General features: G+C 42.4%; 8 protein-coding genes, 3 long non-coding RNA genes and 3 other non-coding genes across 42 annotated transcripts; 11 read left to right on the top strand and 3 right to left on the bottom strand.

The window, feature by feature from the left end:
* The first annotated feature begins 312 nt into the window (after nt 1-312).
* Nucleotides 313-133,158, top strand: LOC132402211 (roquin-1-like). 4 transcript variants are annotated; one of them, XM_059984950.1, is made up of 21 exons: nt 313-363; nt 5,671-5,754; nt 52,093-52,415; nt 61,952-62,072; nt 75,164-75,403; nt 76,006-76,181; nt 86,032-86,232; nt 88,976-89,108; nt 89,583-89,701; nt 97,272-97,384; nt 99,747-100,046; nt 102,165-102,388; nt 106,402-106,805; nt 108,898-109,071; nt 112,096-112,251; nt 115,826-116,048; nt 122,871-122,964; nt 124,542-124,686; nt 125,031-125,186; nt 126,373-126,485; nt 128,097-133,158. In XM_059984950.1, exons 3-21 carry the CDS (start codon nt 52,185-52,187, stop codon nt 128,236-128,238), a joined length of 3,465 nt encoding a protein of 1,154 aa, XP_059840933.1. In that variant the 5' UTR covers nt 313-363; nt 5,671-5,754; nt 52,093-52,184; the 3' UTR covers nt 128,239-133,158. The 4 variants fall into 4 exon arrangements, with proteins under 4 accessions (XP_059840933.1, XP_059840936.1, XP_059840935.1 ...); XM_059984953.1 differs by having other exon boundaries at nt 314-363; nt 102,168-102,388; XM_059984952.1 differs by lacking the exon at nt 313-363 and adding an exon at nt 1,428-1,449.
* LOC132402212 (uncharacterized) lies at nt 41,198-69,415 on the bottom strand. Of its 4 annotated transcripts, XR_009514845.1 has the most exons (5): nt 67,495-69,415; nt 52,653-52,776; nt 47,069-50,049; nt 45,189-45,454; nt 41,198-42,207 (listed from the first exon to the last, which is right to left on the bottom strand). It is a non-coding gene; the product is annotated as an uncharacterized LOC132402212 (long non-coding RNA). The 4 variants fall into 4 exon arrangements; XR_009514846.1 differs by lacking the exon at nt 52,653-52,776; XR_009514843.1 differs by lacking the exons at nt 52,653-52,776; nt 67,495-69,415 and having other exon boundaries at nt 47,069-51,811.
* A 12,087-nt stretch (nt 133,159-145,245) lies between the features above and the next one.
* Nucleotides 145,246-164,746, top strand: serpinc1 (serpin peptidase inhibitor, clade C (antithrombin), member 1). The gene is made up of 7 exons (XM_059984949.1): nt 145,246-145,334; nt 147,683-148,092; nt 149,777-149,992; nt 150,990-151,127; nt 155,612-156,005; nt 156,739-156,803; nt 164,513-164,746. Exons 2-7 carry the CDS (start codon nt 147,697-147,699, stop codon nt 164,699-164,701), a joined length of 1,398 nt encoding a protein of 465 aa, XP_059840932.1. The 5' UTR covers nt 145,246-145,334; nt 147,683-147,696; the 3' UTR covers nt 164,702-164,746.
* Nucleotides 164,747-186,056: 21,310 nt separating this feature from the next.
* zbtb37 (zinc finger and BTB domain containing 37) lies at nt 186,057-242,852 on the top strand. Of its 5 annotated transcripts, none has more exons than XM_059984938.1 (6): nt 186,057-186,114; nt 188,587-188,693; nt 193,057-193,207; nt 193,984-194,877; nt 208,160-208,262; nt 234,206-242,852. In XM_059984938.1, the coding sequence occupies exons 4-6, from the start codon at nt 194,009-194,011 to the stop codon at nt 234,686-234,688; spliced, it is 1,455 nt and encodes a 484-aa protein (XP_059840921.1). In that variant the 5' UTR covers nt 186,057-186,114; nt 188,587-188,693; nt 193,057-193,207; nt 193,984-194,008; the 3' UTR covers nt 234,689-242,852. The 5 variants fall into 5 exon arrangements, with proteins under 5 accessions (XP_059840921.1, XP_059840925.1, XP_059840920.1 ...); XM_059984942.1 differs by lacking the exon at nt 193,057-193,207 and adding an exon at nt 190,361-190,473; XM_059984937.1 differs by lacking the exon at nt 193,057-193,207.
* A 13,108-nt stretch (nt 242,853-255,960) lies between these two features.
* LOC132402207 (uncharacterized) lies at nt 255,961-262,370 on the top strand. 4 transcript variants are annotated; one of them, XR_009514838.1, is made up of 12 exons: nt 255,961-255,997; nt 256,177-256,227; nt 257,456-257,497; nt 257,812-257,850; nt 259,289-259,331; nt 259,677-259,713; nt 260,554-260,595; nt 261,056-261,100; nt 261,653-261,694; nt 261,866-261,894; nt 262,068-262,128; nt 262,263-262,370. It is a non-coding gene; the product is annotated as an uncharacterized LOC132402207 (long non-coding RNA). The 4 variants fall into 4 exon arrangements; XR_009514840.1 differs by having other exon boundaries at nt 255,978-255,997; nt 257,459-257,497; XR_009514841.1 differs by having other exon boundaries at nt 255,981-256,001; nt 257,459-257,497.
* LOC132402367 (small nucleolar RNA SNORD47) lies at nt 257,667-257,741 on the top strand. Its single transcript, XR_009514885.1, has one exon. It is a non-coding gene; the product is annotated as a small nucleolar RNA SNORD47 (small nucleolar RNA).
* Nucleotides 259,796-259,877, top strand: LOC132402366 (small nucleolar RNA SNORD79). The gene has a single exon (XR_009514884.1). It is a non-coding gene; the product is annotated as a small nucleolar RNA SNORD79 (small nucleolar RNA).
* On the top strand, nt 260,904-260,987 carry LOC132402368 (small nucleolar RNA snR60/Z15/Z230/Z193/J17). Its single transcript, XR_009514886.1, has one exon. It is a non-coding gene; the product is annotated as a small nucleolar RNA snR60/Z15/Z230/Z193/J17 (small nucleolar RNA).
* Nucleotides 262,371-273,469: 11,099 nt separating the features above from the next.
* LOC132402205 (rab GTPase-activating protein 1-like) lies at nt 273,470-844,459 on the top strand. 7 transcript variants are annotated; one of them, XM_059984929.1, is made up of 26 exons: nt 273,470-273,607; nt 291,367-291,531; nt 294,770-294,932; nt 310,705-310,912; nt 347,503-347,677; nt 350,546-350,703; nt 351,819-351,929; nt 360,963-361,029; nt 365,595-365,697; nt 366,815-366,981; nt 405,353-405,518; nt 445,030-445,123; nt 447,108-447,258; nt 555,302-555,415; nt 606,622-606,696; nt 619,526-619,651; nt 625,482-625,625; nt 658,659-658,700; nt 722,416-722,544; nt 795,440-795,532; nt 827,882-827,992; nt 828,638-828,742; nt 829,815-829,898; nt 831,305-831,376; nt 838,688-838,882; nt 843,441-844,459. In XM_059984929.1, exons 2-26 carry the CDS (start codon nt 291,391-291,393, stop codon nt 843,579-843,581), a joined length of 3,135 nt encoding a protein of 1,044 aa, XP_059840912.1. In that variant the 5' UTR covers nt 273,470-273,607; nt 291,367-291,390; the 3' UTR covers nt 843,582-844,459. The 7 variants fall into 7 exon arrangements, with proteins under 7 accessions (XP_059840912.1, XP_059840913.1, XP_059840911.1 ...); XM_059984928.1 differs by having other exon boundaries at nt 273,556-273,679; XM_059984930.1 differs by lacking the exons at nt 827,882-827,992; nt 828,638-828,742; nt 829,815-829,898; ... (1 more) ...; nt 838,688-838,882; nt 843,441-844,459 and adding an exon at nt 809,185-813,658 and having other exon boundaries at nt 273,541-273,679.
* LOC132401632 (G-protein coupled receptor 52-like) lies at nt 485,488-488,217 on the top strand. The gene has a single exon (XM_059983650.1). The coding sequence runs from the start codon at nt 486,162-486,164 to the stop codon at nt 487,239-487,241; it is 1,080 nt and encodes a 359-aa protein (XP_059839633.1). The 5' UTR covers nt 485,488-486,161; the 3' UTR covers nt 487,242-488,217.
* On the top strand, nt 789,405-795,431 carry LOC132402206 (uncharacterized). The gene is made up of 2 exons (XM_059984936.1): nt 789,405-794,721; nt 794,828-795,431. The coding sequence occupies exon 1, from the start codon at nt 791,788-791,790 to the stop codon at nt 792,604-792,606; it is 819 nt and encodes a 272-aa protein (XP_059840919.1). The 5' UTR covers nt 789,405-791,787; the 3' UTR covers nt 792,607-794,721; nt 794,828-795,431.
* A 23,837-nt stretch (nt 844,460-868,296) lies between the features above and the next one.
* On the bottom strand, nt 868,297-914,128 carry LOC132402209 (2-5A-dependent ribonuclease-like). 6 transcript variants are annotated; one of them, XM_059984948.1, is made up of 8 exons: nt 914,022-914,106; nt 898,171-898,224; nt 896,557-897,792; nt 887,944-888,119; nt 882,590-882,807; nt 879,685-879,817; nt 877,725-877,870; nt 868,297-875,145 (listed from the first exon to the last, which is right to left on the bottom strand). In XM_059984948.1, the coding sequence occupies exons 2-8, from the start codon at nt 898,190-898,192 to the stop codon at nt 875,013-875,015; spliced, it is 2,064 nt and encodes a 687-aa protein (XP_059840931.1). In that variant the 5' UTR covers nt 898,193-898,224; nt 914,022-914,106; the 3' UTR covers nt 868,297-875,012. The 6 variants fall into 6 exon arrangements, with proteins under 6 accessions (XP_059840931.1, XP_059840927.1, XP_059840930.1 ...); XM_059984944.1 differs by adding an exon at nt 900,950-901,007 and having other exon boundaries at nt 896,557-898,224; nt 914,022-914,038; XM_059984947.1 differs by lacking the exon at nt 914,022-914,106 and adding an exon at nt 900,950-901,000.
* A 2,715-nt stretch (nt 914,129-916,843) lies between these two features.
* On the top strand, nt 916,844-933,970 carry LOC132402204 (uncharacterized). Of its 5 annotated transcripts, XR_009514837.1 has the most exons (8): nt 916,844-917,415; nt 917,742-917,919; nt 918,450-918,558; nt 921,137-921,175; nt 922,080-922,168; nt 924,014-924,047; nt 926,731-926,834; nt 933,155-933,970. It is a non-coding gene; the product is annotated as an uncharacterized LOC132402204 (long non-coding RNA). The 5 variants fall into 5 exon arrangements; XR_009514833.1 differs by having other exon boundaries at nt 916,848-917,919; XR_009514836.1 differs by lacking the exon at nt 917,742-917,919 and having other exon boundaries at nt 916,850-917,415.
* Nucleotides 933,971-1,047,146: 113,176 nt separating this feature from the next.
* Nucleotides 1,047,147-1,097,280, bottom strand: LOC132401510 (regulator of G-protein signaling protein-like). Its single transcript, XM_059983536.1, has 13 exons — nt 1,097,209-1,097,280; nt 1,096,439-1,096,616; nt 1,093,801-1,093,962; nt 1,088,727-1,089,658; nt 1,086,358-1,086,420; nt 1,083,130-1,083,373; nt 1,072,447-1,072,554; nt 1,069,563-1,069,668; nt 1,068,571-1,068,764; nt 1,055,509-1,055,602; nt 1,054,638-1,054,734; nt 1,051,024-1,051,153; nt 1,047,147-1,047,331 (listed from the first exon to the last, which is right to left on the bottom strand). Exons 1-13 carry the CDS (start codon nt 1,097,278-1,097,280, stop codon nt 1,047,147-1,047,149), a joined length of 2,565 nt encoding a protein of 854 aa, XP_059839519.1.
* Nucleotides 1,097,281-1,147,803: the final 50,523 nt, after the last annotated feature.

Below are 1,147,803 nucleotides of genomic sequence, written 5' to 3'. Positions count from 1 at the left end.
TGCCGACTTTCTCATCCTCTGACTGTTCCCGTTCACTCACTGACCACATAACCTGGTTACATAGGTCAGATCCTTATACCCACAGCTCAATATTCTCCTTCTGTCCTTCCTGCTCTACTCCGACTTCAACAGTGACTCTGTTTCTCTCCTCATAGAAGCCGCACGACCTGCTGAGCATTTCCAGCGCTTTCTTCTAGTTTCACTCTCACACCCTCCTGACGCCGTTCTCCGTGAGAAGGGGATCAGTCTGTTGAGTTTCACAGAAAGGTTGCCCGGTGGTGACGGAGGAACAGTTTTCTACGGCTCCTGTGTGTCGGGGGAAGGTGTTGAGCGAGCATCTGTTTCCGGTTTTCCGGGCTACCGGTAGGTTTTGTGATGGGGCCAGCCGGTAAGGAGGGGTGGTCGCAGGAACGGGGAGAGGGGAGAGGGGAGAGGAGGGGCGGGCACGGTTACCAAGGAGGGAGGGTGAGGAGGGGAGGGCACGGTTATCAGATAGGGAAGATGAGGGGCGGGCACAGTTACCGGGGAGGGAAGATGAGGGGCGGGTACGGTTACCAAGGAGGGAGGGTGAGGAGGGGAGGGCACGGTTACCAGATAGGAAAGATGAGGGGCGGCACGCTTAGCGGGGAGGGAGGGTGAGGAGGGGCGGGCACGGTTACCAGATAGGAAAGATGAGGGGCGGCACGCTTAGCGGGGAGGGAGGGTGAGGAGGGGCGGGCACGGTTACCAGATAGGAAAGATGAGGGGCGGCACGCTTAGCGGGGAGGGAGGGTGAGGAGGGGCGGGCACGGTTACCAGATAGGAAAGATGAGGGGCGGCACGCTTAGCGGGGAGGGAGGGTGAGGAGGGGCGGGCACGGTTACCAGATAGGGAAGATGAGGGGCGGGTACGGTTACCAGATAGGGAAGATGAGGGGCGGGCACGGTTACCAGATAGGGAAGATGAGGGGCGGGCACGGTCACCGGGGAGGGAGGGTGAGGAGGGGCGATTACGGTTACCAGGTTGGGTGAGGTGGGCAAACACTGTTACTGGGGATGGAGGGAAGGTGAGGAAGGATGGGCACGGTTACCGGGAAGGGAAGGTAAAAAGGGTGAGGAAGGAGGGGAGAGGCAGACACGAGGCCATGACAAGGAGGCGCTCTGGGATGTTGGCTAGCCATCTGCTGCAGGTGCTGGCAACATGATTAATCCCACCACCATCCTGCCTATGTGACTGGACCCTCCCTTGTACCTCTTGAAGCTTCTGCCTCAGTTCAGGCCTGCTCAGTGGATCAAACAATTTTCCTCCACGGATGCCTTCTGACCCACTGAGTTGCTCTACCTTTTTCACAAATCAACGGCATTGCAGAATCTCGTGTTGCCACGACTTGAAGAATTTGATAGGGAGAGGCTAAGCACATTGTGACTTTGTTTCTTGCAGCTTAGGGAACTGACTGATGATCTGATGGAGGTGTGTAAAATCACAAGGGGCATATGGTGAATAAACCCAAGTCTTTCCTTCAGAGTTAGGAAATCAAGAAAGAGAGGGCGTAGATTTAAGGTTTAGGGTTCGTAACCTCTTTTTATGCCATTGACCAATACGATTAAGCAAGGGGTCCAAGGTTGGGAAGCCCTGGATTAAGGCGATAGGAAGTTGGGGGCAACTTCTGTATCCAGAGGGCGATGGATATATGGAACAAGCAGCCAGAGGAAGTGGTGCAGGGAGGTACAATTACAACATTTAAATTTTGATAAGCATTTAGGAAAGGGATATGGGCTAACTTAGATGAGTATCATGAATGGGTTGGGCCAATAAGATTATATATGTTCTATATTACTCTGACTCCACATATTATCTCTGGAACTCAGGAATAGGCCCTTCAGCCACCTACATACGCACCAACCATGATGCCAAATGAACTTAATGCCATCAGAATGCATGTAGTCCATATCTCTCCAATCTTTGTCTGTTCAGATGTCTGTCTAAATGGATCTTAAACATCACTGTCATATGTGGATTTTCACTGCATTAATTGGGACAGTAAGAGCAATGAATAGAGAGGCAAAGATTGTTAAAAAGCATTTAGAAGATTTTTAATCATTGTGCAGGAAGACAAATGTCTTTCCCAGGGTGCAGTGATGAATTTGCTTGGAATCATAATATTAAAGGTGAAGTTGTAGTTAATAAAATATAATCTGATGTAAGTGTTTTTACTATACAGGTGCTCCAGAAATTAATGTAGGCCCAGGGATATGTCATCCACTGTATACCTGTTACAGTGGTATGCTAATTGCCTTGGGCCAAAGTTGTCTGAATGCTCAATGAGGAGGAATTAATGATCTCTAACAGCTGAGGAGCAGTCAAAATGGCTGGGTGGTGGATAGATAACTCTGGGACAAAGGCCACAAGTAACGGCTTTGTGGATGCTACACGGACATGAGGCAACTTGGGGATCACTGACAACCACATAATTATTCCTCTTTGCAGTGGTCGGTGAGCCAGACTTCACTGATTTGGATGAATTTGGCTGTCCCTTTTGTTATAGAACTGTTCTGTATTTGTGGTACAATATTGTTCATCAGCCTTGGATCAGTAACCACCAGTTAAATGGAAGCGAGTGCAGAAATGGGATGGAGAAAGACTGGGGGAAAATGGTCAATTGCACTGGTGCTGTTTTAGTTTCCAGGTGCTTCCTGTTGAACAGGTGCTATGTCATGTATAGGAGGCATAAGTGGGTATTTTCAATAAGGAAGTTGCCTTCCATTTTATTGGTACTTCCTTGTTTGTGAATCATTCTTTTATTGAGTACACCTGTAGAACGTTGAACTGAAAGCTCAGGAGTTCCAGGCAAAAAGAGACCTTTGTGCTTTGTGCATCGGAATCAGGTTTAATATTACTGGGATACCTCTTAAACTTTATAGAAGCAGTACAATGAAATAAATGATAAATATAGAGAAGAAAAATAAATTACAGTAAATATATATATTTGTCTATAAAATAGTTAAAATAAGTAGTGCGAAAGAAAACAAATTTTAAAAAAAGTAGTGAGGTGGTCATGGGTTCAATGTTCATTTAGAAATCAGATGATGGATAGAAGCTGTTCCTGAATTGCTGAGTGCATGCCTTCAGGCTTCTGTATCTCCTTCCCAATAGTTACAATGTGAAGAGGGCATGTCCTGCATGGTGGAGATCTTTAATGATGGACATCACCTTCCTAAGGCACCACCTCTTGGATACTACGGAGGCTAGTATCCATGATGGAGCTAACTAATTTTACAACTTTTTGCGACTTACTTTGATCCTGTGCAGTAGTCCCCTACCCATACCAGACAGTAATGCAGCCAATCAGAATGCTCTCCATGGTACATTTGTAGAAATTTTTGAGTGTTTTAGTTGACAAACCAAATTTCAAATTCCTAATGAAATATAGCCACAGTCTTGCCTTCTTTATAGCTGCCTTAATATGTTGCAAACAGATTAGATCCTCAGAGATATTGACACCTAGGAACTTGAAACAGCTCACTCGCTTCACTTCTGATCCCTCTGAGGATTGGTTTGTGTTCCCTTGTCTTACTCTTACTGAAGTCCACAACCAGTTCTTTGGTCTTGCTGACATTGAGTGCAAGTTTGTTGCTGCAACACCATTAACTAACTAATCTTGCTCTTGTACATTCTTTCATCACCATCTGAAATTCTGCCAACAACGGTTGTATCTTCAGCAAATTTATAGAAAGCATTTGAGCTATGCCTAGCCACGCAGTCGTAGGTGTAGAGACAGTATAACAGTGGGCAAATCATCCCTGTGGTGCGCCACTGCTGATTGTAATCGAGGTGAAGATATTAATTCCAATCTGCACAGATTATCTCTGGTTAGAAAGTCAAGAATCCAGTTGCAGAGGGAGGTCACTGAGGCCTAGGTTCTTTAGCTTTTCAATTAGGACTGTAAGAATGGTGGTGTTACATGCTGAGCTACAGTCAATAAACAGCATCCTGAGATAGGTATTTGCATTGTCCAGGTGAACCAAGGCCGTGTGGACAGCCATTGAGATCATGTCTGCTGTAGACCTATTGTGGCAATAGGCAAATCGTAGTGGGTTTAGGTCTTTGTTGAAGCAGTTGTTGATTCTCGAAGCATTTCATCAACGTATACGTGAGTGACTGGACAATAGTTGTTAAGGTAGCTCATGCTGCTCTTGGGCACTGGTATAATTGTTGCCCTTTTGAAGCAGGTGGAAACTTGGTTAGCAAAACAATAAAAGATTTCAGGAATAGAATTGTAGAAGGAGAAGTCTGATTTTTTTCCTTATTTTGTGAATAATCATGAACATTTAAGGAAGCATAGAAGCAGGTAAAAGAACATTGTAGGTAATGTGGTTTTAATCTGTGGTATGAACTGTCTGAATTTTCTAAAGCTAGGGTTAGGGTTGCAGTGCTGAAAATCCAAGAATCAGACAGTTGACCTTTTGGGTCTCTGATGAAGGGTCTCAACTGGACATGTCAACTGTTTACTCTTTTCAATAGATGCTGCCTGGCCTGCTGAGTTCCTCCAGCATTTTGTGTGTGTTGCTCATCTTAATTTTCTCTTGGTTATGCTTTCTGAAAAAGCAGTCTGACGTCCTGGGTCAGCCATATGTTGGTAACACTCGACCACAAATTTTTTCAAAAGTTTTGCTTCCTCAGAATTTTTTTGTTTGTTATAGACTGCTTGAAGATTAACACAAATATAATTACATGTATCACGTAGGAATTTGGACAAACAACAAATTAACTTTTATTGAATATAATGTGTTTAATTGCATAATGGTGCTGATGCTTTGCAATAGTTAAGCTAAGTTAAAAGTATTTTGTTAATGATTTTCATTTGTACTTAAGTGTCTGAGGCTTCTCACTTAAGAGTCCAACAATAATTCGCCAGCATTGATGGATTCCAGTTGCCCTGGTATCTTTTCTCCATGACCACAATGTCCTGGTGAAACCTTTCACCATGCTCGTCATTAACAGCACCAAGATTTGCAAGGAAGAAGCCTACATGGGAATGCAGAAAATGAATCTTTAGTGACATGTTGCATTTCTTGATCTTACATGCTTGAAGTATGCTTTTGTCCAGCTGCATGTTGTTTGGTGCTCTGTAGATGCCAAGAAAAATTTCAACAACTTCCTTGAATGCCTTCCATGTGATTTTCTCCGGACCCACTAGAAATTCTTCAAATTGCCTGTCATTGGTGACCTGTTTGATTTGTGGACCAACAAAAATGCTTTCCTTAATCTTGGCATCAATTATTCTGGGAAGCATTTGTCTCAAATATCAAAATCCTTGACAGAAAATGTTGTGCCTGGTGATAGCAAATTTCATGCTTGCAGTCCTGAACCCAATAATTATTACTAAAACCTGTCCTGCTGTGCAGCAGCTGCGCCGCCTAAGCATGCCTGGACAAGATAGGAAACTTTCCAGCTTACATTGTAGGCAACATTTTAATGGACTTGAATTATGAATTAAAATAATAAACATTAGTTTAATTTTTAAAAAATGGTGCGTGATAGGGAAATTTTATGGTGATTTTCATTATCAGTAGCCCAAAATTCATAAGATACACCTAAAGGTATTCAGGAAACAAAATCTTTGTTGGTCGGTGTAATGTAAAGATATCTGAGTATTTACATTGTGTGACTAGAATAACCTTTATTTTACAGATGCTGCTCAATGCTTCTGGGATAATGGATTGCTGACACTTTAAGACTCCAGATGAGGGGCAAAACTGCAAAGAGTGGCCTGTGGTAAGTTCAGAATAAAATCAGAAAATGCTGAAAACACTCAGTAGGTCTGGTAGTATCTGTGCAGGGAGAGGTGGATAAGTCACCTGGACCAGATGGTGTACACCCCAGTGTTCTGAAAGAGGTGGCTGAAGAGATCATGGAGGCATTAGTAATGAACTTCCAAGAATTGCTGGTAATAGATTCTGAAATGGTTCCAGAAGACTGGAAAATTGCAAATGTCACTCCAGTCTTCAAGAAGGTGGGGGGGGGGGGGGGGGAGACAAGAAGGGAAACTATAGGCCAGTTTACCTGACCTCAGTGGTTGGGAATATGTTGGAGTCAATTATTAAGGATGAGGTCTCAAGGTATTTGGAGACACATGACAAAGTAGGCCTTAGCATGGTTTCCTCAAGGGAAATCTTGCTTGAAAAATCTGTTGGAATTCTTTGGAGAAATAACAAGCAGGATAGACAATGGGGAATCAGTTGATGTTGGGCACTTTGATTTTCAGAAGGCCTTGGACAAGGTGCCACATAGGAGGCTGCTGAACAAGCTATGAGCCTATGGTATTACAGGAAAGGTTCTAACGTGGATAAAGCAGTGGCTGATTGGCAGGAGGCAAAGAGTTTTCTGGCTGGCTACCAGTGACTAGTAGAGTTCACAGGGGTCTGTGTTGGGAACAATTCTTTTTACATTACATGTCAATGATTTGGATGATGGAATTCATGGCTTTGTTGCAAAGTTTGCAAATGATATGAAGTTAGGTGGAGGGGCAGGTAGTTTTGAGGAAGTAGAGAGGCTACAGAAGGACTTAGTTTATGAGAATGGGCAAATAAATGGCAGATGGAATACAGTGTTGGGAAGTGTATGGTCATGCACTTTGATAGAAGAAATGGAAGGGTTGACTATTTTCTAAATGGAGAGGTTAATTTGCAGCTTGAGTCTGGTGAGGAAGGCAAATGCAATGTTAGCATTAATTTCAGGAGGACTAGAATATAAAAATAAGAATGTGATGTTGGGACTTTATAAAGCACTAGTAAGGCCTCATTTGGAGTATTATGAGCAGATTTGGGCCCCTTATCTTAAAAAGGATATGCTGAAACGAGAGGGTTCAAAGGAGATTCATGAAAATGATTCCAGGATTGAATGGCTTGTCATATGAGAAACATTTGATGGCTCTGGCCCAGTACTTGCTGGAATTCAGAGGAATGAGGGGTGACCTCATTGAAACCTACAGAATTGTGAAAGACCTTAAGAGAGTGAATGTGGAGAGGATATTTCCTCTGATGGGAGAGTCTGCGGCAAGAGGATACTGTCTCAGAATAGACAAGTGTTCTTTTAGAACAGATGAGGAATTTCTTTAGCCAGAGTGTGATTAATCTGTGGAATTCTTTACTACAGGCAGCTGTGGAGGCCATGTCTTTATGTATATTTAAAGCAGAGTTTGATAGATTCTTGATTGATCAGGATTATAAGGGATATGGTGAGAAAGCAGGAAATTGGAACTGAGAAGAAAATTAGGTTAGTCATAATGAAATGGCGGAGCAGACTCGATGGGCCAAATGGCCTAATTCTGCCACTATGTCTTATGGTCTAAATGCATAATGGCTTTTGATCAGAACTGGGAAAGTTCTAAATCAAGTATATTTTAATTGTAGAGAAGGGTGGTGAGAACAGAGAAAATATTTATCATGAGGTTGATACCAAGAAATAAGAGCTTTGGAGTTGAAGTGTGATTTTTCATTTTACGCCTGTTAAAATTTGCTTTGAATCCGATATATCAAATCCTTGCAATCAATAGTGATGAGTTGATGTGGTATGGCTTCAGTTTGTTAGCTTTTGGATTACTATCTCCCTCCAATACTTATATAGATCATAACTTCTAATAACTTTTAACCATTAAAACCTGAACAACTATCTTCCATTGTAGCAATAACATATACAGTGCATTCCAGTTAATTACAACACATTGGGACCAGTACATTTTGGCCCAATTAAGCAGTTGCCCCAATTAGCTAAAGCTCATGGAAGTGTGTGTGGCCTCCGTCGATTGTGGTCGACCATGGGTACTGCGCCTGGTCACTGGTTTGTCAAGCAGTGTCGACTGTGGCTATTGAGGAAGCTGGAGTGGTCTCCAGGGCACAAGCCAGGGCAGAATTGATATGGAGATCTGTCTATTGTCCATGCAGTGGGACACCCCTCTCTCCATGCTGACGGGTCCAAAGGAACGACGAGAGTCGGTACAGTTTGGTGCCAGCAGCATCGCAGGAGTTGCTGTGCCGGTGCTAGGTACAGCGGTCAGCCGCCTTCGGGACTCCGACTCCGGATTTTTCCTCGGGGTTTACTCCCAAAGCCTTTCCCATGAGTGGGTATAGCTGCAAAGCAACGGAGGTTTGAAATAGGAGTTTTCCCTCTCCTAGATGAGCTACCATCCATGGTTAATGAGCCCCATCTGCCCGGAGCAACTGGTTGTAGGGCACCAGTGGCCCACCTTTGCCCCTTTTCCTGTCAGTGAGAACAGCTCCGCCAGGCATAAGAACTATGCCACGTGTGAAGGCCAGGAGTTGGACTTGGTTGTCAGAGGCTGTTTGAAACGCACGCCATGAAGAGCATTTGTTTAGCAGTGGGAGTTCAACCCTACTACCACCCTTCGGCTATGACTACTGTTGGAGCCAAAAGTCGTTAAAAAGGTATAAAAAAGATAAACTACTGTTTGATTAGAAAATTATGTATTTAAATGAAATACAGAACAAATTAGAACACTCAATTCAGTACTATAAAACTGTATATTTGTTCCGAATACTTACTGATGAAAGAATTCATCCGTGTCCTTTGACTGCAACTGAACAAAATTAGTGCAGTTAAAGCACTGCCTTTATACAATGCTATCAACGGTTGCAACCTCCAAATCTTCATTTTCATTCTAACATTTAAGATGTTACCTTCAAAGTAGAAACTATGAAGAATTTGATACCTTCAAATTCTTCATAGTTTCTAACTTGTTGAAGTAGTGAAATCATTTTCACTGCTGGCCATTTCTTGCAACTCCAAGCCCGAATGTTTGAGACCACAGTGAGTAAAACAGTTCTGAATTGTCTTGCTGCTTATTTCTCACCAACTGAAAGTGACAAAGATCACTGCTTTTTGAACACAAACACATGCAACTGTTGCTATTTAAAATTTGTTTGCCCCTATCTGTGTTGTGGCTTAACGGCTGCACAAGTGCACGCGACTAACGTTAGTTACAAACTGTTTGGCAACAGTCTCTGGTCCCAATTAAACAGTGCCCCAAATAAAGAAAGTGAATCCCTGATATTTTCTCGATTTAGTTTTTGTTCTTTATGAGTTGTCACAAATAAGCAGCTGCCACGATTCACTGATGGCCCTATTAACCATAATGCACTGTATTTCCTAATTATAAACTTAGTAACGTATCCCCTCATCATAACATCAAGAACTTCATTATTTCCCCCTTACCATGTAACCAACTAAAATTTCCCCACCATCAGACTCCATAACTATCATCTCCAGACTATATTATGGGATCACTGTATGCTCATAATGTTCTCAAGGACTAATATCTTCCCTTCATAATTGCAGCCTCAATCAAAACCACAATATTTCTCTATTATGATCTCAAAATCTAATAATAATTTTTAAAATTCTCCATCAAGAAGCAATATTTCCTTCCAACAGTCATTCTACATTAAATAGAATTAGAAATTATTTAAATCTGATATCCATCCCACAACATGAGAAAGTAAAAATCTTTGCGTTATGACTCTGTTGTAATGTACAGACATAAATTTATAAGTCTAATGGCTTGTAGAAAGAGGCTGTCCCATAGCCTGTTGGTCCTGGCTTTAATGCTGTGGTAGTATTTGCCAGACGGAAGCAGCTGAAACAGTTTATGGTTGGGGTGACTGGTGTCCCCGATGATCTTCCAGGCCTCCTTTCTGCACCTGCTGCTGTAAATGTTCTCGATGGAGTGAAGTTCACATCAACAGGTGAACTGGGCTGTCCATACCACACTCTGCAGTGCCCAGCGATCAGGGTTGGTGCTGTTCCCATACCAGGTGGTGATACAGCCAGTCAGTATGCTCTCAGTGGTGCCCCTGCAGAAAGTCAGGGCCCATGCCAAACTTCTTCAGTCACCTGAGGTGGAAGAGATGCTATTGTGTTTTTTTTTGCCACAAAGTCACAATATCTCAACATAAGTTGCTCCTTATCAAAACTAGGAAAATAAATAATACATTAGAATGAAGCAAATCTTGATGAACATAAGAACTAGGAACAGGAATTGGCCGCCTGGCCCATCCAGCCTGCTCCGCCATTTAGTAAGATCATGGCTGATTTGACCAGTTTTACCTACCTGCCTTTTCTCCATAACCCTTAATTCCCTTGCTATGCAAAAGTTTATCTAACTGTTTCTTAAATGTATTTAATGAGTAAGCCTCTGCTGCTTGTCAGTTGGTATCAGGCCAGTGTTTGATGTGTCAAAATTTTGATTATTCATTATGGTATGGCATACCCTTTTATGTGGTGTGACTGTATGCAGCATATAGTAGCATTTACCGTAGAACTGCAATCCTGCCTGGTTTTCTTTCAGATTTCCAGCATCTGTTCTGGTTGATGACTTAACTGTAACCATTGCAAGGTACATGATATTAATACCCTGCTGTTTTTACAGTCTAGTACTATGCTATTGAGTCATTGTTCCATGTTTTGAATGCTATCTGAGTACGCCCTTGTCTGTCAACACTGGCAGGGTGTGCATAGGAGAAGACGTGACACTGCCTCTTTTGCTCAGAGGGAGAATCCAACAGTGCCCTGTGTTGTTCTTGGGTGAATCACTGTACACCAAGATGACCTTGCCTTGATTTGTGTTACTGAGTGTGTTGTGCACCTTTGAGTGTGATTGTATACTATATAGCTGTTACAATAAAGCAAGTGAGCTGCTGGCACTGATTATGCAGGTACCCTACTCTGAGAGAACTGAATCGATGCTGATTTAGACTTTTGATTGCTTTACATTTTGTTGTGGCACGTGTTGAGTATAATTGGGACTGGAAACTAATGGGAGGATAGAAGGCTTGAGGTTTACATGCAATCAGTGACGACACCCGGTGAGTGAGTTCACTTGAAGTTCGCATGAAGAACAGAAAGACCCTCTTTATGCTTTCTGATGCAGGCATGGAATGAGCTTTTCCCCCTGAAGGCCAAGGAAAATGTGGTTTCTGGTGAGTCACCATGCAAGCTTGTAATAAAAATCTGGTTAGCTAGAGGATGAGCCCATTTTGGAACTTTACTTGCCCAGCCTGTTCTGTGACTAAAGACTGAAGGCTTTTATTTAAGTATGTATGGCTTTTGTACCCTTATGTAAGCTGGGAGGACATCTATTTTTTTTCTTAAACACTTTGTTACGGCTTTTATCCCAGGCCCACCATTGTATGTTTGTTTCATTTTTATTAACTTTATTTGCAAAAGTCTTTACATTCAAATAGAATTCTTGCTGCCCAAGATGTACCTGAACTTCTGTGGTGTACACTGATCCTAGGAGGTTTCCAGTGATGCACTGCTCCCTCTCCAGGGTCATTCCAATACAGACATATTCTTGGAAGAGGGGCAGTCAGTCACCTTTGACGAGCCTTTCGACAGCCTGCTGACTGGAGTCCCTCAACTGAAGTTCCCTGCTGCACTCTAACCAACGATCAAGGGAGATGGGCAAATTAACTGGAAACCAGGGTCAGTTCAGCCAGAATTTGAGGAGCAGCTCCTTCAAGTACTTGGGAAATGTACCCTTCCACTCTGTATAAATGTGGACTTTTCTAGCTGTAGAAATGGCAGGTAACTTAAGACTCCAATAACCAAATTAAAAGCCTCATGCAGCAGTCTCCACTCCAGGGCCATATTTTAAATGACTACTGTATAGATAAGTCATCCATTGGTGAGTTCCACTCATTACCAAATAGCAGAGTGGACTGCCACAGCAAGCCAATTGAATGGATGGGGGCGAGGAAGTGGAGAGTGCGCAGGAGCAGCTGTGTGGAAAACACACCGAATTACAGCATGAAATACATTACTGAGACTGCTTGTGTTGTGTAGTACTAGGTGGTACTCTACTTCAAAGGAAGGGCATCTCCATCTCAGAAGAAATCTGTGTCCAGCATCCCATCTTGTAAACACTTTAGAGACCCTGCTCAGTTTCATGCCAAGACTTGAGTACAGACATGACATTACTGTCATCATACCAAGGGTGGTTTACAAACATGGTTCCATGGATGGTCATGTTTCACCAAATTATTGAAACACTTTGAAAATCAGTAAATTGGTTTCATATTGTCATGTACACTGAGGTACCATGAAAAGCTTTGTGTTGTGTGCCATCCATGGAGATCAAGGGAAAACAACAGATCGTAGAATAATAAACACAAAGTACACTGCAGATGCTGTGGTCAAACCAACACGCTGGAGGAACTCAGCAGATCGGGCAGTATCTGTGGAAACGAGCAGTCAACGTTTCAGGCCAAGACCCTTCATCAGGACTGAGGAGGGAGGGGGCAGGGGCCCCATAAAGAAGGTGGGGGGAGGGTGGGAAGAAGAAGGCTGGTAGGTGTCAGGTGAAAAACCAATAAGAGGAAAGATCAAGGGGTGGGGGAAGGGGAGCAGGGAGGGGATAGGCAGGAAAGGTTGGAGGAGCAACACTCATATACCGTCTGGGTAGTCTCCAGCCCCTTGGCATGAACATTGAATTCTCCAACTTCCAGTAATTCCCTCCCTCTCCCTTCCCCCATCCCAGTTTCACTCTGCCTCCAGCTGCCTATCACTCTCTCATGATTTAGCCTTCTACTACACATAGTGCTTTCCCCTTACATTCCTTCTTCACCTTTCCTGCCTAACCCCTCCCCACCCCTTGATCTTTCCTCTGATTGGTTTTTCACCTCGCACCTACCAGCCTTCTTCCCACCCTCCCCCCACTTTCTTTATAGGGCCCCTGCCCCCTCCCTCTTCAGTCCTGATGAAGGGTCTTGCCCTGAAACGTTGACTGCTCGTTTCCATGGATGCTGCTCAACCTGCTGAGTTCCTCCAGCATGTTGTACGTGTTGGTTAGAACGTAGAATAAAGAGTTACAGTTAGAGAAAGTGCAGTGCCAGTAGACAATAAGGTGCAAGGTCATAACGAGGTAGATTGTGAGTCCATCTTTTGTATAAGAGGTCCATTCAAAAGTTTGTAACAGCTGGTTAAAAGCTGTCCACAACTCTACACTTTCTAATCTGCTGAAGAAGTGACGGATGCTGTGGAAAGAGGGGAACTGATACTGCACTTAGATTTCCATTTGGCATTTGATGCAATTTCACATCAAATTCTTAATGCATAAAATAATAGACCCTAGTGTTTAAAATAAGTGCTTTTGCGTGGACAAAGAAATAGCTGATCAACAAGAAACTGGAGAGAAATAGAAATTTTACTGGTTGGTAAAGTGTGCTGCAGAAATGTGTTGGAATTTCAACTGTTTGCATTTACACTGCATGGTCACTTTATTAGGTGCATCTGTACACTTGTTAATGCAAATAACCAAGCAGTCAATCATGTGCCAGCATCTCAATGCATAAAAGCAGGAATGGTCAAGAGGTTCAGTTGTTGTTCAGAAGAAACATCAGTATAGGGAAGAAATATGATCTAAGTGACTTTGACCATGATTGTTGGTGTCTGAGTATCTCAGAAACTGCTAATCTTGTGGGATTTTCATACACGGCAGACTGTAGGGCAGAGATTCCCAAGCTTTCTCATGCCGTGGACCAATACTATTAAGCAAGGGGTCCATGGACCCCAGCTTGGAAATCCCTGCTGTAAAGTTTACGAAGAATGGTACAAAAATACCCAGTGAGTGACAGTTCTGTGGACAAAACTACCTTGTTAATGAGCAACACACACAAAATACTGGTGGAACGCAGCAGGCCAAGCAGCATCTATAGGAAGAAGCACAGTCGACATTTCAGGGGGAGCCCCTTCCTCAGGACTAACTGAAAGAATAGTAAGAGATTTTAAAGTGGGAGGGGAGGTCCGAAATGAAAGAAGACAGGAGGGGGAGGGATGAAGCAAAGAGCTCAAAAGTTGATTGGCAAAAGAGATACACAGATGGAGAAGGGAAAGGATCATGGGACGGGAGGCCAAGGGAGAAAAAGGGGGAGGCGAGCACCAGAGGAAGATGGAGAACAGGCAAGGAGTGATTGTGAGAGGGGCAGAGAGAGAAAAAAAGGCCGATAATATACTTACCAGTGCGGCCTTCTAATATCTTGGTGAGACCCGACGCAGACTGGGAGACCGTTTTGCTGAACACTCACGCTCTGTCCGCCAGGGCAAGCAGGATCTCCCAGTGGCCACACATTTTAGTTCCACGTCCCATTCCTATTCTGATATGCCTATCCATGGCCTCCTCTACTGTCAAGATGAAGCCACACTCAGGTTGGAGGACCACCACCTTATATACAGGCTGGGTAGCCTCCAACCTGATGGCGTGAACATTGACTTCTCTAACTTCCATTAATGCCCCTCCTCCCCTTCTTACCCCATCTCTAATATAGTTAGTTCCCCCCCCCCCCGCTTTTTTTCTCTCTGCCTATCACTCTGCCTGTTATCCATCTCCCTCTAGTGCTCCCCTCCCATTTCTTTCTCACTAGGCCTCCCATCCCATGACCCTTTCCCTTCTCCAACTGTATCCCTTTTGCCAATCAACTTCTGAGCTCTTGGCTTCATCCCTCCCCCTCCTGTCTTCTCCTGACATTTTGGATCTCCCCTCCCACTTTCAAATCTCTTACTATCCTTTCTTTCAGTTAGTCCTGAGGAAGGGTCTCGGCCCAAAACATCGACTGTTCTTCTCCCTATAGATGCTGCCTGGCCTGCTGCATTCCACCAGCATTTTGTGTGTGTTGAATTTCCAGCATCTACAGATTTCCTCGTGTTTGCGTTGTTAATGAGCAAGGTCAGAGGAGAATAGCCAGACTTTTTGAAGCTGACAGGAAGGTGAGAGTAATTGAATTAACCACATAATAGTGGTGTGCATATCCTGTCAAACCTTGGAATGATTGTGCTACAGCAGTGCACCACCACAGCATAGCTTTAACACAACACTATTACAGTTTGGGGCATTGGAGTTCAGTCCCAGCTGCTCTGTACATCATAAAGCCATTGAAAAGTATATCACGGAAACAGGCCCTTCAGTCCGTCTAGTCCATGCCAAACCATTTAAATTGCCTCCTCCTATTGACCTACATCCAGACCATAGCCCTCCATACCCCTGCCATCCATGTACCTATCCAAACTTATCCGAAACGTTGTAATAGTGCTTGCATGCACCAGTTGTGCTGGCAGCTCGTTCTACACGCTCGCCACGCTTGGGGTGAAGACATTTCCCCATAATGTACCCCTTAAACTTTTCATCTTTCACCCTTAATGACCTCTAGTTGTAGTCTCACCCAACTTCAGAGGAAAAAGCCTGCCCGCATTTACCCTATCAAATTCCTCATAATTTTGTAAACCGCTATCAAATCTCCCCTCAATCTTCTACATTCCAAGGGATAAAGTCCTAACCTATTCAATCTTTACTTCTAATTCACGTCCTCTAGTCACAGCAACATCCTTGTAAAATTTTCTGTACTCTTTCAACCTTATTTGCATCTTTCCTGTTGGTAAGTGACCAAAACTACACATAATACAAATTAGGCCTCACCAAGGTCTTATACAGCTTAAACATAACATCCCATCTCATGTACCCAGTAGTTTGATTTCTGAAGGCCAATGTACTAAAAGCATTATTTACGACCCCATCTACCTTTGATGATGCCATTTTCAATTAATTATGTACCTGTATTCCCAGATCCCTTTGTTCTTCCTCAGTGCTCTACCATCACCGTGTAAGACTTGCTATGTATGGTTGGTTCTACTGAAGAGCAGCGCTTTGCACTTGTCTGCATTAAGTTCCATCTGTCAATTTTCCAGCTGGTCCAGATCCTGCTGCAAGCGCTGTCCACTACACCCCCAAACCTGGTGTCATTGCAGATTTGCTGACACAGTAACCACATTATCATCTAGATCATTGATATGAATGACAAACAGCAAAGGATCCTTGTTGCACTCCACTCATCACAGGCCTTCAATCAGAGAGGCAACCATCTACTACCATTCTCTGGCTCCTCCCATATATTTAATCCAATTTACGACCTCATCTTGAATGCTGAGCAACTGAATGTTTTTCACCAACCTCCTATACTGGGCCTTGTCAAATGCCTCGTAAGACAACATTCACTGCCTTTACTTCAACTTTCCTGGTAATTTCCTCAAAAAAACTCCAGTCCTTCACAATACTTTACAATAAATTTCCCACTACTGATGTCAGGCACACCAGCCTATAATTTCTTGGTTTATTTTTAGAGCCTTTCTGAATCAGTGGAACAACATTAGTTATCCTCCAATCCGCTTATCATCTGTCGCTAAGGATTTAAATATCACTGCTTGGACCCTTGCAATTTGCCTCCCATAGGGTCCAAAGGAACACCTTGTTAGACCCTGAGGATTTATCCACCCTAATTTACCTCAAGACAACAAAGATTACAGATTCCTCTGTAATCTGTATAGCGTCCAAATACAGATGCATAAAGTCTGTTTGAGATTTCCCCCGTCACTTTTGGCCCACACATAGATTACCATTCTGATCTTCCAGAGGACCAATTTTGTCCCTTGCAACCCTTTTGCTCTTAACATTCTTTAGAATCCCTTAAATTCTCCTTCACCTTGTCTGCTAGAGCAACCTCATGCCTTCTTTCAACCCTCCTGATCTCAAAGTGTTTTCTTGCATTTATACTCCATAAGCACCTCATTTATTCCTACTGCCTGCACCCACTATGCACCTCCTATTTTTTTTTTCTTTGCCAGAGCCCCAATATCTCTTGAAGATCAAGTTTCCATAAACCTGTTATGTTATTCTGACAGGCACATACATGCTTTGTACTCTCAAAATTCCTCCCACTTACCTAGAAAACTGCCTGTCACAATCCACACTTGCCAAATCCTTTTTTGATACCGTCAATTTAGAATTGGCTTTTCTCCAATTTAGAATCTCAACCTGCAAACCAGACCTATTTTTCTATATTTACATGGAAACTAAGGCATAATGATCACTAGATGCAAAACGTTTCCCTACACAAACTTCTGTCACCTGCCCTGTCTCATTCCCTAACTGCAGATCAAGTATCCACTCTCATTGGGACTTCTGTGTACTGATGAACAAACTTTCCTGAACTCCAGAAAACCAAAAGCTTTAGGAGCAGAATTAGGCCATATGTGATGTGAATCTAAGGTCCTATGGTAAAATGATCCCACCACACTTTTCAAAAATGTGTAGGGGAGGGTTCCCTTGGCTAGTGTTTAAATCCTCAACCTCCACTTAAACACAGCAACAAATTGCTTTTTCTGGCATCTTTATATGATTGGCTGCTAAATTGTGAACATTACACTATGCTACATTTTAAAGTTTTTGACTGGATTTAAAATGTGTGGGCGCATCCTGAGATCCAAAAGGCAAGATATTAACATGGATGTCTTTTTTAGACTTCCTCCATTGTAGTTGGACCACTTTCCAATTGTCATCTTTAACTTCATGGTAAAAGAAATTTGAGTCTCTTGATCAAAAGGTGCCAGAGTCCCTTTTACAAGACTTGAAGGCATTGGGAATGCTCAGTAATCTGAATATTGCCTGGGATGACTCATTCAGTGATATGGCGAGACTGGGTACGCTGTGTTTGTTTCTTAAACCCTAGGAGGATCAAGTCAAGTTTATTGTCATTTAACTATATACAGTTATATAATGTAAATAACCATGCAATGTATGTAGAAACAAGACAATGTTTCTCCAAACCAGGGTGTGAAACACAGTAGTGCACATAACACATGATAACCTATGAAGGCAAGGATAAAATCTACAGATGAATCACATGTAAATAACCAACTAAATTGCATTAATTTTAAATATTGGAAGGTATGAAACATTAACCAGAACCACTTGGAATACAATGCAGTCAGGAGGGAGGATCTGAGGAAAGACACAAAGTTACAAGAGACATCATATATTTGGAAATCTTTACCCTTAGCAGAGGTACGTGAAACCACTTGTCATAGGCCTAAGCTGAGGGGTAATAGGTTTGGAAGAGATCTGAGGAGGAATGTTTCACCCAGAACATGATTAGAATTTGGCATACACTGTCTGAGGAGGTGGTGGAGGCAGTTACTCTCAACATTTAAGAACTATTTGAACAAGCACTTGAATCAGTGACGTGCAAAAGGCTAAGGGTTAGAGGATGGTATTAGCACAAGGAATATATTCACAGACATTGTGGGCTCAGTTTCAGTTTCTCTGCTATAATTACACCACGATTCTTTATCAGGGACTGCTATGTACTCATCCAGTGAACTTCATTTAGTTGAATTTGTTGATGACCTGCAGACAATCTCCATATCCCTTAGCACTCCTGGTTACCTAAAGTCTGTCAGTCTCAGTTTAAAGCTGATAATTGATTTTCCATTGCTTGAACTCTTTCACCTGCCAAGACAGAAAACTGTAGGTTCAATATGAGCTTCAGATTTGTGAACCTAGCTGGCAGAGCCACTGCTCCATAGTGCTAGAGATCCAGGATTCAATCCCTACCTTGAGTGCTCCTTGTGGAGCTTGCACTTTCTCCCTGTGACCATGTGGGTTTCCTCCAAGTGTACTATTTTTGTGCCCACAAACTTTATTTGCGACTGGAAATTTTCCTAATCAGTCAGTGAGTAATAAAATCTGGGAGAGAGTTGTTAAGAAAGTGGGAGGAGTAAAAAAAATCTGTGTAAATTAGTGGGTGATGGTCAGTGCAGACTTTGTTGCCTGAGCCTCCACCAGGCATCAGCATCCACTCACTCATTTGGTTTTATTCTCCCCATACTCGCATTAGTTTTCTCCAGATCCTACCACTCACCTACAGCAAACTCCTGTTTCTGGTGGGTTACTCACCAGGGGCAATTTACAGCAGCCAATTAACCCACCAACCCATATATTGTTGGGATGTGGTGGGAAACCATCACAGGGAGGGGAAACCCACACGGTCAGAGGGTGCCAATTCCATACAGACATCACCCTGGGTCAGCATCGCAGAACTGAGAGGGTATCTGTTGATGATAAATTTTCACAACAGCACTGGGAGAAGATGTGATGCAAGTGTTAGGGGAAAAAATCTTTCCTTGAAAAATACACTGTTGGCAAACGTTTGTGGATAAGGCTTGGAGCTTATATACATACCACTTCGTCGCAAAAGTAGCCTGTTTGTATTGGTGTGCAGCAGCTGAGGGTTAGATGGGCGGAGCTAGGCGGGGGCCTGTATCGCCGGGCGCTGTTTCGACTGACGGAGCATCCGGTAGTGTCTGTGTGCGCCTGCGCGCAAGTTCAGAGTGCGCCGCTCGAGCAGCTGTTTCCTGGTGGGGTGATTCCTCCCACACACAATAAGGAGGAAGTTGGAGTGTGGGGAATGTGAGGGTGGAAAACCCCAGAAGAAGAAAAGAAGCAGGGATGTACCTCGAATAAGGTAGGCATCTGTCCAGAAGAAGAATTTAGAAATAGCCTTCGATGCAGCTTCCTGTGCAGACTGCGGCTGGTGTTGAGCACGGAAGACTGCGACGGTGGCTATGGTCTTAGTTTTGTGGGTCAGTGCGAATGGATGCATGTTCCTCCAAGCTAGGCTGCGGAGTTTCTCCCGTTCTGCTTTTCTCTATTCGTAGTGAGTGGGGGAGGGGATCGGAGGAGAGAGGCAGATTGAATTAACCCTTAAGTGTCTGGTGGAATGGAACAGTCCCTAAAGACAAAGAAGATGGGCCTGTTTCCAGTGTGTTACACACAAGCACTTATTCAGGGCTTTGAGTTCAGGCAGCTTACAATTCTAATGACAGACTAGCAGATCTCCCCTCTCAAACTTTCAGTCCTCTGGTTATCCCAGCTGGAGAAGAGTTAACCTGGCATTCAGCCTGATATGGCGTAGTGAATAGCTATGGGGGGGGGGGGGTTACCATAATATATGAGGAGCTGAAAAGTCGCTGACTTTTTGGCAAGGAGCTACAGTTTTAAAAAAAAGTCTTTGTTAACCAGGCCTGTGAATGACTTGCTCAGTCTCATGCTCTTGTGCCTGGAAGGAAGTACTGAGGGCCACATCATTGACACCCATTTTACATTGCAAGATTAATTGATACAAATTTATACAGGAGGCAGGGTTTGGATTGATGTGGAGGGCATTAATGATTTCACTATAATTGCAGCAACTCCAGTATCATCACAGTTTTTGATTAATAGTTCTGTGTATATATCTAAGGGAGCAATGGGCTGAGAGGCTGCACTTGTCCTATGTAGTAACATGTGGTATTGTTGTCACTCGAGTTTGTGTGTGCACCCTGCTGTGTGTCTCAGTCTTGTATTTGAAACTTCTGACAGTGCAATTCCCTTGCTTTTGTGTCAGAATTATGTTCACTCCTGAGTTTGCATACATTAATGTGCTTTAAGCTACAGTTATGTCCAAAGTTTTGCTCATTTCCTGTTTGTGTATAGAATCTGCACAATGCTGTGTTATTATATGAAGGTTGTACTTGGTTCTATGTTCCTCTGTTGGGCCCATGCACTACCTGTTTTGGAGTGAGGTTGGTGTTAGAAAGAGAGTGTATTTGATATGGGAACTAAGATTGCTCCTGTGTTAATGTCCATGTAGACTGTATTTAGTTATGTATTACTTGCTCCAATCCAAGGTCCAATGTGAAAGATATGCTTAGTCCCATTTTGGTGTGTGTATGCCTGGTCTCACATCAGTGGGTGGATTACTGCCCTAATGTACTGCATTTCACTGTACGTTTGGGTGTACTTCACCCAAAGTAATGGTTAGATTAATTGGTCATTGTAAATTATCTTGTAATTATGCTAGTGTTAAATTGCTGGGTGATGTGGCTCATTTGAACAGAAGGGCCCATTCCATGCTGTATCTTAAATAACAATAAATAAAATTTCACTTTTTGATGTACATTTAATAAATGAAACTAATTTAATCTAATGGCTATGCTCTTGTGTGAAGGCAGTGAGCAGTTCCATGTTATTGTTAATGGATGCCCTCTTTCCCATGTGGTCAGTTCTAATGTAGAATTTTTGTCATCCACAATTGTGTGGAGGTTACAAAAGGTCTTGTGTCAGTATGTGAAAGCTAATTTCTGTATATGGAGTTTGTGAAGGAGCAGTTGGTCTGCTGGTACGTAGAGGCCATAATCTGTTGTATTAATGTGCTCAGATCTTATTGTGTGGAGTGGATGTTGTATATGATGGTGTTAGTGGATGTTAGTGGTAGAGGCTCAGTGCCGTTGCAGGTTATAGTGCTGCTGAATAATGGCTTAAACTTTAAAAAGCAGTGTACAATCCTTGGTTCAAGTGTCAAGGCTTTGCTTTGTGTAGTATTGGTGTGGATGTAGACTGCTTGGGTCTGTGGTGAATGTGTTCTCAAGATATCTGTAAGTGAATAAGTGCTGTGTCTATCCAGTTTCACTGAGTGGAGACTGTGATGATGGCTTGTCAGCTGGTAGGCATTGTGTGTGGTGCTGTTTGAAATGTGAAGTGATAATGTTTAGAGGCTGTATCTGGTCAAATCTTTGATTTGGTTTGCTCCTGGTGTGGCCTTTTATATATTGGTGAGACCCGACTCACAGGTGAAGTGTCACCTCACCTGGAAGGACTGTCTGGGGCCCTGAATGGTGGTAAGGGAGGAAGTGTAAGGGCAGGTGTAGCACTTGTTCCGCTTGCAAGGATAAGTGCCAGGAGGGAGATTGGTGGGAAGGGATTGGGGGGGGATGAATGGACAAGGGAGTCACGTAGGGAGCGATCCCTGTGGAAAGCAGAAGGGGGGGAGGGAAAGATGTGCTTGGTAGTGGGATAATCAAAATATATCAACCTGTAATGTAGCTGCCATACAGTGCTGTGGATCTGATTTCCTTGCCCAAAGAGCAATAGGAATTTGGATTGGAGGGTCACCAGGCTGATTACTGATATGACCAGGGAGGGGGGCATTGTCCTATAGGCTGTAATTCAGGGCCTTTACTGAATTGAGAAGGATGAGATGTATGACATTATGGGTCTTGACAGTAATGATGTTACCCCTAACCTGAGTGAGTAGAACTAGGGTTCAACATTTGGGACAGAGTGGAGAAATAACTTCTTCACCCAGATGTAGTGAATCTATTGAGAGCTGCACAGGTTCATTGAGATATTCAAAACAGAGAATGATAGAATTGCAGGCTGTAGAAATAAAGGGACAAGATTGTCATCTTATTAAAGACAGCAAGTATGAGGAGCCAAATGGTGATAATTGGTATAAGATTGTTAACTAGCTGATCTGGATGTGTCATGTTCCTTTTTTGTGAAGAAGATATTCCTGAGCAATTTTTCACGCTTTCAAATATCCGTTGCTATCAACTATTTCTTTAATTTTTGCAATGAGTGGATCGAATTACATGGCTTCTGATGTTGGGGATTTTAGAAGCTGAGATGGATCTGCATTCTGACTGAACATGTTCTACATATAGAGAACTTCGGAAATGGGAAGATGCATTAAGAGAACAGTTAATCCTCTAAGATTCTGTACTGAGCACAAAAGCAGAGGTTGTGCTGAATCTTTATCAAGCTTTGGTTAATTCACGTGTGGTATTGCATCTAGTTCCTGTCACAAATTTGGAAAGATGAGAAAGTCTTTGAGAAAGAAATTGTACAAATGGTAAAAGAATAAAACTGACCAACAACAGATTGGATCTTGGGGCTTCCTTACCTGGTATAATCGGTGCAACTATTGGTGCTTTGTTCCAGATCTTGGGTAATGTATCAGATTTCAAATAGCTAGCCTGAATTTCTTTGATTCAATGGTGTCCACATATTTTGGACCTTCATGCCATTGACATTTTCCAAAATGATTAATCCAAGTTTTTGATTTCTAATGTCTTTGTTGCAGTTTTCTTTTTCTGTTTTGAGGAAAGGAATAGCATAGGAATAGCCCCTTCAGCCCAACAGGGATTATAGAGACCAGAACGGTCAAACAGAAAGTTTAAATCTTCGCTGTACTAGAAATTAGTTTATGTCAATCAGCACTTGGACGATGGGTGAACAAGAATCTATATTATAGATTTTTTAGGTGTTATGCAGTAAAATTGCAGCACTGGTATTAATTAGTTAGAGTTACAGTGCGAATAGGCTCTTCTGGCCCTTAGAACTGTATCATCCGGCAATCGCCTGATTTAAACCTGGCCTGCTAATGGGGCAATTTACAATGACTAATTAACCTCCTAACTATGACTCCTGATGAAGGGTTTTAGCCCGAAACGTCGTCACTACCTCCTCCCATAGATGCTGTCTGGCCTGCTGAGTTCTGCCAGCATTTTGTGTTTTTATTTATTTCCAGCATCTGCAGATTCACTAGTGTAACCTCTTAACTAGTATGTCTTTGGACTGTCAGAGAAAACCTACACATTCTATGAGGAAGTACCACTGATGGATACAGCTTTAAGCCACATGCTAACAATCTATATGCATCCTATCCTACCTCAGGTTTAATAAATGAGTGAACAACTTGACCTTCTATAAATAAATCAGAAGCAAGAGGGTAGCCAGGGAAAACATGGGTCCTGGGGATCAGAGGGGTAACTACTTGCAGAGCCAGGATATGTGGGCAAAATCTGAAAATACTACTTCTCACTAAGAAGGACATGGAAGGCAGTGAGTACTGAGAGGGGTATGTAGATAATCTGGGACAGTTTAGTATTAAGTGTTAAATGTCATGGACATGAAAGAGTTGATAAGTCCCCAGGGCTGAATGAGATGGTTGATGTGGAAAATAGGGGAGGAGTTCCCTGAGGCCCTGACTTAGACTTTTTGCATCTTTGTTAGCTACAAGTGAGGTACAAGGAGACTGCAGGATAGCACAGATAAGCCAGGTAACCCCACATGGTAGGGAAATTATTGGAGAAAATTCTAGAATTTTATGGGATAGGAATTGTGCACATTTGAAAAACAATTTCTGTAAGTAATTGAAAGAAAATATATGAACCTTCTTTCCAAATGAAAAAGAAAAAGGAACAAAACTTGCAAACCCCAAGCCCCACCCCCCCCCCCCAACCCCTCGCACAAAAAAACTAACAGATCGCCCACACGGACACAGCAGCTAAATCATCAAACTCCTAGCCCCCAAGCCACACAAAAAAAACGATAAAAAGATCAAGGGGATAAGACATGAGAGAATAGGACCACTCAAGTGTGACAGTGGAAAAGTGGAACCGGAGGAGATAGCAGAGGTACTTAATGAATATTTTGCTTCAGTTTTCACTACGGAAAAGGACCTTGGCAATTGTAGGGATGACTTGCAGTGGACTGAAAAGCTTGAGCATATAGACATCAAGAAAAAGGATGTGCTGGAACTTTTGGAAAACATCAAGTTGGATAAGTCACCAGGACCGGATGAGATATACCCCAGGCTACTATGGGAGGGTAGGGAGGAGATTGCAGAGCTTCCGGCAAAGATCTTTGCAACATCAATGGGGACGGGAGAGGTTCTGGAGGATTGGAGGGTTGAAGATGTTTTTCCTTTATTCAAGAAAGGGAGTCGAGATAGCCCAGGATATTATAGACCAGTGAGTTTTAATTCAGTGATTGGTAAGTTGGAGAAGATCCTGAGAAGCAGGATTTATGAACATTTGGAGAGGCATAATATGATTAGGAATAGTCAGCATAGCTTTATCAAGGGCAGGTCGTGCCTGACGAGCCTGATTGAATTTTTTGAGGATATAACTAAACACATTGATGAAGGTGGGGCAGTAGATGTAGTGTATATGGATTTCAGCAAGGCATTTGATAAGATACCCCATGCAAGGCTTTTTGAGAAAGTAAAGAGGCATGGGATCCAAGGGGACCTTGCTTTGTGGATCCAGAATTGGCTTGCCCACAGAAGGCAAAGTGTGGTTGTAGATGGGTCATATTATGCATGGAGGTCGGTGATCAGTGGTGTGCCTCAGGGATCTGTTCTGGGACCCCCCCCCCCTTCTCTTTGTGATTTTTATAAATGACCTGGATGAAGAAGTGGAGGGTTGTTTAGTAAGTTTGTTGATGACACAAAGGTTGGAGGTGTTGTGGATAGTGTGGAGGGCTGTCAGCAGGATATTGATAGGATGTAAAACTGGGCTGAGAAGTGGCAGATGGAGTTCAACCCAGATAAGTGTGAGGTGGTTCATTTTGGTATGTCAGATATGATGTCAGAATATAGTATTAATGGTAAGACTCTTGGCAGTGTGGAAGATCAGAGAACAATAGACAGTAGGTGCAGGAGTAGGTCACTCGGCCCTTCTAGCCAGCACCACCATTCACTGTGATGATGGCTGATCATACACAATCAGTACCCAGTTCCTGCCCTCTCCCCATATCCCTTGACCCCGCTATCTATAAGAGCTCTATCTAACTCTCTCTTGAATGCATCCAGAGACTTGGCCTCCACTGCCTTCTGGGACAGAGCATTCCACATATCCACCACTCTCTGGGTGAAAAAGTTTTTCCAAATGTCCTACCCCTTATTCTTAAACTGTGGCCTCTAGTTCTGGACTCACCCATCAGCGGGAACATGCTTCCTGCCTCCAGTGTGTCCAATCCCTTAATAATCTTATATGTTTCAATCAGATCCCCTCTCATCCTTCTAAATTCCAGTGTATACAAGCCCAGTCGCTCCAATCTTTCAACATATGACAGTCCCACCATTCTGGGAATTAACCTTGTGAACCTACGCTGTACTCCCTCAATAGCAAGAATGTCCTTCTTCAAATTTGGAGACCAAAACTGCACACAGTACTCCAGGTGGGGTCTCACCAGGGCCCTGTACAGCTGCAGAAGGACCTCTTTACTCCTATACTCAATTCCTCTTGTATAAAAGCCAGCATGCCATTAACTTTCTTCACTGCCTGCTGTACCTGCATGCTTGCTTTCATTGACTGATGTACAAGAACACCTAGATCACCTAGAACATAGGATACTCAAAGCTGCTGCGCAGGTTGACTATGTGGTTAAGAACTCATACGGTGCATTGGCCTTCATCAATCGTGGGACTGAGTTTAGGTGCCGAGAAGTAATGTTGCAGCTATATAGAACCCTGGTCAGACCCCACTTGGAGTACTGTGCTCAGTTCTGGTCACCTGACTAGAGGAAGGATGTGGAAACTATAAAAAGGGTACAGAGGAAATTTATAAGGATGCTGCCTGGAATGGGGAGCATTCCTTATGAGAATAAGTTGAGTGAACTTGGACTTTTCTCCTTGGAGCGACAGAAGATGAGAGATGACCTGATAGAGATAAGATGATGAGAGGAAGTGATCATGTGGATAGTCAGAACCTTTTTCCCATTTGGATGTAACTCCCAAGTCCACAATGGGTAAACCTTGAATGTAAATCGGTACAAGGGTTTTCATTGGTTTCTATTTTAGGGACTTCACTTCCCTTTGTTCTTTCTAAACTGAATAAACAAATGGCTAATCCAGTAATTAAATATACACTGTAGCGGTGTGCTACATGCAGCACTAAAATTACGACACGGAGTCAGTAACTGCAGTCGAAGGAAAAACTTTATTCGAAATCCTCAGCCTCACTTTTAAGCCTCCCTCAACCTGCCCCCCGTGGCGCAGAGGCTCCAAAGCTCTGTGCTCACAAACCCCCGTAGGCTAACTCCCTTAGCCGGAAAGCTGGCTAATTGTGAGCCGGTTCGGATGTGCCAGGAAATGGGACGCCACATAACCCCCACCCCCAGAACCAGCGATACACCCCGTAATGTCCACAGTCTGGGCCGGAACCTGCTTGGGAGTTCGGCCTCTGCGCCGAGGTGCCGGAAACTCGACCGGTTGCGCCAGGTCCATGTGGGCCGGTTTGAGTCAGTCCACCGTGAAAACCTCCTCTTTCCCTCCAACGTCCAGCATGAACGTGGACCCGTTGTTCCAGAGCACCATAAACGGCCCCTCATATGGCCGCTGCAGCGGTGGCCGATGCCCGCCCCTTCGTACAAACACAAACTTACAGTTCTGCAGGTCTTTGGGTACGCGGGTCGGGTTCCGCCCGTGCTGTGAAGTGGGTATGGGGGCCAGGTTACCGAGCTTCTCGCGTAGTCTGCCCAGGACTGCTGCGGGATCTTCCTCTTGCCCCCGTGGGGCTGGTAGGAACTCCCTGGGGACGACCAGGGGCGCGCCGTATACCAACTCGGCCGACGAGGCGTGCAGGTTGTCCTTGGGTGCTGTGCGGATGCCGAGTAGGACCCAGGGAAGCTCGTCCGCCCAGTTGGCTCCTCGCAGGTGGGCCATGAGGGCCGACTTCAGGTGACGGTGGAAACGCTCCACTAGCCCATTCGACTGTGGGTGGTAGGCAGTTGTGTGGTGCAGCTGAGTCCCCAAAAGGCTGGCCATAGCTGACCACAGGCTGGAGGTGAACTGGGCGCCTCTGTCGGAGGTAATGTGGGCCGGTACACCAAAGCGAGATATCCAGGTGGTGATCAGGGCTCGGGTGCAAGATTCGGAGGTGGTGTCGGTGAGCGGGACCGCCTCTGGCCATCTTGTGAACCGGTCCACGATAGGCAGGAGGTGCCGCGCTCCGCGCAACACTGGCAGGGGGCCCACAATATCCACATGAATGTGGTCGAAACGCCGGTGGGCGGGATGGAACTGCTGCGGTGGGGCTTTGGTGTGCTGCTGCACCTTGGCCGTCTGGCAGTGCATGCACGTTTTGGCCCAATCACTGACCTGTTTGCGGAGTCCGTGCCAAACGAACCTGCTGGAAACCATCCGGACAGTCGTTCGGATGGAGGGATGCGCCAAGTTATGAATGGAGTCGAAAACACGGCGCCGCCAGGCTGTCGGGACGACGGGACGGGGCTGGCCAGTGGCGACGTCACAGAGTAGGGTCCTCTCACCCGGGCCTACAGGGAGGTCCTGGAGCTGCAAACCGGAGACTGCGGTTCTGTAACTCGGAATCTCCTCATCTGCCTGCTGTGCCTCTGCCAGTGCCTCAAAGTCTACCCCTTGGGAAAGGGCATGAACGGTAGGGCGAGAGAGCGCATCCACCACGACATTGTCCTTACCCGAGACGTGCCGGACATCCATCGTGTATTCAGAGATGTAGGACAGGTGGCATTGCCGGTGGGACGACCAGGGGTCGGACGCTTTCGTAAACGCAAAGGTAAGCGGTTTGTGGTCCGTGAACGCGGTGAAGGGCCGACCTTCTAGGAAGTACCTGAAATGCCGGATTGCCAGGTAGAGCGCCAACAGTTCCCGGTCGAAAGCACTGTACTTGAGCTCGGGTGGCCACAGGTGTTTGCTGAAAAACACCAGGGGTTGCCAGCTACTTGCTCCAGCGACCAGCGACCAGCTCCAGCACCCTACCGACTGCCGTGTTAGATGCGTCCACTGTGAGGGCGGTCCATTCTGGGATGTACTAGCATTGCGGTGTTCGCCAAAGCTTCCTTCGTTTGAACGAAAGCGGCGGCGGACTCCTCGTCCCAGGTAATGTCCTTGCTCGGACCCGACATCAGGGCGTACAGGGGGCGCATGATCCGGACAGCTGAAGGGAGGAGGCGGTGGTAGAAATTGACCATACCTACGAATTCCTGAAGGCCTTTGATCGTGGTGGGTCGGGGGAAGTGGCGGACCGCATCTACCTTAGCGGGCAGAGGGGTTGCTCCGTCTTTAGTAATCCTGTGGCCCAGGAAGTCAATGGTATCGAGTCCGAACTGGCATTTGGCGGGGTTGATTGTAAGACCTTACTCACTCAGTCGGGCGCAGAGTTGACGGAGGTGGGACAGATGCTCCTGACGACTGCTGCTGGCTATGAGGATGTCGTCCAAATAGATGAACGAGAAGTCCAGGTCCCATCCCACCGCGTCCATTAGCCGCTGGAACGTCTGTGCGGCATTCTTCAGGCCAAACGGCATGCGGAGGAACTCGAAAAGGCCAAATGGGGTGATGAGAGCCGTTTTGGGGACGTCGTCAGGATGCACGGGATTTGATGGTACCCTCGGACAAGGTCTACCTTGGAGAAGATCCGTGCGCCGTGCAGGTTTGCTGCAAAGTCCTGAATGTGCGGCACAGGGTAGCAGTCCGGTGTGGTAGCCTCGTTCAGCCTGCGGCAGTCGTCGCACGGTCTCCAGCCTCCCGTCGCTTTGGGCAACATGTGCAGGGGGGAGGCCCATGGGCTGTCGGACCGCCGGATGATCCCCAATTCCTCCATCCTCTGGAACTCCTCCTTCGCCAGTCGGAGCTTGTCCGGGGGAAGCCGCCAAGCGCGGGCGTGGAGGGGTGGTCCCTGGGTCGGGATGTGGTGCTGTACGCCGTGCCTGGGCATGGCCGCTGTGAACTGCGGTGCCAGAACCGATGGGAAATCCGCCAGGACCCTGGTGAAGTCGTTGTTGGACAGCATGATGGAGCCGAGGTGAGGGGCTGGCAACTGGGCTGCACCCAGGGAGAAGGTCTGAAAGGTCTCGGCGTGTACCAGTCTCTTCCTGGGCAGGTCGACCAGTAGGCTGTGAGCCCGCAAAAAATCTGCACCCAGAAGCGATTGGGCTACGGCGGCCAGTGTAAAGTCCCATGTGAACTGGCTGGAGCTGAACTGTAGCTGCACCTGACGGGTGCCATAGGTCCTTACTGTGCTGCCGTTCATGGCCCTCAGGGGGGACCCCGGCGCCCTGCTGCGGGTGTCGTAACTCGTCAGAGGTAAAACACTGATCTCGGCACCAGTGTCGACCAAAAACCGGCGTCCTGACCTTCTGTCCCACACATACAGGAGGCTATCCCGATGGCCAGCCGCCGTAGCCATGAGCGGCAGCTGGCCCTGGCGTTTCCCGGGAACTTGCAGGGCAGGCGACAACGGCGGGCTTCTGCGCCCCACCGCTGGTGGTAGAAGCACCAGTGTTCATTGGACCGGGGGTTGGCGGGCTCTGCGGCCGGGCCTGGACAGGTTTGCTGCTGGGAGCGTGGCTGGGAGATCCGTGCGATGGACGCCCCGCTCACCTTTTTGGCGTTCCACAGCAAGTCCGCCCGGGCTGCCACCTTCCGGGGGTCACTGAAATCCGCGTCGGACAGCAGCAGGCGTATGTCCTTGGGCAGCTGCTCCAGGAATGCCTGCTCAAACATGAGGCAGGGTGTGTGTCCGTCGGCCAGAGACAACATCTCATTCATTAAAGCCGAAAGAGGTCTGTCCCCAAGCCATCCAGGTGCAGTAAACGGGCAGCCTGCTCGCGCCGTGAGAGTCCGAAAGTCCTGAGGAGCAGGGCTTTGAATTCCGTGTATTTGCAGTCTGCCGGGGGCGACTGTACGAACTCCGCGACCTGGGCCGCTGTGTCCTGGTCGAGGGAGCTCACCACGTAGTAGTAGCGGGTGTCTTCTGAGGTGATCTGGCGAACGTGGAATTGGGCTTCGGCTTGCTGGAACCATAGGTTCGGTCACTGTGTCCAGAAACCCGGCAGTTTCAACGAAACCGCATGAACAGAGGCGGTGTCAGTCATTTCTGGTCCAAAAATCGTTTGGACCGTCGGGGTCACCAATTGTAGCGGTGTGCTACATGCAGCGCTAAAATTACGACACGGAGTCGGTAACTGCAGTCGAAGGAAAAACTTTATTCGAAATCCTCAGCCTCACTTTTAAGCCTCCCTCAACCTGCCCCCTGTGGCACAGAGGCTCCAAAGCTCTGTGCTCGCAAACCCCCGTAGGCTATCTCCCTTAGCCAGAAAGCTGTCTAATTGTGAGCCGGTTCGGATGTGCCAGGAAATGGGGCGCCATAACACTACAAATATGGTTTCAGTTTCGTAAATTTTTTGGTTTGAACAAGTTTATCCTATCAAGCCCGATTATATCTTTTCCAACCCTCTTATGGATCAAGCCTTTTTGATACGGAAAATGAAGGGCATAATATGCTTTCGTGACATATTTTTGGATAATTGTTTCATGTCCTTTGAACAGTTGTCTAATAAATATAATCTGCCCAGATCCCATTTTTTTAGATACTTACAAATTAGAAACTTTCTGAATACTACATTATCTGCTTTTCCGACTTCATATCCAACTAATATCACGGAAAAAAGTTTTAGGTTTAAACCCTTATCAGAAGGGTTTCATAACTACTATCTATAATATGATTATGAAAATCAGCCAGGTAGATCTGATAAAATTAATAATGAATGGGAAAAGGAACTTCAACTTGTATTACCAATAGAGAATTGGGAGAAAATTCTTCAATTAGTTAACTCTTCCTCTATATGTGCTAAACATGGGTTAATACAATTTAGAGTCCACATACAATGCGTAGAGTCCACATGTCTAGCTCATTTTTACTCTCATATAAATCCTGTCTGTGATAGATGTCATTCTGAGGTAGCTTCTTTGACCCACATGTTCTGTTCTTGTCCACCTTTGAAAAAATATTGGAAAGATATTTTTGATACTATCTCAACAGTTTTGCATATTGATTTGCAACCTCATCCTATTACTTCAATTTTTGGCTTACCAATGATGGATCATAGTTATTTATCCTCTTCAGCTCGTCGGATGATTGCTTTTGCTACACGAATGGCTAGAAGATCTGTTAAATTGGAAACTACTATTCTTCAATGGTTTTCCCAAACTATATCATGTTTTAAGTTTAGAAAAAATCACAAGTGTTACTTCAGACCCTTCAGTTAAATTTGAAGAAACTTGGAGACCATTTATTGAACACTTTCATATGATGTAACCATATAACAATTACAGCACGGAATCAGGCCATCTAGGCCCTTCTAGTCCGTGCCAAACACTTACTCTCACCTAGTCCCACTGGCCTGCACTCAGCCCATAACCCTTCATTCCTTTCCTGTCCATATACCCATCCAATTTTACTTTAAGTGACGATACAGAACCTGCCTCTCCCACTTCTACTGGAAGCTCGTTCCACACAGCTACCAATCCCTGAGTAAAGAAGTTCCCCTTCGTGTTACCCTTAAACTTTTGCCCCCTAACTCTCAACTCATGTCCTCTTGTTTGAATCTCAACTCTCAATGGGAAAAGCCTATCCATGTCAACTCTATCTATCCCCCTCATAATTTTAAATACCTCTATCAAGTCCCCCCTCAACCTTCTATGCTCCAAAGAATAAACACCTAACTTGTTCAACCTTTCCCTGTAACTTAGGTGCTGAAACCCAGGTAACATTCTAGTAAATCTTCTCTGTACTCTATTTTGTTGACATCTTTTTAAAATTCGGTTACCAGAACTGTACAAAATACTCCAAATTTGACCTTATGAATGCCTTGTACAATTTTAACATTACATCCCAACTCCTATACTCAATGCTCTGATTTATGAAGGCCAGCATACCAAAAGCTTTCTTTACCACCCTATCCACATGAGATTCCACCTTCAGGGAACTATGCACCATTATTCCTAGATCATTCTGTTCTACTGCATTCTTCAATGCCCTACCATTTACCTTGTATGTCCTATTTTGATTATTCCTACCAAAATGTAGCACCTTACACTTATCAGCATTAAACTCCATTTGCCATCATTCAGCCCACTCTTTTAACTGGTCTAAATCTCTCTGCAGCTTTGAAAACCAACTTCATTATCCACAGCGCCACCTGTAATAGGATGAGGTTGCAAATCAATATGCAAAACTGTTGAGATAGTATTATCTGCATACTTACTAATCCAATTTACCATCCCATCATCCAGATCATTAATGTATTTGACAAGCAACATTGGACTCAGTACAGATCCCTGAGGCACACCACTAGTCACCAGCCTCCAACCTGACAAACATTTATCCACCACTACTCTCTGGCATCTACCATCCAGCCACTGTTGAATCCATTTTACTACTTCAATATTAATACCTAACGATTGAACCTTCCTAACTAACCTTCCGTGCGGAACCTTGTCAAAGGCCTTACTGAAGTCCATATAGACAACATTCACTGCTTTACCCTCGTCAACTTTCCTCGTAACCTCTTCGAAAAATTCAATTTGTCAAACCTGACCTTCCATGCACAAATCCATGCTGACTGTTCCTAATCAGACTATCCAGATAATTATATATACCATCTCTAAGAATACTTTCCAATAAATTACCCACCACTGAAGTCAAACTGACAGGCCTATAATTGCTAGGTTTACTTCTAGAACCCTTTTTAAACAATGGAACCACATGAGCAATATGCCAATCCTCCGGCATTATCCCCGTTTCTAATGACATTTGAAATATTTCTGTCAGAGACCCTGCTATTTCTACACTAACTTCCCTCAAAGTCCGAGGGAATATCCTGTCAGGACCCGGAGACTTATCCACTTTTATATTCTTTAAAAGCACCAGTACTTCCTCTTCTTTAATCATCATAGTTTCCTTAACTTCCCTACTTGTTTCCCTTACCTTACACAATTCAATATCCTTCTCCTTAGTGAATACCGAAGAAAAGAAATTGTTCAAAATCTCCTCCTTCTCTTTTGCCTCCACACACAGCTGTCTTTTCTGATTTTCTATGGGACCAATTTTATCCCTCACTATCCTTTTGCTATTAATATAACTGTAGAAACTCTTTGAATTTATTTTCAGCTTACTTGCCAAAGCAACCTCGTATCTTCTTTTAGGTTTTCTAATTTCTTTCTTAAGATTCTTCTTGCATTGTTTATATTCCTCAAGCATCTCATTTACTCCATGCTGCCTATATTTGTTGTATATATCTCTCTTTTTCCTAACCAAATTTCCAATATTCCTTGAAAACCATGGCTCTCAAAAACTTTTAACCTTTCCTTTCAACCTAACAGGAACATAATGATTCTGTACCGTCAAAATTTCACCTTTAAATGACCTGCGTTTCTCTATTACATCCTTCCCATAAAACAAATTGTCCCGATCCACTGCTTCTAAATCCTTTCGCATCTCCTCAAAGTTAGCCTTTCTCCAATCAAAAATCTCAACCCTGGGTCCAGTCCTATCCTTCTCCATAATTATATTGAAACTAATGGCATTGTGATCACCAGACCCGAAGTGCTCCCCAACACATAACACCATCACCTGACCTATCTCATTCCCTAACAGAAGATCCAGCACTGTCCTTTCTCTAGTTGGTACCTCTATGTATTGCTGCAAAAAACTATCCTGCACACATTTTACAAACTCCAAACCATCCATCCCTTTTACAGTATGGGCTTCCCAGTCTGTGTGTGGAAAATTAAAATCTCCCACAATCACAACCCTGTGCTTACTACAAATATCTGCTATCTCCTTGCAAATTTGCTCCTCCAATTCTCGTTCCCCATTGTGGTCTATAAGTCACCCCTATAAGTGTTACTGCACCTTTCCCATTCCTCAATTCTGTCCAAATAGTCTCCCTAGATGAGCGCTGTAATCTATCCTGCCAGAGCACCACTGTAATATTTTCTCTGACAAGCAATGCAACACCTCTCCCTCTTGTCCCTCCAATTCTATCGCACCTGAAGCAACGAAATCCAGGAATATTTAGTTGCCAATCACATAGCTCCTGCAACCATGTTTTACTAATAGCTGCAACATCATATTTCCAGGTATCAATCCAGGCTCTAAGCTCATCCACCTTTCTTACAATGCTCCTAGAATTAAAATAAATGCATTTAAGAAATTCTCCACCTCCTCCTCTCTGTTTATCTCTAACAGTACAAAGAACTTTACTGTCTTCTTTTTCTTCCTTCTCCTATACATCTGTTCCTACACTCTGGTTTCTCTCCCCCCTCGTATCTATTTTAAATCTACTGGAGTCTCTCTAGTAAACCTACCTGCAAGAATATTTGTCCCCCTCCAGTTCAGATGTAAACCGTCCCGCTGGAACAAGTCCCGCCTTCCCTGGAAAACTGCCCAATTATCTATAAATCTGAAGCCCTCCCTCCTGCATCATGTCTTCAGCCACGTGTTGATCTGCACTATCTTACTATTTCTAAACTCACCTGTACGTGGCACTGGTAGCAATCCTGAGATTGCTATCCTGGAGGTCCTGTCCTTTAACTTGGCACCTAGTTCCCTAAACTCACCTTTCAGGACCTCCTCAATCTTCCTACCCATGTCATTGGTCCCTACATGGACCACGACATCCGGCTGCTCACTCTCCCTCTTGAGAATACTCAGAACTCGATCTGAGATATCGCGGACCCTGGCACCAGGGAGGCAACAGACCATCCGGGATTCTTGATCTCTTCCACAGAACCTCCTATCTGTCCCCCTAACTATAGAATCCCCTATCAGTACTGCTCTCCTCTTTTCCCTCCTTCCCTTCTGAGCGGAGGGTCCAGTCTCGGTGCCAGAGACGCAATCACTGCAACTTGTCCCTGGTAGGTCGTCCCCACCAACAGTATCCAAAACGGTATACTTATTGTTGATGGGAACTGCCACAAGGGTGCTCTGCTCTTCCTGTCTATTCTCCTTCCCTCTCCTGACAGTCACCCAGTCACCCAGCTACCTGTCTCCTGACTCCTAGGGGTGACTATCTCCCTGAAACTCCTGTCTATTTCTGCCTCTGCCTCCCGTATGATCCAAAGTTCATCCGGCTCCAGCTCCAGTTCCCTAACACGGTTTGTCAGGAGCTGCAGCTGGATGCACCTTCTGCAGGTGTAGTCATCAGGGACAATTATGCTCGCCCTGACTTCCCACATACTGCAAACGGAGCACTCGACTGCTCTAACTGCTGCCTCCATTAGCTACTCTAAGCTAATTAGACTAATTAAAGGATCTTACCTGGCCTTACCTCACCTAGAGTGAAGCTTGTACTCAGCCTCTGCTTGCTTTTTAAATTCCCCCGCTGATATCAGAGGCCCACTTTCACGCGCTTGCGCAGTCATGCCCCGTTCAAACCTCGCCTCTGCCTGTTATCACTGAAGCCTGATTGAGCCAAAACCGTCCCACTCTGCCTCAGTCCATTCCGACGATGGCTGTTGTATATGGCGGTCTTTCTTTTAAACCTTTGGCGCGCTATGTCACGTGCCTGTACAGTCTAGCCTCTTTGCCCCAATCAGTAAAAAGAATAGTTTCTCTCCAAGCTTCTTTTAACTCTTCCCTCTCTGCCTCTTGCTTTGATTTAACTTGACCTTTCCGAATTCCTATTATCAGCCTTAAATGTATGGATGGAGGAGCGGAACTAACAACATTAATGATTCTATCCGATGTAATATAATAGCCCAGCTTTGTTTAGTATACTTAATTTTTTTTTCTTTTTTTTCAATTTGAGGTTTTTTTTCTCCTTTGATATTTTTTCACTTTTTTATCATGTTTAATTACATTAAGAGTTTGGGAGGCTTAGTATACTTATGTTATTTCTAGTTTATATTCGTATATGCAATTATTAATGATGTAATCCCATTCTCTTTGCACTATTACTGTTATGTATATGAATTTGAAAATTAATAAGAAGATTGAAAAAGGAAGAAAGAACCTTTTTCCCAGGGCAGAAATAGCTAACACGAGAGGGCACAGTTTTAAGGTGCTTGGAAGTAGATAGAAGAGATGTCAGGGGTAAGTTTTTTACACAGAGAGTGGTGAGTGCATGGATTGGGCTGCCGGCAACAGTGGTGGAGGCGGATACAATAGGGTCTTTTAAGAGACTTCTGGATAGGTACATGGAGCTTAGAAAAATAGAGGGCTATGGGTAACCTCAGATAATCTCTAAAGTAAGTATATGCTCATCACAGCATTGTGGGCTACTGCAGGTTTTCTGTGTTTTTTCTATAAACATCAAACCTCCAACCTTTCTTGCACACAAAAATCTAACAGATCACTTACACAGAAAATCAGCAACAAGAACATTAGTCTTCATATCCCTGGCCCATCCCTTGCCCCAAAAAAGTAACACATCACTCACCCACCAATCGAGAACAAGAAAGAAAACACAGAAAAACTGAATGAGATCAATATAATCTACAGTCCACAGCAATAATCTCATGTAACTATTACTAAATAGCTAAATTACTAAACTTACTAAAAACTTTAGGTTATTTGATAATTCCTACTTGGCTGATTCTGGTTAAAGGACATGGGATCTAAGGTGAGCTGGCTGATTGGATTCAAAACTAGCTTAGTGACAGGAGACAGAAGGTAATGGTAATGGTCTAAGTGCCTTTTTGATTGAGAATCTGTCCAGTGAAGTATTGCAGGAGTTTGTAGTATTAGCAACGTGGATGTGAATGTAGGAATTATGATTTGTAAGTTTTATGTGTTAAGAAAGTTAGTGGCCCCATTCGTAACAAGGAAGATTGGCTAAGGATACAGCAGAATATAGATCAGGAATAATGACCATGTCTTTATGTATGGGAAATCATGAATTTGATCAAATTTTTTTTAAAGAGATGATGACTGTGCTGAGGACAGTGTCTATGTGGACATTGATTAGTTTCTGAATGTTATGCTGGTCTGGAGGATTATAAAACACATGAGATCCAGGGTGAACAAATTGATTAGATATTGGTTTGGTAGAAGGAGGCAGAGCATGGTAGAGTGTACAGTGAAGATTGTCTAAGCGTGTAACAGAGAAAGTGAGTGGAGGAATGGTAGTTGGAATTTAACTTGGAGAAGTGCATAGTGTTACATTTTGGTAAGTGAATCAAGAGCAAGGCATACAAAAGGCCTTGGAGTGTTGTAAATAGAGGCACTGGGTACCTAGTTCCCTGGAAGTGGCTACATAAACAGCATTGTGAAGAAGGCATTATAAATTACTTTGATTGCACACTGCACATTTAGACGGAGGCGTAACGTAAAGATTTTTACTCTTCATGTATGTGAAAGATGTAAGAAATAAAGTCAGTTCAATTGATATGGCATGCTTGAATTCATTGGCTGTAACAAGAGTTGGCACATTGTATTATGGTTGTACAGTATGTTGGTTAGATCAGTCGGAGTATTCTGTGCACATTTAATCATAATGAAGGGAGGGTATGATTAAGCTCGAGAGGGTGCAGAAAGGGATTAAAATGCATTTACTGGAAACCTAAAACGAAATTTTTAAGTGCCAGAAGTATCCAATAGGCCAGGTAACATCTGTGGGAAGAGAGTCAACATTTCAAGCTGGAGTTCTTTCTTGAGACACTCTGATGTTCAGGCTGTCTGAGGGTCTGACAAAGGATTTCTGACATGAATCATTGCTTCTGTTTTCCTTACCAAAGTGGCAACATGTCTTGCTGAGTATTTACAGCATTTTCTGTATTTGTTATAAGAAGGATATGGTTGTACTGGAGAAAATGCAAAAGGAGTTCACCAAGATCTTGTTGAATTGAACTTTAGTTATGGAGAGAGATTGGACAGGCTGGGCTTGTTTTACCTGAATTGTGAGGGGAGACTTGTTAGGTGGTGCAGGCCATCAGTGGGTTACAAACACCCAACTTATGGACACGCCTATATTTGAATGAGCTCCCATAATATTAAATTTAAAAGTCCAACATACTACTATCATATACTAGTTATACAGCAAACTAGTTTTCTCTGCAAAGTTTCTAGTTTCCTTCCTCTCGTTTTTTTTTATATATTGTTATTTCTGGTCCGTTGTATGTACTGCTGATGCCATTCATTTCTATACTGTGGAGGTATGGCGCAACATCGTGATTTTTGTGTATTTTTTAATTTGGAGTTGAAATCAACTTAGAACAGCTGCAAAAATGAAATTTTTACATGGGGCAGTCAGTATGTTAAAAATATTACAAGTATCGATGGTCAGAATCTTTTACTCGTGTCAAACACTAAAGAGGGCATAGATTTAAAGTGAGAGGAAGGAATTTTAAAGGGGATTTGAGGTTTTTTTTTACACAAACTGGTTGATATTTGGTCTTGCTGCCTGAAGAAGTGGTGGAATCAGATACAGTCATTGTATTTAAGAGACATCGAGACAAGGCAGAGGAGGGTACAGACAAAATGAGGGAAATTGTAATTTATGTAAACAGGCAGAAAAGTGAGCATGGATTAGTAGGCCCATTTATGTGCTGTACAACTTTATTGACTCTATTGACTTTGTGATTTTATTAGAAAGTTGATGCACTCTTACGCAAAAGTGATCAGATTCAAGGTATGCCATACCTCTTTGTGATCTATTGGTAACTCTATTCTGATTCCTAGATTATTTTAAAATCGCCATAAAATTCTGTGGTCTTGTCCTTAGCAGACCTATTTATTCCTTGGGCCCTTTGTGTTTGGATCTTCCCCAGCCTTCTCTTTAAGGAAATGATTGAAAACAGATCATTTTCATCTATGGGGAAATAAATATGTCTGTATGCAAAGTTTTCTGTGTATGCATTTATACATGTACGTGAAGAAAAGGAAGATAACTAGAGTGAGGGAAAGATCAATCAGGGATGAAAGAGCAAATGCTGGGAGTTAGTTGAGGTTAGAGAGGTCCTTAATGAATACTTTGCTTCAGTATTCACAAGTGAGAGGGATCTTAATGAATATAGACTACATAAAACAATGATATGCTGGAACATGTCAATGTTGAATAAAGGGGTGAACTGGGACTTTCAAAAAACATTAAAGTTCAAAGTACATTATCAAAGTGCATATATGTCACCATTTACACCCTGAGATTAATTTTCTTGCAGGCATACTTAATAAATCCTTTTTAGAATAATAACCATAATAGAATCAAAGAAAGACCACATCAACTTGAGCTTTCAACCAATGTGCTTTCACCACAAACTGCAAATTGAAAAGGAAAAAATAAATAATAATAAATAAATAAGCAATAAATATCAAGAAAGTGGAGTGATGAGTTTGTAAGTCGTGGGAATATTTCAATGATGGGGCAAGTGAAGTTGAGTGGAATTATCCCCTTTGGTTTAAGAACTTGATGGTTGAGGGATAATAACTGGTGGTGTGGGTCCTGAGGATCTAGTACCACCTTCCTAATGGCAGCAGCAAAATGGATGCTGCTTTCCTGCAACAATGCTCCATGTAACATGCTCAATATTGGGGAAGGTTTTTATCCATGGTGCACTGGGCCATATCCTACTTTTTTTAGGATTTTCCATTCAAGGGCATTGATGTTTCCATACCAGGCTGGAATGCAACCAGTCAATGTACTCTACTCCACACATCTGTAGAAGTTTGTCAAAGTTTTAGATGTCGTGCAAACTCCATAGAGGCGCCGCCGTATACTTTTTTCATAATTGCACTTGCGTGTTGGGCCCAGGACAAATCCTCCAAAATAACAGCACCAAGAAATTTAGTGTTGCTGATCCTCCCACCTCTGGTCCTCCAATAAGAACTGGCTCATAACTTCTGGTTTCATCCTCCAGAAGTCAATAATCAGCTCCTTGGTCTCACTAACATTGAGAAAAAGGTGTTTGTTGCAGCACCACTCAGCCAGATTTTCTCTGTCCTACATGCTGATTTGTAACCACTTTTGATTCGTCCCATGACAATGGTGTCATCAGCAAACTTGAATAGAGCATTGCAGCTGTGCTTAGCCACACAGTCTTAAGTATAAACTGAGTAGAGCAAGAGGCAAAGCACACAACCTTGTGGTGCACCTGTGCTGATGGTGACTGTGGAAGAGATGTTGTTGCCAATCCAAACTGACGGGTCTGCAAATGAGGAAATTCAAGCAGTATCGGCCTAGGACTTGGATCTTGTTGATTAGTTTCAATAGTGTTGGAAGCTGAGCTGTAAGTCAATGACAAGTGTCCTCACTTCACTGTCCAGATGTTCCAGAGCTCAGTGAAGAGCATATGTAAAGCCACCTGCTGTTGATGTGTTGTGATGATAGGCAAATTTTGGTGGATCCAAGTCACTCCTCAGGCAGTGACTTCATTACCAATCTCTTAAAGCACTTCACAGTGGATGTGAGTTAAACTGAACAATAGCTATTGAGGCAGATTACTACTTTCTTCTTAAGCAGTGGTATAATTGAAGCTTGCTTGAACCGGATGGGTACATACTTGGCCTGCCAAAGTAAGAGATTGAAACCAGTTGCACAGGTCTTCTGTACTCGACCAGGTACGAGGTCCGGAAGCTCTCATTCAATCTCAGAGAATGAGATGAAAGTTCAAAGTACATTTATTGTCAAAGTATATTTAAGAGGAAACTGGAACAATTTTCTGCAGCCCACAGAGTCGCTGATGTACGCCAGTGCCATCTTGTCACTTCTCAAACATGCCTCGACCTCACTTGTACCCACACGCCTCGACCCACTAGTCAGCCTTGCCTTTGCTTGCCTCTACATTACGATTTTTGTTTACCATAAATTTTTACAGAGAAATTGTTATTAAAGTATTTAGTTGTACTTGCTTTGAAACCCACCAGTAAGTTGTTGCTTGTCCTCAGTAGTGTAAACGTAAATTCGCCAGACCAAATAACTACAGCACAAAAGATTGTTACTTATCTTTCCACCAGTTTATTTCTTTGAGCTCAGCCGATGAGGGAACTTGGTCCTGACATCGGGGGAGAAGCATTCTCATCCCTCTGGCAGTTCAAACAAGTTCACTGCTCGACTTCCAGAATTGTTACAATTTATAAGGCCACCGATACAAAAGATCAGTTTGATAAACATTCCAGCCAAGTCAATGGACTGTTGGTACAAAAGAACAATCAGTTTGATAGACATTCCAGCCACTCTAATTTAAAAAGGAATGGCCTACCTGGTTTGTTGGAGTCAAAACTTAATTACAAAGATGAGAACATACACCAGATTTATGCTTTAATTAAGAAAGGATTTCTCCTGTCTAATTTCCGTCAGATACCGACTTTAGTCGAAACCAAAAGGTGTGAAAAATCAGGAGACATCTTATGTGGATCTGTGTGAACTTTAACTCTAATCTTGCTGCAAAGAAGCAGCTGTGAGACATTATTCAAACACACAGCAGTCACTCACAAAATACACAGACATAGTTGGTACTTAACTCATTATTTACAGGAATCTGAGAATCCCCCAATTTCTTTAAACTTTATCATTCCCTCCTTTTTATCATTACATGATAACTTTTCAGAACAGATTGTCGCTTCTACAACATGATACAAAACATACCCAATATGCTCCCCATTCTACTTGCTTAGCATAAGTATGGCAGAGGGACAGAAAAGTGTTAACCTAGGGGCCTCCTGAAACAGGGACAGGTCCCCTTAGTGTCATCAAAATTATCATTAACCAATACATTTTTCAGTCCTTATTAGTTCTGCCAGTAACATGTTTAATCTGTTCGATGTATCCACCGGAGCTGCCCTTCCACTTTCACTGCAGTAGGTGTTGTCAGTAGCACTTGGTCCGGTCCTTTCCACCTCGGTTCCAACTTCTTACGATCCCAGTTCTTAATCAGTTCAAAATCTCCAGGCTTGATGGTGGGGTAGTCACCCTTTGGCTGGGTGTCATCCTCTCGATAGGCCTGTTGTACCTGTGAATGAAAGCTTTGGAGAGTTTTAGTTAACTTACATAAATATTTTCCCATCTCTTCCCCTAAGGTATGCATATCCATCCTTTCAGGAAGGGGAGGTCAGGCTTCCCCTAGATAATCCCAGCAGGGGATAACCCCATTTTAACTGAGGGTGTGATTCTCATGTGGAACAAGGCCAAGGGTAGAACCTTTAACCAGGTCACCTGGGTAAGTTTGGCCAACTTATCTGTCAAGATACCATTGGCTCGTTCCACTACACCAGCTGCCTTTGGGTGGTGGGTGCAGTGGAACTATTGCTTTATAGCCAACTCCTTGCAGATTTCTTCATTTATTTTGGCTGCAAAGTGCAGTCCATTTTCTGTGCTTATCATTTCTGGGAGTCCATAATGGGGAATTATTTCCCTCAGCAATATTTTTACCACTGTTATAGCAGTATTGTCAGTCATGGGGATAGCTTCAATCCATCTACTAAATACATCTACTACAGTACAGCCCACAATCCCTTATCCAAAATCCTTGGGGTCAGTTGCATTTCGGAATTCAGAATTTTTCAGATTTCAGGACCCCCTTCTTCCCCCCCCCCCGCCCCCCCAATACCAAAAAACACATATGTTCAAGTCCCTTATTTAACCTGGCTCATGAGGTGGACTTTCAGACCCGGTGGCACACCAAACCTATGCATGTCTTCCCATATACTTTAAATCATCTCTAGATTACTTATAATACCTAATACAATGTAAATGCTATTTAAATAGTTGTTATATTGTATGGTTTAGGAAATCATAACAAGAAAAATATTTATTTCCAACAAAAACATTCAATAAAACATAAAAATATACAGCTTCAAATGAACCGAATCAAACACATGGTAAATCGCTTATTGGAATAAATGTAGAATGTCACTGTCACTATAAAACTTCAGTAACTTGTCTTTCTATTTATTTAAATCATATACAGTGGTAGTTCCGACACTATTTTCTTCAGTAAGACGTCCCACAGACACACCACGATCAAGCTTCTGCAATAACTCCACTTTCTACGTTATTGTTAATGATAGATGCTTCGTTCTCTTTTTCTAATTGTTACGCATAGGGGTATCTGCAGCTCTTTTTGACATTTTAGTCAACAGTGAACACAAAATATCAGTGAACAGCAAATGCACATGTAACCAGTACGAGTGCTGAGCCACAACTGACGTCTGGTGGCCACTGCTACTGCTGCCACATCACACCTGAGTGATGTCAGCTGTTGGCGAAAAAAACTTCAGTTTTCGGAGCTTTTTGGATTTCAGAATTTTGGATAAAGGAATGTGCACCTGTATTACTGAGCAATGTTTATAACAATGTACTGTAGGTAATTCTATAAAATCAAGTTGCAGACAAGCAAAAGGCCCACCAGGCAAGGGGGTGGTTCCAGAACCACAGAGCATCCCTTTTCCAGTATTTGTCTTTATACAAATTAAGCATGCTTTAGCTCATTTTTCAGCTGTTTTCTGGAAATCAGGGTGCCACCAAGTTTGTAATAAAGTATTAACCATTCCCTCCTTGCCCAAATGTGTACAGTTACGCACGTAATCAATTAAGATAGGTTAAAAACACAGAAGAGACGCAAACCTGTCCTGCAGGGGTCACCCATAGATTATTCTGAGGCTCAAGGTGGCACCCCATTTGGAACCATAGTTTACGCTCTTTGTCAGGGGCATCCCCCTGTAACATACGTATCTCACCCATGTCTGGCATACCCGTCCTTAAGTTTTGCCTAACAAGAGCCTGCTGGGATCCTGAGGGGACTAATAGGGCAAGGTTTAGAGCCGTCTGTTTAGCTGCAGCATCACCAGGTTCTCCAGTGTGGGCAATGCATTTGGTGATTGCCACACTGGCTGGTAATTGTAAAGCCTGCAATAAGTTGTGTACAAAAACAGCATTGCTAATGGGCTGTCTGGTAGAGGTCAGGAATCCCCAATGCTCCCACAAAGCCCCATAGTCATGTGCCACCTCAAAGGGATAGTGAGTGTCTGTATAAATATTGGCAGATTTCCCTTTAGCCAATATGCAAGCACTGGTGAGGGCAAAAAGCTCTGCTTTCTGTGCAGACACTGGTGTTTCAAAGGAGCTGTGTTCTACTGTGTCAGAGTCCGTGACAAAAGCATAACCAGAACAGCGTTGGCCTGTCGGAGCAATAACGGAACTGCCATCTATGTAGAGAATCAATTCGGTGTTAGGAAGTGGCTGATCGGCTAAATCTTCATGGGCTGTCGTAAAAAGATGGTTTCTGAGGATACAATCGTGGTCTGGAGAAGGGAGTTGCTGCGGTGGCTCTGTTAAGAATGTGGCAGGGTTTAGCGTACAGTGGGAGAAGGGATTATTAAGCAAGGCTGTCTCATATCTGTTCTAGTGGGCTTGCATTAAATGTTGAGTCTGTCGGGAGGTTAAACAATTCAACCACAGAATGAGGGGCCAGGACTGTTACCTGTTGATGTAGTGTAATATTTGAGGCTGCAGATACTAGCATATAGATCACTGGCAATACCTGTGAACAGGGTGGTAATCCTGCGGCAACCGGGTCTAACTTCATTGAGTGATAAGCCACCGGTCTTTTGCAGTCGCCGTGCATCTTTGTTAGGATGGCTGTGGCACTTCCTTCCTGAATAGTGACATACAGCTGGACCAGGTGGTCGTACAACGGCCAGCCAAGGGCTGGAGCCCTTGAGAGACTACCTTTTAGTTCAATAAATGCTGTCGATTGCTCGGTCGTCAGGGTAAAACTAGTTGGAACATTCGATGATGCCAGGGGAGTCAATAAGCGGGTATAAATGGTAATATTCGGTATCCATTACCTGCAAAGGTTGAGAAGACCGAGGAAAGTACACATCTGTTTAGGGGTGGTTGGTGGGGAAGTAGCAGCAATGGGTCATATTTGGTCCTCCGTCAGTTCTCGTTCTGTGGCTGAAAGGACAATGCCAAGGAATTTAACCTCTGCCTATGAGCTGCTTACCTTTTGTGGAAGAACCACATAGTCCAAAGAGTGCAGGAAATTCAGCAGTACAGTAGTGTCGGTTTCGCAGTTTTGCACCTTGTTGCTAGCCAGGAGTAGATCATCCACGTACTGTACTACCGTTGATCCCTGTGGCAACTCAAGGGTATGTAATTGTTTCTGGAGAGTCTGTGAGAACAGCGTAGGGGAGAGGATGAACCCTTGGGGCAGCGGCGTCCAGGTGTATTGCTGGCCTTGATAGGTGAAAGTGAACAAATACTGCGAGTCTGGGTGTAGAGGCACAGCAAAAAATGCATTATTGTAAATCAATAATGGTGAATACACAAGAATCGGCTGGGGTACAACTTAGAATAGTGGCCGGGTTAGGAACCAGAGCATGAACTGGAGCCACAATCTCATTTGTTTTCCTGAGGTTCTGGATTAGTCACCAACCTTTTCGCCCTGGTTTGGGGACGGGAAATATGGGGGTATTGCAGAGTGAGTTACAAGGCACCAGGATCCCTTGGGTTACAAAGGAGTTCATCAACACCCCCCCCTCAGCTTCTGGTTTCAAGGGATACTGAGGAATAGATGGTAGAGTTTGATTTTCCTTTAGTCTTATCCGAATTGGGGCACAAGTAGTATGCCCAGCTTCGTGACCCGGGATGGCCCATCACTGGGAGGGGGGTGACCTCCTGGTAGATGAATTGGCCAGCCCGTTGGCCATTGACCATATTCAATAGCCATTGTAGGAGAAGCCTGGCAGAACCCTCTGGTGTCAGCAGCTATCTGTGTCAGTGTTTAGGGAAGAAATCCCAGGCTCTTGTGTTTATACCCTGGACACACGGTCAAGGTGACATACAGGACTACCAACCTGGTCTGGCACCATAGGTATCCTGGAATCGTGACCAGATAAACTGAGCCTTCTTTCCCTTCCACCTCTCTGATCAACAAGACCGGATACTCTAATCCTTCAAAAGGAGCATAGTACTGGGTGTCTTTGGCAGAGCTTCTGGTGGCGTCATAACAGACAGTTAGTTACATGGGGGTCTGATATGGGGAGTGGTGGGGTAAACTGTGTGGGGTCCGTACTTAAACCCCACCACTGAGGAACTGTAAACTGAGGATACTGCCCACGGCCAATCAAGCCTATGGTGATACCCTCATCAGTGCAAATTATCTCTACTTCCAGTGGGCAAAGCAAACCCCTCCCTGGCAGATTACAGCCCAGGTTGGTAGTTACCGTAAAGGAGATGTCACAGTAGTGTCCTTCGAATTCTACTAGCAGCAGTTGTGTGTGTGAGTAAGAATCTTTGTGTCCTTTGAATCCTGATAAGACGATGGTAGTGCCAGACAGCTGGAACCCTTTATCCTTTACTATTTCCTGATTGAGGTTTGAGGTGGTTGCCCCTGTGACACTCATGAATGGAATCGGGGTTCCAGCCACTCGTATGGTGACATGGGGTTCCTGATGAGGGGACGTGCTTATCACCAGGAGATTTCTGCCTGAGGTCAAGCAAATGGATTATTGGTTGTAAAGGGCGCCCATGGGGGCCTGGGTGCAGCGGTATCCTGTCTAGGTTTCCAGGGGCAATTTGCTTTCCAATGGCCATTCTTCTGCAATTATAACAGGCCCCCATTGGCAGCCCATGCCGGGGACTGTTTTGTATTGAATCCCTCTCTTGCCCCTGTCTCCCAAGGTTTAATACCTGGGTCTCCTTCTCTCAGAGGTCTTCTAGGTGCTGCTAATACCATATTCTGGCTTCCTGGTGTGTCAGTATTGGGATCAGGATACAGCCAATCATGGAAGCGCCGGTCAGGATCTTTTGGCTCTTCCCTTTCATCTAGGGGGGTCCCCGTCTCTGCCCAGCAATCGGGCGTTGGGCATATTCGGTTTTTACCTGCGGTCTAGGTCGAGGCTTAGACTCATTCTGGCCATTCCAGTAGTACACCACCGCTCGTCTCATCTGAGGCCGGGAGTTCTCGGACCAGTTCATGTTATTCATCCGGATCATGTCGGCAGTACCGGGGGTGGGGGGGTGGAATATATTGCAAGACCATAGAGTTAAACAAAGGTGAATCCCGTCCTTGATAAAAGGCTGAATCCCCTGCGAATATCCCATAGCAAGCAATGAACCGCTCCCAATAATCATCCTCTGACTCTCCTGGCTTTGGTCTGCACTCTAACACCTTAGTAAATGTTCACGGGTTGTTGTCGGGCTCATTCTAATGATTGGATCAACTGGTTCGTCTGTGCTTCTCGGTTATTAGGAAATTGCTGCTCTGGTTCCCTGTGGCTTCGGATCAGCCCCCTGTTACCGCCCTCACCCAATTGATCCTGCTATTTTGTTGTCTCTTCAGGTGACAATATCATGCAGCATAGTTCAAACAGGTCCTAAGAAGTGGCATTATACATCAGAATAGTACTTTGAACATACTGAGCATATTGGGCTGGTTTCTCCTTACAGTCCGGGGCCTGATTCATTATCATTATCAAATCCTGGGGTTTCCAGGGGACGTATACTTCAATTTTTGGTGGTTGCTTGCCCCCTCAACTGCTCGGGGATTGGGCAACTGCCTAATAGGGCACTGCTGTTGGGGATTCAGTTGGATTCCTCCAAGTTTATCACAAAGTTTAGACTGCCCCTCTCCAGAATCTCCTGGCCAGGATCCTCTCCAGGTTTGTTTTCTGGGATTTATCTTTACTCATTCTGCTACATTCGATCCTTCAGGAGCCTGGTATGGTGGTGGGGGTGGTGTGGTTGGTTGTGAGAAGGGTAAGGGAGGTGGTAGCAGTCTAGGGTAACATCCCCACTCCTCCTCCCTATCAGTATCTTCCGAATCATCAAAAAGAGTCAGTATGCCAGACACGGGCTGCGGATCCTGATCAGGCCTCAGGGTTTTCCCACGGCGCTGTCATTCTAATCCTTTCTGTCTGTCCATATCAGCCTTTGCCTGCTTACACTGCCTTTCCTGATCTCTCTTTTGTTGCCCATCTACCCACTCACACTCTGCTTTCAGTGTCTCCCAACTCTTGGGAGTCCCTTCTGCCGTACATACCTCTATCCCTTTATTACATGCATTATTCCTCCAACTGGCCAGTAAACACTAGACACTAGAATATTACAGCACAGTACAGGCCCTTCAGCATTCGATGTTGTGCTGACCCATATATTCCTTTTAAAAAAAAGCAGCTGTTGGAGCTGAAACTTAAATACAAAGGTAAGAACATACACCAGATTTATGCTTTAATTAAGAAAGGAATGTCCTGCCTAATTTCCACCAGGTACTTCCTTTTGTCAAAACCAAAAGGTGTGAAAAATCAGGAGACATGTGGATCTGTGTGAACTTTAACCCTTATCTTGCTCCAAAGATGCAGCTGTGAGACATTATTCAAACACGCTGCAGTCACTCACAAAATACACAGACATAGTCAGCACTTAACCCGTTATTTACAGAATCTGAGAATCGCCCAATTCCTTTGAACTTTATCATCAGTTCATGAAAGTGTTGGCGAGTGGCCTAGTGGATAAGGCATCAGTCTAGCGATCTGAAGGTCACTGGTTCGAGCCTCAGCTGAGGCTGCGTGTTGTATCCCTGAGCAAGACGCTTAACAACACATTGCTCTGCGACGACACCGGTGCCAAATTGCTTGGCTCCTAGTGCCCTTCCCTTGGGCAACATCAGTGGCGTGGAGAGGGGAAGGCTTGCAGCTTGGGCAACTGCCGGTCTCCCATACAGCCCTGCCCAGGCACAAATCCAAGATCTCACGAGACTGACGGATTAGTTCATGAAGGTGCCTCCATGTTCTATTGGTCAAAGGGAATATAAAAGATATTGAGCCCATCTGGGAGCAAAACCTTGTTATTAATGTTGCTTGGTTTTTGTTTGTAGGAGGTGATGGTATTCAAGCTTTGCCAAAGTTGTCGAGCATCCTTCTGTGATTCAGATTTGGTCTGGAATTGCCATTCATATGGCAATATGAGATGGCTTTCCAGGACTCATACCTGGACCTCTTACACTTTTCTGTATCACTGGTCCTGAACACCACTGATCCAGGTAGAGCCAGTGGGTGTGGTGTATATGGATTTTAGCAAGGCTTTTGACAACGTTGCACATGATAAACTTATTCAGAATATCAGGAAGCATGGCTGCATGGATTCAGAATTGGCAGAGACCATTGAGAGGTTTCCACAGAAAGCAGAGGATAGTAGAAGGAGCATATTCAGCTTGAGGTCTGTGATCAGAGGAGTTCTGCAGGGATCTGTTCTGGGAACCCCTGCTCTTTGTGGATTTTTAAAATTATATAAATGACTTGGATGAGAAAGTAGAAGGTTGGGTTATTAAGCTTACAGATGACGGTAAGGTTAGTGGTGTTGTGGATAGTGTAGTGGATGTAGAGCTAAGAAGCAGTATCTGGTGTTCAATCTGGAAAAGCGAAGTGATACAGTACACTTTGAAAAGCTGAATAAAAACCACAGCCCGGATGACCCTGTGATTTCGGTTTCTGAGGCTGGCGTGAGAACATCCTTCAGGAGGGTGAACCTGCAGAAAGCATCCGGCCCAGGCGGGATATTTGGCCAAGTACTAAAGGCTTGTGCTGATCAACAGGCTGTAGAATTCTCCGATATCTTTACCCTTTCACTTCATCAGTCTGAGATATCCATCTGCTTCATGCAGGCTTCATTATGCCAGGGTCTAATAAGAATGTGGTAACCTGCCTCAATGACTGTCATCCAATACCGCTTGCATCTACAGTGATTAAGTGGTTTAAGAGGTTGGTGATGGAACATATGAATTCCTGCCTGAGGGAAAACTTGGATCCATTCCAATTTATGCATCATCACAACAGGTGAACAACAGAGTGGCTCTTCAGTCGATCCTAGAACATACAGACAGCAAAGATGCATACATCAGGATGCACTTCATTGACTACAACTCAGCATTCAATACTACCATTCCCCCTGCATCTCTGCCATAAGTAGTCAATAAGCTTCAAGTCTTTGGCCTCAATACCTTCTCGTGTAATTGGATCTTTGATTTCCTTACTTGCAGGCCCTAGTCAGTTTGAACTGACAACAACATCTGCTGTACACACTCCATCAGCAATAATGCACCACAAGGTTGTGTGCTTAGTCCCCTACTCTACTTGCTTTATGCTTACGACTGTGAGGCTATGCTCAGCTCCGAAGCCATACTTAAGTTTGCAAATTACACCACTGTCACTGGTCAAATCAAGTGTGGTGACAATTCAGCATATAGAAGGGAGATTAAAATGTGGCTGAGTAGTGCCACAATAATAACTTCTCACTCAATGTCAGCACAACCAAGGATCTTGGTTAATGACATCAGGAGGAGGAAACCAGGGGTCCATGAGCCAGTCCTCATTGGAGGATCAGCGGCGGAGATGGTCAGCAACTTTAAATTCTTGTGTTATCATTTTAGAGGATTTGTCCTGGCTTAAACGTTCAAGTACCATTACGAAGAAAGCATGGCAGTGCCTCTACTTTTTTATAAGTTTGTGAAGATTTGGCATGTCTTCTATAACTTGGGTAAACTTCTGTAGATGTGTGCTGGAGAGTATATTGACTAGTTGCAAAATTGCTGAGTATGAAAATACCAATGGCCTTGTATGGAAAAGCCTGCAAGAAGTAGTTGATACGGCCCAGTCAGTCATGGGTAAAGCCCTCTCCACCACTGAGAACATTTACACGGAGAACTGCCACAGGAAAGCAGTATCCATCATCAGGGACCCCCACCGTCCAGGCCATGCTCTCTTCTCACTGCTCCCATCAGAAAGAAGAAACAGGAACCTCAGCACTCACCAACAAGTTCAGGAACAGTTATTACCACTCAAACATCTGGCTCTTCAACCAGAGAGGACAATTTCATTCAACTTCACTTGCCCTTCACTGAATGTTCCCACTGAACTGGACTCATTTTCAAGGACTCTTCATCTCATGTTCATAATATTTATTGCTTACTTAATTTTTTTTTCCCTTTCTGTTTCTGTTTTTGCACTTTGGTTGTTATCTGTACTGTTGGGTATGGTCTTTCATTAATTTTATTATCTTGCATCAAATGTGATGGCCCACAAGAATCTCAGGGTTGTATATGGTGTTATGTATATATTTTTTATAATAAATTTACTGTGAACTTTGAGATTTAACAGGACACTCTCTGGATTAGAGAGCGTGTGTTAGGATAGATTGAATGAGTTAGGCTTTTCTCTTTTGAGCGAAGGAAGATGAGAGGTAACTTGATAGAGTGATCAGAGACTAGTCCAGACAACCAAAACTTGTTCCCAGGGTGGAAATGGCTAAAATGAATGTGCATAATTTTACAGTGATTGAAGAAAAGTATTGTGGGTGATATCAGTTGTATTTATTTTGCATAGAGTGCAATAAGTGCGAGGAATGTGCTTCCAAGGTGGTAAAGGCAGATATATTAGGGACATTTAGGAGACTCTTATATAGGTACATGGATGAAGGAAAAATGAAGGGATATGTGGGAGGGAAGGGTTAGATTGATCTTAGAATAGGTTAAAAGATCGTGTGTCGAAGGGCCTGTACTGTGCTGAACAGTTCTATATACATCACACACAAAATGCTCATGGAACACAGCAGGCCAGGCAGCATCTATAGGGAGAAGCACTCTTGACATTTTGGGCCGAGACCCTTTGTCAGGATGAAGGGTCTCGGCCCGAAACGTCGACAGTGCTTCTCCCTAAAGATGCTGCCTGACCTGCTGTGTTCCACCAGCATTTTGTGTGTGTTGTTTGAATTTCCAGCATCTGCAGATTTCCTCAGGTTAGTTCTATATACATGTTGGTACTGTGTGTTGACGCATACTTGAGCTCAGGCATAAAGTCAGCCTTAAATTACCCAATTGTAACATAATTTGACTAATTTCTCTTTGATTACAGATGGTATAATGCACAATGAGCCTGAGACAACGATGATGAATTCCTATTTCTGACCACCTGATTCTGGGACTCCCCATTTGTTCACTGCCACAATGCCTGTGCAGGCTCCACAATGGACAGACTTCCTCTCCTGCCCAATCTGCTTCCAAACCTTCGATGAGAACATTCGCAAGCCCATCAGCCTAGGCTGTGGACACACAGTCTGTAAGATGTGTCTCAACAAACTGCATCGTAAGGCTTGTCCTTTTGATCAAACCACTATCAACACAGACATAGACATGTTACCTGTGAACTCTGCTTTGTTACAGCTGGTAGGAGCCCAGGTAAGAATCACTCTCTATAAATTAACAAATAAGTTACTTAATGTGATTGGATGCATTCTGTAAGGTTTTATCAGATTATAGTAGCCTCCCCCACCTTCTGCTTGTTGATGCCATTGGATGCACAGAAATGAATAATTTTTCCCCATTACCAGAGCTTTTCTAATATGTGTTAAATCAGAAATTGAAAATGTACATTCTTATCCTGAGTTTGGTTGTGGTGGTGTTAGTGTTTCATACCTGGAGACTGCAGGTTGAACCCTGCTTACAAGCTGCCAGCAATGGTGTTCTCCTCATCAGTCAGGGCTCACTCACTTTGTTCCTTTCTTCAATCATCCAATCTGAACCAGGCCATATTTCTCTCCTGCAGAGCATTCAAACTGTATACCTTCTAGCAAAGCACCTTATTCAGACATTCTTTTTTTTCCCCTCTACAACATCTGTTAACACTCTGCAACACTCTTTGCAACATACTTGTTCCCAAATCTCAGTGTATAACACATTATTCAGTCCCCGTGACTTCCTGCCTAATGTGGTGTTCAGCCCTTGAACGCCGCGTGGTTTTGTTGAGTTACTGTAACATCCATATTTGTCAGTCATTGTAAAACACAATAGCTTTTGTGCAAGGTATTATGCACTACATACAGTAGCTGGAACAGTGTTCAATGCATGGATGTATCAATGGGCTGAGTTGGCAGGATCTATGCCTCTGTTAGAAGATGTTGGATTTAAAATCGAGCTTTGAACACAGAATGAAGACTGAACCTCATTGCAATACTGAGTGTTACATCATGGTGCAATACATGGGAAATGGGCATAAGCAGCATGATAGCACTGTTCCTCTGTAAATTACTATATCTCACCAGTATTGTCCCTTAATAAGCACTTCTAAAATGTTTTCAGGTTGCTATTGGCACAGTTTGCTGTGTGCAATTTGGCAACTTGTTTCCTGAATTTCTGTCACTATAGAAGTTCAGGAAACAGCCAACTCAGAACTTCTGAAGTGTTGGCTTGTTTGGAGGTTGTAAAAGGTGTTATGTGAACTCATTTTTTAAAAACTTCATCTGCATCTCCCTGTTGAAATAGGTTTCCTTGTGTAGCACTCCATAATTATTCAGTCCATTCTTCCCTTATGATGAATAGCACCTTTCTCTATGGATTGCCCAAGTACACTGTGCAGAAATCTGCTAAAAGTTTCTTGACTGTAGGGGTTCACATCAGGTTTATGACTGACTGGCGTATGGTGTGTGTAATGCAATGCTGAAGTGGAATAGCAGAGCTCAAAATACAGTGGTAGGGGATGGAAATAAAGTGAGATGCTTGCACAGTTCAGTTACACATAGTGTAGGAGGGCTGTGTGTGACATCTGAATGCCTATAGGAGTTATTTTCAAAACTGCAATGCTGAATCATTGGAGGGATGGGCTCCTGTTTACAACTCTCCCTAGAATAGCACTTGACATAATCTGTCCAATGACCACTGACTCACTCTGAGATTTCTTCACACCTATATCTTTGTTGAAAAAGCATGAGCCTGTATATTTCCCAGGTAATTTTACAGCTGACCAAAGGAAGCTTTGCAAATTACCATTCACCTCTTACCGCTTAAGAGAATGGTAAGAGATGTCTCTACTCCATATGCCTCTGTTCATTCATTTAAATTATTAATGTAAGTTAAATCATTATTCATTTCATTGATCCTGTAGTTCCAGGTCTCTTAGTACACTAAGCATATAAGGGGCACACCTCCAATGTTAATGTCATTTACTCTGTATCCACATACCATTATTGTCACATTTTCAATAAAGACAAATGATTTCTTAAGAAAACTCGACTATAATCACCTTAAACACCTCAGGAAAGTCACCCCACGTTATCCCTTCTATGATAGTGTCTTCAGACCGTGAACGCCACTGATCCCTAAGTGTGCAGCACCAATCACATCCCCTCCCCAACTCACCACCTCTTTGGGGGTGGAGTTTTCATTCACAACTAAATGGGTCTTACTCCCATTTATTAACACTGTTCTCTAGCTGATGGTAGCCGTGAGTGACACTGTCCCCGACCAGATTCAAGATGATACACTAATTGCATTTGATCCTTTGAAGAAGCTGTGAAAGGTTTGACATTGCTGCTGCTGTTTTTATGAATGGAATATATCCTTCATGTTAACAGAAAAGATTAGGGGTAGTGAGCTGTGAAGGTAAGTGATTACGTGGAGAACAAGAAGGATGTAGTATGAAGTTCAGGTGCTACGAACTGTTTCCTATCCCTCTTACGCTACCTTTGAGAGGGTGCTGATTTCCTCATGCACTTGCAGGGATAAGGAAGTTCAGTTACTGGATGCTTTTGTAGAAGCAGTGAGATTCAAAATAATAAGAGATTTGATAAAGTGGGCGAGGAATTTTTTTCACTGGAAGAATAGGCAATAACCAGAAGGCACAGATTCAAGCTAATTGCCAAAGATTAAACCAATAAAGCATTGAAAATTACTTTGCCAAAGCAAATTGTAATAAATTGAAATATGTTGCCTGGAAAAAATGTGTAAATTATTTCCTTAGTAACTTTAAAGTGGTAAGACACTTTAAAAAGTGGTACTTGAAGAGGAATAGTGGGACTAATTGAGAAACCTTTGAAGGCTTGGCTCCAGCAAGTGACTGCGCCTCCTCTGCCATCTGACTCTGGGTTTCAGCAGTTTCAATTTTGGTTTAGTTCTGGTAGTGTGGGGATGCTGTTTTCATAGTTCCCACAGATGAGGTTCCTTCTGAGTCTCATCCACGTTTGTGCCATAAATGGTGAATGTTAGTAGATTAACACCAGACCAAATTGTGTTCCCAGCTGGCTCTGCACACTCCCACTTCTGAAGAATGTCACCAACCACTAGTAAAGGGTGAAAATCTTTACCTTTTTGTATAATTTGTAATAAAAAATAATAATCCCCGCTAGATGATATCACTTAACTAAGCTTGACATGAGGTGTTGGTGATTTTTATCACAGCACTGATTGAGGAACTGGGTTGGCACCTTATAATACAAAATTGTGTATTTTTAAAGCACTCTATGGAATGGCCCTCCTGCCATATCACACCTTTAAGTAACAGGATGATCAAGAGCAGAGAACAGTAGAAAAGATGCATTATTATAATATGCATCCCGAAGTATTTTACAGCTTCCAAGTCTTGCATATAGGAAGCACAGCAACCAATTTGCACATAGCAAGCTTCCTCTAGTAGGAATATGAGGATTGATTATTGATGAATGTCATCCAGGACATTGGAGTTAACATCCTAGTTCTTTGCAATAAGATTTTGGGATTGTTTGCATTAATTTGAGATGGCAGCTGAGGTCTTGGTTTAATGTGTCTGAATGGCAGATCTCTAATAGCAAGCAGTCTCTCATCGGTGCCTTCCCAATGGTGTGCAGTAATTGTTTGCACAAGATTCCCTCATTCCTGCCTCTCCAAAGATGCACCGAGGCATGATCCTTGAATTTCTGAAGATGGTCATTGAATCTGCAATCTTCTGACTTGAGAGAATGTTAAGTGAGCCATATCAAAACAAGGACAAAATATAAACTGAAAAACTAAAATATAAAATATAAACTGAAGTACAGTTGGCCCTCCTTATCCATGGGTTCCACATACGCCGATTCAACCAATTGGGAAATCCCAGAAGTTCTCTCTCCAGCGCTCATTGTGTGAGCATTGTTCGCCTCGTGTCTCGCGTACAGACTTTTTTTTCTTGTCATTATTCCCTAAACAATACAGTATAACAACTATTTACATTGTATTAGGTATTATAAATAACCTAGATGATTTAAAGTATACAGGAGGATGTGCATAGGTTATATGCAAATATTACGCCATTTTATATAAGGGACTTGAACATCTGCGTTTTTTGGTATCCGCCGGGGGGGTGGGGGGGGGTCCCGGAACCAATCCCTCACGGATAAGGAGGTCCAACTGTAGTTGCAACTGTCCCTTCTCATTCCTCTTTCCCTTTCTGGGGAAGCTGAAACTTTTGGGTGTTGGGTGTTCTGGAGCTCATACTTACAACGTGAGCACTATTAACATATTTGTCAGTACATATATTATTTTCTATATTACAACTGTGTTTCAAAATGTTCAGGGGGATGTACAGGGAAAAGTTATTGGATCCTTTACCAGCTGAATCAGAAGAGATTATTTTGGGGATTGTGAAATTGGCAGAGAAATTAAATATTCTGTGCCAGTCAATCATTCAATTTAATATTAGAGAGTGTATAGTGTACAACTTGAAATTCTTACTCTTCACAGACATCTATGAAACAGAAAACCCCAAAGAATGAATGGCAGAAAAACATTAGAACCACAAAGGCCCCCCCACCCCTCTCACACACACATGCAGCAGGGAAGTGCCTGGTGTGAAAAGTGCTAGTCTTCGGCGAGGAGACTACGCCAGGCACAATTGCAGAGGGTGAAGACATGACTGCTAAGCTGATTCAGTGTGCTACGAGCATGATGTGGGAGGTCAGGGACACTGATGGTGCCCCCAGCTGCTACAGCTGTGGAAAGTGTGTCCAGATTCAGCTTCTGAAGGAGCATGTTGCAGCACTGAAGAAAGAACTGGATGACCTCAGGTTTATCCGTGAAAAAGAGGGTTTTCTGGACAGGACCTACAGTGAGGCAGTTACACCGAGGATACCGGAAGAGAGAAAGCATGCGACGATGAGGAAGGAAAGGATGTTTGAAGTACAGGAGACCCCAGGAAATGTACCTCTCGTAAACAGATTCAGCTTCTTGGAAGCTGTCAGGACAGAAGATACTACCAGTCTGAGAGGCGGACAGGTCTGCGAGCCGAAAATTGGTGCAGAAGCAGAGCCGAGGAGTCAGACATCAGAAAGAGCCGTGGTAGTAGGGGACTCCATAGTAAGAGGTACGGAAAGGGGTTTCTGCGACAACAGACGAGATTTAAGGATGGTGTGTTGCCTCCCTGGTGCTAGGATCCAGGACATCACGGACCGATTGCAGGGAATCCTCAAGGGTGAAGGTGAACAGCCGGAAGTGGTAGTGCATGTCAGCACAAATGACATCGGGAAGAAGAGGAAGGACATTCTGCAGCAGGACTTCAGAGAACTTGGAAGGAGGCTGAAAAGCAGGACTTCCAGGGTGGTTATCTCTGGTTTGCTTCCAGTTCCTCGTGCTGAAGAGGGTAGGAACAGGGAGATAATGGATCTGAATGTGTAGCTGAGGAACTGGTGCAGGAAGCAAGGATTTACATTCTTGGGCCACTGGGATCTGTTTTGGGGTAGGGATGAAGTGTACAAAAGGGATGGGTTGCACGTTAATAGGCAGGGGACCAGCATTCTGGCAGACAGGTTTGCCACTGCAACACGGATGTGTTTAAACTAAGTAGTGGTGGGGGAGGGGATGAACTGGAAATATAAGGATGGAGTTAAAGGGAAAGTGAAAATAAGAAAAGTTAAAAAGGACAACAGAATCAATGGAGTAGAAAGCTCAAGAAGAGATCATACAGTATGGCCAAGTGAAATAGGAATTGATATGAAAGGAGAGTTGAGTACCAAATTAAAAGTATTATATATGAATGCATGAAGTATAAGGAATAAAGTAGATGAGCTTGAGGCTCAGTTGGAAATTGGCAAGTACGACGTTGTGGGAATAACTGAGACATGGCTTCATGCGGACAGGGCCTGGGAAATGAATATTCAAGGATATACATCTTATCGAAAGGACAGACTGACTGGCAGAGTGGGTGGGATGGCTCTGTTGGTGAGGAATCATTTTCAGTCCCTTGTGAGGGGGGACATAGAATCTGAGGATGTAGAGTCAGTATGGATAGAACTGAGAAATTCTAGGGGTAGAAAGACCCTAATGGGAGTTATCTACAGGCCCCCAAACAGCAGTCTGGATTTAGGGTGTGTTGAATGAAGAGTTAAAATTGGTATGTCGCAAAGGTAATGATGCAGTTGTCGTGGGGGATTTCAACATGCAGGTAGACTGGGAGAATCAGAATGGTACTGGACCCCAAGAAAGGGAGTTTGTGGAGTGCCTCCGAGATGGATTCTTAGAACAGCTTGTACTGGAGCCTACCAGGGAGAAGGCAATTCTAGATTTAGTGTTGTGCAATGAACCGGATTTGATTAGGGACCTTGAGGTAAAGTAACCAATAGGAGGTAGTGACCATAATATGATATGTTTTAACCTACAATTTGAGAAGGAGAAGGGAAAATTGGATGTGTCAGTATTACAGTTGAACAAAGGGAACTATGGAGCTATGAGGGAGGAGATGGCCAAAGTTCAATGGAACAATACCCTAGCAGGGAAGACAGTGGAACAAAAATGGCAGGTATTTCTGGGAATAATGCAGAAGGTGCAGGATCGGTTCATTCCAAAGAGGAAGAAAGATCCTAAGGGGAGTAAGAGGCGGCCGTGGCTGACGAAGGAAGTAAAGGGCAGTATAAAAATAAAAGAGAAGAAGTATAACATGAATGGGAAACCGGAGGACTGGGAAGCTTTTAAAGAGCAACAGAAGATAACAAAAAAGGCAATAAGCCAAGAAAAAATGAGGTACAAAGGTAAACTAGCCAAGAATATAAAGGAGGATAGTAAAAGCTTCTTTAGGTATGTGAATATTAAAAAAATAGTTAAGACCAAAATTGGGCCATTGAAAACAGAAATGGGTGAATTTATTATGGGGAACAAGGAAATGACAGACGAGTTGAACAGGTTCTTTGGATCTGTCTTCACTAGGGAAGACACAAACAATCTCCCAGATGTAATAGTGGCCAAAGGAACTAAGGTAAAGGATGAACTGAAGGAAATTTATATTAGGCAAGGAACAGTGTTAGATAGACTGTTGAGTCTGAGGGCTGATAAGTCCCCGGGACTTGATGGTCTGCATCCCAGGGTACTTAAAGAGGTGGCTCTAGAAATCGTGGACGCATTGGTAATCATTTTCCAATGTTCTATAGATTCAGGAACAGTTCCTGCTGATTGGAGGGTGGCTAATGTTGTCTCACTTTTCAAGAAAGGAGGGAGAGAGAAAACAGGGAATTATAGACCGGTTAGCCTGACGTCAGTGGTGGGAAAGATGCTGGAGTCAATTATAAAAGAGGAAATTACGATACATTTGGATAGCAGTAGAAGGATCAGTCCGAGTCAGCATGGATTTATGAAGGGAAAATCATGCTTGACTAATCTTCTGGAGTTTTTTGAGGATGTAACTATGAAAATGGACAAGGACGAGCCAGTGGATGTAGTGTACCTGGACTTCCAGAAAGCTTTTGATAAAGTCCCACATAGGAGATTAGTGGGCAAAATTAGGGCACAAGGTTATGGGGGCAGAGTACTGACATGGATTGAAAATTGGCTGGCTGACAGGAAACAAAGAGTAGTGATTAACGGGTCCCTTTCGGAATGGCAGGCTGTGACCAGTGAGGTACCTCAACGTTCGGTGCTGGGACTGCAGCTGTTTACAATATACATTAATGATTTAGATGAAGGGATTAAAAGTAACATTAACAAATTTGCTGATGACACCAAAACTGGGTGGCAGTGTGAAAGGTCAGGAGGATGTTATGAGAATGCAGGGTGACTTGGACAGATTGGGTGAGTGGGCAAATGTATGGCAGATGCAGTTTAATGTGGATAAATGTGAGGTTATCCACTTTGGTGGCAAGAACAGGAAGGCAGATTACTATCTAAATGGAGTCAAGTTAGGAAAAGGGGAAGTACAATGAGATCTAGGTGTTCTTGTACATCAGTCAATGAAAGCAAGCATGTAGGTACAGCAGGCAGTGAAGAAAACTTAATGGCGTGCTGGCTTTTATAACGAGAGGAATTGAGTATAGGAGTAAAGAGGTCTTTCTGCAGCTATACAGGGCCCTGGTGAGACCACACTTGGAGTATTGTGTGCAGTTTTGGTCTCCAAATTTGAGGAAGGACATTCTTGCTATTGAGGGAGTGCAGCATAGGTTCACAAGGTTAATTCCTGGAATGGCAGGACTGTCATATGTTGAAAGATTGGAGCGACTGGTCTTATATACACTGGAATTTAGAAGGATGAGAGGGGATCTGATAGAAACATATAAGATTATTAAGGGATTGGACACACTGGAAGCAGGAAGCATGTTCCCACTGATGGGTGAGTCCAGAACTAGAGGCCACAGTTTAAGAATAAAGGGTAGGCCATTTAGAACAGAGATGCGGAAAAACTTTTTCACCCAAAGAGTGGTGAATATGTGGAATGCTGTGCCCCAGAAGGCAGTGGAGGCCAAGTCTCTGGATGCATTCAAGAGAGATTTAGATAGAGCTCTTATAGATAGCAGGGTCAAGGGATGAGGGGAGAGGGCAGGAACGGGGTACTGATTGTGTATGATCAGCCATGATCACAGTGAATGGCGGTGCTGGCTAGAAGGGTCGAATGGCAAACTCCTGCACCTACTGGCTATTGTCAAAGCATCAACCCTCCCCCAACATGCTCAACAGGAAGCATCAACACCAACCAAGCAAGCAGTAGCAAACCCCCCCCCCCCCCAACAAGACTTCATGATCTGTGGTTCAACAAAAATTACAGTCCATAACCCAGCCCTTAGACATGCCAAGGGCTCTCTCACTAACCAGGGACAGAGATGTCACCCTTTCCACGGTAAGAGGAAGACCGAACAGATTGCTGCTTCAATGTTACAACCTGAAGCGACACTCATTCAAGCTCATTTGACTCAAGAACAAGCAGAATCTTCCCCCACCCCTATCGAGAGAGCGATCCCTGGGATGCAGAGGCCTCCAACAGCCAAACCTGCTGACTCGATGTTCTAACCTCTGCAAAGTTCAGCAAGGAATCGAGTAGACCACAGGGGCCTCCCAAAGGTGCACATCTTCCAGGCTGCTCCTGGAGATATTGAAAATGCTAGGCCACTTGGCAAGCACCAGAAGCAGAACTGCACTGCAGTATAGAACCACTGTTTCAGTGTAGCTGTACATCACAGACTCCAATAGGACCCCAGCCACCTTGAAAAGGAAAAAGAGACATTAAAGAGAGGGATTTAAGCTGTCTTGCAGATGAGCCTGAAGATGTTACCCTCTATCGCCTTGTTAGCACCTCCCTGGTGCAAGTTTTCCCAGAAATAGTAGAAAACACCCACTTCTATTTCTGTGTCCATAAAAATGCTTTGGGATCAGTTAAGATACAAAGTAAGTTAATAAATACAAGATGCAATGTACATTTAAAACTGGCTTATATTAAGCAAAACACACAAAAAAACTCAACAGGCCAGGCATCATCTATGGAAAAATGTACAGTCGAGGTTTCAGCCCAAAACGTCAACTATGCTTTTTTCCATAGATGCTGCCTAGCCTGTTGAGTTCCTCCAGCATTTTGTGTGTGTTGCTTAAATGTCCAACATCTGCAGATTTTCTTTTGTTTGTATATTAAATATAAAGTGTTAAATAGCTACAATATGTTATGAAAAGTATAATAATATTTTGTCATTGTAATAATCATATGCAGTCAGTCTGTTTTTTTATGCTCTGATTGTGTGCAGATTCCAGAGCCACAGCCTGTCACCCTGTGTACTGGAGCAGAAAATACCAAACACTATGAAGAAGCAAAGAAATGTGTGGAGGAACTGGCCCTCTACCTGAAACCACTTAGCAGCGCCAGAGGTACAACCTACAATCTAGAGCATTTTAACAGAGTATTTTGATATCTCTTTAGGAATTTTATAAGCTCTAATCAGGAGCTTTACATGGTTTATATATAGGATAACAAATATCTAGGAATGAGATGCAGGATGGAATCTTATTGAAAGGTCTGGATAATCACCAAAATTAAAAAAAAAAAAATACCCTGGTTTGTATTACTGGCTTGCATCTACTGTAATTGAAGGATATGGGTGGGAAATCATTGATAACTGGGATGGTGTAACAAACTGGCATTGAATCTACTATGCTTGGTCGTTTCTATTGCAAAATAACATATACAAAGATTCAGCCTCTCACCCTTTCAAAGTTGTTTTAAATAACTTGAGTTCTGATATTGTCATATTCACAGATACTAATCTCTCAGTTGACACCCATGTTTAATGTATTGTTTTATCTGGATTGTAAACAATAGAAACTAGTACGTACATATTGTAACTCCTAGCTGCCCGGCTGGAACTAAATACAAAACACCAAGAACTGTGGTTTCTGGAAAATCTGAAATAAAAGCAAGATGCTGGAAATAGTTTAGGTCAGTGAGCTTTCATCATAATGAAAACCAATGTTTGCAGCTGTGAAGTCAAATCAAATCTTAAATGTAAACTTTCTAACCTGGCAATGTTGGAAAAATCACTACCTACTATAGTTTAGTCTTTTCCTCAATTTAATTTCTGAAGCAACATACCAATGACAGACTGAGAAAGTATATTTGACCAAAAATGCTCAAATCCACTTTAGCCATCTCAAAGTTCAAACTAAATTTGTTATTGAAGTATGTATACCATATAATACAACCTTGTGATTCATCTACTCACAGCCACAAAACAAAATAAAACGCAATAGAATCTGCTTAAAAAAAAAACACACAACAAAGACCTTCAAATATCCAATATCCAAAAAAACAAATTGTGTAAACGACAATAAAAGTAAAAATAAATGCGCAGAACATGAACCACAGAGACCCCAAAAGTGAGTTCACAGCCACAGAGCCAGTTCAGCATCAGGGTGAGTGAAGCTGATCCAGGAGCAGCACGGTGGCTGCAGGGCATCAACTTACTCCCAGACTTGGCAGTGTGGACCCAAGCCCTGCAGCATGTGCCCGATGTCAAACTCAGGCAGGTGGAATGGGCTCAGGTGGGGGATCCTGGCTGGCACAGAGAAGTGAGCTGAATACCAATTTAAACTCTCCCCTCTGAGGTTTTAAATCTTTTTAACCTGGCTCAGCACTTAAATTGGCTAAACGTCAGTTTGTTTTTTGATCCAGCCCAAGGTCTGCGCAAGCAATGGCCATTGTCATATCTATATTCTCGAGAATCCAGTTCACCGAATCCTTCAGGAGAGTGTAAAAATGCCAAATAGTTTAGGTGGTTCAGTAGAGCCATTTTGGAGTAGAGCACCTCCAAAATGAAAATTATGGGCTATGAATTGCAGTAATTGTAGTCCACACACACAGCTAGTGGCTTTGTGAGCTGTCCCCAAAACTAACAATATATCACCAACGACATCTTAGAAGATGCCCTGGGATCTCCATCATCATAGATACAATTATTTAACAAATTTCAAAACAGTGAACGAATCATTGTCCTAAAGACCATCACTCCAGAATTGCAGAACAGCTTCAACACTGACTTCAAGGGTTCAAAGGTACAATTTAATGTCAGCAATGTATACAATATACATCCTGAAATGCTTTTTCTTTGCAACAATCCACGAAAGCAGAGGCGTGCCCCAAAGAAAGAACGACAGTTAAATGTTAGAACCCCAAAGTCCCCCCCAGCTGCCCCCTCCCACACGTAAGTGGCAATGAGCAACAATCCTCCCCCCTTCCCCCCCACTGGCACTAACACTAAGCATTCAAATGTACAGCATAAGCAATAGCAAAGACACAGACTTGCAGTTACCCCAAAGACTTTGCGTTTCATACTGCAAGTTCTCACCCTTCTTACTAAGGGAAAAAGAGGTGTCTCCATTTTCCCAGTGAGCCAGGAGGCATAACAAACAACTTGCTGATTTATGATGTTAAAAGTCCATTATGTCGCTTTTTTCAAGCTCTGTGCCTGAAGATCACAAAGATCCCGAGTCTCCAGACACACAGCCATAGATATTTTGACTCCCCTGACAACATACGGGTCTCCTGTCTTGACACCAACCCTCGATCCACCTGACTTAGGAACCCCGAGATCCTAGGCTTCCAAATCCGAGCCTGACTCTTAGGCTGAGCCTTTGGCATGCTGATCAGCGTCCAGTTATGGAACCCCGAGAGCAGGTCCCATTCCCACAAAGAACCATAGTCAACATGTAACTCCAGATCAGGGTCTTCAAAAGAACCCTGAAAGGGAAAAATAGAGATATTAAAGATGAAAATAGATCTGTTTCTGAAGATGCAAGCAAAGGAGTCGCCGTTAGGTGACATTGACCCTCTTAAGCTCCACCTCTATAACCAACAATGGAAAAATTGCCAATATGTCCTGTCTTCAAAGAAAGTGGGCATTTCTCCAGTATGTGTCCTATTCCTCTGAAGTGCTATTTGTCAGAGTATGGCACTAAACCTCAAAAAAAAAAGCAGACTTTAAGAAGGGAATAACCTTCCCTCAATAACAAGACAGCATTTAACAGAACATGACATTCAGGAGCTTTAATACGGGTTGAAGAGGAAGAAAGGGAATGAGGGGAATCTATCCACATCTGATGAAGGGCTGATCAAAACATGGACTGTTTATTCCCCACCATTGATGCTGTCTGATTTGTTGAGTTCTTCCAGCATTTTGTGAAGATTCAAGTTATTTCTGAAGGTTATTTCCTGTAAATATTACTTTAACAGTATCTATCTAGTTTGATATTTTTAATCACAAATGAAGAAATGTTAGTGCTCAATTTTTGTTCAAATTCCCAACAAGGAATAAATTAAGTAAAATAAATACAGGAAATAATGACAGATGACAAGGTCCTGCATGGGAGTTTAGTTAGGAAGATTCGGTTGCTAGGTGTACATGGTGAGGTAGTAAATTGGATTAGACATTGGCTCAATGGGAGAAGTCAGAGAGTGGTAGTAGAGGATTGCTTCTCTGAGTGGAGGCCTATGACTAGTGGTGTGCCACAGGGATCAGTGCTGAGTCGATTGTTATTTGTCATCTATATCAATGATCTGGATGATAATGTGGTAAATTGGATCAACAAATTTGCTGATGATCCAAAAATTGGAGGTGTAGTGGACAGTGAGGAAGGTTTTCAAAGCTTGCAGAGGGATCTGGACCAGCTGGAAAAATGGCAGATGGAGTTTAATACAGACACATGTGAGGTGTTACACTTTGGAAGGAAAAACCAAGGTAGAACATACAAGGTAAATGGTGGGGGACTGAGGAGTGCAGTAGAACAGAGGGATCTAGGGATACAGATACAAAATTCCCTAAAAGTGATGTCATAGGTAGATAAAGAGGTAGATTAAAGAGAGCTTTTGGTACATTGACCTTTATAAATCAAAATATTGAGTATAAGAGTTGGGATGTTGTGATGAGGTTGTATAAGGCATTGGTGAGGCCGAATTTGGAGTATTGTGTGCAGTTTTGGTCACCAAATTACAGGAAGGATATTAATAAGGTTGAAAGAGTGCAGAGAAGGTTTACAAGGATGTTGCCGGGACTTGAGAAACTGAGTTACAGAGAAAGGATGAATAGGTTAGGACTTTATTCCCTGGAGCGTAGAAGAATGAGGGGAGACTTGATGGAGGTATATAAAATTATGATGGGTATAGATAGAGTGAATGCAAACAGGCTTTTTCCACTGAGGCTAGGGGAGAAGAAAAACCAGAGGACATGGGTTAAGGGTGAAAGGGGAAAAGCTTAAAGGGAACATTAGAGGGGCCTTCTTCACACAGAGTGGTGGGAGTGTGGAATGAGCTGCCAGATGAAGCAGGCTCAGTTTTAACATTTAAGAAAAACTTGGACAGGTACATGGATGAGAGGTGTATGGAGGGATATGGTCCAGGTGCAGGTCAGTGGGACTAGGCAGAAAAAGGCCTGTTTCTGTGCTGTAATGTTCTGTGGTTCTATGATTTTAGTTATTTAACAGTATGATTTATTCAAAATAATTTTATGCATTATAAATCCTGAAGACTTGATAACATGTCAATCGGAATGTAGCCAATGGTATTTTTTCTGCACCAGACTCTTCTTGCGTATTTTGCATCTAGACATGTTTAAGGGGGTGTAACATACTATAAAACAAGCAGAATATATCTCACTGAGCAAGTTCCTTTGAACAGTTCTTCATTCTAGAAATGTGTTGTTAGTGGTGAATATTTTGTTTATAATTCGCAGTAACAGCTGGAGAAAATCAATGTGTATGACAGAATGTATCTGATTTTAAGAGTAACAGACTAGACCATAACTTCTAATCAGTGTTAACTTGGTCGTGCTCTTGTAGCTAATTCCAAGAATTTAGGCATAAGTATCTGGTAACTGTTTGTGTGAGGCTGTGTGATTGCTTCACTGTTGGGTGATAAAGATAAGGCCTCTCAAGTGGAACTGAACCAAAACTGATACTAGGAGATACTGCTATTTTCTGACCAAAGTTTATCCCTCGCTGAAGATACAAAAGCAATATTTTGCTCAACATCACACTGTTTTTTGAGCGTGAACTCGAGCATTCCTGCACTACATGTCAAAACCTTTTTTAGACGCCCTATTTTATCCCTACAACTCATCCAAATGGCATCTGTCTGCAAATGCAGTATCATCTGAACCAAACAAATCATTACTGTATGACATGCCATTTAAAAAATGCTTAGGTAATTGCTCAATAAGCACAGATTTGTGTTGTGTAACTCTGTACCTTGATCTTACAGAGTCTTATAGCATATAAACAGGACCTTTGGTCTACCTTGTTCATGCCAACCTTCAATTTCTATGTACACTAATGCATCTTTACCAGCACTCCTGACATGGCAATTCAAGTGCTCATTCAGAAGCTTTGTAATTGTTGTGTGGTGAAATACCTGCCTTCACCACACCTTCAGATTGTCTGATCCAGGTTGCAGTCACCCTCTGAGTGGAAAAATTCTTCCTCAGATCCCCTGCAAGTCTCACCTTAAACTTACACGCTCTGGTTTTGTATGTCATTGGAATAGGCTTCCTACTACCTAAACTATTCTTGCACTTTTTAAATTGTATATAACTACAGTGCCTTGAAAAAATATTCAGCCCGCATAACTATTTTCACATTTTACTGTCTCATTTTCTAAATTTAAATATATTAAAGTAAAATTGGTGAGCTAATCTACAAAACATTTATGCATCATGTCAACTCAAAGAAAAATTCCAAAATCTGTCAATAATTCATTAAAAATTTTAAAACTAAACTTACTGCACTAACTTTGCAATATATTTACCTTATCCTCTCACCCAACTTGGTGATTTTCAACAGACGAAACCAAAATGAAGACAAGAGAAGCATCCAAGATTAGTCAGGGAAAGGATCATAGAGAAGCACTGTTACGTACCCATGGGTATTTTGTACTTGTCACATGACAGTGGTGTTGAAGCTATACTGGACTTAAGTTAATAGTCTTGTGATGGTGGAGTGATGTCATTTTCCTGCCAGTAGAGGTCATGTGACAGGTTTTTTTTACAGGATATAAAAGGAGGACCCCTCCTTGTGAGGAGGGGCAGTTCGTGGCTAGATTTGCCGTTTTTACTCCATGCCACTGCGTGGTCCAATATTATGATGCAGTTTGTTTGAAAGATGGAGTTTTATTTAATGCCTAAATTTTAAAATGTCATTGCCAGCAGTTTCTTTATAATACTGCCAGTTAAAAATCAGTGGAGAGTGAAGATCGGAGTTCGGGAGCTAAAAGATCGAGGAAAGTCGATTTTGACGGTGAAACAGGTTCGACCTTGTTTGATCCTCATTCGGAAGGAATTCGTTGACTGTCCCTGTGTTAATCCCTGCGAAATATAGCAGAAAGGATTGGGTACAGTTTTGTAAAGGAAAGGTCAGTGCCTTTAAGCCGTTTCATTTTCATCTTCGTAAATTCTTCGACTGGGAACCGCAGCAACACGACATGAAAGAGAATTTAAATCGTCTTAAAAAGTCTCTCCTTTAATGGACTGTAAGCATTTTGAACTTTTGCAGTACTACTTTGAAGATCTGTTTTTGCAACATCGCTTTAAGAACTGTTTTCACTTTATTGCTTTAAGAACTGTTTAAGCTGCCACACAGCAGCTGATTTCCGGTTACGTTAGTTGTTTACTTTTGGGGGTTTGTTTTTCAGTGTTTTGTTTGTTATAAAAACCCCTGCCTCACTTATATATTTATTGTTGCTGAATCCGTAACAGCACAAATCTGGGGAAGGGTACAAAACCATCTCATAGGCACTGAACATATTCAGAGCTTAATGCAGTCCATTCTGAAAAAGTGGAAAACATATGAAGCCACAACCACATCACCTGGGTCAGGCCGCCCTCCTGAGCTGAGTTGCCAGAGAAGATTGGCGCTTATAAAAGAGGCTACTGTGACACCAACAAACACCTCAGTGAGTTGCAGAAATCAATGGCTACAATTGGAGATGAACTCCATGACTCCACTAACTCTTAAGGCCTTGCACAAAAAGGGTATTTATGGAAGAGTGGCAAAGAAAATGCTCTGGCTTAAAAAAGTATGTCCTTGCCCATAAAGACTTCGCAGTGCGTCACTTGGAAGATATTGTAAAACTGTGGAAGACGTCTTGTGGTTGAATGATACTAAACTGGAAGCATTTGCCTTAACACTAAGCAGTACGCATGGTGTAAATCTAATATTGCGCATCAGCCTGGTAACATCATCCCTACTCTTAAGGTATGGTGGAGCTAACATCATGTTATGGGGATACTTTTCAGCAGCAGAAACTGGAAATCTGATCAGGATTGATGGGAAGATGAATGCTGCTAAATACAGAAAGATTCTGGATAAAAACCTGCTACCCTCTGCCAGAAGCCTAAACTGGGGAGGAAGTTTGTCTTTCAGCAGGACAACAACCCAAAGCACACTGCCAGAGCAACATGGAGTGGCTTCAAATGAAGAAAATTGATGTCTTTGATTGGCCCATTCAGAGTCCTGACTTTAACCCACTCAAACTCCTCTGGCATAACCTTGATTCATCTATCACAGCTCCCAACTAACTTGGCACAGCTTGAGCAATTTTCAAGGCGGAATGGGCTTCATAATTGCTTCATAATGTTGTGCGAAGCTAAGAGAGACTTATCGAAAAAAAGACCACTGGCTGTAATACCTGCAAGTAGTAGACAACTAAGTACTGAGCAAAGGGGATGAATACTTTTAAACTGATAACATTTTTTTGAATTTTTAGGTTTTTCATGCTTTACAATTTTCCCTGTTTTTTTTTGGCTGTACTGTCAGAAAGGGAACAAGTGATTCACAAATAAAAATGTTCAGTTAAATTGATCAAAATCCCTGGTTGTAATATTTATGTGACCAAGGGGTTGGCGGCTGAATACTTTTTCAAGGCACTGTATCAGGTCTTCCCTTGCCCTCCTGCACTCCAAGGAATATGCACCCAATCTTACAGCAGCTCCAAACTGAAACATTCCATCCCAGCTGACTTCTGAGTAAATATCTGCACCTTCTCCAGAAACAAATAATGACCCAAGAATTCTAATTTCCCCTGCAATTAGTGTGAACTTTTCCAGATACTGAGCAGCAAGAAAGGTGCAGCTTGCAGACTGTGCCAAAGCACAAAATGTGTGCTTGGGGCAGTGGAGCAGAGCTGCTAGCAGCAAAATCTAATAAAATTCAGAACTGAGCATGAATGGAAGTTAAAGTTTGGGCTGCAGTGTTATTTTTATATCGTTGCTGGTGTCAAAGGAAGTTATTAAGGGAGGTGCAATGACATTTAAAAGATATCTGGATGGCGACATGGATAGGAAAGATAGACAGACATGGGTCAAATGGGACTCCCTTAGATAGGTTCCATGGTTGGCATGGATGATGTGGGCCAAACAGCCTGTTTCCATACTGTTTGACTTCTTTACTCTGATGTTGTGCCTTCATTTAAGAAGGGCTGCAAAGACGAGGTAGGGAACTGCAGGCCATTAAGCCTTGCAACAGTGGTGGGGAAAAGTACCAAGGAATAAGGACCCAGGGGACATTTTGGTGGGTTTATAGTGTATATAAGCCTCCCAGGAGTCTGTAGGAATTGATATGTAGGCAAATCAAAGAAGTATTTAAAACAGTAGGGTTATTGTAGTGGGGGGGTTTTACTTTCCCAATATTTTCTGGATTGCCAAAGTGCAAGGGGCTTAGAATGGGAGGAATTTGGAAAATGCATCCAGGAAGATGTTTTGAAGCACTATTGAGAGAGTCCTACTAGGGATGGTCTATATTTGACCTCACCTTATGGTATGAGGATGAGCAAGTGATAGAAGTGTCTGTAAAGGAACAGTGGCCATAGGTTTGTAAAGTTCGAGGTAGAGAATGAGAAAGAAAGTTGGCTCCCAAGAAAGGACCCTGATCTAAGGGAAAGTAGATTTTGATTGTGTAAGACAGGAGCTTTCAGAAACAGATTGGGAGCAACTACTAGAGGGGAAAACCACATCTGATAAATGGAAGGTGTTTTAAAGTGAGGTAATGAGTCAGCATCTCTGTAAGAGTAAGAAGCAAAGTTGGTAAGTTTAGGAAAGTTGGGTGAATGAAGATTTAATCAAGGAAAAGGAAGAAACATATATGAGGGATAGGAAATTGATATTGAGTGAGTCCTTTAAGGTTGATAGAATGAAAACAGATGTGGTTTATGAAATAATCTTGGTTGATGGGATTAAAGAGAATCTTGAACCTTTTATAGGAAGGAACAAGTCCCTTTAGGATCCAGTACGGTAATTTGAGTGTGAAGCTAGGGAATATGAAAGAGGCCCTAAATTAATACTTCTCAGCCGTCCTTATCAAGAGAAAGATGTGGAGGCTGGAGAATAAAGTGAGGTATATATCCCTGTATCAGGAAGTAGGATGTGTAAGAAATACTGGCACATTTAGATTATCTAACCAAACAAATCTTGATGATCTATCCCAAGATGGTATGTGATGCGAGGGAGGAGATTGCTGCGATTCTGATAGAGATTTTTGCATCGTCGCTAGCGTGGATAAGGTAGCAGAATCTCCTGGAGGATAGCTAATGTTGTCATGTTTGATAATGGTAATAAGGATAACCCTGGAAACTACAGGAAGGTCAGTGATAGGGGAAAAGTTGTAGAAAATTTTGAGGGATAGCATTTTTGTTCAGTTAGAAAGGCAAGGACTGGTTAGGAGGAGCCATCATGGCTTTGTGCAAGGGACATCGTGTGTCACAAATCTGAGTTTTTGTGAAGCAGTAACTAAGAAAGTACAAAGCAGAGCAGGAGAGGCTGTTTGCATGGATTTCAGAATTCAAAATCAATTTCTTCTCTGAGTACCTATACACTCAGTGAATCAGAATCAGGTTTAATGTCATTGGCATACAGACAATAGTTGCAGGAGTAGGCCATTCGGCCCTTTGAGCCTGCACCGCCATTCAATCTGATTGTGGCTGATCATCCACAGTCAGTACCCCGTTCCTGCCTTCTCCCTATATCCTTTGACTCCACTATCTTTAAGAGCTCTATCTAACTTTTTCTTGAAAGCATCCAGAGAATTGGCCTCCACTGCCGTCTGAGGCAGAGCATTCCATAGATCCACAACTCTCTGGGTGAAAAAGTTTTTCCTGAACTCTGTTCTAAATGGCCTACCCCTTATTCTTAAACTGTGGCCTCTGGTTCTGGACTCTCCCAACATCAGGTACATGCTTCCTGTCTCCAGCGTGTCCAATCCCTTAATAATCTTATATGTTTCAATCAGATCCCCTCTCATCCTTCTAAATTCCAGTGTATACAAGCCCCATCGCTCCAATCTTTCAACATATGACAGTCCCGCCATCCTGGGAATTAACCTCGTGAACCTATGCTGCACTCCCTCACTAGCAAGAATGTCCTTCCTCAAATTTGGAGACCAAAACTGAACACAATACTCCAGGTGTGGCCTCACCAGGGCCCTGTATGACTGCAGAAGGACCTCTTTGTTCCTATACTCATCTCCACTTGTTATGAAGGCCAACATGCCATTAGCTTTCTTCACTGCCTGCTGTACCTGCATGCTTACTTTCAGTGACTGATGAACAGGGACACCTAGATCTCGTTGTACTTCTCCTTTCCCTAACTTGACACCATTCAAGTAATCTGCCTTCCTGTTTTTTGCCACCAAAGTGGATAACCTCACATTTATCCACATTAAACTGTATCTGCCATGCATATGTTATGGAGTTTGTTTTTATGGCAGCATTACATTACAATAATAAAAAAAGTATAAACTTTATTAGGTACAGAAGTAGAACCCGGTGTGGTCTGCTGCTGTAGCCCATCCACTTCAAGGTTTGGTGTGTTGTGCATTCAGATATGCTCTTCTGCACACCACTGTTGTAACGCATGGTTATTTGAGTTACTATTACCTTCCTGTCGGCTTGAACAAGTCTGGCTATTCTCCTCTGACCTCTGTCGTTAGCAAGCCCTTTTTGCCAAAAGAACTGCTGCTCCCTGGATGTTTTTTTTTGTTTCTCACACTATTCTTTGTACATTCCAGGGACTGCTTTGCATGGAAATCCTAGGAGGTCAGCGGTTTGAGATGGACATACCACCCCATCTGGCACCAATAATCATTTCATGGTCAGACTTACATTTCTTCCCCATACTGATCTTTGGTCTAAACCACTTGACCATGCATTAAATTCCTGCCACGTGATTGGCTGATTAGATATTTAAATTAACAAACAGCTGTACCTTAGAAAGTGACCACTAGGTGTATGTCACCATACACACTGCCCTGAGATTCAATTTTGTTTGCCAATGTTGCAGTAGTACAAAGAAATACAATAGAAAAAGTGAAAAACTACGCACAAAGCCTAGCAAGAAACCAATTTGCAAAAGAAGACAAACTACAAATACAAAGAAAACCACTAATAATAAATAATCACGAGGAAATCTGCAGGTGCTGGAAATTCAAACAACACAACAAAACAACACACACAAAAACCCTCCTGATGAAGGGTCTCAGCCCAAAACGTCAACAGTGCTTCTCCTTATAGATGCTGCCTGGCCTGCTGTGTTCCACCAGCATTTTATGTGTGTTGTAATAATAAATAATACTAAGAACATGAGTGGTACAGTCCTTGAAAGTGGGTCCATAGTTATGTTCAGTGATTGGTTCAATGTTGTGGTGAGTGAGATTAGCCACATCAGTTCTGGAGCCTGATGGCTGAAGGGTAATAACTGTTCCTGAACCTGGCAGTGTGAGACCAAAGGCTCCTACACCTCCCTCACAATGGCAGCAGCAGAAAGCAAGCATGGCCTGGGTGGGGAAGACTGCTTGGATGCTGTTTTCTTATGGCAGGGATTGGTGCTTGGACCTTTGTTAATATCTGTATAAATTACTTGGATGAGAATGTAGGTGATAGTGAATTTGCATGTGACATGGAAATTGGTGAAGTTATAGACAGAAAAGAATACAGTAGAACATGGATCAGATGGAACTTAAAGGAAACAAGGGTAAAGAAATGCATTTTGGGAGGTCAAATTCTGGCAGGGTGTGTAGAGTAAATGGCAAGGACCTTTGTTACTTTGAAGAATCTTGGGGTGCAAACCCTTAATTCCCTGTAAATAGCAACGTGGATAGATGGGTTAGTGAAGATTATATTTGTTATGCTTACCTTTGTTGGCTTTGGCTGAGTATAAGAGTTGGGACATCCTGTTGCAGCTGTACAATGGTTAGACCACACCAATGTACAGTTCATGTTGCCACATTGCAGGAAAGGTGTGGTTATAGTAGAGAGAGTGCAGAAGAGACTCACTGGACTAGAGGACTGCTGTTACAAGGAGAGGCTGGATAGACTGGATTTATTCTCACTTGAATGTAGCAGGCTGAAGGGTGAACTTATAACGGTTTATAAAATTAAGGGCTATACAATGGATAGTGTTTTTCTCAGAGTGGAAGAGTCTAGAAATAGAGGGTACAGGTTTAAGGTGAGAGCGTTAAGACTTTAAGGAAATAATGGATAAAATTTTCACACAAGATGGGGTGTATATGGAATCAGCTGCCAGAGGGATGGTAGTGGCAGATTATAACCACAACATTTAAAAGGCATTTGGACTGTACTTAAATAGAAAAGGTGTATAGGGATGTTGGCATGCAGGCAAATGGGGTTATCGTAGATATGCATCTTGGTCTGTTCTTGTCTTGTGTAATTCTAAAGAGGACAAAGTCAGCAGGGGGGAGGGACCACACCTGCAGGTTCGCCTGCTAGATGCACATTCCCAATACAAAAAGATTCCTTCACATTGTTGAGTAGGAATTTGCTACCCAAGTATACTGAAGTTGTATCTTCATTCACAAACTCTAGTGTATTAAGGAAACAGCCAGCTACCTCTCATAAGAGATGGTGGAGAGGACATTAAATAGTGGTCTTGCAGATAACACCAAATCCTGTGTATGAAGATGAACTTGCCACTTCAAACTATTGTCTACTTACTTGTCCCTATGTCATTTTCAGCCAAGGATGTTTCCACTCAGTTAAAAGTTATTAGTCACAAAGGCACTCATATTGACCAATTTGGAACACATGAAAAAGGCACGATAGACCTCTACTTCCTTAAAAGTTTATGTAGACTTGGCATTTAATCAAAACCTTTGTCAGATTTCTGGTTTCTGGAGATGCACACTGTAGAGCTCCCTAACTGGTTGCATCACAGTCTGCTTACAGAAAGTGGTAGATACAGCCAAGGCAAAGTCTTCCCCACTATTGAGTACATTTATATGGAACAGTGCCACAAGAAAGCAACATCCATCATCAAAGACCCCACCATCCATCCCATGCTCTCTTCTCACTGCAACCATTGTGCATGAGGTACAGAGCCTTGAGGTTCACACTGCCAAGTTCAGGAACAGTTATTACCTTACAACCATAAGGCTCCTGAGCCTGTACTGAACTGTACTGTGTTGTGTTGCAGGTGTGGTGCTCAGCAGTGCAGCACAGAGTGTGCTGAGCCGGCCCATGCAGAGAAAGCTGGTCACACTGGTTCACTGCCAACTGGTGGAAGAGGAGGGCCGGATCCGGGCAATGCGGGCTGCACGTTCATTAGGGGAGCGCACCGTCACCGAGCTCATCCTCCAGCATCAGAACCCACAACAACTCTCCTCCAATCTCTGGGCAGCTGTAAGAGCCAGGGGCTGCCAGTTTCTTGGACCAGGTACAATACTGATGTAATGCTGCAGATTCAGTTTAGTGTTCACCACACCAACCACACAGCTTCACTGGCAAGAGGCTAAGTAATTTCCAAATTTTTGCATTATCATTGCTGGGGAAGGGGCTGCTTATTGAGATCCCCCACTGCCATCTGTCCACCATCCCAAAAGCAGGACATGGGGAAAGAAGAAAACGTAGAGTAATATTTTACCATGTTCACACTACCCCTTCAGAGGTTGCTGGGGTAGGTGAAGCATGAGCTCGAGACAGTAATGTTCCATCTGTGCTGTCTCATCAAACACACCCTGTTAAAATGTGGCTAAGGTATAATTCCCTTTATCCCTTCTCACTGAAGAAAATCATTTTTAGCCTTATTATTTAACATCACTGCCAGAAATTCAGCAGAATTTAGGTTGTTTGCAAAACTCCCTAGTCGCTTTGCTGATAAAACAAGCTGTACCACTGAGGGATAGGTAACTGTAAAATAATAAAGTGGATTTAGAGAAACTAGGCACAGAAGGCTATACCTTTGGGTCCAGATGAACAAGGTTATGAATGGTTGATCTTCACCTTGTTGAGTGAGTGAGTGATCTGTTTGGCTCCCAGCAATGCAGGAAGAAGCTCTCAAACTTGTCCTTCTCGCACTGGAAGATGGTTCTGCACTCTCAAGGAAAGTCCTGGTGCTGTTTGTGGTTCAGAGACTGGAACCGCGATTTCCTCAAGCCTCAAAGACCAGCATTGGCCATGTGGTGCAGCTCCTGTACAGAGCATCATGTTTCAAAGTAAGTCAATTGAAGTGCACCGATTGGGTGTTGCCGAATCAGTTTAAGGGCATCTATTGTGCTGAATAATTAATGATTATATATACAAAGGAGAAAGTTTACTAAAGTACAATAAAGTATTTTGCATTCTGTTGATGAGACTGAATTCAACCTCACCACCCTCTCCTGCTCTCCATAGACAGGCACTTAGAGATTTCTTCTAGTTAAATATTGTGAAGGCAATAGCCATTGCCCTCATTGTAGAATGAGTGTACAGGGGTGGTTGATGGTCAGCATGGAATCAGTGGGTTGAAGGGCCTGTTTCCGTGATCTCTATGACTAATATCTGCCATTAAGTCAATTAGCCTCCTAAACCATTAGACATTGGTACAGACGATTGCAGCCTTCCTAACTCAACAATAACTTAAGTAATTTTCATTCTTAACCTTTGCTTACATTTTATTCCCACAGCAATTGTTGAATTATCCTGCTTTTCTCATTTGTACTTCCTCTAAACAAATCTTTTATTTTTTACTCCAGTATTGCTCCCTATTTTTTTTTGCCATTTACTCTTACCTGCCTTTCACCCTAAAAACAAACCTTTCCTTTTGGACTTTGTTTTCCTCCATACTACCCAGGGGGGTACTTGCTGAAAACTACTGCACCATTAATAACAAACACAGGAAAGTCTGCAGAAACTGGAAATCCAAGCAACACAATCCACACAAAAGGCTGGAGGAACTCAGCAAGTCAGGAAGCATCTATGGAAAAGAGTAAACAGTCGACGTTTTCAGCCAAGACATGAAGAAGGGTTTCAGCCTTAAACATCAGGTTTACTCTTTTCCATAGATGCTGCCTGGCCTTCTGAGTACCACCAACATTTTGTATGTGTTACATCACCAATATTTTACACTGTTTGTGAAAGAGCTTCAACCTCCTGCAGCCATAGTTTGGTCCTGAAGGCTGGCTGTGTATTTCCAAGTTTCTTGTGTTCCATCGCCTGCACTAACTGCCTTTTTCTACTTCTCAAACATTGCCTGTTTGCCCTTCCTCAGCTCACCTGCAGTGAAAACCTTATCCATGCTTTGATACCTCTTAATTACTCTTCCCTTCCCAGCCCCTCTCAGAAACTTGAACTGATCCCAGGACCTATTCCCACAAAGCAATGATTGAGCTGTTACTTTTTCAGTCTTGATGATAGTTATGTATATTCCTGGAACTTTCTATATTAGTTACGTGTATTCCCAGTACACAATTTTTGGCAATATGGATTGCATTACTCATGATGTACTCGCTAGGTTGTACAAACAAAATCTTTAACTGGAGACCTGTGGAACTGTTTTGTAAAAGTGTGGGAGGACAAAGATTGGTGGCGTTGTGCACAGTGTAGAAGTTTGACTAAGACCACAAGACATGACAGAATTAGGCATTCAACCCTTCTAATCTGCTCCGCCATTCTTTCATGGCTAATTCAACCACATTCTCCTGTTTTCTCCCGTAACCCAAACTACCTGCATATTGAAATCCCCTATAAGGATCAAATATTCCCCTATTTATATGCCTATCATTCTCCCATTGGCTACTGCTTGGAGGCGTGTATATAACTCCCACCAGGGTCGTTTTTATCCTTGCAGTTTTTAACTCTACCCACAAGGATTTTACATCTACTGATCCTATGTCACCCAGCCTTTTTGTAGAAGTCATTACCTTCCCATAAAGAGATCCCAGTGATCCAGAAATCTGAAACCCTCCCTCCTGCACTGATTTCTCAGCTACACATTCATCTGCCAAATCATCCATCCTACCCTCACTGGTATGTGGCACAACTAACAATCAAGCAATTGCTGCAATAGAAGTCATGCTTTTCAGCTTTCTACCTAACTCCCTATATATTCTTTGCAGGACCTCCTCCCTTTACCACCCTTTGTCATTGGTACAAATATGTACCACAACCTCTGGCTGCTCACACTCCCACTTTAGAAAGCTGTGGACCTGGTCCGAGACATCCCTGACCCTGGCACCTGGGATGCATCATACCATCCTGATGTCTCTTTCACATCCACAGAATCTTCTGTCTGCTCCCCTGGTTATCACTACTGCACTCTTATTCTTTCCCCCCACCCCCCCACCCCCAGCCATATTCAGTGCCAGAGACCTGATCGCTCTGGCTATCTTTTGCTAGGTCATTTGTCCCACCCTCAAAAGTATCCAAAGCAGTATACCTGTTTGTTGAGAGACACAGCACAGGGGTACTCTGCACTGGTTGCCTATCCCCTTCCCCCTCTTAATAGTCACCCAGTTACCTATGTCCTACCTCCCTGTATGTCCTGTCAATCAACCCCTCAACTTCCCAAATGATCAAGACTTCTTCCAGTTCCAGCTCCAATTCCTTAACACGGTCTGAAAGAAGCTGCAGCTGTATGTACTTCTTGCAGCTGTAGTTATCGGAGATACTGGAGGTCTCCCTGCTTTTCCACATCTCACATGAAGAGCATTCCACTATCCTGGTTGCCACCCACACTGTTCTAACTGTGCAATAAGAAAGAAAGAAAAATTAAACACAAAAATATAAGTATTATAGTCTCCACCTCTCCTTGTTGATGCCTCTGTGTCAAAACCTGAGCTCCCCACTCTAAACACTACTTTTTATTGGCCCTTGCCAAGTGCCTAATTATACACAATCCGATGCCTGCTAGGGAATTGTAGCACACAAAGTCCCAACTAACCCCACTCGCATCCTTTGAATAAAGGGTACAGTGGGGTACCGATCAGTTGCAGATATGGACAGAGAAATGCGGGTGGAGTTTAATCTAATCAAATGTGTAGTATTAATGGCAAAGTACTTAAAGGCATTGATATGTGGAGGGATTTTGGGGTCCAGGTTATAACAGGACTGAACAGTGGCTGAACAGGTTAATGAGATGATAAGGAGGAATTATTGCACATTTGCCTTTATTGATTAAGGCATTGAGTCGAAAGAGTCGCAAAGTTTTATTACAGCTTTATAAAACACTGGTTGGGTCAGATCATGAGTATTACTGTAAATTTTGGTCACCCTATTGGAAGGATGTGGAGAGTATACAGAAGATACTTATCACGAGGGTGCTATGGATACTATCTGCTATTAGGAGAACTTGGATAAACAACAGTTGTTTTCTCTGGAGTAGCAGACCCTGGGTGGAGACCTGATAGAAGTTTATAAAATTATGGGAGGTATAGATAGAGAAAACAATGGTATCTTTTTCCCAAAATTAAAATGCCTAATACCAGAGGGCAAGTATTAAGGTGAGAGGGGGTAAGTTCAAAGGAGATGTGTGATTAAGTTTTTTTCCTCCAGAACATGGTGGGTGCCTTGAATGAGCAGCCAGGGTTGGTGGTGGAGAAAGATGTGACAGAGGTGTTGAAGAGGCACCTAGATGGGCATGTGAATATGCACAGAATGGTAGGACATAGGCCACATGTGGGTAGAAAGGAATGTGTCTTTAGGTTGGAGGAACAACACCTTATATACTGGCTGGGTAGCCTCCAACCTGATGGCATGAACATTGACTTCTCTAACTTCCATTAATGCCCCTCCTCCCCTTCTTACCCCATCCCTGACATATTTAGTTGTTTGTTTTTTTTCTGTCTCTCTGCCCATCACCCTGCCTGTTCTCCATCTCCCTCTGGTGCTCCCCCCTCTCCCTTTTTTTCTCCTAAGACCTCCCGTCCCATGATCCTTTCCCTTCTCCAGCTCTGTATCACTTTCGCCAATCACCTTTCCAGCTCTAACTTCATCCCACCCCCTCCGGTCTTCTCCTAACATTTTGCATTTCTCCCTCCCCCCCACTACTTCCAAATCTCTCAGTATCTCACCTTTCAGTTAGTCCTGATGAAGGGTCTCGGCCCAAAATGTCGACAGTGCTTCTCCTGATGCTGCCTGGCCTGCTGTGTTTCACCAGCATTTTGTGTGTGTTGTGTCTTTAGCTTAATTAGTTTGGCACAGCATCATAACCCAAAGATTGTTTTTAACCATAACCCAACCATTACTGTGTTCTATGTTTTCCCTTTATCACTGTTTGACAACTAAAGCAAACATTCTAGTCATCATTATTTGCTGTGGTAGCTTGTTGTGCACAGATTTCCAGCATAACAACAGTGACCACACACTTCTAAATTCTTCGGTTGTAGTACACTTGGGGACTTCCTGTAAGAAACACCAAAGCATGATTATAAATGCAAAAATGTTATTGACCCACAATGGTTCCCTGGGACTGAAAACTAACAACCATAATTCTTATTCCTATCAGATTCCTCCTTGTCCAGCACCTTTACCTTTCCCACCACCTGGCTTCACCTATCACCTTCCAGCTAGCCTCCTTCCTCTCCCCCACCTTCTTATTCTAGCATCTTCCCCTTCCTTTTCAGTTCTGAAGAAGGGTCTCAGCCTGAAACATCAACTGTTTGTTCATTTCCATAGATGCTGCTAGACCTGAATTCCTCCAACATGTTGTTTGTGTTGTTTTGGATTACCAGCATTTGCAAGCTTTATTGTGTTTATCCTTTCTACAGTTGCCTGACTTCAACACATTTCTGTAACTCTATCTTGTCCTACAGTGAAGACTGTTCTCCACTTGGTAACTCCATCTTGCCCTCTCTGAACTCTTGAGTTACAGCCTTTGTATCTTTATCACTCCATCATTGGTCCTTGTGCCTTCACTTACTAGGTCCAAAGCTTTGGAATTCCAAATCACTTAAACCCTTAAAGTTACTCTTCAAAACTTGCCTCATTGACCAGATATCCTTATATTGGCAAGTTGTTCTCTCCAGATGTTTAGTAGGTAACACTGCTGTGAAGCAGCTTGTAATTTTTCAAAGGTATAATTGATGCAAATGATGAGAAGGAAAATGGCAAATTACAAAATGCCACAGATGATCTGGTGGTTTGGATAGACACTGGGCAGAGGAAAATTTACTCCAAATGTGAAAGATATCTTTAGCAAAGGAATTATGTGCATTAAAGCAAAGATGTGAAGATGCATGCACAAATGTTAAGAGGTTACAAACCATACTCAGAGTGTTTCTGTTAGAATAGTGATGGCTAATAACTAGTAAATAGGAATATGAATTGTCCGTATGTGGTAACAGGGAACTACAGACAGCATCCAAAAGTAGTGACATAGAATGCATCAGTGATGATGCACAAATTTCAGAAATGTACACCCATTGTTGTAATACAAAATTGATTCTACTGTTAACTAAGTTGGACTTTTTTAATTTTGTAATTCCATAATCATTTTATTCTATAATCAAGACCATAATTAAGTCTTTCTGTAACCAACATTCTGCAATCAAAATCTAGTATTACTGTTAATCAAGTCTGTGTAATCTTATCAGCTGAGAATGTAAAAGCTGTACCAAATTCACACTTGAGTAGATCAGCTTTGACTGATCTCCTGGTGTGCATCAGTTTTAATAAATCACCCATTACTTTGAACACAACTCTGTATGGTTTTTCCATTTGCTCCTACATGTAGTGTTGTAAATAAAGAAATAGTGTGAAAGCTAAGGAATATTTGTAATTCACACCACTCTCTATTCTAAGCCTAATAAAAAGTGTTCTTAACTTTGACCCTAAGAGAGGATATTTCCCAGGATGATGTCATTGATTGAATGGGCAGGATCCTAAAAGTTATTGACATAGGTTCAATAATGGATTTTCTAAGTACACTGGACAAGTAGTTCAAGGAAAAATCTGTAGTTTAGGAAGGCAGGAATTTGACAGGTCAACTGTTCCCTAAGTATGCTAGCTTGAATGACAAATTATGCTGTAAAATTGTATTATAGCTACAACAAATAACCTCAGTTAGTTTATATTGGGGCTTTTACTGATGACACATATTACAATGAAATAAAAGATTCACTTTCACTGAATAATATTCAGTATTAGGGAAGTCTTTTCAAGGTTACCCTTATTGCTAAAGCAGTGCTGACTGTAACCCACTGCTACAGAAGGCACACTGTATGCCTGGTATGGAAACACCAATGCTCAAGAATGGAAAGTCTACAAAAAGCCCAGTCCATCATAGGCAAAGACCTCCCCATCATTGAGTAATCTGAAAGGAGCACTGCCACAAGAAAACAGTGTCCATTATCTAGGACCCTAACACACAGGCCATGCTCTCTTCTCACTCTGCCACCAGGAAGGAGGTACAGGAGCCTCATGTCTCACACCACCTGGTTCAGGAACGGTTATTATCCTTCAGCCATCAGGCTCCTGAATCACTGTGGATAACTGTTTATAAGACAGTGTTTGCTGTTTGCCTTTTGTCACTGAGCTCCTGTTTATAAGTTGCACAGGATTTAATGGTCACTGGCTGTTACTACAAGACTAAGGTTTTAGGGTACTTGGAGGCATAAGATGAAATAGGCCAGTCAGCATGATTTCCTTAAGGGGAAATCTTACATGACAAATCTGTTCAAACTGAGGAAATTACAGGCAGGATAAATAAAGGAGAGTCATTGGATGTTTGTACTTGGATTTTAAGAAGGCCTTTGACAAGGTATTGCATATGGTAAGGGCCAGTGGTATTACAGGAAAGATACTGGCATAGCCAGAATATTGGCTAGCTGTCAGATGTCAAAGAGTGGGAATAAAGGGTGCCTTTTACCAGTTGGCTACCGATGACTAGTGGTGTTCCGCAGGGGTTAGCGTTGGGTCAGCTACTTTTCTCATTACAATGGATTCAGATTAGATGGGCCATTGGTTAAGCTAGACAACCACTTATTTCGGACAGGAGGCAGTTGGTGAACAGTTTCTAACTAGTGTCAGTTGTGAGTGCTTATGTGGCCATTAAATGCTACAGTGTGCTTAGAGCAAACCATGTTAAATAGCCTCAATTGTGTGTGTTTGTGTTCAAAAAGCAGTGATTTTTGTCGCTGATGGTTGTTGAGAAATAAGCAATAAGACCATTGAGAATTGTTTCGTTTACTATGGTTTCAATCAGGCTTGAGGATGCCAGAAACAGTCTGGGGTAAAAATTTCATTACTTCATCAAGTTAGGAACTATGAAGAATTTAAAGGTATCACCAATCATCTTGATTGTTACAATGAACAATGAAGATAAAATCACCCTAAAGCATTATCTGAAGCATAGATGTCTGCATTGATATTGTTCATTTACACAGACAGTTGAAGAACACGGCATGAACATAGGATGAATTTCTCCATCAGTAACTACTGTGAACTAATACACAGTACTAATAGTACTATAGTACTGGTACTGTTCAAATTTGTTCTGTATTTCATTTAAATACATAATATGTTGCACAGTTAAACAGTAGTTTGACGTTTTATACTTAACTATTTCAATGAAGTTTTGGTTAACTAGGACAGCCGCTTAATTGAACCAAAATATACTGGTCCCGGTGTGTCTCAATTAACTGGAATCCATTGTATATGTTAATGATCTAAAGGATGCCAAGTTTACAGATGATACAAAGATAGATAGAGGCAAGTGGTGTTATAGAAACAGGGAGTCTTGCAGAAGGACTTGGACTGATTTGGAGAAGTGGCAGATTGAATACAGCATATGGAAGTGTATAGTTTTTCCATTTTGTAGAAGGAATAAAAACAGGCTATTTTCTAAATGGGGAACAAATTCTGAAATCAAACTGACAGAGGACTTGGATGTCCTAGTGCACAGTTCCCTAAAGATTAACTTGCACACTGAGTTAATAGGAAGGCATGCATTGTTGGCCTTAATTTCGAGAGAGCTAGAATGTAAAAGCAAGGACGTAATCCTGCATTTTATAAGGCTATATTCAGACCATATTTGGAGCATTGGTAGCAGTTTTGCACCCCTTTTCTCAGAAAAGATGTGTTGGCATTGGAGAGTCGGAGGTTTGTGAGAATAATCTTGGGAATGAAAGAATTAACATCTGAGGAGTGTTTGGTGGCTCTGAGCCTGTACTCGCTGGAGGTTAGAAGGATGAGGGGATGATCTCATTGAAACCTATTGAATATTGAAAGGCCTGGATGAAGTGGATATGCGGAGGATCTTTCCAAAAGTCAGTAGACCAGAGGGCACAACCTCAGAATACAAAGATACCCCTTTAGAACAGAGATGAGAAGGAGTTTCTTTAGCCAGTGGGTGGTGAATCTGTAGAAATCAGTGCCACAGAAGGCTGTGAATGCCAAGTCATTGAGTATATTTGAAGCAGAGGTTGGTAGGTACGCAATAAGAGGAATAACAGGAGAATGGAGTTGAAAAATATATCAGCTGTATCAAATGGCGGAACAGACTCAATGGGCTGAATAGCTTAATTCTGCTCCTATGTCTTATGGTCTATAGACTATTTTTAACAGGAAACTCAAAGGACTACAGACGCTTGAACCTGGAGCAACACACAAAGTTGAAGGAACTTAGTGAATCAAGCAGGAGTCAAACGGACAGTTGACTTTTTAAGGTTTTTGACTTTTTGACCTTTAGCTAAACTGTCTCGACCCAAAATTTCCACTGTCCATTTCCCTCGGTAGATGCTAATTCATCTGCTGAGTTCTACCTTTTTTGATAGTTAATGAATACTATCAGTCAAATGATACTTAGTTCTTATTCTTTGTGTGTCTCAGTCCTATTTTAATTACCAAGCCCATAGTTGTCCACTGTGAAGAAGTATTTACTTTTATTGTTGATATCATAATGTTAGCATTTATTGCCCATCTCAAACACCCCAGCGAACAATTGTTTATGTAGAAGCTAGACACTAAGTGAGGAAGGGAGGTTCCTTCCCTGAGGGACATTGATGAACCAAATGCTTACTTGATGACCTGGAGGTTTCATAGATCTGTAGTGTTAAATCGATACTCTCAGCTGACATGGTGTGATTGGAACGTGTCTCTAGATCCAGTAATGCAGCCACTTAACTCCCTCTGTTACTGATGCCTTATTCTGTGTTTGCGTACTGGGAAAAAAGCTTAATGTACCAAGGGACAGTGAAAAACTTTTTGTACCATCCATATACATAATTTCATTATAACATTGCATTGAGGTAGTACAAGGGGAAATAACAAAATGCGGAATGTAGTTACAGTTACAGAGAAAGTACAGCCTTACAGTGCAAGGACATAGCGAAGTAAACTGAAGTCAAGATTTCATCTTATTGTACTAGGGGATAGTTCAATATCTTGTAACAGTAAGATAGAAGTTAGTCTTGACCCTGTTGATAGGCAGTTTCAATTTTTCTATCTTCTGGCTGATGGGAGGGAGTAAAAGGGAGAATATCCAGTGTGGATGGGGTCTTTGATTATGCTGGTTACCTTACCAAGGTAGCGAGAAATGTAGATGGAATCTGTGGAAGGAAGGTTAGTTTCTGTGATGCACTAAGCTATATCCAAACTCTGCATTTTCTTGTGGCCTCCAGCAGAGCATTTGCTATACCAAACTGATGCCTCCAGATAGGATGCTTTCTAAGTTGCATCTATAAAAATTGGTGGTCAAATGCAACATTCCAAATTTCTTTAGCATTCTGAGAAAGCAGAGGAATTATTGAGCTTTCTTGACTGTGAATTCTACATGGTTGAACCAGGGCAGGCGATTGGTAATGATGAAACCTGAAGTTTCAACTCTGTTGACCCTCAGCACAGTATACAGGAGCGTGTATACTGCCCCTCCTGAAGTCAGTAACTGAGGCATGCTTATTGCTTCAGCCATGTTATAGAACTAGTTCAGTGGTTATTCAGATATTTGAATGTTCAGTCACTGTTACAATGGGAACATTTACAGGCGATTATCTATTTCCATGTCTGAGTTTAATATTTGCTTTTACTGGGTCTGTGGTAAATGGCTTTACTGTTCCTGGCTTTGTGTTGACAGTCTGCTCACCATTACAGGTCACAAAGAGAGATGAAGATTCATCTCTCATGCAACTGAAGGAGGAGTTCCGGACCTATGAGGCACTGCGGCGGGAACATGACTCTCAGATCGTGCAGATTGCCATGGAGGCAGGGCTTCGCATTGCTCCTGACCAATGGTCCTCTCTCCTTTATGGGGATCTGTCACACAAGTCCCACATGCAATCTATTATTGACAAGGTATACCAGCTGTTTGCTAGTTATACTGGGGGACAAACTTAGCAATCTACTGTCCCACTCTTCTTTGCAGAGAATAAAATAAGTTTTTAATGAAACTTAGTTTTCTTTGGAACTGCATAGACCTCCTTGAATGTTGCTGTGGGTTGCATTAAGCTCTGATGTTTGGCAGGACCTGAATTATGCTGTAAATAGGTGGTTGGCATTTGTTGCAGAGAACTCTCTTAAAATGCTGATTAATGAATTAAAACTAGGTTCTGCTTTTAAGCTATATCATGAGATATTTACAATACATTGCACAGGTCACCTTAATTAATTGAACTTAGACCTTGAACTTTGCTGCCAATACATTCAGATTGCTCTGTTGTGTTTACATAGTTTTGCTGCATAGAGTTTAAAAATGAATGGTATCAAAAATCAGATCTTGGTAGTGAAGATACAAGATGATTTACCATATGCAACAGGAAAACGTGTTTTTAGAAATTTCATCAGAAGATTGAGCAATAAAAATCCCTTTTCAAAATCAATATCTGGTTTAATATCACTGGCATTTGTCATGAAATTTGTTGTTTTGCAGCAGTAGTACATTGCAAAATTTAAATAAGTAGAGTGAAAACAAATAATAGTGAGGTAGTGTACATTGGTTCATTGTCTATTCAGAAAACTGATGGTGGAGGTGAAGAAACTTTTGCTAAAATATTGAGTCTGTCTTCAGGCTCTTGAACATCCTTGAAGGTAGCACTGAGATGATGTCAGATGATGTCCTGGATGATGGGGGGACCTTAATGATGGATGTTGCCTTTTTGAGGCATCACAGTTTGAAGATGTCGATGCTGGGGATGCTAGTGACCATGATGGAGTTAGCTGAGTTTGCAACTTTTTACAGCTTTTTCCCATCCTGTGCAGTGGTCCCTCAGATGATGATGCATCCAGTTAGAATGCTCTTCACAGTACATCTGTCAAAATTTGTGAGAGTCCTTGGTGACATACAAAGTGTTCTTATAAACTCCTAATGAAATATAGCTGCGATCATGCCTTCTTTGTAATTGTAACAATATATTGGGCCCAGTATAGATCCTCAGAGACATTGATGCCCAGGAATCAGAAAATCCTCACCCTTTCCACTGCTGATCCAGCAATGAGGACTGGTGTGTATTCCCTTCAACTTCCCCTTCCAGAAGTTCACAGTCACCTCCTCATTCTTACTGACGTTGGGTGAAAAGTTCTTATGACACCACTCAACCAGCTGATCTATCTCGCTCCTCTATGCTTCCTAAACACCATTTGAAATTCTTCCAACTATAGTTGTGTTCTCGGCAAAAGTGCACACAGTCACAAGTGTAGAGAGGATGGAGCAGTGGAGCACGCATTTTTGAGGTTGATAGCAAGGAGACGATGTTAATTCCAATCTGCATTGACTGTGGTCTTCCAATCGGAAAATCAAGGATCCAGTTGCAGTGGGAGGTATAAAGGCCCAGGTTTGGAGCTTGTTGATTAGTACTGAGGGTATGATGTTATTGAATGCTGAGCTGTAATCAATAAACAGCAGCCTGGCGTAGGTATTGCGATTGTCCTGATGATCAAAGGCCAAGAGCAATCACCAGTGAGTTTGCATTCCCTGTAGACCTATGTGGCTATAGGCAAATTGCGGCAGGTCCTGGTCCTTGCATAAACAGGAGTCGGTTCTGGTAGTGATCAGCCTCTCAAAAGCACTTCATCACGTAGGTGTGATGCAACTGGGCATTAGTCATCCTGCACTTTTATGTACTGGTGTGATTATCACCTTTCTGAAGCAGGTGGGAGCCTCTGAATGTAGCAGTGAGAGATTGAAGATGATCTTGAACACTCCTGCTAGTTGGTTTTCAATGCCCCACCATCAAGGTCAGACATCAGCTTCTGAGACAGATCACAGGTTCATGAGATGCTGCAGGGATTCACACAGGTGTAGTCGTATTCTCCCTTGAATGCATTAAAAGATGTTTACTCAGCTGGGGAGTGAAGTGTCATAACCATTCATTTTAAGTTTTGCTCTGTAGGAAATAATGGCCTGCAAATTCAGTCAGAGCTGGCACGTATCCGATTCCATCTCCAACTAATCAGAATAAGTTGTACCTGGACTTCTTGTATAGTCCTGGATCACAGGTCACAGATCTAGCCCTCAGCAGACTATGAATCTCCTGGTGCATCCATACCTTTTGATTTGGATATGTTGTGTATGTTCTCAAAGGCACTCACTCTTCCATTCTGGTCTTGATGAAGTCGGTGACTCGAAGATGAATCCTCAGATATTGTCCAGTTCACCAACTCTAAGCAGTCCTGTAAGCAATCCTCAAAATCAACAGACCCCAGACTACAGCCTTGGGTTGCAAGTATAGTTCCCCTTTAAGAAATAAGAAATGAGCCATTAGACACTCCCCTCCAACTCATTGTCTAGGTCCATTGAATGTTGTGTGGAGTGACTGAATCAGATTTGTTATTTTACCTTTGAGACTGTAGACATATTTTTCCAATACCGTTATCAGTAAATGGTCTGAGATTGTGGAAGCACTTTAATGAGAGGTAAAGGGTCTTCTGGCATTGTGAGTTTGTGTAGACACGCTTTATTCCAGTGGCTCCAACTTAATCTGTTACAAGCTTAATTTGAATCTTTTCACTTGGATGTTTTGTGATGTTGTGATTACCCAAAAGGGACTTGGGACTTCACAAAGATTACGTAGTTTTAACTGCTTATGTCATTATTTCCCAGCTGCAAACACCAGCCTCCTTTGCACAGAGTGTTCAGGAGCTGACAATTGCCCTGCAAAGAACTGGGGATCCTGCCAATCTAAACCGGCTGAGGCCACACCTGGAACTACTGGCCAACATTGACCCCAGCCCAGGTACAAACACCGTTTCATCTCTCACAAGTCAGCTCGAAGTTTAATTGTGCAGCAAAGCACACAAACCCACAACAATGTTGCGTTTCATTTTTAACAGACTGAAATGTTCCGGGCTCAGATCTGTGGCTAGTTCTAGAATAAGTTGCATATTTCCTCATGAAAGAATTAAGTCATATTCCTTGGATGGGGGAAAATATTCTGCATGCTCTATAAGGAAGAAAGTGATGGACAATGTAAATAGCCAAGTATTGCAAGCTTCAAATGTATTTCTGGTATTAATTAAATGACTGGTAGTACCTTACCCTTTTGACTCTCCTAAATCTGCATTATTTATGAGTTTGTGTCATACTGATTACCTAGCAATGAATATCTTTCAAGTTCACCATAAGCGGTTCCCCAGGGTCAGACTTCCTCTGTACTACAAGCTACTTCTCTGTCCTTGTCTAATCCGATGTTTGCCAAATTTCTCTGCAGATGCCCCTCCTCCAACATGGGAGCAGCTGGAATTTGGGCTGGTGGCTGTAAAGACTGTCGTACACGGACTGGTGGATTTTGTACAAAACCATAGCAAGAAAGGAACAGACCAGCAGCAGGTGATCAGAAATGCAGCCAACTTTATAGGAGCCATGTGATTTCACTGGTTGATGTTGCCAGGAGCAGAAAAATGTAGCTGTGGGGAATAAATGGATAAGCTATGAATTAAAATAGGGGGGCAAAGTTCAAAGTACATGTATGTCACCATATACTACTCTGCGATTCATTTTCTGCAGGCATTCACAGTAGAAACATGATAGAATCAGTGAAAAGCCATGCTCCACAAAGATGGAGACACAACCAATGGCAAAAGACAACAAACTGTGCAAGTACACAAATAAATGAATAAGCCATAGGACATGAATTGTGTAGTCCTTAAAAGTGAGTCCATAGATTGTGGTAATCAGTTCAGTATTGGAGTGAGTGAAGTTACCCCCTCTGGTTCAGGAGTCTGATAGTTGGGGGGGGGGGGGGTAATACTGTTCCTGAATCTGATGGTGTGAGACTTGAGTCTCCTGTACTTCCTGCCTAGTGGCAGCAGCAAGAAGAGGTCATTGCCTGGATAGTGGGTGCGACTTTCCTGTGACAGCATCCATGTAAATGTGCTCAATGGTGAGGTGGTCTTTACCTGTGATGGATTGGGCTGTATCTAGTTCCTTTTGTAGGATTTTCATTTCAAAGTAATTGGTGTTTCCATACCAGGCACTGTTGCAATTAGTCAGTATACTCTCCACCACGTATAGTGCCTATAAAAAGTATTCACACCACCTCCCCCTTGGAAGTTTTCATGTTTTATTGTTTTACAACATTAAATCACAGTGGATTTAATTTGGCATTGGCTTTTTTGACACTGATCAACAGAGAAACACTTTTTTGTATCAAAGTAAAAACAGATCTCTACAAAAGTGATCTGAATTAGTTACAAATATAAAACATAAAGTAATTGATTGCATAAGTATTCACCCCTTTAAAGTCAGTATTTAGTAGATGCACCTTTGGCATTGATCACAGCCTTGAGTCTGTATGGATAGGTCCCTATCAGTTTTGCACATCTGGACACTACAATTTTTTCCCATTCTTCTTTACGGCTCAAGCTCTGTCAGATTGCATGGGGATCGTGCGTGAACAGCCCTTTCAAATCCAGCCACAAATTCTCAATTGGATTGGGGTCTGGACTCTAACTTGGCCACTCCAGCATATTAACTTTGTTATTTTAAGTCAACCCTGTGTAGCTTTGGCTTTATGCAAAGGGTCATAGGGTCTTGCTGAAAAACAAATCCCCCAAGTTGCAGTTCTCTTGCAGACTGCATCAGGTTTTCCTCCAGGATTTCCCTGTATATTGCTGCATTCATTTTACCCTCTACCTTCACAAGCCTTCCAGGGCCTGCTGCAGTGAAGCATCCCCACAGCCACCACCCATACTTCATGGTAGGAATGGTGTGATTTTGATGATGGACAGTGTTTTGTAAATGCCAAAAATAGCATTTAGTCTGATGGCCAAAAAGCTCAATTTTGGTTTCATCAGACCACAGAATTTTCTTCCAGCTGACTTCAGAGTCTTCTGAAGTCTTACGTTCAGGCAAACTCTAGCTGAAATTTCATGTGAGATTTTTTTTCCCAACAGTGGCTTCCTCTTTGCCACTGTCCCATAAAGCTGGATTGGTGAAGCACCAGGGCAGCAGTTGTATGTGCTGTCTCTCCCATCTCAGCCACTGAAGCTTGTAACTCGTCCAGAGTTCTCATCGGTCTCTTGGTGGCCTCCCTCACAAGTTCCCTTCTTGCATGGTCACTCTGTTTTTGAGGACAGCCTTCTCTAGGCAGATTTACAGCTGTGCCATATTCTTTCCATTTCTTGATGATTGTCTAAACTGTACTCAAAGGGATATTCAGTGACTAGGAAATTTTGTTGTATCTGTCTCTTGACTTGTGCTTTTCATGGATTTGCTTTTGTCTTCATGGTGTAGTTTTTGCCAGGATACTGACTCAGCAGTTGGACCTTCCAGATACAGGGTGTATTTTTACTACAATCAGTTGAAACACCTTGACTGCACACAGTGATCTTCATTTAATGAATTATGGGTCTTCTGAAACCAATTGGCTACATCAGTGATGATATAGTGTGTCATATTAAAGGGGAGGGGGAATGAATACTTTTGCGATCAATTATTTTGTGTTTTATATTTTTAATTAGTTTAGATCCCTTTATAAAGATCTCTTCATTTTGACACGAATGGTCTTTCTGTTGATGAGTGTCAAAAAAGCTAAATTAAATCCATTGTGATTCAATGTCATAAGACAATGAAACATGAAAACTTCCAAGGGGGAAAAGACGCTGTATCTATAGAAGTTTGTCAAAGTTTTAGATGACATGCCAAATCTATGCAAATGTCCAGAAAGAAGAGGCGCTGCTCTGCCTTTTTTGTAATGGCAGTTACATGCTGGATCCAGGACCAGACCCTCTGAAATAATAACGCCAGGAATTTAAAGTTGCTGACCCTCTCCACCTCTGAGGACTGGTTCATGGACCTCTAGTTTCCTCTTCCTGTAGTCAGTAGTCATCTCTTTGTTTTGCTGACAAAGTGTTTTTGTGACACAACTCAACCAGATTTTCAGTCTCCCTCCTATATCCTGATTTGTCACCACTTTTGATTCAGTTCGCAACAGTGGTGTCATTAACAAACTTAAATAGGGCATCGGAGCTGTACTGCCTATTCATAAGTGTAAAGCAAGTAGAGTGTGGGGCAGGGGTGAAGCACACAACCTTTGGGTGCATCTGTGCTCTTGGTGATCGTGGAGAGGATGTTGTTGCCAATCCAAACTGACTGGGATCTGCAAGTGGGGAAATCGAAGATTCAGTTGCACAAGGAAGTATTGAAGTTTGGATATTATTTGTTAGGTTTGAGGGGATGATAGTGTTGAATGCAGAGCTGTAGTCAATGAAGAGCATCCTGATATATGCATCTTCCCTATCCAGATGTTCCAAGGTTGAGTGAAGAGCCAATGAGATAGAATCTGCTGTTGACTTGTGACAGTAGGCAAATTGGAGTGGATCCAACTCCTCAGGCAGGAGTTGATGTGCTTTATGGTCAGCCTGTCAAAAGACTTCATCACGGTGCATGCAAACATTAATGGACAGTAGTCAATAAGGCTGGTTAGCACACAGTTTTTTGAATTGAAGTATAATTGAAGCAAGTAGGTACTTCAGACTGCCAAAGCGAGATGTTAAAGATATTAATGAACGCTCAAGCCAGTTGATTAGCACAGGTCGTCAGTACTCAGCTAGGTACCCCATCTGGGCCAGTTGCTTTTCATAGGTTCACACTCCTGAAGGATGCTTAGCATCTGCTTTTGGTGATATGTAAACTGCGGTCAGAACTCTCAGTAAGTAGAACAGACTGCACTTAATCATTAGATGTTCCAAGTTTGGAGAATAAAAGTGCTACATGACCACAATGTCCAAATACCACAAAGATTTGATCATGAAATAGAGAGCCCCACCTCTTGCTTTCTCTAAATTGGTAATTGGTCCACCTGGTGGATCAAGAATCCTTCAGCTAGTGTTTCATATTGAAGACTGATGGAAAACACTTATTCAGTTCATCTTGTCATTTCTTTCTTCTCCATTACTACCTCGAATGTCATTTTCCAGGATTTGAAGCCCATGCTTGCTTCTCTTCTACTCTATATATCTGGAAAAAACTTGGTATCCTCTTTTATATTATGGACTAGCTTACCTTCATATTCATCTTTTCTTTCTTCATTGGTTTTTAGTTGCCTCCTTTAGTTAGTAAAAGCTTCCAAATCCTCTAGATTCCCACTAATTTTTGCTATATTGTATGCTCTCTCTTTTTCTTTTATGCTGTCTCACTTCCCTTGTCAGCCAAGGTTGTTTCATCCTCCCTTAGATTATTCCTTCTTTGTGATGATCCAACCCTACGTCTTCCAGATTATTCCCTGAATCTATTGCTGCTCTGCTGTCGTCCCCACTAGTGATCCCTTCCAATCAACTTTTGCCACTGTAGCTACCTTTACTCCACAATATCCCAACACATCTGATTTGAGCTTATCCCTCTCAAACTGCAGTGTGAATGCGATCATATTTTGGTCACTGCCTCCTAAGAGTTTCTTTACCTTAAATTCCCTAATCAAATCTGTTCATTACACACACCCAATCCAGAATTGATTTCCTTAGTGGGTTCAAGCACAAGCTGTTCTAAAAAGCTGCCTCATGAGCATTCTACAAATTCCTTGGAATCCAGCACCACCTTGGTTTTCCTAATCTGCCTGCATATTGAAATCCCCCTTGACCATTATAACAATCCCCCTTTTACAAGATTTTTCTATCTCCTGTTAAAACTTGTATCCTACATCTTGGCTACTGTAAAGAGACCTGTGTATAATTCCCATCAGTCTTTTTACCCTTGCAGTTTCTGAACTCTACCTACAAAGATACTTTAGCTTCTGATCCATGTTTTTATAAGGATTTGATTTCATTGTTTATCAACATAGCTACCCCACCCTCTTTGCCTACCTGCCTGTCCTTTCAATATAATGTGTAACCTTGGATGTTAAGCTCCTAGCTGAGATCTTCTTTCAACCATAACCCTGCGATGCCCACAATGTCACACCTGCCAGTTTCTAACTGCTACCAGATCATCTGTCTTATTTTGTATACTGTATGCATTCAGATATAACGCCTTCCTTCAGTCCTGCATTCACCACCTTTCTTTTCAATTTTGTCGCCATGTTGTCTGAAGTTAAATTCTTATCCCATTAGAAACTTTTTGTCTTATTCTCTAATCCAGACAAAAATGTGACTTAAATTGCGAAAAAGTGTCAGCCTGGACTAGAAAAGTCAAGAACACCATTGCTATGAGCATATTGGTGCTTTTATCCACAGACACCAGCACCCCTATCAGGTATCACATCCAAGTCTGAGTCTAGATTGTCAATGTTGGCAAGCTAGTTGATAGTGAAAATTTCCTGGGCTAATTTCAGAGGGAGGTGATGTGCAGCAGAAGCTTGCAGAGAGTAGTGACAAGGGGTGCTATAGCTGTTTTCATTCTTTGTTGCCCTCCCAAGCTCTGGCATTTAGATAAGTGACAGCACTGTGGGCAACAAAGAGCCCATTAATTCTTCTAATGGTGTATTTAACCACCCTGTCACTTGTAAAATGCCATCCCATAGAATAGAACCATAGAACATTACAGCACAGAAACAGGCCTTTTGCTTAGTTTTTCTGCTTAGTCCCACTGACCTGCACCTGGCCCATATCCCTCCATACACCTCTCATCCATGTACCTGTCCAAGATTTTCTTAAATGTTAAAAGTGAGCCCGCATTTACCACTTCATCTGGCAGCTCATTCCGCACTCCCACCACTCTCTGTGAAGAAGCCCCCCGCCAATGTTCCCTTTAAACTTTTCCCGCTTCACCCTTAACCCATGCCCTCTGGTTTTTTACTTCTCTAGCCTCAGTGGAAAAAGCCTGCTTGCATTCACTCTATCTATACCCATCATAATTTTATATACCTATATCAAGTCTCCCCTCATTCTTGTTCACTCCAGGGAATAAAGTCCTAACCTATTCAACCTTTCTCTGTAACTCAGTTTCTCAACATCCTTGTAAATCTTCTCTGCACTCTTTCAACCTTATTAATATCATTCCTGTAATTAGGTGACCAAAACTGCACACAATACTCCAAATACAGCTTCACCAACGCCTTATACAACCTCACTATAACATTCCAACTCTTATACTCAATAAACACGAGGAAATCTGCAGATGCTGGAAATTCAAACAACACACACAAAATGCTAGTGGAACACAGCAGGCCAGGCAGCATTTTGTGTGTGTTGTTGTTGTTATACTCAATACTTTGATTTATAAAGGCCAATGTACCAAAAGCTCTCTTTAATACCCTATCTACTTGTGACACCACTTTTAGGGAATTTTGTATCTGTATTCCCAGATCCCTCTGTTCTACTGCAGTCCTTGGAGCCCTACCATTTACCTTGTACGTTCTACCTTGGTTTTTCAAAATGCAATACCTCACACTTGTCTGTATTAAACTCCCATCTGCCATTCTTCAGCCCATTTTTCCAGCTGGTCCAGATCCCTCTGCAAGCTTTGAAAACTTTCCTCACTGTCCACTACACCTCCAGTCTTTGTATTATCATCCAGATCATTGATAGAGATGATAAATAACAATGGACTCAGCACCGATCCCTGTGGCACACCACTAGTCACAGGCCTCCACTCAGAGAAGCAATCCTCTACTACCACTCTCTGACTTCTCCCATTGAGCCAATGTCTAATCCAATTTACTACCTCACCATGTATACCTAGCGACTGAATCTTCCTAACTAACCTCCCATATGGGACCTTGTCAAAGGCCTTACTGAAGTCCACGTAGACAACATCCACTGCCTTCCCTTCATCCACTTTCCTTGTAACCTCCTCGAAAAATTCTAATAGATTTGTTTAGCATGACCTACCACACACACAAAACTATGTCCGCTTCTCTCAATTCTTCTGTTGCACTTACTCTCAGAATGAGGCTTTTCATTCAAACTAATGCGATGTCATCCTCCTTCAAAGAAAGGGGTTTTCCTTCTTCCACACTCAATGCTGCCCTCGCCTGCATCTCTAACATTTTCCCTCACATACCACCCACTAGCCTCTGCGTCCAGCACATAATTCTTTGTAACTTCCACCATCAAGCACATCTCCCCTTTCCCCCTCCCACCCAATTTTCTGTTTTCTGCAGGGATCACTCCCTGTGGAACTCCTTTGTCTGCTCGGTCCTCCTTCGACTATCCCCACAAATGGATCAAGTGCCACATCTGCCCCTATATCTCCTCCCTCACTACCATTCAGGGCTTCAAACAATCCTTGCAGGTGAGGTGGCAATTCACCTGTGAGTCTGTTGGGGTCATCTGCTGTACCTGGTGCTCCCGGTGTGACCTCCTGTACATTGGTGAGACCCGACACAGATTGCTTCACTGAGCACCCACCAGAAAAAGTGGGATTTCTCAGTGGCCATATATTTCAATTCTACTTCCCATTCCCATTCCAACATGTCAGTCCATGGATACCTCTACTGTCACAATGAGGCCACACTCAGGTTGGAGGAGCAACTCCTTGTATTCTGTCTGGGTACCCTCCAACCTGATGATATGAACATAGATTTTTTTGAATATCGGTAATTCCTTCACCCCTCCCAACCATTCCCCATTCCTGTCCCCCCCCCCCCCCCCACACCACTTCCTTCCCTGCCCATCATCTCCCTCTGGTGCTCTTCCACCTCCTCCAGACCTTTTTCTCCTTCTCCAATCATCTTCCCAGCTCTTCACCTCCTTCCCCTCTCCCAGTTTCACCTATTACTTACTTCCCCTCCTCCAATTTATTGCTCTGACTGACTTTCCCATCTTTTTTCCAATCCTGATGAAGGGTCTCGGCCCGAAACGTTGACTGTTTATTCTTTTCCATAGATGCTACCTGGCCTGCTGAGTCCCTCTAGCATTTTGTGTGTGTTCCCCCGAGTAGAGTTAGAAATGAGCCAGCAAAGGGTGGCCAGCCCTTGTGTATTCCTGTATAATGTCTGCTGTTTTCTTTGTTTACAATACAGTCAGCACAGAGCAGCAAGTACAAAACAAGCATGTGCCGAGACCTGAGGCAGCGGGGAGGCTGTCCTCGAGGAGCAAGCTGTACTTTTGCGCATTCCCAAGATGAACTCGAAAAGTAAGTGCTGTGCAGGCTCACTGCAGACATTCGTATTTCATGTCACCTGACTCTGCACGGTCCTGATGGGAAACTTGAACCTCCCTTTTTAGAGAAGTGGCTTATTTTATCAGTGTAAGTGAGCACAAATTATCACTCACTTGTTTGATTTAACAGCCAGTGTCCTGCTTTTTACCCTTCCCTCATGGTCTTGCTTTGTACCACGCCCCATGTTGTGCCATTGATCGTGCCCCTGTTTTATCCCTGCATTTAGTCTCTTGCTAGCCCCAGTTTGTAGGTGCTTCCATATCCTAAGTGAACACATGAGCTTTCTGCTGTACTGTGGAACCATAACCTACAGTACCTCAACTGAATGTTCTGCAGCAATGGTATTGAGAAATAAGAGCCTTGTGTTCTCAGGATGGGGATGGCAATGTCCATTACGAGAGGGCACTGCTTTAAGGTGTGAAAGAGAGAGAGAACATTTAAAGGCGATGTGTGAAACAAGATTTCTCTCCTCTCACGAAGAGTGGAAGATGCCTAAAACATGCTGCCATGGGTGGTGGTGTCTGCACAGGGTCTACATCCCTCAATTCCCTGTCAGACCAAATAGCTGTTATATCTGCTTCTACCACCTTTCCTGTAGTACCACGGTCTTGTAGCTTGTTAAGCAGCCTCATGTGTGGCACCTTGTCAAAAGCCTTCTGAAAATCCAAGTACACAACATCAAAACTATGTTTCCCATAGTTTTCTACCAAGGCAAGTAAAACTGTAACTAGGGCAGCCCACCCCAGATCCAATGGCATAGACCTTTGCTCAAAAACTAGCATTTCCTTTCAGGAAGCCTGGCTTTTATCAATAATAACAGTACAAGAGACTTGGGAGATAGATTTTCCAGTTCCCATGTTGGGCGAGTGCTCCCCTGGCACATTCAGCAAGCTCATTGCTGTCAGATACATAACTGCTGAACAGAAGTGCAAGAACAAAGTCATTTCTGAGGCAGGAGCCAGAGAGGGTCAAAGGTCAGGGCAAAATGTTGTACCTGGGGAGGGTCACAGGTCAGGCCAGAATGTTGTACTTGGTGAGGGTCACAGGTCAGGGCAGGATCTGTACCTGGGGAGGGTCACAGGTCAGGGTAGGATCTGTACCTGGGGAGGGTCACAGGTCAGGGTAGGATCTGTACCTGGTGAGGGTCGCAGGTCAGGGCAGGATCTGTACCTGGGGAGGGTCACAGGTCAGGGCCAGAGCCAGGAAAGGGCACAGTCATGGCTGGAACATGTATATGGGTTAGGGTGCAGGTCAGGACAAGAGCCTGTACTCGGGGAGGGGCACAGGACAGGGCATTTTCTTGCCATTTTCGTGCAGGCATTCTCAAGAAATAAAGGAATATAGAAGAATTTATGAAAAATTCAGTATAAGCAAAGATTGAGAAGCATCCAATGTGCAAAAGACAAATTGTGCACATAAAAAATAACAGTTGTAAAAAAATGCTTGAGAGTGAGATTGAAGGTTGAGTTTTGTTGAGTTGTTTTGAGTGAAGTTATCCACGCTAGTTCAGGAGTCCGATGATTGTTGGATAGTCACTTTTGCTGAACCTGGTGGTGTGGACCCTAAGGCTTCTGTACCTCTTGCCCAAGTGTAGGAGAAGAAGGGAGCATGGCCTGGATGGTGGGAGTCCTTGATGATGGATGCTGCTTTCTTCTGGCAGGGTTCCATGTAAATGTGCTCAATGGTGGGGTGGGCTTTGCTCTGTGATGAGCTTGGGCAGCTTGCCAGTTCAGTGGAAGGTCAGACTAGTGCCTTAGTGCTGTCAGTTCTCATAGTGCTCCTAATGAAGTCACTGCTCGTAGCTTCCAACAGGAACATGTTATTTCACTGAAGAGCGATCTAATTGCTGTAGTCTGTTGCCACATCACCTGTGGACCACATTCCTTAGTGATCGATTCCAACACAAATAAAGTTTGGCAACTTGAGTTGTCTGTATTCCTGCCATTTTCATCACACACCTTCCTGGGATTGAATACCCTGCCTCTAAACTCCTATCTTTGTCTACCACGCACGATGAGCTTTTCAACACGAAGCCTTGTCAGTGTAGTCGGCAACTCTCCCTTGTCTGGCTGGATGGCTCTTAACTTCAAGTGAATCAAGTGTTTACATTGTAAAACATCTAAAATGTAGCAAAGCAAAAGATGTGGCTTAACACTAGATTAACAATCATTTCCTCACATTGCACAGCCAAGATTATTTAAGCTGTAACGTGAAGTTTTCAGGGACACTAAATTTCCAGTCCCCAACAATAAGAACCAGGTACTTCAGCACTCCTCAGACCAGCTGTGACACTGGCTGACCTGTTTGATCTCTTGGTGATGTCTCTCCCTTCCAGATTTCGCATGAGGAACAAGCGGTTAGCAGCCGGGCGGCCTCTCAGCCAATCCCTCACCCAGCTCAGCAAGGTGGGAGGGGTGATGTCAGTCACATCCAACAGCTTGTCTGATGAGGGCTCCTTGGAAGCCGGCACGAAGCCCGTGTCCATTCAAAATGGCATGGTAGTCACGAGCAACAGCATTGCACAGCTGATATCCCGTGGGACGGACTGCACCTATGACATTGCAGTGAAGCCGGGCAAGATGGGCGACATGAGTATGAGTGCTCCGGGATCGGTGTCAGGATCTCCACCAGACTCGTAAGAAAACTCTTTATCCTCACAGTAAGGTGCATTTAACATCAGCCCGATAAAAGCCCAAGAGCTGTCAGCTTCCCTAGTCACCTGGTGGGTGGGAATCTCCTCAACTGCTCTGAGAGTCAGTTCCCAATAGCCTGCTGCACAAGACCACTTTGCCTGGAGGCCCCTTTCCTCAGTGGATCACCCATTGCCTGCTCTCTCTGCAGGAGTTTCATAGCTTTCAGCAGGTTACTGGGACATTCACTCGCAGTGCTAGGGTGTTTGAAGCACTGAGCACTGAGAAGCTTGTATTTTTAGGATCTGTTTCATGTCTTCCATTAGTCCAAATATAAACAGCCTTCAGAGTGCAGTTGAAGTATTGCCATTCTCACAATGGCAATGTGGGAAATCCCAACAAGCCAGTTTGTGTTCCACAAACATACCAGGTGTTTTCAGTGTTGTTTGAGGTTTAAATACTCAATGTTGCAAGCTCATCTTGAGTTTTGTGATGGTTATGGTATTAGATAGAATCTATGACAAGCAGAGATGTATCCCATCCAACCGGTCTCTGCTGAATGTTCCATCTGTCTCACCACATTCTAATCATCTGCTCCCAATCACTCTCATGCCCCTGTTTTTGTTCAGCCTCCATTTAAATACTTGAATCCTATCTGCCTAGCATGTTCCAATGCTGTGACAAGAATGCTCTCAGATAACCCATCTGAATAACATGAATTATGAACCTGCACACTTAATTCAAAAACAGGATGGATATATAAAACAAATAGAATATAGAAGTATTCAGGGGGTCCAACAGCATATATATCTAGAGAAATAAATAAACATTAACTTTCAGTTCTATACCATTTCTTCAGAACCTGAGCCCTTTAACTAAAGAAACAAACCAGGGAAAAGTCTGTTGGGTTCATCAGCCTGATGATTGAAATGAGCATAAACAGTATCTAAGTGAGGAAAACCACTTGAAACATTCCACCTACAAAGTGCACTGTAGTTGCAGACCACTTCAACAACACCTTTCTCTGCCAGCAAGCAGAACATGAGCAGCATGTGTGGGGGGATGGGCATGATTTTTAGAAGCTGGTTCACAACCACACCCCAATTGGTAGGAAATGCTGGCTTTGTCAGAAGTGCCCACATTCCAAACAATGAAAAATAAAGCAACCTCCCCCTCCAACCTACTTCCCCATTCCGTTAGATCCTTGCTGTGCTATTCTCTATCCAAACACCTGTCTTGCTTCCACTTCGTGTGCCTAACAAAAATCCACTATCATTTTTAAGTAACTCTAGAGCTTCAACAGCTCTTTTCAGAAATAGGGTTCCAGGTTATCAGTGCACCTTCTGCCAAAAGAAAAAGGAAGTGCTTCCAGGTACCATGTCTCAATGAAGGTGCTGCCTTTGTTGGAATATTAAAACATGACAGCTCTTGATTTGCAACCAGAGGAAGGAGTTTCTCTCTTTATCCACCCTGTCAGCCTAAGGAGGCAGGCCTTAAAAATGGCAAATGAAATTGGTTAGTATCGATGAGGTGGGCTGAAGGTGGCCTGTTCTTGTGATGTGCAGTTTTAAGATTCTGGGTTGGTGGTGACCAAAGGTGAAATCCTACCATAGTAAATTATTAGGTAAATGTCATTGATCAGCAAGTATCATTTCTGAGAGTACTGCTGCTATGTATATAAATCAATGCACAGGGAAAGCTTCACCTGCAGCTTTTCATGGCAGTGGGTCCCTAAGTATTAGAAGAGTGTGGGTGTCCTGATCAATATTTATTTATCAACCAGCAGCATCTGGTGGTGTTCTCCTTCCTGTGGGCTATGTTTCCTACATTACAACAACTCTATGTCAGAAACATCAACAACCTCTCCTCTCAGATGCTGCTTGTCCTGCAGATTGTTGCTCCCTGCAAGACATGCTGAATGTCAACGTTCCACCATCTGCCAGATCCTGATGCCAAAGTTGCACGAGGAAACGGGATCCATTGATCAGTCATGTGTGTATTTGGCTTCTGCTTCTTTGCTTGAGGAAATGGATGGGCAACTCCTGTTCTTGTTCTTCCTCTTTTCTGGTATGTGAAGCTCCCCACGTTGCTTCAAGCTAATCCTCTCCTTCCCTGTATCTCAGCAGGATTGAGTTGCCACAGAAGAGCTCCCTTGGTGCGGTGCCAATCAGTGCCCTCTCCGTGCCTCCACGAATAAGTGCCGAGATGCCACCCATGCCAGTCTCCAAGCAGATCCAGATGGTACCACGGGGATCACAAATGTACACCCCTAGCCAGCAGCCTGACGTGTATTACCAGGACCCACGGAGCTCAGCTGCTTCCTATGAGCCACCGCAGTATCCGCCAAGTAAGCAGATTATTTGTGAACAGTTGGGTTGCATGAGGCTCATGCCACAAGACACAGAAGTGGTAGCAGGTAGAGCTGAGAACGACCATTAGAGGGCAGCAGGAGGAAGCAAGCTGACCATTTGTTAGGAGAGTGCAGCAAATCGAGTACTGCTTTGCCTCTAGTTGACTGCAGGCATAGCGACAATTTAGAGTGCCTCATTGCTATGTGATTTGCCTGCTGCACTCTCCCTCAGAAACATGACACTCTAAATTACTGCTATACCTCTAGTCAAACTACTTCAACTATCCTAGTGTATTGATGAAAGGCAGAGTGATTAAAAATGATCAAGGATGCTGCTACCAAAATCAGTGGATTCAGGGGACATGGTCAATCTCAAAGTAAAAGAAAGAAATCAAAGTGTAGTGTATTGTCATACGCACAAGTACATCAGTGCATGGGTGCAGTGGAAAACTACTTACCATATAACAATTACAGCACAGAAACAGGCCATCTTGGCTCTTCCTGTCCATGCTGAGCGCTCACTCTCACCTAGTCCCACTGACCCGCACTCAGCCCATAACCCTCCATTCCTTTCCTGTCCACATACCTATCCAATTATTTTACTTTAAATGACAATACCGAACCTGCCCCTACCACTTCTACTGGAAGCTCGTTCCACACAGCTACCACTCTCTGTAAAGAAATTCCCCCTCGTGTTACCCTTAAACTTTTGCCCCCTAACTCTGAACTCATGTCCTCTTGTTTGAATCTCCCCTACTCTCAATGGAAAAAGCCTATCCACGTCAACTCTATCTATCCCCCTCGTAATTTTAAATACCCCTATCAAGTCCTCCCTCAACCTTCTACGCTCCAAAGAATAAAGACCTAACTTATTCAACTTGTTCAGTCTTACAGTAGCATTATAGGCACAGAGCATTTGAGCCACAGCATTCACAAGAATGGAATGAATTAAACATAAACTATCCAAAAGAACAACACAATTAGAACATTAAAAAGTCCATTGCAGGGCAAAGTGATTATAGTGTTCCTATATTGAGCTAGAGATTAAGGATCTACATGTCGGTTCAAGAACCAACTGATTGAAGGGAAGTACCTGTTCTTGAATCTGGTGGTATGGGACCTGAAGCTTCTGTACCTCCTTCCTGATGATAGCTATGATCTTTGATGATAGATGCTGCTTTCTGGAATCAGCATCAGTGATAATTTGGCCTGAGTCCACCTCTCTCTGCAGTTTCTTGCATTTCTGTCAATCTGGCAGTGAAAGATAACTGGATTAATGTTGTGGGAACTGACAGTGGAGTGGTATTAGTTGAAGGCCTTGTTTGCCCCATTACTTTGTTGATCCCTTCTTACTTTCTTCTTTTATAGTGTGTGGCCACCAGGTGGGGCATCAACTTATCATTCTGAACAGACTTGAGAGAGGAAGTGGTCAGGGAGTCCCTCCCTTTGAGTAGCTAGTTTATTCTGATAGAGTTGCTTCCAATCATGGCTAAGCCAAGTAGCCCCTCATACCTGTTCTGCCATCCAGTAAGGTCAGACTGATCCTCAATCTGTGCACACTTTTCTGCACTGATACCATATCCCTGGCACACTGTGTCTCTAAATCCATTGATCCTTTGAATATAGTGACAGACCACCACTCCCTGAGATGGTGATATGCTACTCACAGGATAAAGCAATTTTTTCTCACCTCTGCTTTCAGTGGTTGACCTCTTATTTTGGAATAACCCTTCTGGACATTCCAGTCAGGGAGTACATCATCCTGACATTTATTCTGTCAAGCCCAGTAAGTATTTTGTACAGCAAAATCACCACTTAGTCTTCTAAATAGCCTCTGACTGTTTAATCTCTTTCCATACAACAATTCCCCACCCCTGCTGCACTCCCTCTATCACAAGTATATACTTCTAAGGTCGAGAGACCAGTTGTGCACAGTATTTCAAGTGTAGTCCCACCAGAGAATTGTGTGCTTGAGGCATCTTGCTATAAAGGCCATCCATTGCCTTCCTATTATTTGCTCTACCTACAGGTTAACATCCACCTCACATGACTCAAAGCTCACCTCTCAGTCAGTGGGTCTGGGTTATAATTCTCCAACACTATTGCACGTCAATGTAGAAAAGTGGACATTTAGAATTACTGTCCTTGGAGATGGAAACAAGTCCTTGAGTGTTCTTTTGGGGTAGATGTAGGTTTTTCCTAAATACGTATGTTCTCACGATATGCTTCCAGCTTACAGCACATATCCACTTACAAAAAAAACTCTGGTAATCCACATGCTCAGACCTCTGGAGTGGGATTAGCAAACCTTCTCGGCATTTGGATGTTACTCTCATTAGATGTTAATCTATTACAGTACCTTTCTGAGTGAATTGTTAAGTTTAAAGGGAGCACAGGACCCTGGTAAGTTGAAAGATAAGTTGAGAACTAATAGACAGAAGGAAACACGAAAACAAAGGCCCAGTTTAGGAACTGGATCCTAGTGAGAGGGAAGGAGTGTGAAATTGGGTCTAGAGCAGGCGTGGGCAAACTACGGCCCGCGGGCCATATGCGGCCCGTTACGCTTTTTAATCCGGCCCGCAGAACTTGATGAAATTATATTAATAAACCTTGTTAATGTTTTTTCCCCGCAATTCTGGCGTTTTCCCAATAGATGACGCACTCTATATACATTGACCTTTGTTGAGGTGCAGCGTATTACTCCACATTTGCGCTTTACTCTTTGTTCGGCTCGACCTATTTGTGTGAACAGGCGTTCAGCGTCATGAACATCAACAAAGCCAGCCACAGATCCAAGTCAACTGACCAACACCTCAGATCCATCCTGAGAATCTCCACAACAAAACTAAATCCAGACTTTGATTCGCTGGCTAAAAAGGGAGACCAACAACACTGTTCCCACTGAAATTAAAAATAAGTTTCTTCGTTGTGTTATGTAAAAAATGCATTTGAAAATATTTTTTTCAATAAGCCTTACATGTTACATGTCATTTCTGTTAAGTGATGGACATGAGTAGTGCGCAGGTGCACATACGTTCTCAAAATAAAAAATGCGCTCCAGATCAAATAACGCGCTCCACATACTGGCGCGCTGTCACTGTTCTGTCCTTGTGCTGGTCGTTGTTGAGTTTTGGCACAGGGGACAATTGAATAAGAAGGAGCAGGACAAGTAGACCTGCATCTCCTACCGTTTTTGAAATAAAGACAGTCAGGAGGAGAGTGATGATGATTATATCTTGAAGGATAACAGTATTTTCAGTGCTTTAAAATAATAACTGTTACTATTAAAAAATGCTGTATTTTATTCATTTAATTTTCAGTGTTTTAAAAGTCATTTCAATAAATAGCTAAATACCATGGGACCAAAGACAGATATTTTGTTGTAATGCGTTTGTTCATTTTCAATTGAAATTAAAGCACATGTTTTCTACATATCCCATGATATTTTATTTTCTCTTATGAGGTGTATTACCAAAACACTCCGTCCATCTGCTCCTGGTCCGGCCCCCCTGTCAAATTTTAGAACCCTTTGTGGCCCACAAGTCAAAAAGTTTGCTCACCCCAGGTCTAGAGAGTCAAGAAACATTATTCAGTGAATCAGATGCCAAACCATTGGGATTTCCAAATGGTTGGATACTGGATTATGGGTGTTGCCCTACATTTAAACCGCCTGAATCTTCCTGTTAGATTACAGCTCGAATTGGAGGCTATTGAAACGTACAAGACCTTTAGGGGAATTGTCAGTGTGATTGAGGCAAGGATGTCTTTTGAATTTTTTTTTAAGGGAGAGGTGGATAGATTCTTGATAACCAAGAGTCTGAAAGGCTATGGTGGGTAGTCAATAATGTGAAGTTGATGTCACATCCAGAATAACCACAGTATTAAATAATAGATGTGGTTCAAGAGCCTAAATCCTTCTAACTCACATGTTTGTATCTTGATTGTTTTTGACAGCACCCTTGTGTGATGCAACTGTTTCTAAATGTGATATTTTGTTCTTGTTTCCTCAGACCTCTACTACCCTCATCACTCCTCTGGATCTGTGGCACCCTACCTACCGCATTATAGACGGGCTGGCAATGTTCCAGAACCCCCTCTGCCTCCTTCCAGTGTTCAGTACCAGGACCATTACCCATCCTACATTCAGGAGAGGATGGGAAGCTCTCAGTACTCCAGCCCTCAGCAGTACCCACTGGCACAACCAGTTTCAGGAATTTACCCTCCTCATTATGATGGGCGGCGGATCTACCACCCTCTACAATCTTACCCAAGGGAGGACATTCGAAACAGCCCAATACCAGTTGATGTACCATCTGCAGTGACTAACTGCATTGCCGAGCCAAGGGAATGCTACGCTCCTGAAAGCTACTATACCATGAGCTCCCACCCCACCCAGATCAGGCCTGCATACAGGGTAGGTCCCACTGCTATCACTTAGACTGCTACCACCTGTGCTCTGTGCAATCTTCTTGGAATTTCTGCTGGTATCAGTCCGTTCCGTGTTATCAGAAATCATTGGTGAACCTTGTACATTTTGTTCCTTGTCAGAACTCTCTCTCAAGTCAATAAATGTCCATTGCACACTCTCAGGCTCATTCTATACACACTGAAGAAATAACCTGTTTGTTTCTTCTGAATTCCACCCAGACACAGGGAGCAGTAATTATTTCATACAGGTGTCACAGAAAAGGATGTGTTAGCACTGGGTTATCCTGAATGATAGTAAATTCGGCTGAAGCATTTACAGCTTGTTCTTTGGAATAAATTGGAACAGATATGGGTCTGTGTGTCCTTGGATACGAGACTGGACCAATAATCATCTCTGACAAGGTACCCTTCTGTTCCAGGCCAATCCATAATCACCTTCTGTCAGAGTATTGTGCAGTTCCTTATCCAGGTTTACCTCTCCAATTATAGACCGACTCAGTAAACACTTTCCACTCAGGTATCCCATTCTGTTATTCAAGCCCAGTCCAGGAATCCTCTACATTGTGAGTTTTGCTGACCTGGTCATGGAATATGCCAGGACGCACAACAAAATGGTAAGCACTCAGGTGAATTAATTATAACTGAAGGGGATCCTGTGATGCTGTGGAGGGATGAACAATAAAATCTTTGTTGTCCTGACTTGAAGTGAAAAGATACAAAAGGAAGACCTGAACCAGAGAGATTGAATTCTCATTGATGAGGATGAAATATGAGGACATAGCATGCTGCCCCTTGAGCAATCATTAATCTTAGAAACATAGAAAACCTACAGCACAATATAGGCCCTTCGGCCCACAAAACTGTGCCGAACATGTCCTTAACCTGAGAAATTACCTAGGGTTACCCATAGTCCTCTGTTTTTCTAAGCTCCATGTACATATACAGGAGCCTCTTAAAAGCTTCTTGATGGCAGCCATCTGTAATAGCAAGAGTAAAGGTAGTTTTTCCAGCATCCCTCAGTGGAAACTCACACACTACTGTGTAAATGTACAGGACTAAATCACCCACAAAGGCAGCAGCATCATGTCTGATGGAACTTAAAGGAATTCTTCAAGCCAATAATCAAGAGCATCTTGAGTGCAGTGGATTTTTGGAATTTGGAAATGTAAAAGCTTTTGATTTGATAAGGTTCCACATTGTAGATATGATGAGGTTGATGATGTGCATGGATAGATAATCAGACAACTTCTGGACTGGAGAGATATCTCTGGAGGTCAATGTTGAAGCAGTTGCTTCATTTTGGTTTCTGTTTCAATGATTGGAGGATGTGGAATGCCTAGTTTTGGTGAGAGAAGATGGATAACTATTTGAAAAGGGGAAAATGGAGCAGGTTGAGGAAGAGTTTAGCTCTGATAGCTAAAGGAAATAGATGGGCAGCAGGGTACAATGAGCTAAGTGCTGAACGAGTACGTGTGGTCTGTGGATGTTATTCACCATTTGGATTTAGCAATTTTCTTGTGCTTTCTCCCATGTCATACAAGCTATCTAAAGTCTTCACCATTCCAGCCAAGCCATCAGTCTCCTGTGTCAGACAGGCAACTGTGGAACTGGAGCCTTGTCCTGACTGCATGTGTACTTTCTGGCATTATTCCATGGGTAGTGTGGGACAGCAGCTGTGGGGTGCTAAGTGCTACTATAAGCTGAACTAAAGTGGGCTAACACAGCACAGAGCTCCTGTACTGTGTGATCCCATCTTCATTTTAGAGACCTGTACTAATACAGGAGAAAACAGTGCCTTTGCCTGACAGTGATTGGCTGTTGTTTCTGACAGTGGAATTTACACTGCAGAATCAGGCTTTTCAGCCCACCTAAGCTCTGCCTATGTTTATGTGCATAAGCTTACTCGCCTAAGTCATGTAAATCTACCTGCACGTCCTCTGTTTCTTTCCACCTTGTGTCATTCTGCTTGTACATGAAATGGCTGATGTACTTGGGGGTTCATCTGCCACCAAGATCACATTTTAACTGCCCACGGGGAAAAGCATGCAAACATTGCTGATTGTCATTTTTTGTTACAGGATCCTCATAGCAGGGTGCCCCAGCACCAGCCTCAGCCCCCACCAAGCCTGGATTACCTACACCGCCGAAGGAAAGAGCTTATGGCTCAGCTCGAGGAGCGGAAAACCATCTCTCCACCTCCCTTCCCTCCAACAGCAGTGATACCATCTTCCTTTGTAGATGTTTCCTCGGAGGTACTTGGAATTCTCAGTTTTCTGTTGCTTAGGAAATACGATCTACCGCAGAGTCTGGAAGTAGTGAACAGTGGTCTCTGGACAGGCTGAGAGTGAACAGTTGACTCTGGGCTATGCTGGGGTGAACAGTGCCCTATGGACCAGGTTGGGAATGAACAGTGTCCTCTGGAGCAGGTTGGGAGTGAACAGTGTCCTCTGGAGCAGGTTGGGAGTGAACAGTGTCCTCTGGAGCAGGTTGGGAGTGAACAGTGTCCTCTGGAGCAGGTTGGGAGTGAACAGTGTCCTCTGGAGCAGGTTGGGAGTGAACAGTGCCCTCTGGACCAGACTGGGGGTGAACAGTGTCCTCTGGACCAGATTGGGAGTGAACAGTGCCCTCTGGACCAGACTGGGGGGTGAACAGTGTCCTCTGGACCAGACTGGTGGTGAACAGTGCCCTCTGGACCAGACTGGGGGTGAACAGTGCCCTCTGGACCAGACTGGGGGTGAACAGTGCCCTCTGGACCAGACTGGGGGTGAACAGTGTCCTCTGGACCAGACTGGGTGTGAACAGTGTCCTCTGGACCAGACTAGGGGTGAACAGTGTCCTCTGGACCAGACTGGGGGTGAACAGTGTCCTCTGGGTCAGGCTGGGGTTGAACAGTGCTCTCTGGGCGAGGCTGGGAGTGAACGGTTGACTCTGGGCCAGGCTGGGGTTGAACAGTGATCTCTGGACCAGGTTGAGAGTGAACAGTGGTCTCTGGACCAGGTTGAGAGTGAACAGTGGTCTCTGGACCAGACTGGGGGTGAACAGTGCCCTCTGGACCAGGTTGGGAGTGAACAGTGTCCTCTGGACCAGGTTGGGAGTGAACAGTGTCCTCTGGACCAGGTTGGGAGTGAACAGTGTCCTCTGGACCAGGTTGGGAGTGAACAGTGTCCTCTGGACCAGACTGGGAGTGAACAGTGCCCTCTGGACCAGGTTGGGAGTGAACAGTGTCCTCTGGACCAGACTGGGAGTTAACAGTGGTCTCTGGGCCAGGCTGGGGGTGAATGGTGCTCTCTAGCCAAATCCTGGGGCTTCATCCTCATGATGTATTTATGTGCAGACAGCTCCATTGAGCTGCTGGTAAACAATGTTATCCTCACATTGATGAGTCTTCAGTCATTTTCTGCTTGCAAATGTCTGGTATGTACAGTCCATATATATGAACAAGAGTTGGGACACCAGTGGGATGGTTTTGCTGGCTGCTGCATGACAATTTTTGACATGTTGGAACTCTGTCAGCAACATCATTTTTGACTTGCGAGCTATTTGGGTTATGAGGAGGACCTGTGTAGAGCAAAAAAGTAGGCTGCTGGAGGAACTCAGCTGGTCAGGTGGCATCTGTAGAAGGTCCACATTATGGATCAGGCCCTTCATCTGAACTAAAAGGTAGGGGCAATAGCAAGTATAAAGAAGTGAGAGGAGGGCAAATAGCGACAGCCTGGGAGGTGAGAGATGGTGGTGACAAAGGGCTGCAGTTGGTGAGATCTGAAAGGAGAGGAAGATGGAGCATGGAGTCAAATAAGGGAGGTGTGGTGAAAAAGAAAACTGTGATAAGGGGATGATTTGGATGAAGGTAGGGAGAACTGTGAAGACCAGAAGAGAGGGCAGGGACAAATAGAAACATAGAAGACCCTACAGCACAATACAGGCCTTTTGGCCTACAAAACTGTGCCCAACATGTCCTTACCTTAGAAATACCTAGGGTTACCCACAGCCCTCTATTTTTCTAAGCTCCACGTACCTATCCAGGAGACTCTTAAAAGACCCTATTATTTCCGCCTCCACCACCGTTGCCGGCCGCCCATTCCACGCACTCAACACTCTCTGCGTTTAAAAAAAAACAACTTACCCCTGAGATCTCCTCTGTACCTATTTCCAAGCACCTTAAAACTATGCCCTCTCATGCTAGACATTTCAGCCCTGGGAAAGAGCCTCTGACTATCCACACGATCAATGCCTCTCCTCATCTTATACACCTCTATCAGGTCACCTCTCATCCTCCGTTGTATAAAAGAGAAAAGGCTGAGTTCACTCAACCTATTCTCATAAGGCATGCTCCCCAATCCAGGCAGCATCCTTGTAAATCTCGTCTGCACCCTTTCTAAGGCTTCCACATCCTTCCTGTAGTGAGGCGACCAGAAATGAGCACAGCAGACATACTTTATTGATTCCGAGAGAAATTGGGTTTCATTACAGCTGCACCAACCAAGAATAGTGAAGAAATATAGCAATATAAACCATAAATAATTAAATAATAATTAGTCAATCGTGCCAAGTGGAAATAAGTCCGGGACCAGCCTATTGTCTGACACTCCAAGAGAGGAGTTGTAAAGTTTGATGGCCACAGGTAGGAATGACTATCTATAACGCTCAGTGTTACATCTCGGTGGAATGAGTCTCTGGCTGAATGTACTCCTGTGCCTAACCAGTACATTATGGAGTGGATGGGAGTCTTTGTCCAAGATGGCATGCAACCACCGTCAGAGAGTCCAGTTCCACCCCCACAACATCACTGGCCTTACGAAATGAGTTTGTTGATTTTGTTGGTGTCTGCTACCCTCAGCCTGCTGCCCCAGCACACAACAGCAAACATGATAGCACTGGCCACTCCAAGTGAGGTCTGACCCAGGGTCCTGTATAGTTGTAACATTACCTTTTGGCTCCTGAAATCAATCTCATGACTGATGAATGTCAATGCACCGTATGATTTCTTAACCACAGAGTCAACCTGCACAGGAGGAGCATGTTTCCTGAAATCAGAGAATTTAATGTTCACAACATTGGCTTTTAGGCATGGGTTTCAACCTGCAGTAGGCTTCCTCCCACTTTGTAACCAAACCCAATTATTGATTCCATTCAGTACTTTTAAGCTCTCATCACCAATTAAGTAGTGTTATTGTAGTAATTTGAATTGTAAATTCTGTACTTTCTTTTTCGTAGACAAGTTCAAACTTTGTTTTTTGAGTCCACGTGGTCTAACTGTTGTATCTTTACATGTCTAGTATTCCGATGAGGACCTAAAAGCAGTGAAGAAGTACAAAGACCATGATTACACTGCTCAGTACTCGCCCTGGTCTTGTGACACAATTAGTTCTTACATTGGCAGCAAAGATGCACAGCCCAAAGATATGATGACTTCCAGCAGCCTGGAAATGACGGTAAGAGCAGTGTAAGTGTGCAGACAGATGCTGGCTGAGTTAACTTTGCCATGGAGTAACTGTGCTGAGCCAAACCATTGAAAGTAGGATTTGACTAAAATAGCAGCAGAGCAATCTGGAATACAACCTGGAATACGCCTGGAATAAATATGATGGTGGAGGGGGATATGGGTCCAGCATTTCTGTGAATAAGATTACCTTGGATAGAACTATCTTTTGATTTTTGAGGTCCAGGCTTGTGAGCAAATGCTGACTATTTTGATGAGGTGTGGGCAGGCTTAGAGGGGCCAAGGATAAATATCACCTTTCCTGCTTAAGTTTCATTGAATCACCACAGAACATGATACTGATTGGTTTATTAACACAGTTCCTCTCTCGAAAATTGTGCTCAGTTAAAGTGTTAAGAAAGGCAGTTACATACCACAGCTGAATAGTAATATTTGGTACAGGACAGAGTTGATACAAATTAAGCTGCCGCAATGCTGTCTCATCAAACTATTCATAAAAAGAACAGCACAGAGTGGAAAATGGGGAAAAAACCTCTACACAATCCCATCAAAAACTTCCCAAAACAGGAGTTCATAGATTCATAACACCAGATCTAAATTTATTAAAAGTTACTAAATTTTTTCTTTCCATTTACAAGCATTTGGCTGTAGCTGCCTTTTCCATCTGAGTGCTCATCCAGATGGATTTTCAAAGTTGTGAGAATACCTGACTTCACTTTCTCATGCAATGCATCCCAGATTGTAACCCCCTCTGGCTGAAGAAAATATTTCCTCAAATCCTTTTGGAGAGAAGCTAAAATCAGATGTATTGGTATTGCATTTTAGTAAAGGCAACAACAGAGGCATGAGGGACATGGCCAAAGTTGATTGGAAGGAGGCTCTAATAGGGATGATAGTAGAGCAGCAACGGTTAGAGTTTGCTGTGGAAAACACAGAATTCGCTCATCACAAATAAGAATTATTAGGGATGAGTTTGCGAGGTACTTGGAGGCACATGATAATGTAGACTGAAATCTGCATGTTTTCCTTCGGGAGAAATCTTGCTTGACAAGTCTTTCGGAATTTTTTGAGGAAATAGCATACAGGATAGACAAAGGAGAGTCTGTGGATATTGTTTGTTTGGACTTTCAGAAGGCCTTTGACAAGAGCTGCTAAACAAGATAAGAGCCCAAGGTTTTACTAGCATGGATCAAAGGCGCCATTGCACATTTTTGATCAGGATGGAGGAGTTCAGGGACCAGGTGAGATCATCAGAAATGTGGACACCAAGGAACTTGAAGGAATGGTGTGAAAAACAAAAATCATCCAGTGAGCAAAAACGGCTTGTTAATGAGAGAGGTCAGAGGAGAATGGTCGGATTGGTTTAAGCTGACAGGACAGCGACAGTAACTGAAATAAAAATGTTACCACAATGGTATGCAGAAGAGCATCTCTGAACACATTACACATTGAACTGTGAAGTGGATATGCTACAATGGTAGAAGACCACACCAGGTTCCATTCCCATCAGCTAAGAACAGGAATCTGAGGCTTCATTGGACTCAGGCTCAACAAAGCTGGACAATTGAAGGTTGGAAAAACGTTGCCTGGTCGAAGCTGAATTTCTGCTGCAACGTGCAGGTGGTAGGATCAGAATTCGGTGTAAACAACATGAATCCATGGATCCTTTTTGCCTTTTGTCAACAGTTCAGTTGGTAGTGGTGCTGTAATGTTTGTCTTGGCACACAAGGCCCATTGAGTATTGTTTAAATGCCACAACCTTCCTGTGTATCGTCGCTGACCATATGATCCCTTTATGGCCACGGTTACCTATTTCCTAAAGTCTACTTCCAGCAGGATAATGCGTCATGTCACAAAGTGCACGTCATTTCAAACTGGTTCCACGAACATGACAAGTTCAGTACTCCAATGGCCTCCACAGTTACCAAATCTCAATCCAATAGAGTGCCTTTAGGAAGTGGTAGAATGGAAAATTCGCAGCATGAATGTGCAGCCAACAAATCACAGCACCTCCATGATGCTATCATATCAGCCTGGACCAGGAAATCTAAGGAATGTTTCTGGTACCTTGTGAATCCATGGCACACAGAATTCAGGCTGCTCTGGGGGGGAAAGTGGGTTCTACCCAGCACTAGAAAGGTATAGTTAATAAAGTGGCCACTGAGTGTAAATCAGCCATGATTGAATGATAAAGTGACTCATTGGGTCAGGGGGCCTATTTCTTCTTATAAATCTTACGGTATTAAATCTTTAAATCCTCAACTTATGTTTGCAAACATTCCCGGGGCAAGGACAGATGGGTTAGAAACAGTAAAGATCCCTCTGCACTGTCCCATCACATACTTCCAGGACAGGAACAGCAAAGCCAAGCTGCAATAATTTCAGAATGAGGTTGGTCGTTGCTACAGACAGTGGATTTCTGTGTTCTATTTGATTTGTCATTTGGGGTGCATGTACTGGAGAAGCACTAGTCATATCATGTAGGACCGTTACATTCACATGAAGAAAGAACACATCCATCTCATCAATAGGACATCCCAGTTACAGTCAAAAGATGCAACATAGTGGTTGACTAACAATAGAGCCCAGTTTCCAGTGCTGTAAATATTTGTAAAGCATTAAACCAAAGGACACTGCAAAGGGCAGTGATAGGAGCATGTTGTTGGGACAGACGAGCGTGTGTTGATTCTGCTGGGTTTTCTTCATGCACTTGTTAATATCGTGAATTATTGACAAAAGATAAGGATTTTGTACTGTTCTTTGAACAGTGTGTACAGTATATAAACATGACAAACACGTGTGTAATCTTTGCAATCCTGAATACCTGGGACAGTATATACTGAGATAAAATGTTCCCTTCCCTTCCAAGTAAGTAATAATGATTTGAATATAATTTACTTCAGGCTTGAAATGGGTCATGCTTGTGTGCGTATTGACAGAAGCTGTCAGGATTGGAATAATGACCTGACATCATTGTCTTTTAAGGCAGCTAGGATCCTTCCACTTCTGAAGGAATCAAGTTCTAGTGACTGTAATATACAGTAAACCACAAGAAATCCAGTAGATAATCCAGGGAAAAGTCTCCACCCTGGGAATGTAAGGAATGTGACACTCCATGGCGTTTGAAGTAAACACTGAAATAAACAACAGAGAGGGAAAGATGTTCCACTCATGTAAGATAAGAAATGGTAGGAAAAGGCTTAATCAAAGCATGAACATTGTCATGGACAATTTTAAACAAGTTATCAGTGGACCTTGAGATGGAGACTTCAAGATGGAGCCAGGGAGTTGGAGGCTAGTAAAATTGCTGTGTGTTTCCAAATCAAAAGACCAGGGGCACAGTCAGTCAAATCAATCAAATGCTCTGACTGGAGCTTTGAAATTGCTGTTTCACTCACCCTTCTTTCCTCCTCCCTCACCCTTTGCCCACCCATCAGGAAGCTGAAACATGGCATGCTCTGGCTGCGCAGCAGAGAGGCAACCCGAGTAAGGACCCAAATTATTGGACTAGTTGGTGCAATTGTGTACTTTCTAATCAATTATACGTGAATTCATATCTTTAACAGAATGTTGACAGTAAAGGCCTGCGGGAACAGCTAATGAACCTTGACATTCAGAGGAGAGCCTCTGAAAACAAGGAGGAGGATCCCATCATCCCGTTCGGGGAGCTGCCAACTGTTTCGAAATTTGGTGCTATTTCTCGCACTTCCAAAACCAGCTATCAGACAACAGGGCCAGTGCAAGCAATGGCTTCACAAAGCATTGCCACCAAGCCCATCAGTGTGTCAGGTAAGCAAGGTTACAATAACCCAGCACAAAATTCTCGTAAATGTAGGAAAGTATCCTCCTAGATATTGCAGTGAGTGAAGTACAGTAACTCTAGGGTGCAGAGGAGATTCACAGGATGTCACCTGGGATGGAGCGTTTCAGTTACAGGGAAAGACTGTTTTTCTTGAGGTGTTGAGAGTAGACATGATTGAAGAATATAAAATTGCATGGGTATTTATAGGGTGAACTGCAGGAAAATTCTCCCCATTTCAGAGGAACATCTTTTTCATCCGGAGGGTGGTAATCTGAACCATTGTAAATAGCCAAGATCTTGTGGTCCAGAACAAGTGCATAGGGGATACTTAAGTAGAAAATTAGGATGGAAAAGATGAGTGCAAGTCATCACTTCAATTTTATAGAAAATTCCAAAGCATTTTATAAGTATTTTAATGATAAGAGGATAATTAGTTAATTAATGGGGCTATTAGGAACCAAAGGGAACCAATGGACTCTTTGGTATTCACCCAAAGCAAAGGACTTTATAGTTGAAGAACTCAGGCAGAGAGACAGTGTTATCATTATAAAGGAGTTTTGAGACATATTCTATACAATGAAAGGCATGGGAGGAGACCCTGACAACCATTCAAAACGTAACTGGTCGCATGACTACAGGACATCAAGTGTTCAATGAGAGCATCATAGATAAACTAGATAATTTGCAGGTCTGTGAGTCTAGTGATGTTACAGGGAAAACAAGATTTACCTACACGCAAAAAAGTAAGAGTTGTTCAAGGACAGACAGCATGGCTTAGTTATGGGGAGATTTTGCATGTCCAATTTTAGTTTCGAAGAAGTGACAAAATGTATTGATGCAATGCAGTAGATGTAATTTATAATGATTATATTAATCTCATTAACAAGGCCCAACATGGAACACTGGTCTGTAAAGTTAGATATTTGTTGTATTCATATGATAATATTTGGATAAAAGGTAGAAAGTATGAATTATCAATTTGCTGATGACAAAGAAATTGTGCTGCTGTTGATAATAAGCACAGTAATTGGGCTACAGAGTGACATGGATCAGCTGATAAATTGGGCAAAGCAATAGCCAAGGAATGTTGTGGCGACCCATTTTCTGCGCAGGCAAACCAGCTCACAAATAGCCAACGTGCGGGGGGAGACTTTGGTAATGCACCTCTGACGTCATTTCCGCCCGGAGAGGACAGGCACTAGGGATTAAATGCCAACGCCGCGAAGTTTGAATAAACTAATCTTTAAACGACTTACCGATTGCATGTCATTAATTCAGCGCTGTGTGTAGCACATCACTACATTGGTGACCCTGACGGTCCAAACAGGATTTGGACCAAAGATGACCGACTCTTCATCTGTTCACACAGTTTTGCTAAAACTGCCGACTTTCTGGACGCTGTGACCACGCGTGTTGTTTAGCCAAGCAGAAGCCCAGTTCCAGATTCGGCAGATATCTTCTGATTCCACGCGTTACTATCACATGGTGAGCGCCCTTGACCAGGAGATGGCCGCCCAGGTTGCAGATTTCATACAGTCACCCCCGGAAGAAGGCAAATATGAAGCATTCAAAGCACTGCTCATTGGGACCTTTGGCCTCTCAGGGCGTGAGCAGGGTGCCTGCCTGCTTCACCTGGACGGTTTGGGAGACAGACTGCCGACAGCATTGATGAACAAGATGCTGGCCCTGGCTGACGGACACAAGCCCTGCCTCATGTTCGAGCAAGCGTTCCTAGAGCAACTGCCCGAGGACATACACCTGCTGCTGGCCAACGCAGATTTCAGCAACCCCCGGAAGGTGGTGGCCCGGGCAGACATGCTGTAGAAAGCCAAGAGGGAGAGCGTGGTATCCGTCGGTCAGATTACCAGGCCACGCACCCAACAGCGGACCAGACCAGGCCCGGCAGGGGGGCGTACACAGCACAGAGGCAGGAATGATGAGGACAGTGAACAGTGGTGTTTCTACCACCAGCGGTGGGGCACAAAAGCCCGCCATTGTCGCCCACCCTGCAAGGGCCAGGGCCAGCTGCTGCTGATAACTATGGCGGCTGACAACCAGGACAGCTTCTTGTATGTCTAGGACAAACAGTCAGAACGCTGCTTCTTGGTCGACACCGGAGCGGAAATCAGCGTCTTGCCCCCAACGGGGTACGACACCCGCAACAGGAAGCCAGGACCCACCCTGAGGGCTGCAAATGGCAGCACAATATGGACCTACGGCACCCGTCAGGTGCAGCTACAGTTTGGTGCCAGCCGGTTCACGTGGGATTTCACACTGGCCACGGTGGCCCAACCACTCCTGGGGGCGGACTTCTTGCAAGCTCACAGCCTGCTGGTCAACTTGCAAGAGAAAAGACTAGTACATGCCGAGACTTTCCAGACATTCTCCCTGGGTGAAGCCAAGTTGCCGGCCCCACACCTAGACTCCATCACGCTGTCGGACAACGAATTCACCAGAATCCTGGCGGACTTTCCATCGATTCTGGCACCACAGTTCACGGCAGCCATGCCCAGACACGGGGTTCAGCATCACATCCCGACCCAGGGACCACCCCTCCATGCCCGCACACGAAGGCTCCCCCCGGAAAAGCTCCACCTGGCGAAGGAGGAGTTCAAGAGGATGGAGGAATTGGGGATTGTACAGAGGTCAGACAGCCCATGAGCCTCCCCCCTGCACATGGTGCCCAAAGCAGCTGGGGGTTGGAGACCATGCAGCAACTACCTCAGACTGAACAAGGCTACAAACTCCAGACCGCTACCCCGTGTCGCACATACAGGATTTTGCAGCAAACCTGCACGGGGCAAGAATATTTTCCAAAGTAGACCTCGTCCGGGGCTACCACCAAATCCCGGTGCACCCTGAAGACATCCTGAAAACAGCACTTATCACCCCGTTCGGCCTGTTCAAGTTCCTCCGGATGCCGTTCGGCCTGAAGAATGCCGCACAGACGTCCAAGCGGCTAATAGATGCGATGGAATGCGACCTGGACTTTGCGTTCATCTATTTGGACGACATCCTTATAGCAAGCAGAAGTCGCCAGGAGCATCTGTCCCACCTCCGCCAGCTCTACTCCCGCCTGAGTGATTTCGGCCTCACGATCAACCTGGCCAAATGCGAGTTCAGTCTCGATATCATCGACTTTCTGGGCTACAGGATTACCAAAGACAGGGCAACACCTCTGGCCGCCAAGGTAGACGCGATCCACCACTTTTCCCGGCCCAACACGGTCAAAGGCCTGCAGGAGTTCGTTGGTATAGTGAACTTCTACCACCGTTTCCTCCCCTCAGCAGCCCGTATCACACGCCCTTTGTACACCCTGATGTCGGATAAAGGCAAGGACATTACTTGGGACAAGGAGGCTGTGGCCGCTTTCATTAAAGCCTAGGAAGCCTTGGCAGATGCCGCGATGCTGCTGCACCCCAGAACGGAAGTTCCGACCACACTCACAGCAACCCTTGGCATTCTTCAGCAAGCACCTACGACCACCCGAGCTCAAGTACAGTGCTTTTGACCAGGAGCTGTTGGCACTTTATCTGGCAATCTGGCATTTCAGGTACTTCTTAGAAGGCAGGCCGTTCACCATGTTCACGGACCACAAACCGTTGACGTTTGCATTCATGAAGGTGTCCGATCCCTGGTCGGCTGGCCAGCAGCGACATCTGCCCTACATCTCCGAGTACACGACAGACGTCCAGCATGTCTCAGGAAAGGACAACATAGTGGCAGACGCACTCTCCAGACCAGCTGTCCAGGTCCTGTCCCTGGGGGTGGACTATGCAGCACTGGCGGAGGCGCAGTAGGCAGATGACAAGGTGCCCAGCTACAGGACCGCAGTCTCGGGTTTGCAGCTGCAGGACTTTCTCGTAGGCCCAGATGAGAGGACCCTCCTGTGCGACGTGGCTACCGGCCAATCTCGCCCCATTGTCCCGTCAGCCTGGAGGTGACGAGTTTTCGACTCCATACACGGTTTGGCACATCCATCTATCAGTACAACCATCCGGCTGGTCTCCAGCAAGTTCGCATGGCACGTACTTCGCAAGCGGGTCAGTGAATGGGCCAGAACATGCGTGCAGTGTCAAACAGCCAAGGTGCAGCGGCACACTAAAGCCCCACCAGAAGTTCGACCACATTCATGTGGATATCATGGGCCCCCTACCAATGTCCCGAGGAGCGCGGTACCTCCTAACTCTGGTAGGTGGCCACGAGGTGGCCAGAGGCAGTCCCACTCACCGACACATCTGCCAATTCCTGCGCCCGAGCACTGATTACAACCTGGGTAGCACGCTTCGGGGTACCGGCCCACATTCGGGGTTCCAGCCTGTTGGGAACGCAGCTACACCACACTACTGCCTACCACCCACGGTCGAACAGACTAGTGGAACGCTTCCACTGTCACTTGAAATCGGCTCTCATGGCCCACCTGAGAGGACCTAACTGGGTGGACGAGCTTCCCTGGGTCCTGCTTGGAATTGGCACAGCGCCCAAAGAGGATCTGCATGCCTCGTCGGCCAAGTTGGTGTACGGTGCATCCTTGGCCGTCCCGGGAGAGTTCATACCAGCCCCAAGGGGGCAAGAGGAAGAACCCACAGCAGTCCTGGACAGACTATGTGAAAGGCTCGGCAACCTGGACCCCGTACCAACTTAACAGCACAGACAGACCCCGACCCATGTACCCAAAGACCTGCAGAACTGTAAGTTTGTGTTTGTACGAAGGGGCGGACAACCGGGCACCACTACAGTGGCCGTACGAGGGGCCGTTCAAGGTGATCAACAACAGTCCACGTACGTTCTGGACATTGGGGGGAGAGAGGAGGTTTTCACAGTGGACTGACTCAAACCAGCCCATGTGGACTTGGCGCAGCCGGTCGAGGTTCAGGCACCGCGGCGCAGAGACAGACCTTCCAAACAGAGGCTGATCCAGACTGTGGATATTGTAGGGTGTATCACCGGTTCTGGTGGGGTGGGGGGGGTTATGTGGCGACCCACTTTCTGCGCAGGTGAACCGGCTCACAAATAGCCAGCGCACGGGGGGAGACTTTGGTAATGATGCACCTCTGACGTCATTTCCGCCCGGAGAGGGCGGGCGCTAGGGATTAAATGCCAGTGCCGCGAAGATTGAATAAACTAGTCTCGAAACGACTTACCGACTGTGTGTCGTTATTTCAGCGCTGTGTGTAGCACATCACTACAATGTAATCAAAAATGCAAGATCCTGAAGATGCTGGAAATCTTGGGCAACATACACAAAATGCAGGAGGAATTCAGACAACGAGGCAATATCAATGGAAGGGAATAAACAAATTGGTAGCCTCCAATCTGATAGCAATTTCTTCAACTTACAGAAATTTCTGCCCCCTACCTTGCTTTTTCCTTTTCCATTTCTGATTATCCTCTTAGCTCTTCTGTTGACTCTCACCTTCCCATCATTTCCATGTGGTTCCCCTCCTTCAGCCCTTTCTTCCATGGTCCATTGTCATCTCCTATTAGATTTCTTCTTCAGCCCTTTACCTCTTCCACCTATCCCCTCCCAGCTTCCAACTTCCCCCCCCCCCCCACTCACACATCTCCCCCCTTACCTGGTCTCCCTAGCATATGCCAGCTTATACTTCTTCTCCTTCCCCTCCCCTCACCTTATTCTGTCTTCTGCCTCTTTCCAGTCTTGATGGAAGGTTTCAGTGCAAAACCTCAACTGTTTATTCCTCTCCATAGATACTACCTGGCTTGCTGAGTTCCTCCAGCATTTTGTGTGCTGCTCAGGAGGAATTTAGTTAAGTGTAGGAGGCCACCTGAAATATATGCAGTGAATGGTAAGGCTATACGGAGTTGTTGAGGAACAGAGCAACCTTGATTTGCAAGTACTAAGGTCCCTGAAGGTGACAGCACTGATTCGGTGATTAAGAAGACACATGGGCTATGTCTTCACACCATAGGATATAACAGCAAAAGTAGTGGGATTTTATAAAACATTGGTTAGACTGTAGCTGTGGTACCGTGTACAGTTCAGGTCACTACACTGCAGGAGGATATGATTGCACTGAAGAGTGTGCAGAGCAGATTCACCAGGACATTGCATGGAATGGAGCATTTAATTTATGTGGAGAGAGTAGATAGTTTGCTCTGAGAGGATCTAATAGAAGCATGTAGAATTGATTGGTGCATATTGGGTGGATAATGCAAAACTTTTTCCAAACAGATTCGTCAAAGACTAGAGACCATATTTTTAGGGTAATAGACTTAAAGGAGGTCTGAGGAGGGTTGAAATTTGGAACTCAGTGTTTGGTGGAGCTCTTACCATTATCACTGGATGAATTATCAAGGACGTGTAGACTGTGGATTAGTGTAAATAGGTGCTTGACGAATGGGGTAGGCTGCAGGGTCTGTGACCTTGCTGTATGACCCTACAATTCTAAGAATTACCAATTTTTAAATTAGCAGGAGTAAAATCACTTTCCTACAAAGATCCCCTAAAAGGCTGTGATGTTGTTGGAGAGTTACCAAAGCGTAAGCTTTCTACTGATAAATTGTCCTTGTATCAGGGCATCAAGGTCCGCAAACACAGAGCAGTCAGCAGGAATCTGAAAGGTTGGACGTGTTCAAGGGGCCCAGTTGTTCTAAAACCTCCTGTGAAGTTAGGCCAGTCTGCAATAGGTTCGAAGCAGCTGTTTATAAGTATGTTACAGCAGCTCATGGCAAATGGACCCCAAGTCTTCACAGTACTACTTGAGAATATTGTCACCATTACAGCTGCAGGTGAAGTTAAAACTGGACTCTTAGACTGTTTTAAACTTGCCTTTATTTCCCCTTGGCAGATTATAATCCATATGGAAACCACAGCAGTTGGACAAACTCACCAGCCTCATATTCTCATCAAAGCTTACATGCTCAGGGACATTTTATTGACAGGTAGGGAGTTCTAACCTCTTGTAATAATCTGCTGCCTCCCACACTTCGTTACTACCTACCGCTCCAGGTGGCCCAGTACAGTAACAACACAGGTGTTGAGAAATTGGAACATGTGAGCAACACACACAAAATGCTGGAGGAACTTAGCAGACCAGGCAGTGTCAGTAGAGTCAGCGTTTCAGGTCAAAGGCTTTCATGAGTCATGCTGAAGGGTTTCAGCCCGAAACGTTAACTATACTCTTTTCTAAGATGCTGCCTGGTCTGCTGAGTTCCTCCAGCATTTTGTGTGTGTTGCTTGGAATTCTAGCAAGATTTTCTCTTGTTCTTGATTGGAGCCACGTGATGTGAGATTGAAAATGCTTTTGAAGAGCATTTTGAATGAGTGTTTAGAAGAGAAAGGAGTGACAGAAGAATGCTTAACCTCAAACTGGTTTTGCTGTTTGATTTATTTATTGCTGCTCCATGACCTAGTCTCCACCTCCTCTATCTACAAATTCCAACCCTCTTCTTCAGCCAAAATCCACCTCAGTCCTCCAGTCACCTCTGTGTCACCAGTCCCTTTCTCTTTATGCTGGCTACCTCCTTTCTGCACTCAGTCCCAATGCAGGGTTTCGACCCAAAATGTTTACAGTTTCTTTCACCCCCACAGATGCTGCTTGACCAGTTCTTGCAGCAGGCTGTTTGTTAATCCAAATTCCAGCTTCCATATCCATTAATAGCTTTATTAACAAACTATTGATCTTAGATTAGTAATTAATTAACAACTTAAACCTAGCTCAGATTAAGTATTCTCTACGTCCCTGGGTGAGTACAGCTCCAACAATCCTCAGGAAACGGAACACCATCCAAGATAATGTTACTGCACTTGACCCCCATTCACCACCCTAAACATTCATTCCTTCCATCACTGTGGCTGCAGTACATATCACTGACAGGGTGCAAAGTGGTTTCTGCCCAGACTACCCCAACAGCACCTCCCTAGCCCACTAAGACAGATAAGAGCAACAGGTGCATAGGAATATAGGTTCCCAACCAAGTCCCACACCATCCTGACAACAATCGCTATTACTACATTACCAGGCGGAATGCAGAATTCACTCTGAAAGCTTACTCCCAGGTCATTTAATGGCGCTAATTGCAGGTTCTAACAACCATATCTCCATCTCACCTGTCGAATTACAAGTCGACAGTGAGATCCAAGAGAATTGACAGGAGCCAATTTAAAATTGATACCAGCTCAGCAGACTGGGACTAGGGTATGATCAGAAACAGTGTCAGGCTTTTTGGACCTGGTGAGGTAGTATGGGACCCTTTCTCAGACCCATAATGCAGTGAGTGAGAGTGTGAGTGAGAATATAGAGAGGGAGAGATAGAGATAGATATATATATATACATACACACACACATGCGCGCACACATACATCAGAGGCTAAAGGTGGACACTCCTCTCTGTCGTACTACTTGAGAAGAATGTGTGCTGATGGTGAAGCTGTACTTTGGTGGGTGGAAGGAGAGGCTGGAGAGTCTTTGTTGCCGATATTGCAATGTCGATTTATTGTAGTGTTTGTACCATACAGAGAGAGGCTGAACGTACAGGAAATGACTCCCCATGGGAAGCACCCTGTGCCCCCCATACCTCCAACGGACCGGGACCAACTGAGGCTGGAGCTGCAACAAGTCAACCAGCAGATCAGCCAGCACAGTCAGCTTCGAGGGATGGAGGTATCCAAATGTTCCTGCAGCTCAAATATCTGCACTTGAATCTAAAGGGGGGTGGGGGCGGTACCATTGACCAGAGGGTATTTGGCACAGTGGCATGGTACTGCCCAGCCAACAGGGTATAACTGGATAGGAGAAAGAATCTCTTGGAAGGTCAAGAGAGGTATCTGGGCCCAATGAGGGAAAGGGTGAGTGCTCAGGAGCTCGAGAAAATCAAGGTAGGAAGACCTTTTGCTGGAGTCTGTTCACCTCCCTTCTTCCATGTTCCTCAAGATCAGGTGCCATGGGGTGTGAAAAATGGGGAATGTACTGCAGGTTGACATGCTCTTGCTCATCTCGTTCCCTAGGTCGCCAGTAGCCCAGTGCTAGGCCAACGAGAGGTGGGAAGCCTCACCACACAACAGCACAGTTCTTGGCCCAGTCGAATGTCCAGCGAGCAGCTGAGCTTGGAACTGCACCAGGTGGAGAGGGAGATCGGCAAGAGGAAGCACGAGCTGGAGACGGTGAGTGGTCAGGACCTCAGCAGTGAAGCCTTGTCTGAAGGTCATAATCCAGATCAGGCATGGACCTAGGTAGCTCCTCAAACTTTTCCTCCATACAATAAGGTCATGTCGAATCCTCAAGTCCACTTCTTGCCCCAGCTCCATGATCTATTCCAAATGTCAGCTGGGGTGTATTTGGTGTCTATCCATTCAGTGAACCTGCAGTGCCAGATAAAGGAAAGTTTAAAAGTTAACGTGCAAAGGACAGGGCAACAGTACAAAGCAACATAACTATGACAGGAAGCCATATAGCATAGAACAGCTGCAAATCAAGTCAGGGTTTAATGCTCTTCATCTGAATGCAGAACAGGCTAGGAATCAGTGCCTTTTTAAGGCATGCAAATTTCTGAAAGGGATGTATAAGCTTGAACCCATAAGGTTGTCACTTCGGCATCAAAGTGTTCCCCTCTGCCCCCACCGAGCTTACAAATGCCCATACATACGAATGAACATTGTGAGACTATTGGGGTGGATTTCCAAAGGGCTGCAGGTGTCTTCTGTTGGATAGGTTCTTGGTTCATGGCTGCATCTCCAGCCTGTGAACTGTTTGGATTACAAACATAACCCGGGTAGGACCAGTAATTGGCCATTTAGAGCTGATCTCAGGTAAAGTTCCTTTATCTGGGAATTTTCTCCCACGTTACAGGATTGTCAGTGACCTGATGGTTGAGTGTATTGAAGGCAACAATACATCTTTGGACAACAAGGGAAAGGAAAGAAGTGAGGATGTGGTCCTGAGGTAGAGATTCAACCATGGTGTTTCTGAATGGCAGAACGGCCGAATGGCCTATTCCTCCAGGACTGACTCCATCAGTGGAGCAGATTGGCTTTCAACTGAGCCTTGGGGCAGCCCTTCACTTTGTCCAGTTGTCTGGATTCAGGTACTGAGTGTCAGCTGAACCCCATTTACTTGGTTTGGATGAATCAGGAAGAGTGGAGACTTCTTTCTTCTGCATTGGAGAGATCCAACAGTGTCCCTAAGATCTAGTGTGTGTGCTTGTGCTGTGTACAATTGGCTGCTATATCTTAAACATTATAACATCTCAAATTAATGCTCCTTCCTAACAGACTTCTGCAACCAGAGCTGTACCATCATGATTGTATTATGTAATCAATCCCAGACAATCAATTTTTGTTCGTTACACAGGAGAGTCGACCCTCATTGGAAGTGCAGTATAAGCTGGCATCGAGCCATCAGGCAGAGAATGGGCAGCCTGAGCAGCAGCACAAACCCTCAGAGGATCTGCAACCTTCCCTCAGGTAACTGGTCCTAAGGGTGCTCAGCACATCTAGTTATCAGTGCAGACCATTCCACAGTGTGTCAGAAATCTCAGCCTCCGCCCTATTGTGCTCCATTTAATGTTTTATTTCCTGGAAATCTGCTTTAAAGCAAGACACTTTGACATTCAGTAAATGCAGGTTTATGCCCTCAGCTTTCAGAAGGGAGCAGTCCTGTGTTGTGTGAGCAGTCAACAACCATAGACACCCAGAGACCCCACTGCTACATTCTGCTTGTATCAGGTTAGTTAGTCCCATTCGTGAGTGACTGCCATAGATTCAGCCAACGTCCTTGCTCTGGACTTGATTATGGTGCCTTGGGGTCTAATACCCAGTGCAGCCCACAGACTGACCTCGTGAACAGTGTGCCCAGTGAACTGGGCCTGTGTCCAGGCTGGTTGGGTTCGACCATGCGGGGTTAGGGTACTGCAAACATTTTCTGGAAGGTATTATTTACTGGTGGTTGGTGCAGGTCAGATTCTGGATCCATCTGGATTGTCAGTATTTTACCCACAGTTGTCAGCAAAATAGAACTGTTCAGACCATTGAGTCTGTTCTGCAATTCAGTCAAGGCCAACTACATTCTTCTGCCCACCCCCGCCAATGAAGAACCATCACTTTCTGCCTTACATATACCCAATGACTTGGCCTCCATCACCCACTATCACAACAAATTCCACTGATCCCTCAATCCACCACGCTCTGGCAGAAGAAATTGTTCCTTATTTCAGTTTGAAAGGGGTATCCCTTTATTCTGAAGCTGTGCCACCTGATCTTGTATTGATAGAGATGGCAGATGCATCTTGTCAGGACTAATGAATGGGGAACAGGATCTATGGGCTCTTGTGTTCCTATTCCGCTGGAGCTCAGAGTCCTGGAAGAGTTTTTTATTCGGCTGCAGAATTGTCACTGGTCAATGTGGGCTTCTCCCGAGCCCTTCACAGCTCTCCTTGCCAGCTGTGTAACTATGAAGGTGCATGCTGTGGCAGTGAGGGGCTCCAGTATGGCTATGTGATTTTGCACATTCATAGGGTAGTGTTATTTCTACTGACATCACTAGCTACACTAGTCAAGCTTATTGTCATTTGCATGATACAGATGCAATGAGAAACTAGCAGCAACTTCACAGGCACATAGACTGGCAGCAGCTTCATAAAACACACAATATAAATTATACAAGACAGTCACGAGAGGAAAAAAAAAGCTGCTCGTAGGAGAATAGTCATTCCTGAACCTGTTGCTGTGGGAAGTCTGACAGCAGCAGTAAGAGGAAGGCAAGATCCATGTAATAGGGATCCTTGATGATAAATACCGCCTTCTTGAGGCAGCCTCTCCTGTAGATGTTGTGCCTATGATCCACTTCTTGTATGCCTGTGCCAGACCATGATGCGACTACTAGTCAGGATTCTTCCAGCTTGGTCAGACTCACAGTGTGCTGACCAAAATCCTGCCTCAGCTTCCCAATGAACAGAGAGCAGCAGGAGCCTGAACAATGTGAGGAGTTTAAGGCTGAGGGTAGGCAACTTGTTAATGTAACAGATGCACTCTGTCCATGTTTGAAATGCTAAAACCTCTCTGTTTCTTGTTGCAAAGTGAAAGATGCAAGGTCGGGGCCTCTGGCTTCACTACAGACAGCTCCGTCAGCGCACTGACCAGCAAAGCTGCCTCTCTCAATCTGGCCCTTGACACAGAGGGAGCAGGGGACCACTGCGACAGCCAACAGAACGGCCTTTAAACAAATGGAGACAGCAACTGTCTTGGACAAGTCCACTCAACATCGTGTTAAAATATTCAGCACTGCAAGCAATGGACTTGACACACCACTCATCTAGATGCAATGCGTCAAAGTAGCATTGAGTTTTTTTTTGTTGTGTGTGTTTGTGTAAACTTTATTTTATTAGCATGCATGCCTTGGCTTGCAAGGCATGGGACATATTCTTATGATTACCTGGTTAATCTTAGTGAAGTAATCTCACCTTATGTACCCCAACTTCAGAACTGTGCCTGCAACAGCGCAAGTTATTGAAGTCACATTCCCATGGGATTCTGAGATGATGTGACGAAGGTCAACGTCACAGATGGAACCTTTTTAGTTCCACCACAGTGAGGAGCAAATACTTCCACTAACATAAGTAATCGAAAGCTGTTACTTTCTGATAGAAAGAAGCTCTGACCTCTTTCTTTGAGCAACCTTCCTCAGAAGGTGAGTGAGGAGGGAAGAAATGGTCAGAAAGGCTTTCACCAAGGGAAAAGTAACACTCTTAAATATTGTTGTTGTATTTACTTTCCACAGGGTGGAAATTAACTAATCCAAGAGCAGCCTAAGAGGAAAGGGTTACTGCTTTCTGAAAATGAACTTTATTGAAGTTAATGCCTCTCTTTGCTTAGCCTATGTTAACTACTGAGGAGTATCCACATCCCAAAGGTCATGGAGCAGCTGAAAGGTCATGCCTGCTGGTTCCAGTGAGAGGGTGGGTCATCCCAAGATCAGACTATCATTGAAGAGGAAGCTGGGTGGAGCTCTGGCTTGTGTGTCTGGGCTGACCTGTCAGTGAGGCAGAGATCTGGGCCATGTCTCTCAAGCCATAGTCTGTGATGGGAGAGGAAGTTGAGCTAGACTTCCAGTGGAGAGGAGATGAGGGTGCTGAGGCATGAATTACCAGTGCATGATTGAGAGATTGGAACCACTGTGGGATTGAATGGAGTGATAGGTTTGTGTGGAAGAAGTTCAGTGTAAAAAGGGCTGGGTTATAATTCAGAAGGTCTTCGAATACAGTGCAGAATTATTTGCAGGATACTACTGTGCTGCACTGACCTTTCAGTTTCTCTGTTTTGGCTTGTGAAAGTGGTACGAGATTGGGCCATCGCACAGCTGCACTCTAAGGAACAATATTGTACATTATCAGGTTTTTTTCCAGTAAAACTGTTCAGATAAACCTGAATCACAAATGATGGAAAAAAGCCCCATAAAAAGCAGATTCTGGGTGCCATTCTAAAGGCTTGCTCTTTTTTTCATATCCGCAGCTAGGTTAGACTGAATGGGTAATTAGTGCTGATTCTCTGGGGCTGATTGAGTGATGAGTTTATGAATCCCAGACCCTGCTTGTGTGGGTCTGATTATAGGATTCCAGATGCCCAGTGCAGAGCTGTACATATCTGAAACAAAAATGGTTAAGCTGTGAAGGCAGGTGCTGGCTGCTTGGTACCTCTGCAGTACATCTCTTTCTCAAAGCTAACCAGGACTAACACTTCCAGATTGAATCTTGATGGAAAAGATTGTTGGCTGGGAGTGTTATTCATTGCTGAGTTCAGCTTTATGTAGATTGTTTTGAAAAATCCTTGTGAAATAACATTCAACTAATTGTGTACTACAAATTTTCTTAAGACCATGGAGGCCGATATAATTTCAAAATGTGCTTCCAAAATCTGTTCTGTTTTATTTCAGACCCAGCTGTGTTTCTCTGACCTTGTGTCTCTTCTTGTTCGACAGTGTTCATCACAGCAGCTTTACACTGTTGGTTCTGACTAAATTGGGGGGGCTAGGACTGCTACCTCAAAGTGGGGTAGGGGCTGAAATTAATCAGCAAAGGATGTGAGCCTAGCAGTTCCCCAAAGCCTTGGCTCTGATTTGCTTCTTCTCTCTCTCTCTCTCTTCCCCCCCCCCCCCCCACACACACACAATGTCCCTGCCATTTCCGTGGAATTGGCCTTGGTCAGTACTTCGCCCACAGGTTAATACCCCTTGTATCTGAGCTGGAGCCTTTGCTGTCAAGGAGGTTATGTCAATAAATCAATACTGTCCTCAAACATTAATGGTAGAAGGTTCACAAAATGATTCTCAAATCCCTGGGAATCAACCTGAAGCTGGAAGGTGTTCTCAGTCTAGGCAAATGATACCACATCTCTTGTAAGCACTTCCAAATGAGGATTAATTCCTTTCCATCCTCTCCTCCACCTTCTGTATCCAGCCCTGACATTGACATAATGTCAGTGATCCCTCCCAAACAAATACCTCCCCACCTTCCCCTAGCTTTAAAGTCTTCTTATCTTGCATCAGATTTCTAGTGTGCACTTTGCCCTCGCTGGGCACCAGTGTGAGTGGGCAAACTGCCTAAATGAGGATCTGTTGTAGCCTGCTGTAAGGAAAAGGCCATCAGCTCTCACTGAAACAACTGATAGGGAGTTTCAGCACTTCCCTGTATTATTTTATTTTGGCTGATTTCTGGTGTAGAGTACTGCCTATTGCAGTGATATTTATTTTCTCAGCTATGTGATTGTAATTTTGGTACTTTTATTAGATATTTTCCTTCAAATCGATGCCAATACTAAGCACTGATATTCAGTCTGCAGTTGTCTGGCCCCACAGTGGCTTGAGTGCATGGAGTCGCAGTGTGTCAGTGTAGTGGGAGGTGTATCCTTCTGACACTAATGCTGACAAGTCCTTGCCCAGCACTGCTTCTCTCGCTTGCAGTTCCCCATCCCCGATCTTGTCACAATGACTTCTGTGAAGTTGTTTTCTTTGGAAGGGCTGCAAACTGCTGGCTGGGACACCATCCACACTCCTGCCTCTGTGCACAGGTACCTGGGCTTTCTGGGGCATTATGGTGGCAGGGGTTGGGAAGTGGTGGAAACAAGTGGTCAGGTGACCCTCAGAGTGGTGCTGATGTCCAGATTACAGAGTGGAGTCCAAACTTTCCATTGAGGATAGGCTGAGGGAGATGGTGAGCTTTGTTCATTATTCTGGTACAGCTGAGTAGTGGTGTTACCTAGGAGAGGAGAGGAAGTGAGTTATCACTTACCCAGGTTTACGGTGAGACCACATCGGGGCCCAGGTGCCCACAGCTTGGTCCGCACACCAAGGCTGATCACAGCAGTCTGTGGTCAGGTCCAGGATTTTCCAAAACACTTATCTTCAGCCTTCTCCCTGTCTAGCTTATTTAATTCTCCAGTTTCCAGCCATGATACAGTAGCAGTCAGTTGTCAGTCCTATCCACAGTATGCATTCACCCCACACCCACCGCTCTTGTTTCTGAAGAGCTCTGCCCCTTTCACTTTCCCAAGCCCAGGTTTACAATCTGCCATATTGCCAAGACAAAGTACTTCTGTCTTCCTCATTTGTGGGAGTGAATGGGACAAGGTGCCCAACATCTCACCCATATCCTTCCTGCTTTGCCCTCTTGCCTTTGACCTTACTCGTAATCTTTGTGTATCCTGCTGGTAATCAGTGAGGGATCAAGAGTGAGCACCCACAAGTTGGAGCCTGAGTTGGGTATATTGGAATTAGTCCTCTTGGCTGGTGAAAATCAAGACTGGGAGGGTTTGTTTTGGAGAGCACTGGCTTCAGCTGTACCCTACACTTCAACATGAAGTATGTTTTATTTAACCCTGCCAATACAGGAAAGCCATCAGCTGGGCATGTTAATGAAAAAGCATGAGTTAGCAACCTCGTGCCATCTATTGTTTGTGTCTTGCTAGCCATTTATTGCTAACTCCTGGGGTGGAATCAGTTTCATTCTTCAGACAGAGCCGTGATAATGTGTGAGATATATGCCATCAGATTAGACTGGTTTGGTGCGGAGAGGACATTACCAGCACCAGACCATAGGGCAGATCACTGGCAAAACATCAGGGATCATACCAAGCCATTCATTTATACCAGTACATCAGACAGATCAGTATGCAGACTGTCTTGCTTCCAGTCTCTCCATCAAATTTACTCCTGCAACTTTTCCACAACTCTCATTCCCCTTCTTTCCCTTTTCTAAAATATTCAGCCCCCCCCATTCACCATCAATTCATCCTCCCTTCCTTTGCCTTCTCTCCATTCTATCCTGCCCTCTCCTAACACCTAAACTGATCTGTCTGCCCATTCCACCCCTCACCCTTCGCTCCAAACCCTTACATCCTTACAACTGCTCCACCCCACTTTCTCCAGTTCTTCCCCGCTCACACTCCCCTGCTTGCAGGTTCTGGTGAGGGTCAGAGTGTGTGAGAGAGGTTGTGCTCCACTTCGCACCCCGTGTGCTGCAGACGGAGCAGTGATGTTCCTGGGGTGAGTTGGACCAATGCCCTTCCTGTAAAACCTGGCCCATTCACCCACCTGTAGCACATGCTGGGGACAGCCACTGTGTCTACCCTGTACATTGCTCTAAGCCATTGTGAGCTCGCTCTCTCTTCAGAGGCCCACCATTACTTGGTGCTGCCAGAGGTCCTGTGGAGAGTGTGCATGATGGATGCTCTGAGTGTGTAACATTGTTAGAAGAAGAGCCTCAGACACCACCTGATGTTGATCCTCGTGCAGAGAGTATTGCCTTCTCACACATCAGCTTGTTTAGTTTTCTTAAATTAAGGTAAAAAAAAAATAAATTTCCTGAAAATTTTGTTTGATATACTCCAGTATGGAATGTTTTAGAATATCTTTCTCCAATGTGGAATGTAGCTTTTTTCCTTTGTAATGAATTCACTGTGTGAACATTGTTTTTTGCCTTTGTATAGTACAATAATATTCTGCTTCAGTACTGGGGAAAGGGAATCAGTAAAGAAACAGTTCATGAGATTGTTCTGCTTGTCAGAAAGCAAATGCAGTTCGTCAAACAATAGAAGTTCACAAGGACTTCAATAAATTGTTTAAAAAGAAAACAAAATTTTGAATTGCAACCTGTGTCCTTGGTGTTATTTATTGTTCACCACTTCTGTGCTTCTCTCTCCCTCTGTTCCCGCACTATAGTAGGTCACCCTGCGAAAGGAAAGATGCCATTAAGCTGGAAAGAGCACATAGGAGATTTACAAGGATGTTTCTGGCACTCAAGGGACTAAGTTTTGGAGAAAGGTTGAGCATGTTGGGATGTTTTTCATTGAAGTGTGGGAAACTATAAAATTGTGAGGGGCGTAAACATGCATTCTTTTTCCCTGAGTAAGGGAATCATGAACTATAGATTTAATGTGAGAGGGGAGAGATTTATTAATAACTTGAAGGGCAGCTTTTTCAATGAGAGTGGTCCAGTATATGGAATGACCTGCCAGTTGAAGTGGTTGAGGCAGATACAATTACAATCTTTAAAAAACATTTGATAAGTACATGACTTGGAAAGGTTTAAAGGCATATGGACCAAATATAGACAAAAAGGGCTAGCTTAGTTGGGCACCTTGGTTGCCAAGGACTAGTTGGGCTGAAGAGACTGTTGTGTTGTATTACTCTATTTAAAGACGCTTGGGCAGCCAACTGGATATGAAAAGCTTAAAGGGATATGGGTCATTACGGTAAGTGGAACTGGCTTAGATGGGAATCTTGGCCTCATGGACCTTTGGGCAAAAGGCCTTGTTTCTATGCTGTATGACTGTGACAGTGTTCCTACCTGTGATCAGATAAACAAGTAGCAGAATGCCCCTGCTGAGACATTTTATAAGGTCAGTACAGAACATCTTCATATTACCTCATCACATTTCAGCCTATTTCATCTGCATTAAAATATTCAGACTGCACTTTCAAGAGTCACAAGTACTCTCAGCCACTGAAAAAGAATTTTACCTTGTAAGTAGGCAACCCTTTGATATTTAAATAGTGAACCCTCATTCTAGCTTCTCCAGAAGGGAAGCATCATTGTCTCATCCCTCACAGAGCGATACAGCACGGAAACAGGACCTTCAGTCAAATGGTCCATGTCAACCTAAGCCAGAACCATTTCAGATTCATGTACTTCTCAAATGTACATTGAAATATACATTGGTGCGGACAAGCGGATGTGCTGGAGCAGCCCAGAAGTATCACCACAGTCTGACACAACATAGCATGCCCACAATGTTCAGTAGCACAATCCTCCCTCTCCTGCTCCACCTCTCTCTATTCCCCCTTCTCTCTTCCCCTTCTCTCTCTCCCCTTTCTTCCACCCCCTCTCTTTTACCCCTCCCTTAATCCCCCCCTCTCTCTCTTCCACTCTCTGCTCCAATCCCAGCAAGAGCCACCTCCAGCCTCCAGTGGACTCATAGACTTTGGGCTTCCATCAACCTTTAGGTTTTGATTTTCAGTATCAACCCTGCCAAGACTCACCGATAAAAGGGCCCCGAACTCCAGGCCTCAAACTCCACAGGATCTTGAACTTGACTTGCCAATTTGTGCATCTAGAGGGTTATTGGCCCTCATGTCTCTGGCCTGCATTGATCTTTGATCCATGGGGGACACAGGGGCATCAGCTCACTGGTCTTTGTCCACTATGCTTGCCAGCCCAGAATCTGTCTACAGATGTCCTTTGAACATGTCCTGCAGAATAGAAACCTGGACTCTGGCCTGATCTCTATTACCCCACATCACTGCCCTAAAGCCTGATGTGACTCCTACAATTCAGTGTTGCAAAATGAATGGTCATGCACTTTGTTTGCAGAAATAAGCATGCAAAACATGAATATCCAAAAATCTGAGATGCATGGGAGACTTGGACTAGTCCTTGTGCAGAACATCATAAAGGTTAACTTGCAGTTTGAGTTTGTCATGAGGAAGGCAAATTCAATGTTTGTATTCATTTCAAGAGGTCTAGAATATAAGAAGGATCTGATGCTGAGGGTTTATAAGGCACCAGTGAGGCCTCACCTTGAGTATTGTGAGTGGTTTTGGGCTCCTCATCTAAGAATGGATGTGCTGGCATTGGAGTGGATGATTCTGGGAATGAAGTGGTAACACAAGGAACTGTTTATAGCTCTGGGTCTGTACTCACTGGAATTTAAAGGATGGGGAGGTCTCATTGAAACTTTTTGAATGTTGAAAGGCCAACTCAGAGTAGATGTGGAAAGGATGAGGGAGTCTAGGACAAGGGGACACAGCCTCAGGATAGAGGAGCGTCCATTTAAAACATGCAGAAAAGTTTTTTGAGCCGGAGTGTGGTGTATTTGTAGGATTTGTTCCCACAAGCAGCTGAGGAGGCCAGGTTGTTGGGTGTATTTCAGGCAGAGTTTGATAGGTTCTTAATTGGACATGGCATTAAAGGTTATGGGAAGAAGGCTGGGGAATGAGTTGAGGAGGGGAAAAAGGATCAGCCATGATGGAATAGTGGAGCAGACTCAATGGGCCAAGCAGCCTAATTCTGCTCTGATGACTTATGGTCTAACTTCCCTCTCTGTCCCCAAAGTTGTTGGAGTGGACTGCTTGATGCTTTAGCTCAAGAGGATTCTGTGATGAGGGACAGAGGCTAAGGAAATTTTCTGATAAGATCCTTTCTTTGTTAATTAGTGCCTAAGCTGGTGTAGTGAGGGTCAGTGGCATATTCGTGTCGGAAGTGGGAATTCTGGGAGACCATCTAAGTCACAATAATAGACAAACACAATCTGTCTAAACTATTAACACACAAACAATTGTACTTCTCATCAATTTAAACAATCACAATCCAGGTTCCAAAAAAGTATGTGAACCTCTGGGTTAATGCCACCTATACAAGCTATTTTGAATCAGGTGTTCCAATCGATGGGATGAGATTGCAGGTATGGGTTGTAAGAGAGGGCATCCTGAAATACCATGGTTTGGGGCTGTTTTGCTGTCTCAGGGCCTGGGCAGCTTGTAATCATTGAATCTTGAATTCAAAAAAATTTTCAAGACATTTTACAGGGGAATGTCAGGATAGCAGTCTGGCACCTGAAGCTTAATAGAAGTCGAATAATGCAACAAGACAATGATCTGAAACACAAGTAAATAAACAACAGAATGGTTTATAAAAGAGATTTGTGTTTTGGAATGGCTATGTCAGAGTCCAGACTTTAACCCAATTGAGATGCTGTAGCATGACCTGAAGAGGACTGTTCATGCAAGGTATCCCAGAAATTGATGAACTGAAACAGTTTTGTATGCAGGAATGGTCTAAAATTCCTCCTCGCCATTGTGCAAATCTGATCAGCAGCTACAGGAAACATTCAGTGGAGGTCATGGAGATTCTACCAGTTATTAAATACAAGGGTTTACATACTCAGTCTGGACTGTGAATGTTCAATAAATATATGAAAAGTATGATTGTTCATGTGTTATTAGTTCAGACAGATTGTGTTTGTCTTATTGTGACTTGGAAAAAGATCAGGCCACATTTTATGAGTAATTAATACAGAAAACCAGGGTTTGTGAAGGGTTCACAAACTTTTACATCTGAACATCTGCGTGAGATGCATCCAGCTGCACATGTTGACAGAATATGCTCTAAGTTGTAGGAAACAAATAATCTGGGTGATTTAGGAGAGGGAAAGGGAAAAGACAGACAGAGTGCTGAGTACCCCAAAGTATACCACTTTGGATACTGTTGAGGAGGGTCAGCCTACCAGGACAGAGCCACAGCAACCAGATCTCTAAGCCTTGTGAAAAAGTCCATAAGACAAAGGAGCAGAATTAGGAAATTCTGCTCATTGACTCTGCTCCACTATTCCAACATAGCTGATTTATTGTCCATCTCAACCTCATTTTTCTGCCTTCTTCTTTTGATGCCTTTACTGATCAAAATATATTAACCTTCCCAATGACTTGCCCTCCATATACCCATATATCCAATGACTTGCCCCCCATATACCCAATAACTTGCCCTCCAAGCCAAAGAGAATATAGCAAGTTATGTAGAACGCTGAAATGCAGAAATTCCATGGCAGTAATTCTGAATTGCTGCCTGTACCGTCTGCTAGTGAGGGTAGGATTGAGATAATTTGGCAGATGAATGTGTGGCTAAGGAATTGGTGCGGGGAGCAGGGTTTCAGATTTCTGGATCACTGGGATCTCTTTTAGGGAAGGTATGACCTGTATATAACCATATAACAATCACAGCACAGAAACAGACCATCTCGGCCCTCCTAGTCCATGCCGAACTCTTAATCTCACCTAGTCCCACCTACCCGCACTCAGCCCATAACCCTCCACTCCTTTCCTGTCCATATACCTATCCAATTTTACCTTAAATGACACAACTGAACTGGCCTCTACTACTTCTACAGGAAGCTCATTCCACACAGCTATCACTCTCTGAGTAAAGAAATACCCCCTTGTGTTTCCCTTAAACTTCTGCCCCCAACTCTCAAATCATGTCCTCTCATTTGAATCTCCCCTACTCTCAATGGAAACAGCCTATTCATGTCAACTCTATCTATCCCTCTCAAAATTTTAAATACCTCGATCAAATCCCCCCCCCCCCCAACCTTCTACGCTCCAATGAATAGAGACCTAACTTGTTCAACCTTTCTCTGTAACTTAAGTGCTGAAACCCAGGTACATCCTAATAAATCGTCTCTGCACTCTAATTTATTGATAACTTTCCTATAATTCGGTGACCAGAACTGTACACAATATTCCAAATTTGGCCTTACCAATGCCTTGTACAATTTTAACATTACATCCCAACTTCTGTGCTCAATGCTCTGATTTATAAAGGCCAGGGTAAATGAAGGACAGCTTCCACCTGAACCCAAGGGGGACCAATATCCTTGTAGGCAGGTTTGCTAGAGCTGTTGGAGAGGGTTTAAACTAATTGGGCAGGAGGATGGGAACTGGAATGAAAGGGCTGAGGGTGGGGCAATTGGTATACAACTAGATGTATCGATAGATGTGTAGTTGGATTTTCAGAAGGCTTTTTACAAGGTGCCACAACACAAGGCTGCTTAGCAAGTCAAGAGCCCATGGCATTACAGAAAAAATTCTTGTATGGATAAAGCAGTGGCTGATTGGAAGGAAGCAAAGAGTTGGAATAAAGGAGGACTTTCCTGGTTGGTTGCTGGTGACTAGTGGTGTTCCAGGGGTCTGTTTTGGGACTGATTCTTTTTACATTATACAGTGGTATGCAAAAGTTTGGGCACCCCTGGTCAAAATTTCTGTTACTGTGTATAGTTAAGTGAGTAGAAGATGAACTGATCTCCAAAAGTCATAAAGTTAAAGATGAGACATTCTTTTCAACATTTTAAACAAGATTAGTGTATTATTTTTGTTTTGTACAATTTTAGAGTGAAAAGATGGAAAGGAGCACCATGCAAAAGTGTGGGCACCCCAAGAGATTTAAGCTCTCAGATAACTTTTACCAATGTCTTAGACCTTAATTAGCTTGTTAGGGCTATGACTTGTTCACAGTCATCGTTAGTAAAGATCAGGTGATGCAAATTCAGAGCTTTATAAATACCCTGACTCCTCAAACCTTGTCCCAACAATCAGCTGCCATGGGCTCCTCTAAGCAGCTGCCTAGCACTCTGAAAATTAAAATAAATGATGCCCACAAAGCAGGAGAAGGCTATAAGAAGACAGCAAAGTGTTTTCAGGTAGACATTTCTTCAGTTCATTATGTAATTTAAGAAACGGCAGTTAACAGGAACAGTGGAGGTCAAGTTGAGATCTGGAAGACCAAGAAAACTTTCTGAGAGAACTGCTCGTAGCATTGCTAGAAAGGCAAATCAAAACCCCCGCATGACTGCAAAAGACCTTCAGGAAGATTTAGCAGACTCAGGAGTGGTGGTGCACTGTTCTACTGTACAGCGACACCTGCACGAATGTGACCTTCAATGAAGATTCATCAGAAGAAAACCTTTCCTGCGTCCTCACCACAAAATTCAATGTCAGAAGTTTGCAAAGGAATATCTAAACAAGCCTGATGCATTTTGGAAACAAGTCCTGTGGACTGATGAAGTTAAAATAAAATGTTTTGGCCACAATGAGCAAAGGTATGTTTGGAGAAAAAAGGGTGCAGAATTTCATGAAAAGAACACCTCTCCAACTGTTAAGCATGAGGGTGGATTGATCATGCTTTGGGCTTCTGTTGCAGCCTGTGGCATGGGGAACATTTCACTGGTAGAGGGAAGAATGAATTCAGTTAAATACCAGCAAATTCTGGAAGCAAACAGCACACTGTCTGTAAAAAAAGCTGAAGATGAAAAGAGGATAGCTTCTACAACAGGATAATGATCCTAAACACACCTCAAAATCCACAATGGACTACCTCAAGAGGTGCAAGTTGAATGTTTTGCCATGGCCCTCACAGTCTCCCAACCTAAACATCATCGAAAATCTGTGGATAGACCTCAAAAGAGCAGTGCATGCAAGACGGCCCAAGAACCTCACAGAACTAGAAGCCTTTTGCAAGGAAGAATGGGTGAAAGTTCCCCAAACAAGAATTGAAAGACTCTTAGCTGGCTACAGAAAGCATTTACAATCTGTGATACTTGCCAAAGAATGTGTTACTAAGTACTGACCATGCAGGGTGCCCAAACCTTTGCTTCAGGCCCTTTTCCTTTTTTGTTATTTTGAAACTGTAAAAGATGGAAATGAAGAAGTAATCTTGCTAAAAATATTAAAGAAATGTGTCATTTTTAACTTTATGCCTTTTGGAAATCAGGTCATCTTTTACTTGCTTAGCTATTCACAGTAACAGAAATTTTGACGGGTAGCCCAAACTTTTGCATGTATGTCAATGATTTGGATAAGGGAATTGATTACTTTATTGCCAAGTTTTCAGATGATATGAAGATAGGTGGAGGGGCAGGTAGTTTTGAGGAAGTATAGGGCTACAAAAGGACTTGGACAGATTAGGAAAATGGGCGAAGTGAATGATGGAATAAAATGTTGGGAAGTGTATGGTCATGCACTTTGGTAGAAGAAATGAAAGAGTTGATTATTTTCTAAATGTAGAGAAACTTCAAAAATCTGAGGTGCAAAGAAGACCTGCAGGATTCTCAAAAGGTTAATTTGCAGGTTGAGTTGGTGGTGAGGAAGGCAAATGCAATGTTAGCAATCATTTCAAGAGGGCTAGAATACAAAAGCAAGGATGTAAATTTGAAGCTTTATAAAGCATTGGTGAGGCCTCACTTGGAGTACTGTGAACAGTTTTAGACCCCTTAAAGGATGCGCTGACATTGGAGAGGGTTCAAAGGAGGTTCACAAAAATTATTCTGGGATTGAATAGCGTGTCATATGAGGAGCATTTGATGGAATTCAGAAGAATGAGGGGTGAACAGATTGTAATCTATTGAATGTTGAAAGGCCTCAGTAGAGTGGAAGTGGAGCGGATGTTTCTATGGTGGGGGAGACTTAAACCAGAGGACACCGCCTCAGATTAGAGGATTGTCCTTTTGGAACAGAGATAACGAGGAAATTCTTTCGCCAGAGATTAGTGAATCTGTGGAAATCTTTGTCACAGGTGGCTGTGGGGGCCAATTATTGGGTATATTTAAGGCTGAGGTTGATAGATTTTTGACTGGTCCAGGGATGAAGGGATACAGGGAGAAGGCAGGAGACTGGGCCTGAGAGGGAAAATGGTTCAGCTATGATGAAATGGTGGAGCCAGACTCAATGGGCCAAATGGCCTAATTCTGCTCCTATATCTTATTGCAATCTGTTGTGAGACTGTGAGGAAGGACAGACAGATTACAGGGCAAAATTGCAGTCAGTGGGATGAGTTGAAGTGTAACAAGGGGCAAAATCAAAAAGAGTAAAGAATACAGGTCTGAAGGTGTTATATTTGGAACACACAGGTAGATGAACTTGTAGCACAGTTACAGATTGGCCGAAATGAATGTTGTGAGCATCTCTGAGCCATGGCTGAATGAAGATCTTAGCTGGGACCCTAACATCCAAGAATACACATTGTATTGAAAGGACAGACAGGTAGGCAAAGGGGGCGGTGTGGCTATGTTGGCAAAAAATTCAATCAAATCCTTATGAAACCTCCTGAGTGCCTTGTTGTAAGTCTAGGGAAGACACTCTCCAGTCCCGCCAAACTCATGAGATGAGACGGCGTTCCCATCCCAAACCCCAGTTTGTGTGGATGCTGTGTAATTTACATCTCGGTGGAATGAGTCTCTGGCTGAATGTACTCCTGTGCCTAACCAATACATTATGGAGTGGATGGGAGTCATTGTGCAAGATGGCATGCAACTTGGACAGCATCTTTTCAGACACCACCATCAGAGAGTCCAGTTCCACCCCCACAACATCACTGGCCTTACGACTGAGTTTGTTGATTCTGTTGGTGTCTGCTACCCTCAGCCTGCTGCCCCAGCACACAACAGCAAACATGATAGCATTGGCCACCACAGACTCGTAGAACATCCTCAGCATCGTCTGGCAGATGTTAAAGGACCTCAGTCTCCTCAGGAAATAGACAATAGACAATAGGTGCAGAAGTAGACCATTCGGCCCCTCGAGTCTGCACCGCCATTCTGAGATCATGGCTGATCATTCACTATCAATACCCAGTCCCTGCCTTGTTCCCATATCCCTTGATTCCCCTATCCATCAGATATCTATCTAGCTCCTTCTTGAAAGCATCCAGAGAATTGGCCTCCACTGTCTTCCGAGGCAGTGCATTCCACACCTCCACAACTCTCTGGGAGAAGAAGTTCTTCCTCAACTCTGTTTTAAATAACTGACCTCTTATTCTCAATCCATGCCCTCTGGTACTGGACTCTCCCAACATCTGGAACAAATTCCCTGCCTCAATCCTATCAAATCCTTTAATTATCTTAAATGTTTCAATCAGATCCCCTCTCAATCTCAATTCCTGTGTGTACAAGCCCAATCTCTCCAATCTCTTTGCGTAAGACAGCTCTGCCATCCCAGGAATCAACCTAGTGAATCTACGCTGCACTTCCTCAATTGCCAGAATGTCCTTCCTTAAACCTGGAGACCAAAACTGTACACAATATTCCAGGTGTGGTCTCACCAGGGCCCTGTACAAATGCAAAAGGACATCCTTGCTCTTGTAATAAAGGCCAACATTCCATTTGCCCTCTTCACTGAGACGGCTATATAGAGACGGCTCTGCCCCTTCTTTGGCAGAATCATCAGAAAACTTCTGAAGATGGCAAGACTCTGTGTTGTAGTTGAAGTCCGAGGTGTAGATGGTGAAAAGAAAGGGAGACAGGACAGTCCCCTGTGGAGCCCCAGTGCTGCTGACCACTCTGTCTGACACACAGTGTTGCAAGCGCACGTACTGAGGTCTGCCAGTCAGGTAATCAATAATCCATGACACTAGGGAAGCATCCACCTGCATCACTATCAGCTTCTCACCCAGCAGAGCAGGGCGGATGGTGTTGAAGCACTGGAGAAGTCAAAAAACATGACCCTCACAGTGCTCGCCAGCTTGTCCAGGTGGGCGTAGACATGGTTCAGCAGGTAGATGATGGCATCCTTAACTCCTAGTCGGGGCCGATAGGTGAACTGGAGGGGTCTAAGTGTGGCCTAACCATAGGCCGGAGCTTCTCTAGAACAACCCTGTTACAAATTAGAGTCATGAAATAACAGACAGTACACTGCATACAATTAAAGGAATTGTATTTATCAATCTTAACTAAAGGGTTAGTAAAGAAAAACAAACAGAAAAGTGTCCATTTTAATGAAACAGCCAAATGTGCACAAATTGGAGCTCATCTTGAACTACTCTGTCACTCCCACACTAGGGTCTCTGTCTGCGTGAGAGCACATACCACCTCCAAACATTGCTTGCAATCCACCTCGAACAAATGGGTCTCCCACTGGGTCATATCCTACAACTGGTTTTTCCCAGCACCTTCTCTTTTCATCTTCTGCCGAACCCCAAGACCAACCTTAGTGTCCCTCACCAAGAAAACCTTCCCTCCATTCCACCAACCTAATTGGATGGCACACATTCCTCATCATTCCTTATCTTTAACAATAACCCAGTCAGTCTGAAAGCAGAATGGACTTCTCTTACAAAACTGCTAAATGAAATGCCTACAGCATAACAGTAAAGATGAGAACCAGAGCCTTACATTTAGAAAAAGGTGACATAGGATCAGTAAATGCATATTCCTTGGGTAGAGTTAAAAACTGCAAGGGTTAAAAGATTCTGATGGGAATTATATACAGGTCTCCAAACAGTAGCCAGGATGTGGAGAACAAATTACAATGGGGGATACAAAATTCATGTTGAAAGGGAAAAGTTATGATCATCATAAGAGATTTTGATATGTAGGTAGATTGGGAAAATCAGGTTGGTGCTGGATCCCAAGAGAGGGCATTTGTAGAATGACTATGAGATGGCTTTTTAGAGAAGCTTGTGGATAACAGACTAGGGCAAAGGCAATTCTGGATTGGCTGTTGAGTAATAAATCAAATTGCATTAGGGAGCTTAAGGTAAAGGAACCTTAGGAGACAGTGACCATAGAAGCCCCCAGTAGTTTGAGAGGGAAAAGATGAAGTCTTTGAAGATGATATCAGTCTTACAGTGGAGTGAAGGGGATTACAGAAGCATGAGAGAGGAGCTGGCCAAAGTTGATTGGAAGGGAACACTAGCAGAGATGATAGCAGAGCACCTATAACTTTAGTTTCTGGAAGCAATTCAGACGAAGCAGGATAGATAAATCCCAAAGATGAAAAAGTGTTTTAAAAGGAGGATGATACATCTATGGCGAACAAGGGAGTCAAAGCCAACATAAAAGCAAAAGAGACGGCATATAATAGAATTAGTAGGAAGTTGGAGGGTTGGGAAGCTTTTAAACATCAGTGGAAAGAAACCAAAAAAAAAGTCCAAGAGGTAAGCTAGCCAATAATATTAAAGAGGATACCAAAATGTTTTTTTCAGATATTACATGAATAAAAGAAAGACTGACTAGATATTGGACAACTGGAAAATGACGCTGGAGAGGTAGTAATGGGGGGACAAAGAAATAACGGATGAACTGAGTAGGTATTTTGCATCAGTCTTCTCTGTTGAAGGCACTAGCAGAATGCCAGAAATTTGTGAGTGTGGTTGCTATTACTAAGGAGAAGCTGCTTGGGAAGTTGAAAGATCTGAAGGTGGATCTCAGGACCAGAATACCTGGACCAGAAGAACTGCACTCCAGGACACAGTCTCAGCATAGAGGGCTGACCATTTAGAACAGAAATTAAGAGAAATTTCTTTAACGAGAGGGTGGTGAAGCTGTGGAATTTGTTGCCACAGATGGCTATGGGGGACAAGTCATTGAGTATATTTAAAACAAAGGTTCTGGATTAGTCACAGGTTTAAAGGTAATGGGGAGAAGGTAGGAGAATGGATTGAGAGGGATAATAAATCAGCCATGATGGAATTGCAGAGCAGACTCAATGAGCTGAATGGCTTAATTCTGCTCCTGTGTCTGACTGTCTTACGATCCTGACCTTACTGATCTATCTATAATGCAACACCTTGTTCAAAGAATTAATTTTGCAAAGTCCTGAAATGATCAAATATATCACATCCTAGAAATCAAAGATAATTATTTTCCTCTCTGCCCCTCTCTTCTCACTCTTTATCTAACCTTTCTTTCCCTCTCCAGTTCCCCTCCTGCATCTGAATTGACCTGGTTGATTCACCTCTTGGGAGAGTTGGCAGGAGTGGGGGTGTAGGGCAGAACGAGTGAATACTGAGTGCCTTGGCCCTGATGATGGAGCATAGGGTTGCTTGTTGTGCATCCAACATCACAAGAGATGTGTGGGTGCTGTCACCGGACAGAGCAGAGTGAGTCTTCCTTAAAATGGCTCACTCAACAATCCAGCCCTCTCTCACTCACTTGTACACTGGTGAAGTGAAAGCCATGGCTTTTTGACTTGGGGGTGCTGGTGTGGCTACTCACGGGGCTTACCAAAAGTCCCCCCGTGGCCCCTCTTCTGTCTCAGGGTAGAAAGTTCACAGGAGCAGGACTTAAGGGTTAACCACAGGTCAAAACATGTTTGTTGTGGAGCTTCAACCAGTCCGTCGTTTACTTTTGCTGTTTGCACAGGTTCAGTAATCTCCAGTGACCTCCCACTTCATACTCACAACCACTGACCCATCTGTTTGGGCTGTCTCCACAGTCATCCTGATTCAGGAACTTTTCACCCTTTCACTTCAAACACCACGCCAGGACTGAAATTCACAGGTACGTGGGTGAAATCCTGTTCCCGTTCATTTTGGATCAGGGTGAGGCATTGTATTCTGCGAAGACAAATGAGAGTCGACTTTCGGAGTGCCTGGGGAATGGTGTGGAACAGGAGGATCCTATGGTATTTATGTATGGTAGTCCCCTGAAACCTTGCAGGAAGACAGAGTGGGGAGGAAGGCTTCTGACGCATTGGATTCATCAGTCAGTACACTGAGTGTAGCAGTTGGTGAGGCTGCAACTGGAATATTGTTTTCAGTTTTCATAACCCTGATATAGGAAGGGTGCCATTAAGCTGGAGCTCTGAGGAGATTTATGAAGATGTTACCAAAACTGGAAGGACTGAGTAATGGAGAGAGGTTGAGCAGGTTCAGACTTTATTCATTGGAGCATCAGAGAATGAGGTATGATATTTTTGAGGTACAAAAAATCATGTGAGGTGAAGATGGGGTGACGCACTCTGTCAAGGAGCAGCAGGTCTGTAGGTAGAGATGCCTTGTTAATGAGAGAGGTCGGAGGAGAATGGCCAGACTGGTTCAGGCTGACAGGAGGGTGACAGTAACTCAAATAACTGTGTTACATCAGTGGTGTGCAGAAGAGCATCTCTGAATGTGTAACACATCGAATCTTGAAGTGGATGGGCTACAGCAGCAGGAGACCATGAACGTAAACTCAATTGCCACTTTATTAGGTACAAGAAGGTCCCTAATAAAGTGGCCACTGAGTGTAGGTTTAAAGTGAGAGAGAGAGAGGCTTAATATGAAACTAAGGGGCAATTTCTTCATCCAGGGAGCAGTCAGTATGTGGAATAAGCTGCAGGTGCATTAACAGCATTCAAAAGACAGAGGGATATGGGTCAAACGTGGACAAATGGTACAACTCAGATGGGAAACAGACAGAAAATGCTGAAGGAACTCAGCAGATCAGGCAGCATGGATTGGAATCTTGATTGACCGGGACTAGCTGAGCCAAAGGGCTTGTCTCTGTGCTTTATGACTCTAAGGAGAGTTATGTCCCAGGGCAGACTGAGACAGCTGAGATTTACACAGCACCCGCAGAGACGCTTGAGAGCCTGTCACTCTGCATGCTGAGCTTCCCTGGCTGAGAACAGTGTCTGGTTACCCAGCAAGCATCCAGAGTGCCTGCATGCTCCAGTCACCCCCGAGCGGAGACCAGGAAAGTAGAAGGTGAAGGAGGAAAGGGGTGAGGGAGAATAAAGAGTCATGGAGCAATGGAAATGGAAAAAGGATTCAGGGAAAGGAAGAGATTGGAAGAGTCAGGTAAAAGGGACTGAGGGTTCAGGGAGAAGAGGGCTATAAGCGTTTAAAAGATCAGGAGAGTCATAGAGCTCTCAAACATAGAACCAGGTCCTTCTAGTTTGTGCCAAACTATTATTCTGCCTTGTCTCATTGACCTGCAACTCTCTTATTCAGGTACTGATCCCAATTTCTCTTAAATGTTGAAATTGAACTCGCATCTACCATTTATGCAGGCACCTCGATCCACACTCTCAACTCCCTCTGAGTGAAGAACTTCCCCCTGGTGTTCCCCTTAAACATTTCACCTTTCACCCTTAACCCAAGACTCCATGTTTTAGTCTCACCCAACCTCAGTGGAAAAAGCCTGCTTGAATTTACCCTATCTATACTCATTCTCCAACAAACCAGGGAATAAAATCCCTCAGTAGTAACCCTCCCTCAGCGTGACCCTCCCTCAGTAACGCCCCTCCTACAGTGTGACACTCCTTCAGTACCACCCCTCCCATGATGTGACCCTCCCTCAATACCACCCCTCCCACAGAGGGACCCTCCCTCAGTACCACCCCTCCCACAGTGTGATCCTCCCTCAGTACCACCCCACCCACAGTGGGACTCTCCCTCAGTACCACCCCTCCCACAGTATGATGCTCCCTCAGTACCACTCCCCCCCACAGTGAGGCCCTCCCTCAGTACCACCCCTCCCACAGTGTGACCCTCCCTAAGTACCACCCCCCACAGTGCGACCCTCCCTCAGTATGAACCCCCCACAGTGTGACCCCCCAGTACCACCCCTCCCTCAGTGTGACCCTCACTCAGTACGAACCCTCCACAGTGTGACCCCCCCAGTACCACCCCTCCCACAGTGTGACCCTCCCTCAGTACGAACCCCCACAGTGACCCCCCCCCCACAGTACTGCCCTGGTGGTGGGTCTGGATGTTATGTCAAACCTCGGATTTACCTCACTTTATGAGAACATCGCCATGGTTGTGAAAGGCTGTGGCTGTGCTGAGTTGTGTGTAGACAGCACAGTGGACATGGTGGTAAGCTAATAAATTTGCTTATGGAGTAACCCTCATCTACCGGCCTAGTCTCTTTCTGCAGGATGAAATTCTTCGGCTTGCTGCTTTGTGCAGTGTTGGTGGGGACCACTCAGCCTCATGTGTCCAACAGTGAAAGACTGTCCCACTGTAATACCAAACTGAAAGATATCCCAGGCCAGCCCATGTGCGTCTACCGAACTCCAGACAAGGGTCACCAGCCAACAGATGGACGCCAGAAAGCAAGCCATCACAGTCCCAGGAAATATCCGGAGAACACGAACCCTCGGGTCTGGGAGCTGTCTCGCTCCATCAGCAAGTTTGCCTTTGAGTTCTACAAACGTCTTGCCAGCTCAAAGTCCAACACCCAGAACATCTTCATGTCACCACTCAGCATCTCGACAGCCTTCGCCATGACCAAGCTGGGTGCCTGTGGCAACACCCTGCGGCAGCTGATGGAGGTGGGTGCCTACAGCGTATACAGGGTTACTGGTGGCTCAGGGTTCACAATCACAGAGCCACAGCAACGGGATGACAGGCATGAGTAGGTAACCAAAGTACCAAAGGTCTGGATGGCCAGCTGTATATCCTGCATACCATCAACGTGGCCTCCCCTACACTGGTGAGACTACATGCAGGATCGGGGACCTTTTTGCCGAGCTCCTGTGTTCCATCCACTGTAATTGCCTGGAGCTCCTGTTTGGCGACCATTTCAATTCTCCTCCTCATGCAAGTCGCATTTATTGTGATGTGCACAATGTGACGGTGAGGCATAGTTATTATGGAAAACGTGTTTATAGAAACATCACTGACTCATAGGCACAGACAACAAATAGAATATAAATTATAAAAAAGATTATACATAATTTATACAAGAGTGGAAAACAAGGTATTACTGTGAAAAAAACAGCTATAATCAGAGACAAGTTCAAGGCAGTGCGAGAAGTGGTCTGTAGTTTTGTACCCCTGAGGAGGGATTGGGGCAGTGCAGCTTGGTGATTGTAAAAGGGATCTGTTCCTGAACCTGGTGGTGTGGGTCTTCAGGATTTTGAACCTCCTTCCTGATAATAGCAGTGAGTAGAGGACATGACCTGGCTCATGGGGGTCCTTGATGACAGACGTTGCCTTCTTGAGGCGTGGCCTCACGTTGATGCTGTCAGTGGTAGACGGGTGCTGCCAACGATGGACTGGGCTGATTCCTTCACTTTCTACAATTTAGTGTTACAACAACATGCCTGTCCTTTGTTTCCTCCGCTGCCAATGTGAGGCTAAATGCAAATTACAGAAACAGCACCTAATTTTCAGCTTAGTCTACATCCCAGTGCCAATTTCAGATAACCTACTGCCCACGTCCTTTTGTCTCTCCTCCTGATCTACTCAGTTCCTCCACCTAGCACACATCAGCCCGTTTCTTTAATCTCCTGCACTCATTCCATCTGTCCCACACCTCCCTCCTTGGTTCTATGCACCACCTTCCTCTCTTATCAGATTGCACCATCTGCAGCCCTTTGTGAACTCCACCCATCACCTCCCAGGATCTGTCATTCTTCCCTCTCCCCTCTCCATCCACCTACCAGCTCTTGGACCCCTTCTTCCCCTCATCTCCCCTCTAATCTTTCTGTCTACAGATGAAGGGTCTTTGCCTGAAATTTCGACTGTCCATTTCCCTCCTCAGATGCTACTTGACCCACTGAGATTCTCCAGCGTTCCGTGTTCTTTTGGCCCAGATTTCCGGATCTGCACTCAAGTGTTGCTATACTCAAGGAATTAGTTCCTTGCAGACAAAACCATCAAATGGACAACTATCCTACTGAGGGAATGTCCTGCTGAGGGAGGGGTGGTATTGAGGGGATGTCACACATAGTTTCCTAGTGTTATAAGATAGACTCTTGAATTCACTATCTACCTCGTTATGATCCTCATTATGATCCTTGTTATGATCTTGCATTTTATTGACTACCTGCAGTCTACTTATTCTGTAGCCGTTACATTTTGCATTCTGTTATTGTTTTATCTTGATCTACCTCAATGCATTATGCAATGATGTAATCTGTTTAAATAGTGCTCAAGACAGGTTTTTCACTGTATCTCAGAACATGTGACAATAATAAACCTATTCCAATTCCCTTCCCAACCCACCACCAGGTCTTTAAGTTTGATACCATCACAGAGAAGACATCAGATCAAGTCCACTACTTCTTTGCCAAACTCAACTGCAGACTGTATCGCAAAGCCAACAAGTCATCAGAGCTGGTATCGGCCAACCGCCTCTTTGGCGACAAGGCGCTGACCTACAACAGAACTTTCCAGAACATCAGTGAGGCTGTGTACAAAGCAAAGCTGATCCCACTCAACTTCAGGGTGAGAGAATTTGGAGCTGGTGGGAGGAAAGCAGAGCAGGGAGGGATGGTCAGAAGGAAGAGGGAAGGGGAGGAGACGTGGTGAGGAGGGAAGGATATCTATGGAAAAAGAGGGGAAGGGGAGAGAAGCTAGTGAAAAGAGAGAATAGAAGGAAAGAAGAAAGAAAATCAACCTCCATGGAATGCTGAGGTCAGAAGATGTAGGAGCAGAATGAGGGCATTCAGCCCATCCAATCATTTCTACCGTGGCAGAGATTTTCAACCTGATTCTCCCACTACTCCCTGTAACCTCTAATCCCTTTACTCATGAAGAACTTGTCAATCTCTGCCTTCAAACTACCCAATGATTTGGCTGCCACTGCCTCTGTGCCAGCAGGTTCCACAGGTTCAATACCCTCTGGCTGAAGAGATTCCTGCTCATCTCAGCTTTAAAGGGATACCTGTGTCCTCAGACCTCTGATTCTGGACTCTCCTGTTAATGAAAACATCCTGTTCATGTCCACTTTATCTAGGCCTTTCAGTGTCTGGCCATGCCACCTCATCACCATCCCACCCCTCCTCCCTGAGCTAATGAGGCAAATGGGTAACCCTTTCAATGGACCCCTGTGCCAAGGATTTTCCACAGGATCCACTGAAGATCCAGGAGAGAAACTGCTCTTCTATTGGAGATCCTGTAACCAACTAGCTGAGACCCATCCTGTCATTGTCAGGAGTGTGCCAGTATTATATCTCCAGGAATGTTTCAACAAAACCATGTCTACTAACTTGGGTTGATGTTGCCTGAAGAAGGTTTGAGGAAAATCTTCAATATTGTCACCACTTTAAAAGATCAGATTAGCTGGAAATTTATCTCCTTGTAGGAGCTTGCAGTGCACAGGTTATGGTTCCTTTCTGACAATAGTGACTAACCTTCAATGAAACCTCATCTGTGTGTGTGAAGCATTGGGACAACTTGGGGCTGTTGAACACAGATAAAAATTTTGCTTTTTCCTTGGCAGGAGAAGCCCAATGTGGCCAGAAACTATATCAACTCTTGGGTGGCCAACAAGACTGAAGGGCTCATCAAGAATCTCCTTCCCCCAGATGCAATAACTCCCTTCACCACTTTGGTCATCATCAATGCTATATATTTTAAGGTGAGCTGTCATCCCTACAATCTGTCAGTCTTTCTGAGCTCCAGTATATCTGGTTGCAGAGGGTTATGAGACCTCCCAACCCTTCTCAGGAACTGAAAGAAATGGACACCCCTCATATCACCTCTTGTTGCTTTATCCCAGAGGTTCCCTGAACTACTGGCCCAGGTCAGGATTTCATAGTTCAAACAGGAGGAATATAAGAATGTAACAGTTCCCTGGATGCAAGGCATGACTCGAGACTATTGAAATCAGAGAGAAACTGGAGTAGGAGAAGACAGTGCTGCCTGTTCAAGGCTGAACTGCAACTTCATTTTTTCTCCTGGAGCACTGTGTATGGTTTCGGTCTCCCTACCATGGAGTCATAGAGAAACACAGCTCAGGTAGAGGCCCTTTGGCTCCACCAGTCTATGACACCCATGGTGTCCATCCAGTTGGTCTCAATACCAACAACAAATGTTGTACATTTCATTGAGGTCCCCTCTCATTCTTCTAAACCAACGCTAACCTTCTCAGTCTCCCCACTTGACAGATGACAAGAATGAAAGATGATCTTATAGTGTTGGATAAAATCATGAGGGGAATAGAGAGGGTCAATGCACACAGTCTTTGTCCTCAGGGTTGGGGTATCAAAACCCAAAGAACTTTAGTTTAAGGTATGAGGGGAGCAACTTGTTTATCCAGACAGTGGAACACGGAAATGCATGCAATACCAGGAAGTGGTTGAGGCAGGTACATTAAAAACATTTAAAATGTACTTGGACAGCTACATGGATAGGAAAGGTTTAGAGAGACATGGGACACCTGTAGACAAATGTGGCCAGCTTAGATGGGAATCTTGGTCAGTACAGACCAGTTAAGCCTGAGAGACTGTTCCCGTGCACGGTTACTCTATCCACTCCAGTGTATAATATCCATGAAGGATGTTGCCTGGAGCTGAGGGAACCGTGGTTGAGTGGATTGTGACTTTTACCATCAGCGTGTGGGACAATGAGGGATGATCTTATAGAGGCGTATAAAATCATGAGGGCCAATGCACATAGTCCGTTTCCCAGGGTTGGGGAATCAAGAACTAAAGTATTTAAAGTGTGCAAGGAGACATTTAATACAGACCTAAGGGCATTTTTTCTCGCCCAGAGGATGGTTAGAATGCGGATTGAGCTAGCAGAGGAAGTGTTTGAGGCAGGTACATTAGCAACATTTGGACAGGTAGATGGATAGGAAATGTTTAAAGAGATATGCACTACATGTTGGGTAAATGGGATAGGTTTGGATGGGATTTTGGTCTGCACGGACCATTTCCATTCTGCATGACTCTATGTGCTCAGATCTTGTTCACTGACTTCTTATGCATGACCTTATCAAAAACCTTCTGTAATTCCAAATATTCCACATCCGCTGATACCTCCGCTTCATACAACACAATAAACTCCAGTGGGTTAATCAAACACCAATTTCTTTTGATAAATTTGTGTAGACTCTGTTCAATTATATTATTATTTTATTAGCGTTTTGATTTCACATCCCTTACAATTGATTTCAACATTTCCCAGCTATTGACATCAGGTCAATGAGTTGGTTAGAGCCTTTCCGTCCTTCCTTAAATAATGGATTGATGTTCATCACCTGTAATCCATAGGAATCATTCCAATCACCTGGAAAATGAGAAAAGAGACTCATTTCTCTCCAGAGCCATCTCTCTCAAATCTTTGGGATGTAGCTCATTAGCTCTTTTGGATTTATCAGGTTCCAGATTAATTGGTTTTCCGTAGGTATTATAACTCGCATGTAAACAGAAGAGATTCTGCAGATGCTGGAAATCCAAGGCAACACACACAAAATACTAGGGGAACTCAGGCCAGGCAGTATCTATGGAAATGAACAAACAGTTGACAATTCAGGTTGAGACTCTTCTTCAGGACTGCAAACAAAGGGGGAAGACACCAGTATAAAAAGGTGGGGGGGAGGGGAAAGAGGATAGCTGGAAGGTGATAGGTGAAGTCAGGTGGCTGGAGAAGAAGGAATCTGTTAGGAGAGGAGAATGGACCCCAGGAGAAAGGGAAGGGACAGGGGCACCAGGGGAGGTGAGAAGAGGTAAAAGACAAGAGTAGGGAATAGAAGAAGAGAAGAAGGGGAGGGATTTTTTTTATATCAGAAAGAGAAATCAATATTCATGCCATTAGGCTGGAGGCTACCCAGATGGAATGTAAGGTTTTGCTCCTCCACCCTGAGGGTGCCTCATCATAGCACAAAAGGAGGCCATGGGCCAACATATCAGAACAGGAATGGAATCAGAATTAAAATATTTGTTTCCAGGATGGAGGCTTTCCTTTACAGGACATCAGAGATGTCCTTCTTTCAAGAATGGGGTTTTCCTTCTTCCACCATTCATGCTGCTCCCGCCCGTAACTCCTCCATTTCCCAAAGATCCACATTCATCCCATCTTCCTGCTGTCTTAACAGTGAGAGAGTTCCTCTTGTCCTCACCTAACCCTCCTTGAGCCTCTGCATCCAATACATCATCCTCTACAACTTCTGTCATCTTCAACAGGATCCTACCACAGAACACACTTTTACCTTCCACCCACCACTCTCCACTTTCCGCAGGGATTTCTCCCTCCAAGATTCACTTGTTTATTCATTCCACCCCACTAATCTCCCTCCCAAAGTGCTACAGCTGCCCGTTCACTTCCTCTCTCACTTCCAGTCAGGGCCTCAAACAGTCCTTGCAGGTGAAGCAACACTTCACCTGTGAATCTGCTGGGGTCATCCATTGTGTCCAGTGCTCCCGATGCAGCCTCCTCTATGTTGGTGAGACCTGTTGTAAGTTGGAGGAACGCTTTGTCTAGCACCTCCTGTCCATCCACCAAAATCGGAACTTCCTGGTGGGTCAACATTTTAATTCCGATTTCCAATTCCCATTCCCATTCCCACATGAGGGTCCATGGCCTCCTCTTGTGCCACAATGAGGCCTCCCTCAGAGTGGAGGAGCAACACCTCATCTTCCGTCTAAGTAGCCTTCAATCTGATGGCATTAATATTGATTGCTCCTTCCAGTAAAAAAAACCCCTCTTTTTCTATTCCCCTCTGTGTCCTCTTAACTCTTCTCCCCTGCCTATCACCATCTCCTTCCCTTTCTCTTATGGTCCACTCTGCTTTCCCATCAGATACCTTCCTCTCCAGCCCTTTACCTTTCCCACCCACCTGGCTTCACCTATCACCTTCCAGCTAGCCTTCTTCCCCACCCCCCCCCCATCTTTTTATTCTGCCATCTCCCCCCTTCCTCTCCAGTCCCAAAGAAGCCGCTCAGTCAGAAATATCAACTGTTTGTTCATCTCCCTAGATGCTGCACAAGTAGTACATGTTTCTTTGAGATTCATAGAGTTGTGCAGCGGAACAGGCCCTTTCCCCTAACTGGTCCATGTCAACAACGATGTCCCATTTGCCAGTGTTTGGGCTGTAATCTTCTAACCCTTTTCAAACTATGGACAGTACCTGTTCAACTACTGTTCCCTTATCTTCCTCAACAGCTTCCTCTGGTAGCTCATTCTACATATGTGTAATAAAGATGCCCCTCAGCTTAAACCTATTCCCTTGAGTTCTTGACCCCCCCCCCCCAACTCTGGGAAGATGATTGAGAACCATGTACCTGAAGTCCTGCAGAAGCCTGAAACGTTGACCGTACTCTTTTCCTAGATGCTGCCTGGCCTGCTGAGTTTCTGCAGCATTTTGTGTGTGGTTACCCAAACTCAAAGTCCCTCTGATCTACATCACTCCCTGGGGCTATCCCGTGTCTTTGGCACTGGAAACTTTGTCTCCAATATTTCTAAGATTTTTTTTGTTTTCTTCCATGCTCACCCAGCACAAAATACTGTGTCCCTCAACCATTTTCTCTTCTTCTGTTAAAAATATTCCCATCATGCTCTGTTAGGAACCCGTAGGGAGGAACTCCTGACTGTGAGGGTCTCTGACTGCCCCCTTGAGCAAGGGTTCTGTCGAGAGAATGCTGCTGCTGCTGCTGCCTAAGTCTTCCATTTGACAATACTTGTCATCTGTAGGAGCTGCAGCAATGTCATTGGACTGGTTCCCAAAGTCAGGATGGAATGTCTGTCATCAGGGCCTTTGCGACATAACCCAAGGGTCTGAACTGCAGTCTGAGATGCCATCCTGATAGTTACTGAAAGGGTCCTGAACCTAAATGAGGTCTGGCCAATCAAGAACCTATAAAATTCTGCCTTAAATACACCGAAAGCCTTGCCTACTCAGTCCACGGTGGCAATGGCTTCCATAGATTAACCGCTCTCTGGAAGAAAAAACACCCGCTCACCTCAGTTCTAAATGGTGTCCTTTTATACCGAGGCTGTGCCCTCAAGTCCTAGGCACTCCCACTGCTGAAAATATCCTCTCCGTGCCTGTAATTGGTAAGATTTTCCGTGGCACTGCAGATGTCAGAGAGAAGAATGGTAAGTTTTCACCTCTTTGTGCAGGGTTTATGGAAGTCCATGTTTGATAAGCGTATGACAACAGTAAGGGAGTTTGAGAAAACCCCCAACAGCCAGTGCCGGGTCCCAATGATGCAGCAACAGGGCTCCTTCCGATTTGGCAAATTCACAGCAGACAAGGTGAAGGTGATTGAGCTCCCGTATAAAGGTGACGATGTCTCCATGGTGCTGATCCTCCCCATGGCAGGAGGCAACCTGCAGGAGATCGAGGCTGCATTGAGTCACGAGAAGATGCTGGGCTGGCTCAACAGGCTGAATGTGGTGGAGGTGGAGCTCTCGATCCCTCAATTCCGTGTCGAGGATTCATTCAGCCTGACCAACAAGCTAAAGCAGATGGGCCTGGTCGACCTGTTCAACGCTGAGAAAGCAAGTCTCCCAGGTTTGTGTGTGATGTTCCCTCCGCTCTCGGTCACTACTCACCACCCACAATCTACCCATCCCCTACACACCATCCCCGCTCATCCTCCTCCTCACCCAGTCTATTGCCCATCTCCCACCTTTACCTTGCCCATATCACTCTCTCCATCCCGTTCTGCCCACCCTACCTTATAGCCTCATCAACCCAAATGCTCCCTGGCCTTCCTTTCTCCGATCTGATGTTTCCCTTTCACACATCTACCCATAACCCTCCCTAAACCCCTCTCCATCTCCCTCGCTACACACCTTCCTGTCTCCCTCCACTCCCTCTCCTTGTCTCCTCAACATCTATTTCCTGGTCCCCTCCATCCTTCCACACATCTCCCTCCCTTCTCATATCCTCTCCCTCCACCTACTCTGTCTCCTACCTTCCTCCTATCATCCTCCCCCTCCAATCCCTCTACCTCCCCATCCTTTCCCCTTCCTCCATCCCCTCCCCCCTCTCCAACCCCTCCCCCCTCCCTGCTCCTCTATCAACACCTCTGTCCATTCAGTTTCCTACTTCTGGTCACATCCAGATCCCTGTATTATCCACTCTCACCAGATAGAGCTAACCAAGGCATTGAACCACATCCAGCCCTGCGTACTGTTGGTCAGAATCTGTTCTGATCGACCTCAGGTTTGACAGCAGACTGATGGTGTTTTGTCTCTCTGCTTATTGCACGCTGAGAAACGTGACTGTGTTTACCTTACAGGACTAGTTGAAGGAATGCACACTGACCTTTATGTTTCCGATGCATTTCATAAAGCCTTTTTGGAGGTATGTTATTTTCTGTCTTACCTGTAAATAAGCCTCTGTTTGCTGACAGCTGCACTCCAGGAAGCTGACTCCCTAGTAGTGTCCCCATGTGGATGGAAACAGCCCAACTCATCTATCTGCTGGCCACAGTGCCTACCTGAGCTAGTCTCATTTACCGGTATTTGCTCGATATTCCCTCTGAGATTTTCCTATCCATATACCTGTCCAGATGTCTTTAAAATGTTGTTAATGTACCTGCCTCAACCACTTCTTCTGTCAGCTCATAGCATATACTGACCATCCCCTGCTCTAAAGGTCCTTTTTAAATTTTTCGTCTGTCACTTTATATTTTAGACTCCCTACCCTGGGCCAGAGACTCTGACCACTTATCTTATCAATGCCCCACATAAAAGCATAAACATCGACAAGGCCTATGTTCCAGGGAAAGAAGTCCCACCTGTCCAGTCCGTCTAAGCCCTTCAGTCCCAGTAACATTCTTGTAAGTTTCTGCACCCTCTCTGGTTTAAAGACATCCTTCCTCTAGTGGGATAACCACAGGTATGTGCAGTACTCCAAGTGTACCCTTACAACACCTTGTGTAACTGTAACATGATAACCAAGTTCCAGTTTTCAAACCTTGTCTAACGAAGGTAAGCATGCCAGGTGTCCTCCTCACCATCCTATCTACCTGTAATTTTGGGAATTGCCGCCCAACTGTCCGAGGCTTCTTTAACCTGAGAGAGTATTTCTGAGAACCCAGTCTGGGTAATAGCAACGCTTATTGGTTTACTGAATCTGGAATTTGCTCTGAGATAATACCATGGAAGAGTCCAGGCTCTTTACACTGTTTCTCATTTACAGCATATTTAATTTTCTCTTTTAAAAAATTTATTGGCCCAGCCAGCCCGTCAATGTAGGTCTGTAAATTATAGACTTGTCAGCGACAAATGTTGGAATCAGAATCGTAATTACTGATATCCAGTATGTTGTGAAATTGGTTGTTTACTGACCGCAATACAATACAAGACATTAAACTTACAAAATAAATAAATAGAGCAAAAGACAAATAACAGGTTAGTATTCGTGAATTCAGCAATGTAGTGCTAATGGGTTCATGGGCTGTTCAGAATTCTGATGGTGGAGGTGAAGCTATTCTTAAAATGTTGAGTGGGGGTCTTTAGGTTCCTGAACCTCCTCCCCAATTATAGTAATTCAAGGGGGGCATGTCCTGGATGGTGAGGATATTTAATCATTGTTGCTGCCTGCTTGAAGCCCCACCTCTTGAAAATGTCCTCAGTGGTGGGAGGGTTGTGCCCATGATGGAAATGGCTGAATCTACAGCCCTCTGTAGTCTCTTGTGATCCTTTGTAGTGGAACCTCCATACCAAGCTCTGATGCAGCTGGTCAGAATTCTCTCTACTGTTCCACTATAGAAATATGTAAAGTCTCTGGTAACATACCAAATCTCCTCAAACTCCTAATGAAGTAGAGCCTCTAGCCTGCCTTTGTGATCACATCGATGCCTTGGGCCCAGGCAGATCGCTTAAGATGCTGACAGTCTTCCTGAAACTATTTGCCCTTTCTACAGCCAATACTCAAGGAGGACTGGTGCATATTCTCTGACTTCCTTTCCCTGAAGTTCACAATTAATTCCTTGCTCTTGCTGATGTTGAGTGCATTACTCATAGAGTCCTTCAGCATCTATGTCTTTCTACATTAATGCCATTTGTCTTCATTTTGCCCATATCCCTCAAAACATTTCCTGTCTATTTGTCCAATTGTCTTTTAAATGTTGTCAATGTACCTGCTTCAACTACTTCAGCAGCTTGTTCCATATACTGACTACTCTCTTGGGTGAGAAATTGCCCCTATTAAGTGTTTCTCCTCTCACCTTAAACATATGCCTTCCAGTTTTACTAACTCTCCTCCCTTGGGAAACGCAAGGGTATTTAGAAAACCATTTATCAGCAGAGGCAATATGGTTTTATGAAAAGGAAATTATGTTTGACAAGCTTAGTGGAACTCTCTGAAAATGTACTAGGTACAGTGTAAAAGGAACCAATGGATGGAGTATATCTGGATTTGTATACGGCACTCAGTCTGGTCCAGATGAAAGGTTATTGCTTATAGATAGACCTACTGCATAGTAATTGGGGTTATGTATTAGCTTGGATATCCAATTGGGTAACAAACAGAAAATAAAGTGATGATAAATGGGTCATTTTGGATTGGCAAACTATCTAGTTTGTGTGTTGGAAGCATGACTATTCTCAAACTTTATTAAGGATGTGGATGTGGACGTGGATTTCCTCAGCATAATGATGTTTGGAAAACAAGCTGTGTGGAAGATTTCAGGAATTTACAAAAGGATATAGATGGACAAAGTGAGAGGACAACAGTTTATCAGATGCAGTATTACGTGGAGAGCAAGTTATCTAATTATCAGATAGAGTAGAAAAGTAGAGTACTGCTTAAGTGAGAAATTCAGTCATGCCTGGATGTTGGATATGAAATGTATAAAGTTAGCATGCCCATGCAGTATGTAATCAGGAAGGCAAAAGGAATATTAAACTTTATAGCAAAAAAAATGAAATTAGGGAAATCTCGTTCCAATTTCAGAGGTGTAGTGAAGCCACAACTAGAATACTGATGACAGTTTTGGTCCCCTTACCTAAAAAAGGGACATCATAGATGGAGGCATTTCAAGGAATTTAACAGATTAATTCCTGGGATCAGAATTCAAAGTAAAATTTATTATCAGGGTATGTACATGTCACCACATACAACCCTGAGATTCTTTCTCAGTGGGCATGGTTAGCATATCTGTAGTACAGTAACTGTAAACTGGATCAATGAACAACAAACTGTGCAGATCCAGATATAAATAAATAGCAAAAAATACAAGCATGAAATAATAAGATTAAAAAATCTTCAAATGAGTGTAGTTAACAAACCATATAACCATATAACAATTACAGCACAGAAACAGGCCATCTTGGCCCTTCTAGTCTGTGCCAAACGCTTCCTCTCATCTAGTCCCACCTACCTGCACTCAGCCCATAACCCTCCATTCCTTTCCTGTCCATATACCTATCCAATTTTTTTAAAATGACAAAATCGAACCTGCCTCTACCACTTCTACTGGAAGCTCATTCCACATAGCTACTACTCTCTGAGTAAAGAAGTTCCCCCTTGTGTTACTCCTAAACTTTTGCCCCTTAACTCTCAACTCATGTCCTCTTGTTTGAATCTCCCCTACTCTCAATGGAAAAAGCCTATCCACGTCAACTCTATCTATCCCCCTCATAATTTTGAATACCTCTATCAAGTGCCCCCTCAACCTTCTACACTCCAAAGAATAAAGACCTAACTTGTTCAACCTTTCTCTGTAACTTAGGTGCTGTAACCCAGGTAATGTTCTAGTAAATCTCCTCTGTACTCTCTCTAATTTGTTGACATCTTTCCTATAATTCAGTGACCAGAACTGTACACAATACTCCAAATTTGGCCTCACCAATGCCTTGTACAATTTTAACATTACATCCCAACTCCTATACTCAATGCTCTGATTTATAAAGGCCAGCATACCAAAAGCTTTCTTCACCACCCTATCCACATGAGATTTCACCTTCAGGAACTATGCACCATTATTCCTAGATCACTCTGTTCTACTGCATTCCTCAATGCCCTACCATTTACCATGTATGTCCTATTTTGATTATTCCTACCAAAGTATAGCACCTCACACTTTTCAGCATTAAACTCCATCTGCCATCGTTCAGCCCACTCTTCTAACTGGCCTAAATCTCCCTGGAAGCTTTGAAAACCTACTTCATTATCCACAAGCCACCTACCTTAGTATCATCTGCATACTTACTAATCCAATTTACCACCCCATCATCCAGATCATTAGTATATATGACAAACAATATTGGACCCAGTACAGATCCCTGAGGCATACCACTGGTCACCAGCCTCCAACCTGACAAACAGTTATCCACCACTATTCTCTGGCATCTCCCATCCAGCCACTGTTGAATCCATTTTACTACTTCAATATTAATACCTAACGATTGAACCTTCTTAACTAACCTTCCATGTGGAACCTCATCAATGGCCTTACTGAAGTCCATATAGACAACATCCAGCGCTTTACCCTTGTCAACTTTCCTAGTAACCTCTTCAAAAAATTCAATAAGATTTGTCAAACATGACCTTCCACGCACAAATCCATGTTGACTGCTCCTACTCGGACCCTGTCTATCCAGATAATTATATATACCATCTCTAAGAATACTTTCCATTAATTTACTGACGACAAACTTACAGGCCGATAATTGCTAGGTTTACTCTTAGAAACCTTTTTAAACAATGGAACCATATGAGCAACACGCCAATCCTCTGGCACCATCCCTGTTTCTAATGACATTTGAAATATTTCTGTCAGAGTCCCTGCTATTTCTACACTAACTTCCCTCAAAGTTCGAGGGAATATCCTGTCGGGACTCGGAGACTTATCCACTTTTATATTCTTTAAAAGTGCCAGTACTTCCTCTTCTTTAATCATCATAGTTTCCATAACTTCCCTACTTGTTTCCCTTGTCCTACACAATTCAATATCCTTCTCCTTAGTGAATACCAATGAAAAGAAATTGTTCAAGATCTCCCCTATCTCTTTTGGCTCCATACATAGCTGTTCACTCTGATTCTCTAAGGGACCAATTTTATCCCTCACTATCCTTTTGCTATTAATATAACTGTAGAAACTCTATGAATTTATTTTCACCTTACTTGCCAAAGCAACCTTATATCTACTTTCTTTTCTAACTTCTTTTTTAAGATTCTTTTTACATTATTTATATTCCTCGATCACCTCATTTACTCCATGCTGCCTATATTTATTGTAGGTCTCTCTCTTTTTCTGAACCAAGTTTCCAATATCCCTTGAAACCATGGCTCTCTCAAACTTTTAACCTTTCCTTTCAACCTAACAGGAACATGAAGATTCTGTACCCTCAAAATTTCACCTTTAAATGACCTCCATTTCTCTATTACATCCTTTCCATAAAACAAATTGTCCCAATCCACTTCTTCTAAATCCTTTTGCATCTCCTCAAAGTTAGCCTTTCTCCAATCAAAAATCTCAATCCTGGGTCCAGTCCTATCCTTCTCCATAGTTATATTGAAACTAATGGCATTGTGATCACTGGACCCGAAGTGCTCCTGAACACATACCTCAGTCACCTGACCTATCTCATTCTCAAACAGGAGATCCAACACTGCCCCTTCTCTAGTCGGTACCTCTATGTATTGCTGCAAAACACTATCCTGCACACATTTTACAAACTCCAAACCATCCATCCCTTTTACAGAATGGGCTTCCCAGCCTATGTGTGGAAAATTAAAATCTCCCACAATCACAACCTTGTGCTTACTGCAAATATCTGCTATCTCCTTACAAATTTGCTCCTCCAATTATCGCTCCCCATTAGGTGGTCTATAATACACCCCTATAAATGTTATGACACCTTTCCCATTCCTCAATTTCACCCAAATAGTCTCCCTAGACGAGCCCTCTAATCTATCCTGCCAAAGCACAGCTGTAATATTTTCTCGGACAAATAATGCAACACCTCCCCCCTTGCCCCTCCAATTCTATCACACCTGAAGCAAGGAAATCCAGGAATACTTAGTTGTCAATCACACCCCTCCTACAATCATGTTTCACTAATAGCTACAACATCATATTTCAAGCTATCAATCCATTCTCTAAGTTCATCCACCCTTCTCCCCTTCTTTTGTTCAAGAGCTTGATGGTTGAAGGGTAGTAACTGTTCTTGAACCTAGTGGTGTGAGTCCTGAGTCTCTTGTGCCTTCTATCTGATAGCAGCTGTGAGATAAGACCATGGCCTGGGTGGTGAGGATCTTTGGTAACGGATGCTGCTTTTCTATGGTTGGGAGGGTTTTCCCCATGATATACTGTGTTGAATCCACTACCTTTTGTAGGATTTCCCGCTCAAAGAATTTGGTGTCGTTATACCAGGCCTGTATTGGGGTCTACAAGTGAGGAAATCCAGGATCCATGAGGAAATCTGCAGATGCTGGAAATTCAAACAACAACACACACAAAATGCTGGTGGAACACAGCAGGCCAGGCAGCATCTACAGGGAGAAGCACTGTTGACGTTTTGGACCGAGACCCTTTGTCAGGACTAACCAGAAGGAAAGATAGTAAGAGATTTGAAACGTCGACAGCGTTTCTCCCTATAAATGCTGCCTGGCCTGCTGTGTTCCACCAGCATTTTGTCTGTGTTGTTGTTTGAAAATCCAGGATCCAATTGCACAAGGGGCTTATGAGGCCCAGGTCTTGACCAGCTTCGAGGGGATGTTGATGTTAAGTGCTAAGCTGTAATTGATAAAGAGCATCCTGATGTAAGCATCTTTGCTGTCCATTTAGACCAGAGTTGTTTGAAGAGCCAATGAGATGGCATCTGGTCCGATCATAGTCTCCTACTTTGAAGTGGGGGGGGGGGGGAAGAGTATATTTGCACTGGAAATACTTTTGTGTAAGTTCACAAGGTGCACTCTTGCCATGAGGAGGCTCTCTTATGAGGAGAATTTGTGCCAATACTCATCAGAGTTTAGAGGGGAGTCAGAAAAATCCAGGGTGCCTTCATAGAGTGGATGCTGTGATATTGTTCCCCCTTTAAGGTCATCTAGAACTCGAGCATAGTCTCCTGATATGGGGATGAAGTGGAATTTCTTCTCTCAGAAGAGTGTAACTCCTGGAGGTCTCTAGCCCAGAGATTTGTGAAGCCAGGGCCATTGAAGGCCAAAATAGACTGATATTTGCTCAATGGAGGCTTGAGGGTTATAGGGAATAGACAGGGAAGTGGAGCTGATGTTACTAAATTATGGCAGTAACTCATGGGTCCCTTGGCTACCCTTGATACAATTCTTTATGTTCTTGAAGCGTGGTTGAAAGTCAATATACAGGCCTGACCTGTAAAGAACAACATTTCTTCCCTAAGAAAGTATCTAAATTAGGTGGATGTTTTTTGATGTCATCTCTCAGATCATGGTGGTATTTTACTCCAGATAATTTGATTCGCTATTTAAATTTCCATGTTGTGGTTTGTTTTGAATGTTTCTCCAGTTCATATGGACTAGTAGTTGAATAACAGTGTGGGAGAATTCCCATGTAGACTGAGTTTCACTTGGTGTCAGCTGTACATGTCCTGAATTGATATGATGGAACAGCCCAAGGGAGAAACTTTATTCTATATTTAACTTGTGCTGTTCCTGCCCTAGGAGTGTGTGATGGGACAGTGTAGATGGAGCTTCACTCCATATCTAATCCATTCTATCTCTGTTGTGGTAGTGTGTGATCAGTGTGGAGGGAGTTTTACTCTGTATCTAACCCATTCTGTTCCTGTTCTGTGAGTGTGTGTTGAGACAGCTTTACTCTGTGTCTAATCTATGTTGATTTCATGCTGGTCAGGGGTGATGGGCCAGTGTTAGGGATTTTACTCCATACCCATTCCATTATGCCTAATCTGGGGGTGTTATACTGCTGGTATAAAGACTGTGCTACACTCTACATCATCCACATGGTACACTTTCTGCAAGTGTGTGCCAGTGCAGTGTAGCAGCAGCTTTGTTCTCAATCCAATGGGAGGGTTTGACAGCTGTGTACTGGGTCAGCCTGACATGGACACATTGCCTGGCAGGTGAACGAGGAAGGCAGTGAGGCTGCAGCTGCCACAGTCGTGATGTTGATGGGACGTTCATTGCGTCCGGGCCTGGAGGTTTTCAACGCCAACCAGCCTTTCATCCTGCTGATTCGAGAAGTCGCCATCAATGCCATCATCTTCATGGGGAGAATATCTGACCCCTGTCCAGCACAACGAGGGGAATGAATCATTATCATCGTTACAGCAGTTACACAAACTTAATCAAGTGCTTACAGGGTTGTTATCTTATTAAACAAAATAAAGAAAGATAGACTACTCTGTCACTTCTTTTAGACCTTAGGAACACTCCAAAGCACCTCACCATGAACAAGTGTAATTGTAAAGCAAAATACTACAGGCGGTGTTAACATGAAATGAGAACACAGTACTTGCTGGAAGTGTTCGACCAGTATCTGTGGAGGGAGTAAACCTTTCACCTGCCAAGATGCCTGAGCTGCTGAGGATTTTTGGTTTTGTTTCTTAAGTCTTTTTTTCTTCAGTCCAGTCATTCAGAATAGAAACAAGCCCTTCAATCCATCTCATCCATGCCAACCAAAATGTGGGTCTAAGGTAGTCCCATTTGCCTATATCCCTCTAAGCCTTTCCTTTTCACATACTTGTCCAATAACCTTTAAATGTAGTTAATGTACCTGCTTTGAACACTGCAGGCAACTTACTCCATATACTGACCATCTCTAAATGAAAAAAAAGTTGCTCCTTGGATTTCTCTTAAATCCTCTCTAACCTTAAACCTATGCTCTTGATTCATCAACCCTGGCAAAAAGACTGCATGCATTAACCCATCCTTATGATATTATACATTTTATATGATCAGCTCTCATTCTCCTGCACTCCAATGAATGAAGTCCTAGCTTGCCTTGAGTTTCCCTTGAGTTCCAGCAACATCCTTATAAACATCCTCTGTACTCTCCAGCTTAATGACATATTTCCTATGGCACATCAACCAAAACTAAACACAATATTCCAAATGCAGCCTCCCCAAAACTGTTTACCACTGCAACATTACTCAGCTTTTGCCTAAGCCCCTTGGATCAAAAGAAGACGAGCTTCTACTCCAGTTTGTTCCAAAAATCGGACTCTTCTGCAGATGAGGCAGGAGTTGGCTTGTGTACTTTGTGGTGATGAACTCCTCTGCTTCTTGCTCTGGGTTTCTGTGTGCTCCTGGTGAAATGGCCACTGACTACATTTGGTACATGAGCCAAGAGTTTAGAAGTTCAAATTGAATTTATTATCAAAGTACTTATATATCACCATATACTACCCTGAGATTCATCTTCTTGCAGGAATTCACAGTAAATACAAAATAATGTTATAAATAAATAAATACAAGAACTCAATAGTATCAATGAGGAAATATATTGTTAGTAGGGATGTTCCACTCTAACAAGGAGACTCCAAGAAAATCCATGAATAGTTTTCTCCATCCACCATACTCTCTTACCTGGACTAGAAATCTCTGTTCAGAATCTGGTACAAATTCTGTAGACTGTCATGTGATGGTAATGACAATGGCAACAGTGCTGGGCACTATCAGAAGTAATGGATAATTGTCACAGTGTTTGTGTGCCATCCAGACATTATTTCATAGGGTAGTACGAAAGGAAAGAAAAGAGAATGTAGATATGTAGAATATAGTGTTAGTTATAGAGAAAATGCAGTGCAGGAGACAAGTAAGGTCACAATGGCATAGATTGCGTGATCAACAGTTCTTGTAGTATTCTTAAAACACTCAAGAATCTTATAACAGCAGGACTAAATCTGTTCTTGACCCTGATGGTATGTGTTTTGAAGCTTTTATATATTCTGCCCAACAGGAGAGAGGAGAAGACTAGGGGAGGATGGGGTCCTTGATTAAATTGGCTGCTTTTGCAAGACAGCAGAAAGTGTAGACAGAGTCCATGAAGGGGAGACTCATTTTCATGATGGACTGGGCTGTGTCCACAACGCCTTGCAGTCTTGGGAAAAGCTGTTGCCATGATAAACAATGAATTCATTCAGCTAGGATCTTTCCTATCGTTCATCTGTAAAAAATGAAGGTAATTGGGGAGATGCTAAATTTCCGCAGCCTTCTGAAGAAACAGAGGTGCTGGTGTTCTGTGCTTCCCCCCCGCCCCCCAAGAAACCACCTCCATCAACACCAACATCATAGACAGGAGCATGTGCTTAACTCCATTTCCTGAAGTCAATGATCAGCTCTTCTGTTTGAGTTCAAAGTAAATTTATTATCAATATAACTTGATTCATTTTCTTGTGGGCAAACTCAATAAATCTATAGAACAATAACCATAACAGAATCAATGAAAGACCACCCAAATAGACCATGCAACCAGAGTGCAGAAGACAAGAAACTGCAAATACAAGAAGAAAAAATAATAAATAAATAAGCAATAAATATTGTGAACATGAGTTGAAGAGTCCTTGAAAGCAAGTTCATTGGTTGTGGGAACATTTCAATGATGAACAGGTAAAGCTAAGTGAAATTATTCTCTTTGGTTCAAAAGCCTGATGGTAGTAACTGTTCCTGAATCTGGTGGTGTAAGACCTGATGCTCCCTCTACCATCTTCCTGATGGCAGTAATGAGAAGAGAGTGTGTCCTGGGTGGTGGGGGTCGCTGATGATGCTTTCAGGCTCAAAGATGGGGCAGGCTTTACCCATGATGGCCTGGGTTGCAACCACCTCTTTTTGTAGGATTTCCTGTTCAAAGGCATTGATGCAGCCAGTCAATATACTCTCCACTACACATCTATGGAAGTTTGTCAAGCTTTTAGATGTCATGCTGAACCTCGCAAACTTCTTCATAATTAAACTTATGTGTGAAGACAAGGACAGGTCCACTGAAATAATTCTGCTGTTCAGCAAGACCATGGCCGATCAGTAACATTTGCCTGCACTAACTCCACAGCCTTTGATAAGCAGCAGTCCATCCTGAATGAACCCGGTGACTAAACCTTCACAACATCATGGGATGAAAATCCCAACCACTCTCAGCCCTCGGGGTGAAGACATTCTGATCTTGAGGTCGTCGGTTCTAACTTACAGCTATGGGGAGTATCGGGTCAGCAACCATTTGAGAGTCCCTTCGTATCTTAGAAAATAATCAATAGAAATTGCAGGGAACACTCATCAGGTTGGGCAGTATCTGTGGAGAGAAGAACAGTCAATGATTCCAGCTGGTAAACTACTGTCAGAACTGGGAAAAGCTGGATGTCAGACAGATGTTGTGAGTTGTGGAGAGGTGGTTGAGTGGAGAGGGCAGAGGGAATGTTTGAAATAAAACAAACAAGAGACTGCATGTGCTGGAACCTGGGGCAACAAACAAGATGCTGGATGAACTCAATGGGTCAAGCACCATCTGTCGAGGGAAATGGGCAGTCAATGTTTCAAGCTGAAGAACTTTCACCTAGACAGAAAGTGTAGAGGGGAGATAGTGTAAAGGGGTGATGAAAGAGCTGGCAGGTGATTAGAGGAGAGAGTGGGTAAAGCCACAGGCTGAGAGGTGATTGGTGGAAGTGACAAAGGGCTGTTGTTTGGAATCTGCTCCGAGGGGAAGGTGGAACATGAAACCAAGTGAAAAGAGTAAGGAGGGCAGATGAAAACAGTGGTGGAGGGGTCTCAGTGGGAAACCTGTGTAGTGGTGGGCAGATGGAGTAGGTAGAGGTGGGAAAAGAAACAGGGTGATCAGAGCTGGGGTGGTGTAGAAGGAAATGGGTAGATCAGGAAGAGACAGAAAAGTGTTAGAGAGGGACAGGCTAGCAACTAAATGTTATGCATGAAAGAGGTAGCTGAAGAGACTGTGGAGGCATTGGAAGTGCTCTTTCAAGAACCACTAAGTTCTGGAGGACTGGAAAATTGCAAATGTCACTCAACTCTTTAGAAAGGAGATAGAAGAAAGGAAATTATAGGCCAGTTAGACTGACTTCAGTGGTTGGAAAGACGTTGGAGTCTATTATTGATGTTTTAGGGTACTGGAGGCACATGATAAAATAGGCCAAAGTCAACATTGTTTCCTTGAGGGGAAACCTTACCTGAAAAGTTTATTGGAATTCTTTAAGGAAATAACAGGCAATATAGACAAAGGAGAGTTGGCGGATGTTGTTTATTTGGACTTTCGGGCCTTTGACAAGGTGTCACACATGAGGCTGCTTAACGAGATAAAAGCCCATGGTATTACAGGAAAGATACTAGCATGATAGAAGACAGCTGACTGGCAGGAGGCAAAGAATGGGAATAAAGGGGGCCTTTTCTGGTTGGCTGTCAGTGACAAGTGGTGTTCCACAGCGATCGGTGTTGGGACCACTTCTTTTCACGTTATATGTTAATTATTTGCATGAAGGATTTGATGGCTTTGTGGTCAAGTTTGCAAAGATAGGTGGAGGGCAGGTAGTGGTGAGGAAGCAGTGTGTCTGTAGAAGGACTTAGACAAATTGGGAGAATGGGCAAATAAGTGGCAGATGGAATATGGTGTAGGGAAGTGCTTGGTCATGCACTGTGGCAGAAGGAATAAAGGCCTAGACTATCTTCTATATGGGAAGAAATTACTAAAATCAGAGGTGCAAAGTGACTTGGGAGTCCTCTTGCAGGATTCCCTAAAGGTATACTTGAAGGTTGAGTTGGTGGTAAGGAAGGCAACTGCAAAGTTAGCATTCATTTAAAGAGGACTAGAATATAAACACAAAGGTATAATGCTGAGCCTTTATATGGCATTGGTCAGATCACATTTGGAGTATTGTGAGCAGTTTTGGGTCCCTTATCTAAGAAAAGATGTGCTGGCATTGGAGAGGGTCCAGAGAGAGTACAAGAGGACTATAAGGGTTAACATATGAGGAGCATTTGATGGCTCTGGGCCTGTACTCACTGGAACATAGAAGAATGACAGAGATCTCACTGAAACATCGAATAATAAAAGGCCTATACAGAGTGGATGTGGAGAGTTATTTTCTTTTGTGATGGGGAGTTAGGATCAGAGGGCACAGCCTCAAAATAGAGGCTCATCCATTCAAAACAGAGATGAGGAAAAATATCTTTAGCCAGACAGAGGTAAATCTGTCGAATTACTTGCCACAAATAGCTGTGCAGGCCAAGTCATTGAGCATATTTAAGGCAGGCGTTGATAGGTTCTTGATTAGTCAGGGTGTCGAAGGTTATGGGGAGAAAGCAGGAGAGTGGGGTTGAGAGGGATAATAAATCAGTCATGATAGAATGGCAGAGCAGACTCAATGGGCCAAATGGCCTAATTCTGCTCCTGTGTCTTATGGTATATGGTGGGAATGTCAGTCAGACGACAGAGAGCTGGAGAGTCTCAGGTAAGCTGGAGTCCCTGAATAAGGCTATCTTCCTCCTAACAAGTCAGGTGGGAGTCCTTGAGTAAGGCCATCCTCTTCCCATCAACATGGCTCCTCTTCCTCCCAAATCATTGCTCCTTCTTACACTCCCCATCCCCATCACACTCTCCCACCAAGGTAAGTTTGTTGACAACCATACCCCCCTCACCAGTTCCTCCCCTTGCTGGTATCAAAACCTTCACACGTTGTCCCTGAAGATTATGAGTTCAGTTTCAGTGCAGGTTCTTACATTCCTGATGCAGCCCTTCTGTTTTTCAGCAATCTCCAAACTCCTTGCTCTCTCTCTAATTCTGAGCATCTATCTGCACACCCCAGATTACATAGCTTGTGAGTAGATTATACACATTATCCCCAGAAAAGACAATTTAAACAAAATGTCCATTTTATTGTAAAGTGGTCAAATTGTTAAAAGTAACACACACAAACTCAGGAAAGAACTCATCATGTCAGGCAGCATCTATGGAAATGAATAAATTATCAATGTCTTGGGCCAACACCCTTCTTCAGAACTGGAAAGGAACGGGAAAGATGTCAGAATAAAAAGGTGGGTGAAGGGGAAGGAGGACAAGCTAGGAGGTGATAGGTGAAGCTGGGTGTGTGGAGGAGGGGTGATGAAGTAAGAAGCTGGGAGGTGATGGGTAGAAAAGGCTGGAGAATAAGGAATTTGATATGAGAGGGGAAAAATTGAAGGAGGAGGAGCACGAGAGAGAGGAAGGTGATAGACTGGTGAAGAGAAGAGGTAAGAAGTCAGACTGGAGAAGCAGAGGGAAGGGGAAGAGAAAATAAATACAGTAATTACTGGAAGCAAAACTCGATGTTCAGGTTAGAGGCTACCAAGATGGAATATGAGGTGTTGCTTTGCCACCCTGAAGGTGGCCTCGTCGTGACAGAAGTGAAGGCCATGGACTAACATGTCTGAATGGAAATTGAAATGAGAATTAAAATTAAATTTAAATTAAAATGCCAACAACACACTGCATCGATGGAAACCTGGAAAGATGCACTATTTACCGAGGAAGCATGGGAAAAGAGCTGCACTGCTGGTCAGATTGAAGCGGAGAGGCTTTAGGGTCCCTCTGCCCACCACCCTACTAGCTAATGTGCAAGCCATAGAGAACAAGGTGGATGATCTTAAAGGGAGACTCACCTACTTCAGGGAGATGCAGAACTGTTGTGCATTCTGTTTCACAGAGTCCTGGCTCTCCCCTGCCACCCCCGACTGTGCCATCCAACCAGAGGGATTTTCGATCCATCGGATGGACTGCACGGCGTCTTCAGGCAAGACGAAGGTAGGTGGAGTCTGCCTAATGATCAACACTGCGTGGTGCTCGGACACAGTGGCACTGACAAGCTCCTGCAGTCCAGACCTGGAACATCTGTCGATGAAGTGTCGTCCCTATTATCTGCCACGGGAATTCACCTCGGTCATACTGACAGCGGTCTACATTCCCCCCCAGACGGACGTGGAGTGTGCTGTGAATACACTGTACGCCAACATCAGTGAACTTGAGACCAGGTATCTGGAGGCTTTGCTTATTACAACTGAGGATTTTAATCAGGCCAACCTCAGAAAAGCGCTGCCAAAGTTATACCAACATGTCTCCTGCTCCACTAGAGGCCCGAATATACTTGACCACTGCTACTCAGCAGTCAAGGATGCCTACCATTCCGTCCCATGACCTCACTTGAGTAAATTGGACCATCAGGCCTTACTCCCCCTCCTGGCTTACAAACAGAAACTGAAGTGGGAGGTCACGGTGTCAAAAGTGGTGTTGCATTGGACAGGGGAAACAGATGAGGTCCTCTGTGATTGCTTTGAATCAGTGGACTGGTTAGTATTCAAGGACTCGGCAGCTAACCTCGATAGTATGCCTCAGCAGTCATGGATTTTATCTGGAAATGCACAGAACACTGTGTGTCTCGCAAGACAATCCAGGTATTCCCTAACCGGAAACCTTGGATGAATTATGAGGTCCAGTCCCTTTTGAAGGCTAGAGATTTTAGGTCCAGGGATACCAGTCGCTACACGGAATCCAGGCGTGAACTCTGGAAAGCCATTAAGGGCACTAAGAAGCAATATCAAGCCAAGTTGGAAGCCCAGGCTAACCGGGGGATGCCAGTAGACTATGGCAGGGTCTAAATGAGATCACTGGTTGCAAAGAAAAGGCTGGGAATATCAATAACTGTAGCACTTCTCTTCCTGACGAACTTAACGTATTCTACGCAAGATTTCAATAGAAGAGGAGCATCCTGCCCCCTCTGGATGAACCGGACCTGGTGGCATTGAGAGTCATCGTCACCGAGGAAGACGTTAGAAGAGCCTTCCTGAAGATAAATCCAAGGAAGGCAACGGGCCCAAATGGCGTCCCGGGACGGGTTCTCCGGGCCTGTGCAAGTGAGCTAGCTGGAGTGTTTGCTGACATCTTCAACTGCTCCCTGCTTCAGTCTAAGATCCCCTCGTGTTTTAAGAAGGCAACGATAATCCCAGTGCTGAAGGAAAGCAAGGTGGCATGCCTGAATGACTATCGACCTGTGGCTCTGACATCAATTGCTATGAAGTGCTTCGAGGGTCCTGACGAAGGGTCTCGGCCTGAAACATCAACAGTGCTTCTCCTTATAGATGCTGCCTGGCCTGCTGTGTTCCACCAGCATTTTGTGTGTGTTGTTTACATTTCCAGCATCTGCAGATTTCCTTGTGTAAGTGCTTCGAGTGATTGGTTATGGCACACATCAATCATAACCTTGACGCTTTGGAATTCGCCTACCAGAGCAACAGGTCAATGGCAGATGCCATCTCTCTGGCACTACATTCCTCCTTAGAACACCTGGAGAATAAAGACGCATATGTAAGGCTCCTTTTCATTGTCTACAGCTCTGCCTTTAATACCATCATTCCAAATAAACTGATTCCTAAGCTCTGGAACCTGGGTCTTAGCACTCAGATCTGCAGCTGGATCAACTTCCTCACTGATGCACCATCAATAACTCTGAGACGTGCGTTAAGGTAGGCTTTTATTGACTGGAAGAAAGCACAAGCAGCAAGTGACCACCACACAACATCCCGGAGACTGAGGAAGGGTCTGTGGCTCCAATCGCCTTTATACCGGGGTCTGTTGGAGGAGCCACAGGAGCAGTCGGGGGGGGGGGGGCATGTCCAGACAGGTATATGTAGTTCACCACACTCACAGACAGGATCCAGGCTGTAAAAATGGGGAAAAGCTCTCCACTACAATAACTCTGAGCACTGGTGCCCCACAAGGCTGTGTACTCAGCCCCCTCTGTACTCACTGTGCACCCATGATTGTGTAGCCAAGTTTCCATCGAACTCAATATATAAGTTTACTGATGACACCACAATTGTAGGCTGTATCTTGGGTAATGATGAGTCTGAGTACAGAGAGGAAATTAAGAACCTGGTGGCATGGTGTGAAAACAATAACCTATCCCTCAACGTCAGCAAGACAAAGGAATTGGTTGTTGACTTCAGAAGGAGTAGTGGACCGTACTACCCCATCTACATTGGTCGGAGGTGCACAAGTGGAACAGGTCAAAAGCTTCAAGTTCCTCGGGGTGAATATCACAAATGACCTGACTTGATCTAACCAAGCACAGTCCACTGCCAAGAAGGCCCACCAGTGCCTTTACTTCCTGAGAAAGCTGAAGAAATTTGGCCTGTTCCCTAAAACCCTCACTAATTTTTATAGATGCACCGTAGAAAGCATTCTTCTAGGGTGCATCACAACCTGGTATGGAAGTTGTCCTGTCCAAGACCAAAAGAAGCTGCAGAAGATCATGAACATAGACCAGCACATCGCACAAACCAATCTTCCATCCTTGGACTCACTTTACACTGCACGCTGTCGGAGCAGTGCTGCCAGGATAATTAAGGACACGACCCACCCAGCCAATACACTTTGTGTCCCACTTCCCACCGGGAGAAGGTTCAGGAGCTTGAAGATTCATACAGCCAGATTTGAGAACAGCTTCCTTCCAACTGTGATAAGACTGCTGAACAGATCCTGACCCCGATCTGGGCCGTACCTTCCAAATATCCGGACCTGACTTGCACTACCTTACTTTCCCTTTTCTATTTTCTAATTATGAGTTATAATTTAATTTTTTATTATATTTACTTCCATTTGTACTTCAGGGAGTGCGAAGTGCAGAATCAAATATCGCTGTGATGATTGTACGGTCTGGTATCAATTGTTTGGTTTCAATAAAGTAAAATAAATTCTTGGCCACCGGGAAATTCTGCTTCTTGCGGATGGAACAGAAGTCCTCGATAAAGCGGTCCCCCAATTTATGTCAGGTCTCACCAATGTAGAGAAGGCCACATCAGGAGCACTGGATACAGTAGATCACTCCAAAAGAGTCGCAGGTTAAGTGTTACCTCACCTGGTAGCATTGTTTAGGGCCAACTAAAAGGTAGGCATAGCTAGGGCCCATGCAAGTGTCCATGGCTACCCCACAAGTCTGGAGAAAGTGGGAAGAGCTGAAGGAGAAATTGTCAAGTGTGAAGATGTTACACCAGATGGAGGAGGGTGGTGATAGAGGGGAACTGGTGTAGTCTGTTGTCAAGAAAGAGCTTTAAGGCCTTCTGGATGGGGGAATTGGAACTCACAACCATGGTGAAAATGAGGCCAGGCTATTCAAAGTTGTTGAAGAGACTGAGAGCATATGAAGTGTGGCAATGTAGGTGGGAAGGGTGATAGAATGTGGACACGAGTTCAGTGGGGCCAGAGCAGGCAGAGACAATGGGCCTGCCCAAACAGTTAGATTTATGGACCTTGGTTAGGTGGGATAGTGTGGGATAGGGGAACTATGAGGTTGGTGGCAGTGGATGGGAGATCTCCAGATTTGATGAGGTTGGAGATGGTTCAGGAGACAGTGGTCTGATGGTCCTAAGTGGGGTCCTTTTCAATGGGTAAGAGGAGGTGTTTGAGAGTTACTTCCTGGCTTTAGCAAAGTAGAAGTTAGTTCACTGCAGTACAACAGCACCCTCTTTGTCTGTGGATTTGATGTTGAAGTTGGGATTGGTGTGCAGAGAGTGCCAGGCAGTGCATTGAGAGGGGTAAGGTTCAAGGAGGAGAGAGGAGTGCCGATGTTCAGACAGTTGATGTCTCCTTAACAATTTGAGATGTAAAAGTCCAGGGCAGACAGAGAACCAGATCAGGGTGTCCAAGAATAGGAGGAGGGTTGGAGACAGGTGAGTGTCTCATTGGTGTGGAGTGGGGAATCCTTGCCAAAGAGGGTACAGAAATTAAGGCAACAGAAGAAGAGTTCAGTGTCATGGGTGGGCACAGAACTCACTGAGGTGTGGGAAAAGGGGAACAAAAAAAGGCTCTTGCTAAGGACTGAACATTTCACCTCAGAGAGGGGAAGGTTGGAAAGAATGGTAAACATGGCATGGATTAGAGCTAGGATCCGAGGGGAGGAGAGTTGATGGTATCAGAGAAGAGGGAAGAATTGGGGTGTTCAGGGAAGGTAGGAAGATGGAGTCTCTGAGGACCTAAGAAGTGATGATGGAGCCTGAGAGACCCAGGGTTGGAGAGTGGTGGTAGGGGAAGTGGAGACCAGTGGCCCAGTGGCAGTGAAGAAGGACAGTGGTAGAGGTTCTGAGGTCAGGGCTGGAGTCACAGCTAGAGGCTGTGTAATTCACAGTCTTGAGGCACCTGGAGTCGTTGGAACTGGAGTTGGAGACAACAGGATCCAATTGTTCATACTGGAGTAATTTGAGTTTTGGTTCAAGAACAGAATGGTTGAAGGGAAGTAACTGTTCTGGAAACTAGTAGACTTTAGGCTTCTGTGCCTTCTGCTCAATGCTAGCTCTGACAAGATGGTGTGGCCTGGATGGTGGAACCTTTGATGATCTGAAGTTGCCTTCTTAAGGCAGTGCGTCCTGTAGATATTGCCAGTGGTGGGGAGGGATGTGCCAGTGATATATTAGTCAGAGTCTACAACATACCTGGACATACGTGAGAAACTAGGGCAGCTCAGTAAAGGCGATGGTTTGGGTCTATGTGCTCTCTTAAGAAGCCCATTCCCTGTACAACGGCCCAATGAACACTAGTAGCACTGAGTGATTCCATGAGTAGTTGCAAATCCAAAAATGCTGCAATACTGGAAATCTGAAACAAAAACAAAAACAGCCACTCAGCGGGTCAGGTAGGTCGGTGAAAAGAAGAACGGAGTTAGTGGTTCAAGCTGAAGACCCTTTCTCAGGTAGTGGAGGTTCGATCTTTACAGAAGAAGTGAACAATCTGGAAATTCAGCAGTACAGAGACACCTAGATGTAAAAAGATGGTGTCTTGGAGGAACTCAACGCATCAGGCAGAACCTTTGAAAGGAAGTGGACAGTCAATGTTTCAGGTTTCAACCATTCACCTAGCTAAAAGAGTAGAAAGATGATGGTAAGCATTGGAGCAAGAACTGTCCTTTGCTCTCCACAGATGCTGCTTGACCCACTGAGTTTTGTGAGCATTTTGTGTATTGTTCCAAGAGTCCATCATCTGCAGTTTTTTGAGTGTCTGGGATTTAGGTGGACTTCTGCATGAGTCATTAAATATCAGCAGGCAGGTGTAGCAGATGGAAAGATAATTGACACTTTGTTCTTTATTAAAAGATGGTTTGAACTTAGAAATAGGAAGGTTGTGTTACAATTGTACTGGGGTGTTGGTGAGGCCACACATGGAGTACTGTACACAGTTTTGTTCCTCTTACCTAAGAAAGGATACAATACCATTTACAGAGTGCAAAGGAGATTTACCAGGATAATTCCTGAGATGAAAGGGTAGTCCTATCAAGAAGGGGCTAGAGAGATTGTGTTTGATTTCTCCAAATTCCAGTAATTTTCTTCTCCTCCTCTTGCCCTCTTCTTCACTTGCTCCACTCTGGCCTCTTACGCCTTCTCCTCAGCTGTCCATCACTTCCTCCTGGTGCTGAACCTCCTTCCCTTGCTCCCAAGATCCACTCTCCTCTCCTCCCAGCTTTTTACTTCAACTCTCTTTCCCACCCACCTGGCTTCACCTATCACTTTCTAGCTTGTTCTCCTCACCCCCCCAACCTTCTTACTCTGCCTTCCTTTCCAATCCTGATGAAGGGTTTCAGCCCAAACAACGACTCTTTATTCATTTCCATAGATGCTACTTGACCTGCTGAGTTCTGCCAACATTTTATGTATGTTGCTTTGGACTTCCAGCATCTTCAGGATCCAACACATGAAAGACTGCATTAAGGAGCTGGAGCTGAATGAACTTAGGATCATCTGGGAGGCAGAGCATTTGATAGATATGACTTTTGAGCAGGTGGTTACACCCAGAGTGCAGAATTCAGGGAGTAGTTGGGTGAACACTGAGAGAGGTAAAGGGAGAAAGAACTCAGTACAGGGTTTCTCTGTGGCCATTGCCCTCAGCAACAGGTATACCCCTTGGGATACTGCTGAGGGGGATGACCTATCTGATCAATAGCACTGCAGTCATGTCAGGACCTCCAGTTGAACTCTGTCTTTTTGTGTGCTTCCCCCTAGCTGTCAGTCTGTGGTTTTGTATTGCCATGTGCTCCTGCTGTACTCCGGCCCCTGTATCACTGAGTACTCCATCTCTCATCTGTATCTCATTATTACCTGTTTTGCTGCCACCTGTGTCTCATTGTGCTCCACCTATCATCTGCCTCTCTGTTGATTGCTCAGTGTATTTCAGTCCTGTGTTTTCACCTGTTTGTTGCCAGATTGTGCCAGTGAATTTTCCTGAGCCTTTCCAGCATTTGTATCTGTACTCTGTCTGAATATCGACTCTGCCTGTTTCCTGATTCAGGTTTTTGGATTTCACTGGATGTTTTGATCTCTGCCTGAACTTTGCTGCTGACTTTGTTTACACCTTGGGATTTGTTACTCAATTAAAATCACTGTGTGCACAGTACTGGGTCTGTGATTGGATCCCTGCTTCAGCATCCTGATAGTTCAATCTGGGCAGAATGGACCCAGTAGACCCCGGTCATCTGAGAGCTGCCCTGGAACAACAGGGAGTGATGTTGGGGAGACACCAGAACCTGCCGGACTCCGTGTTCAGGGCAGTCGAGTCTCTTTCTGCCAATGTAGCTGATCTTGTGGCCCAGACTCAGTCACTCCAGATGTCCCAGAGCACCCATCAACATTCTGTGACTGCATATTCCACTCTGCCTTCTGAGTCCTTGCATACTCCTCCCATCTAAGAGCCCTGTCTGCCTCCTCCAGAAAAGTACTCAGGTGAGCCCGATACCTGCTGCTTTTTTTGAGTGCACCCTCATTTTTTGAACTGTAACCAACAACATTTCTGACTGATCGAGCCAAGGTAGCTTACATCGTCACCTAACTGTCTGGTCGGGCAAGAGAATGGGTAACAGCCGTTTGGGAATCAGGTTCTCCTTTCTGGAGTAGTTTTCAGTTAATTTCTGAAGAGATGAGAAAAGTGCTTGATTGCTCCAAGTGTGGGAGAGAGGCTGCCTGTGAAATGCTGCACATGCACCAGGGGCACAGAACTGTGTCAGATTACGCAATAGAGTTCCAGACCCTAGCCACCTCCAGTGGCTGGAACTCAGAGGCGCAGTATGACACGTTCTTGAATGGCCTCTCCCAAGATATTAAAGATGAACTGGTCACCCAGGACCTTCCTGCCACCTTTGAAGCCCTGGTGGATTTGGCCATTTGCATTGATGTTTGCCTTCAGCAGCACCGCAGAGGGAGGGGTTCCAGAGGGCCGCTGGGGGCACTGGGTGAGTTCCAAGCTCCTTGTCAGTCTACATTGCCCTGCCGTTTGCCCCCAAATACAATTCCCGCTCCAAAGCCCGAGGCTATACATGTTGACCGTATCCGCCTGATGCCGACTGAAAGACAAAGGAGAATCACAAAGGGCTAACTGTTCATGATGGTTGCCAGATAAACTGAGACTTACCAGGGCCGTGACATGGGTGATGTTAGCCAGACTCTGACCATTCAAGGCGTTGGCCATTAACGGTGACTGGAGAGCAGATGTGGGTAGTCCCCACTGGGCAGCCAAGCCGGAATTGATAAAAACACCCCTCCACACCAGAATTGACAAGGCAGAGACTGCTCAGCATTGGACGCTCCACTCCATTCCTGCCTGTACTGTGGCCAATCAGGCTACTTCATCTTCACCAGCCTAGTAAAAGCCAAGTGCTCACCAGTAGGAAGAGTACTGGTGGGTGTGATCCCTGTCCGGCCCTCCTCGATGCCACTCCCTCTCATACTTGCTTCTCTGGAGTGGAGAGTCCAATGCTGAGCAGTCTCTGCCTTGTCAATTCTGGTGTGGAGGGGTGTTTTTATCAATTCCGGCTTGGCTGCCCAGTGGGGACTACCCACATCTGCTCTCCAGTCACCGTTAATGGCCAACGCCTTGAATGGTCAGAGTCTGGCTAACATCACCCATGTCACGGCCCTGGTAAGTCTCAGTTTATCTGGCAACCATCATGAACAGTTAGCCCTTTGTTATTGACTCTCCTCAAGCTCCCATTGTCCTGGGCCATCCCTGATTAGTCAGACACAACCTACACATTGACTGGCTCATTCGTAAGATTGTAAGCTGGAGCCCATTCTGTCACTCCCACAGCCTCTGTGATGCTCAGATCCCCTCGTCTCCAAGCCCAGATCCCCCTGAGGAATGTCTGGACCTTAGTGCCATCCCTCATGAGTACATGGACCTCAGGGCTGTGTTCAGCAAGTCCTGGGCCACTTCCCTGCTGCCTCAACGTCCGTATGATTGTGTCATTGACCTCTTGCCTGGCACATCTCCCCCAAGGGGCCACCTGTATTCCCTGTCCATACCTGAAACAGAAGCCATGAATAAGTACATTCAAGAGTCTCTGGCTGCAGGCATCATCCGGTCGTCTTCCTCCCCTGCTGGTGCTGGTTTTTGCTTGCTTTGTTGGAAAGAAAGATGGCTCCTAGTGTCCATGCATTGATTACCGGGGACTGAATGAAGTCACTGTTAAGAACCATTACCCTCTTCCACTCATGACCTCGGCACTTGAACTACTACAAGGAGCTGCAGTTTTGACAAAGCTTGATCTCCATAACGTCTACCATCTTGTTCGCATCCGTGAAGGGGATGAGTGGAAGATGACCTTCAACACCTCCTCAGGCCATTATCTGGTCTTGCCATTCAGTCTCCCCAATGGCCCTGCTGTCTTCCAAGCCCTGGTAAGTGACGTTCTCAGGAACATGCTGGACTGATTTGTTTTTGTGTATCTCGACGACATTTTGATTTTTTTTTCTAAGTCCTTTGCGGATGTGACCTGTGTGTTCAGCAGAGCACTCCAGGGCCTCTGGAGAACCATCTCTTTGTGAAGGCTGAGAAATGTGAGTTTCATCACAATCCAGTCTCCTTCCTGGGGTACGTAATTTCAGGCAGTTCCATTCAGATGGACCAACAGAAAGTCAAGGTGGTGGTCAAATGGCCCCAACCCTCGACTCGTCCGGAGTTGCAACACTTTTTGGGCTTCACTAACTTCTGTTGCTGCTTCATCAGAAATTTCAGTACACTGGCCGCACCACTCACTGCTCTTACCTCATCGTCTGTCAGGTTCTCCTGGTCCCCTGCTGCAGAAAAAACATTCTCTGACCTGAAGGAATGTTTCACCTCTGCCCCCATCCTGATTCAACCCGACACCGACCAGCAGTTCATTGTGGAGGTGGATGCGTCTGACATTGGTGTAGGAGCTGTTCTGTCAGTGCTCGGCCAAGGATGAGAAGGTACACCCCTGTGCCTTCTCTCACCACTTCACTCCCACGGAGCAGAATTACGACATCAGAAACTGTGAGCTGCTGGCTGTGAAGCTAGCTCTGGAGGAGTGGAGGCATTGGCTGGAGGGAGCAAAAGTGCCATTCTTAGTCTGGACTGATCACAAGAATCTGGAATATATCTGTACGGCCAAGTTTCTCAACTCCCGTCAAGTTCGTTGGTCCCTGTTTTTCTCAAGATTCAATTTTACTCTGTCCTTCCGCCCCAGTTCCAAGAATGGAAAACCTGATGCCCTCTCCCGAAGATTTCCTTCCTCTGAGACACCTGAGGTACCTGATGTCATCCTCCCTGCTCGCTGTCTCATGGGTGCAGTGCAATGGAATATTGAAGCCATGGTGCAAGCTGCTCAACGGAGTGAGACAGCCCCTAGTCAATACCCCACTAACCGTGTTTATGTACCCAGCTCTGTCCACTCACTGGTATTGCAGGGGGGGGTCATTCTTCCTGGTTATCCTGTTACCCTGGAACCAAGCGCACCCAGGCCTTCATCAGTTGGTGGTTCTGGTGACCCTCCATGGGAGATGACATCCACAACTTTGTCTCAGCCTGCTTGGTCTGTGCTGAAGGTGAGAACTTTAACAGGTCACCCACTGATCTGTTACAACCCATCTATCCCCAAGAGACCCTGAATTTTGTCACCAGTCTTCCACCATCAGATGGTAATACCACCATTCTCACAGTAGTTGATCATTTCTCCAAGTCTTGTACACTTCATTCCTTTACCTAAACTGCCCTCTGCCAAAGAGACAGCCAAATTACTAGTACTGCACATTTTTAAATTACATGGTTTACTTGTAGATGTTGTGTCAGACAGGGGGTCTCATTCACATCCAACTTCTCGAGGGTATCCTGTAATCTTCTGGGTGCCTCTGTGAGTCTGCCTTCAGGATTCCACCCACAAACTTAGCAGGCCAAGCAACAGCTAGAGACTGTATTGCAGTGTCTGGTCTCCCAGAACCCCTCTGCGTGGAGTCAGCAGCTACCCTGGGCCGAGTACACCATAAACTCTCATCTGTCCTCATCCACTGGTCTGTCCCCCTTCGAGTGCTGCCTTGGCTGCCAGCCTCCACTGTTTCCTGCCCAGGAGGAGGAGATTGCCGTCCCATCTGCTGAGGTATTCATCCGCCATTGTCAGCAGACGTTACCACCAGGGACAGTGTGTGTGGCTTTCAACCCGAGACCTGCCCCTCAAGGTGGATTCCCGCAACCTCGCTCCCCACTTCATCAGCCCCGTTCCCATTGCTAAAGTCATCAGCCCTGCTGCCGTCTGTCTCAAGCTCCCCTGCACTCTCCACTTCATTCATCCCACCTTCCATGTGTCCTGCATCAAGCCTTTCATGAGCCATCCGCATCCTGTCCCCAAACCACCCCCCCCCCACGGCTCATTGATGGGTCAGAGGCCTTCACTGCTGGACGTTCGTCCCCGTGGCCTCCAGTACCTTGTGGACTGGGAGGGCTACGGTCCTGAGGAGAGGTGCTGAGTCCCCACCCATAACATCCTGGACCCCTCTCTCGTCAAGGACTTTCATCACCAGCACCCAGCTCTACCTGCTCTGACACCAGGAGGTGTCCATACGGTGGTGGGGGGGTGGGTGGGGTTACTGTTAGTACCTCCAGTTGAACTCTGTCTTTTTGTGTGTTTTCCCCATAGCTGTCAAGTCTGTGGTTTTGTATTACCATGTGTTCCTGTCCCCCCTCCTGCTGTATTCCAGCCCCTGTATCACTGAGTACTCCATCTCTCATCTGTTTCTCATTAGTACCTGTATTGCTGCCACCCGTGTCTCATTGTGCTCCACCTATCATCTGCCTCTCTGTTTGGTGCTCAGTGTATTTCAGTCCTGTTTTCACCTGTTTGTTGCCAGATTGTACCACTGAGTTTTCCTGAGCCTGGCCATTATTTGTATCTGAACTCTGTCTATCTGAACATTGACTCTGCCTGTTTCCTGATTCGGGTTTTTGGATTTCTCTGGATGTTTTCATTTCTGCCTGAACTTTGACGCTGACTTTGTTTGCACCTTGGGATTTGTTACTCAATTAAAATCACTGTGTGCACAGTACTGGGTCTGCGATTGGATCCCTGCTTCAGCATCCTGACAGGTCGGATCTGAGCCTCAGAAGGGTAGGGTTAAATCAGGCGGAGCAACAGTCATCGGGGACTTGATAGGGGGACAAATAGGAGATTCTGTGGCAACAAAAGAGATGCCAGGGAAGTATGTTGCCTCCCAGGTACAAGGTCCAAGATGTCGCTGAGCAGTTACAAATATTCTTGAAGGGGAAGGTGAGCGGCCAAAGGTTGTGGTTCATGTTGGTACCACTGGCATTGGCAGGAGAGGGGTAGAGGTCCTGCGCAATAAGTTTAGGGAGTTGGGAAGGAGGTTGAAGAGCAGGACCTGCAAGGTGATAATCTCCTGATTACTCCCAGTGCCATGAGCTGGGGAATGTCAGAACAGAAAGATAGTGCAGATGAATGAGTGGCTGAGGAGATGAGGCAGGGTTTCAAGTTCTTGGATCATTGGAACCTTTTCTGGGGAAGGAGTGACCTATACAAATGGGTTGGGTTGCACCTGAACTGGAGGGGAACTAATATCCTGCGAGGGAGGTTTGCTGATGCTACTGGGGAGAGTTTAAACTAGATTTGAAGGGGGGTGGGAACTGAAGTGAGGAAGATGGGGCGATTGGCGGACATAATAGGGACAGCTTGTAAGGAGTTTGTGAGAAAGAGTAAGCAGATGATAGAGCAAAGATGCACTCAGCCAGATGGTTTGAGATGTGTCTATTTAATGCAAGGAGTATCATAAACAAGGTGGATAAACTTAAGTGTGGATCAATATGTGGAACTGTGATGTGTGGCCATTATGGAGACTTGGATGTCTCAGGGCAAGAATGGCTGCTGAATGTGCCAGGCTTTGGATTTTTCAAAAGGGACAGGGTGGGAGGCAAAAGAGGTGGAGTAGTGGCATTGCTAATCAGGGATAGTATCACAGCTGTAGAAAAGGAGGAAGTCATGGAGGGTTTGTTTACTGAGTCATTGTGAGTGGAAGTTAGAAACAGGAAAGAGGCAATAACTCTACTGGGTGTTTTTTTAAATATCTGTATATATATATAGACCCTTTCTCTGCCCCATTAGTAGCAGAGACATCGAGGAAAAGATAGGGTGGCAGATTCTGGAACGGTGCAATAATAGGGTTGTTGTGAATGGGTGATTTTTAACTTTCCTAATATTGGCTGGTATCTCCTTAGAGCAAGGGGTTTAGATGGGGTAGAATTTGTTAGGTGTGTTCAAGAAGGTTTCCTGACACAATATGTAGATAAGCCTACAAGAGGAGAGGCTGTACTTGATCCGATCTGAAATGAACCTGGTCAGGTATCAGATCTCTCAGTGGGATAGCATTTTGGAGGTAGTGATCACAACTGTCTCCTTTACCATAGTGCTAGAGAGGAGAGGAGCAGACAATTTGGGGAAAACATTTAATTGGGGTAGGGAGAAATATGATGCTATTGTACAGAACAGTGGGACAGTCCTGAGATGCCTACTGCTACTCCTATGTTCTTACATGTGAAATGGCCTGTTCCGTCACAGAGAAAGATAGTTGCTGAAATGCTGCAGAATTCACTGCAGAGTCTGTCAGAACACTGCAGTGGTGCCAGACATAAGATAAGATGCTGTCCTTCAAGCTAACATTGGCTTCCTACATTTTTATAACCATAGCCTCAAGCAGACAGCTGATAGTGGGGGTAGGGATGGAGGCAACCAAACACTCAAGATCACCCCTGCTGAGTGAACACAGGTGCTCTGCCAAGCAAGAAACCAATCTGTTTAGCTTCTTTGATGTAGAGGAGGCCACATTGTAGGCAGTGCTACGGTGGAGTTAGTCATTCAGCACAGAAACAGGTCCTCTGCCTAACCCAACCATTCTGACAAAGATGCTGTACAAACATGTATTTGTGCATATGACAATAAACTTGAATTGCCTTGTTGCCCATCTAAATCAGTCCCAGTTGCCTGCATTTGGTACATATCCATCTAATCTTTTCCTTTCCTTTCAATCTTTTATAAGTGCCTCTTAAAAGTTGTTGGTGTTTTGCCTCAACCAATTACTCTGGCTTCTCATTCCATACATGAACAAGCAGTGAAAAGGCTTCTATTATATCTCTACCCTCTCACCTTAAAAACTTATGTTTTCCAGTTCTTGAGTCCTCGATCCTTGGAAAAATATTCAGAGTATTCACTCTAGCCATATTCTCATAATCTTATACACCTCCATTAGGTTTTATCTCATTCTTCTACACACCAATGAATAAAATTCCAATATGCTTAACCTTGCTCTATACTTAGTCCCTCAAATCCTGACAATATCCTTGCAAACCTTCTCTGCATTCTTTTGTCCCTAATGGCACCTTTCCTTTAATAGTATGATCAAAACTGAAAAAAATACTCTAAATATAGCCTCACCAACGTCTTGTCCTCTAGATTGGAATAAGTGATTCACCTAGAAAAATTCAAAGTAACTTTATTATCAAAATACATATGTCACCTTATAGAACTTTGCAATTCATTTTCTTGTGGGCATTCACAACAATCCAAGCAATTAACAGAATCAATGAAAGACCTCCCCCAACAAATTGCAAAATACAAAAAAAATCAAGAAATACTGAGTGAAGAGTCCTTGAAATTAAGTCTATAGGTTGTAGGAACAGTTCCGTGATGGGGCAAGTGAAATTGAGTGAAGTTATCCCCACTGGTTCAAAAGCCTAACAGTTGAGGGGGAATAACTGTTCTTGTACCTCGTGGTGTGGGTCCTGTATCATTTTCCTGATGGCAGCAAGTATGGTTTGGATCCCTGAATTGGAGGAAAGGGAAGAAGGAAATGGAATAGAATTGATCTCCCGCGGTTGTATTTTCACACATATTTACATGACTGAATTTGTGGAACACATCTAGCATCTATGCACCATCGTTGATTAAACGAACATACCAGTGTCTATACAATACCTCCTATAAGGTCAAACTGCTGGACCAGACCTATGCACCGGGTGACCTGCCAGCGTCGCTATCGCGGGAGAGCGGTCCGCTTAATAGGATTGTAGTCTCACGTCCCCAGGATCATTCCACATGGAATGAGGACGTCAGCCTTATACCACACCATCCCACTGTTAACACTGACTATTTCGTGGGGTAGTTTTGATTAAAGTTGGTGGGAGGCGTAGTACAGTTCCTTTATCCCGTTCCCAAAGAATCCGGCCATACACTCACAACCCAATGGTCACTCCTTTGGACAGAAATGGCGTCGGAGTTAAGTGCATCATGGGAGTTGTAGTCCTTCTTGCACCGTTTCCGGTGATCCGAAGCGGCCGGAAACTACGTGTCCCAGGGTCTGTGCGAAAGGGCATGCGCGTTAGGGCCCGCCTGAACGAGTAGTGTCCGGTAGGCGCAGAGCGGTGAGTGAATACCGCCGCCGGTAACCGGGCAACGGCACCCGGCCGGGGCAGGCGTCGCCACGCGGCTGCTGTGAACCACCGAGTGGGGCGAGGAGAGAGTCGCTGGAGGGGGTGGTAGCGTTAGGGTGTGAGGGCCCGGTCCGGGTGCTGTGGGAGGGGCAGCATGACCAGCCGAGGGGCTTCCAGTCCGCGGCCCTCGATCGGGCCGTGGTTTTATTGGGATGGCGGGCGTAACCAACTGGGGCTCCTCCCCAGGAGGGCTTGTTTACCTGGCCCTCCCTCGTAGGCGTGGCCTCTCACCCTGCGAGGCGATGCCAACTCTGCCCTCCTTTCTTGGAGGTGTGGCCGACTGACCTCCGAACTCCCACCCCCTCCGCTATTCACCGTGCCATGGGCATGTTTATCTGGACCCCCAGAGATATGACACAGTAGGGACTCTCTGACGAAAGCCTCCCCAATCAGGGGGTGGATTCTGCCTTGCCTAGGAGATTCACAGCACAGAAACAGGCCCTTTGGCCCATCACGCCCCTGCCAATCTTGTTCCCTATCTAATGCTATTTGCTTGCTCATTCAACTATGCCCGTTAAACCCAATGAGTGTATCTGCTTCTACCATCTTATTTAGTTGTTTGTTTTTTTCTCTCTCTCTGCCCATCATTCTGTCCATTCTCCATCTCCCTCTGGTGCTCCCCCTCCCTCTTTCTTTCTCCCGAGGCCTCCTGTCCCATGATCCTTCCCCTTCTCCAACTCTGTATCATTTTTGCCAATCACCTTTCCAGCTCTTAGCTTCACCCCACCCCCTCCGGTCTTCTCCTATCATTTCGCATTTCCCCCTCCCTCCACTACTTTCAAATCTCTTCGTATCTTTCCCTTCAGTTAGTCCTGACGAAGGGTCTCGGTCCAAAACGTTGACAGTGCTTCTCCTTATAGATGCTGCCTGGCCTGCTGTATTCCACCAGCATTTTGTGTGTTCTGGATATTAACTACTGTTTAGAAAAAAGTATGCTTTAGATTTCTTTTAAGTTCTTCGATCACTCTAAATTCCCCTTCAATTCTCCTTGATATCCCTGTCATGGCAAAGTAGTTAATTAAATGAATATGCTGTGCCTATATTTTCAATGGATATTATCAGTGTTTTCTTATTTCCAGGCCACGTGTTATAGTGAAATTCTTTTGTGAACACAGTGTTGTTTATAAAGGAACTCTGATTCCTGTTTCATGTTTATATTGCTGCTTTTATATTTTGTAATGGATCATAAATCAGAACATCTGTGTGTTATAATGTCAGTACTTGGAAGATACTGTGAATTTAACGTGAATGTTATAGATCTAAACTTTGTTGAGAAATCCACAGGTTATCGGGCATAGTTAATATATTTTGGGTACTCTGGTATGAAGAGCTTAAAGAAAATCAGATGTAGTCCATGCTTACCCTGGCATTCAATATGATCATGGCTGATCTGCGCCAGGCCGCACCTTTGGGCCATCTCTCTGTTGCCCTTAATTTTCTGATCTTTCAAAAAATCTATTTTCTTTTTATAAATCTGCCATGATCTTCAGGGTAAAGAATTCCAGAGATATCTCCCTCTCCCTCCAGCCTATCTTCCTCTCTCTCTCATTCATTCCAAAGTTCCATTCTCTACTTGTCCCATTCAGGCTTGCTGTCAGGAAAGAACAATTATAATTGAGGTAGATGTAGGTAGTCTGTAATGGCAGAGGTGTAATCCTAAATTGACCCTGGGGGATAGGGGGTGGAGGGTCAGATATAATGCCAAAGTTGCAACATGTGCGTGTAAACACTCAGGCATCATCTGCGAACAAGGAAGCAAAGTTAATGTTTCAAGTTGTAGAAGAATCTTCAGCAACTGCAACAGATTACCAGAAGATTGGTAATTCAGTTTACCAATCCGTGGCAATGGAACAGAGCAAATGGCTTTGGTAATACCCATATTTGTTTGGAGGAAGTTTCTGCTTAACCTCTTTGGTTTGCAGATAAGTGGAGAGAGTTGCTGAGTGTCATCCTCCTCTGCATCTTATTTCTCTGAACAGTCCATAAACATTTCTTCATCATGCCTCTTTTTGCACTGTTTATTTGTTTTTGTAAGTTATAGTCACCATGTCACTGCCACAAAGCAACACATTTCATGATGAATGTCAGTGATAATCTGATTCTGAGTGCTGTCAGTGAACACATCTAGAATACTTAATTTTTTTTTGTAGAGTTGGTTTTGTGAGGGGTGTTCTTTTGATGAGGCAGATAAATGCCTTGAAATGGCCAGGTCTGTTGTTGTACTGTAATAATAAATCTCACAGTAGAGTGGATCATGTTACAAAAAATAAAGCAGTTCAATCCATATCCAAGGGTCTTGGAGAGTTTTTGAGGACAAGTATTTAATATTAATTTCACAAGTTGCTGGATTTTCTTGCGTTATGTATTTTCTGACTTTGTAAGTTAATCTCTTTTGTTTTATAGATTGAGACTACGTAATGGCTAAGATCTACAGGAACCCCGTGCTGGAGCATTGTTGCATGTTTTGCGATGTATCAACACTGTACCGGGGCACATTTGTGTGGTAATTGGTGAGTTTGTCGTGAGATTGGTGACAATGTCAAAGGAAATTAGGGTTCTTTCACTACTGGGCAGCGAGGGGTTTGGTTGGGTGGAGAAACCCTTCAATTATTGTCGTAGCATACCTCCCCAAGGGGCCACATAAATGGCAACAGTGCTATTGGTTTTAGGAAATATAATAGAACATCACTTAACACATTGTCTATGAATGTAAGAATGAAAAGGCGTTGCATGGTTTATTCCTGTAAATTAAGTTATATATGCATGTATAAATTTCTTATGGCTCATTGCTCTAATGCTACAATGGTAGAATCCTGAAAGGGTTGGACAGCTTTGGGTTTCTCTCCTGAGGTGATTGCCTTCACCAGTAATCTTGAGATGCACATTTCTCCTGTCATTGCTTGGCATTTTTGCCATAAGCAATTCAACTGGTAGAGCTTCTTCCTTGCTACTCCAGTGTTCTCAATCAGATCCTGACATCTGGTCCTGACTGTGTGGGATTTTACACGTTATCTCTCTGAAAGTGTGGGTTTCCTCTGGATGCTTCCTTTTTGTGGTTTGGTCAGTTGTCCTGAGCATCCTAGCAGAGTTAATAAGAACACAGGGAGAATAAAATGGGTTTAGTGTGATTGTCAGGGTGGATCAGTGCACTGAAGGACCTGCTTCTATGTCTGCCAGTTGCTGAGAAGGTTTTTAGTTAATCTCAAACAAAGCCCTTAATTCACTCAACTGACCTACTCTATACTAACTCCCACTCCACATATATCCAATACTCTTTTAGTCTTTTCTCTATCAACCAAACTTAGGACACAGACCAAGTGCCAGAGGTGCCAACCCAACACAGTTGGCCAGGTGCAGTACTGGGCATGAATCAAATCTCTTGTCTTGGTCACCTGCTGCACTGCTTGGGGTATGCATGGTCACCCATTGGGGCACTTGCTTTTTCAGTGAGCACTGATAACAGAACTGCTCTTGTCACTGGACTAAATTTGGTAGCAGCAACTATCTAGTAGCAATTAGAGTCATAGATTTATACAGAGTTGAGACCGGCCCATTGCCCCAACAGGTTGCCTACTCAAGTCGTCCTACTTGCCTTTATTTGGACCATATTCCCTCTAAACCTCTATTATCCATGTATCTGAAAGGCTTTTGAACATTGTAAACGTTCACATATCCATCACTTCCTCTGGCATCACATGTGTGAAAAGGATAACTGTCAGATTGTCTTTAAATCAGGGTTTTCAACCTTTTTTATGCCATGGACCCTTACCATTAACCGAGGGGTCTGTGGACCCCAGGTTGGGAACCCCTGCTTTAAAATCTTAATCTTTTCACCTTAAATCTAAGCCCAAGGAGGGAAAACTGTGACCATTTATTGCATCTTTGCCCCTCATGATTATATAAATCTTGATAAAGGCAGCCCTTAGTCTCCTACACTTCAGGAAAAATAGTCACAGCCTATCCAGTCTCTACTTATCACTCAAGTTATCCAGTCATGGCAACATCTTTGTGAAACAAAAAAAAAAACTGCACTACTTCCAGCTTATTGATGTCCTTCCTATAGCTGGGTGAACAATACACTAGTTGTGGTCTCACCAATGGCTTGTATCAGTTGGTTATTGTTGCAGGTGTGATAATAACATGACAGAAAGTGTTTAATACAAGCATATGTTGACAGAGCAAGATTGGCAGACAGAAATGTAGTTGGAAGAAATTGATTCTATTTCATACATGGAAGTGATTGGAGACTACCCTGCAAGAAAGCCGGAGACCACAAAATTGCAATAAGTGGTAAATATGGGTGAGATTCTTTAGATGGGATGTGTGTTTGGGGAGGAATAAAGTTCAAAGTAAATTTGTTATCAGTGTACATATATGTCACCATATATAACCTTGAGATTCATTTTCTTGTGGGCTTATACAGTAAATCCAAGTAACACAATAGAATCAATGAAAGACCACAGCCCAACCGAACCCACAAACAAACAATGTACAGAAGACAATGAACTGTGCAAATACAAAAGGAAAAATAATAACAATAAATAAATATGCGTTGAATATCAAGAACACAAGATAAAGTGTCCTTGAAAGTGAGTCCATAGCCTGTAGGAAACAGTTCATTGATAGGGTGAGTGAAGTTAGCCCCTCAGGTTCATAATTGTTCCCGAACCTGGTGGTGTGGGTGCTGAGGCTTTGTTATCTAGTTCCTCTGATGGAAGCAGTGAGTAGAGAGCATGGCCTGGATGGTGGGGATCATGGGTGATGGAAGCAGCTTTCCTGTAACAGGAAATTTCCTGTGTAAATGTACTCAGTGGTGGGGAGGGCTGTACCCGTAATGGACTGGGCCATATCCACTACTCTTTGTAGGATTTTCCATTCAAGGGTATTGGTGTTTCCATGCTAGGCCATGATGCAACCAGTCAATATACCCTCCACCACATATCTACAGGAGTTTGTCAAAGTTTTAGATGATATGCCAAATCTTCACAAACTTTTAAGGAAGTAGAGGCACTGGCGCACTTTCTTGTAATTGCATTTATGTGCTAGACCCAGGACAGATCCTCTGAAATGATAATTTAAAGTTGCTGTTTCGCTCCACCTCTGTTCCCCAGGTGAGGACTGGCTCATAGACTCTGGTTTTCTCTCATGATATCAATCATCTCCTTCATCTTATTATGGCACCACACAGCCTGCTTTCTATATGTTGATTTGTCACCACCTTTGATTCGGCCAACAACAGTGGTGTTGTCAGCAAATTTAAATATGGCATTGGGAGCTGTGCTTAGCCTCACAGTCATAAATATAAAGTGAGTAGAGTAGGGGGCTAACCACACAGGCTTGTGGTGCACCTATGCTGATGGAGATTGTGAAGGAGATGTTTTTGCCAATCTGAACTGACTGGGGTCTGTCTGCAAGTGAGGAAGTCGAGGATCCAATTGCACAAGGAGGGCCAAGGTCTTGAAGCTGATTGATTAGTGTTGAGGGGATGATTTTATTGAATGCCGAGCAGTAGTTGATGAAGAGTATGCTGATGTATGCATCTTCACTGTTCAGATGTTCTATGGTTGAGTGAAGAACCAATGAACTGGTGTCTGCCATGGACCTGTTGTGATGTAAACAAATTAGAGCAGATCCAAATCACTTCTCAGGCAGGGGTTGATATGCTTCATTACCAGTCTCAAAGCAGTTCATCGCAGTGGATGTACTATAAGTGCTACTGGATGATAGTCATTGAGACAGGTAACCACATTCTCCTTAGGCACCAATATAATTGATGTCTGATTGAAGAGATGGGTACCTCAAACTGCTGAAAGAGAGAATAAAGATCTCAGTGAGCACTCTAGCCATTTCAGAGGTAAGTTTTAGAGAGAAAGATCAATGATCCATCCACTCTATCTAGGCCTTTCACTATTTGATAGGTTTCAATGAGATCCCTCCCCTTCTAAACACCAGTGAGTACAGGCCCAGAGCATTCCTTGTATGTTAACCATTTCATTCCCAAATCATTTTCGCTAAACCTCCTCTGGACCCTCTCAAATGCCAACATATCCTTTCTTAGATAAGGGGTCCAAAAATGCTCACTATATCCCAAGCGTGGTTTGACCAATGTCTTATTTAGACTTAGCATTGCATCATTGCTTTTATGTTCTAGTCCTACTGAAATGAACGCTAACATTGCATTTTACCTTCCTTACTACCGACTCAACCTGTAAGTTAACCTTCAGGGAGTCTTGCACATGGACTCCCAAGGCCTTTTGTGTCTCTGATTTCTGCATTTATTCCCTGTTTAGAAAATAGTCTACACCTTTATTCCTGCTACCAAAGTACATGACCATACATTTCCTTACACTGTATTCCATTCTCCTAATCTGTCCAAATCCTTCTGCAGGCTTCCTGCTTCCTCAACACTACTTGCCTTTCTGTCATGCACCATCATTCTGAACCATACAAGAGTGTGGACAGGACACAGCTCTGGTACATCTTCACCTTGCTGTAGACACTGTACTTGGTTGTTCTCCATAAGTTGCTCATTGATCTGAAGACGATTCAAGCTTTGCTGAGTCCTTGGTCCCACTATTTAGCTGAATGATACTGCCTAGGTAGGTGAATCTAAGCTGATGCCATATGCCTTGATGGGAGGAGGAGACTCTACATTGATGGTCATGGTCTCAGTCTGTCTCTGGTTGACTGTCCAACCTGTCCACCACAAGTTACACAGGTGCTGAGTTTTTGCTTGCGTTTGTTGGTGTGTATGTGATAGTAAAACAACGCCATCCACAAAGTCAAGGTCTTCTAAAGTAAAAAAAATCGAGTCCACCTAATGCCTCTCTACTTATCTTTCACTGTTTGCCTCATAACCCATTCAATCACCAGGTTAAACGATATCATCGACATCACACAGCCTAGCAGACTTTGTGCTAGCCTTGATTTGAGGGATGAGTTTGGAAGTAAACAAGCATAATTATACCCAAGAGCATAGCTGAGGAGAGGCTTTTGCGGGGAATGAAGTGATGGCAGACTAAAGGTGAGTTTGGAGGAATGAAGATTTTGTTTACAGATAACGGGTGTCATTTCAGTATGATGGAGGGGTAAACTAAATTAGAGGAAAAGGCAGATACATATTTGGGAGATAACAATATTTTGAATAGCATAGGAAAGATGGAATTGGGAAGATAATCTGCAGAAGACAGAGGTAACAAGGATTTTTTTAAAATTAGAAACCTGCCAATGGTAAACATGGAAACTGTAAAAATGATAAATGAGAATGAGTTACTAGAAATAACATTAAACCTGAGATGGAAAGTAGTTTGGATGATTTATATTCTGTCTGTTATCTGTACCTATGTGCTAGTGAAGCTGCTACAAGCGAACTTTCCTTTGTACTTGTACTCATTATGATAAACTCAAGTTGAGGCTTGGTCATTATTTAGTTGGAGGATGAAGTGAATAAGGAGTGGGTTTCATGGAAGAGTTGAAAAGAGGAAGCAAGGCTGGTGCTAGGAAAGTATTGAGGCAGAAACACGATTTCATGACCTTGTTGAGGAAGAGGGAGGTGGCAGATGCAGCTTCTATGAGTGCTCTCGGGTTTCCCAGTCCCTTGATGCAGTCTGTCCATCAGCTCATTCCTTTTATTGTTTGTTCATTTGGAAAATTATGGGACTTGGTGACCAACAGCACCAAGATCCTGCGAATAGTGCAGAGATACTCATTGGGTGGAATATGCCGTGATATGCCTCATTTGAACTTACTTAAAAGGAGCCATTCTTCTTTAGTAACCATTACACTGCTTCTTTCCTGCAGGAGTGTGTGAGCTGTACTGGGAGCCATGGAAAAGGAGGGCAGCATCCAACTGGAGGTCCCAGATTTCAGCAGCTCTGTGCTGGCACAGCTCAATCAGTTGCGAATGCAGGGTCGCCTCTGTGACATCGTAGTCGACATCCAGGGGAAGTCCTTCCGTGCTCATAAGGCTGTGCTGGCTGCTAGTTCGCCCTACTTCCGTGATCACATGTCTCTGGGTGAGATGAGTGCTGTTTCGATCTCAGTTATCAAAAGCCCGGCAGTGTTTGAGCGCCTGTTGGCATTCTGCTACACGGGCAAATTATGCCTGCAGGTGGCCGACATTATTAGCTACCTAACGGCGGCCAGCTTCCTCCAAATGCAGTACATCATCGACAAGTGCACGCAGATCCTGGACGGCATCCACTTCCGCATTGACATCTCCGAGGTGGAGGCAGGGCTGAGCCAGGATGGATCAAAACGCTTGGGCCAGCCTCGTGGTGGGGGCAGTGCCCTCCCCCCAAACCCACGGAGAAGGCGGATACCCTCAAACTACGCAGGGGGTGCAACACACGGGAGCCCGTTGCCTGACGACTTGGGTGGTGAGGGTGGCAATGATGAGAGGCTGGTGCGTATTGATCGAGTGGGCCAATGGTATGTGGAGACTGGTGTCAGCAGAGATCGCAGTCCCGAAACAATCAGGCAGATCAGCAGCATGCGGATCAAGACCGAGACCCCGGATGAGTGGATCGTGTCGGAAAACCAGCCATCTGGGGAGGACGGCAGTAGTGCAGAGGAGGTGACGGCCATGGTGATTGACAGCGCTGGACACAGCACTCTGGTCCAGGATACCTTTCACACCACGGCATCGAGCGGCAAGACCTCCAGACCCTCCAGCAGCTTCAGTGAGATGGACAGGTATGGAAGACAGGTCATTCCATGTCCCTTGTATACAGCTTTACTCTGCTAATATTCGGGCAGAGGGTGGGGTCCCATAGGCAGCAAAGTATGTACTGTGGGTGGGATCCTGCAGTGTGGGCGGACTTGGTGTGGTCAGACAAGGTAGCAATGTGTAGGATGGGGCTTTGAGTTCATGACGTACACAGTTTACAATGTGTGCAATATTTGACACCAAGGAAGATTAAGGAGTGGTCCAAATAGAGTCATAGAGAAGTATGCCACTGAAACGGGCCCTTTGGCCCATTTAATCTATGCCAAAACCATTTAAACTGAATTGAAATCGAGCTTGCATGGACCACTTGTGCTGGCATCTCATTCTAAGCCATAACCACAGATTGTAGTTCCACTCAACATCTGTGGAAAAAGCCTGCTTGCATTTACCTATCTATTTACCCTTATAATTTTGTATACCTCTATTAAATCTTCTCTCGTTTTTCTGCATTCTAAGGAATACAGTCTTTTAACCTACTCAGTCTTTCCTTATTACTCGAATGTTGAAAGGCATGGACAGAGTGGATGTGGCAAAATTGTTTCCCATGCATGGGGAGTCTAGTACGAGAGGACATGACTTGAGGATTGCAGAGCGCCCATTCAGAACAGAGATGCGAAAAAAAATTTTTAGCCAGAGAGTGGTGAATCTATGGAATTTGTTGCCACGGGCGGCAGTGGAGGCTAAGTCATTGGGTGTATTTAAGGCAGAGATTGATAGGTATCTGAGTAGTCAGGGCATCAAAGGTTATGGTGAGGAGGTGGGGAATGGGACTAAAGGGGAGATTGGATCAGCTCATGATGAAATGGCGGAGCGGACTCGATGGGCTGAATGGCAACTTCTGCTCCTTTGTCTTATGGTCTTATAATTCAGGTCCTCCAGACCTGGCAACATCGTTCTAAATTTTTTCTGTACTCTTTCCACCTTATTTACATCTTTCCTGTAGATAGGAGCTCAAAACTATACGCACTACAAATTAGGCCTCACCAATGTCTTATACAACTTCAAACGTCACATTTCATCTTCTGTATTAAGTATTTTGATTTATGAAGACCAATGCCAAAAGCTTTATTTACAACCCTAACTATGTACCTGTATTCCCAGATTCCTTTTTTCTCCCACACTCTTCAGTGCCCTACCATTCACTGTGTAAGACCTACCCTGGGTGGTCTTACCAAAGTGCAAAATATCACATTTGTCTGCATTAAATCCCACCTGCCATTTTTCCAGCTGATGCTGATCCCTCTGTGAGTCATAATAGCCTTCCTCACTGTCCACTACACCCCAAATCTTGGTGTCAGTTAACCACATTATCATCCAGAGCATTGATATAGATGACAAACAACAAAGGACCCAGCACTGATCCCAGCAGCAGACTTCCAGTCAGAGAGGTAATCATCTACTACCACTCTCTGGCTTCTCCCACAAAGGCAATGTCTAATCCAATTTATTACCTCATCCTGAATGCCAACTGACTGAATCTTCTTGACCAGCCTCACAAGCGGGACCTGGTCAAATGCCTTACTAAGGTTCATGTTGACAACATCCACTGCTTTGCCTGCATCCACTTTCCGGTAACATCCTCATAAAAACTCCATGAGATTGGTCAGATATGACCTATCGTGAATGAAGCCATGCATGCTGACTATTCTTGATTAATCCATGTCTATCCAAATAACTTAAATATCCAATCCCTTAGAATACCTTCCAATAAATTTCCCACAACAGATGTCAGACTCACTGGCCTATAATTTCCTTGTTTCTGTTTAGAGCTTCTATTAAATAGCATAACAACATTGACAATCCTTCAATCCTCTGGTACCTCTGCTGTTGCTAAGGACATTTTAAATATCTCTGCTTGAGCCCCAACAATTTCTGCACTTACCTCCTGCAGGGTATAAGGGAACACCTTGTCAGGCCCTAGGGATTTAGTTACAGTGATTTGCCTCAGGGTAGCAAATACTTCCTCCTTTGTAATCTGTACAGGGTCTGTGAAATTGATGCCACTTTGCCTCACTTCTATAAACTCTGTATCCATCTTCTGAGAAAATACAGATGCAAAGATGCATTTAAGGTCTTCCCCCATCTGTTTTAGCTTCACACTTGGATTACAATCCTGGTCTTCCAGAGGACCAATTTTGCAATTCTTTTGCTCTTAACATATCTGTAGAATCCCTTTGGATTCTCCGTCATCTTGTCTGCTGGAGCAACTTCATACCATCTTTTCACCTCCCTGATTTCTTTCTTAAAGTGTTCTTTTGCATTTCTTGTACTCCATAAGCATCTCATTTGTTCCCACTTGCCTATAGTTGCTACTCACCTCCTTTTTTTCTCTTAACCAGCACCTCAATATCTCTTGAAAACCCAAGTTCCCCACACTTGTTATCTTTACCTTTTATTCTGACAGGCACATACAAACTTTGTACTCTCAAAATTTCACTTTTAAAGGCCTTCCACTTTCTAGTACACCTTTGCCAGAAAACACCCTGTCCCAATCACACTTGCCAGAATATTTCTGATACCATCAAGATTGGCTTTTCTCCAATTTAGAATCTCAACCCGAGGACCAGACCTATCTCTTTGCATATTTGCTTTGAAACTAATGGCATTGTGGTCACTGGGTGCAAAGTGTTCCCCTGCACAAACTTCTGTCATCTTCCCTGTCTCATTCCTTATAAGAACCTAAGCTTCTTGCAATGGTCTGTGATCTCTTTACAAATTTGTTCCACCAAATTCCCTAGGACTGTTGGGTGGTCTGTAGTATAGTCCCATTAACGTTGTCATACCTTTCTTATTTCTCAGTTTCACCCATAACACATCACTAGTTGCGTTCTCCAGTCTGTCCTGATGGAGCACCATCATGATGTTTTCCCTGACAAGTAACGCCACCCCTCCTCCTTTAAACCTTCCTGCTCTATCAAGTTTATAACACCAGAACCCCGGAATATTGAGCTGTCAGCCCTGACCCTCCTGAAACCAAGTCTCAGAAATGGCTGCAAAGTCATAATTTCACGTGTTGATCTGTGCCCTTAATTCATCTGCCCTTCCTTCGATACTTCTTGCTTTGAAATATAGACAGCTCGGGACACTAGTCACACCATGCTCAAACTTTTTGATACCTGATTTTTTTCTGAGGTCTTATCAACACCTGCCTTCACAATCTCTCCACTATCTGTTCTGGCACTCCATCACCCTGCAACTCTAGTTTAAACCCCATCATGCAGCATTAACAAACCTTCCCGCTAGGATATTAGTCCCCTCCAGTTCAGGTGCAATCTGTCCCCTCTGTACGGGTCCCACTTTCCCTGGAAGAGAGCCCAATAATCCAAAAATCTTATTTTTGGATTATTGGGCTCCTACACCAACTACACCCTCCTAAACCAACTCCTTAGCCATGTATTAAACTGTAGCGGTCCTGAGATCACAACCCTGAAGGTTTCTGCTCTTTAACTTAGCACCTAAGCCCCTGAAGTGTTTGCAATGAAAATAAGATTGAATGGATTATATAGAGGAAATATTGTTCCTTCTTTTGCAGGAATCTAACAACTATAATTGCTTCATTTTTTTTTAAACTTTTGGCTTTTGTTTGCAGTGATGAAAAAGTAGCCTGTCATTCACCAGGGTTGATGGATGAGTTGAATGAGTTAGTTTAAATTGGCTGACTCAGAGTTAATGGTAGCTGGGATTATACATCCACGTATTTTACTAAAACATTGAACTAATTGGACGAGGATAGCCGTGTATTTAAATAATTAAATAGATCTACAGAACTCTACAGTACAGAAACAGGCTGTTCAGCCCAACCCATCCATGCTGACTGAAATGACTAACAGAGGCTAATCCTATTTTCCTGTCTTTGGCCCATATTTCTCTAAATCTTTTCTCATCCATGTATGCCTGTCCAAGTGTATTTTAAATATTTAAGTGCCTCTGTCACCTCCTTTGGCAGCTTTTTCTATATACCCACCATCCTTTGTGTGAGAAAACTTGCATTTTAAACCCCTTTAGATCTTTCTCCCCTCTTCTTAACCTACCAAGGGAACAAGGCTGTCACTATTTTATCCAGTCTATGACCCTCAGGAGTTTATAAACCTCCATAAGATCACTGCTCAGCCTCCTTCGTTCGAGGGAATATAGTCTCAATCCAATCACTCCTTATAACTCAAGCCTCTAGTCCAGGCAAGATTGCTATGAATCTATGAATTGCAACCCCTCTAACTTAATGATATTTTAATATATTAAGATAAGTCATCAACCATATTTGTGTCTGCATCTTGAGGAATTGGGTTGGGGATTGCATCCTGCTGAGGAGAGTAGCACTTGTAGATACTGGAAATCTGAAATAACAACAGAATGCTGGAAGCACTCAGCAAGCAGCATTTGTGGAAAAGAAACAGTTAATATTTCAGGTCAAAGATTCTTTGTTAAAACTGGAAGAGAGGGAAAACAAGTTAGCTTTCAGTAACAGAGCAGACAGATAAATACCTTTCTCTGTACTGTGAGTATGAGTTTTGCTGCCTGGTGTCTGAATTAAGAACTTCTTATCACAGGTTAGAGAGACACCCGGTTCTGTTTCTGAATTATGGTCCATTATGGAAATGCGACTGGAAGTTCAGTTTTCAGGGTATTCCCACTTAGGAATTTCAGGCAGTATTGTCAAGCAGATGTGAAGTGCTATTAACATCGGATGAAATCTGTGCTATTAACATGGGATGAAATCGGTGCTGTGGTGAGAATCAATTTTAGCCGGACAGATCATGATGTAGAATTGGACTTTGGTGGAGCTCAGAAAAAGTTGTAGGGAGAATTGAGGAAGAAAGGGATCTCTATGTACATCTCCAAAGATCCCTGAAGAAATTAGAGTTGCTAGATATGATCATGAATGCAGCAAGTGAGATGCCTTAGTTGGCCACAGTTGGAAAATTGTGTTCCTTTCTGGTCACCACACTATAGGAAGAATGTGATTACACTGAAGAGGGTGCAGAGATGTTACTTGAGATGCAGTGTTTCAGCTATGAGGAGGCGGGATTGACCGGGTTCGTTTTCCTTGGAGCAGAGCAGGCTGAAAGGATACTGCATAGTGGTATCCAAAGCTAATGTGAGAATCATCACCTTGTCATGGTGGAGAGACTTGTGAGTTCTGAGGTGGCAAGAGCAGTGTTGTCTGGAGATTAGCCATCTGGCGCTTAGCTCCTGGAAGGGTCACTCATGACAGTAAAGTCAAGGAGGCAGTTCCAGACAAAGAGCAATCCAACCAGAACCTTAACAATGGCACGGGTTAACAATCATGACATATTGCAACGGTAGTAAAGGCAGAGAAAGATCCCCAGTCATCTTGCATTCCATGCCACTGGACCCTGACCCCCTGACTCTGATCTGTAAGGACTGTATTGCGGCTGCCCTTGCATCAGTTTTCTGAAGTTAAACAAAACCATTTACAGACTTTATCCATTAAGTTAATCCACCATAATATCTGGGACATTTCAGATCGGGTCCACGGCACTCTAAAGGGGAAGGGTCAGCAGCCAGAAGTATTGGTTCATATTGGCACTAATGACATAGGTAGGAAGAAGGAGGAAATTTTAAAGAGAGAATTTAGAGAGTTAGGTAAGGAAAGCTGGATTGCTCTCTGTGCTGTGTGCCAGTGAGAATAAGAATAAGATGATTTGGCAGATGAGGAATTGGTGTGAGAGCAGGTTTTCAGATTTCTGGATCATTGGGATCTCTTCTGGGGAAGGACAATATCCTTGTGGGCACATTTGCTAGAGTTGTTGGGGAGGTTGTAAATTAATTTGGCAGAGGATGGGAATCAGAGTGATAGGGCTGAGTTGGTATCTAAGCAGATGCAGTGTGTATGTTGAAAGAGGTGATGAATATACAGGACTAAACGTGTTACATTTGAGTGCACACAGTATACAGAATAAGGTACATGATGTTGTAGCGCAGTTAGAGATTGACAGGTATGACTGAGTCGTGGCTGAAAGAAGATCAAAGTTGAGAGCTTAACTTCGAACGATATTGTATTGAAAGGACAGGCAGCTAGGCAGAGGGGGTGGGATGGCTCTGTTGTTAAAAGATGAAATCAAATCCAGGAGGATATGACATAGGATTGGAATATGAAGAATCCTAGTGGGTAGAGTTAAGAAACTGCAAAAGTAAAAAGACCCTGATAGGAGTTATATATAGGCCTCCTGACAGTAGCCAGGATGTGAAATACAAATTACAATGGGAAATAGAAAAGGCATGTCAAAAGGGCAGTGTTATGAGGAATTTCAATAATCAGGTAGATTGGGAGAATCAGGTTGGTACCGGATACCGAGAGAGAATTTGTAGGATACCTATGAAATGGTTTTTAAGATCAGTTTGTGGTAACCCACTAGGGGAAAGGTTATTTTGGATTAGGTATTACGTAATGAACCACATTTGATTAGGGACCTTAAGATATAGGAACCCTTAGAACGCAGTGATCATAATATGATAGAATGCAATTTGAGAGGGAGAAATTAAGGTCACACGTATCAGTATTATAATGTTCAAGGGAATTATAGAGGCATGAGAGAGGAGCTGGCCAAAGTTGATTGGAAGGAGATACTAGCAGATGATGGCAAAACAGCAAGTGCTGGAGTAACTGGGAGCAGTTTGGAAGGTGCAGGATAGATACATCCCAAAGAAGAAGTTTTTTAAAGGAAGGATGATGCAACCATGACTGACAAGGGAAGTCAAAGCTAACATAAAAGCAAAAGAGAGGGCATATAGTAGAGCAAAAGTTAGTGGGAAGTTAGAGGATTGGGAAACTTTTAAAATCCAACAGAAGGCAACTTAACAGCCATAAAGAGGTGAAAGATGAAATATGAAGGTAAGCCCACCAGTAACATGCTGAAAGTTCTAGATTGTCAGGGGGCAGAAATGAGTGCAGTTGTTGGGAGAAGGTGTTTGAGAAGCTGGAAATTCTGAAAGTAGATAAGTCATAGAAACATAGAAGAACATAGAAATATTTTGGATTGAGTATTATGTAATACATAAAAACATCTGGAACAGAGAGTCGACAACCTAGGGTTCTGAAAGAGGTAGCTGAAGAGATTGTGGAGGCATTAGTAATGATCTTAAACGAATCACTAGATTCTGGTAATGGTTTCAGAGGACTGGAAAATTGCAGGTGTCATTCCACTCTTTAAGAAAGGAAATTATAGGCCAGTTAGCCTGACCTCATGTTTTGGAAGATGCCGGAGATGCTTGTTAAGGATGATAAAATAGGCCAAAGTCAGCATGGTTTCTTAAGGGAAAATTTTGCCTGAGGAAATATTAAGTAGGATAAACAAAGGAGAGTCAGTGGATATTATGTATTTGGATTTTCAGAAGGCCTTTGACAAGGGACCACATATGTGGCTGCTTAACAAGACAAAAGCCTATGGTATTACAGGAAAGATACTAGCTTGGATAGTGCAGTCGCTGATTGGCAGAGGCAAATAATGGGAATAAAGGAACCCTTTTCTAGTTAACTGCCGGTGACTAGTGCTGTTCCACAGGGGTGGGTGTTGGGACCGTTTCCTTTTTACGTTATATGTAATGATTTGCATGATGGAATTCATGGCTTTGTGACCAGGTTTACAGATAATACAAAGGTAGGTGGAAGGGCAGGTAGGGTTGAAGACCAGGGAGTCTGGTGAAGGACTTATGACTTGGGTAAGAGAATGGAAAGAAGTGACAGATGGAATACAGTGTCTGGAAGTGTATGAATAGAGGAACATCCATTTACAATGGGGATGAGGAATTTCTTTAGCCAGAGGGTGCTGACTCTATAGAATTTGATGCCACAGGGAACTGTGGAGGCCAGTTTATTGCGTATAGTTAAGGCAGAGAGTGATAGTTTCTTGATTAGTCAGTGTGTGAAAGATTATGGGGAGAAGGCAGGAGAATGGGATTGAGAGGGAAGAGGGATTAGCCATGATGAAATGACAGAGTAGACTCGGGCTGAATGGCCTATCTTTTTTTTGCTTTTCTGTCTTATGGTGTTAATACAGAATATATGGATTTCAGGTCGGCCTCTACATCCACTTGCCAGCTGACAAACCCTTAGGAGAGCATTATACCTGATTGGAGTGATTGTACTACTTCTACAAATTTATGGAATTTATGGAAGGCTTGTTGACTTTTAAGGGAATGTTTCTTTCTACTTACCCTATTTACTAGTAAGAAACCTTATGGCAGTGGTAACTAAGACCATGGGGCTTGTTTAAGGTGAGAAGCAAGCAGTTTAGAGAGGCTATAAGGAAGAATTTTTTTCACACAGAAGGTAGTTATATTGAATATGGTGATAGGCACTGTAACAGTATTTTCCAAGCATCTGTACGAGAGTTGAATCACCGAGGTATATTAGGCTGTGGACCAAGTACTGACAAATGGGATTCATATAGATGGGTCAATGGCTGGTATTGATCATATGTGCTGAAGAGGCTGTTTTCATGCTGTATGACTCAATAACATTGGTGGGAGTTACTAAGAGATCACTAATTAATGCTTATAATATTATGCATGACATAAATCAGGAAATTTGAGTGCATATTTATAGTGATAAAGTAATTATAGATGTTAATTTGGATAAGTTAAATAAAGTGGGAAAGAAATCTTGAAATATATGCAAGTTGGCTTTCTAGATCAGTATATTGTGGAACATCAAGCAATCTCATGGTGTGCATTGGTGAAGAACTTGTATGTTAGTAATTATGTTGTTAAAGAGCCTTTAGAATAGAGTGATCATAAATACTTTGTGTTGAAAATTATAATTAACATTGCAAAAAAAATATTTTACAGTACAGCAGAGAAAGTTAACAAACTGACTTCAACTCTATCACTTTCCCTTATTCTCTCCATTCTCTGTAACTTAAAACAGATTTGATTTGCGGGGCAGCATGGTAGCGTAACAGTTAACATGACGCTACTACAGCTTGGGTCGTTGGAGTTAAAATCTGGCGTTCTCTGTAAGAAAGTTTGTGAGTCCTTCCCATGAAGTACCTGGACTTCCTCCAGGTGCTCTGGTGTCTTCCCGCAGTCCAAATATGTACCAGATAGTTGATTAATTGGTTATTGTAAATTGGCCTGTGGTTAGGCTAGGAATTAATCAGTGGGTTGTTGGTCGGCACTGTACTGTACTTTACCTATTCTGCACTGTACCTCTGAATGAATAAATAAACAAACATTTAACTTTGCCCCATTCTGATGAACCATGATTAACTGAAACTTTAGTTTTGTATCTCTTTCTATAGATAATTCAATGGCTCAATTTAAGAATGTATACAATATACAACCTGAAATTCTTTCTCTTCGCAGACATCCACAAAACAGAGAGAAAACCCTCAAAAAATGAATGACAGGAAATGCTAGAACCCCCCTCCCCATCTCCCCACTTGCTCCAGCAAAAGCATCATTCCCCACCCCACCTACCAAGCAAACAGTAGCAAAGCTCCTAGAGACCATAATATAAAAAGTCCATCAAAAAGTCTTCAAAGTTCAAGGTAAAGTTATTATCAGAGTACATACATTTCTACACATCCAACCCTGAGATTCTTTTTCTGCGTGCATACTTAGCAACTCTATAGAGTAGTAACTGCAAACATCAGGAACCGTTAACTGTAAAGAAATTGTGCAAATACAGATATAAATAAATAGCAATAAATAATAAGCATGAAATAACAATGTTACAGAATCCTTAAATTAGTGTAGCTATCCCCTTTGGTTCAAGAGCCTGATGGTGGAGGGGTAGTAACAGTTTTTGAACCTGGTGATATGCGTTCTGGGGCACCTATACCTTCTACCTGATGGCAACAGCAAGAAAAGAGCATAGCCTGGGTGGTGAGGATCTTTGGTGATTTGATGCTGCTTTTCTCCAGCAACGTTTCATGCTCAGCTGTTGGGAGGGTTTTACCTGTGATGTACTGGGATGAATCCACTACCTTTTTTATGATTTTCCACTCAAAGGCATTGGTGTACCCATACCAGGCTATAATGCAGCTATTCAGCACATATTCCACCACACGTCTGTAGAAGTTTGCCAAGGTTTTCGATGACATGATGTCCACAGACTCCTAAGATAGCACCTCGACATCTCAACAGGCTCTCTCTCTCTCTCACTAAGATATCACTCCTGCCACAACGAGAGGAGAAACCAACAGCTCACTGTTTCAGTGTAACAGTCTGCAGTGTTGCTTATTTAAACAGCAGTGTACACTGCTATCCTGATGTTTTAATCTCCTGCGACGCTTCATTCGGCCAAACCTGTGTGGAATCAGATCATTCTCAGGGCTGCAGGACCACACCCCAAAGGCGCACATCTTTAGCCTGCCTAGAGATATTGAAATCGTTAGGCTACTAGATGAGCTCCAAGAGCAGGAACCGTAAAGAACTGCAATTTGAATGCAGCTGTAGATCTGAACTCCAGTGGGTTCCCAGCCACCTTGAAAAGGAAAAAAAAGACAATAAATAGAAGAAATTAAACTGTTTTGTGGATGAACTAGAAGAAGTCACCCTCTATCGCCATCTGTAGCTCTTCCTCCTGGCCTTCGTTTTCCACTTTGACTTCAGACTTCTAGCATTCGTCATGAGGGGAAAACACTTACATTCCTTTTTTTCTCTGTCAGTGGATGAGATCACACTTTCGTCATTGTTTTCTTGTTTACTTAAGCCTTCTTGCATCCTGTCTGCAGTCCACATTGCTACTTAGTTTTCTTTCATTAGAATCATACAATCTCCTCATCCATGCCATTTTACATTATGAATAACTGGGTCCCACCTCTAGTCCCTGCAGCACTTTGCTCGTTACAGTATCAAGGGTTGATTATTCCTACCCTACATTTTCAGTCCCACACCTTGTTTAATAACTTCTTGTGTAGCACCTTATGAAAAGTCTCTTGGAAGGCTTAATATACCGCTTTGAAAAAAACTGAGTGATACATATTAGTATTTTGGGGAACATCAAGAAGAATGGGGGAAATCAGGAGGACCATATAGAAATTGTTATAACATTGAAACAGATGACGGATTCAGCAGCAGAGTGGGTGATGTGACTTAACAGAGCTGAATCGCCAGAGAAAACCTTAAGCTGTTAATATTGAAGTCTTTATTCAATATAGATCTTCTGGATGTAATCTAGTTCTCTCCTGACACAGTGTTTTATACTTATGAACAAAAAGATGAAAATAACTTTAATGACTGTTTAAATGGCTACAATTATCTACTTTAAAATTTTGAATGTAAACAGGTAACTTCACAGAATTAAACTTGAATTGAATTTAATTTAAAACTTACATCCATCCAACACAAGGGAGTAAAAATCTTTATGTTATGACTCCCTTGCAATGTACAGACGTGCATTTATAAGTCTACTGGCTCGTAGAAAGAAGCTGTCCCGTAGCCTGTTGGTCCTGGCTTTTATGCTGCGGTACCGTTTGCCAGACGGAAGCAGCTGAAGCAGTTTATGGTTGGGGTGACTGGTGTCCCTGATAATCTTCCAGGCCTTCTTTTTGTACCTGTTGCTGTAAATGTCCTCAGTGGAGAGAAGTTCATGTCCACAGATGCACTTGGCTGTCCGTACCACTCTCTGCAGTGCCCAGCGATCAAGGTTGGTGCAGTTTCCGTACCAGGCGGTGATACAGCCAGTCAGGATGCTCTCAATGGTGCCCCTGTAGAAGGTTTTGAGGATTTGGGGACTCATTCCGAACTTCTTCAGTCACCTGAGGTGGAAGAGACGCTGTTGTGCTTTTTTGCCACACAGCCGGTGTGTACAGTCCAGGTGAGATCTTCAGTGATTTGTATACTGAGGAACTTAAAACTACTCATCCTCTCAACTGCAGAGGATGTTGATCACTGATGTTGATTAGGGCGAGCCTGTCTCCGTTCCTCCTGTAATCCACAATCAGCTCTTTTTTTTTGGACATTGAGGGAGAGTTTGTTACCTTGGCACCACTGTGTCGGGGCGTTAACCTCTCCTCTGTAGGCTGTCTCATCACCGCTAAAAATAAGGACTCTAAAAATCAGCCATGATCTCAGAATGGCGGTGCAGACTCGAGGGGCCGAATGGTCTACTTCTGCACCTATTGTCTATTGTCTATAGTGCGGTGGCTGTGGTGTCATCAATAAACTGGTTCAGTTGGTAGGTGAATCGTAGGGGGTCCAGTGTAGGTGGTAAAATGCTGCAGATGTAGTCTTTAACCAGCCTCTCAAAGCATTTGCTTGTATTTGAGGTAAGTGCGTCAGGGCACCAATCATTTAGGCATGCTACCTTGGTTTCCTTAGGTACAGAGACAATGATGGGCCACTTGAAGCAGGATGGTATTACACACTGGGAAAAGGAGAGATTAAAAATATCCGTAAACACATCAGCCATCTGTTCTGCACACACTTTGAGGACCTGCTCTCAAAGCTTACATATTTACAAAGATGGTGTGCCCCACTAACTGAACTCTTTTTGAATATTCAAATACTTTTGGTGGTCTGATAGCTTCTGAGCACAAACTCCAGACACCCAAAATGTACTTTTATTGCAATGTTGAGAGATAGCTCTTTGATCATACAACTAGCCAGAATATTGTGACAAAAGTGATCTGTCCTGAACTTTGCATTAAGTGGGAGAGATATGCTTTCAACAATATGCTAATAAAGGAGATGTCCAATCAATGCCTTCCCTTTTCTCAAACTGAAGTTTTCAATTGCCACCAATTAACATGAACATGAAGGTCTTTTGTCTTCCCCTCTGCAGTGACAATCGTATGTAATCAGAATGTCCCACACCCAGTGACGGGTTTCAGTAATATTAGTGTCAGTTGAAATAAGTTAAATTGTAAACAGGCTTTATTCCATGAAGACTGGTTCTCATTTTGATTATTTGTCAGCTATCCAGGATTTCATAACTCCAGAATTATCCCCAACAGGTGAAACTGGCAGATGTGCAGAGGTAGAGATAGTCAGTTGTAGTGATAGCATGGATATGTAGTCTGATGCATTGGCTGCAACATAATGCTGAGATTGCAAGCAGTCTAGCTCAGTTTTAGACATTTGCCAGATAGAAGTAGTGGAATCAGTAGTTTGGGAGCAGACTCACATAAGGAAAGTGAAGAGAATGACTTTTCCACACTAGTTCCTGTCAGAATATTTTCTCGCTATATAGTATGTATGTGTTTAGTCTCAATTTCCTGTCCATTTGCTGCACTCCCCTATTTGCTGACTAAACTGTCCGTCATTGCTATGCTTGTTGAACAGATTTAGCCCATCAGGCAGCGTAGTTTGCACCGTGTCAGAGCGTCACAGAGCGAGGAGCGAGTCTCCAGGCAAAATTGAAGAGCAGAAGCAGTCCAATGCACAGGTAATTATCAGCACCCATAGGGTCATTATATTATTTGTATTGTAATTAACCAGCTCCAACTTTTATTTCAGGCAGAACTTTTGTTTCTAAGTCCAGAGATTTTGTTTTCCAAATGTAGGATGATCCTTGAGATTGGAATTTTTGAGGCTATATGGTTGAGTGGTGCCGCAACAGAATATCAGTAAGACCATGCAATTGATTTTGGACTTCAGGAAGGCAAAGTCAAGGGAACCTCATTGAGGGATCAGTAGTGGAAAGGGTGTGTAGTTTCAAGTTTCTGGGTGTCAACATCTCTAAAGATCTATCCTGGGCCCAACATATGGATGCAATTACAAAGAAGTCACCAAAGACATTTGCGGATTGCTACAGATGTACCATGGAGAGCATTCTAACTAGCTACGTCACTGGAGGGGCCACTGCAATGGATCAGTAAAAGCTGCAGAAGGTTGCAAGCTCAGCTAGCTTCATCATAGGCTCTTGCCTTCTCAGCCTTGAAGACATCTTCAATAGGGTGATGCCTCAGAAAGGTGGCATCTGTCATTAAGGACTCCCATCACCAGGAGGTACACCTCTCATCACCTCTCATCACTATCGTCAAGGAGGAGGTACAGGAGCCTGAAGACACATACTCAATGTTTCAGGAACAGCATCTTCCCCTCCAAATCAGATATACAAATGGATAATAAACCCATTAACACTACCTCACTACTTTTCCTATCTTTTTGTATTATATGTACATTAAACCTGATTCTGATTCTGATATTTGTGGTATCTGCAGAGGTGTTGCCTTTGTTGTTATAAGTATCTCTCAAGATTTTATACAGCAGGTATATGCATGTTTTGGGAAACCAGAAATCGTTGAATTTTAGAATTAAAGAACTTTGTGAACCACAGGTCCATTATCATTCATTCCTCCCAAGCACTTCCAAATGTCATATACTTATCTCATATTTTCTGAAGAGAATTTGTTTAATTTGAATTAATTTATTTCTCACAGACTTTTCTGAAGAACTTGTTCCTTTTTTTTCGGAGTCTTAAAGATATTCCAGATACTGGAATCTGAAGTAAAAAGATAAGCAGTGGGTGAAGAATATTAATGGGTCAGGCAGCATCTGCAGAGAGAAATGGACAGTCAATGTTTTGAGTCCTTCATTATGACTGAAAGAGTTCATGCACCACTTTCCTTTCATGTCAGATTCCATTATCTGCAGCCCCTTGTCACCTCTACCCATTACCTCAGCCTCTATCGCTGTTTCCACTTCCCCTTCCTCTACCTGTAGGTTTCTTTACCATTTCACCCCTTCATCTAGTTCCACATTTCACCTGCCAGCTCCTGCCTTGTCCCTTCCCCTCACCTCTGCGTACTGGCTATCTTCCCTCCTTTAGTCCATTTGACCGTCTATTTGTCTCCACTGCTGCTGGTTGACACACTGAGTTCCTGAAGCTCAATGTTTTCTGCACCTCTGAAATGATAGACTGGTGTCTAACACACAAGCATGTTGCGAATGGGATTGGAGAAGAAGAATCTCAAAATATTCAATACATGACAAACAACAATAGACCAATCATCAATCCCTGTGACGCACGACTAGTCACAGGCCTCCATTTAGAGAAACAACTGTCTACTACTACTCTCTGGCTTGTGCTAAACCAGTGTTGAATTGAAGTTACTACTTCGTCATAAATGCCAAGCAACTGAACCTTCAAGACCAGCTACCCTTGAGGGACTTTTTCAAAGATCTTGTTAAAGTTCACGTAGACTATGTTTGCTGTCTCAACTTTTCTTGGTAATCTCTTTTAAAAAACTCTTTTTAAAACGTGGATTAGAAATGATCTACCATACACAAGCCATATTGACTATCCCTTATCAGGCCCTGTCTATCCAAATATTTATATATCTGCTCCCTTAGAATACCTTCCAATAATTTATCCACTAATGATGTCAAGCTCACCGGTCTATAATTTCCCAGCTTATTCTTAGAGCCTAACTTGAACAAGGGGGCAACACCAACTATCCTGCCCTCTAGCACTCACCCATCTTGTCCATATTTTTCTGTTCTGGGACCCCTGCTCTTTGTGATTTTCATAAATGCCTTGGATGAGGAAGTGGAAGGGGGACATGCAGGTTGAAGGTTGTTCATGACCTTGTTCATGAAGGTTGTTGGAGTTGTGGATAGTGTGGAGAGTGACAAGATTCAGAGCTGGGCTGAAGAGTGGCAGATGGAGTTCAACCCAGAAAAATTATTTGCATCATCAATAGGGGCAGGAGAAGTACCAAGGGATTGGAAGGTTGTAAATGTTGTTCCCTTGTTCAAGAAAGGGAGTAGAGATAACCCAGGAAATTATAGACGTGTGAGTCTTACTTCATTGGTGGACAAGTTGTTGGAGAACATCCTGAGAGGCAGGGTTTATGAGCATTTGGAGAGATATAATCTGATTAGAGATAGTCAGCATGGCTTTGTCAAGGGCAGGTCATGTCTTTTGAACCTGATTGAATTATTTGAGGATGCAATTAAACACTTTGAAGGTAGATTAGTGGATGTAGTGTATATGGATTTCAGTAAGGCATTTGATAGGTTCCCCATGTGCTGCTCGTTCAGAAAGTAATGAGGCATGGGATCCTTGCTTTGTGGATGCAGAATTGGCTTGCCCTCAGAAGGCAAAGGGTGGCTGTGAATGGTTCTTATTTTGCATGGAGATTGGTGACCAGTGGTGTTCTGCTGGTGTCTGTTCTGGGACCCCTCCTCTTTGCGATTTTTTTTATATATATATAAATGACCTGGATGAGGAAATGGAAGAGTGGGTTAGTAAGTTTGCTGATGTCACAAAAGTTGGGGATATTGTGGATAGTGTGGAATGTTGTCAGAGGTTACTGTGCAACATTGATAGGATGCAGAACATTGATAGGGTCTGTGTTCATAGGACACTCAAAGCTGCTGCGCAGGTTGACAGTGTTGTTAAGAAGGCATTTGGTGTGTTGGACTTCAAGCATGGGATTGAGTTCAAGAGCCGTGAGGTAATTTTACAGCTATATAAGAACTTAGTTAGACCCCATTTGGAGTACTGTGTCCAGTTCTGGTCACCTCATTTCAGGAAGGATATGGATACTATAGTTAGAGTGCAGAGGAGATTTACAAGGATGTTGCCTAGATTGGAGAGTGTGCCTTATGAGAATAGGTTGAGTCAACTTGGCCTTTTCTCCTTGGAGTGATGGGCAATGGGAGTTGACCTGATAGAGATGAGAGGCATTGATCGTGTTGATAGCCAGAAGCTTTTTCCCAGGGCTGAAATGGCTAACACAAGGGGGCATAGTTTTAAGGTGCTTGGAAGTAAGTACAAGGGTGCATGTGTGGACTGCATTGCCAGAGAATGTGGTAGAGGGGGATTCAATAGGGTCTTTTAAGAGACTCAGATAGGTAGATGGAGCTTAGAAAAATAGAGGGCTATGTGGTAGAGAAATACTAGGCAGTTTCTAGATTAGGGTTACATGGTTGGTACAATATTGTGGGCCGAAGGGCCTAAAATGTGCTGTAGATTTCTACGTTTCTAAATGTGAAGTGATTCATTATGGAAGGTCAAATTTGAAAGCAGAATACAAGATTAATGTCAAGATTCCTGGCCGTGTGGAGAAACAGAGGGATCTTGGGGTCCACATCCCTCAGAGTTGATGTGCAAGTTGATAGGGTTATTAAGAAGGCGTGTGGTATATTGGTTTTCCTTAGTTGGGGATTGCGTTTGGGTGCCGTGAGGTAATTTTGCTGTTTCATAAAATTCTGGTTAGACCACACATGGAATATTGCTCAGTTCTTGTCACATCATTATAGGAAGGATGTGGAAGTTTTAGCAAAGATGCAAAGGAGATTTTACCAGGATGCTGCCTGAACCTGCCTTAGGAAGATAGGTTGAGTGAGCTAGGGCTTTTCTCTTTGGAGTGAAGGATGAGAGGTGACTTAATAGGGATGTACAAGATGATAAGAGGCATTGATTAAGTGGATAGACAGACTTTTTCCCAGGTCAAAGATGGCTAATACAAGGGGACATATGAATGTTTAGCTTTTTAAACTTGGCTACCAAAATATTGTCTTTTAGGTTTTCCAGCTATTCTTTAACAATTGGTGTATTAGGAAGCCACTTAAGTTGTCTGTGTGTTCAGGGAGAACTTAATGAAGCAAGTTGAAAGAACTTCAGTTTACTGTCAGGGAAATGGAAGAGTTGTAGTTGAATCAAGAGAGATAAAGGCTGTAGTCTACTTCAGAAGAGACACTTTCCTTGGTGTATTGTGAGAAGGCAGATACTCTTTCTCCAGCGTGGTGAGAAAGAGGCTGGCTACTGAGATAAAGGAGGCATGGTTGGAAATTTTGAAGGTGGATTAGAGCGATATAGTTGGTTGGTTGGCTGCACAACTGCATTGTAGCATTGTTGGAATGTGGTGATGTTGCAGAAAGTGTGTCACTGGCACGGCAATACTGTGGGATATTATGCCCATATTTTAATGATCTAAGCAGGTTTGTACTGAGCTTCATCAGGGTTAGAGGCTCAGTTTTATTGTTTACATCATCTATTGCCCTCACTGGCATCTCTGTTACATTTCTCCACTTAAATTGCAGGTGAATCCATCTATTGTATTTGCCTAGTCAGTGGATCTGTTCAATCTAACTGGTCTACGGTATCATACCTTCATCATAGTCGCGTTTAATTCTGTACTCCATTCACTGAGTTAACACAGTCCTTCACACCCATTACTCTTTCTCGTCTTGCAGAAAAGGGCATAAGATAGAAGGGAGAATACAGAACATGGATCTATTATTCGAGAAGGGAATCAGGTTAATGCTGGAAACTATAGACCAGTGAGTTTCATGTCAGTGGTAGGGAAGATGCTGGAGAGAATTTTTAAGGGATAGGATTTAACAAACATTTGGAAAACCATGGCTTAATTAGGGAGAGTCAGCATAGTTTTGTGCAGGGCAAGTCATGTCTTACTAATTAATTGACTTTTTTAGACAAGTTGACAAAGATGATTGATGAAGGTAGAGCTGTGGATGTTGTCTCTCTTGGTCCCTCATGGGAAGCTCATTCAGAAGATTAAGATGCATGGGAGCTGTGGTGAATAGGCCATTTGGATTTACAACTGGCTTTCACATAAAAGACAGGGTAGTGATTGAAGGAACTGATTCTAGCTGGAGGTCTATGATTACTGATGTTCTGTGGGGATCTGTACTGGATCTCTGCTGTTTGTTATGTATATAATTACCTTTATGAAAATGTAAATGGGTAAATGTAAATTTGCAAATTATACGAAGACTGGTGGTATTGTGGATAGAGTAGAAGACTGGCAAAGAATACAGTTGGATATAGATAAATTGCAGATATGGGCAGGTAAATGTCAGATCGAGTTTAACAGCAGATAGCAGATGTAGTGAAGCATTGCAAGTTTGTAGGTCAAATGCAAAGAGATAGTGCACTATTAAGGGCAAGGTTCTTAACAGTGTTAATGAGCAGAGGGATTTGGGGTCCAGTGGCTACGCAGGTTAATAATGCATATGACAAGCTTGAGTTGAGGCATTGAGTTCAAGAGTCAGGAAGTTATGTTGCAGCCTTATAAGACTCTAGTTAGGCTGCATCTGGAGTATTGCATGCAGTTCTGTTTGTCCCATTATAGGAAGGGTGTCAAGGTTTGGAGATGCTGCAGAAGAGGTTTACCAGGGTACTGTTTAGATTAGAGGCCATATGCTATAACAAGAGGTTGGATAAACTTGGGTTGTTTTCTCTGGAGTGGTGGAAGCTGAGGAGAGATCTGTTAGAGGTGTATAAGATTTTGATAGGCTTAAATAGAATAGACAGACTGTATCTTTTCCCAGAGTTGAAATGCCTAATACCAAAACACATGCATTTAAGGAGAGAGAGTAAGTTCTTAAAACACAAGTGTGAGGGGCAAGTTTTTTTTTACACAGAAGTGGTGGGTGCAATTGGGGTGATAGCAGAGGCAGATATAATAGAGATGTTTAAATAGGCTCATGAATAGAAGGATATAGACATTGTGTAGGCACAAGAGATTAGTTGGCTATTTGATTATTAATTTAATTGGTTCAGCACAACATTGGTCAAAAAGCCTGTTTCTGTGCTGTGCTGTTCTGTGTTCATGGGATCTCCATGGATCTGGGTGTTTGCTAAAGAAAGGGGCATGAAGTTTCAGCTTCCTTGATCATCTAAGGAGAGAGTTGCCAGTCTTGGTAACTCGTACTGCAGTTAATGACAAGTCACCTAAAGCCAAGTAGCACTCTATGTGGACTTTCAACTGGTGATCTTTTCTTCTCAAGCAATGAAGACCAGATTGTAAAATGGGTACAGCTGTGAAGAGTGTGCAATGGAGGACAAGTTCTGCCTGGGTGGTGAACCTTAATAGGTCAAGACACCATTCATTGTATTTAAGGCAATGGTATGTGACCAGTCAAAGCATGTTTGGGTGGTGTGTGAGGCATGTCTGATTTAATTTGATAGAAATGTAGGGAATTCTGATGAAAGGAAGAATCAAGGAGCTGTAGTAGCCAATTTGCAATGTACTGGCAGGCCTTCTAAGCATGAAGACCACAACTGTTAGAGAGTGAGGATGATGCACCCCACTTTCCACAGAAGGAGTGGCTTATAGCATAAATAGTCTTACACTTGTATCAATTGAAATCAAACATTGCTTACAGATCACCCATGCAGACTTTGATGGTCACATCATTGTATTAAATAAAATGACTTGGCCTGTTAAGGTCGCAATATTCATTGGTTGGCTCCAGAATGACTTTGTAACATTTCTGGAGTGGGGATTAGTGGAGGAATGGTGTCTGCATCTATTTGAGATGTGTTGCATTGGGGTAAATAGGATCATAAGTTATATTGCATAAAAATGTATCTTTCTGCACATTGTGTTCATGCCCACCAAACACACCCACCTATACCAATCACATTTACCATCACTTGGTAGTAGCGTTCTGTGCCTTGGCAATTCTAGTACTTGGCAATCCAGATACTAGTTAAATATTGTAGAGTCCATTTACTCTGACAGTATAAGATATGTTAACATTTAAAGTCTGTATTCCAAATTCCAACCACCCTCTGAGAGGAAAAGTCTTTCTCAGATCCTCTGGAAACTACTTGGCCTACTCTGGCCAAACTATTCTGCTCTCTGGTTTTGGATTTCTTCATGTTAGGGGGAAAAAATCTTACCATCTACCCAATGCACGCCTGGCACAATTTTGCATATGAATTCCTCTTCCTTTCCAAGGATACTCAGCCTATCCAATCCCTATTCAGTACTGAAACTTTTTAAACAGAGCAGCTTGGGCAGAAATGAGTTATATTACTGGCATATTGTTCTAGGTGCTTATAACTCACTGGGTAGTAAAATATCCCCTTAAGACCCCCTCAAACCCCTATCTACATCCTGCAGTTTCCCACAGTCTACTGTCTCTATACCCCTCATTATTTTGTAAACCTCAATCACATATCCTCTTAACTTCATTGACTCCAAGGAAAACAGACCCAGCCTCTTGTCATAACTGAAACATTCCATCCCCGGCAACCCAGTGAACCTCTGCATCTTCTCCTGTAGCTTCACATTCTTCCTACACTGTGGAATTAGCACTGCATGCTGTACTTCAGCTGAGGTCTGACCAATGTTTTATAAGTTTGGAGTCACCTCTTATATTCTCTGCCCAGACTAAATAGACTCCTATCCCACGTGCCTTCTTAATCACGTGTACAGTGGCGTGCAAAAGCTTGGCCACCCCTGGTCAAAATTTCTGTTACTGTGAATAGCTAATTGAGTAAAAGATGACCTGATTTCCAAAAGGCATAAAGTTACAGAAGACACATTTCTTTAATATTTTAAGCAAGAGTACTTTTTTATTTCCATCTTTTAAAGTTTCAAAATACAAAAAAGGAAAAGGGCCGAAAGCAAAAGTTTGGGCACCCTGCATGGTCAGTACTTGGTAACACCCCCTTTGACAAGTATCACAGCTTTCTGTAGCTAGCTATGAGTCTTCCAGTTCTTGTTTGGGGGATTTTTGCCAATTCTTCCTTGCAAAAGGCTTCTAGTTCTGAGAGATTCTTGGGCCATCTTGCACGCACTGTTCTTTTGAGGTCTATCCACAGATTTTCGATGATGCTTAGGTTGGGGGAATGTGAGGGCCATGGCAAAACCTTCAGCTTGTGCCTCTTGAGATAGTCCATTGTGGTTTTTGAGGTGTGTTTAGGATCCTGTTGTAGAAGCTATCCTCTTTTCATCTTCAGCTATTTTACAGCTGGTATGATATTTGCTTCCAGAATTTGCTGATATTTAATTCATTCTTCCCTCTACCAGTGAAATGTTCCCCATGCCACTGGCTGCAATACAAGCCTAAAGCATGATCGATCCACCTTCATGCTTAACAATTGGAGAGATGTTCTTTTCATGAAATTCTGCACCTTTTTTCTCCAAATATACCTAAGCTCATTGAAGCAAAAAAGTTCCATTTTAACTTCATCAGTTCACAGGACTTGTTTCCAAAATGCATCATGCTTGTTTAGACATTCCTTTGCAAACTTCTGACACTGAATTTTGTTTAGGATGCAGGAAAGGTTTTCTTTTGATGACTCTTCAATGAAGGTCATATTTGTGCAGGTGTCACTGCACAGTGGAACAGTGCACCACCACTCCAGAGTCTGCTAAATCTTCTTGAAGGTCTTTTGCAGTCAAACAGGGGTTTTGATTTGCCTTTCTAGCAATCCTACGAGCAGTTCTCTGGCAAAGTTTTCTTGGTCTTCCAGACCTCAACTTGACCTCTACTGTTCCTGTTAACTGCCATTTCTTAATTACGTTATGAACTGAGGAAATGGCTACCTGAAAACACTTAGCTATCTGCTTATAGTCTTCTCCTGCTTTGTGGGTATCATTTACAGTGTATTTTAGTTTTCAGCATGCTAGGCAGCTGCTGATTATTGGGACAAGGTTTGAGGAGTCAGGGTATTTATAAAGCTTTGAAATTTGCATCATCTGGCCTTTCCTAATGATGATTGTGAACAAGCCATAGCCCTAACAAGCTAATTAAGGTCTGAGACCTCGGTAAAAGTTATTTGAGTGCTCAAATCTCTTGGGGTGCCCAAACTTTTGCATGGTGCTCCTTTCCTTTTTTTCACTCTAAAATTGTACAAAACAAAAATAGATCTTGATTAAAATGTTGAAAAGAATGTTTCATCATTAACTTTATGACTTTTGGCCTCTTAGGTGCTCCCAGGCTGCATTTATCAGAATTAAACTCCATCTGCCATTTCTCAGTCCATTTCACCAACACATAAATATCACCCTACCCTTTGCACTGTTAACCAATCCACCAATCTTCATTTCATCTGTGAACACTGGTGATGTCTCCTATGTCCACATCCAAGTCATTCAGGTATATTACAAATAAGGACCTAAGCAATTATCTTTGTGAAATACCATTTGTCACATATACCCAGTCACAAAAACAAGCCCTCTACCATCATCACTGTCTCCTATTACTGAGTCAATTCTGAATCCAATTTACTAATGTGGACAGAAGTTAGATCACATGGAACCCTAAACTTTTGATGAATCTCCCAAGTGGGACCTTGTCAGCGGCCTTACTGAAGTCCATTTAAAGCACATTTACTACACAGCTGTCATCAATAGCTTAGATTGGTTAGGGAGGATCTGTCTTTGACAAAGGTATTAATCAAAATCCAGAATGCTGTGGAGGCAAAAGGTATATGTTACTCTTTCAGATCAAACTCTATAACAGGATTCAGAGGGAAGAGGTAAGATTGTAAGTGTATAGAAGTACAAAGTTAATGAAGGAGGTGTGGGGGTAGAAGCAGAGGCTGCTGCAGTGATGATACTGGAGAGGATGCAGTTTTTTGTGAAATAGAGTCAGAGAGCACTATAGCATAGAAACAAACTCTTTGGACCATTTAGTCCATGCCAAGCTATTAATCTGCCCAGTCCCTAACTTGCACCTAGACCAAGACAACAAGAACTTCCTGCGTAATCTGTATGTAGTCCATGGCTTCACTGCTGCTTTGCTTCAGTTTTATAGTTTCTGTCCATCTTCTGAGTAAATACAGATGCAAAAAGTTGATTTAAGGTCTCTCTCATCTCTTTCGGCTCCATGCTACATATTTTCAAACTCATTGCTACAGTCGGAAGTTCCCACCTGCTTCAAAAGTGCAACGATGATACCAGTGCCCAAGAAGAGCAGGATAAGCTGCCTTAATGACTGTCGTCCAGTAACACTCAAAGCTACAGTGACAAAGTGCTTTGAGAGGATGGTTATGGTTACAATTAACTCCTGTCTCAGCAAGGACCTGGACCACTGCAAATTGCCTACGTTCACAATAGGTCTATGGTGGATGCAATCTGCTTGGCTCTTCACTTGGTCTTGGATCGCTTGGACAATACAAATGCCTATCTCAAGATGCTGTTTATTACAGCTCAGTGTTTAATACAATCGTTCCTACAGTTCTGATCAAAATGTTTCAGAACCTGGGCCTCTGTACATCCCTTTTCAACTTGATCCATGACATCCTGTGCCAAAAGACCACAACCTGTGCAGATTGGAAATACATCTTGATCTTGCTGACAATCGATACTGGCGCACCTCAGAGATGTGTACTTAGCATGATGCTCTAAAAGTCCATTGCGTCACTTTTTCTGAGTTCGGTGCCCAAAGATTTCATGTCCCTGGGCACTCAGCCTTAGTTCTTCCATCTCCCACGACACACCGATCTCCTGCCTGGACATGGACTTCCTATCCCCCTGTCTCCAGAGCCCTGAAAACTTGGATCTCCAAAGGCGAGCGAAGATGTTAGGCTGCGCTCTTGGTGTGCTGAACAACGGCCAGTTGTGAAAGCCACAGAGGGGTTCCCATTTCCACAAAGAACCATAGTCAGCATGTAACTCCAGGTTAGGGTCTTCAAAAGAACCCTGAAAGGGGAAAATAGGGATATTAAAGATGGAAATAGAGCAGTTTTCAAAGATGCAAGCAAAGGAGTGGCGGTTAAGCACCATTGGTTCTTTTAAGTTCTTCTCAGTACACACTATTGTTCCTTTTACCAAAATGAATTATCATACATTTCCCAATACTGTATTCCATCTGCCACTTTTTTGACCTTTCTTCCAATTTGTCTAAGTCCTGCTGCAATTGTATTGCTTCCTCAGCACTACTTACCCTCTCCCCACCTGTCTGTATCATCTGCACACTTTGCCACAAATCCATCGATTCCATTATTCAAATCATTGGCAAACAATGAGAAAAGTAGTGGTCCTAATACTGATCCCTGAGGAACACCACTAGTCACTGACAGCCAACCGACCAGAAAAGGACCCTTTTATTCCCATTCGCTGCCTCCTGCCTGTCAGTTATTCCTCTATCCATGCCAGTATCTTTCCTGTAATGCCATAGGATTTTATCTTCTTAAGCAACCTTATGTGTGGCATTTTATCAAATGCTTTCTGAAAATCCAAGTAAATGACATCCACTGCCTCTCCTTTGTCCACCCTGCTTGTTACTTCCTCGAAGGACTCTTAACAGATCTGTCAGGCAAAATTTCCCTTCACAGAAACCATGCTGACTGACTTATTTTATCATTAGTCTCCAAGTACTCCGAAACCTCACCCTTAATAATAGACTCCAACACATTCCCAACCACTGATATTAGGCTAATTGGCCTACGATTTTCTTTCTTTTACCATCCTCACTTCTTAAAGAGTGGAATGGCATTTGCAATCTTCCATTCCGCTGCGACTATTTTTGTAGACTGTTTTCTAAACAGGAGGGTAATTCAGACATCAGAGATACCAAGAGCCTTGGGAGTCCTCATGCAGGATTCTGTAAAGCTTAATTTGCAGGTTGAGTCAGAGGTAAGGAAGGTCAATGCAATGTTAGCATTCATTTCAAGAGGACTAGAATATAAAAGCATGGATACAATGCTGATGCTTTATAAAGCACTAGTCAGGCTTCACTTGGAGTATTGTTAGCAGTTTCGGGCCCCCTCAGAGGTTCATTTTATTGTTAAAGTATGCATGTACAACTCTCATATTCGCCTTCTTCAGATAGCCATGAAATACAGAAAAAAGAAAGAAAAGACATCAACCCCCACCCCACATGAAAAGGAAAAAGAAACAACTTTTGCTAACCCCAACCCCCCCCCCACCTCCTCCCTCACACACAAGCTAACAGATAGCCCACACAGAAAATGGTGGCTGGAACATCGAACCCCAAACCCCCAGCCCCCACCCTCCAAAAAAAGCAACAATAATATCAAATCCTTAACCTTCTCCCTCACAAAAAAATCAGTGACAATAACATCAAACCCCACAACCCCATCCCTCGCGGAAGAGAACAGTGACAATAGCATCAAACCACCAACCCCCCTCACTCATACATAAAAACTAACAGACTACCCACACAGAAAAACCAACAAAAACATCCAATCCCAAATCCCCAACCCCCCTTTTCTCACAGAAACAACATATCACCCACCCAGAGCCCTAACCCACCAATGGGCAAAAGAAACAAAAACAGAAAGCTGAAGGAGAGCGATATAAATTACAGTCCAATAATCACATAAATCTAATCTTAATCGAAGAAAGGATGCACTGACATTGGAGAGGGTCCAGAGCTGATTCACAAGAATGATTCCGGCAATGAGAAGGATAATGTATGAGGAGTGTTGAAAAGCTTAGATAGAGTGGATGTGGAAAGGATGGGAGGGGAGTCTACGACCAGATGGCACAGCCTCAAAATAGAAGATTTCTGTTTTCAACAGAGATGTGGAGGAATTTATTTAACCAGAGGGTGGTGAATCTGTGGAATTCATTGCCACAAAAAACTGTGGAGGCTAAGTCATTGAGTATTCTCAAAGCGGAGGTTGATAGCTTCTTGATTAGTAAGAGTGACAAAGGTTATGATAAGAAGGCAGGAGAAACGAGTTGAATGGGATAATAAATTAGCTATGATGGAATGGCGGAGCAGCCATTATAGGTCGAATGGCCTAATTCTGCTCTTATGACTTATGGTCTTATCCCTCAGCTTCTGATGCTCCAGAAACATAATGTGAACAACCTTTCTTTTTCGCTAAAACACTTCAATCCAGGCAACAGTCCAGTGAACCTCCTCTGCACTCTTTCCAACCCTTAGTGTTATTCAGTGACCAGAATTACACAAAATAATACAAATTTTGCTATTTTAATCTCTTTGAATAAAACTAAATCTCAGCAACTTTAAATTCCTTGGTGCTATTTTTACGAAAGATCTGTCCTGGGTCCAGCACGTAAATGCAATTGTGAAGAAAGCACGGCTGCACCTCTACTTCCTTAGGGGTTTATGGGGATTCAGTGTGATATCTAAAACTGACAAATTTCTATAGATGTGTAGTGGAGAGTATATTGACTGGTTGCATCACAGCCTGGTATGGAAACTCCAAAGCACTCGAATAAAAAATCCTATAAAAAGTAGTTGATATGGCTCCATTGGTCATGGGTAAAGCCCTCCCTGCCAAAGAACACATCTACATGAAACGTTGTTGCAGGAAAACAGCATCCATCATCAGGGACCCCCACCACCCATAACATACCCTCTTCTCGCTGCTGCCGCCAGGAAGAGGGTACAGGAGCCTCAGGACTCAGACCACCAGTTTCAGGAGCAGTTACTACCCATCAGCCATCAGGCTCTTGAATCAAAGGGGATAACTTCACTCAACTTTACCTGTCCCATCATTTACCTGTTCCCAGAACCAATGGACTCAATTTCAAGGACTCTTCATCTCATGTACTCTATATTTATCACTTATTATTTCTTACTTTTCGTCTGCACAATTTGTTGTCTTTTGCACACTGGTTGAACACACAAGTTGGCACAGTCTGTCACTGATTTTGTAATGGCTATTATTTTGTAGATTTATTGAGTATGCAAGAAAATAAATCTCAGGGTTATATATGGGGACATATACAGTATATACACATTGATAAGTTTACTTTGAATTTTGAACTTCAATACAAACCTAAGTGAACCATACAGAAGTTGAGAGGTTCAAATAACCATATGTATAATCTAGAGTTTATTCTAACTTCAAAAGAATTCTTCAGCCCTAGTGGGAAAATGGGTATGTATTGGAAAGGCAGAAGATGAGATTTTTACAATTACAGTTGAAGTCAGAAGTTTACATACGCCTGAGCCAAATACATTTAAACTCAGTTTTTCACAATTCCTGACATTTAATCTTAGAAAACATTTCTAGTCTTAGGTCAGGTAGGATCACTATTTTAAGAATGTGAAATGTCAGAATAATAGTAGAGAGAATGATTTATTTCAGCTTTTATTTCTTTCACAAACCTTCCACAAGCTTCTTACAATAAGTTGCTGGGATTTTGTTCTATTCCTCCAGACAGAACTGGTGTAACTGAGTCAGGTTTGTAGGGCTCCTTGCTCGCACACACTTTTTCAGTTCTGCCCACAAAATTTCTTAGGGATTGAGGTCAGGGCTTTGTGATGGCCACTCCAATTCCTTAACTTTGTCGTCCTTAAGCAATTTTGGAGGTATGCTTGGGGTCACAGTCCATTTGGAAGACTCATTTGCGACCGAGCTTTAACTTCCTGGCTGACACCTTGAGATGTTGCTGCAATATATCCACATAATTTTCCTTCCTCATGATGCCATCTATTTTGTGAAGTGCACCAGTCCCTCCTGCAGCAAAGCACCCCCACAACATGATGCTGCCATCCCCATGCTTCACGGTTGGGATGGTGTTCTTTGGCTTGCAAGCCTCAACTTTTTTCCTCCAAACGTAACGGTGATCATTATGGCCAAACAGTTCTATTTTTGCTTCATCAGACCAGAGGACATTTCTCCAAAACAAGATCTTTGTCTCCATGTGCACTTGCAAACTGTAGTCTGGCTTTTTAATGGCTGTTTTTGAGCAGTGGCTTCTTCCTTGCTGAGCAGCCTTTCAGGTTATTTCAATATAGGTCTCGTTTTACTGTGGATATAGATACTTGTCTACCTGTTTCCTCCAGCATCTTCACAAAGTCCTTTGCTGCTGTTCTGGGATTGATTTGCACTTCTCACGCCAAAGTGCGTTCATCTCTAGGAGACAGAATGCGTCTCCTTCCTGAGCAGTATGATGGCTGCGTGGTACCTTCAGGTATTTGGAAATTGCTCCCAAGGATGAACCAGACTTGTGGAGGTCCACAATTTTTTTTTTTTCTGAGCTCTTGGCTGATTTCTTTTGATTTTGTTTGTAAACTTCTGACCCTTTGGAATTGTGATATGGTCAATTAAAAGTGAAATAATCTGTCTGTGGCGGCTCATTTCCTAGCGTATGCGAACCGACTCACAATTAGATAGCCTACGGGGGTTTGCGAGCACAGAGCTTTGGAGCCTCTTCGCCATGGGGGGCCGGTTGACAGAGGCTTAAAAGTGAGGCTGAAGTTTTCGAATAAAGTTTTTCCTTCGACTGCAGTTACCGACTCCGTGTCGTAATTTTAGCGCTGCGTGTAGCACACCGCTACAATTGGTGACCCCGACGGTCCAAACGATTTTTGGACCAGAAATGACCGACGCCGCCTCTGTTCATGCGGTTTCGTTGAAACTGCCGGGTTTCTGGACACAGCGCCCGGACCTATGGTTCCAGCAAGCCGAAGCCCAATTCCACGTTCGCCGGATCACCTCAGAAGACACCCACTACTACTACGTGGTGGGCTCCCTCGACCAGGACACAGCTGCCCAGGTCGCGGAGTTCGTACAGTCGCCCCCGGCAGACGGCAAGTACACGGAATTCAAAGCCCTGCTCCTCAGGACTTTCGGACTCTCACGGCGCGAGCGGGCTGCCCGTTTACTGCACCTGGATGGCTTGGGCGACAGACCTCCATCGGCTTTAATGAACGAGATGTTGTCTCTGGCCGAGGGACACACAGGCCTCATGTTTGAGCAGGCATTCCTGGAGCAGCTGCCCGAGGACATACGCCTGCTGCTGTCCGACGCGGATTTCAGTGACCCCCGGAAGGTGGCAGCCCGGGCGGACTTGCTGTGGAACGCCAAAAAGGTGAGCGGGGCGTCCATCGCACGGATCTCCCAGCCACGCTCCCGGCAGCAAACCAGTCCAGGCCCGGCCGCAGAGCCCACTAACCCCCGGCCCAATGACCACTGGTGCTTCTACCACCAGCGGTGGGGCGCAGAAGCCCGCCGTTGCCGCCCGCCCTGCAAGTTCCCGGGAAACGCCAGGGCCAGCCGCCGCTGATGGCTACGGCGGCTGGCCATCGGGATAGCCTCCTGTATGTGTGGGATAGAAGGTCGGGACGCCGGTTTTTCGTCGACACTGGGGCTGAGATCAGTGTTTTACCTCCGACAAGTTACGACACCCGCAGCAGGGCACCGGGTCCCCCCCTGAGGGCCGTGAATGGCAGCACAGTAAGGACCTATGGCACCCGTCAGGTGCAGCTACTGTTCGGCCCCAGCCAGTTCACGTGGGACTTCACACTGGCCGCCGTAGCCCAACCGCTTCTGGGTGCGGATTTTTTGCGAGCTCACAGCCTGCTGGTTGACCTGCCCAGGAAGAGACTGGTACACGCCGAGACCTTTCAGACGTTCTCCCTGGGCGCGGCCCAGTTGCCAGCCCCTCACCTCGGCTCCATCACGCTGTCCGACAACGACTTCACCAGGGTCCTGGCGGAGTTCCCATCGGTTCTGGCACCGCAGTTCACAGCAGCCATGCCCAGGCACGGCGTACAGCACCACATCCCGACACAGGGACCACCCCTCCATGCCCGTGCTCGGCGGCTTCCCCCGGACAAGCTCCGACTGGCGAAGGAGGAGTTCCAGAGAATGGAGGAATTGGGGATCATCCGGCGGTCCGACAGCCCCTGGGCTTCCCCCCTGCACATGGTGCCCAAAGCGACGGGGGGCTGGAGACCGTGCGGCGACTATCGCAGGCTGAACGAGGCTACCACACCGGACCGCTACCCTGTGCCGCACATTCAGGACTTTGCGGCAAACCTGCACGGCGCCCGGATCTTCTCCAAGGTCGACCTTGTCCGAGGGTACCATCAAATCCCGATGCATCCTGACGACGTCCCCAAGACGGCTCTCATCACCCCGTTTGGCCTCTTCGAGTTCCTCCGCATGCCGTTCGGCCTGAAGAATGCCGCACAGACGTTCCAGCGGTTAATGGACGCGGTGGGACGGGACCTGGACTTCGCGTTCATCTATTTGGATGACATCCTCATAGCCAGCGGCAGTCGTCAGGAGCATCTGTCCCACCTCCGTCAACTCTGCGCCCGACTGAGTGAGTACGGTCTTACAATCAACCCTGCCAAATGCCAGTTCGGACTTGATACCATTGACTTCCTGGGCCACAGGATTACTAAAGACGGGGCAACCCCTCTGCCCGCTAAGGTAGATGCGGTCCGCCACTTCCCCCGACCCACCACGATCAAAGGCCTTCAGGAATTCGTAGGTATGGTCAATTTCTACCGCCGCTTCCTCCCTTCAGCTGCCCGGATCATGCGCCCCCTGTTCGCCCTGATGTCGGGTCCGAGCAAGGACATTACCTGGGACGAGGAGTCCGCCGCCGCTTTCGTTCAAACGAAGGAAGCTTTGGCTGACGCCGCAATGCTAGTACATCCCAGAATGGACGCCCCTACCGCCCTCACAGTGGACGCATCAAACACGGCAGTCGGTGGGGTGCTGGAGCAGCTCATCGCAGGTCGCTGGCAACCCCTGGCGTTTTTCAGCAAACGCCTGCGGCCACCCGAGCTCAAGTACAGTGCTTTTGACCGGGAACTGTTGGCGCTCTACCTGGCAATCCGGCATTTCAGGTACTTCCTAGAAGGTCGGCCCTTCACCGCGTTCACGGACCACAAACCGCTTACCTTTGCGTTTACGAAAGCATCCGACCCCTGGTCATCCCGCCAGCAACGCCACCTGTCCTACATCTCTGAATACGCAACGGATGTCCGGCACGTCTCGGGTAAGGACAATGTCGTGGCGGATGCGCTCTCTCGCCCTACCGTTCATGCCCTTTCCCAAGGGGTAGACTTTGAGGCACTGGCAGAGGCACAGCAGGTAGATGAGGAGATTCCGAGTTACAGGACTGCAGTCTCTGGTTTGCAGCTCCAGGACCTCCCCGTGGGCCCAGGTGAGAGGACCCTACTCTGTGACGTCGCCACCAGCCAGCCCCGTCCGGTCGTCCCCACAGCCTGGCGGCGACGTGTTTTCGACTCCATTCATAACTTGGCGCATCCCTCCATCCGGACAACTGTCCGGATGGTTTCCAGCAGGTTCGTTTGGCACGGACTCCGCAAACAGGTCAGTGAATGGGCCAGGACGTGCATGCACTGCCAGACGGCCAAGGTTCAGCGGCACACCAAAGCCCCACCGCAGCAGTTCCATCCCGCCCACCGGCGTTTCGACCACATTCATGTGGATATCGTGGGCCCCCTGCCAGTGTCGCGCGGAGCGCGTTACCTCCTGACTATCGTGGACCGGTTCACAAGATGGCCAGAGGCGGTCCCGCTCACCGACACCACCTCCGAATCTTGCGCCCGAGCCCTGATCGCCACCTGGATATCCCGCTTTGGTGTACCAGCCCACATTACCTCCGACAGAGGCGCCCAGTTCACCTCCAGCCTGTGGTCAGTTATGGCCAGCCTTTTGGGGACTCAGCTGCACCACACCACTGCCTGCCACCCACAGTCGAACGGGCTAGTGGAGCGTTTCCACCGTCACCTGAAGTCGGCCCTCATGGCCCGCCTGCGAGGAGCCAACTGGGCGGACGAGCTTCCCTGGATCCTTCTCGGCATCCGCACAGCGCCCAAGGATGACCTGCACGCCTCGTCGGCCGAGTTGGTATACGGCGTGCCCCTGGCCGTCCCCGGGGAGTTCCTACCAGCCCCGAGGGGGCAAGAGGAAGAACCCGCTGCAGTCCTGGGCAGACTTCGCGAGAAGCTCGGTAACCTGGCCCCCATACCCACTTCACAGCATGGGCGGCACCCGACCTGCGTACCCAAAGACCTGCGGAACTGTAAGTTTGTGTTTGTACGAAGGGGCGGGCATCGGCCACCGCTGCAGCGGCCATACGAGGGGCCGTTTACGGTGCTCCGGAACAACGAGTCCACGTTCGTGCTGGACGTTGGGGGGAAGGAGGAGGTTTTCACGGTGGACCGCCTCAAGCCGGCCCATGTGGACCTGGCGCAACCGGCCGAGTTTCCGGCGCCTCGGCGCAGAGGCCGACCTCCCAAGCAGGTTCTGGCCCAGGCTGTGGACATTGGGGGGTGTATCGCCGGTTCTGGGGGGGGGTTATGTGGCGGCTCATTTCCTAGCGTATGCGAACCGACTCACAATTAGATAGCCTACAGGGGTTTGCGAGCACAGAGCTTTGGAGCCTCTTCGCCATGGGGGGCCGGTTGACAGAGGCTTAAAAGTGAGGCTGAAGTTTTCGAATAAAGTTTTTCCTTCGACTGCAGTTACCGACTCCGTGTCGTAATTTTAGCGCTGCGTGTAGCACACCGCTACATGTCTGTAAATAATTGTTGGAAAAATTATTCGTGTCATGCACAAAGTAGATGTTCTCAACATCTTACCAAAACTGTAGTTTGCTAATATGAAATCTGTGGAGTGGTTAAACAATGAGTTTTAATTACTTCAACCTAAGTGTATGTAAATTCTGACTTTAGCTGTAGTTCCCACTGGGCACCTAAGACCAATCTGATATTGAACTCTTTGGGGTTTAATTCTGTTTCCTTTATATTTGTTGCAGGATTTCTGTTTTGCTGTATTTGTGGTTTCTTTTCAAACTGTAATTATCTTGGTGACGGATTCAAATGGCACCTGGACCTATATGTCCATTTACTTGCAGTTCTTTCATTCCATGCAGAAGGTACAGAACTTGAAAGGACATATTGCCAAGAGCTGTCAAATTGGGCAATGGAGTTTAAAACTTAAGCTAAAATGAACATTTCCAAACTACTTAGCATTTTTCATCCCACGTTTTAATAACAAAGAATTTGCCAATCCAGTAAAACATTCAATTATCAGTAGGTGATGTCAACTAACAGAATGGACAACATTGGACACTTTTGATGTTGAGTTTATAGGTTTCAGATAGAAGAGTTACATGGCACAAGTTTAACATTGACTCTGAGGAATGTAGAAGATATAATGTTACCTCCTTTAGCTTTCACCTGTGTCTCAGTAGCAACTCTCTACAATTGTGGGTTCAAATCACATTCCAAGGATTTGAGCACATAATTTCATTTGACACTTCAGTGCTGTCTTTCTGATGATAAATTAAGATGCTGTTTAACCTCTTGGTGGAAATAAAAGATCCAATCATATTACCTGAAGAAGAGCTGGAAAACCTTCCACACTGTCCAGACCAATTTTTTATCCCTCAACCAACCTTACAGCTGTGTAGTGACACCACTACTCTCGACCAAAAAGAATATGATTGCTTATTTCCTCCTTCAGGCACTCCTGGTGATAGCACTGCAGAAAGGAATTGATTTTATTAACTTAATTATTCTTCATTTAATGTTTTACTGGGTGACTGCTGTAGTTTCAGACTTGTTCCATTTACAAAGACTTGTATTGATAGACTGTTGTGGTGTGCTGTTTAAATGATTTCTTTTGCTGTAAAATGACTGCTTTGAATCCTCCTTTAAACGTTGACATATATTGGCTGCCATAGTTGTAGTAGTAGAGACCCTGAACTAAATCACATTGACACATTATCACGGTTGAGTTTGTATGAGCTTGCTCTAACTGCTACACTACAGTGGTGACTACACTTAATGAATTGTTATAGGGCTGACTTGTATTAGGACTGCATGAGATGGTGAAAGCCATGAAGTAAATGTACAGAATACATTTTGAAATGAGACTCAGCAGGCCAGGCTGTATATGAGAGTGGAATGAAATTATTGACATTTCAGGTCCTGATACAGGGTTCAACCTCAAACATTAACAATTCCTTCCTTCTCACAGATGTTGCTCAACCCACTGAGTTCCTCCACCAGATTTCTGATTGGTCTAGATTCTAGCATCTGTGATCACTTGTGTCTTTGTGTCTCCATTTTAAAATGATTTACATTTGTATCATCTCATAATTTCAAAACATTTTCAAACACTTCAGCAATTGCTTTCTTCATGTGATGTGTGGCAGAGAGCTTACCTGCTTGATACCAAGTTTCTGGATTTGCCATTAGAATGGACTTGGGGCTGAACTTTTTGTTTCAAACAAACCATAAGAGGACAAAGCAACATACACAAAGTGCTAGGGGAGCTCAACAGGCCAGGCAGCATCTATGGAAAAGAGTAGAGTTGATGCTTCGGGATGTGACCCTTCATCAGGACTGGAAAAAAAGATGAGTCAGAGTAAGACAGTGGAGGGAGGGGAGGAAGAACCACAAGGTGCTTAGAATCCGAATCAGGTTATTCATCACCGTCATGTGACATGAAATTTGTTAACTTAGTTCAAGTTCAATGCAGTTCAATGCAATACATAATCCAGCAGAAAGAGAAAAAATAATAATAATAAATAACCAAGTAAATCAATTACATATATTGAATAGATTTTTTTTTAACGTGCAAAAACAGAAATACTGTATATTTTTAAAAAAGTGAGTTAGTGTCCAAAGCTTCAATATCCATTTAGGAATTGGATGGCAGAGGGGAAGAAGCTGTTCCTGAATCGCTGAATGTGTGCCTTCAGGCTTCTGTATCTCCTACCTGATGGTAATAGTGAGAAAGGGGCATGCCCTGGATGCTGCAGGTCCTTAATAATGGATGCTGCCCTAACATGGAGCTGACTAGATTTACAACCTTCTGCAGCTTCTGTGCAGATTCCCCTCCATACTAGGCAGAGATGCAGCCTGTCAGAATGCTCTCCATGGTAAAACAATAGAAGTTTTTGAGTGTATTTGTTGGCGTGCCAAATCTCTTCAAACTCCTAATGAAGTATAGCCACTGTCTTGCCTTCTTTATAACTACGTCAATACTTTGGGACCAGGTTGGATCCTCAGAGATCTTGACACGAGGAACTTGAAGCTGCTCACTCTCTCCACTTCTGATCCCTCTATGAGGTTTGGTCTGTGTTGCTTTGTCTTACCCTTCCTGAAGTCCATAATCAGCTCTTTCATCTTACTGACATTGAGTGCCAGGTTGTTGCTGCGGCACCGCTCTACTAGTTGGCATATCTCACTCCTGTATGCCCTCTCGTCACCGTTTGAGATTCTACCAACAATGGTTGTGTCGTCAGCAAATTTATAGATGTTATTTGAGCTATGCCTATCCACACAGTCATGGGTATAGAGAGAGTAGAGCAGCGGGTTAAGCACACACCGCTGAGATGCGCCAGTGTTGATCGTCAGTGAGGCGGATATGTTATCACCAATCCGCACAGACTGTGGTCGTCAGGTTGGGAAGTCGAGGATCCAATTGTAGAGGGAGGTACAGAGGCCCAGGTTCTGCAACTTCTCAATCACGATTGTGGGAATAATGGTATTAAATGCTGAGTTATAGTCGATGAACAGCATCCTGACATAGGTGTTTGTGTTGTCTAGGTGGTCTAAAGCCGTGTGGAGAGCCATTGAGATTGCATCTGCCGTTGACCTATTGTGGCGACAGGCAAATTGTAATGGGTCCAAGTCCTGCCTGAGACAGGAGTTCAGTCTAGTCATAACCAACCTCTCAAAGCATTTCATCACAATCGATGTGAGTGCATCCTCCCCTCCCCCCACTGTTTTACTTTGACTCATCTTTTTTTCCAGTCCTGATGAAGGATCTCGGTCCAAAATGTCAATTCTACTCTTTTCCATAGATGCTGCCTAGCTTGCTGAGTTCTTCCAGCATTTTGTCGGTGTTGCTTGGATTTCCAGCATCTGCAGGCTTTCTCTTGTTCATGAGAAGACAAAACTGAGTTTTTTCAAATCAATTCTACATGAGTAGATTACTTATTTGAGGTGAATGTGGGCACAACAGTACAGGATAAGGGAATATCAAGTTTGGCTGTGCACTGGGGTGACTTTTTGAATTGCTGCCTTCAGAAATAAGTACCCCAAATGTGTAGGAGGATTTACTGCATACCTTTTAGAAGGACCTGGGATTTCCTGCATTTGATGGCTTTTTGTGTTCTTGGGGTTAGATGTGTGTGTTTGCTTGTGAGTTGATAAAACATTGATGTTGTTTTCTGAGCTTTCCTCTTTACACTTCCCAGAGAGGCCAGTGTTTGAAGTAGACTATATAATGACTGCATGGGTAGGTTGAGTGGACCTGCTGATCTGTTTTTGCCCTATGTTAGCTACAATTACTACTGGGCCAGGATATCAGGAACTGGCTGTGTGAGGTCCTGGCCTACTAAATCCTCTCTCCAACCCAGTTGAGCTAGTCAGGCAAGGCAGAAGGAACTTTGAGTGGTCTTAGTCTTGAGCATCACTTTCTGAGGCCTTCTGTACCCTGATAGTGAAAGGTATTTAAAAACTATTCAAATGGATTTAAATCCTTTTAAAATAATCAAAAACTTCTTAAAATGCTAACAAAAACATTAAAATAAGTTAAATGTAGCGTATTAAGTGCACAGAACCCGTGATTGTCCTCTAACACTGGTGCATCTGAGCTTCATCAGCTAGACTTGCTTGTTTGGCATGACTTCCTGAGACTGAAACAGCTAACAGCTGAGCATCAGTCAACACAATTAACCCCACAGTTTCTGGAACAAAGCAAAAAAAGCAGGCAGTCAATTTAGACAGAGTAAAGGCACATGAACAGGAAGTGGAATAATTGGTTTATTTGCTAAAAAAAAATACGGAGCCAGTTACTTAGAAGAGAGGTGAGTAGAAAGTTCTTCTCTGTTGGTAGCGAATCTCTGGCTGTCTCTGCCCATAAGACTAGTGATAGCCAGATCATTAGATATATTTAAGGAAGAGATGGATAGATATTTGAAAGCTCAAAGAATTGAGGTTTATGGAGGACTGGCACAGGAGAGGAATTGAGACCAGCATAGATCAAGAATGATCATATTGAATAATGGTGAGGCAGGTTTGAGGAGCTGAGTGTCCTATCTCTGCTCTTATTTTCTTGTGTATTCGGGTCTATATTTTGGTGCTGTTGGTGGAGGGATGGACTGAAACAACTATGGCATATACTTGGATATAGCATGAGGGAGATTACAAGGTCTTGGTTTGGCATCTTATCAATAAACAACACTTTCTGCAATACAGCGTTTATGTGTCAGTATAGGTCAGTGGTTCCCAAAATGTTTTGTGTTACCACCCCCTTTGCTCCCAAACCACATCCTCAGTGCCCCTCTCTCCCATTCTAGCCATTATATAAAAACTATAAAGAATTTTGATTTTCAATGCACAGCAGAAGAAAATAGGAACTGCAAATTCAAAGCAGTGACAGTAATTGCAAGAAATACTCAAATTTATTTAAAGTTTCAAATAAAATTATTTAATTACAATAAAAACAATTTTCATCAACAATTTTAGAGTGTCCAACCTTTCAATGAGATGGACGAGCTTGGTGCAGTGATATCAGCTTCTCAGCATCAGGTTTAATGTCACTCAGGAGTTTCAGATCCCCATAATCAGTAATTTTCTGTCTGTTTCGTTGTTTTGAAAGAAGTTGGCCAACTGCACTGAAACCGCACTCCACCAAATATGTTGTGGAAAGGCAATAAAGAACATTGTGACCATTTTCCACACTGCAGGACGGCATTCAGAGAGTTCTTTCTGCTCTGGTTTCCTGCCACATTCCAAAGATGTACGGGTTAGTAGGTCAAATGTGTGTAATTGGACTAGAAGGGCTTGTTACCATGCTGATTCCTTAAGTAATAAATAAATTTTCCACTGTCAAAGGTTATGTGCCCATAATAAACAACTTGACTTGATTGGGAACTGAATTACCATGGGCGTGCTAAAAATGAAGATGCAAATTCCACTGGTATCTTTATTCACAACCCTGTATTAGCACAGAGTCCACTGGCAGAATCGGTCATTAGCAAAGAATACAGTATTGCCTTTCGCATAGGGACAGTGTTGAAGGAGGGTTAATGTATGAGTAGGGAAATTGTGAAGGTCGGATGGTAGTGAAGTGTAGTTGTGGCAATGTACCTAGTATTACTGAAGTTTGGGCATTGCCCTGATGATGGAGAGACAGGATCAAGGAACAACAAACCACCCTGTGACATTTAGTTGGATGTCACTCTTGACAAAGATTTACAGAAAGCTGCTGCAATATAGAAGCAGTAAATATGTGTGTGTGTATTAATGCATGTACTTGATTCCAAAGTTTCTGAATGTTTGGTGTTACAGATTTATTGTTGAACAGTAATTTGAGTGTGCCATTAAAAAATAAACATGACTTTAGCCAGGGGAATTGAGGTTCCTAATGGTATAATGTTAGCTGACCATACAAGCATCTCTTCCAAAACCTTCATGCTGCTTATTCTTTTTCCACAACTACTAAGTGTTTCTGCATTGCCTGGTATGTCAGCATAACTGGAATATTAATGAACTTTCTCCACTGATTTTACTGTTATATTTTCATCAATAGGCACATTTTCCCAGAGCTGCTATCAATGGTTTCATTGCCAATTCCGCAGAGTCTATAATATTCTGAAACATTCTCTGACTTGTAGAAAGGAAAATAAGCTTTGAAGAGCTAACTTATTAACTAATTAAAACTCTCTAATGTTCAATTATGAATGTGCTTTAGGAAGTGTCATTGTAACATATTATACTTCTCTGTGAGGACATTGACTGCATTCCCTACATTATAACTGCAATTATGTCAAAAGAATCAATAACATTATGCTGGGTGACATCTGAACTGTTTGATTAGCCATTCCCTCATAGATACTGCACCATTTGCACCTTCTGAATTGACGCTGTGTTCTCTTCTAGACTGGTGACATCCCAATTTTTGGTGCCACTGGCTATGAAGAGTATCTCCGGGACCAAGAAGTGGCTGAGCGCTGGTACCGTTACAATCCTCGACTAACGTGCCTATACTGCGGCAAGTCTTTTAACCAGAAGGGGAGTCTGGACCGCCACATGCGGTTGCATATGGGCATAACACCTTTTGTGTGCCGGATCTGTGGGAAAAAGTACACCCGCAAAGACCAGTTGGAATATCACATACGCAAGCACACTGGGAATAAGCCCTTCCACTGCCATGTGTGTGGCAAGAGCTTCCCTTTCCAGGCCATTTTAAACCAGCACTTCAAAAAGAACCATCCTGGTTGTACGTTACTGGAAGGGCTGCACAGTATCTCACCAGAAACCACTTCCAAGGGACAGAATGGACAACAGTCGCCACTTCAGGACCAGCCAAAAGCAGTGGGTGAACTAATTCACACTTCCATCTCAACTACAGGGCCTGACTGACTGCTCTGGGGGAGGATGTCTGTGTGAGAGACTCTGGGACACTGTTTTTCTTTAGAATGGACGATTTCATTTGGATTTAGAACTATTTATACCAAGGGTTTTTTTTTCTTTGGGAAAGCAACATGAAGCCTCCCAGTTGCAGGGTTGCTGAAATTCACTATCAACCATTACCTTTTCAATATCTTGACATTTCCCTGCCTTATAAAAGAATCAAGAAAGGGATTGTTGGGTGTATAAAGAGGAGTGGTGGGGAGAAAGTACCCTGGATATTAGTAGAGTGAGTAGTTAATATTGAATGACCAGATCCAATAAAGGGTATTTTGCTCTATGGATCACTCTTAGGGTAGCTAGCGAACAGTTGGAGGCCCCTCCTGAGCTCTTTCCTCAATAGGTCCTGGGTAGATCCAGAGCTGTATCTTTGAAACTGTTGAAGTGATTTATTCAGAGCTGTCACTGTCTAGAAAGGACAACGTAAAATATATCAAGGTTTTCAGGTAATATGTGACTGTTTGGGCAGATTGGGGATTAAAAATCATGGCAGAGTGGCAATGGGTCTGGAGTGGAACATCTTAGTTAATTCCTCAATGTGAGGTGATCTGTGTGGCAAATGGAAAACCCTGTGGTTCTGTACATTTCTATAAACGACTAACAAATGTGGTTTAATCCATAGATAGTGCTTAAAAGAAATGGGGATACTCCAAGAGAATGCGGGGCCCTTGTTTGACAGTAGATTTACAGTTGAGTGGATTTGTGTGTGTAATGTTTCTCATATTGTATTTGTCTTTTAACATGAGAGATCCTATTCAGGAATGAAAGTCTATCATAGTATATTATCTACCTAAAATGCCTCCTATGAACTTTCTAATGAAGCATTTCTGTGTGAGCTTATTAAGCTGACTTTATCAAAAATGGATAGAGGAAATGTACAGAACACAATGTTCCATAATTTATAACATTCCTAGAATAATGAAGTTACTAATCCCTTGACTTGGTGCAGAAATGCTTCTGAAGAATATGTTAGAGGAATGGGACAGGGATTGCAACATATGGGTATAAAATGCTTCAACTTGCCCTTCTTGTGCACCCTATGTCTCTATCAAGGTGCTCCACTGTGATACTATTGAAATCTGGTTCTCTCTCTTAATCATGCTGCAAATTTTTTGTTTTACTCTCAACTGATACTGCTCATTTTTCTGTGGTAATGATTTCAGCTTAATGGATGGTGGAAGATGCACTATTTATGAGGAGAAAACATGATGACTAAAAAAATTGACAGGTACAGGGAAAGAGATAGTGGAATTCCTGAGCAAAATTAGAGTTGGGTCATATTATTGTAATATATTCCGACAGAAAAAGGGAATTCTCTTTCTCAATGGGAGTATGAAGGGCAACTTTTTCACCCACAGAATGGTCTGTATATGGAACAAGCTTCCAGACAAAGTGATTGAAGCAGTTAGATTAAAACTATTTAAAAGACCATGCAAAAGTCTTAGACATATATAGCTAGGGTGCCTAAGACTGTTGCATAGTACTGTATTTGTCAGTGTGGAGCAGAGAGCAAGTTTGCAAATATGGTGGGAGCAAAGGATGTTGGGAATGGTGATGGTGGAGAGCCATGGAAAGGGAGTGGGCAGGTGGCAGAGAAGGAGTGCAGAGCGGGGTTCGGCATGGGTACAGACACACCCAACCCTGAGTCACCAGGCAAAGTCATTTGATTATAAACGATTGATTTATTTGATCATTACAGAATGTCTCTCTGGTGCTTCCCGTTTCTTCCCCTTTCCCTTCCCCTTTTCCCAATTATGATTTCCCTTTCCCTGACCCCTTCTCTCTCTCAGTCCATAATAGAGACCCATATCAGAATCAGGTTTATCAACACACACACAGTGGCATGCAAAAGTTTGGGCATCCCTGGTCAAAATTTCTGTTACTGTGAATAGCTAAGCGAGTAAAATATGACCTGATTTCCAAAAGGCATAAAATTAAAGGCACATTTCTTCAATATTTTAAGCAAGATTACTTTTTTATTTCCATCTTTTACAGTTTCAAAATAGCAAAAAAGGAAAAGGGCCTGAAGCAAAAGTTTGGGCACCCTGCATGGTCAGTACTTAGTAACACCCCCTTTTGGCAAGTATCACAGCTTGTAAACACTTTTTGTAGCAAACTAAGTGTCTTTCAATTCTTGTTTGGGGGATTTTCACCCATTTTTCCTTGGGCCAGATTCTTGGGCCGTCTTGCATGCACTGCTCTTGAGGTCTATCCACAGATTTTTAATAATGTTTAGGTCGGGGGAATGTGAGGGCCATGGCAAAACCTTCAGCTTGCGCCTCTTGAGGTAGTCCATTATGGATTTGAGGTGTGTTAGGATCATTATCCTGTTGTAGAAGCCATTCCCTTTTCATCTTCAGCTTTTTTTTTACAGACGTGTGATGTTTGCTTTCAGAATTTGCTGGTATTTAATTGAATTCGTCCTTCCCTCTACCAGTGTAATGGCTGCAACACAAGCCCAAAGCATGATCGATCCACCCGCGTGCTTAACAGTTGGAGAGCTGATCTTTTCATGAAATTCTTCGCCCTTTTTTCTCCAAACATACCTTTGCTCATTGCAGCCAAAAAATTCTATTTTAACTTCATCCAAAATGCATCAGGCTTGTTTTGATGTTCCTTTGCAAACTTCTGATGCTGAATTTTGTGGTGAGGATGCAGGAAAGGTTTTCTTCTGATGACTCTTCCATGGAGGTCATATTTGTGCAGGTGTCGCTGCACAGTAGAACAGTGCACCACCACTCCAGAGTCTGCTAAATCTTCCTGAAGGTCTTTTGCAGTCAAACAGGGGTTTTGATTTGCCTTTCTAGCAATACTATGAGCAGTTCTCTCGGAACGTTTTCTTGGTCTTCCAGACCTCAACTTGACCTCCACCGTTCCTGTTAACTGCTATTTCCTAATTACATTACGAACTGGGGAAACAGCTACCTGAAAACATTTTGCTGTCTTCTTACAGCCTTCTCCTGCTTTGTGGGCATCATTTATTTTAATTTTTAGAGTGCTAGGCAGCTGCTTAGAGGAGCCCATGGCTGCTGATTGTTGGGACAAGGTTTGAAGAGTCAGGGTATTTATAAAGCTTTGAAATTTGCATCACCTGGCCTTTCCTAACAATGACTATGAACAAGCCATAGCCCTAACAAGCTAATTCAGGTCTGAGTCCTTGGTAAAAGTTACCTGAGAGCTCAAATCTCTTGGGGTGCCCAAACTTTTGCATGGTTCTCCTTGTTTTCAGTTAAAATTGTACAAAACAAAAATAATGCACTAATCTTGCTTAAAATGTTGAAAAGAATGCTTCATCTTTAACTTTATGACTTCTGGAGATCAGTTAGTCTTCTACTCACTTAACTATTCACAGTAACAGAAATTTTGACCAGGGTGCCCAAATATTGGCACGCCACTATATGTCATGAAATTTGTCTTTTTTTGTGTACAGTGCAGTGCAATACATAAAATTACCACAGTACTCCGCAAAAGTGCTAGGCGCCCTAACTATATATGTGTGGCTAAGACTTTTGTATAGTACTGTGCATGGATAGGAGAAGTTTCATTTAGAGGGATAGATACTAAACATGGCAATCAGCCTGGCTTAGATGGGAATCTTGGTCAGCATGGACCATTTGAGCCAAAGGGCCCTTTTCCATGCTGTATGACTCAATAATAAAACTTGAGGCTCAGGGCCAAATGATCATTTCAAAACTGAGTTTGAAAATTTTTTTGTCATACAAGGGTATTAATGAGATAGGAGTTGTTATAGGGAGTTAAAAGACAGATTAGCAATGCTTTAACTAAATGGAAGAAGCTGCTCAATGGATTGAGTAGTTTCTTTCTGTTCCAATGGCTACGACCAGCCAAGATCGTGTCTTGTTGAAGAGCTGCATTAATTAAAGCTGTTGTTATACTCAGGGTGTGAATATTTAAACTAATAATTAGCTTTGTAACTAGCTCTGGAACTAGTCAGGACAAATGAAAAGTGTTTGGATTGAACTTGGCATGGAATGAATCAAGCAGTGATCAGGGGCCACTAAGTTTGTTAAGGAGTTTTGATTTACTCTTCGTGGAATAGTGAGTGTGCAGAAACTTGCATTCAATGAAGAACAAGTGGAACTGTAATTAAAATAAGGATGGTGTATGTTTGTGCTGCAAACAAATGCAGGTTAAACATAATCCATTCTTTTCAAATAATTTTTGGAAGCAGATCATCCAAAATCATTTACCCATGATTTCCAAAAATCCATCCACCTTGACTAATTCCTAATATTGTCTTAGATTCTGTCTAAGCTACTAACCCTGCCAATGAATTCCATGAAATCCAAGGGGCCCAGTATTATCCAGGCCCAATTCCTTCAGTAATTAACTAACTCAGTGGCTGAAACATCCATAAACAATTACCTCTTGCTGTCTGCACTGATCTAGTGTTCAATGTAGTTTGTTCTTCTTCTCTTGGACCCCAAAGGTTTTGCTTTTTTCATTCATTGCGAACCTCACCTTTCCTTTCAACAAAAAAAATGTTGCCAGTGCTTAGTTAACCTGTGCCTTTTGAAAACAATGGTTTGTGCATTTCCCAACACCTTTCCTCCACTGCTGTCACTTCTTGGCCTGACGTCACTCACTCTTACCATATCATAGAGAGATATAGGTTGAAAACAAGCCCTTAGCTGACTGAGACTATCAAGCACCCATTTTTACACTAATCTGGCAGTGATCCTGGAAAGCGGAGGGAACCACCACGACCTGGAGGTTACCCTCTAAGCCACACACCATCATAACTTGGAAATATGTCATGGTTCCTTCAGTATCACTGGGTCATCCTCCATCCTCAACACAACTGTGTGTTTACCCACACCTCAAAGTCTACAGTGGCATAAGGGCATCGTGATTGAAGCAATTAAATGCTAGTTCACATCAATTCCACCGAAATCTAACCTTCACATACACTCCTAGGGTACTTTACAGCAGCTAGTTCACCTAACATAATCACACCTTTGGGATGTGGGAGGAAATCTGAGGGAGAAATCCAAGTGCAGAGGGGGACAGCACCCACAGTCAAGATTGAACCTGGATTCCAAGTGCTGTAAGGCAGCAGTTTTATTGAGTGCACCATTGTGGCTCCTTGTTGAAACAATGGTACCACATTATCTGTCTTCCACTGTTCTCACCTGTTGGTGAATAATCCTTTGTTATTTCCTGTCTCGTTTTTCACAACCTGGGATATACTTTATCTGGAGCTGGTGTTTTATTCACTCTCAAAGCTGCTCACATCATTTGTTCTGTTTATCATTTCTATTATGTCACATTCAAAATTCAAAGTAAATTTATTATCAAAGTACATATGTGTCACCATATACAATCCGGAGAATCATTTTCTTGCAAGCATACTCAATAAATACATAATAGAATAATAACCAAACTAGAACCAATGAAAGATCACTCCAAATTGGGTGTTCAAACAGTGTTCAAAATGCAACAACCTGTGCAAATACAAAAAGAAAGAAATAATTATAATTAATAAATAAGCAATAAATATTGAGAACATGAGGCTTCAAAAGTGAGTCCATTGGTTGTGGGAACATTTCAGTGATGCGGCAAGTGAAGTTGAGTGAAGTTTGGTTTTAGAGCCTGATGGTTGAGGGGCAGTAACTATTCCTGAACCTGGAGGTGTAAGTCCTGGGACTCCTGTACCTTCTTCCTGATGGCAGCAGTGAGAAGAGAGAATGACCTGGGTGGGTGGAGTTTCCTGATGATGGATGTTCCTTTCCTGCCACAATGCTTCCTGTAGATGTGCTCAATGGTGGGAAGGGCTTTACCTGTGATGTACTAGGCCATATCCTCTACTTTTTGTAGGAATTTCCATTCAAGTGCGTTGGTGTTTCCATTCCAGACTGATAGAACCAGTATATTCTCTACTACACATTAAAAGAGGTTTGTCGAAATTTTAGATGTTGTGCCGAATCTTCACAAACTTCTTACGAAGTAGAGGCGTTGCTGTGCTTTCTTTGCAATTGCACTTACATGCTGGGCCTGAGACAAGTCCTCTGAAATTATAACACTGAGGAATTTGAAGTTGCTGACTCTCTCCACCTCTGCTCTTCTGGTGGGGACTGGTTTCCACTTCCTGAGATCAATAATCAGCTGCGTGGTCTTTCTGACATCGAGTGAAAGGTGGTTGACATTCCTCAGTTTTTATGTTCTCATCAAACTGTGTTCTGAGAAGAACGTTCATTAGAACTTGACACTCTCCCCTTCCTCTCTTACTTTGTTGTTTCACAATATCTCCCTGCCTTCCTTTTTAATTATCTTTCCCTTTTTGTACTTTCAGAACATTTCAAGGTTTTCTTTGATTTTACCATAACCCTTCTAGTGTCCCTTTTAAACTCCACCCCTCCGCTTTCCGCTCTACATAAAGTGTTGATCTCTCAGTATATAAAGCCTCTCTTTTAGCCCAATTCTAATATATAATTCCTCAACGTTTATGGAATTTGGAACTTTCATTTTAACATGGTTATTTACTGAGTAAAATTGGGCAATCCCTAATTTTACTCTGCCTTGTGCTCTTTACTGGTTGCTGTTCATATGCCCAGTTCATTCTAGGAAAGTAGAGTTCTGCTTCTCCCCCTTGCTGGACTTGGTTTCAAATACATTCAGCAGAATTTCTGCACGCTTAATCAATTCATCTACATTCATTCTACTGTCTCTCTCCCTCTCCCGAAATGTGATTCCCTCTTTCTAATGGTGAATTCATCCTGTATCTCATTTATTGTGCTCTTCATATATTAACTCCCTTGCCCTCTAAATCCATATCATCATCAAAGCCCACAGGAATGGTCTGGGAACAGAAATGCCCACAATAACACACTAAGAAGTTGCTGTTTCTTTTCCTTGAAACAGTCCCAACATGCAATAATTTCTTCATGTTTGCTTACAGATATTAACAACCCTGAAGTTGCACCGATTAGCTCAGTCCCCCCTTTTAAAAGACGCTGTGTGGTCACCTAGCAGATAGAATCTCCCTCCCTCCCTCACACACACAAACTCAGCATGAATCTAAAGCTCATCCTACAGATCCTGGTACTTAACCCAAACAAAGTTAACAAAAAATGTACTTTTGTTTTTCATGGTATTGTATAATTTTCCTCCTGTCCAAAGTATTCTTAGTAAAGACCACTTCAAATTATGTGTTGGATATAACATCTACCATTTTATAGTCTATAAAAATAACAGGTCACTTGTTTGGTGGTGGAGATCAAAGCTGTGTTTAAAACAATAGAAAGAAAATTTGGACCCAAGGTTAAAAAAGGGACAGGGGAAAGGTGTGCACGTTGGTGCTAATAGTACAAGAGCTGATTGGACCTAAGGTTTTAATTGAGAGAGGGAGAGAAGGTTAGGCTTAGATTTTAATTAATGAGGAGGAGCTTGGGAGTGAAATTATAACAGGAAAATTGTTTAGCATTTTAATTTATCAAAGCTCTAATATAGCTGATGATTCTCTAACATGTAATTTATTTGTTTATCTCCATCCGCCAGTATTTTCTGCTCTATGTTTTGTTGTTCCTCATGAGAAAATATTTCCTATGATGGGGGAGTCTAAGACCAGACGACACAGCTTTAAAATAGAGTGATGTCCATTTAGGACAGAGTTGAGCAAGAATTTCTTTAGCCAGAGAATGGTGAATTTGTGGAATTTGTTGCCACAGGCATCTGTGGAGGCCAAGTCTTTATGTATATTTAAGGCAGAGGTTGGTTGATTCTTCATTAGTCAGGGCATGAGGGGATATGGGGGAAGGCAGAAGATTGGGCTGAGAGGGAAATTACTCAGCCATGATGCAATGGTGGAGCAGACTGGATGGGCTAAATTGCCTAATTCTGCTCCTATATCATATCATCTTATGTTGAAATTGATCCATTTTCCATTTTTAAAACTGATCTTCCTTTGAGTCCTTTTCTAAGTCCCTGAACATAATTATGAAACTGAAGCTAAAGCAAGAGCTGGCTGAGGTGTGATAGCAAGTAACTTGTTAATAACTCAAGGACAACTGTTGAAAATTTGTGAACATCTGTCACCACCATTTCCAGCAAGTAGGCAAAGAACAGGAGGAAAATAAACTGATTCTAGAGAATTGTATATACTGTGTTTGTTTTGAAGTATTTCATTTGTCTATTCTCTCCATGCTGGGGAATCAGGAAACCTGGCCCCTGTCACTTGGAATACCATCTATACCATCACTTGCTGATAGAACAAATAATTCAAGAGATCATATGTAATAACGGCCATTCCTAATGTCACAGCAGGTTCAACAGTATTTTACTGGTTATGAAGTGTTCTGAGGGCATCAAGTGTGCAGCTTCAAGAGAATGGGGTCCCTGATGAATTTGGTACAAGTTCACTCCATACATAAATACATTGAGGTATACAATAAAGGAAAACAACATGCAGAATATATTAATCATCTTTATTTATATAGTACCATACATTAAGATGCAGGCTCTAAGTGCTTTACATAGATTGTAAAAATAAATCAATATAATCATAAAAATAAGACAAAATTTAAAATCATAAGTAAAGAAACAGTATATGGAATAAAATGTGATCAAATATACCAATGTAAATATATAAATGTAATCACCATCAACAGGCATTAAATCCAATAAATTGGCCAATTAATAAAGTAGGTTTTTAGAAATGTTTCAAAATGTTCCACAGTACTATCCTGGTGTATCTCAGTCAGCAGAGTAATCCAGATTTTTGGTGCATAAGAGCAATAGATCACATCACCGGTTTTTATATGCTTGGCTCTAGGAACACTAAGCAAACCAGTATTTGTAGATCTAAGATTACGATTAAGGATGTGAGAGGATCGACACTCCGAAATATACAGAAGAGCTTTATTTTTCAGAGTATTTTTAAATCGATCCTAAAGGACACAGGCAGCCAGTGTAATGATACCAAAACTGGTGATACAGTATGTGCTCAGATTTTCTTTTTTTGGTTAAGATTCTTGATGCTGCATTTTGAACAAGCTGCAGCCAATTTATATCTTTCTTAGGCAGTTCTGAAAAGAGTGCATTACAGTAGTCTAATCGGAAGTGAGTGTCAATTTTTCTGTGTCGAGATGTTATAAGAAATGGAATGTTCCTTAACGTTCTGTTCCAGAGAACGTGCAGTGCAGAGTACAAGGTCAATGATGGAATAGATTGAAAATGTCATTCATACTGATTATCAGAAAGGCGTTGACAAGTTTCTCATAAAAGGTCAATTTATAAAATTGAGGCCCAAGAAAGACCAAGGATAGGAGGCTGAGAGTTACATGAAAGTTACTCAGACTGGAACATCATAGTTTTTAATGTTCCCCAGGGTCATTAGTTTTGTCTGGAAAATATTTGCATATGGTGGTACATGGTTAAAGTTCTAAAATATACAGCAGCTACCAACATTTTTGAGGCAACCAGTAATGAGGACAGTATTTAAAGTTAGTGCATTGGTCAGCCGGGTGGCAGATGAAATTTAATGGAAGACCAAAAGGTCTGTTTCTGTGCTGTAATGTTTTATGGTTCTATGGAGAGAAATATGAACACTTTGGAGTCTGCAGATACTGGAATCTGGAGCAAAGATGAACATGCTGATGGAGTGTGAAGTGATACTTCTGAGAGAGAGAAAGAGAAAGGTGGAGGTGATGTTCTGCTCTAAGATCAAGACTGCTGGTCCTTGCCTGTCCTGTGTATATGCAAACCTCTGGCATATCAGTGTGTCAGCATAGTGCATCAGCACCCTCACTGAAAAGCTTTGGCAGCCCAAGTTCACCAGCTGCCAAAATGTTACTGTTATTGACTTTCAAAATGACTAGAGAACTGTTACAGAATGTTAACTAAACTGTTTAAAAGTCAAACCATTATGGATCACACACTTTTAAACATTTAATCTAACTTAATTAGATCAAGAAGTTCCACTTTTCCTTTGCTGTTGATTTCTTGCATTAATTTAAATGAAACTACTGAACTTTCACCAGCATTAACTTGGCACAGATATAACAAGTTTCCTTAAGATTGTTTGGGGGGAGGGGGGATGGTTAGTGCGGTTAAGCTCCCATTTCCTATTAAATTGCCCTTATGGCATTTGTCTCAATTAACATCTGACAACCAAGTCCAGCTCCTAGCCATCTTGTGTAGCTAAACTACTAAGCCTGTCAGAACCGTCTCTACTAACGAGAGAAGGAGCAAAGGGGGGTTACTGGCGCCTTAAAATCAGACGTTGTGTGCAGATGAGCCTCATCGGCCATAGTTAGCAGCTCATCTAGGAGAAGAAAAACTCTGATCTCAAACCTCTGCTGCTTTGTGACTATATTCAGTCTTGGGAAAGGCTTTGGAAGTAAATCTCGATGAAGAATCTGGAACTGGAGTCCATAAGACAGTTCAACACTGACTGGCAATTCCTACAAAGCTGCATTTGACAGACTGTATTGATCTCTGTTGTTCCTTTGGATTCATCAGCTGCCTGAAGAGGGGGAACCTGCTGCATGGGCAACAGCTTGCTCTCTGGTATAGTACTGCCTTGAGTTGCTTACTGATTTGCACATTGACTGATGTTTCTGCACCAACAACATAGACAGGTAAGGTGCAACATCCAAGGTTGACCCTGACTAACAGAGGACCTCAGTTTAGCAGACAGCTGGAAAATGTGGAGACACTTGTGCTGCCCTTTTGGGTATAGCACAGTGCAGGTGTTCCCAACCCAGGATCCAAAGATACCCTGTGTAATGGTATTGGTCCATGGCATAAAAAAGGTTGTTAACCCCTGGCATAGTTCAATAACACCTAAAACCTAAAATGCAAGAGGATTGATTCACCAACACCTTCACACCATTACCAAAAAAAGGCAGGATCTCCTGGTGGCCACCCATTTCAATTCAACTTCCCATTCTGACATGTATGGTCTCCTCTATTGCCATGATGAGGCCACTTTCAGGTTGGAGGAGCCATGCTTCATTTTCCATCTGAGTAGCCTCTAACTTGGTGGCTTGAACATCACTTTCTCTAACTTCTGGTAATTTCTCCTCATCCCCCTTTTATCTTTTTCCATTCTACATTCTCCTTCTCCTTCTCCCAGCTACCACCTTTTTACTTCATCCCCCTTCCCTTTCACCTGCCAGCTTGTAATCCTTCCCCTCTGCCCATGTTCCAATTCTGGCTCTTCCTTCCCTTCTTCCCACCTTCTAATTCTGCCCTCTTCCTTTGCAGTGCCGATGAAGAGCCTTGATCCGAAATGTCAGCTGTTTATCTCCTTCCATTGAGGCTGTCTGACTTCCAACATTTTGTGTGTGGTCCCTAAAAACCTAAACTAGCTTTGAATTCTGGGACTGAGTAGGCAAGTCATGTTATCAGTATAGCATGACTTAGAGGAGATCTGCTCCAATGGACAGACTAGTTGGCTCTGTACCAAAAGGTAGCAGAAACATGGAACTCAAAGTGTGAACCCTAATGCATTTGCAATGAAGTTGTGTTGAAAATTAACAATTGTCTTCTACCAGAAGAGTTGTACTGGAATGGTTCTGGAAATGAGCCTGGGGAAGCTGATAGGAGATTCGAAGGAGGGTTTATAAGATTGTGTTGGGTAAACAGAAAATTTGTTTCCTGTAATGAGGGGTTTGAGGACCATACAAAAAAGAGAAGCTAGAAAAATTGTGATATAAAGGAACTTCTGCTACAGAGACTGGTCATAATTTAAGCCTAATTGTGATTGTGGTGTGAACAGTCAATTAGATGGGCACTTGAAAAATAATAACTTAAGGGCTTCAAGGAAACAGTGGAAGAATTTAACTCAATGGATTGCTCTAGGGAGAATTGACAAGGACACTTTGGGCTTTCATTATTCTATATACATGGGCAAGAACTTTCAGACAGTTGAGACCTCTTACAGCTCTGTCCTATTGTACACCATTTCCCACTTAAATAATTCTTCCTCTGTACTAATACTATGATGTTGTTCCTGTTTTGAATGGAAGCAGATTGCTTAATGCTGGTGTTAATCCTTCCTGTGGTGAGTAGTCCTAATACAAAATGCCTTTTCCCTCTGAGTATCTCCACGCACAGTTTGCATGGGATTAAAATCCCAGAAATTGGCCACCTGCAACGTAGAGACAAAAGGGTTGCAATTTAGGGCAGCAAAACCAGCTGGAAGATTCAAAATGTAAATATGTTGTTTGATGTCATAAACTACAGAACAGTACAGCACAGGAACAAGCCCTTTGTTACGTAATGTCTGCACCCAACACTGTGTGAATTAAACTACTGCCTATACATGATCCTTTTCCCAATATTCCCATGATATTCACAAACTTAAACATCACTATTTTATCTACTTCTACCACTACCTCCACATTATGATACCCATCATTCTGCAAAAGAAGATAGCAATGCCTGACATTTTTAAATTTCTTCTCACCATAAATGAATCCCCTCTAGTATTTGACATTTCTATCATGGGGACATGATTCTGACTGTCTTCCCTGTCTATGCCTCTTATAGTTTTATAAACCTGTATCAGGTATCCCCTCAGCCTATGATATTCCAGAGAAAACAACCGAGGTTTACCTAAATTCACTTTATAACTAATGCCTTCTAAACCAGGTAGCATCTTGGTAAACTTCTTCTTTTGCTATTTCAAAGTCTCAAAATCCTGTCTGTATTGGGTTGACCAGAATTGCACATAATAGTCAAAGTGTGGCCTCGCCAATATTTTATATAACTGCATTATGATTTACTGACTCTTGTAGTTGAAAGATCCAACCAATAAAGCAAGCATGCCATATGCCTTCCTTACCACTCTTTCTACATGCTGGGTCGCTTACAGAGAACTTTGGACTTGGATCTTAAGATCCCTCTGGGTATCAATGTTGTTAAGGGGCCTATCATTACCCATATACTTTTTCGTTACATTGACCTTCCAAAGTGAAGCATTTCACACTTGCCTGGTTTAAACTCTTTTCAAATTCTTCACTTGTAACTAATCTAAATCCTACTGTATTCTTTGACAACCTTCTTCACTGTCCACAAATCTGCAAACTTACCAACCACCCATCCACATTTTGGTCCAAGTGATTCATTAGTATCACAAATAGAGGTCCTAGTACAAATCCTTGTGTAACACCATTATTAATGGGCAACCTGTCAAAATAACACCCTTTGACCACCACCTTCCATCTTCTATTCTCAATCCAAACTACCAAGTCAATGTGGATCCTATGCATCTTGATCTTCTGAATCAGTTATCATGAGGGATCTTGTTCCATATTTTTGCTTGAGATCAGAAGATTCAATTAGATGGGACCTACCCACATGAGGAATTACTCTTGGAAGGGATTAAATATAATGGCTTGCTTTTATAAATCAGCCATCATGGCCTCAGAACAGCCCAGAACCTCCTGCAAGCAGCAGGGTACTTATCATAATATTTTTAAGAAATGTTGTAAAATAAAATGCTCAGCTGCTCTGGCAGCATGTATAGGAAGAAAAATTGCTAACATTTTAGGTTAGTATCTGATCATTAGAACTAGATAAAAAATAAAATAAATAAAAAGAGAAGAGATGAGGAGGAACAAAAGGAAGTTGCTGCTTCACCTGCAAAAGCATTTGTGGCTCTGTCCAGTTGAGAGAGGGTACAAGGGCTGGTGTTATCTTGTCTGTGGTGGTAAAAGAAAAATAAAGGGAATGAGTTGTTATAATTGAAGGGGTGTCCTTATTGAGCCCTCATAATTAAATCAGAGAAGCTGCTTATTTTATCATAACTATGCTTAATTCTTCCTTCTGTTTTCTCTGACAATTAATAGAATTCTCTCAAAATCTTTTTTAAAGTGACGTACTTGAACACAATTATCATATACCTTCTAGAGGTCATTGTGCAACCATATTACTTTCACCAACTCTCTCCACTCTTTCAATGGTTAGTCAGGTTTGTTAACAAGGTTTTTAAAATTCTATACAGATTCTAACTTATACTTCCCAAGTAGCAAGTATTTTGTGTGAGGTTTTAGCTGTAAACTGTTCTCAAACGGACGAATAAACTTTGTATATTATATAATAACTAGTGAGTCTTATTTTACTACAGCTGTCTCAGGCAGACCTCGCATCCTCCATGAAAAGATGCATCTCTGTTCATGGAGTCGTACAGCATGAAAGTAGGCCTTTGGCCAAAAAAACTGGTCAATACCAACCAAGATTCCCATCTAAGCTAGCCACATTGCTTGTTTTTGGCCCATATCCCTCTAAACTTTTACCTGTTCCAGTAAAAGCATTCTCTAATCTGCTTACCAATCACTTGAAATCTATGACCGTTATTGATCTCTCCACTGAGGAAAATAATCCTTTCTTTTTCACCCTATCTAGAGCTATCATTTTATATGTCACAGTGGAAGCACTCTGAACCATCTCTGTTTCTAAAAAAAAACCCAAGGTCTTTTGTCTACCCCAAAATAGTCCAGTCTGCTAACTCCCAATTCTCATTATTACTATCTCCTAAATTAGTCCTTAACTTTTGAGCAGAGCAATTTGGACTTTAATGCACTAAGGTGCAGTATAACAGCAGTATAACAACTTCTGATCAACAATTTGTAACCATTTCAAATCAATTCTGCAATGATTATTTTTTCCTTCCTTAAATACTGGAATATTACATTCTCATTCCTCCCATATTGCGAGCCTAATCTGAGATGGCAACTTGTCTCTTGTGATTTGTGCTGTTGGCTACCACTGTCCTTACCATATTCATTGAACTTCAAACCCTTTTATATTTCCTCCATTTTTAACCCATTTCTGAACAATTCTTTATTTGCATTTATTGTTCAGTCATCTGGGCATCTTTTTTGCTTCATTTAATGGCCTTCAGCTGTAACAATCTTAGATCTTGTTTAGGATCAGCATTTGACATTTGCATGAGATTTTCTTTTGGGTAAGGGGGTAAAAACTAGGAGATGATTACCATGATTTAATTCAATAGAACAACTAATTTGGATAGAAGTTTAATAATTTACACCCATTCCATAAAGTTGAACACTTTAACTTTTCTTAGTTTGTTCAATATAGCAAGACTATTAAACCAAAAAACAAGATCTAAGATTATTTAATTGTTTCATAGAATTATACAGAATAGAAATAGGCCATTTGGCAAAGTCCAAGTCCACAATAGAAGATCTAGATTTAGGATAAGGGGTATGATAGGTGTATAAAATCATGAGGGTCATAGGTAGAATGAATATGCACTGTGTTTTTTTCCTCAGGAAAATGGAATCAAAATGACAGGACATGGTTTTAGGGTGTGAGCTGAAAGATTTCAAAGGCACTTAAGCAGCGAACTCTGCACGTAGGCGGTGGTGGATATATGGAATGAACTGCCAGAGGAAGTGGTTGAGCCAGATACAATAATAAGATTTCAAATACATGGATAGGAAAGGTTTAGAAGGACACAAATGCAACTAATTTAGGCCAGCAGTGATGAGTTGGGCCAAAGGGCCTGTTTCTGTGCTGTATGACTTGTAAATTTCAAATGACCCACCGCATAGAAAATGTTTCAAATTTCTACCAGAAAACAGCAAAAAAAGGTTAACGTGCATCTGAACCAGTTGTGATAGACTCCTGGCCAACCCTCTGGAAGGGCTTAAGATCCTCTCCAGGGAAATCCAAATCTGGTCTGATCAACACCTAATAAAGCCTCAGCAGTCCACCCTTGCTTTAATATTCTAGTCCCCTTGAAGTTAATGCTAACACTGCAATTCCCTTCTTTACTATCAACTCAACTTAACCTTAAGGGAATCCCAAGTCCCTTTGCTTAGCCCAGAGACATTTGGCCATTTGATTTCTGAAATCTCTCCCCATTTGGAAAAAAGAAAATTAGAAAACACCATTATTCTTCCTACCAAAATACATAACTCTACAGTTCCACCTGCCACTTTAACGTGTTCACGTCCTTCTTCAGACTGCAACATTACTTGTCCCATTAAGGAAAAGGCTATTTTGGAGCTTGCTCTGCAGTGAGAAAGGATCTTCAGATGATCTTGTAAAGGGCCCTTTGGGGAAGAGTAGGCATAATATGACAGAACTCTACAGTAAGTGTGAAAGTGATGAGGGTCATTGCAAAACTGGAATCTTAAATCAAAACAAAGAAAATGATGAAGGGTGTGAGGGGAGTTAGCTGTGGTTGGTTGGGAGAAAATATTGAAAGGCATGATGGTGGACAGGAAATGGTTAGTATTAAATAATGTATACACTACAGACACAAGACATACAGACATTCAGAGGCCATGTTATTAAGTATGGTGGTGGAACTACTGTATGGTCTGCTGCTTCCAAAGCCCATCCACTTCAAGGTTCGATGTGTTGTTCATTCAGAGGTGCTCTTCTGCACACCTCTGTTGTAATGTGTGGTTATTTGAGTTACTGCTTGCTGCCTTCCTGTCAGCTTGAACTAATCTGTCCATTCATTCTCTCCTGACCTCTCTCATTAACAAGTTGTTTTCACCCACAGAACTGCTGCTCACTGGATGTTTTTTTTTGCACCATTCTCTGTAAACTCTAGAGTCTTTTGTGCAGGAGATCAGCAACTTCTGACCACCCCATCTGACACCAACAATTACTGCACGGTCAATGTCACTTAGATGCAATTCCTTCCCCATTCTGATGCTTGTTTTAACAACAACTGAATCTCTTGATCATGCCTGCATGCTGTTCTGCAATAAATTGCTGCCCCACGATTAGATATTTGGTGTACCAAATAAAGTGGCCACAGAATGTACTCCCATGTAGATCATAGAACCATAGGACATTACAGCACAGAAACAGGCCTTTTCGCCCTTCCTGGCGGTACTGAACCATTTTTCTGCCTAGTCCTACTGACCAGCACTTGAACCATATCCCTCCATCCATGTACCTGTCCAAGTTTTTCTTAAATGTTAAAAGTGAGCCTGCATATACCACTTGTGAAGAAGCTCCCCCTTATGTTCGCTTTAAACTTTTCCCCTTTCACCCTTAACCCATGTCCTCTGGTTTTTTTCTCCCCTACCTCAGTGGAAAAAGCCTGCTTGCATTCACTCTATCTATACCCATCATAATTTTATATACCTCTATCAAGTCTCCCCTTGTTCTTCTATGCTCCAGGGAATAAAGTCCTAACCTATTCAACCTTTCTCTGTAACTCAGTTTCTCAAGTCCCGGCAATATCCTTGTAAACCTTCTCTGCACTCTTTCAACCTTATTAATATCCTTCCTGTAATTTGGTGACCAAAACTGCACACAAAACTCCAACACATTATGGGAAAAATAATTGAAAATTTTAAATCAGAATTAGAGGCTTATAAAAATGGCAATTATGGCCCCAATACGGAGGAATTTATAATTAGGAATTGGATAGGTTGGAATTATTCTTACAGGAAGCTAAGGGGTGCATAAGGGGCAGAGATAAGGTGGATTGTCTTTTCCAAGGTAGGGGAGTCTACAACTAGAGGGCACAAGTTTAAGGCAAGAGGGGGGAAATTTGAAGGAGATCTGAAGGGCAGGTTTTTCACAAAGAGGGTGGTGGGTATGTGAAATGAGCTGCCAAAGGGAGTGAAAGTGGTAGTTAAAATTACAGTGTTTCAAAAATCTTTAAATTGATACAAGGATAGGAAAAGAACTGCAGGTTATGGCCCAAAATTCAGGACACTGCAATTAGTGTAGGCCCACTCAGTCTGAGAACTTGTTTTGATACTGCATAACCGAGTGGAATAAGAAGACAGCACAATTATTACCATGGGTCACCGGCAGCTAGTCAGAAAAGGCTCCCCTTTCCCCATTCTTTGCCTCCTGCCAACCAGACACTGCCTTATCCATGCTAGAATCTTTCCCATAATACAAAGGGCTTGTAGCTTGTTAAGCAGCCTCATGAGCACCTTGACAAAGGTCTTCTGAAAATCCAAATACACAACAACAACCAATTCTCCTTTGTCTCTCCTGCTTGTTACTTCTTCAAAGAATTCCAACTGATGTGTCAGGCAAGATTTTCCCTTGAGGAAACCATGCTGACTACAGCCTATTTTATCATGTGCCTCCAAGTACCCTGAGACCTCATCCTTAATAATCGACTCCAACATCTTCCCAACCACTGAGGTCAGACTAACTGGCTGATAGTCTCCTTTCTTCTGCCTCTGTCCTTCTTGACGAGTGGGGTGACATTTACAATTTTCCAGTCTTCTAGAATCATTCCAGAATCTAGTTATTCTTGAAAGATCATTACTAATGCCTCCACGATCTCTTCAGCCATCTCTTTCAGAACTCTGGGTGTACACCATCTGGTCCAGCTGACTTAACTACCTTCAGAATTTTCAGTTTCCCAAGAACCTCTGTCTAGTTATGGTAATCTCACATACTTCATCACGCTCCCTGTCATCTGGAACTTCCACCATACTGCTAGTGTCTTCCACAATGAAGAATGATGCAAAATATTTATTCAGTTTGCCCCCTATTTCATTGCCCTCCATTACTACCTCCCGAGCATAGATTTCTAGTGGTCTGACATCTGCCCTTGCCTCTCTTTTACACTCTGTGTATCTGAAAAAACATCTAGTATCCTCGCTACTATTATTGACTAGCTTACTTTCATATTCCATCTCTAACATGTGAATGACTTTTTTAATTGTCTTCTGTTGGTTTTTAAAAGCTTCCCAATTCTCTAACTTCTTAATGTTTTTGCTCTGTTTAATGCCATCTCTTTGACTTTTAATTTGGCTTTCAACATGCCTCTTGTTAGCCATGGTTTTGTCATTTTTCTTTCAGAATACTTCTTCCTCTTTGAGATGTATATATCCTGTGCCTGCCAAATTGCTTCCAGAAATTCCAGCCATTGCTGTTCTGCTGTCATCCCTGCCAGTATTGTTTTTCAATCACTTCTGGCCAACTCCTCTCTCATGGATTGAATTACAATTCCCTTTACTCCACTGTAATACTGAATACATCTGACTTTAGCTTCTCCTTCTCAAATTTCAGGATGAATTTTATCACATTATGATCACTTTCCCCTAAAGGTTCTTTTACCTTAAGCTCTCTGATCAATTCTGAGTTCATTGCACAGCACTCAATCTAGAATAGCTGATCCTCTAGTTGGATCAACCGTGAGCTGTTCTAAGAAGCCATCTTGCAGCCATTCTAGAAAATCCCCCTCCTGGGGGATTCAGCACCAACCTGATTTTTCCTGTATATTGAAGTCCCCCATGATTATTGTAACGTTGTCCTTTTGACATGTATTTTATATCTCTTGCTGTAATTTGTAGGCCACATCCTTACTACTGTTTGAGGGGTCCACATACAACTCCAAAGGGTCTTTTTACCCTTGTATTTCCTTGTCTCTATCCACAATGATTCAACATTTTCCAGCCCAATCTCACCTTATTTGCCAACAGAGCAAACCTGCCCCCTCTGCTTTCCTGCCTATCCTTTCGATACAATGTGTATCCTTGGACATTAAGCACCCAGCTATAATATTTTAATCATGATTCAGTGATGCTTACTACATCATACCTGCCAATCAGCAACTATGCTGCTAGTTCATCTACCTTATCCCATATACTGTGCACATTGAGATACGACACCTTAAGTCCTGTAATCACCTTTTTCAATTCTGTCCACCTTTTACATTGCAACTTAACGTAAAGGGAATATCCTGTTTGACTTATCTGTTAGTCAACACAGGGATGTGCGCTTAGCTCACTGCTCTACTCTCTCTACACTCAAAGCTCTGTGGCTAGGCACCACTCAACTACCATCTATAAACTTGCTGATGATATAACTATTGTTGGCAGAATCTCAGATGGTGACGAGAGGGTGGTACAGGAGTGAGATATATCAGCTAGTTAAGTGGTTTCGCAGCAACAACCTTGCACTCAATGAGCTGATTATGGACTTCAGAAAGGGTAAGACAGGGGAACACATACCTATCCTCATAGAGGGAGTGGAAGTGGAGAGAGAGAGAGCAATTTCAAGTTCTTGAGTGTCAAGATCTTCGAGGACCTAACCTGGTCCCAACATATCAATGCAGTTATAAAGAAGGCAAGACAGCAGCTGTATTTCATTAGGAGTTTGAGGAGATTTGGAATGTCACCAAAAACACTTGAAAGTGTCTACAGATATACTGTAAGACATTCTAACTGTCTGCAAGGTATGGGGTGGGGATTACTGCACAGGATTGAAGTAAACTGCAGAGTTGTAAACTTAGCTCCATCATGGGTACTAGCCTCCGTAGTATCCAGGACATCTTCAAGGAGTGATGCCTCAAAAAGGCAGCATACATTGTCCCCTTCACATACACAATTATGGTAATTCAGTTATCCCCCTATATTATGTATTGCTGCTGCAAAGTAACACATTTCACGACATATGCCAGTGATATTCAACCTGATTCTGTTGGGAGTTCTTTGAGGATGTGACTAGCTGAACAGATAAGGGGGTACCCAACGATTCGGGTGCATTTGTTTTTCTACAGTAAAATTAGAATACAGGGAGCCGAATGTCTAATTTATTAGAATTTGGTTTTCTTCCAAATGATAATTGCCTGTCGTGCTGTTGCAGGTAAAATTTTCATTTCGAATATATCTGCACGTACTTGCACATATTAATAATAACTAGCACTTGATCGATGTACCAACGTGGTTACACGATTGAGGCATACGAGTGGGAAAACAGCCAGGAGCACTGAGCCAAGTGAGGTAAGCTAGCCCAGCGGCGGTGTGGGACGAAACCATGTCCTCGCCACACCTCCACCGACCATCACAGGGCCAATCCTCGGCCTTGCATGAATGGCGCTCGGAAAAGACCACTTTAGCGCAACGCTGTAACAGCTCGGAGTTCAATTCCGGTGGCTTTCTGTAAGGAGTTTCCCCGTCGGTTTTTTTCCACAGTCCAAACCAGTACCACGTAAATAACAAATTTTCCCATGATTAGATTACGATTACCAAACTGGGTTTGGTAGTACCGGAAGGGCGTGGTTTGCATTCCCGCCTTCGTCACACGACCGTTACAATATTGCCTTTCAAAACGATATAAAAACTACCATTGAACAGCCAATCAGATCTATCGGATTGGAATGCCGATTTAGGATTCGATTGACAAAGGTATTATCCAATTGGAGGTGGGCTGATATCTGCATGCTCCAATCAGATTAGCGTCTCCGATGATTCCCATGAAGCTAGGCGCGGGGCAGTCTATAAAGAGGTTCTGCGCGATTAGCTCTGCCTCATGCGGCTGGTGGAAATGGAGGTTGGTGTGTGTTGGGGGTGGTTGTGGTCGGGCGGGTTGTTGTACATCTCCCGTGATGAGGTTATGTTGGTAGGGACATCCGAATAACTGTGATGAGGACCCAACATGCTGAGGTTATGAGTGGTTCTGTTGCGCGGCTTGGCCTCGTACCTCTCACCGACTCTGTTCCTCGTCCACAGGTGGCCCGGCGCGGCAGCGACTTCGCCCGTACTGAGAGGCGAGTGACCCAGGTAACCGAATACGTAGAGGGTGACCCCGTGTCCTCGTTCCTAACCTGCGGGTAAAACTGCAGGGCCAGTGAGCCAGTGATTAACGAGTAGTGGTCAGGACTGTTCCTGAAAACCTTCTGAATGAGGCTTTTTGAGAGGATTTGGTACTCGAGTTTGAGTAGTTAGTGTGAGGAGTGTGAAACCAACGTCTTGTTTCAATATGGTTGCTAGTAATGTTGGGGGGCATGTGCAACAGGCCAGTATGGGATGGGATGATTGTAGAGCGAAAGCACGACTCATTGCCTGCCAGATCAAGAAACGTTAAATGTCTCTGTTTGGGTCTATCAATATAGTAGTGAAAATTGATCATGGGAATGGGGTATTAAAAGTGGCAGGAAATTTTGTCGGTCCTGTGTGTGTCATGAAATGTAAACCCACGTGAGCAGATCCATTCGTCCATCTTTGCATGCGCAATGCGAGATACTGTTTTCAGGTGCTTGAATCCTGAGACAAGGTAAAAGACAAGTAATTAGAATATTTAAAGCGAACCTGTAATTTATAGCTTTATGCGTTGCTTACATTTTAAGATTGATTTGGCTCATGTACTGTCCTGTTCAAAAGACTTAAGGCACCTTAAATTCTGTACAGTCTCCAGAGAGTTCTGATCTCAACATAAGCAAAGCAGCCAAAGTCTTGTAGAACTGTAGTAAGTCGTAACAGGCAATTTTGTATTAAAACTGCACACGCTTACCTAAAGAAATACTGCAGTTTTAAAGGTCACCATTTTGTTTTTTAACGTTTACTGTTCTTTATAGTATATTTCTGTTATTTTTAAAATCAACTTTTTTGATTTCTGCCAACTGTGGCCAGGACTTTTGCACAGTACTAAACGTAGTGCATGTACCGTTTGCCCTAACAATCAGCACGACCTAATGATGATGCTGGCTTCTGGTTTCCTTCAGCAACCTCAGGAAAATGACTGAATTCCTTTCAGTTCAGATTTGTACTGTATCAGTCTGAGCTGGAGTTTTGTGGATCACCTGGGAAATGTGGCATTGGCCATGATCCATGACTTGTTTTCTGAGGCTCTTGGGTTACATTGGCATGTAGTTTTTTGAAGAATGAATGATGAACTTAAGTTCAGCAGATACCTGACGACTTATGCATATACTTCATTATTCCTCTTATTGTAAATGGTGTGACTTAACATTTCCTGCCTCAAGTTAATCCTCTGGTTTTTGGGTTCCAGCAGCTGACTCCGGAATGGAAGGTGGCCAGTGGATGGCATCAGGTTAGTAGTGTCTATTTGTGGGTACAGGATTAAATGAAGTTAATCTGAACCTAACTCCTGATCTTTGGATCCCTGAATGGAGGAAGATGTGTATACCTGTCTGAGATCACACTTGTTCCTCCAGGCTCCAGTGAGAGTAGGGTGGCCTTCCTTGAGGGTTTTTATGTGAAACCAGTGATGCAGATGATTCTGCCATATGATCATAAATGATTCTACTCTTAATCCGTTCCTTTCTTCTGAGGTTTTGCTGCTTCTCTGCATGTTTCTGTGTGTTTGTGTGTGCTTGTCAATGACAACATTTTCTTAATTTTCAGAATGAAGTGACCCAAGTGTCGACTGGACAAATAACAAAGGTGAGTTGAGTTCTTGCTGAGCCTGGATAACAGTCTGGCTTCAATTTATTATCTTGCTGTGCTGAATATGGCTCTTAATGGTGCCCTTACTGTTGCCTGTGTTTGGTAATTAGCAGGGATATGATGAGAGGCCATGGTTCTGAATGGGATTTGAGGGGAAGGTTGTAGTTGCACTGCTGGGGAAGGGGTTGAGGTCAGTACTGTGTCTAAGACAGACAAATAACAAAGAACATCACACAGACAATCTAAAGCAAAGTAATAGGATTAGTGTAGATGTCTTTCTGCGTGACTGTTCATTGGTGTAAAGAAAATCTGAAGGTTTTTTAACTGGTTCCAATTTGTTTCCCAATGCATATTGGAACTGTTGACCAGCCTTAAATAGATGGGTATTGAGTGCAACACATTCTGCCATTTTATCATGGTGCTTTCACTGATGTATGAATTAGGTCTCCTAGTCATGAGTATGACATGAAGGGAGGTGGATGAATTGATATGACAGAAGGCAGTTCATTTGTTTTAAATAAATGTCTCCTGTAAGCCTAGTTTTTAAATTGGGTGTCAGGATACAGCTGTTGTGCCAATGTCTAGTGTCTGGCATTATTTCCTTTCACAATAAGTATCTATGATAGAAAATCTAAATTGTCCATGAGGATTGTCTGAGTGAGGCAAGATTGCTAACAGTGATCAGACATTTATTTAATGGGCTGAGCTGCGGGAGATGGTTCTTTTGGAACTGTGGAGGTTAGTGCAGAAGAGCTGCTTGGCCATTCAGGGAGCATTCAAATTTGCAGTGTAGGTGTTGCTTGTAGACACTAAGAATGTTCATGCTTCTAGTTTCTTTGCTAATGAACCTTCCTCAGGCCTGCTTCATATTTTTCCTATAATCTACTACTGCGTTGTCCTGTAAGTGGGGTAATGGGCTCTCTCAGAATTGCACGTGCAGTGCTGGAGATTCACCATGTGACAACATCTTGTTTTGAATGAGTTTAGTGGTGGGATTATAAGGATTGCAGTTTAATTTTATCCTGGTTAAACTCAGTACAGAAATGATGAAATATTTTGAACTCTCTCTCTGAAAGTGATGACATAAAATTATCTGAATCTGCTGAGAAACCAGTGTTTGGGATTAGTTAGGTTACTGTGAGCTAGCACAAAATGCTGAAGGAATTCAGTAGGCCAGGCAGCAAAACAGTAAAGATTCTTCAGGACTGAATTGTTTTCAGTATTCAGATCCAAGATGTTGGAATCCCCATTTTTTTTAAAAAAAAAAGTGCATGGGTAGGCACTGCTGGGGAAGGTTGTGGGATGATCACTATGCTGTTATCTAGGCAAAGATTTGGAGTGTATCAGGTAGTGGTTTCTGTTTATGGTCTAATTAGTGAATACAGGGTCACAGTTTTGATCATTGTGTAGTTCTGAAATTTCTCCTCTTTTACAGATTGGAATCTCTGTTCTCTGAATGCTGGGACTGGCCTTTACAGGTGGGTGCCATATTAAATTCTCATTTGGCTTTTAAGTTCACACTCGCCATTGCCTGATGATTTGCTTTGCTTTGATTTCACAATAAGCTGTGAGTGCTGACTTGTGAGTGAGGATGGTCTGATTAGCTCTGGAGAGCAGTCTTGGAGAGGGGACCAGTTAGCATCTCCATAGGAACATTGTCCATTGAATTGTGCCGGTGATGATGCTTATTTGCTACTCTTGACACGTTGGATGACGAAGGATATGAACCACCAAATAGATTCTGAGGCACACAAAATTTAATGGATTATAATACTAATGCTGTACTAACAATGCCGGTTACTAACAATGTGCGTCTCCTCCAGGTGTGAATCTGGTCAAGTCAAAGTGTCTGCTGCTGAGGTAAGAAGAACTATGTGATGTCATTAAACAATGTGGGAGATGTTGCCATTAGATTTGGTCTGATGGAGTGATGAGTTACTTGTACTGTTGATGATGTTAATTGAAATACAATGGGAATCTCTCTGAGATGGTATGAAAGACATTTGAACGTTACTGAACCAGTACAAGATAACTTCTATTGCTGTAAAAGATGGCATGAATTGTGTATGCTTGTGTTTAAAAAGTGATTTTGGTCACTAAACAATAAGATGATTCACAACTGATTTGTTTATGGTTTCAAACATTCATTCTGCTTTGGAAATGGCTGGGAGTGAAGGTGTCAACAATAATGAATGTTACAATAAATATTGAATCCTACAAATATTCGATAGCATTGTTTGGAGGCAGTCCAGTAGTGAATTCTGTCAATAATTATTAGGAACTAATCATTTTGTAGTACTATTCTGATGTTCCAGTTCTATATTTCATTTGTTACTCAGGTGGCTGTTTAACTTGAATCTTGAACTATTCACAGGAAACTGATTAATTAGGACAGCAGTTTAAATTTGCTAAAAAGTGCAGTGTGTCCATTTAACCAGAATCCACTGGTTTGGCCAGTACTTGTATAGGAAGGGTGCAAAATTATTTGGGCCCAATGCAGCCAAGTGAAATAGGCATCACATTCATCATGGGTAAGATGGGCTGTTACTGTGTGATTTGGGTTACATTGTAATGAGTTGCAGTGTTTGTATTTTGTCTTGGAAATTTGAGTATTTGAAATTCAGTATGGGACAGCGAGATCTGTTGCTTTAACACAAAAATTGCAACGTAATATTTTCTTCACTTTTTTTTGGGTTTCAGCCTCTGACTCCGAATATAAAGTTGGATTGTGGATGGCACCAGGTGAGTGGAGATATGAGTTATTGGTGTGGAGTTGTCTGTAAACCCAAGAATGCACTCACCTGCTAGTGGTGGGCAATGCAGTTACAAATCTAATATGGTTAGCCCTTGGGTATGTTTGTTATTGGTATGCCTTCATTGGCGTAGATTTGTAGTGAACTTGTGAGCATCTTGGATTTCTTAATGGGTGCTTCAATCGATCATGGTAGTTTGCTGTGTAGATATTTGGAGACTTTGTTTTGGAGTGTTCTGTGGAACCTGTAAGTTGTGATTACTGGAAACTCTTGGGTTTACATTGTGTTTTCCTATCTGAGGAGTGAATGATGAACTCATAGTTCAGCAGATAATTGATGATGAATTAATCATTAGTCTTTCGCATATACCTGACATTTCCTCATCCACATACATGATGCAACACATGAAAACCTCCATCAAGGTAACAATTTTTTTCTTTTGATTTCAGCCCAATTCCAAACATGAAGTTAGCCTGTGGATTGGATGGCATCAGGTGAGCGGAGTGGGATTGAATTGTGTGCATTCCTCTTGTTGATAGTGTTGCATGTTTGAAGGAATGAACTGAGGTTTTATCAGGAATTTAAAGTCTGCTTACAGTAGAAGTGTAGGGTTTCTCTGCCAAATGCTGCAGGAGTGAGATGGTTGGTATCCAGCATTGTAGTGATATTTGAACTTTCAACTTTCTGAACAGTGATCCTTCACTGGCCTGTGGGTAGATAAGGTGGAGGGTGTGGGGGAATAAGACTTACTGGATTTGTGTACCAGTGTGCAGTCACCCTTGTCCTTCCAGGCTCCAGTGCGGATAGGACAGGCTTCCTTGAAGGATTTTTGTGTGAAACCAGTGATTAAGATGATTCTGCCATATGAACATGACTGATTCCAATTAGTTCTGTATATGAGGTTTCAATGTTTGTCAAAAATATGGCCTGTATTTTCAGGATGAGGTGATGAATTGGGAAGTTAATGAACTGTATTGGGTGGTTTCTGTCTGCCAAAGATGGTGAAAACATGGGTTATTTATTGTGGGATTTTTTTCCTTTTACAGATTCTGGTTTCTGTTCTCAAAAGTATGACTGGCCTTAAACAGGTGGGCACTATGTTCAATCCTCATTCTGCTGTTTTAACTACACTTTCATCATGATGTACGAATTAGGTCTCCTAGTCATGAGGACAAGTAAATTGACTGATATGATAGGCAGTCCATTTGTTTTAAAATGTCTCCTAAGTCTGGTTTTTAAAGTATCTTTTTCTATCTCAGGTGTCAGGATACAACTACTGTGACAATTGGTAAGTGCATGGCTTTGTTTTCCTTCACAATAAATATCTATGATGAGAGCAGAAAACTTGAATTGTCCATGAAGACTCTTGATATTAGCTCTAACTGATCAGGTATATGAAGATCACTGGATGTGAGTGAAGCTTGTTTGTCAGCAGTGATTTGATATTCCTATCTTTTCCAGAACTGAGGTTCATTGGGAGCAGCTTGTGGTATTGTCTTGGGTCCTCATCTGATCGGTAGGGGTAAGTATTGATGTTCTTGGAAGATGCTTAGTATCTGAGCATCTGAATTGTGTAGTGTGGTAGTGATTTATCTCATTGGTGGATCTGTGATTTCTGGATTGTATTGCAGTATTAATTTTTGTTTTCTGTTGTAGGTACAAAACACGGAGCTTGCAAGCAGATATCAGCTATTTTTTTGCCCTGTCTACGAGTATGTCAATTCAATATGTAACGCTGGGATAATAAAATAAATACTGCTCTTTCTCTGCTTATCTGGAAGTGTTATTTAAATTGTGTAATATTTAGTCCCTTATTAAGAGAGTCCTTTTCAGTTACTATTCACAGCCTGTTGACCTGAATTGAACTGCTTTAGCTGGTTGTTACTGGGTTTACCAAGCTCTTGTTTGGGCTAAATTATCTACCCAGATCCATGCTGTATCTGGATGTAATAATTATGACAAGTGGAAGTCGTATTTCCTGCTACTGTCCTGCTGCTCTAAGAACTGTTTTTAAAAAGGCAAATTGACATTGCAGTTTGATTTTTAACTAGGAGTTGCAGGGGGATGAGAGCCAGACTCCCAGGATGGAGTGTTGTGGGGAAAGATGTACTAAGACGGTGTTCCAGGTAAGGTAGATGAGTTTAGAGCATGGATTAGCAAATGGGGTTAAAATTGTATTCATTAGTGAGACTTGGGCTACATCCACACTATGCGTTTTAAAAAATATCTGTCCACATTGAAATGGAGATGTCAGCGAATCTCCGGCACATGCACAGGACACATCTACTGAAAACAAGTGACATGTTTGCTGTTGAATCTCGCTGTGAAAGATGGTGCATGTTTTTTCAATTACAGACTAAAAACTTAAAACGATGGGTAGTTGTTAGCTCTTGCGCAGGACTTGAAAGTAAAAAAAAACAAATACTGAAGTGTATGGAGGCAACTGACGGAGTTCATGGGTGATATGACCCAGCTGATGAACTCTGAAAAACTGACGTTGTATTTGTAAAGTACTTTGTTAAATGTGTAAAACATGTTTGCATCAGTATCTTGTATTTCCATACAATGTTACGTTAGGCTGTTACAGATCTATTTTCAGAGATATACTTGTATAAATAGGTAAATCACCTTCATACAAGCAAGGACAGAATTAGTAAGATATGGGTCAAAGTATTTGAGTACATTTCTAACTTATGGCTTAAGAGTCGTTGCCGTCTTCCGAAATTGTTAAGTTGCGTTCAAGAGAACAATGAAATTCTGCTCTGACATCACTTTCAGATTTCTTCAGTTACCCAGTCCACACTGATCTGCCCAAGCAGTGTTTTCAGAAATACACACCCTGGAAAGTGTTTTTGAAAAGCTTCAGTTATGGATTTATCTTGTGTTGTGTGGATGTAGCCTTAGATGTGTGGGGAGAGAAGAATTGCAGCTTGCTTGAATACTGAGTTCTGTTTTGGACTATAGAGTGGGAGGGATTAAAAGGAGCATTGGTGGCATTACTAGTTGGAAAATAATAGTAGTGCTCATAGGACAGCTATGTGTGTGGAAATGAGGAAATACAAAAGGGATGATCTTATTACAAGGATTATATTGTAGACCACTCAGTTTAGAGGAGCAAATTTATAGAAATCACAAGTAGTTGTAAGAAATGCAAGGTTGTTGATAGCTTTCCATATTGAGTGGGACTCCCATACTTTTACAAGAGCTGGATTGAGATACTTAGTCAGACGTATTAAGGAAAGTTTCTTTAATCAAGTGGTAGCATGCTGCTATTTTAGCTAGGCTGTCAAGAGTTCAAATTCCTGGGCTGTTGGTAAGAGGTTTGTACATATTCTGTGAATGTGTGGCTATCTTGGTGCTCTGATAGGTTAATTGCTCATTGAAATTGTCCTGAGGTTAGGTTAGGGTTGGCTAGGCAGTGCAGCTTATTTGGCCAGAAAAGCCTGTAAAATTTGTAAATATACAGAGGAAAAAGTGTGTGGGACTCCAGTGATCAAAATACAATTAGTTTCAAGATAATTGTGGAGGACTAGATGTCCTAGGGTAGAAATTATAAATTGCAGAGGCCAATTTTATCATTAATTTTTGTTGCAACACCAACAAATTCCATTTAATACAACCAGTTGCTGATTACATTTTGACTGTAAGCCCAGCCACCCCCTCCCCTCCACCAACCAAATAGTGTGTACACAGAACATTCCTATTTTAACAAGATCTTCTAAGTTGGATATCAAATTTGTCCGCATTGAGATTTTGTTTGGTCATGCATCATTTACTCTTGCTGATGATTCCAGGTGATAAATGTCCAAAAAGCTCAAGCCAGTGAGTACTTGAAATATAAGGTTTCCAAAGCTGGATTACAATCTTAGCTGCAGTCAGGCCTGCCAGCCAGATTTTGCATGTTTTTCCATAAGGGAAAGGTGGGAGTCATAATTTTGAGGATGTACAGTGGGGTCCATTGGTATTACACCCCTGTTCTATAAGAGAACTAAAATGCCTAGACATACCCATACAACATGTATAAAAGCATTTAAAGTGTATTATACTGATGATTTGGTTTTTCGAAGCACCAACAGCATTATCCCAAATCGCATCCTAGTCTTAAGTCTTGACCCAATTCAGGTATGTCCCTATCCCAGGCTTTCATTCCTGATGATGGCATATATTTCTTAGATTTATCATAGATATATGACACTGTCTTGGCGCACTCTGTATCCAACTTAAAATGGGATGGTCCTTCAATTCTGACCACCGGGGAAACTCGTAGGCTTTACAAACTGATCTTACTCAGTACACACAGTATTTGAAAGCTAAGGATAGTACTAGCCCTATTAAAATCTTAATTAAAAATTTAAAAAAAATTAATTAAAAAGAGTATTAATACCTTTATCCTCCCAAATTCTGTTAGTGAATGATTCTCTCCCTGATAGAAAATAATGATGGTTCCATAATGGAAATAATTTGCATCATACACTTAGTTTTGGATTTTTCTGCTGCTCTAAACGCTTGTAGCATATGGGTTAAAATTGGCCCCCAATACAAATCCCATTTTTTGGTAGATATACCTATAAGGAGAAAGTCTTTCAACCTTATTGGTGCTATTAGCTCTTGTTCTCCAGTTTTTGCCAACTTCCTGCTGGAGGTGCAAGTGATAAAATGAGTATTGAGTTGATAAAATTAATGTGGGTAAGATGATCATTTTAATGACTGATGAGTGGGCTGGGACTGATGCTGGCAGGTGTCTCCATCTATTAATATCTTAAAATTTAAAAAAATTGTTTTAGCCACAGATAGGGAAGTTTTAATTTTAATACCCAAGTAGGGAACCTCATTTGTAACATTAATCTGGGGAGGTAGAGACACCTTACTTTTACCTGTATTAATCAGCATCAGTGCTGATTTTGACAGATAACTTTGTATCCTGAAAGAAATCCAAGTTGCTTCAGTGTTTTTAAAACCAGAGAGTTTGTTGAACATTTGCCATATCAACTAAGGTGGTGTTCACATAGTGATATCAAATGTGATGTACCTATTTTAATAGGGGAGATCTGAGGAGAGTTTCTCACTGTTCAATATTGTAAAAATTGTGTGTGTGTGTGTATATATATATGTAGTGTGCCCTATCCTATGTCAAATAACTGAAACCTCCCACACATACCTGGGCTGAGGGATTAGCATACAGTTTGAGTCATAATTTATTGCCAAACTTTTAATTATTTTCAAACTCTCCAATGATTTGGCCTTTCATGGCAATCAAACACTTTCAGCATCTAGAAGTAGCAGGATAGCAAGCCATAGGCAGGTGGGATTTTGTGTTGCACTCAGTATGTGTAAGAGCTGGCGAGCAGAGGCCAATTTTGATGGCATAAGTAGGATCTGGCAAGTGTACCAGGACTGGATGTCTTCAAGCAAAGGCATACTTGGTAAGAGGGAGGCCTTGAAATGGGAATAGTTTTGTAAAGATACAGGGCTATCAAGTTTAGGGAGACATGGTTTTTGAGGGATATTGACTATCTGAGGTGGTAGTACAGAAGGAACAAATGAGACAATTTCAACAGGGAATCAAGGAAGCTGGTAGAAGGCATTAAGGATAATTCACAGATGGTGAATTGGGGTCACAATTTTTGCCTAATATAAATATTAAAAGCAAAAGGTTATCAAGGTTGGTCATCTTGTAGAGCAAAGTGGAATCCCACAATAATGTAGATAACATTATTACAGCTAGGGAGTCTTGAGTTCGCTTCCTCTACAAGCCAGTTTATATGTTCTTTCCCATATACATTGGATTTCTCTGGGTGCTCTGGCTTCCTCCCACAAGTTTGGTTATTGTAAATTGTCCCATGATTACGCTAGGGTTGATGGGTGGGTTTCTCAAAATCGATTTTGGAGTTGAAAGAGATGGGAAGAGCTTAAATAGACACTGTTCAGTGCAAAATATGGGGGTGAGGCAAAACAGGTTATCAAAAACTACAGATTAGAGGGGTGCTTGCCTTCTAGAGGTAAATTTGAGTGGATAAATTCTCAGGTCCTGGTGAGGTGTTCGCTCTGATCTAGTAAAGGTTATTTAGAGTGTCCTTGGGCATGGGTGAGGTGGGTTGGAGGGTAGTGAAATTTGTTGCTTTGTTTAAGAAAGTCTCGGGATTAAAAGGGAACTGGAGGCTGAGCCTGACAGTAGTAGGTAAGTTATTGATGGGTATTTTAAGGGACTTGATATAAACATTTGGGTAGCTGGGGACTGATGAATAGTCAACATAGCTTTGTTTTGACACAACATAAGCACAATCTTCAGGTTACCAGGGAAGTTGAAAGGTGTTGAGTTCTTTTAAATTGAATTTTCAAATAGGTTACAGAAAGAAAAAAATTATCAACCCTTTACCCCCAACATATCGCTATGGAAAAAAAGAAGAAAGAATGAATGCCTGGATATCGGAAGATCCCCACACGCTCCATGGAGTTCATAATAGTTTTAATATGTATGTTTATTTCTTTCCCCAGATAACCAAAAATTTTATCTTCAGAGCACCTATATATTTAATAATATAAATAAGGGTGCCAAATTTTCAGAAATATTTCATATTTATCTTAATTATAAGTAATTTTTTCAAGTGGAATGCAGCTGAAACTTTCATTCTTCCAATGATCTATACTTAAGTATGAATCTGATTTCCAAGTAACTGCAATAGCCTTTTTGGCTACTGCCAATGCAATTTTTATGAATTCTTTCTGATATTTATTCAATTTGGATTTTGATTTTATCCCTTCAATATTGCCTAGTAAAAATAATGTTGGATTATGTGGAAGGTGTATTCCAATATTTGTTCCAGTAAAACTCTTAAATTTGTCCAAAAAGGTTGAATTTTAAAACAAGACTAAGTACAGTGTAAAAAAGTACTAATTTCTTGATTACATCAGAAGCATTTATCAGATAAATTTGGGTTTTATCTTAGCCAGACATTTGTTGTATTTGTCATACTGTCAAGACATAGTCTTGACCAATTTGTTTCTTCAATTTTAATATTCAAATCAGTTCCCCATCTTTGTCTTGACTTATGAATTCCTTGTTTAATTGCCTGCTTTTGAATCAAACTATACATACAAGAAATAAATTTTTTAATTTTTCCTTTTTGAATTAAAATCTCCATTTCATTAGGTTTCAGCAATAACATTGTTTGACCCAATTTATTTCTTAAATAAGCCCTTAATTGGAAATAACAAAAAAGTTGATATATTTATTCTTATTTGATCAAATGACATTAATATACCTCCTTCAAAACAATCTTCTATATACCTGATCTCTTTTTGAAACCAGTTGTATAGAAGTTGGTTATCCATAGCAAAAGGAATAAGTTTATTTTGAATTAAAGGTCTCTGCTAATAAAGATTTCTTTATCTCATCATCAACATTTATCTTACTCTATAAATCAATCAATTGTTTTAATATAGGAGATTCTTCCTTTTCCCGTATCCATTTAGATTCCCACTTATTTATAAAATCTTCTGGTATATTTTCTCCTGTTTTATCTAGTTCTATTCTAATCCATGCCGGTTTATCTTCAAAAAAAGATGCAATAAATCTAGGTTGATTTGCTTTATAATAACTCTTGAAAAAACTTATGTGGTAATTGTATTGGTAGTGTTTGGAATAAATATTGTAATCTAGGGAATACATTCATTTTTACAGCATTTACTCTGCCTACTAATGTTATTGGTAACATCACCCATTTATCAAGATCTTCTTGAATTTTTTTCAATAATGGTAAGTAATTTATATAAATTCTTTATATCATTATCAACTCTTATACCTAAATATTTTATGCCATTTTTCGGCCATCTAAATTGAGTTATTAATTGACATTGACTATAATCTCCTTTGGTAAGGGGTAGAATTTCACTTTTATCCTGATTTATTTTGTAGTCTGATATTTTCCCATAATCTTCCAAAAAAGATTCCCCAAGGTACTACGAAAGTTGAAAGATGAGGTATTATTATAGATTGGAGTAATCCTGTTAAAAATAATGACTAATTTACTGAATTTTTAAAGTTTTAATGTTAATGGGCATAATGGGCCGGTGAAAAGAAAAAGAATTTTAACATGTATTAAGAAAATGAAAATAGATATCTTTTTTTTATAAGAAACACACTTAACAGAGTTAGGAGAGATTGGGTTGGAAATGTTATCGCAGCTTCATTTAACTCAAAGGCGAGGGGAGTTGCAATTTTGGTTAATAAAACTTTACCAATTAAAATACAAAATGTATGAATTGATTCTGCGGAGAGATATGTAATTATACATTGTCAAATTTTTTTCAGAACTAAGGACTTATGAATATTTATGCGCCAAATGAAAATGATGTAAAATTTATACAAGGGGCCTTTTTGAATTTGGCTGATGCATATGACAAAATATTAATAGGTGGAGATTTTAATTTTTGTTTAGACCCAGTTTTAGATAGATCAACAAAGGTTGTTACAAAATCAAAAGTAGCAAAATTAACTTTATCATTGATGAAAGATTTAAATTTGATATATGGAGAAGAATTAATCCAAAAGAAAGAGATTATTCATTTTATTCAAATAGACATAAAACTTAGTCAAAGATAGATTTTTTCTATTAATGAATATTCAAGACAGAGTGAAAAATATGGAATATAAAGCAAGAATATTGTCAGATCATTCCCCCTTGATATTGATAATGATGGATAAAGAGGAATCTACAGATGGAGATTTAATTCATTATTAAAACGTCAAGATTTTTGAGATTTCATAAAAAAGCAGATTCAGCTTTTTTAGATACAAATTTACATTCAGTTGATAAATTTATAGTATGGGAAGCAATGGGGGCATATTTGAGAGGTCAGATAATAAGTTATACTTTTAAAATTAAGGAAATTGGTAGAAACAGATCAATTGGAGAAAGAGATTACAAAATTAGAAAAAGAATCTCAAAGATATATGACAGAAGAAAAAAGAAGACAACTTGTTAACAAGAAGTTAAAATATAATACACTTAAGATATACCGAACAGAAAAAGCAATTATGAGAACTAAACAGAAATATTATGAACTAGGTGAAAGATCACACAAGATTCTTGCTTGGCAGTTAAAAACAGACCAGACTTCCAAAACGATAAATGCAATTAGAGCAAGTGTGAATAAAATTACTCATAAAACTTTAGAAATTAATGAAATTTTAAAGAATTTTTATTCTGAACTGTATCAATCAGAATCAAAATGATAATGTTGAGATAGAAAGGTTTTTATCACAAATAACTCTTCCAAAATTGGATTCGGAAGAACAGAAGGCATTAGATGTGCCTTTTACATTAAAAGAGGTCGAAGAAGCTCTAGGATCACTTCAGACTAATAAATCCCCAGGAGAAGATGGTTTTCCGCCTGAATTTTACAATAAGTTTAAAGATTTACTAATTCCTCCTTTTATGGAGTTAATACACCAAGCGGAAAGAACGCATAAACTTCCAGAATCTTTTTTGACAGCTATTTTAATAGTATTGCCAAAAAAAGATAGAGATCTTTTAAAGTCAACATCATATAGACCTATTTCTTTGTTGAACACAGACTATAAAATAATAGCAAACATTTTATCTAATAGATTATCTAGATACTTACCAAAATTAATTCATATGGATCAAACAGGATTTATCAAAAATACACAATTGGCAGATAATGTAACTTAGTATAATTCATCTGGCTCAAAAGAGGGAGGAAATGAGTGTGTCAGTTATTTAGATGCAGAAAAAGCATTTGATAGATTGGAATGGGATTTTTTATTTAAGGTATTGGAAAAGTATGGGTTAGGAAAATCTTTTATAAAATGGATTTAAACCTTAAATACTAATCCCAAAGCTACAGTAATGACAAACGGTCAAATTTAAACATCATTGCAGTTAACAAAGTCAACTAGACAAGGTTGTCCATTATCATTTGCTTTATTTGTATTGGCGATAGAACCAGTAGCTGAATTAATTAGAACAGACCCAGATATTATGGGTTTCAGAGTTAACCAGGAGGAATTTATTTGCTGACGATGTTTCGCTTTATTTAACAAACCCATTGTATTCGCTGCGTAAGTTATCTTCTAGATTGAAAGGTGGTATATTTGTAATGGATGTGGCAAGGAGACTTCGGAGATTTGCCAAGAGGTTTCAGTTGCTTGGCCTTCATTAATCCAATTCATAAATGGAGTTCAACGTTGGCCAGAGATGTCAGAAAGTGGTAGATAGTTGCCTCTAACTGGAGGACTGGCAAATAGTATGATATAGGGATTGGTGCTGGGTCAGTAGTTCAACATAGATATACACATTACAGGCCTTTTGGCCCATGAGGGTGACCTGTAGGTCAATGGAGGGAAGGACGCTGCAATGCCTTGCACTCCTTTGGTAGAGATATACATCCACCACGCCACTCATTATTGTGTATTAATCATTTTATATTAACTTCTAAGAATTTTGATGACGAGGTAAAAGTAAGATACAAGCTTAAATAGGTAAAGAAGTGGTTTTGTGAAAGACAAAGGTACAAGAAACGTATTGATGTTAAGGATGCTATCAGAACGAGCTACTCAAGTGCAAAAAGATTTGTTTTATCAACTACACAAAAGCATTTGACAAAGTGAAGCACAATAAGTTATTCGAAATATTACAGGAAACTCTAGATTTAGATTCAAAAGACCTCCGCCTAATCAGAAATCTGTACTGGGAACAAACTGCCACTGTAAGCATAGATGGAGAAGTGAGTCAGTTTACAAAAACCAAGAGAGGCAGTGTGTTTTCTCCCCCGATTTGTTTAATGTGTAAAGTGAAACAATACTACAAAAAATAAGAGACATTTTGGGAATCAAAGTTGATGGTGAAAACATCAATAATTTCAGTATGCGGATGATGGTGTTAATTGCAAGTACAGAGGAAGAACTACAAAACTTAATTGATATGGTTGTTGAAGAAAGTGCAAAAATGGGTCTATCTATCAATTGCAAAAGGACAGAATGTATGGTGATATCCAAAAAGAGGGAGAATCCTATCTTTGGGCTGAGAATAAACGGGGAAGACATAAAACAAGTACGCAACTTATGCTACTTAGTAAGCTGGGTGACATCAGATGGTAGGTGTGACATGGACATCAAAAGAAGAATAGGGATGGCAAAAGACGAGGATGAAGAGTATACTGATCAACACAAAACTAGGCATGACAACTTGTCTCAAGAGTACTGAAATGTTACATTCTTCCAGTTATATGGCTCAGAATGTTGGACGATATCTAGTAACATGAGGAGATGAAGCAGCAGAGATGTGGTTTTTGAGGAGGATGCAAAGAATATCATGGATGAAATGAATATCTAATGAGGATGTCATGAACAGAACAAGCACAAAATGAGAAATAATGTATGAGATCATGAAAAAGCAATGTGACTTCATTGGACATGTGAGTTAGAATGCATGGTAATTATGGGAAAGATTGAAGGGAAGAAAGCAAGAGGAAGGCAAAGGCAAATGATGATGGAGACAGCAGCCAGAGAACTGAAAATGAATACCAATGAATTGATCCACTTGACCCGAAACAGGAGTGTGTGGGCCATGACAGACAAAACTCAAAATGGGCATGGCACCTGATGATGATGGTCTTATTAATAAAATCAATGAAGGACATATGATTGATTCAGAAGCGAAACTTTAAGAGTGGAGAGGGAAAATCCTCTGTGTAAAGAAGAAAGTGGATGTGGTGGGAAGAATTCAAGTTGTACTGAGGAGGGGTGTAAAATGACAACACACAAAATGCTGGAGGAACTCAACAGGCTAGGCTGCATTTTGTGTGTGTTAGGATTTCCAGCATCAGCAGATTTTCTTATTTTTTGTGGCGTAAGATGACAGGAAGATATGGTAGGTGAGTATAGTTGAAGTAATGGTTCCCTTTCTACCTTATCTAAATCCAGCAATGGTAGCACTTTGTGTTCTAGTATATGCTCCACCTTGACACCACTCATTTCACTGTATCTGTCCCCCCCCCCTTTCCTCTTTGTTTGCCTCCATCTATCATTCACCTGTTATTGTCTCCCAACTCTACATCCACTTATCTCGCTTACCTGGCACTAACTGCCTGTCGTCTTCCATTCCTCAGATCGCCAATCGCCCTGCATTTCTCCTTTCTCCACACATGAAGAGTTTCGACCTGAAACATAAGCGTCCCAACTATCTTCTCAATAATGCTGCTCAACCCATTTAGTTCTTACAGCAGCTCGCATGGCTGCAGTGTCTTGTGTGTCTCACGAATGGTTAGCATGATGACACAAATAATTGGTGTTGACAATGAGGGGTGTAGTTTTAGGCAGCTACAGTGTGGTATTAACGGGCAGGGCAATGGGAACTGGAATATAACCCTAATCTGGTGATGCATTAAGGGAGGGCGAATGGGGATAGGGCATGTTGAACGGTAGGGCCTTAATCGAATATTGGTGTACGCATCCGAGGATCATTGATACAGTGAAAAAGAATATACTTCATTAGTTGGGGCGTGGAATGAGTGAGCAGGGAGGTTATGATTACTATATTTGAGATACTTCCGCGTGACACAGACTATTTGCTGGAAGTTAGAGCCTGGCGCGTGCTACCAGGAGTCATTCAAAAAATGAGCAATCCTAATGCGGTCAATTTGCATTGATCTTCGAGATCAGAGACTGAGGAATGAGTGCTAGCGTTGCTGTAGACACTCCCGGAACACATGCACAACATTGCAATCCACGCGTCGCAACAAACTGCACGAAAGAGAGCAAACAGCATTCGCCACCAGTGCAGGCAATCGGGCGGTACTAGGCATGCGCAAAGCGGAATCCGCGCGCAAGCAGCACTGGGCACGCGCAGCAGGAACGGCCGCCCTGTGGTTGTACTGAGCATGCGCAGACGGAGCTCCGGCGCTAGTAGCGACGATGTTGGCGTCGGCCGAGGTCGGCACGTAGCCGTAGGTGGCGGCAGCGCAGCCAGGAGAGCCCGGTAAGGACTGTCGGTGATCGGCAACACGTCACAACATCTCCCTCTGACTGACATGGCTGGAGGCCCGAGAAAGTGAGTGAGGATGAGGAGAGATTCCTTGACCCCGGCTGGATGGTGAGGAAGAAGAGTGGGACTCAGCAGGGTACGGTAGAGAGCGGACTGATGTAGAGAGTGGGGCCTCTGCTCCCTGATAGATTGAAGAGGTACTGACAGAGACAGATCCCAAAAAAACTCTGCACTAATGGGCCACTTCCCACTCATCCCTGAGAATAATAGGGAGTGAGATCCGTGATTTCTGACATGGGAAGCGTGAGGGTGAGAATTAGTGTAGTTCCATGTGTGACTTGGAGAGGAGTCTGCAGTTTCTGGTATACATTCGCATCAGCTCCTCTTGTCCTCAGTGCTGAGGTATAGAGTAGCCTTTAGGTTTAACTGCAGTGCACTTTGGATACGTTGTCACTGCAGCCACTATGTACCAGTGGTGAGATATTTGGCAAGCTGAGCAACTTCTTTGTCCTCAGTGGTTTCCAACTTGAGGAGAATTGTTGCAACCTGTGGCATTTAGGGAAATTGAAAGTGCCATGATATTTTTGACCTTTGTCTTGTTGATGGCAAGTCATCATGAGATATGCAATCTGTGACCTACTGTTGTTAACATGCTATTTATTTGATTGAATCACAAACAAGAAAAAATCTGTAGGTGCTGGAAATCTGAACAACACACAAAATGCTGGAGGAACTCAGCAGGCCAGACAGCATCTATGGAAAAAAAGTACTGTCAATGTCTCAGCCCGAAACGTCGACTGTACTTTTTTCTATAGATGCTGCATGGCCAACTGAGTTCCTCCAGCATTTTGTGTGTGTTCCTTGCACTTATTTGATCGGTCTAATTGAAGAGATTGAGTGCATGGTAAAGTTAGTCAGAAATGGAAAAATATACTAAAAGTTTTTGTAACAACCGATAAGAGAGTAAGGTGGTTCATTTTGGTGGATCAAATATTAATGTACTCAGTTCTGGTTGCCTCACTACAGGAAGGATGTGGAAGCCTTAGAAAGGGTGCAGAGGATATTTACAAGGATTTTGCCTGGATTGGGGAGCATGCCTTATGAGAATAGGTTGAGTGAACTCGGCCTTTTCTCCTTGGAGCAAAGGAGGATGAGAGGTGACCTGATAGAGGTGTACAAGGTGATGAGAAGCATTGATCGCGTGGATGGTCAGAGGCTTTTTCCCAGGGCTGAAATCGTTGCCTCAAGAGGACACAGATTTAAGGTGCTGGAGAGTAGGTACAGAGGGGATGTCAGGGGTAAGTTTGTTACTCAGAGAGTGCGTGGAATGGGCTGCCGGCAATGGTGGTGGAGGCGGATACGATAGGGTCTTTTAAGAGGCTTTTAGATAGGTACATGGAGCTTAGTAAAATAGAGGGCTATAGGTAAGCCTAGCAATTTCTAAGGTAGGGACATGTTCGGCACAACTTTGTGGGCTGAAGGGCTTGTATTGTGCTGTAGGTTTTCTGTGTTTCTGATAGCACATTCCCTTTGTATGTAAATGCTGTGAAGGATCCTGCCATTATTGGTGTACTCTTCATTTATATTTGGTCTCCCAAAGTGCAACACTTCACATTTGAAATGTGGAAACAGAAAACCTCCTACACAATGCAGGCACTTTGGCCCATGATGCTGTGTCGAACATGCACTTACTTTAGAAATTACCTAGGGTTACCAATTGCCCTCTATTTTTCTAAGCTCCATGTACCCATCCAAGAGTCTCTTAAAAGACTGTATTGTATGCACCTCCACCACCGTTGCCGGCAGCCCATTCCATGCACTCACCACTCCCTGCGTAAAAAAACTTACCCCTGACATCTCCTCTGTACCTACTTCCAAGCACCTTAAAACTGTGTCCTCTCCTGTTAGCCATTTCAGCCCTGGGAAAAACCCTCTGACTGAATGCATGATCAATGCCTCTTATTACCTTATACACCTCTATCAGGTCACCTCTCATCCTCTGTTGCACCAAAGAGAAAAGGGCGAGTTCACTCAACCTATTCTTATAATGCATGCTTCCCAATCCAGGCAACATCCTTGTATATCTCCTCTGTGCCCTTTCTATATTTTCCACATCCTTCCTGTAGTGAGGTGACCAGAACTGAGCACAATACTCCAAGTGGGGTCTGACTAGGGTCCTATTGTAGCTGTAACATTACTTCTCAGCTCCTGAACTGAATTCCACAGTTAATGAAAGCCAATACAGGTAGTCCCCGAGTTATGAACGCCTGACTTACGTACAACTCGTACTTACGAACCGAGGAAGGAGAACGCCGTCTACCGTTTTAAGTCGGGTCGCAATGCCGTCCGCCATTTTAAATCATAGCCGTTGATACTGTGTTGAGTGTTTAACTTTGTATTTGGCTTAAATTTTCCTTAGTAAGATTCACCCTGACCCCGCCCTCCCCCCCCCCCATTCCGGTCAGCTGATTGTGCAGCGAGATCAGCGCCGGGCTGGTGAATGGAGGTTCCCGAGTTTGATTTAGTGACAGACCACTCCCATGCCAGGTTGATGTCGATCCACTGCCGGGTTGATGTCAAGCTGTTAACTCGACCTCATAAAAAAAACACTGCCACCTCCAGTTTAAATTCCCACATGGAATATTATGGAGGATCAAATGCCCAAACCCAGCACAGCCCCCACTTGTCCCATTTAACCTGTCTCAGTGCGGTGGTCCGGCGCAGCTCGGGTCCCACCGCCTGCAGTGTTTTTGTTTCATTGATGGGAGGTGATTGCGATTGAAAATAAAGCGGAAATAATAAAGCGTTTGGAAAGAGGTGAAACGCCATTGGTCATTGGAAAAGCGTTATGCTACAGTCGGTCAACGATCGGAACAATTTTAAAGGATAATGGATAAAGTGAGAATAATGGAGCATTTGAAAGGCGCTGCTCCAATGAAAGCTACAATTATTACTAAGCAATGCAGTGGTTTAATTATTGGAATACATACGCTTCTTAAGTGTTTTATGTGCATAGACAGGTAAAATATATATTATATACTAAGACAAACGTTTGACTAACTGACGCTAAATAATACCGGATGTACTTTTCCGACACGTACAAATCCGACTTAAAGACAGACTCAGGAATGGAACTCATACGTAACCCGGGGTCTGCCTGTACACCGTATGCCTTCTTTTCTTTCTTTTCAAATCTTTTTATTATTATTATTATTCAAAAATACACAAGTACATCGAAGTAACAACACTTAGTAAGGTTTTTTTTATTTACAAGAATTTTCAATCTTTAAGATATTTCTTTTGATGCATTGTAAGTGCCTTCTTAACCACACAGTCAACCTATGCAGCCGCTTTTGGACCCCAAGGTCCCTCTGATCTTCCACATTGCTGAGAGTCTTACCATTAATACTATATGCTGCCATCATATTTGACCTACCAAAATGAGCCACCTCACACTTACCTGGTTTGAACTCCATCTGCCACTTATCAGCACAGATTTGCATCCTATCAATGTCCAGCTGTAACCTCTGACAGCTCTTCCACAACACCCCTAACCTTTGCGTCATCAACAAATTTAATAACCCATCCCTCAACTTCCTCATCCAGGTCATTTATGAAAATCACAAAGAGAAGGAGTCCCAGAACAGATCCCTGAGGCACACCACTGGTGACCGACCCCCATGCAGAATATGACCCGTCTACAACCACTCTTTGCCTTCTGTGGGCAAACCAGTTCTGGATCCACAAAGCAATATCCCCTTGGATCCCATGCCTCCTTACTTTCTCAATAAGCCTTGCATGGGGTACCTTATCAAATGCCTTGCTGAAATCCATATACACTACATCTACTGCTCTATCTTCATCGATGTGTTTAGTCACACCCTCAAAAAATTCAATCAGGCTCGTCAGGCACGATCTGCCTTTGACAAAGCCATGCTGACTATTCCTAATCATATAATACCTCTCCAAATGTTTTTAAACCCTGCCTCTTAGGATCTTCTCCATCAACTTACCAACTAGTGAAGTAAGACTCACTGGTCTATAATTTCCTGGGCTATCTTTACTCTCTTTCTTGAATAAGGAAACAACATTTGCAAACCTCTGATCCTCTGAACCTCTTCCATCCTCATTGATGATGCAAAGATCATTGCCAGAGGCTCAACAATCTCCTGTCTCACCTCCCACAATAGCCTGGTTTATATCTCGTCTGGTCCCAGTGACTTATCCAACTTGATGCTTTCCAAAAGCTCCAGCTCATCCTCTTTCTTAATGTCTATATGCTCAAACTTTTCAATTTGCTGTAAGTCATCCCTACGATTGCCAAGATCCTTTTCTGTAGTGAATACTAAAGCAAAGTATTCATTAAGTACCTCCACTACCTCCTCCAGTTTCATACACACTTTTCTACTGTCACATTTGATTGGTCCTATTCTCTTACGTCATATCCTCTTGCTCTTCACATGCTTGTAGAATGCCTTGGGGTTTTCCTTAATCCTGCTTGCCAAGGACTCCTCATAGACCCTTCTGGCTCTCCTAATTTCATTCTTAAACTCCTTCCTTCTTGCCTTTTAATCTTCTAGATCTCTATCATTACCTAGTTTTTTGAACCTTTCGTATGCTTTTCTTTTCTTCTTGACCGCATTTTCTACAGCCTTTGTACACCATGGTTCCTGTGTCTTACCACCCTTTCCGTCTCATTGGAACGTACCTATGCAGAACTCCACGCAAATATCCCCTGAACATTTGCCATATTTCTGCCATGCATCCTATCCCTCTCCAATGCTATGGTAAAGGAGGTAGAATTGTGATCACTTTCTCCAAAATGCTCTCCCACTGAGAGACCTGACACCTGACCAGGTTCACTTCTCAATACCAGATCAAGTACAGCCTCTTCTCTTGAAGGTTTATCTACATATTGTGTCAGAAAACCTTCCAGAACACACCTAACAAACTCTACTCCATCTGAACCCCTTGCTCTACGGAGATGCCAATCAATATTGGGTAAATTAAAATCTCCCACTGTGGCGACCCATTTCCTGGCACATCCGAACCGGCTCACAATTAGATAGCCTATGGGGGTTTGCGAGCACAGAGCTTTGGAGCCTCTGCGCCACGGGCGGCAGGTTGAGGGAGGCTTAAAAGTGAGGCTGAAGATTTCGAATAAAGTTTTTCCTTCGACTGCAGTTACCGACTCCGTGTCGTAATTTTAGTTCTGCATGTAGCACACCGCTACACCACCATGAAAATCCTGTTCCAGAATCTGTCTGCTCCTTGATATCCCTGTTACTATTGTGTGGTCTATATATAAAAAAAACACCCAGTAGAGTTATTGACCCCTTCCTGTTTCTAACTTCTATCCTCAGAGACTCAGTAGAAAATCCCTCCATGACTTCCTCCTTTTCTGCAGCTGTGACACTATCCCTGATCAGCAGTGCCATGCCCACACCTCTTTTGCCTCCTTCCCTGTCCTTTCTGAAACATCTAAAGCTTAAGTAGCCATTCCTGCCCCTGAGCCATCCAAGTCTCTGTGATGGCCACAACATCATAGCTCCGAGTACTGATCCACGCTCTAAGCTCATCCGCTTTGTTCATGATGCTTCTTGCATTAAAATAGACACATCTCAAGCAAACAGTTTGGGCACATCCCTTCTCTATCACCTCCTATCCTCCTTCTTACACTGTCTACAAGCTTTCTCTATTTGTGAGCCAACCGCCTCTTACTCCATCTCTCCAGTTCGGTTCCCACCCCCAGGCAATTTTTGTTTAAATTCTCCCCAATAGCCTTAGCAAACCTCCCTGCCAGGATATTGGTCCCCCTTGGATTCAAGTGCAACCCATCCTTATTGTACAGGTCACTCCTGCCCCAAAAGTGGTCCCAATGATCCAGAAGAATGAATTCCTGCCTCCTGCTCCAATCCCTCAGCCACGCATTTATCCTCTACCTCACCTTATTCCTATACTCACTGTCGTGTGGCATAAGCAGTAATCCCAAGATTACTATCCTTGTGGTCCTGCTTCTCAGCTTCCTTTCTAACTCCCTGTAATCTGTTTTCAGGACCTCCTCCCTTTTCCTATCTATGTTGTTGGTTCCAATATGTACCATAACCTCTGGCTGTTCACCTTCCCACTTAAGGATATCGTGTACGTAGTCAGAAACTTTCATGTTTCTTTCCTGCGTCCACAGAATCAGAATTAGTCTGACCCCCTAGCTATAGAGTTGCCTATCACTGCTGCCATCCTTTTCCTTTCCGTACCCTTGAGTCACAGGGCCAGACTCTGTGCCAAAGGCATGGCCACTGTTGCTTCCCCTCACCCCCCCCCCCCACACCTGTACTTACAGGATACAGCCATAGGGGTACTCTCTAGTATCTGACTCTTGCCCTTCCCTCTCCTGACTGTACCCACTTATCTGTCTCCCGAGGCCCCAGTGTGACTACTTGCCTATAAGCGTCTATCTATCATCTCCTCACTTTCCCTGACCAGACGACGGTCATCGAACTGCATCTCCAGTTCTCTAACCCGGCCCTTAAGGAGCTGCAGCTCGACACACCTGGTGTAGATGTGGCCATCTGGGAGGCTGGGAGTCTCCCAGACATTCCACATCTGACACCCAGAGTAGAACACCAACCTCTCAGACATTCTTCCTATTCCTGTTCTTCACAATTAACTTAACATGCCTTGACGCATTATTTCCGAAGCCCCATAGAGCCAAAGCCCTCTGATCTAACGCCTGCTCTATAAAACTGTCTTCTTTTTAAATTCTTCCTGCTGGTCTAACTTGCTGATGTCCATTTGGTTGGATTAAGTTCATCTGCCTTTTTATCTTCCCGTATCTGAAACGGGTCTCTATCCCGCTGTATCCTTTGGAAATCACAGCTTTCTGTAATGCTGCAAACCTGCATCATCTGTGAACTTGAATACAGCAGAGGTGGCAGTACTGATCCCTGTGGTCCACCAGTAGTCATGGATCTTCAGTGAGAATAATTTACATTGAACTTCTGGAAATTTTTTTTTTCCTTTTGCAAAGTTTGACTCCTGTCGTTGATAACACTTTGATACCCATTGACTTCAATTTTCCCAATACTTGATGCTGCACTTTGTTAAAAGTTGCTCTGTTGCCATGGCAGTTGCTCTTCCCTCACCTGTGGAATTCAGGTCTTTAGTTCACTTTTGGACTAAGGCTGTGATGAGCTATGCAACCAAGTGGTGCAAGTAAATACCAAAGTGAGAATTGGTGTGCAGGTTATCAGGGAGGAAGTGCCAGTTGTTAGCATCGTCAACAGTACTTTTCATCACCAAAAAAGCAAAGTGCCTGAATAACTCAATGGTTTAGACAGGATCTGTAGAGGCAAGGCAATAGTTGATGTTTTGGGCTGAGCCCCAAAATCAGGATCCATCACTTCCATCACTTTAAATGACCTGAGTAAGCAGCAGCTAGCCAGATTCGATTAGTTCTGCTATTAGTGTAAGGGATATTGTTGGGTTGTTTTCCATATTGTTGGGTAGTGTTACAACTATATTGGGAGAATTTGGATGGAGGCTTGGAAGCTTTTGGAGTTCAATTCCCAATACCACAGCTGGGAGAGAGAATATTTTCACAAAGCAGCTATGTGGTCAAAATATGGAATAGGCAGAGCTGAGGCAAGCCTTGTAATGTGTCTCTGTTCCAATTGGTGGCTTCATTCCAGTTTGTTTCAATATTGCATAAGGGGTACGTGGCATGGATTGTGTTGAAGTGAGCAACTAAATTTATGGAAATATTTATTCGCTTTTAATTTCTTTGTGCTTCAAGTTAATACGGAAGTGAAATAATTATTGGAAGTACCTTGATTATACAGGAATCGCCATTGTTCATCTTTTTGATTAGTAATTTTTCTGTGGTTGATCAAATGTTATCTGTTTAAGACTTCTCTACTGGGATAACTTGGTTGGATGCTTGGAAGCTTCTGGAATTCATCTCTTCAAATCCATAGCTAGGAGAGAATATTTTCACAAAGCAGCTCTTTTGTCAAAATATGGAATATTGACCACGTTGCATGGATCTTATTAAACAACTGGCTGCAGTTCTGAAAATAGCATGTTTTTTTTTTGAATTATCAACTGTGTATTAGTCTGCAGCATCAGTTCAAATTTTCCTTAATCTGAGAATTCAGTGTGAACATCCTATTTAAAATTGACTGTGTGGTCATTTGTGAGTTCACAATGGCTACACTTTTTAAAATACTTGTGCAGTAAAACAGGTAACTTTGAAATTGTCATGCATGATTTAATTTTACACTAATCAAAAAACATGCAGGCTATATAAAAAAACAGGCTATTTTGCTGTGTTTGACTTTTCAAAATCAATGGCAGTAAACACTGATCTCTGTCGTTTTGGGGAGTATTTTGAGGTTATTGAATTATATGGTACCTGTTTTGGCCCTTTGGCAAAGCTATGGAACTTGTCCCACGCTCTTGATTTTCCATCATCTTGAAAAGTTCCCTGTGAGAATTTGGTAGCTTTATTTGGAGGCAGAATTGAGCAGGTTATTTTAAGAAATTAAATGTATATATTGCTTTAAAATAAAGTTGGATAATGGAATTGAATATCAAACAGTTTTAGTTGTTGTTGATCTATAGGTATTTATTAAAGTTTGATCAGTTTTGAAGTTCACACCCAGCAATGCTATCACCCAAAAAAAAATAGTACAATTCTGTGGGAACTGTGTATCAAAGTGCACAATCTGGGTGAAAATTGGAAACCATGAAACCTAGGTCTGCCCCATTCAAATCAGGTGACTCTGTCCTTTATAAGAAATCAAAATATGACCTTTGTAAAGCCATGCTAAGAGACAGTGCCAGTCCAGCTGTCATTTGTGGCAGGGTCTACATACTATAAATGGGTTACAAAATAAAGTTGGACAGCATTGCCAACAACAGCACATTCCTTCCCGATGCACTTAACACATTCTGTTCATGTTTTGAACAGAAGGGAATTGGTATGTCACAACCTATCCTGACAGTATCTAGTGCTCCTGAATTTATTGTTATTGTCATGGAGGTAAGATCAGTCTGAAGAGTGAACCTGTAAAAAACATTGCGCCTGGATGGTGTTCCTGGCTGTTTACTTGGATCCTGTGCAGATCATCTAGCAGGCTGTATTAGCAGACATTCTTAACTCTCTGCTGCAGGCTGAGGTTCCCTTCTGCCTTAAGAAGACCACTATCATACTATATCCAAGTAAGACAAGGTAATGAATACTGCCCAGTGATTCTGACATCTGCTTTCATGAAGTGCTTGGAAGGGCTGGTCATGACATGCATCAACTCTAGCATTCTTCACAACCTTGTTCTACTGCAATTTGCCTGCTGTTGAAATGAGTGGATACCATCTTCCTGACCCTACACTCATCTCTGGAGCATCTGGACAGTATATACACCTAAGCCTGACAACTGTTTGTTGACTATAGCTCTGCTTTTAATATTATAATTCCAAGCATTCTTATGACCCAAGGTTCAGACCCTGGGAGTCAATGCCTCCCTCTGCAACTGGATCTTAGACTTCCTAACCAGTAGACCACCATCGTCTGGTTTAAGATGGCCTTACTGAAGATGGGTGACAGCTGACTTGTGGTTCATAAAGCAAGAAGTACAATTAAATACTTCATTAATTACACTTTTTGAATTTAATTGACATTATTTCTTAATTTCTCATCTTTCACACTAGGAGTAAAAATTTTTGTTAACATCTCCTTCTGAATGTGCACGTGCAAATTATAGTCATTTGTAATAAATAGTATGTAGAGTAAGATATACAACAGAATAGTCAATATAGCTTAGAAGAACAATTGTCTCAGTGTAAATCAGTCTGATGGCCTTTTGGAAAAACTGTCCTGGAACCTGTTGGTCCTGGATGGTAACAGCTGGAACAGTTTGTGTTTGGAGTGACTCGGGTCCCCCATGATCTTTTTACACACCTGTCTCTATAAATGTTCTAAATAGTGGGAAGTTCACATTCATAGATAAGCTGGGCTGTCTGCACCACTCTCTTCGGAGTCTTGTGATTGAGGGAAGTACAGTTCCCATTACCAGGCAGTGATAAATTTCTGTAGAAATTTGTGGTAAACTCACTGCAAACAATGAAGATACAAGCGAAAGCAAGGCTGACTTGAGGGTCAAGGCGTGTGGGTGTGATGCAAATTTGGAGCGAGGTTGAGGCATGTTCAAGATGAAGCTGGAACGAGCAGAGCAGAGGTGTTTCAAAACTCATTCATCTAAACTAGGGGCAAGGTTGGATCGATTTAACTGTTGGGCCGATTTGGAAAGGTTGTGTACGGGCTGGAATGTTGCAGTGGGGTCCAGGCACAAAGTGTTGTTGTGGGGTTGACCCTGGTGTCTGGAAATTTAAATGGCAGGCCAGAAAAATTGAAAAGGCAAGGTGTTGGGTCCGGAGGCGAAGGTAGGGTTGGGCTGGTTCTGCTTACTGCTCAGTGATGTTTACTCTGGTCTTGTCTCCTCGGCGCTGAAGATGTGTCCTGCTCCGGGCTTCTATCCTGAGAAATTTGCGACGATTTGTTCCACTGTGTGATGAACTGAGGCTATGGGCCTGCTCCAGCTGCTCTCGGCTTTGGGTCTATGGACTCACTTTAATTCTGAATGCTGTTGCTTGTTTTTATTGTTTGCACAATTTGTCTTTTTTGCTCTCTGCCAATGTTGGTCTTTTTTAAATTAGGTTTTTTGGATATTTTGTTCTGTGGCTGCCTGTAAGCAGACGAATCTCAAGGTTGTGTAATTTATACATACTTTGATAATAAATGTACTTTGAGATTTGAACTTAAACTTTAAATCTGTAAGGATGGGCAGCAACACCCCTGTCATGATTATCTCAACACTAGTGCCCCATAAGGCTGCGTCCTCAGCCCCCCACTGTCCTACAATCATGACTGCATGGCTAGATTCTGCTCTACCTCTTTCTACAAGTTAGCAGATGATAGCATTGTAATGGGGCCACACCTGAGATAATGATGACGCAGAGTACATAAAGGAGATAGACTGTAAAGCATAGGAGAAGAAATATGCTATTTGGCCTATTGCATTTGTTCTATCATTTCATCATGTGATTTGTTAACCCTCGCAATCCCTTCTCTCGATAATCTTTAACATCCTTATTAATCAGAACCTATCACTCTCCACTTTAAATATACCCAAAGTCCTCCACAGATGTCTGTGGCAATGAATTCCACAGATCCACCAGCCACTGGCTAAAGAAATGCCTCCTCATTCTCTGTTCTTAAGGGATGTTCTTGTATTTTGAGACTGTGCTCTCTGGTCTTTGTCTCCCCTTCTGCAGAGAACAGTCCATCCATGTCCACTCCATATTCGTCTTAAAATATTTAGTAGGTTTCAATGAGGACCGACTTCCCCCATCAGCACCACCACCATCATTCTTCTAAATTCCAGTGAGAATAGGCCCAGAGCCATCAAAATGATGCTTTTATTCCTGGGATCATTCTCATGAACCTACTCTGGACCCTCAGACATTCCTCGAACCAAATGACTTGTGAACTCATGGGGCTCTTAGGAGAAAGCTAGGATGAGTTTAGTGATGGTGATGATCAAGTTGAAGATTGTACTTGTCCAGATGTTGTTGATCTGAGGATGTGACTTTGTTTCTGCAACGACTGTTTGGTTGTTGCTTCTACCAGTGCTATCATGATGACCCAACCTTAGATACATAAGAAATGGAAGTAAAAGGCAACTTATGATTTGTTCTTACTCTACCATTCAGTAAAATCTAAAAATCTGTCAGTTTTGAATATATGTGGCATTCTAGTTCTTCGTTATTCCCAACATAGTGCTTTCTTCATTCCCCAGGGAGTCATTCAGCCGATAGTTTGGTCAAGTCAAAGTCAAACTGGTTTATCCATCATGTTGATTCGCTTGCTGCCTGTATCAGAACATATCTGGTAACTATATCTATTAATGTCAAGGCTTGTTCAGTGCTAGTGCTACTAAACCATTCTTGATGATAGATATTGAAGTCCTCACACAGAGATTAAGTACAACGTGGAGGGGCACCAATTCATCCTCTGAAGGATCATGGTAATTAGGAGGTTGCCTTTTGCATGTTTGGTTTAAAGCCATGAAATGTCTGAGGGTCTGTACTGAGGACTCCCAACTCCCATGACTACTTCTGTCTGTTGACTCTGAACTACTAGTAAATTGGACAAATACGGGGATTTTGAAATAGGTGTATGTTGACAATTTTGGTTGAGAAGGATGATCCTTATGCAAGTTCTCAGCCAAATCATCAACTTACACCTTTTGCCTCTGCAGATGCTGCTCAACCCACTGAGTTCTTCCAGTGTTTAATTTTTGTTTCAGATTATAGCATCTGCAGGATTTTTTTGTCTTCATTGTGAAATAGGTAACTGGCATTTGTCTACAGTTCTGTGAGTACAAGTGAAATAGGCTGTCAAAAAAATTGCAAATTAAGACACAGTGCTGGAAACACCCAGTGGGTGAGGGGACATCTTTCAAAAGAGAAATAGAGTTGTTTTTTAAAGTCAAAGATCCTGTCTGACCTGCGGGTGTTCCCAGCATTTCAGCATTTTCTGTTGTTTTTGCAACGGGTTGTTTTCCTGTAAGAAAACGGTCCCAATTTAGACACCATTCTCTAGATGTCGACGTGGAGGACTGTGCTAGGTCAGTTGTGATGCCAGCGCAAAGACTGATGCACTTTGGTGTGTTGTTTAAGCATTTATTTGAAGAGGACAATTCATAGCTACATTGTTATAGGAAGGTTGGGCAGAAATTTTCTCCATTGTGTGGTGTCATGAGTGAGCAGGTTATCTACATCACAGTCCAACCATGAACATCTAGTATCTTCGTGTTCACAATTATGGAGATTAACTAATCCACTTAGTTAACTAAATTTAAATTCCACAGTTACTGTCATGGGATTTGAATTACTATTATTGCTAGACTGTTGGATTGAATTACTAATTCTGACTTTGGTATTTGTTATGCCTGCCACAAAACAAATTTCACCACTAATGTGAGAGACAATAAACCTGATTCTGATTCCTATTCTAATTAGCCTTGTATTACTAATCTGGATTGCTAATGAATTTCCATTGCTTTCAGTTTTGATATTTTCACAAGTTCAAGCATGAGAAGACTTACACAGAATTTGTTCCAGATCTAACATTCCCTTTAATTTCAATATCTTACTGCTTGTTTGGATTCATCCATCTGAGCAAAGAGTAACTGAATATTTTATTTCAAACATCCTCAAACTGGGACAAGCGAAGTGTATGGTACATTCCCTCAAACTTGAAACTTTTAAGACTAATATTACTTTGTGATCAAATTGTTGGTGAGGCTTTGAAGAACAAACTGCAAACAAACATCTTGGAGTGGAGTTCTGGGGGTGAATGCAAGCTGAGGGTGGTGCACCAGGAGCAGAGGGATAAGGCTGAATGCTGATTATTGCGTAGTCTTGCTGTTTTTGTAGCACAGAAGTAGGATACTGAGCCCAGTTTATGCTGTAATTGAGGCACACTTCATCACATCAATGTATCCTTCCAGGTTCTACTAGCTACCTAAGTCACGTTTGTGGGATACACATTTTAACTACTGAGGTAAAGTGGCTTCTCTTGAATTTCGTATCTGATTTATTAATAGCAATGTATTTATGACCCCTAATTCTGTTGTGGAGTGCCAGCTGAAATAATGTCTAACTTATCAAATTTTCCATAAAATGTCACCCTAGAAGTAAAAGCAAGGTCTCTCTCATCATTGTTGATGCCTAGTTCAGACATAGTTTTTGCCAGTTTTGTTATATTTTCTCCAGTTTTCTCCAGTGGCTGTATATTTCACATGTATATAGGAGTGCCACAGAGGCATAATGGTTAGCACGTCACCATTACAGTTTGGGTCATCGGAGTTCGTATTTCAGTTCCGGCATCCTCTATAAGAAAGTGGAAATGTTCTTCCCTTGTGTGCATGAGTTTCCTCTGGGTATTCTAGTTTCCTTCCACAGTCTACAGATTGTCTGGTTGGTAGGTTAATTGATCATTGTAAGTTGTCCTGTGATTAGCCTTAAATAGGTGAGTTGTTGGGCAGTGCAGCTACTTGGAAGGGCCTGTTCTGTGCTGTATCACTAAATAAAATAAAATGTAACTCAGCAGAATTATTCCCTGCTTTCCATGTTGTTCAACTGAGGTTCTCTAGGAGTTGAATATAAATCCTGTGTCTTTCAAATGAGTTCTCTGGAAGTGAATCCCCAGCACTTGGGCTTTTTATAGCTTGATATGTGTCCTTGCTCCTAATGATGTGAGTTCATACCTCCATGTTCCTCTTTAATATTTGGCTATTTTTCAAGGAGTGTGTGACTCCCTTATTTCTCTTTAAAAATGTGCCAATTTGTGCTTAATCTGAAGTTTATTGGCTAATTTTTTCACCAGAGCAATTTTATTTATTTATGGTTTCCCACTTATTTTGTAATAAAATCACCAATGTACCACTGCCCATTCTTTCAGCTAACTTTCAATACCACATTTAGAAGGGGAAGCAAGTTAATTTATTTTAATCATGTTACTCATAACTTCTTTAATGTGTTGCTGTCATATACACCATTCAGACTGTGGTTAGATCATTAGATGGAAATGAGGCAAGTATTGATTTGCTCTTGTGTGAATGGAAAAAGTTACATGTGTACTCTATTCATTAATTACAAGGCAACTTTTTTCTGTTTCTGGAATGGTAGGGCTAGCACACAGAACAAGCTCATTGTTTGTCTTAAACCAGTGATCACATCAATTAGTTCACTGACAATTTAACCCAATTCTAGATCTATAAGAGATGGAAAGAGAAGGTTACTTGGCCATTCGTATCTATTCTATCATATAGTAAAATCCAAAAACTTTTCTTAGGCTTGGATGTATGTGCTATTCTAGCTCTCCTTTATTGCCAGAATAGTACATCCTCATTCCCCACAGAGGCAAAGTGATATCTGAAGGGAAAAGGGGAAAGTTAAGACAGTAAATAAAGCTGCTCTTTTAATGTTTGGCCCCATTAGCTTTCTGAACAGTGGTATTTACAGAGGCTCTCTTTTCTGTTTGGGTGGTATAATGCTGTTTGATTCTGCCTTTCATACCATAAGACATAGTAGCAGAATTAGGCCATTTGGCCCATCAAATCTGCTCCACCATTTCATCGTTATCCAATTTTCTTCTTAGCTCCAATCTCCAGCCTTCTCCCCGAATCCCTTCATGCGCTGACCAATCAAGAATATATCAACCTCTGCCAAATATACATAAAGACTTGTCCTCCACAGCTGCTTGTGGCAAAGAATTCCACCGATTCACCACTCTCTGGCTAAAGAAATTTCTCCTCATCTCCATTCTAAAAGGATGCCCCTCTAGTCTGAGACTGTATCCTCTGGCCTTAGACTCTCTCATCTTAGAAAGTACACTCTTATCAAGACATTTCACCATTTGATAGGTTTCATTGAAGTCACCCTTCATTCTTCTGAATTCCAGTGAATATAGGCCTGGAACCAACAAATGCTCTTCACATAACAAGCCATTCAATCCTGGAATCATTTTCGTGAACCTCCTTTGAATCCCCTTCAGATTCAGCACATCCTTTCTAAGGTAAGGGGCCCAAACCTGCTCATAATACTCCAAATGAGGCCTCACTGGTACTTTATAAAGTCTTAACATTACATTCTTGCCCTTGTATTCTAATCCTTGAAATGAATGCTAACATCACATTTGCCTTTCTCACCATAGACTCAACCTGCAATTTAACCTTCAGGGAATCCTGCACAAGGACTCCCAAGTCCCTTTCCATCTCAGTTTTTTTTTTGTATTTTCTCTGCATTTAGAAAATAGTCTACCTTTCATTTCTTCTACTAATGTGCATGACCATACACTTCCCGATACTCTATTTCATCTGCCACTTTATCCATTCTCCTAATCTGTCTTAAGTCCTTCTGTTATCCTATACTTCCTCAATGCCTATGCAATAAAGCCATCAATTCCATCATCCAAATCATTGACATGTAACATAAAAAGATTCAGTCCCAACACAGACCCCTGTGGAACATCATTCATCATTGGCAGTCAACCAACAAAGGCTGCATATTCAATATGTGTAAATGAGGCTTTTCACTAAGTGCTCACAAGGGCACAAACAGGAATAGGCTATAAGGTAATAAAGTGTTTTTACCTGCTCTAACATTCAATAAGATCAAGACTGAACTTTTAGTTCTGCACCACTTCCCTGCACTAATCAGCTCAGACAGCATCTATAGAGGGCAATGCCAGTTGATGTTTTGGATCAGTGCAGATAAATGGTCTCAATCCAATATATCGACTGTCCACTTCCCTCCATTGAGACTGAGTTCCTCCAGCGCCTTGTGTGTTATTCCAGATCCCAGTCTCTTGAATCTCCCTCCGATAATGCTTGATTTCTCCAAGAATTAAAACTCTGTTGCATCCTGCCTTGAATATATGTAATAACTGAGCATCTGCAGTATCTTGGGGAGTGATTCAGCATCCTTTGGGTGAATGTGAGTTTTCTTAACTCCAGTTCTGAATGGTGAACCTCTTAGTTTCAAATTATAATCCTTGGCTCTAGACACCCAGCAAAGAAAATCAATCATTTCCTCATCTATCCCATCAGACTTGTAAAAATGTAGTATATTCCAGCATTTCATTCTACTGAACTCTGTGCCTGGTCTGATTAATCTTTCTTCATTGGACAAATCTGCCATTTTAAGAGTCATTCTGGCAAAGCTAATTGTACTTCCTCTTTTGCAAGTTTAGGGAGACCAGATAATCTAGGCCCAGTCTCACTAGTGCTTTTTTTATTACTGCAGTAAGATGTCTTTAGTCTTGAACTTAAATTTCCTTGCAGTAAAGGCCAACAAATAATTTATCTCCGTAATTATTTCCCTGCATGTTAACTTTCAGTGATTCTTTTGTAGGGACACTCATATCCTGCACCCAGCCATCAACATCTTTCAATCATTTTACCATTTAAGAAATACTCCACATTTTTATTTTTATTTTATCAATGGGGATGTTCCATTCTTCAGTGTTACATTTAACCTGCCACATCCTCATCCACTGACTTTATTTATTCACTTATCCCTCTTGAGTTCAATCATCAGGCTCTTGGACAAAGAGTTAACCATCCATTGATATGTTCCCACAACCAATGATCTCACTTTAAGGTCTCTTTATCTTGTTATCTCATGTTCTCATTATTTATTGCTATTTATTTATATTTGCAATTACATAGTTTGTTGTCTTCTGTACTGTAGTTGATTTTTCATTGATCCAGTTGTAGTTACTATTCTATAGGTTTGCTGAGTATGCCCACTGGAAAATGAATCTCAGGGTTGTATATGGTGACATATGTACTTTGATAATAACGTTTACTTTGAACTTTGATCTACATCCTCCTTACACTTCAGTTCAGAACTTCGTGTGTGAGGAATTACTAGCAATAACCTAGACCTGCTACAAGGAACATTTTGCATTTGAAGACCATGCAAGTGGTGTCTGAGAACTTTTTCTAAACTTTTAAAGAGTATGGCTTAATTTAACTGACTCTGTTAGCATTTAGCTTTTTCTTTTTCAATTTTATTCTTTTATTTACCTAGTTTCTCATCCATGGTTTCTTTCTTCCTAAGGAGTTTAATGTCAAAAGTGAAAAAATAACACATTTTTAGAGATCTTCTCCCACAATCTGATCTTTCAGGGTGCTGCTGTGATTTGTTGAGACATGGATGGTCAGGCTGATTTGAGGAAAGTGAGCAGTTCCTCAGACTCTGTTTCCACACTGAACAGCGAAGAGTTTGTCATTGTGTCTCAGCCAGCAGAGGATTCGTCCTCCACCAATGGAGAAGACAAACCAGCATTGAAGGTAATCAAATGTTTCTTCTTCTCACAGACTGCTAACAGAAAGCAATTATAATAAAGAACTGTTTTAACATTCTCTTTACAACAAAACCCTGAACCCTCTGTTATAATTTAATTGCCACAGGTCGCTGTTAGCAGATTTTTCATCCTTCTGTCTGTATACTAGTTCAAGTTTAAATGTCATTCAACCATACATGAATACCCACGAATATAGCAAAACGAAGCAGTGTTACTCCAGGACCAAGGTGCAAAGCACAGTGCTAACATTAGTAGACAGCACAAGACACATATAGTACATGTAAGATAGCAGTAAAATACAATCACACAAAAACATACTGTGTAGTCCTTAAGTTCATGAATGTTGCAACAGCCTGCAGTTGAAACACAATACAAGTTGCCTTCTGCCAAGTGAACACTGGGGGCAGCACTGACTCCAGCATGGACGCCATGCGACACCACCTCCAGAACTCCCGTGATGCCTGATTCCAGTGTCTCCCCCGCATGGCTGCAAATAGGTGACACCATGGCTTGCAGCCTATTATTCCTCACTACAGCCTAGACCATGCAGCTCCCCCATCATTAGTCAATAAACCAATGAAATGGATTTGCAGCATTCCACAATACAGGGTCCAACAGGGTCTTGTGATCACAAGAAAAGCAATTAAGACAATCAGTTGCTGTTAGACAGCACACCTCCTTCGCACCAATGCCCCTCTGTCACAGGCAGTGTCATGATCCATACCAGATTCAGCTCCTTCAGTTAATCTGCCGATGAGGAACTCTCTAAAGGGGTAGATAATGGAATTGGATTTTTTGCACCAACTTGTTCATGCTTGGATTCCCATTCTATCCATGTACTTGCCCAAATGTTGTTAATGCATCGGCCATCTGCCTTAAGCACGCATACACACACACACACACACACACACACACACACACACACACACACACACACACCAATCCCTTGGTGCAAAATTTGCCTCTCAAGTTCCGATTAAAACTGCCCCTCTTACTTTCAGCCTGTGCCATACAGTATAGAGTTATTCGGCATGGAAGCAGGCCCTTTGGCTCAACTACCAACTAGTCCATACAGACCAAGATGCCCCATGCAAGTTAGTCTCACTTAATAGCACGTGGCCCATAAACTTATAAACCATTCAGCTCCATCTACCTGCTTGTCTGTCTAAAGGTATTATTGTACCACTTCTGGTAGCTCATTCCACATATATACCATTCTCTGTAAGTAGATAGATGGCCTGCAAATTCATATTAAGTCTTTTCCCCTCTCACTGTAAACTTATGCCGACTATTGATTCCCCAACCATGGAAAAAAGACTATGAACCTCATTTTATGGAAAATATATCCATCACCTACACTCCAAAGAATAACATCAGCAACTGTCCAACCTCTGCTTACAACAATTGCTTAAGTCCTGGCAACCTCCTTGTAAATCTTTTCTTCAGCCTTTCCAGTTTAATAATATATTTCCTTTAGCAGGGTGACCAAAACTGAACACAATACTTAAAGTGCAGCCTCACCAGCATCTTGTACAACCACACTATAACCTGCCAACAAACTTAATGGCCTGACTTAAGAAGGCCAATGTCCTCTAGTTCTCGAGTTCTCAACTCAGGAAAAAGATTTGCTCTATTTATCCTATCTATACCCCTTATGATTTTATACACCTCTGTACAATCACCTTTCAATCTCCTACACACAAAAGAATAAAGTACCAAACTGCTCAACCTCAATCCATAACTCAGTCTCTTGTCCTGATGATCAGCCATGATCTCAAAATGGCGGTGCAGGCTTGAAGGGCCAAATGGTCTACTTCTGCACCTATTGTCTATTGATAACTTCCTCGTAAATCTGCTCTGTACTTTTCCCAGCGGAAAGGCATCTGTCCTCTAGCACAGTGATTAAAACTGAATGCAATGTTCCAGATGTGACCTCACCAATGCATAATACAACTGCAACAACATCTGACTTCTATACTCAGTGACCTGACTGATGAAGGTAAGCGTGGCAGAAGCTGACTCCACCACCTTGTCTGCCTGCAATACCACTTTTAGGGAACCACGTAGTTACACTCCTAAGTTCCTCTGTTCTATAACACTATGCTAGGTCCTACCATTTAGTGAAAGCAGAAAATGCAGATTTTCAATAATTGCAGTTTTTTTTTTGTTTTCCATGACTGCAGCTTATCCAAATTTCTGCCTTCTATCATTGTCTTCATCAGATGATATAAGCTCAATCCTAGCCTTCTCATTGACTTGCATTGTAATGTCATTCCCCAATATGTCAAGGGTAATATTCACACACTTCTTCTTGCACTTCCTTGTTTTAATGTCACTGTTACTGTTGCCTGTGGCGCCATGTTTCGAACTTCTTGTGCTTTACGTCATCATTGTGGTTGAGTCTTCAGCTCTTAGGATCGCAAGCTCACGAACTTGGTTGCCCAGTCTAGATCTAGTAGACCACCACTTTCTCATCTTCCAGCATCTCTTCTGAAAGGGAGCGATGGAATTGGGGGACAGTGGCTGGTGGATGATTGCTAAAGACAGAAAAGGAGAGAGTGGAAAAGGGGCATGGGGATGGTGGAAATAGGGAGTAGAGATGGGGGCTGGAACAAGAGGCTGTAGATGCTGGAGTCTGATGCAAGGAAGGTGATAAGTGGAAACACGGTAGTATTTCTCTGCTCCTGATGCAGCCAGAATTTCTCCTCCCCATCTGGTTCTATCTGCTTACATTATACCTATAGTCTCCTATTCCCTCTCCCAACTGGTTCCACCTGTCTAGAATTCTTTCCTTATATTATTCCACTTATCACCTTACTTACTTATCAGATTCCAGAATCTGCAGCCTTTTTGGTCTGTTAGTTTTGTGAGGTGTGCTAAAACCTACAACTAATTTTCCATGGACTTGGCAAGTTCAGCGTTGAAGTCTGACAAATGCACTTAAGAACAACAGCAAAAATTATCAAATGAATTAGCTTATTGTAAATGTGAAACAAGATTCGTATCAGTGCCAGTAAGTGCAAATTTTATTTAAGCATAGGTTTTCAAAGCTTGTGTAAACTTGTTTGTATTTCAGATTCATAATTGAAATGTTTGAAAATCTCCAAATGTGGTGGAATTGGGGAATTTGCTGTGGCCTGTGACAGAATGAATTCTTTGAACTGTATTGCATCTTCACATATTGTAAATGGCATTGCAATATGTTACTTTGTTGTTGTTTCCAGATCACTTGTAATGGGAGTGAGCAGCAGCTAAAGGCAGCTCTGGAGGAGGGCCAGAAAGATTATGTACTAACTGGAGCAGGAGGAGAGAAGGGAAGCAGAAGCCTGATGTCCCGAGAAGAACAAAAGCCTCCGCAATTAATCTTGGATTCCTCTGCAATGGAAGGTAAGTATTTGGTGTGTGCTTAATACAGTTTAATTGTAGACAACTGGTGCAGAGAATAGTTGCACATGACAACAAGCTGCAAGAAATAGTTTTTTTTTCTGTTGTTTACTTCACTATTCATATATTCACATCAGAGGTTAGTTTCTGATACGGAAAGAAATTGTAAACTTATTAAGTTATTTGGCACTTCTTTTTACCATCATAAATATTGCTCTATCTTGTCTCCTGGGGTTAGGGAGAAACCTTTCTTTTCCTGACTCTCATCAGCCTGAATGCTGCAGGGGAAATTTTCACCACTTCTGCAAGTTCCTTGTTATCTGTGGCACACTGTGAGGAAAATGAACGCAGCAAAGGGGAAATTGCCCATTTATTTTGCACCCTGTATCCTATTTTGAATGTTTTGAATACACACACTTATTTATGTTGCTTTCAATCTCTGCCCTGTAAGTGGCCTCTATTTGCATATACACTTCCTCACTGAAGAAAGGAAGTTGTTTTCTTGAAACAAAGCTCTTTTTGGTTTAATTGTCATGTTGGACTGTTTATTTGAAGTTCATGTCCTTGAAAATTCATGCCAGCATTATGTGTAGCCAACTAAATCTATAATGAAAATGCTGCTGGAAATGCTCTGTGAGTCAGGGAAGATCTATGGAGACACAAACAGAATCAAGGTTTAGATCAATGACCCGTTATCAGAGCTGGGAAAGGTAAAACAAGTATTTTTCAAATTTCAGAGTGAGGAGTGGAGAGACTAATGGGTGCATCTGTGATTGTGTTGATACTGAGGTTGCCTAGATGCTTTTGTTGCTGGAGTGAAGCAATTGAAGATGATCAAGATGATCATTCCTGAAGCACACTGCTGTGCTCCTTCAGGACGGAGTTAAAACAGTCTTGAGGTACAGTCTATAAGGAGTATAGACCACTACCACCTTAAGGAACTGTGGAGATATTCAAGCCACACAGCATTGTTGTGTACTTCACTATTCATATATTCACATCAGAGGTTAGTTTCTGATACGCAAAGAAATTGTAAACTTATAAAGTTATTTGGCACTTTTTTTTTACAATGGTAAATATTGCTCTATCTTGTGTCCTGGGGTTAGGGAGAAACCTTTCTTTTCCTGACTTTCATCAGCCCGAATGCTGCAAGGGAAATTTTCACCATTTCTTCTGCAAGTTCCTTGTAATCTGTGACACACTGTGAGGAAAATGAACACAACAAAGGGGAAATTGCCCATCTACTTTGTACCCTGTATCCTATTTTGAATGTTTTGAATACACTCACATTTACTTATGTTGCTTCCAATCTCTGAAAAAAAATCTGCGAAGAGAGAAACAGTGTTAACATTTCAGGTCAATGACCTTTCATCAAAAGTAGGAAAGGTTAGAGATCAAGGGGAGGATGAAGAGCCATGCCAGCATCGTCAACAACCCAACCCAAGAGTTTTGTGTGAGTCAGTGGATTGTTTCGTAATGGATATACAAACTGAGCAATGGTTGTGATATTAATTTAGTTGTCAGGGTTAAGTAATCCATTTAACTTATCATTTATCTTGGTCAGTTTAAGCTGGATTTGGATGGGTTTACATACTGTATATTTGTAGGTCTTCCTTTTTCTTCGGAGCTTTCTAGCACTGGTTGACTTTGGAATATTGATTTTTCATTTGAGGGTACGGTAGGTGGTAATCAGCATGGTAACTTTATACCTAAAGCAGTTGAAAGTTCATGCTGACTAGTTCAAAGTTCAACCTTGGTGCAGAGGGAGGTTTTTCAACCCATTGATTCAGTACCAGAGCAATCAGTGAATAAGGTCTGTTAATCAGATGCCAGAACATTCTTGTCCCTCCAACAGGTGTTGCCCCATTAGTTTCTTTATATAGTGTGAATTTCTATGACCCAGATATATTTTGGATCAGGCTGATCCCTGTTCGATAGGGTGACATCATTTGGGTAAAAATGGAATGAAGATACAAATATGTAACAGGATGTGATGATGTAGACACAGAAGCAAGATGAAAACAGGTGAACCCTTCAGTTTGGTGCAGATTTTCTGACCATAAGAGTTTTACTCAGGATCTTAAAAGCCTTATAGTAGTTGTTCAGACAGTGTATATTTCACCACCCAGTAATCTTTCACTCTACAGCAGTGGTCACCAAACTTTTTAAGCCCAAGATCCCCTACCTCTGTCTTAGTGAAAGGCAAGATCGACCTACTAAATCGATTAGTCACACGCATGCGCACCGGGCAGAAAAGACCGGAAGTAAAAACCCCACAACCCGGAAGTAGAAATAATGTATGTACACCGGGGGTCGCCTCCCTTTTTTGCACCACGGACCGCCGACCGGAGGAGTGTGTTAAACACATCCGGAATACAGTGATACTCGAAGCAGGTTCCTTATGTCCAGTTTTTTCCGCAATTTAGTTTACGTGGCTCTCAGCACTTAGCTTCTGTTCCGCTTGCTTACGTTTTTTCTGCTGAGAAAACTCAATGGGTTTGTCTTTAAGTGCAGGGTGCTTGCACTTAAGGTGCCGAAGCAGTTTTGACGGCTTCATTGCCTCATTAGACAAGCCTCCAGACCCGAACTCCAGCTTCCTGCCCGCTGTCAAGTGCGGCTAGTCATGGGTGGGGTGACAGGATAAAGTAAGGGCTGGAGGTCCCTGTGCTGGGGCTGCAGCGGTCGCAGTCCAGAGAGAGTGACTGAGCGAGTGACCCACCCCCCTTGTAGGATCTATCGGTTGACAAAAGTTTTGCTCGAGGGGTGACTTTCAGTAGCTCGCAGCGAGGCAGCTGCTCTGCTACTTACAAAACCCTGAGCTCAAATTAGGTCGTCTGCGAATATTTTAGCACCGGGTTCCCCACGAACATTCGGTGTGCTAAACAGGTTTAGAGGCGGTGCCCATCTGTCTGCGCTCCAGGCCAGTACCAATGGCACTTCCCACCGCGGGTATCACCGCGTTTAGGCAACTGATGACCTTGCATGCGTTCAAGTTCAACAGTGGGTGTGACAGGGAATGAGGAAAGGTGCAGCTGACTCATATCATTTCATATCGCCAAATCATATCGTTTCCTCACAGCCCAGTGGTTGGGGACCACTGAAGTACACTGTGTAGTGAGTGGCGGGGGAGCTACACGCATGTGCACTGGGCAGGAAGAACGGAACTAAAACCCCGCAACCCGGAAACAATCTCGCAACAGTATTTGTGTATTTATTTTTCATTTTTTTCGGGATCTACTGGGAAAGTCTCAAAGATTGACTAGTCGATCGCGATCAATGGGTTGGTGACCACTACTCTACAGTGACCTGGAAATATGAAAAGGAAAAAGAATGATCAGTACTATAGTTCTATTGAGCTGTCTGAAGGAATACCAAATTATTAACACATCAGTGTTAATTACCTCTGCTGCACAAATGTAGAATCACAGCTATTTAGAGAGTCATTTACAAACCTGAGTTGAGATAAAGCCAATTGGAATCTTTTCACAAACAGGAAGGAGATGGTATGGGTACAGTTAACAAGGAGTGCTTTTGAATAGAGCCATGTGTTTAGCTCTGACTTCTTGCAGCAAAAGATTCTTTTAAAAAGAAAGCTAACAGAATTTCATGTTCATTTTGGTTTATTGGCCAAATAAAGTTATTTATTAATTAAATAAGTTATATATTATATATAATATATATTATATATAATATATATTATATATAAATTATAATTATGTAAGTTATATAAGTTATAAATTTATTTATAAAATTGCTATGAAAAGATCTAACTCAATTTAGTGCCTGGACAGAATTTATGAGTCAATTGTAGGGGCTTGAGTGTGTAAGATGCTCTTGCATCTTGGGATGTTAGTCTGTGTTGAATTCACATGCTTAAATTTGCGTTCTCATGCAGCACAATAACCTTGATTTAATTGAGTTAATGGTTTTTGCATGCAACACTCAGGCACTGACTGAGAATGTCTGCAGGGCAGCTTAATGTGTTCCTGGGTCAACATTATGGATGTGGAATTTTGTACTTTGCCCCTCAGTTAAGGTGTGATGCTGCAAGTTCTTTTGTGGGTGAGTTACAGTATGAAACTTCACTCACAATAGTTGATACCATGATATGTTCACCATATAAAGTTCCACTAATGCTGCACCATGATATTTTAACAGGAAATGTCATTATCATGGATTCCTCATTAACAGTTGATGACCAACTTTCATGTTAGACCCATTGCTTTGAAAACTGAGGTGATTTGTCCTCACTTAGGAAGTAAATATTTATGCACTTCCATTATTTATCCCATTATACAACAGTAGAGAGCATGGCGATTTTAGGCAGTAATTTATTGGCCTTTTAACTTTTTGGTTCTTGGTTATTGAGCAGTTCCTATTCTGCTGTTAGAATACTGCAGGATGGAGCACTCCGAACAGTTTGGAATGAACACCTTTACATTAGTAATTGTTTTGTCATGTAAATTGAGACACAGTGAAAAGCTATGTTTGCATGCCATCCAAACAGATAGCACCTACTCAAGCAAATCAAGGTAGTACATAAGGAGTAACAATAGCAGATACACAACATAGTGCTAGAATTGTAGAGACATTGTCTACCTCTAATTCACTTTCTCTGTATAATAGTATGAGGAATTATGTTGTTGAGATGGACAGTTACTAAAGACATCTTCTATTATTGACACTAAGCTACCTTGCTGAAATGTATCCATTTTCCAAGTCTCTAGTATTATATTCAATAAATTTGTAAATTGTGTGGTGGGTGGCATCATGCCATTTTTGTTTATATGCAAAATGTTGATCTGTCATCAGGTTGGTAAGGTGAGAACAAACTGGAAATTGAATATTTATGAGCCATCCAATAAGTTTCTAAATTAGTTTGTTATGTATTTGAGTTCTGGTTTTCAGCTCTTACACAAGTGGAAACATAGATTGTGTACCTACATGGATATTCCGTGATAAGGGAGTCACTTCCTGACTTGCCAAAGTCTTCTCAATTAATGAAAATCACACAATTAACCTTAGTACAGTTTTAACAACAATTACCATCTTGCTGTCAGAAGTTGTTGAGTCAGTACAGTAATAACATCTAAAAGGCACTTGGACAGGTGCTGGATGGGAAAGGTTTCCAACCTATTTTTTATGGCATTAACCTACCATTAACCGAGGGGTCCATGGACCCCAGATTGGGAATCTCTGGTTTTGAGGGTTTTGGCACAAAAGGAAGTAGCTTTGTTGGGCCTTTGATCAGCATGGACCAGTTAGGCCAAAGGGCCTGTTTCTGTGCTTTATTATTCTATGACTCTGTTCTTGATCAGCATCTTATCCTTATTTTTCAGGAAGTTAATTCTCTTCATCACTGTTGCAGTATGGGGGTCAGTGAACAGCATCTTCATGAAGCACCACAGTAACTTTCTTCCAGGCCTCCTTTCAGACGATTTTTACTGTGCATTGTTTGATCTGAATGGTCAAGGTTCAAAACTGATTTTCAGAACAATAACAGACTGAGAGCTTACAGTTTAGCCTGGAATTTTCATTTTTTCACAGAGAGGTTTGGTTATGTAATTTATTGAGGGATTGGAAAGGGCAAATATTTCCAATTACAGGAGAATTCCAAGTAAATTGTCATGAATATAAATAACACTAAATCCAGTAAATTTTGGAGAAGTGTTTTTACTGAGAGAGGGGTAGAGATAATGACCGGCCAGGAGCATTCAGGAGGAAGCTAGGGTGAAAGGAATAAGATCCCATCACTACCTGTAAGGAGTTTGTACGTTCTCCCCATGCCTGCATGGGTTTCATGCAAGTGCTCCAGTTTCCTCCCACAGTCCAAAGATGTACCGGTTGGTCGGTTAATTGGACCTTGTAAATTGTCCTGTGATTAGGCTAGGGTTAAATTGGGTGTTGCTGGGTGGCGTGGCTTGAAAGGCTGACGGGCCAAGATACAGATCTTCTCTAGCAGTGTTTCGTGATGTATCTCAATAAAGTAAAATTAAAAAATGTGGAAGAGACCTATACTTACAAGCACAGACTAGTTATCGTGTTCCTTGAAGAAAATGTGGAGTGCTACCATGGTACACCAATGTAGGAAGGTGGTGGTGAGGTTGAGGCGTCAATCATGCAAAATGCTTTACCTTGAAGTTGCACTCGCCATCACATTGCCTGTAGTTGGTAGATCTGGTGCAGTTAGGTGAGTCATATGTTGCAGAATGTCAAGCCTCCAACTTTTTGAATCCACAGTATTTGTGTGGCTAATTCCGTTGTTACAAATCCCCAGGATGCTTGTGATATATGAGAAAATTATGGTACTGTGGTGACCCACTTACCATCGCACTCGAACTGGCTCACAAAATGGTGCGTGCCGGCAGAGAGGCCAAAAAGGGCGCCAGGCCTTCTTCACCAGCAAGGGGAAAAGCTCGTGTGCGGGTAGGGACTGTGACTGTGAATACAGTATTCCCGCCTGGGGAGGGTGGAAACAGGAAGGCTTAAAAGCAAGGCCGCGAAGTTTAAATAAATCTTTTAAGCAACTGCAACTCACCGTCTATGTGCCGCTATTCCAGCACTGTGTGTAGCACACCGCTACAATTGGTGACCCCGACGGCCCAAATGATATTTGGACCGAAGATAAACGACACCGCGCTGTTCATGCAGTTTCGTTAAAACTGCCAAGCTTCTGGACGCTGCAGCCTCAACTGTTCCAACAAGCAGAAGCCTAATTCCACACGTTACTACTACGTGGTGAGCTCCCTCGACCAGGAGATAGCCGCCCAGGTTTTCATACAGTCGCCCCCGGAGGATGGCAAATACACAGCATTCAAAGCCCTGCTCATAAGAACTTTTGGACTTACAGCGCGAGCGAGCTGCCCGCTTACTGCACCTGGATGGTTTGGGAGATAGGCCGCCATCGGCATTAATGAACGAGATGCTGGCCCTGGCTGAAGGACACAAGCCCTGCCTCATGTTTGAGCAGGAGTTCCTAGAGCAGCTGCGAGAGGACATACTTCTGCTGCTGTCCGATGCGGATTTCAGCGACCCCTGGAAGGTGGTGGCCCAGGCAGATGTACTGTGGAAAGCCAAGAAGGAGAGTGGGGCGTCCGTCGCACAGATGACCAAGCCATGTGCCCAACAGCAGACCAGACCAGGCCTGGCAGCAGAGCCCACAAAGCCCAGAGGCAGGAGTGCGGAGGCCAACGAACAATGGTGCTTCTACCGCCAACGGTGGGGCACAGAAGCCTGCTGCTGTAGTCAGCCCTGCAACTTCCCGGGAGCCGCCAGGGCCAGCCGCCGCTGATGGCTATGGCGGCTGGACATCAGGATAGCCTCCTTTATGTCTGGGACAAACAGTCGAGATGCTGCTTTTTGGTTGACACCGGGGCCGAGATCAGTGTCTTACCTCCGACGAGTTACGACACCCGCAGCAGGGAACCGGGATCCACCCTGAGAGCCACAAATGGCAGCACAATACGGACCTACGGCACCCATACTACGGGTACAGTTCGGCTCCAGCCGGTTCACGTGGGATTTCACATTGGCCGCCGTGGCCCAACCATTCCTGGGAGCGGATTTTTTGCGAGCTCACAGCCTGCTGGTCGACCTGCAAGGGAAAGGACTAGTCCACACCAAGACTTTTCAAACATTCTCCCTGGGTGAAGCCAAGTTGCCAGCCCCACACCTGGATTCCATCACGCTGTCTGACAACGAATTCACCTGAGTCCTGGCCAACTTCCCATCGGTTCTGGCACCGCAGTTCACGGCAGCCAGGCCCAGACATGGAGTACAGCACCACATCCTGACCCAGGGACCACCTCTCCATGCCTGTGCTTGAAGGCCTCCCCCGGACAAGCTCCGACTGGCAAGGGAGGTGTTCAAGAGGATGGAGGAATTGGGGATCATATGGCAGTCCGACAGCCCATGGGCCTCTCCCCTGCACATGGTGCCCAAAGCAACAGGGGACTGGAGACCATACGGTGACTACCGCAGACTGAACAAGGCTACAACACCAGACTGCTACCCTGTGCCGCACATTCAGGACTTTGCAGCAAACCTGCACGGCACAAGGATCTTTTCCAAGGTAGACCTCGTCCGGGGATACTATCAAATCCCGATGCATCCAGATGACATCCCCAAAGCAGCACTCATCACTCCGTTCGGCCTTTTCGAATTCCTCCGAATGCCGTTCAGCCTAAGGAACGCTACACAGATGTTCCAGCGGCTCATGGACGCGGTCGGACGCAACCTGGACTTTGTATTCATCTATTTGGCTGACATCCTCATAGCCAGCAGTAGTCGTCAGGAGCATCTGTCCCACCTCCGTCAACTCTACGCCCGACTGAGAGAATACGGCCTAACAATCTACCCGGCCAAATGCCAGTTCGGACTCAACGCCATCGACTTCCTGGGGCACAGGATTACTAAAGACGGAGCAGCCCTTTTGCCCGCCAAGGTAGGCGCGGTCTGCCACTTCCCCTGACCCAACACACTCAAAGGCCTGCAGGAATTCGTGGGTATGGTGAATTTCTACCACCGCTTCCTCCCCTCAGCAGCCTGAATCATGCGCCCCCTGTTCACCCTGATGTCGAGTAAGGGCAAGGACATTACCTGGGATGAAGATGCCGCAGCCGCTTTTGTTAAAACCAAAGAAGTTTTGGCAAATGCCGCGATGCTAGTGCACCCCAGAACAGATGTCCCTACCACCCTCACAGTGGACGCATCCAACACAGCAGTCAGTGGAGTGTTGGAACAACTCATCGAGGGTCGCTGGCAACCCCTGGCGTTCTTCAGCAAACACCTATGACCACCCGAACTCAAATACAGTGCTTTTAACCAGGAACTGTTGGCGCTATATCTGGCAATCCAGCAGTTCAGGTACTTCTTAGAAGGTAGGCCCTTCACCATGTGTTCACGGACACAAACTGCTTACTTTTGCGTTCACGAAGGCATCCGATCCCTGGTCGTCCCGCCAGCAGCGATATCTGTCCTACATCTCTGAATACACGATGGACATCTGGCATGTCTTGGGAAGAGAACATCGTGATGGACACACTATCCAGACCTACCATCCAGGCCTTGTCCCAAGGGGTGGACTATGTAGCACTGGCAGAGGCGCAGCAGGCAGATGATGAGATCTCTAGTTACAGAACTGCAGTCTCCGGTTTGCAGCTCCAAGACTTTCCCGTAGGTCCAGGTGAGAGGACCCTACTGTGTGACGTAGCTACTGGCCAACCTTGCCCCAACCTGGCGGTGGCGAGTTTTTGACTCCGTTCACAACTTAGCGCACCCCTCCATCAGGACAATCATCCGAATGGTCTCCAACAGGTTCGTTTGGCACGGACTCTGCAAGCAGGTCAGTGAATGGGCCAAAATGTGCATGCAGTGCCAAACAGCCAAGATGCAGCGGCACACCAAAGCCCTGCCGCAGCAGTTCCACCCCACCCGCTGGCATTTTGACCACATTCATGTGGATATCGTGGGCCGCCTGCCAGTGTCGCGCGGAGCGCGGCACCTCCTAACTATCGTAGACCAGTTCACAAGATGGCCAGAGGCCGTCCGGCTCATTGACACCACCTCCGAATCCTGCGCCTGAGCATGATTACAACCTGGGTATCCCGCTTTGATGTACCGGCCCACATTACCTCCGACAGAGGCGCCCAGTTCACCTCCAGCCTGTGGACAGCTATGGCCAGCCTTTTGGGAACATAGCTACACCACACAACTGCTTACCACTCACAGTCGAATGGACTAGTGGAGCGTTTCCACCGTCACCTGAAGTTGGCTCTCATGGCTCGCATGAAAGGGCCTAATTGGGCGGATGAACTTCCCTGGGTCCTGCTCGGAATCCGCACGGCACCCAAAGAGGATCTGCACACCTCGTCGGCCAAGTTAGTGTACGGCGCACCTCTGGCTGTCCCAGGAGAGTTCATATCAGCCCCAATGGGGCAAGAGGAAGAACCCGCAGCAGTCCTGGACAGACTACATGAGAGGCTCGGTAACCTGGCCCCCATACCCACTTCACAGCATGGACATAGCCTGACCTGCGTACCCAAAGACCTGCAGCACTGTAAGTTTGTTTTTGTACAACGGGGAGGACATCGCACCGCTACAACGGCCCTACGAGGGGCCGTTTAAGCTGATCAGGATCAATGGGTCCACGTTCGTGCTGGACACTGGGGGGGTGGGGGGGAGAGGAAGTTTTCACAGTGGACCGACTCAAACTGGCCCGTGTGGACTTGGCGCAGCTGGTCGGAGCTCAGGCACCGCGGCACAGAGGCAGACCTCCCAAACAGAGGCCGACTCAGACTGTGGACATTGGGGGGTGTATTGCTGGTTCTTGGGGGGGGGGGGGGGGTTATGTGGTGACCCACTTTCCAGCGCACTCGAACCGGCTCACAAAATGGCGCGCGCCGGCAGAGAGGCTGGCCCCAAAAAGGGCGCCAGGCCTTCTTCACCAGCAAGGGGAAAAGCCCGCGCGCGGGAAGGGACTGTGAATATGCACCCCTACAGCATTCCCACCTGGGGAGGGCGGAAACAGGAAGGCTTAAAAGCAAGGCTGCGAAGTTTGAATAAATCTTTTATGCAACTGCAACTCACCGTCTGCGTGTCGTTATTCCAGCGCTGTGTGTAGCACACCGCTACAGTACTTGGATATGAAGGAAGGTAATTAGTCCATCTCCTGTTGGAGGTCATTTTTGCAGTGATGTGAAAGTTAGTTACCACATTATTAAATAGAAATGTGATAGAAAGAAAGTTCTACAGCTCGTTACATCCATGTCAACTAAAATTATGATTGTTGTCATACTATTGCAAAATGTGGGAACTGGCTGCTTTATTACTTGAGGAAGAATTTGTTAATAGAATTGAATTGGTTAATTTGTTAATAGGTGCTCGGCACTTATCCTTGGAAGCAGAACAAGTGCTACAACTGCCCGTACACCTCCTCCCTAACGACCATTCAGGGCCCCAAACAGTCCTTCCAGCTGAGGTGACACTACACCTATGAGTCTGTTGGGGTCATATACTGTGTCCAGTGCTCCCGGTGTGGCCTTCTGTATATCGGTGAGACCCGATTTAGATTGGGAGACTGGTTTGCCAAGCACCTATGCTCTGTCCACCAGAAGAAGCGGGATCTCCCAGTGGCTACCCACTTTAATTCCACCTACCATTCTGATATGTCAATCCTTTTTTGCCTCTTTGGATTATACATTCCATCAGTGTTATTTATCTTATCAGGTTACCCTCCCCACCTAGGTGAAAAGAGTTCAACCAATCCAATCTCTTTATAAGCCAAGGTCCTCCCATCCAATATTTTGTAACCTCACAACTTCAGTCATACTATATGTAGTCTTCACCGACTTATTGACCTATGCTGCCACATTTAGAAAGCTATGGACCTGGTCCTCTTCAATACAGGTGTCCCCCGTTTTTCGAACGTTTGCATTACTTCACCTCACTGTTATGGAAGACCTACATTAGTTACCTGTTTTCGCTAACAGAAGGTGTTTCCACTGTTACGAAAAAAGGCAGCACGTGCCGAGCAGCCAAGCTGTTCCCCCAGAACTGCATTCTAGCCGGCATTGCTTAAACACATGCCTGTGAGCCTCTGTGCTTAATGTCAATTTATTTTGTGCATCCGTTAGTAAGATGAGTTCTAAGGTATCAGAAAAGCCTAAAAGAGCGCATAAGGGTGTTACACTTAGCGTAAAACTAGACGTAATAAAGCGTTTCGATCGTGGTGAACGAAGTAAGGATATAGTGAGTTTGACTAAGGGTTTGTGGAAGTTGATGAAGATGATGTTGAAGAGGTTTTGACATCCCCTCACCAAGAACTGACAGATGAAGAGCTGATGAAAAGGAAAGGATAACAATTGAAGCCGAACACAGTAGCAAACGGCCCGAAAGTGAAATCGTCCAGGAACTGAACGTGAAGCAATTACGTGAGATTTTCACTGCAATTGACAACGCTGCAATGATTGCAGAAAAGTATGACTTTAATTTTGAAAGGGTACGTAGGTTTAGAGCATATTTGCAGGATGGTTTGAGTGCTTACAAAGAACTGTATGATAGAAAAATGTGCAAGGCTAAGCAGTCAAGCATACTGTCATTTTTCAAGCCTTCCACATCAGCCACAGCAGATGACAAACCTCGACCTTCGACATCGAGGCAGGCAGACATTGAAGAAGGTGACCTCATCAACACATACAAACAAGCTGGATGAACTCAGCAGGTCGAGCAGCATCCGTTGAAAGGAACAGTCAACATTTTGGGCTGAGACCCTTTTTCATGACTGAAGAAGGAGGATATAGTGAAGAAGAAAGTGACCTGCCTGCCCTGATGGAAACAGACGACGATGAAATGACACCCCAGTCTCCTCTACCTCTCAGTACCCCAACCTCCGACGACTCAGCCTAACACACCATCATCAGTGTGCTCACTGTCTTCCTGATTCCAGTAAGTGGAACTCTACTGGACGTGCACTATTTCTATTTTGTATAGGCTGTGTATTTTTATGTGTTATTTGGTATGATTTGGCAGCTTCATAGCTTAAAGGTTACTGGAAAGAGTGCTTCTGCCAAGAGCGCTTGCGCCGAGTGTTTTTGCTGCGAGTGCTGCCGAGTGCGCTTGCGTCGAGTCTTTCTGCCAAGAGCACTTGCGCCGAGTGTTTTTGCTGCGAGTGCTGCCGAGTGCGCTTGCGTCGAGTCTTTCTGCCGAGAGCACTTGCGCCGAGTGTTTTTGCTGCGAGTGCTGCCGAGTGCGCTTGCGTCGAGTCTTTCTGCCAAGAGCACTTGCGCCGAGTGTTTTTGCTGCGAGTGCTGCCGAGTGCGCTTGCGTCGAGTCTTTCTGCCGAGAGTGCTTGCGTGAGATTTTCGCTGCTGTGGACAGTGCTGCAATAATTGCAGAAAAGTATTTCTACTTTATATAGGCTGTGTATTTATCAGATCATTCCTGCTTTTACTATATGTTACTGTTATTTTAGGTTTTATGAGTTATTTGGCATGATTTATTAGGTTATTTTTTGGGTCTGCGAATGTTCACAAATTTTTCCCATATAAATAAATGGTAATTACTTCCTCACTCTACAGTGTTCCGGCTTATGAACCATTTCATAGAAACCTGTATATCTTAATGCCCTACCATATATAGTAAGCAGTGCAGTTATCAAGTAGCTAAATATTTTGCTGCATGCTCATTTAATAGAGGTTTCCTTTTTTACAGTTCAGTAATGTACCAACATAGAGCATTAAAACACAGAAATAGACTCTTCCTGCTCACCCTGTCCATTAAGGACCTGTCGACACTAGCCCCTTTTCCCAGCACCTGGTTCATAGTGTTCTGTTCCTTGGAGGTTCAAGTGCTCACCCGTATACTTAAATGCTGTGTGTGTGTGTATACTTGCTTCTATCCCCTTGTCAGGCAATGTATTCCAAATCCAACCACTCTCTGGGTGAGAAAGTATTTCCTCAGATCCCCTCTAACCTTCTAACTCACTTAAACCTATGCCAATTTTCGTACAGGAAGTTCCCATAATCATAATCCATTGTGTTCTGGGATATTTCGCTTTTTCCTGAGGGTGCAGAAGGGTTTTTGGCTTAATGTTGTGTCAGAAAAAAGCACCTCAAGTGCAAAATGGCCTCAGTGCTACATGGAACATCAGTCTCTATATTTGTGCTTTAACTTCCTGATGGGGACTTGAAGCCAGGATCCAGATTGCTGCACCTTGCATTATGGGCAAGAATCTTGAATAACAAATGAAATGTACACAGAATTTGTTAACGTGGAGTGGACAGCAAGTTTGTAAATCTGGCAGGAACAAAAAATGTTGGGAATGGCAAGGGTGGAGTGTCACAGGAGGGTGTGGGACAGATGACCGAGAAGGAATGCCAGGAGCGGGGGTGGTGACATTTGGTTTATATATTGTTACTAAATGTCTCTCTGGTGCATTCCTCTCTCTTCCCCTTTTCCCAACCATCATTTCTCTCTCCCTGCCCCCTTCCCATTCAGTCCACAAAAAAGGCCCATATCAGAATCAAATTTACCATCACTCACATATGTCATGAATTTTTTTTTGTGTCAGCAGTACAGTGCAATACATAAAATTTCCACAGTACTGGGCTAAGGTTTCAGCACTCTAGCTATATACATGTGTCTAAGACTTCTGTACAGAACTGTAATTACACACTAAAATACAACTGCAGATGCTGTGGGTCAAAGAATACGTACACAATGTTGGAAGAACTCAGCAGGTCAGGCAGCATCCGTGAGAAAAGAGTAGCCAACGTTTCGGGCTGAGAACCTTCATCAGGAATGGGGGGGTGGGGGAAGAGAGGGCTGAAGCCCAGTAATAGAGATAGGGAAGGGGGTAGGGCCTAGAGGCGCCAGGTGGAAAACCAATCAGAGGAAAGATAAAGGGGGGAGGGGGAAGGGATAAGCATGAAAGAACTGTAGAGATAAAGAAGCAGTAAGTTGAAAGGGGAGAGAGGCAGAGAGGGACCTGGGATAGGGGAAGGGGGAGGGGGAGGAAATTACTAGAAATTGGAGAATTCAATGTTCATACCACAAGGCTGGAGGCTACCCAGATGGTAGATGAGGTGTTGCTCCTTCAACCTGAGTTTGGCCTCATCATGGCAGTAGAGGAGGCCATGTATGGACATATCTAGATGGGAATGAGAGGCAGAGTTGAAGTGGGTGGCAACCAGGAGGTCCTGTCTATTGTGACGGACAGAGCGTAGGCGCTCAACGAAGCGGTCCCCCAATCTGCATTGGGTCTCGCCGATGTAGAGGAGGCCGCACCGGGAGCACCGGATGCAATGGACGACTCCAGCAGACTCGCAGGTGAAGTGTTGCCTCACCTGGAAGGACTGTCTGGGGCCCGGAATGTTGGTAAGTGGGGAGGTGTGGAGACAAGTGTAGCATTTGCGCTTGCAGGGATAAGTGCCAGGTGGGAGTTCTGTGGGGAGGGATGTGTGGACCAGGTAATCGCGGAGGGAACGATCCCTGTGAAAAGCTGAGAGGGGTAGGAAGGGAAAGGTGTGCTTGGTGGTGGAGTCCTGTTGAAGGTGGCGTGTAATTACACAGTCCCTGCTTAGGCAATCTTCAAGCTGATGTTCAGAATTAATATGACATAAAATCACAGCATAAGAATAACATACACAGTTTCATCAGTAATATCACAGCAACTTTGGGAGGAGTACCAATTTGCAGAAAGAGCCCAAGATACAGATTTTCCTCCTGGTTTGTCTCTTGCAGTGTGTAAAATCTACAAATGAGAGAATAAAGAGAGGCTATTTACATGTAGGATCTTTTTCCATTTAATCATATCATAACCATTCTTAATAGCTGTTCTCCCTGGCCTCTCAGAGAGCAAGTTATGGCACTGAGAAGGCCTTGTTTCTCAAGTGTTGACAAAATCCAGGTCATTACGTGTCACACCTTTTGACTCGGGTGGATGTAATTCCAGACCGAACAATTGTTTTCTTAGTTCATCTACCTTTTACCATTATTTGCCAGTAATGAAATTTTGACAGTATACAATCTCTTTTAGACCATAAGACATGGGAGCAGAATTAGGCCTTTCTTCTCCGTTAATTCATCGAGGTTGATTATTTATTCCTCTCAACCCCATTCTCCTGCCTTCTCCCTGTAACCTTTGATGATATTTGATGAATGATGTCCATTTACAGCATTTTGCTTGTATCTCTGGAAAATGTACTGCAAACTAGAAGTCTTGTGTGTTGTTGTTTTTACCTACTGTGAGAGATTAACCAATGGGCACTTTTTACAGAGCTGCCTGTACTAAAGGTCGCATCCCCTACTGCTGAGGAAGAGGAGAGTGTACTGTTCAACAAGTTAACCTACCTTGGAAGCACGAAGGTCACCTCGCCACGGAATGAAGGAGAGGCTCTTCGTGCTATGGCCAAACTGCATTTCAGTTGTCAAGCTCCTATTCCAGTTACTTTGTACGTGCCTAATGTTGCTGACGGATCTTTAAGGTAGGTTCACTTTAAGTTCTAATTAATTTTTCTTGGTATCTTCAGATTTGTCACAGAACTAGTGCCAATTATATACAGCTGCAACAAAAAATTTGTGAATCTTTTGCAATTACCTGGTTTTCTGCATTAATTACTCATAAAATGTGGTCTGATCTTCATCTGAGTCACAATAATAGACAGACACAATCTGCCTAAACTAATAACATACAAGCAATTGTACTTTTCACGTCTTTATTGAATCATTTTTTCATCATTCACAGTCCAGGCTGGAGAAGTATGTAAATCCTTGTATTTAATAACTGGTAGGACCTACCAGTAACCTCCACTGAACATTTCCTATAGCAGCTGATCATACTTGCACAATGGTGAGAAGGAAGTTGACACGATTCCTCCTTATAAAACTCATCAATATTTCTGGGATACCTTGCATGAACAGCTCTCTCCAGGACATGCTACTGCATCCCAATTGGGTTAAGTTCTGGACTCCGATTTGGCTATTTCAAAGAATGAATTTTCTTCTTTTTAAACCATTCTGTTGTTGATTTATTCTTGTGTTTCAGATTATTGTCTAGTTCCATCATCCAACTTCTATTAAGCTTCAGGTGAAGAACAACTACCCTGACATTGTCCTATAAAACGTCTTGATAAATATTGAATTCACTGTTCCCTTAATGATTGCGAACTGTCCTGGTCCTGAGGCAGCAAAGCAGGCCCAAACCATGATGCTCCTTCTACCGCGCTTCACAGTTGGGATGAGGTTTTGGTATTGGTGTGCAGTGTCCTTTTTCCTCCAAACATAGCAGTGTGCATTTCTGCCAAGAAGTTCAACTTTTATCTTATCTGTCCACAGAACAGCATCCAGGAGTGTTGTGGAACATCCAGGTTGCAAACTTGAGATGTGCAGCATTGATTTTTTGGGAAAGCAGTGGTGTCTTGTTCAGTGTTTTACTTATAGCAGACTCTCCTGCTGAAGGGTTTCGGCCTAAAATGTCGATTGTACTCTTTTCTAGATGCTGCATGGCCTGCTGAGTTCCTTCAGCATTTGTGTGTGTTGCTGGCTTTATCTATTATTGTGACGTATATGAAGCTCAGACCATATTTTATAAGTAATTAATGCAGAAAATCAGGTTCACAAAGGGTTCACAAGCTTTTTCTTGCAACTGTAAATAGATGAAATATTTATTGTTAGGTGAGTAAATAAATAGCAAAGATGCCTTTCAAGCCTTGATCCTGTTTTGAGCTTGAATGGTGTCTACTTTGGAAACAGTGCCCCTTTTGATTTTCAACATTGACAGCATCAAATGCTCCAGGTGGTTATTCAAGAGTAATTTCTTTTGCACAACGTAATTAATCTCACTTCTCAAAAAGGACTGCTCATTCAATCTCCACACGGAATCACTTTCTGCAGATTTGCAGTGCCGATAATTGTTGATAGTGGGGCTTTGTGAATCAGCAGTGGAAGGGAGATATAGTGGCATGCAAAAGTTTGGGCACCCCTGTCAAAATTTCTGTTACTGTGAATAGTCAAGTGAGTAGAAGATGAACTGATCTCCAAAAGTCAAAAAGTTAAAGATGAAACCAAAGTCTCAGACCTTAATTAGCTTGTTAGGGCTATGGCTTGTGCACAGTCATCATTGGGAAAGGCCAGATGATGCAAATTTCAAAGCTGTATAAATCTCCTGACTCCTCAAACCTTGTCCTAACAATCAGCTGCTATGGGCTCCTCTAAGTAGCTGCCTAGCACTCTGAAAATTAAAATGCCCACAAAGCAGGAGAAGACTGTAAGAAGATAGCAAAGTGTTTGTAGGTAGCCGTTTCCTCAGTTTGTAATGTAATTAAGAAATGGCAGTTAACAGGAATGGTGGAGGTGAAGTAAGGATCTGGAAGACCAAGAAAACTTTGCGAGAGAACTGCTCATAGGATTGCTAGAAAAGCAAATCAAAACCCCCGTTTGACTGCAAAAGACCTTCAGGAAGATTTAGCAGACTCTGGAGTGGTGGTGCACTGTTCTACTGTGCAGCGACACCTGCACAAATATGACCTTCATGGAAGAGTCATCAGAAGAAAACCTTTCCTGCATCCTCACCACAAAATTCAGCATCAGAAGTTTGCAAAGAAACATCTAAACAAGCCTGATGCATTTTGGAAACAAGTCCAGTGGACTGATGAAGTTAAAATGGAACTTTTTGGCCACAATGAGCAAAGGTATGTTTGGAGAAAAAAGGGTGCAGAATTTCATGAAAAGAACACCTCTCCAACTGTTAAGCATGAGGGTGGATTGATCATGCTTTGGGCTTGTGTTGCAGGCAGTGGCACGGGGAATATTTCACTGGTAGAGAGAAGAATGAATTCAATTAAATACCAGCAAATTCTGGAAGCAAACATCACACCATCTGTTTTAAAAAAAAAAGCTGAAGGCGAAAAGAGGATGGCTTCTACAACAGGATATTGATCCTAAACACACCTCAAAATCCACAATGGACTACCTCGAGGCGCAAACTGAAGGTTTTGCCATGGCCCTCACAGTCCCCCAACCTAAACATCATCGAAAATTTGTGGATAGACCTCAAAAGAGCAGTGCATGCAAGATGGCCCAAGAATCTTACAGAACTAGAAGCCTTTTGCAAGGAAGAATGGGGGGAAGTCCCCCAAACAAGAATTGAAAGACTCTTAGCGGCTACAGAAAGTGTTTACAAACTCTGATACTTGCCAAAGGGGGTGTTACTAAGTACTGACCATGCAGCGTGCCCAAACTTTTGCTTCAGGCCCTTTTCCTTTTTTGTTATTTTGAAACTAAAAGATGGAAATAAAAAAGTAACCTTGCTTAAAATATTAAAGAAATGTGTCATCTTTAACTTTATGCCTTTTGGAAATCAGGTAATCTTTTACTCGCTTGGCTATTCACAATAACGGAAATTTTAATCGGGGTGCCCAAACTTTTGCATACCACTGTATTATTTGTTTTTGGGTCAGGCAGTGTCTGAGACAGAACAACATTTCCAGAGATGAAGCTGGTAATTAGTGTGTGGTCTTCTCCCTGGAATCCATTAAACAAGTGGAAATTATCTGAAGATGGCTTATTTATCAAAAACAGCAAACATAATTGCTATCCTTTCAGATGCCTTTTAATCCATTACGTTAGTGCTATTGTTGTGTCTGTTTGCATAGAACATAGAAAATCTACAGGCTCTTTGGCCCATAATGTGCTGATGATGTAACCTACCCTAGAAGCTGCCTAGAATTTCCCTACTGCATAGCCCGCTATTTTTCTAAGCTTCATGTACCCATCTAAGAATCTCTTAAAAGTCCCTATTGTTTACCATTAGCATGCTCACTGATGCACATTTTAGGCCAGAGTAGGTACTAGGATAACTAACCATGACTACAGGATGGAATGTTTCCCAGAACATCCCAAGAGATTGGCTAAATTTATTTTAGATTTCTGCAATAGCTAGAGTGATGGCACATGAAAAGTGATTGTAGCAGTTGAAGACAGTCTTGGAAATTACTGTGTGTCTTCAGGCCATTCATCTTTATATTAACGATGACACTGATAAATCGATCCTGTTTCTCTTGTCTTGATGTAGGGTAACACTCAAGTTGAGCTGACATACTGTATGATATATATTATGTTGAAATGAAGAAATTTAAACTTAGTTCTTTCACTGTAATATTGCCAATATTTTTCAATTCTCTCATATAAATATCTTGAGGGCTGCCGGACCAAGGCACACCAATGATGTGGCTACATGTCGTTCTGCATTGTCACTGGAGTTTTGAGCTTCATCTGTAGCCACAACCATAATAAAGAAGTTGAACATTATCTACCTCCTTCATCAGTGTCAGCTAGATTTGAGTATAGTTGGAGTTTCTATTCAGAGGTCAAATGTATTTTCTATAATAGTTATTGCTTTCTTTAATTAGTGTTTCTTCAATTCATTCAAAGGACTTTGCAGGGAGAACCTGCATTTAGTTGGCCAATTGCCTTTGAAATTGTGGCAACATGGCCAGAAGATTAGGATACTGTGTTATTGAATGCTGATTTATTAAGGGATAAAGGTGAAGCCAAGTAATTATAAGCTAAACAACCTAACCTTGGGAAAATTATTGGTAACAATCTGGAGGCTTGTATTTATCACTATTTTGGGATTAATCAAGAACAGTTAGCTTGGGACTTAACAAGTGAATCCTGTGAAGATTAGTTCATGTTGGCTGCCTGGTCCATGCTGGTCAAAACAGAGCCACCCAACGTGAACTCAATTTCCAGCATTAGGTCTATAACCTTGCAGGTCAGGGCTCCTTGTGTATCTACCTGTTTAAATATTATCAGAGCTTTTGGTTTCACTACCATTTTTGGTTTAGAACCTTGCAACCCTTGACAAGAAAATATTTCCTCATCTTCTCTTTAATCCTACTTATTATTGTTAATATATGCCCCTAGTTATTAACCCCTCTGCTACAGGACATAATTAATGTGCATAGGCCTCTCAAATTCATGTGCCTGAATTGTCATGGTACATGGGTTTTCTTATGTAGGGTATGGGTGTATGTTACCACTGTGAACAAACGGGGCTGTCATTGCCAAAAACTGGGAGTCCAGAAGGAACTTTTGTTGAGAAAGGCCCATCTGTTGGATTGTAGCTTCTCATGTGACCAGTGAGGACAGAAAAATAGAAATAGAGCTATCAGTATTTGAACAGCGTCTGAACTTCTGTTTGGCATCAGATTCTGGAGCACTAGGAACAGTTCTAAGGCAGGAATGAGTTGTTTAAGGTGAATGAGTTGCACCTTAACAAAAATTAGACCAATTTCCTATTGGGGAGGTGGAGTAGAGAAGGAGGCAGGGATCCACTAATGGGGCTGGGAGATATTCAAACTAAGTTGCCAAGAAGAAGGCACTAGCAACCAGAGTTGCAAATAACATAAACAGAAAATTGCAAATGGCAGATAGCAGTGGAACAAGAAACACTACAGAGCAGCTAGTATCAGTGGAGAGAAATAGAGTCCATCAACCTGTGTGGCATATTTCCCAAGGAGACGTTGGATTGCTTAGAGGGAGAGAGTATTCAAAAGAAGTGAACAGGGGCAGTTAGGGCATTCTGCATGCCATGGTCCCTAAGGAGACATCAGATTGAGTAGCTAGAGAGAGAGTTTAAAAGAAGCAAACGGGAACATTTGGGACATTCTGCATGGCACAGTTCTTGAAAAGGCATTGGATTACAGAGTGGGAGAGAAAGTTTAAAAGCAGTGAGTGAGCACAGTCAGGATGTTCTGTGTACTGCAACTCCTCAGGAGTCATTGGATTGTGCACAATTACTCACTTGGCAATGACCAAAAAAAATGATAGGCTTAAGCGGAGTGGCCATAGTATGAATGGGCCAGTGTTAGAGTGGGGAATTCATGCTTTGATTCATAGAGGCTTCAGTGAGGAGAGATGAAGGCTGTAGGTAGATTTTTTTTCCATTTAATTTTTATTTCTTTCTGAACAGTTAGAACAGTAGGGATGCCAGTCAGGATAGTTGAATGCTCCTGTTGCAGAAAGGTGGGAAATGTCTTCCAGTGTCTCTGACAACTACATCTGCAAGAAGTGCATCCAGCTGCAGGTTCTTTCAGACAGTGTTAAGGAATTGGAGCTAAAAGTGGATGAACTACAGATCTTCAGGAAGGTGAGGGGTTGAGCCACAGGCAACTCAAGGAGGTAGTTACACCCAAAATGCAGGACACAGGTAACTGAGTGACCATCAGGATGGCTAAGGGGATAGTCTGCCAGTGCAGATTACCCCTATGGCCTTCCGTCTCAAGGATAGGTATTCCACTTTGGATAGCAGAGGAAAGCCACAGTGGTCAGGTTCTTGGCACTGAGCCTGGCATGGTGACTCAGAAGGGAAAGGGGAAGAAGAGGAGTGCAGTAGTGATGGGGAATTCCTTAGAACAGTGTGCTAGTGCTGCATTGGAGAGTGGGAGTGGAGGACGGAGAGGTGGTGGAGGTTTAAACTGGAATTACAAGAGTTGTGCGAAAAGATGTTAGTAAACCTACATATGAAGTCAGAAATTGACAGGTTGAGTTTGATGGAACTAATGTTCTGAGTTTTGTTTATTTCAATGCAGAGTATTCCAGGAAAGGTGGATGTATTTAGAGTATGGATTAGCGTATGGAATCATGACATTGTGGCCTTTGGTGAGACTTGGTTGAAGGAGGGGCAGGACTGGCAGCTAAATGTTCCTTGGTTTCTTTGTTTTAGACTTGATAGAGCTGGAGGGATTTAAGGGGGAGGAGTGGCATTACTAGAGTGTGAAAATGCCACAGCACTGCTCATGCAGGACAGATTGGAGAGCTAGTCTATTGAGGGTATATGGATGGAACTGAGGATAAGAAAGGGATAGCCATGATTATATTATAGTCCACCCAACAGTCTGTGGGATTTGGAGGGGCAAATATGTAGAGAGATTTCGGTCTGTTGCAAGAAAAATAGGGATTGTACATATTCAGTGGGACTATAAATGGGCTGGGAGAGGTAGAGTTTGTCAAGTGTATTCATAACGTTTCCTTAATCAGTACTTACAGCCCAACTAGAAAGGGTGTGATGCTAGATCTCGTATTAGGGAGTGAGACAGGGCAGGTGATAGAAGTTTATGTAGTCACTTTGCATCCAGTGATCATAATGCCATTAGTTTCAAGATAATGATAAAGAAGGATAGAAGCATAGAAAACCTACAGCACAATACAGGCTCTTTGGCCCACAATGCTGTGCTGAACATGTACTTACTTTGGAAATTACCTAGAGTTACCCATAGCCCTCTATTTTTTTATACCTCCATTTACCTATCCAGGTCTCTCTTAAAAGACCCTATCATATCCGCCTCCTCCACCATTGCTGGCAGCCCATTCCATGCAGTCTATCAGTTCACCTCTCATCCTCCGTCACTCCAAGGAGAAAAGGCCAAGTTCATTCAACCTATTCTCGTAAGACATGCTCCCCAATCCAGGCAACATCCTTGTAAATCTCCTTTGCACCCTTTCTAGAGTTACCACATCCTTCCTATAGTGAGGTGACCAAAACTGAGCACAGTACTCCAAGTGGGGTCTGACCAGGGTATTATAAAGCTGTAACCAGGATAAGTCTGGTCTTCAGGTTAAGATTCTAAATTGGAGAAAGACAATTTTGATGGCACTTCAAAGTATTGGGCAAATGTGTATTTAGTAGTTGGAAGCCTTCAAAAGTGAAATTTTGAGAGTACAAAGTCCCCGAGTTACGAACGTCTAACTTATGAATGGCATACCATAAAACCTATTATATTAAAAATTTGTCGGCTTGAGGAAGGAGAACGCCGTCAGCCATTTTAACTCAGATCACGTTGCTGTTAACACTGTGTTGAGTGTGTAACTTAAATTTTTCTTAGCAAGATTCACCCTGACTCCCCTTTTCCAGTCAGCACTGCCCCCACTTGTCCCATTTAACCTCTCTCATCCTGGGGGAGCTCAGGACCCGCTGCCCATAGCTGCTGCTGAATCCGCAGTGTTTCTGTTCCGTTGATGGAAAACGATCACGATTGAAAATAAAGTGGAAATAATAAAGCGATTGGATAGAGGTGAAACACCATCGGTCATTGGAAAAGCATTAGGCTACAGTCGGTCAATGATCATAACAATTTTAAAGGATAAAGTGAGAATAATGGAGCATGTGAAATGCTCTGCCCTGATGAAAGCTACTATTATTACTAAGCAACACAGTGGTTTAATTATTGAAATACATACAATTTCTTAAGTTTTTTATATGCATAGAAAGGTAAAATATATATACACACACACACTAAGACAAACGTTTGACTAACTGACACTAAATAATACCAGATGTACCTGTTCCAATTTACGTACAAATCCGACTTAAAGATGGACTTAGGAACAGAACTCGTTTGTAATCCAGGGACTGACTGGACTTGAAGTACAAGGGGATACTTAAGAATGGAATCAGGAGGGCTAAAAGAAGGCATGATGTTGCTCTGGCAGATAAGGTGAAGGGGATTCCCCAGGGCTTTTACCATTATGTTAAAGTATTGCAAGGGACAAAAGTGGTCCTCTGGAAAATCAGAGTAGTCATTTCTGCATGGTGTCAAAAGAGAAGGGGTTGTCTCAGATGGATTTTTTGCATCTGTATTTTCTTGGAAATAGAAGTAAGGCAAAGCAGTAATGAGGCCATGGACTGTATATAGGATACAGAGGAGGTGTTTGAATTTTCGAAATTCTGATACTTACAAAGAATTAATTGCACACACACAACTTCTGAGCTAGAGGAGAGAAACAAAAGCATGTTTACTCATATAAGTTTTTCATGGACTAACAGTTCCAGTTTAATACACTTACCAACAACATTCCTGTGCAATTCTAAACACTAATCAAGGTGCAGGTTTAGCCATTCACTAAGGCAGTAAGAGTAACTTTCAAATACTTTTCCCAATAGCAGCCATTACCCTTATAAACCACATTATTTATTCTGTGATGTTTATTTACAGGGTCAATGATGATGGTGTACATAAATGCTAGCTTGGCTTAGTTGCTAATGCTGGTGCACAAGTCAAATGAAGCAATCTTAGCTAATGCTACAGAGGAACCCTTTCTCTAAGCAGAAGTTAAAGCCCATTTTCCTGTTCAGGTGGATCTGTTACTATTGCAAAAGGAACTAATAATTTATCAGAATCTAAACCAATATTTCTTGCTGCACTGTAGAGTGTAAAGTACCAACAGGTTTTGCAGTTGTTGGGTTTGGCTGTGCACAGTCTGCCCACCGAACAGTGATTGCACTTCAACAGCATTTTGATGCATTTCAAAAACAATCTGGTGATTTTTGAATATTAAAAATTACTTATAACCATGTACAGTCAGCCCTCCTTATCCATGGTGGATTGGTTCCGGGACCCCCACAGATACCAAAGATCGCGGATTCTGAAGTCCCTTATTTAACCTGTCTCAGTGCGGTGGTCTTTAGGACCCAGAGGAACCATAACCATATAACAATCACAGCACAGAAACAGGCCATCTCGGCCCTCCTAGTCCGTGCCGAACTCTTAATCTCACCTAGTCCCACCTACCCGCACTCAGCCCATAACCCTCCACTCCTTTCCTGTCCATATACCTATCCAATTTTACCTTAAATGACACAACTGAACTGGCCTCTACTACTTCTACAGGAAGCTCATTCCACACAGCTATCATTCTCTGAGTAAAGAAATACCCCCTCATGTTTCCCTTAAACTTCTGCCCCCTAACTCTCAAATCATGTCCTCTCGTTTAAATCTCCCCTACTCTCAATGGAAACAGCCTGTTCACGTCAACTCTATCTATCCCTCTCAAAATTTTAAATACCTCGATCAAATCCCCCCTCAACCTTCTACGCTCCAATGAATAGAGACCTAACTTGTTCAACCTTTCTCTGTAACTTAAGTGCTGAAACCCAAGTAACATCCTAGTAAATCGTCTCTGCACTCTCTCTAATTTATTGATATCTTTCCTATAATTCGGTGACCAGAACTGCACACAATATTCCAAATTTGGACTTACCAATGCCTTGTACAATTTTAACATTACATCCCAACTTCTGTACTCAATGCTTTGATTTATAAAGGCCAGCGTTCCAAAAGCCTTCTTCACCACCCTATCTACATGAGACTCCACCTTCAGGGAACTATGCACTGTTATTCCTAGATCTCTCTGTTCCTCTGCATTCCTCAATGCCCTACCATTTACCCTGTATGTTCTATTTGGATTATTCCTGCCAAAATGTAGAACCTCACACTTCTCAGCGTTAAACTCCATCTGCCAACGTTCAGCCCATTCTTCTAACTGGCATAAATCTCCCTGCAAGATTTGAAAACCCACCTCATTATCCACAACACCTCCTACCTTAGTATCATCGGCATACTTACTAATCCAATTTACCATCCCATCGTCCAGATCATTTATGTATATTACAAACAACATTGGGCCCAAAACAGATCCCTGAGGCACCCCGCTAGTCACCGGCCTCCATCCTGATAAACAATTATCCACCACTACTCTCTGGCATCTCCCATCTAGCCACTGTTGTATCCATTTTATTTCTCCAGCATTAATACCTAACGACTGAACCTTCTTAACTAACCTTCCATGTGAAACTTTGTCAAAGGCTTTGCTGAAGTCCATATAGATTACATCCACTGCCTTAACCTCATCAACATTCCTCGTAACTTCTTCAAAAAATTCAATAAGGTTTGTCAAACATGACCTTTTACGCACAAATCCATGCTGGCTACTCCTAATCAGATCCTGTCTATCCAGATAATTATTAATACTATCTCTAAGAATACTTTCCATCAATTTACCCACCACTGATGTCAAACTGACAGGTCTATAATTGCTAGGCTTACTTCTAGAACCTTTTTTAAACAATGGAACCACATGAGCAATACGCCAATCCTCCGGCACAATCCCCGTTTCTAATGACATCTTAAAGATCTCCGTCAGAGCTCCTGCTATTTCTACACAAACTTCCCTCAAGGTCCTGGGGAATATCCTGTCAGGACCCGGAGATTTATCCACTTTTAAACTTCTTAAAAGTGCCAGTACTTCCACCTCTTTAATTATCATAGGTTCCATAACTTCCTTACTTGTTTCCCACACCTTACACAATTCAATATCCTTCTCCTTATTGAATACCGAAGAGAAGAAATCGTTCAAAATCTCTCCCATATCCCTCAGCTCCACACATAGCTGACCACTCTGATTCTCTAAGGGGCCAATTTTATCCCTCACTATCCTCTTGCTTTTAATATAACTGTAGAAACCTTTCGGATTTACTTTCACCTTATTTGCCAAACCAACCTCGTATCTTCTTTTAGCTTTTCTAATCTCTTTCTTAAGATTCCTTTTACATTCTTTATATTCCTCAAGCAATTCCTTTACTCCATGCTGCCTATATCTATTGTAGACATCCCTCTTTTTCCGAACCAAATTTCTAATAACCCTTGAAAGCCATGGTGCTTTCAAACCTTTAACCTTTCCTTTCAACCTAACAGGAACATAAAGATTCTGTACCCTCATAATTTCACCCTTAAATGACCTCCATTTCTCTATTACATCCTTCCCATAAAACAACTTGACCCAATCCACTCTCTCTAAATCCCTTCGCATCTCCTCAAAGTTAGCCTTTCTCCAATCAAAAATCTCAACTCTCGGTCCAGTCCTGTCCTTCTCCATAATTATATTGAAGCTAATGCTATTGTGATCACTGGACCCAAAGTGCTCCCCAACACATATATCTGTCAGCTGACCTATCGCATTCCCTAACAGGAGATCCAACACTGCCCCATCTCTAGTCGGTACTTCTATGTATTGTTGCAAAAAACTAACCTGCACACATTTCACAAACTCTAAACCATCCAGCCCTTTTACAGAATGAGCTTCTCAGTCTACGTGTGGAAAATTAAAATCTCCCACAAAAACCACCTTGTGTTTACTACAAATATCTGCTATCTCCTTACACATTTGGTCTTCCAACTCACACTCCCCATTAGGTGGCCTATAATACACTCCTATCAGTGTTACTACACCCTTCCCATTCCTCAATTCCACCCAAATAGCCTCCCTAGAGGAGCTCTCTAATCTATCCTTCCAAAGCACCGCCATAAGATTTTCTCGGACAAGCAATGCAACACCTCCTCCTCTGGCCCCTCCTACTCTATCACACCTGAAGCAACTAAATCCAGGAATATTTAGTTGCCAATCACACCCTTCCTGCAGCCATGTTTCACTAATAGCTACAACATCATAATTCCAGGTATCAATCCACGCTTTAAGCTCATCCATCTTTCTTACAATGCTCTTAGCATTAAAATAGATACATTTAAGATACTCTCCACCTCCTCCTCTCTTTTCATCCCTAACAATGCATTCAAATTTATTATCCTTTTCTTTTTTCTCCCCTACATCTTCGGGCTGAGCGCATCCCTTCTCCATTACCTGCCTTTCCTCCCTCACACACTGTCTCTTTACTTGCTCTACTGGTGAACTAACCTCCTCTCCCATAGTTTCCTCAAATTGATTCCCGCCCCCCCCCCATCTTACTAGTTTAAAGTCTGCCCTGTAGACCTAGCAAACCTCCCCGCTAGGATATTGGTCCCCCCAGGATTCAAGTGTAACCCGTCCTTCTTGAACAGGTCACGCCTGCCCCAGAAGAGGTCCCAATGATCCAGAAACTTGAATCCCTGCCCCCTGCTCCAATCCCATAGCCACGCATTCATCCTCCACCTAATTCCATTTCTATTCTCACTGTTGTGTGGCACAGGCAGTAATCCCGAGATTACTACCTTTGCGGTCCTTCTTCTTAACTGCCTTCCTAACTCCCTATACTCTCGTTTCAGGACCTCTTCCCCTTTCCTACCTATGTCATTGATACCTACATGTACCACGACCTCTGGCTCCTCACCCTCCCACTTCAGGATATCTTGGACGCGATCAGAAATGTCCCGAACCCTGGCACCAGGGAGGCAAATTACCATCCGGGACTCCCGATCACCTCCACAGAACCGCCTGTCTGAACCCCTGACTATCGAGTCCCCTATTACTATGGTCCTCTTTCTTCTATCCCTACCCTTCTGAGCTACAGGGCCGTCCTCTGTGCCGGAGGGCCGTCCTCTGTGCCGGAGGCCTGGCCACTGTCACTTCCACCAGGTAGGCTGTCCCCCCCAAAAGTACTCAAACATGAGTACTTATTGTCAAGGGGTACTCTCTAGTACCTGCCTCTTCCCCTTCTTGACCGTGACCCACCTATCTGCCTCCCGTGGCCCCGGTGCGACTACCTGCCTGTAACTCCTCTCAATCACCTCCTCACTCTCCCTGACCAGGCGAAGGTCATCGAGCTGCAGCTCCAGTTCCCTAACTTCGTCCTTCAGGAGCTGCAGTTCGGTGCGCCTGGCGCAGATTTGGACGTCCGGGAGGCTTGGAGACTCCAGGACCTCCCACATCCGACACCGAGAACAACAAGCTGCCCTCACACTCATACTTCCTGAAAAATAACAAGAACTAAAAGATAAGCCTACTGTGCCCTCTTCTACCCCGGACTTTATTTAACATGTCTCAGTGCAGTGGACATTAGGTCCCGGCACAGCTCGTGATCTTTCTGTTCACGAAAATAATCATGATCACGATTGAAAATAAGGTGGAAGTAATAAAGCGATCAGAAAAAGGTGAAACATCATTGGAAAAGCGTTAGACTACTGTCAGTCAACGATCGGAACAATTTTAATGGAGCATGTGACAGGCCCTGCCCCGATGAAAGCTACAATTATTACCAAGCAACGCAGTGGTTTAATTATTGAAATACGTATGTTTCTTAAGTGTTTTATATGCATAGAAAGGTAAAATATGTAGTATATACTAAGAAAAACGTTTGACTAACTGACACTAAATAATACCGGACGTACCTGTTCCGACTTGAAGTCCGACTTATAGATGGACTCAGGAATGGAACTCATTCATAACCCGGGGACTGCCTGTACTTTTAAGTCCATATAACCATATAACAATTACATCATGGAAACAGGCCATCTCGGCCCTTCTAGTCTGTGCCGAACGCGTACTCTCACCTAGTCCCACTGACCCACACTCAGCCCATAACCCTCCATTCCTTTCCTGTCCATATACCTATTCAATTATTTTACTTTAAATGACAATACCTGCCTCTACCACTTCTACTGGAAGCTCGTTCCACACAGCTACCACTCTCTGAGTAAAGAAATTCCCCCTTGTGTTACCCTTAAACTTTTGCCCCCTAACTCTGAACTCATGTCCTCATGTTTGAATCTCCCCTACTGTCAATGGAAAAAGCCTATCCACGTCAACTCTATCTATCCCCCTCATAATTTTGAATACCTCTATCAAGTGCCCCCTCAACCTTCTACGCTCTAAAGAATAAAGACCTAACTTGGTCAATCTTTCCCTATAACTTAGGCGCTGAAACCCAGGTAACATTCTAGTAAATCTTCTCTGTACTCTCTCTATTTTGTTGACATCTTTCCTGTAATTCGATGACCAGAACTGTACACAATACTCCAAATTCGGCCTTACCAATGCCTTGTACAATTTTAAATTTTTCAATGGGCTTTAACTTCTGCTTAGAGAAAGGGCTCCACTTGAAAGTAAAATGCACCTTTAAAGTTTCCTCTATAGCATTAGCTAAGATTGCTTCATTTGACTTGTGCACCAGCATTAGCAACTGAGCCAAGTTAGCATTTAAGTACACCATCATCTTTGACCCTGTAAATAAACATCAGAGAACAAATAATGTGGTTTGCCTTGTAAGGGGAATGGCTGCTATTGGGAAAAGTGTTTGAAAGTTACTCTTACTGCCTTAGTGAATAGCTAAACCTGCACCCTGGGTAGTGTTTAGAATTGCACAAGAGTGTTGTTGGTAAGTGTATTAAACTGGAACTGTTAGTCTGTGAGAAACTTAAATGAGTAAACAATGTTTTTGTTTCTCTCCTATAGTTCAGAAGTTGTGTGTGTGCAATTAATTCTTTGTATCAGAATTTCCTGTGCTGCATTGTAGAGAAATTGTACATCTCTAATCTCTAAATCTGATGTAATTTCTTTTCTTGTTCCTCTTTACCCTTCCTGACCTGTTCACCCCTGCTGGCTCTTCCAACTCCCCTCTGCTCTTCTTTGCTCTAGCCCTCATCACGCACAACCCCTCCCCCAATCAAGACTTCACCTTCTCTTTCCCCCTTCATTCTGAAACCAAAAACCATCAGTCAAAGCAGTGACAGCAGGGTAGCAGAGCAGTGATCACAACACTACAGCACCAGCTGTAAAACTGTGGTTCAAATCTTACCATTGCCTGTAAGGAATTTGTATGTTCTTTCCATAACCACACGAGTTTCCTCTGGGTGCTCCAGGTTTCTCCCACATTCCAAAGACATAGTACATTACAGGCCCTTCAGCCCACAATGTTGTGTCGACCCTCAAACCCTGCCTCCCATATAACACCCCCCACCTTAAATTCCTCCATATACCTGTCTAGTAGTCCCTTAAACTTCACTAGTGTATCTGCCTCCACCACTGACTTAGGCAGTGCATTCCACACACCAAACACTCTCTGAGTGAAAATCCTTCCTCTAATATCCCCCTTGAACTTCCCTCCCCTTACCTTAAAGCCATGTCCTCTTGTACTGGGCAGTGGTGCCCTGGGGAAGAGGTGCTGGCTGTCCACTCTGTCTATTCCTCTTAATACCTTGTACACCTCTATCATGTCTCCTCTCATCCTCCTTCTCTCCAAAGAGTAAAGCCCTAGCTCCCTTAATCTCTGATCATAATGCATACTCTTTAAACCAGGCAGCATCCTGGTAAATCTCCTGTGTACCTTTTCCAATGCTTCCACATCCTTCCTATAGTGAAGTGACCAGAACTGGACACAGTACTCCAAGTGTGGCCTAACTAGAGCCTTATAGAGCTGCATCATTACGTCGCGTCTCTTAAACTCTATCCCTCGACTTATGAAAGCTAACACCCCATAAGCTTTCTTAACTACCCTATCTACCTGTGAGGCAACTTTTAGGGATCTGTGGACATGTACCTCCCCAGATCCCTCTGCTCCTCCACACTCCCAATTATCCTGCCATTTACTTTATACTCTGCCTTGGAGTTTGTCCTTCCAAAGTGTACCACCTCACACTTCTGCGGGTTGAACTCCATCTGCCACTTCTCAGCCCACTTCTGCATCCCATCAATGTCTCTCTGCAATCTTCGACAATCCTCTACACTATCTACAACACCACCAACCTTTGCGCTGTTTGCAAACTTGCCAACCCACCCTTCTACCCCCACATCCAGGTCGTTAATAAAAATCACAAAAAGAACTTTTTAAAAGCTATTTATTAATGCTTTTTGGGAGGGTGATTTTAGATGCATATCATATTTATACTGAGTTAAATACTGTATGTAATTAGTTTTGCTACAATAAGTGTATGGGACACTGGAAAAATGTTGAATTTCCCCTTGGGGATGAATAAAGTGTCTGTCTGTCTGTCTGTCTGTCTGTCTGTCTGTCTGTCTGTCTGTCTGTCTGTCTGTCTGTCTGTCTGTCTGTCTGTCTGTCTGTCTGTCTGTCTGTCTATCTATCTATCTATCTATCTATCTATCTATCTATCTATCTATCTATCTATCTATCTATCTATCTATCTATCTATCTATCTATCTATCTATCTATCTATCTATCTATCTATCTATCTATCTATCTATCTATCTATCTATCTATCTATCTATCTATCTATCTATCTATCTATCTATCTATCTATCTATCTATCTATCTATCTATCTATCTATCTATTCCTTGTGGGACTCCACAAGACACAGCCCTCCAATCTGAATGTACTCCCTCCACCACGACCGTCTGCCTTCTGCAGGCAAGCCTGGATCCCATGCCTTCTGACTTTCTGAATAAGCCTACTGTGTGGAACCTTGTCAAATGCTTTACTAATATCCATGTAGATCACATGCACTGCACTACCCTCATTTATAAGCCTGGTCACCTCCTCAAAGAACTCTATCAGGCTTGTTAGACATGATCTGCCCTTCACAAAGCCATGCTGACTGTCCTTGATCAGACCATGATTCTCTAAATGCCCATAGATCCTATCTCTAAGAATCTTTTCCAATAGCATTCCCACCACAGACATAAGGCTCACTAGTCTATAATTACCTAGACTATCCCTACTACCTTTTTTGAACAAGGGGACAACATTCGCCTCTCTCCAATCCTCTGGTACCATTCCCGTGGATAACGAGGACATAAAGATCCTAGCCAGAGGCTCAGCATTCTCTTCCCTTGCCTCGTGGAGCAGCCTGGGGAATATTCCATCAGGCCCCGGGGACTTCACCGTCCTACTGTATTTTAAGAAGTCTAACACCTCCTCTCCCTTAATATCAACATGCTCCAGAACATTAACCTCACTCATATTGTCCTCACCGTCATCAAGTTCCCTCTCATTGGTGAATACCGAAGAGAAGTATTCATTGAGGACCTCGCTAACTTCCACAGCCTCCAGGCACATCTTCCCACTTTTATCTCTAATCGGTCCTACCTTTACTCCTGTCATCCTTTTGTTCTTCACATAATTGAAGAATGCCTTGGGATTTTCCTTTACCCTAGTCGCCAAGGCCTTCTCATGTCCCTTTCTTGCTCTTCTCAGCCCCTTCTTAAGCTCCTTTCTTGCTACCCTATATTCCTCAATAGTCCCATCTGATCCTTGCTTCCTAAACCTCATGTATGCTGCCTTCTTCCATCTGACTAGATTTTCCACCTCACTTGTCACCCATGGTTCCTTCACCCTACCATTCTTTATCTTCCTCACTGAGACAAATTTATCCCTAACATCCTGCAAGAGATCCTTAAACATCGACCACATGTCCATAGTGCATTTCCCTGCAAAAACTTCATCCCAATTCACACCTGCAAGTTCTAGCCTTATAGCCTCATAATTTCCCCTTCCCCAATTAAAAATTCTCCTGTCCTTTCTGATTCTATCCTTTTCCATGATAATGCTAAAGGTCAGGGAGCGGTGATCACTGTCCCCCAGATACTCTCATAGACTGACAGATCTATGACCTGACCTGGTTCGTTACCTAATACTAGATCTAGTATGGCATTGCCCCTAGTTGGCCTGTCAACATACTGTGACAGGAATCCATCCTGGACACACTTAACCAACTCTGCCCCATCTAAACCCTTGGAACAAATCAAGTGCCAATCAATATTAGGGAAGTTAAAGTCACCCATGATAACAACCCGTTATTTTTGCACCTTTCCAAAATCTGCCTCCCAATCTGCTCCTCGGTATCTACCAGGGGGCCTATAGAATACCCCCAGTAGAGTAACTGCTTCCTTCCTGTTCCTGACTTCCACCCATACTGACTCAAAAGAGGATCCTGCTACATTACCCACCCTTTCTGTAGCTATGATATTATCCCTGATCAGTAATGCCACCTCTCCTCCCCTTTTTACCCCCTCTCTATCCCTTTTAAAGCACTGAAATCCAGGAATATTGAGAATCCATTCTTGCCCTCGTGCCAGCCAATTCCCTGTAATGGCCACTACATCATAATTCCATGTATGTATCCAAGCTCTCAGTTCATCACCTTTGTTCCTGATGCTTCTTGCATTGAAGTACACACACTTTAGCCCTTCTACCTTACTACCTTTACACCCTTTATTCTGCTTCTCTTTTCTCAAAGCCTCTCTATATGTTAGACCTTGCTTTACTCCATGCACTTCTTTCATTGCTCTATCGCTCCGGGTCCCATCCCCCTTGCAAATTAGTTTAAACCCTCCTGAACCATGCTAGCAAACCTACCTGCAAGGATATTGCTCCCCCTCGAGTTCAGGTGCAAACCATCCAGTTAATTCTACCCTGGATTTCTACTTTTAAACTTCCTGAACTTCTGAAGCTCCGACAACAGAATCTCAGCCTTTCCCTCTGAATGTCATGGGTTCTGACTTGGAGCCACTGCTCCTGACTCTTCCTTTCTCCCTGCTGAATATTCTGCACCCTGACTATGATGTGCTTCATTCGCTCACCGGGGAAATAGTCTGCTCCTGACTGCTAAATTCTTAAAACCTTTCACTGTTCCTTCCTGTGCCAATAGGCACAACCCCCACCCTTTACCAAGCTACTTCAGTCTCTGATACTGAATATTATAGAACAGTACAGCATAGTACAGACCCTCCAGCTCAAAATGTTGTGCCAAGTTTCTAACCTCTCAAAGTATCAATCTAATGCTTCCTGTCCCCATTTTTATTTCACCTATGTGCCTGTCTAAGAGTCTGTTCAATGTCCCAAATGTATCTGCCTTTACTACCACTCCTGGCAGTGCATTCCAAGCACCCATCAGTCTGTGAAAATAAACCTGCCTCTGACATCCCCCTTACGCTTTCCTCCAATCGCCTTAAAACTGCACTCTTTATATTTGTCATTTTCACTTTGGTGAAAAAGGTGCTTACTTTCCACTCTGTCAGTGCCTTTTATCATCTTATACACCTCTATCTCTTCCTTTTTGCTTCAGAGAGAAATGCTCTAACTCACTCAACTTTTCTTCGTATGACATGCTGTCCTAATATGGCAGCATCCTAATAGATCTCTAAAGTGTCTCTAAAATGTCTACATCCTTCCTATAATGAGGCAATCAGAATTGAGCACAATACTCCCTGTAATCTCACTAGAGTTTTGTAGAGCAGCAACATTATCTTGCAGCTTTTGAACTAATCTCCCGAATAGTGAAGGCCAACACACCAATACGCCTTCTTAACCACCCTATCAATTTGTATGGCAGCTTTGAGTGATCTGTGGACCTGGATGCCAAGAATTCCTCTGTTCCTACACACACTGCTGAGAATCCTGCCATTAACCTTCAACTCTGCACATATGTTTGGATTGAATTCCATCTGCCATTTTTCAGCCAGGCTCTGCATCCTAAGAATGTCCCATTGTAGCCTACAACAACTTTCTGCACTATCCACAGCACCCACTTTCATGTCATCTGCAAGCTTATGAACTCACCCTTCCACTTCCTCACGAGGTTATTTATAAAAATCACAAAACAGCAGGAGTTCCTGGGCAGATCCCTGCAGAACACCACTGGTTACTGACTTCCAGGCAGAACACACCCCATCTAATACCACCCTGTCTTCCATGGGCTAGCGAGTTCTGAATCTATGCAGCCAAGTTTTCCTGGATCCCATGTCCCCTGACTTTCTGAATGAGCCTGCTATGAGGAATCTTATAAAACAGCTTACTTAAATCTATTTTCATGACTCTGTCTTCATCAATTAGTTTTGTTACTTCCTCGAAGATTTCAATCAGGCTCATGAGGCATGACCTGCCTCTCACTGAGCCATGCTGACCATTCCTAATCACGCTATGCTTCTCCAAATGCAGTTAAATCCAGTCTCTAAGAATTATCTCCATTAGTTTGCCAGCCTCTGATGTTTTCCTTCCAACATGCCCTTGATATTTCCCCTGAGTTGAGAGGGTGTGGGGGGGCTAGAGGCTACTCTATCCGTGTCTACCTTTCTCAGCTATTCATGGTTTCAACTATATGACTGTGCACTGCCTCAATATTAACACTTGGCACTGCTCTGGCACCTTTCTGATTAAAATTTGCACTCAATTCTTTTCCCTTTTGGCTTGTTCATTTGGAGCAATGTCTAACCTGTAATACTGTACCATGGACACTCTGCAGCTATGTTTCTGTAACAGCTATCACATCATATTTATATCTGTACTATCAGCTTGTCTTTTTAAATGGTACATGCATTAAAATAAACATAAAACTTTGTTTTATATTTAGCTATTTGTAATTCCAGATTTGCTCTATTTTGGATTTTTTTGTCTTCTTCCCTGGCCTATCACACTTAAGGCTGTAAGTTTTCCCATCACTATCCTGTGCCGTTGCTCTTTCATTTCTTCCTAATTTATCAAACCTTGTCTTGGAGCTGCTTCCCTTCTTGCCCTGTCTCCAGCTTTAGTTATCTGATTTGCTAAGATAATGGTCCTAGAATAGTTCAGTTTAAGCCCATTACAATGAAGCAGCAGTCTGCTCCCCTGTAACAGTGCCAGTATCCCAGGGATCAGAACCTATTTCTACTACACCATTCCTTTTGCCTTTTGTCAATTTGCATGTGCCTCTGGTGATAATCTTGAGATTGTTACCCTCAGGGTACAGTTTTTCAAAGTCATTAGTTACTCATACTTACTTGAATTTGCCCCTCCCATTCTTGTTTTACAATCCAGAAGGGATGCCCTTAACTCTAACGCTAGGCAAGCAATATAACCTTCAGGACTTTTTGTGGATTAGGTGACTATTTCCCTAACTATTCTATCCCCTATGTCTACAGCATTTCTCTTTTCTCCCTCTCTTGTGCCATGATGCTACAGATAGTTTGCATATCCTCTCTGCAGTCTGCACCCTCCACCAGACACAGAGCAAGAACCATGGACCAATAGGACAAAGATAAAGGCTGAGGCTCCTCCTGTGCTATCCCCGCCTCTTCGTCAGTCACATTATCTTGTCACTGTCCATTCACCAGTTTAGAATGGTTAATCTAAGGGACGTGACTGCCCCCAGAAATACTATGACCGTATAATTTCCCCTCCCCCACGATGTATTACAGTGTTTGGAGCTCAGACTCCAGCTCATCAATTCTGAGCCGAAGTTCCTGCTGCAGGAGAGCCCTACTGGCTGTCAATGGAGTAGCAGTATTTTTATAGTTGCTCCTATACCTACTTAATTTATTGTTTCCAACTTGTTTTGAAAACTTACTTTTAAATGCAATATTGTTTTATGATGAGGAGTGCCAAAGTTACTAAAAAAGAAGAGGACCCTCCTATAACTTTGGAACCTACTATGGAGACACTTCGGAAGCATAAAAATGAACTTTTTTTTAGGAGTTCCAGCATAAATTCCGGCAACTCAGTGCTGAATTTAAACGAATGGATATAAAATTGGATTCTATTCAGAAAACTTTAAGTAACGAATGAAAGAGAATGAAGACACTTTGAAGATGTTGGATGCAAAGGTTGATGACCTGGATCTGTGATAAACAGTCAAAGGTTAATGAAAAATTAAGACAGAAGATTATTGACTTAGAAAAAAGAAGCAGAAGAAATAATTTACAAATTCTGGGTTTTAAAGAGTTAATGGAAGGCAATCAGCCTTCGGAATTTTTTGCAAACCTTTTGGTTAACTTATTTCCGAAAACTTTAAAATCTCCACCTAAAATAGACTGAGCTCATAGATGGCCAGTACCAAGACCTTCTCCAGGAAAATGTGATAATTCAGTGATAAAATCAGTGATAATTTGTCTTCACAACTTTCAAACAAAGGAACTTTTAATTTGTGAATCTCGTTGGAAAGGTACGATTAATTATGAAGGCCAGAAGATCAGAATTGTGGAGGATTTTTCACCCGAGATGTTGAATGAACGCTTCAATTTTAAAAGGTTTTGTATAATAAAGGTTTTAAACCCCCTCTTTGTTACCCCGCTCATCTTAGAATCATTTTGAAAAATGGCTCTCAGAAATGGTTCCGTTTGACTCAAGAGGTGCAGGATTTTTAAATTTCCGAATCAGTATCAGAAGTTTAACTGTTCAATAATTCCCTACATAAATTTATGTTGCGTCTGCCTGGGATCCTTTTTTTAGAATTAGCAGTATAACTGCTCATTACTTTCTTTTATGAACAATTGTGTTTTTTTTTACTTTTGGTATACCTTCGTATTTTTATTTTGTACTTTTATTTCTTTGCTTAGAAAATTAAGGATTTAATTTTCTAAGCAATGAAATTAAGTTTTCATTGAATTTAATACTTTCCAAGTTAATATGTTCTGAAATTTCTTAGTTTTTAATATTTTATAGAAACAGAAAATCTACAGCACAGTCCAGGTTCTTCAGCCCACAAGGTTGTGCTGAACAAGTCCCTACCCTAGAAATTACTAGTCTTACCTATAGCCCTCTATTTTTCTAAGCTCCATGCACTTAGCCAAAAGTCTCTTAAAAGACCCTATCGTGTCCGCCACCATCACCTTCCATGCACTCACCACCCTCTGAGTAAAAATCTTACCCCTGACATCTCCTCTGTACCTACTCCCCAGCACCTTAAACCTGTGTCCTCTTGTGGCAACCATTTCAGTCCTGGGAAAAAGCCTCAGACTATCCACGTGATCAATACCTCTCCTCATCTTGTACACCTCTATCAGGTCACCTCTCATCCACCTTCGCTCCAAGGAGAAATGGCCAAGTTCACTCAACCTATTCTCATAAGGCATGCTCCCCAATCTAGGTAACATCCTTGTAAATCTCCTCTGCATCCTTTCTGTGGCTTCCACATCCTTCCTGCAGTGAGATGACCAAAACTGAGCACGGTACTCCAAGTGGGGTCTGACCAGGGACCTATATGGCTGCAACATTACCTCTCAGCTCCTAAATTCAATACCACGATTGATGAAGGCCAATACACCGTACGCCTTTTTAACCACTGAGTCAACCTGTGCTTTGAGCGTCCTATGGACTCGGTCCCCAAAATCCCTCTGATCCTCTACACTACCAAGAGTCTTACCATTAATACTATATTCTGCCATCATATTTGACCTACCAAAATGAACCACTTCACACTTATCTGCATTGAACTCCATCTGCCACTTCTCAGCCCGGTTTTGCATCCTATCAATGTCCCACTGTAACCTCTGATAGCCCTCCACACTATCCACAACACCTCCAACCTTAGTGTCATCAGCAAACTTACTAACCCATCCTTCCATTTCCTCATCCAGGTCATTTATAAAAAATCACGAAAAGTAAGTGTCCCAGAACAGATCCCTGAGGCACTCCACTGGTAACTGACCTCCATGCAGAATATGACCTGTCTACAACTACTCTTTGCCTTCTGTGTGCAAGCCAGTTCTAAATCCACAAAGCAATGTTCCCTTGGGTCCCATGCCTCATTACTCTCTCAATAAGCATTGCATGGGGTACCTTATCAAATGCCTTGTTGGAATCCATATACACTACATCTACTGCTCTTCCTTCATCAGTTAGCCTTGAAAATTTTTTGGATTTCAGCTAGTAGGTTGTTTTGGGAGGGTAATGTTGGTAGGTTTAGCTGTCGATTGCCCTTTGGTCAACTTTCACTCGGTGGGGGGGGGGGGGGTTCTTTTCTATCTTAGCTTCATTTGTTGCTTGGTTACTTTAACTTAAAGCTCATTGTTTGGATTTAATATACATTCCAGCAGTTATTATTCTAACTTCTCTTTTAAGTAATGTTTAAAATGGACCGTACTATTAATTGACTTAATTTTAATGTGAAAGGATTAAACCATCCTGTGAAATGAAATAAGATATTTAATTATATTAAGAAATTGAATGTTTCAGTTTTTTTAAAAAGAAACACAAGATAATTTACGTCTTTTCAACCGTTGGAGGGGCTTATTTTTTTCATTCCTCCTTTCAGGCTAAGGCCAGAAGAGTTTTGATTCTTATAGACAATTCGGTTTCTTTCGTTCAACATAATGTAGTGTCTTGATATCAATGGGTGTTTTGTTATAGTGTCAGGGAAATTAGATAGTAGAATAATGGGCTTTACTAATTTGTATGCCTGGAATATAGATGATCCAGGTTTTTTTTAAACGCTTTTTTTTTACTTTTAGCAGATTTAAGTCTGTATTCTGTTTTAGGAGACTTCAACTGTTGTTTAGATCTTGTTTTAGATCGCTTATCTTTTAAACGATTGGCTTTTAGTAGATCTGCCTCCTTTATCAAATCTTTTCTAATGAAATGTGATATTGTGATGTTTGGCACTTTTTGTATCCAACAGATAAAGAATACTCATTTTTTTTCATGCTCATCATACTTATTCCAGGAATGATTATTTTTTTGTTGATAGTCAATTGATTCCATTGGTTTGATCCTATGAATATAAAGAATTTGCTGTTTCAGATCATGCTCCTGTGTTTTTATCTTTAAATCTTCCAGGTATCTCCCAAATAAACAGATTCTGGCATTTTAATCCAACTCTGTTATCTGATAAGGATTTAAAAAAAAATTTTGGAGAGACAAATTACTCTTTTCTTAGAAGAGAATATGCTAGAAGAGACTTCTGGTCTTATTTTATGGGATGCTTTTAAGGCATATTAGAGGACAAATTATTTCTTTCACCACAAGTGTTAAGAAAAAAGCTAATGAGAGAATTGAATTAGCCAATCAGTTGAAACAATTAGACAAATAATGTGCTTTGGCTCCAGATCCTGTTTTATATAAAAGACGTGTTGAAATTAAAACTAAATATGATCTGCTTTTAACTTATCCAATTGAAACTCAACTTTTAAAAGATAAAAGTCAGTTTAGTGTTCACGGAGATAAAACGGGTGAACTATTGGCTAACCAATTAAAGACCTTTATTGTTAAACGCCAAATTTAAAAAATTTGTAAAGGTAATGGTGATAAAACATCTGATCATTTAGAAATAAACGATACTTGTTGAGAATTCTATTCTAAGCTTTATAGTTCTGATCCTCCTAAAGATAATACTGTAATGAATAATTTCTTAGATCGATTAAACATTCCTACACTTTCTAATGATAATTGAAAATTGCTGGATCAACCCATTTCTTACGAGGAAATTGCCGAGGTTGTTCACTCTTTGCACTCGGGGAAGGCTTCAGGTCCTGATGGATTTTCTGGAGAGTTTTATAAGGGTTTATCCTCTTTGCTTATACCTCACTTATATTCAGTACTTTCAGACTCTTTTAAATTAGGTAGGTTGCCACAATCTTTTTATAAAGCCTCTATTTCGCTTATTCTTAAAAAAAAGGATCCAATTGAATGTTCTTCTTATAGACCAATTTCCTTACTTAATGTTGATACTAAAATTTTATCTAAACTTTTGGCTCATAGGATTGAAAATATTTTGCCATCTATTATTTCTGATGATCAGACTGGATTTATCAAAAATCGATACTCCCACTTTAACATTTGTTGTTTATTGAATGTTATTTATTCTCCTTCTAAAGTGATATTGGAATGTGTGATATCCTTAGACGCTGAGAAAGCCTTTGATCGGGTTGAATGGAATTATTAATTAAAAACTTCAGAAAAATTTAACTTTGGGCCCGATTTTATTCAATCGATTAAATTACTTTATCTATCTCCCTCTGCTGAGGTTCTTACGAACTCTCAGAATTTTAAACCATCTAAACTTTAACATGGAACTAGACAAGGTTGTCCTTTGAGTCCTTTGCTCTTTGATGTGGTCTTAGAACCTTTAGCTATTGCTGTCCGCAAATCTAATGATATCACTGGTATTTTAAGGAGGGGTATTACCCACTAAGTTTTGCTTTATGCTGATGACCTTTTGCTCTACATTTCTAATGTGGAGTCTTCTTTACCTTCCGTACTTTCTTTACTCTCCTGCTGTAGTCAGTTTTCAGGATATAAACTTAACTTTCATATGAGTCAACTTTTTCCTTTGAATAATTTGGTATCAGTTAATACTAACCTCCCTTTTAAAATTGTAAGGAATCAATTTACTTATTTGGGCGTAACAATTACTAGGAATTATAAATTCCTTTTTAAAGAAATTTTTTTTACAGTTCTGAATTATGGTAAGAAGGCACTATCAAACTGGTCACCCCCTCTTTATTGTTGATTGGCCGAATTAATTCTATTAAAATGAATACTTGCCCTAATTTTTTATGTTTATTTCAGGCTGTACCTGTTTTGATTCCTGAATCCTTTTTTGATCCTCTAGATTCTATTATATCTTCTTATATATGGAAAAATAAAATTTCACGATTAAATAAAGTTCATCTTCAAAAAGCTAAAAAGAATGGAGGTTTAGCCTTTCCCAATTTTAGGTTTTAATACTGGGCAGTCAATATATGAAATCTTACGTTTTGGTTATATTAATTGAGAGGACTGTCTGGTCTGGGTTTCTTTAGAAGCTAATTCTGTTAGTAAATTGTCTATTATTTCTCTTCTCGGATCCTCAATTCCTTTATCTTTAAGTAATTTAACTGGTAATTTTCTAGTTAAACACACTTTGAGGATGTGGATACAATTTAGAAAATATTTTGGTTTATTGAGTTTTTCACTTTCAAGTCCCATTATTTCTAACTTTTCTTAAACCTTCTGTGACTGATGTAGTTTCGCAAGAGTGGAATAGATTGGGCATTAAATGATTTCAGGATTTGTTTGTTGGAGATAGTCTCTCTTCATTTGCTCAACTGCCAGCTAAATATTGCCTACCTAAAACCCACTTTTTTCGATATTTACAAACTAGAGATTTTTCTGTTCTCAAGTACATACATTTCCTAAAAGTCCAGATAAGAATTTACTTGATACAATTTTTCATTTGAAACCCTTCCATAATGGATCTATATCTAATATTTATTGTATGTTGTTGGGAATGAGAAATATTCTTTTAGACAAAATTAAAAATCTCTGGGAACAAGATTTACATATTCCAATTTCTGAGGACACTTGAAATGAAATTTTTAAATTGGTTAATACCTCCTCATTATGTGCCCATCATTCCCTTTTACAATTTAAAGTGCCACATGACTAAAGATAAGCTGTCTCATTTTTATTCTGGTATATCTCCTTATTGTGATAGATATAACAATGGAGAAGCTTCAGTAATTCATATGTTTTGGACTTGTCAGAGTCTTGAAAAATATTGGAAGGAAGTATTTCAAACTTTTTCGATGCTTTTTAAAGTAAGTTTTAAACCTAATCCTTTGACTGCCTTATTTGCTATTGTTGGAGGAAATAATATTATTTTGGAGACTCATGATTTGCACATTTTGGCTTTTATTTCTCTTATAGCCAGGAGGGCAAGGATGCCACTCTGCCTTTTAGTACTCATTGCCACTCTGCCTATTCATATTCATTGGTTAAATGATGTTATGTCAGGCATAAATTCAGAGAAAATTCGCTGTTCAATTTCTGAACCTAGACAAGATTTTTTAACATTGTTGGGGACCTTTTTTGAATTATTTTCAAGATCTTTTGATTTGCTATTAAGCAAAGATGTTGGCTAATAATATGTTTTACTATATCAAAAGGATTTTTTCCTTTTTTTAACCAAACAGCTGTTTTTTTTTTATTCTGGTAGTGGGTTTCGATTTTTTTTGTATAATAAAATTATCTCTTTTCAATATTATGTTTAAACTTCATTTATATTGATATGACATAATGGGACTATATTTGTGATTCCAATATATTGTAATCAATATATATTATAATTCCTACTGTACTCCATATTCTTTTATGTAAGAAATCAATAAAAATATTGAAAAAGAAGTTCCTGCTGCAGTGTGGTCACTTTGTACTGCAATGGTGTCCACTGGTTCCCACAATTTGCAGCTATGACATTTCACCTGCATAGGAAACATTGTAGTTAAATGTATTTATTAGTTTACATATTTTATTTTAGACTTAACACTTTAGGATGTTGAAAATAAATGAAAAATGGTCAGCAATTGCTTACTGATCAGCTTATTGCTTAGCCAATACTGACCTACCTATCAGCTGTCTCCTATCACCCTCCACTTCACATTTTTGAATTTCTACCATGTCTCTGAAGGCATGTTCTTCCAGGTCCTTTCCCCTTGTCCTCTGCTGGATGCTGCACATCATTGTATAGTGTGGATAGCCCTACACTCAGCAGGCACTTTATTAGATAACCCCTGTACCTAATAAAGTGGCCACTCTGTACGTTCATGCACTGCTGCTGCCTTGGCTCACCTACATCAAGGTTCAGCATGCTGTGTGTTCAGAGATGCTCGTCTGCATGCTGCTATTATAATGTGTGCTTCATTGGCTTTCTGTTGCCTTCCTGTCAGCCTGAACTAGTCAGGTCATTCTCCTCTGACGTTATTAACAAGGTGTTTCCACCCACGGAACTACTGCTTTCTGAATGTTTTCGTTTCTTGCACCATTCTCTGTAAACTTTAGAGACTGTTGTGCATGAAACTCCCAGGAGATCAGCAGTTTCTGAGATCCTCAAACCACCTGGCACCAAGTCATTCATTCCATGGTCAAAATAACTTAGATCACATTTCTTCTCTATTCTGAACAACAACTGAACCACTTGACCATGTCTGCGTGCTTCTATGCATTGAATTGCTGCCGTGATTGACTACATTTCTTGTTGCTTAAAAGCATTTAGGAAGATTCAAACACTGAGGCAAATGCTGAGGAGAGCAAATGGTTCTCTGAGGTGCTGTTGGTTCGAGGGGTTGGGAGGTTCGGGGTTTGCAAGTTTTTTGTTTCTTTTTCATTTCATGTGGGGGAGATTCATGTAGGAGGGCGAGGGGTGTTGATGACTTTCAACTGCTATAATTTCATGTACTTTTATGGTTGAAGAAGACAAATAGTTCTATTCTGCATATATTCTTTAATAATAAAATGAACCTTTGAATATGATTGGCTGATTAGATATTTGCATCAGCCAGTGAGAACAGCAAGAAGAATTTAAAGGGAGACAATTAATTCTTCTGCGGTTTGATCGGGGCGCGATTGTGCAAGTACGTGGATGTCAGCCAGTGAGAACAATGAGAAGAGTTTAAAAGGAGACACCTTATAGAGCGGGCGTTAGAGTAGAGGGAGACAGAGTAGAAAGGCTTTGGCTCAGCGGAGCTTCGGTGATAATGGTTTGAGGTGAGGTAGGTTGCCTGTGTAGAATGCAGACAGGAAGAATGTGTGTGAGGCTGGTGTTCTGTGCTCGGTGTCAGATGTGGGAAGTCCTGGAGACTCCCAGCTTCCCGGATGGCCACATCTGCACCAGGTGCGTCAAGCTGGACTGTGTTAGCGAACTGGAGATGCAGCTTGATGACCTTTGTCTGATCAGGGAAAGTGAGGAGGTGATAGAGAGGAGCTATAGGCAGGTAGTCACACCGGGACCTGTGGAGACAAAGAAGTGGGTAACAGTCAGGAGAGGGAAGGGCAGGAGTCAGGCACTAGAGAGCACCCCTGTGGCTGTACCCCTTGACAAGGGGATGTGGTGGGGGATGGCCTTCCTGGGGGAAACAACAGTGGCCATGCCTCTGGCACAAAATCTGGCCCTGTGGCTCAGAAGGGTATGATAAAGAATAGGATGGCAGCAGTGATAGGGGACTCTATAGTTAGGGGTCAGACAGGTGATTCTGTGGACACAGGAAAGAAACATAGATGGTAGTTTGCCTCCCAGGTGCCAGGGTCCGGGATGTTTCTGTTAACGTCCATATCATCCTGAAGTGGGAAGGAGAACAGCCAGAGGTCGTGGTACATATTGGTACCAATGACATAGGAAGGAAAAGGGAGGAGGTCCTGAAAGCAGGGAGTTAGAAAGGAAGCTGAGAAGCAGGACCACAAGGATACTAATCTCGGGATTACTGCCTGTGCCACGTGACAGTGAGTATAGGAATAGAGTGAGGTGGAGGATAAATGCGTGGCTGAGAGATTGGAGCAGGGGGCAGGGATTCAGATTTCTGGATCATTCTTGGTGCAGGAGTGACCTGTATAAAAAGGACAGGTTGCACGAATCCCAGGAGGACCAATATTCTGGTGGGGAGGTTTGCTAAGCCAATTGGGGTGAATTTAAACTAGGGTTGCTGGGGGGTGGGAACCAAACTGAAGAGACAGAGGAAGAGGCCGTTGGTTCATAGATAGAGAAAGCTTGGAGACAGTGTGAGTGGGAGTATAGGCAGGTGATAAAGAAGGGACGCGCTCAGACCAATGGTTTGAGATGTGTCTATTTTAATGCAAGGAGTATTATGATTAAAGCGGATGAGCTTAGAGCATGGATCAGTCCTTGGAGCTATGAGGTTGTAGCTATTACATAGACTTGGATGGCTCAAGGGCAGGAATGGTTACTTCAAGTGCCAGGCTTTAGATGTTTCAGAAAGGACAGGGAGGGAGGCAAAAGAGGTGGGGGCGTGACACCGTTGATCAGAGATGGTGTCATGCTGTAGAAAAGGAGGAAGACATCGAGGAATTGTCTGCGGAGTCTCTGTGGGTGGAAGTTAGGAACAGGAAGGTGTCAATAACTCTACTGGGTGTTTTTTATAGCCCATTGAATAGTAACAGGGACTTTGAGGAGCAGATAGGAAGACAGATTCTGGAAAGGTGTAATAATAACAGAGTTGTTGTGGTGGGAGGTTTTAATTTCCCAAACATCAATTGGCATGTCCCTAGAGTGAGGGGTTTAGATGGGGTGAAGTTTGTTAGGTGTGTTCAAGAAGGTTTCTTGACACAATATGTAGATAAGCCTTCAAGAGAAGAGGCTGTAATTGATCTGCTATTGGGAAATGAACCTGGTAAGGTGTCAGATTTCTCAGTGGGAGAGCATTTTGGAGATACTGATCACAATTCTATCTCCTTTACCATAGCATCAGAGAGGGATAGGAACAGACAAGTTAGGAAAGTGTTTAATTGGAGTAATGGGAAATATGAGGTTATCAGGCAAGAACTTGGAAGCATAAATTGGGAACAGATGATCTCAGGGAAATGTACAGAAAAAATGTGGCAAACGTTCAAGGGATATTGCGTGGAGTTCTGCGTAGGTACATTCCAATAAGACAGGGAAAAGATGGTAAGGTACAGGAACTGTGGTGTCCAAAGTCTGTTGTAAACCTAGTCAAGAAGAAAAGAGCTTACTAAAGGTTCAAAAAACTTGGTAATGATAGAGATCTAGAAGATTGCAGGAAGGAGCTTAAGAAAGAAATTAGGAGAGCCAGAAGGAGCCATGAGAAGGCCTTGGCAGACAGGATTAAGGAAAACCCCAAGGCATTCTACAAGAATGTGAAGAGCAAGAGGATAAGATGTTAGAGAATAGGATCATTGTGCAACAGTGGAAGAGTGAGTATGGAACTGGAGGAGATAGCAGAGGTACTTAATGAGTACTTTGTTTCAGAATTCACTATGAAAAAAGATCTTGGCGATTGTAGGGATAACTTACAGCGGACTAAAAAGCTTGAGCATGTAGATACTAAGAAAGAGGATGTGCTGGATCTTTTGGAAAGCATCAAGTTGGATAAGTCACCGGGACCAGATGAGAGGTAGGTCAAATATGATGACAGAATATAGTATTATAGTAAGACTCTTGGTAATGTGGAGGATCAGAAGGATCTTAGGGTCTGAGTCCATAGGACACTCAAAGCTGCTGCGCAGGCTGACTCTGTGGTTAAGAAAGCATACGGTGCATTGGCCTTCAATCATGCATTTGAGTTCAGGAGCTGAGAGGTAATGTTGCAGCTATATGGGACCCTGGTCAAATCCCACTTGGAGTACTGTGCTCAGTTCTGGTTGCCTCACTATAGGAAGGATGTGGAAACCATAGAAAGGGTACAGAGGAGATTTACAAGGATGTTGGCTGGATTGGGGAGCATGCCTTATGAAAATAGGTTGTGTGAACTTGGCCTTTTTTCCTTGGAGTGACGGAGGATGAGAGGTGACCTGATAGAGGTTTATAAGATGATTGTGCGGGTAGTCAGAGGCTTTTTTCCAGGGCTGAAATGGCTAGCATGACAGGGCACAGTTTTAACCTTGTACCTTGGAAGTAGGTACAAAGGAGATGTCAGGGGGAAGTTTTTTACTCAGAAAGTGGTGAGTGCATGGAATGGACTGCCGGTGACAGTGGTAGAGATGGATACGATAGGGTCTTTTAAGAGACTCCTGGACAGGTATATGGAGCTCTGAAAAATAGAGGGCTATGGGTACCCCTAGGTACTTTCTAAAGTAAGGACAGGTTTGGCACAACTTGCAGGTTTTTTATTTTTCTAATAAGCAGGTGTACCTGATAAAGCAGCCACTGAGTGTAGGCTCCATCGTTCCATACTTTAATTTCGTGCAGAGAATCAACATCATGCTTGGCTCAGACTTAGGGTGGGGACAGGGAGAATGAGGTTCTGTGGGGACTGATTATCAAAGAGTGGTGAAGATTAAGAAGGACAGTGAAACACAAGAAGTAGGATTGGGAGGGGATTGGCAGTTAGAGGAATATGAAGGGGACAAAGATCAATGGTAACAGAATTAGAATTATTCAACTTTATGTTCTTTCTGTGGAAGGAAGTAAGTCATCTGTGGAAAGCAGATGTGGTGAAGGATGAAGTAGAACTGGATCGGGATAGTACTGAGTCAGTGCTGTTGCTGAGAGGGGTCAAGAGAATGTCAAGAGACCTCAGCATGGATCCCAGGAGGTGGTGAAGCTGGCAATTTGAGAAATGCTGAGCTGCATGAATGTACCTGTGGTCTTGCACTTTCACAATCTCAACTGTCAGGTGAAGTTTTAGTTCAGATCAGCTACATGTACGTGTTCTCTTCTACTTACTTGGTGGTGTTGTAACTCTTTTGATAAAAAGAGTGAAGAAAAGTCTGTCTCTACAAACAGTACAAGGCAATCATGTACTACATTAGATAAATATCTATGGCAGACAGATGCTGAATTGTGGCTCTTCTTGCTGACGCAGTCTGAAAGGACTCAACCAGCTTGGCCAGTGTTGGCATAACTGTGACATTTGGAATGAAGGTTGATGTTCCACACCCACAGCACTCTACTCTTGCTTTTTATGTGTTATTTAGCATGAAACATTGTTTTGCTAAAGGAAGGCAACATGGGAATAGTTTTCTTGCTTGTGTTTGATCTTATGCCAAGAAGCTCACCTGAAATCACTTAGAGGGGCCAATATGATTACTGGTGGGATTGCACGACTGATAGGAGAGGTTATATCAAGGGACCAATGGAGGAGTTTTGTATGTTGGCTGAAAGGTGTGAATTTATATGGACTGTGTTAGGTTATTGCTTGAATAACTCTCCCAACAAGCCTGCAGATTTTAACGAAGTCCTTGTCAAATCAAACCCAGTGGCTGAGAAAAAGAATTTCAGGATGTATATTGTACATATTCTCTGACATTAAATGTACCTATCGAAACCTATTGAATTGAATTTCGGATCCCTGTATGGTTTTTTAAAAAACTTTTTATAATAGGCTTTTATAATAACTTTTTAAAAGGCTTTGGTATTGATATTGAGACATATTAACCCATTTCAGAAGAGGTTTGAATTTGGATCATTTTACACATTTCCCTTTGAAGTTATTGAATCAGTTCTCACTCCCCTTTCACAGTGCTTTTGAGATGATAACTTCCTCTACTCAAAAAGAGTTTTCCTCACCAACCCACTGGTTCTTTTGCCAGTGTCTTAAATTTATTTTCTTTGGTTTCTAGACTCGTGTCAGTGAAATATTTGTTATCTGTTCAACCAAACCCTTTCATAATGTTAAAAACCTTCATAAAATCAGTCCTAAATGTCCCTTAGGCATGAGATTCTGAAGATGCTTGTATGCCTGTTCATGGTCTCCCCTCATGCTTTCATGAGGCCAATATCAGGTTGGAGGAGCAACACATTATATTGAATTGAATTGACTTTATTACTTGCATCCTTCATATACACAAGGAGAAAATATTTTTACGTTATGTCTCCGTCTAAATTTGCAATGTGCAATTTATAGTAATTTGTAATAAATAGTATGTACAACAAGACAGTCAATATAGCATAGAAGTACATTTATCAGTGTAAATTAATCAGTTTGATGGACTGGTGAAAGAAGCTGTCCTGGAGCCTGTTGGTCCTAGCTTTTATGCTGTGGTACCGTTTCCCGGATTGTCATAGCTGGAACAGTTTGTGGTTGGAGTGACTTGGGCCCCTAATAATCCTTCGGGCCCTTTTTATGCATCTGTCTCTGTAAGTGTCCTGAATGCTGGGAAGTTCACATCTACAGATGCGCATCTACATATTCCATCTGTGTAGCCTCCACCTTGTTGGCTTGAACGTTGATTTCTCCAGCTTCTGGTAATTATTTCTTCTTCCCCCTTCTCTTACCCATTTCCCATTCTGGTTACCCACTCACCCTTTCTCACCTGCCCATCGCCTTCCTCTGGTTCCCCTCCTTCCCTTCATCCCGTGGTCTACTTCTACTTAGATTCCTCTTTCTGTAGTTCCACCTCTTGCGTCTGTCACCTCCCACCTTCTTGCTTCAACTCCTTCCCCACTTGATCTTACCTATCATCTGCAAGCTTGTAGTCCTTCCCCTACCCTCGCCTTATTCTGGCTTCTTCCCCCTTCTTTTTCAATCCTGATGAAAGGTCTCAGCTGAAACATCAACTGTTTACTTCTGTCCATAGATGCTGCCTAACTTGCTGAGTTCATCTAGCATTTTGTGTTTGTTGCTCCTGAACCTTCCTTGCCATGAGGCAGACCATTTCAGGGTTTTCCTCATCCTGAGTATCATTTTTCTACACCCTATCTCTCACATTAGTGTGCTTGCTAAAGTGTGGTGTCCAGGAGGTTCAAATGTACAAACTGCAGACTAGCCTATGCTTCAGCTCTTATCAGAGTCAAAAGTCAAAGTCAGTCAAGTTTATTGTCATCTGCACAAATAGAATGAAATTCTTTCTTGTTTGAGGCATCGGAGTGGAGGTGGTGGTTTCCATGTCCAAGTGAGAGGACTGAGTTGATGTTTGACTGATTTAAACGCTGGGTGAGATTGGAAAGGTATGGGCTGAATTGAGGCAGAGAGGCCCAGCCATAAGAGTGTATTGAAGCTGCAAAATCTGGGTCTGAGAGTGAAGAACAAGTCAAGGTTTGACTGATTTTAAGTGCCAGGTCAGATTGAAAGGTCATGACATTGGGCCAGATGCAAGGGCGAAATTTACTTGTCTCTGCACTGGCCTGCAACTAACTGGCTCCTGGATTGACTGTGAACTCACTTTCATGAACTTTAGTTCTGAATGTTATTTGCTTACTTTTTATTATTTGCACAACTTATTTTTCTTTCACCTTGGGTGTTTTATGATCTTTTTAAATGTGTTCTATTAAGTTTCTTTGTTTTTTGGTTCCCTGTAAGGAGACGAATTTCAATGTACTTTGATAATAAATGTACTTCGAAATTTGTACTTAAAGTAGCATCATGGGCACATAACATCCGATAAGCAGCGTTCATAAGAAAAACAAACATTTTTACAAGAAATTATTTCTGTAATTAGTGCAAGGTCCTTTGTAGTGCAAAGTGGTTGTAGTATTGCTTTTTATAGGTAGTGATTAGGAATTTGCTAGTAGATTCAAGAACTGAATGGTTGAAGGGGAGTATCTGTTCCTGAACTTGGTGTAGTACTTCAAGCTTCTGTACCTTTTCCCTGATAGTCATTGTGGATGACTGGATTGAATGGATAGCCTGGATGGTGGGGATCTTGTTGATCAATGTTGTCTTCATGAGGCAGCATTTCATGTTGATACCACTAATATTGAGGAGGGATGAGCCCATGATGCATTGGACAGAATTCAGTACTCTCTGCTTTATTTTTTTCTTACTCATTTAAATTGCTGTATCAGGCCATGATATAACCAAATAGGACACTTTCCACAGTATATCTGTAGAAGTTTGTTAGATTATTTGGAGGCTTGCCAAACCTTTTTAACCTTCTAAGACAGTAAAGATGTTGGCACTCCTTCCTTGTGATTGTATCTATGTGTTGGGCGCAGGAGAGGACATCCATTGTGTTCACACACAGGACTTTAAAGCTGCTAATCCTCTCCTCTGCTGACTTCTGCCCCTTCTCCCGTGCCTTTACCCTCCTCTCCAGCAAAGCCAAGGATTATTATTTTTAAATAGCCTTTTGTTCTAAATAGAACTTGGTGTTGAAGGACAAATATTTGCAGAAGGAAAGGGGAAAAGTAGGGGATTAGGACCTTACTGGGTGGCACTTTCAAAGAACTGACATACCATATCATAACATTATTGGTCATTTGGGTTGCTATGCTGATAAATTCTGATCCATCACTCTGTTGTTTGAGTAACTTAGAACCTTTGCAGTTTACAGTAAAAGCTCTTTTCTGTAAAATGATATTACCCAGACTTGATTTGTTTAATTCCTGGAATAAAACATCTTGTGGGCCACCATTTGCACTGTCTGTTAACTAACTTCTTTGTTCCTTCCTTCCCCCAAATCTTCCCACCCCTACCTCCATCCCACTTCAGGATCATAGACCAGGCTACGACTACAGAGATAGCAGCATTTCCCATATACACAGTGCTGTTCTGCGTCCGAGGCGTTGATGGTACTTCAGAGAGTAATTGCTTTGCATTTACTGAAAGTTACTGTAGTACAGAAGAGTTCCAGCTTCATGTGTTCTGTTGTGAGATTAAAGAAGCTGTAAGTAATGTACTTTAACTGAGTGTTGAAATTCTAGTTTTCAAAATAAGTATGTGAATGCAGAATCAAAAGCAGAAATAATAAACCATATATTTTTCCTCATGTCAGCAGACTTATTTGTGAAAAATTATTATGACTATAATAACTTCAGTATCTGACTAAAGTGCAGTTTGTATATCTGTCAGATCTCAAAGCACATCACGTGCAACGAGTTAGTGTTGAGCATTGAGCAGGTGAGTACAGTTTAATAAACACTCCACCAAACTATGACTCAGTGTATAAACTATGAGAGAGATTTATTAACTGTAAATTGATTAACACCGGAGAAAACTGTACAAAAGCAAACCGTTAGTGTCAGGGTCAGAAGCAGTAGATGTAGCTTACATTAATCCACTCTCGTGCCTTGTCACAATGTCTTTTGTTGAATTTTGAAACAGGAGTCAGATGCTTTACCTATTATCCCGATTTGGTAACACAGAAAGATTAGCAAATAAGAACAAGAAATGATTGAGATAAATGTGTGAAAACGCTATTAGTAATGAATCAGTCCTTTTCATCAGAACTGAATTTGATGCAAGCTGTAGTGGCTTGGCTCCTTTGGTTTTAGATCTAAAATGGAAAGCATTTTCATTGAAACATGCCTAGCTGTTGCTCACAGAGGGACTGCCAGCCTTTTGAACTTAGGTTGCTTTGTCTGATCAGCTGGAGTCTAGATGGTGTTTTCTTGCGGTGACAGTAGTGGAGCTCTACAAATGAAGGCTTTTAGAACAGAGCCAGGCTGATTGCAATGCAGTTCAACAGACTAACAAAGGATATCTAGCACAGGACAAACTATCCAGCCCAACAAGTCCATGCTGATACTACAGCTCCAGGATATCTTTCCTTGTCTGATCCACCAGTGAAACCCTCTGTTCACCACTTAACAAACAAGAGTTGGAAAGTATTTAATGACTGCTAGTGATTTTGTGAATCCTGTAAGACTGATTTTCCATTGTCTGAATAGTCGTAACAAGGAGCTACCTATGCAAGATCAGGTGCTCCAGATTTATAAAACACTGGTCAGACCTCAGCTTTGAGCAATGGGCAAAGCAATGAGCTTTCTCAGTAAGTGACATTAGCTCATTTCAGGATGTGGTGCTGTCCACACACCAGTTATTGGTATGACAACTGCTCTGCTGGGAACCACAGGCATTTGCTCTGCAGGGAGCCTCAAGAAACTGCAGATTTGTAGATACAGTTCAGCACATCATATAAATCATCCTTCCTTCCATGGATTCTACACAGTTCCCACTGCCTTGGTAAAGTTGCCAAATTAATCAAAGCCTCCTTCCACCTTAGACATTTATTGGAGAAGATACAAAAGCCTGAAAGCATGTCTCATGGTGCATGGACAGCTTCTATAAGACTGTTTAAAGGCCCACTAGTACAATAAGATGGGTTCTTGACTTCGCAGACTATCTTGTTATGGCCTTGCATCTTATTTTCAGCCTTGTAGTGTACTTTCTCTGTAACTGTGATACTTTATTCTGTATTCATTATTTATTTGTTATTGCGACAATAAACTTTCCAATATTATTGTTTTCCCTTGTACTGTCTCAACATACCATTATGATGAAATGATCTGTATGGATGACATCCAAAACGAAGTTTTTCATATGACAATAATAAATCAATTTACCAATTTCCTTTCAGATAGATAATAAGTTGTCATTGGGTACAATTGACTTGGTTCAGTATTCCTGCTCTGAATCCAGTGCTACCTTTTAAATGTAGTGTTTCAATCAATCTGGATGATACTTATAACTAATCCTGCACCTATGTTGTCTACATGTGCAGCACCTGTCAGTAGGCTGAGCACTGTGAGTGTGCATGTAGAAGAAATGCCAATTTCAGGTTGAAGCCCTGCATCAGGGCTCTTCCCTCCCCCTCCCCACACCACGCACAGATGATGCTCAACCAGGCTGAATTCCTACAATTGCTTCAGATTACTGACTTAATGACTTTGTTAGTTTTAATGCTGGGATAATGTTCTTTCATTTTGGAACGCTTCAGCAGAGAAAAGGTCAGCACCATTGATATTCTGAAATGTCTTAGATCATCCTACTTTTTCACAGAAATCATAGCATGGGAACAGGCCTTCTGGCCATCTTGTTAATGCTAACTAACATGCCAACTAAGCTTATCCTATTTGCCTGCATTTGGTCCATATACTTTTAAACCATTCCAATCCATGTTCCTGTCCAAAAATCTTTTAAATGTCTTTATGTACCTGCTTCAACCACTTCCAATGGCAGCTAGTTGCATATATGTATCATCCTCTGCATGAAGAAGTTTCCCCTCAGATCCCTTTTAAATCTTCCCTTAAACTTATGCCCTATAGTTTTTGATTTCCCCTTTCTCGAGGAAAAAGTCTATGCACATTCAACCTATCTATGCCTATATGATTTTATACACCCCTATAAGGTCACTCCTGCAAGAAATGTCCAAGCCTTTCCTATAACTCCAGCCTTTGAAACAATGCGGTGTATATCAGTCATAGTTACAGTGAGGGTCTGGGGTACCAAGGACTGTCTTAGTGAAGGTTTGGGATATATCTGATATCATTATAATGGGACAGTGCAGACTTGCGGTAAATTAAGTAAACTCTGTTCATCTGCCTTATTAATTTAGCTTTTTAAATCCAGTGTGGTGAATCTGCATAGCACCTCATTATCTGCCTCAATTCCCCTTGTTCTTCTTTGAGCAGTGGTACCAGAACTGAATGTAAAGCTCCAGATAGGGTCTTGGCAGTGCTTTGTAGGTGTGGAAGAGGAGGACAGTGATCATGAATTAAAAATTTAAACCTGTACATCTCTCCCTGTTTTTCAGGTCAGTCGAATCCTGTACAGCTTTTCTACTGCTTTCCGCCGGTCTTCCAAACAGACAACAGAAGTGAAAGACATGGGTGATACAAGCCCTGAGAGTGACAGCTATAACTTCACAGTCTCTCTGGAAATAAAGGAGGAGGATGGAAAAGGCAACTTCAGGTGAACTGAGATTAAATTGAGGAACAGGAGTGGATCATTCAGTCTTTTGGGCCTGCTCCATTTAACACCGTAGCTGATTATTCTGGGTTCTTCAACCATCAGGAACATCCTGTCTGGTTTCTACTCTGTGTGGTTATGTTCAGGTTTCATAGATTCCTCTTATTATTCTAAAATCCAGTAAACACAGGCCTAGCACCCAACCCTTCGTGCTTTGACATCCCAGGAATCAGCCATTGTTGTAATCACTCCCTGGCAAGGACATCTTCCTGCTCACACAGCTTCAAGTGGTGTCTCAGCAAGGTCCTGTACAGCTGTAGCTTGATATTCTTGCTCCTGGGCTCAAGTTCTTATGCAGTGAAGGCCAGCATACCATTTATCTTTCTAATTATTTGCTTTCAGTGACCTACATCCAGGTGTTGTGGCACTATTCTTTTTCCCCAACTGTCATCATTCTGATTCATTGTTTCTATAAATAGTGAACACTTTGTATTTCTCTACACTAAAATTCATTTTCCAGGCACTTATCCACTGAGCCAACATGTCTAAGTGCACTGTTGTTGTTTCTTTGTGTCCTCCTCACAGCTCTTCACACTTCCCCCAGCTTTGTGTGGTCTGCAAACTTGGCGATGTTACATTTCTCATGGTAAATATCATCGGTAAATATCCTTCTCTCCTGCTCTGCTGGAAGGAGAACTGTCCTAACTTTCCAGTTTCTTCAGTCTATTCTAAAAGTGGTGCTGTTCCAATCTCCTCTGCACTCTCTCCTAGCCTGTAGCATTATTTGTAAAGCCTGCAATTGGACACGTTAGAGGTACAGATTTAATCAGTGCTTAATAATGTTACAGCAAGACTTCCTAATGTTGCTAACTCTCTGCAGCTATGTGAAATTACCAATGTGTGGATGTTTTGATGATGTTGGGCAGTATCAAAATGCACCAAACTATGTACATACATTGACTTTCTATAATGGTTTCTTACAGTGATGTCTGCAAAACATTAGAGAACAATCTCCATGAGGTAGATTTACAGCAAACTATTATTCATAGTATGACTCAGCAGTAGGTGATTTTTTGTTTTGATTCCTGAACCTGAAATAATCTATTTTCTCTTTACAGTGCTGTACCGAAGGACAGAGACAAACTATATTTTAAGTTGCGACAAGGGGTAGAGAAGAAATTAATAATCAATGTGCAGCAAACATCAAACAATGAGCTCTCCATTGAGAGGTAATATTCTTATAAACTGATTGATGTAGTTCTTATTAAAGTTGGTCAGCTATTATAATGATGACACAAGAGACTACAAATGCTGAGATGTGGTTAAAAAGCAAACTGCTGGAGGAATTCAACAGGCTAGGCATCATCTGTGGCAGTCGATGTTTTGGTTCTCAGCCTGAAATGTTGATCATCCCTTTGCCTCCACAGATACTGCTTGATCCACTGAGTTCAATCAGCAGTTTGCTTTTTGCTGCAGTAATGATGCATTTCTTACTTTCAATGCAAGGTGGTGCATTTTATAAATTCTCATCGTCTTTGCTTAGTTGCCATGTTTCTGTGATGTCTCACCCAGATGTTCATTCCTACTTGTGAAAGCTAGCAGAATATTTGATTGATCATGCTTCCTTCACACCCTTTAGTTTATAGGTTGCTGTCATTATATTTGATTTTGTTTACTTGTTTCCCCCCACCCCTCTCCCAGCCATTCTGTGCATGGATTCTGAAGGAGTTGTGTCAGAGAATTTGAGTGAGAGAAAGGAGGAAGATTGCACTACCATATCAAAACATAGCATTCCAGCACAGATCTGTTGAAAGGTGAAAGCACGTGACACAAAAAATGTATTTACTGGTAGTCAGCAGAGTTCTGTAGCAGCCAGGTCTGGCTAAGTGGTTTGTGTTGAGAGATCAGGAGCCAGGATTCTCTTCACGCATGGTCAGGAAATGTCGATACGCCATATCCTTCCACAGATGCTGCCTTGTTTGCTGAGTTCTTCTAGCATCAAGTTTGTTGTCTTCCCTTGCTTGAAAATTCTGATTACAATGAAGCTCCAACCATCTGTTGTCTGACGTTAGGAATATACTTAACTAAATACTGTTTCACATAGGTGTGGCAGCAAATTGTAATCATATTTCTGGTATTTTCAAGCCTGTACAACATTGGATGTATTTTGGAGAGTCTACATTCCTATTGCCTTGAGTAAGATAAACACATCTAAAGCATCACAATGTCCCAAAGTACTGGTGTGATACAGAAGATATATATAAAAGCATAAGGAAAGCATAAGATATAGGAGTAGAAGTAGGTCATTTGGCCCATTGACTGTTCCACCATTCAATCATCCAATTCTTCCAGTCATCCCCACTCCCCTGCCTTCACAGCTGCTTGTGGCAACAAATTCCACAGATTTACCACCCTTTGACTAAAGTAGTTTCTCCGCATGTCTGTTCTAAATGGATGTTTTTCAATCCTGAAACCCCCTTGTCCTAGTCTCCCCTACCACGGGAAATAACTTTGCCATATCTAATCTGCACAGGCTTTTTAACATTCAGAATGTTTCTATGAGATCCCCCCTCATTCTCCTGAACTCCAGGGAATACAGCCCAAGATCTGGCAGGTGTTCCTCATATGGTAACTCTTCCATTCCTGGAATCATTCTTTTGAATCTTCTCTGAACCCTCTCCAATGTCAGCAGATCCTTTCTAAAATAAGGAGCCCAAAACTGTACACAATACTCCCAAGTGTGGTCTCACGAGTGCCTTGTAAAGCATCAACATCACATCCATGCTCTTATATTCTATACCTCTAGAAATGCCAATATTGCATTTGCCTTCTTCACCACTGACTCAACCTGTAGGTTAACCTTTAAGGTACCTGCACAAGGACTCCCTAGTGCCATTACATCTCTGCATTTTGAATTCTCTCCTCATCTGAATAATTTATTTATTTCCCATTTATTTCTTCCACCAAAGTGCATGACCATTTTCTTTCTAACATTGTATTTCATTTGCTACTTCTTTGCCCATTCCCCCAAACCATCTGTTTCTCTGCAAGCTCTCTGTTTCCTCAACACTATCCGCTCTTCCACCTATCTTTGTATCATCAGCAAATTTAGCCACAAATCCAATAATTCCATAGTCCAAATCATTGACATACATTATAAAAAGCTGTAGTACCAACACGAACCCCTGTGGGACTCCACTGATAACCGGCAGAATAGGATCCCTGTATTCCCACTCTCTGTTTTCTGCCAATCAGCCAATGCCAATACTCCACCCATGCTAGTAACTCCCCTGTAATTCCATGGGCTCTTATGAGGACTGTTGTATGTTCTCTTGCCTTCCTCTTTCTCCTGATGTTAGAGGGCTGTGGGCCAAATGTGAGCAGATGGGACTATCACGCTGGTCAACACAGTCAGCATGGATAAGTTGGACCTAAGTTCCCTTCCTCTGGTTGAAACCCCTCCCACATCTATGCTGTATTATTCTTATGTCAAAGGTGTAACTTTAATATTGAGTTTTTTTAACCCCAGTAAAGGCTGCAGGAAATGCAGTTGGTTAGGTTCACAGATCAGTTATTGAATCAAATGTTGGAGAAAGAGATACTATTTTATTTCTCATGCTCTTGATCCGAGGATGATAGATCTTGAAGCATCTCAAGTTTGTCTGAGCAAGGCATTTTATTCAAATTATTCTCCAGAGATTTGTCAGCCTATTTATATTTGAGGGCATTAAAGGAAGCAAGTGAGGAAATTGTGTATGTTTGAGATGTAATCTTCTTAATCTGTTAGAATGAAAGGAATACTAAGAATAAATAAGTGCAAATATAAAGCAACCCACACGAAATGCTGGAGGAACCCAGAAGGTCAGGCAGCATCTATGGAAATGAATAGGCAGTCAATATTTCAGGCCGAGACCCTTCTTCAGTACTGAGAAGGAAGGAGGAAAATGCCAGAATAAAAAGTGGCAAGAGGAAAAGAGACTAGCTGGAAGGTCATAGGTGAAGCTAGGTGGCCGGAAAGATCAAGAGCTGGAGGAGGAAGAATCTGTTAGGAGAGGAGAATGGACCATAGGAGAAAGGGAAGGAGGAGTGGACCCATTAGGAAGAAATAGGTAAGAAGTGAAAAGTCAGAGTGGAGAATAGGGTGTAGGGGTTAGGTTTCTGGAAGGAGTAGTCAATATTCATGCCATCAGGGTGGAGAGTATCAAGATGTTGCTCCTCCATCCTGAGGGTGGCCTCTTCTTGACACAAGAGGAGGACTTGGACTGATACGTTGGAATGGGAATTAAAATGTTTGGCCACTAGGAAGTTCCGCTTGTGGCAGATGGTGCGGAGGTGGTCCCCCAGTTTATGCGGGCTTGCCAATGTAGAGGAGTAAGCTTTAGAAGCATTGGACACAATGGACAACCCTAGCAGGTTTGCAGGTGAAGTGTTGCCTCACCTGAAAGGACTGTTTGGGGCCCAGAATGGAGGTGAGGAAGAATGTGTATGAGCACTTGCACTTGGGCTGCTTGCAGGGATAAGTGCCTGGAGGGAGATTAGTGGGGAGGGAGGAATGAACAATGAGGAAGTGCAAATATATTATTTTTAAAATGGAGTCTATAGGACAGAGTGAACATTTGGAAATTTAAACTGATTAAAATTGTGTAGCTTATCTACTAGTAGACAAGGGAAAACCTATGAATTTTTTTTTTGTAGACTGCTCAAAGACAGAACTGTTGCACATAAGAGGTTGCTAGCTGAAATTGAAATGGAATTTAATATGTATTATTGCTCTGACTTAGGAGATTGGCTAGTCGGGTTTGTTCTGCAGAATGCAAGTAGAATGCTGTTCACTCAGTTTCATGAATGGAACAGCTAGTATTAATTGTTCCTTGGGTAGGTTTGGAGGGGCTAATATTATGAATGTTGAGCATCAGTTAAAACTAGTTACTACCAATCATTGTTTACCAGCATCTTTTAAATGGCTGGAGCATGAGCTAGCAGGTGTACTACACTGAAGTACGGCACATCCCAGGAGAGCAAAGGTGCTGGTTGTCTGATTCACATAGGAGGATGTGGAGTATGAAGAGTTCTCCTTTATTTGCAGCAAGCTCTCCATACTCGCTATAAAGATGCTGAGAGTTTAAGTGGAGGTTGGAGAAGACCGTTCAGGCCCTGGTTCTCATCAAGGCCACTTTCTTGTACAAGCCCTATTCCCCTTGATTCCATACCACCTAAAAAAATTATCATGTTTAGTCTTGTAATACTAGGTAACTGAGGTTTCATATCTGTCTTGAGCTTACAATTCCAAAGATTCATTGCCCTCTGGATGAAAAAAATATTTTTTTTCCCCTCAGTCCTGAAAGGTGTGAACCTTGCCTCTAGAGACCCCAAGAAGAGGAGACATCATCCCTGAATCTAGTCTGTCCTGTCATGTCTCTTTCAGTGAGTTCTTCTCTAAACTCTGGGTGGTAGTGGTCCCTTATGATGGATGCTGCATACCCTGAGATAGTGTTTCATGTAGATGTGCTCAATGGTGGGGAGGACTTTACCCGTGATGGTCTGAGCCATGTCCACTATTATTTTTTTTTGGGATTTTCCATTCAAGGACAATGGTGTTTCTGTACCAGGCTGTGATGCAGCTTGTCAATATATTCTCCACTACACATCTGTAGAAACTTGCCAAAGTTTTAGATGTCATACTGAATCTCTGCACATTCCTAAGGAAGTAGAGGTGTTGCTGTGCTCTCTTCATAATTGCACTTAAGTGTTGGATCCAGGACAGGTCCTCAGAAATAATAATTCTTAGGAATTTAAAGTTGCTAACTCTCTCCACCTCTGATCCTCTGATGAAGGTTGGTTCATGGACCTGAAGTCTATAGTCATTTCCTTGGTCTTGCTGACATTGAGTAAGAGGTTGTTGTTTTGACACCACTTGGCTAGATTTTCAATCTCCCTCCGATATGCTGTTTCATTCCCCACCTTTAGTTCAGCCTAGACAGTGGTATTGTCAGTAAAATTGAATATGGCATTGGAGCTGTGTTTAGCCACACAGTCATAAGTATAAAGTGAGTAAAGCAGGTGAACAAGTGCACAGCCTTGTGGTGCAGCTGTGCTGATGGAGATTGTTACCAATCTGAACTGACTAGGGTCTGCAAATGAGGAAATGTAGCATCCAATTGCACAAGGAGGTTTTGAGACCAAGGTCTTGAAGCTTATTGACTACTTAAGAGCAGATGATGGTATTGAATGCTGTCCAGATGTTCCAGGGTAGAGTGAAGAGCCAAAGAATTGGTATCTGCTGTGTACCTGTTGCAAACTGGAGCTGATCTAAGTCACTTCTCAGGCAGGAATTGAAATGTTTCATCACCAGCCTCTCAAAACAGTTCATCAGAGTGGATGCAAGTGCTAGTGGATGATAGTGAACAGATCAGCCAGTTGATCAGCATAGGTCTTTAATACCTGGCTAGGTACTCCATCTGGACTGGGTGCTTTTTGTGGGTTCACCCTGTTTGAAGGCTGCTCACACATCAGCTTCAGTGACTGAAATCATGGGATCATCAGGAGATGTGGGAGTTTGTGACAGTTCCTCCATGTTTTGATGGTCAAAGCAAGCATGGAAAGCTTTGAACTCATCTGGAAGCAAAGCGCCACTGTCTTCCATGTTGCTTGATTTAACTTTATAAGAAGTAATAGTATTCAAGCTCTGCCACAACTGTCAAGCCTCCTTTGTTGATTTAAGTTTGGTCTGGAATTGCCACTTTGCCTGTGGAATGGCTTTCCGGTGATCATACTGAACCTCTGGTGCTACATGTTTATGCTGATGGTAATTTGGCATCATAAGTAAATCTTTACTGAGGGAGATCAGACGTTTTCAATAGGTGTCAATAGGTACATTTAATGTCAGAGAAATGTATACAATATACATCCTGAAATTCCTTTCCTTCGCAAACATCCACGAAAACAGAGGGGTGTGCCCCAAAGAATGAATGACAGTTAAACTTTAGAACCCCAAAGCCACCCCCAGCTCCCCCCCCCACGCATAAGCAGCAAAGCAATGACCCCCCCCTTCCCCCACCAACAAAAAAGCATCTGCACCCTCCACCGAACAGTGTGCAGCAAAGCATCAGTAAAGACACAGACTGGCAGTACTCAAAAGACTACTCTTTCACCCGTTAATTTGATATATCATAGGCTCACTCTCTCCCTAATAAGAGAAAAAAGGAAAAAGAAAAAGAGCAGTTTCACAGCGAGAGAGGAGACATAACAAAACAAAACAACTTGCTGATTTAAGTCTCTCGCGTCGCTTTTTCCGAGCTCTGTGCCCAAAGAACTCGTGTCTCTAGGCACACATCCAGTAGCCAACTCGCTGCTTTCAATCTTCCATGTACTCCCACAACACATCAGGCAGTGGCATCGGCCTTGAATTCGCCAACCTCCAGAGCCACGAAGATCCGGAAACCTGCAGAGGCACTAGTCTTCCAGGCTGCGTCATTGGCATATGGAAAAGCGGCTGGTTGTGAGGCTCCCATTTCTGCCAAGAACTGAGGTCAGCGTGTAACTCCAGGTTATGGCCTTCAAAAGAACCCTGAAAAGGGAAAAAAAGAGATATTAAAGATAGAAATAGAGCTGTTTCCGAAGATGCAAGCAAAGGAGTTGCTGTTAGGCGACATCATCCTAAGCTCTGTACAGTATTCCAGATGCTATCCTAGCAAGGCAGCAAAATGCCTTTCCTTTCAAACACTTTTCAATAAAGGCCAGTGTTCCATTTACCTTTCTAATTGCCTGCTGCTCTTGCATGTTAACTTTGTGCAAGGACATCCTTATCCCTAAGAAGCCAACACTTTCCAATCACTCACCATTTAAAAAAAGTCACATTTTTGCACATCATTACACTGTCTCCATGCCCTTGTTTAATCACTTCATCTCTGCATTTCTGTCTAAAGACAAGAGATGTGCAGACGCTGGAAATCCAGAGTAACACACTTAAAATGCTGGAGGAACTTAGCAGGACAAAGAGCATTTGTGGAAAAGAATAGAGAGTTGATATTTTGGGCTGACACCCATTCTGATGAAGGGTCTTGGCCTAAAACATCAACTCTTTATTCCTTTACATAGATTCTGCCTGACCTGAGTTCCTCCAGCATTTTTGTGTGTTACTCTGTTGGTGTCCTCTTTACGACCCACACTGCCACCTAGCTGTAGTTCCCCATTATTTCTGAAAGGTTTTCTGTATCTTTGTGGTTAAAACACGCAGCACATTTATTTAATTTCTTTCCAGCTTCCCAGTTCCTCTTAGTAATTCCTTTCTAACTCATTTCACATTTCATGAAGTAATTTCCTTTTCACATTTCTACATAAATTCTTGCGCTCTTTGTCTTCCACTTACTGTTGTTTTCTACCTTTTTGTCTTTATTTATTGTAACTTATAGCAATTTTTATATCTTGCTCTGTAGAGCTGTTGTAAAATTTGCTGACATGTAAGTGACACATTGTAGGCTAAAGGGCCTGCACTGTACTTTTCTATGTTCTATAATAAACCTGATTTTGATTCAATGCCTTGGTCCATTTTTGCTGAGTGCTGACATTTTCTTAGATCTCATTTTAGTATTCAGAAGCAGTATTAAAAACCTTTGATCTAATATTGTCTTTCAGTTTATAGATAGAGTTGTTCCAGTTTTTTTGCTGCTATTAATTTGCCTTAATATGATGTAATATATCGAATCTTTAAAGTTCCCACCTTAGATTACGTTCATGCTTTAAACTCCAGTTTCAGACTTAACCAGTAAGTAGACTTAATTTAACCCTTCCTTATCACACATTTCTCGTGTTAAAATAGTCTTATTTGTTCCTGGATATTCCTGTTTTTACACTGTTACTGTTCCTTTGGATTGCCCAATTAATATATAGAGCAAAGCTTGTATGTTTATTGCATTACCTTTATTACTTGCATCTCACTTTCCAGATTTACAACGCCCTGGAATTCCACTACCAAACTACAACTCCCTATGAAGTTTCTCAGCTCCATCAAAACTGATTCTAGCTACAATACTTCTCTCTACAACCTTTAATTGTTGAGTCTACCCCCTTTCCATTTTCCCATCTAAATGTTGAGGATCCTGGAATATACTGGGTCAGTTTGCAACTACGTTCCATTAATGTTAATTAGACTGTTCCAATCAGTGTCAGGTTTATGACCCAAGTGCTGCAGAAAGTTCTAAATGGTGTGCCTACATGCCTTGATTTGTGAGCTGTCAATAATACATACGGATTTTATTTGACTGTGCCAATCTATAATTTCCCTAATTCACACTCTTGTTCTTTTCCAGAATATACTTAAATGAAAATACTTGATTCTTCATTAGAGACTAACAGCATTTGCATAGTTGGAATTTGCAAGAAGTGTATATTTTGAGACTTTGGTGTATATTTTCTTCATAATGTAATGTGGAAAGTCTTGTACATGAAATACAGATTTTCTACTCCATTCTGTAATGAAATTGGCATAGTTATTGTCTCTGAATTCACTTAAAAACAATATTTCATAGCTTGCAATCTGACAATTTCTGTCCAAAGAAAGTAATTCTTTCCAACACATTCATATTACCTGTGTGATTTTCAGTAGAATCTGTTTTATTCTGCAAATTCCACAAACTCATGAGATTCTGCCTCCAGCAACCCATAATGAAAACGTTAGGTGCATTTATAATTTGCCAGTCTTTTGTTATTCTGCTGTAGAATGAGAAATGGGTGAGGTTCTGTTGCTGAAGCCATAAGGGAATGTCATGCTTTCAAGTTGGGGCATAGTTTTCACCACTTTGATCATTGATGCCACAATGGTGCAACAGATAATGCTGCTTCTGCACTGTTCCAGCAACCCATATTTGATGCCGACTTCCAGTGCTGTGTGTATAGGGTTTACAGGTTCTCTCTGTGACCATGCAGGTTTCCTCTGGGTGCACTGGTTCCATCCCACATCCCAGAGATGCGATGACGAGTTGTTTGACCCAGTATAAATTGCCCCTAGTGTGGTTAAGTGGCTGATGGGAGATGGAGGATGATAGGAATATGAAAGCAAATGGAGTACAGGAGAATGAATTGGGGGCAGTGAGGTTCTTTGGAAGTCCTTGAGAGCAGTAGGGCACCATAAGCCAAATAATCTCTTGTGCTGTAAGGAAATTTTACAATAGGACACACAAGTTTATGGTCCAAGTAAATTAGTTGCAACTTTCCTTTTCTGTTTGGAGTACTGTTCAATGTTTTCTGTGTTTTGTGTTTTTCAGATGTTTTGGTATGCTTTTGAGCCCAGGGACAAATGTGCGGAATAGTGACATGCACCTGCTTGACATGGTGAGTTTGGAGTGAACAGATTACTTATGAGGTTAAATCCAAAGATACTTATGTCTCAGCTATGACATAGTCACACTTTTGCCTTAGAAGGTGGTTTTGATTGCCTGAACTTAGGCCAGCATTAAAGTGCAATGCAGAGAGAATATTTCACTATTAGAGCTGCATTCTTCTGAATCAGTGGACTGGTCCATGTTCAAGTGCTAGAGATCTGAATGAATACACTAGGATTGTAATGGACTTAATTAAAACAGCTGTAGATGAGTGTGTCCCACTAACTCGTTCAGCATCTTCCCCAATAAGAAACCCAAGATGAACCATGAGATCCAAAATTTGCTAAGGGTCAGATCAGAGGCAGTCAAGGCTGGAGATGTAGAATGCTATAAGAGGTGCAGATATGATCTTTGGTAAACTATCTCACAGGTGAAGTGGAGATTCTGGACTAAACTGGAATCAACAAGGGATGCTCGACAGCAGTGGAAGGGTTTGAATGCCTTAACCTCCTACAAAGTTAAATCCAGTGACTTGGGGAACAGCAGAGCTTTGCTTCGCTTGCCTTCTATAGTCGATTTGACCATCAGAACATTGAAGAACCATCGCGAACCCCCACATCTCCTGATTATCCTTTGAGCTCAGTATCTGAATCTGGCTTGCAGGCTGCCTTCAGGAGGGTGAATCTAAGGAAAGCATCTGGACCAGTTGGAGTACCTGGTCATTTACTACAGACCAGTGCTGGTGTGTTCACTGAAATCTTTAACCTCTTGCTTTGGCATTGTGTGGTACCCACCTGCTTCAAGCAGGCTTCAATTATACTGGTGACCAAGAAGAGCATTGTGACCTGCCTTACTGACTATCATGCTGTTGCACTTACATCCACAATGATGAAATGTTTTGAGAGGCTGGTGATGAAAGATATCAGCTCCCGTCTGAGTGGCAACTTGGGTCCGTTCCAATTTGCCTCTTGAACAATAGGTTCATGGCAGATGACATTTAATTGGCTCTTCATACAACTCTGGAACATCTGGACAGAAAAGTTGTATACATCAGGATGCTGTTTATCGATTACGGCTCAGCATTTAGTACCCTTATCCACTCGAAAAAAATAAATAAGCTCCAAGACGTTGACCTCAATGCCTCTTTGTGCAATTGGATGCTGGATTTCCTCACTTGTAGACCCCAATAAGCTTGGATTGGCAGCAACATCTCCTTCACATCAGCACAGCTGCACCACAGGACTGTATGCTTAGCCCCCTGCTCTACTTGCTTTACACCTATTGACTGTGTGGCTAAGTACAGCTCCAATACCATATTCACCTACCGACACAACCGATTGGCAGATGATGCAATAGCCACAGTTCTACACACTGTCCTTACACATCTGGAGAAGGATGTTTATGTGAGAATGCTGTTCTTGGACTACAGTTCAGCATTCAACATCATAATCCCTCCAGGCTCGACAAGAAGTTCAGAGACCTTGGCCTTCACCCTGCCTTGTGCAGCTGTATCCTGGCCTTCCTGTCAGATAACCAGCAGATGTTAAAACCTCTGCCTCTCTGACCCTCAACGCAGATGTCTCTTGGGGTTGTGTACTAAGCCCTGTCCTTTACTCTCTCTATACCCATGACTATGTTGCCACCCACAGTTCCAATCTACTAATTAATTTTGCTGGCGATACTACATTGATTGGCCTAATCTCAAACAATAACGAGGCAGCCTAGAGAGAAGTCATCACCTTGTCACAGTGGTGTAAAGAAAACAAACTCTCCCTCAATGTTGCAAAAACAAAGGAACTGAATGTGGACTACAAGAGGAATGGTGATTGGCTAACCCCTATTGACATCAATGGATTTGAGGTTGAGAGGGTGAACAGCTTTAAGTTCCTTGGCATCCTCGTCACCAAGGATCTCATGGTCTGTACATAGTGGCTGTGTGGTGAATAAAGCACAACAGTGCCTCTTCCAGCTCCTGTCTGTTGGAGAAGTTTGTTAGGGCCATCAAATCCTAAAAACTTTCTATAGGGGCACAATTGAGAGTATCCTGATTGGCTGCATCACTAACTGGTAGGGAACTGTGTTTCCCTCGATTGCAGGACTCTGCAGAGAGTGCAGCGGACAACCCAGCGTATCTGTAGATGTGAACTTCCCACTGTTCAGGACATTTACAAAGACAGGTGTGTAAAAAAGGCCTGAAGGATCATTGGGGACCCGAGTCACCCCACCCACAAACTCTTCCAACTGCTACCATCTGGGAAACTGTACCTGCAGCTTAAAAGCCAGGCTCCGGGACAGCTTCTTCCACCAGGCCATCAGATTGATTAATTCACAGTAATGCAATTGTATTTTTATGTTATGTTGACTGTCCTGTTGTACACACTAAAAATTGCACATTGCACACTTAGATGGAGACATAACAAAAATTTTAACTCCTCATGTATGTGAAGGATGTAAGTAATAAAGTCAATTCAGCCTACCTCAGGTTTGCTGTCTAGGCTGAATCAAAGATGGTGATGAATCAGCATACAGGAGGGAAATTGAAAATTTAGTTGAGTGGAGTTAACAACAACCTTTCACTCAATGTCAGCAAGAGAGGGAAAGCAGAAGTCCATGAGCCAGTCCTTATTGGAGGATCAGAAGTGGAGAAGGTTAGCAACTTTTAGTTCTTGGCAGTTACTATTTGAGAGGACCTGTCCTGCAAAGAAAGCACGGCAGCACTTCTACTTCCTTAGGAGTCTGTGGAGGTTCAGTACGATATCAAATATTTTGACAACCCTCTACAGATGTGTAGTGGAGAGTGTATTGTCTGGCTGTATCACGGCCTGGTATGGGAACACCAATGCCTTTGAGCAGAAAATCCTACAGGTGGATTCAGCCCAGTACATCACAGGTAAAGCCCTCTCAACCATTGAGCACATCTATGTGAAAGGCTGTCATTGGAAAGCAGCATCCATCATCAGAGATCTTCACCATCAACTCCATGCTCTTTTCTCACTGCTGCCATCAGGTAGAAGGTTCAGGACTTGCACCACCAGGTTCAAGAACAGTTACTACCCCACAACTATCAGGTTGTGCCCATCCATTGAGATGTTCCCACAACCAATGATCTCACTTTCAGAACTCCATCTCATTATCTCATGTTTTCATTATTTTTTGTTTTTTACTTATATTTGCATTTGCACAATTTGTTGTCTTCTGTGCTCAGAATGATCTTTCACTGATCCTGTTATAGTTACTATTCTGTTGATTTGCTGAGTTTGCCTACAGGAAAATGAATTTCAGGGTTGTATGTAGTGACATATATGTACTCTGATAATAAAATTTACTTTGAACTTTGAATTTTGAAGTCCCATCTGCTATTTCAATATATAGTTCCATTTAATAGCAGAGAAATGAAAACAATATACATCCTGAAATCCTTTTTCTTTGCAAACATCCACAGAAACAGAAGAGTGCCCCAAAGAATGAGTGACAATAAAAACGTTAAAATCCCAAAGCCTCCCCTTCCCACGCACAAGCAGCAGTCAAGCAATGACCCTCACCCTCGTCCACCCACTTCTGCAAAAAAGCATCAGCACCCTCTACCCACCAAGCAAGCAATAGCAAAGCTCCCAGTAAAGGCCATGATCTGCAGTACAACAAAAACTAATCAATCACCCAACAAGTCGACATACCACAGGCTCTCTCTCTCACTCTAATAAAAGGAAAAGAGGTGCCTCCTTTCACAGCAAGAGGGGAGACATAGCAAAACAACTCGCTGGTTTACAGTTTTAAAAACCTGTTAGGTTTTTTTCTGAGTTCTGTGACTTGGGAATTGTCAACAATCTTTCCCTTACTGATGTGTGTGTAAGAGAGAGCGCAACTCGTCGAGTACACAGTCTCTGCCAGCCTCTGACCCCAAAGTTTTTTTCTCCCGCGATACATCGGCTTAGTATTAGCCTGTCCTCAGGGTCGCAAAACCTCGGAACCCCGAAGACGCACTCGTCTTCTAGGCTGCGTCATTGGGATATCAAAAAGCAGCCGGTCATGATCACTGAGAGCGGGCCCCATCACCACAAAGAACTGAAGTCTGAGTGTAACTCCGGGTCAGGGTCTTCAACAGAACCACACCCACCCTGAAAGGAATGAATTTAGGATTCTTCTGCAATTTTAAAGATGAGCAAAGTGTTCCACTCTGGTTCAAAAGTGAAATCCTTTTATCAGAACTGGGGAACAGTGAATGGATGTTATAATTTAGAAGTGGGGTGGAGGGCAGGGAGAAGAAATGAGAGAAGAAATAATAGTATGAGTTGAAAAACTAGAGAGATAATAAAGGCAAAAAATAAGAACTATCCAGAAGAATGTGAATGGGAGAGGCAAAAACATTGACAGTGGCAAAGGCAAACATGAAGGCATTGTGGCATGTTGTCAGGCATTTCCCCATAATACTTGGATGATTGTAGTTGATGTGTTTACCTTTGAAGGGGATAATGCTTCTTCAATAGAGAGTATTTTCAGGGGGGTGGCACAACACTGTTCTTTACTCTTTTAACATTTGCCTTCTCACTGCTGATTTTATTTTTGTTTTGCTTTCAGGAGTCCATGGGAAAGAGTGCTGATGGGAAGTCCTATGTCATCACGGGGATATGGAACCCGAATGGTCCTGCCTTTCAGGCACTGAATGAAGAAACTCCCAAAGGTAAAAACAGCTCATTTTCATCCACTACGTTTAGTAGTATGTGGAAAAGCACACACCAGAGAATAGTACAGCAGAGAAACAGGTCTTTTGGTACACCGTTAAATACACAAGTTAATGCAGTCCACTCACTACTTGCTGCAGCCTTGGTTCTGTGCATTAGAACTATTGTATCAGACCATGATGCAACCAATTGTTGGCATGGGAATGTGTGGTGACTCCTGCAGAATGCTCCTAGCACATCCATAGATTGTGTTGGTTGTTAATGCAAACAACACATTTCACTGTATATTTTTTATGTATATGTGTTAAATAAATGAATCTGAATTTGAATTGAGGATATTTTCAATATTCAACATTCTGGAAGTTTCTTAAGAGTATTTGGTGACACTCCAAATCATCTTGAGCTTTGGAGTGGTATGCCTTCTTTGTGATTGCATCTATGTGCTGGGCCAGGGACTGGTTTCCCAAGATGTTAACACACAGGAATTTGAGGCTGCTATCCCTCTTCACCTCCAACCCACCAATGAGAGTCTCCATCAGTTTTCTTGCTCCTACCACTGATACTGCCACTAATACCTTCAGTTGCCAGTTTCTATCTTTACTGTGCCCATGGTCTGTTTTTTTTTAATCAATTATGGTATTGTCTGCACTGTTGTAACTATATTTAACTGTGTGGTTTTGTGTAGGTCTTGTAGCTTTAGTTTTTGGTTTTGTCTGGTGGGTTTGGAGCTCCTTTCTGGGGAATGAACTAAGATGGTAGCGTGATATTAATATGCATCAGCCTCTCTGGACTCTGGATTTGGGGATTACCAAACATTATGTGGATTTTCTGGTGTAGTCTGCTTTATCATGTTCCTTTGTGATATCATTCTGGAGGAACGTTGTCTCATTTTTTAACTGCATTACGTTTGTGGTTTCTAAATGACAATAAACTGAATCTTGTATCTTGTACTTATTCAGCAAATCCTGGAATGTGTAAGTAAACCAGAATACCTGGAGCATTACCTCTGTTTCTCTTTCCATAGATGCTGCCTGACATGCTGAGTATTTCCAATAGTTTCTGTTTTCAGTACAACATTGGTTGACTAATTTTAGCTTGGATTTGTTTTGCTCGCAGATGTGAGGGTATACATGACGGTAGCTGTGGACTTGGTGATCACTGAGGTGGTGGAGCCAGTTCGGTTTCAGTTAGAAACTGTGGTCCGTGTGTATTCAGCCAACGAGAGGTTCTGGTACTTCAGCAGAAAGACCTTCAGTGAAGCCTTCCACATGAAGCTGAAACAGGTAGGAGTATTACCTACACACAAGAGATTCTGCAGATGTTGGAAATCCAGAGCAACACACACAAAATGCTGGAGGAACTCAGGAGGTCAGGCAGCATCTATAGAAATGGATAACAAAACTGGAAGCCGTGGACTGACATGTTGGAATGGGAATGGGAATGGGGTTAGGAATTAAAATGGTTGACCATCAGGAAATTCCACTTTTGGTGGATGGAGTGAGGGTGCTCTACAAAGTGGTTCCCCAAGTTATGTCGGGTTTCACCAGTTTAGAGGAGGCCACTTTGGGAGCACTGGATATAATAGATTTGCAGTTGAAATGTTGCCTCACCTGGAAGGACTTTTTGGGCCCTGGATGGAGGTAAGGGAGGAGGTGAATGTGCAGGTGTAGCATTTCTGTTGTTTGCAGGGATATGTGCAAGGAGGGAGATTACTGAGGAAGGAAAACACACTATCTCAGGCCCATGGGGGAGAAGAAATAGTTATAAATTAACACTGGAACTTAACAAATTGTAACTCTACTTCAGGGTCAGGAATCATCTACACTTTGGTATCTGAGCCCAAGATGCCAGAAGATGTTATTTAGAGATGGGTCTGCTCTGCTGATACCAAGAGATGCTTCCCTTCCTTGGCACTAAACGTATTAGTGTAACACTACATCCCTCCCTTATAGACACTGATCCCTATGTCCCTTCATGATTTCCTTTCCAAGGAATCATCCCTGCTCTGGGATGAATGTAGACCGTTCCCCATTTAGGGGATTGGAGGCGTAGAACAGTTTGAGAGACAGGTCCATTCCTTCAGATCAGGAAGAGAACCATTTCATTCCTTGGTTACAGTTGCTGTCATTATTCTATGTATAAAATTCAGGATAGTCTGACCAGCTTTAGCAATCAAGTAAATATGTAAAAAAATGTCTCCAAACATCTCAAAACGTTCCATGCAATTAAAGTACTTTTAATGTGCAGTCTTCTTCTTGGGCTGTTTCTCAGGATTGAGGATGACTTGTTTCCACTGCAGTTTTGAGGTATCTGTAGACTGCCATAGATGGAGCAAGAGCTGTTTGATTGGTGAGAGGTCATGTGCTCCTTCCTCTGTTTCACTGGAGTTCCCAATGCATAGACTTGAGCTTCTCAGTTCTATCCCAGAACTGTTCCATTTTGAGCAATAACAGGCCAAGGATCTCAGGAGTTGATAAGGATGTTTTATTTTTTCAAGGAAGATTTCAGAATATCTTTGAGCCATTTCCATGTCCTGGGAATACACTGCTGTGACAGAGTTTAGAATAGAGTGGCTATTTCATCTTGGTGGATCCTCAAAGTAATTATAATTGCTGGTAATAAAATAAATAGAATAAAATAATTAAAATAACCGGGCCCAGAAGATCTCCATGCTTATGACTCAGGCATTCTTTTTATTTCACTTGTGCACAAGGAGAACAGGATAGGCCCGGTCACCCACACTTGCTATTTTTATATAGAATTGGCTTATCAGTTACGGATATTGACCATTTGGTAAATTGTGTATGTTGAGTTGCTTGATTGCAGAATCAATTGCCACTCACAGTAGAGGTGTTAAAATTTGATTGAAACTTCAAGTGGGCAGCTGATGATATTTTGAAGTTAGTAAAGACAATTGTCCCTTAGTTGTTGGGTATGCTTTACAAACTCAAAGTTCAAAGTTAATTTATTATTTAGCTACATTTATGTCACTATGTACAACCCTGAGATTCATTTTCTTGCGGGTATTCACAGTAAATACAAGAACCACAATCAAATCAATGAAAGACAGCTCCCAACAGGGCAGACAAGCAACCAAAGTTCAAAAGACAACAAACTGCAAATACAAAAAGAAAATAGATAGATAGATAGATAGATAGATAGATGGATAGATAGATAGCTAGATAGATAAATAAATAGATAAATAAATAAACAAACAAACAAACAAGCAATAAATATTGAGAACATGAGATAAAGAATCCTTGAAAATGACTCCATTGTTTGTGGGAATGGATTAGTGATGGGATGAGTGAAGTTATCCCCTCTAGTTCAAGAGCTTGATGGTTGAGGGGTAATTACTGTTCCAACCATGGTGATGTGGGTCCTAAGACTCCTGTATTCAGTCTGTTATCCTTATCTTGTTTTCTCCAGCACCACTATTGTGTAAAAGGACGTTATGTTTCAGGAAGACCAATCTGGAAAAGTCTCACTACAGAGACCTCATTTGTCTGGCTTGAGTTCACACTGTCCCAGTCACCCCAGCCTATCTTGCCTGTACTAAGCAGAGGTTCTCCAGTAGTCTCACTTACTACAACTGCCTTAGGCTATTCTTGTCTGGCCGTAGTCTTTAACTCTTTCCGTATTGCAACTTTCACACTCCCTCCACTTTATCCTGTGTAGGACAACATAAATCTTACTGAATTTCAATAACACAGAGTGTCTGAAACTCTGTGACAGTTTTGTCAGGGGCGATTGGCTGTTGTATCATGATGGACGTAGCTGCTCTGTGAGCTAATATTCTACAGAGTAATATGACAACTAACAAGAATAAAGCTCCCATTGCTCACTGTACAATAGGGTTGCCCCAGACCCCATATACACAGTGAAGCCAGCTAAAGGGTCCCCAAAGCGAGCATGGAGTCTTGTGCAGCTTTTTCCTCAATCACCCTAACCTTACCAGCTTCTACTTGGATGTGCACAGCTAAACTGGTGATATTCTTGGACATATCAGGGATGTATATGCAATACATCTGGCCAGTGATAGCACAAGTACCACCCTTTTTGGCCAACAAAAAGTTCAATGCAAATTGATTTTGAAGGACCACAGATTGCCACTATTTCTGCAGTGATGATATTGATGGCCTGATTTGTATCATGTTTATCATGTATCATTATTAATCAGTTTCTCCAGCGCTCAGGCCATATTGACACTCTTGTGAGTGAGTCTGGCAGGTCCTCAGAACAGGGATGCTATTATCTGGAAACACTCAGTTTCCATAATGTTCCTTCGATGGCAGGCCTGCACAGTGGAATTTAGAGAGAGTCTGGGAAGGTAGTACAAAAGTGGTATGACATAAGCCAGATAACAAAAGCCACTCCACAGTTTGGTTCAGGCCAAAGATCCTACTTTTTTAAGGGGTACTCCTGGCAGCCAGGCACCTAGTAAATACCATAACATGATTCCATAAGACCATAAGACATAGGAGCAGAATTAGACCATCTGGCCCATCGAGTCTGCTCCGCCATTCAATCATCGCTGATCCTTTTTGTTTCCCCTCCTCAGCTCCAGTTCCCAGCCTTCTCCCTGTAACCTTTGATACTGTGTCAAATAAAGAACCTATCAATCTCTGTCTTCAAATGATCCAACGGCCTGGCCTTCACAGCTGCATGTGGCAACAAATTCCACAATTTCACCACCCTTTGGCTTAAGAAATTTCTCCGCATTTCTGTTTTGAAAGGGTGCCTCTCTATCCTGAGGCTATGCCCTCTTGTCCTAGACTCTTTCACCATGGGAAACACCCTTTCCACATCTACTCTGTCTAGGCCTTTCAACATTCGAAAGGTTTCAATGAGATCCCCCCTCATCCTTCTGAATTCCAGTGAGTACAGGCCTAGAACCATCAAATGTTAGATGGCTCTGGGTCTGTACAATGCTCCACCAATCTGCGTATCATCATATGATAACCCTTTCATTCCTGGAATCATCCTTGTGACCCTCCTCTAGACCCTCTACAATGCCAGCACGTCTTTTCTAAAATGAAGGGCCCAAAACTGTTCACAATTCTCAAGGTGAGGCCTCACCAGTGCCTTATAAAGCCTCAGCAGCACATCCTTGCTCTTGTATTTTAGACCTCTTGAAATGAATGCTAACATGGCATTTTCCTTCTTTACCACTGACTCGACCTGCAAGTTAACCTTTTGGGTGTTCTGCACAAGGACTCCCAAGGCCCTTTGCATCTCAGATTTTTAGATTTTCTCCCTGTTTAGAAAATAGTCTGCACATTTATTTCTACTACCAAAGTGCATGATTATGTATTTTCCAACATTGTATTGAATTTGCCACTTTCTTGCCCATTTTCTAAATCTGGCCCTCTGCATCCTACCTGTTTCCTCAACTGTACCTGCCCTTCCACCAATCTTCGTATCATCTGCAAACCTAGCCACAAAGCCATCTATTCCATCAGCTAAATCATTTATATACAGCATTAAAAAAAGTGGTCCCAACACTGACCCCTGTGGAACACCACTAATCATTGGCAGCCAACCAGAAAAGGATCCTTTTATTCCCACTCGTAGCTTCTTTCCAATCAGCCAATGCTCTAACCATGTTAGTAACTTTCGTGTAATACCATGGGGTCTTAACTTGGTAAGCAGCCTCATGTGTTGCACCTTGTCAAAGGCTTTCTGAAAGTCCAGATATACAACATCCACTGCATCCCCTTTATCTATCCAACTTGTAATCTCCTCAAAGAATTCCAACAAGTTTGTCAGGCAGGATTTTCCCTGAAGGAAACCATGCTGACTTTGTCCTATCTTGTCCTTTGTCATGAAGTACTCCATCACCTCATCCTTAACAATTGGCTCTAACATCTTCCCAACCACTGAGGTCAGGCTAACTGGTTGGAGGGTCACCAGTGGTATAGGCGTTGCACATACTCTTACCTTAGTCTAGTTGAATTGAATTGAATTGAATTTCGGTTTATTGTCATTTAGAAACCACAACTACAATGCAGTTGAAAAATGAGACAACATTCCTCCAGAATGATATCACAAAAGCACACAACAAAACAGACTACACCAGAAAATCCACATAACGTTTGGCAATCCCCAAATCCAGAGTCCGGAGAGGCTGCTGCGTATTAATATTGTGCTACCATCTTAGCGCGTTTCCTGGAAAGGAGCTCCAAATCCACCAGACAAAACCAGACTACCCAGACACACCAAGTCAGGAGACCAACCCTACCACCCAACAAACCAAAAACTAAAGCTACAAGACCTACACAAAACCACATAGTTACAACAATGCAAACAATACCATAATTGATAAAAAACAGACCATGGGCACAGTAAAAATAGTCCAAAGATGTTAAAAGACTATAAGTTCGAAAGAAACCACCACACAGTTTCCACAAGTCCTCGGGGTCCCGATAGACTTGTCATCCCACGCAGGCGGCAAAAGGGAATACCCCCGCTATGGACTTCCACGGCGCCGCCCGACTCAGCCTCGCAGACACAGCACACAATGAAAACACCGCTTGCCCCAGCCTAGCAGATGCAGCACACAGTGAAAGTACCCCGACCGCAGCAGACTCCGAGTCCATTGAACCTCCAAGTCTCCGACCATCCCCTCATCCCCTCTGGCACAGCCTCTCTGAGCACTAAGAAGCAATAAGTTTTGTCCCTTGTTGGTTACAATAACATACCTCACCCCTATTCACATGAAGCAGCTTCAGGTGGGGGAGTTTATACATGCCGTTGTAGGTGGGTTGATGCTAATTCTCAAAACAGTTTCCTGGTCCCTTTACAGTTCTGGTTTCATTATCAAAGTAAAACGCTGAATCAAACTCACTATGATTCAGGAGAATAGTGCACATTGACAATCCACCTTCTGAATGTAGAGGTCCTTAGAGCACACCCAACAACCCGACCTGTAAGTATGCGATGCATATTCATAACTGAAGCAAAGTGTTAGGAGTTTTAGTGTTGTGTATAACTTCTGCATTTATGCAGAAAATAGGTACCCAGATTACCCAAAACTTAGAATGCATATTGGTTACTTAAGATGACAAATAGCAAAGATCAAGAGCTCATTCCATCAGTCCTTATTATCAAGGTCTGGTATTCTGCTCCCTGGTCTGGTGACATCACTGGCCTAATGTGCAAAGCGTGCATCCATGCTGGCTTTCCTTGGACCTTTAAAGCAGTCAACAAGGCAAGTCACTTTTTATTGTCATTTCGACCATAACTGCTGGTGCAGTACACAGTAAAAACGAGACAGCATTTTTCAGGACCATGGTGCTACATGAAACAGTACAAAAACGACATTGAACTACGTAAAAACAACACAGAAAAAAAAATACAATAGACTACAGACCTACCCAGGACTGCATAAAGTGCTCAAAACAGTGCAGGCATTACAATAAATAATAAACAAGACAATAGGCACAGTAGAGGGCACATTCCAACAACATTTGGAATGGACCTTCCCAGCACACTCCAGGCAGTTCTTTCATCGGTAGGGTCTCACCAGTATCCACTCTCCTGGTTGATGGGTCCGACACTCTGCAGTAGTTATGATCTTCTGGGGTTCAAGTACTTGTTGATGAAAACCTTTAAGAGCTTATATTAGTTATCTATAATAATGCACTGTAGCGGTGTGCTACTTGTGACCCGGTTCGAGTGCGCTACGGTGGGTGGGGTGGAACTGCTGTGGCAGAGCTTTGGTGTGCTGCTGCACCTTGGCCGTCTGGCAGTGCATGCACGTTCTGGCCCATTCACTGACCTGCTTGCGGAGTCCGTGCCAAACAAACCTGCTGGAGACCATCTGGACAGTTGTCCGGATGGAGGGGTGCGCCAAGTTATGAATGGAGTCGAAAACACGTCGCCGCCAAGGTGCCGGGATGACGGGATGGGGCTGGCCGGTGGCGACGTCACAGAGTAGAGTCCTCTCACCTGGGCCTACGGGGAGGTCCTGGAGCTGCAAACCAGAGACTGCGGTTCTGTAACTCGGGATCTCCTCGTCTGCTTGCTGTGCCTCTGCCAGCGCCTCAAAGTCTACCCCTTGGGAAAGGGCATGAATGTGAGGGTGAGAGAGCGCATCCGCAACGACATTGTCCTTACCGGAGACGTGCTGGACATCCGTCGTGTATTCAGAGATGTAGGACAGACGGCGCTGCTGGCGGGACGACCAGGGATTGGACACCTTTGTGAACGTGAAGGTAAGCGGTTTGTGGTCCGTGAACGCGGTGAAGGGCCTACCTTCTAAGAAGTACCTGAAATGCCGGATTGCCAGGTATAGCGCCAACAGTTCCCGGTCGAAAGCACTGTATTTGAGCTCAGGTGGCCGCAGGTGTTTGCTGAAAAGCGCCAGGGGTTGCCAGCGACCCACGATGAGCTGCTCCAGTACCCCACCGACTGTCGTGCTAGATGCATCCACTGTGAGGGCGGTAGGGACGTCCAATCTGGGATGTACTAGCATCACGGCATTCGCCAAGGCTTCCTTCGTTTGAATGGAAGTGGCGGTGGACTCCTCGTCCCAGGTAATGTCCTTGCCCGGACCCGACAGCAGGGCAAACAGGGGACGTATGATCCGGGCAGCTGAAGGGAGGAAGCAGTGGTAGAAATTGACCATACCTACGAATTCCTGAAGGCCTTTGATCGTGGTGGGTCGGGGGAAATGGCGGACCGCATCTACCTATGCGGGCAGAGAGGTTGCCCGGTCTTTAGTAATCCTGTGGCCCAGGAAGTCAATGGTGTCGAGCCCGAACTGGCATTTGGCCGGGTTGATTGTTAGACCGTATTCAATCAGCCGGGCATAGAGTTGACGGAGGTGGGACAGATGCTCCTGACGACTGCTGCTGGCTATGAGGATGTTGTCCAAATAGATGAATGCGAAGTCCAGGTCGTGTCCCACCGCATCCATTAACCGTTGGAACGTCTGTGCGGCAGTCTTCAGGCTGAATGGCATGCGGAGGAACTCAAAAAGGCCGAACGGGGTGATGAGAGCCGTTTTGGGGACGTCGTCCTGATGCATCGGGATTTGATGGTATCCTCGGATGAGGTCTACCTTGGAGAAGATCCTTGCGCTGTGCAGATTTGCTGCAAAGTCCTGAATGTGTGGCACAGGGTAGCGGTCCGGTGTGGTAGCCTCGTTCAGCCTGCGGTAGTCGCCGCACGGTCTCCAGCCCCCTGTCGCTTTGGGCACCATGTGGAGCGGGGAGGCTCATGGGCTGTCGGACCGCTGGATGATCCCCAATTCCTCCATCCTCTTGAACTCCTCCTTCGCCAGTTGGAGCTTGTCCGGGGGAAGCCACTGAGCACGGGCGTGGAGGGGTAGTCCCTGGGTCGGGATGTGGTGCTGTACGCCGTGTAGGGGCATGGCTGCCGTGAACTGCGGTGCCAGAACCGATGGGAAATCCGCCAGGACCCTGGTGAAGTCGTTGTCGGACAGCATGATGGAGTCGAGGTGAGGGGCTGGCAACTGGGCTGCACCCAGGGAGAACGTCTGAAAGGTCTCGGCGTGGACCAGTCCTTGGCAGGTCGACCAGTAGTCTGTGAGCCTGCAAAAAATCCGCACCGAGAAGCGGTGGGGCTACGGCAGCCAGTGTGAAGTCCCACGTGAACCGGCTGGAGCCGAACTGTAGCTGCACCTGACGGGTGCCATAGGTCCTTACTGTGCTGCTGTTCACGGCCCTCAGGGGGGGACCCGGTGCCCTGTTGTGGGTGTCGTAACTCGTTGGAGGTAAGACGCTGATCTCGGCACTGGTGCCGACCAAAAATCGGCGTCCCAACCGCTGGTCCCACACATACAGGAGGCTATCCCGAAGGCCAGCCGCCGTAGCCATCAGTGGCGGCTGGCCCTGGTGTTTCCTGGGACCTGGCAGGGCGGGCGACAACGGCAGGCTTCTGCACCCCACCGCTGGTGGTAGAAACACCATTGTTCATTGGGCTCCCCACCCCTGCCTCAGGGGTTAGCGGGCTCTGCGGCCAGGCCTGGTCTGGTTTGCTGCTGGGAGCGTGGCCTGGTGATCTGTGCGATGGATGCCCCACTCACCTTCTTGGCGTTCCACAGCAAGTCCGCCCGGGCTGCCACCTTCCGGGGGTCGCTGAAATCCGCGTCGGACAGTAGCAGGCGTATGTCCTCGGGCAGCTGCTCCAGAAATGCCTGCTCAAACATGAGGCAGGGTTTGTGTCCGTCGGCCAGAGACAGCATCTCATTCATTAAAGCCGATGGAAGTCTGTCTCCCAAACCATCCAGGTGCAGTAAATGGGCAGCTCTCTCGCGCCGTGAGAATCCAAAAGTCCTTAGGAGCAGGGCTTTGAATTCCATGTACTTGCCGTCCGCTGGGGAGACTGTACGAACTCCGCAACCTGGGCCGCTGTGTCCTGGTTGAGGGAGCTCACCACGTAGTAGTAATGTGTGTCCTCTGAGGTTATCTGCCGAACGTGGAATTGGGCTCCTGCTTGCTGGAACCATAGGTGAGGTTGCAGCGCCCAGAAGCTTGGCAGTTTCAACGAAACCGCATGAACAGATGCGGCATCGGGGTCACCAATTGTAGTGGTGTGCTACACGCAGCGCTAAAAGAACGACACGGAGTTGGTAAACTGCAATTAAAGATGATTTTATTCGAACTTCACAGCCTTGCTTTAAAGCCTCCCTCATCCTGCCCTCCCCGGGTGCGGATGCTCCAAGGGACATGTACTCACAAACCCCCGCAGGCTTTTTCCCTTTGTTGCGTACCTGGCCTTTGTGCCTGCACACTGGCTATTTGTGAGCCGGTTCGAGTGCGCTAGGAAATGGGTCGCCACAGCACCATGTTTTCATTCATAATATGGATATCCGTCTGTTTAATTAAAAAGGGAGGGGTGACTGGCAAGCACATGGTTCATTTGGGGATAGGCCTGTCATTAAGTTGGAGTGCAGTGCATTTCCATGATGACCAGTGGAAGCATCTCTGGCCACTTCAGTTTGATCTTGTTACACAACTAAGCTAACCTTTTTTTCAGGGTCCCGTTCTGCCTTTCAGCTGCCTTGTAAGATTGAGGGTGGTAAGGGCAGGTGAAATGATGCTTACACTACAAGACTTTTGTCAAATCCTAGACAACTTTACCAATAATGTGAGGACTGTTATCATTTGAGATTTTTTCTGGAATTCCAAACCTAGGAATGAATTCTTATAATATAAGTTAACTCCAATTACATCATTTTTCTGAGTTGGATAAGCTTTTACCCATGGGGAGAACAAACACAATAACAAGAACTTAATCACAACCCATACATTTAGGAGATACACAAATGAATTCTGGGGGAGGCAGCGTCTTTTGGGATTATGTCTTTGGTAAATCATGCATTTGCTGTTACTTTTCTTGCTATGGTCGAGAATCTCTCATTTCAATTATACCCACTATCCTTTATAGTCTTATGCATACTGCATTCTGCTTTATTCCATAGAGTCTTCTCAGCTACAGATGCCACATGCTGTAATTGTTCTAGTTCGTCAAAAGAATTTGGAAAAAAAACCCAGCCTGATCACACTGGTTGTGTCCATATAGATCTGCTGTTGCTGCTTTAGCAAAGCAGTCAGCCCGTTTGTTCCCTACAGTTATTTCACCATTTCCATTAGTATGAGCCACATAGTTTAAAACAACAATTGGAGTAAGTAATTGAAAAACGGGAAAATATTCACTGTGTTTTATCAGAGTTCAGGAGAGGTGAGAAACCAACATAGTTTCCATTAATCTCCATTGTAATGTGCTGCTCTTAAGGCAAAATGAGAATCAGTGCACCAGCTGCAAGGATGTTAAGGCAAAAAGATTCAGCTGCTTGTGCAGAACAAGAGAGAAGGACCTCAGCTGCTATAAAAGGTGCATACCCTGCAGTTCCACCAGGATTCTCCACTAAAATTTTTACCAGCATTGGATTGGCAGGAAGAGCCATCAAAGCAATATTACATGAGAGTTTATATCAAGTGACCCTTTACAACAGTCAGAATTAAAATTGTACAAGTTCTTAAGGACAGTTTGGGAATGGATTAGTTAAACTGCATAGACTTTGGTGCTGGTGGTGGAGGCAGAAACTATTATTATAGATTACTTGGCCCAAGGGCATCTACGAGCCCAGTGACCAGGCTGTCCGCTGAAGACTATAAGACATAGAAGCAGAATTAGGCCATTCAATCATGGCTAATCCTTTTTCTCTATCTCCTCCTCAACCCCAGTTCCTGGCCTTCTCCCCTTAACCTCTGATGCCATATCCAATCTCTGCCTTAAATACACCCAACAACCTGGCCTCCACAGCTGCATGTGGCAACAAATTCCACAAATTTACCACCCTTTGGCTAGAGAAATTTCTCTGCATCTCTGTTTTGAAAAGGCGCCTCTATCCTGAGGCTGTGCCCTCTTGTCCTAGATTCTCCCACCATGGGAAACATCCTTACCACATCTACTCTGTCTAGGCCTTTCAATATTCAAAAGGTTTCAATGAGATCCCCCTCTCATCCTTCTGAATTCCAGTGAGTACGGGTCCGGAGCTATCAGATGTTAGATGGCTCTGGTCCCATACAGTGCTCCACCAATATGCGTATCATTGTATGATAACCCTTTAATTCCTGGAACTATTCTTGCAAACCTCCTCTACACCCTCTACAATGCCAGCACATCTTTTCTAGGATGAAGGGCCCAAAACTGTTCACAATTCTCAAGGTGAGGCCTCATCAGTGCCTTATAGAGCCTCAGCATCGCATCCTTGCTCCTCAAAGAATTCCAACAGGTTCGTCAGGCAGGATTTTCCCTGAAGGAAACCATGTGTGAAAGTCCAAATATACAACAACCACTGCATCCCTTTAATCTATCCTACTTGTAATCTCCTCAAAGAATTCCAACAGGTTCGTCAGACAGGATTTTCTCTGTAAGAAACTATGCTGACTTCCTATCTTGGCCTGTGTCACCAAGTACTCCATCATCTCATCCTTAACAATTGACTCCAACATCTTTCCAACCACTGAGATCTGGCTAGCTGGTCTATAATTTCCTTTCTGCTGCCTTCCTCCTTTCTGAAAGAGTGGAGTAACATTTACAATTTTCCAGTCCTCTGACGCCATGTCAGAGTCCAGTGGTTTTTCAAAGATCATTTCGAATGCCACCACAATTTCTAACGCTACCTCTTTCAGAACCCTGTGGTGCAGTTCCTCTGGTCCAGGTGATTTATGTACCTTTAGGTCTTTCAGCTTTTTGAGCATCTTCTCTCTTATAACAGTAACTGCACCCACTTCTCTTCCTTCACACACTACAACATCAGGCATACAGCAAGCGTCTTCCACAGTGAAGACTGATGCAAAATACTCATTTAGTTCATCAGTCATCTCTTTGTCCCCTGTTGTTATTTCTCCTGCCTCATTTTCTAGTGGTCCTGTATCCACTCCCATTTCTCTTATATTTTTAACATACTTGAAAAACTTTTGCTATCCATTTTGATATTATTTGCTAGCTACTTTCATATTTCATCTTTTCCTTTCTAATGATTTTTTTAGTTGCCCTCTGTAGGTTTTTAAAAACTTCCCAATCCTCTTATCTTCCCGCTAATTTTTATTTTGTTGTATGCCCTTTCTTTTGCTTTTACAATAGCATTGACTTCCCTTGTCAGCCACAGTTGTACTATCTTACCACTTGAGTATTTCTTCATCTTTGGAATACTCATGTCCTGCACCCCCCTCATTTTTCCCAGAAAAGAATGCCATTACTGCTTTGCTGACATCACTGCCAGCAGCTCCTTCCAGTTTACTTTGGCCCATTCTTCACTCATACCACTGTACTTTCCCTTACTCCACGGAAATACTGCTACATCAGACTTTACTTTCTCCCTATCAAATTTCAATTTGACACAATCATATTGTGATCACTGGTTACTAAGGATTCTTTTGCTCCTTAATCGCCTCCGGTTCATTACATAACACCCAATCCAGTATAGCTGATTCCCTAGTAGGCTCAACGACAACTGCTCTAAAGAGCCATCTCTTAGGCTTTCAACAGACTCACTCTCCTGAGATTCATTACTAACCTGATTTTCCCAGTCGACATGCATGTTAAAATCTCCCATGACTATCATAACATTGCCCTTTTCTATTCCTAATGACATACCCTTTACAGATGTCCTCATATTTACCCCTACTGTGCCCACTTTCTCATTTCCATGTTTGTTGAATCAAGGAACTGTAATGCTGATACATTTAGAATAGTATTATCTAAACAACTATGCTGTTCAAAACAAAAATTACCAGTCATGAGTGGGTCACATGAGCTATATGTGTATATAGTAGGTACTGTTAAAACTGAAGTTTACAGTGAAATTTTAAGCAAAAGTTAATCTGGTCAAAATTTGGTCATTTTAAATTTAGTTTAATGTAAAACAAAGCTATGTTAAAATAACATTCGAACAGTATAGGACAGTTATTACAATGCTTTTAAAACAATATACAATATTGCCTTATAGTGAAGCAGCCTGGGAAGTCTCACACAATTATTGTCTTCATTCCCCTGAACAGTTTTAATCCTTTGATGTTGTACATGCTTGTGACAATCTTGTAAAGCACTCACAATTTTACTTTGCTGTTCTCATCTCACATAAGTAACACTATGCTTTCCTTTAACCTAGATTGCAACTGATTTACAATAACGTTTATTAAGATGGGTGTTTCTGCTTCCTAGAGTTAAACTAGAATACATTTGAAAATATTTAATTACATGTTCTACATATTAATCCACACATGGTCTCCTGGCTGACACTGTTTTATGTCAATCTACAACACAAGGGAAACATTTTCTTAAAGCTCCTATTAGATTAATTCAAGGTATGTTAAAATCAACAATTTTCTCATCCTCTCTGCACCCTTCACCTCCCATCTTCCATAGTGCTGTTCGGAATTGCCACCTGTGGCAGTGCACCAGATGACACTAACCTCAGTGTTAAAGTCGAATCTGAATAAAACTCAGGAGACCAGCTTTTTATAGTTACAGCATTTTATTGCACACCCTCTTGCAGTAGATTGAGAGCCAGTTGTCAAAGGGAAGGCATGTAAGTACTGCCACCATCGGACAAGTGGACCCACTTGGTTACAGCCGTGTATTTATACATAGTAAGTCCCATACATTACTGTTGCAGATGTTATTAGAACTGGTACTCCCACCAAGTCTGTTGGTGCAAAACTTAATTACAGATAAGAGAGTTTGTTAAATCAAGGTTTTAATTACAGATGGATGTACTGTCCAGTCCTTATCAGTTATTCCTTTTACAAGGCCCTGACTTAATTATGGATGGATGTTCATTCCTGTCCTTATCGGTTAGTCCTCCTCCCCTTACTCAAAAAAGGGTATAATGTATAATGCTATCAACTCCAAATGTCTCTTTCTGCATACCAAAGGAAAACTAGTATAAGCCGGGTTTTTTAGCTAACTGCTGAATACAAAGTTTACTTCAGTTCAAAAATTCCTATTCAGTCCCAATTATTCTTTTAGCCAGAGGTTACATAGGTTCAAAATGATTTTTTTAAATATCCTCAATTCCTCATCACTGAATAATCAAGTGGCATCTCTTGGCATGGATTTTGTTGAAACTGTGCTCTGTTCATTCTCACACTCTAATACTAATTGTTTCTTTTCAAACACTGAGGTAGACACTATTATACTTTGCCTGTTCTTTCTGTGTCTTTTCCTTCTTTGATTTTTGCTCACTTTGTATTTTTACAGTATTCATTCAACTGTTTTTGCATTTTGTATCTACAGTGAACAAACACATACCACCCTACAGTCTCACATTTTCCTTTCTCTAAGAATACATGTGCAGATACTCATTTAGTCCATTCCACACACTTCAATTTACTTCCCAACATGCTTAATGCTTACTGGTACAAACCCATACTGGGATCCTTTAGAGGTCCGAGACAGGCATGCTATCAATCACACATACTCACTCTCACATTCTCTCTCACACTTTCACATTCTCTTTCATACATACACACACTCGTACTTTAGAATTCCATTTTAAGCAACACACTTTATCCAAGTTTTCATGTGCTTTGTGCTGGATCTGACCTGGACCACAGCAATACCTCATGTGGGACACCAGTCCAGACCACAGCAGCTCATGCAGGACGTCAGCCCAGACTGCAGCAATTTTGTGTAGAACTCTACCTGGACCACAGTAACCTTGTGCAGGACACTACCTAGACCATGGCAACCCTGTTTTAATGCTGCAACTTTTCTACATCAGCAACTAAGGTGTAGGTATCCCTTGACTACTCCACACATGAGGAAATTTGCATTCCAAAGTCAGACTCAGTCCCTTATTCATATATGAGCAGCAGAGGATTTAAGACTGATTGGCTAGTGGGGCTGAATTCCTTTCTCCCATATAACCAAGCCAAGTGCTAGTCATCTTGGTGGTCACATCCTCCTGTTATTTCTGTCACCCAGTGACTGTGATCTCTGCCTCAGAAGTCAATGTCAGGCTGTCTTTCAGGAGAGTGAATCCTCACAAGGTGGCAGGCTCTGATGAAGAACCTGGTAAGTCTTTGAAAACTTGTGCCAACCAACGGCAGGAGTATTCAAGGAGATTTTCAACCTCTCACTACTAAGTTGAAAGTTCCCACCTGCTTCAAAAAGGTAATAATTATACCTGTGCCTAAGCAGAGTAGTGTGAGCTGCCTTAATGACTTGTCCAGTAGCACTCATGTAAAAACATAGAAACATAGAAAATCTACAGCACAATACAGGCTCTTTGGCCCACAAAGCTGTGCCGAACATGTCCTTACCTTAGAAATTACCTAGGGTTGACGGTTCTGGTGATGTCATCGTCCAGAATGGCAGCTTAAGTCAATAGCTCCTCTGGAAAAACGCAAATTTTGTCCTGTTAATCCTTCAAATATAAGATCTTTCAAGAATATCTGAATTCATAAAAGGGGCAAGAATGGGGGAAAAGAATGGAGATAAAAAAAGCATCACTACGGAGCCTATGGACAAGAGGGGTGCAGTGAGCAGCTCTCCTACCCAAAAGCATGGTAGCAAGGCTGATGATGGGCCTCATTTGGGTAAAGCGGCAAATTCTGGAAGAGATACGAGAGTTTCAAAAAGATATAAAACAGCAACTAAATGATATCATGTCAGAGCTCGCCAATGTCAATCAAAAAATAGTGGTGGCAGAGACACGAATTGAGAAGGTAGAAAATTGTGTGCAAAACGTGGAACAGATACTAAGTAAGACGATAAGAATATTAAATCAACAAGAAAGTAAACTGATTGACCTGGAGGGAAGATCACGGCAGAAAAATATCAGGATATACAATGTTCCCGAAGGAGTGGAGGGTTTGTCTATGATGGAGTTTGTACGAAAGTTGCTGCAGGATGCGCTGGAGCTTCCCTTGACTATGGAGCTTGAAATTGAGAGGGCACATTGTGCGCTCGCCCTACGGCCTATTGGAGACAGAGAAGATAAACCACGCTTAATTGTAATTAGATTCCTTCAATACAATACCAAGTTGGAGATTCTACGAAGGGGCCTGGGGTAAGAAGAGGGTGTTTTTGGATGGGAAATTAATATATTTCGATCAAGATTACCACTCCCCCCCCTCCCCAGCGGTCCTGCAGAGACATAAAGAATACTCTGAAGTAAAGCAAATATCAAAGCAAGGAAAGATTAGATTTCAAACTCTGTACCCTGCTAAACTGTGGGTGTTTTATGATGATCGGATCCAACTGTATCAGATGGTGGAAGAGGCAACTACAGACATGAAGGCTGGAGGTGTGCCCATCAGTGTGATCAAACTGAGAGAAAACCTGGCTGAGCAGTTATCCCACTCTGCTTGGGAAATAGTGAGAGAATTGAGAAAGCAGGGGCGGGAGGAGGGCGAGAGAAATATATCAGGAAGAGACTGGGAGTTTTCCAAGGACAGCCCTCACCCCCTCCAGAAGAGCCATAAGGTTTGGCTAACTTTAAAAGTGTTGAGAAGCTAAACAGAAGCAAAAATAGACATATACCTATCTTGAGAAATACTTATTATAATGTGGATTTTATATTACTCAATTATTCTATTTTATGCATTCATTCATTCCTTTTTCCCCACCTAAATGAGAATATAAATATGGGAGGAATACACAGGGAAATTTTTTCTGTGTAATGGATATAGATTTGTGTACTTACTTTTATGGGTACTGCAATGGGGGCTTTCAACTCACAGGTAGGAGGGGCTATCCGCCACAGCTAGACATTTCCTCTAGCTCAACCCAGGGTCATCTACTAGAGACCTCAGCCTTGGAATGACACCTTCGCTGCCTTTTTAAAATGATTATTCGTGTTTCTTGGTTCTTAATTGTTCAGAGTGCAGATCGATTAAGCTTTATTCTGCTAATTTTAATGATATATTGACAGATGGCTAAGGACAAAGTAAAATTCATTTCTTTTAATGTCAATGGCTGTTAAATCCAATTAAATGTTGTAGAATTCTATCCAAAATGAAAAAAATATACCATGAGGTGTATTTACAAGAAACTCACTTAAGTGATAATGAGCATGGAGAAACTAAAGAAAGTAGGCTTCACTAATTTGTTTTTCTCCTCATATGAATCAGGTCATAGGAGAGGAGTTGCTGTTCTTATCTCAAACAAGCTAAATTTTGAAAAAGTATTCAAAATGGGAGATAAGGAGGGCAGATGTATTTTGGTAAGGGGGAATATAGATGGAAATTCAGTTACTCTATTGAATAACTAGAGTTATTCACCCCCTGGAAGTGATACTAGCTTCTTTCAGAAAATTACGAATATTATGGTAATAGAAATAGAAGGTCTCCTGATATGTGGGGAGACTTAAATTTATAATTACAACCAAAGTTAGATTCTTCCAATAGAAAAACCTATGAAACAAAATCCTCACATAAGAAAGTGAATACACTTTTTGAGGATGTTGGTCTAATTGATATATGGGGGGACCTTATCCCCAACAGAAGGGATCACACTCATTATTCTGCCCCCCATTCTGTATATACACGAATAAACTATTTAGTAACATTTGGAAAAGACAAAGACAAAATAAACATAAACATAAAATAAAAATAAGCTGTGGAATTGGGACAATAGATGTAAGTGACCAGGCACCTATATATTTATCTGTTGATTTTGACCTTCAGCCAAAGAATACTATTTAGAAACTAATTTCAAGTCTACTCAATAATCCCTACTTTAAGGAACAAATTAAAAAAGAAATTGGTCTTTACTTAGAATTCAATGATAATAGTGAGGTTTCACCTCCCATTCTATGGGATACTCTGAAGGCTGTTTTAAGAGGGAAAATTATAGCGATATCTTCATATAAGAAAAAAATAAGGAATAAAACATTAGAGGAATTACAAAATAGGCTGAAGGAACTAGAAAAAAAACAAATTGAATCTGGCACAGGATACATTTGAGGAAATTAAAAAAAAATTAGGAATGAAATTAATAGTTTGGCTACGTAAGAAATCAGGAAAAAAATAATATTTCAGAAACAGACATTATGAAAGTGGATCTAAGTCTACGAAAATACTGGCGTGGAAACTGAAAATAAAAAAGATAGCAGAAAATACAATTCATACAATTAGGAATCCAAGAAAAAAAATGATAAAAAAATAAGCTAAGTGAAATTCAAGAAGCTTTTGAAGTGTTTTACAAAACTCTATATTCCAAAATTTCAGGGGGAAGCATAACCCAAATTGACACCTTCCTGAATTATCTAGAGTAACCCACTTTAAGTGAAGAACAAAATAGAACGACGACTGCTGACATAACTGAAGTTGAATTAAAAGCTGCAATTAGTCGGCTTAAATTAAGCAAGTCACCAGGATCAGATGGATATACCGGAGAGTGGTACAAAGAATTTAAAAATGAGTTAATTCCTGTCTTACTCCCCACACTGAACTGGGCTCTGAAAAAGGTACAAATGCTAAACAGCTGGAAGGAAGCGATAATCTCAGCTATACCGAAAGAAGGCAAGGATAAAATGGAATGTGGGTCATTTAGACCAATATTCATTCTTAATGCAGATTGTAGATTATTTACCTCCATCATGGTCAAACGATTAGAAGAGTTTCTACTCATACTGATACATAATGATCAGACCGGTTTTATACAACGCCAAACACAAGACAACATACGAAGGATATGGATTATATACAAAAAAATAAAATCGAAGCAATAGTGATAAGCATGGACACTGAAAAGGCATTTGATTCGGTTAATTGGAATTTTCTTTACAGAATTTTACATAGGTTTGGTTTCCATGACACAATTATTATAACTACACTGGCTCTATATGACAACCCTACTGCTAGGATTAGAATCAATGGATATTTATGAAATAGCCTTACCCTAGAAAGGGGCACGAGACAGGATTGTGCATGGTCACCGCTACTCTTCACATTATATTTGGAACTATTAGCTCAATACATCAGACAAAATGAAGATATCAGGGGAATTACTATTAAAGGGACAGAGCATAAATTGGCCTGTTATGCGGATGACATTTTGATCTATCTAGGGCAACCAACATACTCTACCTAAACTGATGCAATCCTTTGAACAATATGGTCAATTATCAGGATGCAAGATCAACATAGATAAAACCCAATTACTTTCATGTTACTGTAGCCCACCAAGAGAAATTGAAAGTAGATATCCCAAGGCATGGCAAACAGAGTATTTCAAATATTTGAGCATCATTATGCCAAAAAATTTGGCAAAATTATCAGAATGCAATTATCAGCCTATATGTTAAAAAAAATTAAGGAAGATATAACAAGATGGAACTTAATTCCTTTTTTTTTTAGTTTTGGTTCAAGCATTGAATCTATTAAAATGAATATACTGCCCAGACTCTTTCAAACCCTACCAATAGAGGTTAATCAAAATCAATTCAATGAATGGAACAAGATGTTATCAAGGTATATTTGGCAAGGTAAAAGGCCCAGAGTTCATCTCAAAACTTTGCAATTAGCCAAGGGAAAGGGAGAATGGGGTCTACCTTCTCTTAGAGATTATTATTTAGCAGCACAGTTGAGGGCTGTGATATGCTGGTGCAACCCATTATATGACGGTCAATGGAAAAACATTGAGAAGTGGATACTTTCCATCCCCATACAGGCAATTTTGGCTGATAGCAACCTACAAAGGTACATAAATACTATTGATAACCCAAGGGTGAAATGGACTCTTAAAATATGGAAAACTATTATAAAAAAAATATAAACTAGAGGGAGATATTGCAATTCTTAAATGGTGTTCATATAACTCGGATTTAACACAGAATAAACTGGATGCTAGATTTATGGACTGGATAGCTAAAGGAATAACAGTTCTTTGCAATATAATGAAAGACAGAACACTGTTCCGTTTTGAAATGCTTAAAGAGTCAGCTGGAGACGCTCATGGAGTGAGTACCGTTTTGGATTCGCTCCATAACTTTTACTTTTTTTAACCTTTGATCACCCTTATTCAGCTTATTTTTACCTATACCGAAAGTTTCTTTATTCTTTTTTTTTGGATTTACTGCCAAGCGTTTGTTGTGAACTTTTGATGATATGCAAACAGAAATGTCTCTCAGGTCTAAGGGACGGGATCCCGGACGTAATCCGAACGGTAACGGAAAAAAGCAGGCTCCGACACAACAAACACCATTAACTTTTGAATTGTTTATGGAGGTTTTGAATCAAAAATTTGCTGAACTACAACAATTTTTTAAAGAAGATATAAAGGCTTTTCAAGAGTACATGGTTAAGACGGATTTAGTAATTAAACAGCAACAAGCTCTTATTACGTCTCTGCAAGAAGAAGCTCGGAAGCGAGATTTGACTATTGGAAAACTGCAACAGGATTTAATTTCGACCATTAAGCTGATGGAAGCCCTTAAAGCCAAGAGTGACAATTTTGAGAATCGCTCCAGAAGACAGAACGTACGTATACTTGGTCTTCCAGACGGCATAGAAAAAGATGACCCTTCGAAATATTTTGCTCAACTTTTAAAAGAAGCGTTTCCGACAATTTTCCCGAATAACCCCCCTTTATTGGATCGGGCACATAGAATTCGGCGTCGATCACTGAGTGTTACAGACAAACCTTCGGTGATAATTGTCCGGTTCCATTATGTACATGACAAAGAACAAGTTATAAGAGCAGCTCGTCGACTAGGAATGATTAAAATCAAAGATTTTTCCTTCCGCCTGATCGAAGATTTTAGTTCAGATCTTTTAAAAAGAAGGCTTCTTTTTAAACCGTTGATGGCTGAATGTTATGAGAAAAATCTGAAACCTGCGATTCTATACCCTGCGAAGCTTCGAATTTCTCCGTCGAATGCTCCACGACAAGTTTTCCTTTCAACTTCAGAAGTGAGAAAATATCTGGAGGAGAACTTCCCTACTGCTACAGACACCAGTCTTTAATAAATGAATGATTCTGATTGTATAAGATGGTTCTCGATCTCTTAAACCAGAATTATAATCTGGTTATTGGTGTAGGTTCATCCTACACTTTAAACTCAAGTTAAAGTGTGTTTGCGTCATGTTAATTGTTTTGCCTTATACACTTTAATCATTTAACTACATACTTGTCTATTAACTTTGTTCCTTTGAAGGTATATTTTTAATTCTTTGAAGGTGAATTTTTCCTTGATTAAGATGGTGGTTTTTTGGAAAAGATTTTTGGTTTTGCTTAAGATGGCAATATGTTTATATTTTTCGTGTTTCTCCCAGACAAGGCATCGCTTATCTCAGCTTAAATATTTTTTGTTTTGTCTGGGCCAGAGCCCGAGTTATAATTGTTTTTAGTGATTATATTTTTATTCTTTTTACAACTAACTATACTTAGAAATATGGTTTTTATTAGAGCGATTTTAATTTTTAAAGTTGGGGTGATTCTTTTATTTATATCCTTTTTATATGGAGTGTTCTTCAGCTGACATGGGGGTAGGATTAGTCTTACTTTTTCTCTTTTTAAGTCATATTTTGGCTTTTTCTCTTTTTCTCGGGGGGTGGGGGGATGGTCTGTTTTCTAATTCTATTTTTTTTTGTACCAGTTTGTGTTAGTTTTTTTATTCGGGCTGTTTTTGAACTTCAAATATGTCTGTGTTGTCGTCACTTCCGGGTCTTCTCACTACTTTTGTTCCTCTTCCGGGTGCATGAGTTTATAAGTTGGTTAACCCTTTCTATACCAAAGGGTTGATTATAGAATTATGGCTCAGACCATTAATTTTGTGTCTTGGAATACTAATGGTTTAAATCATCCAATTAAACGAAAGAAGATTTTCAAAGTATTCCAAAGACTTAATGCTCATATCATTTTTGTACAAGAAACTCATGTGAGGAGGGAGGACAAATTTCGTTTTTTTAGATTTTGGCGGGGTCAACAGTATCATGCAAATTCGAATGCTAAAGTAAAAGGAGTTTCAATTCTTATTGACTCCTCTATTTCATTTGTTCAACATGATATTTTTTCGGATCCAAATGGCAGATTTTTGTTAATTACGGGTTTACTTTGTAATAAAAAGGTTGCTTTGGTTAATGTTTATGCTCCAAATGTGGATTGTCCTGACTTTTTTAAGTCTTTATTTACTTCTTTACCCAATCTAAACGAATATAAGTTAATAATGGGCGGTGACTTTAATTGTTGTTTAAATCCTCTGATGGATAAATCTTTATCTATTCAGACTTTACCTAATAAGTCGGCCACTTGTATTAACTCCTTTTTGACTGACAATGGAGTTTTTGATGTTTGGAGATTTCGGCATTCTAATGACAAAGAGTTTTCTTTTTTCTCACATGTTCATCACTCTTATTCAAGAATTGATTATTTTTTTGTAGACTCTTGTTTTATTCCATTGGTAATCGGTTGTAACTATGATATTATAGCTATCTCTGATCATGCTCCGTTATTACTTTCTATGAAATTTACGGATACAGCTTTTAATGCTAGACAATGGCGATTTGACTCTACCTTGTTGCAAGACTCTGACTTTATTAAATTTATGGAGGAGCAGATCGACTTCTTCTTCTCAACTAATTCTACAGATGATATTTCCTACGGAACACTTTGGGACACTTTTAAAGCTTATATACGTGGACAGATTATTTCTTATTCTGTTGGTTTGAGGAAACGTATCAAGATGGAAACTCTTTTATTGGTTGATAAAATTAAAGAGATTGATAAGAAATATTCGATTGCTCCTAGTAAGGAGCTTTACAAACAAAGGGTTGAACTTCAAATGGAACATAGTTTATTACTTACATCCTCGATTGAAAATCAATTAATGAAAACTAAATCTGATTTTTATATACATAGTGATAAATCTGGTAAACTGTTAGTTAGTCAATTGAAGAATGCTCTGGTTAAACGTCAAATCACTAAGATTGGTCAGCAGAATGGGAATCTGACAGTTAATCATGATGAGATAAATAAGGCATTTCAAGATTTCTATACCTCCCTGTATCAATCTGAATTTCCTCAAGATTATAATACCATGTCTGATTTTCTGGGGAAATTAAATTTTCCAAGGTTATCATCTGATGATCTTTTGATATTGGATACTCCTATTACGGATGTAGAAATTAAAGGGGCTATTTCCTCAATGAATTCTGGGAAAGCACCGGGTCCAGATGGTTATACAGTTGAATTTTTAAAATTTTTTTCCGCTACTCTTTCCCCTTGGTTAGGTAAGGTTTTTGAGGAGGCCATTAGATTAGGGAATTTGCCACAATCTTTTTATAGAGCTTCCATTTCTCTAATATTGAAGAAAGATAAAGACCCTACTAATTGTGCTTCTTATAGACCTATATCTTTATTGAATGTAGACTCCAAGATTTTTTCTAAGTTACTGGCATCTAGATTGGAGAAGGTATTACCCAAAATTATTTCAGATGATCAAACTGGCTTTATTAAAAATCGTTATTCTTTTTTTAACATTAGGAGATTGTTGAATATTGTTTATACTCCCTCACATGATACTTCAGAATGCGTGATTTCATTAGATGCGGAGAAAGCATTTGACAGAGTTGAATGGCCTTACTTATTTAATGTGTTGGAGAAGTTTAATTTTAGTCCGATATTTATATCATGGATTAAATTGATTTATCATACTCCAGTAGCCTCAGTGGTTACCAATAATCAAAGATCTCCCTTTTTTCGCCTATTTCGGGGCACTAGACAGGGATGTCCTCTTAGTCCATTACTATTTAACATTGCCTTAGAACCTTTGGCAATTGCCATCAGACAATCACAGGATATTTTGGGTATTAATCGTGGGACAGATATTCATAAGTTATCTTTGTATGCAGATGATTTATTACTATTCATTTCTAACCCGGAGAAATCCATTCCAGCAGTTTTATCATTATTGGCTCAATTTAGTGAGTTTTCTGGGTATAAGTTAAATCTTAATAAAAGTGAATTGTTTCCATTAAATAAATGGGTTCCAATTTATGGAAATTTACCCTTTAAATTAGTTAATGACTCTTTTACTTATTTAGGGATCAAAATCACAAAGAACCATAAAGATTTGTTTGGATTTAATTTTTTACCCTTAATTGATCAGATTAAAGGTTTGTTTACTAAGTGGTCACCTTTGTCTCTATCTCTAATAGGCAGGATTAATGCTATTAAGATGGTTATTTTACCTAAGTTTTTATATATTTTTCAAGCGATACCAATTTTTATCCCGAAATCTTTTTTTACTAATGTTGACTCTAAAATTTCTTCATATATATGGTAGTATAAAAATCCCAGGTTAGGTAAAACATATTTACAGAAGACAAAAAAGGAAGGCGGGTTAGCATTATCTAATTTCAGATTTTACTATTGGGCAGCTAATATTAGATATTTGTTATGCTGGTTGAAAGATGGGGGTGGATCTTTTGGCCCTTGTTGGGTGAGTTTAGAAACTAAATCGGTATCAGCTTATGCTTTGGGTTCTATTTTAGGGACTTCTCTCCCTTTTGCTCTTTCTAAATTGCCGAAACGAATTGACAACCCGATAGTTAAACATACATTGCGTATATGGTTTCAATTTCGGAGATTTTTTGGGTTGACTCAATTCGTTTTAAATAGTCCTATTGTATCTAATTGTTTTTTTCACCCTTCCATTATAGATCAAGCTTATTCAGCTTGGAAAACTAAGGGATTACTAAGATTTTCTGATTTATTTTTAGATAATTGTTTCATGTCTTTTGAACAATTATCCAACAGATATAACTTGCCGAGATTTCATTTTTTTAGATATTTACAGATTAGACATTTTTTAAGTTCTGTACTCTCTACGTTTCCAAATTTTGTGCCTTCAGATACTTTGGAGAGTTTATTTGAATTAGACCCTTTTCAAAAAGGGCTTATTTCAAAACTTTATAATATAATTATGAAGATACGTTCAGAGCCTCTTTATAAGACTAAAAAGGATTGGGAAAGAGAGCTTAGTTTTAGTATTTCTAGTGAGAATTGGGATAGAATTCTTCAATTAGTTAATACATCATCGTTATGTGCCAAACATTCACTAATACAATTTAAGGTCGTACATAGGGCCCATATGTCCAAGGATAAATTAGCTCGTTTTTACTCTCATATAAGTCCTATTTGTGATAGATGTCATTCTGAAATTGCGTCTTTAACTCACATGTTTTGGTCGTGTTCATTTTTGGAGAAATATTGGAAAGATATTTTTGATATTATTTCTGCGGTTTTGAATATTGATTTACAACCTCATCCTATTACCGCAATTTTTGGTTTACCAATGTTAGATTCACAGCATTTATCTTCTTCAGCCCGTCGAATGATTGCATTTCTAACTCTGATGGCTAGAAGATCTATATTGTTGAATTGGAAAGAAATTGATCCTCCCACTGTATTTAATTGGTTCTCTCAAACTATGTTATGTTTAAATTTAGAAAAAATTAGAAGTGGTACTTTTGAGACTTCTATTAAATTTGAAAAGTTATGGAGACCATTTATTCAACATTTTCATATGATGTAATATGACCCTGTGCCAAGTACACTTGATATCCTAGCTTTTAGCTTATGTATTTTGAGAGGACCGGAAGTGATGGCATTGATGAATACTTATTTTTGTGAGATATTATAAACAGCCCACTTTTTTTTTTCTACTTCTCTTTTGTTTGTTTTTCTTTCTTTTATATTACTTATTAGTTATAGTTATTAGATTAGATTAGTTAGTTTTGCATTATATAAATTTTTTTTTTGTTTTTTTTTCTTTCTTTTTTCTGTTTTTTTTATATTATACATTATGAAATATTTAGATTTACTATGTCCATACATATATCTTATGGCTTATGTCTTGGTAAACTCATTTATATTGTAACTATTATGTATGTTTTTTCATATGTAATGGAATGTGTATGTTGGTAATTTCTTTATCAATATATCATCTGTATTCTGTCCATATTACTAATATTAATAAAAAGATTTAGAAAGAAAGAATGAAATGCTTAAAGAGAAACACATTAGGAAAAACAAGACTTTTTATCGGTATTTACAGATGTGACAATATGTTAATAGGACGGTTAAAAATGCAACCAAGGCAAGTACATGTTTGATAGAGCTATTTAGAAAAGCATATAATTCAGATAATGGTAGTAGGATGATTTCAAGCGTGTATAATGGTTTGTCAAATCTTAAAACACATTTGACTTCATACATTAAAACAAAATGGGAGAAGGAAGGAGGGATAATTATATCTGAGGAAGAATGGGCAATAATATGGAGGTACTAATGGAAGTGTACCAGTTCACAGAAATGGAGGGAGTTTGGATGGAAAAACTTGATAAGATATTTTATTACACCCTCTCAGAAATTCCATTATGATAGTAACCTCCCTGTTTGCTGGAGAAATAGTGGAAATTATTATCATATTTTCTGCGAATGTCCCGTTATCAAAGACTATTGGAGTGAGAGACACAATGCCCTACAAGTCATCTTTAGGTGTGAAGTACCCTAAGAAAGTAAGACCATATATTCTGGGTATGTACCTCAAGAATGGTTGAAAAGAGATAAATATTTAATGAATATACTGCTGACTCTTACTTGGAAATGGTTATCACAGGAGAGCCCAACCATTTTTAAACGCATGGATGGAAATTCCAATGACATTTACAAAATGGGTAAGGTAATAGCATCTGTTAATCATAAGTTGGAACAATTTGATTCATACCGGGAAAAATGGTTTAACTGCATAACACCTCATAGGCCTGATTTTATTCTCACAAATCAATGAATATGTTGTTAAAAAAAATCACTCCCTACTTGTACAGTTTTCTCCTTTCGCTTGTTCTTTCTATCCTCTCTATAAGTGTATACCTCAGATAAATATTATGTGCAGATTTGTGGCATAATAATGGTGCATAGTTCCCTGAAGGTGGAATCTCATGTGGCTAGGGTGGTGAAGAAAGCTTATGGTATGCTGGCTTTTAAATCAGAGCATTGAGTAGAGGAGTTGGGATCTAATGTTAAAATTGTACAAGGCATTGGTGAGGCCAAATTTGGAGTATTGTGTACAGTTCTGGTCACCGAATTATAGGAAGATGTCAACAAAATAGAGAGAGTACAGAGAAGATTTACTAGAATGTTACCTGGGTTTCAGCACCTAAGTTACAGAGAAAGGTTGAACAAGTTAGGTGTTTATTCTTTGGAGCTTAGAAGGTTGAGGGGGGACTTGATAGAGGTATTTAGAATTATGAGGGGGATAGATAGAGTTGACGTGGATAGGCTTTTTCCATTAAGAGTAGGGGAGATTCAAACAAGAGGATATGAGTTGAGAGTTAAGGGGCAAAAATTTAGGGGTAACAGGAGGGGAAACTTCTTTACTCAGAGAGTGGTAACTGTGCGGAACGAGCTTTCAGTAGAAGTGGTGGAGGCAGGTTCGATATTATCAGTTAAAAAAATCGGATAGGTATATGGACAGGAAAGGAATGGAGGGTTATGGACTGAGTGCAGGTCAGTGGGACTAGGTGAGAGTAAACGTTCAGCACAGACTAGAAGGGCCGAGATGGCCTTTTTCGTGCTGTAATTGTTATATGTTGTATGGTTATATATGACTATATGATATATATGTACAATATCTGAAATACATCTTATGGAAATGTTTGTTTGAAGATGAACTTGAATAAAAAATAAATTACAAAAAAAAATTACCTAGTGTTACCAATAGCCCTCTATTTTTCTGAGCTCCATGTACCTATCCAGGAGTCTCTTAAAAAACCCCATCGTATCTGCCTCTACCACTGTTGCCGGCAGCCCATTCCATGCACTGACCACTCTCTGCGTTAAAAAAACTTACCCCGGACATCTCCTCTACTTCCAAGCACCTTAAAATTGAGTCTTCTCCTGTTAGCCATTTCAGCCCTGGGAAAAAGCCTCTGACTATCCACACAATCAATACCTCTCATCATCTTATACGCCTCTATCAGGTCAGCTCTCATCCTCCGTTGCTCCAAGGAGAAAAGGCTGAGTTCACTCAACCTGTTCTCATAAGACATGCTCCCCAATCTAGGCAACACCCTTGTAAATTTATAGTGATGAATTACTTAGAGAAGTTGGTGGCTAGAGAAAACTCCTGCCTCGTCAAGGATCTGGACCTACTATAATTTGCCTATTTCCACAATAGGTCTACGGCAGACCCATTCTCAATGGCTCTTCACATGGCTTTAGATCACCTGGATAATACAAATACCTATGTCAGGATGCTATTTGTTGGCTATAGATCAGCGTTTAACAACATAATTCCCAAACCCCTGATTGATAGTGGGTCTCTGTACCTCCCTCTGTAATTGGATCCTTGACTTACTAAACGGAAGGCCCACAATCTGTGTGGATTGGTGATAATATCTCCTCCTTGCTGATGATCAACACTGGCACATCTCAGGGTGTGTGCTTAGCTCACTGCTCAACTCACTCTATACCCATGAGCTACTGTAGCTCAAATCCCATTTATAAATTTGCTGATGATACAACCATTGTTGGTAGCATCTCAGACGGTGATGAGAGAATGTACAGGAGCAAGTTATACCAGCTAGTTGAGTGGTGTCACAGCAAAACCTTGCACTCAATGTCATTAAGATGAAAAGCTGATTGTAGACTTTAGGAAGGAACACCAACCAATGCTCATAGAGGGATCAGAAGTGGAGAGAGTAAGCAATTTCAAGTTCCTGGATGTCAAGATCTCTGAGGGTCTCATCTGGTCTCAACATATCAATGCAGCTATAAAGAAGGCAAGACAGCATCTATACTTCATTAGGAGTTTTAAGAGATTTGGTTTGTCACCTAGAACACTCTAGTATAGCTATTATAGATGTACTGTGGAGAGCATTCTGACAGCTGCATCACAGTATAGTATGAGGGGAAAGGGGGCTACTGCATAGGACTGAAAGAAGCTATAGAGAGTTGTAAAATTAGTCAGCTCCATTTTTGGTACTAGCTTCCATATTCTCCAAGGCATCTTCAAGGAGCAGTGGATCAGAAAGATGACATCCATTATTAAGGACCCCCATCATGCAGGATACGCCCTCTTCTCATTGCTACCATCAAGAAGGGGGTACAGAAGCCTGAAGGCACGCACTCAGCAATTCAGGGACAGCTTCTTCCCCTCTGCCATCTGATTTATAGATAGACTTTGAACCCATGAACACTAACTCACTTTTTAAATATATTATTGGTTTGCACTATTTTATATCTAATATATTTATCTATTTGCTGTAATTGATTTATTTTTTCTTCCTATTTTATCATATACAAGTATTGCATTGTACTGATGCTGCTAAGTTAACATTTTTCATGACACATACTCGTGATAATCCTAATTCTGATTCTGATCTCGTCTGTCTCCAACACCTTTATTGTGTAAAGGGACACTATTTTTTAGGAAGACCATTCTGGAAAAGTTTTACTATGGAGACCTCATTTGTCTAGCTTGAGTACACACTGTTGCTGTCAACCCTGCCTACCTTGTCTGTAGTAAGTAGAGGTGTCTCTGGTAGTTTCATTTGACTACAACTCCCATAGCTTATCCTTGCCTGGACATTGTCTCTAATCCTTGCCTAACCACAATTTCCACAGGTCCCATTCAGATAAAGCAGTACCAAGAGAAGCTTCCAGAATTTTCTAGACTCACAGCAGTGTAACTACCAGGGGACACACTGAACAACTGCATATACATACTGTGGCCAGTAGGAAACATACATATAAAATACAAACAGACCCTTAATTGTTAAAGTGCAAGAAAATAACAATTAAACAGTCTAGAAAACAATCTAATCTAACAGAGTACAACCTCAGTTCTAGGAAATGGTTTGGTGTGGTCTGGACGGGCTGGAGAGCTTGTTTCTGTGCTGTAGTTTGCTAAGACTCTATGTTAAAATGGAAGAGGGTACTTATACTGCCAGTACGTTTGGAAGAATTTGTTGATGAAGTCTTGGGTGTAGGTTGTATCTCTGTGTTTTACAATGGAGTAGGGGATATTCAGCCTCTGAATATTTGTGTAAAGCACATTCTCTCATACACTTTGTAAGTAAATGAGAGATTGGTCTCTGAACATGTGCAAATGCATGCATTGACTGTGTCCTGCAGTTTGATCATTGAGGTTGGTGTTGTTGTGGGTCTAATGGGGAGGTGACGTAGATTAAATAGTTTCCATGTTCACCCTGCAGATAAGCTCCATACAGAATTTAAGCTTGGAGCTCCTTTGGAATATTGAAGGAAGGATTGGAAAAAGGATTAGAAAGATCACTTGTTCACCTTAGGACTGCATTGAGGTGAAGTCCATGATGAGATCTATCAACAAAATTGCAGTTTGCATGCTGTAGTAGGTATTGGATAGGTCACAGCTGAATTAAAAACTTGTATCATGGTTCATACTGCTCCATGCATTTCTCTTGGTGTTTTTGCACAGTGAAGATAAAATTGATTGTCCTTTGTGCTGGATAAAATCCACACTTTGATTTGGGGAATGACATCTTGGACACAAGAGGTCATCTTGGCAGTTGAAGAGAACACTTGAGATGACCTATCTTACGTAACCACAGTAAGACTTCTCCTTTTTCTGAAGGTGGTCACATTTGCAGCATCCTGCAGCAGGTTCTGCTTCTGGGAATGAGGCTATGAATTTGAGTCTGAAGTTCCTCTTCACCAGCTTTTAGAACTTCAGTGATGATACTACCTGCTCCCCACGTTATTTTGATTCTCAGTTGATATGGCCTTTTTGATCTTTTTGCTACCTTGGACTGGATGTGAAAGTTTACTATGGGATGGAGTCAAGGACATGTAAAAGACAGAATCATGGTTGAGATCATAGTCCGTCTAGTGTGCGCTGATTGATTCAGTCTGTTCTTGGCTCACAGCAGATTGGATCACTGGGTGATCTTCACAGTACTGCAGAACTCGTGCACTTCACAGTTCTCAATAAATTGTTGGACTCCTGTGCTTTTTGCCATTCACCATCATCATTTTTTTTAGGTTATGAGCTTTTTTTTTATCGAAGTTCAGCATTCAGATGCTGTAAATTGTTTTTTACCCCTTTAAGATCAGTTACAGTGCAAAAACCTGAGCAGCCAATTTAGCACATTACAGTCCTTCTGAGAGCAAGGTTGTTAAGCGTAGCCAGGCTGTCTAAGCTTTTTCCAATGGGCTGTGGATCTTTTTACATTGACCAGAGATGTCACATCTAAACAATACAACACTCCCTCAACATTGAACATTTGCCATCAAGAGGTGCCAAACTGCAGCTGCTAGTTTTCTGCTTTACAAGCAACTCATGAGTCTTGAGCAAAAAAAAACAAGCTGCTGGAGGAACTCAGAGAGTCAGACATTTTGCTGTAGGTTCTAGCATTTGCTGTTTGTTGTGTCTCCTGATACAAGAAAAGACCAAATAATTGCTTGAGGTGACACTTGATGCAGAGCTGATTGTATTTAGTATCAAGAGCAGGTAAAGACGAGAGGCTCTGACCTGAACATTGTGTAGTCTAGTGTAATACTTTTAACCAGGATGAGAACTAAGAGCTTCAAATATTAGAAACCTTAACTTGGTCTTCATGGTGTAAAGAATATTGTTCTTGAATTCCTTGCCAAATAGCAATAAATAGCTCCTAGTGGGATAAGTTGCAATATTACATCTCTGATAGCTAAGCTCACCAAGCTGAATAATACTTATTTACAAACCTATAGCCTGAGATTACCCTTCACATATTTAATACCACCATTACCAATTTCTGCTTTGTAAAGGTTTGACGGTAGAAACTCTACATTCTCACAGGTAGCATGTCATCTCATGGCCAATATGCTTCCTTCCCCATTTATCCTTGCAGAACATTCATCACCCTTTCTGTAATGTTCTTCACCCTGGCATCAGGAGGTGGTTTTCCATTTTGGTCTCATACTGATGGTGACAGAAATAAATACCTTCGGCATAACCATGTAATCCCCAGGATCACTGCACTTTTGTCCCACAATTCCCACTCTGAGCTGCACTCCATCAAGGTGTAGTCACCTCCCTCCGTCTTCACTTTGTATACCAATTTTAATGTGATATTCAACTTGAAGACTTCTGATCTTGGTGTCATTCCTGGGCAGCTCCAGTTACCTGGTTCTATCCTAACCTTGGGTGTCCACTGTTCAATGTTTGCACATCCTCCTTATAGCTAGGTGCTCTGGTTTCCTCCATATCCCAAAGATGTGCAGGTTTATAGGATATTTGACCAGAGCAAATTGCCTCTAGAATTGTTTAGGAATGCAGCGTGGATACAGGGCTAACTAGTCAATGCCCAACAAAGATACTCACCCAACTAGCATTTGGCCCGCAGCTCTTTAAGCCCTGGCCCTCTATATGCCTATCTAGGTGCTTCTTAAATGATACTATTGTTATTGTCGCAACCATTTAGTAGCTTGTTCCATATACACTCCTCCCTCTGCATGGAAAAAGTTGCCCCTCAGGTCTGTTTTAAATCTTTTTACTCTCACCCTAAACGTATGTTCCCTAGTTTTGGACTCACCTGCCCTGGGGAAAAGACTGTCACCATTCACTTTATCTATGCCTCTCATAATCTTAAACACTTCTGTAAGGCCGCATCACATTCTCCTGCATTCCAAGGAATAAAGACCTAACTTAACCAAACTTTCCCTATATATTAAGCCTTCTAGTCTCGGCAACATCCTTATAAATCTTTATGAACTCTTTTCCAAATTAATCACATTTCTCCTAAAACAGGATGACCAAAATGGTACACTTTACTCCAAGTGCACCCTCACCATTGACTGAGCTGCCAAATAGGCATTAGCCACCTTATAGTCTTTGCGAACTTCACATTAAGTGTCTACCGATGAAGCAAATATCTCCACAAGGTTCTCTGCAATTTTGTCTCTAGCCTCCCACAAAGTCTGAAGATGTACTCGATCAAGGTCTGGGGAGTTTTGCTACTTGTGTGCAGGTGAATGGTAAATGGGGAGGAGTTTGTGAGAATGTGAGAAGAATTTCAATCGAATTAGTGTATTTGGGTGGTTGATGACTCTCAAAGGGCCTGTTTCTGTGCTATATTTCTCAATGACTAAACTTACTGATTGTAAAGTTGTTTAACACAACCTTGGAAAACAAGCTATAAGTTTATTGAACTGAAGAGGGCAGTGTGATCCAGGTCTGGTGGGTTCTTGTGTGTAAAAGCCCTATCCGAACTGATTACTTTCCACCTGTGGCAGTCTTTGATGAAGACTCCAGGGAGCAGGCAAGTAAATTGCCATTCAAGTTACTAAACTTCACCCTCTGTTATAACAGTTTATCAGTTGTATCAGTCAGTCCCAAGTCTTGCCTTCTGTTGTGTAAGTATATGTCTCTGAGACCCTTTTGATGTTGTCCCTCTGCTTGCCTATGTTGGAATCTGTTGCTTTTCCATTTTCTCTGCTTACTAATCTCGCTTATGCTGTGTAACTGTCTATGTTTTCTGCACTGCATTTGTGCATGTTTGGGTTTTGTGTTGATGTTAGGATTTTCCATTTTGTATCACCTAAATGCATACAAGTATAGCTCTGCTCTGCCAATTATATGTAGTGTATCTTTTTGAGTTTCCATTTTGTAAGCTTTGTATTACTTGCTGGGGTATGCAACTTCAGTGTCAAATGGGATTTTTAAGTCTCTTGTTCAGAATGCTCTTTGTGCCCACTGAAAGCTATAATCTGTTGTGCACTTGGCTTTTATACAGGGCTTGAAGGTGTTTGTGAGAGAAAGAGAGAGACCACATGCAGGGAGACAGAGTGAAGCAGAGCCTGAATCTGGGGAAAGCAGAGATACTCCTCGAACTACTCCAAGACTGGGGGTGTAGAACTCTAGCAAATTTCTATAGATGTACAGTGAAGGGCATTCCTACTGGTTGCAGCTCCATTTGGTATGGAGAGGCCACTACACAGGAGCAGAAAAAGCTGCTGAAGGTTGCAAACTCAGCCAGCACCATCATGAACTCTAATTTTTCCAGTATTGAGGGCATCTTCAGAACAGGGCATGCCATCTTGAAGGGAAAAGATGAAATGTGAGGGCAAACTAGCCAATAATATAAAGCAGGATACCAGAGGTTTTTTCAGTTATATAAAGAGTAAAAGGGAGGTGAGAGTTGATAGTGGATCACTTGAAAGTGATGCTGTTGAGGTAGTAATGGGAGACAAAGAAATGGCAGATGAACTTAATGGGTACTTTGCATCTGTCTTCACTGTGGATGACACTAGCAGTGTGCCAGAAGTCCACGAGTGTCAGGAAGCAGAAGTGAACGCAGTTGCTATTATAAAGGAAAAAGTGCTAGGCAAACTCAAAGGTCTTAAAACGGATAAGTCACCTGAACCAGAGGAACTACATCCCAGAGTCCTGTGAAAGGTTACTGAGGAGATTACGGATGCAGTGTCATGATCTTTCAAGATTCACTTGATTCTGGCATGGTCTTGAAGGACTGGAAGATAGCAAATGTCACTCCATTCTTTAACAAGGAAGGAAGGTAAAAGAAAAGAAATTTAAGCCAGTTAACTTAACCTGAGTGGTTGGGAAAGGATGAGGTTTCAGGAGGCTAATGATAAAATAAGTCAAAGTCAGCATAGTTTCTGTAAAGGGAAATCTTGCCTGACAAATCTGTTTGAGTTCTTCAAGGAAGTAACAGGCAGGATGGACGAAGGAGAGGCAGCAGATGTCACTTACTTGGATTTTCAGAAGGCTGAAGATAAAGTGTCACACATGAAGCTGCTTAACATGATAGAATCTTATGGCTTTACAGGAAAGACACTGGCATGGATAGAGGAACGGCTGACAGGCAGGAGGCAGTGAGAGGGAATAAAAGGGAACTTTTCTGGTTGGCTGCCAATGAATAGTGGTGTTCCTAAGGGGTCAGTATTGGGACTACTACTTTTCACATTTGTTAATGATTTTGATAATGGAATTGATAGCTTTGTGGCACGGTTTGCAGATGATATGAAGATAGGTGGAGGGATAGATAGTGCTGAGGAAGCAATGTGATTGCAGCAGGACTTAGACAAATTGAAAGAATGGGCAAAAAAGTGGCAGATGGAATAAAGTCAACATTTGGGACCGAAATCCTTTGGCAGGAATAGAGAAAAAAAGCCCATCACCTAGCGGAACTTGTCCTCACTCACAATAATTTCTCCTTTGGCTCCTCTGGCTCCCTTCAAACGAAAGGTGTAGCCATGGGCACTCGCATAGGTCCCAGCTATGCCTGCCCGCACGTTGGCTATGTGAAACAGACATGTTCCAAGCCTACACTGGTGACCATCCTTCACTTTTTCTACGCTTCATCGATGACTGCATTGGTGCTGCTTCATCCACTTTGCCTCCAACTTCCACCCTGTCCTCAAATTTACCTGGTCCTTTTCCGACCCCACCTTTCTCAATCTCCCTGTCTCTATCTCTGGAGACATACCTATTATAATCCCACGAACTCTTAACAGCTACTTCTTCCCACCCTGTTACTTGTAAAAATGGCATCCCCTTCTCTCAATTCCTCCATCTCTGCCGCATCTGCTCTCAGGATGAGGGTTTTCATTCTAGAACGAAGGAGATATCCTCTTCTTTCAAAGAAAGGGGCTTCCCTTCCTCCACCATCAACGCTGCCCTCAACTGCATCTCATCACTGTCGTGATGAGGCCACACTTGGGTTTGAGGAACAACACCTTGTATTCCGTTTTGTTAGCCTCCAACCTGATGGCATGAACGTTTATTTCTTGAACTTCCAGTAATGCCCCCCAACCCCTCTTCACCATTTCCCATCCCCCTTTCCCTTTCTCACCTTACCCTCTTGCCTGCCCATCACCTTTCTCTGATGCTCTTTCCTTTTCTTTCTTCCATGGCCTTCTGTCTCTTTCAGCAATTTACTTCCCAGCTCTTTACTTCATTCCTCCCCCTTCAGGCTTCTCCCATCATCTTGTGTTTCTCTTTCCCCTCCCCGTCCATTTAAATCTACTCTTCAGCATTTTTCCTCCAGTCCTGCAGAAGGTTTCGGCCTAAAAGGTCAACTGTACTCTTTTGCTAGATATTGTCTGGCCCACCGAGTTCCTCCACCATTTTGTGTGTGTTGCTGGGATTTCCAGCATCTGCAGGTATTCTCTTGTTTGAGATGGAATACAGTGTTGGGAAATGTATGATAATGCATTTTGGTAAAAGGAACAATAGTGCAAATTATTATCTAAATGGGGAGAAGGTTCAAACATCAGAGGTGCAGAGGGATCTAGGAGTCCTTGTGTAAGACTCCCAGAAGGTTAATTTACAGGTTGAGTCTGAAGGCAAATGCAACATTGACATTTATTTCAAATGGAATAGAATATAAAAGCAAGGAGATAATGTTGAGCCTTTACAAGACACTAGTCAGGTCACACTTGAAGTATTGTCAACAGTTTTGGGCCCCATTTCTCAGAAAGGATGTGTGGTCATTGGAGAGAGTCTAGAGGAGGTTCAAGGGATGATTCTAGGAATGAGGGGGTTTAACATATGAGGAGGGTTTGGCAGATTTGGGCCTGTACTCACTGGAATTTTGAAGATGTGTGGGTATCTCATTGAAACCTACTGAAAGTTGATAGAGTGGATGTTTCCTATGGTGGGGGTATCCAGAATGAGAGGACACAGCCTCAAAATTGAACCTTTTAGAACAGAGGTAAGAAAGAATCTTTTTAGCCGGAGAGTAGTGAATCTGTGGAATGCTCTGCCACAGACTGCGGTGGAGGCCAAGTCCGTGGGTATATTTAAGGTGGAAGTTGATTGTTTCCTGATCGGTCAGGGATTCAAAGGATATGGTGAGAAGCCAGGTGTGTGGGGTTGAGTGGGATTTAGGATCAGCCATGATGGAATAGCAGAGAGACTTGATGGGCTGAATGGTCTAATTCTGCTCCTATGTCTTAAGGTCTAGTGGTATCATTTCAAAGGAAGTACAGGAGCCTGAAGACACACTCAGCTTTTGAGGAACAGCTTCTTCTCCTCTGCCATCAGATTTCTTAATGCTCCATGAACACTGTCTCACTGCTTTTTACTCTCTTTTTGCACTACTTATTTTTTATTTATATTTCTCATTGTAGCTCAAATATTTTGATGTATGGCACTGTACTGCTGCTGGAAAACAACATATTTCACAATATGTAAGCATTTCTTTGTAATTCTTATTCTGATTTTGGAGCCCTTGTTTCCACTCTGAATCACCCCACTCTAATTAATTTTCAGTACACAGATGATACTGGAATGTAGGAGGTGGACTTTCCTTGGAGCATAGGAGGTTGTGATGTGACCTTTATAAAATCATGAAGGGTATAGATAAGATAGATGATTAGTCTTTTTTCCAGGGTAGAGATGCATAAAACTTAAGAGGTCAAAAGTTTTGTGTGAAAAACCTATTAGGAAAGGTTTAAAGTGTACTTGAGAGTTATGTTTTTCACATAACTGTGGTGGATATATGGAAGTGATGAAGGTGGATTGAATTCCAACATTTAAAAAATTACTTGGACAGGTGCGTAGATAAGAAAGATTTAAAGAGATGCAGACAAGAAGGGCTAGCTCAGTTAGGAAACTTGGTTGGCCTTGTTGAGCTGAGCCGAAGGGCCTGGTCAGTGACATTTATTTGCACACATGGGGAGATGGAACTCCAAGTCATTCACTCTTTCAGTTAAGGATGTGAGAAGTTGAGCTTTGACCTTGTATGAAGTAACTGGAACACAAATGTCTCCCACCAACCTGCTCCTCTTTTTCAGTCTGTCTCCCTTTCCCACCCCTGGTAGTGAGTGCCTATGACTCGACTTGGCAAGCATGGGTTACCTGGGAACCATTTCTAAAACACTGATTAGAAAATTCAGCTGGAAGACAGCAACCAAATTATGAACAACACAGTGCCACTGAAAGATGTGAGAATGTCCAGGTCATCATATCCTGGTTTAGTGATCTTGTTATTGTGATCTGATGGATTCTGTTTATTGATCTATACACGGAATGTTGGCAGGTTACACTGGGTATTTAACAAACTCAGAGCTATGTAGTATGCCAAATAATCATGATTATTGTACAGTTTCAGTGGCTGACCATTTTCATAGCCTCAAAAGAAAACTGCTGTGCTCAAATAGCTTGTTATTTCTCCATTGCAGTCAGAAGGCAGAAACCATGGCAGCAGTGTTGACACAATGTATGAAGTGGTGTCACTGCAGAAGCAATCTGAGAGGGGAAGAACTGCATTTGCAACTGGCTTCATGCTATATCTTGGGAGACAAACCAGTGTGACCCTTTCGCCCCAGGATGATGAGGAAGAAAAAGGTACGTAAAGACATACTTTTTGTTCTTAAGTAGAGCTGTGAGTCTACTTGTGAAAAATAGAAGATTGGAAATAAAGACCACCCAAACCTTCTAATACTGAATGAAAAGAATTTAATTTGGATGTTATTGTTATTTTAAGACTTTATCCTTCTACGCCTTGCCTACTAAATGCCCATTAAACATAGTATTTTCATCTGATTCCCACCTTATGTAGCAACACATTCAAGATATCAATCATTCTCTGTGTGGGAAAACAACCACTCTTCAGACTTTCTTTAAAACTCTCCCTTTTGAACATATGCCTTCTTGTTTCTGATGCCTTTACTATGGAGAAAGATATTCTGACTGGGTACCGTATTTGTACCTCTTATAATCTTCTGTACTAGTATCAGGTCTTCACTCAACCTCCATTGCTCAAAGGAAAACAAGTTCAGAGTACTCAGTCTGTCTCTTTAGCCAAAGTCCTCCAATCCAGCCATCATGGTGAACCTCCCAACACAATAATATCCTTCATATAGAATGTTTGTTTAATTTCTCTGGGCCTGTAGTTGCTGGAGTTTAGACGAATGAAGGACTATCTCATTGAAACCTACCAAATATTGCAAGGCTTAAATGGAGCGGACTTGCAGAAGATATTTCCAATAGTGGCAGAGTCCAGGATGAGAGTGCACAGCCTCAAGGGCATCCCTCTAGACAGAGATGAGATAGAATTTCTTTGACCAGAGGATGGAGAATTTGTGAAGTTAATTGCCACAAATGGCTGTTTAGGTCAAGTTATATTGGATATATTTAAAATAGAAGATCATAGGTTCTTAATAAATTGTTAAGGGTTATAGGGAGAAGAGAAGAAAATGGGGTTGAGAGGGAAAATAAATCAGCCATGACTGAATGGCAAGGTAAACTGGTTGAACCGAATGGCTTAATTCTGCTTCTGTGTTTTGTGGTCATAAAGCTGATTATTGGTTGATTATCACAGTGTTTGTGAGAGATTGCTGTAGAAATTGGCTGCTGCATTTCTCATACTACAACACTGAACACATATCAAATACGATGTAATAGAGTAACAGAAAATATTCAAAGCAATTTTATTATTGAAGTACATATATGTCATTAATGAATGAGATACATTTTCCCATGGGCATATTCAATAAATCAATAGAGTAATAACCATAACTAAATCAATGAAATGCCACACAAACTTGGGTTTGGCCAGTGTACAAACAACATCAAGCTGCAAATAAAAAAAGAAAGAAATAATAATAAATAAATAAGCAATAAATATTGAGAACCTGAGGTGAAGAGTCTGTGAGAGTGAATCCGTAGTTTTTGGGAACATTTCAATGAAGGGGCAAGTTGAGTTGAAGGGGTTGAGTGAAGTTATCCCCTTTGGTTCAAGAGCCTGATGGTTGAGGGGTAATAACTGTTCCTGAACTTGATGGTGTGAGTCCTAAGGCTGCTGTACCACCTTCTTGATGGTAGCAGTGAGAAGAGAGCATCCGTGTTTGGGTTTGCGAATGATGGCCTAAAAACACAATGAAAATTTTAAAAACCTCTGTTTTCAGTCTGAAATGTTGACCCTTTCCACAGGTGCTGCCTGACTTGAAATTTCTAATGATTCTGTTTTTCTTTCAAAATTTTGTTCATGTCTTGAAGTGCTACCTACTGCTATGCCCCGATTTCTCCTTTTAATGAATTGTTAATATATTTTAATTGAGGGAGAATGTTCAGTGAGTCTCCGCTTTATATTTTACATTATAATGTTTTCTGTCAATAACTGGAGCATATATTTGTAGTCAGTAACTTTTCCCTTTTTACCAGAATTCAAAGTCTTCAATATTCTTTTACTAACCTTTTGTTTAGTCCCTAGATGCACTGCCTCTTTAGATATACTTACTTTCTTTAATTACTTTTATACCTAGAGTTGAACTTCTTTTCCTGTGCATATTCAAAGCAAATAATTAGTGACTTATTAAAATATTTTTCCTTCTATGCCTTTATATCTTTAAATGACAATCTGATAAGACTCCCAGATGTTACCTGTTTCTCTTTCCATTGCTGCCTGGCCAGTGTTTTCAACATTTTCCATGTCGTTTCTAGTTTACTTTGGGTCCTGGCATGGGGTTGGACTTGAAGCGTTGATAATTCCGTTCTCTCTCACATTTGCTGCTCACCCTGCTGAGTTCCTCCAGTAGATTGTTGCTCCATGTTCCAGCATCTGCAGTCTTGGCCTCTGCAGTTATTATTTTGTTCTTGTTTGAGTGATCCTCTATTTAAATTTCCACAAGTTGTGGTGTGAATTTGTTACTGAATGATTGAAGAGTAAAATTGGTCAAAAATATTTCAATACCATTATCTCCAATGCAGCAATTGCTTGGTATACATCATTAGGTAACTAACACAACAGGATTGAAGCACAGAAATGAGCTATCTATACTAGTTCTGAATGATTAGTTAGCTGAATGAAGTTAGTTTGCAATGTACATTGGACAGTATAATTAATATATCATGTGGTTAGACTTTGAAGATTATATGATGTACATTCACTAATTGTGACACAGCTATAACTAGAAAATTGTCCTTTTTCATTCCACCCATGCTGCAATTATTCAGTGCCACGTTGAATTATTATTAATTTGTTCCCTGTCAACAGATGTAACTTGTCGTTCAATGACAGAATCATACAACCCAGAAACAGGCCCTTTGGCTCATCATGTCCAAAAACATGTCTGTAAGAATCCCATTGATCTATACTTGGTCTTTGCAAATGCAATTCAAGTGACTTTCCCTGCCTCCATTCCCTCAGGAAGTGTTTTTGAGGTGTAAACCACCTCTGGGTGAAAAGGTAAATAGGTTTATTGTTGTCACATGTATGGAGGAATAGTGAAAATCTTTGCATGCCATCTACAGCGATCATTTCATCACATCAGTGCATTGAGGTAGTACAAGAGGAAAGCAATAACAGAATGCAGAATGAAGTATTACAGTACAGAGAAACTACAGTGCAGGCAGACAAGAAATGCATTGGCCAAAATGAAGTAGATTGTAAGGACAAGTCCATTTTACCATACTAGGTGACCATTCAAAAGTGTTATAACAGTGGGGTGGAACTATTGAACTTGCATGTTAAGATGGGCTCTTAACCTCACAATTGCCTCACCTGATTCTCTCTTAAACCCTAGATAGATCTGTTCTCTCCAGATACACTATGGGGAAAACTTTCTCTTCTCTTTACTCTTGTAATTTTGTAAACCTCTCTTAGACCCAACCTCCCACCACCCTCTTCCACTCCCAAGGAAAACAAATCCAGTCTGTCCAGTCTCATTATTGAAAATAAATCATATTCTTCTTACAGTGTGTAGAACTGCACATGTATCTCCAGCTTGTAGCCTAATTATTATTATATAACGGTGTACCATAACCTTCCTCCTCTTATATTCTGTCTGCTGGCTAATGAGCAGAAGTATCCTGTGCCACCTTCATATTATCTACCTGTTCTACCTTTGCTCATACTTGTTTCTCAATGGTTTAACAGAATTTTTGCCCAGGTCCGTCTAAGTTATTATTTAGTATAAGTCTTCCTCCTGTGATCATCTTTTTTTAAACCCCATAACCTCTTTTACGATAATAAATCCCAGACACCCCCTAGTTTGCCCAAAATTATCAACATAGACAAAATGAAACTGAAAGCTTTACCTGAAGTTTTCTTAAGTTAATGTTACCAAGTGATGTAGAACCAGGAGAGCAGGTTTACCTGCTCAATGATAAAACACTCTCTGCTCCTATCCTTCCTCTACCTGAAAAAATCAGGTTGGTAGAAGAGGGAAGAAGTACTGTCATCTAACAATGGATAGTAACAATGGCACAGAAAAATATTTGCATCAAAGCTGTAGCAACTCGTGTTCAATCCTACTGCTTTGTGGAATTTGACTTATCTTCATATGACTGTGTGGGTTTCCTCCAACTTTTCTGGTTTCAGAATTGTATGGCATAGAATCAGCTCTTTGGCATACCATGTCCACACCCACACAATGCAGGCTACTGTGTCTTGGCAATCCAAGTGCTCTGGCTTCCTCCCATATCCCAAGGATGCGGAAGTTGTGGGTTAGTTAGCTGCCAATAAATCACCCCTAATGTATGGTTGTGGGGGTGGGCACGTTTGACTGGGAGTGTGGTGGTGATTGAAATGTGGGGAGGAAAGATTGCAGGAGAAATCACTGAGGGACAGGATTGTTCTGTGAACTAGAATTGACGTCAAGTTAAAATAGCTTTCTATGCTTAAGAAAATTGTGAAATGTATTAATTAAAGTAATGTTCAAGGGTCAAATAGTCTTGCACACTAATAACTGGAATGAGACCACTGGATCTATCACTTAGAAACCTTAGCAAAAGAAATTGCATGAAACTGCCAACCTGTTGTTTGGGCAACATGTAGTGCAGCAGGTAGTGCTGCTGCCTGGCATCTCTAGCAACACTGGTTCACTCCTAACCTCCAATGCTGTCTGTGCGAAGTTAGTACATTGTCCCTGCAGCTGCCTCAGCTTCCCTGATTTCCTCTCTTATTCAAAGAGTTGGTAAACAAATTGTGTATTGCCCTTAATGGAGGTGGGTGGTTGAGTCTGGGGAGGATGGGCAGGCAGAAGAGAATAGGTCATAGGGAAATGTGAGGGAATTGGGTTGATCAGATTCTTAAGAATCTGTATGGACTCGATAGGTTAAACAGCCCATCCTGTTTTATAAGAAAATGGGAAATAGTTTTTAGCTGCATTCTCAAACAGGAGAAAATTTAAATTTAATATATAGTATTCACCTCCTGCCAATGGGCTACCTGTTTTTATGAATGTAAAGGCATGGGAGAGGGTAGAGGAAGTGAAATGGTTTATTGTCACGTGTACTGAAATACAGTTAAAACAGTTTGTATGCCATACATGTAGAAAAAAAGAGAAACAAAATGCAAAATATAGTGTTGCAGTAAGAGAGAAAGCACAGTGCCAGTAAACAATATGCAAAGGCCATGATGAACTAAATTGGCAGATCAAAAGTTATCCAGTCTGATAACTGCAGGTCTGGAGATCAGATGTTCTTAGTAAATGGAAGATTACCTGGCCTCTAAGAGAACATTGTTAGTAATTCTGATGCTTAGAATTTGTCCCTTCCCCTTGAAGAAATGTGTGGCGCAGCAAGCAGTGATGGTATGAGCAATCCTGATTTGTAACCACACACCTCTTCTTTTTCCCCAAGTCTCTGACTGAATGGGGGGAAGAAGATAAACTTCCAGATGTTTAAGGGATGCATCCACCTTTCTAGAGAGGTGCATTAGAGGTTTGATGACCCAATTTTCTTGTGAGGTTTGTTAGAAACTAAACTCTGAAGCTGAATGGCGCCATTTTGAACCAGTACTTAATTTAACTTGCTGTCACTAGTACTCCCTAGACCCAAGAAACCTTGTAGCTGAAGGACAGCTAGAGGAGCATATCCATGCTCTAGTTTTATTGCACCTTTGAAGGAGCAGAGGGAACAAGCCCCTTAAAATCATTTGTAAATGGCCTCATATCTCAAATGATGTCTTTCAGCAACACAACATGCCTCTCCTGCAATTCCTCACAGAACATCACAGTCATTTTGTCCCTTATTGTGCCCATGCCTCTACATAGCAATTTATCAGACTGATGGTGGTGGAAAACAGAATTAAAAATCACCCAGAATGTTGTCTCCAGTGAGCAGGAAATAAGTGGAAGTAAAAAAAATTAAGGAAATGGAAAAGAGAAATAGAAATGGGTGTGAAAAAAGGATTACTAATGATGGTACGATGACATTGCAGATAGGAACTACAGATAAATGTGTATTGAATAGTTCTGCATCATTAATCAGAGGGAAGCTGGCTGATAATATTTCATAGGAAATTAAAATTTGATAGCTTTGAATATTCTGTATGAATGAAATTGGGCCAAAGCATTGCAGCAAGATGTTGATTTGGCAGTTGAAATTAAAGCTGCTTGGAAGAGTGGGGTTAATTAAAACAGTTTGTTTCATGATTTCATTGAGTTTCTATGTCACTCCTGAATTGGTTAAAAAATGGTAAATGGTTTCTTATTAATTATTGGATTTAGACACAAACACGTCACTTATACATTTTCTGACAATGTAAGAAACATAGGCAAACATATTGCCCTTTATTTGGGGAAAGAAGAATCTGCTTTTCAGACCTAGTTAGATATGGAGCTCATGCAATTGCTGCATTGGTATTCTCAAGAGAATGAGTTAATTATGGGGTCCCTGATTCGCATGTAGCCATGAATTGTCTGCCAAAAACGCACTCTCAGTTGTTCATTATCCAAATGCAGAATATTACAGATGCTAGAATTTAAAAAAAAATGTAATGGCATGTCAGAAGCAGGGTTCTTGCTCAGTTTGGTGACCTTGCTTTGGAAGAAGTTAGAGAAGAAAACAGATAAAGCGAGCAATGAAATGAGACAGGTGGGAAGTGAACAACAAAGGTAGAAGGCAGGAGATATTATGTGACAGAAGTGATGGCAGTGTCAGGTGAAATTAAGCAGCTGCAGCAGCTCACAGAAAAGGAGCTGTGGCTTAGAATCAGGTTTATTATCACTAGCATGTGTTGTGAAATTTGTTGACTTAGCAGCAGCAGTTCAATGCAATACATAATATAGAAGAAAAAAATAATAACGATAATAAATAAGTAAATCAATCACAGTATACTTATATTGAATAGATTAAAAGTAATATGTATTAAAAAAGAGAGGTAGTGTTCAAGGGTTCACTGCCCATTTAGAAATTGGATGGCAGAGGCGAAGAAGCTGTCCTGAATCACTGAGTGTGTGCCTTCAGGCTTCTGTACCTCCTACCCGATGGTAGCAGTGAGAAAAGGGCATGCCCTGGGTGCTGGAGGTCCTTAGTAAAGGACGCTGCCTTTCTGAAACACAGCTCCTTGTAGGCTAGTACCCAAGATGAAGCCAACTAAATTTATAACCCTCTGCAGCTTCTTCCAGTCCTGTACAGTAGGCCCCCCCCCCCCCTCCATACCAGATAGTGATGAGCCTGTCAGAATGCTCTCCACGATACATCTGTAGCTAAATGCTGAATTGGCTGATATTCGATCTAGTAGGCTATAACGTACTCAGTCAAAAGCTGGGCTGTTGTTCTTACAAATGTGAGCAGAGGTCAAAGAGGCATAGAATACCACAGAACAGAAACAGTCCCTTTGGCCCATCTAGTCCTTGCCAAAATATTATTCTGACTAGTCCCATTGACCTGTACCCAGACGATAACCCTCCATACCCCTCCTATCCAAATTTCTCTAAAGTGTTAAGTTGAACCCCCATCCACCACTTCTGCTGGCAGCTCATTTCACCCACTCTTCACCTGCTGAGTGAAGAGGTTCAAAGTAAAATTTATTATCAAAGTACATGTATATTACCATGTACAATCCTGAGGTTTATTTTCTTGCGGATGTACGTAATAAATCCAATATCCATAATAGAATCAATGAAAGACCACACCAGCAGGTTGAACATTTAGTGTGCAAAAGACAACAAAGTGTGCAAATATAAAAGAAATGATAATTAAAAAATAAACAATAAATATTGAAAGCATGAGATGAAGAGTCCTTGAAAATGAGTCCATAGGATGTGGGAACAGATCAGTGATGGGGCAAAAGAAATTGAGTGAAGTTATTCCCTCTGGTTCAATAGCTTGATAGTTGAGGAGTAATAAGTGTTCCTGAACCAGTGGTGTGAGTCCTGAGGCTCTTGTACCTTCTTCCTGATTGCAGCAGCGAGAAGAGAAGATGACCTGGGTAGTGGGGGGTCCCTGATGGTTGATTCTATTTTTTATGCAACACTTTCATGTAAATGTCTTCAATGCCAGGGAGGGCTTTACCTATGATGTCCTGGGCTGTATCCAGTACTTTTTGTAGGATTTTCTGTTCAAGGGCGTTGGTGTTTCCATACAAGGCTGTGTATACTTTCTACCATGCATCTATAGAAACTTGTCAGAGTTTTAGATGTCATGCAGAATCTTCACAAACTCCTAAGGAAGCACTGACATGCTTTCTTCATAATTACACTTACATGCTGGGCCCAGGACAGGTCATCTGAAGTGATAACAATGAGGAATTTAAAGTTGCTGACCTCTGATCCCACAATGAAGACTGGCTCATGGACCTCTGATTTCCTCCTCCTGAAGTCAAAAATCAACTCTTTAGTCTTACAGACATTGAGTGAGAGGTTGTTGTTCTGGTCAGATTTTCACTCTTCCTCTTATATTCTTATTCATCACCATCTTTAATTCAACTTATGACAGTAGTGTCATCAGCAAACTTGAATATGGCCTTGGTGCTGTGCTTAGCCTCATAGTCATAAGTACAAAGCGAGTAGAGCTTTGTGGTGTATCTGTGCTGATGGAGATTGTGGAGGAGATTTTGTTGCTAATCTGAAATGATTGAGGTTTAAAAGTGAGGAAATCGAGGATCCAATTGCACAAGGTGGTATTAAAGCCAAGGTCTTGAAGCTTATTGATTTGTTCTGAAGGGTGATAGTATTGAATGTCATGTTGTAGTTGATAAAGAGCAAGCTGATGTATGCATCTTTGCTGTCCAGATGTTCTTGGGTTCAGTAGAGAGCCATTTAAGTGGCATCTGCTTTGGACCTGTTGTGCTGGTAAGCAAACTGGAGCAGATCCAAGTTTCTTCTCAGGCAGGAGTTAATATATTTCATCTCCACCCTCTCAAAGCACTTCATCAGTATGGATTTAAGTGCTATTAGATGATAATCATTGAGTTAGGTTACCGCATTCTTCTTAGGCACTAGTATAATTGAAACCTGTTTAAAGCAGGTGGGTACCTCAGCCTCCGAAGCGAGAGGTACAAGATCTCAGAGGACACTCCAGCCAGTGGATCAGTACAGATCTTTAGTACTTTGCCAGGTACCCTACCTGGGCTGGGTGTTTTCTGTGGGTTCACCCACAGGATACTGTCATTTTGGCCTCAGAGATTGAAATCACAAGATCATTGGGGGCTGTAGGAGTTTGTGATGGTTCCTCTATGTTTTTACGATCAAAGTGAACATAGAAGGAATTGAGCTCATCTGGATGCGAAGCCCTGTTGTCACCTATTTTTGTTTGATATTACTTTATAAGCAATGATAGCATTCAAGCTTGTCTGGAATTGTCACTTTGCCCATGAGATGGCTTTCTGGAGGCCATATCTCTTATAGCTTTCTTGGTTGCCAAACTTGAATGCCTCTGATCTGGCCTTCAGCAGATTGTGGATCTCATGGTTCATCCAGGGCTTCTAGTTGGGGAAGACTGAATGATTTTGTGGGGACATGCTCATCTATGACTGTTCCCCCTTGTGTTCCCCTTAAACATTTCACCTTTCACCCTTAACCCATGACATCTGGTTCTAGTCTCACCCGACCTCAGTGGAAAAAGCCTGCTTTCATTTACCCTATCTATACCCCACCTAATTTTGAATACCTCGTTCTCCTAAGCTCCAGGAAATAAAATTTTAACCTATTCAACCTTTCCCTATAACTCAAGTCCTGGCAACATGCTTATAAATTTTCTCTGTACTCTTTCAATCTTTTGATATCTTTCTTGTTGGTAAGTAATTGGAGCTGCACACAATACTCCAAATTAAGCATCACCAATGCTTTATATAACTTCAACATAACATCCTGACTCCAGTAGTTAGTACTTTGATTTAGGGAGGTTAATGTACCTAAAGCTTTCTTTATTACCCTATCTCCTGTGAGTGCCACTGAGGACGCCACTTTCAAGGAATTTATGGATGTGTATTCCCAGATCCCTCTGTACTTCCGCATTCCTCAGTGCCCTACTTTTCACTGTGTAAGTCCCACTCTGATTTGTCATCCCAAATTGCAACTTGTCTGCATTAAATTTCATGTGGTCTTTGTTAAACTCCTGTCTTTACACCTTCATAACAGTAAAGGTCTGAAAAATAATTCCCTGGTGACGAGTCGCACAATTAAATTGAAGAGGGTACTGAATTGGGACTGAGGTAAGATGGTAGAGTGCATTTCTTTTCTAAGGAAGCAAATTGAAGAGTTAATGTTCCTTCAACACACAAAATGCTGGTGGAATGCAGCAGGCCAGGCAGCATTTATAGGGGGAGGTACAGTTGACGTTTTGGGCTGAGACCCTTTGTCAGGACTAACTGAAAGAAAAGATAGTAAGAGATATGAAAGTGGGAGGGGGAGGAGGAAATCTGAAATGATAGGAGAAGACAGGAGGGGGAGGGATAAAGCTAAGAGCTGGAAAGTTGATTGGCAAAAGGGATACAGAGCTGGAGAAGGGAAAGGATCATGGGATGGGAGACCGAGGGAGAAAGAAAGGGGGAGGGGAGCACCAGAGGTAGATGGAGAACGGGCAAGGAGTGATTGTGAGAGGGGCAGAGAAAGAAAAAAAGGAGAGAGAAAAGGGGAGGAATAAATAAATAGTGATGGGGTAAGAAGGGGAGGAGGGGGATTAACAGAAGTTTGAGAAGTCAGTGTTCATGCCATCAGGCTGGAGGCTACCCAGCCGGAATATAAGGTGTTGTTCCTCCAACCTGAGTGTGGCTTCATCTTGACAGTAGAGGAGGCCATGGATAGACATATCAGAATGGGAATAGGACATGGAATTAAAATGTGTGAGCACTGGGAGGTCCTGCTTTCTCTGGCGGACAGAGTGTAGGTGTTCAGCGAAACAGTCTCCCAGTCTGCGTCGGGTCTCACCAATATATAGAAGGCTGCACCCGGCGTAGTATATCACACCAGCTACCTCACAGGAAGCCTCACCTGGAAGGACTGTCTGGGGCCCTGAACGGTGGTGAGGGAGGAAGTGTAAGGGCAGGTGTAGCACTTGTTCTGCTTACAAGGATAAATGCCAGAAGGGATGGGGGGGACAAATGGACAAGGGAGTCGCGTAGGGAGCGATCCCTGCGGAAAGCAGAAAGGTGGGGGGAGGGAAAGATGTGCTTTGTAGTGGGATCCCGTTGGAGGTGGTGGAAGTTACGGAGAATTTTACGTTGGACCCAGAGACTGGTGGAGTGGTAGGTGAGGACAGGGGGAACCCTATCCTGAGTGAGGTGGCGGGCGGATGGGGTGAGAGCAGATATGCGTGAAATGGGAGAGATGCATTTGAGAGCAGAGTTGATGGTGGAGGAAGGGAAGCCCCTTTCTTTAAGAAAGGAAGACATCTGCTTCGTCCTGGAATGAAAAGCCTCATCCTGAGAGTAGATGCGGTAGAGACGGAGAAATTGCGAGAAATGGATGGCATTTTTGCAAGACACAGGGTGGAAAGAGGAATAGACCAGGTAGCTGTGAGAGTTCGTAGGCTTATAGTAGATATCAGTAGATAAGCCATCTCCAGAGATGGAGACAGAAAGATCAAGAAAGGGGAGGGAGGTGTCGGAAATGGACCAGGTAAATTTGAGGGCAGGGTGAAATTGGAGGCATAGTTAGTGAAGTCAATGAGCTCAACATGCATGCAGGAGGCAGCACCAATGCAGTCGTCGATGTAGTGAAGGAAAAGTGGGGGATGGATACCGGTATAGACTTGGAACATGGACTGTTCCTCAAAGCGAACAAAAAGGCAGGCATAGCTGGGACACATACTGGTCCCCATGGCTACACCTTTGGTTTGGAAGAAGCGGGAGGAGCCAAAAGAGAAATTATTTGAGTAAGGACTAATTCCACTAGATGGAGGAGAGAGGTGGTAGAGGGGAACTGGTTAGGTCTGGACTCCAAAAAGAAACAGAGAGCTTTGAGACCTTGCTGGTGGGGGATAGAGGTGTATAGAGACTGGACACCCATGATGAAAATAAGGTGGTGAGGGCCGGGGAGCTTAAAATCATTGAAAAAATGCAAAGCGTGAGAATTGTCATGAATATAGGTGGGAAGGGATTGAACAAGGGAGGATAAAAGTGTCGAGGTATGCAGAAATGAGTTTGGTGGGTCAGGAGCAAGCTGAGACAATGGGTCTACCTGGACAGGCAGGTTTATGGATCTTGGGTAGGAGGTATAAACGGGAATTGCAGTGTGTGGAAACTATGAGGTTGGTGGCAGTGGATGGGAGATCCCCAGAGCTGATAAGGTTGGTGATGGTATGGGAGACAGTGGCCTGGTGCTCCTTAGTGGGGTCATGATCGAGGGGTAAATAAGAGAAGGTATCAACGAGGCCTCAGCAAGGTAGAAGTCGGACTCAGCTGGAAACGCTCATGGAGTGAGTACTGTTTTGAATTCGCTCCATAACCTTTACTTTTTTTAACCTTTGATCACCCTTATTCAGCTTATTTTTACCTATACCGAAAGTTTCTTTATTCATTTTTTTTGGATTTACTGCCAAGAGTTTGTTGTGAACTTTTGAAGATATGCAAACAGAAATGTCTCTCAGGTCTAAGGGACGGGATCCCGGACGTAATCCCGGTAACGGAAAAAAGCAGGCTCCGACACAACAAACTCAATTAACTTTTGAATTGTTTATGGAGGTTTTGGATAAAAAATTTGCTGAACTACAACAATTTTTTTAAAGAAGATATAAAGGCTTTTCAAGAGTACATGGTTAAGACGGATTTAGTAATTAAAACAGCAACAAGCTCTTATTGTGTCTCTGCAAGAAGATGCTCGGAAGCGAGATTTGACTATTGGAAAACTGCAACAGGATTTAATTTCGACCATTAAGCTGATGGAAGCCCTTAAAGCCAAGAGTGACGATTTTGAGAATCGGTCCAGAAGACAGAACCTACGTATACTTGGTCTTCCAGACGGCATAGAAAAAGATGACCCTTCGAAATATTTTGCTCAACTTTTAAAAGAAGCGTTTCCGACTATTTTCCCGAATAACCCCCCTTTATTGGAACGGGCACATAGAATTCGGCGTCGATCACCGAGTGCTACAGACAAACCTTCGGTGGTAATTGTCCGGTTCCATTATGTACATGACAAAGAACAACTTATAAGAGCTTCTCGTCGAGCAGGAATGATTAAATTCAAAGAATTTTGCTTCCGCCTGATCGGAGATTTTAGTCTAGACCTTTTAAAAAGAAGGCTTCTTTTTAAACCGTTGATGGCTGAATGTTATGAGAAAAATCTGAAACCTGGGCTTCTATACCCTGCGAAGCTTCGAATATCTCCGTCGAATGCTCCACGACAGGTTTTCATTTCAACTTCAGAAGCGAGAAAATACCTGGAGGAGAACTTCCCTACTGCTACAGACACCAGTCTCTAATAAATGAACGATTCTGATCATGTAAGATGGTTCTCGATCTCTTAAACCAGAATTAAAATCTGGTTATTGGTGTAGGTTCATCCTACACTTTATACTTAAGTTAAAGTGTGTTTGCGTCATATTAATTGTTTTGCCTTATACACTTTAATCATTTAACTACATATTTGTCTATTAACTTTGTTCCTTCGAAGGTATATTTTTAATTCTTTGAAGGTGAATTTTTCCTTGATTAAGATGGTGGTTTTTTGGAAAAGATTTTTGGTTTTGCTTAAGATGGTGTTATGTTTATATTTTTCGCGTTTCTTTCGTACAATGCATCGCTTATCTTAGCTTAAATATTTTTTGTTTTGTCTGGGCCAGAGCCCGATTTATAAGTTTTTTTTTAGTGATTATATTTTTATTCTTTTTACAACTAACTATACTTAGAAATATGGTTTTTATTAGAGCGATTTTAATTTTTAAAGTTGGGGTGATTCTTTTATTTATATCCTTTTTATATGGAGTGTTCTTCAGCTGACATGGGGGTAGGATTAGTCTTACTTTTTCTCTTTTTAAGTAATATTTTGGCTTTTTCTCTTTTTCTCAGGGGGTGGGGGGATGGTCTGTTTTCTAATTCTATTTTTTTTGTACCAGTTTGTGTTAGTTTTTTTATTTGGGCCGTTTTTGAACTTCAAATATGTCTGTGTTGTCGTCACTTCCGGGTCTTCTCACTACTTTTGTTCCTCTTCCGGGTGCATGAGTTTATAAGTTGGTTAACCTTTTTTATACCAAAGGGTTGATTATAGAATTATGGCTCAGACCATTAATTTTGTGTCTTGGAATACTAATGGTTTAAATCATCCAATTAAACGAAAGAAGATTTTCAAAGTATTCCAAAGACTTAATGCTCATATCATTTTTGTACAAGAAACTCATGTGAGGAGGGAGGACAAATTTCATTTTTTTAGATTTTGGCGGGGTCAACAGTATCACGCAAATTCGAATGCTAAAGTAAAAGGAGTTTCAATTTTTATTGACTCCTCTATTTCATTTGTTCAACATGATATCTTTTCGGATCCGAATGGCAGATTTTTGTTAATTACGGGTTTACTTTGTAATAAAAAGGTTGCTTTGGTTAATGTTTATGCTCCAAATGTGGATTGTCCTGACTTTTTTAAGTCTTTATTTACTTCTTTACCCAATCTAAACGAATATAAGTTAATAATGGGTGGTGACTTTAATTGTTGTTTAAATCCTCTGATGGATAAATCTGTATCTATTCAGACTTTACCTAATAAGTCGGCCACTTGTATTAACTCTTTTTTGACTGACAATGGAGTTTTTGATATTTGGAGATTCCGGTATCCTAATGACAAAGAGTTTTCTTTTTTCTCACATGTTTATCACTCTTATTCAAGAATTGATTATTTTTTTGTAGACTCTTGTTTTATTCCATTGGTAATCGGTTGTAACTATGATATTATAGCTATCTCTGATCATGCTCCGTTATTACTTTCTATGAAATTTACGGATACAGCTTCTAATGCTAGACAATGGCGATTTGACTCTACCTTGTTGCAAGACTCTTGAGTTTATAAAATTTATGGAGGAGCAGATCGACTTCTTCTTCTCAACTAATTCTACAGATGATATTTCCTGCGGAACACTTTGGGACACTTTTAAAGCTTATATACGTGGACAGATTATTTCTTATTCTGTTGGTTTGAGGAAACGTATCAAGATGGAAACTCTTTTATTGGTTGATAAAATTAAAGAGATTGATAAGAAATATTCGATTGCTCCTAGTAAGGAGCTTTACAAACAAAGGGTTGAACTTCAAATGGAACATAGTTTATTACTTACATCCTCGATTGAAAATCAATTAATGAAAACTAAATCTGATTTTTATATACATAGTGATAAATCTGGTAAACCGTTAGCTAGTCAATTGAAGAATGCTTTGGTTAAACGTCAAATCACTAAGATTGGTCAGCAGAATGGGAATCTGACAGTTAATCATGATGAGATAAATAAGGCATTTCAAGATTTCTATACCTCCCTGTATCAATCTGAATTTCCTCAAGATTATAATATCATGTCTGATTTTCTTGGAAAATTAAATTTTCCAAGGTTATCATCTGATGATCTTTTGATATTGGATACTCCTATTATGGATGTAGAAATTAAAGGGGCTATTTCCTCAATGAATTCTGGGAAAGCACCGGGTCCAGATGGTTATACAGTTGAATTTTAAAAAATTTTTTCCGCTACTCTTTCCCCTTGGTTAGGTAAGGTTTTTGAGGAAGCCATTAGATTAGGGAATTTGCCACAATCTTTTTATAGAGCTTCCATTTCTTTAATATTGAAGAAAGATAAAGACCCTACTAACTCTGCTTCTTATAGACCTATATCTTTATTGAATGTAGACTCCCAAGATTTTTTCCAAGTTATTGGCATCTAGATTGGAGAAGGCATTACCCAAAATTATTTCAGATGATCAAACTGGCTTTATTAAAATTCGTTATTCTTTTTTTAACATTAGGAGATTGTTGAATATTGTTTATACTCCCTCACATGATACTTCAGAATGCGTGATTTCATTAGATGCGGAGAAAGCATTTGACAGAGTTGAATGGCCTTACTTATTTAATGTGTTGGAGAAGTTTAATTTTAGTCCGATATTTATATCATGGATTAAATTGATTTATCATACTCCAGTAGCCTCAGTGTTTACCAATAATCAAAGATCTCCCTTTTTTTGCCTATTTCGGGGCACTAGACAGGGATGTCCTCTTAGTCCATTACTATTTAACATTGCCTTAGAACCTTTGGCAATTGCCATCAGACTATCACAGGATATTTTGGGTATTAATCGTGGGACAGATATTCATAAGTTATCTTTGTATGCAGATGATTTATTACTATTCATTTCTAACCCGGAGAAATCCATTCCAGCAGTTTTATCATTATTGGCTCAATTTAGTGAGTTTTCTGGGTATAAGTTAAATCTTAATAAAACTGAATTGTTTCCATTGAATAAACGGGTCCCAATTTATGGAAATTTACCCTTTAAATTAGTTAATGACTCTTTTACTTATTTAGGGATCAAAATCACCAAAAACCATAAAGATTTATTTAGATTTAATTTTTTACCCTTAATTGATCAGATTAAAGGTTTGTTTACTAGGTGGTCACCTCTGTCTTTATCCCTAATAGGTAGGATTAATGCTATTAAGATGGTTATTTTACCTAAGTTTTTATATATTTTTCAAGTGATACCAATTTTTATCCCGAAATCTTTTTTTACTAATGTTGACTCTAAAATTTCTTCATATATATGGCAGAATAAAAATCCCAGGTTAGGTAAAACATATTTACAGAAGACAAAAAAGGAAGGTGGGTTAGCATTACCTAATTTCAGATTTTACTATTGGGCAGTTAATATTAGATATTTGTTATGTTGGTTGAAAGATGGGGGTGGATCTTTTGGCCCTTGTTGGGTGAGTTTAGAAACTAAATCGGTATCAGCTTATGCTCTGGGTTCTATTTTAGGGACTTCTCTCCCTTTTGCTCTTTCTAAATTGCCGAAACGAATTGACAACCCGATAGTTAAACATACTTTGCGTATATGGTTTCAATTTCGGAGATTTTTTGGGTTGACTCAATTCGTTTTAAATAGTCCTATTGTATCTAATTGTTTTTTTCACCCTTCCATTATAGATCAAGCTTATTCGGCTTGGAAAACTAAGGGATTACTAAGATTTTCTGATTTATTTTTAGATAATTGTTTCATGTCTTTTGAGCAATTATCCAACAAATATAACTTGCCGAGATTTCATTTTTTTAGATATTTACAGATTAGACATTTTTTAAGTTCTGTACTCTCTACGTTTCCAAATTTTGTGCCTTCAGATACTTTGGAGAGTTTATTTGAATTAGACCCTTTTCAAAAAGGGCTTATTTCAAAACTTTATAATATAATTATGAAGATACGTTCAGAGCCTCTTTATAAGACTAAAAAGGATTGGGAAAGAAAGCTTAGTTTTAGTATTTCTAGTGAGAATTGGGATAGAATTCTTCAATTAGTTAATACATCATCGTTATGTGCCAAACATTCACTAATACAATTTAAGGTGGTACATAGGGCCCATATGTCCAAGGATAAATTAGCTAGTTTTTACTCTCATATAAGTCCTATTTGTGATAGATGTCATTCTGAAATTGCGTCTTTAACTCATATGTTTTGGTCGTGTTCATTTTTGGAGAAATATTGGAAAGATATTTTTGATATTATTTCTGCGGTTTTGAATATTGATTTACAACCTCATCCTATTACCGCAATTTTTGGTTTACCAATGTTAGACTCACTGCATTTATTTTCTTCAGCCCGTCGAATGATTGCATTTCTAACTCTGATGGCTAGAAGATCTATATTGTTGAATTGGAAAGAAATTGATCCTCCCACTGTATTTAATTGGTTCTCTCAAACTATGTTATGTTTAAATTTAGAAAAAATTAGAAGTGGTACTTTTGAGACTTCTATTAAATTTGAAAAGTTATGGAGACATTCAACATTTTCATATGATGTAATATGACCCTGTGCCAAGTTCATTTGATTTCCCAGCTTTTAGCTTATGTATTTTGAGAGGACCGGAAGTGACGGCATTGATGAATACTTATTTTTGTGAGATATTATAAACAGCCCCCTTTTTTTTTTCCTTCTCTTTTTTTTGTTTCTTTTTTTATTACTTATTAGTTATAGTTATTAGATTAGCTAGTTTTGCATTGTAAAAATTTTTTTTTTGTTTTTTTTTCTTTCCTTTTCTGATTTCTTTATATTATACATTATGAAATATTTAGATTTACTATGTCCATACGTATATCTTATGGCTTAGGTCTTGGTAAACTCATATATATTGTAACTATTATGTATGTCTTTTTTCATATGTAATGGAATGTGTATGTTGGTAATTTCTTTATCAATATATCATTTGTATTCTGTCCATATTACTAATACTAATAAAAAGATTTAGAAAGAAAGCAAGGTAGAAGTCAGTACACCAGACTACAACAGTGCCCCCCCCGCCCCCCCCCCCCCAATCAGCAGATTTTATAGTAAGGTTGGGATTGGTACGGAGGGAGTGAAGAGCAGAGCATTCGGAAGGAGTGAGGTTGGAATTGGAACAGGGTGTGGTGCTGTTGATGTCCCATCAGCAGTTAGCATAAAGAGATCCAGAGCAGGCAGAAGACCAGAGCGGGGTGTCCATGAAGTGGAGGAGGGTTGAAGATGGGAGAAAGGGTCATCGGTGGGGGTGGGAGAGTCCTTGCTGAAGAAGTAGGCTCGAAGATGGAGCCGACGGAAGAAGAGTTCAGCGTCATGGCGTAAGTGGAACTCGCTGAGGTGTGGGCGAAGGGGGACAAAGGTAAGACCCTTACTAAGGACAGAGCGCTCTGCCTCAGAGAGTTGAAGGTCGGAGGGGATGGTGAAGACCCGGCACGGATGAGAGCTGGGATCCGAGGGGGGGAGGGAGGCTGGTAGTTCCATGAAGAGGAGGAGTGTTGAAGACAGGAGAAGGGGTCATCGTGGGGGTTTCGCTGAACACCTACGCTCTGTCTGCCAGAGAAAGCAGTACCTCTCCGTGGCCACACTTGTCTATCCATGGTTTCCTCTACTGTCAAGATGAAGCCACAATCAGATTGGAGGAACAACACCTGAGTTTCCGTCTGGGTAGCCTCCAACCTGATGGCATGAACACTGATTTCTCTAACTTCCATTAATGTCCCTCCTCCCCTTCTTACCCCATCCCTTATCTATCTATCTATCTATCTATCTATCTATCTATTTATTTCCTTTTTTTCTCTCTCTGCCCCTCTCGCAATCACTCTTTGCCTGTTCTTCATCTCCCTCTGGTGCTCCCCTCCCCCTTTCTTTCTCCCTAGGCCTCCCGTCCCATGATCCTTTCCCTTCTCCAGCTCTGTATCCCTTTTGCCAATCAACTTTCCAGTTCTTAGCTTTATCCTCCCCCTCCTGTCTTCTCCTATCATTTCAGATTTCCCCCTCTCTCCCAGTTTCTTATCTCTTACTACCTTTTCTTTCAATTAGTCCTGATGAAGAGTCTTGGCCCGAAACGTTAACTGTACTTCTTCCTATAGATGCTGCCTGGCTTGCTGCATTCCACCAGTATTTTGTGTGTGTTGCTTGAATTCCTAGCACCTGCAGATTTCCTTGTGTTTGAGTTAATGTTTCTTGTTTATTTTCATCATCTTAGTCCACCTCTTTGCAAAGCACCCTCTCCATTCTTCATTGTAGGATTAGCAATGAAAGGAAAAAGCTCATCTGTTTTACTTCCTGAATTTGTATTTGCAGGATGTTACTGTGTAATGCCCAGGTGTTAGGGTACATAGCCCAGATGCTTGTCATTGGGCCTCATTTGAGTATGAAGGATCTTGTGCAGAACCAAGCAAAGAAGCTGACTTGACATTTCAGTTTGCAGAAAGAAAAGTGATGCTTATTTCAAATGCATTCATGTAATTGCAGCTGTTTTGTAGACTGTTTTTAGTATTTGCGAAACTAGCCCAATAGCTGTGCATTTGTTTCATCTAGGGTTAAATTGGAGGTAGCCAGTATAACTTCACCTGGAATAAATGGACAGGCAGTGAAAATCTTGTCAAGTTTCTGCACTAAGAATAGAGCTTAAGATAACAGGAGCAGTTACTTGTGGAGTTTAGTGACTGAATTAAGAAGTGAGTGGAGCCTGTCGGGATTTTCTGTGGAGCCTGTGATCATTTGGGTTATTAGGCAATTGGTTAAGGCCAATAAAAAGAAGTTAGATTTAAACAGAGCAGCTATTGTGTGAGTGGGACAGAGTTTGAGTGGGGAACTGAGGCTTTATTGAGAAGAAACAGAGGCTAGGCTGAAGTTTCTGTAAAAATTTCCCTTCTTTTATTAGTACTTGGCTGGAGTAGTGAATTTGGATCCCAGGTCAATGAGGCGCTCCCACAGACTTCCTGATTGCTACATCTATGAGGTGTATCTGGGTGCAGCTCCTTACAGACTATTTTATTGAACTGGAGTTGGATGATTTTCAGTTCATTCGTGAGAATGAGGAGTTTTTAGATAGGACCTACGAGGAAATTGGCACACCTAAATTACAAGCAGACAGTGCTGTGTATCCCTTTGGCCGTGCCCCTCAATGCAAGTATACTACTTTGGATATTGTTGGGAAGGGGTGATCTATCAGGGGAAAGCTGCAACAGCCAGGTCTCTAGCACTTGAGTCAGGCTTTGTGGTTCTGAAGGGAAGGAAGGAAAAGAGGGAAGTGGTTGTGATAGGGGATTCATTAGGAGAGCAGACAGATTCTGTGGGCGTGAAAGAGATTCCCAGATGGTATGTTGCCTCCCAGGTGCCAATATCAGGGTCAGGGATGTCTCAAATCAGGCCCACAACATTCTTAAGGAGGAGGGTGAGCAGCCAGAAGTTGTGGTTCATATTGGTCCCAACAACATTGGTTACAAAAAATATAAGGACTTGAAGAGAGACGATAGGGAAATTGGTAGGAATCAGAAAATCAGAGACCTCAGTAATCTCTGAATTACTGACTATGCAATGTGCCAGTGAGGGTAAGAATAGGATTATTTGGCAGTTGAATGCGTGACTGAAGATTTGGTGCAGGGGGCACAGATTCAGAGCTTTGGGTCATTGTGATCTCTATGGTAGTGTAGCGGTTAGTGCAATCTTATAGCTCGGGGCATCAGAGTTCAAAGTTCATTTCTGATGTCATCGGTAAGGAGTTTACACATCCACTTTGTGAATGCATGAATTTCCTCCAGATGCTTTGATATCCTCCCACGGTCTAAATCTATACTGGTTAGTAGGTTATTTGGTCATTGTAAATTGTCCCATGATTTAGCTGGGATTAAATCAGTAGGCTGCTGGTAGCATAGCTCAAAGGGCTGGGAGGGCCTATTCTGGGCTGTATCTCTAAATAAACATATTTAGAGGATGTAAAGGTAGACATGAATAAGTCATAATTGCAGTCATTTTGGGTGGGTTGAAGTGTGTCTATTTTAAAGCGAGAAGTATCAGGAACAAGTCTTAGCATTCATTTCAAGAGATCTAGAATACAAGGATGTGAAGCAGTTGGTGTGGGAAAATACAGTATTTAAATTGGGATGGACCACTTGCATGGTCCTTAAAACAAGTTCCACATTTCTTATTGAAGCAAGCAAGAATGGTAGGGTGAGGGAATCAGAAATGTGGAACATCTAGTCAAGAAAGAAACTTACTTAAGGTTTAGGAAGCAAGAATCAGACAGGGCTTTAGAGAGTTACAGGTAGCATGGAAGGAACTTAAGAATGTTTAGGAGAGCTAGAAGGGTCATGCAAAGGCCTTAACAAGTAGGTTAAGAAAAACCCCAAGGCATTGTAAACATACATGAACTAGATAACTAGAATAAGGGAAGGACCAATGAGAGATAAAAGGGAAAATGTGCCTGGAGTTGGAGGAGGTAGGGGAAGTCCTTAATGAATACTTAGCTTCAGTATTCACCAGTGAGAGGGACCTTGTGGAATGTGAGGACAGTGTAAAACAGGCTGATATGCTGGAAAATATCAATGTTAAGAAAGGGGATGTGCTGAAACTTTTGAAAAACACTGGGATAGATAAGTCGGTTGGGCTAGAAGGGATATACCCAGGTTGTCACAGTAAGAGATTGCTGCACCTTTGGTGATCATCTTTGCATCTTCACTGGTCACAGGAGTAGTATCAGATGATTGCAGGGTAGCAACTGTTACTCCTGTTTTGAAGAAAGGTAATATGTATAACTCTTGGCAATTATGGACCAGTGAGTCATGCAACAGTGTTGGCAAACTGCTGGAGAGGATTCTTAGAGACAGGATTTACGGGCATTTGGAGAAGCACAGTCTTGATAGGGGTAGTCAGTATGGATTTGTGAGGGATAGGTTGTGCCTCACAAGCCTAACTAAATTCTTTGAGGAAGTGACACACAAATTGATGAAGGTAGAGCAGTGGATGTTGCGTATATGGATTTTAGTAAGGCATTTAACAAGGTTCCTCATGGTATGCTCAGTCAGAAAGTCAGGAAGCATGACATCTAGGGAAATATGGCTGCATGGATTCAGCATTGGCTTGCCAACAGAAGGCACTAAGTGTTATTAGATGGATGAATTCTGCCTGGGGGTTAGTGGTGAGGGAGTTATTGGAAGAGTATCTAGGGATAGGAATAATGTGCATTTGGAAAGGCATGGCCTACTTAGGGACAGTCAATTTGGCTGTACAGGGCAGGTTTCATTTGAGGAGTTAATAAAGGTGCTTAATTATGGCCATCGATATTATGTGTATAGACTTAAGCAAAGTATTTGATAAGATTCTTCATGGTATTTCATTTTTAAAATCTTTATTAATTATTATTAAAGATCAAAAAATACATTAAGGTAATGAAGTCAATATGTCATTATGTACAATGAAGAATTAAATTAGCAAATTACTGATTAACAAAGCTAAGCAATATATCAGTAGTAAGAAGAAAAAATGAAGTGTTAAGAATATGCGGCCTCTGTGCCTCCAGTTGACCCCCGTTCGCCTAGGGTAAACCGCCGTTGCCCCACCAGTAGTGCAATACTTCTGTGCAAATACAGTGTAATGCCCCCCCCCAGTACACGCTCGCAAGAGAAATACCAGACAATACCCAAAAGCGAGTAAATAATTGCAACTTTACAGTGATTTCTTAGTGATGGGTTAGTAGAAACAGATGACCTAAAGGCGCCAAAATAATAATCAGTTTGTCAGTTTGTGCACATATTTTAATACGTTGGAGCTCATGCCTCCGGTTCCCTTCCACAATGACCTTCCGAGCCTTCGGCCACCATCCAGACCAACACCCGCTCAGCTTACACAGACAAGATAGCATAACAATTCTCCATTGGTTAGTTTTCCCCTTATCAATACCCATAACCCAAACATATGAGTCACAGGATCCCATTACAGCATTACAGAGCAAGCCATTTCTTTATAAAATACAGAGAAGCCATTTTGTTAGTCTGAACAGTTAACACCACTGTTACTCGTACTGAGAACCCTATAAGTATTTTTTGAAAGAAAAAAAAGAACCCCTACTAACTAAAAAAAAACGAAAAAAATCCCCAATGGGAGCACAACCCCGAAGCTATACATCATACAAGTTTCCATAGAAGAAAAGCATCAATCTGCCAACTCAAATCCATTTAAACAAAAATCGGAAGGAAACCATATTGATTAACTCAAATCAGACGATATTAGCAGGCAAATGAACCCCGCCTTTTCTCAAAATCGATGATCTAAAGTTCGACTTCTGATTTTCTCCAAACTAAGATATAGCATCACCTGAGAAAGCCATTGTATCAAAGTAGGAGCAGAAACATCTTTCCATTTCAACAAAATAGCCTTTCTGGCCAATAATATAACAAATGCAATTACATGTTGGTCTGATAGACAATTACCATGAATATATTGAGGGATGGTACCAAACAAAACTGTCAATTTATTAGGTTGTAAATTAATTTTTAAAACTTTAGAAATTGTAGAGAAAATAGACTTCCAAAAATATTTCAATACAGAACACAACCAAAACATATGTGTCAATGTGGCTGTCTCGGTTTTACATCTATCACACTGACTATCAACATTAGGAAACATTTTAGACAGTCTCTCCTTTGTGAAATACAGTCAGCCCTCCTTATCCGTGGATTCAGCATGCACGAATTCAACCAACTGCGGATCGCGAAAACCTGGACGTGCTCTTCCAGTACTTGTCGTTCGAGCATGTACAGTCTTTTTTTTCCTTGAATTTTTCTTGACCGACGTAGCCTAACACTTTTCCAATGCCGAATGGTGTTTCACCTCTTTTCAATTGCTTTATTATTTCCACTTTATTTTCAATTCCCTAAACAATGCAGTATAACAACCATTTTACACAGCATTTACATTGTATTAGGTATTATAAGTAATCTAGAGATGATTTAAAGTATACAGGAGGACGTGCGTGGATTATCATGCATCGGGTTTGAAAAAAATCGGAAGTTCTCTTACTAGTTAAGTTGGAACAGGTACAACCGGTATTATTTAGTGTCAGTTAGTCAAGTGTTTGTCTTAGTATATACAAGCCCCATTTCCAGAAAAGTTGGGATATTTTCCAAAATGCAATAAAAACAAAAATCTGTGATATGTTAATTCACGTGAACCTTTATTTAACTGACAAAAGTACAACGAAAATATTTTCAATAGTTTTACTGACCAACTTAATTGTATTTTGTAAACATACACAAACTTAGAATTTGATGGCTGCAACACACTCAACAAAAGTTGGGACAGGGTTAAAATAAGATTGCAAAGTGCACAGAATATTCAAGTAACACCAGTTTGGAAGACTCCACATTAAGCAGGCTAATTGGTAGCAGGTGAGGTATCATAACTAGGTATAAAAGTAGTGTCCATCAAAGGCTCAGTCTTTGCAAGCAATGATGGGTCGTGGCTCACCCCTTTGTGCCAAAATTCATGAGAGAATTGTTAGTCAGTTCAAAAGGAACATTTCCCAACACAAGATTGCAGAGAATTTAGGTCTTTCAACATCTGCAGTACATAATATTGTGAAAAGATTCAGAGAATTCAGAGACATCTCAGTGCGTAAAGGGCAAGGTCAGAAACCACTGTTGAATGTGCGTGATCTTCAAGCCCTCAGGTGGCACTGCCAAAGAAACCGTCATGCTACTGTGACAATTCTAGCCACCTGTGCTCAGGAGTACTTCGGAAAACCATTGTCACTTAACACAGTCTGTCGCTGCATCCAGAAATGCAACTTGAAACTGTATTACGCAAGGAGGAAACCGTACATCAATTCTATGTGGAAACGCCAGCGAGTTCTCTGGGCCCAAGTTCATCTCAGATGGACCGAAAGACTGTGGAATCGTGTGCTGTGGTCAGATGGGTCCACATTTCAGCTAGTTTTCGGAAAAAACGGGCGTTGAGTTCTCCGTGCTAAAGATGAAAACGACCATCCTGATTGTTATCAGTGAAAGATGCAAAAGCCAGCATCTGTGATGGTATGAAGGTGCATCAGTGCCCACGGCATGGGTGAGTTGCATGTATGTGAAGGTACCATTGACTCTGAGGCATATATTAGGATTTTAGAGAGACATATGTTGCCATCAAGGCGACATCTCTTCCCGGGATGTCCATGCTTATTTCAGCAGGACAATGCCAGACCACATTCTGCATGGGCTACAACAGCGTGGCTTTGTAGACACAGAGTGCGTGTGCTTGACTGGCCTGCTGCCAGTCCAGATCTATCTCCTATTCCACATGGCACATGGCACTCCATGGCACATCATGAAGAGGAGAATCAGACAGTGGAGACCACAGACTGTTGAGCAGCTGAGGTCTTATATCAAGCAAGAATGGACAAAATTTCCAATTGCAAATCTACTACAATTAGTATCCTCAGTTCCAAAACGATTAAAAAGTGTTATTAAAAGGAAAGGTGATGTAACACAAGGGTAAACATGCCTCTGTCCCAACTTTTGTTGAGTGTGTTGCAGCCATCAAATTCTAAATTTGTGTATATTTACAAAATACAATTATGTTGGTCAGTAAAACTATTGAAAATCTTTTCTTTGTACTTTTGTCAGTTAATTACAGGTTCATGTGAATTAACATTACAGATTTTTGTTTTTATTGTATTTTGGAAAATATCCCAATTTTTCTGGAAATGGTTTTACCTTTCGATGCATATAAAACACTTAAGAACGTATGTTTCAGCGCCGGGCTTGGGAATGAAAGTTCTTGGGACTCGGGACAGATCGCTCCCAAGTGCGCTTTCTACCGTACTGGGTTGATGTGAGGATCAAAAACCCAAAACCCCAAAGCCCAATGATTAAGCCACTGCGTTGCTTAGTAATAATTGTAGCTTTCATCTGGGCAGAGCCTTTCTCACTTTAACCTTTAAAATTGTTCTGATAGTTGACCGATGTAGCCTAACACTTTTCCAATGACTGATAGTGTTTCACCTCTTTCTGATCGCTTTATTATTTCCACTTTATTTTCAATTGTGATCGTGATTATTTTTGTGAACAGAAACACTGCGCATTCAGAGCTCTGGCGCCGGGTCTTAATGATCACCGCACTGAGTCAAGTTAAATAAGGTCTGGAGTTCCGCTGGGTCCTAAGGTCCACTGGATTAAGGCAGGTTGCATAAGGAACTTGAGCATCCGTGAATTCTGGTATCCGCGAGGGGTCCCAGAACCAATCCCCCACGGATAAGGAGGGCCAACTGTAGAAATGATGCACAATTTTAGATTGAATTAAGGAGTGACTGGCACAGGTCAAAGAAGAGTTAACCAACTTCAAAATCCTGAATGGTGGTGAAGGAGGAAGTGTAAGGGCAGGTGTAGCACTTGCGCACCACCAAACACATCTTTCCCTCTCCCCCTCTTCCTGCTTTCCACAGGGATCACTCCCTCCCTTGTCCATTCATCATCCCAATCCCTTCCCACCGATCTCCCTCCTGGTACTTATCCTTGTAAGTGGAACAAGTGTTACACTTGCCCTTACATTTCCTCCTTCACCAGCATTCAGAGCCCTAGACAGTCCTTCCAGGTGAGGCGACACTTCACCTATGAGTCGGCCGGTGTGGTATACTGCATCCGGTGCTCCCAGTTATATTGGTGAGACCCGACGCAGACTGGGAGATCATTTTGCTGAATACCTACACTCTGTCCACCAAAGTAGGATCTCCCAGTGGCCACACATTTTAATTCCATGTCCCATTCCCATTCTGATATGTCTATCCATGGCCTCCTCTACTGTCAAGATGAAGCCACACTCAGGTTGGACGAACAACACCTTATATTTCATCTGGATAGCCTCCAACCTGATGGCATAAACATTGATTTCTCTAACTTCCGTTAATGCCCCTCCTCCCCTTCTTACCCCATCCCTGATTTATTTATTTCCCCCCTTTTTTTTTCTCTGCCCATCACTCTTTGCCTGTTCTCCATCTCCCTCTGGTGCTCCCCTACCCCTTTCTTTCTCCCTAGGCCTCCCATTCCATGATCCTTTCCCTTCTCCAGCTCTGTATCCCTTTTGCCAATCATCTTCCAGCTCTTAAGCTTTACCCCACCCCCTCCTGTCTTCTATTATTTCAAATTTCCCCTCCCCCTCCTACTTTCAAATCTCTATCTTTTCTTTCAGTTAGTCCTGACGAAGGGTCTCGGCCTGAAACGTCAACACTGCTTCTCCCTATAGATGCTGCCTGGCCTGCTGCGTTCCATCAGCATTTTGTGTGTGTTGCTTATAAAGGTCTTTATGATTTTTAGTAATAATAATAATATCTAAATATTTAAATGTCCATAACTCTAAAAGGAATGTCATCATATATAGAAGCAGAATCATTTAGGGGAAATAATTTACTTTTATGCAGGTTTAGTTTATATCCTGAAAACTTTCCAAATTCATTTAATAGTTTCTATAAACTAGGAATGGATTCTTCAGGATTCGAAATATAAACTAAGAGATTGTCAGCATAAGGGGAGATCTTATGAATAGTCTCATTTGTGAAAATTCCATGGATATCTTTAGCTTTACGAAGTGCAGTAGCCAAGGGTTCCAGCACCAGATTAAATAACAAGGGACTTAATGGACATCCGTGTCTTGTACCCTGCGAAAGCTGGAAAAAAGGAGATCTGCAATGATTACTAATAACAGTAGCAATAGGGCTTTTATATATCATTCTGACCCACTTATTAAAATTAATATCAAAGCCGAATTTCTCTAAAACATTAAATAAGTATTTCTATTCAACTCTGTCAAATGCCTTTTTGGCATGGAGAGAGACAACATATTGGGGAGTCTTAGAAAAGGATGAATATATAATATTTAACAGTCTCTGAACATTAGAGAAGGAATAATGGCCCTTTACAAAATCTGTTTGGTCTTGAGAGATAATTTTAGCTAGAATGTTCTCCAGCCATTATTTTTGAAAGAATTTTAGCATCCACATTTAATAATGAAATAGGTCTATATGAAGCACAGTCAGTAGGGTCTTATGTTTCTTAAGAATTAAAGAAATAGAAGCTTCATAAAATGTGGGAGGTAACTCTCCTGTCAAAAAAGAATCTTTAAGCATTTCCAACATATATGCAGAAGGTAATTTTTCAAATTATTTATAAAATCCTACAGAATAACCATTCAGTCCAGGAGCTTTACCAGATTGCATTGAAAAAATAGCTTTCTGAATTTTGTTTTCAGTAATAGGAGCATCAAGAGTTTGTTGATCTTCAACAGAAATTTGAGGAAAATCGATCTTTTGTAAAAAGACATTGATCAACTGCAAATTGAGATTTATAAAATTCAATATAAAAGTCTTGAAAAATTTTATTGATGTCTTCATAATTACATACTAAACTACCATCTCCCTTACGAATTTTTAAAATTTGTCTTTTAGATCTAGCTGCTTTTAATTGAGATGCTAATAGCTTATTATTTTTATCTCCAAACACATAAAATTGATTTTTCAATTTAAGCAAATTTCTTTCAATAGGATAAGTTATTAATAAATTATATTGTGATTGGAGTTCAACTCTTTGTTTGAATAAATCAATGTTAGGAGAGATTGCATATATATTATCCTAGTCTTTAATTTGTTTTGAAATCATATCTAACTGTTTTTGTCTGTTTCTTAAGCTTAGCTGAATAGGCGATTATCTGACCACGCAAATATGCTATAAATGTATCCCATTAATCAATTTTGACACATCTCCCATTTTATTAAAAAGAAAAATATCTTTTATCTGAGTCTCAATAAATTTGACAATGTCCGAACTTTGTAATAAATTTTCAGGAAAAACACCAAGGCAAATTTGCAACAACGACATCATTCAATTCAGAAGCTAAGCTTAAAGGCACATGATCCGAGAAAACAATAGCATCATATTCACATTTCTGGACTTTGGACAGAAATTGGGGATCAGCTATAAAATAATCGATTCTCGAATATTTTTTGTGAACATGTGGGAAAAAGAAGAATACTCTCTATCATTAGGATGTAAATGTCTCCAAATTTCAACCAGGCCAAAATCAATTAAAAAAGAGTTAATAAGTGATGCAGAACAACTCAGAAGCCACTGATTGGTTGAACTCTTGTCAGTCAAAGAATTTAAACAATAGTTGAAATCATCACTTATTAACAATATATATTCATTTAAATCTGGCAATAAAGCAAATACATTTTTTAAAAAAAGAAGCATCATGTACATTAGTTCCATATAGATTAACCAGGACAATTTTTCTATTACAAATTGTTCCTTTTACAATTAAAAATCTACCATTAATTTCTGACATAATGTCTTCTTGGATGAATAAAATATTAAATTTAATAAAAATAGATGCTCCCTTTGGTAGGTTGATTCATAAGTTAAAGATGGGATCAGAGGTGAATTGTCAATTGTAAATTTGGACTTGGAACTGGATTGTCATAGAATATACAGAGTAAGAGTGGAAGGCTAGAGGCCCATGACCATTGGTGTTCCATAAAGCAGTGGTTCCCAACCACTGGGCCACAAAGCATGTACTCCCGGGCCATGAGGGAACGATATGAATTGCGGTATGAAACGATATAAGTCAGCTGCACCGCGGCCTGGTGATTGGGGACCACTGCCGTAAAGGATCAGTGCTGTGACCTCTATTGTTTATGATTATATGTCAGTGATTAGGATGAAAATGTAGATGGGTGGATTAAAGTTTGAGGATGATACCAAAATTGGTGGATTTGTGGACAGTGTACAAGATTATCAAGGAATGCTGTGGGATATAGATCCATTACAGATATGAGCCGAAAAGTGACAGATGGAGTTTACTATGGGCAAATGTGAGATGTGGCACTTTGGGAGGTCAAATTAAAGGAGAAAGTGTACAATTAATGGTAGACTGCTTAGTATAGAGGGATCTTGGGGTCTAGATCCACAGTTCACTGGTTATGCAAGGTAGTAAAGAAAGCATATGGCACACTTGCATCCTTTGGTTGGAGTGTTGAGTATAAGAGTAAAGAAGTCAAGTTGCAGCTGTATAAAAGTTTAGTTAAACCACACTTGGAAACATTGTACTGTATGCAATTCTAGTTGCCTCAGGATGTGGAGATTGTGGAAATGGTCCAGTACCAGTTTACCAGGAGGATGTTTGGATGAGAGGGCATGAGGTACAACAAAAGTTTGGATAAACTTGGGTTTTCCCCCTGGAGTTTTGGAGGCTGAGGGAGGAACTGATAGAGGTTTTTAAAATTATGAGACGCAGAGATAGATAGTGAGAACTTCTTTCCCAGGGTAGAAAATCAAAGCGCTAGAGAACATGTTTCTGAGGTTAAAGGTGGTGTGATTGGCAAGTGTTTTTTTATGCAGAGTTGGTTACCAGGGGAAGTAGTGGAAGCAGGCTATTCGGTTGAGTTTGAGACTTTTAGGTAGATACTTGAATACAAAGGTAATGGTAGGATATGGATAATACATGGGGTGGGGCGGGGGCATTTAACATAAATTGATGTCAAGGTTGGCACAATACCATGGGCTGAAAACCCTGTCCAGTGCTTACTGTTCTATGTAATTACCATTTGCCAAGAGAATGCAGAGGTCTACTTTATAGAATTCTCTCATCTTACATATACTAAATCCACATTGGGACCTGACCCTTCAACGGGGTAGGTTCAGCCAGTCTCCTGAGAATTGAGAACCAGGTGAAGTTTGTGTTGTCCCTTGGAGTTCAAGGGACAGTAGTGGGATAGCTATGCTGGAAACTGGTCTGGCAGGAATACTCAGGTAAATCTGACAATAGGTATGGGCATTTGGATAGAAGATGCGTGTCATTTAGTTGCAATAGCTTGCACCCAGAAGGTATTTAACTGCTTCCCATTGATACTTTGGCTTTTTGTTGACCCTGGATTTTCAAAATCAGATAGAAAGGGACCATTCATTAAGCCTGGTGAACTATTTTATGAACTTGGATGCTTTTGTGTGATGTCAGCTTTGTCTTAGTGGGGAACACTGTTACAGTTTAAGTCCTAATCCAGGGCCAGCATGTGATCTGGGCTAACAGTCCTGTACAATACCAAGGAAAAGTTGATCTGTAATGAATGTGGTCACTTGAATGAGACATTAAGCTGAGGCTCCAACTTCCCCTTGGATAGATCTCTGGTGCATTTTCCTTGATGCCCCTAGCTGCACAAATAATTTCAGCTGTAGTTTGATGTATGAAAGTTGGGCTCTTAAAATTACTAAATTTAATGTTCTTAACTGACAATCTTAATTGCTTTAGACTAGTAAATGAATAATTATAAGCCAGGCAATCTAAACTTTGCACTGCAATGCCTTGGTACCTAATTTATTAGATGTCACTAACTTATTCCCTACTCATTGTCTAAAATATGGACCTTTTGTGCTATAAACCAGACAGAACATCCAAATTAATCAAGCTCTTCTGTTGGCCAGTTTGAAACTGACACCTCAAGGTCAAGTTTATTCAACCATACACATACGCAGCTAAGGAAGACATTATTCTCCGCGGCCAAGGTGCAAAACACAATTCATGTAGTCACACACAGTGCATATTGTTACGATCCAGCACATAGAATCACAAAACAAAACTTAAAATAGTACAAGGCCCTGAGTGGTGTGGCCTGAAGATTGACAGGTTCACATAAATGCAAGGTGGATATTTATGTAAGACACGATAATGTTACTGGCACTATTATAATAAAACAAAACAGTTGTGTAAATATATGAAACAGCAGGTAAAAAAGATGAAAAGTGACCAGTGTAGGATGATAGTGTGTCTGTGACCTAATGTTATGGTTGCAGTTTTCCCCACTTTCAGCTACTTCGAAAATATAAAAAAACAAAAGTTTCTCCGTCAATCCTATTTGCATCAGATTAGCTTTCATTAACACAGGTTTTAGCTCTCAAGAATGAATATATTGATAGTTTTTAATCATGTTGAGGATGTCTGTGATTGCATGTATTAGCACTGTCTGTTTATGTTAATTTGCACCTCAGAATATAGTGCCTGTAAAAAGTATGCACACCCCCATGAAAGTTCACATGATTTATTGTTTTACAACATTGAGTCACAGTGGATTTAATTTGGCTGTTTTTGACACTGATAACAGAAAAAGACTCATGTCAAAGTGAAAACAGATCTCTCTCTGCAAAGTGATGTAAATTAATTACAAATATGAAACACAAAATAGTTGATTGCATAAGTATTCACCTCCTTAAATAGGACACACCAAATCATCACTGGTGCAGTCAATTGGTTTTAGAAGTCAAGTAATTACTTAAATGCACCTGTGTGCATTCAAGGTTTCAATAGATTGTAGTAAAAATAGACCTGTATCTGGAAGGTCCAATTGCTGGTGAGTCAGTATACTGGCAAAAACGATACCATGAAAACATAAGAACACCCCAAGCAACTCCACAAAAGCTTTAGTGGCTGAGATGGGAGAGACTGTGCATGCAGCAACTGTTGCCTGGTGCTTTACCAGTTGCAGCTTTATGAGAGACTGGCAAAAAGAAGCCACTGTTTGAAAAAAACCTCACTTGAAATCTTGGCTAGATTTTGCCAGAAGGCATGTGTGAGACTCTGAGATCAGCTGGAAGAAGGTTTTGTGGTCTGATGAAACCAAAATTAAGCTTTTTGGCCATCAGACTAAATGCTACGTTTGGCTTAAGGCAAACACCACATATAATCAAAAACACACCATCCTTTCCATGAGGCATGGTTGTCATTGCATCATGCTGTGGGGATTCTTCACTGTTGCAGGCTCTAGAAGGCTTATGAAGGTAGAGGGTAAAATGAATGCAGCAAAATACAGGGAAATCCTAGAGGAAAACCTGATGCATTCTTCAAGAGAACTGCAACTTGGGAGAAGATTTGTTTACTATCAAGACAATAACCCTGAGCATGAAGCTAAAGCTACACAGGAATGTTTTAAAAACAACAAAGTTAATGCCCTAGAGTGGCCAAGTCAGAGTCCAGACCTCAATCCAATTGAAAATTTGTGGCTGGACTTAAAAAGGGCAGTTCACTCAGGATCTTCGTGTAATCTGACAGAGTTTTGTCAAGAAGAATGGGGAAAGATTGCAGTGTCCAGGTGTGCAAAGCTGATAGAGACCTATCCACATAGACTCAAGGCAGTATTTGCTGCCAAAGGTGCATCTACTAAATGCTGACTTGAAGGGGTGAGTAATTATGCAATCAGTTATTTTGTGTTAATAAGCGTAATAAATTTAGACCAATTTGACAATTTGTTTTCTTTTGATCAGTGTCAAAAAAGCCAAATTAAATACATTGTGATTCAATGTTATAAAACAATAAAACACCGTACCTGACTTTCCTTGTGGAACCTTTTGGTCTCAGAGCTAATGATTGTGTTTTTAAAATATTTTTCTGTGCCCTTGTCTGTTGTTCTGCTGTCTTTACAAATTAACAGTTCAAAATCCAACAGATGGTAAAAATGTTTATGTTGCAGTGCTGCTAAGAGATGCTTTAATTGGATGAATTTGGATTGATGGAGGTGTGTATGGTATAATGGTTTCAACTGTTGCTGTAGGTGTAAAACTTGCCTACACTCACCATGCTTACATGATCAAGCCTATCACCGAATTCAGCGAGGTACTACGTGGGAAGTATTTAGCTATCACTATCACTAATTTACCAGGTGATTAAATGCTATCCACTTATTCCCACTCATTGCCCTTTCACAAACCCCTGAAAATATCCCACTTCATTTAGCATTGTTGAAGGTTGGTAAGTGGCTGGATGCAGCAGAGTCCTTTCTCAGTTGCTGAGGGAACCAAAAATGAAAATGACAGAGACATAATCAGTCTTTCAATCTGCATTGGGTATGGAATTAGTGTGGATGACAGTATAGTCTGTCGTATGACATGGCAATTCAAACAGATAATGAGCTAAGTCCACACAATATAACATTTATGGAATAGTCATTGGAAACCATTATCATGGATAGAATAACCTCTAGTTTAAAAAGTATAGATTAATCAAGGCAAATCAGTACAGATTTCTTAAATATTTCTGACTAACTTCACAATTATTTGATGAGGTAATAGAGAGGGTAGATTGGGCCATGTACTAAACATCCACATGGACTAGATCTATTTGTCTAAGCGTTGTAAAGAAAATAAAGTCCAAGGAATTACCAGAAAGAGGCAGTTTAGATGTATAAGCCAGTTTGCCTTACTTCAGTGGCTGGGAAGTTGTTGAACTCCATTATTAAGGATGAAGTTTTGGGGTACTCATGATAACATAGGCCAAAGTCAGCAAGATTTCCTTAAAAACAATCTTGCCTAACAGATCTGTTGGAATTCTTTTAGTAAATAGCAGGCATTATAGACAAAGGAGAGTCTGTGGATGTTGGTTTCTTGGATCTTCAGAAGGTGACAAGGTGCTGCACATGTAGCTGCTTAACAAAATAAGAACCCATGATATTATAGGAAAGATACTAGATAGATACTGGATAGGAGATTGGCTGACTGGCAGAGGCAATGAGTAGGAATAAAGGGGGATTTTTCTGATTGGCTGTTGGTGACTAGGAGTTGGAGTTGGGACCACTTCTTTTCATATTATAGGTCAATGATTTGGATGACAGAATTGATGTCTTTGTGTCATGGACAATACGAAGATAGGCTAAAGGGCGTGTAGTGTTGCAAAAGCAGAGAGTCTGTGGAAGAATTTGGATTGAGAGAATATGCAAAGAAGTGACAGTTGGAATATATATGTAGGAAAGTGTACGGTCATGCACTTTGGTAGAAAGAATAAAGCTGTAAACTATTAGAAAAAACATAGAAAACCTATAGCACAATACAGGTCCTTCGGCCCACAAAGTTGTGCCGAACATGTCCCTACCTTAGAAATTGCTAGGCTCCATTATATTAGAAATTACATAGCCCTCTATTTTTATAAGCTCCATGTACTTATCCAAAAGTCTCTTAAAAGACCTTAACGTATCCTCCACCACCGTTGCCAGCAGCCCATTCCATGCACTCACCACTCTCTGCGTAAAAAAACTTACCCCCTGACATCTCCTCTGTACCTACTCCCCAGCACCTTAAACCTGTGTCCTCTTGTGGCAACCATTTCAACCCTGGGGAAAAGCCTCTGACTATCCCAGGGGTCAGCAACCTTTACCACTGAAAGAGCCACTTGGACCCGTTTCCCACAGAAAAGAAAACACTGGGAGCCGCAAAACCCGTTTGACATTTAAAATGAAATAACACTGCATACAACGTTTTGTTTTGCCTTTATGCTATGTATAAACAAACTATAATGTGTTGCATTTATGAAATTGATGAACTCCTGCAGAGAAAACGAAATTACATTTCTGCATGCAACAAAAACATTTTGAACTCCGAAAAAAAGACGTTGGGTTGAAGGTTACTTTTAAGTAAAATACTCAACGTCTATTTGAGTCCTTCTTGTATTTATGAAAAACGCCAAACTTAAATTTGCCGCCAGCAGCAAACCAAAAATAACGTCAGCCAGCTGTCAACCTGAAAAATAAAAGGACTATTTCACTGAACAATGAAAACATATGAATATACGTAAAATAATAGGCAATTAAAATATTTATCATACTTGTTCAGGTTGACTCACACCTGACAATGCAGTCGTATTCAGTAGGGATGGATCGATGCTTAGGGGAGTGACCGGGAAGGATAATGTGTTTTTTTCCTCTCTGAACTCACAGAAGCGTTTCCCAAACGATGTTTGCATTGCAATGATTGCAGAATGTAAATACTCCGAATTTATCATGTCGTGACCTTGTTTGAACTCTCTCAAATTGGGGAAGTGAGACAATGTGCCTTTCTGTAAATCTCTGGCAAGCAACGTCAACTTGCGCTGGAATGCCAAAACATCCTCCAACGTGTGCAGGGCTGTACGTCCTTACCCCGTTGAAGAGCTGTGTTCAGCGTGTTCAGGTGCGCTGTCATGTCTACCATGAAGTGTAGCTTTTCCAGCCACTCTGGCTGTTCCAGCTCAGGAAAGGTGAGCCCTTTGCTGCCCAGGAAAGTTTTCTCTTCTTCCAGACACGCGACAAAGCGTTTCAGCACCTCCCCTCTGGACAGCCAGCGATAAAAACACGTTGTAGCGGTTGCTACACGCAGTCAGTAAACTGCAGTCAAAGATAGCTTTATTCGAACTAAACAGCCTTGCTTTTAAGCCTCCCTCAACCCGCCCCCCATGGGCGCGGATGCTGCAAAAGGCACGTACTCACAAACCCCCGTAGGCTATCTCCCTTAGCCTGAGCGCTGGCTAATTGTGAGCCGGTTCGGATGTGTCAGGAAATGGGTCGCCACAACGTCTTATTTAGATTGTACAAGATCACCATAATCTTCAAATTTAGAATTACATTTCAAAAACTAACAAACTAACATAAAATACATTTTAATTAAATACTGACCATGTAGCGGTGTGCTACACGCAGCGCTAAAATTACGACACGGAGTCGGTAACTGCAGTCGAAGGAAAAAACCTTATTCGAAATCTTCAGCCTCACTTTTAAGCCTCCCTCAACCTGCCCCCCATGGCGCAGAGGCTCCAAAGCTCTGTGCTCGCAAACCCCCGTAGGCTATCTAATAGTGAGTCGGTTCGGATGTGCCAGGAAAAGGGTCGCCACAACCAATTATTTCCCAAAGCAACAGGGAGCCGCAGCACAGACGTAAAAGAGCCACATGTGGCTCCGGAGCCGCGGGTTGCCGACCCCCGGACTATCCACACGATCAATACCTCTCATCATCTTATACCAGCCATCCTCTGTTTCTCCAAGGAGAAAAGGCCGAGTTCACTCAATCTGTTTTCATAAGACATGCTCCCCAATCCAGGCAACGTCCTTGTAAATATCCCCTGCGTCTTTTCTATGGCTTCCACATCCTTCCTGTAGTGAGGTGACCAGAAATGAGCACAGTACTCCAAGCGGGGTCTGACGAGGGTCCTATTTTCTAAACACAGAGAAAATTCAGAAATCAGAGGAGCGAAGGGGCTTGGAAGTCCTTCTGCAGAAGTCCCCAAAGGTTAACTTGCTGGTTGAGTTGGTGATAAGGAAGGCAGATGTAATGTTAACCTTCATTTTGAGAGAACTAGAATATGAAAGCAAGATGGTAATGAAAGGCTTTATAAAGCATCGGTCAGACCACACGGAGTATAATGAGCAATTTTGTGTGCCTTATCTAAGAAAAGATGTGTTGGCATTAGAGAGGGTTTAGAGGAGGTTCACAAGAATGATTCTGGAAACAAGAGTTAACATATTAGGAGTGTTTGACAGCTCTGGGCCTGTACTCATTGGAGTTTAGAATGAGGATAGATCTTATTGAAGCCTATCAAAAAAATTGAAAGGCCTAGATAGAGTGGATGTGGAGAGGATGTTTCCTATAGTGGGTGAGTCTGTGACCAGAGAGTATAGCCTCAGAATAGAGGTATATCCATTTAGAGCAGGGATGAGGAGGAATTAATTTCTTTAGCCTGAGTTTGGTGAATCTGCTTGAGTTCATTGGAGGTTGATAGTTCTTGATTAGTAAGGATATCAAAGGTTATAGGGAGAAGACAGGAGGATGGGGTTGTGAGGGATAATAAACCAGCCATGATGAAATGATAGATGACTCGAGGTGTTGAAAGGCCCAATTCTGCTCTTATGTCTTATGGACATAAATGAAGAATTAATTGTTTTGTCACTAGCCCATTGAGTTCATTGCCAACTTCTTGGTGAGGAACCCCATCAGTCTTATTTCCCTAAGAGCCCTGCATCTTATCCTTTTCCCCCTTTAGTTCCTTTGCCATTAACCTCCACTAGGAAGCAGTTAACCTATCTGCATGTCTCTGAGATATGTGAGAAAGCTGAACCAAGTTATTGTTCCCTTCAAACCTGGTCTCCCTTTCAATTTGGCCAAAACTCATCCTTCAAATTATAATATCTTATTCTAGCTTTCTCCCTGTATTCCAGGCATTATGTAGTGAACACTGAAGCAGAGAACCTTCATCAAGCCTTTATAATGCTCTGTTTCTGTGTCCAAATCAAGTCTGGATTATTGGATTACTTCACAGCAAGTACTGTGAGGTAACAGATACAATGAAAAACTTGTAGGAAAATCACAGGAACATTGGTACAGACAACACACACTATATAAATTATACAATATAGTAAAAATCTGTTGGGGGGGAAAACACAAATTGATCCATAGAAGTCCAAGTAGTGGTGTATACCTGATGTTTGCAGGAAAGTACCAACTTCTGACGGCCCAGAACCTGCCACGATTATTGACATTCCCAGGCATTCTTAAAAACACAGACACATTTCCAGGATTGTTCTAAATATAGGTCCAATCCTGTTAACTGCTTGTCGATATTAAACCAGAGTTAAACCTTCCTTGATGTAATATTTGTTTTACCTGTTGATCATTAGGTTGCCCCTGATTCAGTCTCTCCAGTATATGTAACTCCTCACTGTTTATTTGCCCAATATAAGTAGTTTGCCAAAGGCAGCAGAGTGGTTTAGGAAGATTGGGAGCATGAGGTAGAGGTTGTAGATTAACTTCATGCAGCTTGAAGCTGTGTCAACTTTATCAGTAACAGTAGACCAAGAGAATATCAAAGCTAGAAGAGGTCATGGGTGGTGGTATTTGCAAGCAAGTCAACCATGGTGGGGAACAGTGCTTACCAATGGCTTATTGAAACATTTAAAACCCACCCACCTGGACTCCAGGGAGCTGCCCTCCCTATTGCCTTGCCTGAGGTAACATCAGTTATCTTGTTCCTGCTACATCCTAATGAATTAATGTCCTAATATTTTCAGTTTTAAAAAAACTTTGAGAAAGGAGTGTTGTACAGTATAGAAACACAGCATGTCGGGCTGCAGCTGTGAGGAGAAAAACAGTTAATTTTTCAGGAGGATGGAACTAAACACTCCACTGATTTTTGGGCAGGTTGGAAAGATCTGTGGAGATGACAGTCAAAGATTTCCATTTAAAATCACTTGTAATATGACCTCAACTTTAGAAGTTTTATGGAAGGTTTGCCCTTGGGCAAAAACTGTAGAATGGTGAAATCAGCGATATAGTAACTACACCAAAATCTCTTCAACTTTTTGCCCTCTAATACCCCAGCACCTTGAGATCCCAGGTTAAAAGTAGACAAGCTGTACAGATGACTCAGCTGAAATAGTCTCTCCTTCTCTGCCTCTCACAGACAGTGATAATGAATTGTCGAGTGGCACTGGGGATGTTTCCAAAGAGTGTCCTGAGAAAATCCTGGAATCGTGGGGAGAATTGCTGCAGAGATGGTGAGTAGCGCAGCTAACCATGTAGAGTGTGTTTGCTTCCTGCCACAGCATTGTTTGACATTTCTTCTGTGGTTATTAGCAGAACAGTTAACTGCGGTGGACCAGCACCCAACTCCAACCCATCTTCTGTGCCTCTTCCATTATCTTTCCTTCTCTACCTGTTGCACCCCTTGCATCCTTACACACCCCTGCTCTCTTGTATATGCCTCCCCTCTTTTTACTGTTGCTGTGGTCATTACCACCAATGTTTCCCTTTGTTCCCACCCAAGACAGGTTTCTGTAGGTGGTTCAGCAGGAGCTGCCTGACCCAAGACTAGACTTCCTCACTTTGCACCATTGCCCGGCAGGTCAGCATGATACTGAGCAAGTGCTGCAATGTCAGAAGCACTGGGTGTAGGAGGAAACAATATATTGAGATCCTGCCCAGCCTGAGAGATCTCGCCTTGCCATTTGAAGAATAAGACAGGAAATTTGCCTATTGTCTTGGCTGTTCTTTGTCTCTCAATCTCTGACAGGGCAGCACTTCCTCAGTGTTGTGCTCCTTTTTTAGTCTGGTTGAAACAAATTCTGGGGCCAAGAATGCTAAGCAAAAAGTAAACTATGCTGCCATACAGACAAAGTCATGATGTTGTGCTGGGGCCACAAAAGTATCCAGCACTGAATTTGAAAAATGCTATTGTAGGAGAGGGTTTTCCCCACTATCCGAAGGTAGAACGTTCCTATGAAACCGTTTGTAAGCTGAAATGTAAAGCGAAGAAGCAATTACCATTAATTTATATGGGAAAAAATTTTGAGTGTTTCCAGACCCAAAAAATAACCTACCAAATCATACCAAATAGCACATAAAACCTAAAATAACTGGAATATACAGTAAAAGCAGGAATTATATGATAAAGACTTTCTATATGTAAAGAGGGTTTCTTCTTTTTTGTTAACTAGCAGGAATGCTAATTTACTGATAACGAGAATGGTATTCCTTTGTAAACCAAATGGGGATTAATGTTCTTTCTTCTGAGTCTGTAAGCTTTTGTTGACGGGCTTTTGGGGTCGAGAGAGAGGACGCAATGCTCTAAGCTGGGCGAGGATCGGACCCCAAAGGGGGGTCCGAGGCCGGGAGATTCTCTGAGGGGGGGGGGGGATGAAGCTAGATGTGCTTGGTTGACCACTCGGAGGGTCCTGAGCTGTTTGGAGAGTCCGAGGAGTTCGGAGGGTCCTGAGCTGCGAGTCGAGGAGTTCGGAGGGGATCGAATGGTGGCCAGAAGACTTCAGAAATTGAGCTCCAACGGCTGTGCACGTAGTGGTTTGGACTTTGATAAGTTTGGCGCCTTTTCTTTAATTTTCTCTTCATATATACTGTATCGTTATTAATCACTTAGTTATAGTAACCTTTATAAATTGTACTCATTTAATTGCATATGGTGTACTGTCTGTTTTTGGGTGAGGCGGGGACCTCACACAGCATCCACACCAGCTGATTACCCAGTTTGGCGGGGCCGAAGGCTGCTCCCCCTAGACGAGAACGAGCTGAGCGAGCTTGCGACCCAGGGGGTTACATTGATAAAGTAGAAATATTGTATGTACAGTGTAGTTTCACTTAGACAGCGAGCCAAAATCGATTTGGAGAGAAAAAAAAATCAGCCCATAGGCACATGCGCATGTACACACATGCTCACACAACTGCCCGCACATGGTTTCACGGTCATGGTAGTCTTTCTCGGGGTAAACACATGTATAAAGTGGGCGTCTTTTTTCGTAAAAGCGAAAGTCCTCTTCAGTTAACGAAAACAGGTACTAATGTAGGTCTTTCGTAATAGTGAGCTGTCGTAAAGTGAACGTTCGAAAAATGGGGGCCACCTGTACTTAAGTATATATATTTTTATTGACACATGCAATACATGCTGAAGCTTTATTATGACTGAGCAGTAACCTTGGGTTGTGACTTGATCTCAGTATGTATACCTATTGACAGTGTCTCTTCCTTCAGGCACAGCAATCTGACTACCAGACCCAAAGGGTTGTCTGTCCTTGTTAAACGTGGCATTCCAGAAGCACTCAGAGCAGAAGTTTGGCAGTTGTTGTCGAATTGCCACGATAATCAAGCAATGCTGGAAAATTACAGAATCCTGATCACTAAGGTAGGATACAGCTCAGCAGTGGAAGTAGAAGTAGGTGCCTGATTGATGAAGCATCCAGAGTCCTCTACATCATTGTATTGTATTCACACTCATAGACCGGGAGTTGCATTTAAATTTGAACCCTGTGTTCTACCTTGCAATGTCACAGGACTGTATTCACACTTGCAGACCCATGGTTCAAAGTGAACATCAAGGTGCATGGTCCTATGTTCATTCACAGCCTCACTGCATCATGCTCACAGTTTGCTTTCATACAGAATGGTATTCACACCATTGTAAGCTGCTTTATTCAAAATTTTTACACGTGTAGTTCTGAATACATACATGTAAGTGTGTGATTTAGTGGTTGGATGTAGTCATGTGGGATTTATGCTCACCTGTAAACTCGCTGATAGCATTTTTACAGGCCTTTGAATATTTTCTGTGAAAATTCCTCAGGTTTATCCATTGGATGTGTTTGCAGGGACAGTTTCCTTGCATGTTTTGGGTTTGACTGGCTCTGTATTATTTCAGTTCTGGAGGATTTCTGTTCTGCTAACTGTTCAGTGTTCAACTTACTGTAATGCTTGTTCATTCAGTTGATTTAAATATTGACGAAGGGTTCACTTTTCTTAAGACGCATTTAAAACTTGCACACTTTGTATCATTAAACATTTATGTTATGTTAATTTACCACATGCTTTCTTTTGTGTCCTCTGTATTAATTGTCTTTGTACTGCATCAGCTTCCATGCCATGCAGTTCACAGTGAGAGTCTCTGCATTAACTGGCTTTTTCATTACATGAAGGACCAAAACCTTGATTTCGTATTGGGGAATAATTGCTTACCATTGTTTTCATTTTGTCAGAATGCCCCAGTGGCTGGGCACTGAACCTGGGAGTTGTGCTTAACTTGGAGCCTTCACTGAATTTGGATTGTTAGTGATGGAGGTAGCTTTTCTCGCCTTTATTCCTCCTACACCTGCATTTTGGGGTTTTTGGAAGAGTTGTCTGTAATTGGCTCCAAATGTATAATGTGTTCATGTGATGTGCACTGTGAAGCTATAAAGCTGGAGTGTTTTCTGGAACTTTCTTTCAATAGGCATTGAAAGCAGAGTCCTTGAACGTAGATTTGTATAGATTCCTGATAAGCAAAAGGGTTCTGCGATTAGTATAGCCAGAGCTAAGGGACTGCAGATGCTGACACCTGGAACAAAAAGCAAACCACTGGAAGGGCTGTGGGTTGAACAGCATCTGTGGGAGAAAAGATCTGATGAGGTTTCAGGAAAGAGAGAGAAGATATCCCAGTCACTTAATGATACCTGTCTCACCCATTTTACTCTCTTTATATTCTTTATATCTTCCTTTTCTGCTCCCACGCCAACAATTCCTCCTTAGATACTAACGCCCTTTTGTGTTTGTCCAGCAGTTGGTTTTTGCACCAGTGCCAATGAGGTAATGTTGTGACATTTAACTTCAATGTTCACAGGGTGTTCAGGGAAAGAAAAGCTTGGGCAACAGTGAATATCTGCTCAGTGTTGTGGTAATGTACTCATCATTTCTGTTGTAAAAGAATCAAAGAATATGCTTTCCTCGAGTTCTTACACAACCTCAGTGCTTCATTGGTTGTTATGTGAGCACCGCTATGTAGTAGGACCTTATCTACAGCAAGCTTCTGGAAACAGCAGCTTTACAGTGTAATGATTGGATAACCTTTGGTGGTGTTAATGGAATACATTTGGAATGTTTTCTACTCACCTGTCAGGGCAGAGGGATTGTTTAACACACTACTTAAAAATACGCACCTCGGTCACCTGAGTGTTTGTTTAGATTTTTGTCCTCACCTCTCAGGTGGGACATGAATCCGTCTACATCCTTCTGACTCAAAGGTGAAAATGCAGAAACCCTTCAGCAGAAAAGGGTGAGGTGTTCTAGGAGCTGAAGGCACATTGGTGAGGAAAGAATATTGGCAATATCACATTGCAAGACTCTACTTTGTGGTTACCAAGGACAGCAGATGAAAGGACTGTGAAATATGAAAGGGAACAAGTTTGAACTCTGCAGAGTAAAAACGTGGCAACATGCATTAGAGAATGTACATATTGAAGAATTTATATGTCTGCATAGATCATGTCACCTTCCTGACAGTTCAAACATTTACCTATCAATAACAAAGATAAGTTCAAGTTAAAAGCAGATGAAAGATAATTAAAATTGTAAATCTCAAGAATAGGAATAGTGGTAGAAAACTGTGAATACATGCTTTAAATTCTCCTGTTTTCAATGTTGAGGCTTAAAATACATCTCTCAGCAAGGTTTGGAATGTTGCTTTGTCAGTTTGTTTGCTGTTATGTTGCATGCCCAGGAGGGAAAGAAGCACTGTTTCACTCTTGGTTTGTGAGCTATGAAGGCAGACAGCAGAATAATAGCTAGTCTGATATAAATGCTGTGATTATTATACTCAAAATTGATGCTGATCAGATTTTACAGACACTTTATCCAGGGAACTCATGGTTATTTTATCTGTTGACATACACCATGGAGTAGGCCCTTCTGGCCCTTCGAGCTTCACTGCCCTAGCAATTCCACAACCCGGATTAACTTTCATGGGGAGGTCATATTCCTTACGGAACAGTGCTGGAACTGAACTTCAAACTTCGGATTGGCCTGTGCTGTAATGTTGCTTATGCACGGGAGCATTTTTAAAGAAAATTGACTTTGTATATTTCTTGTTAGCTTAACAAGATGAATTTCAGAATGCAGTTAAATTTATTTAGATTATGTGAAAGAGAAATAGAACATTGAAATCTACAGCACATTACAATGTTGTACCAACCATGTAACCTACTCTAGAAACTGCCTAGAATTTCCCTACCGCATAGCCCTCTTGTTTTCTAAGCTCCATGCACCTAAATGTCTCTTAAAAGATAGGTCATCCTATCTTTTAAGGATGTTATCCTCCATCGCTCTAAGGCGAAAAGGCCAAGTTCACGCAACCTATTCTCAGAAGGAATGCTGTCCAGTCTAGGCAACATCCTTTTAAATCTCCTCTGCACTCTCTCTATAGTATCCACATCCTTCCTGCAGTGAGGTGACCAGAACAAACACGTTCTTTTAGTGTTTCTCCCTTGGCATAGAATATACTAAGTTGGAGATGATGCAATTGTAAAGAATAGTCTGACATGGTGGTTATTGGAATGATTTATCAAGTAGTTCAAGAGGTGAGCTCAGGTATCGAAGAGCAAAAATTACTTATCTGAACAGTGCATTTTGCTATCTTGCAGCCAATGAAGTACAGAGCATGGGTGGGGTGTTTTAAATGAAAACAGATATTTTGTGCACAGCAGAATCCCCAAAACAGCCACATGACAATTACTATATTATCTGTTGTGTTTGATGCGTTTGAGCAGTGTGACATTTACTTGATAATCTGTGGAAATAAATTTTCAAAATAAAAATATTAGATCTTTTATTTTTGCTTCAATGAGTGCTGGGAACCTACATTAAAACAGCATTTAAAAACACAAAATGCTGGCAGAACTCAGCAGGCCAGACAGTATCTATGAGGGGAGGTAGTGACGACATTTCGGGCCGAAACCCTTCATCAGGAATGAAGTAACATGGGGTGGTCGAGGGGGGATAAGAAGTGCGGTGAGGAATAAAGTAGAGTGCTAGGAAGTGATAGGCTGGAGGGAAATGGGCTGGAGGAAGGTGGAGAATTATGGGAAATAAAAGAGAAAGAAAGGTAGGGCTGGGGGGAGATTATAGTGAGGGGGGAAAAAGAGAGAGAAAGAGAACCAGACTAAAATAATAGATAGGGATGGGTGTAGGCAGGGGTATCAACAGAGGTCTGTGAGTTGGATGTTCATGCCGGCAGTTAGGAGGCTACCTAGGCGGGAGATAGGGTATTGCTCCATCGACCACCGGCAGAGGCAGTGCTGATAGTGGGACCGGTGGCGGCAGTGCTGATAGCGGGAGGCGTCGAAGGAAAGTGAAAATCCACGTCCTGCCTGCGGCCAATATACCGCCAACGGAAAGAAAGATCGCTGCTTGCATCTGAGCCTGTCGCCATGACTCCCGGGCCGTCCCGCACTGACCTGCGGTGGGTGTTTCTGGCGGGCATTAGGTGGCTGTCTGGCTGCAAGGCGTAGAGAAATTTCAGTTCCACAGGCCACACGCAGGCCGATGGAGCAATACCCTATCTCCCGCCTAGGAAGCCTCCTACCTGCCGGCATGAACATCCATCTCACAGACCCTCTGTTGATACCCCTGCCTACACCCATCCCTATCTGTTATTTTAGTCTGGTTCTCTTTCTCTTTTTTTCCCCCCTCACTATAATCTCCTCCCAGCCCTACCTTTCTTTCTCTTTTATTTCCCATAATTCTCCACCTTCCCCCTAGCCCATTTCCCTCCAGCCTATCACTTCCTAGCACTCTACTTTATCCCTCCCCCCACTTCTTATCCCCCCTCGACCATCCCATGTTACTTCACTCCTGATGAAGGGTTTCGGCCCGAATCGTCATTGCTACCTCCTCTCATAGACGCTGTCTGGCCTGCTGAGTTCTGCCAGCATTTTGTGTTTTTATTTATTTCCAGCATCTGCAGATTCATTTGTGTTGCCTTAAAACAGCATTTCCTCACTTCTTGACTGGGTCATGGGATTGAAGTTCCAGAGTGAGATTTAAAGTCACAAACTTCTGCGTCAGATACAGCCTGCAGTGATGCACAAGCTTTTCTGAGAAATGTTGGCAAGGAATTCCATTGAAATGTCTTTTTACTGATTTTACTTAGACCGTGAGATCCAGGAGCAGAATTGGGCTACTTGGCCTATCAAATCTGCTCCAATATTCAATAACGGTTGATGTTTTTCAATTCCATTCTCCTGCCTTCCTTCCATAATCCAGAACTCTCTTTAGCAAACAAGGATTTATCAATCTCTGCCTTAAATACATCAGTTACTTGGCGTCTACAGTTGTCTGTGGCAACAAGTTCCACAGATTTACCTTGTTCTGGCTGAAGAAATTCCTCCTCATCTCAGTTTTAAAGCCTTTATTCTGAGGCAGTGTCCTCAGATCCTAGACTTTCCTAGTAATGGAAACATCCTCACCATGTACCCTCTATCCAGGTCTCCCTTACTTTGGTATGTTTGCAAGTGTGATTATTTATTTATTTGGTCTTTTTGCCAACTCTGGATCAATGCTCCTAATCATTCAATCATTTCACCAAAGAAACCAAATTCATCTTCATCACTCTTTGTACCACTGGGAGGGCAAAAGATGAAGTTTTCACCTCATTCACTTGTGTGCGAGTGATAGATCTTCAAGAATTGTGCATCTTAATGTAAATGGATAAAAAACGTCATCTTTAACAATATTTTTGAGTAATTGGTGTTGCCATACTTACCTTTGAGAAAGTGGCAGTGAGACTCATACTTCCTAAAACCCTGCAGTCCTGGTGGTGAAAGTGGAGGCAAGAGGCTATTATCTTTGTCAAAGGCTTCTGATGCAGCAGTTTAATCTAAAGCATCAATAACCCACCACAGATACACCTGACCCACTAGATCTTCCAGCAGATTGTTTGTTGCTAGGTTCCAGCATCTGCAAAGATAATAGGATAGGTGACCAAAACCTTGGACAAAGTGAAACTGGAGTTTTAATAACATAAGCATGAGCAGGGGCAGGCCATGTAGCCATATGAACCTGCTTTGCCATTCAGTAAGTGATCTGATATCAGTATTGGTTGCTATTGTCACGGCTACCAAAATTCAATGAAGAGCTTTTGTTTTGCGTGCCATCCAGTTAGATCATGCCATGTATAAATACAACAGGGTAGTAAAAAGAAAACAGAATGTAGAATATAGTGTTGCAGTTTTAGAGAAAGCGCAGTGCAAGTACACAAAATGCAGTGATGATGATGAGCTAGGTCAGGAGATAATGTTCGTTTTTTAGGTACGAAAAGTCAGTGGTCAGGTTGACTGTGGGTGCTGCAGCCGAGCTGTTTACACGATACACAAGCCAGGACAGTACGATATGGAGAGCAAGCTGTTGCCAATGCAGCAGGCTCCCCCTCTTTACACAGCTGATGAATCCAAGGTAATGGCAGGTACCAATATAGTTTGGCATCAGTGGCATTGCAGCAGTTGCAAGTCAGCATTGATCTCAAGGAGTCATGGGATCCAAGGGGACATTGCTTTGTGGATCCAGAACTGGCTTGCCCACGGAAGGTACAGAGTTGTTGTAGATGGGTCATATTCTGCATGGAGGTCAGTCATCACTGGTGTGCCTTGGGGATCTGTTCTGGGACCCCTGTTCTCTGTGATTTTTATAAATGACCTGGATGAAGAAGTGGAGGGATGGGGTAGTAAATTTGCTGATGACAAAAAGCTTGGGGGTGTTGTGGATAGTGTCGAGGGCTGTCAGAGGTTACAGTGGGACATTGATAGGCTGAAAAACTGGGCTGAGAAGTGGCAGATGGAGATACAACCCAGATAAGCATGGAATGGGCTGCCGGCAATGGTGGTGGAGGCGGATATGATAAGGTCTTTTAAGAGAGTCCTGGACAGGTACATGGAGGTCAGAAAAATAGAGGGCTATGGGTAACCCTAGGTTATTTCTAAGGTAAGGACATGTTTGACACAGCCTTGTGGGCCAAAGGGCCTGTCTTGTGCTGTAGGTTTTCTATGTTTCAATATAGGACTGTCTTAGGGACTCCAGCTCTTTTTTTCCCCCTCAGGATTTACTCCCAAAGCCTTTACTATGATCCTAGGTGAGCTGCCAATCACAGCTGACGAGCCCCATCTGTCTGAAGTGACCGTTTTTAAGGTGGCAGTAACCTGCTTTTACCCCTTTTCTTGTCAGTAGAAATGGTACCACCAGGCTTAGTAGCAAAGCTCCATGTGAAGGCCAGGAATTGGACTTAGTTGTCAAAGGCTATTTGAGATGTGCACCATTGGGAGCATTTAATAGGTAGTGAGAATTTATCCCCAATACCGAGAGAGAGAGAGATAATTTAAGTGACTGTTAACAATACAGTCTGGTGGTACATGTTTTTAAACTTTTTTATCATCTGTACATTGGGAGACGGGAAAAGAGAGTTATTGTGGGGTGAGAGGAGGGACACGATGATGTTAGCTGCTTTCCTGAGCCAGTTGGAAGGATTTCAATATGCAGGTAATTTGGGAAAATCAGGTTGGTGCTGATTCCAATAGGGGGAGTTTCTAGATTGCCTACGAGATGGCTTTTTAGAGAGACTGTGGTTGAGCCTACTCGGGGATCAGCTATTCTGGATTGGGTTGTGCAATAAACCAGAATTGATTAGACACCTTAACGCAATAAAGCACTTAGGGGCAAGGGATCATAATATGATCATATTCACCCTGAAGTTTGAAAAGGAGAAGCTAAAGTCAGATGTATCAGTATTACAGTAGAGTAAACGGAATTACAGAGGCATGAGAGAGGAGTTGGCCAGATTGATTGGAAAAGAACACTGGCTTGGATGATGGCAAAGCAGCAAGGGCACAAAGATTAGTGGGAAGTTAGAGGATTGGGAAGCTTTTTAAAAACAGCAGAAGGCAACTAAGAAGTCATAAAGAAGGTAAAGAAGGAATATGAAAGTAAGCTAACTAATAACATTCAAGAGGTTACCATAAGTTTCTTAAGATACATAAACTGTAAAAGAGAGGCAGGAGTGGATATCATACCATTGGAAAATGATGTTGAAGAGGTTGTAATGTAATAGGGAGCAGGAAATGGCGGATAAACTAAATGAGTATTTAGCATCAGTGTTCACTGTGGAAGATACTAACAGTATTCTGGAAGTTCCACTGTCGGGTCATGAAGTGTGTGAAGTTACCATTACTAGAGAGGAGGTTCTTGGGGAACTGAAAGGTTTGAAGGTAAACAAGTCACCTGACCAGATGGACTACACCCCTGGTTTCTCAAAGAGGTAGCTGAAGAGATTGTGGAGGCATTAATAGTGATCTCCCAAGAATCACTGGATTCTGGAATGGTTCTGGAAGACTGGAAAATTGCAAATGTCACCCCACTCTTCAAGAAGGGAAGGAGGCAGAAGAAAGGACTTTATAAGATGTTGGAGTCGATTAGTAAGGATGAGGTCCCAAAATACTTGACAGCACATGATAAAATAGGCCATAATCAGCATAGTTTCCTCAAGGGAAATCTTGCCTGACAAATCTGTTGGAATTCTTTGAAGAAGTAACATGCAGGATAGACAAAGAACTGTTGGTTCATGTTGTGTACTTGGATTTTCAGAAGACCTCTGACAAGGTGCTTAACAAGCTAGGAGCCCATGGTATTACATGATATATTTTAGCATCGATAAAGCAGTAGCTGATTGACAGGAGGCAATGAGTGGGAATAAAGGGAGCCTTTTCTGGTTGGCTACTAGTGACTAATGGTGTTTCACAGTGGTCTTGTGTTGTGTCTGATTTTTTTTTAAAGCGTGATATGTGAATGATTTGGATGATGGAATCGATGGCATTTTGCAGATGGTATGAAGGTAGGTAGAGGGAGCAGGTAGTTTGAGGAAGTAGAGAGGCTACAGAAGGACTTAGACAGATTATGAGAATAGGCAAAGAAGTGTATAGTCATGCACTTTGGTAGAAGAAATGAAAGGGTTGACTATTTTCTAAATGGAGAAGAAGTACAAAAAAACTGAGGTGCAGAGGGACTTGAGAGTACTTGTGTAGGATTCCCTAAAGGTGAATTTGCAGGGATGAAGAAAGCAAATGCACTGTTAGCATTCATTTCAAGAGGACTAGAATATAAAAGCAAAGATGTAATGTTGAGACTTTATAAAGTACTGGTGAGGCCTCACATGGAGTATTGTGAGCAGTTTTGGGCCCTTTATGTTAAAAAGGATGTGCTGAAACTAGTGAGGGTTCAAAGGAGGTTTATGAAAATGATTTCAGAATTGAAGAGCTTTGGGCCTATATTCACTAGAGTTCAGAAGAATGAGGAGTGATTTCATTGAAACCTAACAAATGGTGAAAGGCAAACAACAACACACACAAAATGCTGGTGGAACACAGCAGGCCAGGCAGCATCTATAAGAGAAACACCGTCGACGTTTCGGGCCAAGACCCTTCGTCAGGACACTGACTAAGTGATATTTTGTGTGTTGTTGTTGTTGTTTGAATTTCCAGCATCTGCAGATTTCCTCGTGTTTGCTCTTTAAATGGTGAAAGGCCTTGATATAATGGATGTGGAGAGGATTTTCCTATGGTGGAAGAGCCTAAGACCACGGGAATCGAGGGTAATCCTTTTAGAACAGAGATGAGGAGGAATTCCTTTTGCCAGTGCATGGCAAATCTGTGTGATTTTTTGCCATAGGCGGCTGTGGCTGTAAGTCATTGGGTACTTGTCAGGCAGAGGTTGATAGATTCTTGATTGGTTAGGGCATGAAGGGATACTGGAAAAAGGGAAGAGATAGAAACTGAGAGGAAAATTGGATCAGCAATAATGAAATGGTGCAGCAGACTTGATGGGCCAGTTGGCTTAATTCTCTTCCTGTTTCTTAAGGTTTTATGGAAAGTTGCGAGGCATTTTTACAGAGTGGTGGGTGCTGGAACATGCTCCTTGGGAAGGTGGTGGATATTAATATGATAGCAATGTTTAAGAGGTATTTAGAAGGACACATAAACTTGCACAGTTGAACAGGTATGGACCATGTGTAGGTAGATGGGATTAGTTTGGATTGTCATCGTGGTCAGCACAGTGGTGAGCCCAAAGAGCACTCTTGTGCTATATGTTCTGTCTCATGCATGCTCTTTCATGTCTTTTTCCTGTTTGGGCTTCAGGCTTTCTTAGATAACAGTGCTGCAGTTATCATTTCTTTGGGTCGTCATCTCTGCTCTTCGAAGCTGCTAATATTGTTGTTCCCCTTTCCTTTGTCCTACATGTAGGGTGTTGATTTATGATGGTACAGCATGGGAACAGCTCTTTGGTCCACCACCTGCTGAACTAAAACTAATAACCCCTCTTCCCTTCTACCTGCACATGGTCCATATCCCTTCATTCTCTGCACATTCATGTTGCTATTGAAGCTATATTTGCCTTCAGCACATAATCTAGGCACCCACCACTATCTGTGTGTGAGAAAAAACTTGTCTCACACTGCACCTTTGAACTTTCCTCTCTCACCTTAAATGAGAGTAGTCACCTTAGAGCAGTCCTCTAGTGTTCCTCATTTCAAACCCTAGGAAATGTTGTCTATCTCCTCTGACTATGCCTATCATAATTTTATGAATTTCTATTAGATAAAAACACTGTTAATTATAATGCACTTTTCCCAGCAGCAAGATATCCCTACGAGTCCATCATGTAGTGCGATTGTTGTGTACTGCTGGAGGATATTTGAACCACTGTACTTCCTAATCCTGGATTTACTTTCAGTTTTCTGCTCTCTTACATGCCATTGGCTTTAAAATAACAATGCACCTGAGAAAAACTAATAAAAGCAGTACCTCAGGATATTCATACGACATCATTCACCTTTGTCAGTTATGTTTTTAGTGGTCCAATTTAACCTATGATACAGTAGGAGCTATGAAGATAACTAATTTATGCACTAAGAAACTAAGGAAATGTTAAAATGCAGGTTAACTAGAGAATTTTACCTGAATTAATTTAATGTGGTGTTAGAGTGAAACACCTATCCCTCTTTGAGTATCCATTACCTGTCATACTGAATCAGCATGGAGATGACAACTAGGGACTTTATCTGTTAATTACTACTAATCTCTGAGATCAGTTACTGAGCAAGACAGGCTTCTAAAATCATTAAAAGTTCAAGTAATCACCTCTCTGCACAATCTGATGATCTCCTCGTTGAGGGAGATTCATAAAGCACACAGAATTCTCAGCATAGCCATGATTCAAAGAACAGGAATCTTTGTCAATTTCACAATCATCTTATTGTCACCATACAACATGAAATGTAATTACTGTGGGTCAGTGTGGGGAGGTAGTGCTGAGGTAAATCTCTGCCAGTACATTAACACTGCATTATCTTCAACTGTGATGTACTCAGCAACTGTTCTCTTGGGTTGAATGATGACTGATGGGAGTCATTTGAAGTAGAACAGTTTATATACAGCAGTTACCCATGCAAATGGAAGTCAGCACTACATTCCAACTCCAGTGCTCATTTCATTTTGTAAAAGATAGATACCAGTATAGATTCCATGAGTATAACTTCAGCTGATCATTCTCAAGACACAATTCAGAAGTGACTGGGAATTTCCAGGTCACAGAGTCCTAGAAACTGGCTCTTTGGACCACCCTGTCCTTTTCAAGCATGATGCCCACCAAGTTAGTTCAATTTGCCCATGTTTGGCCCATATTCCTCTAAATCATTCATGTCCATTTACTTAACCTAATATCTTTTAAGTATTGTTAGTGTATCTTCCTCAACCATTGCCTCTGGCAGCTCAGTCCGTGAATACACTATCCTCTGTGTGAAATAGCTGTCCCTCAGTTCCATTTTAAATCTTTCACCTCTCACTTGAAACCTATGCTCTCTAGTTTTTTAGCTCCCCTTCCCTGGGAAAAGGTTATATGTGGTTACACTAAATGTATCTTTCATGATGTTATCTAAGGTCACCCCTCAATTTCCTTTGTTCCAAGGAATAAAATCCTAATCTGCCCAACATCTCTTTTTAACTTGGGCCCCTCGTGTCCTCTGCACTCTTTCCCAGATTGATGTCTTTCCTATAGGAGGGTTGCCAAAATAGTATGCACTACTTCACATGTGTTCAAGCCTGATGTCAGCATGAACATCAGCATACTCTTCCCTGATCTCAACCTTGTTCTTGCCCTCCATATTGGTAATTATAAATGCAAAATTGTTACGTAGTACCTTGCCCCCATCCTCTAGCCCTTTGCATAAATTTCCTCCTTTGACTTTGAAATGGTCATATGTTCTCCCTCATCACTCTCTTATTTTAATGTATTATATGTATAAAGTGGCTTGGGATTTTCCTTAATCCTACTCTCCAAGGACGTTTCATAGTCCCCTTTTACTCTTCAGATTTTGTGTTTAATTTCTTTATATTCTTCTAGGGCCATGTTTGATTTCAGCTTTTTAAATCTTGCATATACTTTTCCTTTTTGACAAATTTGCAATATTTCTCATCATCCAAGATTCCTAAACCTTCCTGTCCTCACCTATCTTCCTTACAGGAACATGCTAGTCCTTTAAACAACTCACATGTGGACTTCCAATAATAGCTGCTTCCAATTTACTCTCCGCAGTGCTTCTGAGCAAGTCATTGAAGCAGGTTACCACGTTCTTGGGTACTGGTATGAATGAAACCGGTATGATTGAAAGAATATAATCTTCAGAAAAATGCTAGGCTCATTCAGCTGTGATTACACAGAGTTGTATATATATGGAACCTTTCCAAAAGGTTTTCAAGGATGGTGGTCAATTAAAAATTGTAACATGCAAGTAATAGAGTTTGGTTTAATAGAAAGTCAAGAAACTGAAGATATTGTAATCTGGAGTAACAATTTTATAGAGGAAGTCTGCAAGTCAGTTGAATGGAACTGCCTTTATTTCTTATATCCTTCACATACATGAGGAGTAAAAACTTTTACGTTACGTCTCCATCTAAATGTACAATGTACAATCATAGTAATTTATAATAAGTAGATGCAACATAGAGTACACTCAAATCTGTTCACAACTACAGATGTGCTGGGCTGTCCACACCATGCTCTGCAGAGTCCTGAGATCAGCATGAGTTTATCAGTCTGATGGCCTGGTGGAAGAAGCTGTCCTGGAGCCTGTTGGCCCTGGCTTTTATGCTGCGGTACCGTTTCCCGGATGGTAGCAGCTGGAGTAGATTGTGGTTGGGGTGACTCGGGTACCCAGTGATCCTTTTTACACACCTGTCCTTGTAAATGTCCTGAATCATGGGAAGTTCACAACTACAGATGCGCTGGGCTGTCCACACCATACTCTGCAGAATCCTGCGATTAAGGGAGATACAGTTCCCTTACCAGGCAGTGATTTAGCCAGTCAGGATGCTCTCAATTGTGCTCCTGTAGAAAGTTCTTAGGATTTGGGGCCATACCAAACTTCCTCAACCGTCTGAGGTGAAAGAGGTGCTGTTGTATCGTTTTCAGCACACAGGTGGTGTGTACAGATCACATGAGGTCCTTGGTGATGTGCATGCCAAGGAGCTAAAAGCTGTTTACCCTCTCAACCCCAGATCCATTGATGGGTAACCCCAGATCCATTAATAGGGGTTAGCCCGTCTCCATTTCTCCTGTAATCCACAAGTAGCTCCTTTGTTTTTACGACATTGAGGGAGAGGTTGTTTTCTTGACACCACTGTGTCAGAGAAATGACTTCTTCCCTGTAGGCCACCTCATTTATTGTTTGAGACAAGGCCAATTAATTTAGTGTTGTCAGCAAATTTAATTAGCAGATTAAAGCTGTGGATGGCGACAGTCGTGAGTATACAGGGAGTAAAGCAGGGGACTCAGTACACAGCCTTGAAGGACTCCTGTATTGAGAGTCAGAGGGGTGGAGGTGAGGGAGCCCACTCGTACCACTTGCTGGCAATCTGACAGGAAGTCCAGGATCTAGCTGCACAAGGCAGGGTCAAGGCCAAGGTCTCTGAGCTTCTTGTCGAACCTGGATGGAACTGTTGTGTTGAATGCTGGACTGTAGTCCAGGAACAGCATTCTCACTTAAGCATACTTCTTCTCCAGGTGTGTAAGAATGGTTTGTAGAGCAGTGGCTATTGTGTCGTCTGTCGACTGGTTACGTTGGTAGGCATATTGTAGGGGGTCCAAAGCAGCATCAGTAGGGAGAGAGAAATAGTTATGTATCATGCTGAAACCATGCAGGGTTTTGACTCGAACTGTTGATAATTCCTTTGCATCTGCTCAACCCACTGAATTCCTCCAGCAGATGGTTTATTGCTAGATTAACTTGGCATGGACATTAAGGACTGTTGAACCAAAGGTGAAGTGAGTGAGTGAGGCCTCCATCAATCAGGGTTAACTCTAGATGTGGTGTCCCAGCTATCTAGATAAGCAAGTCTGGGCGGTATGATATAGAGAGCAAGCTGTTGCCCATGTAGCAAACTTTCCCTTTCCACGCATGTGATAAGCCCAAAGGAACGGCAGAGATTAATAGAGTTTGGTACCAGCAGTGTCACAGGATCTGCCAGATTAGCGTTGAACTCAATGTAGGACTGCACTGGGGACACCAGCAATGGATTTTTCCCTTGGGGTTTACTCCCGAAGCCACCCCAATGAGCGAGTATAGTCGCAAGGCAGCAGAGGTTTGAGATTAGAGTTTTGCTTCTAGATGAGCTGCTATCCATAAGCTGACAACTGCCCGAAGCAGCTGGTCTTAAGGCACCAGTAACCTGCGTTTGCCCCTTCTCCTGTCAGTAGAAATGGTTCCACTGGACTTAGTAGCTAAACCACACATGGAAACCAGGAGCTGGACTTAGTTGTTAGAGGCTATTTGGTGCACACCATTGGGAGCATTTAATAGGTAGTGGGAGCTTGTCCCCATTACCACCCTCAGCTATAACAACCTTAATGAACCCATAAAGGTGAAAAGAGAGTTAGATAGAAGGGCTAAAATAAGGGGCTGATTGGCTTCATTTCATTCCTCTGGTTGGAAAGCATTTGGTAGGTATTTTTCAGTATCAAACCCTTTAAATATACACAAGCTGACGATGAAAATTTAAGGTATAAAGTTCCTTAAATCCCAGCAAGATTGACAGAGGATGAGAGCAGCCAAAAGTCCTTGGAAGCCATTAGATCAGCAATTTGATGTAGGTGAGACCTGGAAGCATTGGAGATACCAGGGAGTGAATTGGAAACGCTAGGCACAGAAGAAGGGTATGGCTTGTGTTAGTCTCCAGTCACCTGTCATGCTCATCTATCTGTGATACCTTATATAAATATGATAATATGTTGGGATGTCCTGCATTGTGCCAATCAAGAATTCTGCATTGGTTTCTCTTCAACATCTTTCATGACCTGTCTAACCATATAACAATTACATCATGGAAACAGGCCATCTCGACCCTTCTAATCTGTGCCGAACACTTACTCTCACCTAGTCCCACCAACCTGCACTCAGCCCATAACCCTCCATTCCTTTCCTGTCCCTACACCTATCCAATTAAAAAAAATAGACAATATTGAACCTGCCTCTACCACTTCTACTGGAAGCTCGTTCCACACAGCTACCACTTTCTGAGTAAAGAAGTTCCCCCTCGTGTTACCCCTAAACTTTTGCCCCCTAACTCTCAACTCATGTCCTCTTGTTTGAATCTCCCCTGCTCTCAATGGAAAAAGCCTATCCATGTCAACTCTATCTATCCCCCTCATAATTTTAAATACCTCTATCAAGTCCCTCCTCAACCTTCTATGCTCCAGAGAATAAAGACCTAACTTGTTCAACCTTTCTCTGTAACTTAGGTGCTGAAACCCAGGTAACATTCTAGTAAATCTCCTCTTTACTCTCTCTATTTTGTTGACATCTTTCCTATAATTCGGTGACCAGAACTGTACACAGTACTCCAAATTCGGCTTCACCAATGCCTTGTACAATTTTAACATTACTTCCCAACTCCTGTACTCAATGCTCTGATTTATGAAGGCCAGCATACCAAAGCTTTCTTCACCACCCTGTCCACATGAGTTTACACCTTCAGGAAACTATGCACCATTATTCCTAGATCACTCTGCTTTACTGCATTCCTGAATGCCCTACCATTTACCATGTATGTCCTATTTTGATTATTCCTACCAAAATGTAGCACCTCACACATATCAGCATTAATCTCCATCTGCCATCTTGCAGCCCACTCTTCTAACTGGCCTAAATCTCTCTGTGAGCTTTAAAAACCTACTTCATTATCCACAATGCCACTTATCTCCATTCTGATTAATGGAATTGCCTCAGTGGCAACAGAGAGCAAATTTCACCCCTTATTGCCCTTGCCTTATTCTTTGCCATTTGCCTGGCCATTTAGAGTTTTTTGTAATTCCACTAACATAACAAGATGTGTAGCATCGTCAGTATATGTAAGGCTCATTTAAAGAAAAAGCTGCATTTTTATGGCACTTTTCACAACCTTGGGCTTTTCTGCCAGTGCATTCAAGGTTGTATTTAGAATATTGTGTTCAGCTTTGGTTACTCTGCTTTCGGGGAGATGCTATTAAGCTGGAAAGAGTGCATAGGAGGTTGAGCAGGTTGACGTATATTGGAGTGTAGGAAACTGAGGCATGATCTTAGAGGTATGTAACATCAGTGAGGGCCATTGATAGAGTCAATGTGCAGAGTCTGTTTCCCAGGACCGAGAAATCAAAAATGAGAGGAAATAGGTTTAAGGTGAGAGGGGAGAGATTTAATAAGGAATCCGAGGGACAATTTTATTCACACAGAGAGTGATTTGTATGTGGAATGAGCTGCCAGAGACAGTGGTTGAGGCAGGTATTTTAATATAATCTTAAAGGTACTTGGGCAGATACATGGTTAGGAAAGTCTTAGAGAGATAATGGTCAAATATTTGGAATCTTGGTTAGCATGGAGCATGGGGAGGAGGGGCCTGTTTCTGTGTGATGTGATGCACTGAACAGGTAACTGTAAGTCACACAAAAACACAGAGCATAGAAGGTTGAGGGGGGACGATAGAGGTATTTAAAATTATGAGGGGGATGGATAGAGTTGATGTGGATAGGCTTTTTCTATTGAGAGTAGGGGACATTCAAACAAGAGGACATGAGTTGAGAGTTGAGGTCAAAAGTTTAAGGGTAACATGAGGGGAAATTTCTTTACTCAGAGAGTGGTAGCTGTGTGGAACGAGCTTTCAGTAGAAGTGGTAGAGGCAAGTTTGGTATTGTCATTTAAAGCAAAATTGGATAGGTATATGGACAGGAAAGGAATGGAGGGTTATGGGCTGAGTGCAGGTCAGTGGGACTAGGTGAGAGTAAGCGTTCGGCACGGACTAGAAGGGCCGAGATGGCCTATTTCCATGCTGTAATTGTTATATGGTTATAAAATCACGTTTCTGGTGAATTTGAATGATCTAATCACTCCCTTTACACAATTTCTGGCACTACAGGACATAATTCTAATTGAATTTGTTTTGCATTGTTGTGTAGATTATGGTCTGAATTATTAACACCCCTGGAAACATTAAACATGCAAAGGTTTAAAACTTGCAGAGTTCCTGGCTCTCTAATAATGAGTGAAAAATGAGAAGTTTTCCAGAATTCCAGCATTTGCAATCCCTCTTATGTCTCTGTTTATGAATTAGACTATTGATTATTCTTGTACAACGATAAATGTACATATAAATAACTCATAGTTGAACTATTCATTCTTCCCCAACCCCTCCCAGATCTCACCATGCTGTCCCATTGCTGTCAATCTCAGCAGCAGTAATAGGTTTAATCTTTAATTACCTCTAAGGTGCAATTCATCTATAAATAGCTGACAGGAACAAGCACACGATATTAGTGATGGGTCTGGGAAAGCACAAAACTCCTGGTGTGCACTAGTTTGATTGCTATATGTGGCTGCAAAGCCTAAAGGAAAAGGAGCAGCTTTCTAGAGCAGCCTGTTGTTAACGTAAAATGTGACTCAGCATTGCAAAAGAGTGGACCAGTATGTCAAAGCAGACTCCAGCAGAAGACATATTAAATTGGACAAACAAGTAATGACTAATATAAATCGATTGATTAGCAGATGAAGTTTTGGACCAGAACCTATTTAACCCAGATTCTGTTGTTTGTTTGTGCCTGCACACTTGGAACAGAATATAGAACAGTAGAGCACAGTACGGGCACACCATGTTGAGCATAGAACACCTTACATACTCCAGGATCAGTCTAATCCTTCTCTCCCACATAGTTCAACTTTTTGTTTCAAACATGTGCCTATCTAAGGTTCTGTTAAATGTTCCTAGTGTTTCAGCCTCTACCACTACCCCGGCAGTATGTTATACACATTTACCACTCTCCTTTTATTTAAAAAAAAACTGCCTCTGACATTTCCCCCCCCCCCCCCCCCCCATATTTTCCTCCAATTACCTTAAAATTACACCACCTTCTATTAGCCATTGCCACGCTGGAAAAGAGGTGCTGGCTGTCCACTTTATAAATGTCCTTTATCATCTTATACACCTCTATCAAGTCACCTCTCATTCTCCCTTGCACTGAAGAGAAAAGCTGAAGCTTGCTCAATCTGTCCCCATAAGACAAGCTCTAGTCCAGCAGCATCCTGGCAAATATCACCTGCACCTTCTTAAAAGCTTCTACATCCTTCCTATAACAAGGTGACCAGGAATGAAAATAATACTCCAAGTGTGGTCTAACAAGAGTTTCAGAGTTGCAACATTATCTAACGGCTCTTGAACTCATCCACCAACTAATGAAGGCCAATGCACCATTAGCCGTCTTAACCATCCTATCAACTTGATTGGCAACTTTGGGGGATCTATGAATGTGGACTCCAAGATTCGTATGTTCCTCACACTGCTAAGAATCCTGCCATTAACCCTGTACTCTGTCTTCAAGTTCGACCTTCCAATATTTATCACTTCATACCTTTTTGGATTGAACTTTATCTGCCACTTCTCAGTCCAGCTCTGTCTCCTATTAATCTATTTCTGTAACCTACAACATTATCCACAGCTTCAGTAATTATGTTATTTGCAGGCCTACTAATCCACCCTTCTACTGACTCATCTAAGTCATTTATAAAGATCACAAAGAGCAGTGGTCCCAGAACCTATCCATGTGGAACACCACTGCTCACTGACCTCTAGAGGAGGAGTGGTGGGGTGTATAGTTCACTAACCATTTCAGTTATTCATTAAGATTGTGACTGATCTTATGCACCTGATCCTCTTTTCTCTACGCCCAACGTTCTGTCAATCTCAGCTTTTAACAAACTCAGTGATAGAGCCTTCACTTTGAGGTTTGAGGTACAGATATTCTTATCAAGTTACTTATCCTTGGATCATGCCTCTGAATTCTAGACACTACAACTCCAACAAATGCAGGGAAGTTCAACTCCCTCTGTCCAAGAGATCTCCCATCTCAGGAATCAGTAAACAAATATCTGCTGCACTGCCCTCTGTACTTCAGAGATAGAGGCAGGAATTGAATACAATATTCCAACTAGGGACTCAGCAAAGTTTTGTGCAAAGTCAGCAGGAGTACCCTGCTTTTGTATTTGACTCAATTTTGGCCAATAATTTATCTTTCAAATTCCTAATTGAATCTGTGTTCACTTTCTTGTTATAGAGCCATAGACATAGTGAAGTACAGTGCAGAAACAGCCCCTAACCCATCTAGTTTAAATTTCCCACTCCCATCAAACTGCTCTGGGACCATAGCACTCCATACCCCTAACATCCATGTACCTATCCAAATTTCTTTTTTTTTGTAATTTATTTTTTATTGAAGTTCATCATCAAACAAACATTTTCTTAAAATGTATTTCAGATACCGTACATATATCATATATTCATATTTACCACAAATCCACATATTTATCTGAGGGATAGACTTATAGAAAAGAGAGGAAAGAAAGAACAAGTGAAAGGAGAAAACTATGTACAAGTAGGGAGTGATCTTTTTTTATACAACATATTCGTTATGTAGTTAAACCATTTTTCCTAGTATGAATCAAATTGTTCCAACTTATGATTAACAGATGTTATCTTCTCCATTTTGTAAATGTCCATTGTAATTTCCATCCCTGTGTTTAAAAATGGTTGGGATCGCCTGTGATAACCATTTCCTAGTAAGAGTCTTTTTACCAGCCACCAGCAGTATATTCATTAAATATTTATCTCTTTTCAGCCATTCTTGAGGTATACGCCCAAAATATATGGTCTTACTTTCTAAGGGTATTTCACATTTAAAGATGTCTTGTAGGGCATTGTGTATCCCACTCCAATAGTCTTTGATAATGGGGCAATACCAGAAAATATGTTAATGGTTTACATTTTGATTTCCACAATTTCTCCAGCAAACAGGGAGGTTACTATCATAATGGGATTTCTGAGAGGGTATAATAAAATATCTTTTCAAGTTTTTCCATCCGAACTCCCTCCATTTCTGTGAACTGGTACACTTCAGTTGATACCTCCATATTATTGTCTATTCTTCCTCAGATATAATTATCAATAGACAACAGACAATAGACAGCAGGTGCAGGAGTAGGCCATTCAGCCCTTCTAGCCAGCACCGCCATTCACCGTGATCATGGCTGATCATATACAATCAGTACCCCGTTCCTGCCCTCTCCCCCTATCCCTTGACCCCGCTATCTATAAGAGCTCTATCTAACTCTCTCGTGAAAGCATCCAGAGACTTTGCCTCCACTGCCTTCTGGGGCAGAGCATTCCACATATCCACCACTCTCTGGGTGAAAAAGTTTTTCTGCATCTCTGTTCTAAATGGCCTACCCCTTATTCTTAAACTGTGGCCTCTAGTTCTGGACTCACCCTTCAGTGGGAACATGCTTCCTGCCTCCAGTGTGTTCAATCCCTTAATAATCTTATATGTTTCAATCAGATCCCCTCTCATCCTTCTAAATTCCAGTGTATACAAGCCCAGTCACACCAATCTTTCAACATATGATAGTCCCGCCATTCCAGGAATTAACCTTGTGAGCCTACGCTGCACTCCCTCAATAGCAAGAATGTCCTTCCTCAAATTTGGAGACTGAAACTGCACACAATACTCCAGGTGGGATCTCACCAGGGCCCTGTACAGCTGTAGAAGGACCGCTTTACTCCTATACTCAATTCCTCTTGTTATAAAGGCCAGCATGCCATTAGCTTTCTTCACTGCCTGCTGTACCTGCTTGCTTGCTTTCATTGACTGATGTACAAGAACACCTAGATCTCGTTGTACTTTCCCTTTTCCTAACTTGACTCCATTTATATAGTAATCTGCCTTCCAGTTCTTTCCACCAAAGTGGATAACCTCACATTTGTCCACATTAAACTGTATCTGCCATATATTTGCCCACTCACATATCCTGTCCAAGTCACCCTGTATTCTCATAACATCCTCCTGACATTTCACACTGCCACCCAGCTTTGTGTCATTGGCAAATTTGCTAATGTTACTTTTAATCCCTTCATCTAAATCATTAATGTATATTGTAGACAGCTACGGTCCCAGCACCGAACCTTGCAGTATCCCAGTGGTCACAGCCTGCCATTCTGAAAGGGACCCGTTAATCGCTACTCTTTGTTTCCTGTCAACCAGCCAATTTTCAATCCATGTCAGTACTCTGCCCCCATAACCTTGTGCCCTAATTTTGCCCACTAATCTCCGATGTGGGACTTTATCAAAGGCTTTCCCTCCTTCCTTCTCCCATTTTGTTTTAATGTATGAAGTTGAATGTGTTTTAAGATTTGACAAACCCTTATACACGCTTGAAATGATTCTACTACCATTATCTGAATTACATACTTTTCTAAATAGCTCTATCAAGCATGTACTTGCTTTGGTTACATTTTTAACCCTCCTATTAACATACTGTCGCATCTGCAAATACCGATAAATGTCTTGTTTTTCTAGTAAGAGTTCCTCTTTAAGCATTTCAAAACTGAGCAGTGTTCCTTCTTTCATTATATTGCACAGAACTGTTATTCCTTTAGTTGTCCAGTCCATAAATCTAGCATCCAGTTTATTCGGCGTAAAATCCGAGTCATATGCACACCATTTAAGAATTGCAATATCTCCCTCTAGTTTATATTCTTTTATAATAATTTTCCATATTTTAAGAGTCCATTTCACCCATGGGTTATCAACAGTATTTATGTACCTTTGTAGGTTGTCATCAGCCAAAATTGCCTGTATGGGAATGCAAAGTATCCTCTCCTCAATGTTTTTCCATTGAGTGTTATGTGATGGGTTGCACCAGCATATCACAGCTCTCAACTGTGCTGCTAAATAATAATCTCTAAGAGAAGGTAGGCCCCATCTCCCCCTTTTCCTTGGCTAATTGCAAAGTTTTGTGATGAACTCTAGGCCTTTTACCTTGCCATATATATCTTGATAACATTTTGTTCCATTCATTGAATTGATTTTGATTAATCTCTATTGGTAGGGTTTGAAAGAGATATAATAGTCTGGGCAATATATTCATTTTAATGAATTCAATCCTTGAACTGAGACTAAAAAAAGGAGTTAGGTTCCATCTTGTTATATCTTCCTTAATTTTTAAAATATATTTAGATAGATAATTGCATTCTGATAATTTTGCCAAATCTTTTGGCATAATGATGCCCAAATATTCAAAATACTCTGTCATGCTCAGGGACATCTACCTTCAATTTCTCTTGGTGGGATATAGTTATATGAAAGTAATTGGGTTTTATCTATGTTGATCTTGCATCCTGATAATTGACCATATTGTTCAAAGGATTGCATCAATTTAGGTAAAGAGTATGTTGGTTGCCCTAGATAGATCAAACTGTCATCGCATAACAGGCCAATTTATGCTCTGTCCCTTTAATAGTAATTCCCCTGATATCATCATTTTGTCTGATGTATTGAGCTAGTGATTCCAGATACAATGTGAAGAGTAGTGGTGACCATGCACAGCCCTGTCTCGTGCCCCTTTCTAGGGGAAAAACGATTTGATAAATATACATTGATTTAATCCTAGCAGTAGGATTGTCATATAATGCCTGTATAATTTTAATAATTGTGTCATGTAAACCAAATCTATGTAAAACTCTGTAAAGAAAGTTCCAATTAACCGAATCAAATGCCTTTTCAGCGTCCACACTTACCACTATTGCTTCGATTTTATTTTTTTGTATATGATGCATAATGTGAAGTGAATATTGTCTTGTGTTTGGCGTTGTATAAAACTTGTCTGATCATTATCTATCAGTGTGGGTAGAAAATCTTCTAATCATTTGGCCACGATGGAGGTAAATAATCTATAATCTACATTAAAAACAGATATTGGTCTAAATGACCCACATTCCATTTTATCCTTGCCTTTTTTTGGGATAGCTGAGATTATCGCCTCCTTCCACCTGGGTGGCATTTGTGCCTTTTTTAGAGCCCAATTCAGTGTGGAGAGTAAAACAGGAATTCATTAATTTTTAAATTCTTTATACCAGTCTGCCTTATATCCATCTGATCCTGGTGACTTGCTTAATTTAAGCCTACTAATTGCAGTTTTTAGTTCAGCTTCAGTTATGTCAGCAGTCATAGTTCTGTTTTGTTCTTCACTTAAAATGGGTAACTCTAGAGAATTCAGGAAGGTGTCAATTTGTGTTATCCTTCCCCCGGAACTTTGGAATATAGAGTTTCTTAAAACACTTCAAAACCTTCTTGAATTTCACTTAGCTTATTTTTTTTAATCACTTTTGTTCTTGGATCCCTAATTCTATGAATTGTATTTTCTGCTATCTTTTCTTTCCAGTTTTCAAGCCAGTATTTTCATAGATTTAGATCCACTTTCATAGTGTCTCTGTTTCAGAAACATTAGATTTTTCCTGATTTCTTGTGTAGCCAAATTATTAATTTCATTCCTAATTTTTTAAATTTCCTCTAATGTATCCTGTGCCAAACACAATTTGTTTTTTTTCTAGTTCCTTCAACTTATTTTGTAATTCCTCTAATGTTTTATTCCTTATTTTTTTCTTAGATGAAGATATTGCTATAATTTTCCCTCTTAAGACAGCCTTCAGAGTATCCCATAGTGAGGTGAAACCTCTCCATTATCATTGAATTCTAAGTAAAGACCAATTTCTTTTTTAATTTGTTCCTTGAAGTAGGGATCATTAAGTAGACTTGAATTTAGTTTTCAAGTAGTATTCTTTGGCTGTAGGTCAAAATCAACAGATAAATATATAGGTGCATGGTCACTTACATCTATTCTCCCAATTCCACAAGTGTTTATTTTGTCTTTGTGTTTTCCAAATGTTATGAATTAGTCTATACATTCTGTACATACAGAATGGGGAGCAGAATAATGAGTGTAATCTCTTCCATCGGGGAAAAGGTTCCAAATTTCTCTTAAGCAGTGAAATCAAGCTCACATGCACCACTTGTGCTAGCAGCTCATTCCATAATATGTTCTCCTTAACTTTTCACCTTTCACCCTTAAGCCATGAACTCTGGTTGCAGTCCCACCCAAACTCAGTGGAAAAAGTCTGCTTGTATCTATGGCCCTCATTATTTTGTATACCTCTATCAAATCTCCTCTCAATCTTCTACATTCTCTAAGGACCTAGTTCTAACCTAGTTAGTCTTTCCTTATAATTCAGGCCCTCCAGACATGGAGGAGCTTGTAAATTTTCTCTGTACTCTTTCAAGCTTGTTTGCATCTTTCTTATAGGTAGGTGATCAAAACTGCACACAATAATCTAGATTAGGCTCCCCATCTAAGCTTGTCCCATATCTCTCTAAACCTTTCCTATCCAAGTACCTTTAAAATGTTGTTAATATATCCATTTCCTCTGGCAGCTCATTCCATAAGCTGACCATCCTTTGGATGAAAAAGTTGCTCCTCTCCCCACCTTAAATTTATACCCTTTGGTTCTAATCCTGGGAATGAGACTGTATATCTTTACTCCTCATTCTCCTAAGTGACAGTGAAAAAGCTTCCAACCTTTCTGTAGCTCAATCCTTCGAGTCCTGGCAACATCCTCAAATTTCCACTGTACTCTTTACAACTTCTGACATCGTTTCCTCTAACAAGATGGCCAGAAATAAACACAGTATTTCAAACCTGGCTTTATCTACATCTTGTACATCTGCAACATTGCCTCCAAACTTCTATATTCAGTGCCTTGACATATGGAGGCCAGTGTACCAGTAGCTTTCATCACCACAATGTCTTCCTCCAACACCAGTTTCAGGGAACCATGTCCCTTTGTTGTGCAGCATCCCTAATGGCCCTACCATACTCTCATTTTTTTTTCACATTTAGCCAAATTAAACACCAATTGCCTTTGCTGATCAAGATCCATATTTACTTTTGGTGTTATAACTAAACTGGAACATTTTGGCTAGAGGAGCAGCTAGTTTTGGAGCACAAATCTTCAGTATTATATCCGGATTATTGCTTTTGCTGCATCCAGTGCTCTCAGCTGTTTTTTACTAAGTGAAGTAAACCCGATAGGTTGATTTATAAAACTGAAGTTCCAGAGGGTATGAAATCATTGTGAAAGAAATGGTGGAGTTCCAGGCAATCTGTGTAGCCCGTTGATAGTGGCTGACTGTTAGTAGCTCTTGGTTTATGGGGATGGACTTAATTAGAGTCAGTGTTTGTTTTTGGAAAGAACTCTGAGCTATTTTGAAAGTACTGTTGTCAACATGTCATCTGTACTGGCATGAGAATAGTTATCAGGTATTGCTGGGTAAAGATGAAAGCAATTTTGAAAGTGGCTGGATAAACATTAAATTGGGTGAACATGATCCTAACTGTCTAGGAGGTAGTGGCGAGGCATCAGAAGGCAAAGATAGGTTGCAGACAGATCAAGCTAAAGAAAGATTAAGGCAAATATTTCAGAATGTCAACGTTTCCATCATTTTTTTTATTTCTGACATGCAGCGTCAGCAATATTTTGCTTTTGGATCACAGCAATATGGTAGAAAGGAAGTAGGGATGCCCGTTTCTCTGGTTTTCCATACATCTCCTGTGTTTGCCTTCACTGGATTTGGTTTTCCTTACTTTTGAAGGATTGTTATTTTGTACAGTGACTTGAATCAGGTTTACTTTGGTCCCGTGGCAGAAGAGAAACTAGACTGAACTGGTTCAAGCAAGGAAGACCTTTGGTTTAGAAAACTGATGATTTTAGAGAGAAGGGGAAGCTGGAGGTGTGGTCTTAGTCTACAAGAGATGAGGGTATTGTTGATCAGAGAGTGACAATAGAAAATTTGAAGAAGGGGAGCATAAGTCCTGAGGAAAAAGAAAAGGTTACCCATAATTAGCATGGTCAATTATGCATGGAGCCAAAAATAAGAGTGATTATTTATTTATGGAGCTTAAAGAGATGGGGGAAGATCTTAAATAGAGTCTAAAAACAAAAGCAAAAGAGTAGTGAGCTCATGGACCATATCTGGATTGCATAAGAGATGGTGTTTGCTGTCTTGAGGCAAATTAGGGTGAATAAGTCCCCAGGGCTTGACAAGATGTCCCTTTAAATCTTGTCAGAAGTTAATGCTGAAATTGCAGAGGCCCCAGTAGATGTTTTAAACAGTCCTTAGCCATTGATGAGGTGCCAGAGGACTTGAGGATAGCTAATGTTCTGTGGTTCGAGGAAGGCTTGAAGAATAAGCTAGGAGATTATAGGCCAGTGAACCTGACATCAGTTGTAGTAAATTATTAGAAGATATTCTAAAGAACTGGATTATTTAGTACTTGGATAGACAGGGCCTGATTAAGAATAGCCAACATGGCTTTGTGCATGGTAGGTTATATCTAACCAAACTTAGAGATTTTTAGAAGACGTTACCAGGAAAATTGAAAAAGTATTCAGTTTACATTGTCTACATGGTCCTGAATGGAAGGCTGGTCAAGAAAGTTTTGGTTGCTCTGCATTCAGGATGAGATAGTAAATTGGATTAGACATTGGCTTTGCAGGAGAAGCCAGAGAGTGATGGTAGATAGTTGCCTCGCTGACTGGAGGCTTGTGAGTACTGGTGTGCCACTGGGATCAGTGCTGGATCTGTTGTTGTTTGCCTTCTATATCTAGAATCTGGATGATAATGTGGTAAACTACATCAGCAAACTTGCAGATGACACAAGATTTGGGGTATAGTGGACAGTGTGGAAGGCTTTCAAAGTTTGTTTCACAATCTGAACCAACTAGAACAATAGGCTGGAAAATGGCAGATGAAATTTAATGCAGAAAAGTGCAAAGTTTTTCACTTTGAGAGGACTAACTAAGGTAGGACTTATACAGTGAACGATAGGGCAATGAGAAGTGCAGTAGAACCATGGAGTCTGGGAATATAGGTCTATAATTCCTTGAAAGTGGTGTCACAGTTAGGTAGAGTCATAAAGAAAGCTTTTGGCACTTGGCCTTCATAAATCAAAGTATTAAGTACAGGAGTTGGGATATTATGTGGAAGTTGTATAAGAAGTTGTGTGGCCTAATTTGGAATATTGTGTGCAGTTCTGGCCACTTACCGTGAGGAAAGCCATCAATAAGATTGAAAGAATGCAGAGAAAATTTACAAGCATGTTGCCAGGACTTGAGAGCCTGAGTTATAAGGAAGGATCGAGTAGGTTAGGACACTTTTAAGAGGCTTCTGGATAGGTATATGAAGCTTAGAAAAATAGAGGGCTATGGGTAACCCCAGGTAATTTCTAAAGTAAGTATGTGTTGGGCACAGCATTGTAGGCCGAAGGGCCTGTATTGTGCTGTGGGTTTTCTATGTTTATTCTCCTAGTACGGAGGAGAATGACAGGAAGATTTGATGGAGATATTGTATGTGAAATTATGAGGAATACAGACAGAATAAATGAAAGCAAGATTTTTCCAACTGAGGTTAGGTGAGTCTAGACTTAGAGGAAATAGGTTAAGGATAAAAAAATGAAACATTTAAGGAAACCTGAGGGGGAACTTCTTCACTCAGAATGTGGAAAGAATTCCCAGCAGAAGTAGTGGGTTCAAGTTTGATTGCAACATTTAAGAGAAGTTTGGATAAGTACACAGATGGGAGGGGAATGGATGTCTGTGGTCTAGGTGTGGGTCAATGGGACTAGGCACAATAACAGTATGGCATGGGTTAGATGGGCTGAAGGGTGTATTTCTGTGCTGTAATACCGTGCTATATCATTTAACATGGGGATTGGGAAAGGAAATGAGACAGTTTGTGATTAACTTGGAATAGAATAAGTAGGCCAGGAGGTGTGTCTTGGTATGATTGTTGGGAGCTAGAAGGGCTTTCTTCACACTGTGAGACTGTATTTTGATCATCTGCAATCCAATAACCAGGAACATTTCTAAGAAATGCGAGAGGCCATGGTTGAATTTGAATGCATGTCAGAACTTTAAATGACAGATCTACTGACCTGCAAGCATATGAATAGTGTGATAAGTGAATGAAAGGATGGTGTGGAGTGCTAATGCAATATAAGTGAGAGAATATTAAGATGGAGCTCTATTCACCATACTCTCTCCGTGCTGCAGTACTGAGACTTGGGTTTAATCTTAGGAGGGAAATGTTGAATATATGATCCAGAAGTGTAGAAGGTAGTTAGTCATAAAGCAATGCAGTTTGGATACAGGCCCTTTGGCCCAACTTGTCCATGCTGACCACAGCATCCAGCTAGTCCCAGTTTCCTGCGTTTGCCCTTATCCCCCTAAACCTCGCTGTGTACCTATCCAAATGGTTCTTAAATGATATTCTTGTACCTGCCTCAATTACTTCCTCTGGCAACTCACTCCATATACAGTTGGCCCTCCTTATCCGCAGATTCCGCATGCGCGGATTCAATCAACCGTGGATCGGGAAAACCCGGAAATTCTCTCTCCAGCACTCGTTGTTTGAGCATGTACAGACTATTTTTTTCTTGTCATTATTCCTAAACGATACAGTATTACAACTATTTACATAGCATTTATATTGTATTAGGTATTATAAGTAATCTAGAAATGACTTAAAAGGCAGTCCCCAGGTTATGAATGAGTTCCATTCCTGAGTCCGTCTATTTGAAGTCGGAACAGGTACATCCGGTATTATTTAGTGTCAGTTAGTCAAATGTTTTTCTTAGTATATAGTACATATTTTACCTTTCTATGCATATGAAACACTTAAGAAACATACATATTTTAATAAGTAAACCACTGCGTTGCTTTGTAATAATTGTAGCTTTCATCGGGGCAGGGCCTTTTACATGCTCCATTAAAATTGTTCCGATCGTTGACTGACTGTAGCCTGACGCTTTTCCAATGACTGATGGCGTTTCGACTCTTTCCGATCGCTTTATTACTTCCACCTTATTTTCAATCGTGATCGTGATTATTTTCGTGAACAGAAACACTGCAGATTCAGAGCTTCACCACCGGGTCCTAATGTACACCGCACTGAGACTTGTTAAATAAAGTCCGGGGTTCCACTGGTTCCTAAAGACCACCACATTGAGACAGGTTAAATAAGGGACTTGAGCATCCATATGTTTTGGTATCCGCGGGGGGGGGGGGGGGGTCTCAGAACCAATCCCCCGCGGAAAGGAGGGCTGACTGTACTCATCACCCCTGGCGTGAAAAAGTTGCTTGGAATATTCTTACTTGATGGAGAAGTGGAACGACTCAGCCAGATATTGCTGAAAATGACCATTACCCAGTTGATGACCTCAGTAATCCCAGCCATCGCTCTCAAAACCTTTCTCTTCGTTATACATGTGTGAACAAGATCAACGGAAAGGCAGCACTGAACCTTCCAATAATTTCCTTCATGGTTAGATTCATAGGACACAACATACATAATCATATTAACTTTATGGTTTTGATATGTGATTCCACTTTGTCAGGATTCCTTTGATGCTTGTTCCTCTCTGATTATCTGCTCCTTTACTTCCTTCTTTACTTGTTCAGTTTCCTCTCCTCAGTCTGACATTTCTTTATCTACATTGATCTGCCTCATGATCTGCTTTAGAATCACTGTAATTCCCACAGTTTCCTGACCTCTCTCCCTTGAATAGCTGGTCTACTGTTGCAGTGGTAGAGTGGTGCCTCACAGCTCCAGCAACCAAGGTTCAACCGTGACCTAAGGTGCTGTCTGTGTGAAGCTTTTATGTTCTTCACGTGAGATTCCTTTGGATGCTCTGGTTTCCTCCCAAAGATGTGGATTGATCGATTAATTGACATTGTAAATTTTCCCTACTGTAAGTTTATGGCAGAAGAATCAGTGTTGTCAGTCGATGAAGATGTGAATGAGAATAGGTTACAGAGAAAATTTGAACAAATAGGTCAGATTAGTTTGAGAATCAGAATAGACCCAATAGCCTTCCATCTTGCAAAAAAAGGAGAAATAATATCCCCTCCACAAGGACACCTGGCTGAGTTATCTCATCTAAAACTATTCCTAACACTGCTCTCACTTTGATCAATATCATGCATATATGCATGAGGATAACTATTTGGCTTTCTTACTTATCGAGAGATTTCTTCTTGAAAGTTATTGCACTGACTTTCCCAACAATGTTCCACTCACTGTTTGAAAACTTCCCAGCATCTATCCTTTCCAGCTTTAACCCTTCTCACTCCACCCTGCCTTTAACATCTAAAGGTGTGAGATGAATGCTATCGATGCTGAACCACACGAGGTGTTAGACCAGGTGGCTGAAAGCTTGTCCATAGACACCAGTTTCACCATGTGGTTTACATAGAACATAGACATTTACAGTCAATTACAGGCCCTTTAGCTCACAATGTTGTAGAGGAGGGAAGAGAAGCAGGGTGGTATTGGGAGTAAGTTGACTACTTGGGCTTTAGTAGGTGAGGCACGGCTGACAGTGATACAAGTTCACTGACTAGTAAGTATAAATTGTTTTCTTTATTGTCACATGTACTGAGGTACAATGAAAATGGTCATTCTATAGCATCAATACATCAAGATAATACAATGGAAAACAATTGTATGGAGTGTTACAGTTTCAGAGAAATTACAGTGCAGGCGGACAATAGGGTGCAAAGCCTAGTATGGTAAGTCCATCTTATCATACTAGGGAACCATTCAACAGTGGAATAAAAGCTATTCTTAAATCTGGGGGTATGTGCTTTAAAGGTTTTGCATCTTCTGCCTGATGGGAAGAGGGAGAAGAAAGAACGTCTGGATGAGCTGGGTCTTTGATTGTGCTGGCTGTGTGGCAGAGTGAGTATAGAAGTATAGACGATCCATGAAGGGGAGGGCTTTGTCCACATCTCTCTGTAGTTTCTTGGGTTCATGGAAAGAGCAATTGCCGTATCAAGCATCTGGATAGGATGCTTTCTGTGGTACATCAGTAACAGTTAGTGATGGTCAAAGGGGATGTGCCATAATTTTTTAGCATTTTGAGGAAGTAGAGGTACTGATGCATTTTCTTGGCCTTGGTGTCTGCGTGGTTGACTAGGGCAGGATACTGATGAATGTACGTGTAGTGATTTAGGCACTGGTTGCTGTTGTGCTTACCCAGTACTCTAGATGCTACTATTCTGTTGCAGGCATTAAAAAAAAACTCTGTCAAATTGGAGTGTGACAATCTATGAATTGTGTAGGATATAGTGGATAATACACTGAACACAATGATTATTGCAGTTAAAAGGGCAAAGAAGACATTGGTTAGCACCAGCCAAGGGACAGCATGTAAATATGTGTATTGCTGTTACAGCAGGCACTAGCCAGATCCCATCTGTGATATTGTGTCTAGTCTGGTTACCTAATCATTGAAAGGATTACAGTGTTGTTAATCATTTCCAGTGCAGCATGTCCCTATTCTTGACTGCTGTGCTCTGTAAGGGTATAAATGTGCAGTAATGTTTTGCCTTACAATTTTCATACAACCACTCTTGACAGGATCATTTAATCAGTAATCCTGACTGTACTGTGTGCCTTTGGAAGTGAAGTACGCATTGTATAAATCTCTAGAAGGAGAATTGAAATCAGATGTGCTAACACTGACAAATGACAATCCTCCAAGATCATCTTCCAATCCAGGATCTGCACCATGGAACAGATTGAGACAAGCTAACGGTTCATCTTCCAAAAGTTTCACAAAGGGAGCTTTGTGATCCTGACCTTAAGAAAGAGGATGGCTTTGTAGCATCTTCACAGATGGATGCAGTGGCATGCAGAAGTTTGGGCACCCCTGGTCAAAATTTCTGTTTCTGTGAATATGTAGTTGAGTGAGTAGAAGATGAACGGAACTCCAAAAGCCATAAAGTTAAAGATGAAACATTCTTTTCAACATTTTAAGCAAGATTAGTGTATTATTTTTGTTTTGTACAATTTTAGAGTGGGGGAAAAAAAGGAAAGGAGCACCATGCAAAAATTTGGGCACCCCAAGAGATTTGAGCTCTCAGATAACTTGTACCAAGGTCTCAGACCTTATCTAGCTTGTTAGGGCTACGGCTTGTTCACAGTCATCATTAGGAAAGGCAAGGTGATGCAAATTTCAAAGCTTTATAAATACCCTGACTCCTTAAACCTTGTCCCAACAATCAGTAGCCATGGGCTCCTCTAAGCAACTGCCTAGCACTCTGAAAATTAAAATAAATGATGCCCACAAAGCCATTTCGTCAGTTCATAATGTAATTAAGAAATGGCTGTTAACAGGAATAGTGGGGGTCAAGTTGAGGACTGGAAGACCAAGAAAACTTTCCGAGAAAACTGCTCGTAGGGTTGCTAGAAAGGCAAATCAAAACCACCATTTGACTGCAAAAGACCTTCTGGAAAATTTAGCAGACTCAGGAGTGGTGGTGCACTGTTCTACTGTGCAGCAACACCTGCACAAATATGACCTCCATGGAAGAGTCATCAGAAGAAAACCTTTCCTGTGTCCTCACCACAAAATTCAGTGTCAGAAGTTTGCAAAGGAACATCTAAACAAGCCTGATGCATTTTGGAAACTGATGAAGTTAAAACAGAACTTTTTGGTCACAATGAGGAAAGGTATGTTTGGAGAAAAAAGGGTGCAGAATTTCATGAAAGGAACACCTCTCCAACTGTTAAGTGGTGGGGTGGGGTGGATCGATCATGCTTTGGGCTTGTGTTGCAGGCAGTGGCATGGGGAATATTTCACTGGTAGAGGGAAGAATTAATTAAATATCAGCAAATTCTGGAATCAAACATCACACCGTCTTTAAAAAGCTGAAGATGAAAAGAGGACGGCTTCTACAACAGGATATTGATCCTAAACACACCTCAAAATCCACAGTGGACTACCTCAAGAGGTGCAGGCTGAAGGTTTTGCCATGGCCCTCACAGTCCCCCGAACTAAACATCATCGAAAATCTGTGGATAGACCTCAAAAGAGCAGTGCATGCAAGACGGCCCAAGAATCTCACAGAACTAGAAGCCTATTGCAAGGAAGAATGGGTGAAAATCCCCCAAACAAGAATTGAAAGACTCTTAGCTGGCTACAGAAAGCATTTACAAGCTGTGATATTTGCCAAAGGGGGTGTTACTAAGTACTGACCATGCAGGGTGCCCAAACTTTTGCTTAAGGCCCTTTTCCTTTTTTATTATTTTGAAATTGTAAAAGATGGAAATGAAAAAGTAATCTTGCTAAAAATATTAAAGAAATGTGTCATTTTTAACTTTATGCCTTTTGGAAATCAGGTAATCTTATACTCGCTTAGCTATTCACAGTAACAGAAATTTTGACCAGGGGTGCCCAAAATTTTGCATGCCACTGTATGTTGAGGATTTTTAGATCTTTCACAGTCAGTCTCTATGACAGAAAGGTCACAGATGCACAGCCTCTAAGAACTTGCTGTCCTCTCTCATGGAGATGTTAGATGATATCAAGCAGGAGAGTCTGTACTCCCAGAAGCAGCAGCTTACTGGCTGAGTTATATTCGGCTTTGTGAGATTGGATGATTCTGGCTGACAGCTCTATGAAGAAAGGCATCATTACCCTCTTTTAACAGCAGAAGGGGAGAGGGATGACATCAGGAATTGGAAATCCATTTCATTGTTGAATGAAGACTCAAGATTCTGTTCAAAGATATTGCCAACATAGTCAGGTCTGCTCTGGGAAAGCTAATCTATTTAGATCAAATTGATGCTGTACCTAGCAGGAAGATCTTTGACAGCCTTGCATTGCTTAGAGATATCATCACTAAATGCAGAACTTGGGGCTAAATGCCTGTTTGGGCCAGGAGAAATCCTTTGACAGGAGATCATACATACATGATGCATGTGCTCTCCAAAATGGGCTTTAGGGAAGGAATCAGAAGTTGGATCCAACTGGTCTACCCAGACATCTGTAGTACAGTCCAAAACATAACTTCTCCATCAAGTCTGGAGTCATACAGGACTGCCAACTCTCCAGTCTTGGTTGTATGCTATATAGAACCCATTGCCAAAGCCATTAGGAAGGATGAGAGCTAAGAAGAAAATTGCCAGGTGGTGGAGGGATGCAGGTAAAAACTTCCCTATACATTGGCAATGTCACCATCTTCAGTTTGGATCTAAGGTTGGTTCGCAGACTGATTAGCACCTGCAATTAGTCTGAGTTGGCATCAGGGCCAAAGCTTGAAAAGCAAGACCACACTCTTCTGCAACTGGCCTGACTTGATCCAGTGTCCCCTTCACCCTTCAGGTGTTGGGGATCTAGTTCAGAGGGACTGAAGCAGGCAACAAGATTTGTCTGGAGTGGATTGGAAAGGTAAAACAGAAATTGGGACTATGGGGATGCTCCCTATTGATAACTGAGAAGAACCTGGTCATCCTGTGTGAGGTGCTTTCAGGGCTGCTGTACTTGGCCCATCCCCCACTCCACCAGCTTGGAAATCACTCAAGCTATCTTCAGGTTCATGTGAGGATCCAAGATAGAGTGAGTCAAATGGATCACAATGCAGAAAACTCTGGAGAACAGGGAAAGAAATGTACCCAATGTCATTCTCACCCTGATGACCACCTTTGGGTGTTGGTGCATCAGGCTGTGTGTGGAACCTAAGTATGTGGGCACCAAGTATCATTACGTGCTGAGGTACTATCTCTCTCCAGTGTTGTAAAGGATAGGCCTGGATTCATTACCATACAGCATCCAGTCAGCTGGACATTGTTACACTGCCTGTCCTTTGTGGAAAATTTCTTTGAGACCAACACCCTTGACACATCCTGCAGATGCAGAAGGAGAAGGAATTGATGGATACAGTGGACTGGTTCCCTGTGCTGCGGACTGGCACAGTCCAGGCTCAGGCCATCTACCTGACATCTACCAATGTCTCATTGCCAGACCTCACCAGTAGTAACTGAGATCTTGCCTGGAAGGTGGTGAGAAGTGCCCTCCCAGTCAGATCCTGTGCAGTGACTGCAGTGGGGACAAGTGATTGATCATTTCTTTGTGGACTATAGGTTCGTGAAGAGGGTGTGGATAAAGATGCAAGCATCTGTGTCATTGTTCATCCCAAGCTGCTGCGTGACAGAGGACTTTATGATCTATAGTCTATGCCCAGGGACAGACAGAAAGAGACACAGACACATACATACATGCACACACACACACGCATTAAGTGCTGCTGGAAGATCAACTTGGTGAAAAACGCTGTTTGATCTGCTTGCAACATGTTGGTCCACCAGACATTACAGTTTATTCCTGTAAATAATTTTAAGATCATGAATAAAGCTTATATTGATATAAAATGTTCATTTTTACAGCAGCAGTACAGAGCAAAACAGTGCAAATAAAAGGAATAATGATGCTTCCTTGTGTCAGGCACCATTCAGAAATCTAAAGGCAGAAGTGAAAAAGCTGTATTTGTATCACTAAGTTTGCAGCTTCAGGCTCACTGATCATAGTAGCGAGAAGAGGGCATGTCCTGGATGGTGAGGATCCTTGGCAATAGATACCTTCTTCCTGAGGCACGGCCTTTTGAAGATATCCTTGGTGGTGGAGAGGTTGTGCCTGTGATAGAGCCAACTGAGTATACACCTTCCTGCAGCACCTTGTATTTTGTGCATTTGAGCCTCTATATCAGGCTTTGATGCAACAGGTTAGAATACACTCCAACTGGACATCAGTAGAAGTTCGGAAGATTCTTTGATGACATGAATCTCCTTAAAGTCTTAATGAAGTAGAGCTGTTGATATGCTTCTGTATAATTAGAAACATAGAAAACCTACTGCACAATACAGGCCCTTTGGCCCACAAAATTGTGCCGAACACGTCCCTACCTTAGAAATTGCTAGGCTTACCTATAGCCCTCTATTTTACTAAGCTCCATGTACCTATCTAAAAGCCTCTTAAAAGACCCTATCGTATTCGCCTCCACCACTGTTGCTGGCAGCCCATTTCATGCACTCACCACTCTCTTGAGTAAAAAATTTACCCGACATCTCCTCTGTACTTACACCCCAGCACCTTAAACCTGTGTCCTTTTGTGGCAACCATTTCAGCCCTGGGAAAAAGGCTCTGACTATCCACACGATCAATACCTCTCATCATCTTGTACATCTCTATCAGGTCACCTCTCATCCTCCTTTGCTCCAAGGAGAAAAGGCTGAGTTCACTCAACCTATTCTCATAAGGCATGCTCCCCAATCCAGGCAACATCCTTGTAAATCTCCTCTGCACCCTTTCTATGGCTTCCACATCCTTCCTGTAGTGAGGTGACCAGATCTGAGCACAGTACTCCAAGTGGGGTCTGACCAGGATCCTATATAGCTGCAACATTACCTCTTGGCTCCTAAATTCAATTCCACAATTGATGAAGGCCAGTACACCATATGCCTTCTTATACACAGAATCAACCTGTGCAGCTGCTTTGAGCGTCCTACGGGACTCTGACCCCAAAATCCCTCTAATCCTTCACACTGCCAAGAGTCTTACCATTATTCTGCCATCATATTTGACCTGTCAAAATGCACCACTTCACACTTATCTGGGTTGAACTCCATCTGCCACTTCTCAGCCCAGTTTTACATCCTATCAATGCCCTGCTGTAACCTGACAGCCCTCCACACTATCCAGAACACCTCCAACCTTTGTGTCATCAGCAAGCTTACTAACCCATCCCTCCACTTCCTCACCCAGGTCATTTATGAAAATCACGAAGAGTAAGGGTCCCAAAACAGATCCCTGAGGCACTCCACTGGTGACCGAACCCCATGCAGAATATGACCCATCTACAACCAGTCTTTGCCTTCTGTGGGCAAGCCAGTTCTGGATCCACAAAGCAAGGTCCCCATGGATCCCATGCCTCCTTACTTTCTCAATAAGCCTTGCATGGGTACCTTATCAGATGCTTTGCTGAAATCCATATACACTACACCTACTGCTCTTCCTTTATCAATGTGTTTAGTCACATCCTCAAATAATTCAATCAAGCTCGTAAGGCACGACCTGCCCTTTAGAAAGCCATGCTGACTATTCATAATCCTATTATACCTCTCCAAATGTTCATAAATCTTGTCTCTCAGGATCTTCTCCATCAGCTTACCAACCACTGAGGTAAGACTCACTGGTCTATAATTTCCTGGGCTCCCTTTCTTGAACAAAGGAACAACATCCACAACCCTCCAATCCTCTGGACCCTCTCCTGTCCCCATTATAATGCAAAGATCGTCACCAGAGGCTCAGCAATCTCCTCCCTCGACTCCCACAGTAGCCTGGGGTATGTTTCATCTGGTCCTGGTGACTTATCCACTTTGAGTCAATGTGTTGCTTTTGCAGGCAACGGTACACTTTGCATTATTAAATGAAATGCACTGGTACCTTGTAGTAGATTGAAGTATTATGGCTGTGCTGTATCCTAAGGGGCCACATTTACAGGGAAGTGATCAAACACAGTGATGATAGGCCAGCTGATGTTTTATTGGATGTCCTGATTATCATTTCTTACCTGACAGCATCCCACCTTCTACCACACACCCACTCTGTCTTCTCCCACACCCCATGCTGCCATGACCTGCCTCTTGTACCCCCATGACCAGCACACCTCCCTGTCTTGTCTCTCACACCTTTCCTTCTGCTGCCTCACATCATCATAATCATCAGTATCTTGCTCCCTCACCCTCACTGCCCTGAGCCATCAAATCCCACCTTCAAGACTTCTGCCATTGGTGGCTCCTGCTGCTATCTCACCTACATCTGTGTAGTCTGTCAGCAGAAATGCAAGTAATACAGTGTAGGCCACAAGTACATTTATAATGAGTAGTTTTTGATTGCTATTTATGCAATTAATAATGTATTAGATTTTCCTTCAGTGATGTTACAGCTGATGCTGGGGTTCATCTCAGCAAGTTTGGCATTGCATTCTTTTAGTTCTGTTTAGGCTAATTGCTCAAACTCTTAGGTCCTACGTCTGCACTCTACCTGTTTCATGAACCTGTCTTTATACAGTAACGTGGCTACAAGTTAACTAGCCCTGTCCGTTATATTCATTTGTTACGCTCCAGGATAACGTTACAGTGAATGGCTGTGAGCCTACGTGTGCTTGGCAACTGTTACCAAGAGACATAAAGAGAGAAAGCAGCTCGGATGGCCATTGGTGGTTCAGCTGCTGCTGCTCATTTGGAAGCAGGAAACCAAGGTAGCTGGAGTAGAGAATTCTTCCGCATCAGCTGTGATGGTGCAGACAAGGGGCTCAGGTGCAGCTGCTGAGGGACAGGAGTATGCAGTAGCAACGCTAATGTGCCACTGAAAGGATTGCTTCTCAAGCACAATGAAGGTGCCAGACTCCTTACTAAATCACGAGATTGCTGCATAATTCTGTCAGCATTCCTTTTCGCAAGTCCGTAGCAGTGATTAATGTATATGGAAGGCTGAGGATTTCAAATTGTGCAGGAATACAGCTTGCACTGCTATTTTTGCCCACTTCGCTTACTTATCAATTGATTTCCCGATGCTCTCGGTACTTCAGAAGACTTCAACGGGAGAAGAAATGTAACATGTAGAGATCAGTGTGAGAGGCTTGTGCATTTCTTCCAGGGCTCATCGTCTTTTCCCGCTCTTCATACAATAGCTCTGAATGAACAGCTGGAAGCAGTACACTGGAGGGAGCTCGTCAACAGCATTGCAATACTGAGGTGTGTCAGCAGTCCGCTGTTGCTGAGGAGGCATGTGCGGCTGTTAAACGCTGACTGCAGAGACCAACAAGAGCAGCAGAGTGAGCCGGAGGAGCGGAACGAGCCGCAGAAACAGCAGCAGCAGTAACAGATGCCTTGCCAGCGATCTGCAGTCACTGTGGACTGTAGCCCACACCCATCTGTGTCATGAACCACTCCACGACTGAATGGAATTCCAGGAACCTGAGCAATACCTCAGCCAACTTATCCAATCACCACGCTTGCCCTCTCGGCTTTGGCTACAACGACATGGTTGATGTATGTGTTTTGGAGACTGTGATTATTGTGCTGTTGACAGCCCTGATCATCGTGGGGAATCTGACAGTCATCTTTGTGTTCCACTGTGCCCCTCTCCTTCACCACTACACCACCAGTTATTTCATCCAGACGATGGCCTATGCCGACCTGCTGGTAGGGGTAAGCTGTTTGGTTCCTGCTCTCTCCCTCCTTCACTACTCCACAGGTATGCAAGAGTCCCTGACCTGCCAGGTGTTTGGGTACATCATTTCAGTGTTGAAAAGCGTTTCTATGGCATGCCTGGCGTGCATCAGTATTGACCGCTACCTTGCCATAACCAAACCATTGTCCTACAGCCAACTGGTAACTCCATGCCGCCTCAGGATCTGTATCATTCTTATATGGATTTACTCTGGGACAGTGTTCTTGCCCTCATTCTTTGGATGGGAGAAACCTGGATATCATGGAGACATCTTTGAATGGTGCGCCACCTTTTGGGAAACTAATGCGTACTTCACAGGCTTTATAGTCTGCTTGTTATATGCCCCAGCAGCCTTCATTATCTGTTTCACCTACTTCCACATATTTAAAATCTGCCGGCAACACACCAAAGAAATCAACGAACGCCGTGCCCGATTCCCTAGCCAGGAGGTGGAATCTGCTGAAGGCAGCCCCAGCCCCGACCGGCGCTATGCAATGGTCCTGTTTCGGATTACAAGTGTTTTCTACGTGCTGTGGCTTCCCTACATTGTTTATTTCCTGCTAGAGAGCTCACGTGTGCTGGAAAGCCCTTCACTGTCCTTTGTGACGACTTGGCTGGCCATCAGCAACAGCTTCTGCAATTGCCTCATCTACAACCTCTCAAACAGCGTCTTCAGGCTGGGATTACGGAGACTATGGGAGACTCTCTGCTCACTGAGCAGGTGTTTTGGTGATGAATCTCAGCGAGATCCCATACCCAGGAAAAGAGCTCATTCCTGCTCCATATGATGATTCACCTATCTGGAGGAGATACACCAGTATGGCATTCTGTATGGTCTTGCACCTTTACGTGAAGACGTGTAAAAGAGCAAAGACATCAATGACCAAAGGGCTCCTCGGAAATGTGGAATTTATGCCCTCCACCTGTTTTGTCATTTGGTTAGGACATTGCTTAACATCATCCGTCCTCTTTGGTTCTGTACCCATAATATTCAAAATGGTTCTGTAACCTTTAGTATCTGCCCTAGACAAAGTAGCAATATATTTTGAAATTTTCAATTGAACCTCAGATTTTGGTGTAAAGTTCTAGACATCTACTACTCCAAATAGGGTGAAAGCCTCCTAATGTTTTCACAGTTTGGAAATGCAGTGAAACTCAATTGATGTTTTAACCACTGAAAGCCCTCAGCTCCATTCTTAGAGTAACTGACTGGTTAGTGGATTGCATTTACTGCATTGTAATAAAGAATAGAAAAGCTGAGGAGTGAAGTCAGTTTTGTGAAGAGTGCACACTGTGACATTCTATCAATTGTTCACTGTCTGGTCATTGGGAGTATGGCGCAGTAATTTGTACATCTTTCTGTAGGAACATTAGCACTTTTACTGGATGTGCCATCTTCTGTGGTAGGCAGCAGTTCTTTATAATATTTCAGTGTCAGCTTGCAGATGTACTGGTGGAGTTTATTCTTTGTCTGCATCTGATGTACTTTTACATGTTCAGTAGTTCAAGGTGAACTGTTTCAATTTGAGCAGGAATTGAATTCATTTTCAAATTTAAACACTAAAAGTAATTAAAAGCATACAGTGCAGTTAACCATTATTATCCCAAAAGATGCTACTCGTCATTGTGTCTGCAACAATGACTTGGCTCGTACAGTCTGTGGTTCTGGCACAGTTGAGGAGAGCTTAGTGAACGAAAGTGTTACAAATGCCCACCTGGCTTGCTCATTTCATTGGCATCGAGATTAATTATTTAGAGAGTTAAGGAGAGAATCTTCTGATTTTCTTCATATTATTGTGCCACTCAGGAATATGTCGTAAAAAGGAAAGCAGTACTTGTACTGATGTCAGTGTAAATGATGTTGATTAACCCCTTGAGTTCTCCAGTTCCATCACTGTTTATCAGCATTGACTGGGGTGGAATTGTGCAGCATTCCTCCACTTTAAATGTCAAGTGGCAAAGCCAGCTTTCCGTTGATATGACAGATGCAAAAACATTGCTGCGGCACACAAAGGGCTATGTACTATGCGATAAGGAAGAGTTAAGCAGTAAGAATGTAACATTAAATTATTGCAAAACTATTTATTGATTTATTAACTTTTACATTAAAAACAGATATATAATCTATTTCAACCGCCTGTATTCTTGAGGTCAATAAATGGATAATGCTAAATTGAATGAATATAATTGTTTCCCAGTTCAATGCATTCAGCCACAGGCTTCGACTGCTTATTAATGCATGGGTTGGATTTATTCAATAAAGGCACACTTGGGTTACTAGAATGGGTCTTTTAAAAGACTGCATTTTCACAGCTTTTGATTTTTGTCAGTACAAGATGCATTGTGCTTCTTTCACCCTCGGCTGAATTTCATTTCACTTCACAATTCTTTCTCAGGATACATGAACACAAGGAAGCAGAAGTAGGCTATTTGGATTCAAGCCTGGTCTGCCATTCGTTCTGAATTTGTCTGATCTACCCCAGGCCTCAACAGCTGTTCTTGCCAATTGGTATTTTATATTCTCACTTGTGCCAAGTGAAAAGCTTTTGTTTATGTGACATCCAGACAGATCATTCCATACATAAGTATATCAAAGTAGTAGACATGGAAAATATAGGAGTGTCGAATTTAGTGTTACAGTTGTAGAGAAGGTGCAGTGCAGGTAGACAAATAAGATGCAAGGACCTTGCCAAGGTAGATTGAGCAATCAGGAGTTCATCTTTATCATATAAGAGATCTATTTGAGAGTCTTAACATCAAAAATTCATCCTCCACCAGCTTAGAGACTACTGATAACCTCTACAGTCCTCTGGGTTAGGGCAGAGTCTCTCTTCCAGTATAGCTTTGCTGCCAAATGCAGTCTTCACAAATCATCTCTCTCCATTTCTGCTTTCTCAAAGTTGCCCATCTTCAAGGTGTCAGTTGACCCAGCTCTTTAATATATCTTCACTTTTCTCATTTCTGTTTTTTGAATAAAAGTGTAAAGTCTGTTCTGTAGAGCTGTATCCATATAGTCCAATGAGCATTTCCTGCTACCCCAAAACTGTAGCACCTTAGAAAGTTATGGTTCTGTAAGTTTTTCAGCATGGGAGATTGCTCTCTGCTCACATTTGGGGCGGGTGGGTAAAGGTCTGCGTTGACAATACTCTAGGTGAAGCTCTGGTCTCAGGTGTGTCATTTTCAGTTGTGTATCCCCAGGAGTGCTTATAGTGCTAGATTCCAGTATGATGCCATTGCATTTACTATCGTGTAATTGCATTTTCTTTGTAAACTGGGATTTCTCATTCAATTAAAGCAAGGGAAACCAATTGCTTTTCGAGGTACAGCAACATGTCAGCTGTGAGTAGTACTCTTGCTGTGCGTTAGAAAGTTGTGTGTTCAAACCCTGTCTGCTCCAACCCCCCCCCCCCCACCCCCACCGTGCCCAACATAATTTAGGGAGGGACTGCTGTATGTTTTTAATTAAAACATTGAATCAAGAACATGACTGAAAACAATTAATAAAGCAGTAAGGAGAAAAAAAGATGAAAGATAAGCTAGCCAATACATAAAAGAAGATACCAGAAGTTTTTTTTCAGATATATGAAGTGTAAAAGAAAGGTGAGAGTGGCTATCAGACCGCTGGAAAATTACATTGAAGACTTTGCAATGGTGGACAAATTTAAGTATTACACATGTCTTCACTGTGGAAGACACTAACAGAATGCTAGAAATTCACGAATGTCAGCAGAGCAGAAGTGAGTGTAGTCACTACGACTAAGGACAAGGTGTTTGGGAACCTGAAAGGTCTGAAAGTGGACATGTAACCTCGACCAGATCGATTACACCACAGGGTTCTGAAAGAGGTTGCTGAAGAGACTGTGGAGGCATTCGTAATAATCTTTCATGAATCAATGGGTTCTGGAGGACAGGAAAACTACAAATGTCATTCCTTCTAAGAAGGCAGTGAGGCAGAAGAAAGGAAATAATAGGCCAGTTAGCCTTACTTGAGTGTTTGGTAAGATGTTAGAGTCCATTATTAAGGATGAGGTTTTGGGGTGCTTGGAGGCACATGATTAAATATTGATTCCCTTAAAGGGAAATCTTGCTGCCAAATTTGTTGGAATCCTTTGTAGAAATAACAGGTGAGCTAGACAGAGAGTCAGGTGTTGTTTTCTTGGATTTTCAGAAGGTCGTTGACAAGGTGCCAAACATGAGGCTGCTAAAGAAGATAAGAGCCTATGGTATTACAGGAAACATACTAGCATGGATAGAAAATTGGCTGACTTGCAAGAGGTAAAGAATGGGAATAAAGGGAGCATTTTCCGGCTAGCTGTGGTAACTAGTGGCATTCATCAGGGCTCAATGTTGGGACTCTTTTACATTATACGTCATTGATTTGGATGACAGAGTAGATGCTTTATGACCAAGTTTCCAGATGATACAAAGATGGGTAGAGGGGCAGGTAATGTTGAGGAACTAGAGAGGCTACAGAAGGACTTGGACAGTTTAGGAGAAAGGGCTCAGAAGTGGCAGGTGGGATACAGTTTCAGGAAGTGTATGGTAGAATGAATAAAGACATTTTTTAGACAGAGAACAAATTCAGAAATCAGAGGTGCAAAGAAACTTGGGAGTCCTTGTTCATGATTCCCTAAAGGTTAATTTGCAGGTTGAGTCATTGATAAGGAAGGCAAGTGCAATGTTAGCATTAATTTCGTAATGCTGAGGCTTTATAAGGCATTGATCAGACTTTGGACCCCTTATCTAAGAAAGGATTTGCTGGCATTGGAGAGGGTCCAGTGGAAGTTCATGAGAATGATTCTGGGAATGAAAGGGTTAATGTATGAGGCAGATTTGGCCCTGAGCCTGTACTCGCTGGAGCTTGAGTGAGGTGGGATCTCATTGAAATCTATCAAATGTTGAAAGGCCTAGATAGAGTGAATGTGAAGAGAATGTTTTGTACATTGGGGGAGACTATGACCAGAAGGCACATCTCAGAATACATGAGAATAAATGGGAAGGAAACTCTTTAGCCAGTGGGTGGTGAATCTGCAGAAGTCATTGTCACAGACACCTATGGAGGTCAAGTCAGTGGTTATATTTAAAGTGGATGTTGCTAGGTTCTTGATTAGAAAGGTTACTGAGAGAAGACAGGAGGATGGAGTTGAGAGGGAGAATAAATCAGCCATGCATCCTATGAATGTGTTTAAAATGAAAAGAAATTTTGTTTCTAGAACCATCACTTTGCAGGGGAGATGCCACAAATGGTTTGCTAAAACCTTGCTTTAGAGTTCCCCTTTTCCTGATAGAAGGAAGATTATAGAGCTTTATAGAAGGCCCATCCTGTCAGCTCTCTGCTGTGTACCAATTAGCTTGTCTTTGTCTTTTTGAAGATGGGGATGAAAAGGACCTTGACATTGAAATATATAAATATAGGCTGAAGAGATTTTGGAATTGGTTTATTATTGTCACATGTATTGAGATACAGTGAAAAACTTAGATGTGGGACTTTGTTGAATGCAAGTTTTAAAGGATTATATATAAGGAATGCTGGTTCGCTTGATGAGTGATTTAAAAACACACCTTTTCTATAATCACTGTAATCTGGAATGTGCTGGCTTAACATTTGGTAAAACTATGGAAACAATAAAAGCTTAAGAATGTGGCCTTTCCCTCCCATTACTGGAGGTAATATCAGGTATCTTGGTCACACTGCTGTTTTCCTTTTAGCCTTTATTCCCCACCTAGATGTAATTAAATCATTCAGATGGTCTAATTAAAAGTGAAAGTTTGCCGAGACCTGAAACAGAAATGGTTCCAGGCAAGTTCCTTGGAAAGGTTAATACCAGGGAAGTAGAGTTTGCACTGAGAGAATTTGCTGAATGCATATAGATCCCACTATGACTTAAATCTGTTGTATATTATAACTTGCCTGCTTCCTCATTTTACATTCCTCCTCAACATATTGTGATATCCTTCTAAGAATATTTACAATCCTTTTTTAATGTTATTTAAATACAGTTTCCCCCTTCTATTCAAAGGTAGAGCATTCCTATGAAATAGTTCGTAAGCTGGAATGTCGTAAAGTGAAGAAGCAATTACCATTTATTTATATGGGAAAAATTTGTGAGTGTTCACAGACCCAAAAACTAACCTACCAAATCATGCCAAATAACACATAAAACCTAAAATAACAGTAACACATAGTAAATGCAGGAATGATCTGATAAATACGCAGCCTATATAATGTAGGAATACTTTTCTACAATTATTGCAGCACTGTCCACCTCAGCGAAAATCTCACGCAAGCACTCTCGGCAGCACTCGTGGCAAAAACACACGGTGGAACATACAAATTCTGTCCTCTCAAGATTTCACTTTTGAAGGCTTCCTACTTACCAAGCAAACCTGCAGGAATCCACTTGTCCCAATCCACACTTGTTATGATCTTTCTGATACCATCAAAGTTGGCCTTTCTCCAATTTATGAGCTTAACCTGAGGACCAGACCTATCCTTTTCTATTATAGTTTCCAGATAGTTTCAATTATCTCAAAACTAATGGTATTATGATCACTAGATCCAAAGTGTTCCCCTACACATACAACTGTCACCTGTCCTGGCTCATTCCCTAAAAGGAGATCCAGTATCTTACACTCTCTAGCTGGGACATCTTTATATTGATTAAGGAAACTTCCGTGAACAGTATGGGAGTCTGAGTCAATATGTGGAAAGATAAAATCACCTACCATAACAACCTTATGTTTCTTGCAACTGTTTGCGATCTCACTATAAATTTGTTCCTCTAAATCCCACTGACTGTTGGGTAGTCTATAATATAATCCCTTTAAAGTGATCAACCCATTCTTATTCTTCAACTCCACCCATAAAGCCTCAGTAGATGAGCTCTTCAGTCTGTCCTGACTGAGGGTTGCTGTCTCATTTTTTTTCCTGATTAGTAAAGCCACCCTTTAGTCCTCTCATTCTATCATGTCTAAAACAACAGAATCCCTGAACATTGAGGTGCCAGTCCTGCCCATCCTGCAAACAAGTCTGACTAATGATCACAATTTCATAATTCCATGCGCTGATCCATGCTCTAAGTTCATCTGCCTTTCCTACAATACTCCTTGCATTGAAATATATGCAACTGAGAACATTATTCCCACTATGATTTTTGATTCCTGTCTTTCTATGCAGCCTTAAACACATCTTTTCCCAATATACCTCTGCAACTCTAGTTTAAACACCACCCCTCTCTCCGGTGCAGCACTAGCAAACCTTCCTGCAAGGTTTTTAGTCCCCCTCTAGTTCAGGTGCAAACCATCCTGTCTGTACAGGTCCCACCATCCTTGGAGAATAGCCCAATAATCAAAACTCTGAAGCCCTCCCTTAAGCATCATCTCTTTAGCCACGTATTATACAGCATTATCTTCCATTTCTGGCCTCACTAGCACGTGGTACAGGTTGCAATCCTGAGATCATAACCCTGGAGGTCCTGTTCTTTAACTTAGCGCCTGACTTCTTGAACTCACTTTGCAATACCTGATCAACTTTCCTTCCCATATCATTAGGACTGACATGGGCCATGACCTCTGACGGCTCAACCTCCCACTTAACAACTGAGCAAAAGTAGGATGGCCTTGGTGAGGGCAGTGTAGGGAGTATTGTAAAGTGTGTGGAAAAGTGTTTGCAGAACTATAGGACAAAAATTGTTTTTAAAAATTGCAGAAGCTGGAAATCAAAAATTAAACCAGAAAGCGTTGCAATTCTCATCAGTTCAGGACTGAAGCATTGATTCTGCTTCTCTCCCTCAGGTGTAGCTTGAATTGCTGTGAAATTTCTAGAATTTTATGCAGGACGGGGGGAGGGGGGTGGGTGCATGATTTTGTCCTATCTTGTCCTGTGTCACCAAGTACTCCATCACCTCATCCTTAACAACTGACTCTAGCATTTTCCCAACCACTGAGGTCAACATAACTGGTCTATAATTTCTTTTCTGCTGCGTTCCTCCTTTCTGAGAGTGGAGTGACTTTTGCAATTTTCCAGTCATCTGGCACCATGCCAGAATCCAATGTATTTAGGAAAGATCATTGCAAATGTTGCCATAATCTCTAACGCTATTTCTTTCAGAACCCTAAGGCACAGTTCATCTGGTCCGGGTGACTTATGTACTTTTAGGCCTTTCAGTTTTTGAGCACCTGCACCCACATCTCTTCCTTCACACAGTCCAACATCTGGCACACTGCTAGTGCCTTCCACAGTGAAGACAGATGCAAAATATTCATTTAGTTCATCTGCCATCTCCTTGTCCCCCATTATTATTTCTCCTGTCTCATGTTTTAGTAGTCCTATATCCACTCTCATCGCTCTTTTTTTTACATACTTCAAAAAGCTTTTACTATCCACTTTGATATTATTTGCTAGTTTGCTTTCATATTTCATCTTTTCCCTTCTAATGAATATTTTAATTGCTCTCTGTAGGTTTTTAAAAACTTCCCAATCCTCTTTCTTTCCACTAATTTTTACTTTGTTGTATGCTTTCGCTTTTGTGTTTACATTAGCTTTGACTTCCTTTGTCAGCCACGGTTGTACTATTTTGTTTTTGGAATGCACATGTGCCTGCATTAGGTTTGTATTTATCTATGCCTTGCCTATTCATATGCTTTTAAATATCTCTTAAACATTATGATTGATTCACCACCTTCTCTGGCAGCAAGGTCCAGCGATCAAGCACTCTCCATAAAGAACATTTCCCTCAGATCCCCTTTAAAACTCCTCCTTCTCACCTTAAACTTGTGAGCTCATGTTTAGTACCTCTACCATGAGAAAAAGATTCAGACTATCCACTTCTTACATTTCTATTGTCAAAAAACAATAATGAATATCTTATTATTTACCTGACCACACTGTGCACTGATTATTTTCAGATAGAACAGTTATAAGTGGTTGGAGATTCTTAGTAAAGCATTATTTAAATATTTCTGAGCTGATCACTATGGGAATGTACTTCATTTGAAGAACAGAAAGGGCTATAGAGCTGGGAGCAATCTTGGTTTAAACATGTATAGGAAGACAATTGCATTGGGAGTGAGTGGCTCTGATGCAGTGTAATAGACAAAGAACTAACTCCTCTGACAGAACATCAATGCTTCCACTAATTGACTAGTTTAGATCAGAATCTGATGGACCAGATCACCAACAGAAAATGCCAATTAATTTCTTTAGCCACCTGGAAAATAACACTTCATTCAGCCCTGGTGCAGTAAAGAAGATAAACAGGAAGTTGTTGGAATGAACTTAACATGAACAGAGCACAACATGCAACTATTACAAATGGGGACTGCAGCAGGGTCAGCAGAGGTGTTGATGCACCATCAATAACTCACTCTGAGACGTAAGGCGAGATATCGGCTTTTATTGACTGGAAGAAGGAACCAGGAGTGAGTGACCATCATACTAAGTCCTGGAGACTGAGAGAGAGCATAGGCCTCAGATCGCCTTTATACAGAGGTCTGTGGGAGGAGCCACAGGAGCAGTCAGCAGGGGGCATGTCCAGACAGGCACACGTAGTTCACCACATTCACCCCCCCTTTGTTTAAAAGAGTCCCCATGTGGCGAAGTTTCTTACAAGTCAAGTCTATCAAGTGGTCGAATCTGTCGCTGCGATCTATGTAGCACCGGTTGTGATCGCACAGATGCCGGCGACATTGGTGATTGCACAGGGGACGGAGGTTGTGCTTGTTCCAGCCCACTAGGCGCCGGTGATCCCTCACACATGTGCGAGGCGCCTGGTATAAATGCGTACGAAACGCCAGGTATATAAGTGTCCTGAGGAGTCTGTGTAGGGCCTGGTGAGCACGGTGTCACCTCAGGTGCAGGGTTCATAGTTACCGGAGAGTCTTCAGGGTAGTGGTCTGCTGCACCTGCGGGTGCCAGGTCGCGGATGGAGACCGTGTCCTCCCGCCCATCAGGTAAGACCACGTAGGCATACTGAGGGTTCGCATGTAGAAGGTGAACCCTCTCGACCAGCGGGGAGTATTTATTGCTCCTCACATGTTTCCAGAGCAGCACTGGCCCCGGGGACGTCAGCCAAACTGGTAGGGTGGTACCAGTGACAGACTTCCTGGGAAAAGAGAATAGGCGTTCGTGAGGGGTGGCATTGGTGGACGTACATAACAGAGAGCGGATAGAGTGGAGTGCCTCAGGGAGGACCTCCTGCCATCGAGAGACCGGCAACCCTTTTGACTTTAGGGCTAAAAGTGTGGCCTTCCACACCGTGGCATTCTCCCGCTCCACCTGTCCATTACCCCGGGGATTATAACTCGTGGTCCGACTAGTAGCAATGCCCCTAGCTAGCAGGTACTGGCGCAGCTCGTCACTCATAAAGGAGGACCCTCTATCGCTGTGGATATAGCAGGGATACCCGAACAGAGTGAAGAGCTGGCGCAGGGCTTTTATGACGGACGTGGCAGTGGTGTCAGGGCAGGGGATGGCAAAGGGGAACCGTGAGTACTCGTCGATAACACTGAGAAAATAGACATTGCGGTCAGTTTTTGGGAAGGGGGCCCTTAAAGTCAACACTCAGTCGCTCAAAAGGGAGGGTGGCCTTGACAAGTTGCGCTGTGTCAGGACGGTAGAAGTGCGGTTTGCACTCAGCGCAAATTTGGCAGTCCCTGGTCATCGTCCTGATGTCCTCCAGGGAGTACGGCAGGTTCCGAGCTTTCACAAAATGGTAAAATCGGGTGACCCCCGGATGGCAAAGTTGTGCATGAAGGGCGTACAGCTGGTCGAGCTGTGTGCTAGCACATGTTCCCCAGGATAGGGCATCAGGGGGCTCAGTGAGTCTGCCAGGCCGGTACAGGATATCATAGTTGTAGGTGGAGAGTTCTTTTCTCCACCGCAAAATCTTATCATTTTTGATTTTGCCCCGCTGTTGGTTGCTGAACAGGAACGCAACCGAGCACTGGTCGGTCAGCAAGGTGAACCTTTTGCCAGCAAGATAGTAACTCCAGTGCCTAACAGCCTCCACTATGGCCTGGGCTTCTTTCTCCACCTTGGAGTGCCGAATTTCGGAGCCTTGGAGGGTGCGAGAAAAGAATGCTACTGGTCTGCCTTCCTGATTGAGGGTAGCAGCCAGAGCAAAATCGGAGGCGTCACACTCCACTTGGAAGGGAGCGGTCTCGTCCACCGCATGCATCGTAGCTTTGGCAATGTCCTCTTTAATGCAGCTGAAGGCCACGCGGGCCTCAGCAGAGAGGGGAAACGTGGTAGACTTGACCAGGGGTCGGGCCTTGTCTGCGTAATGGGGGACCCATTGGGCGTAATAGGAAAAAAAACCCAGGCACCGTCTGAGGGCTTTGAGAGTGGTGGGAAGAGGGAGTTCTAACAGGGGGTGCATACGGTTGGGATCAGGGCCAATAACCCCGTTTTCCATGACATACCCAAGGATAGCAAGGCGGTATTGGTTCCAAACACACACTTGTCCCTGTTATAAGTAAGGTTCAGAGCTGCGGCCACTTGGAGAAATCGTTGGAGGTTGGCGTCATGATCTGGCCAGTCGTGACCACAGATGGTGATGTTATCCAGATATGGAAATGTGGCCTGCAGTTGGTACTGGTCCACTATCCGGTCCATTTCCCTCTGGAAGACAGAGACACCATTCGTGACACCGAAAGGGACGCGCAGGAAGTGATAGAGCCTGCCGCCTGCCATGAAGGCGGTGTAGGGGCGGTCCTCTGGGCAGATGGGGAGCTGGTGATAAGCGGATTTCAGATCTATTGTCGAGTACACTTTGTACTGAGCTATCTGGTTGACCATATCTGCGACGGGGGGTAGGGGGTATGCGTCAAGCTGTGTGAACCTATTGATGGTTTGACTATAGTCCACCACCATCCTATTTTTCTGCCCGGTCTGAACAACTACCATCTGGGCCCTCCAAGGACATATGTTTGGCTCAGTGATCCCCTCCCTGAGCAGCCGCTGCACCTCTGACTGAATGAAGGCCCTGTCCCCCACGCTGTACCTCCTGCTTTTAGTTGCCACAGGCTTACAGTCAGGGGTCAGGTTGGCGAACAGCGGTGGGGGAGGGACCTTGAGGGTGGAGAGGCTGCAAATGGTGTCAGTAGTGCAGCTGTCGGCCTGGTTCTGGATGGGATGTGTGGGCCCGTGTGTGTGTGTGGTCAGTAGCGGGGTATGTGAAGAAGTCGCACAAAACTGAGGATTCCTGACAGTGAGTGGTGAGAGGGGCCCATCATATACCATAGTCACACTTTCGAGATGGCTCTGGAAGTCCAGCCCCAATAGCACAGGTGCGCACAGATTAGGCATGACCAGTAGCGCAAAGTTCCGATATTCTGTGCCTTGCACCACCAATGTCACTACACAACCCGCCCGGATGTCTGCGGAATGGGACCCAGAAGCCAAATGGATCCTCCGACTTACCGGCCGCGTTGCGAGTCCGCAGCGTTGCACTGCGTCCGGGTGAATAAAACTCTCAGTGCTGCCCGTGTCAAACAGGCATCTAGTCCTGTGCCCCTCCACCAGGATGTCCATCATTGACCTTGCAAGCTGGTGTGGGGCGCTTTGGTCGAGAGTTACAGTGGCCAGAGTTGAATCGCCGTCGGGGTACCCGGTAAGCATCAGAGGGTCGGGGGCGGGGCATGCTGACGCCAACAAAGATGGTCGCCCACATCCGGGGTACCCGGTAAGCATCGGAGGGGCGGGGCATGTTGACGCCGACAAAGATGGCCGCCCACATCCGGGCATGCAAGATGGCAGCCCCCACGTTTCACCCGCAGCGCTGCACTCCGCTCGTAGTTGAGACTTACAGACCTTGGCAAAGTGGCCCTGCTTTCCGCAGCTGGAGCAGGTCGCTTCTCGCGCTGGACAGCGTTGTCGAGAGTGCTTTTTGTGGCCACAGAAATAACAAAGCACGGGCTTCTGACGGGCCGCAGCCGTGGTCAGGTTCGGGGAGCTCGTGGAACCGCGACTGGCAGCGGCGTTGGCGAATTCGTTCCCGGGGGCCGCTGGTGGCGGGGTCTGAGGTGTCCATGGAACCGGCGGGGAATCGCACGACTGGACAGTGTCAGCATTATGCAAAGCAGCTTCCAGAGCGTTGGCCGTCTCGATCGCCGAGCGTAAGGTAAGGTCGGCATTTTCCAGCAGCCGCTGGTGCATGTACACTGACCTCAGTCCCGTCACAAAGGCGTCTCGCACTAGCAGCTCCGCATGCTGGTCTGCCGTGAGCGTCTTGCAGTCACAAGGTCGGACGAGTGTCTGTAGTGCTCGGAGAAACTCAGCGCACGATTCGCCAGGCCGCTGTTGCCGGGTAGCTAAACGATGTCTTGCGTAGACGGTGTTCACCGGCCGGAGGTACTGTCTTTTGAGGGCGTCCAGTGCCCCATCGTAGGTCGGCAGGTCCCGGATAATGGAGTAAACTTTTGGGGTGACCCTTGAGAGGAGAATTCTGTTCATAACGGCGGGTTCAGTTGCACGAACCTCCTCCAAGTATGATTGGAAGCATGCAAGCCAGTGTTCAAAAGCGAGAGCTGCTTGAGGGTCTAGATCCAACCTTTCCGGACGTAAAACGGTTTCCATGTTTTAAAACTTCCAGTCAATAAAATTGATGCACCATCAATAACTCACTCTGAGACGTAAGGCGAGATATCGGCTTTTATTGACTGGAAGAAGGAACCAGGAGTGAGTGACCATCATACTACGTCCTGGAGACTGAGAGAGAGCATAGGCCTCAGATCGCCTTTATACAGGGGTCTGTGGGAGGAGCCACAGGAGCAGTCAGCAGGGGGCCTGTCCAGACAGGCACACGTAGTTCACCACAGGTGTTCTGTACTTTTTATCAATTCTGAAGATCAGAATGGAGACATACTGCAAACACACTGACTTCTGGGGTTTCTGTGTAAAATATCCTTCTGCTTCAGCATTTTTATAAGCACATACAGCTACCAACAAGTTCCCTACAGTAAAGCCTACCTCTCCTACTCATCTGGGGAAATTACCAGCACACTGCAATTCAAGCATGATAGCACAGAACTCTTTCCTGTTTCTATTAGATACAGAGTAAGAATGGGTACAAGGGGAAGTGTCCATCCATATTTAATGGACTGTTTATTCAGCATTTTTAAAAAGCGAACTTGATGTTATTTTACAGAATTCTCTTTTTTGTAGGATTGATCATTATCAACATTTTTTATTGCTTCATGCAAATGATTTTTTCCTTTACTCCTGAATACTCTCATGCCAATATTCCATCTGTTTACTCTTATTCACAAACTTAGCTGGCACAGCTCAATCATTGCCATTCTCAGTCACTCAGAATGACCAGAGTGTGCTGCACCAAACCACAGCCTCTCTGGGATGAAGTGTCCCACTGTGGATAGTTATGAGCACAACTCAACTGAGTGCTCATTTTAAGAACCACTTGCTGTTAAAGAGAGACTTGCCAGAAGACTTTCAGCAGAAGAGGGGTTAAAGACTTGCTTTTAATGCTGAGTTCTTATACAAAATTAAGTAAAGTTAACATACAGAAAAGCAATGGATCATGTAACCCAATTGCTCAAAATAGCTGTTTTTGCTCCAAACTTCTGAGATGTGCACCTTTCTCACCATAACTCACACTCTTTTTTCAAGTGCCTTCCTAATCACACCCACTCTACAAAATCATTGTGGCTGTGATTCTAGATCCTTATCACTCAATAGGGAAAAACATTTCTCCAGAAACACTGAAGCTCATCGTAACTGCTTTCTTTTTCAACTTACATATTACAACACATAAGGTTTGCAAATCCTATAAGTCCCACTATCCCTCCTGAATACCCTATAGCCCTGAAACTGATTTTTTTACACATGCTTATCAACTCCTCCTCAATTCTTAGGGTAATTTATAATAGCCAATTCACCAGCACGACACCTTTGGGATGTGGTAGAAAAACAGAGCACCTGGAAAAAAACCCATGGAGTCACATCCAGAACATGTATTCTTTCACAAGGTTAGCACTGGCTGCCAGGATCAAACCCAGGTGTTTGACATTAACTACTGTGCTGCCTACTAATTTTGGATTATCTTAAGATGAAAGCATATTCATAACATCTAACCTTGCAAACACTTCCATGATTTTATCAATATCTAATAATTTAACTTTTGGACTCTACAACACAACAAAAATGAATGGGGTGAACAGTGCCCACTAGAGTTTGAGTCATTTGGCACTTTTTGAGAGAATACATATCCGTCCTCATCGAGGGGTCAGCAGGGTTCAGGGGTCAATGGTGAGCAGCTTCAAGTTCCTTGGCAGCAAAATCTCAAAGGATCTATCCTGGGCCAACACATTGATGCAATCATGAAGAAGGCATGGCAGTGTCTCTACTTCATTAGAAGTTTGAGGAGATTTGTATGTCACCAAAAATTCTACAAATTTATATAAATGCATTGTCAACTGGCTGTTTCACTGCCCAGTATGAAGGCTGCAATGCAGAGGATGAAAAGGCTGCAGAGAGTTGTAGACTCAGCCAGCTCCATCATGGACATCTGCCTCCCCACCATCAAGGACATCTTCAAAAGGTTTGCCTCAAGGTGGCATCCACCATTAAGGACCCTTACCATTCAGGATATGCCCTCTTTTCATTATTACCATCAGGGAAGGGGTACAGGAGCTTGAAGATACACACTAAATATTTTAGGGACAGCTTCTTACCCTTCACCATCAAGTAGTGTACATGACTCATGAACAATATTTCATAATTTTGCTTTCTTAGTGCAATATTTATTAATATTTCATATTGTAGCTTATAGTATTATTTCTTATGAATTGCACTGTACTGCTATTGGAAAACAACAGATTTCACAACATAGGTCAATGATAATAAACTTGATTCTGATATTGATTCTGACTTATCAATGATATTGATCCACTGCCTTCAGAAACTTGCCATGGTTATCATCAATGAAAAGATTCCATTGTGGAATGCTAAATGTGTCCAGCTAATCTTTTTCAGCTCATAGTCATGAAGTCAGAGTTGGACAGCACAGATAGCCTTTAGGCCCACTATATCCATGCCAACCTTTTTGCTCATCTACATTAATCCCATTTAGCCACTTTAGAATTACACCCTTCTATGCTCTGTCTGTTTAAATATCATGTCAATGTCCCTTAAACAGAGTGACTGTCTGATTCCATCACCACCTTTGGTAGCGAGTTCCAAACATCAACTACTCTGTTGTAAAACCTTAATTTCCCATTAAAACTCATTTTTCTCACCTTAAACAACTATCCTTTTGTTTTTCATAACCCCTTTCATGGATAAAAGGATTTTGGCTGTCTATCCTTTCAGCGTGTCTTATGATTTTATACGCTTCACACCTCAACCTTCATTATTCCAGGAAAAACAAGTCTTGCCTATTCAATCCCTCCCCATACCTAGAGGCCTCCAGTCTCGAAGAGTATATCTGTATTGATGATTGAGGAGTTTCTAGAAAACATAATGGTAAGTTGTCTAAGGCTGCACCAAAAAATAGATCAGATGCAAGTTAATTCTGACAAATGCAAGATGATGCATTTTAAGAAGTCAATTAAGGGCAAGACAGGCATTGTGGAATAATGACAAACAAAGTGATCTGGGGATCCAAATCCATAGTTCCACACTGGTTGATACAAGGTGGTACATACAAGGCAAGGATAACAGGTTTAAGGAAGCTTGTTTTTCGAGAGATATTAAGGCCCTCATTAAGAAGAAGAAGGAGCCACATAGCAGGTATAGCGGGGAAAAAATGAGATGCTTGAGATGTATAGGATATGCAAGAGAACACTTAAGAAGGACACCAGGAAGGCTAACAGAAAGCATGAGGTTACTCTGACAGACAAGGTGAAGGAGGATCCCAAGGGCTTCTACAAATATTGAAAGCAGAAGGATAGCAAGAGACAAAATTGCTTCTCTTGAAGTTCAGAGTGGTCATCTCTGCATGGGGCCAAAAGAGCTGGGGAAAGATCTTAATTGTTTTTTTTTGCATTTGTATTTCATCAGGAGATGGACATACAGTCTGCAGAAATGAGGCAATATCACAGTGAGGTCATGGCCTATATAATGGAATGCAGAAGAGGGGGTGTATTGAGACAAGTTAGGGTGGATAAATCCCCAGAGCCTGGCAAGGTGTTCCTTCGGACCTTGTGCGAGGCTAGTACAGAAATTGCAGCGGCTCCAGCAGAGGTTTTTTAACTGTGTGTGGGTGAGGTGCTAAAGGATTGGAGGATAGATAATGGTGTTCTGTTATTTAAGAAAGGATCTTAGTTAAATTATAGGCCAGTGAGCCTGACATTAGCATTGGGTATGTTATTGTAAGGTATTGTAAGGGACTGGATTTGTAAGTATTTGGATAGACAGGTGCTGATTAAGGATAGCCAACTTTGCCGATACTTTTTTGGGACTATATGCTTTTCTGCTATTGTAACTACAGTAACTATTATATGTGCTGTGTGTTACTGTTGGTACTGTGTTTTGCATCTTGGCTCCACAGGAAATCTGTTTCATTTGGCTGTATTCATGTGCATGGTTGAATGACAAATAAACTTGTACTTGAGCATAATTCTTTGAAAGTAGCATCACAGTTAGAAGGGTCGCGAAAGGAGCTTTTGGCACTTTAGCCTTCATAAATCAAAGTATTGAGTACAGGAATTGGGATGTTATGTTGAAGTTGTGTAAGATGTTGGTGAAACCTTATTTGTAGTGTTGTGAGCAGTTCTGGTCACTGACGTACAAGAAACGTATCATTAAGATTGATGGAGCACAGAGTAAATTTACAAGGATGTTGCCAGGTCTTGAGAACCTGAGATATTGGGAAGGATTGAATATGTTAGAACTTCATTCCCTGGAATGTAAGAGAATGAGGGGAGATTTGGTAAAGGTATACAAATTAAGAGGTGTATAGATAGGGTAAATGCAGGAAGGCATTTTTCACTGAGGTTGGGTGAGACTACTATAAACTAGAGGTCATGGGTTAAAGGTGAAATTTTTAAGGGAAACCTGAGAGGGAACTTTTTCAGGGGAAATCCCCTTTGGATATTAAGAGATATTTGGATAGGTACATAGATGGGAGGGGTATGGAGGGCTATGGCAGCATATTAGTTTGGCATTGACTAAATAGTTCGCAATGCCTGTTTCTGAGCTCTGTGTTCTAAGACTATGACTATAATTCACAGTCCTCTTCATGCCCTTCAGATGCCTACCATTGTTAAAAATCATAGTTATCCAGCACAGAAACAGGCCTTTAGCCCAACCTCTCCCATGCCAACCAAGATGCCTATCACCTGTATTTGGCTTATATTACTCTTAAACCCTCAGATCCCTTGGATATATATGTCCAAATGTCTTTTAAAATGGTGTAATTGTACCCACATTCACCACTTCTGCTGGTAGCTCATTCCATACTTGCACCACCCACTGAGTGAAGTTCCCCCTCATTTTCCACTTAAACGTTTCGTCTTTCACCTTTAACCCATATCTTTTCCTACAACAGTCTCACCCAACTCAGTAGAAAAATCCTTTCTGCATTTATCCTATCAAAATCCCTCATACAAATCAATAAGCTTCAAAATATTGACCGTAGTATCTCCTTGTGCAATTAGATCCTGGCTTTCTTCACTTGTAGAGCCAAATCAGTTCAAATTGGCAACAACATTTCCTCCATGATGTCCATTAACACAGGTGAACCACAAGGATGTGTACTTAGCTCCCCGTTCTACTCACTTTACACTTATGACCATGTGGCTAAGCACAGCTCCAAAGCCGTATTCAAGTTTGCTGATGACACCACTGTCGTTGTCTGAATCAAAGGTGGTGACAAATCAGCATATAGGAGGGAGATTGAAAATTTGGCCCAGTGGTGCAATGACAGCAGCCTCTTACTCAATGTCAGCAAGACCAAGGATCTGATTATTGACTTTAGGAGGAAAACCAGAAGTCCCTGAGCTATTCCTCATCAGAGGATCAAAGGTAGAGAGGGTCAAAAATTTAAATTCATCCGTGTTATTATTTTGGAGGACCTGCCCTGGGCCTGGCATGTACATGCAATTATGAAGAAAGCATGGCAGTGGCTCTTCTTCCTTAGGAGTTTGCATGGATTTGGCATGACATCTAAAACTGTGATAAAACTTCCATAGATGTGTAGTGGAGAATATATTGAATGGCTGCATTACAGCCTGGTATGGAAACACCAATGACCTTGAATCCTATAAAGAGTAGTGGATATGGCTCAGTCCATCATAGGCAAAGCCCTCCCCACCATTGAGCATATCTATACAAGGCATTGTTGCAGGAAAGCAGCATCCATCATCAAAGACCTCCATCACCCAGGACATGATCTCTTCTAACTGCTGCCATTAGGAAGAAGGTACAGCACCCTCAGGCTCACATCACCAGCTTCAGGAACAGTTATTACCCCTCAACCATCAAGCTCTTGAACAAAACAGGATAACTTCACTCAACTTTACTTGCCTCATCATTGAAATGTTCCTCCAACCTAAGGACTCACTTTCAAGGACTTTTCATCTCATGTTCTTGATATTTATTGCCTATTTATTTATTATTATTTCCCCATTCTTTTTGGATTTGCACAATTTGTTGTCTTTTGCACACTGGTTGAATGTCCAAGATGATTTAGTCTTCTATTGATTCTATTTTGGTTATAATTCTATAATGGATTTATTGAGTATGCCTGAAATAAAATGAATCTCAGAGTTGTATGTGGTGACATATACGTACTTTGATAATAGATTTACTTTGAACTTTGGAACTTTGAATCATTTCACTATTCACCATTTAATAGAATTTAATTAGATCATCCCTCATTCTTCTGAATTCCACTGAATACAGGCCCAGAGTCATCAAGCACTCTTCATGTGACAAACCGTTCAATCCTGAAATAATTTTTGTGAACCTCCTTTGAACCCTCTCTAGTTTCAGCACATCCTTTCTAAGATAAGGGGTCCCAAACTGCTCAAAATAATCTTAAGTAATGCGGCACCAGTGCTTTATAAAGTCTCGACATTATATCCTTGCTTTTATATTCTTGAAATTAATGCTAACATTCCATTTGCCTTCCTCATCACAGACTCAACCTGCAAATTAACCTTTAGGGAATCCTGCACAAGGTCCCTTTGCACCTCAGATTTTAGTATTTTCTCTCCATTTAGAAAATAGTCAGCTCTTTCATTCCTTCTACCAAAGTGCATGACCATAAAATACCTGACACTGTATTACAATTGCAACAACTTTGCCAATTCTCTGGATCTGTCTTGTCCTTCTGTAACCTCTCTCCTTCCTTTTGCCAATCAGCCACTGCCTTATCCACACTAGAATCTTTCCTGTAATACCATGGGGTCATAGCTTGTAAAGCAACCTCATGTGGCACTTTGTCAAAGGCTTCTGAGATTCAAGTGTACAATATCAACTGATCATCCTTTGTTAATCCTGCTTGTTATTTTCTTCAAAGAATTCCAACAGATTTGTCAGACAAGGTTTTCCTTAAAGAAAACCTGTTTTTTCATGTGTCTCCCAGTATCCCAAAACCACATCCTTAACAATTGATTCCAACATCTTCCCAGCCACTAAGGTTAGACTGTCTGGTCTATAATTTCCTTTCTTCTGCCTCTTGCCCTTCATGAAGAGTGGAGTGATATTTGTAATGTTCCAGTCTCATGGAACCATTCCAGAATTTAGTGATTCTTGAGAGATCATTATTAGTGCTCCCATAATCTCTTCAGTCACCTATTTCAGAACCCCGGGGTGTACACCATCTGGTCCAGGTGACTTATTTACCTTCAGACCTTTTAGTTTCCCAAGAACCTTCTCCCTAGTAATGGTAACTTCACATACTTCATGACCCCTGATAACTAGAACTTCCACCATATTGGTAGTGACTTCCATAGAGAAGACTGATGTAAAATTCTTCTTTAGTTTGTCTGCCATTTCCTTGTCCCCTTTTCTACTTTTCCAGCATTGTTTTCCAGTGGTCCAATATCCACTCTTGCCTCTCTTTTACAGTTTATTTATCTGAAGAAACTTTTAGTATCCTATTTAATATTATTACCTAGCTTTCATATTCCATAATTGCATTTTAATGACCTTTTTCAGTTGTCTCCTTTTTGATTTTAATAGCTTCCCAATCCTCTAATTTCCCACTAATTTTTTTTCTGTTGTATGCCACCTCTTGGCTTTTATGCTGGCTTTGACTTCTCTTGTTAACCACAGTTGTGTCATTTTGCCTTTAGAATATTTCTTCTTCTTTGGGGTGTATATATCTTGTGCCTTCCGAATTGCTTCCAAAAATTCCAGCCATTGCTGTTCTGCCATCAACCCTGCCAGTGTTCTTTTCCCATCATTTCTGGCCAACTCCTCTCTCATGCCTTTGTAATTGTCTTTTCTCCACAGTAATGCTGATACATCTGACTTTAGCTTCTCCTTCTCAAATTTCAGGGTGAATTTGATCGTATTATGATTACTTTCTCCTAAGGGTACTTTCACCTTAAGCTCTCCGATCAATTCTGGTTCATTGCACAAGCCCCAATCCAGAATAGCTGATTCCCTAGTGTGAGCTGCTCTAAAAAACTATCTTATAGGCATTCTAGAAACTCTCCCTCTTGGTATCCAGCTGCAACCTGATTTTCTCAATCTATCCGCATATTGAAATACTTCATCACCATTGTAACATTGCCCTTTGGGCGTGCTCTAAAAAGCCATCTTATAGGCATTCTAGAAATTCTCCCTCGTGGTATCCAGCTGCAACCTGATTTTCTCAATCTATCTGCATATTGAAATACTTCATCACCATTGTAACATTGCCCTTTGGGCGTGCTCTAAAAAGCCATCTTATAGGCATTCTAGAAATTCTCCCTCTTGGTATCCAGCTGCAACCTGATTTTCTTAATCTATCCGCATATTGAAATACTTCATCACCATTGTAATATTGCCCTTTGGGAGTGCATTTTCTATCTCCCATTGTAATTTGTGGACCACATCCTTACGTCTGTTTGGGGGTCTGTATTAACTCCCATCAGGATCTTTTTATCCTTTTATTTCCTTACCTCTATCCACAATGATTCAACACTTTCTGACCCAAAGTCAATGTAAATGCTACAAGTTCATCGACCTTCTGTATACTGCGCGCATTCTAATACAAAATAATTCAAGACAACATCTTGGTAAATCTCTTCAGCCATCTCTCTATTGCTTCCTGTACTATATTGACCAGAACTACAAAATACTCCAAGTACAGCTGATTTCTCAGAGTGAAGGGTTTTTTTTTACTACTTGGGGTTAAAGAGAGGCGAGATTGAGCAGGCGTGTGACGTCAGCCAGTTCAGTGCGAAAGGTTTGAAAAGAAGACCACCGTATCCAGCAGGCAGCGGAGTGAGAGGCAATGAGTGGTAGGGCTTTGGCTCAACAGGCTTAGGTGGTAACTGGATGAGGCGAGGTAGGCTTACCTGTGTTCATTGCAGAAAGGAGGTAGTATGTGTGTGAGGCCAGTTTTCTGTGCTCGGTGTCAGATGTGGGGGGTCCTGGAGTCTCCTTGCCTCCCGGATGGCCAAATCTGTGCCAGGTGTGTGGAGCTGCAGCTCCTGAGGGACCAAGTTGGGGAACTGGAGAGGCAGCTTGATGACCTTCACCTGGTCAGGGAGAGCGAGGAGGTGATAAAGAGGAGTTACAGGCAGGTGGTCACACTGGGGTCACGGGAGACAGACAAGTGGGTCACAGTCAGGAAGGGGAAGAGTCAGGTACTAGAGAGTACCCCTGTGGCTGTATCCCTTGACAATAGGTACTCCTGTTTGAGTACTGTTGGGAGGGGACAACGTACCTGGGGGAAGCGACAGTGGCTGTGCCTCTGGCACAGAGTATGAAGGCAGTAGTGATAGGGGACTCTATAGTTAAGGGGACAGACAGGCGACTCTGTGGACACAGGAAAGAAACTCAGATGGTAGTTTGCCTCCCAAGTGCCAGGGTCCGAGATGTTTCTGATCATGTCCAAGATATCCTGCAGTGGGAGGGAGAACAGCCACAGTTGTGGTACATATTGGTACCAATGATATAAGTAGGAAAAGGAAAGTAGGAAGAGGTCTTGAAAAAAGACTACAGGGAGTTAGGAAGGAAGTTGAGAAGCAGGGCCGCAAAGGTAGTAATCTCAGGATTACTGCCTGTGCCATGCAACAGTGAGAATAGGAATAGGATGAGGTGGAGGATAAATGAGTGGCTGAGGGAATGGAGCAGGGGGCAGGGATTCAGATTTCTGGATCATTGGGACCTCTTTTGGGGCAGGTGGGACCTGTACAAAAAGGACGGGTTGCTCTTGAATCCCAGGGGGACCAATATCCTGGCGGGGAGGTTTAGTGAGGCTACGGGTGAGAGTTCAAACTAGAATTGTTGGGGGGGGGGGTGTGGGAACCAAACTGAAGACACTGGGGCAGAGCAGGTTGGCTCACAAATAGAGAAAGCTTGTAGAGTGCGAGAGGGAGGATATGCAGGTGATAAAGAAGGGATGAGCTCAGACTGAAGGTTTAAGATGTGTCTATTTTAACACAAGGAATGTTGTGAACAAAGCAGATGAGCTTAGAGCGTGGATCAGTACTTGGAGATATGATGTGGTGGCCATTACAGAGACTTCGAAGGCTCAGGGACAGGAATGGTTACTTCAAGTGCCGGGTTTTAGATGTTTCAGAAAGGACAGGGAGGGAGGCAGAAGAGGTGGGGGCGTGGCACTGCTGATCAGAGATAGTGTCATGGCTGCAGAAAAGGTAGACACCACGGATGGATTGTCTACAGAGTCTCTGTGGGTGGAGGTTAGGAACAGGAAGGAGTCAATAACTTTATTGGGTGTTTTTTATAGGTCGCCCAATAGTAACAGGGATATCGAGGAGCAGATAGGGAAACAGATCCTGGAAAGGTGTAATAATAATAGTTGTCGTGATGGGAGATTTTAATTTCCCAAATATCAATTGGCATCTCCCTAGGGTAGGGGTCAGCAACCTTTACCACTGAAAGAGCCACTTGGACCCGTTTCCCACAGAAAAGAAAACACTGGGAGCCACAAAACCCGTTTGACATTTAAAATGAAATAACACTGCATACAACATTTTTTTTTTGCCTTTATGCTATGTATAAACAAACTATAACGTGTTGCATTTATGAAATTGATGAACAGAGAAAACGAAATTACATTTCTGCATGCAACAAAAACATTTTGAACTCTGAAAAAAAGACGTTGGGTTGAAGGTTACTTTTAAGTAAAATAATCAATGTCTATTTGAGTCCTTCTTGTATTTATGAAAAATGCCAAACTTAAATTTTCCGCCAGCAGCAAACCGAAAATAACGTCAGCCAGCTGTCAACCTGAAAAATAAAAGGACTATTTCACTGAACAATGAAAAAAATATGAATATACGTAAAATAATAGGCAATTAAAATATTTATCATACTTGGTTAATGGGATTTCTGCTCCTGGACCTCACTGCACAGCATCTGCACATCAGGGCTGTATGACGTCACCTGCATCTTTATACAGGATCACAAGCTGTCATCTGTGAGGCGTGCACGATGTTTGTTTTTAATAAAGTTCATGTTGGAGAACACCTGCTCACATACATATGTGGATCCAAAGATCAACAGGACTCCAAGCGCATACTTTTTAATGTTTGCATAAATGTCGGGGATAGCATTCCATGTTTCAAACACAAGTTTGTCCGGTTTTGGAAGGTTTTCAATATCACTCCATTTGTGATTCTGAGCAAGAACAGCCTTCTGACGGGCAACATCTTCAAGGTCTGCTGTCAAGCGTCTAAACTTGGACACCCATATGTCTTTGTCGGCTATGTTGGCCAGTTCCATCTCAAGATCAGGTTTACTCACACCTGCCAATGCAGTCGTATTCAGTAGGGAAGGATCGATGCTTAGGGGAGTGACCGGGAAGGATAATGTGTTTTTTTCCTCTCTAAACTCACAGAAGCGTTTCCCAAACGATGTTTGCATTGCGATGATTGCAGAATGTAAATACTCCGAATTTATCATGTCGTGACCTTGTTTGAACTCTCTCAAATTGGGGAAGTGAGACAAAGTGCCTTTCTGTAAATCTCTGGCAAGCACTGTCAACTTGCGCTCGAATGCCAAAACATCCTCCAACATGTGTAGGGCTGTACGTCCTTTCCCCTGAAGAGCTGCGTTTAGCGTGTTCAGGTACGCTGTCATGTCTACCATGAAGTGTAGCTTTTCCAGCCACTCTGGCTGTTCCAGCTCAGGAAAGGTGAGCCCTTTGCTGCCCAGGAAAGTTTTCACTTCTTCCAGACACGCGACAAAGCGTTTCAGCACCTCCCCTCTGGACAGCCACCGGACTTTGTTGTGCAACAGGAGATCAGAATATGCGCTTTCCAGCTCGTCCAGTAACAAACGGAATTGACGGTGATTTAAACTTTTTGCCATTATTTTATTGACAATCTGAATGACAACATCCATTACTTCTGTGCATTCCGGAGGAAATGTTTGAGTGCACAGTGCCTCTTGGTGCAAGATGCAGTGAAAAGTCAGCAGCTTTCTGCCCAGCGACTTCTGCAGTAAAGCCACAAATCCCTTGTGCATTCCCGTCATATTCGGTGCCCCATCAGTAGCTACTGACACCAGGTGGGTGGTCTTTATTCCTTTGGGTCTTAAACAATTCAAGACAGCCTCACAGATGTCCTCCCCCCATGTATGGTCTTTTAGAGGTATCAACTCAATCAGTTCTTCCTGTGGCCTGGCAGGGTTTACATACCGGCAGAACAGCGCTATTTGTTCAATATCACCTTTGTCTTTAGACTCGTCACAGGCAATCAAGTAGGACACAGCTGAATTGATGTCTTTAATTTGCTGTCTTGTGATGTCTTCTGCCATTTTTATGGTTCTGTCTTTGACAGTCTTTGCAGAGAGGGGCATATCCCTGATTTTCTGCACAATTTCACTCTTGTTTTTAAAGTCTGAAATCTTAATGAAAGATTCTTTTATATATTCACCATCTGTAAACTGCTTCCAGTGCCTGACTATTTCCTGAGCGGCAATATAACTAGCGTATGTCGTTGGTTTTCCAGACTTCATCCATTTCTTGAAATGATTTTTGCTCAGATCAACCTTCCGCGTCAGTTCTGAAACGGCTTTTTTTCTCTCAGCTCCATCCGGATATTTTTGAGCAAAGGCTGCGTGTTTATTCTGGAAATGCCTTGTGACATTTGACTTTTTGTTGTTTGCTAGTTTCTCATTGCATATTAAGCATACCGGTAAACCAGTCTCGTCAACAGTGAAAGCAAATGAATCTGTCCACGTATCATTAAACGTTCTGTTTTTTTCAGTCACTTTTCTTTTTTTTAGAATTCTCCATAGTTGGCCTACCTTGGATCGAAAAATTAAAGAAATCGCGCACTGACGGGTGTCAGGTATTGGCAGTGGTGACGTATATTAATAGCGATAAAAACGCGTTGTAGCGGTGTGCTCACGCAGTCAGTAAACTGCAGTCGAATAACTTTATTTGAACTAAACAGCCTTGCTTTTAAGCCTCCCTCAACCCGGCCCCCATGGGCGCGGATGCTGCAAAAGACACGTACTCACAAACCCCCGTAGGCTATCTCCCTTAGCCTGAACGCAGGCTAATTGTGAGCCAGTTCCAATGTGCCAGGAAATGGGTCGCCACAACGTCTTATTTAGATTGTACAAGATCACCATAATCTTCAAATTTAGAATTACATTTCAAAAACTAACAAACTAACATAAAATACATTTTAATTAAATACTGACCAATTATTTCCCAAAACAACAGGGAGCCGCAGCACAGAGGTAAAAGAGCCGCGGGTTGCCAACCCCTGCCCTAGAGCAAGGGGTTTAGATGGGGTGGAGTTTGTTAGGTGTGTTCAGGAAGGTTTCTTGACGTAATATGTAGATAAGCCTACAAAAGGAGAGGCGGTACTTGATTTGGTATTGGGAAGTGAACCAGGTCAGGTGTCAGATCGCTCAGTGGGAGAGCATTTTGGAGATAGTTATCATAATTCTATCTCCTTTACAATAGCATTGGAGAGAGATAGGAACAGATAAGTTTAAAAGTGTTTAATTGGAGTAAGGGGAATTATGAGGTTATCAGGCAGGAAATTGGAGGCTTAAATTGGAAACAGATGTTCTCGGAAAAGTACAGAAGAAATGTTGCAAATATTCAGGGGATCTTAGTGATTGCAGTGATGACTTGCAGCAGTCTGAAAAGCTTGAGCATGTAGATATTAAGAAAGAGGATGTGCTAGAGCTTTTGGAAAGCATCAAGTTGGATAAGTGAAATGGTTGCCACAAGAGGGCACAGGTTTAAGGTGCTGGGGAGTAGGTACAGAGCAGATGTCAGGGGTAAGTTTTTTATTCAGAGACTGGTGAGTGCGTGGAATGAGCTGTCCGCAATGGTGGTGGAAGTGGATACGATAGGGTCTTTAAAGAGATTTTTAGATAGGTACATGGAGCTTAGTAAAATCGAGGGCTATAGGTAAGCCTAGTAATTTCTAAGGTAGGGACATGTTTAGCAGTACTTTGTGGGCCGAAGGGCCTGTATTATGCTGTAGGTTTCTATGTTTCTACAGTCTAACCAATGTTTTGTGACATCCCAGCTCTTATACTCCAGGCCTCAGCCTGTGGACTCAAGCATGCCAAATGCCTTTTTTTTATTATTAGTTTTTTTATACATTTTCTACATAACTACAGATTAAAAAAAAACAGATCAAAATGAAGAACATTGATACAGTGCAAAAATAAGCATACAATAACAATATGATATAAAGAAAGATAATTGAAAAAGCACCCAAATTGAAGACAAGTAAAATTAGTATCCTCCCCAAGCCCTACAACACAAAAAAAGACTCCAGACCAACCACAGCACAATATAGAGAATATAAATCAGGACAATCAAACCCCCAAACTGTGAATACACTTAGCAACAGAAGATAATAATGCCTACTACCAAAAGGAAAAGGAGCTGAAAGCAAGGGACCGAAAAAAAACCTTAGTTAAGAGGAAGGTTATGAAAGTACTCAATAAAAGGTCCCCAGACCTTATGGAACTTTAAATCCGAATTAAGAACTGAATAATGAATTTTTTCAAGGTCCAAGCAGGCCATAATATCGTTAAGCCATTGAGCATGCGTGGACGGGGCAACATCTCTCCATCTAAGGAGGGTTAAACGTCTAGCCAGGAGAGACGCAAAAGATAAAATTCGACACTTAGTCGAACTCAGACGTAAATCCGTCTCACCCCAGAAATCGAACAAAGCAATTAAAGGGGTTGGTTCTAGATGGTGATTCAGAATATACGATAACGTTATGAAGACATCTTTCCAAAATTTCTCCAAGCTAGGACAAAACCAGTACATATGAATGAGAGAGGCCTCGCCCCTTTTTGCATTTATCACAAAGCAGACTAATGTTAGGGTAAAATCGAGATAATTTAGATTTAGACATATGGGCTCTATGAACAATCTTCAGCTGTAAAAGGCAATGGCGAAGCACAAAGAGAGGTTGAATTAACCGATTTGAGAATTGAGTCCCAAGTCTCATCAGATAAGGAGGTAGTTAAATCCTGCTCCCATGCCATTTTAATTTTATCCACAGGGGCACGTCGTAAGGCTGCTAATTTATCTTGAATAATTGATATTAAGCCTTTACCTAGTGGATTAATGGAAAGAAATAAGTCCACAACATTTTTCTCAGGCATTTCAGGGAAGTTAGGAATTAAAGGAACAATAAAGTGTCTAATTTGGAGATATCTAAAAAAATGAGCATTGGGCAGATTGAACTTAGCAGAGAGCTGTTGAAAAGAAGCGAAGCGATTATCAATAAAAAGATCTTCAAAATGTCTAATGCCCTTCCTATACCAATCATGGAATGCTGAGTCATACGTAGTTGGTAAAAAAAGGTGATTATGTACACAGGGCTGGAAACAGAAAAACCATGGAAACCATAAAATTTCCTAAACTGAGCCCATATACGCAAAGTGTGTCTAACAAGAGGATTAACTATTAATCTGGACAAACTACTAGGGCAGGCATGGGCAAACTACGGCCCAGGGGCCATATGCTTTTTAATCTTTTTAATTTAATTTTAATTAGGCTTGTTAATCCGGCCCGCAGAACTTGATGAAATTATATTAATAAACCTTGTTAACGTTTTTTCCCCGCAATTCTGGCGTTTTCCCAATAAATGACGCACTCTATATACATTGACCTTTGTTGAGGTGCAGCGTATTACTCCACATTTGCGCTTTACTCTTTGTTCGGCTCGACCTATTTGTGTGAACAGGCGTTCAGCGTCATGAACATCAGCAAAGCCAGCCACAGATCCAAGTTAACTGACCAACACCTCAGATCCATCCTGAGAATCGCCACAACAAAACTAAATCCAGACTTTGACGCGCTGGCTAAAAAGGGAGACCAACAACACTGTTCCCACTGAAATTAAAAATAAGTTTCTTCATTGTATTATGTAAAAAATGCATTTGAAAATATTTTTTTCAATAAACCTTACATGTTACATGTCATTTCTGTTAAGTGATGGACATGAGTAGTGCGCAGGTGCATGTACGTTCTCAAAATAAAAAATGCGCTCCAGATCAAATAACGCGCTCCACATACTGGCGCGCTGTCACTGTTTTCTCCTTGTGCTGGTCATTGTTGAGTTTTGGCACAGGGGACAATTGAATAAGAAGGAGCAGGACAGGTAGACCTGCATCTCCTACCATTTTTGAAATAAAGACAGTCAGGAGGAGAGTGATGATGATAATATCTTGAAGGATAACAGAATTTTCAGTGCTTTAAAATAATAACTGTTACTATTAAAAAAGCTGTATTTTATTCATTTAATTTTCAGTGTTTTAAAAGTCATTTCAATAAATAGCTAAATACCATGGGACTTCAAAGACAGATATTTTGTTGTAATGCATTTGTTCATTTTCAATTGAAATTAAAGCACATGTTTTCTACATATCCCATGATATTTTATTTTCTCTTATGAGGTGTATTACCAAAACACTCCGTCCATCTGCTCCTGGTCCGGCCCCCCTGTCAAATTTTAGAACCCTTTGTGGCCCACAAGTCAAAAAGTTTGCCCACCCCTGTACTAGGGAGTACAGAGCCAAGAAGTGCAGAGATAGATAATTCTTTAGTGGAGATCAACTCCATTGCCACCCAATTAGGGCACTCGGGTTGGCCATGGAAAAAAGACCAAAAGGTAGCACAACGTATATTGGCTGCACAGTAATAAACGAAAGTTAGGTAAAGCCATGCCACCCTCTTTTTTTTTAGGTTTTTGGAGATAGAATTTATTAATTGTAGAGCGCTTATTCTTCCACAGATATGACAAAATAATAGAGTCTAAGGTATCAATAAAAGATTTAGGAATAAAAATTGGGATTGATTGAAATAAGTATAAAAGTTTAGGGAGAACATACATTAATATGACCTACCAAAGACATGGATAGAGGTGACCATTGTACCAGACTCTGTTTTATAGTATATGAAAGATTGGCAAAATTTTCACGAAAGAGATCTTTAAACTTCCTTGTGACTGTAATCCCAAGATAGGTAAATTGATTATGGACTACTTTAAAAGGGAGATCATGAAATGTTAATTCTTGTGCTTCTTTATTAATTAGGAAAAGTTCGCTCTTATGTAAATTAAGTTTATAGCCAGAGAACTGGCTAAACTGGTCAAGAAGTGAAAACATTGGAGGTAAGGATGTAGATGGATTTGAGTGAAAGAGTAATAAGTCATCAGCATAAAGAGAAACTTTATGCTCAACACCCCCTCTCCAAATCCCGGTCAATTCAGGACAATTTCGAAATGCTATCGCCAAAGGTTCCATAGCCAAATCAAAGAGAAAGGGACTTAAAGGGCATCCCTGACGGGTGCCACGTTTGAGTTTAAATAACTGGGATTTCTGAAAATTAGTTAAAACAGAGGCAGTAGGACACAAATACAGCAATTTGATCCAAGAGATAAAACTTTGACCGAAGTCAAATTTTTCTAAAACTGCAAAAAGGTAGTTCCACTCTATACGATCAAATGCTTTCTCCGCATCGAGGGAAATAACACATTCAGGAATCCCAGTTGGAGGTGAATATAAAATATTAAACGCCGAATGTTAAAAAAAGGGAGACGGATTTTAATAAAACCAGTTTGGTCATCAGAGATAATAGAAGGAATAACAGTTTCTAATCTATAAGCCAAAACCTTAGCCAAGATTAAGCAAATAAATCGGCCTATACGCGGAACACTCTGTTGGGTCTTTACCCTTTTTTAATAAAAGGATAATAGATGCCTCATTAAAAGAGAGTGGCAATTTGCCTTAATTAAACGAGTCAGATAATACTGAGAGTAACTGAGGAGAAAGAAGTGAAGAGAATGATTTATAAAATTCTACGGGGAACCCATCAGGTCCAGGAGATTTCCCTGAGGACAATGCAGAAATTGCAAAAGATATTTCTTCTGATGATATAGGCGCATTAAGTTTGGCTTTAAAATCAGATGAAAGCGAAGGAATATTCTGATTATTTAAAAAGTGATCAACAGAGATATTGTCATTCAAAGATTCAGAGGAATAAAGTCGAGAATAGAAATTTTTAAATGCGTCATTAATTTCTAAGTGATCTGATGTAAAGTCTCCCTTCTCCTTCCGGATCTTTGTAATATGTTGCTTGGCTTTGGAACGCCTCAGCTGATTGGCTAGAAATTTACCAGATTTGTCACCATGAATGTAAAAACGACTCTTACTTTCGAGAAGTTGGCGTTTGACAGGTTGAGTAGACAGAAGATTAAATTTAGTTTGAAGTTCTACACACTTCTTGTATAGTTCAGGATTCTTAGTTTGAGCATACAGTTGAGCCAGTTCTTTAATCTGGTTAATGAGGTCTAATCGATCTGCACAGGACTTTCTATTAAGATTTGCTGTATAGGAGATTATTTGACCCTTCAGATATGCTTTCATGGCATCCCAGACAATCTGGGATGACACTTCAGGTGATGTATTAGTGTTAAAATAAAAGGTTATCTGATCCTTAATAAATTTTAGGAAATCATCATCCGATAATAAAGTCGAATCAAACCGCCAGTGTTTATTCCTCTGAGGGAGACCAGGAAGTTTAAAGAGAGAGTAATTGGGGCATGGTCAGAAATCAGTATACTCTGATAATCACGAGAATAGACAAATGGAATGAGTTGGTTATCGAGTAAGAAGTAGTCAATTCTAGTAAAGGTATGGTGAACATGTGAAAAAAAAGAATAATCTCTCTCCGTAGGATGAAGGAAACCCCATATATCAGAGATACTATAGTTAGAAACGATTGGATAGCTAAGGCAGATTTAGTAGGTGGTCTAGTAACAGAGGACGATTGATCCAAATTAGGATCTAACCAACAATTGAAGTCACCACTCAGTATAAGAGAGTATGAGTTTAAGTCTGGTAGTGAGGAAAAAAAAACGTTCAAAAAAATTAACATCATCAAAATTGGGGGCATACAGGTTTGCTAGTACAACTTTAGTATTATATAGTTTACCAGAAACAATAATAAAATGGCCATTTGTATCAGATATCTTATTAAGTTCAAAAGGAATATTTGAGTTAATAAGGATGGAGACCCTCCGCCCGAGCTTTAGCAGCAAAGGATGAATGAAAATGCTGACCCGCCCACTTTGACAAAAGCCGGCAGTTATCAGAACAACGAATATGAGTTTCTTGAAGGAAAGCAATGTCAGCTTTGAGTTGTTTAATATGTGAGAATACCTTCCTTCTTTTAACAGGATGATTCAATCCCTTTACATTACAGCTCACAAATTTAAGTGTACTAGCCATTATCAATTGTTAATGCATAAAAGGCAGCAGGCATATAAAAAGTCAAGCAGTACAATAACAGTCTGGGAGCAGAGATGTAAACATAGATTCGTAGAATCAAAACATAACCATGTCCTGAGTAACAAGGGAAAGCAATAGAAACAGTGAGTGATGTTAGAACTGGAAAACCCACCCCACTCTCGCAACCCAAAACTAGACGACTACCAAAAAAAGCAGCTAGCTCTACCAAAAAGATTAACCCAAATATGACTTCCAGATCTGTGTCATTAACAACAGTTCTGTATAAATACTATAGCAAATGGTAACTAGTTTATGCACTAAAAAACATAATTACAAATAGGAACAACTTCTGCAGAAGTATAAAACTTAATACAAAGAAAATCAAAGGAAAACCAAAACTAACCTACCCACGAAAAATAGAAGGTTATAGAAGGTTAAAAGAAGAGAAAAAAAAGGGAGGGAGAAAAGTGGGAAATTATAGATTCGAGGAGCGTACTTATCAACCATTTACAGAAAAAAAAGGCAGCAAAACTTAAACTGTAAATCAACCAACAGGGAGGCCTTCAATAAAAACTCCAAACCTCCAAAACAAGTTAGTCAATTGTAGAACTCTATAGATAAAGTTATACAAGAATAAAATAGAATACACAAGTACAATCTAAACGTCCGCAGGGAAACATTAAGCACAGAATATCAATTTAGAAAAAACGCATCGTCCAGGGAGAGATTGTCTACAGCCCTTAGAGTTTCAATAGATAATGTCTGAGTTATTCAAGTAAAGTCTGAGTCCAGAAAAAATAATTTTACTACGAGAGGTACTTATCCACCATTTTAGAAGGTCCGACCAGGTTCCAAATAAGACTGGATAGCCGGAAGACTTCCAACAAATGCCTCAGCCTCCTTCACTGACTTAAACCACTTATATTCTCCAGTAGCAAGCGTAATTCGAAGGTTGACTGGGTTACGAAGGGAGGGTCTAAGTCCACGATCAAAAAACACTTTCATTACACCTTTAAACTCAGCTCACATCTTCAGAACCTGGGGGGCATAATCCTCCACAAAACGAATGACGAATTTTGAAAAGCAAAAGTACCTCTGCGGCGTGCCTCCATAATCAAACGGTTTTTCACCTGGTATTGATGAAAGCACAAAATTACCGGTCGTGGGCGGGAACCCAGAATTGCGTGGGGAACGTAGACTCTGTGTGCCCTTTCAAGCTCAGGTGGATTCGGAAGAAATTCTTTCCCAAAAAACTCACAGAGAAAATTGGAAAAAAACTTCACGAGGGAACCCTGTTCGGTGGCCTCTGGCAAACCAAGAATTCATAGATTGCAACATCTGCTCCAGTTTTCAAGATCCACCATTTTGGAAAAAAGTTTACTATTCTTCTCCTCTAGGCTGGAATAGAGGGTCTCGAGGTATTGGACCACGGCATTTTAAATTTCAGAGGTCGAGTCAATGCGAGATAAATGTTCAGCATGTTCGTCCACTCTAGTGTTGATCCGATCCAATTTGGCATCCAGCTGGTTGAAAGAAGTTCTAAATTCCTTTAAAATATCTTCTCGATGTTGTTCCAGAGCAGCGAGAATCTCAGTCGGCAGAGCCGTAGCTTCCTTTTTCCCGGATTTGGAGCTTTTGGTAGACATTATAAGATAGATGTGTTCACAGGCAAGTAGAAGAGACCTAATAAAATTCCTAACTAAGGTTTAAGAATGGAGACATATAGTGCAAAGATAGGGAGAATGACGGAGCAAAAGTTGGAAGCGGCTAAGCAATCGCCATCTTACCGGAAGTCCCCCAAATGCCTTTTTCACTACCCTATCTGAATGTGTTTCAACTTTCTGGGAGCTATGAACTTGCAGCACTATATCCCTTTGTATATCAACTTGCCTAAATTCCCTGATATTTTCTCAGTATCAGGGTTACAAAATATTTATTAATAGAATTTGACCACCCAAAGTATATTATCTCATAAATCCCAATCAGGCCCCAGAAATCTCCTCTCTCATTGCCATTTTACGATAGATGTGTTGAACCTGTAGATCTTTCCAAATTATTGTGTTCCAATAACTTTAACACTTCCTTCTACCAGAAGCAGATATGCTGCGGAGTGTCATTCTACTCATGCCCTAACTTCCCTCTGCATCCAATGAGAACAATTAATTTAGGATCTCTCTCATGTCTCTTGGGCTCCACACATAGATTAGCTTTAGTTCTTTGAAGGGACCTATTCTTTCCCTTGCAATCTATTCTCTTGGTCCCAGGAACGTAGAAGGTTGACGGATGACCCGACTGGGTGAAAGCAGTGTTTTTCCCAGAGAGGGTGTGCTAAAAACACAAGGGTATATGATTAAAATTAGAGATGGGAGATATAAAAGGACATCAGGAGCAGCTTCTTCATGCAGAGGGTGGTGCATATTTAGAATGAGCATGCACATTAACAATGTTTGATAGCCATCTCAATAAGTACAGTACATGCTTAAACAAGGTTTAGAGAGCTTTGTGCCAAATGCAGGCAGATTGGATTACAAACTAGAGAAAATCTGCAGATGCTGGAAATCCAAGCAACACACACAAAATGCTGGAGGAACTCAGCAGGCCAGGCAGCATCAATGGAAGAGAGTAAACAGTTGATGTTTCAGGCTGACACACTTCATCAGGACTGATCAGATCAGATTAGCTCACTTTGTAACAGTCTGCATGAGCAAGTTGGGCTTAAGGGCTTGTTTCCATGGTATAAGACTCTAACTTTTTCTTATAATTTTGTATAAAAGTATTTAGAATTATCCTGAATTCTGCGTAGCAAAGCCTTTCCCTTTTTTTGGCTCTCTTAAGTTTGGAATCTCCTTTTGATCACAGCAGCTACCAATTCTAATCACATTGTCCTTACCTTCATGCTCTTTGAATATTTATTTAGTTTTAGAGTTTTAGAGAGTTGTGGTTTGAGCCACTTATAATTGAAATGAGCAGTTGGTCCACCAATGTCAGGGTGTCCATGCCAGTGTGGTATCTTTCATAAGTATTACATAATTTTTCTATTACATAATATGTAATATTTCTATTACATAATTTTGTGACACAAGCTTTCAACAGTCAGTTTATCATTTGCATTCCACTTGCCAAACATGCAGCGAGGAAAGGTCTCATAAATCAGGTGTAAAAATTATATAGGTTCTTACCGGGTCAGTCATCAATTGAATTGTTCAGAAAATGGCTTCAGCTTCAGGGCAGACTGCTCTGGAGTGCCCTGCTAATATATTCATTAAAACCAGATTCAAATAAATAAAATGTAGACACTGCAGCTTAGGTAATTAATCTTGGACTTCAAATTCCTTTTCAGATTTCTGTCTCTGCTTTATGTTTGCTCTGAGACCAATACCTCATCATAATAGGTGGTAATAGCATTGGAGGCATGTATAAATAATGTAAAAGAGCTTAAGAATGGATTGAGTAGAGGGGAGTTCTCCCAAAGAAAACACCCAATTATATCAGCTGATCTTTCATCTATTCATCACAGGAGGGACCCCTTTGCCTAGCAGACCTTCCCAAGCATCTCAAAAGTACCACCTAATCAGTTCCCTTTCCCGCTCTTTTCCAACACCCCTCTAGTATTTCTCTGCTTGACTGTATATCTGGTTCTATTTTAGAAGTTACAATTAGTCCTGCCTATCACTGGAAGTGATTTCCTGATCACAACTCCTTTTCCTGAATATTTTTCTTGGTTTCTTTCACCTTTGAAAGTGTTGTCTAAACAAATCTGTCTTTTTTCCCCCTATTATCTTCAACTTTCATTCCAGTACATTATTTCTCCTTACTACACTATAAGACCCTTCAAAATTCTGTACACTGCAAATACATCTCTAAAGAGAACAAGCCCAATCGCTCTTTTCTTTCCACTTAACAGAAATGTTGATCACTGGTACCTTTATTCATCCTTATTAGGGGAACAGAGGTGGGGTCAATAGATTTAAATTCTTTGGTGTTAACATTTCAGAGGATCTGTCATCACAAAGAAAGCATGACAAGTTCGTGTAGGTTTGGCATGTCACCAAAGTCTTTGACAAATTTCTATAGATGCACAGTGGAGAGTATCCTAACTAGTTGCATCATGACCCATTATGGAAATACCCAATGTCCATAAACAGAAAAAGCTACAGAAAGTAGTGGATACAGCAATCTATCACAGACAAAGCCCTCCACACTATTGGAATATATTTTTACACTGCCACATGGAAGCAGCATCCATCATCAAAGAACTCCACCATCAAGGACAGGTCTTCTCACTACCACCATTGGGCAGGAGGTACAAAAGCCTGAGGACCCACACCACCAAGCACAGGAACAATTGTTAACCTACAACCATGAGGCTCATGAATTGACATGGGTAACTTCAATCATCACTACTATGAACTGATTTTATGATCTAGAGACTCACTTTCGAGGACTCTTTACAACTCATGTTCTCACTATTTTTCTTTGCAGTTTGTCTTTTGTGCATTGGGTGTTAGTCTGTCTTTGTTTATGTATAGCTTTTTGTAAATTCTTTTGTATTTCTTTTATCCCTCTAAATGCCTGCAAAAAATGAATCTCAAAGTAATATATGGTAACATATACATACCTGTATAATAAATTAACTTTGAACCTTCCAGTAAATCTTTTCCACAAAGAACAACCATAACCTCACAGTTCCTGATGAGGGGTCAATCCTGATCTTGGATACTGTATGTTTGGAATTGGCATATTCTCTGCATGACTGCCTGGGATTCCCCACATAATTTGGTTTCCCCTCACCATCCCAGAGATGTTATTTGTCTGTTATAAATTATCCCAGTGTGTAAGTAAATGGTAGAATCTGGGGGAGTGATCAAAATGTTGGGAGAATAACTTAATGGGGAAAACTGACAGGGGATTGAGCTGACATTGTCGTGGTTTCTCGTGCCCCACAAATGATTAGGAGACGCAGAAGATTCTTCAAGAAGGGTTAAACTTTAATTTGCAAATCAAAGCTGAGACAGTCATTGAGCTAGTCGCTGATTGACCACCGATCCGTGGACATAGCATGTTTTATAGCAATCTCCTGGTTTAGTTGTATTAGCATATGCAATTGGTCTATAGTTGCGTACCACACGTACATCCGCCACTATTGTTTCTACCCATCAACTTAATCATGTTCTAATCTACATCTCTTAGCTACCTCTTATTAACACATTGTCTTCTACATTCTTAGGATTTCATTCTCCTACTAAATTAGGTACCTGCATGGCAAATAGCAAACTCAGATTTTCTAATCTACATCTCTTAGCTACCTTTCATTAACACACCATTGTCTTCTACATTCTTAATATTTCATTCTCCTACTAAATTGGGTACATGCATAGCAAATAGCAAACTCAGATTTTCTAATCTACATCTCTTAGCTACCTTTCATTAACACACCATTGTCTTCTACATTCTTAATATTTCATTCTCCTACTAAATTGGGTACATGCATAGCAAATAGCAAACTCAGATTTTCTAATCTACATCTCTTAGCTTCCTCTTATTAAGACAACATGGTCTTCTACATTCTTAGGATTTCATTCTCTAGCAAATAGCAAGTTGCAACTTTTATTCTCCAATATATCCCCCCTTTGAGACCCAGAGGGTCTCACACAGAGAAAAGACTGAGAGTCTGCGCACAAAAGCCCCAATAAACTCAAGCACTTATTCCCAAATCTCGGGTTAAACTATAATTTTCTGCGCCAAGACCTCAAAGTATTCTCTCCCTGTTACCCTGGGCCGCTGAGCCAAAAACCTGTCCCTTTGTACCTGAGATAGGGAAAAAGACTCAGAAGCCCTTACAATCTACTCCCACACTGTCGTTTTGCTCTTGTTCATCCTGCAGGTGTTGTAGGCTGTAATGATACATTTTCGGTGTTTCTTTCTCCACTAAGCTTGCTTCAGTAATTGCCACGAGCATCGGAAATCGTTTGGTTGCAGCACGCACTACAAGAGATTTGAGACAAGGAAGAAAACAGCACAGCACAAGCGCACAGCTCAACAATACAATACTGACAGTTATTGCCATTTTAGTCACCCATCCTCCGAGTCACTTTCTAACCAGTTAAAGAACTGATGTCCAAATCCTGCATTCTGTTTGACCTCTGTCCGCAGATTCTTTAATTTATTCATTGCTCTGGTGAAAGACCCGTCTGGGCTAGTATTGTTTGGTATGAAAGTGCAGCATTGATCTCCAAATATTACACACACACCCCCTTTTTCTGCCAAAAGCCAATCCAGTACCTGTCTGTTTTGCCACGCCATCCTGCTAGTTGCATCTAGCTGTTGTCCTAAGGCCTCCAGTGCATCATTGGTGTAGTTGATGAATCTCTGTTGATTGTAGTATATATAGTTTATCCATTCAACATTTTTGCTTACCCCTATCACAGGTATGATAGCTTCCCAGCCTGCAGCAATCTCATTTCGTGCCTTGAATTCGTTAGGTATACCTCTCAGCTGTCCTATACTGTCAATCCGGATTGTCGGTTCCGGGTCATATTTTCTCTTCTGCCATAGCAGAGTCCGCTGCTCAGGGAAGTTAGCGTTGGACTGTACTTCAGGGGACATTATAACTTCCTGAAGCAGCATGACACGCGTACATGTTACTGCCCAATTGAGGGGGAGCGTAGATCTCAGACCTCCTTCCTGTCCACACAGCCAACAAGTGTCTGCTAATGGGATAGTCTGAGAGTCCATTGCACCCTTAGGAGGGGAACCCGTCAAGTGTCTTTTACCTGGGGTTACATCCCACGTCTGAGTGCAGTGGCCAACCAGGTGAGTGCACACCCGCATGAAACATTCTTAATTCAGATGGTCCTGCATAATAAGCTGTTGCAGTGTAGGTGTCTGGCTTCTTTTATTTATAGCCCATGGTCTGCTGTAATTGCATTCAGAGGCAAGCTTGCTTTGATCAAACTGCGAGGAAGCCTGATATAGCATACACCAATAGGGGCACATTGGTGCATTGTTCATACAGTTTTGATAGCAGGGATCTGCTTTAACACAAATCCTCATGAAACAAGCCCTAACCGGACCTGGACACTGTTGTTCGCATTGTTCCCTGTGCTCTCTTCGCCACCGCGTGCAAGTAGAGGAGTTATAAGGCATGGGAACTACATGCCGAGTGGGGCTTTCCCTTGAGCACAGGTAACAATTCTGTCTCTTCATCATTCCTGCCGTGTAAGTTGCCCATTGATACCACTGATTAGTACGTGTCTTTAACCATGGTGAGGAGGTAAGTGTTGTGCTCCTCTTACTACTTTTCTGTAGGTTACCAGTCCCATTCCATATCTGCCTCACTAATAGTTCCCAAGTCTGCACTGGAGTATGTGGGTGCTTTGTCCCCAGGGGCACGACTGGTCATTCCCAGCTCAACCCCATTATCTGAAGAAGCCTTACTATCCACCACCACATCCTGAGGGTCTTCAGGCCCGTCCTCAGAATCAAAAATTTCCCTTACTAATTGATCAAACTCCTGCGGTGCAGTGTCAGCTTCTTGTTCCCCGTCTGTTTCCTGCTAACTGCTCTTCCGCATCACTTACCTCGGACACTTCACCTGGTTGCCCTTGCAGGACTGCCCTCGTGCAATGGTTCAGATGGTACCGGGTGGAGCGTCCTTCTACCTGAACTGCGGTGGGTGATGCCTTGGTCACTGTAAAGGGTCCTTCCCTTCTCGGCTAGTTCCACTTTCTCCGAAAAACGCGCACGTAAACCTGGTCTCCTGTTTGATCGGTCTTTCCCCTTGTACGGTCTCCGGCTCTTTCTGTTTTTCCTGTGCATAAATAGACCTATGTATCATAGTTAGCTGCTGCATGTATTGTTTCAATTCTATTTCCAATTGTTCCAAATTAGGTCCCTTATACGGCACTGGCATGTAAGCATCTCATGAGGTGTCAGGCATGTTATTCAATTAGTTTGCATGCAGTAACTCATCAATGCTAACGGTAAAGCATCGACCCAATTAAGTTTAGTGTCTGCACAAATTTTGTTCAGTTTGGCTTTCAGGGTTCCATTAATTCTTTCTACCATGCCCTGCGACTGAGGGTGGTATGCACATCCAAATCTTTGCTTTATCCTCAGCGCCTGTAGTACCAGTTTGACCACTTTCTGGATAAAAGCTGAACCATTGTCTGAGCTAACTTCTGTAGGTATTCCAAACCTTGGGATCACTTCATTCTACCACTGTCTTTGCCCCTTGATCTTTTGAAGGTACCGCCTCCACCCATCTGCTAGATCGATCAATTACTACCAGCATGTGTCTTTATCATGTCTACGTAATCGATCACTAGATGTTTAAATGGTCCTTGGCTAAACGTTAGTTCCCTTCTTATCGGTTCCTGCTGGTGTGTGACAGGCCATAGTGTAAACAGACAATCTCTTTTCATGTGACCTGGCTGATTACATTCCCAGCACAATCTCTCTACCTCTCTTTCCCCCTGTTTTCTCACTGGTCCCCTCTGCCCGTAGCTCCTCTGTTCCCCTCCTTGGGACTTCCAGTCCTGTCTGGGCTGTTTGAATTTGGACTGTTCCTGATAGGGCATTTGTGGGAATGCTCCCCCAAAGACGTTTATTGGCATGGGGTTTTCCAGCCCTTGTCTTACAGTATGATCGGTTCCCCCATATAGCAGTGCTTTGTCCAGTTCAATGGCTGTACTCGGACCGGTGGTTGCTGGCAGCATTTTTTGCTTTTCTCTTTTACCTTCTTTTTGAGTTCTTCAAGCTGCATTTGTATTAACTTTCTTTGCACCTCTTCCTGCTGCTCAGCCAACCTTCGTTTGTCTTTTCGGTATTTCTCAACCGCATGGACTACGTGGTCTCTAAATTCTTGTGGGGTCTTTGACGTTAGCCCAACCACTTTCTCCAGTTTGGATTTTACTTGTGGAGGCATTGCATCCAAAATGCTATGTCGGAACAGTGAAGTCATAAATAAGCTATTCTCCACCTCTTGCTCAGTCTCCAGTCTCCACCTTTTCAACTGGTTTTCTACGTAAGCTGCTGGGTTTTCAGTGTCTCCCAGTGGATCCGCTTTTGAGGCTTTGGGGTCCGCTTTGGGAGGATAAAGCTTTCTGAGGGCCTGCCATACCCTCTGCCTCACTCTGTCAAACCCATCTCCATCAGTTCTTGGGTCGTTCGAGTTTACTATGTTAGCCATTTCCATTAGTTCGTTAAATTTGGTTCCCATCAACCTTATCAATAGTGCCTTCAAATCTCCCATAGCCAATAATCTTCCCGCCGTTTCTTCTTCAAAGGCTCTAATCCATTTCCCTGCTCCTACATGTAGATTGGGCAGAGTGTTTTTCAGCCCTTCTAGGTCCTGGGATCCCCAAGGGATATACTGCACTTGTCCTGATCCTTTTACTAACAATGGCATCATTCTTCCTCCTTCTTCCCACCAGCCCTGGCTCTCCTCCTCACCTGACTCCCCATCTGTCTCAGGGTATGTCTTTACTGCCTCCCACACAAATGTCTCCGGGGTTCTCTTCTTCCCTCGGTCTCCCTGTGGAGTCCTTCCTTTCTGTCTTGATTCAATACTTGGTTGGCCCCTGGAGTATTTTTCGCATCTCTTCTGGCAATCCCCTCTCAGTAACTTATCTGGCTCTCTCTCTACTTCCACAAGTCGCTCCCCTACTGCCTCCTTCTGCTCTTCTAGGCTTCTGCCTCCTACCTCTTCCCAACAAATTCTCGCATCCTCTCTCTCTCCACTTAACTCTTGCTCCTCCAATGGTCACCTTCTTTTCTAGTCTGTTTATTTCTATAGTATAACCGATACTTCTCATATTCCTTTTCCTCTCTCAAGTATTTCATCAGTTCAATCCCTTCTTCCGTATCTCTCTGTGCCTGTTCCACCTTTATCCTTTCTGCCTGTATCTCCTTCCATATTGCCGCTTTTTCCTTCTCGTATTGTTTTTTTTTCCTCCTCATTATCCCAAACTTGTACTTCTCCCTGCATGTTTACTGTCCCCGTCAGCAGGGGGCACTGCTTAGGGGTTCCTTCCTCATTATAGGGAGGGGGCTTTTCTGTTTCTTTCGCAGCCGGGTACGGAGCTGAAGCCAGCTTCTCACCGTACCCTCCTCTCTCTCGCTCTCTAACAGGCTGTTTCTCTAGCACCTTAGTGTCTTCCTAGCTTGTAATCAATATTCTACCTGTCCTCCTCAGCCTTTCTCCCTCTGTTCTGAAGAGTTTTAGCACTTCCATTTCTCGGTCTCTTTTTTGCCCTCTTTTCTTAGATTTATCTTTTGGTTTGTAATTTTTAATTAGTGCCTCCATTTCTTCGCACAGGTTTACATCAAACGTTCCTTCTCTTGGCCATTTTGTGACCAGGTTTTTGGTTCTTTTTTCCCATTTTTCTGAAGTTTTTGTGATCTCATATTTATTTATCGGGAATTTTTTGCTCAGAATCTCTACTGCCGTTCCTTTACCTGTCATGTTATTCTCTCTTTTTAAGGTATTTCAGAAATTCACAGTTCGTTTACTGGATAATATTATTTACTCTAATTCTATGCCTAGTCTATTGTCTATCTACCAGCGCTTTAAACTATATATTGGACTGTCCTTGTTTCCTATTCTGTTCTGCCCGTATAGACCTCTATTTAGAGCGGTACCCACAGAACTTTCTCTTTGCACCTCGTCTATTCAGACCCTTATCTCTTAAGGCGGTATCCACAAGGATTTTCTCTATTTTTCCTTTCCCTGCCCGTTCAGACCTTCGTTTTATACGAAGCGGTATCCACAGGGAACACCACGTGGAATTTTTCTTAACTTAACATTTTATTAACTTATTTGTACTTACCCTCACTGCAGTGTTCTTGATCAATCCTCTGAGCCTCCTGTTAATCCCCAATTCTGCCAGATTCTTTGGACCGGAGAGACCCTTCGGCAGTGGTTCCACACTTCTGAGACTCCAAGACCTCCCCAAAACCAACAGAATTCTTAGTCCAAATTGTCGCAATAAGCGCTTACCTTTTGTTTGGGTGCACCCTTAATTCTGTTAGCCTTGTGGGGGTCCCTAGAGGACTGGGAAGCATCCCCAATCTGCCGTTTCCTTTCCGCAGGTCTCTTTCCGGTCCTGCCGAGGTCGCCAATTTTGTCGTGGTTTCTCGTGCCCCACAAATGATTAGGAGACGCAGAAGATTCTTCAAGAAGGGCTAAACTTTAATTTGCAAATCAAAGCTGAGACAGTCATTGAGCTAGTCGCTGATTGCCCACCGATCCGTGGACATAGCATGTTTTATAGCAATCTCCTGGTTTAGTTGTATTAGCATATACAATCAGTCTATAGTTGCGTACCACACGTACATCCGCCACTATTGTTTCTACCCATAGACTTAATCATGTTTTAATCTACATCTCTTAGCTACCTCTTATTAACACAACATTGTCTTCTACATTCTTAGGATTTCATTCTCCTACTAAATTGGGTACATGCATAGCAAATAGCAAACTCAGATTTTCTAATCTATGTCTCTTAGCTTCCTCTTATTAAGACAACATTGTCTTCTACATTCTTAGGATTTCATTCTCTAGCAAATAGCAAGTTGCAACTTTTATACTCCAATAACATACATTTGATGGGGCAAATGGCCTCCTTCAGGGAGTAAGTAAATGTGGAAACTATAAACTGTTGTTAAATTGGTTAAAGTGGTATTTTGGTCAATATATTGTTCCTACTTCAGGTGGTGCTGAGGGCTATCATATTATACCACAGTATCAAATATTTGTCCCCATCAACTCTGCGCTGATACTATTGTCAATGCCAGCCTGCTTCTATTTCCAGTCTTGTTTGTTTCTCAGATCCCTTTCATATTGATTTTCCTATACTTTGCTAAACTCAGTTAAATACTGAACTGAAGCAAGTTATCCATCAGCATTGGAGTATTTTGTTTGGACTTCTATTTTCCCCACCAACACAGTGGTTATCCTGAGGAAAAAGTTCAAAAGTATGGCAGAGAAAGGGCAGTATCAAAGGGACTGCATGAAGCTTTTGTATAGCACTACAACAGAATGAATCATAGCACCCTGCATTCTTAGCTGACTGAACAGGAAGACTTCAAAAGATACTCATGTAGGCATTTCAGTCCCTGTGGAGAACTAATATCCCCTGAGAAGTCACTATGCCAGGGATTAAGGACCAATTCCTTCAGACTGCTTCATCAACAGCAAGAAGACAGTATTTTTATTAGCAGAAAGCTTTCACCTGCTAAATTCAGCTGTGTCTCATTGTAGCCTGGACTTGCATCTTAGTCGAAGCTCCTCTATTTCTCTCAAATGATCTCCATTTTATGTCAAGACACTGGTATGAACTCTATGCCATTACTATAGAAGCATAGAGAGTTGCAGCAAGCAGGTCTTTTGAGCTTCTGAGTCCATGCCAAGCGTCACCCATTTAGACTAGTCCCACATTAATCTCAGTTTTTCTCTACCCCGTGTTCCCATGAACTCGCCCAGATTCTACAACTCATCTGAAAACTGGGGGGCACTTCATAGCAGCCAATTAGCCAACCAACCTGTGTATCTGTGTAATGTAGGAGGAAATTGATGTGGTCACAGAGAGAATGTGCATATGCTTAACAGCCAGCAACAGGGGTCAGGATAGAAGCTGGGTCTCCAGTGTTGCTTGGTAGTGGCTCTACTAGCTGCACCACTGTGCTGTAGTTCTTGTTCTGTTCAACTGTTTTCATCCGCCCCCTCAAAGGTGTTAATTTGCCCAGGGGTTAAAGTTGCATGGGGTTACACCTAGGTAGATGTTTCTTACTGATCAGAATTTGTCTGTATGTTAGTGGCTTAATCAACTAATGTCACCGCTTCCTGCAATTTCAACCCAGTCACTTTTTGCACCTAAGCTCTCATTCTAATTTGCAAGCTTATCCTTACTGGTTTCAGTTATAGAGTACAGAAATACACCCTTTTGCCCTACTCACCTACTCTGACCAAGCTAGTCCCATCTGCCTGTGTTTGGCCTAAACCTTCCTATCCAAACATCTTTTTAGCATTGTTAATGTACCTGCCTCGACTACTTCCTCTGGCAGCTCTTTTCATATACCCACCTCCCACTGAGTGAAAAACTTCCCCCTCTGGTCCCTTTAACGTCTTTCTCCTCTCACCTTAAAGCTATGCCATCTGGTTTCAGACTCTCCAAACCTGGGAAAAAGACTGACTGCTTATGCCCTTCGTGATTTTATAAGCCTCTCTAATGTCTTGCCTCAGTCTCCTGTGCTCCATAGAAGAAAAAGTCTGGCCTGTCCAGAGCAATACACACAAGATGCTGGAGGAACTCAGTAGGTTATGCAGCATCTATGAAGAGGAATAAACAGTGACGTTTCAGGCCGAGACACTTTACCAGGACTGGAAAGGAAGCAGGAAGTAGCTGGAATAAGAAGGTGGAGGAGGGGGAGGAGTACAAGCTAGAAGATGATAAGTGAAACTTGGTAAGTGGGAAGGGTGAATGGGGGAGGAAGAATGGAGTGAGAAGCTGGGAGGTGATAGGTGGAAGAGATAAAGGGCCAAGAGGAAAGCATTTGATAGGAGAAGACAGTAGAGCGTGGGAGAAAGAGAAGATCATCAAAGGGAGATGATAGGCAGGTAAGGAGAGGAGAAGTGGTAAGAGGGGAGGAGAAGGGGGAGGCAGAAATAATTGGGAGAAGTTAGAGAAATTGATGTTCATGCCATCATGTTTGAGTCTAACCAGATGCAATATGAGGTGTTGCTCCTCCAACCTGAGAATGGCCTCATTGTGGAAGAAAAGGATGCTCTGTACTGATATGGGAATAAGAAGCAGAATTGACATGGGTGGCCACCGGGAAATCCTGCCTTCTATGAAGGTGTTCCATGAAGCTGTCCCCTAATCTACATCAGGTTTCACGAATGTAGAGAAGGCTGCACTGGGAACACTGGATACAGTGGATGACCTCAACAGATTCATATGGATAATGTCACCTTACCTGGAAGGACTGTTTGGGGCCCAGAATGATGATGAGGGTGAAGGTGTGGAGACACATGTAGCACTTGTCCCGCGCAGGAGTAAGTATCAGGAGGGGGGTCAGTGGGGAGGGAGAAGTGGGCAAGGGAATCGTGTAGCCAAGTGATCCCTGTAGAAAGTGAAGTGTGTTTATAGGGGGGTGGGTGGAGAAAGGAAATATGTGTTTAGTGGTATGATTAAGTTGAAGATGGAGGAAGTTGCAGAGAATGAAGTGCTGGATATGGAGGCCTGTGGTGTGGTGGGTAAGGACAAGGGAACTCTATCAGTATTATGGCGCAGGAAAATTGTGTGGGGGTGAGGACAAATGTGTGGGAAAAGGATGAAATGCAGGTGAAGGTAGTATTAATGATTGAGGAAGGGAAGCTGTGTTCTTTGAGTAAAGAGGACATCTCCAATGTTCTGAAATGGAAAGCCTCATCCTGGGAACAGATGTACCAGAGAGGGAGAAACTAAAGGGAATAGTAAAGATAGCTGTGAGAGTCAGTAGGTTTATAAAATATATCAGTAAGAGAGATTGAGAAAGGGGAGAAAGGTATCAGATGTACCAAGTAAATTTGAGGGCAGGGTGGACATTGGAAGCAAAGTTGATGAAATTGACAAGCTCAGCATGGGTGCAGGATGCAACGTCAATGAAGTTGTTGTAGTGTAGAAGGAGTTAGGGAGCATTACCAGTGTAGGCTTAAAACATGGACTGTTCCATGTAACTGACAAAAAAGGAAGCATAGCTGGGGCTCATGCAGGAGCCCATGGCTACACATTGGGTTTAAAAAAAGTGGAAGAAGCCAAAAGAGAGATTGTTGAGGGTGAGTAACTTTTCTGCTAGACAGAGGAAGGTGGTGGTGAAGGAGAATTGGTTCATCCTCTCCTTGTATTGCAAACCCTTCAACCCTGTGAATCTGGCATGCATCTTTTCCAGCTTAATTATATCCTTCCTATAGCTGGGTGTCCAGAACAATATAATATTCCACATATGGTCTCACCAATGACTTGTGCGATTGTAACATGATGTCCCAGCTCTTGTACTCAATGTATTTGTGGGATATTGTAGTGAAATTTACTTGCCAAATGTCTGTAGACACTACCCTTCAAAGTTTTTTTCATTTGCTGTAAAACATGTTGAAGCTTTCCAGTGACAAGGACTTGCAGACTTTGTATTTTCAAACTTGGACTGAAGAGAACTTAGATTGAATGCATACAGCTAATCAAAATCACACATTTGACCATAAGACCATAGGACATAGGAACAGAATTGAGCCATTTGGCCCATCGAGTCTGCTCTGCCATTCAATCATGGCTGATCCTTTTTTTTTCCCTCCTCCTCACATTTGATGCCCACTCTAGCCTACCATAGGCTCAACCTAAGCACTGGGTCTCATAAATATATAGTATATAGACAGTAGGCAATTTAGAGAGATCAGCTAAATTTCTTTGGCAATTTCACAAAACAAAATATTATGACCTCTTACATCAGTGGATATGATATGTAAGGATTCATTTATTTTATTTGTTTATTTATTTAGAGATACAGCACAGTAACAGGTCTTTCTGATCCAATGAGCCCTCCGTCCCTCCCATTACACCCATGTGACCAATTAACCTACCAACCCATATGTCTTTGGAATGTGGGAAGAAACTGGAGCATCCGGAAGAAACCCATGTGGGTGGGCACGGGGAGAACATACAAACACCTTGCAGACAGTGGCAGGTAGCAGCTTCATGCAGCCTGGTTCTCACTAAATTTAAAGTGAGATGGAGCAGTTATTTCTCTTTGTACTAACACAGTACAAAGACATAGATACCTCTAGACTGCTGTATCCTTCACAAATGTTGGGTATGTGAAAGTGCGCATTGGTGGTCTATATTGGTTACATTTGAGCTTGACTGAATTCCAGTAGAAGTCTTCTGAACAGTCTTGCTTTTATCAGGCATTGATCTGTCACAGACATTTTTTAAATACATGGTTTTTGATGAAATATTGATGAGCTCTGTGCAGATCATAGCTGGAATTTAATAATAGAAGAAAGACTGTCTTGGGAGAGCTGCCAGCTTCTGCTGTGACCTCTGCAACCTCCATTCTCTTGGGTGGAACTGCTGAGAAAACGATAGATAACATTTAAAAGTCTGGATCTTCAAAGAATATAATGCTGCAGACATGAGATTCTTAAACTCTCAGTTCAATAATGAGAATTTAAATTAAATACATTCAGATGATCAAAATTACCCCATGTCTAAAAATTGGCCCTCTCTTCCATGAAATCCCTTCCATGCTGCATAAACACACTATTCTATCCTTTTGTAGGTTCTACCCACCAATGTTCATGTCCTTCCACATCCTACATGCACTCTTTACCCAATTATGGATACTTAATCCCTATTCTCACCCCACATCCACTCTCCACCGAATTATGGATATTTAATCCCTGTCCACACCCCACGTCCACTCTCTACCCAATTATGGATACTTAATCCCTATTCTCACCCCACATCCACTCTCCACCGAATTATGGATATTTAATCCCCGTCCACACCCCACGTCCACTCTCTACCCAATTATGGAGATTTAATCCCTGCCCACACCCAACATTCACTCTATACCCAATTACAGACAGTTAATCCCCATCCACTCCCCACCCACGTCCACTCTTCCATATTATGAGCATTAAAACCTCTGTCACACCCATCTGTGCGATCCTCCTGAACACAGACATTTAATTCCTTTACACATTCATGTCCACTCTTCCTATTTTATGGACTTACTCAATGCTTTTAATCCTAGATCCTGTGTACATTTTAACACAGATTCTATCAGCTTTTTTGTGATGGAATGAAACGTAGTCTTTTACTGCTTTTGACCAAATGTCAACTTCACACAAACACTGCAGTCTAATATTTAGGAGAAACGGAGACTTAATTTTATTGTCAGATGTACTCCATGACAGTTGTAATGGAGTACATCCTGAGATCAAACAGCAATCCACATCTCAGTATCATGCTGTGCATGTGCACCTGCCTACAGTGTGAGACAAACTGACTTTCAAATTACTGATTGGATCTTTATGCTGCAGAAAACAGCTCATTCAGCCTTCTATATGGCCGCTGTATTTCTGTAAGAAGTATTTAAGAACATAAGAAACATAAGAAATAGGAGCAAGAGTATGCCATCTGGCCTACCATAGATCATCTCAGAAAATCGGTCCTTTTTAGTGGGTTTCAATCATCATGAGCACTTGCTTGTGGGAGAGGTGGCATAAGGTTTAAAACAGCTCAGGGCCTTTCAGAACTTTTGACAGACTTCAGTCATGATAATCCATTAGGCACTTGGCAAAGGCCAATAAAAAGAAGTGAGGTGTAAGTGGAGTGGCCATTGTAGGATAGACAGTGTTAAAGTGGTCAGGCATTGGCTTAGGAGGGACAAAGGCTCAAAGTAAGTCCCTAGTAAGTTTTTTTTCTTTCTTTGTCTATTAATAGATAGCCAGTGTAGTGAGAATAGGTCCAGCATTAGTATTATGTTTATTTATTTCGACATACAGTGCAGAACAGGTCCTTCTGGCCCAAACAACTACATTGCCCAGCGACCCACCTATTTAACCCTAGCATAATCAGGGGACAATTTACAATGACCAATTAGCCTACAAGCCAGTATATGTTTGAAATATCGAGGAAACCCACGCACCCAATTGAAGGATGTACAAACTTCTTTCAGATAGTGTCAGAATTGAACTCCAAACTGCGATGTCCTGAACTATAATAGTGTTGCACTAACTGCTATGTCACCTTGGCGCCCGTCTTCTTGTGAGATGGGGAACTCTGGGAGACCTCCAGTCTCCTTACTAACTACATCTGGACAAGGTGCATCAAACAACAGCTCTTTACAAACCTAATTAGGGAACTAGAGGTGCAGCTGGATGATCTTCAGCTCATATGGGAGAATGAGGAGGTGATAGATAGGAACTAAAGAGAGGTAGTCACCCCTAAATTGTAGAAGGCAGATAGCCAGATGACTGTCAGAAAAGTGAAATCGAATAGGCAGCCAGTGCAGAGTACCCTTGTGGCCATTCCACTCAATAATAAGCATACTATGGATTCTGCTGGGGTCTGGGGGGGAGCCACAATGACTGGGTCTCTGGTACTGAGTCTGGCCCTCAGTACCAGAAAGGAAGTGGGTGGGAGGGGGAAAGAAAAGGAACACAGTGGTGATAGGTGATTCCAGAGTTAGAAGAGCAGACAGGAGATGCTATGGACATGAAAGAGACACCTGGATGGTGTTTTGCCTCACATGCACCAGTGGCGGAGATGTCTCGGATAGAGTCCATAGCATTCTACAGAGGGAGAGTGAGCAGCTGGAAGTCATGGTACATATTGGTATCAACGACATTGGTAGGGAAAGGAAGAAGGTTGTGAAGACAGAATATAGGGAGTTAGGTAGAAAGCTGAAAAGCACGACTTCCAGGGGAGTAATCTCTGGATTGCCTGTACCACACATCAATGAGGGTAAGAATAGGATGATTTGGTAGATGAATGCATGGCTGAGGAATTGGTGCTAGGGGCAGTGTTTCAGATTTCTGGATCATTGGGATCTCTTCTGGGGAAGGCCTGTCCTGTACAAAAAGGATGGGTGATGCCTGAACTCAAGGGGAATCAATATCCTTGCAGGCAGGTTTGCTAGAGCTATTGGGGAGGGATTTAACTAATTTGGCAGGGGGATAGGAACCGGAATGATATGTCTGACAAGTAGAGGCAGTGTGTAGGGAGACTACAAGGAAGGATAGGCAGATGATCGGGGAAAATTTCAGTCAGAGGGATGAGTTGAAGTGTAACATGGGAGAAAAATCAAGAAGGGTTGTGAATACAGGACTGAAGATGTTATACTTGAATACATGTTGTATAGGGAATAAGGCAGATGATCTTGTAGCACACCCCGAGATTGGTAGGTATGAGATTGTGGATATCACTGGTATATAGTTGAAAGAAAAACATTGTTGGGAACTTACCATCCAAGGGTATACATTGTATCAAAAGAACAGGCAGCTAGACAAAGGGGATGGTAAAAAAAGAAGTTAAATCATTCAAAAGACGTGACCTAGGATTGGGAGATGTAGAATCCTTGTGGGTAAAGTTAAGAACAGCAGGGGTGAAAATACCCTAATGGGTCCTATACAAGCCTCTGAGCGATAGCCATGATGTGGGCTACAAATTACAAAAGGGAATAGAAAAGGGATGTAAAAAGTGCAATGCTACGATAATCATGGGAGATTTCAGTATGTAAGTAGATTAGGAAAATCAGGTTATTGCTGAATCCCAAGAGGGGAAATTTGTAGAACGCCTATGAGATGTCTTTTTAGAGTAGCCTGTGATTGAGCCAAGTCTAAAATCAAATTTATCACTATTACAAGTGGAGTAAGGGAATTATAGAGGCATGAGAGAAGACCTGGCCAAAGTTGATTGGAAGGGAACAATCGCAGGGCCGATGGCAAAACAGCAATGGCTGGAGATTCTGGGAACAAATTGAAAGGCGCAGACCCAAAGAAGTAGTAGTATTCTAAAGGGAGGATGAGGCAACTGTGGCTGACAAGGGAAGTCAAAGTTTGCATAAAAGCAAAAGGGAAATTAGAGGGTCGCAAAGCTTTTAAAAACCACCAGAAGGCATCTAAAAAAGAATTGAGAAAAAAGATGAAATATGAAAGGTAAGCTAGCCAATAATATAAAAGAGGATGGCAAAATTTTTTTAGATATATAAAGAGTAAAAGAGAGGTGAGAGTGGATATCGTACAGCTAAAAAATTACACTGATGAGATAGTAATGAGGATATAGGAATGGCGGACGAACTTAGTGTTTTGTGTCTGTCCTAACTGTGGAAGACACCAGCAGTTTTACAAAAATTCGAGATTGTCAGACAAAAGTTACTGCAGATGCTGTTACCAAGGAGAAGATACTTGGGAACTTGAAAAGTCTGTAGTTTGGTAAGTCACCTGGACCAGATGGTCTGCACCCAGGGTTCTGAAAAAGGTAGTTGAAAAGATTGTGGAGGCATTAGTAGTGATACAGGTGTCTCCCCCCCACCCCACTTTACAAAGGTAGAGCATTCCTATGAAATCTTTCTTAAGCCGAAATGGCGTAAAGCGAAGAACCATTAATTTATATGGGAAAAATTTTCGTAAAAGCAAAAATCCTCTTTGAAATGCGAAAGCAGGTTACTAATGTAGGTCTTTTGTAAAAGCGAAGTGGCATAAAGCAAACTTCCGTAAAGTGGGGGGCACCTGTATTTCAAGAATTAACAAGAATTTCCAGAATTGCTGTAATTGGAATTGCTCTAGAGGACTGGAAGATTGCAATGTCACTCCACTCTTTAAGAAAGGAGGGGGCAGAATAAAGAAATTTATAGGCTGCTTAACCTGACTTCAGTGGATGGAAAGATTTTGTAGCCCATTGTTACATCTGAGGTTTTGGACTACAGGTCCACAGTCCCTTATCCGAAATCCTTGGGGCCAGTTGTATTTTGGAATTCAGAATTTTTCTGATTTCAGAATCCCTCCTTATTGGTTCTGGGAACCTCCCCCCCCCCCACCAACAGATACCAAAAAACATATTTGCTCAAGTCCGTTATTTAACCTGTCTCAGTGTGGGTGGACTTTAGGACCCGGTGGTGCTCCAGACCTGCGCACATCCTCCCGTATACTTTAAATCATCTCTAGATTACTTATAATACCTAATACAATGTTAATGCTATGTAAATAGTTGTTATACTGTATTGTTTAGGGAATAATAAGAAAAAAAATTATTTCCAACAAAAACATTCAATAAAACATAAAAATATACAGCTTCAAATGAACCAAATCAAACACATGGTAAATGACTTCAGTTTTCAGAGCTTTTTGGATTTCAGAATTTTGGATAAGGGATATACTTATATACTTATACTTGGGCCATATGATAAAATAGGCCAATGGCAGCATGGTTTTCTTAAAGGGAAATCTTACTTGACAAATCTGTTGAAGTATTTGAAGAAGTAACAGGCAGGACAGACAAAGGAGAGTCAGTGGATATTGTTTACTTGGATTTTCAGAAGACCATTGACAGGGTGTTATACATGAGTCTGCTTAACAAGATAAGAGCCTGTGGTATTAGAGGAAAGATACCAGTATGGATAGAGAATTGACTGACTGGCAGGAGGCAAAGAGTGGGAATAAAGAGGGTTTTTTTTCTGGTTGGCTGCCTGTGTTGGGACCATTTCTTTTCACGTTATATGTCAATAATTTGGATGACAAAAGTGATAGTTTTGTCGCCTAGTTTGTGGGCAGTAGGAAGATGGGTGGAGGGGTAGGTAGTCTGCAGAAGGACTTAGATAAGGAGAAGAGAAGTGATAGGAGGAATACAGTGTATGAAAGTATATGATTATGCACTTCGTGAAGGAATAAAGGTGTGAACTATTTTCTAAATGGAGAAATTCAGAAATCATAGGTGCAAAGGGACTAAGGAGTAATCATACAGGATTCCCTAAAGATTAAATTGCAGATTGAGTTATTGGTAAGGAAGGCAAATGCAATGTTAGCATTATTTTGAGAGGACTAGAATATAAGAGCAAGGATGTACTGGTGAGGTTTTGTTGGCTCTGGACCTGTACCCACTGGAGTTTAGAAGCACCAGGGGGATCTCATTGAAACCTACTGGATATTGAAAATCCTAGATAGTAGATGTGAAGAGGATGTTTCTTACAGTGGGCAAGACTCACTGGGTGATTAGTGGATCTTTTCCATATCCTTCTTAACCTATGTCCAATCAAGCCAATTATTTTATGGAGGATATGACCTGCTTGCAAACTACAGCACCTCACATTGTTGTATTTTGCAACTTGGTCATGTTGAAAGTTCATTATTGTCTCTGCTGTGGTGCAGAATCCCTCAGTGTTAAGTATGAGCAGAGCTGCAATTTGATAGTGTACTATGAAAAAAGCATCTGTTTTGTTAAGGTAGTTTATTTTACAGCTCTCCATGAAATCAAAGAACCTTCTTCAGCCTTTTCAGGTCACTCGTAACACTGAAGTTAAAACTAGCCATTCAGTGAAATATCACTTGATCAGAAGAGCTTTCAAATTCATTCAACAATCATTCGATTGTTTAATGTTATTTCCTATACACAAGTATAAAGGAAAATCAAATAATTGTTACTCTAGATCCAATATAACACAAAAATCACAAAAGATAAAGGACACAATAATAATTTAAAAAACACAATAAATATCAATACATAACATTTGGTTTCCACATTCTTTAGAACTGAAAAAGCACAAAGCCTGAAACAAGATGTGTGACACCTTGCACTGGAACACTAGTTCCCCCATTGTGAATCACTTGGAACTGATTGCAGGAGCCAACAGTTTCTTAGGCCAGCTTTCCCTATGATTGTTACATCCTCAGACTGGAAACTATAATAATGAAGCCTATTGCTGTGGAAAAATTCACTGGTTTCTCATGAGTCTGCTTAAGGCTCATGGCATGGGTATCCTTTCTCAAGGATGCCCTGGTTTTCCCTCACCCTCACCAGTGGATGGTTTTCTTGTGCCTGCTGAAATCCGTATGTCTCATCTTCTGCATCTTCTCTCGCGAATTACGGCATGCTCTCTTCCTTATGTGTCTCCAGGTTACTTATGTCTGGGGGATAAGCTCAGACATGGGATAAGGTTATTTAAGCTTAGCCTACCTAACCTTATCCCATTTGTCTGTGTTTGGCCAATATCCCTCTAAACACAGTATTTGCCCAGTCTACCACATCATCTGAAATCTCATTCCACTTCCCCACCACTCTTCTGTGTGGAAAAGCTAGCTCCTCAGGTCCCATATAACCATATAACAATTACAGCACCGAAACAGGCCATCTCAGCCCTTCTAGTCCGTGCCGAACGCTTACTCTCACCTAGTACACTGACCCGCACTCAACCCATAACCCTCCATTCCTTTCCTGTCCATATACCTATCCAATTTTACTTTAAATGACAATACCGAACCTGCCTCTACCACTTCTACTGGAAGCTCGTTCCACACAGCTACCACTCTCTGAGTAAAGAAATTCCCCCTCGTGTTACCCTTGAACTTTTGCCCCCAACTCTCAACTCATGTCCTCTTGTTTGAATCTCCCCTACTCTCAATGGAAAAAGTCTATCCATATCAACTCTATCTATCCCCCTCATAATTTTAAGTACCTCTATTGTCCCCCCTCAACCTTCTACGCTCCAAAGAATAAAGACCTAACTTGTTCAACCTTTCCCTGTAACTTAGGTGCTGAAACCCAGGTAACATTCTAATAAATCTTCTCTGTACTCTCTCTATTTTGTTGACATCTTTCCTATAATTTGGTGACCAGAACTGTACACAATACTCCAGATTTGGCCTCAGCAATGCCTTGTACAATTTTAACATTACATCCCAACTCCTATACTCAATGCTCTGATTTATAAAGGCAAACAAACCAAAAGCTTTCTTCACCACCCTATCCACATGAGATTCCACCTTCAGGGAACTATGCACCATTATTCCTGGAGTCCCCTTTAAATTTTTCCCCTTTCACCTTCAAAGTTTATCCCTTAGTTTTAGTGCAGGAAGCAAACAGAAGTATGAATATGATTGATGAAGGAGGACAGATAATGAAGACCCATGCTAAGTTCATTGAGCTTGTGGAAAACTCAGGGTGTATCTTTATTCCCTCTCTCCTGTCTATGGGGTATGGAGGTATTTAACACCATAAGACATAGGAGCAGAAGTAGACCATTCAGCCCATCGAGTCTGCTCCGGCATTCAATCATGGACTGATCCAATTCTTCCAGTCATCCCCACTCCCCTGCCATCTCCCCATTCCCTTTGATGCCCTAGCTAATTAAGAACCTATTTCTTTCAAACAGCCCTTTTAGTGAGCTATCATGCTTAGTTTGTCCTGGGAAAAACCAGGGACTGAGAGAGAATGGAGTGAAGAACCCACTGCCCAAAATATGGTGCATCAATGGGCTTCAACTTCCTATCAAATGAATAGTTATAGAAAAGTACAGCACTGGAACAGCCCCTAAGGCCCATTTAGTCAATGCTGAAACATTTAAACTGCCTACTCCCATCGACTTGCACTGTGCAGCACCTTGCACTGGTCTGCATTAAATTCCATCTGCCATTTTTCAGCCTATTTTCTAGCTAGTCCAGATCCCTCTGCAAGCTCTGATAGTCTTCCCTGCTGTCCACTACACCCCCAATCTTGGTGTCATCCTCTGATCCAGTTAACCATATTATTGTCCAGGTCATTGATATGGATGACAAACAACAGTAGACCCAGCAGCAGTCCCTGTGGCACTTCAGTAGCCACAGGCCTCCAGTCAGCAAGGCAACCATCTACTACCACTCTCTGGCTTCTCCTACAAAGCCAATGTCTAATCCAATTTATGGTTGAGTGTCTGAACCATTTTGACCAGCCTTCCATGCAGGACCTTATCAAATACCTTGCTAAAGTCAATGTAGACAATGAGCACTGCCTTGCTTTCATCAACTTTTCTTGTAATGTCCTTGGAAAAACTTCGTAAGGTTAGTTAGGCACAACCTACCAATCACAAAGCTATGCGAACTGTCCCTAATCAGTCCATATCTATCCAAATGCTCATATATCCGGTCCCTTAGAATAGCTTCCAATAACTTTCCATCTATTGATGTCAGGCTTTATCAGCCTATATTTTCCTGGTTTATTTTTAGAGCCTTTTTAAACAACAGAACAACATTAATATCTGTGCTAGGGCCCCTGCAATTTCTGCACTTGCCTCCCATAGGGTCCAAGTGAACATCTGTCAGACCCCAATTTGCCTCAAGACAGGAAACACCTCTTCCTCTGTATAGGGTTCATGAAGTGGATGCTGCTTTGCCTCACTTCTATATTCACAGTGTCCATCTCCAGAATAAATACAGATGCAAAAAAAGTCCATTTAAAACCTTCCCATCTCTTTTGGTTCTACACATGAATTACCATTCTGATCTTCCAGAGAACCAAGTTGCAATCCTTTTGCTTTTAACATTTCTGTAGAATCTCTTAGGATTTTCCTTCACCTTGTCTTCTAGGGCAACCTCATAACTTATTTTAGCCCTTCTGATTTCTTTCCTAATTGTTCCATTTTTTTCTTAAAGGGCTTTCATATCTCTTGTAAACCAAGGCTCCCTAAATCTTTTATTTTTATGTTTTATTTTGACAGGCACATACAAGTTTTGTACTCTCAAAAATGTCAAATGTCCCGCTTACCAAGTGTACACTTGTCTAAATACATCCTGTCCCAAATCCACACTTGCCAGATCATAACTGATACCATTGAAATTGGTCTTTCTCCAATTTAGAATCTCAACCCAAGGACTAGACCTACATTTAGTTTGAAAATAATGTCATTGTGATCACTAGATGCAAAGTGTTCCCCTGCACATACTTCTGTCATATGCCCTGTCTCATTCCCTAATAGCAAATCAAATATCCGCACACTCTGTCATTGGGACTTCCACGTGCTGATTAAGAAAACCTTCCTGAACACATTTGACAAACTCTATTCCATCTAGTCCTCTTACAGTATGGGACTCCCAGCCAATACGTAGAAAGTTCCAATCACCTACGATTTCTACGATTTGAACGATTTCTTCTCTTCGGTATTCACTAAGGAGAAGGATATTGAATTGTGTAAGGTGTGGGAAACAAGTAAGGAAGTTATGGAACCTATGACAATTAAAGAGGTGGAAGTACTGGCGCTTTTAAGAAATTTAAAAGTGGATAAATCTCCGGGTCCTGACAGGATATTCCCCAGGACCTTGAGGGAAGTTTGTGTAGAAATAGCAGGAGCTCTGATGGAGATCTTTAAGATGTCATTAGAAACGGGGATTGTGCCGGAGGATTGGCGTATTGCTCATGTGGTTCCATTGTTTAAAAAGGGTTCTAGAAGTAAGCCTAGCAATTATAGACCTGTCAGTTTGACATCAGTGGTGGATAAATTAATGGAAAGTATTCTTAGAGATAGTATTAATAATTATCTGGATAGACAGGATCTGATTAGGAGTAGCCAGCGTGGATTTGTGCGAGGAAGGTCATGTTTGACAAACCTTATTGAATTTTTTGAAGAAGTTACGAGGAATGTTGATGACGGTAAGGCAGTGGATGTAGTCTATATGGACTTCAGCAAAGCCTTTGACAAAGTTCCACATGAAAGGTTAGTTAAGAAGGTTCAGTCGTTAGGTATTAATGCTGGAGTAATAAAATGGATTCAACAGTGGCTAGATGGGAGATGCCAGAGAGTAGTGGTGGATAATTGTTTATCGGGATGGAGGCCGGTGACTAGCGTGGTGCCTCAGGGATCTGTTTTGGGCCCAATGTTGTTTGTAATACACATAAATGATCTGGGTGATGGGGTGGTAAATTGGATTAGTTAGTATGCCGATGATACTAAGGTAGGAGGTGTTGTGGATAATGAGGTGGGTTTTCAAAGCTTGCAGGGAGATTTATGCCATTTAGAAGAATGGGCTGAACGTTGGCAGATGGAGTTTAATGCTGAGAAGTGTGAGGTTCTACATTTTGGCAGGAATAATCCAAATAGAACATACAGGGTAAATGGTAGGGCATTGAGGAATGCAGAGGAACAGAGAGATCTAGGAATAACAGTGCATAGTTCCCTGAAGGTGGAGTCTCATGTAGATAGGGTGGTGAAGAAGGCTTTTGGAACGCTGGCCTTTATAAATCAAAGCATTGAGTACAGAAGTTGGGATGTAATGTTAAAATTGTACAAGGCATTGGTAAGGCCAAATTTGGAATATTGTATACAGTTCTGGTCACCGAATTATAGGAAAGATATCAATAAATTAGAGAGAGTGCAGAGACGATTTACTACAATGTTACCTGGGTTTCAGCACTTAAGTTACAGAGAAAGGTTGAACAAGTTAGGTCTATATTCATTGGAGCGTAGAAGGTTGAGGGGGGATTTGATCGAGGTATTTAAAATTTTGAGAGGGATAGATAGAGTTGACGTGAATAGGCTGCTTCCGTTGAGAGTAGGGGAGATTCAAACGAGAGGGCATGATTTGAGAGTTAGGGGGCAGAAGTTTAAGGGAAACACGAGGGGGTATTTCTTTACTCAGAGAATGATAGCTGTGTGGAATGAGCTTCCTGTAGAAGTAGTAAAGGCCAGTTCTGTTGTGTCATTTAAGGTAAAATTGGATAGGTATATGGACAGGAAAGGAGTGGAGGGTTATGGGCTGAGTGTGGGTAGGTGGGACTAGGTGAGATTAAGAGTTCGGCACAGACTAGGAGGGCCGAGATGGCCTGTTTCCGTGCTGTGATTGTTATATGGTTATAACAATTTTTTGTTTCTTGCTACAGTCTTTGATTATTCTCTACATATTTGTTCCTCTAAGTCCCACAGACTGCTGGGTGGTACATAATATAACCCCATTAACATGGTTATACCTTTCTTTTTCCTCAGTTCCATCCATAACGCCTGACTACATGAGTTCTCCAGTCAGTCCTGACTGAGCACTGCCATGATATTTTCATTGACTAGTAAGGCAACCCTTCCTCCTTTAATCCTTCCCATTTTGTTGTGTCTAAAACAACAGAACCCCAAAATACTGAGCTGCCAGTCCTGGTTCTCTTGCAACCAAATCTCACTAATGGCTACAATATCATAACTCCATGTGTTGATCCATGTCCTGAGATCATCTGCTTTTCCTATGATACTTCTTGCATTGAAATATACGCGGCTTTGGATATTGCTCACATCATGCTTAACCTTTTGATTCCTGACTTTGAAGTCTCAGCAAGAACTATAACAAGATCTCTCTCCACACCTCTCCATTATCTGTTCTGGGACTCTGTTTCCCAACTCCCTGATATAAACTACCACTTTCCCTGTAGGATAGTGGTCCCCCTCCAGAACAGATACAAACTGTCTCTTCTCTACAGATCCCACCTTCCCTGAAAGAGAGCCCAATAAGCCAGAATCTGATGCCCTCCCTCCTACACCAATTTGTTAGCCACATGTTAAACTGTATGATCTTTCTGTTTCTGGCATAGGTAGCATGTGGGACGGGTAGCAATCCTGAGATCACATCCCTGTAGATCCTGTCCTTTAAGTTAGCACCTAACTCCCTGAAGTCCCTATGCAGAAGCTTGTCACTCTTCCTACCTATGTCATTGGTCCCTATATAGATCTTGACTACCAGGTATTCATCCTCCCACTTATAGGACATAATGTAAAAGTATGAAAAGAATCATCAGGATGAGCTCTTGAAAAGTCAAGGTGAGCTTGTTCTGCTGTGCAGGAATTCTGCTTTATTTCAGCTTGCTTTTTAATTCTCGCTTTGAAGCCCGAGTGGCTGCTGCAGAATAAATCTGGGAAGCATTTTCACACAGTCTCCATAACATCACATGTCACCATTCAAAAATAGCTGTCTGTATTTAATTCACATGATTCCTTCGAGGTTTCAACACAATTCCCATCCTCACCACATTCTACAGAGGATGTATCGAGAGCATTCTCAGCAGCTGCATCACTGCCTGGTTCGGGAACTGCACCATCTCGGCTCACAAGACTCTATAGTAGATAGTGAGGTCAGCTGAGAAGATCATTGGGGTCTCTCTTCCCGCTATTACAGACATTTACACTGCACACTGCACCTGCAAAGCTAACAGTATTCTGAAAGACCCCACACACTCCTCATACAAACTCTTTTCCCTCCTGCCATCTGGGAAAAGATACTGAAGTATTCAGGCTCTCATAACCAGACTGTGTAACAGTTTCTTACCCCAAGCCATCAAGACTCCTCAATACTTAGAGTCTAGACTGACATCTACATCCTCTACTGTGCCTATTGTCTTGTTTATTAATTATTGTACTGCCCTGCGCTGAGAATGGAGGGATCATAACCGAATGACCACAACGGTACAATGGAACAAGAAGACAACAGAAGGTTTGCCTGCTGCAGCTGCTTACATCTCGCTTGCTTTCTCTCCCCCCAACAATTGCATCACAACAACAGCTACCTCAGAACGAACTGAACTGAACTTTATATTCTTCTATGACAATTCGTTTACCCCGAGACATTGATAGAGCTTGTTTCTTATTATTGATTATTATTCCTACACTTCTATGTTTATTATTGCTAACCTGTCTTATATGTATATTTTCATTATTGATAGTGTATTGCTTAGTTTACTAATAAATACCTTTAGTTACAGTACCACCAGACTCCAACGTATCATTCCATCTCTGCTGGTTTGTTAACCCAGTTACGTGGTACATAACAGCTATACCTCACTATACTCATCGCTCATGACCTGATCACATGATTACTGCAGGTAATGCCTGCCCATTGCTCTCAGACACAAATGAAATCAGTATACTGAGCCCTACTTTTTTTGGAATGGGCTTTAAAGCACCTTTGCTAGTTTAATAGTACCAGAATGTACAGTTGCAGGTAACCTGCTTGAAACCAAAAATTTAGTGGCTGTGATAAAACTGCATGTAACTCCCTGGGTCGCCTCAGGCTCGCTCAGCTCGTTCTTGTCTAGGGGGAGCAGCCTTCGGCACCGCCAAACTGGATAATCAGCTGGTGTGGATGCTGTGTGATGTCCCCGCCTCGCCCAAAACCAGACAGTACACCATATGCGATTAAATGAGTACAATTTATAAAGGTTACTATAACTAAGTGATTAATAACGATACAGTATATATGAAGAGAAAATTAAAGAAAAAGCGCCAAACTTATCAAAGTCCAAACCACTTCGTGCACAACTGTTGGAGCTCAATTACTGAAGTCTTCTGGCCACCATTCGATCCCCTCTGAACTCCTCGACTCGCAGCTCAGGACCCTCCGAACTCCTCAACTCTCCAAACAGCTCAGGACCCTCCGAGTGGTCAACCAAGCACATCTAAAGTGGTAAATTTAAGCTTTGTGTCAGATGTATGGACCTGGGAAGGCTGATGAACAGAAATGAGACACTTCCAGTTTGAAAGTCATGCTGAAGCAGGAAAGTCAGGCCAAATGATCCAAGAATGGAATGGTAATATTCAGGGCTGGCTGTGGCACAGAACACACACTGTGTGCAAGAACCCTAGTGTATGCTGAGAAATTCTTTATTATTCCTTTATCTTAATTTTTGAAATTAATTGCTAAGATGTTGTAATACTTAATTGTTATTTATTTAATCTTATGTGTACTGTTTTTCATATTTAGAAAGGCTTTTGATAGCAGGGTGCAGTGTAATGGGCCATCACTGTATTTGAGGAAGGAGTCGTAGGATACACCTTCTGAGGACTAGTTGCTATTTATTGCCTGCTACACTTCATGGAAAGCCTCAGTAACTCAGTCAGCTTAGAATGGTGATGGGCAGTGAGTGGGCCAGGTCCAGTGAGAACTGGCCCATTAAATTTGATGCCAGATGTTCAATAGATTGCTGTTTTGTGCTGTGTCCTATCAATGCCAGTAGATGTGGCATGTTGACCAGTAATGGTGAGTGCAGTTTAACCAATGCTGTATTCATTAATATTGTTACTCTTTGCAATTATATTCTCATACAGCTTAGTGCAATTCTGCTGACCTAATATCAGGCAGAAAAATAGGGTGTGCAGCTGGTGCAATGCATGCATTTAGAAGCCAGTATTTAAAACTCAATTGGTGCTACAAAAACATTTAAAATATGTAATATTATTTTCATAATTTAAGATTATTGTTTCATATCAGAAATTCAAAAATATTTTCAATGTCTTGAGCAGTGAAAAGGGTATCAGCATGTTTTGGGGAAGGAATTTTGGGATACAGCTGAGACTCACAACCTGCTCAATTTCACTGCTTGTTACTTTGTGAAGCTTGACTGTATTTTGTTTTCTGCTATGCCACAGCAACCAAAGTAAAAGTTGTAAATCACTTTTGGACTCCTGAAGTTGTAAAATGCAAACTCTTTTAAAGTTTATTTTATTTTGATAATTTTAAAGCCAAAGGAAGTAGGTTTATTAATCTGTAATACACATCTTAAAGACAAATGCAGTGTTTGGTACAATAATTACAGGTCTAGATCATTCATTTCTATCCATGCTTTTTATATGCATCCATTGGCTAATACAGATGTTTTAAAATAATTGTATTTCTTGTTAGGTAAACTCCTGTCTATCTGGAATGGCTGAGTTGAATGCACTCAAACTTTTTCCCTGGGGTTGGGGAGTCAAGAACGATAATGCTTAGGTTTGAGGTAAAAGGGAAGAGATTTAATATGAACAAAAAAGGACAGTACTGTATCAATATGGAATGAGCTGTCAGAGAAAGGTTGAGGCAGGTTTAATAAAACCTTCTAAAATATAGTTGAACACTGTACAGACTGGAAAGATTTAGAAGGTTATGGGCCAAACGCTAGCAGATGGACTAGATTGGATGGGCTATCTCAGTTGACGTAGAGCAGTTGGATTGAAGGGCCTGTTTCTGTGCTGTATAGCCCCATTATCAACTCTATTAATCTTACTCTTGTGCAATAATCAGTTCATCGTTTGAAAGTGTCCAACTAGTATTTCACCCTGTCTTTACAGCTCCAGCGCTTGCTCCAAGTTTAAACCAAAATCATGACAAAATCTGTAATTTTCTTACTGTATTCTTTTTGCAGTTTTGAATAGATGGAGAGAAAGGTAGAAGATTCACACTACTGGTAATGTTTGTTTCGCAGTTAGTTACCAGTGGACAAATAGGGACACTCAAATATCATTCAAGCATAACCTGTAAGTGTCAGTATCATTAACATAAACTCGTGTAGGTCTATGAAAAATTCAGTTAATTCCTTTGATTTGGCTCGGGTGCACACCAGCTGATACAGTTTAACCCAGCTACATCTAATTTCAATAGACTTTTTCAAGAAGTGCAAGAGTTAATGCCAGATGTGGATGCAGAGAGATGGAACCTCAGTAGGACAGTTAGCACCTGTGGAGAAAGGAGCTGAGTTTTGTGCCCATGTCCTCCCATTAGAGCTGGGAGAGGATGGAGGTGCAAGAGGGTAAGAGAGACCAAAGAGATAGGTTTCAGTTGGAAGATTGGAAGGTTAAAATAAAAGGATGCATAAAAGATAAGTAATATGAAAATTAGAAGAGTTTGATCATGGTTCAAGTGAGGAAACAAGAGGTTACTATGGAAGGGGTGTAAGAAGTATAAGTAGAACCATTGTTTGTAATTTCAGAAGGGCTAGTGCTGCTCCAGGGTGGGAGGGATGTTTAACCTAGAGTTGCAAGGGGATGGATACCAGAAAGCCAGGGCAAATAATGGAGCAGTTGTGGGGAAAGACAGGAATCGAAAGGTTTAGCATGGTGGCAATAATGTTCTGCGTTGTGTCTGTTTCAGTATGAAGAGTATTGTAGGTTAGAGCTTAGAGCATATATTGGCAAGTGGAATTATGACATTGTAGTCATTAGTGAGACTTGGTTACAGGAGAGCCAGGTCTGGCTTCTCAGTGTTCTGAGGTTCTTTTGTTTCAGATGTGACAGAGCGGGAGGGGTTAAAGAGGGAAGTCTCCCTTTACTGGTCAGGAAAGTGTCACAGCAGTGCTCAGTCAAGAGAGACTGGAGAATTCATTTACTGAGCCTAACTGAGTGGAATTGAGGAAAAAGAAATGGATGACTACATTAATCGGATTATATTATAAATGACTGAATAAATCAGCAGACAGTTGCAAGAAAAAATATTTTGACAGTACATGATTTTAACTTAACACATAATAACTGGGACTCCCATATTTTAAAAGGGCTGGATGGATAGAGGTTACCAAATATGTTCAAGAAAGTTTCCTTAATCAATAGGTAGAGGTCACAATTAGGAGGGTGTGATACTGGATCTTTTATTAAGAATTGAGACAGGGCAGGTGACAAAAGCGTGTGTAAGGGAACACTTTGGATCTAGTGATCATAAGTCCATTAGTTTCAAAATAATTATGATGAAGAATAGTTCTGGTCCTCTGGTTGAGATTCACAATTGAAGAAAGGATCTGCACGTGTGGATTAGGGTAGGTTATGTTCTAGCAAAGGTGTGCTTGGTAAGTGGAAGGCCTTCAAAAGTGAAATTTTGAGAGAACAGAGTTTGTCTGCTCTTGACAGAACAAATCAAAGCTATCAGGTTAAGGGAATTTGAGGCCTTAGTTAAGAGGAGATGCAGAACTTGCTTCTGTATACGACAGCAAGAAATAAGTGAGGTATTTGAAGAGTGCACTCAGTGGCTAGTTTATTAGGTAGAAGAGTTACCTAATGAGGTGGCCACTCAATGTATAAGAAATGAAGGAAAACATTTACAAGGGAAGTCAGGAGGGCTAAAAGAATGCATGGTTGCTCTAGCAGACAATGTGAAGGAAAATCCAAAGGGCTTTTAAAAATATATTAAAAGCAAAAGTATAGCAAGAGACAAAATTGGTCCTCTTGATTATCAGCATGGTCATCTATGTATGGAGTTGAAAGAAATAGGAAAGATCTTAAATGGATATTTTGCATCTGTAACTTCTCAGAAGATGAATGTACAGTCTGGAACTGAGGCAAGGCAACAATGAGGTCATGGACTGCCGACCAATTACAAAGGAGGTAAATTGCTATCTTGAGGCAAATCAAAGGTGCTCACTTGAACCTTGTGGGAGGTTAGTGCAGCAGAGGTACTCAAAACATCCTTAGGTATAGGTGAGGTGCCAGAGGATCGAAGGATAGTTAATGTTCTGTGTTGAAGAAAGGCTCTTAAGAAACAGAGAAAATTATAGGCCAATGAGTATGACATCAGTAGTAGGTAAGTTATTGGAAGATATTCTAAGGCATCAGATGTATAAGTATTTGGATAGACAGAGACTGATTAGGGAGAATCAATATGATTTTGTGCATGGTAGGTCATCTGTAACCAATCTTACAAAGTGTTTGGGAGTTACCAGGAAAGTTGATGAAGGTAAGGCAATAGATGCTGTCTCATAGACTTTAACCAGGCCTTTAACAAGGCCCCACATAGGAGGCTGATCAAGAAGATTAAGTCACTTAAGTATACAGGATGAGTTAGTAAATTGGATTCGACATGCACTTTGTGGAAGAAATCAGAGAGTGGTAGTAGATTGTTGCCTCTCTGACTGGAGGCCTGTGACTAGTGGAGTGCTGCAGGAATCATTGCAAGATTCATTGTTGTTTGTCATCTACTGTATGTCAATGATTTTAATGATAATGTGGTAAACTGGATCAGATAATTTGGAGGCATAGTGGAACATGGCAGGTGGGATTTAATGTAGACAATTTTGAGGTGTTGCACTTTGGGAGGACCAGCCAGCGTAGCACTTACTCGGTGAACGGTAGGGCACTGAAGTGTGGTAAAGCAGAGGATTCTGGGATTACAGATCCATAATTCCTTGAAAATGGTGTCATAGGTAGACAAGTGACATGTTTGGTGTTGAATCTCGCTGTGAAAGACAGTGCATGTTTGTTCAGTTACAGACCAGAAAAACGACGTGCAGCTGTTGGCTCTCGTGCAGGAAGATTTAAAAGAAAAAAAAACAAATACTGAAGTGTATGGAGGCAACCGACGGGGAGTTCACGGACTGTATGACCCGGCTGACGCCAAACATTGAAAAACTGACTAACTCTGTTGCATTAATAAAGCACCTTGTTAAATGTGTAAAGCATGTTTGCATCAGTATTATCTTGTACTTCCATACAATGTTACATTAGGCTGTTACACATCTATTGTCAGAGAAGTACTTGCATAAATAGGTAAACCACCTTCAGACGAGCAAGGACAGAAAACAGGGCAAAGTGAGTACAGTATACTTATTTATTCAGTAAGTTATGGGTCAAAGTATCTGGTGAGTACGTTTCTAACTCTTCTGGCTTCGGTCTCATTGCCGTCTGTTCTGAAATTGTTAGGTTGCATTCAAGAAAACAATGAAATGGCGCGCTGTCGTCTGATGCCGTTTTCAAAAGTCTCCAGTTACCCCGTCCACACTGATCTGCCCGAGCAGCATTTTCAAAAATACCCACCCTGGAAAGTGTTTCTGAAAAGCTCCAGTTTAGGGGGACAAAAACGTTGTTTTAGTGTGGACGGAGGGTAAAAACGAAGAGAAAAAGCTTCGGTTACGGATTTATCTGGCGTAGTGTGGACGTAGCCTGAGTTCTTCAGCATTTCTGTTTTTCTTTCGGTAGTTTAAAGCATCTTTTGTTAACTGTAATTGGAAATAGCTGTTTCTCTTGGCAGAAAGTTTTCAAACAGGGTATCATCACCCAGTGAGCTTTTTACCAATGCACTTACTATGACGAAGTAATTTACAGACTCATTAAATGAGCCTTTCAGAAGCTTTCCCTTGAGATCTCAATAGGCTCTGCTATGATTGCAATGATATCATGGTAGTTTTATTTAAGTAATCAGAAAATGTAAATCAAAAAATTGCACACGCTGGGCAGCTGAAATAACAGCAATTTGCTGGTAATGAGTTTAGGTTTCAGGTCAAAGACCTTTCTTCACAACTGGAATGGAGGAACAATAAATGGAGGCAGAAACGATAGTGGTGTTTCAGATGCTGTTAGATAGCCACATGAAGAGAATTGAGGGATGTGGACCATGTGCAGGCAGAAGGGATTTGGTATCATTAGCTTAATTAGTGTGCCACAGTTTCATGGGCCAAAATGCTCATTCCTGTACTGTACTGTCCTATGTTTTATACAGATCAGATAAAGGAGCAATTTACTTTTGAGGATTTATGCATGTAATCCACTTGGATAATAAATATCCACAAATATAATGCATCCTTCTTGTTTGTGTCATATTTTCATTTAGAAGAACTTGTGTTTTTTTTTAAAGCAATGTATCCCTGTTCCACAATGAACATGGCACAATATGATACTTTTCTGTAGATGTCATGTAATATTAAACTGAGGACCAAAAGAAACAATCATAGTTTCGAAGTCACTGATTTCTTATGATTTATTTTCCAGGATTCTATGCAGGCGAATGTCATCACCCGTGATATTAATCGGACTTTTCCAGCCCATGATTACTTTAAAGACACTGATGGGGATGGACAAGATTCATTATTTAAGATCTGTAAGGTAGGGCATTGAATTCCAAGAACATCAGCTGCCTTCTCCTGTGCTAGGTTTTTTGCTCAGAACATGGACTTTGGTGCTGAATCTATACCATACTATCAATGCTGTGCAATAATCCTGTGAACTTTTTTCCAGCAACCATTCAGCAGTCCTGAAGTATGGTAGAAAGGATTTTTCATCTTCTCAAAGATTCTTTCAGAAGCTAAGGAAAAGGCTTGAAACTTGTTGCTTGCCGATCATTTCATTAAGTATTAATAGAACAAAGAAAATAGGAAATGGGCAGTAACAGAGGTCTAGTAAGGGAAGGTGAAGAAGAAGCAAAGGCAACAAAAGAATTGGAAAGATAGAGTTGCAAGTCTATTAGCTAAGAACAAAGAACAGGAAAGACTAAAATGTATCTGCATCACCAAGATTGGGATTTATTCAGATCTCTAACTTCCACTGAAGAGTAATGCTAGTGCACCTTCTCGAACTACTGCTGCTTGTGTGATGTCCCTTCAGGAAGGAGGCACAGTGGGTTCGTGGAACTAACTCAGAATAGGATAATAGTGGGGAACTTAGAAGTGAGCATTCCTGCGCTTCTGCCACCATTGGACTTCAGGGTACTGGAGATCACAGGTTTTGGAAGCGTTAAAGGCTTGGTACATTGCATTGGTGCATCCCATAGATGGTACACACTACACCAGCAATGGAGGGAGTGGATGTTGAACCTGCTGAATTGTAAAAGTGATCAGGCAGACTACTTTGTCCTGGATGATGTTGCATTTCTTGAGTGTTATGTTAAAGTTATATTCAACCAGTTAATAGAGATGTATCTAGCTCTTTTCTGTACTTGTTCACTTGTTATGCAATTCATCCATGGCATGTAGACAAAGGGCAAGTTTTTATTTATTTAAACCAAAGTCTTATTCTCTTCTCCAACATTTTTATTACTTTCTACATAGAAGATTACAGAGTACAAGAATAAGGTCAAAAGAGTTAAAAAGAAACTACGAATTACATTATATCTGTTCATAATAACAATCTCATTACCCCGTATTCATGTAAGTTAATCAATAGTTATATTGAAATATGTTAATTTATTACAAAAAAAAAGAATCTAACCCCTACCGAGACCAAAGCTGTTTATTAAGGAGAAAAGAAGGTAAAATATCTTCTCATATAATAAAAATTATAGCCGACATCTGAGTTTAAACAACAAATTGAAGGTTTTGAAAATAATTCAGATAAGGTCCTCACAATGTTTGAAAGTCTTGATGAGATAATAACCATAATATTCCAAAACAATATAACAATTACAGTACGGAAACAGGTCATCTTGGCCCTTGTAGTCTGTGCTGAACTCTTACTCTCACCAGAAATTGAGCAACGAATCTTCTCTAAATCTAAACATTACATAACGTCACATAACCATTGAGCATGAATAGGAGGAAAAACCATATTTCCATTTAAACAAAAGCATCCTCCTAGCTATAAGAGAGCTGAAGGCCAAGATATGTAAATCAAATGCCTTCAGCTTAATATCTTGTCCTGAAACAATCCCAAATAGGGCTGCCAGAAGGTTAGGCTTAAAATTGACTTTAAAAAGTAAGGAAAAAGTTTGAAAAACTTCCTTCCAATATTTTTCAAGATTCAGACTAGTCCAAAACATATGAATTAATGAAGCTTCTCCATTATTACATCTGTCACAGTAGGGAGATATTGTAGCAATGTGCTACATACAGAGCTAGAGATGACAAGCAGTTGGTAAGTCGTTTCAAGACTAGTTTATTCAAACTTTGCGGCACTGGCATTTAATCCCTAGCACCTGCCCTTTCCGGGCGGAAATGACGTCAGAGGTGCATTACCAAAGTCTCCCCCTGCACTCTGGCTATTTGTGAGCCGGTTCGCCTGCGCAGAACGTGGTTCGCTACATAACCCCCCCCCCCCCCCGAACTGACGATACACCCCCCAATGTCCACAGTCTGGATCAGCCTCTGTTTGGGAAGTCTGCCTCTGCGCCACAGTGCCTGAACCTCGACCGGCTGCACCAAGTCCACATGGGCCAGTTTGAGTCGGTCCACCGAGAAAACCTCCTCTTTTCCCCCCAATGTCCAGAACGTACATTGACCCGTTGTTGTTGATCACCTTGAACAGCCCCTCGTACGGCCGCTGTAGCGGTGCCCGTTGTCTGCCCCTTTGTACAAACACAAACTTACAGTCCTGCAGGTCTTTGGGTATATGGGTCGGGGTCCGTCCATGCTGTGAAATTGGCACAGGGGCCAGGTTGCCGAGCCTTTCGCGTAGTCTGTCCTGGACTGCTGCGGGCTCTTCCTCTTGCCCCCTTGGGGCTGGTATGAACGCTCCCGGGACGGTCAGGGGTGCTCTGTACACCAACTCGGCTGACAAGGCATGCAGATCCTCTTTGGGCGTTGTGCGAATTCCAAGCAGGACCCAGGGAAGTTCGTCCACCTAGTTAGGTCCTCTCAAGTGGGCCATGAAAATCGACTTCAAGTGACGGTGGAAGCGTTCCACTAGTCCGTTCAACTGTGGGTGGTAGGCAGTTGCGTGGTGTAGCTGCATTCCCAACAGGTTGGTCACAGCCGACCACAGGCTGGAGGTGAACTGGGCGCCTCTGTCGGAGGTAATGTGGGCCGGTACCCCGAAACATGCTACCCAGGTTGCAATCAGTGCTCGGGTGCAGGAATCGGCAGATGTGTCAGTGAGCGTGACCGCCTCTGGCCACCTGGTGAACCGGTCTACCATAGTTAGGAGATACTGCGCTCCTCGGGACACTGGTAGGGGGCCCACGATATCCACATGAATGTGGTCGAACCTCCGGTGGGTGGGTTCGAACTGCTGTGGCGGGGCTTTAGTGTGCCGCTCCAACTTGGCTGTTCGGCACTGCGCGCACGTTCTGGCCCATTCACTGACCTGCTTGCGAAGTCCGTGCCACGTGAACTTGTTGGAGACCAGCCGGACGGTTGCCCTGATAGATGGGTGTGCCAAACCGTGTATGGAGTCGAAAACTCGCCGCCTCCAGACTGCCGGGACGATGGGGCGAGGTTGGCTGGTAGCCATGTCGCACAGGACGGTCCTCTCACCTGGGCCTACGAGAAAATCCTGCAGTTGCAAACCCGAGACTGTGGTCCTGTAGCTGGGCATCTCGTCGTCTGCCTGCTGCACCTCCGCCAGTGCTGCATAGTCCACCCCCAGGGACAGGGCCTGCACAGCTGGTCTGGAGAGTGCATCTGCCACTACGTTGTCCTTTCCCAAGACATGCTGGATGTCCATCGTGTACTCGGAGATGTAGGGCAGATGTTGCTGCTGGCCAGCCGACCAGGGATTGGACACCTTCGTGAACCCAAAGGTCAACAGTTTGTGGTCCGTGAACGCGGTGAACTTTTCAGGCCTTCTAAGAAGTACCTGAAATGCCGGATTGCCAGATACAGTGGCAACAGCTCCCAGTCGAAAGCACTGTACTTGAGTTCGGGTGGTCGTAGGTGCTTGCTGAAGAATGCCAGCGGTTGCCAGCGCCCTTCGATGAGCTGCTGCAGCACCCCACCGACCGCTGTGTTAGCTGCGTCCACCGTGAGTGCGGTCGGAATGTCCGTCCTGGGGTGCACCAGCATCGCGGCATCTGCCAAGGTTTCCTTAGCGGCCGCAGCCTCCTCGTCCCAAGTAATGTCCTTGCCTTTACCCGACATCAGGGTGTACAAAGGGCGCATGATACAGGCTGCTGAGGGGAGGAAACGATGGTAGAAGTTCACCATACCAGTGAACTCCTGTAGGCCTTTGACTGTGTTGGGCCGGGCAAAGTGGTGGATCGTGTCTACCTTGGCGGGCAGAGGTGTTGCCCCGTCTTTGGTAATCCTGTGTCCCAGGAAGTCGATGGTAATTGAGACCGAACTGGCATTTGGCCAGGTTGATTGTGAGGCCGAAATCACTCAGGCGGGAGTAGAGCTGGCGGAGGTGGGACAGATGCTCCTGGCGACTACTGCTGGCTATAAGGATGTCGTCCAAATAGATGAACGCAAAGTTCAGGTCGTGTTCCACCGCATCCGTTGCCGCTGTAACGTCTGTGCGGCATTCTTCAGGCCGAATGGCATCAAGAGGAACTCGAACAGGCCGAACGGGGTGATAAGTGCTGTTTTGGGGATGTCTTCAGGGTGCACCAGGATTTGATGGTATCCCCGGACGAGGTCTACTTTGGAAAATATTCTTGCCCCGTGCAGGTTTGCTGCAGTCCTGTATGTGCGGCAAGGGGTAGCGGTCTGGAGTTGTAGCCTCATTCAGTCTGCGGTAATCGCCGCATGGTCTCCAACCCCCAACTGCTTTGGGCATCATATGCAGGGGGGGAGGCCCATGGGCTGTTGGACCTCCGTACGATCCTCAATTCCTCCGTCCTCTTAAACTCCTCCTTCGCCAGGTGGAGTTTTTCCGGGGGGAGCCTTCGTGCACGGGCGTGGAGGGGTGGTCCCTTGATCAGGATGTGGTGCTGAACCCCGTGTCTGGGCATGGCTGCCGTGACCTGCGGTGCCAGAATCAATGGGAAGTCCACCAGGATTCTGGTGAATTCGATGTCCAACAGCGTGATGGAGTCCAGATGTGGGGCCGGCAACTTGGTTTCACACAGGGAGAATGTCTGGAAAGTCTCGGCATGTACCAGTCTTTTCTCTTGCAAGTCGACCAGCAGGCTGCGAGCTGGCAAGAAGTCCGCCCCCAGGAGTGGTTGGGCCACTGCGGCCAGTGTGAAGTCTCACGTGAACCGGTTGGCGCCGAACTGCAGCTACACTGTGTGGGTGCCGTAGGTCCGTATCGTGCTGCCGTTTGTGGCCCTCAGGGTGGGTCCTGGCTTCCTGTTGCGGGTGTCGTACCCCGTCGGGGGCAAGACACTGATTTCCGCTCTGGTGTCGACCAAGAAGCGGCGTCCTTACTGTTTGTCCCAGATGTACAAGAGGCTGTCCTGGTGGCCAGCCGCCATAGTCATTAGCGGCAGCTGGCCCTGGCCCTTGCAGGGCGGGTAACAATGGCGGGCTTTTGTGCCCCACCGCTGGTGGTAGAAACACCACTGTTCACTGTCCTCATCACTCCTGCCTCTGTGTTGTGTGCGCCCCCCTGCCGGGCCTGATCTGGTCCGCTGTTGGGCGCGAGGCTTGGTAATCTGACTGACGGATGCCACACTCTCCCTCTTGGCTTTCCACAGCACGTCTGCCCGTGCTGCCACCTTCCGGGGGTCACTGAAATCTGCGTTGGCCGGCAGCAGATGTATGTCCTTGGGCAGTTGCTCTAGGAACGCTTGCTTGAACATGAGGCAGAGCTTGTGTCGGTCAGCCAGGGCCAGCATCTCATTCATCAATGGTGATGGCAGTCTGTCTCCCAAACCATCCAGGTGAAGCAGGCGGGCACCCTGCTCACGCCGTGAGAGGCCAAAGGTCCCAATGAGCAGCGCTTTGAATGCTTCATATTTGCCTTCTTCCGGGGGCGACTGTATGAAATCCGCAACCTGGGCGGCTGTCTCCAGGTCAAGGGCGCTCACCACGTGGTAGTAACGCATGGAATCAGAGGATATCTGCCGAATCTGGAACTGGGCTTCTGCTTGGCTAAACCACACGTGTGGTCGCAGCATCCAGAAAGTTGGCAGTTTTAGCAAAACTGCGTGAACAGATGAAGAGTCGGTCATCTTTTGTCCAAATCCCGTTTGGACAGTCGGAGTCACCAATGTAGTGATGTGCTACATACAGAGCTAGAGACGACACTTCGGTAAGTCGTTTTGAGATTAATTTATTCAAACTTTGCGGCGCTGGCACCCTAGCACCCACCCTCTCTGAGCGGAAATGACATCGGAGGTGTATTACCAAAGTCTCCCCCTGTGCTCTGGCTATTTGTGAACCGGTTCGCCTGCGCAGAAAGTGGGTCTCCACAATATATCTGAATAAAAAAGAGATAGCTTATCCTTAGTCATATGAGCTCTATGTATCACCTTAAATTGTATGAGGGAATGATGAGCACATAACAATGACGTATTAACCGGTTTAAAAATTTCATTCCAAGTTTTCTCAGATATTGATGTCTGTAAATCTTGTTCACAGAGATTCTTAATTTTGTCTAAAGGAACATTCCTCGTCTCCAGTAACATACCATAAATATTAGATATTGAACCATTATGAAAAGGTGTCGAACTAAAAATTACATCTTGTAAGTTCTTATCAGAGCTTATAGGAAATGTGCATAATTGAGATCTTAAAAAGTTTCTGATATCTATATCAGAAATATCTATAAAAGTGAGTTTTGGGTAAGCTATATTTAGCTGACAATTGCTCAAATGAAAAAAGGTTTCCTCCAACAAACAGATCCCAAAAACATTTAATACCCAACCTGTCCCATTCTTTAAAAACTAAATCAGTCATGGAGGGTTAAAAAAATTAAAATAAATGGGACTTGAATGGGAAAATCTCAATAAACCAAAGTGTTTTCTAAATTGTATCCAGATCCTCAGAGTATGTTAACTATTAAATTATCAGTTAGTTTACTTACAAATAAAGGAAGTGAGGATCCAAGAGAAATAATAGAAAATTTAATAGCAGAATTAGCTTCTAAAGAGACCCGTACCGGACAGTCTACACAATTAATATAATATAGCCAAAACATAAAATATCGTATATTAACTGCCCAGGTCTCTATTCATTGGAGCGTAGAAGGCTGAGGGGGGATTTGATCGAGGTATTTAAAATTTTGAGAGGGATAGATAGAGTTGACGTGAATAGGCTGTTTCCATTGAGAGTAGGGGAGATTCAAACGAGAGGACATGATTTGAGAGTTAGGGGGCAGAAGTTTAAGGGAAACACGAGGGGGTATTTCTTTACTCAGAGAGTGATAGCTGTGTGGAATGAGCTTCCTGTAGAAGTAGTAGAGGCCAGTTCAGTTGTGTCATTTAAGGTAAAATTGGATAGGTATATGGTCAGGAAAGGAGTGGAGGGTTATGGCCTGAGTGCGGGTCGGTGGGACTAGGTGAGATTAAGAGTTCGGCACAGACTAGGAGGGCTGAGATGGCCTGTTTCCGTGCTGTGATTGTTATATGGTTATTAAAACCTAAAATTAGGTAAGACAGACAGACAGACATACTTTATCGATCTCGAGGGAAATTGGGTTATGTTACAGTTGCACCAACCAAGAATAGTGTAGAAATATAGCAATATAAAACCATAAATAATTAAATAATAATAAGTAAATTATTCCAAGTGGAAATAAGTTCAGGACCAGCCTATTGGCTCAGGGTGTCTGACACTCCGAGGGAGGAGTTGTAAAGTTTGATGGCCACAGGTAGGAATAACTTCCTATGACGCTCAGTGTTGTATCTCAGTGGAGTGAGTCTCTGGTTGAACGTACTCCTGTGCCTAACCAGTACATTATAGAGTGGATGGGAGACATTGTTCAAGATGGCATGCAACTTGGACAGCATCCTCTTTTCAGACACCATTGTCAGAGAGTCCAGTTCCACCCCCACAACGTCACTGGCCTTACCAGGGTAAACCTCCAGACTTTCTAGATTTTTGAAGATGAACTTTATTTAAACAAGGACATTTGTTTTTCCATATACTTCGTCCAATCAATGATATTGAAATAGGTGACCAATTTAATGATATCCTTTCTACATGATTCAATAAAGAAAGAAAGTTTTTTTTAAACAGGTGTTTGTAATTCTTAGTGACTGCTACACCCAAAAAAGTAAATTGATTCCTTACAATTTTAAAAGGGAAATTAGTATTAATTGATACCAAATTATTTAAAGGATACAATTCACTCTTATGTAGGTTCAATTTATATCCTGAAAACTGGCTAAAACGGGAGAGTAAAGAAAGTAACGGAATCTCAACATTAGAGATAAACAGCAATATATCATCAGCGTAAAGCGAAATTTTGTGAGTAATACCCAGATATCATTAGATTCTTGAAAAGCAGTGGCAATGGGTTCTAAAGCTAGATCAAAGAGCAAAGGGCTCAATGGACAGCCTTGCCTAATTGCGAGATGAAGTTTAAATCGTTTATAATTTTGAAAATTAGTAAGAACTCGAGCAGAAGGAGATAGATAAAGTAATTTAATCTATTGAATAAAATTGGTCCAAAATTAAAAATTTCTAAGGTTTTAAATAAATAATTCCATTCAACCCGATCAAAGGCCTTCTCAGCATCTAAGGATATCACACCTTTTGATTTCTCCTGGGAGGGACAGTAAATAACATTCAATACACAGCATATATTAAAATGGGAATGTCGGTTTTTAATAAATCTAGTCTGATCATCAGAAATAAGAGAAGGTAGAATATTTTCAATCCTACAAGCCAGAACTTTAGAAAGGATTTTAGTATCAACATTGAATAATGAAATTGGCCTATATGAAGAGCATTCAGTTGGGTCCTTGTTCTTCTTTAGGATAAGCGAAATAGAGGCTTCACAGAAAGATTGAGACAAGCTACCCAATTTGAAAGAATCCAAAAAGACTAAGTGTAACTGCGGTATAATTAATGAAGAAAAAGCCCTATAAGATTCTGCAGAAAATCCATCTGGACCTGGAGCCTTCCCCGAGTGTAATGAATTTACAGTCTTCGTAATTTCCTCATAAGAAATGGGTTGATCTGTCTGTTTACAATTATCTGCAGAAAATGCAGGGATATTTAATTGATCTAGAAAATTATTCATTACAGTGTTATCTTGAGGGGAATCAGAACTATAAAGTTTAGAACAGAATTCTCTAAAGGTATCATTTATTTCAGAGTGATCCGTTGTCCTACCACCATTAGTTTTGCACATTTCTTTAATTTGTCATTTAACTACTGAAGATTTTAATTGGTTGGCCAATACTTTGCCTGATTTATCTCCCTGAATGTAAAATTGAGTTTTATCTTTAAGAAGTTGAGTTTCAATTAGATATGTTAACAGAAGTTCATATTTAGTTTTAACTTCAACATGTCTTTTATATAAAACAGGATCTGGAGCTTTAACATATTTTTGATCTAATTGTTTCAATTGATTGGCTAATTCAATTCTTTCTTTATTAGCTTTATTCTTAACATTCGCAGTATAAGAAATAATTTGCCCTCTAATATAGGCCTTGAAAGTATCCCATACAGTAAGATTAGAAGTCTTTTCCTGTATATTTTCTTAAAAAAAACAAAATAATATGCCTCTCTAGAAATTAAAAAAATTCCTTATCTGATAACAAAGTTGCATTAAAACACTAAAATCTGTTTGTTTGAGGATGACCAGGGAGATTTAAAGATAGAAATACAGGAGCATGATCTGAAACAACAATCTCTTTATATTCACAGGAACAAACTGATGAAATCATTTGACTATCAATAAAAAAATAATCAATTCTGGAATATGTATGATTTACATGTGAAAAAATGAGTACTCCCTATCTAAAGGATATAAGAAATGCCAAATATCAACAATACCACATTTCAATAAAGAAGATTCAATAAACAAAGCTGATTTATTAAGAGATGCTGGTTTATAAGATGATCGATCTAAAATTGGGTCTAGCCAGCAGTTAAAATCTCCTCCCGTCACCAGAGAATAAAGATCCAGATCGTGTAAAACCGAAAAAAAAAACGCTCAAAGAATCCTGGATCATCTACATTTGGGGCATACACATTGACAAATACTATTAATTTATTATCTAGTTTTCCTGAAGCTATAACAAAAACGTCCATTAGTATCAGACACTATGTTGGACAAAGGAAAGTATATTATCTATAAGAATCGAAACTCCTCTAGATTTGGCCTGAAAAGATGAATATAAACAAAGTCTGTTCCAGTGCTAAAAAAATGTAGATTATCACATTTGTGTATGTGAGTTTCTTGTAAAAAAAATAATAGGGACCTTAAATTTCCTAATATAAGCAAAAATCTTATTATGTTTATCAGGGTGATGTAACCCTTTCTTATTAAAACTGAGTCCATTTTAAATATTTAAAGGAAGGGTTAAAATGTAAGTTAAAACCAATCCATACACCTTGAGAAATGGCAACCAAGCAACAAGTTGGCTAAAAAAAATTCAAAAACAGCTTCTGAGGAGAAAACCATACCCCTGCCCACCCCCCAAAGAAAGAAAACCAACCAATAGAAAGCCAGCATCTACAACTATGGACAAACCACCCCCCCTGCAAAAAAAACCTGGTGATCGCTCCAATTAGTTTCAAGGTTATTTATATTCTGACCTAGACTAAACAATATCCAGACAAGAACTTAAATTCTCGTATATCAAAAAAACAGTATTAAAAAAATACAAAAGGTAGTTTTACCAAAAGTAAAAGATACGATTATTCATACAGAAAGACATTAAACATTTAATCTTATATTTTCATGAAAAAAGAGGCTAAGCAGTTAGCTTTCAAATTTGAAAAATCTTTCTGCTTCAGCTTTCGAACGAAGCCATTCGAAGGCTCCATCTTTAATGAGATTCTCAGTCAAACTGGGTCGCCAAGGGACGGGTTAAAACCCTTGTTAAAAAAAATTCCAACCAAGCTTGTTTAAACTTCGCACATTCCTGCATAACCTCAAGTAAATAGTCTTTGAGAATCTTAATATTCCACTTTATAACGAATCATGCCCCTTCAATGGGATTTGCGAATTAATAGTTTCTCATTTAATCTTGTGTCCTCATGTAAGGACAAACTAAATAGCCATCCTTCGGATTTATAAAACCTTTGTGCTTCAGCAGTTGAATGAAACCATTCAAAAGAACCATTTTTAAGTGTGATTCTGAGACGAGCCGGGTAATGAAGGGAGGGCTTGAAACCCTTGTTAAAAAAACTCGGACATAACTTCTTTGAACTTAGCACATTCCTGCATAACCTCAGGCGAGTAATCTTCAACAATTCTAATCTTGCAACCATGATAGTCAATTGTGCCTTTTTGACGAGATTCGTGTATTAACAGTTCCTTTGTTTTAAATTAATGAAAACAAATTATTACTGATCTTGGTTTATCCCTGTTAGGAGGTCTAAACACAGGAGACCTGTGAACTCGATCAGTCATAGGCAAAGACACCAAAATTTCTGGAAATATTTCTTGCAGAAAGTTTGCAAAGAATTCCATAGGATGATTACCTTCAATTAATTCCTCGAGACCCAGAACCCTAGGTTGTTCCTTCTACTTTTTAAGTTATCTAAGGGCCATATCTAATTTAGATATGGTCCTTTTGGCTAAAGGGATCAGGGGGTATGGAGAGAAATCAGGTACAGGGTTCTGAGTTGGATGATCAGCCATGATCATACTGAATGGCGGTGCAGGCTCGAGGGACCGAATGACCTACCTATCTGCACCTATCTTCTATGTTTCTATGTTTCTACTTTCTATGTTGATAATCTTCTGTCTTAACTTTTTGTTGGACTTTGATTGCTTTTCCCAAAGCTTTTGCAGTTCATCTACTTCCGTTTCCAGAGACAACAACATTGCTTCATTTTTTTATACGTTTATCATGTTCATTAAGAGTTTGCTGAATAGAGTCCAATTTACCATCTATTTGTTCAAATTCAGAGCTGAATTGCTGAAAGTTCACAGAGACTTTGCAGCAAATCCATAATAGAATTCAAAGAAGCAGAGGGATCATCCTTTTTAGTACCTCTGCCACTCCTTAATGTAACCATAATTTTAAAAAATCACACTTAAAAAAGAAGTTTCAAGACAGGTTGGAAATAGTAAGATAATTAGAGTTGGAGCAACGGAAGATTGTTGTTACTCCATCAGCCACCACCAGGAAAATCTCGAAGTCTTATTCTCTATAGTGTCAGAGCTTAGAGAGCTATTTGAGTGGTTTATGGATATTTTCAAAAAGTGATGCAAAGCAGTCGAGGAAGAAGTGATCAGCTGTTTTTGTGCTGAATAGACCATCTATTACTTCATATGGTGAATCTATATCATTGGAGGATATAAATCGTCAGAAGAGGATCATTTCACCCCTCAAGCCTTCTTCATTATTAAACAAGATCATAGCTGATTCTCCACTCTTGCACTATCCCCATTGTGTGTAGTATTTACTAAATCGTATTTTGAATGAGCTCAGCGCTGAACCTCTACAGCTCACTGGGGTAGAGAATTCCAAAAGCTCATCAGCCTTTGAGTGAAAAATATTTCTTTTTATTTGTCCTTTGTTATCTATTCCTTATTATGTGCTTCCTCAGCCAAGAAATGCATTCTTTCTGCACCTAGATCCTGAGTCTAGAATGTTGTCAATTTTCTTGCATTCCTCTAAGTTTGGGCAATACTGGCCTAGTCTCACAAACACAAGAAAATCTGCAGATGCTGGAAATCCAAGCAAAATTGTTGGAGGGGCTCAGCAGGCCAGGCAGCATCTATGGAAAAGAGTAAACAGCCAATGTTTTGAGCCGAGACCCCTCTAGTCTACTCAGTCTCATACGGCAGACCCACCATCCCAAGAATCAGTCTGGTGAATCTTTGCTATATTTCTGAATAGCAAATATTTCCTTTCATACTTAGAATTGCAGATGTAGACTTTCAGAGGCCCTATGCAATTGTAGTAAATCATCATTCATTCAAATTTTCTTATAATAAAGACCTCATACTATTTATCTCCTTGATTATCTGCTGCAGTAAGGTTTCAGAAACTTCTGTACAAGGACGCCCAGTTCCTTTTAACATCCAACATGCTCCAGTCTCTCAGAATTTAAAAGACACTCAGCATTTCTGTTACATCACTTTACATTTTTCCACTTCATCTTTTGTCTGATCCCTCAGCTTGTCTCTATCTCCTTGTAGTTTCTCTGGGTCCTCTCTCCCATCACATTCCCACTCTGTTTCATGTCAACAACAAAAGTGGAATATCATATTGGTTTCCTCAGTGGAATCAGGATACAGTTTGAGAATTGCTGCGCTCCAAGCAAAATTCCCTGCGGTACTTATTAGTCACAGCCTGCCAACTTGGGATGGTTCTCGACCTTTTTTTCTATGAGTTGATCAACTGTCAAGCCACATGAGTAAATTATCCCAATTTCAATGCCATAGAGTCATATAGCACAGAAACATGCTCCTCAACCCAATATTACCATGCAGTCCAAATTCTGTAAATATCCTCTTTTGTCTCTGTTTGGCATTTATCTGAACCAGGGGTTCCCAACCTTTTTTTATACTGTAGAAAAGTACCATCTAGCAAGGAGTCCATGGAACCCAGGTTGGGAACCCCTGCTCTAAATCTTTTCTATCTATGGGCCTGTCTAAATGTTTTTTTAAAAAAACTTTATAATTGTACACCTCTACAGCTTCCTTTGGCAGTGTGTCCCATATACGTGTCACCCTCTATGCAAATAGTTGCAGAGAGTGATGTATTTTAATTTTGCCCCCTCACTATAAAGCTATTTCCTCTAGTTTTGGACTCCTCTGCCCTGGGGAAAAGATTGTGCCAATAACCTAACCAAAGCCCTTCATGATTTTAGAAACCTATGCTGAAGGGAAAACAGTCCCAGTCTTTGCTTATAACTCAAGCTCTTCAGACCCAGTAACATCCTTATGAATCTTTTCTGAACCCTTTCCTATTTAAGGACACCCTTAAAGACATCAGAATAGTTCAAGGTCACAGAGGGAAAGGACAAGTGGAAATCTAGAATCATTTGAAATTACCCGAGAAATCTAGATGGAAGTAGTGGTAATGCTGAAGGCTTGGTTTGATAATATGACACTATAGCTGAAACCTCCAGTGAGCTTCGCTGTGACAATGCAGGAGGGCAAGAGGAATATGGTGATGGGCAATGTGACTTGGAGGTAATGTCTGCAGACTGAGCAGAGATATTCTGCAAGTGGTTTCTCTGCATTTTTAACAGCAAATCCATTAAACTGAATGAGAAGAGGTACAAGTGAATGGCAACTTTAGGAGTAAGCACTGTTTGGATTTCTGGTTGTGGAAAGGGATATATAAATGAGCAGACGTATCTTCTGTGGTTGCATATATAGACGCAATCAGCAAAAGAATACATGTTGGTTGAGGTAGAAGTCAGACAGAGAATGGTGAAGGGTCTGTTCCCGTTTGAATACCAGAAAGAGAGAGATGGAAGATGTGTTGAATGGAGTGGACATTATGTCAATATATACAGGGAGAATCCTTCATTAGATTTCTGCTCATTCTCCGGAAGCATATGCAGTATCTCACTGAAATAAAATCACAGGTAACCAGTGGGATGTGAACTGCAGCAACAGGAACGCCTGTGTTCCTGGGCAGTGTTGTTGCCAACATGAGATCAGCAATCCGGAACTTGGAGCAATTCAGCAGATCCCTGGTCAAAGAATGGAGGGATCCTCTCCATGTGGGGGCAATCGCTGACATCCTCTGTCCATGTCAAACCAGATATTCTACTAGTTACTTTTTATAATTTCTACTGGTGAAGTTGTGCAGAGTCTTGATCTGAAAGATGGTGTTAGTTCCTCTCTCATTTTACTTCTTTATTCAGGAGGTGGGATGCACAGAAGTGGTTTGCTGTCAATTATCATGTCTGTTATGTTCATTAAGCATCCACTCCCCCCTTTCCTTCTCCTTAATGCACAGTGCATTCCATTGGATGAAAATGCTTTATTTGGAGCTGAACACAGTTTAGTTTCACACAGAGCTTTGTCATACCAGTTTATGTTCAAGGCTCTGGAAGAGAATCAAGAATGGTGCTCCTCCTTTCCACAGGTACTGGTTTGTGTCCACTATGTATTAAAACAAAGATGAATCTAGGAATTTTGCTGAATATATTATCAAAATACCTGACAGAGTCCTGTGGTTCTTCAAGCCTAGCAGATTCACCTTCATGTCCAGCTGGTTAATGGCACAGAATCAAAAGTTACATCTGGATTTAGCAGCCTGTCACCACCAACAGTACTGCTGCTCTAGTAGTTATTACTTTGACAAATTTTATCATAATCCAATGCTAATTACTTAAGTTATTGAGTCCACTAAATGGAAATTGCCTTTTCTTTTAATGTGTGAACGAGAGAGCAGCCTGCACCTCTGTAATGCCGTTTGTGACTTAAGGATCTCTTGGTATTTTTTCACAGCGCTTAATTTACAGTTAACATTGTAAGGCAGGAAGCCTAGCTAGTTAATTAGCATGCAGTGAGCTCCCATAGTTTGTAATGTGGAATTGACCAGGTAATCAGTTTCTATGACCTTGGTCAAGCATAAATATTGCTCTGAGAGAATTCCTTTGCTTTTTTTCAAAACCATGCCAGGGATAATTTTCAACGGGCTTGGTTTATTGCCTCTTCCCAAAACCGCCACATGCTGCAGTGCAGTACTGACTTGGTTCTGCATTGGGTTGTCAACCTGAGCTATCCTCGTGTCCTTTGGAAAAAGATCTACAATATCCTAATTTGGCTAATTTGAAGAAATCTCATAAATAGGATTATGGACAAGCTTTCAACTAAGTAGGAGGAGGAAGGACTCCACAGATACTTAATACAGGTAGTCCCAGAGTTACAAATATCCGACTTACAGACAACTTGTACTTACGAACCGAGGAAGAATGCTGTACGCCATTTTAAGTCATTGCCATTGACACTGTGTTGAGTGTGTAATTTTGTACTTGGCTTAAATTTTTCTTAGCAAGATTCACCCTGACCCCACCCCTCTCCTTTTCTGGTCAGCTGGTGGTGCAGTAAGATCAGTGCCGGGCTCGAGGCAGACCGCTCCTGAGCACGCTGAGTTGATGTCGATCCAGTGACTCCCATACCATCCGTGCCAGGTTGATGTCGAGCTCGCAACTCGACCTTGTAAAAAAAAAACACTGCCACCTCCAGTTTAAATTTCCATGCAGAATATTGTGGAGGCACAAATACAGTATCCAAACCCAGCACAACCCCCACTTGTCCCACTTAATCTGTCTCAGTGCGGTGGAGTTTTGGACCCGGGGATTTCAGAGCAGGGGTCCTTAGGACCCGGCGGAGCGCGGGAGCTGGTGCAGGTTGGGACCCGCCGCCCACAGTGTTTCTGTTCCATTGACAGGAAGCGATCACAATTGAAAATAAAGTGTTTTGAAAGAGGTGAAACGCCATCAGTCATTGGAAAAGCGTTAGGCTACAGTCGGTCAATGATCGGAACAATTTTAAAGGACAAAGTGAGAATAATGGAGCATGTGAAAGGCCCTGCTCCGATGAAATTATTACTAAGCAACACAGTGGTTTAATTATTGGAATACATACGTTTCATAAGTGTTTAATATGCATAGAAAGGTAAAATATATACTAAGACAAACGTTTGACTAACTGACGCTAAATAATACCAGATGTACTTGTTCCGACTTACATACAAATCCGACTTAAAGACGGACTCAGGAACGGAACTTGTCCGTAACCTGGGGACTGCCTGTACATTCAAAAGTGAGGAGGGAAGTGACAAACAAAGTGTAACAAACTACTAATAATGTAGAATTGGTTTGGGTTAAAACCATCAAAAGTTCAAGTGAACTTTGAACAAAAAGTTAAAAGAAACAAGTTAAGTGAACAGGAAGTTAAATGAAAGAGAAATGTAGAGTCAGTATGGATAGAACTGAGAAATTCTAAGGGTAGAAAGACCCTAATGGGAGTTATCTACAGGCCCCCAAACAGCAGTCTGGATGTAGGGTGTAAGTTGAATGAAGAGTTAAAATTGGCATGTTGCAAAGGTAATGATACAGTTGTCATGGGGGATTTCAACATGCAGGTAGACTGGGAGAATCAGAATGGTACTGGACCCCAAGAAAGGGAGTTTGTGGAGTGCCTCAGAGATGGATTCTTAGAACAGCTGGTACTGGAGCCTATCAGGGAGAAGGCAATTCCAGATTTAGTGTTGTGCAATGAACCGGATTTGATCAGGGACCTGGAGGTAAAAGAACTATTATGTGGTATTGAACATAATATGATATGTTTTAACCTACAATTTGAGAAGGAGAAGGGAAAATCGGATGTGTCAGTATTACAGTCAAACAAAGGGAACTATGGAGCTATGAGGGAGGAGCTGGCCAAAGTTCAATGGAACAATATCCTAACAAGGAAGACAGTGGAACAACAGTGGCAGGTATTTCTGGGAATAATGCAGAAGGTGCAGAATCGGTTCATTCCAAAGAGGAAGAAAGATCCTAAAGGGAGTAAAAGGCGGCCGTGGCTGACGAGGGAAGTAAAGGGCAGTATAAAAATAAAAGAGAAGAAGTATAACATAGCAAAGATGAGCAGGAAACCAGAGGACAGGGAAGCTTTTAAAGAGCAACAGAAGATAACAAAAAAGGCAATACGCCAAGAAAAAATGGGGTGCGAAGGTAAACTAGCCAAGAATGTAGAGGAGAATAGTAAAAGCTTCTTTAGGTATGTGAATAGCAAAAAAATAGTTAAGACCAAAATTGGACCATTGAAGACAGAAACGGATGAATTTATTATGGGGAACAAGGAAATGGCAGATGAGTTGAACAAGTACTTTGGATCTGTATTCACTAGGGAAGACACAAACAATCTGCCAGATGTAATAGTGGTCAAAGGAACTAGGGTTAAGGATGAACTGAAGGAAATTTATATTAGGCAAGAAATGGTGTTGGATAGACTGTTGAGTCTATAACAGTTCTGTGCAATATAATGAAAGAAGGAACACTGCTCAGTTTTGAAATGCTTAAAGAGGAACTCTTACTAGAAAAACAAGACTTTTATCGGTATTTGCAGATGCGACAGTATGTTAATAGGAGGGTTAAAAATGTAACCAAAGCAAGTACATGCTTGATAGAGCTATTTAGAAAAATATGTAATTCAGATAATGGTAGTAGAATCATTTCAAGCGTGTATAAGGGTTTGTCAAATCTTAAAACACATTCAACTTCATACATTAAAACAAAATGGGAGAAGGAAGGAGGGAAAGCCTTTGATAAAGTCCCACATAGGAGATTAGTGGGCAAAATTAGGGCACAAGGTTATGGGGGCAGAGTACTGACATGGATTGAAAATTGGCTGGTTGACAGGAAACAAAGAGTAGCGATTAACGGGTCCCTTTCAGAATGGCAGGCTGTGACCACTGGGATACTGCAAGGTTCGGTGCTGGGACCGTAGCTGTCTACAATATACATTAATGATTTAGATGAAGGGATTAAAAGTAACATTAGCAAATTTGCCAATGACACAAAGCTGGGTGGCAGTGTGAAATGTCAGGAGGATGTTATGAGAATACAGGGTGACTTGGACAGGCTACATGAGTGGGCAAATATATGGCAGATACAGTTTAATGTGGACAAATGTGAGGTTATCCACTTTGGTGGAAAGAACAGGAAGGCAGATTACTATATAAATGGAGTCAAGTTAGGAAAAGGGAAAGTACAACGAGATCTAGGTGTTCTTGTACATCAGTCAATGAAAGCAAGCAAGCAGGTACAGCAGGCAGTGAAGAAAGCTAACGGCATGCTGGCCTTTATAACAAGAGGAATTGAGTATAGGAGTAAAGCGGTCCTTCTACAGTTGTACAGGGCCGTGGTGAGATCCCACCTGGAGTACTGTGTGCAGTTTTGGTCTCCAAATTTGAGGAAGGACATTCTTGCTATTGAGGGAGTGCAGCGTAGGTTCACAAGGTTAATTCCTGGAATGGTGGGACTGTCATATGTTAAAAGATTGGAGCGACTGGGCTTGTTATACACTGGAATTTAGAAGGATGAGAGGGGATCTGATTGAGACATATAAGATTATTAAGGGATTGGACACGCTGGAGGCAGGAAGCATGTTCCCACTGATGGGTGAGTCCAGAACTAGAGGCCACAGTTTAAGAATAAGGGGTAGGCCATTTAGAACAGAAATGCGGAAACACTTTTTCACCCAGAGAGTGGTGGATATGTGGAATGCTCTGTCCCAGAAGGCAGTGGAGGCCAAGCCTCTGGATGCATTCAAGAGAGAGTTAGATAGAGCTCTTATAGATAGCGGGGTCAAGGGATGTGGGGAGAGGGCAGGAACGGGGTACTGATTGTGTATGATCAGCCATGATCACAGTGAATGGAGGTGCTGGCTAGAAGGGCCGATTGGCCTACTCCTGCACCTATTGTCTCTTGAAAAGAAGACAAGGTGTAAGTAACCTTTGGCCCCTAAAATGTGACCTCTCAATAGAATGAGGAGATATCCAGGGCATGTTTGAAAGGGACTGCAATTGTCAGAGGACTCTTTAATCCTTTAATCTACATCTTGATTGATAAGGGTATCATAGAAGAAGAATTTATGAAATGCATCAAGAATAGCATCTTAGAAGAGTATATTATGGAGTCTACCCAGAAATGTGCTAGTTCAGATTTGGTCATGAGTAATGAGGAAAGATAATTAGAGATCTTGTGGTTACAGGTCCCTATTGATGGTAGTGACCACATTAAGATAAGTTTGCTAGAGATGTTAGAATTTTGATTAGTCAGGTGTCAAAGATTACAGAGAGAAAGCAGTAGAATGGGATTGAGAGGGTAAATATATCAGCCATGATCAAATGTATGATTGATAGGCCAATTAGCCTAAATTTGCTTCTAAATAAACTTCTGAAGTGCTATCGTATTAAACCGTAAGACATATGAGCAGAATTAGGCCACTTGGACCATCATGTCTGCTCCACCGTTTCATCATGGCTGAATTATTATCCTTCTCAACCCCATTCTGCTGCCTTCTCCCTGTAACCTTTGATTCCCTGACTAACCAAGAGCCTGTCAACTTCTGCTTTAAATATACCCCATGACTTGGCCTCCACAGCTGTCTGTGGCATTGAATTCCACAGATCCACCATCCTCTGGTGAAAGAAATTCCTCCTCATCTCTGTTTTAAAGGGATGTCGTATTCTGAGGCTGTACCCTCTGGTCCTAGACTTGCCCACTAAAGGAAATATCCTCTCCAGGTTCACTCAATCTAGGCCTTTCGATATTAGATAGGTTAGAGAAGTGCAACACAGAAACAGGCCCTTTGGCCTTTCTAGTCCATGCAAAACCATTTAGACTGTCTACTCCCATTGACCTACACCGAGATTGTATGTAACCCTCCATATGCCTACCATCCATATACCTTAAACGTTGACATTAAGCTCACATACACCATTGTCCTGGCCACACTCTCACCACCCTCTGAGTGAAGAAGTTTCCTCTCATATTCCTACTAAACTTCTCAGCTTTCACCCTTAACCCATGATCTCTGGTTGTAGTCCCACCCAACCTCAGTGGAAAAAGTCAGCTTGCATTTCTATGTGCTGTCCCTGTCTATACCTTTTGCATTCTTGTTTGGGTGGATGCTGAGTGTTGTGTCCCCTGTGTAACATCAGTACCCCGGAATAACATTCAGTCCACAATGTGCGGTTAAACGATTAAGATTTTATATTTGAGTATGGGGTTAGTAGAGAAACAAAAGAAAAAGAAAACAAATAAAAGGCGCCAATAATCTCATAAACATGTCCCGTGCACAAACATTAGAGCTCACGGATTCCCTTTCACTGATCCTCCTTCACTAGTCGGCCCCTGGGATCCCGCCCCAAGCCCAGACCCAGCAGGTCCAGCAACAGTCTCCTCAAGCCACGTCTTCTCTCTTCATCCTCCTCACACCTTCTCTCCCAAGCCTGCGCAAACTAACAGCTTTCACACACAGAGAAAGAATAACATCTATCCCAATTGGTTAGCAAATGAATACAAATCTCATTATCACTAATTATAACCCAACCATGTTGCTGTAGAGAGCCACTGCCTCAGCAGTTAACAGTACATGAAGCCATTTTATTCACCTTAGCAGTAACATAAAAGAAGAAACACTTACATCAGATAAATTTGACAACAGGAGACACAAGAGTCTGCAGATGCAGGATTATAGAGCAATTTCACAAGTTGCACTGCTACTTAGTAGAGGAACAGGAAGCTGGTGTGTAAGAGTGGGTGTGGGTGTGAGATCATGCGAGAGAGAGCATGTGTGTGTGAAGAGTGTGAGAGTGCGCAAGTGTGAATGTGTGTGAGTGTGCATGTGCATGAGTGTGTGACTGAGTGAGAGTGTGTGAATATGAGTGTGTATGTGTGTGAGAGAGTGTGAATCTATGCGTAGGAGAGAGTGAGCAAGAATGTGAATGAGTGTGAGAGAGTGTAAGTGTGTCTGTGAGTGAGAGGGATTTACCCCCATCACCCCCATTCTTCTAAACTCCAACAATTATAGGCCGAGAGCCATCAAACCCTGCTACAGCCCAGGAAGCCCATCTCTACCCTAGCACAGACTTGGACTTCCTTCCAGCCTCCCTGGTGTGAGAGGCTGAGGGGTACTCTTTTGTAGGGATATGAAAGCCATGAAGGGCTCAGATAAGGTAAATGACCACAGTATTCTTTGACAGGCAATGGGAGTCTTAGTCATGGAACTTAATACAAGAATGAGAGGCACAGATTGAAAAGACAGCCTGTATACTTTTCCCCAAGATTGAAATGTCTAATACTAGAGGGAATACATTGAAAGTGAGAGAAAATTCAAAGGAGATGTGCAGGGCAAGCTTTTTGCATAGAACACGATTGGTGCTTGGAATGTGCTGACAGGGGTGGTAGTAGAAGTAGCTATGACAAAGGCATTCAAGACCCACTTAGACGGGCATAGGAATGTGCAGAAAAAATAAGGGAGGAGCAACATGTAGGCAACAGTCATTTAATTACTAGTTTAAATAGCGTAGTGCAACATATTGGGCTGAAGAGCCTGTTCCTGTGCTCTACTGTTCTATATTCTATGTAAACTACGAGGCATAGATTTAAGGTGACGGGAGAGTTTTGTTGGGATCTGAGGGGCAAGTTTTACCACACAGAGTGAACTGCCTAAGAAAATGATTGAAGTGGGTATAATTAGAACATTTAAAACACATTTGGATATCAAAGATTCAGGGTGATATGGACCAAACTTATGTTACTGGGACTAGATCAGGTGGACGTCTTGGTCACCATGGATGAGTTGGCCAAAGGGCTTGTTTCTCTGCTGTATAACTCAATGACACATCCTTGTAATGTTTTTTTCAAGAGCTAAAGAGGGGAGGTCATGTATAGTTCACAACAGAAGCAGGTCATTTTGCCCAGTGGTACAGGGCCAGAGTTTATTTTCCACATCCTCTATGGCTCATCCTATCATATGTATTCACAAAATGCTGATGGAACGCAGCAGGCCAGGCAGCATCTATAGGAAGAAGTACAGTCAACATTTCAGGCCAAGACCCTTCATCAGGACTAAGTGAAAGAAGAGATAATAAGAGATTTGAAAGTGGGAGAGGAAGGGGGAAATCCAAAATGATAGGAGGAGACAGGAGGGTGAGGGGGATGAAGCTAAGAGCTGGAAAGTTGATTGGGAAAAGGGATACAGAGCTGGAGAAGGGAAAGGATCATGGGACGGGAGGCCTAGGCAGAAAGAAAGCGGAAGGGGAGCACCAGAGGGAGATGGAGAGCAGGCAAGGAGTGATTGTGAGAGGGACAGAGAGAGGAAAAAAGAGAAAAGAAGAAAAAAAGGGGAAAAATAACAAACAAATAAATGAATAGATAAATAAATAAGGGATGGGATAAGAAGGGGAGGGGGGCATTAACAGAAGTTAGAGAAATTAATGTTCATGCCATCAGGTTGGAGGCTACCTAGACAGAATATAAGGTGTTGAATATAAGAGCACCGGACGCAGTATACCATACCAGCCGACTCACAGGTGAAGTGTTGCCTCACCTAGAAGGACTGTCTGGGGCCCTGAATGGTGGTGAGGGAGGAAGTGTAAGGGCAGGTTGATGCACCATCAATAACTCACACTGAGACGTAAGGCGAGATATTGGCTTTTATTGACTGGAAGAAGGAACCAGGAGTGAGTGTCTATCATACAATGTCTTGGAGACTGAGGCCGAGCGTCAGGCCGCAGATCTCCTTTATACAGGGGCTTGTGGGAGGAGCCACAGGAGCAGTCAGCAGGGGCGTGTCCCGACAGGCACATAGTTCACCACACAGGTGTAGCACTTGTTCCGCTTACAAGGATAAGTGCCAGGAGGGAGATCGGTGGGAAGGGATGAGGGGGACGACTGGACAAGGGAGTCGCGTAGGGAATGATCCCTGTGGAGAGAAAAAAGGGGGAGGAGAGAAAGATGTGCTTGGTAGTGGGCTCCTGTTGGAGGTGGCAGAATTTATCGAGAATTATACGTTGGACCCGGAGACTGGTGGGGTGGTAGTTGAGGACAAGGGGAACCCTATCCCGAGTGGGGTGGCAGGAGGATGGGGTGAGAGCAGATGTGCGGGAAATGGGAGAGATGCGTTTGAGAGCAGAGTTGATGGTGGAGGAAGGGAAGCCCCTTTCTTTAAAAAAGGAAGACATCTCCTTCATCCTGGAATGATGTTCACCTAGAGAAAGCAGGATCTCCCAGTGGCCACACATTTTAATTCCACGTCTCATTCCCATTCTGATATGTCTATCCATGGCCTCCTCTACTGTCAAGATGAAGCCACACTCAGGGTGGAGGAACAACACCTTGTATTTTGTCTAGGTAGCCTCCAACCTGGTGGCATGAACATTGATTTCTCTAAATTCCATTAATGCCCCCTCCCTTTATTCCTCTCCCTCATTCCTCTCCCTCTCAATCTCCATCTCCCTCTCCCTCTCCCAATCACTCCTTGCTTGCTCTCCATCTCCCTCTGACACTCCCCTTCCCCTTTCTTTCTCCCTCGGCCTCCCGTCCCATGATCCTTTCCCTTCTCCAGCTGTGTATCCCTTTTGCCAATCACCTTTCCAGCTCTTAGCTTCACCCCACCCCCTTCTGTCTTCTCCTATTATTTCGGATTTCCCCCTCCCCTCCCACTTTCAAATCTCTTACTATCCCTTCTTTCAGTTAGTCCTGATGAAGGGTCTCAGCCCGAAATGTCAGCTGTACTTCTTCCTATAGATGCTGCCTGGCCTGCTGCGTTCCACCAGCATTTTGTATGTGTTGCTTGAATTTCCAGCATCTGCAGATTTCCTCATGTTTGTGCTATCATATGTATTGTTCTGTTCATTCCTCCCAGTGTATCAACACAGTTTTGCTGTTCTCTCAACCACCGCTTGAGGTAATGATCTTCATGTTCTGACCAGCCCCAGTTTAAAAAGAAACATTCTTCCCCGTTTCTCTGCTGGATTTACTGGTTACTCCTGTTAATTTGTGATTCTGTCTTTTGATCCCTTGCCTGCTGCATCAAGCAAATTAAATTGGTCACTCCTGTGAAGCCTCTTATTCTGACGATTATAATTTTGTGTACAATACCTTCTGAACGGACCCATTCCCCAGAGGATCCTCTTCTCCTTCACTTCCATGTGCATCTAACCTCTGCTTATTCCACCACCCCCATTAAACTCATAGAAGCTAAGGTGCCAGAGGGTTGTGATCTAGGGCCAAGGCTCATTTGGTGCCTTTGGGTTTTGACTCTTGGCTCACACTCTAATTTGAGAAGCTTCCCACATCAACCAGTCTTCTCTTGGAGTCCTGATATAATCTGGTCATGCATTTTATTCCTTATTGGGCCACATCTCTAAAGGAGAGTTAGGAGCAGGAGTAGGCCATCTGACCTCTGAGCCTATTCCACTATTTTCTAAGATCTTGGCTGAGTTTCTAACTAGGCTATGCTCTTGTCCCCTGACATCCTTAATTTACAGTCCACACATACTTTTATAGCTGAATGTTCCAATGGGATTACATTCTTTCAGGAGTACAGACCCTCTGGCACTTCAACCTAATTAAGTATTTCAGCAGTCAGTGGCTATTTAACTACAGCAAACCTTAAAACCTGCCTCCACCCACTATCTAAAATTTCAAGTACAAGTTCAAGTTTATTGTCATCCAACTGTACATATATAAAACCAAATGAAATAATGTTCGTCCGGGCCACAGTGCACCCACAAAACATATATCACAAACAGTGCATAAAACAAATATTACCATGAAAATAGTAATAATACAATTCAAAGTGTATGTAATGCATAGCACAAGTAACAGTAAGCAGCTCACTATTCTAGTGATAAGATCTTGGTGGTGGCAGCCTGATTATTGATTGATTATTGATTAGTATTGATTAGTCTGACAGCCTGAGGGAAGAAGCTGTTACCCACACATACAACAAGCTGGAGGAACTCAGCAGTTTGGGCTGCACCCGTGGAAACAAGCAGTCAATGTTTTGGGCCGAGACCCTTTGTCAGGACTGAAGAGGGAGGGGGCAGAGGCCCTATAAAGAAGGTGGGGGGAGGGTGGGAAGGAGAAGGCTGGTAGGTGCCAGGTGAAAAACCAGTAAGAGGAAAGATCAATGGGTGGGGAAGGGGACTGTTACCCAGTCTGGCAGTCTTACTCCTGATGCTCCTGTACCTCCTTCCTGATGGTAGTCGGTCAAGGAGATTGTGGAATGGGTGGTAGAGATCATCAATAATATATAATACTCCAAGTAAATGTCACAAATAGTGGGGAGGAAGGTCCTGGAGATCAGCTGGGGTGTGGATACCATCTCCCTATTCAAGGGCAAACAGCAAAGTACCACCGTGTGGCGCGGCAGACAGCAGCAGTGGCCTTTTGGATCTGGTACTACTTTAATTTAAGGCACAATTAGGGTTTAGGGCAATGGATAACAGAGTGACTATCTACCATCGCCAGATACTGCTTCAATACAGAGATCACCCAAAAACAAACCTTCATGAAAATCTGCTGGTTAGATTGCGCGACCTCGGCTTGCTGAGGGAATCAGGCCTGCAGTCCTCTGGGTCGCCTGATGCCGGTGGCCGGAGTTAGGGACGTCGTAAGCGGTGTGCAAGGAAGCAGAAGCGAGGTGAGCAGATAGGAGTCCATGCTAGGTCAAAAGCAGGCCCTAGCCGGCCAGCTCTCCTGTCCATTCTGCTCTCCAATGGACATTAAATTGGACTACATCTGTGGCAATGAAATACTTGGAGGGAGTACAGAAACGGAGGGAATCCTGGATGCCATTCAGCTGTTTATTTTTGTAACAGATTTTCCCCCAAGCCATCGGACTACCAACCTACTGCACTCTGCTGTGCCTATTATCTTGTTTATTATTTATTGTAATGCCTGCACTGTTCTGTGTACTTTATGCAGTCCTGTAGTCTAGTGTAGTTTTTGTGTTGGTTTATGTGGTTCAGTGTAGTTTTTGTTTTGTTCGTGTAGCACTATGTTCCTGAAAAATGTCTCGTTTTTACTGTGGACTGTACCAGCAGTTATGGTTGAAATGACAATAAAAAGTGACTTGACTTGACTTGACCTGTCTTGAGATTTGCCAGTGGTTGAACCAGGAACCTGGTGTGCATCCAGTCCTGATGTAAGATCTCAACTGCACCCCCCCCCCCCCCCCATATCCTGCCTGTTCCTCTGAGAGCCTCCAGCAATTCTGTTTTTGCTCCAGATTCCAACATCGGCATTTCTTTGTATCTCATGTCCCTTGTGTGTCATACAGTCAGATGACAATAAGATCGACAATCCAGTGACTATTTGGAGCAGTTTGTGGTTGAGCCCACTAGGGGAAAGCAATTCTGGATTGGGTGTTGTATAATAAACCAGATTTGATTAGGGAGCTTAAGGTAAGGGAAAACCTTAGAGGCAGTGATCATAATATGATAGAATTCACCCTGCAGTTTGAGAGAGAGAAGATGAAGTCAGATGTTTCAGAATTAGAGAGGCATGAGAGGTAAGCTAGCCAAAAATTGATTGGAAGGGGGACACTAACAAGTATGACAGCAGAATAACAATGGCTGGAGCTTTTGGGGGAAATTCAGAACGTACAGGGTAGATACATTCCAAAGATGTAGAAGTATTCTAAAGGGAAGATAAGGCGACTGTGGCTAACAAGGAAAGTCAAAGACAGCAAAAAAGCAAAGAAGATGGCATACATTATTGCAAAAATTAGTAAGGTTAGAAGATTGCCTAGCTTTTAGTCTGTATTCATAATCCTTTTTGATTTTGCCCCATGTTATACTTCAACACATCCCATCCCACTGACTGAAATTTTGCCCCATCATCTGCCTGTACTTCCTCACAGTTCCACTGCACACAGCATTTAATTGTATGCTCACTGCCCCATTCTTAGCCCTATCACTCCTGTAGTGTTCTCACACAGGTGTAAAAGAGCTCTGAACTAAACACCGAGGTAAACCGTAGTCAATGAAGACAGGATCACAGTAAGATTAACCATTTACTGTTCACTCTTCCACATTAACATATGGTGAAAACTGTTGATAAAACAATACAAAATATATACAGTATTTGTTTCCTTCTTGATATCACCTTTACATCATAAATACTTGCAAAAGTAAAACTACAACAACTATATTACATTAAAGTGCAATATACAGTCAGAATCTACCTATGCCATCAACTGCTTTAAATACACTTCAACACAAACTATCCGTAACTCTTTAAATAACAAAAACATAAACCTTATCAACCGTCATTACTTTTAACAGAATCAGCGTTAACATTTTTAATTCAACATATCGATTATCTCATGAACTTACGGCGTTGCTTCACTGATGTTTCTAGTGCGTAGAAAGAAAACTTTTCTCGTGCTGATCCTGCACATGTGAGCCCCCTCCTTCCCGTTTCTCCAAACCGGTATTTTCCCACAAGTCGCAGTGAAACCGGGTGTAACGTCATCGCATGCTGCGATATATCACAGACAACAAATTTACTTTAAGCAATCTTAACTTTAACTAGAAAACGATAACAAACGAATTACCAAAGCAAAAATATAATAAACTAAACAAATGCCATAAAGGCAACACAACTCCAGTGCCCAAACTCCTGGCCAAATTAGTTGAAACCCTCCCCAACAGTTCTTGCAAACCTGTCTGCAAGGATATTAGTCTTCCTTGGGTTCAAGTGTAACCTGTCCTTTTTATACAGGACATGTCTTCCCCTGAAAAGATCTAAATGATCCAGAAATCTGAAACCCATTTTGCCTGCACTAGTTCATCAGCCACACATTCATTTACCAAATCACCCTTACTGGTGAGCATCAAATGTAACAATCCAGAGAAACCCTTGAAGTCCTGTTTTTCAGCTTTTGACCTATCTCCCAATTTTCTCTCTATAGAAACTCCTCTCCTATCTACCTTATGTAGTGGGTTCATTAACACAGTCTCTGATGAGCTGCAGATCAATGCAGATTGTGCAGATGTAGTTATCAGGAAGACTTGAGGTATCCTGGAGTTCCCGCAACTCATATAAAGAACTTATCACGAATACTGGATTCATTTTCACTAAACTAGCTATGTACTAATAGATAAAAGAAGTGCGGAGAAGAAACTTACTTTGAGCCTCCACCTGTTGAGCCAAAGCCTCGCCACCCTCACGTAATAGCCACTCCAATTACACCTTGCTTCTTTTTATTGGCCCTTGCTAAGTTACTAATAACCAAGTTAATCGGTCCTGTTCCACGGATGTCCTGACATGCCCCTGTCACTTTTTTAAACTGGCAAGCAATGCCTGCAAGGAATTGTCTCACATTCTCACAGTGATGTCCAATTAGGCCACTCGAGCTTTTTCTGGTATGCTTCTAGTGTATATCCTAGGACAAGGATAGGTATAAGCAGCAAATGGAGATCTATGAGTGACTGTACTTGCTGTAATGGCTGCACTCCCCAGACTTTGAGCATCAATATTTGGAAGTCATCTCAATCATTCAGATCATTGAAGAATCTGGGACACCTTCCAGCGATACTTGCTGTGCTTACAAAGATGGTTTCTCTTTGTAATTAGGCTGTGCGCACACCAGATGGGTTATGCTGTCCAAATACTACGATGTACACAATGTCCTGGCACACCGGGACTAGCTGCTGCGTGGGAAACCAGAAACAGCTTAGCAAGGTGTTTCAAAATCCACCTCTATATCATTACCAGATTTATGGGTTCAGCTGATGTTCACTTTTCTTTCTGTAGTTGTCCACAGAAAGGAAAGAATCACTTTTCACTTCTTCAGTGATGACAAAGTGTTTCATAGACATTTAACTAATTGAAGAGTCAGTTTTCTTGAGTGTGGCCTGGGGATCGTTCCTGTACAAGTATCCTTGATTGATTTTGTTTTAAGTGGAAATTGCAATTAATACTAAACTGCATTTTATTCTTTGCTGCTTTGTTTCAGAGTGATTGTTAGATGGAAGGCAAACAAGGCTGTTTAGCTGTGATTTTAAAAGAGTTATCCAATTAATTGCACTTTCCCCATACTCCATATGTGCTTCAAGTGATTACATCAGCTTCCAATTCCCTTTCGTTTGGCATATTCCCTTCAATGGTTCTTTGCCATGTTGTGAACAGCTACATATTTCCATGGCCATTAGTCATTTGGAATCATTTGAAACCAATGTATCCATGCTATGCACCTGTGGGATTTTCCACCAACACTGGATGATGAAGTATGTGAAGAGCAGGAGGATAAGACATGAGAGAATAGGAGCAATCAAGTGTATCAGTAGAAATGTGTGTATGGAACCAGAGGAGATAGCGGAGATACTTAATGAATACTTTGCTTCAGTATTTACTACAGAAAAGGACCTTGGTAATTGTAGGGATGACTTACAGTGGACTGAAAAGCTTGAGCATATAGACATTAAGAAAGAGCATGTGCGGGAGCTTTTGGAAAGCATCAAGTTGGATAAGTCATCGGGACCGGATGAGATATAGCCCAGGCTACTGTGGGAGGTGAGGGAAGAGATTGCTAAGCCTCTAGCAATTATCTTTGCATTAACAATAGGGATGGGAAAGGTTCCAGAGGATTGGACTGTTGCAGATGTTGCTCCCTTATTCAAGAAAGGGAGTAGACATAGCCCAGGAAATTATAGGCCAGTGAGTCTTACTTCAGTAGTTGGTAAGTTGATGGAGAAGATCTTGAGAGGCAGGATTTATGAACATTTGGAGAGACATAATATTATTAGGAATAGTCAGCATGGCTTTGTCAAAGGCAGGTCGTGCCCTACTGGCCTGATTGAATTTTTTGAGGATGTGACTAAACACAGGTAGAGCGGTAGTAATGGTGTATGTGGATTTCAGCAAGGCATTTGATAAGGTACTCCATGCAAGGGTTATTGAGAAAGTAAGGAGGCATGGGATCCAAAGGGACCTTGCTTTGTGGATCCAGAATTGGCTTGCCCACAGAAGGCAAAGATTAGTTGTAGACGGGTCATATTCTGCATGGAGGTTGGTGAAAAGTGGTGTGCCTCAAGGGTCTGTTCTGGGACCTGTTCTCTTTATGATTTTTATAAATGACCTGGACGAGGAAGTGGAGGGATGGGTTAGTAAATTTGCTGATGACATAAAGGTGGGGGTGTTGTGGATAGTGTGGAGGACTGTCAAAGGTTGCAGTAGGACATCAATAGGATGCAAAACTGTGCTAAGAAGTGGCAGATGGAGTTCAACCCAGTTAAATGTGCGGTGGTTCATTTTGGTAGGTCAAATATGATGGCAGAATATAGTATTAATGGTAAGACTCTTGGCAGTGTGGAGAATCAGAGGGATCTTGGGGTCCAAGTCCATAGGACAGTCAAAGCTGCTGCACAGGTTGACCATGTGGTTAAGAAGGCATACAGTGCATTGGCCTTCATCAACCATGGGACTGAGTTTAAGAGCCAAGAGGTTATGTTACAGCTATATAGGACCTTGTCAGACCCCACTTGGAGTACTGTGCTCAGTTCTGGTCACCTCACTATAGGGTATGGGAACTATAGAAAGGGTGCAGAGGAGATTTACCAGGATGTTGCCTTGATTGGGGAGCACTCTTTATGAGAATAGGTTAAGTGAACTTGGCCTTTTCTCCTTGGAACAGCAGAGGATGAGAGGTGACCTAATAGAGGTGTATAAGATGATGAGAGGCATTGATGGCTAATATGAGAGGGCACAGTTTTAAGGTTCTTTGAAGTAGGTACAGAGGATATGTCAGGGGTAAGTTTTTTATGCAGAGGGTGGTGAGTGCGTAGAATGGTCTGCCGGTGACAGTGGTGGAGGTGGATACAATAGGGTCTTTTAAGAGACTATATGGGTAAGCCTAGCTAATTTTGAAAATAAGTACATGTTCAACACAGCATTGGGGCCAAAGGGCCTGTATCGTGCTGTAGGTTTTCTTTGTTTCTATGTTTCTAACCCTGATCTTTTCCTTATTTCTTCTGTTCATCTTGTGTTCGACCAATGGCCATCTAATACTCCAGACAGACTGTTTGACCATAGCAAGCATCACAACCAAGTCTTGTTCCTTATTGGATATGCCAAGTTTTGAAGCCTAGCACTTGCCTTTAGATTGTTCATTAACAGAACACAGTATAACCCTGCAGAGGCAACCTTATTTGTATCCCCTCAGTCATCATGAAGGCACTCATCAAAGTGAAGGGGTGAAATAGTCTCAGGTGCAACAGCACTGCTCATAATGAGAAACTGAGTCTGGAGCTGCAAGGTCACAGAGTTAATGACAAGCCAGTCAAGTTGGTGTTCTAATAACAGCAGTAAATTGAGTAATCACACACCTAGTATGACTTGTATGTCCCGTTGTGTATCATTGTGTCTGTGAAGGAGCTGGATTCCTGAATCATTGCATATAATTGATGGACTGTGCACTCTATCAAACTGCCCACCCCCAGCCCTTTTTCAAGTAATCACAAGGGTGTGGCCAAGCACTCAGGCACATCAGCTCCTTCTGCAGACAGTAGTCAGAGTGCAACCAACTCAGCTGACACATATTCCTGAAATGTTAATGACAGATACTGCTTCCACCTTCCTGTCTATAAACACCAAGCATAACCCATGACCATCCTGGAAGACACCCTGCATATATGTATGTGGATGTGTGTGTGTGTGTGTGTGTGTGTATTTCTTTATCTATCTATTTATCTATCAAATTGTTCGATCTATTTAAACTTTCCATGATTTTTAACCTGAGATTTTGCTTTCAATCGACTCTTCGTTGCCTGGAAATTTGACAGCAGTGTGGTCCATGTCTCCTGTACAAGGATTCCAGTCCTGCAATGTCCAACAGTGGAATGTTTTCAGTGTAGGGATGGGCCATCTGAAAAATGAGGTGAAAAATGTCATGATCCCCATTGTAGTGTTGAGTTAGGGACTGCTGATGGTCACACTCTACTAGAAGAGTATGGTTCTATCGATAGTCACTGTAGTGCTGGAGTATGATTATTTCAATGGTCACACTGTAGTGGTGGAGTCTGATTCTATCAATGGTCACACTGTAGTGGTGGAGTCTGATTCTATCGATGGTCACACTGTAGTGGTGAGTCTGATTCTATCAATGGTCACACTAGTGGAGTCTGATTCTAACGATGGTCACACTAGTGGTGGAGTATGATTCTATCGATGGTCACACTGTAGTGGTGAGTCTGATTCTATCGATGGTCACACTAGTGGTGGAGTATGATTCTATCGATGGTCACACTGTAGTGGTGAGTCTGATTCTATCAATGGTCACACTAGTGGAGTCTGATTCTAACGATGGTCACACTAGTGGTGGAGTATGATTCTATCGATGGTCACACTGTAGTGGTGAGTCTGATTCTATCAATGGTCACACTAGTGGAGTCTGATTCTAACGATGGTCACACTAGTGGTGGAGTATGATTCTATCGATGGTCACACTGTAGTGGTGGAGTATGATTCTTCTGGTGGTCACATGCGGTGTTGTTGTTGGCCAAGGAATTCTGAAGACTGGTTGTGTCCATTTCATTATGGATTCCTCTGTTTTGTGCTTTTGTAAATATTGTTCTGTACTTCAGTCTGTGGCTCTCATGCACTCAGTATGCGTGGGTATAACTTTTGCACATTTGAGCCTCCAAACTCCCTTTCAGTGGAAATGTACAGCCAGACCAAATTCCCTAGTGTTCTGGTCATCACCTATTTCTCAAAGTACACTTGAAGTCAGAGCAGTTGGTTAATATTACTTGAGGAACTTGCTCTGGACATATCACTTCTGTATCCTCCAGCAGTAGAAAACAACTGCACTACAGGAGTGTTTCATCAACTCTTTCAATGTCCTTGTTAGGTAGGGATGGGTGCTGGTATTGGCAGATATGATGGATGTGTTTAAGAGCCTCTTAGACAGGCATATGAATATACAGAAAATGGAGGGATTAGGTATTATCTTACTTAGTTTGGCACATTGTGGACTGAAAGGTCTGTTTGTGTGCTGTTATATTCTGTATTTTATCCTCCTATAAATTGAAGTCTGAGAGGGCCTGAACCCTGGGACAAAGAGCACATATTTACATTAATCATTATATAATGTTCCCATGTAATATTGTTAAACTGCGAAGGACTGGGTCTTGGGATGCTCTGAAACTAATTATTTTCTTTGTAATGAGACAGGCTGGTCTGTCTGGCTTTACATTTCCCTGCTTCACTTTGTCTTTGTTATCTGGGTGATTATCTTTGCTGACTCTGCAGGTTTGGTTTGTCAAACATTCATCACCTTATTTGATAGACTTTTCAAATTCTATTGCTTTTGACAATGTTCTACCCAACATACTGCAGAAGGGATGGACACTGTATGAAGACGGAATGGTTGAGCGATCCAGGCAGAATGGGAGCTGTGACTGCAGCCAGGGAATGTAGAACCTGTGGTGGTGCAGTGATTGATGGTGGCTGCAGCAGATAGTACACAACAGAACAATCATTCATCTGTCCAGAGGCTGAATTATGATGCTGAAATAAGCTGGACACCCAATAGGCAGTATATTGATACAATTAAAGGCGTTGTTCCTTAAGAGTAAACATCCACTGGCATCACCTGAGATCTTTGTATAAGAGTCAATTAATCCTTAGCAGGCAGAGATATTGCAACTAAATCCAAATGCATTTTCAGATGTCACTAGACAGTGATTGTAGGTAGAAACCTGAGTCACTGTCCTAGTGATCTGAGTTGGAAGCACAAGAATTCATTTTGAAAATGTTAATATTAGAAAATTCAGAAATATTATAAATCAGGAGGGAATGGCAACAGACCACAAGACAGATTGATGAAATAGTCAGAGTCATAGGGAAGTACAGCACAGAAATAGACTATTTGGCCCACCTAGTCCATGCTGAAACCATCTACACTACCTACTCCCATAGACCTGCACCAGGCCCATAGACCTTACTATCCATATACCTACCTAACTTTCTCTTAAACATTGAAATCAAGCTTGCATGAACCACTTGTACTGGCAGCTCATTCTGCACTCTCACCGCCCTCTGGGGAAGTTTCCCCTCATATTCCCCTTAAACTTTTAACCTTTCACCCTTAACCCATGACTCTAGTTGTAGACTCTCACAACCTCAGTGGCAAAAGCCTGCTTGTATTTACTCTATTTATATCCCTCATAATTTTGTACACCTTTATCATATTTCCTCTCAATCTTCTACGTTCTAAAGAATACAGTCCTAACCTATTCAATCTTTCCATATAACTCAGGTTCTCCAGTCCTGGCAATATCCTTGTAAATTTTCTCTGTACTATTTCAAACTTATTTACATCTCTCTTGTAGGCAGGTAACTAAAACTGCACACAATATTCCAGATTGGGCCTCACTAATGTCATACAACTTCAACATCCCATCTCCTGTACTCAGTACATTAATTTATGAAGGCCAATTGCCAAAAGCTTTCTTTACAATCCTATCTACCTGTGATGCCACTTACAATGAATTATGGACCTGTACTCCCAGATCTGTTTGTTCTGCCACTCTCCTCAGTGCCCTCCCCTGGATGATCCTACTGAAGTATAAAAACTCGCACTTGTCTGCATTAAATTCCATCTGCTTTTGTCCAGCCTATTTTTCTAGCTGACACAGATCCCTTTGCAAGCCATGATAGCCTTTCTTACAGTCCACTCCAGCCCTAATCTTGGTGACATCCACAAATTTGCTGATCTCTTTGACCATATTATCATTGATATAGATGACAAACAACAAAGGACCCAACACTGATCCCTGCAGCACACCACTAGTCACAGGCCTACAGTCAGAGAGGCAGCCCTCTACTATCACTCTCTGACTTCTCCCAAAAAGCCAGTATCAAATCCAATTTGCTACCACATCTTGAATGATTTTTTGACCAGCTGCATATGCTGGACCTTGCCAAATGCCCTACTGAAGTCCTTGTAGACAACATCCATAGCCTTGCCTTCATCCACTTTCCTAGTAACTTCCTCGAAAAACTCTATAGGATTGGTTAGACATGACCTACTACGCTCGAAGCCATGCTAACTATCCTTAATCAGCCCATGTCTATCCAAGTACTTATATAACTTCCAATAACTTCCCACAAATTTGACGTCAGATTTGCTAGCCTGTAATTTCCTGGTGTATGTTTAGAGCTTTTTTTTAAAACAGTGGAATTACATTGGGTATATTTCAATCCTCAGGTACCTCCTCTGTAATTAAGAGTGATTTAAGTATCTCTGCTGTTGCCCTGGCAATTTCTGTTCTTGCCTTTTGTAGGGTCTGAGGGAACAACTTGACAGGCCCTGGGGATTTATCCACCCTGATATGCCTCAGGGTAGCAAATACCTCCTCCTCTGTAATCTGGGCAGGTTCCATGAAGTTGATGCCACTTTGCTTCACTGCTATAGACTCCATCTGTCTCCTATGTAAATACGGATGCAAAGATGCATTTAAGATCTCCCCCATCTGTTTTGGCTACACATTTGGATTACCATTCTGGTTTTCCAAAGGACCAATTTTGTCCCTTGCAATCCTTTTGCTCATAACATATCTGTAGAATCCCTTTGGATTCTCCTTCACCTTGTCTGCTGAAACAACTTCATACCTTCTTTTAACCTTGATTTCTTCCTTGCGTGTACCCCTGCATTTTTATATTCCTTAAGCACCTCACTAGTTCGTACTTGCCTGTACCTTCTATGCAACTCCTTTTTTCTCTGAACCAGAGCCACAATATTTCTTGAAATCCAAGGTTCACTATACTTGTTATCTTTACCTTTTATTCTGACAGGCACATACATGCTTTTTACTCTCAAAATTTAATTTCTGAAGGCCTCCCAGTTACCAAGTACTTTTGCCAGAAAACAGCCAGTCCCAATCCACACTTGCCAAATCATTTCTGATACCATCAAATTGGTCTTTATCCAATTTAGAATTTCAATCCATACATCAGACCTATCTTTTTGCATATTTACTTTGAAACTAATGGCATTGTGGTCACTGGATGCAAAATATTTCCAAAACACACTTCTGAATAGCAGTGTGCTATTAGCAGTTCGAGAATTGTACACTCTCTCATTGGGATTTCTACATACTGATGAAGGAAACTTCCCTGAACATATTTGGAAAACTCTATCCCATCTAGTTCTTTTACAGTATGGGATTCCCAGTCAATATGTGGAATGTTAAAATCACCTGATAAAATGACCTTATGTTTCTTATAATGGTTTGTAATCTCTTTACAAATTAGTTCCTCTAAATTCCCTAGGACTGTTGGGTGGTCTGTATTATAGCCCCGTTAACATGGACATATCTTTTTTATTTCTCAGTTCCGCCCATAACACCTCACTAGTTGAGTTCTCCAGTCTGTTCTGACGGAGCACTAATGTGACATTTTCCCTGACTAGTAATGACACCTTTCCACCTCTAATCGTTCCCACTCTGTCACGTCTAAAACAACGGAGCCCTGTAATATTGAGCTGCAAGTCCTGCCCCTCTTGCAACCAAGTCTCACTAATGGTTACAACGCCAATCATGCCCTGAGCTCATCTGCCTTTCCTACAAATGTTCTTACATTGAAATATATGCAGTTCAGCACACTAGTCACACCATGCTCAACCTTTTGTTCCTGACTTTGTCTGAGGTCTTACCAACTTCTGTTTCCACAACCTCTCCACCATCTGTTCCCACACCCTGGTTCCATCACCCTGCAACTCTAGTTTAAACTCCACCGTACAGCATTAATAAACCTTCCCGGTGTGGCAGCCCGCACATGCGGGACTCGAACTACCAACTGGGAGCTGCGTGGGCAGGCACGCAGTAGCGCGTTTGGAACTACCCGCTCGGGGTGGACCTTCTGGGGACAGCCTGATGTCACGTCCGCCCCGCGGGTCTCAGGGGCCCATGGGAGGATAGATTTAAGCGTGCAATTTTGTATCAGTAAAAGCATTCAGAGTTCAGCTCTCTCTGCCTCTATGTGTTTCTTTAGTAGCGAGTTGCGCGCGACTACATTGGTGACCCCAACGTTCCAGTCGGCATCTGGAACCGGCGACTCAGCGACCAGCCATGTGTTCAAGCAAGTTGCACAGCACGGTCTTTCTGAAGCTCCGGACTTTCTGGGCCACTCAGCCCCACATTTGGTTCGAGCAGGCTGAGGCCCAGTTCAATATCAGAGACATTACAGCCTACACCACGTGGTACTACTAAATGGTCAGCATGCTCGACCAGGAGACAGCAGGCCGGATCATCGACTTCCTATGCCAGCCACCAATGGAGGACAGGTACACTAAGCTTAAGGCGCTCCTGATCTATACCTTAGGACTTTCCCGCCGCGAAAGGGCCACACGGCTCCTACACATGGACTGCCTGGGCGACCGTACGCCATCCGAGCTCATGAATGATATGCTGGTGCTCATGGACGGCCATAAGCCGTGTCTTTTATTTGAACAGTTATTCCTCGAGCAAGAGCCAGAGGACATGCACCTCCTCCTTGTGAGTAAGGATTTCAGCAACCCACACAGGGTCGCAGCTAAAGCAGACATCCTTTGGCAGAGCAAGCAACGTGGAGCAGCCTCAATTGGCCTAGCCATGATTGTGTGCCCCAAAGCCCAGGCCCCACAACCGAAGCCATCGTGACCCACGGGGGGGAAAAGACGAAAGTTCAGAACAATGGTGTTTCTATCACCAAAGATGGGGCTCAGGCGCGTTCTGCTGCCGTCCACCATGTGCTTTTCTGGGAAACGCCGGGGGCAGCTGTTGCTAATGGCTACGACAGCTGGCCACTGAAACAGCCTCCTGTACCTCTGGGACTGACACTCCGGGCGGTGCTTCCTGGTAGACACTGGGGCCGAAGTCATCGTACTCTCCCCCTCAAACATGGACACTCGTAACGTGGTCCCAGGCCCCGAACTCACCGCTGCAAATGGCACTGGTATTCGGACAAACTATCAGCATTTCAGGTCAAGCCGTATCACTTGGACTTTCACATTGGCAGCGGTGTCACAGCCACTACTAGGGGCAGATTTCCTACAAGCCAACTGCCTCCTGGTCGACCTAAAAGGCCGGCGTTTGGTCCATGCCGAGACGTTCCAGACTTTCCAGTTCGGAGAAACCAAGCTACCGGCCCTCCATCTGGATTCTGTGGCCCTCTCAGGTAACAAATTCACCAGGATGTTGGCAGAATTCCCCTCCATAGTCACCTCGCAGTTCTCCATGGCCGACCCCAAGCACGGCGTGCAACACCACATCCCCACGCAAGGACCGCCACTGTACGACTGAGCTCGCAGGTTCCCACCCGACAAGTTCCACCTCGCCAAGGAAGAGTTCCGTAAGATGGAAGAGATGGGAATCGTATGCCACTCAGACAGCCCAAGGGCATCCCCGCTGCATATGGTGCCCAAGTCTGCAGGAGGATGGAGGCCCTGCGGAGACTACAGAAGACTCAATGACTCCACAACCACCAATAGATACCCAATGCCCTACAACCAGGACTTCATGGTGAACCTGCACGGAGCGACCATCTTCTCGAAAATCGACCTGGTCAGGGGATACCATCAGATCCCAGTGCACCCCGATGACGTGCCCAAGACAGCCCTCATCACCCTGTTCGGCTTGTTCGAATTCCTGAGGATGCCTTTCGGTCTCAAGAATGCAGCCCAATCTTTCCAAAGGCTCATGGACTCGGTGGGATGCGGCCTGGATTTTGTTTTCATTTACTCGAACGATATCCTGATGGCCAGCAGTTTGCACCAAGAGCACGTGGCACATTTGCACCAGTTCTGCCGACGCCTGAGCGACCACGGACTAGCAATCAATCCAGTGAAGTGCCAGTTCGGGCTGATGGAGATCGACTTCTTGGGCCACAGAGTCGACCAACATGGCGCAGTTCCCCTACTGGACAAGGTCCAGGCCATCCGCCAGTTCCCCAAGCCCAGCACGGTCAAGGGCCTGCAGGAGTTCGTAGGGATGGTCAACTATCATCGGTTCATGCCAGCGGTGGCACGCATCACGAGACCCTTATTCAGCCTGATGGCCGACAAGGCCAAAGAAGTAGCATGGGACATGGATTCCACGGAGGCGTTCGAGCAGGCCAGGGAGGCACTGGCAAAGATGGCCCTCCTAGTGGACCCTGAGAGTCGATGTACCCACGGTACTCACAGTCGACGCTTCTGACACGGCAGTCAGCGGATTCCTGGAGCAGCTCGTCGAGGACCAGTGGTGACTGCTCGCTTTCTTCAGCCGGCACCTACGGCCACCAGAGGTAAAGTACAGTGCTTTCTACAGAGAGTTGTTAGCGCTCTACCTGGCTATCTGGCATTTCTGGTACTTCCTCGAGGGAAGGGAGTTCACTGTGTATACGGGCCACAAGCCCCTCACCTTCGCATTGGCCAAGGTATCAGACCCATGGTTGGTTCGGCAGCAGAGGCACCTGCCCTTTATTTCAGAATTCACCACCGACATCCACCACATCGCAGGGAAGCACAATGTTGTCGCTGACACACTGTCTCGACCCTCCCTCCACTCAGTAGGCATATCATCCTCAGGAATAGACTACGCAGCACTGGCGGAAGCACAACGGTCAGACACCAAGATCCCAGCTTACTGCACCACCGTATCGGGGTTCCAGTTGGAGGACGTCTCCATTGGCCCGGCAGCGGATCGACTCCTGTGCAACGTGTCTCCTGGCAAACCCTGACCTGTGGTACCAGCAGCATGGAGGCGCCGGGTGTTCGACATGCTGCACGACCTGGCCCACCCGTCCATCTGGGCGTCCATCAAGCTGGTAGTGGACAGATTTGTCTGGCACGGTTTGCGCTAACATGTTGGACACTGGGCCAGCAGGACCTGCGTACACTGCCAGACCACCAAAGTCCAGCGGCACATGAAGGCTCCCCTCCAGCAGTTCCAGCCGATGCACAGGAGGTTTCAACACATCCTCGGCCCCCTGCCAGTTTCCCGGGGTGCCAGGTATATCTTTACCATGGTAGACAGGTTCACCAGATGGCTGGAAGCCGTACCGCTCACAGACACGTCCACTGAGTATTGCCCCAGGATGCTCATTGCAAACTGGATCACCAGGTTCAGCCTCCCAATGGACATCACCTTCGACAGAGGGGTGCAGTTCACATCTGGTTTGTGGACAGTGACAGCACTGGTGCAACTCCTGGGCACCCAGCTGCATCACACCACAGCATACCATCCCCAGTCCAACGGTTTGGTAGAGCAATTCCACCAGCATCTCAAGTTGGCCCTGGTGGTGCGCCTCAGGGGCCCCAACCGGACAGATGAGCTTCCCTGGGTCCTACTGGGCATCCGCACAGCCCCCAAGGAGGACCTGGACACCTTGGCGGAATTGGTCTACAGTGCCCCCCTGACAGTCCCAGGTGAGTTCGTACCAGAGGCCCGTGGTTCGGAAGAAACTCCAGCAGCAGTGCTAATGAGGCTGCGGGACAAGGTAGTGACCCTGGCACAGGTCCTGACCTCCAGGCATGGTCCCACGCCATCCTTCACCTCTACAGCAGCCATACGAGGGGCCCTTCAAGGTGATCCGGCACAGCGGAACCACGTGTCATGGAGGTAGGTGGCCAGGAAGAGACTTTTACTGTGGACCGTCTCAAACCGGCGTGCTTGGACTTTGAGCAATCAGTGAAGTACCCGCACCGCGCAGGTGAGGCCAGCTACCCAGACTAGGGGCTCCACTCCCCCAATCGACGTTTCTTGGGAGGGGGGTGGCGGCCCACACACGCAGGACTCAAACCGCCATCGGGAGCCACGGGCAGACACGCGGTAGCGCGTTTGGAACTACCCGCTCGGAGCGGACCTTCTGGGGACAGTCTGACATCATGCCCGCCCCGCGGGTTGCAGGGGCCCATGGGAGGGGAAAAATAAGCGATCGATTTTGTATCAGTAAAGGCATTCTGAGTTCAGCTCTCTCTGCCTCCGTGTGTTTCTTTAGTAGCACGTTGCATGTGACTACACTGGTAGGATTTTAGTCCCTCTCCAGTTCAGGTGGCAGATGAATTCTTTTACAGAGAAGTTCCATTCAATGTGAGATTGAAAATATGCAAAAAATTAGTTCCAAGTTTATAAGAGTTCTCTAAAGGAGATCTGTGAACAATGAAATCTCAGCCTCTTTGTTTTATCCAGGTGGTAGTTTACAGAGTGGATGCCTGCAAAAGCATTCCCAGTCTGAGTGATTGTTTCTCCCAAAACCTGAGTGCTGATGATGAAGGAAGCATGTCCAGCCAGGAACTTTGAGTTGATGATACATCCTGATTTCCTCCTGAAATTCCATCATTCGTAACACTCATAACCAAAGGCTACATGACTTAATAGTTGTGCACTGAGTAATGTATGCCTCTAGCCAAACTATTTTAGTAGTCCTCTAGCACCTCTGATTATGACGAAAATTACCACTATATCCTGTTCACAAGACCAGGAAAAATCCAGCTACCTTCCACTCAGTCTCCTCACAATCAACAGCAAAGAACAGTGCTATAAAGTGACACTTACCAAGTGGTGTGTCAGTGATAAAATTCTGCTTCTGATTCTAATTCTGGCAACCAAGTTCCCATCAAGCCAGTCTGCATTTAACCCTTTGCATGTACCTGTCCAAGTAGCTTTTAAATGTTTTTTTTAATGTACCTGCCTCAACTACTCACTCTTTACTGTCTACTGCTGGGGAGTAAAATGCCCCTCAGGTTCCTGTCAGATCTGTTTTGACTGGCCCCCTCTCAACCACCTAGACGACAGCATTCATTCCTTTCGCTGTTGGTACATTGTGGCTACATTGTTAACTATTTACAAAATGCTCTGTAGTAACTGATGTGTGGTGTAGTGACTGGAAATGCTCACACTACTTCCAAGCCATTAAATAGGAGCCTCCATCCTAGTTATCTTAACCAGTAGCAACAGACACTTTCTCTGGTATTAGAAATTTTCACATACTTTGCAGATTATTTTTTCTAACTGTTGTCTTTATCATCTTACTGTTTTGGTACATTTGAGCAGTTTCTAAGGATGTGCATTTTGTGCCTTTCTGCCTGACTGAGTTGAGGAATTTGACAGTAGTTGAAGAGCAGGTTAAGAAAGTCCTCAATCAACAGAGACTAAAGGGTTTTTTGATGTTGCCACTCACCACCTCCACATTTTTCTCACTTATGTTGGAGAAGCAAATGCCAAAACCATCTTTCATTGAATAACATGAACTGAGGGATTTCAGTTATCTCAATATAGGCTGGCATAGTCACAGTGGCAAAGGGAGGGTGAAATTCTTGAAAAGTATATTAAAGAACATTCTTGATCACTGTGTATCCAAGTCCAATAGGAAGGACTGCTATATCTTTCAGGATTTCAGTCACCCTCTTCCACTAGTCCAGCCAGGGTCTCTGTCCTTTTGTTCAAATTTCTATCCTTTTCCCCTCTCATTACCTTGACATCACCCTCTGCCAACTGGTTCAATCTGCCCATCACCCACATACCTATCCTCCTGGGTTCTCTCTTGGTTCGCCTTTCTTTTCCCCTCCCCAACTTACTGCCATCTGGCCAGCATTCCTCTCTTATCTGGCTCCATTTTTCACCTACCAGCCTCTTTCGGAACACTCCACCTCCTCCTCCCCCATCTAGTTCCATTTGCCCATCATCCTCCCCTCCCCCAATCCGATTCTACCAATATCACACTTCCCTCGCAATTTCATTTACGGGCTATCTCACCTCTGTAGCCTCAGTCCCAAAAAAATCAGCCATTCCTTTGTCTGCACAGATGTTGTTTAGCCACTGAGTTCTTTACTGAGTTTCGCTCCAGTTTTTAGCATCTGCAGTCAGTCGTTTGTGTTTGAGAATTTAGAGGGCAACAGTTTGGAAATGGTCGTCACATCATCAAGTTTAAACTGGTTAATAACAGGGCAAGATATAACCAAACATAAAATACAAGGGAGACTTTCAGCGAGTTGCATAGGGATCAGGCCCTGAAAGATTGAAATCAATTGTAAGCAGATATGATAGTAGGTAGAAATGGAAGCCTTCAAAAATGAAAGGGTTTAGTTATAAAGTGTACTTGTATCTATGTGTGGGAAAGACAGAGCATTGAAAGATAGATCTGGCTTAGCCTAAATACATTCACAGCCAAGCAAAGTGTTAAAACCACAGATAAAGTCTAGTTCAATCAACTAAGGTTCATGGTGGTGTTGTGGTTAGTACAACGCTATTACAGCTCAGGGCATTCAGAGTTTGGAGTTCAATTCTGGTGCCACCTGTAAGGAGGTTGTATGTCCTCCCCATGAACATGTAGGTTTCCTTTAATCTGCTTTCCTCTGGGTGCTCCAGTTCTTCCCACAGTCGAAAGACCTACTAGTTCAATGGTTCCATTTAATATTAGCTATACAACCTGAAATTTTTGCTCTTCATAGACATTCAGGCAAACAGAAGAGAACCCCAAAGAATGAATGACAGTAAAATGTTAGAACCCCAAAGCCCGCTCTTCCCGCCCCACACACAAGCAGCAGCAACAAAGCATTAAACCTCTCCCATTTATTTCAGCAGGAAGTATCAGCACCCACCAGTCACCAAGCAAGCAATAGCCAAGCCTCCACACAGAGACCATGATCTGCAGTCCAACAAAAATTATTTGTTTACCCAACAATTTGACATGACACAGGCTCAGTCTCTGTCTCTCTCCCTCTCCCTCACAGAGGAGCTCAAAGAAGCCGCCCTCTGGTGACATCTTAATGGATCATCGTAAATTGTCCTGTGATCAGGCAAGGGTTATGTAAATGGGTTGCTGCATGGTGCAGCTTGTTGGGTCGGATGGGTCTGCTCAGCTCTGTATCTCTAAATAAAAACAAAAGTAACAAAGGGGCAAAGGCAGAGCACGAGAATAGGTGAGTAACTGAGACATCAGGAAATCCCAAAATCTATAAACAATGGGTGAAGTTGGTTTGAGAGACCAAGAAGATGATCTTGCACAGTGTGAGGATATGGCTGAGTTACTGAGTATGCACTTTGCATCTGTTTCTATTGGAGGATTCTGCCATTATTACAGTAAAGGAAGTGGCAGGTATGATACTGCACCAGATACAAATACATAATAAAAGATTTTTAAGGTAGAAAATACACCTAATATTATCAATATTTTAGACATTTAAAAATCTATTGATCTTCAAAATCGACTGACTCAGATTGTGAGTTTAGTTTCCTTTAAGAAAACAAAAGCACAGATGCTGAGCCAGTCTGCAGATATGATTGAAATGCAGAGGTTTTAGACATCTTCTTATGACTATCCTGCTGGCAAACGTATTGTCTCTTGAAAATAAAATTGAAGGCCCAAGAGCAATATTGAGGTGCCAAAGGGACATCAGGGCCACTGAGTACTTTGCTTTATGGAAACATTGCTCACTGATGCAGTGCTGCGGCCCAGTAGCTTCACTGTTCTCAAAAACAGGACAGCTCAATATTTTAAATATAGAGGAGATGGTGTGTAGTTTGTAGTTACTGCCTGTTACACCACTGTAGGTGGAGTATGATTTATGATTAATTATTCATGGTGTTTCTGTGTCAGTCCTGCTCATCTGAACTGCTACATCTAACAGTCAAATCTCACCCATTTTATCTGCCATTATCCTGGTCATGGTGTACATTCCACCTCAGGCCAATGTCAGACAGGCAGGAGAAGCTGAGCAATCAGCAATTACAAATGCTTTCCTTATCATTACGGGGGATTTCAAACTGTCCAGCTTGAAGAAATCTTTGAACTACTACCCCCAACGTATCACTTGTAGCCATCATCAAGAAAGTTTACTGTTCCAACTCACACCCACACTTTGGAAAGTCCGATCACCTGGCTGTATTTCCATTCTCGAAGTTTAGGCAGAGACTAAAGTCCATGGTATCAGTGGGAAGGACCAAGAAACTATGGTCAAGGGAGGCAGAGGAATGCTTACAAGACTGATTTCAGTCAGTGGACAATATTCAGGAACTCATTTTGAATTTGAATAAATATGCCTAGTTTCATGATGATACATGTGGATGAGTATGTTCCTTTGAAGACATACTGAATATCCCCAAACCAAAAGGCTTTGATGAACCAGGAGATCCGTGCAATGCTGAAGGCTAGATCTTGGGCATTCAAGACCAGTGATCCAGAACTATACAAGAAGTCCAGGTACAACCTATGGAAGGTTATATTCAGAGTGAGAAAACTAAATTCCATTCTTTTTATGCACACTTAGAAAGGGAGAATAAAACTACACATGTGCAGATCCCTGTAGCATCTGGTGACCCTGTGATCTCTGTTTAGGATGCCAACGTCAGAACATCTTTCAAGAGGGTGAACCCTCACAAGGTGTCAGGCCCTGATGGTGCTCCTGATAGGGTATGAAAATCTGTACTAACCAACTGGAAAGAGTGTTCAAGGACATCTTCAATCTCTCACTGCTGCAGTTAGAAGTTCCCACCTACTTCAAAAGGGTGATAATCATACCTGTGCCAAGAAGAGCAGGGTGAGCTGCCTCAATGACTATCACCCAGTTGAACTCACAGCTATAATGATGAAGTGTTTTGAGAGGTTCATCATGGGCAGAATCAACTCCTGCTTAAGCAAGGACCTGGACCCGCTGCAGTTCGCCAGTCACCACAATAACTACACAACAGATACAATCTCACTGGCTCTCTACTCAGCCTTGGATTACCTGGACAATAGCAACCCTTATGTCAGACTACTGTTTATTGATTACAGCTCAGCAATCAGCACCATCATATGCTCAGTACTGATGTTAAAGCTCCAAAGCCTGGGCTTCTGTACCTCCCTCTGCAACTGGATCCTTGACTTCCTCAATGGGAGACCACAGTCAGTGTTGATCAGAAATAACATCTTTTACTCACTGACAGTTAACACTGTCACGTCTCATGGATGTGTGCTTAGCCCACTGCTGTACTCTCTACACCCACGAGAGTGTGGCTCAAATGCCATCTATAAATGTGTTGACATATTATTGTAGGCAGAACTTTGGATGGTGACAAGCAAGCATACAGGAGTGAGATAGATCAGCTGGTTATGTGGTGTCGCAACAACAGCCTTACACTCTTTGTCATTAAAACCAAGGAATTGATTGTGGACTTCAGGAAAGGGAAGTTGAGGGACGGCACACCAAACCTCACTGAGGGATCAGCAGTGGAAAGGGTGAGCATTTCATGCTCCTGGGAGTCAACATCTCTTGAATATCTATCCTGGATCCAACATGTTGATGCAATTACAAAGAAAGCAATGCAGCAGCTATATTTCATTAGGAGTTTGTGGAGACATGGTTTGTTACCAAAAACTCCTGCTAATTTCTACAGGTATACTATGGAAAGCATTCTAACTGGTTACATTACCATCTGGTTTGAAGGAGCTACTGCACAGGATTGGAAAAAAGCTGCTGAAAGTTATAAACTCAGCCAGATACATCATGGATACTATCCTCCCCAAAACCTTCAAAGGCAGAGCCTCAAGAAGGCATCATCCACCATTAAGGACGATCTACAATGGCCTCTTCTCATTGCCACCATCAAGGAGGAGGTAGAGGAGCCTGCACACACACACGCAATGTTAAGGAACAGCTTCTTTCCCTCTACGATCAGATTTCTGAATGGACAATGAACCCATGAACACTATCTCACCATATTTTTTGCTCTCCCAACTTAATCTTATATATACTGTTGTTAATGTACATGTACTGTATGTACAGGTGCAATTAAAAATTTACTTGCAGCAGATTCACAGGTACAATCCATAAAATTGCATTCACAAAGGAAACATGAACCAAAAATAAATTCTACCCAGTTTTTCCAAGGAATTACACTATTAGAACAATTTTTTTTAATGAAAAGAGCTCAAAATGGTAATAGTGTTGCTAAAACATAAGTGATTAACATATCGCTGGTTGATTCAAACATGAATAGTTGATGGTAAGTAGCTGTTCTTAAAGTGGTGTGTGAGGCTTCAGGCTTCTATACATCTTGCCCAATGATAGCTTTTATAATGCTATGACAAATTTTTAATTTTTTAATTTTTATGGTAACAGACCCATCCAGCCTAATGAGGCTGCACCACACATTGCACCCATATGACCAATTAATCTACTAATCCCTATGTCTTTGGAGTGGGGGAGGAAAACTGGAGCACTCAGAGGAAACGGTTACGGTTTTCACTGTCACTGCAAATAATCAGGCTGCTAAATTGAAGAATTCACTGGCCGTATTATTAGATGTAACTGTTGAAAAGGAAATGGGTTCTGGGTTTCGTTCTGGTACAACACTTCAGGAGAGATATCAAGCTATCGTTTGTCATCCCCCATTGTAAAGGCTTTGGACAGGGTGCTGAAGAAAATTGCAAGCACAATATCAGGAATTAAGGTATTTAGCCATATGTAGAGACAGAAGAGGTTCTTGGTGAAGCCACAGCTGGAATATTGTGTACATTTCTGATTGCACTGGAGCAGGTGTAGAGGTGATTCACCAAGATGATGCCTGGGATTGAGTTTTTAGTTATGAGAAGAGATTGGAAAGATTAGGATTGTTTTCTTTGGACCACACTAAACTGACAGGTGACCTGACAAAGTATACAAAATTGGGAAGGCATACAGTAGATAGGGTGGGTAGTGAGAAACTTCTCTCCATAACAGTGTAGTGGAAGGGTTTAGGATAAGGGGTAAGAAGTTTAGTGGAGGTATGAAGATGGTTGTGAAATCTGGAATACACCATCTGAGGGATTGGTGGAGGCAGGTACTCACAATATTTCAGAAGTATCTTGATGAACATTTGAATTGTCAACACATTGAAGGCTACAGACTAAGGGTTGGTATCTGGGAGTGATGTAGATGGGTACTTGATCTTATGGATGTAATGGGACAAAGATCCTGTCTGTGCTGTATGCCTCTGAGTAGATTGGATAATGTGCTCTCAGAATCTTCATGTATGTCCCTAAGAACAGATTTGATAGTGTGCGTATTTCCATTCTTCCCTCCTCCAGCTGCTTGTTACCCCTCCTGATTGATAATTTGTCAACTCTTACCCTGCCGCTTCCCTTCACCTCTCTATATTGGCTTTCCCCTCTTTCAGTCCAGAAGAAGGGTCTTGACCTGAGACCAACTGCATTTTCCCTCCACAGAAGTTGTCTGTCCCGCTGAATTCTACCAGTATTTTATTTTTCATCTCTGGATTCCAGCATCTGTAGTCTCTTCCCTCCCCATCCTTTGATCCTTCCAGTCCTAAGAACAATTAACTTCTCCTTGAATATATTTAATGACTTGACTTCAGCTGCTTTCCATGACAGAGAATTTCACATGTTCAGCTGTTTCTGGGAGAAGAACTTTCCTCTCCTCTCTCTGTATGTTTCGATTTCAAAGTTAATGTGAAAAATAAAGCTGATCTTTAAATCTTTAAAAACCATCTCTAATCTTCCAGAACGTCAACTGTACTTTTTTCCATAGATGTTGCCTGACCTGCTGAGTTCCTCCAGCATTTTGTGTGTGTTGCTTAGATTTTCAACATCTGCAGACTTTCTCTTCTTTTCTAATCTGAAAAGAACAATCCCAGTTTCTCCCATCTGTGATCTCCATTGAGGTCACAGTTCAGTTTTAATTATTTTTTTTAAAAAATTTTGTGTTCATGGGAATGGCTTTGGGGAAAGTGAAGGTGTTCAGGGTTAGGTTCAGGTTTTAGGGGCACGGATGTAGGGAATTAGAGGATAGACCAGAGTCATAAGACTTGAGTCTCCGCTCTACATTCAAAGGACAGTAACACAGATGAGGGACATCCATGGACCAGGCTGGATGTCCAATTAACAAAGACTGGTGTCTTCCCCTGGGTCAGTGAGTTGCAGGCAGCCCCAGATTTGCACGTAAGAACAGAATTCAAGGCCTGGTGTTCGGTGATCATCAGGTCCTGTGGTCGATGCCGAGGATCAAGACCTAAGAGTTGAATGGGAAATCCAGGAGCTGGGGGCTGTTGGCTGGAGACCTGGGCTTGCGAATCTCTGGGAGTTCGTTGAGGTAATTGAAAACCCAATTTCTGGGTGTCCATATCCAGAGTCCAAAGCTGGATCCACTGGAGGCCGGAGAACATGGTCTCTCTTGGGTTTAGAGGACTGTGTATGTGTGTGGGTGACTGGAATGAATAGTGCTTGTTTTGCTGTTGTCTTGTTGCGTTCTATGCTGAGTGCTGTGGGCAGCCTGTGTTGGTATCAGAATGTGTGGCCCTCAGAACACCTTTGGGTGTGTTAGTTGTTAACATCAATGACATGTTTTACTGTACACATGATAAATACAATTGGATTTTGAATTTTTAATATTGCCTAGGGCGAAGAGCTCTGCATCAGATTCATTGCTTCAGTTGAGACGAGCAATAGTACATAAAACTTTAGAATGGCTTTTTAGCATAAATTGTTCTTTGAAGATGTTGCCTGAGCATTTTGATCAGTCAGTGCATTGAATGTTTGCTAAGTACCAGCTTGAGCTGACTGATTGGCATATTGGCATATTGATTCTTAAGACAATGAGCCTTGCCTGCTGACATGGGTGAATTGATGAGGAGATGCTGTAATTCTCAAGATGTTGTGACAATGCAGCCCCGATATAAAGCCATGATCAGCTCTTAGTAAGGCACAGTCTTCTTTCTTCCATTTGCACAAGGGACACAGACTGTGTGGTTCTTGATAGCTCTGCAAAAAGAGCGACCTTTTATTATAAGACCTATTGATAGATGTGTCAAGAAGACCAAAATTTATTTTTGTTGTCAATCTATTTGTAGGAATTTAGTTATAGAGTCAGTAAATTTGAATTATGCCTTAATAAACTTTTTTAAAGAGACAGTTATAAACAAGTCTCTGACACTGGAATTTGGAATTAATGGCAGGTTTGAAGGTCATTGAAAATGAGACCATTTCAGTTTCACTGAAGTAATTTTGATATAGTTAATGCAGTTACACAGGAATCATGGGATCCAATCTGAGCTCAACAAGACCACGCAGATATTAATAAGGTATTTTATTATATGGATAAAATTGATTGATGTCTAGAAGTTGAAGTTCATGTTTAATTGTCATTCAACCATGCATGAATACCCATGAATACACCTAAATGGAACAGTGTTACTCTGGGTCTCCACTGTTGGACTGTTGGATGGTTGGGAGTACAGATGCTTTTATGAGATTCAAATAGATATTTTCTCTGGAGCATCGGGATGAGAGGTGACCTGATAGATGTTTATAAACTTATGAGACATAGGCAGGATAGATAAAAAGTCTTTTTTTCCCAAGGCATATCAAATAGTAGAGTTCATAGCTTTAAAACGAGAGGGACAAGTGTAAAGGAGGTCGAGGAGGCAAGTTTTTACATAGACAGTTATGCGTTTAAACTGCTATCATAGAGGATCTGAGTGGTAGATGAGTATGTGAAAGCATTGGTTAAGAGGTATTTAAACAGATGCATGAAGAGGCAGGGAATGGAGGGATATAAATCACTTGAAGGCAGATGGCATTAATTTCGATTGATATCATGGTTTCCACAGACACTGTGGATGACCATATTTGTTCTGTGCCCCACGTAACAGGGAGAACTCCCATATCTTTTTGAATAATGCATTAGGGATTCGTCCATACATTTGAAAGGGCAGGTGAAATAGCAAGCTGACACTTCAGCTGCAAAGGTTCATATTGTTGTCAAAGTATGCATGTACAATACAACCTGATATTTGTCTTCTCGAGATAGCCATGAAATACAGAAAAACCATGGGAGTCTTTGAAAGAAAAGGCATCAACCCCCCCTCACAAAAAGGAAAAAGAAACAAAACTCACAAACCCAAGCCCCTCACCTCCTCCCTCACACAAAAAACCTACCAGATTGCAGCTAGAACATCAAACCATCAATGTACCACATATACAGAGCTGCCCTACAGTTCAAGTTTGGGTTATGTATTGACATAAAGTGTGGTATTTTGCCCTTAATCTTAAAGCTAAGAGTTTCTAAATTGAAAATGCAAGATTGTTTTAACATAAGTTTGTTGGGATGAATTTGCTCACTAGCTTGCCTATATTGCTGTCTTATCTTTTCCACAGGCTTACTCTGTACATGATGAAGACATTGGTTATTGCCAGGGCCAGTCTTTCCTTGCTGCCGTACTGTTGCTGCACGTAAGTAAACTGGCATTTGCTGAGTTGTTCAAGACAGAATTGTCAGTGTGGGTGTTCCTGTTTGAATTGTCCACCTACTACTGGTGAAAATAACCCCAGCAACAATAAAGAGCAAAGTGTAAACCCAAGACTTATATATGTTTGTGGAGACTGCAGATTATGGAAATACAAACTGTAGGAAGGCCAGGCAGCATCGGTGGGTGTAAAGTGATTGTTGACATCTCCGGTCAAGACCCTGCATCAGGTCTGAGTGTAAGTAGAAGGGAGATAGACAATATAAGGAGGTAGGCAGTTGGAGCCAGGTTGGGAATGGGGGGCGGGCACAGGGGATGGTGGAGTTGGGCTGGTGGGTAAGAAGTCAAGTAAGATAAGGGGAGAGGATAAAATGATCGAGCAACATTCTGCTGCTGTGATTGCAGTGATCCCCACCCTCTACTTTGCTGCAGAGATCAGGAGTATGTACAGCAGGCGCTTAAGAACACTGGAAAATAACAGCAACAACATCCCTGTAAAATCTTCCAAATTCCCTAGAAGAGGGTCAATGTCAGTCTTCCCCCCCCCGGCCCACACCAGCCAGCACCTCCAGCATCGAATCCCTAGTTACACTCAGTCCACTCCTTTGACACGCCCAAAGCCAGACTTTCAAAACAGGATCTCTATCCTAAGCACCGCATGATAAGAGATTACCAGGTGCTCAGAGTAAATGATTCAAGGACATTCTCAAAGCCATCCTGAAGAAATGTAGTACCCCCATTGATTACTGGGGTCTCTGACCCTTGAACCCAACCCTTATTAAACCGCAAGAAAGAATATTGTGAACCTCAGATCCATGTTACAAGAGTGCACAGGGTAAATGGTGGAAGGATCAACACATAGAAAAGCTGGATGAACTCAGCAGGTCGGGCAGCATCTGTTGAAATGAGCAGTCAACGTTTCGGGCCGAGACCCTTCTCAGGACTGAAGAAGGAGGGGGCAGGGGCCCTGTAAATAAGATGGGGGGAGGGTGGAAGGTACCAGGTGAAAAACCAATCAGAGGTAAGAACAGGGGGCGGGAGAGGGGAAGCAGGGAGGGGATAGGCAGGAGAGGGGAAGAAGGAATGTAAGGGAAAGTACTATGTGTAGTAGAAGAAGGCAGAATCATGAGAGAGCTGATAGGCAGCTAGGAGAGGAGGCAGAGTGAAAGTGGGATGGTGGAAGGGAGAGGGAGGGAATTACCGGAAGTTGGAGAATTCGATGTCCGTACCAAGGGGCTGGAGACTACCCAGACGGTATATGAGGTGTTGCTCCTCCAACCTAAGTTTGGCCTCATCATAGCAGTAGAGGAGGCCATGTATGGACATATTCAAATGGGAATGTGAAGCAGAGTTGAAGTGGGTGGCAACCGGGAGATCCTGTCTATTGTGGTGGACGGAGCGGAGGTGCTCGACGAAGCGGTCCCCCAATCTGCATCGGGTCTCACCGATGTAGAGCAGGCTGCACCAGGAGCACTGGATGCAATAGATGACCCGAACGGACTCACAAGTGAAGTGTTGCCTCACCTGGAAGGACTGTTTGGGGCCCTGAATGGTGGAAAGAGAGGAGGTGTAGGGACAGGTGTAGCACTTATGCTTGCAGGGATAAGTACCAGGTGGGAGATCTGTGGGCAGGGATGTGTGGACCAGGCAGTCGCGGAGGGAACGATCCCTGTGAAAGCAGAGAGGGTAGAGAGGGAAAGATGTGCTTAGTGGTGGGGTCCTGTTGAAGGTGGCGGAAGTTACGGAGGATAATATGTTGGATCCGGAGGCTGGTAGGGTGGTAGGTGAGGACAAAGGGGAACACGGTCTCTGTTGTGGTGACAGGAGGATGGGGTGAGGGCCGAAGTGCAGAAAATGGAGGAAATGCGGGTGAGGGCATCGTTGATGACGGCGGAAGGGAAACCACGATTCTTAAAGAAAGAGGACATTTGAGATGTCCTGGAACGGAAAGCCTCGTCCTGGGAGCAGATGCGGTGGAGACGGAGGAACTGGGAATAGGGAAAAATGGTGGAAGGAGCTCATCACCTCACAAAATACCCAGCTATTAGACTTCTCTTGCCCTATCTGTGGCAGTTAGCAGTCCCCATTTTGGCTGCAACAATCACCTGGAAATCCATAAAACCAATTAGAACATAGGCCAGTACAGCACAGTAACGAGTCCGTTGCCTATGATAGTAATTCAAGCTGCACATGGTCTATATTCCTCAGTTCCCTGCTTCTTGTTGTACCTGTCTAAATGGCTCTTAAGCATTACTGTTGTACTTGCTTCCACCACATCCCCCGACAGCACGCTCCAGGTACCTACCAAACTCTCATTAAAAGAAAATGGCCTCACAAATCTCCTTTAAACTTTTTTCCCTTTCACCTTAAAATGCTTTCTAGTATTTCACATTTCCACTGTCTATGCCTCTCAGAATTCCATATATTTCTAACACATCACCCCTCAGCAGCTGACACTCAACATCCTGGTGATCCTCTTCTCTTAAAAGCCCCTACATCCTTCCTGTAATGGGGTGACCAGAAATGCACACAATATTCCAAATGCTGTTTCAACATAGCTTTCCAAACCTTATATTCAATACCCTGGCCTCAAACAGGTGTTTGAGGTCAGGGTGAACATTAAGAAAGATGAGGTACTGGTATTTCAGAAAAACATTAGTTCAAGGATTAAATATATTATTAAAGTGCACAAATGTCAACATTTTCTACCCTAAGATTCATTTTCTTGCAGGCATTCACAGTAAGTACAAAGACACAGCAAAATCAATGAAAAATCTCAACTCTTTTGTAATTCTTTGAGTAAGTAATAAGCAGGAGCGACAATGGAGAATTGGTTGATGATGTATACTTGGATTTTCAGAAGGCATTTGACAAGGTGCTTTGACATGAGACTGCTTAACAGGAAAGATCCGAGCATGGATAAAACAATGGCTGATTGGCAGGAGGCAATGAGTGAGAATAAAAGGAGCCTGTGCTGCGGAAGAGTCTCAGCCCGAAATGTCGACTGTACTTTTTCCCATAGATGCTGTCTGGCCTGCTAAGTTCCTTCAGCATTTTGTGTGTTTTGTTTAGATTTCCAGCATCTGCATATTTTCCCTTGTTTATAAAAGGAGCCTTTTCTGTTGGCTGCTGATGACTAGTGGTATTCCACAGGGGTCTGTTTTAGGACTGAGTCATTTTACATTATATGTCAATGATTTGGATGATGGAATTGATGGCTTTGCTGCAAGGTTTGTAAACGATATGAGGATAGGTGGAGGGGCAGGCAGTTTTGAAGAAGTCAACACATTGATGAAGGAAGAGCTGTAGATGTAGTGTATGTAGATTTCAGTAAGGCATTTGACAAGGTATCCCATGCAAGGCTTATTGAGAGAGAAGGAGGCATGGGATCCAAGGGGACATTGCTTTGTAGATCCAGAACTGGCTTGCCCACAAAAGGCAAAGAGTGGTTGTAGACGGCTCATATTCTGCATGGAGGTCGGTGACCAGTGGAGTGCCTCCGGGATCTGTTCTGCGACCCATGCTCTTCATGATTTTTGTAAATGACCTGGATGATGAAGAGAAGGGATGGGTTAGGAAGTTTGCTGATGATACAAAGGTTGGAGGTGTTGTGGATAGTGTGGAGGGCTGTCAAAGGTTACAACAAGACATTGAGGATGCAAAACTGGGCTGAGAAGTGGCAGATGGAGTTCAACCCAGATAAGTATGAAGTGGTTCATTTTGGTAGGTCAAATATGATAGCAGAATATAGTATTAATGGTAAGACTCTTGGCAGTGTGGAGAATCAGAGGGATCTTGGGGTCCAAGTCCATAGGACGCTCAAAGCAGCTGCACAGTTTGACTCTGTGGTTAAGAAAGCATACAGTGTATTGGTCTTCATTAATCGTGGAATTGAACTTAGGAGCTGAGAGATAATGTTGCAGCTATATAGAACCCTGGTCAGACCCTACTTGGAGCACTGTGCTCAGTTCTGGTCACCTCGCTACAGGAAGGATGTGGAAGCCATAGAAAGGGTGCAGAGGAGATTTACAAGAATGTTGCCTGGATTGGGGAGCATGCCTTATGAAAACAGGTTGAGTGAACTCGGCCTTTTCTCCTTGGAACAATGGAGGATAAGAAGTGACCTGATAGAGGTGTATAAGGTGATGAGAGGCATTGACCATGTGAATAGTCAGCGGCTTTTTCACAGGGCTGAAATGATTGCCACAAGAGGACACATGTTTAAGGTGCTGGGGAGTAGGTACAGAGGAGATGCCGGGTAAGTTTTTTATGCAGAGTGGTGAGTGTATGGATTGGGCTGCTGGCAATGGTGGAGGCAGATTCTCTTAAGAGACTTTTGGATAGGTACATGGAGCTTAGAAAAATAGAGGCCTAGTAATTTCTAAGGTAGGGACAAGTTCAGCACAACTTTGTGTGCCGAAGGGCCTGTATTGTGCTGTAGGTTTTCTATGTTTCTAAGTCGAGAGGCTACAGAAGAAGTAGACAGTTTAGGAGAATGGGCAAAGAAATGGCAAATGGAATGCAGTGTCGGGAAGTGTATGGTCGTGCACTTTGGTAGAAGAAGTGAAAGTGTTGACTGTTTTCTAAATGGAGAGAAAATACAAAAATTTGAGTTGCAAAGGGATTTGGGAGTCCTTGTGCAGGACTCCTTAAAGGTTAATTTGTAGGTTGAGTTTCTAGTGAGGAAGGCAAATGCAATATTAGCATTTATTTCAAGAGGACTAAAATATAAATGCAAGGATGTAATATTGAGACTTTATAAAGCACTGGTGAGATTTTGCTTAGAGTATTGTGAGCACTTTTGGGCCTTTTATTGTGGAAAAGATGTGCTGAAACTGGAGTGGGTTTAAAGGAGGTTCACGAAAGTGATTCCAGAATTGAATGACTTGTCGTGTGAAGAGTGTTTGATGGCTCTGGGCCTGTGTCCAATCAAATTCAGAAGGATGAAAGGTGACCGAATTGAAACCTATCAAATGGTGAAAGGCCTTGTTATCGTGGATGTGGAGAGGATGTTTCCTACGATGGGAGAGTCTAAGCCTGAGAATAGAGGGACATCTTTTTAGAACCGAGATGTGGAGGAATTTCTTTAGCCAGAGAGAGACAAATATGTGGAGTTCTTTGCCACAGAATATATGAATATGTGATGAATATGTGGAATTCTTTATGTATACTTGAGGCTGAAGTAGATAGATTATTTATTGGTCAGGGCATGAAGGGATTTGGGGAGAAGGCTGGAGATTGGTGCTGAGAGGATTGGATCAACTATGATGAAATGATGGAGCAGACTCGATGGGCCAAATGATCTAATTCTGTTCCTATAGCTTGTAGTCTTATGGTCTTAAAAACTGTACATACCAAAAATGGACAAATAACCAAGTGCAAAAGACAAAAAAAGACAAGTATTGAATTGACTTTATTACTTACATCCTATGTATTCCTGAGGAGTAAAAATCTTTACATTACATCTCTGTCTAAATGTGTATTTATAGTAACTTATAATAAATATTACGTACAACAGGATAATTAATATGACATAAAAATACAGTTGCTTCAGCATAAATTAAGCAGTCTGATGGCCTCATGGAAAAAAGCTGTCCCAGAGCCTGAAGGTCCTGGCTATTATGCTACAGTACCATTTCCTGGATGGTGGCAGCTGGAACAGATTGTGGTTGGGTGACTCGGATCTCCAATGATCCTTCAGGCCCTTTTTACACACCTTTCTTTGTAAATGTCCTGAAGTTCACATCTACAGATGCGCTGGGCTGTCCGCACCACTCTCTTCAGAGTCTTGCGATTGAGGGAAGTACAGTTTCCATACCAGGCAGTGATGCAGCCAGTCAGGGTGCTTTCAATCCTGCCTTAATAGAAAGTTCTTAGAATTTGGGTGGCCATTCCAAACTACTTCAACCATCTGAGGAGAAAGAGGCACTGTTGTGCCTTTTTCACCACGTAATCGGTATGTACAGATCATGTGAGATCCTCTGATGTTTACGCTGAGGAACTTAAAGCTGTTCATCCTCTCAATCCCAGATCCATTGATGTCTACAGGAATTAGCCTGTCTCCATTCCTCCTGTTGTCTACAACCAGCTCCTTAGTTTTTGCGACTTTGAGGGAGAGGTTGTTTTCTTGACACCACTGTGTCAGGGTGATGACTTACTCTCTACAGGTTGCCCCATTAATACTTGAGATTAGGCCATTCAGTGTAGTGTTGTCAGCAAATTTAATTAGCAGATAGGAAAGTTAAGTTAAGAAGGCCTATGGGATGCTAGGCTTCATTAACAGGGGGATTGAGTTCAAGAGTAGAGAGGTCATGTTGCAACTCTACCAATCTCTGGTGAGACCACACTTTTTGTGTTCAATTTTGGTCATCTCATTATAGGAAGGATGTGGAAACTATGGAGAGGGTGCAGAGGAGATTTACCAGGATGTTGCCTGGTTCAGAGAACAAGTCATATGAAGCAAGGTTAGCAGAGCTGGGACTTTTCTCTTTGGAGTGTAGAAGAATGAGAGGGGACTTGATATAAGTCTACAAGATTATGAGAGGCATAGATAGGGTGGATAGTCAGTACCTGTTTCCTAGGGCACCAATAGCAAACACCAGAGGGCATATGTACAAAATTAAGGGAGGGAAGTTTAGGGGAGATATCAGGGGTAAGTTTTTTGCACAGAGGATTGTGAGTGCCTGGAATGACTTGCCAAGGATGGTGGTGGAGGCTAAAACATTAGGGGTATTTAAGAGCCTCTTGGACAGGCACATGGATGAAAGAAAAGTAGAGGGTTATGGGGTAGTGTGGGTTTAGTACTTTTTTTTAAGGATTATATGGGTTGGCACAACATGGAGGACTGAAGGGCCTGTACTGTGCTGTAGTGTTCTATGGTTCTATGTTCTATAGGAGCTGTGGGTGGCGACAGTCATGTGTAGACAGAGAGTACTAGAGGGGGCCTAGTACACAGCCCTGAGGGGCATCTGTGTTGAGGGGCAGAGGTGAGCAAGCCTACTCTTACCATCTGCCAGGAAAAAGAAGGAAAAAAATTAAAATAATAATAATACATAAATAATCAATAAATATCTAGAACATGAGTTGTAGAGTCCTTAAAAGTGAGTTCAATGGTTGTAGAATTAATTTAGTATTTGGGTGAGTGAAATTATCCCTTCTCGTTTAGGAGCATGATGGTTGAGGGGTAATAATTGTTCCTGAACCTGGTGGTGAGGGATCTGAGGCTCCTGTACCTCCTTCTTGATGGCAGCAGCAAGCAGAGAGCATAGCCTAGATGGTGGAGGCCCTTGACAAGTCCTTGGAGCCAGCTGAGATATACCCCAGGTACTACAGGAAGCGAGGGAAGAGATTGCTGCACTTTTGGTGATGATCTGTGCGTCCCCACTGTCCACATGAGTGGTACCAGAGGAATGGAGGGTGGTAAATGTTATTCCTTTGTTCAAGACAAGGTGTAAGATTAACGCTGAGAAATATAGAACAGTGAATCTTACCTCAGTGTTGGACAAATTATTGGACAAGTTCCTTAGAGTGAGGATTTATGAGCATTTGGAGAAGCATAGTCTGATATGGGATAGTCAGTATGGCTTTGTGAGAGGCAGGTCATACCTCACGAGCCTGAAGGATTCTTTGAGAATGTGTCAAAGCACATTAATGAAGACAAGAGCAGCGGATATGGTGTATATAGATTTTAATTAGATGCTTGATAAGGTTCCCCATGATAAGCTTCTTCAGAAAATCAGATAGTCCGGTATCTAGGGAAACTTGGTTATGTGGATTCATAATTGACTTTCTCAGAGAAGGTGGTAGTAGATGAAACTTGGAGGTCAGTGACCAGTGGTGTTCCACAGAGATCTGTTCTGGGACCCCTGCATTCTGTGATTTTTATAAATGACAGATGATGAAGTGGAAGGGTGGTTTAGTAAGTCTGTAGATGAAATGAAAGTTGGTGGAGTTATGAAGCGTGTGGAGGGTTGTTGTAGGTTGCAGCAAGATTGACAGGACATAAAACGGGGTAGAGAAGTGGCAGACGGAGTTCAACCCTGAAAAATGTGAAATAATACATTTTGGAAGGTTGAATTTGAAAGCAGTATACACGGTTGTGGCAGGATGCTTGGCAGTGTGGAGGAACTGAAGTATCTGGGGAGCCATGTGTATAGTTCCCTCAAAGTTGCGTCGTAAGTTGATAGGGTTGTTAAGAAGACGTGGTGTGTTGACCTTCATTAGTTCTGGAATTGTGTTCAAGAGCCCTGAGGTAATGTTGTAGCCACACTTGAAATATTGTATTCAGTTCTGGTTGCCTCAGTATAGGGAGGATGCAGAGGAGACTTGCCAGGATACTAACTGGAATAGAGGTCATTTCTTATGAAGGTAGGTTAAGTGGGCTAGGAATTTCTCTTTGGAGTGAAGGACAATGAGAGGAGACTTCATAAAGGTGTACAAGATGATGAGAAGTATAGATCAAATATATAGTCAGAGACATTTCCCAAGATGCAAATGGCTAATACAAGTGGGCATAATTTTAAGGTGGTTGGATGAAAATATAAGGGGGATGTCAGAGGTAAGTTTTTTTTTTATTTTGAGTGTTGTAGATGTGTGGAACCAGGGATGGTGGTAGAGGCAACTTCATTTGGGGCATGTAAGAAAAATAGATAGGTACATGTGTGGTAGTGAAATGGAGGGCTATGTAGAAGGGAAGAGTTAGATTGATCTTAGAGGAGGATAAAAGGTTGGCACAACATTGTGAGCTGAAGGGGCTGTATTGTCCTCTAATGCTCTATGTTCATTAAAGGCAAGCTGCACCATATGCATTCTTTGCACCCCAAGATCCTTATATCAATATTTCTTAGGGTCCTGCCATTTACAGTATATTCTCCTCTTGTAATTGAACTCCCAAAGTACTCACACTTACAGGATCACCTTTGACTCTAAGGGAGTGCATTAGAAGAAAGTGACTTGGGTAATAATTTTTGCAAGGACAGATGGATTACAACGAACACTCACTGAATCATCAGAACCTGAGAACTTACAGCTTCAATAATGTTGTATATTTAGTTTATTATCTCACACAATGCTTTTGATGACTGTGATGCTCTGTGCATAGCCATGCTTTTATAATGAGAAAGAAATCCTTTTATTTTACATTTCCAACTCTGTGGAGATCCCAGTGTGCATCCCATAAATGACAGCCTATCAAATAAGTGACCAGCACTCTTTACTCTGTGTCAGAAGGTGATGTGTTTGTTGTTTCTCTGGGTGCTTGCAGTACAGGAATTAAAACAGAAATACCCAGTAGGTAAGAAATTGAGTTAACCTTTCAGGTCAGTGACTCTGCAACAGAACTCCAGCTTGGAATGCAGAAATTGACTCTTGACTTTTCTACGTGATATCAATAACTGCACTTCAGACTCAGTCTCTGACCACCTTGGGAACTCATCTTCATCCAGAAGCTCAGTTACAAACTGTTGCTTTCATCAGGACAATGTGGCAGTAAACTACTCATTTTCTAGAGTGAAAGGCCATTTTTGATTATAAGAGATTCTGCAGATGCTGGAAATCCATTACAGCACACAAAATGCTGGAGGAACTCAGCATTTCAGGCAGCATCTATGGAGAGAAATAAACACTCGATATTCGGGGCATGACCCTTCATTGGGAATGAAAAGAAAGGGATAGGAAGCCAGCTTGAGAAGTTGAGCTCAGGGAAAGGATTACAAACTGGGAGGTGATACATGAAGCCAGGTGAGGGGGAAGGTGGGTTGGTGGGGAAAGGGTATGAAGTAAGAAGCTGGCAGGTGATTGGTGGAGGAAGTAAAGGGCTAAAGAAGAAAGAATCTGAAATGAGAGGAGAGTGGACCATGGGAGGAAGGGATGATGCAGGGGCCACTAGGGAGAGGTAATATAGTAGTATATACAGTCAGTAGGAAAGATAGAAAATGTTGCAAACATTTATCAGGTCGGATCTCATCTATGGAAATAGAATCTTTCAACATTGCAGATGTGTGACCATTAGTTCATGGAGAAATAAGTTTAGTGGGGCGAGAGCAGGCTGAAACAGTCCTGTTTGTGTATCTTCAGCAGAAGATAAAAGCAGGCAGAATGAGGCTGAGGCACCTCGAAGTTGAAAGTTGTGGAGGGAAGGTCACTTGAGGAAAACAAGTTTAATTTCTTCAATTTCGTGTCCTGCTAGCCCTCATTAACCAGCCTGCCCCCACCATTCTTCAGATGACAGCTCCACCTCACCCAGTCATAAAGTGAAAGGGAGATGCAACACTGACACTAACTCTTCAGCCCATTTATTCAGCCACTGCCAACCTCCCATTTATTCTCCCCACATTCCCATTGGAAACTGACTCAATTTCTTTGCATAATGCCAATTTTCTATAATGATTGTGTAAAGGATGCTGAACCTTTATTCTTCAATATCACACTTCATTTAACTTGTTGGGCATCTTTGTCAATTAGAAACATTCTAAAATGAGCTTGTGTTGTCAGTCTATCTTGATCTGGAGTGCTGTCTGCCTGGAATTTTCATATTCTTCCTATGACTGTGTGTGTTTCACCTAGATTAAAGGTTCAGTTATTATCAAAGCATATATCCAAATACAACTCTGATGCTCTGTTTACTCTCACATCCCAAAAACGTGTGGTGTTGTTGGGTTAAATGGATGGTGTTATTTGTGTAGAATCTGGCAGGCACAATTTGATGACTAAATCTGTGGTTGATAGTCAATACAAACTTCTTTCCATGTTAAATCTCTCCACAACCCAGTAACTAATGACTCCCAACCCCCTCACATTGTTTCTAGTTAACCGACCAATTCACAGTCCTTAAGGTGGGGAAGAAAATTGGTGCACACAAGACTCACACAGGGAGAATGTGTAAACTCCACACCAACAGCAGTGTGGATCAGGTGTGAACCAAGAGTGCTGGAGCTCTCAGGGAACAACTCTACTGGAGGCTCATGGTGTTGTGCATATCTGCTGAACTCCCCTGCTTGCCCCCATGTTCCCCCCAATGAGAATGCCAGTGACAATTTCTTAAAGTATCTGTATTGCCAAGTACCCAACAGTTAGTTTCCACCTTGATATCTTATGCTGATCACATAATAACCCTAATCTTATCTTCTGCCAGGCTCCTGAAGTACTTCCCTTCTCCTGGCCTCCCAGAGGAGAACCAGGCACAGTGCCTGGTTACTGCTGTCTGTAGAATCCACAGACCTCTGGGCAACTTAGATAATAACTAATCGAAGGAGAAGTATCTTGAAGCTTTCCTGCTACAAACCCTGTGCAGTGCTGAGCAACTACAGTCCTCTAGAAGATTCAACTTTCAGATTAGGTGTTATACCAGGCCCATTCTGTAGGTATAAAGTTGAACGTATCCTGACTGGTTTCATCATGGTCTGGTACAGCAATTTGAATGTGCAAGAATGTAAGAAACTGCAGAGAGTAGTGCACTCTTCCCAATATTCTGTGCACCTCCCTCCCCACCATCATCAAGCAGGAGTTACTGCCTCAAGAAGACAACATCCATCATCAAAGATCTCCACCTACTGGATGATGCCACCTTCTTGCAGTTACCATCAGGCAGGAGGCAGAGAAGTCCCATTTCACCAAAGCACTTGATCATTTTGCACTATAATGGACATATTGTTTTGTTCTCAAATGTTCCTACCTGTAAAAATGCTTTTCTTCCAAATACTGCTTGAATGATGCTATGTGCCTGTGATGCTGCTTCAAGTAGTTTTTCATTGCACTTGTGCATATGATAGTACACTTGACTTTGGCTTGATCAGGTGATCATGTAAAAGCCACTGCTGGAACAGCAATGTTTCCGAAGTCCCTGACCGATATTTATTCCTCAGTCAACATCACTGATCTTTGCTGTGTGTGACTGTCACATTTTGGTATTTGTAAGCCACCTGATGTGTCTGGATATCATGGAAGACACTAACAAGCAAGACTTGATTAAAGAGCATTATTATCATATTTCTAATCCACAGCTTTTTGGGTTCATTGTGTTCAAACCTGAAGCAGATTCTCATTTTGAAATGATTTTCAACTTGATTGGAATGTCTGGCATATTAAAGGAATGACAAAATTGAGTGATGAGGGTTGAAGCATTTGCAATGTGACCTGTGAGAGGAAATTAGCACTGTGCAAAGAAATTAGGTCAACAGTTGACAGCTGCCCCATTATGTTCAGGAAGTAGACTCACCTGCTGTCTTTAATCCCTCTTCCTTATCCCTAAATCCGTCAGCTAATAACTTCCACATTCATTTCAGTGATGCTACTGAAAATCGAAGTTGAAGTAATAGTATCTTATTAAAGTTGGTTTACAGACTGCAAGATAAAGGCACAGTAGGAGGAACCTGTAGCACTGCTTGTCATTTCCAATGACCTTGTGATATATCATCCCTCTCATGCACTCTAATTGCATGACTCATCCGGGAAGGGAAGGGGCTTGTGATGCCTGGTTACTGGAAGATGTACATGGGCCAGGGGTGATCAAAGAATCCAGAAATGAAGTTTTCTCATATCATTAGAGGAAGGCGTACTCAGAAGGTGTATTCGTGCCTCGTCTGTAGTAGTTCCCTCACTGCGATTCTGCCCACCTAAGCAGTAAGACCCAGTCTAACATCACTGGATTTATTACACTTAACCAGACTTCTTCCATAACGCAGCTCACAAAACTGAACCATTTTGCAACAGTGGGCTAGTTCCCTTACTCACCCTGTGCTGGCTCCCACCCCCGCATCCTACAAAATGTCCTAGGTAATGCAGTGAATCCTGACTTGGAATGAATGTCTTTCCTGCAGATGCCAGAAGAGCAAGCGTTTTGTGTTCTGGTGAAGATCATGTATGACTACGGTCTTCGAGAGCTCTACAAGAATAATTTTGAGAATCTTCACTGTAAATTCTACCAGCTGGAAAGGCTGCTCCAGGTATGTGCCATGTTTAAGCAAAGTTTAGGTTAGTAGGCATGAAATGAACATATCATTGAAGTAACTGGATGAAATGGATTTGGTTCAGTAGTCTATTGACTTTAGGGCCATTGGTTGGGGCACGTTGAAGTGCTCAGTGATGAACATCCACTTGTTTTGGAAGCATTGTGTTTGTGAGTACAGAGGTATGGGCCCAGTAAAGGGGATGGGTATGATTTGTCGGTATCTGTGGAACCCACAATTCCTCTATTCCATTTCAGCGCTTACTTTTTAAGAAATATGTGCCCTTTTTATTTTTCTTGGAGAGGTATGCAGCTGAAGATACCTTGCTCATCACTACCATTCTGCAAGCTTTGAAATGTTTCAACCATGTTGTTATTTTTTATTCAACTTTGTATACCCTTCAGAATCAGTTCTTTCTATTTGAATAGTTCACTGCAGGGGAACATGGGGTTAGGCTTTGAAACCTGCTGGTCAGGTATAGAGTGGATTACACTCCACTGCCAAAGCTTCCAAGTTCAAGTTTGTTTATTGTTGTTTTAGCCATTCATGCAGCAGGCATAAACATTATAAAATTTAGCTTTACTCAGCACCAGCACGGTACATCTAGGACGAGGGCAAGCATAGAGTAACATAAACTAAAGAGATTCTGCAGATGCTGGAACTGGAGCAACACAAAATGCTAGAGGAATTCAGCAGATCAGGTAGCATTTATGGAGGGAAATAAGCAGCCAATGATTTGGGCCGAAATCCCTCATCTGGAGGGTTAACATAAATTTTACATAAGATGTGTGTAAAATAAACAACACTAGTGCAAGATGGAGCAAGAAAAGAAGACATAAAAAATAATTAGGCTGTGGTAGTGTTAAATTTCAGGTTGGTCTATATTTTGATTTGTTATGCTTCCACTACTTGTCTCATGCCAATACCCTCTACTAATCCCAATCCCAGCTCCTGCCAGGCTCCTGAAGTAGTCCCCTTCTCCTGGCCTCCTGAAGAAAAACCAGATACAGTGGCTGGTTAACAGTATCTGTAGAATCCACAGACCATAGAGATCCATAGAGATTTAAAGCGATTTCAATATTTTCTGGCAACTGACAGGTCTCTTATTTTTTACTTTTCTATCTGTCTCCTTTCTTGGATAGATGTAATGTCTTCTGTTTTACAATCCACAGAGGTTGCTCTAGAATTTTGAGATTTTTGCTGGGTCACAATAATTGAGACCTTTATTGCTCTATCAGTTTTTGTTTTACTAGAATCCAATCTTATTAACTCATTGCTTTCTTGATCTGTCTAAAATATATTCTACCTTCTCTGCTGTGAAGCAAATACAAAATGCTAAGTATAATGCCTAAGTTAGCTCCTTCAATATGTCTCTTGTTTCAACCTCTGAAGGATCTGCATACCTCCATGTTTACCTTCTACAAACTCCTGTTATATATTTCTTACGTTTCATAATTGATTTCCCTCCCTTTTTGGCCATCTTTCAGTATTAACATTCCTTGATTTGGTATGTCACCAAAAACGTTAGCAAATTTCTACGGATGTACTTTGGAGAGCATTCTGACTGGTTGCACCATCATCTGATATGGAGGGGCCACTGCACAAGATTGCTGCAGAGGGTTGCTCTATCATGGGCATTAGGCTCCCCAGCATTGAGGACATCGTCAAAAGGCGATGCCTCAAAAAGGTGGTATCCATCATTAAGGACCCCCATCACCTTGAACATGACCTCTTCTTATTGCTGCCATTAGGGAGGAGGTACAGGAGCCTGCAGACACACACTTAACATTTTAGGAACAGCTTCTTCCGCTGTCTTCAGATAATTGTGAAGGTAATTGAGATTGTGCAGCAGGTAGGATGCAGAAATTTAAGTAAAGGCATGGCATTAAGTTTTTAAAGATTTGTGGTGATATCTCATTTGCTGATGATGAAGCATCAGAGAAATTCATTAATGAGTTTGCCAAGATCATTGCTGATAAAGATCTAACACGCTGAATTGCTGCTTCAGTATATATGTTGATGAAGAAGTGTAAGATGAATAAGTGCTTAGCAGTAGCACATAAATTAATAGTTGGAAATGATAGCAATCATATATTCCAAAATTTAAAGAATCCAAAATCTGAAAATCTTCTAGCCTTTTGGATATTTATATTCTCTATGCTTCTCATGATTTTTTATGCAGGCGTCCCCCGCTTTACGAATGTTCACTTTACACTACTTTGCTTTTACAAAAGACCTACATTAGTAACCTGTTTTCACATTACACAGAGGATTTTCGCTTTTAGAGAAATATTTCCCATATAAGTTAATGGTTCTTTGCTTTACGCCATTTCGGTTTAAGAAAGGTTTCATAGAAACGCTCTACCTTTGTAAAGGCGGTGGGGTGACACCTGTACCTCCATGAGATCATCCTGTAGTGTCCTACTGCAAGTAGTAAAGGAGTACATAATTATTGTAATTTATAGTTTTTCATCTATTGCTCTGTACTGCTACTGCAAGACAACAAATTTTCACCACATAGAAGATCGTGTATGTCGTAAAATTTGGTGTCTTGCGGTAGCAGTACAGCACAATACATGAAACCTGATCTGATTCCTATTCTCAGGTTCAGTTTTCTTTAATGTTTTGGTAAATATTTTCTGATTATAAAAACTACAATTAAATGCAGGTACACATGGTGCACCTTTTCTTAAGGAGCTTTTATTTTTTAAAGTATTGCACTAGGATAATCTTCAAATATTTCTGCAAATATGTACTGTTGTTTAATTGTTCTTATCTATGCTTATGATGATTTTATATACCTCTATGAGATCACCCTTCATTGTCCTACACTGTAAGGAGCAAAGGCCCAGCCTGTCTAACCATTCCCTATAACTTAATTTCCATTGCAGCTTAGCCAGCTCATACTGTTTAGCTATGCAAATGATTTTGATTAATTTCAGAACTATGGTGTTGGATGAGGACATTGGTATGACATTGGTTGTGAAATTCCATCCCGATAAGATTACTAATTAACCTTGTGTCACAATCAAAGACTATATCCAAAACAGCTTTTCTTTAGATTAGCTTCACAACACTTTGTTCCAAGCAATTGTCTCAGTTGCTTTCTGTGAACCCTTTCTCATAACGGCCCACAATAATTTGATTTGTCCCATCCACGTGAAGCCTGAAGTACATTTCATCATGTTCACTATGAGCTCTTGTTATTTCTTGATTCATACTTCACCCTACAGGATAGCTATCATTAGCAGGCCTATAAAATTGCTCCCATGAACATTATCCATTGTCTTATCTCCAGCTATATAATTTCTACTTTCTGATTATATGAATATGGCTCATTCAGGTTTATTGTTTTCGGACTCACCCCATATTCAGGGTTAATTCCCATTTCTTGTCCACTCTTTCTGTTGCTTCAGATTGTTAATTCAAATCTTTGAGCCCTTGCAAACTGAGGTTGCTCTCAGTCAAAAACCATTTATCACTATTCATTCTATTGACTTATCTATTTGGTTATGAATGTTTCTTGTAGGGAGATAAAGTGATGTGAATTTTAACTTTTTACCATTTATTTCATGGTTGGATCCTTTACTGGTATTTCAATGTCGAGTTATTGTAATTCAAATCTTAATGCAACACAGGCATACAACATCATGTAATCAATATTCACAAGAAAAACATAAATTTAACATAAAATATACACAATTTTTACAAGAAAGAAGCGCAATTAGAAAAATAAATAACCAAATGCACTTTAGTGCAATATTCTCTTAGTGTTGCCATATTTAAATGATATGGGCTGTTCAGGGTTGGTGCAAGTAGTTGATGATGCAGAATGGATGTTACCTGTTCACTATTATAGATAAAGACTGTATAATTCTGATACAGTTTTCTTATCCTACTCAACAACAGTGCTCGTGCCTTGACATTACAAGGCGGTTTTCAAAATTTTCCCTCACATCCTTACAGATACTAGTGTGAAACCTGCTTGTAAGTAATGTTGACTGGGCTCAGGACCCTGGAGTGTGTCTTAGACACCATGTATGAAATACGAAGTACACAGTAGGGAAACTATAGATTATTAACTTCTAAATCCAGTCCTGCTGCTCCCCAATAGGAAATTTATTTTTTGGGATTTGAATTTAAACAACATAAATCTACTTGAGCAAATTGGAGGGTGATCTACATAACTAGTAATTCAGTTCTATAAATACAGGAAGAAAGGAATTTGGAAGGCAGAATGAGGCATGCTACAATTATTTATGGTAGTGAAGTTTAAATATAAACTTTGAAGCCTTGAAGCTTATCATTTCAGTAATTTACTTAAATAAGTTGCTGCTGTGCAAAGGGCTAACTATTATTAAAATATAATGTGCTTTAGAGTCAGATATTTCTCAAATTAAGACAAAATAAAATGGTGAAAACATAAAGCATGGCTGTCCTTAGAAGCATATCCATTGCTCTTACCTGCTACACAGCCCTACCCACACACTACTGTCCCAGAATTATGGTTCTCCTCTCTTTTTTACACTTAATTATCACAGGTAAAGTTCTGTCTCATGGTTATAGCCAAAAGATTACTACCACACTTGTGCTGTGGTTACAGTTAGTTGCTAGGGTAGACAGCTTCACAGTTATTACATTCTGCTTCATTAGCCAGGCTGATGATCATAGATCCACTGTCATTGCCCTCCCACACTCACCAGTCACACACCCACAAAAGCAGCTTGGTTGCTTGTTGTAGGGTCAGAGGTTGTTTGCCTGGTGGGAGATCAGTTACATAGTCAGACCATCACATTTCTAACCTAAACAAATATGTGAAGAGCCTCTCAGCTGAATCCTAGAAACCTTCTGACATTACCTTTGAATATAGAAGTCACTTCAATAAATCTGGTTCTGGAGTCAGATATGATAGTGATGTTTAAGAGGCTCTGAAATAGGTGCATGAATATGAGAGGATGTAGGGATATAGACATTGTAGAGGCACAAAGGATTAGTTAGTCAGACATTTAGTTATGTTTAGTTGCAGGGCCTGTTCTTGTGCTGTACAATGTACAGAATAATGTAACCTTATATATTTATGTAATATACAAATTGAGTGTCAGCTCCGTTTTGCTCACTGTTGCTCAGGTACAGTTCCCTGTTATTGACCTTTGTATATATGGTGTTTATCAGGCTGGAAGTTACTTCCTTCCACCTGGGCTGTGTCCCATCTTAATAATATTTAGTTACTGCTTTTGTAACAATGGCACTAACACGGTCATAACAAACCAGGTAAGGAGCCTTGCAGATGCTGGAAACCTGAGATAAAGCAGTGAACGCTGGAAACACTCAACAGGTTGAATAGTCCCTGCAGAGAAAGGAACAAAATTGCCAATTCAGTCTTTTATCGAAATAGAATGATAAGGAGTCCCTGATTTGATGCTGTCGGACCAGCTGAACATTCGTAGCATTTGTAGAAGTTTTTTGGGTCTGAACAGCTTTTGCAGAAATATGACTTTTCTATTTCTTATTCACTGCCTCCCACTACAGCACTCTGGCAATTGTCTGATTTGATTCAGATTTTTCTTTTCAAAAATATGTCCAGCAATATTGTATGTGATACTGATACATCCAAGCCATTGCTAGTTGTGCTGTACAGATAAACCGAATAATGGTCAAGAGTAGACTGTGATTCCTTGCTATTCCCCTTCACTGCAAAACATTTGTTCTTTTTGCTTCATTCATTGGGAAAATATAGGTGAATAAGTTAGGGAGATGTTCTCTGCTTCAGTTGCTTGTGGAACTGCATGTTAGAGTAAAGCCCCACACTGTCACTTATTGCTTCCAGGAGCAGCTGCCTGAACTCTACAATCACTTCCTGGACCTGAACTTGGAGGCACACATGTATGCTTCACAGTGGTTCCTCACACTCTTCACTGCCAAGTTCCCTCTCTGTATGGTCTTCCACATCATTGACCTGCTACTCTTTGAGGTAAGCACATTTATACACACCCTCCCTTTTATAAATGTACCCACATGTTATGGTGAAAAGAATTATTCACACATATCTGTTCCTGGGGAAGACAAATGTCTTTATCCTATTGATCTTCAACCTACAGGAAAAGAAGTGTTCATTCAACCTATGAGTGCATCCGCACACTCCTTCCGATGGTAGAGGTAGAACGGTTGAGTACGCTTAATCACTCAAGTGCCAACCCTGATGACACTTTTTATGTTCTATGTCAATGATTTGGATGATGGAATAGGTGGCATTGTGGCCAAGTTTGCTGATGATACGAAGATAGATTGAGAAGCAGGTAATGTTGAGGAAGTAGGGAAGCTTCAGAAGGACTTAAGCAGACTAGGACAATGGGCAAAGAAGTGGCAGATTGAATACAGTGTCTGGAAGTTATGGTCATGCACTTAGGTAGAAGGAATAAAAGCATTGAGTACAAATAGAGAAAATTCAAAAATCAGAGTTACAAAGAGATTTGGGGGTCCTCATGCAGCATTCCCTAAAGGCCCCTCATCTAAGAAAGGATATGTTGGCATTTAAGAGGGTTCAAAGGAGGTTCACAAAAATGATTCCAAGATTTGATAGCTCTGAGCCTGTACTCATTCTGTGCTTCTTATCATATTGTACACCCCTATCAAGTTTTCTCTAGTCCTCCTTCGCTCCAAAGAGAAAATCTTAGCCCACTCAACCTATCTTCATAAGAAATGCACTCTAGTCCAAGCAGCATCCTGGCAGATCTCCTCCGCATCTCTCCATTGCATTCACATCCCTCCTCTAATGAGGCCACCAGAACTGAACACAATATTCCAAGTGTGATCTAATCAGGGTTTTGTTGAGCTACAATGTTACCTCGTAGCTGTCAAACACAATCCCACAACAAATGAAAGCCGACGCACCATACACCTTCTTAACAACCCTATCAATTTGCAATGCAACTTTGAAGGATGTAGCCCCCAAGATCCCTCTGATCCTCCACACTACCGAGAATCCTGCCATATCACACATCCATGATCCTCTGCGTAAAAAAACTTACCTTTGACATTACCCCCACCCACATACATTCCTCCAATCACCATAAAATTGTGCCCCCTTGTATTAGTCATTTCTGCCTTGGGAAGTCATCTCTATCTGTCCACTTAATCTATATCAACACCATATCAACTTGCCTCTCATCCTCGTCACTCCAATGAGAAAAGCCCTAGCTCAACATATCTTCATGCTCCATGCTCTCTAATCCAGACAGCATCCTGATAAATCTCCTCTGCACCCTCCCTAAAGCTTCCACATTCTTCTTATAATGAGGTGACCAGAACAGAACACAAGATTCCAAGACTAACCAGGGTTTTATAGAGCTGCAACATCAGAGGCTGACCTAACAGAACTTTTTTTTTTAATTCTGAGAGGAATAGATAGGGTAGACAGTCAGAATCTGTTCCCCAGCGTAGAAATCTCAAACACCACAGGAATTACTTTTAAGGTTAGAAGGAGAGTTTAAAGGACATACAAGGGACAGTTTTTTTTTACGCAGTTTGTGGTGGGTGCCTAAAAAAGGTTACAGGGGTGATAGTGGAAGTAGGCAGTTCGGTGGAATTTAAGAGACTTTTAGATAGACATTTGAATATGAAGGGAATGGTAGGATATGGATGATAAATAGGAGAATGGACATTTGTATAAATTGGCAATACCATGGGCCAAATGGCTTGTCCAGTGCTGTCCTGTTCCATGTTTTATGTTCTGTACCTCCTGCCTGATGGTAGCTGTGAGAAGATGACATGGACCACATGGTGGTGATCTTTAATAATATTTGTTGTCTACATGAAGCAGCGATTCTTGTTGATACTACCAATGGTGGGAAGGAATGCAGCTGTAATGTAACAGGCAGAGTCCACTACACACTGCAATTTCTTATGCTCCTGTGCATTTTAATTGCTGTACCAGAAATGCAATTTTAAATGCAATCAGTAAGAATAACTTCCAACAGTTACTCCCTGATTACAAAGGTTTTGTACATCTGTATCTTTTGCTCAAAATTTTAAATCTAAGCTATCGTTCCGCTAATGAGGACAGATTCCCTCTAGCCTCCTTGTCTAAGCCAATCATGAACTCATTCAATTCTGTTAAACCTGTCTGTATCCTTAGCTGTAAAAAGAAGTGTTGTAACTTCCCCCACCTAAGCTGTAACAGATGAAATCCTCATTGCTTGAAATATTTCAGTAATTCCTCTGCATCTGACGAGGATATTCAGTTTCATTCCCACTTACATATTCACACTCTGTCACATGCTGTCACTCACTCACACAAAACCCACCACCATGTGACTGAATGCTCAATTTCAATCTACTGCATTAATCAGAATCAAAATTAGGTTTAGTATCATCGGCATATGTTGTGAAATTTGTCAACTTGGCGGCAGCAATACAACACAATACATGCTAATATAGAAAAAATAAATAAGTAAATCAATTACAATAAGTATATTTGTATATTAAATCTTTAAATTAAAAATTGTGCAAGAACAGAAATAATTAAAGTGAGGTAGTGTTCATAGGTGTTCAATGTCCATTTAGGAATCAAATGGCATAGGGAAAGAAGCTGTTCCTGAATCGCTGAGTGTGTGCCTTCAGGCTTCTGTGCCTCCTTCCTGCTGGTAACAATAAAAAGAGAGCATTCCCTAGGTGGTGTGGGCCTTCTTTCTAGACACTGCTCCTTGAAGATGTCTTGGACACTATGGAGGCTAATGCCATGACTAATCTTACAATTTTCTGCAACTTACTTCAATTCTGTGCAGCCACACCACCCACACCAGATGGAAATGCAGCAAGTCAGAATACTCTTGATACTGCATAAGTAGAAGTTTTTGAATGTTTTAGGTAACAAACCAAATCTCAAACTCATGAAGTATAGCCGCTGTCTTGCTTTATAGCTGAACCGATATGTTGGGTCCAAGTTAGGTCCTCAAAGATCTTGACACCCAGGAGCCTGAAATTGCTCATTCTTTCCACTTCTGATCCTATGAAGATCGGTTCATGTTGCCTTGTCCTACCCTTTCTGAAGTCCACAATCAGCTCTCTGGTCTTACTGACGTTGAGTGCAAGGTTTTTGCTGGACACAACTTGAGGATCCAATTACAGAGGGAGGTACAGAGACCCAGGTTCTGCAACTTCTCACTCAGGATTGTGTGAAAGATGGTATTAAATGCTGAGCTATAGTTGATGAACAGCATCCTGATGTAGGTGTTTGTGTTGTCTAGGTGGTCTAAAGCCACATGGAGAGCCATTGAGATTGTGTCTGCCATTGACCTATTGTGGCGATAGGCAAATTGCAATGGGTCCAGGTCCTTGCTGAGGCAGGAGTTCAGACTAGTCATAACCAACCTCTCAAAGCATTTAATCACTGTCGATGTGAGTGCTACTGGGCAATAGTCATTACGGCAGCCCACATTATTCTTCTTCGGCACTGGTATAATTGTTGCCTTTTTGAAGCAAGTGGGAACTTCTGCCTGTAGCAGTGAGAGGTTGAAAATGTCCTTGAATACTCCCGCTAGTTGGTTGGCACAGGTTTTCAGAGCCCTCCTGCCTTGTGAGGGTTCACTCTCTTGCAAGACAGTCTAACATCTCACTCCTGTATGCCCTCTCATCTCCATCTGAGATTCATCAGCAAATTTATAGATAGCATTTGAGTTGTGCCTACCCACACAGTAATGGTATAGAGAGAGTAGAGGAGTGGGTTAAGCATTCATCCCTGAGGTGCACCAGTGTTGATCATCATTGAGGAGGAGGAGATATTAATACCAATCCACACAGATTGTGAACTTCTGGTTAGGAAGTCAAGAATCCAATTACAGAGGGAGGTACAGAGGCCCAGGTTCCATAACTTATCTACGGACTGTAGGAGTGATGGTGTTATACACTGAGCTATAGTCAACAAATAGCACCCTGGCATTAGTGTTTGTGTTGTTCAGGTGATCTAGGGCCGTGTGAAGAGCCATTGAGCTTGCACCTGCCATTGACCTATTGTGGTGATAGGCAAATTGCAGTGGGTCCAGGTCATTTGCTGAAGCAGGAGCTGATTCTAGCCATGACCAACTTCTCAAAGTGTTTCATCACCATAAATGTGAGTGCTGCTGGATGATGGTCATTAAGGTAGCTCACACTACTCTTGGGCACTGGTATAATTGTAGCCCCTTTGAAGCAGGTGGGAACTTTCAACTATAGCAGTGAGAGGTTGAAAATGTCCTTGAATACACCTGCCAGTTATTTCGCACAAGTTTTCAGAGCCTTACCAGGTACGTCATCAGGGCCTACCACTTTGTGAGGGTTCACCCTACTGAAAGAGAGCCTGATATCAGCTTCTGAGACAGAGATCACAGGGTCATTAGGTGCAGCAAAGATCTTCACAGCTATGTTTATATCTCCCTTTCAAAGTGGGCACAGATGGCATTGAGCTCTTTTGATAGTGAAGCATCACTGCCATTCTTGCTATTGGGTTTTGCTTTGTAGGATGTGTTGGCCTGCAAACCCTGCCAGAATTAACATGCACCCAATGTTGCCCCCAACCTCACTCGGAATTGTTTCTTTGTTCTTGAAGTAGCCCTCCACAAGTCATACCTGGTTTTCTTGTACAGACCTGGATCACCAGACTTAAATGTGACAGACCTAGCCCTCAGCAGACAATGACCCTACTGTCTGCTGAGGGCTAGGTTTCATACAACAAGTTTTTGTAGGCACACACCCATCCACACAGGTTTCAATGAAGTCGGTAACATCTATGCATACTCATCCAGATTTGAAGATGAATCCCTGAAAACAGTCCAGTCCACTGATTCAAAGCAGTCCTGTAAGTGCTCCTGTGCTTCCCTTGTCCATACCTTTTTGGTCCTCAGTACTGGTGCTGCAGTCTTCAGTCTCTGTCTATACTTAGGGAGTAGAAAGAAGTACAGGCAGGTGATCAGACTTTCCGACTGTATATTCACAAATTCTGTAGTTGAACAATGGAATTATTTATTTCACACAAAAAAATAATGTTTAAAAATATCCAAAGAAAGAAAATGAAGAACCATTTTGTACTGAAGTTTTTGCCTGAGAACCTCTTCTCTGCAGCGAGGCCTCCTGATAGTTGTGCTGCAAGTGCCCCCTAGTGATCGATACAGGAATTGTAAAGCAAATGATAATTTTTTTAGCAACACACACAAAATGCTGGAGGAGTTCAGCAGGTCAGGCAGCATCTATGGAAATGAATAAACAGAGGAAAGATGCCAAAATAAAAGAAGTGGAGAGAAGGAAGGATAGGAGGAGTCAAGGACTGGAGAAGAAGAAATTTGATAGGAGAGGAGTGTGGACTATAGGAGAAAGGGAAGGAGGAGGGGACCCAGGGGAAGTTGATATTTAGTAGGTTTCAGTTTCTAACTTGTTATAGATTTGTTATATTGCCATACTTTCCAGAAAGGTTCTGGTAAGATGGCGGCGAGTTCATTCACAGTAGCTTGTATGGGGCCATCCAAAGGTATTATTGTCCTTTGTAATCATATTTTTTATGATCATAAGACCCCGCTGAACATTAAGAACTTGAAGTTTTGCAGGTCTACCAGTTCAGTGGGTTGCTCATTGGCAAAGAAAGCGAAGGAGCTGGACTTGGTGCAGATTGTGCTGCTGACGATCAACACTGGCGTACCTTAGGGTGTGTTCTTAGCCCACTGCTCTACTCTCTGTATACACATGACTGTGTGGCTAGGCATAGCTCAAATACCATCTCCAAATTTGCTGACGATATAACTATTGTTGGTAGAATCTCAGGTGGTGATGAGAGGGTGTACAGGAGTGAAATATGCCATCTAGTGGAATAGGGCCACAACAGCAATCTGGCACTTAACATCAGTAAGATGAAAGAGCTGATTGTGGACTTCAGGAAGGGTAAGACAAAGGAACACATACCAATCCCCATAGAGGGATCAGAAGTGGAGAACGTGAGCAGCTTCAAGTTCCTGGGTGTCAAGATCTCTGAGGATCTAACCTGGTCCCAACATATTGATGTAGTTATAAAGAAGGCATGTACAGCAGCTGTACTTTATTAGGTGTATGAAGAGATTTGGCATGTCAAGAAATACACTCAAAAGCTTCTATAGTTGTATCGTGGACAGGCTGCATCACTGTCTGGTTTGGAGGGGCTACTGCACAGGACCGAAAGAAGCTACAGAAGGTTGTAAATCTAGTTAGTTCCATCTTGGGCACTAGCCTACAAAGTACCCAGGACATCTTTAGGGAGCGGTGTCTCAGAAAGGCAGCGTCTATTATTAAGGACCTCTGGCACCCAGGGCATGCCATTTTCTCATGGTTACCATCAGGTAGGAGGTACAGAAGCCTGAAGGCACATACTCAGCGATTCAGGAACAGCTTCTTTCCCTCTGCAATCCGATTCCTGAATGGACACTGAAGCTTTGGACCCTAACTCACTTTTTAAAAATATGCAATATTTCTGCTTTTGCACATTTAAAAAAATCGAATCAGTATTTGTAATTGATTTACTTGTTTATTTATTATGCTTTATTTATTAATATTTTTTCTCTCTCTCTCTCTCTGCTGGATTATGTATTGCATTGAACTGCTGCTGCTAAGTTAACAAATTTCACATCACATGTCAGTGATAATAAACCTGATTCTGATTCTGATTGATCACTTGTTGTATCTGCACATTACCAGAAACTTGACAGATCACTCTGAACACCAATACCTTTTACTCTGTCACCATTTTTTAAAAAGTTTTTATATTTCAGACATTATATTCTACTTCCATGTCCTACCTTTTCACTGAGCCTCTGTATCTCCAAAGCTACTTTGCATCCTGTTCATGACAACAGTTAAAACTCAACGAATGATGATACTTGACAGTGGTGTCGTTGAAGTGAAGAAGGTTATCTGGATTTACAAAGGATCAGCTGTGTAAGTGGGCTGAGAAATAGCAAATGGTGTTTATTTAGCTAGGAGTACAAGTTTATGGTTCCCTGAAAGGTTGCAGGTAAACGGAGTGTTGAAGGGTTTAGAGAAATTAGCTACTGAGTATAGAAGTTGGCAGGTAATGTTTCAATTGTTAAGGACATTAATGAGGCTGCATTTGGAATAGTGAGTTCAGTTTTGGTTGCCCTGTTATTAAAGATACAGTTATGCTGACTTTGACTTTGAAAGAGTGCAGAGGAAATTCAGAAGGATGCTGCTGGGCCTCAACAAACTGAGCTATGGAGAGAGCTTGAGCCGGTTGCTACTTTTTTCATTAGAGTTTAGGAAAATGAGGGTTTATAGTGTTTATAAAATTATGTGTGGCCTAGATAGAGTGAACGCACAGTCTTTTTCCAAAACTTGGGGAATCGAGAACTACATGGCATAGGTTTCAGGTCAGCAGGGAGAGATTTAATGGAAACACGAGGGCGATATTTTCACCCGAGAGTGGTCAGAATATGAAATGAGCTGTCAAAAGAAGTGGAATCATAGACTCCCAATAACCATATAACAATTACAGCACAGAAACAGGCCATCTCAGCCCTTCTAGTCCGTGCCGAATGCTTACTCTCACCTAGTCCCACCTACCTGCACTCAGCCCATAACCCTCCATTCCTAGGTTCACTAGGTTAATTCCGGGGATGGGTGGGTTGATGTATGATGAGAGGTTGAGTAGATTGGGACTCTACTCATTGGAGTTCCAAAGAATGAGAGGCGATCTTATTGAAATATATAAGATTGTGAAGGGGCTTGATCGGGTGGATGCGGGGAGAATGTTCCCAATGATGGGTGAAACTAGGACTAGGGGGCATAATCTTAAAATAAGGGGATGCCGTTCCAGGATGAGGAGAGATTTCTTCACTCAGAGGGTAGTGGGGCTGTGGAATTTACTGCCCCAGAGAGCTGTGGAAGCTACTAGACTCAGTAAATTCAAAATGGAGATAGACATTTTCCTGGATAAAAGTGGCATTAGGGGATACGGTTTGCGAGCAGGTAAGTGGACATGAGGCTAAGTTTAGATCAGCCGTGTGATCTCCTGGGCCAGTTTTCGATAGCCTGGATAGGTCAGAGAAGAATTTTCCAGATTTTTTCTCCTCAATTGGCAAATCGTTTTTTTTCTCCCCGGGTGATCACATGGGTTTGGGCGGGATGAATAATAAAATAAAATGGGCGGCATGGTGCCCTGTTGGTTGGCACTGTTGCCTTGTGGGATTCGGATCAGCCATGATCTTGTTGAATGGCGGAACAGGCTTGAGGGGCCAATTGGCCTACTCCTGCTCCTATCTCTTATGTTCTTATGTTGTTCTTTACTGTCCATATACCTATCCAATTTTTTTAAAATGACAAAATCGAACCTGTCTCTACCACTTATACTGGTAGGTCGTTCCACACAACTACCACTCTCTGAGTAAAGAAGATCCCCCTTGTGTTACGCCTAAACTTTTGCCCCTTAACTCTCAATTCATGTCCTCTTGTTTGAACCTCCCCTACTCTCAATGGAAAAAGCCTATCCGGGTCAACTCTATCTATCCCCTCATAATTTTAAATACCTCTATCAAGTCCCTCCTCAACCTTCTACGCTCCAAAGAATAAAGACCTAACTTGTTCAACCTTTTTCTGTAACTTAGGTGCTGAAACCCAGGTAACATTCTAGTAAATCTCCTCTTTACTCTCTCTATTTTGTTGACATCTTTCCTATAATTTGGTGACCAGAACTGTACACAATACTCCAAATTTGGCCTTACCAATACCTTGTACAATTTTAACATTGCATCCCAATTCCTATACTCAATGCTCTGATTTATAAAGGCCAGCATACCAAAAGCTTTCTTCACCACCCTATCCACATGAGATTCCACCTTCAGGGAACTATGCACTATTATTCCTAGATCACTCTATTCTACTGCATTCCTCAATGCCCTACCATTTACCATGCATGTCCTATTTTGATTATTCCTATCAAAATGTAGCACTTCACACTTATCAGCATTAAACTCATCTGCCATCTTTCAGCTCACTCTTCTAACTGGCCTAAATCTCTCTGCAAGCTTTGAAAACCTACTTTATTATCCACAACGCCACCTATCTTAGTATCATCATAATACTTACTAATCCGATTTACCACCCCATCATCCAGATCATTAATGTATATGACAAACAACATTGCACCCAGTACAGATCCCTGAGGCACACCACTAGTCACCGGCCTCCAACTTGACTAACATTTATCCACCACTACTCTCTGGCATCTCCCTTCCAGTCACTGTTGAATCCATTTTACTACTTCAATAAAAAACCTAACGATTGAACCTTCCTAACTAACCTTCTGTGTGAAACCTTGTCAAAGGCCTTACTGAAGACCATATAGACAACATCCACTGCTTTACCCTCATCAACTTTCCTAGTAACCTCTTTAAAAAATTCATAAGATTTGTCAAACATGACCTTCCACGCACAAATCCATGTTGACTGTTCCTAATCAGACCCTGTCTATCCAGATAATTATATATACCATCTATAAGAATACTTTCCATTAATTTACCCACCACTGACGTCAAAATTACAGGCTGATAATTGCTAGCCTTACTCTTAGAACCCTTTTTAAACAATGGAACTAGATGAGCTATACACCAATCCCTGTTTCTAATGACATTTGAAGTATTTCTGTCAGAGCCCCTGCTATTTCTACACTAACTTCCTTCAAGGTCCTAGGGAATATCCTGTCAGGATCTGGAGACTTATCCACTTATAAATTCTTTAAAAGTGCCAGTACTTCCTCTTCTTTAATCATCATAGTTTCCATAACTACCCTCCTTGTTTCCCTTACCTTACACAATTCAACATCCTTCTCCTTAGTGAATACTGAAGAAAGGAAATTGTTCAAAATCTCCCCCATCTCTTTCAGCTCCACACATAGCTGACCACTCTGATGCTGTAAGGGACCAATTTTATCCCTCACTATTCTTTTGCTATTAATATAACTGTAGAAGCCCTTTGGATTTATTTTCATCTTACTTGCCAAAGCAACCTCATATCTTTTAACTTTTCTAATTTCTTCCTTAAGATTCTTCTTACATTCTTTATATCCCTCGAGCACCTCATTTACTCCATGCTGCCTATATTTATTGTAGAACTCTCTTTTTCTGAACCAAGTTTCCAATATCCCTTGAAAACCATGGCTCTCTCAAACTTTTAACCTTTCCTTTCAACCTAACAGGAACATAAAGATTGTGTACCCTCAAAATTTCACCTTTAAATGACCTCCATTTCTCTATTACATCCTTCCCATAAAACAAATTGTCCCAATTCACTCCTTCTAAATCCTTTTTCATCTCCTCAAAGTTAGCCTTTCTCCAATCAAAAATCTCAACCCTGGGTCCAGTCCTATCCTTCTCCATAATTATATTGAAACTAATGGCATTGTGATCACTGGGCCCGAAGTGCTCCCCAACACATACCTCCGTCACCTGACCTATCTTATTCCCTAACAGGAGATCCAACATTGCCCCTTCTCTAGTTGGTACCTCTATGTATTACTGCAAAAAACTACCTTGCACACATTTTACAAACTCCAAACTATCCGGCCCTTTTACAGAATGGGCTTCCCAGTCTACGTGTGGAAAATTAAAATCTCCCACAATCACAACCTTGTGCTTACTACAAATATCTGCTATCTCCTTATAAATTTTCTCCTCCAATTCTCGCTCCCCACTAGGTAGTTACTGCTCCTTTCCCATTCCTCAATTCCAACCAAATAGCCTCCCTAGACGAGCCCTCTAATCTATCCTGCCAAAGCACTGCTGTAATATTTTCTTGGACAAGCAATGCAACACCTCCCCCTCTTGCCCCTCTGATTCTATCACACCTGAAGCAACGAAATCCAGACAGAGGAATCTGGAAATTTAGATATATAATCCCTTGAAAATGGTGTCACATGAAGGTAGGATCGTAAAGAGAATGTTTGGCACTTTGGGCTTCATAAATTAAAGTATTGAGTACAGGAGTCCGGATGTTATGTTGAAGTTCTATAAGACATTGGTGAGGCCTAATTTGAAGAATTGTGTCCAATTTTGGTCAGCTACTTACAGGAACATTACCTGTAAGATTGAAAAAGTGCAGGGAAAATTTACAAAGATTTCCAGGACTTGACCTGAGTTATCGGAAAAGGCTGAATAGGTTACGACTTTATTCCCTAGAGCACAGGAGATTGAGGGGAGATTTGATAGAGGTATACTAAATTATGAGGGGTATAGCTTGGGTAAATATAAGCAGGCTTTTTCCATTGAGATTAGGTGACACAGGAACTAGAAGTCAAGGGTGAAAGTTGAAATGTTTAAGGGGAATGTGGGGGGAAGCTTCTTCACTTAGAGGGGTGAGAGTGTGGATTAAAGCTACTCATAGAAGTGGCGGATGTGGGTCTGATTCCAACATTTAAGAGAAATTTGGATAGGTACATGGACGGGAGGGTAATGGAGGGCTAAGAACTGGGTGCAGGTCGATGGGACTAGGCAGAATAGCAGTTCAGCACAGATTAGATAGGTCAATGGACCTGTTGCTGTATTGTTGTGTTCTATGACTCTATTAAAACTTAGTAATTTTATCGCTCTTCCCTAATTGTTCTCCTACTGTTTCGATCGTGGTGAATGAAGTAATGACTTTCCTCCGCTAGCCGAAGGAAAGTTCCTATGAAATGGTTCGTAAGCCTGAATGTCATAAAGTGAATGGCAATTACCATTTATTAATATAAGGAAGATTTGTGTGTTCCCAGACCCAAAAAATAATCTACAAAATCATGCCAAATAACACATAAAACCTAAAATAACAGCAACATATAGTAAAAGCAGGAATGTTATGATAAATACACAGCATATATAAAGTAGAAATACTTTTCTCCAATCATAGCAGCACTGTAGCGTTGCAAAAATCTCACTATGTATAGTCTCACTATGAAGCGGAAGCAGTCTCTCCAGTAACCTTACGCTATGAAGCTGCCAAATCATGCCAAATAACACATAAAAATACACAGTCAATATAAAGTAGAAATAATGTGTGTATAGTGTAGTTTCACTTACCGGAATCAAGAAGACAGCGAGCACACTGATGGTGTGTTAGGCTAAGTCATCGGAGGTTGGGGTGCTGGGCAATTTTTTCCAATAAATTGCAGTTTCGTCACAGTTAAGCACTTGCTTATACCTTCTGTAATTATTTTCTTCAGTTCTGCTGGGAATTTTTCGGCAGCTTCAGTATCAGCTGAAGCACTCTCTCCAGTAAACTTTAAGCTATGAAGCTGCCCTCGCCTCAGAAACCGATCAAACCACCCATGACTAGCTTTAAGTTCCACTTTTGCAACACTTTCATCACCATCGTCCAGTGCTTTCTGTTTCAGCTTATTAAAAAGACTGACTGATTTCTCCTAAAGTATAAGATAACAACGGAACACCACACTTTGTACACCCATCAATCCACTCAAGCAATAGACTTTCCTTTTTATCCATTGTTGGATGCTGACTAAGAGAGACCACTTTGCTACGAGCAGAACCTATGGTAACATCGGCAACTTTCAAAATTCTTTCTCTCTGCGTATAAATAGTATGAATGGTGGACGCAGGCAAGTTCAAAGCACGGACAATGTCATTACTTCGTTCACCACGATTGAAACACTTAATTTTAAACACTTAATTTTACGCTAAGTGTAACACCCTTACGAGCTCTTTTAGGCTTTTCCAATACCTTAGAACTCACCTTGCTAACGGATGCACAAAATAAATCAACATAAAGCATAGATGCTCACAGGCACGTGTTTAAGCAATGCCGTCTAGAATGCAGTTCCGGGGGAGGAGCTTGCTCGGGGCGCGCGCTACCTTTTTTTCATAACAGTGAAAACACCTTATGTTAGCAAAAACTGGTAGCTAATATAGGTCTTTCATAACAGCGAGGTGTCGTAAAGCAAACATTCAAAAAATGGGGGCCACCTGTATATAGTATATATATTTATTATTTTATAGTTTTTATTATTTATGCATTACAATATACTGTTGCTGCAAAACAACATATCTCATGATATACATGCAAATGCCAGTGATATTAATCCTGATTCTGATTCAGAATTAGACTAGGGGATCTCTTCTGGACTCTAGTTCCAGTTTATCCTTTCTTAAATAAGGAGACCAAGACTGTGCACAGCACTCCAGGTCACACCTCACCAGCTTCCCATACAACTGTAACATTTCTTCCCTATTTCTAACTCCAACCCCTTGGAATAAAGGTCAAGATGCTGTTTGCTTACTTTCTAAGATCCATACAAAAGAACATCTCGTTCTCTGTACTTCACTCATTTGCACTTATTCCACTCAGATAAAATTCTTCTTACTGAAGTGCATGGCCTCATATTTTCTCACATTAAACTCTACTTGCCATGTTCTCATCCATTTACTCTTCCTCATTTGTAGAATTTAAATATCCTCAACACAACAAGCCTTCCCATCTATTTTCGATTCATCAGCAAATTTGGTTGCCTTCCTCTCTGTTCTATCCTCCAACCCCACTTTTGTGTTTTCAACCTCTCTTGTTAAACATAATTATGTGCCAAAACACAGGCAAATGAGGCTAGATTAAACAGTCATCTTGGTCAGTGTCGATGACTTGGGCTGAAGGCCTATTTCTGTGCTGTATTGCTCTATATTTGGACATATTTTCTTGCTGGGGTTTGAGCCTTAAATATATTTTTGTTGTCAACAACATATTAATTATTAAATGTTTGTCTCTGCTTTGCCACTACCATACCCTGTAATGGTGTTTTCCAATCCACCACAGCCAATTCATATTTTATATCTTATAGTTTATTTTGTGTAGATTTAAACAATATTATTTAAATCTTCATATAAAATTCTATCATATTATGATTATTCTTTCCTGAATGCTCCTTAATTAATCTTTCCTTATAGCACAATATTGAATCCAAAATAACCTGATCCCTGCTTAATTCCTTAACATGCTGTTTTAGAAAACTATCGTGCATTTGCTCTGTTCTTCTTATCACTATTTCACAGTATAAGCATGTAATTAACTTTAGAGTATTACTGATGACAGTAGATTCCTTTGGGATGTACTGGAATTTCTTGTCACACAGTTAAATCAATGGTGAGGTTGTGGCGACCCATTTCCTGGCACATCCGAACCGACTCACAATTAGATAGCCTACGGGGGTTTGCGAGCACAGAGCTTTGGAGCCTCTGCGCCATGGGGGGCAGGTTGAGGGAGGCTTAAAAGTGAGGCTGAAGATTTCGAATAAAGTTTTTTCCTTCGACTGCAGTTACCGACTCCGTGTCGTAATTTTAGCGCTGCGTGTAGCACACCGCTACAATTGGTGACCCCGACAGTCCAAACGATTTTTGGACCAGAAATGACCGACGCCGCCTCTGTTCATGCGGTTTCGTTGAAACTGCCGGGTTTCTGGACACTGCGCCCGGACCTATGGTTCCAGCAAGCCGAAGCCCAATTCCACGTTCGCCAGATCACCTCAGAAGACACCCGCTACTACTACGTGGTGAGCTCCCTCGACCAGGACACAGCGGCCCAGGTCGCGGAGTTCGTACAGTCGCCCCCAGCAGACGGCAAGTACACAGAATTCAAAGCCCTGCTCCTCAGGACTTTCGGACTCTCACGGCGCGAACGGGCTGCCCGTTTACTGCACCTGGATGGCTTGGGCGACAGACCTCCATCGGCTTTAATGAATGAGATGTTGTCTCTCACCGACACACACACACCCTGCCTCATGTTTGAGCAGGCATTCCTGGAGCAGCTGCCCGAGGACATACGCCTGCTGCTGTCCGACGCGGATTTCAGTGACCCCCGGAAGGTGGCAGCCCAGGCGGACTTGCTGTGGAACGCCAAAAAGGTGAGCGGGGCGTCCATCGCACAGATCTCCCAGCCACGCTCCCGGCAGCAAACCAGTCCAGGCCCGGCTGCAGAGCCCGCCAACCCCCGGCCAAATGAACACTGGTGCTTCTACCACCAGTGGTGGGGCGCAGAAGCCCGCCGTTGTCGCCCGCCCTGCAAGTTCCTGGGAAACGCCAGGGCCAGCCGCCGCTGATGGCTACGGCAGCTGGCCATCGGGATAGCCTCCTGTATGTGTGGGATAGAAGGTCGGGACGCCGGTTTTTGGTCGATACTGGGGCTGAGATCAGCGTTTTACCCCCGACGAGTTACGACACCCGCAGCAGGGCACCGGGTCCCCCCCTGAGGGCCGTGAATGGCAGCACAGTAAGGACCTATGGCACCCGTCAGGTGCAGCTACAGTTCGGCTCCAGCCAGTTCACGTGGGACTTCACACTGGCCGCCGTAGCCCAACCGCTTCTGGGTGCGGATTTTTTGCGGGCTCACAGCCTACTGGTCGACCTGCCCAGGAAGAGACTGGTCCACGCCGAGACCTTTCAGACGTTCTCCCTGGGTGCAGCCCAGTTGCCAGCCCCTCACCTCGGCTCCATCACGCTGTCCGACAACGACTTCACCAGGGTCCTGGCGGATTTCCCATCGGTTCTGGCACCGCAGTTCACAGCGGCCACGCCCAGGCACGGCGTACAGCACCACATCCCGACCCAGGGACCACCCCTCCACGCCCGCGCTCGGCGGCTTCCCCTGGACAAGCTCCAACTGTCGGAGGAGTTCCAGAGGATGGAGGAATTGGGGATCATCCGGCGGTCCGACAGCCCATGGGCCTCCCCCCTGCACATGGTGCCCAAAGCGACGGGGGGCTGGAGAACGTGCGGCGACTACCGCAGGCTGAACGAGGCTACCACACCGGACCGCTACCCTGTGCCACACATTCAGGACTTTGCAGCAAACCTGCACGGCGCACGGATCTTCTCCAAGGTAGACCTCGTCCGAGGGTACCATCAAATACCGATGCATCCTGATGACGTCCCCAAAACGGCTCTCATCACCCCGTTTGGCCTTTTTGAGTTCCTCCGCATGTCGTTCGGTCTGAAGAATGCCGCACAGACGTTCCAGCGGTTAATGGACCCGGTGGGACGGGACCTGGACTTCGCGTTCATCTATTTGGATGACATCCTCATAGCCAGCAGCAGTCATCAGGAGCATCTGTCCCACCTCCGTCAACTCTGCGCCCGACTGAGTGAGTACGGTCTTACAATCAACCCCGCCAAATGCCAGTTCGGACTCGATACCATTGACTTCCTGGGCCACAGGATTACTAAAGACGGGGCAACCCCTCTGCCCGCTAAGGTAGATGCGGTCCGCCTCTTTCCCTGACCCACCGCGATCAAAGGCCTTCAGGAATTCGTAGGTATGGTCAATTTCTACCGCCGCTTCCTCCCTTCAGCTGCCCGGATCATGCGCCCCCTGTTCGCCCTGATGTCGGGTCCGAGCAAGGACATTACCTGGGACGAGGAGTCCGCCGCCGCTTTCGTTCAAACGAAGGAAGCTTTGGCGAACGCCGCAATGCTAGTACATCCCAGAATGGACGCCCCTACCGCCCTCACAGTGGACGCATCAAACACGGAAGTCGGTGGGGTGCTGGAGCAACTCATCGCAGGTCGCTGGCAACCCCTGGCGTTTTTCAGCAAACACCTGCGACCACCCGAGCTCAAATACAGTGCTTTCGACCGGGAACTGTTGGCGCTCTACCTGGCAATCCGGCATTTCAGGTACTTCCTAGAAGGTCGGGCCTTCACCGCGTTCACGGACCACAAACCGCTTACCTTTGCGTTTACGAAAGCGTCCGACCCCTGGTCGTCCCGCCGGCAACGCCACCTGTCCTACATCTCTGAATACACGACGGATGTCTGGCACGTCTCGGGTAAGGACAATGTCGTGGCGGATGCGCTCTCTCGCGCTACCGTTCATGCCCTTTCCCAAGGGATAGACTTTGAGGCTCTGGCAGAGGCGCAGCAGGTGGATGAGGAGATTCCGAGTTACAGAACCGCAGTCTCCGGTTTGCAGCTCCAGGACCTCCCCGTGGGCCCGGGTGAGAGGACCCTACTCTGTGACGTCGCCACTGGCCAGCCCCGTCCCGTCGTCCCGACAGCCTGGCGGCGCCGCGTTTTCGACTCCATTCACTTGGCGCATCCCTCCAACCGGACAACTGTCCGGATGGTTTCCAGCAGGTTCGTTTGGCACGGACTCCGCAAACAGGTCAGTGAATGGGCCAAAACGTGCATGCACTGCCAGACGGCCAAGGTGCAGCGGCACACCAAAGCCCCACTGCAGCAGTTCCATCCCGCCCACCGGCGTTCCGACCACATTCATGTGGATATTGTGGGCCCCCTGCCAGTGTCGCGCAGAGCGCGTTACCTCCTGACTATTGTGGACCGGTTCACAAGATAGCCAGAGGCGGTCCCGCTCGCCGACACCACATCCGAATCTTGCGCCCGAGCCCTGATTGCCACCTGGATATCTCGCTTTGGTGTACCAGCCCACATTACCTCCGACAGAGGCGCCCAGTTCACCTCCAGCCTGTGGTCAGCTATGGCCAGCCTTTTGGGGACTCAGCTGCACCACCCACAGTCGAACGGGCTAGTGGAGCGTTTCCACCGTCACCTGAAGTCGGCCCTCATGGCCCGCCTGCGAGGAGCCAACTGGGCGGACGAGCTTCCCTGGGTCCTACTCGGCATCCGCACAGCGCCCAAGGATGACCTGCACGCCTCGTCGGCCGAGTTGGTATACGGCGCGCCCCTGGTCGTCCCCGGGGAGTTCCTACCAGCCCCAAGGGGGCAAGAGGAAGATCCCGCAGCAGTCCTGGGCAGACTACGTGAGAAGCTCGGTAACCTGGCCCCCATACCCACTTCACAGCATGGGCGGCACCCGACCTGCGTACCCAAAGACCTATAGAACTGTAAGTTTGTGTTTGTACGAAGGGGCGGGCATCGGCCACCGCTGCAGCGGCCATACGAGGGGCCGTTTATGGTGCTCCGGAACAATGAGTCCACGTTCGTGCTGGACGTTGGGGGGAAAGAGGAGGTTTTCACAGTGGATCGCCTCAAACCGGCCCATGTGGACCTGGCGCAACTGGCCAAGTTTCCGGCACCTCGGCGCAGAGGCCGACCTCCCAAGCAGGTTCTGGCCCAGACAGTGGACATTGGGGGGTGTATCGCCGGTTCTGGGGGGGGGTTATGTGGCGACCCATTTCCTGGCTCATCCGAACCGACTCACAATTAGATAGCCTATGGGGGTTTGCGAGCACAGAGCTTTGGAGCCTCTGCGCCATGGGGGGCAGGTTGAGGGAGGCTTAAAAGTGAGGCTGAAGATTTTGAATAAAGTTTTTTCCTTCGACTGCAGTTACCGACTCCGTGTCGTAATTTTAGCGCTGCGTGTAGCACACCGCTACAAGGTAACCATTTGGTATGCCCACTCAAGGGTAGTATGGTGCTCTCTGTGATAGTCTCTAATTCCTTGCTAAATGTTTTATCAGCCTTTTCCTTTGTGCTGTTGGAGTCAATGGAAACGTCCATAAATATGTTAACATAAGTATGTTAAACACCACATTTGAAATGATGAGAATAAAATTTTCATCTCAAGGTCATGTTTATTGTCATATGCAAAAGTATGTGGATACACAGGCAGAATGAAAATTACGTAGCACTATCAGGGCTTATATATCAGATGAAGGGGTGGGTGAGGTGCCGGAGGATAGCTCATGTTGTTCTGTTGTTTAAAAAAGGCTCTAAGAATAATCCTGGAAATTATAGGCCGGTAAGTTTGTTGTTGTTAGTAGGTAAATTATTGAAAGGAGTACTAAGATTTAGGATCTACGTATTTGGATAGACAGGGACTTATTAGGGAGAGTCAACATGGCTTTGTGTGTGGTAGGTCATCTTTAACAAAACTATTAGAGTTTTTCGAGGAGGTTACCAGGAAAGTGGATGAAGGGAAGGCAGTGGATGTTGTCTATATGGACTTCAGTTAGGCCTTTGACAAGGTCCCGCATGGGAGGTTAGTTAGGAAGATTCAGTCGCTAGGTATACATGGAGAGGTAGCAAATTGGATTAGACATTGGCTCAGTGGGAGAAGTCAGAGAGTGGTAATGGAGGATTGCTTCTCTGAGTGGAGGCCTGTGACTAATGGTTTTCCACAGGGATCAGTGCTGGCTCCATTGTTATTTGTCATCTATATCAATGATCTGGATGATAATGTGGTAAATTGGATCAGCAAATTTGCTGATGATACAAAGATTGGAGGTGTAGTGGACAGTGAGGAAGGTTTTCAAAGCTTGCAGAGGAATTTGGACCAGTTGAAAAAATGGGCTGAAAAATGGCAGATGGAGTTTAATGCAGACAAGTGTGAGGTATTGCACTTTGGAAAGACAAACCAAAATAGAACATACAAGGTAAATGGTGGGGCAATGAGGAGTGCAGTAGAACAGAGGGATCTAGGGATACAGATACAAAATTCTCTAAAAGTGATGTCACAGGTAGATAGGGTCGTAAAGAGAGCTTTTGGTACATTGGCCTTTATAAATCAAAGTACTGAGTATAAGAGTTGGAATGTTATGGTGAGTTTGTATAAGGCATTGGTGAGGCTGAATTTGGAGTATTGTGTGCAGTTTTGGTCACCAGATTACATGAAGGATATTAATAAGGTTGAAAGAGTGCAGAGAAGGTTTACAAGGATGTTGCTGGAACTTTAGAAACTGAGTTACAGAGAAAGGTTGAATAGGTAAGGACTTTATTCCCTAGAGCGTAGAAAAATGAGGGGAGATTTGATAGAGGTATATTAAATTATGATGGGTATAGATAAAGGGAATGCAAGCAGGCGTTTTCCACTAATGAGAGGGAAAAAAAACCAGAGGACATGGGATAAGGGTGAAGGGAGAAAAGTTTGAAGGGAACATTAGTGGGGGGCTTCTTCACACAGAGAATGGTGGGAGGAGTGTGGAATGAGCTGCCAGATGAAGTTGTAAATGCGGGCTCACTTTTAACATTTAAGTAAAACTTGGACAGGTACGTGGATGAGAGGTGTATGGAGGGATATGGTCCAGGTGCAGGTCAGTGGAACTAGGCAGAAAAATGGTTCAGCACAGCCAAGAAGGGCCAAAAGGCCAGTTTCTGTGCTGTAATGTTCTATGGTTCAATGCAACAGCATTCCCAAAAAATATAAATAATGTATGAATTATACACAGTTTTTACAAGAGAAAAAACAAAATTTGAACAAACTCTTTTGAAACACAAAATGGCCACTTATTGACCTTTTAAACAGATTTTAATGATCCAGAATGAAGAGTTGACATTTCTCAATAATAGGTTGGCCCTAAGCATTTAATCAGGTAATTGGATATGGTGCAATTGCCATATAAGAGGTGTTCTCTGATTTGTTGCATTTCTTCCCACCTTGAGCAGTGGGTTTATTATGAAAGTTAAAACATCCATGAGCATGAACAGTGTTCCTTGGACAGTGGAAGCTGGAATTGTGTGGAGATTAGTCTCTTCAGGAGTTACAGTCGGATAGACGTTTGTTTTTGTACAATAGCTGTGTGACAGGAATCAATTAGGTTTGATTCTTATTAGAGTTTAGTTCTGTTGTTCCAGGAAATAAAATAACTACACCTTGAATTTGGAAGCAGCTGTGCAGGGCAGTTAAACTTTGCAATGATTAAAATTTTTGGTTAAGTGCATGAACTACCATGGCTCCATGGGATGTCTGTGTTTTGCATGTATATGCTGCTGTTCATTTTATGCAGCTCAGTGTTTCTCTATTCAGAAAGCTTGCCCATAGCCTGCCTGTTGGAGGAACTGGATCTAGATCGTGTTGTCATTCAAAGCAGTGTTAGGACACTACTGAAAATGGGGTTTCCGGTGACGTCATCAACGAGAATGGCAGCTTAAGCCACTAGCTCCTCTGGAAAAATGCGTATTAAGCCCTGTTAACCCATCAAATATAGTATTTTTCGAAAAATATTTGAACTGAAAAGAGGGGCAAGAATGGGAAGAAAGAATAGAAATTAAAAAAGTGACACTGTGGAGCTTGCGGCCGAGGGGAGTGCCGCGAGTTGTTCTCCTGCCCGACTGTGTGCTAGCGAGGCAGACGCTGGGCCTTGTTCAGGTGAAGCGGCAAATACAATTGAAATCCTGAAAGAGATAAGGGAGTTCCATAAAGAAATAAAGCAGCAGCCACAAGATATTAAGTCAGAGCTCGCCAACGTCAATAAAAAAATAGCGGTGGCAGAGACTCGAATTGAGAAGGTGGAAGATCGTATTCAAAACATTGAACAAATACTGAGTAAGACGATAAAAATATTAAATCACCAAGAAGGTAAACTGTTTGACCTGGAGGGAAGATCTCGGCGGAAAAATATCAGAATCTACAATGTTCCCAAAGAAGCGGGGGGCTCGTCTATGACGGAGTTTGTGGGAAAGTTGCTGTTGAATGTGCTGGAGCTTCCCTCAACTATAGAACTGGAAATCGAAAGAGCCCATCGTGCACTAGTCCCGAAGTCTACCCAAGATAAGCCACGTTAAATAATAATTAAATTCCTTCGGTACAGCACCAAGGCAGAGATTCTATGAAGAGCCTGGGGTAAGAAAAGACTAAGATTACCCCCCGCGGTCCTGCAGAAACGTAAAGAATACTCTGAAGTAAAGCGAGTACTAAAGCAAAAAAAGATTAGATTTCAAACTCCGTACCTTGCTAAACTTTGAGTGTTTTATGACGACAGGACATGGTTGTACCAGACAGTGGAAGAGGCGACTACAGACATGAAGGCCAGGGGGTTGCCCGTCAGTATGTAATATATATGTGTGTGTGTGTGTGTGTGTGTGGGGGGGGGGTGTATGTGTGTGTGTATGTATATATATACACAGTCTAGCTCAACACAGAGTCATCTACTAGAGACCTCAGCCTTAGAATCACACGTTTGTTGCCATTTGTGTTATTATTTGCATTTCTTGGTTCTTAATTGTTCAGGGAGTAGATCGATTAAGTTTTATTCTAATTTCAATGATACATTGACAGAGAAATACAGATGGCTAAGGACAAGGTAAAATTCATTTCTTTTAACGTCAATGGGCTACTAAATCCAATCAAAAGTAATAGAATTTTATCCAAAATGAAAAAAGATCAAGCCCATGTAGTATATTTACAGGAAACTCATTTAAGTGATAATGAGCATAAAGAACTAAAGAGAATGGGCTTCACTAATTTGCTTTTCTCCTCATATAAATCAGGACATAGGAGAGGAGTTGCTATTCTTATCTCAAGTAAGCTAAATTTTGAAAAAGTATTCAAAATGGGAGATAAAGAGGGCAGATATATTCTGGTAAGGGGGAATATAGACGGAAATTCAGTTACTCTATTGAATATATACACACCCCTGGCAAGTCATACTGGTTTCTTTCAGAAAATTACTGCTATTATGGTAACGGAAACAGAAGGTCTCCTGATATGTGGTGGAGACTTAAATTTACAATTACAACCAAACTTAGACTCTTCTAATACAAAAACCTATGAAACAAAATCTTTACATAAGAAAGTTAATACACTTTTTGAGGATGTTGGTCTAATTGATATATGGAGGGACCTTTTCCCCAGCAGAAGGAATTACACGCATTATTCTGCCTCCCATTCTGTATATAAAAGAATAGACTATTTCATAACATTTGGAAAAGCAAAGACAAATTAAATACCTGTGGAATAGGGACAATAGATGTAAGTGACCATGCACCTATATATTTATCTGTTGATTTTGACCTACAACCAAAGAATACTATTTGGAAACTAAATTCAAGTCTACTCAATGATCCGTACTTTAAGGAACAAATTAAAAAAGAAATTGGGCTCTACTTAGAATTTAATGATAATAGGGAGGTTTCACCTCCCATTTTATTGGATACTCTGAAGGCTGTTTTAAGCAAGTCACCAGGATCAGATGGGTATATGGCAGAGTGGTACAAAGAATTTAAAATGAGTTAATTCCTGTCTTACTCCCCACACTGAACTGGGCTCTAAAAAAGGCACAAATGCCACCCAGTTGGAAGGAAGCGATAATCTCAGCTATACCGAAAGAAGGCAAGGATAAAATGGAATGTGGGTCATTTAGACCAATATCCGTTCTTAATGTAGATTATAGATTATTTACCTCCATCATGGCCGAACAATTAGAGGTTTATCACAGGAGAGCCTAACTTTAAATACATGGATGGAAATTACAATGGACAGTTACAAAATGGAGAAGGTAACAGCATCTGTTAATCATAAGCTGGAACAATTTGATTCATACTGGGATAAATGGTTTAACTACATAATGCCTCATAGGCCTGATTTTATTCTCACAAATCAATAGATCAGAATGGTGGGACGTGTGTGGGGAAAAGCAGTCACTAGTTTAAAAAGACTCCTCTCAGAGTTTTGCCATAATGTCCCAGTTGCTCTTTTACCCACTGGACAAGCTGAGAAGAGGAGGAATTGGTAGGAATGATGGGCAGGACTGGTGTTGGAAGAGAAATGTGGGGGCAATGGAGCCGATTCAGAAACAAGGACTGGGTTGTCTGCAGAGGTAGCATCTGTCTGGTTCAAAGAGAGCCCCTTTTACAAAGTATAGAACTAAGTAAGAAAATTTGGCACTTGTTAGGGGAAATCCTCCGGAACAAATTGATTATTGTAAGAAATATATATGCTACTGTAGGGGAAAGGAAATCTTTTATTTATTGCAGATACATAAAGAAATTATAATTAATATAGAAGTGAAGTAATAGAAGTGTACGATAAAATTTGCTAACAAAGATAGTGGGGCTTAAATGAGGCAGTCAAAGGGCAAAATCAGAAAATGGTGGCATGTAGTTTAAAATAAAGCTTCTAATTATAGTAGATCAGTAATGGGCAGAGGAGTGGCAGATGGAGTTTAATCCAGACAAGTGTGAGGTGTTGCACTTAGGGAAGTCGAATGTAAGGGGAAAGTATACAGTCAATGGCAGAAACCTTAACAGCATTGATGTACAGAAGGGATCCAAGTCTATACCTTCCTGAAAGTGGCAACTCCATCAAGAGGATACAGAGGTGGAAGGAAAATCAATCATCTCTTGCATTCAAAGAGCATTGAAGAAAGACCCAAGAAAACTACTCACAATTGTGGGATTTTGATGGAACTATAATTTGATGCTGCTTCTCTTGGAAATTAAATCTCTTCAGTAACCAGAGGTCATAGATTTAAGGCAATAGAGCTAGGGGGAAATAAGAAGTTTCTTCCCAGAGATGATGGTGAAGAAATGCAACATACAAAGTGAATTGGTGGTGGAAGCAGATTCCACTTGAGCGTCCAGAAAGCAATTGAACAAAACATAGTACCTTACAGGATTGTGAGAATGCAGACTCATGCACTACTGGAGTCTGTGAAACAATGTAATTTATTTGACCAGCTTTGTTTTTAAAATTTATACCTCAGAATAATGAAAAGAGACCTTTTTTCCCTAAATAATAACAGTATTTGTGGATTTCTGTTTGGGCGTGGATTACTTGTAATACAGGTCATACAGGTTCTAAGCAGCACTGAGAGATCAGCAGAATCCTAAACTGTATCCAATAAGATATTAATTTGGATATGATAAAACATACTTAATGCAGAGGATGGGAAAAGGTGGGTTAGGAGAAATTTCTTCCTTCATGCAGAATGGAATGCTTTGCCATTGAAACTGGTGGAGCAGCAATTGTTGCACCTTGTAATAGAAACATGGGTAAGTATTTGATGCTGAGGGATGCACTGAATTCTGGATGGGGGCAGTGGAATTGCATTAGAACTTTTCTGTCAGCTAGTACAGACAGAGACTTGCATTTCAATAGATCTAATTTACCTTTTAATCAAGTCATACCAAATGAAAACAGGTCATTCAGCCTAACCAAAATCTCTATCCTACATAGTCCCATTTATCTGCATTTGGTCCATATCCCTCTAAACCTTTCCTATCAATATACCTGTCCAAATGTTTTTTTTGCATTTTGCAATTATACTCTGATGGAACACAATTAGTTTCTCCAAGACTTATATGTTTCAAAGATTCTTCTCAATAACCAATTTACAGATCCTGAAGCTCTCCTTTCCTCGTAGTGTACATCTTTCACACTTGTAACAGACTTTGCTGCCCTGTGGTACTTGTATATGTCTCTGCAACCTCAAAGCCTGGAGGCCAAGTTGCACTGTGACTGCAGCTCTGCAGCCTGCTTAACAACAGCTCCCCCTGAGTTTCAGCATTTCATTAATGCTTGGGATTGCCAATTTGTGCTTAGACATGAACAACATCTCCCCTCTTTGATCTTCATTCCTTCTTAAATACTGCCCTCTTAAATACTGAGCCCCAATGCAGACGACACTGCCACTTCACCAAGCACCTATGTTCTGTCCACAGGGGCTGTCTGCAGCTCCTGCTTTTTGATTCCCCTCCGCATTCTCATACTTCCATTGCCACGGTGAGGCTAAACATAGGAACAAAATCTCATATTTCCCCTGGGTAGTCTGCAATCTAATAGTATGCATATCGAATTTCCCAATTTCAGGGAAATTATTCTCCCTCTGCCCCTTTTCTCTTTCCTCCTGATCTACTAGATACACCTAGATACACCGTCACCTGACAGCTCCTGCTGCAGTCCTTCACCTCACCTCTTTATACTGGCTAATTTCCTTCTCTGTCCTACAACATTGACTGTCCATTTCCCTCCACAGATGCTACCTGGTCCACTGAGTTTCTCTGGTATCTTGCTTACTACTTTGGTACTTAAGTCATGTTCGGATTAAATTTGTTCTCTGTCTTGGACTTTCAGTTCCCTGTCCTGACATGACACTCCTCCAGTTGGTACTAATTTTTCAGTCTAAGCTGATGGTCCCGACTAAGATGCTGATGTATCCATAAGGCTACCCCTCTCCCTCAAGCGCTGGAGCCTGCTACCTGCAGGAATACATGATAAGCATTATAAGAGAGAATCTAAGTACAGAACTGCACCCAGTAACAATCACACCTTCAGGAGAGGATGGGAAGAGGGGCAGTGGAACTGTACTCAAGTGGAGTTAGCAGGAAAGGAAGGCAATGTGATGGAAGAAGTGTCAATCACTGCTGGAGAGCAAGAGGACTGAAGCCAAGGGAAAGTCTGTACTATGAGGGGAAGGGAGTACTCCTCAACAGCTTCAGCAAGGAAGAGATCACTTCAAACCAAAAACGAACCAGTAGCATTGTAGCAGTGAGAACTGGTAAAAAATTAACCACATCATAAAAACAACAAACTCATGAATGAGTCAGACAGCACCTTTCCCATCCTGAAAATTGCAATGATATGACCACTATCCTTGTCTTATTATATCTGGATGATGGCATCAATCAGTGATTCTTTTTTACAAAAAAAGGACAGTTCCTAAAGGTCTGGCCTAACTCATGAAATTGGTTATTCATCATAAATAATATGCCTATATTTTTATGCATTTGACCCCCAGGTTACCATAAGCCCATAAGTCACAGGAGCAGAGTTAGGCCATTCAGCCATCTGATCTGGTCCACTATTCCATCATGGCTGATCCCTGATCCCACTCAACCCCATACACCTGCCCTTTCGGCATATCCTTTGATGCTGTGACCAATCAAGAAGCTATCAACTTCCATCTTAAATATACCCATGGACTTGGCTTCTGCCACAGTCTGTGGCAGAACATTCCACAGATTCATCACTCTGGCTTAAAAAAAATCCTTCCTTACCTCTGATTTTAAACTTCGCCCCTCAATTTAGAGGCTGTGCCCGCTAGTTCTGGATACCCCCACCATAGGACACATGCTCCCAACATCCACCCTATCCCGTACTTTCAACATTCGTTAGGTCCCCCTGCATTTTTCTATATTCCAGTGAGTACAGGCCCAAAGCTGCCAAATGCTCCTCATATGTTAACCCCTCATTCATGGAATCATCTTTGTGAACCTCCGCTGGATTCTTTCCAATGATAACACATCCCTTCTGAGATATAGGGCCTAAAATTGTTGACAGTGCCCCAAGTGCAGCCTGACTGGTGACTTATAAAGGCTCAGCATTATCTCCTTGCATTTATATTTTATTCCCCTTGAAATAAATGCCAAAATTGCATTTGTCTTTTTTTTTACCACAGGCTCCACCTGTAAATTAACCTTCTGGGAGTCTTGCATGAGGACTCCGAAGTCCCTTTGCATCTCCGATGTCTGAATCTTCTCCCCATTTAGATAATAGTCTGCACTATTATTCCTTTTACCAAAATGCATTATCATACATTTTCCAACACTATATTCCATCTGCCACTTTTTTGCCCATTCTTTCAATTTGTCCAAGTCCTGCTGCAATCGCATTGCTTCCTCAGCACTACCTACCACTCCACCTAACTTTGTAACATCTACAAACTTTGCCACAAAACCATCATTTCCATTATCCAAATCATTGACAAACAATGTGAAAAGTAGTGGTCCCAATTACTGATCCCTGAGGAACACCAGTAGTCACTCTCAGCCAACCAGGAAAGGCCCCTTTTATTCCTACTCACTGTCTCCTGCCTGTCAACCATTCCTCTATCCATACCTGTATCTTTCCTGTAATGCCATTGGATTTTGTCTTGTCAAGCAGCTTCATGTGTGGCACCTTATAAATGCCTCTGAAAATCCAAGTAAATAACATCCACTCTGCTTGTTACCTCCTCAAAGAACATTAACAGATTTGTCAGGCAAGATTTCCTTTTACAGAAACCATGCTGGCTTTGACTTATTTTATCATTAGTCTTCAAGTACCCTGAAACCTCATCCATAATAATAGACTTCAACACTTTCCCAACCACTGAGAGACTAATTGGCCTGAAATTTCCTTTCTTTTGCCTTCCTCCCTTCTTAAAAAGTGGAGTGACAAAGTCTTCTGGGATTATGCCAGAATCAAGTGATTCTGGAAAGATTATTACCAATGCATCTGTTATCTCTTCAGCAACCTCTCTCAGAACTCTGGGTTGTAGTCAATCTATCCACTTCAAGATATTTGAGTTTGCAATTTTTCCTTTGTAATTGTAATGGCACTCACTTTTCCCTGACACTCACGGACCTCTGGCACACTGCTAGTGTCTTCCATAGTGAAGACAGATGCAAAGTATCCATTTAGTTTATCTGCCCCGATTTGTCCCAAATTATTACTTCTTCTGTGGGTCATGTTTGTCCTGCACTTTGTGAACTATTCCCAGAAACTTCAGCCATCTCTGCTCTGCTGTCATCCCTGCCAGTATCCTCCTTCAATCCACCTGAGCAAGCTCTTCTCTCATGCCTCTGTAATTACCTTTATTCTTTTGTGATGCTGATATGTGACTTATGCTTCTCCCTCTCAAATTGCAGTACGAATTCAATCATATGATCACTGCCTCTTAAGGGTTCCTTTACATTAAGATCTGGGTTATTACATAGCACCCAGTCTAAGATAGCCTTTCCCCGAGTAGGCTCAAGCACTGCTCAAAAAAGCCACCTCATAGGCATTCAGCAAGTTACCTCCCTTATGATCTGACACCAACCTGATTTGCCCAATCCCCTTGTATATTGAAGTCCCCCATTACAATTGTGCCATTACCCTTAGAATATACCTTTTCCAGCTCCCTGTGCAATCTCAACTCTACATCTTGGCTACTATATGGAGGCCTATATATGATTCCCGTAATGTTTTTTTTCACCCTAGCAGTTTCTTAATTCCACCCATAATGATTTAACAGTCTCTGACCCTAAGTCACCTCATTCTAAAGATGTAATTTCACCTCTTGCCAACAGAACCACACCACCGCCTCTGACTTCCTGCCTGTCCTTTCGATACAAAGTATATCCTTTGACATTAAACTCCCAACTATGGCATTCTTTCAGCCACAACTCAGTGATGCTCACAATGTCAAACTGACCAATCTCTAATTTCGCAGGAGTTCAATTAAATACAGCACCGCAAGTTCTGCATTCTTCGCCCTTCTGAATTTTGCCCCAGTGGTACAATCTAACTTTTTGCTCTCTCTGCATTTGTATCCAATCATTGGCTTGTCCTTCCTTACATTTGTATTATAGCCATCATCTGCATGTAAACCTGCTGGCTCATCTTCAGCTCTATCATCCTGGTTCCCATCTTCTGCCATACTAGTTTAAACTACTCCCAACAGCTCTAGTGATCCTGTTCGAAAGACCTTGTCCCTTTTTTACAGGTCCCACCTGCTCCGGAAGAGGTCCCAATTATCCGGAATTCCTGCCCCCACTCCAATTCTTCTGCCATCTCATTCTATTCCTATCCTTACTGTCATGTAGCACAAGCAGCAATTCCAGGATTGCTACCCTTGAGGTCCTACTTCTCAGCTTCCTTCCTAACTCCCTGTATTCTTTTTTCAAAATCTCCTCCCTTTTTCTACCAGTGTCATTGATACCAGTATTTATCACTGCTTGTGGCTGCTCACCCTCCCTTTTCAGGATATTGTGCACACATTCAAAAACATCGCAGACCGTGGCACCTGGGAGGCAAGCTATCATTCATGTTTCCTTTTGTGTTCATAGAATCACCTATCTGTCCCCCCTGACTATAGAGTCCCCTATCACTGCTGCCATCCTCTTCAGTTCCTTACCCTTCTGAGCTAAAGGGCCAGACTCCGTGCCAGAGGCACAGTTGCTGTTGTTCCCCCCCAGGTAGGTCATTCCCCCCCCCCAACAGTATTCAAATGGAGTACTTATTGTTGAGAGGGACGGCCGCAGGAATGCTCTCCACTGTCTGACTGCTGTCCCTTCCCTCTCCTAACAGTTACCCATTCATCTGTCTCCTGTATCCTTGGGGTGACTACCTCCCTGGAGTTCCTGTCTGTCACTGCTTCACTTTCCCTGACAAGCAGGAGGTCATCGAGCTGCAGCTTCAGTTCCCTAACACAGTATCCAAGGAGCTGCATCACAATGCACCTGGCACAGATGTGACCATCGGAAGGCTGGAAGGTTCCTGGAAACTTCGCATCAGAGCAGGATACTGGCTCTGTAGGCATTCCCTCCATACTCTCAAGATTTAAATAGCAAACAAGGAATGAACTTAACCTACTTACTTTGCCTCTGCCTGTTCTCACCAAAGCTCTGTTGAGCCAAAGCCTTACTATTCTGACTCAAGACTACTCCGATGACCGCTCCCATGACGACTAGGCGGTACCTCTCTTTTATAGAGACTGGGTTTTTAAAGCTCTTTGCCAGTCTTGCACGGGACCAATTCTGTTTCATCTGCACAGTACTCCAATCAATGACTTCCTTCAAGGAAACGTCCTGATTTTCAAAGCTCTTTGCTGGACCTGCGCAGGAATGCTTCTATCACATCTTTACAGTATTCCAATCAATGACTCCCATCGAAAAACTTCCTGCTTCATAAAGCTCTTTGCCAGATCAGCAAAGGATAATTTCTGGTACATCTGCGTAGTACTCCAGTTGACGACTGGAGTTACAGTGGGGTTGTGTTCTTAAAAATCTCTCCATATAGTAAATTTCCATAACCTGAATCCTATCTTTTGCATTCCTATGGGATGTTTTTTCTCTCAACAATAACAATGAGTATCACAGCTGCTGGTTCAGGGCACAAAGAATTTGCTTTCGAAACTGTCAAGGCAATCTCCTAAGTTGTCAGCTGCTGTGTTTGGAGGCATATGAGATTGCAGATGCTTATGACATTCCAGAATTCATTCTACGTTGAAACATATACTTCCAAGTGCATATCAAATATATATAAGGTAATTTATTGATACAACTCTCAACAAATAACAGCACTTAAACAGAATCAGAATCAGGCTTAATATCACTGGCATATGTCGTGAAGTTTGTTGTCTTTGCGGCAGCAGTACAATGCAGTACATAGTAATAGAAAAAAGCTGTGAATTATAGAAAATATATATATTAATTAGTTAATAAGTAGTGCAAAAATAAACAAAAATGTAGTGAGATCATGATCATGGGTTCAATGTTCAGAAATCAGATGGCAAAGGGGAAGAAGCTGTTGCTGAACTTACTGACATCGTGAAGGTAAATATATGAAAAACTTGAAGTAAATAAATATACTGGGCAATAAAATGAATCATCTGTGCTAAAGAAACACAATATTTTCTGCACATGCATCAAGAAATGAGAGTTGAAAATAATAAAAATTAATAGAATGTCTTGTTCTTTTTCCCATTTGTGCTTGTAGAAGGTATGCTATAAAGTTTACAGATGACATGAAAATTAGTGGCAATGTGAATAGTAAAGAAATTTTTAAGGTTACAGTAGGGTATAATTCAGATGGAATGTGCATTGACAAATGGAATTCAATCCCTGCAAATGGATTGAAGCATTGAAGTTTGGAACAGGGTTAGCCAAGTGCATATTTAATTTTTTTCATGCTTAACTTCCATAAGAACAAATTTTATTCCATATCTCAGATTTTTGTAGTGATTTGCGAATTCCATAAGGCTGAATGTCCATAACCGAAATGACTATAACGCAGGTCACCTGAACACAGGTTGTTGTGCTCGTAGTGAATTCAGTGGCGTGCTTCACTGATTGGGTTGCTCCTAAGCTCCCTCCACTGGTGATTTCAAATATCAAAGAGGAGCAAATTTGGAAGAGGTACAAAGTGACGAGGTGATTGGTGTGTGAATATACTTTTTGGCCAATTACCGCATGCAGTCAGGCAATCTGTGATTGTTCAAAGCGGGGGGGGGGGGGGCTCAGAAGGACAGACAGATTAGGAGAATGGGCAAAGTGGCAGATGGAATACAGTGTTGAGAAGTGTGTGGTCATGCACTTTGGAAGAAGGAATAAAAACACAGACTATTTTCTGAATGGGAAGAAAATTCAAAAATTTGAGGTGCCAAGGGACTTGGGAGTCATCATGCAGGATTCCCTAAAGGAAGATTGAGTTGGTAGTGAAGAAAGCAAATGCAATGTTAACATTCATTTTGAGAGGACTAGAATATAAAAACAATGACGCAATTCTGGGGCTTTATAAGACACTGGTAAGGCCTCAGTTTGAGTATTGTGAGCAGTTTTGGGCCCCTCAACTGAGAAAGGATGTGCTGACATCAGAGGGTGTTCAAAGGAGGTGCATGAAAATGATTCAGGGAACTCAAGGCTTCTCACATGAGGAGCATTAGACAGCTCTAGGCCTGTACTCACTGGAATTCAGAAGAGTGAGGGGTGATCACCTGAAACCTATCGAATGTTGAGTGGATGTGGAGAGAATGTTTCCTATAGTGGGGCAGTATAAGACCAGAAGGCACAACCTCAGAATAGAGGGATGTCCATTTAGAATGGAGGTTAGGAGGAATTTCTTTAGCCAGAGAGTGGTGAATGTGTGCAATTTGTTGCCACAGTGCATCCAGGGGGCAGTGGATGCCAGATCATTGGGTATATTTAAGGCGAAAGTTGATAGGTTCTTGATAAGTCAGGGCATGAAAAGCTTCTGACGAAGACAGGAGAATGGGGTTGAAAAGGAAATGGATCAGCTGTGATCAAATGGCAGTGCAGACTGTATGGGCCTAATTCTGCTCTTTTGTCTTCCGGTCTTATGGATTGTGAACCTGCAAGAAATGTTTGATACTGAAGAATTCTTGATTGCCTTATGCTGCTGGGATGCACTGGATATTATCTGTGGGAGACTGACTCTGGCACAGTCTTTCATGACTGCCAGAGAAAGAACCAGGCATTTAAACTTTACCCTTCATAACCTCCCAACATCAGACCATAATGCAACCATTCAGGATACTTTCAATAGTTCATCTGTAGAAGCTTGTTAAGAGTTCAGTTACAACCCAAACTTCCTTAATCTCTCAAGAAAGTAAAGATGCTGATACGCTTTCCTTGTGTTTGCATATATCTACTGGATACAGGACAGATAATCTGATATGTGAACACCCAGAGTCAGAAGAATCAAGGACAACATAGGTGTGAAAGCAGGAGCTTTCAAGAAGAGGATTCAGAGGGAATTACCCTAAATTTTATCTTTAGCAGTGTTGATGATATTTAAAGGAGTCAATGGTTATGTCCAAGTTTTAACATTGCTCTTTTTTTTGTTTTTTCAGGGACTCAGCATCATTTTCAATGTGGCCCTGGCTCTGCTGAAGGTAATATAGAAAAATAGAAACAAACATTAACCACTTTTAAGATGAGATTAGCTCTATTTGTCACATGTACATTGAAACATATCATCAACAATCAAAACAGTCCCAGGATGTGCTAGGGCAGCCATGTTTTCGGCACCAACATAGCACATCCACAACTTACTAAACCTAATTTTGTAATGTTATCTAGCACTCTAGAACTCACACTTCCTGCGGTGGAATGTAATTGATCTTTTTAAATCAAAAGTTGAAATTCTTGGTATGACTCAGAATCAGTTTCTATTATTAAATGGGCTTGATAGTAGGAGGCAGAGGGTAATGATGTGTTTTTCTCACTGGAACTCTGTAACAAGTGGTGTATTGTAGGGATCAATGCTGGGACCTGTATAATAAATGACTTGGATGGGATTGTCGTTACATGTTTAGTAAATTGGCAAATATTGATAGAGTTGTAGATTGCAAAGAAAATTATCTAAGTACACAGTGAAACATAGATCAGTTTAGTAAATCGAGCAGAGTAATGGAAGATGGGATTTAGTTCAGACAAGTGTGATGTGATGCACTGAGGGATGTCAAATTTATAGGACAAACAGTGAGAACTTGGGGTGCAAGTTCATAGCTGCCTGAAACTTGAAATACAGATAGATAGAGTCATGAAAAAGCCATTAGATATGCTGACTCCATAGTCTGAGGCATTGAGTATAGGAGTTGGGATGTCATGTTGCAGCTGTACAAAATATTGCCTAGTTCACACTTGGAGTGTATACAATCATGGTTTTCATACTACAAGAGTGTGGTAGCAATAGAGTGCAGAGATTCACCAGAATGTTTATCAGCATGGAGTGCCTTAATTATGAAAGATTGGATAAGCTGGCTTTATTCTCACTGGAATGTAGGAGGCCAGGGGATGATCTTAATAAAATCAAGATGGGCAGAGAGGCATAGATAGGGTGGATAAGCCAAAATAATTTTCCCAGGTCAGGGGAGTCTAGAACTAGAGGATGTAGATTTAAGTTGAGAGGGGAGAAATTTAAACAGAAATTTAAACGTAAACAATTTAAACAAGGTTTTCACACAGAGGATGGTGGTTATCTGGATCAAGCTGCCAGGAAAGGTGGTGAAGGAAGATACAACTATAATGTTTCAAAGGCATTTAGACAGGTATTTGGCTAAAAAATGCATAAAGGGATGTGACATTTGTGTAAATAGGCATGGATGCCTGTCAGCATGGTTAAGGCTGAAATGTACATTTCTATGCTTATCCGAAGAAGGATTGGTGATTGATCACACTGGGCTATCTCTGGGCTTGGCCTGATGTTTGTAACTTCACAGCCCAATCTCAATTTTATTTTAAAATTCAACTTCTTAATGGTAACTCTCTTTCCCGGTCTTCATTGTCAATGTACTTTGCTGCCACTCTCTGCCATTTGTAAAATTGTCATGTCCATTATTAAAATATCGTTGGGTTCATGCACTTAACTGGTGGTGTGTGTGTTTCAACATCTTTTTCCACCTTTTTTCTTATGTAATTCCATCTTTGTGATGACTCACCACATTTCCTCAGATGGAAATGTTGACTTTAGGCAAAACATTTTCCTTCATTTCCCATCTTTTCATGTAGCTTGAAAACAGTGCTTAGATGCTTATAGTGTATCAGTGCATAGAGTCATATAGAATGGAAGCAGCTAATCCTGCATTTGGCCCATATCCCCCTAAACATTTTAAATGTTGTTAATGTACCTCCCTCAAACACTTCTTCTAGTAGCTCATTCCAAATATCAAAGTTCAAAGTAAATTTATCCTCCAAGTACGTATATGTCACCATATATTACCACCCTCTGAGTGGAAAAACTTGCCCCTCAATTCCTATTAACTGTCTCCCCTGTCACTTTAAATCTATACCCTCTAACTCTTGATTCCTCAACCCTGAGAAAAAGACTTGCTTATATTCACCCTATCTCTGTCCCTCATGATTTTGTAATTCTCTGTAAGATCACCCGTCATTCTCCTATGCTCCATTGAATAAAGTGCCAACCTGCTCAACCTCTTTCCATAGTTCAGTCCCTCAAGTCCTAACAATATCTTCATATAGCTTTTCTGTACTTTTTTTAGCTTAATGGCATCTTTCCTATAGTAGGGTTACCAAAATTGGACACAGTATTTCAATATGGTACAGGAACTACCTCTCCATTTCCATGTCCAAGATCCTTACGAGCTAGTGGATCTGAATCCTCCAGCTCTCCGCTTAACATGTTCCCAAGGCAGTGTGAGGCTGTTTCAGACAACAACTGAATGACTTGGTGCCAATGCTGACCTCCAGGTTCCTTGTCATGGCTCCCTACCTTTCCAATAAGACCAATCTCTGGGCTCCCCATCAGCCATTGTCTTCCATTTGTACCTCTAGTAATCTGTCATTTATTGGAGTTGTTTTGTTGCTCTGTGGGTGGTGAGTTTAATAAATTTGGTGGATCAATTAGATGCTTTACTACATTGCATAATAAATTGAACTACTCAATTTTTGAATGATTGTCCTTTTTCCACTTCTAAGTAATCGTCATTTTGATTAGAACACACCTGTGCCTGGCAGGAAATGGACAACATTGGCCAGTCCACTTTTCAACTAATATGTACACAACGCTGGAAGAACTCAGCAGGCCAAGCAGCATCCGTGAGAAAAGAGTAGCCAACGTTTCGGTTCGAGACCCTTCATCAGGAATGAAGCCCAGTTATAGATAGGGGAGGGGGGTAGGTAGTGAAAACCAATCAGAGGAACGATAAAGGGGGGAGGGGGTGGGGATAAGCATGAAAGAAATGTAGCGATAAAGAAGCAGAAAGTTGAAAGGGGAGAGGGGCAGAGAGGGACCTAGGATAGGGGAAGGGGGAGGGAATTACTGGAAATTGGAGAATTCAATGTTCATACCACCAGGCTGGAGGCTACCCAGACGGTAGATGAGGTGTTGCTCCTCCAATCTGAGTTTGGCCTCATCATGGCAGTAAAGGAGGCTATGTATGGGCATATCTAGATGGGAATGAGAGGCAGAGTTGACGTGGGTGGCAACAGGGAGGTCCTGTCTATTGTGACGGACGGAGCGTAGGTGCTCGACAAAGCGGTCCCCCAATCTGCGTCAGGTCTCGCCGATGTAGAGGAGGCCGCACCTGGAGCACCGGATGCAATAGACGACTCCAGCAGACTCGCAGGTGAAGTGTTGCCTCACCTGGAAGGACTGTCTGGGGCTCGGAATGGTGGTAAGGGGGGAGGTGTGGGGACAGGTGTAGCATTTGCACTTGCAGGGATAAGTGCCAGGTGGGAGTTCTGTGGGGAGGGACGTGTGGACCAGGTAATCGCGGAGGGAACGATCCCTGTGAAAAGCTGAGAGGGGTAGGGAGGGAAAGATGTGCTTGGTGGTGGGGTCCTGTTGAAGGTGGCAGAAGTTGCGGAGGATAATGTGTTGGATCCGGAGGCTGGTGGGGTGGTAGGTGAGGACAAGGGGGACACGGTCCCTGTTGTGGTGACGGGAGGATGGGTTAAGGGCTGAAGTGTGGGAAGTGGAGGAGATGCGGGTGAGGGAATCTTTGATGACTCCAGAAGGGAAATCACAATCCTGAAAGAAGGAGGACATTTGAGAAGTCCTGGAACGGAAAGCCTCATCCTGGGAGCAGATGTGGTGGAGACGGAGGAACTGGGAATAGGGAATGGCATCTTTGCATTGGGCAGGATGGGAAGAGGTATAGTCAAGATAGTTATGGGAGTCAGTGGGTTTGTAGAAGATGTCGTTGGATAGTCTGTCTCTAGAGATGGAGACCAAGAAAGGGGAGAGAAGTGTCCGAGATGGACCAAGTGAACTTAAGGGCTGGGTGAAAGTTAGAAGCAAAATTGATGAAATTGACAAGCTCAGCATGGGTGCAGGAAGCGGCACCAATGTAGTCAGTGTAGCAGAGGAAAAGTTGGGGAGTGGTGCCACTATAGATTTGGAGCATAGACTGTTCCACATAACCCACAAAGAGGCAGGCATAGCTGGAGCCCATGCGAGTGCCCATGGCTACGCCCTTGATCTGGAGAAAGTGGGAAGAACCAAAGGAGAAGTTATTGAGAGTTAGAACAAGCTCCACCAACCGGAGGAGTGTGGTGGTGCTGGGGAACTGGTGGGGTCTGTTATCCAAAAAGTAGCGGAGGGCTTTGAGGCCTTCTTGATGGGGGATAGAGGTGTACAAGGGTTGAACATCCATGGTAAAAATGAAGCAGTCGGGGCCGGACCACTTTTCAACTACTCATTCTTAAGTGACCATGTAAGTGCTCCGTATATACCATATGGTGTGATTTCTTTGGAAAACTCTTCATGAAGTACTGTCAGACTTGCTGTGCTTCCCACAATGTTCGCATCCTTCCGTGCATCTGAAGTATAAAGGCATGCACACAGATTCAGTGGCACCCATTTCTGTATATAATACACTAAAAAAACTGTTAATCAGAAATCCAGAAGGAAGAGACATTGTTATGAACTACTGCCTATTACATTCAAATACTCAGTCACTGCATTGCTTTTCTAGATAATGCACACTGTAAACACACAACAGCCATGGTGCCCTTCTGCTGGATGTGAAAGACTGCTTTGTCCCAGAGCACATCAAACTGTTTGAGTTGAGTACGTTCAAACGAACACTGAGAATGTTGCAGATTATTTTTATAAATAGAAGATTTAAAAAATTGTTGCAGAGCATCTGCTAGTATATTTGTGGCTGCAGTTTTTCAGTTTCACATGGTATAGGACAAAACACTTCAGCTAATGACATCTGAGATCGCTTACAGAGCATTTCCATCAGTCCCATTCTCCTACTTAATTTCCCAGTAACCCATTCACCATCTGTTTTCCCTGGAGTGCAGGGGGCTGAATCTCTTCATAGAGATTCATAAAATTTATGAAAAGGGTAAATAGGGAAAGGAGAATCTAGAACTAAAGGACTTAAGTTTAAGGTAAGAGGGAAATTATTTAAAGAGAACCTGAGGGGTAAGTTTTTCACACAAAGGAAAGTAGATTATGAAATGAGATGCTCGAGAAAGATAAAAATGGGTACAATTACTGTATCTAAAAGACATTTGAACAGGCACATGGATAAGCAATGTTTAGAGTTATATGGGCCAAATGTTGACAAATGAGATTAGTGTTGATTGTCATAGATGAATTAGTTCCAATGCTCTGCTTCTGTGTTGTATAACTCTATGAATCTATGTTTACAAATAAAGGGTCAGCCATTCTATGCAGAGATGAGGCAAAATTTTCCTCAGTGTCATTATTATTTGAGACTTTATTCAGGAAAGGTCAATAGAAGCAGAGATTTTGAATATTTTCAAGCTTCAGGTGGACACAATCTTGATGGGCTAGAGGGTGAAATGTTAATGAAGTAAACAGGAATGTAGAGCTGAAGCTACAATCAGCTCAGCCCAAATCTTATTGAATGGTGGAGTAGGCTTAGGGAGCTGTAGCCTTGTCCTGCTCATAAATGACATATTCATAAGCAAGTGATGCAAGGAGGTAGTTCTGTGAACAACATCACCTTCGGGTGTAGAAAGACTGAAATATTTGCAGGCAGCTTCTACCAGAAGTACAAAATGAATAAGTTTTTTCTGTTTCCTCCTGAGAATTCCACTGTCACAGAAACCGATTAATTCTTACCTTCACTCCATGTGATATCAAGTAATATTTAAAATCACTGGATACAGCAAAGTCTGTGGATACGTAAATATCTTGGTGTGGTACTTCTGCTCCAGACTCAGCCACCAAGGTGCCCAGATATATCTTATCCACAAAAAGCGGAACAAAACATCTAACTGATTAGCCCCTACATGAAACATCACTTGCTCCATAATTGAAATGTTCTCACAACAAAGAACTCACTTTGAAGGACTCTTCATCTCATGTTCTCAATATTTATTGTTTATTTATTTGTTATTCTGATTATTACTATTCCTCCTTTTTGTTTCTGCACAGTTGTCTTTTGCACACTAGTTGAACACTGAAGTTGGTGCAGTCTTTCATTGATTCTGTTATGTTTATTATTCTATTGTGGATTTATTGAGTATGTCTGCAAGGAAATGAATCTCAGGATTGTATATGGTGACATATATGTACTTTGATAGTAAATTTAGTTTGAACTTTGGTGCAGTTTATTATTGATGGATGTTGCCTTCTTCAGGTAGCGTTTCATGTAGATCCTATTAATGGTGGAGAGGGTTGTCCCTTTGATGTATTAGGCTGAGTCCACTCTTCTCTGTAGCATCTTATACTCTTGTGCATTCAAATTGCCCTACCAGACCATGATGCAATCAGTCGGGATACTTTCAACAGTACATCTTTAGAACTTTTCTTCACTTCTCTTCTGAATTCAGTCATGAATATTATTTGTTTGCTTTTATTGTTTGCATGATTTTTTCCCCTGCACATTGGATGTTTGACTATCTTTTTAAGTGGGTTCTATTAGGTTTCTTTGTTTTGTGGGTGCCTGTAAGGAGTTGAATCTCAATATTATATATAGTATACATCCTTTGATAATATATGTGCTTTGAATGTTGAACTTTTTAGAGTATTTATTGACAAACCAAACCTTCTTAATCTTCTAAGAAAGTAAAGAGGCCTATGTGCCTTCCTTGTGATTGCATCTAGGTGCTGCATCCAGGCCAAGTCCTCGAATATGTCAATAGCCAGCAATTTAAAGTTGTTGTCCCTCTCCACTGGGTTAATGGCGAGTACATGCCAGGCAATGAGCATCTCCAACAACAATGTCCAACCATGTATCCTTAACATTCAATGGTATTATCATCTTCTAGTACTACACCATCAATATCTTTGGAGTCTCATTGACCAAAACTCAACTGGGCCCACAATGTTAATACTATGGCTGGGAGTGCAGGTCTGACACTCATTATCCTGTGGTCAATGGTTCACCTCCTGACAGATTATTGCCATTACATTGTCATCAAGGCATGACTTGAGAGTAGTGGCAAATCTGCTATTTGCCTGGGTGAATCCATTGCCGCTAACTGGATGAAGAACTTATTTGATTGGCACCACCAACACCACCTAAATTATTTATGTCTTGCTGGATGTGGTCATTGCATAGGACACTTGTGGTGTGGATGTTGCTGGCCACTTATCAACAGTGTGTTTGTATATTGTCTGACTTTTGCTGCATACAAACACAAGCTGTCACATTTGCTAAGCAGTTGCAAATTGAATTGCACATTGTATATCATCACTTCTGAATTCTTGATAGAAGAAAAGCCAATGATAAAGGAAATGGTTAAGCATAGAACTTTGACATGAAGAATTCCAGCAGTGATGGAATGTAATCAAGATTTATCTCTTGACGGTTTTTGTTTTGCTATTCACCTTCATTTTATGCTTCATAGACCTCCTTTCAGCAATGGGAGCAGTTTCTATTTATCTATAAACAATCCTATAAATGCTCATCTGCCTCCCTTGACCATACTTACAGGTTCCTCACCACTGGTGCAGCAGTCTTTGGTCTCTGCTTATATGATGGGAATAGAAGTACTGCCAAGTGATCAGACTTGCTAAAGGTGTCAATGTCAACTTCACTTTCAGTCCATTTGTCACAAGTACACTAATTGTTGACTTCAGGAAGGGGAAGGAGAGCAAACATATGCCTGCATTAGGTCAGGGGTGCAGTCAGCTGCTATAAATTCCTGGCTGCTAACGTATCAGGTGACCTGTCCTAGACCCAGCACGTAGATGCAATCATCAGGAAAATGTGCCAATGTATTTACTTTCTTTGGAGAGTAAAGTGGTCTGGCATGTCTCTGATGTTCTACAGACATATGTTTGAAAGTATCCTGACAGATAGCATCATGGTCCGATATGGCAATTGAAATGTGCAGAAATGTAAGAAGCTGTACAGAGTAGTGGACTGAGCTCAGTACATTACAGGCACACTCCTTTCCACCAATGGTAGTATCTACAAAAGGTGCTGCCTTGAAGAAGGTGACATCCATCATCAATGATCCCCACCTCCTACCAAAAGCACAATGTCCCACACCATCAGCTTCAAGAACAGTTACTTCTCTTCAGATCAAGAACTGAATGGTTGAGAAGAAGTAGCTGTTCTTGAACCAGCTAACACAACCCTAGCACCATGTTGATCACTTTGCACTAAAAGGGCTTTCATTTTTTCTTATAAATGCTATGGTTCATTTATGATTTTTTGTGAATGCTGCTTATGTGATATGCGCCTGTGATGCTGCTGCAAGTAAGTTTTTCTTCACACCTATACTTCTACACATGTCAATAAACTCAACTTTAACATTTTCCCATAACTTTTAATTTCCTGTGTTTACCTGTCTCAGCCTTCAATGCACTTGATAGGTCAGCATCCACAGCTCTCTGGAATTATGGATACAAAAGATTCACAATTTTCTGAGAGAAAAGGTACAGGTGAGCAAGGATGGGATGATAGGGAGGACATAATAGCAGTGTTTAGAGATTACATTCTTTGGTGATCATCCGGTGAGGCATTGCTGGTAGAATTTAGGAACAAGAAGGAGGGAGGTCACTCCAGTGGGGCAGTAGGGTTGTATTATAATCAGTGTGAACTTGACGAATAGGTGTGTAGAAAATTTGTTCATTCTTTTAAGTATAATAGGTTTGTATTAGTAGGAGATTTTAATAGCCCCAGTATTGATTGGACCACCCAGACTGTTAAGGGCCTGAACGGGGTAGAATATGTGAAGTGTCTCTAGGAAAGTTTCCTATATAGAGGCCACTTTTTGGGAAGGTGCAATATTGTACCTCCTCTTAGGGAATGTGACAGGGTGAGTGACTGAATTTGAAGTCAGAGCACTTTAGCTCTAGTAATAATGATTCTATTATTTTTAAGGAAGAGATGGAAAAGGATAGGACAGATACACAGGTTAAGGTCCTAAACTGAAGCAGATCTAATTTTGGAGTATTAGATAGGATCTAGCAGAGGTCGATTGGATGAACCTGTTGAATGGAAAGGAGTGAATGACAAGTGGGAGTCTTAAAAGTAAGATGAGCAAGTGCTTGTGTTCAGGTGAAGGTAAACTTGGCTGACAAGAGATATTGAGAATCCCTTCAAGAAAATGGAGGCATACATTGGTTTTAGGAGTTTAGGATTGAGCAAATCCCTTGTTGACTATAAAAGGATGATAGGTAGGCTGATGCCAGTGAACTACTGGATAGTTTTGACTACCCATTGTAGAGCCTTGTTCACTAGTTTCTGTATCATGCAGCAATGCAGCATGTTAGGATGCTCTCTGTAGAAGGTCATGAGTATCATGAGCATAGTCCAGCTTTCTTCAGACTCCTCCAAAAGTAGACGCATAGGTAAGGTTTTTTTATATTGTGTAGTATGTTTTCTGGAACCATGAGAGGCTGTGTGAGATGTGCGCTCGCAGGAGTTTGAGGCTTCGCAGTTTTTACTACTGTGCCACCGATGTTAAAGAGGGTTGTAAGGGACCGTGAAGCGCAGAATCAAATATCGCTGTGATGATTGTATGCACCAGTATCAATTGTTCGGTGACAATAAAGTAAAGTGATGTGAGTACCTCTTAAGTTGATAACCATCTCCTTTGTCTTGTTGACATTGAAGAAGAGGTTATTTATGTGGCATTAGGCCTTCCAACTTCTCTCTGTAGGCTGTCTTGTATTTGTTGGTGATGAACCCCCACTACTATTGTGTCATCCGTAAATTTGACAATGTACTTATTCGGTATTTGGCTGTGTAGCCATGTACGAGCAAAGTATATAACAGTGGGTTCAGCACACAGCTATGTTGAGAATCATGGGGAGGGAAGAGTGGTTCTGCATCCTGACTGTCTGAGATCTATTGGCTAGGAAGTCCAATACCTTGTTGCGCAGTGGGATATCTAGACTGAGGAGTAGAAATTTGTTCACCAGGGTCTGTGGGAAAATAAATGAAATCCAGAAAGAGCATTCTGACATGTGTCTGTGTTTTCTAGGTGTGTCAGGGCCAGCTGCATGTTCAGTCAGTAAGCATATTGGTGAGTGTCCAGTGTGGCCGGAAAGGAGTTTTTGATATGTGCCATTATCAGCCATTCAAAGCACTTCGTGGTGATTGGCATCAGTGCCACTGGGTGGTAGTTGTTTAGCTCTGAAGTTATAGAGTTCTTCAGTATATGGATGATGGTGGCTGATTTGAAGCATGTGGGGACAGCAATCTGGATGAGTGAAGTGTTATAGATATCTGTGAAGAGCTGGTGTGTACACTCCCTGAGGACTCCACCTGAGATGTTGTCTGGCCCGGCAGCTTCACAGGGATCGACTCTCTGTAGAGTCCTTCTCATGTCTGCTGCTGCTATAAACAGTGGCTATTCACCTGGAAGAGGAGATAGATTTCATGGCTGTTGTTATGGTGTATGCTTCAAAGAATCCATAAAAGTTGTTTAGAGCATCAGGAACAGAGGCGTCACTAGAACAATCAACGATGTTTTCTCTTGCATAGTCAATAATGCCCTTGACACTGGGGATCATTATTGGATGGATGTTCCTGAATTTTTTATATGTAGGTTGTCTTTGCGTTCTTGATGCCTATGATGAGGTTTCTCCTGGCTGTTCTGCCTCCAGACTTGAAGGCAGTGTCCCAAGCTTTTAGTAGGGAGCATATTTCTGCATTCAGCAAGGGCTTCAGGTTGGGCCATGAAATAACTGTTCTTGAGGCACTGGCATCACCTACACACTTAAAGATGTAGCCAGTGACAGATAAAGCATATTCCTCAAGATCTGCGCCTTCTCCATTTGTGGCAGCCTCCTTCAACATCTACCAGTTAGTCTGTTCAAAAGTCTCCTGCAATTATGAAGAGACCATCTGGATGTTTGTTTTGTAGAGAGCTGATGATGCTGCAAGTCTCTCCCAGTGCAGCTTTGGTGTTTGCTCAGGAGTATGTAGACAGTGGTGATGAACATAACAGTAAACTCCACGAGCAGGTAATGTGAGAAGGAGAAGGATAGATCTCTGGAATGTGGGAGCCTGACAGTCTGCATCATCAGACTGTGTAGGAATCTAGTGAAGAAATCAGAGAGGCGTTTGTGGAAATATCTGTTTCATCATTAGCCACTGGTGAAGTTTCCAAAGAGTGGAATTTGGCTAATGTTGTTCCGTTGAACAAGCCAGTGAACAACCACAGGCTGACCGCAGTCAGCCTGACAGCAGTAGTGGGGGAGTTACTGGAGAGAATTCTGAGGGAAAGGATCTGCCAGTATTTAGATAGACAGAGTCTGATTAGGAGGTCGACACAGTAGATGAGGGGAGGGCGGCAGATGTTCTTTATTTGGACTATAGCAAGGCTTTCACCAAACTCCCGCATGGTAAGCTGGTCTGGAAAGTTAGGTCCATGTAATTCAGGGAGAGCTAGTTAGGTGAATTCAAAATTGGCTCAGAGATGGGAAGTAGAGAGTGGTGTTTAAAGGTTGCTTCTCAGAATGAATGTCAGTGGCTAGGGTGTACTGCAGGGGTAGGTGTTGGAACGCTTGATATTCGTTATTTATTTAAGTGACTTGGATACAAATGCTTAAGGCTTAATCAGTAATTTTGCAGATGACACAAAATTAGGAAGAGTTGTAGTTAGTGAAGAAATTTATTGTAGATTACAAGGAGATCTTGATAAGTTAGAGAAGTAGGCTGAGGAATAGGGAACAGATTTCCATACATTTAGTGGTAGGTTATGCAATTTGGAAAGTCAAGCCAGTGTAGCACCTGTACTATGAATGTTATGGCACTAGGGAGTGTAATGGGACAGAAGGACTTATGAGTGTAAGTACATAGTTTCTTAAAAGTGATGTCACAGGGAGACAGGGTGGTGAAAAGGGTATTTAGTATGCTGGCCTCCATCAGTCAGTGCATTCAGTATAGGAGTTCGGACATTATGTTGCAGTTGTAAAAGTTGTTGGTGAGACCACACTTATACTACATAGCTTTAGTACTGTGTACAGGTTTGGTTACCATGCTATCTTTACATTGGAAATAATGTAGGTAAAGTTTACTAGGGAGTTGGCAGATCTAGAGGACCTAAGTTACAGGTTAGATCTGAATGAAGGTTAACCTTATAGAAATGTTTAAAGTTATGAGAGACATGTATAAGATGGATGGTGGTAGTATTTTCCCCAAAGTAGAAGAGTCCAAAGCTAGAGCATATAAATTTAGAATGAGAGGGGGAAGATTTTATACGGAAGATGATTAGTATATAACGAACTGTCGGAAGAATTAGTTGAGGTAGGTACAATAGTATCATTTAAGAATACTTGGGTAAGTACATGGAAGGTTTAGTGAGGTTTAGAGTGATATGGGTCGAACACAGGAAATTGGGACTAGATGGGCGATCACCGTGGTTGGGATGGACTTGTCAGTCCCAAGGACTTGTATCATAAGACAATAAGATATAGGAGCAAAGGAGGTCATTTGGCCAATCAAGTCTGTACTACCAGTTCATCATGGTTGATCCATTTTCCTCTCAGCCCCAATCTCCTGCCTTCTCCTCGTATCCATTCATGCCCTGACAAGTCAACCACTACCTTAAATATACCTAATGACTTGGCCTCCACATCTGCCTGTGGCAATGAATTCCATGGATTCACCACTCTGGCTAAAGAAATTCCTCCTCGTCTCTGTTCCAAATGGACGTTCCTCCATTTTAAATTTGCATCTTCTGGCCTTAGATTCCCCCACAAGAGGACACATCTTCCCCACATCTTTCAAACCTGGAAAATTTTTGAGAACTTCCTTTGAACTCTATCCAATGTCAGCACATCCTTCCTTAGATAATGGGCTCAAAACTGCGCATAATACTCTAACAGAGGCCTCACCAGTGCCTTATAACACCTCAACATACTTTTATATCCTAGTCCTCTCAAAATGGATGCTAACATTGCAATTGCCTTCCTCACCACCAATTTAAACTGCAAATTAACCTTTAGGGAATCCTGGACAGAAACTTCCAAGTCCCATTGCACCTCAGATTTTTTAATTGTTTCTCTATTTAGAAAATAGTCTATGCTTTAATTTCTTTTACCAAAGTACATGACCATACACTTCCTGACACTGTATTCCATCTGCCACTTCTTGCCCATTCTCTTAATCTGTCTATGTCCTTCAGGAGCCTCTCTACTTCCTCAACAGTATCTGCCCTTCCACCTATTTTTGTATTGTCCGCAAACTTGGCCGCAAAATTCCTGTCATCCAAATTATTGACGTATAACATAAAAAGAAGCTCCTCAAACACAGACCCCTGTGGAATGCCACTAGTCACCAACAGTAACTAGGCTCCCTGTATTCCCACCCTTTGCCTCCTGCTAATCAGCCAAATCTCTATCCATGCTTATATCTTTCCTGTAATGCTATGTGCTCTCAACTTGTTAAGCAGCCTCACATGTGGCACTTTGTCAAAGGCCTTCTAAAAATCCAAGGGTACAACATCTACCAATTCTCCTTTGTCTATCCTGCTTGTTATTTTTTCAAAGAATTCCCACAGATTTGTCAGGCAAGATTTTTACTGAAGGAAACCATGCTGATTTCGGCCTATTTTATCAAGTACTTCCAAGTATCCCAAAAGTGCTTCCTTAACAATCAACACCAACATCATCTCAATCACTGAGGTCAAACTAGCTGGCCTATATAGTCGGCCCTCCTTATCCATGAGCTCCGCATGCGCGAATTCAACCAACCGCGAATCAAGAAAACCCAGAAGTGCTCTTCCAGCACTTGTTGTTCGAGCATGTACAGACATTTTTTCTTGTCATTATTCCCTAAACAATGCAATATAACAACTATTTACGTAGCATTTACATTGTATTAGGTATTATAAGTAATGTAGATATGATTTAAAGTATACGGGAGGATGTGTGTAGGTTATCATGGATCGGGATCGGAAAAAAACCGGAAGTTCTCTTACTAAGTAAGTCGGAACAGTTACATCTGGTATTATTTAGCGTCAGTTAGTCAAACGTTTGTCTTAGTATATAGTATATACTTTACCTTTCTATGCATATAAAACACTTAAGAAATGTGTGTATTTAAATAATTAAACCACTGTTGCTTAGTAATAATTGTACCTACCGTCGGGGGCAGAGCCTTTCTCGCTTTATCTTTTAAAATTGTTCTGATCGTTGACCGACTGTAGCCTAACACTTTTCTAATGACCGATGACGTTTCACCTCTTTCCGATCGTTTTATTATTTCCACTTTATTTTCAATCGTGATTGTGATTATTTTCGTGAACAGAAATGCTGCAGATTCAGAGCTCTGCCGGGTCCCAAAGACCACCGCACTGAGACAGGTTAAATAAGGTCTGGGGTTCCGCTAGGTCCTAAAGTCCACCGCACAGAGACAGGTTAAATAAGGGACTTGAGCATCTGTGTTTTTTGGTATCCGCGAGGGGTCCAGGAACCAATCCCTCGCAGATAAGGAGGGCCAATTATAATTTCTTTTATTCTGCCTCTCTACTTCTTGAAGTGTGGAGTGACATTTACTATTTTTCAGTCCTTCGGAACCATGCCAGAATCCATTGATTCTTGAAAGATAATTACTAGTGCCTCCACCATCTTCAGCCACGTCTTTCAGAACCTTGGTGTGTACACCATCTGGTCCAGGTGACTGATCTGCCTTCAGACCTTTCAATTTCCCAAGCATTTCTGCTGCCTGACAATCTTGAACTTACAGCATACTACTAGGATCTTCCACAATGAAGACCAATGCAAAATACTTATTCAATTCATCCACCATTTCCTTGTCCCCCATTATTACTACCCCAGCATCATTTTCCAGCGGCCTGATATCTACTCTTGCCTTTCTTTTACACTTCATGTATCAGAAGAAACTTCTTCTTTCCACTTCAAAGTTATTAGCTTACCTTCATATTCCAACTTTTCTTTCTTTATGATTTATTTTAGTTGCCTTCTGTTGGTTTTTAAAAGCTTCCAATTGTCCAGCTTCCTACTAATTTTTCCTCAATTATATGCCCTCACTTTGGCTTTGACTTCTCTTGACAGCCACAGTTGCATCATCTTGCCTTTAGAATACTGCTTCTTTGGGATGTATCTATCATGCACCTTCCAAATTGCTCCCAGAAACTCCAGCCATTGCTGCTCTGCTGTTAACCCTGCTAGTGTTTCTTTCCAATCAACTTTGGCTAGCTCCTCTCGCATGCCTCTGTAATTCCCTTTACTCCTCTATAACACTGATACATCTGACTTCAGCTTCTCCTCAGATTGCAGGGTGAATTCAATCATATTATGATCACTTCCCCTAAAGGCTCCTTTACCTTAAGCTCTCTAATCAATTCTGGTTCATTGCATAATACTCAATTTAGACTAGCTGATCCCTTAGTGGGCTCAACCATAAGCTGCTCTAAACAAAAACCATCTCATAAGCACTCTATAAATTCCCCCTCTTGGGATCTAGCACCAGTTTGATTTTCCCAGTCTAACTGCATATTGAAATCCCCATGAGTATCGTAACCTTGCCCTTTTGCCATGCATTTTGTATCTCCCATTATATTTTGTAGACTACACCTTTGCTACTGTTCTGAACATAGCACCCATCAGGGTATTTTTTTTTTCCCCTTGCAGTTTCTTAGCTCTATCCAGAGTTATTCTGCATCTTCATCTACATCAATGTCATCTCTTTTTACTGATTTAATTTCATTTTTTTACCAACAGCCACCCCACCACCCCTGCCTACCTGGCTGTCCTTTTGATACTATGTGTGTACTTGTAGGTAAGCTCACGATTCAGTGATGCCCACAATGTCACAAATGCCAATCCATAACTCTGCTACAAGTTCATCTACCTTATTCCGTATAGTGTACACATTCAAATATAACACCTTTATTTCTGTATTCATCACCCTTTTTGATTTTGTCCTTTTAGATTGCAACTCATCACATTGACTGCAATTTTCCCGTCATCAGCCTCTGCTTGCTAATATTTTCACTACACACTGCCTCTGTTTGTAAATCAACTACCCCATTCAACCCTATCACTCCAGTTCTCTTCCCCCGCCAAATTAGTTTAAACCCTCCCGACCAGCTGTAGCAAACCTGCCTGTAAGGATATTGGCCCCCTTCAGGTTCAAGTGGAACCTGTCCGTCTTGTACAGGTCATACCCTACCAGAAGAGATCCCAATGATCCAGAAATCTGAACCTGTGCCCCCTGTACCAGTTCTTCATCTGCCAAATTATCCTATTCGTAACTTCACTGCCGCATGGCACAAGCAACAATCCAGAGATTAGTACCCTTTTCAGCTTTCTACCTAGCTCCCTAAAATCTTTCTTCAGGACCTCCTCACTTTTCCTACCTATATCATTGGTGCTAATATGTATCAAGACTTCTGGCTGCTCACCCCTTCCCCTTTAGAATGCCATGGGCCCAATCTGGAACATCCCTGACCCTGGCACCGGGAGGCAGCTTACCATCTGGTTATCTCTATCATGTCCACAGATCTTGTCTCTATTCCTCTAACTATTGAATCTCTTGTTACAACTGCAGTTTTCTTCACCTCTCTTCTGAGCCACAGCAACAGACTCAGTGCCAGAGACCCAGTGAGTCGTTCTCCTCACAGTATCCAAAGTGGTAACTTATTATTAAGGTAATGCCCAGAGAGGTGCTCTACATTGGCTGCCCACTCTCCTTCCCTCTTCTGACAGTCATCCTGTTACCTGCCTCCTGTAATTTTGGGGTGATATCTCCCTGTATCAATGTTGCAAAAACAAAGGAGCTGATTGTGGATTACAGGAGGAATGGAGATGGGTTAACCCCTATTGACATCAATGGATCTGGGATTGAGAGGGTAAACAGCTTTAAATTCCTCAGCATCCATATCACCAAGGGCCTCACATGGTCTTTACGTACCAGCTGTGTGGTGAAAAAGGCACAACAGCGCCTCTTTCACCTCAGACGGCTGAGGAAGTTTGGCATGGGTCCCCAAATCCTAAGAACTTTCTACAGGGGCACAATTGAGAGCATGCTAACTGGCTGCATCGATCCTGGTATGGGAAATGTACCTCCCTTAATCGCAGGACTCTGCAGAGAGTGGTGTGGACAGCCCAGCGCATCTGTAGTTGTGAACTTCCCATGATTCAGGACATTTACAAGGACAGGTGTGTTTAAAAAAAAAGCCCATAGGATCATTGGGGATCCGAGTTACCTCAACCAGAATCTATTACAGCTGCTAGCATACTGGAAATGGTACTGCAGCATAAAAGCCAGGACCAACAGGCTTAGGGACAGCTTCTTCCACCAGGCCATCAGACTGATAAATTCATGCTGATTCAAGTGTACTCTATGTTGCATTGACTGTTCTGTTTATTATAAATTACTACAATTGCACATTGCACATTTAGACAGAGACGTAATGTAAAGATTTTTGCTCCTCGTTTATGTAAAGGATATAAGAAATGAAGTCAATTCAATTCCTCAGTCACCTGTACAAGCTGAAGGTCATTGAGCTGCAGCTCCAGTTCCTCAACACGTTCTCTGAGGAGCTACAACACAGTGTACCTGATGGAGATGTGGTTTTTGGGGAGGCTGGAGGTCTCACACACAGAATGGAACACGTCCCCTGAAACCATTCTCATTGTATTAACGTGCCCTAGCAGTTGAGGAATGAAGAATAAGGAAGAAGAAGAAACTTACCAGATACTTACTCAAGCCTGATAAACCAAAGCCACTCCAACACTGGCCCGTTCACACAATAGCTGCTCAATTTGTCATTACCTTATTTTTATTTGCTCTTTTTAATGAATTCTGTTCACCGATTGGGTGCAGTCCAACTCCAAAAACTGCCACGAAGCACTGTCTTTTTTCATCTTCAGTCACGAACCTAACTGAAATTGCTGCTTCTACTCATGTTCCCATTCACTGATTGGCTGCAGTCTATATTTGTGCTATATTAGTTTTTGACAGTATGACCCTCAGAGAATCTTTCTCTTTCATGGATGACAACTTATTGTGATAATCTACCCAAAGTTTCTGACACCCCCGTGATTATAAGATTCTTCTCAGAATCAATTCTATCAAAGCCCCTCATATTATGTTCCAATAAGGTCACTTCTAAACTCCAGTGTTATGGACCTATTCTGCTCAATCATGCAGCATGCAACTTACTCATTGTAGGAAACAGTCACTGAACTATTTCCAGTCAATCTATATCCTTTCTTAACTGTAGTGACCAAAGCTTCATGTAGTACTCCAGGTGAGCCAGAATCAGAATCAGGTTTAATAACACTGGCACGTCGTGAAATTTGCTGTTTCACGACAGCAGTACAATGCAATATGTAAACAGCTATAAATTGCAATAAGATATATATATTTAAATAATCCCAAACCAGAGAAAATTTGCAGATGCTGGAAATCTGAGCAACACCCATAAAATGCTAGAGGAATTCAGCAGGCCAAGCAGCATCTGGGAAGGGTACAGTTGATGTTTCGGGCCAAAACGCTTCAGCAGGTCCCTACCCCCCCCCCCCCCCCCACCCCCATCCATCTTATTTTTACTATGGATGTCCAGTCCCTGTACACCTCTACCCCCAGAGGTGTAAGAATAAGAAGGCCTCAAAGCTTCTTATTCCCCCTTGACCATCCCATGTTACTTCACTCCTGATGAAGGATTTCGGCCCAAAATGTCGTCACTACCTCCTCCCATAGATGCCGTCTGGCCTGCTGAGTTCTGCCAGCACTTTGTGTTTTTACTCAAAGCTCTCTTATTTTTTTTTCTGGATACCAGACCCAGCCAGTACCCCTGGACCACCACTCTCCTCTGCCTAGTGGAACTTGTTCTCACTCTAAATAATTTATCCTTTGGGTTCTCCCACTTCCTTCAAATAAAAGGTGTAGCTATGGGCACTCGCATGAGTCCCAGCTGTGCCTGCCTGTTTTTTAGCTACGTGGAACAGTATATGTTGCAAGCCTATACTGGTGACCGTCCCACACTTTTCCTACACTACATCAACAACTGCATTGCTGCTGCTTCCTGTACCCATGCTGAGCTCATCAACTTCATCCACTTTGCCTTTAATTTCCACCTGGTCCTCATATTCACCTGGTCCATTTCTGACGCTTCCCTTTCTCAATCTCACTGTCTCTATCTCTGGAGACAGCCTATCCACCAATGTCTATTATAAACCAACGGACTCTCACAGCTACCTGGACTATACCTTGTCCCATCCTGCTACTTGTAAAAAGGCCATCCCCTTCTCTCATTTTCTCCATCTCCGCCACATCTGTTCTCGGGATGAGGCTTTTCATTCTAGAACAAAGGAGATGTTCTCCTTTTTCAAAGAACCTTCTTCCACCATCAATGCTGTCCTCAACTGCATCTCTTCTATTTCATGCACATCTGCTCTTACCCCATCCTCCCACCTCCCTACCAGGAATAGGGTTACTCTTGTCCTCACCTACCACCTCCCCCACTCCCCACCAGCCAACACATCCAGCACATAATTCTCTGAAACTTCCACCATCTCCAACTGGATCCCACCACCAAACACATCTTTCTTTCCTCCCCCCACCCCCAACTTTCTGCTTTCCACAGGGATCACTCCCTACATGATTCCCTTGTTCATTCGTCAGTTCCCATTGATCTCTCTCTTGCCATTTATTCTTGCAATCAGAACAAGTGCTTCACTTGCCCTTACACCTCCACCCTCACTATCATTCAGGGCCCCAAACAGTCCTTCCAGGTGAGGTGAAACTTCACCTTTGAGTCTGTTGTGGTCATTTACTGTGTTTGGTGCCCCTGGTGTGTCCTCTTGTATATCAGTGAGATCCAATGTAGATTGGGAGACTGCTTTGCTGAGCATCTACACTCCATCCACCAGAACAAGCGGGATCTCCCAGTGGCCACCCATTTTAATTCCACTTCCCATTCCTATTCTGATATGTGCATCCATGGCCTCCTCCACTGTTTGGGAAAAAAAACCACACTTAGGTTGGAGGAATAACACCTTATATTTCATTTGGGTAGCCTCCAAGCCTGATGGCCTGAACATAGATTTCTTAAACTTCCAGCCATGCCTCCACTCCACCTTCACCATTTCCCATCCCCTTGTCCCTCTCTCATGTTACCTCCTTGCCCGCCCATTGCCTCCATTTGGTGCTCCTCCTGACCTCTTCTTTTTCTTCTTTCTCCCATGGCCTTCTGTCTCTTTCACCAATCAACTTCCTAGCTCTTTGCTTTATCCCTCCCCCCTCCAGGTTTCACCTATTGCCGGCATTTCTCTCTCCCCACCCCACCTTTCAAATCTACTCCTCAACTTTTTTCCTCTAGTCCTGCTGAAGGGTTTCAGCCCAAAACACCGACTGTACTTTTTTCCATAGATGCTGCCGGGCCTGCTGAGTTCCTCCAGCATTTTGTGTGTGTTGCTCAGATTTCCAGCATCTGCAGATTTTCTCTTGTTTACCTTTTGAAAATGTCTTTGATGCTGGAAAGCTAGTGTCCATGATGGAGTTGACCAAATTTACAACTTTCTGCAGCTTTTTCCAATCCTATACATTGGCCCAGATGGTAATGCAACCAGTTGGATTGTTCTTGGCACATCTGTAGAAAATTGTGAGAATCTGTGGTGACATACCAAATCTCTACAAACTCATAATGAAATAGAGGTGCTGTTGTGCCTTCTTTCTAACTATATCAATACGGTGTGCCCAGGGCAGATCTTCAGAGATGTTGACACACAAGAACTTGAAACTGCTCAACCTTACCTTTGCTGTTCCCTTGATTTTCCCTTTCTGAAGTTCACAATCACTTCCTCGATCTTACTGACATTGAGTGCAAGGTTGTTGTTGCGACTCCACTCAACCACCTGTATGCCTCCTCATCACCATCTGAAATTCTGCCAACAGTTGTATCAGCAGAAAATTTGTAGATGGTGTTTGAGCTGGGTATAGAAAGAGTAGAGCAGTGGGATAAGCACACATCCTTGAGGTGTGCTAGTGTTGATTGTCAGCATATCACTGAACAGTAGCTAGATTGCTTTATTCTTATACACCATTTCACTTATAACAAATACCTGATTCTATTTGCCTGCTTTATTACTTGCCATAACTGCATGCTAAGTTTGTTTGTCATAAGCTGACACCCAGATCTCTCTATGAACAAGAGAAAATCTGCAGATGCTGGAAATCTGAGCAACACACACAAAAATGCTGCAGGAACTCAGCAGGCCAGGCAGCATCTATGGAGAAAAGTACAGTCAACGTTTCAGCACAAAACACCAACTGTACTTTTACCCAAATCTTTCTGAACACCAACATTAGCAGTCTCACACCTTGTAAGTTTGCCTCCTTCTATTTTTCCCACCACAGAGTATAACTTTGACTTTTTCTTTCATTAAGTACCTATCTACCTTCTTGAGGGAACATAGATTGTGTTGATCTCACAACTCACTTCACTGTCTGCATTGAGTCATCGGGAAACAATTGTTCTCAGTCCTTTCATATTTGGCATAGATGCTGAGTGTAAATAGCTGAGGCTACAGCATAAGAGTTTTCAGGAATTATGTAGGAAGTGAGTGGGAATCAAAGGGTTGTAGTGTCGTTTAGTCTTCTGAGTTATCACATTTATCCCCACTTATTGCTTTCTGCAATGATTCAGTCCCAACTCCATAAGCCCTTATTTTGTTCAGTAACTGTATCAGATGACTAAACCATTTACAACCCTTGATTGTGTGACCACCCAGTTACAACAGCCAATCTACACAGGTCATTAATATAAAAACAAACATTATGGGTCCCAGCTCCTGTTACTATGGTATCCACTGGTCACAAATTACCATTCACTAAACAGCTCTCTACCATATGCACAACACGGTGGAGGAACTCAGCAGGTCGGGCAGCATCCGTGGAAACGAACAGTCAATGTTTTGGGCCGAGACCCTTTGTCAGGACTGAAGAGGGAAGGGGCAGGGGCTCTGTAAAGAAGGTGGGGGCAAGGGTGGGAAGGAGAAGGCTGGTAGGTGCCAGGTGAAAAACCAGTAAGGGGAAAAATCAAGGAGGGGGGGTGGGGATAGGCAGGAAAGGTGAACAAGGAATATAAGGGGAAAGCACTATGGGTAGTAGAAGGAGGCAGAACCATGAGGGAGGTGATAGATAGCTGGAAGAGGAGGCAGAGTGAAACTGGGATGGGGGAAGGGAGGGGGAGGGAATTACCAGAAGCTGGAGAATTCGGTGTTCATGCCCTTCCCACCCTCCCTCCACCTGACGAAGGGTCTCGGCCCGAAACGTTGACTGTTCATTTCCACGGATGCTGCCCGACCTGCTGAGATCCTCCAGTGTGTTGTGCATGTTGCTTTCACCCCAGCATCTGCAGAGTATTTTGTGTTAATTCTCCACCATATCCTGCCTCTTAATGTTTTTCTTCTGTTTTTATTTCCTGTCCTGTATTCTTCTCACACACCTTACTTTCTTGCCGTTAGTGTTATAACTTCATATCCATTTTGCTTTTGAACCCATTGCTTCCAGCCTTAAGGATCAGTTTTCAATATGGTTGAATGCCTCAATGCCATTTAGACTTCTTCAACTATACAGCCTCAATTAATACTTTTAATGACCTCTTTGGAAAATTCTATCAACTTGGTCAGACAAAATCTTCCAACTGCAAAGTTATAAAATCCAGAGATCTGTTGGCTCTTTGCTGTGTTAGTTTGGCTTGAACAGAGATAGAGGGGTTTGTTTGCAGGAATGTGATTCCAATTCTGTGAGTCTTCCATGAATTATCTTCTTGGACAAGGGAAGGTGATATGTTCTTGTTAGGAAAGGTTAGATAATATCATGGAAAGTTTGATCAGAAACTCTTTCCTGTGACTGGTGAGTTGATGAATGTGGCAAAATCACAAGTTTCTGGCAAATAGGTTAGTGGTAATATCCTCTTTTGGAAGAGGACAGCGAGGCTTTGAGAGGAAGTGCGGCGGCGGCCATTTTCAAATTGTCCAATTGTGTCTCAGATTGGAGTTCTGAGAGGCGGGACTGCGCAGGCGCGTGAAGGAGGCCTGGGAAGGAGGGAAGATATAAAAATAACGCAGCCTTAAGAAGCGGGCAGCTTCGTTTGCAGGAGCAGAGTGTAGGGCTTGGGCTCAGGGGGCTTAGGCGGAAGAGGGCACAGTAGGCTTATCTTTTAGTTCTTGTTATTTTCAGTTATTCAGGAAGTATGAGTGTGAGGGCAGCTTGTTCTCGGTGTCGGATGTGGGAGGTCCTGGAGTCTCCGAGCCTCTCAGACGTCCACATCTGCGCCAGGTGCACCGAACTGCAGCTCCTGAGGGACCGAGTTAGGGAACTGGAGCTGCAGCTTGATGACCTTCGCCTGGTCAGGGAGAGTGAGGAGGTGATAGAGAGGAGTTACAGGCAGGTGGTCACTCCGGGGCCACAGGAGGCAGATAGGTGGGTCACGGTCAGGAAGGGAAAGAGGCAGGTACTAGAGAGTACCCCAGTGGCTGTACCCCTTGACAATAAGTACTCATGTTTGAGTACTGTTGGGGGGGATAGCCTACCTGGTGGAAGTGACAGTGGCTGGGTCTCCAGCACAGAGGACGGCCCTGTAGCTCAGAAGGGTAGGGATAGAAGAAAGAGGACCATAGTAATAGGGGACTCGATAGTCAGGGGTTCAGACAGGCGGTTCTGTGGAGGTGATCGGGAGTCCTGGATGGTAATTTGCCTCCCTGGTGCCAGGGTTCGGGACGTTTCTGTTCGCGTCCAAGATATCCTGAAGTGGGAGAGTGAGGAGCCAGAGGTATTGGTACATGTAGGTACCAATGACATAGGTAGGAAAGGGGAAGAGGTCCTGAAACGAGAGTATAGGGAGTTAGGAAGGCAGTTAAGGAGAAGGACCGCAAAGGTAGTAATCTCGGGATTACTGCCTGTGCTACGCGACAGTGAGAGTAGGAATAGAATTAGGTGGAGGATGAATGCGTGGCTGAGGGATTGGAGCAGGGGGCAGGGATTCAAGTTTCTGGATCATTGGGACCTCTTCTGGGGCAGGCGTGACCTGTTCAAGAAGGACAGGTTACACTTGAATCCTGGGAGGACCAATATCCTAGCGAGGAGGTTTGCTAGGGCTACAGGGCAGACTTTAAACTAGTAAGATGGGGGGGGCGGGAATCAATTTGAGGAAACTATGGGAGAGGAGGTTAGTTCACCAGTAGAGCAAGTAAATAGACAGTGTGTGAGGGAGGAGAGGCAGGTGATGGAGAAGGGATGCGCTCAGCCCGAAGATGTAGGGGAGAAGAAAGAAAAGGATAATAAATTTGAATGCATTCTTAGGGATGAAAAGAGAGGAGGAGGTGGAGAGTATCTTAAATGTATCTATTTTAATGCTAGGAGCATTGTAAGAAAGGTGGATGAGCTTAAAGCGTGGATTGATACCTGGAATTATGATGTTGTAGCTATTAGTGAAACATGGTTGCAGGAAGGGTGTGATTGGCAACTAAATATTCCTGGATTTAGTTGCTTCAGGTGTGATAGAGTAGGAGGGGCCAGAGGAGGAGGTGTTGCATTGCTTGTCCGAGAAAATCTTATGTCGGTGCTTTGGAAGGATAGATTAGAGAGCTCCTCTAGGGAGGCTATTTGGGTGGAATTGAGGAATGGGAAGGGTGTAGTAACACTGATAGGAGTGTATTATAGGCCACCTAATGGGGAGTGTGAGTTGGAAGACCAAATGTGTAAGGAGATAGCAGATATTTGTAGTAAACACAAGGTGGTGATTGTGGGAAATTTTAATTTTCCACACGTAGACTGGGAAGCTCATTCTGTATAAGGGCTGGATGGTTTAGAGTTTGTGAAATGTGTGCAGGATAGTTTTTTGCAACAATACATAGAAGTACCGACTAGAGATGGGGCAGTGTTGGATGTCCTGTTAGGGAATGCGATAGGTCAGCTGACAGATGTATGTGTTGGGGAGCACTTTGGGTCCAGTGATCACAATAGCATTAGCTTCAATATAATTATGGAGAAGGACAGGACAGGACCTAGAGTTGAGATTTTTGATTGGAGAAAGGCTAACTATGAGGAGATGCGAAGGGATTTAGAGAGAGTGGATTGGGTCAAGTTGTTTAATGGGAAGGATGTAATAGAGAAATGGAGGTCATTTAAGGGTGAAATTATGAGGGTACAGTATCTTTATGTTCTTGTTAGGTTGAAAGGAAAGGTTAAAGGTTTGAAAGCACCATGGTTTTCAAGGGATATTAGAAATTTGGTTCGGAAAAAGAGGGATGTCTACAATAGATATAGGCAGCATGGAGTAAAGGAATTGCTCAAGGAACATAAAGAATGTAAAAGGAATCTTAAGAAAGAGATTAGAAAAGCTAAAAGAAGATACGAGGTTGGTTTGGCAAATAAGGTGAAAGTAAATCCGAAAGGTTTCTACAGTTATATTAAAAGCAAGAGGATAGTGAGGGATAAAATTGGCCCCTTAGAGAATCAGAGTGGTCAGCTACGTGTGGAGCCGAGGGAGATGGGAGAGATTTTGAATGATTTCTTCTCTTCGGTATTCACTAAGGAGAAGGATATTGAATTGTGTAAGGTGTGGGAAACAAATAAGGAAGTTATGGAGCCTATGACAATTAAAGAGGTGGAAGTACTGGCGCTTTTAAGAAATTTAAAAGTGGATAAATCTCCGGGTCCTGACAGGATATTCCCCAGGACCTTGAGGGAAGTTTGTGTAGAAATAGCAGGAGCTCTGACGGAGATCTTTAAGATGTCATTAGAAACGGGGATTGTGCCGGAGGATTGGCGTATTGCTCATGTGGTTCCATTGTTTAAAAAGGGTTCTAGAAGTAAGCCTAGCAATTATAGACCTGTCAGTTTGACATCAGTGGTGGGTAAATTAATGGAAAGTATTCTTAGAGATAGTATTAATAATTATCTGGATAGACAGGATCTGATTAGGAGTAGCCAGCATGGATTTGTGCGTGGAAGGTCATGTTTGACAAACCTTATTGAATTTTTTGAAGAAGTTACGAGGAATGTTGACGAGGGTAAGGCCGTGGATGTAGTCTATATGGACTTCAGCAAAGCCTTTGACAAAGTTCCACATGGAAGGTTAGTTAAGAAGGTTCAGTCGTTAGGTATTAATGCTGGAGTAATAAAATGATTCAACAGTGGCTAGATGGGAGATGCCAGAGAGTAGTGGTGGATAATTGTTTATCGGGATGGAGGCCAGTGACTAGCGGGGTGCCTCAGGGATCTGTTTTGGGCCCAATGTTGTTTGTAATATACATAAATGATCTGGATGATGGGGTGGTAAATTGGATTAGTAAGTATGCCGATGATACTAAGGTAGGAGGTGTTGTGGATAATGAGGTGGGTTTTCAAAGCTTGCAGGGAGATTTATGCCGGTTAGAAGAATGGGCTGAACGTTGGCAGATGGAGTTTAATGCTGAGAAGTGTGAGGTTCTACATTTTGGCAGGAATAATCCAAATAGAACATACAGGGTAAATGGTAGGGCATTGAGGAATGCAGAGGAACAGAGAGATCTAGGAATAACAGTGCATAGTTCCCTGAAAGTGGAGTCTCATGTAGATAGGGTGGTGAAGAAGGCTTTTGGAACGCTGGCCTTTATAAATCAGAGCACTGAGTACAGAAGTTGGGATGTAATGTTAAAATTGTACAAGGCATTGGTAAGGCCAAATATGGAATATTGTGTGCAGTTCTGGTCACCGAATTATAGGACAGATATCAATAAATTAGAGAGAGTGCAGAGACGATTTACTAGGATGTTACCTGGGTTTCAGCACTTAAGTTACAGAGAAAGGTTGAACAAGATAGGTCTCTATTCATTGGAGCGTAGAAGGTTGAGGGGGGATTTGATCGAGGTATTTAAAATTTTGAGAGGGATAGATAGAGTTGACGTGAATAGGCAGTTTCCATTGAGAGTGGGGGAGATTCAAACGAGAGGACATGATTTGAGAGTTGGGGGCAGAAGTTAAGGGAAACACAAGGGGGTATTTCTTTACTCAGAGAGTGATAGCTGTGTGGAATGAGCTTCCTGTAGAAGTAGTAGAGGCCAGTTCAGTTGTGTCATTTAAGGTAAAATTGGATAGGTATATGGACAGGAAAGGAGTGGAGGGTTATGGGCTGAGTGCGGGTAGGTGGGACTAGGTGAGATTAAGAGTTCGGCACGGACTAGGAGGGCCGAGATGGCCTGTTTCCGTACTGTGATTGTTATATAATGTATAAGTGAATATATCTATAATGACAGAGAAAACTACTTGGCCCCAACAAGTCCATGCTAGCTCCCAAGGAGGAATTTCATCAGTCCCAATTCTCTTCTCTTTTTCATAGTCCAGATACAACATTCTCTCTCACACATGTCCATCCACTCTAGCCAGTTAATCTGTCAGCATACTACTGGAGGAAACCTGCATACCCTAGGGAAACCACACACAGTGGCAGAAAGAACGTGCAAACTCCACCCAGACAGCACCGGAGGTCAGATTAAACGCAGGTCTCTGGAGCTGAGCAACAGTAGTACTAATGGTTGTGTTACTGAGAATGGCTAGAATTTGGAAAAGACCTGCTGATAGGCTAGAGATAGAGATTCAGTCAGAGTCCTCATAAGCAGATTGAATGAATACTGAATGAAGGCAATATTGCCGACATTTGGGTAAAGGCAGAGGTAGTGAAAATAACTGGATCTTCTAAAGAGCATGGCCTCTTCTCAACACTTGAGAATTCAGTTTCTCTGTTCATGTAGATTGCATTAAGCTGCATACGGTGACGCAGAGTAGGATAAGCAGAAAGGAGAATGGAATTAGGCCACAACTGAGCTTTCCAAAAACATGGGAAAAGAACAAGATTGCGCAATAGTGTATGTGGAATATTAAGGAATACAAGGAGTAAACAGGAAAGTGGGATTAATTTGGGGATGTTACAGCCAGCAGGAGAGTAAAATTAGTCTAGGGTGGTTACCAAACAGTGTAAGTGACAATAGCGAGGTGGGATTTTAATATTTATTAGGATTAAGCACGAGAGTGGGATTTTAATGGATGTTGGGAGTGAACCAAAGTGCAATACTATACTCTATAAGGTATTAAAATAGTTCAGAAATGAGCAAATAATTGTTTTTGGTGACAGGGGACATCTAAGAGTATTGAGATTAAAGGAGTAAGGTTGGACCACGTAGAAGGAGAATCCCTGTTCTCCGACATTAAATTTATCTTTTGAAGGGGAGGGGAGGAGTGGCAATGAATTCCACAGATTCACCATCCTCGGGCTAAAGAAATTTCTCCTTATCTCTTTTCTAAATGGCTGTCCTTTTTGAGGTTGTGCCCTCTGGTCCTAAACCCTCTCACAATTGGAAACATCCTCTCCTCTCCATGTCCACTCTATATAGGCCTTTCAATATTTTGTAGGTTTCAATAAAATCCCTCCTCCTCCTTCTAAGCACCAGTAAGTGCAGGCCCAGAGCTATCAAGTACTCTTCACACATTAACCCTTTCACTCCCACAATCATTCTCATAAACCTCCTCTGATCCTCCTCAAAATACCAGCACTTCCTTCCTTAGATATGGGGCCCAAAATTGCTCACAATACTCCAAATGTGGTCTACTCAGTGCTTTATAATGCCTCAGCATTACATCCTTGCTTCTATATTCTAGTCCTATTTGCCTTTTTTCACTACTGTCTCAATCTGCAAGTTCAAGGACTTGGACTAGGACTGCAGTAGGACTCCCATGACCCTTTGCACCAATGATTTTGGAATTAGCTCCCTAGTTAGTAAAATGGTCTGCACCTTTATTTGAGCGAGTTTGGGCTTTTTTCTTTGAAATGGAGGAGGATGTGAGGTGATTTGATAAAGGTGTACTAGATGATAAAAGTCATGGATCAAGTGGACTGCCAGAGAGTTTTTTTCTAGGACAGAAATCATGGGTACATGGTCATATGGATATATAAATATCCACTGTATATTTAAAGTGGAGGTTTATAAGTTCTTGATTAGTAAATGGAATTAGACATGGGTTTTACTGTGTTGGTAGAGTAGGAGAGCATGGTTACTGTAGGTGGAATATTGCTGGTGCTGTGGAAAGTACTGTTAAATTAAATAGAATAAAACATGAATTGGAAGATGTTACTGTGAAGGTGAGGTTTTAAAGGGTAATTATTTAAAAGGATGAATAGGAGTGTGTGGCTCAGTAAAACTGCAGATTAAACAAGAGAATGGGTTTGGATGGCAGGATAGAAAAGAACATGCTGGACTGTATGCTATTGAGATTAAAATAGATTATTAGGGGAGTGGGAAAGGAGAAAGATGGGTTACTAGGATGTTAAGGAAATGAGAAGAGAGCAAGATATTGGGGTGAAATATTACATCCAATAGAGACCTTTGCAGCCTTTCTCATCCAGATTGAGACTTGTAACTAGTGGGATGGATTTGGAGCATCAGGTGGGGTAATTTGCTAAAGATTCGCTAATACGCTCTTGTACGCTCAGTACTTATATGTCTAGTCCACTGAGCTTCTCATTGATGGTGTTTGTAGGGGACTCAATTATTCTCAGTTTATAGTAAGAAATGGGGACTAAGCAGTAAGTGGCGTGAGAGTGTGTTATTGAAAAAGATCAGGAGAGCAAAGGTTCACTGAGATGTTTACAGTTATGCAGCAAAGAGGAGTATAGGAGAAGATTAAATGGAATTTGAATAAGGTAGGGAGTGAACAAAGGTGGATGGGCAGGGTGGGGAGTTAAAGAGAATGAACAGTGGCTAGAGAAAGTACTAAGGCTGGAACTGAACAGGCATAGAGTGAACAAGAAGGTTGGAGGGAATTGGGCTGTTTACAAAAGAGTGAGAAATCTATAATGAAAGTGATATTGAACAAGTCGATGTATCAGAGGTTATTTTAGTAAACTGGATTGTGGAATCTTGACAAACATCATGAGCCAGAAATCTGTACCAAAGAGTTACAGGGAGTTTCCCCAGTAGTTTGTGTCCAGGAATGAGGGATGCTCTTCCCAGTGCCAGAAACCATTTTATATCTAACCCAAGTGGCACTGAAGTGGAATTAATTGCCTAACCTATGTTTAGTTTGGCCCCAAACATTGTGGATGAATTATCTCGGAAGAAACCAGAGTGCATGTTATATTAGGCCTTATTTATCATATCAAATGTACACAAATAAGCTGGATATCTGAACTGTTAATGATGCATTTAATATATTTGATGGAAAGCAACTGTTGCAGGGTAAGGCCTTCAATTACTGCCACTGCTTTTAAATTGTTGTGGTTTAAGTGGAGAAGTTGTGAATGCAGAGGGAGTACCAGTGATAGAACAGTGCAACATTTCCATGCTAAGTGACACCATGGTGTTATCAAGTCCCTGCTGAATATATGCTTCTCATTAGTAGAGGCTTTGGGAGAAGCTACCTAAGAAGCCTTGGCAAGTTGCTGCAGAGCATTTTGAAGACCCCACACGCTTCAGTTGTGGTGAAGGATGGAGTGAAGGTTTAGAGTAGTGGGTGGAGTGCCAGTCAGGCTAGTTATTTTGTCGTTGATGGTGTTTAAGCATGCTGTATGTTGAAGACACTCTTATCAAGGACAGAGAAGAATATTCCATACTTCTTTCAATTTGCCTGCAACTGGTGCTTTGACTTTGGTGAATATACTCTGAACTTCATTACTTACATTGAGAATGGGTGTATCAATATATTGCGTCGGAATACAGTACAACAACATGTGGAATCTTCTGGTTCCTTTCCAAAAACATCGGCTATCCCACAATAGGAGATGAAGCAGAATTGTTTTCCCTTTGTAGTACCATGATACTTGTTAGCCAAGTGGACACTTAAGATCTATTTGGAGAAACCATGAATAAAATGGGCAGCCTCGCTGCTGAACACCTATGCTCAGTCCTTAGTGGCCTTCCGAGCTCTCAGTTGCAGACCATTTCAGATCCCCTATCCATTACCACACTGAGCTGTCCATTTCAGTCTTCTTTACTGTCAGGATGAAGCCCAGCAACACTTGGGTAGACTATGACCCAGTGACATGAATATTGAGTTCTCTAATTTTGTCCCCTTTTTCCACATTCACCCATATTTGTCACTTCCCCCCCCCCTCCGGGTTCCCATCCGCTTCACACATAATGTTTCTCCCATCCACACAGTCTAATCTTCTGATAATCTTCTGATTCCCATTCTCACATTCTTTACTTATCAAAATCCAACACTGACAGCACTTTGTGCTCCTGCTTATCTGCTTCCAGCAGCTGTTTCATATCCTCACAATCTCCTTCCCCCAATTTGCTCCCTTTATTCCCTTTCCCTATTTCTCTGCCTCTATCTGCCTCCATCTAACACTCAACTAGCATTGTTTCCCACCACCACCCTCGCTCACCTGCCCCAACAGTCACCACCTGCTGTCCTCTTACACCTCCACTCTATCCACCAATTGCCTTACAATCCCTTTTTACCATTTTTCTTTTCTTTATACTGGCCTTCTCACCTCTCCACTCTCATGTCATAGAGTCATAGAGAAGCACAGCCTAGAAACAGGCTCTTCAGCCCATCGAGTCTATGGTGAAACCATTTAAACTGCCTAATCCCATCAACCTGCACCAGGATTATAGCCTTCCATATCCCTACTATCCATGTATCTATCCAAACTTCTCTTAAATGTTGAAATTGAGCTTGCATGCATCACTTGTGCTGGTAGCTCATTCCACATTCTCATGACACTCTGAATGAAGAAGTTTGCCCTCATGTTCTCCTTAAATTTTCACCTTTCATCCTTAACCCACGTCCTCTGGCTGTAGCCCCAACCAAACTCATTGGAAAGAGCCTGCTTGCATTTATCCTGTCTATACCCCTCATGATTTTGTATACCTCTATCAAGTCACCTCTCAATTTTCTGTGTTCTACGGAATAAAGTCCTTACTTATTCGGTCTTTCCTTATAGCTCAGGTCCTCCAGACCCAGAAACATCCTTGTAAATTTTCTCTGTATTCTTTTAATCTTATTCATATTTTCTCTGCAGGTAGGTGACTAAAACTGCACAAAAAACTCCAGATCAGACCTCACCAATGTTTTATACAACTTCAACACAACATCCTATCTCCTGTACTCAATACGTTGCCAATGTGAAAGCCAATGTGCTTTACGACCCTATCTACCTATGACACCAAATTCAACAAATTGTGGACCTGTACTCCCAGATCCCTTTGTTCTATCACACTCCTCAGTACCCTACCATTCACTATGTAAGCCTTACACTGATCTTGATGCAGGTTCCAAAATGAAACATCAACAGTTCCTTCCCTGCCCCCCAGCTGTCCCACAGATGCTTCTCAACTCTCTCAGCTCTTCCAGCTCCAGACTGCAGCATCTGTAATCTCTTGTGTCCCCTCAAATCTATTTGCCTATCCTGTTCATATTCTCTTCTGCTTCTCTCCTGTGGAACCAAATGAGAAGCAAGTTCTACTCCTCCAGGTCTTCATTGTGTGTTAGAGAAGTAGGCTGGGATGGTTAGCTTTTCTAGTACAATGAAGCAGTGTTTCTTATAATGACCACTTTGTGTTTTGTTTGAAACACTTGGCTCCAAACCTCACTACGAATGAGCTCAAAGAACTGTATTCCAGAGGTGTGGTGAGAGAAATTATCCTTGATTACCCAGTATTTGACTGGGTGTAACACTAATGGTTGGAGACAAACCATGCACAAGAAAGATGCTTGACCCTCTGGCTACTGATCACAGCTCCACAACATCTCTGCAGCAGATCCTCAGAGCAATGACATTGACTCAGCCACCTTCAACAGCTTCATAAGGTCACAAAGGGGAAGTTTGCTGATGATTACATAATGTATAAATCCATTTGAAACTCTTCAGTTAGTGAAGTAACCCATAAGCACATTCAGCAGGACCTAGACTATATTCAACAATGTACTGATGAATAGTAAGTAACATCCACACCACATAGATATCAGGCAACACTTGTCTTCACTGCCTATTCTATACACTCAATCACATTATCATCGCTGTCCCTCTAATGACCAGAAACTTGGCTGGAGTAGCCACATAAAACACCATGGCCACTTGAGCAGGACAAAGGCAGTGAGTGATTATTCTCCTGGTGCTTCCAAGGCTTTTCCAGCATCTCCAAAGCATGTCAGGAGTGTGATAGAATTTTTTACACTTCTTTAGATGAGTGCAGTTCCAAAACATTCAGGAGATTGACACCATCTCAGAAAAGCTTGTTTGGCACACCATCACCTACCCTAAAGGTTCATTCCCACCACCTACAAAAAGGCAACAGCTACTCTCCTGGGCTAGTCCAACAGCACCTCCCAACCCCACAAGGTTTCCACCACTACTGGTCCTTCAACACCATTGGGTCAAAGTCCTGGAACTCCCAACACCCACCACTCTCCCAACATTGCCATCAAAAGCACCTCTTCCAGAAGGATTATTTCAGAAACATAGAAAACCTACAGCACCATACAGGCCCTTCAGCTCACAAAGCTGGGCCGAACATGTCCTTACCTGAGAAATTACCTAGGGTTAGCCCATAGCCCTCTATTTTTCTGAGCTCCATATACTTGTCTGGGAGTCTCTTAAAAGATCCTATCGTATCCACCTCCACCACCATCACCGGCAGCCCATTCCACGCACTCACCACTCTCTGTGTAAGAAAAAACTTACCCCTGATATCTCCTCTGTACCTACTTCCAAGCACCTTAAAACGGTGCTCTCTCGTGCTAGCCATTTCAGCCCTCAGAAAAAGCCTCTGACTATCCACATGATCAATGCCTCTCAGCATCTTATACACCTCTATCAGGTCACCTCTCATCCTCTGTCACTCCACAGAAAAAAGGCCAAGTTCACTCAACCTATTCTCATAAGGCATGCTTCCCAATCCAGGCAACCTCCTTGTAAATCTCCTCTGCACCCTTTCTATGGTTTCCACATCCTTCCTATAGTGAGGCGACCAGAACTGAGCACAGTACTCCAAGTGGGGTCTGACCCAGGGTCTTGTATAGCTGCAAAATTACCTCTTGGCTCCTAAACTCAGTCCCACGATTGATGAAGGCCAATGCACCGTATGCTTTCTTAACCACAGTCAACCTGTGCAGCAGCTTTGAATGTCCTATGGACTCAGACCCCAAGATCTCTCTGATCCTCCGCAATGCCAAGTCTTGCCATATTCTGTCATCATATTTGACCTACCAAAATGAGCCACCTCACTTTTATCTGGGTTGAACTCCATCTGCTACTTCTCAGCCCAGTATTGCATCCTATCAATGTCCTGCTGTAACCTCTGACAGCCCTCCACACTATCCACAATACCTCAAACCTTTGTGTCATCAGTAAGTTTACTAACCCATCCCTCCACTTCCTCATCCAGGTCATTTATAAAAATCACGAAGAGTAGGAGTCCAAGAACAGATCCCTGAGGCACTCCACTGATGACTGACCTCCATGCAGAATATGACCCGTCTGGAACCACTCTTTGCCTTCTGTGGGCAAGCCAATTCTGGATCCACAAAGCAATATCCCCTTGGATCCCATGCCTCTTTACTTTCTCAGTAGGCCTTACATGGGGTACCTTGTCAAATGCCTTGCTGAAATCCATATACACTGCATAGTTCAAGAAAAAAACACAACCCCTTCTCCTCAAAGCAATTAGGGATGAGCAGTAAATGTTGGCCTTGCTTGTAATGCCCTTGCTGGGAAAATGGGCAAAGTGTTGACTGAGTTTACTAAGAGATATGGTAAAGAGATGGTGGGTTATATTTAACTTGCTGACTCCAGTGCCATCAGTGGGTATGTAATGGATTGAAAGGGACAGAGTGAGGAGTCAATCTGCCTTGTCAGTGAAAACAAGAGAATGCTACTGTGAACACTACCTCATTATTTTAATTTATATCATTTCTGTTTTTGCATGATTTTTAATCTGTTCAATGTACATATACTGTAATTTGTTTTTCTTTCTTCCTTTATTCTATATAATTTATTGCATTTACTGCTGCTGCTAAGTTAACAAATTTCACAACACATGCCAGTGATAATAAACCTGATTCTGATGCAGAGCTGCACATCTAGTCATATAGTAATATATCACAGAAACAGGCCCTTCAGCCCAATTGGTTCATGTCAGCCAAGGTACCTCCTATCCATGTACTTAACCAAATGTCTTCTGAATGTTACCTGTCTCAGCCACTTCCTCTAGTAGCTCATTCTAAATATGGATTACCCTCTGCACAAAGACATTGCCCCTGAAATCCCTTTTAAATCTTGCACCTCTTGCCTTAAACCTATGCCTTCTAGTTTGTTTGGTTTCCTAGCCCTGGGGAAAAAGAGTATGTGTGTTCACCTTACTTAATACCCCTCATGATTTTCTACCCTGTTTGGGTCACTTGTCAAGAGCACATAAACTGATCCTGTACGGTGGGAAATGACTGTACTCACAGAGGGTACTGCCATTTTAAAAAAAACATATGTCATTGTGACAAATGAATTTTAAACAAACAGCCACCACACAAGTCGTTAGGGGTAAATCTGAATCAATATGTCACATTTGCCGAAAGAACAAAGATTAAGGAGAGCATAGCATAAGGCAGGCTGGATTACTGAACAATGTGTGTCGTGCTAAGGATGTGCATCGCAGCCAGCTGTCTGCAGGGGAAGGGAGGGGTTGGGGGCAGCATGTCAAAGGACTGAGCCAGATGGTAAGCAAGGTGTCTCACACAGATTCCCCCTCCTCCCACCCCCATTGGCAAACTGCTCCCATGAGATGTGGGCTTGCAGGCTAGTTCCCTCATTACACATTCACATCAGTGCTGAGAACAGCAGCCGTCACGTTTCCAGCCAGGGGCGATGAGCTCACCGACTACATTAGCAAGAGCAACTCTGCCTGGTTTTCTCGGCGCGGACTGCAGGCAGTCTCAAACGTGCTGTCGCTTTTCCATGGACCACACAATGCTAACAAGCCTGTGCTCAGCAACGACACGGTCCTAAGAGTGAGGTTCATTACCCTGCTTTCTCCTGCTCATTCCTGACTTCCGAACCAGCAAGCTGGATCCATCCTGCTTCCTCCTGACAGAAGAGGGGCTTCCCTGTTCCGCCCCTTCCCTCTCAGCTGTGCAGAACCCCCGTTCCAAAGCCCAGGAAGCACAGGACGATGGCCACAAGATGGTGAATGAGTATGCCTGCCGGCTGCTGGAATTGCTGGGGATGGGCCATCGACTATTCGTGCCTCGGCTGCTGCCGGTGAGCATCTTTTCTCTGAGAGATTGAGGCTGAGGGCTGGGGGAGGGGGATGCAGCGGCAGCAGGTGGAACAGGCCCGGAGCATGTAATTAATGACGCTTGCCGGGAATCAGTGAGCTGTTGATGGCTGACTCCCTGACTGTTGTATTTTTGTGTGTGTGTGTGTAGCCCTCGATTCATTAAAAGCAATGTTGGCTATTCAGACTTCAGCCCACAACACAGCATGCAGAATGGTTACAGTTCCCCTGCTATCGCTGGGCTGGTTTAAATGGAGGGAGTTGTCTCAAAATTGGGACCACTTATTTGACAGTATATCTGCCCATATAAAAGAAGCTGGTGACATCATTGGTTTCCTGAAATGCTGCACCGGACTGTTCTTTCAACCAGTTCCCAAACGATGGAAGTTGTTTGTCTGTGGGAATGTGCTCAGGGCACGCGATGGTTCACATGCAGGTTAACTCCCTGCAGAGAAGAGGAGCCAGGACACTTGATGCTTCCATCCATTAGTCTTAGTTTCAGTGACCTGTAGGAGGGGCATTCTGCTGTTCACTGGCAGGATGCAAGGCTGTCATGAAGAGGTTGTGGGTCTGACACTGACAGTGTAATACTGTCACTGGGTGTGTGTCACTGATGGGGTGTGATACTGTCACTGCATGTTGTACTGTTACTGGGTGTGGTATTGTTACTGACAGAACAAACAAAGAAGAACAAAGAACAATACAGCACAGTACAGGCCATTCAGCCCACAATGTTGTGCCAACTCTTAAACCCTGCCCCCCCCCCCATATAACCCTCCACCTTAAATTCCTCCATATACCTGTCAAGTAGTCTCTTAAATTTCACTAGTGTATCTGCCTCCACCACTGACTCAGGCAGTGCATTCCACACACCAACCACTCTCTGAGTAAAAAAACCTTCCTCTAATATCCCTCTTGAACTTCCCTCCCCTTATCTTAAAGCCATGTCCTCTTGTATTGAGCAGTGGTGCCCTGGGGAAGAGGTGCTAGCTGTCTATCTATTCCTCTTAATATCTTGTATACCTCTATCATATCCCCTCTCATCCTCCTCTCCAGACAGTAAAGCCCGAACTCCCTTAATCTCTGATCATAATGCATACTCTCAAAACAAGGCAGCATCCTGGTAAATCTCCTCTGTACCCTTTCCAATGCTTCTACATCCTTCCTATATGAGGTGACCAGAACTGGACACAGTACTCCAAGTGTGGTCTAACCAGAGCTTTATAGAGCTGTAACATTACCCCGTGACTCTTAAACTCTATCTCTCGACTTATGAAAGCTAGCACTCCATAAGCTTTCTTAATACCTGTGAGGCAACTTTCAGGAATCTGTGGACGTGTGCCTCCAGATCCCACTGCTCCTCCACACTCCCAAGTATCCTGCCATTTACTTTGTACTCTGCCTTGGAGTTTGTCCTTCCAAGGTGTACCATCTCACACTTCTCTGGGTTGAACTCCGTCTGCCACTTCTCAGCCCACTTCTGCATTCTATCAATGTCTCTCTGCAATCTTCGACCATCCTCAACACTATCCACAACATCACCAACCTTAGTGTTGTCTGCAAACTTGCCAACCCACCCTTCTACTCCCACATCCAGGTCATTAATAAAAATCATGAAAAGTAGAGGTTCCAGAACTGATCCTTGTGGGACACCACTAGTCATAATCCTCTGATTCGAATGTACTCCCTCCACCACGACCCTCTGCTTTCTGCAGGCAAGTCAATTCTGAATCCACCTGGCCAAACTTCCCTGGATCCCATGCCTTCTGACTTTCTGAATAAGCCTACTGTGTGGTACCTTGTCAAATGCCTTACTAAAATCCATGTAGATCACATCCACTGCACTACCCTCATCTATATGCCTGGTCACCTCCTCAAAGAACTCTATCAGGCTTGTTAGACATGATCTGCCCTTCACAAAGCCATGCTGACTTTCCCTGATCAGAACATGATTCTCTAAATGCCCATAGGTTCTATCTCTAAGAATCTTTTCCAACAGCTTTCCTATCACAGACGTAAGGCTCACTGGTCTATAATTGCCCAGACTATCCCTACTACCTTTTTTGAACAAGGGGACAACATTCGCCTCCCTTCAAATCTCTGGTACCATTACCGTGGACGAGGACATAAAGATCCTAGCCAGAGGCTCAGCAATCTCTTAACTCGCCTCATGGAGCAGCCTGGGGCCCCGGGGACTTGGGTGTGGTAGTGTCTCTGACAGGGTGTGTGTCTGCCACTGATAGGGTATGGTATTGTCACTGACAGGGTATGGGTCTGTCACTGACATGGCGTGGGTTTAGCAGGTCATGGGTGGGTTGACACTGAATTTCTCAGGGTCCTCTGGGACGCTTTGGAGATGAGTACACAAGGGTCATGCAGGAGAGCCTGGCAAGGTCCCCCTTGTGTGTTGAGCAGTGGTAATCCTGCTACCCAAGAAGGCTGATCTCCACTGTTTGAGAAATTGGCGTCTGATCTCTCTCCTTAGCATGGAGAACAAGATCTTTGCCCAGGTGACAGCCAATCATTTGTACTCTGTTTTGACCCTTACCAGTTCTCTGTGGCTCTTGGCTGGTGTATTCAGGACAGCTTCTATCCAGTTTGGAAAGTGCTCCACCTTTCCCAGAGAGCTAGTCTGTTCATTGCCTTCCTCTCTCTCAATCAGGAGAAGGTGTTTGACAGGGTGAATCACAAATATCTCTTCAAAACTGTATATTTTGTGACCAGTAAGTGCTATCAGGTCTTCTCAGCTGTGTTCTCTGACAGGATCAACTGGGAGAAGTGTTCTAGTCTCTTGGTGTCACAATTGCATGTTAGTGGCCCTACCGCAGATGATGAGACCATTTAAATGGAGTTCCACTGAGAAAACCTAACTAACGAGCTTGGTGGAACCTGGTGACGAAAGTCACTACCTGATTAGGGCACTGGTCAGGACTACTTAGTGCGATTTCTTACTGGGGCAGAGTGTTGGTCATAAACCAACTGATTGGTTTCTAGTTGGTCACCTTGTTCCCCTCACTGTTTTTGTTGCCATGGCCTAAAAGAAGTTGGAAGATGTCTTGAAGGGCAATAGGAAACACTTCATCTCTGCTGCGGTCCTGTTCTCCTGACAGCAGAGTTTGGTCAGTTACTGGTGTACACACATACTTAGCTGGTGTGTCTTCACCCAAGGACCATGCAGAAATGGCCATACACTGAGCACACTTCTAAATGGAATGTGCTGGAACTGTATTTTTTCCTTCCAGGACATTGCCTTCAGGAGGGCATGCAGCCCTCCTTGCAGAGAGCATTACCCACGCTGCTCTTAGGGAGTTTCCCAGCTTTTATCAGAAGTTATTAAGAGTCTGGAACATAGCCACCACCAGTCAGAGTGCTCCTCTGCTGGTAGAAAGCGGTACTTTGACTCTGAGAGCAACTGGTCCCCAACCTGTCGCAATAGGTGTTGAGGGGGCTCACGAGCACAGAATAATCCTGACTATGTTAAATTCTTGCTCATCCAGAATTATTCATTGGACTCAAGGCCTGAAGTATTTCTCAGGAGCTGATTACACACAACATGAGCACCCTTGCAGAGATGCGTACTGTGCTGTTTCATGAATGTGAGCAGTTTTGGTCCCATATCTAAAAAGTGTGTGCTGGCATTGAAGAGGATCCAGAGCAGGTTCACAAGAATGATCCTGAGAATGAAAGAGTTAATGTATGAGAATCGTTTGATGATTCTGAGCCTGTACTTGCTGGAGTTTAGAAGAATTAAGGGGTCTCATTGAAACGTATTGGATATTGAAAGGCCTAGGTAGAGTGTACCCCATGTGATTTAACTTTCAATAGCAGCCTATCATACATAACCATATCAAAGACCTTACTGAAGTCCACATAGACTTTGTCCACTGCTGTGCCCTCATTGATCATCCTGTTTACTTCTTCAAAAAAATGATCAAATTCGTGAGACATAGTCTTACATGTACAAAGCCTAATTAACTCCTGCATTCTGAATGCTTGTAAGCCTTATAGAACATAGAACACTATGGTGGCATGCCTAAATGACTATCGACTTGTGGCTCTGACATCAATTGCTATGAAGTGCTTCGAGCGATTGGTTATGGCACACATCAACCATAACCTACCGGTCAACCTCAACGTTTTGCAATTCGCTTATCAGAGCAACAGGTCAACGGCAGATGCCATGTCTCTGGCACTACATTCCTCCTCAGAACACCTGGAGAATAAAGACGCATGTGTAAGGCTCCTTTTCATTGACTACAGCTCTGCCTTTAATACCATCATTCCAAATAAACTGATGCCTAAGCTCTGGAACCTGGGTCTTAGCACTCAGATCTGCAGCTGGATCTTCAACTTCCTCACAGACAGGACCCAGGCTGTAAAAACAGGGGACAATCCTCTACAATCACTCTGAGCACTGGTGCCCCACAAGGCTGTGTACTCAGCCCCCTGCTGTACTCACTGTGCACCCATGATTGTGTAGCCAAGTTTCCATCGAACTCAATATATGTTTGCTGATGACACCACAATTGTAGGCTGTATCTTGGGTAATGATGAGTCTGAGTACAGAGAGGAAATTAAGAACCTGGTGGCATGGTGCGAAGACAATAACCTATCCCTCAACATCAGCAAGACGAAGGAATTAGTTGTTGACTTCAGAAGTAGTAGCGGACCGTACAACCCCATCTACATCGGTGGTGCACAGGTGAAATAGGTCAAAACTTTTAAGTTCCTTGGAGTGAATATCACAAATGACCTGACTTGGTCTAAACAAGCACAGTCCACTGCCAAGAAGGCCCACCAGTGCCTTTACTTTCTGAGAAAGCTGAAGAAATTTGGCCTGTCCCCTAAATCCCTCACTAATTTTTATAGATGCACCGTAGAAAACATTCTTCTAGGGTGCATCACAACCTGGTATGGAAGTTGTCCTGTCCAAGACCGGAAGAAGCTGCAGAAGATCGTGAACATAGCCCAGCACATCACACAAACCAATCTTCCATCCTTGGACTCACTTTACGCCGCACGCTGTCAGAGCAGTGCTGCCAGGATAATCAAGGACACGACCCATCCAGCCAACACACTTTTTGTCCCTCTTCCCTCTGGGAGAGGTTCAGGAGCTTAAAGGTTCGTACAGCCAGATTTGGGAACAGCTTCTTTCCAACTGTGATAAGACTGCTGAACAGATCCTGACCTGGATCTGGGCCGTACCTTCCAAGTATCCGGACCTGACTTGCACTACCTTACTTTCCCTTTTCTATTTTCTAATTATGATTTATAATTTAAATTTTTATCATATTTACTTCGATTTGTACTTCAGGGAGTGCGAAGCGCAGAATCAAATAGCGCTGTGATCATTGTACGCTCTAGTATCAATTATTTGGTGACAATAAAGTAAGTAAAGTATAACACTGTGTAGGCCCTTCAGCCCATGATGTTGTCCCAACCTTTTAACCTGCTCTAATGTTGTGCCTATTGAAGAGATTCTTAAGTGTCCCTAATGTATCTGCCTCTAATACCACTCCTTGTAGGGTGTTCACACATGCACAACTCTGTAAAAAATAATTACCTCTGATATCACCTCTGTACTTTTCTCTGATCACCTTATAATTCTGCCCCCTCATATTAGCCATTTCCACCCTGTGAAAAGGTCTCTGGGTCTCCACCTGATCTGTATCACTTTTCATCTTGTACACCTTTATCAAGTTGCCTCTTATCCTCCTTCACTCCAAAGAGAAAAGCCCTAGTTCCTCAACCTATCCTCAAAAGATATGCCTTCTAATCCAGGCAACTTCCTGGTAAATCTCCTCTGTACCCTTTCCAAAGCTTCCTTATCATCTAATGAGGTGACCAGAAGTGAACACAATATTGATGACAGATGCTGCAGCTTTATAAAACACTGATAAAGTCACATCTGGGATATTGGGTGCAACTTTGGTTTCCTCAACAAGTGTCAGGTTCTGGAGAGGGTGCAGAGAAAATTCACCAGGATGGAGTGTCTCAGTTACAAGGAGAAAGTGGAGAGAGGCTGGGATTATTTTCCTTGGAATAGAGAAAGCTGAAGGGATATACAAAATTGTTAGTGACAAGGATAGGATAGACCCCATATCAGAGATGGCTTTAATCAGAGGGCATAGGTTTGAAGTTTGGATGGCACCTTATGGAAACTTTTCCCCTCAGATGGTTGTTGGGATTGGGAATCTGGAACACACTGGCTGAGGGTTGGTGGAGGCAGGTACTCTCATAACATTTAAGAAGTATCAAGACAAGCATTTGAATTGACAAAATGTAGAATCTTATCTCTGGTTAGGCCACAACTAGAATATTGCATTTGATTCTAGTCACCCCATTATAGGAAGGATTGTGGAGGCTATGAAGAGTGTGCTGAAGAGGTTTATCAGGATACTGCCTGTTTTAGAGGGAATGTGCTATGAAGTGAGGTTAGACAAATGGGTAGTTTTCTGTGGAGCAGTGGAGGCTCCACTGAGATTATGACAAGTATACATAGAGTAGAACATGGAGCACAGCACAGGATCAGACAGGCCCTTTGGCCCACAATGTTGTACTGAACTGATTAAATTAGTAATTAAATGGCCAACTAAAGTGATCTCTTCTTCTCACACAATGTCCATAGCATTCCATTTTTCTTACATTTATGTGCCTATCTAAATGTCTCTTAAAAGTCTCTAATGTATCTGCCTCTACCACCACCCCAGGCAGCACATTCCAGTGTCCCACCCTCTGTGTAAAATAGAACTGCCATCATATCGCCTTTGAAGTGACCCCTCTCACCTTAAATGTATAACCACTGGTATTAGACATGTCAACCCTTTCTATCTATGCCTCATAATTCTATAAACCTCTATCAGATCTCCTCTCAGGCTCTGCCGCTCCACAGAAAATGACCTAAGTTTGTCCAACTTCTTGTTACAGCACTTAGCTTCAAATCCAGACAGCATCTCGGTTAACCTCTTCTGTACCCTCTGCAAAGCCTCAACACCCTTCCTATGGTGGAACAACCAGAATAGTATGCAATACTAAGAGACCTAGCTGGAGTTTTACAATGCTACAACATAAATTCCTGACTTGTGGACTCAGTGTCTGAACTAATAAAGGCAGGTATGCCATATGCCTTCTTAACCACCCTATCAGTCTCTGTAGCCATTTTCAAGGAGCTATGGTCCCCAAGATCCCTCTGCTCATCAACATTGTTAAGGGGCTTGCCATTAACTGTATATTGTCTCTTTACATTTGATTTACCAAGGTGCAACTTTATGGCCAGGCTAAGCTCCATCTGCATTTCTCCACCTGTATCTGCAACTGATCTATAACCCACTGTATTCTTTGCCAGTCTTCTATGCTATCCATCTTCATGTCATCTGCAAACTTACCAACCCACCCATCTATATTTTTATCAAGGTTATTTATATACATCACAAACACAAGAGGTCCCAGTATAGATCCCTGCGGGGCACCACTAATCACAGATCTCCAGCTAGAATAAGTACCTTCAACCACAAACCTCTGTCTTCGATGGACAAGCCAGTTCTGAATCCAAATGGCCAATTCACCATGGATCCCGTGCATCATAATCTCCCGGATAAGCCTCCTATGAGGGACCTTGTCAAAATCCTTACCAAAATCTCTATAGATATCGACAGCTCTACCTTCAGTCACCCTTGCCATCTCATCAAAAAAACTCAGTAAAGTTAGTAAGACATGGATTGCCCTGTACTAAGCCATACTGGTTCTACCTAATTAGGCCATGGTTTTCCAAATGCTCATAAATTCTAACCTTGAGAATTCTCTCCAGTAACTTTCCTACCATTGGTGAGAGATTCAGCAGTCTATAGTTTCCAGATTTATGCCTGGTTCCTTCCTAAGTAATGGAACATCATTAGCCACTCGCCAGTCCTCTGGGACCTTGCTTGTGGTTAGTGAGGATGCTGATATAATGGTTGAGGCCTCAACAATCTTTTCTCATGTCTCTCTCAATAATGTGGGGTATATCCCACCAGGCCCTGGGACTTATCCACCTTGACACTCTTTAAGAGACCCAACACTACCTCCTCCTTTACCTAGCAGATCAATGCCAAAAGAGTACAAGACATAGGAGCAGAATTAGGTTGTTCAGCAAATCGAGTCTGCTCATCGATTCCAGCATGGCTGATATCCCATCAACCCCATTCTCTTGCCTTATCCACATAATTCTGATGCCATATTAACCTGCACTATATATATACCTAATGACTTGGCCTCCACAGCTATCTGTTTCACAGATTCACTGCCCTATATCTAAAGAAATTCCTCTTCATCACTGTTCTAAATGAACAGACCTCTAATCTGAGGCTGTGCCCACAGGTCCTAGATTCTTCCACGATAGGAAACATCCTGTCCACATACACTTTATCAAGGCCTTTCAATGTTCAGTAGGTTTCAATGAGACCTTACCCATGACCATTCCTCTAAACTCCAGCGAGTACACATCCAAAGCCATCAAACATAAACCAGAATCATTCTTGTGAACCTCTTCTGGACCCTCTCCAATGCCAGCACTGCTTTTCTTAGATAAGAGGTCCAGAACTACTCATAATACTCAAGTTCGGTCTGACCAACACTTTATAAAGTATCCTTACATCCTTGTTTTGATATTATAGTTCTTTCAAAAGGAATGCTAGTATTGCATTTGCCTTCCTTACTACTGACGCAACCTGTAAGTTAACCTTCACGAAGACTCCCAAGTCCCTTTTCTCCTCTGGTTTTTGAATTTTCTCCCTGTTCACAAGATAGTCTACATTTTTATTGAACAAAGAACAATACAGCTCAGTACAGGCCATTTGGCACAATGTTGTGCCCATCCTTCAACCCTGCCTCCCATATAACCCTCCACCTTAAATTCCTCCATATACCTGTCTAGTAGTCTCTTAAATTTCACTGGTGTATCTGCCTCCACCACTGACTCAGGCACTGCATTCCACGCACCAACCACTCTCTGAGTAAAAAACCTTCTTCTAATACCCCCCCTTGAACTTCCCTCCCCTTACCTTAAAGCCATGTCCTCTTGTATTAAGCAGTGGTGCCTGGGGAAGAGGCGCTGGCTGTCCACTCTATCTATTCCCCTTAATATCTTGTATACCTCTATCATGTCTCCTCTCATCCTCCTCTCCAGAGAGTAAAGTCCTAGCTCCCTTAATCTCTGATCATAATGCATACTCTCTAAACCAGGCAGCATCTTGGTAAACTCACTGGCATTTAGAAGATTGAGGGGGGATCTTATTGAAACGTATAAAATTCTAAAGGGATTGGACAGGCTAGCTGCAGGAAGATTGTTGGGGAAGTCCAGAACAAGGGGTCACAGTTTAAGGATAAAGGGGAAGCCTTTTAGGACCAAGATGAGGAAAAACTTCTTCACACAGAGAGTGGTGAATCTGTGGAATTCTCTGCCACAGGAAACAGTTGAGGCTGGTTCATTGGCTATATTTAAGAGGAAGTTAGATATGGCCCTTGTGGCTAAAGGGATCAGGGTTATGGAAAGAAAGCAGCTGCAGGGTTCTGAGTTGGATGATCAGCCATGATCATACTGAATGGCAGTGCAGGCTCGAAGGGCCGAATGGCCTACTCCTGCACCTATTTTCTATGTTTCTATGTAAATCTCCTCTGTATCCTTTCCAAGGCTTCCACATCCTTCCTATAGTGAGGCGACCGGAACTGGACAGAGTACTCCAAGTGTGGCCTAACCAGAGTGTTATAGAGCTGCATCATTACCCCACGACTCTTAAACTCTATCCTTCAACTTATGAAAGCTAACACTCCATAAGCTTTTTTAACTACCCTATCTATCTGTGAGGCAACTTTCAGGGATCTGTGGACATGTACCCCCAGGTCCCTCTGCTCCTCCACACTCCCAAGTATCCTGCCTACTTATTGCTTCGAACAAATTGTATGTGCAACCATACAATTCCCTACACTGTATTCCATCTGCCATTTCATTGTCCATTCTCCCAATTTGTCTAAGTCCTTTTACAGACTCCCTGCTTCCTCAGCACTATTTGCCCCTCTACCACTTCGTATTGTCCACAAATTTAGCCACAAAACTCTCAATTCTATCACCAAAATATTTGACATATAATGTGAAAAGAAGCAGTTCAAACACCAACTCCTGTGGAAAACCATTTGTCACCAGTAACCAACCAGAAAAGGCCCTCTTAATTCCCATTCTTTGCTTCCTGCTGCTCAGCCAACCTTCTATCCATGCTAGTATCTTTCCTGTAATATCATGGGCTCTTAAACAGACTCATATGCGGCATCTTGTCAAAGGCCTTCTGAAAATCCTGCTTGTTATTTCCTTAAAGAATTCAAGCAGTTTTGTCAGGTAAAATATCCCCATAAGGAAACTATACTGTCTTTGGCCTATTTTATTGTGTGTCTCCAAATAACCCGAAATCTCATCCCTGATGATGCAATCCAACATCAACTGAAGTCAGACTAACTGGAATATAATTTTCTTTTCTTTGGCCTCCCATCTTTTCAAAGAGCAGAGTGATATTTGCAATTTTCCAGTCCTCCAAAACCATTCCAGAACCTAGTGATACTTGAAAAATCATTACTAATGCCTCAAGCAATCTCTTCAGCTGCTCTTTCAGAACCCTGGGGTGTAGTCCATCTGGTTCATGTGACTTGCCTACCTTCAGACCTTTCAGCTTCCTGAGCACATTCTCCTTCGTGATAGAAACTACATCCACACAGCCCCCTGATGCTCATGAATTTCTGGCATACTGCTGGTGTCTTCCACAGTGAAGACTGATGCAATCTATTTATTTAATGTACTCATCATTTCTTTGGTCCCCTATTACTACCTGTCCAGCAGTATTTTCCAGTAGTACATTAGTCACTTTCTCCTCTCTTTTGTTCTTAATGTATCTGGGAAAAAAAAACTTCTGGTATCCTTTTTTATACTAATTGGCTAGCCTACCTTCATATTTAATCTTTTCTCAACTTATGCTTTTTTTAGTACCCTTCTATTGGTTTTTAAAAGCTTCCCACTAATTTTTGCTATATGATATGTCCTTTTTGCTTTTATGCTGTCTTTGACTCTCTTATCAGTTTCAGTTGTTTCATCCTTCCTTTAGAATACTTTTTCATCTTTGGGATGAATCTATCCTGCATCTTCAAGCCATTCTGGTTTGCCATTATCCCAGCTAGTCGGTCCTTCATCAATTTTGGCTTCCTACTCTTCATGTCTCTGTAATTCCAGTTGCTCCACTGCAATATTGATGCATCTGACTTTTGCTTCTCCCTCTCAAACTGCAGGGTGAAAGCTATCATTGTATGATCTCTGTCCCCTAAGGGTTCCTTTGCCTTATGTTCCCTAATGAAATCTGGTTCATTCCACAACACCCAATCCAGGATTGCCTTTGCCCCTAGTCTGCCCAACCACAAGTTACTCTAAATAGCCATCTCATAGGCATTCTACAAATTCCATCTCTTCAGAATGCAGCAACAACCTAATTTTCCCAATCTATCTGCATATTTAAGTCTCCCATGACTATCGTAACATTGCCTTTTTTACATGCCTTTTCTATCTCTCATAATTTGTATTCTACATCCTGGCTACTCTTTGGAGGCCTCTATGTAACACCTATTAGGGTCTTTTTACTCTTGCAGTTTCTTAACAAGGACGCAACATCTTCTGATTCTATATCACCTCTTTCTAAGGATTTGGGTTCAGTTTTTACCAACAGTGCCACAGCCCTCTGCCTACCTGCCTGTCCTTTTGATACAATACATGTGCTTGGAATATTAAGCTCCCAACTATGATGATCTGTCAGTCACAGCATACCTGCCAATCTCTAACTGTGCTACAAGATAATCTAGCTTATTCTGTATACTGCGTGCATCCAGATATAACACCTTCAGTCCTTTTTGATACATCACCCTTTTTGATTTTGCTCCCATGTTATACTTCAACTCATCCCACTGACTGCAATTTTGCCTGGCACTGATCTCTCTATCCTCCATGCCCTCCTCCTTGGTAAATACTGATGTAAAGTACTTATTAAAGACTTCATCTTCACTCTTTGCATGCAATGTTCCCCCCACCCCCCCCATCCTTGCATCACTCTACCTGCTCCTTACTCTCTTGCTCTCGATGTACACTATGTATAAGGTATGTATACTTGCCAAAAAATGTTCATGGCCCCTCCTGCCTTTCCTAATTCCCTTCATGTGTTTTTTTTTCTGGCTACTTTATAATTCTCAAGGGCTCTGTTCGATTCTGGCTTCCTAAGTTTTAAATACTTTTCCTATTTCTTCTTGACTAACTTCATCACCTCTCTCAGCATCCAAGGTTCTCTTAACTTGTCATATGCTGTGAAAGTTCTTGTTTTGCAGCAGCAGTATACTGTAAAACCATAAGATTACTATAAATTACAAAATAATAAATAGTGCATTAAGAGGAATAACAAGGTCATATTCATAGGTTCGGGGACTGTTCAAAAATCTGATGGCAGAGGAGGACATGTCCTAGATGGTGAGGAGACTTAGTGAAGCATGCCATCTTCTTGATGCACCTCTTGAAGGTGTCCTCAGTACTGAAGAAGGTTGTGTCTATGATGTTCCTGGCTGAGTCTACAACCATCTTGGAATCCTGAGCAGTGGAGCCTTTATACCAGGCTGTGATGTAACCAGTCAGAATGCTCTGCATTATACATTATAGAAACTTGCAAGCGTCTTTCTGAGAAATTTGCTCACGCTCCTAATGAGTTGACCTTCTTTATGATTACACCAGTGTACTGGGTTCAGTATAGATCCACCGAGATGTTGACACCAGGAACATAAAGCTGCTCACCCTTTCCATCACTGATCCCTCAAGAACTGGTGTGTGTTCTACCAACTTCCCTTTTCTGAAGTCCACAATCAATTCCTTGGTGTTGCTGACATTGAGTGCGGGGTTGTTGTTGGGACAACACTCAACCAGCCGATCTATGTCACTCCTGCATGTCCTTTCGTTGCTATCTGAGATTCTGCCAACAACAGTTGTATCATCTGCAAATTTACAAATGACATTTGAGCTAAGGCTAGCAGCACACTCATAAGTATGGAGATAGAACAGTGGACAAACATGCATCCTTAAGGTGTGCCTACATTGATTGTCAGTGAGGAGGAGATGTTATTACTGATCAGCACTGACTGTGGTCTATGGATTAGGAAGTCAAGGATCCAGTTGCAGAGAGGCCTAGGTTTGGAAGATTGGTGATTAATACTAAGGGGATGATGGCATGCAATGCTGAGCTATAATATAAATAGCTGCTTTATGTATGCTTTGCTATTATTGTTCAGGTGCTCAATAGCTGAATGGAGAGCTAGTGAGACTCTGTCCACTAGAGACCTGTTGTGGCAGTTAGCAAGTTGCAGCGAGTCCAGGCATTTGCTCAGACAGGAGTTAAATCCAGCCATGATGAACTTCTCAATGCACTTCATTGCAGTAGATTTGGGTGCTACCTGGCGATAGTTTTTGAGGCAGGTGGAATCAGTTCTGTCAATGCTCCTCCATCTCCCTTGACAAGACTTTATCTGTCTTCACCATTGGTGCTGTAGTCCTCGGTCTCTGCATATATGGCAGAAGTAGACATACAGTCAAGGACTTGCCAAAGTGCATGTGTGGCAGTAAGTGATCCTGATGGTGGTGTAACAGTGATTGAGTGTACTGACTTTTCTGGTGAAATATTGTTAGTAGTAACTCAGCTTCCCTCAGTTGCAGCACTCTGCAGAGAGTGGTGCAGACAGCCCAGCGTATCTGTAGATGTGAACTTCCCACTATTCAGGACATTTACAAGGACAGGTGTATAAAAAGAGCCCGAAGGATCATTGGGAACCCCAGTCACCCCAACCACAAACTATTCCAACTGCTACCATCGGGGAAATGGTACCGCATCATAAAAGCCAGAACCAACAGGCTCCAGGACAGCTTCTTCCACCAGGCCATCAGACTGATTATTTCATATTGATACAATTGTATTTCTATGTCATATTGACTGTCCTGGTGTACAAACTATTACAATAAATTGCTATAAATTACACATTGCACAGTTAGATGGAGATGTAAAAAAGACTTTTACTCCTCATGTGTATGAAGGATGTAAGTAATAAAGTCAATTCAATAGCTGTCATCCCCATGATAATTTGGAAGGTGTCAGGGTGCATTGACGTATGTCTGCTGTTCACGGTACTCAGCTCCTCCAGTCCAGCCTGACGTTTGCTAATGGTGGAATGTACACTGCAACCAGGATAATGACAGAAAACTCCCTTGGCGGATAGAAAGTTGGAGACTTGATGTTCCAAGTCAGGGGAGAAGGACTGAAACAAAACATTACATCTTTGCAATGTAATGAGTTCCATCATGAAGCAAATGCCACTGCCTCTACTTTTACTTGATGCTACCATCCAGACCACATGGTTGATAGTGAAGATCCTCAGGCTGGAGTGCTGGAGTTGAGTCACCCCTCTGTAAAGCAGAATGCACAGCAATCCTTGATGTCTCTCTGATATTAGTGACTTGCTCAAGTCATGGGGTCTTCAATTTTAATTTTCCTGAGAATATACACTTGTTAGGAGGATGTAGGGGTGGGGATGTGACCTTCAGGACCTGTATTTCAGTTTTACTTGTGGGGTCCTGTCCAGCAGCCTTGTTTTCCGAGACAATGGTGATGCTCCCTCAGCTTCCAACTTCTGCACTTAACCCCTGAGTGATCTGGAGTCCTGAGTCCTAATAATCATTAGTTCTTTTAAATAGCTTTATATTCCATCAGATTTTTTACCCAGGGTGAGGTGGGTGCTTGGAAAGTACTGCCAGGAGTGGTGATGAAAACGAGTACAATAGAGATACTTAAAGGGCTGTTAGATTGGCACATGAATATGGAGCTATATTGACATTGTGAAGGCAGAAGGGATTAGGTGACATATAGGTATGCAAAATTATGAGGGGTTTAGATAGGGTAAATGCAAACAGGCTTTTTCTTCAGAGGTTGTATGGGACTTCAGAGATCATGGGCTAAGGGTGAAAGGCAGAAAGTTTAAGGGGAGTATGAGGGGAAACTTCTTCATTCAGAAGGTCATGAGAGTATGAAATGAGCTGCCAGCACAAATGGTGCATGAGAGCTTGATTTCAACGTAGAGCAGTTTGGTTAGGTACATGGATGGCAAGGGTATGGAGGGCTATGGTCCGGATGTAGGTCAATGGGACTAGGAATGATTTGGCAGACTAGATGGGCTGAAGGGCCTGTTTCAGTGCTATGACTTTATTAGCTTAATTAGTTTGGCACAACGTCATGGGCTAAATGGTCTGTTTCTGTGATGTATAGCCAGACTTTGCAATCATTGAGCATGTCAGAGGTGACTTATGTACTCTGTCTATTTTGTTGACATCTTTCCTATAATTCGGTGACCAGAACTGTACACAATACTCCAAATTTGGCCTCACCAATGCCTTGTACAATTTTAACATTACATCCCAACTCCTATACTCAATGCTCTGATTTATAAAGGCCAACATACCAAAAGCTTTCTTCACCACCCTATCCGCATGAGATTCCACCTTCAGGGAACTATGCACCATTATTCCGAGATCACTCTATTCTACTGCATTCTTCAATGCCCTACCATTTACCATGTATGTCCTATTTTGATTATTCCTACCAAAATGTAGCACCTCACACTTATCAGCATTAAACTCCATCTGCCATCGTTCAGCCCACTCTTCTAACTGGCCTAAATCTCTCTGCAAGCTTTGAAAACCTACTTCATTATCCACAGCGCCACCTACCTTAGTATCATCTGCATACTCACTAATCCAATTTACCACCCCATCATCCAGATCATTAATGTATATGACAAACAACATTGGACCCAGTACAGATCCCTGAGGCACACCACTAGTCATCAGCCTCCAACCTGACAAACAGTTATCCACCACTACTCTCTGGTATCTCCCATCCAGCCACTGTTGAATCCATTTTAGTACTTCAACATTAACACCTAACTATTGAACCTTCCTAACTAACCTTCCATGCGGAACCTTGACAAAGGCCTTACTGAAATCCATACAGACAACATCCACTGCTTTACCCTCGTCAACTTTCCTCATAACCTCTTCAAAAAATTCAGTAAGATTTGTCAAATATGACCTTCCACGCACAAATCCATGTTGACTGTTCCTAATCAGATCCTGTCTATCCAGATAATTATATATACTATCTCTAAGAATACTTTCCATTAATTTACCCACCACTGACGTCAAACTGATAGGCCTATAATTGCTACGTTTACTCTTAGAACCCTTTTTAAACAATGAAACCACATGAGCAATATGCCAATCCTCCGGCACTATCCCCGTTTCTAATGACATTTGAAATATTTCTGTCAGAGCCCCTGCTATTTCCACACTAACTTCCCTCAAGGTCCTAGGGAATATCCTGTCAGGACCCAGTATGTTCCTTAAAAGTGCCAATACTTCCTCCTCTTTAATCCTCATAGTTTCCATAACTTCCCTACTTGTTTCCCTTACCTTACCCAATTCAATATCCTTCTCCTTAGTGAATACTGAAGAAAAGAAATTGTTCAAAATCTCCCCCATCTCTTTCAGCTTCACACATAGCTGTCCACTCTGATTCTCTAAGGGACCAATTTTATCCCTCACTATCCTTTTGCTATTAATATAACTGTAGAAACCCTTCAGACTTATTTTCACTTACTTGCCAAAGCAAACTCGTATATTTTAGCTTTTCTAATTTCTTTCTTAAGATTCTTCATACATTCTTTATATTCCTCGAGCACCTCATTTACTCCATGCTGCCTATATTTATTGTAAATAGCTCTCTTTTTCTTAACCAAGTTTCCAATATCCCTTGAAAACCATGGCTCTCTCAAACTTATAACCTTTCCTTTCAACCTAACAAGAACATAAAGATTCTGTACCCTCAAAATTTCACCTTTAAATGACCTCCATTTCTCTATGTTGAGTGAGCTTGGTCTTTTCTCCTTGGAATGTCGGAGAATGACGGAGGATGAGAGGTGAGCTGATAGAGGTGTATAAGATGATGAGAGGCATTGATCGTGTGGATTGTCAGATGCTTTTTCCCTAGGCTGAAATGGCTAACACAAGAGGGCACAGTTTTAAGGTGCTTGGAAGTAGGTACAGAGGGGATGTCAGGGGTAAGTTTTTTTACGCAGAGAGTGGTGAGTGTGTGGAATGGGCTGCTGGCGACTGTGGTGGAGGTGGATACAATAGGGTCTTTTAAAAGGCTGCTGCTTAGGTACATGGAGCTTAGAAAAATAGAGGGTTATGGGTAACCCAAGGTAATTTCTAAAGAAAGTACATGTTTGGGACAGCACTCTGAGGCGAATGGCCTGTACTGTGCTGTAGGTTTTCTATGTTTCTATGAAAGTTGATTGGCTGGATCAGTAGAATACACGGCATTATGAGTGACCTGTTTGAGGCATCACTTGGACAGTGACTGGCTACTTGCAAAGTGATGGTAGTACAGAGGAAGAGGCTTGCCAATGAGATATTTATTCACAGCGTGACAGCTGTGCCATAACAAGAATCTGAAATAAAATCACAAAATGCTGTGTTTATTTTCTAATTTGAGCAGGAATAAGGTGGGGAGCAGAAGGCTCTGTACACTGATAGGGTGAGGGGCACAGTTGATGTTGATGGATTTCAGTGGAAGTACTGTGCATCTACAAGGCTTCCATTTTATACAGAACTGCTGAATAAAGTCATATTGCACAGAAAGAGACTCTTTAGCCTTCTGAAAATGCCCCAAGCAACATGTATCCATTGACACTATATCCCACTTCATTATCCCCATGTTCTCATCAACTCTCCTCAAATTCAGCCACTCACCTCATACCAGACACCAATTAACCTACCAACCTTTGGAGTGAGCTCCAGGGGGGATCCTACCTGGTCACACAGGGAGTATGCAAGCTCCACACAGACAGCACCAGTGGCCAAGCAAGTCTGTATCACTGGAACTGTAAGACAGCAGCTCTGCTAGCTGAATCATTATATGACCTTGGTCAGAACCACAAACTGAGTTAGATGCTTCAAGTGATGAACTGACTGAAACAAGCTGTGCCAGTCCTTTGGGGGATGTCACTAAAGGATAGCCCAAAACTCCACAGGCAGAGTTTGGCAAGGCCGACTGGGTACAAGTATTGAGGAGTTGAATGTAGAAAGGGAAAATCAGAGGAGGTAACTTATGGTTGCAGAGGAGACAGAGGAAATGTGTATACAGTGAGTAAGAATGGGAGTAAGGACGCAAGATGAATGAAAGTAGAGACTGAAAAATGGAGACCCTTAAAAAGGAAAGGAAATAGAGATATTGGGACTGAGTACATGCTATAGAATTGGCCATGCTTAATTGTAGTTGTAACAGATGTTAAGTGGTAGCCAATATTGAGTGATCAGTTTGGTATTCTGGTAACGACAGGAAGGTAAGGTCAAAACTGTACATTCACAGAGCAACAAATGTTAAAGCCACAGTTCAGAGCAGAAGGTGAGACTTGATATGCCTAAAGCTTATTTGGGCAAGTGCTACATTTGAGTTAACAGTGCCTAGGAGTGGATATAAAGTACAGCTTACAATGAAGAGTTCAGTGAACAAAGCAACCAAATGATTTATTGAATTTCTAGTTCGTTTACATCTGATATTAATGTAAATAGTTAACCAACTGCATGGCTCTATGCAGGTACTGTGTGTTGATGATTGTGCATATTGGATTAATACCTTTTTAAAGATATTAAATGTGCCTATTGAACAATGTGTTATAGGTATACCTTTAAAAATGTACCTTGTGGTACGACCTTTGATACATTTTTGTACAAATACTACCATTGGTTGAGAGTGGTTGCCTTCAATAAAGGATATTCATTGAACCTCTCTACTTCTCTAACTTGCCTTTTCATGCAGCACATTTTTAAGAGAATTGCCATGGAAGAAGACTAGAGAAACTTTGGGTTTTATGAACATATGAGTCACAGACTACCACAATATCCTAAGTTCCCTCACAGCTAATGAATGACCTATTAGTACTAACTCAGTAATCTGTCAATGGTTAATCTGTTTTGCTGGACTCAGCTAGGAATGAATGTTAACAAAATCTAAAAGCTCTCCTCCTTAGCAATAAGCTGCTGATCAATCTTTGCTCTGTTGAGCAGCTTATTTTCAACCCACCAATCTCCCTCTTGGCACTTATCCTTGTAAACAGAACAAGTGCTACACCTGCCCTTACACTTCCTCCCTCACTACCATTCAGGGCCCCAGACAGTCCTTCCAGGTGAGGCGACACTTCACCTGTGAGTCAGCTGGTGTGGTATACTGTGTCCAGTGCTCCCGGTGTGACCCAACGCAGACTGGGAGACCATTTCGCTGAACACCTACGCTCGGTCCGCCAGAGAAAACAGGATCTCCCAGTGGCCACACATTTTAATTCCATGTCCCATTCCCATTCTGATATGTCTATCCATGGCCTCCTCTACTGTCAAGATGAATCCACACTCAGGAACAACACCTTATATACCGGCTGGGTAGCCTCCAACCTGATGGCATGAACATTGACTTCTCTAACTTCTGTTAATGCCCCTCCTCCCCTTCTTACCCCATCCCTGCCTGTTTAGTTGTTTGTTTTTTTCCTCTCTCTCTGCCCATCACCCTGCCTGTTCTCCATCTCCCTCTGGTGCTACCCCTCTCCCCCTTTCTTTCTCCTGAGGCCTCCCATCCCATGATCCTTTCCCTTCTCCAGCTCTGTATCACTTTCACCAATCACCTTTCCAGCTCTTAGCTTCATCCCACCCCCTATCATTTCGCATTTCCCCCCCCCCCACTACTTTCAAATCTCTTAGTATCTCTCCTTTCAGTTAGTCCTGACGAAGGGTCTCAGCCCGAAACGTCGACAGCACTTCTCTTTATAGATGCTGCCTGGCCTGCTGTGTTCCACCAGCATTTTGTGTGTGTTTGAATTTCCAGCATCTGCAGATTTCCTCGTTTGAACTTATTTTCAAGCTTGTTTAATGGTTCAACATACCACAGCTAGCCTAAAAGATAAAACAATATAGCGCTGTGGTTATGCTGGTTTTCGAAGGCAATTTAGAGTGGTCAATAGATATTATCAAGAATAGATGAGAAGTTCTGTCAGTTTGAAACATTTGAAGGAGTAGTTAGCAGTGATATCAGAAAGCAAGTTTCTGTAGAGCAGTGACTCATAGGATGGGCATGTGGTTGGGTTGGTGGAGGCATGAACTTTAATGCTGCCCAGGCAACAGGTTGGATATGATGATGACTGGTGATTTCTTGTAAGTGAGTGGGCAATGTAGCCTCACTTCGCCTAAGCTACCTTCTCAACAGTTCTACTGTTCTTTCTGTTGATCCATTGTGGTGATTTATTCTGTGTTGTATTACCTTTATCTGAGGATACTTTATAAAGTGAATACTTTTTTTTTGCACTAGTCTAGTCATTTCCCTTGGCCATTTCAAACAGACATGCTGAGCCCCAAGTTCCACCCTTCAGTGTGGTAGCAATCTCCATAACCATATAACAATTACAGCACGGAAAAAGGCCATCTCGGCCCTTCTAGTCAGTGCCGAACACTTATTCTCACCTAGTCCCACTGACCCACACACAGCCCATAACCCTCCATTCCTTTCCTGTCCATATACCTATCCAATTTTACTTTAAATGACAATACCGAACCTGCCTCCACCACTTCTACTGGAAACTCATTTCACACAGCTACCACTCTCTGAGTAAAGAAATTCCCCTTCGTGTTACCCCTAAACTTTTGCCCCCTAATTCTCAACTTGTGTCCTTTTGTTTGAATCTCCCCTTGAATAACAAACTTGCTGATTAACTCTGACCTATGCTGCCTCAGTTAACAGCATAATTTCTTTAGCTGTGTGCAGGTTCTCCCCAGGTTATGAACATCCAACTTATGTACAGTCCATATATTTGAATGAGCGTTTAGGAGACTGGTGGGATAGATTTGCCAGCTGCTGTGGAGTTGTAGGCATATTCTGCTGTGTGCAAACTCAAGTTTGTGGCAATCTGATTGCGTATTGCAGAGAAATCTGAATGTTGAGTTGAACATCCTAATTTAACTACATATTGCCCTGGACTAGCTTATGTTTTTATTTAAATATATTGCCACTCAACCGTATTTACAACTTCCAAAGTGTTGCAGGTACAAACTGTTCTCAGGAACAGACCGTTATAGTAATCTGAGTAGCATCTGTACATCAGCTCTCTGCTCATGCAAGACGTTACTTGGCTGCTGAATTCCATCTGATATTTGGCTGGAGATACCCTTTATTTTTCTGTTTAAACTCCCAGAATCTTTTTGTATTCTTACACCAAGGAATCAGCCTCACTTGCAGTGTAAACTCCAATAGCCCTGATTTTTAAAAAAAATTATGTACTTAATCATCGTGTATGCCTCTGTCTCCTGTCTTCCCCTCTCCTTCCTCTCCCCTCAACCCCTCCACCTGCTCCTCCATATTATATATATATATATATATATACACACACACACACACACGCATGCACGCACGCACGCACACATATATATACACACACACACACACACACGCGCGCACACATATAAAACACGCACAAAATGACGATGGCCCACATGAACTCTGGGCTGAAGGGTCTATTTCCTTACTGTATGCCTCTATGATTCTGATAAGCCTCAGTACTACCCAGAACCAAATCTATATGTTGATGGAGCTTCAAGTTTTTGAATTAGTTACTGGCAGACCACATCATTTTCATGTCCACTGCATTTATTTGCCAATCAAAATAACCTGGTGCATATTAATAATAGCCTATGAAACCAGCATGCTGCCTTTTGAATTATCACTCTTCATCTATAACGTCTGGTGAGCACATTGTAAAATATAAAATATAGGCCACCAATGTGGCTTTACAGGAGCATTTCAAGGCTTTTGTGTATGCTGTATCTGACACAAGTTGTCCAACACATGTGGCAAGCCTCGAACAATCAAGGATATCATCTTTTATATGGTAACAGGTTCTAAACTGCTCACATAAGAATCAAGAGCATAAGTTTAAGAAGGGAAAGATTTAATAAGAACTTGAGAGGCAACTTTTTTTACACAAAGAGTAAAAGGTATGTCTGTGAAGTGAGTTGCATGAGTCATAGAGAAGTACAGCACGGAAGCAGACCCTTCAGCCCATCTAGTCCATGCCAAAATCATTTAAGCAGCCTTCTCCATCGACCTCACCAGGACCATAGCCCTCCATATCCGTACTACCCATGAACCTTTCCAAACTTCTCTTAAAAGTTGAAATCAAGCTCACCACATACTGGCAACTCATTCCATACTCTCAGAGCCCTCTAAGTGAAGGTTCCCCTTAAACTTCTCACTTTTCACCCTTAACCCATGACCTCTGGTTGTAGTCCCACCCAACCTCAGTGGAAAAAGTCTGCTTACATTTAACCTGTCATTTACATTCTAAATAATAAAATCATAACTTATTCAATCTTTCCTTATAACTCAGGTCCTCTAGACCCAGCAACAACTTTGTAAATTTTCTCAACACTTTCTCAGTCTTGTTTACATCTTTCCTTAGGTAGGTCACCAAACTGCACACAATGTTCCAAATTAGGCCTCACCAATGTCTTATACAACTTCAACGTAACATCCCATCTGTCACAAGCAAGAGAAAATGTGCAGATGCTAGAAATCTGAGCAACACACACAAAACCTGGAGGAATCTTGCCAAAGGGTTTCAGCCTGAAACATTGACTCTGAAGTTTTTTCCACAGATGCTGCCTGGCCTGCTGAGTTCCTCCAGAATTTTGTGTGTGTTGATCCCATCTCCTGTACTCAATACATTGATATATGAAAGCCAGTGTACCAAAGGTCTGATGACCCCATCTATCTGTGATGCCACTTTCAACTAATTATGGACCTGTATTCCTAGATCCCTTTGATTTACCACACTCCTCAGTGCCCGAGCATTCACTGTATAAGACCTGCTCTGATAAAACACTGTGTAAAACCTTGGACTTGTCTGCATTAAATTCCATCTGCCATTTTTCACCCCATTTTTCCAGCTGATGCAGATCTCTCTGCAAGCCATGATAGCCTTCCTCATTGTCAACTACATCTCCAATCTAGGTGCCACCAGCAAATTTGCTGATCCAGTTAACCACATTATCATTCAGATTACTGATATAGATGACAAACAACAAAGGACCCAGCACTGACCTCTGTGACACACCACTAGTCACAGGCCTCCAGTTAGAGAGGTAATCTTCTGTTATCACTCTCTGGTTTTGAATGCCGAGTGTCTGAGCTTTCTTGACTAGCACTCAAGACCTTGTCAAGTGCCTTACATGTCGCATGTTGACAACATCCACTACTTTGTCTTCATCCACTTTCCTGGTAACTTGAAAAACTCTTAAGATTGGTTATAGGTGACCAACCACATGCAAAACCATGCTGACTATCCTTAATCAGTCCATGTCTATCCAAATACTTATATATCTGGTCCCTTAGAATACCTCCCAATAACTTTCCCACAACTGATGTCATACTCAGTGGCCTATAATTTCCTGGTTTATGTTTACAGCCATTCTTAAACAGCAGAACAGCATTGGCTATCCTCCAATCCTCTGGTATCTCTCCTGTTGCGAAGGATGTTTTAAGTATCTATGCAAGGGCCCTGGCAGTTCCTACACTTGCCTCCCATAGGGTCCAAGGAAACGCATTGTCAGGTCCTAGGGATTGATCCACCCTGATATGCTGCCAGGTAGCAAACACCTCCTCCTCTGTTATCTGTGCAGGGTCCATGAAATTGTTGCCACTTTGCCTCACTTCTATAGATTCTGTATCCATCTCCTGAGAAAATACAGATGCAAAGAATTCATTTAAAATCTCCCCTATCTGTTTTGGTTTCACATATGGATTACCATTCTGGTCTTCCAAAGGACCAATTTTGTCTTGCAATCCTTTTGCTCTTAACATACCTGCAGAATCTCTTAGGATTCTCCTTTACCTTGTCTGCTAGAATAACTTCATGCCTTATTTTAGCCCTCCTGATTTCTTTCTTAAGTAACAAACACAAAATGCTGAAGGAACTCAGCAGGCTAGGCAGCATCTATGGGGAAGAGTACAGTCGACATCTTGGGCAGAGACCCTTCATCGGAACTGAAGTGTCCTGGCCTTTTAAGTGTTCCCTTGCTCTTCTTGTGCTCCATAAGCATATTATTGTTCCTACTTGTCTATAACTGCTTTCCCCTCCTTTTTTCTCTTAACCAGGGCTTCAATATCTCTTGAAAGCCAATGTTTCCTACATTTTTATCTTTATCTTTTATTCTCACAGGCACATAAAAACTTTGTACTCTCAAAATTCATTTTTGAAGACCTCCCATTTTCCAAGTATACCTTTGCCTCACTAGTTGAGTTCTCCAGTCTGTCCTGATGGAGCACTGCATTACATTTTCCCTGACCAGTAATGCCAACTTTCCTCCTTTAATCCCTCACGCTCTGTCACGTATAAAACTATGGAACCCCAGAAAATTGAGCTGCCAGCCCTGCCTTCATGTAACCAAGTCTCATCATAATTCCAGGTGTTGATCCATGCCCTGACCTCATTCGCCTTTCCTCCGACACTTATTGCATGAAATATATATGGCTCAGGACACTAGTCGCACCATACTCAACCTTTTGATTCCTGACTTTGTCTGAAGTCTTACCAACATCTATCTTCACAATGTCTCCACTAACTGTTCTGGCACTCTGGTTCCCATCCCCTGCAACTCTCGTTTAAGCCCCACTGTGCATCTTGATCAAACCTTCCCGCTAAGAGATTAATTCCTCTCCATTTCAAACCATTCCTTTTATACAGATCCCATCTTCCATGGAAGAGAGCCCAATAATCCAAAAATCTTATGACTTTCCTCCTATACCTACTCCTTAGCCACTTGTTAAACTGTATAATCTTCCTAGTACTGGCCTTATTAGCACGTGGCAAGGATAGCAATCTGAAAATCACAACCCTGTAGGCCCTGCCCTTTAACTGACCACTTAACTCCCTGAACAGAACCTCGTCACTTGTCCTACCCATGTCACTAATACCTACATGGACCATAACCTCTGCCTGTTCACTCTCCCAGAAGAATGCTGAGGATTCGATCCAAGATGACCCAGACTCCGGCACCCAGGAGACAACACACCATCTGAGAATCTCGTTCTTACCCATAGATTCCTGTCCATTCTCCTACCAACAAATCCCTTAACCCCACAGTGTGCCTCTTCTCCCCTCCCCTTCCCTTTGAAGTCACAGAGCCAGATTCAGTGCCAGAGACCCAACCACTGCGTCTTCCCTCTGTTAGGTTATGCCTCCCCCAACAGAACCCAAAGTAGCATGCACAACATGCTGGAGGAACTCAGCAGGTCGGGCAGCATCTGTGGAAATAAGCAGTCAACCTTTCAGGCTGAGACCCTTCGTCAGGACTGAAGAGGGAGGGGGCAAGGGCCCTATAAAGAAGGTGGGGGGAGGGTGGGAAGGCACTTAGACCCTCACCCCATCCTCCCATCACCACAACAGGGTTCCCCTTGTCCTTACCTACCACACCACCAGCTTCCGGATCCAGCACATTATCCTCCATACCTTCCGCCACCTTCAACAGGACCCCACCACTAAGCACATCTTTCCCTCTCTACCCCTCTCCGCTTTCCGCAGGGATCGTTCCCTCCGCGACTCCCTGGTTCACACGTCCCTCCCCACAGATCTCCCACCTGGCACTTATCCCTGCAAGCGTAAGTACTACACTTCCTCTCTTACTACCATTCAGGGTCCCAAATTGTCCTTCCAAGTGAGGCAACACTTCACTTGTGAGTCTGTTGGGGTCATCTATTGCATCTGGTGCTCCTGGTGCAGCTTCCTGTACATCGGTGAGACCAGACGCAGTTTGGGGGACTGCTTTATCGAGCATCTCCGCTCCATCCGCCACAACAGACAGGATCTCCCAGTTGCCACCCACTTAAACTCTGCTTCACATTCCCATTCGAATATGTCCATACATGGCCTCCTCTACTGCCATGATGAGGCCAAACTCAGGTTGGAGGAGCAACACCTCATATACCATCTGGGTAGTCTCCAGCCCCTTGGCATAAAGATTGAATTCTCCAACTTCCAGTAATTCCCTCCCTCTTCCTTCCCACATCCCAGTTTCACTTTCTCTTCCTCCAGCTGCCTAACACCTCTCTCATGATTCTGCCTTCTACTACACATAGTGCTTTCCCCTTACATTCCTTCTTCGCCTTTCCTGCCTAACCCCTCCCTGCTTCCCTCCCCCACCCCTTGATCTTTCCTCTTACTGGTTTTTCACCTGGCACCTACCAGCCTTCTCCTTCCCACCCTCCCCCCACCTTCTTTATAGGGCCTCTGCCCCCTCCCTCTTCAGTCCTGACGAAGGGTCTCGGCCCGAAACATTAACTGCTCGTTTCCACGGATGCTGCCCGACCTACTGAGTTCCTCCAGCGTGTTGTTTTGACCCCAGCATCTGCAGTGTACTTTGTGTTTAGTACCCAAAGTGGTATACCTGTTACTCAGGGGGATTTATTTGCAGAGGAAGTATTTGAGACAAGTACAATAACAATTTTTAAAAGACAGTTGGACCGGTGCATGGATTGGAAAGCCAAACATTAACAAATGGGCCTTGCTTTGCTGGGTCATCATTGCTGGCATAGGCCATTTGGGCCAAAGGGCCTGTTTCTGTGCTGTATAACTGTAAGAACTCTATGAAGAAGCCTTACCCGATGTTCCAGTCAGTGAGGTTAGGATAGGGGCCTAATGAATGGGCTAAACATTCACATAGAAGAGCAATTCTATATTCTTATAACTCTCTATTCTTTGTAATCATTGAATTTTTTGTGGCATGTTGCACCAACACACCACAGCAAATTCCTGATATTTGTAAATCTATATGGCAAATAAAGTTGATTCTTGATCCTTGATGTGGTAGGATTGAAGTACGTGGAGAGGCAGAGGAGCTCAAAGGAAATATTTTCAGAAGTTAGGCATGTGGGTAGTGAAGGGGAGCAACTGTGAAGGATGGAAGATCTTTAAAAGGCCAAAGATGAAAGAACATCATGATTGTGGTGGGTTGTACATGCCAGAGGAGGTTACAGATCTAGGCAGTGTAGTGAGTTGAAAGTACTAGTACTTTCAGCTTAACCACTTACAGCTGCAGGTATTTAAGATGAACATCTTGTGACTATGGTTAACGGAGGCTAGCTTAGTGGAATTATTGGTGGCATAGAGAATGGAAAGTTCCTGTCTACAGCATTGCTCTTTCCTCAATTTTGTCACAAGTTGTGCTCTGTTGGTTAACTGCTTCACATATCCCATTTCCAAGATGAAGCTCATTGTTGGTTTCACCTTCACAGACCTCAAAAGAGGACTTGCTGCAGGCTGACTTTGAAGGGGCTTTAAAGTTCTTCCGTGTCCAGTTGCCAAAGCGCTACAGAGCTGAGGAAAATGCCAGGAGATTAATGGAGCAAGCCTGCAATATAAAGGTAAGCCAACAAGTAGCTGGGGAGTGGAAAGAAGAATGTAACTGGTCAAATCTGGATTTAATGCTCAATACATGACTGACCTGCTGTGAGGACATGTTGATTGGTTCAGTAGGTGCAGTTAATCAGAAGAAATCCAGCTCAGCTTCAGATTTGTATCCAGCAGGTGTAGACACCAAAGCAATAGTTATGTCTGTCAGCTCAAAGTAGTTGAATTCAGACCTTTTACTGCAAGACTTCAGCAAAGCCTTTGACAAAGTTCCACATGGAAGGTTGGTTAAGAAGGTTCAGTCGTTAGGTATTAATGCTGGAGTAATAAAATGGATTCAACAGTGGCTAGATGGGAGATGCCAGAGAGTAGTGGTGGATAATTGTTTATCGGGATGGAGGCCAGTGACTAGCGGGGTGCCTCAGGGATCTGTTTTGGGCCCAATGTTGTTTGTAATATACATAAATGATCTGGATGATGGGGTGGTAAATTGGATTAGTAAGTATGCCGATGATACTAAGGTAGGAGGTGTTGTGGATAATGAGATGGATTTTCAAAGCTTGCAGGGAGATTTATGCCGGTTAGAAGAATGGGCTGAATGTTGGCAGATGGAGTTTAATGCTGAGAAGTGTGAGGTTCTACATTTTGGCAGGAATAATCCAAATAGAACATACAGGGTAAATGGTAGAGCATTGAGGAATGCAGAGGAACAGAGAGATCTAGGAATAACTGTGCATAGTTCCCTGAAAGTGGAGTCTCATGTAGATAGGGTGGTGAAGAGGGCTTTTGGAACGCTGGCCTTTATAAATCAAAGCATTGAGTACAGAAGTTGGGATGTAATGCTAAAGTTGTACGAGGCATTGGTAAGGCCAAATTTGGAATATTATGTGCAGTTCTGGTCACCGAATTATAGGAAAGATATCAATAAATTAGAGAGAGTGCAGAGATGATTTACTAGGATGTTACCTGGGTTTCAGCAATTAAGTTACAGAGAAAGGTTGAACAAGTTAGGTCTCTATTCATTGGAGCGTAGAAGGTTGAGGGGGGATTTGATCGAGGTATTTAAAATTTTGAGAGGGATAGATAGAGTTGACATGAACAGGCTGTTTCCATTGAGAGTAGGGGAGATTCAAACTAGAGGACATGATTTGAGAGTTAGGGGGCAGAAGTTTAAGGGAAACACGAGGGGGTATTTCTTTACTCAAAGAGTGATAGCTGTGTGGAATGAGCTTCCTGTAGAAGTAGTAGAGGCCAGTTCAGTTGTGTCATTTAAGGTAAAATTGGATAGGTATATGGACAGGAAAGGAGTGGAGGGTTATGGGCTGAGTGCGGGTAGGTGGGACTAGGTGAGATTAAGGGTTCGGCACGGACTAGGAGGGCCAAGATGGCCTATTTCCGTGCTGTGATTGTTATATGGTTATAAATGAGGAAAGCAATCTGGTCCATTGTTGCTGATCCATCTAAAATTTAAAAAATAGCTTAGCAATCATTTCTCAAGGAGCTGCTACTACTGGGGGAAAGGGGAGAAATACATATACTATATATATAATCCACACCACAGATGATAAGGCTCCCAAAATGCTCCATGGGTAAGGGTTTTCCTGGCCTGAAGTCTGTAAACTAGCTCATGGAGCTTAATTGTTGTGATAACTTAATACTGTATTTGCAGCAAACAATCTAGGGAGAGATTAGTCTTGTGTCTAGCAGGCTCTCAGTTACATCCAAGAATTTTTTTTTCATAAATAACCCGTTACATTATCAGAAATATTGTGTATTGTGTTCTGATGGGTCTCAGGTTTATTTATTACCACACCTACATCCCTCATTTTTGAGGTATGCTTATTTATTGTCTATGCTGCTGAGGCCTCCATTGGTCAGGGTCGACCATGGATATTATATCCTAGCTGTCTAGATATGCAAGCCTGGGCAGTTTAATATGGACAGCAAGCTGTTGTCTATGTAGCAAGCTTCCCCTCTCCATACATCTGGTGAACCCAAAGGAATGGCAAAGGTCGGTACAGTTTGGCACGCAGGAGTTGCCAGTCAATGTTGAACTCAATGTAGGACAGCATAAAGGACTCCAGCCCCAGATTTTCCTTGGGTTTTGCACCTGAAGCCTTCCCCATGAGTGGATATAGCCGCAAGGCAGTGGAGGTTTGAGATCAGAGTTTTCCTCCAAGATGAGCTGCCAACCATGGCTGACAAGACCCATCTGCCCAAAGCGACTGGTTTAAAGACAGCAGTAAACCACCTCTGACCCTTCTGCTGTCAGTAGAAATAGTTCTGCCAGAATTAGCAACTACACCACATATGAAGAGCAGAAGCTGGACTTGATTGTCAAAGCCTATTTGAGGTGCATGCCATTGGGAGCATTTAATAGGTAGTGGGAGCTTATCCCTATTACCACCCCTGGCTGTAACACCCTTAAGGAACCAAATAATGTATCTGCTGTTTAACTATTGTACTCTTCCTGAAGTCTCTATCCACTCTCCACCTTTCCATCGGGGATCAATCCACTCTGCACAGTTTTGGTATTGGTTTACATGTACCAAGACACAGTGAAAGATTGTCTTGTATCCTGTCCATACTTATCAACTTATTACACATTGCATTGAGGTGGTACAAAGTGAAATAATAACAATGCACAATAAAGTGTAAAGGCTGCAGGTAAGCAATAAAGTGAAAAGACACATTGAGGTAGATTGTGAGGTCAAGAGTCCTCAAAGTCTTTTCATACAAGTGGTCAGTTCCAAGAGTCTGATAACAGTAAGATAGAAGTTAACCTTGAATCTGATGGTACATGCTGTCAGACTTTTGTTGCTTTTGCCTAATGGGAGAGGGGAGAAGAGAGAATGTCCAGGATAGGTGGGGTCTTTGCTAATGCTGGCTGCTTTACTGAAGCAAAAAGAAGTGTACACAGCCTCCATAAAGGAAGCCTGGTTTCCATGATGAACCAAACTGTGTCCACAACTCTCTCCAGTTTCTTACACACATTAGAATCAGTTTTAATATCACTGGCATATGCCATGAAATTTGTTGTCTTTTGGCAGCAATATATTGCAATACATCATTTTTTAAAACTATAAATTACAATAACAAATATATATATAAATTTAAATTAAGTAAGTTACACGCACAAAATGCTGGAGGAAGTCAGAAGGCCAGGCAGCATCTATGGAAAAGAGTAAACAGTCGACGTTTGGGGCCAAGGGGTCTGCATATTTTCTCTTGTTTGTGAAATTAAGTAAGTAGTGTAAAAAGAGAGAAAATAATAATGAGGTAGTATTCATGGGTTCATTGTCCAGTCAGAAATCTGATGGTAGAGTATGCAGAGAAGATTTACAGGATGCTGCCTGGACTAGAGAGCATGTCTTAGGAAGATAGGTTCAGTGAGCTTTTCTCTTTTCTCTTTGGGATGAAAGAGCATGGTGGGGGGGGGGGGTAACTTAACAGAGGATAACAAAGCATAAACTGAGTGGATAGACAGAGACTTTTCTCAGGATAGAAATGGCTAATACAAGGAGACAAAATTATTAAATGATTGGAGGTAAGTTTAGGAGAGATGTCACAGAAAGTGGTGGACATGTGAAATGACCTGCTAGGTGTGATGGTTGAAACAGATACAGTAAGGACATTTAAAAAAACTGTTAGGCACATGGGTGATAGCAAAATATAGGGCAATGTAGGTGCGAAGGGTTAGGTTGATCTTGGAGTTAAGTTAAAAGGTTGGCACAACATTATGTGCTGTTATGTTCTAAGAAATGAGAATAAAACTGCAGCCTATATGGATCTTGCAAAGTTTCAGGTATGATCTGCTCTGGTGTTTGGAAAGGAAGAGAAAAAAGGAACATAAGCATTCATACAACACACACAAAATGCTGGTGGAACACAGCAGGGCAGACAGCATCTATAGGGAGAAGCGCTGTCGACGTTTTGGGCCGAGACCCTTCATCAGGACTGACGAAGCATTCATACAGTGCCTTTCATAGGCTTAGAATATCCCAAAGGAACTGAATGTTATTAAACGTCTGCTCTCTGGCTTCTTAGACTGGAGAACAGTAATCTAGTATTTCTACACTGATGGAGACACAACAGACTGCAGGTGCTGGTATCCTCGGCAATGCACAAGATGTGGGAGGCACTCAGCAGATCATTTTGTGGAGGGAAATATGCAGTCAATGGTTCAGGATGAAGGTCTCTGTCCAAATCCCTCCAAAGATGTTGTCTGACCAGCTGAATTCCTCTGTATTTTCTGTGTGTGTCCATTTATCTCTAACATTTTGCTGCAGTGTCCTGTGTGGTCATAGTCCACATCCCTGATGATACAACGTCTGTCTCTGTTCCCTTCTGTCTTTTCATTTTCCTGTCATAATTGTTTCTGTTTGTAATTTTCTGCCTGTGAGGTGTCAGTGGGGATGTTACACTTCTACAGTGAGGTCTTGAATCCCTTTCTTTCTCCACTTGGTAGTCTCATCAAATGACAGAACTGGGAATAGAATTTCACACCTGCTCTTGGGACAATGGGTAGGATTTTCTGCACACAGGTACCAGCCAGTTTGGGATTTCAGAGCAGGTGTTCACTATGGTAGATGTGCCAACATTTCTGATAGCTGTCAACAATATTTCTGACAGGGGGTGGACAGGTTAACAGGTATGGGTGTTGTCAATAGCCTCTGTGTGCTCCTATCAGAAACATTCGAGGTTGCCAATGCTTTCCCGGGTAAAACTTCTCCATTGCAGTGAGTAAAAGCATTTCACTCAGTGTTTTGGATGCTGCACTCACTGCTGTCTTACTTTTTTTCATATGTTAGTGTTGCATTGTATTCATTGGCCTCAAAGTGCACCTTGTTAAAAAATAACTTCCTTGTTTAGTCCCAGTGTTTCATAAATTCCTGCTTATGTTATAGAGTCTTACAGCATGGAAACAGGCTGTTCAGCCTGACTCAGCTATATTGATTGAGTTGTCAACCAAACTGGTCCCATTTCCCCTTGTTTTTGTTCACAGCCTTCTAAACTTCTATACGCATACTTATCAGATGGCTTTGAAATGTTAATGTAGCTGCCTCAACCATTATTTTTGGTAGTTCATTCCAAGTACATACATCCTTTGTGTGAAGAAACTGCTCATGATATCTATTTTAAATTTTTTGCCTCTGATCTTAAACATACACCCTGGGAAAAGGCACTGTTTTCACTGTGTCCGCCCATCATGATGGTACTATGTACCTCTATCAGGTCATCACTCCATCTCCTATAAAGTCCTAGTCTATGCAATCACTTCTTGTAGTGAAGACTCCCAAGTCCAGGCAACATCCCGGTAAATTTTATCTACACTCTCCTAGTTTAATAATATATTTCCTGTTACATTCACACTGCAGTCTGTCTCCAGCAGATTTCTTCGAACTCATCTTGGCTCACTTTCTCAGTTTCTCAAGCTCGCCAAACCACTTTCAGATGATCCAAAAGAAACCCTACCTCTTGGCAAAACATTTAGTCATCATTCCAGCTATCTTCACATCCAGTGATACATTAAGTTTTGTTTAATAAAGCTCCAGTGCTTATAATTTATAAGCTCTACTTATAAATTATTACAACTTTTAAAGCACAATAAAGATGCTAGGCTGAAACACACTTCCAGTGTCGATGATTATTTGTATCAGATGTTTTGTTATATTGTCTTGCTCTGTTAAAGTGGCCAAGTTGCTTCATTGCCTTTGATTGCTTGAGTCTTGAGTATCCTACTGTGTTTAGTTGTCTTTGTCTTATATTGCCTTCTGTGCTTATTTGCTCAGGTTTCTTTTTTTACTTCTTTCAGCTGCTGTTGCCAATAAAATGCACTTTGGTGCAATGCCTAATTTTTTTTAGCTGTGTTTAGGCTGTCTTGTTTCTTGCCGTGTATAGTTGCACATGTCTTGTGAATTTGTCCATACGCATCTTGTATTTCTGCTGTGTTATCTAACCAAATACTCCTGTGTTTAGATGGCTAATACTGGTGTTTCCTGCTGTGTCCAGCTGCCCCCATCATGTGTTTCCTGCTGTATGTCGGTGTCTGTCTTATGTTTCATGCTGTGTATGTCACTGTGTGTTCTATATGTCATAAAATCATGGACTCGTACTACATAAATGCAGGCCCTTCAGACAACCATGTCCATGCTAACTGACAAAATGCTTATTGGTACATGTTTCATGTACCCTGTTGTGTCCCATGTGCCAGAACCTCATGTTTCTTTCTGTGTTTAGAAACCTGAGTCTTGTATTTCCGTCAATGCTTAGGCATCCGAGTTACTTGTGTTTCTTCCTGTGTTTTTTGTGTGTCCGAGTCACGTGTTTCCTCCTTTGTTTAGATCAGGGATGGCCAACCTATGGCGCATGTGCCAAAAGTGGCACATTGGATGATTAGAAGTGGCACATTGCATCCCAGTGATAATAATTTAAAAAAGTAAGCCTACTCATGCAAAAAGTATTAACCAAAAACTGATCTGTGGAAGAAAATCTATAACAGGAATTCAAGTAGCTTAGAGCTAGAAATGGGTTTTACAGAATAAATCTAAAACTTAGCAATTATTTTAGCGATTTTATTATTTTGTGCACATCTTTTGGCGAATGTTATCTTCTTTCACATTAATCTGTTTTCAATTTTTAAAAAATATTCAAGGAGTCAAACTCGGAAAGAAGGACTTTTGTTTGCAGTCGTTCTATAACTGTTCAGTACAGGTTTGATACTTGTTTGATCCTGAGGTGCCAGACGTCTGCACCAGTAGTGTGTCGCAGGTTTTTGCCAGTTAGTTTACAATTGACACTCGTGCACTACGGAGTTGTGCTTCGTTTGTCCTTTGCGAACATTTGCAGTTTTGTACTTTTTTGAAAATTAAGCCTTGTTTTTACATTCAGTTACCCATCACAGTGCAAAAGAAAGTGAGCAAAAGAAAAGCAGAACGTGATAGTAAGTGTGAATTCAATGAACAGTGGAAAAATGAGTCCTTATTTATAGCGAGTCTGTCAGGAAAACAGTTGTGCATTGTTTGTGAAAATACTTTCTCACATAATAGAAGACATGACCTTAATAGACACTATAAAACAACAACATCAGACTGAAATAGAAGGAAAACTGAAGCTAGTGCTTGAGTCTGAGTTATGGAAAGAATATGTGATTAAGAAAAAGGAAAAAATCAAAAGAAGACAAAATATATTTGTTAAAAGTCTCATTAAGGGAAGTAATGTTTATCTTGTTTATATTAAATTAATATATCATGTAAAAATGCTAAATTTGTCTATATTAACATATTTTTACAAGAATTGAATGGGGGTACAAGAGTTGTATGGGACATCTGAACTTGTGCGTGAAAAAATTGACTCATGGAATATAAAAGGTTGGCCACCCTGATTTAGATAATCTAATTATGTATTTCTTCTTGTGTTGTGGTGCCGGAGGTATTTTGTTTTAATGTGTGAGTCCTGTGTTCCTACTTGTGTTTAGCTGCCCAAGTCTCATTAGGTGCCTGCATCTTGAGTTCTTTTGCTGTTTTGGAGCCCAGACCTCTCATTTTCTGCTTCATTTGCAAGTCCAAAATCAAAAAGTTGGGCATTGAAATAAAAACAAGGTGCTGGAAATGCTGAGTAGAACCAGGCACTATTTGTAGAGAAGAGCAGTTATCATCTGTAACCGGGTCAGGTCACAGAACTCTCGGTGGGTGAGCATCTGGGGGACAGTGACCACCATTCCCTGGCCTTTAGCATTATCATAGAAAAGGATAAAATCAGACAGGACAGGAAAATGTTTAACTGGGGAAGGGAAAATTATGTGGCTATAAGGCTAGAACTTGCAGGTGTGCATTGGGATGATGTTTTTGCAGGGAAATGTACTTTGGACATGTGGTTGATGTTTAGGGATCTCTTGCAGGATGTTGGGGATAAATTTGTCCTGGTGAGGAAGATAAAGAATGGTAGAGTGAAGGAACCATGGGTGACAAGTGAGGTGGAGAATCTAGTCAGATGGAAGAAGGCAGCACATGTAAGGTTTAGGAAGCAAGGATCAGATGAGTCTATTGAGGAATATAGGGTAGCAAGAAAGGAGCTTAAGAAGGGGCTGAGGAGAGCAAGAAGGGGGCATGAGAAGGCCTTGGTGAGTAGGGTAAAGGAAAACCCCAAGGCATTCTTCAATTATGTGAAGAACAAAAGGTTGACAGGAGTGAAGATAGGACCGATTAGAGATAAAGGTGGGAAGATGTGCCTGGAGGCAGGCAAGTGAGCGAGGTCCTCAATGAATACTTCTCTTTGGTATTCACCAATGAGAGGGAACTTAATGACGTTGAGGGCAATATGAGTGAGGTTGATGTTCTGGAGCATGTTGATATTAAGGTAGAAGAGTTGTTGGAGTTTTTAAAATACATTAGGACAGGTAAGTCCCCAGGGCTTGACGGAATATTCCTCAGGCTGCTCCACGAGGCGAAGGAAGAGATTGCTGAGCCTCTGGCTAGGATCTTTATGTCCTTGTTGTCCACAGGAATGGTACCACAGGATTGGAGGGAGGTGAATGTTGTCCCCTTGTTCAAAAAAGGTAGTAATGGTAATCCAGGTAATTATAGACCAGTGACCAATTATAGACCAGACCTTACATCTGTGGTTGGAAAGCTGTTGGAAAAAATTTTTAGACACAGAATCTATGGGCATTTAGGGAATCATGGACTGATCAGAGACCGTCAGCATGGCTTTGTGAAGGGCAGATCATGTCTAACAAGCCTGACAGAGTTCTTTGAGGAGGTGACCAGGCATATAGATGAGGGTAGTGCAGTGGATGTGATCTACATGGATTTTAGTAAGGCATTTGACAAGGTTCGAACAGGCTTATTCAGAAAGTCAGAAGGCATGATATCCAGGGAAGTTTGGCCAGGTGGATTCAGAATTGGCTTGCCTGCAGAAAGAGGGTCGTGGTGGAGGGAGTACATTCTGATTGGAGGGTTGTGACTGGTGGTGTCCCACAAGGATTGGTTCTAGGACCTCTACTTTTCGTGATCTTTATTAGCAACCTGGATGTGGGGGTAGAAGGGTGGGTTGGCAAGTTTTCAGATGACACTAAGCTTGGTGATGTTGTGGATAGTGTAGAGGATTGTCGAAGATTGTAGAGAGACATTGATAGAATGCAGAAGTGGGCTGAGAAGTGGCAGATGGAGTTCAACCCAGAGAAGTGTGAGGTGGTACACTTTAGAAGGACAAACTCCAAGGCAGAGTACAAAGTAAATGGCAGGATACTTGGAAGTGTGAAGGAGCAGAGGGATCTGGGGTACATGTCCACAGATCCCTGAAAGTTGCCTCACAGGTAGATAGGGTAGTTAAGAAAGCCTATGAGTTGTTAGCTTTCATAAGTCAAGGGATAGAGTTTAAGAGACGCGATGTAATGATGCAGCTCTATAAAACTCTGGTTAGGCCACACTTGGAGTACTGTGTCCAGTTCTGGTCGCCTCACTATAGGAAGGATGTGGGAAGCATTGGAAAGGGTACAGAGGAGATTTACCAGGATGCTGCCTGGTTTAGAGAGTGTGCATTATAATCAGAGATTAAGGGAGCTAGGACTTTACTCTCTGGAGAGGAGGAGGATGAGAGGAGATATGATAGTGGTATACACGATATTAAGAGGAATAGATAGAGTGGACAGCCAGGGCCTCTTCCCCAGGGCACCACTGCTCAGTACAAGAGGACATGGCTTTAAGATAAGGGGAGGAAAGTTCAAGAGGGATATTAGAGGAAGGTTCTTTTACTCAGAGAGTGGTTGGTGCATGGAATGCACTGCCTAAGTCGGTGGAGGCAGATACACTAGTGAAGTTTAAGAGACTACTTGACAGGTATATGGAGGAATTTAAGGTGGAGGGTTATATGGGAGGCAGTGTTTAAGGGTTGACACAGTATTGTGGGCCAAATGGCCTGTACTGTGTTGTATTGTTCTATGTTCTATTTCATGTCCAGGACCTTTTGTCAGAAAGAAAACAATTTACTTTTTCGTATCAGAGAAAGTGTGGCAGGGGTGGGTAGAATGGAGGAAATGTCTCTGATACAGTGAGACCAAATTATTCAGTGGTAGTTATCAGCATATTATGCTCCTTTGTAGTGTTGTTTGCAGGGTTGTATGATGTGTCCTGCTACCCAGCCTGTGACAGTAGGAAACAACTGAACCAAAATGATGGGCAGGCAAACTTGTCCATTCTGCTGCATAAGGGTGAGTTAGCTGAAGCTGGAGAATTCAGTATCAGTTGTTTATTTATTTTTATTTGGAGATACAGTGGGGATTAGGACCATTAGGCCCTTCAAGTCACACTGCCCCACAAACCCCGAAAACCCCAATTTAACCCTAAGCAATCATGGGACAATTTACAATGACTAATTAACCTACCCGATATGTCTTTGGACTGTGGGAGGAATCTGGATCACCTGGAGAAAACCTATGGGGAGAACATACAGAGATTATTACAGAGGATGCTGACATTGAATTCCAAACTCTGATCCCCTGAGCTGTAATAGCATTGTGCTAACTGTTCTGCTGCCATGCAGGTTATCTTATTTTTCTGAAGTACTAGAATGATAGTGGTTTTCTGAAAGTGGGTGGGAACCACAGTTTGAAGTGTGGAGAGATTAAGAATGGTTACAAATACCCCCACCAGTTGATCTGCACAGAATCTAAGGCACAGCAAGGACACCATCTGGGTCAGATTTGTACTGTGGGTTCACTCTGGAAGACAGATTTTCATCTGCAAAGGTGATTCTGTGTTCAGGTACATTGGAGACTATTGGAGTGGATGATATACCCATTCCCCTTCTGCTCAAAACGTGGATAGAATGTGTTAAGCTCATCAGCAAAGGTTGTGCTGTTGTTGTTGATGCTGCCTGACTTTGTTTTGTAGCCCATTAAAGCATGTAAGCCCTGCCACAACTGATGAGCAGTCTGTGACTCAGTTTTAGACTGGTATTATCTTTTGGTGTCTAATAGATTTACAGAGGTTGTATCTCAATAATTTTTGGTAAAGCTTAGGTCAGTAGGGAGTGGATCTCTGAGTTCACCCAAAGTTTCCAGTTTGGGAGCAACCAGGTTGTCCTCTTTGGTACACCGTTCACAACATTATAATATGTTATGGACGCGTAGTGGTTATTGCTAGGGGGCATCAGAGTTTGGAGTTCAATTTAAAGTTTGTACATCCTTCTCATGAGCACATGGATTTCCTCCTGGTGCTCTGGTTTCCTCCCACAGTCCAAAGCTATACTCAATAGGTACTTAATTGGTCATTGTAAATTTTCCTGTGATTAGTCTAGGGTTAAATATGTGGGTTACTGGGAGGTGTGGCTTGTTGAGCCAGAAGGGCCTTTTCTGCACTTTATCTCTAAATAAATAAATAAACAAACAAACAAGCACACATTTCTTGATAAATTCCACAATGGTAATAATATATTCATCTAGGCTGGCAACCGAGTGAACTTTGAACATAGACTCAGAGCTGTGTCACAGAAGCTCCTCTACAGCACTGCACTACTTTCTGTATCAGATCCTTACATTTCAGTTTCTATTTAGAAAATAGGAGTACAACCTGGTGATCTTATTTACAAAAGTGTGGTGGGGGGGGGGCGGTGGTAGCAAGTGGCTTGGTCGGCATCTTTAATGGTTCTATAGCAATGTTGTGTCACTGTTTAGGCCCCTGGTGCAACAGGAAATGTGCTGGTTGTAATTTGGTGACACACTTATTTGGCCTGTTGACATCACTGACAATCATGAGGAGAGCAACATTTCAAAGCTGTTGATCACAGAGTATGGTGCAATGAGTGCAGGCTTCATATCCATCTGATATGGGATCCACCAGGCCAAAAGACTGCTTAATTCATGCTGATGCAACTGTATTTCTGTGTTACATTGACTATTCTGTTGTACGTAATATTTATTATAAATTACTGTAATTGCACATTGCACATTTAGACAGAGATGTAACATAAAGGTTTTTACTCCTCATGTATATGAAAGATGTAAGAATTAAAGACAATTCAGATCAGGATAGTCTACCAGTCAGTGAAGTCCCGGGACAGGTAGTCTAGGAAACACTTCACTATTAGATATTCCAAACTGGGTGAGCAGGAGCTCAGCAGAACTATCACGTCTGAGCACCATGAGGAGTTGGTTAAGAAACAATCCATCCTCACAGGGCACAAAAAAATGGGAATATTATAACATAAAACTATGCTGCTCAGGCAGTCAGTTGGTTTTTAAACATTAGTGGGCCTTCATCTGAGAGCCTCTATTAAATGCAATGTTAGTATCCGTTTTAAGGGGATTAGAATATATGAGCAAAGATGTAATGTCGGGGCTTTGTAAAGTACTAGTGAGGCTTCACTTGGAGTATTGTGAGCAGTTTTTGGCCCCTTATCTAAGAAAGGATGTGCTGACATTGGAGAAGGTTTAAAAGAGGGCTTATATAATGGCTTTGGGCCTATATTCATGAAATTCAGAGGAATGAGGAGTGACCTTACTGAAACCTATCAAATGTTGAAAGGCCTTGATAGTGTGGATATAGAGAGGATATTTCCTAAGTTGGGGGAGTCTAAGACTAGAAGACACAGCCTCAGGATAGAGGGTATCCTTTTAGAACAGAGATGAGGAGAAATTTCTTTAGCCAGAGAGTGGTGAAACTTTGGAATTTATTGCCACAGGTGGCTGTGGAGGCTGTCATTGGGTATATTTAAGGCAGAGGCTAATAGATTCTTGATTAGTCAGAGAATGAAAGGATACAGGGATAAGGCAGGAGAATAGAGCTGAAAGGAAAGATGGGTCAGCCGTGATGAAATGGCATAGCAGAGATGATGGGCCAAATGCCCTAATTCTGCTCCCATATCTTATGGTCTTCTGGCCTAAACAGACCTCTCTGCAAATGTGGTCAAATGGGAGTATCCCACAACGTGGACTGCTTGGTCAGCATGAATGAGTTGAGCTGTTTTATTTAGTGTTTCCTCCTGTGTTTAAATGACTGAATCTTATGTTTCCTGCTGATTTCAGTGCCCTGCTCCTAATCGTTCAATTATCCAGCTACTTGTGCAGTTGTCCATTTGGCTTTCCTCATGACTGTTGCCCAGCACTTGTGGGCCGTGGCAATCTCACTTTCAGTAATTTGTGCTCAGCAGTTTCCTTCTCCCCAAGTTACACACCAATTCTGTGCTTAGAATGGAGACTCTCAGATTAAAGGCCTCTAATGCTTATAAACTGACCAATTGCCTGAGCAACATAGTGTTTCATGTAATTATATTCCCATCTTTTTGTGCCCTGTTTGCCCAATGTCAGGGATTTGGAATCCCATTTTACTCTTGTGTGGGGGTGAGAACAGATTGTCAATTTCTTTGCAGCTGACAATCTGTCCCTGCTAAGGTATGTTTTTCCAATTATCCATAACTGTCCCTTAACAAACTTTTTAAAAAAAACAGGGATCTTACTGGCAACATTTTCCTGATCAAAAATGAACTAATTGAAATATCTCTCACCTAATTCCTTTGAGTGGTTCCTGTGGTTATTTATACTCCTCAAGTCTTTGTGTTGCATCATGCCAACAAGTAATTGGTGCACCTCCTCCACCCCTCCTTGCTGTGTGTGCTACTGTGCCTGAGGGCAGAGGTGGGAATTATGAGAAATCACTGTTCCTACTGAATATCCACAGCGTAAACCATCGACTCTAAACCCGCCGTACTTTCAATTAGATCCACAACTCATTCCATTTAACTTCAATAATAATGGATCTGGAAGAATCCTCCCTGTGTAGGTCATTTATTGTCACTGAAATCTTCACCCTCAGATGGGGAGGTTAACGAGGACTATGCAGAGCTTGTCTTGTCTGTGGCCATAACTCTGGGTGTTCTGTTCACCACTTACTGTTTGAGAGTAATGCAAGCCACCTTGCCCAGGAAGACCTCACGTTCCCTTGGCTAGTTTTATCCTCAGATGGGAAGTGATAGACAGCCACCTTTTTTGGTCCAGTGCATCTTTTTTTTTGGGCCTGCTGAGTGTTGCTGGAATTTTAGGCAGTGGGCGGAATTAATTACCAGCAAAGGTTAGCACCTGGAAGGAGTTTCTGAATGCAGGGGTTTAATCAGGATTGACAGGGTCAGCAGGAGATGCTCGTGGAGTGAGCACTGTTTCAGATTCGCTCTATAACCTTTACTTTTCTTAACCTATGATCACCCTTATTTAACTTACTTTTACCTACAGCAAAAGATTCTTGCTACTTTTTTGGACTTATCTTTAAGAGTTTATTGTGAATTTTTGAAGAAATGAATACAGAAATGGCTCTTGGATATAAAGGTTGAGAACCTGGGAAGGATCCTAACGGGAACGGGAAGAAGAAGCAGACTGATCCTAAGCGCACTGAATTAACTTATGAAATATTATTGGAAGTTTTAAATGAAAAATTTGAAGAACAATGACAAATTTTTAAACAAGATATAAAGGCTTTTCAAGATTATATGGATAAGACGGATTCAGTAGTTAACCAGCAGCAAGTTCTAATCGCAACTTTGCAAGAGGACACTCGGAAGCGAGACTTGATAATTGAAAAGCTGGAGCAGAAATTACTTTCGACGATTAAACAGGTGGAAACACTTAAAGCCAAGAGTGTCGACTTTGAGAATTGGTCCAGAAGACAGAACTTACACATACTTGGTCTCCCGGAAGGTATTGAAAAAGGGGACCCCTCGAAGTACTTTGCTCAACTTTTAAAGGATGCGTTCCCTTCTGTATTCCCAGACAGTCCTCCGTTACTTGATCGCGCTCACAGAATTATGCGTCGATCACCAAGTGCTTCAGCTAAACCACCGGTTGTAATTGTCTGATTTCACTATGTGCATGTTAAAGAACAATTTATTCATGTGGCTCGGCGTGAAGGGATGGTCAAATTTCAAGATCACAATTTTCGATTAGTGGAAGATTTTAGTCCAGAAGTAATGAAGGCAAGGCTTCTTTTTAAACCTCTGATGTCTGAATGTTATGAGAAAAATCTAAAACCTGCGCTCTTATACCCTGCGAAGCTCAGAATCTCGCCTCCAAATGCACCACGGCGTGTTTTCCTTTCTACATCTGAAGCGAGAAGCTTCCTAGATGAGAACTACCCACTGCTACCGATTCTTATCTCTAATAAATGAGTGATTTTGATCGTGCAAGATGGTTTTTTGTTTCCAAAACCAGATTTTGTTTCTGGCTTTTGGTGTAGGTTTACTCTATATTTTATACTCTAATTAAAGTTTTTTTTCAACATACTAATCTTTTTATTTTACTTACTTCAACCACTCTACTTTATCTTTGGTCATTATTATTAATCCTTCGAAGGTGAATTTTTTTAACTAAGATGGCGGTTTCTTTAAAATATTTTTGGCTTTTTTTTAATTTCGCCTTTTTTTTCTCTCTTCTTTCTATAATGCATTTCTTTTTTTTCAAGTGGTGATATCTTTATTTAGCATGATATCATGGAGAGCCTGCAGAAAGGTGCAAGACTCTGAACCACAGAGCAATTTCTGCGTATCTTTATACTCATGAGCGAGCAAATCTACGTGATGAGTAGCATGAGAGCACATCTTTCTTTCTTTCTTTTTCAATCTTTTTATTGAATTTCATATATAAAAAAATAATATAATAATAAATAGGTTATAAATGCATAAGACTTGAAATTGAATTAATAGTAGGATAACAATATCCTATTAAAATATCAACAGAAAAACATAGTACATTATCAATCAAGTCTATAATAGTTATATGAAAAAAAATAAAAATAATCATCAAAGGAAAAGAAAAAATTATAAAAATACAGGCAAAAAATATAAAAAAAAATACTAAACTAAACTAACATGGGCAATACTAACAGTTTATTTGTATATGATAGTGCCAAAAACTCCGGAACTCCATACCTGAACAAGAATAAGTAAAGAGAAGGTCTGGAAGAGGCCAAATTAATTCATATGAAAATGTCGAATGAACGGTCCCCAAGTTTCTTCAAATTTAATTGATGAGTCAAAAATAGTGCTTCTAATTTTTTCCAAGCTCAGAAAAGAAATAGTTTGAGAGAACCACTGGAACGTGGTAGGAGGATTTACTTCTTTCCAATTTTGTAATATAGACCTTCTGGCCATTAATGTTACAAAAGCAACCATTCATCTAATTGAAGGGGAAAACTGATTATCATCCTCATTTGGTATACCAAAAATTGCAGTAATAAAATGAGGTTGTAAATCGATATTCCAAATTGAGGAAATGGTAGCAAATATGTCCTTCCAATAGTTATGTAAAGTGGGACATGACCAAAACATATGGGTCAATGAAGCCACATCTGAATGACATCTGTCACATTGAGGGTTAATATGAGAATAGAATCGAGCAAGCTTATCTTTAGACATATGAGCTCTATGTACAATTTTAAATTGTATTAAAGCATGTTTAGCACATATAGAAGAAGAATTAACCACTTGTAAAATTTTTTCCCATTTTTCTATTGAAGTTCTTTTTCCCATTCTTGTTTAATTCTACCTGATATTTCTGGTTGTATCTTCATAATCATATTATAAATAAAAGCCACTAATCCCTTCTGATAGGGATTTAAGGTAAAAATCATACCTAAAAAGTCCATTGAAGTTGAATTGGGGAAGGATGGTAGAATTTTATGTAAAAAATTTCTAATTTGTAAATATCTAAAAAAGTTAGATTTAGGTAACTCAAATTTGTTGGAAAGTTGGTCAAAAGACATCAAACTACCTTCAAAGAAGAGATCACGAAAACATTTTATACCTTTTCTTTTCCATATGCTAAAGGCTTGATCTGTCAAAGAAGGTTTGAAAAAAAAAATTAAGTAAAATAGGGCTATCAAGAACAAAGTTTTTCAGAGTAAAAAATTTACGAAATTGAAACCAAATTCGTAATGTATGTTTGACAACAGGGTTGGATATCTGTTTATTGAATTTAACTAAATCGGCAGAAAGAGAAGAACCCAGAACGGAGAATAGAGAATATCCCTGTGCCTCATTGCATTCTAAATTTACCCACTGTGGGCACAATGGTGAATCCAAATCTGATTTCCAATAAATTAAGTTACGAATATTATTCGCCCAATAGTAAAATCTAAAGTTAGGTAGAGCTAAACCACCATCTTTTTTAGATTTTTGTAATTACCTTTTACTTAACCTAGGATTTTTATTTTGCCACACAAATGAAGAAATTTTTGAATCAATGTTATCAAAAAAAGATTTAAGAATAAAAATTGGTAAAGCTTGAAATAAATATAAAAATTTCGGTAAAATCATCATTTTAATAGCATTAATCCAACCAACTAATGATAAGGATAAGGGAGACCATCTTGTAGTAAGTTGTTGAATTTGATAAAGCATAGGTAAAAAATTCAATGTAAATAAATCTTTATATTTCTTAGTAATTTTTATACCTAAATAGATAAAGTTATCATCAACAACTTTAAATGGTGTCCTTTCATTCAATAAAGCATTTCTTATCACAGTTTAATTTTTTTTTTTGGTTTGTTTGGGTTTTAACCCAATTTGTAAGTTACTAGTGATTATATTCTTTTTGGTTTTTTTTACTATCAATTATATTAAGAAGTTTGGTTTTAGTATAGTGATTATTATTTCTTTAGAGTTTGGGTGGATCTTTTTTTTTAATCCTTTATATACGGAATAGTCTTCTGCTGATATGGGGGTAGATTTAGTTTCATCTCTCCTTTTTCCCAGCCTTTTCCTGGCTGGGGTTTTTCCGCTTGGGTGGGGGTGGGTTTTTTTTTCCTAAATCTTATGTTCCTGACATCAGTTTTTTTTAGTTTCTTCATTTGGGCTGATTTTAAACTACTAAAATGTCCGCGATGTCGTCACTTCTGGGTCCGCCCCTTATTTTTGTTCCTCTTTCGGGTGCATGAGTTCATAATTTGGTTAACCCTTTATATACCAAAGGGTTGATTTCAGAAATATGGCTCAGACCATTAATTTTGTCTCTTGGAATACTAATGGCTTAAACCATTTGATTAAATGGAAAAAGATTTTCAAAGTATTCCAAAGACTTAATGCTCATATTATTTTTGTACAAGAAACTCATGTGAGGAAAGAGGATAATTATCACTTTTTTAGGTTTTGGAGGGGTCAACAGTATCATTCAAATTCAAATGCTAAAGTAAAGGGAGTTTCAATTTTTATTGACTCCTCTTTTGCATTTGTCCAATATGATATCTTTTCGGATCCGAATGGTAGATTTTTGTTAATTACTGGCTTACTTTTAACAAAAAGGTTGCTATGGTTAATGTTTATACTCCAAATGTGGATTGTCCCGATTTTTTTAAGTCCTTATTTACTTCTCTACCTAATCTAAATGAATATAGGTTAATAATGGGTGGTGACTTTAATTGTTGTTTAAATCCTTTGTTGGACAAATCTATATCTACTCAGACTATACCTAATAAGTCGGCCACTTGTATTAACTCTTTTTTGACTGATAATGGAATTTTTGATATTTGAAGATTTCGGCATTCTGAGGACAAAGAGTTTTCATTTTTCTCACATGTTTATCATTCCTGCTTGAGAACTGATTATTTTTTTATTGACTCTTGTTTTATTCCATCGGTAATTGGTTGTAATTATGATATTATAGCCATCTTTGACCATGCTCCATTAAAACTTTCTATTAAATTTACGGATACAGCTTCTAGTGCTAGACAATGGCGATTTGATTCTACCTTACTGCAAGATTCGGATTTTATTAAATTTATGAAGGAACAGATCGATTTCTTCTTTTCAACTAATTCCACGGATGATATTTCTTGCGGAACACTTTGGGACACTTTTAAAGCATATATACGTGGACAGATTATCTCCTACTCTGTTGGTCTAAGAAAACGCATTAAGAAGGAAACTCTTTTATTGGTTGATAAAATTAAAGAGATTGACAAGAAATATTCAATTACTCCTAGTAAGGAGCTTTACAAACAAAGGGTTGAACTTCAAATGAAACATGGTTTATTACTTACATCTTCGATTGAAAATCAATTAATGAAAACCAGATCTGATTTTTATATACATAGTGATAAATCGGGTAAACTGTTAGCTAGTCAATTGAAGAATGCTTTGGTTAAACGACAAATTACTAAGATCCATCAGCAGAATGGGGATCTGACAGTTAACCATGATGAGATAAACAGATCATTTCAAGATTTTTATACCTCCCTGTATCATTCCGAATTCCCTCATGATCATAATACCATGTGTGATTTTCTTGAGAAATTGGATTTTCCAAAATTATCATCAGATGATCTTTCAATATTAGAAACTCCTATTACGGATGCAGAAATTAAAGGGGTTATTTCCTCTATGAATTCTGGGAAAGCACCAGGTCCAGATGGGTACACAGTAGAATTTTTAAAATGTTTTTCTGCTACTCTTTCTCCTTGGTTATGCAGGGTTTTTGAAGAAACAATTAGATTGGGCAATCTGCCACAATCTTTTTATAGAGCTTCCATTTCTTTAATATTGAAGAAGGATAAAGACCCTACTGACTGTGCATCCTATAGACCAATATCTTTATTGAATGTAGATTCCAAGATCTTTTCCAAGTTACTGGCATCCAGGCTGGAGAAGGTATTACCCCAAATTATTTCGGAAGATCAAACTGGTTTTATTAAAAATCGCTATTCTTTTTTCAATGTTAGGAGATTATTGACTATTGTTTATACTCCTTCACATAGCACTTCAGAATGTGTCATTTCTTTAGATGCGGAGAAAGCATTTGATAGAGTTGAATGGCCATACTTATTTAATGTGCTTGAAAAGTTTAATTTTAGTTCGACATTCATTTCCTGGATTAAACTGATATATCATACTCCAGTAGCCTCGGTGCTTACTAACAATCAAAGATCTCCCTTTTTTCGTTTATTTCGGGGTACTAGACAAGGCTGTCCTCTTAGTCCATTATTATTTGATATTGCTTTGGAACCCTTGGCAATTGCTATCAGAGAATCACAGAACATTTTTGGCATTAATCATGGGACAGATGTACATAAGCTATCATTATATGCGGATGATTTATTATTATTTATTTCTGATCCTGAGAAATCCATTCCTGCAGTTATATCATTGTTGGCTCAATTTAGTGATTTTTCCGGGTATAAATTAAATCTTAATAAGAGTGAATTGTTTCCTTTAAATAGACAGGTTCCAATTTATGGAAATTTACCTTTTAAATTAGTTAATGACTCTTTTATTTACTTAGGGATTAAAATCACAAAAAACTATAAGGACTTATTTAAGGTTGATTTTTTACCCTTAATCGATCAGATTAAAAGTTTGTTTACTAAATGGTCACCAGTATCTTTATCTCTGATAGGTCGGATTAATGCTATTAAGATGGCTATTTTACCATCTTAGTGTGCTCAGTCCACTGCTGTTCACTCTGCTGACCCATGACTGTGCTGCAACACACAGCTCGAACCACATCATCAAGTTCACCAATGACATGACCGTGATGGGTCTCATCAGCAAGAGCGATGAGTCAGCATACAGAGAGGAGATGCAGTGGCTAGCAGACTGCTGCAGAGCCAACAACCTCTCTGAATGTGAACAAAACAAAAGAGATGGTTGTTGACTTCAGGAGGGCATGGAACAACCACTCCCCACTGAACATCGACTGCTCCTCGGTAGAGATACTTAAGAGCACCAAATTACTTGGTGTTCACCTGGCGGAGGATCTCACCTGGTCCCTCAACACCAGCTCCATAGCAAAGAAAGCCCAGCAGTGTCTCTACTTTCTGCGAAGGCTGAGGAAAGTCCATCTCTCATGCCCCCCCATCCTCATCACATTCTACAGGGGTTGTATTGAGAGCATCCCGAGCAGCTGCATCACTGCCTGGTTCGGAAATTGCACCATCTCGGATTGCAAGACCCAGCAGCGGATAGTGAGGTCAGCTGAGAAGATCATCGGGGTCTCTCTTCCCGCCATCAGGGACATTTACACTTCACGCTGCATCTGCAGGGCGAACAGCATTATGAAGGACCCCATGCACCCCTCATACAAACTCTTCTCCCTTCTGCCATCTGGGAAAAGGCACCAGAGCATTCGGGCTGTCACGACCAGACAATGTAACAGTTTCTTTCCCCCAAGCTATCAGACACCTTAATACCCTGAGACTGGACTGCCCTCTACTGCGCCTATTGTCTTGTCTATTATTTATTGTAATGCCTGCACTGTTTTGTGCACTTTATGCAGTCCTGGGTAGGTCTGTAATCTAGTGTAGTTTCTTTTTCTGTGTTGTTTTCACATAGTTCATTGTAGTTTTTGTACTGTTTCATGTAGCACCATGCTCCTGAAAAACGTTACCTCCTTTTTACTGTGTACTGTACCAAAATGACAATAATAAGTGACTTGACAAAGGTGATGAGAGAAAGTCAGTCTGCAAAGGTATGAGGTTGCAGCTATATACGACCCTGTTCAGACCCCACTTGGAGTACTGTGCTCAGTTCTGGTCGCCTCACTACTGGAAGGATGTGGAAGCCATAGAAAAGGTGTAAAGGAGATTTACAAGGATGTTGCCTGGATTGGGGAGCATGTCTTATGAAAACAGGTTGAGTGAACTCAGCCTTTTCTCCTTGGAGCGACAGAGGATGAGCGGTAACCTGATAGAGATGTATAAGATGATGAGAGGCATTGATCGTGTGGATAGTCTGAGGCTTTTTCCTAGGTCTGAAATGGTTGCCACAAAAGGATACAGATTTAAGGTGCTGGGGAGTAAGTACAGAGGATATGTCAGGGGGTTGGTTTTTTATTCAGAGAGAGGTGAAAGAGTGGAATGGGCTGCCGACAACAGTGGTGGAGGCGGATACAATTGGGTCTTTTAAGAGAGAACTTTGTGGGCCGCAGGGCCTGTATTGTGCTGTAGGTTTCTATGTTTCTATGAAGTCATGTGGATTTGAGGATGACAAACCAGATACATAGTCACAATATGGAAGTACTGTGCTGCCTTGGTATTTACTAGTCCTTTGTATATAGCCTTGTAGGTAATGTATGCTGTCTATATGAATTTTACAACTTTCCAGACTACTTGCAAAATAAAATGACCATACTTTTTTCCCCCATTTAAGCTAACCAAGGGAATAGGATGGTCACAGACTACATGTCCACACACTCCTTAGAGTGCCTGCGCAAACACATACAAATCCTCCTCTTCATTATTGTATCCAGTACTCCCAATGTGGCCTATTTTACGTTAGTGAAGCCAGAATCAAACTTGGTATCAGTTTATCTGAAAATTTCTGCTCCATCGTGAAAGTCCATTTTAAACTCCAGCCATTTTAATTCCCCTCCCCATTCCCACAAAAATGTCTCCCCTCCACTGCCAGGTTGAGGCTAAACACAGACTAGACTATGAGTAATTCATTTTCCACCTAGCTACAGTTGTCTACAAATCGGTTGTATAAGCATCAAATTTTCCACCCTCCAGTAAACTGTTCTCACCTTGCTTCTTTTCCATTCACTCCTCTGCCCATCACACATACACCCATCCCCTATTACTTTTCTCCATAGATGCTGTTTAACCCACTCAGTTCCTCTGCCAGTTTGTATGTTGTTCAAGCTGTAATCAAGATTAGAAAATCTGTGTCTGTTTTGACAAGGATATTGATTTTTATTTATTTAATGACAGAGGCACAGAATACCAAAGCAGGGAGTTGCCGTTAGCACTGTGTAAATACTGGTTTGTCCACAGCTAGAGTACTGTTTGCAGTTCTGATCACCACATTATAGGAAGGATGGGAAAATTCTCAAAGGCATTGCCAGGGCTGAAGCACTATAGTGATAAGGAGAGGCTGTCTAGGCTCAAAGGAGACAGAGGAGACATTTAACTGAATTGTATAAAATTAGGAATCTCATAGGTTCAACAAGAAAAGCACTTGTACCTTTGGTGCAGTTTAATTAGTAGGAGGATTGAAGAAGATCCGAGGAAATTTTTTTTTGTATAAAGTCTGCTGAGATATAGAACTCTCCAGCTAGAAGTACAGTGAGGGTAGAATCCCAGCTACATTTCATGTCCATGGATAAGTAATAATTCATTACCTACAAGGTCATATACAAAGGGTCGCTAAGTCCCAAGGCAACATAGTGGCACAGCTGCATCCTATCCCCAGCAACCCACTGACACTTCGTGCTGTCTATGTGGATTTGCACATTCTCTCTATGACTTCATGGGTTTCCCTGAGTGTTTTGTTCTGCCACAGCCAGATACCTGCAGGTTGAAAAGTTAATTGGCCAAAGTACAGAACGGTAGCAGGAGAGCTGGAGGGAATTGATGTGCACGTGATAGAGAATAAGTTACCAGAAATAAGGAGAGGAATGGGATTGCTCTGACACCTGTTACAAAAACAGACCTTTCAGCCTAAACATGAAACCATAATAAGATAATATGATATAGGAGCAGAATTAGACCATTTGACCCATCAAGTGTACCCCACCATTCCATCATGGCTGATCTATCATCCCTCTCAGCCCCATTCTTCTGCCTTCTCTCCATAAGCATTGACACTCTGACTAATCAAGAACCTATCAACCTCTACTTTAAATGTACATTTGTCTATGGCAATGAATTCCACAGGTTCACCACCCTCTGATTAAAGAAATTCCTCCTCATCTCTGTTCTAAATGGACAACTTTCATTTGGCTGTGCCTTCTGGTTCTAGATTCACCCATTATAGGAAATGTCCTCTCCATATTCACTCTATCTAGGCCTTTCAATAATCGATAGGTTTCATAGAGATTCCTCCTCCTTCCAGTTCTTCTAAACTCCAGCAAATACAGGGCAGAGCCATCAAACGCTCTTCGTGTGTTCACAATTTCATTCCCAGAATCATTCTCATGAACCTCCTCTGGATCCTCTGCAATGCCAGCACATCTTTTCTTATTTAAGAGGCCCTAAACTGTTTACACTACTGTGGTCTGACCAATGGCTTATAAAGCCTCAGTGTTATATCTTTGCTTTCATATTTTAGTCCTCGCAAAATGCATGCTGAAATTGCATTTGCACTCTTATGATTGACTCAACCTGCAAGTTAACCTTTAGGGAATCCTGCACAAGGACTTCCAAGTCCCTTTGCACCTCTGGTTTGTGAATTTTCTCTCTGTTCGCAAATTGTCTATGCCTTTATTGCTTCTAACAAAATGCATGACCACACACTTCTCTACACTGTATTCTATCTGCCATTTAATTTCCCATTCTCCTAATCTGTCTAAATCCTAACTCCCCCTCCACTTATCTTCATATTGTTTGCAAACTTGGCCACAAAGCCATCAATTGTGTCATCCAAATCATTGATATATAATGTGAAAAGCAGTGGTCCCAGCACTGATCCTGTGGAACACCACTAGTGTCTGGCACGCAACCAGAAGAGCCTCCCTTTATTCCCACTCTTAGTTTCCTGCCGGCCAGTCATTCCTCTGCCCATGTAATACCATGGGCTTCTCTCTTGTTAAGCTGTTTCATGTGGGGCACCTTGTCAAAAGCCTTCTGAAAATCCAAGAAAACAACATTCTCTGACTCTCCTTTTTCTATCCTGCCTGTTATTTCCTCTAATAATTCCAATAGATTTATCAGAAAAGATTTTCCCTGAAGGAAAGGTTGGTGACTTCAGCCTATTTTATCATATGCCCTCAAGTACCCCAAAACCTCATGCTTTAATAATGGATTTCAATGTCTTTCTAGCCACTGAAGTCAGGCTAACTGTCTCTCTTCTTAAAAAGTAGAGTGAAATTTGCAATTTTCCAGTTCACCAGAACTATTCGAGAATCTAGTGATTCTTGAAAGGTCATTACTAATGCTTCTATAATCTCTTCAGCTGCCTTTTCCAGAAGCCTAGAGTGTAGTCTATCTGGTCCAGATGACTTGTCTGATAATGTTCAAACAACAAAAACAAAATTTTCCTTCATTTTAACAGCTTTACCATTCAAGTTTAGTATACTAGGCTGCCATTTTCTTACCCACAATTCCCCCCAACATCCCTCATGCGCATGCCCAAATGAACAGAACTCAACAATCTCCCATTCTTTTTATGCCTAAATAATTAAATGTCTAATGGTTTAGTTATATTACTTTTACCTTGAGTCGTTAGGCCTAATACATTTCTGAAGGTACCGTATACCCTCACTTAGTGCCTTTAGAGTACAAGAACAGTGTGTGTGTGTGTATCTCACAACTCAAATGTCTTTTAGGATATGGGGGTTAGTTCTAACCCTTGATGTTGATACAGTTCTTAAGGTACCAAATGCTTTCACTAAGTGCCTTCAGTAGCACAAGAGCTGGTGGTCCCTTCTTTGTGAGGCAATCACCTAATTGTTCCTTTGTAGTTGACAATAGCACAAGATGAATTTTCTGTGCTTGGACGAGTTCCTTGATTCTGCTCATCTCAAAATCTCTTCTCTGTAATTGTCGGTGGATTTGTCGGCATCAACCAGAGAACAGTAGTCTGTGACACAAGTTATTTGTAGAGTATTCTTCTTTGGGTCACCATGGACAAGCTCAGAATAGAATGTAGCCAGATAAATGACATAGTCAATACTATCAGATATTTCAAGGGTTTCTCCTGCCAACATACTACATTCAACTCTTCGAATCCTTTTTGATTGCCAACAGAGAGATGAGAATCTTCCCTCTTCTCCCATTAGTACAATAAAATGTCCTCCTTGAGTACCTCCATCGTTGAGATATCCAACTGAGGCATCACTGAAGCAACAAGTTTCAGTGAACCATCTTTTCCAAGCTGTTGAAACTTCAAGACTACTTTTTCAGATTGAAATATGTGCACTCTCTCGTTTGACTCATGTAGAGTTTATACAGTGGCATTTTTTGTGCTGGGTGCCAAGTTACAGGTATCAAACATAATGTCAGGTCTGCTAGCCTTGCCACCCATAGAATCTGACCAATCTTTGACCTGAGTTGCTCAGCTACAGCCTGTCTGTGGGGTACATCCTGCTGTATGGCACGTGCGGATTCCATGTGAATTGTCTGAAGATTTCTGATGTAGCTTTCTTGGTGCAGTTGTACTATTCCATCAACAACAAGGATGTATATCCCTACATACCAGAATATGTCAATTTCCCCATGTCCAATTTGAAAGGCTAACTTTAGCTGAGGGATGACTGTTGTGGCAAAGTTTTGTGAGCCTCCCGGTCACATATTTCCCATCAGTAGAATGGAGCTGAGCTCTCACAGCTCTTTGAATTCTCTCTGAACACTCTGCTTCAGTGAAAGCCTTCATTGAAGTGTAATGCTGAAATATGTCTCCCAACCCACTCACTCCTTGTGCTCTCTAGAGCAGGTGGCCTGTCAAACAGTACAGAGGAAAGGTTTGGATTCTGGCCAAACACCAATTGATATAGGTTATAGCCATGTGCATTGTGCATAGTATTGTTCACCACAATGGTTAAATCCAGGGCTGTGTTCCAATCAAAGCCGTTGATCTTCTTTGCCTTCAGCATTATTTTGGTAAGCGTTTGATTGTGTTGCTCCATAAATCCATTACTCTAAGGACTGTATGCTGCTATTGTCTTTATTTCAATGTTGAAGTTCTCCGCCATATCTCTGAATTCATCATTATTAAGTTTGCCATCATTATTACTGAATTCTTTCCAAGGTGTACCATGCACACTTATCCAGGAATGGATGAAGTTTTTTTTAGTACAGGCAGTCCCTGGGTTATGTGTGAGTTCCGTTCCTGAGTCCATCTTTAAGTCGGATTTGTACGTATGTCGGAACAAGTACAGCCGGTATTATTTAACATCAGTTAGTCAAGTGTTTGTCTTAGTATATAGTACATATTTTACCTTTCTATGCATATAAAACACTTAAGAAACGTATGTATTCCAATAATTAAACCACTGCGTTGTTTAGTAATAATTGTAGCTTTCATCAGGGCAGGGCTTTTCACATGCTCCATTATTCTCACTTTATCCATTATCCTTTAAAATTGTACCGATCGTTGACCGACTGTAGCCTAACGCTTTTCTAATGACCGATGGCGTTTCACCTCTTTCCAAAAGCTTTATTATTTCCACTTTATTTTCAACTGCGATCGCTTCCCGTCAAAGGAACAGAAACACTGTGAGTGTCGGGTCCCAAATGCCACCGGTTCTCAAGGTCCACTGGGTCTTAAGGACCACCGCACACCGTCAACGGAACAGAAACACTGTGGGCAGCAGGTCCTGACCTCCGCCGGCTCCCAAGGTCTGCTGGGCCCTAAGGACCACCACACTGAGACAGGCCAAACGGGAGAAGTGGGAGCTGTGCTGGGTTTGGGTATTTGATCATCCACAATATTCCGTGTGGGAATTTAAACTGGAGGTGGCAGTGGTTTTTTTTACAAGGTCGAGTTGTGACCCTGGCATCAACCCGGCACAGATGGTAAGGGAGTCACTGGATTGACATCAACCTGGCACGGGAGCAGTCTGTCACTGGATCGAACTCGGGTACCTCCGTTCTCCACAGCCTGGCGCTGATCTCACTGCGCCACCAGCCGACCGGAAAGCGGGGGCCGGGGTCAGGATGAGTCTTACTAAGAAAATTTTAAGCCAAATACAAAGTTAAACACTCAACACAGTGTCAACGGCAACGACTTAAAATGGCAGACGGCGTCGGGATCCGGCTTAAAATGGTGGACGGCGTTCTCCTTCCTCAGTTCGTAAGTACGAGTTGTCCATAGTCGGACGTTCGTAATTCGGGAACTATCTTTATTTCTAAGAGTTTCTTTGTGTTTACAATGCTATCAGCACTGAAATGTGTGAACTCATTAATGATGTGGAGGTACCACACTCTTTGCTCAAGTTCATGTAGGTCTACATTTCATTCTATTCAGACACTAGTGGCAGACCAACTGCAGGCTTAGGTTTGGGCTTTACAAACTTTTGGCATGTCTCAAAGCTGTCAACTATCTGCTTTAGAATGGAAAAATAGTCTGCATCTTTGTTTCTTGAACTCCTGAGCAGTTGCTGAAGTCATTAGTTGAAGTGTGTCCAAACTGTTTGTGAAGCTTGAGCAACACTTTGCTTTTCTCATCTAGAACATTCACACAGTAATGTCCAGAGCTAGTGAGCTCAAGAGACACTGGCCACTGGTTGCTTGATCATTCTCCATATCCAAAACTGCCTCTGCTTTCTTACGGGAAGTTTTACTCAGGAGTAATGGAATGTTCACTGTTACCACCTCAGTTTCAATGTAACATTTTGTCTGCCCTATTTTTACAAGAAATTTCACTCTTTTGGTAGAATGTACAATCTTTTTATCTCCAAATGTTAATGCTTTGTTACTGGGTTCACTAGTTTATGCACTTATTTCTGGTTTAGTTCACTTTCATAGCTTTCAAGCCACTTTCTGCACACACTGTGCATGTGCATACTGAATAACAGCAGATGCTAGAGATTCTGTCATCAAAATCTCTGTATCAGATGTCTGCACTAGCAAACAATTCTTTTGGAAACAATGTGACAAACGATTCCTTTGGAAACAATGTGATAAGGCACTCTAAATTTTCAGATTTGTTACTTTCTTTATTTAACTTAACATGTTTGGTTCTGTGTGGACAGTTTTTTTGCCCAGTGATAAGTATTTTGATAAACCACGCATTTTGATCTCCTGCAGTACTGTCTAGTGGATTTGTGTCAGGTAATAGCACCCTTGTCTGATCACTCTGGGACCTACGCTGCCTTCTCTCTCGTTGTATACTTCACTAAGCAGCAGTTTCCTGATGCAAACTAATCCTGACTTGTCTTGACAGCCTTTTCTCCAAAAATCCTTTTCGGCAGTGATTTCAGAGATGCAAATTTAAGTTTTGTACATGCTGTCAACCCTAGCTGCCTGTCCTTTATGTCTACACATGCAGTATCCAGCCATTTAAATGCTCATACTACATTGGGAAGTTCCATTTTGTATTTAAGCATATGACTGTTCTTTTGTTCAAAATCAATAATATAATCAACCATATTTATAGAACTGTTTCTGGAAATTTTGTCTAAGTCTAAATATGGCTCATAAATCTGATCCTTCTCTTCCTTCAGAAAAACTGAGTCAAGTGCATTTACAGTATTTGCGTAGTCATGCCGTCAACTTTGTCTAAATCTTTCACCAAAATTCCCATCATGATCTCTCTTGCTTTTTCCGAAAGCAACAGTACATCTACAAGGGCCTAGTTCTTCTCAAGCTCCATAACATGAGTCCATATTCCAGTTTCATTTTTCCAGCTCTGATAAGGCTTGCTCTCATCAAATGCCAGTGGGATCCTGAAATTGGAAACCATCCTCTGCTATCACCAGTATCATTCAAACAACAAAGGCAAGATTTTCTTTCGTTTTAACAACTTTGCTTTCTCCATTCACATTTAATACACTAGGCTATCATTTTCTTACTCACAATTCCCCCCAACCACCTTGTGTGCATGCCCATAACAGGGTAAGTGCACATGCCCAATGAACAGAACTCAACATTATTTACTTTCAAAACTTTCAGCTTCCCAAGCACCTTCTGCTTGGTAATTGCAACTACACTCACTTCTGCCCCAACGGTCTTGAATTTCTGGCTTACTGCTAGTATCTTCCACAGTGAAGAGTAATGCAAAATATTTATTAACTTTGTCCAACATTTCTTTGACCCAGCATCATTTTCTAGCAGTCCAATATCCACTCTCACCTGTTTTACTCTTCGTATATCTGGAAAAAACTTTAAGTATCTTCTTTTATATTTTTGGCTAGCTTGCCTTCACATTTCACCTTTTCACTTCTTACGGCTTTTTAGTTGTCTTTTGTTTTTAAAAGTTTTTGAATCCTTTAACCTCTCTCTAATTTTTACTGTATAATATGCCCTCTCTTTTATGCTGTCCTTGACTTCATTTGTCAGCCAGGATTGCGTCACCTCCTCTTAGAATACTACTTCATCTTTGGGATGTACAGTATTTACTCTGCGCCTTACAAATTGCTTCCAGAATCTCCAACCATTACTGTTCTGCCATCAACCCTGCTAATGTCCCCTTCAAATCAACTTTGGCCACCTCCTTACTTATGCCTCTGTAATTCTTATACATCTCAGTTTATCTTCTCCCCCTCGAACTTCATATTATGACTGTTTTCTCCTCAGGGTTCCTTTACTTTAAGCTCCCTAATCTTTCATTACACAATACCCAATCCAGAATTGCCTTAGTCTACTCAACCACAAGCTGCTCTAAAGAGCCACCTTGAGGGCTTTCTACAAATTCTATCTCAGCATCAATCTGATTTTCACAATCCACATGTATATGGAGATCCTACATGACTATTGTAACATTGCCCTTTTTACATGCCTTTTCTATCTTCCATTGTTACCTATATCTCACACCAAAGGCCTTTATATAATTCACATGAAGGTCTTTTTACCCTTGTGATTTCTTAACTCTACAAAACTCTATCTTCCAAACCTTTATCACCTCTTTCTAAGGATTTGATTTCATTTTTTACCAACAGAGCCATGCCATCCCCTCTGCCTACTTGCTGGTGCATTTGATACAATGTATATCCTTGGATGTTAAACTCCCAACTATGCTCTTCTTTCAGCCATGACTCAGTGATGCCCACAACATCATACCTGCAAATCTCTAACTGCACTACAAGATCATCTGCATTATTCTGTATACTGCAGGCATTCAAATATAACACCTTCAATCCTGTATTCATCACCCTTTATGATTTTGCCCCCCGTTACACTTCAACTCATCCTACTGACTGCAATTTTGCTCTATCATCTGCCTGTCCTTCCTCACAGTCTCATTACACACAACATTTGGTTGGATACCAACTGCCCCATCATTCCAGTTGCCATCTTCCAGCCAAATTAGTTCAAACCCTCCCCAACAATTGTAGAGTAACTGTCTGCAAGGATGTTGATCCTCCTCAGGTTCAGCTGTAACCCATTCTTTGTGTGCAGGTCATACGTTTCCCAGAAGAGATCCCAATGATCCCGAAATCTGAAACCCTGCCCCCATACCAATTCCATAGCCATGCATTAACTGTCAGATCATCCTTTTTTTTTACCTTCAATGGGACATGGCACAGGCAGCAATCCAGAGATTACTACCCCAAAGGTCCTGCCTTTCAGCTTTTTAGCTAACTCCATATATTCTCTCTTCAGGACCTTCTTTTTCCTACCCATGTCATTGATACCAATATGAACCACAACTCCCTGGGAGCGACCCTCTGGCAATAACCACTGTGTCACTTTCCAGACTTGTCAGCAATACACAGTCTCACTCCAATTTCCGTCCCACCTGGACAGGTCCTACACTTATCCATGTATGAAACTGTATGATCAGGATCAGGTGCCTGATTTCACTAGTAGGTGGCATGGGAAGCAATCCTGAGATCACAACCCTGGTGGTCCTGTCCATTAACTTATCATATAGCTCCCTGAACTCACTTTACAGAACCTAGTCACCCTTCCTACCCATGTCATTGGTATCAACATAGACCATGACGATCGTCCCACTTAAGAATGATGTGGACTCGATCCAAGATGTACCTGATCCTGGCATCTGGGAGGCAACACAACACTGGAATTCCCATTCTCATCCACAAACCTTCCTGTCTGGTCCCCTAACCAATTAATCCCCTATCACTACTGCTAGCCTCTTCTCCCCTTTTTCTTCCTGAGTCACAGGATCAAACTCCGTGCCAGATATCTAACTGCTTTGGCTTTTCTCTGCTGGATCATTCCCCCAACAGTATCCAAAACTGTTGTTGAGGGGAACAGCCGCAGGTTTAGAAACATAGAAACATTAAAAACCTACAGCACAATACAGGCCCTTCGGCCCACAAAGCTGTGTCGAACATGTCCTTACCTTAAAAATTACCTAGGGTTACCCATAGCCCTCTGTTTTCCTAAGCTGCATATACCTATCCAGGAGTCTCTTAAAAGACCCTATTGTATCCACCTTTACCACCATCACTGGCAGCCCATTCCATGCACTCACCACACTTTGCATAAAAATCTTATCCCTGACATCTCCTTTGTACCTACTTCCAAGCACCTTAGAACTGTGCCCTCTTATGCTAGCTATTTCAGACCTGGGAAAAAGCCTCTGACTATCCACACTATCAATACCTCTCATCATCTTACACATCTCTATCAGGTCACCTCTCATCCTCTGTCGCTCCAAGGAGAAAAGGCCAAGTTCACTTAACCTATTTTCATAAAGCATGCTCCCCAATCCAGGCAACATCCTTGTAAATCTCCTCTGTACCCTTTCTATGGCTTCCACATCCTTCCTGTGGTGAGGCGACCAGAACTGAGCACAGTACTCCAAGTGGGGTCTGACCAGGGTGCTATATAGCTGTAACATTACCTCTTGGCTCCTAAACTCAATCCCACGATTGATGAAGGCCAATGCACCATATGCTTTCTTAACCACAGAGTCAACCTACGCAGCGGCTTTGAGTGTCCTATGGACTCAGACCCCAAGATCTCTCTGATCCTATACACTGCCAAGTATCTTACCATTAACACTATATTCTGCCATCATATTTGACCTACCAAAATGAACCACCTCACACTTCTGCCACTTCTCAGCCCAGTATTGCATCCTATCAATGTCCCGCTGTAACCTCTGACAGCCTTCCACACTATTCACAACACCCCCAACCTTTGTGTCATCAGCAAATTCACTAACCCATCCCTCCACTTCCTCATCCAGGTCATTTATAAAAATTACAAAGAGCAGCGGTCCCAGAACAGATCCCTGAAGCACTCCACTGGTCACTGACCTCCATGCAGAGTATGAACCATCTACAACCACTCTTTGCCTTCTGTGGGCAAGTCAATTCTGAATGCACCAAGCAATGTCCCCTAGGATCCCATGCCTCCTTACTTTCTCAATAAGCCTTGCATGGGGTACCTTATCAAATGCCTTGCTGAAATCCATATACACTACATCTACTGCTCTACCTTCATCAATGTGTTTAGTCATATCCTCAAAAAATTCATTCAGGCTCATAAGGCACGACTTAGCTTTGACAAAGCCGTGCTGACTATTCCTAATCATATTATGCTTCTCCAAATGTTCATAAATCCTGCCTGTCAGGATGTTCTCCATCAACTTACCAACTACTGAGGTAAGACTCACTGGTCTATAATTTACTCCACACTGGCTGCCTATCCCCTTGCCCCTTCTTAATGGTTATCCAGAATCCCACTTCCTGAACCTCGAATCTGTATGTCCTGTTGATCACTCCCTCAGCCCTATTTCCCTCCTATAGTTTTGCTACCATCACCCATGAGCTAATTTCCTGTATATCACCCTTCCCAATTAACTCCTCCATACCAAGAACAATAATGTAGATTATGTTACATGTTGTGTGTTTAAGGTGTCTCCAGCTGCTTTTTAACCTTTGCCTTCATCAGCATGGAACCCAGTTAGTGTAATCCAGTGCTGTGCTCTCACAGTTTGGAGTTAGCTTTTACCTTTGTTCAAGGTCATGAGCTGGCACCTCCCCCACTTCATCTTGCTTCATCCCCATTTCCTTTTTTCTCCATTGTTCCCCCTTTACTACTTATCTTTCTCTCCCTGTCTTTCTCTTATTTTTCACTCCCCTTGTCTCCCTCTATTTTTCCCCATGCTCATAGGTGAGTCTCTGGCTGAATGTACTCCTGTGCCTAACCAGTACATTATGAAGTGGATGGGAGACATTGTCCAAGATGGCATGCAACTTGGACAGCATCCTCTTTACAAACACTACCGTCAGAGAGTCCAGTTCCACACCCACAACTTCACTAGCCTTACGAATGAGTTCGTTGATTCTGTTGGTGTCTGCTACTCTCAGCCTGCTACCCCAGCACACAACAGCAAACATGATAGTACTGGCCACCACAGACTCATAGAACATCCTCAGCATCGTCTGGCAGATGTTAAAAGACCTCAGTCTCCTCAAGTAGTAGAGGTGGCTCTGACCCTTCTTGTAGACAGCCTTGTGTTCTTTGGCCAGTCCATTTTATTGTCAATTTGTAGCCCCAGGTATTTGTAATCCTCCACCATGTCCACACTGACCCCTTGGATGGAAATAGGGGTCACCGGTGCCTTAGCCCTCCTCAGGTCCACCACCAGCTCCTTAGTCTTTTTCACATTAAGCTGCAGATGATTCTGCTCACACCATGTGACAATGTTTCCCACCGTAGCCCTGTACTCTGCCTCATCTCCCTTGCTGATGCACCCAACTATGGCAGAGTCATCAGAAAACTTCTAAAGATGGCAAGACTCTGTGCAGTAGTCGAAGTCCAAGGTGTAAATGGTGAAGAGAAAGGGAGACAGGACAGTCCCCTGTGGAGCCCCAGTGCTGCTGACCACTCTGACGCACAGTGTTGCAAGTGCACGTACTGTGATCTGCCAATCCATATTATTAATATCCTACCTGTAATTAGGTGACCAAAACTGCACACAATACTCCAAATTCGGCCTCATCAATGTCTTATACAACCTCACCATAACATTCCAATTCTTATACTCAATACTTTGATTTATAAAGGCCCATGAACCAAAAGCTCTCTTTACAACCCTGTCTACCTGTGACGCCACTTTTAGGGAATTATGTATCTGCATTCCCAGATCTCTCTGTTCTACTGCACTCCTCTGTCCTACTCCTTTCCTTTCTTGCTTTTTCCCATTCTGTAATCTGTCATTTAATCAGGTCTTCCTCACTTGGTCAAATTGCTTCATGATGCTTTGCAATTCTGAAGGCATATCAGTACTTATGCAGTAACATCGTCTGCACTGTTGTGTTGCAGGTTGTAAAAATCATGTTGAGGCTGCACTTGGAGTACTGTGTACAGTTTGGGTCATGCTTTCGTAAGAAAGGTGCACTTAAATTAAGCTGGAAAGAGTGCAGCGAAGATTTGCAAGTATGTTGCTAGGAATAGTGGGCTTGAGTTATTGGAAATTGGTCAGACTGGGTCTTTATTCCTTGGAATGCAGGAGATTGTGTGGTGACCTTCTAGAAGTATTTAAACTCATGAGAGGCATAGATAAGGTCAGTGTCTTTTGCCCAGGGCAGGGGAGTCCAGAATTAGAGAGCATACATTTAGGGTAAGAGGTGAAAGATTTAAAAGGTAGCTGAAGGACAGTGTTTTCATACAAAGGGTGGTGAGTATGTGGAATGAGCTGACTGAGGAAGTTGTACAACAGTATCATTCAAGAAGCACAGATAGGAATGTGGAAGGGCGGGTCTCGGAGGGGTATAGGGCAAATACAGGAAATTGGGGCTAGCTGGGTGGACACTGTGACCAACCTGCACTAGTTGGGCCAAAGGAACTGTTTTGTGCTTTATTGCTTTATGAGTCTGATCCTGAAAATTTTCTAACAGTATCTGGAATTCCTGATTAGGGTCTCATTTATAACTGTTAAAAATGAGCCTGCTGTGGAAAACTGATTGTTGACCAGATGTTGTGACCTAATTTACTGGATTTTTTTACCATCCTTCTAAGATCTACCCTGATGCGGTTTAAATTGCAAATAGATCTCTTTTAACACCAACTTTCATGGTCACAAAATGTCCTACAACCACTGAAATATTTTGGGTTGTTGACACAGTTTACCTTTGACCTAGTGTCTTCACCTCCCTTGCATTGGATTTTTAAGTCATTGAACTATTACTTGCCACTGACTAAAGCACTAAGTCCACCCTTATTCTGTAAAGATCTCCCAGTGGAATATCCTGGACAAAGCCAGAGGTGAGGCCCCATGAGTCTGCAGGACCTCCATCTTAGGGAGAACCTGAGCTAACCAGCTCCATCCATGAACTAGAAAAAATGACAGGTCAATATTAAAAACGCAATATTGGCGTTTCTTTGAATCAAAAATCCAGACCATTCAGACAAAAGCACTGGGTCACAGGTAAACATTACAAATGTATCAGTAACAACTACATCAACATAATTTTTGACATAAGGATTCAAAGTTAAAGTCAAGTTTATTGTCGTATGCACAAGTACATACATGTACAGGTTAATAAAAAGAAACTTGCTTTCAGTAGCATAACAGGCATTGAGCAATGTTCACAAGATAAATATAAACAAAATTATACATGAAAAAATATAGTTAGAACAAAAAAAAACAAAGTCCACTGTTGCTGTACCAAGGTAGTGATTAAGGTTGTACAAGTTGTTTTAAGAACTGAATGGTTGAAGGAAAGTAGCTGTTCTTGAACCTGATAGTGTTGGTGTTCAAGCTTCTGTACCTCCTGCCTAGTGATAGCTGTGAAATGGTGGAGCCCTTTGATAACTACTCAGACTATTAAAGATCAGTGAAGTTACTGAGTTGTTTAAAAAGTCATTTTAAAAACTGAAGAATTTAAAATAAAAACATCTATAAACTTAAACAATTTGAAAGAAACTTAAAAATGTTGAAACCTGCCTTAGATCCAGTAGCAGACCACTTTATGCGCAGCCTGTGAAGGAAGAGTCAGTGTGCCAGCTCCAGACACTGCAGGTTGTTCTGACAGGTTCTAGAGCTGGGGAAATGTCACAGCTTAAAGCTTAGCAATTCTACCCTTGAGAAGTAGCCATGAAAAGAATACTGCAAACAACTGTCAGAAATTCAGTACATCCCCAGTGGTATGTGAATGCCCCAGTCACACATGGAAAATCCTACTCGTCATCCTCGGGAGATGCTGTGGAATCCTCTTAGGAGTTTTGTCATGGGGAGGGATTAGAAGGTAGATAGAGAACTTGATTTATTATGTGCTGTGAGTTTGAAAAATGCAGTATCCTCTCTGACTTCTAAGAGCCACTAACTGGGGACTGCTTGGAGGAAAGGCAAGGAGAACCTCCAGTATCAAGAGCACAAAGGGACACTGTGTGAACAGAGTAAGGAGTGTTTCACTACGCATATTATCCTACCCACCTATCAAACTAGCCGAATCTTGTCCCACCCATTCCTTCATAGTCGCTTCAAAGCTAGAGAGGAAACAAATCACCCTTGATTCCCAGGGGCTGTCTGTTCTCCTGTGAGGTGCTTAGTGTAGCAGCAGCCACAAGGGGATAACTCTCTAAAGAGAAGCTTCCTTTGCATACCATTGGCCACAAAAATCACATGCTCATTATTTTGGAGCTGAAACTACTAAATTCTTAATGTTTGGTTTACATTGTAACACATGGCATCAATGCAGTATCAGCTGACTACATCCTTACCTTGTCTCTCACCTTCTAAGAACCGGGACACATGCTGCAGACCACAGAAGGTTAAATTTGAATAAGGATTTTTTTCCTTTGGTCACACTACAGACAGTAGTCACCAGGTTTATTCCACACCAGATCTAATGTACAGGTTATAGGGTTCCTAACGATTCATACAATCATTGAGTCATACAGCACAGAGAAAGGTCCTTTGCTACAACTCATCCATACCAATCAAGTTGTCCATCTACGCTAGTCTCATTTTCCCACATTTGGCCTGTATCCCTCGAAACTTTCCTATCCATATACCTGTCTAGTTGTTTCTTTAATGTTGTTATTGTACCTGCCTCAACCACTTCCTTAACCAGCTTGTTATTATATGCAACACCTTTTGCGTGGTAAACGTGCCTCTCTGGCCCCCTTTTATAATACCTAAGGCTTATGATTTAGATTCCCCAACCCTGTGAAAAAGACTGTGACTATCAATCCTACGAATGGCCCTCATAATTTTAGGAATCTCCATAAGGTCAACTTTCAGCCTCCTTCACTCATAAGGAAACAGGCCTACCCTATCTAGTAGCTCCTTGTAACTCAAGCCCTCCAGTCCCAGTAACCAGTAAATTCCTTTTGGATCTTTTATGGTGACTAGAACCACACCCAATTGGACAAGTATGATTACAGCAATGTCTTGTACAGATGTAACAAGGCATCCTGATTATTGTATTCAGTGCCCCAACTGATGAAAGCATGCATGACTACTGCCTTTTCCACTAGCCCCTTGCCGCTTTCACAAATTATGTACATCCTGATGAACCTTTTCCTCTCCTTCTCCAAAGCCTCTATATTCTTCCAGTAATGCAGCAGCCAGAACTAAACACAGTACTCCTAAATTAAAGAATAAAATAAATTAGTTGGAAACATATGTAACAAAGGTAAAATGATCAGAAATGTTATATGTTAAAATAAAGTTTAGAATAATAGTTACCTTCCTAATGAAAGCCTAAACAAGTTTTCAAATACTGGCTGAAAGCTGGGGCATCAGATGCAATTGGGGTCAGCACCCTACGCACTCCACCTGACCCTATGTTATGTCTAGGATGGAAAGTGAGTGGTGGATGCAGTTGCTGGCATGCTGGTTATAGCTTAGTCTGTGCCTGCCAATTACCTGAAACAGCAATGATCACTCTCCTCAGATGCTGAGTATTTCCTAGATTCCTTATTTTTGTTTTAAGTTTCCAGTAAATGTCATATTTGTCATTTGGATTGTTTAACACTCTAATCTAACTGCCAACAAAGTAGATGTTCCTTTATGAAATTTGACAAACTTGTACAATGTATGCATATAGCATGTCAAGTAATTAACAAAACTTGCCATGATCATTTTGGAATCACCAATTTGTCAGTGGTTGTTGGAAGAAATAAAGGCTAAATAAAACATTCAGTGTTTATATCATTAATAAGCTATGATAGAAACATTGACACATAGAAAACCTACAGCACAATACAGGCCCTTCGGCCCACAAAGTTGTGCCGGACATGTCCCTACCTCAGAAATTACTAGGGTTACCTATAGCCCTCTATTTTACCAAGCTCTTATAAAGCCTCTTAAAAGACCCTATCGTATCTGTCTCCACCACCATTGTCAGCAGCCCATTCCACGCACTCACCACTCTGAGTAAAAAAACTTACCGCTGACATTTCCTCTGTACCTACTCCCCAGCACCTTAAACCTGTGTCCTCTTGTGGCAACCATTTCAGCCCTGGGAAAAAGCCTCTGACTATCCGTACGATCAATGTCTCTCATCTTGCACACCTCTATCAGGTCACCTCTCATCCCCCTTCGCTCCAAGGAGAAAAGTCCAAGTTCACTCAACCTATTCTCATAAGGCATGCTCCCCAATCCAGGCAACATCCTTGTATATCTCCTCTGTACCCTTTCAATGGCTTCCACATCCTTACTGTATTGAGTTGACCAGAACTGAGCACAGTACTCCAAGTGGGGTCTGACCAGGTTCCTATATAGCTGCAACGTTACCTCTCGGCTCCTAAATTCAATTCCATGATTGATGAAGGCCAACACATCATAACCACAGAGTCAACCTGCGCAGCTGCTTTGAGCGTCCTAGGGACTCAGACCCCAAGATCCCTCTGACCCTCCACACTGCCAAGAGTCTTACCATTAATACTATATCTGCCATCATATACCTAACAAAATGAATTACCTCACAGGGGTTATCTGAGTTGAACTCCATCTGCCACTTCTTAGCCCAGTTTTGCGTCCTATCAATGTCCCGTTGTAACCTCTGACAGCCCTCCATACTATCCACAACACCTCCAACCTTTGTGTCGTCAGCAAATTTACTAACACACCCATCCACTGCTTCATCCAGGTCATTTATAAAAATCACAAAGAGTTGGGGTCCCAGAACAGATCCCTGAGGCACACCACTGGTGACCGAACCCCATGCAGAATATGACCCGTCTACAACCACTCTTTGCCTTCTGTGGGCAAGCCAGTTCTGGATCCACAAAGCAATGTCCCCTTGGATCCCATGCCTCCTTACTTTCTCAATAAGCCGTGCATGGAATACCTTAACAAATGCCTTGCTGAAAACCATATACACTACACCTATGGCTCTTCCTTGATCAATGTGTTTAGTCACATCCTCAAAAAATTCAATCAAGCTCATAAGGCCCTTGACAAAGCCATGCTGACTACTCCTGATCATATTATACCTCTCCAAATGTTCATAAATCCTGCTTCTCAGGGTCTTCTCCATCAGCTTACCAACCACTGAGGTAAGACTCACTGGTCAATAATTTCCTGGGCAAGAAACTCCCTTTCTTGAATAAATGAACAACATCCGCAACCCTCCAATCCTCGGGAACCTCTCCCGTCCTCATTGACGATGCAAAGTTCATCACCAGAGGCTCAGCAATTCTCTCCCTTGCCTCCCACAATAGCCTGGGGTACTTTTCCAGTGACTTAGCCAACTTCCAAGAGCTCCAGCACATCCTTTTTCTTAATATCTACATGCTCAAGCTTTTCAGTCTGCTGTAAGTCATCACTACAATCGCTAAGATCCTTTTCCATAGTAAAAGTATGCTGTTTGCTCTGGTTCCATACACACTTTCCCACTGTCACACTTGCTAAGTCCTATTCTTTGACGTTTTATTCTCTTGCTCTTCACATACTTGTAGAATGCCTTTGGGTTTTTCTTAATTCTGCCTGCCAGGCCTTCTCAATGGCCCCTTCTGGCTCTCCTAATTTCTTTCTTAAGCTCTTTCCTAGTAGCCTTATAATCTTCTAGATCTCTATCATTACCTGGCTCTCTGAACCTTTTGTAAGCTTTTCTTCTTGACTAGATTTATTACAGCCTTTGTACACCACGATTCCTGTACCCTACCATAACTTCTCTGTCTCATTGGAATGTACCTATACAGAGCTCTACACAAATATCCCCTGAATATTTGCCACATTTCTTCCATACTTTTCCCTGAGAACAGTATAAGCCTCCAATTTCCTGCCTGATAGCCTTATAATTCCCCTTAGTCCAATTAAACGTTTTTCTTACTTGTCTGTTCCTATCTCTCTCCAATACTGTTGTAAAGGAGATAGAATTATGATCACCATCTCTAAAATACTCTCCCACTGAGAGATCTGATACCTGACCAGGTTCATTTCTCAATACCAATTCAAGTACAGCTTCTCCTCTTGTAGGCTTATCTAAATACTGTGTCAAGAAACCTTCCTGAACACACTAAACAAACTGCACCCCATCTAAACCCCTTGCTGTAGGGAGATGCCAGTCACTATTTGGGAAATTAAAATCTCCCATCACAACAACTCTGTTATTTTTACACCTTTCCAGGATCTGTTTCCCTATCAGCTCCTCAATATCCCTGTTACTATTGGGCAGCCTATAAAAAAACACCCAGTAAAGTTATTGACCCCTTCCTGTTCCTAACCTCCACTCACAGACTCCGTAGACAATCCCTCCATGGTGTCCACCTTTTCTGCAGCCGTGACACTATCTCTGATCAATAGTGCCATGCCCCCACCTCTTTTGCCTCCCTCCCTGTCCTTTCTGAAGCATCTAAAACCCGGAACTTGAAGTAACCAATCCCGTCCCTGACCCATCTGTAATGGCCACCACATCATACCTCCAAGTACTGATCCACGCTCTAAGCTCATCCACTTTGTTCACAACACTCCTTGCATTACAATAGACACATCTCAAGCCTTCGGTCAGAGCACATCCCTTCTCTATCACCTGCCCATCTTCCCTCTCGCAGTATGATGTTCATAGTTTGTTCCTTAATTCCAAATATCTGAAATCAACAGCCAAAAGACACCATTTTTTGTCAAGTATCAATATGTCGTTCCAGCAAAGAATATGATTTGTAAGATTAGTCAGCACATTTTCTAACATTCGCTGTACCAGCAGTTATGGTTGAAATGACAATAAAAGTTGACTTGACTTGACTTGAAATGTTGCAGAAGTACTGTTTATGGAACAATGCCATTGGAAAATTGCAAGTTTGAAGGCGTAGAGTTAGAGAAATGGAAATTAAGATTGAGTTCCAATTATCTGCAGTTGACATATTTGTCAGCTTGCATAAGGTTACTAAGTGACTTGGGTTACCCCTATGCAATTTTGGAACAAGGCACTGATGCTGCTGCTAGGAAATCCCAAGGAGTACAGAGGAGAAACACCAGTGAGACAATAAAAGGATGGTTCATCCATTCAGCTGTTGCAACCTCTGCACAAACTCTGTTTGTATGATGTATCTAGAGAGAAGTCACAGGGAATTTTTTGGTTTATCCCTCAGTTTCCAAAGTAAATGCCCTACATGCTAATTTGGCCTTCTAGTTTAATAGTCTTAATTGAAACAAGATGTTTGGCCTTTAGTTGAACTCCGCAAGCAGACTTGAAGCACTTTTAATGCATTCCAAACTTCCTTTCAACCTACTTCTGAACTTTGTTCGGAAAATGGAAGCTGAAAGTTAATCAAGATGGTGGTTGGGGAGGGGCAGATTGGTCAAACAGAAACCTTTTTAGAAGCCATCTTTGGAAACTCAAAGCCATTGGCTGTTTTTGCTGTCAGGAAGTCAAATGGCTAAAAGAGAAAAGCAGTTCTTGTGTTAATGAAGGTGAATATGGGAATGTTTTAATAATTAAAGTCGACTTGTAAACAGAATACCTCAAAGTCACTCATGACTTTGGGAGGCTGGTGGAAGCAGATATGATAGTGGCATTTCAGAAGCATGAGAATGCGGGCAGTTGAGGGATATGAGTTGTGCAGGCAAATGGGGCTAGTTTAATTTGGCCTTATGTTCAGCACAAATACAGTGAGCTGATGATACCAGTAGATTTGCAGGTAAGTGTTGCTTCACCTGGAAAGACTGTTCAGTGCCCTGAATGGAGTTGAAGGAAGAGATGAATAGGCAGGTGTGGCAGTTCTTCCACTTGCAGTGATAAGTACCAGGAGGAAGATTAGTGGTGAGGGACAAATGGACAAGGATGGAGAAAGTGAGCCCTGCGGAAAGTGGAATTATGGGGAGGGAATAGATGTGTTTGGTGGTAGGATCCTGTTAAAGGTAGTGGAAATTCTAGAGAGTGATGTGCTGGATGGCGGCAGCTCATGGGGTGGTAGGTAAGGACAAGAAGAACACTATTCCTGTTAAGGCAGATGAGGTAAGTGCAGCTGTCCGAGGAGTGCAGGAGATTCATGTGAGGGTTGCGTCAATTTTGGAGGAAGGAAAACCCTGTTCTTTGATTTTGTAGAAAGGAAAGACTCATACTGGGAGCAGAAGCAGTGGAGCGAAGAAACTGTGAAAAGGGAATGTCATTTTTATAGGTGGCTGGGTGGGAAGAAGTATAGTCAAGATATTTGTGAGACAGTAACTTTATGGAAGATATTGGTAGACAGTTTGTCCCCAGAGGTGTAGACAGAGAAATCTAGAAAGCAAAGAGAAGTATCGTAAATTGATGGGCTCAGCATCAGTGCATGAAGCAGCACCAATATAGCGCAGAAAGTGTTGGGGAGCATTACTGGCAAAGGCTTGGAAAATGGACTGTTGTACATAGCCAGCAAAATGGCAAGCATTGCTGGAGCCCATACAAGTGGCCATGGCTATCCACTGGTTTTGAATACAGCGGGAGGAGCAGAAAGAGAAATCACTGAGTATGAGAACCACTTCTACCAGACGAAGGAGAGTGGTGGAACTGGTTTGGTCTGTTGTCAAGAAAAGTGGAAAGCTTTAAAGCCTTCTTGACAGGGGATAGAGACTGGACATCTGTGGTGAAAATGAGGTGATCTGAGCTAGGGAATTGGAAGTTGGTGAAGAGATAGAGAGCATAGCTGAATTACTTATTGCAGGATACCCAGCCTCTGACTGTTCATGTAGTCACATTTATTGCGTGTCTGAATACTCTGTAAGACGATAAAAAATGGGAGCAGAATTAGGCCGTTTGGCCCAAACAAATCTTTTCCACCATTTCAGCATGGCTGATCCAATTTTCCTCTCAGCCCCAATAAGAACATAAGAAATTGGAGCAGGAGTAGGCCATCCAGCCCATCGAGCCTGCCCCACCATTTAATAAGTTCATGGCTGATCTGTCCCTAAGCTCAGCTCCATCTACTTGCCTTTTCCCCATAACCCTTAATTCCCTTACTATGTAAAAACCTATCTAACTGTTTCTGGTTCTTAAATATATTTAATGAAGAAGCCTCAACTGCTTCCCTGGGCAGAGAATTCCACAGATTCACCACTCTTTGGCTAAAGAACTATCTTCTCATCTCCATTCTAAAAGGACACCGCTCTATTCTGAGGCTGTGTCCTCTGGCCTTAGATTCTACCATTGTAGGAAACTTCAGTTGTTGGTAAGTTGATGGAGAAGATCCTGAGAGACAGGATTTATGAACATTTGGAGAGGCATAATATGATTAGGAATAGTCAGCATGGCTTTGTCAAAGGCAGGTCGTGCCTTACGGGCCTGATTGAATTTTTTGAGAATGTGATAAACATATTAATGATGGTAGAGCAGTAGATGTAGTGTATATGAATATATGGTAGTGTATGTAGCAGTATATGTAATGTTTAGTGTAGTGCAAGGCATTTGATAAGGTACCCCGTGCAATGCTTATTGAGAAAATAAGGAGGCATAGGATGCAAGAGGAAATTGCTTTGTGGATCCAGAACTGGCTTGCCCACAGAAAGCAGAGTGGTTGTAGACAGGTCATATTCTGCATGGAGGTCGGTCACAAATGGTGTGCCTCAGGGATCTGTTCTAGGATCCCTACTCTTTGTGATTTTTATAAATGACCTGGATGAAGAAGTGGATGGGTGGGTTAGTAAATTTGCTGATGACACAAAGGTTGGAGGTGTTGTGGATAGTATGGAGAGCTGTCAGAGGTTACAGCGGGACATTGATAGGATGCAAAACTGGGCTGAGAAGTGGCAGATGTGAGTTCAACCCAGATAAGTGTGAGGTAATTCATTTTGGTAGGTCAAATATGATGACAGAATATAGTATTAATGGTAAGACTCTTGGCAGTATGGAGGATCAGCGGGATCTTAGGGTCCGAGTCCATAGGACGCTCAAAGCAGCTGTGCAGGTTGACTCTGTGGTTAAGAAAGCATACGGTGCATTGGCCTTCATCGATCATGGGATTGAGTTTAGGAGCTGAGAGGTAATGTTGCAGCTATATAGGACCCTGGTCAGATCCCACTTGGAGTACTGTGCTCAGTTCTGGTCGCCTCACTATAGGAAGGATGTGGAAACCATAGAAAGGGTGCAGAGGAGATTTACAAGGATGTTGCCTGGATTGGGGAGCATGTCTTATGAGAATAGCTTGAGTGAACTCATCCTTTTTGCCTCGGAATGATGGAAGATGAGAGGTGACCTGATAGAGGTGTATAAGATGATGAGAGGCATTGATCCTGTGGATAGTTAGAGGTCTTTCCCCAGGGCTGAAATAGCTAGCACAAGAGAGCATAGTTTTAAGGTGCTTGGAAGTAGGTACAGAGGAGGTATCAGGGGTAAGTTTTTTTACTCAGAGAGTGGTGATTGCGTGGAATGGGCTGCTGGCAACGGTGGTGGAGGTGGATATGATAGGGTCTTTTAAGAGACTCCTGGACAGGTATATGGAGCTCAGAGAAATACAGGGCTATGGGTAACCCTAGGTAATTTCTCAGGTAAGGACATGTTCGGCACAGCTTTGTGGGCCAAAGGGCCTGTATTGTGCTGTAGGTTTTCTGTGTTTCTACCTCCTTGCCACATGCACTCTATTGAGGCCTTTCACCATTCAATAGGCTTCAATAAAGTCACCCCTCATTTTTCTGAATTCCAGTGAATACAGGCAAAGGGCAATCAAACACTTGATATGACAAGCCATTCAATCCTGGAATCATTTTCGTGAACCTCCTTTGAACCCTCTCCAGTTTCAGCACATCCTTCCTAAGATAAGGGATCCAAAACTACTCATAATTCACTCACTTGTCTCCTACTGAGGTTTGAGGAGTGAAACTCAAACTGAGCCTTAGTGAGTAGCTTATTGGTATGTACTATATATCCTGTCAGTGACAGACGCTTTTGTTTTGCTCATGATTAAGACCAGACTAATTGAGTAGTAATTGGCCAGTTTGAATTAGTTCTGAATTCTTGTGAATGGAACATGCATAGACAGCTTCCAAATTGAGGGGTAGATGCCAGTATTGTTATTGGATCGAAGCAGCTTGGCTAGAAGTACAGCTTATTCTGAGCACAGGTTTTCAGTTCTACAGTTGGGATTGTTATATCCAGGCTCTCAGCTACTTATTGAAATTTTGTGGAGTCAGAGTTTCCAGCCCAAAAACTAACCTTGGGTGTTTTCCTGATCTAGTCGCATTTGCTGGGACTCAAGAGACTGAGAATGGAAAGAGGTTGAGCAGCTTTGGACTTTATTTGTTGGAGCATGGGTGAAAGAAGTTTGATTTTATATGGATGTATAGAATAATTTAAGATAGTTTAGTGTCATTTCTAGTACATAAGTGTAACAAAATAATTGTTACTCCAGATTGGGTCAGCACAAAAATAACGTAATCATAAAAATACACACAATACATACAAATGCATAAAATAGCTTATAAACATAGATTGATTACATGTCCATAAAGTGACACCAGGCACAGGAGTATCTGTACAGAAGGTGGCTGACATGAAATGATAAAGCAGTGGTGGTTTGGGGTGTAGAGGGTGGAGATATTGAACACCCTTACTAGTTGGGGTAAATAACTGTTTTTGAATCTGATGGTCCTGGTGGAGATGTTACACGACTTCGGTGGGAGTGAGACAAACAGTCTGAGCAGGGTGTGTGGAATCCATATTGATGCTACTGGCCCTTTTCTGTATACATACCCTTAAACTTTTGCTCCTTAACTCTCAACTCATGTCCTCTTGTTTGAATCTTCCCCACTCTCGATGGAAAAAGCCTATCCACGTCAACTCTGTCTATCTCTCTCATAATTTTAAATACCTCTATCAAGTTTTCCCTCAACTTTCTACGCTCCAAAGAATAAACACCTAACTTGTTCAACCTTTCCCTGTAACTTAGGTGCTGAAACCCAGGTAACATTCTAGTAAATCTTCTCTGTACTCTCTCTATTTTGCTGACATCTTTCCTATAATTTGGTGACCAGAACTGTACACAATATTGCAAAAAGCATTACTGGAGAGTTGAGCAGGGAGTCTGGGCTGACATTCACCACGGTAGCATAGGCTCTTACATCTTAATACAGAGTTCAGAGTTCAATCCTGGTGTCCTCTGTAAGGAGTCTCTGTATGTCCACACTGGAATGCATGGGTTTTCTTTGGGGATCCGGTTTCCTCCCAGAGTCCAAAGACATACTGTTTGGTTAATTCATTGGTTGATGTAAATTGTCCCGTGATTAGGTTAAGGTTAAATGGTGGTTGTCAGTGGTGCAGCTCGAAGGGTCGGAAGGGCCTATCCCACACTGTATCTCTAAATAAATGTGGTAGTGAAGGAGTGCTGCATTAGTGGAGATGCTGATATGCAGATGAGATGTTAATCTAACGCAATGTCATGTGATTATTATATAAAGTCCTTCATCACTATAACAAAGAGAAGCAAAAGCATCATGCCCAGATTCCTTGCTAATATTCATAACTAAAACAGAATGTTACATTATGAGAGCTTGTTGATTGAAAATTGGTAGCTGTATTACAACAATTAAAATTTTCACTTGCTGATCAAGTACTACAGAACATGCAGAAATAGTGACAGGCATTAAATAAATGCATATTCTTAATACTTCAGACCTTGGCAAATTGTCCTGTAACAGAACTACTAATCCTTATCCTAACTTAGTCTGTATTAAGCAATACTTTTGTCTTGACTCTCCTCCCCGTAAAACAAATCTATTAAGTGGATTAATGGGCATGCAATAAAGTGTTACCTAATTAATGTCAGATGCATTTCACATTGGATTTCTCTGCATGCCTTTGTCTGTTAGAGAAACCAGTAATACCTCTGACTGTGGGTTTTGTCACTGCACACCAAGTAGGGCCACTCCTCAGTCAGTACTGCTGCTCATTAACCTGCCCTTGGGAGCTGGAGGACTGAAGCAAGCCACTCCTTAAAAACAGCACGTGAATTGATTAGGAATGCAGGGCATCTGAAGCTTCCTTTCTATCGTTGCCACTTCCTGGTTCATACAGTGAGTGTATAAACTATAGTCAGCTCTGGAGGAGAGAGAGAGAGAGAGAGAGAGAGGTGTGTGTGCTTTGTGGAACAGGTGCCTTGAAAATCAACGAGGAAAAATTCTGAAATCAGCAAACAATTTGTCTCTCTTGAAGGACCTGTTATTCCCCTGGAGGGACTTAAAGGTATTTACAAGAACTAGTCAACTGGATTCAACTGCACATGCTCGAATCTAAAATCCAAATGACACCTGCAACGGCTGCAGTCTGAAGCAGGAAGTAGTCGACTGATTCTGTGGCTTCCCTGGAGTGAATTGCCTTTTGGTTGTGCTACGTATATTTTTTGTTGAAAAACAAGGACTGAGCGTGAAGAACCTTGGAGTGTTTGTGTGCGAAAATGAGTGTGTCAGAGGACTTCCTCTGAAGCCTTCGCTTTCAGGGTTGCTGCCCTAGAAACCTATTCAAATGCAAATGTACAAGGTATCACTCTTGAATATCTAAATGTTCTGCAAGTCGTGTTCCTTCAGGGAATAATGAAGACATCAAGGTAACGGAGCGTGCAGAAGTTACACTCAGCCCTCCCATCAGCAGAAACAAGCAGGAAGTGGTCAGCACACTGAAGTCAAGGATCTCCCTTTCATTGGGCCCGCTTATCTCGAGAGAAGAAGATGCGTTTCATCACTCTCTGACTTCCAGAATGTTTACAGAGAATTGGGATCAGGCACAGGTGGAGAAAGAGAGAGTGAGTCGATAGTTAATGGGGCCAGCTTTGCAGAGGTCTCAGCTGCCACCAATGGAGCTCTGTGCACTCAGTGATAATGGAATCTGACCCGTAGCTCACTCTTCAAGTAGGAAGAGGGACGGATTTTAATTAGCTTGTCACCACAATTAGTTTCGGAACAAAGTGGATGCAGTGTGGACTCTTCATTCTGTTACAAACTTTCCCTGCATTCAGGGGGGACATTCTCTTATTTATTTAATTTATTTTTATTTAACATTTTGCATCCAAGATGATGGAAGAAGTTTCTATAACAGTAGCCTACGATGCTCATGTCTTCAGCCAGATGGATGAAGAGGACACCTTGGCTAGCATGGTCGCAGTCACAAAGCCTAAGGCCATGGTAGGTTGATGCAAGCATAGCTTGGTCAGTAAGGCAGAGCAGGAGCCAAGGAGGCAATTTACGGTGAGATGGGGTGTGAAAGATGCCCCCAGTACTCTGTGCTTTCAATTTTTTTCTCTTAATTACAAATGTATTTCAACTGTGGTTAGGAACCTCTTGGGCATCCCAAACTCCTCCTTCATTCCCCTGTACTCCAGTAGCCCCAACTCTAGTTTCTATTTATGATGTAATTCTGTAGAGGCAATGTTGTGGGAGTCCTGATTCAGTTGGGGGTGGTGGTGGTGGGGTCACAATTTAATTGTGGCAGTTGAAGAATATGAATTCAGAAATGAAAAGCTGCAGTCAGTAAAATTGACTGTGAAATGGTCAGATTCACCAGAAAGAAAATCCATTATCGTTAGGTGAGACAGTGCATATGTAATCAGTCTTGCACCCTTTGAGTTGCCTCGGAAGTCACCCATCAGTTCAGCCACAGACAAGTTCTGGCCTTAGCAATAATGCCCACTTTAGTTTACGGACAGTTGAGACCCCGAATGGAGGTAAGGGAGGAGGTGAATATGCAAGGATATGGGCCAGGAGGGAGATTAGTGAGGAAAGATAAATGGACAAGGGAACCACAGGGAGAGCAATACCTACAGAAAGCACAGAGTGAGAGGAAGGTAAAGATGTGTTTGGTGTAGGATCCCATTGAAGATGGCGGGAAGTTGTGGAGAACGATGTGTTGAATGCAGGATACTTAAGGGGTGGACAAAGGGTCTCAGCCCGAAACGTCGACAGTGCTTCTCCTTATAGATGCTGCCTGGCCTGCTGTGTTCCACCAGCATTTTGTGTGTGTTGTTTGGATTTCCAGCATCTGCAGATTTCCTCATGTTTGCTACTTAAGGGTTCAGGTAATATCTGCAGGACTGAGTTTAGCCTTTTTGGTGGATGAACTTATTTGATGAGAGGTCATTACCCAAAAATATTAACTGTTATCCCATATATTCTGCCTGACTTTCAGATAAGTTCCAAGGGTTCAGATGTTTCAGTACTTTAGAGGATAATACCAAGAAAAGTGAATGCCATCTATAAGAATTAATGTATTCCGGAGGTGGTTACAAAATGCAGCTGTTGAGATGATTTCATTAACCCACTTCATGGATTTAGTTGCACATAGAGTTATAAGCACAGAAACAGGCCCTTTAGATCATAAGACCATAAGACATGGGAGCAGAATTAGGCCATCTGGCCCATCGAGTCTGCTCCACCATTCAATCAAGGTTGATATTTTTTTCCTCCTCCTCAACCCCAGTTCTCGGCCTTCTCCCTTTTGATGCCATGTCCAATCTCCAATCTCCTTAAATACACCCAGTGACCTGGCCTCCACAGCTGGACATGGCAACAAATTCAGCAAATTCACCACCCTTTGGCTAAAGAAATGTCTCTGCATCTCTGTTTTGAAAAGGCGCCCCTCTATCCTGAGGCTGTGCCCTCTTGTCCTAGACTCTCCCACCATGGGGAAACATCCTTTCCACATCTAGGCCTTTCAACATTCGAAAGGCTTCAATGAGATTTCAAACACCTCCCCCCACCCCATCCTTCTGATTTCCAGCGAGTACAGATCCATCAAACATACCTTGTATGATAACTCTTTCATTCCTGGAATTATCCTTGTGAACCTCCTCTGGACTCTCTCCGATGCCAGCACATCTTTTCTATGATGAGGGCCCAAAGCTATTCACAGTACTCAAGGTGAGGCCTCACCAGTGCTTTATAAAGCCTCGGCATCACATCCTTGCTCTTGTATTCCAGAGCTCTTGAAGTGAATGCTAACATGACAACTGACTCAACCTACAAGTTAACCTTCAGGGTGTTCTGCAGGACTTCCAAGTTCCTTTGCATTTCAGATTTTTGGATTTTCTCCCTGTTTAGAAAATAGTCCCACATATTTATTTCTACCACCAGTGCATGACCATGCATTTTCCAACATTTCATTTGCCACTTTCTTGCCATTCTCCTAATCTGTCTAAGTCCTTCTGCATCCTACCTGTTTTCTCAACACTACCTGCCCCTCCACCATTCTTCATATCATCTGCAAACTTGCCAACCTTTAGCCCATCTCTTCCATGGCAACCAAGTCTATTTGAGTTTGCCTCATTCTCCCATGTCTGGTCCATATCACTCTAATTATTTTCTATCCATATACCTGTCTAAATATCTTTTAAACATAATAATTGTACCCACCTCTACCCACCTCCTTTGGCAGCTCATTCCAAATACCCACCATCCTATGTATGAGAAAACTTGACACTCCAGTCCCCTCTAGATTTATCCCCTTTTGCTTTAAACCTATATAATTTAGACTCCCCTATGCTGGGAAAAAGACTATAACCATCTCCCCCTCATGATTTTGTAAACCTCTATAAAGGTCACCTTTCAATATCCTAGGCTTTAGGGAAAACAATCCCAGTTTACTAACCTCTCTTTAGCTCAAGTGCCACTAGAGACTAGAAATGGAAAATGCTTTTCTCTTTGAGACCTCATCAAAAGTGTTACTTAGTAAGATCAGGCAAGACATTGGTAAATAATGGTTAGCAATGGTCACAACACTGAGTGATAGAGTGGATATTCTCTTTTTCACCTCCAAAGTAAAACACAGCCAGAAATCTGAAATAAAACTAACAGTACTAGAAGTCCTCAGCATGTCAGGCAGCATCAGTGCAAAGTGAAGCTGAATTAAATTTTCGGGTTAATACCCCTTCATTAGAACTGGGCAAAAAAAGGTTTGAGAGTATGTCTCGATCTGCTTCGTAACTGAGGAGAGATGAGAAGGTGACAAGCGGGACAAATTGAATGATAGTACAGGGTGCTTAAGGGATTAGTGGTGAAGAATTGTTCTACAGGAAGAGTGATTGGGGGGGGGAGCAGAATAATTGATTGAAATAATTAGATTGAAAATGACTAATGCCAGAAATGTTTTACCTAGAATTTTAGTTCATAGTTGAGCCAGAAAGTGATAATTGTGCAGAATCAGAAGATGAACTGCTGTTCCTTGCATTTGTGTCAGCTTTGTTGGAATGTTGGAAGACAGAGGTCAGAGTGGGAAGAATTAAATTACAGTAACTGGAAGGAAAGGCACTGATATTTATATTGCTTTTCTCAGAATGACTCAGCTAAAGAAATACTTATGAAATTGTTGTCGTTGTCATATTGTGGCATTTATGCATGACCAAGTTTCGTTGACAGCTGTGTGACAGTGACCCATGTAAAACCTTTCCTCTGGTGCCATATAACTTCTACATCACCCTCTCTACCTGGGACACAACTTTCATGTTGATGTGAAGCAATCTCCAAAACAACGACAGAAGATTGTGTTACTGCAGTCCCACTCCAGTTCATGGGTACCAAGCTCTATGCTCACAGCCCACGGTCACAGATTTCTCACATATTCCACAGAGGTTCAGACACAGCTGGGACTGTAGCAACAGAATTTCTCTGCTAGGCAACACAGCTTAGGTAACAAAGCTATATGCAGCCACAACAATAACTAGAGTTGTGGAATACATTTGAATGAGAATACACTATAAGAGTCTACGAGGAGAGTCTGGTGAATAACTCCAACAGCAATTTCTGTTTTGTTTCCATCCCAATTACTACCTTGTTTATCAATTATAATAACCCCAACACCAGCCTAAATAAAAGTACTCTGCACAATCTAGAGATTGAAACTGAATCTTTAATCTGAAAATATATTGACACACACTCCTGGGGATTAACTGTGCAAAATTCTTACACTTGCATTCCATTTACTATGTTTAAAGTAACCGGGTAACCTGGTTTCTTTGTTGTGGTTGACTGATATTTGGACTGTGTGGTTAATGATTCTTTTATACTTGGCTTTTAGGGTGGAGTTAAGTTAAAGGCAGGACAACAACTTAGTAGTGGGTGAATTGCAATCAATTTCTTAATCATGGTGTCCTTACAATTTCACTTGTTTGTTAGTGAGGCATTTTCTTTCCAGGAATTACCTACTCTGCTGTCCTGAATTTTAATATGAAGTTGCTGCCATTAACTGTTTATGTAAAATGGTCTTACGGTTAGTTACGACATACTAAAGTTCTTGGTAGGAAATGGGGGAGCCAAAACTCAGTATCGTTATTGTGACATAGTTTATATGTCTATGATTCTGTATTGAGTCATGAAACAATAGAGTGGACTTATCAAGCTTAAACTACATATGTAAAGCAGAGACCCTTGGCTACTGATCAAACCCTCATATCTCTCTCCTCATCACATCTGCAAGACTCAATTGACAGTACTCTTCCCTAATTGCCCTATAGTGAGTAGATCCTCAGCACTGCACCACTGCCTCAAATGCAGTAAAAGGCACCACTTTCCCTCACAGGTGGATGCTAAAGATACCAAGGCAGTGTTCTGAGGGAGTCTTTTATCACAGAGAACAGATGGTCTTGCTATGTCTGTCACATTGCTTGTTTTGGCAGATCACTGAATCAAACTTTCCTGCATATTTGTTTATAATACAATGGTGACTTTATTTTCTCTGCTGTGGGGATCACTGCATGATTAGTTGCTCATCTGTAATTGCCCAGAGCTAGTGGTGGTGGTCCATCCCTTTGAAATATTGTGGCTTGTGTTCATCATAGTCCATCTCTGTAGAAGACACATTCTGCAACACAGTTACATAGAGTGGTAATTAACTAGCCCTATGCTGAATGGTGTGAGGTTCGACTGTACGCTCAAGTTAAGTGTGGAGTATTTCACCTTTTCATCCTGGATTCTGCCTTGATGATGGAAAGGTTTGGTATGTCATGAGGTGGTTTTCTCTCTGCAAGTGCCACTGGAAGTTTTCTTGATTTTCAGACACTGCTCTGAAGGGCCCTTGTTTAATGCATTTAAATAATATATGTGTTACTCAAGTGTCAGGCCTAAGTCCAACCTACCCTTGATATTCGGTGGCATTATCTTCACATGTGTTCCACCATTAACATCCTGGGGTAAACTGTTAACCAGAAATATATCTGGACCAATACTGACTATAAGAACACATCAAAGACTGGCAATCAATGGTAAGTGACACAACTCCTAACATCCAAAGCCTTTGTCATCTATAGTTACTGTACAAAAGTCTTAAGCACACCTAAGGCACCTAAGACTTTTGCACAGCATTATATTTGTCAACATGGTGAGGAGAACAAGTTTGTAAATATGGTGGGAACAAAGGATATTGGGAATGGTGAGGGTAGAGCGCTGTGGGAGAGGTGTGGGACAGATGGCAGAGAAGAAGTGCCAGGGACGGGGTGGAGCAGGCGCGAATACACCTGACCCTGAGACAAAAGGCAAGGTAATTTGATTGCAAGCAATTGGTTTGTTGATCATTACAGAATGTCCCGCTCATGCTTCCCACTCCCTTCCCCTTTTCATATCCATGATTCCCCTCTCCCTGTCCTCTCCCCGCTCTCAGTCCACAATAGAGACTCATGGTTTCTAAGGGAGAGGAGATCACTAAACAAATTGCTATCCATTATGGACAATCTGGCACATCCTCTCCATGACCTTCTGAATAAGCAGTAGAGCACCTTTCGAACAGACTCATTCAGCTCTGTTGTCATAAGGATTGGTACAGAAAATCTTTCCTACCAAATGCAATAAGCATATACAGGTCCATCTCTATGTGACAGGAGAAAACATATCATAGTACAATAGTTTAATAGTCATTCTTACTAGTTTTATACACTTAATGCACATTGGTAAATTATTATTGTATATGTTATTATTCTGTACTTTATTATTAGTTAAATGTGTACACTGTTATTAAAGAAATTTCTCTGCATCTCTGTTTTGAAAGGGTGCTCCTCAATCTGGAGGATGTGCTCCCCTGTCCTAGACTTTTCCACTAGGGAAACATCCTTTCCACATCTACTGTGTCTAGGCCCAACTTTCAACATTTGAAAGGTTTCAAATGAGATTCCCCCCCCCTCATCTTTCTGAAATCCAGTAAGTACAGACCCAGAGCCATCAAACATTCCTCATATGATAACCCTTTCATTCCTGGAATCATCCTTGAGAACCTCCTTTGTACACTTTACAACGCCAACACATCTTTTCTAGGATAAGGGGCCCCAAAACTGTTCACAATACTCAAGTGAGGCCTCACCAGTGCTCTATAAAGCCCTAGCATCACATCCTTGCTCTTGTAATCTAGACCTCTTGAAATGAATGCTAACATGGCATTTGCCTTCCTCACCACCAAATCAACCTACAAGTTAACTTCCAGGGCATTCTGCACAAAGACTCCCAAGTCCCTCTGCATCTCAGATTCATGGATTTTCTCCCCATTTAGAAAATAGTCCGCTCATTTATTTCTACTACCAAAGTGCATGACCATGCATTTTCCAATATTGTATTTTGTTTGCCACTTTCTTGCCCATTCTCCAAATCTGTCTAAGTCCTTCTGCATCCTATCTGTTTCCTCCACACTACCTGCCTCTCCACCAATCCTCATATCATCTGCAAACTTGACAACGAAGCCATCTATTCCATCGTCTAAATCATTTATATACAGCATAAAAAGGAGTAGCCTCAACACCAACACCTGCGGAACACCACTAGTCACTGGGAGCCAACCAGTAAAGGATCTTTTTATTCCCAATCGCCGCCTCAAACCAATCAGTCAATGCTCTAACCATGTTAGTAACTTTCCTGGAATACCACGGGCTCTTAACTTGGTAAACAGCCTCATGTGTGGCACTTTGTCAAAGGCCTTCTGAAAGTCCAAATATACAATATCCACTGTATCCCCTTTTTCTATCCTACTTGTAATCTCTTCAAAGAATCCCAGCAGGTTCATCAGGCAGGATTTTCCCTGAAGGAAACCAATGTGACTTGGTACTATCTTGTCCTGTGTCACCAAGTACTCCATCACCTCATCTTAACAATCGACTCAGCCCACTTCTTCCCAGCCACTGAGGTCAGGCTAACTGGTCTATAATTTCCTTTCTGCTGCCTTCCTCCTTTCTTGAAGAGTGGAGTAACATTTGCAATTTTCCAGTCCTCTGGCACCATGTCAGAGTCCAGTGATTTTTGAAAGATCAAATTTAATGGCACCACAATCTCTACACTACCTCTTTCATAACACTAGGATGTAGCTCCTCTGGTCCTAGTGACTTATGTACCTTTAGGTCTTTCAGGTTTTTGAGCACCCCTCTTGTAACAGTAACTGTAGCCACTTCTCTTCTTTCACACACTACAACATCAGGCATACTGCTAGTGTCTTCCACAGTGAAGAATGACACAAAATGCTTATTTACTTAATCAGCCATCTCCTTATCCCCGGTTGTTATTTCTCCTGTCTCATTTTCTAGCGGTCCTATATCCACTGTCATTTCTCTTTTATTTTTAACATACTTGGAAAAAACCTTTACTATCCACTCCCACTTTTAATGTTATTTGCTAGCTTGATTTCATATTTCATCTTTTCCCTTCTAATGATTTTTTAGTTGCTCTCTGCAGGTTTTTTTAAAAAAACTTCCCAATCCTCTGTCTTCCCACTAGTTTTTCTTTGTTGTATGTCCTTTCTTTTGCTTTTACATTAGCTTTGATTTCCCTTGTCAGCCACAGTTGTACTATTTTACCATTTGAGTACAGTCGGCCCTCCTCATCCGCAGATTCTGCACGCGCAAATTCAACCAACCGCAGATTGCGAAAACCCGGAAGTGCTCTTCCAGCATCTACAGACTTTTCTTTCTTGTCATTATTCCCTAAACAATGCAGTATAACAACCATTTTACATAGCATTTACACTGTATTAGGTATTATAAGTAATTTAGAGATGATTTAAAGTACACGGGAGAATGTGCGTGGATTATCATGCATCGGGATCGAAAAAAATCGGAAGTTCTCTTACTAAGTAAGTCAGAACAGGTACATCAGGTATTATTTAGTGTCAGTTAGTCAAACGTTTGTCTTGGAATATAGTATATATTTTACCTTTCTGTGCATATAAAACACTTAAGAACTTATGTTTCAGCGCCAGGCTTGGGAATGGAAGTTCTTGGGACTCGGGACAGATCGTTCCCAATTGCGCTTTCCACTGTGCTGGCTTGATGTGAGGATCAAAAACCTAAAACCCAATAATTAAGCCACTGTGTTGCTTAGTAATAATTGTAGTTTTCATCGGGGCAGAGCCTTTCTTACTTTATCCTTTAAAATTGTTCCAATCGTTGACCATTGTAGCTTAACACTTTTCCAATGACCGATGGCGTTTCACCTCTTTCCAATCACTTTATTAATTCCACTTTATTTTCAATCATGATTGTGATTATTTTCTTGAACAGAAACACTGTGCATTCAGAGCTCTGGCGCCAGGTCTTAATGATCAGTGCACTGAGACAGGTTAAATAAGGTCTGGAGTTCTGCTGGGTCCTAAGGTCCACCAGATTGAGACAGACTGCATAAGGGACTTGAGCATCCACAAATTTTGGTATATGCGAGGGATCCTGGAACCAATCCCCCATGGATAAAGAAGGCCGACTGTATTTCTTCATTTTTGGAATACACGTCCTGCACCTTCCTCACTTTTCCCAGAAAAGCATGCCATTGCTGCTCTGCTGACATCCCTGCCAGCAGCTCCTTCTAATTTACTTTGGCCAACTCCTCTCTCATACCACTGTAATTTCCCTGACAGACTTTACTTTCTCCCTATCAAATTTCAAGTTGAAAATAATCATATTGTGATCACTGGTTCCTAAGGGTTCTCTTACCTTAAGCTCCCTAATTGCCTCCATTTCATTACATAACACCCAATCCATAATATGCCACATAATGATGAATAAAGGCAAGTATGCTAAATGCCTACTTAATCACCCCATCAACTTGCATAGCACTTTCAGGGAGATATGAACTTGGACCTCAAGATCACCAAGACAGTACACTGTTAAAAATTTTGCCTTTAACTTTGTACTGTCCCTTCACACCTACCAAAGTGCAACACCTAACATTTGGCTGGGTTAAACTCCATCTGTCACTTCTCCACTCATACTCCCAACTGATAGATAGATAGATATATATATTTGACTAAATTCATCACCACCCTCCACATCCAAGCTTCTCTTACCTTGTATCCTTATCCTTCCTTCTGACTGGAACATAGAGTAGGGTACCTACCGTGTACTCTGTGCAGTTGGTCTTTAAAATATACTGCACATGCTGGATGTGGACTTGCAGCTGTTCCTAATTAACTTTCCCTATTATTTTTTTGCCTAATGTTCTCATAATTTACCCTGCTCCAGTTTAATACTCTTTTGCAAGGCCCATGCTTATCCTGATCTATGGCTATCTTAAAACTTAAGGACTTGCGGTCACTTAACTACTGAAAGGTCAATCACCTGGCTGGCTGACTACCCAACATCAGTTCCAGTAAAGTCCCTCCTTTTGTTGCACTATCTACACATTGATTTAAGAAAGCCTCCTAGATGCACCTGACAAATTTTACCCTATCTAAACCACTTACCCTCAGAAGCTCCCAGTTTATATTGGGGAAGTTGAGTCCCCCGTGATAACAGCCCTATTGTTTCTACACCTTTCCTTAATCAGCCTGCATATCTGTTTTTCAATGTCCCAGTGGCCGTAGTATGATCCCATCAGAGTGATTGCACCGCATTTTTGAGTTCTACTCATCAGTGTACAAGCCCTCCATTATGTCTGCTCTGAATGTATCTGTGATATTGTTCCTGATTAGTAGTGCAACTCCCCTCCCCTCTTCTCTAATACCTCCCTCTCTATCTTTTCTACAAGATTGAATCCCTGGCACTATAAGCATCTTTTCCAGTCCTTCTCTCAGCGAAGTCTCTGTAAGGGCCACAATATCATTGTTCCATGTACCGATCTATGCTCCCAAGTTCATCACCTTGACCCATAATACACACACTTCAAATTAACCGTTCCGTCGTAGCTATTATTTTACTCCTGCCTGTTTTTACTGGCCCTGACATCTACCTTTTTCTCCATCCTGCCATTTTCTGACCTGGTTCTCTGGTTCCCATCCCCCTTCTAAACTAGTTTAAACACTCTGGAATAGTACTAGTGAACCTCCAATGTTGTAAAAAATTTTCAATACATTTTATTAGCTTGGTTGGCTTGATGTCATTGCATCAGGAGGATGTGGAGGACCTCAAAAGACTGCACTCTACTACACTACCTCTTCTGCTGAAACAATGTATTCGAGGCTGCGGATAGAGCTGTCAGAGTGGAAGGAGTCATTTGAAATAATGTATCCATGGGACTACTCTTCCATTTTTGGCACCAGTCCCCTGATAGTAGCAAGCTGCACTTTGCAGGTCCAGCTGGTGTGGCCATGCATACATCACCTTAAATCTATACGTGATGATCTTTTAGTTTTTGTGTCCTGTTGTCTTTTTGCAGCAGTGTGGTACAAAAGAATATTTGCTAGTCCACTTTAGATGGCAGTTAAAAGTCCCCCTGCTCATCCCATTGAGAGTCTGGAGTCACACATAACCAGGATTAGTAAGACTTGGGAGGTTTCCTTCCATTGAATTTTTGCAGTCCTTTGGTCATCATCACAAATAATGCCTTTTTTTGTTAAATCGTAGACTATTAAATGTAGGTTTTACCTACTTTTAATTTTTAAGCTCATCTATCAGACTATTAGTCCAAGGTAATGGTTTACAAGTCTGGTAATATAACTATACTGCTACCCTTTTAGGAGCTGGAAGAACTGAACAAGTCTTTGGCATCTATGGAGAGAAATGGACAGTGAACATTTCAGCTCAAGGCTTTTTGACTGGATCCGTTTCCCTCCATAGATGCTGCCTGACTTGCTGAGTTCTTCTTGCTCATTTTTGTGTTGCTCCAGATTCCAGAATCTACAGTCTCTCATATCTACACTTCAGAATTATTTCATTTGCTGTCAAGTGCTTTAGGATCTCCAGAGTCTCAAAAATCTGTCTGCATTTGTCTCTCACAATTTCTCTCAAATTTACACCAACTGCACAGAACTGAGCAGTAGAGCACTGGAGGTGGCCCTTCAGCCCACAATGTCTGTGCTGATCCTGATGCCACTATAATCTGCAAGTAGTCTATATCCCTTAATTCTCTGCCTGTTCATATGCCTATCTAAATGCCTCTTAAACACTGCTATCATAATCTGCTTCTACTACCTTCCCTGTCAGTGTATTCCAGGCACATGCCACTTTATAAGACAGACTTGCCATAACAAATCTTCTTTACAAGATATATGAAGGGAAGTTCCAGAAATAGCATAGGAAGTATTTGGCAAGATAGTCCATCTTTGGAAGGGATGAGTCACTGAACTGATCAAAATGTACAGTTGAAGTCAGAAGTTTACATACACCTTAGCCAAATACATTTAAACTCGGTTTTTCACAATTCCTGACATTTAATCCTAGAAAACGTTCCCTGTCTTAGGCCAGTTAGGATCACTATTTTAAGAATGTGAAATGTCAGAATAATAGTAGAGAGAATGATTTATTTCAGCTTTTATTTTTTTCATCACATTCCCAGTGGGTTAGAAGTTTACATACACTTTGTTAGTATTTGGTAGCATTATCTTTAAATCATTTAACTTGGGTCAAACGCTTTGGGTAGCCTTACACAAGCTTCTCACAGTAAGTTGCTGGAATTTTGTTCCATTCCTCCAGACAGAACTGGTGTAACTGAGTCAGGTTTGTAGGCCTCCTTGCTCGCACACGCTTTTTCAGTTCTGCCCACAAATTTTCTATCAGATTGAGTTCAGAGCTTTGTGATGGCCACTCCAATACCTTGACTTTGTTGTCCTTAAGCAATTTTGGAGGTATGCTTGGGGCCATAGTCCATTTGGAAGACCCATTTGCGACCGAGCTTTAACTTCCTGGCTGATGTCTTGAGATGTTGCTTCAATATATCCACATAATTTTCCTTCCTCATGATGCCATCTATTTTGTGAAGTGCACCAGTCCCTCCTGCAGCAAAGCACCCCCACAACATGATGCTACCACCCCCATGCTTCATGGTTGGGATGGTGTTCTTCGGCTTGCAAGCCTCCCTCACCTTTTTTCCTCCAAACATAATGATGGTCATTGTGCCTTTCCTGCCTATCCCCTCCCTGCTTCCCCTCCCCACCCCTTGATCTTTCCCCTTACTGGTTTTTCACCTGGCACCTACCAGCCTTCCCCTTCCCACCCTCCCCCCACCTTCTTTATAGGGCCCCTGTCCCCTCCCTCTTTAGTCCTGACGAAGGGTCTCAGCCCGAAACATTGACAGCTTGTTTCCAAAGATGCTGCCCGACCTGCTGAGTTCCTCCAGCGTGTTGTGTGTGTTTCCTTGCTGAACAGCCTTTCAGGTTATGTCGATATAGGACTTGTTTTACTGTGGATGTAGATACTTGTCTACCTGTTTCCTGCAGCATCTTCACAAGGTTCTTTGCTGTTGTTCTGGGATTGATTTGCACTTCTCACACCAAAGTGCATTCATCTCTAGGAAATGTGTGTCCTTCCTAAGCGGTATGACAGCTGCATGGTCCCATGGTGTTTATACTTGCGTACTATTATTTGTACAGATGAACGTGGTACTTTCAAGCATTTGGAAATTGCTCCCAAGGATGAACCAGACTTGTGGAGGTCCACATTTTTTTACCCTGAGGTCTTGGCTGATTTCTTTTGATTTTGTTTCTAAACTTCTGACCCGCTGGAATTATGATATAGTCAATTAAAAGTGAAATAATCTGTCTGTAAACAATTGTTGGAAAAATTATTCATGTCATGCACAAAGTAGATGTCCACAATGTCTTGCCAAAACTATAGTTTGCTAATATGAAATCTGTGGAATGGTTAAACAATGAGTTTTAATGACTTCAACCTAAGTGTATGTAAACTTCTGACTTCAACTGTAAGTCTCAATGTAACAGTTTTCTTTTTCATTTTATATCTAGTCTGCAGCATTCAAATCACTTGCCTCCACCTCTTTTACCAGTTTTTTGAATATTTCTAACAGGTCATCTCAAATCTTCACTTAGCCAAATAACACGATCTCCAAATTCCTAAACAATACCTCAAAATCTAAACTTCAGAAACAATCTTCACGAGAGTAATGTTTTTCCATTGGCACCGCTGTATACAGTGTCCCAGACAGAGCCTTATTCCGGTAGAAAATAACCCAATTCCGTACAGCATCAGGGTCAAATGTGTTGAGGTATGAGGAAGGGTTGCATACCCTGGACTGGTCTCCCTAAACTGGAACATTAAGAGGCAATCTAATTACCATCTTGGACTCAGAACAAAAAGGATTTTTCTATTCACAACTCCTTAGCAAATAAAGCAGTCCATACTCACATGTAGCAAAGCGTTCAGGTATAGGCTAATAAGTAGACGTCCCAAGTAATAACCATCTGCATGAAAAGAAAGTCCAACCACCTTGAAGTTCAATAGCATTATCATTGCTGAGACCTTCTCTATTAATATCTTGGAAACTGCCATTGACCAGAAATTCAACTGGACCAGCCATGTACAATACCTATAAAAAGTATTCACTCCCTCCCCAGAAGTTTTCATGTTTTATTGTTTTACAACATTGAATCACAATGGATTTAATTTGGCTTTTTTGGCACAGATCAACAAACAGAAAAGATTCTTCTATGTCAAAGTAAAAACAAATTTCTACAAATTGGTCTAAATTTATTATAATTATTAAGCACAAAATAATTGATGCATAATTACTCACCCCCTTCAAGTCAGTATTTAAGTCAGTGTAATTACACATTTGGTAGCAATTATAGCCTTGAATTTGTGTGGATAGGTCTCTATCAGCTTTGCATATCTGGACACTGCAATTTTTTCCCAGTCTTCTTAACAAAACTGCTCAAGCTCCATCAGATTGCATGGGGATCATGAGTGACCAGCCCTTTTTAAGTCCAGCCCACAAACTCTCAATTGGATTGAGGTCTGGACTCTGATTTGGCTACTCCAGCTCATTAACTTTGTTGTTTTTAAGTCATTCCTGTGTAGCTCTGGTGTTATGCTTGGGGTCATTGTCTTGCAGAAAAACGAATCTTCGCCCAAGCCACAGTTCTCTTGCAGACTACATTAGGTTTTCCTTCAGGATTTCCCTATATTTTGCTGCATTCATTTTATCCTCTACCTTCACAAGCCTTCCAGGGCCTGCCGCAGTGAAGCATCCCCACAGCATGATGCAGCCACCATGTTTCACAGTAGGGATAGTGTATTTTTGATGACATGCAGTGTTTGGTTTATGCCAAAATTGTATTTAGTCTGTCACGTATCCCGTGACCGGGTTAAAGAACCAGCAGAAATGGAGAATGCACTGGAGTCTGGTATTGCTATAAACTAATAGTGTTTATTAGTAACTAAGCAATACAGTAATATAAATGCAAATATATTGAACAGGTTAGCAATGATATATATACACTCAAATATATATATTTGAGATATATATACATATTGAGATATACATATATGTAACGTTCTCCTTCGGGTGTAGCGAACGCCGAATTTAACGTCCGGATAAACCACAGCCAATGCAAACCAGATCGCAGTAAGATTAACCATTTACTGTTCACTCTTCGCATTAACATATGGTGAAAACTGTTGATAAAACAATACAAGATTGATACAGTATTTGTTCCTTCCTTAATATCACATTTCAAGTGTAAATACTTGCAAAGGTGACTATAACTACATTACACTAAGGTGCAGTATACAGAGAGAGTTTACCTGCTCCATTGACTACTTTAAATACACTTCCATGCAAACTATCCGCGACTCTTTAACTAACGAAAGCATAAACATTATCTACCGTCGTTACTTCTAACAGGATCGGCATTAACATCTTAGTTCAATATATCGATTATCTATTAACTTACAGCGTTGCTCTCACTGTGATTTCTCATGCCTGCAAAACTACTTCTGCTCAGGTGAGCCTCGTGGTAAGCCCCCACCCTCGCGCTAATTTCAAACCGGTGTTTTCCCACAAGACGCGGCGAAACCGGATGTGACGTCATCGCATGCCGATATATTTTACATGCAATGAATATACTTTAAACACTTCTAATTCTAACTAGAAAATACTATTGAATGAATTACTAAGCGAAAATATTATAAACTAAATAACTGTCGTAAAGACAGCACAATATATATGTGTGAAAATAGAAACAAAACTAGGCTCTTTCAAACCTAGGGGTAAATGGGTACAGTCTTACGATGTGATGAAGAGAGTTCAGTTCAGTTCGAGGTAGTTAGCTGAGTGACGTTGGAGAGAGAGAGAGGTGAGAGGCGATGCCGTCGATCTTCCTGTTGTCTTCTGAAGTCCTGTGGTGGACACCGACTATGACCATGACATGTACGACCGTTCTTCAGTGGTGGAATTATCACCCAGGCAAGGATGGACACACAGATAATTCTCCATCGGTCACACCTTTTCACACTGTGAGCCACTGATTGATCTCCCCATATTGATCCTCCAAAACCCCCACCTTCCTGTGGGTGCAACAAAGCTCGTTCAGTGTCCGAACTGTGTGTCTCATGATGTGTCTGTCTGTGTAACAGCGGACCTGGCTTTTACCTCTCCATGTCGGACATTAGCAGTCCATCAACCTGCTCCGCCCTGCTCCCTCTGCAGGAACTTCAACAAGCAGGCAAGTGACCTCGGGGAAAAGGTAAACAAGCTGACAGAGAAACCATAACATCAATCTTTCGAGCATTCTCTCTCTCTCCTCTCTCTCCCCACTCTCCTCTCTCTCCTCTCTCCCCCTCCCTCCCTACTGGACGCCTCCCTCTCTCTCTCTTAATAGCAGCACAGTTCATTGGGTCCGTTCTGGACCCCGTTTCAAACTGGGGTTTCCCCTGACAAATCTGATGTCCAAAAAGTTTAATTTTGATTTCATCAGACCATGGACCGGTCTTCCAGCTGACTTTAGAGTTTCCCATATAGAATAGTACAGCACATTACAGGCCCTTCAGCCCACAATGTTGTGCCAACCCTCAAACCCTGCCTCCCATATAACCCCCCACCTTAAATTCCTCCATATACCTGTCTAGTAGTCTCTTAAACTTCACTAGTGTATCTGCCTCCACCACTGACTCAGGCAGTGCATTCCACACACCCACCACTCTCTGAGTAAAAAACCTTCCTCTAATATCCCTCTTGAACTTCCCTCCCCTTACCTTAAAGCCATGCACTCTTGTATCGAGTAGGGGTGCCCTGGGGAAAAGGCACTGGCTGTCCACTCTGCCTATATGCCTTTTGGTAAACTCCAGCTGAGATTGCATGTGAGGTTTTTTCAACAGTGGCTATTTCTTTATCACTCTCCCATAAAGCTGTGAGAGATAAAGCACTCAGGCAACAGTTGTTATATGTACAGTCTCTCCTATCTCAGCCACTAAAACTTGCAACTCTTCTGGAGTTGTCATAGGTCTCTTGGTGGCCTCCATCACCAGTCCTCTTCTTGCATGGTCACTCAGTTTTTGAGGACAGCTGCTCTAGGTAGAATTGCAGCTGTGTCATACTCCTTTCATTTCTTGATGATTGATTTAACTGTACTCCAAAGGATATTCAGTGATTTGGAAATTTTCTTGTGTTTATCTCCTGGCTTGTGCTTTACAATAACCTTTTTGTGAAGATACTTGCAGTGTACTTTTGTTTTCATGATGTAGTTTTTGCCAGGATACTGTCTCACCAGCAGCTGGACCTTCCAGATACAGGTATACTTTTAATACAATCTGTAGTGTTCTCGCACAGGTGTAAAAGAACTCTGAACTAAACACCAAGCATAAACCAATCAGTGAGGTGGTCCCAGTAAGATTAACCATTTACTGTTCTCTCTTCCACATTAACGTATGGTGAAAACTGTTGATAAAACAATACAAAATATATACAGTATTTGTTTCCTTGACGTCACATTTACATCATAAATACTTACAAAAGTAAAACTACAACACCTATATTACATTAAAGTGCAACATACAGTCAGAATCTACCTACACCATCAACTGGCTTTAAATACACTTCAACACAAACTGTCCACAACTCTTTAAATAACAAAAAACATAAACTTTATCAACCGTCATTACTTTTAACAGAATCAGCGTTAACATTTTTAATTCAACATACCGATTATCTCATGAACTTACGGCGTTGCTTCACTAATGTTTCTAGTGTGTAGAAAGAAAACTTTTCTCGCGCTGATCCTGCACACATAAGCCCCCCCTTGCCGTTTCTCCAAACCGGTATTTTCCCACAAGACGCGGCAAAACCGGGTGTGACGTCATCACATGCCGCGATATATCACAGACAAGGAATTTACTTTAAACAACCTTAACTTTAACTAGAAAACAATAGCAACAAACTACTAAAGCGAAAATATAATAAACTAAACAAATGCCTTAAAGGCAACACACAATCTATTGAAACACCTTGAATGCACACAGGTGAACTCCATTTAACTAATTATGTAACTTCTAAAACCAATTTCTCTCTGGATCAATAAAATATGTCTGTCTGTCAGTTGACAGCAACAGTGATGATTTGGTGTGTCATAATAAAGGGGATGAATACTTGTGCAATCAATGATTTTGTGTTTTATATTTGTAATTAGTTTTGATCACTTTGTAGAGATTAGATTTCACTTTGACACGAAAGAGTCTTTTTCTGTTGATCAATGTCAAAAAAGCTAAATTAAATCCACTGTGATTCATTGTTTTAAAACAATAAAACATGAAGACTTTCAAGGGAGTGAATAGTTTTTATAGGCACTGTAAATACTAGTTGGTCCTGAGGAAAACAACTCCAAAACCTTACTGTATGGAATGTGTCAAGAGTTGATGAAGTAATCTTGTGTGTTTCCAACCTCACGTTTAGATGATAGCACCTCCTGTTATCAGCAGCAGCCGAGGCTGCAGTAAGTGCTGTCTGCTTTAACCTCAGCAACAGTTTACCAAGGCTTCTGTAAGAGCACCTGTCAAACCCACTACCAAGGCAGATGGCCAGAGGGGATAAAACAGATGATGGAATAGATGAAGACAATGGAAAGTTAAACAAGTTTATAAAGTATGATGGCATTGGGTGAATGTGCAGTGTTTTTCTCAAGGAGCTAAGAGCAAAAGGGTATAAGCTTAAAGTGAAAGGGAAGAAATTTATTAGGAACCTGAAAGACAACTTTTTCACCCAGAGAGTGGTCTATATATGGAATGAACTGCCAGAGGAAGTGGTTGAGGTAAGCACATAAACAAGATTTAAAAGGAACTTTCACAGGTAATGGATGGGAAAGGTTGAGAGGTATGTAAGTCAATCACAGGCAAATGGGACTAGCTTAGATGGGAATCTTGGTTGACATAGATTATTTGGACCAAAGAGTCTGTTTCATACTGTCTGACTCTATGACTATAACCTACAGGATGATGACAGATTGTAGTGGTGCTAGAAAGTTTGTGAGTTCTGTAGAACTTCCTCTTTTTCTGCATAAATATGAACTGAAATATGATCAGATCTTCATGTTAGTCCTAAAACTAGATAAAGAGAACCTAATTAAATAAATAACCCAAAAAGATTATACTTCATTTATTTATTGAGAAAAATGATCCACTATTACATTAATTTGTTGGGAAAAGTATGTGAACCTCTAGGGTAATGCCTTCTATAAAAGTCAAGTGTTCAAATCAATGAGATAAGATTGGAGGTGTGGGTTGTCAAGGTGCCGTAACGTATAAAATGACACATAAAGTCAGATTGCTCTTCTCAAATAAGATCCGTTTACGTGCACCATGCCTCAATCAAAACAACTTTCAGAGAATCAGAGAAGAACTGTAGAGATGCATGAAGCTGGAAAAGGCTACAAAAGCACTTCTAAAGACCTCAATCCACAGTAAGAGTAATTGTCTCCAAATGGAGGGATCTCAGTACTTCGCTACTCTCCCTAGGAGTGGGCATCCTGCAAAGATCACACTAACAGAACACCGTGCAATGCTGAAGGAGGTGAAAAAGAACCTGAGGTAACAGCAAAAGACCTGCAGAAATCCTAGCCTAATTGTCCATGAGAAGCTGGTGTCCCATGAGCTGGCGCAGCAGCAGCCTTTCAGACCTGGTGTTACTTTAATTTAATTTTAATTTTCTATTTTAAGTTTGATACATAATTTTCGATTAGGGCACATGGATAACAGAGCGGCTATCTACCATCGCCAAATACTACTATAATACAGAGATCGCCCAAAAGCAAACCACAACTATCTGCTAGCTGAATTATGCGATGTCGGCTTGCTGAGGGGAAAGGGTCTACGATCCTCAGATTTGCCTGATGTTGGGAGCCAGAGATGGAGACATCGAAAGTGATGTGCCAGGAAGCAGAAGTGAAGCGAACGGGCAGGGGTCCGTGCCAGGCTAAAAGCAAACCCTAGCCGGCCAGCTGTCCTGTCCATTCTGCTCTCCAATGTCCGCTCCCTGGACAATAAAATGGACTCCATCCGACTCCAACGTAATACTCGGCAGGAGTACAGAGTTTGCTCCGCGTATGTCTTCACAGAGGCATGGCTCACTGATGGGATTTTGGACGGTGACATCCAGCTAGATGGGCTGGCTTTGTTTTGTTCGGACATAGATGCAGCTGTCTCCAGTAAGGTCCGCGGTGGCGGTGTCTGTGTTTATATTGACAGGGAATGGTGTAAGAACTCTGTGCTAGTTTCCAGACACTGCTCATCGTTAGTGGAGTTTGTGGCAGTTCGATGCAGACCATTTATTTGCCACTGGAATTCACCTCTGTCCTCGTATTCGGTGTCTACATTGCCCCCAGCGCTAATGCTAAGGAGGCGCTCTGTGAACTGTACGGGGCTATTAGTGAACTGCAGAACACACATCCTAATGGTCTGTTTATTGTCGCCGGTGATTTTAACCACGTGAACCTTAAGTTAGTGCTTCCCAAATTCCATCAGTATGTGGACTTTGCAACAAGGGGGGAGAACGCATTGGACCTAGTTTACATAAATATTCCCGACGCGTACCGGGCAGAGCCCTGTCCCCACCTCAGATACTCAGACCACATCTCTGTCATGCTAATTCCAGCATACAGACCGCTCATCAGGCGTTCCAGACCAGTTCAGAAGCAGGTGAAAACCTGGCCAGCAGGAGCCATCTCTGCTCTTCAAGACTGCTTTGAGCACACTGACTTGCACATGTTTAGAGAGGCTACAACTGATGGCGACTCTACCAACTGAGAGATGTACACAGCGTTAGTGACCAGCTACATCAGCAAGTGCATTGATGATGTTACTCTGTCCAAGACCATCACTATACGTGCTAACCAGAAGCCATGGATGACCGCAGAGGTACATGCGCTGCTGAGGTCCCATGACTCCGCCTTCAGAGCAGGCGACAAGGCAGCTTTAACAACAGCAAGGGCCAAACTCTCCCAAGCCATCAGAGGGGCAAAGCGTGCACATGCCCAGCTAATCCACAGTTACTTCCAGGACAGCGGTGACACGTGGCGCATGTGGAAGGGCATCCAGCACGTCACCAATTACAAGACAACATCACCTGACTGTGCTGGTGATGCCTCCCTCCCAAGTGCGCTGAATAACTTATATGCCCGGTTTGAGGCGGAAAATGACATGGCGGCGAGGAAATCCACCTCTCCTGCGAATGACCAGGTGTTGTGTCTCTCCGTGGCCGACGTGAGAAGAACCCTGTGCAGGGTCAACCCACGGAAGGCTGCTGGACCAGACAACATCCCTGGTAGAGTGCTCAGAGGATGTGCAGACCAGCTAGCAGGTGTTCTCACTGACATCTTCAACATCTCCCTGAGCAGCGCCACCATTCCAACATGCTTCAAGGCCGCCACCATCATCCCCGTGCCGAAGAAGTCTTCAGTGTCCTACCTAAATGACTACCGTCCCGTTGCACTTATATCCATCATCATGAAGTGTTTCGAGAGGCTTGTCATGAGGCATATCAAGACCCTGCTGTCCCCCTCACTGGACCCCCTGCAGTTTGCTTACCATCCCAACTGCTCAACAGATGATGCCATTGCCACCACCTAGACAAAAAAGACACCTACGTTCGGATGCTGTTCAGACTTTAGTTCAGCATTCAACACAATCATCCCTCAGAATCTGATTGGAAAGCTGAGCCTATTGGGCCTGAACACCTTCCTATGCAATTGGATCCTAGACTTCCTGACTGGGAGATCTCAGTTAGTCCGGATCGGAAGCAGCATCTCCAACACCATCACACTGAACAAGGGGGCTCCCCAGGGTTGCGTGCTCAGTCCACTGCTGTTCACTCTGCTGACCCACGACTGTGCTGCAACACACAGCTCGAACCATATCATCAAGTTCGCCGATGACACCACCGTGGTGGGTCTCATCATCAAGAACAACGAGTCAGCTTACAGAGAGGAGGTGCAGCAGCTAACGGACTAGTGCAGAGCCAACAACCTGTCTCTTAATGTGAACAAAACAAAAGAGATGGTTGTTGACTTCAAGAGGGCATGGAGCAACCACGCCCTGCTGAACATCAACGGCTCCTCGGTAGAGATCGTAAAGAGCACCAAATTTCTTGGTGTTCACCTGACGAAGAATCTCACTTGGTCCCTCAACACCAGCTCCATAGCAAAGAAAGCCCAGCAGCGTCTCTACTTTTTGTGAAGGCTGAGGAAAGTCCATCTCCCACCCCCCATCCTCATCACATTCTACAGGGGTTGTATTGAGAGCGTCCTGAGCAACTGCATCACTGCCTGGTTTGGAAATTGTACCATCTTGGATCACAAGACCCTGCAGCGGATAGTGAGGTCAGCTGAGATCATCGGGGTCTCTCTTCCCGCCATCACGGACATTTATACTACATGCTGCATCTGCAAAGGAAACAGCATTATGAAGGACTCCATGCACCCATCATACAATCTCCTCTCCCTCCTGCCATCTGGGAAAAGGCTCCGAAGCATTCGGGCTCTTATGACCAGACTATATAACAGTTTCTTCCTCCAAGCTATCAGACCCCTCAATACCCGAAGCCTGGACTGAAACCTTGCCCTACTGTCCTGTTTATTATTTATTGTAATGCCGGTGCTGTTATTGTGCACTTTATACAGTCCAGTGTAGGTCTGTAGTCTAGTATAGCTTTCTCTATTTTTTTTTATTATGTAGTTCAGTCTAGTTTTTGTACTGTGTCATGTAAACCATGGTCCCGAAAAACGTTGTCTCATTTTTACTATGCACTGTACCAGCTGTTATGGTCGAAATGACAATAAAAGTAGACTTGACTTGACTTGATGAATCACCTTCTTGAACCACTGCAGTCCTTCACAGAGCTGTTGGGAGTTTCAGGGTCTAGACATGGTAACGGTAAACTACCGGAGAGTTTGTTACAAGACTGGACTTGGAGAGGAACCTGCAGTTTAACCATATAATGTAACCATATAACAATTACAGCACGGAAACAGGCCATCTTGGCCCTTCTAGTCCGTGCCGAACGCATACACTCACCCAGTCCCACTGACATGGCGTTTATGGCGTTCTATTCTGCCAGTTGCTGTTCTCCTTCTACATCAAAGGTTTGGAGAACCATTTTTGGGTCAGAACTGAAGTTTGTAGTATGAAATTCAGCCAGCACTTTAGTGAGGTCACTGGATACAAAAGGTGATGTCAAACAATGTCTATAATCCTTATTTGAGAAAACATTTAAAATTCCACTGTGCATACAAGTCCTGAGAACACTTGAGCAAGTCTTTAGTTAAGGTTGACTTTGGCATTAAAGATACAGGTGCTGGGAAGTTTGTGAACCCTGTAGAATTGTCCCCATTTCTGCATAAATATGATATATATATATTAAAAATTATATAATAATTTATATAATTATATAAATGTATAAATATAAAATGTGATCAGATCTTCACACGTCCTAAAACCAGATATAGTGAACCCAATTAAACAAATAACACACAAAACATTATACTTATTCATTTATTGAGAAAAATGATCCAATATTACATTTATTTGTTGGATGTGAATCTTTGCTTTCAGTAACTAGTACACCAATAACTTCAACCAAACATTTCCAGTAACTGTTGATCAGTCCTGCACGTTGGCCATTCCTGCTTCAACTCTAGGATGTTGGCGAGCTTTGTTGCATGAGCTGCTTGCTTCTATAAGATTAAGGTCAGGACTTTAACTTAGTCATTCCAAAACACAAATTTTATTTTTTTTTAAAACCATTCTGTTGTTGATTTACTCGTCTTTTGGATCATTGTCTTGTTGCATTAAGCTTCAGGTGATGGACTGCTACCCTGACATTCTCCTGTTCTATGTCTTGGTACAACTTTAAATACATTGATCCCTCTACGATTGCAAGCTGTCCAGGCCCTGAGGCAACAAAACAGTCTCAAACCATGATGCTCCTTCCACCATGATTTACTGTTGGGGTGAAGTTTTGGTATTGGTGAGCAGTGCCCTTTTACCTCCTAACATAGCAATGCTCCTGGCACATCCTGTAAATTAAAATTGCCAGGTAGTTTAGTGATGACATAAGGATGGCAACAAAGATGACAAAATCCAAAACTCGCTGCCCCACGGTGGTGTTGCTGGTTGCAAATTCCAAAGTGAATTGTTTGACAAAGAGTGGAATATGGAGCCAAGATCATTTATAAAGCTAATGAAATACTCAAGATAGCTTCACCTAAATGGTGCCTTGAATAAACCAGCCCTTACCCTCACTCTTTATTGACAATTCACAAAGCTGTATATAACCCAGGGTTTACTGACAGGGACTATCAATGGTGCCTTTAAGAAAAAGAACATAGCCCTGTTGTGTTTCAGACGTGAAGACTGTGATTTTTGTGTTTTTCCACTAACTGCCTCTTTCCTACAATCTTTCCAGGTGCCAACAAAAAAACTGAAGAAGTATGAGAAGGAATACCAAACAATGAGGGAGCAGCAGGCACAACAGGAAGATCCAATTGACAGATACAAGGTAGGGAAACATGCAAAATCTGCCTTGGCATTGACAATGTTGGGAGTGCACTGAGTGTTTAGAATCTCACAGGGAACTGGGTAAAGAAACAGGTCAAGGTCTTAAGTCTGCAGTACAGGCTATGCTGTCAGAGGCATCAGTGAAAGCAAATTAATGAGGTAGTCTTGAGGGGTTGTAAAGTCTGGGGAGTTTTTGTAAAGCAATACATTGAGGAACTACCCAGGAATAGATTAGTTTACATCAGGTGGTGGTAATGAGAATGATTAATGAATGATCTCACCGTAAAGATCCTCAAAAAAAGAGTGGTCATAGCATGATAAACATTAAGTTATAGAATGATAGAGAAATCTTCACCCTGCTCATGAAATGCCACAATTCTGACCTGAAATACTGACCATAATTTATAAGCTACAAAGTGGGTTTGGAGAGGAATTGGGATAATTTGGAAATTAAAGTCAAACTGGAGAAGGCCAATTTCAAGGTCATATGACAAGGCCTAGCAAAAGTAGATTGGGATAGGAGTGCCTACACGTGCCAAATGAGAATCATTCAAAAGTAAAGAAAGAGAATTTAAGTACAACATTTCCCCTCAAGAGTGAAAAATACAGGAAGCAAGTCCAAGGAACCCTGGATGTCACAGGTTTGATAAAGATAAAAAGCATGTCTGGTATGAAGAAATGAAAACAGAAGCACATTGGAATGCATAGGGGGTACTTACAGTAGGAAGGCAGAATTGGAAACTGAAATATCACTAGCAGAAGCTCAAAGAAAATCCCAAAGCATTTCACAGAGCATAGAATAGTACAGCACATTACAGGCCCTTCGGCCCACAATGTTGTGCCGACCCTCAAACCCTGCCGCCCATATAACCCTCCACCTTAAATTCCTCCATATACCTGTCTAGTAGCCTCTTAAACTTCACTAGTGTATCTGTCTCCACCACCGACTCAGGCAGTGCATTCCACGCACCAACCACTCTCTGAGTGAAAAACCTTCCTCTAATATCCCCCTTGAACTTCCTTCCCCTTACCTTAAAGCCATGTCCTCTTGTACTGAGCAGTGGTGACCTGGGGAAGGGGTGCTGGCTCTGCACTCTGTCTATTCCTCTTAATATCTTGTACACCTCTACCATGTCTCCTCTCATCCTCCTTCTCTCCAATGAGTAAAGCTCTAGCTCTCTTAATCTCTGATCATATCCGTACTCTCTAAACCAGGCAGCTTCCTGTTAAATCTCCTCTGTACCCTTTCCAATGCTTCCACATGCTTCCTATAGTGAGGCGACCAGAACTGGACACAGTACTCCAAGTCACACGAGTGAATCTGCAGATGCTGGAAATTAATAAAAACACAAAATGCTGGCAGAACTCAGCAGGCCAGACAGCATCTATGGGAGGAGGTAGTGATGATGTTTCGGGCCGAAACCCACATGCCCACAAACTTTCCTAACTACCCTATCCACCTGTGAGGCAACCTTCAAGGATCTGTGGACATGTACCCCCAGATCCCTCTGCTCCTCCACACTCCCAAGTATCCTGCCATTTACTTTGTACTCTGCCTTGGAGTACCTTCTGCCTTCCAAAGTGTACCACCCCACACTTCTCCGGGTTGAACTCCATCTGCCACTTCTCAGCCCGCTTCTGCATCCTATCAATGTGTCTCTGCAATCTTTGACAATCCTCTACACTATCTACAACACCACCAACCTTTGTGTTGTCTGCAAACTTGCCAACCCACCCTTCTACCCCCTCATCCAGGTCGTTAATAAAAATCACAAAAAGTAGAGGTCCCAGAACAGATACTTGTGGGACACCACTAGTCACAACCCTCCAATCTGAATGTACTCCTTCCACCACGACCCTGTGCCTTCTGCAGGCAAGCCAATTCTGAATCCACCTGGCCAAAGTCCCTGGATCCCATGCCTTCTGACTTTCTGAATAAGCCTACCGTGTGGAACCTTGTCAAATGCCTTACTAAAATCCGTGTAGATCACATCCACTGCACTACCCTCATCTATATGCCTGGTCACCTCCTCAAAGAACTCTATCAGGCTAGTTACGCATGATCTGCCCTTCACAAAGCCATGCTGACTGTCCCTGATCAGACCATGATTCTCTAAATGCCCGTAGATCCTATCTCTAAGAATCTATTCCAACAGCTTTCCCACCAAAATATAAATATGAAATTATATAAATATATAATATTTAAATATTGAATATATTTGAATACATAAATATAAAATATGTAATTCCAGAGCATGTTATCATTACAAAGGAGAAATTAGATGTCTTAATGGGTTTAAAGTTGGATAAATCCTAGGTACCATTAGGATGTATCCCGAACTACAAGGCAAGGGAAAAAGTTGTTGAGGCATTTAATTCTTAACTGGCCAAAACAAATGGAGGTCTTTTATTCAGGGAAGAAGCCAGGTAATTGCAGGCTTGTTAGTACAGTGTCAGTGTAGGAAATTTATTGGAAAAAATCTACACTTATAAAGGCAGTGATTAATCAAATAAAAACAGCATGTTTTTGTTGGGGAGAGATAGTATCTGACTAGTTAGATTGATTTTATCAGTGAGGTATTAAAAAAATACATTGATCAATGCAGCATGGTTGATGTAGTCAACGTGAGTGCAGTAAGGCCTTTGACAAGGTTGCACCTGGGACTAGTTCAAAAGGTTAGGGCCCATGATATCCAAAGCAAGTGGCAGATTAGATCCAAAATTAACGATATGGTGGTGAGTTGCTTTTGTGATCAAAAGTCTGTACCTAATGGTACAGGGATGGTACAGCACCCTCAGGGATGGGTGCTGGGACCCTTGCTGTTTGTTATATATATTAATAATTTGCATGTAAATATAGAAAATCTGATTAGTAAATTGGCAGATGACATGAGGATAGTTTTAGGCTTCTGGATGATATTGATCAGTTTGGTAAAATTGGAAGTGCAATGGCAGATTGAATTTAATCTAGATTAGTGTGAGGTGATGCAGTTTGAACATCAAACAGTACAGTATAGGAACAGGCCCTTCGGTCCATGATGTGCCAAACTAATTAGGGTAACAGTGCTTAATTAGACTAATCCCTTCTCTCTGCACATGATCCATATACCTCCATTCTCTAAGCATGTGCCTGTGTAAGAACACTACTGTTGTACCTGCCTCCACCACTACCCCGGCAGCATATGTCAGGCATCCTCCAACCTCTGTCAAAAATTGGCTTTGCACGTCTTCTTTGAACTTTCACCCTCTCACCTTAAATGCATGTCCTCTACTATTAGGCATTTCAGATAAACAATCAGAATTAGGTTTAATTTCACCGGATTTTGATTGTCTATCCTTGCTTATCACAATTTTATAAACTTTTAGCAGGTCTCCTTTTGCCTTCCACCTCTCTAAAAATTAAACCCATGCTTGTCTAACCTCTCCTTATAGCTCATTACTTCTAATCAGACAGCATATTGGTGAAAATTTTCTGAACACTTTCCATGGGCTCCACATCCTTCTTATAATGGAGTGATCGGCAATGAATGCAATATTTCTGATGAAGCCTAACCATTATCAGTTTGGGAAACTAGTAAGTGTAGCACATAGACAATGAATGATAGAGCCCCAAGGAGTATTGAGAAAGGAAAATCCGAAGATTCTCAGGTGGTAGCATAAGTGAAGAGCATGATGAAGAAGGCATATGTGTCTTCACTGGCCACTGTAAAATACTGATAATAATAGAAAATTAAAGGGCTTAAGGAGAGTGGAACTTAAATTCCGTCACAAGAGAAGTTTACCAGGCAAATGAATGGGAATATAAATCAAGCCTTGAATCCAGTGGCCTGCATCTTCAGGTCTCCAAGTGGCTGCAGAAAGCTGAATATATCCCACAACTACCTGGATTTTGGAGAGGTTCCAGAGGATTTGCAAACAGCAGCTGTAATGTCTCTTCAAAAAAGAAGGAAGAAACAAACAAGAGGAGAGTTATCTGGAGGTCCATTACTGGGAAATATTAAAATCCTTTATGTAGTAGCAAATAGCAGGACATTTATAAAATAACCAGAACCAACATTGCTTATGGAAAGGGATTTGTGAGTAGAAAATGTTTTGAGGATGTAATAAACAGAACAAATAAATTCAACACAATCTGTTAAGATTTCCAAGAGGGTTATGAGATGAGAATGCAGGATTGGAATAACTTACCACCAAGGATAGGGAAGTGGCATTTTGGAAAAACATGTTGGAAATGGGATGATTTTTAGATTGGCAACCAGTAATCAGTAGGGTGCCACAGATATAAATACAGGGGACCTTTCTTAATTATCCAGATTTACGTGGTTATTATGTTCATATACTGGAATAATTCAGGAAAAATTAATGACATAGATTGTGCCTTTATTTTTTGCACAGACCTTTTTTCTCTCTCTTCAGTGTCTTGCATAATTTATATTCTGTATGTTGTCTGAAGCTATGTGCCCGTGCTGCAAGCAGGTTTTTCATGCTACCTGTACCTCACCATACCGGCACACATGACAATAAACTCAACGCAGCCAATAATCCAAAGACCCAGTGCAGAGTGTAGTGTAGCTGCTCTTCCTAACAGTAAAGTGTAACATGTTGTGGTTTTGTCCTGCTGTGTTTTGTGCCAGACTGTCTGGCTGAAGGTATTGAAGAGGATGTATATGTTTCATAACTTCCCCTCCCCTTATTGCTGCTTCCTCTCACTTGGCAGAGGCCACAAGGTGTTGTATTGTTTGTGTGGATATATTTTGTGACAAGCAAGGTATCACAACTCCTTGGGTCAGAACCTCTTCACTTACACATTTGTGATTCCATCAGTATACAGTCATAAAAATCTAATAATTGTCATTTGTTAGAGATTTTAATTTTGTACACTAGTTTATAAGGGATTATTAAGCATGATTTGGTGACAAAGGCATGTCTCTTTTTGTACTGAATTAATTGCTGAGACTTTTCTGTTTTGGGGCTAACTGTGGAAGTTTAGAACTAAGGTAGAAGTAATCTCATTTGTAACCTGGGGTGTAAGGTTGTTGATAAAGAGAAAATATAAAGAGACATAGAGTCATACAACACTAAAATAGGCCTTTTGGCCATCTCCATGTTGACTGTTATTTATTTATACTAATCCCACTAAACCACATTTAGTCAAAATCTTTGATGATGCTTGTTTTGTCTAGAAGCTTGTTAAGATGTTGTGAGTATGCCTGCCTCTACCTCCTCCAGCAACATGTTCCAGATTTCAATCACTCTCTGGGTGAAAAAAAGTCTCCCTTAGATGCCCTCAAAATGACCTACATATTTTATTTTACAATACTTTTGCAATGTTTACTGTATCTGCACTGCATTTTCTGTGTAGCTATTGTTTTAGCATGTTCTATCTCAATGCATTGGGTAATGATCTGATAGGTATGAACAATATTCTTTTCACTGTATCTTGGTACATGCATCTTGAAAGGCATAATTTTACGGTGATTGAAGGACAGTATAGAGATTATGTCAGAAGTAGTTTTTTAGTGTGTGTGTCGGTGCACTCTCACCTTCAACCTATGCCTTCTTGTTATTAGCACCCCAGTGAGAGAAAAAAAATTCTTACTTTCTCCCCTATCTAAGTGCCACAATTTTGGTTACTTTTGCCAGGTCATCCATGATCCTTCTCACTTCATGGAAAAACAAAGCCAGCCTATCCAATCTCTTTTTTAAACTGAAATGCGCCAATCTTGGTGAATCTCCTCTAACTTTTCCAGTGCAAAGCACAGCTCTTGTATTCTTTGCTACAGCTGTTGATGGAAAGCATTTCATATTTGTTCATTACCAACTTATCTACAGTGCTGCAACTATCAAGGAATCAGTATGCTAAGGTCCAATCCTAAGACTTTGCCATTTACAGTATATGTCCTACCACATTTGATCTTCCAAAATGCAACAGCTTGCACTGTCAGGATTAAATTCCATCTGCCATCACTCAACAACTTTCTAACTGACCTCTATCACACTACATCCTGAGACAATACTCCGGATCACAGTCAGGGTTGTACAGCATGGGAACAGCCCACTATAGCCACACTGAACAGTGGGAACCCATCTGTAGTAATTCCATCTTGCAGCACTTAATCCATACCCATGCATCAACAAATCAAGTGCTCTTCAATCTAGACATTACTTAAGTGTTGTCACCACTCTCTCAACAAGTATATTCCAGATACTCAACACCCTCTGGTTGAATGATACCCTTCAGATCCTCTCTAAATCTATTCACCTTTACCCCAAATGTATGTTGTCTGGTTTTATGATGAGGAGAAAGTTTCTTGCTGTCTGTCCTTTCCATACCCCTCAACCTGTGGAATCACTGAGTCATGGCTGAAAGAAGATCATGGTTGGGTGCTTTTCATTCAATGGTACACATTGTATTGAAAGGACAGGCAAGTATGGCGGCTTTTTTTGGTTTAAAAAAAACACAAAATCAAATCCTTAGAAGGTGCTGACATAAGATTGGAAGATGTAGAATCCTTATGGGTAGAGTTAAGAAACTGCAAGAGAAAAATGACCTGAATGGGAGTTATATAAAGACAGTTCTGGACTGGGTGTTTTGTAATGAATCAGATTTGACGAGGGAGATAAAGGTACCCTTTGGAGGCAGCATTCATAATAGATTCATACACCCTTGAGATTTGCTTGCTTACAGGCAGCCGCAAAGCAAGGAACCTGAAAGACCCAATTAAAAAAAAAAGACCAACCCCCAGTACCCACAAAGAAAGAGAAAAATAAACACAAAACAAATCATGCAAACAATAGAGGCGAGCATATTAGCAGAGCAAGTCGCTGGAAATTCTTTGATGGTGTCATCTTAAACCAGAAAGAATAAAATTGGATACGATGGAGTTCACTCTGCACTTTCAAAGGAAAAGGCTAAAATCAGATGTATCACTATTACAGTGGAGTAAAGGGAATTACAGAGGCAAGAGAGACCTAGCCAAAGTTAAAAGTTAATGGAAATGGGGCTATTTCTGGTTAGCTGCTGGTGACTAGTGGTGTTCCACAAGGATTGGTGTTCAGACCACTTCTTTTTATGTTATATGTAAATAATTTGGATGACGTAATTGATGGCTTTGTGCCCAAGTTTGTAGATGAATCAAAGATAGATGGATGGGTAGGTAGTGCTGAGGAAGCAGGAATTCCACAGGAGGACTTAGACAAATTATGAGAATGGGCAAAGAAGTGGCAGCTAGAATACAGTGTAAGGAAATATATGATCATGTACTTTGGTAAAAGGAATAAAGATATTGACTATTTTCTAAACAGGGAGCAAATCTAGAAATAAAGGGTGCTAAGGGATGTGGGAGTTTCAGGCATGATTTCCTAAAGCAGGGGTCGGCAACATTTACCACTAAAAGAGCCAATATGGACCCATTTCCCACAGAAAAGAAAACACTGGGAGCCACAAAATGAAATAACACTGCATACAACGGGGTTTTTTTTTGCCTTTATGCTATGTATAAACAAACTATAATGTGTTGCATTTTTGAAATTGATGAACTCCTGCAGAGAAAACGAAATTACATTTCTGCATGCAACAAAAACATTTTGAACTCCGAAAAAAAGACGTTGGGTTGAAGGTTACTCCATAGTTAGCCTACCTTCGATCGAAGAATTAAAAGAATGCGCGCACTGGTGGGTGTCAGGCATTGGCAGTGGTGATGTATATTAATAGCGATAAAAAACACGTTGTAGCGGTGTAGCGCTACACGCAGCGCTAAAATAAAGATTGCAGTCAAAGGTAACTTTATTCGAACTAAACAGCCTTGCTTTAAAGCCTCGCTCAACCCGTCCCCGTGGGCGCGGATGCTCCAAAAGACACGTACTCACAAACCCCCGTAGGCTATCTCCCTTAGTCGGAACGGTGGCTAATTGTGAGCGGTTCGGATGTGCCAGGAAACGGTGTCTCCGCAAAGTTTTCATATTGTACAAGATCACCATAATCTTCAAATTTCGAATTACATTTCAAAAGCTAACAAACCACGGGGAGCCGCATCACAGAGATCAAAGAGCCGCATGTGGCTCTGGAGCCGCAGGTTGCCGACCTCTGTCCTAAAGGCTAACTTGCAAGCTGAGCCAGTGGTAAGGAAGGCAAATGCAATGTTAGCATTCATTTCGAGAGGTCTAGAATATAAAAGCAAGGATAGAATGCTGAGGCTTTATAAGACATTGGTAAGACTACTTGGAGTATTGTGAGCAGAATGGGCCTCTAATCTAAGAAAGGATGTGTTGGCATTAGAGAGGGTCAAGAGGAGGTTCACGATAATGATCTTGGGAATGGAAGGGTTAAAGTTTGATGGCTTCGGCCTGTACTCACTGGAGTTTTGGAAGAATGAGGCGGGGGATCTCTTTGTAACCTATTGAATATTGAAAGGCACAGATAGAGTGGACATGGAGAGATTGTTCCCTATAGTGGGGAAGTGGGGATGTGGTTGACTAGACCCAGAGGATACAGTCTCAGTATACAAAATGTCTCTTTAGAATGGAGATTAGGACTGTGGAATTTATTGCCTAAAATGGCTGCTGAGGAATTGTCATTGGGTATATTTAAAACAGAGAAAGATAGGTTCTTGGTTAGTAAGGGCATCAAAGGTTATGGGAAAAGGGCAGGAGAATGAGGTTGAGAGGGATAATAACTCAGCCAAGATGGAATGGCAGAGCAGATGTGTTGGGACGAATGGTCTAAACCTGTTCCTAAGTATAATGGTCTTATGGCTAATCTTTTACACTACTCTTACTCTCTTTTCAATGGAAAACCGATCCAGCTTCTCCAATCTATTCTCATAATTCAAATGTTCCATCCTAGGCAACATCTAAGTGAATCTTCTCTATATCTTTCTAGCACTATGACATCTTTCCTGTAGGATGGTGCCTTGAACTGCATGCAGTGTTTAAAATTAGGTCTAATTGATGTTTTATGAAGTTTGAGCATAACCTCTGTACTTCTGTAATAAGTGCCCTGACTAATGAAGAACAGTATCCTTTATGTTTTATTAATCACATGAGCTTTCTACACTGCTGCTTTTAATGACCTTTGGACTAGTACACCAATTCTTCTCTCCTCCCTAGGACCCTACCATTCAGAGTGTATGTCCTAGCCTCAGTAGCATTCCCAAAATACATGTACTCACTTCAATGTATTAGGATTAAACTCCAGCTACCATTTTTCAGCCCATTTCACAAAACATGCAGGTATCACCCTGTGGCTCAAGGCTACCCTCCTCCCTGTTACCAACTTCACAAAAATTCATGTCACCTGGCAACTTACCTCCTACATGCACATTAAAATCATTCACATATATTACAAACAGCAAGGGTCTCAGCACTGATTGCTGTGGAAGACCACAAGTTACAGATATCTGATCATAAAAACAGCTGTCTTCAGTCACCCTGTCTCCTATTGCCAAGTCCATTTGGATCCACTTTGCCGTGACCTTTTGGACTAGTCTTCTAACTGAGACCTTGTCCATGTAAGCACCATTTATTGCATTGTCTCATCAAAACACCTTGCTACTTCTTCACAAAATTCATTCAGATTGTCAAACAAGATCTACTTTGAGAAAACCATTCTGGCTATCTCTGATTAGTTCCTACTTTTCCAAGTAATTATTGATCCTGTCTCTCACATTTTTTCCCATTAACTTCCCTATTACTGATATTAGTCTCACAAGCCTGCAATTACCAGATTTTTCCCTGCTGCGGTTCTTGAAATGGGGTTTCCGTTTACTGACCTCTAGTCATCTGGTATCTTATTTGTGGCCAGCAGAGATTCAAAAATCTCAGTCCTAGTCCCAGTAATTCTTCCTTATGTACCACAGCAAGCTGAGAAAAATCTCATCTGACCCTAGGGTTTTTTTCCACCTTTAAGTCTGCGAAAGCATTATGTACCTCCTCTTTACATATGAACGTTTACTGTGGAATTTTCCTTTCTCCTTCGCTGCATCCTCAAGCTATTACATATGTGAATATGCAAAAAGCCTTGCGTCATAAATCTACTTCAAACTTTCTCCTCTCACTTTAGCCCTCTAATTTAGCATTTAAGTATTCTCCTGAATCCCTCTAAGAACTTTTCATGTTTCCATTGGGCTATCACTGCAAGATGCTTCCTTTTTCTCTATGCATTATTTCAAGATCCTACATGAACTTAAATTTACTGTGATTTGTTGAAAGTATCTGCTCCTGCTGTTTCCTGGGGATCTAGTAGTACAATCCCAACAAAATGAGCATCACATTCTTCTTTTTAAAATTCTACCAATATAGCCTCATTTGAAGAGCCTTCCCAAGTACACTACAGATATTCTCCCTCATCGTTAATCCAATGTCCATTCCTTTTATATATCCCCTATCCATCCTCATCAAAACATCTCTATCTTAAATCACCAGTTCTGCCATTCTTTCAATCATTCTTTCAATTATTGTAATTAATATACTATCCCTACAAATGGAACAAGTGCTTCACAAGCCTCTATACCTCCACCATTTAGGGCAAACAGTTCTTACAGATGAGGCAACACTTCACCTGCAAATCTGTTTGGGTCATCTACTGTATCCAATGCCCCCTGTGCAGCCTCTTTTACATCTAGTGAAATCTGACATAGATTGGGGGACCATTTCATCAAGCACCTTTTGTCTGTCAAAAAAGGCAGGATTCCACAATGGTTAATTCCCATTCCTATTCCTAGTCCAACATGTCAGTCCATAGCCTCCTCTACTCTTATGATGATGCAACTTCATAATGATGAACTTGATGATGAACAGAGGGATCTGAGAATACAATATTCCCTAAATGTGGCGTCACAGGTAGATAAGGTAGTAAAGAGAGCTTTTGGTACGTTGGCCTTTATTAGTGTTGAGTATAAGAGTTCGAATGTTATGGTGAGGTTGTATAAGGCATTGGTGAGGCCGAATTTGGAGTATTGTGTGTAGTTTTGGTCACTGAATTACAGGAAGGATATTAATAAGGTAGAAAGAGTGCAGAGAAGGTTTACAAGGATGTTGCCGGGACTTGAGAAACTGAGTTACAGAGAAAGGTTGAATAGGTTATTCCCTGGAGCGTAGAAGAATGAGGGGAGATTTGATAGAGGTATATCAAATTATGATGGGTATAGATAGAGTGAATGCAAGCAGGCTTTTTCCACTGAGGCTAGGGGAGAAAAAAACCAGAGGACATGGATTAAGGGTGAAGGGGGAAAAGTTTAAAGGGAAAATTAGGGGGGGCTTCTTCACACAGAGAGTGGTGGGAGTGTGGAATGAGCTGCCAGATGAAGTTGTAAATGCGGGCTCACTTTTAACATTTAAGTAAAACTTGGACAGGTACATGGATGAGAGGTGTAAGGAGGGATATGGTCCAGGTGCAGGTCAGTGGGACTAGGCAGAAAAATGGTTCTGCACAGCCAAGGAGGGCCAAAAGGCCTGTTTCTGTGCTATAATGTTCTATGGTTCTAACTCCCCGGTTGGAGGAGCAACACCTTGTATTCTGTCTAGGTTGTTTCCAACCTGATTAAATGAACATCAGTTTCTTCCAGTAATTTCTTCCCTATCCCCTACTTTCTCTTTCTATTCCCTATTCTCATTCCCCAGTCACCCCTTCTCCTCTCCTGACCATCACCTCCCTCTGGTGCCATCCTCCTTCTCTTTCGCCCCATGCACCTAATCATACCAAATTGTTCTACCTGCTGGATACTGTTTGATCTCTATATTTGGCTCTGTGTTCCCACTTGTGAACTGTGCAGTACTACTTCCAGGTCCCTCTGTTCCTCAAGGACTTGCTATTCACTGTGTATAAGTCCTACCTTGGATAATTGTCCAAAATGCATAATCTCATACTTACCAAAGTTGAAATCCACTTGCCATTTATCAAACTATCTCTCTGTCAGATCAAGTCCTCTTAATTTAGTATCATCATGCCATGTACTTACATCTCCAAAGATCTCAATCGAAAACATCAATATACATTTCTCCTTTCACAGATGATGCTTGACCAACTGTGTCGCTCCAGTATTCTGTTGTTTGCTCAATGCAATCTGTCTGGAGCTGTGCCTGGACACATTTCCCATACACATGGTCACCAGAAGTGTTCTCGTTTATTCAGGAGGATCATACCACAACTATGTCTTCTTCAGTCATGCTCTCAAATCAGCACTTGCATTCAAAGAACTACAGGGGTGAACTGTTTTAAACAATGACAATATTGACCCATCTCCAATTAAAGACTAAATGCCTGCAAAGTTCCCGCGTTAGAAACCCCTTCCTCCCATTTTCCTTCTCAACTCGCTCCTTTTCTTTCTTCATCTCTCATAAGAACATAAGAGATAGGAGCAGGAGCAGGGCAACTGGCCTGTCAAGCTTGGTCCACCATTCAGTGGTCATGGCTGATCTGGCCATGGACTCATCTCTACCAATCTGGCCTTCCCCCATAACCTTAATTCTCCTATGCCATACAAAAATCTATCTAACTGTGTTCCTCCTCCCCCTCTCTCCCTCTGCCCCTCCCTCTCTCTCACCCTCTGTCACCCTCACCCTTTCCCTCTCTCTCACCCTCGCCCCTCTCACACCCCCCTCACCCCCTCCCTCCCTCACCCCCTGTCTCACCCTCCACTCTCTCTCACCCCTCCCTGCTGTCTCTCACCCTTCCTCCTTCTCTCCCTCAACCTTCCCCCTCTCTCCCTCACCCCTCCCTCTCTCTCACTCCCCTCTCCCCTCCCCCTTTCTCCCCTGCCTCTCTCTTCTTCCCCCTCCTCCCCCACCCTCAACCCTCCCCTCTCTCCCTCTTTCCCCCTCACCCTCCACCCATCCCTCCCCATCTCCCTCATTTTTCTGAATTCCAGTGAATACAGGCACAGAGCAATCAAACACTCTTCATATGACAAGCCATTCAATCCTGAAATCATTGGTGTAAACTTCCTTTGAACCCTCTCCAGTTTCAGCACATCCTTTCTAAGATAAGGGGTCCAGAACAGCTCACAGTACTCCAAGTGAGGACACGCCAGTGCTTTATAAAGTTTCAACATTTACATCTTTGCTTTTATACAGTATTCTCGTCCTTTGAACTGAATGTTAACATCACATTTGCCTTCCTCACCACAGACTCAATCTGCAAATTGACTTTTCAGGAATCCTGCACAAGGACTTCCAAGTCTCTTTGCACCTCAGATTTTTGTATTTTTCATTCCATTTATAAAATAGTCAACCCTTTCATTTCTTCTACCAAAGTGCATGATGATGCACTTCCCAACACTTTATTCCATCTACCACTTTTTTGTCCATTCTCCTAATCTGTGTAAGCATTTCTGTAGTCTCTCTACTTCCTCAAAGCTACCTGCCCCTCCATCTATCTTTGTATCATCTGCAAACTTCGCAACAAAGCCATCAATCCCATCATCCACATCATTTACATTTAACGCAAAAAGAATTGGCCCAACATAGACCCCTGTGGAACATCACTAGTCACTAGATTTTGAAGCATTAACCACAGTGTTGTCTTTGTTCTGTCGTATATGAACCATGTAACCTGTTGGGAATCTTTTGGTAGTACTGATTCTTCACACTCCTAGGACTCTCTGGTGCTCAAAGCAAGATCTGGTTAATTTTCCCCATTTCCTTCTCTTGTTTCAGTTCATTTCATTTTCCTAAAGGGCGATACTTCATGGAGAAATGCTTGAAGCAACTTTCTACTCAAAGAAATGGCAAAGCTCCCACCTCTTTAATTTGAGGCAACTCACAATTTACTACAGATTGGACCATGGCCAGCTAGAACTAGTGCAAAGAATTCCTTATAATGCATCAGCATCTGCCTTGCAGTTCCCTGGGGCATGAACATGAAGAACTCGGGATGCAAAATAGCATCTTCTGTGGACGTTTTTGATGGTTTTGAATGTGTTATAATCTGCTTGTAATCTTTCTTTGCAAAGAAAAAGAACTTTTGTTTGGGCAAATCTTTGTCACCTTAAACCATCTCAGCATTTTTTGTAAAACAACTGTTGAAGTCACAATCCAGAAGCACTTGGGAGATTCTGTGGATATCAAATGACAGAGTAAAGTCATCTTGTGGTGGTGCTGTGGATTGAGACGTGGGAAGCTGTGCATCTATCAGAGTGGGCACAATCAACATCTCATTCAAACGATGACATTTCCAAAGGTGAACCCCGGTGCACATTTAGCAACATAATTGGGTCTCAGACCACATTATACGCTGGCTCCTCTGTAGGAGCTTGAATTCCGCAGCCTTCTGACTTGCAACTGAACCAGAACCTACTTTGGGGAGACCTGACCCACTCTTTGAATTGAAATACTATGATCTTGCTGCAGTCCATCAGCTGGGTCTAAAAGGTGACTAATAATATTTTGATGTAAAATGTTTCTTCTTATGCTGAAAACATGCCTTGTTTAAATCTGGGTCATGTCTGTACTCATTTCTGGACCTGCTGAGTACTTACAACAATCCAACCCAAACCTACCTGTTGCTGCCACACACCCTGCAGAGGCTGATATTGTTGTAGTTTAGTACCTCCTCTATCAGATTCTTCTGGACTAAACAGGAGAGGAATGAAGACTGTTTTGATGCTTACACTGTTAAAGGCAACATACAGACTTGAGAAGAAGCTATCCTTATCTCTGAATGTTAGCCCTAATTTTGCTAGATTTTACACTTACATCTTTGCAGAACAAAACCCATTGTCCGTTATCTCCTTAGGTTCCTTTCAGTTTTCTCTTGATAATTGTCAGGATTGCTTTTGAATGGCATGTACAATTTGCTATCATTTGCTTTGAATTGATTGGCATCAGGAAGTTTTCTTTATCTTGGCTTTTATACATCCAATACCTCCTGCTCATCTGTTTTCCTACAGTGAGAATTAAGAGTTTATATTCTCAGTTTCATTAGTTCTGTGCTAAGCTCCATGTTTAACCCTCATCATTCTGTACCCTTCTAATCTTTTCCTGTAATTCAGATCCTTCAGTCCTGAGCTAGTAAGCTTGCATTATATACATTTGAGATGCTTTGAGAAGATGCTAAAAGTGTACATAGTACACACCATTGTTCTGTACAATGACCTCCCTCCTGCACACTCTGAATATGGAAATACTGTGTTCTCACTGCAGTCCACCAACTGGAGAGATAAGACCGATAAATGACTCACAGCTCCACAGACGTGTGTTCAGTCCTGACCTTGGATGCTGTCTATGTCAAACTTTCACATTCTTTCTGATGCCACATGGGTTTCCAGTGGGTGCTCCAGTTTTCTCCCTTGTCCCAAAGACGTGCAGATTATTGGGTTAATTGGCCATTTTAAGTCTCCCTTAGTGTGTAGGTAAATAGTAGAATTTTGGGGGGAGTTGATGGGACTGTAGGAAGAATAAAGTATAGGATTAGCATAGGTTGATGTTTCATGCACACTTGATGGGCCGACAGTTTTTTATAATTACAGATGACCCAATGGTCGTTTAAATGTTTTTTATTCTAATACAGAAACCTGCTTTGCTTAAATCTGGGTTACTTGCTGGGCCTACTACCAGACCTGCTGAGTGTTACCAGCATTTCAATCAGAGGAAACAATCTGTGGTTTAAGTAAAAGTGAATTTGAAGGTGTCAGATTGCCTAGTCCAACTGGTTCACTGCAGTGTGGTTCAATCTTACCTACCATCTGAAGAGGCCCTGTAAACATTTGGTCGAGGTGGGTGGTGGATGCTGGATCTGACAGAATCTAATGGCTGGCTAATAATGTCCCGATCCCCAGAATCAACAAAAAATAGTTCATTTAATATAGTCCTTTGCTGGCTCCATTAGATGGTATGTCATTACCAGTCACTGGGTTCAAATTCCATCAATTAATTTCTTCCCCGGCACTATATAAATTCATTTCTCTCTAAATGTGAGAAGCTCCTTATAGTTGCCATTGAGCTTCCATTTTCTTCCACCCCTAATATCTAAAGTTCAGTTTATTATCAAGATCTCCACATATTATCCTGAGATTTATTTTCTTGCTGACATTCAGAGTAGAACAAAGAAATACAATAGAATCAGTGAAAAACTACACATTCCATCTGTTTTCATCCCAAAGGTCCCATCCCCAGAGCTGTCTGTCCCACTCTTTGCAGCATAAACCTATAAACTGGGGCTGAGTAGGTCAAAGAGGCTGGAATTGAGGTTGTTTTTGTAGAGAATGATCTCCTCCCACCCACCCTCCCCACCCAACACAATGATTGAGAGTAGCCCAGCCCATCTGGAAAACCCAGTGCTGAAATTAATAGTGGAACGATCCAGTGCTTAAAGAGTTAAATTATGAAGCTAAGTTTCACAGACTGATCTTGTATTCAAATGAATATCAAAGCTTAAAGGCTGTTTAAGAGATTAAAAGATTTAATAAGTTTAAACAGAAAAGTATTTCCTTTGGTGAGGGAATCCAGAAAAAGGGGACAGGGCAATGATGTTAGAAGCAGAGGTGAAAGTCTGGAATTCCCTCACTATCCCACCTTGGGTCATGTAAAAATAACAAAACTGAAGTTAAGTGGAGGTAACTGCATCAGCCTTAATCTGACTGACTGTGTTGCAATGGGCTAGAGGGGCTGAACACTCTGCACCGGCGTGCATCTACTGAGATGTTTACAATTGTCTTACTAGTGTCTTAAAACAATCAGTGGATTGATATTAAAAAGTATTTTAAAGTTGCCGGTGCCATAAGATGCAAACTAGCCGCTCCTAATACTTGTTTCCCTTATTTCACTTCCAACCCTTCACCCCCACCCCCACCCCCAGAAGCTGTAGGCTTCTGCCACAGCTCAGAATGGGGATGTGGTCCTTGCAGATGCACCCAAACCCAGTCAGGACCACTTCTGTGGCCTCTCACTCTCTCCACACTCCCCACTCCCAGATCAGTCCCAGTAAAAGTCACAATGAAGGGCCTGTGGAAATTTGTGTATCTTGCTACTTTTATCATCTCCAACTGAGGTGAAGTGCTTTCTTTCCTTCTGTTCTGTTGTTTTCTCTTTAGCCCATGCAGTATCATCAGAAGTAAATCAAATTCTTCTGTAAGCAACTGTAAAAGGCTCTACAGTCACTTCGGATGATGAGCTGTTTCAGTCCGCTGACCACAGTCTTCCGCCAGAAATCAGGGAGGGGGGTATGTAGATGTTTCAAGCCAAAGTAACAATCCTCGGTATTCCAGATCACACAAAGACATCCAGGCAGAATTTATCACATTTAGAGTTTCAGCTTTAATTTCAATTGTCTTCTAATGCAGCATTGTACTCTTGTGTGACCCATATAGGAAGTACCAGAACCTGACAAGAATTCTTCCATTTCCCTTTCACTGCTTTATTAGGGTTAGTTTTTTTTTAATGCCCACTCTTAATTTCACTCCACCTGAGGCCCATGCAAATTGACACTCTGTCAAAAGGCTGGGGCTAATGGTCCCTGTGGAGTGTGTGAGGTTGAGGTGTCACAGTGCTCCTCAGGACCTGGCATGACAGTGATTAAAGTGAAGAGTATGTAATTTTCAATTAGCTCGTTAGGTTTTTAGATAATTAACTTTGTAACTTAAAACTGAAATAATTAACAGAAGGGCTTCTAGCAAGCTAGCTTTTTTTAAAAACAGCTGTGACATGGCATTGGTGCTGTATTTGATACTCTGGGACCAGATATGTACTTCTGAGCCTATTGTAAAAATATTATTGGAACTTATATGAAAGCTGCTGCTACTTTGCAATTGTACCGAATGATTTATCATATCGCAAAGCACTCTTGAAACTTGAAGGTTATGTTCATGAATGTGTGTGTCAGACCTTTTAAATTGAGCTTTGAATGAAATGATGTCTGGACAATTTCATGGGTAGATTATTTATCCCCTTGTTCCTAGTTTCATGTTGCTGGTTGATGAGGCCGGCGTTTCACTGCTCTCCATATTAGTGTGGTTTGCGGCGGTGTTTGACGAACACCACACACCTTTGACAGTACTTCATTTCTCTCAGAGCTTGGGGCTTCTATCTAAGGCCATACTGTGCTTGTGTTTTGCTGAACCTCAGGATCTTGTAAATGTTTTGAAAATAATGTGTGGAATGTTCATTTGCAACAAAATAAATGTTACTTTTTATAGCCTGTGTTTAGTTGTGTTTCTTGGTGAGGGCGGGGCTGAGATCTTGAGAATTAACCAAATCTCTCGTTACTATATATTACCAAATTAAGCCTTGAGCAGAAGCAGTGTCCAAGATCAAGCCACCATTAACACTATTCTTTCCATTTGTGACAAGTCAGGGACCTGGGGTCAATGAAGTGATGGACCACAGTCCTTGCAGGTGATCACAAGCAGTGATTCACTTGCACGTTTCCGAATCTTGTGCTCACCACACATGGTTGGAATTAGAGAAAGTATATACAGCTTTTCACTCATACTCAAAGGAGACCCTTAGTATCCAGTCATCTCTCACTCTTATTCTCTTTCGCACTCCCACTCCACCTTCTCTGTCTTTGCACGCAGCACTCTTGCTTTCAATGAAGCCTAATGCAAGTTTGAAGAAAGGCATTAATTTTTGACCTAGTGCTTTACAGCCTTCAGAGAACACTATAGAGTCATACAGTGCCATAACAAACAGAAACAGGCCCTTTGGCCCATCCAGTCCATGTCAAACTGCTATTCTGTCTAGTCCCATCGAACTGCACATGCATCATAGCCCTCCTATCCATGTACCTCTCAGAAGTTCTCTTAAATGCCAGAATCAAACACTCATCCAAGCTTGCACTGGCAGCTCATTCCACACTCTCTCCACCCTCTGAGTGAAGAGGTTTCCCCTCATGTTCCCCTTAACCATTTCACCTTTCACTTTTAACCTATGATCTCTAGTTCTAGTGTCACCCAACCTCAGTGGACGAAGTCTGTTTGCATTTACATTATCTATACCCCTCAATTTTGGACACCTCTATAAAATCTCCCCTTATTCTCCTACACTTCAGGGAATAAAGTCCCAACAATTTCAGATAATTAGCTACTCAAATCCTTTTATTTCAGAGTTTCAGCATTCAGTGTTTTGAACCTCTTCTGGTTGCTAAGGTTTATTTCCTCAACTGTCATGGGTGTACCTTCTCAGAGTCCACAGCCACATCTCTTGTGTCACTCAATCGCTGTTGGTCTCCACCCTTGTTTTCACTCTGATTCCCTCTGCCCTTCCCAACTATAGTTTCTATCTTTTTCCAATTCAGATGCTGCCTGACTTGCTGGGCAACTCCAGCAACTTTTGCTTTTATATCAGATTTGCATCTGAATCATTCTGCTTTTGACTTACAATAAATATCAGTTTAGAAGGGAAATTAAGCTGAGCAACAAGGGAAAAGAAATGGCTCACTTTCAGAGAAAAATACAACAGTCATATAGCCATATAATAATTACAGCATGGAAACAGGCCAACTTGGCCCTTCTGTCCATGCTGAACGCTTACTCTCACCTAGTCCCACCAACCCGCACTCAGCCCATAACCCTCCATTCCTTTCCTGTCCATATACCTATCCAATTTTACTTTAAATGACAATACCAATCCTGCCTTTACCATTTCTACTGGAAGTTTGTTCCACACAGCTACCACTCTCTGAGTAAAGAAGTTCCCCTTCATGTTACCCCTAAACGTTTGTCCCCTAACTCTCAACTCATGTCCTCTTGTTTGAATCTCACCTACTCTCAATGGAAAAAGCCTATCCACGTCAACTCTATCTATCACCCTCATAATTTTAAATACCTCTATCAAGTACCCCCTCAACCTTCTATGCTCCAAAGAATAAAGACCTAACTTGTTCAACCTTTCCCTGTAACTTAGGTGTGGAAACCCAGGTAACATTCTAGTAAATCTTCTCTGTACTCTCTCTGTTTTGTTGACATCTTTCCTATAATTCAGTGACCAGAACTGTACACAATACTCCAAATTCGGCCTTACCAATGCCTTGTACAATTTTAACATTACATCCCAACTCCTATACTCAATGCTCTGATGTATAAAGGCCAGCATACCCAAAGCTTTCTTCACCACCCTATCCACATGAGATTCCACCTTCAGGGAACTATGCACCATTATTCCTAGATCACTCTCTTCTACTGCATTCTTCAAAGCCCTACCATTTACCATGTATGTCATATTTGGATTATTCCTACCAAAATGTAGCACCTCACACTTATCAGCATTAAACTCCATCTGCCATCGTTCAGCCCACTCTTCTAACTGGTCTAAATCTCTCTGTAAGCTTTGAATACCTACTTCATTATCCACAACACCACCAACCTTAGTATCATCTGCATACTCACTAATCCAATTTACCACCCCATCACCAGATCATTAATGTATATGACAAACAAAATTGGACCCAGTACAGATCCCTGAGGCATACCACTAGCCACCAGCCTCCAACCAGACAAACAGTTGTCCACCACTACTCTCTGGCACCTCCCATCCAGCCACTGTTGAATCCATTTTACTACTTCAATATTAATACCTAACGATTGAACCTTCCTAACTAACCTTCTGTGCGGAACCTTGTCAAAGGCCTTACTGAAGTCCATATAGACAACATCCACTGCTTTACCCTCGTCAACTTTCCTCGTAACCTCTTCAAAGAATTCAATAAGATTTGTCAAACATGACCTTCCACACACAAATCCATGTTGACTGCTCCTAATCAGACCCTGTCTATCCAGATAATGAGATATACCATCTCTAAGAATACTTTCCATTAATTTACCCACCACTGACATCAAACTGACAGGCCTATAATTGCTAGGTTTACTCTTAGAACCCTTTTTAAACAATGGAACCACATGAGCAATACGCCAATCCTCCAGCACCATCCCCATTTCTAATGACATTTGAAATATTTCTGTCAGAGCCCCTCTATTTCTACACTAACTTCCCTCAAGGTCCTAGGGAATATCCTGTCAGGACCCAGAGATTTATCCACTTTTATATTCCTTAAAAGCTCCAGTACTTCCTCCTCTTTAATCGTCTTCGTCTCCATAACTTCCCTACTTGTTTCCCTTACCTTACACAATTCAATATCCTTCTCCTTAGTGAATACCGAAGAAAAGAAATTGTTCAGAATCTCCCCCATCTCTTTTGGCTCCACACATAGCTGTCCACTCTGATGCTGTAAGGGACCAATTTTATCCCTCACTATCCTTTTGCTATTAATATAACTGTTAATATCCAAAGGTTAATAAACCCTTTGGATTTATTTTCATCTTACTTTCCAAAGCAACCCCGTATATTTTAGCTTTTCTAATTTCTTTCTTAAGATTCTTACATTCTTTATATTCCTTGAGCACCTCATTTACTCCATGCTGCCTAAATTTATTGTAGATAGCTTTCTTTTTCCTAACCAAGTTTCCAATATCCCTTGAAAACCATGGCTCTCTCAAACTTTTAACCTTTCCTTTCAACCTAACAGGAACATAAAGATTCTGTACCCTCAATATTTCACCTGTGAATGACCTCCATTTCTCTATTACATCCTTCCCATAAAACAAATTGTTCCAATCCACTACTTCTAAATCCTTTTGCATCTCCTCAAAGTTAGCCTTTCTCCAATCAAAAATCTCAACCCTGTGTCCAGTCCTATCCTTCTCCATAATTATGTTGAAACTATTGGCATTGTGATCACTGGACCCGAAGTGCTCCCCAACACATACCTCCATCACCTGACCTATCTCATTCCCTAACAGGAGATCCAACATTGCCCCTTCTCTAGTTGGTACCTCTGTGTATTGCTGCAAAAAACTATCCTGCACACATTTTACAAACTCCAAACTATCCATCCCTTTTACAGTATGGGCTTCCCAGTCTATGTGTGGAAAAGTAAAATCTCCCACAATCACAACCTTGTGCTTACTACAAATATCTGCTATCTCCTTGCAAATTTGCTCATCCAATTCTTGTTTCCCATTAGGTGGTCTATAATACACCCTTATAAGTGTTACTACACCTTTCCCATTCCTTAGTTCCACCCAAATAGTCTCCTAGACGAGCCCTCTAATCTATCCTGCCAGAGCACAGCTGTAATATTTTCTGACTAGCAATGCAACACCTCCCCCTCTTGTCCCTCTGATTCTATCACACCTGAAGCAATGAAATCCAGGAATATTTAGTTGCCAATCACACCCCTCCTGGAACCATGTTTCACTAATAGCTACAACATCATATTTCCAGGTATCAATCCATGCTCTAAGCTCATCCACTTTTCTTTCAATGCTCCTAGCCTTAAAATAAATGCATTTAAGAAATTCTCCACCTCTTCCTCTCTGTTTATCTCTAACAGTACAAATAACTTTACTGTCATCTTTTTCTTCCTTCTCCCATACTAGTTGATAACCTCGATCAACTTTTTGCTAGTTCCTACACTCTGGTTCCCCTCCCAGCTCGTATCTAGTTTAAATCCACTGGAGCCTCTCTAGCAAACCTACCTGCAAGAATATTTGTCCCCCTCCAGTTCAGATGTAAACCGTCCCGCTGGAACAGGTCCCACCTTCCCTGGAAAACTGCCCAATTATCTATAAATCTGAAGCCCTCCCTCCTGCACCATGTCTTCAGCCACATGTTGATCTGCACTATCTTATTATTTCTAAACCCACCTGCACATGGCACTGGTAGCAATCCTGAGATTGCTATCCTGGAGGTCCTGTTCTTTAACTTGGCACCTAACTCCCTAAACTCACCTTTCAGGACCTCCTCACTCTTCCTACCCACATCATTGGTCCCTACATGGACCACAACATCTGGCTACTCACCCTCCCTCTTGAGAATACTGAGAACTCGATCCAAGATATCACGCACTCTGGCACCAGGGAGGCAACAGACCATCCGGAATTCTCTTATCTCTTCCACAGAACCTCCTATCTGTCCCCCTAACTATAGAATCCCCTATCACTACTGCTCTCCTCTTTCCCCTCCTTCCCCTCCTTCTCTTCTGAGCTGAGGGTCCAGTCTCAGTGCCATAGACGCAACTACTGCAACTTGTCCCTGGTAGGTAGTCCCCATCAACAGTATCCAATACGGTATACTTATCGTTGATGGGAACGGCCACAGGGGTGCTCTGCTCTTCCTGTCTATTCACCTTCCCTCACCTGACAGTCACCCAACTACCTCTCTCCTGACTCCTAGGGGTGACCATCTCCCTAAACTCCTGTTTATTTCTGCCTCTGCCTCCCGAATGATCAGAAGTTCATCCAGCTCCAGCTCCAGTTCCCTAACACGGTTTGTCAGGAGCTGCAGCTGGTTGCACCTTTTGCAGGTGTAGTCATCAGGGACAGCTGTGCTCGCCCTGACTTCACACATACTGCAAACGGAGCACTCAACTGCCCTAACTGCTGCCTCCATTACCTACTCCTAAGCTAATTAGATTAATTAAAGGAGCTTACCTGGCCTTACTTCACCTGGAGTGAAGCTTGTACTCAGCCTCTGCTCGCTTTTTGAATTCCCTCGCTGATCTTCAACGCACTTGCATAGTTGTGCCCCGTTCAAACCTCGCCTCTGCCTGTTCTCGCCAAAGCCTGATTGAGCCAAAGCCGTCCCACTCTGCCTCAGTCCACTCTGACAATGGCTGCTGTATATGGCAGTCTTTCTTTTAAACCTTTGGTGCACTACATCACACGCCTGTGCAGTCTAGCCTCTTTGCCCCAACCAGTTAAAACATACCGCTTCTCTCCAAGCTTCTTTTACCTCTTCCCACTTCGCCTCTTGCTTCGATCCACCTCTGTGGATGTCATTGATTTGATATCCACACATGGTCCATTACAAGGGGGTGTCAGCAGGGTAACCTCCAGGATAACAACAGAATTTAATGATGGCTATTGTTGTGAATGGTCTGTCAAACCTTTCTAGTCAAGGTCGATTTCTAAACTGGTGGTTGAAACAACAACACACACAAAATGCTGGTGGAACACAGCAGGCCAGGCAGCATCTATAGGAGAAGCACTGTCGACATTTTGGGCCGAGACTCTTCATCAGGACTAACCGAAAGGAAAGATAGTAAGAGATTTGAAAGTAGTGGGGGGAGGGGGAAATGCGAAATGATAGGAGAAGACCGGAGGGGGTGGGATGAAGCTAAGAACTGGAAAGGTGATTGGTGAAGGTTATTATCCTTATTATTATATTTATTATATAATTATTATTATTCTTACTATCTTTCCTTTTGGCTAGTCCTGACGAAGGGTCTCGACCCGAAACGTCGACAGTGCTTCTCCTATAGATGCTGCCTGGCCTGCTGTGTTCCACCAGCATTTTGTGTGTGTTGTTGTTTCAATTTCCAGCATCTGCAGATTTCCTCGTGTTTGCTCTTTAAGCTGGTGGTCTTGTCTTGAAACTGTCATTATGAAAACTAACCACAATCAGACATAAATGTAGAACATAGATAGAACATAGAATAGTACAGCACATTACAGGCCCTTTGGCCCACAATGTTGTGCCAACCCTCAAACCCTGCCTCCCATATAACCCCCCACCTTAAATTCCTCCATATACCTGTCTAGTAGTCTCTTAAACTTCACTAGTGTATCTGCTTTTACCACCGACTCAGGCAGTGCATTCCATGCACCAACCATTCTGTGAGTTAAAAAATCTTCCTCTAATATCCCCCTTGAACTTCCCTCCCCTTACCTTAAAGCCATGTCCTATTGTACTGAGCAGTGATGCCATGGGGAAGAGACGCTGGCTGTCTACTCTATCTATTCCTCTTAATATCTTGTACACCTCTGTCATGTCTCCTCTCACCCTCCTCCTCTCCAAAGAGTAAAGCCCTAGCTCCCTTAATCTCTGATCATAATCCATACTCTCTAAACCAGGCAGCATCCTGGTAAATCTCCTGTGTACCCTTTCCAGTGCTTCCACATCCTTGCTATAGTCAGGCAACCAGAACTGGACACAGTACTCCAAGTGTGACCTAACCAGAGTTTTATAGAGCTGCATCATTACATTGCAACTCTTAAACTCTATCCCTCAATTTATGAAAACTATCACCCCATAAGCTTTCTTATCTACCCTATCTACCTGTGAGGCAACTTTCAGGGATCTGTGGACATGTACCCCAAGTTCCCTCTGCTCCTTCACACTACCATGCATCCTGCCATTTACATTGTACTCTGCCTGGAAGTTTGTCCTTCCACAGTGTACCACCTCACACTTCTCCGGGTTGAAATTCACCTGCCACTTCTCAGCCCACTTCCGCATCCTATCAACGTCTCTCTGCAATCTTTGACAATCCTCCACACCACCAACCTTTGTGTCATCTGCAAACTTGCCAACCCACAATTCTACTGCCACATCCAGGTTGTTAATAAAAATCATGAAAAGTAGAGGTCCCAGAACAGATCCTTGTGGGACACCACTAGTCACGACTCTCCAATCTCTATGTACTCCCTCCACCACGACCCTGTGCCTTCTGCAGGCAAACCAATTCTGAATTCACCTGGCCAAACTTCCCTGGATCCCATGCCTTCTGACTTTCTGAATAAGCCTACCATGTGGAGCCCTGTCAAATGCCTTACTCCAATCCATGTATATCACATCCACTGCACTACCCTCATCTATATGCCTGGTCACCTCCTCAAAGAACTCTATCAGGCTTGTTAGACAAAATCTGCCCTTCACAAAGCTGTGCTGACTGTCCCTGATCAGACCATGATTCTCTAAATGCCCATACATCCTATCTCTAAGAATCTTTTCCCACAGCTTTCCCACCACAGTCATAAGGCTCACTGGTCTATAATTACCCAGACTATCCCTACTACCTTTTTTGAACAAGGGGACAACATTCGCTTCCCTCCAATCCTCTGGTACCATTCCCATGGACAACGAGGACATAAAGGTCCTGGCCAGAGGCTCAACAATCTCTTCCCTCGCCTCGTGCAGCAGCCTGGGGAATATTCCATCAGGCCCTGGGGACTTACCCATCCTAATGTATTTTAACAACTCCACCTCCTCTCCCTTAATATCAACATGCTCCAGAACATCAACCTCACTCATATTGTCCTCACCGTCATCAAGTTCCCTCTCATTGGTGAATACCTCACTCACTTCCACAGCCTCCAGACACATCTTCCCACCTTTATCTCTAATCGGTCCTACCTTCACTCCTGTCATCCTTTTGTTCTTCACATAATTGAAGAATGCCTTGGGGTTTTCCCTTACCCTACTCGCCAAGGCCTTCTCATGCCCCCTTCTTGCTCTCCTCAGCCCCTTCTTAAGCTCCTTTCTTGCTACCCTATATTCCTCAATAGACCCATTTGATCCTTGCTTCCTAAACTTCATGTATGCTGCCTTCTTCCACCTGACTAGATTTTCCACCTCACTTGTCATGTATGGTTCCTTCACCCTACCATTCTTTATCTTTCTCACCAGGTCAAATTTATCCCTAACATCCTGCAAGAGATCCTTAAACATCGACCACATGTCCATTGTACATTTCCCTTCAAAAACATCATCCCAATTCACACCTGCAAGTTCTAGCCTTATAGCCTCATAATTTGCCCTTCCCCAATTAGAAATGTTCCTGTCCTCTCTGATTCTATCCTTTTCCATGATAATGCTAAAGGTCAGGGAGGGGTGATCACTGTCCCCCAGATGCTCACCCACTGAGAGATCTGTGACCGGACCCAGTTCATTAACTAATACTAGATCTAGTATGGCACTCCCCCAGTCGGCCTATCAACATACTGTGACAGGAATTCGTCCTGGACACACTTAACAAACACTGCCCTGTCTATACATTGAAACTAATCAGGTACCAATCAATATTAAGGAAGTTAAAGTCATCCATGATGATAACCCTGTTAGTTTTGCAACTTTCCAAAATCTGCCTCCCAATCTGCTCCTCGGTATCTCTGCTGTTACCAGGGGGCCTATAGAATACCCCCAATAGAGCAACTGCTCCCTTCCTGTTCCTGTCTTCCACCTATACTGACTCAGAAGAGGATCCTGCTACATTACCCACCCTTTCTGTAGCTGTAATAGTATCCCTGACCAGTAATGCCACCCTTCCTCCCCTTCCCCCCCCCTTTTAAAGCACTGAAATCCAGGGATATTGAGAATTTCCTCGAATATAACCTGACACTCAAAGGAATTTGTTTTGTGTGATCCATACCAGTTTCCCAGGGGAGTGAGCCCTGTCCCATTCCCCACTCCTTGAATCTTTTGCAGTTCATTCTCGCCCACATGGTGTCAGTTTAATTTTTCTGATTCTGGTTGTTTACTGCAAGGGGATATGTTCAGCAGTCAGTCTGCATATCTTTGGAAAGTTGGAGGAAGCTGGAGCACCCATGGGAGCTGCACAGTCACAGAAAGAACAAACAAACTGCACACAAACAGCACCAGAAGCTGGGAGTGACCTCAAGCCACTGTGAGGTGGTAACTAACAGTGAACCTTGATGGGTGTCTTTATTTGATAGGAAATTAATGAAAATATTTTTCAATTTCACACTGTAAAATAGATCTCAACTTAAAGCGCTTGACTATCAGTTTCCACCATAAAATCTGCTTGGCGCTCTGTATTCTACCACATGTACAGTATTTTGTGTTTGCATTTTACCCTGAAGGATAAATGTATCAAACAGAATACAGCTAATTTTACAGCTATGGAACCTCAGATGCTGGGCAAGTACAGGACAAGGCATGTGAAGGAAATAAAGAGCAGAAGGATGATGCTGAAATAAAGGATTAACCATGAGAAGTGAAATGGCTTGCAACATCTACATTCTCAGCTAACTTTCCAAACCCACCCTCTTCCCCCCCCCCCCCCACCCCCATCAATGCTGGCTGCAACAATCTGCAGCATAACTGAAGAAACAGGAGCCAACAAGTAACTATTTGCTTTTAGGTTTGACAGGTTCTAGGGAACAGTGCAAGTCCCAGTTCATAGGGAATTTAATGTGCTCTCCTCTCAAGAGATTAAAAAAAAACAAAGGAGTACAGTATTCATCATGAGGCTTGGGGGTCAGACAGCAAGAGGCAGTCAATGATTCCACTATCACCCACTGGAAGTGCTGCTGTTAGCTTGAACAGCTCACCAGTTGGTGGAAGAGCTCCCTAAGTGAAATAGGACTCCAGGATCTTGCTCAAAGAATCTGGCTTGAAAAACTCTTATGTTAATCAAAACTGGGAGCTACAAGACCAACATGTCCTCACGCTGTGTTTTTCCAATAATAAAACCCTAAACAAAAATAGGTACCTACTGCATCTGGCTGAACTTTACCTGTTTGTAAAATGTGCACAGAGTTCCTTGAAGAAATTAAGTTAATAATCATCTGGAACAAAACATTGCAGAGAAATGCAAAAACAATGTGCCATGAAGCTTTATCAGTGCAGGGGTTCCCAACCTTTTTTATGCCATGAACCCTTACCATTAAGCAGGAGGTCCAGCTGTGGCTCCAGTTCCTTAATGTGATTTCTAAGGAGCTACAGCTCAGTGCACTTTATGTAGATGTACTTATCACGGAGAATGGAAGTCTCCCAGAGTTCCCATATCTCACACAAAGAACATACCACTAACTCCAAACTCCAAATTCTCAGTGCACTTGCTTTGTATTAACAGATAAAAAAAAACTTACTAAGAACTTTCTTACTTATTTACTTAGAACCTCCACCTGTGTTTGCCCAGGTCTGTTTTTGCCTGAACCTATTGAGCCAAAGGCTGTACACTCAAACACTGGCCCCCTTTCACAATGGCCACTCCACTTAGACCTCATTTCATTTTATTGGCCCTACACTGATTGCAGCCTGCCAGTAAGAGACAAAAGCACCAGAGCTCTTTTTAAACCTCACACTATATTACCAGCAAATGATGTCTCGTGCTGATTTCAGTCCACCAACTGTATGAATTGATTTATCTGAATGGCCTGTAAACAAAGGCCTTTCACTGTATCGTGGTACATGTGTCAATGATAAACCACTTACCAATTAGCTCACCTCTGGTTCATGTTTGGACCAAGGCTGTAAAGAGTCTTGAAACCATGGTCTTGGCAAAACTGGGGATTAATGAGTAGATTTTTATTGAGTGAATCCTATTTAATAGTACTGTGTACAGTAACTTACATTGCTTTTTAATGATTGAGAGCAGTTGAATTGGTTACTAATTACAACGTTTGTAGCTGGATTTTGTGGACAGGGCAGTGATCTTCATTGTTAATTGTGCTAACCTCTAGACTGATTTATTTTGTGTTAGGTTGAAAGCCCTTCTGTCATTTTATGGAGATATTGAATAAAAATAATGATTTCACTGAGGAGATCAAGAATTTAGTAAAGAATCTCATGAGAGGGTGTTTTTGAAAGCCTCAGTTTATGATTTGGAAAACTGAAGTAAAAATATCTTCATTAAAAGAAATCGCTTCTAAAAATGCACATCAACTTTTGCAGTTGGATCGATTTAATTTCGTCTGTTCACAGATGACTCACATTCTGTTATAAACATACTGTTGTTATTTGGATGAAGTTGTGAAACAAAAAAAAAGGCAAGATGTTGGAAATCTGAAATAAAAAACAAAAAATACACTGGAACTTTTCCACAGTTTGGATGGCATCTGTGGAGAGGGTAAAACAAGTTTCCTGTTGATTACCTGAAAACCCAAAAGGTATCACTGTTTGTCCGTCCAAAATTGCCACTTGCCTGACCTGCTGACAGTTCAGTTTTTATTTGTTATTAAGTCAATTATGTTTTCTATCTCCAAATGATGAAAGCCATTTAGAAGAAAGAAACACAGAGCTGGAGGATATGTGTCTTTAAGCGAGGCGTGCACATTTGATGTGGTGGCATGATAATGTATGCCATTAACATACTTTTACATATAACCAGTAATGAAATAATGTAAACAAAGAATACTTAAACTCCAACTCAATATAAAATGCATCTCAACTTGCATACCTACAATATTATATACATATAAATACAACCACTATATAGACAGCCACAGCACAGTAAATTTTAAATGGTCTCATTCGGAACTAAAGATTTAATCACTTTGAAAGCTTTTTACTCTTGTGGGGTAATGTCTTTCTTGACAAGGGGGATCATTTTGCTTGACAAGCTGAGAACGTGTGGTAAATCGTAAGGTAGTTCGTAAGTTGGTGTTTTTCAGAAATTGGCAAATAATTCTCAACCCTATGAACATTACTAACTCTTTTCAGGTCTTTCACAGATACTGGGTATTTGAAACTCACTCATGTCTATTACCTGACTCACAGTTGCAATGATCCTTAATTATAAGTTAAGAAAGATTCAAATTCTAAGCAGACAAGATAGAATTTCAGTAATGTTATGTAATGTGAAAGATAAAATGAGTCTGGCACTAATTCAAATGCCTTTAATGGTTGTGATCGATGGATGACTCAATTGAGCAAAGATTTTTTTTCTGCCTCCGCTTTATTTTCTAAATGTTGGACCACTATTTGTCTCCACATTTGTGTATTTCTATCCATGAAACAGTCCCTCCTTCCCTCCTTTTCTCTATCTCCACAGCCTCACTCTCTCTTCCTTCTCAATGCTCTCCTTTCTCCCTCACTCTTTCTCTATTTTTCTATCCATGTCCCTCTCATAATCTGTACATCTACCTGCACAATCCTGCTTCCCTCACTGTGACCGTGCTCCTTGCAGTGTGTCACCTTGTCTTCCCGCCATTCACATATTTCATGTTTCTTATATCGAGGAGGAGTCCATTCACCAGGCCTTTGCTGATTCTCAGAGCATTTCATAGAAACCTGTTCTTCCAATACTTTGTCTCCTTTTCCAGTCTGTCCCAATTCCTTTGTTCAATGTATATTTATACATTGTATACCTTTGTTCAGGTATATGGAGGAATTTAAGGAGGGGGGTTATATGGGAGGCGGGGTTTGAAGGTTGGCAGAACATTGTGGGCCGAAGGGCCTGTACTGTGCTGTACTATTCTATGTAATGTCTCCTCTCTTTATCGCTATTTTTGTTCCTCTCTTTAATTGCCTTATAACTTCTGATCCTTTTCCTGTCCTGTTTTGCAAGTTACTACAGTTGCCTGTCCTGTTATTTTCTCTCTTACCTCCTCTCTGTATATCCCATATAACTGGTTTTCAACACATTTCCCCATTATCCTCCAGACTTTGCTGCAGTGTTGTTTTGGTCTGTGTCTCCCAGAGTACTCCCAGAGTAGCTGCCTCCTGTGTGCAGATCCACTGGGGCATAATGTGGTCAGATGCACTGTCCCAGTGACTGTGTTTATCCTTTTTACGGCCACTACTATTCATGAATAAGCTCTTCTCAGGCATTCAGCTGGGTACATGAATCGATTATAACTGGTGTTTCAATGACAAACTCTGCCATCTTCATCAGGGGTGATGCCTGGGCATGTCTAGCCCAATGGTAGACTGTCCCTCCTGATTGGTAGACCTCATCCAATCAGATTTCTGCTCTCTCACCTTGTTTACCATCAAATTCCAGTTCTTACTTAAAGCAAGGCCTTAGTCTTTGTTAAAATTCTTTTCCTCTAGTTTTGTGCCATCAAGGTTAATCCTATGGCCATTGCGAATGCAGTGTTTTGCTACCACTGAATACTCTGGGTAATCAAAATGGGCACACTTCCTTGGCTCCTTGATGTGGATTTCCATTCACCCCTTCCCATTTGGCTGATATATGCTGCTCTGCATTCACAGAGAATTCTGTAAATGCCAGCCAACCTGAGTCCCAGGTCATCTTTGACCCGCAAAAGGTGAAGGTCTCGCTCTAAGTAAGAACTGGAATTCCATTGTAAACAAGGCGGGACAGCAGAAACCTGATTGGATGAGGACTAACCAATCAGGACGGATGATGTGGATATAAATACCACTAGACTAGACATGCCCAGGAATCATCATAAAAGCAGGTTATAATCAATACCTGTATCTGGCTGGAAGCCCAAGAAGAGTTTATTTGTCACATATACTCAGAAAGCACTAGATTCTTTTTCAACTCCTATTCATGTTTCTCTAATGCCATTCATCACTTTCATCCAGTTTTAATTTTTACCCGGCTCTCTCTCTTGTCTTCTCCACCCCACCACTCTGTCCTCTTCACCCCCCCCTCTCTTCCCCATCTCCTTCTTTCTCCCCAACTCTGTTTTCTCCTGCCCCCTCTTTCTCTTACCACTATCTCTCCCCTACATCTCTGTTCATCCACCTCCCTCTCCCCACCTCTCTCTCCCCTCTAACCCAGCAGTATCGTGGTCTCTCTCCTCCACCAATCTCTCTCCCACTCACTCTTTCTCTTTCTCTCTCTCCCTGCCACTGTTCTCAGCCCACCTCTCTTCTCTCCACACCTCTTGGTTCAATGTTCCAACCTCTGCTCTTTGCTCCTCAGCGGGAGAACCGGCGATTGCAGGAGGCCAGTCTGCGCCTGGAGCAGGAGAACGATGACCTGGCTCATGAGCTGGTGACCAGCAAGATCGCACTGAGGAATGACCTAGATCAGGTGAGTGTGCCCAGGTGTCATTGAAAGGAACCCTGTACAATGGAACACTTCCTTTCCTGTTACACCTTTCACAGAGTACCTTACTCTAGCGTGAACCACCATCATTGCTTCAGGAATCATGGCGGCCAGAGTGCACAGGAAGATTCCATAATCGGTTGCATGATGCGTCTCAGATAATCCTTCGCTATAATTACAACGGTTGGGTGATGCATGTTATTTGAAAATCTCCCCTCAGTATGGAACACATCAACACCACTGCAGAGATGGATAGTCCCTCGCACTTCAGCACACAGATACAGCAATGCCACTGTCCTTCAGTGCCACTCTACATTGTGATTCACATTTATTTCTCCTGTAGTCTGGAATGGCACTTTGAAGGCCTTACTCGCATTTATCGTCCATCCCCCCCAGCCAGTGGATGGACCAGGTCAAAGTCCTCCATGCTGGGTCTGGAGTTCTGGTAGACTGGAATGCACACCAGCCATAACCTAACCCAGAGCTAAGACCTCCATTCTCTGAGCCAAGCGCTTCAGTCTGAGGTAGCAGTGTAAGGAAGTACAGGGGTGAGAAGGAAGGAGAGGGTTGGATGATGTGCTGGGAATACCTGGACCTTCATCACTGACCCAGCCATGATCCTTCACACAGATTGAAGACAAAGCAGATGTCCTCAACAAAGAGCTCCTGCAGACCAAACAGAAGTTGGTGGAGACAGAAGATGAGAAGAGGAGGCAGGAGGAAGAGTCAGCCCAGGTAGGGTCAAAAGTTTCAAAAGTACATTTAATGTCAGAGAAATGTATACAATATACACCCTGAGATGCTTTTTCTTCACAACAATCCATGAAAACAGAGAAGTGCCCCAAAGAATGAATGACAGTTAAATGTTAGAACCCCAAAGTCCCCCTCAGCTCCTCCCTCCCATGTGTAAGCAGCAGTGAGCAACAATCCCCCCTCCCCCCACCGGCAAAAAAAGCATCGGCACCGCCACCAAGTACTCAAGTGTGAGCAAAGCGATAGCAAAGACACAGACTTGCAGTTACCCCAAAGACTTCACGTTTCACCCGGTATTCGACATACCACCGGCTCTCTCTCTCTCTCTTTCTCCCTAATAAGGGAGAAAGAGATGTCTCTGTTTCATAGCGAGTGGGGAGACATAAACAACTCGCTAGTTTATGAAGGGACACTGACCTTTGATCCACCCATCTCCAGAGCTCCGAAATCCTAAGCCTCCAAAGGTGAGCTGAACTCTTAGGCTGCACCCATGGCATGTCAGATAATGGCCAGTCATGACACTCCGAGAGCCGCTCCCATTCCCGCAAAGAACCAAAGTCAATGTATAACTCCAGGTCAGGGTCTTCAAAAGAACCCTGAAAGGGAAAAATAGAGATATTAAAGATGGAAATAGAGCTGTTTCCAATGGTGCAAGGAAAAGAGTTGTCATTTAGTGCCATCTTGACTAAGCTCGCCCTCTGTCTGGCCTTGGGATTGAAATTGGGACCATGTCTGGTGAGGAAGTAATGGCCTAGGTTGTTACTGAGTGAGGGTGGGAAACCCTGGGCCAGGGGTGTGGATGGAAGACCTACGCCTAGGTGTGTGAGTGAGGCCAGGCCTAGCTGAGGAATTGAGGGCCTGGGTGAAAGCTGTGGGTGGAAGGGCCAGACCTGGGTGTGGGAGAGAGACCCTGGGCCAGGGCTATGGATGGGAAAGTCTAGCCCTGGTGTTGGAAGGAGACCAGAGGACAGGACGTGGGTATGGGAGTGAGGCACTGACCAAACCTCAGAGAATGATACAGGTTTGTACTTTCTCTCTGAATTTTCCATTACAGATTAAGGAGGTTTTCCGCAGAGAGTTGGAGAAAGCGGAGTCGGAGGTGAAGAAGACAAGTGCTATAATTTCAGAGTACAAGCAGGTACTGACAGAAAGACATCATTGCCCGCAATGATGCGTTCAGAGACAGGGCCGTTATGACCGGTGGCTGGGGGTGGAGGTTACACTGATGGGGCTGAGGGTCGGGTAAGGTGGATGGTGACACCAATCTCTCTATATTTTTGGGACCATTAGCTATGAACCAGTCAGACTGAAGTTCCCCTCCCTGCTGCTGGACCTTCTAAACTGTGGGGTTAGAGCAATAAAACAGGGTTTAAAGAGCTCCTCATCCCCTGACACCATCTCCTCAATGCAGACAGCTCCTTAGCCCCAGACCTGTCTCCTCAGTGCAGACGGCTCCTTTAGTCTAGATACAGTCACCTCAGTGCAGACAGCTCCTTTAGCCCCAGACCCGTCATCTCAGTGCAGATAGCTCCTTTACTCTAGATACCGTCACCTCAGTGCAGATAGCTCCTTTACTCTAGATACCGTCACCTCAGTGCAGACAGCTCCTTTACCCCCAGACATGTCTCCTCAGTGCAGATAGCTCCTTTACTCTAGATACCGTCACCTCAGTGCAGACAGCTCCTTTACCCCCAGACATGTCTCCTCAGTGCAGATAGCTCCTTTCCCCCAAACCCATAACCTCAATGCAGTCAGCTCCTTTCCCCCAGACCCGTCTCCTCAGTGCAGACAGCTCCTTTCCCCCAGACCCGTCTCCTCAGTGCAGACAGCTCCTTTCCCCCAGACCCGTCTCCTCAGTGCAGACAGCTCCTTTCCCCCAGACCCGTCTCCTCAGTGCAGACAGCTCCTTTCCCCCAGACCCGTCTCCTCAGTGCAGACAGCTCCTTTACCCCAGACCCGTCTCCTCAGTGCAGACAGCTCCTTTCCCCCAGACCTGTCTCCTCAGTGCAGACAGCTCCTTTACCCCAGACCCGTCTCCTCAGTGCAGACAGCTCCTTTACCCCAGACCCGTCTCCTCAGTGCAGACAGCTCCTTTACCCCAGACGCATCTCCTCAGTGCAGACAGCTCCTTTACCCCAGACCCGTCTCCTCAGTGCAGACAGCTCCTTTACCCCCAGACCCTTCTCCTCAGTGCAGACAGCTCCTTTACCCCCAGACCTGTCTCCTCAATGCAGACAGCTCCTTTTCCCACTGTCTGGGAGAAGTAATTTCTATCCACATCAGATTTAAATGACTGGCCCCCTTATTTAGTTACTGTGTTGTCTTTTGTTCATGGCTCTGTTGCTGGTGACCTCATCCCATCATCTACACTGCCAGCCTCCCTTAGGTTCTCATGTGATTGGTTGAGATGGCTCCTCATTTATCTAAGCTCTATGGTCCAGACTCGATGTGGTTTTGCTCTTTTGCCTCCCCTTCTCCCTCCATGGCCCCTGTCTTCCATTTGTTGTGTAACAGGACCAACACTGATCCTTCCTCTTTGTTAAGATCTGTTCACAGCTGAGCACACGACTGGAGAAGCAGCAGGCTGCCAGTAAGGAGGAGCTGGAGATGGTAAAGGTACGTGTGACCCCTATTGACAAACTGACTTTGAATGTTCCTGTTCTGCACATATCCAAGTGTGACTCCGATCCCCTGGCGTGGCCGTCACTGCAGGGTGAGTCACAGGGCTGACCTGGTTCTTGTGTTGGTCCAGGCCAGCCTCTGTCGTGGACTCACCTCCTTGCCTTGACAACCCTGCTACCTTCTCAATAGGAGTCTGAGCCTAGTAACACTGGTTGGGTACAGCCACAGGGGTTCTGAGGCTTCCCCAGAGACAGTAAAAGGCTGTTGTGACTGTTAATGAAAGCTACATGAAAGACATGAAGCTGGTAGGATAAATCCTTTATTCGGTACACATAAGCAGACAGCATTTGGAATCACTTTGGAGAGGCTCCCTGACCCAACATTACATCACATTTTTATACGCTAAAGTTCAGGGTAACAGCAAGCCAAATTCTATAGCTACAATGCATTCATTATGCCTGTACCAGGCAGTGAATCAGTCAGTCAGGATGCTCTCAGTGCTGCCCCTATAGAAGGTCTTGAGGATTTGAGGGCTCATGCTGAACTACTTCAGTCACCAGAGGTGGAAGGGATGCTGTTGTGCTTCTTTTGTCACACAGCCGGTGTGGTCAGTCCAGCTGAAATGTAAATTGTGTCTGGTTTTGCGAAGTGCAAGAACTTCCCCAGGTGGGCTTCAGCTGCAACTGTTCCTACCCCCAGTTTAAAGAGATGTTAGCATAGAAACAGGCCCTTCAGCCCACTACATGCTACTGACCATTACTAATCCAATTTACTTAGGTTAGGTCTGTAGCCTTCAATGCCTTGATAATTCACATGCTTGTGACGATTCTCCTTAAACGTTGTAAGTGTCTCTGTCTGTGCAACCTCCTCTAGCTGTGTGTTCCAGATTGCAACCACCTTCTAGTGAAAACACTTCTCCACAGATCCCCTCTGTTGGATTCAGGTGTAGGACTGTTATTTTTCTAGTATTTTCCTTGTAGTTTAACTTTTCTATGCTTACTTATAATTTTTATATAATCACCTATATACATGTAATTGTTTAGTAAATTTCCCAGTAATTGTAGTACAGCCGATTCTGTGTTTTTCTAGAATCTTCTCAGTTCTTTTTGCAGCAGGTGTCATGTCATTTGAATCTGGCTAGTTAAAAGATAAATTGTTGCCACTGGAATGTGCTGTTATCTACAGTCTGAGTATGAGATGACCATGATTTCTTTGTTTTTGTTACACTTGATAAAACATAATCACGTGCTTTTATGCCTCATTCTTACTTCCAAAGAATCTCAGAATCAATATCAGCAGATTCAACATCTCTAAACCTCCAACTACTTGGTACGGTAGCATGGTCGTAAGCACAATACTTTACAGTACCAGCGACCCGGGTTCAATTCCCACTACTGCTTATAGGGAGTTGTACCTTCTCCCGATGACTGTATAGGTTTCCTCCTGATGTTTCAGTTTCCTCCCACAGTCTAAAGATGTACCAGTTGGTAGGTTGTTGGTCATTGTAAGTTGTCCCATGATTAGGCTAGGGTTAAATCGGAGGTTGCTTGGCAATGCAGTTCGAAGGCCCAAAAGAGCTTATATCGCAATCAATAAATAAATAAACCTTGGTCTTAGACATTCCCATCCAAGAAAAATATTCTTACCATCTTTGTTTTGTTTTTGGTTCTAATCAGGTTCTTTTGTGCACTTTTCTTGTAAAATTTATGTTTAGTTTATGTTTTTTCTTCTGAATGTTGTGTCTCTAAAGTTAAGTGCCTGTGTTACTACTACAAGTTTTTCATTGCCTCTGTGCATATATGCACTTGTGCATTTGACAATAAACTCATCATGACCCTACCTATCCCTCTTTTAATGTTGTTAGCTCTACAATTGCTGGTTCAACATAATTGTCTTCATGACTTTGTATACATTATATTTTTGGATCACCTTTTTCTTGAACTACATGTATGCAAATAAATCTTCACACAGAGACTGATAATTAATAAATAACAGCAGTGATTACAAGGGTAGTGGGGTGGAGATTTGTTCTACCAAAGGAGGGATAAAGTGCTCCTTCTCTCCGCTAGCCTGCAGGTCACTCCTGACCACCCCCTCCCCAAATCAGGATCATGTGAAGCCATGGTAGGAGGTGTTGGATGGTCATATTAGCGGCTGGTGCATATCACAACTCCTGGTTATGCAACCACTTACGCTAGGCAGACAACCTCTGAAGAGTGTTGATAATGGCTGGGATCACCCATCTTGTAAAGACACTGCCAAGAAGAAGACAATGACAGACCACTTCTGAAGAAAAATTTGCCAAGAAAAATCAAGGTCATGGGCGACCAGGATCGCTCACATCATACAACACAACGCAAAACAAACAAATGAATGATTACATTTATGCAAAGTATCCAATAACACACCAAACTCTGTGAATCCTAAATTGATTGCTACTGAAAGCTGTCCATCTTGTGCATCTTGTGTCTGCTTTCATACCGCTTTGCAGCCTGACCCATTTGTAATCACTGGACCTCTTTCTCTTTGTTCCTACCACTTCTGAAGTCACAAAGCCATCTTCTTTGATTGTATGAAGCTTTCAGTTCAGACATGATTGTTTACAGCTTCTCTGGTCATGTCATGTTTTGCTCTGTTGTGTCGGGCTGACAGTAAGTTAACAACAGCTGTAACATCCTTCAGAGTTTCTGTTTGAAATTTACAAGTACAACTTGGGTGTGAATGTAGGAGGAATGATTAGTAAGTACGCAGATGACATGAAAATTGGTGCTGATGAACATTGATGGGAAGAAGTTTTGTCTAAAGATACACCAATATATAGCTGAGATAGAAAACTGAAAAGAGGATTGGCAAATGGAATTTAATCCAGACGATTGTGAGGTTGTGCCATTTGGGAAGTCAAGTGAGGGAGGTATATACTGTAGCTGGAAAGGTGCTGTGGAATATTGATAAACAATGGGATCTGGGGATTCAAGTGCATAGTTCTCTGAATATGCCAACACAGATCAATAGGGTGGTGAAGAAAGTGTATTTCATACTTGCCTTTCATAAATTGGGACCTAGAATGTAAATGTTGGGATGTAATTTTGCAACTTTACAAAGCATTGGTTACACCATACTGAGAAAATTGTGTGCAGATCTAGCCAGGAAGAATGTAATTTCAGAGGCAAGAATGCAGAGGAGATTCACTGGGGTGTTGCCTAGATTGGTGTTGTGGGGAGGAATTAGATAGGCTGGGAAGGGTCTGTTTTTCCTTGAGTGAAGGGGGCTAAGTGAGAGGTGACCTCATAGAAGTATGTAAAATTATGAGAGGCATAAAAAGAGTAGACAGTCAGAATCTTTTTCATATGCCCTGCCTATTCAAGAGTCTGTCTGAAAGCATCTTAAGCATTGTGATTGTATCTGATTCCACCACCTGCTTTGGCAGCACCTTCCCGATATCCATTTTCGGGGGACAAAAACGCTGTTTTAGTGTGGACGGAGGGTAAAATCGAAGAGAAAAATCTTCGGTTACAGATTTATCCGGTGTAATGTGGATGTAGCCTATGACTGACAGGTAGTGAGTAAAACAATAGGTGGTTTACACCTGCTTAACACTCCCTTCGGCAAACTACCTGTAGTAGATGAATTGCTGGAAGTGACTACAGTTGGCCCTCCTTATCTGAATTCAACCAACCGCGAATCAAGAAAACCCGGAAGTGCTCTTTGAGCATGTACAGACTTTTTTTCTTGTCATTATTCCCTAAACAATGCATAAACTATTTACATAGCATTTACATTGTATTGGGTATTATAGGTAATGTAGAGATGATTTAAAGTAAACGGGAGGCTGTGTGTAGATTGTTGTGGATCAGAATTGAAAAAAATCAGAAGTTCTCTTACTAAGTAAGTCGGAACAGGTACATCCAGCATTATTTAGCGTCAGTCAAACGTTTGTCTTTGGAAAAAATATATTACCTTTAGAAATGTATGTATTTCAATAATTAAACCACTGCCTTGTTTGGTAATAATTGTAGCTTTCATCGGGGCAGGGTCTTTCTCACTTTATCCTTTAAAATTGTTCCTATCGTTGACTGACTGTAGCCTAACGCTTTTCCAGTGACTGATGGCATTTCATCTCTTTCTGATCACTTTATTATTTCCACTTTATTTTCAATCATGATCGTGATTATTTTTGTGAACAGAAACACTGTGGATTCAGAGCTTCGCCTGGCCCTAAAGACCACTGCACTGAGTCAGGTTAAGTAAGGTCTGGGGTTCCGCTGGGTCCTAAAGTCTACTGCACTGAAATAGGTTAAATAAGGGACTTGAGCATGCACGTTTTTTGGTATCCACGAGGGGTCCCGGAGCCAATCTCTCGCGGATAAGGAGGACCGATTGTACTATACAGTCCTTCTGGAGACAATCCCATCACCCTCCCTGTTGTGCTGCACTGTATTTCTGCCATAGCAGAAATCTGTAATTTCATACTGTCAGGACAGGGAATCAGCAGAGAAGAGTGGAGAAGGGTTAAACCAATACCGATGAGATGGCAGCCTAGTGACCCTGTAATATAGAATAAGGTGCACACTGAACAGTACACAGAGATAAGTGATCTCACAACACGTGGTTCCAGTCAAAGTTCTGTGATCCCACCACATCCAGTTGTGAATGGTGGTGGACTATTAAATATGTAGCTCACAGGAGGAGAAAGTTCCAAGAACATCCCATCCTCAACACGTGAGTGATAAAGGCTCAACCATTTGCTCCTAAGTGAATAATCCATCTCAGTACTCTGAAAAGGATAATTGACAGCGCCAAGATATAAAATTACCATAAACTAACAATAAATGAATGGTGTAAAAAATAGAAATATTGAGGAACAAGAGAAAGTCTGCAGATGCTGGAAATCTGAGCACACAGCAGGCCAGATAGCATCTAGGAAAAGAATACAGTCGACGTTTCAGGCTGGACCCGACTGGAGAAAAAAAGCTTGAGGAGTAAATTTAAGAGGTGGGGGGGGGGGGGAAGGGGAGAGAGAAACACTAGGTGATAGGTAAAGCCTGAAGGGTGAGGGATGAAGTAAATTGATGAAAGTCAGAAGGCCATGGAAGAAAGAAAGGAGAGGGAGCAGCACCAGAGAGAGGTGATGGGCAGGCATGGAGATAAGGTGAGAGAGGGAAAAAGGGATGGAAAAATGGTGAAGGAAAGGAGGGGGCTGGGGGTGGCAATACTGGAAGTTCAAGAAATCGATGTTCATGCCATCAGGTTGGAGGCTACCCAAATTGAATATGAGATGTTGTTCCTCCCACCTAAGTGTGGCCTCATCACAACAGTGGAGGAGGCCATGGATGGACGTATCAGAATGGAAATGGGAAGTGGAATTAAAATGGGTGGTTACTGGGTGGCTTGGTAGTGGGATCATAATGATGCTAGTGTTAATGTGACTATGGACCATTCGGAAACGTAATGACAAAGGGGAAGAAACAACTAACACAAAATGCTGGTGGAACACAGCAGGCCAGGCAGCATCTGTCGACATTACGGGCTGAGACTCTTCGTCGGGACTAACTTCGTCAGGGTCTTGGCCCAAAATGTCGACATGCTTCTCCCTATAGATGCTGCTTGGCCTTCTGTGTTCTACCAACATTTTGTGTTTGTTGTTTGAATTTCCAGCATCTGTAGATTTCCTCGTGTTTGATGAAGGGGAAGAAGCTGTTTCTAAATTATTGAGTGTGGATCTTCAACTTCCTAACACCCTTCCCCAATGATAGTAGCGAGAAGAAAGCACATGCCGGATGGTGTTGGGCCTTAGTGATGGATGCCACCTTCTTGATCGTGAGGAGGGTTGAGCCCATGATGGAGCTGGCTGAGTCTAAAACCCCTTGCAATCCTGCTCATTGGAGCCTCCATACCAAGCTCTGATGCAGCCAGTGAAAATGTTAGCTACTGTACAAACATTGAAATTTGTAGTCTTTGGTGACATACCCAATCTCTTCATTCTCCTAATGAAGCAGAGCCACTGACCCACTTTCCTGATTGCATCAATGTGTTGGGCTCAGGATAGATGGTGTTGGGCCAGTTTGATTCATTCCACATAACTTCAGGAAACTGAGAACACTGGAAACATTAAAGCGTTTTGCTGTAATACTGACAACCTGTGCTCTAGAACTAGCTACACCTCTAGTAAAGCTGCTCCAGTACAGTTACTGTATTAGCATTTACCTGACAATGTGAAACATTCCCGAGGGCATTTACAAAAAGCATGACAAATCCAATACAGCTTGTTACCATCCAATCCGGCAAACTGCAGTCAGTGGTTTTCAAAGGAAGGTCATTATGATTGTTGGACATCACTGCAGGAGTTATTGAGAACATTGTTCTTGACCAAACTATCTTCAGCTGCTTCATCAATGACCTTCCTTCTATCATAAACTTGGAGGTGAGGATGTTAGTTGCACAGCATCTTGTAAGATGAAGCAGTCCATACTTGTGTGCAGGGAAACTGTAGCCACTGTGCAGAGGAAATAGACGAGATTGTGACACAAGTAAGTGTTTGTGTGTGAGAGAGAGATTCTGAACTAAGTTTTTGAAAACATCCTGAGTTGCCTATCTGGGAATGGATTTAAATCCTGCAATACAGAGGAACATTCATCCAGGGTCCTGCTGTTTAGTGTCTTAGCCATTAATCTCACTTTGTCCCGATAGCATTTCTAGTTATATTTGTTTCACCACCCAGTCTGCCAGTGCATTCCAGTTCTCAACAGGAACAGAAAGCTATCACCTCCCAGAAGTATATTTTCTATTTTCAATCCATCTCTCCATTTTGTTTCTGTATCCTGTATATTTTTACCTTAAAAAGAACTTAGTCACAGAATAATGTAGCACAGAAGGAAGCCCTTCTGCCCAACTGCTCCATGCTGATTAGGTTGCCAACTAAGCTAGTCCCATTTGCCCACTAATCCTTCTGAACCTTTCCCATCCGATCAACCCTCTCCTTTTCCTCTCCCACTATCTTCTCTTTTTCTCTGTCTACCCTTTCTCCCCTCTCCCACTGTAACATGTTTTTTACAATCTTGTCAAACCTTATATTCTTAACAGTTTAGGTTTGTGAGTTTTAATTGCTTCCTAGTCTCAGTAACTCATAATTCGGAGATCTCTGGATTTTCACAGCTGCTGTGTGGACAGTCATCTCCCAACTGCCCAGTTCTGTCTTCTTGCTCTGGAACGCATCTCTTCACCTGGAAGAGTGCGAGGGTGGGAAGTTTTAGCTCTGCCTTTCAAAATTGAAGAGCCTGTTGATGGAGTGCTTTGTTCGACCATCAGGGTAAGGTGCTGACTTGTGAGCGGTGCTGCGAGCTCTTCAGAAAGGACGGCGAGCTGATCCCAGAGCCTGGGCAGGCCAATGTGCACCAGGATGTGGATGAAGAGAAGGAACTCCTAAAGAAACAGCTGAGAGAGATGGAACTGGAGCTCGCACAGACCAAACTACAGCTCGTGGAGGCTAAATGCAAAATACAGGTACCAGTTCAACAAGAAGGTAACAGCTGAACCAGCTACTGGTGAAAGGCTACCTCCTCTCTCTTCTCTCTTTCCCCTCTCTCTCCCCTCTCTCTCCTTTCTCTCCCTTCCTCCCTCTCTCCTGCATATTGCTTTTTTAACATTCTCTCAGTCATTGTCATCACTCATGCTCTCTCTCTCTCTCCATCTTAAATGTTCTTTATGTTATCTCATTTTTGTCTTCTTCCTCTTCTTAAATACTTTCTCTTCCAATCACTCATGTTCTCCTATCTCATTGCAGTCACATTCACTCTCTCTTGTTCTCTAAGTCTCACATACTCTTACTTCCACTCTCTCTCAATTCTCTGGCCAAGTCCCATCTCAGTCTTTCTCATTCATGTTTTATTCCTCACTCACTCACATAGAATAGTACAGCACAGTACAGGCCCTTCGGTTCACAATGTTGTGCTGACCCTTAAACCCTGCCTCCCATATAACCCCCCACCTTAAATTCCTCCATATACCTGTCTAGTAGTCTCTTAAATTTCACTAGTGTATTTGCCTCCACTAGGCAGTGCATTCCACGTAACAACCACTCTCTGAGTGAAAAACCTTCCTCTAATATCCCCCTTGAACTTCTCTCCCCTTACCTTAAAGCCATGTCCTCTTGTGCCCTGGGGAAGAGTTGCTGTCTGTCCACTCTATCTATTCCTTTTAATATCTTATATACCTCTATCATGTCTCCTCTCATCCTCCTTCTCTCCAGAAAGTAAAGTCCTAGCTCCCTTAATCTCTGATGATAATGCATTCTCTCTGAACCAGGCAGCATCCTGGTAAATCTCCTCTGTACCCTTTGCAATGCTTCAACATCCTTCCTATAGTGAGGCGACCAAAACTGGACACAGTACTCTCAAGTGTGGCCTAACCAAAGTTTTATAGAGCTGCATCATTACCCCGCGACTCTTAAACTCTATCCCTTGACTTATGAAAGCTAACAACCCATAAACTTTCTTAACTACTGAATCTACCTGTGAGGCACCTTTCAGGGATCTGTGGACATGTACCCCCAGATCCCTATGCTCCTCCACGCTACCAAGTATCCTGCCATTTACTTTGTACTCTGTCGTGGAGTTTGTCCTTCCAAAGTGTACCATCTCACACTTCACTGGGTTGAACTCCATCTGCCACTTCTCAGCCCACTTTTGCATTCTATCAATGTCTCTCTGCAATCTTCGGCAATCCTCTACACTATCTACAGCACACCAACCTTTGTGTCGTCTGCAAACTTGCCAACCCACCCTTCTATCTTCACGTCCAGGTCGTTAATAAAAATTAAAAAAAAGTAGAGGTCCCAGAACCGATCCTTGTGGGACACCACTAGACACAACCCTCCAATCCGAATATACTCCCTCCACCATGACCCTCTGCCTTCTGCAGGCAAGCCAATTCTGAATCCACTTGGCCAAACTTCCCTGGATCCCATGCCCTCTGACTTTCTGAATAAGCCTACTGTGTGGAACCTTGTCAAATGCCTGACTAAAATCCATGAGAGATCACATCCACTGCACTACCCTCATCTATATGCCTGCTCACCTCCTCAAAGAACTCTATCAGGCTTGTTAGACAAAATCTGCCCTTCACAAAGCTGTGCTGACTGTCCCTGATCAGACCATGATTCCCTAAATGCCCATACATCCTATCTCTAAGAATCTTTTCCAACAGCTTTCCTACCACAGTCATAAGGCTCACTGGTCTATAATTACCCGGACTATCCCTACTACCTTTTTTGAACAAGGGGACAACATTCGCTTCCCTCCAATCCTCTGGTACCATTCCCGTGGACAACGAGGACATAAAGATCCTGGCCAGAGGCTCAACAATCTCTTCCCTCGCCTCGTGCAGCAGCCTGGGGAATATTCCATCAGGTCCTGGGACTTACCCGTCCTAATGTATTTTAACAACTCCAACACCTCCTCTCCCTTAATATCAACATACTCCAGAACATCATCTTCACTCATATTGTCCTCACTGTCATCAAGTTCCCTCTCATTGGTGAATACCGAAGAGAAGTATTTATTGAGGACCTCACTCACTTCCACAGCCTCCAGGCACTTCTTCCCACCTTTATCTCTAATCGGTCCTACCTTCACTCCAGTCATCCTTTTGTTCTTCACATAATTGAAGAATGCCTTGGGGTTTTCCTTTATCCTACTCTCCAAGGCCTTCTCATGCCACCTTCTTGCTCTCCTCAACCCTTTCTTAAGCTCTTTTCTTGCTACCCTATATTCCTCAATAGACCCATCTGATCCTTGCTTCCTAAACCTAATGTATGCTGCCTTCTTCCACCTGACTAGATTCTCCACCTCACTTGTCACCCATGGTTCCTTCACCCTACCATTCTTTATCTTCCTCACGGGCACAAATTTATCCCTAACATCCTGCAAGAGATCCCTAAATATCGACCACATGTCCATAGTACATTTCTCTGCAAAAACATCATCCCAATTCACAGCCGCAAGTTCTAGCCTCATAGCCTCATAATTTGCCCTTCCCCAATTAAAAAATTTCCTGTCCTCTCTGATTCTATCCTTTTCCATGATAACGCTAAAGGCCAGGGACCAGTAGTCACTGTCCCCCAGATGCTCACCCACTGAGAGATCTGTGACCTGACCTGGTTTATTACCTAATACTAGATCTTGTATGGCACTTCCCCAGTCGGCCTGTCAACATAACTGTGACAGGAATTCATCCTGGACACACTTAACAAACTCTGCCCTGTCTATACCATTGAAACTAATCAGGTACCAATCAATATTAAGTTAAAGTCACCCATGATAACAACCCTGTTATTTTTGCACCTTTCCAAAATCTGCCTCCCAATCTGCTCCTCGGTATCTCTGCTGCTACCAGGGGGCCTATAGAATACTCCCATTAGAGTAACTGCTCCCTTCCTGTTCCTGACTTCCACCCATACTGACTCAAAAGAGGATCCTGATATGTTACCCACCCTTTCTATAACTGTAATTGTATCCCTGACCAGTAATGCCACCCCTCCTCCCCTTACCCCCCCATCCCTTTTAAAGCACTGAAATCCAGGAATATTGAGAGTCCTTTCCTGCCCTGGTGCCAGCCAAGTCTCCATAATGGCTGCTACATCATAATTCCATGTATGTATCCAAGCTCTCAATTCATCACCTTTATTCCTGATGCTTCTTGCATTGAAGTACACACACTTTATTCCTTCTACCTTACTCCCTTTACACCCTTTATTCTGCTTCCCTTTGCTCAAAGCCTCTCTGTATGTTAGATCTAGCTTTACTCCATGCATTTCTTCCACTGCTCTATCGCTGTGGGTCCCATCCCCCTTGCAAATTAGTTTAAACCCTTCAGAACCTAGCAAACCTACCTGCAAGGATATTGCTCCCCCTCGAGTTCAGATGTAACCCATCCAATCTGTACAGGTCCCACTTTTCCCAGAAGAGATCCTAATGATCCAAAAATGTAAAACCCTGACCCTGCACCAACTCCTCAGCCACACATTCAACTGCCATCTCCTCCAATTCTTATCATCACTATCACGTTTCACTGGCAGTAATCCTGAGAACGCCACCCTTGAGGTCCTGTTCTCCAGCCTTCTGCCTAGTTCCCGAAACTCACACTTCAGGACCTCATCCCTCTCCCTGCCTATGTCATTGGTACCAACATGTATCACGACTTCTGGTTGCTTTCCCTCTTGTACCAGGATGTCGTGGACCTGGTCAGAGACATCCCAGACCCTGGCACCTGGGAGGCAATAAACCATGTGGGTGTCTTTCTCATGTCCACAAAATCTCCTGTCTGCTCCCCGAATTATAGAGTCCCCAATGTGACAGCTGTTCTCTTCTCCGTCCCATCCTTCTGCACCACAGGGTTAGACTCATTGCTGGAAGTCCTGCTACCGTGGATCACCCTTTGTCAGTCATCCCCGCCAACAGTATCCAGGATGGTATACTTATTATTCAGGGGAACGTCCTTCACTATATCTCTGCATTTCTCACCGTTGCTCCCTTTCTCTCTTTCACATTCTGTCTTTCTCACTATTTCACCATTTCTTACCTTGTACTTCTCCTCTCCTACTCTCCCTCTCTTCCCCATCCCTCTCTCCTCCCCCTTTCCCTCCCACTGTTTCTCTATTTCCTCCCCAGCCCCTCTGTATTCTCCCCTCTCTCTCTCTCTCTCTCTCCCCCCTCACATTCTCTCACCCTTCTCTCACCCCTCTCTCCCCTCTCCCACTCTCACACCCCTCTCTCCCCCTCATTCCCCATTCTCCCCCTCTCCCCCTTTCACCCCTATCTCCCCTCTCCTATTTCTCCCTCTCTCCCTCTCCTATCCCTTTCTTCTCCCCCTCTCTCTTCTCTCCCTCCCCCTCTCCTTTTCTCTCTCTCCTATCTCTTCCCCCTCTGAAGATTTCTCTCTCTCTTTCTCCACTGCCTCCATCTATTCAATATGTATACAAGTACAATTGTGTTGATGTTCCCTCTCCACCCCCATGTGCGAATGTGGAGCTAAATTCCTTCTCTGTTGTGTGTTCTTTTAACAGGAGCTGGAGCACCACCGGGGAACTCTGCTCAATGAGATTCAAGCCACTAAAAACTCCTGGCTCAGCAAAACCCTGAACTCTATCAAAACTGCCACCAGCACACAGTCCCCACCCACTCCCCCTCCCAAAGAGAGCACATAGTCCTCGCCACTACTCCACACAACCAGGCTGCACAGAGGAAAGGCAGTTACTGGAGAGTACCAGCCTGTCTGGCTGACCACTGTTAGCCCTTTTGTACATTCATAGGTTCGTTCATTATTTAATCCAATGTTACTAACTGTTTGTTTGTGTATTGTAAGGCAACAGATGTTTATTGTATTTTATATTACCTTGGTGTTCCTTTCATTGCCATTGGACTTTTGATTGACATTGCCACTGGCCAATGTAGTAAAAGCACCAGTTCTGTACTCTGCATGAGGGAAGGTTTCCCTACAGTATTCTACCCCTCCCTGATAATAATAATATCTTCCTTCCCTCCCTGGGCTCAGTGACTAAGAATAATCAAGCTCTGTGCCAGACTGACTGAGAATGATCGAGTCGGTCTCAGACTGACTGAGAGTGTCATCCTCAGTTGATTTGATAGGCTGATTTTTGTTGCATTGTTTATGTTGGTTGCTGAGACACATGACCACTCACTGGACACCTTGAGTGTTCTTTCAACATCCTGCTTGGATCTTCCTGCAGGACTGCCCTAGCCTTCTCCTCTTAGAGTCTTTACAAACTGATGTGTGTAGATGTGGCAATGTAACTGATACCAGATTCAATTTGCACAATGTATAAAGAAATTATCTATCTTGTTTCTCTAATTTTCAAACTGGCTCAATATTAAAAATAGTTAAATTTAGGAAAGATTTTATGCTTAATCTGCTTCCTGCCCTGGCGGGAGGTAGGTTTTTTCTGTTTCTGGTTATCTATAGTTTCAGGCTTCCCATCTCTTTACTCGTGGCACAGACCCAGACCTATGGGAGAGCTTGAATTTCTAACAGTTGTATTTTCGAAAATAAACTAACTGGCTCAGATTTGTGTCTGCCTGGGTTTTGTGACACTCCATCATTTGTCTATAGGGCATTCCCAGCTCCTCGATCACCTTGCCAGTTCAGCCAGTGCAGATCCAGTGTAAGTTGGGACACACTCCCGGAAAGCAAAGGCTTGGGACCATTGCCCTCTAGTACTGCACTGCATGCAGGATATCCTGGCCACTGCCAGTAGCACAGACACTCATTAACTGACCAGGGCTTGTCCACATTACCAGATGTTAGTTCCAGCAGGATTTTAGACATCCATCCATAACCAATGACACAGAAATAGCTGTCATTGGAAAGGCTCCTTCAACCCAGCACAATGACTGGACAGGGTGGGGAAGAAAACATTTGGCATGTTTGCATCATCAGTCAGGGCTTTACAAGAGTTGCAATGTCATGTTATAAGTGTTTAATTTGTTAGTGAGGCCACACTGGAAGTATTGTGTGCATTTCTGGTTATTCAGCTATAGGAAGGATGTCAAGCAGGAAAAGATACACAAGTACGTTGATGGGTCTGAATGGTTTGAGTCATAAGGAGAGGCTTGGTAGGCTGGGACATTTTCTCAGAATGCAGGAAGCTGAGCAGTGACCTTATAGATCTTTGTAAAATTATGAGGAGTATAGATAAGATGAAAGGTCTCTGTCTTTTTCCCATGATAGGAGAGTTTAAAACTGGTTTAAGGTGAGAGGGGAAAGTTTTAAGAAGGACCTGATTTACAGTTTCTTCACACAGAGGGCAGGAGATATGTGGCACAAGTTGCCAGAAGAATTAGTGGAGGTGGGTAAAATTATACTGTTTAGAACAGGGGTGGGCAAACTTTTTGACTTGAGGGCCACAAAGGGTTCTAAGATTTGACAGGGGGGCCGGACCAGGAGCAGATGGACGGAGTGTTTTGGTAATACACCTCATAAGAGAAAATAAAATATCATGGGATATGTAGAAAACATGTGCTTTAATTTCAATTGAAAATGAACACATGCATTACAACAAAATATCTGTCTTTGAAGTCCCATGGTATTTAGCTATTTATTGAAATGACTTTTAAAACACTGAAAATTAAATGAATAAAATACAGCTTTTTTAAATAGTAACAGTTATTATTCTAAAGCACTGAAAATTCTGTTATCCTTCAAGATATTATCATCATCACTCTCCTCCTGATTGTTCTTTATTTCAAAAACGGTAGGAGATGCAGGTCTACTTGTCCTGCTCCTTCTTATTCAATTGTCCCCTGTGCCAAAACTCAACAACGACCTGCACAATGACAGAACAGTATGCGGAGCGCGTTATTTGATCTGGTGCGCATTTTTTATTTTGAGAACGTATCATTTCTGTTAGAAATGATATGTAACATGTAAGGCTTATTGAAAAAAATATTTTCAAATGCATTTTTTACATAACACAACGAAGAAACTTATTTTTAATTTCAGTGGGAACAGTGTTGTTGGTCTCCCTTTTTAGCCAGCGCATCAAAGTCTGGATTTAGTTTTGTTGTGGCGATTCTCAGGATGGATCTGAGGTGTTGGTCAGTTAACTTGGATCTGTGGCTGGCTTTGTTGATGGTCATGACGCTGAACGCCTGTTCACACAAATAGGTCCAGCCGAACAAAGAGTAAAGCGCAAATGTGGAGTAATACGCTGCACCTCAACAAAGGTCAATGTGTAGCGGTGTGCTACATGCAGCGCTAAAATTACGACACGGAGTCGGTAACTGCAGTCGAAGAAAAAAACTTTATTCGAAATCCCCAGCCTCACTTTAAGCCTCCCTCAACCTGCCCCCCCTGCGCAGAGGCTCCAAAGCTCTGTGCTCGCAAATCCCCGCAGGCTACCTCCCTTAGCCGGAACGTGAGCCGGTTCGGATGTGCCAGGAAATGGGTCGCCACAAATGTATATTGAGTGCGTCATCAGTTGGGAAAACGACAGAATTGCGGGGAAAAAAACGTTAACAAGGTTTATTAATATAATTTCATCAAGTTCTGCGGGCCGGATTAAAAAGCTTAACGGGCCGCATATGGCCCGCGGGCCGTAGTTTGCCCATGCCTGGTTTAGAACATGTTTGGACAGACAAATGGATAGGAATGTTTAGAGCGATGTAGCCAAGTGCAGACCAATAGGACAACCTCAAATGGGCAGAGAGTCATAGAAAAGTACAACACAGAAACAACCCCTTTGGCCAAACTAGTCCATGCTGAATCATTTAAACTGCCTACTCCCATCAACCTGCACAGGGACCATGGCCATCCATACCCCTACCATTCGTGTACCTAACCAAACTTCATTGAAATCGAGCTGGCATGCACTACTTGTGCTGGCAGTTCGTTCCACACTTTCATGACCCTCTGCGAGAAAAAGTTTCTGTCAGGGTGCCCTTAATCTTTTCACCTTTAACCCTTAACACATGACCTCTAGTTGTAATCTCAGTAGAAAAAGTCTGCTTGTATTTATTAAAGATGCACGTAATACCCCAAATTAGGCCTCACTAATGGTTGTACAACTTCAATGTTACATCCTATCTCCTGTATTTATTTGTTTATTGAGATTCAGTGCGGAGTAGGCCCTTCCACCTCAAGCCATGCCACTCAGCAATCCCCTAATTTTAATGGCAGCCTAATCACGGGACAATTTAAATGATAAATTAGCCTACCGACTGGTATGTCTTTGCATTGTGGGAGGAAACCAGAATATCCAGAGGAAATCCACATGGTCAGGGGAGAACATACAAACTCCTTACCGGTAGTGGCAAGAATTGAACCTGGGTCACCTGTACTGTAAAGCGTTGTGCTAACCACTACATAATTACCCCATTAGGTAATTTCTGAGGTAAGGACATGTTCGGCACAGCTTTGTGAGCCAAAGCGCCTGTATTGTGCTGCATATTTTCCACGCTACCCAATGTGCCAAAAGCTTTATGACCCTGTCTACCTGTAACATCACTTCCAATGAACTACAGACCTGTATTCCACATCCCATTGCTCTGCCACACTCCTCAGTGCCCTACTCTTCACCATTTAAGACCTAGGCTGGTGGGTTCTACCAATGGCCAACACCTTACACTTGTCTGCATTCAATTCCGTCTGCCATTTTCAGCCCATTTTTCTAGTGATGCAGATCCCTCTGCAAGCTATAATAGCTTTCCTTACTGTCCACTACACCCCTAAGCTTAGTGTCATCCACAAATTTGCTGATCCAGTTAACCACATTATCATCCATATCTTTGATATAGATGACAAACAATGGACCCAGCATCATTCCCTGCAGCACTCCACTCATCACAGGCCTCTAGTCAGAGAGGCAACAATCTGCTTTCTCTCTCTGGCCTCTCCCACAAAGCCAATGTCTAATCTAATTTATTACCTCATCTTGAAAGCCAAGCAACAGAACCTTCTTGACCAACCTTCAATGTGGGACCTTGTCAAATGCCTTGCTAAATCCATGTAGACAATATCCACTGCCTTGCCTTCATCCACTTTCATGATAACAGCTTCGAAAAACTCTATAAGATTAGTAAGACATAACCTACCACGCATGAAGCCATGCTGAATGTCCTTAATTAGTCTATGTCTATCCAAATATTTGTATATCCAGTCTGAGGGAACTGCTTGTAAGGCCCTGAGGATTTACCACCCTTATTTGCCCCAGGACAGCAAATACCTCCTCCTCTGTAATCTGTATAGGGTCCATGAAATTGATGCCACTTTGCCTCATGCTGTGTCCACCTTCTGAGTAAATACAGATGCAAAAAATTAATTTAAGATCTTCCTCATCTCTTTTGGCTCCACACCTCACTAGACAGTTCTCCAGTCAGTCATAACTGAGCACTGTTGTAACATTTTCCTTGACTACACCACTTCTCCTTTAATCTCTCCCATTCTGTCATGCCTAAAACAATGGAAGCCCAGAATACTGAGCTGCCAGACCTGCCCCTTCTGCAACCAAATCTCACAAATGGCTACAATATCAACATTGTATGTGTTGATCCATGCTTTGAGCTCATCAGCCTTTCCTATGATACTTCTTGCATTGAAATATACGCATGCTCAGGACATCACACCATGCTCAACCTTTTGATTCCTGACCTTTCTGAGATCTTAACAGGATCTGTCTTCACAACCTTCCCACTAAATGTTTTGGCACTTTAGTTCCCATCCCCTGCAGCTCTAGTTTAAACACCACCACGCAGCACAAGCAAACCCTTCATTAGCCCCCTTCCAGTTCAGGTGCATACCATCTCTTCTGTACAGATCCAACCTTTCCTGGAAGAGAGCAGAATGATCCAAAAATCTTATGCCTTCACTCCTACACCAACTCCTTAACCATGTGATATAACTGTATGATCTTCCTAGTTGTGGCATCACTAGCATGAGGCATGGGTAGCAATCCTGAGATCACAACCCTGGACATCCTGCCCTTAGCACCTAATTTCCTGAACTCCCTTTGCAGAATCTTGTCACTCTTCCTACCTATGTCCTTGGTATCTATGTGGACCACAACCTCTAGCTGTTCATTTTCCTGATTAAGATTACTAATACTCAATCCGAGATATTCCGAACCCTGGTACCTGGGAGACAACATAACATCCGGGAATCTTGTTATCTCCACAGAGTTTCCTTTTCTGTTTCCCTAACTAACGAATCCCCTGTCACCAGAGCTTGCCTCTTCTCCCCCACTTCCCTTCTGAGTCATAGAGTCAGACTCAGTGCCAGAGACCCCACCCTGTGCTAGGTCATTGCCCTCTCCCCAACAGTATCCAAAGTGATATACCTGTTGTTGAGGGGTATTAACACAGGGATATTCTGCACTGGCTCTTTAACCCCTTTCCCCTAACCCCTGTTGCTCATTTTCCTCTGTCCTGCACCTTGGGTGTAACTACCTCTCTATATGTCTTATCTATCACCACCTCAGCCTCACAAATGAACAGAAGTTCATACTGTTCCAACTCCAACTCAACGCAGAGTGTTAGAAGCTGCAGCTGGATGCACTTCTTGCAGTTGTAGTTATCAGGGACACTGGAGGTCTTCCTGCCTACCCACCTTCCCACATCCCGCAAGAGAGGCATTCCACTATCCTACCTGGCATCTCTACTTTTCTAACTGAGCAAATATAAAAGAACAATAAACTATGGGTTGAGGTGCGAACAGATTTCACTGAAACCTCTCCATGCTGAAGCTTCCAAGAATTAAAGCCTAAAAATATCCACTCTGACTCTGACCACTCCAACGATGGCCACTCCAACAGTAGCTGCTCTGCTTGCCACATCTTACTTTAATTTGTTCTTGCCGATCAATCCCACATATTGATTGTCCACTGCTCAAAGCACCAAACTGCTGCAAGTTGTTGTCTTTGCAATTCAATCAGCAAATCTGAATGAGCTACATCTTCTTAGGCTTCTGATCTCAAATTTGCTGCTGCTCAAAGCTCCAAACTGCTATGTTGCTGTCTTTTCTACTCAGTTGGTGAACCTGAATGAGCTGTCTTCTCAGGCTTTCAGTCTCCAATTTGCCTCTACTCAAACCTTAGTCAATATGGGCATCTGGACCAAAGACCTGTTTTTATGTTTTTTAACTCTGGTTCTACAACTGACTGATCCCTAATTGAATGCATTCAAATATCACAGCAAGTTAGAGGAGTGATACTGAGGGAAAATACAAGGTGGAAATCACAAGCATGATTGGATAACAGTCACTTCCAGGAAACAGGAAGCTCAGACTCAATCTTCAACCAATATTGGAAGTCATTTCCACACATGGTTACATATTCCCACAGAGGTCCACGTGACAGTCATACTGTGAGGTGCTCTTCTCAGGCACTGACATTACTGACACCCTGATGAAGCAAGTGGTAACATGCCATTTGCCTTCATTATAAACCTATCAACTTGTGCAGACACTTCCAGGGACTATGGACTTGGACCTCAAGATCCCTCTGCACACCAACACTGTTAAGGGAATGCCATTAACAGTGTACTATGGCCTCACATTTGATCTCCCAAATGCAGCACTTCACAATGGGCCAGGTAAAACTCCATCTGCCACTTATTTGCCCATATCTGCAACTGATCTGTCCGCCGTATTCTTTGCCAGACCTTACACTACTCACTTCTACACCAATCTTCATATAATCTGTAAATTTACCAACCTATCCATCTACACTTTCATCCATGTCATTTATACAGTCTAGATCACAAACAGCAGTGGTCCTGTAAAAATCTCAGTGGAACGCCACTAGGCAAGGCATCCAGCCAGAATAAGTCACATCAACCACTATGGGCAAGCTGCCAAGACATCATGATCGCATGCAGTTTAATCTTCTGGACAAGCCTCCTATGAGGGACTTTGTCAAATGCCTTACTAAAATCCATGTAGAGAACATCCACAGCTCTACCTCCGTCAATCACTTTTGTCACCTCCTCAAAAAACTCCAGTAAAATATGACTTGCCCTACATAAAGCTAAGCTGACTGTTTTTAATTGAGGCCCACCATTGGTCAAGGTCGACCTTGAATGTTGCATCCCAGCTGTCCACGTGATCTGAAAACCAGTATGCAGACCAGACAATATAGAGAGGAAGCCTTTGCCCATGGAGCTCCCTCACTCCATGTAGCTGATGAATCCAAAGGAACAGCAAAGACCAATACAGTTTGGCACTAGCAGCATTGCATGAGCTCCAGTCAGTATTGAACTTGAGACATAGGACCACCTTAGGGATTCCAGCTCTGGATTTTTCCTTGGGGTTTACTCCTGAAACCCTCCCTATGTGTGGGTATAGCTGCAAGGCAGCAGAAATTTGAGATCTGAGTTTTCCTTATAGATGGGCTCCCAACCACAGCTGACAAGCCCAAAGTGAATGGTTTTAAGGTGCCAGTAACCCACCTTTGACTGTTTTGTAGAAATGCTTCCACCAGGCTTGGTAGCTAAGCCACACGTGAAGACCAGGAGCTGGACTTGGTTATCAGAGGCTATTTGAGATGCAGCATTTAATAGATAGTGGGAGCTCATCCCCATTACCACCCCTGGTTATAATACCCTTAAGGAACCATTTAGTCTATGGTTTTCCAAAACCTACCCTTAAACCTGCCTGGCTGGTGGCGTATTGGCGTCAGTGCTGGATTTCAGGGTGCGAAGTCTGGAGTTTGAATCAGGCCGGCTCCCTTGCACGCTCTCCATCCGTGCTGGGTTAAGAGCTGGTAATCTCTAAAAGAAACTCACCCAGCAGAAGGCAAAGGCAAACCACTGCTGTAACTTGCCATGTATATGATTTCCCAATATGTTTGAGCAGCTTAGAGGGAAATCGTCTGCCAACTGAAAATTCTAGATGCAACCTACTGATGACGACCCTTAAGAACCATCTCTATTAATTTCCCTGTCACTGATGTGAGACTCATTGTCTATAGTTTTATAGGATTATGAATAATTGAATAACATTAGCTTCTCACTAGTCCTCTGGACCTCACTTGTGCCTAGAGATGTCAGGAAGATCTTGGTCAAAGCTCCAGACAGCTCATCTTCGGCCTCTTTCAATAACTTGAGGTATATCCTGGGGATTTATCCAACTTAGTATTCTTTAAGACATCCAATGCTATCTCATTCTTATATCAAAATGCCACAGAGTATTAGCACACTTCCATACTGATCTCCCTGTCCTCCCACATCCTTCTCATTGATTAATATAGATGCAGTATATTCACTTTAGACCTCAAGTGCATCCTCCACCTCCAAGCACATGTTCCCTCCTTTATCCTTGCGCAGACCTACCCACTTCCTCATTATCATCTTTGATGTGCTATATGTATAGACAGCCTGGAGTTTCCTTTAATTCTACTTTTTAAGAACTTCTCATGGCCCTCTTGTCTTTTTTTAAATTCCCTTTTTGAGTTCTTTACTGTTTTTTATATATATAATCCTCAAGGGCGATGTATAATTTTAGCTTCCTAAATCTTAAATATTCTTCCCTCCATTCCCCTGCTAACTACTTTGAACACTCCTGAGCAGCACTAGCAAATGTCTCAGCCAGGTTATTGATTCCCCTCCAGTTTCAGTGCAACATCTGCACTTGCATCAAAAGAACCGGAAACCCTGTCCCAGTTCCTGAACCATATATTCAACTGTTTGATCTTGCTATTCCCGTACTGACTAGCACATGGCGACAGCGTAATCCAGAGATTACTGCCTTCAGTAATCTGTTTTTCAGCCTCTTTCTTAACTCCCTGTACTCACTACGTACAGTCTCTTCCCCCTTTCATTGGTGCCAATTGCACCATGATCTCTGTCAGCTCATCCTCCCCCTTGAGAATGTTCTGCAGTCACTTTGTGATATTCTTAACCCTGGGACGCAAGACGCAGCACACGTTTCTTCTCCAACCTGTTGGCATGAACATCAATTTTGCTAACTTCTGGTGATTTACAACCTTCTCTCCTCTTCCATTCCCCCTTCTGGTTCCCCTTCTCTTCACCTGACCATCCCCTCCTTCTAGTGTCCCTCCTCCCCTTTTTCCCGTGGTCCACTGTACTCCTCATCAGATTCCTTCTGCTTTAGCCTTTTACCTTTTCCACATTTCATCTCATTTCATCTTCTCTCCCCCACCCACCTGGCTTCACCTATCACCTTCCATTTTGTCCTCCTTCCCCTCCCCCAACCATCTTATTCTGGCTTCTTCCTCCCTTCTTACCAGTCCTAATGAAGTGTCTCAGCCCAATATGTCGGCTCTTTATATCTTTCCAGAGATGCTGCCTGACTTGCTGAGTTCCTCCAGTATTTTGTGTGTATTGCTTTGGATTTCCAGCATCTGCAGAATCCCTTGTGTTTAAAATTATGGAAGACTTAAATAAGGTAGCCAGTAACAGGGTATGTGAGTCCTAAACAAAGGGGAATAGATTTAGGTTGAAAGGGGATTGAGTGGGGAAAACTGCCTGAGAGGCAACCTTTTTTACAAAGGTTTATGGAATGTGCTGACAGAGGCAGTGGTTGAGGCAGGGACAATAGTATCATTTACAAAGTACTTGGATAGGTCCATGGAGGATAGGAAATTGGAACTGACTAGGCATAGTATGTAACTGATGTGGACTCACTGGACCAAGGGGCCTTCATCAATGCTGCTTTGATCTAAGACTCTATCTACTATTTCTCCGCCCATATCTGCAAGCAACCTGCATCCCACTGTTTAGTTTGGCAACCTTTTACATAGACCAGTGAAAGAGGCCACCAAGAGATCTATGACAATTCTGGAGGAGTTACAAACTTCAGTGGCTGAGATGGGAGGAGCTGTGTATAAACAACTGTTGTCTGAGTGCTTCACCAGTTGCAGCTTTATGGGAGAGTGGCAAAGAGAAAGCCACTATTAAAAAAAAACATATTAAATCTGGGCTAGAGTTTGCCAGAGGCATGTGGGAAACTCTTAAGTCAGCTGGAAGAAGGTTCTATAGTCTGATGAAACCAAAATTGAGCATTTTGGCCATCAGACTAAATGCTATGTTTGGCATTAGTCAAATACCACACATAATCTAAAAGACACCATCCTTACGAGGAAGCACGGTGGTGGCTGAGGGGATGCTTCCCTGCAGGAGGGTCTGGATGGCTCATGAAGGTAGAGGGTAAAATGAATGCAGCAAAATACAGAGAAATCCTGGAGGAAAACCTAGTGCAGTGTGCAAGAGAACTGTGGCTTGGGAGAAGATTTGTTTACCAGCAAGAAAATGACCCCAAGTATAAAACCAAAGCTACACAGGAGTGGTTTAAAAACAACAAAGTTAATGTCTTGGAGTGGCCAAGTCAGAACCCAGACCACAATCCAATTGAGAATTTGCAGCTGGACTTGAAAGGGGCTGTTCACTCATGATCCCCATGCAATTTGACAGAGCTTGAGCAGTTTTGTAAAGAAGAATGGGGAAAGATTGCAGTGTCCAGATGTGCAAAGCTGTTAAGAGACCTATCCACTCAAACTCAAGGCTGTAATTGTTACCAAAGGTGTATCAACTAGATACTAACTTGAAGGAGGCGAATACTTATACAATCAAATATTTTGCATTTTATATTTGTAATTAGTTTTGATCATTTTGTAGAGATCTGTTTTCACTTTGACATGAAAGAATCTTTTCTTTTTGTTGATCAGTGTCAAAAAATCCAAATAAAATCCAATGTTATAAAACAATAAAATATGAAAACTTTAAAGGGGGGGGACTCTTTATAGGCACTGTAGTTACACCCAAGGTGCAGGACACAGGAAATTGGGTGACAGTCAGGAAGGAGAAAGGGGTTAAGTGCCAGTGCAGAGTACCCTTGTGGCCATCTCCTCAACAATAGGTATATCATGTTGGATACTGTTGGGGGATGGGGTGGAGGGATAACCTAACAGAGGAAAGTCACATTGGTTGGGTCTCTGGCACTGAGTCTGCCTCTGTGACTCAGAAGGGAAGGAGGAAGAAGAGGAACGCTGTGATGGTAGGTGATTTGTTAGCAGAACCGACAGGCGGTTCTGTGGGTAAGAACAAGATTCCCATATGGTATATTGCCTCCCACATACCAGGACCTGGGATATCTTGGATCAAGTCCTCAGCATTCTTAAGTGAACAGGCAGAGGTCGTGGTCCATGTAGGTACTAATGTCATGGGTAGGATGAGTGATGAGGTTCTGCAAAAGGAGTTCAGGGAGTTTGGAGCTAAGTTAAAGGGCAGGACCTCCAAGCTTGTGATCTCAGGATTGCTACCCATGCCTAGTGCTAGTGAGGCCAGAACTAGGAAGATTATATAGTTTAACACATGGTTAAGGAGTTGGTGTAGGAGGAAGAGTATAAGATTTTTGGATCATTGGGCTTTTTTTCATGGAAGGTGGGACCTGTGCAGAAGGGATGGTTTGCACCTGAACTGGAGGGAGATTAATATTGTAGCAGGAAGGGTTGTTAATGCTGCATGGTGGAGTTTAAACTGGAGTTGCAGGGGGATGGGAACCAGAGTGCCAGAACAGTTAGTGGAGAGGTTGTGGAGGCAGGTGTTGGTAAGACCTCAGACAAAGTCAGGAATCAAAAGGTTGAGCACGGTGAGACTAGTGTCCTGAGCTGTGTATATTTCGATGCAAGAAGTTTTGTAAGAAAGGCAGCTGAACCTCAGCATGGATCATCACCTTGAATTTTAGCGTTAAAGCCATTAGTGAGACTTGGTTGTAGGAGGGCAGGACTGGCAGCTCAATATTCCAGGGTTCCATTGTTTTAAACATGACAGTGCGAGAGATTTAAGGAGGGGTGGTGATACTAGTTAGAGAAAATATCACAGCAGTAATCCATCAGGACAGTCTGGGAAACTTGACTAGTAAGGCATTAAGGTGGAACTGAGGAATAAGAAAAGTACGTCACTGGTGCTTTATTACAGACCACCTGACTGTCCTAGGGATTGAGAGGGACAAATTTGTAAAGAGGTTACAGACTGTTACAAGAAGCATAAGGTTCAAGTCAAGTCAAGTCAACTTTTATTGTCATTTTGACCATAACTGCTATGTACAGTACATAGTAAAAATGAGACAACTTTTTTCAGAACATGGTGTTACATAACACAGTACAAAAACTAGACTGAACTACATAAAAAACAACACAGAGAGAAAAAAAAAACAACTACACTAGACTACAGACCTACCCAGGACTGCATAAAGTGCACAAAACAGTGCAGGCATTACAATAAATAATAAACAGGACAATAAGGACAATATGGTGTCTGCCCAGTCTCTGGGTATTGAGGAGTCTGATAGTTTGGGGGAAGAAACTGTTACATAGTCTGGTCATGAGAGCTGGAATGCTGCTGTGCCTTTTCCCAGATGGCAGGAGGGAGAAGAGTTTGTATGAAGGGTGAATGGGGTCCTTCATATTGCCGTTTGCTTTGCGGATGCAGTGTAATGTAAATGTCCATGATGGCAGGAAGTGAGACCCTGATGATCTTCTCAGCTGACCTCACTATCCGCTGCAGGGTCTTGCAATCCGAGATGGTGCAATTTCTGAACCAGACAGTGATGCAGCTGCTCAGGATGCTCTCAATACAACCCCTGTTGAATGTGATAAGGATGGGGGGGGGGTGGGAGATGGACTTTCCTCAGCCTTCACAGAAAGTAGAGACACTGCTGGGCTTTATTTGCTATGGAGCTGGTGTTGAGGGACCAGGTGAGATTCTCCGCCAGTTGAACACCAAGAAATTTGGTGCTCTTAACTATCTCTACCGAGGAGCCATTGATGTTCAGTAGGGAGTGGTCGCTCCGTGCCCTCCTGAAGTCAACAACCATCTCTTTTTTTTGTTCACATTCAGAGACAGGTTGTTGGCTCTGCACCAGTCCGTTAGCCACTGCACCTCCTGTCTGTAAGCTGCCTCGTCGTTCTTGCTGATGAGACCCACCACGGTCGTGTCATCAGCAAACTTGATGATGTGGTTCGAGCTGTGTGTTGCAGCACAGTTGTGGGTCAGCAGAGTGAACAGCAGTGGACTGAGCACACAGCCCTGGGGGACCCCCATGCTCAGTTGTATGGTGTTGTTATAGTAGGTGATTTTAACTTTCCACATATTGACTGGGAATCTCATACTGTAAAAGGACTAGATAGGATAGAGTTTTTCAAATGTGTTCAAGATAGTCTCCTCCTTCAGTAAGTAGAAGTCTCAACGAAAGTGTGCCATACCGGATCTGCTATTAGGGAATGAGATAGGGCAGGTGACAGAAGTTTGTGTAGGAGAACACTTTGCATCCAGTAATTATAATGCCATTAGTTTCAAAGTAAATATACTAAAAGATAGGCCTGGTCCACAGGTTGGGATTCTAAATTGGAGAAAGGCTAATTTTGATGGTTTCAGAAATGATCTGGCAAGTGTGGATTGGGACAGGCTGTTTTCTAGCAAATGCTTCATTGGAAAGTAGGAGGCCACCAAAAATGAAATCTTGAGAGTACAAAGCTTATATGTGCCTGTCAGAATAAAAGATAAAGATAACAAGTATAGGGAACCTTGGTTTTCAAGAAATATTGAGGCCCTAGTTAAGAGCAAAAAGGAATTGCATAATAGGTATAGGCAAGTAGGAACAAATGAGGTGCTTAAGAAATACAAAAATGCAAGAGAACACTAAAGACAGAAATCAGGAAGGTGAAAAGAAGGCATGAAGTTGCTCCAGCAGACACGGTGAGGAAGAATCGGAAGGGATGCTACAGATATGTTAAGAGCAAAAGGATTGCAAGGGACAAAATTCTTCCTCTGGAAGACCAGAGGGTTAATCCATGTGTGGAGCCAAAACAGACAGGGGAGATCTTAAATGAATTCTTTGCATCCGTATTTACTCAGGAGATAGACACAGAGTCTATAGCAGTGAGGCAAAGTGGCATCGACTTCATAGACCCTGTACAGATTACAGGGAAGGAGGTGTTTGCTATCCTGAGGGTGGATAAATCCCCATGGCCTGACAAGGTATTCCCTAGAACCCTCCCGGAAGCAAGTGCAGAAATTGCTGGGGCCCTAGCAGAAATGTTTAAATCATCATTAGTGACAGGAGAAGTACCAGAGGACTGGAGGATACCTAATGTTGCCCTGCTATTTAAAAAAAGGCTCTGAGCATAAACCAGGAAATTACAGGCCTGTGAATCTGATATCAGTTGTGGAAAAGTTCTTGGAAGGCATTTTTAGGGACCAGACATAGAAGTATTTGGACAGACGTGGACTGATTAAGGATAGTCCGCATAACTTCATACTGTACATCACAAACAATTTGAGCTCCCAGCTCAGCACTGGTGTGAGGCTGGATTGCTCCAAACACCGAGACAATTGGTGAGATGGAGAAAGCCTTTGGGTCCTAGAGCGAGGCCTTACCTGGTGCTTAGACAATTGAAAAGGCAGTTCAAATAGAGTGTCGGGACCTCAGGCAAGTGCCGGACTGGTTGTGCTCACTTTCCAGTGATGTTCATTCCTCTCGTGGTGCGGTGAGGCTGTGAACTGCTCTGACTGCTGTCGTCTCTGCCAGTTCTGTGACATTTTTGCCCCGCTGACATGATGAACTGAGATTGGGGCTTGAGCCCACTCCGGCTGCTCTGGGGAATGTATCTAAGGACTCAGTCTCGTTCAGAATGCTGTGTGTGTGTGTGTGTGTGTGTGTGTGTGTGTGTGTGTGTGTGTGTGTGTGTGTGTGTGTGTGTGTGTGTGTGTGTGTGTGTGTGTGTGTGTGTGTGTGTGTGTGTGTGTCCTTGCTTTGTGGCTGCCTATAAACAAATAGTTCTCAAGGTACATAATTTATTCATTCTTTGATAATGAATGTACTTTGAATATCCTGCAGTGACTCCAATACATCCTGGACACCAGCACCCAGGAGGCAACCTGCTATCCCTTTTGCCTCCACAGAATCTCCAGTCTGTCCCCCTAGCTATCAAGTCCCCTATAACTATCTCATTGTCTGACTTTACCCTTCCCTGTTAAGCCTCAGAGTTGGCCTCAGTGCCACCAGCCTGGCTGCTGCTGCCATACCCTGATGGGTCATCTCCCCAGCAGTATCCAAAGACGTATACTTATAGCTGAGGGGAATGGCCACAGGGGAACACTGTATTGGCTTCTTAATCTCCTTATCTCTCCTGGTGGTCACCCATTTACTGTCCAAAACCTGTACTCTGGGTGTGACCACCTAGACAGAAGTTTCACCAATAATATTAGGGTCAGGACAGTCTATTGGTGATGTTTGCTCCTACAAGCATGAAGCTCTCAACCTCAGCACCATAGATGAAGACAAGAGTGTATGCATTGCCTGCCTTCCTGAATTTAATGATCAGCTTTTTTGTTATGCTGACACTGAGGGGAAAGTTGTTGTCATGCCACCATGTCATTAAGTTCTTTATCAACTGATGTATTCTGACTCCTCATTATTTGAAAGATTGCCCACTATGGTGCAATCATCTCTAAACTTGCAAATGAAGTTAGAGCACAGTCTGATCACACAGTCATGAGCATACAGGATCAGGCTGGTCATGGCTAGAATCAACTTCTGTCTCAGCAAGGACCTGGACCCACTGCAATTTTCCTATCACCACAATAGGTCTACGGTAGATGCAATCTCACTGGCTCTCCACGCAGCCTTGGATCACCTGGATAATACATCAGGATGCTGTTTATTGACTAAAGCTCAGCATTGAACATAATCATCCCTAAAAAAAGTTCTAAAATATGGGCCTCTGTACCTCCCACTGTAACTGAATCCTCAACTTCCTAACTGGCAGACCACAATTTGTGCAGATTGGAAATAACACCTCCACTTCATGGTCATGCAAGGCTGGCACACTTCAGGGATAGCCCATTCTCTTTCTACATCCACGACTGTGTGGCTAGGCACAGCTTAAATGCCATCTATAAGCTTGCTGATGACACAACTTCAGAAGTTGGCAGAATTTCAGATGGTGACAAGAGGGTATTCAGGAGCAAGATATATCAGCTAGTTGAGTGGTGTCATAGCAACAACCTTGCATTCAACATCAGTAAGACCAAAGAACTGACTGTGGACTCTAGAAAGGGTAAGATGAGGAAAAACACAACAGTCCTCATAGACGGATCAGAAGTGGAAAGAGTGAGCAATTTCAAGTTCCTTGGTGTCAATATCTCTGAGGATTTATCCTGAGCCCAACACATTGATGCAGCTATAAAGATGGCCCAACAACGACTATATTTTGTTAGGAGTTTTGTTTTATTTATTCATTTCAGGTTGAGGGCATGCAAACTAAGCCAGCATTTATTACCCATCCTTAGTTGCTCTTGAGCAGATTTGAGGAGATCTGGAATGTCACTTAAGACCCTTGCAAATTTCTATGGATGTTCTGACTGACTGCATCTCTGTCTGATATGGGGAGAGATGGGCTACTACTCAGTATCAACTTAAGCCGCAGAGAGTAACTCAGTCAGCTCCACCATGGGCACAAGCCTCCGTAGTATCCAGGGCATCTTCAAGGAGTGGTGCTTCAAAAAGGTGGCATCCATCATTAAGGATTCCCATGAGCCAGGACATGTCCTCTTCTCAATGTTACCGTCAGGAAGGAAGTAGAGAAGCCTGAAGGCACACACACTCAACAATTCAGAAACAGCTTCTTCCCCTCTGTCATCAGATTTCAAAGTTTTAAAGTTTCAAAGAACATTTATTATCAATGAATGGATAACTTATACACCCTTGAGATTTGTTTGCTTATGGGTAGCCACGAAGCAAAAAACCTAAAAGAACCCAATTTTTAAAAAAAGATCAACACCTGCTGTGCAAGAGAAAAGAAAACAAAAACACAAATCTTGCTATCCGATCACAAATCTGAATGGACATTGAACCCATGAGCACCACCTCACTACATTCTTATTTTTATTTTTGTGCTACTTATTTAATTTAACTATAATTAATATATACTTACTGTAATTTTTCTCTCTCTATTGTTTTGTATTGTATTATACTGCTGCCGCAGAGGCAACAAATTTCACAACTTATGCCTATGATATTAAACCTGAGTAAATACAAAGTACACTGCAGATGCTGTGGTCAGATCAACACGTACTAACACGCTGGAGGAACTCAGCAGGTCGGGCAGCATCCGTGGAAACGAGCAGTCAATGTTTTGGGCCGAGACCCTTCGTCAGGACTCAAAGCTGAGTCTGATTCTGCTCTGCTTTTGGGTCAAGCCTCTACATTTCCTGATATAGGGGGTTGAGAATACGACCTTATGGAGCACCAGTGTTTAGAATAATCAGGCAGAGTTATTGCTGCCTATCCTTTCTGATTGTGGTCTTTTGGTCAGGTAGTAAGTGATCCAGATTCAGAGGGAGGCATTAAATCCCAGGGTCTGGAGATTGATGATGTGTTTGCTTGAAATTATAGTATTGAAGGCAGGGTAAAGTAAACAATAATAAACAATAAACAATAAGTCAGTAAACAATAATCTAATGTGGATATCTTTACTATCCAGTTGCTCCAGGGATGAGTGTAAGGCCATGGAGATGGTCTCTGTCATAGGCTTGTTTTGGCGGTAGGCAAATTTCAGTGGGTAGAAGGCGAGAGTTAATATGCGCTATGGCCTAGCACTTCATGATGCTAGTTGAAGTGATGCTAGACTGAGTGATAGTCATTAAGTCATGTTATCTTGTTACAATTGTTCTTTCCTGTGGTTTTACATCCATATTGAATGCTTATAGCAAGAGTTTCTGTAATTTGCTCCCATGTTTTTCCCCAGACAAGCTCACTTTGAATTCAGCAGGCTTCTCTCATTGTTCCCTTTATCAATTTCTAGCCTGTCTGGATCTCACCTCTTCTTTCACTCTCCTGTTGGCATTTCTTGCAGTAGAGGTAAGTGCGGAGGTCTCATGTGGAAGCTGCTTTCTAACAGTCTAGCCTTTGCCTGGCTTCCTGGAAGCAGCATTTTAGGCTTTCATTCTTGTGGCTACCAGCCTGTCTCACTCTTGCTTACTCTGTAACACACTCCTAAGCCCTTTGCTATTCAACCCAACATCACTCGTTCCTACTCACCAATGTCATATGTTGACATGGCCAATATTTGACAACCCTACAAGACCCACGTGAAGGTGGCGTTCAGCTGCTTTCTTGAACCCACATGCTCTTCAGGATAGAATTTCAGGATTTCAGGTCAGGATTGGGTGGAACTTGGAGACAAGTTGCCTGACCACCTCCATCAAACCCTAAGCTCTAGAAATGCCTCTCTAAACCTACCCCCTTCCACCTCTTCCCCTCTTAGATGATGCTTGTGATAAAACTGCCATAAATAGTTCAGAACATTTCCTCACATTAGAGGTGCTATATAAATACAGGATGTAGCTGATGTGTGACTGTGCTGTATTTATCCAGCACAGTCTGGGCTTATTTTAATCATAAATAGGAGTGAATCACATTGCTGCGTGATGGTTATTTATATTAAAACTATTATCTTCATTTCTTTTTCATTTGAAGAATGCTTGAATGAGTATGGTGTCATTATTTATCATCAGAAAGAATGCAAACTTTTTCTGAATGGGACTTTGTTTTTAATCAAACCATGTTATAAAAATCAACACACACAAAAACGCTGCAGGAACAAGTGAAGCAGCATGTATAGAAGGGAATAAACAGTTGATGTTTCAGTCCGAGAACCTTCATCAGGACTGGAAAGGAAGGGGGCAGGAGTTTGGGGGAGGGGAAGGAGCACGAGCTGCCTGATGAAAGGTGAGATGGGTAGGTAGAGATAATGAATCATCTCAGTAGTTGCTCAGTGGTGCAGTTGGAACAGAGTATGTAAATATAGGAATCTGATCAGTTTGGAAATGTGAAATGAGGGCTCAGAACACAAAGGCCAGGTGAAGCCTGTTGCTCGTAATTCCAATGCCATAAGATAATCCATATGGTGTAGTAATAGAGGAGGTTTACACAGGATTTGCGGTGAGGTCCTGTTTCACACTGATAAAGCTCTCATTCAGGTGCATTTGGAGTGATGAACTAACTTCAGATTACCACACTTCAGGAAAGATGTGAGTCCTAGAGAACTACAGAAAAGGACCACAGACCACAGATTTGGGATTCTGACCAACTGGTACAAGAGGATGTGTGGCAAAATCTTTTCTTGAAGGGAGAATTAATGTTCTGGAACTCAGTGCACTGTAGGGACAGCAGAAACAGGGTCCAATCAGGACAAGAAAATCTGCAGATACTGGAAATCCAAGCAACACACACAAAATGCTGGAGGGACTCAGCAGGCCAGGCAGCATCTATTAAAGGAGTAAACAGTCAATGTTTCAGGCGAATCCCTTCATCAGGACTGGGAAAAAAAGATGAGGTTAGAGCAAGATGGTTGGGGGGAGGGGAGGAAGAAATATAAGGTAATAGGTGACACCAGGAGAGGGGGTAGGGTGAATTAAAGGACTAGGAAAAAATAGATAAAGGGATGGAGAAGGGGGAGCCTGATAGGAGAGTACAGAAGGCCATGGAAGAAAGGGAAGGGGTAAGAGCACCAGAAGGAGGTGATAGGCAGGTAAGGAGATGCCGTGAGAGAAGGAAATGATGGAGGGAGGGGCAATTGTCAGAAGTTCAAGAAATCAATGTTCATGCCATCAGATTGGAGGCTACCCAGATGGAATATAAGGTGTTGCTCCTCCAACCTGAGTGTGGCCTCATCACAGCAGTAGAGGAGGCCATGGACTGACATGTCAGAAAGGGAATGGGAAGTAGAATTGAAGTGAGTTGACACTGGGAGATCCCACTTTTTCTGGCGGATGGAGCATAGATGCTTGGCAGACTCCCAATCTATGTTGTGTCTCACCTATATACAGGAGGCCACACCGGGAGCACCAGATACAGTAGATGAACGTGTCAGTACCTCCAGTTGAACTCTGTCTTTTTGTGTGTTTTCCCCCTAGCTGTCAGTCTGTGGTTTTGTGTTGCCATGTACTGTCCCCACTTCTGCTCTACCCCAGCCCCTGTATCACTGAGTACTCCATCTCTCACTTGTTTCTCATTATTACCTGTGTTGTTGCCACCCATGAATCATTGTGCTCCACCTATCATCTGCCTCTCTGTTGATTGCTCAGTGTATTTCAGTCCTGTGTTTTCACCTGTTTGTTGCCAGATTGTGCCAGTGAATTTTCCTGAGCCTGTCCAGCATTTGTATCTGTACTCTGTCTGTCTGAATATTGACTCTGCCTGTTTCCTGATTCTGGTTTTTGGATTTCTCTGGATGTTTTGATCTCCACCTGAACTTTGACACTGACTTTGTTTGCACCTTGGAATTTGTTACTTAATTACGATCACTGTGCGCACAGTACTGGGTCTGCGATTGGATCCCTGCTCCAGTGCCCCGACAGAACATAACAGACTCACAGGTGAACATAGAACATAGAACAGCACAGTACAGGCCCTTTGGCCCACAATGTTGTGCCGACCCTCAAACCCTGCCTCCCTTATAACCCCCTACCTTAAATTCCTCCATATACCTGTATAGTAGTCTCTTAAACTTCTCTAGTGTATCTGCCTCCACCACTGACTCTGGCAGTGCATTCCATGCACCAACCACTCTCTGAGTGAAAAACCTTCCTCTAATATCCCCCTTGAACTTCCCTCCCCTTACCTTAAAGCCACGTCCTCTTGTACTTAGCAGTCGTGCCCTGGGGAAGAGGTGCTGGCTGTCCACTCTATCTATTGCTCTTAATATCTTGTACACCTCTATCATGTCTTCTCTCATCCTCCTTCTCTCCAAAGAGTAAAGCCCTAGCTCCCTTAATCTCTGATCATAATCCATACTCCCTAAACCAGGCAGCATCCTGGTAAATCTCCTCTGTACCCTTTCCAATGCTTCCACATCCTTCCTATACTGAGGCGACCAGAACTGGACACAGTACTCCAAATGTGGCCTAACTCGAGTTTTATAGAGCTGCAATATTACTTCGCGTCTCTTAAACTCTATCCCTCAACTTATGAAAGCTTAACTACCCTATCTACCTGTGAGGCAACTTTCTGGGATCTGTGGACATATACCCCCAGATCCCTCTGCTCCCCCACACTACTAAGTATCCTGCCATTTATTTTGTGCTCTGTCTTGGAGTTTGTCCTTCCAAAGTGTACTACCTTGCACTTCTCCGGGTTGAACTCCATCTATCACTTCTCAGCCCACTTCTGCATCCTATCAGTCTCTCTGCAATCTTTGACAATCCTCTACACTATCTACAACACCACCAACCTTTGTGTCGTCTGCAAAATTGCCAACCCACCCTTCTAACCCCACATCCAGGTCATTAATAAAAATCACAAGAAGTACAGGTCCCAGAACAGATCCTTGTGGGATACCACTCGCTTCACCTGGAAGGACTGTTTAGTGCCCTGAATGGTAGTGAGAGAGGAGGTGTAGGGTTAGGTATAGCTCTGTTCCATATCAGTGGGGACAGATGAATGGGCAAGGGAGTCCTGTAGGGAGTGATCCCTATGGAAAGCAGAAAGTTAGGGGGGTGGGTAAGATGTGTTTGGTGGTGGGATTCTGTTGGAGATGGCAGAAGTTACAGAGTGGTGGATGCAAAGGCTAGTGGGGTGGTAGGTGAGGACAAGAGGAACTCTATCATTGGTGTGGTGAGGACAGACGTACATAGAATGGAAGTGATGCAAATAAGGGCAGCGTTGATGGTGGAGAAAGGGAAGCCCCTTTCTTTGAAGGAGGATAACATTTCATTAGTTCTGGAATGAAAAGCCTCATCCTGAGAGCAGATGTGGTGAAGATGGAGGAACTGAGAAAATGGAATGGCATTTTTACAAGTGACAAGGTGGGAAGAGCTATAGTCCGGGTAGCTGTGAGAATCAATGGGTTTATAAAAGATATCAGTAGATAAACTGCCTCCAAAGATAGAGACAGTGAGTTTGAGGAGGTGTTGGAAATAGACCAGGTAAGTTTGAGGGCAAGATGGAAGTTGGAGGCAAAGTTGATGAAGTCTCTGAGCTCAGCATGGGTGCAGGAAGTAGCACCAATGCTGTCTTTGATGTAGGTTAAGGATGTAAGAAAGGTAGGAAAGGTTAGGGAGTAATACTAGTGTAGGCTTGGAACATATACTGTTTTATGACACCATCAAAAGGCAGGTGTAGCTGAGATCCATGCGAGTGCCCATGGCTACACCTTTGGTTTGAAGGAAGTGGAAGGAGACAAAGGAGAAATTATTGAGAGTAAGGACCAGTTCTGCCAGATTATTGAGAGTAAGGACCAGTTCTGCCAGACTGAGGAGGGTGGTGGTGGAGGGGAACTGGTTGGGTTTTATGTCTAGAAAGAAGCAGAGAGCTTTCAGGCTCTCCTGATGGGGGATGGATGTCCATGGTGAAAATGAGACAATCTGGGCCAGGAAACTTGAAGTCATTAAAAAGGTCAGAGCATGTGAAGTGTCACAAACGTAGGTAGGAAGGGACTGAACCAAGGGTATAAAACAGAGTCAAGGTATGTAGATATGTTTGGTGGGGCAGGAACAAGCCAAAATAATGAGTCTACCTGGACAGGCAGGTTTGTGGATCTTGGATAGGTGATAGAAACAGGAGGTGCAGGGTAAAGTAACTATGATGGGAGTGGATGGGAGATAATAAGTTCAGAGATGGTGAGGGTTACAATGACCTGGTGATTCTTAGTGGAGTACTGTTTGAGGGGAACGTAGAAAGAGGTGTCTGAGAGTTGTCACCTGGCCTCAGCAAGGCAGAGGTTAGTCCACCAGACTACTAGCACCCTGTGGGTTTGATGGAGAGTTTAGGATTCGTGTGTAGACAGCAGTGCATTGGGAAGAAGTGAGATTAGAATTGGAGAGAGGAGTGGTAAAGTCAAGACAGGATGTTCCACTGGCAGTTAACAATGTAAAGGTCCAGGGCAGGCAGAAGAACAGGGTGGGGTGTCCAGGAAGAGGAGGAGGGCTGAAGACAGGAGAAGGTGTTATCGGTGTGAGGTCGAGAGTCCTTGCCAAAGTAATAGGCACAGAGACTGAGGCGGTGGAAGAAGATGGGTGCAGAACTCACTGAGATGTGGGCGTAGGGGGACAAAGGTGAGACCTTTACTGATGACAGAATTTTCTTCCACAGAGAGGGAAAAGTCAGAGGGATTAGTGATGACCTTTGAAAAGGAAGATGATGAGAAATCTTTATGAAAATAATGTGCTATAATACAACTTTTACAACATGGAGCCAATTTGCTGCTAAAAATTGTTAGGCAGTGGACAGTTCAGATTGGAGTCAATGAGGTGGATGAGCTTGGCATGGATTAACATGTAGAATTATGAGATTGTAGCCATTAGTGAGACTTGGTTACAGAAGGGTTTAGGACTGGCAGCTCAGTATTCTGGGGTTCAGCTTTTTTAGACATGACAGAGCAGGAGGGATTAAAGGGGGCGGAGGATGGTGTTACTAGTCAGGGAAAATGTTACAGGAGTGCTCAGTCAGGACAGACTGTAGAACTCGGCTGCTGAGACTTACGGATGGAACTAAGGAATAAGAAAGGTATGACCGCGTTAAAGAGGTTGTATTGTAGACCACCCAATAGTTCAAGGGATTTAGAGGAACAAGTTTGTAGAGAGATCATACTGTTGCAAAAATCAAGAGTTTGTTATAGTAGGTGATTTTAAACTTCCCACATATTAACTGGGACTTCTTCCCATACTGTAAAGAGACTAGATATGGATAGTTCGTCAAATGTGTTCAGGAAAGTTGCCTCAATCTGTACATAGAAGTCCCAATGAGAGAGTGTGATATTAGGGAATGAGACAGGGCAGGTGACAGAAGTTTGTGTAGGGGAACTCTTTGCATCTAGTGATCATAATGCCATTAATTTCAAAGTAAATTTGCAAACAGATGGGTCTGGTCCGCAGGTTCTCATTCTAAATTGGAGCAAGGTCAACTTTGATGTTATCAGAAAGAACCTGGCAGGTGTGGATTGGGGTGGACTGTTTTCTGGCAAAAGTGTACTTGATAAGTGGGAGCCCTTCAAAAGTGAAATGTTGAGAGTGCAAAGCTTGTATAAGCCAGTCAGAATAAAATGTAAAGATAACAGGTTTGGGGAACCATGGTTTTCAAGAGATATTGATGCCCTGGTTAAGAAAAAAAGGAGGTGCATAGCAGGTAGGGACAAATGAGGTCCTTATGGAGTATAAGAAATACAAGGGAATATTTAATGCAGATTTCTTCTCACTCTTAAACTCCCTTTAAACAGTGTACTGAACTATCGGATCTCAGTTTTTTTTCAATCCCTGCGTTCTTTTCCAAGTTCAAGAATGAGTGTAAGATTTTAATTCTTCATGATCATTTATTTAAAGCTTAAACAAAGAATAGAGCATTTGAAACTAAATAAGGGAGCTGAGAAGCAAAGCAGAAATTAAAGAGATTCAATATCGTGCTTTTGAAAAATTTATCACATTTATATTCCAAGATAACAAATACTTTAGATAACAGAAACAAATCATATGTGGGCTATGTGCTAATACTTAGCCAATGAAAAATATGATTAACCACTGTTATATCACTTCCTGCCATTAAGTGGAGACACACCACCACATAATGTGAAAAATACACGCATTTGTTATAGATACAAACTGTTAAATATACAGATTATGTCAACAAAGAATCTACAGTTCTGGTTGCCCCACTATACAGGAAGGATGTTAGGGCTTTGGAGAGGGTGCAAAAGAGGTTTATCAGGATGCTGCCTGGTTTAGAGGATGTGTGCTTTAATGAAAGGCTGACAAAGTTGGCTTGTTTTCTTTGGGATGGCTGAGGCGAGATCTGATGGAGGTTTACAAGGTTATGAGAGGCATAGATGGAGTGGACAAAGAGTATCTGCTTCTCAGGGTTTACCTGTCTAATACCAGAGGGCGTGCGTTGAAAGTGAGATGTGAAGGATGAGTTTTTTTTTATTCAGAGTGGTGGATGCCTGGTATGCTGGTAGAGGCAGACACATTCGAGGATTTTAGGAGACATTTAGATAGGCACATGAATGTGAGGAAGATGGAGGGATATGGACATGTAGGGAGGAGGGTTTAGTTACTGGGGGTTTTTGAATTACATTTTAGCTGGTTCAGAACAACATCGTGAGCTGAAGGGCCTGTTCCTGTTCTATGTTCTTTATACAATTAAAAGTACAATTTTAGTCTTGTATGAATTCAACTAATACCTTAAAAATATTTTAAAAACAACTGATTCCAACAAGTCCAACTAATCTTATAGAGTTTTTTGAGGAAGTTACCAGGAATTTTGATGAATGCAAGGCATGGACGTTAGGAAGAGGACGAGGTCCCACATGGGAGGCTGGTCAAGAAGGTTCAGTCACTCACCATACAGGGTGAGGTAGTAAACGGATTTGACATTGGCTTCATGGGAGAAGCCTGAGTGTACAAGTAGATGGTTGCCTCTCTGACTGAGGCCTGTGACTAGTGGTGTGCCGCAGGGATTGATGCTGGGTCTATTGTTTGTCATCTACGTCAACAATCTGGATGATAATGTGGTAATAGAATCAGCAAATTTGTGGATGACACCAAAACTGAGGCTGCAGTGAACATCTAGGAAGACTATCAGAGCTTGCAGAGGGATCTGCATCAGCTGTAATAAAAAAAAAGGCTGAGTGGGAAAATGGTGGATTGTATTTAATGCAGACAAGTGCGAGGTTTTGCACTTTGGTAGGACCAACCAGGGTAGGTCTTACATGGTGAATGGAGGGGCTCTGAGAGTGTGGAAGAACGAAGAGATCTGGAATGCAGGTCTATAATTCATTGAAAGTGGCAGCACAGGTAGATAGGGTAGTAAAGAAAGCTTTTGGCACATTGGCCTTCAAAACTCAAAGTACAGAGTGATGCACCATCAATAACTCTCGGAGACGGGAGGCAAGCGACAGGCTTTTATTAGCTGCAAAAGTGACCACAACATCTTGGAGACTGAGGGAGGAGCAGTGCCTCCAATCGCCTTTATACAGGGGTCTGTGGGAGGAGCCACAGGAGCAGTCAGCAGAGGGGCGTGTCCAGACAGTTATACACATAGTTTACCACATTCACCCCCCCCCCCTTTGTTTTAAAAAGAGAGTCCCCACAGGGTGAAGTTTCTCACAAGTATATTTACAGGTCAAGTCTATCAGGTGGTCGAGTCTGATGCTGCGATCTACGTGATGCTGCGGTGATGATTGCACCGGTGACGGTGATTGTGCTGGCTCCGGCCTGACTTGAGGTGCCAGCCCGTTAGGCATCAGTAATCCCTCATGCGTGTGCCTGATGCCCGGTACGGCAGTGTCATGAGGAGTTTGCGTAGGGCTTGGTGTGTGCACGGGCCTCGGCTGAGAGGGGAGCGTGCGCGGGGTCTCGTGGGTATATAGATTGGAGGGTACGGGGTTCACAGTCACCGTGCAGTGTTCGGGGTATGGGTTTGGTGCTCCTGCGGGTGCCAGGTCGCGAATGGAGACCGTGTCCTCCCGCCCATCAGGTAAGACCATGTAGGCATACAGGGGGTTCGCATGAAGTAGGTGAACCCTCTCAACCATCGGGGAATATTTATTGCTGCTCACATGTTTCCTGAGCAGCACTGGCCCTGGGGACGTCAGCCAAGCCGGTAGGGTGGTCCCAGTGGCAGACTTACTGGGAAAAGAAAAGAGTCGCTCATGAGGGGTGGCATTGGTGGATGTGCATAACAGGAAGCGGATAGAGTGGAGGACCTCCTGCCAGTGAGAGACCGGCAATCCCTTTGACCTAAGGGCTAAGAGTGTGACCTTTCACACAGTGGCATTCTCCCTCTCCACCTGTCCATTCCCCCAGGGATTATAGCTCGTGGTCCGACTAGTAGCAATACCCCTAGCCAGCAGGTACTGGTGCAGCTCATCACTCATAAAGGAGGACCCTCTATCACTGTGGATATAGCAGAGATATCCAAACAGAGTGAAGAGCTGGCGCAGGGCTTTTATGACGGACGTGGCAGTTTTTTTTTGGGGCAGGGGATGGCAAAGGGGAACCGTGAGTATCAGTTGATTTTGTTAAGAAAGTGCACATTGCGGTTGGTGGAGGGAAGGGGGCCCTTAAAGTCGACACTCAGTCGCTCAAAGGGGCGGGTGGCCTTGATAAGTTGTGCCTTTTCAGGACGGTAGAAGTGCGGTTTGCACTCAGCGCAGACTTGACAGTCCCTGGTCATCATCCTGATTTCCTCAAGGGAGTAAAGCAGGTTCTGGGCTTTCACGAAATGGTAAAGTCGGGTGACCCCCGGGTGGCAAAGATCTGCATGGAGGGCGTACAGCTGGTCAAGCTGTGCGCTGGCACATGTTCCTCGGGATAGGGCATCAGGGGGCTCATTGAGCCTTCCAGGCCGGTACAGGATATCATAGTTGTAGGTGGAGAGTGCTATTCTCCACCTCAAAATTTTATCATTTTTGATTTTGCCCCACTGTTGGTTGCTGAACATGAACGCAACTGAGTGCTGGTCAGTCAGCAAGGTGAACCTTCTGCCGGCGAGATAGTGCCTCCAGTGCCTAATAGCTTCCACTATGGCCTGGGCTTCTTTCTCCACGGCGGAGTGTCGAATTTCAGGGCCTTGAAGGGTACAAGAGAAGAATGCTACTGGCCTTCCTGCCTGATTGAGGGTATCAGCAAGCGCGAAATCGGAGGCGTCACTCTCTACTTGGAAGGGAATGGTCTTGTCCACCGCATGCATCGTTGCTTTGGCAATGTCCCCTTTAATGCGGCTGAAGGTTGTGTGGGCCTCGGCTGAGAGTGGAAATGTGGTGGACTTGACCAGGGGGCGGGCCTTGTCTGCGTAGTGAGGGACCCATTGGGCATAATAGGAAAAGAAGCCCAGGCACCATTTGAGGGCTCTGAGGGTGATGGGGAGAGGGAGTTCCAATACGGTCGGAGTCAGGGCCAATGACCTCGTTCTCCACGACAGGGTTCTCCGATACCCAAGGATAGCAAGTTGGGTGGTTCCGAACACACACTTGTCCCTGTTATAGGTGAGGTTAAGAGCTTTGGCCGCTTGGAAAAATCATTGGAGGTTGGTGTTGTGGTCCTGCCAGTCGTGACTGCAGATGGTGATGTTATCCAAATATGGGAACGTGGCCTTCAGTTGGCACTGGTCCACCATCCGGTCCATTTCCCTCTGGAAGACAGAGACACCATTTGTGACACCGAAGGGGACGCGCAGGAAGTGATAGAGCCTGCCGCCTGCCTCGAAGACGGTGTCGGGGTGGTCCTCCGGGCGGATGGGGAGCTGATGGTAAGTGGATTTCAGGTCTATGGTCGAGTACACCTTGTACCGAGCTATCTGATTGACCATATCCACGATGCAGGGTAGTGGGTACGCGTCAAGCTGTGTGAACCTATTAATGGTCTGGCTATAGTCCACAACCATCCTATTTTTCTGCCCAGTCCGAACAACGACCACCTGGGCCCTCCAAGGACTTGTGCTTGGCTCAATGATCCCCTCCCTGAGCAGCTGCTGCACCTCTGACTTAATGAAGGCCCTGTCCCCCGCACTGTACCTCCTGTTTTTAGTTGCCACAGGCTTACAGTCAGGGGTCAGGTTGGCGAACAGTGGTAGGGGAGGGATATTGAGGGTGGAGAGGCTGCAAGTGGTGTCAGTAGCACGGCCGTTGGCATGGTGTTGGGTGGGATGTGTGGGTCAGTGTGTGTGTGGTCAGTAGCAGGGTATATGATGAATTCCCACAAAACTGAGGATTTCTGACAGTGATTGGTGCGAGGGGCCCGTCATACTCCATTGTCACTCTTTTCAGGTGGCTCTGGAAGTTGAGCCCCAATAGCACAGGGGCACACAGTTGAGGCATGTCCAGTAACGCAAAGTCCCGATATTCTGTGCCCTGCACCACCAATGTTGCTACACAACCCCCCGGATGTCTGTGGAATGCGATCCAGAAGCCATGGTGACCCTCTGGCTTATTGGCCATGTCACAAGTCCACAGCATTGCACAGTGTCCGAGTGAATAAAACTCTCAGTGCTGCCCATGTCAAATAGGCAGCTAGTCCTGTGCCCCTCCACCAGGTTGTCCATCATTGACCTTGCAAGCTGGTGTGGAGCACTTTAGTCGAGGGTTATGGAGGCCAGAGTTGAACCACCGTCTTGGTGTCCGGTGAGCACTTGTGGGTCGGAGGCGGGGCGAGGTGGCGCCGACAAAGATGGCCGCCCCCATGCCTTGCACAAGACGGGCAGGCAAGTTGGCGGTGACCAAGATGGTGACCCCCATGCCTTGGACGAGGCGCTGCTTGACCCTGCTCGCAGTTTAGACTTACAGGCCTTGGCGAAGTGGCCCTTCTTTCCGCAGCTGGAGCAGGTAGCTTTTCGGGCCGGGCAGCATTTTCGGGGGTGCTTTTCGAGTCCGCAGAAGTAACACTGCACGGACTTGTGACTGCAGCAGCTGTGGTCAATTCGTCGGCGGGTGGCGGGGTCTGCAGCGTCCACGAGGCCGGCAGGAGATCGCGCGGCTGGACAGCGTCAGCATTGTGCAGAGCAGTCTTCAGCGTGTCGGCCAGCTCGATCGCCGACTGTAAGGTAAGATCGGCGTTTTCCAGCAGCTGCTGGCGCACGTACACTGACCTGATCCCCGTAACAAAGGTGTCTCATACCAGGAGCTCCACATGCTGTTCCGCCATCAGTCCCCTGCAGTCACAGGCCCGCACGAGTGTCTGTAGGGCCCGGACAAACTCAGCGCTCGACTCTCCGGCCAGCTGCCGCCGTGTCGCTAAGCGATGTCTTGTATAGACGGTTTTCACCGGCCACAGGTACTGTCTTTTGAGGGAATCCAGTGCCCCTTGGTAGGTCAGCAGGTCCCTGATTAGGGAGTATACGCATGGACTGACTCTGGAGAGGAGAACTTTGTGCATGATAGCAGGCTCAGTCACATGAATCTCCTCCAAGTATGATTGGAAGCATGCAGGCCAGAGTTCAAAGGCAAGAGCTGCTTCGGGAGCTTGAGGATCAATGTCCAATTTTTCCGGTCGTAAAATGCTCTCCATGTTTTAAAATTGCAGGTAATAAAATTGATGCACCATCAATAACTCTCGGAGACGGGAGGCAAAGGACAGGCTTTTATTAGCTGCAAAAGTGACCACAACATCCTGGAGACTGAGGGAGGAGCAGTGCCCCAATCACCTTTATACAGGGGTCTGTGGGAGGAGTCACAGGAGCAGTCAGCAGAGGGGCGTGTCCAGACAGGTATATGTAGTTTACCACACCGAGTACCAGAGGTGGGATGTTATATGGTGAGACCTAATTTGGAGACTTGTATGCAGTTTTGGCCACCTACAGGAAAGTTGTAAATAAGGTTGAAAGAGTACAGAAAAGATTTTCTGTTTTCAGGACTGGAGGACCTGAGTTTTAGGAAAGATTGAATAGTTTAGGACTTAATTCTTTGGAACATAGAAGACTGAAGGGAGATTTGATAGAGGTATGCAAAATTATGACAGGTATAGATAGGGTAAATGCAGGCAGGCTTTTTCCACTGAGGTTGGATGGGACTGCAACTTGAGGTCATGGCTTAAGGATGAAAGGTGAAAGTTTAAGGGGAATACGAGGGGAAACGTCTTCAGTCAGGGTGGTGTGAGTGTGGAACGAGCTGCCAGCTCAAATACGAGCACAATTTCAATGTTTAAGAGAAGCTTGGATAGATAAGTGGATGGTAGGGATAAAGAGGGCTATGGTCCCGGGTTGATGGGAGAAGGCAGCTTAAATGGTTCTGCACAGTCTAGATAGCTGTAGGACCTGTTTCTGTGCTGTACTTTTCTATGACTCTATCATTCTTCAAAAGAGCTGAGCAAACAAGCAAGTAGAGAAGTGCACGGGATGGAGAGAGCAATGGGAATGTTTCTTCATAGGGTCAAGACCAAGAGAAACTGATACAAATGGCAGTGGCTGAGAAAGGGTGGGGAATGCTCTATCTAAACCATCTCTGGTTATGGACCATTTTGTATAAATTGGCTATCATATTCACTGGCCAAAACAGCCCTGACATAGTTTCAGAATGTTCTCCTGAGGAGATTAAATACACCAACAAGTACCGTTTCAGTGTGTGATCCTGGCTGATAGCTCAATAGTCCAATGCAGGACCAGCGGAGGGTGATACCACTGGCTGTCAGAGTTGCCTTTGATCCTTTGGAAAGTGCTTTCTCCATTCAGTGTCCTTTACAGCATTGTAGATCGAGATTACAAAATCCGGAAAAAGCCTGAGCCAGTATTCCTCTGGTTTTCCAACAATTTTCTGGATGCTGAAAAAAAAATTATAACAAATGTCTGTTTGAATCACAAGTGACTGCAGATGCTGAAATCTGCAGCAAAATACAAGGCACTGGAGGAACTCAACAGGCCAGGCTGCATCAGTGGACTGTCGATATTTCGGTTTGAATCCCTTCATCTGGACTGAAAGATACAGGGATTATAGCTAGTGTAAAGTGGTGAGGGGACAGAGTGGGGCAAGAGCTGGCAGCTGATTGGTGGATTCACGTGAGGAGTGGCAGCAGGTAGATGAGGAAGAGCAGGTGGAAGTAGCGACAGAGACTAGGAGGTGATCAATAGAGGTGACAAAGGGCTTCTGACGATGGAATTGAAGGAGTATGAATCAGTGCAAGGAGTTCCTACTGAGCTTCAGGCACTCTGTACTCAAATTTCAACCAAGCCTTAAAACATCAACAGTAAAGGATCTCATTGACCACTGAAGGGTACCACTCATAGAGCTTGCTTTAGCAAATACATACACATTGAACCAGACACGGTGCAATGCATTTTTTATCTCCAGGTGATATATCATACATTACAGCACAGTAGAGGCCCTTCAGCCCACAATGTTAACCTACTCTAAGATCAATCTAACACTTCCCAACTATATAACCCTCCATATTTCTATCATCCATGTGTTTCTTAAATGTCCCTAATGTATCTGCCTCTACCACCACCCCAGCAGGGCATTCCGTGCACCCACCACTCTCTGTGTAAAGAACCTACCTCTGCCATCTCTCCATACTTTCTCCAGTCATTTTTAAATTATGTCCCCTGATACTAGTGGCTCACATTTCACAACAATGGCAGAAACAGGCATATGAACATAAAAGATAGAAACAGGAAGAGGACATTTCCCCCTTGTGACTGTTCTGTCACTCAGTGAATTCATTTTCTATACTAACCACATCCCTCAATCCCATTATTATCTGGAAATCTGTGCTCCTTTGAGTATGTAGAACAATTGAGTCTCTACAGCCCTTGGTTAGAGAATTCCAGGGGCTAGTAAGGCTGCCCAATGAGTGAAGGGATTTCTTTTCACATTACTCTGAATGGTCAACCCCTTATTTTGAAACTGTGACTGTCAAATCTCAGGGGGCTTTGGGGCAGAAACCCCAGCAAGACTCACCCAAGGGTAATTCTGCTATGCACTGCCTTCAAGGATAAAGGATAAACCATAGATGAGCAAGGTTTGCCCCAAATCAGAGCAGCTAGGACAGAATGATACTTCAACGAGTTTTGATCTGAGCAAAAGTAAAACGCTGGCTGGAGGAAATCCATGCTGGATGGGTCTTCACGCTTATCTACGAGATCATTGCCTCAGCACAGTAAGTCAGGTTTGGATTTCAACTCAGACAGTGGTAGATAAGGCATTGTCAAACTGCACTTGGAATATGGTGAGCGGATTTATGTCCCTTGTCTAAGGAAGAATTGTAGAGGGTCCAGAGTAGGTTCACGAGAATGATACTGGGAATGAAAAGGTTAATGTCCGAGCACTCGATGACTCAGCACCCATACTTGTTGGAATTTAAAGAATGAGGGGGGAATCTCATTGAGACCTCTCAGATATTGAAAAGCCAAGTTAGAGTGGTCATAGAAAGGATGTTGGGTGAGTCTACGACCAGGGTACACAGCCTCAGAATAGAAGCACGTCCATAAGAACTGAGATAAAGAGGAATTTCTTAAGCTACAGGTGGTGAATCTGTGGAATTCCCTGCCACAGGCAACTCTGTAGGCCAAGTTATTGGCTATATGTCAGGCAGAGGTTGATAGGTTCTTGATTAGTCTGGGTGTTATAGAAGGTAGGAGAATGGGGTTGGGAGGGAAAATAAATGAGCTGTGATGGGATGGTGGAGCAGACATGAATAGCCAAATTCTGCTGCTATGTGGTCTTATGTTCAAGCATAGATGTGCTGTTTTACAATGAGGGACTTTGAACAGCTAATAATGTAATTGCCACTAGGCTACATTTCTACATACAGTATCAGGAGTCAGAACAGTGTCAGCTAACTCAGTCCTAAGCCTTGTCCACAGAGCTGTAGTAGAGCTCAACTCAACTTGGGACCCTCTCTCTTGTTCCATTAGGGCAGCTTTCTGTATCATTGTATTCCTCAAGGTCATAAATTCCAGCATCTGCGTGCTTCTTTATGAACATCTCTACATCCCCATCTACGTTGATCTGTCCTTGCATGAATTTCCCTGATATAAAACATTTAGAGTGCTGTTCTGCCAAGAGCCTCTACCACTAAAAATCAGAAAGTCCTGAATTCAGATTGCCATTACCTAGCCTGGGTTAGGGCCTTGCAAATATGCTCAAAGACCTTGGGATGGGGAAGGGAGCAGTCAGTGATAGCTCTTGCTCTTCATTTTATTCCTTGATTCTTTTGAGGAATTGGCAGACACAGAATGGTTTCTATCAGGAACTGTACCACTGCAAATGGCAACTACACCATATGGTCTTTCCTTAATTGGAAGCTGTATAGATTAATTGGAAGGAGATTCATTGCAACTTTTTGTCTTTAACCCTGCAAAATCAATCAAAAATCAACAGATCGGCACCTATTTCTCATACCTTGGATCCTTTTCATTAAAATGTTGGGTCAGATTTCTTATGAATTTCAGAAGATCATTGGTGGTGTCTTCATACACTTTGACTGGCTTTTTGCTTGACTTCTTCTTTTGGCCCAAGTTCATGTTTTCAAGAACTTCACAGTCAATCTAAAGTAAAAAGAATGAGTTTTTAAAAATAATTATAAATTCCATTTGTTTTCCTTTGCCCTTGAAATTCTAATGGATGAACACTGAGGTGGACCAGAGGAGGATTAAGGCACCAGTGATCCCTGTTTCCATCCAAGGGGTCAGTGTGGACATGGTGGAGGATTACAAATACCTGGGTATATGAGTGGACAATAAACTGGATTGATCAAAGAACACGGAGGCTGTCTTCAAGAAGGGTCAGAGCTGTCTCTATTTCCTGAGGAGACTGAGGTCTTTTAACATCTGCTGGATGATGCTGAGGATGTTCTATGAGTCTGTGGTGGCCAGTGCTATCATGTTTGCTGTTGTGTGCTGGGACAGCAGGCTGAAGGTAGCAGACACCAACAGAATCAACAAACTCATTTGTAAGGCCAGTGATGTTGTTGGGAGGGAACTGGACTCTCTGACTGTGGTGTCTGAAAAGAGGATGCTGTCCAAGTTGCATGCCATCTTGGACAACGATTCCCATCCACTCCATAATGGTTAGGCACAGGAGTACATTCAGCCAGAGACTCATTCCACCGAGATGTTACACTGAACGTTATAGGAAGTCATTCCTGCCTGTGGCCATCAAACTTTACAACTCCTCCCTCGGACTGTCAGACATCCTGAGCCAATAGGCTGGTCCTGGACTTATTTTTTTCCACTTGGCATGATTAACTTACTATTATTTAATTATTTATAGTTTTATATTGCAATATTTCTTCTCTATTCTTGGTGGTGCACTGTAACGAAACCTAATTTCCCTCGGGATCAATAAAGTATGTCTGTCTGTCTGTCTGTTCTGATCTTCCTCCTTCAAGCCAGACTGTGTCAATAACCAGAGACTGGTAAAACATTCAGGAAGCATTCTTGTAAAAAGAAACCATGCTACAGTTCAGGTTGATGGCCTTTAACCAATACTAGAAAGTTATATTATCATCCTTTCTCATGAAGGATATTCAGCCTGAAGCATTAACTGTGTTCATGCACCACAAAGTACCTGGAAAGACTGTTTGGATCCCTGTATAGTGGGGGAAGGAAGAGCTGAACAGATGTGTACTGCAATCCCTTTGGTTACGTGGGAAAATGGCTAGAAATGGGAAGAGTTGGGAGAGGTAGAAGAACTGACCGGGGAATTGCAAACCGGTGTTGCCAATAGTGGTTTTGTGTGACTGGATAGTTTGACCAACAACACTTGAATTCCAAAAGTATTCTGGAACCTCCTTCCCCTTCCTGTTTTTCTGACCCATCTTTCTGCATAGTTTCAACTTGACCGTGTTTTCATTATCCCTCTTCATTCTCAGAAGAGATCTCAGTATAATCCTCCTACCTTCCCATCTTAACAAATTCCAAGCCTGGAACAACATTAGTGTTTTTCCTTCACAGCCTCACCTCAGAGCCCACAGTTTCAGACAGAATCAAGACAATAAAGAACCTTTCACACGAACACAAGTAATCCAGCCAGATTTTAATGACTATCCAGTGTTGTCATGCTGCCTAGTATAGATAAATGCATTAATTCAGATTTCTTTTACATACAGTTTAAATTCCCAGCTATAGTGAGGAACTGATCCATTAATGTAACCCGAATTTCTAATCCAAACCCTTTATGTAACAAAACAAAGGGAAGTCAGAAATGGGAACCATCCCATTCCTTCCCACCATTAACTTAACAGGATACCAAATCCATTCAGATTACATGGAATTTTATATATTAGATACATCTGGTTCTTCATAGGGTCCAGCATTTCAGGGAAAGCAGTGTTAGTTGAATATCAGCTTAGCTGTTTTACCTTCTCTGTCCACTTGTGAAATGATTTGTGCTGGTCCTTGCTGGTCTTATTCAGAATCCGTACCAGCTCACTATCCTGCTTCCGCTTTGTTACAACTTCTTCATTGGCGAGGTCTTGGACAAACTTGCTCTTTCTGGAGTGAAAACCAAAAGCTAATTAAAGCCCAGTTACACGTACTTCCAATAACAGTTGTTACCTGCGTGACTTGGAGACAGAATTTCATATCAGAAATTGGTTAGGAGTTGGGTTAACTTCTATTACCCCATAACCTGGTCAGTCAAACACAGTCCAATATAATTCAGGACAGAAGGCTGGAGAATTGTGTTGAGAGGGATAATAAATTAACCATGATGGAATGGTGGACCAGACCTGATGGGCCAAATGCCCTAATTCTTCTCCTATGTCTTATGGTCTCACCATGTGAAGGAGTTTAACTTTCCAACAGAATCAGAGCAAGATCAGAAGAACTGAACCCCAGTTTTGGAAATCCTTAGCATGGTTTCCTCCATGTGTGTGAATACCTTAGGCTATTCTCTACATTAAATGTAGTTTAAAGAAGCAGTAATGATAGGCTGGTCTGGAAGATTAGAACATTTGAGATCCAGGGAGTTGTCACTGGATACAAAATTGGTTTGGTAAAGTATGGTAGCAGAGGGTGCTTTTCAGGTTGAAGACCCGTGCCACATCGATGGATGCTGTGTCAGTCCACTGTTACATTGGCTGTATTTTGGATGAGAATCTGGATGGCATGATTTAGCAAGTCAGTGGATACCCTCAAAATTGGCGGTGTAGTGGACATCGAAGAAGGTTGTCTGAAGTTGCAACACCATCTAGATCAGCTGGGAAAGTGGGAAAAGGCATGGCAGGTGAAAATTAACTCAGGCATATGCAAAGTGATGCATTTTGGGAAGTTAAACCAGGGCAAGACACACAGAGTCTTGGGAAATACTGCAGAAAAGAGACCATGGATATGTACAAAGTTCCCTGAAAATAGAAATTCAGGTAGACAGAGTGGTGAAGAAGGCAGATGACGTGTTTGCCTCATTCAATCTGGAACTAAAGTACAAGATTTAGGATACAACTATACAAAATATTGGCAAGACCACACTTGGGAATATTGTGTGCTTTTCTGATCCACCTTCATAGATTGGCTGTCATTAACCTAGAGAAGATATAGAAAAGATTCATGAAGATGTTGCTGGGACTAGAAGACTTGAGAAACTCAATATATTGAGACTGTTTACCCTGCAGCAAATAAGGCTGATAGACGATCTTATAAAGATTTATAAAATTAAGAGGGGCATTGATAAGTCGAATGGTCACAGTCTCTTTCCCCGGTAGAGGAGTCTAAAACTAGAGATCTAGGGATCATGGGATCTAAGTCTATAGCTCTCTGAAAGTATCTGCATAAGTTGATAGGCTGGTAAAGAACGCTTGCAAGGCATTGTTGAGGAATTGAGTTAAGAGTTAGGATGTTGTGTACAGCTTTATAGAACCCTGATTAAGCTGCATCTGGAACACTGCATTCAATTCTGGTTGCTCTATTATAGGAAGAATGTGACAGGCTATGAATAAAGTGCAGAAGAGATTTACAAGGATGCTTCCTGGATTAGAGGGCATGTGCTATAAGGGGAAGTTGGACAAAGTAACGTTGTTTTCTCAGAAGTGGTGGAGGCTGAGGGACAACCTGATAGAAGTTTATTAAATCGTGAAAGACACAGATAGAGTAGACATTTAGTACCTTTTCCCCAGGGTTGAAAAGTCTAACATTAGAGAGAATGCACTTAAGGAGGAAAGTTCAAAGGAGATATTGTGTTTAAGTTTTTTTTACACAGAGAGTGGTAGGAGCTTGGAATGTGCTGCCAAAGGTAGTGGTGAAGGCAGATATAAAAGAAGCACTTAAGCAGTTTTTAGACAGGTAGTGGAATATGCAGAGAATGGAGGGATAAGGATTTTGTACAGTCAGAAGAGACTGGGTGTTATTATCTTTATTATCTTTATCATCACCACATTGTGGGCTGTACTGGTCAATGTTTTATGTTCTGGAGGGCATAGGTCTACAGTGAGGGGAAAGGATTAAGGTGAAGCTGAGACATGTTGGGAATTGTTATCTTTCTTGTAGTTTAATTTTATTTATGCTTGTTTACTTGTTGGTCTGTAAATGTTCAGTGGATTGTACTTCAGCAGTTTCTTTTTCTGTCTGCCTGAGATGTGATGATAGCATAAAACACAACTGAGCCCATTGTCTCACAGACTGTTCTTATCAGAGGAAATTTCCCTAGCTTGAACCAGTTTCCAATATTAGGAAAAATGATGAGGCAGATTCTATGTTTGATTGGACTGGTTACAGTTAGAGTTAGTTACCTGCTATTTCTTTGTTGTGAATATCTAATAAAATAGCTGTACCTCATTCTTGGCAGAAGAACCTTCTGGAAAATATCTTCTCTAGAGTCACCAGGGACAAGTGTCCTTGCTCACTTGTGACTCCTCCCACTGAGCATGAATGCAGCTGGTTCCTGGTAAGTGCCTGGGACCAGGTATATGATACAAGGTACCAGTCATCTCTGTGGTTCCAGCCCAGAAACTATAACCATGCTGTTTACCCCAGACTCTTCTATGTTGTAGAGAAAGACAACTGAGAGCCACGGAACCACGGCATTCACTGTGGAGCCACGGAACCATGGCATTCACTGTGGAGCCACGGAACCACGGCATTCACTGTGGAGCCATGGAACCACGGCATTCACTGTGCCCATCTGAGCCGCGGAACCACGGCATTCACTGTGCCCATCTGAGCCGCGGAACCACGGCATTCACTGTGCCCATCTGAGCCGCGGAATCACGGCATTCACTATGCCCATCTGAGCCGTGGAACCACGGCATTCACTGTGCCCATCTGACTCACTCGAATTCATTCCACAGGAATGGATGTTGCTCAGCCTCCAGGAGTGTGATCCGAGTCTCAGCTGGAGCTAGCAATCCCTCTATGAAATCCCGGACTTCAGCATTCTCAGATTTGTGCAGTTTCTCGTCGAGGTACGGTTTATTCTCACATACATTCTCCTCACACTCGTAAGGGTCTTTTCCTCCAGTTACAATGTAGTGCAATAGCCGACCCAAAGCCTGTGTAGGAAGTGAAACAAATTCAGAACAATACAATGGGAAAGGGGTGAATACATTAACTCCACTGGGTTGCCAAGTTTAAAAGTATCAATACAAGTAAGATTTAATAATTATTGGTTTATGGGATGTGGATTTTGCTGGAACTTCCAGCATTTTTGTCATTCCCTTATTGCCATTGAACTGAAGGCACAGGTAAGAGCTAACCGCAAGACTGGCAATATTGGGAGCTTTACTTCCTGAAGGGTAACAGATTAACAAACTCAATGGGTTTCTATGAAAAGCTGGCAACTTCATGAATACTGTTGCTGAAAGCAGCTCGTTTCCAAATTGCAGATCGATTGAATCATTTGTTCAGAATCAGACTCAGGAATCACTGGCATATGTCATGAAATTTGGTCCCAACATGGTGGGATTCAAATGCTTCTATCTCTGGAGCAGTGGTCAGAACTCTGGGTACCAGTCCAGAAACTTAACATAACCCTGCACCCAAATATACCCTGTTTTAGATTGCAACAGTCATCTTCTAAGTTTTATACAATGATAGAAATTGTATACAAGAGGCTATCTTCATGTCTGTGCAAGATTTCCATTCTTATCCATGCTATTTTTTTCAACTGTTTAAAAGCTATTATGAATTCCACCATTATCTCCTTCTCTGATTAGTCATTCCATAATTTCATTATGTAAAATAATGTACATCAACCTCGTTACTCCAATTGCCAGTCCTCACTCTCACTTTATTATTCTATTAAATGGGCCGTTCTGCCTCTACCACTTCTACTAGAAGCTCGTTCCACACAGCTACCACTCTCTGAGTAAAGAAATTCCCCCTCGTGTTACCCTTAAACTTTCCCCCCCCAACTCTCAACCCATGTCCTCTTGTTTGAATCTCCCCTACTCTCAATGAAAAAAGCCTATCCACGTCAACTCTATCTATCCCCCTCATAATTTTATACTGGAAGAATAAAACTCCCTTTTTTTTGGTCTTTTAATCTTACGGATTCTCTCAGGGATATTTCTTCCTCTGCTGGGAAATGAAACAGGAAAGATGCCTGAGAGATAATTGCAGTTGGTTCAGTTTAAATTTTATAAATAAGTAAAAATATACAGTTTCATGTGAATTTCAGTCAATTTCACAATGCTCTCACAACTCAAGGAATAATAGAGTAATTGGCCTAACTTTTACTTAGCAGACCTGTTGTTAAAGCTACTTTGAAATTCTGCAAGATGTTAAAAAACTCATCACTGGCTCTTCATTCACCTGCTCTCCATGTTGGATTACAGCTAGCTGAACTGTACATCATATTTGTTATCAACGTAATTGTGTCTTCATTAGTGACAATTCCCTCTCCTCCACAGTCTCTGCCTCCTTTATCAGATGGTGAGCAATAGTGGACAGCCTATCAAATTGTATGGCTAACTATATAATAGTAGGAAGATGGATTCACACCTTGGGAAGGGATGAATAAAGTAAAACTGAGCGAGAGTGCAGGAGTTGTAACTGTAGTCTCCAGAATAAAGTAGAAGAGAGAAAATTTAGAATGGAATAAGAATTTAACTTCAGGCAACATGGAGACAAAACTGAGAAGTTGGGCATTGTATGCAGAAAGCATGCAGCATGCAAAATAAGGTAGATGAACTTACAGCACAGCTAAAAAGTGGCAGTTATGATGTTTTGGCATCACAGATTTGTGGTTGAAAGAAGGTTACAATTGGAAGCTAAATATCCAAGGGTAACATTGTATCAAAAGACAGGCTGATAGGTAGAAATCTATTGATCAGAAATGAAATCAAATCCTTAGAGAGAACTGACATTGGTCAGGAAGATGCAGAACCTTGTGGGTAGAGTTAAGAAACTGCTTGGGTACAGGCCTCCGAATGGTACCCAAGATGTGGGATACAACTTACAATGGGAGATAGAAAAGGCATGTAAAAAGGGCAATGTTGTGATAGTCACAGGGGATTTCAATATCCAGGTAGATTGGGAAAATCAGGTTGGTGTGGGATCCCAAGAGAGAGAATTTGTAGAATACCTACAAGATGGCTTTTTGGAGCAGTTTGCAGATGAGCCCATTAGGAGAAAGGCAGTTCTGGCTTGGGTGTTGTGTAATGAACCAAATTTGGTTAGGGAGCTTAAGGTAAAGGACCCTTAGGAGGCAGTCATCATAATATGATAGAGTTCACCCTGCAGTTCAAGAGGGAGAAGATAAAATCAGATGTATCAGTATTACAGTGGATTAGAGGTAACTCCAGAGGCATGAGAGAGGACTAAGCCAAATATGATTGGAAGGGCAGGGAAGATGTTTGAGCAGCAGTGGCTGGAATTTCTGGAAGTAATTCGGAAGATGTAGGATCAGTTTATCCCAAAAAAGAATTCCATACTGTAGTGCTCCATAATTCTAACAAGGAGTATTCTAAAGAGAGGATGAAGCAACCGTGGCTGACAAGGGAAGTCAAAGACAGCATAAAAGCAAAAGAAAGTGCATATAATATACAGTAGTAACACTTAGTGGGCAGCTCGGAAGCTTTTAAAAACCAACTAAAGGCATCTAAAAACAAGGGGAGAAACGATGAACTATGAAGATAAGCTAGCCAATATTATGAAAGAGGATACTAGATGTTTTTTTTTCAGTATGTAACGAGTGAAAGAATGGTAAGAAGGGATATTGGATCCCTGGAGATACTGGAGAGATACTGATGGGGAACAAAGATATGCCGGATAAACTGAACAAGTATTTTGTGTCAGTCTTCACAGTGCAGAAATTTGGGAGAGTTGGGGAGCAGAGTTAAGCATAACAGCTGTTGAAAAGGTTCTTGGGAAGCTGAAAGGTCTGAAGGTAGATAAGTTACCTAGACCAGATAAGCTACACCTGAGGGTTCTGAAAGTGCTGGTTGAAGAGATTGTGGAGACATTAATGATCTTTCAAGAATTACTAGATTGTGGAATGGTTCTGGAGGACTGGAAAATAGCAAATGTCACTCCAATCTTTAAGGGAGGTAGACAGGAAATTATAGGCCAGTTAGTCTGACTGTGTTTTTGATAAGATGTTGGAGTCCATTGTTAAGGATAAGGTTTCAGGGTACTTGGAAAGACACTGTATGATAAAATTGGCTAAAATCGGCATGATTTTCTTAAGGGGAAATCTTGCCTGACAAGTCTGTTGGAGTTCTTTAAGGAAGTAGCAGGCAGGATAGATAAAGGAGGGTGAGTACATGTTATTTACTTGGATTTCCAAAAGGCCTTTGACAAGGTGCCACACATGAGACTGCTAAACCGGAGAGGAGCCTGTGGTACTAGCATGGACAGAAGGTTGGTTGACTGGCAGGAGGCAAAGAGTGGGAATAAAAGGAGCATTTTCTAGTTGACTGCCAATGGCTAGTGATCTTCTGCAGGAGTCAGTGTTGAGACTGCTTCTATTCATGTCATTGATCTGGATGATGGCTTTATGGCCAAGTCTGTAGATGATACAAAGGTAGGTGGAGGAGCATGTAGTGTTGATGAAGCAATGATTCTGCAGAAGGACCTGAACAGATTAGGAGAATGGACATAACAGTGGTAGATGGAATACAGTGTAGAGAAAGTTCAAAGTACATTTATTATCAAAGTTTGTACAACCTTATGGTTTGGTTCCTTACAGGCAGCCACAAAACAAAGAAACCCAATAGAACCCATTAAAAAAAGGCCATCAAACACCCAATGTACAGAGAAAAATAACAATTGTGCAAATAATAAAAGTAAGGAAATAACATTGAGAAATGTATGGTCGTGCACTTTGGTAGAAGGGATAAAGGGGATTGTCTATTGTTTAAAAGGGGACAAATTTCAGAAATTGGAGGAAATTGAAGAACTTGGGAGTTCTAGTGCAAGATTCACTAAAGGTGAAGGTAAAGGTAAAGGCTAAGTTAAGGAAATTCAATATTAGAGTTCATTTTGAAAGGAGTATAAAAGCAAGGATGTAATAATAAGACTTTATAAGGCATTGATCAGATCACATTTAGAGTATTCTGAGCAGTTTTGGACTCCATATCTAAGGAGAGATGTACTGGCATTGGAGAGAGTCCAGAGGAAGTTTACAGGATGATCCCAAGAATGAAAGGGTTAATGAATGAAGAACATTTGATGACTCTGAGCTTGTACTCATGGAGTTTAGAAGAATGGGTGGGGGGGGGGGAATCTCATTGAAGACTACTGAATATTGAAAAGCCTTTGTAGAGTGGACATGGAGAGGATATTTTCAATGATGAGAGAGTCCAAAACCAGCGGGCAAAGCCTCAGAATAGAAGGACATCCATTTAGAACAGAGATAAGGTGGAATTTCTTTACCTAGAGGTTGGTAGATCTATGGAATTCATTGCTGTAGAGGCTCTGTCATTGGGTATATTTAAAGTGAGTGTTGAAAGGTTCTTAATTAGCAAGGATGACAAAGATTTTGGGGAGAGGGCTGGAGAATGGGATTGAGAGGAAAAATAAATCAGCCCCAATGAAATGGCAGAGCAGACTCAATGAGCTGAATGGCCTAATTCTGCTCCTATGTCTTTTCTGACATGGAGACTTGATGCCAAATTCAATGAGCAACCATCAGCAGTGATTGCTGAGACCAGCTAGTTCAATGGAATTCAAGTGAAGAATCTATAACCCTGTGGGTTTGCATGATTCTGTCTTGGTCAGTCAGCTCATCCATCTAGTCACTGGGCTATTCTCTTAATAGAACATAACTATGTTCAATAGTTAAACAAGAGGATATGTCACCTTAACACGGTATAACAATAGATACCCAAATGAAATACAGAACGCCACCCTCCTTCTGTATTAGTCAACGTTTTCCTCTCTCCTTTTCTGTTTGTCTCTGTTCCTTGTTGCCCTACCACTAAGTAGACTGGTTCGTCAGCTCCTCACACAATCTACATGCTCACTGTTTCCAACCTCCTTGGCATCATCTAACCTAAAATAGAAACAGAGACACACAGCAGGTCAGGCAGTATCTGTAGAGACAGAAACAAAATAGATGTTTTAAGTGGATGGTACAACCATCACTATTAGGCACCACTGCTTTGGGGTTCATTTTCACTCTTCCCAGGCCCAGCCCCACACTATGATATGCAAATCACCTAGCTGACAGAGAGAAAGAAGAGGACCTGCAGATCTGCTGCAAAAAGCTCATGCGCTTCAAAAGTTGAATTTGGCGTTTGTTTCATTTTCTGAAGGATTTCTGAAGCCTCCCAGGTCCCTTGTGATGATAACTTTACAGGTGAATTGTTATCAAAATGCTCACTCTTGTCGAAATCTGCCAGGAGTACACGGTTTTCAACATCTGTGGAAAATCAAACGGTTTTATTTCTCAGTGTTTTGACTGGATACATGCAAAAGTGAAAGCAGCTTAAACACAATATTTTGCAGATCTAAGAAGTTCATACTAATTATCCAGTAGAATCTATAAATGCAGCAACTATGACAAGAGGGAGAGAGAGCTAATGTTTTCAATCAATGACTTTTCTTCAGAACTGGAAAATGTTGAAGATAAAAGAAGTTTTGAAAGAAGGGAAGGAGGGAAAAGATCAAAATAACAAGAGTGTAGGGAGAGAATAAAAGGTAGAAAAGGAACAAGCTGAGGACAAAGACTAGAATTGGAGAGGAACTAAGTATTAAAGTGACACTCTTGTCATAGAAGCACTTGGTAAACACACTCCTTCCAACGCATATTCACTCATACACAAACATTTCCTCGTCACTCTGCTGTCATTGCGGAGAGTGTACACACTTCAATGTCTGCCCTGGTACATTCTCACTGTTCTCTCTTCACATTGCTGCATACATTCAGAATCAGACACTGAGAATTTGATTTAATTTCATTCTTTATGTGTACTTAACCAAAAGTGTGTGATTGTGTTGAGTGCTCTGCTGTTTTACTACTGGGTCCTAAATGAAGTCAATGTGCTCAGGTTGGCTTTATGGTGCTTGTCCCTCCATACAGAGTGATATATTCCATTCCTTTGGTATTAGAGATATGTAGGTGTGTTAATGTTGCTTGTATACTGTATTTATATATATACTTCTGTTTATTTTGTAATATGATTGTGGGGTGCATCATATTTTAATTCATGTGTAGTCTTAAGTTAACTTTGCTAGTAATTAAAGTCGGTATGTCCTGGTGCCCTCAGCAAGAGAAAGAGATCAGGGCTGCCAGGAGTTCACAGCACAGAGTGATTATTGTGTTTTCTTGTAGATATTGTTTTGTAAGTATTGGCATTTTTCTTTCCACTATTTTCACTAAGATTTGTAAGTTTGATACACCTAATAAACAGCCTTGCATCAAAGTGTTAAGTGACTCCAGCCTTGTTTTCTTTGGTCATATCCCACATTTCTAACACCCCTCTTCAGTAAATGAAGACCTAAGCAACATTCAGGTGTGGGCTGATAAGTGTCAGGTAACATTCACGTTAGACAAGCAAAGGAGACCCCCCCTTGATACTTAATAGTTGTCCCTTACTATCAACATCCTAGAGGTCAACATTAATCAGAAACTCAACACATTTTGAATTGGGAGCAAGTTACAGCTTGTGATTCAGCTGGGAGCTCAGAGAATTCGACCGTGTAGGTAGGATTTAAGCCTACCTGGTCAATACCTGTGGAGGAGGGGGAACTGCGCAGGCGCGAGTGACGTCAGCGTCGAGCGCGCACTTTAAAAGACAGGACTTCTTTTCAGAGCGGGCAGCGGAGTCCGTGGGAGCAGAGTCCTGGGCTTTGGCTAAGTGGGCGTGGAAGCAGAGTCCTGGGCTTTGGCTAAGCGAGCGTGGAAGCAGAGTCCTGGGCTTTGGCTAAGTGGGCTTCGGCGTAAGGGGACTTCGGTAAGGCTGTGTGATTGCTCGCTGAGGGGAAGAAGGTAAGGTCGCTAGGTGCTTTTTAGACTTATTCTATCAATCCAGTTCAGGTATGGGGGAGACAGTCAGAGCAGTGGTGTGCTCCGTATGCAGTATGTGGGAAGTCAGGGTCAACACAGTTGTCCCTGATGACCACACCTGCAAAAGGTGCGTCCAGCTGCAGCTCCTATCAGACCGAGTTAGGGAGTTGGAGCAGGAGCTGGATGAACTACGGATCATTCGGGAGGTGGAGGCAGAGATAGATAGGAGTTATCAGGAGGTAGTCACACCAAAACCAAGAAGTAGGCAGATGGGTGACGGTCCAAAGAGGCAGGGGGAGCAGGCAGAAAGAGCAGAGGACCCCTGTGGCCATTCCCATTAACAATAAGTATACCGTACTGGATACTGTTGATGGGGATGACCTACCAGGAATGAGTTGTAGTGGTCCTGCCTCTGGCACAGAGGTTGAACCCTCAACTAGAAAGGGGAGGAGGGAAGAGAAGAGAGCGATAGTTTTAGGGGACCCTATAGTTAGGGGGGCAGATAGGAGATTTTGTGGGGCAGATCGGGAGTCTCGGATGGTATGTTGCCTCCCTGGTGCCAGGGTCCGGGACATCTCAGATCGGGTGCAGGCTATTCTTGAGAACGAGGGCATGAACCCAGATGTAGTGGTCCATGTAGGGACCAATGATGTAGGTAAGGTGAGTGAGAGTCCCTGCTTAGAGAGTTCAGGGAGTTAGGAGTGAAGCTGAAAGGCAGGACCTCCAGGGTGACAATCTCGGGATTGCTACCTGTGCCACGTGCGAGTGAGGCAAAGAATAGAATGATTATGCACATTAATACGAGGCTGAGAGCATGGTGCAGGAAGGAAGGGTCTTTGTTCCAGGGACATTGGGATCTGTTTCGAAGGGATGGTCTACATCTGAACCGGAGGGGTACTAACATTCTTGCAGGAGTATTTGCCAGTCCTGCTCGGGGGGGTTTAAACTAGATGTGCAGGGGGCAGGGATCTAGATCCAGAGGGTTGGTCAGAAGGTGCATGGGGTTAAATGTGTACAAGGTTTGGGTGATCTTGAGAAGGTCATCAAAATTCAGGGTGCAATTTGCCTGATGGAAGTTTAAGGAGCTGGGTTAGGTACAGTAGAGTGTTTTAAGCAAAGAGAGGAGGAATGGGCTAAGAATTCTATACTTGAATGCGCGTAGTGTCAGAAATAAGACAGATAAGCTTGAAGCTCAGATGAAAATGGGGAACTACGATATTGTTGGGATAACGGAGACATGGCTGCAAGGGGATCAGGCCTGGGAATTGAGTGTACCAGGGTATACGTGCTATCGTAGAGACAGAAATATGGGAAGAGGGGGTGGGGTGGCCCTGCTGGTAAGGAATGAGATTCAGTCCTTAGCAAGAGGTGACTTGGGAACAGGGGAAGTAGAGTCTGTGTGGATTGAGCTGAGGAACAGCAAGGGTAAAAAGACCCTAATGGGTGTTGTGTACAGACCCCAAACAGTAGCGTGGATATTGGGTACAAGTTGATTAGGGAGTTAACATTGGCATGTGCTAAAGGTGATGTAGTCGTTATGGGAGATTTCAACATGCAGGTGAACTGGGAGAATCAGGTAGGTGCTGGACCCCAGGATAGGGAGTTTGTGGAGTGTCTAAGGGATGTATTTTTGTAACAGCTTGTGCTTGAGCCAACCAGGAACGAGGCTATTTTGGACTTGGTGATGTGTAATGAACAGGAATTGATAAGTGATCTTGAAGTAAAGGAGCCATTAGGAAGTAGTGATCATAACATGATAAGTTTTTATCTACAATTTGAGAGGGATAGGGGCAGATCAGAGGTGTCAGTGTTGCAATTAAATAAAGGAGACTACGGAGCCATGAGGGATGAGCTGGCCAAAGTTAAATGGGCGGATGCCCTGGCAGGAAAGACAGTGGATCAGCAGTGGCAGATATTCTTGGGCATAATACAAAAGATGCAAATGCAGTTCATTCCAATGAGAAGGAAGGATTCAAAGAGGGGGAAGGGGCCACAGTGGTTGACAAAGGAAGTCAGAGATTGTATAGCATTAAAGAAAAAGAAGTATGACAGGGCTAAGATGAGTGGGAATACAGATGATTGGGAAAGTTTTAAGGAACAGCAGATCTTAACTAAAAAAGCAATACGGAGAGAAAAAAATCAGGTATGAGCTCAGTCTAGCCAGGAATATAAAAGGGGATAGCAAAAGCTTTTTTAGCTATGTGAAGAGAAAGAAGATAGTTAAGAAAAATGTTGGCCCCTTGAAGAATGAATTGGGAGAAATTGTTATGGGAAACAGGGAAATGGCAACAGAATTTAATGCATACTTTAGATCTGTCTTCACCAGGGAGGACACAAGCAATCTCCCAGATGTATGGATGGGCCAGGGTCATAAGATATCAGAGGAATTGAGACAGATTGACATTAGGAAAGAAACTGTGATGAGTAGACTGGTAGGACTGAAGGCTAATAAATCCCCGGGTCCAGATGGTCTGCATCCGAGGGTTCTAAAAGAGGTGGCTCAGGAAATTGCGAATGCATTGGTAATCATTTTCCAATGTTCCTTAGATTCAGGATCAGTTCCTGAAGATTGGAGAGTGGCTAATGTTGTCCCACTTTTCAAGAAGGGAGGGAAGGAGAAAACGGAGAACTATCACCCTGTTAGCCTAACGTCAGTCGTGGGGAAGATGCTTGAGTCCATTATTAAGGACGAAATAGAGGCACATCTAGATGGCAGAAATAGGATTAGGCCGAGCCAACATGGATTTACCAAGGGCAAATCATGCTTGACTAATCTGTTGGAGTTTTTTGAGGGTGTAACAAGGATGTTAGACGAGGGTAAGCCAGTAGATGTTGTGTACCTAGATTTTCAGAAGGCATTCGATAAGGTGCCACATAGGAGATTGGTGAGTAAAATCAGAGCTCATGGCATTGGGGGCAGGGTTTCAACATGGATAGAAAACTGGTTGGCAGATAGAAAGCAAAGGGTAGCAGTGAATGGGTGTTTCTCAGACTGGCTGGAGGTGACTAGTGGGGTACCACAGGGCTCTGTATTGGGACCACAGCTCTTTACGATTTATGTCAATGATTTAGATGAGAGCATTGAAAACTATATCAGCAAGTTTGCTGACGATACTAAACTGGGTGGCAGTGTGACATGCGAAGGGGACGTTAGGAGAATACAGGGAGACTTGGATAGGCTGAGTGAGTGGGCAGATACTTGGCAGATGTCATTCAATGTGAATAAATGTGAAGTTATCCACTTTGGAAGCAGGAACAAGAGGGCAGAGTATTGTCTGAACGGTGTAGAGTTAGGTAAGGAAGAAATGCAAAGAGACCTAGGAGTCCTAGTTCACCAGTCAATGAAGGTGAATGAGCAAGTGCAACAGGCAGTGAAGAGGGCAAATGGAATGTTGGCCTTTGTTACAAGGGGAATTGAATACAAGAGCAAGGATGTTCTTTTGCATTTGTACAGGGCCCTGGTGAGACCACACCTGGAATATTGTGTACAGTTTTGGTCTCCAGGTTTAAGGAAGGACATTCTGGCAATTGAGGAAGTGCAGCGTAGATTCACTAGGTTGATTCCTGGGATGGCAGGGCTGTCTTACGCAGAGAGATTGCAGAGATTGGGCTTGTACACGCTGGAATTGAGGAGATTGAGAGGGGATCTGATTGAAATGTTTAAGATAATTAAAGGATTTGATGGGATTGAGGCAGGAAATATGTTCCAGATGTTGGGAGAGTCCAGTACCAGAGGGCATGGATTGAGAATAAGAGGTCAGTTATTTAAAACAGAGTTGAGGAAGAGCTTCTTCTCCCAGAGAGTTGTGGAGGTGTGGAATGCACTGCCTCGGAAGACGGTGGAGGCCAATTCTCTGGATGCTTTCAAGAAGGAGCTGGATGGATATCTGATGGATAGGGGAATCAAGGGATATGGGGACAAGGCAGGGACTGGGTATTGAGAGTGAATGATCAGCCATGATCTCAGAATGGCGGTGCAGACTGGAGGGGCCGAATGGTCTACTTCTGCACCTATTGTCTATTGTCTATTGTCTATAACTATCATGTCTCACTTCACTTACCAACACTCTTCATTATCTACAATCTAACTCTGACAAAATCACCTTTTTCCATCACCTTGGTGTTTTCTAGACACCCGTTCATTTAATATTTTCATCATTGATTACAAATCTACCCATGGGCTCTCTTCTACCTTCTTAAACTCCTCTATCAGTCTGTAACTTCTAGCCCTGCAACCCTCTGCGATACTCGGTGTTCCTCTAATTTCAAGCCCCTAACAAAGCCCTTTAATAGCACTAAAATTACAGAGGGATCTTGGAGCCCATGTTCATAGTTCACTGAAAGCAGATAATTGGATGTGTTATCTGGTGACTACAGTTTATAATTTATTAACTACAGCTCCGCCTTCAATACTTTAATTACATGCAAATGCATCACCAAACTGGGAGTCAACATATCCCTCTGCAATTGTATCCTTGGCTTTGTGACAAATAGACCACAATAGGCAGCAACACATCTGCCACAATTATTCTAAACACTGTTGTTCCACAAGGATGAGTCTTCAGCTCCCTACTCTACTCCCTGTACACTCATGACTCTGCGGCCAGATTCTGCTCTGACTCCATCTACAAGTATGAGGATAATACTAACGTAGTGAGTCACATCTCAAATAACGATGGGGCAGAATACAGGAAGGAGACAGATTACTGACATGGTATCACAACAAAAACTTTCCCCTCAATGTCAGCAAAACATAGAGCTGATCACTGACTTCAGGAAGGGCTCAGTGCACATAGTCTTCTCTCCATCAATGGTGCTGAGGTAGAGAGGGTTGAGAGCTTAAAGTTCCTAGAAGTGAACATCATCAAAAGCCTGGTCTGTAGGTGCCATAGCCAAGAAAGCTCACCAATGCCTCTGCTTCTGCAGAATGCTAAAGAAATTTGGCACATCCCTATCAACCTCATCAATTTTTAATTGATGCCACCATAGGAAGTATCCTATCCAGATGCATCATGGTAACAGCTCTGCTTGTGACTGCAGAGAGTTGTGGACAATGGTCAGCATGTCACAGAAACCACCTCCCCCTCTATGGATTCTGTCTATACTTCATGCTGTCTCGATAAATCTGATAACAAGTCAAAGACCCCACCCAACTAAACATTTCTAATCTCCTCTCTCCCTTTGGCAGAAGATAAAAAGCCTGAAAGCATGGATCTCCATTCTCAAGGACTACTTCAACCCTGCTGTTATAAAACTAATGAATAATTCTCTAGTATGATAAGATGAACTCTTGACCACAATCAATCTTGCACCTTTTTGTATATCTGCCCTGCACTTTCTCTGTAGGTGTTACACTTTATTCTGCATCCTGTTATCGTTCTGTTATTCTATTTGAATGCATTGTGTATGATTTGATCTGTATGAGCTGTGAGCAAGACAAGCTTTTCACTGTACCACATATGACAATAATAAAATGTAGAACATTCCAGCACAGTACAGGCCCTTTGGCTTACAATGTTGCAGCCACCTTTTAACCTACTCTTAGATAAATCTAACACTTCCCTTCTATAAAACCCTCAATTTTTCCATCATCTATGTGTCTATCTGAGTGTCTTAAATATCCCTAATTTATCTGCCTCTACCACCACCGCAGGCAGGGTGTTCCACTCTCTGAGTAAAGAACTTGCCTCTGACATCCCCCTTTAATCCTCCCTCCAGTTCATTTCCCTTTCCAAAAAGGGTGTATGGCATTCTTGCCTTCAATGACAGGGGAGGTGAATAAGAAGCCATGCTGCAGCTATATAAAACTTCAGTCAGACCACACTTGTGCAGTTTTGATTGCCCCTTTATGAAGGATGTGGAGACTGTGGAGACAGCACAGAAGAGGTTCACCAGGATGCTGCTTGGATTAAATGATACCAGTTTTAAGGAAAGATTGGATAAACTTAGGTTATTCTCCCTACAGAACTGGAGGCTGTGGGGAGACCTGATTGACAATTTTAAAACTGTGAATCATAGATAGGTTAAACAGTCAACGTTTTCCCCTTAGGTTAGAGATGCCAAATGCCAGAGGATATGTTTTTAAGGTTAGCAGGTGTAGCTTAAAGGTGATATGATGGGCAAGATTTTTACGCAGAGAGTGGTAAGTGTCTGCAATAGATTGCCAGGGCTAGTAGAGGAAGGATGCAGTTTGGTGGAGTTTAAAGGGGTTTTAGATAGACATATGACTATGAAGGGAATGGGGAGATACAAGTGAGACATGGATAAAGGACATTTAGTATAATTGCCATCAAGATCAGCAGAGCATCATGGCCAAATGGCTTTTTGGGTGCCCTACTGTACCATGTTCTGTTTTAATCTTTTGATCTTCCCCTGATCTGGTTGGCCATCATTGGTGACCTGGCTCATGTTTCTTCAGGTAGCTTTGCATCAACTGTTGTTTCATGATATGCCTGCACATCTCCTTGGGCATGTTATTCTATTAAGCTGCTGTGTGAGTGTAGGCTGGTATTCTTGGTGTTGTAAATGGTTTACCAACTAACTCCACTGAACAGAGATGATTTAAAGGTGACTATGAACCACAACAAACAAAGCTTGTGACCAAACCTACAGCAATGATAGCCAATAAAAACAAGTATATTTCTCCAGAAAAGTGGAGTGTAGGGTAGTTGTAGGATACAAGTGATATCCATAAAATCAATCCCAGTCATTTAAAGAAACTTTGATAGAAATGACTCACCCACTTCCATTTTGGCTGGGCCTTGTGTGGTATCACAATAAAAGAACATTTAATTGGGTAACTGCAGCCTTAATTCTGATTTAAATATCTAAAAAGTATAACTCAAGTTACCTCTGAGGATATTTGTTGGATGCAAATCCCGATGTGCAATCTTGACTCTGTGCAAAATCTGAAGACCCTCAATCAGCTGCTTCATAACGTATGGGGCTCCTGACTGACATCCTTCAGGCTCCTGCTGCACATATTCTTCTAGATTATACTCACAGAGATCCAGGCACAGGTAGTCACAATAATCATCATATTCATGAGACACAAGTTTAACAAACAGACTGCTTGCTTTGATTTTTGGCTCCATGAGGCATTGCGTTTCCTTTAAGGCTTCATTGCTGTACCTCTTGTGGCATTTCACTGCCACCTCAGTATGTCTGTTATGGAAACCAAGGTAAACTTCAGTCATGTTTTCCCTAGTAATCTTATAATCCTCAATCCTGGACAGTCTCAGGTTTCCAATTGGGTTACAGTCAACATTCTGCAATTTCTCCAGTTCTCCATGCCAACGTTTACTGCACTTCTTCCAATTTGAAGAAGCTTCTACATTTTGATTAGTAGTCTTTAAGTCATACTTATTCAATATCTCTATTATTTCTTTAACATATCGACGTTTGGCCATCATTATTGGTGTAGTCCCTGTAATGTCACGGGAGTGCACATCTGCTCCCATCTCACACAACTTTCTGGTTAACTCAGTATTTTTGCTGTTCACTGCTGCCAGGAGAGCCGTCGAACCAGTTTCGTCTCGTGCATTGATGTTAACACTATAATTCTGCAGCAGCAGTTTGGCCACCTTTGTGAAATTATTTGATATTGCAAGAATCAGGGGTGTTTTCCCAGCTTGGTCTGGAACATTCACATCTGGTTCATGCTTCAGCAGCATTTCCACCACATCACTATCTAACTTCTCACTTTTCAAAGCGGTGCTCAAAGGTGTTTCTTTATTCTTGTCTATGGAGTTTACATCTGCCCCATGTTTCAATAGGGTTTCCACAATTGTCCGTCTGTTTTCCTTTAAGGCAAAAATTAAAGCTGTTCTGCCAAGGTTGTCTCGCACATTAACATCAGCATTCATTTCATCCAATAAGATGTTAACAATATTTTCATAACCATTCTCTACAGCACTCATGAGTGCTGTCTTTCCACCTCTGCCCACATTTGCTTTGGTGTCCGGCACTTCCCTGCGCTTGTTCACATCAGCTTTGCAACTAAACAGGAAACGCAAGGCATCCTCCCTGCCATGTTCTGCTGCTTCCATGAAGGCAGTAAAGCCATTGTCATCTGCATCGTTGACATCTGTGTCAAGGGATAGAAACACTTTGAGCAAATTCACTTCACCAATTATCGCAGCAACAATGAAAGGCGTTGCTCCATTCTTCTTCCTGAGATGTGGGTCTGCGCCATACTTCAACAATAAATGAACAACCTTTTCGTGATTTGATTGTACGGCAGTATGGAGAGGTGACCAACCATAACTCTTAGTCTTATAGTTAACGTTAGCTTTGTTTTTCAAGAGCAATTCAACAACCTGCTCATTACCTTTATCTGCTGCTAAAAATAGAGGGGTCCCTATGTCATCAGGATCAAAATCAACCAATGCTCCCTTTGCAATTAATTGCTCCACTTCTGAGAGATCTGAAGTTGAAGAATTACAGAGGTCTTGAAGTCTCTTACCAAGTACTTCTGGATCTGACATTTTTCTTCGATTGCTGCAGCTGAACCTCTTTCCTGGGTAAGAAAATAACACATTGGTGATTATAGCATCAGAGCAAACTGATTTCAAGATATCATTCCCAATCCTCTGAACATTTGAGGGACCTGTGAGGTGAAAACATTAGCGATAAAATAATGCCATTTGCAACTGCACACAATCCACTTTGGATATAATTTGCTTATCTTGTCTTATTTAAGGGATTATTTCTTTAAAGTTGCAGCAGCCAGGACAGCAGAGCGGAGGGGCCAGCAACCTTTATAAAGTTGTTTCTGATTGGGTAAGTTGCTACATACTTTGCCAATAAAAAGAAGATACCGTAGGATCAGGAAAAAGAGTGGCCATTGTGAGAGTGGGGAGCTAAGGCTTTTGCTAGTTAGGCTTTAGAGAGGAGCAGACAATAATCAGGTAAGGTTTTTATTTTCCTGTCAATCCACAACCTTTGACAGCTAAAATGGCAGTCTGGGCATTGGAATGGTCCTCCTGAGATGTGAGAACTCAAGGAACCTTATGGTCTCTGTGATGACTACATATGTGAAAAGTGCACCAGCTGCAGCTCCTGACAGACTGAGTGAAAGAGTTAGAACTGGAGCTGGAGTTGGAGATCATCTGGGATTCTGAGGATGTCATAAACGATATCACTGTGAAGTGGACACACCTCAGGTGCCGAATACAGATAGGTGAGTGGCCACCAGAAGAAGATAAGTAGAGGAGGTAAGCAGACAGAACAGAGTTCCCTTCTGGCTGTTCCCCTCACTAACCGGTATATATATCTCTTTGCAAATTGTTGGGGATGGGTGGCCTTTCAGAGGCTAGCACTAGTAGCCGAGTTGGTAGCACTGTGCCCAGCTCTGAGGTAAAATAGGTGAAGTCAAGCAGAGTGATAGTAACAGGGGACTTGGTAGTAAAGAGCACAGGGTCAAGGATGTCTCACAGGAGATACGGGACATTCTGAGGGGGGTGGAGTGAGCAGATCATTGTCCATAGGCAGGAACAGAGATGGGGTCTTGCAAAATGATTTTAGATCGCTAGGTAGAAAGATAAAAAGCAGGGTTGGAATCTCAAGAGTTAGCAAGCTGAGAAATAATACATAACGCAGTTCAATACATGGCTAAGGAAGGAGAGCCCTAGATCTGTGGATCACTGGGCTCCCTTCTAAGGCAAGTGGGATGTGCACAAGCAAGATAGTTTGCATCTGAACAAACCTTGCAAGGAAACTGATATCCTAGAGTGGCAGGAGGATGGGAACTACAGCAGCAGGGCAACAGGTTGATGATGGTCTCACAAATAAAGCTGAAAGGAAGACAGCAAGGAACAGGTTAATAGTGTGACCGATAGGCTACAATGTACATATTTCAACACATTACAGGTAAAACAAGAGGTTCAAAAGGATAAACTAGAGCCGAGAGCAGCCAATGGAATAGTTATGTTCTTTCCTTTACAGAACCATGAGAGTCAGGGCAGGCAACTCAATGTTCCTGTGCTTGAGATATGAGATATTAGAACAGGTTGGACAAACTTGAATTGCTCTCCTTAAGCTGTCAAGGAAGACGTGATAAAGGTTTTTTTAAATTGTGAGGCATAGATAGAATAGATAGTCAGAATCTGTTCTCCAGGGTAGAAATGACAAATACCAGAGGACGTGCATTGAACGTTAGAACAAGGAAGTTTAAGGGCGATGTAAAGGGCAAATTTATGACACAAAAGAAGACTGCTTGGCTTATTGCATTTGTGTTGTTTGAAGACAAGCTCAATTTCCCTTTTAGGACTGAGTCTGTAGCCCTGCAGATCACAATTCTCCCATTCTAGTACGGTGTGTGTTGGGGGTTTCTGCCTCCAGCACTCTTAGTTCTATTCTCCATCAGACTCTGGGTTGGAGAACCTCCTTATCTCTCCCGTCAATCTACCTAAGTCCACCCCTCCCACTCCTCTAGGGTTAACAGGTCTTCCCAATTTACTCCATCCAGGTCACTCATATATTTTATACACCTCATTTAAGTTTCCTCTCAGCCTCCCCTGTTCCAAAGAGAAGTACCAAAGTCAAAAATCGTTGAAAGTTAGATGCAATCAGGTTACTACAGAAATCAAGGGTAAAGCTCAAAAAGAAGTAAGTGTGTATTCATAGAGAAAGAAGTAACCCTGGGTTGGATTGCAACTACGAAGAGAAAATGAAAGTAACTGTGAACATATGAGAATCTGAAAACATTACTCCTAGTTACGGTACTAGATTTTTACTTGACCTGGCTTCAGTTAGTGAGGAAAGAATGGAATTAGGTCAAAGATAAAAAATTTGTATATAACATCCAGAACTGTCTAGGAAATGAGTCTCTGTTAGTTTAAAATAATACAAGTATACTAAAACGTGAGTGATGCTTTGAGTTATGGACTGGAAGCATTTTCAGTGACATAACAGCCAAGGAAAATCAATTTGAGTCACATAACCAGTATTCCTGACTCAGATTCAAGATTATAAGAGTGTTAATAATAGTGGTAACATACTTCATGTAAAAAATATAAAGTTAACTAAACATATACTGTATACTGATATCCACTTGACATTCTGGCCCAGTCCCCTTAACAGAAGGACCCATGATGTCATCAGGTGTTATGGGTGCAGGAGAGGATAAGTGTTTTATTAATGTGCATTGGGAAATTGCCATCATGAAATGCTTCATGATGCTGGAAATACCATCCATTAACTCTAGCCTCACAGACAACATCGAACCAGTGCAATTCACCTACCATGGAAATGAGTCTGCAGTGCACATAATCTCCCTGGCCCTCCTCATCCCTGAAGCATCTGCACAGTAAAGATGTGTGTTAGACTATAGTTTATTAACTACAGATCTTTCTTCTATACTATGATTCCAAGCAAACTCATCTCCAAACCACTAAACACAGGACTCCAATGCACCTAAACCCACAAGTGAGGCTGGTGTTATTTAAACTAATTTGGCAGGTGATGCACCATCAATAAATCTCGGAGAGGGAAGGCGAACAATAGGCTTTTATTCGCAGCAAAACGGAGCACAGCATCTCGGAGACCTAGGGAGGAGTAGTGCCTCCAATTGCCTTTACACAGGGGTCTGTGGGAGGAGCCACAGGAGCAGTCAGCAGAGGGGCGTGTCCAGACAGGTATACACATAGTTTACCACAGTAGGTTGATGGGAACCAGAGCGATAGGGCTGAGGATAGGACAATTGCTATAGAAATCGATTCGATGCATTGTGTAGTGAGACTGTGAGGAAGGACCAGCAGATGACAGGGCAGAACTGCAGTCAGTGGGATGAGTTGAAGTGTAACATGGAGGCAAATCAAAAAGGGTGATGGATACGGGATTGAGGGTGTCACATTTGAATGCACGCAGTATACGGAATTATGTAGATGATCTTGTAGCACAGTTAGAAAATGGCAGGTATGACTTTGTGGGTATCACTGAGTCCTGGCTGAAGAAGATCACAGTTGTGAGCTTAACATCCAAGGATACACGTTGTATTGAAAGCACACGCAGGTGGGCAGAGGGGACAGGATGGCTCTGTTAGTAAAAAATGAAATCAATCCTACTAAAGAGGTGACATAGGATCAGAAGATATAGAATCCTTGTGGGTAGAGTTAACAAATGCAAGGGTAAATAGATTCTGATGGGAATTAGATACAGGTCCCCCCACAGTAGCTAGGGTGTGGGATACAAATTACAGTGGGAGATAGAAAATGCTTGTAAAAAGGGCAATGTTACAATAGCCATGAGTTAACTTGAATTGATTCGACTTTATTTCTTACATCTTTCATGAGGGTAAGAATCTTTACATTACGTCTCCATCTAAATGTGCAATGTGCAAATTATAGTAATTTATAATAAATAGTATGTACAACAGGACAGTCAATATAATGTAGAAGTACAATTGTATCAGTCTAATGGCCTGGTGGAAGAAGCCATCCTGGAGCCTGTTGGTCCTGGCTTTTATGCTACAGTGCTGATTTCTGGATGGCAGCAGCTGGAACAGTTTGTGGTTGTGGTGCCCTATGATCCTTTGGGCTCTTTTTACACACCTGTCTTGTAAATGTCCTGAACAGTGGGAAGTTCATATCTACAGATACATTGGGCTGTCCGCACCACTCTCTGTAGAGCCCTGTGATTGAGGGAAGTACTGTTCCCGTACCAGGCAGCAATGCAGCCAGTCAGGATGCTCTCATAGGAAGTCATTCCTGCCTGTGGCCATCAAACTTTACAACTCCTCCCTCAGAGTGTCAAACACCCTGAGCCAATAGGCTGGTCCTGGACTTACTTCCACTTGGCATGATTAACTTATTATTATTTAATTATTTATGGTTTTATATTGCTATATTTCTACACTATTCTTGGTTGGTGCAGCTGTAACGAAACCCAATTTCCCTCGGGATCAATAAAGTATGTCTGTCTGTCTGTCTGTCTTAATTGTGCTCCTATAGAAAGGTCTTAGGATTTGGGGGCCTATACCAAATTTCTTCAGCTGTCTGAGGTGAAAGAGGCACTATTGTGCCTTTTCACCACACAGCTGGTATATATAGACCACGTGAGATCCTCGGTGATGTTAATGACAAGGAATTTAAAGCTGTCCACCCTCTCACCCCCAGATCCATTGATGTCAATAGGGGTTAGCCTGTCTCCATTTCTCCTGTAGTCCACAACCAGCTCCTTTGTTTTTGCAACATTAAAGGAAAGGTTGTTTTCTTGACACCATTGATTTCTTCTCTGTAGGCTGCCTCATTATTATTTGAGATTAGGCCAATCAGTGTAGTGTCTTCTGCAAATTTAATTAGCAGATTGGAGCTGTGGGTGGTGACACATGCACGGCTATACAGAGAGTAAAGGAGGGGGCTTAGGACACAGCCCTGGGGCCCTGGGGGGGGGGGGGGTTCCTGTGTTGTGGATCAGAGGGTTCGAGGCAGGGTGAAGGCCAAGGTCTGAGCTTCTTGTTGAGCCTGGAGGGAATTATGGTGTTGAATACTGAACTATAGTTCCCTGTTCTGGGCAGGTAGGTCTAAAAATCCCTCTGAGAAGAGTAAAGGAGGTGGGGTATGCTTCATGGTCAATAATGCTTGGTGCGACCCTGAGAATGTGTATGCCCTCAAATCCTTTTGTTCCCCAGATCTGGAATACCTTGGGCTGCTGTGTAGACCTTTCTGGCTGCCTAGGAAGTTCACGGCTGTTACTATCATACCTGTTTATATTCCGCTACAGGCTGATACTGACCTGGCTCTCAAGGAACTGTATGAGGCCATCAGCACCCTGGAGACTGCACACCTGGAGGCTGCTTTCATTGTTGCCGAGGACTTTAATAGAGCATCACTGACTAAAGTCTCTCTAAAGTTTTGCCAACACATCCAGGTGTGCACATGGGGAGATAGAATACGATAGAATACTTAACCACTGCTGCTCTCCCTTCCACAACCTTACAAAGTGCTCCTTCGGCTGCCATTTGAAAAATTGGATCACTCCTCCATCTTGCTGCTGCCAAGGTACAGGCAGAAGCTGAACCAACAGGTGGCCATAACAACCCTGAGATTCATTTTCATGTGGGCATACAGAGCGAATCTAAGAAATACAACAGGATCAATGAAAGACCACAGCTAACAGGACAGACAAAAAACCAATGTGCAAAAAAACAACAAACTGGGCAAATTCAAAAGAAAAAAGAATGAATGATGAACAAATTAATAACACAAACAAACAAACAAATAAATAAATAGGCAATAAATATCGAGAACATGATGTGAAGAGTCCTTGAAAGAGAGTCCATAGATTGTGGGAACTGTTCAGTGATGGTGTGAGTGAAGCTGAGTGAAGTTATCCTCTCAGGTTCAAGAGCCTAATGGTTGAAGGTTAATAATTCTTCCTGAAGCTGGTGGTGTTGGTCCTGACATTCCAGATCTTTCTTCATGATGGTCACAGTGAAAAGAGAGTATGACTTGGATGGTGGGGGTCCTTAATGGATGCTACTTTCCTGTGACATCGCTCAGTGTAGGTGTACTCAATCTTGATGGACTGGGCCGATTCCACTACTTTTTGTAGGATTTCCCACTCGAGGGCATTGGTGTGTCCGTACCAGGCCACGATGCAACCAGTCTATATTCTCCACCACACGTCTATAGAAGTCTATCAAAGTTTTAGTCAAACTTGGGAGGCTGAAGTTACGTAAATCACCCGGACCAGGTAGATAACACCCTGAAGGTTCTGAAGGAGGTAGCTGAAAGGATTGTGAAAGCATTAAATATGATCTTTCAAGAAACATTATATTCTGGAAAGCTTCCAGTGGAAAATTGCAAACATTATTCCACTCTTTAAGAAGGGAGGGAGTCAGAAGAAAGGAAATGATAGGCCAGTTAGCCTGACTTTAGTGTTTGGGAAGATGTTGGAGCCAATTAGCAAGGATGAGGTTTTGCAGTACTTGGAGGCACATGATAAAACAGGCTAAAGTCAGCGTGGTTTCTTTAAGGGGAAATCTAGCTAAACAGATCTGTTGGAATTCTTGGTGGAAATAACAAGTAGGATAGACAAAGGAGAGTCTGTGGATGTTGTTTCCTTGCATTTTCAGAAGGCCTTTGACAATGTGTTGCACATGGGACTGCTTAGCAAGATAAGAGCCCATGGTATTACAGGAAAGACACCTGCAGTGATAGAGATTGGCTGACTGGCAGGAGGCAAAGAAAGGGAATTAAGGGACCTATTCTAGTTCGCTGCCAGTGAATACTGGTGTTCCGCAGAGGGCAATACTAGCACTGCTTCATTTCAAGCTATATGTTAATGATTTGGATGATGGCTTTGTGGCCAAGTTTGCAGATGATACGAGGACAGCTGGAGGGGCAGGTAGTATTGAGGAAGCAGGGAGTCTGCAGAAGGACCTAGACAGATTGGGAGAATGGACGAATCAGTGGCCAGGTCATACACTTTGGGAGAAGGTATAAAGGAATAAAGGGATAGACTATTTTCTAAATGGAGAAAAAATTAAAAATCAGAAGTACAAAGGGATGTGGGAGTCCTTGTGCAGGATTCCATCATGGTCAACTTGTAGACTGGGCTGGTGGTAAGAAAAGCAAATGCAATGTCAGCATTCATTTTGAGAGGGCTGGAATATAAAAGCAAGGATGTAATGTTGAGGCTTTATAAGGCTTTGGCTAGACCACATTTGGAGGATTATGAGCAATTTTGGGTGCCCTGTCTAAGAAAAGATGTGTTAGCATTGGAGAGGGTCCAGAGGAGGTTCACAAGAATGATTCCAGGAATGTAAAGGTTAATGTGTGAGGAGTATTTGATGTCTATGGGCCTGTAGCTACTGGACTTTAGAAGAATGAGGGGGAATCGTATTAAAACATGTCAAATATTGAAAGTGTAAATAAAGTGGATGTGGAGAGGATGTTTTCTATAGTGGTTAAGTCTAGGACCAGAAGGCATAGCCTCAGAATAGAGGGATGTCCATTTAGCAGGAATTTTTTAGCCAGAAGGTGCTAAATCTGTAGATTTCACTGTCAGGAACCGTTATGGAGGCCCAGTCATTGAGTCCCTTAAAGTGGAGGTTGATAGGTTTTTAGTTAGTTAGGGCATCAAAGGTTACATGGAGAAAATAGAAAAATTGGGTTGAGATGGATAATAAATCGGCCACAATGGAATGGCAGAGAAGACTTAATGTGTCAAGCGGCCTAATTCTGCTCCAAAGTCTATGTCTTACAGACTCAGAAATTCCTGGACTTAGTGACCAACACACTTCAATCAGTAAGGAGAGGGAGTAATACCTCTGCTGTGATTGTTCTCAACACCAGCACCCCACAAGGCTGTGTTCTCAACCCCCTACTCTATCCCCTTTACACCCATGACTGACTGGCTCGATCCTGCTCTAATTTCATCTGAGAGTTTGCAGACAATACCACTGTAGTGAGCCACACTCAAATAAAGTTAAGTCGGAGTACAAGAAGGAGATAAGGAGCCTAGTGCCATGATGCTATAACAAAAAACTTTCTCTCAATGTCAGCAAAATGAAAGAGATGGCATTGATTTCAGGAAGTGGGGTGGTGCTCACTGTTTACAGCAACAATGCTGAAGTTGAGAGAGTTGAGAGTTTCAAGTTCCTTGGATTGAACATCACTAAAAATTTCTCCTGTCTAATTACTTAATACCACAGCCAAGAAAGCTCACCAGTACCCCTACTTCCTCAGGAGGCTATAGAAATTTGCCATGTCCTTCTCAACCTTCGGGTAGATGGAGCATCAGTCTGGGAAGGCAGTCCATCTAAGAGAGGGAAAACTCTAATTTCAAACCTCCGCCATACCCACTCATGGGAAAGGCTTCGGGTGCAAACCTGAGGACAAATCTGGAGCTGGAGTCCCTAAGGCAGTCCGACGTTGCCTTCAACCTCGCTCTGGCAACTCCTGCGACGACACTGGTGCCAAGCTGCATCAGCCCTTGCCCTTCCCTTGGACAATGTCGGTGTTGTGGAGAGGGGAGACTTGCAGCATGGGCAACTGCTGGTCTTCCATACAACCCTGCCCAGGCCTGCGCTCTGGAAACCATTCCAGGCACAGATCCAGGGTCTTGCGAGACTAACAGATGCCACCTTCTTGACCCTCTCCAATTTTCATTGATGCACCATAGAAAGCAGGACACATTTTGATCTTGGTATAGGAACTGTTCTCTCCATGATACAAGAAACTGTACTGGATGCAGCTCAGTACATTATAGAAAACGATCTCCTCTCTATGGACTCTGTCTACACTTCTTGCTGGCCAGCAACCACCATAAGCAAAGGTTCTCTCTTGTTCCACCTAGTCCACCCCCACCCCCCCGGGCAGAAGATATAGAAGCCTGAAAGCAAATTCCACCCAGGTTACAAGGACAGCTTCTATTCTGCTGTTACTAAACTCTTGAATGGTTGCCTAGTGCAATAAGATGGACTCTTGTCCTTACAACATGTCTTGTTGTGATCTTCCATCTCATATCAACTTTCACTGCACTCTCTCTGTACAGTAACACTTTAATTCTGCACTTTATGACTATTTTATCTTGTACGACCTCAGTGCAATGTTGATCAGAATAGAAGTTAATTTTTACACTGTACCTCCGTACACATGATAATAATAATGTGGTGAACTACATATAGCTGTCTGGACACGCCCCTGCTGACTGCTCCTGTGGCCCCTCCCACTGACCCCGGTATAAAGGCGATTGAGGCCAGAGCCCTGCTCTTAGTCTCCAGGATATAGCATGGTGGTCAATTGCTGCTTGTTCTTTTTCTTTCTTCCAGCCAATAAAAGCCGATATCTTGCCTCACATCTCAGAGAGTTATTGATGGTGCATCAAATAACCAATTTACCGATTTTACATGAAGCATGCAAGCACCATGTTGAGGCCTCATTCATTCACTTTATAAACAATCTGAGTCAGATTGAATCAAAGATGAATAACATGAAACAAAGATCATGTTACCGTGTTTTAGGTAAACGGAAATACAGGGAACACGGTGGCTGTGTGTAATAAATTATCAATTGATTTTAATAGAGTAAATGTGACTGGAGCAAATGTGGCAAATGTGAGGTGACCCACTTTCAAGATAAAATTAATACAAAGAAAAAAAGCATTGCGAGAAAAAGCATTTCAGGATGTACATTGTATACATTTCTCTGACTTTAAATTGGAACTTTGGATCTTTAAAACGAAGAATATGAAAAGCAGAAAAGGAGGATGTTTTGGGGATTGATGTAAATTGATAATGAAGATATCATAGATGGTTACAGAAGTTGAAAAATAATGGAATACAGTTTCTTATGGGTAGACAATTTGGTAATATGGTTGAAATTTTCAGGTCATTGTCAACATCTAAAAGACACTTAGGCAGGTACATGGATGGAAAAGATTCAGAGGTCAAATGTGAAAAATGCATGGTCATGCACTTTGGTAGTAGAAATAAACGTGCAGACTATTTTCTAAACGGGGAGTAAATCCAGGAATCTGAGATGCAAAGGGATTTGGGTGTCCTTGTGCAGAAAACCCTAAAGGTTAATTTATAGGTCAGTGGTGAGGAAGGCAAATGCCATGTTAGCATTCATTTCAAGAGGTCTAGAATACAAGAGCAAGGATGTGCTGCTGAGACTTTATAAGGCACTGGTGAGGTCTCACCTTGAGTACTGTGAACAGTTTTGGGCCCCTCATCTTAGAAAAGATGTTCTCGTATTGGAGAGGGTCCAGAGGAGATTCACAATAATGATTCCAGGAATAAAAGGGTCATCATATGAGGAATGTTTGATGGCTCTGGGTCTGTATTTGCTGGAATTCAGAAGGATGAAGGGGGATCTCAATGAAACCTTTCAAATGTTGAAAGGCCTAGACAGAGTAGATGTACGTTTGTAGAAAGGATGTTTCCCACAGTGGGAGAATCTAGGACAAGAGGGCACAGCTTCAGGATAGAGGGGCACCCTTTCAAAACAGAGATGCGGAGAAATTTCTTTAGCCAAAGGGTGGTGAATTTGTGGAATTTGTTGCCACGTGCAGCTGTGGAGGCCAGGTCGTTGGGTGTATTTAGGCAGAGATTGATAGGTTCTTGATTGGGCATGGTATCAAAGGTTACGGGGAGAAGGCCGGGAACGGGGTTGAGGAGGAAAGAAAAAAAAGATCAGCTATGACTGAATGGTGGAGCAGACTCGATGGGCCAAATAGCCTAACTCTGCTCCTATGCTTTATGGTCTAAGTGGAATGGTATCTTGGGCCATTTGGGTCAAAGTACCTGTTGTGTGACACTATGGGGGAGCAGGGGAACTGACTGGTGAGAGAAACTCTACTTCCACTGAAAGGAGAGTTCAGAATGAGGAAACAGACCGTAAAACTGGAGCCAAACCTTTCAGTAAATTCAGTGGCATAGATAGAATGGACAGCCAGCACCTCTTCCCCAGGGCACCACTGCTCAATACAAGAGGATATGGCTTTAAGGTAAGGAGTGGTAAGTTCAAGGGGGATATTAGAGGAATGTTTTTTACTGAGAGAGTGGTTGGTGTGTGGAATGCACTGCCTGAGTCAGTGGTGGAGGCAGATACACTAATGAAATTTAAGAGACTACTAGACAGGTATATGGAGGAATTTAAGGTGGGGGGGGATATATGGGAGGCAGGGTTTAACATTGTGGGCTGAAAGGCCTGTACTCTGCTGTACTATTCTATGTTCTATGTTCTAAATGATTAGAAAGCATTTGTCAGCGTTTGTCAGCTCTTGGATTGTATTCATTAGAGTACAGAAGAATGATAGGGGATCTCATAGAAACATTTCGAATGTTGAAAGGGTTGGACAGAGTAGATGTGGGAAAGGCTGTTTCCCTTGGTGGGTGAATCCAGGACAAGAGGTCACAGTCTTAGAATTAGAGGGTACCCATTTAAAACAGAGATGAGGAAAAAAATTTTTAGCCAAAGGGTTGTGGATTTATGGAATTCATTGCTGCATACAGTTGCCCCAATCATTGAGGGTGTTTAAGGAGGAGATTGATAGGTAAATAATTAGTCAGGGTATCAAGGGATATGGGGGAAAAGCCGGAAATTGGAACGAGATGGGAGAATAGTTTAGCTCATGGTGGAGTGGCGGAGCAGACTTGATGGGCCGAATGGCCTGCTTCTGCTCCTTTGTCTTGTGATCTTGTAAAAGCAGCCTAGCACCACAATAATGTTGCTGAATTGAAACGGCAATTAATGCTAAGTTAGTTGCTAATTTTAAAACTGACACTAACAGGTTTTTGTTACTCAATATGTTAATAGATCAATGGAGTTGGGTCATATGTCAGCCATTCTCCAGTGATTCTCCAGGTGGAACCTAGAGATCAACCTTCGTATTCACAGAGGCCATTGATGAATAACATCAGAGATGTGCTTCAGTAAGCATTTAATGGAATTGTCCAAAACTTATAAAATTATTTAAGGGAAATAATTTACAGCAGCAGGATGGTTGCTATGCAATGACAAAAATAATGAGAGGACAGTAGGTTCAGAGACCTCGTGATTTTATCAGGAAATCAGTATCCAGAGTCCTGCATTATCGATCAGGATACATGTTTGAAAACCACTAACCAGAATTGGGGAACTTAAAATGAATTACAAACGTATTAAGTAAATGTGGAATAGAAAGCCACTACTAGTAATGATAATCACATAACTAATAGAATGTCATAAATACCCTCTGTTTCATAAATATCCTTATCGAAGGAAACTGGTCATTCTTAAGCAGTCTAGTTTATATTTATGATTTCAGACCCATCAATGTAGTTAGCTTTTGACTACCTAATGAAATGGTCCCTTCCCAGAGCTTAGTAATGTGGGTCAGTACCAAAGGACATCCAGGGTCTTGGCCTCTGGGCTCAAAGGCCAGCAACATGGACCTGGGGTGAAGGGCATCTGGAATTCAGGCTTTCACTCGGCGCTCAAAGGCCAGGGACACAGACTGGTGACAAAGGGCACATAGGATGTCAGGCTGTCCCAGTTCAGTGGATCCCAGGATCAGTGAGTTGGCCAGCCCAGTGTTCAAGTTTGGAGTTCAGGGTCCTGTATTGGCTACTCTAGGGGTCATTACCAAAAGTCGAAGCCCGAAGGTTGATTGGAAGCTGGAGGTCGAAGCCTAACGGCTGAAGCCTCAGCGCTGGAGACAGGATGTCATCCATGTGAGTGGGTTGGTGTGGGAGAGAGAAAAGGGTTTATTTATTTGTTGCTCTATTGCTTGCTGTGTTCTGTGTTGCTCTGTTGAACATTGTGGGCATGCTATATTGGCACTTGAACGTGAAGCGATGGTTGTGGGCTGCTCCCAGCACTCCCTCAGGTTTGTTGGTTGTTGACAGAAATGGAGCATTACACTGTAAGTTTTGATGTACATGTGATAAATAAATGAATATCAATCTGAATTTGACTCTGAATTAAAGGTAAAACAAAAATAAACATGAAGGTAGCAACAGCCAAATCTCATGGATTAGTAAGAAGACAAAACTTTCTGCTTTCCGGGGGGACCATTCCCTACATGACTCCCTTGTCCTTTCGTCCCTCCCCACTCATCTCCCTCATGGCTCTTCTCCTTGCAAGCGGAACAAGTGCTACACCTACCCCTACACCTCCTCCCTCACTACCAACAAGGCCCCAAACAGTTCTTCCAGGTGAGGTGACTCTTCACCTGTCAGGCTGTTGGGGTCATATACCGTATCCGGTGCTCCCAGTGTGACCTCCTGTATATTGGTGAGACATAGATTGGGACACTGCTTTGCTGAGTACTTACTCTGCCAGAAATAGCGGGATCTCCCAAAGGCCACCCATTCCACTTCCCATTCTGACATGTCAGTCCATGGCCTCCTCGATTGTCATGACGAGGCCCCTCTCAGGTTGGAGGAACTGTCTGGGTAGCCTCCAACCTGATGGCATGAACATCGATTTCTCAGACTTCTGGTATACACACCCCCCTCACCATTCCCCATTCCCCTTTCTCACCTTATCACCTTACCTGCTTATCACCCCCCCAAGTGCTCCTCCCCCTTTTCTTTCTTCCATGGACTTCTGAATTCTCCTATCAGATACTCCCTTTTCCAGCCCTATATTTCTACCAATCACCCCCCAGCCCCCGCCAGCTCTTTACTTCACCCCTTCCATCCTCCCGGTTTCACCTATCACCTTGTGTTTCTTCCTCCCATCACCCCACTTTTTTTACTCTGACTCTTCAACTTTTTTTCTCCAGTCCTGCTGGAGGGTCTTGGTCCAAAATGTTTACTATACTCTTTTCCATACATGCTGCATGCTGAGTTCCTCCAGTATTTTGCATATCTTGCTTGGATTTCCAGCATCCGCAATTTTCTCGTTTGTTAGACAAAAAATAAGTTATTTATAAAAGAACTCAAGGCATTAGTGGTGTTTTATGTGGAATGATAGGCATTTCACACAGCTTTAAAAAATGGATAAATAATTTAGAAATATCATGAGGATAACAGAGAAAGAGTATGGAGTTGATCAAACTCAAAGTCCTGTGGCTCATCAGGCTGGTGTAATTGTTATATAGTTATATGGTTTTATGGTGCTTCTGCCCGTTTCTATGGCGGGAAGTGACTGAGAGTATAGTATGAGACTTTCCCTGATAGGGGGCGAGGTTGACAGCATTTTACTGCAGGTACCCATTTTCAGGAGGGCACGGAGCGACCACTCCCCACTGATCATCGACAGCTCCTTGGTAGAGATTGTTAAGGGCACCAAATTTCTTGGTGTTCACCTGGCAGAGAATCTCACCTGGTCCCTCAACAACAACTCTATAGCAAAGAAAGCCCAGCAGTGTCTCTACTTTCTGCGAAGGCTGAGGAGAGCCCACCTCCCATCCCCATCCTCATCACAGTCTACAGGGGCTGTATTGAGAGTATCCTGAGCAGCTGCATCACTGCCTGGTTCGGAAATTGCACCATCTCGGATCGCAAGACCCTGCAGCGGATAGTGAAGTCAGCTGAGAAGATCATCAGGATCTCTCTTTCACACTACACGCTGCATCCGCAAAGCAAACAGCATTATGAAGGACCCCAAGCACCCCTCATACAAACTCTTCTCCCTCCTGCCGTCTGGAAAAAGGCATCAAAGCATTTGGAGCAGACTATGTAACAGTTTCTTCCCCCCAAGCTATCAGACTCCTCAATACTCAGAGCCTGGACTGACACCTTACTGCCCTACTGTCCTGTTTATTATTTATTATAATGTCTGCACTGTTCTGTGCACTTTATGCAGTCCTGGGTAGGTCTGTAGTCTAGTATAGTTGTTTTTCTTTCTCTGTGTTGTTTTTTTACATAGTTCAGTCTAGTTTTTGTATTGTGTAACACCATGGTCCTGAAAAACTTTGTCTCATTTTTGCTATGTACTGTACCAGCATTTATGGTCGAAATGACATTAAAAGTGACTTGACATTGTATGGTTAAGTCTTGCCTCAGCTGGGCTCAAACTCATGACCTTCAGGTCACTAGTCAAACACCCTAACCACTTGGCCATGTGCCACACGAGGAATTGATAGCTAAGTAAAAATGGTCTTTTATGCTGACTGCTTCTGTAAAGTTAAAAAACATTTGACAGTGTAATCGACTCTTCTCAACATTTTCCAAATTGCTGCTCGAAAGTCAAAATAATATCTTTGTGACTATATTTGGCAGTTCAAAGCAACAGATTGTTTGAAAACTATAGCAAACTAAAAGCAATATCCAGATACAAGAAAAAAGCCTAAATAAACAAGCTAATTAATTACGTGCTGCCCAAAATGTCGGCCCAGATCAGAGGTGATTGCCGATTTCACTTGCTCTACGCGATGTTCACTCCTCTTTCCAAGGCGCTGTTCCCTTGTTTGGCCAATTTAAATGCCAGCTGAAAAGACAGGGCTGTCAAGATCGAGGTGACATAGTTCTAATAAAGTATAGGCGCTGCCGTACTTTCTTTGTATTGACAGCTATGTGCTGGTTCCAGGACAGATCCTCTGACACTTTTCAGAAAGAGAAACATCGATCCTTAATTCCGAACAATTTAAAGTTATTGACCCTCTCCCGCTTCTGGGCGGCACCTAATTAAACTTTAAACAACTGGAATTTGAGAAGGAAACAGTCACCCTTTTCTGCTTCAGTTTAAAACCAGTCAAATCACACAAAAGCAAGCCAAACAGTTAAGAAATAAGACGAACCAAGTCTTACACTGGGCAAATTACAAAAAAAATTGAAAACAAGTTAAGCAAAAATCTAAAAAAAACAAGCTAATTTTTAAATTATATGAAACACCAATAGGCATAGCTTTTCAAATGATCAGAATTTTACTGACTTACAAGCTGCTTGTTTTCTTCAAAACGAAGAATATGCATCTACTTCCTGCTCTATGATATATTTAATATTTGTGGGTGGGGTGACACTTAACCAACTATGTCTCAACATCAACTGCATCACACTGAAAGGAGTGTAGGCAATTTTACTTTGTAATCACTTCTTAACTGCACATTATCTCCCCCTAGTGGCTCTCCCCTTCCCTTTCTTCTATGGTCTTCTGTCCTCTCCTATCAGATTCCCCCTTCTCCAGCTCTTTCACCAATCAACTTTTTTTACTTTACCCCACCCTCCCAGTTTTACCTATCACCTGCCACACCTCCAACACTGCATCTGAATTCTACTGTTACCTTCACAGAAATAAGATCAGTCTTATAGAGCGTGAATCCACAGAAAGCTTTGGGTCAGATGGTGTCCAAGGCCATGTCTCTCAGATTCTCTGTAGATCACCTGGCAGGCACATTTGCAGACATTTTTTTAACCTCAGTCTGCTTCAGACTGTGGTACCCTCCTGCTTTAAGAAGTCCACGATCATGCTGGTGCCAAGATAATGTGGCTTAATGACTACTGATGAAGTGCTTCAAGAAGCTGTTCATGGCAGCACCAATTCCAGCATTCCGGACAACCTCAATTTATTGCAGTTTGCCTACTGCCAAAACAGGCCTCCAGCGGATACTACCTCACTGGTTCTATACTCCGGAGCAGTTGGACAGTAAAGACACCCATATCAGACCATGGTTTAGTGAATACAGCTCAACTACTTAATGTCTCGGGATGGCAATAGACAATAGATGATAGACAATCAGTGCAGGAGTAGGCCATTTGGCCCTTTGAGCCAACACCGCTACTCACTATGATCATGGCTGATCATCCACAATCAGTACCCCATTCCTGCCTTCTGTCCATATCCCTTGACTCTGCTATCTTTAAGAGCTCTATCTAACTCTTTCTTGAAAGCATCCAGAGAATTGGCCTCCTGAGGCAAAGCATTCCACAGATCCACAACTCTCTGGGTGAAAAAGTTTTTCCTCAACTCCGTTCTAAATGGCCTACCCCTTATTCTTAAACTGTGGCCTTTGGTTCTGGACTCCCCCAACATTGGGAACATGTTTCCTGCCTCTAGCGTGTCCAATCCCTTAATAATCTTATATGTTTCAATCAGATCCCCTCTCATCCTTCTACGTTCCAGTGCATACAAGCCCAGTCACTCCAATCTTTCAACATATAACAGTCCCACCATCCCGGGAATTAATCTCGTGAACCTACGCTGCACTCCCTCAATAGCAAGACTGTCCTTCCTCGAATTTGAAGACCAAAACTGCACACAACACTCCGGGTGTGGTCTCACCAGGGCCCTGTCCAACTGCAGAAGGACCTCTTTGCTCCTATACTCAACTCCCCTTGTTATGAAGGTCAACATGCCATTAGCTTTCTTCACTGCCTGCTGTACCTGCATGCTTACTTTGAGTGACTGATGAACAAGGACACCTAGATCTCATTGTACTTCCTCTTTTCCTAACTTAACACCATTCAGATAGTAATCTGCCTTCCTGTTCTTGTCACCAAAGTGGATAACCTCTCATTTATCCACATTAAACTGCATCTGCCATGCATCTGCCCACTCACCCAACCTGTCCAAGTCACCCTGCATTCTCATAACATCTTCCTCACATTTCACACTGCCACCCAGCTTTGTGTCATGAAAGGGGAGTTAGTAGGAATGTAAAAGAAAATAATTTGTAGAACAGGAGTAATGGATTGCTTGGCTAAGACCTAAAATGGTCCTGATAGTTCTATGAACTCAATATATATTTAATACTTAGTCTAGTTTTGGACACTATCTTTGAGAAATTATTGGAGGCAGTGTTAGAAGCTTCAGAACATTTATTAATGAGTTCAATGGACATGAAGAAAGGTTGATGTTAGGTGCATCTATATATTTGAATTTAGAGCAATAAAACGTGAATTTATTGAAACACAAGTTTCTTGGGGAGCAGTAAGTGCAGATGCTGAGAGGATGACTAGAGGAACAAGGGGTTCACAGCTTTAGAGACTGAGCTCAGGTGCTGACTGTATGGAGTTTGCACATTCTCCTTGTAACTGTATGAGTTTGCCCTGGGTGCTCTAGTTCTCTTCTACATCCCAAAGGTGGGAAAGTGGGGAGAGGGATACAAGAAGGAAAAACTCTACATGGGTACAAACAAGCTGGATGAACTCAGCAGGTCGGGCAGCATCCGTTGAAATGAGCAGTCAACGTTTCATCAGGTCTCGGCCCACAAGGCAGTGAGGCTACTTATCCATAACTGGGGATTTAGTTCATGAGCACCAGGCCATGTCCACACACCAGTGGGCCTGCGTGCTACATGTGCAGGGGCCAGACCTCCTCCCCATCCTCTGTAGGAGGCACCTTTTGAGAAGGAGTAGGAGGGAAGATGTGTGGTTGGAGTGACTGAGATATGGACATGCAGGTTTGAACTTCATTTTGGTTCTTGTTGGTAATCATGGGAATTGGCAGTGAGATTTTTGTAAGGTTCCAGAGACGTGGTGTGCGGCAGATATTCATTAAAATGTGAAAAGCGATTTAAAGCAATTATTGGATAGAACTTGGATGCTTAGTTTGCAGAATATACTGGAACCTGAGGGATGGGCAGTTAAGACGTGTACATATAACCCTGGCGCTGTCTTGGCTCCTTTCATACTCCGTTACAGTAGGTGGCGGTAAAGCACCTTCCAGAGACGCCATCAGCACAAAAGAGGATGACGTGGCTGCTGTCAGAAGGCCATCAAGGAGGTCGGTGGGCGGGACTATAGTTCCCGCCACTAATTGGCTGCTGCGGAGACGGCGCGAATCTGCTTACGAGCGGCGGTGGAAGCTGCAGGCGTGGCATCGGGACGGGCCCGAGCAACCCGATCGCGCCATGAACGGTCACGTGGGCAACTTCCGGCCTCTGGTGACCTCGCCGCAAAATGGCGGCGGCGGTGGGCTGCGCTGTAGCTTCTACGATACGCCTAAAATGGAGCGGGTTTTCCTTATCAAAAGCCGGCATACGATTGGCGGGGTTCTCACTTCTCGCTGTAGCTGCCATTCTGCACCAACCAGAGGGAATCGGATCTAGAGACGGGTGGGATGCCCTCATTTGTCACCCGGAGCCTTGTTCCCTCAGAACTTTTGAAATTCCCCCACTCCCCAAAAATGGGAAAATTTGAGAATGTGTAAAATTCATTTTGGATGTTTTGGTCCAGCTTGGCATTTGATATGCTGAAAGATAGCTTAGTAATTTGAAATCGCATGTCCCAATGAATGATTGATTTGTTGCAAAACATTAAGAAAGTTTAGGGAGTTTGCTGATGTTTGTAATTTATGGTGCGCTGCAGTGAATACCAAGAGGCCGCCGAAAGGTAAGAGGAGGGGACAGTCATTGAAGCACGTTATTTTTGTGTCGGGACTGATGAGTGGGGAAGACTGTGTAAGATGGGAGAACATACTCGTGTTCACCGTGGACTGGCGTAGCTGTCTCACAGCTCTATCAAGCCGGGGTCAATCCTTCCTTTCAGTGCTCGCTATCTCGGGAATGTGTACAGTTTGTATTCCCTGTGATGGGTGTCCACTGGTTTCCTCCATCATTAAGGACCCCATCACCCGGAGTAGACTTGTTGATGATTGTGCAGACTGAGCCTGTTTCTATGACTGACCGAGTGAGTAGTTAATTGATTTATTTATTTAGATACCCTGCAGAATAGGCACTTTGAGCCACGCCGCCCAGCAACCCTCGTTTTAACTCCAGACTGGTCACAGAACAATTTACAATGACCAATTAGCTTATCAATCCATACGCATTTGGATTGTGGGAGGCCCCCGAAGTCATGGGGAAAATGGAAAAAAAAATTGAACCCTGGTCGCAGGTACTGAAAAGCTTTCTGTGTTCAATAGGCCTTAATATACTGATATGTTCAATGTAGAAAAAGATTTTGGGATGTTAAGAAATGCAGAGTTGATGTGAGACTATACTGTTCAATCCTTGCAGCTTTTTGCTGTTTGGTGTCTGTCCTACCTAATAGACCATAAGATATAAGAGCAGAATTAGGCCATCCTGTCTGCTCTGCCATTTCATCATGACTGATCCAATTTTCCTCTCAGCCTGAATCTCCTGCCTTCTCCCCAAATCCCTTCATGCCCTGACCAATCGAGAATCTATCAATTATTGCAGTTTACTTTGTCTGCTTTATGCATATAGGAATCTAACTGCACCCAGCTGTAAGTTTAGATTTATTTAAATTTAAGGGTTGATCTCGATTGAATTGCATGATAGTTTATATGAAGCTGAATGTCTTGCTTTTTCCTTAATTCAATCCCCCCCCCCCCACACTTCATCGTTAAACATTCTAACTTTACCCAGAGGATTTTCAATCTGAAATATTTTTTCTCTTTCCAGTTACTTTCTGCTGTGTTTTCCAGAATTTTATTATACCAGATTTCTAGAATCTTCATTTTCATCTCATAAAGCATCACAAGATGATTTCTCATCACAGTTTCTTTAAATGGTGAGGATTTACATATTCATTAGTGAAACTGATAATCCTGTATGTACTTTACAGCAGGAGTGATTATGGAGAGTTTTGGCTAATCTATTTTACCCACTCTGGAAGGCTGCCATTGCTGAAAAGTAAAGCCTGTTTGAATAGTATTCGAGACTGGGGATCATTGCTTTGAAGTTACTCCTTACAGACCTGGCTGTAGGAACAGGAGCAGAACAGACCTGAATGAATTTCTGTTCCTCTGCAAGTGCAAGATGTCATCAGTTTATGGCATTAGACATACAGCACAGAATCAGGCTCTTTGGCATTCTGGGCCATGCCATTCAAGATGTCCATTTGCACTAGTCCTGTTTACCTGCATTTGGCAATTATCCCTCAAATCTTTCCTAAACATATACCTGTGTTTAAGCTGATGCATGGCTTTCTCCTTGTTCCTTTGCTCATCAAGAGGTTCCAAATAGAATTCCTGAAGTTAATTTGGGATTATGTTCAAAATCAGTTTGGGATTACTCATTAAAAATATGTAAAAAGATCCCTTTCAAAGCCTAGAAATTTGCTTTGCCACATATCTGGCCATTGTGATGCTCACGGCCCACATTTGATTCATTTTCATAAAATACAGTTTTGGGCGCTTGGATTATCCCCTTTCTGTGTGTCCTGGATGCATATCAATTTAATTTCTTTATTATTTGACTAGATAGATTATAATAGACTTTGGACTCAAAGAATGTGAAGTTGTTAAAAGAAGCACCACTACTTCAACTGTGGTGTTTTATATTGCTGGTGCTTTGCTAGACATTCTCTTCAGAGTCCGCAGCACATTGGGCATCTCTGGTACAAGGAGGCAGAGAGCCATTTTCAATATCACTGTTCCAGCAGAGAAAGACTCAAGGTGGCTCTGGATGAAGCAAGTCCATGAGGATCTGCAGCACATACTACCTGAGCACAACTTGATCAACCACGGCTGGGTCACCTGGGTAACACCTGATGACCCCAGGTTACAACATTATGTGTTCAGAGCACCCTCAGATGTATTCTTCGAAACAAAGTGCTCTGATTAAATGCGGACTGTCTCAGGACAATGAGTTAGCTCAATGAGCACTGGATCCTTCTGAATGCTTCAAACTAATAATCAAAATCACAGCTTGCGTAAGGTACTGACTGTTTTACTGTGGCACAAACACTTAGTTACGCCAGAATTCTTTCATATCAGCATGGTGGGAACACATCCACTGTGGTTACTTTTATAAGACCCATTAATTTTCGGGCAGTGACAGTGAACTTTTGTCTTGGAAACTGCTTTGTGAACAGCAGTTTTCTAAAATGAAAGTGATATTGCTTTTCCTGGTTTAAGTGCTTGGGCCTAAAGTAGTGTAAAGGGACAGACATTACATCTCTTGCAGTTGGTTAGAATGAAATTTGGAAGATAAGTGAAACAGCGCCTGAGGAAGTGATCCCCCCTTCATATAGCAAAAGAAGAAAGAGGTACTTTGAAAATAAATGAAAATTTGAGCGATGATCCACAGGTAGTGGAGGCCGGTTAGTTGAAGACAATGTCCTGGCCCCACTCTTAATACTTTAATCCAAGGAGAGCCCAAGATCCCTTCTATTCTTCGCTACAGTTTTAGCCACTACTGTCTTCTGACTATTATGTACTTACTGTACATTGAACAGTGTTTGCTTTAATTCCACTCAGTTTCTCTAAATGCTATGGAAGCCATTTGGGTTCAGGAAAGCCTATTACTGTTGGGCTTATGGAGCAATATTTCCTTGTCCCATCCACTATGTCTTTGTCCAGTAATTTAATAACAGTGGAAGCACCTTCCTCTTTTTTGCTTTGAGCTTGCATCTGTATATAATTCTGGTTTTATCATGTGCTCCATCTTGAACTCTTGTTTATCTTTGTTATGGACAAGTGAGCAGCGTTGACCATATACTCTCCATTTCCCATTGCTGCACTCACTTGATGCTTCCAATTTTTATGCCTTTGTTTCGTTAGCTCTCATAATGTCACTTTTGTCATTTTTACTCTTAAGAGTAGAAAGGCCCATACTGCTTGGAGTCTATTCAGACTGTAATATATTTCCTTTTTTTAAAAAAAACCAATTGATTCCATCCTGATTCTCCTGGCACTTGCAGTTACAATCAGGACTATTTACAGTGGGTCAATTAATCTAACAAACAATCTGGGGATGTGGCAATAAACCAGAGCACCTGGGAGAATACGTACCATTCTGAGGTCAGATTTAAGCCTGGGTCACTGGAAGTGTGAGTCAGCAGCTCTGTTATGCATCAGATTTGGCATTTTTCTTCAAGTCAGGTTTCCCCTCAGTTGCCAGCACTCCTGACTGTGCTCCACTCTCTGTATATATGTTCTCACACCAGCACACATTTGTGCTAATCTCCCATTTACATCTGGTGATTGGTCCGTTTGTGCACTTGTCAATTTCTTGGCTTCTGTCCGTACCTTTCTAGTTTTTAATTTACCTGACTTCCAACCCAATGTAGAACTTCCCTTTTTTGCTCCCCCCCCATTTTTTAAATTCTGCAGCATTGTCTTTTAATCTTTGATTTTGTTTTTCAGATCTCATTAAAGGATTCTTGCTCCAACTAGTTATAACTGGTGAGTTTTTGCAGGATTGCGTCTTATTAAGGAAGAGATATACTGTATGTACTGCACAATGGCAGTCAGTGTAGAGCCCTGACTAATTTATTTAGTCCTTGAAATGAGGAACAAATGTCAATTTTTAATAAAACTACTGAGCCTGGGTTCCTCAGTTTACTCACAAACCAGGAGAAAGCATAAAACAGATTTGTGTGATTTTTTTTTTGTTTAAGTTTTGCAGGTAGCTGTAAATTGCAAGTCAGCCTTCAGCATGGGTAATGATTTCTGTTGTGGTTAGTAGAAGGATACCTTCACTTGACAGACTAAATGCTTTTGTCATCAGTACTTTAGCATGAGCTCTTAATGAGTGGCCCTCTTTTGTGAGGAGGGGAAAGGACACAAATGATGAATTTTGTTTGCAGATTCTAATGTGAGGCTCAAAGTAAACGCTCTGATGTGTCCCTACAGATCAACATGTGTACTTTTTTTTTGATAAAACAGATGGGACTTTATGCTATCAGGTGCTTCTTTTCTGTACGCAACAATTATTCAAAGTATATTTTCTGAACTAAAGATTTTTTTATTATTTTGCTCTTAGAGCTATAGAGATGGTTGCTAGCCAAATTAATTATCAGCTTGCATATTTCTGTTGTCACAGCTGGGGTCATTTATGATAGACATAGAAACATCAGTGAAGCATTGTTTTTCTTTATATTCTATTACTCTGGAGGGCAAGCTGTGCTTAAAAAAGTTCATTTTCCCCACAATGGTTAGTTTATATATGCAAAGTTCAATGAATGTTTAAAAATAACTGTCCAAACTTGGTTGTGACTGGATTTTAATTATTTATTGTTATTAAGGCTTGTTGTGTGAAGTGAAGTCCATCAGTATATGTTGATTATGGGCTGTTTGTATGTTACAGACACTCATGAATTTTGAAGCTTGGACAAGGCTTTTGCATTTGCTTGGAGGGATGGCTTGCAGAAGACCAAGGAAGTGACTTCAAAAACAGTAGGTTTCTTTTCGTAGTGAGAGCCTTCAGGATGCTGAGACTATATTTGGCGCAATTTGTTTTTTAAAAGAATATTAAGTATGAGGAAGAATCACTAGGATTAGGTTGCACATCTCTGCATACTTCTCATGGGTCAGCTGGAAATCTTGTTGCTGATTTTGAGAAGCCTTTTTAACATGCCAGGGGTTACAGAGCCATAAACTATCTATACCTCAATTTTTTTATACTTCTGTCACAAGTATCATAGAATCATCAAGGTAAGTAGCATGGAAACAGACGCTTTAGCCCAATCCATCCATGTTGACTGAGTTGTCTGCCTTTGGCTCATAATCCCCTAAATCTTTCCTATCCATTTATTGATTTTTAGATGTTGGAATTATATGCACCACAACTAGTTTTAGCAGCTCATTCCATTTATCCACCACCCTCAGAGTGAAAAATGTGCCCCTCATGTCCCTTGTAGTATCTCTCTCTTTTGGGGTCCCTGTGATTTTCGTAATTGCCTTGGATGAGAATGTGGAAGGGTGTGTTAGTAATTCTGCAGGTGTTGGAGTTGTGGATAGTGTGGAGAGTCGTAAGATGCAACAGGATAGTGACAAGGTTCAGAGTTGGGCTGAGAAGTGACAGATGGGGTTCAACCCAGTAAAAAGTGAAGTGATTCGTTTTGGAGGGTTGAATTTTAAGGCAGAATACAGGGTTAATGTCAGGATTCCTGGCAGTATGGAAGAACAGAAGGATCTTGGGGTCCACATCCCTCAGTTGATGTGAAAGTTGATAGGGTTGTTAACAAGGCATGTGATGTGTTGGTCTTCATTAGTCGGGGATTGCGTTCCAGAGCCATGAGGTAATTTTGCTGCTGTATAATCTGGTTAGACTGTGCTTGGAATATTGCTCAATTCTGGTTGTCTCATTATACAAAGGATGTGGAAGTTTTAGAAAGGGTGCAGAAGAGATTTTACCAGGTTGCTGTCTGAACCTGTCTTAGGAATAAGAGAGGTTGAACGAGCTAAGGCTCTTCTCTTTTGGAGTGAAGGATGAGAAGTGATTTAAAGAAGTGTACAAAATGATAAAAGGCATAGATTGGAGTGGATAGACAGACTTTTTCCAGACTTTTAACTAATACATGAGGACATAACTTGAAAATGATTGCAGGAAAGTATAGGGGGGGATGTCAGAGGTGAAAAGGTGGTCGAGGCAAATACATTAGGGGCATATAAGAAACTTAGTTGACACATGGATGATAGGAAAATGAGGGGCCTTGTAGGAGGGAAGGGTTAGATTGATCTTGGAGTAAGTTAAAAGGTTGGCACAACATTGTGGACCAAATGCCTGTACTGTGCTGTAATGTCCTATGTTCCATAACTTTGCACTTAATTGCACCAATAAATCTGGAAGCAAAGTATTTTTCTAGAAAGTAAAGCACTATTAGATACAGGAGGCGTTTTGAAAAAAAACTTAGGCACATGGATGATGGAAAAATGGCTGTGACAGGGAAGGGTTAGATTGATAGAGTAGATTAAAGAGTCAGCACGACCTCGTGAGCTAGGGCCACATACTGCACTGTAATTTTCCAAACTCTGTGTACACTCCGCTGTAAATTTGAGCAGAGTGATGCAAATGATGAGTATTGGGAAATGTGATGTCAATTGTCTTCAAGGCAGGTGATCTTCAAAGTAAATACTCTGATGCATTCTGTTGCTCAAAGGGTAATTTATGGTTTGGAGTCTGATTATATGTCAGTGATTTTTGGCATATCATGTTTCTCTTGGCTCTGATAGGTATGATTCATGTGGTATATAATAACTTGCTACTATTGTCACTATTAATTGTTTTTTTGTTTACAGGTCAAAGGCTTTAAACTTCTCATCTTTTCAATATGTACGTGAGTGCTTAATTTAGTGTTATTTTGTTTTAAAATGGCTTTCCTCCATTGTGGAGTTTTGGCATACCAAGTTTTTAAGACCAAAGAGAGAGTTATTTCGTGAAGCATAAGCAGAGAGTCTGGGAGGAGACTGATTTTTTTTTGCTGTGATGCAAAAGAATTCAGGTTATTTTCTGAGACACCAACATTAGTGTTCTAGACTAGCATATTCAACACATGGTTGAGCTGGAACATATGCCATTAATTCCAAGTCACTTAAGTATGGGTAGTACGTGCAGACCTTGACATTCTCCATTATCCTACAATGGGACAGAAAACATGTACTGGTCTATAGGTGGTGATTGTGAGAGGCTTGCTATGAATCCTGATTAACTCCTATTTAATCCTCCAATACCTTGATTGTCCATTTCATAGAAACATAGAAAACCTACAACACAATACAGGCCCTTCAGCCCACGATGCTGTGCCAGACATGTACTTATTTTAGAAATTACTTAGGGTTACCCATAGCCCTCTATTTTTCTAAAATCCATGTACCTATCCAGGAGTCTCTTAAGAGACTCTATTGTATCCACCTCCACCACTGTCACCAGGGGTCCATTCCATGCACGCACTCTCTTAAAAAAGAAACAAACAACTGAGCCCTGACATCCCCTCTGTTCCTATTTCCAAGCACCTAAAAGCTGTCTTTTTGTGCTAGCCATTTCAGCACTGGGAAAAAGCCTCTTGACTATCAAAATGATCAATGCCTCTCATCATCTTATACACCTCTATCAAGATCACCTCTCATCTTCTATTGCTTCAAGAAAAAGAGACTGAATTCATGCTCCCCAATATAGGCAACATCCTTATAAACCTCCTTTGCACCCTTTCTATGGTTTCCACATCCTTCCTGTTGTGAGGTTACCAGAAATGAGCACAGTACTCCCAAGTGGGGTCTGACCAGGTCCTATAAAGCTGTAACATTACCTCTCAGCTCTTACACTCATTTCCAGGATTAATGAAGGCCAATGTGCACCGTATGCCTTCTTAAGCACACAGTCAACCTGCGCAGCAGCTGAGTGTCCTATAGACTCAGACCCCAAGAATCTTCTGATTCTCCACACTGATATTAATACTATATTCTGCCATCATATTTGACCACGAAAGTGAACCACCTCACGTTTACCTGGGTTGAACTCCCATCTGCCATTTCTCAGCATGGTTTTGCATATTATCAATATCCCGCTGTAACCTCTGGCAGCCCTCCCAACACCCCCAAGCATTGTGTCATCAGCAGATTTCTAACCCATCCCTCCACTTCTTCATCCAGGTCATTTATAAAAATCTCTGAGGCACACCACTGATCACTGACCTCTATGCAGAATATGACCCGTCTATAACCACTCTTTGCCTTCTGTGGGCAAGCCAGTTCTAGATCCACAAAGCAAGGTCCCCTTGGATCCCATGCCTCCTTACTTTCTCAATAATCCTTGCATGGGGTATCTTATCAAATGCCTTGCTGAAATCCATATACACCATATCTACTGCTCTACCTTTCTCAATGTGTTTAGTCACATCCTCAAAAAATTCAATCAGGCTCGTAAGGTACGACCTGCCTTTGACAAAGCCATGCTGACTATTCCTAATCATATTGTGCCTCTCCAAATGTTTATAAATCCTGCCTCTCAGGATCTTCTACAAAACCTTAAAGCCTAAAACTCAATTAAGCAATAGTTGATCCTTCAGCTTTCTGTTCAGTGGATCTACTCATGGTGGTTGCATGTCATGTCTGTGCGGGAGAGCTTTCTCTTGCCCTCAGAAGTCAAGGTTTTGGTTGCAGTGGATGACCATGACATCTTCTGTGCTTTGTCATGCCCTTAGTTCTGCACAGTGTTATGGTTTTGTGTTCCTGCAGTTGGATCTCACTGTACATCTCAGGCTGGCTGTAATACATAAGTTTTTTAGTTTTCTGAAATTACTGGTTGATGTCATGAAAAATGATTTTGCAGTCCTACAATAAAATTCTGTTAATTTAAAATTGTGTTGAGACTTATCACTAGAAGGAAATGCATATTAGCTGGTTGTCTAATATGTTTGAGATGATTACCATGGGCAGAATTGCTAGTAATGAATAGCAGGATGCAAGTGATGATATACTTTTTTGCTGATTTTGATGAAGCTCAAAGTAAACGCTCTGATGCATTCTGTTTTATTGTGTGTACATGCCCTTAATATCTGTGAAGATCTAAACACTAATTTTCAGATGAGTATGATCACTAATCTTTGGCAGCTTTTTTTTCCACGGTGATTTAACCATGCAGCTTGGTTGTACCCCGAGTTCTCTGTGCATATAGTGGGACTAAGGCATAAGTAAGCTATTTTTTTCATTTGTTTATCAAACAGAGGCTGTGATGTGAGAATGGACTGGGTCAATGGGCTTTGTCAATGGATCCTTTAGTGCGGAGGTTTCCAGGCCTATAGTCACAAGGAAAGCATGCAGTTTCCATACAGCAATGATATTCTGGATGAAATCCAGTTACTGGATAATTTGATAAGTTGAAGGTGGTGGTAGATAAATAATTGAATTGAGGGTATGACAAACTCACAGGAGAGGAATGGAAGTCAGCTTGAATCAGCTTTTAATCTTTGTGAATAGTCAGGCAGCCTTAAAGCCTACTCCTGTTTTCTTATGTTCAGAGACAACTGAAGACCTGGTTTCAGCAGCACAGTCTAATTGAAGGTGGAGGCCTCTTGCAGGTCCTAAAGTGCGAGATTTAATAAGGGAGCTTTTGTGGGATCTGGTGAGTTTCTTCTGTCTTTTGTCTTTCTGTCTGTTAATGTATACTTAGAGCACTGAGTGGTTCAGTTGTGTTCTTTGTGTGCGATGTGGGAATTCTGAGAGACCTCTGGTCCCCTGCATAACCACAAATGCACTGTCAGGAGATAAAAAGGAAATGGGCAGCCAGTGGAGAGTACTCCTCTAGCCATTCCCTAAATACCAAGTATACCATTCTGGATACTTGTGCGGGACACTGAGTTGGGTTCTGTGGCTCAGAACGGAAGTGGGGGAGGGAGGGTTTAGAAGAGGACGGCAGTAGTGAAAGTAAATTCCATTGTTTGAGTAGTAGGTGTGAGATTGTGTCACCCGGATTATAAATTGCCTGCCAGGTGCTAGGGTAAGCGATATCTTGGATCGAGTCCACAACATTCTAAAAGGGGAGAGGGAACAACCAGAAGTCTTGGTATATATCGGCATGAATGTCATGGGTAGGAAAAGTGAGTCCTGGAGAGAGATTGTAGGGATCCAGGTAGAAAGCTGAAAAGCAGGATCTGTCGGGTAGCAGTAACATTAACAGTGCGGGCAAGAATATGATGATTCAGCAGATGAATGCGTGACTGTAGGGTGCAGGGTTTCAAGCAGTGTTAGAGAGGGTTTTAAACTAATTTGGTCCTAAGATGGTAACTGGAGAATAGGGCTGGGTTTACAAGCAGAGGCACTGGGTAGTGAACGTCAGGAAGGACAAGTGGTTAATAGGGCAAAATTTCAGTCAGTGTAAAAGGGGGACAAAATCGAAAGGCGTGATGGATACAGGACTGAAAGTGTTATGTTTGAATGCACACAGTATCCAGAATAATGTAGATCTTGTAGTACAGTTAAAGATTGGTAAGTTTGATGTTGTGGAAATCACTGAGTTGTGGCTGAAAGAAGATCACAGTTGGGAGCGTAACGTCCAAGGATATCAAAAGGACAGGCGGGTAGGCAGAGGGGGTGGTGTGGCTTTGTTGGTAAACTATGAAATCAAATCATTAGAAAGGTGATGTAGATTTGGAAGATGTAGAATCCTTGTAGGTAGAGCCAAGACACTGCAAGGGTATGAAGACCATGGTAGGAGTTGTATACATGTCTCCAAACAGTAGCCAGGATGTGGGCTACAAATTACAATGGGAGTTAGAAAAGGCATGTCAAAAAGATAATGTTACGATAGTCATAAGGTGGGTGGTTCAATATGCAAGTAGATTGGGGAAAATCAGGTTGGTGTTGGATCCCAAGAGGGGGAATTTGTAGAATACCTATGAGGTGGCTTTTTAGAACAGCTTGCAGTTGAGATCCCTTGGGGAGCAGCTATTCTGAAATGCATGTTATGTAATGAACCAAATTTGATTAAAGGAAAGGAACCCATAGGCAGTGATCATAATGGTAGAACTCACCCTGCAATTTGAGAGGGATGTAAAGTCAGATGTATTAATATTACAGCAGAGTAAAGGAAATTACAGAGGCATGAGAGAGAGTGGCCAAAGTTGATTAGAAGGGGACACTTACAGGGATGACAGCAGAGCAGCAGTGGTATTCTGTTTTCTGTGGTAAGTGGTATTTTAAAGGCAGGATGCAGTTACTGTGGCTGGCAAGGGAAGTGAAAGCCAACACAAAAGCAAAGGAGTGGGCCTAAAATAGAGCAAAAATGAGTCAGAAGTTAGAGGTTTGGGAATCTTTTTTTAAAGCCAGAAGAAGGCAACCAAAATAAAAGCCATGGGTAGGAAGATGAAATATGAAGATAAGCTAGTTAATATCAAAGAAGATGGTAGCATATTTTCCAGACATATAAAGAGTAAAAAGGCTGAGAATAAATATTGGATCATTGGAAAATGAAGCTGGAGAGGTAGAAATTATAGACAAACTTAAAAGAATTTTGCATCAGTCTTCACTATGGATGACACTAGCAGATGTCAGAAAGGGCAGAAGTGAGTGCGGTTATCACAAGGGAGAAGGTGCTTGGGAAACTGAAAATTCCTAAGATTGATAAGTCACCTGAACCAAATGGACTACAACCCAGAGTTCTGAAACAGATAGTTGCAGAGATTGTGGAGGCATTAATAGGGTAACAAAGGAAATGAAACAGATTGACATTCGGAAGGAAACGGTGATGGGACTGAAGGCTGTCAAATCCCCAGGTCCAGATGGTCTGTACCCTAGGGTACTAAAGGAGGTGGCCCTGGAAATTGCGGATGCATTGGTAATCATTTTCCAATGTTCCTTAGATTCAGGATCAGTTCCTGAGGATTGGAGAATAGCTAATGTTATCCCACTTTTTTTAAGAAAGGAGGGAGGGAGAAAACAGAGAACTATCGACCTGTCAGCCTGGCGTCGGTGGTGGGAAAGATGCTAGAGTCCATTATTAAGGATGAAATAGTGGCATATCTAGATAACAGTGATAGGATTGGGCCAAGCCAGCATGGATTTACCAAGGGTAAATCATGCTTGACTAATCTGTTGGAGTTTTTCGAGGATGTAACCAGGAAGTTAGACGGGGAGATCCAGTGGATGTAGTGTACATCGATTTTCAGAAGGCATTTGATTAGGTCCCACATAGAAGATTGGTGGGTAAAATCAAAGCTCAGGGCATCGGGGGGAAGACATTGACATGGATAGAAAATTGGTTGGCAGATAGAAAGCAAAGGGTAGCGGTGAATGGGTGTTTCTCAGAATGGCAGGTGCTGACTAGTGGGGTGCCACAGGGCTCGGTATTAGGACCACAGCTGTTTACCATTTACGTTAATGATTTGGATGAAGGCATAGAAAATCAGCAAATTTGCTGATGTTACTAAGCTGGGTGGCAGTTTGACATGTGATGAGGATGTTAGGAGAATTCAGGGTGACTTGGATAGGCTGGGTGAGTGGGCAGATACTTGGCAGATGGTGTTTAATGTGAATAAGTGTGAGGTTATCCACATTGGGAGTAAGAACAGGAAAGCAGATTATTATCTGAACGGTGTAGGGTTGGGTAAGGGAGAAATACAAAGAGATCTCGGAGTCCTTGCTCATCAGTTACTGAAGGTGAATGAGCAAGTGCAGCAGGCAGTGAAGAAGGCTAATGGAATGTTGGCCTTTATTACAAAGGGAATTGAGTACAAGAGCAAGGAAATCCTCTTGCATTTGTACAGAGCCCTGGTGAGACCATACCTGGAGTATTGTGTACAGTTTTGGTCTCCAGCGTTAAGGAAGGACATCCTGACTGTAAAGGAAGTGCAGCGTAGATTCACGAGGTTAATTCCTGGGATGTCTGTACTGTCTTACGCAGAGAGGTTAGAGAGACTGGGCTTGTACACGCTGGAATTAAGGAGATTGAGAGGTGATCTGATTGAAACATATAAGACTATTAAGGGATTGGACAAGATAGAGGCAGGAAATATGTTCCAGATGCTGGGAGAATCCAGTACCAGAGGGCATGGTTTGAGAATAATGGGTAGGTCATTTAGGACAGAGTTAAGGAAAAACTTCTCCCAGAGAGTTGTGGGGGTCTGGAATGCACTGCCTCGGAAGGTAGTGGAGGCCAATTCTCTGGATGCTTTCAAGAAGAAGCTAGATAGGTATCTTATGGATGGGGGAATCAAGGGATATGGGGACAAGGCAGGAACCAGGTTTTAATAGATGATCAGCCATCATCTCAAAATGGCGGTGCAGGCCCGAGGGGCCGAATGGTCTACTTATGCACCTATTGTCTATTAACAATGATCTTTCAAGAATAGATTCTGGCATAGTTCCATAGGACTGAAAAATTTCAAATTTCTCTCCACTCTTCCAAGAATTAAGGGAGGCAGAGGAAAGGAAATTAAAGACCAGTTAGCCTGACTTTAGTGGTTTGGAGTCTAGTGTTAAGGATGTGATTTCAGGGTACTTGGAGTCAATAGACAATAGGTGCAGTATCTGCCCACTCACCCAGCCTATCCAAGTCACCCTGAATTCTCCTAACACCCTCATCACATGTCACACTGTCACCCAGCTTAGTATCATCAGCAAATTTGCTGATGTTATTCTCAATGCCTTCATCTAAATTGTTGACGTAAATTGTAAACGGCTGTGGTCTCAATACCGAGCCCTGTGGCACCCCACTAGTCACCACCTGCTATTCTGAGAAACGCCCATTCACTGCTACCCTTTGCTTTCTATCTGCCAACCAGTTTTCTATCCATGTCAATGTCTTTCCCCCCCGATGCCCTGAGCTTTGATTTTACCCACCAATCTCCTATGTGGGACCTTATCAAATGCCTTCTGAAAATCGAGATACACTACATCCACTGGATCTCCCCCGTCTAACGTCCTGGTTACATCCTCGAAAAACTCCCAACAGATTAGTCAAGCATGATTTACCCTTGGTAAATCCATGCTGGCTTGGCCCAGTCCTATCACTGCTATCTAGATATGATAGCAGTGATATTTCATCCTTAATAATTCACTATTTCATCCTTAATAATGGACTCTAGCATCTTTCCCACCACCGATGTCAGGCTGACAGGTCGATAGTTCTCTGTTTTCTCCCTCCCTCATTTCTTAAAAAGTGGGATAACATTAGCCATTCAGTAACTGATCCTAAATCTAAGGAACATTGGAAAATGATTACCAATGCATTCGCAATTTCCAGGGCCACCTTCTTTAGTACCCTAGGATGCAGACCATCTGGACCTGGGGATTTGTCAGCCTTCAGTCCCATCAGTTTTCTCATCACCGTTTCCTTCCTAATGTCAATCTGTTTCATTTCCTCTGTTACCCTATGTCCTTGGCCCATCCATACATCTGGAAGATTGCTTGTGTCTTCCTTAGTGAAAACAGATCTAAAGTACTCATTAAATTTTTCTGCCATTTCTGTTTCCCATAACAATTTCACCCAATTCATTCTTCAAGGGCCCAACATTGTTCTTAACTATCTTCTTTCTCTTCACATACCTAAAAAAGCTTTTGCTATCTCCCTTTATATTCCTGGCTAGCTTGCGTTCGTACCTCATTTTTTTTCTCCCCGTATTGCCTTTTTAGTTAAGTTCTGTTGTTCCTTAAAAACTTCCCAATCATCTGTCCTCCCACTCACCTTAGCTCTGTCATACTTCCTTTTTTTAATGCTATGCAATCTCTGACTTCCTTTGTCAACCACTGTGGCCCCTTTTCCCCCCATTGAATCCTTCCTTTTCTGGGGGATGAACTGATTTTGCACCTTGTGCATTATTCCCAAGAATACCTGCCATTGCTGTTCCACTGTCTTTCCTGCTAGGCTATCTGTCCAGTCAACTTTCGCCAGCTCCTCCCTCATGGCGCCATAGTTTCCCCTGTTCAACTGCAACACTGATACCTCTGAGCTGCCCTTATCCTTCTCAAATTGCAGATAAAAACTTATCATATTATGATCACTACCTCCTAATTACTCCTTTACTGCATGATAAAACAGGCCAAAGTCAGCTTGGTTTCCTTAAGGGAAAATGTTCACAGATTTTGTTGGAATTTGAGGAATTAAGAAGAATGATAGATCTCATTGAAACCGATAGAATTTTGGAAGGCCTAGATAGTGGATGTGGAGACATGTTTCCTACAGTGGAGGAGTCTAGAATCAGAGGGCTCAGCTTCAGAATATAAAAGGATGTCCATTTAGATGAGGAATTTCTAGCCAGAGGGTGTGATTATGTGAAATTCATTGCCACAGATGGCTGTGGAGGCCAGGTCATTGGGGATATTGAAAGAGGTTGGTAGGTTCTTGATTAGCCTGAGCATGAAAGGTTAAAGGGAGAATGGGGCTGAGGGGGAAATAGATTAGCAATGATGAAATGGAGCAGAGTTGATGGGCTGAATAGTTTAATTCTACTCCTGCGTCTTGTGATGGGTCACATTGAATGCAAAATCCACATCTTCATTCACCTGTGGTCTGGGCAGATTATTAATCTGTTTATTAATTCCAATATGCTACATTTTTTTTATAAATAATACTATCCAGGATTTGTGAGCAGAAATATCTAAGTTACAAAACTTCTCCACTCCAGCTCCATCAGGTGCACCCATCCAGTATGAGGTAGTTTGCTTGCTTTAATACAGTTAGTTTTTCCCATACTTTCTCCAAATCAACTTTTCAAACATTTTTTTTCCTCACCTTATTTCCATATCATTTCTTCCTTTAGTCTCACTATATTCAGTCTGGCTCTTACTGGAGTTATTCACATGACATCATACGAGTTCTGACAAAGGCTTTGACTGACAGCATATTGTCTGTGTTTCTTTACAATAGTTGTTGCGTGATGTGCCAAATGCTTCCTGAATTTTGGTCTTTATTTTGTACATCATATCAATTTCTTTTTCCCTAGGTAGAAATGTATGCTGCCTGCAATGAAATGTCTTCTCCTTGGGGATTACTGTCCTGTCAAGATGTCAAGCAATAATGGCTCGATTTTACCATGACTCAGAGTGATACTATTGAAGTTCTCCTTCCTGCTATTTTAAATAAATAAACAATCTACTGTGGATCCTCTTTACCCCCTCTCATTTATCAATTTTAACATTAATCTGTTGAACACTATGTTGATCTTTGTGAGTGATATTTTTTTTTGCTGAATTAAGTAGTTTTCTATAAAATGAAATTGTCTAGAACCAGTGTAATCTAAGACACCAGAATCAGCTCTTGAATGTTGGAGGTTGATGACAAATCATTGAGGCACATAGTCATCAATGGGCTCCAAACTTCAGCATGATCTGCTTTTATTGCCCATCAAAATCTACTTTGTGTTGTTGACAGCCCTGCTAAAACCCATTACCCTCCTTCTGTGGATCTAAGTTTTATGATGAGCAGTAATCAAATTAGGAACACCTTTCTGGTGTGTAGTGAAGTGCAATCTCAGAATGGTGCAGCTAATTTCAACAAAATAAGATTTTTGTTCCCTCAGTTCCTTGTGCTGCCTTGGCTTTCATTACAGCAGCTCTTGTATATGGAGAACCCACATATATGGGTTCCCTTGGCTGCCTTTGAATCAAAGCCCATGTGATTTATGAAGAGTCTGAGCTCTGAAGGGAATCTTGCAGAACTAGCAAGCTGAATCTGTGAAATACTGCGCCACCAGGAAGCCTGTAATGTTGCCATATTAATGGTTTATTCATTTCTTAAAGAAAATAAAATCTGCATTTGCTCGATATGACATGAATGACTCCAAATCTACACTACTGTAGATATCTGTTATCTATCCTATGAATTGCCTGAAAAAGCCATGTGGTGGCATCAGAGTCACTGAGTAAAAGTAAAAAGCAGATGACTAGCATTTGATTTGGGGATCTTATTTAGGCAAGGTAAAGACACTTCTGGCTCAGTTAATTTTGCTGAGTTTGTTTCACAAACTGCTAGTACCTAAACAGAGGTCCCATGATTGTGTAGAGCAATGGCCTAACAGTTATGCACACAAGATCATTCCTGCAAAGCAGTGTGCCAGACTCCTCCATCACCAATCTTGGGTAGGTCTTGTCACATTGGAGATGATGTAACAGAGGCACATGTGGGAGTAAAAGGATCTGATTCTAAACCCTATGACTTACAGGTTTACCAAGCAATGCTAGTTCCATTTTACCCTGGCTTGGGTGATCCTGTTGAAGTTGCAGTTTATACTTTGGGTCTTTTGCCCTCTCTTAATTATGCATTTAAAAATTAATCTGATGAACATGTTTCCATCACTGTTTCCCAGCTCACAACGTTATTTGTCGCTGTTGAACAACACTTGCAATTAGCACCTACAAAGAGTGCAGCTAGTATTTAGGAATTTTAATGTCCATCACCACCAGCTAAGTTCTGACGATGATTGTCAGGATCTTTGGCAGTTAAGTAAATGAATGAGAGGTATAATATTTCTAATTCGTTTTCACCAGTCTACATGTAGGTGTATCGTCATTATCAATGTCAAGACATCGCCCTTATTGAAACAGCTCTCACTTTTGTATTAGGATGGGACACTATTGTATTAGGATGAACCCAAATCTAGCAGATCAAAACTGCATTAAGTACTGTACATGATCTGAAGTGCATAGATTTTATCCTTTCCAAAAAAATAATCGAATGGTTTAGTAATTGATTTATGAAGTAGGAGTTGCCGTGATGATCAAATCAGTATAAAGTAGGCATACAACAGACACAAGATGACTGACAATTAGCAGTTTTTTATGTATAACTGCTGCTTCAGCTGGTCAAGCTAAATAAGACTCATGGATGCACCTCAAAGTTTCTTCCTCTTCTCAAGCACTGTGCTGCCTGGTTAAAAGGCTTCTAATATTATAGCAAGTTTAAATGAATATAAACATTCAACGGAGCTTTATTCTATTAAAATGCAACTTAATAGCTTCCACCAGCCTTGCTGGCCATTATAATCAAGCCAACCCGGCTTTAGTGAGAAATTCAGAATGGCATGTTGGGAGCAGCATACAGCATACTTAAAAAAGTTGCAAACACAGGAAGGTAACTGCTGTACAATATACAGAACAAGCTCTACAGTCCTACAGGTATATCCTTATCCCTAACAGTGGTGGAATCGAGCACAAAGTGTAAGTGTGCTCACATAGAAGTGTCAAATGGAAAGTTAATTTCTGCTTCTTCCTAAGATCACTATATCACTGAAGCCAGGCAATTTAATTTCCTCTGCATGATATGAAAAAAATAGCTAAGAGCACTGAAAACAACAAAGGCAAAAGAATCAGATTGTAATACTGAAAATGTGCTGAACATCTAGCTATGCCTCGAGCCAACCTATTCTGGTACAATTGCAATACTGATTTCAGTATGCAAGTCACAACAGATTGGTGTCAAGAGTTAAAGTAACACTTGTCAATATCTCTTGTCCTCCAATAAGCTTCTTACATCTGCGTTCTTTACGACTGACTCAACCTGCAAGATAACCTTGAGGAATCCAACACAAAAAGACTCCCAAGTTCCTTTGCACCTGATTCTGAATTATTTAGAAAATAGTCTATGCTTCTATTCCTTGTAGCAAAGTGCATTACTATACACTTAACTGTATTACATCAGCCACATTTACGACCGTTGTCTTTCTAACAACTTGTCAATTGTTCATTTGACTCCTTGCTTCCTCAACACTATTTGCCCCTTCGCCTATCACCCACAAAACCATCAATTCTGTCATCCAAATCAGTGATACATAAGAAGCAGTCCCAACACTTACTCCTGTGGAACATCACTAGTCACTGGTATCCACCCAGAAAAGCCCCTTTATTACTTATGCCTGTCAGCTCATTTTCTATCCATGCTGGTATCTTTCCTGTAATACTATAGGCTATTAACTTGTTTAGCAGCCTCATGTGCAGCACATTGTCAAAATCCTGAAAATCCATGTAGGCAACATCCACTAGATCCTTTTTCTGACATCTACTAACTCCGTCTATCCTGCCTGTAATTTCTCCAAAGAATTCCAACAGTTATGTCTGGCAAAATTTCCATTTAAGGAAAACATGCTGACTTTGTTCTATTTGGCCTGCCAGTACCCCAAAACCTCATCATTATGAGGTTTCACCTCTGAAGTCACCCGTCAGCCTCTTATCTTCAGGGGAAATGTCCCTGCCTATGCTGTCTTTCATAACTCAAGCATCCAGACCCAATAACATTGTGAAACCTCTGAACCCCTTCAACTCAATGATATTCTACCTCCATAATTGACCTACCAGAACTATACACAATACTCAATTTGTAACTTCAATGACTTGTACAATATCTAATTCCTGTACTTAGTGTCTTGACTGATGAGGGCAAGCATGTACAATGCTGTCTTCACCACTGGAAGAATTTTGCCAAAATACCTTTGCACAACTGTAGAATTGCATGTCTGCACTGCTGAATGCACAGATCAGCAGAAATTAGATTACCCTTTAGCTTACTGGTGTCAGTCACAAAACCATGTGTAAATCACAAGATTATGCGGTGAGTGTTTTTATGTGTTTGTATTCAGTTGAACAATGTCTGGGGCAAAGTTGCTGTTTTATCACTAATGATTGATGTTAAAATGTGTAACCATACTGCTTGCATGTCCTATGTCTTGTATAAAGGAACTCTGTATCCAAAGGCAGAGTCGCTGCTCTCAGGAGGGACAGTTCTCTGTATCACCTAAAATAAAAGGAGTATTGAATATCTGGGTCCACGTCTGGTGTAGAAATAAAATTTCCCTAACAACCACCCTGCTTCTATGTGTCTGCACTTTCAGGAAACTATGTACCTGTACTCCTACTCCAATTCTACAACACTCTCCAGGGCATAACCATTTATTGTCCAAATCTGCCCAGCTTATTTTACCGAAGTACAACACTACACACTTGTCCACATTAAATTCTATTTGCCTTTCTTTAACCAACTTTCTCTGTTGTTATGAATCTTAGCTAATCATCTTCACTGTCCACTATACCACTAATATTAGTGGCATTTGCAAACTTGCTAAATGTATCAACTATATCCTCATTTGCTATGGACCAGTACCAGTGTATAATTTATGTTTTTCTTGTGAATCCTGCTTATATGGTGCTATGTGTCTGTGAGGTTGCTGCAATCTGTGCATACTGATCAAGGCCACAGCAAATTTGTGGCTTGCCACTCTCTATAAATTAATTATGTTAATGTTCTTCAAGAGGCCTAATATTGCCTCTTTATCTCAAAATACCCTCGACTATCAGCAAGCTGCTCTCGGACATCCTCTGGTAAATACCAAAGCAAAGTACTCATTAAGGGCCTTGCCTGCTTCCTCTGCTTTCAAGCACATTTCCTCCTCATTCTCGTGAGGTCCTACCCTGGCTATCTTTCTCTCAACTCAAATGCATGTATGGATTTTCTTTAATCCTATTTGCCAAGGACTTTTCATGCCCAATCCTCACTCATGATTTCCTTCTCAAGCTTTTAAACTTAACAGCAGCAGAAATACACAACATACAGAAGACAAATTATACATAAATTGTGCTCTATAGTGAAGAAAAATATTTTGCAAAACAAGACATTAATGCAAAAAAAAACAATTGGAACATTTCCTTAGGAATTTCATACCAGGCCAATTAGTATTCATTCTATGGTGTATTTAGGGAAATTTTTTGTGATTGAAGCAATATGTGAGGTCAGATACAGATTATTCAAAATGTTAATGCCAGGAATTTGAATGTGCTAACCCTTCAGTCCCCTCCTCCCTCAAAGAGGACCACAGCCTTGTCATGGTTTGGAGGCTTGTGTGTCTCAATGACCCTAGTTGGATTCAGGGCTTTATGCTTTCGCTCTTGACAAGGATACCCATGCTAAACAGGTCAAAGGGTAGAGGACAGACAAAAGACAAAGGGTACTGGTCCTCCACGTTTGGGGGTTCAGCTCAGGCTAATAACCCTGACTGGTAAAACAAAATTGTTATGAAAACAGCAATGAAGAATCCTTGTACATCTGAATATGACGGTTTTCCTGTGACTCCAACTGGGACTTGCATGACTAACAGTAGTGAAAATCAAAAAGAAGTTACTGACTAGGTGAAGGAAGCCTTGAACACAGTCAGAGATGGAGGGCCTTCACTGCTGCCATTAACGCCAGCAGTGTAACATGCATGATCTTTGTACTTGCCTTTAATGAATCACTGATTAGTTCTTTGGTTTTGTTGATGTTGAATGAGATGATTTTGTTGCAGCACCAGGTGTTCTGCAACATTACTACTTCTGATCCAGCAAACTGTAGTGAATTTGATGATGGTATTGGAGCTGTGCTTACTTACACAGTTGTGGTGTAAAGAGAGCACAGTAACGGGTGAAGTACGTAGGCCTGAAGTGCACTTGTGTTGATTGTCAATTGAGGAATTGTGTTTACTGATCAGTGCTGACTGAGGTCTGCTTATGAAAAAGTCAAGAATGCAGTTTTAAAGGGGAAGTACAAAGGTGCAGGTTTTGAAGATGATGTTTGTAGGGTTGACTGTGTTGAATGCTGAGCTGTGGTCAATAAACTTGGCTACAAGAGGGGCAGGACTGGCAGCTTAATGTTCCAGGGTTCCGATGTTTCAGATGTGATAGAGGCAGAGGGATGAAGGGTGGGGGGGGGGTGGTGGCATTGCTAGTCAGGGAAAATGTTACAGCAGTGCTCAGGCAGGACTGATTAGAGGGCTTGTCTACTGAGGCCATATGGGTGGAACTGAGAAACAGGAAAAGTATGACCACATTAAAATGGGGTTGTATTATAGACCACCCAATAGTCAGCAAGAATTGGAGGAGCAAATCTGCAGGGAGATAGCAGACAACTACAGGAAACATAAAGTAGTGATAGGAGGGGAGTTTAATTTTCCACATATTGATTGGGTCTCCCATACTGTTAAAGGTCTAGACGGGTTAGTGTTTTAGAATGTGCTCAGGAAAGTTCTCTAGGTACCGACTAGAGAAGATGCAATATTAGATCTCCTATTAGGAAACGAGTTAGGAACAGGTGACGGAAGTGTATGTAGGGGAACACTTTGGTTCCAGTGATCATAACACCATTAGTTTCAACTTGATCATGGATAAAGACAGATCTGGTCCTCGGGTTGAGGATCTTAACTGGAAAAAGGCCAAATTTGAAGAAATGAGAAGGGATCTAAAAAGCATGGATTGGGACAGGTTGTTCTCTGCCAAGGATGTCGTTGGTAAGTGGGAGGCCTTCAAAGGAGAAATTTTGAGAGTGCACAGTTTGTATGTTCCTGTCAGGATTAAAAGCAACGTGAATAAGAATAAGGAACCTTGGTTCTCGAGGGATATTGGAACTCTGATAAAGAAGAAGAGAGGGTTGTATGACATGTATAGGAAACAGGGAGCAAATAAGGTACTTGAGGAGTTTAAAAAGTGCAAAAAAATACTTAAGAAAGAAATCAGGATGGCTAAAAGAAGACATGAGGTTGCTTTGGCAGTCAAGGTGAAGGATAATCCAAAGAGCTTCTGCAGGTATATTAAGAGCAAAAGGATAAAATTGGTCCTCTTGAAGATCAGAGTGGTCAGCTATGTATGGAACCAAAAGAAAAGGGGGAGATCTTAAATGTTTTTTGTTTGCATCTGTATTTACTAAGGAAACTGGTATGGAGACAATGGAAATAAGGCAAACAAGTAGTGAGGACATGGAACCTATACAGATTGAAGAGGAGGAGGTGCTTGCTATCTTGAGACAAATCAGAGTAGATAAATCCCCGGGACCTGACAGGGTATTCCCTCAGATCTTGAAGGAGACTAGTGTTGAAATTACAGGGGTCCTGGTAGATTTATTTAAAATGTTGGTATCTACAGGTGAGGTGCTGGAGGATTGGAGGATAGCTCATGTTGTTCCATTGTTTAAAAAAGGCTCTAAAATTAATCCAGGAAATTATAGGCTGTTAAGTTTGACATCGGTGGTAGGTAAATTATTGGAAGGAATACTAAGAGATAGGATGTATAGGTATTTAGATAGACAGGGACTCGTTAGGGAGGGTCAACATGGCTTTGTGCTTGGTAGGTCATGTTTAACAAATCTATAAGAGTTTTTCGAGGAGGTTACAAAGGAAGTGGCTGAAGGGAAGGCAGTGGATGTTGTCTACATGAACTTCAGTAAGGCCTTTGATAAGGTCCTTTGATATGGGAGGTTAGTTAGGAAGATTTAGTCACTAGGTATGCATGGTGAGGTAGTAAATTGGATTAGACATTAGCTCAATGGGAGAAGTCAGAGAGTGGTAGTGGAGGATTGCTTCTCTGAGTGGAAGCCTGTGACTAGTGTGCCACAGGGATCAGTGCTGGGTCCATTGTTATTTGTCATCTATATCAATGATCTGGATGTGGTAAATTGGATCAGCAAATTTGCTGATGATACAAAGATTGGAAATGTAGTGGACAGTGAGGAAGGTTTTCAAAGCTTGCAGAGGGATTTGGACCAGCTAGAAAAATGGCAGATGGAGTTTAATACAGACAAGTGTGAGGTATTGTGCTTTGGAAGGAAAAACCAAAGTAGAACATACAAGGTAAATGTTAGGGTACTGAGGAATGCAGTAGAGCAGAGGGATATGGGAATATCCCTAACAAAATGTCCCGAACAAAATTCCCTAAAAGTGGCGTCACAGGTAGATAGGGTAGTAAACAGAGCTTTTGGTACATTGGCCTTTATAAACCAAAGTATTGAGTATAAGAGTTGGAATGTTATGGTGAGGTTGTATAAGGAATTGGTGAGGCCGAATTTGGAGCATTGTGTGCAGTTTTGATCATTGAATTACAGGAAGGATATTAATAAGGTTGAAAGAGTGCAGAGAAGGTTTACAAGGATGTTGCCGGGACTTGAGTTACAGAGAAAGGTTGAATAGGTTAGGACTTTATTCCCTGGAGGTTAGAAGAATGAGGGGAGATTTGATAGAGGTATATCAAATTATAATAGGTATAGATGGAGTGAATGCAAGCAGGCTTTTTCCACTGAGGTTAGGGGAGGGAAAAAAAAAACAGAGGACATGGGTTAAGGGTGAAGGGTGAAAAGTTTAAAGGGAACATGTGTGGGGGGAGGCTTCTTCACACAGAGAGTGGTGGGAGTGTGGAATGAGCTGCCAAATGAAATGGTAAATGCGGGCTCACTTTTAACACTTAACGAAAACTTGGACAGGTACGTGGATGAGAGGTGTATGGAGGGATATGGTCCAGGTGCAGGTCAGTAGGACCAGGCAGAAAAATGGTTCGGCACAGCCAAGAAGGGCCAAAAGGCCTGTTTCTGTGCTGTAATGTTCTATGGTTCTAAGCAACCTCAGAATCTGTTCCAGTAACTTTCCCACTACTGGCCTGTAGTTCTCTGACTTGTCTTTGCAGCCCTTTTTAAATAAAGACAGAGTAGATAGATATTTTATTAATTTCAAAAATTTACTGTAGCATTACAAGTTATACAATACAATAAGATATACAATATTAGAAGAGAAGAAAGAAGAATAAATAAAAATAAGTTATCTTAAACAGTCTATCAGGAAGGTGTATTAACTTCCCTATAGATTGACTTGTTGTAGAGCTTTATGGCCGAGGCTAAGAATGACCTCATATAGTGCTCTTTGGAGCAGTGCAGTTGTCTAAGTCTGTTACTGAAAGTGCTCCTCTGTTCAGCCAAGGTGGCATGCAAAGGATGAGAAACATTGCTCAGAATTGCGAATATTTTCCATAGGATCCTTTGTTCTACCAGTCTATAACAGAGCCAGCCATTCTAGTTAGTTTATTGAGCCTATTGGCATCACTCGCATTGAAACAATTGCCCCAGCACACCACCGCATACAAGGTTGTACTAGCGACGACAGACTGGTGGGACATTTGAAGGAGAGACCTGCATATTCCAAAGGACCTCAGCCTCCTCTAGAACTAGAAGTGACTCTGGCCCTTCTTGTACACCTTGTTGGTGGTCCACTCAAGTCTGTCATCCAGGTTCACCCCCAGGTACTTGCAGGTTCTCATGCCATCCATATCCTCACCATCAATGGTAACTGGGAGCTCTTAACACTTCCTGAAGTCCATCACCATCTCCCTTGTCTTGCTGATGTTGAACTGCAGATGATTCAGCTTGCACCATTTGACAAAGTCCTCCCTGTATTCATCTTCCTTTACACACCCAACTATTAGAACATAGAAAACCTACAGCACAATACTGGACCTTTGGCCCACAAAGCTGTGCCAAATGTGTCCTTACTTTAAAAATTATGTAGGTTAACCCATAGCCCTCTATTTTTCTAAGTTCCATATACCTTACGCCTTACGTCTGTGGTGGGAAAGCTGTTGGAAAAAATTCTTAGAGATAGGATGTATGGGCATTTAGAGAATCATGGTCTGATCAGGGACAGTCAGTATGGCTTTGTGAAGGGCAGATCGTGCCTAACAAGCCTGATAGAGTTCTTTGAGGAGGTGACCAGGCATATAGATGAGGGTAGTGCAGTGGATGTGATCTACATGGATTTTAGTAAGGCATTTGACAAAGTTCCACTCAGTAGGCTTATTCAGAAAGTCAGAAAGCATGGGATCCAGAGAAGTTTGGCCAGGTGGATTCAGAATCGGCTTGCCTGCAGAAGGCAGAGGGTCGTGGTGGAGGGAGTACATTCAGATTGGAGGGTTCTGACTAGTGTCCCACAAGGATCTGTTCTGGGACCTCTACTTTTTGTGGTTTTTATTAACAACCTGGATGTGGGGGTAGAAGGGTGGGTTGGCAAGTTTTCAGACGACACAAAGGTTGGTGGTGTTGTAGACAGTGTAGAGGATTGTCGAAGATTGCAGAGACACATTGATAGGTTGCAGAAGTGGGCTGAGAAGTGGCAAATGGAGTTCAACCTGAAGAAGTGTGAGGTGGTACACTTTGGAAGGACAAACTCCAAAACAGAGTACAAAATAAATGGCAGGATACTTAGTAGTGTAGCGGAGCAGAGGGATCTGGGGGTACATATCCACAGATCCCTGAAAGTTGCCTCACAGGTAGATAGGGTAGTTAAGAAAGCTCATGGGGTGTTTGCTTTCATAAGTTGAGGGATAGAGTTTAAGAGACGCGATGTAATGATGCAGCTCTATAAAACTCTAGTTAGGCCACACTTGGAGTTCTGTGTCCAGTTCTGGTCGCCTCACTATAGGAAGGATGTGGAAGCATTGGAAAGAGTACAGAGGAGATTTACCAGGATGCTGCCTGGTTTAGACAGTATGGATTATGATCAGAGATTAAGGGAGCTAGGGCTTTACTCTTTGGAGAGAAGGAGGATGAGAGGAGAAATGATAGAGGTGTACAAGATATTAAGAGGAATAGACAGAGTGCAGAGCCAGCACCCCTTCCCCAGGTCACCACTGCTCAGTACAAGAGGACATGGCTTTAAGGTAAGGGGAAGGAAGTTCAAGGGGGATATTAGAGGAAGGTTTTTCACTCAGAGAGTGGTTGGTGCATGGAATGCACTGCCTGAGTCGGTGGTGGAGACAGATACACTAGTGAAGTTTAAGAGGCTACTAGACAGGTATATGGAGGAATTTAAGGTGGGGGGTTATATGGGTGGCAGGGTTTGAGGGTTGGCACAACATTGTGGGCCGAAGGGCCTGTAATGTGCTGTACTATTCTATGTTCTACCTATCCAGGAGTCTCTTAAAAGACCCTATCGTATCCGCCTCCACCACTGTCGCCAGCAGCACTCTCCACTCTCTGCGTAAAAAACTCAACCCTGACATCTCCTCTGTACTTGCTTCCAAGCACCTGAAAACTGTGCCCTCCAATGCTAGTCATTTTAGTCCTGGGAAAAAGACTCTGACTCATCCACATGATCAATGCCTCTCATCACCTCTATCAGATCATCTCTCATCTTCCGTCACTCCAAGGAGAAAAGGTCGAGTTCACTGAACCTATTCTCATAAAGCATTCTCCCCAATCCAGGCAACATCCTTGTAAATCTCCTCTGCACCCTTTCTATAGTTTCCACATCCTTCCTGTAGTGAAGTGACCAGAAATGAGCATGGTACTCCAAGTAGGGTCTGACGGGAGTCCTATATAACTGCAACATTACCTCTCGGCTCCTAAACTCAATCCCACAAATGAAGAAGGCCTTCTTAACTGCAAAGTCAACCTGTGCAGCAGCTTTTAGTGTCCTATGGACTCAGACCCCAAGATCCCTCTGATCCTCCACACTGCCGAGAGTCTTTTTTTTAAAACAATATTTTTTATTGAATTTTTACATATATTTCATATATACAAATAAACAATAATAATAATTAAACTAAATAGTGAAACATGTCCTCATGTTTTTCACAATCATCATAGGAAAAGAGAGATAACACTTCACATACTTAATAAAGAAGTAAAATAAAAACACATCAGAAAAAAGCGTAGAAACACTCAACAACACACAGCTATTTCAAAATGATTGTGCACCTTGACATTCAAAAAACTCCAGTAAAGGTTTCCACACATTTTCAGATTCTCCTGCCCTTCCCCTGGTTATGTAAGTCAGTCTCTCCAATACAATACAAGATGCCATCTCCTTCACCCATACATGTATCAAAGGTATATCCATTTTCTCCAAGATAAAGCTATCATCCTCCTAGCCTGCAGGAGTCCAAAGTCAATTAAAGTTGACTGTTTTGAACTAGCAGTAAAGTTCTTTGGGTATATACCTAGTACATACATTTTTGCTTGGTGAGGCATCTTTACTCCAACAATCTCAGATATAGTCTGAACAACTGTTTTCCAGTATTTTTTTAATTTTGGACAGTCCTATACACAGTGAAACAGAGTACCCTTTTCTTCTAAACATTTAACACAAGTGTTCGGTTCAATTTGACCGGGGAAATATAAGTTCTCATTAATCATTTGTATTGTAATAGCAACATTCTCGTATTAATTGATTGCTTTGGGGCTTTTAAGCATGCCATTTCCCACTCAGTTTCTTGTATGTCCTCTTGAACATCCACTCTCTATGCCTCCAGCCTGTCAATGACATGTCTCCTTATCATATGACATCAAAGCTGTATAAATTAAAGAAATCTGACTCCTCCCCTTTAGGTTTAGAAGTGTGAGATTTTCAAGATGTGATAGTGATGGTTCAGATATTAAATGCTTATATTTTGATAATACGAAATGTCTCAGTTGCATATATTTTAAAAAGTGCTTATTTAGGGATATGGTATGTCTGACACAATTGATCGAATGTAATAAGATTACCATTCATATTTTCAGCACAGCCTTGTCTGCCCAGATTCTGAAACCACCATCTGCTCTTCCTGCCCTGAGGTATGTATTGTCCCATATTGGGGAGAAGTGAGAGATGGCAGGACTATCTTTAATATGCTGATGTGCTTTATACCAGATGTCAATAGTATTTTTGAGGAATGGGTTCTCGGTTGTTCTTTTCCAATTTCTTGGGTATAGATAGAGCTTTAACGGGAGGTTTGGTACTGATGCCTGTTCAATATTCACCTAGGCTGGAAGGGCCTCCATTGAGAAATAAAACATTGCAGAACATACCTGAGCAGACCAATAATACCATTTCAGGTTGGGGAGCCATAGCCCTCCCTTCATAAGGCAGGTAAAGCAGCCTAAGTCTCAGTCTAGAGTTTTTATTATTCCAAATGAATTTACTAAAAATACTACTAAGCTACCAATAAGCTACTAATACTACCAAAAATGATTTTGGTAGTGAGAGAGGAAGTGATTGAAAAAGGTATAGAAATTTTGGTAATATATTCATTTTGATAATATTTATATGGCCAATCATTGATATGGGCATTGTTATCCATTGGTCCAACGTCTCTTCCCCTTTGTCCACTAGTGGGTCATAGTTTGTTGGGACAATCGTTTTAATTTCGGGAGTAATTTTCTGCCAAGAGTCTTACTATTTGATCATATTTGATCTACCAAAATGAACCTCTTCACACTTATCTGGGTTGAACTCCATCTGCCACTTCTCGGCCCAGTTTTACATCCTATCAATGTGCTGCTGTAACCTCTGACAGCCCTCCACACTATCCACAACACCCCCAAGCTTTGTGTCATCAACAAATTTACTAACCCATCCCTCCATTTTTTCATCCAGGTCATTTATAAAAATAATGAAGAGTAGAGGTCCCAGAACAGATCCCTGAGGCACACCACTGATTACTGACCTCCATGCAGAATATGACCTGTCTACAACCACTCTTTGCCTTCTCAAGCCAGTTCTAGATCCACAAAGCAATGTCCCCTTGGGTTCCATGCCTCTTTACTTTCTCAATAAGCCTTGTATGGGGTACCTTATCAAATGCCTTGCTGAAATCCATATACACTACACCTACTGCTCTTCCTTCATCAATGTATTTAGTCACATCCTCAAAAATTTAATCAGGCTTGTAAGGCACGACCTGCCTTTGACAATGCCATGGTGATGATTCCTGATCATATCATGCCTCTTAAATGTTCATAAATCCTGCCTCTCAGGATCTTCTCCATCAACTTACCAACCACTGAATTAAGACTCACTGGTCTATACTTTCCTGGGCTATCTCCACTCCCTTTCTTGAATAAGGGAAGAACATCTGTAACCCTCCAGTCCTCCGGAACCTCTCCCATAACCATTGATGATGCAAAGATCAGCGCCAGAGGGTCAGCAATCTCCTCCCTCGCCTCCCACAGTAGCCTGGAGTACATCTCATCTGGTCCCAGTTATTTATCCAACTTGATGCTTTCCAAAAGCTCCAGCAAATCCTCTTTCTTAATATCTACATGCTCAAGCCACTGTAAGTCATCCCTACAATTGCCAAGATCCTTCTCTGTAGTGAATACTGAAGCAAAGTATTCATTAAGTACTCTGCTATCTCCTCTGGTTCCATACACACTTTTCCACTGTCACACTTAATTGATCCTATTCTCTCATGTCTTATCCTCTTGATCTTCACATATTTGCAGAATGCCTTGGGGTTTTCCTTGATCCTGTCCACCAAGGCCTTCTTATGGCCCCTTCTGGCTCTCCGAATTTCATTCCTAAGCTCCTTCCTGCTAACCTTATAATCGTCTAGATCTCTATCATTGCCTAGTTTTTTGAACCTTTCCTAAGCTTTTCTTTTCTTCTTGACTTGATTTACAACAGTCTTTGTACACCATGGTTCCTATACCCTACCATCCTTTCCATTTCATTAGAACATACCTATGCAGAACTCCACACTAATACCCCCTGAACATTTGCCACATTTCTTCCATACGTTTCCCTGAGAACATTTATTCACAATTTCTGCTTCCAAGTTCCTGCCTGATAGCCTCATATTTCCCGTTACTCCAATTAAATGCTTTCCTAACATAAAAGCACAAACACGAGGAAATCTGCAGATGCTGGAAATTCAAACAACACACACAAAATGCTGGTGGAACACAGCAGGCCAGGCAACATCTATAGGGAGAAGTATAGTCGACGTTTTGGGCCGAGACCCTTCGTCAGGACTAACTGAAAGAAAAGATAATAAGAGATAGTAAGAGTAAGGTTCCGCATGGAAGGTTAGTTAGGAAGGTTCAATCATTAGGTATTAATATTTAAGTAGTAAAATGGATTCAACAGTGGCTGGATGGGAGATGCCAGAAAGTAGTGGTGGACAACTGTTTGTCAGGTTGGAGGCCAGTGACTAGTGGTGTGTCTCAGGGATCTGTACTGGGTCCAATGTTGTTTGTTGTATACATTAATGATCTGGATGATGGGGTGGTAAATTGGATTAGTAGGTATGCAGATAATACTAAGGTAGGTGGCGTTGTGGATAATGAAGTAGGTTTTCAAATTTTGCAGAGAGATTTAGGACAGTTAGAAGAGTGGGCTGAACGATGGCAGATGGAGTTTAAATCTGTTAAGTGTGAGGTGCTACATTTTGGTAGGAATAATCCAAATAGGACATACATAGTAAATGGTAGGGCATTGAAGAATGCAGTAGAACAGAATGATCTAGGAATAATGGTGCATAGTTCTCTGAAGGTGGAATCTCACGTGGATAGGGTGGTGAAGAAAGCTTTTGGTATGCTGGCCTTTATAAATCAGAGCATTGAGTATAGGAGTTGGGATGTAATGTTAAAATTGTACAAAGCAATTTAGAGTATTGTTTACAGTTCTGGTCACCGAATTATAGGAAAGATATCAACAAAATAGAGAGAGTACAGAGAAGATTTACTAGAATGTTACCTGGGTTTCAGCACCGGGTTTCATAGGGAAAGGTTGAACAAGTTAGGTCTTTATTCTTTAGAGCGTAGAAGGTTGAAGGGGGAATTAATAGATGTATTTAAAATTATGAGGGGGATAGATAGAGTTAATGTGGATAGGCTTTTTCCATTGAGAGTAGGGAAGATTCAAACAAGAGGATATGAGTTGAGGGTTAGGGGGCAAAAGTTTAAGGGTAACACAAGGGGGAATTTCTTTACTCAGAGAGTTGTAGCTGTGTGGAACAAACTTCCAGTAGAAGTGGTAGAGGCGGGTTCGGTATTGTCATTTAAAGTAAAATTGGATAGGAAAATGGACAGGAAAGGAATGGAGGGTTATGGGCTGAGTGCAGGTCGGTGGGACTAGGTGAGAGTAAGCGTTCGGCACAGACTAGAAGGGCCGAGATGGCCTGTTTCTGTGCTGTAATTGTTATATGGTTATACGTTATATGGTTATTTGAAAGTAGGAGGGGGAGGGGGAAATCCAAAATAATAGGAGAAGACAGGAGGGGCTGGGGTGAAGCTAAGAGCTGGAAAGGTGATTGGCAAAAGGGATACAAGGCTGGAGAAGGGGGAGTTTCATAGGACAGGAGGCCTTGGAAGAAAGAAAGGGGGGGGGGAGCACCAGAGGAAGATGTAGAGTAGACAAGGAGTTATTGTGAGAGGGAAAGAGTAGAAAAAATTATTAAAAATTGAAAATTAGGGATGGGGTAAGAAGGGGAGGAGGGGCATTCACGGAAGTTAAAGAAATCAATGCTCATGCCATCAAGTTGGATGCTACCCATCTTCTGGAGACGGCTTATCTACTGATGTCTACTATAAGCCCACAGACTCTCACAGCTAACACGAGGAAATCTGCAGATGCTGGAAATTCATAACAACACAGATAAAATGCTGGTGGAACACAGCAGGCCAGGCAGCATCTATAAGGAGAAGCACTGTCGACGTTTCGGGCTGAGACCCTTCGTCAGGACTCTCACAGCTACCTGGACTATTCCTCTTCCCACCCTGTCTCTTGCAAAAATGACATCCCCTTCTCACAATACCTCCGTCTCCGTTGCATCTGCTCTCAGAATGAGGCTTTTCATTCCAGGACGAAGGAGATGTCTTCCTTTTTTAAACAAAGGGGCTTCCCTTCCTCCACCATCTACTCTGCTCTCAAACGCATCTCTCCCATTTCACGCACATCTGCTCTCACCCCATCTGCCATCCCACTAGGGATAGGGTTCCTCTTGTCCTCACCTACCACCAGCATTTGTGTCCAACATAACTTCTGCCATCTCCAATGAGATTCCACCACCAAACACATCTTTCCCTCCCCCACCTTTCTGCTTTCCGCAGGGATCGCTCCATAAGCAATTCCCTTACCCATTCGTCCCCCCCCCCATCCCTTCCCACCGATCTCTCTCCTGGCACTTACCCTTGTAAGTGGAACAAGTGCTATACCTGTGTGGTGAACTACATATACCTGTCTGGACACGCCCCCTGCTGACTGCTCCTGTGGCTCCTCCCACAGACCCCGGTATAAAGGCGATCAAGGCCTGAGCCCGGCCACTCAGTCTCCAGGATGTAGTATGGTGGTCACTCACTGCTTGTTCCTGCTTCCAGTCAATAAAAGCCGATATCTCGCCTGAGTGAGTTATTGATGGTGCATCAACCTGCCCTTACACTTCCTCCCTCACCACCATTCAGGGCCCCAGACAGTCCTTCCAGGTGAGGTGACCATTCACCTGTGAGTCTGCTGGGGTGATATACTCTGCTCCCGGTGTGGCCTTCTATATACTGGTGAGACCCGACGCAGACTGGGAGAACGTTTCGCTGAACATCTATGCTCTGTTTGTCAGAGAAAGCAGGATCTCCCAGTGGCTACATATTTTAATTCCACATCCCATTCCCATTCTGATATGACTATCCATGGCCTCCTCTAAAGTCAAGATGAAGCCACACTCAGGTTGGAGGAACAACACCTTATATTCTCTCTGGGTAGCCTCCAACCTGATGGCATGAACATTGATTTCTCTAACTTCTGTTAATGCCCCTCCTCCCCTTCCTACCCCATCCCTTATTTATTTATTTCCTGCCTTCCCTCCTCCTCTTCCATCTCTCTTCCCATCATTCCTTGCCAGCTCTCCATCTCCCTCTAGTGCTCCACTCTCCCTTTCTTTCTCCCTAGGCCGCCCATCCCATGATCCTTTCCCTTCTCCAGCTGTGTATCACTTTCGCCAATCACCTTTCCAGCTCTTAGCTTCACCCCACCCTCTTCTGTCTTCTCCTATCATTTTGGATTTCCCCCTCCCCCTCCTACTTTCAAATCTCTTACTATCTTTTCTTTCAGTTATTCCTGATGAAGGGTCTCGGCCCGAAATGTCAACAGTGCTACTCCTTATAGATGCTGCCTGGCCTGCTGCATTCCACCAGCATTTTCTGTGTGTTGCTTTCCTAACTTGTCTGTTCCTATCCCTCTCCAATGCTATGGTAACGGAGATAGAATTGTGATCACTGTCTCCAAAATGCTCTCCTACTGAGAGATCTGACGCCTGGAGGTTGGTGACTAGTGGAATGCTGCAGGGTTCTGTCCTGGGACCCCTTCTATTTGTGATTTTTATAAATGACCTGGATGTTGAGGTGGAAGGATGGGTGAGTAAGTTTGCAGATGACATGGAGATTGAAGGAGTTGTGGATGGAGCTTTAGGTGGTCGAAGGTTACAAGAGGATATAGACAGGCTGCAGAGTTGGCAAATGGCAAATGGAGTTCAATCTGGACAAGTGTGAGGTGATGCATTTGGAAGGACAAACCAGAAGACTGAGTACAAGATTAATGGTCAGTTACTTAAGAGTGTGGATGAACAAAGGGGCCTTGGGTTTCAAATCCATACGTCCCTCAAGGTTGCTGCACAGGTTGATAGGGTAGTTAAGAAGGCCTATGGGTTGCTAGGCTTCATTAACAGGGGGATTGAGTTCAAGAGTAGAGAGGTCATGTTGCAACTCTACAAATCTCTGGTGAGACCGCACTTAGAGTATTGTGTTCAATTCTGGTCACCTCATTATAGGAAGGACGTGGAAGCTATGGAGAGCGTGCAGAGGAGATTTACCAGGATGTTGCCTGGTTTGGAGAACAAGTCATATGAAGCAAGGTTAGCAGAGCTGGGACTTTTCTCTTTGGTGCATAGAAGACTGAAAGGGGACTTGCTAGAGGTCTACAAGATTATGAGAGGCATAGATAGGGTGGATAGTCAGTACCTGTTTCCCAGGGCACCAATGGCAAACACCAGAGGGCATAGGTACAAAATTAAGAAAGGGAAGTTTAGGGGAGACATCAGGGGTAAGTTTTTTACACAGAGGGTTGTGAGTGCCTGGAATGACTTGCCAGGGATGGTGGTGGAGGCTAAAACATTAGGGGTATTTAAGAGCCTCTTAGACAGGCATGTGGATGAAAGAAAAATGGATGGTTATGGGGTAGTGTGGGTTTAGAACTTTTTTTAAGGATTATATGGGTTGGCACAACATGGAGGGCTGAAGGGCCTGTACTGTGCTGTAGTGTTGTATGGTTCTAAGTACTGATCCACGCTCTAAGCTCATCTGCTTTGTTCATAATACTCCTTGCATTAAAATAGACACATCTCAAACCATCAGTCTGAGTGCGTCCCTTTTCTATCACCTGCCTACCCTCCCACTCGCACTGTCTCCAAGCTTTCTCTATTTGTGAGCCAACTGCCTCTTCCTCCGTCTCTTCAGTTCGGTTCCCACCCCGCAACAATTCTAGTGTAAACTTTCCCCAGTCGCCTTAGTAAACCTCCAGGGCAAGATATTTGTCCCCCTGGGATTCAAGTGCAACCCGTCCTTTTTGTACAGGTACACCTGCCCCAAAAATCCAGAAATCTGAATCCCTGTCCCCTGCTCGAATTCCTCAGCCATTCATTTATCCTACACCTCATTCTATCCCTATTCTCACTGTCGCATGGCACAGGCAGTAATCCCGAGATTACTACCTTTGTGGTACTGCTTCTCAACTTCCTTCCTAACTCCCTGTAGTCTGCTTTCAGGACCTCCTCCCTTTTCCTACCTATGTCGTTGGTACCAATATGTACCACAATCTCTGGCTGTTCTACTTCCCACTTCAGGGTACTGTGGACGCAATCGGAAACATCCCGGACCCTGGCCCTGGGAGGCAAACTATCATCCGTGTTTCTTTCCTACGTCCACAGAATCGCCTCTCATCCCCTAACTATCTGGTCCCTTATTACTGCTGCCTTCTTCTTCCTTTCCCTGTCCTTCTGAGCCAGAGGGCCAGACTCTGTGTGTCAGGCAGTCTGTCCCCCACAACAGTACTCAAGCAGGAGTGCTTATTGCTAAAAGGGATAGTCACAGGGGAACTCTGAGTCATTGCTGAGTCATCAGAGAATTTCTGCAGATAACATAATCTGTTGTATCTAAAGTCCGAGGTATAGAGGGTATACAGGAAAGGAGTCAATACAGTCCCCTATGGGGCCCCTGTGCTGCATATAGCCATGTCTACAACACAGCTCTGAAGTCATCTGGTGCATCATCCATGGCTAAAGATGATGCAAATATCTCTGCCAATAACTCTGGAACCTCTTCCCTAGCATCCCACAATATCCTAGTATTCATTTGGTCAGGGCCTCATGATTTATCTACCTTAATATGCCTATATCCTGTGACTTCACACATAGCCAACCACATTGGTCCTTGAGGAGACCTATTCTCTCTCTAGTTAATCTTTTTCTTTTAATATACTTATAAAATCTCTTAAGATTCTTCTTTATATTGTCAGTCAAAATTATATCCCAAAAACTCATTAAAACAAATGATGATTTTATGGGGCATGACAGGTTTGACAGAGAACAGATGTTTTCTTGAATGGTTATCCAGAACCTGGGGTCACAGTCTCAAAATTAGGCATAAGCAAATAGAGACAGAGATTAGAAGAAATTCACTCAGATTAGTGAATGTTTGGAATTCCCTATCCAGGAGGCTTCAACGCATAACTAGGTTATAAATATTAAGAAAATAAGAGATATGGGTTGCTGCAGCAAAGTGGTGTCGAGTAGAAGATCTGCCATGAATCCACTAAATTGTTCAGCAGACAGCTGGCTTCTATTTCTTATGTTCCTATGAAGCCCACTTAATGACAGGGGTTTCTAAGTCAGGGGTTCCCAACCTTTTTATGCCATGGACTCCTACCATTAATCACGTCCAGAAATTTCTTCCATAAGTGAATAGATTGGCTCCTGACTAAATGAGCCAGTCTTGGCCTCCTAATATTTCCAGTTCCCAGAAGTGTTGTCAGTGCTGTAGAACTAGGCTGAGCTGGAGAAGCCTCTTGGAAATACAAGAATATGATTCCAGCAGGCATCATAGCAGAGCTTTGAAAGATTGGCATAGGAGTTGAGACCTAGGGCAAATCAGCTAAATCATATTGAAAGGTGGACCAGCAGTAAGTACACAGGCTCCAGGCTATCTGACTGTCTTGAGCTGCGTCGAGTGAGACTTATGGGAGTAAGAGTGAGGCCATTTTCGTCAGGTGAGAGACCTGTTTCTTTGCACTCCTCACTATCAGGTTCGATTACCTGAAGATGCTGAGGCCTGGGTGGCAGTCCCAAACCAGAATTCAGAGCCAATGAGTCGCTAAGGTCAAATGGAAGTCGTAGGCTCCCTCACCACTATGACACAGTCTGGGGAAACAACAAAAGATGAATACAGTACATGGACTAAATGTGACCCAATCTGCCAACACAACTACTACAATCTTCCTCTTCATCTGAAAGTTCACAACTGAACTGTGCTGCAGGGATACCATGAGAAAGGCTCCAGATATAGGACGGAAGGTTGTTCCCAATGCCTTGCTAATCCTGATAGCTCCCACCCTGTAGCTGACTTGGAGTGTGCCAAAGGGCCTATTTCTTGACGGTTCTGGGCTATTGCTCCTCTTTCCGTAAAACCTATAATAGAGTACACAAATTGTCCAGCAACTCATGATAATTGCTGCCAATTCATCACCACTGTTGTTGGCCAAACCAACAGAGATGATGAATTGGTGAGAATTATAATGAGTTGTGATGGTGGTGATGAGTCACCATGTAACAGTGAGATAGAACATGTGGTTGAGTGGTACTGCAACAACAACCTTGTGCTGAGTGTCAACAAAACAAAGAAAATCATCCTTGACTTCATAAGGGGAACTCAGGAACAGGTATTTTCCTACAACCAACAGTTCTTGAAATGACAGGCAAACCCTAAATCAGCAACTCTATGACTACTTCTTGCACTTGTTATTGTTTCTTTGCACTGATGTTTTGATTTACAAACTTTTTCTCCTCATGTTCTTATACAATTTACTCTGAAGTTTGTATGTTAACTGAATTGGCTGTAGGTGTCTGTCATTCTACTGCAAACAAGTTTTGCACTGCAATTGTACCTCACCATATGCATATGACAATGAGCTCCTCTTTACTTGAGAATCATGGAAAATTTACTCAAGTGCAGCACAAACATTAAACGCAGCAAAAGCTAATGCATGATCGTTCAGTACAGTGGCTCCCAACCTTCTTTAGCTCACTGTCCACTTGGGTCCCAGACCACAACCCCAGTGCCTACTTCCCCCCGCCAATTCTGGCCATTACACAAAAACTTTCAAGAATTTTGATTTACGATGTACAGTGTAAGAAAATAGGAACTGCAAATTCAATGCAGTGACAAATAATTGCAAAAATATTCAAGTCTATTTAAAGCTACAAATAAAATTATTTCTTTACTTAATTACAGTAGAATAAATTTTAGAAACATGGAAAACCTACAGCACAATACAGGCCCTTTGGCCCACAATGCTGTGCCAAACACGTACTTACTTTAGAAATTACCTAGGGTAATTTCTATAGCCGTCTATTTTTCTAAGCTCCATGTACCATATTTTCATCAACAATTTTAGAGTGTACATTCGTAGTCCAACCTTTCAATGAGATGAATGGGTTTGGTGCAGTGATACCAGCTTCTCAACATCAGGCTGAAAGTTATTCAGAAGAAGTCTCAGATTTCCACTTTCAGTCATTTCCAATCTGCTTTGTTGCTCTGAAAGATGTTGGGACAGTGGACTCTGGGACAGTGCTCCACTAAATATGATGTTAGAAAGGCAATAAAAACCACCATTTCTTTTTTCCATACTGCAGAATAGTGTTCAGAGATTTCTTTCTGCAATCAATTGTCTTGATATGATTTTTTGAACATCGGCTTCAGTTAAAAATCATTTTGTGGTTAAGATCAGTTCTTCCTCCATCCTTCTTGTTAATTTCTCAATACAAGTGCTCAGGAATGTATTTATTATCTAATCTGGAATTTGCATCAAGAGAAGACCCTGAAATCTCGCAGTCATGACTTTATGCAGCTCATCCAGGTGTGCGCAGTGTACTTGAAGATCATCATCTGGCATTCATTCTTTCTCTTCCAACTCAGAGAGGCTCTGAAATTGGAAGAAGTCATGACAGCCAATGTTGCTGTTCAATAGGGTTACCTTGGACAGAAATATAACCATATAACAATCACAGCACGGAAACAGGCCATCTCGGCCCTCCTAGTCCGTGCCAAACTCTTAATCTCACCTAGTCCCACCTACCCGCACTCAGCCCATAACCCTCCACTCCTTTCCTGTCCATATACCTATCCAATTTTACCTTAAATGACACAACTGAACTGGCCTCTACTACTTCTACAGGAAGCTCATTCCACACAGCTATCACTCTCTGAGTAAAGAAATACCCCCTCGTGTTTCCCTTAAGCTTTTGCCCCCTAACTCTCAAATCATGTCCTCTCATTTGAATCTCCCCTACTCTCAATGGAAACAGCCTATTCACGTCAACTCTATCTATCCCTCTCAAAATTTTAAATACCTCGATCAAATCCCCCCTCAACCTTCTACGCTCCAATGAATAGAGACCTAACTTGCTCAACCTTTCTCTATAACTTAAGTGCTGAAACCCAGGTAACATCCTAGTAAATCTTCTCTGCACTCTCTTTAATTTATTGATATCTTTCTTATAATTCGGTGACCAGAACTGTACACAATATTCCAAATTTGGCCTTACCAATGCCTTGTACAATTTTAACATTACATCCCAACTTCTGTACTCAATACTCTGATTTATATGGAGACAACCAATATGACTAAGATAAGATTCACATAATTTCCTTATAATTGAAGATTGATTTCATTAAACTGCAAATAATTCTAGCAAATAAGCAATGTCATGCCTAAAATTCTTGAGTTGTTACTGAATGAAGCATTTAAGTCTTCAAGGAATTTTATCACAGTTTCAAAAAGAACATGAAAGTATCTCAGCAGTTTTCTTTTGAGAGCCATCTGACTTCTGTATACAACATCTAGTGTTCAAACTGTTCATCATTCTCGATGCACAGCTCTTGAAACAGTTGAGAATTAAAGCAAGGATGTGATTTTAATTGCCATTGCGGTAGCAGTATTTAATGATTTATGCAAGTGATCCCTTAGATTTTTTTGCAACAGGATGTCTGTGAAACAGCTTTTTTCAAGTGTGTACTAACTCTACATGTGTCCTGTCATTAATGGTGCCCTATCTGTTACACAAGCAAGAGTGTTGGTGAGTGGAATGTATTTATCTTTAAAAGTTCATTCAGTCCAAAATATTGACTCCCCTTTTTATCCACTTCTAGTCCCCTTGCAAATAACAAATCCTGAACCATGCTTTCATTCTTTATGAACCAAACGTAACCACGAAGCAATGATTTGTTGCATGATAAAGTTGACTCATCCAGCTGCAGAACAAATTTGTTGCATAATGTGTCTTCCACATTCTCAAACATTTCATCTATTTGTCTTTCTGACAGTGTCGTGGCCAAGCAGAATTTCTTTAATTACTTGATCATGTGAATTTTGCAACACTGTGCTCAGAACCTCCCTTACTGCCGTCAGATTCAGTTCTTCTCCAATTGTATGGGGCTTTCCAGGTTTAGCAATGAACAATGAAATGTTGTACGAAGCACACAATCACTGTTTTATTGTGAAATGCAGGCAAACATGTTTTGAAGTGTTATCCGTTTCTGAAAGTTTTCATCAAGTGACTGAAAATAAGACAAGTTCTTGTTTGCTTCATCAGAGTGAAATCTCTTCAAATGTTCAGGTTGAAAAAAACCCTTGCACGCAACAAACGTTGACTGCTGTTGGTTGCTTGGTGTCGGTATAAATCCAATTTTCAGATACTTCACACTGTACTATTGAGACTCCTTTTTTGTTTGGCTGTTTCTGCCATTTTCATTATGGATGAATGACCACAGTTAATCACCTACTGTCTAAGTCCAACCTCAAGTGCTACAATCAATAAAGGAGAAAGTTATGATGTTATCATAGCACAGGCGGAACCTGATTTCTGCCTGAAGTGGGGCAGTGATATGTCGGTTGGGTCTCAGGTCTAAAGAAATATGGTCAAGACCATTCAAAAGGGCAGATTCTGAACTTTACCCCATTGAACAGCAAACCCTAATTCACAGGAATTGTGTGGCCGCATGATTAGTGCACGGGAACCATACTAGCTAACACTGTACTACAGAAGTGAACAGCAATAATGCATGGGCCAGGCCCAGAAATATCACAATTTCTTCAGTCCATATTTCTCAGGATATATCAAGTACAGAAGTGTCACATTGCTTTTCAACAACTCTAACATACTATAGCAAAGTGTAAGAGAATGATGGGTTAGCAAGAGATGTGGTGATTACATGATCATTTTAATTAATTTTGAGGCACCGAAGATCAAATGCTTGTAATAAGCAATTCATTTCTTAAATTAAGCTTGTAATCCTTCAGCTGTCTGCCCTTCCTACCAAGAGCCAACACCTCCCCACCACCAACCACTCCCTTTATCTCTATCGACCCCCTTGAAACACGAACTACCCCCATGGGCATTATATCACCCACTTTGGAAACCTATGAAAATATATTAAAATTGCAAACATGAGCAGTAATGCTTCTGAAAATAATTTGTGATGGAGTGGGGGAAGAGTAAAAATTTCAAAGGACACCATTCAGTTCTTAACCTTTTCTTTCTCTTGGAAGTTACTTTTTAGCCAGCTTCCAGAATAGAAAATGTTAAAAATACAAAACACCAAAAGAATGTGAAGATATCTTTTTATTGTAACAGAAGCAGCTTAATCTCTCCCCTCCTTCACAACGTTCCCAGGTCTCTCTCCCTCTCCAGCTGTGCTTCTCTTGTGCTTTTCACGTAGCATCTTAGTTCTTAATTTTTAATGTTGAGCGAGACTTTTCTTTTGTTCCCTTCTTTCTGAACTTCCGACTGCTTTTTTACGCAGAGGACTTACCCCAAACACAAACGTTATTAGTGAAATATCATAGAGAACATTGCACGTAACTACCTGATAGCCAGCAATAAGTTATTGAGTAAAACAGTCCAAAAATAAACAGCCATGAGGGGGCTGGCTCAAAGTATCAGGGAAAATTGACCAAGAACTATGGCCAAAAGAGTTTTAATTCAAGATAGGGATTTTGTCTAAGCTGTAAGGGACAAGGTCAAATAGGCGTAAATGTAGTCCAAGGAAGGATGGCGTGAATATGGTAGGAGATAGTGATAGGAAAGGTACATCTATGGGAGATGTATTTGGGCCATACGAAAGATCTTGACCACAGGAGATCAGAGTGAGGGCAAAGGAAAAAGGGGCAAAGCCACACTTTGTTGGTAGGATGCTTTTGGGACAGAGTTGTGTCTGGTGGAAGAGAGATAAGGGTCCAGGAGGCAAGGTGAGAGTCTGTGGGACAAGGGTATGGGTCTGAAGGAAAAAGGGTGAAAGCCCTGTGGGGCATTATGAGGATTTTGAGAACAGAATGGAGGGTCTTTGGGGAAAGGGGAAGAGGGGCTATGGATACAGGACAGATGGGAGGGGAGAGGGCTGGAGACAGGAGGGAGAATCTGTGGGGAAAATGGAGAGGGCCTGTGGACACAGTGTGAGTGTTTGTGGGGACAGGGACTTGGACAGTGGACATAATTTGCATTCTTAAACACCCTAGAGTTGTTTGAATTTTGAAATAAGAGCAGCAAATACTGAAAACATAGGTCATTCAGCATCTGTGGAAAGAGGTCTTCACATTCAAGGCTTTTCAGCAAACCATTCTAATGAAAGGATCACAAACGTAACTTTCTCTCTTCATAGATACTCTTACTCTATGAAGGGTCTTGGCCCGAAATGTAGACTGTTCATTCATTTCCATAGATGCTGCCTGACCTGCAGAGTTCTGCCAGCATTTAGTGTGTGTTGCTCTGGATTTCCAGCATCCGTATGATCTTTTATGTTTAACATTTATTTTATGGTGTTACTATTTTGCTTTAGCAGTTAGAACATAGAACATAGAATAGTACAGCACATTACAGGCCCTTCGGCCCACAATGTTGTGCCGACCCTCAAACCCTGCCTCCCATATAACCCCCCCACCTTAAATTCCTCCATATACCTTTACAGTAGTCTATATATATAGTTCTATACATAATCCTTCGCACAGTTCAGGCCAATGAAATATTGAAAAGCCCACTTACCGACTGGCAGGACTCAGTTCTGAGGTGCTGTTTCTGTGATTTGAAGTATCATTTTCCACTACATATTGAAAGAGCAGAATATTATGGTTAACAGAATTTTACCATGACACATTGGACTGAAAAGTCATCCTACCCAGGTAGGAGCATTAATACAGGCTACACCCAGCTCTCATACTGTTTTTGGATAAAGAGCAGAGACCAGAGGATTGCATCATTAAAAGTAACTGGTAGCCACTTCATTACTACAGTAGGTAGGTACAGACATAATGGTTGAAGGGGAAAGCTAATGGAGAAATAGAAAGCCCCTCATTTCATCACCTGCCTGGGGATACAGATGGTAGGGCAGGTGCCTCTCTCACAGTTGAACAGTGAAATAAAACTCCCTCCCCAGTTGGACAGAGGTTTGGCCACCCATGGTCAGATGGACACCTCTCCTAATCTCAGATAGCTGAACGAATGGCAGCAAAATGGACAAAAAAAAGACAAAGTCAGTGATCAACTGCCACTTAAGTCAAGTGGAAGCTGGAAGGTAATGGATAAAAGGCGCAAAATATTTGAGATCTGCAAGGAACTGTCAATTCATAGGCAAGAAATGGTGTTTTATATATGACTTTAGATTCAATGAGCCATTGCTTGGCCATTGCCTTGACATCACTGATTAGAACAGAGAATGTAGAAAATACAGAGCAGTACCGGCCCTTCATCTCACAATGTTGTGTTGACCTTTTAATCTACTACTTTTGATCTGACCCTTCCCTGTTAAATATCCCTCTTTTCTCTATCCACGTGCCTATCTAAGTGTTTCTTACATGTTCCTAATGTATCTGCTTGTACTACCACCCCTGGAAGGTCAGTCTACTCAACAACCAATAAAGCATACCTCTGACATCCCCCCATATCTTCTTCCAATCACCTTAAAATTACGTTCCCTTATATTTCCTATTTCTGCCCTGGTCAAAAAGTCTCTGGCTATCCACTTTATCTACGCCTCTTAGCCTCTTGTATACTGTATTCTATCAAGTCACCTCTCATCCTCATTTGCCCCAAAGAGAAAAGTCCTGGCTTGCTCAACCTATCCTCATTGGACATGCTCTCTAATCCGGGCAGCATCCTGGTAAATCTCCTCTGTACCCTCTCTAAAGCTTCCACATCCTTCTTATAATGAGGTGAACAGAACTGAACACAATATTCCAAGTGTGGTCTAACCAGGGTTTTACAGAGCTGCAACATTACATCACAGCTCTTGAACTCAATCCCCTGACTAATGAAGGTGTACCGTATAGCCTACATTATAATAAGGGACTACTTTATGTTTTAATAACACGTCATTGCATGCACTATTAGGCACGTATTGATCTGTACGTGCGTGTCAAGTTTGGCCTCTACCAGTAAAGAACCATGAAACTTAGTTCCCATCTCCAGTGTTTTTATTAATAACATAGTTGTGTAACAAGGCCACATGCACAACAAAGTGGCGACGAGAATTATGAACCTACATCTTATCAGAACACCATGTTTTAGATGATAACAACACTTGGAGGAGAAGAGAGAGAAGGGAGATGAAAAGGAGCGACACACACATCTATACAGAGTGCGCTCGTGGTGCTAGCAAAAAGGAGATGTGAGTCAAATGGAATGTGTAGTAACTGCAAGGAGCTAGCTAAAAAGAAAACAAGGAAAAATGGGACTAAATTAACACAACAAAGAAGGGGATGATTGGAACCATTGCAGCATTTGATAGTAGCATTGAAAACTGGGTAACTTGGGCTCTAGTGATGACATCGTCCAGAATGGCTGATTAAATCAATAGCTCCTCCGGAAAAAAATGCATATTTTGCCCCGTTAATCCATCAAATATAAGATCTTTCAATAATATCTGAATTGATAAGGGGGGCCAAGAATGGGGAAAAAGACTGGAGATAAAAAAAGTATCACCGCAGAGCCTATGGACAAGAGGGGCAATATGAACGTGTGGTAGCGAGGCTGACGATGGGCCTCATTCAGACGAAGAGGCAAATATGATAAGAATTCTGGAAGAGATACTGGGATTCCAAAAAGATATAAAATAGCAGCTAAATGATATCAAATCAGAGTTCACCATCGTCAATCAAAAATTAGCAGTGGCAGAGAGACGAAATGAGAAGGTGAAAGATCGCATGCAAAACATGGAACGGATACTAAGTAAGATGATAAAAATATTAAATCAACAAGAAGGTAAACTGCTTGACCTGGAGGGAAGATCATGACAGAAAAATATCAGGATATATTATGTTCCCGAGAGAGCGGAGGGTTTGTCTATGATGGAGTTTGTAGGAAAGTTACTGCGGGACGTGCTGGAGATTCCCTCGACTATGGAGCTTGAAATTGAGAGGGCGCATTGCGCGCTCATCCTGAGGCCTACTGGAGACAGGGAAGATAAGCCATGCTCAAGAGTAATTAGATTCCTTCAATACAGTACCAAGGCAGAGATTCTACAAAGGGACTGGGGAAAGAAGAGGGTGTTTTTGAACAGGAAATTAATATATTTTGATCAAGATTAGCCCCCAGCGGCCCTGCAGAAACGTAAAGAATACTCTGAAGTCAAGCAAATATTAAAGCAAGAAAAGATTAGATTCCAAACTCCATACCCTGCTAAACTGCGAGTATTTTATCAAGATGGGATCCAACTGTGTCAGATAGTGGAAGAGGCGACTACAGATGTGAAGGCCAGAGGGTTGCCCGTCAGCGTGATCAAACTGAGGGAAAACCTGGCTGAGCAGTTATCCTGCTCTGCTTAGGAAATAGTGAGAGAATCGAGAAATCAGGGGACGGGAGGAGGGTGAGAGAAGTATATCAGGAAGTGACTGTGAGTTTTCCGAAGACAGCCCTCACCCCCTCCAGAAGAGCCATAAGGTTTGGCTAACTTTAAAATTGTTGGTAGTCTAAACAGAAGCAAAAATAGTCGGTGCTATACCTATTTCAAGAAATACTTCTTATAATGTGGATTATATATTACTCAATTATTTTTAATTCATTCATTCACTCCTTTTTCCCCACCTAAATGAGAATATATATATGGGAGGAATACACAGGGAAATCTTTTCTGTGTAATGGACATAGATTTGTTCACTTACTTTTATGGGTACTGCACTGGGGGCCCTCAACTCACAGGTAGGAGGGGTTATCCCCCACAGCTAGACATTTCCTCTAGCTCAACCCAAGGTCATCTACTAGAGACCTCAGCCTTGGAATCACACCTTCGTCACCTTTTTTTTATTATTCACATTTCTTGGTTCTTACTTGTTCAGGGAGTAGATCGATTAAGTTTTATTCTGCTAACTTCGATGATATATTGACAGATAAATACACATGGCTATGGACAAAGTAAAACCCATTTCTTTTAATGTCAATGGGCTGTTAAATCCAATCAAATGCAGTAAAATTCTATCCAAAATGAGAAAAGAACAAGCCCATGTAGTATATTTACAGGAAATTTACTTAAGTGATAATGAGCATGGAAAACTAAAGAGAATGGGCTTCACTAATTTGTTTTTCTCCTCATATAAATCAGGACATAGGAGAGGAGTTGCTATTCTTATCTCAAGCAAGCTAAATTTTGAAAAAGTATTCGAAATGGGAGATAAGGAGGGCAGATATATTCTAGTAAGGGGGAATATAGACAGAAATTCAGATATTCTACTGAAACACGCCCCCAGGAAGTGATATTAGTTTCTTTCAGATAATTACCAATATTATGGTAACAGAAACAGAAGGTCTCCTGATATGTAGGGTAGACTTAAATTTATAATTACAACCAAAGTTAGACTCTTCCAATAGAAAAACTTATTAAACAAAATCCTTACATAAGAAAGTTAATACACTTTTTGAGGATGTCGTTCCAACAGAAGGGATTATACTCATTATTCTGCACCCCATTCTGTATATACAAGCTGAGACTATTTCATAACATTTGGAAAAGACAAAGACAAAATAAACACCTGTGGAATTGGGACAATAGATGTAAGTGACCATGCACCTATATATTTATCTGTTGATTTTGGCCTACAACCAAAGAATACTATTTGGAAACTAAATTCAAGTCTACTCAATGATTCCTACTTTAAGGAACAAATTAAAAAAGAAATTGGTCAATTCAGTGATAATGAAGAGGTTTCACTTCCCATTCTATGGGATACTCTGAAGGCTGTTTTAAGATGGAAAATCATAGTGATATCTTCATATTAGAAAAAAATAAGGAATAAAACATTAGAGGAATTACAAAATAGGCTGAAGGAACTAGAAAAAAAACACAAATTAAATTTGGCACAGGATACATTAGAGGAAATTTTAAAAATTATGAATGAAATTAATAGTTTGGCTTGGCAAGAGATCAGGAAAAATTTAATGCTTCTGAAACAGCAACGTTATGAAAGTGGGTCTAAATCTATGAAAATACTGGCGTGGAAACTGAAAAAAAAGATAACAGAAAATACAATTCATAGAATTAGGGATCCAAGAACCAAAATTATTTTTAAAAATAAACTAAGTGAAATTCAAGAAGCGTTTGAAGTGTTTTTCAAAACTCTATATTCCAAAGTTCCGGGGGAAGCATAACCCAAATTAACACCTTCCTGAATTCTCTAGAGTTACCCACTTTAAGCGAAGAACAAAATAGAACGATGACTGCTGACATAACTGAACTAAAAACTGCAATTAGTAGGCTTAGATTAAGCAAGTCACCAGGATCAGATGGGTATATGGCAGAGTGGTACAAAGATTTTAAAATTAGTTAATTCCTGTCTTACTCCCCACACTGAACTGGGCTCTAAAAAAGGCACAAATGCCACCCAGCTGGAAGGAAGTGAAAAATCTCAGCTATACCGAAAGAAGGCAAGGATAAAATGGAATGTGGGTCATTTAAACCAATATCCGTTCTTAATGTAGATTATAGATTATTTACCTCCATCATGGCTAAACAATTAGAGGAGTTTCTACCCCTATTGATACATAACAATCAGATAGGTTTTATACGACAATGCCAAACACAAGACAATATATGAAGGACACTTCACGTTATGGATCATATACAAAAAAATAGAATCAAAGCAATAGTGATAAGTGCGGACGCTGAAAAGGCATTTGATTCGGTTAATTGGAATTTTCTTTATAGAGTTTTATATAGATTTAGTTTCCATGAAAACTAAAACTATATTAAAACTATACAGGCACTTTATGACAACCCTACTGCTGGGATTAATGGATATTTATCAAATAGTTTTACCCTAGAAAGGGGCATGAGACAGGGTTGTGCATACTACTCTTCGCATTATATCTGGAACCATTAGCTCAATACATCAGACAAAATTAAGATCTCAGGGGAATTACTATTAAAGTGACAGAGCATAAATTGGCCTGTTATGCAGATGACATTTTGATCTATCTAGGGCAACCAACATACTCTTTACCTAAATTGATGCAATCCTTTGAACAATATGGTCAATTATCAGGATACAAGATCAACATAGATAAAACCCAATAACTTTCATATAACTATAGCCCACCGAGAGAAATTGAAAGTAGATATCCTGGGCATGGCAAACAGAGACTTTCAAATATTTGGGCATCATTATGCCAAAAGATTTGGCAAAATTATCAGAATGCAATTATCAGCCTATATATTAAAAAATTAAGGAAAATATAACAAGATGGAACCTAATTCCTTTTTCTAGTCTCAGATCAAGGATTGAATCTGTTAAAATGAATATACTGCCCAGACTATTATATCTCTTTCAGATCTCTTTCAGAAAAGGGGGGGATGGGGCCTACCTTCTCTTAGAGATTATTATTTTGCAGCACAGTTGAGAGCTGTGATATGCTGGTGCAACCCATCATATGGCACACAATGGAAAAACATTGAGGAGGGGATACTTCCCATCCCCATACAGGCAATTTTGGCTGATAACAACCTACAAAGGTACATAAATACTATTGATAACCTATGGATGAAATAGACTCTTAAGATATGGAAAACTATTATAAAAGAATACAAACTTGAGGGAGATATTGCAATTCTTAAATGGTGTACGTTTGATTTGGATTTTACACTGAATAAACTGGATGCTAGATTTAAGGACTGGACAGCTGAAGGAATAACAGTTCTTTGCAACATAATGAAAGGAGGAACATTGTTCAGTTTTGAAGTGCTTAAAGAGAAACACCTATTAGAAAAACAAGACTTTTATTGGCATTTACAGATGCAACAATATATTAATAGGATGGTTAAAAATGTGACCAAGGCAAGTACATGTTTGATGGAGCTATTTAGAAAAACATGTAATTCAGATAACGGTAGTAGAATCATTTGAAGCGTGTATAAGGGTTTGTCAAATCTTAAGACACATTCAACTTCATACATTAAAACAAAATTGGAGAAGGAAGGAGGGATAATTGTATCTGAGGAAGAATGAACAATAATATGGAAGTATTAATGGAAGTGTACCAGTTCACAGAAATGGAGGGAGTTCGGATGGAAAAACTTGATAAGATATTTTATTACACCCTCTCAGAAATCCCATTATGATAGTAACCTCCCTGTTTGCTGTAGAAATTGGGAAATCAAAATGTAAACCATTATCATATTTTCTGGGAATGCCCTGTTATCAAATACTATTGGAATGGGATACACAATGCCCTACAAGATATCTTTAAATGTGAAATACCCCAAGAAAGAAAGTATATACCTCAAAAATGGTTGAAAAGAAATAAATATTTAATGAATATACTGCTGGTGGCTGGTAAAAAGGCTCTTACCAGGAGATGGTTATTACAGGAGAGCCCAACCTTAAATGCATGGATGGAAATTACAATGGATATTTACAAAATGGAGAAGATAACAGCATCTGTTAATCATAAGTTGGAACAATTTGATTCATGCTGGGAAAAATGGTTTGGCTACATAACACCTCATAGGCCTGATTTTACTCTCACAAATCAATGAATATGTTGTAAAAAAAGATCACTCCCTACTTGTACATAGTTTTCTCCTTTTGCTTGTTCTTTCTTTCCTCTCTTTTCAATAAGTGGATACCTCAGATAAATATTAAGTGATCTGTGGCATATATATATATATGTATGTATAATATCTGAAATACATCTTATGGAAATGTTTGTTTGATGCTGAACTTCAATAAAAAATAAATTACAAAAAAAGAAAACTGCTAACTTACATTGAAATAATGGAGTTATATTGTGATGTTAGCAGTGTTAATGATGAAAAGAAAGCCAGCATCTTATTCAGTGTTATGGGAGCAAAAACATATAGGCTTCTACAGAGCTTGTTAACCCCTGAAAAGCCAGCTGACAAAACGTTCAAGCAAATAGTAGACACTCTCCAACAGTATTTAAACCCCAAACCATATATAACCATATAACAATTACAGCACGGAAACAGGCCATCTCAGCCCTTCTAGTCCGTGCTGAACGTTTACTCTCACCTAGTCCTACCGACCCGCATTCAGCCCTTAACCGTCCATTCCTTTCCTGTCCATATACCTAACCAATCTTACTTTAAATGACAATATCAAACCTGCCTGTAGCACTTCTACTGGAAGCTCGTTCCACACAGCTACCACTCTCTGAGTAAAGAAATTCCCCCTCATGTTGCCCTTAAACTTTTGCCCCCTAACTCTCAACTCATGTCCTGTTGTTTGAATCTCCCCTACTCTCAATGGAAAAACTCTATCTGCGTCAACTCTTATCTACCCCTCTCATATCAAGTCCCTCTATCAAGTCCCCCCTGAACCTTCTACACTCCAAAGAATAAAGACCTAACTTGTTCAACCTTTCTCTGTAACTTAGGTGCTGAAACCCAGGTAACATTCTAGTAAATCTTCGCTATACTCTCTCTATTTTGTTGACATCTTTCCTATAATTCGGTGACCAGAACTGTACACAATACTCCAAATTTGGCCTTGTACAATTTTAACATTACAAACCACTGGTCATTGCTGAAAGATTTAAATTTCACAAATGGAATCAGAGCAAAAATTAAAGTATTTCTTAATATTGTGCTGAATTGCGCGAATTATCAGAACATTATCAATTTGGAGCTGGTCTATCGGACGCATTGAGGGACAGTTTAGTTTGTGGCATGACGTGTGAAACCACACAGAAGAAGCTCCTGTGTAAATTAGACCTTACATTAGGCGCTGAATATTGCAACATCTTTGGAAAAGCAGCATGGGGTGCTTCAGGGATACAACAAAAATCTCTGGAGTATGCTACAAATAAAATGTCACTGAACAGAAATGAAGGGAAGAAATGTTACTGCTGTGGGAACATGTCACATAACCTAACGACTGTTAGTTTAAAGACAAAGAATGCAGAAACTGTGGCAAACAGGGCCACACTGGCAGAGTATGCAAAGCTGGTAAACAGCAGAAAAAGGACAAAATACAGAGAAACAAGAAACCCCCAGAAAGGAAAATACAACAATGTACACAGAATGCAGTTCTGATGAAAATGACTCAGACAAAAGCGAATTGTCTTGTCTGCAACTTCACAGTGTGAAAGAGACAGATGATAGAAGAGTAATATGGATCACTCCACAAGTGGCAGGTGTGAGACTGAAAATAGAGTTGGACACAGGTTCAGCTTTAATAGTGATCTCTGTACACGACTATAAATGACTGTTTTCTCACATACCTCTGAAACGAACTAAAATACTGCTAAAGACTTTCACAAGATAGTCTTTAAAGTAAAATTAAAGTGACAGTGATCTACAGAGACAAAACACAGCAACTGAACCTCTATGTACTGAAAAATGGAGGACCACCATTGCTGGGATGTGAATGGCTCAGGAAAATCCAGTTGGAGTGGCACACCATCAAGGCACTAGATGTGTCAGCAAAGGAGGGCAGCAAGGCTACATCTGAGAGACTGTCACAAATACTTGCTGACTCTGAGGAAGTGTTCATGAAAGGAATATGAACACTTCAGAGCATGAAGGCAAAGATTGAGATTGAGGAAAATGCATGTCCAAAATTTCACAAAGCCAGACCAGTGCCATATGCAATCTGTCCTACAGTAGAGGCTGAGCTGAAAAATTTGGAGCAGACTGGGGTCCTTTCAAAGGTGGATTGGAGTGAATGGGCCATGCCTATTGTTCCAGTGATGAAGAAAATCTCCAGCACAAAACCAGGAAAACCAAGCAAGGTGTGCATATGTGGGGACTTTAAGGCCAGGGACTCAGCATTACCTGGATGATGTCACTGTCACTGGCAAAGGTGACGACGAACATCTTTTTAACCTTGAACAAGTGCTCACCAGGATACAAGAATATGGACTCAGAGCTAATTGACAGAAATGTGAGTTTTTCAGAAAGGAGATTTCATGTGATCAACAAGGATGGCTTACTCATGTTTCAAGACAAGATAGAATGTGTCTCAGCTGAGAACATACCTTGGACTAGTGAACTATTACCACAAGTTCTTGCTTAGCCAATCCACAGTCTTACACCCCTAAATGCACTATTACAGACAGGGACACAATGGAAATGGACTGTGAGAAAGTGTTTCAAGAAACTAAAAGACTCATAACTTCAGGAGGGGTGCTCATGCACTTTGACCCCTCCTTATCAATCCAAATGGCTTGTGATGCCTTGCCCCATGTGATAGGAGCTGTGTTATCGCATAAGTTTCCAGATGGCTCAGAAAGACCTTTGCCTCAAGAATGCTAACTTCAACTGAATGCAACTATGCACAGATTGACAGAGAGGCCCTAAGCCTTGTGTGGGGAGTCAAGAAATTCAGTCACTACCTGATGGTCAAAAGTTTAACCTGTTGACTGACTATCAGCCTCTCATGTCAATCTTCAACCAAAGGAAAGGTGCTCCAGTAATGACAGCACAAAGGCTGCAACGATGGTCTCTTTTCTTAGGAGGTCACATGAATGACATTGAACACAAGGGGAACAAGCAACATGGCAACGCAGATGGTTTGTCACATTCACTACTGCTGACTTCAGAGGTAACTACACAAATGGATTCAGCAGAGGTCTTTCACACAACAGTTGAACAATTACCAGTGACAAACAGCCTCATTGAAAGAGAAACACACGATGACCCTATGTTGTCAAAAGTGTATGACATCACAGGAAAGGGATGGCCAGCCTGTGGTAACACACTGTTTCCAGCCTTCTCAGTGAGGAAGGAGCAGTTGTCAGTGTGTCAGGGAACACTAATGGTGGTTCATGAATTGAGATTCCTCCCAAGCTATGCATCAGAGTGCTGGTGGAACTGCATGAGGGGCACCTGGGTACTGTGAAGATGAAAAGTCTTGCCTGTGTCTATGTGTGGTGGCCAGGAATCGATAAACAGATTGAGGACTTGACCAAGAACTGCTCTGGATGTCAAAAGTTCCAGAACACACCACAAGCCTCTCTCCATCCTTGGGAATGGTCCTCATCACCATGGCAACAAGTGCACATCAACTTTGCTGGACCATTCATGGACTCTATCTTTTTAATCACCGTCGATGCACATTCCAAATGGCCAGAAGTCATCAAAGTGAAGACAACCACATCGGAAAAGACATTACAGATCTGAGGGCCATGTTTGCCAGGAATGGCATACCAGAAAAAATCTGCACAGACAATGGATGACAATTTGTCTCTGAAGAATTCTAAAGTTTTGTGAAGAACAATGGAATCAAGTACTTTACATCTGCCCCTTGCTATCTATCCACAAATGACTTGCAGAAAGATTTATGCAGACATTCTAGAAAGCCATCAAGGCAAGGGACAGTGAAAATCGACTACTACAACACAAGATAGACAACTTCATCCTTGCCTATCATAATGCAGTACATGCAACCACTAATCAGACTTCTGCAATGATAGACAATAGACAATAGGTGCAGAAGTAGACCATTCAGCCCTTCGAGCCTGCACCGCTATTCTGAGATCATGGCTGATCATGTACAATCAATACCCGGTTCCTGCCTTGTCCCCATAAGATACCTATCTAGCTCCTTCTTGAAAGCATCCAGAGAATTGGCCTCCACTGCCTTCTGAGGCAGCGCATTCCAGACCCCTACAACTCTCTGGGAGAAGAAATTTTTCCTTAACTCTGTCCTAAATGACCTACTCCTTAGTCTTAAACCATGCCCTCTGGTACTGGACTCTCCCAGCATCTGGAACATATTTCCTGCCTCTATCTTGTCCAATCCATTAATACTCTTATATGTTGCAATCAGATCCCCTCTCAATCTCCTTAATTCCAGCGTATACAAGCCCAGTCTCTCTAACCTCTCTGCATAAGACAGTCCTGACATCCCAGGAATTAACCTTGTGAATCTACGCTACACTTCCCCTACAGCCAGGATGTCCTTCCTTAACCCTGGAGACCAAAACTGTACACAATACTCCAGGTGTGGTCTCACTAGTGCCCTGTACAAATGCAAAAGAATTTCCTTGCTCTTGTACTCAATTCCCTTTGTAATAAAGGCCAACATTCCATTAGCCTTCTTCACTGCCTGCTGCACTTGCTCACTCACCTTCAGTGACTAATGAACAAGGACTCCTGGATCTCTTTGTATTTCTCCCTTACCTAACTCTACACCGTTCAGATAATAATCTGCCTTCCTGTTCTTACTCCAAAAGTGGATAACCTCACACTTATTCACATTAAACATCATCTGCCAAATATCTGCCCACTCACCCAGCCTATCCAAGTCACCCTGAATTCTCCTAACATCCTCATCACGTCACACTGCCACCCAGCTTAGTATCATCAGCAAACTTGCTGATGTTATTCTCAATGCCTTCATCTAAATCGTTGATGTAAATCTTAAACAGCTGTGGTCCCAATACCGAGCCCAGTGGCACCCCACTAGTCTCCACCTGCCATTCCGAGAAACACCCATTCACCGCTACCCTTTGCTTTCTATCTGCCAACCAGTTTTCTATCCATGTCAATATCTTCCCCCCAATGCCATGAGCTCTGATTTTACCCACCAATCTCCTACGTGGGACCTTATCAAATGCCTTCTGAAAATCGAGGTACACTACATCCACTGGATTTCCCTTATCTAACTTCCTGGTTACATTCTCGAAAAACTCCAATAGATTAGTCAAGCATGATTTGCCCTTGGTAAATCCATGCTGGCTCGTCCCAATCCTATCACTGCTATCTAGATATGCCACTATTTCATCTTTAATAATGGACTCTAGCACCTTCCCCACTGCTGATGTTAGGCTGATAGTTCTCTGTTTACTCCCTCCCTCCTTTCTTAAAAAGTGGGACAACATTAGCCATTCTCCAATCCTCAGGAACTGATCCTGAATCTAAGGAACATTGGAAAATGATTACCAATGCATCTGCAATTTCCAGAGCCACCTCCTTTAGTACCCTAGGATGCAGACCATCTGGACCTGGGGGTTTGTCAGCCTTCAGTCCCATCAGTCTACTCATCACCGTTTCCTTCCTAATGTCAATCTGTTTCATTTCCTCTGTTACCCTATGTCCTTGGCCCATCCATACATCTGGGAGATTGCTTGTGTCTTCCCTAGATCTAAAGTACTTATTAAATTCTTCTGCCATTTCTCTATTTCCCATAACAATTTCACCCAATTCATTCTTCAACATTGTTTTTAACTATCTTCTTTCTCTTCACATACCTAAAAAAGTTTTTGCTATCCTCCTTTATATTCCTGGCTAGCTTGCGTTTGTAACTCATTTTTTTCTCTCCATATTGCCTTTTTAGTTAAGTTCTGTTGTTCCTTAAAAATTTCCCAATCATCTGTCCTCCCACTCACCTTAGCTCTGTCATACTTTTTTTTTAATGCTTTGCAATCTCTGACTTCCTTTGTCAACCACTGTGGCCCCTTTCCCCCCTTTGAATCCTTCCTTCTCTGGAGGATGAACTGATTTTGCAGGTTGTGCATTATTCCCAAGAATACCTGCCATTGCTGTTCCATTGTCTTTTCTGCTAGGATATCTGTCCATTTAACTTTGGCCAGCTACTCCCTCATGGCTCCATAGTCTCCTTTGTTCAACTGCAACACTTATCCGATCTGCCCTTATTTTTCTCAAATTGCAGATAAAGACTTATGTTTCTGAACAGGAACCTGAGGTCCCACATGGATCTTCTCAAACCAAATGTACAGCGTGATGTGGAGAACAGACAGTTCAAACACTTGAATGCTAAATCCACATGGAGCTTCAATGTGGGACAGTCAGTTCTTGCACATGATTACCAGACTGAAAAGTGGCAGCCGGGTACAATTTTTGCCATAGATGGGCCACTGATGTATACAGTGGAGGTGGGAGAGAACGTATGGAGACATCATGTGGACGAAATCCTGGATGCTGAGAGAAAAACACAACAACACCTTACCCAGACTCCCCTGACATAAGAAGCACACGCTCCTGATGTGACCACATCAGCCTCCTCTACAAATAAGCCAGTCATCAGTGCTGATGACCCACTTGATGAAACTGCAGAGTCTCATTCCCCAAAGCAAACATTTCAGGTCAGACGTTACCCAGGGAGGCAAAGAAGACTTCCCCAGAGACTTGAGTTCTAAATGGGTCTCAGACCAAAAGTTAAAGAAAAGAGCTTGTTATAATTTGATATTATTAAGTTACTTTGTTATAATTTGTAAACAAATGGTAGGCATTTGTATGTTAAGGGTAAACATATTTGTTTAGCATAGTGCCCCAGTGGTTCTACCTTGTGGAATCTACCTATGGAGGTTGCCTGGGTGGTAGTTCCCTTTGAAGATGGTACCCCTGTGATAAGCTACTATTGGTGATAATTCGTAAGTGGATTTGGAACGATGACAGACAAAACCTACAATGACTGTTATCCTGTTTCACCACTGTGGAACCTGTGGAATATGATATAAATGTCCTCTCTCGACATTCACCTTGGATTACAAATCTCTCTCTCTCTCTCACTTCATTTAATCTGTGGATGAACTGAACTTTCATACCTTACCATCTCAAGATTTTAAGCCTGGTGCCTCCCCCCACCGAGCTTAATAGTTTCGAAGTTTTATTTACACATACGTGTACTCATAACACTGTTAACTTTTGATTATTCTTGTTTAAGTTGCTATATTAAGTAGATACTAATAAAGATAGTGGTTTTAACATTAAAACCAGACTCCAGGCATGGTCTATTGCTGCTTGTTCATTTAAACTGTTATGGGTACTTAACAAAATTGGGGCCTGCGTCCGGGATATGAACAAATTTGGGGGCTTATTGATTGATCAAATACCGATTTGATTGGGGAAATCCCTTTTGATTTACTTGTGTGAGGAAAAATCAGTAGCAATGGATGTTGATAAATTTCTGAAAGCGCTAACCTCTGAGGCATTAGAGGACGCCAGAAAGTTTGAGTTGTTGAGAATTGCTAAAATGTTAAAACTTACTAAGGTGTAATTGACAATGAGGAGGGCACGGATTCAGAGGATTATGTACCTAAGGCTGTGTTTAAAATGGAGGAGTTGGAGGTGTTTCCTGAAAGTAAACCAGTTAACCCTGAGCAGCAGTTACGGTTGGAGCAAATAAAGTTACAACAACTTAAGTTAGAGGTTGAGGAAAGACAAAGGCAGTTTGAGGATAGGTGAAGGCAGTTTGAGGCTGAGGAAGCAGAAAAACAGAGGGCAGAAGCAGGAAGACGGGTGGTTTGAGCTGGAAAAGATAGAGAGATTACAGCAAGGAGGTCTAGTGCTAGACCCTGGCGAGGGGTTTAGTGCCAGTCGGGAGGTTAAATTGGTACCTCCATTTGACAAAGCAGAAATTGATAAATACTTCTTGCATTTTGAAAAGGTGGCTCAGAGTCAAAATTGGCCGTAAAGAAGTTGGCCTGTTTTGTTAATAAGTGTATCTAAGGGTAAAGCCCTACAAACTTATTCGGCCCGATCACTTGAAGATGCAGCTAACTATGATATTGTGAAATGGGCTGTGCTTAAAGCTTATGAGATGGTTCAGAAAGCTTATAGACTAAGGTTTAGAAATTTGAAGAAGTCTATGACCCATACTTATGTGGAATTTACTTATGAGAAACTTGTGTATTTTGATCATTGGTGCACATCTAAGAATTTAAATGATTGTAACAGCTTGAAAGAGTTGGTTTTGATTGAAGAATTCAAAAGGTGTGTCCCTGACGATATAAAGACATATTTAGATGAAGACGATGCTGCCACTTTACTGGAGTCTGCTAGATTAGCAGATGAGTTTGCTTTAAACCACAAGGCTAAATTTACCCTGAATAAGAACTTCCAAAAGAGTAGCAGGGAAAAACCGCAGGATAAGCCAGTAATTAAATTGGGAACTAGTGACAAAAGTAAGGAGGAAGGGAGGCAATCGAAGGATAAATATTCTGGTCTTACTTGTTACTATTGTAAGAAAGCTGGTCACATGATGGCTAATCATTCTGTTCTGAAGAGGAGAACGGAAAAGGAAAAGGGGGCAGTCCCAAATGCTTGTGCTCAGTATGTTGAAGCACCTAAAACCCCACCGGGTTCTGAGCGTTCTGTTGAGGCTCAGTTAAGGACTGAGAAGGCTGACCGAGTTAAGAAGGGATTTGATCCTTTTATATCAGATGGGTTGGTGTCAGTAAATGAGGGGTCAACCCCGGTACCAGTAGCCCATTGCCAAAGACAACAGCTGGCCATCAGTATCTGTTAACCATTATGTGTACTGCATCCAGATTCCCAGAGGCGATCCCTCTCAGAAATATTAAAGCTAAAACTGTGGTGAAGGCTCACACCAAGTTGTTTACTTTGTTCGGTTTGCCAAAAGAAATTCAAACTGATCAAGGCAGTAATTTTACATCAGGATTATTCCAGCAGATAGTTTGTGAACTGGGAGCTAAACAGATTACATCGTCTGCGTACCATCCAGAATCACAAGGAGCTTTAGAAAGATTTCATTCTACCCTCAAAACAATGATTAAGACATACTGTATTGAGAATGGAAAAGATTGGGATGAGGGTGTATATTTTCTCCTATTTGCCATAAGAGAATTGGTGCAGGAATTACTGGATTTTAGTCCATTTGAATTCATATTTGATCACAGAGTGAGGGGACCTTTGACCTTGCTGAGGGAACAATGGATTGATGAAAAAGTGCATGTTAGCTTGTTAGCAATGTTTTGAAGTTCAAAAATAAATTACACCAAGTCTGTAGTCTAGTGAGACAAAACTTGAAGTCTTCTCAAGACAAAATGAAGCGTTATTTTGATAAGCGAGCTCAAGAAAGGACATATCACATGAGAGACAAAGAATTGGTGTTATTTCCAATGTCGACAAATCCACTCCAAGCAAATTTTAGCAGGCCATACAAAATAATCTCTAAAATTGATCCTTTGAATTTTGTTATTAAAACACCCGATCGAAGAAAACCTACACAGGTGGTACATGTAAATATGATAAAGCATAATTTTGACCCAGAGACGCCATCTGTGAGTGTTGTTGTGGGAACATGTGAAACTAGAGGGCCTGAGAATGGGATAACTGACTCGTCTAAGAATCTTAACAAGCCAACCATAGTCTCAGTAAGGCTTATGAACTCAGTTATTTTTAGAAAACATTGATAACAAATTGGCCCATTTCAGCCAAAACAACGACAACAACTGAAAGAATTAATTCCAAAATTTGAAGATTTGTTTCCCAATGTGCCCAAACAAACTTTGGTTGCTGTGCATGACATGACCCAATGAAGCAGCACCCCTATCGCATGAACATAGAAAAGAGTAAATTGGCTAAGCAGGAGATTGAATATATGCTGAAAAATGGTATTATCAGGCTGTCAACATCAGATTGGGCCACACCCTGTGTTATAGTGCCCTGATGGTAGAGTTAGATTTTGTACTGATTATAGGAAGGTAAATGCAGTAACAAAGACAGATGCTTACCCTATCCCCAGGGTGGTTGTTTGCATATACATGGTTAAAGAAAATGGTTAATCAGACTCCAGTTTAACCACACAGTCTGATTTTGCAGGAATATGATATGGTAATAAAGCATGTGAAGGGCACAAACAATATCATTGCAGATTGCCTGTCCAGATGCTAAGCTAAGTTCAAGTGAAGAAACTGGTATTTGAATATGCTTCTGCATACATTATATGATAATCACGTATATATTGTTTTACCTTCTATAGTTTGCAGTTAAAATTTTGCCCCTTGATCAAAATTTTCTTTTCTGGGGGGAAGTGTGATGAACCCCGAGGTATGTCTTGCCGTAGACTGTTATTTTTAAGAGAGCGAGAGAGAGAGAGAGAGAGGGGGGGGCAAAAGTATTTGACTCTGTAGCTTGTTTTGATTTAAGCAAGGACACTCACACACACACAGCCAGTCACAGTTGAAGCTGGACAATGGAAGGAAGCCAGTGACTAAGCGATCACTGGTTGGAACTTCCAAGTGTCCACAAGTCTGGGTTGAGCACCGACTCAGAACATCGATAGGTGGCTATCACGTTGTGTGATTGGGGCAACCTTGTGGAATCTATCTTTGTGTTAACCTTTGCCTGGGTGGTAGTTTCCTTTGATGACAGTACCCCTGTGATAAGCTAGTATTGGTGATAATTTGTAAGTGGATTTGGAACGATGAAGGATATGGCGATTGTTATCCTGTTTCACCACCGTGGAACCTGTGGAATACGATGTAAATTCCTTCTCTTGACATTCACCTTGGATTACAAATATCTCTCTCATATCATTTAATCTGTGGATGGACTGAACTTTCATATCTTACCATCACAAGATTTTAAGCCTGGTGCTCCCCCCCCCCACACCCCGACTGAGCTTAATAGTTTGGAAGTTTTATTTACACGTACGTATACTCATAACACTGTTAATTTTTGATTATTCTTGTTTAAGTTGCTATATTGAGTAGGTACTAATAAAGATAGCTGTTTTAACATCAAAACCAGACTCCAGGTGTGGTCTATTGCTGCTGGTTCATTTAAACCATTACGGGTATGTAACAGTAACCCATTTCCTCATCCAAGTCATTTTTAAAAATCACAAAGAGCTGGGGTCCTAGTATAGATCCCTGAGGAAGTCTACTCGTCACTGACCTCCAGGAAAAATATACTTCATCTATTAACAGTCCTTGTCTTCGAAGGGCAAGCCAATTCTGTATCCACCCAGATATGTCTCCCTGGATATCTTGCCCCCTGAGTTTCTGAATGAGCCTACCAGAGGGAACTTTATCGAATGTCTTACTAATATCCATATATATATCCTATCATTGCTCTAACGTCATCAATATGCTTTGTCACATCCTCGTTAGAATTCAAACAGGCTCATAAGGCATGACCTGCCCCTCACAAAGGAATACCATTTGCCAGCCTGCACTCACCAGGTACTACTCCTATGGCCAGCGATCATTGCCAAAGGTACAGTAATCTCCTCCCTCACGTCCTGTAGCAACTTAGAATATATTGCCCTGGCCTGGAGACTTATTTATCCTAACGTTTTTCAAAAGTTCCAATGCATCCTCTTTCTTAATGTTGACATGTTGTAGCATATTAGTCTGTTTTATGCTGTCCTCACAAACGTCAAGGTGAATACTGAAGCAAAGTATCCATTAAGGACCTCCCCGCCTGTCTAACATCAGGCACGTGCTTCCTCTTCTAGCCTTGATCAGTCCTACCCTCACTCTAGTCATCCTCCTGTTCTTCACATACATAAAGATTGCCTTAAGGTTTTCCTTAATCCTAATCACCAAGGTCTTCTCATGCCTCCTTCTAGCTCTCCTAAGTCAGCTCTTTCCTGGCTACCTTCTACCCCTCCCCTGACTGATCCTTGTTTCCTTAACCTTAAGTAAGCTTCTTTCTTTCTCTTAACTAGATGTTCCCACATCTGTTGTCAGCCATGGTTCGTTCACCTTACCATCCTCTCCCTGAATGTTGCAAACCAATCCAGAACCCCATGCAAGTGCTCCCTAAACAACATCTACATTGTGCGTTTCCCTGAGTATATCTGTTCCCGATTATGCTCCCAAGTTCTTGCCTAATAGCATTATATTTCACCCAACACACACAAAATGCTGGTGGAACACAGCAGGCCAGGCAGCATCTATAAGGAGAAGTACTGTCGACGTTTCGGACCAAGACCCTTCATCAGGACTAACTCCTTCTCACAATTAAACACTTTCCCATACCATCTACTCTTATCCCTCTCTGAGCCCTTGATAAAGGTCAGGCTGTCATGGTCACTGTTTCTGAAATGTTCACACACCAACACCTGATGTGGTTCATTGCCCGGTATCAGATCCAGTATGGCCTATACTCTAGTCAGCCTGTCTACATACTATGTCAGTTATCTTTCCTGAACACACCTAACAAATTCCACCCTATCTAAACTATTGGCACTAAGGAGGTGCCAATGAATGTTAGGGAAGTCAAACTTCCTCATGACAACAACCCTGTTAATTTTACACCTTTCTAAACTCCTGTTCTGGTCCTCAGTGTCGCTGTTGCTATCGGAGGTTGGCTCAATAGAGTTGACATAATAGAGGGATTTCTATGAACTCAGTAGACAATCTCTGCACGATGTTTTCTTTTTCTGCATCTGTGATACTATCCCTGATTAGCAATGCCACTGTCCCACTTCTTTTACTTCCTTCCCTGTTCCTTCTAAAACATCTAAACCTGGAACATCCAGCAGCCATTCCTACTCTTGTGACAGCCAAGTTGCTGTTATGGTCACAACATTGTAGTTCCATGGACTGACCCACGCTCTAAGTTCATCACCCTTGTTCCTGATACTTCATGCATTAAAATAGACATACCTCAACCCATCCTACTGACAGCAGTTCTGTCCTATCAACTGCCTGTCCTTTCTCACAATCTCTCTACATGCTGCATCTACCTCTATACCAATTGCCCCAACCTCTGACCTATCATTCTGGATCCTATCCTCCTGCGAAACTAGTTTAAACCCTCCCCAAAAGATCTGGCAAATCCGCCACAAGGAAAAAGTCCAATCACACACAAGGGAAGACCTGCAGATGCTGGAAATCCAAGCAACACACACAAAGTTCTGGAAGAACTCAGGAGGCCAGGCAGCACCTATGGAAAGGAGTACAGTCGATGTTTTGGGCCGAGACCCTTGGTCCTCCATGACTTCAGATGTAACCTGTCCTTTTTGTACAGGTCATAACTTCCCAAGAAGAGAGGCCAATGATCCACAATTCTGAAAACCTGCACCAATTCCTCATTCATCTGCCTTCACCAGCGTGAGACACAAGCAGTAATCCAAACACCACACACTCTTGGCATTCTTCTTTTTAGCTTACTATCCTAACTCCCTATATTCTCTTTTCAAGACTTCATCCTTTCCAAATCTTGATTCTTCAGGTATTTTGGAGAAATTGTTAGAACTAAATCCTTTTCAGAAAGGTGTAATATCAAATGTTTACAATATAATTATGAAAATACGTTCAGAGGCCTTTTATAAGATTAAAAATGTTTGAGAAAGAGAACTTAACTTTACTATCCCTATTGAGAATTGGGATAAAATTCTTCAATTAGTTAATTTATCCTCTATATGTGCTAAACATTCATTGATACAGTTTAAAATTTTGCACAGGGCTCATATGTCCAAGGATAAATTGGCTCGTTTTTATTCCCATATAAATCCTATATGTGACAGATGTCATTCTGAGATAGCTTTAACTCATATGTTTTGGTCATGTCCGCTTTTGAAAAAATATTGGCAAGACATTTTCGATATTATTTCCACGGTATTGAACATTGATTTACAACCTCATCCTATTACTGCAATCTTTGGTTTACCAATGATGGAGTCAATCCATTTATCTTCTTCTGCTTGTCAGATGATTGCATTTATTACATTAATGGTTAGAAGATCTATTTTGTTGAATTGGAAAGAAATTAATCTCCCTACCGTATTTCATTGGTTTTCTCAAACTATGTTGTGTCTAAATTTGGAGAAAATTAGAAGTGTTGTATATGACCCTTCTATTAAACTTGAAAAGATTTGGAGGCCATTTATTCAATATTTTCACGTGATGTAATTTGACCCTGTTCCAATCCTATTTGTTTTTCCAGTTTTGATTATATATATGTTGGGAAGACTGATATTTTGTTTTTTTTATATAGATACTATAAACAGCCCATTTTTTTTCCCTTTTTTTTCTTTATTAGTTAGTGATTAGTTTGTTAGATTGGTTTTTCTTAGGGCAATAATATTTTTTTTTCTTTTTCTCTTTTCTGTTTTTTTTACATGATTTACCTAGTTCTTTTTTGTTTCGTTTATATGACATTTGTATCATTCATGATTTGGGAAGACTTAACTATACTGTACTTATTGCTTGTGTATCCTTTTATGTTCATTTTAATTTTGTAAGTTTGTAATCCCATTATCTATGTACTAATCTTATCATGTTGATATTAATAAAAAGATTGGAAAAAAAAGACTTCATCCCCTACCCTACCTAAGTTATTTCCCTGGCTGTTCACCCTGCCCATTTAGAACACTATGGACCTGAGACACCTCTGACTCTGAAACCTGGGAGGTAACATACCATTAGGGAATCTCTTTCACAACCACAGAATCTCTTGTCTGATCCTCTATTGGATTCCCCCCCCCCCCGCATCACTACTGCCCTCTCCTTCTCCCTTCTTTCCTTCTGCGCCACTGAACTAGACTAGGTGCCATCCCAAGTGTTATTCAGGGGAATGGCCACAGGCCATTCTGCACTACCTACCTGTTCCCTTTCTCTCTCCTGACAGCTGTCTAGCTACCTGTCTTCTGCAACCTAGGGGTGACTACCTCCCTGTCACTCTTAACTATTACTTTCTTATTGTCCTGAATGAGCTGGAGGTAATCCAGCTGCAGCTCCAGTTTCCTAACAAAATCTGTAAGGAGCTACAAGTGGGTGCAATTCACACAAATTTGGTTATCAGGAAGACTAGAAGCTTTCATCAAATAGCAGCCTCAGTGGCGGAAAACTGTGCAGAAGACTCGTTGAGTAAAGATGGCCCTTAATCCCCAACATGCTTCCATCATGTAACATGATCAATGAAAAACTATCAATGAACAGAATCATGTCAGCTTCTGCAAACCTAATACTGACCATGGGAAAGTTCCTCTGATCGATCATGAGCTGAGGGAGTGGTGTCCCCTGAATTTCAGAGGTCCAAATTCTAAAGGGGACACAGGGGCATAATGTTTGCAGTCCTGATGGGTCTGCTCTGTGCTGAAGAAACTGTTGAGGATGGAGCTTGTCCAACAGTGACCTCAGTAATGCACAAAGGATAAACACTAGCATTTAGCACAATCAAATGAGTGAGGCGTAATCTGAGAGTTCTAAGTGCGACAAAATTAGATCAATCAAATTGGCCAGTTTTGCAGTGTATCACACCTGTCTCTTGTTCTTGAGGGACCAGTATCTGTATTCCTTTGGCTAGTGTAAATCTGAGAATTGGAAACTCCTCTGGAAAACATGTGAAAGGACAATTACTTTACTGACTTCAAGCAATAAATCAAGAAGTACATTGCATTTGAGAATAATATTTCACATAACATTTTGAAATTTTGGTTCCCTGTTGAAAGAATATATTTTAAGTGACACTAATTCAGTATGACAAAAAATGCTTAACATCAATTAAAATTACCTGCACATGCAAAATTAACATTTATTAGTGTTAATGTGAGTTACCTACACTGAAATTGATATACAACCATACAGTGTATTTGCCTCTAGCTTCCATCCTGCCCTTAAATTCACTCAGTCCATTTTGACACCTCCCTCCCCTTTATTGATATCTGTCTCCACCTTTGGAGACAAATTGTCAACCGACGTTTTATAAACCACCAATTCCCAAGTTTATCTTGACTCTACCTCTTCCTACCCTATTCCTGTAAAACTGCTATTCCTTTTTCCCAGCTCCATCGCCTCCACCACATCTGTTCCAAGCTGCAATTTTCCTTTCCGGGACATCAGAGATATCCTCCTTCTTTAAAGAATAGGGTTTCCCTTCCTCCACTATTGATGCTGTCCTCACCCTTATCTCCACTTTCCTTACCTACCTCCCTACAAGCCTCCACATCCAACATGTCAACCTCTGCAACTTCTGCCATCTCCAAGGGGATCCCTCCTCCCCTCCCCCTCCGCATTCTGCAGGGGTCACCACGATTCCCTTCTCCATTCACCCCTCCTAGCACATCCCTGCGAAGGGCTTAAGTTCTACATTTGCCCATTCATCTCCTCCCTTCATTCAGTGTCCCAAACAATCCTTCCAGGTGAGGCAACACTTAACCTGCCAGTCTACTGGGGTCATCTATTGAGTCCAGTGCTCCTGATGCAGCCTCCTCTACATTGGTGAGAGCCGTCATATAATTGGAGGACCACATCATTGAGCACCTCCGCTCCATCCCCTCCATTCTCCAAAAGCAGAACTTGCCAGCAGCCAAACACTTTTATTCCCATTCCCATTCCAAATTGTTGGGCCATGGACCCCTCTTGTGCCAAAGATGAGGCCACCCTCAGGCTGGAGAAGCAACACCTTATATTCCGTCTAGGTAGCCTCCAACTTGAAGGTATGAATATCGATTTCTCCTATCGGTAAAAGGATTTTTTCCCTCCCCTTCCTCTCTTCCCACTCTGGCTTTTTACACCTTTTCACCTACTTATCATTCATCACCTCTCCTATCTCTTTCCTTTTCTCCTATAAGATTCCTTCCTCCCCAGCCCTTTACCTTTCCCTGGCTTCACCTATCACCTTCCAACCACTCTCCTTCCCTTCCCCTACCTTTTTATTTTGGCATATTCCCCCTTCCTTTCCAGTCCTGAAGAGGGACCGGGCCTGAAACATGGACTGTTTACATGTTTCCTTAGATGCTGCCTGAACAGTTGAGTTCCTCCAGCATTTTGTGTGTGTTGCTTTGGATTTCCAGCATCTGCAGACTTCCTCGTGTTTATGATGTGGTGTTGGGTGGATTGTAAGCCTGCTAGTGATTTTCAGCAGGATTTAATCCTGCAAATAGTGAATGTAGAGAGAGGTTAATTGCCAACCAACCAACATGCCCGCAGAAAAAGAATCTCAGGGTTGTATGTGGTGACATGTATGTACTCTGATAATAAATTTTACTTCGAACTTTGAATCTCTCCATTATTTGAAGTCATCAGCTCTAAAATTCCTTTCTAAGGTCCCAGAGCAACATTTCATTTCCAATTTCAAAACAGCAATGTTTTCACCAAAAATATGCAAAAAGTTTAGTTTGAAATTAAACCGATAAGTGTAAAACGTGTTTTTTTTCTCTTAATTTGATCAGACAGATCTGACAATGGTTCCATGTATTTGGAAATTTCTATTATTTTTATCTGCCTTATAAAGATACAGTGCTCTCTGCAGTTGCCCCACTGTATTGCAAACCATTTCTTATCTGTTGATTGCTAGGAGCAGACATATCCCCACACTCACATTGCAGCTGTCTCTGTTTTGATCTTCTCCCAGTATTTCTTGCAGCTATCTGCATTTTATGGCTTCAGGATTTTACCTCACATAGTAATGAGGTGCCTGGCTTTATAGAGGAGGAGACAGGGCAAGTACAACAGAATCCCCCACCCCCAAAGCGCATACACAGTGGATCAACCATCACAATTTCCAGTACATCAAAGGAATGTCACCAGCAGACACCCTCCCCAATGGTGGTCAGCATTTTGTGATCAACATATCAATTCTGCCCACTCTTCAATCACCTTCAACATACCTTAAAGACATAAAATGTTTGTCCATCATGTCCGATGATGACATGAAACCTGTGTGGGAGAATTTTTAAAGTGGAAAAAGCAGTTGTACTGGGGCAGTTCCATTCCCTCAACCTCAGAAGTCCGGTCCAGTGGCACAAACAAGTGCCACAAACTGGAGTCTTCCTTAGTAGCAGTGGATGAGTCCACGCCTTCTGAGCCTTGTCATGCCCTTCGCTCTCCACGGAGCGTTTCAGAGCTGGCCATTGGATCTCACTGTAGATCTCAATTGCCCAGTCCGCTGGAGCTGTCTTCGCATGCTAGGACAGGCATGTCCCTATCTCACTGGGGTACGAGGCTGCTGGTGACCCTCACCTGATTTAGTGCATCAGGGTGTGGCTGCTGTCGTGTGCAAACAGCTACTTGGAGCCACAGGTGAGAGCTGAGTGTCTACTGGGGACCAAAGGTGAGTGAGCTGCCCCAGAACTGACATCACGAGACCATTCCCCAGAGGTGCTACTCCTCGCTGGACACCCCATATATTCCTATATGAATTCTTATCATCCCATGCCTGAATGTTGCATGCAGGCGTGAACTGGTTCATTTACTGAAGATTTTCAGATGAAATTAGATAATGTGCACCAATCGTTAGTGAACATCCTCATTTTTGAGTTCATGAAGAAAAGAAAGTAAAATGTAACTAGGTTTATTATTGTCACAAGTCCAAAGTATAGTAAAAAGATCAAACACGAGGAAATCTGCAGATGCTGGAAATTCAAACAACACACACAAAATGCTGGTGAAACACAGCAGGCCAGGCAGCATCTATAAAGAGAAGCACTGTCAACGTTTCGGGCCGAGACCCTTCATCAGAACCTGTTTTGCATGATCAAGGTTATTATAACCATGGATGGCAATGGGGATAAACTCCCATTACTTATTAAATGCTCCCAATGGTGTGCACGTCAAGTAGCCTCTGACAACCAAGTCCAGCCACTAGCCTCCATACGTGGCTTACCTACTAACTCCAGTGGAACAGTTTCTACTGACAGGAGAAGGGGGCAAAGGCAAGTTACTGGTGCCTCAAAACCAGTCGCTTTGGGCAGATGGGGCTTTCAGCCATGGTTGGCAACTCATCTAGGACTCTGATCTTAAACCTCTGCTGTCTTGAGGCTATACTCACTCATGGAGAAAGCTTCAGGAGTAAATCCTGAGGAAAAGTCCTGAGCTGGAGTCCCTTAGGCAGTCCTGCATTGAATTCAATGCTGATTGGCAACCTATATCAATCTCTGCCATTCCTTTGGATTCATCAGATGCATGGAGAGGGGGAATTTGCTACACGGGCAATAATTGCTTTCCATATCGTACTGCCCTAGCTTGCCTATCACATTAACAGCTGGGACACAATATCCATGGTCAACCAGATCATTTCATCACTTCAGTAGACTAGAAAATGGGTAAAGCAGTAAGAGAATGGAGAATATGGTGTTACAGTGCAGTACAAGCAGACAATAAGTTATAAGGCCATAGCAAGGTTGATTGTGTGGTCAAGCATCCTTCTTATTGTGCAAAAAGGTCTGTTCAGTAGTCTTACTATGCAGGACAGAAACTGTCTTTAGTCTGATAGTACTTTTTCTCAAGTTTTTGAATCTCTTCCCCAATGGAAGGGGGAAGAAGAGAGTATATCTGGGGCAGTAGGGTTCTTTGATCATATTGGCTGCTTTACCGAGGCAGTGAGAAATGTAGACAAAGTCCATGGAGGGAAGTATGGTTTTTGTGATGTGCTACGCTGTATCCACAATTCTCTGCAGTCTAATAACGTTTACTGTCTTAAATAGGATGACTGTTAAGTATCACACTGGTTCACCACATGCTCCCCTCTTTGGCAGAGCAGTTACCATACCAAGCACGAAGGATTCTTTCTAAGGTGCATCAATAAAAATTGGTGAGGTTCAGCAGGGGCATTAGTGAGGTTTCTGTGGTGGTTCAGTCCGAAGTCCATGGTCCGGTCCGTGGACTCTGGGTTTTCTGGCGCTTCCTTGCTGCGGTTGGACTTAACTAGAAACACCTGAGGCTCATATTGGAACTGGGAATATAAGTGGCCCTGGTATTGAGTGTGGTCGTCTTGTCAAGATACTCATGGCACAGATGGCTGGTGGAAGGCTAGAATGGACTCTTGCCATCCTTGGGGCCACGTTGGAGAACCATGGCTTCTGGCAGCCTTGCTGGGAGTAGTCGGAGCGGTCATTGTGGTATGGATTCAGCTGTTCCCCAGGCCAGCTGGGTGGCCGTCAGCCACTCCGAGCTAGGTAGGGATCCGGTTGCTTCCGTAGCCAGCCAAGGCTGCTGGCCATAATGGCTACTCGGAGCTATCCCGATGCAGAGGTGGAACTGTGTGTCGTTTCTTGGCGTTTGTCTCTTCCTGTCCTCGCCCCTGTGGGGTAAGTCCGGCCGTTCTGCCATTGCCTCCTATGGGATCTGTCTTGCCTTGTCCTCGCCTAGGTGGGGTAAGTCAGGCCATTCTGCCTTTACCCGACGAATGGTCCTGCCCCACCTTGGTGTGGAGTTATAGAAGAGTCCCAGCTTGTCGGAGGATAAGTCCCAGCTCTGTCTGTGTACCGTCCTGTCTCATGTCAGTGTCCTGGCTTGTCGGAGGATAAGTACTGGCTCCATGTTGATGTACAGTTCCTATTCTGCCCCTAGCCCCAGCCTCTGAGTTCCCTAAGCTCCAAGCCTGCAGCCTCTAGCCTCAAACCTCGACCCAAGCCTGCAGCCTCCAGCCTCAAACCTCGACCCAAGCCTGCAGCCTCCAGCCTCAAGCCTTGAGTCAAGCCTGCAGCCTCCAGCCTCAAACCTCGACCCACGCCTGCAGCCTCCAGCCTCAAGCCTTGAGTCAAGCCTGCAGCCTCCAGCCTCAAACCTCGACCCACGCCTGCAGCCTCCAGCCTCAAACCTCGACCCAAGCCTGCAGCCTCTAGCCTCAAGCCTCGATCCAAGCCTGCAGCCTCCAGCCTCAAGCCTCGAGTCAAGCCTCAAGACCCCAAGTCCCTAGCCAAGCCTCGTCACATCCTTGCCTGGGTTTGGGGGTCCAAGTCCGAGGCAAGCCCCAGGTTCTGGGTCCTTGTCCAGTCTCGGGCTCGGAGTCCACCATCCTGCTTTCCCTGCCTAGACTGCATCCCATCCCATCCTTGGGTTCCGTCTCATCCTGTTTCCAGGACTCCACTGTCTGTGTCCTGCAGTTGGGTCCTGATTCAACACCCGACTTATGACAGTTTCAGACGGTAGCTTTGTACGTTTCTGCTACTGTTCTCACTGTGTTCCCAAAGACATGGTCATTGTCACCAATGCTATCATGAATAAATGCATCTGCTCCAGGTGGACTGGTAAGAGTGAGATCTGATATGTTTACATTTCATATTGAAGATCCATGAAGATAGCTATGAGCTTCAGAGGACACTGACTCATCAGCAGCAGAGAGCAGGTGACATCACTTTTCAGTGCATGTGTTCTCAATCTGCTGGGGTTACTCAGTTACTGTTGCATGCCCCTTTGGTTATTAATGCCACTCCTATTTTGGCCTTCTCCACTACCATAGTGAGGCCCAATATAAGCTAACCTTCTGTCTCGGCACCATGCACACTTCTGGGATGAACACTAAGTTTTCCAGCTTCAAGTGAACTTCTCTCTTGTCATTTCCCATGTGATGTGATGAAATGATCTGTGTGGATGGCATGCACAACGATTTTCACTGTACCTCAGTACACGTGACAATAGTAAGTCATCATCATGCTCATGTCCCTTTCTCATCTTGTTTCTATAAAATGCCTCGCTAATGGTCAGTCCTCAAACTCTTTATTATGTGATGAGGAAATCTGCAGATGCTGGAAATCCAAGCAACTCTCAAAATGCTGGAGGAACTTAGCAGGCCAGGCAGCACTGATGAAAAAGAATAAACAGTCAATGTTTCGGGCCGAGATCCTTTACCAGGACTGGAAAAATAGATGAGGTTACAGCAAAAAAGTGGAGCAAGGGGATGGAAAAGTACAAGGTGGGAAGTGCTAGGTGTAACCAGGAGAATAGGAGGGGTGAAGTAAAGAGCTGGGAAACTAATGGGTGAAAGAGATAAGGGCCAGAGATGGGGGTATCTGGTAAGAGAGTGTAGAAGACTATGGAAGGGGGAGGAGCACCAGAGAGAAGAGATGGGCAGAAAAGGAGATGAGGTGAGAGATGGAAACAGGATGGGAATGTGTATGCCATCAGATTGGAGGCTACCCTGGCAGAATATAAGGTGTTGATTCTCCAACCTGAGTGCAGCCTCATCGCGGAAGTAGAAGAGGCCATGAACTGACATGTCAGAATGAGAATGGGAAGTTAAGTTGAAGTGGGTGGCCACTGGGAGATGCTAGCAACACACACAAAATGCTGGTGGAATGCAGCAGGCCAGGCAGCATCTATAGGAAGAAGCACAGTCAACATTTTGGGCCGAGACCCTTCGTCAGGACTAACTGAAAGAAAAAATAGTAAGAGATTTGAAAGTAGGAGGGGGAGGGGGAAATCCAAAATGATAGGAGAAGACAGGAGGAGGCGAGATCAAGCTAAGAGCTGGAAAGGTAATTGGCAAAAGGGATACAGAGCTGGAGAAGGGAAAGGATCATAGGGGGCCTAGGGAGAAAGAAAGGGGGAGGGGAGCACCAGAGAGAGATGGGGAACAGGCAAAGAGTGAAAGGGAGGGGGGAAATAAATAAATCAGGGATGGGGAAAGAAGGGAAGGAGGGGCATTAATGGAAGTTAGAGAAATCAATGTTAATGCCATCAGGTTGGAGGCTACCCAGATGGAATATAAGGTGTTGTTCTTTCAACCTGGGTGTGGCTTCATCTTGACAGTAGAGGAGGCCATGGATAGACATATCAGAATGGGAATGGGACGTGGAATTAAAATGTGTGGCCACTGGGAGATCCTGCTTTCTCTGGCGGACTGAGCGTAGGTGTTCAGCGAAATGGTCTCCCAGTCTGTGTTGGGTCTCACCAATATATAAAAGGACACACCGGGAGCACCGTACGCAGTATACCACACCAGCCGACTCACAGGTGAAGTATTACCTCACCTGGAAGGACAGTCTGGGACCCTGAATAGTGGTGAGGGAGGAAGTGTAAGGGCAGGTGTAGCGGGAGATCCTGCCTTTTATGACAGATGGCGCATAGGTACTTGGTGAAGCAGTCACCCAATCTATGTTGGATCTCACTGATATACAGGAGGCTACATCAGGAACACCAGACTCAGTAGATAACCCCAACAGAAATTTCGTCACCTGAAGGACTGTTTGGGGCTCTGAATGGTAGTGAGGGAAGAGGAGTATGGGCAGGAATGGCACTTGTTCCACTTGCAAGGATAAGCACCACGAGGGAGATTGGTGGGGAGGAATGAACGGAGAAGGGAGTCGAGCAGGGAGCAATCTCTGCAGAAAGCTGAAAGTTGGGGGGAGGGAAAGATGTGCTTGGTAGTAGATCCCGTTGGCGACGGCAAGTTATGTGCTGGAAACATGGAGGCTACTGGGGTGGTTGATGAGGGCAAGAGGAATCTTATCCCTGGTGGGGTGGCGGGAGGATGGGGTGAGGGCAGACAGGCACAAAATGGAAGTAATGCAGATGAGGGCAGCATTGATGGTGGAGGAAGGAAAGGCCCTGTCCTTGAAGAAGGAGGACATCTCATCAGTTCTGGAATGAAAAGCCTCATCCCGACAGCAGATGCAGCAGAGACAGAGGAACTGAGAGGAGGGGATGGCACTTTTACAAGTAACCAGGGTGGGAAGAGGTATAGCTGTGAGAATCAGAGGGTTTATAAGTGATATCAGTCGATAAACTGCCTCCAGTGATCAAGACAGAGAGATCGAGAAGGGGGAGAGAGGTGTTGAAAATGGTGCAGGTAAATTTGAGGGCAAAGCTGATAAGTCGACATATTCAACATGGGTGAAAGAAGCAGCCCTAATGCAGTTGTTGATGTAGCACAGGAAAAGCTGGGGAGTAATACCAGTGTAGGCTTGGAAAATAGACTATTTCACATAGCCAACAAAAAGGCAAGCACAGCTGGGACATCGCTACACCTTTGACTTGGAGGAGCTGAAGGAGAAATTATTGAGAGTGAGGACCAGTCAGTTGGAGGAGTGGTGGTGGAGGGGAACAGGTTGGGTCTGTTATCTAGAAGAAGTGGAGAGCTTTAAGGCTCTCATGATGGGGGTTAGAGATGTATAGGGTCCGAACAACCATGGTGAAAATTGGACAATCAGGGCCTGGGAACCTAAAGTCATTGAAAAGATCCTGAGAGTGTGAAGTGTCACGGATGTAGTTGGAAAGGTTTGAACCAGGGGGAATAAAACAGAGTTGAGGTAGGCAGATACAAGTTCAGTGGGGCAGGAACAAACAGACTGCTGGCAGTGGATGCAAGAACCCTGTAGTTAATGGAAGTGATGGTGCAGGTGACAATGGCCTAGTGCTCCATATTGTTTGAGGGGTAAGTAAGAGGAGGCATCTGAGAGTTGTCGCCTAGCCTCAGCAAGGTAGATGTCAGTCCACCAGACTATTATAGCATACCCGTTTTCATGTGATCTACCTTAATCAAACTCCATGTAGTCTTTTGACTTCCAGCTCATTCCTCCCTTCAGCTCTGCTTTCAAAACTTTACACCCTGCACTCTCCCTTCACAGACACTGCTTGATTTGCTGAGTTCTTCCGGGTTTCCATTTTTGTTTCATAGGCTCTCAAAATCTGTGTTTACACTAACATTAGAACCATAGAATATTACAGCACAGAAACAGGCTTTTTGGCCCTTCTTGGCTGTGCCGAACAATTTTTTTGCCTAGTCCCACTGACCTGTATCTGGACCATATCCCTCCATACACCTCTCATCCATGTACCTGTCCAAGTTTTTCTTAAATGTTAAAAGAATTTACCACTTCATCTGGCAGCTCATTCCACACTCCCACCACTCTCTGTGTGAAGGAGCTCCTCCCAATGTTCCCTTTAAACTTTTCCTCTTTCACCCTTAACCTATGACCTCTGGATTTTTCTCCCTGAGCTTCAGTGGAAAAAGCCTGCTTGCTTTCACTGTATCTATACCCATCATAATTTTATATACCTCCATCAAGTCTCCCCTCATTCTTCTACGCTCCAGGGAATAAAGTCCTAACCTATTCAACCTTGTAACTCAGTTTCTCAAGTCCCGACAACATCCCTGTAAACCTTCTCTGCACTCTTTCAACCTTATTAATATCCTTCCTGTAATTTGGTGACCAAAACTGCACACAATACTCCAAATTCGGCCTCAACAATGCTTTATGCAACCTCAGCATAACATTCCAATTCTTATACTCAATACTTTGATTTATAAAGGCCAATGTACCAAAAGCTCTCTTTGCTACCCTATCTATCTGTGATGCCACTTTTAGGGAATTTTGTATCTGTATTCCCAGATCCCTCTGTTCTACTGCACTCCTCAGTGCCCTACCATTTACCTTGTATGTTCCACCTTGGTTTCTCCTTCAAAAGTGCAATACCTCACACTTATCTGTATTAAACTCCATCTGCCATTTTTTTGCCCATTTTTCTAGTTGGTCCAGATCCCTCTGCAAGTTTTGAAAACCTTCCTCACTGTCCACTACACCTCCAATCTTTGTATCATCAACAAAATTGCTGATCCAATTTACCACATTATCATCCAGATCATTGATATAGATGACAAATAACAATGGACCCAGCACTGATCCCTGTGGCACACCACTAGTCACAGGCCTCCACTCAGAGAAGCAATCCTCCACTACCATTCTCTGACTTCTCCCATTGAGCTAATGTCTAATCCAATTTACTACCTCACCATGTATACCTAGCGACTGAATCTTCCTAACTAACCTCCCATGCGGGACCTTGTCAAAGGCCTTACTGAAGTCCATGTAGACAACATCCACTGCCTTCCCTTCATCCATTTTCCTTGTAACCTCCTTGAAAAACTCTAATAGATTTGTTAAACATGACTCACCACACACAAAGCCGTGTTGACTCTCCCTAATAAGTCCCTGTCCATCCAAATACTTGTAGATCCTATCTCTTAGTACTCCTTCCAATAATTTACCTACTACAGATGTCAAACTTACCAGCCTATAATTTCCTGGATTACTTTTTGAGCCTTTTTTAAACAACGGAACAACATGAGCTGTCTACCAATCCTCTGGCACCTCACCCGTAGATACCAACATTTTAAATATATCTGCCAGGGCCCCTGCAATTTCAACTAATCTCCTTCAAGGTCTGAGGGAAATACCCTGTCAGGTCCTGGGGATTTATCTACTCTGATTTGTCTCAAGATAGCAAGCACCTCCTCCTCTTTAATCTGTATAGGTTCCATGACCTCACTACTTGTTTGCCTCATTTCCATTGACTCCATGCCATCTTCCTTAGTAAATACAGATGCAAAAAAAACATTTAAGATCTCCCCCTTTTTTTTTGGTTCCATACATAGCTGACCACTCTGATCTTCAAGAGGACCAATTTTATCCCTTACTATCCTTTTGCTCTTAATATACCTGCAGAAGCTCTTTGGATTATCCTTCACCTTGACTGCCAAAGCAACCTCATGTCTTCTTTTAGCCCTCCTGATTTCTTTCTTAAGTATTTTTTTGCACTTTTTATACTCCTCAAGTACCTTATTTGCTCCGTTTCCTATACATGTCAAACATCTCTCTCTTCTTATTTATCAGATTTCCAATATCCCTCGAGAACCAAGTTTCCTTATTCTTATTCACTTTGCCTTTAATCCTGACAGGAACATACAAACTCTGCACTCTCAAAATTTCTCCTTTGAAGGCCTCCCACTTACCAACGACATCCTTGCCAGAGAACAACCTGTCCCAATCCACGCTTTTTAGATACTTTCTCATTTCTTCAAATTTGGCCTTTTTCCAGTTAAGATCCTCAACCCGAGGACCAGATCTATCTTTATCCATGATCAAGTTGAAACTAATGGTGTTATGATCACTGGAACCAAAGTGTTCCCCTACACACACTTCCGTCACCTGTCCTAACTCGTTTCCTAATAGGAGATCTAATATTGCATCCTCTCTCGTCGGTACCTCTATATATTGATTTAGAAAACTTTCCTGAACACATTTTACAAACTCTAACCTGCCTAGACCTTTAACAGTATGGGAGTCCCAATCAATATGCAGAAAATTAAAATCCCCTACTATCACAACTTCATGTTTACTGCAGTTGTCTGCTATCTCTCTGTAGATTTGCTCCTCCAATTCCCGTTGAATATTGGGTGGTCTATAATACAACCCCATTAATGTGGTCATACCTTTCCTGTTTCTCAGCTCCACCCATATGGCCTCAGTAGACAAGCCCTCTGATCTGTAACATTTTCCTGACTAGCAATGCCACTCCCCCTCCCCTTCATCCCTCTGTCTCTATCACGTCTGAAACATCGGAACCCTGGAACATTAAGCTGCCAGTCCTGCCCCTCCTGTAGCCAAGTTTCACTAATGGCTACAATGTCATAATTCCATGTGTCAATCCACACCCTCAGCTCGTCAGCCTTCCCCACAATACTCCTCCCATTGAAATAGACACACCTCAGAAGATTATTACCACCACACACAACCCTTCTATTTGTGACTTTGCATGAAACTTTAACATCATTTATTTTCACCCCCACTCCACTATCTATTCTGGCACTCTGGTTCCCATCCCCCTGCAAATCTAGTTTAAACCCACCCCCAATAGCACTAACAAACCTCCCTGCAAGGATATTGGTCCCCCTGTAGTTCAAGTGTAACCCATCTCTCTTGTACAGGTCCCACCTGCCCCAGAAGAGACCCCAATGATCCTGAAATCTGAAACCCTGCCCCATACACCAGTTCCTCAGCCACGTGTTCACCCTCCAGAGCATCCTACACTTACCCTCACTGGCACGTGGCACAGGTAGCAATCCTGAGATTACCACCCTCGAGGTTCTGCTTTTTAACTTCCTACCAAGCTCTCTATACTCACTCCTCAGGACTTCCTCACTCTTTCTTCTTACGTCATTGGTACCGATGTGTACCATGACATCTGGCTGATCACCCTCCCATTTCAGAATGCTGTGCACGTGATCAGAGACATCCCTGACCCTGGCACCTGGGAGGCAACAAACCATCTGGGAGTCTCTGTCACAACGACAGAACTTCCTGTCTGTACCCCTAACTATCAAGTCCTCTATCACTACCACTCTCCTCTTCTTCCCCCCTCCCTTCTGCACTGCAGAACCAGTCTCAGTGCCAGAGATCCAGCTTCCGCAGCTTGTCCCAGGTAAGTCATTTCCCCCAACAGTATCCAAATCGATATACTTGTTGTTGAGGGGTATGGCCACAGGGAAGCCCTGCTCTGCTTGCTCTTTCCCCTTCCCTCGCCTGATGGTAACCCAATTACTTATGCACTGTTCCTTTGGTGTAACTGCCTCCCTGTAGCTACTATCTATAAACTCCTCATTCTCCTGAATGATCCGGAGGTCATCCAGCTCCTGCTCTGGTTCCCTCACATGGTTTGTTCGGAGCTGCAGCTGGATGCACTCCTTGCAGTTGTTGATAGAACTCACTGAATCCCCCGCCTGAAGCCTTCGGTCGAGATGAAGCCCTGTCCAGTGATTCTGTGCCTGCATTACTTTGCTACTAAAGAAGCAATTCTTTGAGATGCTAGGATGCGGGGTAAGCTAATTTATAATGGAATAGAGTTTTGTATAGTTGAAGATTTTATCTCTGAGCTTTATGCAGAAAGAATTAAATATCGGGAAGTGATGGCTGAACTTTATAGGAAGAACTGTCGTCCCTCTTTGCAGCATCCAGCTCGTTTGATAACTTTTCTGCCTAACGCCCGTCCAAAAGAATTTGATTCCCCAGAGGAGGCTTGGAAATTTGTCAATGAGTTTAAGACTGTCATGTAAGCAACTCCAACGCTGCTTGTTTTGCAAGTAACTCCAAAACCTAATCCTTAGCTGAGAGCTGTCTGTAGCTGAATCGTTGAAAGTTCAATCTATGTTCTATGTCTACATAGACATCGCTTTGACTCTTTTTTTTCTTTAAGATTTGTAAGAATTTAACACCAGTTGTAACATATTATTTGCTTGGATCTATCTTTTTTGAAAATATGATCAATTTTTATTAAATTAATTTAAGATGGCCGCTGTTAACTGCATTCTAACTTTTGTTCGACATAATATCAAAATTTTTGGAATTTCTCTTTTTTTTAACGTATCTGATGTTGTGTCTTTAGTCAGTGGTGTCAGTATATAACTTTCTTTTTAAAAAGAGTCTGCCTATTAGAGACAAAGGGTTTAGGGTGTTTAGTTTAACGTGCTGTCCACCTATTGGATGGGTTTTTTTCTGGCTTTGTGGGGAGAGGGTTGGGGCTATTAGTTTAGGTTTTTTTCAACTGGGCAGTCCCGAGAGGTTTTCCTGTTAATTATGTTGTTTTTTTTTCTTTCTGATTGAATCCATAATTTGTTCTTCCCTGTAGGTTTGGTTTGTGTTGGCGCACTAATTTATTTTATAAAACCTTAAATTAAAGTCTTAGTATGGATGTTAATAAAATTAATATAATTTCCTGGAACCTGAATGGCTTGAACCAACCTATTAAGCGTAGAAAGATCTTTAAGAAATTTTAAACATTTCCTGATATTTTGCTGATATTATTTTTGTTCAAGAGACCCATATCCATTTTTTTAAATTTTGGAAGAGCTCTCAGTTTCACTCTTCATCAGTAAATAAAATTAGAGGGGAGTCTATTTTTATTAATTTTAAAGTCTCTTTTGTACATTTCAATACTGTCACTGATTCAATTGGAAGATATTTAACTGTTATTGGTGTTATGAATGTACCACAGCTCTGAGGGGCCAAAGGGGCAGGAGCAGCCCCCTCCTTCCGAAGAATCGCAAGATCACTATTAATTCGAGTCTCGGACCCAGGCAAATGAGAGTCAATGTAACGGTTTTGGCCAGGGCTCTTAGAGACACCTGTGCTAAGGGCATGACCCTGCTACGTGACAGCTACCACGGATATGGACACCCTCGGGCAATGTGGGGGTGGGGATTGCATCACCCTACTTTGATGGACATCTACAACTCTGCAAGTCAAGATAGACAATAGACAATAGGTGCAGAAGTAGACCATTGAGCCCCTTGTGTCTGCACCGCCATTCTGAGATCATGGCTGATCATTCACTATCAGTACCCAGTCCCTGCCTTGTCCCCATATCCCTTGATTCCCCTATCCACCAGATATCTATCTAACTCCTTCTTGAAAGCATCCAGAGAATTGGCCTCCGCCGTCTTCCGAGGCAATGCATTCCATACCTTCACAACTCTCTGGGAGAAGAAGCTCTTCCTCAACTCTGTTTTAAATAACTGACCTCTTATTCTCAATCCATGCCCTCTGGTACTGGACTCTCCCAACATCTGGAACATATTTCCTGTCTCAATCCTATCAAATCCTTTAATTATCTTAAACGTTTCAATCAGATCCCCTCTCAATCTCCTCAATTCCAGTGTGTACAAGCCCAATTTCTCCAATCTCTCTGCGTAAGACAGCCCTGACTTCCCAGGAATCAACCTAGTGAATCTACGCTGCACTTCCTCAATTGCCAGAATGTCCTTCCTTAAACCTGGAGACCAAAACTGTACACAATATTCCAGGTGTGGTCTCACCAGGGCCCTGTATAAATGCAAAAGGACATCCTTGCTCTTGTACTCAATTCCCCTTGTAATAAAGGCCAACATTCCATTTGCCCTCTTCACTGCCTGTTGCACTTGCTCATTCACCTTCATTGACTGGTGAACTAGGACTCCTAGGTCTCTTTGCATTTCTCCCTTACCTAACTCTACACCGTTCAGACAATACTCTGCCCTCTTGTTCCTGCTTCCAAAGTGGATAACTTAACATTTATTCACATTGAATGACATCTGCCAAGTATCTGCCCACTCACCCAGCCTATCCAAGTCTCCCTGTATTCTCCTAACGTCCTCTTCGCATGTCACACTGCCACCCAGTTTAATATCGTCAGCAAACTTGCTGATATAGTTTTCAATGCCCTCATCTAAATCATTGACATAAAAGGGGACTGCAGAAGGCGGTATCCCAGAGAGATGCACCAGATGGACTCGATCGCTCAACGCTCCCGTGATAGCTGGAAGCCAGTCAAAAGCCACGAGTGCTCCGTAACTTCTCTGCCTGGGGAGTGGGTGGCTGATAATACTGAGAAGGACTTTGAACTAATAACAGGGAAACAACGCTCCCCTGATTCAACGGAGTTGCTTCATCAAAGACCCGGGCAAGTTTTGTCGTTTCTCCTCACTCTCTCTGAAAAACGTGAAACCCAGCGATTCCCCAAAAAGACTGAAGCCTGCAGACTTCTGAGTGACTTTTGTATTTCCAACGGACAATATATTATCCCCTAGACAACAGTCGAGATTATTTCTTAATGATGATTATTGCTATACCCGTGCTTTAGATTGAGTTTTGCCAATGTATATGTTCTGAGTGTTTGTGTTAACCTTACTTTTGTGCCCCCCTTTATGAATAAAACCGTTCAAAAATAGTGCCATCAGACTCCAACGGACCTCTCTATCTTTGCTGGTGAGTTATCCAGTTACGGGATACGTAACACTGGCTTGTTATATGGTCAAAAGGTGGCTTTGGTGTGTGTGTGTGTGTGTGTGTGTGTATGCACCTAATGTAGATAGCCCTGAATTTTTAAGAGGTTATTTTCTGCACTGCCAAATTTAAATGAACATAAGTTGATTATGGGTGGTGTCTTTAGCTGCTGTCTCAATCCCTCGATTGATAGGTCATCAATCAATCCATGCCTTCCTAATAAGGCTGCGTCCTGTATTAATTCCTTTTTATTAGAATACAGTTTGGTGGATATTTGGAGATTTCTTTATCCTAAAGATAAGGATTCTTCTTTTTTTTCACATGTACATCATAAATATTCATGAATTGATTATCTTCTGTCAGATACGTGATTGGTGTCTTTTGTTGCTGATTGTGCATATGGCACTATTGCGCTGTCAGATCATGCACCCATGAGACTTGCACTGAAGCTCCCTGATACATGGAATGCATCTCAGTCAAGATTTAATGCTGCCAGCTCCATGATTCAGCATTTGTAAGTATATTAAAGAGCAAATCTCTTTTTTTGAATTAATTACAACTGAGGGTATGTCAAATTTGGTTATTTGGGATACAATGAAATCTTAGGGGACAGATATTCAGCAGCTTTAAGAAGGAAAACTAAAGTGGAGCTTTTAGTGATTACTAACAGGATTAAAGAAATAGATAAAGTTTATTCAGTATCACCTTCTGAAGATCTATATAAGGAAAGGATGAAACTTCAAACACAGCATGGCTTGCTATTGACTTATCCCATTGAGCAGCAACTTCTGAAATCTAGAAGTCAATTTTATATACTTGGAGGTAAGTCAGGTAAATTGCTGGTTGCTCAACTCAAAGCTACTATGGCTAGAAGGCAGATTTTAAAAATATGAAGATCTGACAGAACTGAAACATCAGATTGTCAGGAAATTAATAATAAGGCATTTTTGGACTTTAATCTTTATAAATCTGATTTTCTGGACAATACTATTTTTATGAATGAATTTCTCCGAGATATGAATACTTTAGATGCACCCATTAATCGAGAGGAAATAGCAAGAGTTATATCTTCTTTTCAATCAAATAAAGCTCTGGGACCGGATGGATTTATGGTAGATTTTTAAAAGACATTTGCTGAAATACTTACACCTCATTTATGTCAAATTTTAATTGATTCTATATCTTCTGGGATCCTCCCAAAAACTTTCTATGAGGCATCAATTTCATTAATTCCCAAAAAAGAAAAAGATTTATCTGAATGTGTCTCTTACAGACTAACTTCCTTAATAAATGTGGATTCTAAAATTCTTTCTAATATTTTGGCTAACTGGCTTGAGAATCTTTTACCTAAGTTTATTTCTAAAGATCAAACTGGATTTATTAAGAATAGATAATCATATTTTAATATTCAGAGATTATTGATTTGGAGATTATTCATTCCTCTCCATCTAAAGAATCTGAATGTATTGTTTCCCTTGAAAGCCTTTGATAGGGTAGAATGGCCCTATTTATTTGAGGTTTTAGAAAGATTTAATTTTGGTCCACGTTTTATTTCCTGGATTAAGCTGATCTATCAAGCTCCTATGGCGGCAGTTATAACTAACAATCAAAAATCTCCTTATTTTAGGTTATACAGAGGTACCCGGCAGTGTTGTCCTCTTAGTCCATTGTTATTCAACCTGCCTCTAGAACCTCTTGCTATTGCTCTTCAGGACTCCAATAAGGTTCAAAGTATTAAGAAAGGAGATAAAATGCATAAGGTTTTGTTGTATGCAGATAACTTGTTAGTTTATATTTCAGATCCTAAGAAGTCTATTCCTGCTACATTATCTATATTTTCTGAATTTAGTAGTTTCGCTGGATATAAATTAAATTTGCACAAAAGTGAGTTATTTCCTATTAACAACTATTTGGATCAATATGACCAAATTCCTTTTAGTATTGCTAAAAGTAACTTCACTTGGTATTAAAATTACCAAAAACATTAACGACCTGTATAAATATAATTTTCTTCCATTAATTGAGTACGTACAAGAAGTACTTTCTAAATCGTCTCCTGTGGCATTATCATTAATTGATCAAATTAATGCTATTAAAATGATAGTGTTACCTAAGTTTCTATATGTATCCCAAGCTACCCCTTCTTTTGTTCCTAAACTGTTTTTTGACAGAATAGACTCTAAGATTCTATCTTTCATTTGGAATAATAAAAATCCTAGATTAAGTTAACCTTTACTGCAGAAATTAAAGAAATATGGTGGTATGGCTCAAATTTTAGAATGTATTACTGGGCAATTAATATTCGATATATCTCTTTTTGGATTCATTTTTCAGACATACATGACTGTCCTTTGAGTGGATTTGGAGAAAAACTCAGTGAAGGAGTATTCTTTGGCCTCTTTACTGGGAGCTCCTCTTACTTTTTTGCTTTCTAAGATTGCTAGTTGAGACCTTAATCCTATTATTAAACATAAATTAAGAATTTGGTTTCAGTTTTGTAGATTCTTTGACTTTAATAATTTTGTTCTTTCTAGTAAAATCCATTTCAACTTTTTTTTAAAACCATCAGTTTCCGATCAGACCTTTTCAATTTGGAAAACCAAAGGAATAGTAACTTTTTTTAGATTTGTTTATGGGCAATTGTTTAATGTCTTTCACTCAGTTAGTGGACAAATATAACCTATCTAATGAACACTTTTAGATGTTTACAAATTAGGAATTTTCTACGTAGATTACTTCCAAATTTTCCCTCGGCTTATTCACCCAATGTAATAGATATTCTTTTTCAGGTTAACCATTTCAAAAAGGACTGATAGCTATAATTTATAAATGGTTATTGAATTTGCGAATGTTATCTAATGATAAAATTAAAGCTGCATGGGAATTGGAATTTCGAGAGTCACTTTCAGATAATCAATGGGATAAAATTTTTCATTTGGTAAATACTTCATCTATTTGTGTCCGTCATTCTTTGATACAGTTCAAGGTAGTACATCCAGCGCATATGTCAAAGGTCAAATTAGCCCGTATCTTTTCCAATATTAATCCTATTTGTGATAGATGTAATATTGAGGTGGCTACTTTAACTCATATGTTTTGGTCTTGTATCAAGATAGATAATTTTTGGAAAGAAGTCTTTAAAACTTTATCAAAAGTCTTGAATTTGGAACTACAACCCATTTTACTTACAGCATTTTTTGGGATCATTCCATCGGAAGCAGGATATATTCCTGTTTCTGCTCAACGGATGATAGCTTTTACAACTTTATTGGCTAGGAGAGCCATTTTGCTTAAATGGAAGCACTCTAATCCACCTACTACTCTTTATTGTCTTACTTCCATTATCTCTTGTTTAAGTTTGGAGAAAATAAGAAGTCAGACATTTGATACATCCTTTAAATTTGAGGAAACTTGGTGACCTTTTATTCAATATTTTCATAGCTCTTCCAATTACCTTCTCGAAGTGTTGGTTTTGATCAGAAAGTTTTTCTTTTTTCTTGCTTTCACTCGCAATTTGAGCTGCCCAGTTCCTTTCTGTCCTCTTTTTTGTTTGTGGGTTCTTGTGTATATTAAAATTATAAAAGTTTCTTTATCTTTTTATGGATAAGAGAATCAATTACCTTTTTCTTTATGACACACTATTAGATTAATACTATGTATGATCTTGATATTTATTTTACCTTTTATATGAATTGTTATTGATATAGATATTTGAGATAATTCTCCTCTTGTTTATTTATATATATACTTTTTTAATTAATAAAAAGATTGATAAAGAAAGGATGAATATCACTATTACAAGGGGACATAATTTCAAGGTGATTGGAGCAAAGTATTTTGGGGACAAAAACTAAGTTTTTGTTTTTTTTATTATACACGGAGTGTGGTGGGTGTGTGGAATGCCCTGCACAACATGTTGGTAGAGGCAGGTACTTTAGGAATGTTTAAGAAACTCTTAGATAGGCACATGATGATAGAAAAATGGAAGGCTAGTAGGAGAGAAGATTAAAAGGTCAGCACAACATTGTGGGCTGAAGGGCCCGTGCTGTGTTGTGAATGTTCTACACTCAGCGGCCACTTTATTAGCTACCTCTTGTACCTAATAAAGTGGCCACTGTGTGTATGCTCATGGTCTTCTGCTGCTGTAGCCCATCCACTTCAATGTTCACCTTGTTCAGTATTCAGTGATAATTTTCTGCATACTATTGTTGTAACATGTGGTTATTTGAGTTACTGTCACTTTCCTGTCAGCTTGAATCAGCCTGACCAGTCTCCTCTGATCTCACCCATTAACAAGGATTTTTGCCCACAGAACTGCTGCTGACTAGATGTTTTTTTGTTTCTCGCATCATAATTCTCTGTAAACTCGAGAGACTGTTGTGTGTGAAAATGCCAGGAGATCAGCAATTTCTGAGATAATTAAAACACTCTGTCTGGCACCAACAATAAGTCCTTGGTTAAAATCACAAATCTTCCCCATTCTGATGTTTGGTCTGAACAACAATTGAACCTCTTGACCATGTCTGCATGCCTTTATGCACTGGGTTTTTGCCACATGACTGCCTCACTCGATGAATTCACACAATCGGAACTGATGAAGAGTCTTTGTCCTAAATGTTGATAGTTGTTCCATTTCCATAGGTGTTCCCTGACATGCTGAGTTCCTCTAGCATTTTGAGTGTGTTGCTCTGGACTTCCATCGTCTGATGAATCTCTTTTGGCTAATTAGATATTTGCATTAGTGAGCAGACACCTAAAAAGTGGCCACTGAGTGTATATCCTCTATGTAACTAACACTGTACATGTATGAAAAGCATGAGATGCATATAACTTTTTACATTATATTCTCTTGACACAGGAGATCATTCAGCTTAACAATCTCTTCTAGCTCCAGAGCAATCCTATTCCTCCCAATTCTCTAAACATTCTTTCATACATGTCCTTATACACTCCCAATGTCCCATCGTCCACCTACACTAGAAGAATTTAACCTCACAATCTGCATACTTTGGGGTATGGGAGGAAAACGGAGCACCAGGAGGAAATCCCAGAAGTCGCATGGAGAATGTGCTAGTTCCACAGAGACAGACCGGAGGTCAGAATCGAACCTGTGTTACTGGAGTTGTTAAACATCTGAACGACTTGCTGCACCACTGAGCACAAGCAAAAAAGTTTATTGAATGAATAAATGAATGAAATATCTTTATTGTCATTGCATAGTACAATTTGTCATGCACCAATACAGCGAAAATGAGTTTGTAACTCTTGTACTCAATGCTATAAAACAACAAATAAAATAAATAAACAATAAATAACATCAAGTAACCAGCCAGTGCAAGCAACGTCCAGCAGTACAAAAGCGAAACTCAGATGCACGACAGCCATAAAACCAGTATTAAAAGTAGCGATATAACAAACTTATGGATGATGCTTGATTGATTGGTTCAGAGCAATTATAGCTCTGGGGAAAAAGTTATTTTTCAGTCTGGAAGTGCGGGCATAGGAAATCTTATAACGTCTGCCATATGAAAGAGGCTCGAACAGATGGCTGCTTGGGTGTAGCATTGGTATAGCATTTTTCAACACAAGGCTCTTTACATTGTGCTTTACATTGAACGAGATATAAAAATCAAACACCAAATTTCAGGTAATATATAAGAGAATAAAATCACACAAAAATCATATGATAATTAGAAGTTACAGCACAGGAGATTCTAATTTAAAGCTACGGCGAAAAGAAAAATTTTAAGCCTCAATTTAAAAGAGCTTAAAGTTGGGGCAGACTTCAGGTCCTCTGGAAGGTTATTCCAGATATGTGGAGCTTAGTGACTAAAAGCTGCTTCACCTGTTTAGTTTTGGCCCTGGGGATGGTAAGCAGACCTGCCCCAAATGACCTGAGAGCTAAGGAAGGCCCAGCCAGAGATTGGAGATGTATTTTGGCCCTAGACTATTCAGTATTTTATAAACCAGTAGTATTATTTTAAAGTCAATCCTCTGATGGACAGGAAGCCAGTGTAGTGACTGAGAACTGGAGTGATGTGTTCTACTTTCATGGTCTTAGTGACGACTCTAGCAGAGCATTCTGAATGAGCTGCAGCTGAAGGATTTTTTACAGAGACCTGTGAAAACGCGATTACAGTAGTCAAGCCTACAAAAAATAAATGCATGGATGGGTTTTTCTAGATCGTACTAAGACATATGCCCTTTAACTTGCTATATTTATAAGATGGCAGTAGGCTGACTTTGTAATTGTCTTAATTTACAGTTAAAATTTAAGTTGGCGTCCATCACGACACCAAGCTTTCTAGCTTGATTTGTGGTTTGTAACGACAGGGATTCTAAGTGAGCCTTGACTTTTAATCATTCTTTTCTGGCACCTAAAACAATTATTTCAGTTTTCTCTTTGTTTAACTGGAGGAAATTTTGGCTCATCCAAACAGTGATTTGTTCAATAAAGTTTTTAGTGATTGTATGGGACCATAGTCTCTTGATGATACTGTTATATAAATCTGAGTGTCATCTATATAATTAAGATGAGATATTTTAATGCTTACATGATTTGAGCTAGAATGATTTAACATTTGTACATGTTAAACAGAAGAGGCCTGAATGTCATTTTTGTCGGCCTGGTATGCAGCTACCAATCGATACAAAATAGTCCTTGTCCTATAAATATGATTTAAATCACTTTAGGACTGTACTGGGAAGTCTCACCCAGTTTTCCAGTCAGTCCAGTAATATGCCATGGTCAACAGTGTCAAAATTAACAAACACTAAGGTCCAGTAAAACCAAATCATAAATTTTACCATCATCATGGCGTGAGCGGATGTGATTTAAAACCTTGACCAGAGCAGTCTCAGTGCTATAGTGTTGTCAAAATCCAGACGGGAGAACAGTTCCCTAGTGCCAAAAAGCTATTAAGTTGATAAACAATTTTTCAATGATTTTAATTAAACATGGTAAGTTTTATATTGACCTGTAGTTATTAATTACTGAGGCATTTTAACAAGATACTAGGAGCATTGTAAGAAAGGTGGATGAGCTAAGAGCATGGATTGATACCTGGAAATGTGATGTTGTAGCTATTAGTGAAACATGGTTGCAGGAGGGTTGTGATTGGCAACTGAATATTCCTGGATTTTGTTGCTTGAGGTGTGATAGAATCGGAGGGACAAGAGGGGAGGGTGTTACATTGCTTGTCAGAGAAAGTATTACAGTGGTGCTCTGGCAGGATAGATTAGAGGGCTCGTCTAGAAAGACTATTTGGGTGGAATTGAGGAATGGGAAAGGTGTAGTAACACTTATAGGGGTGTATTATAGACCACCTAATGGGGAGCGAAAATTGGAGGAGCAAATTTGTAAAGAGATAGCAGATATTTGTAGTAAGCTCAGGGTTGTGATTGTGGGAGATTTTAATTTTCCACACATAGACTGGGAAGCCCATACTGTAAAAGGGATGGATGGTTTGGAGTTTGTAAAATGTGTGCCAGATAGCTTTTTGCAGCAATACATAGAGGTACCAACTAGAGAAGGGGCAGTGTTGGATCTTCTGTTAGAGCATGAGAAAGGTCAGGTGATGGAGGTATGTGTTGGGGAGCACTTCGGGTCCAGTGATCACAATGCCATTAGTTTCAATATAATTATAGAGAAGGAGAGGACTGGACCCAGGGTTGAGATTTTTGATTGGAGAAAGGCTGACTTTGAGGCAATGCGAAAGGATTTAGAAGGAGTGGATTGGGACAATTTGTTTTATGGGAAGGATGTAATAGAGAAATGGCGGTCATTTAAAGGTGAAATTTTGAGGGTACAGAATCTTTATGTTCCTGTTAGGTTGAAAGGAAAGGTTAAAAATTTGAGAAAGCCATAGTTTTCAAGGGATATTGGAAACTTAGTTAGGAAAAAGAGAGATATCTACAATAAATATAGGTAGCATGGAGTAAATGAGATGCTCGAGGAATAAAATGAATGTAAGAAGAATCTTAAGAAAGAAATTAGAAAAGCTAAAAGAAGGTGCGAGGTTGCTTTGGCAAGTAAGGTGAAAATAAATCCAAAAGGCTTCCACAGTTATATTAATAGCAAAAGGATAATGAGGAATAAAATTGGTCCCTTAGAGAATCAGAGTAGACAGCTATGTGTGGAGCCGAAAGAGATGGGGGAGATTTTGAACAATTTCTTTTCTTCGGTATTCACTAAGGAGAAGGATGTTGAATTGTGTAAGGTAAAGGAAACAAGTAGGGAAGTTATGGAAACTATGATGATTAAAGAGGAGGAAGTACTAGTGCTTTTAAGAAATATAAAAGTGGATAAATCTCCGGGTCCTGACAGGAAATTCCCTAGGACCTTGAGGGAGGTTAGTGTACAAATAGCAGGGGCTCTGACAGAAATATTTCAAATGTCATTAGAAAAAGGGATGGTGCGAGAGGATTGGCACTTTGCTCATGTGGTTCCATTGTTTAAAAAGGGTTCTAAGAGTAAATCTAGCAATTATAGGCCTGTCAGTTTGACGTCAGTGGTGGGTAAATTAATGGAAAATATTCTTAGAGATGGTATATATAATTATCTGGATAGACAGGGTCTGATTAGGAACAGTCAACTTGGATTTGTGCATGGAAGGTCATGTTTGACAAATCTTATTGGATTTTTTGAAGAGGTTACGAGGAAAGTTGACGAGGGTAAAGCATTGGATGTTGTCTGTATGGACTTCAATAAGGTCTTTGACAAGGTTCCACACGGAAGATTAGTTAGGAAGGTTCAATCATTAGGTATTTATATTGAAGTAGTAAAATGGATTCAACAGTGGCTGGATGGGAGATACCAGAGAGTAGTGGTCGATAACTGTTTACCAGGTGGGAGGCCGGTGACTAGTGGTGTGCCTCAGGGATCTGTACTGGGTCCAATGTTGTTTGTCGTATACATTAATGATCTGGATGATGGGGTGGTAAATTGGATTAGTGAGTATGCAGATGATACTAAGGTAGGTGGCATGTGGATAATGAAGTAGGTATTCAAAGCTTGCAGAGAGATTTAGGCCAGTTAGAAGAGTGGGCTGAACAATGGCAGATCGAGTTTAATGCCGATAAGTGTGAGGTGCTACATTTTGGTAGGACTAATCCACAGGACATACATGGTAAATGGTAGGGCATTGAAGAATGCAGTAGAACAGAGTGATCTAGGAATAATGGTGCATAGTTCCTTGAAGGTGGAATCTCATGTTGATAGGGTGGTGAAGAAAGCTTTTGGTATGTTGGCCTTTATAAATCAGAGTATTGAGTATAGGAGATGGGATGTAATGTTAAAATTGTACAAGGCATTGGTAAGGCCGAATTTGGAATATTGTGTACAGTTCTGGTCACCGAATTATAGGAAAGATGTCAACAAAATAGAGAGTACAGAGAAGATTTACTAGAATGTTACCTGGGTTTCAGCACCTAAGTTACAGGGAAAGATTCAACAAGTTAACTCTTTATTCTTTGGAGCATAAAAGGTTGAGGGGGGACTTGATAGGGGTTTTTAAAATTATGAGGGGGATAGACAGAGTTGACGTGGATAGGCTTTTTCCATTGAGAGTAGGGGAGATTCAAACAAGAGGAAATGAGTTGAGACTTAGGGGGCAAAAGTTTAGGGGTAACACGAGGGGGAATTTCTTTACTCAGAGAGTGGTAGCTGTGTGGAATGAGCTTCCAGTAGAAGTGGTAGAGGCAGGTTCGGTATTGTCATTTAAAACAAAATTGGATAGGTATATGGACAGGAAAGGAATGGAAGGTTATGGGCTGAATGCGGGTCAGTGGGATTAGGTGAGAGTAAGCGGCGTTCAGCACGGACGAAGGGCTGAGATGGCCTGTTTCCGTGCTGTAATTGTAATATGGTTATATAAGATACACAGAAATGCTCCCTTCACATTCCTCTCTATGAACATTCCCCAACCAACATAGCATCAGTTTGCTGACTTTACACTGCCCTACAGCATCTTGAACATTGATGCAGCATAAGACATAAGAGACATAAGGATTAGGCCAGTCAGTTCATTGAGTCTACTCCGTCATTCCAAACTGGCTGCTTTTCATCCCTCTCAACCTCATTCTCCTGCCTTTGCCCTGTGACCTTTGACACCATTACTAATCAAGAACCTATGAACCTCTGCATTAAATACTTGGCCTCCATAGCAATCCGTGGCAATGAATTCCACAGATTCACCACTCTCTTGCTAAAGAAATTCCTCCTCAATTTTGGAACTTTGTTCTAAATTGACATTCCTCTATTATGAGGCTGTGCCCTTTGTTCCGAGACTCACCCACTATAGAAAATATTCTCTCTACATCCACTCTATCTAGGCCTTTCAATATTCAATTGGTTTAAATGAGGAAACCCCCCCCCCCCCCATTCGTCTAAACTCCAGTGAGTACAGGTTAACTCTCCTCATAGAGCAGGATGGTAATGTAGTGGTTAACACAATGCTTCACAGTACAGGTGACCTGGGTTCAATTCCTACCGCTGCTACATTCTTCCCATGTCCACACAGGTTCTCTCCTGGTGCCTTGGTTTCCTCAGTTGGTAAGTTAGTTGGCCATTGTAAATTGTCCTGTGATTAGCCTAGGATTAAATCGAGTAATTGCTGGGCAGCACAGCTCGAACGGCCAGAAGGACCCTCAATAAGTCTGTTAACCCTTTCATTCCTGATATCATTCTTGTGAAGCTCCTCTGGACCCTTAGCCATACCAACACATCCTTTCTTCAGTAAGAGGACCAAAACTGCTCACAATACTCTATATGAGGTCAGACCAATGCCTTCTAAAGCCTCAGCATTACATCCTTGCTTTTTAATTCTAGTCCTCTTGAAATGAATGCTGACATTGCATTTGTTTTCCTTACTACAAGCCCAGTCTACCAAGTTGACCTTTAGGAAATCCTGTACAGCTACTCCCAAGTCCCTTTGCACCTCTGATTTCTGAATTTGCTCCATTTAGAAAATAGCCTATGCCTTTATTCCTTTTACCAAAATGTATGACCATACATTTCCCTATACTATATTCCACCAGCCACTTCTTTGCCCATTCTCCCAATCTGTCTAAGACCTTCTGCGGATTCCTTGCTTCATCAACATTACCTGCCCTCGCGCTTATCATCTACAAATTTGGCCACAAAGATGTCAATTCATCATACAAATAATTGAAAAGAAGTGGTTGCAACACTGACTCTGGCAGAACACCACTGGCAGCCAATCAGGAAAAAAACCCTTTATTCCCACTCTGTGCCTCCTGCCAGTCAGTAAATCTACCCATGCTAGTATGTTTCCGGTAATATTATGGGCTCTTCTCTTGTTTAGCAGCCTCGGATGTAGCACCTTGTCAAAGGCCTTCTGAAAATCCAAGTAAATAGCATCCACTGACTGTCATTTGTCTATTCTGTCTGTTATTCCCTCAAAGATATCCAATGGTCTTGTCAAGCAAGAGTTTCCCTCAAGGAAACCATGATGACTTTGGCTTATTTTATCACGTGGCTCCAAGTACCCTGAAACCTCATTTTAATAATGGATTCCAAAATCTTCCTGTGGTGAACTACATATACCTGTCTGGACACGCCCCTCTGCTGACTGCTCCTGTGGCTCCTCCCACAGACCCCTGTATAAAGGTCATTGGAGGCACTGCTCCGCCCTCAGTCTCAACGATGTTGTGTGGTGGCCTCTTGCTGCTAATCGTGGTCTCTTGCAGCTAATAAAAGCCTATCGTTTGCCTCCTGTCTCCGAGAGTTATTGATGGTGCATCACTTCCTAACCACTGAGGCTAGGCTAAATGGCCTATAATTTCCTTTCTTCTGTTTCTTCCCCTTCTTAGAGTGGAGTGACATATGCAATTTTCCAGTCCTCCAGACTCTTAGCCCTTGAAAGATCACTATTAATGCCTCCACAATCTCATCAGCTACCTCTTTCAGTATTCTGGGTCCAGGTGATTTATCTACTTTCAGCTTCCCAAGCACCTTCTCTTTAGTAATAATAAGTATGGCAGACAAATTATAAAATCCCTCTCTGCTGTCCCAGGAATCATTCCAATGAGAGACATCGCATAAGCTTTCCAAAACAAAATTCAGTTGACGCTGGAACTGTGATATAAAAACAGACAGAATTAGAACCATCAGCAGGTCAGACAGTATCAGTGCATAGGGTATCATATCGATAGCACAGCATTGAGGACTGCAAAAAGTTCTTTGTACCAAAAACCACAACATAGATTTTTGCCTTTCAACACTGTGAAGAGCACTGTATCGTGAAACAGCTATAGCATTCTTACATGAAGATTTAAGGCTTCTCTCCTCTATCTAAACAAGTCCAGGTGAATTACAGCACAAAAGGTGCATAGCAAAGCTCCTGCTCTTTTGCCCATCAATTATCAGGCTGATACAGAAGGGCTTTGCAGCACAGTAAGTACTTGCTTTGCCTTGTCTCATCAGAATCTTGCAAGGCACTGTAGAGGTTAAATGCAGAAGAAAGCTCATTCCACATTGTCCCTTTCAAATATTCCTAGGAAAAGTTTGTACTGATCAGTGACAATAATAAAATTTAATAATACAGTAAATGCACTTCAAATCTTTGACAGAGTAAAGGTCCCACAACAAATTACATAAAATTCAGGTGAAATACGCTGCTAAGCACCACCTACACTCTCTAAGACACTGGAGGATCTCAGTAGGTTTGGCAGCATCAGTGGAAGTAAATAAACAATTGACTTTTTGGGCTGAGCTCCTTCTTTAGGACTGGAAAGGAAGGGGGAAATGCAAAAATAAGAAGGCAAATCACTAGAAAGTGATAGGTGAAGCCAGACAGATGGGAAAGGCAAGGGGTTGGAGAGAAAGGAATCTGATAAGAGAGGCAAGCAGACCAGAGGTGAAAGGGAAGGAGGAGGGGACCCAGGGGAGCTGATAGACAGGTGAGAAGGTGTATAAGCCCAGAGTGGGGAATGGGGAGGGATGTTTTTTTAACCAGAAGGAGAAATCGATATTCATGTCATCAGGTTTGAGGCTGCACAGATGAAACATAAGGTGTTGTTCCTCTACCCTGATGGTGGCCTCATCTTGGCTCAAGAGCAGACTGTGGACCGACATGTCAGAATTAGAATGGGAACCAGAATTTAAATGTTTGGCCACCAGGAAGTTCCACTTTTGGCAGATGGAGCAGAGGTGCTCAACAAAGCCATCCCCCAACTTGTGATGGGTCTCACCAATGTAGAGGAAGCTCATTGGGAGCACTGGACACAATAAACAATCCCAGCAGATTCACAGGTGAAGTGTTGACTCAGGTGAAGGATTGTTTGGGGCCCATTACTCTCTAACCAAAACGCCCAGGATAAGTACAGCACAAATGATTTCCAGAGTAAATCTTTCTATAAACTATCTCAAAAAACACTCCCACAGCTGTGTTAGAAATGCACATTCTCAGCAAACCTCCCCAAGGGCAGGTACAGTGTATGTTAGATGCAAAGAGAAGCTCGCACTTCAGTGCACTGATTCACGATCCAGAGCCGATAAAGGTTGGGTCACCACAGCACTAAGCTTCCTCCTTTCCCGATCCAGCACTCCCTGTCAGAAGTACTAAGTAAAACATTCTACATTTTCTGAGTTCCAACAAATACCTTCAACATGGATATAAAGCTTCTACAAAATTAAACTTTCCTATTAGACGTTAACAGAGCAAGTACAACACTTGTTAGAGTCAAAACAAAGCCCCCTTCCATGCTCTCCCATCAATTTTCTTAGACTAGCTACACCATATATAATGACAAAGGAATGATTACCCTGTTCCATTAATCATTCTCTCAGCAGAAATGCATGCATTAATCTTGAAAGTTATTTTGACTTCCTCCCTGTGACAATAGACAATTGTCTATTGGAAGGAAATTCCTTTGTAGAGTAACTAAAGCCTAACTTGGAGAAATCCTTTCTCCAGTATCACTTTATCCATTACTTACCTCCTGCGAGCGCAGGCATCATTTCATAAAAATTAAATTCAAGAGACGGATTCAGGTAATCTGGTGGAACATACTCCTTTCTCCATTGACGTATGGGTTGGCCCAATATTTTTAGAGCATTCAGGAAACAGAATCTGTGCGAAAGATATGAAAAGAGAAAGATGTCATTATGATTGGAATCTGATACTTTTAAAAGGACTACCCATTCTCTTTTATAATAAAAACAGGAAGTATTGGTAACACTACAGGTTACTTCAGGCATCTCCAGGTCATTGACCTGAAGCACTAACTATCACCACACATGTTGTCTTATGAGCATTTCCAGAACTTTCAATTTTTGATTCAGATTTCCAGCTTCAACAGTTCTTTTATTTAAAAGTTTCAACTTACATTTTCATTATTATGTGAAATAAAACACTGATCATCAGGAACCTTATTCTGAGTCAGGGCGCAGTACAGTCCCACTAGCACGTAGCAGAAGCTGATCATTCAGCGTAAGATTCAACGCCTTTTGTTACATGGAGGGCCAGTGCTGACGGAGTGCTGCATTACTGGAACGCAAGGAGGGAGAACCAAACTTGTCACACTGTGGGAGGGATGGTACTTAGAGAACGTTGCACTGTGAGAGGAGAGGTACTGCAGGACTGTCACTTTGTGGAACGGGCAGCTCAGAACTGAGGGAGTGCCACACTCTAGAAGGGGCTGTACTGAGGGAGTGTCAGAGTGACTAACCTTCAAAAAGTGCTGATTGAGTTGTAAAGGAATGTCACCATGTGTACCATCCCAGTGCCTTACACCAATGGATTACAAACAGCTTTGCTTAGCTGTCTCATCAGAAATGTGTTCTTTCAACCCTACCCTTCCCCAGCTTCATTCTCCACACTCGTTACAACCATCAATGAAATATCATTCTTTTCGCAAAGAAGATATAACTTACGTTAAAGTACTACTGAGTTTTCAGGAAGACAGCATGTGGAAGTCTTGTACAGATGGTGGAAGCAGTACACATGATTCCCAACTACCCAACCACCTGCTTCATCAGCTTCTCCCTGACCACATATGGCAATCTGTGGGGACCCACAGCCTCATCAGCCTCAGAATCCACAAATCTAGAATGGAAGCAAGGCACTCTCACCCCCGAGAGACTGCCCAAGGAGAAGAAGTAGTATGGAAACCTGATATTAGCACTACCAAGATTCTAGTGTGACAGCTTGACCAAAACCTTGTACAGAGACAGGTGGACTGCGGTTCATATAGGAAATGAATGGGAATGGAAGCACAGCACCCAGCTTTGTCCACTTCTCCCTTTTTGAGAAATGGATGACACTACCAGGAAACACAGTCAACATACATTAATTATTGTGACCACAGCCATTATCAATACTCTTCAGAGACTGTCTTCCTGACATCAATGATTGTGTAACCAGGACTTGCGATATACACCAGCTGCTCATACAACCATCCACCACCCACTCTCATGGCTCACCTGACCCTGATTGGGAGGGGGCTAAGCAGATGCTGCATCCTGCTCAACAGTAACCTGCAGGTTAGCAGAGGGAAAAACACCTTTGGTAGAGACTTAACTCTACCCCACCACTTTAAAGTACTGCAGTACTTGTGATATTTACATCATAGAAGGCCATTCATCCCATAGAGCTTATATCAACCAAAAGTGGACAAAATCAATCCCATCTTCTAGTTCTTGGTCACAACCCTGCCAGTGCTTATTTGGGTACTATTTACACCTGGCGAGAGCCTCCACTTCCACTGCTCTTTCAGGCGGAATTCCAGCACTATTCCACTACTCGTGAGTGAAATTATATATTCTCATCTCTCCTCAGTCCTATCAATTAAACCTTTGGCACTTGAACCCTCTACTAAGGAAAAAAATCATATTATTTTTCATATCCTGGCCTCCTTCAGTTTTATACACCTCAAGCTAATCTCTTGTCAGTCACCCTGGCTAGACAGCCTTTCCTCTTAATGATAATTCTTCAGTGCTGCCATTCTCTTAAGTATCTTCCGCACCCATTCCATTCCAGCGCTGTCACATTCTTCTCCAGTCTGGTGTTAACTCAAAACGTACAACACAGAGCAGTGACCTGCAGCAGAAGACATTAAACCAGGGTTTCACAACCTGGGGACTGCGTACCCCTTACTTATAGTATTGGTCCGTGGCACGAAAAAGGTTGTGAACCCTTGCATTAAACAGATGTTGACCCCACAGACCCCACTACTGCACCGCTGGCTACTCAGGTCAGGTGTCAATTATCCTGAGACATAGGCACCAGTCTGACTAGGCAGAATGATGCCCTGTGCGAGCTGGAGGCTGACCTTTTCCAGAAGTGTAAGAGAGGGAAGATCACAGCCATGCGCGCACTGTGAAACAAGCACGGTTCCAGTGTTCCATGCCGAGTTGCCATAAGGATCCGGTCTTTCTCATACTCTGAAATATTCACCTGTCCGGGGGAGAAGTGAGAACGAGTCTATCAGAGAATTAGATTCCTGCTGCTTTCTACTACAAGGAATTCTAAGCAGGTTCACCCTCAAGTCCAATGCCAAGCTGTCAGGCTTTTCACTGAGCAGCACTCTCACCCCTCACATCGTTAATCATGAGATTCAGGTCCCATTCCAGAAGCTTGAGCACATGACCAATCCGGTCACTCCACCGAGACTGAAGTGTTTCTCCAGATGAGTCATTATACTCAGAATCAGAATCAGGTTTATTATCACCAGCATGTGATGTGAAATTGGTTAACTTAACAGCAGCAGTTCAATGCAATACACAATCTAGCAGAGAAACAAACAAACAAACAAACAAACAAACAAACAAATAAATAAATAAGCAAGCAAGCAAGCAAGTAAATCAATTACATATATTGAATAGATTTTAAAAAACAAGCAAAGCCAGGATGGCAGAGGGATAGAAGCTGTTCCTGAATCACTGAGTGCGTGCCTTCAGGCTTCTGTACCTCCTACCTGATGGTAACAGTGAGAAAAGGGCAAGCCCTGGGTGCTGGAGGTCCTTAATAATGGACACTGCCTTTCTCAGACACCGCTCCCTAAAGATGTCCTGGGTACTTTGTAGGCTAGTATCCAAGATGGAGCTGACTAGATTTACAACCCTCTACAGCTTCTTTCTGTGCAGTAACCCCTCCATACCATTAAAGCTCTATCTGCAATATGCCATGGATGTAGGCCATTTGGGTAATCACTTTCATGCTAGCTCTGGGAAAACAATTCCATTAGCCACTTTCTCTCTCTGTCCATTTCTTATAACCATATAACAATCACAGCACGGAAACAGGCCATCTTGGCCCTCCTAGTCCATGCCGAACCCTTAATCTCACCAAGTCCCACCTACCCGCACTCAGCCCATAACCCTCCACTCCTTTCCTGTCCATATACCTATCCAATTTTACCTTAAATGACACAACTGAACTGGCCTCTACTACTTCTACAGGAAGCTCATTCCACACAGCTATCACTCTTTGAGTAAAGAAATACCCCCTCGTGTTTCCCTTAAACTTCTGCCCCCTAACTCTCAAATCATGTCCTCTAGTTTGAATCTCCCCTACTCTCAATGGAAACAGCCTGTTCATGTCAACTCTATCTATCCCTCTCAAAATTTTAAATACCTCGATCAAATCCCCCCTCAACCTTCTACGCTCCAATGAATAGAGACCTAACTTGTTCAACCTTTCTCTGTAACTTAATTGTTGAAACCCAGGTAACATCCTAGTAAATCGTCTCTGCACTCCCTCTAATTTATTGATATCTTTCCTATAATTCGGTGACCAGAACTGCACACAATATTCCAAATTTGGCCTTACCAATGCCTTGTACAACTTTAGCATTACATCCCAACTTCTGTACTCAATGCTTTGATTTATAAAGGCCAGCATTCCAAAAGCCCTCTTCACCACCCTATCTACATGAGACTCCACTTTCAGGGACTATGCACAGTTATTCCTAGATCTCTCTGTTCCTCTGCATTCCTCAATGCCCTACCATTTACTCTGTATGTTCTATTTGGATTATTCCTGCCAAAATGTAGAACCTCACACTTCTCAGCATTAAACTCCATCTGCCAATGTTCAGCCCATTCTTCTAACCGGCATAAATCTCCCTGCAAGCTTTGAAAATCCACCTCATTATCCACAACACCTCCTACCTTAGTATCATCGGCATACTTACTAATCCAATTTACCACCCCATCATCCAGATCATTTATGTATATTACAAACAACATTGGGCCCAAAACAGATCCCTGAGGCACCCCGCTAGTCACCGGCCTCCATCCCGATAAACAATTATCCACCACTACTCTCTGGCATCTCCCATCTAGCCACTGTTGAATCCATTTTATTACTCCAGCATTAATACCTAACGACTGAACCTTCTTAACTAACCTTCCATTTGGAACTTTGTCAAAGGCTTTGCTGTAGTCTTAATCTCTCTAATGCATTTCCATTAACTCTCCTTTGATTTTTCTTTGCTTACACCAATGGCCAATTCATTTTCTTGTCCTGGGATGTGGGAGGAAACCAGAGCATCTAATATAAGAACATGCACATGCAGTCAAGGGAGCATATGCAGCCTCTAGACAATTAGCTACCAATGTCACAACTATTCTCGGGTCCCTAGTGTTGTGAGACCATAGCACTACCTGCTGTGCCACCATACCATCATAGAGTGATTTCTAAAAGGAATATGGGAGTTTTCCCAGGACCCTGGCCCAAGTATCTATCACCATTGAATAATCGTGACATTTATGTTATTGGGGTCTGTGGGATCTTGTATACAACTTGGTGATTCATTTACTGTATTGCAAGTATGATATTTCATTGTGAAGCACTTTGGGATGTCTGGAATTCAGGAGGAATGTTACAAGACACTCTAAACAATGATGTGTTTAGTGAGATTATAAGAACAGACTCATATATATTCTGCATTTAGAGAGAAAAACAGAAATGGGAAATGATGATATAAAGTGGGTGCTCTTGTACACCAGCCACAAAACAGACATGCAGATGAACACAAAGTTAAGAAGTAAAATGGTATGCTGGCCTTCATTGCAAAAGGTTTTGATTTCAAGGATACTTTCCGTCAAATACATAGGGCCTTGGTAAGCAACACACACAAAATACTGGTGGAACACAGCAGGCCAGGCAGCATCTATAGGAAGAAGTACAGTCAACATTTCAGGTGGAGACCCTTTGTCAGGACTAACAGAAAAAAGAGATAGTAAGAGATTTGAAAGTGCGAGGGGGAGGGGGAGACCCGAAATGATAGGAGAAGACAGGAGGGGGAGGGATGAAGCTAAGAGCTGGGAAGTCGATTGGCAAAAGGGATACAAGTCAAGTCTAGTCACTTTTTATAGTAATTTTGACCATAAATGCTGGTACAGTACACTGTAAAAACGAGACAATGTTTTTCAGGACTATGGTGAAACAGAACAGGCTGAACTACATAAAAAAACAACACAGAAAAGAAACTACACTTGACTACACATCTACCCAGGACTGCGTAAAGTGCACAAAACAGTGCAGGCATTACAATAACTAACAAGCAAGACAATAGGGCAGTAAGTTGGTGTCAGTCCAGGCTCTGGGTATTGAGTAGTCTGATAGCTTGGGGGAAAAACTGTTACATAGTCTGGTCGTGAGAGCCCGAATGCTGCAGTGCCTTTTCCCAGATGGCAGGAGGGAGAAGAGTTTGTATGAGGGGTGCGTGGGGTCCTTCACAATGCTGTTTGCTTTGTGGATGCAGCGTGTAGTGTAAATGTCCGTGATGGTGGGAAGAGAGACCCCGATGATCTTCTCAGCTGACTTCACTATACGCTGCAGGGTCTTGCAATCTGAGATGGTGCAATTTCCGAACCAGGCAGTGATGCGGCTGGTCAGGATGCTCTCAATACAGCCCCTGTAGAATGTGATGAGGATTGAGGGTGGGAGATGGACTTTCCTCAGCCTTCGCAGAAAGTAGAGACGCTGCTGGGCTTTCTTTGCTATGGAGCTGGTGTTGAGGGACCAGGTGAGATTCTCTGCCAGGTGATTACCAAGAAATTTGGTGCTCTTAACGATCTCTACTGAGGAGCCATCGATGATCAGCAGGGAGTGGTCGCTCAGTGCCCTTTTGAAATCAACAACCATCTCTTTTGTTTTGTTCACATTCAGAGACAGGTTGTTGGCTCTGCACTCTGCACCTCCTCTCTGTAAGCTGACTCGTCGTTCTTGCTGATGAGACCCACCACGGTCGAGTCATTGGTGAACTTGATGATGTGGTTTGAGCTGTGTCTTGCAGCACAGTCATGGGTCAGCAGAGTGAACAGCAGTGGACTGAACACACAGCCCTGGGGGGCCCCTGTGCTAAGTGTGATGGTGCTGGAGATGCTGCTCCTGTTCCGGACTGACTGAGGTCTCCCAGTCAGGAAGTCTAGTATCCCGTTGCAGAGGGAGGTGTTCAGGCCCAGCAGGCTCAGCTTTCAAATCAGTTTCTGAGGGATGATTGTGTTGAATGCTGAACTGAAGTCTATGAACAGCATTCGAAGGCTGGAGAAGGGGGAGTATCACAGGACGGAAGACCTTGGAAGAAAGAAAGGGGGAAGGGAACACCAGAGGAAGATGGAGAGCAGGCAAGGAGTTATTGTGAGAGGAAATAAGAGAGAAAAAAAATTATTAAAAATTAGGGATGGGGTAAGAAGGGTAGGAGGGGCATAAACGGAAGTTAGAGAAATCAATGTTCATGCCATCAGGTTGGAGGTTTGTTTGTTTTGTGTTGTCCTCCAGCGTGAGTGTGGCTTCATCTCGACAGTAGAGGAGGTCATGGATTGACATATTGGAGGGGGAATGGGACGTGGAATTAAAATGTTTGGCCAGTGGGAGATCCTGCTTCCTCTGGCAAACAGAGCGTAGGTGTTCAGTGAAACGGTCTCCCAGTCTGCATCGGGTCTCACCAAAATATAAAAGGCCGCACTGGGAGCACCAGACACAGTATACCACACCAGCAGACTTACAGGTGAAGTGATGCCTCACCTGGAAGGAATGTCTGGGGCCCTGAATGGTGGTGAGGGAGGAAGTGTAAGGGCAGGTATAGCACTTGTTCCACTTACATGGGTAAGTGCCAGGAGGGAGATCGGTGGGAAGGGATGGGGGTGACGAATGGACAAGGGAGTTGCGTAGGGAGCAATCCCTGCAGAAAGCAGAAAGTGGGGGGAGGGAAAGATGTGCTTGGTGGTGGGATCTCGTTGGAAATGGCGGAAGTTATGGAGAATTATATGTTGGACACAGAGACTGGTGGGGTGGTAGGTGAGGACAAGAGGAACCCTATCCCTAGTGGGGTGGTGGGAGGATGGGGTGAGAGCAGATGTGCGTGAAATGGGAGAGATGCATTTGAGGGCAGAGTTGATGGTGGAGGAAAGGAAGCCCCTTTGTTTAAAAAAGGAAGACATCTCCTTCGTCCTGGAATGAAAAGCCTCATTCTGAGAGCAGATGCAATGGGGATGGAGGAATTGAGAGAAGGGGATGGCACTTTTACAAGTAACAAGGTGGGAAGAGGAATAGTCCAGGTAGCTATGAGAGTCTGTGGGCTTATAGTAGATGTCAGTACATAAAGTCATCTCCAGAAGATGAGTAACCTTAAAACCTGATGGCATGAATATTGATTTTTCTAACTTCCATGAATGTCCCTCCTCCCCTTCTTTCCCCATCCCTGATTTTTAATGTTTAATAATTTTTTTCTACTCTTTCCCTCTCACAATAACTCCTTGCCTGTTCTCAATCTTCCTCTGGTGCTCCCCTCTCCCTTTCTTTCTTCCAAGGCCTTCCGTCCTGTGATCCTCCCCCTTCTCCAGCCTTGTATCCCTTTTGCCAATCAACTTCCCAGCTCTAGGCTTCATCCCTCCCCCTCCTGTCTTCTATCATTTCGGATTCCCCCCCCCCCCCACCACTTTCAAATCTCTTACTATCTTTTCTTTCAGTTAGTCCTGACGAAGGGTCTCAGTCGAAAATGTCAACTGTACTTCTTCCTATAGATGCTGCCTGGCCTGCTGCGTTCCATCAGCATTTTGTGTGTGTTGCTTGAATTTCCAGCATCTGCAGATTTTCCCATGTTTGGGCCTTGGTATGCCTTGAATATTGTGTGCATTTTTCGCCCATTGACTTAAAAAAGACATGTTTGCTAAACTAAGAGAGCAGGAAAGGTTCATCAGATTGATTCTAGGAATGCTGGGGCTGGTCAATAGGAGAGATTAGACTATTAGAGTTTAGCAGACTGAAAGGAAATCACTAAGGCATTTTGAACGGAGGTTATATCCCTTTCAGAATCAGGAATCACAATCGCAGGATACAGGGTGAGTTCAGGAGAAATTTCTTCACCCAGGAAGGTGAAGCTGCTGCTTCTTTGTTCTGCATTAATTGAGTAAGTGTTTTCTCACTGGTTAGTTTTTAACTGCAGTATTGAATAGTATTTTCTAACTGGTTAATTTTTATATATAGATTAGAATGGAAATCTAGACCATAAGACCATAAGAGAAGGGGGCAGAATTAGAACATTTGGCCCATCAAGTCTGTTGTGCTATTTCATTATGGCTGATCCAATTTTCCTCTCGGCCCTAATCTTCTACCTTCTCCCTTCTCATGCCCTGACCAATCAAAAATCTATCAACTACTTTATGTAAATATACATAAAGACTTGGCCTCCACAGCTACCTGCGACAAAGAATTCCGCAGATTCACCATTCAATGGCTATTCACCATTCTCCGTTCTATAAGGTCGCCCCTCTATTCTGAGGCTGTGTCCTCTGGTCTTAGACTCACCCACCAGAGGAAACATTTTCTCCATGTCCACTCTATCAAGGCCTTTCACTATTCAATAGGTTTCAATTAGGTCACCCCTCATTCTTCTGAGGTCTAGTGAATACAGGCCCAGAGCCATCAAATGTTCTTCATATGACAAGCCATTTAATCCTGGTATCATTTTTGTGAACCTCCTTTGAATTATCTTCAGTTTCAGCACATCCTTTCTATGATAAGGGGCCTAAAACTGCTCACAATACTCCAAGTGAGGCCTCACCAGTGCTTTCAACATTACATCTTTGCTTTTATATTCTAGTCCTCTTGAAATGAATGCTACCATTGCATTTGCCTTCCTCACTACAAACTCAACCTGCAAATTAAAAAACAAGGACTCCCAAGTCACTTTGCACTTCAGATTTCTGTATTTTCTTTCTGCTTAGAAAATAAGTCAACCCTTTTATTTCTTCTACCAAACTGCATGAACATATACTTCCAGACACTGGAAGTATTCCATCTGCTGTATCCTTTCCCATTCTCCTAATTGTCTAAGTCCTTCTGCAGCCTTCCTCTTTCCTCAATACTACCCGCTCCTCCACCTATCTTCATATCATCTGCAAACTTTGCAACAAAGCCTTCAATTCCATCATCCAAATCATTGACATATAACATAAAATGAATCAGTCCCAACAGACCCCTGTGGAGCACCACTAGTCACCGGCAGCCAACCAGAAAAGGCTCCCTTTATTCCCACTCTTTGCCTCTGCCAATCAGCTTTATCCATATTAGAATCTTTCTGTAATACCATGGGCTCATGGCTTGTTAAGCAGTCTCATGTGTGGCACTGTCCAAGGCCTCTGAGAATGCAAGTTCACAACCTTTGTCTATCCTGCTTTTTCCCTTATCTCTGGGTATAAAATAGTTAAACACAAAGCGCGCCAGCTTAATCTTCTTAGTCTCTTGTCTGGAAGTCTTCCACCAGTAGCTTCTGCCCCTGTTTCCTTTGTTTTATCAACTCTTAATAAAACAACAAGAAGCAACAAGTTTTGTGTTTCATTCCTGTCTTCTAAAAGAACCTTGGACTTCAACACCAGAATCCATCAATTCCCTAAAGTTTAATTATGCAGGTTGAGTCGGTGATAAAGAAGACAAATGCAAGATTAGCATTCATTTTGAGAGAGCTAGAATATAAAAACAAGAATATAATGCTGAGGCTTTATAAAATATTGAACAGTCCACCTTTGGAGTTTTGACAGCTGTCTTGGCCCCTTATTGTAGAAAAGATGTGCTGGCATGGGAGAGGGTCAATGTATGAGAAACGTTTGATGGTTCTGGGCCTGTATGGAGTTGATAGGGGTAATAGCTCAGCCATGATGGAATGGCAGAGCAGATCTGATGGGCCAAGGTGTGAAGTGCGCCAGCTCTGTGAAGACTATTAGGGAGCTGGAGCAGCAGCTGGAGGACCTTCAGCTTGTATGGGAGAGTGAGGAGATAATCGATCAGAGTTACAGGGAAGTAGTCACCTGTAAGTTGCAGGAGGCGAGTAGCTGGGTGACTGTCAGGAGAAATGATTTGAATAGGCAGTTAGTGCAGAGCACCCTGTGGCTATTCCCCTCAATAATAAATATACCACTTTAGATACTGTTGTGGGGGATGACCTCCCAGGAGAATGCTATGGAGACCAGGTTACTGACATTGAGCATGGGCCTGGGAAAGAGGGAGAAGAGTAGTGATAGGGGACTCAATAATCAGAGGAACAAACAATAGATTCTGTGGATGTAAATGGGACACCCTCCTAGGTTGCCTCCTAGGTGCCAGGGTCAGCGACATCTCAGATCACGTCCACAGTGTTTTGGACATAAGAAGAAAAAGCAAATAAGTCCTGAAGAAAGAATTTAGAGGGCTAGGCAGAAAGCAGAGAAGCAGAAGTAGGACCTCTAGGGTAGAAATTGCTGGATTGCTGCCTTTGCCACATACCAGTGAAGATAGAAACAGGATAATTTGGCAGATTAATGTGTGGCTGAGGAGCTGGTTCAGGGGTCAGGTTCATAGTAGATCTCAAGAGAGTGAGTTTGTTGAACTTCTAGAAGATGGCTCTTTAGAGCCTACTAGGGGATCAACCTTACTGGATTGGGTGTTATGCAAGGACCCAGAGGAGATTAGAGAGCTTAAGGTAAAATAATTCTTAGGAGGTAGTGATCACAATATGATTGAATTCAACTTGAAGTTTGATAGGGAGAAAATAAAGTTTAACGTAGCAATATTTCAGTGGAGTAAGGGAAATTACAGTGGTATGAGAAAGGAGTTGGCCAAAGTAAATTGGAAGGAGCTGCTGGCAGGGATGTCAGCAGAGCAGCAATGGTGTGCATTTCTGGGAAAAATGAGGAAGGTGCAGGATAGATGTATTCCAGAAATGAAGAAATACTCAAATGTTAAAATAGTACAACTGTGGCCGACAAGGGAAGTCAAAGCTAATGTAAAAACAAGGGAGAGGGCCTACAACAAAGCAAGAATTAGTGGGAAGACGGAGGATTGGGAAGCTTTTTAAAACCTACTGTAACCCTTACCCAACAGGCTGGTATATGTCTAGGGGAAAAAGGAGATCCAGCCACTCTCCAACCCACCTCCCGTACACGCAGGTGCTGTGAGAATCGAGTTAATGCCTAGCGCCCGCCACCAGTATCAAACCCACAACAAATACCGTTATGAAATACACTTTAAAGAGTTTACTAAAATTAAAAAAATAGTAGGCAATACAATATTTATATATATATATATATATATATATATATATATATATATACACACAAGGAAAAAACAAAAGGCGCCAACTTATCAAAGTTCAGTCTGTTTAGTGCACTCGTTGGAGCTCAATCAACGAACCAATCGACCCATCCGGCCGTCGCACCTGGGACCACCCCGGTGGTCTTACGAGCAGTCCAGCACACGTCCACCTTCCTCAGCGTCTTCCACGGCCTCTCCCAAAAAAAACCCGCGAAAACCCCTCCCCCAAGTTCCCAGCATCACAAGACACAATGACATTCCCCATTGATTAACAAATGAAGACAATTACCATATCAGCCATTCTAAAGTGAAACAACGGCGAGAGAAACACTTATCCGACAAAGAAACATTCCTACTTGTAACAAACCAACGAGGCCATTTTGAGTAACATACCCAGGACATTGTACACTACAGAAAGCAACTAAGAGAATCAATAGGAAGGGAAAGATTAACTATGAAAGCAAGCAAACAATATCAATGTGGATAGTAAAAGCTTCTTCAAGTAGATAAAAAATAGAGAGATGACAGTGGATATAGAACTGCTAGAAAATGAAGTGAGAGAAATAATAACAGGGGACAAGGTGATGGCAGATGAACTAAGTGAGCATCTTGCATCAGTCTTCACTGTGACGACACTAGCAGTGTGCCAGATGTTGAAGGGTGTGAGGGGAGAGAAGTGGGTGCAGTTACTATTACAAGGGAGAAAGTCCTCAAAAAGCTGAAAGACCAACGGGTACTTAAGTCACCCAGACCAGATGAACTGCATCCTAGGGTTCAGAAAGAGTTAACAGTAGAGATTATGGAGACATTAATGATGATCTTTCAAAAAAAAAATCATTGGACTCTGCCATGGTGCCAGATAACTGGAAAATTGCAAATCTCACTCCACTCTTTAAGAAAGGAGGAAGACAGCAGAAGGGAAATTATAGACCAGTTAGCCTGACCTCAGTGGCTGGGAAGATGTTGGAGTCGATTGTTATGAATAAGGATAAGGAGAACTTGGCGACACAGGGCAAGATAGGACAAAATCAGCATGGTTTCCTTAAGGAAAAATCTTGCCTGATGAACCTGTTGGAATTCTTTGAGATGATTACAAGTAGGCAGGATAAAGGGGATACAGTGGATGTTGTATATTTGGACTTTCAGAAGGCCTTTGACGAGGTGCCACACATAAGGCTGCTTACCAAGTTAAGAGCCCATAGTGTTACAAGAGTGTTAATGGCATGGTTAGAACATTGGCTGATTGGTAGGAGACAGCAAATGGGAATAAAAGGATTCTTTTCTAGTTGGCTGCCAGTGACCTAGTAGTGTTCCGCAGGGGTCATTCTGGGGCCGCTACTTCTTATGCTGTATATCAGTGATTTAGATGATGAAATAGATGGCTTTGTTGCCAAGTTTGCAGATAATATGAAGATTGGTGGAGGGGCAGGTAGGAAAATAGGAAGGCTACAGAAGGACTTAGACAGGTTAGGGGAATGGGCAAGAAAATGGCAATTGAAATACAATGTTGGAAAATGCACTGTCATGCACTTTGGTAGAAGGAATAATTGTGCAGAAGTTTCTCTAAACAGGGAGAAAATTCAAAACTCTTAGATGCAAAGAGACTTGGGAGTCCTTGTGCAAAATACCCTAGAGGTTAACTTGCAGGTAGAGTTGGTGGTGAGGAAGGCAAATACAATGTTACATAGAAACATAGAAAACCTACAGTACAATACCTGCCCTCAGGCCCACAAAGTTGTGCCGAACGTGTCCCTATCTTACAAATTACTAGACTTCCCCATAGCCCCCTATTTTTTTAAACTCCATGTACCTATCTAAAAATCTCTTAAAAGACCTATCGTATCCTCCTCCACCACTGTTGCCGGCAGCCCATTCCATGCACTCACCACTCTCTGAGTAAAAAACTTACCCCTTACATCTCCTCTGTACCTACTCCCCAGCACCTTAAACCTGCGTCCTCTTGTGGCAGCCATTTCGGCCCTCGGAAAAAGCCTCTGATTATCCACATGATCAATGTCTCTCATCATCTTATACACGTGTATCAGGTCACCTCTCATCCTCCGTTGTTCCAAGGAGAAAAGGCCAAGTTCACTCAACCTATTCTCATAAGGCATGCTCCCCAATCCAGGCAACATCCTTGTAAATCTTCTCTGCTCCCTTTCTATGATTTCCACATCTTTCCTGTAGTGAGGTGAACAGAACTGAGCACAGTACTCCAAGTGGGGTCTGACCAGGGTCCTATATAGCTGCAACACTAAATTCAATTCCACGATCCTCTCGGCTCCTAAATTCAATTCCATGATCGATGAAGTATGCCTTCTTAACCACGGCGTCAACCTGCGCAGCTGCTTTGAGTGTCCAATGGACTCAGACCCCAAGATCCCTCTGATCCTCCACACTGCCAAGAGTCTTACCATTAATACTATATTCTGCCATCATATTTGACCTACCAAACTGAACCACTTCACATTTATCTGGGTTGAACTCCATCTGCCACTTCTCAGCCCAGTTTTACATCCTATCAATAATAAATGAATGTTAGCATTCATTTTAAGAGAACTAGAAAACAAGAGCAGGGATGTGATGTTGAGGCTTTATAAGGTGCTAGGGAGGCCTCATGTGGACAGGTTGTGGACAATTTTGGGCTCCTTATCTGAGAAAGGATGTGTTGGCATTGGAGAGGGTCCAGAGGAGATTCACAAGGATGATTCCAGGAATGAAAGGGTTATCATATGAGGAACGCTTGATGGTCTACGCCTGTACTGACTGGAATTTAGAAGGATCTGTGGGGGGAGGTCTCATTAAAATATTTTGAACTTTGAAAGGCCTAGACAGAGCAGATGTGGAAAGGATGTTTCCCATGGAGGGGAAGTCTAGGACCACAGCCTCAGGATAGAGGGGCATCCATTTAAAATAGAAATGTGGCAAAATTTCTTTGGCCAGAGGGTGGTAAATTTTGAATTTGTTACCACAGGCGACTGTGGAGGTCAGGTCATTGGGTGTATTTTAGGCAGAGATTGATAGGTTCTTGATTGGCCATGGCATCAAAGGTTATGGGGAGAAGGCTGGGAAGTGGGGCTGAGAAGGTAAAAGATGGATCAGACATGATTGAAAGATAGAACAGAATCGATGGGTCAAATGGCCTAATTATGCTCCTATGTTTTATGGTCAATCCCATGCCATGTATTTCACTTCCTTTTAATCAAGCGGAACATGATAAACGATTTCCTGAAATCCAAATCTGAGCATGGGCACTCCTTAAATGTCCTGGACCAGGAGGTTGAGAATGACCTCAAAACCACAACTGCTGATTTTTGTCGGCTTAAAGCAACAAGTGGTATGAAGTGAAAGTCTATCCAAAATGTTCTATTTTTCATGATATTTGATACTCCTGGTACTGTCTCACAGGGATACAGTCTGGAAGCAGGGGGTTTGGCAGGGAATAGTGAATTCTTGGCTCTGTAGCACTGCAGAGACAGAGGTGCAGATGAGCTGTAGGAGGGGAGTCCTATAGGGTTGGTACTAGGCAGTGAAATTCTGTACCGGCTCAAAATACACAATACATGAGGGGTTGAGATTGTAGATGGAGAAGCAGATAAGAAATTATTTATTCTAGGATGAGTGACTCTCCTGTTGATGTCAGTTTGTAATAAAGAGAAAGACTGTTCTGGAGGTAAACCCCAGACTCAACGTGAATTCTTTCTGCCTACACAGTTCCCAAACTCTGACTAGGCTATGTCCCTCCTGATGACAACTGTCAGAGGGTTTCCATGAGGGATGTACTACATAAAGAGCGCCTTGGGCACTCAACTTTGATATTCAGCATTTGTGCCAAGCAACTTTCCTGGAACTTCTAGCATCTCATCATAATCATAGCTTTTATAGCTCGTGAAGTAGTGCGGACTTTCTACTTCTACTTGTGTGCTCCTGTAGGCGGCGCGGCACAAGGCAGCAGCGGCCTTTCGGATCTGGCGCTACTTTAATTTAATTCTAATTAAATTTAATTTTAAGGCACAATTAGGGTTTAGGGCAATGGATAACAGAGTGACTATCTACCATCGTCAGATACTGCTACAGTACAGAGATCACCCAAAAACAAACCTTCACGAAAATCTGCTGGTTAGATTGCGCGACCACGGCTTGCTGAGGGAATCAGCCCTAGCCAGCCGGCCCTCTCGTCCATTCTGCTCTCCAATGTCTGCTTGCTGAGGGAATCAGGCCTGCAGTCCTCGGAGTTGCCTGATGCCAGTGGCCGGAGGTGGGGACAGTGTAAGCGGTGTGCAAGGACGCAGAAATGAGGCGAGCAGGCAGGCGTCCTTGCCAGGAAAAAAGCAAGCCCTAGTCAGCCGGCCCCCCCATCCATTCTGCTCTCCAACGGACATTAAATTGGACTACATCTGTGGCAACGAAATACTCAGCGGGAGTACAGAAATGGACAGAATCCTGAGATGCCGCCATTGAGCAGATTATTTATATAACAGATTTTCCCCCCAAGCCATTGGACTACCAACCTACTGACCACTGCTGTGCCTATTGTCTTGTTTATTATTTATTGTAATGCCTGCACTACTGTGTTCTGTGTACTTAATGCGGTCTTGAGTAGGTCTGTAGTCTAGTGTAGCTTTTGTGTTGGCTTACATAGTTCAGTGTAGTTTTTGTATTGTTCATGTAGCACCATGGTCCTGAAAAACGTTGTCTCATTTTTACTATGTACTGTACCAGCAGTTATGGTTGAAATGACAATAAAAGCAACTTGACTTGACTTGACTTGGGGACAAAGATAAAGCACGAAATTCACTGCACTGAAGTTACGAATCCGAAATGTTTCTGTGGGCTGGATCTTTACTCAGACTTATAAAACTGGGCAATGCCAAGCACAGAATGACCCCTGGTTAGTCTGGATTCCCGAACTGTGTAACAGAGGGCATACTCTAAGGCAGGGCTTCTCAGTTTTTATGCCAGTGAGCCTTACCATTAACTAGGGGTTCGTGGACCCCACATTGGGAACTCCTGCTCCAGTGTAATTTTTAGGAGGAAGGAAAGTAAGAGGAACAGAGGCTAATGCTCACCCGGAGACGTGGAGGATTGTCTACCTGCAGGAACAACTTGAAGATCATTGCCACTCTGGCCCGAAGCAATCCCTCATAAATGTCATTATGCATCCCCATTCGGGCCATGATGATTGCTGCTTCTGATCGCCTTATATAACTGGAACGGCACAGAAATTATCAGCAGGCATACCTGAGACCTCAAAACCGCAATCACTCAAGGTCCTAAGATACTCTCATACAAGTTTGGTTTACCAGCCTTTGGAGTGGTTAATGATATTGGTTTGGGGAAGGATTAACTTTCTATTTCTACTGTCCTAAACTAGACTGAATCGGAACCTTTTGGATGGATTTTTTTTCTGTCATCTGCCATTGCATACATGTCATGGCAATGTTGTATTTCAGAATGCAAAAGATTTTGCCAACCACGTGCAGTTTGTTCCACTCCCGGTCTTTCTGCCTAACAGCTTCTGATGGAAATGTGACAGTGTTATTCTCTTCTATCTTCTCTTTGTTTTGGTTTTTATGACCAAAACACACTTCATGCTGTGTATATTTTGGGGGTGGGTTTGCTTTAAAATAACTTTAATAAAACAACAAAAAAATAAAGTTTGTATTATTATCTTGTCCTTGATGTCTAGGATGCACCGTTCCCCGGGAACTCTCATCATTCATGCGAGGCCTAAGCAGAAATTGCGTGCTTCCTCCTCAGAACCACCCAGTCAGGTGTGTAAACTCAGCAGAGAAGCCTCCCTGATGGCTCACTACCTGGATCTGTGAGTGGCCAAGCCCAGGGGCAGACCAAGTAGTATGGCCCTCTGCCTAAAGATGAGGAGTGTGGGGCTTTAGTGTAGCTGGAATTTGAGAAGCACCCTGCTTAAATACTGAAATTGGCTGCAATCTCAAGCACTTCATATCAGCTGTCTATATACTGAAGTGAATTATAGTGTTATCTGTGAGTCCTTGAACTAGCTTATATCCCAGCCTCCTGAAATTCATTCACAACCCACACATTCTCACTACCAATATTCACAGGCATGCACCCTCACTATCCTCCGTTGCTACAACAGCTCATGCACGTTCTGACTACAGTCACTCATACGCATTCTCATCGACCCACATTTACTGTAACCATTCAGAAGAATGCTCGCTCTTGTTGTCTCGGATATTGGAAGTGTTGTGGAAAGTGTGGAGGGCTGTCAGAGGCTACAGCAGGACATTGATGGGATGCAAATCTGGGCTGAGAAGTGGCAGATGGAGTTCAGTCCAGATAAATGTGAAATGGTTCCTTTTGGTAGGTCAAATATGATGGCAGAATATAGTATTAATGGTAAGGCTCTTGGCAGTGTGGAGGATCAGAGGGATCTTGGGGCTCAAGTCCATAGGACACTCAAAGCAGCTGCACAGGTTGACTCTGTGGTTAAGAAGGTGTATGGTGTATTGGCCTTCATCAATCGTGGAATTGAATTTAGGAGCCGAGAGGTAATGTTGCAGCTATATAGGACTCTGGTCAGATCCCACTTGGAGTACCGTGCTCAGTTCTGGTTGCCTCACTACAGGAAGGATGTGGAAGCCATAGAAAGGGTGCAGAGGAGACTTACAAGGATGTTGCCTGGATTGGGGAGCATGTCTTATGAGAATAGGTCGAGTGAACTCATCCTTTTCTCCTTGGAGTGACGGAGGATGAGAGGTGACCTGATAAAGGTGTACAAGATGATGAGAGGATTTATCGTGTGGATAGTCAGAGGCTTTTTCCCAGGGCTGAAATGGTTGCCACAAGAGGACGCAGGTTTAAGGGAGTAGGTACAAAGGAGATGTCAGGGGTAAGTTTTTTACTCAGAGAGTGGTGAGTGCGTGGAAAGGGCTGCTGGCAACGGTGGTGGAGGCGGATACGATAGGGTCTTTCTTAGATAGGTACTTGGAGCTTAGTAAAATAGAGGGCTATGGAGAAGTCTAGTAATTTGTAAGGTAGGGACACATTCGGCACAACTTTGTGGGCCTAAGGACCTGTATTGTGCTGTAGGTTTTCTATGTTTCTATTTCATTTGTGATCGCAAGACTCTGTTGGACAGTAACAATGTAAGTTGCCGAAGACCTGTTGCTGTCGTCTGGTGGAGGGTCAGTGTACATGAGGGATGTGTGGCCTCAGTTGTAGCAAGAACTAGTCAAGCCTCAGACTCGCTTACTGCTGCAGACCAGGTGAGCGATGCAAAAGCACTACAAGCATGGTGAGCTTGGCTGGGGCCTGGCTGCTTTTGTCGGTGCCGCCCTCCCGTGTTTGTGTGGCGGAATGACAGGCTGAATTGAGTATGTCTGTACACTGCCGGAAGACTGCACCATCGATTGCTGGACATTGTCGCTCAGGATCTCAGACTATTTAGAACCATAGAACATTATGGCACAGAAACAAGCCTTTTGGCCCTTCTTGGCTGTGCCGAACCATTTTTCTGCCTAGTCCCACTGACCTGCACCTGGACCATATCACTCCATACACCTCTCATCCACGTACCGGTCCAAGTTTTTCTTAAATGTTAAAAGTGAGCCTGCATTTACTACTTCATCTGGCAGCTCATTCCACAGTCCCACCACTCTCTGTGTGAAGAAGCCTCCCCTAATGTTCCCTTTAAACTTTTCCCCCTTCACCCTTAACCCATGTCCTATGGTTCTTTTCTCCCCTAGCCTCAGTGGAAAAAGCCTGCTTGCATTCACTCTATCTATACCCATCATAATTTTATACACCTCTATCAGGCCTCTCCTCATTCTTCTACGCTCCAGGGAATAAAGTCCTAACCTATTCAATCTTTCTCTGTAACTCAGTTTCTCAAGTCCTGGCAACATCCTTGTAAACTTTCTCTGCACTCTTTCAACCTTATTAATATCCTTCCTGTAATTTAGTGACCAAAACTGCACTCAATACTCCAAATTTTGCCTCACCAATGCCTTACACAAGCTCACCATAACATTTCAATTCTTATACTCAATACTATATATGTGTGCGTTTTAATATGCTTTTTGTTCAATATTTTAAATTGTGTTACTCTTTTTTTCATATTTGCTTGATATTTTAAATGTTTTGCACCTTGGCCCCAGAGGAAAGCTGTCTAGTTCAGTATGGTTTAAATGGCAATTAAAATTGATTTGATTTGATTTTGATTGATTTGATTAATTACAACTACTCACTCAAATATACAGTGAGTGTGCGGTCATACACATGTACACTCTCCCTACAACCATTGACTCGTGTGCACATTCGCACTATAACCACTCACAAATATACACATTCCCATTACAACCTCTCATACCCTTCCTTCTCTGCCTCCAACATAGATGCTTTTTGCACAATCACTCACAGGTAACAATGCTCTCATTATAACTACACACTGAAATTTTAATCTCACACACACACCAGCACTGTCACTACAACCCACTCGGATAAGTGCACACTCTAACTACAATCACTCAGGTCTCAGCACAGGCTCACAACAGTCACTCACAGGCACACCGTCACTGCAACAATTCACACAAGGACTCACCACAATCACGTGGATGCACACATTAGAACCACAAATGTGCATCCCTACATTACACAACAAAATGCATACTCACACTAACGCCACACAGACACATGCAGTGTAGCCATTTGGATACTACAGTGTAACCAGGTTCCCTATGTTATAGCATGGTTCTGTCCTTCTGAACTGCTTGTAATCTGGACAGTTTGCAAAACAGAAATGTAGCCAGTTCGCCCCCCCGGCAAGGATTCCTTCAACAACAGCAGCTGGCAAATCCCTACCAGTTTCCCAAATGATATCTGCCTTTATGGGCTGTACATGAGCCAGGTGTTTAACCTGGGGGGGTGGAGGGTACCTGTGCATAACACCACACTCACACACAACTGGAGAAAGGGTCAGTGTTAGGCCTACCGAAGCTAGGAATGTGAATATAAAAAGCAAGTCTTTTCTCGGCAGCTCAGGCAAGAAGCATGTATCTGTGTCAGAGGCCTAAGGAAGTTGAGAGAGAGGATAAAGGAGCGTATTCCCACAAGGCTGCTCTTTCTAGACTGTTCAAGTGCAGAAAATGGCGGCGTCAGAGGCTTTACCTCAGCTGCAAATAAAAGGAGATGGGCTCAAGTGGAGCCAGCTATTGTTGGACTGTGCCAGTGATAGAGTGGGGAGGCCTTGGCTTAAAAGGCTTCAGTGTGAACAGTCATAGGCACAGTTAAGAAGAGGTAAGTCTTTTTCTTTTTTTGTATAATCAGGATGGAATGCACCGCCTGTCGGATGTGGGAGTTCTGGTTACCTGACAGTTTCCCGGGTGACTATGTCTGTGGGAATTGCACCCAACTTCCAGCTCCTGACTGACTGGGTCAAGGTGTTGGAGCTGGAGTTGGATGTATTCAGGATCATTTGGGGGGCCTAAGATATTACAGATGAGACTTTTGAAGAAGTGGTCACACCCGGAGTACAGGTTTCAGACTACCAGAGAAGATAAGGGGATTAAAGAAGTTCCCCCTGTGGCCATTCCCCTCAGCAACAAGTACCTCTTTTGAATACTGCTGCTGGGATGACCCATCGGGGTACAACAGTGGTGACACTGTGGCCAGCTCTCAGGCTTGACGGGAAGGGTAAAGTCAGGCAGTTGTAGGGGACTCGACAGTTAAGGAGATTCTGTGGCCACAGAAGAGACACTAGGACAGTGTGTTGCCTTCCAGGTGCTGGGGCTCATGATGTACTGCACCGGCTATGGCACCAGCGGCCAACCTGGACAGCGGAAGTTTTGAGAGGAGGGGACTTCAATCAGGTCTGCTGCCTGAAGGTAAAAGGCAGCACCAGGTCGGTACAGCGAGAAAGAGCTTTGACCAGCAACCAGTTGGTGTTTGGAATTGACTACCAAGTGCAGGTTAAAAGAAGGCAGGGGCAAGTGCAGTGGACATAGTCTAAGTGGTAACCTTGAGGCTTCAGCTCTTCGAGGTTTCGACAAAAAGAGGCTTCACGCAGAGAAAGTGAAGAAATGCTCAAGCTTTTTCATTCACTTCTTTACATCTGCCCAGGCAGGATAGCTGTATGCTCCTCTTGCTGGATGTGGGAAGGCAGGGAGACCTGCAGTGTCCCTGACGACTACAACTGCGAGAAGTGCATCCAGCTGCAGGCTCTAACAAACTGCGTTTAGGAGTCGGAGCTGGAACTGGATGAACTCCAGATAATTCCGGAGGCTGAGATGGTGATAGATAGGACATACAGAGAGGTAGTGTGCAGGAGACAGGAGACTGGGTGACAGTCAGGAAGGGGAAAGGGATTAAGTAGCCTGTGCAGAGCCGTCCCCCTCAAGAACAGGTTTATCACTTTGGATACTGTCAGCGGGAGATGACCTAACAGAGGAAGGTCACAGTGGTCAAATCTCTGGCACTGAGTCTGCCTCTGAGATTCAGAAGGGAATGGTGGAGAAGAGGCAGTGTGTGGGATTGGGGATTCGTTAGTTTGGGGAATGGATCAGAGGTTCTGTGGGTGAGAATGAGATTCGTGGATGGCATGATGTCTCCCAGGTGCCAGGATCCAAGATGTCGCAGATAGAATCCTTAGCATCCTTAAATGAGAGGGTGAAGAGTCAGTCATGGTCCACGTCGGTATCAATGACATGGGTAAGACAAGTAATGATGTTCGCATAGGGGGTTCAGGGAGTTAGGTGCTAAATTAAAGGGCAAAACCTCCAGGGCTGTGATATCAGGATTGCGACTTGTGCCATGCACTAGTGAGGCCAGAACAAGGAAGATTATACAGTTTAATACATGGCTAAGGAGTTGGTGTAGGAGGAGGGCATAAGACTTTTGGATCATTGAGCTCTCTTCCAGGAAAAGTGGGACCTACAGAAAAGACGGTTTACACCTGGACTGGAGTGGGACTAATATCCCAGTGGGAAAGTTTGTTAATGCTGCATGGTGGGGTTTAAACTAGAGTTGCAGAGGGATAGGAACCAGCATGCCAAGAACAGTTAGTGGAGAGGTTGTGGAGGCAGATGTTGGTAAGATCTCAGACAAAATTAAAAATTAAAAGGTTGAGCTTGGTGCGACTAGTGCCCTGGGCTGTGTATATTTCAATGCAAGGAGTATTGTAGGAAAGGCAGGTGATAGTGCTGAAGTGAAGAGAGGTTTTTGATAGGGCAAAGTTGTAGTCTACAGGATGACTTGCAATATAAAAGGCAGACAAATTTGAAAAGGATGAATACAGGTCTGAAGGTGCTATGTTTAAATACGCGCAGTATACAGAATAAGGTTGATGAACTTGCAGCACAGTTGCAGATTGGCAGGTATCACTGTAGGCATCACAGAATAATGGCCGAAAGAAGAGGAACTTAATATCCAAGGATACACATTGGATCGAAAGGACTGGTAGGAAGGAAGAGGGGGGCGGCATTGATCTATTGGTAAAATATGATTTGGATGATGGAATTGATAGTTTTTTGTCGTAAAATTTACAAGTGATATGAAGGTAAGTGGGGGACAGATAGTTTTGCAGAAGTAGAGAGATCTCAGAAGGACTTAGACAGATTAAAAGAAAGGACAAAGAATGGACGAAGGGTCTCGGCCCGAAACATCGACAGCGCTATAGATGCTGGCTGGCCCGCTGTGTTCCACCAGCATTTTGAGTGTGTAAGTGTGAATTGGTTCATTTTGGTAGGTCAAATATGATGGCAGAATATAGTATTAATAACTGTATAATGATTACAGCACGGAAACAGGCCATCTGGGCCCTTCTAGTCCGTGCCGAACGTTTACTCTCACCTAGTTCCACTGGCCTGCACTCAGCCCATAACCCTCCATTCCTTTCCTGTCCATATGCCTATCCAATTTTACTTTAATTGACAATATCGAACCTGCCTCTACCACTTCTACTGGAAGCTCGTTCCACACAGCTACCACTCTCTGAGTAAAGAAATTCCCCCTCGTGTTCCCCCTTACTCTGAACTCATGTCATCTTGTTTGAATCTCCCCTACTCTCAATGGAAAAAGCCTATCCACGTCAACTCTATCTATCCCCGTCATAACTTTAAATACCTCTATCAAGTTCCCCCTCAACCTTCTACACTCCAAAGTTTAAACACCTAAGTTGTTCAACCTTTCTCTGTAACTTAGTTGTTGAAACCCAGGTAACATTCTAGTAAATCTCCTCTGTACTCTCTCTATTTTGTTGACATCTTTCCTGTAATTCAGTGACCAGAACTGTACACAATACTCCAAATTTGGCCTCACCAATGCATTGTACAATTTTAACATTACATCCCAACTCCTACACTCAACACTCTGATTTATAAAGGCCAACATACCAAGAGCTTTCTTCACCATCCTATCCACATGAGATTCCACCTTCAGGGAACTATGCAGCATTATTCCTAGATCACTCTGTTCTACTGCATTCCTCAGTGCCCTACCATTTACCATGTATGTCCTATTTTGATTATTCCTACCAAAAGGTAGCACCTCACACTTATCAGCATTAAACTCCATCTGCCATCTTTCAGCCCACTTTTCTAACTGGCCTAAATCTCTGTGCAAGCTTTAAAAACCTACTTCATTATCCACAACGCCACCTATCTTTGCATCATCTGCATACTTACTAATCCAATTTACCACCCCATCATCCAGATCATAAATGTATATGACAAACAACATTGGACCCAGTACAGATCCCCGAGGCACACCACTAGTCACTGGCCTCCAACCTGACAAACAGTTGTCCACCACTATTCTCTGGCATCTCCCATCCAGCCTCTGTTGAATCCATTTTACTACTTCAATATTAACACCTAAAGATTGAACCTTCCTAACTAACCTTCCATGCGGAACCTTGTCAAAGGCCTTACTGAAGTCCATTTAGACAACATCCACTGCTTTACCCTCATCAACTTTCCTCATAACCTCTTCAAAAAATTCAGTAAGACTTGTCAAACATGACCTTCCACGCACAAATCCATATTGACTGTTCCTAATCAGACCCTGGTTATCCAGATAATTATATATACCATCTATAAGAATACTTTCCATTAATTTACCTACCACTGACGTCAAAATTACAGGCCGATAATTGCTAGCCTTACTCTTAGAACCCTTTTTAAACAATGGAACTAGATGAGCTATATACCAATCCCTGTTTCTAATGACATTTGAAGTATTTCTGTCAGAGCCCTTGCTATTTCTACACTAACTTCCCTCAAGGTCCTAGGGAATATCCTGTCCAGACCTGGAGATTTATCCACTTCTATATTCCTTAAAAGCGCCAGCAACCTCGTACCTTCTTTTAGCTTTTCTAATTTCTTAATGGTAATACTCTTGGCAGTGTGAAGAATCAGAGGGATCTTGGGGTCTGAGTTCATAGAGCGCTCAAAGCAACTGCGCAGGTTGACTCTGTGGTTAAGAAGGCGTATGGTGCATTGGCCTTCATTAAACATGGAATTGAATTGAGGAGCTGAAAGGTAATGTTGCAGCTATATAGGACCCTGGTCAGACCCCACTTGGAGTACTGTGCTCAGTTCTGGTCACCTCACTACAGGAAGGATGTGGAAACCATAGAAAGGATGCAGAGGAGATTTACAAGGATGTTGCCTGAACTGAGGAGCACGCCTTATGAGAATAGGTTGAGTGAACTTGGCCTTTTCTCCTTGGAGCGATGGAGGATGAGAGGTGACCTGATAGAGGTGTATAAGATTATGAGAGGAATTGATAGTGTGGATAGTCAGAGGCTTTTTCCGAGGGCCAAAATGGTTGCCACAAGGGGACACAGGTTTAAGGCGCTGGGGAGTAGGTACAGAGGAGATGTCAGGGGTAAGTGTTTTACACAGAGAGTGGTGAGTGCGTGGAATGGGCTGTCGGTAATGCTGGTGGAGGCAGATATGATATGGTCTTTTAAGAGACCTTTGGATAGGTTCATGGAGCTTAGAAAAAGAGAGGGCTATGGTCATTTCTAAGGTAGGGACATGTTTGGCACAACTTTAAGGGCGAAAGGGCCTGTATTGTGTCGTAGATTTTCTACATTTCTATGAAGGGATATAGGGAGAAGGCAGGATATTGTTGCTGAGAGGAAAATTGGATCAGCCATGATGCAGTGACAGAGCAGATTTGATGAGCCAAATGGCTGAATTCTGCTCCTATATCTTATGGTCTTATTTTCTCAAGGGGGAGGGGGAACAGCCAGAAGGCATGGTGCATATTGGTACCAATGACATAGGCAGAAAAGGGGAAGAGGTCCTTTGCAGTGAGTATATAGAGTTAAGAAAGAGGCTGAAGAGAAAGACTTCCAAGGTTGTAATCTACGGATTACTCCCTGTGCAGGTAGGAATGGGGTGATAGCATGGATGAATGGGTGGTTGTGGAGATGGTGAAGGGCAGGTTTTCAAGTTCTTGGATCATTGGGACATCTTCTGGGGAAGGTGTGACCTGCACAAGAGGGATGGGTAGCACCTGTGCTGGAGTGAAACCTATACTTGGCCGGAAGGTTTGCCAATGCTACTCAGGAGAGTTTAAACTAGTTCAGCAGGGGGCTAGGAACCAGAGCCCCAGGTCAGTAAGGGAAGGATTGGACCAGAAGGTAGATGTCAGGAAAAATACTGAAAAGCAAAATTGAATTAACAGGTATGATGGGTCAGAGAGTTTGAAATCTGTATATTTTACTGCTGGGAGTATTATGGGTAAGGGTGATGAACTTAGAGCATGGATCAGTACATGGAACTACAATGTTGTACCCATTACTGAAACTTGGCCAAGAAAGGGGCAGGAATGGGTGATTATTGTACAGGTCTTTGAAGTTTTAGAAAAGATAGAGGAGAAGGTAAAAGGGGATGGGAGGAGCTGTACTACTAATCAAGGACAATTTCACAGCTGCATTCAATGGAGACATAATGGAGAGGCCAAACTCTGAGTCAATTGGTTTGAACTCAGGGATAGGAAGGGTGCAATCACACTGATGGGATTGCACTACAGACCCCCTACTGGGACATCGAGGAACAGATATGTAACCAGATTAAGGAAATGTGTAAAATAATAGGGTTGTTGTCATGGCAGATTTCAATTTCCCTAATATAAACTAGGACCTTCTTATTGCAAGGGGTTTAAATGGGGCAGAATTTATTAAGTGTATCCAGGAAGGTTCCTTAAATCAATATGTGGACAGTCCAATGAGAGGTGGATCTGGTGTTGGGTAATGAGCCTGGCCAGATGACTGACTTTTCAGTGGGCTAACAGTTAGGAAACAGTGACAACTACTCCTTAATGTTCAGGACCGCTATAAATAGGTATGGTCATTATAGGAGACTCTTAAATTGTAGTAGGGCAAAATACAAGGGCATTAGGTTGGAACTAAGGAGTGCTAATTGGGAACGTCTTTCCTTTGGCAAGTCCACATCAGACATGTGGAGGGTGTTTAAAGATCAATTGCTAGAGAAATTCCTTAGGAAAAGGATCTATGAGCATTTGAAAATTGTCTAATTAGGGAGAGCCAACATGGCTTTCTGCGGGACAAGTTGTGTCTTACCAACTTAATTGAGTTTTTTAACAAGGTGATGAGAGAGATTGATAAGAGTAGGGAAGTGGATGTTGTCTACTTGGCTTTTAGAAAGGTGTTTAGTAAGATCTTCATGGGAGGCAAATCCAGAAGATTAAGATGCATGGGATCCACAGCAAATAGGCTGTTTGGATTCAGAACTGGCTTTTGCATATAAGACAGAGTGTAGTGGTTGAAGAGACTTATTCATGTTGGAGGTCCGTAATTAGTGGGGATCTGTGCTGGGACCTCAGCCATTTGTGATGTATATAAATGACCTGGGTAAAAATATAGATGGGTGGGTTAGTATATTTGTGGATGGTGTCAAGATTGGTGGAGTTGTGGATAGTGAAGAAGACTGGCGAAGAATACAGCACAATATTGACCAGTTGCAGATATGGGCTGAGAAATGGCAGATGGAGTTTAACCCAGATAAATGAGAGGTGTTGCACCTCGGTAGGGCAAATGCAAGGAGACAGTACGCTGTAAAGGGCAAGGCCTTTAACAGTGTTGCTGAGCAGAGAGATCTTGGGGTTCAAGTTCATAGCTCCTTGAAAGTGGCTACATAAGTCAATAAGGTGGTTAAGAAGGCTTATGGAATGCTTGCTTTTATTATTCGAGGCAATATGTTCAAAAGTCAGGAAGTCAACTTTATAAAACTCTGGGTTGGGCCACATCTGGAATATTGCGTACAGTTCTAGTCATCCCACTATAGGAAGGATATTGAGGCTTTGGAGAGGGTGCAAAAGAGGTTTACCAGGACGCTGCCTGGTCTAAAGGTCATGTGCTGTCATGAGAGGCTGGATAAACTTGGGTTGTTTTCTCAGGAGTGTTGGAGGCTGAGGGGAGATCTGATAGAGGTTCACAAGATTATGAGAGGCATAGATAGAATGGACAGAGAGGATCTGTTTCCCAGGGTTGAAATGTATAATACCAGAGGGCGTGCATTGAAAGTGAAATTGGGTAGGTTCAAGGGAGATATGAGCGATAAATTTTTTACTCAGAGAGTGGTGGTTGTTTGAAATGCATTGCCTGGTATAGTGGTAGAGTCAAATACAATAGAGGCTTTAAGAGATGTTTGGATAGGCACATAGATGTAAGGAGGATGGAGGGATATGGACATGGTATAGGTAAGAGGGATTAGTGTCTGGGTGTTTTTGATTTGCTTTGGCACAGAGTTGTGGGCCAAATGGCCTGTTCCTGTGCTGTACTATTCTATGTTCTATAAATCACCCACTCCTCTCCTCCCCACCACCCCCCAAACAGCCACTGAGTGGTGGACGAATAGGCATGTAGATAGGTTATGGAAAGGTTCAGAAATGATAGGGTTGTCATAGTGAGGGACTTCAACTTCCCCAGTAATGTTGCAACTTAATACAGGAAGCTTAGATGGGGCAGGATTTATTCAGTGCATCCAAGAGATGCTATTGAAACAGTTACGTGGAGAGTCCAACAAAAGAAGAAAACATACTGGACCTAAGTTTTTGGGAATAAGCCTGAACAGGTGACATACTTGTTCATGGCTACACATGTTGGGAAAAACTTTTATTGTTTTAAGATAGTCATAAATAAGGAAAGGTTGGATCTTGCGGGAAGGTACTAATTTGGTGAGGGCAAATTATGACAGGATAGGACAGGAGCTAAAGGGCATTGATTGGAAACAGCTGTAGTCAGACAAAACCACGGCTGTCATGTGGGAATTGCTTAAAGACCAGCTGAGCAGAGCTCAGAATCAGCATGTTCCCGTAAGGAACAAGGACAAAGATGGCACAATCCCAAAGAAGAGTCTCGGTCTGAAATGTCCACTGTTTGTTCATTTCCATTGATGCTGCCTGGCATTCTGAGTTCCTCCAGCATTTTGTGGGTGTAGCTTTGGATCTCCAGCATTTGCAGAATCTCTTGTGCTTTTGGCAATGTAAAGAACTTCCGGTGACCTAAGAGGTTCTAAATTTAGCCGGGGAGAAAAAGGAAAGAATACATTATTTTTAGGAAGCTAAAATCAGATTGGGGTCTTTTGGAATACAGAAAAACCAGGGAAGTGCTCAAGCTGGCAGTTAGTAAGACCTAAGGGGGCATTGAAATGTCCTCAGCAAGCAGGAACAAGGGAAACCCCAGAGCATTTTATATTGATGTTAAGAAAATGAGGATATCTATGGATTGTGTAGGTCTGCTCCAATATAGACTACACAGTTTGTGCCTGGAGTCAAAGCAAGTAACTGAGATACTAAATGAGTACTTTGCACCAGTGCTTACTGAACAGAAGGAATTTGAGGATAGTGAAAAGAGAGTGGGACATGCTAATGTGCTGGAACATTTGAAAAATAAGGAGGATGTAGTGCTGGGTCTTCTGAAAAGCATTGAGATGGATAAATTCACAGGGTCTGATGGTACATATCCCAGATTACTAAAAGAAGCAAATGATATTACTGTGGATTTGATAAGGGTCTTTGTGTCTTCACTAGTGACAGGAGAGGTCCCAGAGGACTGGGGAGTAGCAAATGTGCTTCTGTTCACAAAACGAAATAGGGATAATCCAGGAAATGATAGACTAATGAGCTCATGTCAGTGGTAGGGAAGCTATTGGAGAGGATGCTGAGGGACAGGATTTATGTATATCTGTAAAGACATAGCCTGTTTAGTAGGCTTGGCTTTGTGCAGGGCAGGTCATGCCTTAAAAATTTGACTGAGTTTTTGATTGAACAATGGATATTATCTACATGAACTTCAGTTCATGAATTTGATAAGGACCTTCATGGCAGATTAATTCAAAAGACAAATATAAATCCAGGGTGGACTGCAAGTTTGAATTTAGAACTGGCTTGCCATAGAAGACAGAGAGTAGTGGGAGGTCTGTGACCAGTGATGATCTGTGAGGATCAGTGCTGGGACCAGTATTGTTTGTGATATAAATTAACGACTAGAATGAAAATATAGGTGTGTGGACTAACAAGTTTGTACATACCAGCAAGATTGGTGGAGTTGTGAACAGCATAGACTATCAAAGAATACAGTGAGATATATGTAGATCAATTACAGACACGGGCAGAGAAGTGGCAGATGGAGTTAAATCTAGGCAAGCGTGAGGTGTTGTTCTTGAATGGGTCAAATGAAAAGAGAAAGTATACAGTTAATAGTAGATCCTTAATAGCAATAAGGCACAGAGAGATCTTGGGGACCAGGTCCATAGTTAGGTATACAAGTGGATAAGGAGGTAAATATGGCATATGAAATGCTTGCTTTCAACATGGCTTTTTCAATATAGATTGTGCCTCACGAGCCTGATTGAGTTTTTTGAAGAGATAACAAAAGAAATTGATGAGGGTAGGGAAGTGGATGTGGTCTACATGGACTTTAGCAAAGCATTTGACAAGGTCCTTCATGAGAGACTCATCCAGAAAGTCATGAGGCATGGGATAAGTGGAACCTTGGCTGTTTGGATAAAAAATTGGCTTAACGGAAGAAAACAGAGGGTAGTTGTGGAAGGAAAGTATTCTGCCTGGAGGTCGGTGACTAGTGGAGTGCTGCAGGGATCTGTCCTGGGACCCCTGCTATTTGTGATTTTTATAAATGACCTGCATGTAGAGGAGGAAGGATAGGTGAGTAAGTTTACGGATGACACGAAGATTGGAGGAGTTGTGGATGGAGCTGCAGGTGGTCAAAAGTTACAAGAGGATATAGACAGGCTGCAGAGTTGGGCAGAAAAATGGCAGATGGAGTTCAATCTGGACAAGTGTGAGGTGATGCATTTTGGAAGAACAAACCAGAAGACTGAGTACAGGATTAATGGTCAGTTACTTAAGAGTGTGGATGAACAAAGGGACTTTGGGGTTCAAATCCATACGTCCCTCAAGGTTGCTGCACAGGTTGATAGGGTAGTTAAGAAGGCCTATGGGTTGATAGGCTTCATTAACAGGGGGATTGAGTTCAAGAGTAGAGAGGTCATGATGCAACTCTACAAATCTCTGGTGAGACCACACTTAAGAGTATTATGTTCAATTCTGGTCACCTCATTATAGGAAGGATGTGGAAGCTATGGAGAGAGTGCAGAGGAGATTTACCAGGATGTTGCCTGGTTTGAAGAATAAGTCATATGAAGCAAGGTTAGAAGAGCTGGGGCTTTTCTCTTTGGAGTGAAGAAGAATGAGAGGGGACTTGATAGAGGTCTACAAGATTATGAGAGGCATAGATAGGGTGGATAGTCAGTACCTGTTTCCCAGGGCACCAGAGGGCATAGGTACAAAATTAAGGGAGGGAAGTTTAGAGGAGACATCAGGGTTAAGTTTTTTACGCAGAGGGTTGTGAGTGCCTGGAATGACTTGCCAGGGATGGTGGTGGAGGCTACAACATTAGGGGTATTTAAGAGCCTCTTGGACAGGCACATGGATGAAAGAAAAATGGAGGGTTATGGGGTAGTGTGGGTTTAGTACTTTTTTTTAAGGATTTATATGGGTCGGCACAACATGGAGGGCTGTAGGGCCTGTACTGTGCTGTAGTGTTCTATGGTTCACTGCTTGGGGTGTTGGGTATTAAGAGTAAGGAAGTCAAGTTGCAGCTATCTAAAACTTCAGTCAGAGCACACAGAATATTGTGTGCATTTCTGGTCAGCTCAGTGTAAGAAGTATGTGGAAAGGGTGCAGGAGAGGTTCCAACGAGGATGCTGCCTTGCCTACAGGGTGTAAGCAATGAGGACAGGTTGGACAAAGTTGAGTTGTGCTCCCTGGAGCGGCAGAGGCTGAGGGGAGACCTGAGTATGAGAGGTATAGGTAGGGTGGATAGTCAGAATCTTTTTCCCAGGATAGAAATGTTAAACACTAGAGGACCTGTTTTTATGGTTGGGGGAAGGGGGAAAGTTTAAAGGTGAAGTTAAGGTCAGTTTCTTTATGCAAAGACCTGTACGTGCCGGGATAGAGAAGCAGGTAATTTTGATGGAATTTGAGAGGCTTTTAGACAGGCACATAAATATGAAGGGAATGGAGGGAAATGGACAATACACAGGAGTAAGACATTTAGTATAAATTGGCATCAACATCAGCACAACATTGTGAGCCAAATGTGTTGTACTTTTCTATGAGCAAACACGAGGAAATCCGCAGATGCTGGAAATTCAAACAACAACACACACAAAATGCTGGTAGAACACAGCAGGCCAGGCAGCATCTATAGGGAGAAGCGCTGTCGATGTTTCAGGCCAAGACCCTTTGTTAGGACTAACCGAAAGGAAAGATAGTAAGAGATTTGAAAGTAGTGGGGGGAGGGGGAAACGCGAAATGATAGGAGAAGACCGGAGGGGGTGGGATGAAGCTAAGAGCTGGAAATGTGATTGGCGAAAGTGATACAGAGCTGGAGAAGGGGAAGGATCATGGGACAGGAGGCCTCAGGAGAAAAAGGAGGGGGGGAGCAACAGAGGGAGATGGAGAACAGGCAAACAACTAACTATGTCAGGGATGGGGTAAGAATGGGAGGAGGGGCATTAACGGAAGTTAGAGAGGTCAATGTTCATGCCATCAGGTTGGGGGCTACCCAGCCGGTATATAAGGTGTTGTTCCTCCAACCTGAGTTTGGATTCATTTTGATAATAGAGGAGGCCATGGACAGACATATCAGAATGGGAAAGGGACGTGGAATTAAAATGTGTGGCCACTGGGAGATCCTGCTTTTTCTGGTGGACTGAGCGTAGGTGTTCAGCGAAACGGTCTCACAGTCTGCGTTGGGTCTCACCAATATATAAAAGGCCACACCGGGACACCAGACGCAGTATACAACACCAGCTGACTCACAGGTGAAGTGTCGCCTCACCTGGAAGGACTGTTTGGGGCCCTGAATGGTGGTGAGGGAGGAAGTGTAAGGGCAGGTTCCGTTTACAAGGATAAGTGCCAGGAGGGAGATCGGTGGGAAGGGATGGGGGGGGGGACGAGTGGACAAGGGAGTCGCGTAGGGAGCGATCCTTGCGAAAAGCAGAAAGGGGGGAGGGAAAAATGTGTTTGGTAGTGATCCCATTGGAGGTGGTGGAAGTTATGGAGACCATTGGACCTGGATTCTGGTGGGGTGGTAGGTAAGGACAAGGGGAACCCTATCCCGAGTGGGGTTGTGGGTGGATGGGGTGAGGGCAGATGTGCGGGAAATGGGAGAGATGCACTTGAGAGCAGAGTGGATGGTGGACGAAGGGAAGCTCCTTTGTTTAAAAAAGGAAGGCATCTCCTTCGTCCTGGAATGAAAAGCCTCATCCTGAGAGCAGATGTGGCGGAGATGGAGGAATTGTGAGAAGGGGATAGCCTTTTTGCAAGAGACAGGGTGGGAAGAGGAATAGTCCAGGTAGCTGTGAGAGTCTGTAGGCTTATAGTAGATATCAGTAGATAAGCCGTCTCCAGAGATGGAGACAGAAAGACCAAGAAAGGGGAGCGAGGTGTCAGAAATGGACCAGGTAAATTTGAGGGCAGGGTGAAAGTTGGAGGCAAAGTTAATGAAGTTGACGAGCTCAGCATGTGTGCAAGAGGCAGCACCAATGCAGTCGTCAATGTAACGAAGGAAAAGAGGGGGATGGATACCGGTATAGACTTGGAACATGGACTGTTCCTCAAAGCCAACAAAAAGGCAGGCATAACTGGGACCCATATGGGTGCCCATTGCTACACCCTTGGTTTGGAGGAAGTGGAAGGAGCCAAAGGAGAAATTATTGAGGTAAGAACTAATTCCGCTAGACGGAGGAGAGTGGTGGTAGAGAGGAATTGGTTAGGTCTGGAATCCAAAAAAAAGCGAAGAGCTTCAAGACCATCTCGGTGGGGGATGGAGGTATATAGGGACTGGACGTCCATGGTGAAAGTAAGACGGTGGGGGCCAGGGAACTTAAAATCATTGAAAAAATTCAAAGCATGAGAAGTGTCACAAACATAGGTGGGAAGAGATTGAACAAGGGGGGGATAAGACAGTGTCAAGGTATGCAGAAATGAGTTCAGTGGGGCAGGAGCAAGCTGAGACAATACGTCTACCTGGACAGGTAGGCTCGTGGATCTTGAGTAGGAGGTAGAAACGGGAAGTGTGCGGTGTGGGAACTATGAGGTTGGTGGCAGTGGCTGGGAGATCCCCAGAGCTGATAAGGTTAGTGATGGTATAGGAGACAATGACCTGGTGCTCCTTAGTGGGGTCATGATCAAAGGGTAAATAAGAGGAGGTATCAGAGAGTTGTCGCTGTGCCTCGGCCAGGTAGAGGTCAGTACGCCAGACAACAACAGCGCCCCCCTATCAGCAGGTTTTATAGTGAGGTTGGGATTGGTGCGGAGGGAGTGGAGAACAGAGCATTCGGAAGGAGTGAGGTTGGAATTGGAACAGGGTGTGGTGAAGTCAAGATGGTTAATGTCCCGTCGGCAATTAGCAATAAAGAGATCCAGAGCAGGTAGAAGACCAGAGCGGGGTGTACTTTTCTATGTCCAAATCAACCCACTAAGCTCTAATGGACTGGCTCAAGACACATGTGCATAAAATGAAGTTTGTACCAACACACACATGCAGATGATAACTGCTACACTCAGTGGGTAACCATGCACTTCCATCTCACTCATCCATGTATCACATGATCATTGACTATACAGAGACTGGGTAGCCAGTCCTATCCCATCTTACTGCTGGATTTCCATGCAGAAGTGCAGGTCATTCACTAAGTAGTTGACGATGATATGTCGACTGCACACAACTCGCTTTCTTATCTGGGGCACCTCAGCATCCTCTCCATATTCAGACACTCGGACTATCAATGAGTTAGCCACAGAAGGTATCGTGGACTGATTGTGAGATGCGGTCATATCTGGAAGCAAAAGGGGAAAAAAAACACTTAATTAGGGGAAAGATCATTCAGTGAGAGACATTCCATCTACAATTGTAGGGACCCCAAACTGTTCCAGACTGAGCACTGACACTTCTATCTAACACCCCGAGTGTACTTGACCATAGAATCATAGAACAGTTACACCTATCGTGTCTGATACTGTGCACCCAGGCTAACCCTACTGAATCTACAATGGCCCTGCAGGTTACAATTTTCCAAGAGCGCAGGCTTTCCTTAACCAATTAATATCAAGGCTTTAGACAGGATGTAGTACAGATTCAATGTAATGGGCCACAGAGCAGAATTCAAACATTCAAGAAACATGAAAGTTATGCCTTTTCTCATCAGATCAAAGGCAGTAAAGGAGGCATTTGCAAAGGAGCCAGGAGGAGTAGGAGGTATACACCCTGAAACTCAATCCAGTTTTGAAGATGACCCTTCATCAGGTCTCGGCCCGAAACGTCGACAGCGCTTCTCCCTATTGATGCTGCCTGGCCTGCTGTGTTCTATCAGCATTTTGTGTGTGTTGTTGTTTGAATTTCCAGCATCTGCAGATTTCCTCATGTTTGCTCCATATTCAACATGTCGCGACCCCTCTGAATTTTATGTTTCAATCATAGTCTGCTAGCTGACTTCTAAACTCTAACAGGTTTAAGTATAACCAAGTAAGTTATTCCTCAGTGGCCAAACTGTCAATTAGCGTAGTAAACTTCTAGCAAACAGCTTCTAATGCATAAACATCCTTCCTTAAATAAGGAAATCAGTAGAGATTTACAGCACAGAAATTGGCCCTTCAGATTACTATATCCAAGCTTCTATTACACTGTTATAAGACTATTGAATAGTCTCCTTGTACAATGAGGTGGACTCTTGACCTCACAATCTATTTTACTATGGCCTTGCACCTTACTGTCTACCTGAACTGTACTTCCTCTGTAACTGTAACATTTCATTCCACACTCTGTTATTGCTTTTCCCTTGTCCTACCTTGATGTACTGATAGAACATAGAATAGTACAGCACATTACAGGCCCTTCGGCCCACAATGTTGTGCCAACCCTTAAACCCTGCCTCCCATATAATCCCCCACCTTAAATTCCTCCATATACCTGTCTAGTAGTTTCTTAAACTTCACTAGTGTATCTGCCTCCACCACTGACTCAGGCAGTGCATTCCACGCACCAACTACCCTCTGAGTGAAAAACCTTCCTGTAATATCCCCCTTGAACTTCCCTCCCCTTACCTTAAAGCCATGTACTGAGCAGTGGTGCCCTGGGGAAGAGGTGCCAGCTGTCCACTCTGTCTATTCCTCTTAATATCTTGTACACCTCTATCATGTCTCCTCTCATCCGCCTTTTCTTCAAAGAGTAAAGGCCTAGCTCCCTTAATCTCTGATCATAATCCATACTCTCTAAACCGTGTACCCCCAGATCCCTCTGATGTAATGCAAGTATCTGGATGATATTGAAAACGATATGTTTCACTGCACCTAGGTACATGTGACAATAGTAAACCAATTGATCTTACTAACCATATTGATCCCATTTCCCACCACTTGGTCATATTGGATCCCATTTCCCACCACCAGAATGCCTTGGTGATTGAAGTGCTCATAGAGAATACTATACTCCAGATCCATCACCGGTGCCTTAGTTTACTGAATCAGAGCCTACTTAATTTTGAATACCTATTTTTGTACTGAATTCCCCAGCAACAAGCCATAACATAATGTAAGCTTTCATAAATACTTGTAGTATCTGCATACAAGCCTTTTGCTAATCATACGGCAGGACAATTAGCCGAGTAAACTTCCAGCAGGTTAGACTAGCAAACAACTTCCAATGCTTTAGCATCCTTCCTTTAACAAGGAAATCAATAGAGACTTACAGACAGATAACTTCATATTTTCCACTTACACTCCATTCAGAAGACCTTTTCCTCATTAGACAGACCATAAGACCATACAACATATGAGCTGAATTAGGCATTTCAGCCTATTGAGTCTGCTCCATCATTTCATCGCAGCTGATCCATTTCCCTTTCAGCCCCATTCTCCTGCTTTCTCCCCATAACCTTCCACACCCTGACTAATCAAGAGCCTAACAACCTCCGTCTTAAATAATTTCAATGACTGATCTCCACAGCCGCCTGTGGCAATGAATTCCACAGATTCATTTCCATGTGGCTAAATGGATTCCTCCTCACCTCCATTCTAAATGAACATCCCTCTATTCTGGTCCTAGACTCCGTCAACAAAGGAAATAATCTTCACATCCACTCTATCTAAGCCTTTATACGTTTGATAAGTTTAAATGAGATCCCCTCCCCCACCCCCAACCTCATTCTTCTAAATTCCAACGAGTCACGCATGACTGGAAAGATGTGGAGGCCTAGGAGAGGACGCAGAAAGGGTTCACCAAGATGCAGCCTGGATTACAGGGAATTAGTTAAAAGACTGGACAAACTTGGGTTGTTTTCTCTAGAGCAGAGGATGCTGTGGGGAAGCCTGACACAAGTTTATAAAACTATGAGAGTAAATAGTCAGAGTCTTTTTCCCGGGGTAGAAATGTCAAAAAACTTACAGGCATATTTTAGAGTGTGGGTTAACATTTAAATGAAGTGTGTGGCACAGATATGTTGGACACCTTTGCCTGGGACACAATGGCAGGGAAGTGGAGGAAGTAGACATGATACTGGTATTTAACATTGGCCCATGAACAGGCAAGGAGTGGAGGGATGGGATTAGCTAATTCGGCACAATGGTCAGCACAGACATTGTGGGCCAGACCATGGTCCTGTGATGTTTCGTTCTATTTTTCTTGCTTCTGGGAGTCAAGGGTGATTGATCTGAGACCAAGAGAGTGAGTGCTGGCAACTCGAAGGATAAAGTGTTGTGACAAGAGGGAATCAGGAGAAATTCTCTCAGCCAGCAGGCAGTGATTCAGTCATTCACACAGAACAAGCTGACAGCACACTAGGAGGATATGGCTTGTCACACCCCTGTCTGAGCCCATGGAGAGGAGATCAGGACAGTAGGCCAAAGCTGACAAACAACCCCCACACCTATTACAAAGAAATAGTGTCCTGAGGTTTATACTTGGAGAACAACATGGACAAGTTGGAGCGACGTGGTAGCATAGTAGCACAACGCTTTAGGGTACAGGGTTCAATTTCCGCTGCTGCCTCTAATGAACTTGACCATTCTTTCCGTGACCGCATGGGTTTCCTCCGAATGCACCGGTTTCTTTCCACAGTCCAAAGATAGACTGGTTGGTAGATTAACTCGTCATTGTAATTTGTCCACTGATTAGGCTAGGGTTAAATCGGGGGATTGCTGGGCAGCACGGATCAGAAGACCAGAAAGGTCTATTCTATTCTATTTGTCAATAAAATAGGCTGGGCTAAGGGCCCTGTTCTGTGTTGTGACTGTGACTCTATGACTATAACAGAAGAAGTTTACTGGATTCCACCTGGGGCTGCGATTGTCACAGAAATCACAGTGGAATCAAAGAGGGGGATGGTATTTTGCAAGGGGAAAGGCAATGGTCACAGTCAAGGGGCTAGCACAACGTGATGAATGAAAATCGTCACTTCCTACTGACCTCAGCATGTTGAACCCTGTCAGTAAAACAATCCCACCCCTGTGAGGGTTCAGCTCCTCATGAACTTACTTTCCTCATCATTGTACACTTCATCACGCAGGTAGCTTTCAAACATTTGGCACACGTGTGGAGTCTTTATCATGCGCAGGAACAGTATTATCATTTTGATCACCTTCTGCAGCTCCTTCCATGCTCGGTTCTAAAACACCAGAGAGGGCATCACAGATCAGTGCTACGCTCACATGTACCCACAGTCCAACTCACTCTCGCGCACACATGCAGTCCAATGGACAAACATCCCACCCTGCAAAAATGCATTTCAAGAAGGTAGAACCACCACCCCCGCACCCTGCAATTCCATATCCCCACCCACCCCACCCACCGGTCAACCTCCAAAGGTGTATGTTTACAGGACATTTGATTATGAAAGAACACAACAATTTATTTGATCACATATTGAAACTATATACGCACACACATACATGACACCTGCTAAACTATATATATATATACGAATGACACCTGTTAAATTCACTCAACATGTCTTTTACAGTCGTTGAACCCACCACAGGCAATAGAAAAGTCACTGTTGCAAACAGTGCAGCGAGCAACACTGTCATTATTTTTGACCCCTATTAGGCAGGGGTACACTTTAGTGTAGTCTGGGGTGAAGTACGTTTTATATTTTCTTTTTTTTGGAACACTCTGCCATGGCGCTGCAGGACACTAAACTGAACTGATGGACAATGAAAGAGAGAGAGAGAGAGGTCGACTGTAAAGCCCGCCCACAGAGAAAGCTGATAGGTCTACTTAGCACAAAGAGAGACCAATCAGAATGCTCATTCTGTCACTCTCTTGCTATGTCTGTCAGTTGCTCTCTCTGTCTCTCTCTCTCCCCCTCTCGCTCGCTCGCTCTCAAAAAGATCAATTTCTGGAATATCGTATATAATTTGTGGGTGTCAGGGAGTCACTATCAATTTGCGGGAGACTCCTGGAACTTCCAGGAGAGGTGGGATGTCTGAACTCAGTCTTGCTCACAGCTGCAGTCCAACTCATTTGAGTATGGGGAAATGAACGGGTGTTTGGTGTGGGCCAGGCAGGTGGCAGTTTCCGTTCATACATACTCCGTGACTGCCCGTGCACCAGCCTGGAGGCTAATCCAAGGACCTCCACTTGGAGATCAGGGTCCCAAGCTAAATTGCACAACTTCAGAGAACTATTTCCAAAGAAATCCCAAATGAGTAGTGAAGGTTTGCATTGTGACCCTCCAGCCAGTGGGCAGATACAGTTCCGAAGCATGTCCACACCCACCCAATATGCACATGTTTATTTATTTATTTAGAAATACAGCACAGAACAGGCACTTCCAGCCCAGCAACCCACCTATTTAACCCTCACCTAATCACAGAACACTTTACAACGATTAATTATTTACTAATCGGTACATCTATGAAATGTGGGAGGAACCCAGAGCACCTGAAGGAAGCTCACATGCTCAAGGGGAGGATGTACAAACTCCTTACAGTGTCAGAGCTGAACTCCAAACTCTGAACAGTAATATCATCGCACCACCGCCACGCTATGTGCCACAAATTCAAGAATGCCTTATCTCATCTTACGCACAAGCGCATATGCATACAGTTGAAAACTTCCAAAAGAGTATGTGCACATATACAAAACAAGCTGAACAGCAATACAGACATGAGTGTGCATTTACAGTGCTGCTTCCAGATAACCTGCTGTGTTTTCAGAAATGTCTCTCCTTTTCTGACAGGAAATAGAAGGCAGGCTCAGCACATGGATCCTCTAGGAATGGGGAGTGCTCCACCCCTGAAGGAATGGGTGCTGCAGGTCACCGAGCCTGCAACGGTGAGGGGTAGGAACAAGAATCGAACAAACAGCAAAGCTGACTTTTCAGATGCTTCTGCCAGTCTGGGGAAATCTCCTTCCCATTACACCGATGGTGCCAAGTTGCAACTTCCATTGAAGTTGTGGCTCAGTTTCTGTTGCTTTTTTTAGTGGTTTTTCTTGGGATCATGGGGTTGATTTTGGGGATGGAGCGTGATGTTGGAGGTCAGATTAGGGCTCAGGGAAATGAAAGGAACTAGAGAACTGGTCAGGGTCTGAAGTCTCGGCTCTGTATTCAGAATACTAACGACACAAAAGTGGGACACCCATGGACTAGGTCGGGATGTCAGGCCAACAGACCAGCGCCAACAGAGTTGGTGGATTCCTTCAGACATCGCAGGGTCACCAAGTTGTCAGAGGGTTCCAGAGTCAGAGGCAGGAGGAATGAGGCCCAAGGATTCACGACTCACTGAGACCCAAGCTCAAGCCCTAGTGTTCTGTGATCTGTGATCGTGGTGTTGATGCTGAGGATCGAGATTCGAGGGTTGAATTGAAGGCCCAGGGTTGGGGACCCAGGTCTGTGATTCCCTATGGGTACACTGGGGTATTTGAACGGGGGTGTTGGTTGCTAACACAAACAACGCACTTACTGTATGTTACGATGTACACATGAAAAATAAATCTGTATCTCATAAGATGTCCCATCAGCCCAACATCGCAATGACTTTCGTGAAGAAGGTACTCTGACAGGCACTGAGAGGGGTGTGCGGTACCAGTTCTAAAGGAAAGGGGGAATCACTGGCATACTGTATGATACTAGCAAGCAGCAGCCTGGCTTCTGGCATCAAAGCGTTGGATGGCATGGTAGCCAAGTGTAGCATGGTAGCACGATGCTTCACAGCGCCAGTGATGCTGGTTCAATTCTCGCTGCTGTCTGAAAGGAGTTTGTATGTTCTCCCCATGACCATTTGGGTTTCCTCCCACAGTCCAAGGACATACCAGTTAGTATGTTAATTAGTCATTGTAAATTGTCCTGTGTATAGGCGAAGGTTAAATCAATGGGTTGTAGGGCAGTTCGGCTCGTTGGACCGAAAGGGCCTGTTCTGCATTGTATCTCTAAATAAAAGGAGGTTTGATATGAAGCGGAGATGGAAGAATGTGCTACACCTGGTGAGACACCAGCCACAAATGGACTGTAGTAAGGTCAGGGGGTGGGGGGATGCTAGGGTCCCAGCTCCATGGAGGATGGGTTCAAATGCGCACTCTGCTCAGGCACAGGAGTACTTGGCTAAGCACTGTCTTCAGCATTCTGGTTGCTCATGCTAAGCAAGCATACCGAGCTGGGAAGCTGGCATTTTCTCAAGCATATCAGATGCAACAGCAGAATTAACACTGAAGCCAGCCTTTCCACAGCTTTATATCAACCCACAACCAAATGCCCAGGACATGGCTGCAGCCTCCAGCCTCCGCCACCCGGAGTATCACAATCCCTTCAAAGAACCCACTGCATTGTCACAGGTAAGGGCAATACCTTATCTCACTTTCCGCCAGACCACAAACTGAAGGGGCCTTCAGACCAGTTGAGGTCTGAAGAGGAACTAAAAATTTCCACTCAAAATGGTCAGTTCATCATGGGCTCAAGAGCCTGTACTGTGCTGTGCTGTTATATGTTCTACATTCTATGTTTTCCATTCCCCCTAGCTACAGAGTATTCAGCATGGATTGCCTGTCATCTCACAGCTATGTTTCATCAGAATATTGCTCCAGTGTTCATAACGCTCTGAGTAGTGAGGAGCACTGAATTAACCATGACATGCAGCTATCTGAATTCTCACCGTTTGACTGAGGACGTGGATAGACCTGAAGGTATGTATAGAGGAGTCCTTGTGATATTGGGATTCTGCTGGGTATGTTTTCAGGTAGAGTTCAAACCTGTGCCAACACAAAGAGGAAGTCACACTGCCATCCCAGGCATCCTCCAACAGTTGACATACTGTAGTTTAGACAGAGTCATCACACACGCTAGCAGCAAGTTACTTTGAATCTCCACCAGGGAGTGACATGTTAGTGTTTTCCAAGATATTGCTGGTACATCTGGTCCCTTCCCTCTGCTGGAGGATCTGTTGTATCATTTATTACCCAAAGAAATCTGCCCTGCAACTGGTCACCCCCGTTACCCTGCATGGTGGCTGTCTTTGGTAGCACCTACAGGAAACCTTGCTGCAACTCATCTTTCACACAGCCGAACAGCAGCAGATTTCCTCACCTTCCTCTCCAGTCCAGACATCATTCCAACTTGATGCCCTTTGTCGGTGCTATCTCCCTACACAATTCCTTCATCATGGGCACGCCAGGAACACCAGAATGAAACAGGCATCCTGAACTGGATTGCTCTACCACTCAAAGTGACAGTGACCACTTCCTTCACCTCCCAAAGTCTCTCCAGGGTCCTCTGTTCTAATTTGCAAATTGCATCCTTCCCATCAGGAGCCCGCTCCATATTAACCACGTCTACGAGACGTGCTCCCTTGATCATATTCTTGCTAAGCTACTGACAGCCCAGCACCTCTCCTGCACCATGTTTAGCTGGCACTAGTAAATGTCCCTCATCCTGAGGTTTTGGTCCACAATCAGTCAGGCCATCCTGTCATCTCTACTCCTGAATAGTCCTACATGACCGAGATCTGTTCTTGCAAGCAAGTTCACCATTGCTGAATACTGCAGCTCTCCTCGAGCTCACTGTCATCTCCAAATTTAATCTTCCACTGCATCACTTCCACAGACACCACAACAGCTATGACTGAAATACAAACAGAACTATCTGATTATAACAGAGCCTCAATTTTATTAGCTAATCAAATATTTGTCACAGTACCTCCTCCTGCCCCCATCCATCCCTTCCCTGCTGTCAAGGCATTTTGGACTACCTGGTTCCAGATTCCATCTTCAGCTGCCTTGAGTATTCAGTTGTAATTGCTTTCCTTCACATTCCCACACCTGAATTTCCATGGAACCACTCTTGGAGCACTCACTTCCTAACAACAGAAGTATGTTCCCAAAGTAAAAATGGACAGCATGACGAACACCAGTATGCCTTCTTTAGTCAGGAAGCACTCTGGCTCTAGCAAACATAATTCTATTAGTTTTAAGGTAGCGATGCAAAAGGGTAGGTCAGGTCCACAGGTTAGAATACTAAACAGGTCTAGGGCTCATTTTGGTGGAATTAAGCAAAATCTTGCAGACATCAACTAGGAAAGCCTGTTTAAAAGGACTGAATGGCTTTTCATATGGTGATATCAAGATTCCGGGGAAAGGGTTAATCTGCAAGTTTAGGGAACCCTGGCTGATTCGAGCTCTCATCAGGAAAATGAAGGAAGCATGGATTGGGTTTTGGAGGTCGGGATGTGTGAATCCCTTGAGGACTTTAAAAGATTATCAATAAATCTAAGAGAAGAGCAACAGAGGGTGCAGGGATGATGACAGAGCAGCAATGGCTGGAATTTCTGGAAGCAATTCAGAAGGTGCAGGATAAATACATCCCAAAGAGGAAGAAGGCAGGATGACACAACCATGGCTAACAAGGGAAGTCAAAACCAATATAAAAGCCAAAGAGAGGGCAGATAACAGAGCAAAAGTTAATGGAAAGATAGAGGATTGGGAAGCTTTTAAAAGCCATAAGACATAGGAGCAGAATTAGACCATTTGGCCCATCAAGTCTGCTCTATCATTCAATTATGGCTGATCCTTTTTTCCCCTCCTCAGCTCCACTCCTTGGCCTCCTCCCCATAACCTTTGAGGCCATGTCCAATCAAGAACCTATCAAGCTTTGCCTTAAACACACTCAACGACCTGGGCTCCACAGCTGCCTGTGGCAATAAATTCCACAAATTCACCATCCTCTGGCTAAAGGAAGTTCTCCACATCTCGGTTTTAAATGGACTGCCCTCTATCCTAAGACTGTGCCCTCTTGTCCTAGATTCCCCCACCATGGAAAACATTCTTTCCACATCTACTCTGCCTAGGCTTTTCAACATTCGAAAGGTTTCAATGATATCCTTCTAAATTCCAGTCAGTACAGACCCAAAGCCATCAAGCGTTCCTCAAATGATAACTCTTCCATTAATTGATTTCATCCTTGTGAACCTCCTCTGAACCAATGTCAACATATCTTTTCTTACATAAGGAGAGAAAACTGTTCACAATACAAGGTAAGGCCTCACCAGTGACTTATAAGACCTCAGCATCACATCCCTGCTCTTATATGCTAGACCTCTTCAAAAGAATGCTAACATTACATTTGCCTTCCTCACCACTGACTCTACCTGCAAGCTAAAGTTTAGGGTGTTCTGGACAAGGATGCCCGAGTCCCTTTGCATCTTAGATTTTTAGGTTTTCTCCTCGTTTAGAAAAGAGTCTGCTCATTTATTTCTACTACCAGGGTGTATGACCATGCATTTTCCAACACTGCATTTCATTTGCCACTTTCTTGCCCATTCTCCTCATCCAAGTCCTTCTGCAGCTTTCCTGTTTCCTCAACACTACCTGCCCCTCACCAACCTTCATACCATCTGCAAACTTGGCAGCAAAACCATCATCTTAATCATTGATATACCGCAGAACACTGATAGTCACTGGCAGCCAACCAGAAAAGGATCCTTTTATTCCTGCTTGCTGCCTCCTACCCATCAGCTACTGCTCTAACCATGCTAGTAACTTTCCTGTAATACCATGGGCTCTTAACTTGGCAGGCAAGAATAAGTCCAACTACACGACATCCACTGCATCCCCTTTATCTGCCTTATGTGTAATCTTCTCAAAGAATTCCAAAAGTTTTGTCAGGCAAGATTTACCCTGAAGGAAATCATGCTGACTAGATTCAAGATGGCGGCGCGACGCAGCTTGCAGCGGCCACTCCGGAACTGATTATCTGTGAAGTGGGGTGCCATGCACAATCATAATCGATTGAAAACGGACGTGGAAGCACGGAAAAACATCAGGAAATTCCAGGAAGACCTTCTTCGTTGCTGTTGCTGCTGTGAGGTCCGGGTCTCTGCTGGAAAGAACAGGCCCCCAGTCCTCGGGGTCGCATTGCCGATGGCCATTGGCGGGGCCATCTTAATACGCTCAGCAGAGGATGGCGCTTGGAGAAGCTGTGCCGGAGGGGACGGTTGTCGGCTCAGAGGTTCGACGGACTCAGAGGTGCGACGGACTCAGAGTCCTTTCAGTGTGTGCTACGTCTGCGAGGCTGGTTTCGACGGAGCTTCCATTGTGGCTGCATCTGCGAGGCTGTCGGGCAGCGCCTTGGAAGTCCATAGCGGGGGTACTCACTTCTGCCACCGGCGTGGGATGGTGAGTCTGTCGGGACCCTGGGGACTTGTGGAAACTGTGGTGATTTCTTTTGAACTTACAGTCCTTTAACATCTTGGACTATTTTTACTGTGTCCATAGTCTGTTTTTTTTTATCAATTATGCTATTGTTTGCACTGTTGTAACTATGTGGTTTTGTGTAGGTCTTGTAGCTTTAGTTTCTAGTCTTGTTTGTCTGGTGGATTTGGAGATCCTTTCCGGGGAATGCGCTAGGTAGCGCCATTTTATATGCAGCAGCCTCTCCAGACTCTGGATTGGGGATTGCCAAATGTTACGTGGATTTTCTGGTGTAATCTGTTTTGTCATATGCTTTCGTGATATCGTTCTGAGGGAATGTTGTCTCATTTTTTAACTGCATTGCATTTGTGGTTTCTAAATGACAATAAACTGAATCTGAATCTGACTCTGTCCTGTCTTGTCCTATGTCACTAAGTACTCCATAACCTCATCCTTAACAATTGACTCCAACATCTTCCCAACCACTGAGGTCAGACTAACTGGTCTATAATTTCCTTTCTGCTGCCTTCCTCCTTTCTTAAGGAGTGACATTTGCAATTTTCCAGTCCTCTGGCACCATGCCAGAGTCCAATGATTTTTGAAAGATCATTACTAATGTTTCTCTACCGCTACCTCTTTCAGAACCCCAGGGTGCAGTTCATCAGGTCCAGGTGACTTTTGTAATTTTAGGTCTTTCAGCTTTTTGAGCTCCTTCTCCCTTGTAATAGAAACTGCACTCACTTCTCTTCTCTCACAGCCTTCAACATCTGGCGCACTGCTAGTGTCTTCCACAGTGAAGACTGATGTAAAATGTTCATTCAATTCATCTGCCATCCCTTTGGCTCTCTTTATTATTTCTTCAGGCTCATTTTCTATAGGTCTTACATCCACCCTCATCTCTCTTACATACTTGAAGAAGCTTTTACTATCCACTTTGATAACCTGATTTTCCCAATCGACTTGCATGTTGAATTCTCCCATGACTATCATAACATTGCCTTTTTGCATGCATTTTTGACATTAGAATAGATAGAATGTGATTAGGAGGAGTCAGCAGAGTTTCATGGAAAGTCGTGCTTTACAAATCTTGTTGAATTCTTTGAAGAGGTAACCAAAGGCTTTGAAGGTAGGGCACTGGGTGTTGTCTAACTGAACTGCAACAAGGTCTCTGATGAACGGCAATCTGGACATTGGAAGTTCGGAGATGAGGGGACTTCAATCAGGTCCAGAGCCCGAGGATAAAAGGCAGCAGTGGGTCACGGCAGTGAAAAAGACCTTTGACCAGTGACCAGTTGGCATTTGAGGTTAATTAGTAAGTGCAAATTAAAGGAAGGCAGGGGCAAACACAGTGGCTGTCGTCAGAGTGGTGATCTTGAGGCTTTAGCTCTTTAGCGCTTCATCAAAGAGGGATTTCAGTCAGAGAAAGCAAAGGAAAGAAAATCTCAAGTGTTTTCCTTCTTTTCTTTATATCTGGTCAGCTAGGACAGTAGAGATGCCAGCAGGATAGCTGTATGCTCCTCTTGTGGGATGTGGGGAGGCAAGGAGACCTCCAGTGTCCCTGACAACTACAACTGCGAGAAGTGCATCCAGCTGCAGGCTCCAACAAACTGCATTTAGGAGTCGGAGCTGGAACTGGATGAACTCCAGATCATTCGGGAGGCTGAGAGGGTGATAGATAGGACATACAGAGAGGTAGTTACACCCAAGGTGCAGGACACAGGAAATTGGGCGACAGGAAGGGGAAAGGGGTTAAGGAGCTAGTGCAGAGTACCCCTGTGGCAATCAGCCTCAACAACAGGTATATCACTTTGAATACTATCAGGGGGAATTACCTAACAGAGGAAGCAGTGGTCAAATCTTTGGTTCTGAGTCTGCTTCTGTGACTCAGAAGGGAAAGGGGACAAGAGGCACACTGTGGTGATAGGGGATCTATTAGTTAGGGGAAAGGACAGGAGGTTCTGTGGGCAAGAACAAGATTCCCAGATGGTATCTTGCCTCCCAGGTGCCAAGGTCTGGGACATTTTGGATTGAGTCCTCATCATTCTTGTGAGGGTGAACAGCCAAAGGGACCAATGACATGGGTAGGACTAGTGACGGGGTTCTGGTTAGGGAGTTCGGGGAGTTAGGTGCTAAGTTAAAGGGCAGGATCTCCAAGGTTCTGATCTCAGGATTGCTACTCATGCCATGGGCTAGTGAGGCCAGAATGGAAGATTACAAAGTTTAATATGTGGCTAAGGAGTTGGTGTAGGTGGGAAGGCATCTGACCTTTGGATCATTGGGCTCTCTTTCAGGGAAGGTGGGACCTGCACAGAAGGGACAGTTCGCACCTGAACTGGAGCGGGACTAATATCCTAGTGGGAAGGTTTGTTAATGCTGCATGGTGAGGTTTAAACTAGAGTTGCAGGGAGATGGGAACCAGAGTGCCAGAACAGTTAGTGGAGAGGTTGTGGAGGCAAAAGTTAGGAATCAAAAGGTTGAGCATGGTGCAACTAGTGCCCTGAGCCGCCTTTATTTCAATGCAAGAAGTATTGTAGGAAAGGCAGATTATAGTGCTGAAGATGAGACAGCTGGTTTACTAACAGAGATAATGTGTAGTCAAGAGAGGCTGTTCACAGGGCAAAACTGCAGTCAACAAGATGAGTTTCAATGTAAAAGGCAGACAAAATTGAAAAGGGTGAATACAGGACTGAGCGTGTTATATTTGAATGTGTGTAGTATGCAGAATAAAGTAGATGAACTTGCAGCACAGTTGCAGATTTGCAGGTTTAATATTGTAGGCAATACGGAATCACGGCTGAAAGATTATAGCTGGGAACTTAATGTCCAAGGATACACACTATATCGAAAGGACAGGCAGGAAGGCAGAGGGGAGCGGTATTGCTCTGCTGGTAAAAATAGAAATCAAATCATTAGAAAGAGATGACATGGGTCGGAAGGTATCAAATCATTGAGCTAAGGAACTGCAAGGGCAAAGAGACCCTGATGGGATATATACAGATCCCCCAAACAGTAAAAAATGCATGCCAAAGGGGCAATGTTACAATAGTCATGAGGAATTTCAAATTGCAGGTAAATTAGGAAAATAAGGTTGGTGCTGGATTCCAGGAGGGGGTATTTCTAGAACGCTTATGAGATGGTTTTTTAGAGCAGCTTGTGGTTGAGCCCATTAGAGGATCAGCTATTCTGGAATGGGTGACATGCAATGAACTAAATTTAATTAGAGACCTTAAGGTAAAGGAACCCTTAGGAGCAAGTGATCATAATATGATCTAATTCACCTTGAATTTTGAGGAGATGATAAAGTCAGATGTATCAGTATTACAGAGGCTAACAAGTGAAGTCAAATCCTACATAAAAGCCAAAGAGAGGGCATATAATAGATGAAAAATTAATGGGAAGTTGAAATATTGGGAAGCTTTCAAAAGGTAACAGAAGGCAACTAAAAAGCTCATTAAGAAGGTAAAGGTGGAATATGAATGTAAGCTAGCCAATAGTATTAAAAAAGGATACTAAAAGTTTCTTCAGATACATAAAGGGTAAAACAGCGGTGAGAGTGGATATCGGATAGCTGGAAAATGATGCTGGAGAGATAGTAATGGGGACACGGAAATGGCAAATGAACTGAATAAATATCTTGTGTCAGTCTTCATGGTGGAAGATACCAGCAGTATGGCAGAAATTCCAGGTGTCTGGGAATGAAGTGTGTGAAGCTACCAGCTAGAGAGAGAGGGTTCTTGGGAAACTGAAATGTCTGAAGGTAGATAAGTCACCTGGACCAGATAGTGTACACCCCAGAGTTCTGAAAGAGATGAGTGAAGAGATCATGGAGGCATTAGTTAATCATCTTTCAAGAATCTCTAGATTCTGGAATGGTTCCTGAAGACTGAAAAATTGCAAATGTCACTCCACTTTTCAAGAAGGGAGAGGCAGAAGAAAGGAAACTATGGGCCAGTTAATCTGACCTCCATGGTTGGGAAGATGTTGGAGTCCATTATTAAGGATGAGATCTCAGGGTACTTGGAGGTACATGATAAAATAAGCCACAGTCAGCATGGTTTCATCAAGGGAAAACCTTGTCTGACCAATCTGTTGGAATTCTTTGAAGAAATAACAAGCAGGATAGGCAAAGGAGAATTGGTTGATTGTTGTGTACTTGGATTTTCATCACAGCTGATCCAATTTTCCCCTCAGCCCCAATTTCCTACCTTCTCTCTCCAAGCCGTGACAAATAAAGAATCTATCTACTTCTGCCTTAAAAATTCATTAAGACTAGGCTTCCACAGCTGCCTGCGGCAAAGAATTCCACAGATTCACCATGATCTGGCTAAACAAATTCCTCCCCATCTCCATTCTAAAGGGATGCCCCTCTATTCTGAGGCTGGGTCTTCAGGTCTTAGACTCTCCCACCATAGGAACTATTCTCTTCACATCCACTCTGTCAAGGCCTTTCACCATTCAATAGGTTTCAGTAAGGTCATCCCTCATTTTTCTAAATTCCTCTGAATAGAGGCCCAGAGCCATAAAACGCTCCTCATATGACAAGCCATTTAATCCTGGAATAATTTTAATTATGGGCTGAGTGCGGGTAGGTGGGACTAGTTGAGATTAAGGGTTCGGCATGGACTAGAAGGGCCAAGATGGCCTGTTTCCGTGCTGTGATTGTTATATGGTTATATGGTTATAATTTCTGTGAACCTCATTTGAACCCTCTCTAGTTTCAGCACATTCTATTTTAAGATAAAGAGCCCAAAACTGCTCACAGTACTCCAAGTGAGGCCTTACCAGTGCTTTATATTCTAGTCCTCTTGAAATGAATGCTAACATTGCATTTGCCTTCCTCAACAGAGACTCAAACTGCAAATTAACCTTTAGGGAATATTGCACAAGGACTTCCAAGTCCTTTGCACCTCAGTTTTTTGTATTTTCTCTTATTTAGAAAACAGTCAACCCTTTCATTTCTTTGACCAAAGCATGACCATACACTTCTCAACATTGTATTCCGTCTGCCATTTCTTTGCCCATTCTCCTAATCTGTCTAAGTTCTTCTATAGCCTCTCTACTTCCTCAAAACTACCAGCCCCTCCACCTACCTTCATATCATCTGCAACCTTTGCAACAAGGCCATCAATTCCATCATCTAGATCATTGACATATAACGTAAAAAGGAATTGGTACCAACACAGACACCCGTGGAACACCACTAGTCACCGGCAGCCAGCCAGAAAAGGCTCCTTTTATATCCTCCCTTTGTCTCCTGCCAATCAGCCACTGCTTTATCTGTGGTAGATTCTTTCCTGTAATACCATGGCTTGTAAGCTGTCTTTTGTGTGGCACCTTGTCACCTTGTCCTTCTGAAAATCCAAGTACACAGCATCAACCAATTTTCCTTTGTCCATCCTGCTTGCTATTTCTTCAAAGAATTCCAATAGATATGTCAGGCAAGATTTCCCTTGAGGAAACCATGCTGACTACAGCCTATTTTATCATGTGCCTCTAAGTACCTTGAGAGCTCATCCTTGATAATGGAAGAGTACAGAAAAGATTTACGAGGATGTTGCTAGGAGTAGAGAGCCTCAGTTATAGGGAGAGGTTGTCCAGAATAAAGGACTCAATTCCTTGGAATGCAGGAGAATGAGGTTTGACCTCACAGATGTGTTTAAAATTATGAGAAGCTTGGTTTCAGATAAATAGTAACAATCTTTTCCCCAAGGTTGGGGAGTCCAAAACTAGAGGGCATCCATTTAGGGTGAGAGGGGAAAGATCTAAAGGGATCTGATTGATCTGCTAGACGAATTGGTTGAAATAGGTACTATAGTATCGTTTAAGAAACACTTGGATGGGTAAGGAGGGAGTCTCACTGGGTTGGACACAGGAAATTGGGTCTAGCTGTCACAGACTCATTCAGTCATTAGAATTAGCATTAGGGTTAGGGTTAACATTAATACTATTGCTCTATAACTCTATGATTTTGTCTACCTCAGTTACCCCCTGCAGATCTGCAGGGACTGTTGGATTTGTACACTAAAGGCCCTTCTCTCTACAAAGCACCCTAATTATTTATGTCCTAGCCTTATTTGACACCCCCACCCTTATCAAAATGCATTGTGTATTTCATTGTATCAATAATGTTTCTTCCTTCTCTGTTAGACATTCCTGTTTTCTCTATCCCTCCATTTTTTCCCAGTCCAAAACATCTTGTCTTCTACAATTCACAGTTCTGATGAAGAGTCTTTAAACTGAAATATTTTCTCTGTTTCTTTCTCCAGAGATGCCGAATGCTTAAGAGCGTTCTCTGTTGATGGATGATGGACAGTGGCGTCAAACTAAATATAGGCGAAATGGAGCAGAAGGCAGCAACTTCCATAGGATTATGAGATGGTGAAACTCATGCTGGGGTTAGTGTTTGGGACGTAAAAACTGTATCACTTGCTTTGGTGAGTAGGATTAAGGAAAACCACAAGCTGTTTGACACGTTCATGAAGAACAGGAGGATGACTCGATTGAGGGTAGGACCAATCAGGGATAGAAGAGGAAACACATGCCTGTAGTCTGAGGAGCTAGGGAAGGTCCTTAATGAATACTTTGTTTCAGTATTCACCACTGAGACAGACATTGGCGTTTGTAATGACAGTGTAAAACAGGCTGATATGCTAGGACATGTTGACATTAAGAAAGAGAATGTACTGGAACTGTAAACTGTAAACATTAGGAGAGCTACATCCCCAGGTCCAGATGGGATATAGTCAGGTCACTATTAGAAGCACTGACAATCTTTATATCCTCACTGGCCGCTGGAGTAATAACAGAGAATTGGCGGACAGCAAATGTTGTACCTTTGTTCAACAAAGGTAATAGGGATAATTCTGGGAATTATAAATCAGTGAATCTTACATTAGTGGTGGGCAAACTAATGGGGAGGATTCTTCAGGACAGGATTTATGAGCACTTGGAGAAGCATAATCTTATGAGGATGGCTTTGTGAGGGGCAAGTCACAAGCTAGATTGACTTTTTTTAAAAAAGAAACAAAACAAATTGATGAAGGTAGAGCAGTGGATGTGGAGAACATGGACTTTTGTAAGGCATCTAATAAGGTTCCCCATGGAAGACTCAACCAGAAAGTCATGAGGAGCAGGATCCATGGAAACTTGCCAGTCCAGATTTGGAATTAGCTTGTTCAAAGAAGGCAGAGGGTGGTAGTGGATGGTGAGTATTCTGTCTGGAGATCATTGGCCGGGGCATTCCATGGGGATCCGTCCTGGGACCCCTGCTCTTTGTGATTTTTATTAGTGACTTTGATGAAGAAGTGAAGGGGTATGTTAATAAGTTTGCAGATGACATGAAGGTTGTAGATGGTGTAGAAGGCTGTTGTAGATTACAGTGAGACATAGACAGGGTGCAGAGCTGGGCCGAGAACTGGCAGGTGGAATTCAATCTGGAAAAGTGAAGTGACAAGTGATTCTCTTTGGAGGGCTGAACTTGAGGGAGAGTACAAGGTTAATGGCAAGATTCTTAGCAGCGTGCAAGGGTCCACGTCCACACATCCCTCAAGGTTGCTGTGCAAGTTTATAGGTGATTAAGAAGGTGTGTGATGTGTTGGCCTTTGCTAGTCGGATGATTGAGTTCAAGAGGTGAACTCAATCATCACAAGCAGCTGAAGAACTCTAGTTAGACCACACTTCAGGATGCTGCCTGGATTAGAGAACATGCCTTCTGTGGTAAGGTTGAGCAAGCCAGGGCTTTTCTCCATGAAACGAAGGAGGCTGAGAGGTTCTTTAATGGAGGTGTGTATGATTATAAGAGTGGGAAGTTGAGAGGAGGTGTCAAGTGTCAGATTTTTACACAGAGTGTTGGAACACATTGCTGGAGGTGGCGGTTGAGGCTGAATCAACAGAGACACACACAGAATGCCGGAGCAACTCAGCAGGTCAGACAGTCAACGTTTCAGGACTGGAAAGGACAGAGGAGGAATCCAGAATGTGGGGGTGGGGAAGGGAGGAGTAGAAGCTGGTAGCTGATATATGAAGCCAAGTGAGTGGGAAGGTAGGTGGGTGGGGGAAGGGGGGTAAAGTGAATAGCTGGCAAGTGATGGATGGAAGAGGTGAAGGGCTGAAGAAGGAGGAATCTGATAGGAGAACAGAGTGGACCATGGTGGTGGAGACAAATTCCCAGGAATTTCCCATGTGGCTGTGATAGCGAGTCTGTGGTAGAGTCTTTTCTACTCCTGATGAAAGCTCTTGGACAGAAATGTCAGCAGTTAATTCCTCTCCGTAGATGCTTAGTTACTCTGGCATTTTGTGTGTGGTGCTCTGGATTTCCAGTATCTGTAGAATCTCTTGTGGTTATAAAAAAAATGGAGGGTTATGGGCTGTGTAGACAGAGGGGTTAGATTGACCATTGAGTAGGTTTCTATAGTTTGGGACAACTTCCTGGGCCGAAGCGCCCACATTGTGCTCTGTACTTTTTCTATGCTTTTATGTAAAAATTCAGTAGAGAGAAATTACTTGTTTCAGTGTTGTAAATTGCTCCTGTTACCCAATCACCCTTTTCACACCACCATAAAATACTGCAGACAAGCCTAAAGTAGCAAACCTGCCCTACTGACCAGCTCTGCAAGGACTTTTGAACTTCTGACTGAGCTTGTAACAGCATGCTCATCGTGACTGGCTTGCCATTCTCAATCATTTCCACAATCTGTTTGATGATTGGTGAGTTGCACTGCAGAAACTCCTCTAAGAGATTGGGGAGGGGTGGGGGTTGTGGTGGGAGGGGGAGAGACACATGAGAGAAATGAGAATCAATACTTAGTTCAGTAAACATATCCCCTGTTCTCATCTCCTTCAGTAGGCATCTTGGCAGCAAACCTCTCCCCATTAGACGGAACCAAGTGCTCAAAGAGTGCTGGCTTCTCAATGAGCTAGAGCGTTCTCTTCGCCTCATTGAATCTGATGAATCCAACAAGATAATGTGGGCCTGTACAGCTATTTACTGATGTTTTTTGTTCGACTGGTTCCACTACGTGAACACTGATGCCCAATGGAAAGTACCAAGTAAGGCACAGTTGATGTTCTCTTGAAGGCCCTATCAGGCTAGTGGAGACTGGTTTATATACTCCAAAGCAAACCCTATGTCATTCATTCTCCAAATAACAGATCTAGATGGAGACACAGTCACTTCATCCATTATGTGACAGAGATCATCACCCCATCAATAATAAGAGTCATGCAGCAAGTCCTTTTGTCTATCGAGTGTCCACCTGTACAATTCTTGCTCCTTGTGACTCCCCTTCCAGCCTTATTTGCAGGGTATGTGGCTGCGCAGCTCGCCAAAGCTCAGAGAGACCAGATGCAAGTCCTCTGGGGTCAGGAACTGATGCCACACTCGGGATCAAACACAGCAGCATGCCAATGTCTGCAAAAGCAAACTTGACACAGTTATGGGAATGACTCATCACATGGATGGTTTGAGATGAGGCAGCGGGAAACCTCTTAGGTGAATCTGGAACTTTCCAACAAGAGAGCTGTGGTTATTCAGCATTGGGAATACCCAAGGCTGAGACTGATGAATCAACAAAAAAGGTGAAAAAGTGTGACAATGCGAATAAATTGGAGGATCACCGAAAAGTATATTAAATGTTGCAGCAAGCCTAAGGTCTAATTGTAGGAACTCAGCAGGTCAGACAGCACCTATAGCAGGAAATGATCAATCAATACATTAATGTATTGGAGAGGATCTCAGCTTTCTATCTTTGTTTGTAGGCCTCACAGTTTGGCCCCTGCAAGGAGCTAAAGTCCAGAAAGTCAACTGCCCTTCTTCTTCTGCAGATGCTGCCTAACCTGCTGAGATGCTCTAGTGTTCCATGAATTGCTCCACATTCCAGTATCCACACTCTTGTGTCTCCTGAGATCCAGTTGGTCCCACTCTTATTTTGAGTTCTTATACAAGATCTTGATCAGAGGTATGTTTTAAAGGTCAAGAGAGAGGCAGAGAATTGGAGAGGTTGGGCAGGGACTTCCACACTTTAGGTCTTGATGGCTTAAAGGGATGACCATCAAGAAGAGTCTGAGGAAGCCAGAACTGCGGTGGGGGGGGGGGGGGGGACGGTGGAGAGATTCAAAATTGTTGGAATTAAAAAAAGAGGCTTCTGAGAAATTTGAAAGCAAGAGTAAGAATTTTAGATACCCAAGAATTGTTTCAATGAGCAGCAGACGTAAATCAGCAGTAGCAGAAATGATGGGGGTAGAGGACCTGGTGCAAATTGCAACATAGCTTTTAGCTTAACACTACTACACTGTCAGTGACCTGGGTTCAATTCCCTCACTGTCTGAGAAACACAATTGTTCTTTGTGACTTGTTAGGGAGTTTGGAAAGGATTTGTCCAATTGGAGACTTTGTGTGGTACTTACCTGGGTTGATATTTTTGTTGAAGAAGTTATTAATAACCCAGTTGGTGTAGAATTTTCTCTCGTTGGCAGTGGTGAGGTTTTGGAGGTTCTCCACTGCCTGCCAGAACTGCAGTGGAGATTCTGCATCATAGATTTCTAGGAACCTCCGGAAAAAATGTATTCCAATCGGATCTGTCAGCACATCTGCCAGTTTCCTGCCAAGACACACAGCAAGTCAGTGGTCAAAATTCACTCTTGCTCTCCCCTGCACTTACCAACTGTAGAATGGCAACATCTATTAATGTTGTATGGATGAAATGGGAGGGGGCGAAGCTTCCTCTACACTGTCTCCATTAAACACTCCTGCAACAGGTCTTCACCACTTTAGTTCAGTGTAAACAGCAATGCAGTGCAGGTTTGTCCCATTATGCCTTTGAGAAGTTTCCTTTTTTGTGATATCCTGCCCCAGTTCACAGCATCAACACTGAGTCACACTCCCCAGAAGCCAGGCTTTCAGACAGATTCCTCAGGGATATTAGTAGGAGAAAGGAGGTTGTATCTGTGTGACACTCAAAGCAAGACATCAGTTCTTCACTAGCTACATCACCTGTTTGACACAGACCATGGGTTATGGAGCTTCTATGACAAGCAATGTGACTATTCCAGTGGATAGGCCAATCGCATGGCTCCATCATTGACCATATTTGAACCTCATATTTGGTAGCCCAGCCCGACCATTGTCTTCAGCCAAAGAGTGGTGAATCCATTGAATTCATTGCCACAGATGGCTGTGCAGGCCAAGTCATTGAGTTTGATAGGCCTTTGATTAATCAGGGTGTCAAAGGTTAGGGGGAGAAGGCAAGAGAAGGGAGTTGGATGGGATAATATATCAGTCATGATGGAATGGCAAATCAGACTCAATGGGCTAAATGGCCTAATTCTGCTCCTATGTCTTCTGGCCTTATGGTCTATAGAACCCTGAGTGACTCTTATCTGCAATGAGGCCACCTTACCTGGGAATTCCTTTAAGTCTGGTCAGGATCTTGTCCCCAAGTTTCAGATGTCCCATGTTCAGCTTTTTCCACAGCTCCTCTCGTAAGATCTCTTTGTTTAGTAGACCTGGGAGGTAGAGGCCAATGGGTTTAAACTAGTTTAAGGCTATTGTGACCATGTTAAGGAGGCGAGCATGATGGTGCTAATCTGCTGGACAGGCTGACAGGCTGAAAGACCTATGTACCCAAGAGAGGTCACAACTGCTTGAGAAGGTGAGGACTTTTAGGTGAAGGAGCGTCTCCCACCCACTGGAGAACTTAGGCAGCATTTTCCCTTTTGGCTAGCCTCAGTCTCCATTCTGACTCTGATATAGCCCCTGGCCTCACCTCACACTGTCTACTTCAAACGCCCAGTTATTCTGCGTCCAAGCCCAGGTGTTAATGAGCTATTTACCATAAAAGTCTGCATGTTGCTGCCTCTCCTGTGACCAGGTTTGAGTGATTTGGGATAGTGATTAAGTTCCCTCCCCAGCTCTCTCCATAACCTCTGATCCAAATTCACCTCAGCTCAAAGTGTTTTCAGCTGTTTGAGGGTGAGTTCACCCCACGGACTGAGGGTGCTTCTTATGCTGAGATTTGGTAGGGTTCAATACCAATGCAGCGACTAACACAACCACTGTATATCCCCAGAGAGAGTGCTACACTCCACCACTCCACTGACATGTCTATCCTTGTTGTCCCTTCACCCATACATCCAACACTGCTCTGTCCTTCCTCTTTGAAGAAAAAAGCAGCTGATTCATCAACTAAATGATCTTTAATCTCCCATTTCACATTGGACAGAACCCATGATCCTAAAAGCTTGAAATCCTAATATGGAATGGGAAAAGGCATGTCAGTACCAGGATATTCAGAATGGTCAAATCAATCATTTGGATAGTGCAGACCTGAACCACACTTCCTACACCACGCAAGATGTATAGTGTTAAAATATAGATTCTGCTCTATTCCTATAGTCAACTGTTTTAATAGACATTCCATCAGCTAGTTGTAGAGTTGACTCTCTGGTACCGTAAGAGATAAGTAGTCTGGGTTTTGCTATATTGATATTTTTAGCTACATAGTCCTGCAATGCCCTATTTAACTAGACCAGTAGTGGCTGCATTTAACTGGACCTCCATGTTGTGAGCAATTTAAGAGATTTCCCCATAGTTCAGTGTTTGTTAGCCGTCTGATCTTTCTTTAGCGATACAACACAGAATAGGCCCTTCTGGTCCCCCGATTTAACCCTAGCTTGATCATGGAACAATTTGCAAGATCAATTAATCTCCTTCCTGGTACGTCTTTGGACATTCCACAAGATGGAACGTACAAACACCCCACAGAAGATGTCGGAACTGAATTTCAAACTTTGACACCCCTAGCTGTAATAGCATTGTGCTAACTGCAATGCTACCATGGTGCCCACATTTGCTGTATTGGTTGTATTTAAAAAGATCCCTTTGTAATAGCGTAAGTAGATTGTTTGCTCTATTACTGAGTGTAGATTAGTGTCATCTAGGGAGAAAAAGACTCTATTTGCCATATTACTTTGTTTAAATAGATTCTGTTTAGTTTTGTGTGTAAATAGACGGTTCGTTATATTGCAAATGATGGGAAAAAACTCAACAGATCGATCAGCATCTGTTGAAAGAGGAAAAGGTGATGTTTGAGTGCTAGACCCTTCTTCAGATCAAAGAAAGAGAGAAACAGGTTTGCTTAGGTAGGAGAGAGAGTGAGACAGAAGAGTAGCCTTGTAAAAGTGATGTTATATCACTCTGTGAGAAATTACCCGTTCCATCCATTATCCTGCCCTAATCTTCTCTCCTACCCAGATGAACCTGTTTCTCTCTCAGATCTGATGGAAGATTCCAAACCTGAAACTGTTCTCTTTCTACAAGTTCTGCCAGACCAGATTTTTGCCGCATATCTGATTTTCATCTCTGATGTAGTCCATGGAATCATGTGTTGTATTTTTGTATTAGACTCTCCGTGGTCCAGAGTAATGGTAGAGTGTGAACCCATGATCAACTCCAATTCTTGACCAACTCACCAATTAAAACGCTGAGCAAGACTGAAATCAATGAGGACGAGAATGAAAGGCGAGTGGGTGTTCAGCGCTGTCTGAATCTTTGAATCTCCACCTGCCTGTGTTTGACTGATCTCCCTCTCCCTCTGACTTGCTGATGCCAGTGGAAGTCACAGGAGTCTTTGGTCTTGGGCAAGGTTTGATTAACGTGGATTGTGGATTGGACTCGTTTTTAGAGAACTGCAGTTCATGTTACGTGTTCTGGTTTCTGGTTACTCCTTGTTCTTTAATGCTATTTTGCACAAGTTTGTTCAGGACAGACTGGCATGTGATAAAATATGTCCAAATTCACGGCCTCCAATCAACAGATGACACAAGGATAAATTGAACTGAGCAGAACTAAACTGAACATTCTGAGACTGTTTCAAGAAAGTTGTGGCTTTATGTATAATATTCTGTGTGTTATTCGCTTTTTTTTGCAGTTTGCACAAGTTGTTGTTTTTTGTGCATTGGGTGTTTATTGTTTTCTTTGAATCAGTTTCATGTTATTTCTTTGTTTCATGGCTGTCTGTGGGAAGACAAATCTCATGCTGTGTACATACTTTAATAATGAATGTTCTTTGAAGCTTTGTGTAAGAACTCTGGGGTTATTGCATGGCTGATTCAATACAATCTCATATGCCACATACTCTGTTGTTTTCTTTAAGGTCTGCTACTAATTCTACCTTCCTTGGAGAGCACAGTGGTGTCAATGGAAGCTCTAATCAAAAGTGATAGATGGGGCTGGTGAGCAGATAGCCAGCGAACTGGTAAAAACAATACAAGCTCCATACATACCAAGTAGAACCATTTTCTTATAATATTGATGAAAGTTCTTGCTCAGCTCCTCAACTGCAAGTTTTGGATACTTCAGTGCAAGCTCCTCAAAGGTCATGCTCTTAATATCTGTGAGATGGGGTGGTAGTGGGATAGGGACAACAGAAAGACAAGATCAGTGGTGCAACAAATGTCAGTCACTGGCTGACAGATTGCTGGAATCAAACTGAAGTGAATTTATGTCATAGAAATGGCTCATTTACAAACAGACTGGATGTGAGAATGCAGAGGCCATTCAGGCTTGTGATAAAATATGCCAAACTCACAAGATGTGGCAAGCGTCAAGTAGCCAATTTTCCTTTGGGTTCCAACAGCAATACACCTAGATGTTGGTTCAGTGTGAGCTTAAGACAGGCTGACGTCAGGAGCGGGAACTTTGCACAAAAAATTATCGGTTGTAGCCTGAGATTGACAGTAGCTCCCCCTGCTCAGGCTCAAGATCCATGTTGTTTCTTGCAGATCTGAAGCCTGTCAGCATTGCCATGTGGAGAAAGCCCAGTTATTCTTTGCATCTTTGAGGACTCAATCTCCTCTCCCTTCTGTCAGGTGCATTGCTGACCCCAAGAAGTTTCCTACAAAAGCAAACCATGACCATCTATCCTCACATAGAGTGGATTCAAAATCATAGGCATTCTGGCATAGGCTTTCCAGAAATTCAGTATATTTCCCCAAGAGCAGCATTTAAAAGGAGTCTTAGAGTTGTATAGCACAGGCCTGTGCTGGCCATTTGCCCATCTATACCACAAAAAGCAGTTCACAAAAAGCCAGGACACATCAAATCTAGTTCAATTTTCAATTAGCAAAGTGATGGAAGCCTTTGTCAACAGGGCTAACAAGTGGTACTTACTCATCAACAACCTGCTCACCAATGTCCAGTTTGCATTGCACTAGGACTTGGCTCCAGACCTTACAACCATAGAACCATAGAACACTACAGCACAGTACAGGCCCTTCAGCCCTCCATGTTGTGCCAACCCATATAATCCTTTAAAAAAAGTACTAACCCCACACTACCCCATAACCCTCCATTTTTCTTTCATCCATGTGCCTGTCCAAGAGGCTCTTAAATACCCCTAATGTTTTTGCCTCCACCACCATCCCTGGCAAGTCATCCCAGGCACTCACAACCCTCTGTGTAAAAAACTTAACCCTGATGTCTCCCCTAAACTTCCCTCCCTTAATTTTGTACATATGCCCTCTGGTGTTTGCTATTGGTGCCCTGGGAAACAGGTACTGACTATCCACCCTATCTATGCCTCTCATAATCTTGTAGACCTCTATCAACTGTCTCATTCTTCTACGCTCCAAAGAGCAAAGTCCCAGCTCTGCTAACCTTGCTTCATACGACTTGTTCTCCAATCCAGGAAACATCCTGGGTAAATCTCCTCTGCACCCTTTCCATAGCTTCCACATCCTTCCTATAATGAGGTGACCAGAATTGAACACAATACTCTAAGTGCGGTCTCAGCAGAGATTTGTAGAGTTGCAACATGACCTCTCTACCCTTGAACTCAATCCCCCTGTTAATGAAGCTTAGCAACCCATAGGCCTTCTTAACTACCCTATGAACCTGTGCAGCGACCTTGAGGGATGTATGGATTTGAACCCCAAGGTCCCTTTGTTCATCCACACTCTTAAGTAACTGAGGTCAAGAGTAAGCACAGGTCAAGACTATGCTAGACTACTCTCCATTTGCTGGATGGATGCTGCTCCAAGAAAGCTCAAGAAGCTCAACACAGTTAAGAACTTTCTTAATCAGTGGCAATCCACATCCACAGCCCGTCCAATATCAGTGCACCATGCGTGTTGAGCACACACATTATCTGTTAGATGCTATGTGGCAATTCACAAATGCTTCTTTGCAGTTCCCTTCCCACCATCTCCATTACAAAAAAAAATAACAAGGTTAGCAATACCAATGTCCTGAAGGAAGACTGGTACCCACTGCATTGAATTTTCCTGTTATCAGCCAAGTACTATATCAGAGGAGCTTACTCCAAAGATTTACAATGTTCCCGGTTGACTTATGAAAGAAAACAGGACAAAACAGAATAACACAATCTGTGCAATCAGTAAACACGAGGAAAGCTGCAGATGCTGGAAATTCAAGCAACACACGCAAAATGCTGGTGGAACACAGCAGGCCAGGCAGCATCTATAAGGAGAAGCACTGTCAACGTTTTGGGCCGAGACCCTTCGTCAGGACTAACTAAAAGGAAAGATAGTAAGAGATTTGAGAGTAGGAGGGGGAGGGGAAATGCAAAATGATAGGAGAAGACTGGAGGGGGTGGGGTGAAGCTGAGAGCCAGAAAGGTGATTGGCAAAAGGGATACAGAGCTGGAGGAGGGAAAGGATCATGGGACAGAAGGCCTAGGGAGAAAGAAAAGGGCAAGGGAGCACCAGAGTGAGATGGAGAACAGGCAGAAAGAAAGAGAAAAGAAGAGAGGGGGAAGAAAAATAAATATATCAGGGATAGGGTAAGAAGGGGAGGGGGGTTATTAATGGAAGTTAGAGAAGTCAATGTTCATGCCATCAGATTGGAGGCTACCCAGCCGGTATATAAGGTGTTGTTCCTCCAAACTGAGTGTGGCTTCATCTTGACAGTAGAGAAGGCCATAGATAGACATATCAGAATGATATATCTATATCTGATACAGGTTTCCCCCCCTCAATCTGAAGGTAGAGTGCTCCTATGAAACTGTTTGTAATCCGAAATTTTGTAAAGCGAAGAAGCAATTACCATTAAATTATATGGAAAAATTTTTTGAGCATTCCCAGACCCAAAACAAACCTACCAAATCAAAGCAAATAATGCATAAAACCTAAAATAACACTAACATATAGTAAAAGCAGGAATTATATAATAAATTTACACCCTATATAAAGTAGAAATATTGCAGGTGCGGTGTAGTTTCACTTATTAAACTCGGGAAGACAGCGAAACAAAATTGATTTAGAGAAAAAAATCGGTATGTACACGTATACATACGCACGTATGCGCATACGCAAACAACTGCCTGCACAAGGCTTCACGGTCATTGTAGTCTTTCTCGGGGTAAACATACCTATAAAGTGCAAACACAATGAAATCTGCAGATGCTGGATATTCAAACAACACACACAAAATGCTGGTGGAACACAGCAGGCCAGGCAATATCTATAAGGAGAAGCACTGTCAACGTTTCGGGCCGAGACCCTTCGTCAGGACTAACTGAAAGGAAAGATAGTAAGATATTTGAAAGTAGGAGGGGGAGGGGGAAATGCGAAATGATAGGAGAAGACTGGAGGGGGTGGGATGAAGCTAAGAGCTGGAAAGGTGATTAGCGAAAGTGATACAGAGCTGGAGAAGGGAAAGGATCATGGGACAGGAGGCCTCGGGAGAAAGAAAGGGGGAGGGGAGCAGCAGCGGGAGATGGCGACCAGGCAAACAACTAAATATGTCAGGGATGGGGTAAGAAGGGGAGGAGGGGCATTAACGGAAGTTAGAGAAGTCAATGATCATGCCATCAGGCTACCCAGCCGGTATATAAGGTGTTGTTCCTCCAACCTGAGTTTGGATTCATTTTGACAGTAGAGGAGGTCATGGATAGACATATCAGAATGGGAATGGGAAGTGGAATTAAAATGTGGCCACTGGGAGATCCTGTTTTCTCTAGCGGACCTGGCCTGTGTGTTGCCTCAACTCAATGATTGAAGTCACGTTCTAATTCTGCACTTAGAACTAGACTTCAGCTTTGTGTTGAAGTGGAGGTCAGACTTTAGACACAGAGATATAAACGTACTGTAGATCAAAGATCAAGGGAAAATCTCCCTGTAGGTTTGGATAACATGGTACAATAATAGGTGCAAAGAGCAAACCAATTCTCTCTAAATATAAAGTAAACACACTCAAGTTCTCATCGGGAAACTTCCTTGGACAAAATCTCCAGGAAATGGAACAAGAACTGTTGAATCAATGTTATCAAATTTCTGGAGGGTTGACTCTGCCTCTGCAGGGAGCTCAGTGTAAGTTGCTCTTACTGAATCTGCTTTGACATATTGACTGCCAATGAACAGAGAGTTGCAAAAACACTGATGGTGGCACAAAGTACTTTGCATTTATTGAACTGCTCCTACTCAAAATTATTCAACCAGTGTATTTTAGAGTCAGGTGACCAATCAAAACCAACTACAACTTCCCAATCATGGTGATCGAATTCCTGTCGCCACCTTAGTCCCCTTTTCCTCAATTGATGGTTCTGGTGAGTTTCCATCTATAAAAAAAAATAATGAAAATGACTTATTCTGGTGGTTTTCCTACTGGACTTACTAGTTATGTGTTATCAGTGCTTAGCTTAGCAAAGGTTGTGGTGACACTCTGGTCTAAGGCAGAAGACCATGAGCTCATCTACTTGAGACTCAAGTCTTTAATGAAGGATGATATCTCTAGTGAAGTTCTGAGGAACGTGCATTGTCAGAGGTGCTAATATTCAGCGAAACTATTCAACTCCTGTCCTCTCAGATTAATATAAAAGATCAGAGAACACCGTTTTTCAGAATTTCAGTAGTTTGGTCCTATGTTCTGCCCAGAATTTATACTTCAGCTTACATCATCAAGAGATTAACATAACGTTGTTGCTATGATCTTGCTGTTTATGACTGGCTATGTTTCATCTATTGCAACAGAGATCACATTTCAGAAGTACTCCATTGGCTGTAGCACATTTGGGACCAACTAATGCAAAGAATGAACCACAGGAGGAGAGTGCCAGAGATAATACTGCAATAGGAGCTTCTTGTTAACTCAATACAAGCCTGATGATTCAAATATGTTTAAGAAAAGATATTTAAGTAATCAAGTCAATCAGTTCAAACTCCAGCCCAGGAGTCCAGTCCAAGTGAAAGATAGTTAATATCCAGACCGAGTTTGAGGGCTCCATATTTTGAGAAAACCTTGCTCCTAGATCATCACATCACTCAGAATGGAGAGTGAGGAGTCTCAAATTACTCCATTTGAGAACGCTAGAGATTGGGAAGATTAGCAATCTGCTCCTGTCCTAAGGTCGTTTACACATTGAAATTATAATTGCTGCCATCCTGTGATAGCGTAATCAGCCTATATGCTGTCTCTGCTAACCCTACTCTCCTGAGTCCTGCTGAAGGGTCTCAGCCCAAAACATCGACTGTACTCTTTTCCATAGATGCTGCCTGGCCTGCTAAGTTCCTCCAGCATTTTGTGTGTGTTGCTTGAATTTCCAGCATCTTGTTCCTGACTTATTTTGTCTGGATCTCAAACGGGATCTTTCTGTAGAAAGAAGGCACCGTACTTAGCTGTAATGGCTGTAGGCGGTGTACTGGTGAATCCCAAGTACTGCACAGTCTCAGGAGGTGTCACAAACAGCAGGAACAGTAACCCACAAGCCAGTTAACCAGGCCCCCGTAAGGCCAGTCAACAATGGTGTTAAACACAACAAATAATTGTGGCTGTTAGAAACATACAAAGGCAATTCCACAATGATTATGTATGAATTAAATTACTTTAAAATAGTCATTAAAATGACAAACTTAAAAAAACACAAACTTCATCAAATTCAATTAATCCCAACTGAAATTCAGCAGCAGAGATAGTTCAGGCAAAGGTCCACTGTAAGTGGGGCATTTTGCTGCAAATTCATAGTGATCCACTGGATCCTATGGAAAGGCAAATTTTTAAACAGCAGATTTGAATTCACGGGTGTGGAGCTCCAGCACGATGGTCCACGTTGTGGTCAATTGTTATTGCCTTTAGAGGAAATACTGGTACTGTTTGCATTAAAATAAACTACATTCAACACAAAGTGAAGAAATTCACTTGCATTGTACTCTGATTGCGAAGTTCAGCTTTAGGCAGATAGGAGAATGGGCAAAGAAGTGACAGATATAACTATAACAATTACAGCACGAAAACAGGCCATCCCAGCCCTTCTAGTCCGTGCCGAACGCATTCTACTAGATAAAATATAGTGCAGGGAAGTATATGGTCTTGCACTTTGGTAGAGACAATAAAGGCATGGACTATTTTCTAAATGGGGAGAAAGTTCAAAAGTCAGAGTTGCAAAGTGACTTTGCAGGGTTCCCTAAAGGCTAACTTGCAAGTTGAATCAGTGGTAAGGAAGGCAGTTTCAATGTTAGAATTCACTTCAACAGAACTAGAATATAAGAGCAAGAGTGAAGTGTTGAGGCTTTATAAGGCATTGGTCAGACTGCACTTTGAGTATTATGAGCAGTTTTGAGCCCCCTATCAAAGAAAAGATGTGCTGGAGCTGGAGAAAGAAAAGGTCCATGAGAATGACTCTGGGATTGAAAGGGTTAATGTATGAGGAGTGTTTAATGGCTCTGGGCCTGTACTCAGTACATTGACTACAGAAACTTTAATCTAGGCCTACACAGGACACAGAATCTGGAAAGTGAGGTATCATCGGGTCCTGGGTGAGCAAGCCAATTGGATACAAAATTGACCTGAGGAAAGGAGTAAGGGGATGCCAGTGGAGTGTTGTTTTTCCACATTGGAGCTTATAACCAGTGGTGTGACCAAGATCAGTATCGGGTTCCCTATTCCTTGTCACATGCAGGCGGCACGGCACAGCAGCAGCGGCCTTTCAGACCTGGTGTTACTTTAATTTAATTTTAATTTTCTATTTTAAGTTTGATACACAATTTTCAATTAGGGCACATGGATAACAGAGCGGCTATCTACCATCGCCAGATACTACTACTGTAATGCCTGCACTGTTTTTGTGTACTTTATGCAGTCCAGTGTAGGTCTATAGTCTAGTGTAGCTTTCTCTGTGTTGTTTTTCATTATGTAGTTCAGTCTAGTTTTTTGTACTGTGTCATGTAACACCATGGTCCTGAAAAATGTTGTCTCATTTTTACTATGTACTGTACCAGCATTTATGGTCGAAATGACAATAAAAGTTGACTTGACTTGACTTGACTTGATGTTAACAATTTGCATGAGGATATAGGTGGCATGATGAGTAACTTTGTGGATGATACCAAAATTGATGTGTGGTGAACAGTGAAGAAGGTTATCTAAGGTCCCAAAAGAACCTAGATGAAGTAGAAGGCTAAGCAAAGGAATGGGGGATAGAATTTAACTCAGAAAAGTGATGCATTTTGGAAGTTCGATCAGGATGAGATAAACAGAGTGACTGACAGGCCCCTGGTGAGTGTTGTAGTAGAGACCTACATGGTTCGCCGAAAGTCTTGCCAATTTAGTCATGGTTGTGTGGAAGACATACAGCATCCTTGCCTTCATCAGATGGGGCACTGATTACAAGAATTGGGATGCCATGTTATAGCTGTACAAGACATAGTGAGACCATTTATGGAATATTGTTCTGTTTGCAATGCTAAGGGAAGGATGTGATTAAGTTATTGAGGGTGCAGACAAGATTCACAAAACTGTTGCTAGGACTAGAGGGTTGAAGTTAAAAAGAGAGATGGGATAGACTGGGTCTGAGAGAAGGAAGCTGCGAGGAGACCTTACAGGACTTTTAAAATTCATGTAGGGTGAATGATGACATTCGTTTTCCCCAGCTTAGGGAAATTGAGCGCTAGATGGCATAAGTTAAAGGTGAAAGGGAAGAAATTTAAAGGGGAACTGAGGGTAAGTTTTTTACTCAGAAAGTGGTGGGTGCATGGAATGAGCTGCCAGAGAAAGTGGCAGCAGCAATATTCAGACAAACATATAGAGAGGAAAGATATAGAGGGATATGGGCCAACACAAGCAAATGGGGCAGCTCAGATAAGCACAATGGTCAATGTGAATGAGTGGGCTGAAGGGCTTGTTTTACATCCATAAGATGGTAAAACATAGCAGAATTAGGCAGTCAGCCCATCGAGACTGATTTATTATCCCTCTCAACCCCATTCTCCTGTCTTTTCCCCATTACCTTTGATCCCCTGATGATTAAGAACCTGTCAAACTCTGCTTTCAATATACTCAATGATTTGGCCTGCACAGATGCATGTGGCAATGAATTCCACAGATTCACTACCCTCTGGCTAAAGAAATTCCTCCTCATCTCTGTTCTAAAGGACATACCTCTATTCTAAGGCTGTGCCCTCTGATTCTAAACTCCCCCACTATCGAAAATGTCCACTCTATCTCAACCTTTCAAAATTTGATAGATTTCAATGAGATCCCCCGTCATTCTTCTAAACTCCAGAGAGTGCAGTCCCACAGCCATCAAATGCTCCTCATAAGTTAGGCCTTACATTCCTTGGATCATGTTCATGAAGTTCCTCTGGACTCTCTCTAATGTTAGCATTTTTTCTTATATAAGAGGCCCAAAATTGCTCACAATACCCAATATGCGGTCTGACCAATAACGACTCAGCATTACATCCTTGCATTTGTATTCTAGTCCTCACGAAATAAATACTAACATTTACTAACATTACCTTTGACTTTCTTACCATTGGTTCAATCTGCAAGTTAACCTTTAGGGAATCCTGCATGAGAACTCCCATGGCACTCTACACCTCTGATTTCTTTTGAATTCTCTCCCTATTTACAGAACAGTCCATGCCTGTTGTGTATTTAATATTTCAATAATATTTGAGTAATCTTGTACGTATAAATGCTGATATATATAGTTTGAATAAGCATTAATAATTAATTATGGGTTTGATGCACCATCAATAACTCTCAGAGACGTGAGTCAAGGTAGGCTTTTACTAGCTGGAAGAAATCACTGTCAGCAGTGTGAGCAGCAAGCGACCACCACACAACATCCTGGAGACTGAGGAAGGAGCTGTGCCTCCAATGACCTTTATACCGGGGTCTGTGGGAGGAGCCACAGGAGCAGTCAGCGGGGCGGGGGGGCGTGTCCAGACAGGTATATGTAGTTCACCGCAAGGTTATACGTAAAAATACACTAATTGCATACATTCTGATGCTACCATTTGACATGTGTGCCTTGCTTAAAGTAAAGACGAACCCAGATTCATATTTCGGATCCCCATGTCTTTCCTTGCATTAATTGTATGTTTTGAAACTAGTGCATGACCATTATATTCTATCATCCGCAAACTTAGCCACAAAGCCATCAATTTCTTCACCCAAATTTTTCACATATAACAAGCAAAGAAGCGGTCCCAACACTGACATCTGCAGAACATCACTGGTCACAGGAAGCCAACCAGAAAAGGCCCCCTTTATTCCCGCTCGTTGCCTTCTGCATGTCAGCCAATCTTATGTTCAAGCTAGTATCTTTCCTATAAACATTGGCTCTTATTAAACAGCCTCATGAGTGGCACCTTGTCAAAGACATTTTGAAAATCCGAGTAAACAACATCCACTGACTCTCCTTTGTCTATCCTGCTTGTTATTTCCTCAAATAATTTCTACAAAGTTGTCAGGCAAGATTTTCCCAGAAGGAAACCATGCTGACTTCGGCCTAATCTATCATGTACCTTCAATTACCCAAAACCTCATTTTTAATATTGGATTCCAACATATTCCCGACCACTGAAGTCAAGCTAACTGATATATAATTTCCTTTCTTCTGCCTCCTTCCTTTCTTGAAGTGTGGAGTGACATTTGCAATTTTCCAGTCCTCCAGAACAATTTTTGCAACATCATTACTAATGCCTCCAAAGGCTCTTCAGCTACCTCTTTCAGAACCCAGAGTTGTAGTGCATCTGGGCAGGTGACATATCTACCTTCAGACCTTTCAGCTTCTCAGACACCTTGTCCTTAGTAATAGCAACTATGCTCACTTCTGATCCTGACAATCTCGAATTTTTGTGTCCCCATAATGAAGACTGATGCAACACACTTACTGATTTCATCTGCCATTTCTTTGTCCCCCATCCAGCATCATTTTCTAGTGGTCCAATATCCTCCCACTCTTTGTGTATCTGAAGAAGAACTTTTGGTATTCTCTTTTGCATTTTTGGCTAGTTTACCTTCATATTTCATGATTTCTCTTGCTCTCATGCTGTCTTAACTCTATGATTCCATTTGAAAAGTTCCTCGCTGACTGCACTGTGCTTTGAGAGGTTCTGAGGCCATGAATGTTCAATGAGAACTAGCCCCCACCTTTCCTGGATCCCAATACATAACAAGACACCTAACATCACTCGCTGGCTGATGGCGTAGTGGCATCAGCGCTGGGCTTCAGAGTGAAGGCTCCTGAGTTCAAATCCAGCTGGCCCCCCTGCATGCTTTCCATCTGTGCTGGGTTGAGCATCGAGCTAGCAACTCGGCCTCGTAAAAATAAGAAATCCTGCTAAAAAAAAGCCATCACGGTGGCATCCCGGTGATTCCACTCGGAGTTAAGGGCTTTCTTCTTCTTCTCAAGCATGAGCTTCATAACGATCTGGCCAAATGTCACTTACCTTTCTCCTGATGGGAGAAAGAAATATGTCATCTAATGGCCTTTAGCTGTTTTGTATAAACAACCATGTAAAACTCAACCTAGGGCATGAAACCTTATCCAAATAACTATCATTTGGCCTTGGCAAAGCATCTGGGAACATGGTCATTGGAAATGGACTACAGGATAACATAAGAACCACAGTGGTGGCCAGATGGCCTGTAGATTGTTCCCTTCCAACAGAGAGAGGGAAATGAAGCTTAGCCCCAGACGAGCCCCCACCTCCCAGCTCCCTTACCCACATCTTCTGCTGATGGCTTTGGGAGCATCAGCATGGAGCTGAGATTGGCTGTGTCCTCAGTGACCAGCAACTTCCAGTCTTCATCAGTCAGGCTCTCAGAGTTGCTTACGGCAGTGCAGGCCTGGCTCAGCAGTAGTGCCCGTGCCATCCTCCTGATGAGCAGGTCTTCAGCATCTGTCGTAGGTGTTGGCAACTTCTTGCACTCTGTCCAGCTGCTTGGATCATTGGGTTCACTCCCAGCCTTAAACAGTGCAAGTAAGAAGAATGTGATCATAACTCCATAATCGAGATTGCACTGGACTTAAAAAACAGCCATTCTGAGAATCTGGATTGCAATTTCACATTTAGACAATAGACAATAGGTGCAGAAGTAGACCATTCGGCCCTTCGAGCCTGCACCGCCATTCTGAGATCATGGCTGATCATCTACTATCAATACCCTGTTCCTGCCTTGTCCCCGTATCCCTCGTTTCCCCTATCCATAAGATAGGAGAATTTAAATTCTTTCTCAGTCCATCCCTGGCATTTCTAACTGATTCTCTACCTGCACGCAAAATACGAGTGTAGTGGGCATTAAACGAACTGGTCAGAGAGTCAGCAAGGATCTGTAAAGCATACCTGACCTCTCGAACCTGACTACATTGTTTTCAAGGCAGTCTGCAAAATAGAAGGTAGGGTATGTCGATGGATATCACTTAATGAGGCTTCCCAAAAGGCAGCAGACAGAAGCAAAAGCTTTGTTTCAGCCCTGCAGAGGATTTGATAGGTAGTGAGGGAGTCTATTTCCCCTGGTTTGGAGTCCAGATGTTCAAATCTCGTGCTAGATTACTGAAACACTAATCTTTCGGAAGATTATAATATTAATAGAACACATTAAGACAAGGTACCTATGCGGAAAAAAACCAAATGGATCATTTTTGGTAAAAATGAAATCAAATACTTATAAAGAGGTGACATAGATTCAGAAAGTGTAGAATCTGTATGGGTAGAGTAAAGAAACTGCAAGGGTAAAAAGACCCTGATAGGAGTTGTATACAGGCCTCTAAACAGTAGTCAGGATGGGGGATTAAAATGGTCATAGGTGATTTCGATATGCAGGTAGATTATGAAAATACATTTGGTGCTGAATCCCAAAAGTGGAAATATGTAGAATGCCTACAAGACGGATTTTTAGAGCACCTTGTGGTTGAGCCCAAAGTAGGAAAGGCAATTCTGGAATGGGTGTTGTGTAATGAATGAGATTTCATTAGGGAGCTTAGGGTAAAGGAACCCTTAGGAGTCAGTGAATCATAATATGACAGAATTCACCCTGCAGTATGAGAGGGAGTTTGAGATGTGTGGAGAGGAAGGTAATCCTGAGGGAGCAGGGAGTCTGCAGAGTAAGACAGGTTGGGAGAATGGGCAAAGAAGTGGCAGATGAAATAGAGCGCAGGGTAGTGTATGGTCATGCACTTTGGTAGAAGGAATAAAGATGTAGGCTACTTCCTAAATGGGAAGAAAATTCACAAAGACCCTATTGTATCCATCTCTACCTCCTTTGCTGGCAGTGCACTCCATGTACCTACCACTCCCTATGTGAAAAACATACCTCTGACATCCCCCTTGTCCCTTCTTCCAAGCATCTTTAAACTATGCCCCCTCATGTTCACCATTTTAGCTTTGAGAAAAAGCCTCTGGCTATCCACACGATCAATGCATCTCACCACCTTATACACCTCAATCAGGTGACTTCTCATCCTCCGTCACTCAAAGAGAAAAGGCTAAGTTCACTCAACCTATTCTCATAAGGTGTGCTCTCCAATCCAGGCAACATCCTTGTAAATCTCCTCTGTACTCTCTCTATAGTATCCACACCCTTCCTGTAGTGAGGCGACCAGATTAGAACACAGTCCTCTAAGTGGGGTCTAATTAAGGTCTTATATAGCTAGACCCCCAATCAGAAAAGCACCCTTCCTCCACTACTACGCTCTACCCTTAGTGCCAAGCCAAGTTTGGATCCAGTTAGCTGGGTCACTTTGGATCCCATGTGCCTCAATGTTGAGGACCAGCCTACCTTGTCTAATATCATAAAAGGAGTATCAACAAGGAGCCACAAGTAATAGTCCACAACTATTATGGAGATACTATTTTTGGAATCTATTTATCATGTTCCTCCCCACACTACAAGTCCACTCTCCTCTGTCATGGACTCTACCCATGCATAAGACCATAAAACAGGAGTAGAATTAGGCCATTTGGCCCATCACATCTGCATTGCCATTCTATCATCCCCCTCAACCTATCAACCTCTGCTTTAAGTATTCTCAGTGACCTGGCCTCCAGGACCCTCTGAGTCAATGAATTCCACAGATTCACCACCATCTGGCTAAAGAAATTCCTCCTTATCTCTGTTCTAAATGGACATCCCTCTATTCTGAGACTGTGCACTCTGGTCCTTGATTTACCCACTATAGAAAACATGCACTCTATCTAGGCCTTACAATATTTGATAGGGTTCGATGGGTGTTGAAGGACTGGAGGCAATGTGGGGGGGGGGGGGTGTCAAGGGGCAAAGAATGAGGAGATGCCAGCATAATGAAAATATTAATTCACAACATTAGAAACCAAAAAGGCAACGTTTTTTTCGGAGGACTATTAAAAGGAGTTGCATTGTGTTACTCAAAGTGTAATTAAAACTAATTAACAATAAATTATTTTAAGCGTGCAATTAATTTTCTTTGAATATTATCGCTCTACAGTCCTACACTTCAAAACCTGCAAAATCTTACTTCCTTTGTCATGGACTTTTGTGTAATGTGTTCCAGACTCTCTGAAATGGAACTATGGGACTTTTGTGCGAATAACACCTTCTGGCCCTTTGAACCACACTGCCTCAGCAACCCTGGACAACCCCGATTTAACCCTAACCTAATTATGCAATAGCCAATGACCAATTAATCTATTCAGTACGCCTCTGGACTGTGGGAGGAAAGCAGAGAGTCCAGGAAAAATCCACTGTTCCACAGGGAGGACGTACAGACTCCTTACAGACGAGGTCAGGATTGAACTCTGAACTCCAAGCTGTAATAGCGTTGCACTAACCACTACGCTACCATGGCACCTAGTTAACTTGCACATGCACTGGTGCTCAGAGACCTGCATCTCAATCTTGCTGTCCTATGGTGTCATCTTGAGCAGCAAAACCCATGGAGATGGACATTGCAAGATGATCTGCAACCATCTTACCACAAGATTAAGGAAAATCTTATCCTCTTCATCCAGAAACTCGTCATATGTTTCTTGGAGTGTCTGTTGGAGGAGTAGAAAACAGATTGATGAGTTTGTTTCTGTTTCACACCAAGATCATTCCCTGCCTGTTCTGTGTGGCACCAAATCATTAAGTGGGCATCAGACCATGATGGGTTGGCAAACCTCAGGATGTATAGCATTATAGCTGTCTTTGTTTCTCCATAGCCAGGGAGAGGGAGTTTGGTCAAGTTTCCCACATTTGCAACTTTTGGATGACTCTTTGAAAGCAAGAGCAGAAAGAATGTTGTGGGAGAAAAATGGTTTGGCACAGCCAAGAAGGGCAAAAAGGCCTGTTTCTGTGCTGTAATGTTCTATGGGAGGGCCAGGGTCAGCCTCAAGATGGAAGCGTGGACTGACATCATCACACTTTTTTGTGCCTGAACAGTATCATAAATGTTTATTCCCATGGCTTTGTGTAGGGTGTGTGTGTGTGTGTGTGTGTGTGTGTGTGTGTGTGTGTGTGTGTGTGTGTGTGTGTGTGTGTGTGTGTGTGTGTGTGTGTGTGTGTGTGTGTGTGTGTGTGTGTGTGTGTGTGTGTGTGTGTGTGTTTGTGGTCTCACATGGCGGAGCTGCAGATTCTTTTCATGCCTTACTATCCTGACATAATGTACTAATTCCTGGTGACAGAAACCTTCATCAACCCATGAGTAACTGATGTAACTTCAAAGTTTGCAGCACAGAAATGGCACCAGGATTCTGAATGAGGAATCCAGTTCAATCCTCTCCCCAACCTTTAGGAAGCATGGTAGCACAATGGTTAGTGCAACACTCTACAGTATCAGTGGCCCTGATTCAATTCCCAACACCAGGAGTTCGTACATTCTCTCTGTGACCACATGGGTCCAGTTTCCTCCCACAGTCCGAAGATGTACCGGTTGGTAGGTTAATTAGTCAATGTAAATTATTCCGTGATTCGGCTAGGGTTGAATCAGGGGTTGCTGGCAGCACAGCTCAAAGGTCTGAAAGGAGCTGTTCCACTCTGTAGCTCAACAAGTAAATAAATACATGGTTCCAGATCTATTTCATGAGCAAGTAGTTTTCCAAAGCCCCTTGAAAAACTACCAGTACACCTGATTCCAATCATTGGTTTAAAACAAATCTCAGCTGGCTTATTATCACCATCATCTGACTCAGTAGGACAATTTGTCACAATCTTTTACGGACAGATCAGCCATGATCTTATTGAATGGCGGGGCAGGCTTGATGGGCCGGATGGCCTATTCCTGCTCCTATTTCTTTCTTTCTTTCTAAATCTTTTTATTAATATTAGTAATATGGACAGAATACAGATGATATATTGATAAAGAAATTACCAACATACACATTCCATTACATATGAAAAAAAAACATACATAATAGTTACAATATAAATGAGTTTACCAAGACATAAGCCATAAGATATATGTATGGACATAGTAAATCTAAATATTTCATAATGTATAATATAAAAAAAACAGAAAAAAGAAAGAAAAAAAAACAAAAAAAAATTTATATAATGCAGAACTAGCTAATCTAATCTAATAACTATAACTAATAAGTAATATAAAAGAAAAAAAAACAAAAGAGAAGGGAAAAAAAAGTGGGCTGTTTATAATATCTCACAAAAATAAGTATTCATCAATGCCGTCACTTCCGGTCCTCTCAAAATACATAAGCTGAAAGCTGGGAAATCAAATGAACTTGGCACAGGGTGATATTACATCATATGAAAATGTTGAATAAATGGTCTCCATAACTTTTCAAATTTAATAGAAGTCTCAAAAGTACCACTTCTAATTTTTTCTAAATTTAAACATAACATAGTTTGAGAGAACCAATTAAATACAGTGGGAGGATCAATTTCTTTCCAATTCAACAATATAGATCTTCTAGCCATCAGAGTTAGAAATGCAATCATTTGACGGGCTGAAGAAGATAAATGCAGTGAATCTAACATTGGTAAACCAAAAATTGCGGTAATAGGATGAGGTTGTAAATCAATATTCAAAACCGCAGAAATAATATCAAAAATATCTTTCCAATATTTCTCCAAAAATGAACAAGACCAAAACATGTGAGTTAAAGACACAATTTCAGAATGACATCAGAATGACCTGCTCCTATTTCTTATTATGTTCATATGCGGAGGTCAGCTGGCATGACTGTTGTCAACTAAGTAATAATGTCTTATTTTGCTCTGGCCATTGAATTACATTATTCCTTCTTTAGGCAATTCATCCCAGGGTCAGCATAGAGCTGCACCTGTGCCCTCTGTACTCCTCCTTCACAGGCACACACTAAAGCCAAAATCAAGAGTGGATCCTCACCTCACATATCTCCTTCTGGGCGGCAAAGATCCACGGAATGACCTGACCTGAGGGGAGGAGGGTCTTGAGGTTCTCAGTAGTTGCTACCTGCAGCTTGGTATATTGGTTACTACTCTCTGTTAGGTACACTTCAACAATCTTCTCAGCCACGATCTTCCTGAGCAGATACCCGGCTCTGTCCTTCACACTCAGCACAATGTTCAGGAAGTTGCCCATTTCATGCCAGAGGCACAGGTACTGGAGTTTGGAGAGGTTACCACTCACCCTCAGGAAGGCTGCAAATGGTTTGCCTGCCAGCAGGTCGGCATTAAAGGCCCAATGGAGGTACCTGAAGTGCTGGGGCATCTCTGGAAACCTCTGACACTGTAACATTGAAGGTGCTTTGATGAGCGGGATAGAGGAGCCCAACTGTGGGAAGACATATTCACTCTGCATGTTCGTTGCCCCTTTATCTTTAGTTGCTAAAGAGCAAGGAACACGTTGTGGTGCCTGGGGAGAGAACCACGATTCATCCTGCTTGGGGAAACTACGCAGAGTGGACTTGGGGGCAGTTATCCCTGGCTGAGCCTGGCAACTGTCCCGTTGCTCCTTTGCTTTGAAGTTGTGTGTCTTCACGTGTTTGCCCTCGCAATCAGGCAGCCTCCACAGGAGACGCTTGTGAGCCTTGGTGAAGTAGGGCTGCATAATGCCTCCTCTATGTGTGATGCTCATTGTTAGGACGGGGGAAGGTGACTGGTTTTCTGAAGTCTTTCCTTGGTACTCTCGGATGATGACACTGTACTCCTTCACCTTTCTCAGGCTCTGTTTGCAGTGTGTCAGGAAACGAGGCAACCAGTAACCTTTTAGTTTCTCCAAGACCCGCTTTTGCAGCTTCACCAGAAAATCCCTCCTGGTGCGAAAGGGTTCCTTTGATTTTGACAGTGGAATGTCTTCTCAAATAGGAGGAGAAAAAAACATGAATCAGACAGACTTACAAATCTCTGGATTCCATACCCAAAGGACTGTTACAGCTCAGATGGTGTTTTCCAAGGGCCACCATACTTACACCCACATCACTATCACACCCTCAATAGGCAGAGCACAGCATGGCTCTGGAAACACTTTGCTCCTCTCTGGCAAAGTTAGAACATAGAATATAAAACAGGCCCTTCAGCCCATGAAGTTTTGTCAAAATAATTAAAGTAATAACTAAACTCCTAACTAAACTATTCTCTTCTGCCTACGCAATGTCTATATCAATTCATTCCCTATATATTCATATGCCTGCATCAGAGTTTCTTAAACACCTCTCTCGTATTTGCCTCCACTACCACCCCTGAGAGTGCATTCCAGGCATCCAGCACTTGCTCCACTGCATGCACCTTTAGCATCAGACATTTGGGGGTGGAACTTCCCACCTTGTCAAAGCTGTCAAGGCCATACTACAAGTTCAAAATATTTCTGCTAGTGAATGATATTTAAAACCCATTAAAAATTCTATAAAAATTAGAAACATTAACTCTTAAAAACTTAGAAACACCACAGTATACATATAAATCATTAAAAGCACACAAAAAAACGTGTCTCCTAATCCGCAGGTCATGATTCTGGAATTAGATGAATGGGGGCCTTAACGTTACACCAGTGTTGTCTGGCATTGGATAGGGAGAGTGGACTCCCCATTGTAATGTCAGCAAGACTGGCCTCCCACATTGGATGCCAGATGGAGTCCAGTGGTGGATCAGACTGACAGATGTCACTCAGCTCACCTGGAGGCTGGCTTGGGTCCAAGACATATATCAGGAGCTGATTATTCCTCTCAGAAACAACCAGACACAGCCAGCATGATGCTGCCCAGTTCTTACGTGCCACATCAGCAAACCTGGAGACCTGCCCGCCTATTCTAAATCATCATAATAAAGCGAAAAGTTTGGATCTGTCACATTCGGTTTCATCCCCATCCTTGATCTCCCACCAACTAATTTTCACAAGTTTGTGAAGGGGGCAAGGCAGAGATCTAAACTGTGGTAAAGGAAAAGAAGGGACAGAGCAAAAGAGAGCAGCCTTGAATAATGGAGAATGAGTCAGAAGGAAGATGTGAACTAGGCCACCAGCAACAGAGGTGAGGTGAGGGAAGCAACAGAAGAGATTGTCAGAGGTGCTGCTGAAGTGCTGATGACAAAAATCATGATTGTAACTGCTGCAAAGGGATTGTAAATAGCTGAATTATAAACAAGCAGGTAGATTAAGTAAATATTTATTCTAAGAAAGAGACAAGTATTTGAAAAGAAGGTAATTCAGAGATCATAACATGATAAGTTTTTATCTACAATTTGAGAGGGATAAGGGCAGATCAGAGGTGTCAGTGTTGCAATTAAATAAAGGAGACTACAGAGCCATGAGGGAAGAGCTGGCCAAAGTTAAATGGGCGGATGACCTGGCAGGAAAGACAGTGGATCAGCAGTGGCAGATATTCTTGGGCATAATACAAAAGATGCAAAAGCAGTTCATTCCAATGAGAAGGAAGGATTCAAAGAGGGGGAAGGGGCCACAGCGGTTGACAAAGGAAGTCAGAGATTGTATAGCATTAAAGAAAAAGAAGTATGACAGGGCTAAGATGAGTGGGAATACAGATGATTGGGAAAGTTTTAAGGAACAGCAGATCTTAACTAAAAAAGCAATACGGAGAGAAAAAAATCAGGTATGAGCTCAGTCTAGCCAGGAATATAAAAGGGGATAGCAAAAGCTTTTTTAGCTATGTGAAGAGAAAGAAGATAGTTAAGAACAATGTTGGCCCCTTGAAGAATGAATTGTGAGAAATTGTTATGGGAAACATGGAAATTGCAACAGAATTTAATTCGTACTTTAGATCTGTCTTCACCAGGGAGGACACAAGCAATCTCCCAGATGTATGGATGGGCCAGGGTATCAGAGGAATTGAAACAGATTGACATTAGGAAAGAAACTGTGATGAGTAGACTGATAGGATTGAAGGCTAATAAATCCCCGGGTCCAGATGGTCTGCATCCGAGGGTTCTAAAAGAGGTGGCTCAGGAAATTGCGGATGCATTGGTAATCATTTTCCAATGTTCCTTAGATTCAGGATCAGTTCCTGAAGATTGGAGAGTGGCTAATGTTATCCCACTTTTCAAGAAGGGAGGGAAGGAGAAAATGGAGAACTATCTATGTTAACTAACTATGTTAACCTAACATCAGTCGTGGGGAAGATGCTTGAGTCCATTATTAAGGACGAAATAGTGGCATATCTTGATGGCAGAAATAGGATTAGGCCGAGCCAGTATGGATTTACCAAGGGCAAATCATGCTTGACTAATCTGTTGGAGTTTTTTGAGGGTGTAACAAGGATGTTAGTCGAGGGTAAGCCAGTAGATGTTGTGTACCTAGATTTTCAGAAGGCATTCGATAAGGTGCCACATAGGAGATTGGTGAGTCAAATCAGAGCTCATGGCATTGGGGGCAGGGTTTCAACATGGATAGAAAACTGGTTGGCAGATAGAAAGCAAAGGGTAGCAGTGAATGGGTGTTTCTCGGACTGGCTGGAGGTGACTAGTGGGGTACCACAGGGCTCTGTATTGGGACCACAGCTCTTTACGATTTATGTCAACGATTTAGATGAGGGCATTGAAAACTATATCAGCAAGTTTGCTGACGATACTAAACTGGGTGGCAGTGTGACATGCGAAGAGGACGTTAGGAGAATACAGGGAGACTTGGATAGGCTGGGTGAGTGGGCAGATACTTGGCAGATGTCATTCAATGTGAATAAATGTGAAGTTATCCACTTTGGAAGCAGGAACAAGAGGGCAGAGTATTGTCTGAACGGTGTAGAGTTAGGTAAGGGAGAAATGCAAAGAGACCTAGGAGTCCTAGTTCACCAGTCAATGAAGGTGAATGAGCAAGTGCAACAGGCAGTGAAGAGGGCAAATGGAATGTTGGCCTTTATTACAAGGGGAATTGAGTACAAGAGCAAGGATGTCCTTTTGCATTTGTACAGGGCCCTGGTGAGACCACACCTGGAATATTGTGTACAGTTTTGGTCTCCAGGTTTAAGGAAGGACATTCTGGCAATTGAGGAAGTGCAGCGTAGATTCACTAGGTTGATTCCTGGGATGGCAGGGCTGTCTTATGCAGAGAGTTTGGAGAGATTAGGCTTGTACACACTGGAATTGAGGAGATTGAGAGGGGATCTGATTGAAACGTTTAAGATAATTAAAGGATTTGATAGGATTGAGGCAGGAAATATGTTCCAGATGTTGGGAGAGTCCAGTACCAGAGGGCATGGATTGAGAATAAGAGGTCAGTTATTTAAAACAGAGTTGAGGAAAAACTTCTTCTCCCAGAGAGTTGTGGAGGTGTGGAATGCACTGCCTCGAAAGACGGCGGAGGCCAATTCTCTGGATGCTTTCAAGAAGGAGCTAGATAGATATCTGATGGATAGGGGAATCAAGGGATATGGGGACAAGGCAGGGACTGGGTATTGATAGTGAATGATCAGCCATGATCTCAGAATGGCAGTGCAGACTCGAGGGGCCGAATGGTCTACTTCTGCACCTATTGTCTATTGTCTATTGAATACAGGAGAGGGGGAATCTCGTGCATAGCCTGTAATCAGGCATTCTGCTGACAAGTACAATTGCAATTAAAGCAAAGGTAATTTATACATAGATAGCTCCCACAAACTGCAATAACAAGCAGTAGACAAGTCTGATTTGCTCTGCAGAGGTGAGAAATAAAGTTGGGCTTTACACTAGGAGAACTCCATGTCTTGGGTCCATCTAATCCATCTAATCAGGGAGTTAGGCTTAAGTTTAGAACACAGCGAAAAACAACTCTTCTGACAATGTTGCATAGAGTTAGCACAGGGGTTCCCAACCTTTTTATGCCACAGGACCCTGGTTTGGGAATCTGTGAGTTTGCAAGAATGAGCAAGGTTGTTACTGTCAGATATTGCCTTAGCACATAGAGCGGTAAAGGACTATGGCAGAAAATTACCTAGCTGCCATAGCAGCTTTTAATGTGACAAGTTAATCCCTCCCTTACTTTGGTTACCACCCAAAGGCTACCTATTCCTTACCAGTAAAACCTCCACAGGTGGACAGCACAACGGAGCCCTCTTGCAGGTGAGCAGCCTGTATCGTGCGGAATTGAGCAAAGTACTGGTCTTGCTGGTTGATGTCAGTCTCGTCGAGTTTCCGCATCCTCTCCATCCTCATCCAGAACTCCACCAGCTCTGCCCCTGTACAACAGAAGAACACCCAGCATTGTTTAGCCATACCCCAACAGCATTCTGAGTACGACGGCAAGCAATCCATGCATTCTTAAAGGGACAGGAAACTTGGGACTTGTCTCCTTTCATTAACGCATCCCACAGGATTTGCCTACCATTTGTCCCCATGAGAAATGATCGAAAGCATTTCATTCCTCGCACACTCCCAATACACCTTCTCAGTAGCCACTGGTCTCGCATCTCGCCCATCTGTGCCTCTTCTGTTGGAACAAGGTGGGAACAGAAAGGTTTAGTGGTTGGATGAAAAGGTGACACGTAGCAAACCTCTTCAGTGGATCAACCGTGCACCTTGGACAGTGACCATGAAATACTTAAGTTGCTACATACATAAGCCTCCACATTCATTTTTTGGGAATCTGTGTGTCGCTGACAAGTCCGACATTTCTTACCCATCCAGAGTGTCAAGGAAAGCTGCCTTCTTGAACCACTGCAGCACTACAGGTGAAGGTGCTCCCACATGGCTGTTGAGGAGGGAGTTCCAGGATTTAGTATCAATGACAGTAAAGGGCTGGCGACACATTTCCAAGTCAGGATCATATGCGATTTGGAGGGGTAGCTGCAGGCAGTGGTACACCCATGCACCTGCTGCCTTTTCCTTGTTTTGTAGTACAGGTTTCCCCCGAAATCTGAAGGTAGACCATTCCTATGAAACTGTTTGTAAACTGAAATGTCGTAAAGCGAAGAAGCAATTACCATTAATTTATATTGGAAAAATTTTTGAACGTTCCCAGACCCAAAAAATAACCTACCAAATCATACCAAATAATACATAAAACCTAAAATAACACTACCATATAGTAAAAGCAGGAATGATATGATAAATATACACCCTATATAAAGTAGAAATATTGTAGGTACGGTGTAGTTTCACTTATCAAAATCGGTAAGACAGTGAGCTAAAACCGATTTGGAGAAAAAAAATTGGCATGTACACACATGCGCAAACAACTGCCTGCACAAGGTTTCACAGTCATTGTAGTCTTTCTCAGGGTAAACACACATATAAAGCGGGTGTCTTTTTTCGTAAAAGCAAAAATCCTCTTTGGTTAGCGAAAGCAGGTACTAATGTAGGTCTTTTGTAACAGCGAGTTGTGTAAAGCGAACGTTCAAAAAACGCGGGACACCTGTACGTGGGAAATGAACACAATATTCAGGGAAGGACTTGACTGAGGTATAACCCCATCATGATGCCGGTCTGTGCAGCTTTAACATCAGGAATCAGTCTGGTGAACCTTTTCTTCAAGTTTATCCATGAAGCAGGAGATACCAAGAAAAAGCAACAAAATGAAAGAGAAAAAAGAAACTTGCAATGGTATAACCTCAAGATGGTATAAGATGTTTTAATGACAGTGAAGTTCTGCTTCTCATTGAATGAGTGCACAGCAAGATTACATAAACTGCAATAATCATCAGAATTTAAGTGATGCTTGAGTGTTTTATGTAAGTTGGGAGTTGGGAGAAGCCCTCCCTGTTTGAAGCAATGCCACATGACTTCTGGATACTCATCACTGAGGGTTTCTTGCTCACTTGTGGTACTCCTTATGTAGTGTTCTCATTCAGGTTTAAAAACTATGAACTAAACACCGAGATTAAACCGTAGTCAATGAGGCATGATCCCAGTAAGATTAACCGTTTACTATTCACTCTTCCACATTAACCTATGGTAAAAACTGTTGATAAAACAATACAATATATATATATATATATAGTATTTGTTTCCTTCTTGGCATTGCATTTACATCATAAATACTTGTGAAAGTAAAACTACAACAAACTATGTAATAAAGCTAAACAAATGCCTTAAGGGCAACATACCTTACCTCCAGCATGAACTCAGTATCATATCAACAGGAAGTCTGAAGTGTGGTGTGAATCATAATCTTTTGATTCAGAGGGAAGAGCTCATGTGATATTGAAAAATGAAAAAAGCAAACCCCTAAGAGATTACAGTTTATAGGTTTATTCTAAAACAGGGATCCACAACCTTTTTATACCATGGACCCTGAGCTGTGTAGACTGGTGGAAGAAGCTTAGACGGAGTTTTATTGTGGAACATTACAGACAGATGATGCAGGAAACAAGTTTTCAGTACAACTGCTGAGCCTGAAATTCACACCAAACTATAGCCCCTGTTAATATCCCCTGGAATATATAACCTAACACATCATGAGGAAGATTTGTACTGAACCATGAAAGATAATGTTCTGGTTGGGAAATCTGATACTACATTGATTGTCAGGTAGTCACTCACCCTCCATGGCCCAAGGGTATGATTACACTTTGGCAACATTTTAATCAGCAGTTGGAGGAGAGCCTGGACCACAAACGACTTGAAATTTGCACAAATGTAACTTTTCACTTCATCCCGTTTAATTCAGAACAGTTAGAGAAGACATCACAGATCTCCCTATTCTCTGGTACTCACCATTTGATGGCTCTTGTACCAGCTGGGTATCAGAGTCAGGTGTTTTACTGCTCAGAGAAGAGGAGGATGGGCTATCCTCAGAGAACTGCACCGTTGGAAGGGACTCTGATGATTCCTGATGCTCCACTGTAAGTCTGGACACTGGGAAACAGAAATAATCTAATTGGAAATCTGGGATCTGGAAGAAAAATCCAACAGCAAGATACACTTTTCAACATTCACTTTTATCAAGAAACAAAATTAATTTTGGCAACACCTATAAAATGCTGGAGGGAGGGATTCTCTTGAGGCACTAGATGGAGTAAGTCATATTTTGGCTTTGCTCCTTTCACTTTTTAAATTTTTTACCACCCTTTCACTATTTATATTAAAGTGTTTATAACACTTTTATATGCCTGAACTTTGATTTTTAATCACCGAAAATGAATACCAGAGGGCAAAAAGCTTCAGCCAAAGGCAAGGAAGCCAGTAACGGAAGTGGAAGGAAAGAGGGAGATTCTAAACAACTTAAACAGTCTCCACTCACTTTGGAAGCTATGTCAAAACTCCCGGATGTTAAATTCGATAAAAAATGTTCTACTTTGGAAGTAGTTTTAAAGGAGATTGAAAGCAAACTGGGAGCTCTTAAGCAGGAGCGTGAAAAGCAACAATAGCAAATAGCTGAACTCGATGAAGCTGGAAGACAGAGAGATCGCAGATTGGATGTGCTGGAAAAGAAATTAACTTTGACTACTCAGACACTAGAACAGTATAAACTCAAGATTATTGACCTGGAAAGCGGCAGTCATAGACAGAACCTGCGAATAATAGGACTCCGTGAAGATGTTGAGAGCTGACGACATTTTTTCTCAAATTTTAACGGATGTGTTCGGCTCTGAAGTTCTTTCTACTACCCCTATACTTGATGGCGTGCATCGTGTTCTGAGAGTCAAGCCCTCTAAAGAGCTGAAGCCCTGACCTGTTATACTTCAATTCCATTATGTGCAAACCGAGGAGCATTTAATTCGAATTGCCTGTCGGAAAGGGGTTATTGTACATGGGGAACTCAAGTTTCAATTGGTTGAAGACTATAGTCCTGAGGTGATGCGAGAAAGATTGCTTTTAAACCGGTGATGTCTGAGCTTTATCAAGAAAGTTTCAACCAGCTCTGCTATTTAAGGGTTGTTCTACCTGATAAATCACGTAAATGGCTTAAATCTGTGGAAGAAGCTCAACAAAAACCTTGACGACCAATGTTCGATCCCAGTTGTCTGATAAATTGAATGTTTCTTCGTGTCTGTATTCATTTAGTTTATAAGATAATAATCAGTTCATAGATTTAGACTTTTGAAGTTTGAAGATTGTTGCCACTGGTTTGATAAAACTCATATTCTGTTTCAGAGTATGGATGTTTATTATGCTTCTATGTTTAAGTTTTTTTCCTTTGTTACTTTATTATTTTCAATTGTTCATTTTTTTGAAAATAAGTAAGAAATTAATTTGGTGATTGACTTTTTTCTCTGAAATATTAATAAGATTGTATATATCATTCCCTTCTCAATGTTTTGACTAAGGTGGAAGTTGGCATTTTTCTCAATTTTTTTTGTGTCTGTATTCATTTAGTTTATAAATTAATAACCAGTTTATAGATCTGACTGTTAGAGTTTGAAGTTTTTTATGATCTGTTGACTGAATGTTTTTTTTTCTGAAATATTATAAGATTGTATTCTGTTTCACTTTTTTAAGATTTCGCTTCCCAAAATAGAACCATAGAACACTACAGCACAGTACAGGCCCTTCAGCTCTCCATGTTGTGCCGACCCATATAATCCTTAAAAAAAGTACTAAACCCACGCTACCCCATAACCCTCCATTTTTCTTAATTGTGTACATGTGCCCTCTGGTGTTTGCTATTGGTGCCTGGGAAACAGGTACTGACTATCCACCCTATCTATGCCTCTCATAATCTTGTGGACCTCTATCAAGTCCCGTCTCATTATTCTACGCTCCAAAGAGAAAAGTCCCAGCTCAGCTAACCTTGCTTCATATGAATTGCTTTCTGGCTGTCTATTGGCCAGTTTTCAGGTCTTTGTGGGTGGAGGGTGGGACTATCTTTAGTTTTTTTCATCTGGGCTGAACTGAAACTACAAATATGTCTGAATTGTCATAACTTCCGGTTCCCATTGAACCATAGGACATTACAGCACAGAAGCAGGCCTTTTGGCCCTTCTTGGCTGTGCTGAACCATTTTTTTGCCTAATCCCACTGACCTGCACCTGGACCATATCCCTCCATACACCTCTCATCCATGTACCTGTCCAAGTTTTTCTTAAATGTTAAAAGTGAGCCCACATTTACCACTTCATCTGGCAGCTCATTCCACACTCCCACCGTTCTCTGTGTGAAGAAGCCCCCCCTAATGTTTCCTTTAAACTTTTCCCCCTTCACCCTTAACCCATGTCCTCTTTTTTTTTCTCCCCTAGCCTCAGTGGAAAAAAACTGCTTGCATTCACTCTATCTATACCCATCATAATTTTATATACCTCCATCAAGTCTCCCCTCATTCTTCTATGCTCCAGAGAATAAAGTCCTAATCTATTCAACCTTTCTCAGATTCTCAAGTCCCAGCAACATCCTTCCTGTAATTCAGTGACCAAAACTGTACACTTTCCACCTTAAACCTTTTTCTGTCCTCCTGATTCATGAGTTTCCTATGCAGGAAGGTTAACCCTTTACATACCATATGGTTTATTCAAATTAAATGGATAATATTACTAACTTTGTCTCATGGAATAAGAATGGTTTGAATCATCCGATTAAACGGAAGAAGATCTTTAAAGTTTTTCATAGATTGAATGCTCAGATTATCTTTGCCCAGTAAACTCATGTGAGGAAAGAGGATAAATAGCATTTCTTTTGGAAGGGACAACTTCATTCTAATTCACAGGCTAAGGTGAAAGGTATATATATTTTTATAGACCCCTCAGTTTTATTTGTTCACTATGAAACAATCTTAGACCCAAATGGTAAATTTCTATTAATTACTGGTTTACTTTATATCCAAAAAGTTGTTATGGTTAATATCTATGCACCAAATGCCAACAATCCTGAATTCTTTAAACATTTATTTGCATCTCTTCCTAATTTAAATGAATATATGTTGAAAATGGGTGGAGATTTTAACTGTTGTCTGAATCCTTCTGAATCAGATAGATCTGCATCCAATCAGGTACCTCCAAACAAATCTGCTATTCTTATTAATTCCTTTTTAGTTGACTCCGGAATTTTAGATATTTGGAGGTTTTTATATCCTAACGATAAAGGGTTCTCATTCTTTTCTGATGTATGTCTTAATTATACTAGAATTGACTACTTCTTTATCGACTCTTGATTAGTTCTGTATGTTACTAACTGTGAGTACGATGCAATCACCGTTTCCAATCAAGCGCCTTTGAAACTGTCAATCAAATTAACTGATGTAACTTTTAGTGCCAGACAATGGTGATTCAATTCTACTCTCCTTCAGGACTTAAACTTTGTTAACGTTATTAAAGAACCGAATGCCTTTTCCTTTCCAACTAACTTTACAGAAGAAATTTCCAGTGGGATATTATGGGATACTTTTAAAGTATACATTCGTGGTCAAATTATATCATATTCTGCTGAATTGAAAAAATGAATTAATAATGAAATAAGTACATTGGTTGATAAGATTAAAGAAATTGATAAAAAAATTCTGCTGCTCCTAACCTTTATAAAAAGAGAGCTGAACTTCAAATGCAACACAGTTTGTTATTAACATCCCTGATTGAAAATCAATTACTTAAAACTAAGTTTCAATTATATATATATATAGTGTTAAATCAGGTAAATTATTGGCCAACCAATTGAAAATTGCTTCAGCTAAATGACTGATTATTAAAGTTCATAAATGGGATGGTTGTTTGAAGGTTGCCCATGATGAAATTAATAAATCTTTTCAAGAATTTTATACCGCTTTATACCAATCAGAATTTCCTGATGATTCTATCATAATGCATGAAATTTTAAGGAAATTAAATATTCTGAAATTACCATTTAATGAACGTTTAGCATTAGATGCAACCACCATGGAAAAAGAAATAAAGAAAGCAATTTTTTTGATGAATTCTGGTAAAGCACCTGGTGTGGATGGGTATACAGTAGAATTTTTCAAATCTACTTTCTCCTTGGTTATGTAGAATCTTTAAAGATGTTTTATCTGTAGGTAAATTACCACAGTCCTTTTATGAAGCATCTATTTCTTTAATTTCTAAAAAAGATAAAGACCCCACTGAATGTGCATCATATAGACCTATATCCTTGTTGAATGTGGACTCCAAAATATTTTCCAAAATATTGGCAATTAGATTGGAAAATTATTGCCACAAATTGTCTCTGACGACCAAGCAGGATTTATTAATTAATTTATTTATTTTTAATTTTTATTATTTATTAATGTTAGGAGGTTAATGACTATTGTGCATACTCCTTCATCTAAAACCCCAGAATGTGTTATTTCGCTTGACACCAAGAAGGCATTTGATAGAGTTGAATGGGAATATGTATTTAATATGCTTGAGAAATTTAATTTTTGCCCAAAGTTTATATCTTGGATTAAACTGATATATCATACACCTTTGGCTTCTGTATTTACCAATAATCAGAGATCCCCATTTTTCAGGCTTTTTCGAGGTTCTAGACAGGGCTGTCCTTTAAGTCCCTTAGTATATGATATTGCCTTGGAGCCCTTGGCAATTGCTTTTCATGATTCACTCAATATATTTGGCTTTATTCGTGGGAATGAGATACATAAGGCATCACTATATGCAGACGACCTGTTATTATATATCCCTAACCCAGAGAAATCTATCCCTGCAATAATATTACTACTTGCTCAGTTGAGTACTTTTTCTGGTTATAAATTGAATCTTAATAAGAGTGAACTTTTCCAATTAAATATGCAAGCTCCAATCTATAGACAATCACCATTCAGACTGGTTACTGATTACTTATTTGGGGATTAAAATTACTAAGAAGCATAAGGATCTATTTGAAGATAACTTTTTACCCTTATTTGATCATGTTAAACAACTGCTTACTAAATGGTCCCCATTGTCCTTATCATTGATTGGTACAATTAATACTATTAAGATGATTATTTTATATCTATTTCAGGTGGTACCAATTTTCATTTCCAAATCCTTTTTTGATATTATTGACTCTAAAATTTCTTCATATATATGGCAGAATAAAAATCCTGGATTAAATAAGAAATATTTACAGAAATCAAAAAAGGAGGGCAGTTTGGCAATGCCGAATTTTAGATTCTATTATTGGGCAATTAATATTCGATATTTAATGTTTTGGACACAAGATCTGGATGAAATTCATTGTCCATGATGGGTGAACCTCGAGCACGAGTCTGTACAAGGGTTTTCATTGGCTTCTATCTTAGGGGCCTTGCTTCCCTTTGCACTTACTAAACTGAATAAACAAATGACTAATCCAATGATGAAACATACAATATGAATATGGTTTCAATTTCTTAAATTTTTGGATTGAATAAATTTATCCTGTCGAGTTCTATTATATCTATCTTTTTTCCAACTATCTAGAATTGATCAAGCTTTTCTTTTATGGAAAACAAAAGGAATAACATGTTTTCATGATTTATTCATGGATGACTGTTTTATGTCTTTTGAACAGTTGTCTAATAAATATAGTTTGCCTAGATCACATTTTTCTTAGATATTTACAGATTAGAAACTTTTTGAATATTATGTTATCTACTTTTCCAGTATCACATCAAACTGAAATTACAGAAAAAAAATTGAGGTTTTAACCCCTATCAGAAGAGTTTAATAGCAATTATTTATGATCTGATTACGAAAATATGTCTAAGTACATCCGATAAAATTAAGAATAAATAGGAAAGAGAACTTCAGGTATCTTTACCTATAGAGAAATGGGAGCAAATTCCCCAACTAGTTAACACTTTTTCAATGTGTGTGAGACGCTCCTTGATACAATTTAAGGTGGTTCACAGGGCTCATATGTCCAAGGATATTACCTCGTTTTTATTGCCATATAAATCCCGTCTGTGACAGATGTAAGTCTGAGGTAGCTTCTTTGACTCATGGAGCACTCAGATCGAAGATGTAGGGGAGACACATAAAAGATAATAAAGTTGTTTGCACCGTTAGGGATAAACAGAGAGTAACAGGTCGAGAATTTCTTAAGTGCATCTATTTTAATGCTAGGAGCATTGTAAGAAAGGTGGGTGAGCTTAGAGCATGGATTGAATCCTGGAAATATGATGTTGTAGCTATTAGTGAAACATGGTTGCAGGAGGGGTGTGATTGGCAACAAGATATTAATAGACAATAGACAGTAAGTGCAGGAGTAGGCCATTCAGCCCTTTTAGCCAGCACTACCATTCACTGGCTGATCATACACAATCAGTACCCGTTCCTGCCCTCTCCCCATATCCCTTAACCCCACTATCTATAAGAGCTCTAACTAACTCTCTCTTGAAAGCATCCAGAGAATTGGTCTTCACTGCTTTTTGGGGCAGAGCGTTCCACATATCCACCACTCTCTGGGTGAAAAAGTTTTTCCGCATCTCTGTTCTAAATGGCCTACCCCTTATTCTTAGACTGTGGCCTCCAGTTCTGGACTCACCCATCAGTAGGAACATGCTTCCTGTCTCCAGTGTGTCCAATCCCTTAATAATCTTATATGTTTCAATCAGATCCCCTCTCACCCTTCTAAATTCCAGTGTATACAAGCCCAGTTGCTCCAATTTTTCAACATATGACAGTCCCGCCATTCCGGGAATTAACCTTGTGAACCTACGCTGCATTCCCTCAATAGCAAGAATGTCCTTCCTCAAATTTGAAGACCAAAACTGCACACAATTCTCCAGGTGGGGTCTCACCAGGGCCCTGAACAGCTGCAGAAGGACCTATACTCAATTCCTCTTGTTATAAAGGCCAGCATGCCATTAGCTTTCATCACTGCCTGCTGTACCTGCATGCTTGCTTTCATTGACTGATGCACAAGAACACCTTGATCTTGTTGTACTTCCCCTTTTCCTAACTTGACTCCATTTAGACAGTAATCTGCCTTCCTGTTCTTGCCACCAAAGCGGATAACCTCAATTTATCCACATTAAACTACATCTGCCATACATTTGCCCATTCACCTAGCCTGTCCAAGTCACCCTGCATTCTCATAACATCCTCCTGACATTTCACACTGCCACCCAGCTTTGTGACATCGGCGAATTTGCTGATGTTACTTTTAATCCCCTCATCTAAATCATTAACGTATATTGTAAACAGCTGCGGTCCCAGCACTGTACCTTGCGGTACCCCACTGGTCACAGCCTGCCATTCCAAAAGAGACCCGTTAATCACTACTCTTTGTTTCCTGTCAGCCAGCCAATTTTCAATCCATGTCAGTACTCTGCCCCCAATACCATGTGCCCTAATTTTGCCCACTAATCTCCTATATGACTTTATCAAAAGCTTTCTGGAAGTCCAGGTACACTACATCCACTGGCTCTCCCTTGTCGATTTTCATAGTTACATCCTCAAAAAACTCCAGAAGATTAGTCAAGCATGATTTTCCCTTCGTAAATCCATGCTGACTCGGACCGATCCTTCTACTACTATCCAAATGTGTCGTAATTTCCTCTTTGATAATTGACTCCAGCATCTTTCCCACTACTGATGTCAGGCTAACTGGTCCATAATTCCCTGTTTTCTCTCTCCCTTTCTTGAAAAGTGGGACAACATTAGCCACCCTCCAATCCACAGGAACTGATCCTGAATCTATAGAACATTGGAAAATGATTACCATTGCATCCACGATTTCTAGAGCCACCTCCTTATGTACCCTGGGGTGCAGACCATCAGGTCCCGGGGACTTATCAGCCTTCGGACTCAACAGTCTATCCAACACAGTTTCTTGCCTAATGTAAATTTCCTTCAGTTCATCCATTACCCTAGTTCCTTTGCCCACTATTACATCTGGGAGGTTGTTTGTGTCTTCCTGGATTTCATTGCTTCAGGTGTGATAGAATTGGAGGGACAAGAGGGGGAGGTGTTGCATTGCTTGTCAGAGAAAATATGACGGCAGTGCTCTGGCAGGATAGATCAGAGGACTCGTCTAGGGAGGCTATTTGGCTGGAATTGAGGAATGAGCAAGATGTAGTAATACTCATAGGCATGTATTCTAGACCACCTAATGGGGTGTGAGAAGTGGAGGAGCAAATTTGTAAGGAGATAGCAGATATTTGTAGTAAGCACATTGTGGGAGATTTTAATTTTCCACACATAGACTGGGAAGCCCATTCTGTAAAAGGGCTGGATGGTTTGGAGTTTGTAAAATGTGTGCAGGATAGTTTTTTGCAGCAATACATAGAGAAGGGGCAGTGTTGGCTTTTCTGTTAGGGATTAAGATAGGTCAGGTGATGGAGGTATGTGTTGGGGAGCACTTCGGGTCCAGTGATCACAATGCCATTAGTTTCAATATAATTATGGACAAGGATAGGACCGGAACCAGGGTTGAGAGTTTTGATTGGAGAAAGGCTAACTTTGAGGAGATGCGAAAGGATTTAGAAGGAGTTGATTGGGACAATTTGGTTTATGGGAAGGATGTAATAGAGAAATGGAGATCATTTAAAGGTGAAATTTTGCAGGTACACATTCTTTATGTTCCTGTTAGGTTGAAAGGAAAGGTTATAAGTTTGAGAGAGCCATGGTTTTCAAGGGATATTGGAAACTTGGTTCGGAAAAAGAGAGAGATCTACAATAAACATAGGCAGCATGGAGTAAATGAGGTGCTCGAGGAATATAATGAATGTAAAAAGAATCTTAAGTAAGAAATTAAAAAAGCTAAAAGAAGATGTGAGGTTGCTTTGGCAAGTAAATTGAAAATAAATCCAAAGGGTTTCTGCAGTTATATTAATAGCAAAAGGATAGTGAGGGATAAAATTGGTCCCTTAGAGAATCAGAGTGGACAGCTATGTGTGGACTCAAAAGAGATGGGGGAGATTTTGAACAATTTCTTTTCTTCGGTATTCACTAAGGAGAAGGATATTGAATTGTCTAAGGTAAGGGAAACGAGTAGTTATGGAAACTATGATGATTAAAGAAGAGGAAGTACTGGCGCTTTTAAAGAATATAAAAGTGGATAAGTCTCCAGATCCTGACAGGATATTCCCTAGGACCTTGAGGGAAGTTAGTGTTGAAATATTAGGAGCTCTGACAGAAATATTTCAAATATCATTATTAACAGGGATGGTGCCTGAGGATTTGCATATTGTGCATGTGGTTCCACTGTTTAAAAAGGGTTCTAAGAGTAAACCTAGCAATTATAGGTCTGTCAGTTTGACGTCAGTGGTGGGTAAGTTAATGGAAAGTATTTTTAGAGATGGTATATATAATTATCTGGATAGACAGGGTCTGATTAGGAACAGTCAACATGAAATTGTGTGTGGGAAGTCATGTTTAACAAATCATTGAATTTTTTGAAGAGGCTATGAGGAAAGTTGATGAGGGTAAAGCAGTGGATACTGTCTATATGGAATTCAGTAAGGCCTTTGACAAGTTTCCACATGGAAGGTTAGTTAGGAAGGTTCAATCGTTAGGTATTAATATTGAAGTAGTAAAATGGATTCAATATTGGCTGGATGGGAGATGCCAGAGAGTAGTGGTGGATAAATGTTTGTCAGGTTGGAGGCTGGTGACTAGTGGTGTGCCTCAGGGATCTGTACTGAGTCCAATGTTGCTTGTCAAATACATTAATGATCTGGATGATGGGGTGGTAAATTGGATTAGTAAGTATGCAGATGATATGAAGATATGTGGTTTGTGGATAATGAAGTAGGTTTTCAAAGTTTGCAGAGAGATTTAGGCCAGTTAGAAGAGTGGGCTGAAAGATGGCAGATGGAGTTTTATGCTGATAAGTGTGAGGTGCTACATTTTGGTAGGAATAATCAAAATAGGACATACATGGTAAATGGTAGGGCACTGAGGAATGCAGTAGAACAGAGTGATCTAGGAATAATGCTGCATAGTTCCCTGAAGGTGGAATCTCATGTGGATAGGATGGTGAAGAAAGCTCTTGGTATGTTGGCCTTTATAAATCAGAGCATTGAGTATAGGAGTTGGAATGTAATGTTAAAATTGTACAAGACATTGGTAAGGCCAAATTTGGAGTATTGTGTACAGTTCTGGTCACTGAATTATGGGAAAGATGTCAACCAAATAGACAGAATACAGAGGAGATTTATTAGAATATTACCTGGATATCAGCAGCTAAATTACAAAGAAAGGTTGAACAAGTTAGGTCTTTATTCTTTGGAGCACAGATGGTTGAGGAGGGACTTGATAGAGGTATTTAAAATTATGAGGGGGATAGATAGAGTTGATGTGGATAGGCTTTTTCCATTGAGAGTAGGGGAGATTCAAACAAGAGGACATGAGTTGAGAGTTAAGGGGAAAAAGTTTAAGGGCAATGTGAGGGGGAATTTCTTCACTCAAAGAGTGGTAGCTGTGTGGAATGAGCTTCCAGTAGAAGTGGTAGAGGCAGGTTCGATATTTTCATTTAAAAAAAAATTGGATAGGTACATGGACAGGAAAGGAATGGAGGGTTATAGGCAGAGTGCAGGCCAGTGGGACTAAGTGAGAGTAAGTGTGCTGCACGGACTAGAAGGGCCGAGATGGCCTGTTTCTGTGCTGTAATCGTTATATGGTTATATAACTTTTTGTTCATGTATGGAGGAACGGAGTTAATGACAAATAATTATTTTAACCAATGAAACAAGGAAGCCCAGCTTTTGTTTTTTTTATTCTGGGTTTTTTTGTTAGTTTAGGGGGATTTTTTTTCTTGTAAAAATCTTTTTTCTTTGAATCTTTTTCATGTTTAGTTACTAAGAGATTGGGAGGCTTAGATTACACATGTTACTGTTTATGTACACGTTAACCATTATTAATGTAATCCCGATCTCTTTGCATCAATATCATTGTTATGTTTATCTATTTGAAACTTAATAAAAAAGATTGATAAAGTAAAAACAGAAAAGAATATGCTGGAGGAACTCAGCAGGCCAGGCAGCATCTATGGAAAAAAGTACAGTCGACGTTTTGGGCCAGAAGTCTTCAACAGCACTGGAGAATAAAAGCTGAGCAGTAGATTTAAAAGGTGAGGGAGGGGAGAGAGAACCAGACAGATAGACAGACATACTTTATTGAAACTGGGTTTTGTTACAGTTGCACCAACCAAGAATAGTGTAGAAATATAGCAATATAAAACCATAAATAATTAAATAATAAGTAAACTATTCCAAGTGGAAATAAGTCCAGGACCAGCCTATTGGCTCAGTGTATCGGACACTCCGAGGGAGGAATTGTGAAGTTTGATGGCCATAGGCAGGAATGACTTACTATGACGCTCAGTGTTACATCTCGGTGGAATGAGTCTCTGGCTGAACATACTCTTGTGCCTAACCATTACATTACGGAGTGGATGGGAGACATTGTCCAAGATGGCATGCAACTTAGACAGCATCCTCTTTTCAGACACCACCGTCAGAGAGTCCAGTTCCACCCCCACAACATCACTGGCCTTACGACTGAGTTTGTTGATTCTGTTGGTGTCTGCTACCCTCAGCCTGCTGCCCCAGCACACAACAGCAAACATGATAGCACTGGCCACCACAGACTTGTAGAACATCTTCAGGTGAACCACCAGGTGAAAGGTGAAACCTGGAGGGGAGGAATAAAGTAAAGAGCTGGGAAGTTGATTGATGAGATGAGGTGAGAGAGAATAAAGGGGTGGGTCATGGAGAGTGGTGGGGGAGGGGATCGGGGGGGTGGCATTACTGGAAGTTTGAGAAATCGATGTTCATGCTATCACTTTAAGTAAGCCGATATGAGTTCAGTGGGGCAGGATTGAACCTTCTGCCTTAGAGAGGGGAAGGTCGGAGGGATGGTGAAAACCTGGCATGGATGAGAGTTAGAATTGGAGGGGAGAAGGGTGTTGGTAGTGTCTGAGGGGAAAGGAGGTTTGGAATGTTCAGGAAAGGTGGAGTCTCTGAGGACCCAAGAGCCGGCAGTGGGACCTGAGAGAGATGGGATTGTGGCGTGGCAGTGGGGGAAGGGGAGATGGGTGTTCCAGCGGCAGCGCGTGAAGACCCGGCCTAGAGGTCAAGGCCGGATTCAGAATTGGAGGTTGCGCAGTTGGCACTTTGGAGGGGGTTGGAATCTGTACTGATGGCGGTGGAGTCCGGGTTTAGGATCTGCTCTGGATTGTTAGAGATGTTGAGGTTAGCAGCAGGATTGTGGTCTGGTGGCATCCAGCTCTGCCGGCGTTGCAGACAGCAGGTTCTGCGGTCTGTAGATAAGCAATCTTCCGATCCTCTCAGGACATGAGAAAGTCAAAGAACCAGCGATTGAGAATGTAATCTTGGTCTTAGGACAATAGAGTGATGACTTCAGTTCTGGTAACAAAGAGAAGGGAGTTGTTTGTTGGAGTTGAGAAATAGCTAAGCCAACCTATGGGGATGGTTTACCAGCATGAAAGTAACCGCACAATAGGGCATATTAGAAAGGCAGAAATACCAGAAGCTATTCAGAAAGGAATCGATTTTAATCCGTAAAGAATGAAAATTGAGCAAATGTAGGCTAGTTGGGGAGCTCAGTAATTGCTTCTGGGATGATTTATCAGGACACGATACTGTAGCAGTTATCGCAACATTATTACAGCTTGAGTTGTCGGAGTTCAGAGTTCAATTCCAGAGTCCTCTGTAGGCAAGTTTGTATGTCCCTTCCTGTATGCACATGGATTTCCTCCCACAGTCCAGTGACGACCATTTGGTAAGCTGACTGGTCGTTGTAAATTGTCCTGTGATTAGGCTAGGTGGGGTGCTGGTCAGTGCGGCTCAGAGGGCTGGAATGGCCTGCTCCATGCTGTTCTCTAAATAAATAAATAACCAGCATGTCCTGTAGCCAGCTAGGGAGCAGATGATTCTGGACCTGCTATTTGATAGAATAAATTTAAGAACTTTATAGTGAAGACGTAGAACATAGAACAGTACAGGCCCTTCGGCCCACAATGTTGTGCCGACCTTTAAACCCTGCCTCCCATATAACCCCCCCACCTTAAATTCCTACATATACCTGTCTGGTAGTCTCTTAAATTTCCCTAGTGTATCTGTCTCTACCACAAACTCGGGCAGTGCATTCCACGCACCAACTACTCTCTGAGTAAAAAACCTTCCTCTATTATCCATCTTGAACTTTCCACACCTTAACTTAAAGCCAAGTCCTCTTGTACTGAGCAGTGGCGCCCGGGGGAAGAGGTGCTAGATCTAATACTAGATCTAGTATGGCATTCCCCCTCGTCAGCCTGTCAACATACTGTGACAGAAATTCGTCCTGGATGCACATAATAAATTCTGCCCCGTCTAAACCATCGGAACTAATCAGGTGCCAGTCAATTATTAGGGAAGTTAAAGTCACCCATGATAACAACCCTGTTATTATAAGACATCCCCAGATGGCAGCAGTCATTATGTGATAGGGGTGGCACTGGAGTATAGCAGCATAATGCTTTATGGCACTAGCTGTAAGATTGCCATTGAATTCCTACTGCTGTCTGTAAAGAGTTTTTATGTTCTCTCTGTGACTGTATGTGTTTCCTGCGGGTGTTCCAATTTCGTCCCACGGTCCAGAAGCATACAGTTAACGTTAGCACCCTATGGAAGTGTGACGACACCTGCAGAATGTGTTGGTCAGTGAAAGCAAATGACTTATTTCACTGTAGGCTTCAACAAACATGTGAAAGAAACAAGCTGGGTGAATTGAATTGAATTTTATATTCAGTCTGAGAATCAGTAGAATGGAAAGAAGAGGAAAATTTAAAATGTAAGTAAGGGCATTAATACAGCACAGGGCAGATACAGTCACAGTGAATTGGCAAATTAGATTGAAAATTCACTTCGACAACATGTACAGTCCTGTGCAAACGTCTTAGGTACATATATAGTTAGGGTGTCTAAGACTTTTGCACAGGACTATATCTGTTTACATGGAGCAGAGAGCGAGATTGTATATCCGGTAGGAGCAAAGGAGGTTGGGAATGCTGAGGTTGGAACACCGCAGTAGGGCTGTGGGACAGGCGACAGAGAGCAGTATATGTCAGAGGTAGTGCAACTTAGAATACCAAGAGAAAATACTTTCAATGATCTTTCCAGAGGGATCAGAACCATTTTGTCACATGATTGGGCATAACAATAAAAACAGCAAAACATGACATAAATATTAATGAGAGAGGAAGAATCAGGATATGAGCTAGAAATATGAAAGCTTGCCAGCAACATAAAACAAATAGCTATAGTTTCTATATATGTTTTAGAAAGAAAAGAACGTTGGTCCTGTAGGGTGAGAACATTGATCCTGTTGGAAGTGAGAACGTTGGTCCTGTTGGAAGTGAGAATGTTGGTCCTGTAGGAAGTGAGAACATTGGTTCATCAGAAAGTGAGAACATTATCCCTGTAGGAAGTGAGAACACTGTCCCTGTAGGAAGTGAGAACATTGTCCCTGTAAAAAGTGAGAACATTCGTCCTGTAGGAAGTGAGAACATTGATCCATTAGGAAGTGAGAACATTATTCCTGTAGGAAGTGAGAACATTGTTCCTGTAGGAAGTGAGAACGTTGCTCCTGTAGGAAGTGAGAACATTGGTCCAGTAGGAAGTGAGAACATTGTTCCTGTAGGAAGTAAGAATGTAGGTCCTGTAGGAAGTGAGAACGTAGGTCCTGTAGGAAGTGAGAACGTAGGTCTGGATAGGAAGTGAGAATGTAGGTCCTGTAGGAAGTGAGAACATTATTCCTGTAGGAAGTGAGAACATTGTTCCTGTAGGAAGTGAGATTATTGGTCCATTAGGAAGTCAGAACCTTGTCCCTGTAGGAAGTGAGAACATTGTTCCTGTAAGAAGTGAGAATGTTGGTCCATTAGGATGTGAGAACATTGGTCTAGTAGGAAGTGAGAACATTGTTCCTGTAGAAAGTGAGAACATTGTTCCTTTAGGAAGTGAGAACATTGGTCCATTAGGAAGTGAGAACATTGTCCCTGTACGAAGTGAGAACATTGTTCCTGTACGAAGTGAGAACATTGTTCCATTAGGATGTGAGAACGTTGGTCCTGTAGGAAGTGAGAACATTGGTCCTGTAAGAAGTGAGAACAGTGTTCCATTAGGATGTGAGAACGTTGGTCCTCTAGGAAGTGAGAACGTTGGTCCTGTAGGAAGTGAGAACGTAGGTCCTGTAGGAAGTGAGAATATAGGTCCTGTGGGAAGTGAGAACGTAGGTCCTGTTGGAAGTGAGAATGTAGGTCCTGTTGGAAGTGAGAACATTGTTCCTTTAGGAAGTGAGAACGGTGGTCCATTAGGAAGTGAGAACATTGTTCTTGTAGGAAGTGAGAACATTGTTCCAGTAGGAAGTGAGAACATTGATCCATTAGGAAGTGAGAACATTGCTCCAGAGTGAAGTGAGAACTTTGTTCCTGTAGGAAGTGCGAACATTGGTCCAGTAAGTAGTGAGAACATTGGTCCAGTAAGAAGTGAGAACATTGGTCCAGTAGGAAGTGAGAACATTGGTCCAGTAGGAAATGAGAACATTGTTCCTGTAGGAAGTGAGCAAATTGTTCCAGTAGGAAGTGAGAACATTGGCCCATTAGGAAGTGAGAACATTGTCCCTGTAAGAAGTGAGAACATTGGTCCAATAGGAAGTCAGAACGTTGTCCCTGTAGGAAGTGAGAACATAGTCCCTGTAGGAAGTGAGAACATTGTTCCTGTAGGAAGTGAGAATATTGGTCCATTAGGAAGTCAGAACGTTGGTCCTGTAGGAAGTGAGAACTTTGTTCCAGTAGGAAGTGAGAACATTGTTCCATTAGGATGTGAGAACATTGGTCCAGTAGGAAGTGAGAACATTATTCCTGTAGGAAGTTAAGAATGTAGGTCCTGTAGGAAGTGAGAACGTAGGTCCTGTAGGAAGTGAGAACGTAGGTCTGGATAGGAAGTGAGAATGTAGGTCCTGTAGGAAGTGAGAACATTATTCCTGTAGGAAGTGAGAACATTGTTCCTGTAGGAAGTGAGAACATTGTTCCTGTAGGAAGTGAGAACAATTTTCCTGTAGGAAGTGCGAACATTGGTCCAGTAAGAAGTGAGAACAATGGTCCAGTAAGATGTGAGAACATTGGTCCAGTAGGAAGTGAGAACATTGTCCCTGTACGAAGTGAGAACATTGTTCCTGTACGAAGTGAGAACATTGTTCCATTAGGATGTGAGAACGTTGGTCCTGTAGGAAGTGAGAACATTGTTCCTGTAGGAAGTGAGAACATTGTTCCTGTAGGAAGTGAGAACATTGCTCCCGTAGGAAGTGAGAAGGTAGGTCCTATATGAAGTGAGAACATTGTTCCTTTAGGATGTGAGAACGGTGGTCCATTAGGAAGTGAGAACATTGTTCCTGTAGGAAGTTTGAATATTGTTCCAGTAGGAAGTGAGAACATTGGTCCATTAGGAAGTGAGAACATTGTCCCTATAAGAAGTGAGAACATTGGTCCTGTAGGAAGTGAGAACATTGATCCATTAGGAAGTGAGAACGTTGTTCCTGTAGGAAGTGAGAACGTAGGTCCTGTAGGAAGTGAGAACATTGTTCCTTTAGGAAGTGAAAACATTGGTCAATTAGGAAGTGAGAACATTAGTCCATTAGGAAGTGAGAAAATCGTTCCTGTAGGAAGTGAGAACATTGGTCCAGTAGGAAGTGAGAACGTAGTTCCTGTAGGATGTGAGAACATTGTTCCTATAGGAAGTGGGAACATTGGTCCATTAGGAAGTGAGAACATTGTTCCTGTAGGAAGTGAGAACGTAGTTCCTGTAGGATGTGAGAACATTGTTCCTATAGGAAGTGAGAACATTCGTCCATTAGGAAGTGAGAACATTGTTCCTGTAGGAACTGAGAACGTTGGTCCTGTAGGAAGTGAGAACATTGTTCCTGTAGGAAGTGAGAACGTTGGTCCATTAGGAAGTGAGAACATTGTTCCAGTAGGAAGTGAGAACATTGTTCCATTAGGAAGTGAGAATGTTGGTCCTATAGGAAGTGAGAACATTGGTCCTATAGGAAGTGAGAACGTTGCTCCTGTAGGTAGTGAGAACGATGATCTATTAGGAAATGAGAACATTGGTCCTGTAGGAAATGAGAGCATTGTTCCTGTAAGAAGTGAGAATGTTGGTCCATTAGGATGTGAGAACATTGGTCTAGTAGGAAGTGAGAACATTGTTCCTGTAGAAAGTGAGAACATTGTTCCTTTAGGAAGTGAGAACATTGGTCCAGTAGGAAGTGAGAACGTAGTTCCTGTAGGATGTGAGAACATTGTTCCTATAGGAAGTGGGAACATTGGTCCATTAGGAAGTGAGAACATTGTTCCTGTAGGAAGTGAGAACGTAGTTCCTGTAGGATGTGAGAACATTGTTCCTATAGGAAGTGAGAACATTCGTCCATTAGGAAGTGAGAACATTGTTCCTGTAGGAACTGAGAACGTTGGTCCTGTAGGAAGTGAGAACATTGTTCCTGTAGGAAGTGAGAACGTTGGTCCATTAGGAAGTGAGAACATTGTTCCAGTAGGAAGTGAGAACATTGTTCCATTAGGAAGTGAGAATGTTGGTCCTATAGGAAGTGAGAACATTGGTCCTATAGGAAGTGAGAACGTTGCTCCTGTAGGTAGTGAGAACGATGATCTATTAGGAAATGAGAACATTGGTCCTGTAGGAAATGAGAGCATTGTTCCTGTAAGAAGTGAGAATGTTGGTCCATTAGGATGTGAGAACATTGGTCTAGTAGGAAGTGAGAACATTGTTCCTGTAGAAAGTGAGAACATTGTTCCTTTAGGAAGTGAGAACATTGGTCCATTAGGAAGTGAGAACATTGTCCCTGTACGAAGTGAGAACATTGTTCCTGTACGAAGTGAGAACATTGTTTCATTAGGATGTGAGAACGTTGGTCCTGTAGGAAGTGAGAACATTGGTCCTGTAAGAAGTGAGAACAGTGTTCCATTAGGATGTGAGAACGTTGGTCCTCTAGGAAGTGAGAACGTTGGTCCTGTAGGAAGTGAGAACATAGGTCCTGTAGGAAGTGAGAATGTAGGTCCTGTGGGAAGTGAGAATGTAGGTCCTGTTGGAAGTGAGAACATTGTTCCTTTAGGAAGTGAGAACGGTGGTCCATCAGGAAGTGAGAACATTGTTCCTGTAGGAAGTGAGAACATTGGTCCAGTAGGAAGTGAGAACATTGCTCCAGTAGGAAGTGAGAACATTGCTCCAGTAGGAAGTGAGTACATTGTTCCATTAGGTTGTGAGAACGTAGGTCCTGTAGGAAGTGAGGTCCTGTAGGAAGTGATAACGTAGGTCCTGTAGGAAGTGAGAACATTGTTCCTGTAGGAAGTGAGAACATTGGTCCATTAGGAAGTGTGAACATCGGTCCATTAGGAAGTGTGAACATCGGTCCATTAGGAAGTGTGAACATTATTCCTCTAGGAAGTGAGAACATTGTTCCTATAGGAAGTGAGAACATTGTTCCTGTAGGAAGTGAGAACGTTGCTCCTGTAGGAAGTGAGAACGTTGCTCCTGTAGGAAGTGAGAACGTTGCTCCTGTAGGTAGTGAGAACGATGATCTATTAGGAAATGAGAACATTGGTCCTGTAGGAAATGAGAGCATTGTTCCTGTAAGAAGGGAGAATGTTGGTCCATTAGGAAGTGAGAACATTGGTCTAGTAGGAAGTGAGAACATTGTTCCTGTAGAAAGTGAGAACATTGTTCCTTTAGGAAGTGAGAACATTGGTCCATTAGGAAGTGAGAACATTGTCCCTGTACGAAGTGAGAACATTGTTCCTGTACGAAGTGAGAACATTGTTCCATTAGGATGTGAGAACGTTGGTCCTGTAGGAAGTGAGAACATTGGTCCTGTAAGAAGTGAGAACAGTGTTCCATTAGGATGTGAGAACGTTGGTCCTCTAGGAAGTGAGAACGTTGGTCCTGTAGGAAGTGAGAACAGTGTTCCATTAGGATGTGAGAACGTTGGTCCTCTAGGAAGTGAGAACATTGGTCCTGTAGGAAGTGAGAACGTAGGTCCTGTAGGAAGTGAGAACGTAGGTCCTGTAGGAAGTGAGAATATAGGTCCTGTGGGAAGTGAGAACGTAGGTCCTGTTGGAAGTGAGAATGTAGGTCCTGTGGGAAGTGAGAATGTAGGTCCTGTTGGAAGTGAGAACATTGTTCCTTTAGGAAGTGAGAACGGTGGTCCATCAGGAAGTGAGAACATTGTTCCTGTAGGAAGTGAGAACATTGGTCCAGTAGGAAGTGAGAACATTGCTCCAGTAGGAAGTGAGAACATTGCTCCAGTAGGAAGTGAGAACATTGTTCCATTAGGTTGTGAGAACGTAGGTCCTGTAGGAAGTGAGAACGTAGGTCCTGTAGGAAGTGAGGTCCTGTAGGAAGTGATAACGTAGGTCCTGTAGGAAGTGAGAACATTGTTCCTGTAGAAAGTGAGAACATTGTTCCTTTAGGAAGTGAGAACATTGGTCCATTAGGAAGTGAGAACATTGTCCCTGTACGAAATGAGAACATTGTTCCTGTACGAAGTGAGAACATTGTTCCATTAGGATGTGAGAACGTTGGTCCTGTAGGAAGTGAGAACATTGGTCCTGTAAGAAGTGAGAACAGTGTTCCATTAGGATGTGAGAACGTTGGTCCTCTAGGAAGTGAGAACGTTGGTCCTGTAGGAAGTGAGAACAGTGTTCCATTAGGATGTGAGAACGTTGGTCCTCTAGGAAGTGAGAACATTGTTCCAGTAGGAAGTGAGAACATTGTTCCATTAGGAAGTGAGAATGTTGGTCCTATAGGAAGTGAGAACATTGGTCCTATAGGAAGTGAGAACGTTGCTCCTGTAGGTAGTGAGAACGATGATCTATTAGGAAATGAGAACATTGGTCCTGTAGGAAATGAGAGCATTGTTCCTGTAAGAAGTGAGAATGTTGGTCCATTAGGATGTGAGAACGTTGGTCCTCTAGGAAGTGAGAACATTGTTCCTGTAGGAAGTGAGAACATAGGTCCTGTAGGAAGTGAGAATGTAGGTCCTGTTGGAAGTGAGAACATTGTTCCTTTAGGAAGTGAGAACGGTGGTCCATCAGGAAGTGAGAACATTGTTCCTGTAGGAAGTGAGAACATTGGTCCAGTAGGAAGTGAGAACATTGCTCCAGTAGGAAGTGAGAACATTGCTCCAGTAGGAAGTGAGAACATTGCTCCAGTAGGAAGTGAGAACATTGTTCCATTAGGTTGTGAGAACGTAGGTCCTGTAGGAAGTGAGAACGTAGGTCCTGTAGGAAGTGAGGTCCTGTAGGAAGTGATAACGTAGGTCCTGTAGGAAGTGAGAACATTGTTCCTGTAGGAAGTGAGAACATTGGTCCATTAGGAAGTGTGAACATCGGTCCATTAGGAAGTGTGAACATTGTTCCTCTAGGAAGTGAGAACATTGTTCCTATAGGAAGTGAGAACATTGTTCCTGTAGGAAGTGAGAACGTTGCTCCTGTAGGAAGTGAGAACGTTGCTCCTGTAGGAAGTGAGAACGTTGCTCCTGTAGGTAGTGAGAACGATGATCTATTAGGAAATGAGAACATTGGTCCTGTAGGAAATGAGAGCATTGTTCCTGTAAGAAGTGAGAATGTTGGTCCATTAGGATGTGAGAACATTGGTCTAGTAGGAAGTGAGAACATTGTTCCTGTAGAAAGTGAGAACATTGTTCCTTTAGGAAGTGAGAACATTGGTCCATTAGGAAGTGAGAACATTGTCCCTGTACGAAGTGAGAACATTGTTCCTGTACGAAGTGAGAACATTGTTCCATTAGGATGTGAGAACGTTGGTCCTGTAGGAAGTGAGAACATTGGTCCTGTAAGAAGTGAGAACAGTGTTCCATTAGGATGTGAGAACGTTGGTCCTCTAGGAAGTGAGAACGTTGGTCCTGTAGGAAGTGAGAACAGTGTTCCATTAGGATGTGAGAACGTTGGTCCTCTAGGAAGTGAGAACATTGGTCCTGTAGGAAGTGAGAACGTAGGTCCTGTAGGAAGTGAGAATATAGGTCCTGTGGGAAGTGAGAACGTAGGTCCTGTTGGAAGTGAGAATGTAGGTCCTGTTGGAAGTGAGAACATTGTTCCTTTAGGAAGTGAGAACGGTGGTCCATTAGGAAGTGAGAACATTGTTCTTGTAGGAAGTGAGAACATTGTTCCAGTAGGAAGTGAGAACATTGATCCATTAGGAAGTGAGAACATTGCTCCAGAGTGAAGTGAGAACTTTGTTCCTGTAGGAAGTGAGAACATTGTTCCATTAGGTTGTGAGAACGTAGGTCCTGTAGGAAGTGAGAACATTGTTCCTGTAGGAAGTGAGAACATTGGTCCATTAGGAAGTGTGAACATCGGTCCATTAGGAAGTGTGAACATTGTTCCTCTAGGAAGTGAGAACATTGGTCCAGTAAGAAGTGAGAACATTGGTCCAGTAGGAAGTGAGAACATTGGTCCAGTAGGAAGTGAGAACATTGCTCCAGTAGGAAGTGAGAACACTGTTCCTGTACGAAGTGAGAACATTGTCCCTGTAGGAAGTGAGAACATTGGTCCTATAGTAAGTGAGAATGTTGCTCCTGTAGGAAGTGAGAACAATGATGTATTAGGAAATGAGAACATTGCTCCAGTAGGAAGTGAGAACATTGTTCCATTAGGTTGTGAGAACGTAGGTCCTGTAGGAAGTGAGAACGTAGGTCCTGTAGGAAGTGAGGTCCTGTAGGAAGTGATAACGTAGGTCCTGTAGGAAGTGAGAACATTGTTCCTGTAGGAAGTGAGAACATTGGTCCATTAGGAAGTGTGAACATCGGTCCATTAGGAAGTGTGAACATTGTTCCTCTAGGAAGTGAGAACATTGTTCCTATAGGAAGTGAGAACATTGTTCCTGTAGGAAGTGAGAACGTTGCTCCTGTAGGAAGTGAGAACGTTGCTCCTGTAGGAAGTGAGAACGTTGCTCCTGTAGGTAGTGAGAACGATGATCTATTAGGAAATGAGAACATTGGTCCTGTAGGAAATGAGAGCATTGTTCCTGTAAGAAGTGAGAATGTTGGTCCATTAGGATGTGAGAACATTGGTCTAGTAGGAAGTGAGAACATTGTTCCTGTAGAAAGTGAGAACATTGTTCCTTTAGGAAGTGAGAACATTGGTCCATTAGGAAGTGAGAACATTGTCCCTGTACGAAGTGAGAACATTGTTCCTGTACGAAGTGAGAACATTGTTCCATTAGGATGTGAGAACGTTGGTCCTGTAGGAAGTGAGAACATTGGTCCTGTAAGAAGTGAGAACAGTGTTCCATTAGGATGTGAGAACGTTGGTCCTCTAGGAAGTGAGAACGTTGGTCCTGTAGGAAGTGAGAACAGTGTTCCATTAGGATGTGAGAACGTTGGTCCTCTAGGAAGTGAGAACATTGGTCCTGTAGGAAGTGAGAACGTAGGTCCTGTAGGAAGTGAGAATATAGGTCCTGTGGGAAGTGAGAACGTAGGTCCTGTTGGAAGTGAGAATGTAGGTCCTGTTGGAAGTGAGAACATTGTTCCTTTAGGAAGTGAGAACGGTGGTCCATTAGGAAGTGAGAACATTGTTCTTGTAGGAAGTGAGAACATTGTTCCAGTAGGAAGTGAGAACATTGATCCATTAGGAAGTGAGAACATTGCTCCAGAGTGAAGTGAGAACTTTGTTCCTGTAGGAAGTGAGAACATTGTTCCATTAGGTTGTGAGAACGTAGGTCCTGTAGGAAGTGAGAACATTGTTCCTGTAGGAAGTGAGAACATTGGTCCATTAGGAAGTGTGAACATCGGTCCATTAGGAAGTGTGAACATTGTTCCTCTAGGAAGTGAGAACATTGGTCCAGTAAGAAGTGAGAACATTGGTCCAGTAGGAAGTGAGAACATTGGTCCAGTAGGAAGTGAGAACATTGCTCCAGTAGGAAGTGAGAACACTGTTCCTGTACGAAGTGAGAACATTGTCCCTGTAGGAAGTGAGAACATTGGTCCTATAGTAAGTGAGAATGTTGCTCCTGTAGGAAGTGAGAACAATGATGTATTAGGAAATGAGAACATTGGTCCTGTAGGAAGTATGAGCATTGTTCCTGTAGGAAGTGAGAATGTTGATCCATTATGAATCAGAACGTTGGTCCTGTAGGAAGTGAGAACATTGGACCTTAGGAAGTGAGAACGTTTGTCCTGTAGGTAGTGAGAACATTGGTCCTGTAGGTCGTGAGAACATTGCTCCTGTAGGAAGTGACAACGTTGGTCCTGTAGGAAGTGAGAATGTTGCTCCTGTTGGAAGTGAGAACATTGCTCCTGTAGGAAGTGAGAACATTGCTCCTGTAGGGAGTGAGAACATTGCTCCTGTAGGAAGTGAGAACATTGGTCCATTAGGAAGTGACAACGTTGGTCCATTAGGAAGTGACAACATTGGTCCATTAGGAAGTGACAACGTTGGTCCTGTAGGAAGTGAGAACGTTGCTCCAGTAGGAAGTGAGAACATTGCTCCTGTAGGAAGTGAGAACGTTGGTCCTGTACAAAGCGAGAACGTTGGTCCTGTAGGAAGTGAGATCATTGTTCCTGTAGGAAGCAAGTTTAGGAAATTAATAATGATGAACATTAACATAGTGGATAAATGAAGCTGATATTTTGCATCAGTTTTCACTATAAAGGTAGAAGTAACATCGCAAGAGAGCTATAACCCAGGGTTTTGAAGGGAAAGAAGAGCTCTGTGAAATTACAATCATCAGGACAGTGGTTGGTGGTCAAGGCTAAGAAATCTTTGGCTCCTAATGGATGTTGATCCTAGGGGCTTAAAAGAGGTGGCCCAATAAATAGCTGATGCTTTGAAATTCTTCAAATTTTAGAGCATATGGTAAGACAGAGGAGCAGAACCAGGCAATGTGGCCCATCGTGTCTGCTCCACCATTGATCACGGCTTATTTATTTTCCCTCTCAATCCCGTTCTTCTGCCTTCTCCCTGTAACTTTTAGCCTTCCTTATCACCAACTCTATCTTCAAGTTATCCTTTAGCAAATCCTGCACTAGGATTCCCAAGTCCCTTTGCAACTCCAATTTCTGAATTCACTCCCTTTTTTGAAAACAGTCTATACAGTACCAAGTCCTTGATCGTTCATTTTCCTACACTGTATTCTATCCGCCACTGCTTTACCCATTGTCCTATCTGTCAAAATCCTTCTGCAGACTTCCTGCTTCCCTAACACTACCTGCCCCTCCACTTATCTTTGTATCATCCACAATCTTGGCTACAAAGCCATCTATTCTGTCATCCAAATCATTCATATAATGTGAAAAGTAATGGACCCAGGATTCCCAACACTGGTTATAGGAAGGACCCACTGGATAGGAAAATGGCAGAGTCGCTTGGTGGTACTAGATGAAGTAGGTCACATTTTTGGCTCTGCTCCAGTCATTTTTCAATTTCCTTACCACCCTTTTATTATATACATCGAAGAGTCTTTAACATCTTTATATGTTTTAATTCTGAATTTTAATCGATGGAAATGACTTCCAGAGCAAGGAAGGCATTAGCTGAAGGCAAGGAAACCAGTAATGGAAACTGGAGGAAAGAAGATCAGCCTATACAGCCTCAAATCACTTTGCAAGCTACTTCAAATTTATTGGATGAAAAACTTGACAAGAGATTCTTTGCATTGGAAGTAATGTTGAAGGAAAATAAAGGTAAACTGATAGCACTTGAAGAAGAGAACAAGAAACAACAACAGCAAATTTCCAAGCTTACTGAAGCTGGTAAACAGAGAGATTCCAGACTGAATTCTTTGGAAAAGAAATTAAATTTGAGTACTCATACATTGGAGCAGTATAAAGCTAGGATTATTGATTTGGAGAGTCATAGTCACAGACAAAATAATAGGACTCAGTGAAGACATTGAGAGTGGGGACCTTACTAAATTTTTCTCTCAATTCTTAATGGGAGTCTGTGGCTCAGAAGTCTTTACCTCTCCTCTGGTACTTGATCGTGTGCTTTGGGCATTGAAACCAAAACCATCGAAAGAGTTAAAACCCTGTTATGTGATTCTTCGATTTCACTATGTGAGTACTAAGGAGCATTTAATTAGAATTGCTCGTCGTAAAGGAATTAAGGAACATCAAAATCTTAAGTTTCGTTTGGTTGAAGATTATTGTCCCAAGGTAAAGATTGCATTTTAAATCGGTGCTATCGGAATTATATCAAAGGAATCTCAGACTGACTCTGCTGTACCCCACTTGCTTAAGAGTTGTTTTACTCGATAAATCATTTAAATGGTTTAAATCAGTGGATGACGCACAATTTCTCGAAGAACATTGTTTGAGCTCGGATGTTTAATTAATTTACCGTTCCTTTATGCTTGTATATTAGTTTATTAGTTAATAATCAGCTTATAGATTTGGACCTTTTAAGTTCGTGGAGCTTTGCCCTTGGGCTGATGTTTCTGGTACTTGTTTTGGCTTATGTGTGTTCTATATAAAAGTTCCCTTCCTTTACCTTTATTATTTTACTTTTTTATTTTTAATTGTTCATTTTAGAAAATTATTAAGACTCTGACAGTAATTATTTGTTTTTTCTTGAAATATTGTGAAGATTGTACCCTGTTTCATTTCTTAAGACCTTATTTTTTAAAATAGTCTACAAAATGATGATTTTTTCACTTAACTTGTGTTTGGTATTCCTTTAGCAATGTTTTGACTATGGGTGTTTTTTTTCTTTAAAATTTGGAGACGACATCAAGAGAAATGCGGTTTGGGTGGTTCTTAGATAGTTTTCTGGCTGCCTATTGGCTAGGTTTCAAGGCTTTGGAGCGTGGGGGGGGGTATTTTTTAGCTCAGTTTTCTCATTTGGGCTGCTTTGAAACTACAAAAATGTCTGCATTGCCGTAACTTCCGGTTCCACTTTAAACTTTTTTTCCTTTTCCTGGTTCATAAGTTTCCTAAGCAATTTGGGTAACCCTGCACACCATATGGTTTATTTAAGGAAAATGGATAATATTATTAACTTTGTTTCATGGAACACGAATGGTTTGAATGGTTTCCAGTTAAATGGAAGAAGATTTTTAAAGTTTTTCATAGATTGAATGCTCAGATTATTTTTGCGCAGAAGACTCATGTGAGGAAGGAGGATAATCAGTGTTTTTTTAGGTTTTGGAAAGATCAACAGTTTCACTCAAACTCATCGACCAAAGTAAGGTGTTTCCATTTTTATAGACCCTTCGTTCTCATTTGTTCATTATGATACAATCTCAAACCCATATGGTGGATTTCTATTAATTACTGCTTTACTTTATAAGCAAAAAGTAGGTTTGGTTAATGTTTATGCACCAAATACTGACTATCCTGAATTCTTTAAGCATTTATATCTCTTACCAATTTAAATGAATATATATTAATAATGGGCAGAGATTTTAATTGTTGTTTGAATTGTATGATGGATAGGTCTACGCCCAATTAGGTACTTCCAAACAAATCTGCTACTTTTATTAATTCCTCTTTAGTTGACGCAGGAATTTTAGAAATTTGGAGGTTCTTACATCCTAATGATAAAGAATTCTCTTTCTTTTCTCATGTATATCATAATTACTCTAGAATCAATTACTTCTTTATTGATTCACGATTAGTTTCGTCTGTTACTACCTGTGAGTATGATGCAATTGCCATTTCCAATCATGAGCCTTTGAAATTATCAATTAAGTTTAGTGATATAATTTTTAGTACTAGACAATGGCAGTTCAACTCTATTTTGCTTCAGGATTTAAATTTTGTTAATTTCATTAAAGAACAGATTGCATTTTTCTTCTCATCTAACTCAACAGAAGAAATTTCCAGTGGGATATTATGGGATACCTTTAAAGTATATATCCACGGGCAAATTATTTCATACTCTGCTGGATTGAAAAAACAAAACACAAACATTGGTTGATAAGATTAAAGAAACTAATAAAAACATTCTATTGCTCCCAATTTGGAGCTTTATAAAGAGAGAGTTGCACTTCAGATGCAACATAGTTTGTTATTAACATCCCCGATTGAAAAACAATTTATATACATGGTGATAAATCAGGTAAATTGTTGGCTAACCAATTGAAAGCTGCTTTGGCGAAATGTCAGATTAATAAAGTTCGTAGACAGGGTGGTATTTTGATGGTTAACTATGATGAAATTAATAAATCTTTTCAAGAATTTTATACCAATTTATATCAATCAGAATTTCCTGAAGATCCTGCCATAATGCATGAATTTTTAAGAAACTAAACATTCCAAAATTACCAGCTGATGAACATTTAGCATTAGATGCACCCATTACCAAACAGGAAATAAAGAAAGCAAGTTTTTCGATGAACTCTTGTAAAGCACCTGGCCCAGATGGGTATACAGCTGAATTTTTTAAAAAAATCAGATTTACTTTCTCCTTGGTTACGTAGAATTTTTAAAGATGCTTTATTAGCAGGTAAGTTACCACAATCCTTTTATGAAGTATCTATTTCTTTAATTCCTAAAAAAGATAAAGATCCCTCTGCATGTGCATCATACAGACCTATATCTTTGTTGAATGTGCATTCTAAAATCTTTTCCAAAATATTGGCAATTAGATTAGAGAAGATATTGCCTCAAATTATCTCTGAGGATCAGACAGGATTTATTAAAAATCATTGCTCACATTTTAATGTTAGGTTAATGAACATTGTATACACCACTTCATCTAATACTCCAGAATGTGGTATTTCGCTTGACACCGAGAAGGCGTTTGATAGACTTGAATGGGAATATTTGTTTAATATACTTGAGAAATTTAATTTTAGCTCAAAATTTATATATTGGATTCAATTGATATATCATACACCTTTGTCAGCTGTATTTACCAATAATCAGAGATTCCCTTTTTTTTTAGGCTTTTTCGAGGTAATAGACAGGGCTGTCCTTTAAGCCCTTTACTATTTGATATTGCCCTGGAGCACTTGGCAATTGCTATTTGTGATTTACCTAATATATTTGGCATTATTCATGGGAATGGGACGCATAAAGTATCACTATATGCAGGTGGCGTGTTATTATATATCTCTAACCCAGAGAAATCCATTCCTGCAGTAATAACACTGAGTAATAACTCAGTTTAGTAGTTTTTCTGGTTATACATTGAATCTTGATAGGAGTGTGCTTTTCCCATTAAATGTGCAAGTTCCAATTTATAGACAATCATCATTTAGATTGGTTACTGATTATTTTATTTATTTGGGTGTTACAATTACTAAGAAGTATAAGGATCTATTTAAAGTTAACTTTTTACCCTTAATTGATCATGTTAAACAACTGTTTACTAAATGGTCCCAACTGTACTTATCTTTGATTGGTAGAATTAATGCTATTAAGATGATTATTTTACCTAAATTTCTGTATCTATTTCAGATGGTATCAAATTTTATCCCTAAATCTTTTTCTGATATTATTGATTCTAAAATTTCTTCATATATGTTGCAGAATAGAAATCCCAGGTTAAGTAAGAAATATTTACAGAAATCAAAAAAGGAAAGCGGTTTGGCTTTGCCGAATCTTAGACTTTATTATTGGGCAATTAATAGTCGATATTTAATGTTTTGGACAGAAGAGTTGAATGAAACTCAATGTCCACGACGGATGAACCTCCAGTGGGAGTCTGTACAGGGGTTTTCACTGGCTTCTATTTTAGGAGCTGTGCTTCCCTTTGCACTTACTCAATTGAATAAACAAATGATAAATCCAATACTTAAACATACAATACGAATATGGTTTCGATTTCGTAAATTTTTTGAATTGAATAAATTTATCTTGTCAAGTTCTATTATATCTAATTTTTTCCCAACCATCTAGAATTGATCAAGCTTTTCCTTTAAGGAAAACATAAGGAATAACATGTTTTCGTGATTTATTCATTGATGACTATTTTATGTCTTTTGAATAGTTGTCTAATAAATAAAATTTGCCTAGATCACACTTTTTCAGATATTTACAGATTAGAAACTTCCTGAATGCTACTTTACCTAGCTTTCTGATATCACGTCAAATCGAAGTTACAGAATTTTTTTTTAGGTTTAAACACCTATCAGAAGAGTTTAATAGCAATTATTTATGATCTGATTATGAAAATACATCTAGGTACATCTGATAAAACTAAGAATGAGTGGGAAAGAGAACTTCAAATATCTTTACCTACAGAGAGATGGGAGAAATTTTTTAAACTAGTTAATATTTCTTCAATGTGTGCCAGACACACTTTGATACAGTTTAAAGTGGTTCATAGGGCTCATATGTCCAAGGATAAGTTAGCTCGTTTTTACTGCCATATAAATCCTGTTTGTGATAGATGTAATTCTGAAGTAGCTTCCTCGACACATATCTTCTTGCCCTCTTCTAGGAAAATATTGGAAAGATCTTTTTGATATGATTTCTGTAGTTCTGCGTGTTGATTTACAACCTTATCCTATTACTGCAATTTTTGGACTACCAGTGATAGACTCTAGTCATTTATCCTCATCAGTTAGTTGTCTAATTGCATTTGTGACATTAATAACCAGAGGATCCATTTTACTTAAATGGAAAGATTCCAACCCCCTACCACATTTCAATGGTTTTCCCATACTATCGTCTTAGCCCTAGATATCAGAAATGTAAAATATGCAGAAGCCATTGGGGTACACTCACCAGTTAGAAGAGGCACAGCCATGTCCAGTAACAAATGGCACAGAATAAGGTGAAGATACAGGTCTGTCTTCAGGAAATGGGGCAAACGATGTTCTTCCAGCCATTTCAAAAACCCATCCATGTTCTCAGTCTGAGGTCAAACACAGCAAACAATTTTAGTAACCTCATTCAAAGAGAGGCCAGGGCAAATATGTTGTCCTCCAAACATTGAGCACAGTTTGATCAATAATTTTATATATTTACTACTGACATATACTGATGTCAGCAAAATGATCTTATGGGGCAACCCCAGAGAAGGTTCCCATAGTTCTCTCAAGGCTTCACCCTCTTTGACTCACCACCATACTTGTAATTCTTCCCACATTTTCATGCCCATTTGCAACTCCAGACTGTAATCATTGACTTTATTTCCAGAGAGTTTCTAAGTGCATGAGCCATGACCAAGAAACAACAGGACCAATATCCCAAATCACACTAATTTGTCTGTGATCACCTAGGAAAGGCCAATTGGTGAAATCATGTGTCCTGCATCTTAACACCATCTGTTGCTTAAGGAATCAGAACTCCTCGTCTCTTCTCAAGGAGCTGTGTGAGAGTTCAGCTCCGGGGCTTTGCCAGTCCTATACAGCAGGCAGGTGGACACACAGGATTCTGGTTGGGTTCCACACAGTCAGCAGAATACTGATGGTCCCCTGTTCACAGAAAGTGAAGGATACTTCCAATCCTATCTATGACAAAGCTCATGGATTGAGTGGTCTCTAATCCAACTACTCACCAGAGTCAAGTCTGCAGCTCCAATGCACAGAGAAATCTGCAAAGGCACACTATGAGGCTGGTCCAGCACCAAGCTCCACACTCTTGCACACCCCCACATTATCTTCATGGCAGCCAGGCTGTAGTGGTTTCACTTTTATCTGTGCAATTCAGCTCGGCCCATGGACCTGGAACTGTTCACCCCTGGACTCTCCAGTTCAACTTGCCAGAGTCAACCTGCCATCAGCTACTCCTGCCCTTGCTTATCAGAACTGGTGCAGGAACTGAAGGCAGGTCTCCACCCCTGTGAGTCTCTGCTCCCACACTGTGCACTGGCTTCACTGGGAAGGAGTATGGTCCTGGAGCTGTTTGAACACATCGGTGAACTCTGTTACCAACTCACCAGGTTGGAAGGCAAGCTGGGCTGAAGCTCCCAAGATTTGTCTTTCAAAACATAGACTGGTGTCTGTCCGAACACCTGAAAAGCAAATCACAGCATGGTTACTGTAACCCTCTGATAGGGATACACTCTTTCAGTGCCTGGAAAAAGGTTTAGTCGTTCAGTCAACCATTGCAAAGGCACACTATTAACAATCAGAGGCAGCACACTGAAGTATCACTCACTAGAAAATGTCACATTGTAGGTGAAACACAGGAAAACATCAGAAGCTGCGAATTGAAAATAAACTTTTAACTTGAATTGTCTATATTTTCTTTCCACAGAAACAAACTGATCTGCTGAGTATTTCCAGCAGATTTTCTGTTTTTCATTGTAGGCCACATGGTAATGCAAGGGCTGAATAAGGAAATGGTCAATTAGTTCACACGAAAAGCAATGACATAATGAACTAGTCGAAGGGGCATGATTGAAGAATAAACATTGCTCAGGACACCATGACCTGGAGATGAGATCATTGAGGATATTCTATAATAAGGTAAAAGCAATTTTGAAAAGCTAAGGCTTAAGGACCAGGGGACCGGGCACAGAGAGCAATTGTGGCCTAAGCATATTCAATGGTGGGGCAGATTTGAGAGAGCTGTTCATATTTTCTTGTGAGACTGGAGTTAACCCCCCCTATTCATCACTGAAGAAGTGCTTTAATGCACAGCAGAGGGGATGAGAGGCACACAGCTGAATGGCACCACCGGCAATGCAGCACTCATTACTGCAACAGAGCGAGATATTGTCGGAACACACAACCAAAACACATTACAGCCACTCCCCAGGATACAACAGGGTTCTGTTTCTGAGAAGTTTCTGTAACCCAGACTGTTCATCAGTTGGAAATGAACCACAACAGTGTGGAGAGGATCAGCTGTTAAGAGACAGTAAACAGTTGTGGGAAGGGCAGCCATCAGATGGTCTCCTGGACTCACTGAGTGCATCAGCCCAGCAGTACCAGCTCTGCTCAGCTCCATACAGCCTCAGAATGCTGCAGCTTGGTGGGGTAGAGAGGGGGGAGAGGGCATGTGGAGATGCCCTGTTTCCACCCGGCAAAAAATGCCCAGCCCCACACTTGCCGGTGCCCATAAGTTGCACAGTCATAACCTGGGTGAACGTGAACTGCCTGGTGGACCCCTGTCAGAAGCTGTCCAAGTCTCCCCTCACACAGTGAGGATGCAACCTTTCTCTGTTTTCTGCCCCTTGCCTTGCCCCTGCTAATTGAGAAACAAGATTGTTACTCACCGGTAGGCTGAGGAAGGTGTTTAAGAAATCCACACTTATGTTGTTGTTTAACAGCTCGAGAACAGCACCTGGACCTGAAATAGAAGCATCATGTGAACTGGGACTACCTGAGCTACAGGGGCCTCATCACCAATACAACCAGGATTTCAGGTCAGCCACCAAACACCCCCAGTCCCAAATCAAACGAGAAAACAACCAAAGGCTCCAGAACAGAGACATCACCCAGGAACTTATGTAGGCCAAACTCAAAGTCAAAGTTGAGTTTATTGTCATGCACAAGTAATCTATGTATAGGTGTGATGAAAATCTTACTTGTGGCAGCATCATGGGCACATTGCATCATATAAGCAGCATTCACAAGAAAAACATAAATTATTCACAATTTTTACTAGAACTCTAGACTCTGGGCAGGTCTTGGCCGATTGGAAGACAGCAAATGTCACCCAACTTTTTAAAAAAGGATGTAGGCAAAAGACTGGCTTAGCTTAACATCTGTAGTTGGGAAAATGCTTGAAACTGTCATTAAGTAAGAAATTGTGAACATTTAGAAAGGAGTGGTTCCATTAGACAGATGCAGCACAAATTCAGAAAGGGCAGGTCCTGTTTGACAAACTTACTGGAATTTTCTGAGAATATAATGAGTGTACTGGATGGAGGGGAACAGGTGGATGTCGTATACTTGGATTTCCAGAAGGCATTTGATAAGGTGCCGCACAAGAGACTTATAAATAAGATACGGATGCATGGAGTCAGAGGAAGTGTATTGGCATTGGTAGTGGATTGGTTAACCAATAGAAGGCAGAGAGTTGGTATAAATGGGTGTTTCTCTGGTTGGCAGTCTGTGGGGATTGGGGTGCCGCAGGGGTCGGTGCTGGGCCCGCAGCTGTTTACCATTTACATTAATGATTTGGAAGAGGGGACTGAGTGTAGCGTAGCAAAATTTGCTGATGACACTAAACTGAGTGGAAAGGCCAATTGCACAGAGGATGTGGAGAGTCTACAGAGGGATATAGATAGGTTTAGTGAGTAGGCCAAGGTAGGGCAGAGATGGAATACAACATTTGTAAATGTGAGATCATCCACTTTGGAAGGAATAATAGAAGAGCAGATTATTATTTAAATGCTGAAAGATTGCAGCATGCTGTTGTGCAGAGGGACTTGGGAGTGCTTGTGCATGAATCGCAAAAAGTTGGCTTGCAGATGCAACAGGTTATTAAGAAGGCAAACAGAATATTGGCCTTCATTGCTAGAGGGATTGAATTCAAGAGCAGGGAGGTTATGCTGCAACTATACAGGTACTGGTGAGGCTGCACCTGGAGTACCGTGCCCAGTTCTGGCCTCCATACTTGAGGAAGGATATATTGGCTTTGGAAGCGGTGCAGAGGAGGTTCACCAGGTTGATTCCAGGGATGAAGGGGTTACCCTATGAGGAGAGATTGAGTCACCTGGGACTGTACTCTCTGGAGTTCAGAAGAATGAGAGGGGATCTTATAGAAACATACAACATTTTTAAAGGGATAGATAAGATAGAAGTAGGAAAGTTGTTTCCATTGGTAGATGAGACTAGAACTAGGGGACATTGCCTCAAGATTCAGGGGAGAAGATTTAGGACTGACATGAGGAGAAACTGTTTTTTCCCCAGAGAGTGGTGAATCTGTGGAATTCTCTGCCCAGGGAAGCAGTTGAGGCTTCTTCACTAAATATATTTAAGAAACAGTTAGATAGGTTTTTACATAGTAAGGGAATTAAGGGTTATGGGGAAAAGGCAGGTAGATGGAGCTGAGTTTATGGACAGATCAGCCACGATCTTATTGAATGGTGGGGCAGACTCGATGGGCCGGATGGCCTACTCTGCTCCTACTCCTGTTCTTGTGCAACACAATTATAACAAGTAAGAAATCTATTATAATACAAAGTGGCTATACTGTTTCCAGATTAGGGTCATTCTGGCTGGTTCAGAACAAACGGTTGAAGGGAAGCAGTTGCTCTTCAACCTGGTGGTGTGGATTTCAGGCTTCTGTATCTTCTGCCCTATGGCAGCTGGGAGAAAATGACATGTTTCGGATAGTGAGGCTCTTTGGTGATAAATATTGTCTTTTTGGGCACTAAATATCCCCAATATAAAGCCTCGTTTTGTACTATCTGCAATAACAGCACACAAGCTGTGACCCTAAAAACGAGTTCTACAAGAGGACCATTGTCAGAGAAGACCAGTGACAGACAAAGCTACATCACTGCCCCACATTTACTTCAATCTCACTAACTGTAAGGTTGCACCCTGGCTCCATCAGACGTTGCCACTCAGTTTATCTTTACAACCAAGGGAAATGTTCAACCCATGGCAACCACACTCCAGAACCCAGGCTGCAGTATACAGATGATTGTATCTGTCCACTCACACAGGCCAAACTCCAAGACATTGATGGCTGAAATGTATGAGAGAATAAACCCTCACAAAACAAGGTCCTCCATAACCTGCACCACATAGCCTTCTGTCACAGTTTAACCCTGGATAACACCGACCACTTCCCAAATCTCAGGAGCCAATTCTCAGTAAATGCAGGCATCATTTATGATATTTCTCTGTTGCCTTTTTTTGCATCAACGTGACCTTTGATGAAAAGGGTGCCAATTGTACAAGATCCCAGACTTGGTATTAAACCTAAGTCTTTGGGAGGTAATGGTCATTGCCCTCTGAGACAAGGACTATTTACAGCAGCATCTCAAGGCATCACATAAATACCACCAACATAACTTGGCAAAATCAACTAAATTCAACAGAAGAACAAATCAACATCAGTGTCCACCCCTACACCTATATTCAGGCCCAGATAGATATGTTGGCTGGCCTTGTCATTTGCATACTTGACACCAGACTCTTGAGACAGAAACGCTATTCCATTGGGATTCAACCCAAAATGTCAACAAGTGATGTTGTTGCAGAGCTGAAGGAAGGAAAATGAAATTTAATTCAGATAATACAGAGTAATTTTACAAGGATTTCACCAGGACTGGAGGACCTGAGTCATAAAGAAAAAATTGATAGGTTAGGAATTTATTCCTTGGAACGTAGAAGGTAAGACGAGATCTGATTAGAGGTATATGAAATTATGAGGGGTATAGATAGGATAAATGCAAGTAGGCTTTTTCACTGAGTTTGGGTGGGACTACAACTCAGTTGTAATCATGGGTTAAGGGTGAAAGGTCAAAAGTTTAAAAAGAACATAAAGGGTAATTTCTTCATTCGGAGGTTCATGAGAGCTGCCAGCACAAATGATGGATACGATTTTGATTTCAACAGTTGTGTAATTTGGATAGGCGCATGGATGGGAGGGATATGGAGGGCTATGGTCTGGTCCAGGTCAATGAAAATAGGTAGTTTAAATGTTTCAGCACAAGCTAGACAGGCCGAAGGACCTGTTTCTGTGCCATACTTATATGACCTCCATGACTCTAAGTGTGAGATATAGCATTGCAGAAAGATAAATCAGGATAGGACAGTCACAGTCAATGGTAGGGCCCTGGGCAGTATTAACAGAGGGAGAGGGGAGTAAAACACATAGTTCCCTGAAAGTAGTGTTGCAGGCAGACAGGGTGGTAAAGAAGGGCATTATGTATAGATGTTGGGAGGTTATGTTGCATTTGTACAAGGTAGTGAGGTTGCACTTGGAATATTGAGTTCAGTTTTGTTCAGCCTGATATAGGAAAGTTGTCATTAATTTGGAAGGAATGCAGGAGAGATTTACAAGGATACTGTGCATTTTCAGGGATTTAGTTACAGAGAGAGGTTGATCATGATGGGACTGTTTACATTGGAGTGTAGGAGCAGAAGTAGATAAAATCATGAGGGAGGTTGATACAAACACAGAAAACCTACAGCACAATACAGGCCCTTCAGCCCACAAAGTTGTGCCGAACATGTCCCTACCTTATAAATTACTAGGCTTACCCATAGCCCTCTATTTTACTAAGCACCATGTACCTATCTAAAAGTCCTATAAAAGACCCTATCATATCTGCCTCCACTACCATTGCCAGCAGCCCATTCCATGCACTCACCACTCTCTGAGTAAAAAACTTACCCCTGACATCTCCTCTGTACCTACTCCCCAACACCTTAAACCTGTGTCCTCTTGTGGTAACCATTTCAGCCCTGGGAAAAAGCCTCTGACTATCCACACGATCAATGCCTCTCATCACCTTGAACACATCTATCAGGTCACCTCTCATCCTCCTTCGCTTCAAGGAGAAAAGGCCGAATTCACTCAACCTATTCTCATAAGGCATGCTCGCCAGTTCAGGCAACATCTTTGTAAATCTCCTCTGCACCCTTTCTATGGCTTCCACATCCTTCCTGTAGTGAGGCAACCAGAACTGAGCACAGTACTCCAAGTGGGATCTGACCAGGGTCCTATATAGCTACAACATTACCTCTCGGCTCCTAAATTCAATTCCACGATTGATGAAGGCCAACACACCATATGCCTTCTTAACCACAGAACCAACCTGCGCAACTGCTTTGAGCGTCCCATGGACTCAGACCCCAAGATCCCTTTGATCCTCCACATTGCCAAGAGTCTTACCATAGAACATTACAGCACAGAAACAGGCCTTTTGGCCCTTCTTGGCTGTGCCGAACCATTTTTCTGCCTAATCCCACTGTCTTGCACCTAGCCCATATCCCTCCATACACCTCTCATCCATGTACCTGTCCAAGTTTTAATCAAATGTTAAAACTGAGCCCACATTTACCATTTCATCTGGCAGCTCATTCCACACTCCCACCACTCTCTGTGTGAAGAAGCCCCCCCTAATGTTCCCTTTAAACTTTTTCCCCTTTACCCTTAACCCATGACCTCTGGTTTTTTTCTCCCCTAGCCTCAGTGGAAAAAGCCAGCTTGCATTCACTCTATCTATACCCATAATAATTTTATATACCTCTATCAAATACTCATTCTTCTACGCTCCAGGGAATAAAGTCCTAACATATTCAATCTTTCTCTGTAACTCAGTTTCTCAAGTCCCAGCAACATCCTTGTAAACCTTCTCTGCACTCTTTCAACCTTATTAATATCCTTCCTGTAATTCGGTGACCAAAACTGCACATAATACTCCAAAATCGGCCTCACCGATGCCTTATACAAACTCACCATAACATTCCAACTCTTATACTCAATACTTTGAATTACAAAGGCCAAAGTACCAAAAGCTCTCTTTACTACCCTATCTACCTGTGACACCACTTTTAGGGAATTTTGTATCTGTATTCCCAGATCCCTCTGTTCTACTGCATTCCTCAGTGTCCTACCATTTACCTTGTATGTTCTACCTTGGTTTTTCCTTCCAAAGTGCAATACCTCACACTTGTCTGTATTAAACTCCATCTGCCATTTTTCAGCCCATTTTTCCAGCTGGTCCAAATCCCTCTGCAAGCTTTGAAAACCTTCCTCACTGTCCACTACACTTCCAATCTTTGTATCATCAGCAAATTTGCTGATCCAATTTACTACATTATCATCCAGATCATTGATATAGATGACAAATAACAAAGGACCCAGCACTGATCCCTGTGTCACACCACTTGTCACAGGCCTCCACTCAGAGAAGCAATCCTCCCCTACCACTCTCTGATTTCTCCCATTGAGCCAATGTCTAATCCAATTTACTACCTCACCATGTATACCTGGCAACTGATTCTTCCTAACTAACCTCCCATGTTGGACCTTGTCAAAGGCCTTACTGAATTCCATGTAGACAACATTCACTGCCTTCCCTTCATCCACTTTCCTTGGAACCTCCTCAAAAAACTCTAATAGATTTGTTAAACATGACCTACCATGCACAAAGCCATGTTGACTCTCCCTCGTAAGTCCCTGTCTATCTAAGTACCTGTAGATCCTATTTCTTAGTACTCCTTCCAATAATTTACCTACTACTGATGTCAAACCTACTGGCCTATAATTTCCCGGATTACTTTTAGAGCCTTTTTTATACAACGGAACAACATGAACTATCCTCCAATCTTCTGGCATCTCACCCGTAGATACCAACTTTTTAAATATATCTGCCAGGGCCCCTGCAATTTCAATACTAGTCTCCTTCAAGGTCTGAGGGAATACCCTGTCAGGTCCTGGGGATTTATCTACTCTGATTTGCCTCAAGATAGCAAGCACCTCCTCCTCTTCAATCTGTATAGGTTCCATGACCTCACCACTTGTTTGCCTCATTTCGATTGACTCCATGCTAGCTTCCTTAGTAAATACAGACACAAAAAAACCCATTTAAGATCTCTCCCACTTCTTTTGGTTCCATACATAGCCGACCACTCTGATCTTCAAGAGGACCAATTTTATCCCTTACTATCTTTTTGCTCTTAATATACCTTAAGAAGCTCTTTGGATTATCCTTCACCTTGACTGCCAAAGCTACCTTATGTCTTCTTTTAGCCCTCCTGATTTCTTTCTTAAGTATTTTTTTGCACTTTTTATACTCCTCAAGTACCTTATATGCCTCCTCTTTCCTATACATGTCATACATCTCTCTCTTCTTCCTTATCAGAATTCTAATATCCCTCGAGAACCAAGGTTCCTTATTCTTATTCACTTTTCCTTTAATCTTGACAGGAACATACAAACTCAGCACTCTCAAAATTTCTCCTTTGAAGGCCTCCACTTACCAACAACATCCTCGCCAGAGAACAACCTGTCCCAATCCACGCTTTTTAGATTCTTTCTCGTTTCTTCAAATTTGGCCTTTTTCCAGTTTAGAACCTCAAGCTGAGGCCCAGATGTATCTTTATCCATGATCAAGTTGAAACTGATGGTGTTATGATCACTGGAACCAAAGTATTCCCCTACACACACTTCTGTCACCTGTCCTAACTTGTTTTCTAATAGGAGAAATATAGTATTATTAGCATTAATACTATATTCTGCCATCATATTTGACCTACCATAATGAACCACTTCACACTTATCTGGGTTGATCTCCATCTGCCACTTCTCAGTGCAGTTTTGCATCCTATCAATGTCCTGCAGTAACCTCTGACAGCCCTCCACAATATCCACAACACCTCCAACCTTTGTGTCATCAGCAAACTTACTAACCCATCCTTCCACTTCCTCATCCAGATGATTTATAAAAATCATGAAGAGTAGGGGTCCCAGAACAGATCCCTGAGGCACACCACTGGTGACCGGCCTCCATGCGGAATATGACCTGTCTATAACCACTCTTGGCTTTCTGCGGGCAAACCAGTTCTCGATCCACAAAGCAACGTCCCCTTGGATCCCATGTCTCTTTATTTCTCAATAAACCTTGCTTGGGGTACCTTATCAAATGCCTTGCTGAAATCCATATACACTACATCTATTGCTCTTCCTTTATCAATGTGTTTAGTCACATCCTCAAAAAATTCAATCAGGCTCGTAAGGCATGACCTGCCCTTTACAAAGCCACACTGACTATTCCTAATCATATTATACCTCTCCAAATGTTCATAAATCCTACCGCTCAGGATCTTCTCCATCAATTGTTCAACCAGTGAGGTAAGACTCACTGGTCTATAATTTCCTGGGCTATCTCTACTCCCTTTCTTGAATAAAGGAACAACATCCGCAACCCTCCAATCCTCAGGAACCTCTCCTGTCCCCATTGATGATGCAAAGTTCATTGTCAGAGGCTCAGCAATCTCTTCCCTTGCCTTCCACAGTAGCCTGGGGTACATTTCATCCGGTCCCGGCAACTTATCCAACTTGATGCTTTCCAATAACTCCAGCACATCCTCCTTCTTAATATCTACGTGCTCAAGCTTTTCAGTCTGCTGCAAGTCATCACTGCAATCACTAAGATCCTTTTCCATAGTGAATACTGAAGTAAAGTATTCATTACGTACCTCTGCTATTTCCTCCTGTTCCATACACAATTTCCCACTGTCACATTTGATTGGTCCTATTCTTTCACGTCTTTTCCTCTTGCTCTTCACATACTTGTAGAATGCCTTGGGGTTTTCCTTAATTCTGCCCACCAAGGCCTTCTCATGATCCCTTCTGACTCTCCTAATTTCCTTCTTAAGCTCCTTCCTAGTAGCCTTATAATCTTCGAGATCTCTAATATTACCTAGATCTCTGAACCTTTTGTAAGCTATTCTTTTCTTCTGGACTAGGTTTACTACAGCCTTTGTACACCACGGTTCCTGCACCCTACCATAACTTCCCTATCTCATTGGAACGTACCTGTACAGAGCTCTACACAAATATCCCCTGAATATTTGCCACATTTCTTCTGTACTTCTCCCTGAGAATGTCTGTTTCCAGTTTAAGCCTCCAATTTCCTGCCTGGTAGCCTCATAATTCCCCTTACTCCAATTGAATGCTTTTATAACTTGTCTGTTCCTATCTCTCTCCAATGATATTGTAAAGGAGATAGAATTATGATCACTATCTGCAAAATTCTCTCCCTCTGAGAGATCTGACACTTGACCAGGTTAATTTCCCAATACAAAATCGAGTACAGCCTCTCTTCTTGTAGGCTTATCTATATACTGTGTCAAGAAACCTTCCTGAACACACCTAACAAACTCTACCCCATCTAAACCCCTCGCTCTAGGGAGATGCCAATCAATATTTGGGAAATTAAAATCTCCCATCTCGACAACTCTGTTATTATTACACCTTTCTAGGATCTGTTTCCCTATCTGCTCCTCGATATCCCTGTTACTATTAGGTGGCCTATAAAAAACACCCAGTAAAGTTATTGACCCCTTCCTGTTCCGAACCTCCACCCACACTGTAGATAATCCCTCCATAGCATTCACCTTTTCTGCAGCTGTGACACTATCTCTGATCAACAGTGCCACGCCCCTACCTCTTTTGCCTCCCTCCCTGTCCTTTCTGAAACATCTAAAACTCGGCAGCTGAAGTAACCATTCCTGTCCCTGAGCCATCCAAGTCTCTGTAATGGCCACCAGATCACATCTCCAAGTACTGATCCACGCTCTTAAGCTCATCCGCTTTGTTCAGAACACTCATTGCGTTAAAATAGACTCACCTCAAGCCTTCGGTCTGAGCCTGTCCCTTCTCTATCACCTGCTTATCCTCCCTCTCACACTGTCTACAAGCTTTCTCTATTTGTGAGCTAACCTCCTCTTCCCCAGTCTCTTCAGTTCAGTTCCCACTCACCAACAGTTCTAGTTTAAACTCTCCCCAGTAGCCCTAGCAAACCTTCCTGCCAAGATATTGGCCCCCCTGGGATTCAAATGCAACCCGTCCTTTTTGTATAGGTCACACCTGCCCCAAAAGGGGTCCCAATGATCCAGAAATCTGAATCCCTGCCCCCTGCTCCATTCCCTCAGCCACGCATTTATCCTCCATCTCATCCTATTCCTATTCTCACTGTCACGTGGCACAGGCAGTAATCCTGAGATTACTACCTTGGTGGTCCTGTTTCTCAACTTCCTTCCTAACTCCCTGTAGTCTTTTTTCAGGACCTCTTCCCTATTCCTACCTTTGTCATCTGCACCAATATGTACCACGACTTCTGGTTGTTCTGCTTCCCACTGCAGGAATCTTGGACGTGATCAGAAACATCCTGGACCCTGACACCTGGGAGGCAAACTAACATCCGAGTTTCTTTCCTGCATTCACAGAATCACCTGTCTGAACCCCTGACTATAGAGTCCCCTATCACTACTGCCTTCCTCTTCCCTTCCCTACCCTTCTGAGCCACAGGGCCAGACTCATGGCACGAGTCATGACTCATGGCTCAGGCACGGTCACTACCACATCCCCGGGGTAGGCTGTTCCCCCCCCCCCCCCAACAGTACACAAACAGGAGTACTTATTGTCAAGGTGAGCAGCCACAGGGGTGCTCTCTAGTACCTGACTCTTCCCCTTCCCCCTCCTGACTGTGACCCACCTGTCTGTCTCCCTTGTTGGGCCAAAGGGTTCGATTGGACGAGTTGGGTCAAAGCGCTGTTTCCATGCTCTATAACTCCATGAGCTGAAGTTAAATCCAAAGCTCTCTGGAACATGATGAGAATCTTTGGCTCTCTCTCACAGCACATCGACTTGAATCCAAGCCGCCAGTTCACTATGGAAACTCGACTCTACCTCAATCCTTTTGACTGAAACAAACTGCCGTATACTGCGAACCCACGGATCACTTGCAGTCCTTCCAGCGTTACTTGTAACACCCGCAATGCAAGTTACTGTGTGGTCTCCCGCAAGGCCCGCCCTCCCTCATCAATTGCAAGTGAAGAGGAACAGAGGCGTTGATGGCTAAGCATAAACTTGGTTCTCCGGCGGCTGTGCTAAATAAAAGTAAAAACAGAAGCATTTCTCATGCAATAAGTGGTCTGTTTAAACTGTAATTCCAAATAATAATTCGACCCAAGTTTGTGGCGGCTGTGCTAGCAGCGTGGCGAAGCTGTGTATTCGAGAGAGAAGGGTTCTCTAGAGACCTTACCCAAATCACTCATCTTTGGTTGAAGGTATTTGTGACCGGTTCCACCGACAGGTCTCTGTAGAGTGGCGCTAGGACCTGAGAGATAGTTCCTTACGTGTCAGTGTCCGGGATTGTGACGCTGTTTAATTCAACACCCGGTTCATTTGGGAAGATGAGACCAGAAATTTAAGTATCAAGGTGGCTAACTGCGTACTAGGATCTTGTTAATTACTACTCTAGAGGGCTGTTACTGTTGTAACAGTAAAACGCTGGAGGAACTCAGCCCGTCAGGCGGCATCGATGGAGAGGACTTGGCGTTCCCGGGCTAGAGCAGGGCGATTCTTGCTCTGCTCCCTGGTCAGCATACCTCCATAACCCTCTGCGTGGGATGGTAATTTTATTGGAGAAGGAACGCAATTAGTTAAAACGTATAAAGTTTGTTGAAGATTTCGAGAACAAAACTTGCATTCCATCCTCCCCTCCCCCCCCCCCCCCCCCCCAACCCGGCTGGATCCCATGGCGAGCCAATGCTTTCTTTGGTCTTTTTTAAAAAAAAATGAATTGTGCTTTGAATACAGTAATGTTATGAGATAACTTTACAAGGTGGTGCGTGCCGAAGAACAAAAACGACAGTGTGAAGTGGGGATATTGGGCAGGATCCCGGGGTAACTTACACGAGGTGGCTGATGATTCACTTCCGACCACCATGATTCCAGGATATTGAAAGGAATCGACAAAAGAATCAGCAATTTCTTCCAAAAAGACTGCTAACGTTGAATAATCGACACAAAATAAAGAATGCTGAAGTGATACACACAAAATGCTGGGCGAACTCAGTAGGTCTGGCAGCATCTGTGTAAATGAATAAACAGTCGATGTTTCTGTCGGAGACCCTTCCTCAGACCTGGAAAGGACTTTGTGTGTGTCACTCTGGATTTTCATTACTTGTAGAATCTCTTGTGTTAAAAAAATGCTGGAAATACCCATCAGGTCTGTGGGGAGAGAAACGTTTCAGGTGGAAGTCCTTTCTGCAGAACCCTTCCCCATTAATCTGAAACAATCTCTCCTCAGATGTTGCTTGACCTGAAGACTATTTCCAACGTTCTCTGTTTTATTTCCACAATCTTCTCTATTCGTTGGAAAGAATCATAATATCTCCAACCAGCTTTTTCTTGTGCTGTTTGGGGTGTGGAACTCTAGGTTGGAACTTGCTGCAGTCCATTGGGTGAGATTCTTTTGCAAGTAAAGGGGCATTTGGCCAATGCAATTTAAAAGTGCAATTTCAGGAGTGCAGGGGCAAAATCTCCCATAGGGTGAAGGGCAATGCTTGGGCAGTTTACATCAGATTTAAATCATTGGGATCAAGATAGGATAGAATAGAATAGAAAACATACAGCACAATACAGGCTGTTACAAGAATCACCCCTTGTAATAATGATCAGTGAGGAACAGAGAATCTGTAGTTACTGACAAGTGACTTATTGTTTCAACTAAAAGCATGTGGGTTCACGAACTGTTTCTGTGTGCACCGTACTGGAATTCCCTGATAGTCCATGAACAGTCAATGAAGAGAAAAGGTATGACCTGGGAAAGGAATCTGTGCTGGCCAGGCATTCCTCGTGGTCCTGATCTCCACGTGTCCATGGGGTCCTCCTTATCCGTGATGGTTGGTCTCTGGCTGCTGGAGAGTTATCACCCCTGTGTATTTGGAGCTTCTGAGTCTTATATGGTTCCTCATCAATTGAACCATTGGATCTCCATCCCATTGGCTCAAGGTCACCTGACCTACCTGGGTCACCTTCTTACTGGTCATTGTGCAGGGCTACTTCCAACATTGTTCCATGGCTCTGCCCACTCCAGCCTTGTGTATTTGTGTCTTTACACTCTGACTGGTCCAAACCAGTTAAATGAGGCAACCCAGACAGAGTGTAACGAGATTACCGATTGCAGGTCTGGCGTTTTACATAACAAGTAGCTACTCCTCTGAGAATGGTCTCAGGTATTTTGCTTTGATTAGATTGTACCAGAGCAAGGATCAGAGTCCATTCCCTTTATATGACAAATGGCTACTCGTTTGAAAATGGTCTCAGGTTTAGCAGATCACTACCTGAAGCCTCCTGTGTCCACATTCAGTTGCTCTGATTAGATGATCCAAGAGTAAGAAACTGTTCAGAGTCTACAGAATGAGGGAAAACAAAGTAACTTGGCTGCTTCCCCTGTTCTTGATCAGACTGCAGTTTCTTCTGGCCAGCAAGGCCCTTCAGCCCACAATGCTGTGTTGAGCATGTCCCATTGAGTCTACTCTGCCATTCCATCATGGCTGATCCCAGACGCCACTCAACCCAATACACCTTACTTCTCTCCATATCCTGATCAGGAAACGATCAACGTCTGCCTTAAGTATATGCACAGACTGGGCCTCCACAGCTGTTTGTGCTAAAGCGTTCCACAGATTTACTACTCTGGCTCAAAAAAATACCTCCTTACCTCTGTTCTAAAGCTTTGCCCCTCAGTTTTGAGGCTGTGTCATCTAATTCTGGATACCCTCACCATAGGAAATATCCTCTCCACATCCACCCTATCTAGTCCTTTCAACATTCAGTAGGTTTCAATGAGATGCTCATGCATTCTTCTAAACTCCAGTGTGTCCCAAAGTTGCAAATGCTCCTCATATGTTACCCATGCATTCCTGGAATCATCCCTGACACTCATGGACCTCTGGTACCCTGCTCATGTTTTCTACAGTGAAGACTGATGCAAAGTACCTATTAAATTAATTTGACATTTCTTTGTCCCCCTACTCTTAGCTCACCAGCATTATTTTCCAATAATCCAATATCAACTCTCGACTCCCTTTTACTCTTTATATAACTTAAAAAAACTTTTGGTATCCTGCTTTATACTACTCTCTAGTCTGCCTTCATATTTCATCTTTTCCCTTCTTATAGATTTTTTCATTGCCTTATGATGGATTTTGAAAACTTACTAATCAACCAACTTCCCACTCACTTTTGCTACCTTATATGCTTTTTCCTTGACTTTCGTGCAGTCCTTAACTTCCTTTGTCAGCTACAGTTGCCTAGCCCTCCATTTGAGAATTTCTTCCTCTGTGAAATAGAGGAACTTCTTCCTGCACCTTGTTAAAGATTTCTAGAAACTTCAGCCATCTCTGCTCTGCCGTCATCCCCACCAGTATGCTCCTCCAATCCACCTGGGCAAGCTCCTCTCTCATGCCTCTGTAATTCCCTTTATTCCATTGTGATCTGACTTATGTTTCTCCCTCTCAAATTGTAGTATCAATTCAATCATATTATGAACACTGCCTCCTGAGGGTTCCTTTACGTTAAGCTCCCTGATAAGATCTGGGTTATTACACAACTGCCAGTCTAAGATAGCCTTTCCCTGAGTAGGCTCAAGCATAAGCTGCTCTAAAAAGCCATCTCGTAGAAATTCAACAAATTCCCTCTCTCGCGATCTGACAGCAACCTGATTTTCCCAATCCCCTTGCATATTGAAGTCCCCATTATCATTCTGTTATTACCCTTATTATAGGCCCTTTCCAGCTCCCTTTGCAATCTCAACCCCACATCTTGACTACTATTTGCGACCTCTTTCTAAGATGTAATTCCATCTCTTACCAACAAAGCCACACCATCGCCTATGCCTTCCTGCATGTCCTTTTGATACAAAGTATATCCTTTGATGTTAAGCTCCCAGCTATGACCTTCTTTCAGCCACAACTCAGAGATGCCCATGTCATACTGACCAATTTCTAATTGCTCCACGAGTTCATCCATCTTACTCCAAATACTATGCACATTTAAATAAGGCACCTTCAGTCCTGCAATCCTTGTGCTTTTGAATTTTGCCTGTGTTACAACTTAACTCTTTGCTCTGTCTGCATTTGTACCCAATCATTGGCTTGTCCATCCTTATATTCATGTTACCTCCATCATCTACTTGTAAACCAGCTGGCTCATCCTCAGTTCTATCATCCTGGTTCCCATCCCCCTGCCATATTAGTTTAAACCACCCTCAACAGCTCTAATAAATCTGCATGCAAGAATATTAGTCACTCTGCCTCAGAAGAGGTCCGAATTATCCAGAAATCTGAATCCCTGCCCCCTCTCCAATTCTTCAGCCACATATTTATCTGCCACTTCATTCCATTCCTATCCTCACTGTTGCGTGGCACAGGCAGCGATCCCAAGATTACTACTCTGTATCAGTGAATGGCACCTTGGGTGGCCCCTAGCCCACAGGATGGTATAATGCCCCTTAAAATATATAAAATAAACCTGAAGTCGCTCCTTGGTATCCTCATCTCACTCCAGCTGCATGAGCAGATGACACTGAAATGAGAAAAGGTGCTCATAACCCTGCGGAGGTGCCCTGTACAGTTTTGGGGTTGTTATAATCTCAGCTCGATTCGGGAGCACAGGTAGGAAAAGAGAGCCTTATCAGGGAATTATGGAGGTGGACATCTGAAGTATTACCATCTGCCCCACCCTAACCCATGACTCCGGGCCAACTATTGGGGGAAAGGCTATCATAGATTGGGTATTGTGTAATCATTCAGATTTTATTAGTCAGCTTAACGTAAAGAAGCCCTTAGGAGGCAGTGATGATAATATGATTGAATTCATACTACAGTTTGAGAAGGAGAAGCATATGTTACATGTATCAGTATTGCAATAGCATAAAGGGAATTACAGAAGCATGAGAGAGGATCATGAGAGAGCAGGGATGACAGCAGAACAGTGGTGGCTGAAGATTCTGGGAATACTTCACAAGGCGCAGGGTAGAAGTGTCCCACAGAAGTAGTTGTTTTCAAATGGCAGGGCTACGCAACTGTTGCCGACAAAGGAATTAACTGCATAAAAGACAAGGAAAGGGTATATAAGGTAGCAAAAGTGAGTGGGAAGTTGGCTAATTGGGAAGCTTTTAAAATCCAACATAAGGCAAATAAAAAGCTACAAGGGAAAAGAAGAAATACGAGGACAAACTAGCTGATAATATAAAACAGGATACTAAAAGATTTTTCAGTTATTAATACTGGACCAATGGAAAATGATGCTGGTGAGGTAGTAATGGGGCCAAAGAAATGGCAGAACTTAATGGGTACTTTGCATCAGTCTTCACTGTGGAAGACACAGTATGCCAGAAACTTGAGAGTATTGGGGCAAAAGTGTGTGATGTTATACTTACTGAGAAGCTGCTAGGAAGCTGACAGATCTGGAGGTAGCTAAATCAATCAAACCAGATGGACTGCTCTCCAGGGTTCTGAAAGAGGTGGCTAAAGAGATTGACAAGGCATTGGTAACGATCTTTCAAGAACTACTAAGTTCTGCAATTGTTCCAGAGGACTGGAAAGTTGCCACTGTCACTCCACTCCTTAAGAAGGGAGGGAGGCAGAAGAAACAATATTAATACTCCAGTTAACTTGACTTCAGTGGTTGGGAAGATGTTGGTGTCCATTATTAAAGGAGCTTTTAGGGTACTTAGAAGCACATGATAAATAAGGCCAAAGTCAACATGATTTCCTTAAGGGAAAATCTTGCCTGACAAATCTGTTGGAATTCTATGAAGAAATTACAACCAGGATAAACAAAGGAGAGCCAGTGGATGTTGTTCACTTGAATTTTCAGAAGTCCTTTGACAAGGTGCCGCACATGAGGCTGTTGAACAAGATAACAACCAGTGTTTATAGTAAAGATACTAGCATGGATAGAAGATTGGCTGTCTGGCAGGAGGCAAAGAATGGGAATAAAGGGAGTCTTTTCTGGTTGGCTGCCAGTGACCAATGGTGTTTTGTAAGGATTGGTATTGGGACTACTTCTTTTCATGTTATATATTACTTCATGTATATATGTTATTTCTCTTTTATATGTGACCACGTTTATGTGTGATTTCATGTTTTAGATGACTGAAATTGATGGCTTTGTGGCCAAATTTGCAGATGACACAAAGATAGGTGGAGGGGGAGGTAGTGTTGAACAAGCCGGACTTGGACAGGGAGAATGGGGAAAGAAGTGGCAGGTGGAATATAGTATAGCTAAGTGTATGGTCATGCACATTTCTAGAAGGAGTAAAGGCACAAATTATTTTCTAACAGGGAGAAAATTCAAAATCAGAGGTGCAAGGCGACTTGGGAATCCTCATGCAGGATTCCCGAATGTTGAGTTGCAGGTTGAGTCGATGGTAAGGAAGGCAAATGCAATGTTAACATACGTTTTGAGAAGATTAGAATATAAAAGCAAGGATTTGATGCTGAGGCTTTAGAAGGCACAATACTCAATCCACTCTGAGTGTTGTGTGCAGTTTAGGGCTCCTTATCTAATGTAAAACATACTGGCATTGGAGAGGATCTGGAAGTGGTTCACACGAATGATTATGGGAATGAAGGGGTTAACACATGAGGACTGTTTGATGGCTCTGGGTCTGTACTCATCGGAGTTTAGAAGAGTGAGGATCTCATTGAAACCTATCGAATATTGAAAAGCCTAGATAGAATGGATGTAGAGAGGATGTTTCCAATAGTGGGTGAGTCTAGGATCAGAGGGACTCAGAACAGAGGGTTATCCATTTAGAACAGAGATCAGAAGGAATTTTGTTTTGCCAGAGTATGATGAATCTGTGGAATTCATTGCCATGATTGGTTGTGAAAGCCAAGTCATCATATGTTTAAAGGGGAGTTTGATAGATTAGTGTCAAAGGTTATGGGGAGAAGGCAGGAGAATAGAGTTGAGAGGGAAAGATGTTAAGCCTGCAAATGAAGACAAGAATTAAAAGGTTGGGCATGGTGGGAATAATGTTTTGAGTTGTGCCTATTTCAAAGCAAGGAGTATTGTAGGCAAGGCAGATGAGCTTAGATCATGGATCAGCACATAGAATTATGAGATTGTAGCTATTAGTAAGACTTGGCTGCAGGAGGGGCAGGATAGGCAGCTCAATTTTCTAAGGTTCCGCTGTTTTACACATTATAGAGCAGGAGATATTAAAGGGGTGGAGTGGCATTAGCAGTCAGGGAAAGCATCATCTACGGAAGTGAGTAAACTGTCAATGTTTTGGGCCGAGACCCCTCATCAGGACTGGAATAAAGTGATGAGAAGACAGATGTGCTTGGTGGTGGGATCCCGTTGGAAATTGTGGAAGTTATGAAGAATTATGTGTGGATGCAGAGGTTGTTTGGGTGGTGGACAAGGACAAAATGAACCCTATTCCTGGTAGGGTGGTGGATGGATGGAGTGAGGACAGACGTGTGAAATGGAAGAGATTTGGTTGAGGGCAGCACTGATGATGGAGGAAAGAAAGCCCTTCTCTTTAAAGGAGAACGTCTCATTAATTCTGGAATAAAAAGCTTCACGCTGAGAGCAGATGCGATGAAAACAGGAATTGAGAGAAGGGGATGGCGTTTTTACAAGTGATGGGGTGGGAAAAGGTATAGACCAGGTAGCTGTCAGAATCAGTGTGTTTACAGAATTTATCAGTGGATAAAATGTCTCCAGAGATATCTTGCATGGTCTTCTGTCCTCACCTATCAGATTCCCCCTTCTCCAGCTCATTTCTTTCACCAATTGACTTCCTAGCTCTTTACTTCAGCCCTCCCACTCTCCCAGTTTCACCAGTCATCTACTACCTTATACTTCTTCCTCCCCTCCCCCTACCACCTTCTTACTCTTCTCATCACTTTTTTCTAGTCCTGATGAAGGGTCTCAGCCCAAAATATCTCTTCCATTTCACAAGATATCCAAGATCATGGGAGGTAAAGACAAGGTGTAAGTCTCCCCCCCCAAAATAAAAAGTGGTTGCTAAAATTGAGGTGGCATGAGTTTAAGATTAGAGGCAAGAGATTTAAAATGGACATCAGGCAGCTCCTTCACACAAAGAGTGATATATATTTGGAATGAGCTGCCAAAAATATTGTTTGAGGCAGGCACATTAGCAGTGTTTATATGCCATCCAGAAAGTAGATGGATTGGAATGGTTTAGAGGGCTATGAGTCAAACACAGGCAAGATGTGACTAGCTCACTGGGCAACACAGTTGGTATGGACAAGTTTGAAGTTTGGCCAAAGAACCTGATTTCATGCTGTAAGACTAGAATAATAATGTTTTCACTATGCCACTTGACCTGAACAGGGTGGAGATTGTTCTCAACCATACTGCTGATGAGAAAAGAAATGGAATACTGAATCAGCTTAGAAATCAATAGTGATTTATTTACAAAATTCTTAAGTATTAATAAGTCAATTTGTTATCAAATATATATATTATAGTTATGTATACACAGAAAAATCTATTTTACATTTCCACACTGCACACATTGGCCCTTCCCATAAAATTACAAAAGGGAAGGGAATTGCCTCAGATAGGAATGCTCAACCAGTATTTACACACATTCACACAACTATACAAATACACAGTCAAGTACTCCTTTGTATAGCTCTGCACTATAAAGTACACATAGGCAAATCCCCTTGTGTTTGTCTACCCAGCACAGTAATAGAGATTGAGCACATGTAATGGGGAGACAAGGAACAGCACTGAGCACAGCAGCATTTGAACTCCTAGTTCTAAATAAATAGGTTTCATTCTCTTATTGTGTCATCGAGCAGCCAAGAACTTGTGCCTTGCATACACAGT

The sequence above is a fragment of the Hypanus sabinus genome, chromosome 11, assembly GCF_030144855.1.
Source record: "Hypanus sabinus isolate sHypSab1 chromosome 11, sHypSab1.hap1, whole genome shotgun sequence".
NCBI lineage: Eukaryota > Metazoa > Chordata > Chondrichthyes > Myliobatiformes > Dasyatidae > Hypanus > Hypanus sabinus.
Note: the sequence above shows the minus strand (reverse complement) of the source record. Positions and strands in the feature narration are given on the sequence as shown.

Excerpts from the sequence above, each read along its gene's own strand:
- LOC132402209 (XM_059984943.1), bottom strand. The coding sequence starts at position 898,192 with ATGTCAGATCCAGAAGTACTTGGTAAGAGACTTCAAGACCTCTGTAAT. Across the intron at positions 877,871-879,684 it reads TTCACAAGTGGACAGAGAAG|ATTGACTGTGAAGTTCTTGA; the intron begins GTAAAACAGCTA and ends TTTTTACTTTAG. Across the intron at positions 875,146-877,724 it reads TTTAATGAAAAGGATCCAAG|CATCCAGAAAATTGTTGGAA; the intron begins GTATGAGAAATA and ends TTTTTTTTTCAG.
- zbtb37 (XM_059984937.1), top strand. The coding sequence starts at position 194,009 with ATGGAAAAGGAGGGCAGCATCCAACTGGAGGTCCCAGATTTCAGCAGC. Across the intron at positions 194,878-208,159 it reads AGCTTCAGTGAGATGGACAG|ATTTAGCCCATCAGGCAGCG; the intron begins GTATGGAAGACA and ends CTTGTTGAACAG. Across the intron at positions 208,263-234,205 it reads AGAAGCAGTCCAATGCACAG|ACTGGTGACATCCCAATTTT; the intron begins GTAATTATCAGC and ends GTTCTCTTCTAG.
- LOC132401510 (XM_059983536.1), bottom strand. The coding sequence starts at position 1,097,280 with ATGTCGTCAGCTCTCAACATCTTCACGGAGTCCTATTATTCGCAGGTT. Across the intron at positions 1,068,765-1,069,562 it reads AGACTTAAAGGAATTCCCAG|GAAACTGGCAGATGTGCTGA; the intron begins GTAAGGTGGCCT and ends GTGTCTTGGCAG. Across the intron at positions 1,054,735-1,055,508 it reads AGCTGCAGTATTCAGCAATG|GTTTGAACTCTACCTGAAAA; the intron begins GTGAACTTGCTT and ends GTGTTGGCACAG.
- LOC132402205 (XM_059984929.1), top strand. The coding sequence starts at position 291,391 with ATGGATGGTCAGGCTGATTTGAGGAAAGTGAGCAGTTCCTCAGACTCT. Across the intron at positions 291,532-294,769 it reads AAGACAAACCAGCATTGAAG|ATCACTTGTAATGGGAGTGA; the intron begins GTAATCAAATGT and ends TGTTGTTTCCAG. Across the intron at positions 365,698-366,814 it reads GAATGAAGAAACTCCCAAAG|ATGTGAGGGTATACATGACG; the intron begins GTAAAAACAGCT and ends TTTTGCTCGCAG.
- LOC132401632 (XM_059983650.1), top strand. The coding sequence starts at position 486,162 with ATGAACCACTCCACGACTGAATGGAATTCCAGGAACCTGAGCAATACC.
- LOC132402211 (XM_059984950.1), top strand. The coding sequence starts at position 52,185 with ATGCCTGTGCAGGCTCCACAATGGACAGACTTCCTCTCCTGCCCAATC. Across the intron at positions 102,389-106,401 it reads GCCACCGCAGTATCCGCCAA|ACCTCTACTACCCTCATCAC; the intron begins GTAAGCAGATTA and ends TTGTTTCCTCAG. Across the intron at positions 112,252-115,825 it reads CCAGCAGCCTGGAAATGACG|AATGTTGACAGTAAAGGCCT; the intron begins GTAAGAGCAGTG and ends TATCTTTAACAG.
- serpinc1 (XM_059984949.1), top strand. The coding sequence starts at position 147,697 with ATGAAATTCTTCGGCTTGCTGCTTTGTGCAGTGTTGGTGGGGACCACT. Across the intron at positions 151,128-155,611 it reads TCAATGCTATATATTTTAAG|GGTTTATGGAAGTCCATGTT; the intron begins GTGAGCTGTCAT and ends CTCTTTGTGCAG. Across the intron at positions 156,804-164,512 it reads TTCATAAAGCCTTTTTGGAG|GTGAACGAGGAAGGCAGTGA; the intron begins GTATGTTATTTT and ends ATTGCCTGGCAG.
- LOC132402206 (XM_059984936.1), top strand. The coding sequence starts at position 791,788 with ATGTACACAGCGTTAGTGACCAGCTACATCAGCAAGTGCATTGATGAT.